Source organism: Anas acuta, chromosome 8 (assembly GCF_963932015.1).
Source record: "Anas acuta chromosome 8, bAnaAcu1.1, whole genome shotgun sequence".
NCBI classification, from domain to species: Eukaryota; Metazoa; Chordata; class Aves; order Anseriformes; family Anatidae; genus Anas; species Anas acuta.
This window is the reverse complement of record NC_088986.1, coordinates 1,512,507-2,645,559: the sequence shown is the minus strand read 5'-3', so window position 1 is coordinate 2,645,559 and position 1,133,053 is coordinate 1,512,507. Positions and strand designations below refer to the sequence as shown.

The 1,133,053-nt window shown below is 46.6% G+C and overlaps 26 protein-coding genes and 6 long non-coding RNA genes across 100 annotated transcripts in view; 18 read left to right on the top strand and 14 right to left on the bottom strand.

Annotated features, from left to right (window-relative positions):
* The window catches only part of ALG6 (ALG6 alpha-1,3-glucosyltransferase), a 20,882-nt gene extending 8,934 nt beyond the window's left edge, over window positions 1-11,948 (top strand). For all 3 annotated transcript variants that reach the window (XM_068690958.1, XM_068690959.1, XM_068690960.1), the window contains exons 5-15: window positions 278-366; window positions 2,646-2,728; window positions 3,382-3,446; window positions 5,599-5,784; window positions 6,267-6,402; window positions 8,309-8,394; window positions 8,958-9,042; window positions 10,184-10,254; window positions 10,779-10,847; window positions 10,992-11,190; window positions 11,461-11,948. In XM_068690958.1, coding sequence (XP_068547059.1) covers window positions 278-366; window positions 2,646-2,728; window positions 3,382-3,446; window positions 5,599-5,784; window positions 6,267-6,402; window positions 8,309-8,394; window positions 8,958-9,042; window positions 10,184-10,254; window positions 10,779-10,847; window positions 10,992-11,190; window positions 11,461-11,658 — 1,267 coding nt within the window. In that variant the 3' untranslated portion in view covers window positions 11,659-11,948. The remainder of the gene's footprint in view (window positions 1-277; window positions 367-2,645; window positions 2,729-3,381; window positions 3,447-5,598; window positions 5,785-6,266; window positions 6,403-8,308; window positions 8,395-8,957; window positions 9,043-10,183; window positions 10,255-10,778; window positions 10,848-10,991; window positions 11,191-11,460) is intronic.
* A 2,327-nt stretch (window positions 11,949-14,275) lies between these two features.
* ITGB3BP (integrin subunit beta 3 binding protein) lies at window positions 14,276-42,848 on the bottom strand. Of its 5 annotated transcripts, XM_068690962.1 has the most exons (9): window positions 42,733-42,848; window positions 39,174-39,216; window positions 35,884-36,019; window positions 30,504-30,585; window positions 28,412-28,490; window positions 27,198-27,291; window positions 25,280-25,339; window positions 17,439-17,537; window positions 14,276-15,280 (listed from the first exon to the last, which is right to left on the bottom strand). In XM_068690962.1, exons 1-8 carry the CDS (start codon window positions 42,735-42,737, stop codon window positions 17,479-17,481), a joined length of 558 nt encoding a protein of 185 aa, XP_068547063.1. In that variant the 5' UTR covers window positions 42,738-42,848; the 3' UTR covers window positions 14,276-15,280; window positions 17,439-17,478. The 5 variants fall into 5 exon arrangements, with proteins under 5 accessions (XP_068547063.1, XP_068547066.1, XP_068547064.1 ...); XM_068690965.1 differs by lacking the exon at window positions 17,439-17,537; XM_068690963.1 differs by lacking the exons at window positions 14,276-15,280; window positions 17,439-17,537 and adding an exon at window positions 17,555-17,997.
* A 17-nt stretch (window positions 42,849-42,865) lies between these two features.
* On the top strand, window positions 42,866-65,545 carry EFCAB7 (EF-hand calcium binding domain 7). 3 transcript variants are annotated; one of them, XM_068690953.1, is made up of 14 exons: window positions 42,866-43,100; window positions 45,325-45,512; window positions 48,083-48,294; window positions 49,827-49,913; window positions 50,460-50,655; window positions 51,313-51,437; window positions 54,874-55,015; window positions 55,464-55,573; window positions 56,509-56,666; window positions 56,852-56,985; window positions 59,198-59,346; window positions 61,313-61,522; window positions 63,812-63,919; window positions 64,760-65,545. In XM_068690953.1, exons 2-14 carry the CDS (start codon window positions 45,326-45,328, stop codon window positions 64,832-64,834), a joined length of 1,893 nt encoding a protein of 630 aa, XP_068547054.1. In that variant the 5' UTR covers window positions 42,866-43,100; window position 45,325; the 3' UTR covers window positions 64,835-65,545. The 3 variants fall into 3 exon arrangements, with proteins under 3 accessions (XP_068547054.1, XP_068547053.1, XP_068547055.1); XM_068690952.1 differs by having other exon boundaries at window positions 42,866-43,104; XM_068690954.1 differs by lacking the exons at window positions 42,866-43,100; window positions 45,325-45,512 and adding an exon at window positions 46,722-46,752.
* A 1,304-nt stretch (window positions 65,546-66,849) lies between these two features.
* Window positions 66,850-87,252, top strand: PGM1 (phosphoglucomutase 1). 2 transcript variants are annotated; one of them, XM_068690957.1, is made up of 11 exons: window positions 66,850-67,207; window positions 77,806-77,968; window positions 78,375-78,521; window positions 79,607-79,732; window positions 79,923-80,113; window positions 80,539-80,693; window positions 81,249-81,364; window positions 83,750-83,885; window positions 85,158-85,341; window positions 85,696-85,830; window positions 86,548-87,252. In XM_068690957.1, the coding sequence occupies exons 1-11, from the start codon at window positions 66,962-66,964 to the stop codon at window positions 86,635-86,637; spliced, it is 1,689 nt and encodes a 562-aa protein (XP_068547058.1). In that variant the 5' UTR covers window positions 66,850-66,961; the 3' UTR covers window positions 86,638-87,252. The 2 variants fall into 2 exon arrangements, with proteins under 2 accessions (XP_068547058.1, XP_068547057.1); XM_068690956.1 differs by lacking the exon at window positions 66,850-67,207 and adding an exon at window positions 74,346-74,997.
* A 15,811-nt stretch (window positions 87,253-103,063) lies between these two features.
* On the top strand, window positions 103,064-252,617 carry ROR1 (receptor tyrosine kinase like orphan receptor 1). 11 transcript variants are annotated; one of them, XM_068690218.1, is made up of 12 exons: window positions 145,387-145,498; window positions 146,316-146,475; window positions 146,749-146,856; window positions 147,151-147,340; window positions 201,467-201,538; window positions 213,552-213,839; window positions 215,298-215,328; window positions 239,836-239,963; window positions 240,755-241,072; window positions 241,659-241,904; window positions 245,504-245,715; window positions 249,643-252,617. In XM_068690218.1, the coding sequence occupies exons 5-12, from the start codon at window positions 201,496-201,498 to the stop codon at window positions 251,065-251,067; spliced, it is 2,691 nt and encodes an 896-aa protein (XP_068546319.1). In that variant the 5' UTR covers window positions 145,387-145,498; window positions 146,316-146,475; window positions 146,749-146,856; window positions 147,151-147,340; window positions 201,467-201,495; the 3' UTR covers window positions 251,068-252,617. The 11 variants fall into 11 exon arrangements, with proteins under 11 accessions (XP_068546322.1, XP_068546312.1, XP_068546323.1 ...); XM_068690214.1 differs by lacking the exon at window positions 145,387-145,498 and adding an exon at window positions 145,898-146,186; XM_068690213.1 differs by lacking the exon at window positions 145,387-145,498 and adding an exon at window positions 145,898-146,212.
* A 16,965-nt stretch (window positions 252,618-269,582) lies between these two features.
* Window positions 269,583-277,392, top strand: LOC137860611 (uncharacterized). Its single transcript, XR_011099088.1, has 3 exons — window positions 269,583-273,296; window positions 273,392-273,776; window positions 275,743-277,392. It is a non-coding gene; the product is annotated as an uncharacterized lncRNA (long non-coding RNA).
* A 35,822-nt stretch (window positions 277,393-313,214) lies between these two features.
* Window positions 313,215-409,371, top strand: CACHD1 (cache domain containing 1). Of its 3 annotated transcripts, XM_068690116.1 has the most exons (27): window positions 313,215-313,734; window positions 345,686-345,748; window positions 354,876-355,024; window positions 365,176-365,282; window positions 372,920-373,046; window positions 375,259-375,403; window positions 377,006-377,222; window positions 380,249-380,398; window positions 381,410-381,643; window positions 383,912-384,061; window positions 384,614-384,737; window positions 385,496-385,613; window positions 386,907-387,075; window positions 390,608-390,750; window positions 391,382-391,563; window positions 393,272-393,382; window positions 396,855-396,977; window positions 398,960-399,059; window positions 399,182-399,298; window positions 400,545-400,705; window positions 401,070-401,156; window positions 401,364-401,480; window positions 402,449-402,600; window positions 402,817-402,978; window positions 403,950-404,027; window positions 404,938-405,039; window positions 407,687-409,371. In XM_068690116.1, exons 1-27 carry the CDS (start codon window positions 313,486-313,488, stop codon window positions 407,923-407,925), a joined length of 3,876 nt encoding a protein of 1,291 aa, XP_068546217.1. In that variant the 5' UTR covers window positions 313,215-313,485; the 3' UTR covers window positions 407,926-409,371. The 3 variants fall into 3 exon arrangements, with proteins under 3 accessions (XP_068546217.1, XP_068546219.1, XP_068546218.1); XM_068690117.1 differs by lacking the exon at window positions 403,950-404,027 and having other exon boundaries at window positions 313,216-313,734; XM_068690118.1 differs by lacking the exons at window positions 404,938-405,039; window positions 407,687-409,371 and having other exon boundaries at window positions 403,920-404,027.
* Window positions 409,372-418,311: 8,940 nt separating this feature from the next.
* On the bottom strand, window positions 418,312-421,970 carry LOC137860188 (uncharacterized). Its single transcript, XR_011098767.1, has 2 exons — window positions 421,657-421,970; window positions 418,312-418,611 (listed from the first exon to the last, which is right to left on the bottom strand). It is a non-coding gene; the product is annotated as an uncharacterized lncRNA (long non-coding RNA).
* Window positions 420,843-460,514, top strand: RAVER2 (ribonucleoprotein, PTB binding 2). Of its 7 annotated transcripts, none has more exons than XM_068690141.1 (14): window positions 420,843-421,197; window positions 429,614-429,680; window positions 439,046-439,515; window positions 441,641-441,832; window positions 443,101-443,227; window positions 444,222-444,298; window positions 447,759-447,863; window positions 448,061-448,172; window positions 449,264-449,523; window positions 451,727-451,838; window positions 452,200-452,345; window positions 454,324-454,413; window positions 454,977-455,105; window positions 457,763-460,514. In XM_068690141.1, the coding sequence occupies exons 1-14, from the start codon at window positions 421,000-421,002 to the stop codon at window positions 457,907-457,909; spliced, it is 2,232 nt and encodes a 743-aa protein (XP_068546242.1). In that variant the 5' UTR covers window positions 420,843-420,999; the 3' UTR covers window positions 457,910-460,514. The 7 variants fall into 7 exon arrangements, with proteins under 7 accessions (XP_068546242.1, XP_068546237.1, XP_068546236.1 ...); XM_068690136.1 differs by having other exon boundaries at window positions 420,861-421,197; window positions 449,297-449,523; XM_068690135.1 differs by having other exon boundaries at window positions 420,861-421,197; window positions 449,294-449,523.
* Window positions 459,905-514,394, bottom strand: JAK1 (Janus kinase 1). 2 transcript variants are annotated; one of them, XM_068690130.1, is made up of 25 exons: window positions 514,222-514,394; window positions 489,718-489,793; window positions 488,507-488,705; window positions 486,102-486,225; window positions 481,000-481,153; window positions 479,559-479,722; window positions 478,667-479,009; window positions 476,979-477,152; window positions 476,047-476,204; window positions 475,239-475,362; window positions 474,379-474,565; window positions 472,294-472,400; window positions 470,887-471,033; window positions 470,055-470,142; window positions 469,379-469,506; window positions 468,739-468,874; window positions 468,155-468,306; window positions 467,226-467,376; window positions 466,029-466,123; window positions 465,354-465,546; window positions 464,615-464,739; window positions 463,656-463,828; window positions 463,075-463,192; window positions 462,609-462,719; window positions 459,905-461,654 (listed from the first exon to the last, which is right to left on the bottom strand). In XM_068690130.1, exons 2-25 carry the CDS (start codon window positions 489,721-489,723, stop codon window positions 461,553-461,555), a joined length of 3,459 nt encoding a protein of 1,152 aa, XP_068546231.1. In that variant the 5' UTR covers window positions 489,724-489,793; window positions 514,222-514,394; the 3' UTR covers window positions 459,905-461,552. The 2 variants fall into 2 exon arrangements, with proteins under 2 accessions (XP_068546231.1, XP_068546230.1); XM_068690129.1 differs by having other exon boundaries at window positions 489,718-489,797; window positions 514,222-514,393.
* Window positions 514,395-524,632: 10,238 nt separating this feature from the next.
* On the bottom strand, window positions 524,633-527,944 carry LOC137860186 (uncharacterized). Its single transcript, XR_011098761.1, has 2 exons — window positions 527,537-527,944; window positions 524,633-526,910 (listed from the first exon to the last, which is right to left on the bottom strand). It is a non-coding gene; the product is annotated as an uncharacterized lncRNA (long non-coding RNA).
* Window positions 527,945-528,043: 99 nt separating this feature from the next.
* Window positions 528,044-537,269, top strand: AK4 (adenylate kinase 4). The gene is made up of 5 exons (XM_068690142.1): window positions 528,044-528,454; window positions 532,618-532,737; window positions 533,865-534,037; window positions 534,380-534,498; window positions 535,069-537,269. Exons 1-5 carry the CDS (start codon window positions 528,310-528,312, stop codon window positions 535,181-535,183), a joined length of 672 nt encoding a protein of 223 aa, XP_068546243.1. The 5' UTR covers window positions 528,044-528,309; the 3' UTR covers window positions 535,184-537,269.
* A 1,226-nt stretch (window positions 537,270-538,495) lies between these two features.
* DNAJC6 (DnaJ heat shock protein family (Hsp40) member C6) lies at window positions 538,496-581,146 on the top strand. Of its 3 annotated transcripts, none has more exons than XM_068690131.1 (19): window positions 538,496-538,637; window positions 557,949-558,099; window positions 558,860-558,909; window positions 559,016-559,164; window positions 562,978-563,100; window positions 564,502-564,635; window positions 565,814-566,008; window positions 566,412-566,529; window positions 568,097-568,176; window positions 568,354-568,547; window positions 568,665-568,745; window positions 569,582-570,028; window positions 571,136-571,288; window positions 572,630-572,698; window positions 573,441-573,575; window positions 575,105-575,365; window positions 575,732-575,877; window positions 577,825-578,001; window positions 578,885-581,146. In XM_068690131.1, exons 1-19 carry the CDS (start codon window positions 538,616-538,618, stop codon window positions 578,984-578,986), a joined length of 2,787 nt encoding a protein of 928 aa, XP_068546232.1. In that variant the 5' UTR covers window positions 538,496-538,615; the 3' UTR covers window positions 578,987-581,146. The 3 variants fall into 3 exon arrangements, with proteins under 3 accessions (XP_068546232.1, XP_068546233.1, XP_068546234.1); XM_068690132.1 differs by lacking the exon at window positions 538,496-538,637 and adding an exon at window positions 547,340-547,600; XM_068690133.1 differs by lacking the exon at window positions 538,496-538,637 and adding an exon at window positions 556,113-556,132.
* Window positions 581,147-581,817: 671 nt separating this feature from the next.
* Window positions 581,818-587,354, top strand: LEPROT (leptin receptor overlapping transcript). The gene is made up of 4 exons (XM_068690143.1): window positions 581,818-581,973; window positions 582,094-582,169; window positions 582,631-582,817; window positions 584,088-587,354. Exons 1-4 carry the CDS (start codon window positions 581,958-581,960, stop codon window positions 584,202-584,204), a joined length of 396 nt encoding a protein of 131 aa, XP_068546244.1. The 5' UTR covers window positions 581,818-581,957; the 3' UTR covers window positions 584,205-587,354.
* Window positions 587,355-587,492: 138 nt separating this feature from the next.
* Window positions 587,493-649,920, bottom strand: LOC137860187 (uncharacterized). 5 transcript variants are annotated; one of them, XR_011098765.1, is made up of 7 exons: window positions 649,693-649,887; window positions 649,410-649,571; window positions 643,182-643,256; window positions 641,139-641,262; window positions 640,481-640,616; window positions 590,606-590,663; window positions 587,493-589,116 (listed from the first exon to the last, which is right to left on the bottom strand). It is a non-coding gene; the product is annotated as an uncharacterized lncRNA (long non-coding RNA). The 5 variants fall into 5 exon arrangements; XR_011098766.1 differs by lacking the exons at window positions 587,493-589,116; window positions 590,606-590,663 and adding an exon at window positions 638,227-638,754 and having other exon boundaries at window positions 649,415-649,571; window positions 649,693-649,885; XR_011098764.1 differs by lacking the exons at window positions 587,493-589,116; window positions 590,606-590,663 and adding an exon at window positions 638,228-638,754 and having other exon boundaries at window positions 649,810-649,920.
* A 39-nt stretch (window positions 649,921-649,959) lies between these two features.
* LEPR (leptin receptor) lies at window positions 649,960-685,428 on the top strand. Of its 10 annotated transcripts, none has more exons than XM_068690123.1 (20): window positions 649,984-650,102; window positions 651,130-651,221; window positions 654,763-654,821; window positions 657,444-657,752; window positions 658,771-658,888; window positions 663,387-663,592; window positions 664,961-665,106; window positions 665,195-665,339; window positions 667,459-667,755; window positions 667,930-668,047; window positions 670,400-670,599; window positions 672,611-672,759; window positions 673,002-673,161; window positions 673,247-673,329; window positions 673,994-674,210; window positions 675,384-675,566; window positions 676,146-676,241; window positions 676,812-676,920; window positions 677,608-677,683; window positions 682,383-685,428. In XM_068690123.1, the coding sequence occupies exons 3-20, from the start codon at window positions 654,782-654,784 to the stop codon at window positions 683,196-683,198; spliced, it is 3,468 nt and encodes a 1,155-aa protein (XP_068546224.1). In that variant the 5' UTR covers window positions 649,984-650,102; window positions 651,130-651,221; window positions 654,763-654,781; the 3' UTR covers window positions 683,199-685,428. The 10 variants fall into 10 exon arrangements, with proteins under 10 accessions (XP_068546226.1, XP_068546225.1, XP_068546224.1 ...); XM_068690120.1 differs by having other exon boundaries at window positions 649,986-650,176; XM_068690119.1 differs by having other exon boundaries at window positions 649,986-650,256.
* A 13,426-nt stretch (window positions 685,429-698,854) lies between these two features.
* PDE4B (phosphodiesterase 4B) lies at window positions 698,855-872,274 on the top strand. Of its 9 annotated transcripts, XM_068689816.1 has the most exons (17): window positions 698,855-699,042; window positions 719,968-720,076; window positions 722,204-722,439; window positions 815,107-815,301; window positions 816,686-816,722; window positions 816,807-816,877; window positions 820,086-820,135; window positions 845,707-845,819; window positions 860,067-860,160; window positions 863,434-863,612; window positions 864,194-864,292; window positions 864,426-864,590; window positions 865,020-865,119; window positions 865,822-865,976; window positions 866,068-866,190; window positions 867,260-867,442; window positions 870,229-872,274. In XM_068689816.1, the coding sequence occupies exons 2-17, from the start codon at window positions 720,035-720,037 to the stop codon at window positions 870,592-870,594; spliced, it is 2,208 nt and encodes a 735-aa protein (XP_068545917.1). In that variant the 5' UTR covers window positions 698,855-699,042; window positions 719,968-720,034; the 3' UTR covers window positions 870,595-872,274. The 9 variants fall into 9 exon arrangements, with proteins under 9 accessions (XP_068545917.1, XP_068545918.1, XP_068545919.1 ...); XM_068689817.1 differs by lacking the exons at window positions 698,855-699,042; window positions 719,968-720,076; window positions 722,204-722,439 and adding an exon at window positions 739,055-739,305; XM_068689818.1 differs by lacking the exons at window positions 698,855-699,042; window positions 719,968-720,076; window positions 722,204-722,439 and adding an exon at window positions 797,628-797,770.
* Window positions 733,655-746,519, bottom strand: LOC137860045 (uncharacterized). The gene is made up of 2 exons (XR_011098721.1): window positions 745,156-746,519; window positions 733,655-743,888 (listed from the first exon to the last, which is right to left on the bottom strand). It is a non-coding gene; the product is annotated as an uncharacterized lncRNA (long non-coding RNA).
* LOC137860044 (uncharacterized) lies at window positions 752,084-754,000 on the bottom strand. Its single transcript, XR_011098720.1, has 2 exons — window positions 753,486-754,000; window positions 752,084-753,138 (listed from the first exon to the last, which is right to left on the bottom strand). It is a non-coding gene; the product is annotated as an uncharacterized lncRNA (long non-coding RNA).
* A 5,011-nt stretch (window positions 872,275-877,285) lies between the features above and the next one.
* On the top strand, window positions 877,286-916,478 carry SGIP1 (SH3GL interacting endocytic adaptor 1). The gene is made up of 24 exons (XM_068690559.1): window positions 877,286-877,385; window positions 881,680-881,724; window positions 889,429-889,492; window positions 890,734-890,758; window positions 892,195-892,272; window positions 892,872-892,928; window positions 893,417-893,471; window positions 894,239-894,414; window positions 896,487-896,511; window positions 896,870-896,921; window positions 897,544-897,629; window positions 898,328-898,417; window positions 898,724-898,798; window positions 899,710-900,162; window positions 901,920-902,041; window positions 902,697-902,823; window positions 905,615-905,674; window positions 909,256-909,367; window positions 909,504-909,659; window positions 910,064-910,196; window positions 910,463-910,665; window positions 910,918-910,982; window positions 911,484-911,648; window positions 911,831-916,478. Exons 2-24 carry the CDS (start codon window positions 881,715-881,717, stop codon window positions 911,851-911,853), a joined length of 2,412 nt encoding a protein of 803 aa, XP_068546660.1. The 5' UTR covers window positions 877,286-877,385; window positions 881,680-881,714; the 3' UTR covers window positions 911,854-916,478.
* A 686-nt stretch (window positions 916,479-917,164) lies between these two features.
* On the top strand, window positions 917,165-920,018 carry DYNLT5 (dynein light chain Tctex-type family member 5). Its single transcript, XM_068691187.1, has 3 exons — window positions 917,165-917,327; window positions 917,477-917,601; window positions 918,613-920,018. Exons 1-3 carry the CDS (start codon window positions 917,192-917,194, stop codon window positions 918,814-918,816), a joined length of 465 nt encoding a protein of 154 aa, XP_068547288.1. The 5' UTR covers window positions 917,165-917,191; the 3' UTR covers window positions 918,817-920,018.
* A 6-nt stretch (window positions 920,019-920,024) lies between these two features.
* INSL5 (insulin like 5) lies at window positions 920,025-923,541 on the bottom strand. Its single transcript, XM_068691188.1, has 2 exons — window positions 921,605-923,541; window positions 920,025-920,328 (listed from the first exon to the last, which is right to left on the bottom strand). The coding sequence occupies exons 1-2, from the start codon at window positions 921,777-921,779 to the stop codon at window positions 920,090-920,092; spliced, it is 414 nt and encodes a 137-aa protein (XP_068547289.1). The 5' UTR covers window positions 921,780-923,541; the 3' UTR covers window positions 920,025-920,089.
* An 84-nt stretch (window positions 923,542-923,625) lies between these two features.
* On the bottom strand, window positions 923,626-941,496 carry DNAI4 (dynein axonemal intermediate chain 4). Of its 3 annotated transcripts, XM_068691181.1 has the most exons (17): window positions 941,448-941,496; window positions 940,811-940,970; window positions 939,816-939,889; window positions 937,909-938,021; window positions 937,526-937,682; window positions 935,905-936,044; window positions 934,557-934,706; window positions 933,870-934,061; window positions 932,398-932,648; window positions 930,947-931,033; window positions 929,059-929,210; window positions 927,873-928,030; window positions 927,551-927,672; window positions 926,766-926,864; window positions 925,870-926,096; window positions 924,860-925,013; window positions 923,626-923,785 (listed from the first exon to the last, which is right to left on the bottom strand). In XM_068691181.1, the coding sequence occupies exons 1-17, from the start codon at window positions 941,480-941,482 to the stop codon at window positions 923,741-923,743; spliced, it is 2,316 nt and encodes a 771-aa protein (XP_068547282.1). In that variant the 5' UTR covers window positions 941,483-941,496; the 3' UTR covers window positions 923,626-923,740. The 3 variants fall into 3 exon arrangements, with proteins under 3 accessions (XP_068547282.1, XP_068547283.1, XP_068547284.1); XM_068691182.1 differs by lacking the exon at window positions 941,448-941,496 and having other exon boundaries at window positions 939,703-939,889; window positions 940,601-941,385; XM_068691183.1 differs by lacking the exon at window positions 941,448-941,496 and having other exon boundaries at window positions 940,601-941,380.
* Window positions 941,497-941,627: 131 nt separating this feature from the next.
* Window positions 941,628-973,569, top strand: MIER1 (MIER1 transcriptional regulator). 2 transcript variants are annotated; one of them, XM_068691185.1, is made up of 13 exons: window positions 941,628-942,028; window positions 950,303-950,327; window positions 951,820-951,965; window positions 956,903-957,070; window positions 959,577-959,709; window positions 961,549-961,613; window positions 961,941-962,013; window positions 964,703-964,854; window positions 965,453-965,534; window positions 966,843-966,937; window positions 967,442-967,569; window positions 969,201-969,340; window positions 970,183-973,569. In XM_068691185.1, exons 3-13 carry the CDS (start codon window positions 951,867-951,869, stop codon window positions 970,506-970,508), a joined length of 1,461 nt encoding a protein of 486 aa, XP_068547286.1. In that variant the 5' UTR covers window positions 941,628-942,028; window positions 950,303-950,327; window positions 951,820-951,866; the 3' UTR covers window positions 970,509-973,569. The 2 variants fall into 2 exon arrangements, with proteins under 2 accessions (XP_068547286.1, XP_068547285.1); XM_068691184.1 differs by lacking the exon at window positions 941,628-942,028 and adding an exon at window positions 942,222-942,351.
* A 342-nt stretch (window positions 973,570-973,911) lies between these two features.
* On the bottom strand, window positions 973,912-981,918 carry SLC35D1 (solute carrier family 35 member D1). Its single transcript, XM_068691186.1, has 12 exons — window positions 981,633-981,918; window positions 981,470-981,503; window positions 980,232-980,318; window positions 979,980-980,047; window positions 979,738-979,809; window positions 979,386-979,454; window positions 979,067-979,169; window positions 978,824-978,916; window positions 977,154-977,221; window positions 976,763-976,841; window positions 976,153-976,235; window positions 973,912-975,402 (listed from the first exon to the last, which is right to left on the bottom strand). The coding sequence occupies exons 1-12, from the start codon at window positions 981,890-981,892 to the stop codon at window positions 975,294-975,296; spliced, it is 1,125 nt and encodes a 374-aa protein (XP_068547287.1). The 5' UTR covers window positions 981,893-981,918; the 3' UTR covers window positions 973,912-975,293.
* Window positions 981,919-985,087: 3,169 nt separating this feature from the next.
* Window positions 985,088-999,300, top strand: IL23R (interleukin 23 receptor). 5 transcript variants are annotated; one of them, XM_068691177.1, is made up of 16 exons: window positions 985,088-985,452; window positions 986,245-986,431; window positions 986,959-987,053; window positions 987,699-987,992; window positions 988,106-988,229; window positions 988,852-989,006; window positions 989,130-989,275; window positions 989,866-990,013; window positions 990,351-990,433; window positions 990,588-990,792; window positions 992,188-992,385; window positions 992,642-992,725; window positions 995,015-995,065; window positions 996,027-996,123; window positions 997,541-997,631; window positions 998,092-999,300. In XM_068691177.1, exons 3-16 carry the CDS (start codon window positions 986,996-986,998, stop codon window positions 998,695-998,697), a joined length of 2,340 nt encoding a protein of 779 aa, XP_068547278.1. In that variant the 5' UTR covers window positions 985,088-985,452; window positions 986,245-986,431; window positions 986,959-986,995; the 3' UTR covers window positions 998,698-999,300. The 5 variants fall into 5 exon arrangements, with proteins under 5 accessions (XP_068547278.1, XP_068547280.1, XP_068547279.1 ...); XM_068691179.1 differs by having other exon boundaries at window positions 986,211-986,431; XM_068691178.1 differs by lacking the exon at window positions 985,088-985,452 and adding an exon at window positions 985,492-985,818.
* An 8,904-nt stretch (window positions 999,301-1,008,204) lies between these two features.
* On the top strand, window positions 1,008,205-1,028,111 carry IL12RB2 (interleukin 12 receptor subunit beta 2). 2 transcript variants are annotated; one of them, XM_068689743.1, is made up of 17 exons: window positions 1,008,205-1,008,706; window positions 1,010,411-1,010,470; window positions 1,011,195-1,011,291; window positions 1,011,637-1,011,963; window positions 1,012,841-1,012,955; window positions 1,013,995-1,014,173; window positions 1,014,368-1,014,504; window positions 1,014,820-1,014,964; window positions 1,017,717-1,017,796; window positions 1,021,010-1,021,220; window positions 1,022,066-1,022,266; window positions 1,023,338-1,023,439; window positions 1,023,522-1,023,677; window positions 1,023,935-1,024,072; window positions 1,025,481-1,025,568; window positions 1,026,356-1,026,455; window positions 1,026,742-1,028,111. In XM_068689743.1, the coding sequence occupies exons 3-17, from the start codon at window positions 1,011,234-1,011,236 to the stop codon at window positions 1,027,255-1,027,257; spliced, it is 2,553 nt and encodes an 850-aa protein (XP_068545844.1). In that variant the 5' UTR covers window positions 1,008,205-1,008,706; window positions 1,010,411-1,010,470; window positions 1,011,195-1,011,233; the 3' UTR covers window positions 1,027,258-1,028,111. The 2 variants fall into 2 exon arrangements, with proteins under 2 accessions (XP_068545844.1, XP_068545843.1); XM_068689742.1 differs by having other exon boundaries at window positions 1,008,216-1,008,706; window positions 1,026,739-1,028,111.
* A 4,456-nt stretch (window positions 1,028,112-1,032,567) lies between these two features.
* On the bottom strand, window positions 1,032,568-1,047,789 carry SERBP1 (SERPINE1 mRNA binding protein 1). 7 transcript variants are annotated; one of them, XM_068689744.1, is made up of 10 exons: window positions 1,047,262-1,047,789; window positions 1,044,422-1,044,590; window positions 1,043,237-1,043,392; window positions 1,043,031-1,043,126; window positions 1,042,455-1,042,529; window positions 1,040,168-1,040,345; window positions 1,037,126-1,037,173; window positions 1,034,884-1,035,057; window positions 1,033,849-1,033,887; window positions 1,032,568-1,032,987 (listed from the first exon to the last, which is right to left on the bottom strand). In XM_068689744.1, exons 1-10 carry the CDS (start codon window positions 1,047,656-1,047,658, stop codon window positions 1,032,931-1,032,933), a joined length of 1,389 nt encoding a protein of 462 aa, XP_068545845.1. In that variant the 5' UTR covers window positions 1,047,659-1,047,789; the 3' UTR covers window positions 1,032,568-1,032,930. The 7 variants fall into 7 exon arrangements, with proteins under 7 accessions (XP_068545845.1, XP_068545847.1, XP_068545846.1 ...); XM_068689746.1 differs by having other exon boundaries at window positions 1,043,031-1,043,102; XM_068689745.1 differs by having other exon boundaries at window positions 1,043,237-1,043,374; window positions 1,047,262-1,047,788.
* A 10,088-nt stretch (window positions 1,047,790-1,057,877) lies between these two features.
* Window positions 1,057,878-1,059,638, top strand: GADD45A (growth arrest and DNA damage inducible alpha). The gene is made up of 4 exons (XM_068690593.1): window positions 1,057,878-1,058,087; window positions 1,058,178-1,058,279; window positions 1,058,556-1,058,769; window positions 1,058,868-1,059,638. The coding sequence occupies exons 1-4, from the start codon at window positions 1,058,044-1,058,046 to the stop codon at window positions 1,058,979-1,058,981; spliced, it is 474 nt and encodes a 157-aa protein (XP_068546694.1). The 5' UTR covers window positions 1,057,878-1,058,043; the 3' UTR covers window positions 1,058,982-1,059,638.
* A 2,273-nt stretch (window positions 1,059,639-1,061,911) lies between these two features.
* Window positions 1,061,912-1,074,146, bottom strand: GNG12 (G protein subunit gamma 12). 2 transcript variants are annotated; one of them, XM_068690472.1, is made up of 5 exons: window positions 1,073,990-1,074,146; window positions 1,070,083-1,070,140; window positions 1,069,586-1,069,709; window positions 1,064,303-1,064,419; window positions 1,061,912-1,063,278 (listed from the first exon to the last, which is right to left on the bottom strand). In XM_068690472.1, the coding sequence occupies exons 4-5, from the start codon at window positions 1,064,396-1,064,398 to the stop codon at window positions 1,063,153-1,063,155; spliced, it is 222 nt and encodes a 73-aa protein (XP_068546573.1). In that variant the 5' UTR covers window positions 1,064,399-1,064,419; window positions 1,069,586-1,069,709; window positions 1,070,083-1,070,140; window positions 1,073,990-1,074,146; the 3' UTR covers window positions 1,061,912-1,063,152. The 2 variants fall into 2 exon arrangements, with proteins under 2 accessions (XP_068546573.1, XP_068546572.1); XM_068690471.1 differs by having other exon boundaries at window positions 1,069,605-1,069,709; window positions 1,073,990-1,074,145.
* An 11,214-nt stretch (window positions 1,074,147-1,085,360) lies between these two features.
* Window positions 1,085,361-1,087,289, bottom strand: DIRAS3 (DIRAS family GTPase 3). 2 transcript variants are annotated; one of them, XM_068690646.1, is made up of 2 exons: window positions 1,087,137-1,087,289; window positions 1,085,361-1,086,616 (listed from the first exon to the last, which is right to left on the bottom strand). In XM_068690646.1, exon 2 carries the CDS (start codon window positions 1,086,531-1,086,533, stop codon window positions 1,085,937-1,085,939), a length of 597 nt encoding a protein of 198 aa, XP_068546747.1. In that variant the 5' UTR covers window positions 1,086,534-1,086,616; window positions 1,087,137-1,087,289; the 3' UTR covers window positions 1,085,361-1,085,936. The 2 variants fall into 2 exon arrangements, with proteins under 2 accessions (XP_068546747.1, XP_068546746.1); XM_068690645.1 differs by lacking the exon at window positions 1,087,137-1,087,289 and adding an exon at window positions 1,086,762-1,086,918.
* A 4,150-nt stretch (window positions 1,087,290-1,091,439) lies between these two features.
* WLS (Wnt ligand secretion mediator) lies at window positions 1,091,440-1,127,662 on the bottom strand. 2 transcript variants are annotated; one of them, XM_068689925.1, is made up of 12 exons: window positions 1,127,506-1,127,662; window positions 1,108,700-1,108,972; window positions 1,101,123-1,101,247; window positions 1,100,204-1,100,365; window positions 1,099,257-1,099,393; window positions 1,098,690-1,098,858; window positions 1,098,396-1,098,493; window positions 1,098,046-1,098,109; window positions 1,097,551-1,097,694; window positions 1,095,786-1,095,869; window positions 1,094,109-1,094,262; window positions 1,091,440-1,093,557 (listed from the first exon to the last, which is right to left on the bottom strand). In XM_068689925.1, the coding sequence occupies exons 1-12, from the start codon at window positions 1,127,645-1,127,647 to the stop codon at window positions 1,093,448-1,093,450; spliced, it is 1,662 nt and encodes a 553-aa protein (XP_068546026.1). In that variant the 5' UTR covers window positions 1,127,648-1,127,662; the 3' UTR covers window positions 1,091,440-1,093,447. The 2 variants fall into 2 exon arrangements, with proteins under 2 accessions (XP_068546026.1, XP_068546027.1); XM_068689926.1 differs by lacking the exon at window positions 1,127,506-1,127,662 and adding an exon at window positions 1,120,607-1,120,778.
* Window positions 1,127,663-1,133,053: the final 5,391 nt, after the last annotated feature.

The window sequence follows — 1,133,053 nt, the reverse complement described above, 5'->3', positions numbered from 1 at the left end:
CTGGACTGAAGGTAGTTATCTTGTCCCAATAAATGCTGTGTTCTGTTTTCTCAAACGTTTTTATTAATTGTGAATTAGCAGCTGAATTCTATAGTATAAGCAGATCTAGAAGTGAAGAAAGCCTTTCATTGATCATTATTGCTCTTTGAAATATTTCTCCTCATTCATCTTAATTCTTGGAATATGCTCCTGTGCATGTCATCTTTATTGCTGAAAGGAGTGTAAAGGGAAATGAGAACTGTCTCACATTTTGATGTGCCTGTACTTTGTTTTACAGTGCAAAGTTAATAAATCCTGATTGGATTGCTCTCCACACTTCTCGGGGGTATGAGAGTCAGCTGCATAAGTTATTTATGCGTACAACAGGTAGGAAAAATATATTTCTTAGGGAGATTACACAGATCTGTCTGGTTTACTAATCCAGTATGTTTCATTTCGTGCATCTTCTCTGTCTTCACCAATTTCTGATCGGTTGGGTGGCTTGGCCAGGTCCATGTGTTATGGACCAACCTTCTCTGTTCTCTTCTCTCTTGCAGTCACTTGTGAAGCTGATAGTGTTAAATGTGCAGAGAAGTTTTCAACCAAGCCAAATCAGTAAAAACTCTAAAACAAGGCTACTTTTTTGGTAGCCTACAACCATTTTTTAAAATTTTCTTTTCCCTTTCACTCCTATGGATATGTTTTTTACTTTCAATTTAGCTTTTTTTTTATTTATGGTAAAAATATTTCACACATAGACCAGCCTTCCCTGAAGGATCCTTACTGTGAGCTTTATACCTTACCTGAAAAAGGGACATATTCGATATTTTAAAGATATCATTTTTTTTTTTTAATGGTTGCTACTTTCTGGAAATAAACCTGAATTAACAAAAAGTAAAAACATATTTTATTGCTTCTATACTAAGTCTCATTTTCTTGTGGTCACTGTTCCAGCCATTTGATTATTTTGAACTGCCCCTACAAAAGAAAAGGGTAAAAAACAAGTGCTAAAAACATGTAAATAACTCAATTCATTAGCTGTTAAAGTAGGACAACAAACAATGTATCCAGTGAAATTCTGCTCTCTGTGCAATGGCAGATGCCAAGTTATCTTGTTACTGTTTTCTTTCATTTTAAATCTCTCTTTTGCTTCATGTAACAGGATAGAGTTCCACAAATGCTTTCTGATAACAGTGGCAGGATTTGTTGTTCATCGGTAGCTTTTTTTCTATACTTCCCAAACCTCTCTGGTCTCTTATAATTGATTGAAATGAAACAAAAAAATCTCTAGAACTTAATTATCCTTGAAATGGTCTTTATTAATTTTGAAATCAACTCACTTGACAAGCCACTGATGGATTTGGAGGAATGATAAACACTTTTTAAACAATAACCATTAAAATAACGCATTAAAATAATTCAGAATGTTCAGTGTCAGCTGTTGGTGTTACACCTTTATAAAGCGTCAGTGTATTTGTTTTGCTAATGCCTAGGCCATATTTGTTTAATTGTGGCTTAAGCTTACAAAATGATCATTATACTGAATAACTGATTTCTTTAAACATTTTCTTCCAAAGTCCATAACCAAAAAAGCAATGGGTATTTATCTTGTGATAACAGCACGCTTTCTGAAATCTGTTTATAGAAATAATCTGAGACTTTCCACAAGCTATTAAGGCAATGCTCAAGAAGAATTCACCCGGTGGTTTAGGCTCAAGCAGGATCTGACATAGCTGTAGGCAGGTGAACCTGCTGGCTCTTGTTTTCTCACTGACCCTCTTACATGTATGTGCTATGGACAGATGATCAAACCCAAATAATTTTAGTCTATTTAACCACATCACTGGTAATTCCCACAAAAATATGTTGGAAATTGATTATAACTTAGAACTTGCTAATTATTTGTGCCTTTGAACTATACATTCTGTTGAAAGGAAAAAAAAAAATCAAAACCTTGCATGGATCCTCTCATAGCTGATTTCTTTTGAGAATTAAGAATGCCTCTCTCGTTTTGGCATGTGAGGAACTAGTGTACGCTCTGTTATTGACTGAGGCTGTGCCAGAAGTCAAAACAGCTGAACACATGGAAGCAGCAGCTTTTGGACATCAGAAATGATAGCGTTAGAAACATTAATGAGATCAAATTCTGTAGACCTATTTCTTTTTGTCCTTTAAAGTGAGACTACCTAGTTTATTCTAACAAAGGACTTTCTGATATTTTTAATGTTTATTTGCCTTTATTTTTCCTTTGTCTTCCCCAGAATTAACTGGGGAAAAAATAGCTTTGTTGTAACTGCTAAACCTGAGCTATCTTTAAAATAACGGTACCTACAGTAACATAACATAAGACAATGGAAAAGTGTATTCAGCTGAAACTGTGACCACCTGCCTTTTGAACTTTGGTTGAGGTGATTGACTAAAATGAAGTTTTCCATGTTAAGATACAGCTGCAAAGCCCACGTTCAACAGAGAGGCAAAAAGTTACCCAACACTGCAGTTATCCGAGTTTTTACACAAAGCACAACCAAGATGTGGAGTGTTAGGAGGCTAAAACTGTAAGCAAAAACTTTCAATTCAAATAAAAAAAAAATTATAAATATGCAGCACAAATTGCACTAAGAGGTGTGTGGGAGATTTCTAATAAAAAGGTGGTCTTTGTTTTTCAGTGTTTGTTGCTGATTTGCTGATTTATATTCCGGCAGTTCTTTTATATTGTTGTTCCTTAAAGGAAACATCTACTAAAAAGCAGGTGAGTATCTGATGTGTGTGCAATTAAAAAGCAAAAACGATAAAACCCATACTGTTAAAACAGTAGAAATTTAACAGGATAAGAGTTAATTAATGTATACAACATTGTGATGGCTTCGGTTGACATAAAACTGATGATGATCACTATATGTTATATGAAAGACTTCTCAGGCAAAAAAAAAAGCCATTAACTTATTTTACAGCAATTATTTTAATGTCTTCAATAACAGGATGCACTGAAGTTTAGTAGCCATGAACTCCTGAATTGTATTTCTTTCTGAATTTATTACTTGGGTAGTAAAAGCAAGATTTGTGATGTGACATGGGGGAATCTAGGAGCTGCTCTGTCTCATGCACTCCTTATGGTAGAACAAATACTCCTCTGGGGTACTAGGTCTTCTGATTTTTTTTTTTGAGTGTTTTTGAAGTTTAAGATGGGTGTGGGTGATCTTTGAGCTGGTTGGTGAAGGGTAGGCTCGTCTTCAATATTTTCTTATCTATTTTTATTCCTTAAAATGTTACTGACATAAGATAAATTGGAGAGGATGCATGATGGAGGGGCATCTTTTTCTGTTGGAGAAATAGTATAAGTTCCCATTTCTGATGTTTAATTTACAAATAATTATTTTCCCCTCTCTGTTTTGATCCTTCCAGGTTTCCAGCGCTCTCTGTATACTGCTTTACCCAGGTCTCATTCTGATTGACCATGGACACTTCCAGTATCCTTGTTTTGCTGTGCAATGAAAGGAACTTCCATTTATGAAGTAACACTCTTCTTTGGTACTTGTCTTTAGCTGGGGGGAAGGTTACCTTTGTACATGAAGGCATCTGAGGGGCTTCTGCCTACCCCGAAGCAGAAGTGTTAGAGAAAACTGTAAAGTCTAGAATATATGGGAGATAAAGAGCTGCTATTGGGACAAATCAATCCAAACATGAATAGCATTCTTTCTGCACCTCCAGCTCATATTTCTGTCAGTCACTTTATTGCAGAAAACGTCAACGGTAGTACAACAGTGAAAAGAGTAATGGCTTGTGCTCTTGTGATTTGTATTTGGAGAAGGAGTCACCTGAGATCTTCTTGAGATGGCAGTGGAATGTGTCAAGCAGAGTAGTGTAAAGTGTTCATTTCTGTAGAATGTGCCGTTCTGTCTTGTCTGTGCAATTACTTGAGATTGGATTCACTTCACTTAATGCCTAGCCAGTTAAAAATTAGGCATCTAATACAAGGTGTGTCGTTGGAGCTAACTGTAGTCAGCGTTGGTGGTAGACACCTTCACAGGTGGGTCTTTTTTTTTAAATAAAATCTCTGTTCTTACATTTACTCTGCACATCAGCAAGTAAATGCTGTTAGTTGGCTATTCCAGGCAGTGCTGCTCAGTGCCACGTAGCAGAGGGACGTGATCTCGGAGCTGATAAACATGGACACTTAAATATTTCAAGGGGATATTAAATCTCAGCATCTACTAAATCAAGTTTTGATTACCCAATAACTTCCTAATTTGTGTTTTTCTTCCAAGACAGTGTATGGTGAACTTGGAAGACAATGCGTCTTAGAAAGCAGCTTTGGAAGGGAAAAAAAAATCATAATGCTATTGGATATTGGAGTTACAGTTCAGGAATTCTGAAATTCTATTTCTGGCCTCACCCTTTAAAGAGAGAGGTCGGCTGGAGCCATCATTTACAAGAAGAGGGCTGGGATTGAACGTAGTTCATCTTAGATGAGAGAAGCTGGTGAGACAGTAGAAGGCTGAGGGTCAGGTTTTTGATTTGAAAGAGAGATACAAAGAGGAGAGTGATAATCTGTTGGGTTTTTGTGTGTGTGTGTTATGGTGGATAGGGCAATAAATGTTCCTAAAGTAACCTAGGGAATAGGTTATTTTCAAATTTTCAAATACACGGAAAAATATTTTAAACCTTAATTGCAATGATGTGCTGGCATAGGTTGTCTGTGGAAGTCGTGGAATCTCCCGTGTCAAATTTGTTAAGGCAAGGTTCGGCAAACATTGTGTAGGTAACGGCCCCGGCGCAGCAGACCCTGTTGAAGGGTACAAACGTACCGTGCAGTCTCTGCCAGCCCGGTGACTCCAGTGTGAATAACTTTACTGTCTGTGACCGACTCCCAGAAGTCAAAAGATTTACTTTGCTGCTGCTGCACATCTCTAAAAGATCATAGCCTTGCGGTTTAACAACGCGTTGATGTGAAATTGATGCGATCTCAAGTGTATGTGGTGATCTTGCGTGGGAAATTTGAGTGGGTTGAAAACAACAATCTGAATGTGTTGTCACAGCTACTTATATTGACAAAAGGAAAACAAAATATTTTGAAATTTCTGAGGATACAAGCGTTCTGTTGTTTCTCTCCTTGTGTAACAACAATAGCAAATGACAAAGCGAATCTTTTGTTGCATTTTCATAGTATCTTTGTCTTTTCAAACTTCACTGAACTAGGGAAACCTGTTTTCAAAGTCTGAAGGAAATAATGTTGCTTTCAGTGGCTATTATTTGTTGTGTGTACAGTATTAGCAACTACAGGGTCTGCTCATGGATGTATTGCAAGTAGAATATAATCTCAAAAAAAAAAACAACCCACAATCTTTGAACTAAAAAATACACAGTTTAAATACTGTAGTTTGAAAAACAAACAAAAAGGGGTTACTCTGCACCTTACTAGGTACTCTCACTAGTTTAGATCAAAGCTTTAAATAGAAGTAAAATTATTCCTCCAAAGAAAATAGTCACAACTATCAACATATTTTTAAAACAAAGTTGGAAAAACTTATTTTGCATGCTCCTTTACACTTGTACCTCAGGGCATTTGTTACTAATTCCAGTACTAAGCTGTGTCTCTTGTCCTTAACATTAAAAAAACATATACAACTCAGTGAGCCTCGGCTTTGCCTTGTGGGGTGTACTTTGGTTGTCTTATGACTGGGACCTTTTGGGGTCAGTGGCGTTTTGCTTGGCCTTAAATTATAAGCAAATGGAACTCTACCATTCTCTGCCTTTCTTTTGCTATTTACTTGGAAAATGCTTCAAGAAGGGACTGAAAGGAAAGGGGTAAGTGGCTTTAAATCATTTTATCTTGTTCAAGAACACACCCACACAGCCTGGCATTGACAGTGTGATTCTCCTTATTTGCATGTTCTCGTTTCTGAATTAATTTCTAGTGCAAGATACTTGCTTTGTCACAGTGCACTCCTCTCTTGTAGAATGAGCATTTCTTGTTGAGATCTACATTAAGTGTTTCCACTGCAAAGATAGCAAAATCTATTACGTTGTCTTTTCTCAGCACTATTCATTCTGACCTCTAAATTAAATGTGGGCTGTGACGGGCAGTTAGGTTAGATGGGCAGCAGGAGCTCTGTGTTGTTCTCATTAATCAGGGAATGATGAACTTTTTCTGTGGTACTGGTAGCCCTTCTCATTCAGACTTCTTACCTTCAGTTCTCTCTTTAAAAAAAAAAGATTTAGGTTCGCTGTGATTTGTTAAGAGTAGCTGGATTTATCTTCTCTGATGGAAGCTTTTCTCTTTATTGCAGGTTGGTTTTGTTAACTAAAATAGCAGGGACAGTGGTGGTCTCCTTTGCTGTGTGCTGGCTCCCGTTCTGTACCGACGTGGAACAAATGATGCAAGTACTCAGAAGACTCTTTCCCATTGACCGAGGCTTGTTTGAGGCATGCATGTTTTCTTCTCCCCCGCCCTGCTGTAAATGTTCTGTATTCTTAGATCCCTTGAGAAACCTTCATCATGACCTTTAGGGATTTCATGTGGGAGACACACCACAGAACTAGTAATTTGAGATGGCTTCTTCAGCAGTCATTTCTTGCCAGTTATTTAATCCAGTATTTAACCCCAGCTCAGCTGGCATCTTCCAGAATATTATCTGAGTAGACAACACTTATCCCATCATCAAACCCATACCTCAATCCATACATTTTTCCATTGACATAGATTCCATAGTAATTGACAGTGTCAGAAGATAAAACCTTAAAAGTTAATAGATTCGGTCTCTATCTCTGCTTGTGCTCAGCTTTTTTTTGACATGTTTAATTATATAAAAAGCATTTTGGGTGCAGACTAGTTCTTCTTATCGACCTAGCTTGTATTTTCAGTGCAAGTTCCTTCAGTATGTTCCAAGTCTTAAGCAGTTCTGCTTTTACCTTTCCTCAGGCTGCTGACATTTGCATATTGCAAGGTGCTGAGTACTGCGGCCTGAGTACAGTAAAGCAATTACTTGCTTACCTCACTGATAAAACAAAGGGTGCTCATTTCCAAAATAGCAGTGATTTGTAGGTGTTTTGCTTAGTCAGGCATGAATCTCAGTATTGCACTTTTAAAGGCAAATTCTCGACTTCAAGTACAACCACTGAAATGTAACTTCAAATTTTCAATTATTGATGTCACAGGGATTTAAGCAAATACATGTTTTGATTAATCTTAAATTTTTTAAATCTTTTTTTTCTTTTCCCTTCCTTTTTTTTTTTTTTAAGAACCAAATGCACAAAAAGCCTCCCCACCTCCCTGAAAACCAAAGACCCTATTCCTTGGGAATTATCTGAAATTTATAACTAAATAGTTTTGGTCACCACACTTTTCATTCAGTGCGAAGCTTAAAATCTGTAAGAAACAATAACCATGGAGTCTGACAAAGCTTAAGGATTTTAGTCTAATATTAGCCCAAATATTTTCTAAGTTGATCAGGGGAGTGACTTGCTGGATGCTAATGTAGATAAAATGAGAAATTGTCCACGTAAGCAACGCGCAGTAAATTTATACTGGGGTGCGTGTAACAGGTTCTTTGAATTGGTTCCCATTTACAGAAGCAGTAACAAATGCTGATGGTTGTAAAATCATATTGGCTATTAAGTAGGCGTCTTGTGTGTTTGCTGGTGCTGCCAAACCCTCTGTTCACTTGTAATCCTCAGCAGATTTGAAGTGCATATTCTGTATTGCTAGTGAGCATGTGAGGAAGATGGCTCAGTTGCTGGTGCTAGTAGCTTTCTTGCTGTTATGTCTACACAGCTGTGATTCAAGCAGCTGTTTAGGGATGAGTTTCATGAGCATGATAGCTGTAGTTACAAATTTAATTTTGAAAGTGATCCTAGCACAACTGCTAATGTCTTTAGACTTCTTGATTTATTAGTGGTTAACTCTGTCATTGCTAGCAAGCAGTAAGCACAGCTAAATACTTTCAGGTACGTAATGAAATGTGACAGTATATAGAATGCCTTCACATTTGAACAAAGGCTCGTGTTTTGCCATTGTTTAATCAGAGATTTCCTAGGGACAGGTGGTTTCAGAGCCTTGCTCTCTCAAAATGCGTGGTCTCATGAGTTAAGGCATAGTCTCTTGCACTAAAGAGCTGCTTCTCATCAGGACTTGTAGCTGAGTCTTCTGGAACTTTCCATATTTGATTGAAGATGAGAATCATTTAAATTACATCTCAGAATATGACGCATACTGGTGATAGTCTTTTTGCAGTGCTGTAAGAACCCAACTATTCCCCCCAACTTGCTGTCACTAACATAAGCTTAAATGATGCAATTAATGACTAATTATCTGTTTGTTTTTCTTCCCCAGGATAAAGTAGCCAATATTTGGTGCAGTCTAAGTGTCCTTATAAAGATAAAGAATGTAGTATCACCTCAGACTCAGCTCAAACTCAGGTAAGACATAGCTGAAGTGCTTTAGGTAGCTTTTTGTCTGCAGGGGTTTTCACATCGGTCACTTTTGTGGAAGAATTATGGGAAGGGGCATTTAAAATCTTTAACAAATGCTTTCTTTATACTATATTTTTCTTCCAAGTGATAAGGGTTTCCCCAAATACTGTTAGGAATACTTATAACTACACAATTTTCTGCTTGTTTATGTAGTCACTTAAACTATGTAGTTGGTTGAGACTGAATTAAAATTCACATGCTCTCCTCTTGGAGGAATAATTACATTTTTTAATGCTCTTAAAAATGGGAGTTCATGTTTTTTTCAAATAAGCAAACCATTTGAGTTTAGGTTTACAGCATCCGAAATACTAATGGAAGTGCTTTATTCTTTTTTCAGAAGCACTTATGTCGGCAAAGACCATTCAGTGCTGTTCTTCTGTAATTGAGTCTCCTTGAGGGATTTTGTACTTCTGAAAATTACAATTAAATTTGTAACTTTCACAGAGATTTCAAAAGTGATTGTATGATCAACGAAGTATTCACACTGTTTTTCTTGCATGTTTTTTTAGTTTTGCTGTAACATTCCTGAGCCTGCTTCCGACTTGTATAAAACTAACTGTCCAGCCATCTCTACGAGGATTTAAATTAGCTTTGGTAAGTGTGTATTTTTAATTGTTCCCTATTTTACATCCACCCTGAGTGCTGGTGTGTGACTAACCATTCTACTTGGTTTCTACAATGTGCAGAGATGTGTGTAGCGTTAAATGCTGTGTTGCTTCTGCTGAAGAGATTGGTTTAAAACTGTTTTGCTGTCAGAGATATCCAGGAGGGTCTGATTGGCCTTTTAAATCCAGACTTCTTACCTTAGCTTTTTTTTTTTTTAATTGATGTTGTATTTTTATTATTTTCCTCCGGAGAGTTCTTAGATTTTATACACCACAGAACTTAATATGGAGTTGATTTTTTTTCCTGTTTTCCCCTCTTTTTGTTTAATTTCCAAAGTGCTATTTTTTTCTTAATGTGTTGGCTGCAAAATTCAATAAAAAGGCTCAGTGGTGGACTTCGTAAGCTCATTAGTGCCTCCAAAAGAAAATGATGCTATTTTCTCAAATGTTTACGTTTGCTTAGTCTCCTTATATCTTTGAATTAATTAACATTTACATCCACATTACTTAAAAGCAAAATCATTTTGCTTTGAAATCAAAATTGTATGGAGCCAGTGCTAAGGTCTCAAGAGTTATAACACAGTTTTCTGTTTTTAATTTTACATAAGTGGTGCTTAAGAATTGATCACAATATTACCTAAAACTAACACTTAGCCTTTCTAAGAATTGGTGCATGTCTTCCAGTGTGTTTCTGTTTGGCAGAAAAAAAAAAAGTTTGTTTCCTTTGGGGTATTGGCTGTCCATGATGACGAACAGAATTTATGTCAAAAAGAAATGTGTTCTCTCTGTGACCAAAGTTTGCCAATGCTACTGTATGTGAATATTGGGCATAGTTAGTGGGGATGCTCCTTACAGTAAAGCTAAGCAAGACTGGGGACTCTTTACACAAAGTGTTTTATGAGTAATTCTGGGTAAACTTTCAAACAATGTGGTTTTCTTTGTGTGTATAGGTGGTTACAGAAGCAGCTCAGTGTATTTGCAAATTGCACTGGAGTAAATGTAGCAGTTAATTAGAAAAATCACATCATTTAGCTCATACATTCATGCAAAGACTGTGCCAGCAGAGAAACTAGAACAGTGCTTTGCATTGCAGTCACATATGTTAATACATCTCTGATTTCTTTTCTAAGGTTAGTTGTGCGTTGTCATTTTTCCTGTTCTCCTTTCAAGTACATGAAAAATCTATTCTTCTAGTGTCAGTGTAAGTAAATTATTTTTCTATACATATAATCTGATCTTCTTTTCCTCATCTTACTGCATGCCGCTTTCTCGCTTATAAATATATCTGATGTTAAATACTCTACACACTTTCTTTTCTGAATAACTTGTAAATGAAAATATATAAATACAATCATGCTGGCCTTTCCTGCGCCATTCTAAAGACAAGGTGTGCTGCCATAATCAGCAGACACATAGCCTTGTGTGTGGTTGTCTCCCCTGCACCTGGAAGGAGTGTCTGATAACGGCAGATTTGGAGAGGCAGCCCTCTTAATACTTCCTGCTCACGCCTGAAAGGAAGCCTGAACCAGTAGTTAGAAAACTGCTGTTATCTCTGCAGGCAGTTGCGTAGATGTTGCAGTATAGGTGCTCCTCAAAGCCTGCACGAAGTCTTGTTGTTGAACAGCCCTTGTTAATGGTGCATGTAGCATCCATGTGAAAGGCTGAGATGACAAAGTGCTGTCACTTCTGTGTTTGTGTATCAGTTTTTCTTCTTCTACTTTTTAGACCGGTCTGCTTAATCCTAAATGAAATCCCTTTTATGGCCACGTGGTTCTTACTTGTATCAACCTTCAGGTGAGTCAGACACCATGAATGTTGTTTTATATGTTCTTCCCTGATCCCAGTAAGTATAAATTCATTCTTTTGCTACTCTTTTATACACTTTAGAATGTAACTCAACGTGCACTCACTCACTTCTGGGTAATTCTGCTTTCACAGTACGTTGCCTCTTCTTCTGAAAGACGGCCTGATGTTGGCCTACACTGTGACCATGCTGGCATTCCTGTTGGCCTGCGTGGCTTCCTTCTCAATATTTGAAAAGACCTCAGTAGAGGACCTGCAGCTGAAACCGTTCTCCCTTTTCCTGAAGAGATACATTTCGTGGTTCAAGTTATTTCCTAGGATTTTCAGGAGTCTGGTAAGTAACTTCAATTCCTCTAACTCTTATTTGCAGCTCTTTGTGGTACTGAAATGCTTGCATAAACCAGTTTGACATCCATAACTCTGAATAAATCCTCATACAGGCAAAGCCATGCTGTGTCAGTACAGAGGTACGCTATAATTTTTTCCTGTGATGTCATCTATATATAGTTTGAAGAATACAGCGCACACAAATAACAGAAGTAGCAGTTTACTCATTCGAGGTGTTAAATCAATACTAGCTAATACATCATTCTGTGTCTTTCAGTTCCTGCTTTCTGTAACCCTGATGGGTGTCCTGTCTCTGATGAGTGCTACAGTGCGTCCTCCACAGAGGCTGCCGGATTTATTCCCCGTATCGGTGTCCAGTATCTCTTGCTTACACTTTTTATTCTTTTTGGCATATTTTAATATTATTATAGTATGGGACTCAAAGAATAGTAGGAGTCAGAAGAAAGTCAGTTAATCTGTGAAGATCAAGGATTAGACTGTGACAGGACAGTATTTTCAGTGAACAGTGTCTGGCCTTGCAGGTGAACTTGTTTGTGATGTAATACAATTCCTGTGATCTAAAGAAAATCAGAAAACACACTCATCATTTTGTTTAAATATGTGTAAAGGCTGTTTTAAAGGCGAAGTACTTTGAAGAAGTATTTTTACTTGGAAACGTAAGTCAGTGTGTTTTCTTCAGAATTGTAATACTTGTTGCCATTTGTAAGCCTGAAATACCCAATAAAGGACCAAATTTTGAATTAACGCTAAAATCCCTGGCTTTTCTAGCAAAACAGCAAACTGTTGTGTTAGTGTTAACCTTCTACATTTCCCAGCATAAGAAACACAAACAGTTCAAAGAAATACAGGCTAAGCACTAAATATTAAGTGGCAACTTGGAGTTGTCTTGCTGAATTGTTTTATGGCACAAACTGTCTTGTGTAGTCTGTCTCTGTCCTGCAGCGTTCTGCCATCTACCACGCCGCAGATTATCCCAGCTGCTGCACGAGGCTGCGCAGCAATGTGGGAAACCCTCTGGCTGCTACAATCTCCACAAAACAGTTGGTTCTTCAGGTAACATTGCAGGGAAAAAAATTCACTGTTCACTGCTAGGTGACCTGGGCACTCAGCCACGTGCTGGAGCACATCAGGACAATGCTGTAGCAGCGGTAGTTCACCCACAGGTCGTTTTTTAGATACTATGACGTGTTATTTTCCACAATGCCAATGCTTTCAGAATGCTGAAGAGTAGCATAAGCTGCAGAGTTAATGTTGGGTGCAGAAGCAGAGGCTGCATCGTTTGGAAAGGGGAAGGCTCCTGCTCCTGGGGGGAGCTGGAGTGCTTTTGTTTTAAATCAGCAGCTATGATTTGGTTTTAACACTGTGGTGTTACGTGTCTCTCAACAAGTGTTTCTAACAAAACTGAAAAGCCCATTTCAACAGCTACTCACCAAAAACAAACAATGAAGCTTGTATTTTCAGCACAGTTAGGTTTCACTGTTAAATACGTCAAGAACTTTTTTTTTTTGAGGTTAGCTGGGAGACGACCAAAAAAGTAACATCCAAAAGAACTTGGTTCTGTTGAAGTAAAAGCTGAGCTACTATGATGTAGTTTAAAAACAGCCAAAAAAACAACAACAAAAAAAAAAAGCATACCACAAAGCACCCAACCAAAAACCCTGCTACCTCTTACAGCAATTTGCAGATGTAAATTGAGTTAAACTGCATTTTTCCCTCAGCATATTGCAGCCAAAGCTGCCAATAGTTCAGAGAACACAAATTGATTGAATAATTACATACATAAAAAAGCATAAAGTAAATCAAAAAGCAATTTGTGGTGGTTTATTTAGGAGTCTGACTATTCTTATAATAATGTTAAGAAGTTTTTCCTAACTAAAAGAACATTCAGCTAAAAGCTAACAGTCAGTGATTGTTTCTGCGCTCTGATAATACTGACTGCCATTCCTACAGGCTTCACCAGGAGCTGTATCTCTGTATTGTCACACCATTTACTGTTTGAGCCCTTCCTGGAATTGGAGCAATTAACAAAGCCAGTAGCTTGCTTGCTAACTTTTTTTTTTTTACTAGTATATAGGTTGGTTCTCTGTAGTCGCTTAAGATGGAAGGAAGCAGAAGAGCTTCAGGTCCTAATTAGCCTGTTTTCCTGTACTCATCACCAGATCAGGGCAGAGTCCTTCCCACCCATATAAAAACATTAGTTTTGCGTGTATCTCTTTTCTTTGTCCTTGAGATGGCCTCCAGGGGTGATAAAGTGAGAGTCATACGATCCACCTTGTGTGGAACTGGAAATGGTTCTTAACAGACCCAGCTGTTTCTGAAAGGCAGAAGCCCAGTACACCAAGAGGTCAAAGAAACAGTAACTGCTTAAATAGCTAAGGCATGTGTAAGGAGTATTTGTAGCAGAAGCTTAGGGTAAAAACATTTCCCTCTCCCAAAAAATGATTAAATACCAACGTTCCCTATTCTGATAGTGACAATCCTGTAATTTGCTGCTGTAGCTGATTGTCCACCCTCATCCTTACTCTATAAAGTATTTTCTTTTTGTTCTAGGCTCTGTGCAGGACAGCTTGATGTAGGATGGCATACAGTTCATTTACAGGCTCTTTTCAGATCAATAATTATTTAATTTTCAGCTACAAAGGTTATTGTCAGGTTATATAAACTATTACCGGTTCATCCTAACTATTTATTTTTCCATTATCATGGAAGCAATCAGCTAGTGAATCCCATGTATATAATGGAAAAACAGCACAGAAAACTTGGTAAGAATGGTATAGAAACTGAGCAGAGTAACAGACAACTTTCTTCAAACAAATTTTCTGGAAAGTTTTATTTTTCTCTATCAAACTGCACAGGTATACAAGTGTAAAAAAGCCGTTTATTAATAAAAATTCCCAAAGCTTGAGTACATACATGTTTAAGCATATATTGCAACACATTTAGCACTTTGATTCTCAGAATTTGAGTTGTAAAAATCTGTTTTGGTAACAGTACTTTGCAGGGGTAGCAAGAAATGACATTGAATTTTGTGCATTTATACTGAACGTTGCTCTTTTTTTCTTTTAAAATCACTTTAAAAATCACAGAGGCCGCCCCTAACTCACCAATTTGAGCAGTGTGGTATTCACTATGTTGTAGGGGCGCTTTTGGGCATGATGAAGGAGAAGAAACAGTTCTGTAACAACTTATATCATTAAGTAACTAAACTAAAACATTGACCTAAAATGAAAATGTTTAAACTAGAAATGTTTAGAGTCCCGTGTTTTAACTGTGGGTTTGAATTCAATATCTTTATATAGCGTGCCTCAGGTTAATGTTAGAGGAAACATCTTCACAGATGACGTGTCCAAAACAGGCAGCTATGGCCAGTTAATTGCCTGTGGGTAAACAACTGAAATGTGTTCAGTAATCAAAATAATTCTTTGTGTTCCATCCTCTATCTTTTGGTCACAATCAGCAGTAGAAAAAGTTATCTGTCAAATACTAACTTTTTAGGAATCTTGTTGCAAAGCCTGACACATTCATTTAGATAATATTTTGTAGGCTTATTGGCAGGGTGATGAATTGATTAAATGAGCACCCCCTGCCCCAGCAGGAAGCACCCCTTTCCTGGAGCACCTTAGTTCTGTGAAGTTCTACATCGCTCCCGGGAGGCGTGGGATCTAATATTCATCTTTTAACATAGCTTCTTCTCATCCAGTTCCTGGAGGGAGGGTTATAGTACTTTTTTTAAGCCAAGGCAGCGTAACTATTACATATTTGTGGTAAGAACATACAGAAAAAATAGCTTGTATTCCATGCATCAGTAAATCTAAATCAGCCTTCTGTACACAGTTGCATAAAACACCCATGAAGAAATGTATTATTTACATTGAGATTATCTTGTTGTGCACATTGTTAAGTTTAAATAGATGCCAGAAATTTTATCTAGATGTGCACCTGCCTAGTGCAATGAGCAATCCCGAACTGGTATTTGTAGGGGAGATTGGTTTACAGCCGTTTCTTCTCGCCTTTTAAGTACAATCAAGCAGATGTAGAAGTTTGGGTTGATGTGGAATGCATTTTTCACATAATATCTGTGGGGAGATAAGGAATGACTAAAATAAATAGCAATCAGAGAGCAGCAGCATCATTCATACGATCTGTTCACAATTATAGGTCTGTCCGATGTCCAGCAGTAGCCTCACTGCATAGAAAATAGACACACACATCCTGAGGCAATGCAGAACAACAGATGGTCTCCCCTGAGCTGTAGTAACACTTGAAGTTGTTTGAGAGTTTAGCTATAGAAAAACTTTAATAATTATTTTAAATTGTTTAGCTATCACAGCTGTAAACTTAACCAGTAAGAAAGCAAAGGGCTCTGCAGTGTTGGTCATGTGGCAGAGGACAGAGAACCTGAAAAAGTGAGCGTGAAAACACAATGGTCAGTGAGTAAACAATCCTATCCAGTTACAGAGACAGGAACTAATAGTAGAGACGTGAGGGCTCCCTGAGCTAACTTCATGTTGAAGATGAGTTTGACTCAAGCTACTAAGCCACTGTAATACTTAAATCCATTATTTTAGCATAAAAAGGCCACTCTGCATTTTGTAGGAGTCAGAAATTACCTCAGTGGAGAAAATGAGCTGCTGAACAGGGTGCTAACTCTGCTTTCCTGCACTGTTTTACATCCCTGATTGCTCTGTTCCCAGCCCATAAGGTGTAGGAGTGCTCGGCCCACTGCAGGGAGCGAGGGACCATGGGAATGGTGTGTAGCTGGTTTGTAGGATAAATCTCTGGCATAAGAACTTGTCATCAAGCAGGTTTAATTGTTTTTCTCTTCTAGGTTACTTTTGATTACACAATAGAATTTAACTTTCACCGAGAGGCAAAATGTACGTGTCTGAGCTTACCCTTACTGACACAGTTATACAGCTTGTAAAAGCCATACAGCTGATTTTTCATATTCCTTCATATTACTTGAAATACTTTAACTTTCCAAAAGGAGTGATGTTCTCGCACTATAAAGGAAAGCCACGTAACCTGCAGATACTCTTCTTTAGAGACTTCTTTGGCTCGCTGGAATTTATAAAACATAACAGCAGCCAGTTTTCCCACGCCCAGGTAATATATGATGATAGACAAGGTCAGTCTCTAACTGGGCTTTTGCTTACAACAGTGGAACAGACAGCTAGCCAAAGGAGGAAGAATTTCAAAACCCATAAAACATGTCTCGAGGTGTCTGTTAGTGCATTGTTTTATGCTTTCTGCTGGGGGAATGCTAAGAAAGGAGATGCAGTGGATTGCAGAATGAGAGGAGTTTACATCTAATTTTGCAAAAGATGTGCGTAAATTTGCAAAAAAAAATTGTGATAACTGACCCTTGAAGGTGCCAGGTTCTCTGTGCTGTCTTTCCCTGTACCCCTCATTACCTGCGTGTTCTGTTCCTGGACATACAGAAACAGGACTTGAAACCTGCTCACCTCACTACTACTGGGCAGCCCCTGCTCAAACCCCAGTGGGACTAATCAGCTAAATCACACTGAAGAGGGCAGCGTCCTTTCACTGATCAAAAGTCTTACTCTCTAACAGCGATTACCTTAATTTCCTCGTTAGACTACAGCTGTGTGTCAGTGGGTTTGCTCCATCCCAGCTCTGCTACAGCCCTGTAAAGATGCAGGATCAGAGCGTTCCCAACGCTGCCTCTTCTCGCAGATTCCGCATTCGCACCGTGGGCTGACTTAGCGCACATGCAGCCCGCCCAGCCTGGGGTGCGTGTGCAGGGATGGAACAGGAACATGAGCTGCTCCTGGGAAAGCTGCTGCTTGGAAGCGAGCTGCTGCAGCTGCTGCTTCAGCCAGGCCATCTGCCCTGCAGCCCACTGCGCTCTCTCGGAAAAAGAGAACTGCTTGGAGGCCCTCGGCGGCTGACTTGTTCTGGGTGGCTGCACCTGCCTGCCAGCAGGGAGCTGAGCCGTTTACTTGTGTGCTGCCAACACAGCGAGGGGTGCACGCAGCAGCTTTGCAGGAAAGCATTGGCCCCGAGCTTGGGCAGTGAGGTTCTCCTGCTGCTAACAGCACAGCAGGGCTGCCACAAGCATGCTCCTTGGTGCATTCTGAGGAACCTATCATGGCATCTAAGGAGGTATAATCAGTACTTGTGCAGTACACAAGTTTTCTTACTTTGATAACGTGTTACAATTGGATTGCTGTTCTTGAAACAAAACTACCTCAGCTGTTACGAGTACATTACCTGCACCTGCAGCGGGGTGGGTACGCAGCAGACCAAGAGGCTACTGGGAGTCGAGGAGCAACCTGAAGAACGCGGCGCTATCGGCAGCCCGAGCATACTCTGCAGGAAGAAAAGCAGTGTTTCATGAGCAGGACAATGGTGTTTGTACAGAACTTGGGAAAATCACCACACAAATACAAATTAAACTTCTGCAATGGTTAGCAGAACTCCTTTTGCTTCAGACAGTTACTGTGCCCCAGCTAAGCAACAGTAAGTTGAGAGTCTGAATTACTTGCAAGAGTATGCACAAATGCCACATCTTTAGCAACGTTGACAAAACAGAATAGGATGTATTACCAGTGTTAAAGCCTGGTCTTTTTTTTTTTTTTTTCTATTAATAACAAAAGAAGAAATAACAAGCTATAAAGACCACAGTAGCAGACCTGTATCAAGGACTGCAAGAGGGACAACCATCCCGAGTCCTCTGCAAGGATGGCAAAGAGAGGCGACCGTACCTGAGCCCTGCTGACTGTTCCCCTTGCTCAGAGGGCCGGGCCAGGGTGAAAGGCTAAGCAGATGGCTGGAAGAAGCAGAGGAAAAGTGTGCAAGGGTAGAAAGGAACTCAGGGAATGAGAACATAAGGGGGAAGGGCCTGGAAGCAGGTGCTTCGGAGTGCCAAGATTTCTGAATGGCCTCCTGCAGCAGATGATCAGCGCTGCTCTCAGGGCTCGTAGTGGCTGCTGATGCTTCACGCTACGATTCCCCCACCACAAAAGGGTGAAAGAATTCAGAATTACTTGCTATATATTAAACCTACAGAGGAAAACAAGAGTATTTGCAGCACCTATAGCTAAAAAGACTCCTCCTATGAAGAAAGGGACTGCACAGAAACCTACACAGAGATGCATCAAAGCCGCTAGAGACAGGGGTGATGGCGAGGAGACTCCCTCCAGTGTCCCCGTTGTGCCCTGGCGGGCTGAGGGGATGTGGAATCCCCGTCTGTGCCTCCCGGGAGGTGCCAGGGACATTACCTGGAGCAGTCCCGGAGTAAGCCGGAAATTCTGCCCTGAAGTAGGGCTTCTGAGGTTACTCCACAAGAAAGCGTCCAACCCGGCTTTGCCTCAGGTCCAACTTTTCGGCATTATGCCTAATAAACACCCTTTGTTCATACAAATTATCATAAAAAAACTACCACTAACTGTCGCTTAAAATAGAAAACCGTCCAGCCTTGTATGACAAGCAACAGAAAAAGACTCGGATTTAATGACAAGTTGCTATTCTTTGGCTTCTTTGTGCTGAATGCAACTAATTCAGAAGTCCTCATGAACCCTTTACTCGCTGATTGCGGCATTCAGACCACACGGTACTTAAAGAACCCGACACACTGAAGCAGCCACGCCAAGGTCTGCCTTTCACTCTGAGAAGGTCTTAAAAAATGCAAGCTGCCCAGGCTCATATAATGAAGTTCATAACTTCATTAACTCAAGCTTTTTCCCATATATAACATAGGCTTCCAAATATATACCATGATATGTCATATTTATAGTAATATTTATAGAGATGGCATTAAGTTTTAGATATTCAGAGCCAAATAATACTATTTACCACCCAGATGCTCCAAAACAACACATTTGTCATAGCAGCTTAAGCTTTTATTTTTTTTTTTTGGTGAGTTAATGAGGATAATGAGTTGCTCAAAAATGCCTCAACAAAACAAACGAAACAACCACCCCTCTCTCTTGGTATTTTACATGCAGAACTCATGTGTGAGCTCAAGTACATACAAGCAAAGACACCAAATACGAGGAAAATCTGCTGTGACCGCAGCAGCTAGAAAAGGAGGGGACCTGAAAGACTCCTGGGGGTGCGGCACAAGCCCTGGTTGGGTGCAGGGACCAGCCTGCCCTCACTCTCCTCTCATCAGCTCAATGTTTTAGGTTGCTCACCACAAGGCAGCAGCTGGACAGTCACCAGAAACCTCACCCCCCGTGCGAGTGGGTTGTTAAAAGCCTCGCTGCCCCTTGCCAAGTCTCCTGTCCCTGGCCCGCAACAGCACCAAAAGGGCAGAATCCTCCTGAGTTTCTTCTCCCCTCCTACTTCCACCACCATTCTTCCCTAAGTTTGACTGCTCTAAAACATTTACGGATCTAAAAAGCAGAGAGAAAAAAAATGTTCACCTGTCAGGTGATATAAAACCAATCTTCTACTAAATGTGCCAGAATAATTTTTCTCCACCTCAACCACAGTTAAAACCTTCAGTCTATTCATTACTGTCTTTTTATAGTATTTTTATTTAATAAAACCTATTAAGACTACCATACAAATCTCTTTACTTATGCTTTTATCTTTTAACTGATCAATTTTTATATTGCTGACATCCCTTCTTCACCATTTGCTCATTTAAAAATTCATAGTATATGAGCTATGTCTCTGGAGAAAACGTCTATAAAATTTGTTACAGCTGGCAAATGTGTATGAGTCAGTGATAGCACATGACTAAATGCTTCACAGAAAATAAAATTTGTTTCTGTAGTAAGCAGAACTGTTTAAATGTTATTTATTTTTATGTTTCAAAGAAAATATATTGTGAAGTGCTGCATTGATTTAATACGCAACAATGTCTGTGTACACGCTGTACAAGGAAAATTTATGAAACCTTTGCACAACTCCTTTAATTGAATTTTCCAAATCTCTCACCACACACAAATAATCAATATCTTCTGCAGAGAAAACCAGTCAGAATTATTACAGTCTTTCTTTTCAATTTTGTTGTCATCAGCACATACAGAGCACCTGGATATTTGTAATGTCTGGATAGCAAGTTATTTACACCTCTTAAACATATAATTGCTACTAAGTGAGTCCAAACTAATGTTTCTTTTCTTTTTTTGTTTAAAATAATTATATTCATGGGAGAAAGCAGCATTTATTCTCATGTAGGAGTTACTACATGTAGCTGTTGAAGGAACTACAATGCTTTAATTTTTCATTAAACTTAATACGCTGAAGTCTAGAGCCACTAGAATTAAAAATTAATAGTTATTGAGTCTGTAAAAAGGTACACAGGAAAATAGAGCATAAACACAAGTGTGAAACTCATGAATAAGTGTGGTTGACACCTAGATATAAAATGCAGGTTGACAGTTCTGTATGTATATACGTCCGAGGCCTATAGTCATACGTCTCATGTGCATTTCTGTATCTGCCACCGAAGTTAATAGCTTAATATTTCATCTACATAGCAGAAGATGTTAAATCGTCGGAGAGCTTTGTAAATTGCCCCCTTCTATCCAAAAAGCTTATCATGCTTGCAACCTCAGACCCGGATACTTCTCAAATCTCAGGCTGTATTTTAAAATACGTACTCGAAAGGTGCAGGCGCATCCAACAGAACTGTGACTTGCTGGGGAAGGTTGTGGTGGTGGGGGATCCAACAGAGACCTGTCCAGCAGCTCCCTTACCTTGCTGTAGGGCTCCTTCAGTAGACAGCATTACTCACTTGTACTGGGCAAATCACAAGCACTGCAGATTTTGGGCACCAGGCACAGTGGTTTCTGCTCTGTCTTCTAGACTGTAAAGGACTAGCACGGGTACAAACTAAAACAAGCCCTCTTGCACTGAATGAGGAGATGTGCTGTCGAATTAAGCCCAGGCAACAGGCTTTAATCCAACCAAATACAAATCAGTACACGACACTCACCTCCATACAGTACATTCTGGGGAGAATATTACAATTAGCTTTGATTGTAAATACAGGAGGGCAGAATGATTTCTCTGGGTCTCTGCTCGGGGAAATTCAAAACAATTTATGAGGAAACAAAATGGGTGAGTTGCAGTAAGTCTTTGTGTGCACGTGCACACTCACACGTTCAGCACTGAACTAGTCCTAATTCAGTTTTGCTTAATGCACGCCCACTTAGGAGCATTCCCACTGGGGTATAATTTAAAAAGGAAACTCGGATTAACTTTCCTGCATGTCTACTTGCAGAAAAATCCTTCCTAGCAGAACCACAGATAGCTGCCCCACAAAGAAAAGATGAACAAGGCCAGGTCCCATCACACAAACAAAGTTACGATTCTTTGAAGCTGTCTGACAAATCACACGCAATGTAACACTCATTTTCATCAGCTGCTTTCAGCTCCAAGGCATCACCCACCAGTTGTGGATGTGTGCTGTGGGTCTGCACATTCCTCTTCTTGACCTCTGCCATTTGCCTGCATTGTAAGGGTCTAACTTGCCTTTTTTTGTTGTTGTTGTTTTTATTTTTTGGTCGGTATTAGCAGCTTTTCCCAAACAGATTAAGAAGAACTGAAAATCCTCCCACAAATGCCTGTAAGTGGGACTGGCACAAGGAAAGCGCGTTGTTTGTTCTTACATTCAGCTCACTTACTGGTTCTCAATAAAGAAGACTGTAGGTTTGTTAAATAAAAAGATCTTTTCTAATACCTAGGTCCAACCACTGCATCCATTTCATTGCTTCCCTGAAAAGAGAGTATTGCAGACAATCATGGTATTTCATAGTCACAGAATGGCTTGGGTTGGAAGGGACCTTAAAGACCATCCAGTTCCAACCCCACTGCCAAAGAAAGGGCCCAACCCACTAGATCAGGTTGCTCAGGGCCCCATCGAGCCTGGCCTTGAACACCTCCAGGGATGGGGCATCCACAGCCTCTCTGGGCAACCTGTTCCTGTGCCTCACCACCCTCTGAGTGAAGAATTTCCTCCTAACATCTCATCTAGATCTCCCCTCTCTTAGCTCCATTTGCTTTCAAGGAATGGAAATTCTGGAAAGAAACTCAGTTTCTGACTAAGTTAATTTGTGAATTAATTCAGTTCACTTAATACTTTCTGATTAGCCAGTTCATTGGGCTTACTTTTCCCAATAAAGGTATAACTTCTTACCTGCAAGTGAATGCAAAGTTGGGCAGAGAGAAACACTGTTTTTTATGTTAGTTTTTACAGTCAGAAAAAAACTACAGATACGTTACTGAAAACATACAACTAAATTCTGATATCTTCCCTTTTCCCCAGAAGATTCCACAGGAAGGGGAGGAGAAAGGATAGGTGAGAGACAAACACCCAAGTATCTCTAAAGCTCAACAAATTTGTTCTACTTCGTTTAAGAATGAGTTACAAATATATTGTAAAATTGATTTACCTTCACTCACAGCAACCCAAAAGCAGTCCAGACCCAAGCTATTCAGTTGCTTATACACAAAGACACAATAAAAAGTCCAGACTCAAACTGACATAAATTGGGTTAAACTGTGGAATACTGTGTTCTTACCATTTTATCTGTTTTGAGAAGGTTTCTGTATTTTGCAGTGTCTCTGAAATGGGCTCTCATGCTTTGTGATATATACATAGTTGCTCTGGACACAGAAAATCACAGGTAAGAAGGCTAAACTAAACAAAAAGTAAAAAAGGAACCACTTACTTATTTATGAACAAAGAGGTCAACGATTTCACTGTCCGCTCTATAAAGTACAGCGAAACTGGATAGACGAATGGGAACTCAGTAGTACTTTGTCTCTAATTTCTCCACTTTGCTTTCATTCCTAATTTCACGTGGGGTTAGATGAAAACCCATCTAGTTAACCCTGACCTGGTCTCTTGGAAAGCAACCATTACTGTTACCAAGAGTACAAACTCAAATCACTTAATTGAAAATAATATGAAAGTTAGGAACATTTAGAACTAAACTTAATAGGGATGATCATATTTGGCCTTGGGCTTGTGAGATGAACAAAAAGACAAAATATCAAGTATTTTTAATTTCATTACAGGATACAGTCTGAAAATAGTTTCCCTAATGCTCTATTTGATCTTCTACAACACTCTCTTACTGTTTCTTAATTGGGCAGCACAGTCATGGACATGATTTATGTCAGCGTTTATCTTTTGGGGAAACAGACATTATTAATACAGTTCGTAACAACCAGCTTAAGTAGTTTTCTTTTTTTAGAATATTGTCTTCACTCCTTCAAACACAGAAACGATTAAACTTTCCCTTAAAATATGCATATCGCAACCTACACATTTATTTTCAACACACATAAAGCATGTTTTGGAGAGCAGCATACTGACTAGATTTCATCTCTTGGCAGCTGTTTTACAGTTTGCTTACATTCTATTCAAAAACATTTTGTTTACTGTAAATGCTAGTCATGGACAAACAATGATGCCATTTTTTATGCTGGTCACACAAGATGATATACAGAGTCCTGCATAATGCTGCCCATTGAGCAAGGAATGTTTTGTATTAAGTTGTTTTATGTAGAGATTGTTTATGTAAAGTAAATAAATTTCATGCCTCACCATGTGATGATAATGTGACATTCCATCTGTATCAAGCCACAGAATAGTCATAGGTTTTAAATTTTGAGCATAACTAATTAAAAATAATTACAGAAAACCACATCCAAAATTAAAAGGCAAAGTAAAACATTTCTAAATGCTTTCTTTTATCTTTCATCTCTCCTACTCCTACATTTTCAAGTTTGCAAAAATGGAATCTGTTCTTTATCAAAGGAAAATTGACATCGAAAGTTCATCAAAATTGGTCAGCTTAAGCTCATCGTTCTATTTCCCATCCTACCTTCACAAAATACACCATTTCTTATCAAACAAGACTGATCACTAGATATATGCTTAGTGTTATGGGCTAGTTTCTAGAGCAAAGATGGGACTATAAATGTGTATCCTGGTGATCATTAAAAAGCAGCGCACAAAGGAAGCAGCCTGTTTAAATCTGCAGTGGCCCACGGTGCTCACCATTATCGCTGCCTGATGGGGCTGTGATCATTTGAACAGAAGGACAGGGGGAATAGAAGCGGTAAATCAGAAAGAGCAGATTGCACAAATGAATCAGATTCCTCAAAAAATAACGACACTCCTTTTCATTTCATGGTAATAAGGAGAACTTAAGTTTGCTCAGTGTTCTTCACTATAATGAAAGAATTCCGCACAGCAGAAAGAATTTAGGCCCGTGGAACACTAGATAGAAACAAAACCAAGGGTTTCCTTGTGAAACACTAAGCAATAACACTTGTTGGGACTGCTGGCAGACACAGCAGTACGTTGCCATTGCTGATTTTGATTCTGGTTTTGCTCAGTTTCTTATGTTCCATATTGAAATAAACAGCAAGTGAATGTGAGTTGATTTTAGTGAGAGTGAAAAAGAAAAAAAAATCTTGTTTGTATCCCCTCCAGCCACCTTCCCAGCTAGACAAGGCACTAAAGTGGCTATGTGGGCCACGCTATATTAAAAGCCACCAACTTCAAATATTTTCACAGCACCAGTTATGAAGAAACCTAATAGTCAGGATTTCACAGTCCCCTGGAGTGTGCTAAATACCTCCCAATACATATAAGGTGATAAAGGTTCTGCTGCAGAGTGTATGTTACTTGGCTTATACACTGAAAATGCAGGGGAAGGGAAGAGAATGAGGAAGAACAAGGATAACTGGTATATATAAAGGGTATGTAATGTCTGTGGGATCAGACTATACTTATTTCTGGACCATGCCTCAAGTGCAGTACTGTTAATGATTCACAATTTTATGGAAAAATACCCAACACAATCAAATAGCTGAAAAGATTAAATTTACATTTGAACAGAGCAAGAGTTTAGGCTGGCTTGCATGCTCAGAAGAAATATATTTGATTATTACAATTTTCATATGCTAAAGGTTATCCAACTTAAAGTGGAAAAAAATAAGAAGAAATCAACTAAAAGGAATCATCACAGCATCTATTAATCTATTACATATGAGTTGTATGTAATACATTGTATGTATGTATATATATATATATATATATATACACACATATATATATGTATGTGTATGAATTTATATACCTTGGGCAGGAAGTTTTCCATGGTTTCTTTCCAACAGCTGTAGTTCTTCTGCTTGACCCACTAGTGAAGAAATAAAGAAGAAAAAAAAAATCAATAAATGTTTCCCCAGAGATTTCAAAGAAAAGAGTATGTCTTCTTTTTCACTTTCAAAGCATTTGTATTTTTCAAGTGATAACAGAAAAAAAACAACAAACTTATCTATACGTTGTGCTCAAAAAACTTTAACAACAAATATTTCAATATGAACAAAATTTTGAAAAGCTATGCTTACAAGCCTCAGACTACATTTTGTTCCCATTTTTGTCTTCCAGTGCTGACATGGTGCTTTGTTCCAATTCAGAGGATTATTTCCCATTTTAAAGGCAACAGGAAGCTAACAGAAACAGTGGGCATAACAGAAAGTGTCAACAATAGGTCTGGCATCTCATTTGCAACCTTCTCCTGGATATGGTGGTCTTACTGCCCTATCCAGGGTGTAGGGTAGTAATGTAAACACAGACTGTTTTCACAAAACTTCGTTTTGTTTAAGAAAGCATCCGGTTATATGCATTACAGTGGGAACTCGTACAGTGTATACAAATGCAAAATAAAAACTGAATGAGCACTGGAATAAGTCAGGAAAGAAATGTTAATTTAAACAACAGGAACTGCTGGAATTGTGTGGTGCACGCATTCCACTGCTGGGGTGCATTCACCTAATGCATTAAAGGAGTCACAGTGCTCTTCGGTCAGAAACATCCTCTAGTACCTGGGGCTTTACTGTCCACCTGTTTCCAGCTGCAAACATACGTAGCAGTCTCGGCCAGCGGATGTTCTGCTCTCCTACAGCTAATTTCAGTGTTACTGAGCTCTGCAGAAAGCAGAGCAATCAGAAGGGTTGCAGAATAACGCATACCAGTGAAATATCCCATTCGCTGCAGGATAAGAAACTTTGCATTCTTACCTTATTTGAATGCTTGTCCATGGAGTGGATACAGTGACTACATGTTACGTATATATTATTTATATTTCTTGGTCAGCTGGGAACTGGATTATAAGGGGGTGGTGAAAAAATATCTGAAGGAACAATGGCATATATGCAAACTTTTGAGGAGAAGTAGTTTGGTATGTACGACCTTAGACACACAGCTGTACTACAAGCATGCCATGTGGGTATGGATGCTGTTATGCTGCTGTTGTGAAAACAAATGAACAAACTGTTCTGAGGCATAAAGATCAGGGCCTGAACACCAACAGAACCTTTTGCTGCCTACAGCTGCTTTTGTCTCTACAGAATGACCTGGTAAGGGAGATCTTTATTTTTTTCCCAAGAACTTCTGACTTGGAGTAAGGATCTGTGTGTCCATTTTAGGAAGTTTTAAAAAGAAAATCTTTATCTTTCTGTTTTTCTTTGGAAAAGTATTACAGATGTGCCATTTGTAAAGTGCTCTTATCCCAACAAAATAAGCATCTGGTATGTCCATCATTTACAGACACATGAATAGCAATTTTTAAAGCCTGGAAACCTATATTCAGCCTAATCCTCCTAACAGGCAAACAAACAAAACAACTTCCTTGCAAAAAGAGAAGAAAGGCAATGCAATCAAAGTGCAAACGTTTAGCCTAATCACTAGCTAACTGCCCACTAAGTATCTAATCATTTACATAAGAAAAGGTGTTGCTCTTGCAAGTTTTTCCTCTCCATCTGTGACTGAGTTAGAAGAGTGAGCTGTTGGGGTTGCCTTTCTTTTATGTCCCTAGTTGGATGCACAAGGACATTTAAGGTGTATTTGTTGTGAGCAGAAGAATTCACATGCTAGAGGCCTGGAGTACAACACTCCACCATAACACAGACCGGGGTATAAATCCAGGAAAAAATTGGAGTTGTCATAGTTAAATTTTTATAAAGGGGATAAATATTATCGAAAATCCTCCTTACTTAGCACTTGGGTTTTCTGCACTTCAGCACTCAAGATGCAAGACAAGTCTGAGACGCCAATAATATTTTCAAGCTCTCTACTGCCCTCTAAAGCCTGGAAAAAAAATAAAAACCACAGTTAAAAGACTGTTAAGTTTCATTCTCAACCTACCTACTTAGATGGCAACAACTTACTAACTACACCTGAAAGACAGAATTTGGGGGATTTTTTCCATAAACTCTCAACGATGCATGAGACTTCACCTCACAGAATCAGAGGGATTAAAGAGTTTAAGGGTGTAAGAACGTATGTCATTTTTGAAGACGGCATTCAGGTACCTTTAAAAGTATTACCTAAAAATTTCCTGTTATTTGTGCTTCATTAGTAAGTCTTCAGCTGTTTAAACAGATTAGCACTTGATCCCCAGAAAAGCAATCTTGGAGCATGTACAAGCTTGCTGTAATATGTAAGTAAAATGGAAATCTACAAGCATCTTACACTACTGAATACACTCCCCAGCATTTCATGGTAGATCTGAAAACTTACGGTATCAATCTTAGGAAAAATACAAAGGATTTTTCAATAGGATTCTAAATAAACATTTAAATTAAAAGATTTTAAATTAGTAGCAGTTTTTTTTTTTTTTTTTGTAAATAATACATTGTCAGACTACACATGCAAGTAAAATAAATTAATACTTTGAGTACACTGAACTATTTCAAGATACTGACACACAGCAAGCAACCTTGTGCTAAATTTATTCAGGAAACAAAATTTGAATAAACCAGAAGAATGGTTTGCATTTTAGTATGTATTAAATAGACTCTATTAAATGCTGATACATTAGAGGTAAATTAAATAGTACAAAGGGATATTTAATTTTCAAGGACATAAAAATCTATGCAGTAATAATTCATACTTCAACTAATAAATAATAGCTGGAAACTACTTCATATGCTTTTATTCCTGTACAAAATGAGGAGAGAGATACAAATTTAAAATGGTGTTCTTGGAAAATCAACTTCTCTAAGAGAAAAAAAAAAAAAAAAGCTACTAAGTTCTGTTTTTTGGAGAGCATGTTTTCTGTATTTCCATGTCAAGTCTTCCTGGTTTCTAGAATTTTTTTTTGCTTCCTTATTCCTTTAAACTCAAATGTTATATACAAGATTTCATTTTTACTTTAATTCCTACATTAAATGTAGATTAAAAATAAATAAAGTGGTGTAAACCAGACCTGTAGGTTTGTCAGACTTGCTCTCGTTTTCAGAAATCTAACCAATGAACTTTTCACTTTGGACTGCAATTCTGCGAACCTGCATAAAAAAATAAAATAAAACAATTTCAATTAGTCACATCACAATTTACTGAAAAATCAGTGTTTACAATGTTTCCCAGAATTTCTTAACATCGTACCCAGGATGGATGGAGATAAACTGTGAACAGATGGACTATGCAACCTGGTTGTGTCATATAAACACCAAATACAGCTTGCCTTTTGTAAGGACTTACATAGCAAATACCAAAAGGATGTATCCTAAATTTAAGGACAGAAACTCAAGTTCAGCTATCAGGATTTTCTTATGATCACAAAGGACAGCAATGGTAAAACAGGATTTTAACTCATTTATTCCCAAGAACAGGAATTTTATCAACAGCTCAAGCTCCCCAGGTCCATGGAGCTCCAAGATCGTACACCACTGCTTGTAACCATAAGAAACACAAAAAATTAATAGTGAGCTCCATGGGGACAAAATAGCACAAGGTCATTTTTCCAGCTTTGTTGTGCTATCTCCTCTTTCATACCACAAATATATTTTACTAGCAGTGTAAAGATGGCCAGCTTTCAGAGATGAATGATTCTTATAATAAAAATTAAAATAAAATACCAGCAGATTAGATCTAAAAGGCAAACTTTAATGCATGGCTAAGGATTTGCACTGAATATGTATTGAAAAAAGTCCTATAATAAAGGTTTAGGCTCGTTTCCCTTGGAAGCATGCAAACTTGTAAATCAGAGACAACAGAAATCATCTCTCTGCTGATTCTTCCCACAGAAGGGAGAATCACGCTCATAAGAAATCCCAAAGACAGTACTTTGGTACTTAGAAAGACAACTACAGTATGAGCAAATAAAAGTATCATAGTTGCATTTCAACGTGACAACAAAAGGCTTTGCTATGCAGAGAAGAAAACACCAATGTCTGTGTATTGTACCGTGTATTCTCCACCTACAAAAATAAAGTGAAGGGAAGCTCACGTAAATATTACTGTGTAGGTGTTAGTTTATAAATGTGTTTTTTTTCCTGACATGTCACTAACTACTAATCATCCAAAAATCTTGTATTAAAAAACCAAAACATACTGAGTTATTGTATGCAAACATTTATATGTCAAGGGAGACTCTGATTACTCAAATTGTTTTGCAGGTTCAAGGTTCCTATCACTATGAAATGCGCCTGTAAGTACTGATCAAAGAATTTGCCATAACACCAAAAAAAAAAAAAGACAAAAAACAACCCACAACCAAACCAAATCAAAAAACCCTTTTCATCAGAGTTTACAGCTTCCCACTGATATTACTGTAAGATGTAATTTTTTACTACCTAGCATACCATCCAGACAATTCTACTGTCTGTCAAGCTCCATCCCTAAGAAGGTACCATTCAACAATGAGGGAATTTCTACCTAATGGTGGGGAAGTGTCCATTACACACACACACAAAAAAAAAAGAAGAGAGGGAGACACACACACATCAAAAGTTCATCTGGAATAATCAAAAGGAAGAGCTACAACTTCAAGTATAAGAAACATAGTAATTAGTTGACTGAATGTCACAAATATTATTTGTTAGTAAAAACATACACATGAATTAGAGTATCGAGCCACAACGGAATTTTCATCTGGGACACCATGTACAACTTCAGTGTCCTGTGGCTACCGGCCCTTTAGCTTTGGCAGTTAATACTTCCAAAAATAAGGTAAAGAATATATACTTCAAGAAAAGTCTGGAAAGGCAAAGCATATCTTCATTTAGGTACCTTAGTTATGATACCTCACCATGTAGTACTACGGGTGTATAACTGGTAGAGTGCCATATGCCCCACACTACCACTGAGAGCCAGAAGTGACTGGACAGAAGTATTGCAAACCCTGCATTAATTTGTACCTGTAACTAAGCCTGCCATTCAGTGCCTTCACATATCCAATCCTGAGGAATTACAAGTATTAAAAAAATAATCGGTATTAATTTAATTCTATATGAAATATCAGTCTCTCCTAAACAAAAATCACGGCACTGCATCCACAAAGCACTTAACACGCTTACGCATCCTTCTCTGCTTGACACTGCCCTCTTCTGGATAATCTGATTTCCAACTCGTTCTGTTTGTTTCCATCTCCTGGGAGGTCTACAAGGAAAGAAACAATGATAAAAACAAAACACTGAGTATTTGAAGCACGTGAAGAAGGTGTTAATATGAACCTTGACTGATAAATGATCTTTTAGATAGAGAAAAACACTCACTTATGAAGCAGGGCAGATTCCCTTGTAATGAAACACCCTAACTTGACTATTATTTATTCTTTCATGATTTGACCTCTCATCAGTTCCCATGACATTTATATTTGTGAAAAGCTCGGCATTATCATATTAATAACTGGAATTTTGTATAATTTTTGACAATGTCTGCATTCTACATTTTTTTTTAAATCCTATTAGCTGCCTAAATACAACATATTAACACAGAGCTTTACCATGAAAACACAGTAAATACTGAGCAATGAAACCTCCATTTCCCTTTAATAAGTGCTTGGCCCCTAGTTCTGTCTTGTAAACAACTACAAGGAGACAGTGCAAATTATTTCCAAAGGCTCTGACATACCATACTGACAATATAATACTCTAACTTGTCATACGATGGGGCATGATAAATCATATGCCAGCTGCCATTATTCTGCATGTCGAGCCATATTTCTATATTTCAGTGCACCAATACCTTGAGCAGTTGCATGTTTTGTGAGGGAACAGGAATAGGTTATTACCATAAAAGTCTATTCCTGTGGATTTGTTAGCAAAATCTTGACTCACTAGTGATGTAAGGGAAACAAACTGTCCTCCTGTCATTGTAGGCCGGGCATTCTCAAATGACCAGGTTCTAGTGTGTCTATCACAGGCTGCTCTCCCACAGCAGGTGGACAGGGAGGATGCTCTCAGTGAAGCAGATGAGATGAGGAAAAGTAGAGCAGGAACAAAATAACACCTTTAGCTCGTTGGCTGCTGGCTGAAGTGGCTCAATAACCTCATTATGTATAACACACAAGATACGCAATGTATCTCTGATCACAACAGGCTTTCTGAACTTCCATCTGGTTACACAACTTATCACTACTTATACAATTCAGACAAATCACATGAGAACAAAACAGACTAAATATTGTTCATATTGTCCATTACCATTGCTTTTAAAGTCAGTACATTAGCTTGTCAGTTCTGCTTGCCTTTCAGTTAGCACATCAGGAGGGTGATATTCTTGCAGAAAGAGTACTGCATCCCTTTCAACTAATTCTCAAAAAATACTGTATACTGTCACACTTCATCTCACAGCACAAAAGTCTTCGGTGAGTCTACTGAAACTAGCAAGGCCATAACTATTCACAGTCCCGTGCTTCACACGGCCTATATGGTCACCTTTCCACACCTCAGGTGTTGTATCTATCTACGCTCCACCTAAAAAGAGGTCACATCCAAAGAGACTATTTTTGATTGTGGCTGAAGTCAAAAACATCATATAACGTGAGTTTTTAGTAATTCCCACCTTAAGAATTTCCCCCAGAAACACTCATTTTTTCATGACAGTATCACTCTTGTTTTCTGTTGCAATGTACAATTTCACTTCTTTGGCAGTTTTATCCTGCTTTGCAACAGATTTCATTTGGATCTGACAGTCATTAAGGAGAGAATGGTGGAGGTGTATGCATGCCCGTGAGGGGGCAGAGGCATAATTGATGCATTCTTTTTTTTTTTTTTCTTCTGGTAACAGTATTCCTCTTAAAAAATTAAATCTTTAGCACATTTAATAATCAGCAACTTTGAACTGCATAACACTCAGCTTTAGTTCACTGTACTTGTAGCCAAACAGTGCCAAAGAAGTTCACAGCAAGGTATTTTCAGACAGTTTACATCCATCCCTACAACAGATATGTAAGGTCTTTACTGTGGCCTTATCAAATGCATTCATCCCAGAACAGACCCTCCAGAATGAGATACTTTCCCTATTTTACTTCAATCTCTCTCCTTTCTGACATTAGACAGAGAAAGAGGCCACAGTAAGAACTAAACATTTTGATTTCTTCTACCTAGATCTGAATTATTACACAGAAGTATCAGCACACGGGGGTAGATTAAGTTTTAATTTCAATATTTTGTAAAACATTTAGAAATACCTCAGAATGACAAGCTGCTATAGAAGTTCAAGCTGTTCCACCACAGTAGCTAAAGGTTAAGACCCCAAAAGATTTCATTTTAAATCTAGAGTACTTTCATTTCAATCAGTCATCAGTTATCAAAGAGATAGCACTTTTAGGCCAGTGCTATGGAATGACAGAATCTTGGATTGATTTAAATATAGAGTAAATTGATTGGGGTGGTTCCTGTTTTCTCATAAAATAAATGTTACTTTTGAACAGTCTGAGCATTCTGTAGGGATTTAGTCTTCTTTGAGGCACTCCAACACACTGTTATTCAAAAATTAGACAAGTAATTTCCTTCTGCCTCCAGCGAGATGGATTCAGAGAACTTTTTATACTTTATAAAACACAAATTAAGTTTTGTTTGTCTGTTTTATAGCTAATGGCATTATTTTGTAATAAAAATTCATTCCTACAGAAAAATAGAATACAGATTACACAGTAATACCTCACCTACAGGTAACATCCATAATCTGATAAAACACTGCAACACTTAAAATGAAAGCGTCTTTTCAGAAGAAGAGAAATGGTGGACTTAAAAGGACAACTTGAAGCTGGGATATAAGAAGTCTGTTCCACCAGCTTGTAGCTATATGAACATGGGGGCAAAGATGGCTCGTACTACATTACTGAATAATTACCCATCTAAATGTCAGCTCTGATCACGTGATCTGTCTTTTTATAGGCAAAATGAATGTTCCCTTATGTCCATATTTAATAATAGTATGGAAATGCAGTACATGTTCACCTTTCCCATTGACACCATAGTAGATAGGCATTTTAGTACAAGATGTTTTGCTCCCTTTTTTGATTTTACCTAAGAGATAAGGCATGTAATGCAAATGCTGAGCTGCTGAAGGAAAGTTTTAAAACACTACCATGTGTTGTGTCACAGAAGGACACCCGGCTAAAATAAAGGAAAGAGTCATTAAAGCAGATAAATACAAAATACAGAGAAATATTCAAGAGAAAATATTTAATGACCCACAGTATTTTCAATTTTGTATCTCACTGCTACCATCATAAAAAAATTAAAAACTTTTTGCAAAGCTAAGTGTTAAAAAGGATAACAGAAAGGGGACATAGATTATTCTAATCTGATTCTTCCCTCAGGATACAAGCAGTCCTAATTCAGTGATCAACAGCTACTAGGTTTAACGTGCAGTCACTTTGCTGGAATCCGATTACTTGCTGTTCCATTCTGGATGTAGGATGCCATGTCAAGACAAAACAATTAACTTAAGTGTGGAAAAATAACTGACCCTTCTGTGACATGGCAGATGCCAGTATAGGTATATCAACTGATTGCACTAAAAGATCTCTGATGGGATGGAGAACACCTCTTGGAAACTCTCCTCATTGACAGGTTTCTTTGTACAGGATACAGAAAGTTATATTTGTCACAAAGGAAAAAAGGACACACAGACTCTTCACATAATCCAGGAAATATCAGTTCACAGCTTATGAGGGCAAGGGTATTCTAAAATATAGGTACCATCTTAAGACACCCGGCTTACACGACTAATTGAGAGATGATATCATTCACCATAAGAGTGGAGAGAAATTAGTCTAATTATTCCTCCAAAGGCTTCTTGGAATGTTGATGGCTGAAACTCATTTTTGTACTAGTTCTGGGGGTAAATGCCCAATTTAAAAGCTGACATAGAAGAACCTCTACTCTGGGGAGAACAGAAATCAGCAGTCAACCTGGCAGGAAAGTTGTGAACCTTCCGATTGGCAGTGAATGCTCAAGAAAAACTCAACTGACATTAAAACTGTCTGACAAACAGGTAAGGAAGATGTAAAGACAGGTCATAAGGAATAATCACACCAAAATAAAGAATTAGTATATAGCTATTTGTGTTTAGTTTTCTAGTATGACTACTACTTAGGAGAAAAAAATAAATTAATGAAAAAACACCACACAAAAGCCTGTAACTGCATAGCTATACTACCACCAAAACACTTGCGTGCTTTGGTACTCTCCTATTTTTATTAAGGAAAAGGGATGTAATGATCAGACCATAGTACCTTCCACTTGGAGGATATTTTAGTAATTTTCGTTTTTAGTTTGGCCAGTTTTGACAGAATTCCAACATTCCTTTCCAAAAAAATAAAAATCTATTATTTGTGTGCGTGTGTGAAGAAATTCACTTTTGCTGATCCTCATGAGAGCATAATGGTGCAATAGCTAGTACAAAAATCCGCAGACATCTAGATAAATTTCAAACAGTGGTTATTCTATCCTGCTCAGAATGTTTCTACTCATCATAATTCATGAATGTTAGTGAGGCCTCAATTACTGCACATAAATTCCAAAATATATGGGGCATAGAAAGCTCTTTAACCCAACAAAAAGGCATAACAAGAACTGATGGCTGAAAATTAAATCCAGACAAATTCAAGATTTTTTATTTTTTTATTTTTATTTTTAAGATAGTGACGGAATTTAACAAGGAATATGCTAATAAGGGAATTGACAGATTATTATTATTATTTTTATTGTTATTATTGTTGTTTTTTAAATCATTTGAAGTTTTCATATGGAGACAACCATCTTTATAGGAGTTATATTATATTATAGGAGTTATATATAAAAAAAAAAGGCTCTTGGGCTTTATCTGGGAAAGATGGCAAATCTCTTTGTATTATTTTTTTAATACAGTAAGTCACACTAGTGGAGTTAGTGGTTCTTCTACAATTAAAATCCACAACATACATAAGCGTACAAGCAGGTTAGTCTACTGAAAATATACTTCTTGAGCAGTCATACTTTGTCTGCATGAAAAACTGACTGTGTGAGTGGACATATGTCCTAAACTGAATGGGAAATAACTTCACGATAAAGGTATATTTTCTGAGAGCTAGTGACATTCAGCATTATGTCAACTTAATTAAACACTGCCTTACTCCGAAAAACAATGGTACAAAAATTACATAAAAGAAGGCAAAGAAGAATAGTTAGACTAATTCAGCTTCTTTTTTAGCTTTGATCTGATAACATCTACGTAACTTTCAATATTCATAGAGGAAGACTCAGAACTGAGAAATGCAGTATGTGTGCATGGATGCATGCGTTTATTTTTCTGGCATGAACAGCTAAGCCTGCCCCTCCACACCAAACTGGGAAGTACATAAGCTTTAAGACAAAAAAGAACTCAAACATGAGACATAAATTACTAAATCAGGCCAATAACCAGAAAAACCTTGCAATAAGAAAGACAAAATGTTCAACTAACCATTTGATAGGCCATTTCTGAGATCTCGTGTGTTATGACTTGTGGGAGATGAAAATGGACTTATCTGGCGCGTTCCTGTTGTAGGTGAGTACAAGTTTAGATTCTTCTTTTTGGTCAAAGGTGTTGCTTCAGATGGCTGTGATGTAATAAGAGACAGAGAATCTGGATCAACATTGGCTGAAGATATAGGGGCATCTATGTACATCTGAACCCAAAACAAACTTTCCTTTTGCAAAGCAAACACATCCCAGCCTCTACCCTTCCTATCAGCAGAGTTGCATACTGCATCCCAAATCAGCCAAAGCCTTTCAGAAAATTTACTATCAGGTGAAAGATTTTTTTTCTAAGTAATTCCAAACTTTACTCCCATTTATGGGAAGCACATAATACATGTGCAAACATCGGTTTTACTCAAAACTCTACAATCCAGGAAGAATCCAAGCCCAGGGAAAAGGCTGTAGTTCATTGCTGAGTAATTTAATACAAGAAAATATTAATGTTTATAGATTTAAATTGTTACAGTGTTTTAACAAGTAAACTCCGTTTAAAAAGTCTATGCTTACAAGTGAAATAAATAGTAAACTAGGAACATGAGTTGTAGCTATAAGCATAACAGGCAACTATGTAACCCTCAGAAGTTTTCTTCTCAGTTCCAGTCAGCTGTTAATTTAGCTGTCCTAAAGCACAATACTCAATTTTTCACAGCTACGTAGACCTGCATTCTATGGTTATCTGTACGAATCAGTGTTTTTATCACAACTTCTACTATGTTCTAGGCTTCACCAAAATCCCAGCATGAGCTCCAGAAGTCTATGCACCGAACTCGTATTAAAGCTTCCTGATCTTTTCATCTCTCATTTGAAAGCATTTCCTGTGCCACTTGTACCGCCACCTATGTTCACACTCATTTTATTTCACAGAATGATATAGGTTCCAAGTATAATTTCTGCAATTATACTTTAAAACAGTGACAATACATTTAATTCTAACTCAAGTGAAGATGTAATACTGATTCATGGAACAGCATTATATCTCCAGTGCTGCTAGCTATGCTATTTCTATTTCTTTTACAAAAAGCTGCAGTTCTGATGCCTTTCTTCCCTTGCTCTCCCTTGAGCGGTTATCCTTAATTTAGAACCTAACAGTGTTAGTATTGGTCATCAGGATTATGACTTACACTGTATTTCAAAGGATATAATTTGCTGCCCACTTACCTAGCTTTCTTATACCACCTGGAAATCAATCTGTCTTGTTTTAGTCTTGAATACCCTAAATCATTTTGCATCAGCTGTTCATGCTTTCTTTGCAGACTACTGGTATTTTAAACAGTACCTGATAGAAACCATCAGTCTGTCAGCACTAATACTACGCCACGTTCACCCAGGTTGAAGAAATGTGTGCGTATTTTTTTTTTAATTAAATATTAATTACTGTAAAGTATTGATATCACTTTAGGCATTTAATTGACATAAATTTTCTTTTGAAACAGGGACAATCTGCAATCTGCTTACACTTTCAGAACATTTTTCCTGCACTGACCAGCAGTCACCTCAGCCACCGTATTTCTGGATATAAATCAAGACTCCTTTGAGCAGCTACCTGGAAAAAAAAGTTACTGTAGTACTTAGAAGGACAGTATTTGTTTGACAATAAGAACTTCTGTTCTAGATTGAAGGGTCCTAGTCCAGTTATACACATACACACACACATATAAATATAAATAAATGGTAGCATACCAAAATTAAAAAGTTTAAAAATACTCGATTCTGATCTGGTTAGTTTGAGCATACTTTGGGTAGTCTGACCAGCAGGTGGAATGAGGTCCTCCAGAATAACAGGAGAGGATCTGAAGAAATGGCAATGGAAGGGGCAGAGCTAAGAGATACTTCATACGAACCTTGTGTGTTTATTGCCTTACATTCCTTTCTACCTTCAATACTGTTATTTAATCACAGCATACTTCAAATCACCAGTACATACCTGTTAGAGGCATTGTATGAACTAAAAATCATAGTGTAAGCCCACATTATTACTGAGATTCCAATAAAAGTTTTCATCGTTCAGATGGGCTTTTGTTAAGCTTTATGCTGAACAAGGTTTCCTGAATGCAGGTAACCACCAAGCAACTCTTCCTTTTTATCTTGTGGGGAGGGAGGCAGGGAAGGAATAGCTTTAAGGCATAAAAAGAATTGTGTGTAATTTCAGCTGGACCACTCATCTACAAAAACGTTACTACAACCCAAGAAACAGATGCAAAATTACAGTCACAGCTGCATTCTGAGCAGAACAAGTTGGGTAATGGTACACTAAGCTGCTAATTAAATTGCTAATGATTTTTTTTAGTGCCATTGCAGTATTTTGCCATCTTTCTTTAAAGAAAGAAAAAATCTAGCAAATTTTTAGAATTGCACATTTCTATTTTGCAAACTACCAGCGAGACTTCCAAGTACATGCTGCATATAAACAAAGCTCTTCAAAAGGACACAGACGTGGAGATTTATTGGGAGCTCATTTACTGACCAGCTATTTCCTCTTTATACACTTTTCCAAATTTTTCCTTCCTTTAAATACTGCTGTCCTCACAAGCTTCTCTGCATTGGTGTCTGCAGCAACACCCACTGTTGGTAGAAGCAGATAATAAACTGACATATGTCATGACATGCTGGTACTGGGAGTATACTATAGCTGCATTTACAAAAAATAATAGCAACAGTACAATTTTATTTTTATTGTGATAACTGTGGTGAAATTTATTGCAGTGTTAGTACTTTATTGTTTCATTATGCCAGATTTGCTGAGGGAGGTAATTATATCCTTGTCATGAAAATGCCTTTAATGTTTTCATTTCAATTTTGCAGTTTATAATATGCAGATTACAGCATTATCATAATTCCATATTGTTACATGTACAATTACATGGCAGAACATTTGCTTCCAGGATAACGGAGCTAATTTCTAATAAATGATTTCACCAAGGATCTTAACTCATTCAGCTCTTGGGTAAATAGGGAAGGCAATAAAAATATGCATATTTCACCCATTATTTTCAAATGATTCATTCCATTCAGTTATACATTACTTAAAGCCAGGCAGTTCTGTGACAAATAGAACACAACAGATTTTATACTAATATTTCCATCAGTAATTTTGTGCCTTCCTGAGATTTTTTTCTAGACAGCAACCAATCCGTAACATAAGCATAACTAATGAAATGCCATGTTTATATACAGATATATGTGCATGTACACACACACGTATCCTAAATTATTCCATAAACCAAAAATACTTACATTACATTTTTTAACACCATCCAACTTCAGTGATCTCTTAGCTCTGCAAGATAAAAATACGGACAAATTTTATGGTCATCTAGACACAAAGATTTCTGGTAGTAAGGTTTATAATCTGTAATTGTAAAGACATTTTTCTTTTTCATATGTTTTGCTTTTTTTTTTTTTATACTGCACAAGAAAACTAATCTCACCTAAAACAAATACATTAACTGATTAAAATACTCTGCAACAAAAACATGGCTTGTTTAGAAGGATAAAGTGTTTGCGCAGGAAAATCCAATACTCCATTTTATACCAGAGATAAAAATTAAGACACTTAAGTGAAATTGCTCAGAACACAAAATGTTCATTTGTCTCTTTCTAGAAGACTATAAACAATGAAAAAATGCAAAAGCATTATTATTTACCTACCTTCTGAGCAAGGGTTGAAATTATTTTTCCATTAGTAGAAATAACGCATCAGGCACTTAAAGCACAGGTACAGCCAAGGTGAAAAAAGTAGTTCTTCCCATCATTTTAGCTCTTAACATGATTCAGTGCTACCAGACTATGACTTAACTGGGGAACAGATGCTCTATGTCTTTACAGGTCCCCAAACCATAAGAAACTATTTTCTAGTCTTCTTCACTATACTGATTCAGGAACATGCCAAGCTCTCTCTGCAAAATCTGCTCTGCTGAACTGGATGCCCAGCTGTTAATGGCAACGCTAGAAGAGGAAAGCTGAATATTTATAATACTTTATATCGTACAGCTGTCTTCTAAAGAGCAGTCATCAAAATTTTATTGAATGCAGACTAAAAGCTCAAAGGAAAGAAAGGTCAACATAAATTAAGACTATTTTTCCCAGAGACAACTGAAACTTTTAAAGTACATTCTTAAATCTTAACAACAGTTTAAAGCATTATATAAAACAATGAAGAAAAAAAACTAAAATCTTTATATGAACAGTCCCCAAGAAACATATATACTGTATCAAATTAAACAAGATTTGGAAAATACATCATATTTCAAGAATTTAACGCAATTTTCATCTCAGAAAAGAATGTTTTGTCTTGTAAGGAATTAAGATGACCTTATTCCAAACACATCCTCTTCTAATTTATGGTACTGCTCCAAACCTGCATTAAAGAGTTGTAAAAATTGGAACGTGGAAAACATGTCTTTGAAATGTAACTCAGGTAAAGGTTTTTAGTGAACACTGGTTTACAATCATCTCCATTACACAAAAAAAAAGGAAAGAAGTATTCTATCTTGAAAAAAAAAAAAAAAAACAACAAGTAAACATGTAACATTTAAATTAAATAAAAAAAGTGACTGAAAATCTTGCCAAAGGGCAGTCAAAGCTGGACTGGTTTGATGGAATTCTTTACAATGTATTTCTTTTTTAAATAGCAACCCATATTGCTTAAGGAATGCAGACTCCATTACATCTTCCACCCCAGTGGCAGCAGGGAAACATTATATTTATTAATATATCTACTCCGAAAGGGTGCTCTAGGGGCCAATGCATTTGCATGTTATACTAAGGCCTGTGATGATGGAAGTTTTTATGACGGACTTCAAAAGATGCTGGGAGCCAAAGTAAAGGAGAATCTGGACTGAACATAGCTGTAGGATAAAGATAAATGAGAAATTGCATGAAAAATGCACTCAATTATAAACATTTAGAAAATTTCGTACAGAAAAAGTTGTGGATTGGTCAAGACCATGTTATTTAAAGTCTGTCAAATATTGTGTACAGCAATAGAGCTGTAGACAGCCCGAATTGCCCTCTGCTGGCCTGCAAAACCTCAGCAAACACCCTGAGCCCTGGTGCTGAAGAAGCAGCCTCACTCCAGACAAGCACTTCTACGCTGGAAGGAGCTGTATGGGTACACGTTTGGCTTCAGGACGTCAGCTTAGCCTTGCTCGTCCCAGTCAGATTCTGTCCTACCCAGCAGCCTTTTTTGCTTGTCGTCTTCTTTTTAGCAATTGTCTTTCTGATTCTATAACAAGAGAATGCAAAAATCTCTGGGCATTTGCCGTTCAGCCAAAACAAGTTAGCATCTCTGCCCTTAGCCTAAACGCACTCCTTGGCTAGGACCACTGAAACACGTTAGATGTCTGGGTGAGTTTTGGATACCCAGTCAGCCAAAGCCTTTGTTCTCAGATTGTTCAAAAGATGAACATCTTTTGATGTTCACATCTAAGTGCAAACAAAATTCCCAAAGCATTTTAGGAAAACCATGGAGGAAGAGCACCAACTTTAGTTTGGTTTACCTTTTTTTAGCCAGTGTGAAGAAGAGGCAGAAAGGTCATGCAGATGTGATTACAGTTTACAACAACTTATTTATCTGAGTTTCCTACTCTTGAATTGGTTCAAAATTCCCTAACAAGGCTTATTGTATTTTCTGAACTATGCAGAGTATGACAACACATGATTATAGCTAGCTGTGAACCCTGCAAAGATTATTTACCCATAATATTTATCAGGTGTAAGAACTGCATATTACTGCTATAGCATATTTTAACCTACCATTCTAGGCCACGTTGTCAGTTCCTCACTAATATTCAGAGATTTTTGCTAACTCACACACTGTTTTGGTAAAACCACTAATCTGAGGTTAACTGTGAGTCTAGGTATGCAGTTTAACTTTATAGAAAGAAATGGATTTCTTATTTTCTTTTTAACTCCACATATCCTTCTCTTTCTTTCCATCATAATCTATTTATTAATGAATGTAATGGTAGCAGTCACAGACAGATTAGGATACAAAAAACTATATTATGACTATATTCTTTCATTAAAAATACTCTGGGGATTATTGTAGCCCACTTTGAGGCCATTTCATTCAGCTTCCTCGTAAGTTTCTGCTTTGACTGGGGGAAAAAATAAAGCACCTCTATGCTATTTCTGTATTGCTCCATCTTTAAAACCTGCCAACAGAACTGTACTGTTAATTGGAAAAGCAGAAGGAAAGCACAATCATTATCCACGTTGGTAGTTAAACTCAGAAACAGACTTAAACACCAGAAATCAAAGCTTGTGGACTGATCAATTACTCTGTGTGACCATTCTACGATTACTTTAACTTCCAGCAGCCCACAGAAAAGGTGACAGAAGCTGAAGCCTGTGCTAGAATTAACAAAAGTTAACTTTGAAGCGGGACAGCACCCCAAACCCACACGCAGGCGGCGTGCTGGTGCCTCACGGCCTCACCTTACCGGGGTGGAAACCAGCAACACCCTGCACTTTTTCTCCCCACTAGTTGTTCTTCAGAAGGCCAAAACTCCACAAAAGAGGGCCAGCATCACGAAACGGACAGGATTTATTCCAGACAGAGCCAACGTGAAGAGACACAGCCCCGCGGAAAGAGAGCCCAGTCAGCCCCGCGCCCTCCCCCAGCAGCACACAGCCCGGCTGCTGGATCCAGCACGACCCCATAACCCCACCACAGGGCTCCTGCCACCCCTCCAACCCCCCACAAGAAGAACCAAGATCCCCTGCCCGAGCTGCTCCGTCAGGAGGAGGAGAGAACCGAGCGCTCCCCCCCCCCAAGGCTCCCGCTACCTACGACATGAGGGCGCCTCCAGCCGCCGCCTCACGCAGCTCTCCCGCCCAAGCCCCGCCGTGCAGCGGCCAAACGCCGCCGGCTGGAAACGGAGCCGGGAGGGCGGTGGGCGGCCCTGGGGGGCGGGACGGGGGCGGTGGTCGGGGCGGGGAGCCCCCGGTCCCTCAAGCGGCCGGGAGGTGCTCGGGGCCCGGGGACGAGCGCGGAGCTTCTCCCCGCTGGGGGTCTCAGGGAGGTCGGGCGCTACCCGGTCCCTCAGCGGGTTGAGCGGCTCTGGGGCTGCGCGGAGCCCTCTGAGGCCACCGGGACGGAGCTCGTGTGGTGAGGGGAGTCCCGGGAGCTGCCCCCTCAGCCGGCAGCCAGCCCAGGAGGTCGGTAGGTGCCTCGTCGAGGAGGGGACTCCGAGGTCCTGCCACGGGTTTTTGTGTCTTGGGACCTGAGGGGTGCAATCCCGCAGCGCTGTTCTGCCGCCGAGCAGCGCCTCGCTCTGGTTTTTGTCCAAAACTTCTTTATTTTTTCCGCTCTGGGCCGTGTCCTGCCGGCCCCAAACCTCTCTCCTGAAGCTCCGAGCTGTTTGTGGCGCCTCTTCCCGTCAGAGCTGCAGCCACGGACCCTTGGCGTGTAACGGGGAGCCCAAGGGGTGCATGCGAGGGCGCACATTTTATAAACAAGTTGCTGGAAAATTAACATTTCTTCTTCTTTTCCTCCTTGACTTTAACCTACTTGCGTGGTGTGTGTGTGTGTACCGCTGGTGCTTAATTATAGTGACACCCGTTTGCAGGAGCCAGACTGTATCGCGGCGTCCCTGTGGGGTCCTTCTAATGCCGGTGTAATATTAAAGTGTCAGGCAGGCGGTCTGTGTATTATAAATAGGGTACTTCATCCATGATAAGTGATTATTATCTTTCTTTCCCAAGTGTAAAAGACCTATATAACTCAAGGAGGTGAGAGTGATTTAGGCCTCCCAAGTAAGGATCCAATGAGTCCTGAAGGGGACCCCGCGATGCTGTTGTCTTGTTGCTGAACTTGAGATATTCAATTTATTATACCGGAATATATTTTCTGAAGTCAACATCGGGTAAAATAATATGAGAGGCTGTTAGACCAACAGTACAGCACGATTTAGTGTCCCTCTGTGGTGGTCTAAAAACCCTGATCACCTTTGGTGGAAGCAGAAAGCTGCTCTTAAAGTTTACCGGCCATTAGTGAGCAAACGATGCTGGTTACTGCTTTGAATCACTTAAAATAATGATTTTTCAAAAATTATTGAACAATTATATTGGTAGCGTTCTTATACTTAAAAGTCCTAAGGCAGTTTTGTATGTGCTTAACTTCAGACTTACATAAGGAACAGAAATAAATAAGTCTTAAAAGTAGGATTAAGCATTTAACTTTATGCTTGATGGGTTAAAATTTTGACCAATTCTACCATTGGCCATTCTTTTTAAGGAGTTATAACTGTAAAAACAGAAAACAAAAGCCCCTTCTGATATGGGGTGGCACAAGAAAAAAAAGCATGTAATCAGTTTAATAATTGTGTCACTTTTTAAACACTGAATGTTTTATGGTGTTTATGACGTTACATAGTGTCTCTGCTGAAGCTGTATAAAACTAAAACAGTTTTTCAGCTAGTTCAGAAGAGGAAAGTCAACTTTTAGGTGATAGAGGGAATGCTGACAAATACAGTCCAACATAAACACACTCACCTGCTGTTTTCTCTGGAGGGCAAAGGGGAGTTTTATTCTGCTGCTAACACCAACAAGTGTAATTAGGAGTCCCCCATGACCAAGTCAGCAGTGATCATGCAGCCACAGAGCTCTTGAATACTATCAAGTATGGATATGGTACTCACTTTGTTATTGCTGTTTGGTAAAAAAAGCTTTTTAAATTAGTCTGTGCCTCCCGCAACCTGTGGCCATGCTTAAATTGGCATTTTTTTCCCCAAAACCACTCCATTTTTGCTGCTGCTGGTGATCAATAAGCAACAACAAGAGTGGCGCTGGGAGCAAAACAATCGTAGGTATGCTTTATAGCATTTTTGTTCATTTTCCCATTGTGACAAATCATGCAAAATAGCGGTGAGTTCATCAGAGCCAACAAGTGCACTTCTGTACGTTTTTTTCCATTGTTTCTGTCATCAGGAGAATGTAGCTAGAATGACAAGAGTGGAAGTTCTAGTGGAAATACGTTATAAGGACAAGTCCTATTGATTTGTTTCTAAACACGGATAGAAATGGTTTGCATCAGATACAATAACTTGAAAATTTGCTATTATGCTTTCAAATAACATGAACTTGCAATCACTGTGGTGTCAAATGTCTGAAATGAAAATAAAATGCCATAAAAGAAAACCTTTTACTGTCAATAACAAACAAATTGTGCACAATAAGTAGCTCAATAACTCAAGCTATTTTTGTTTGCAGATCTCATGGCATTTACCTACAAATGTAGATAAGTATCTCATTTAGAAAATGGGAAGCATTGAGTCTAGATGTTAGGATAATTTGTGCTAATCCATGCATTCGAGGACAAAGAAGACTCTTATCAAACAGGCAAATGAGTAACAAATTCTAAATGTGATTGTGTTCTTTGCAGAATGGCCAGCAGTCCTGAGAATAATGCGTCCCTCTGTGACCAGAAAGTCACACACTCAGAAAGTCCTCAAGCAAAGAAGTCCCAGCAAGCAGAGGAAGCAATCTTCTACAAGAACTGCCGAGCAGCTTATCTAACTGTTTTAAAAAGCAGTTTAGAAAATATTAAATCAAAAGAACAACTCCGTTTAGGTAATGATTTGATTTTTTTTTCCCACCCATAACTGTTGTGTGTGGTGATTGCCATGGGTAGTTTACTAACAGCAGCCAGTAATTCAGCACTGAGAGTGTCCCAGTGCATAAACTCGGTACATACTTTAAGGGATTTACAATAGTTTGAGCTAGGGTTCAGATTTCAAGCATTGGTTTCTGTATCTTTGAAGACATGTCCATCACTTACCTGTTGTAAAACGTGTCACGCAGTGATTTTTCAAAGTTTATAGAAACTACCATTCCTCAATGCTTTTCATTTTCCTCAAATCCTTAATCTTTGTTGCTAGGAGTTGGATGGCTCATGGAACTGGGAATAGTATACAGAGCTTCTCAGCTCTAAATCACCACTGTGAAGGGGCAAAAGTCAATACCAGCTGACAGCTTACAGGGGACCTAAGTGAGTTGTTTAACACCGCCAAATTTGATGGCAGCATTGTTGCTTACGTGAGGTGGGCATAGGTTCTGCTGTTGGACTGTGACATTTCTGCAATAGTTGCCTTTCCCTGACACATGATGAAGTGAGTTGACCTCAGTTCAGTTTCTAGTGGACAATTACCCCTATCATCACAGAAAATCACAATGGTAACTGGCATTGAGTGACACAAAGCTTTGCAGACTCATAGGAGAGGTTTTGTCAGAGGTGTGGATATGATAATTTACCATCCCTAGAGATAGTCTCACAGATCAGTTTTAAGCTACTTTGAGTAATATGTGAAAATGCTGCCTTTACTATGCCAAATTTTTGTGACCAAATGGATTATTTCAGACATTGGCATTTCCTAAGGATTCTTACTCTTATTAAAATTGCCCATGAGTTAAAATGTTTCCATAGATTAAATGATTTTTTTTTTCCCATCTGTATTATATCTTTGTCATTTCATGAAAAGGATTATTTGTGTTGTATGTAGTAGCATGGGATTGTGTTAGAGAACCCATGAAGTGTCTTTCAGTCCTGTTTTCTACCTGGAGTTTTGCGGTTATGTGAAAATCATAGCTTACTTTATTGAAAAGAAATGTTTCTAGCCCACAGAGTTGACAAAGAAAGTATGAGACATAAACCTTCAGTTAGATGAAAAGACCCCAAATGTGTCATTTAAAAAGTCATCGTTTTTATTTTGATCTTACGGGTTTTGAGGTACAGCTCATACTATGCTTGGGATTGTTGATACTGCAGGTTGCTTTCTAAAGTCCTCCTCGTTGATTATGATGCCAGTAAGAGGTATGTGTATTGTGGCATTGCAATCTTTTGTAAGGAAAACCAAGCAATGACTAAAGACAAAACCATGCTGTGTTATCAAATCATTTAGTTAGATCATAATTCTAGTGACCATGGTTTTTTTCTGCATATGTGAGGAAACATTTCTCACTAACTGCTGCATCGTCCATGCCCAAAGTACACGAGGCCTCCACATAAGCCACCTTATGACTTAGTGTTATCCAGGCTTTCTGGGCTGCAATAAAAGTGCTATTAGAACATCCTAATGATAGTTTTGGATAATCTGGATTTTAAAACAGGAGTGGTGTGAACAAGTGTCATCTCTTTCTTATATGGTTCACTTTCATCTCTATCCATATGGCACTTTGTACGTACCAGGTGTCTGGGCATTTTGGTTTCAAGGTCAACTCAGAAAGAGCAAGTAGTAGCTTAGGCTCCCAGTCTTTTCAGAGATATAAAAGAATCTGCTTCTTTTAAAACGTGTAACTACTGACAGTTGTTATAGACTTATGTTGTAACTAAAATTCTGGCAATTATCATGAGTGGTGCTACCTTTGAAGCAGCTGTTTGGCTAGTAATCTAAACTGTGCATCATTCACTTAGAGATCGGCCCTGCAGAATTTTACTTGTAGGAGTTTTGCTTTACAGGTAGTAGTTTCATTTCCTGTGTTGTAAAGTTACTTAGGGTATTTAGCAGAATCAGTCTGTGAAGAAGTATAAATAAAAAGCTCAGTCTAATTGAACTTTCAAAACTACAAACTCGGGAGACGTAGTGTGTAGCAAGTGTTGATCTCTCAGGTTATATAAAAATACAGCAAATTTGAAGGGTACTCTGTTAAATGTAAGTGAACAGTGTGCTACAATTGCTATGTGCCCAAGGTTAGCATGGGTAAAGATGTAAGCTTTAAGCAAAATAATGGTTCTTGTGATATTTTTCTGTTATTAGAAGACTGCTGTCCAGTTTCTTCCTTTTTCTGTAGAAGAAAGTGATTCTCAACAGCATGGATATGTCCTCTCTGTGAGGGATTATGTAGAATACAGGCCTAGAAACAGGCACTGCCTGCAGCCGATGTGCTCAGCTGCCCCTCAGGCTGCTCTGAGCTGCCTGGTACTAACCACAGAACTGAAGGCCAGGGAAGGTCACCGTTGATCTGTATCAGGAGAATGCAGGATTAAGATTATAAACAAAACTGTCTTTTAGAGCCAATTTTCCCTTGGATGGACGGTGCTTAAAAAAAAAAATCTGAACATGGGAAGGGATTAAAGGATGTTTTGAGGTAACTTCTCTACTGACAGCTGGAGTATATACTTAATATTGTGTTTTATTGTTCAGTACTTCAACAGGCTGGAAGAAATCCATCTCAGAAGACAGTTAATAAATACTGGACTTCACAAACAACTACACTGAATTTTGATGATTTTTGTAGTATTTTAAAAGAAGAAACACCAGCCACAAAAACTGAATTGCTTGAGGCATTTAGGAAAATAGACACAGATAACACCGGATATATTTTACACGATGAACTTTATAAAATTCTTACAACAGTAAGTATCAGTTGAAACTTAATTATCCATTTGTAGCCCTTAGTAGAGATTTTGGAAATTGGATAGTAAAACTATTCCTGATCAAAAGAATCAATAAATGAAGTGTTTAGTTTTGTTTTTTCTCCAATTTTGGGTCTTATTTTCTGTGGCCATCTATGATCTTTCTTCCATTCCATATAGTCTTTCAGTTGATAACCTGTCTGTCTATTTCAGCAGTTGCTCCTTGATGATGGAAACTGGCAGAAAGATGTTTTTAATACTTTCTCATACTTTGCTGAAGCCCTCTCTGTACAGCAAAGGAACAGCAGAAGGGGAAGCACACGTATGTGTCTCTCCCTTGATTCAGATAGTGCAAATCCCTCTATTCTCTACAGGGTCCCTCTGTACCCCTTTGGGGTTATCAGCTTTTCTCAAGAGAGTTAATGACATATGTTTGCTGTTTTTTCCCTTACAAGTTGTCTATGCGTATTCAGATACAAAGTTTAAAAACTAATGACATTTATCTACCTTATACGTAAAATATTAAGGTTAATGTTTTAGTCTTATCACAGCCATGATGTTCTGTCACTTCCGTGAATTCACTGGATCCTGTATTTAGTTCATCATGGTCTTAGTCTATGTGGGGTTAAGTCAATACTTTGGTTAGAAATGATGCATTGTCAACGTGATGCATGCAGATGTTGCAAGATTTACTTGTATGTGTCGATATGCCTCAAATTAATGACGTATTTTAAAATATCTGGAGCTTTCTATTTAGCTACTGAACTGCCACCATAGTATTGGATTTCATTGTATAATGTGAAAGGTTAGAAAAGCATTTTTTAAAATAGCAGCTGAGATTTTTGTGGTATTCTGAGATTATAGAAACGAAGACAAACACCAAGGAGCAGGAACAGTTAAAAAATGGCTAGTAGTAGAATTCTAGTAGAGTGCTCAAAAGTGAGTATAAAACAAGTTTAAGGAAATGCAGAGGAGAGCAAACTGGGACAGAAAGAAGAAACAATTTACATACCGTATTTGTTGTGGTTGACCCAACAAGGCAGACTTATTTATTCACTTTGAGCATAGTGACAGAACCTTCAGTCTTCATTCTGCGTGATCAGAAAGATAGAGTTGCAACGGTAAGGAAATATTCTTCATATAGGAGAAGACTTTATAAGTACAAATGACTGAGAACAGGTATTCCCCAGCTTATGGAAGATCTGAAATCGAGTTAAGTGTCATTCACGATGGCTTTCTAGAAGGCACCACAAAATGGCATAAACTGATGCAATTAATCTGTTCAGTATTTAGTAGCATTGTAGGGTCATATTTTTTTTACTCTGACCTCTATTTTGATGATTAGATCAAAATCCATTTAAATACATTGCAAGATAAGATTTCCTGAAAGGATATTAAAATAATCTTCCTTTGTGTTTTTATTAAACGTGTGCTGTAGGTGATCTATTGATAGATTGATCAATAGATCACCGACATCATTCACTAGATTCACTAGAATCCAAACCTGAGTTGTTTTTTGTTTTTAATTGCAGAAGGGTGAAAAAATGACTTTGGATGAAGTGAGTGCTATAACTAACCTAATTGATTTTAACTGCAGTGGCAAACTCGACTACAAGAAGGTATGGCAAACAGTGATATTGTGTGTTCTTGATGTTATGGGCAGTAATGGTATTATCAAATACAGTACATGTGTTGGTCCAGTGATGACCTTACCCCAGCCCACCATCTCCCTATGTTCTGGAACATGGTTATGTCTTCTGGTATGTATTTCTGTTTCCCTTGTTTTTTCTGGCAGGGTACTGCCCTGGCCATTTTCCTTGCTAATTGAACCTCATACATTAGGCAGAGGCTAAGAGTAAGTGCAAAGCCTAACAGCATGGCTGAAAATAAGGGTTAAAGGAATGGAAGAATAAAGATGAGAATTGAAAGCAAACTTAGCTAACTTATGAGGATTGTGTGTGTAATATTTCACAATTCTTTGTACAGGGGGACAATATATACAACATGTATATGTTGAGCATCTAATTTTCAAGATGCAGCATCTTATCGATTACTCTGACAGCATCTCTATGCAACGACTGACATTTGGTTACTAATGTTACATATTAATTCTTAAAACTGAGAAAGCATGTTTTGCTTACCAGATTACCTTTCTTTTTCCCAAGTTCTGTGACTTATATATGGCAACCAGTGAGCAGTGCTGCAAGACTGCACTAGAGAAACTGGAAGTTAATGGTCGATTGAAGCGTCAGCAGTTTGGAAGTGAAGGTGAAACTTCCACTGAAGGGAGCACACTGCCAGTATTGAAACCATCACCAAAAATCTCCAGGAAGACTGATCACAAACTAGCACCAACAAAAGGTATTTTTCGTAACAGGAGCTTTCATTGTTTTAGAGATCGTGTTCTGGGTCAATGAGCAGTTGAGTATTTGCTCTAATTTTTCTCAGATTAGTGAGGCTGTTGTCAACTAACATTCATTTCTACTGTGGCTAAATGTCCACAGTTACTTTTATATGGAGTCTATACTGTTTAAGTTATTTCAATTCTAAGAAATACTAAGGAAGTACACAGATGACAAAACAGCAGTGCAAACTGAATGTACGTAGCTAAATCAACAACTGTACTAGCAAAGTTGCACGAACATAAGGAACCAGAAAGTAAAGGCGTGGAAGTAATTGCTTTGGGCAACTGTGCATTTGAAGCAGGTTAAACTTATCCACTTAGGATAGATTTACCTTGATTCTAAGGTAAATGGAATCCCGTGGTAACAATTTCTTGTCCTTCAGGCAGATTTGGATTCCAAGGTTCTCCATTTGTATGCCCATTCACCTGGGATGCACAGTCAGGGAAGTAAACACGTTTGGTTAATGAATGTGTTAAATTATTGTAAGGGAAGTCAGTTTATCAGATTGAAGTTCTTGTTACCCAATTTTTTTTCTGTCTGTGTAAGGTTTTATGACAAATAGCAGTAGAGGTGGGATACAATCATACAATAATAACTAAATATCTGTTTATAGGTGACAGCAGAACTCCTTCAAGACCCTTATCAGCTCAAGGTTGCAAAGCATCCGTTTCTTCCACTATCAGCATGGATGCCAGTAGCAACAGAATCACAAAGCTAATTGAGCCACACACAATAAAGGTATCATGTAAGCCAGTCCTACTGAGATTATTCTGTTTTCCTCTAGGCACGTATGTTACTGCATTTTAAATAAGAAACTGTTTTTCTCTGATTTTTAGCTTATGTTTTATTAACAGTTTGTCAAGGGCAGCTATAAACTATCAAGAGGTTTCCTGATATGTGTTATTACTAACATTTTTATATACTGTTGGTTTTGCTGACACCTAATTATTGAAAATAATTTTTCAGGTGTGAAGGTTTAATAGAACAAAGTGTGTTTTTTATAAATGAAACCACTGTTGGATAAAACGTTTAATGACTTTTTGAGAAATTTAAAATTGAATAATTTATTAGGTTGGTGAGAACTTTAAATGCTTAAGTAGTCTGAAAGATTGTGTATCATAAACCTTTATATGAAAGGTAATTGGAAATAAATAACAGATCTCTGAGCATATTCAGTTTGCTGGGCATTAATTTGTAAATATATGCTGTAGCTTGAAAATATTGATTTTTAGTTAGACTAATATGTTCTATCAGTATTTTCTTTTAAATAAATCACTCATTCAATATAATTCCTGTGGGAGAAAGACAACAAAGTCACTTTGCTAAGTCAATATTTGTAGAGTGTTAATATTGATCTTTTTCCTTTGTTTTCCCTTTCTCGACTGAACCTTTACTAGTTTTCTTTCAACAGAAAATAATAGCTGTAGAAATATAAAACATTAACTGGAAACTGCTAGGATACATTAAAAATGTGCACCTTGAGACCTCTGTATAAAAGGAAAAAAATGGTTATGACCACATAGTATAACTGCTGCTAGAAAACTGAACTGATTGTTCTCATGAGTTACATTTTTGTTTCAAATAACAACTCTGTATTTGTTATTGAACTCTGAAGTCCTTTATATCTTCGGCATTGCCATACAGTGACATTTGTTCTATATTAAAATTTAAAAACATAATCTCAAAGGAATTTTTTGCAGTCTGTTTAGGTATCTGGACCTCCATGCAATTTAACCTGCAATTTCACCTTGTTCAAACATGATATGTAGTACATAAAACCATTGCACAGTTTCCCAATATTGGATCCCTCTTTCTTTGTACAAGCCAGTAAGAACTGCCTTGAAAAAAAGCAGCTGCGGATATTGAATACTATTGACAAGCATCATATAAAAATTAAATCAATCAATAAACATGAATAAGTTTAAATTGAACTGCTAAATATGTTCACCCTAACTATTAAGGATCCAACACAAGCTCTGTCAAAATCAATGAACTTATTATACACAATAAGTCATTTGAGCTATAGATTGGAACCTAGAGCCCCCAAATTCTTCTTTTTTATCTTATATGTAGAAAATATATTTATTCTGCAAGTTAAGTAAGAACAGCTGTAGAAATTTAAAGCATTAACAGGAAACTTCTAAGATGTGTTCAAAATGTGCACCTTGAGAACACAGTATAAAAGTATGTAGAAAAAGTATTTTTTTTCTGAAGTTCATGTGCCTTTTGGGGACAAGAAATAAACATTGTGTGGATGCCCCATCCCTGGAAGTGTTTAAGGCTAGGCTGGATGGCGCTTTTAGCAACCTGGCCTAATGAAAAGTGTCAATGCCCGTGACAGCAGGGTTGGAATTAGATGATCTTTAAGGTTTCTTCCAACCCAAACCATTCCATGATTGCCATTGTGAAGTTGGACTGATTCTAATTTCATTTCTCTGGCAGAAGATTACAGTGAAAGTCAAAACATGGTGAACATCTACACTTAAACACTTCAAAACCCATGAATATGTTCATAGCTCTCCTCTCCTCTCACACCATTTTATATATTATTTTTTTTCTCTGAAAGAAAATAGGTTAGAATAATTCAGGTTGAAGAGAACTTCAAAGATCATCCAGTCCAACACACAATCGTCACTTAGCTCCCTACATTTACATCCCTGTTACTAGTTTGACATGGATAATTTAGAGAATATAGCACCACCTTATGCTCTCTGCAAGGATAACAGTTTAATATTTGGTTTCTAACACATTGTCAAACTCTTACTTAACTGTTTCTATAGAATTTCTGTAGAAACTGTGGGACAGGCCTGAGGGTTCTTTAATTCATGAGTAATGAATTTAAGTAATGAGTAATTTATATTCTTAAGAAATGTGTGTGTGTGTATATATATATATATATAATATATAAGAATATATAAATATTCTTAAGAAATGTAGAGTTCTGAGTGGAGAAATTGAGGATCAGAGCTGCATCTGTTACTGTGTTATTTGGCATCCTGGGTATAATTGCATTAGCAAAGTCCAGTTCTTGCGTGATGCCTTTAGGTCATTGCCTACAAAGTACCACCAACTGTGAATGCATTGCAGTGAGGACTAACTTTTGGAGCTGTGAAATGAGACATGGCACTCTGATGAAGACTGTTTGGCCTTAAATTGAGTTAGGTAGAAGTCAGTCTCCTTACTGGGAGTTGCATGCAGACTTTCTGCAGACCCCCACTTTTTACAAGCTCACTTCTGATATCTGGGTTAATTTATCTCTTACACTGAACACTGCATAGATAAGTACAGCCACCTGGACAGAGCTCTCTGCTGAGATTACACCATGTTCTTCTGCTAGGCTGTGCTCAGAAACTTAATCTTCCATTGCTAGGAAAATAACTAAAAATAGTGGACTTAGTCAAGGCCAGGGAAGTAAAATCAAGGATGTCTTCCTTTCTTTGAGGCATACAACATGTCTATAAGGACTTTATTTTTCTTTTGCTAAATGATATTTGAATTTGAAAATAGTGACTTACTGTTTAAAAAAAAAAAAAAGTTTTGAAGCTTGTAGCTGTTTTAACATTTTAGCAAAATGATGGCTTCTCTAGGAACTGTACTATTCACAAATGCTGCTATCTTCTGTGTGTGGCTTCCCAATGGCTTTAACAGAAGTCAAGAAGAATCACTTGATTTTACGAGTACTTCTGTTTGGCACTCATCTGAGCAATAACTCCTCATTGTTCAGCTAATCAGTTGTTTGTTTTTTTTTTTTTTTTTTGCTTGTTTGTTTGTTTTTGTTTTGTTTTGTTTTTTTGCTTGATTGGTCTGATGGAAGTAAAGTAACAAAATTCCAGTGTTTCAGAGATAAACCACACAACTAGGTGATTTCATGAATACAGTTTGGTTCTTCATGGCAATTCAAATTTAATTTCAACCATTAGAGCTTTGGGGTAATCTGTACATTTTTTTTTAAGCATTTTCATAAGCAAAGCAATGTTACTAACCGATACACAAACTTGACTATGAAAAGGACTATGCGAGAAAATTCATTTTAAAAAAGAGCAGTAGATCAGTGCTACACCTTGTGGTGAATTTTATGCAGCATTCATTAAATTATCAAGTCAATATGTTTCAGAAAAGGAGTCTTTGTTTTGATAAAAGATCAAGGCAACCCTTGTGTTTGTTTGGTTTCCAGGAATGGCAATGTGCACAATCCAGAGGATGCTTCTACTTAGAAGAAGATGGTCAAATCATTAGTCACAAATACAGGTTGCACATACCTCAAAGGTCTACGGTGTGTATTACTATCAAGCCTTTAAACCTTCGTCAGGTAGAAGGTAAATGTATTTGTATCTCTTCGGAGAGTTTTCCAATCTAAAAAAATATTTTCTTTCCTCCTGCTGATACAACTTTCCTTTTATCTCTCACAGTATTTTGCGATATATTGCAATTATTGCAAATTTTTTATAAATTTTGCAATTTTTTAAAAAAATATTTTATAGAACTTCAGAAGAGAATATGATATAAGTTTCCTAAAGTCCTTAATTGCAAATATCTGGGATCAAGAAACCTTAGTATAAAGAGACCTAATAAGTAGTAATGCTCTACTAATTCTAGAAAACATTGAACTATATAACGGAATTTTTTATTATTACATTAAAAGGGATCAATGCTGTAAATACAATAGAAATATCAATTTTGGAATTCCAATTTAAAAAAAAAAAAAACTTTTTTTTTTTTTTTTTTAAACGTAAAGCATTTGTTTTGGGGATATTTTTCTTTTAGGAAAATCTTGTCATTGGTTGTCAGTGGATACAGCTTTGTATGTTCTGAAGGAAAATGAAACCCAAGAAAATCTACAGCTTGTGGGCTTTACTGAGCAACAAAATAAAGAGGTTAGGTGTTTCTGTTATATTCCTATTTTATTTTTTATATCTTCAATGTATCTGTTTTTGCTGCATGGGAGTCCTCATATGTTGGCAAGGAATTCAAAACTATACTTAATCAGGCTAAAAAAGAGAGAAGAAATGTTGTTCTGTGCTTGTTCATTTTCAAAATGGACAGAATTTACACAAGGTATTATGTAATACCGTCTAAGTTATTACCTTTGGATGGGGTGAATTGAAAGCCACGTGTTTGGAATTTTAATGAAGTTCATGTAGGGGAAGTAGTGTGTTGGCAAGTGTGGCCAAATTACTGGTTATCCCTATAACTGTGAAAGCTCAGTTGTGTTCATATAAATGCAAAACCAAAAGTAATATTTGTTATAATTCCCTTTTATTTTCTTTCTGCTTGAAATATATAAGATCTTAAACTTCACGGTGCATAGAACATTCTTACACTATAGCAGGAAGAAGGGAGAAGCCACTGGTACTCAGAAAGTGTTCACCTTGCTTCTTAAACCCCAAGTTGCTTGTGAATTTTTACATAGTGAGTTGCTAGTTTGAACAAACCTGATAAATCAGGGAGGAAATGAAAAACTCAGTGGGTTTTGTCAGCCTGTTTCTGACTGCTTTTGTTTGGAAGTTTAAGATTTGTAAAGAGTTACAGATCTGAAAAATGATAGGACTGTTATTAGACATTTATGGTAACAGTTGCTCTCCTCTCCTTTCTTGTCCCCAAAATCTCCTAACTTTTATTGCAACTAGGAGATTCACTAGTTTTAGGTCTTCAAAATGACGTCACATGGCATCTTGCTGTAGACATTTTTTTTAGGAAAGAATCTAGCATTACCAGTGCTTTCAAGTAATTAATCACTTTTGTTTGACTATTACTTGTAATAAAGTAAGGTATCATTTGAGAAGTAACTTAGATTTCTTTTTAAGAGCAGATGTCTGGATGGAAAGGGGAGCTTGCATCAGGATTTTACTGGCTACTCCCATTCACAACGGGCTGTAGGCTGAAGAAGGTGAAAACACAGATTACTGGAGAAGCAAAACTGGTGTATAGAGGTGAAGACGGTGAACTAGCTCTTACCAAAGAGTGCCGGTGAGTCATTTTCTCAAATAAGCATAGTAACTGCTCCAGAAGTATGCACTGTAAATAACATCTAGCTTTTTAGTAGCTGTACGTTACTAAAATACTGTTGTAAACTGAACAGCTATCAACAATATTATGAAACAGTAGAAAAAAATTAAGTATTTGGAAATAGTTCTGCCTTTTTCATCTTTCAGAGCAGCTTTATTGGATATATTTGAAACAATTGATTTGGATGGAAACGGTCTCCTGAGTTTGGAGGAATACAATTTCTTTGAGCTGAGAACTAGTGGTGAGAAATGTGATGAGGAAGCGTGGGCTGTATGTAAAGGTAAGTTTGTTGCTGCACTTGATACAACTAATTAGGGCTATAAATCTACTTGCAACCTGTCTGTAGCACCCTACTATGTGTGAAGTGGTAGATAGTGTGGAAGGGCTAAGTATTTTGTAGCCTATATTAAGAACAGGAGAGGGAGCCTTTGTCTGGGAGTGTAGTGATAGGACAAGGAGTAATGGTTTTACACTAAAAAAGGGTAGCTTTAGGTTAGATATTAGGAAGAAATTCTTTACCATTTTATGATATTGTTTTCTTCCTCCCCCCCCCCCCCCTTTTTTTTTGCTTCCTTTTCCAATCTCCTGTCCTTTGTTTTGCTTTGTTCTGGTTTGTGTGCCACTGACCTATTAAGAAAATTCTTCCCATTGCTAATTGCAAAGTTCTGTAAGTTAAAGATGTTGTGGCTGCCAAAAAGCACAGGTTTTCTAATCACAGATCATATAGTGAATTGGGCTGTAACAGGTATTTATTGATTCAATTTCCTTTCTGTAGTTTAAGCTGATATTGCTTTCATATCTCACAAGGTGTTGAGAGGGACATTTAATCATGTAAGATGCTTACAAAGGCATCTAGAGCTTATTATGGTTGCTTAGAAAATTAGACATTAGAAAACACCTATTTCAACTATACATTTTTTCAGATATAAGCAGTTTTTTCATTGGAAATCTGTCTTTCAAAGGTTCATATACAGTGTGTCAGTTTGTCCATGGTGTGCTATATGAGTGCTGGGAGATTTCTGAGGCTTCCGTGAGTGAGATGAGGAAGCTGACAGATAGCTGAGCTTCTTCCAGCTGTACTTTGTTTTCTGTCTGCAGATACATCTCGTCGATGTTACTGGACATCCTGCCAGCTTGCAGGAGCAGCACTGGGCCACAAATGTCAAATTTGAGAAAAAAGGAATTCAGTGGCATCACAAAGGCCTTTATAATTGACATATTCACCTCATAACAGGGCTAGGAAAATATAACCACCAGTGACCGTAGGCTGCCCTGATAACACAGTGTGTAGAAGCAGTGGTTTCAAAGCATTGACAGTTTAGCTGAAGTGACTGGACAAACTGGAAATTTCTAAGGCATTGTACAAAATCTAGAAGTTTCTGTATAAAATACACTTTTTCTGCAACCTATGTCTGAAATACCAGTGTGGCATATCATCACATACCTGCCCATAGCATCTGTTAGAGACAAATGCTTTGTAGCCTATGACACACGGATTAAATTGGGCCAAAATACCTGAGATCTGGCAAGTTCTGCCAACTGTTTCCCTCTATATCACTCAAAGATATTGGAGTTTTTTTCCCAAATTATGGAAAGATCATACAAAAATACTTTTCTATAAATCAGTTTCTCTTTCATCCCTTTACATGTTATTCCCCACTTGGTTGCTTTGTCAGTGTTACGCATTTGTGAACTAGTCTTAATGTGAGTAGGAGGGGGGTGTGGGTGTGTGAAGAGTGAAAGAGGGGAAAGAAGAGAATATGGTGAATGCATTACCAGGTCATTAATCAGTTGAAGGGTTCAGACGAATATCATAAATCTTGACACCAAAGTTCAAGCCATTTATTACAGCATCTGTACCTTTAGATAGATTTATTAAATTGGTAATCCCTTTTTAATAATATATAGTAAAGATTTAGCATTGTTATGAAGATGAGAAAACCATTTTTAAAAATCCCTGACACAAGGACATTTCAATTATGTGTTTGCTGACATTAGAGTGGTCAATCTACCATATTCTATCAAGAGAGGGCTGTTAGGATTACTGGCATTTTATTGCTTTTTAAGAACTAAGTAAATCATTTCTATATCAAGGACCTCAAGCGCTAAGGGTGCTGGCCCCACCAGACTTTCATTTTCCATTCCTAATATACCCTATTCTGCAAATCTCAGCCACAACATATACTGCTGGCAAATAAATAAATAAAACAATAAGAGTTATTTCTGTTTCAAAACCTCACCCTCTCTTAGGTAATACAAGGGGCCAGCTGTTTCTTGTCGTTATCTAAAACCCGCAGCGAATCTCTGCAAAAAGCATGCATCTTATCTAGGACATTCTTTCCCAAATCATGTTTGGACAGCCTGAGGCTGCAAGATGGCTCCCTCTTGGAGACCTCATTAACATTAAGTGGGAGTTTGGCTTTGGAAAGACAAAGGGTGTTTGCAGAGAGATCAGACATTGAAGTGTTACCTTCTGTTTCTTTTTTGAACAGAGAATTTTGATATGAAGAAGAATGAACTAACAAGACAAGGATTTTTGGATCTGAATCTCATGGAAGCCAATGACCGTGAAGGGGATCCGAGTGACCTTTGGGTCACTTTATTGTCACTGGGCTACAATAAAGCATTAGAAATGACAGAGGTATGATAGCTGTATATCAAAAGTAATTGCTTCACATACAACCTGCTGCACGTGTTAATTATAGTATTGTTTATTTCCATCATAAATTGATTTCAGTAGGTCAGTGATCCAGTCCAAGCACTGTTAATACAGGGTTTACGCTAAGACTTTCAGTAAATATTCATTCTGTTTCTTAGGATAACCCTAGTATTGTTGAAAGAGAGAATTCACCTTCTGTCTTAGAGAAAGTCAGTATTTTGTGGATTGTACAGGAAGGAATCTTCAACAGGTTATACCTGTTGAAAGAATCCACGTACCTTGTTGGTGAGCAGTAATAAGAAGACAGTGACCTGGCAGAACTGTGACCTGGCAGCAAACCTACAAAATGCAGGACTTGCTCTATGTAAAAGAGTTATTTTGCTGGCCCAAGCCATAACAGAAGCAAACAGTCATAGGATCATAGAATATCTGAGTTGAAAGGGACCCACAATGATCATCAAATCCAACTCCCACCGTCTCAGTGAAGAACCTTTTCCTGATACCCAGGGTGAATATCCTGTCACAATATAACAGAAATGTTACTGTAATGCAAACAACTTGTTACTGCTTATAGTAACTTGGAAATTAATACAGAAACATCAGATGGAGAACAAGGTGACTATAATGGATTTAGAAAGTATTGGAGAGTGTTGTGTTGAAGAGGATAAGTTTGTTTTTAACATGATTAAGTTAAAAATTTTCAGACATGGCTCACTGTTGCCTTTCGCAACAGTGTCTGAACATGTTTAGCATAAAATTTTAATGAAAGGGTTTTGGGTTGCAAACCATTTACTTAATGAACCAGGTATTATTTCTTTATTTTTTCTGTGTGCTCATCAGTGTTTTTTTTTTTTTTTTTTTTTTAAAACACTATCAGTGTTGGCATTGATAGTTCTTACTAAAGAAATAAGATGTTTTGAATGAAGAGGGAAAAAAATATGAAAAATTCATTAAAAACATTAAATATGTAGATAATTTCATAATTCATTTTTCCCTCCAAGAAAAGCTGGCTTCAGTGAAAATCCAGACATCATGGTGAATGATAATGTAACAGGTAGCACTTTCTCTTTTTCCTGCAAGTATGATCAACATTGCAAGTACAAAACTGTCTTTCTGCATTTAACCCATAAGAGGGAGCTATCCTCTAAGAAAGAAGATTTTTGAGGAGGTTTTTATCAAGTTAGATGTCTCTTGTAGATATATTGTCCTTATTATTAACTGTGGTTTATGGCTATAGTTATTGCTTTCTAAAGGAATACATAGCTTTCTGAATGCTTTAGTTTTTCATTTAAAAATGTGTATCTACTTAACTTGAGTCTGTAATTTAACCTCTTAATTCCTGGATTTTTGAAGACTTAGTATCTGATATTTCAGGAACATTGGGCCTAACAAGTTCAAGACAGTACTGAAAAATCCTAGTGGGTTCAACAGCTTTTTGAAAGAAACCAAGCTGTTATTACTTAGTCTAGGAAAATTCAAACTCCTGTTTGTTATGCATACTGTTCTTAGCCAAGATATGGTAAGAGCAGAGTGCTTAATGCAGCATTGCAGATATTTTAAATCTGTGTGAAATGGCACAAATAGCAACAGTGTGACAGGTAAAGCAGACGGTTGTATTTTGGACACTGACATTCATATGTCATCTTAATTCCTATATATTTTGCTAATTGAGGAAGGGTTGGTTATGTTGGAGTGGAAGGCATCAAACTGCGTATTTATTGACTGTACTGTAACTGGCATGAAGAACATTCATCTGTCCTTACCTTACGATCCATTTAAAAGATCACCACAGCTTCAGGTTTTGAAATTTTACTATTCAGTGACACACTTATGTTTGGATAATTTCTCTTCAGAGCATATACGCAAATACTTACGAGCTATGGATGAAAATCTGAAGGGAAAAAACGAGGGCAAATTAATGATAAAACTCTTTTTTACTCCATTGCAGGCATGCCCCTTTGTCATTGACATCTATGCAGAAAAATGCAAACCTAGAATTAAAGCCATATATCTAGAGGCAGGCAGCTGGCAACTCAACAGGGCTATTTGCAAATCTGTTGCTAATAAAGGAGATGCCAAAGTAATGGATGGCTGTGAAAACATAATTGTCTATACCTACAGAATGGGCACGCGAATCACTTCTGTCATTGAAAATAAGGTATGGCATGATACTTCCGTAAGGTACTTTGTGTTAATTTCCATGATTGTTGCTCTTCTTCCCTCTGTGCTTCATTTCTGAGAATTACATTTTCTGATAGCAAGTTACTATATCTAGTTCATTTAAAAAATAACTATGTGCTTGATACAAAGTTCTTTTTGAGATATGACTCAGTTCAAAAGTCTTAAAAGTTGCAGTGTTTTTGGAAAGGACAGTTTATGGTAATGAGGCTCTAGTAGCAGTGCAGAATATTTGTCTTCAAATTTCAGTTTTTCAATATTTTGATGATTATTGGAGACGGATTTATAATAGAACACAAATACTACTAAGAACAGGGAATAGAATTATAGAAAGAGCAAAGACTACAGCATTTATATTTTCAGTGTTTATGGGAAAGTGATTTGCACTGATTGTGTTTCAGAGGCATATTGTGAAAGAATTTTTAATTTTCTAGTCTTACAGGTCTACTTCACTATTAATCTGTGGTAACAAATATAAATCCAGGCAAAAGTGGCTGGTGAGATGCAGAGATTTTAAACCTTTTTTCATAGATCCTAGTGGATGTTCTGTTTGTTCTTAGTTTCATTAGAACAGGAACTTTGAGTAAATAAATGCCATTTTTATTTGAGTAAATAAATGCCAGTAAGATGCTAGAATTGCAATGCTTTAAACCTTAAAAGTTCACAGAAAGAAGTGTATTTTTAATTGGGCAGACACGCAAAAGGGTGTGGTTTGGTGGACTAATATTAGGACTGAATGCTGAGGCTCTCTGGAACCACAGGTTTAGATGTGCACTTCGCCCTTTAGGGTAGATATACTGGAGTTATTTATATGTTTGGGGATATGTCAGAGAAGGAGACAAGCTCTCTGCTGAGGAAACTGGATGCTGTCTGGTTAAAATCACTGACCGTTACCATTTACACCATTTCATAAATAGCTCTGCTCTGCATTGAAGCAAATCTCTTCAGAGAATTTGCTGGCTGGAGACTTTTTGTATTGTAAACATCTGGAAAGAAATAATAAAAATGCAGTTTTATGCATCTGCCTTCTTCTAAGCTTTCCACAGTGTAAGCAGTCTGATTATGCCCTCAGTTATTGTGCTGGTGATTTCCATGGAAATAATTGTGTCTTTGTTATTCTGTAATTAAATTAAGAAAATGTACTATACAGGGTGTAGTAGCATGTCCTTAGGCCGCGAGTCTGCATATTGCCTGGGGTAAACTGGTGGTTAAAGAATTTTCCATCACCTCAGCTTTCAGTTTTATATATTGGATCCTTCTGGGAAGCATTTGCACACCTTTAGTAAGAGTGTCTGTTCTTTGAGCAGCTGTACTTTATTAATTAAGTCAAGATATATTTTAAAATCTCTGTTAAGGTTAGCTGCTTTTCCCAAGGAAGAGTTAGGATCAAACCACGAGCAGCAGGTTGTGATGAGTCACATCCTGACAAGAATCTCTTACAAATACCTGTGTCTGGTGTGTCTTTGATTTGGGGCAGCCCAAGTGGTCATTTATTTATGAAAGAAAGCGAAATAGGAAGGGTGCTCCTACTCCTTATATTGGGCATTTAATGTCAGTTGTTAGGAGCCTCGTCTCCACTGAATGCCTACATGGTTGGTGAGAATTTAAGAACATATAAGCTCCTAAGGCGGGGGTGTTTTGCTGGAGGGATAGGATTTTTGAAAAGCAGAATGGCTATACCAGATCACATAAAGATTATTTTAAGTCAGTGCCCTGCCTCAAAAAATATCCTGCAGGGGATATTGCAAGTACAAAAACTGGGCAAATCTAGCGACACTTCTCCAGATCGCAGTCCTAGCCACTAGTGATCTCCAACTCAAGGACTACTTGAGACAGAAATGTGTTCTTTGTGCTTAAAAACCCTCCACATTTTTTTTATTATTATTATTTGTATTTATTTATTATTTTTGTTAAGAATTTGTCCAGTCATCTTTTGAAACTATGTAAAGTTTTAGCATCTGTAACACTGTATGGCAAATAGTTGTCTCACTTAGCTGTGTTCCCAAGTTGCACCTTAAAAAGTGCTGAAGTTAATTCAATAAGTCTTAAGTGGCTTTTGAGAATGGATCTGGGCTCTGATGATGCTAAGGTACATTTGAAATTTTTACTCTTCAGAGAGAATAGCCATCAGCATCCTGAAAGTCCTCCTATCCTGTAAAAATAGCATCGTTGAGGAAGTAAGAGCAATGTGTGATTGTTACATAAAGAGCAGCCACTTAACCTTTAAGGCTAATGGGCTTCTTCATGTTTTTTTTTTTTTCACTTGCAGTCTGAAAACAAAGTGATAATTCATGTGAACAATGAGCAGAGTAAGAACTGCCTAAGTAACAGGGGACTTACCGTTTTTGCTGTGGAAGTGGCACCAAAATCCATGACGGTAAGATTTTTCTAGTTTAGCCAATTCAAAATCTGAGCAAAAAGCAAAAATCATGTGACATCCTTACAGTTTCCTTTTGCAAGTGGAAAAGTCTGTCTTCATCACCAGTACAGATCAGATACAGCTCTTGATATTGCAGAGCTGCACGCGTGTTTGATGTATCCATGTTTCCCAGTGCAGATCGCTGTATGTAGCTGTTCAGTTTTTCATACATGCATTGAACCGAAACAGGTACATGTGCCACTTACTGATACTTCTTTAATATTATTTTTCTGAGGCTGTATTTTTTTTACTTAACCAATTTATATTTAGGTATATAGATGGCTTTGAGAAGCACACCAAGCATGTGCTAGATGGAGGCAAAAATATGGTGATATTTTTCTTTATTCATTTATGAAGAAAATATAGTTTTTATTATTCTAAAAGCGCGCCCTCTCCCTTTCAAAGAAGAGACATCCAAACAATTTTATATTTCACAACTTTCTAGTGTGAGTGCATTCAGATCCACTTAAATCAGTCCCAAGATACTGGCAGGTTATGGACCTATTTTAATACTGCTACTGACAATTTAGATATCTATAGCCTGCTCCTGTAAGTTGTTTTATTAATTTTAATTTCTGCTTCATTCAGTACAAACTGTAGGCTCAGCATCCCTTGTGGATTTTTTGTTGTCATTAAATTAAATACTAAGCTCTCGTTAGACATGCTGAATGTTTGTCTTTTAATGTTTGTGATATAAGTTCTGAAACACTTAATTTTGCTTCCATAGTATTTTAGGTATCATACACACAAATCTTCAATAAACATCTGTTTCACCTATGTTTTCTCTCTTGTATACAGGTTTCTCAGCATGTGATGCCGCTGAACGAGCAGGAAGAATGGCTTTACAATTGTGTACATTCCCTTTTACGTTAAACATTCTGGTTAGAGAGCTGTTTCTTGGCAGTGTTCAAACTAAGTCACGATTTTTTTTTTTTTTGGCTCCTTCTGCTGGACCATTTCTAGTCTTGTCCTTCTCCAAAGCTGGCTGCTTCTCAGAGCTTCATTTGTTAAAGCCAATGAATCACATAAGTATTTATTTCTGGTATCCCACTTTTGCTAATGGCTTTTAAGAAACATGAATAGCAATAGCATAGGGACAGAATAACTGTAAGTATGTAAAATCCTTTGACAGAGTAGGATATTGACATACTGCCTAATGAAATACATTGGCATGAAAATGTTGAGAGACAATAAAAGTGAGTACTGTTCAGTAATATAGCTGACAGTTGTAACATAACTGTGCTTTATAAGGGCTAGTTTCCCTGAGTATGCCCTTATTTTCTGTAATATGTAAGGTAGCTCCACATGCTGGAGCTGCTTCACTGAGAAAAAACTTTTGCTAAATCGGTCTGATGGATTCCTAATTCAACACTCCTGTGATTTTTATGTGAGAAATATAAAGGGGTGGGGTTCTTTAATCATCTGGTAAAGGATTTGATTTTTCCCTTTTTTATATTATTTTATTTTATTTTTGTAACCTAATAATACTTATCTTACTCTTGTTCTAAATGATTACCAACTGTTTTTATATTCTTTTATATAAAATAAAGTCTGGCTTTTCACATGTGATAAGGAAATAACATTCATTGAGGAGGGCAATTTTATTTTGTGCTCCTGACTGTTAACTGCAATTAATTATTTCAAAGGTAGCTGAAATAAGGAGGCTAAAGTCCACTAATATAGGCTGCAATAGAAATGAAAAACAACTTTGAGGTACTAAAAATATCTGGGCTGTTATGTTTTTCTAGTTCCTTTAAATGTCTGTTAATGTAAAAAATGATAACCCTGGTCACTGGATGCTTAAAAAGTGCTTGAGTTTAAAATAGCCATTAAATGTATGTGACCTCATCTGCAAGGGCAGCAAGAAGTCTAGAAAAGCTATATTTATCTGCCAGCGACTCTTGTACTCTGGTGTTCCTCTGCTGTAATCGTACACTGGGAAAGTAAATGTCAGTTACAAAAAGAGAGCGCTGCTCGAGGCTGGCTGTGATTTATGCACTCCAGCAAGTGGTGCTCAAGGAGGTCTACTGGTGATCGTTCTTTTTTTTTCTTCTTTTTTTTGTCCCCCCCTAGCAAGCACGGCAGATATCGTTTTCATTTCCAGAACTGTCTAGAAGTAGAAGTTGTATTAAGAGACTCCACACATTTTTGGTAACTTCCTGCCAGCAACACAGAGCTCTGTAAATGCTGCCTCAGGCAACGTGTGGATACATCACAAGTTCCTAGCTGCATCTCTGAGAAGGAACAGGGAAATTATGAGGTACAAAACGAGCTCTCCCTTATTTGCCCTTCGTCTGTTTATGACATTAGTCTCAGTAGGCGCAGCAGGAATCGATGTGCTGTTCTTCCTGCACTTCAGGACAGGAATGCTTAAAACTGAGAGAAGCTCTTGGCAGAGAACTCAGCGCGTGAGGCAGGACTTGGGTTTTGCTTCATTTAATGCGGAGTGAAACATGACACAGCAGCAGGGCATGGAGCCCCATTGCTGTCCTGATCTTGCTGTTAAGAAATCTCATTATCTGACTTTTTGGAGGGGAATATAGGCAAGTTCTCTGCCCCAAGGCACTTTCCACCCCTCTCAGGAGGAGCTCAGAAGCGAGACCTCAGCCCTATTTGCTGAGTGTTCTCCCCTTTGCTCCAGGCTCCATAAAACCATTCTGGAGTCACACAAGGAGTCAGCTACCGGCTGCCCTCCTCGGGGGGGTTGGAAATTGGGGCAAAAAGCGGCGATAACCGCGCCACCGCGGAGCCGTGACAGGAGGATGAGGCGGCGGCCTGGCCGCCCGGGCCTCCCTCACCACCACCCCCGGGGGGCGGCCTCACAGCGGCGGGCGGAACGGGGCCGGGCCGTGCTGAAGGGGGCCGAAAGGGGCCGAATGGGGCCAGCCCGGCCCGGCTGTGCCTTTAAGGGGCGTGGATCGGGGCTGTGCCGAGCCGAGCCGTGCCGAGCCCTGCCCGCTCCCCTTGAGGCCGGCCCGGAACTGCCAGCGGCTGCCGGCCATGGTGCGCATCGAGACGGTGAAGACCAAGGCGTACGGGGACCAAAAGCCCGGCACCAGCGGGCTCCGCAAGCGGGTTTCGGTCTTCCAGAGCAATGCCCACTACGCCGAGAATTTCATCCAGAGCGTGCTGGCCACCCTGCCGCCGGCAGAGCGCCAGGAGGCCACGCTGGTGGTGGGGGGGGACGGCCGCTACTACATGCGGGACGCCATCCGCCTCATCGTCCGCATCGCCGCCGCCAACGGGGTACGTGCGGCTCGGGGCCGGGCTCAGGGAGGACGAGGAAGGAGGAGGAGGATGAGGAAGGCTTCCTCTGACAGGAAAGCGGAGCTGAGGATGCCGGGGGGCAGCCTCAGGCGCTGGGGGGAAGCCCGCCGTGCTGCCCTGCTCAACTCGGATGTCTCGGTGTCTGTGATTAGGGGGGTAAAAGTGTGGCTAAGCCACCCGGGGGCACAAATGTGAGCTTGTTGCTTTGTTATGGAATAAGGAAGTGGGTGAGTGTCTCTGGAAGCTGTGCAAAATTGGGCCTCCTGTGCCCCGGGGTGGGTGCCTAGCGCTCAGCCCGCGCCCCCTGACAGTGCCCTCACACACAGGCGATGTGGCCTTCCCCGCCAGAAAAGCAGCTGGCACTGCTTTATTTATCGGGTCTGAGGTGAATTGGGGCTGAAATGTGTGCTGACAGCACCTCAGGTCCCAGTGACTGAGCAGGTTGGGGGACGTGGTGGCCCACCAGGGCCTGAGGGGCTTCCCTCCTGCACCTCGCCTCAGCCCCACAGCGGCAAGGGGCTGAAGGCTGTGGTTGAGCTGGGGACCCCTCAGGAGGGGCTCGAGTCCTGTCCTTGTGGCCGTGCAGAGTCCAGGGGTCCGCTCACCAGCGGGTATTTGCCCTGCGGTGGTTTGTCTGACTTGCTTCCAAGTGTTAGGGCAGAACCGTCTGTAAAGAAAGAAAAACGTTCTGGAAAGGCAAGAGGAAACAGGAGGAGAAAGCAGGTGGGTGAATGTGTGGGGTAAGAGCCAAGGCACAGCTATACGAAGTGGGAAGTTTTACTCTAAAAGCTTTTCATTCTGAATTCTTAATTTATAAGAAAACAGCCGTGGCGTGAGACAAAATGTTAGACTTCTTCAAGTAAAAATTAAGTGATATGACAGCACTGCCCGTCATCTGCCTCATCTGCTTGCAGGTTCTTTGTGCCCTTGTTGCGGCAGAACAGAGACAGTGGCGTGGGTTTTCTGGAGTGCTGGAGGGAGCCATGAAATAAACTTCCCCCTCCCCAACCACCCTCCAAAATTTGAGGAGGACTGGCAGGTCAGAAGTGCTGCAAAATCATAGATTTAAATATCCTATGTAAAAAAGAAGGGGGAAAAGACCTCAAAGGGTCATTAAAGAAATGAGAAAACTGTCCCCCAAATTCTTTAATAACTGAAGAGCAGATGTAAATCTGAATAAGGAGGCATGGTGAGGTGCTCTGCAGGCTGCTGGGCCATTGAAAGCTTGATACAATTCTGTGACAATCCTGTGATACTGTGACAATTGCTGGCTAAGTTTGAATTGCACAGGCTTAAAGTTTGGTGATGCTATACTTGAGTGTGGAAAACCTTCAGGTCCCAAGAAATGAGGTGACTAAAAGCAGAAAGTTTCTTTATTCAATGCAAAGTGCCTGTTTTTAATGAATTTCTAGCACTTGCTTTTGTGTTTTGGAGTGCTTAGGGGATGCTTGCTTCGTGTTTTTTCTCTGTAATCGCAAGTGCTAGTTCTCTGGTAGGCTCTTACTCAACTGCACTGTGGTAGCTATGAAAATCCTCTTTCTTCATAATGGATGTGAAGTAACTGGGGGTCACCCACCCTTCAAAGGGAAGGGCGAGATACTTTGGTTAATGTGTAAGAAAGCGTGCTGCAAGCACGTGGCAGCGGGTTCCTGGAAACTGGTTTGGGCTGAGTGCTGGGGCCTGTGGGGGTCTCCTGATTCTGGGAGCCAGGTCTCAGAGGAAGGCTCAGTAATCTCGTGGTGAGAAATAGTGAGTAATATAGAGGAAAACTGGACACCTGAAATAATCACTTCTGGAGGGAAGTGATTATTGCAGTGCATGCAAGGGGATCCACTGGATACTAAGAACGTGGTATAACTGAAAAACAAGTAGTAGAGTAAAGATATAATAAAGAAATAATAAAGTTTGGGCTACGGGCCTCTCTAACACAGCCTTTCTGCTTGTTTTGATCACCAAGGTATGTCATACCAGGATGCGTTCACCCGTCTAACAGCAGCCAGCCCGCCTCCTGTGCCAAAGCAGTGCTGGAGAGCCGTATTTCTGGTCTTAGGGAGTAAGAGGTGAAGGAGTCACTGCTTTAAAATCCTCGGCCTTTAAGATCTGGCTGAGTGGTCCTCTCAAAGCCACAGGAGAAACAGGAGTACGGTTCGTGATCGTTAGTTTTACAGAGTAAAAGGTGAGGATGCTAAAGTGAGTTTTAGTATTTTTCTTCACCTGGAATGGATAATATATACCTAAATGCTGGTATTTGAATAGCAACACCTCAATTTGTAGTTCTGTGATTAACAAGTGTTATTTACAAGTTTGCCTGTATAAAAGTAACCAAAAATAGTCGGTTTCACCATTCTCAGCTGGCAGCCAGCGGAGCCTACCTGCTTTGTTTTGGTCTGTTGTGCCAAGTATCCTTTATTTTTTTCCCACACATAGTTTGCAAGTCTGACTCCTTAATTAATGAATAAAGTTTAAAAGCTCCAGCCATCTGGGGTAGAACTGGGGCTGTGCAATAGCTTTAAGTCAAAAGCAGGCACAAATTGCAGAACCGAGGTTAAACACCTGGAATCAGGCTGACTCATTGTCATCTGCTATTCAACAAGTGTAACGTGCCTCTGGTTCCTTCTCAAGTAAAGAGATTTCAAAGTGCTGCAAGGTATCTGCATTAAAGCAAATTGCTTGAAGGTATTTTGAATGCCAGGCGCTGCTTTGCATGGTAAATGCTAGCCTGGTTTTGTTTTACTGCTGCAGGACAAAACGGTACTTCAGTTAGAAACACTGCTCTCTGCCCCAGAAAGTTTGGTTTCCTGGCTTGGCTGCTCTTAAGCTTTTCCCCCACCCAATTATCCCAGGGAAACCAAGTGTTTAAATTCTGTTGCATTGCTCAGCAGCTCGTTATTTGCCAGGGCTCTGTTGTAGCTTACTTGGGTAGCTCTGCTCCATTTTAATTTTGTGCTGATCCTGATTCTGCACAAGACTGTGAGGTCAGCCTCAGTCCTGTTGCTTTACAGCCCTTCATCCACTTAGCAGCCAACAACGTTGCCCTAAAGAACAGGCTGTCAGTCCTCAGGTTCAGATCTTCCCATTTACTAAAAGCTCCTGGTACTATAACATCAAATTAAAGTGAGTGAGAAGAATTTTATTCCATAAAAGCAAACCCTATGAACCAGTCCTACATGCAGTGATGCTAGATCCTACAGGCCGATAAGAAGTCTCAATTTCTGGTCTTTGTTGCGTTGCTGTTTTTCTCAGAAGCAGAAGAGGAAAGTGAGGTGTGATATCTGAAGTAAGGAGATAGATCCCGAGCGTGCAGTCAGCGTTACCTGCAGGTATGTCCTGGCTCCAGGTCATGGTGGGGTTTAGAAGACAACCATACGTGCAGCAGCTCCCTACAGCTCGGGGACTGCTTTTACACTACTTTAGCTTCTTTTTGCCTCTCAAATTCATCATTTTATATCAGTTCACAGTTGAAGGTTATTAAGGCAGTGGTGAGGTTGCCCAGGTTTGGTGGCTTTTGGGAATTTTATCCTCTACAGTAACGAAACCCCTTCTGGAGGGAAGAACTGGGGTGCTTTGTAGTTAATCTTTGCAAATCCAGCAGACAGAGTGTTGAAATCCACACTAATAGGGGTTTAACCGTAATCTCCTGGAGCAGTGACTCTAAGCAGACTCCTCAGCTCTGGCCGTGCTGGGAGGCAGCCGTGCAGGGCCTGGCGCCTTCTTTTTGTCACACCAAGCTCTGGGTTAGGTGAGCTGAGCCCAGCAGATTCTGCCTGTGTGCCTCACAGCCTGGCTGAGCTGGTGCAAGACCAGCTCCAGGAAAGGATTGTGATGGCTCCTTCTCCTTGCCCTCCCATCTCGAAGCTAATCTGTAGTCATTAATGCTTCAAATGATGAACTCAATAAATAAATAAAACTGGAAATATTCTTCCCAGGAGCATGGTGCCTGGTGTGGGTACACCCCCGGGGAGGATGCAGTGTTCCTGGGGGAGATTCCAGCAGGCAGCAAAAGAGAGATCCCAAGGTTGGGCACGTGTGGCCAGCCAGAAAGCACAGGGACACTCAGCTTAGCCCAGAGGTAGGAAAAACAGTTGCAGTCTGTAGTGATGCTGCAGAGAAGAAGGTAAATTGTTCTCTGGCTGGCTGGGGACCAGGCAAGAATTAAAATTGCAGCAGGAGAGGCTTAGGCTAGACGTTAGAAAGCATTTTTGGAAGCTTAATGCTAATGGAAAGAGCGCCTTGCCTAGGGATGCTCAGTAAATCTCTGCCTGGGAAAACCTCTTGCGAGAACAGTTTGGGCAGAGCTGGTTCTACCCGGTGCAGGGGCTGGGTGAGCTTTTTACAGCACTCCCAGCCTTTCCCTCCACACGTGCTTTACCTGCTTCTTGCCTGCAGGTGAAGCTTTGCCAGCACGTTGTAACTGTGTGAGAAAAGCTTGGTGTGCATCTCCCTTTCTGCCCTTCCATCTGCGCTGTTCCAGGTGAAGCCCCCGCATCAGGATCCAGGCGCAGGGGCGATCTCCTGGCGGGTTAGGGCCAGGATCCCCAGCTCAGTGCTGGTTCTGCTGGAGCTGAACCAGCCGAGATCCCTCTCCCGTGCCAGGGAGGGCAGCAAACGCCAGGGCAGCCCGCGGTCACGGGCGTGCGCTGCGGAGCTGACCTTTGGACAGAAACCTTCACAGCCGTGCCTGCTGCTGTCTGCTCCTCTCCTGGCAAAGGGGGGACAAGCCCCTGCCAGCCCCGGAGCCCTTTGTGGGGTCTGCAGCAGCCTTGCAGATGGTAGCGTTGCCCCTAGCCCTGCAGAGCTGTTTTCCCAGCCCGTCAGGGATCTGCTTTCTGCCCCCGGAGCCTCTCCGGGGTGCACGGTCAGCACAGAGCAGCACGTCTCAGTTCTGGAGTTACCAGCACGTACGTGGGTGCCTGTGTGTGCGCTCAGCCTGCCGAGATGGTGCCAGACACTCTGCCTCTCTCCCTTTCAGCCTCAAAAACTGCATTTTAATTAATTCTTAGGGAAACAAAGAATCTTACAAGCAGAGCTTCTGCAATTGCGTAACCGACGGGCTCGCAGTTGGTTTATTTTACTCTGCCTCCATTTATCTTGGCAGTGCCAAGCGTCACGCCGGCAGCAGGCTGTAATCAGGCAGAAGGTGTGTGGTTTTGGCAGCCGTGGGGTTATCGGGGCTGCCGGCCCCTCCAGCGAGATTGCACAAGCAGCAGGACACAGGTTTGCTGTGGGCAGGAGCAGGGAAATGTGATTTGTGCTTTAAAGGAAGGCTGGGAAACAACTGCAAAATACCTGACTTGGATTCTGTGTTGTGTTCTCCCCCAGTTATTTTGAATGTCCCAGTGCAGGATGGGGTGGGATGAGGAGAGGTGGCAGAGCCACAGCAGGGAGAGGGGATGGGGCAGGGGCCAGCAATATCAAGCCGAGGGAGGGGCTGCGTGCTCTGCAGGGTTTTACTGAAGTTTAAGGGCTCCCCAAATAGCCTTGTTTGACTTGGGTTAATGATAAAAGGACAGCAGTTCATGGCTTTGGCTCTGCTCTTGCATGTCTGAAGTGCAGGACTGTGAACGGGGAGCTGCGTGAGCAAACAGGGAGGGTAGGGAGGGGAAAGGTGAGGAGTGAGGCACATCAGCAGCGTGGCCATGAGGGAAAGTTGAGGAAATTGGGGTTGTTTCCTGTAGAAAACAGAGGATGCTCAGGCTCTGTATGCTGACTTTTTTTTTTTTTTGCAGTGCAAGAAGCTGTCAGGAAGAGGGTTGTGGTTCAATTTGTTCTCTGACAGCTCGGGAGGGCTTGAGTCATGGCAAGGAGGATGTAGGCCAGCTCGCAGGGACACGCTCCTGGCTGCAAGGTGATTTATGCGTGGGCACCGCTCACCTGGAGAAAAGGACTTAAAGAACAGGTTACAGGAGCTGTCTGAAGGGTGCACTGGGTGTATTTGATCCTGCACCAGATTTGGGGAGGAAGCTGTGAGCCTCCCACCCTAGCAGTGCCTCCCAGACCACGAATGGCCAGAATGTGCACACCTAATTACACGGCCCAGCTCCCAACCAGGTCAAGAGAAGAAGAAGAAGGGACAGAGCTTGCACAGGCCTCTCCCTGCCAGGGCAGCTGCTCAGTGGGAGGCTCGTTCTGGGAGCTGGATTTTGTTCTCTGTGCCACTAGAGGGAAACCTGTGCCTATGCGTGGAAATTTAGGGCGTCGCAGCTGCAGGAGATGGAATAGCAGATGCTGGATTAGCGTAGAGGTATGAAATAAGCACTGGTTGTTTCTGGCTGCCTACCCCAGGCCTTCTCGCTGGTGGTATAAAATAAAGATGGCCATAACAACATCTCTTTGCCCATTGGAGAAATCTGTTGATTTTTGGAGCAATGGCAGAGGCAGCACCTTAGGAAATGATCTTGTGGAAGCCTTCGTAAATTGTCACAATCCAGCTGTGTACACAACTCCTTTCTCCCTCCCCCTTTTTGATAATGGGATGAATGAGTCATTATGAAGTGCATGGTCTCTAATTTTCCACTAATACCTATAAAACGCTGCCAGCAGCTCGGACAGGGGACTCTGAGCGTTATTAAAGAGGTTTGGAGGAGACTGTGGTTCCATCCCAGTGTCTGAAATTACCTTCCCCAAGCTCAGGGAGACGATGCCTCATAAAAGCTTGTTGGCATTTGGATCTCTTCTGTGTGTGAGTCGTTCCGAACCCGATAACTTTATCATGCCGTGCTCTAAAGGATTCAATAGTTGTGTTTTTTTTTCTTTTTTTTTTTTTTTAATAAATTTTGGCACCTATGCTGTCAGCTTGTGGAGTATTCGGTTGAAACCATGCCTTCAGCAGCTTCGAGCCGTGCTGGGTTTTCCTGAGTTCAGCAAAGGCTGAGCCACTCTTCTCTGTGGACCACGTCCCCGTGCCCAGGAGGGAGCCCCGGGGCAGTCAGGTTGTCGCAGCGGGGCTCGTGTAAGCGACCTGTGGGTAACAGATCTGCTGCCTTCCATTTTAAGAGTGACCTTTAGCTCGCCGGACTCCGCAAAACACCTCCGGCCGCGTGCTGCCCTGCCTGCTGGAGGCTTTTCCTCCAGGGCCTGTCGTGCCTGCAGAGATTTGCTGGGCTGGCAAAAACGCTGGGGCAGCGCATCGGGGTGTCCGAGCGGGGCGCCGAGCTGCCCATGCGCTGACGGAGACCCGGGCAGACGGACGGGTGACAGCACAGAGCGGCGAGGAGCCGTGCCTGCAGGGAGCAGGAGGTGGTGAGGGAGGCAAAATTCGCCTTTTCCTGCCCGTGTTCGCCGTGACATTGATCCTCCTCAGCAAGTGCAAGGAAACAGCTTCAGTTACAGAACCCACGTTCAGCTCGATGTTCGAGGAGCTATTTTTGGGTGCTCAAGAACTTCACTCAGCTTCTGTCCAGTAGGTGTGCCATTGCTGGTGTCAAGATTGATCTATTTTTTAAATTACATATTTTTTTCCTTTGTGTTTCATCGTAACTTACTTCTTAAATGCATTTATATGAAAAAAGGCCATGGAAGACGCTCCTCTGCCTCTGCTGACCATGCCCACGGCTCCTTACAACGATCAGAAGCCAGGAACGAGTGGACTACGGAAGAAGACCTTTTATTTTGAATCCAAGACGAACTATATGCAGAACTTTATCCAGAGTATATTTTTTTCCATAGACTTAAGAGATCGACAAGGAGCTTCTATGGTGGTTGGAGGCGATGGGAGGTACCTGAATAAATCTGCGGTGGAACTGATAGTCCAAATGGCTGCAGCCAACGGGGTTGGTAATGGTTAAATGACTAAATTCCTAGGGTTGCGTAGCTGATAAATGCAGAAAACCATAAAAAATTAGTCACTGGGAGTCACTAATTGCTAACGGTTAGCTTTTTAACAGAAAATCCAACTGGAAATGCTGAAATTACTGTTTGTTCACTTTTAAGTGGTACAGTTGGGTAGAAGCATGGGGAAACACACGGAGCAAAGAACAGAAAAGGTTCCCATTTTCTGTGCCTTCCTAGTTCGTGGTTTGACGTGCCTCAAGCTGTTGGCACTTGTGGACTTGGTAGTGTCTCCATCAGGTCGTAAAACCCTGATAACGCTAGGAGGAGAAGTGGGTGGCAGAGCCACGGCTCTCCCTGCGGTGGCAGCTGGGCAAAAGCTCCTTCAGCCTTGCTCGGAGAAGGCAAAACGCAGACTCTGCTGCTTCCCCACAGCTACAAGCTGTGGCTGGGCAGTAAGCACTCGGGGAACCTCTGAAAACTGAAGTGAGATGAGAACAGAAACAAGGGGGAGCCTTTGAGATCTCTGGCTGTGCTGGAAGCAGGGCAGGAGATTGGGCTGTTTGTGGCACGGGGTGGTTCAGGTGCTGCAAGCCTCTGGGGTTGTGTCTTTGCTTCTCCTTGCTTTTTAAGAAGGAAAGACGCTGCCGTCTGTCCTGGATCTCCTAACGCAGAGCAAAACTTGATGCTAAGAGATGTGGCATAGGAATTTTTGGCAGAAAAGCTTGTTCGATCACAACAGGGTAATTTGTAATGAGCAGGCAGATAAGAGGAGAGAGTTTTCTTTTTGTTTTTTTTAATCAGCAAGTTTTCCAGGCTGGAAAAATGAATCCTTTGGCATTGCAAATTAATGTGTTCCACTTAAGTCAGCGTACGGGCTGAGCAGGAGAGCTGGGGAATGTGCACAAAGTAGGAGCCAGGCCTGCTGCTCGGGCTTTCTGACACCAGGACAGATTTCCTGATGGTAAAGATGAGATTAAGCTGATCCTCGCCAGATGAGGCTTCTCTCCTGCGTTTCTTTCCGGCGGCGTGGCCCGTGTCTGGCTAACATCTAGTTCCTCTGCTGGGTTTGATGTTTTTCACTGCTTGTTTTTATGTAGTCTGGCTGAATCCTGTGACTTTGTTAATCAACGTTGTGCTAACCTCGCTCTGCAGAGCAGAAGGGATGAGTCCAAGGATGTGTTAAAATGTAAGAAGGCACGAGGAGGGCATGCCTGGCGTGTTTCGGATGTGCAGAAGCGTCTCTGTCGGCATGTGCCAGGGACAGGTGCTGTCACCTCCGCAAACGCGGCATCAGCAGGATCTCCGAATGGCACCAGGCACGCTCGCTGTGCTGCTGCAGGGGGATTCACCTCGCCTGCTTCAAATTCTGGTGGTTTGGTCAAAGGAAGGGACCTGGGTTGTTTGCTCTGTGCTCGGGGGCTGTGACCGGTGCAGGGCATTGCTCTTGTGCTGCGTGCATCATCCAGGAGGGCAGTGGAGCTGTGCACACCAGCTTCCTCGGCTAGAAAACGTGGATTTGGTGGGAAAGCACTGAAAGCATCAGCCTGTGTTGCTGGAGGGGACCCGCAGGAGTCCTTCGCTGTCTGCGTGTGTCTTAGTGGGGCTTTTGGTGACTCCAGGTGGAAGCTCTGGGTTGCATCACGGGGCCGTAACCCAACATCGCTGCAGGAGGCAGGTCGGGTGAACGGGGCTGCCCGGAGCATCCTGGGGAAGGTGTTTCTGTTTTCTTTCTTAGCTTTGGCTCGTAAGAAACTCCCGAAAACTGAAAAAGATGCTGAGTGTTAGCAGCTCAGCACGCCGCTAGGCTGAGCAGCCTCTCCTGCAGTTACCCCAAAAGAGATAGCACCGGGCTGGTGGGAAATGAAGGCCGAAAACCTCTGACAGCTGAGGAGGGCCCCGAATCAGAGAGCAGCCTGGATGAATACGAGTCTCCTCGCTGCATTTGCTTTGGTTTTATGAGCTGCCTTTCCAGGTCTCTGCCCGTGGTGCTGCGGGGCAGGAACCACATCCCATTATCCCGCGCTGGTGCTGCTGGCTTAGCACCACGCAGGAACCTTCACTCCAGGCAGGCTGGCTTTTGTTTTCGGCTTTCTCTTGCCTTTGAATGAAATTCCTCCTCTTTCCTCAGTAGTATACAGGGTCTAATCTCCTTGGCTGCTGGGGAGTAGTCTGGTATGTGCTTAAACCTCTGTCACCTCATCTGGGGGCTATGGTAAGGGGCATGCTCTTCCAGGAGAATATTTATCTTCTGTTTTACTACACGAACTGGATCCTGATTACCTTGTAGTGCTTAGCACATCGGTCTGGATTTAATCTCGGTGATATTACTGAATTTATGGAGGGAGGTGTGTTACCCGCTGCGAGGAAGAGAATTTGCATCTGGTCCCACGGGAGCAGCGATGAAGATCTATTTTGCTTTTGCTTTGGCTTCTCTCAACCCCATTGTGTCTTTTGAAAGCAAAGTTCAAGACCATAGCCAAGGGGTGTTGTTTTTTTGTGTGTCGTTTTGTTTAGATGGCTCTGGAAAGCTCAGCTCTTCAGCACAGGCTGCCATTTCCCGTTGAGCTGTGATGTTCGTGAGGGGAAAAAAAGGCACAGCAGAACGGGGTGGGCTGCTGACCTTCAAACTATGCAGCAGAGAGCTTCACGGCCTCCCAGGAACACACTGCGTGCTTCAGCACCCCAGCCATCAAGGTGCCTCCTTAGGAGGCGTTGCTTTGCCTGTCACCAACGTTTGGGGGTCTGGTGCTCTTGCTGTGCTCAGAATTTGGGACTCACAGTTGTTCGTTTTGCCCTTTAATTTTCAGATCGGCCGCTTGGTCATAGGGCAGAACGGCATTCTGTCCACTCCGGCCGTGTCCTGCATCATCAGGAAAATCAAGGCCATTGGTGGCATCATTCTGACAGCCAGCCATAACCCTGGTGGGCCCAACGGAGATTTTGGTATTAAATTCAATACTGCCAATGGAGGTAAGGTTTCCTTCTCTTTTATTTGCTTGCTTTCTACTTCCCAGTTCTTTATTGGTACCAAGGAACCTGATTAAGCTGTCAGACATCACAGAGGTTCAGTGGCCTGAGCACTGGGTTCCCCCAAACACCAAATCACAGAATGGTTGAGGTCAGAAGGGACCTCTGGAGGTGATCTGGTCCAAAGCCCTGCTCAAGTAGGGCCACCAGGAGCAGGTTGCCTGGGACCATGCCCGGAGTGATTGATCTGCTCCCTTTGCTCCCCAGTATTCTTCTTCACTTCTCCTTATTCTTATTCACTTCTCCTAGTGAGGTATTCCCAGCCACAGGTCTTCTGCTGTACCTCTGAAGGGCAGTTCTCCTCCAATCTGCCTCTAACTTCTTCCCTCTTGCACCTTTTATCTTGTAGGTCCTGCTCCTGAAGGTGTCACAGACAAAATTTTCCAAATCAGCAAGAAAATCGAAGAGTATGCGATCTGCCCAGACCTCCAGGTGGACCTGGGCACCATTGGGAAACAGCAGTTTGATCTGGAGAACAAATTTAAGCCATTTACAGGTAAATGACTGTTCTTCCTCGTGGAAAGTTGCAGGTGAAGTTGGCGTGGACTTGCCATGAAAGGACACTTGGTTTTTTGGAAGGACAGATGTGGCCATTCCGACCTCTTCTTCTCAGCTGCTGGATAATCCAAGCAAAATTGTCTGTCCTGGTTGCTGTGGATTTTTATTTTTATTTTTTTGCTTGTATCTCACCTTGTCTAGATACTTTAATTCTACTAATTGTCTGTAAGGCTCCCATTAACACGTACGTGGGAAACAAAGACAAATCTGCATTTAAAGTTCATTTTCCAGATTAAATGTTATAGTGTTAGTGTTTAATCTTTCTGACTGGCTTTTTCCAGAGTTTCATGTATAAAAGAACCGTCTGAGAGCTGGAAAGCCGTGATATTTCACGCATGATTTTCGTCAGTTAGCAGTGAAAATAAAACTACATCTAAAAAAATAGATTTTTTTCAAAAAAGTTACTGCAAGTTATTTTCACCACCTCCTGATGATCACTCATTGTAAACAAAATTAAATCAAAAGTGATAAAAATCCAAATTTCTCTCGTTTTCCACTTCTGTGTACCAGGATTTTTGTGTAAATAGTTTTGTCTTCACTTTTTTTTTTTTTTTTTTTTTTTACATGGCCCATGAGTTGCAAAGGTTCAACCTTTTCAGACTCTGAGGTGCACAGTTCGTGCTCATGTTGGTGGAAGTCTGTCTGTGTATGTTTTTTCCCTCTTAATCCCTCTCTACACGTAGCCAGAGTGGAACAGAGGCCTCTCAAAGGATGTCCGGGGGGCTGGGGCTCTGAATGGAGGCTGTGACCGGCGCAGAGCTGAGAACAATGTTTGTCTTCAGGATTCTGTCGCTCTGTTTGGTCTGTAATCCGATTAGCAGTGGCAGCCTGTAATTAAATGGCCCTTAATATAGGACCATTATCATTGTCTTTATGAAATGATTCTAGGGGGTGTTTAAAGGCTTTATGCCCAGCCCTGGCCCTTTGCACGCAGGGACTGTCAGCACAGCGCCACGTGGAGCAAACTTGCTTTTCTACGTCGAGTTCAGACTGTCACAGTTAGTTTGTCTCTTCTTTTTCCAGTGGAAATTGTGGACTCGGTAGAGGCTTACGCGAACATGCTGAGGAACATCTTCGACTTCAACGCGCTGAAGGAGCTGCTTTCGGGGAAGAACCACCTCAAGATTCGCATAGACGCGATGCACGGAGGTAAGCTCCCAGGGAAAGCTCTCTCTCACTTTCTTGTTTCTGGTGTTTGAGAGCAGAAAATGCTGTTGTACAGCTGGAGACCTGTCAGTCAGGCATCCCTTCTGTTCTCTTACACGGGGCTGTCATGCCAATACCTCGGTGCCTTTATCCCGTGCCTGACTCACTCCCTTCCCACATTCTGCCCTGACAGTTGTGGGCCCTTACGTGAAGAAGATCCTGTGTGAGGAGCTCGGAGCCCCGGCCAATTCTGCTGTGAACTGCACCCCGCTGGAGGACTTCGGTGGCCACCACCCCGACCCCAACCTGACCTACGCTGCCGACCTGGTGCAGACCATGAAGACGGGAGAGTACGACTTTGGAGCTGCCTTTGATGGAGACGGGGTAAATGGGCTGCTCTCGGATCATCTTTTTGCCCTCTAGTTGGTCGTGGGGCATGACAGGACACCAGCAGAGGAGGATGGAGAGAGGCAAAGACCTTTTTTAGTCCTCTCCCTGCTGTAACTGCAGGCAGATGTGAACCACTCACTGCAGTTCACCACCACGGCAGTAGTTGGCTACTGTGTAAATAATGAAGTCCAAACTGTTTTTAAATAGCTTTAAAGCTTATGAAAAATCAGCAGGAAGGTTGAAATACTGGAGAGGTGTTGCTGTTTAACTGCTTCCAAACGTCATATTTAGTTCAGTGCAGTCAAAAATCTCCGTGTCACAGGGTTTACAGGCTGCGCCTGCGAAGTAGAACGATTTTGGATTGCAGCCTGCTTGCACAGAGCAGGGACGTGAGCTGTTTTCTCTCTTGTCCTCGCCAGGACCGCAACATGATTCTTGGGAAGCACGGCTTCTTCGTGAACCCCTCCGACTCCGTTGCCGTCATCGCTGCCAATATCTTCAGCATCCCTTACTTCCAGCAGACCGGAGTCCGCGGCTTCGCCCGGAGCATGCCCACCAGTGGGGCTCTCGATAGGTAGCACCTGCCTCTGCGCGGGGTGGCGGAGGGGAGGGACTGTCCCTTTCCTGTGGTCAGACACACTCCTGTAGTGGGGAGTGAGTGCGTGGCCCTCCTGAAGGGTGATGCACTGCTGGGGTGCTGCATTAAATCCTCTTTGGGAACATGGCAGGGTTGGGTTCTGCTCTTTCCTCTTTCTTCTCTACAAATAAGCCCAAATAAATGCCCTCCCCCCCTTTTTTATGAATTTAAATCTGTTAGTGATACTTTCTTTGTTAAATGCTTTGACATCTACGACTGCAAATTGGTGTAGAAGAGCTGTGTGTTTGTATTTATTCCTTAGCTGTGCTTCCCAACCATCTCCCACAAGGTAGCACCAGGATAAAATCGAGCACTGCTGCACAAAGAGCAGTTCTGCACTAAAAAAAAAACAAAAAAAAGACAGAGGCGTGAGCTGCCTGCAGCGTTACCCCAAAAGAGATGCTGGTAACAACTGAGGCTCCTATTGCAGCATTTCACATGGGTGCACTAAGAGCCCAGCTGTGGTGTGACGTAGCCTTCTTGCCTTCGAAGGGTGGCCCACGCTACAAAGATTGCTTTGTATGAAACTCCAACTGGCTGGAAGTTCTTTGGAAACTTGATGGATGCAAACAAACTGTCTCTGTGTGGAGAGGAAAGTTTTGGTACTGGTAAGTGGGTGTTCCTGAGCTCGGTAACGAAGGCGCTGTTCCTCCTCTTAATTCTTTTTGCTGGGTAACTTGGGATTTATCTTCTGTGGGTAGCTGTTAATGCTTCTGAAATAAAACAAAAAAGCTTTCAAGAATCCCTGGTGGAAGCGTCCACAATGCTAAGAGTTCTGTCAGGCAAAAGCTAGGTCTCTTTCAGTTAGTAAGGAAGGCGTACGTCGATACGCAGGAAGTTTAAGGGCCTCTTTACTAGCCCGGTCATTGAGTCTATGGGGATTAAGTGCAGTGTTAAATGTATTTTTCAACTCTTGGTGGCCAGGAAAACCTTCTAAATGTTTTCATTTCTGGGAAGAAATATGGTTTGGAGCATGCAGTTTTATTAGGGGAGGTTTCAGGTCACTATTAAATCTCTGAGCTTAATAGGGCCCTCATTTTCCTGTTCTAAAAACAAGGTATGATTTATAAAGTTTAAATTAACACTTGCCTTTGAACAGTTGCAGCAAGTTATTGGGTTACTGAGAAACAAAGCGAACATCTTAAGGAATTTCCTAGGGGTGCGCACGTGACGCACGGCAGTTCCTGGTGCAGGGAGGCTGAAGCGAGCGGGTTTTGCTCACAATCAAAATGTGCAGCGTTCCCGGGAGGCTGCGGGGAGCCTGAGTTATCCCACGGCATCCACCATGTGGTGGTGGCGTCCCGATGGGGGAAACGGGGCTGGCCCTGCACGAGGGATTTCAGCACCTGGCGCCTGCACAAAGGCCGTGCTTTATCTGGTTGGGGTTCTCCTCGAGATCCTGTTTGTCCTTTGTCTGAGGACCACGGGGCAGCCGGGAGGATACGCGAGGTGCAGGGACGTTTTGGTAAATACAGACACCAAGCAGCACATGATTCGGGGAGCTGCTGATAGGAGAGGGTCTCCAGCGAGCAGCTCTCTCAAATCATTTCCAGTTTCTGGTGCATGTGCAATGAGCTCATAGCTTCTCACCTCCCACAGCAGGTGACTCTGCCTTACAAATAAATGTGGCTGGGAGGCAGGTTTGGGATTTGGGCTGTGCAGCATCACATCTGGGGCCGGGGATCGGAGCAGTTTTGTGAGGGACAGAGTGGGAAAGGGCTTGTGCTGGGCTCCCTGCGCCACACAGGGCATTTGTCCATCTGGCAAAGGCCCTTTAAAGAAGGAAAAGGGACGAGGGAGGCTGATAGCAAGTTAATGAGGAGTTGTTTGGAGTCTGACGGAGCGTGAGTGCTGAAGGGGAGCGAGGTGAAGGAGCAGCCACGCAGACCCGGTAAAAATTGAAACAAACTGCGACCCGGTGGGACCGGAGTCCGGCAGCAATTAGAGTAATGCGACATGACAGAATTCCTGCCCGCCTTCTTGGGGATTTGATTCCAGCACGAAGCTGATCCATCACATGGGACTCGTTGTTTATGTAGCATTCCTCTCCGTCACCTCCGTGCGGGACCGGGAGGGTAATTTACCGCTGCGGCCACAATGGTGGGATTTGTGTCGAGCACCACGCGGCCCCAACCCTTCTCCCCGGGCGATCACCCACCCTGGCAATTCTGGGGAGGGTAAAAGGGCGGCTGGGGCATGCTCACCGTGCTCACAGCCATACCCTGGCTCCTTGGGGTTTGGTAATGCCCTCTTGGAGGTTTTCCAAAGCCCAAAGGGTGAAGCTCAGAAGTTGTGAATCAGCGGGACACGGCACCGAGCGTGCCAGCCAGGAGCAGGGGGGCCGGGTTGGACGTGCTCTGGGCTGCTCTGTGATCCCCTGCTTGATTTAGGGTTTTGGGGCTGGTCTGAGCTGATTTCCCCATATGAACAACGTCTCCCCTCGTGCTGCTGCCTGCTGGCCCCGGTGCTGGGTGCACCCCGACAGGCGGCTGCGCCCTCCACTGCCGCATAATTTCGGAGTTGTTAGGGTTTGGCTTCCTAAGCAAGGGCTGACATTTTTCTTGGTGCTCGGCCAGCATCTCTGCCGGTCAGGGTGTGCTGATTTGGCAGACGGTACGTGACAGCTGCTCGAGGAGGTTGCTGTTACTCCTTCTTGAGCTTTGCGTTTGCCTCTTTTTGTTGGTTTTTTTTGATGACCTTTTTAGCGTGCATTCTCCGTTGCTTCCTTGGGAACGGAATTAAGGATCTGTGAACAATGAGCGTGTGTGCGCGTGTTAAAAGGGGCCGAATGTTTTATTTGGGCCATGGCTGACAGCAGACGATATCTTGAACCGCTTTACCAATGCAGCAGGGATCCAGCTCGCCAAATGCCTTCCATTTGTGAGGCCGTGCGGCTGCCAGGTCGCTGGAGGAGAGGAGGCGAGGCAGGGCCATAGCGCGGGCTCTCTCCTGGCAGGAGGTGGGAAACGTGTTTCTGCTGTGGGTCTCTGCAGGCTCCGACCACATCCGTGAGAAGGACGGGCTCTGGGCAGTCCTGGCCTGGCTCTCCATCCTGGCCACCCGCAAGCAGAGCGTGGAGGACATCATGAAGGATCACTGGCAGAAGTACGGCAGGAACTTCTTCACCAGGTGGGGGAAGCACGGCTGACACCAGTATGCAACGTACCCGGGCTGATTAAAGCTGGATGTTCACCTTAACCTTTGGTGATGTCCAGTCTAGGGTTTGTTATTCTGAATGCAACCTGTTTGGTATCAAACTCTGTAAAGGTTGTAAATTTTTGGTGTCTGTAGGGTAGCTTTTTTCTCTTAGCAGAGGCTTTTTCTTGCAAGTGTTTCTTGCTGTTAGAGTAAAATGTTCCTTTAGGCTACAAGTTGCTTTGTAGGATCTTCAGTGGTGGCTCTATTATGGAATGGGCATCCAGCTCCTAGGCTGTTATTTACCTGGTTGAGTTTGTCCGGTTCCAAACTACTCCCGTTTAAGCTACAGCAGATATGGGAGAGGAAAAGGGAAGGGGAAGAGCTAAGCTGCACGTGAGCAGAAGAGGAGGCACTGCCTGGAGGGGGAGCGTTAGGCAGAAATCTTTCACTTTGGAAGACCTACGTGAAAATTTTGTCTCAAATTGCCAAGTGAAAGAACTTGCCTTTTCATTTTTTTCCTTTTTTTTTTTTTTTTTTCTTCACACCACAAAGCCAGCATACATCTAAGGTATTTAAACCTGTGGAAAAAATGCCAAAGTCTTGAATAAAAAAAGCAGCCTTTTAGCACCAGAGCTACGTCTGCGTAGCAAGCGAAGTGCAGCGGTTGGCAGGTTAGCAAGCCCGTGCATGCTCCATCTAGCTGGCTGGGCAAATAAAAACCACACAAATCGCACTGGCAATCAGAGTGCAAAGTCTCAGGTCCTGATTTGGGCTTCAGCACATGCTGGAGCTGCTGCTCTCTGCTGCCTCTCTTAGCAGCAGTCGTTAGATCAAAGCTGGCAGCGCTGTGTTATCATGTGCTGCCATCAGACCTTTGCTTTGCTGTGGGGACACAAGTTAGGATGCTCAGGGAAAGCTGATCGTGAGGAACCTGTCGAGATCCTATCGGTGGAATTAGAATAAATGCTTTGCAGTCAGCATTGTTGGGCTCTGGCTCTCTGTCTTTAATATTCCTAGCACAAGACAGCACAATTGGAGCTTTCATCTCTCCTAATGCTCAATGTGCTAGGTTGTAGGGTGTCCCACAGCTTTGTGTTGGACTCAAACTGCTGCACGGATCCTCCTCTCTTTTCTTCCCATCCTTTTCTCTATTAAGAGTAGAAAAACATACGTGGGGCTGACCACAGTGCTGTTAAACAAGGGCATCACAGAACATTGCTTATTACAGACCTTCCTAATCTGTTTTCTGGTGACTGGTTGTAGATACGACTACGAAGAGGTGGATGCAGATGCAGCTAATAAAATGATGAAGGATTTGGAGACCATGATGTTCGACCGCTCCTTTGTGGGGAAGCAGTTGTCGTCTGGTGACAAAGTCTACACGGTCGAGAAAGCCGACAACTTTGAGTACAATGATCCCGTGGATGGAAGCGTCTCCAGAAACCAGGTGGGCACGGCCTCGCCTGGGCTGAACACGACATCAGTGTTGTCTGTTGCATATGTGTTTCCCCTGAGGCCAAGCAGTGTGTTTGACCCCTGGAAAAGCTTCTCCCTTGTGTCTGGCAGTGGGATCCTGGCCTGCATGAGGGAACTTGCTGTGTGAGGCGCAGAGTTGGTCAGGATGGAGGCTTTTGCTCCTCCAGGAGTGTGCAGCAGAGGTGCCTTCTGCAGCTCCCCCAGGAGGATGGAGCTCAGGGGTGGTGTGGGTCAGGCACGGCCACGCTGGGTGCCATGGGAAGCACCACGGATACCCCAGAGGCGCGTGGCTGAGAGGCTTTTCTCTTCCCTTTTCTCCTACCAGGGCTTGCGGCTCATCTTCTCCGATGGCTCCCGCATTATCTTCAGGCTGAGCGGTACGGGCAGCGCTGGGGCGACCGTGCGGCTCTACATCGACAGCTACGAGAAAGACGCCCAGAAGATATACGAGGACCCCCAGGTGGGTGCTGCTCTGCGTCACGGCAGTGCTGCCTCCCAGCCTTCCTCGTGCACACAGATCTTGGCCCTAAGCACGGCAGCACTGAGCACTGTGGAGGCGCTGGGTGTTTTGGAAGCAAGGGCTTTGGTATCTTTAATCCCAGTGCAAATAGCTTTTAAAAAAGCTCTGTGTGGAACAAGCATTACTTATTCAGAACCCCTCACAGCTTCTTTTGCAGTTGCACATTAGTTTTTCTGTTTGTTTATGTTACATCTGTGGCTGGTTCCAGGTGTGGAAGGACACTTGCAGACCTGAACTGACCTTTTAGGTGAAATGTTGCATCTCTAGGGATAAGATGAGCTCATTCCTCTACAGAATTCAGGAAATACTTGTTTAAAATAAATAAATGTGGGTGAGAGGATGCTGCAGTCACATTTAAGGTGACACTGGCTCATTCTATACTAAGTTTGGTGCATGTTCTTTACAGCATCATTTAAAATGCTCTCTAGCAGATACTGGAAGAAAAGAATCCTCATTTTATATTCCACAGCAAAGAATCTTTGACCTCTTTCTGCATAACTTATGATGACATTTTTCACAAAGAAGATTTAGGGGAGGGGAAAGTTCTGGGAGGCAGCAACTAAACTGATCAGCTTGAGCCAGGGGCAGGGTGGGCACAACGTGTGTGGGGTGCGTGCGCTGCTCCACAGTTCTGAGCCATCTCTCTCCTCTCTGCAGGTCATGCTGGCGCCCCTCATTTCTATTGCACTGAAACTTTCACAGCTTCACGAGAGAACCGGCCGCACCGGCCCCACTGTCATAACATAAAGGCTCGGTCCTGGCACCGCGCTGGAGAGCTCGCCGCGTGAGGGAAGGCAGCCTGTCACCCCCGTCTTGTCCAATCTGTCACTATGAAAGGAAAATTAATTTTATCTCTGTATTTAAGTACAGTACTGAACCGCTACGGATAGACAATAAAAACCAGCCCCTGTGAACAATTTGTGCGCACGTTGCTGTGCTGCTTTCTTGCGTCACACCGCGCTGCTGGCAAGCTGTGTATGGTGCTCATTAGCACAGCCTTTTGGTTTAGCATATGCACTTTTTTTTTTTCTTTGCTTAAACAAAAGGCTCTAGAAATAACAAAGAGACTAAATTCTTCAATAATTCAGGGGTTTTGGTTCTATCTTGGAAACCGTCCTGGAAAAGAAGCACATTTTACCCTTGTTAATATATTGTATTTAAATTTGATGTCTCTAAATAAGCAACAGCTGTGTATTAAGGCTGAGTATTTTTTACTCGTGTGGATTTTTTCCCCCTTTCAAAAGCCAATTATGTAAATTGGTCTCTTTGCCATGCTATCTGTACAAAAAAATGTAACAAACCCTCCCCACAGAAATAAGCAATAACAAACATTGTAGGATATTAAAGTGATGTGGGCTACAATTACTGCTCAGTGCTCTTTTATTTCCTTGCATCGCGACAGGCTCCCTCTTGAAGAGCAAAAGACTGTTTTGATGAGCTCTTGTTTGGTTGAACGTGCGTGGTGAGATTCTCGGAATAATCAGGTTTGCAGGCATTAATGTGCAAAATCTTATCCCAGGGCACAGAGGGGTCACTTCGGAAGCAGTTGTTGCTATCGGATGTTATCACAGCTCCCTGCCCCTTAGCTGGAGGCCATCCCCTTCGAGTGAGCTGTGTTCCAGCGGGATGGGTGGAAGGGATGGGATGTGCTCCTGCTGCTGACTTGGAGCTCCTCAACCACGGAGATGTTCTCCAGCAAGGGGGGCTCTGGCAGATGCCCTCAGGTAAATCGCCAAGACCCTGTTGGTTTATCACTTCTTTCTCGAGGCTCTTATGGCTTAAACTGTGTCAATAAAAGGAGTTGCAGTGCTGGGAGTGACAGTAGGGGATTTCCCCCTTCATCACCCAAGCCCTGCAGTGCCCTCTGCCCTCACTGGGCTCAGTGGCATGAGGCTGGCCACGGCAGCGCTGCCCATACAGCCCAAATTCGGGCCAGGACCCTGGGCTGCCCTGAGGGAACAGCTCTGTTTCCCAGGAATGTGAAACATCCTTAACCACGCTGCCAGCAAAACTGCTGAGGTCGATGCAGATGTGCTGACAAGAAGCTCTTTATCTCATCTTCTGTACGGCAATGAGGTGTCTCTTCTGACACAGACCTTCTGCTGAATCCACGCTAACAGCTCTGCCAGCAGAGCCGTTTTGGTGCAGGGCATGTTAAAAACCCATGTTGAAGAATCCCGAGAGAACCTGAATAAACCTCGTGCAACCTGTCTGAGGAAGCAATGCTTGTGCTCGGGAGCTGGCCACAAATGGGCAGCAAAGATTGCTCTTACAATGAAAAATAGTGAAAAAAGGGAACCAAGCCACACACCTGGTACCTGGTGTGTGGTAGGGGATAGAGGAGAGGAGCTTTGGTCAGGGGGATCATTAAAAAACCTGGTGCCAAAGGTCAGCCTGAAACGTATCTGGTGTTGGGAGCACTGGGCAGCCCCCGGCTGCCCCCAGAAGTGCCCTGTGCAGGCACTGGGCTCTCTGGGGGGCTCTCTGATTCCTGCTGCTCACAGGCAGCACGGAAGCTCAAGCTGTGTTGTGTCACTTCATGAAATACAAGGAAGGAGACACAGAAATCCAGCAAATGCTGCAGCTTCTGTGTTAACAGAAGAAAATGAAAAAACACTAAATCAAACCTGAGTTGTGTCTGAATGGAAGTTAAACATGGCCCAGCCCGCGTTCATTGCTTACATCCTCAGATGGTGAAAGGTGTATCAAAGGGAACTGTGCAACGCTGGCACCTCCAAGGGGTGAGCGGGGTGCTCCGCTTGGGACTTTGATCTCTGTTGGACAGGATGCCTGGCTGGGGCTGGAGCGTGGCAGTGAAACCCGGAGCCTCCCTCTTGTAAATCCTCACTTCCAGCCTTTCTCTGGGTGGCACCAGCTGCACGTTATCTCCTTGCAGAGTCTCGTGGGTCGCTTCAGGCCAGTTCCGTCTGGGATAGCAGAGAAACATCAGTGGCACAGGACCAAAACCAGCTGCTTCTCACCTCTCCTGGCAGATCTCTGCCCCTTCCCCTGGTCCAGCTCAAAAGGGGTAGTGTGGGACCCCTCATTTTATTCAAGCAAGTCACTTCTGTGAGAGCTCCTTTCCTTTCTAACACATGGACGGGCAAGGAGCGATTTCAGTCCTGTAATTAATTCCCTGAGATGTTTCCTGAGAGCACTTAGTGCTGGGCTGTGAGGAAAATGCCCCATCTCTGCTGCCCTGCAGCACGGGGCCAGCCCCTGTCCCCTTCCTGATCCGCAGAGGAGGTTCCCCACTGTTTGAGCGAGGTGTTGGGGTGCTAATGAAGGGCTCCGTTTTGGCACCACACATCAGGCATCGTTAGCACGGGCGCTGCTGGGACTTGTTGCCAAACGAGTGGGTTTGCCAGCGCCAGCCGGGCGGCCGGGGAAGGGCAGCTGCAGTCAGCAAGGAAGCGTCCAAATTAACGCAGGGAGTCGCCTTGCTTCTGAGAGCATGAAGACCAAGCCTAAATCTGCTTGACAGCTTCTTCTGGAGGGACACACATGGCGTGGAAACATTTGATCTCTCGGCCAGCTAATAACAAGCTTGAAAACAATGTAAATCGGTGATTATAAAGTGCTCTGAGAGACAAAAGAAGGATTCACGTTTACATCATAGAGTTTTAGCCTCTGGTTGTGCTGCCCTCACCCCAGCCTGGTGGGGACAAGGGCCCTGAGACTCCTTACCAATACTGTGGGTGAGGGCCAAGGGCTCAGAGCAGCCACAGTGGAGCTGAGCTGTCTCGGGGCACTGCAGAGTCAGTGCCACCACCCCTGGTGACACCCATGTGGGTTTGTTCCCGCCGTGTCGCTGGGTGGGACGCAGCTCAAGTGCCAGCGAGTTTACTGGGAACACGCAGAAAGTGAGGCAAAAGCGGCCGATTGCCAAGGGTAACTCCTATTGCTCTGACTAAGGGAGACTTCCTCTCTGAGCTACTAGGTTGGGTAATTCATAATTTTCTCAGGAAATTCACTTTTACCCTTGGGCTGGATTACAGTGTACTCCTTCCAAGTCAACGACTATGTGCAGCACCAGAGAAACGTGGTCGGCCCGCCCGGCACCTAATGGGCCGCGTTGGACAAAGACGTGGCAATGGAGGTGTTTGCAGAGACTCAGCCCCTCTGAGCATACAGATATTTGCATGAAAAATTACTCCTGCTCTTTCTTTGCTTCTCTTCAGGCTGACGCTACAGACTCCTGTCCCCAAGGAGCCCAATTAGATCCAGATGTCTCACTATTCATACGTGTTTTAATCTCTACCCCAACTTTACGTAATGCAATATCTGATTTCTGCACGCAGCTCCCACCGCCCAAAAAATGAAAATATATCACAAGGTCTCCCTGACAAAAGCAAGCGGAGAGATTCGAGGAGTGGTAATCATTCAAGGAGTGGCAATCAGCACTACCTCCCCGATTTCTTGTCCCAGCCCCAGGCTGGGCGTTTCAGGGCTGGAGTTGCCCAAGGCCAGGGCAGGCGGCAGCGGTGAGGGCTCCAGGTTTGACTTGCTGGTGGCGTGAGCCCCTGCAGCAAAGGCCAAGCTCCTGTGCTGGAGGCAGAAAAGCTCTGAAGCCCCGTTGTTCTGGAGGATCTGACAGTGCTCCACCCGCACGGTCGGTTTCTCTCTAGATGGCAGTATTGGTAAGGAGTCTCAGGGCACTGTGATAGACCCAGGGTCTTGCTGCACCTCGGCTCTGTGTGATTGCAGCTGAAGTCCAGGAGTTCATTCACCAGCCAAAATCACACCTCCGAGGTCCTTAAGAGAGCACCCGGGCTGCAATGTGTTGTAAACCTGTATTTTAATTCTGTAAAATCAAATTTTCCTCTGTGGCTAAAAGATCAGATATGCTCACATGAAACTTGATTACAGGGAATGAATTAGGTTTTAATTGGGATGAGGCCTCCTAGCGAGGAGCAACAGCCCAGATCTGATACTCAGCAGCACGACCTGGGCTTGTGCAACAGCAGGTGAGCAGAGCCAGTCCGCTCAGATGGATTTGTACAGGGTCTGAAGTTGTTATTAAATATCCACCCTCTCATTTCCAATGGTAGAGGCCCCTCCTGGCCGCCATCCCTCACAACGAAGGCACTGACACACCCGGGGTTGCACACCCACATCTGCACCACATCCCTACAAGTAGACGGGATCAGAGCTTTGGGCTGTGTCTAATACCATGGTGCTGCTTCAAATGACTCTGCACCAACTTAAAATCAATTTATATCCCTTGTCTCCTCCATAAAACCCATTCTGGAAGGACTGTTACAAAGCTTTCATGCTCTGATCCCTTGAGGCGCCTGTTTTGGTGGCACAGGGCAGTATTTAGACGTTCTGCACCTCAGTGCACAGCGCCAATGTGGGGTCATTCCTCCGCTCTTCCAGGCCCTGCAAACCTCCCTGCACCCACGGCAGAAAGAAAGGTGAAGGGAACAGTCAGTTGGAGGGGAATGATTGGGCAAATTGGGCTCCCTGTGTCCAGAGAGTGAGCATGTGAAGCTCTGAACCATCGGACTCCGCATTTCTCCACGGTTCCTCAGAGACCGGGGGGAGCTGGAGGGAAGCGGAGGAGTTTAGGAAGCTCGCAAGCAGAGTGCTTGTGTTGTTTCTGGCACCAAATTACCCGTCATGTGCATCCCTTCACAATGACATTAACCTCCCATGGCAGGGCTCAGAGACCCTCAGAAACACTCCTCTCCACCGTTCCTGCTAAGGATGACCTGGTCAGCAGACCTGGCGGCAGCAAAGCTCGGGCTGCAGGCCGCAGCCACGAGCAAGGCGGAGCAGGATCCAGCCAGGCAGAATTAACCTGACAAATGGAGGCTAAATCTCTCCAGACAGCTGCTGCTGAAAGGACAAACAGCTTTACAGCTTTACCCCCACACGGCGCTCGGCCTAGCGAGGTGCATGGGGCCGGCCTGCAACATGGCTGCAGCTCTTCCCTGGGTGGGTGAGTGAAGCGGGGTTTGTGCCCCAGCTTTGCCTTCCCTTTGGGGCCATTGGTGAGCCTTACACAGAAAGAGGCTTTCCTGAGGTTTGGGATCACAGACAAGCACGTCTGTAAGCGTTTTCCTGCTCTGATTGCTGATGCTCTTTCCTCCCTGAACTGAGTGTATTGCCCAAGTCTCGTTTTGGCTGTTAATGCTACACATCACCCCTCAAAGAGGGGAAAGGGAAAGTTTCCTGTGCCTTCTTCTGACTATGCAAAACTGCATGAAACAGGAGACTGAGACTACGAATCTACCCTGTCCCAGTGCAGCCCAAAGATAAAAGCGTTAAAATGCTCTGTAATTACCGTCAACCTCAAAGAAGAAATTTTATGATGGCAGTAATCAGGTAATCAGATGCTCAGCTCTAACAACCCATGGCACAAAATGAAAGAACACAATTTTTAAACAATGCTTTTTTTTTTTTTTTTTTTTTTTTTTTAATTTGGCTCGGCAACAATTTGAAGGTATTTATCCATTTGTAAGAAATTTGAACTCTCACAATGTGAGAGTCTGACCTCTTGGATGACAGAGAAATGATAGATATTTAAATGATGGCCTTGTCTAGTGCCAGATGCCTCCATCTTTTAGCACGAAGCGCAGCCTTTTACAAGGAACCAAAGCAAAATGAAAGCATCACTTATATGCAGCTTAGGCTCAAGAAATGAATTGGGGTGTAAGTGTTATTCTAAACAACAATTTGACAATCTCTTTAACAAGCAGAGTTTATTAGAGTGCTAAAATGGCTACTGTCCCCTTAGGCCCTGATCTGCTTTTTCAAGAGTACCAATTTTTACACCTGGAAACCCATTGCCTTGCTTCAATTTGGGATAGACACAGAATTAGCAAAGACATTAAGTGCTGGCAGTGTTACTTTGCCGCAGCATGGCACAGCGAGAGGCCCCGGTGAGAGCTCTGAAGGCCGCTCGAGGAGCTCAGCTCAGCCCTTCCCAGGCACCAGGAACCCACATGGGACTGCTCACCCACAGCAGACCCCTCAGAAACCAAGTGCTGTGGGCTCTCAGGTCCATGGAGCTACTTGGATTGTAGTGGCCTGTTGAGAAGGAAGTTGTGAGGTTCTTGTGCTTCCCCCCATCTTCTGCTGTTCCCCTGGGGGTGGTGGGGCTGCTCAGGGCCCCCAGCCCAGCCCCGCTCTCTCCCTCTTCTCCTAGCAGTATGGCAGAGCTCACAGAAATCTGCTTCATCCTGTCCCTGGTCACAGTTATTCATCATCAAGCCTCCTTTCCATGATCCCTAACACAGTAGGAGCCCTCCAAACTCAGGAGTTTTGTGCTTACACCGACAAAAGGGTATGCCATAACTCCTTAGGCCCAGACCAACGAGCAGCCACGCTCAGTCAGCTGCAGAAGGAGCTGCTGGAAGGCTATTTTTTTTTTCCATTGCTGTTTACTCAATTTTCTGCTTATTTCCCTAAGGGAAAAGTTGTGGTGTGACCACAGCCTCTGCCTGTTCTGCCCCTTGGCCGGTTGTGGGTGAGCAGCACCAGCAGCTCAGCACCGGCTGCAGCAGGAGCACGGGGTGAGGATGGAGAGGGCAGAGACCAGGGCTGCCCGAGGAGGTTGAAACTTGGTGTTGGAGTCATGATGGGTGCTGGAAACACCATGGGAGGCCTCTGAGGTGCGAGTATAAAGGATGAGGGGCACAAAACTGCAGGGTGTCACTTGTGCTGTTTGCAGCTTGTTTAAAAATTTACAATTTATTCTTTCACTTTGTGATGCTGCAGGCACGTGCCTGCTTTGGTCTGAGAAAATCGGGGAGGCATTTTTAAGCTGAGCCTTCTGTATTTTCAGGAGAAACTTCCTGATTGTCATACTTCTTATTTTGATTGAGAGGAATGTTTAATGTCAATTGAAGCTGTTTATTTTCTGCTTTATTACAAAGCAAAACTGCGACATGTACAGCGCTGTTCATTAGTGTCCAGCTCACAGTAACAGGTGGGACAGTAGAGCTTCGGGCACCATTTCAAGCTTTGACTGTTGATAACAGTTATGTCAGTACTGGCGATGTAGAACGTTTTATTTTTCTGCTTTCACTAAAAAAAAAAAAGAAAAAGAGATGGATTAGATCCATGCAAATTAAAAAGTAGCAGAAACTAAAGTAGACATTAGTGGTTTCAAATGCTCAGGCTGTACTGGTAAGCTCTCTGTCACAGAGGGAATCAAAGTCATTTTTAAGCAGCTATTCTGTGTTCTACTTTGAACTGATTATTGTAAATGTCTTATAAAAAGCAGCTGAGCTGCATTTTTCAATTTTATATACAGGCCTTGAAAGCCCACTAAGTAGCTGAATGCCCCTGTGCGTGTATGTTAAACTTGTTGTGCGGCAGAAAGAAGGTACAGAATATACCTCAGCTCATGTATAAATAATATGCAACTAATTTTTTGTGCCATTACTGAGACCAAGTGGGTTGATGCTGAACAGCGTATAACTGCTGGGTATTTTATAGGGATTGCTTTTCAGATGCAGAGAAGTGCTGCAGATTCCTCCCATTATGCACTAATTCCTGCAAAATTAAGCGCGATGGTTTGGTAGCTCAGTGCTTGCATACTGGCTCTTTTTTCCACTTTAACTTCTGGACTTTCTTTTCCTATTTTTTTTTTTCCCTTCTTTGCATCCAGCTTTTCTCTTCTTCATTCTCCTTCACTGTTATACAACTTTCCATCTTGTAGTACAGGAACACAGAATTCAAGAGCAGTATTTACCTCCACCACCTGCCACCCTTCCACTTTCTGTGCTTTCAGCATTGACCAAAATTCCCTTCACACAACTCCAGCTCAGATGTTTATGTAGTTACTGTACTAGTAGGAGAGTGTGCAGAAGAGGCTGACCAGACATCCAGGTTTTATAATGTCCCCTGAAAGCGCTCCCCTGGCTGATGGGGCTGCCGCGGCTCCTTCTGGGCTGGCTGCAAGTGAAAGAGGTGCCTGAGAGTTTTGGCCATATAGCCTGAGCTGTGTAGGTCTGTCCTCCTAAGAGATGTTGTAATGTGTACGGGTATGTTAAAGCAAAGAACATGTTCCATAGCAACTGCAGTGTTTGTAGTAGCAATAGCATCTGGGAATGCCTCGGCCCCGCACCTCATGGCACTGCGGTGACTGTGCTGACCTGCCGCAAGGAAAATTGGAGTAATGAAGCACTGACTGGAAAAAAATACACGCCAAGCCAAATGTTCACAACTGGTATAAGCAACTTATAAACGAATCCCACTGAGGGTCAATGGGAAAGAGGTTTGTCAGGCAGCGCAAGCTTGAGTGGGATGGATTAAACCATGCCTTGTCCTGCTGCATGGAGGCTTCACGACCACGACCTGGTGTGCTCACTGCTGGGAGCAGCTCGGTACTTGCCCAGCTCTGAAAATGGGCAAAAGCTTATGACGGAGGCACTTGGGCACTGCCAGAAACCAGGAATATTTAACCCCGAAGTAGAAACAAGGATGTTTCTTTGTGCTACATATAAGGTTTTGCTCCCTGGCTTCAGCTCTCCTGCCAGCTGCATGGGTCAGTGATACTTGGTACCAATGCGAAGCTCAAAGATCTTAAAAGTTAATCTTGTCATGGGACTTAACTCCCTCAAAACAGCAGTTAAAAATACAAAATATCCTTCAAGAACAAGTTTTGTTTATTTTGACCCTCTTTCATCTTTTTCCCATTAATAAGGAGTAGCAGTAGTTTAAATCTGAGTCAAGTGAGACATCGAGTAGTGGCCAAACACAGAAGGCAGCAGTGGGATGCCAAGAGCAGAACGGAGGCGTCAGTGGTAGGAAAAGAGGGTGGGATGGGAAGGCATGGGCTGTCATCTCAGAATTTTGTTAACAATATGAGATTTTGCAAAGGGTTATTTGATGGAGTTTGTGGAAAATATCTTTATTTTATATATATATAAAACTCTGGATTTTAGATTTCATTTACTCCACAGAAACTAACAGAAATATAATGAATGTTTTATTCAACATCTTCTAACATAAATAATACACTAGAATCATAACAAAATATTAAGTATTCAGTTACTTCCCAGAGTCCCATCGCTTTTATTCCATGTACTGTGAAAAGTATGAGCCCCGAAGCAGTTTGGGAGGTAAAGGTTAAATTATGGCTCTGTATTCAGCATTTAAAAACTCAAACAAACTCTCAAGCTCTGCAGTCCCTTTTACACAAAGAGCTTGTCAGCACGTGTTGCTGAGATCGGTGGGAGATCTGCACTGGCAACCCAGAGGAGACAAGCAGAAATGGCATGGGCTGAAAAGGATAAAGAAGAAGAGAATTAATCGTGGTCTATAAAACCAATATAACTCGTATTTGTTCCTTTGCATCGCAGTACCACCCCAAAACAGAGGCCAACTGTTAACAGAGGCAAAGCCAACTTCATCTTTTGCAGGCTGACAAATGGTCATGTAAGTTACCAAATAACCCTAGACCTCAGGATTAAACTTCTCCAATTGTTTTCACATGATGCAACTTTAAATCTCTCTTTTGAACAGTATTAAATTTCCTTTCATTCCCATAAACTTCAGAAAAAGTTGACTGCTCTCACATTTCAGACTTGACCCAGCTAACTTGCACTTTTCCCCTCTGCTAGTCTGGAGAACAGAATAATGAAATTCAGACAACAGTGACCAAATGTTGCTCCATAGAACTTGCCTTTTACAAAACAGATGAATACTCCTGGGCTCCAAAACACTGCAGGGAACAAAACTTTCAAACCTTATGGAAATAAAATGGTAAGCCTATGCAGTGACTTCATCTCCTTTATCAGATCAGAGACATTTTCACTGGAATTGAAATGGATTTAAAAAACAAAAAAAAGCAAAAAACCTCTAAGTAGAGAAAAAGAATTAAAAAATCCCACTGAAGCCATTATTGAAATGGTGCTTTATTTCAAAAAACACACCCACATGAGTGAAAGCTAAATTTCAGAGAGGAGAAAAGCTGCATCATCCCCATAATTTACAGACTTTGTGTTACAGATAGAGTTGTGCTATTATAAGAGCCAGGAAAATAAATATTTTAGCTTTCATTTTTTTTGCGATTAAAAAAAGATAAGCAAATACACTGTGTATTCTGATCCTGACAAAGGGCTGTAGAAAATGACCACAGATATGTGGCTGCTGCAAGGGCTGGAATTTCTCCCTCGAGGTGCAGAGCACTCTCGGATCTCATGGAAATCCGAACAAGTCAGTCCACCCAGCATCTTGCCAGATGAGGCCCTGTATTTATATAACAAGAAATACCCACTGTGCTGCAGATTTGCTGCTGGTGTGAGTGGAATTGCATTCACTTAAGCCCGTTGCAAATTTAGCCACTAGAGTCAAAATAAAAGGAGCCAAAATATATAAATCCAGCAGACAAAGTTTATGGGGGAACTAAACCAAACATTCAACATCAAGATTTAGTGCAGCCAAATTGTTATAACTAAACGGGGTACCTTACATCATTTTGTGTCCTAGGGGCATAGTCTCCATTTTAGTGGCGTGCTAAACTCACGCTGATATCAATAAAAGTTTTACATGCAAAATGAGTGGAAAATACGAGATGTTAGATAGTACGATACAAGTCTATAAACCTGATACCTAAAACCTGTTATCATGGTTTTGGCAACCCCCCACTAACTTCCATGCAAATTCCACTGATGGATCTCTCGTTGAGTTTGTCTTAATTGAAAGTCTTAAAGGTGAATTGAAATGCTGTTGGAATAAAAACCTGTTTAAGATGCCAAATCCCTAACAAAATCCCTGTGTAGACTTACAAGTAAATAACTTGTAAAGGCAAATGTACAGGCCTTCTCATTAACCTGTCAAACCGTGAATTCTGGAATCTATTTTTCTCCTGCAAAATTTGTGACATTCTTCTTCCTCTAATGACTGAAGTGTTTTACTGCCTTGCAGGCCTGGCAACAAAGATGATACTGTTTAGGAAGGCGGTGAAATCTCCCTTGTTCATGCTGATGAACTGCGGGACCACGTAATGATGAATTTATGCTGAGAACTGGGAGGTAAAGACCAGATGCCACGGCCCTTTCCTGGCAGGACTGCTTACTGCACGTTGGGCTGGGGCTACCTGCAAAGTTGTCTAATACGGTGTGAAGTCCTGGATCGAGGCAGCAGAGTGTAACAGTAGTTCAGTTTTCCAAACTATTGCTTTAATGACCTCCTCCCTGAATTAGATTTTCAAGGGTTGGGTTAAGTGATCCCTGTTGCAAAAAGCAAACAAACTCTATAAGAGAAATTGTGGCCCCTTTGAAGTTAACAAGGAGTTTCACCTGAAATTACCTGAAATATTTTGCAGAGTACAACCCCGTCACGCCTGAACCAAGCTGTAAATTCATTACCTTCTTTTCAAGACTCATTTCTGGGGATAATGAGTAAGTCAGAGATAAAACAATTGTAACTCTTTCCTCCCGAAAGATCACTACAAAGCCCAGCATCTGAAATGTAAATCACCAGCCTGTGTGAGTATTTGGAAGCGTCGCTGTAGCACGCTTCTCCTGTTGCCTGTCCTGCTCTGTACCTTGTCTGGTTGTTAAATTAAAGCTTTGAAAGTGCCCAGCACAATGGATACAGCACCTAATGAAATGCTGATGTGCCAGCACACAGTTATGAAAATTAAATAAAAACAACAACAAAAATAATGCATAATAAGCGTGCCGATATTTGCGTATGTTATTAAGTAGTTGTTAGAGTTTGTGTCCCATTCTATCACCCTCATTTTTCCAGAAGGGTAACATTACATGTTATGGAGCTATGTAATTCAAGGATATAAAGAACAGAGTCCTTCTGCTATATATATAAAATTCCAGTGTAGTACACATATGAAAGGGAAAGAATTGTGGTCTATTTCAAGGCTTTTCCTTTTATCTTTTCCATAGCCTCCTGCCAATTTTCAAAGTACTCCCAGATCACAGAACTGAAGTAGATTATCTGAACAAGATCGTACTGAACCTCCTGATACTCCCTGCTATCATTCCCTAGGGCTACAACCTGTCCTCTGACCCCTGACAGTGCTCTCTCCCGCTGTTCCCTACAGCTACCCATGCCTTTGCTTTCCTCTCACGGCAAAGGTTTCAGGCTGAGAAGGGGACAGAGCTGTTGCACGGACTGGCACGAACACCCCCACTCACTGGCATAACCTGTCAGCCTCAAAATAACCCGAGGCCCCAGAGGGGCTGCGTATCCCACCTCCTACGGACACCCCGGAGCTACTCCATGGTCTCTGCAGCTGACCTGCCGGGCTCGGGCAGTGCAAGGCATGCCAGGAAACGTCCTGACAAGGACCAGTGCTGGGTTTATCTCTTAACTGAGACAACACATCAAGAGCAATCCATTACCTCCTTGCTCTTGGTGTCTTTTCTTACCCCTGCTGCAAACACAATTACTGAAAGCAGGCTTAATTGCTTAATAGCGTTCTGCCATGATCACCAGGTTTATCAACTATTTTCGCATGTAATTATGAACAAAAGGACAAGCTTTTGCTACGTGACCATATAAAGCAATACTTTTTATTTGCATGTTGGCCAATATATATATTTCTTAAACTGTCTGTATCAGGCTTTTTACAAGGCATCTGAAATGCTGGAAAAAGTGGCATAGCAAGAGATATGTCTTTCTTGTACATGCCCATTCTGTAGACAGTAATTAATTTTCTTTTGTTTCTCTTTCTGTTTTTCTTTCCTTTTTTTTTTTTTTTTTTTTTTTTTGAGAATTAATAAAATTTACATTCACTCTTCTATTCAGTTTAAAGAAATGTGTCATTATTTGTTCTGCATTTGCTCCTGAAAACACAGCTAGAAAATGAAGGATACATTGAGACAACGTCATCACGTGTAAGACAGAATTCCTACCCCAAAGAATTGTTAGTGTAAGCCAAGATATATGTAAATCTCTACTCTTCAAAAACTATCACCAGTTGTTGTTTCCTACATTGTGTCAACATTTAAAAATCAACAGTGAAATCAGATTTAAATGCAGACTTTCCATGGGTGCACAGATTCTAGGAATACATGTGAGGGCCTAGCCCTATCTTCAGCTTCCACTCCGGAAGCCTTACCATGGTCTAATTCTAGTTGAATTTCAAATGGGCAAAGGGTGGTTGTTATAGCCTTGGTAGCTGAAATGAAAAAGATCTGGAATAGATTAATAGGAGTGTTAGTGAGAGATGGAAAGGAAAACAAGAGCTCTCTTTTAATGTGACATGATACTTAAGAACACACATTGTCAGTAAGTACAAATGTGCAATGTTTCTCTTCTACTTTGCTGTACTTCTAACACTGTTCTCTTACAATATTTTGCTTATCATCCTCTTGTTAGGTTTATTGTACTTACAAATCATTCCCAGACAGTCTGCTTCTTAGATATCTTTTCATTAAAAAAAAAAAAAAAAAAAAGAATAAAAAAAAATTGCATGTAATACATTTTCCCTGCGGGAACTAATTCCAGAAAGATATTGACTACAAGCCTTTTGTTGTTTTAAAATATGTAGACATGCATCAAACAATTGTTTCTTCTCCCCAGAGCTACCTTCTGAAGTTTTATCTGAGCATCGTATCTCCCAAGCATTCTGCAAACCACGTAGGAGAAACTGTCTCTAGTTTGTCCGCCCAGCCCAGTGCTTATCGTTAACTTGGCTACTTTTTGCCATCAGATCCTTATGAATACTCTGTGTTATTCATTTTGTAGTGTTTAGGATCGTGTCCACCCTAGTTCCTTTGTTTAATATATTTTTAGTTCTTCCACTGTGGTATGACAGACTGCAGTTTGTTAAAGCAAAAGTTGGGGGAATATTTGTATTGATTTCAAAATGCTGCAGATTAAGAGCAGATGTACGATGTATTCCCAAAACGTATGTTTTAGCTTTCGTTTATGTGCTGCACTGAACAGTCTTCAAGCCAGGAAGTGATTTATATTTGCTAATTGCATGCACTTTGGTAGATTTGCAGCTAAAAATAAGTGGTTTGTTTTTTAATTATAAATGATTTATCCTTTCACACTGTGTGTATCTAACATTTAGAAGCTAACCAAAGACTCGGGGAATTTACATTTAGTTTCCTGATCTGCCACAGACATCTTTTGTATTCATAGGCACACTCAGTGGGTTATCCCTGGGCCCAACTCGTAGGTGTCTGGACCTCACAGCCATCTTGCTTCATTAAACAACAAACAAGGAGAGTAAGAAACAATCCTGTGTAACAGCTAAATGAATCTAACAGCAGGTTGCTGCCAAAAGCAGCGGTTCCACCCCTGAACGAGGGTCCCACTCGCCTTTGCTGGACCTAACACCCCTGCAGCTGTGGGGGCAGTGACCCAGCTGGCTGATCTGGAGGAACTTTGCTCTTTTTCGTCTCATCAGAGGGTGTTTTCCATGCGACCAGTGGCTGAATGGACTTGTCATGATGAACATATGAGAAGCAAAAGAGATTTTTATGGTGGGCAGCTTGCTGTTAGATCAGCTTAGAAGTAACTTGAAATGTCACCCTAGAGGGCCAGTGCAAGCGAGTCTGGGCTGGTGTTGCAGAAATCCTATCCCAGCTGTACGGGCTGACCTTCTCACTGGCATTAACTCTAATATTCCTGTAACTATAAGTGTCCCTGAGAGCACTCATAGGTCTTAAGGGTCCTGAGGCCTCTACCCACACCCCCATTGCCCACGGACTCTGTTTAAGCCCAGCTCTGAGCCCCCAGTCCCTATTTGAGCTATGCTGTAGGTGTACCTGTCTGTGATGTTACCTCAGCTGTGCCTGGTCATGTATCCTGTGGGTTTCTGGACTGACTTCCCTGCTTGATCTGGGACCTCTCTTATTGCTATGGGCCTGTCTGACCTGATGACTATCACCGGACCTGACCAGACAAAAAGGTGGCTCAAGGATTTAAAATGGGAGAAACATCTTTATTCTGAAGAGATAGCTGTCAGCTTAGCTCTTGAACCACCTCAGCTCCTGGCTCTTTGTTTCAGAAAGCACGTACAGGACTAGGAAGACCACATAGCTGCCTAGGGAAGCTGACAGTGTGGGTCTTGAAACTCTGTTAGCATCTGACAAGAAATGTAAGATTCATTTGGCAGAAAATGAACCTGGGAGGTTTGGGGGGAATGCAGGAAGCAAGGAGGAAACTCCTTTAATCTTGTCTTTCGGTCCATTCCGCAAATGAACTTCGTATTAAGCAGTTACTGACTTTTGAAATCCTAAACCTAATGTAAGCATCCTAGGAATGTGATTGTTCTCCTGAACGGAAAGTGGTTGTCATTCCCAGTAGCTTTGACCAACGTTGGCAGCGTCCCTCAACCCCAGCAAAAGAGCGCTACCCGCTACTGACTGCAGGTACGGCTGTGGTACAAAGTATGGTGAACTGCAGAGAATGGAGAAAAGGTGGAACAGAGCAGAATTAAAATGCTCCTTTCAGCAGACAGATGACTTTTTCAGGTACATTTTTAAATAAAAGCTCTCCAGGAGAGAATTAGTATGTTACACGTTGATTTCTCTATGGCAGATGAGGGCTGAAAGCGATTCCTAAGATGCCATGTGGATATCAGAGGTCCTGACTGACAGAAGGACAGGCACAGTAAATTTGAAACATTGTGAGGGAAAAATTGAAAGTTCTCAAGGTGTGTATGAAGAAAAGCTTCCCTGCACTCTAAGCGCTTGGTTTCTTTGCTTTGTTTGAGTGGAAAATGGTCTTAAATGTAGACTAGTGCATTCATAGAGTGGAGCAGGATAAATTTAACATAAAACTAACCAGCTGCACCCCGAGTGGTGCTGTTAGCAAGGCCAGAAGGCAGCTGGCATCAACTCCGTGCCTCCACCATGGCTCAGATGTGCACGGGTGGATCCCACCACCACCCAGCCCCGTGTGGCTGAGCCCTCTGTGAGGCTTTGGTGCCCGGGACTGGGTTAAGTGGCAGCTTCACACCTCGAGGAGGGGATTTCACCACCTCCACGCCTTGCCACAAAAAGAAAACAACAAAAAAACAAAACCCTCTGAGGGCAGCCCAAGGGCTGAGAGGGGGCAAAATGGCGGCGAGGCGAGCGCCCCCCTGGGGCTGCCGGGCGGGCCGGGATGGGTCGGGAGGGACCGGGAGGAACCGGGAGGGACCCGGAGGGCCGGCAGGGGGCGCTGCCCGGCCGGGCTGAGCCGGGACCGGGGAGGGGTGGCCGGGGGGGGCCCGGCCGGGGCTGGGCAGGGCTGGGCTCGGCGCGGAGCTGGCGGAAAGTGACAAGTGAGGGGCTGAGGCTTCCCCGCCCGCCGGCAGAGCGCAGCCCCGAGGGCGCGGCGCCGCGGGACGGCTCGGCGGCGGAGCGGAGCGAAGCGGCGGAGAAGAAGGAGAAGGAAAAAGGAGGAGGAGGAGGAGGAGGAGAGGCGGCCCCGGGACGCCGGCGCTGCGCGGTGGATGTGGGAGTAGCGCGGCGCCGGCTCAGGAATGCAGCAGCCGCCCCGGCCGGGCGGCGGGGACGGGAGCCTCTTGCTGCTCCCGCTGCTCCTGCTGCTGCGGGCGGGGAGCCGGGCCGAGCTGCCGGATGCCACGCAAGGTAAGGGGAGCCCCGAGAGGAGCCCGGGGGCTCCCGAGCCTTCTTCCCTTCCCTTCTTTTCCCTCAGAGGTTGGTGCCCGAGCCCTGCCCGGCGGCTTTGGGGCAGGCTCCCGAGGGCCGGGCCGAGGCAGCGGCTCGGGGAGAGCCGCGGTGGGGGCACCCCTCGGTGGGGGCACGGCTCGCGGCGGGGATTTGCCTCTTTTTTTCCAAGCGTTTCGTTTTAAACAGCGAGCTCAGAGCTCCAGGAGAGCCTCTTCGGCTTAGCTTTAACCAGGAATATTTATTTGCAGCCCCGTCTGTTTCGGCAGGGGCTCGCTTCCAGCCGTTCACACGTGAGCCGCGCTTAACCCGCAGCGCCTGCATAAAGGGAGCTGGGTTGCTTTAGGGAAAAAAAAAAAAAAAAAAAAAGGATTTATTTCTTAGGCCAAGTGAGTAAAAAGCGAGTGGTGATTTTGGACGGCTGCATGAGAATCTCAGTGAGAGGTGGAGGTTCGCAGGCTCCTCGGAGGTCTTTTATAAATCACTTCTGCAAAGTCCTGCTCGGTGCTGTGACCGCATCTTGTATCTACACAATAAAAAAGCGAACGCTAAGGAGGTATGAAACTGATGAGTTCAAATACTTAGGGGTTCAGAAGTGAAAAGCTCTGGTTTCAGACCCCTGAAGCCAAAGTACGGATGCTGTAGGAGAGCTGCCAGTAAAAAGCCAGCTGCAGCGCACAGATCCAGCACCCCTGCACGGCCCTGCGTGGCTTTCTTTGGAGCGTCCCCGCTGATGCCTTTACCTGGAGCTGTGTGGTAGGTGCTGGCTGCCTCTCAATGCCTTCCAGAGACCACAGTGAGGCTGGGCTGGAGGCAGGAGGCTCCCTGTGCAGCCTCAGTGGCTGGCTGATGCTCCAGCTCAGGCCGGGAACTCTCCGTGACATCTCAGTGGGAAAAAATCCGAGTGTTGCTTCCCAGTTTCTCCAGGGAACGCTGCGAGCGTTTAACAAATAGCTGCGTTTTAAGAAGGAGGGGGAGAAGCAGCCCAGCAGACAGCACAATATTGAACATGTAGAGGATGTGACTAAAATAAATACACTGCACATCCTTTTTTTTTTTTTTTAAATTCTTCTTCTCATATTTTTTCAGTGTAAGTTCAAAACTTCAGGGTTATAATATGAAATCTTATGGGCTCCTAGGAGCCCAGAGGAAAAGGAAACCCCACAAACATAAAGCAACGAAGCATGCTGGGTCCAAAACTGGACATTTTCATTTACTGTGAATTCTGCTTGGAAGTTTCTTTCATGATATGACTTCACTTTTATGTCAGCACGTATGGTAATTAATGACCACTGATATAGTTGTTAAAGTACAGCTACTTCCCACACTGAAATATTTCATATATAGTAACCAATGTCTTTGGCAAAAAAATGACAATATTGACTCATGAGCAGATCCAGTGATGTTTTTGATAGGCAGACATCCATCACTTACATTACAATCATTTTTTTTCCCCAAACATATTTGAAATGTAGGTTTTCTGGAAGAATTGGGGAACCTGAGCAGCTCAAATGGTAATAAAAAAAATAGTATAAAGTGTGGTGGAAATTACTATACGATATTTGGAGTGGCTGAGGGGATAGATTTTGCTCTACCAGGAAGCCAATCAGCCAAACAGAACCCTTCAATCCCTACCCTTCACCTTCATGTGTCTTTTTTTAAAAAAGACAGCTAAATAAGTAAAATAAATTATTTTTTTTTTTCCTGAGCGTGTCAAATAAGGACCTCAATGCAAGTCCATCTCTGGTAGTAGCCTGACGACTTCTCCCAGACAAGCCCCAGTGCTGATGGGCTGGGACTCCGAGATCTGTCTGACACAGCGGAAATAAATATTAAAGAGCAGATTTGGCTGTCAGCTCCCAGAGGTGCGGAGGGATGAGAGCCTCGTTGTGCTGAGCTTGGTCCAAACACCTGCGGAGACCCGGCTGGCACTCCAGAGAGCCCTGCCTTGATGCTGGGAGCCAGCAAACATATGCAGATGTGCTTGGACATCCTCCTGTGAGCAGGCTGATGCGGCCCGGTAGGACCAGTCAGATGTGTGTCTGCTCCTAGGGCAGGAAGCTGAGCAGCTATTGTCACGTTTTTTTTTGGGGGAGGATTCTTATGAAATCACCTATTTAGCTGAGATGTTGTCAAGTGACCAAAGCTGCTTTGCTGCGTTGCCTTCCAAAAGCTCTTTTTTTTTTCCCTTTTCACTTTTCCCCTATCATCCCCTGCTTCCTTTTTGTCGGTGACCTTTCCTTGCGGAGAGCACAGCAAAACAAAAAGCACATTTTCTTTGTGCGCTTGTGCCGTCTTTAATGCGTGCTCTTCCCAAGGGTGCTGGCAGGCTGGCCCAGCAGCACTCTGAATAAAACCACAAAGTTGATGTGGGTATAAGGAAGAGGAGCTCCAACTTGGTTGTATTTTTATTCTTTGCAGCATCTGAGATGACTTTTGGTATTACCTCGCAGCTTTGTTACTGCTCCGCATCATGTAACGGTGCCAGGGCTCGCAATGGGAGAAATTTGAAGAATATTAAAACATTTTTGAGCGTACAGTAAAGCATACAGATCTCTAGAGGATGTTTGAGGTTATAGGGAGGGCTGTTGATTTCCTTGAAAGTTGCCTCTGTTGGGATGAAGCTCCCCAGCTCTTGATAAGTGGCTGTAATATCTCGGTGGTTAATTGTTTCATCCTTAGGTCAGCAGGCTGCTGTTTCAGCTGGCATCCTCTTAGGAGTTTACAAACAAACAAAACGATTTCATTGCCATAAGCCTGTAAAAGGGCGAGAGAAGGCTTCGCTGTTTCACTCAGCCTGCCTGTGGGCTCACATTTCTCCACAAAAGTTGCTCGAAGCCTCAGCGAATTGTCTTCCAGGGCATCATTTGTTTGTTTCTGTAATTAAAGCCTACTGGAGCTGCCGTGTTGATTAGGCACACAGAGGAACTTACTTAAAGTGTTGCAAATGAGATCAGGGCAGGGAAGCATTTGAAAGCTTGTGTATGGATTTTAAATACAAATACCTAAAGCTAGGCAAAGGGGGAAAAAAAAGCTTCCCTGAGGTGTGACACTAGATACCACTCTTTGGAAACACATGCAGAAATGCAGTAGTCTTCTGAGACTTGAAAAAGCACCCCAGAGTTGAAAACCCTCTTAAAAAGCCTCTAACCAAATGCAGCTGCTTTCCACGTAGCGATTGTCTTGCAAGCCAGAAATATCTGGAAAGCTCGCTAATACCGAATGAAAAGTGTAAACCTTCTCTTCCCAAAACCCCAGAAAAAATGTCAAGTCATGCCCTCAGTGGCAAGGTTTGTGTTTAGACCAATACATGTGTTTTTGAGGCCGTGTCTTTAGAAAAATCATTGAATAATCCAGGAGGCTGTGGGCTGCAGCTAACTGGGACTGCAAATAAATATCCGTGAGCTGCTGGTCCTGTGGTATTCTCCTCTTGCTGCAGGTACCCAAGTAAAGAAACCCCAAAATATGGGATGGTGCTTCCCTGGACCACAGGAGGCGAGGCACTGTGCCAGGGCAAGGCTGGAAAGTCTCACACCCCAGTGACAGCGTGGCTTATGTTTTCGTGGGGTCTCCTAAGGATTGGGATGCTTAAACGGACAGCAAAATAAGTTATTTCGTCACTCAGATGCGTTGTTTCTGCTCTAAAAGATGAGGAAAGTGGGGCTGCTTTCCTGTGATACTCTCTGGCACTGACAGCAGGGGAAGGTTTGAGTGAAACGAGGGGGCTGTGGAGCAGAGCCTGAAGAAATGTTTGGCTTGCCTGGGGTTGGGACAGCAGTTGAATGGTTAAGTGGCTTTGTGGGGTTTCTTCCGTCAGGGTTTGTTTTTCATACTAATCACGGAGATAATGAAAGACAATGGATCTGCTCGTTTATAAGTGGAACAATAGTTAAATGAGTAAATGGCAGCATGAGTCCGTGATTCTTTGCAAGCAATAACAAAATACCAGTATTAAGCAAAGAATTCTTCTATAGGTTTGGTGACCACAGTTTTACATGCTTTAGGATTAATGAAGAGCACTCTAAAATTCCTGCAATTTTACATTTGGCGTAAAATTTCCTTCGGTCATGTGCTGTGGAAGAAGTTAGCTGCTGCTTTCTGCTTCCAGGCAGAGCCTGCAGCGGTGCAGCGTGTGAGAGGCTTGGCCTTGCTTCGTGGCTTTTAGTGGGGCTGGGATGACTGAAGGCATGGAAAGGCTCTGAAGTTGGCTGAGTGGAAAAAATGAAATAACTACAGCTTAAAAAGGGACTGGTGATGTATTATATAATAATACGGCTCTAAATATTAGCATTGTTTAATGAAGTCTTCGAGGTTCCCTAGTGGACGCGATATAAATAAAATAACTTGCATATTTGGAGGCCAAGGCAATGTGATAGTGAGAACGGTGCTCGGCCAAAGTTGGACAGCTTGGGGAAAAAAAAAAAAAGGTAGCTGTAGGAAGGAACCCGTTAGTGAGGGAAAGCAATACCGCAGCCTTCCCAGCACACTGCCATGCCAGCATCCTGCAGGGAGGAGCATTGCTTTCCCTCCCGAAGTGGAGACGTCGCTGTGCTGCTGCTTCCAGGCACAGCTGCGGAGCGGTTAATGAAAGGAAACGGCCGCTGGCCTGGGAGGAGAATCCCCCGGTGAGTGTTTGTGGGATGGACGCGGATTTGGAGGATGGCACGGGCTGGGCTGGGCAGGACGGGAGCAGCTCAGTCGGGCTTGCTTAAACATGGCTTAATCCACACGAGCCTCTCTGTCCTATTCTGGGATGCTCGGAGCACATTGGGAGCACCAAAGGGGAAGGAGATACCTGGCCTTGGTGTCAGGGAAGGTGAAAAAATAAAAAATAAATGCAGCAAGGTACTGTGCGTAGAGGCAGGGCACGCTCCTGGAGGGTTGAAGCCAAAGTGCTGGTAACCTTGTGCAGATGTTGTATGGTTTTTATAAGTGCTGCCGATGCCCTGTTCTGCTTTGTGCTGTGCAAAGCCGTGCTGGCACTCCGAAACAAGTCCTTGGGACCAGGTTTCCATTAGGACTCCACCATCCCAAAGCACAACGGGCCAGTTCCACAACTAGATGAGCTCTTGAGCAAACAGCCGGCGGAGGTCCTGGTGGAAGCCTGCGCTTTATTAAAAGTGTTTTTTTCGGACCGGTCAGGTCATGTGCTGAAACTGATCCTTCGCCGTGCCTTCCTGCGACCTCCTGCTCCTCTCCTCCGAGGGCTGTCGGCTCCGTGTGCTCCTGCCCCGTTCCCAGCCGCGCCGTGCGGAGCCCCGAGCGTCTGCTGGGAGGGCCATGGGAAATGGAGAGATCGGAGATAAGCGAGGAAAAATGCTCGGCAACTCCATAACCTCATCGCACGGCCCCTCCGGAGACTGGAAATATCCGAGGGTATGCTTTTCTTACCCTTGGAACCTGAGATTATCTCTGGGGGGATATCTCCATCCCGATTCACAGCGTGAGGGTTCCCTTAAGGCAGCTGCGTTGCCTTCCCATGAAGGAGGTGGCACAGTTCCTCCCTGAGATGCTAAAGCCATGCGTTAAACATCATGCTGCTAAAGTTTTTGTGTCGTGGCTGCTCCGTACAGAACACCAGGGCTGCTTGTGCTGAGGATGCGTGCTGGAGGAAGAGGGATTTCGTTACCTGCGTGGCCTTAATTTCAAAACGCAGGAGGACCTTTAGCTCCTCGGAGCCTTGGAGAGGTGCTCACTTCCCAAAATCTCATCACAATGGAGGCACGGGTCGGTCCAGGGGGTTCAGAAGCCCTGTGAGAGGTGGAGCTGCTTGAGGTGATGCAGGGAGGTGTTTCACAAGAGCCCTGCATCTCTTGTTGGGCTGATACCACCTCCAAAAGAACCTGGCTTTGAGTTGCTCTTCTGACCACAGCGAGGTACGAGAAAGGGGCTGACACTGGGAAATCTAAAACAGCTTGAAAGAGACTTATTTCCTCCCCCCCTCCAAATATTAACATGTTATGGAACTGCTAATTATTGAAGTCTGTGAGATATTCAGACATCTGGAAAAAAACAGAAAGGATTAGTGCAGCCTCAGTACACCCTGTGAGGTCAGGTGGGTGTGTGCCTGTCTTTCTCTCGTGACAAATTGAAAGGGGGTTGGATATTGCCATTACATTCTTGCATTTGATGAAGTTTTTTAAGTTTTCAGCCCACTTGCAGAAAAAAAGTCCTTGCTGCAAAACTTCTGGTGCCCCACCTTCCTCTTCAAGTACCATCTTCGTTATCCTGCGATTATCGCTCTCACCCGTGACACCTTTATAGGGTTCCTGGATGTCTCAGCGCTGAGGAGTCTAGGCCATGTTTACTACAGTTTTTATTGCCTCTCTCAATTTTTCCTGCAAGAGGTCACTTATCATGGTTGAACATCTCTTCTTCAAAATTAACTTGGCCCCGAATAAAAGGAAGTATCTTTGTAATTGTTTTGTTTACTTTGAATTCTTGATGTGCTGTATAAGTACCAAGCACTCTGTGTGTTTAAGTTTTTAATTTTGTTTTATATGTTAATTATTCGTTCCATATGGTTTGATTTTTTTTTTTAAATACATTCTCTGGTGAATTCAGTAAAAATTTGTAACCTGATGTAGACATCCCTTTGTCTCCGGAGCAAGTTGAGTGCGGAGAGCTGCGTGTTGAGCTCTGCTCTCGGTATGCTTCACCCAGGGTAGCACAAAGAGGTCATTTAATTCCCAGCTGATTGTCAGGAAAATTGATTTATGTCATTAAAAACTTTCAGAAGGCCATGCTGGAGCTAGATAGCATGAGGTCAATCTTTGCTTCTGCCCACTGACTTATTTTTCTAGCGTCCTGAATTGCTTCTCTTTCTACTTTTGAAGCTCTTCTCCAAATTCCCAAGTCCAGCTTTGGACTTGGCCGTGTTGCTGGTGCCTTGTAGAGCTCGGAATGGTCCCGAGTTGGGGTTTGAGAGCAAGGTCCCACTGCCCTGTGCTGCATCAAGCAGGTTGGATAAGCTTGGGAAGGCTGCCGGGCGTCGGGGCGCATCGTGCTCCTGGTGGGACACCTTTGAGCTCAGGACCCCTGACTTCTAAATTCACTTTTTTGGCAGTCTGTCAGAGCCCAAGTCTGGCAACCTTTAGCAAGTGAGATGCAGCAAGCCTCACTTCTTGGAGCTATTGGTCTATCGCCGTGTTTTTAATTTGCTGTAATTTAATAACTGACACAATGCTGGGATAAATAAACGGGCTGCGAACATTCTTGTAGACTTCAGAAGTCCAGCTCAGGGCAAGCTTTAGCTTTTAATTAACACTGTCCATGAGATTTATCGTTAAAATTGTATCCTTTTAAATAAGTAGATCTGAAGTTGAGTAAGAGATGAATAATTGAAACCTGGTGTGGGCTCACAGAAGGCGCTGAGGAGCGAGCGAGCGCCCGGCGCAGCGCCCGGCCCTGTTCCTCCCAAGTTACGGGTCGTTCCCCTGCTGCCCCACGCTGGGTGTTGTCATTCTTCATCCCCCCCCCTTTATTTTCCCTGTGTACAGCATGTTGCTGCGTGTTGAAAACCACATGTTCCCCAGGCCGTTAGGGAAGGTAGCGTTTGACATGTGCATAAACCAGATTTTTAGCGTGGTGTGGAGCTCTAGGAAGGCCTTCAGAGGCCCCGTGAAAAAGAACTGTTGAAGATTTTTTTTTTTTTTGCTTCTTTTAGCCCCCGCTGTTAGGTAAATTCTCAGAAGAGAGGCCCAGGCAAGGGAAGAAGCTGCAAAGGCATCCTCTCATTATAGAGGAATCTTAGTCATTAGCAAAAGTCTAATTCATCAGGGATCAAAAGAAGACATTCTCCTGATTCTCTCCAGTTATGGAGGGGGAGATGATATCTGATTTGCAGCTCTTCCTTGGAGAATCGCTTTGTGGGATGTGATTTATGGGCTCACATTCTGCTTTTGTGACTTTTTGTTGTTGTTTCGCATACAGTTGTCTTCAAACCCTGGTGAGTATTTCTGACTCTTACGACGGGCGGTATAATGAAGCCTGACCAGCACCAGCAGGCTCACAGCCCTGGAGAGCACTTTCCATGCAGAAATTTTAACATTTCATGTGGGTTCCTCCTAAGATCTTTGGTTTCCCACTTGTGGTAGCAGAGAAGCAAACAGCTCCAGGCACGAGGACTTCTGCCATCAACCTCATCCATGTCAGGCTGAAAATCTGCAGGGACTGGCAAAGTCAGACGGATTTGCTTTTGGTGTATTTTTTTGGTTGTGCTACAGAGGTGTATGAGGTTGGGCATTACGCTAACTGTGCTGTTCTTTTCTCCCTGAACTGGGTTTAATGGGAGCCAGATTGGGCAGCGGTGAGAATTGTCCTTCTGATTTCAAGCTTTATGGATTTGTGAGTGTTGTGATAGTGCTGGGAAGCTCTTTCATCTGTCTTGGAAGTATGAAATGGCAGAGGTTGGTACTGGGGGAATGGGGAAAAGGTCTTCTCAGTGTTGACAGTAGGTAAAGTTAGGTTCTAGTGAATTAGCTCAATTAAAAAAAAAAAAAAAAAAAAAAAAAAGAAGACTAAAAAGACTACCAGCAGACTTGCTGGTTTTCCTTGCCAAAAAAACTCGTGGTTGGGTAATATAATCTTTTGCGTGAGTGCTGCAGGTGGAAACAGACCCTATAAATACAGGGATTTGGGGGAACCTGAACGTGTATGGTCCCTTTTTCATCCTCCAAGGGGCTTGTTGGGTTCTGCTCCCATTGGAGGCCAATCTGAAGACTCCGGGCTTAGATCAATTAAGGACTGGGCACAAGCTGTTGTCCTGCATTATAATTATTGTGGGATACCTTTAGTATAATGGTCCCATATACTTTAAAATCCATGGGTTAAGAGCAGTCCCCTCCAAAAAAGATTTGGACTGAAGGTACAAACGCCTTACCTGGCATCGTTCTCCCTGCTGCATCAGTGAAGGACTGAAGCTGTTGCCCCAGGCTCGTAGACGTGCACCCAGCAAGGGTCAGAGCAGCAAGAGCAGTGCTCTCGTTGCCTTTGATTTGGGAAAATTGCAGTCTGTAAGAATTGGGCACGGTTTTGTGCTGTAGGTACTGTTTTTGTCAGCCGTACAGCGCTCTCCTGCCCAAAGCCTGTAATTGTCGGATGTTCTGTTGCGCTTTTCCCCCTGCCACTTATTATCTCCGCAGATTATCGAGGGTAACTTCGCGTGGACTAATTGTAATAACCGAAAAGGCCTGGGGGGAAGAATTCTGTCTCTACTTTGCAAGCAGGGGATTAAGTGTGTATATATTCAGTGTAATTTGCTGGGAGGTGTCTTTGTACAGAGCTGTCAGAAGACCTGTAAAATCATTTGAAATATTGCAAAGGGGACTTGCGTGGTGATACGCAGGCTCGGCTTGCTTTGGCTTTTGTTGGGTTATCTCACTGAAGCTGCTTTTATGCACTTTTCATGCACTTTTTTTTTTTTTTTCTCCTCTCTCTTTGCCTGTATAAGCTGGTGTCAGGCTCCTTGAGGAGACACTTATGTTCTTGAAGGATTATTGTGCTAATTTAGCTCGCGTTTCATCGGGTATTAAGGGCTGATATTATCCTGCTATTTGTTGCTGTACTTAGACTGTAAATTACCGACAGCAGAGGTGGTTGGTGATTACAACAAAGATGACTCTGGTGCAGGAAGGAAATATTAGCTTTCAATCTCTAATTGCTGTCTTAAAGATCCTACAAGTGGATATGATCCTCTGGGGCTCAGTGATTAAGTAAGGATGATTAAAATAGTCAATTTGAGCAACAGAGCCAGACTTTTTTTTTTTTTTTTACCCCCCAAAGTCCTTTAAAGAATTCATAGTGTATCTTCCAGGAAATGCAGTGGGCAGTTGCTTTCAGTCAGCTATAAAGTTTCCCATCTAAAACAATTCCTGCTGGGCTGGTGATAGGAAATAGGGCTGTGTTGGAAATAGCAGGCTCGACTAAATGCGTGTTCTCTTTGCGAGTATTTCTCTAATGGTCATCTTTTGGTTTCTGCAGAATAAAATCTGAATCTGAAGAGTGAAATCAGTGCATTTGCTGACTCAGAAATTCTCAATTATTTCACCCCCAGTGTGTCTACAGTCAGCAGCAGCAGGCGCTGGCTCCCCGGCCGGCCTTTACCTCCTTCTTATCTCACGTAAATGCATCCTTTCCAGCATCCTGTGAAGGTTGTATCCATCTTCTTTTTGTCTTCAATTGTACAGAACTGGGAGTTTAGGTATTACCCTGGAAAACTTTGGATTAACCTAGACCAAATAATAGTTATTAAGTCTAGTCTTTCAGCAGTCTTTCCCTAAGGTATTGTTGTCTTCAGAATCTTTTAAAATAGCCTGAACATTCCCGGGTACAAATAGGTTTTTCTATTAAACAATGCTTTTGTTAAAAGAAAAAAAAAAACAATGTTAAGGGTCCTAGAACTGTGTTTTTTCTGCAGTGTTCCTGGATTCCAAGCTCCGTCTTTTGAACTGGAAGATATTAGAAAGACAAGGGTCTGAAGCTACTCAGCGTGTCACTTTTATTTAAATAAGAGGTAAAAAGTGAATTATCTCTTAACTGTTTGAAAAGTTTTTATCTGTCCTAGTTTTGGCCTCTGGAATCACTCTGCGAGCTTTTCTTGGGACTTCTGAGTCAGGAAGAGAGCAGGTTCCAACGTGAAAGTGATGCTGAGCAGTGCAAGGCCGCCCCTTGAGCGCGGCGATGTTATCGCCCGAGAGATGCTTCTTTAAACAGTTAGCAGGAACTCGCTCTGCTTAATGACGGCACTTGTCTCCTCCTAGACACTGAAACTAAGCTGAAAAATTGCCTCCACCGGTTCTCCTCATTTTTAAGATCCAGCATGATACGTCCGAGCTATTTCATAGAAAACCTGCTGCTTGCTTCCAGGCACGCTTCTTGCAGCACAGAGCAGCGGGAGCCCTTCTAGGGAAGTGTTTTCGGTGCTGAGCATCCTAAAAAATCCCATCCTGAGGAGCAGGGCAGTGCGATTGTCCTCAGTGACTTCACCTAAAGCACCCGCGGGGCTTCAACTACAGGGAAGTACACATTTTTTGGGCCACGTTACCGAGCTGGGTAAAAATCCAGAGTATTTCCATCAGCATCAGTGCTGGGATGCTTGGTGGTGCCTCCAAGCTGGATGTCCCACAGCGAAGGGAAGGGAAGGGGCAGCTGGCAGAGCTCCGGGGTTCTGCCCCTGCCCCTTTCCCAGCGATGTGCGGAGCATGAAACCTGAACGCCTTGCATTTTGTCTTCAGGCAGAATATAGTGTTGCCGTCGCTTCCTGCCCCAAATGCCATGGGAGAAAGGCCAGTTTTGATCAGCGCCGTCGGCCCGGCGATGCGGGGCTGTCTCAGCTTTCGGGGGATGAAAGACGGCTGTCATCCGAAGCGCCCTGTGAGAAAGCAGTGTCTGCTCTCGCCCGGCCTTTGGGGGAAGGGAGGCGGCGAGCGCTTTGCATACAGGAAAATGTCTGCTCGGGGGGTATTTGATTTCACTAAACAAAATATTATCCGACCTCCTTTGCATGGCTTTCATACCATAATGGGGTTAAAACGAACGGCCAAATGCAAATGGTTACTTTTCTTGTTCCCTCTGTGTTCTCATGCCCTCTACCAACCTTAGCCATAATATCCTTTTTTTTCTTCAAGAAATATATGCCAGGAAATTAAAAAGACATCTCACTTTGGCTGGCAATAAATAGTGTGGAGCTCCGTCGAATCCTAACGATTAGATACCGCTTACTTCTCCTAGAAATACTTCTCAGGCTGAATGTGTGGCTTGAAACGTGCGGTTTTGTTTCCAAATTTTAAATTCATGCGTACGTCAGGAAAACATTTGCAGGGTTTGATGAAAGCTGTTGCTACTTGGAACAATATTTGTTCTTGCAGCCTGTGTGTCGTAATTGCGTGTGCAATTGGAGGAGAGTAGCAGGAGTTCTCTGAGCATGAACTTACTTTTCACCTTTCAGAGGAATATAAATAAATAAGAAAGGAAGCGTTTAATGTGGTATATTTAAATTAGCTCTCTTAATTGGAAAACAGCTCCTGTTTTTTTCATCTCCCATGTGGCTTCTTTGGTCTTTATTAGTCTTCTCATCACTTCAGAGCTCTGAAATGTGAGTGATTTTTGTATATGCAGAAGAAGGATTTTGTAATCTTCCATTTTTTTTCTGTTTTGCCTGAATCTATCAAACGTTCTTCAATGAAGTGAAAGGGAAAACAGCTTAAAGTAGCTTTTTCCTGTTGCACAAGATGTGCTCCTTGCTCAAGTTCTGCAAAACTTGCTAGTTCGAGCCAAACTAGGAAATATTTTGGATATTTTATGTTCATTAATCTTTGATGTTTGGGGATTTGGTGCTTCCATGGTGTGTGTTGGATACAAACCTGGGTAAAAATGCCCTGGAAATGGGTGCACCAGGCAGGTGAGGTTCTGGGAGCCCGTTTCTGGTCTGCACCAGCAGCTTCTGTCCTGGGCCAATTTTCACCCAGGGAGGTTCCAGGACCAGACGCGGGTTTGTCTGAAGATGCAGTCTGCAGGAAGGTCACCCTTACAGAACAGACACTTGAGGTTTGGAAATTCGCTGTTAATTCACTGCCTGCTCGCCAAGGCAGTGGATTTGTTATATTTTGTGCTGTGCTTTAATGATGATCTTGCCCTCTGTGGAACTCTGCTGTTTGTTGAGATTTGGAAGTGAAATGGCATGTGCTGGCCTTTGTGATTTACACTGTCTTTGGCAGAAGGCTTACTCAAAGCTGCTGAGAGCATTTGGAAGCATCGTCTGGTCCAGAGTGCGCCTGCATTTCTCACCCGTGTCCTTTTACCAGGAGCAGAGCGCTCTTTGGGGCACTGCTGGGGAGTGACTCTGCCCAATTGTTTCTGTTGGCAATTCAAAGGTCTGCGGTTTTGTTTGGGTTTTAGCGTGTTCTTCTGTCAGCCAACATCTGCTTGGGTGTTTTCTGTTAGCATCCCTTTAATTTGGGGATAGGCTTTGCTGAATTTGAAGTTATAGGAAGATATTTTGACCAAACCTGTTCTACCTTACGCTAATGCAAATGCAGAATAATGCATCAATGCTGTAACCGACGCTGCTAGCTTGTCTTTGGTGAAGAGGCCATGAGTAAAAAGTTTCCAGTTCCCTTCGTTCAGCAAGGCTCCAATCTCTTGACCATCAAAGCACGTCGCCAGGCTTGCCTGCTCACCTGGGCTGCCTCGTGAAGGAGAAGACGGGAGGAAGAACACACCTACAGGTCAGGAACGGGAAGTGGTAGTCACTGACAGCTGATTCATGAAATACTTCACGTTTGTGTAAACCAAAAAAAAAAATAATGAAATGCATGTTTTTGTACACGTGCCAGAAGCGTGGGACAGCCATAGCCTGAAACGAACGCCCTGATCTGGCGTTAGGAACGTGGTGCGGTTCAGTTCCCATGTGCACATGATGAACAGCAGAGCAGCAGACCGTACCACGAAGGAGCACAGCAGTGCCAGCTCTTCAGTTGTTTTGTGTTTATAAGCAGATGCTTGTTCTTTAATGTAGGGGACGCTCGGTGTATTACCCACAGGGTGACTGATTTACCAAGAGATGCAGGCAATTTGTTTCCGAGCAGAGACGTGTCTGGGCTAATACAGTGCAGGTACTCCAATGACAGTGCAGTTTTCCATTTTTTTAAATTTTTTTTTTAGAGACTGGGGTTATGAGAAATAAAATTAAGAAATCAATCTGTAGCAGTCTGCTTTTTCAGGGGAGAATGTACTGGGGATGCTCACATGCCCAAACCGTCTCAAGGTATTGCAACCAATAGGGCTGCTGCTTAATTCTGGCAAGTCAGCTAAAATGATTGACCTATTTTGCTTTCAGAAACGTTGTTTGTATGAGAAGCTTTATATCTCACATAAAAATTAGCTTTATGTGAATGGGAACTCCACTTGTAATGATTTAGTTCAGAAAAGTAATGTCAACACCCCAAAAGATTTCTGGCTTTTGATTTCCCCGTGCCCAATGGAAACCTTTCGCGGGGGCTGGATAATGTCTCGCCCTGACTTCTGCTGCAGCACACAAAGAGAAGTGTCTTGACAGCTTCCAAACCAATAATATCTTACTTATGTTTCAATATATGAGTAACAGCCCAGGCTTTCCAGAGATTATCTTTTTGTAATGTCTTCAGTTCCTTAACATGCTGTAGCCAGATGAATGCGAGTCCTTCAGCGTTGTGAAGCCCAGGAATGCATCCCTTTTAAAACGTGCGTTATAGCAGGGGTGTGCAGCAACATCAGGTCCCGGGGCCAGGGTTGTATTCTTTTAATTAAGAGGTGCAGTTAGCGGAGCACATGGAATTTCTTCCTCCGCATGCTGTTCCTTTCCTTTTTTTCTAATCTTTTCTCCGCTGTGTTTTTTTCACGGTCCTTGGGAGTCTTGTTTTTTCAAAGTGATCCCCTGCTGACTATTTTGAGGTCTGTCGAAGCAGTTTCTTCAGCTCCGGGTTAAAAGGAGCCATTCCCTTTGATTACTTAAGTAATTCCATTGCTGCCCTGCTGATTAGCTTCCTCGGGGTGGAAGGGCTGGGGGGGAGCCAGAGGTGCCAGTGCTGCGCCATCCGACCAGGGTACGTTTTTGTGCATCCTGGGCTTGTCACCTTGGGCTGGGGGTGCTGTAGATGACTCTTTGCACCCAGAGAGCAAGGAGAAGCTGGTGGAGGAGCCTCTCCGTGCAGGCTGGTGCTGGGAGAGCTCTGCTCCTGTTGGAAAAGCTGCTCCACATGGCGCTGTGCAGACGTCTCTGGTCCTTCTCAGCAGGCAAGTCCTACAGCAAGGCCTGGTGCTTTATCTGCTAAGGCACGGAGCGAGGACTCCTCCTGTTAATCTCCTTACAGAGGCAATTTCTGCGGTGATGAAAAATGCCTCAAGCTGTTCCCTCCTCCACGGGGCTGGTTTGTTTTCCCTCTGCCCCACAGCATACGCACCGCTGCCCGTGTTTGCCCTTGTTCTTCTATTGACAGCAAATATCTCTGCATCAGATCTTGTCTTAGAGCTTTGAAAATAGCAACGTGCTTTTTCGTTGAGTATCTGCCGATTCCTAGATGACTGCGATGGCAGGATCCGAAGCGCACAGACCGGGGACATCTGTGTTTGTTCAAGAAACAACAGGAGATGCAGTGGATGGAAAATTGATGAAGTTTGTCGAGGCACAAGGAACTGGCGAGATACATTGAAGAAAGTGTTAAATAACAATCTCTGCTTAAGGCCCCAATCCAGCAAAGCACTTAAACATATATTGTAACTGTAAACAGTCGAGACATCCAGTTGATTTAAATGGAACTACTTTTGTGTTTAAAGTGAGATATTCACTTGAGTGCCTTTCTGGATCAGGGCCTAAGTGAGTGAGAGCTTGAATTGTTGTTCATTTACAAGAGTGAGGCCTGGAAGTGAGACCTGACCAGTGGTTAGTGGTGTCCTGGGGCAGCTGAGCTCTCGGGGAGCCTTCTCAGGGCTCTGTCCCTGCTGCTACCTTCCCTGCAGATCTGCTGCTTTTTCCTCGCTTGCTCACAAGTCAAAGGGCTTGGGAGAGCGTGGCTCTAAAAGATGCAGGTAATTCACTGTGGGCCAGGTAGTGGTGTGAGTGATCACGTTATCAAAGGGCCCCAGCCTTGGGGAAGAAAGGAGGAACAATAAAAATGCCAACGTGTAGGTTTGTTTCTGTTTCACGGCTGTAAGTTCATACACATCAAACCATAGCTGAGGTTTAAAAATATATCCAATCCCATGTAGATAATCTGCATTTTTTTCGAAGTCTTCAATCTATCCTCGAAGTTTTTCTTAAGGAAATGGGATTTTTTCAAGGAATTGTCCCCATATGACTTCAATTAATGGGAGGAACTAGCTCTGGGTGCCTGATCCCACTGCCCCCCTACAGCTGCCCTCACCCCTGGGCACTCCCTGCCCCCTGAGCGCTCTTCTGCTTCGGGTTCCCCTTGAATTACTCAGCAACAATTGGTCTCCCTCCCCATCTGTGTGGAGTAGGATAATAATGTTTACCCACCTGTGTAATACAAGTCCAGATCCTTGCATGAAAGGCCCTACTGTGCAGAAACACGAGGCAGCGCTACCGGGGGGCGGGGGGAAATCTGTCCCTGCAGCCTCAGACTATTTACAGGGAGCAAGGCGAAGTTTTCCTTGACAAATAGGTAAGGTGCACCGGGTCTGCATTAGGGCATGATGCTGCTTTAAAAGGAAATAATATTAGGGAATGACACTGCAGTTGTCACTAAGTCTTAGAAAAACATGAAGGGCAATTTTCTCGTCCCGTCAGGTGTGGAGATGCAGCAGCTGCTGAACTGTTCTGTTTCTTCCTAGCACTGCCTGCCTCCTGTGTCTCTCCTGGTTGTGTGTCTGTCCCATTTCTGACTCCAAATGGCAGATATGTTGATGGGAAAATAATATAGTATGAGTTTGTTCCTCAGAGCTCCACTACTAACTTTTAAGTTTTTTATTTTTGCGTAGGCTTCTTGGCTGGCAGCTGCAGGTATCGAGCAGCACGGAGCTGGCAGAGGACAAAAGTCCCAGGAGCAGGGTGACAAAGAGGAAGGAAGATAAGATGCAGGTTTGCTGAAGGAATAATGCTCAACAGTAGCCTTGTTTTATTGTGGGTAGCACCTGCAGGGCTTAGACAAGGTTTACACCACAGCCCGTGCTGCAGACACACACCCGGTGAGGAGCAGGCTCCTTGCTCCGGCAGGTTTCTACTCCAAATCTCAGTGGCAGCGATGTCAGTGGCACAACTCATTGCCTTCAGCTGGGAGAGGAGATTGCCTTAAATATGTGGTGTGAGGACGAGAGACTTGGCCAAAAGTCCCATAACAGGTTAAAAACAAAGCGAAGTCTCCCACATTTCCAACGGGCACCCTGCAAGCTGCCCACAGCACTCCTCGAGGAGGATCTAAAAGAGTACAAATGGTGAAATAAGCAGTTTTGCTGTTCACCCTCATTCGTGGGCAGTGTGTGTGTGTACAGCCGTGCTCGTAAGGACCCATGTGAGTGTTCCTAGCGGAGCCCCAGGTCAGGAAGTACACCTGACAAAGCTGTAATTCGTGGAGCTGCGTAAAACACCTTCTCATAAGGCTTTGTTTCATATTTGTTGGGTGAAATCCGCCTACAAATTTTCCCCGCGCACAAACTGTATCATTGTTTTGGAAAATGCAAGGCTGACCACCGTAAATGGGTTTATATTTCCAACAGGGCAGTTATTTAATTTCCTGTTGGAAGTCTGCAAATGTTGGCACTGTTCGCGCCTTGGCAGGAGGCCAGAAGAGAGCACGGTATCGGTAACATGCACAGTCCGTTCGGGATTTCGCTTGGGTTCAACCAAACTTTAGGACTGCACTATAAAAAAAATATATATATTTTTTGATTAAACTTCATAAAAGTAGCTGGGGAGATACGGGTGGAAGGGGGAGGCAGGGTTTTCTCTAGCATGAGAGCAGCTTTTGTTCTTCTGTACCTGGTCTTGTGTTTGTGTAATCCCGATTTTGCTGCAGACTTAATCTCACTTTGTAGTTTTCTAGCAAGGCCCCACAAAGTGAGGGTGAGGGCTGATGCTGAGATCGACACTTTCGGTGTAAGCACACGTTCCTGATGCAGTTACCTTCCTTGGGATCTGCCTGCAGGGTCCCCACCGAAGTTTGGGTGCTGAGGTTTGCAGTCCTGCCTTCCCAGAGGATTCACCAGCGTGTTTGGGAAACGCTGTCCTTAGAGACAAGTGTGCTGAAATTACTGGGGAAGCAAACCCTTACGAACAAAAGAGAGGTTTGTTCAGAATTAGTTTGAAACACACAGACTCGGCTCTGCAAAAATAATGGGGGTGGTTCAGCATAACAACGTGTGAGCTACCGTGGGTGCCTGATGCTTTAGGCAAGCAGGTTTTCTGTGCAAAGTGCTGCTCCTAGCTCTCGTGGGCCTTCTGGAGCTCCTCTTCTGGGGCCAGCATCCTCAGGAACTTCTCCGTGTGGTCTGCAGCGTGGCTGTACTCTGCCCAGCATCTACAGCTTGAAATAAAGGCAGATGAGCCTAAAGGTAGGCAGCCAACTTCACTTTTCTTTTGCAGATTTTTAGCTTTTAAGGAGCTGTGTGTTGCAAGCGGGCGTTCAGTGATGTGGCAGACACCTCGTGCCTTGGCAGCCTTTCAATCAGAGCTGCAAACAGCATCCCCACGGCTGCCAGTGGCTGTGCACGAGGATTGCTGGGGGTAAGGAGCTGTGGCCCGTGCCATGCCGGGGATCAGACCTGCTATTACTGTGCTCTTCAGTAAATCTCGCATGAAGCAGTACCTTGGTGCAATCTGTGGGGATTTGCCCTGCTCTGAACTGGAGCAGCTGCTTTTTTTTGCACTGGTTTGGGTGTGGAAGAGGCGCTCCTGGAGAAAGCTGCGCGATGTGTGCGTTATCGGTAACATTTGCACTCGCTTTCTCCGGCTTGTCCAGCTCTGTAGTAGGTAAAGCCAGATGCTGGGGAGCAGGAGAGAGGCGAGAAGCATGTTTTGAACAGCTGTCATATTTTGGTATTACTCCTTGAAAGATATTCCAGGCTGATGATAAGGCGTCGCTTCAGCATCAATGCCTGTGGGATCAGAGCTGGGAGTAACGCAGGGACTGCTGTGTGCAGGGCTTGGGCTCTTTTTTTTTCATCGAGGCCTGAAAGAAAGAGGCAGTGCAGCCAGAGGAAACTGCCCATAAAAACTGGAGTATATAAAGTGTGTAAAAAATGATATGCCTGAACTTATGTACTGCAATAATGTACTTCTGCTGCTTGCCTTTGTGTGTGTGTGTGTGTGATAACTCATTTAATAAGGTCTGTAGGCCTTTTTTTTTTTCTTTTTCAGCTTACAGATGAATACGTTCATCTGTATTTACATCCAGAAAGGCAAAGCAGAGTGTGTTCTTGCCATATGCTCACGGAGCTTACAGCAGTAATAACTGGATAGGGACAGGAGACCCTCTGGTCCTTTACAGTTTCTTTTGGGTGTTAAATTTCATGCAGAAAATATGGTTCCTATTGCAGTTTGGCAGGCTTCAGAAAAAAAAGCAAATCTTTTCGATGTTCCATCTAAAAGAATTATAACGCGCACAATTTTTATTTCTTTGCTGTCTCTCAGTGATCGTATCCAGAAGTTTTCCATTTTTATATAGGTTTGATCCAGGGATCTCAAAAATGTTTATAAGCATTTTTTAAAAATACATTTTTCTCGCTGTTTACTGCTGTGAGTTAGATGTGTGTTCTCCATTTAGGTACACGCAGAGGCGCACAGGTTTAATTGCTTTCTGAGAGCCCATAGCAGGGAAGAAAAGCCAGGGATGTTTTCTTCCAGATGCCCCTGTTTTAACAAAAATTTAAGATCAAAGCACTGTATTTTTTTGCAGCAGTTTGAGGCCTTGCCTGTGCGTGGCTCTTTTCCACCTGGTACACAATCTTATATTCGTTGCTTCTTGTTCTTGGGTTTGCCCAAACTCCTCCACCACTGCCTTCTACCCACAGACCTACCGAGCCATCTCCTGCCATGCTCAAGTTGGAAAACTATGGAGGGCAGTGGGATGCTGGCAGAAAGAAATTGTCAGCAAATTGGTTTTGGAGCTGCTAATTATTTCAAAATTACCTTCATCCAATAAATAAATCTAGCATTTTGTGACATTGGGTTGAAATACCCTTTTCTACACAAGGCTGTGCACAGATCGGCTGGCTGCAGCTGGAGGTGAGAGCTGCCCGAGATCGTCCCCAAGCTGTGACTGCCACCTGCGTGCCAAGAGAAACGGAGATGTGACCTGGTGTGCAGCACCTTGGCAAGAGTGGGGTCCTTTTGTGGCGCTGCCTCTGTGCATTTTGAGTCAACGTGAAGCATGTCAACAGTTCTAACGCAAATTTGGATGAAAAATATCTCTATTAAGACATGTAAAAGCAGCCTCGTATAGCAAAAGGAGATAAATAGCTGCATAACAACGATGTCTTACCTATATAGTAACATGTCTTGCAAAAAAAACAGGACTCTGAATGTCCTGTAAGTAGCATGAAACACTTGAAGTGTCACGACTGAGATGCTATGTCAACATCAACAACCAAAAAAAAATCAAAAACTGGATTTGCACCAATGTGATAGCTAACTTTGTGCTGAAGATGTTTGCCAAGGAGCCCTTCCATGTATCATGTGATGCACAAATTTTAGCTGAACTTATAACTATCAAATATAAAATAACAAAGTGCTTTTGAATTTGCTTTTTTTTGATGTTAAAAAGTATTTTGATTAACAGTCCTGAATGATGGGGCTTAAAATCCTTAGGAAATAGGGAGGACATAAAAATGCGGTGATGTAGTAGGCTCACCGAGTTCGTATGGTCCTATGTGAAGCAAATCTAAAGAAACAAAGTGTGTAAGGGAGGCTCTCGTTCTTCACAGAGGTTACACGGGTGATGTGAGGATGTTCTTACTATGTGGGGATGATGAGAGGGGCAGATGAGAGAGGCAGTGGCCTCAAACACAAGAGGGAAGCATTTAAAGCCTAGAAATGAGATTACTAAAGATGAGTGCAAAAGCTTATGATAAACATAAAGTAGCAAAATCAGAAAAGCCAAAGCACAGGATAGGGCTTAAGCTCTAACTGCTGATGAGAATAGCAGAAAAAAGAGGAAGAGAGGAGAATTGCAGACCTGTATCTGGAGCAGAGAAACAACTCTGGTAGGCGAAATCAAAGGGCAAAATGGTTAATGCCCTTTTTGCTACTGCTCTATACTGTGCCCTGAAAAAAGTTAGGAGGCATGATGAACACAGGACTGTAATCTTGAGCTAGAATAAGAAGAAGAAAGCTCGAGATGGGCACCGTGGGTGTTTTTGGATTGCTCCTGTGGGTTCTTTCACAGCCCCGAGCCGGTCGGTCCCAGCCAGTCTCGGGAGCTGCTCGCTGTGCGCACTGCTGGAGGGCTGGAAAACATGAAAAGAGAAGTGCCAAGCAAGGATACAACATTAATTATTTGCAAGCAGCTGGAAGATAACAAAGAGATGAACAGACCACGTCCCTGGGATTCTGCGGGCTCCTGGTGTCTCGTGTGCCTTTCCTGCAGGCCATCTCCAGGCACCTGGCTGCAGTGAGACTGCGGTGGAAAGGCAAAACAGGGCTGAGGGAAGCTCTCGGGGAGAGAAACAGTCCGAAGAAATACACTGACACAGGGTAAGTGCAATATATTAGGCTTGTAAAGGAGCAATCACCTGTATGAGTTGCAGAACAGGGATGTGGTTGGGTTGCAGCTCTTCTGAACCGCTGGGGGAGTTTTGCGGACCAGAAGTGGAGCGGAGCTGACAGTGGCGTACTGTGAGGAGAAGGCAAACGTTGTGCTTGGCTGCGGCAGCGGCAACAGAAGCAGCAGGGCACAAGAAGCCGTCTGTCCCCCTGCTCAGCGTGGGCGAGACCTCGGCTGGAGCCGTTCCTTGCCTGGTTGTGGGAAGCACATCTTAGGAAATGCACGGAGCAGCCGGGGAAAGCCCAGTGAGAACAAGAATCATCATGGAGCTAGGAAAACATGACCCACAAAGGCTCAATGAGCTGGGGCTGCTTCACCAACCAACTGAAAGAGCAAAAAATCCCCAGATATTATGAGTCTAAGCTGTTAGAGGGATGAGGACAGCTTTTTTGCAGTGGCAGCGCTTGCTAGGACAAGGGATAGTAGGCTTCATTTACAGGAGAAGAGATTTAATTTAGATATGAGGAAAAGCTTCCCAGGGTAAAGAAAATAAAGCCCTTCGCAGCCTTGGGAAGCAACACAGAGTTCGCAGACAGTGAAGGTCTTTAACAGAGATTAGATTTACATCTATTAGGAATGGGTTCGGGGTGGGAGACGGCACAAGGACTCGGCCACATCTCTTTTACCCTAGGTGACTTGGAAGGGATCCTGGGGAAGCAAGCTTCCCTTGGCTCAGAGAATAATTTGTGATCTACTCCCAATCCTATTTTTTCTGATGTTTAATGTACGCACATGAATTAAAACCCTACTGGTGTTGTACCTAAACCATTTCTCACCTAAGACCTGGTAGAGCGTGAAGTGTTTTCTGCTGTGCACAGAGGACAAACTTTGTTCCGCCCCGAGCTGTAACACCCATCCTGCAGCCCTCCTCTTCCCACCCCCTGGGCCTGCTCACACGAGGAAGGATGCTGCGGCACTGCACATCTTTCTCTTGCACGCTGGGGGAGGACAGCAGGGCTGTGGGTGGTATTCACCTGCGGTGTTTCTCGGGAAGCCTATTAGTCTTTCCTCGTAACAAAGTACGTTTTCAGTCCCGTCCAAGGAGATGACAAATCCGTCTACTTTATTAATCACACGAGTCACTTGAGAACAGCAAAGCATCAAACATTTTGAAAGGATTGAGTATGTCAGAATCTCTAATGTTTTTTCTGTATCTCTGTAATAGTCTTTGATTCACTTCTGACTTCCCAAGTAGTTCGGGGCTGCCAAGAAGCCTAATCACTCAACACCAACCCGCAAAACTGAATGGACTTAGGTTCACTGTCGTTTTGAGTTAATGCATCAGTGATGAGTCTAGTCCAAGAGCAGAAGAAAAAAATCCATCTTCCAAAGTTGTGTGAGCCATTAAGAGGGGTAGCTCTGCTGGGACTAGTTTACATATAAGTTAAATACCAGATATGAGGGGTTGTCTGTGCTGAAAAATAAGTAGTCTGTCGTTATACAGAAAACAGAGGCCCGTTTCTCTACGTACATGTGTCTAACTCACAATTTAGGCCCCAAAGGATGTGTCTGTTGAAAAGAGGAGGCAGAGATTGCCAAGAAAAAAAGGCATGCCCTGCTCAAATAACAAGTATTACTTTCCCCTTTCTCCCTCCCCTCCCCATCATACATACACATGCTTCCCCCCCCTTCCCTTTTTTTTTTGGTGATACTCAATTTTTTATCCAAATGAGTGATTTCCCTAGCTGGGCTGAGCTGTAGTCTCATAAGTCAGAGAGCGATGTTTAACTTTTCTGCCTTCCATTGGAAACCCCAGCACATTTTTTGCCCAGGTAACTTCCCCCCGACGTGACCCTCTTTGTGAAGCCTGCTGCTGCTTGCTTGCTGTTCCCTAAGGATCAGATTCACCTTTTTAATATTTATTCATTAGATTCGAGGTAAGAAATTTCGTGTTGTGTAGGATGGCATCGGTCAGCCCTGCCAGAATCACACAGTTTTCCAGGCTGCAGATAGCTGGATTTTATGGAATCGTGTGATTCTCGTCGTGCTGGCCGAGGGGCCCTGCTGCATCGCGCACGTGTGCTTTACTCCTCTCCGTGGGTTTGGCTGTTTTCCTTGTGGTGGCTCCTCGAGGCCTTGTAAAGCTGCACATGGAGCAGAGATGTCCTGTGGAGGATGTGGTGCTGGTAAGCTCGTGGCCTGGCTTGGGAAGCCGAGAAGGAGATGTCCGGAGAAGTGTGCGCCCCTCCTGCTGCTCCGGGCCAGCCTCAGCTCCTGGCCGAGCTGCTCACGGGCACGGCGGCCGTTCATATGAGACTTGCGTGTTGCTTATTCAAATAAACAGTCAATAAACTGCTTAAATGCAGTTCATTCTCCCAGTGTGTCCCGTGCAGGCCGTGTAAACCACTTCTCATGCAGTGCTGGAGCTGGACCAGCTGCGGTTTGTTGAGCATTTGTTACCCGCAGCCATTGCCGGCGTTCCCTGTGTGGTACCGAGCAAAGGAGGAACCAGGGACATAGCAAACAAAAAATAGGTACTTGTTGGTGAGACCTTGCAGTGGTCAAAATGTGCCCAAATCTGGCTCTCTGCTGATAATGGGCTGAAAGAAACCTGAAAGCAAATCTAGACGGGATCAGCGAGGTGAGCGGGCCTTCGCTCCAGCTGTCATGGGAGCACGCTTACAATATTGCATGCAGCTGTGGGAAAGCTAACACGAGAAAACTTTTCAACAAATTGGGGGGAAATCTGAGAGCAAAAACATCAAAATCGTTTTTTTTTTCTTGGAATGCGCATGGAAGTTAAGAGGAAGGATCTTTTTGCCTGCGCATATTTCATTTGCATTACCGGCAGGCCAGGGGCTGTTACTGAGAGCAATGCAGAGGAAGACCTGGCTTTAAACAGGAGGAGGGAAATGCAGACAAGGAAGCCTAAATTTCAGAAGCAGTTTCCTAAGAGAGAAATCTGTTGGGCTGAGTAATATTGTGAGGGAGATTATTGAAGCTGTACGGCTTGAGATGTTTAGGTTGGGCAGCACTGCAGGGAATAGGCAGCAGCTCCTCCCTGGCAGGGGCTGGGATGTCAAAAAAAAAAAAAAAAAAAAAAAAGTTTTTTTGTCAAAAAAAACTTTTGTCTAGGTTTTTTCTTTTGTCTAGGTTTTCAGGTTTCCTAGAGCAGAGGATGGGAAGGGCGGTGGGACTCCACTTGCAATTGGTTTTATTTTTAATCGTCTCTGATGGATGCTGGCTAACGTTGCCTTAGTATCTTATTAACATGAGATTAAAAGGGATTCCCCTTGAGAGGGGAGTGCATTTTTTTCTCTTGATTTTTCATAGACATGTTTAAACTATTTCATTAACATTAAAGTTGCAAGATTTTTCTGTTCAAAAGAAAAAAAAAACAAAAAACACAACAACACAACCGACTTAATGCAAAGTCTCTGTAACCTGAGCCTCGGCGGTGGTCTTGGAAAAACCCCAAATAAAGATTTTGGTTGATAGCGTGTAACGTGAAGGCAATTGGCAGCGTGTGCTTGTTTGTTTGTTTGTTTTACTAAGGGACAAATAAAGCGTGGCAAATTCAAGCTGCTGGGAGAGAGCACAGTGCGCTGTGCCCTTCGGTTTGGTGCCCCGGATCGGGTAGCTGCTCTTAGTCTTTGAATCCCAGAGCAATAAAGAGCCGTATTTTTAGTCTCTCCGATTTAAATAACCCAGTATGATCCTCTGATATTGCCGAGGCTCTGTGGGAAAGAGCTGTGGCATATTGTGCTTTTCCTCCCTCATTTCCCTGCCATATGTAGTTAATAGAGCGAGGGCTGGTGGTGTGCCTGGGCTGGAGGGGCCGTGTAAGAAGTCAGCAAACTGTGGCTTCAACAGAGGGGCAAGCTCTTCACAGGGATGGGAATCCATCCTGCTGGCACCTGGCAGCCTGCTTGTGCCTCAGCTTGTCGGCTTGTTCCTTAGGTATTTAAATCCTACTTATTCAAAATCACCTTATGCTGAAGTTCGTATTTAGTGTTTGGTATTAATGCACTCTTTTTCCTTAAAGAAAAAAAATGCTGAAATCTACAAAACCATATTTTTATCCTTAGAATTGTTCGGAAAAATAGCGACTGATTTTTTTTTTTTTTCGGTTGTTTTATTTTCTCGGTGGTTTCTTTGTCATCCTCTGAGCTTTGGCACCGCCGACGCTCTGCTGCTTCTTTCTGCGGTAAGCGGGGAGATGCCTTTGCAGTCCCTGCACAGCATGCTGCAGCTGCACAGAAACGGAGGCGGCCTCAGCTCCTCTTCTGCCGTCCCCAAAATCCACAGGGCAGATTCGTGGCCACCGCGTTGGATCCTCTCCTCAACGTGCATTCTTTCCCACAGCCGCTTCAGCGTTTCTAAATGTCTTTTTCCATTGGAAAGAGGCACTCGGGCACTAAACATGCGCTTTGAGCCTCTTAAGTGAGTACGAAGGAGAGGAAAAAAGTATTTTAAATGGCCCCAGCAGACTTGTTTCTCCTGTCCCTGGGGGAAGCATCCTGTGTGTGCATCCCCATGCTGGCAGTGCTGGTGCTTGGGGTGTGCTGGCGCTCGGGCTCGTCGCTGCAGGGGAAGCAGGAGCTCAGCGTTGGGATGTTGGGATGCCAACATTTCGCTAGAGTGAGCAAAGCGAGGGGTTGTTTGAGGCTTCAGCCTCGAGGGACTCTGGTGCATTGTTCAGAGGCGGTTCTCTTTCTGCACCGCTTTGCTGATATCAGGTAGAGGGATCGGGAGGGTCAGTAATTACCCGTTTTATTAAACGCGACTGAGCTGAACCCATGCTGCCCTTTGGAGCACTGTGAAATGACTTGCAGGCTGATTTTGGCTTAGATGAGTTTTTTTTTCCCATTCTCTGCTAATTACATGGTTCTTATCAGCATAACCATCCCAAAGCCTGTCTTTGACATCGTTTTCCCTTACGTTCCACCTGAGGCGGGCAGAGGCTGCTATTCCCATTGCTCGGGTGGGAAATGGAGACACGAAGAGGCTGAGTAACTTGTCCAGGCTGACACCGGACCCAGAGGAAATTATTTGGGGTTCAGCCCAGAGCTCAGCGCGCTCAGACAGGCCCCAAAACCTCCAGGCAGTTTGCAGGGAGCCCGGCGGACAGCAGGGCTGGTTAAGAAACCCTCATTCATGTGTTTAGTGGTCACACTTTGGGGGTTTACTTCTTATTACACATTCTTTATAAACAAATCTAATTTTAGTTGGAAATGTTGAATTTTACAGCAAGATGTTTAAAAAAGAATATAAAAGAAGACAGAATCACCTTAGGTGAGGAAGGCAGTTTGCTCAGCAGCTCCAGCTGAGGCCACTCGGTGTTGGGACATTGCTCTGATACAGCCTTCAGCTGTGTCACCGGCGTGGCAGGTAACCCCATAGCAGCCGTCAGAGTGGCTTTGAAAAAATCCCAAGCACCCAGCAGGTCATTTCGGAGCCTGTACTTTCCCTGATGCTGTTGCTGAAGTGCCAGGTACTTCATTCAGCTTCTAAGCATGACATAAAAAATTATGAGAGACAGTAAAGTACAAGCATACAGACGAGGTGGTGTTTATGAAATCCTGCATTTTACATTTTTTATTCAGCTGTGTAGTACTTAACGTGAAGAGCAAACACCCCGCTCCTCTATAGGTTTTGCTCGAAGCAATTTTTCATGCAATTCGGGATAACTGTTACTGTTTTGGGCACTCAGTGTTTTACATGTCCTGTTCTGCAATGAAAAAGCAATGAATTAATTCCAACTGGCTATAAACTGCTCTTATTCTGTCAACACAGAGCAGAAGTCCCGGTCGTCTTTCTGGGCGACACCAATTTTCACACTTTCCGCCCCGCAGCCGCTGCCAGATAATGGCCTGCTTTCTGGGCACGGGACCGGGAACGCATATATTATCCCATATTTTCAAATAATTGGCCCGTGCACGTTACAGACTTTGGAACTGGATTCTGGAAAGCAGCAGAGCTTCTTGGCACCGCTTCCTGGCACCGTGAGCGCGTTTTTGCCGGAGGCGGCTCCGCGGGACGGCACAAAGGGGTTAACGCCGATAAGGCTGATAAGTCCCCTGGCTGCAGGGGAGCTGCCCGGCCCCGCTGCCCTGCTGGGGGTCTTGGGGTTCATTTCTGCTCTGACCAGGGGTCTGGGGGATGCTTTGTGCTCTGCTCAGAGCGGGCATGCAGCCCTTTAAGCCTCCCACCAAACTCTGTTGTCCTTTCAGTGCCAGCTTTCTGTACACCCAGCACAGGGACAAACGTTTGCAGCTCCATCCTTCCAATCTGATTACACAGCATTTAGTCTAAAAAAAAATAAATCTGCGACAATGATGGTCTTATTTAAACAGAGATGTAGGGGAAGGGGCTGTGCTATTTACAACCGAGAACATTCAATATGTTTCAGGACAGAGTAGGTAAATAAACAGAGCGCTCTTACTCTCCTATGCCAAGATAATGCTGCCGGGTTAATCTTATCTCAGCTTTTCTTTAGAAGTAAAGCCTCTAAGTTTTGATTAGGGTGAATGTCATTTTTATCTCTCCCCAAAGCAGCGATCGTATTGCGGCGCTCTCTGTAAACAGCGCAGGCACGGGGCCCGGCTTCTGCTGTCGCTGGAGTCCGAGCACTTCAAGTATTTTACATGGCCACCCAAATAAGAGAGCAAAATTTGACTTTCAGGTAAATAGAAGCCTCCAAATCATTCTCCTTTCTGATGTTTCCCTGTCTAATTTTTTCCTCGGTACACAGTTTGCTTTTGCACGCACATTATTTTTTAAACATAAGTACACGAAGAATATTGCTACGGATTTTATATCCATGTAGAGATGAGGACAGATGGTCTGTGTCCCAGAAATGCCCTGGGGGTGGATGGCTGAACTTGCTGCAGATGTTTCTGATGTCCCACACGGCGTGGAGCGGTGCACAACGTGGAGGCAGGAGCGTTTTGCCTCCCCAAGCAGGGCAGAAGGCAGCACTGCGGTGCAAATGGGGGGGATCTCAGCTCAAACACATGGCAGGAACAAAACTGCCTGGTCCTGACTTTCTGTGATCCCTTGGTTGGAGTCTTTTTGGAGATCATGGGGATGAAGACCCTGTCTTGAAAGACTGGCCTGAGATACTGTCAAAAAGAGGCAGGAGGAGAACATTTTTTGAAGAATTTAGAGCCCTGTTGATCTAACCCCGCTGGGAAGAGCAGCTGAAGCAGAAAGTCCCCAAAGGGTTATGTGGAGGCAGGTGTTCAGTGGACACGGTAAACTAGATCCCTTCCAGCTCCCAAGGAATATCTCATTTCTGCCAGGGGATGGAGGGAGCGATGGCTCTGTGCACCTCTATTCCTAAATGCTTTCTAAGGACCAATTGGGTTTCCCTGAGACCCAATCGGTCCTTAGAAAAAAAAAAAAAAAAAAAAAAAAAAGAGCTTTATTCATAGGGACAAGTGCTTACTGATCAGTTGTTTTTTAGGAGGACGAGTCAATTTGTTTATGGCAGCAGACACTTGTGTGCAGCCGGCCCCAAGCAGCCCTGCTGTGCCTCCTGCTGTAGCAAAAGCACTTGGGGTTTTGCGCTAAGGTCCTTTTTTCTACTTTTTTTCTTCTCCTAGGCAAGCTCTGTGCTAGCTTTGCCTCCTGAGCAACGTGCAGGAGCTGGGCTACCTCACCCATCTGGGCTGTGTTCGCCGTTCCTGTGCTTATTTCCCCCAAGAGCTGTTTCCCTTTGCCTCCCTGCTGTCCTTGCCCTGTTCCAGGCATAGCAGGCTGAAGGAATTGAATTCAGGCTCGTGAGGGCTTCTCCCTTGTTCTCCTTTGATGTTAACATGTGTCTGCTAGTCTTGCTGGACATCCCAAGAAGGATGCCAGATGGCATGTATGCGAGTAGTGACAAGGTTAATGGGACATCAGGAGAAATATTAAAAAATCCTAGTTTTTAATGAGACATCTGGCAGCTCTTATTTCCAGAGCTTCTTTTGCTCCGTAGGTGAATCCTGAAAGTACTTAAAACTGCACAGGATGAGCTCGTACACTGCAGCATTTACTCTATTCTCATTGCATTGTCCCTATCTCGTGGTACGTGTTTGGTGTTTTGTACCCAGAGCCACGGGTGATTTTGGACCCAGCTTGTCCGGACTTCATCGGGCTCAGCAATTAGCTTATTTCTGTTGTTTTCCCATCCTCCAGCACTTTTAGGGTAGGTGCATTTAGTTTTCCTTTCTTATAGGAGTCCCAGTAAAAAGTAAAAGAAGCTTTTAAACTTTTCAAAAATGGGGGTTTTGTGCAATTTTTGGAAGGACTGACTAATTTTTTACTTATTTTGTGTAATGTGTTTAAATGTGAAATATTACTGTGCATGTTAGCATGAACAAAAGATTCTAGGAATTTTTCATTTACCAAGATGAATTTTAATTTATCAAAAGCCCCTGACATCTTGAGGCAAGCACGATGCGTTCTTTGTGTTTCAGCCTAATGCTGGCTCCCGGCCACGAGGCTGTGAAGGATCGTTTTCACCCGAGGCCTCTTGTAGTCGGAGGAAATCAATCTTGTGCGATACAAAATGCCTGAGCGTTGGAGGCATGTCCATCTTCAGGAACTTCAAACTCATTCCCTTCCTTTCGGGGACTTGGCTTGAAGGCAAAGGCTGAACTCCCTTCTTGTCCAAGAAAAATGAACGAGCCTTGTAAAGATGCTTTCTCCTTTGACTGGATGTCTATTGAGCTGGAAGGTTTTGACTTCTGCCTGGAGTGGGGAAGATGTGGGTGGCCTTCAGCAGCGATGAGGCCGCTGAACAATGCGGCCATTGTCTGAGCTGCTCCAGGAGGGAGCGGAGCCTTGCTTTAGCGCGGCGGTTCTGTTCTGGTGGGCTGCTAGCACTGCGCCAGTGCTCTTTGTCTTGTAATTACAGCAGTGTTAACTACGGTTTTCTCCCTTGCTGGTATTAATTGGGCAGTAATGCTGATGGGAGAGTATCTGGGTTACTCTTTAAGGTGCTGTTTGTGCAGGTAGGAGTCTTTCAGCGTGGAATCAGGGAATGGACGTTTTCCTAAGGAGTGAATTTGAGGTAGCAGCTTCTGACTTTGCTCTGAGTTATGATTAAAAAGCAATAATAACAACAATCAAGCTGCCACCTGAACATAACAGCCCATATATACGTCATATACTGGCGTAGCTGAGGCCCTGCTTTCTGCAGCTGATGGTGCCGAGGCCCTGACGTGGCTGGCTGGCCCCATGGCGCTTGAGGTGTCCCCACAGTGGCCCCACAGCCCCTCTCTTTTCTCCATTTACTATTGCAACACCTTTGATTTGGGAAATGCTTTAATACAGACTTCTGTTTTCTTGCTGTAATTTCTCTCTGCGGTTATCTGGGGAAGAGCAGTTGTTTTCTGTGTTCATGAGGGAGGAAAACACCTGACTGAAGGACTCCCTGGTGGAAACCTTTACTTGGTGGAGGTAACCTGGACTTTATTCTTTTTCCCCATTGCTGCTTCTTGGAAAAAGTGCAACTCCTTCAAGTTGGTATTCGAACAAGCAGATAAGAAGTCTGCCTTCTCCTTGCTGGCTTACATGTCATTTTATTGTATAAATCTTATGTTTTAAACAGGTGGGATCCGGACCAACACCCATGGTGACATGTTAGGCACACACCGTCTGGCTCTAAGCCTGTGAGAGGTGAGATCTGGCTGTCACTGGAGGGCATGCAAAGCGCTGGTATGCGGCAGCTCTGAGTTTTTACGCTTCCCCTCCACAGTCCTGCCAGACAAATTGCTCCATGCTGGTTTTAGGGGGTTAGGATGCTTGTTTGGTTGGGCTTTGTCTTTCAAATAAGGTAAGATAAGACTAGGCAGCTGCTGCTGCCGGAGTCATTCAGAATGAGTCATACGAGAGTAGAGATGAAAAATATTTTGAAATGATTGCTATTTGATTAAGAAAAACAAACACATAATTCTGAGGTGATTCGGGGCATAATTAACGGGTGGCCCCGCTTCTCAGATGTACGGTGCCTGGAACTTTCCCTGCGGTGTGTATCGCCGTGCTCAGCTCTTCTGCACAACGTTCAAGCCATTACTGCTCCTTCGCTGAGAACCCTGTGTGTGTGGTGCTGTGTTCAGCAGGGAAGGAAGGCAGATTTGCTTGAGGATTATGTTGCAGAAGGGCTGAGATCAGAGCAAAAGGCTGAGGTGCCTGGCTCTCCAGGAGGGCCACGGGCCTTCTTCATCAAGCCTTGCCTCCCTGACTGGGGGCAAAGGTAGACGAGCTGGACGATGAAGCAGTTGTTACTGAATTTAATTACAGGCATTAATGACATGAATTTAATTACACACAGACATGAGAGGGCAAACTTGATGGTGTTCTTCCAGCAAGTTAAGGAGCCTCCACCACATGGAAGGCAGTAGTTGTTCTCCTTGTCCACTGCGACTGGGCCTTGAACAGCAAGGGACACACAGACTGAAACATTGGTTGTATGATGGGCTATCTTTCACGGAGCATTTAGAGAACTGCTGTTATTTAGGTTATTTTAGGGTTTCAGCCACTTGTGGTATGGCTGATACTGCTTTGAGCTGAAGGGAGGGAAGAGGTGATGTGTCCAGCACCCCCCCACTACGCTCTCCACACCACACCAACATCCATAGAATGGGGGTTACTGAACTTAAAAAGGTAGAAATAAGGCTGCAGAGAGCACAGGTTTGTTGGATTGCCTGTCGGCAAGACAGGTTTCATTATAAGAATTGAAAGAACTTGCAAAGTGTGTTGGAGACATCAGTGGAAGCCCACTGAGCCTCCGGCCGGTAGGTGAGCACCGGCCTCTTCTCACAGCACAAGGAGCGGAGCGACGGCTTGGCAAGGGCAACAAAAGGAGTTATTGTTAAAGGCAGCACGAGGAACTGAAGGCTGCTGGCTCAAACGCCAGGACCCAGGCTCCCAGGCACATGACAGAATTTACCAACACACAGCCGGGTTTTAGCAGTTTTAATGTCGAGCATATATCATCATTAGTCTCACCCCAGCAGCTTATGTATTTTCCTTTTCTTTATTTTCTTCCTGAAAGCTGTGAGCAGCTCCACTAATTCTTGAGAATAAATCTTGTTTTATCAAAGTGAGGGCCTCGTCAAAAGCACTGTTTATCTTTGCAGCTCTGTCTGGGCGTTAATGCTCGCGAGGAGGCCGAAGTGGCTGCGCCGTGCTTCCTGGCCAGATGTGCGAATGGCCATCGTGTGGGCACTCGGATGAGGCACATTCCTGTCGTTATTTCACAGCGATAAGATCTGTGGAGCTGCTGGGATGGTCGGGGTTTGTTACGTTGATCCATAACTGTTGTTTGTTCCTGGGAGCTCCTTGATTTGATAAGGTCTGTCAGGAGCACCGGGCTGCCGAAGGGACGTGGGAGCAGACGTAATTCAGATGACTCCAAATCAACCATGGGCTCATGTGGTGATGCTCTGTGTGCTTTTTCAAACTGATCCAGCTGTGAAGCTTGAAGGGATAGAAAGGCCTTAATTATCTGTTTATCGATATAAAGGTACAAATATGCAAATGATAGTAAATGATGTGCAGAGGGGCTTTCACTGATGTTGTCAATGGAAAAAAAAACACACTATTATTTCCTAAAGGCAATGTTTTAAAGAGGTGCTCCAGATGAAAGGAATAGCATTGTTTGGAACCTCTTTGCCTAATGCTGCTACAAATAGTGGTGAAGATGGTGACAGCCAAGTTAACTACCTGTACTCCTCCTCTTTTAATTTTTCTATTGCAAACCACTCTCAAACTGAAGGAAATTGAGTTTAACCTTTATCCCTTTTCACCTTTTTGTTTGTTCGGTTGACCTCTCCTTCCCTTTTGATAGGAAAGACAAGCTATGAAATTTGCAGAGTAAGTTGGACACACTTCTCTTTCTTGAACGAGAACAAAAGACTGGTTCAGATGGAGAATTTTTTGTTACATTATTCAAACTGGGATTTCAATGTAAAAGAATGTGATTTTTTTCACATCACTTGAATTTGTTATTACAGATGCTTACACTTTATTATTAACCATTGCCTATGGTTTGCTTGTAGGCTGTTCGTGTAAATAAGTGTCACAGAATTCAGACCTGTTATCAGCTACAGATACAAGCTATCTGAATGCATTTTATTTCAGTTGGCCCCTTTTGTGCTCAAGCTGAGTGACTTGCTGCAGATGGTTGAAAAGGAGTGGTAAATGCTGAGGTTTTTAATGCCAGGGAAGTGCCTCTTTATTTTAAAGGAAGGCCTGATGGGAAGGAATGCTCCTTCATTTTTTATAATTCGCACAGTGGTACAGAAATCTTTGTTTAGTTTTCTGTTGAGGTCAAACTGAAGTAGAGCAGTGAGATCTTATTACCTATTGCAAAGAAGTGTTTTTATAAAATGAAGATATACCTAGCTGAATTCACGCTTTTGTGTTCACTTTAAAATACTACTGTAATGGAAATAACAAGGTCATGGTTTAAGTTAATTACTGTAATTTACAGGCGCGTTGAGGACAAACTGCAATCCCATGTCACTGCTGTGGCTCCGTTTCACCAAGTAAGAGACATTTAATCAAGCACTAGTTATAAACCTACCTAATTTTAATACTTTGGGTTCTGTAAATGTGACTTTTGTTCCCCTGTAGTTTTGAAGTAGTCTGTGTTATGGTTAAGAAGTGAACTCTAAATAAATACCGGACAATGAATGTGTCTCAGGACATTCACAGAAGAGCAACGAGCGCAGGGAGCTCTCAGCGGTTGGTTGCATTGATTTAAACAGAGGAGAGCTTTTGGTCCTTCCCTGCTGAAAGCTCAGCCTGCAGGTTCCTGATGAGGAGCAGCCACCGCTGGCATCAAGTTTAGGTGCACAGATAAAGAGAGGACACGTGGAGTATATGAGAAAAGCCCCCAATCCTTTACAATTCAGAGACATAAACCCCAAATTACCCAACAGGAACTAATAGGTTGTCTACCCAATGATCCAGTCAAGAGAAATAAAACATTTTATAGAGAGTGGCAATCCCCTGAATGTGGTGGACTTGTCAGCCCAGGCTTTGGGGAGCTGTACAACAAAAAGGCAAAATTGGAGCGTCAGATTTCTGTCTATAAATTTGTTTTTCTTTCTAGCTGTGATGTTTTAAAAGGGCATTCAGGTGCGTCTATTGTCTTGAATTTGGAGTGCTCAAGGATTACCTTGATCCTCCAAGCCAGGGATGCCACAGCTGTGAATTTGGCTTGAAGTTTGGCCTCTTCAAGGTACAGGTGAAAAAAACATGGGGGGATTGGAGGATTTTTTTTTCCAAATCATTCTGTTTTTTGGGGATTTATCTTAAAATAAAAAGAGTCTCATGTGCTGCCATGATTCCCAGCACGCAGCAGAAAGCAGCAGAGCCCCAGCTGGTGAGGCCATACCTTGTAGCCCACATTTCCATCCCTAGGGACTGGTCCCACGTCCCCCATTTCCCCATTGGCAGCCACGTGGGGACTCGTCCTCAGCTTCCCTCCACCAGTGGGATGCCTCTGCTAGCTGTGCAGGCAGAGCTCTGTCCTGAACTGGCTCTGATGGAAGAGCTGAGCCTATAAATGACTTTTCCTGCGTTTGGGAGAGTCCCGAGGGCACAATTTAATAAACATTTGACCCACCCTGAGGGGTTTATTGGAGCTTAGACTGTCTTAACTCGGTGACTCAGGAGACACCAGCGCAACAAACTGTTGATACTTTTAATTTAGCTTTTTTCTAAATTTCTATCAGCGGCCTCAACCTAGCCAGACTGGCTGCCTACCCCCTCCCTTGACAGATTATTTAATTGTGGTCAGTTCTGGATAGTTACGATTTATGATCTGTTGGTTGTGTTCATGAATGCTTTGGGAATGGTGCTCTTTTCTTGGGCTGAGTTTGTCCAGATGTATCAATATTTTGGTTTGGATGATATAAAATAAATGGTCAAGATTAACTGTCTGCGACATTCTCTTTTAACAAGGAGGTAGGAGCATTTTTCACGTTGAGAGATGTCTTTAAAACAAATACCGAGGTTTGCGAAATGGCTCTAGCAGCACATGCACAAGTGGCTTTCCATCAGCCTTCGCTGCCTCTTCTTGGCGTCGCTGCTCCACGGAGAAGACCGTGGGGAGCCCGCTTACGATAAGGACTGGGGATTGTGTAACGGTGACCTAAGTGTGAGAGGATTCAGTAAAACCTGCCCGGTGCACGCTCCCGGGCTGCTAGCGCTGCTCTGCAGGGAGGGGAGCTGGGTTGGGGAAGGGAAAAGCGATTTCGGCATCCTTAGCTCGGGGCAGGGCAGGTGTGGAAGGGCTGAAGCTGGCTGCTTGGCTGCTGCGGGTGCTCTGGGGGCGCACAGGGGGCTTTACACCCTGGCTGGGGGCTTTATGTCCAGGCAGGGGGCTACCAAGGTGCTCGCATGACAAAGGCATGAAGCTGGCAGCACCCAGGGGGGTGAAGAGCCCATTTCCCTTCGGCACCCACCTCCGCTGGCTGTGAGCGGGTCGTTAGAGCCTCCAACTGTTATGGAAAAAAAAGCTGAAAACTCATCCGGTTGTCCCAGACAGAAACCCACCTGCCTGCCAAGGCTCAGCTCTGCGGTGTGTATTCGTTTTTAGGGGAAATTCTGGGTCCCCAGGGGGCCTTGGGTGCTGCCGAGCATCAACAGCCACCCGCAGCTGGTGGCAGAAGCTGTGCGGGACCAGGACCCTTCCCTGTAGGGTTTCACGGGAGCAGCTTGAGCTGGAAGCAGTTTTTTAGTATCACAATCAGACTCAGAAATTCAGGTGTGTCAGACACCAGTGTAGGATGTAGGAAGAAATAAAACCATTGTTACGAAGGGTTAGTGTAAAAGAGGGCTCGTGGTTGGAATCCTAAGAGCTGTTTGCTCTTAGATGTGTTAATTTGGGTATTTAAGGTGATTCCCACTAGGAAGGAAGGATTTTCTGTGCCAGCCCAAAGGCAACCTCTGGCTGCACATCCCTGTCTTAACCAAGGTGACCCGAGTCTGCGTTAGCTGGCACCTAGCCCTGCCCGGCCACGCTGCCCTTCACAACGTGCAGGTATTTACCTGCTATAGGGCTGGAAACAGTGGGAGTGTTTAAAGACAGAGCTTTATCTATAATATCCCCAGGATTAGGCTTTTGATATTTCTCAGTTTTGTTTTTCTGAGCCAGAGGAAGGTTGTGTGCGCAGTGCCTGCGGAGCTCTGTTCTTTTTGTAGAAAGCTGGCTGGGTATTCCTACAGCACCAAGTGCAACAACAGGAGCACTTCATTTTCTGTGTGAGTTTCTAATATCTCACATAGCAGCTTTCATGTGCCTTTTCAGGAGGATGGAGGTAATTAAGGACCAAACATTGTTCTGTCCTTACCTAGTAGTCAACACTGATAAACCAGCCTGAACTCACACTGCAGGAAAAGAAATAGTCTTCCACAAGAAAGGTGCATGTCTCACCTGAACTCTGAGACTGATCTACCAGTAAACCAGTAAAGTTGCTTCTAAAGTGGAATTTTACCTTTCTAAAGATTTTAACAGAGAAAATCTTTGTGGATACCTTCTGGTGTGTCACCCCTGCTGCTGCCCTGGTTAGTCTCCAGTGGCGATGCTTTATCTCAGTCGCTGTCATTGTGTTATTTCTTCTTTAAGAACAGGAATTACTAAAGGTACGGCTACAGTGAGAACTTGTATTTCATTTGAAACCCATTACTTTACCTGAAAATATTTGTCTAAACTTTCGTTTGGTTTGCTAGCTCGTTATATGGAAGTGGCAGTAGTTTAATTAGAAAACACGGCCTGTATTTATGGAAAGTGTTCAGATGCTGTCTTTTGTGAAAGCTGAAGCCTTCGAGAAGGAACACAATGTTTCCCACAAACCATCCATCTCCGCAGCTCTATGCTCTCTCAGCAGCTGGAATAAAAAGGGTTTTAATCCGAGATATGTGTTTAATTAGGGAAGGGAGCCTTGGCAGATCTTCTGACTTACAGTTCATTTTAAAGTCTTCCTATATATATACGTATATAAATAAATTAATAAAAAAGAAATCAATCCAATTTGCTGTAATTGTCGTGTATAAATGAAGCACTCAGTTTTTTTTCCACTTCACAAAGATATCTTCGCTGGCCCCTCCTGATGGATTGCGCGGGGCAATTGCTTCCAAATGAGGACCGTCGATGGGCGCTCAGCATCGTGGTCCCCAGACGGCCCCGCGCTGCCCGGCCCCGCCGTGGGTCCCCCTTGGCTGCCTTGTGGTTTCCCAAAAATTTACATCTGCCGGGCCTCCCCAGAGGGATGCCAGCCCGGAGAGAAGGCTTCTTCCCACAGCCAAACCCTCCGGAGGGCACGGTGAGGGGCATCTCGTGGGACTTCGTGCCCGTCCTGGTGGCACAAATCTCTTCTTGCTGCTGGGTCGTGTGGGGTGATGGCAGGAGGATCGCGTTCCCCTTGCACCGCTCTGGAACGGGAGGAGGACAGCGTGACGAGTTAGCGACGGAAACCACAATCACTTAATGCAAGAGTACAAATTGCCTGCTGCTTGCCTTCATTAGGTCGCAGCTCTTGGTTACAAATCTAAAACAAGTTCGAAAGAGAAGAGTTCCTCTGAGCTGGCTGCAATTTCTTTGGTGTCTTCACATGGAAATAGGAGATAGATTTGAGTTCAGGGAGTATTACACGGTACGCTTGACTTAAAAATATCGTATTTCTTTGTTTCTATTATATCATAAATATCATATTTCTGTATTTCTGTTATCTATCTCCTACCAGTCCTCATAGGGCTGGGTGCAGCTAAGGATGGATGGCTCTTTTTTTCTTTTTTTTTTTCTTTTTTCATCTAAAGGAGGAGCGTCTGGGGGGGTTGCAGGGGTTAGTAGCCTCATTAATTAACTTCCTTTAACGAGCCGCCGTGTGTCACTGGGCCGCTGCGAGGCACCGTCGCTGCCTCGCCGTCTCCTCCTTGCCCTCGAGAAGCCAAGATGTTAAAGTGGTGGCGTTTACTGGATCTGACAGAGAAATTCTTCACGTCTGGCCTGGATGTCTAACTAAATTTGGTATGTATCTTGTGGGCAGGGGCAAGTGCTGGAAGCTATTAGAAGGCTGAACAAAAAGCTCTATTCAAGGACTATCGCCTTCCTGCCGGGGTAATCCAAGTATCAGAAATGTAAAAATATGGGCTAGGAGACTGTGGCTGCCACAGAACAGGACTTGTAAAGGTGTCTAGAACATCTACTCACTTTAAAACGTTGCTTCTATGGTATATGATTAATTTGAAAAATGCAACAAAGAAACCCAATATAACATATACATATATATCCAATTAAATAGAATTGAACACTTTTATTAAAGTGGAGTTGCAAGCTGGTAAAAATTTTCTCTTGTCACTCAAAGTTAGGACAGGAAAACATTTTTCTTTCCCTCGAAATAGCTGTATTTATTATATCTGACCTGTTTAACATTGCTGGTTTTACTTAAGAACTAGAAAGAAACAAACGCTTTTCATCGTTTGATGCCTTTTTTGTAGCATGAAATTGTGTTACCAAGAAAAATAAGGTAGAAATGGTTTCCAAAACAGATCTTAGAATAATAAAATATCCTTTTTTTTTCTTTTTCTTTTTCTTTTTTTAAGAACTAAGCTGGTTAATCCTAATCGTTTGAATCTATTATAAATTATTTACTTTTCGAACAGCAGCCTGTTCTCATTTTTAAGCTTTAGAACAGCCACGCATATCAACTATATGTGTTTTTTTTGCTCTTTGTAGTTTCTTCAGGAAAGGTGGAAGTGCATTAGGGTAGTGGTGGTGCTTAGAGAAAACCAGGTCATAACGAAGGATTTGACTCCTCGTTGAGTTACTCTGTCTGTTAGTTGCTTTTAGTTGCTTCCCAATGAAAAAAGTCACAGCCAGTGAAGTCTGTTCTGTGTCCAGTTTACTTTTAGCTTGTACTTTGGCTATTATTTTTGAGGTATTTATACAGACTTTTTTTTTTTTTTTGGTCATGGATTGTGATGGATTTGCCCAAAGAGCAGACCTACTCCACACATGGCTAGGCTAAAATTTTTCATCACTGCACAGCCAGAAGCGAGGGTTATTTACATTATTTGTCTTTTATTTTCCTTTAACCATTTCACATAAGCCACGATCTGTGCAACTGCTACCAGGCAGGTAGGTGCTGAGGGCGCTGGAGCAAATTGCATCTATTCTGTGTTACATCACTTATTGCCCAGAATTAATTCCTGTGTGTACATTTTGTGTTGCGCTTACACACACGAAAAACGTTCCTCTTTTAAGGAAAGTTACATCTAATATATTTACTACCCGTGACCACTTCTTTGTCTTTCTTGCAACCTTTGGAGGTTGGAAGGCAGCAAAAAGAGAGCAACAAAAGCTCTGCTCTCAGGGCAGCTCCTGTGCACTTCCCCTATCTTCTCGAGCAGGAATGTGAGCCAAAGCCTACTCGAGGCAACAAGAGTCTCTACATTGGCTGTAGTAAGTGGTGGATTAGCTCTACGAGGTGAAGTTGAGCCTGGTTGAGACAGAAGGCAGTGGTACATCAATGCCTTTTAATTTTTCTTCCATAAATGGCAGCGAGCCATGTTGGGAATAAAATAATGATAGGATCTGCGTTGCAGAGCTCCTTGTTCCTGCTGCTGTCAAGGCACTTCAAAGTCTGCGCGAGGTTTCTTGTCGGAGAAACTGAGGCATGTGGAAGTCAAATTCAGAATTATAATTACACAGCACAATTGCAAACAGGAAAATAGCACAGCCTAATAGTCATCCCCTGTGTCTTTGCAGTGTCATGACATAGTCGTATTAAATAAACAATAGGAGAAGCTGTGACAAGTGGTGGTGTTAAGTTTTTCCGATTGTCCTTCTTTGTCGTCTGGTTTTCTCTTTGTCCTTAGGAGCTTCCCTGAAGCGTGTTTCTGTTTTCCAGGGTTTGCTGTAGCAGTTGCAGCTCTCCTATCGTAGTGTCCCAAATGCATTTTGGACCCGCTGTAGCTATAGAGATAACCCAGAGATACAGCTCATGCCCCGAACATGGGGTGCAGTGTGAGAAGCACCAACACGGTCCTAATTCTGGACTTTTGTCCATGTTTAGGAACTGGAGACTTTGCAGTCTTCTTAAATACAGAATTGTGCATAAAATTATTTCTATACCTTTAATTCCTATAGAGTGGGTATTCACACTGCTTCAGTTTTGGGTTTATACTTTACCGCGTCCATCTAAGAATGATCTTTCATCATCTTTTTTTCCCAAAAAAAGTTGAAGAATCATTTGGGCGAAGACTGGCACTTCTGGCTGCAGTGAGAGTCAGGGGCTGGTTTTACAGCCAGCTGGCTGGGTGGGTGTGTTGCTGGTTTCTGTTTAGGGATGATATCCTCACAAATTGAAAGAAACAGAAAAGAGCTGGAGACTTGCACAGAACCTGCACGGAGAGGAGACCAGAACAGCTTTTGTCTGTTTTCTGCACTTCAGATGAGACTTTTATTTTAGCCTGTTTGGAAATGATTATTTTAAGCTGTCCCTTGCAAGTTAAAGCAACTTGGAGTGATTGCAGTTGGCATAAAACTTGAGATAACATTAAAAAAATAAAGGATTCCAGCACTTACACCTTCCATCCCTCTGAATGGATGTGATTTGAAGGCAGATTTCTCTTTCCTGCCAAAATGTGGGTTTTTTTTTTTTGGTTTGTTTTTTCTTCTTCAGCTCCCATGCTGGCCTCTGTCAGAGGCAGGCTGCTGGCTCCCCTGCTCTCCCCCTGGGCTCAAGGCAATCGCATGAGCTGGTGTACTCCTGTAGTTAGTACAAGCCTTTAGTTAGTTAATACATCTGTAATACCGACATAATGACAAAGATCAACTTTCTAATTCGGTCCTCGTAATTTTTAAGTAGAAACGTGTAAGAATTCACTCGCAAAGTAGAAATGCCAAAAAAAAAGCTAACTGCTCAGGACTAATTTTATATTGAAAACTATAATAAGTGAAAAATGGGAAGAGTTGTAATAATTCACCGTCTGACTGCGAGGCTTGAGGCAGTCTGTCGTAGCTGGAGGGAATCATTTTTCTTGTGGGACAAGCAGTGCAGTTCCTAGGTAGGCAGCACATGAGCAGTGGTAATTGATTTTAGCTTTTATCACTTTTGTTCGTGTAATTCCCGTGTTTTGGCTCTGTGCTTGCTTTGATAGGGCCACGTTTTCCTCTAGCTGTAAATTGGTGAACATTTACGGCCTCCAGTAATGTGTACCTGGCTGCACACGGTTTTGGAGAGCAGTCCTAGAATAGTTCACCAGCTTTAATTATCTTCAGCCTGGTGCTAAGGCAGGTAGAGTGCTCTTTGTGTTATGTTTTGCCTCTGTCTTTGCTGGAAAAAATGACAAAAGTGGTAAAAAAAGCACCCTCCTGCTCAAGAGAAAGTCGGTTTTAATTTCTTAACAAGTTAATAATTCATTATTTTGTTTCTGTCTGTACAGCTCTTAATGAAATATGCTGTAAAGGTCTGCCCAATAGCCTGCAGAAAGCTGTTACGTGCAACCATGCATAAAGAAATGAGAAGAGTGCCCAGGGTCCCGCACAGTGCATGGCTTTAAACTCCAAACCAGCAGCTGGTGTTAAAACGAGGCGCTGGGACCAGCTGATAATCCAGCACTAAATCAAATTTCTAGATTTTACTTCTCTTGGCAATGGTATTCCCAGCTTCCTTGATTATTTTTCCATTTGGAACTAGACACGTGCTTTCCTTCCTGCTTTTCTTCTGGGTTTTTCATGTTCACAGGTTTTAAACCCGTAACGTGACCGAGCCAAACAGGGAGGCTCCATCAAACACCCAAGACTTGGCGTTTCCATACTGAAGACTTAGGCACTCTAAATGCCAGGGCTGAAATTAAGTAAGTGCTTAAAAGCTTGACCCAAAGCCTGGTGGGTCAGCAGAAAGACTCGCATTGAATTTTAGCGGGCTTTGATCAGGCTGTAAGTAACATCCAATTTATCAAGTTATTTCCATCCTATTCCTTTTCTTTTCTGCAAGGTTCGCAGAGGAAATAGGTTTTGTTAGTGACAAGAATAAATCTGAAAGATGAATGGAGGGGGAAAAAGTATGCATGTGCTGAGGGCTTGCTCCTGCTTTCAGCAATGCAGGTGTGGGGCTTGGTATCTTGTACGATCAGCTGCCCTGCCGATTTTACAAGAGATCTGATGATTTACACCGTGTGCTCCGGGAGGGGGTCAGCCTTCACGGTGCGCACCTGCGTACCTAATGCTACTGATTTGAGGGGCAGGTATTGCTCAGGTGAATGTCATTTGCTAGGAGGAGTTCAGCAAGAGCGCTAGGAAGGCAGCAAACACTTGAAGTACAGCCTTGTGCTGTCCTTCAGGGCTCAGCTCAGAGGCTGGAAGCCCTTTCCAAAGCCAAAAGGTTCAGGGATAAGTAGGAATATAGAGGGGGAATCGATGTGCAGGGCAAAAGCTAGGCTAAAACCTGCTGGCTTTTGACTTGTATTAGCATATAGACATCACTTTTGTGCTTCTTCAAGCCCTGTTTGCGTAAATGTCTTCTTTACAAGATCCTAAAGCGAGGTAACTGGCACAAAGTAAAAGCTCAGGTTGGTGGCTGGGAAAAGTGGGGAAAGTCTGACTATTTAGGATGGGGCAAGTTCTCACGTGTTGTGTGTTATGCTTTGGGGTAACCCCCTGTTCATCCTGCAGATATCGTGGTGGTGTCACCTCTCCTGGTGGTGTTTGGGGACAAACTGATGGCTAGGTCCTGCGATATACATTAGGGATGGGCAATATCCATGCATCCACGTCCAGGTGGTGCACACGAGGCTGCTCCTGGAGCCCACAGTGACCATGATAGCATGACAGGGTGAGAGATTTTTTCTTTTTTCCAAGCTGGCAGCTTCTAGTGACTCACTTCAAAGGTAAAAATGAGTCTCCACTCCCGTGTACCGTTGCCTTGCATACCTCTGCTAATCCACAGGTTTGGGATCTGTCCCCTGACTCAGACAGATAAACTACGTGGGATGGAAGGATGGGGAGGCAAAAAGAGCAGCAAAAAGGAATTTGAGAGACATGGTTCCGTAGGCGGATTTTATTGCTGCCCTGAGATAGCTTTCTCCTAATTTTGATGGAAAAATAGAAATGGAAAGCGCGGTGGGAACTTCCTTTGTTGTGAGGAGGGCTGCGGAGCAGCTAACAAGCCCTTTGATCCCAGCTCCTCGCGGTGTTTGGAGCTCAGCCCGCAGAGGTGAGGTGGATGGGAGCTCATTTTTTTTGGGGGGGAGCGCTGGTAGAAGCAGGGGAGGGCAATACCCTGGCGCTCACCAGCTTGTGTGTGCGTCCGTTTCCTGAAGTGGTTTTCCTCGTTCGGGCTGTTTTCTCAGAGCTGTTTTTCCCGAGGGTCTCTTGGGTTTTGTGTTTGTGTTTGTTCTGCTTGGCTGCTTGTTTTCTTGAGTCGGGGTTGTTTTTGAATGAATCGCTCCGTTTCACTGCAGTTAATAACCCTCTTCTCTTTTTTTTTTTTTTTCCCACTAACCACAAGTGGTTAAGACCTGTCTCCTGGTGAGCAGCACATGCAAAACCACAGTAACTCACACTGCTCCCGACTTGCTTTTTCCACCGCCTCCTGCCGTCAGGGACCTCTGCAGAGCTGAGAGCTGCGTGTCACCTCCGGGGATCGCTGTCAGCGTTTCCTGCAGCCTTTTGCTTTCTTTCGGAGGCCTCACATCAAGGTACTGACCTGATCTGACCTCTGTCACCTTCTCTGACCTAAAACCATCACAGCCTGAGGTGCTGTTATTACAGGAACACTTGTGACATGCATATTTTTTCCCCTACTGGGAAAAAAAAAATCGTTTTCTTTCATACCAACTCCATCTAAACATTGTATTTTTTCACCATTCCACTGGTAATGATTTGAAATTACTTAAATTTGTGTACAAGACCGGCAATCAGGATTTAATAAAGACTAACAACAGAATTTATTGTCTCACCATAAAGTATTTAGGGGATTATGGAGGAAAATAGGAGGTTAAGTCCCTGTGCACCCTGAGAAGCAGAAGGCTTCTGCCTGTGTAAGGTCACGGCATATTTTGTCCTTGTCCCGACTTGTTAGGCAGGGGTGATTCGAAATCCCACTTTGGCATTTTTCTCTTTGTTCTTGCCTCCTGCTGCCCACTGGGCAGTGGAGATCATCACAGTTTGTGTTTAATATATATGTACACGGGGCATGGTCACAAATCATCGTTAACACCAGCCACTTCTTTCTACTTCCATGGTTTTTGCTCAGCTGTTTCCTGTGCTAGCCACCAGCTCAACCAAAAAGCAAAGTTTGGGGATTTTGTTATTCAATGCCCATAACTTGCGTTGTATCTGATATATCCAGCATCTTAAAACGAGGTGTCTGGTGTGTAGACACATACTCAGAGCAGCGTGGGTTGCAGGTGGGTGATGTGGTCCCTGTTGAAGGCTGTGAAGTCGGGTCCTGCTTTGGCATTGGGGCAGGTTGCTCGTTGGGTGAATGGTTTGCACCATGTAGAACCTGGGGGGTTGTAATCAATTTGCTAGGCAATAGCACTTGAGGTTAATAATATCTCTTGAACACTTAGGACTTTGAAACAAGCCTTCTGGATGTGTCCTGTGTTTCTGTGTAAGCCCGTATTGTCACTAATAGGCTTTCAATAACACAGCATTTCCCCTAACAATGGGCTGGGGGGAAAGAAGGCTTCTTCTCGGTGACTAAATGACACTTACTTGAGTGCTCGGTATTGGGCCGTTCTCCAGCTGCCAACAAAAGGTGCTTTCTCTGCATGTGGAGCAGCAAGCCATCTCCTCCGTGCTGGGAAAATACTCTAAACTCCAGGTGCCTTGCAACTGAGCTGGGTTGAAAAGTCACATTTGGGGGGAAATAAACAAACAAAAAACCCACACCGCTCTTCTTTTTTAATGAAAAGCCAAGTTTTGTAGGAAACGATACCTTTCAGAGCTTTGTTTACCGTTTTTCCTCAGAAGTACATCGCTTTGATTTTAAATTCAAATGCAAGACCGAAAACTCTTCTGGGAAGATTTTCCACCGCTCGGGTTTTAACGTGGGAGAAAACCCTTTCCAAGCAGCCCTGCCTTCCACACCCGCTCCCCCCGTTCCCAGCGTTTCTCAGCAGTGCTCCTTCCCTGAGAATATTCGCAGCGAGCCGGGAGTTTTAATTAGGCCTTTGCAAGCACACGTACGCTTGCATCAGCAAGTGCATTTTATCCGCTCCATATGGGCGCCTTTGAACAGGGATTTCTGCGGGTGTATTTATTTAGCGCGCGTTTGAGAACCCCCCCCGTTCGCGGAGCTGCCTCGCGAGCGCTGGCGCCACGGTTTCCTAAGGGAGATGTGCCGCGGCGCTCGCTCCGATCTGATCGCCAGGACAGCGATTGCGGTGAGCGATAACGGGAGGATCTTTAATTAAAAGCCTTGCTGGAGAGCAAAGGGAGCCCTGCCAGCTACCAGAAGCCGTGCTGCTGTGAGATCTCCGCACGCTTTGGCACCAGCGGCGTGTGCCCGCCCACCCCTGGGCTTTCAGGTATGTTTTTTTTATCTCGTCATGACTTAGTTGTTTGTGTTCACAAAGGATGCGGCTGGTTTTGTTTTTTTTTTCCTTCTTTAACCATCATGTGGTTTTCATTCGGCTGTTCCCATTGTGTCTCGGGGTACTCAGCCCTTTGCAGCAGGCAGGGAGAAATGTTGCCTTCATTTATCCCGCCCTGCCAGGCTTGTGAGCATCAATAACCCACGGTTCTTTTGCAAACGGACAATTTTTAAAACATCTTCTTGCTGATATTTAGGCTGGTTCAATCCTTAGATTTCTGCATTTGTGCTTTAAAGGGACTGCAAATTAAAACCAGTTCAAGTCAGGAATGCGTATTCACTGCAGCTTTGGGAACACGTATGGAATCTGAAGTTTATGGCTTTGAAAGCACTTGCCCTCTTTCAAATGTTTCTAATAAGATAGAGCGTGGTGATTTACACCTCTGGAGATATTGAACTGGTGTTCAAGAATGTTGTTTGGCTCTCAAAGAAAGCAAGCACTGGTGGGCCTGATTTCGGAGAAAAAAACGCCGATGTGATTTCATTGAGACAAGCGCTCTGCGTGTAAAAGGATCCATTATTTAACGCTTTCCTGCACACCGCGGGTGCGTTTGGGATCCATCAGCTCTTAACTTCTTGGGAGAGCGGAGAGGTTGAGGGGAGCTGCTGCCCGAGCTGCTTTTCCTCCTGCTCCGGAAGGCGATGCTGGGCCAGGAGCACCAAATGGGACTCTGTTTGCCCCCAGGCTCCAAAAATTGGGCTCGTCATCTCCCCATGCCAGGGTCCTACAGCTGCTGGCACCACGGTGCTGGCAGCAGCCCTCCGTGCTTTTACACCTCGGAGAGAAGGCATTTGGAAAGTGAGCTGGCGTTTCTTTTTTATTATGTGTGTCTATTCTAATACGAAGCAGGGCGTGTTGCTCTGAAGTGCTCGGGGTGTGTCTCAGCCTGGATGCAAAACGTGAAGCAGGGGAGGGGAGAGAGGGAGCAGGGCGAAACCCCGCACCAGCGCCCAGCGGGAGGGAACGGGCGCGTGGGAAGAGCTTCGAGGAATCAGAAGTGGTGTCCTAACTCAGGAGCCTGAGATATAGTGCTCGTATGGTGATTTCTTAAAAATATCCCCATGTGATTCTTTTTTTTCCATAGGTGAAATAGAGAATAGGAAATGTGAACTGCTTTTGCTTGGGACTTTTATAGGTTCCTTGCACTCACCCCATCCCCGTGGGATGCTTCCACCTGTGCTCTCCCTGCCCTGCTTTAGAGGCTGTCAAGTCCCGTTTGGGACCCAGAGATGAATTACTGATTACATTTGCCCATTCCTTTGGCCAGAAGAGCATGGGGGGGTAAGGAGGGGATTTGGGTCCATCCTGGCAAGCATGGTTTGTGTTTTCACCAGCGTGGTATTTCCTTCTCCTGCTGTGGGCCAGGAACACCTGCGTTAAGCATTGCAAGGGACCCATCTCGTTTGGAGGGGAAACGTCTCAGAGCCCATCTGCATCCAGCGGCTTCCAGGGGTGTGTGCGGTGCTCTGGCTAACAACTGAAAAAACTGAAAATGTTGCTGGAGCTCCTGGGACCGCACTGAACCTCCTGAACAAGCATCCAGCCCAGAGAGGAGACCTCGAGGTTTAGAAACGTGGCCAGGGAGGCTCAGTGTGGTGACGTTTTAAAGCACTTCTTAACCTTCAGGGCTCGTTCCTGGTTCTGAGCTTATGCTTTACTCCAAAGGACAAATGTTCCTAATTCCTTTACTTTGTACAAATCTAGTTTTAGAAATCTGTAAAATTATGTTCACTCTTTTCTGTCCCGGACTTTTTCCACCCTGACCATGTCACTCCGGGGCCAGCAGCATGGTGCTGCCCAAACATCTCCAGCACCTTTGTTGGCACGTGTAGGGTTTGGCAGGTGAGCTCAGGAGCAGCGCAGCAGGTAGTGGCTTAATCACGTTTTGGAGGCAGCTCCGTGAAAGCTACAGGGCCACAAACGCCAGCGGAGAAACCCTCTGTAACCTACAAAACTGGGAAGGGTTTGTTCCCATTCCCCTCTGTTAACCTGTTTGTGTTTTTAAAGGATTAAAGTTGGAGGTGTGTGGGGAAAGACGATTACCACTCGTGGAGGACTGGAGCTGGGGGTTTGTTCGGGGCTGTGCTGGAAGGCAGAGCTGCGAAATCCTCGCTCTGGGCGCGCTGCCTGGGGTGCATGGAGCCGCCGACCCGCGAGCCGGGGCTCCGTACGAGACCCAGTCCTGGGAGTGATGTTTGCAAGCTCTGGGCTGCCCTTTAATCTGCCAGGTGGGCTGAAGGCAAGCCAGGAAACTGGAAGTCTTGGGAGCCATGGCTCCAACGTGTCTGGCTCAGCTACGGTTGCCGGCTCTGGCTCGGTGTCAGCTGCTGATGGGGAGCCAGAGCTTCCCAGCAGACCCGGGGCGAGTGGTGCTGGGGGGGCTGGCCGGCAGCTCGCCAAAGGGCGGGGAGCTGGGAGGGCAAAACCCCTCCTAGGTGGTGGGCTGGGGTCAGCAGCGAGGGTCCCATCAGAGCCCTGGCGGGGCTGTGCAGCGAATGCTTCAGAATTGAACCATCTCCAGGTAATGTTTTGATTGCGCAGATTTGGCATTCCCCAGTGGAAACTCGCTCTCTGAAGGAATTTCTGACCAGCTTTGTTAAAATACAAGGACTTTCTCCTTTTTGAACAGAAATGAATTTCGTTGCTTCAAGTCTTGCTTTTGTAGCAATCCGATCACCCGTTTTTCTTCTTTCGAGCCTTTGTTGCTGTTTCTTACTCAGGATCTCTGTTTAGCCTCTTGTATCAAATGCCCAAGTGGCCGATCAATCCATCCTCCATATGGCAGAGTGTAAATTCAGGCAAGTACAGCACGGGGAAGATTTGCTTCTCACAGAAGTCCGTACAAATTTGAGACCAATGAACTTTACTGCCGCGTGTTGGGACTGGAAATTGAGGCCCTGGCTGTGTCCACAGGTTGACATGTGGCATTGTCATCGTCATAAAACCTGTTGATTGGACCTCAGAGAATAGTTGGAAGGTGTATTGCAAGCACTGGTTGTCGTTCTGCTAAGAAATCGTGTATTGCACCTGAAGCGGGGAGAGGGGAAAAAAAAAAAAAAAAAGGCAAACAAAAACTCAACCCCCAAACCAAAAAGCCAAACCCCAAGGATCCCGGGCAAACCACCAGCTTTACAAACCGCTAGGAACTCGTAGTCAAAGACCTCCTTACATTATTTGCAGTTATTGCATAAACACGTTGCACAAGAGCTGTGCTGTTAGCAAAACACAAACACATGCTCACAGAGCTCGTCAGCGCCGCTCACGCCGCGGGGCTGCCGATGCTCTCCTGGACTTTGCTGGCTCCTCCACCAGCCCCTTCCCAGCTCTGTGGGGAGGAGGAAGGCGAGGAGCTAGGGCACCACTGGTGAGCTTGCCCTTTGAATGCGTGTGCCATGATTTCTTGGGCAGGCAGTCTTCCCAGGGCTGCAAATTTCCTTTCCCAGCATCAAAATGATGACTTTGGCTTTCTTCTTCGTCTGCTGCTGTTGTGCCCCAGCCCAGCCATCTCACACGTTCTCCTTTAGCAACACGCTTCCATTTGTGCTGTTCCTTCTCATACCTGTCCCGACTTCAATTTTCTTATAACCAAGCCCCAAATCACTTATGTGCCCACCAAATAAGTTGGTGTTCTTGACTGAAATTGTTGGTCCAGCCCAAGTTGTGTCCCTTTAGAAGACTTTGTGGTTGAGGTTCCTGAGAAGCCTTTTCCTCTGCTTTGCTTATTGACCAAGGTAAATAGGAGTTGTATGTGCAAGTTTCTGTCCTCAGTATTTTTCTGTTTTGGAATGTGGAGAACATGGAAAAATAAAGCAGAGGAGAGACTGGAGGGTACCAACCAACCCAATATTGATGGTGAACCATCAGTGTGGGGAGGTGGATGGAAAGGCCTAGGTGTATCAGGTAACAATAGCACTAGGAAGGCTTCAATGTAGATGCAAAAGGTCCTGGAAAGACCTCATTAGGAATTCTCTCTGCCACTTTGGTTTCTGCCTATGAAGACCATCGCTGAAATGGGTGGGCTTCTTGGTGAGGCTCAGATAGGGTTGTTCAGTCAAACCAAACGCTTGCCGCGGCGTTGTGTATGAATAAAGCATTTACCCCCATAGATGCCAGAAAGGGAGGCAGAGATAAATGCTGATGCAAAATTAAATTTGCCTAAACTGGCCGTCGGTAAATTTAAGTTAATGTTTTCAAAGTGGAAAAGCTGTGAGGCGCTGGAAGAGCTTCCCAGCAGGAGCGGTTGGGGCAAGAAACTTAATTAGCGGGCGGATGGCACTCGTTCAGTTCAAGCGAAGCGCAGCGTGCCTGCCACAAAAGGGGCCGGCAGCAGCTCACCGTGGTGCTGTGCTCCTGTCGGCAGCTCTTGGCATGCTCTTGGCATGCCCTGGATGCTGTGCCCCCAGCCGGCACCCCCTGGCACCCCGGCCTTCCCGGCGGCCGTCGCCTCCTGCCCACCGCCGGCTGCCAAGGGCCCACCCGGTGCCGACGCAGCGCAATGAAAGGGCATTTTGTGGAGCTGATTCACTGCCGTGTTTTTACTCTTTGCTCCTTTGTATAATCCGTGCTCTTTCAAGCTAGCAGCTTCCCGTCAGATGGCTTGCCAATAGCAATTGTGATCTTAATATTTCATGCCAGGTTCATCTCGCTGTCCTTGCAGGATAAATGAGGCTTGTGAATACTCCAGAGAGCGCCTCTTCCCTTTTTGTAAGGCCACAGTTAATTGCAATTAAACAGTCAGCCTTTGTAAAATTAATATTATTATTGCTGTGCTATGGATGTGCTATAACTTCTGGAATGGCTGACAAATGTAAAGCGAGTACAAATGGAGCCCTTTGCTTGCTGGCTTTTTTAATATATTTTAATCACCTGTTTGTCTTGGCAGAAGCGTGTATTTCAGATATTGAAATCAGTGGGAAAACAAACTGGTAACTTTGCTTGAAGTATAATCTGACATCTGGTCCTTTCTTCTTTTCTGTTCGGCTTCCTTCATTATGCGTTTTCACAGGTCTCTTTGTTCTCGGCTATGTTAATTCCGTGGCTTGTTTATACCACACACCTAAACTGGGGATTCCAAAGAGTTCTTGAACATTTAAAGTTGTTCTTATTATCCCCAAACCCACTCCTACCAGCCCTCGGACGTGTACAAACTGAGCTGTGGGATTAACCCACACAGCGGCCTTACCAACCTTGAGCTTTTCCAGACTGGTGGAAGTTTGTGGTGTACTTTTGGTGCCTTTCCTTGGGAACACGAAGCTCTCAGCTGATATCCCCAGGCTGTGCTAGGCCTCAGCTTCCCCTGCGTGTTCCTCTTCTTTCTCAGCTCCTGTCGTCGCTGCTGTGTGGGGCTGGGGTTTGATTGCTGTAAGGATCTTGCGTTCATTGGGTCACTTCCTCATTTTGGGGTTAAAATCCTGCAGTTGGTCTCTGGATCACACGGCACAAGCACAAGTCAGTCGTAGGAGGCAGATCTCTGTAGATTACCCTGAGGATTACTTGATCTGTTCTCTTGTACATGATAAAAATGATGAGAGTACATACCTACGAAGTTCAGATGCTGTGTAATCCTCCTCAGTGAACCTTGAGGACTGAAACACCTGCTTGGAAGGGAAGGAAGCCCTTTTAATTGTTACCACGTTAATTGGGGTGGCAGCCCCTCACCGTTGAGCAGGACTCCCAGGGCGCTTAGTTTTTGTGTAATTCAGCACCTTACGAGAGACAAATTGGGTGTTTTGATCCCAAATGGGCCACTGGATCTCCTGAGTGCTGTATGTAGTGCCTCAGGTAACTCCCCAGATGTGTGCCCTGCCTCAGCAGGCCGAGGCTGGAGACAGAAAAGGATTCCAGTTCTTCTGACTGGTTCCTAACATTTCACAAGTACGTGTTTTTTTTTTTTTCTTTCAAAATTTAAGAGAAGAAAAACTGTATTTTGACTAAGGAATGTAATTCCCTCTCCCCCCAAAGAGATATTTATTCAAAAGCTGGAGAGGGTCCAGTTCAAATGTTGAGCACTGAGCCAGCACAGAGACATACAGCACATGTTCAGCACCGTGCAGGTGCGAGGGGAAAGGGAGTTTAGGCTGGAGCCGTTTTGAAATATGACTTTTACCTACATGTTTGACATTTTCTAGCCCTTTTATAAGGAGTGATGGAAATCTACGTTTTTCCTCCTTTAATAAAATGAACTTCTTGCTCGTTAAAGGCGCTAGATTGACAGCCGCGGAGACTGAAGTCTTCTGTTTACCAGAGAATGAGTGCGAATAAGAGAAAGCTGCAGCACAGCCCTCCTTCAGGTGCTGCCTAAGCCAACGTCCCTCAGCCTTGACCTGGTGAGAAATTCACCCAGTCCCGTCCCCTGCAGCCTTTGTGATCAGACCCATGGTGAGGGAGGAGTGAGCTCGGGGTAGCTCCAGCGCCGGCGTTACTCTTGTGAGAGATTTGTTGGACCGAAGCAGACCACCCCGCAAGCCACCTCCACAGCCTGTGCCGTTAGCAGAATAACCTCATCATCTTCGTGCTCGCTTCGTACACACCAAACTGAGCACGGCTTTGATGAACCCCAGGTGAAAACTCAGAACCTGCCATGAAAAATAAGTAGCAGGAAAAGATGACTAACTGAGCACATACATTAAGAAAACCTCAAACGACTCCTCATTTTCCCTCCCCGTAGACTTAATCACTGGTGCATTTGTCCTTCACAATTAGGGAATGCCTGAGTGTGTGTGTGTTTCACAATAATAAATAGCGGCTCTGCATTAAGAGAGGTCTGGTCTGTGTATCCCAGGAAGAGTGAAGGAGAGGAATTGAGGGTTAAGTACAAAAAATCTTTGCACTTCTTTTATGACCAGTGAAATTCAGACAACTTCGCTTTGGAAAAATATATGACCTATAACCGAATAGGTCATCTTCGAAACTAGTTTCTAGTGATTGACTAACTTCAAGTGGAGAAGTACCCAAACAGTCCAATTCAACAGATCACTTAAGAATATAAATTTATGTGTGATGGAAGTACTACTGACTTCAAAGATTTAGTTTGCCAGCTAATGTTGATGTAGACAGCATTTTATTTACGGCTTAACCGTAACCCATCTTTCTTTTTTTTTTTTTCTTTTTTTCTAGTTTTCCAATATTACTCATTCTTTGGAGAACTGAACTTTGGTAAACTCACCTGTGATGAAAGTGATAACAGGGAGATTTTAGGATGTTAAATAGCAGGTTCTTCAAAGACGGGTATAAAGTCAATCTAACAGAATGCGAGAAATGAGGAGTTACAGGGTTTGCAGTAAGTCGTTGTGCTTAACGAAGTGGTGCTTGATAGCTGTGCCTAACTTAGAAAATGTGAATTCAGCTCAACTTGGGCTGGGAGCGATGGAGCACACGCAGCATTGTGCTGCTGGGGCAGTAATTCCCAGATAAGGTTTCCAGACATGATTTCTGTGTCAGGCTTTGCCAGTACTAACATTAGACGAGCTTATGTATACGTCTATTTTTTCCATCATCTAGATACGTGGTGTTCCTAACTTAAGTTTTAATTTACATGTCGGGGTAGATAAAACCCATTTGGATTAGCACCGTGGTGAAACTGCTGAGGGGGGGAATTTCGGGTGGGGGACTGTGTCATGCCAAGGGAAGGAAAGAGCAATGTAAGAGGCTTCAGCCTTGTTACAGATCCCATATGGTGAGAAATCACTTTTCTGGCAATTTAAAAAAGATAGCGCTGTGATTTCATCCCTTCATGTCTGTCACCACATCATCTAGTGTGGGGGGCAGCCAAGAGGAATGCGGGAAGGCCGAGCTTAGTGCTGCTGAGCGTGGTGTGCTGGTGCAGTGCCCAAATGCTGTGCTCCGAAACCTGGCTTGGACTGAAATGCCATTTCAAGTTCGGTTCGTTTCGAAAGCACACATTGCACACTGATTTATTTACACACAATTATTTACTACATACAGAGTTTATGTTATTTGGATGGCTGCATAAGGCAGGATCCTCACTTAAGTCCCAAATAGTCACGTTCATGAGTGGGGAGTAAAGGGGGTCCCCCTGGGCGAGACAACGCATTTCCCAGTGACCCAGTAGTTATTTGTGCTTACATGGAACTGGAACGGCACTGGTGGTGGTTGTGGGTACGTGCTGAGTTGCCAGTGATGTGGCAATCCGGTGACTTTTGCATCATGCTTCGTTTGATAGCATTGCAAACAAACTCCTAATCTCAGCGATAACGTTGTTCTGTCTCGCTTCCCTTACTGCCCACGTTACCTTACCATGCTGTAAAATCTAGCACTTGTAATTGGCATGCTATTAAAGGTAGTCACAAAAGGCAAGAATATGGATTAAACATTATACAAATATGATTGCCCTTTTCTCACTTTCTACAAAAACAGAACTTCTGTTATTTCTTACTTACATGTATGTCATCTTATATTACCTAAGGAGCAAACTCCTACAGCATTGTACTGGCCTTACCCTTCGCAAGTCCCATTTTGAGTCATCAGAGGTAAGCAGCTGAAACTACACTCTGCTGAGAAATTCATTACAAAAAAAGAAGTTTTTTAGGTAGTGTTTCCGCAGTGAGGTCCTAGTGGCTTGTTATGTATTTCAGAAGTTGTAGTTCAGAGTCAGATGTTCACCTTCAGCTAACTGGAGCTCTTTCCCTAATTCTCTGTAGGATGCATGGAGAAGTTATACTTTGGCACCTGAGATGCTATCTACAAAAAGCTAACTATTAATGAAAGTACTTCTAAGTTAGAAATACTAACTAGTTACAGATATTTTTAACTTTAACCTTTTGGTTCTGTTACCAGTTTGGTATTTTAAATTTATCTTTTTTCTTCTACAAAGATGTTTAGTACATATTATCTCCTCTTACTATTTATCTCTCAAAACCCTACTTTTGCCTTACAAATTAACACGTAGTGGTAACTGCAGATGTGAAGCCCCAACCAGGCTTATGTTAGCAAAATGTTAAATGTGGCCACAGTATTGCCAGGGAACGTTTTTCTGGGACTGGATAACAACTTGACCCTTAATTTTAACAGTGAATCTAAGCCATGGATGCTTTCCTCTTTAAGCACCACGGGAGGTGGATGAGCACGAGAGCACCGCCTGGCTCAGCAGCTCGTGGTCTGTACCCAGTTGTGAGTGTCGTGGAAAAGTTCCCTGCGCTGGCACCAACTTGCACAGGAAAGCAGAAGGTCTGCTTTCTGGATTGCCCAAGCAGACAAATGTTTGCTCAGCGGGTAGGTGAGTGTTCAGCAAAGCAGCTGGGCTGCTCCGAGTGCAGGTCTGCAGGCTTGCAAGACCTTGGGTTTGTACAGAAATGTGCTGGAGGGAATTGACAGTGCTGTTTGTGAAACACTCTGCAACTTCTACAAGTCAAGGGACATTTAAAATGCTCTCATACTGGTCTAGTACCTTTATACAGGCTTTTTCCCTAAAGGTTTCTAACTCCATCTTTATGGCTAGCTTCATTCTCAGAGCAGGTTTTGATGTTCCTGTTCCTTCCTGCTCTTCCTTACCCGTTTTTAAGAGATTTAATCAGAATGCTGCTGACAGAACGAACTCGCTTGGGTTTTTCTTGGAGGAAATGTGTGCTGTAGAATATTGAACAGTCCGACCGTGCTTCTCATATTGACTTATTACTGCTGCGATAAGGTTGTGTGCTTTTTGGATATCGCCCCTTGCTCCAGTATAGCAAAGAATTCAAGCATCTGCTCAAGTGCCGTACTGAATCCACAAGCTGCTGGTTGTTAAACTTGCAGAGGTCCCAATGCAGATTTTATAGACCGTGTGAAATACACGGAAAGGTGAAAAGCACAAAGTCAGGAATCTAGCTATGTATGGCACTGAAATGGCTGCTTTTAGGACACCAAAACCCCCAAATCTCTGTTACTATTTTGCTTAAGGAAACGCACTGAGTAAGCAAGAGCTGTTAGAAAGACACACCGGAGTGCACAGTGTGTGTTGGTTTGATGTCTGTAAATTGTGCAAGGGCCCAGAATGGTGAGAACAGGGCAGGAGGTGGCCAAAGGCAAGGACTTGAGCCTGGCGTCGCCCCTGCCTCCCACAGCGCAATTCCCTGGGGTTGCTCCTGCAGAGCGCGCCATGCTGCTGGGGCCGGGTCCTGCAGGAGTTTCTCGGTGCTTTTTGGTCAGCCCCTTTGGGTTTTCTTTGAGGGAGAGTGATCAGAAGTTTTCAGTTTGCAGCTCGTTAGTGTTTAATGAAAAGATGGCAGGATGCTGGAAGTCGCAAGCGTCCGTCCAGTATTGGGCAAGGCAAGGAACAGTAAAACAGGCTATTTGGCTAGTTTGTGTGCTTGTAAACTGGTTACTATTCCTTTGCTCATGGATGAACCTCTTGCTTAATTCATTAAACAGGCTTTCTTTCTTATTTTCATAGGGGTGTAGGGCACTCAGCCGTCCTCGCGGGCTGGGAGCAGTGAGGTCTCCCGAAACAAATGTGTGCAAGCGAAGTGTTTAGATAGGTTTTGCCTTAGAGTGACCTTTCAAAGAATTTCACACACACTCTGGGCACTCGGTTTCTTTCCACGGGTTTACCCTTAAGTGCAAAGCCATATGTTTTAGGTAAGGTTAAGCAATCAGCAGGCTGCACACTTAACCCTTAAGTACCATATCTGGGACCAGACGTTTTTATTACATTGCTTCAGTCTCTGTATTGCTCTGCTACCAAGCGAGAATTTAAGGTTGATACAAGCACTTCTTGAATAGTTTGCATTTTTTTAAACTCGGTGATTGATATTTATTCCAGATGTAGGTCGTGGTTATTTATTTATTTGGTAGGTCTCAGGGCTGCAAAGCAGCGTCCATCCCGTGGGGCTGGATGCTTTCAGGCTGTTGAAGTGAACGCGAGTGAAAGTGCCTGGGGTGTGCGATCAGGGCCTCGCCTCCTCGGACAGACACTGCCCAGCCTTTATTCACAGAGCCCCCTTAGTGGTTACTCTCCATTCTGCCAGCTGCTGGCATTTAAGGAGCTGTGTAGTGTCCTTAGGAAAATACGTCAATGTTCCTTGGTGCACCTCGGATAAGGAAATGCTGGGGTTTAGCAAACTAGTTGTAACGTTACTGAGAGCTTCCCAAAAGCTCCCAACTCCTCGGATGGGTGGATCTGATAGTTTTTTGTGGGGGCATTTCATGGACCTCAGAAAATGCTGGTCTCCCTGCCTGGTGGTTGGCCTGACCATTGAACTTGAGGTAACCCTACTGTGTTCTCCAGCAGTGCTGGGATGGAGAATATTCTCTGTTTGTCACAAAATGCAAAACCCTAGGTACAACTTTTGGTTGGGAATGTAAAACTCATCCTCATCCCCATCCCCTGCCCGCCCCTGCACCTCCCAGCACTGTCCTGGGGGTGCAGGTGCTGCAAAGAGGTGGCGCGAGCTGGTGGATGGCAGGGCTTAGAGCCGACACCGGGGGCTATGTTTTTGAAAGACATTTCTCAAATTGAGCCACTCATGTTATTTTACAGCCTTTTATATGCTCTGAAATTCCTCCAGCAATACAGAATGTTATTTTTCCTTTTTATCAAAGTCTAGGGCTATTTCAGCAATTAAACTTGATGTACTTCAGCCAAAAAACATAGTACAAATAGCTCCTTTGACCTGATAAATAACAATTCTTCCTGTATTAGCAACAGAGTAAATATTGCTGTGTTTGGCGTCTCGTGAAAAGAAAATTTCAAAAGAAGATGGGAAAAATATGTAAGATTGCTTGGGATAAACTTGAATGTGGAAGTGAACGATGAATGTAGCTTTTTATAGCCCAGTTAGATGTCATGGAGCTACCCCAGCACCCAGTTCGTGGGGATCTGGCTTGGACTTGCAAACACTTGCAGATTTAAGGGTTGTGATCCGAAAAAAGAAAGGTGGAAATGGGAAGGGGTAGCAGTGGTCCCCAGGATTGCACATTAGGTGCTCTGTCAGGTGCTGTGCTGAAAGAGGACACATTATCCATTATTCTTTAGGCATGGTAAGACAGTGTGATTATTTGGCTAGCTCTGCATGAAGTTTTCATTTACATTTTCAGATCTATCTAGATTTTTTATCCTTTCTGCGGTGAAAAGAGTGGGTAGGATGGTGTCTTTCTGCTTAATACTCGGGTTTCTTTTTGCACTTTGGTTTTCTGCTAATTTCCTTTCAGCTTTTCCATTTCAAATTCCATTTTCAGGGATTCTTGGGTTACATGTGAGGCAAAAGCAGAAACTCTTGTCTGTTTTTATGAGGGATTGTCTTAAAAAAATAAATAAATTCTAAATAATATAAAAATGGGTTTGTTTTTAATAAGTGTGAAGTTTTCCAGGCGGTTAGCTCACTTTATGGACTAGTGCCTTTTGGATAATTTGGACAGAGAAAACAATACGAGACTTAAGTTACCCTCGTCTTTTTTTGGGAGTCACAGAGCATTCCTGCTTTTCAGCAAACATTTAGTCAAAATTCAGGACTCCTGGGAACTGCGTGCATGCACAACAACTAAATAGTCTCTGGATTTAAGACTCCCTAAATACTCGTTGGCACAATAGTTTGTAACTGCTCCAGCGCTGTGAAACCTTGAGGTCAACAATTGCCTTTATGCAAGTCCCCAAATCCAGGTTTCCACTTCAGAGCTTTTCAAGTCTATTGTGTAAATACTGCCTGTTAGCAAAGATCTCCTGACGCAGCTGGGCCAGGGGGAGGTTTTTCTCTTGGCCCTGAGTTACGGCCTGGGACGTCGCTGTGTGCGAGCGCTGTTCCTGGAGAGCAGCCTGGGACGGAGCTGGCTCGGAGGAGCCACGGTTCACTGCATGGACGTAAGAGGGAGCAGCCCGGGAAAAGGTTGTCTGTCTCTCCTTCTGTCTCTTAAGAGCCTCCTCAGCTGCCTCTCACCTTTTTTGGTGTTGTTTTTTCCTCTTTATGCCAATTTCTGTGTGCAGAAGATGCAGCAAAGCTTCTTCGAACCCCAGATCTGCATCAGGTGAGAAATCCTTTTCCCCCAAACCCAAATAAGACAATGAACAAGTCTTCATCTACCTCTCAAACTGTTTGTAAAAAGTCTGTTCTTCTCTGGCAGCCTGCTGCATGAGCAGATTCAGAGTCATGTTTGCTTAATAATAATCTGCAAATAAAATATACATGAATGAGTAGACTTCTTTGAGCTCTACAAAACTACCAGAGCCCTGAAAAGGAAAATTAGATTTCTTCATAGTTCCTGTGCATCGTTGACAGAACTACAGAAATCAGTTCCAGCTCTAGCATCACCCCCTCAACTCTCTTACCATCAGGCTGTGTCCTCAGCTGTAGTTGTGCATCCTCGCGAGTAGCAATAGGTTTGTAAGTAGGCATGAAGCAAAGGTAAAGCATGTTTTGTGTGGAAATCTATTGATACAGTTTTAGTCCTGAGTAAAAATTCTCTTTCTGATTTTCTTGGGGTTGTGCAGCAATTCCCTAACACTGTATTTTAATGTGAGTTCACAAAATTTCAGCATCGCAGCATGTGCTTGCTATCAGAGTACTTAGCTATAAAGCCTTTTATGACCTCATTGAAGAGGCTCCATTTTATACGTGGTTCCTAAAAGCACCTAAATTGTCTTTAAAAAAAAGCTTTTTGTGATTATTGCTTTTAATAACAGTGTCATCCATGTGAGCTCTGTAGACAAAGCCATGATCTTAGCGAGGAACATCAGCAAGGCGAGAACTTCCCCCTGTGTTTACAAGTGGTTTTAAGGGTGTTGTTCAAGGCAGGTGGCCAAGCGAGCTGTCCCCGAGTGGTAACTGCTGTGTTACAGGTGGCACGATCGTGTTTGGGAAGGGATCTGTTGAGTCTAGCCCAGAGCTGCTCATCAGCCCGAGCTCCTTCGTGTGACTGATGGTACATCTGAAGCCAGCTTGGGCTTGACTTAATTCAGTGTCTTCGTTAACAGCTCCCAAGACCACGTGGCACTGAACAGACTACCTTTCCGAGAAGGTCTGGAAACTGAGCTACCTTTCATCTTCCCCGAGATGGTGCTGGGTAAATGATGAGGACGTTAATGGAGTAGTGCTTGAGAAAGCTAAATGGCTGCAACGTATGCTTTTAGTGAAGCATGGATAAACGTGCACCTTTCTGGCTCAAGACTAAACATTCTCCCAGAATCAAATTAAAGAAAGAAAAAAAGTTTATCTGTCTAGAGAACAATCTGTGTCCTTTGCTGTGTGCAAATATGCACAGGCTTACATATAAACATGCATACAACTTAATTGAGTAACTTCGCTGAATATATGAACATTTCTGTTTCTGCTTTAATGGAATTCAGTAGAAGTAATCATGAGTTCTACCTCTACTTAAAAATCTCACAAAGTATTTTTTATTGCCTGATATTTGTGGTGATACAACATCAAATGGAAAGATGCCACATTTCAGGTGAAAATTCCAACTAATTGGCACTGATCCACTAGAGAAAGCTGCACAGTGTTGGCCACAAATTAAGCACTTTGCTCTTGTGATCTAAGTTTTTTTTTTTATTATTATTATTTTTAATTCAGGCTGTAGTGTGAGATTCTCTGTGCTTCTGTCAACAGCACACTTTGCATAGGTAGACCTCTGCAGACCTCTCAATAAACAAGCTGTCAGGGCTGTTTGGATAAGAGCAAGGGAAAGGACAACAATAAACCGAATGTGCAAGAAGGTTTGAGAAGCCGAGTTATCCCAGACTGTTTATTTGTAATGGGCTTCCACAAATAAGAAGGCACTTCATTGTCTGTGGTGCAAATAAATATTAAGAAGTGTGCAAGTCGTTAGCCACTGCCGAGCCCTAGAAGTTGAGCAATTTGCAAAAACCTCTGATGTTCCTTCAAAAGATCCCGTCCAGTGCAGAAGATCAATTGTATGCTCTCACATTTAAAAGATAAATAAAGTCTGGAATTCCCTGTGCTCGCTTTAGGAAACACAGGTAAATAGGCTGGTGTGCAGACATAAAGGAATAGCCACATCCCAAGTGTACGGGACGGGCTCTTTGTGCAGTCTGCAGCTGCCCTTCTGTAAATTGAGGTGAAGTCCCGTCCGTACTAAAAGGTTGTCAGGTCTGGTTTATGTCAGCTCCCTGCACAGACTAAATAGAAAGAAAACCTGATCCTTTCACGAGCCCCGAAGTGCAGGTATGGGGTTGGAAATCCCCGCGACGCCGTTAGCAGATTTGGGCTCACCTTTCCAGGGCTTTCTTGCAGACCATTGCAGGAATGCCAGCTCTGAAACCCCCGTCTCTGCTCTTGGCCATGACCCTAGAGAGCACCACCGCTGTACCACCAGAATGTGTTTGACCATATTACTTTTCTGTGTTTCGGCTGGGTATGAATGAGGGCCTTCCAGCCGTGTTTGTGGCAGAGCCAATGCTCAGGTACTCACCTGTATCACTTTCATCGCTTTTCTTAAAAGAGAGCGGACAGAATTTATTGTTGTATCTTTGTTAGCCACGTGGGAGAGGTTTCATTTTGGTTTAAAATGTTGGATTCCTTATGGAGAAGGAGGAGTGTGGTGACCACCAGGGGAAACTACCAGGACCAGATCTGGTGACCATGGCCAAGACACTCAGCACACAAAACCACCCGATAAACTCGAGTATTCCTGTGGTGCTGACGTTTTTGTGATCGATCAGCCCGAGCACAGAAATGTTCTTCTCCAACCCCTTCTGCTTTCCAAGCAGTTTTTGTTTGGCTGCACGCAGCAGCCATGGAGAAGAGCTGCCTTTTCCAGCCTTCAGACTTGCTCTTTTCGTACCGCTGGACCTTCACCTGGCTCCTCTCCATCCTCCCTGCTCCTGCTGCCTTGCTTCTCTCCATTCACCTTCGTTCCTCTGCACTTTCCCAGCCAGAGCTAGGCAGGGTGCTGCAGCGTGGGGCAGCTCCGCTAACAAATCGCTTCTGGAGTGTGAGGTTTGGATCTCGGCTCAGAGCAGTCAGTTTTGTTCTCCGAGCAAAGCACAGGGCTGGGAATTTGGCAAACGGTAGATTTTTTGCAAAGCGAAGCATTTAGAGTGGAACAAATGGAAAATGAACATTTAAAAATCATTGTTAAAACATTGGAAAAGGATTCACTTAGAGTCAAAGAATTTTATTAGCAGAAATCAACCATCTTCCTTGGTTTTGACTGCTTTAAGTTTTCAATTACATTCACCAACAGTTTGAAATGAAAGGTCATTTCAATTGAAATAATTACTGTTTCCCTGAAGCCATCTAAAGAGGATTCGGGCTGGTATGAAGCTTTTGTTTTTACATAAACAATTCATTAAGGTCAACGTGAACCTGCAAAAAATCGTGTCATAAATCAACACATGTTTTTGCTTTAAAAAAAAAAAAAAAAAAGAAAGAAAAAAAGAAGTGTTTTCAAACCAAGAAATCTGGGTTGATTATTTTGGACCAGCCCAGATTTATGGGTGGCTGTAAATCAACTTTCCCCTCCTAAGCTGTAAAATGGCGATAATGCTGCTCTTGTTCAAATTGTAGATAGCAAACCTTGCTGAGGGGAGGCTGTGTTGCAAGCAACTGTTATATTTGTCATATATATGTATATATATGTTATATATGCCATGCTGAAACCCACTTGGGCATGTGTCTGACAAGGTTTGGAAGTTTTTAGCCCTTTGTGCAAGCCCATCTGGTCCCTTGAGGAGCCGGACTGGGAGCGTGCTACTCTTTGAAGTTTGTTTGGAGTCCTGGCTGGACTCCCCCCAAATTCCCTCCTCCCCAGCTTTGCTTTTTGTACATTTTGAAAACTTTAGTCTGTGAAAAAACTCTTTTCTCATGCCCATACCAGCTAAACTTGCACAGATGCCATGCGGTTGCATCCGAGAGGTGCAGAGCTCCTTTTGGGTGACAGAAGTGTTTGAGATTTGCATGGTGGCCCTACACTGCCTTTTATCTATAGAGTTTTGCTTACTCTTGCTTTAGATAATGCTTATATTTAATCTAATATACAGACACTGCTTTAGTGCTTTAAAAATGAGCACGGTGTCATTATCATAGAATCACAGCATGGGTTGGGTTGGGAGGGATCATACAGACTGTTTAGTTCACCCCCCCAGCCATCGGCAGGGACAAATCCCACTAGAAAATGGAAAATAAAATAATGATGTATTATTTCTCTGTCATTGCTCATTTTCTAACATTTGTTCATGCAGCCAGAGAGATTATTTTTGATTATTTTTATTCTTTAATAATGAACTGGAGAGTTGAGAGAGAAGTGTGGTGTTTTCTTTTCTGGTTGACTACTGTTGATTTTCCTTCTAATGTTTTTTAGCCCGTGTGTGCAGCCATCGTGTCCTTGAGGATAATGTTTCCAGTGTTTGCTCTGGATTTATGTTTAATCTGAGTTTCAAAGAATGCAAAAAATTATAATACGTTGCTTTCAACCAGGTTTTCATTCTGAGGAAAGGCTGTGCTGGTTGGAGTGATCTACAAAACAACTCATTGCTGCAGTGCCTGTCCTGTAGAAGAAGCCTTGTGAACAAGCTTTGAGGGTTTTGTGCACTTAAAGGCAGAAATTAGGGGAATTTTGCTGTAGCTTTTTATCAGACTGACGCAGATGTTCCCAGAAGCTCTTTGTCACTCCTGGGATGTGCAGAAATCTTTCTGGTGACAGGCATCTTACCAAAACGAGGGCTTGAGAGCTTTAGCTTCTGCGGAAATGAGGTTTGGCCTCCTGTTTTGGGGCTGGATGTAGTGCAACATCCCAGCGTGCAGACAGTGAAAGGAAAAAAACCTTCCTACACGGGCTGCTGATTCAGGGAATGGTGGCTGCTAACCTGCTCGCAGCATTTTGCTGATCTGGTGTTCCAGTAATTAAACACAAAGGGCTCTGGCTGGCAAACACATGGACCGAGGTCTTCCCTGGGTGTCAGATGCAATCTGCCTTACATCACTTGCTCTGGGGCTGTTTCAGTCATGCGAAGTCACGGCCCCGATGACATGATGTGGTGTGACAGCCAGCCGGACCGAGGCGCACATGCTGGAGAGTGAATTTTGGGGTGAGGCGGGCGGATTGCTGTGCTCACTAACGTGTATTTTTGGACATGTTTTCATCCAAAGAAAGCTGCATTTCTGGGAGGGACACGTGGGATGGGGGTAACACTTTTTCGCACGAACACGCAGCAAGAATCTGTTGCTGCGAGCAGCACCTTTCTGCAGGAACTTGCCATTTCGTGCAGGGTCCGTGACCCAGCGAGCTGCAATCTTACGTGTAAATGCTGGAGAATTAATGGGAAGCGACAGCAGAGGGGGCGGGTTGCTCTCAACCTGCCTTTCACACCTACTTTGTCGTTGATCCTGTGCGAGCATAACGATACGATGCCTGGAATTTAGAAATCAGAAAAGAAAAAATGTAGTTGGGAAGGAGTCGCTGGCGGTCTGCTCATCCCACCTCGTGTTGAGACGGGGCCAGCTTCAAAATAGCATCAAGCTGCCCAGCCCTGGCACCTTGGCGCCCTGCTGAGCCCTCTGCTTTGCTGCCTGCTCTCCTAGGGGAGGCGTAGGGCAGGCAGAGCTGCGCTCCAGATGTGGCCTCGCCGAGGGCTGTGCTCACTTCCCAGCCGAATGGGCTGCAGGTAACAGGGTCCTGCTGTCAGGTAGACCCCACCCCACTGCCCTGCTGCATGGCCAGGGGCTGTGTCCTGCTCCAGGTGAGAAAAAGCGATCTGTGTGTGGCTGCTGGGGGCATGGCATTTTGAGTCAAGCGCTAGACTGCAGCTACAAATGCGTCCCTCGTGTGAAGACGTGCGTTGTGTGGCCTGAGTGCTTCGTTTTCCTCCGTCTCTCACGTGTCTGCAAAACTGATGGCAGAATTTCGTCCCTGTTGCTGTCGTTGTTTTGTCTGCTGAACTGCAAACCTGTGAGGTTGGGAACTGTCTCTGAATGGGCTTAGACAGCAGCCAGGGCTCTGCCGAGGATCCTCAGGTATGGCTCTGACCCGAAACAGCAGCGAGAAAGAGACCACAGGACAAAAAGCTGTGCAAATATTTCTGAGATGGTCAGAAAATGCCGTGATTTTTAGCAAGGTAAAAGTCAACTGCCTTAGCTACATAGCTTCTAGCTGAACCAAATCCATCCACCTATGGACATCTAAATCCTTTTCTTTTTTCCTCTTTTTTTTTTTTTTTAAAATATGTATATATGGCAAATCTATGAAGTTTCATGTCTTTACTAATTATTAGGAGTGTTAATCCTTCTCACTTCCCTTTTCAGTCTTCTAAGGAAAAGGAGTCGCAAGTGAGTATTCAGGCAAGGACAGGAAGAAACGCAGTCAGCTTCAGGTTGCTACAAATACAATAGCATGGGACTGGTTTTGCTTTATATAGGGAACTGCTAATTGGATGTTAGAGGCTGCTAACTTTATAGTCTTGTAAAACTGCAATGGCTGAAGCTGACACTTGTATGAAGTCTTTGGGGAGAAAAAGTTTTCATGTCACTGGAAGGAAAGGTTAAAAAACAGCTGAAAGCGCAGTTGTTTTGGTGTTTGTGTTCTGCTTCAGCAAGTCTCAGATCTGTAATTTAAACAAGGTTTCAGGCATCCTCGTGGTGCTGCAGAAGAATTGCAATTGTAAGTGCTCATACTGAAAACAGTGGAAAAAAATAAAAGAATGACACAGATTTTTATTTGCTTATGGCCACAGCTCACTTCTAGCTTTTCCTGTTCCCTCTGTGACTTTCAAGGGTCCAGGCAAGCTGAAATGTGTTTGCTGCAAGTTTGCACCAGCAGAACACAGCCAGCTGCTCAATGCCGTGCATTTATCTTGGGCATGAAAACGGATTAATTGCTTGCATCTACAAAACACAGCGTGGATTTTAAGAGCAGGCTGGAAATATTTGTATTAGATGCTTTCCAGAAGAAGACAGCTCTGTGTGCATCTGCCTGCAGCACCCATTTTGCTCATGAGCTGAATCTTAGCAAGCTGTCCTTCCCAGGAGAGGGCCCAGTGGCTGTTCTGCTTGCAGGCACTGTTCCCATCCTGCCTGGGATCCAGCTAACACAGCCCCACACCGTGCCTGTATTTCCTACCAGCAGACCCAAAAAGAGCCTGTTGTTTCAAATACAGGCCACCTACATTTCGTACCCTGTTTCTTGCAGGAATGACAGTGAAACGGTCCTTGGGATTTTTATAAATCCAATCCCTCTGAGAGAAAAATGCATTGTTTCGGTAACTTTTAAGATGTGTTAAGAGTATATAAATCTGCGGGTTGGGCCTTGAGGGACTGCGCTCCTGGACTTCTGCAGGTGCACACAGTAGTAAAAGCAATAAAACACGCTAAGTGGTCGCTGTGCTTTTGTTTCGCTCGGATCAATTACCGTGTTTTCATGGGTGGAAGCCGCCATGCCAAAGAGGACCTCGCTCCTTTTAAACAATATAATGAAGTGCAGCGTTTCTGGAGGCTGCAGCAGGGTGAGGATAGAAACAAACCATTGCTGGGTGCCTGATTGAACCTTCAGGTTTTTCGAAGAGAGACCCCGAGGGGGTCGGGTTTATGAGTAAGGCATTGTTGGAGATGTCGAGTGCTTTGCTCCCACTCTGTACGGGGTGGTTGTGAGGGGGCACGGTCAGCCACGATGTTTGATGGAGCAGCCAGTCCTTCGCAGCAGCACGTGGAGATTTGTGGGCTTGAAGCAACGGGGTCGAGTGTCTTATGCTTGGAAAGGAGGAGAGTGCTGCAGGAAGAGGGTGGGAAGGAAAATGGGAGGAAGGCTGTGGAGCTGACGTGCCTGTTCCTAGCAAAATTCCCTCTGGTGGAGGAGGGATGGATGAGGTTTCCGAGCCAAGCTGGAGGTGAAAGTGTGCTGTATTTTTCCCCCTGCTGTCTGGATATCCAAGTTCTGCAGGAATTCGAGTGGGACTGTGAATTAGGAGCTGCATAGCATGGATTAACAGCCAGCAGAATGCGGAGACAGTGCCTTGGCTGGCTCAGGAGGGGTCACGCAGTCTTGGTCATGCCGAGGTCTCCGAGTCTCCCGAGCTCTCCAATACCTCTGCAGCTGATGGAGATTTTCCTCCCATCCGTTACGCAGCCTTCAGACCCCTTCCCATCCCTCAAAACCTCACCGCCAAAGCGTCCTCCTCCTGCTCCAGGGGTGCCACCCCTTGGGCACGGGCCAGATGCCTCGGAAAGGCCGGGGGGAAGCAGAGTGAATTATGCCGGTATTATTCTTAGTCGATGAAGGAAATGAGTGATTAAGTGTACATGGGACTCACGAGTGTCCAGCCTATTATCAGTGCTGGTATTTAAACTATGTGTAGTATATCAGAGAGAAGTGAAGGATTTCCTTATATCTGTGCCTGCCTTTCTTCTTGACTTTGATACAAAGATAAGGCTGCGCTGCAATGAATCACTATTATGGGAGATAGCAAGATTGATTAGGCCTATTACTGAGTGAATAGGTCAGATACTTGAAGTACAAAGGTAGACTTCAGCTTTGATAGCTCTCAGGCTGTGCTTTTTATGTTTTTCCCCTCCAAAATAGCTTTTATATCTACAAAGAGATATTTAACTCCTTAAGAAAAGCCTGTTTGCAAAATCTAGATAGGCAAAATAAAACAGAACCTGGGGATGGTTTACCTACAGATGCTCGTACCTTTTGCAATCGCATTTGGTCTACACTTGAATGCCAGCTAAATTTCCAGGGTGATGAGCATCTCACACAGACTAACACAGATTTTTTAATTGTTGAATAACATTTTCCTTCAATATTCCTGTTTAATTCAGATATTGAACGTGGACATTTACGTGTTTAAATAATCTAAAGATGTCTGCAGTTCTGTTTCAAAGGTGGTTTCTTCTTTCACTTTGGAAAGCATCAGGGCTAAACTGTGTCGAGCTGACCCGAAAGCACTCAGGGGCGGGCAGGAGGCCACGAGTGCCCTTCTGAACGGCAGGATGGCCGAGGCTGGAGGGACATTGGGGTCCCCCCCAGCAGGGCCCAGCCTCAAGGACAAGGCCTTGCAGAGATGACCCCGACACGCAAAGCGACACCCCTGGTAGGCCGCGCACCCTTGATCTTTGCAGGTGATTTTAGGACATTTCTGTGTAAACGGAGTTGAGTTTACCTGGCATAGGCAGTGATAATTACCTTACTTTGAAGCAGGTACATTTTTGTTAGCGCTGAAAGCTGCTGTGGTCGCGATGGAGTTCCCTTGTGGTACCTGTTGAGGCAGTTCTGGGAAGCCTTGCTTCACCGCTTGCTTTGGCATCCTTCGGTCGTTTGTGGTTTTGTTTGCTTTCCATCTCCCGTGCCTGTTTGTTTCTGAAAGATGCGTAGTTGTTTATCTTGATCATCGGGAAGTATCAAATCTGTTGACATATAAATAAAGGAAGCTGTTATTTGTAGAGCTTTTGTGGTCTGCGATCTACAAATTGTTATGAAGCTATTATCCTTGCTATTGTACTGCAGCGTTGCGTTCATCACTACTTTTGTGAACCAAATCTATGTGATTTTAATACATGCTATCAAATGAAAAGCACCAGTGAGTAGTAATCAAACTATGCAAAAAGTAAGTAAATTCACCACTGATCACATCCCCATCCTAATACCAATGGAGCTGTCCTTGTGAAATGAAAAAGTTCTCCGGGAATATGATAGCTGTGGAGATATATATATATATATATATATATATATATATATATAAATATGTATATACGTGTGTGTGTCTCCTTTTATTGTGCAGCAGTGGTTGGCTAGAAGTGGTTTGGGGTGGCTTCCTTCAGCTCCTGGACCCCGACCAGCCAGCACCCTCATGGCCGTGGTGGGCACAGTGGTGGTCTGCCTGGCGAGATGCACTAAGAAGGAAATCTCCCTGACACAACACAGTGGTAGCGGTGTTGGGGTGTCCTACAGCAGTCTTTGAAAGCTTGGAAGCAGATGGAAACGGATGAGAAACACTCGAGTCGCTGTTGAGATTAGGCCTGACTTTCAGCCCTTTTAAAGTAAGAACCTGCCTGCTGAATCGCACTGCAGAAGCCAAGTTTTGTAACCAGCTTCCCTGTTTTCCCCTTTCATCCATTATCTTTTCCTCGGGGAGATTACTCATGTAGGTAAATGTTACTGATGTGAATCAGGTTTGTAGGAGCAGGTCCATAGACCTCATGTTTGTGCTGCCGTAAGATTGCAGTTTCTTTTGATGGAGTAGCTTTAAGTATACCTTTGTTGCAACATGTTAAATTGCCTTAAATATAAGCAACCTTCATATCGTGCTTTGGGTTGATCATTGCCATGTTTGTAAAAGTAAGGCTGAAGACATTTTCTTGGCGTGTTCCTACATTACACAGCCCGTAACGCAATCGCGTACTGGAAGGACTTTCGTACTTTTAGGGAAATGATTACGGGAGCCTCGGTGTGGAGATGCTGACATGCCTAAGACTGAAATCGGCTGTGATGTAAGGAGTTTTAAAACAACCTCACGCAGTAATTTAACTTTGTTGAACGAGATTTAGACAATTTTACTTCTAAGATCTTTTAGGTTACATTCTAATTATTTCAAATGCCCTGCGTGACACAACTGAGATAACGCTAAGTGGTTGTAGTTTACTTTTGCAGTTAAACTCTGCATTTAAAGAGAGCCCGTAGGTATAGATTTGTTTTCCTTGACACTTGGCATAGCTGAAAATGCAGAGTCTTGATAAAGACAGGATGGCTGGGATGGCTGTTAACTCAAGAGGTTTCCAGAGTTGTTTTTCATACACCCCTAGCAGGTTCTGCAAAGGGAGAGCTCCATCTGGCTCCGAAGTTGAAGCCATAAAAGAAAAGCTCTGACGTGAGTATGCACGATTACCGTGCTTATCCTGTAAACCTCAAATCTCATTTGTCAGCTCCGATTTTTAAAGCAGTTTTAAAATTGGATTGTGAGCAAGAGATTTCCAGGTAAAATTTTAGCTACCTCCAGATTTCTTTATAAGACAAATATTTCAAAAATATCACCCCACTGAGCTGAACAGAAACTTTTTGAACCTCCAACTCATTGAGCTTCACTAATTTGTATTTATAAAATTTCACATAGATTTAAACAATGAATTCAGTCATTGTGTGAGTAGCTCCTGAGATGCCATTGTTGCTGACCATGACATTACTTTGTAGGCAGCTATCACGTTTCAAAGTTATTAAATGCTGTTCAGCCCTCCTCTTACCTCCCCCCTTGCAATTCCCTCAGCAAGCGTGCACTGCTCAGAGTCCCACTTGATTAGGCTCTGTTGAGAAACATGTAGGTGAATGATCTTTTTGTCTTCTTGTCCACTGTAATGCATTATTTGAGAAACCAGGAGCGGAGGCTCCTATTGCCCCAGCGGGTTGTGGTTAACTCTCTGAATCCCTAACCTATAACACGACGAGTCCAGCGTACCCCTGTGTTCACTCCTCCATGAGCACTGTGATGGAGTCTCTTCTCTGCTGATGTCAGGTATTCTGGTTGCTTGGGCTTTGGCCACTTGGGCATCAGTTTCAGGTTCCAAACAGTTCTTTTTTACTAATTTATTTTTTTTTATTTTTCTCCTGAAACACACAGCAAAGAATCACAAAGGACCAGAGGCATTAAAAAGCAGCCTCCTAGTAAGGTTTTAGGACTTGATTTGGGAGCTGAATTAGAGGTAGGTGAGGGACCCTTAGAAATGCCTGGAAGTGGTACACAAACTATGTATAAAATATCTAGAAATTGGCTGCAAGAAGCAACTCTCCCCCTCTTCCCTTAAAGTTACTTAGAGACCTCACAAAGTCGTCTGGAAGCCCTCAGAAATGTGTCTGAATGGAGAAAGTAGAAACCAAAATCAGCACCTACCCCTCAGTCTCAAGTACACGCAGCTTGCCTAAGCTGCAAGACTCCGCGAGAGGGAAGGAATGGATTATCTCAAAGCACAGCGGTAATTATTACAATTCAGCCCTTGCTAATAGCTACCACACAGTGTCGTCTCGGATGCCATCTTCTTGCCTCCGACTTTGGAGCGGCGAATAACTCTGTGGGAAGCGCCGACTCCCTTGAAGTGGGCGGTATTGGGTAGGAAAGGGAAAAACCATGCAAAGAGAGGAACTGTTTTAACGTAGTCCAAAGGAATGATGGTGAAACTGAGAAATGGAAAATCCAGAGCGAATGGCAGGGCTGGAGCCCTTAATGCAGAATTATTTAGTCTCGAGGATTAGTTATGAAAGCGAATGGTGGGAACTCCATTGCTTGGGTCTGCTGCTGTAATATGAAATCTGCTTTTGAGAGAATGTGATGGGAAATAGCGCTACCTAGGTGAGAGACAAGGAGAGAGAGAAATGCTAACGTGATTTCCCAACACAGAGGGGAAGGTTAGATGCTCAGAAGGGTCTGTTCAAGCCTCAACATCATTTAACTTTGTGCATGTTGCCAGGTTAACTTAGCAATTGTGGATTAAACAAAATAAAAAAAAGGCCTTTTTCTGGCCCAGCCTGACCGGGTTGCAATTTGGGGGCTTTTTATAAGCTGTTAAATGAGATGCTAACATCCTGTGTCTAGTATCTGCAGATAGGCTGGTCTGAAAGCCTCGGGGACCCTGAGGGTCTGACCTACATTACTGGTACTGTCAGTACAGCGTGCTCGTGTATCTTTCAAGCTTTTTGACAATTTAAAGGGCAGTCAGCCTAGCCCAAATAGTTAATCTCTCTCTCGCTTTCCATCTCTGTCTCTCTCTTTTTCCCCTCTAACATTCAAAGGGAAGGGAGAGTGCCAAGAAAAAATTTATTAGAGCACAGCATGCCCGTTTCTTTTTAAAAGTTAAATAAAAGAGTGTTGGATTTAGTTAAAATATGTTTTTGTTAAAATGGAAAGGGATTTAACCTCTTACTTTCCAGCAGTGAGGAGGGAAGGATTTACACAATGCCTGTGCCAGTGATAGCTGATCTGTTGGTTTTAGGTTAAAAACCACACGTTGTCATCTGAAGGTAGAGGGGCTTCAGCCTGAGAATCACCATTCACAAGCAGATGAGCTCTTCAGCCAGCAAAAAACAATCATCAAAGACGCTGGGAGGCAAACTGTGGAGCATGTAAACCCATGTGGCGTGGGGGGGCCAGAGAGCCTCCCAACCTGCAGATCAAAGGCTGCTTGAAGCCTTTCTCCGTGCCCCTTGGGAAATGAGAAGTCAGCACCTACACCATGACTCCTCCAAAAGCAACAGCAGGGAAGCGTGACACGTGCTAAATTTCCTCCACAGTTTTTGTAGAACAACATATCCAGCGTAGAGTCGTGAGACAAACTTCTCCTACTAAATCTGCCTCCAGTCATTCTGTTTTCTTCGATCAGTGCATTTGCTCATTGCATACACATCTCGGCCACTTCCATGGAAAGATGTCACTCAGAGGCATATTTTCCTTTATTCCCTTCTTTACTGTTGGGTAGGAAACAGGCATCTATTACGTGTAAAAGTCCAGTGCAGATGAACGTCTGAATTGTGGCATGAAGGTGTGTGGGGTTGCCCCTGACCTACCCCAGAACAGGCTGGCGGGCAGTCTCAGCATTAATGCGGTTCTGCGTGGTTGTAAGGGCTGAGCTCACACTTCTGCCTCCGTCAGGGCACATAGGATATCTCTCCTTTGTCCATCCATCTTTATTAACTCACAAGAATTTATTATAAAGCCCTTGTGCACATACAGGGACGTACACCCAGCAGAGAGGCAGCCCAGAAGGAGTTAAAGAGGACTCGTCTGCTGCGCTACAGGACAAATAAATTCTTCAGCCTGTTGCTTTGCCCAGCTCCATTTCCTCCGTGTGCTTTCAACTGCCTCTTCTTCTTCTGCTATATCAAATGCAAGCTGCTTCCCTTCATTTTCAAAGCCCATCCCACCCCGCTCTGGTCTCTATCATATTTCCTTGGGCTCAGAAGGGGAGCGCCTGCTTTTTGCCGGCTCAGCCTTCATCATCTACTCATTAAATTGCCAAACAAATGACTTTGTGTTTTCTCCTACCTCTCCCCTCGCGCATGGAAGGAGCTCCCTGTCGGTATCTGCGAGGTTATTTCATTATGCTGCTTCAGAAATCCTTCCTTAAAGCTCTCCTTTGCTGAGACCTCACAAAAAGGCCTTGTTATCAGTGGGGCCGAGCCCGCTGCCAGTCACACTGACCCTACTGTTTCCTTGAGCCTTCCTCTCTCCGGGTCACGTCGCCTTTCTAATTCTTGCTGGCAGAAAAGGCAACGAAAATTCGAGCTGCTTAACCCAGCCCCCATTTTGATAAGGTTTGAGAGGGAAGAGCGGTGGAGGTAAAGGTGGGTTGTGGTGCTTGGAGAAGTTTGAGGTGGGCAGGGAGGAGGGCAGGAAAGCTGCCGCCTCGTTGCAGCGATGTGGGACACCTCGGGGACGTGCTGGTCCGAATAAATGGTAGAGTTAAGTCCATGGTACAGGGGTGGTCGATGGCTCAAATGCTTCAAATAACACTATGTGGGTCCAATCCCTAAGTCTCAGTCTTAAGTTTTCTATTTTGTTAATTTGATGTATTCAAAAGCTATGCCTTTATTTTTAAAATTATATAAAATGGCTTTAAAAAAGATCCAGGCCAAATAACCTGGGTAGGTACCATGAGCAACCTGCAAGGTAAGAGATCTTTCCTAAGGTCTTCCTAAAAACCAGAACGATGTTCAAGGCAGAAGGGATGAGTTGCTCTCAGTTGCTCTCACGTGTCGGTCGCGTTGCCTCGACTCCCTGTGCAGCCCGGCCGTGCTCCCGAAACTCCCCGACGTTGGGCAGCCAGAGGAAGCAGCTGCAGGATAGCTTTCACAGCCCAGGAAGCGAGTTCAAATCATCTAGATATTTATCAGTCAACGTCAGGAGAAATTTATTTGCAAGTTTAAGTTAAAATATGATAGATCCATTCTAGTCCTGTTGTTTCTCTTCCTGCACCGTGTGCTTTTTCTTTCCTGAAAGTATTAAGTTGCTACATAAATCCTGGTAAGCCTTCATTCGTAGGATTTGAGGGAAAAAAAAATCCAGGAAGAAAGCTGTCAGGAGAACGGACGGATATGTGGCTATATCCAGAGCACGTGCTGCCAGACTGCTCATTGTTCGAGTGTCAGCGGAGCTTCGGCCCCACTATGAAATCAGCCAAGTGCGGTGCTTTCTTGTAACAGCTTTTGCTAAAACATTTTCCCACTTCATTCGGCTCTCCCAGCTGATGTTCTCGGATGGAAAAATCCCTCTTTAGTTAACAAGAGCTTTTTTCCTAAATGTGAATTATTGTAGACAGCCTGGAAGTCTCGTTTAGGGTGGGAATGAATGGCCTCACCGACGTTGGTGATTCTGGGCTGCTGAAAATTGGTGATCCCACCTTTTGGGGCCGTTTTGCACGTTACTTGGCTGATAGCTGGGACGCTTTGGGTTGTGCAATTACTGCGGACCTGGGAAGCGCTCAGAAAAATGTGATTTTTAGTTTAAACATAAATCTGAATTATTGTTATTTTTATGGTTCTCTCCCAGACTGAAATCCCAAAGATCAGTGTATTCACAGAGCCCTTGATCTCCAAAACAGATAGAAAGTCAGACTGGACTTTGGTACAAACTTTTACTCAAGGTAGCTGCAGATAGTACTTTCTAGCCCTAACCTTTCATCTACAGTTGCTGCTAACCTTTCATTTTCCTTCTGTGTTATAATGCAAGTGAAAACGGATGCTGTACATAAAGTCCTAGCTCCAGGCACTCACAAGTGTGCAAATTCTTCTCATCTCCGTCCTCTGCTACACGCGTTTCTCAAGGCTAAAATCTTTCCTTTTGTATGCAGATTTTTCCCCCCATAAATCTTCAATTTCCTAGGATGCTAGTACCATGTAATTCTTCAGAGATCGTGTGCGATATGAGAGGAGAACCATGAATGTAATCCCAGAAAGCAGCTGAGTAGCGGAGCTCCAAGTGGTGCGTGGGGGCAGGCTGTTGGGAGCAATCCTGATTCAAAGCCAGTCAAAGTCCATGGAAAAACTCTCCTCCTTCAATGCCTTTTGGATCTTGGCCCGCAGTCCTGGCTTCCCACCTTGTTTCCAGCTGCTAAAGTGTATGAAAAGAGGCTAAAAATACATCAAATAGTTCTCTAACATTATTTTTTCCATGTAAGCAACTGCCTTGGTTGCCATTTTGTCTCGTGGGTGGTCCCTGACCCTATCTGGTGGTACCGTGGCTGATGCTGTGTAGGACCTGGAAGGCGCTGGAGTGATGCTTTTCAGCTAGCAAATACAAGCCAGAAAAGGAGGAACCGTTCAAGAAAAAATGAATGGTGAGTCCTAGCAGCTGGTGCTGGTCTCCTTGTGCTAATGTAAGGGTAAGGGTGTGTAAAGGGATGGTGTAGCAAGGAAAGAAAAATCAAAAGGTTTATATTGTAATAGGTAATTTTCATTTTTGAGGACAGAATGAGCCTTCAGTATGTAATAATGTGTGCAACGCCTGGTTTATTGAACATGTTGTGTAAGACTATGTGGGTGGATGCGTCTCAGCTCTTCTCATGTATCCAGTGTCCTTTTCTTCAGGGTATTTCACTTGTTGAGTGACAGAATTGTGATAGAGACTCAAAGGCTTTATTTCTCCCTACGCAAACAAATGACGTCAATAGAGGCACCAGCATCCGAAGCATGAATTCCAATTTCCCTATTCCAAGGCATCCATTTAAACCCAGTCCAGAACTCTCAGAATTCAGTAGAATTTGGGTAAAGTTTCCAATTAACGTTGTTTTTGAGGAAGGTGAGTATTCAGCCTCTCCGTGGGCGACTGGGGAGCACACATAAGAAGGGCTAGTACAGGGTAGCGGGTAGCAAACATGGGCCAAAAATGACCTCCATCATTTTGCATGAGTGCGGCTCCATCCTTCCTGTTTTTTTCCTCCTCAGATGGTGAATTCTTTGAACATGAATTCTTTATGTATTCCAAGCACTCTCTTAACGTAATTCTTCATGTATTCCAAGGACAGTAACTGGTGGTAGCAGTAGGAGTGATATTTTCTCAAGCACTGTCCAGGAAACGCTTGGCTGAAGCCAGCTGCATTGGTTTCCAGCTCACAGCATTTCTGTTTCATTTTAGTGATGTATCAGAACAAAACCCAAGGATTTGGGGTAACTCTGAGCTTTGAAAAAAATTTGATTCTGCTCTAAGCTTGAGTCCTGATGCTTTACCTTCTAGAATAAAAGCCCTGCCTGCGAGCATCTGTGAACTCTGCAAGTTCAAAAACCAGAACCAGACCCACACTTTGTGGCTTCAGCCCATCTTTCATTCATTAATTTCTAAAGTATTTTATGGCCTTGGTTATCTGGCTGCTTCCTGATGCCTTTAACAGCTTCCTCGTAGCAAGTGAAGCTAATAAATTTACAATCACTGTTCCTATGGAAGTCTTAAGCAGACTCACTTTCTTTCTTAAGGTAGGGGAAGACTTTGGTGTTTGATCTCTCTAATGTCTGGGGGTTGGTAGGGAAACAATGCAAATAATTGTGACAGATGAAATGTATAGGAAGAAAATTTGATAATTGGGCGTGCAGGAAAATGTACGACCTGGAAGATGCCAGATCAGGCCCTGGAACTCACGGTTTGGCTTCGGAAACTATTCCCTGCAGCATTCCCAGCTCAGGGCCCTCGGCTGCAGCACAACTTGTTAATCATCACACCATCAGACCGGCCAGAATGCAGCTATATAACTTAGGCTTTTGTGTTGCCGTGGATGCTATCTAAGCATTCCTGGAACAGTAATTTCCTTTTTGACCTCCATGGAAACAGTCATAAAACAATTCTTAAAATGTCAGGAGCAACTGCATCTAATGGCGGTGCTGTAGCCAAAGAAAACATACTTCAGTTTTGAAGCATTCCCACCAAAACACAGAAATCTTAAAGCTACTAATAGGCTGTGCATCAGTGCCTGAGCGCTTTACCATGACATTTAATAAAATGTAATTCATATACCAGCTTTACTGAACTCACAGTATCCACCGAGGTGCACTAAAAACTTTCCAGAGGAGCTCAGACAAAGAGAGGAGGGCACTGGCGGCAGCGGAGCGGGCAGCAGAGCCTGCCCAAATTGTGGTACAGTGTGAGCATTGATAAATATTTGGAAACATTTCACACTCTTACATAAATATCTGTCCTTTACGAATGTGCTGTTGGTGCTGTTGATAAACGTATCCCCCAGCAGATGTCACAACAAGAAGTGGCATCTCGGCAAGTCGGTCCCTATGACCAGCACTGCACTTCCACGTGTTCATGTCCTGATAATTACCTGATTTTTTTTTTTTTTTTTTAACTGCTTTTTGGCAGCAGGGAAAATGAGAAGACCCCTCGTGCAATTTTTTGGCTAAGTTGCCAACCTGCCTCTTGTGTTTTGGTGAATTTGAGGGAGGCAGGGAGGGCCAGCAAGGCAGGAACACCCTGGGAACAGAGGTCTTTTTTTTTTTTTTGACATTTTTTGAGATTTGTTTCCATCCAGAAAGTCATTGTTTGTAATCAAGTGGTGCTGATAGATACAGAAAAAAAAAAAGAAAAGTGCACTGAACCAAATTTCTTCACTGTCGGGTACGGCTTGGGCTTGCTTCAAAGCTTTGATGAAAGCTGAAGTTGGCTCTTTATAAAAACTGGCTCATGCACCCTCAGTTTGTGAATCATGGATTCCTGCTTTTGCCCCATGTTTCTTCAGTTCACAGGTGTTTTCACATTGCCTTCCTCTTTTCACCCTGAAATACTTTCTTATAGCGCACTGTTACAGTGCAACCAAAGTGTGGAAAGGTCTTAAAAATACTCCATGAAACTATTTGTACAATATTTAAGCTGCACTTTAAAACCTTCCAGACTCCTTTCAGTATTTCTCCCTTGCATCTTCTCTCTTAAGGCCTTCTGCACTTTGGGACATGTTGCAGTTCTGAAAGGTGCTGCCTATTCAGTTTATCCTTCGTGTTTTATTTTGCTAATTTCTTCTTGGAATTGGGACTGATCTAAGCTCGTTCCCTGTAACTGATATGGATATCATTTAGCTGATGTGGGTGTAAGCTTTTACCCTTGAGACAAGTTTAAAATTATATTTCTAATCCTCTTATCTCTTCCGAAAATCATCAATCTTGCTCGTAGCTTTTCTGGAGAGTGTGATTTAATTATGAATGAATACTTTCCATTTGGATTTGTTTATTTTTAAGAAAGATAAGTTATCTTCCTTTCCATGGGAGAGATTAAAATATTTCTAATTATAAATGTGAGAATGGTGCAATTCCGAGTAGTTTGCTGGTGTAGCAGAAGTAGAACTGGTGAAAACGGAGCAGAAATTGGACAAGCTGTGAATTTGGAAGAATGTGGAAGTTGAGAGCTGGGTGTCACGGGGAAGCGGTGAGAACTGACCCGGCGGTGGTACCTGGGGGAGCTGGGGAGGGAGGCTGAAGCAAAGGGGTGTTAATGGCAAGGGGTTTTGTGATCCCGTGTCAGACAGGAGCCTGGAGGCACGAAGTTGGCCATGTGGATGCAGCTCCGGGGTCCACCAAGAGTGGGTGATGACCACCAGCCCCGGCCCGGTGCAGCACCTTGGGCAGCTTGCCCTGTGAAGCCATCGATAATAACACCTTAGGTCACTGTTTCCCGTTAATTTTTGCAAGTATCCGGGGCATTTTGGCCTTTCTGGTTCTGGTCCCTTTCCGACAGGGCCCACGAGCCCCTCATGCAGGAGGATATTTAAGCACGTGCTTAAGACTTGTTAAAGTTAAGTATGTGCTGAAGGACACTGCTGAACCGGGCCCTGAAATGCGCTCAGGAAAAATGGATTTGAGGCTTTTTTGTTAAATTTATACCAGGCACTGGGCATGCGAAGTGTGTGTCATGCATGACTCTGAGTAATTAACATTCCTGCTAAGGTTCCTTTAAAAGTTCAGCAATGTGGGACTCTTTCAAAGAACTCGCTTTAAACCTTTGACCTTTCAGACTATTTCTAAGGAATTACAAGGATGGATACGTTTAAACTGTTCTGAGTCCCTCCTTCTGTAGGATAATTTATTATATGGGTCTGAGTGGCCCGGAGAGCCTTCTTCTGGGGAAAAAGAGTATGAAAAGGGACTTTGGTGGCTGGGGCAGGTTCCTCAGGTAAGAGCAGGCAGAGGGATTTGTGCTCCTCACCTCTCCAGCAGACCTTCCTCTCCACCTGGCTCAGCTTTGTACGCCAGGGAATACAGAAAATTAGGCTAGGGATGCTGTTCTTAGGGAAGAAAACCTCACACCTCCAGAAGAACTCACTCTTAGCGGTGCTAGAAGCATTTCTGTGCGGTACGAAGCATTTTACATGGCCATCAAACCCTGGCCTGTTGCCATAAAGATGGGTTGTGAGCCACGGGCACCCAGGAGCAAGGATGCTCTGCGGCTGAGCTGAGCAGTGCTGGAACAGGAGAACCGTCTTTTGGCCAAAAAATAAGAACCAGCCCCTTCAGCACTGGAAGCCTTTCCCTGAGAGCAGTGCTGGAAGGGGCAGGTCCGTGGTGTCTGACAGATGCAAACACTGAAAGAGGAAGGAGGGAAATTTTACTGTATTTGGATAATCCTCTAGTACTAAGGCAACCCAATATTTAGTCTCAGGTAACTGATTTTTCCCCCTCTTCTATGCAAGCAAATTGGTGCTCTTAAATATTGACAATAATCTCCCCAGCTGGAAGCAAACCAAGCTTCTGTATTCCTTATCCTCCCGAATCGTCTGTACTTCAGATCTGTTTACCAAACGGACGATATTGCGTTCCCATAAATCCTGTAATTCGTGTTTGCCGTGATATTAATTTATTACTATGCATGCGTTTTCAATATCAATTACGCTCTCTCTCAACAGATATAACTCCTCGAAGGAGGTGGGAGGTTGTGCAGCTCTCAGGTCTCAAACCCCCCTCCCCTGCCGAGCCCTGCTCTCAGCCCCCAGCAGTCTTTACACCCTACAGAAGCAGAGAGATGAATGGGAAGTACCCCAGCTGCGGCGCTGTTTGGGGTTTGTCTGCTATTTAGCTTAAAGGAAGGCTGTGATTATTCGTTTCCTTGAATGCAAAAACCCCGTGTTGGTGTTTGTAGGAAGGAGCTCGGAACTATGATGGGAATGCAGACTTGTGACTCAGCGAGCAGGAGAGGGCATTAGCTTCCAAGCGCTGTAATTTAAAGTCACTTCAGATTTTAGGGGGGAGGAAGAGCAGCAATTTATTTCTTTTTTTAACTGAGCAACTGAACAGGTGAATAAATACCTAAAAATGGGCACATCTTCATTTATACCCAGGGCTTTCATTGCACCAAATACTGCCCATTAAATGCAAATAACACCAAATGTTGATTTACTAAAATGAAAAATGATCAGACAGCTTTTTGAAAAAAAAAATCTCACCAGAGCTTAATCTCCATGTTTTAATACGGCAACACCTGAAAGGAAGATGGCAATGGAAAGGAAGAAATGCTTTAGTAAAAAAGAGGACCATTTACTGCTTTCATTTGCTTCCTGCAGTCGGGCTGGAATGTAAATGGTGTCTTGCAAGTGAAAAATAACTTTTCTTTTAGATGACCTGTTTAAAACTGGAAATACTGTTACAGTTTAAGAAACGCTTGTCAACCCCTGCCACTGATGCATAGAAAAAAAATGGGAAGCACATGGGACTTTGATCCCAAATTGTACACAGTTTTACCTCGTGCTTGTAGGTATGCAGGCTTTTTGCTCAGACAGCAAGGCTTGCAGGATGTGTTTGATTTTGTTCAAACAGGTTTCCAAAAATACAAACTTTGCTTATACGAACTTTGCTTTTCCTTCAACACCCAGTAGATTTTTTTACTGAATTCGCATCCAAAATGGGGAGCTTTTCACAGGGACTTTTTGTGGGAAATAGTTAGAACAATTGCCTCTGTTTATTTCACACATTTCTGAAATTTAAGAAGTTTTCCATACTTAATAGTGAAATGAATCAAATTTTCACTTTTTTTCCTAACAAACTCGTGAATAATTGCCATCCAAATCACTTCCTCCAGTGATGAGAGTTGCAAGGGCTGGGAGGGAGGAGCAGACCTCTGGCAGATTGCTCCCTTTTTCCCCATTGCCCACTCAGCCCAGATAGGGCAGTTTTGCATCCCATAAATGACGGCTGTCTATCTTATTTTTTCCCCCATCTTCTCTCTATTTCTTTATTTTTTTATTTATATTTCCTTTTTTTTTTTTGGAAATAGTTATTATTTGATAGGTTATTAATTCAACTGGAAACCGAGTGATTTTTCTAAGTGCCTTTCCGCTGGGATACCTTTCCAGCTTGCCACACTAAACTGCAGCACAGATGTTATGCACATTTAACTGTGCAGTCAGCGTGTGCATATTTTTAACATAACTTGTCTTGAAAATATTTATTCAAGCCAAGACAACAGAAAATTAGAGTAATTTGATTGCTCAGGCTTAAGGAATAGATTACTACTGTTCCAGATGTAAGAAACAACAGACTACTTACTCTCTCTAGACTGAAAAAATGTCATTGGCTCCTGATACCAACCATATTTGCTATTATGTTCATAGTAAATCTTTTCAAAGTTGAATACCTTTAAAGAGTTTCAGTTTAAACTTTTGCCAACTGGCATTACGAGAATTCCACCCCCCCTCAAAAAAAATAAGCTTATTATGGAGGGTTTCAAAATACCCAGTGCTCCAAAGGTGCAATATTACAAAGCAAAGCTATAAATCATCTTTGCTGTGAAATAGGAGTGCCAGATATCTCCGCAGTGGACTCGGGCTCAGCAAGGCTTTCAGCAGTCAGCACTGATTAAGTTTAAAGATCAGGCAGCTGGCACAAAAGATGCAGGCTCTGGGTTGCAGTATTTTTTTTTTTTTCTGGGCCTGAACTAAATCTTCTTTGCAATTATCACTCAACCTTTTGGACTTGTTCTCGCTGTTTTTCTTTCTCTTTGCATGACTTATGTTCAGTTATCATTTTATGCTTATTCTTCACCTTTGTGTCCCTCACCACATTTCTGAATGTATAGAAATACGCAAAAGGGAAGCAAGACAGAAAAGCCATCTCATCCAGAGTTTAAAATACATATTGTTAGTGGCTAGTACTAGTAACTCTATGACCAGATTGTCAAGGCACTGTTGCACCCCAGAAGGATATTTTAAGGCATTTTTCTGCAGCTGCAGCTCCTGTATCAGTCCTTCAGAAGTGTGTTTTGAGATGTAGGCTTATATTGCAGCATAGCATGCAAGCCCATGAGATATTTTTATGTGAACTGACCATAACTGAAACTGCAAGGTATTTGGATCTTGGTGCCTTTTTGACTGGGTAACGTAAATGTGGTGCCCACAGGTATGGTGTTTCCTTTGTGTAAGAGCTGTCCATGCAGACGTGGAAACCAGACTCACTTCTCCTCCCAAGGGTGACTTTCCAGTGTCTGCAATCGCGTGGAGCTGGGCAGATACTCACAGGGAAACACCCTTTTTGCTATGGGTCCCATCTCCATTTTCTCCTAAGTTTGATTTTTATTTAATCTTTTCTTTTTGATGGTATTTGCAGCTTTATGGCGCTTTTGAAGCCAGAGAGTCAATGATTAGTGGAGAGAGAATCGAGGTGCCGGGGGCACAGCCTGTTGAAGAAATAAGTGATTCTCCTCAAGCCCCACCAAGCATTGTGCAGGTCTTTTCTCCATAGGCTGATTTGTTTATTTTGAAGATTATTTTTCAGTGATTATGTCTCTCTTTCTTCTGACCTTGCTTTACAAGAAAAACCCACTATGCCTAGGGTTTTTCAGAAACTGTACTGTGCAACATAATGCGTGCTTCGTTATGGATCTTCCCTCACTGTCCCACCAGCTGCCTCTGCTCCAGTCAGACATGGAGAAAAGACTATAAAACCCTTGGTCCAGTGTCTGGTTTTACTTAAGTACCTTATTATTTTAGGGTGAAGATGAGTGCGAGGAAATAGTCTTCATAGTTGCTCTTGTACAATGGCTCCCTATGTTTGAAATTACTTCCTTAAGCCCATCCTTCTTTTCTCTTCTCTGGACAGCAAAGAATGTCATATTTTCCCTCCTCTGTCTACAGTAATGCCATTTATTTCTCCTGTCTGAGCTGCATGGAAGGCATCATTCAGCAGGGAAGTAAAGCACTGTTTCTTCTCCCTTTTGGATCGAACCTGGTGCTTACCTTAACCTGGGTGTAAATATGGATATCCTTATCGTCCCACCACTGCACACCTCAAAGCCAGTCGTAGCCATCAGTGCTTGGGAAGAATAGCACTTTTTATCATGGTTCTCTAAAACTGAGGTGATGAAAGCAATATTTAAGTGGATAAATGTTTTGGGGCTGCTAATTGAGGAGAGTGGAGCTCTAGTAGTGCTGTGTATGCTCTCACTGCTGGAAATCTAGCTTAGTTGTCTGAAGGGAGGTTTCCTTCATTCCTGTCCTTCCACATTCACCTTTTAAAGAATACAAATGTTTGTGTATAAAAGGTCGTTAGGGGTTGACTTACTGCTTAAAAACCTGCACCTTGTGTCATTTTTCACATAATAGCCAGGACGGAGCACAGCACCCTTTAAAAAGGAACCTGAGCCATACTGCTAAATGTTAACTGACAGCCTAGTAAAAACAAAAGTCTTCATTTTTCTTATTTGTCTGCTTTCTAACCAGCCAGAAACTGCGCAGAGCGCCCTTATTAGATCTCCAAGTATGCAACGCGGAGAAATCCTTGGATTCTAAAATTGCTGAGTACACACAAATGGTGCCACAGTGTCCTCTGCCTCTGCCAAAGCAAATTTCAGAGTTATGTAATTCTTCTCTCCAGCGTGTGAGTGAGGTAAAGCCTTCAGCATGTCGGAGTGGCTCCTGAGAGCACATAATCTGTAGGGTCCTGCAGTTTTTGGGGTGGACTGCGAGGCGTTGGATGTGACAAAGCCCCGGCGGGCGCTGGCCTCAGGGCCGGCCTGGTTCAGCTGGGCCTGGGCTGCAGCCTGTGGAGGCGCCGGCTGCTCGGGTACCACAGGCTTCCCTAAGTTGACTGGTGGCTTCAAAGCACATTTTTTGGTTTAGTCTCCTGAATATGAGACCCATCATGTGCAAATAAACATAAAATTTAATTAAAACCTAGACCAAGGTGAAGTGGCCTTCAGTAGAGTGTGTGCAGATGAAAGGCTGGCTAGAAAGCTGGAGCTGCTTATCTAACGTGGGCAGTAAGCCCGTGATGGTTTAGAAGGGCTTTCAAACCTTTCTGCTTCTTTCTTTGCTTTCACTTTACTTTTGTTGTTTTCCTTGCTTGTAACTGATAGAGGACTTGTGAACTAATAGCTTTCGAAGGCACTTTTCATCCACTTGTGCAGCTTTCAAAAGTGCTCAGCGTTTCCTAATTCAATAGCAGCTTTACTGTTGGCTTCAATGGAAGCAGAAGTGAGACCAAGTGCTTCTTTAAAAGCTGCATTGGTTTCCTCTGTTTTGTCTTTTTGTCTCTGCCAGTTCCTAGAATAAAGTTAGCATCATCAAGTGAGAATTGTAAGTTAAAAATTTCAGCATGTTCTTTGGTTTCTTTGCTTGACTCAAGGGTCATCAGACAGGCCTCTCGATGAGGCTGCGGCAGGGATGGGGCACGTCCAGACACTAATTAGCTGTTAAAATTTAGTTGTGAAGGAAAAATTCCTGCTCAAATCAAATGTGTCCCTTTGCATACATGGGATTTTTTTTTTTCCTGGGGAAACTCCTGCTGCTTGCAGTGACCTCTTGCTGGCCTGGCTCTTTCCTTTCGTTGGTGACACTTGTTACTGCTGGGACTTTCTTCTCACCCCAGCACATAAGAAGCTGATCCACCACACTGCTCACTTCCAAGCATTATGAAGTATTTTTGTATTTATTTATTTAAAAAGTAAACCCACCTGCGCTGCTTTTCATAAATACTTGCTGAGATCTCCACGAATCTACCATTCAGTGTTTATCCACTTGGAGCAGAGATCAAATTCTCCTTGCCTGGCACAACATCAAGCATAATGGCACTAAGCAAGCCAAATCCTGAAAGCTTTGGGCAGCCCTTTATTTATCCTGGTTAGTCAGAACTCCCTCGACCACAGTGGGAACTGGGAAGCAACATGTGGATGGGAGCCTCCAGCGGAAGAGCTGAGGGTGATACATGCAGGGCTGGCTCGGTGCGAGGTGCAGGGTGTCCCTGCCCACAGAAAGTCAGCTGCACTCGTGTGTGAAGGTTTACCAGAAAAATAAATAGGCTTTTTGGATCTGGAAAACCGGCAGACTCTTTAGGGTGCCACGTTTTGTGCCACATGGTGTATGAATGCAGTGAGTATGCAGCTTTTCTTCTCTTCCCCTGCCACACATCAAGGTCTCTGGATGTAAAGGGAGACCTCTTGCAAGAGCCAGCTGGAAAATCCACATGTGCCTCGTCCTGCTCACCACCTCCATCTCCTCTCACCTCTGGCAAGTAAGAGTCTATCTTGGGGCTGATATAAGAGTGCAGGATACAAGGATGTCAGCCTCGTCTCTGATTCCATTTAAGCGAGTTCATTACCTGTTTAAACCCAGTAACATGCTGGAAGAAGTTTATTCTCATAAGGCAAAGCTGGGAAGTGTAATTTCCCAGTCTCAGAAAAATAGATTTGTTCTTCCTTGTTCTTCATTGGGTTTGCACAGAGAGGGGCTCTCTCAGCTCTCATCACTTATTTCTAGATTAGTCTCTTGAATTTGTTAGTGTGAAGCTGCACATGAATGCACAAGGATTTTTAGTCATTACTTCCAACGTGGAACATGCCTGGTATGTCCACAAGGGGTTCAGTTTGTTAAATCAGAAAGCCAAGAGCAAAGTTACAGCGATCTCCACAAGAGATGCTTCTCATTGAACATTGTGCTGTGGTTTCTGCTGTGAAATTCGGTGAGATATTCATGCCTGTGATGTGACGCTGTGCGTGTGGGATGGTGTGTCTGAATCCCAAACCTGTATCTGCTCAGTTGTGTGCACATGCATGTGTTTGTGTGCGTGTATGGATGTGTGCCTGTATGCATTAAATGGTTTCAGAGCTTTAAGCCAGTAATGCAAGGAAACCAAAATCACAGGGCATGATTTGCTCTGTGGTTTGGAGAGAACCACATCTTCAGAGAGGTCCCGCCTTCGGCATACCAAGCCCAGGCATTTCAAACGAGACACAATTTGCTGAGAAATGTGGTCAAAAAGACACTTTCACAGGATTGATATTTATGGTTTGTGTATGTTTGCACTGAAGGATCACAGCATTGTAGGATCATAGAATGGATTGGGTTGGAAGGGATTGTCTAGTTGCACCCCGTGCCGTGGGATGTTTCCCAGCACTGTCGCAGTGGTACCACCTCAGGGGCCCTCAACGCAGCAGCAGTAATTTCATCTCTTTGCCCAAAGTATGTCTCTGCGTTGAGTCCAGTTCTCCTGGTTTATTCAGGTGTTGTTCATCTTTTTGTGAATATGCCTGCTAGTGGAGCTCTCATTGATTTTTGTCCTGCCCCGTCTTAAATTAAGGACATTTTCAATATGGATTCATATGAGAATAGGGAGATTTGCTCCATGCACGTGCTTACAAGTCACCTGAAGTTCATGGTCCCTCCACTTTGAGTTGTAATATCGCAGAGGAGTCCTGGCACTGGGAGATCACACAATAGAGGAGAGAAGTTCAGCCCTTTCACCCTGTGCATTGCCCACAGGGTTGCTCCGTCTGCTGGTGGGGCTTCCTGCAACCAAATATAATGTCGTTATCAAATCAGTTAACCTAAGTGAAAACCCCTTCTCTTACTTCCTTCTGAGTTTTTAATGGCTAAATTTTTGAAACATTATTGTAATGCTATAATCTGTTATCCCTGGCACTCTGTAAACAGCATGACTAACAGCAGCTCACAAACCCGCTGTCAAAGTCAATTAATGTGGGAAGCTGGGTAAGAAAATACACAATTTAGCAGTGCCGTGTTTCAGGAGGACTAAAGGCATGCACAGACCTGAAACGGCTTCCAAAATCATCAGCTTCGGCTGGGTTTTGCAGGTAGCTCAGTGCAGTCTGGATTAGGTTCAAATATTCCTTGAACATCCATGTATTAACTAATGGAAAGTTTTTGGTCTTGTACAGCCGGAGGGTAAGCAGTTTGATTACTTCAGCATTTGAATTTAAACTAAACACATGGTTGATTGCGGTCCTTGACCAGGATCATGAAAATTAGGAGATGATCTGCCAGAATCAAACCCAGGCATTTCCAGCATCTTGCTGGTATCACTGGTGGAGCATTTGGACCTTGTGCAACCAGTGCTCTGCATCTGTCAGAGCTGAGAAGTGGGACAAAGCAGGAGGTGCAGCTCCTGGCACAGGGAGGACGGGACCTGTGCGTGGATTTAAAGAAACCAAAAAAATTAAACAGAAGAATAGTTTGGCTTGACCATAAGGAGTCGTTTGGGAACTAATTACAGATGAGTGGAGAGAAATTGGAAGAGCAGTTTGTAAATAGTAAGTACAAAACTAACAAGAAGGCTAGAGGACAGTCTTTTGTTTCGTTTTCCCAGTGTCGTGTTTGCTTTGAGGCCTTCATGGAGAATTGGGTTCTCCTTTATTTGCAAATAGGTCGCACAAAATAGTTCGAGTGACTGATGTTCATTAACCTGCTGGTCACATTTAGCCCTGTAATATGTATGAGCTCATCTGAACTCAGCAAATTCTGTGAGACTTGGGCTTACTTCAGCAGACACTCGCCCTCATCACCTGCTGAGCTTGATATCACCGCAGTCCTTTGGCCCAAAGAGCAAGAAATGAGGAAGAGCAGAGCAAAACCTGAGTGCTGGATCTGGATGCACCGTGCTCGGCCTGCTCGGCCTGCCCTGCCTGACAGAGAAATCCTGGATCCATTTCCAAGCTAACGAGGTTCCTAAAGGATGGCAGTTGCCACGACTTTGAAACCTAACCCCAGCAGATCTGCAGTAGCATTACATGGAAAGCCTGGCTTTTTGTTTGTCGAGCTAATAAAAAAATCATCAGTTGGTTTATCCTTCCACGAGGCTTCCGCGGCTGCAAAAGCAGTTAAGCTCGAACAAGCCAACTCTGCCCTGCTCCTGTTTATTTCCTATTGTGCAGGCTGTTAACTTTTAGAGACTGTTTTTTTTTGTGTGTGGCACAGACATTACGGGGTCGTGAACACTGCAGATAGTTGTACTTCTGGGTGCAATTAAGGCAAAGGCCTGCGAAGTCGTAGTCGTGCTGTTCAGAAGCGGTGCTTTTGCAGCAACGATTTCTTCCATCCTGACTGTGCTTGAGAAAGTGCTGCCCGATCTCAGGGTTCAGGAGGCTGACTTGGCCACGCTGTGGGGTTTGGGGCCGTTGTTGAGGTGCCAGCAAGAGGCTTGCAGGGCTGCAGGACCCCGAGGCTGTGACGGGAGCCCTCCGAAGCTGGCCTCCTTCTGCAGCTGTTGAAATCAGGGGGAATCCAGCACAAGGGCACACTTAAATCACTAATGAAAGCATTTGAAAATCAAATATCAATGGCGATAAATTTGGGCCTACTATTAAGTTTGGATTTCAGTTTTCTTGATACCAGAGAGATCTGAATTCAGGAGATGGTGCTGAACCTTTTCCGTAGCAAATCAGTTGTAGCTGCAGCTCCTTTGTACATTAACCCATTCCAGCAATGAAAAGTTAAAAAAAAAAAAAACAAACAACAATTCCATGATAATAATGGAAACCTTTTGTGCAGACTAATTACCTGTATAATTGCTTCTGTTAGCTAGCTGTGGACAGCCCCAGTCTGGGGTCCCACAAGGACTGGACCAGGAGAGTGGCCCCTCAGGCGTCCTCATGTTGTCTCAGCATTGTGCGCGGAGCCATCCGAAGGGATTTCAGTGCTCACCCCAGAGAGACCTTGCCTTGAGGCTGCAGGTAAAGGCAAGCTGGCCGGGGGACCTTGGTGGCTGTGCTCTCTGTGCTTGCTCTGCCTGCATGGGCAGGAGCTGGCAGGAGCAGCAGCAGCACCCTGCCTCCAGCGCGCCTCTCGCCAAGCCCAGTGCTGCTCACACGCGCTCACCAGCTCTTACTCACAAGTGTCGTCTGCTTGACTTCAAGGAAAAATTAAAAAAGTCAGCCTTTTAGCAGAAGAAATGAGGTTTTAAGTCTACCTGCTAAAACCTGTGAGGCTGCCTGAGATCAGGCTTGTGTGGGTTTTGCGCAGGGTGCAAGTTCCTCTCGAACAATCAATGTAGCTCAGTCCTGACTTGGCCAAAGCAACCAGCTCTGGCATCGGTTAAATATTTACATTCCCCCCTTTTTATATAAATTGTGCTCTATTAGCATATGTTTCACAGTGTATCCTTGTGTTTCAGCCTCTTTATAAATTTGGCAGTTTGTACATTAATCAACATCAACCGATGTAAAATCCTAGCCATGAGGCTGAAGCCGTCAAACGTGCAACATTTACTGTTTCATCATACGCAGCCAATAAGTCATGCTGCAATGTGTGCCTTGTACCAAGAGGATATGGTATAAAACGGAGCGTGTTTACACTAGGGAGACTTCTGTGTATTTAAGAAGTAATTGTTTCGGGACCGTTCATTAATTCATGAGCTGACATGGGTCCGTTTTTCCTCACTGCAACAAAAATAATTATCGAGCTCGAAAAATAATAATGAATTTGCACAGGGCAGACTTCTCCTGTAATTTTCTTCACGAGCTATAAGCGTTTAATTGTAGATTGGCGGTAGCCTTATCCACATTTCAATCACTCCTGGCCCTCAAGTGCCGAGGCGCAAGGAGTTACGGTGTGCTGCGATTTATGGTGGATGTAAATGATTTCTTGTTTGCCCTCCCTGTGCTTGGCTGGCTTTGCCTTCCTTAAAGCTTTCGGGGGTGGATTTAGTGCAGTGGCACTGATGGAAACCAGGGACAGGCGAGCAGGTGCAAGGCAAAGCCCTGGCCGGGCATTTCGTGCTTCGTCCCCAGGCACCTCTGTCCCAGCCGTGCGCTCGTGGGTGCTGCTCGGTCGTGCTGCTTTCGGAGATAAATCCACGGGAAGCCGTGTGGCTGTTGTGTCGGTGGAGGGGCAGCTCCCCAAAATGCTGGCACGGGGCGCTGATGCCTGCTGTGAGCCAAGCATCTGCAGCAGGCATGGGCTGGGTGATGGCAGCACTCGGAGCTGCTCTGCGAGAGCCCCTTTGTGCCTTCGGGCACCCTCCAGGCTCAGGACCTATGAGGGACTTGTTAGAAGAGCTCTCGGCACCTGTGCCCACGTGTTGCTGCCACGGTGTTACCCCAAAAAAAGTGCCTAACAGAGCATTGCCTCCTCCCCTTCTCCCCTGGGCTTCTCGCCACGCCGGGTGTTAAAATGTTCACCCTAAATGTGTCCCGGGATGTGTTCCTCCATCTCCCTGCCCTCTTGATATCTTGATGTTTCTTTGTGACTCCTCTGCTTCTTCTCATGGCCCCATTCCCCATCTCACTGCCCAGTGATGTCCTGCTGCTGCTGGGTTTCTGCCTTTTCTCCATTGCAGTCATCCCGTTCCCTTTGTGGGGTTCCCACCTCCTCTTCTCTCCTTCCAGCAGCCCGAGGTGCTCAGAAGACAGCTCAGGGCATGGACAGGAACCCTCTCAGGGGGTTCCCCGGGTTTGCCCCCAATTCCTTGGCAGGAGAGGTCCGGGAGTTGTCACAGATCAGGACCCTGCCTGGTCACCGGGAGCTGGAGCTGAGCATTTTCTGTGCCTGCTGAAACATCGGGGCCGGGCGATGTGCCTTGGGGTGCGAGCGTGGCCACGTTCCTGCCGGTCCTAAGCACAAAGACCCGACTGTGAGCTCTGCAGGGCTGGCGCTCAGCCAGCTGCCCATTTCTTTTCTCCGTTCTCCCCGTCTTTAAAAGCTGCGGCTTGCTCCAGGGTGCAGTGTTTTGCTCTTCTTAAGTGGAACTGTTAACGACCCAATTTAGGCGATGTAAAGTGCACCCAGATTCCACAGTGACTTCTAAATCCATCCAACGTTAATGATAATCTGTAATTAATAGCCGCAGTGAAAAGGAGTTGTAGTTCGGTAATTAGAAATTTAGGATTAAAGTATTAGCATATAAAAAGGGCTTCTTAAAAACCTCTTCTTCCAAGAGACAGCTCTGATCCCGGGGAAGAAAACAGTTTTAAACTGATACGACCTCAGCCAAAGAGCAGCTTACTAAAAATACGGCAGTCGGCCCGGACTTGTGTAGGTCATTAGGAAGCTGCCAGCACGTTTCAAGGTGCTTTAGGAGTTTTCAGGTATTGCCTACGTAGCAACTGTATAATTTTTTGATGGTATTGCCTATTGCTGTCCTTCCCAGTAGACCTCTTGGGTTGGGTGTTACTGGCAGCCTCTTAGGTACGGGAAACCCCCACGGCTGTCCACTGTGATATCTCCTGGGGTATCCTCATCAAAGAGAGCAGCTCCACAGGAGGACGTAGGGCAGAGCTTTCAGGTACATGCGGGGCTCTTGGCTTCCCACCTCTGATCCCAAATGGGTCAGTCCTTCCACTTACCTCGGGAGCAGAGAGCATTTAGGGAGACTCCCAGGTAGTGAACTTGTTTCCTATGTGCTAATGGAAGCCCCGGTAGCAGGGACGGGGTGGCAGGGGCTGTGGTATAAATGATGTCCCTAACAATTTCCAGTCCTGCACTAAATTAAACCATCCTGTTGCACTTCTCGCTCTGGAAGCTGAAAATTAACGCATTGGATGTGTGAAATGCACAAAGCTCGAGTTGCTCATCGGTGTTGAAGATTTCCCTATCTGATGCCAATCATTAATCTGCCCCGGGCTATCAATAATGATATACTGCAGATAAAGAACAGACAGCTCTGCTTGGAAGTTTTACCCTGCCAGAGTGAGAACACAATTAACATTTGAAAGCTGTTAGCATCCTGCAGTATCATCTCGGCCCCTATCTGCGTGGAGCAGCCTGCAGAGCGAGAGCAAGCCTTTGCCAGTGGGAAACGTGGTTTCTAGCAGAGCGATGACTGCTGTGAGCTCTGCCGAAATCGCCTTGCATCTGCCTGTGCAAGGTGCTGGCACAACGAGCCCTGCATTTGCTGTTTCAGCCACGGGGTAACCAGGCAGAGGAAAGCTGATGACTTAAAGGTAAGCATTGGAAGGAGAAATGCCGTTGTGCAACATTTCATCTCAGTGCATAGAGCTTGAGTTAAGGTCTGTTCTCCAGCAGCTTTTATTGCATCTAACGTACCTGCTGCTCTCCTTCAGAACATTTCAGGTGACAGTACAGAGGCTGACAGCTTCACCTGATCCTGCAGGGCTGAGGTTTTCAGCAGGAATGTGTTTTTACCGGGAAGTGTTTGCTGTATCCTATTTTTACACATCATCACGTGCAGAAATCACTGTATCCATCACTAATCAATGGAAGGTTTGCCACCAACTTACATCACTGCATGCCAATAAAGGCAGTATATTCTCCCTGAGACACCTGCCTTACCTGAGGAGCAGAAATGCTCTCAATAATGTCCCGTCTTCGCCCAGTTTGGCCTCATTCAGCTGAGTGCTGCCTTTGTGTGATCCCTGCCCCCTTTTGAAACACGAGGACTGGGTAACGCGGCCACGTCTCCTGACACGCAGAGGTACTGATGTCATGGAAATAAAATCCTTTCATGCACTGGAGATGTAAGCGACATTTGAGGGATGTATTATGGAAATCCAGGATGGTGCCAATTAAACAGACAAGAAAATTAGTGAATAATAGGCCGTATCCATTACAGCCTGCAGAAGGTATGTCTAGATTTCCTTCAGCACCTCCAGGGTGGGCTGTGGATGGGATGGTAACTGGCTGATTGCAAAACCTCCTATCTTGGGAGATCAGATGAGAACGTGTGGGGAGCTCACAAAGGATCAGTGAAACAGCGAACGCTGAAGGAAAAAGATGATGGAGATACGGCTAAGGAAAACAGCCACGGGGCATATTTGTGGGAAGATCTTGGAAGAGATCAGTCAGGTAGGAACCAGACAAAGAGAAAGATGAAGTGTAGATGTGGAATGTGCAGAAAAGCAAAAATCCTGAACACTTAGAGTAATTAGGGCTTACTCTAATTCTGTATAATTTTATCTATGATTTCTGTTTTTCCAATATCATATCCAAACAATACAGCTAAAGACGACTACATTCGGAAGATTTTCATTCAGGTTTTTAAGGGGTTTCTTCTAAAACAGCTGCTATAAACGGTGATTTTACCAGTGATTTGGCCAAAACAGTGGTGCCCAAACCTGCTGTTGGGTTGTCCTGTCCTGACCCTCCTGACGGCGTGGGACGGCCCCCCCATCCGTACGTGGAGGAATGTCTTGCCCAATCTTGTTTTTAGTGTCTCGTGTAATTTGGGTTTTATCACTTCCTTAGGCAAATTCCTGCATGGGAGAACAAATCTCACTCAGCGCAGGCTTTCCATGCAGCTTCAGAAAGAGATTTGCAAATGGAAAACTTTGGTTTTTATTCAGTTTAAACGTTAATTTTGCACGGTTTATTTCATTACTCAGACTTCGAACTGCTTGGTTACTTTGAAACCCTCCTTGCTCTTTTTGCTATTCTGGGTGTCCTGCGCTGAGGTCAGAATTGCAGATATCGCAGTCGTGTTCCTGCTTGTGTCAGACAAAATTGTGAACTCCATAATTTTGTAGGGCATATAATGAGGATATAGAAGGACCCACGGGTACGATACAAAGTGTGACAGAGGATGCCCTATTAGAAGATGCTTTGAATTATTTGTGTGCGTGCCAACTGGACTTATCTTCCACCTGGAAAAGTTGGGGTCCTGCAAGACCTGGGGTTTTCCTCTGTGCCACCAAGAAGAAATCCTGTCCCAGGCACCACACTGGCCGTGCAAAGTCATACGTTCAGCAGCCATCCAGCCTCGTACAGCCCTCTGGCAAGCAGAATATCCACGTTCGTAGACTTATTTTGCTCTCTGCTTTGTTTCTGTACGGCGGATTTATTTCCCATGAAAATCTTCAATCATCTCGGGGCTCGGTGTCGTCTTAGCAATCTGCCTTCTTCCTGGTTTGACTTATATTCTCTTTACTTTGTGCAGCAGACGCAGAGCTCAGAGATATTAATTAGCCCGGGCACGGGGCCTGGATCTTCTCCTTTGTGGTTCTGTGGGCAGCGGACGAGGCTGCCCCGTCCTTTGATGGGTCTGTAGTCGTGACAGCACAAACACGAGGCCCTGAGTGATGGCTGCTGCTGGTGAGAAAATGAGGCAGTGGTGTGCGCCTGTGATAAGAGCTGGCTCTGTAGTTTTTCTTCACGGGCAGCTTTCTGTAAACCTTATTGAAGTTTATTTAATCACAAAGGCTTTAAAAGGACTGACTTGTGTGAAATTCGCTCCACGCTTATGCAATATGGTAATAAAGTCAGATGTTAGCCAACTTCTCGGTGGGGAGGGTATCTGAATACACTCGGCTTGGCTTTTCACAGAGGTTTTAATTGACTGTTGTGATTTCTCATTAACTTGAGACCAGCATTTCTTAATCGTGATAGGGGTTTGAACAGATACTTATCTTTTGTGCGTTAAGGATAAGATTCTTCATTCATCTGGGATGATTTCATCTATAAATAAAATCTTACCGGGGTAATGGGCCTCTGATGCTGATCATATTTCTCAGATTGCCTTTTTTTCAAACCAAATCTGGCTGTTCAAATAGTTAAAGCAGCGTGCAAGGGGGCGTTTTTAACAAATCAGGATTAATTTGATTAATTCTTAAACTCCTCATTTGATATCCAATTGCAGTACTAAGCATATGGGCTTTTCTTTTTTGGTGTTTTTTTTTTTTTTGGATGGTGACACCAAATGGGCAAGGCTGTCAGTACATCCCCTGCGTGGGGTTCACAGGATGAGGGGAGCTGTTGCCTGCAGGATGTTTTCAAGGTTGGGGGCACGATGAGAGGGCTGGACGTGTGCTGGAGAGCTCGGTGTTGGGTGCTGGGTGCGCTCTGTGCTTCCCACGCAGCCGCTGGTGGCTCACAGGCTGAGCAGACCTGCTTTGAGGGTCATTTGTGTAAACCAGCACATTCATTGCAATGCATGTGAGGGGAAGCCAACTTCTGCTGGCCCTGAGGATGCAGTTTGGACTGAATTTGGCCCCAGTCACAGCCCATAGATCACTGCTCATCTGCTGTGCCAGGTGATGCACCCAGAGACCCAGATCTCGGCGCTGCTTTCCATCCAGGGCTTGGTAATCAGGGTGCGTGAGTCTCCGGGAAAATGTTTCAGGCTCAACAGTGATTTGGTGGGCCATTAAGGGTTGTAAAGTCTGAAAAAAATAAGGGGGTGTGCTCACGCCTGTCTTCCTTGCACTGCCTCCTGCTCCCCAGCTCACGGCGGCTCCTGCGGCTGCCGCACAGGTGCCTCAGCCTCTCCTCCTCTGCAATACCCCTGTTTCATGTACAACAGAGCTGGAATCAAAGGATCTTGTTGGTGACTCTGGGTTAACCTGAACTATGGTTCAGGTTAGGAGACACGACGTTACGAGATGCAATCCAGACCCTTTTTGAGTATTTAAGAGCTTTCCAAGCACAAGAGGCACTTTCGGAGTTGGTTGGCCGTTTTTCTGTACATTTGAGGGTGCAGAAACCTGGATTTCACAAACCCAAAGAAAAAAAAAAAACTCTTACTCATTCCCAGTCTGTACTTTTTAAATGCATTTTGCTCCTGGAGGCAGAGCGAGGTGGCTTTGGTCCCAGGGGAGGAACCAGCCCTGGTCTTTGATCCTCCTCCCGGCCGTGACTCACCTCCCCTGGGCGCGCTTCTCACCTGGCTGGGGGCTGGGACTGGGTTTCTCCAAGGAGAGGTATCGCTGCCCTCACTTGCACACACAGCAGTCCTAATACTGTGTTTCGTCATGGTATTAGTACTTATTCCTTCATTTTGGTTAATGTGTGTTAGCTGTCTGCAACGTAAAGAGGGCTCTTAACACTGGGGTGTTTCCAGGTGAACAAAAGTAACGTTACCCACAGAAAATGCATTGTCAGGTGCAAAACTTGAATGCATGAGAAGCGTGAGGGGCTTCATCTACTGATCGTGGGTTGGAGCTGTGCACTATGGACGTTTGAGATGGAGCTGGTCTCAACAAGAGGCGTATGGAAGGTGGTGGCACCTCTCTCGGAGGGGGTTGGTCCTAAGCCTGCAGGAGCTGCCCCATTTCTCAGGTAGGAGGCACGGAAGGGTGAGGCAGAGGAGACAAAGCGTCCCAGCCTCTGGCACCGACCACATCCTGGTCAGCATTTGGCCCTCGGGGCTGGCCCACTGGTTATTTGTCACCTCCCCGACATCTCAGCTCTAGTCTCCAGCAAATCCTGGCACTGTCGGCCACTGCGTCATCCTGTGCGGGTCACCATGAAGCTCCGGAGCCTCGCTGCTTGCCTCAAGCCTTGCAGGTTGCTCAGCCAGGCAGTCCCCAGCGTTTGGGTTAGTTAAGAAGCTGAACTTGCGTCTGGGGATAACTGTCCTAAAAGTAGTGAAGGGTGGGGGGTGAATTTGTGGTGGAGGTGTTGGGAAAAGCCCCACGGGGCGTGCACGGGTTCGTGGTGACATCTGAAGCCAGAGCAAGAAAGCAGGAGCCTTGCTCCTCGCACTGAAAAAGATGGCAAATGCTTGGAAAAAACTTAATTTCACAAAAGCTTAAGTATGTTAAAGAGTAAACAGTTCAAGGGGATGGACGCGGTGAGACAAAGCCTCACCTTGTATAAACGGGTGTTGCTGCTGACTTCAGAGCAGTGCCTTCGCACGGGGCTCAGGATCTGTCCCCATCAGTGGGTTTCGGCCCCGCGTATCTGCGCAGGCCAGGGGCTGTGTAGGGAGGTGAGTTATAATGCCTGCACATTCTGTGTTTACATTGGAAATACTTGACAGAGTCTTAAATAAGCAGTGCTACCAGGTGGGCTTTTAAGAAAGACGATATTTATAAAAAGTGCAGTGGCTAAATCTGAACTTAACTGCTTCGTGCGTTTGTGTGACATCGTGTTTACAATTTGCTCGTGATTTCTTAATGAAATAGAGAAGTTGCTCACCGATCACATAAAAGCAGAAGATCGTCGGGTATCCTCGTGCTGAGATTGCTTTGGAGTTAAAGGAACAAGCTGAAGGGACAGTGTCAAAAGAAGAACACTGCACTTTGTGATATTTAGTTCTTGTCTGGGTTCGTGGTGATGCTCAGCATCTCAGCTCTGTGTTTGTGGGCACTGGAGGTCCAGCCGGGGTGCAGGATCAGGCCACGAGGGGTTCCTTTGTAGCGAGTCTTTGTGTCTGACTCAGATCAGACACTGGCACATGGGGCACATTCTGATTTTCATTTCAGATGTGCTGTCCTCTCCGGTGCTTGTCGCCGCAGCACCACTCTCCTCCTCTTCTAGTCCAAGCCCTGTTCCCAGGGCTGGGGCACGCAGGAAATTTGGAAGCGCACGGTGTTGCCATGGCACAGAATCACAGCATTGTCTAGGTTGGAAAGGACCAAGACCATCAAGTCCCACCATCAACCTGACCTACTGAGTCCCATCATTAACCCCATCCCGTGGTGCCACATCCACACATCTCTAAAGTACCTCCAGGGCTAGGGACCCCACCACTGCCCTGCTCAGCCCCTTCCAGTGCTTGGCATCCCTCTCCATAATGAAATTCTTCCTCATGTCCAGCCTAAACCCCTACTGGTGCTACTGGAGACTTGTGTAATGTGTATGCCCCTCTCCTCTTCCCACCCTTCCCGTCCCTCACTCAATCTCCTATATACACATAGTGATTCCCAGGGAAAACAGTGCCATAGCCACGAGGAAATGCTCCCCGTGTTCAGATCAGTCTCTCGAGCCTGTGTTTATGTGAGCCATGCGAGGGGTTTTCGTACAAGTAGCCCCATTAACTGCAGTGCGTAAATGGTGGCTCTTCTCGTGCACATGGCTTGGCAGGATTAAAATCTCTCGTAAATGTTAATAGATAACATGTTCAGCAGCGTCGGCGCATTGGTGTTTTCCTTTGCTGCAGCACTGCAGAGTCACTCTACCTCTATAAAACCCGTGGAGAGATTTTAAGGTGGGCCAAACACATCTCGGAGATTGGTTGCTTGATTAACACAAGGCCTCCCAGTGACAGCCCTGCAAAACAAGCTCCAGCTTGGCCCCGTGCCTTTTTCCACTTTGCTGGTTCTGCTACCCATATGTGTCAGCCTGCCAATGCACAGCATCGAGCGCATTTTAATAACTGCTGTTCCTCAAATAATTTTACTACTGCGACAGCAATTTTGTAAATGCCTCTTACACTCCTCACGGTACAAGATCAATATACCAACAGCATTTTTCTTCTCTTTTTCTCTTCCAGGAGCAAATTCATCGGTGGTTGCTGATTTCATGCCTACGTCGTCATGGAACATCTCAAGTGAATTAGATAAAGGTAAGTGGACAGAAAAATACAGAAAGATGGGAAACCAGGTTTTAAAATCTCAATTATTCTTCTTGACTCGACCGCATCAGCAAGCAAAAGGATGAGGGGGCATTTAAGATCAATCTTGTTTGCCCTGTGATCATTTGACATTTAATTACGTGTGGTACTGTGATTTCTGGAGAATGCTGTGTTCGTTTCTTGTTCCATAAAATGTTCCACATGGTAAAAATATTTCAAGATGTGAGTTCTGTTAGTTTATGAACTGCTTGACATTTTGGCTGGTGGATCTTAGGATCTGATCTCAAAATTAACAAGCATCAGGCAGAGTCAGTTTGCCTCATTGTGTTTTATTGTGAAATTTAGAGGCTTTGAATTAATAGAAAGGAAAATGCATTTGCAAGTGGTAATTATGGGTGATTTGGAGCTTTCTGAAGGGTATATATTGTGAAAAAAGGGCTATATTTCTCATTCCCCTTCATTTTGTAAATTATGCACCACCAACTATTTAAACCAATTTGCTTAGCTTCCTGTAGCCCTTATTCCAAGGCAGTGGCCTGCAGCTTCTGAGTCAGTCTGGTCTTTGAAATGCTTCTGAGGTATCCTTTACAGTGGAGGATGCTGTTAGCCACACTAACTGTTCAATTTGTCAAACAATCTCTTTTCACTTGTGTATAATTTTGCCAACCATTAACTATTTAGACTGAAATTTCCCATAGTGGAGTTCTGCCACAGATGGTTTTTCCGAATGTTTTTGTCTGTATTTTGTTAATATTTTGTACGAGCATGTGTGCGTAAAGTTTAATGTTTAAGCTTAAATATGTTTTCTGTGTCTAAGTATGAAAAGAATCTGTAGCTCTGAGTTCTTTACGGAAGGGTTAACTCTTTCCCTGAGAGCAGTGGTGCATCAGTTCTCCGGGCAGCATTTATTGCTGGGAGTGGGTTTGCTGGTGGTTTTATTCCTGCTAAAATGTGGCTGAATTGTAACTCCTTAAAAAAACGCAGCTGATGCACACTCAGGTGGAGACCTTTGTGAATTTGCCTGCAGACTCCTGCAGCTCTGCTGCTTGCTCTCACTGCGTACCAGACAGGAGAGGAATAAACCAAAGGGCTTGTGCTTTCCAGTGGGAAAGGCAGAAAAATATGTAGTTAGTAAGGCCAGGATTTCCAACTCACTGCAGATTGCTCTAACAAGTCCTTGAGGGATGGATGTCCTATCTCATTGCAGTGCCCATGGCATCACGGTGCCCCCAGCAGGCGTGGGCTGAGCACTGGGAATGTCCCAAAGCTGCTGAGGAACCCGGGCAGCGGTCCCCAGGCAGGATGCCGCTGTGCTTCTTGCCTTGTTGGGCAGGTTTTTTGTTTTCAGGAGGTAAGAAGTGGCCTAGAAGGAGCAGGTAAAGGCCACAAAGTCAAACACTCAAACGTTAAGAAATGCCAAGGTAAGGCAATCGGACAGGGTTAATTCAGGCCCCCGATGTTATCCTTAGCAGGACCTTTATTAAGCTACAAGGGAGGTTTTCCTCTAGGAACCCAGCCCATCAGCACAGAAGTCAGTCACACTTTGTTGAGGTGATTGCAATATTTTTTTGCAGACCATCATCAGCGAGATATTCTTCATTCTCCCCTGTGAGCCCCAAGGGTTTGACAGGTGATGTGCCCATGGTCAGGTTGCTGTCTGGCACAGGGAAAGCTCTGTGCTCCCAACCAAAACCCAGGCAGAGGGGAAGGTACAAAAGTGATATTGAAGACAATGTGATTTTACAGCAAATTAAGTCTGAGCTGAGCTGAAAAATAGCCCTCGGTAGCCTCTTTGTTATTATTCCTTATGAGAGATTTTGTGTAGGCTGGTTTCTTCTGACCAAGGTGACTTTTTGCCCATATATTTGGCTAGGCTTGCCCTCAGCTGGCTGTTCAAATGCTGCTTTTTCAGTAGGACATGCCCCACATGGGCACTCTCCAAGCCCTTGCTTTGACTGACCAAGCCTGGAAGCGGAGCAGGCTGCCTGCTGGCAGCAGGGACGGCGTGGATTGCCAGCTTCCTTCCGAGTCTGCTGCCTTCAAAGTACGCTCAACACCAAATCCGCAGATCATCAAAATGCAAAGTGCCTGCTCGTATCAGCCAGGGTTCGGGTGTCCCTGCTGTGTCGGAAAGCAGCGACTCAGGCACTAGCAGAGGTGAGGCTTTGGGTGGCTGCCACCAGCTCGGGCACAGAAATCATCCTGCCAGCCTCGACGTTAGCAATTAAACCCTTTTCCATGTTGCCTTCATGGCACCTGTTCCTGAGTGCTATTGTCAGGAACAGGTAAAATGAAGTTTCACACTTCTAATCCACCTGGAATGTGGCAATTATCACTGGCTGGGCTGAATCCTGCATTCCTGGGGGATTACCGGCCCCTTTGCCCGCCCGCGATTAGCATTTAGACTGCTGTAAGCTTGCACACCTAAACGCGGATTTACATACGTGATTAAAATGCATTTGGTGCCCGAAAAGCTTAGTCAGAGGGGAGGGTTCTTCCAGCGTGCCCACAAGTGAAGCGAGGCACCCACACGTCTCGTCTTGCCCAGGAAAGCAGCGGGGGCTTTCATGTGGGCGCTGCCAGCTCTCACTGAAGGTCTTTGAAACCCTCCCTTAGGTGCAGCCCGTCGTGCCGAAACCTCGGGGGAGAACACGAGGCATGCGCTTAGTTTCCATTTCTTTTTGCAAGCAAGCAGCTCAAGGGACCGACATCCACTTGTCTTTGCTGCAGTCAGCCGTGAGGTCACGCAGGCGTCCCAGTAAAACTTATTTTAAAGCCTATTAAGTTCACCACATGAAAGCGGTTTCCAGCCAAATTTCCCAATTAAATGGCTGTCCGCATTAAGTGGCTCTAACTCCATGTGCTGCCTTTTGGAAACGAACGTCTCTTCCTCGAACACGTCTCCTGGGTTTGCAGGACAAGGAGCAGCCCATCGTCTCCTCCAACAACATTCTGCATTTTAAAATAATTACTTCATGTGGTGTTTTCCCTACCTCGGAGAGTTCTGCAGTGACTATCTTACAACTGAGCCCTATTCAGGTTTCAATTTCTATTAAATAAGCTAAATCGACAGCATTAAACAGTTGCCTGTTTATTCTTTTTAACAGGAAATGAATTTAAAAGAGACGCAGCCACCCGTGAAGAGCTGTTGAAAGCAACGATTGATGGGAGGGAGGAGGTGGTTTCTCACCAAAACCTTAAAAAAACAAACAAACTATGCATAAAAATAAAAAAATAATCACTTTTAAAATAGGAGAAATTTAGCTATGAATATATTCCTCTTTTCCGACTGGTAAATCACGGCGTGCAGAAGGGCTGCTGCGAGGGAAAAAGAGAAATGAAAATGCCATCAAATGGGTATTTAATTATATAAGGAGAAATAAGGGGAAATATTATAAGGGGAAAAATATATAAGGGGAAAAAAGGGGGTCTGGAGGAAGGAAAGAGCCTAATCGGGGATCCAATCCCTAGGGCTTGGCAAGGCTGGGAAATGTCCCATGGGGCACATCTTCGCCGTGCCTGACTTGGGGATTTCATTGTCCGCCCCTCTTTCTTCCCTAGGTGTTTGAGTGGTATTTCTCCCCTTTGTTGCTTTGTCCTTCACCACGTTCATTCGTTTCTTTCTCATCTTTCTTCAACTGCCTTGTTGTCCCCTACTTCTTGCTCTTTTTTCCTTCCTGTTGTTGAAGGCACTTTGGTTTCCCATTTCTCCGTGCCCGTGCATTGTCACCCCTCTCTCTCCTTCCGCTGCAGGACAGGCCCCTGCCCCAGCTCTTTGTCTGAGGAAGCTTCACATTTACCACGATCCTTATTTAAAATGGCAAAGAGCCCTTCATTCAGCTGCTTCTCTTTCACAAAAATGGTCGTGGAAGGGTAGGCTTTTCCTCACATCAGCCGTGTGTTTATTTACAAGGAAATAGATAGGCCTGAGTTTGAACGAGAGCCTACTTCCATCTGGTGCTGCAGAGGAATTGTTTGGGAACTCTTCATCCTTAGGCAATGATACTGTTGGAGTCTCTGCCAAGAAAGAGTCAGCACTGAAGTATTATTTTCTTTTAATTGTGAGTGGGGTTAAACTTCTGCCGACATTCACGGGAACGGGACTCTCCATGGGACTGGTAAGACAACGGTGCCTCTGCTGAGACTTCCCCTGGTCAGGTCCACCCCATGCCCACCTGCAGCCTCATCGGGAGCTCGTTTAATCATGCAGGTCCCAGGACGGGCACTAGGATGGGTCCCAGCCACTGCTGAGCAGAGTTAAGGACACAGATGCTGGGATGCAGCAGTGCTGTCCCAGTTCCAGTGCCTCCTCCTCCCACGAGCTTCTCACTTCCTTCATTTTCCAAAGAAAACCTCTTATTCTGAGTTTTACCTTTCCCTTTTCATGGCCTATCTGCTTTGGCAAACAAGTATAAAATGTTGGGATGATTCAGTTTCCATTTCCAGCCTGAACTCGGAGCTCCCCGCCGCTCGCAGCTCCCCTGCCTGGCACAGCCCTCAGCAGTACATCGCAGTCCTGCAGTGCTCCAGGTGTTGTGCAGAGGGCCAACATCCCCCAAGGAGAGGCCAGCGAGTGTCAGGGCTCTGAAAAATGCTCCCCAAATCCCTCAATACCCTGTGCACGGCACTTCACGTCATTAACTTCTTGGAGAAGCCAGCCTTGCCATCCGTGCTGAGATGTAGAGCTTAGGGATATGGTTTAGTGGGGACTGTTAGCGTTAGGTCAGAGGTTGGACTCGATGATCCTGAGGTCTCTTCCAACCTAGAAATTCTGTGATTCTGTGATTCTGTGAAATCCAGGCTAAGGCTGTCACTTCAGCACGTCTTTCCAGGCAGGGATATAACCTGGCCGTGAGTCTCTGTAGAGAAAAAATCTTTCTGATGGCCCAGGGAGAATTTGACTCTTAGGCAAACTACATCTTAAGAAACATCAACAAAAGCAACCGTGGACAAAGCCGGGTGGATCGAGGCCTCCTGACTTCGGCCCCGGTTCTTTAGAGATTTCCAGATTTTCTTTTGAAATCACTGGATGTGAATTTGATACGCGTGGTGAAAGGGGAAGAATTACAGCCTTCACATTCATGCACAATTTACCTTTTTATTTTCCTTTATTATCTGGGGGATATTCGGTAAATCAAGCTCCCCTGATGGGGCACAGGGTTCGGATTCTATTTGTGGGGTCCCGTTAGTAGCGCGGCAGTAAATTACTGCTACTTTGTTTGAAAATTTTTTTAGCCACAGTACATTAGCTCCTTTTGTTTGCTTTTCCACTGACGGAGTGCACGTTTTTATTTGAGAATTTGTGTTTCTTGAATGTCTCATTTATAAATAATACAGGGTGTGAAATTTGGAGGTCACAGAACAAAACATGAAAAAGAAACCACCCCGAGTAACATGCGGCATTCATGGTAAAAATCTTGCACGAAATGCTTCGCTTACGTCGGATTTTTTTATAACCTCCGAGCGTGCAGTGAATATCTGACCATTATACATAAGGTACCTATATATAATAACCCTTTCCTGGCTCATCCAGCTATCTTTGTTTATTTGAAAGATTGATAGATCAGAGGGTCAAGGGACGTGTTTTATTGTAAGTTTCTGTTCCAAATTTCCTGACATTTTTGGTATTTTTTTTTTTTAAATAGACCTTTAAAAGGCACAGAAAGGGCTAATAAGAACCAGATTCTAAAGTGATGCTATGTCAAAATGTCAAAAATAACAGCTTTTCTTTGACTCTACAGCATTAATCTTAGGGCACATACCTTTCTATACACCCTTTCTTTAATAGCTTGATTTTTTGTATGTGGCTCTTTACTGCTGAGCAGCTTCTAAAGTGACAACAAAATCCCTTGATGGTTTTCAGTAGTTTGGTTTATAGCTAGATGTGGACGTTTGTTTACCTATCCCAAATCACTTTTTTTGTGATAAAGTTTAGGGGCTTCCTACTTGTGCTATAAAACTGGTTCCTGAGTAAAGAAAAGCTTCATTTCCCCTTGCCAGATTACAGCGTCAAAGCTATCACCAAGGCAGCTGTCCTTAAACCTGGGAGTTAACTCAGAAAAGGAGAGACAGATGTGAGCTGTCAGATTCATATTAAGAATTCACAAAGGCACGAAGGGCAGTGAGTTGTCCAATTCCCATCCCAGAGCAATGGGATTCAGGTGCTCGGCCCCCAATAATTTTTTGGAAGTGCTCTGGTTTCCCTCCAGAAGCCCACCCTCCCCTGTGACCCAAGGCAGTCCCACAGCTGCTAATTGGAAAGCGGCAATTGATTGTGAAAATCCCAAATTCGGTGAATGTTGCGTGTCTACATCTGAAATGCTGTAAGGCCTTGGGCATCAGTTGGCGTGTTTCAGTTCAGGATGTTATCCTCCGATGGCATTCGTGCCTCTAGATAACATCTGGGAAGAGGAAGCCCAAGACACAGCTGCAGTATGTATCCTGAATTGAGCCTTACACATACACACCGCTGAGGAAACTCATTTGAAAATGAGCTGGGCAAGCAAATGCAGTTGTGTATTTCTTTTTGTCCCAAGACAGTTGACATTGAATATTTCCGCTTCTTTGTCTGGACTTCTTTAACTCTGATATTCTTCATATGGGTTGCCAAATTGTGGGTCGAGTGCTGTATCGCTTTCCTCCCACTGTCATTCCTTTACTTTTATTCATTTAAAATAAGTGAAATTCCAGCCGGGAGTCTTCCTTTTGCCCCTTTTAATAACAAGGGTCTGTTGATCGGGCCCACAGATCGGACCTGCCGGGAGTTGTCTCCCTTTGTGAGTTATGGGCAGATGAAGCAATCAATGGTTAATCCTTTTTCCAACTGAGAAATATGTGCTCTATCTATGGCTACACTACAGTAAGAAATCCTGCTGGTTCCTTCTTCAGCGTAACTGGAATAGCTTAAAACCCAACTCGATTGAACATATGGAACAAACAACAAACCCATCCAGCGCATTCAGGCTGGGTGGGCTCTGGGTTGTTGACTTTCCCCAAAGAGAACAATTCCACACGGAAAATTTCCAACTGTCTGAGCTCAATGGTGGCACTGATAAATGTGAGGACGGGATGCTTCTAAGTGGAGCATCAGGCTGGACTAACGTGGCTCATTCAAGGCTCGGAGTGAATGAAAATGCATCTTTCCACCTGGTAAAGTACATCAGAAAGGCTCTGTCAGACCCACTGATGAGCTTGAGTCTTTTTAGGTAAACATTATCTGCTCTTTAAGTTACCAATCAGTGAATGTATTGGAATGATTGAGACTTTTTGCATTTCTTTATTGTCACCATATGTTATGGCAAAGAGCTGAGCCACTAGGCCTAGGTGCAAAAGGAGAAGGCCAGCAAGGCTGGTGTCCAAACAGCCCAGCTCCGGCCCGCTCAAACAGCAAGGATGATTTGAACTTTCAGATCCAGAATTAAACTTTTTTCTCTAATTCAGCAGCTGGAATGGTGTTCCTGCATCTGTAGGTTTGCTTCAGAGAAGGTTTGGAGCTGTTCCTTTGCCGAGAAGTGCGCTGCGAGCGCGGTGGGAAGGCGCTGGATGCACAGGCCCCTGCTGCACCTGGATGAAAGCTGTTCCACAACTGCCATGGCTTGAATAAGACTTTGATTTTAGCTCTGCTCCGAATATTCTGAAAGATCAGAAGGGCACAAAGAAGAGGATAAATGAAACAACGATTCTTCTCATAAAATGATCATTTCAAGGTCTAATCCTGCATCCCCGTCGTGCTTGAAACACCTAGTGAATCCAGAAACACCTAGCGTGCACGGTGCTTGTGAAAAGACCCTCGCCCTGTGGCCAGCAAAGTCCCCCTCTGAGCAAAGAGGGTGTTACTGCTCTAAGAAGTGTCTTTGGTAATTTAAGATAGAGTAACCATGTGGTCACAGAGGAGATTAACATTCCTTGGCCGGGGAGGACGAGCTTTTATTTTGAAAGCCACCTGGGTTCCACTTAAAAGTAGTAGAATACTTAAGAATTTATTACGACTGGGCAGGCTCCTATTTAACAATGTCAAGACGTAGCTGTGGAAATACACACACTTTTCTTCTTTCAAGACACGCAACGCAGTACATTTCGTCCTCGCACAGCTGTTGCTATTCTGTAACATCAAACCAGCAAAGAGTTTGGCCATGAAGGATACCTAATATTTGGATTTTATATGCAGTGTCTCCAATTTATGCGCTTAGAATCATGAAGATGACTTATGATGTGTTGTGTTTGCATTGGCAACGGCTCAAAACCAGAAATATATTTCAGGCTTGGCTTTCCAGATATTATCTCAAGTCATTTAAAAGTTCATTATAGGGCACCCGCTAGTGCTGCTATAGTAAAGGGGCTGTCAGCATTTTTCAAGGGTTTATAACTCAGCCATTAAAAAAAAAAATCTCTGTGGGCTGAAACTTGGCATTCAGGGTCTAGGCCCAGCAGTAAATTGTTTTTACAAATTAAAAAAAAATCAGTTTGACTATTATTAAATTATAGGTGGGCTAAATTTTATTTAGAACTTTTTCCGGCTATTCTCCTGTATTTCTGTAAATTAAAATGTGTCTGAAATGTTTTTATAGAGTGCGACTCTAAAATACGGACTGGCTTTTGTTATGTTCTTGAAATCCTGAGATTTAACTCAAAATATAATAACAGTGCTTATCCCAGCGTAGCACTTTTCACCTTCAAAGTGCTTTACGAGCATTATCTCATTAATGTACATAACAGCCTCCCCATGATGTAAGAGGGATTATTATCCTCACTTTATAGCTGGAGAAATTGAGCCAAAAGGTTTAAGGCTGTTTTTAAAAGGACTTAGTTGCACAAATCCCAAGTGAGCTTTGATTGGCTTTGGGTGTCTACTTCCCTTCGGCTCTTCTAAAAATCACAGCTGAAGTGATTCACCCAAGACTGCTCAGAGCCAGCGTTAAAACTCAGACTTTCCAACGGCCCTTGCCACTAGACTATTTAGTTCGCAGAAGCACAGTCATTATTTTCTAGGTAAGAACCATCCTGTTTCTAAGAAATTATTCTTTTGGGCAGAGAGAGGCAACTGGGGAGCTCCTCGATGACAGGGAGGCTGTCGAGTGAAGCACGGTAAAAAACGTGCCGCGAGGTAAGGCCCCGGCCATGCGACACGGTGTCGTCATCACGTGTGCAAGCAGCAACTTCTTCCCATTTCATCAGTGCTCACCTCCTGCTGAGAGCACAAAAGGTGGATTTAGCCCTGTTTTTCTTGGCCTCTTCTGTCCCAGAAGGAGGTGTTGTTAATGCTGACGGCACCAGTGAGCGGCTGGTGGGGAGCGGCCTGGACAGAAACCTGGACGCAGGCAGGAATTATTTCCAATGTTCTTTGCATGGGTGTTACTAAAAGGAGAGGATGGTAGCAGTAGCTTTGGAGATTTGATGGGCTTTGGTAGGTGAGAGTTAGACAAAAGTGTTAAAAATAAAATTGGGCTTCTCTTTGACTCCTCCGTGCAAGGCAAGGGCAGCCATGGATGGCTTTCCTGCGTGCCAGGGGAGGAATGCTCCTAATCTGGTACGCCTCAGTAACACTCCAGGATTTTTTGGAAGCACCGTTAGACCTTCAGCTTATTTTCAATTACAGAAATGTTTTATCCGTGAGAATCTTCTCATGATGATTCCAGCCGCTTGGGACTTGCCCTGTTTAAATCTCATCTCAGGTGCCTTACAGTCTGCTGCGTGATCAGATTTAAGATTTGGATGCAAAGTGTAGGTATTTAAGAACCAAGCTAGGCTGAATTTAGCAGATGCCTTTCACTTTAGTGTTTCTGTGGTAGTTTGTAAAGAGGAGAGCGCTTGAAGAAGAGTCAGAAGCTCCAGACCCTGAGAAGTTGTTTCTGTTTGTACCTACAGAGAAGTTTCACCATGACTCGGGCTGTAATAGCCATTTTTCACGGTCTCACTGTCAGTACTGGTACTTTAGATTCCTTCTCCTGCATTTGGTAACCTACATTACATCTTTACTCCTTTATTTGCCTCCTCTGCATACCACAGGACCTTTAAAATACTATATTTACCGTGTGGGTTGTCAGCAAGACCATCACAGGACTGAGGCCATTCTGTTTTCTGTCTGTATTAGATTGTAGATGTCTGAGCCACTCTCTTTGAAATGTTATCAGGAATTATATAAATGACTGTGGTATAGAAATGTTACATTGGATAATTAAGTGTGGTTCTCCAGCTCCGTGCTATTAGTGTGATTTTATTAAACACAGATTGTGGAGGGAACCCAAAAATACGTGTGCTGATTTAGATTATGCTTCCCAGTGAGGTTGTTAAGATGCAAGTCTCAAGCGTTTCTAGTCCTGCAGTGAGGCATGCAGAAATCATCGTGGGGAAATAAAAAGCCAACCTGACGCCCAGGTGAAAGACGTGGAACCCAGTTGTCTTCACCGGACAGCTGGATCTTGGCTCTTTTTGCACCATGCACAGTTTGAACTACCAAATCCACAGGAGCAGAGGTAACAGTAGTACTTTGCACAGTTTCATACCTGCACATTAAAAGACTACTTGATCAGTGAAAGAAAAATGTGTGGGCAGTTTCTTTGTGCTTAATGTTTATCCTAATAGCTCCTCGGGACCAAATGAGATCAGGGACGCGTTGTATAAAGTGCTATGTAAATACAGGGTAGGAACTTACATGCTGAGTAGATTAAACACAAAGGGAAGAGATACTGATACTCGCAGAGCATAATGAAGGGAGTAGCCGGCGAAGACATGATTAAAATAACTAATTAGGGAAGTGGATTAGTTAGGCAAGTTAGTTAGCTGAGCTGTTTTTATTACATGCTGGAGGTCTTTTTCATAATTTCAGGCAGGCTTATTGCTGGAGCTTGCAGTAGATGTACCTTAACATGGTGCAGCGTAAGCGGCGCAGCACAGATTTCCTTACTGATGGGCTTTTCTTGACCTCCCAGGCTCGCTCAGAGAGCACGGGAGCAGGGTACAGTCTCTGGGTTTCTCATTGCTCGGCTGCCCTGCTGAGACAGCCACCAGATGATAATGGTTTTTGGCCACTAATGACCACCGTTAGATTTGAACCTGTGACACTGAGATGAAAGCCCGCGTATTCCATTCCTCGTACCCAATCCATCTTGCTCTCTGCCTTTAAAGGATTTAATTAAATGCTGAATACAGTTAACTAGAAATAGCCTTCTTCCTGACCGGTGCAGAATGAAATAGCACTTGACAGGAGAAGGCAATGTTCACGAATGGATTAGAAGAGATTAATTTTGTGAAAGTTTCATTTAACATTCCCCATCGTAACAAAATGAAAGAATTCTTGATCTTCTGCTTGCACCTATCATGAGACCTATTTCAGATTAAAGATAAACTTTAGTTCTCTTAGCAGGGAAAAGACTGAGTAAGAAAGAAAGCCTTCATCTCCTAGATATGATCCTGATTCCTTCATCTGTGCAGTTGGTGCTTACAAAATCATTCACAACATACTGCCTACACTGCTCTGCAAGTCAATTAAAAATGGCTCTGAGACCTTCGTTTTGGAGAGATTCATTCCATATATCGGTACACTCTGTGGATCCTAACACGAGTGGGGCAAATCTCCAAGGCAGAGACAATAAAAATGAGCAGCTGAATTTACAAAGGATGTTTTTCACATTTACTGGTTAGCAAAAAGGAAAAACAAGATAGAGAAGCAGCATTATCTCCTTTTTCTGCGCTGAATGCAGTGAAATAGGATGATGTTGAGAAAGTAGAGAAAATCCGTGGGCATAAGATGGAAAAGAAACTTTGAAGAGAAACAGTATTACTCTAGTGCAATGGAAATTGCAAAATTTGTTCCTTTTATTAGCATGCAGAACTATGTTGAACCTGTCACTGTCCCTGAGACATCAATTAATAAGTATTTGAGCTTTTTACTAAACATGATAGCCACTTCTTTTGTTTCCTTTTCAAAGACAGGAATGAGATGACTTGACATGACATTTTCTGAGTAGGAATTCCTTATTCACCCTTTTTTCTTTTCCCATAATAGATTACTTCTTGACGCTGGATGAGCCTATGAACAACATAACTACCACCCTTGGCCAGACGGCAGAGCTGCACTGTAAAGTCTCCGGCAATCCTCCTCCCACGGTTCGCTGGCTGAAGAACGACGCGCCGGTTGTCCAGGAGCCCCGCAGGATCTCCTTCCGTGCCACCAGCTATGGGTCTCGCCTGCGAATAAGGAACCTTGACACTACAGACACCGGCTACTTCCAATGCGTCGCAACTAATGGCAGAAAGACTGTTTCTACCACTGGCGTGCTCTTTGTCAAATTTGGTAGGTTTTCTCCTATTAAGCTGTTCAAACTGTTGTTTAGAAAAACAGTGCAGGAAACTCTTAAGAAAAGTGTGTTTACCCACTGAAAACGAGTGCGCTGATGTAGTGGTATCAGCCTGTTTCAGCCTATTTCTGGCAGTTTATCCCTTCTGCCTGTTTGCTCTGTGCTCAGCTGAGATGCCCGTGTTGCCAGCTGAAATGGTGGCTTTTAATACATAAAAGCCTGATGGAAGCAGGACTGAAACACAGGGACCACTAAAGAGCGCTGTTCATTAATATGCTACCTGGGTGGATTCAGAACAGACAAGAAAAACTTCTATTCTCAAGTGCCTGAGTGACCTCCTTTTTCTCTAGTAAGTGAGAAATTTCAGCTTGCAAAAGATGGAGTTGAAATGGAAACGTTAAATGCAGCATAGGTCAGAGGCACGTTAATGATACATATACCTTTCAGATAAAATAAGCACTTTTTCTTCAAAGTCAAAGTTTATAATGAGATGATTGCCTTCATGGATGATCCTAAAACCATGAAGTTTCCAAACCAGAAACGGGTTTTCTGCATCTTCTCTTCCACCTCCACATTCTGGATGAAATACTTGACTCAGATGAGGGTGTTTGCATGGAGTCCTGGTCAGTCCTCACAGCAACACAAAATGAATGATTTATTCAGCACATTTCAGAGTTTTTTGTCGTTAATGTCCCAGATTTTCTAAATTGTCGTAAGAAATTAATCATTAGATGTTCTCGTAAGGCAGATGTCCTTTAGCTTGTATCTGAAATTTAGGAGATTTTTATCTGAATAATGATGCTTTTATAGACATTCCTCTAGAAAACACTGGGTATTTTTCATATTTTACTGACTGGAGCAAAATTTAATCGTACAATTCAGTTTCTAGAGCAAAGGCTTGTTAGTATGAACTGCTGCAGCTGACTCTTCAGTTTGCTCTGTGCTGGTGAACACGAGCTCAGCCTGTCGAGTATTTGCCAAAATATAAACGCCGAGGGCAGCAACAGTGAAATGCTGTCAGCCAAAGCCCGCAGAGGTCAGAGGAAATTTGATCAATGCATCTGAATCAGGCCAAGGATGAATACCCTGAAAAATAATGAAGATTGATAGGGAGAAATGACGCTGTTTTCTCCCAGCTATAGTCACAACATGCTTTTGTATAAGCCTCCTGTGGTTTGCTATAACCTTTTCTGTTATGGCCCCAAACTGAGCTGAATTTCAGGATCTGTCCTTCACCTGTTTATTGCCCTTATCTATGGCATTTTGCAGACAATCACTGCTACAGGATACAGTCTTGTCTTTGGTACCGAGAAACTGAGACTTGCCTCTTAAACTACATAAACCACATCCAACATGACAGACTGTTACTTTTATCTTTTAAAGGTTTACAAAAGCTTACTGCTTGTTACCTCGCCATAACTCATCACACCGTTTTTCTTCTGTCACTTTTCCAGGTCCCCCACCAACAGCAAGTCCAGGATCATCGTAAGTTGTTTCATGTCTCTTATATTGATTCATTAATCTTGTGTTTCATCAGTCAGAAGTTCATTTTTCATTTTGTGTGACAGAAGCACTTTTACATTCCACTTTAAGTCAGATAGGATAGTAATTTATTGTAACTGAATTATCTGTCTCATAGATAAATTTTCATGTTATCATGTCAACTCCTATTTCTTAAGCTAGACTTCTTAATTTCCAATATTATTTCCTTTAGATCCCCTGATGCCTTCAGCCTTTGAACTGATCTCAGTGTACAGAGTATACCACATAAGTAAAAACTGATCTTCATGCTTGTCATGGCCCAGTCCAAAAAATCTTTGTCGCTATAAGTAAATTTCAGTACCTACGGGATTCTTACTAATTTAATGGAACTAGTGGTCATAAACTGGATTTGTGCCTCTCTGTATCCGTGGTAGTAAACAGTCATAAAACTGAGATTTTAAAGATCAGGTACCTGGGTTTGAGTAGTGGTTGTTTTTACAGCAGCTTCCCCCTGACCTGGAGCTCAGGATCTGCTCCTTCTGCAGGGTCCATGCTGCTGAGCAGTTGCCACCTCGTTATTTGGCAGTTGGGCTTCTGTCTGTGGTAGGCTATGAGAACATATCAGTCTCTAGTTTCAATACAGATGAACCAAGTCACCTTTTATAGTCCCCCATTGTTTTTGAGTCTGATCTTCAGCTGTTCTGAAGTTTGAAATTAATTTTGTGATTGTGTCCTGCTCAGTCATGCCTTACACATGTGGAACAACACAGAAACCCACCTGTCCTAGTGAGGAAGCTGCTCTGTTAAAAGAAAAATACAGTAGCAACAGAAAAATGAAATGAAATTATAATTGCAATTACAAGGGATGCGAAAGTTTGGGGACGTGAATGTTCCTGACTGTCTTTACAGAAGATTGTTCGCAAAGTATTGCAGAGGAAATGAATTAGCGAAAGCATCTGACCACAAAAGGACATGCTAGGATGCCCTCTAATGGAACATCATAAAACGTGCTTTTGTCTTTCCTTTTGAAGGTACCTGAAACAAAGTTACTGACTTGGTTTAGGAAGGGAAGCTCTTTGCTTGGTCTCAGACTCCTTTTTGCGACTTCAGTGTTCTGGGGAGAAAAGCTTCACGGTGAGGCAAAAAGTGGAGGCTGCTGTGCTCTGGTTTGGAGACTTTTTCTAATAGTCTAAGAAAGTGTGCATTTTGGGTCTACTTCTGCCTAGTTTGGGGTTTCTAAAATTTGCACCATTAGGCAATATGTCCCAAGCTGTCAGAAGCTCACAGGAGAGCAGTGTGAGCTGAGAAAGCAGGGAGCTGTGCTGGAATTTCCCTGTCTGGCCCACTGAGGATTGCCTTGCTTTTTTTTGAAACAAAATTGATTTGGGAACCTTTTTCCCATTTCTCTTTCTGGCAATTTATCCCTTCTCCCCCCTGCCCCCTCCCAAATGACTACATCTTAACTAGCTAACAGCTTCACCCAGTTATGGAGAAGTGACAGCAAATGGTCCCACTAATTCAGTGAGAGTCAGACCGAGCTCTGGGGCAATGTCTGCACAACATCATCCAGACCACAAGGAAAAAAACAAACTGTTTTTTTTTTTCCATATGCTCCATATCAAAGATGAAATTGGCTCTAAAGTGATTTAATGCAAGATCTTCATTTTGCTTTCAGCATGCCCTGCCCATTGTTATACATGCGTACAAACAAAGATGTGAAAAGGTGAAAATAAAGTGAGACTTCCTCTGCAGTAGTTGACTTCAAAATTGTGCCTTTTAAATTTGTAGCCAAGAAAGATATTTAATCGCACTTCATTACCCTGGGAGGCTGTGGGTCTGTCTAATGAGAGGCTGCATTGTATTAAACATTGGAAGGTAACGTATGCAAAGAAATGTGCACAGGCATCTCTGTTTTACTGAATGGGGAACATTTACATTCCTGGAGAAGCTAACCAGATTTAATCTGTGAAATAAGAGAATCAGGAAGAATCTTACGAGAGAGAAATGATAAACTTGGAAGTCGTGCTAAATTAGAGTAAAAAAACGTCAGTGTGCGTTGTCTTGAACCTGGTTCATATCTGCTGCCAGTGGCATGAGTGCAGCAGCCTTATGGATTGCAGCGGCTGGCGAGCTCCAGCTGCACTGGGCTGAATTGCCGAGAGAAATGACGTGTCGGGGAGTGCAGGGGAGAACTGCCTCAGACTCTGTGCCTCGCTGTTTGCTCATCTTTCAGGGCTAAAATCTTGAGAATTGTATGGCTCTTCACGCATAGTCTTCTCCTCATGCAACTAGCAAACAAATTATTAGCTATGAAATTAATGAAAATTTGGTGGAAGTGCCTACAGTTATTCCATATTACACAGGTAAATGTCACAAGTGTTTGAAGAACTGTTTAAAGGCAGCAGTACTCTTCATTGTAGGGGAGCAGAGCATTTACTACAGCTTTGGTAAATTTTCTTGTCCTAGAGGTTAATACTTTTGGCATTTTGATTGTGAATTTCTTCAGATATGAAGCGAACTTGGAGCCTGATCTGTGTACGATCGATCCTTTGAAGGCATCAGCCCTTGGACTGTGATGTTCTTTCATAGTCTTGATGCTATTTTAGGACTCCTCATTGCTCATAGATGAACAATTGATACAGTCATGAGAAACATCTACGTTTACCTGTGAAAACTGCCCCCATCCATGCCAACCTCAGCGTTCAAGTTCCAGAGTGGTAGATGCACGTACATGGCTGTCCTCCCTTCCCTTCGTGTTAGACTCACGGGAGACCAAAGGGAAAACACCAGAGGGAATAGTCCTGGAAGCTGGGTCATAAAATATCTTCCTGCCCTCTTTTTTCAAGAGTTACAGCACTAACTCTGGTGCTTTGGATAAACTGACTGGGGGTGCATGGGTTCAGTTGATTTCAGACCCCAGAATGTGTTGAGGGGAGCTTAGACCTCTCTCCCCCTCCTTTGAAGGCTGACCACTGGTGTTGGCTGAACCAATGGCACTTACTCTATGTCATCCTAGGGCCATATCATTTTATTTTACAGTGGTTAAATAGGAAAAGCTCTTTAAAACGTGTTGTGTAAATGAAAACTCATACTTTGGTGATATTTGTGCCTTATCAGCATGAGTTTCTTCTCCTGTGATAAATAACACAATCAACCGAATCGATGGCAAGTAGCTGCCTTTCTCAGTGGGCGTGCTTTTCCCATGCTGTCTTTATTAATCTACCATAAGTGGAAGGTTCTGTTCATTTAAGGATTTAATTTGAGGATCATGTTTTTAAAAAAATCCATATGCTCAGCACTTTTCTTCATATAATTTATAGGTGCCGAGTTCTGCGCTGATGTGATGGCAGAAAAATAGATGGTCCAACCGTAGCTTAAAAATAAAAAGGTTAAATGGATAACTTCTGTAAAAGAAGACAGGCAATGCTAGATAACATCATAATTCATGCATGCGTTACATCCTTCTTCTTTCTGCTTTCCTTTAGCACTGTTATGGTTAGCTACAGCCAAATGTCTGATTTGCAAATCAGTCTGAAGCGAACGGAGGAAACTCCAGCAGCAGTATAAGGGAATGACTAAAGCGAGGCACTGCCCTGGTGCAAAGCACTGGCTGACCTGAACGTCCTTCCTTTAACTCTCCCGTGTTTGGCAAAGGTCAGCTTTAAAGCCCTTATCTGCAAGGCCGGGAGCTGCATTCCATCGGCAGGCTCTGCTGCTCAACGTGTGGAGCACAGTTTAAAGATGATGATGCTTTTTTTTCCCCCCCCAAACCCCTCACTCCTGCTTTATAAATACATCATTATTTATCTTTGTTTTGCCGGAAGGTGCTACAGATACAGGACCAGCTACAAGCAGCCCGGGGAGCTGTGGGGAGAGTGCGAACGCCGCTGTCCGCAGTCCGGATGCGTGCCCGGGAGCTGGGCGGCTGCGCCGGCTCCAGCTCTTGGGCTGCTGAAATAGTTTCCATGAAGTGGATGGTGTCAAGGGCACCTCCGCAGCAGGCAGGAGTCAGGGGCGTCTCATCGGGCAGATAAGGCAGGTCCTGCAGGCTTTTGGTGCAAAAGGCCACCAGCAACCAATTTAGCCCTTTATTTTTCCTTTATTTTTGAAGTTCTGATGCTTCACAGCACTTCGAAACTCACTTTTTATTCAGTGTCCACAGCAAGGTTTGGTCCTTTAAGGACACAGAAGTCTGCACATCAATCTCAGGTCTCTCTGGCTACAGAGATAGGGGACAGCAAGGGCTGAGGTGAGAGCACAGCATGTTCCAGGAGACAAGATAATTTACTGTAATAATAGAGGTACCTCAGCCTGGAAAGTGGTTGTGTGCTCAGTCTTTTCCATGATTAATATCATCCTTTTTTCCTCCATCTGTATGGTTTCCACTGCCTGGAGAGATGCTCTGTGCCTGCCCAGAACTTCACTCACTCACTCCAGGAAAAACCCAGGGTGCAAGTCACTGAATTGGAGGAGAGGCAGCTCACCTGCACTCTGTTCAAGAACTGCCATAGTGGGAGAGAAAACAAATTGCCTTTTTACATGGTCCAATCTAAAAATGAGCTAGACAAACCCTGCTGGAGTGTAGTCCGGTGGGAAGAGGTCAGGAAAAAGTCAATTCCCTGTTGAAGGCGTACCAAACCCACACAGAATCTATTGCTTTGTGAACACGTTTTGAAAAGGCTTAACCTGCAGGAGAAATGTGTCACTCGGCAAGGCAGACTTCTGGCTTTTTTACAGTGGAAACCTCAGAAGAATGGCAAGGCACCTCTGAGAAGCCTTCTGTGAGTTCACAAGACGTGGTGGTAGATGTTAAACACGATGATATTAAAGGAAACATAGAAGTTAAAGGAAAAAAAAAAAGTCTAGTTCATCAATATTACTCCTCTGTTTGTGGCAGAGAGACTCTTGTTGATCCTCTTGCATGGCAGAGAGAGAATAGCACGAATGTAAATCGGTGTGGACGTGTGTGCCATGGGCTGGCACCTCCCGTGGGGAGCACACACGGTCCTGGTGTCAGTAATGCTCTTGAACAGCCCTCTGATTCCCAACCGAGCCTTCTCTCTATATAAATTAAATATATGGTATTGTTTTGCTCTTTATTTAACCACCGGGAATGAGGAAAGGAGGAAAAGAGGAGAGGAGAGGGCTGTAATTTTAAGGGGCATTTGATTCATAAAATCAAATGGGGTTTGTGATTCCCAGAAATTGCTTGCGAGGCTTGTGAAACCACAAACCCCGCAGGATTCTCCCATCCTCTTTTTCGATGATTAAGATTTTTTTTTTTCTTTAAGTGAAACACATCTGGGTTTTTTAGTAAAACAGATCTTTTATACAGTGGCTCCGTGTGCCTGGATGTCAGCATGGTTCTTTGCTACGAGAAAACGCATAACCACTGGCCGGCATCCAGGGGAGGCTTGGCCAACTGCGTGATTGAGGATTTCAGAGGGACTTCTCCCCTTGGACCAGAGAAGCTAAGTTTTATAGAAAGAAAAAATACCTATACAGAGGCAAGAGTGGATTCACCAGGAGCTGCTACTGACCCCCTGCTGCTGCCCGCAGCATCCAGCACCCCTGGGCTCTGCAGGCTGGGCACCCAGGCTTGCCACAGGCTGCAGGTGGAGGAGCTGCATGCATTTCCTTCACCACGGGGCATCTGAGATGCTAACTCAGGTGGGATATTGTACGGGGAGGCCAACGTAAATATATTTGTGCAAGAAAGTCATGCAGCATGAAGATGAAGTCGGAGTGGCTGACGCTGACAGAAACCACGTTATGTTCCGTTGCATTACTTCATTCGAGTGAAAATAATACTCTCATGGTCTTGCCAGGGTCTGAGAGTCAGATTAGCTGCTGCGAGCGTGCCAGTCGCGGAAATGAAACGTTTCCAGGGAGAGCTGGACTTGTGCTCTTCACTGTGTCTTTGATCTGGTGCACGCTTATCTGTTCTGCCACCGTCTCACCTTCCCCCTTGTCCTGGCTATTCCTCTGTGATTTTTTTGGCAATATTTCTGTGGCATCAGGTGAAAGCTGATGCCTCCAGGTGTGTGGTTCAGGAGGGAGCACACTCTTGTGCTTCCCTGAGCAAGCACGTGTCCATGGAAGCCTCTGGGTAAATGTAGCACTGGATTTAGGATGCCATATTTATGTCTGGTATTAAATGAATTGGTCATAGCCAGTGTTCTAGTGCATTTTATCTACTTCAAGGTACTTACACAGCTAAATATACACGTTATCTGAGAATCCCAGGCTCCTTTGCCTCTTTACCTTCTCTTATCTCCCAGACCACATATGGGAAACTGAGCCAGAGTGAGATTAAAGGTGTGCTTCAGTCGCCTTCGCTGCAGCTGTTTTATGCTAGCTCAGATGCAGCTGAAGTCATGCTGGTCACCTTGTCTGGCTCTGGCACCCTTGGGTTTTTGCTCAAGACATTGCACATACAACCTGTAACGAAACAGAGAATTCAGCTCTGTCTCTGGAGGCCCAGACTGATACCCATGCTAATGGATTATTGTTGTCTGCTGTGCCTGTGCATCATTCATGGGCTTTCATGCGAGCAATGCTGCAAAAATTTGAGGTCTCTGCTGCAGAGCTCTTACCCCAGCTCTTAGCAATGAAGTGGGTGAAATTGTGTTTTGTTATGCTACGGTAAATCTGCAGAAAAGAAACCGGCCTGGAGTTTGGCATGAGATTTACCTTAGAAAGTGCTTTTCATTTTGAAAGGGTACCTGATAAATATTTTTACATATTTTAACTAAAGTGTTCCACTGTTATCTGTCCTGTAGTGCAAACAGAAAGCCCTCCTGTCTTCATGTGGTCTGAAGGAAAGGTATGACACAATACGGAGACATAGTTGTATTATCTGAAAACAAATTAATGTCAATATTTTTTTAGGTAGGCAGAGAGAAGGGAGTAAAACACATTATGACTTGGACATCAGGAGCCAGAGTTGCCTAATCCATTTTTATAATACGTAGGAAAAGACAATGTGCTGTTAAGAAATGTATTTGTTTTCTTTCTGCACATTATCACCCGTAGCAACTACATATGCAAATAAATGTTTGATACAGAAATGGCCTTTGTGGAATGCTGCAGGTAATATTTGAAGAGTGCTTGTACTTTTATTTCTACAAAGCTTTAATACGACCTGGTTGCCCACAACCGATAACCCCGGGTGTTGCACACAGGGTTTGTAGCAGGAGCCCAGCAGACCTGGGGAGCTGAAATGCTGAGCCCAGCATCTTGTCTTGGAAATGCTTGGCTTCCAGCATTTTGGAAATACTGGCTCAGTCTTGTGCCTTTTATATTTAGCGTGTTCAATTAGCCATGCTGCGTTAGTCCTGTTGCACTGAGTTTGTTTGACTGTGTTCAATAAGTGCTGAAGGTAGCACCAAAAGGGGAATTTAGCCTGTCATTCTGAACTAGGCTCAGATACCTTCTGGTCTTTTAACACTGGATTTAGGAACATTTCAAATCCCATGCAGAAACCTTAAAGGGCTGATACGTGAAGAGCAGGAGAGGACAGATTCTCCTCTCTTTAAGGCGTTTCAGTGAATCATTAGAAAAATTGGCTTAGACAAACACTTAAGGAAATCCTGTAATTATATAATTTGACCCGGAGTTACAGTATAGCACAGCTTATTTTCCTGATTTGCTTTAAAGAAAGCAAAGTGAGCATCATATTGAAGGTTTTTTCTTCTATATGGCAACAGAATGGAAAAAAAAATCAGGAAAAGCTGAGAAGTTGCATTCCTCACCCTGATTATCTCCTGCAGCCTTCGGGATACCATATTTGTGGAGATAGTCTTTAATTGTTGCAAAAAAATGCGATCATTATGCAGTTAGCAATCGGTGTTGGACTAAGTCTGCTAATAAACCGAGTCTTGTGAGTTAAACCACACAGTCAGAGCGGCCAAGTATTGTTCCTGTTTATGCTATAGATCCTTAATGTCCCACGGGGGCCTTTTTCCCACCGTGCTCCCTGCCAGAACATGCCTGGTTCAATGCACCCCAGGACGGGTGACCCATGCTGCTGAGCTCCGTGTTAGGGCTGCAGCCAAGGCTGGCTGGTAAAAAGGAATTGCATTTGATTAAAAACCTTGAGTTTTCAGTATCTGTTTTCATTCCGTGTCGAAATGAAGCGGAGACCATTAGGCATTTTTCTCAGGGAATGAGCAGTGCACAGCCCCCAGCCCAGCACGTGCTCGCTGGAGAGGAGGAAGGCCCGGGCTGTGCCTTACAGCACAGACATAACCTGGTTTCCCCGTCTCCCTTGTGGTCTTCCCCAATAACAGCGATTTTGAGGCCAAGTTTCCTCTAGCCCAGAAACCCTTCTGGAGCTGCTAAAGGATTGCAGCAGCAATGGCATCCAAACCACTGTGTTTTATGAAACATTCCAGTTTTCAGAACATGATGTTTTTTTCTATCTAAGACAATTCTCCTCCTCCAAAAAAAGTATCTCTTAGCTATAATTATAGGGGTGATTTAAATGCCTTATAAAGATTTCTTTGAGCCTAAAGGCTGGGAGGTAAGATCTGACCGTAGTACAGTAACAATGCATTTCACCCTCCTGATCTGTGTCAGGTTACAGTACTAGCTGAACAGAGCCTATCTTTGTGCTGCTTTTTAAATTTTGTTATTTTTTGGGAAGGCCTTGTCCTGAGTGCATGTCTTGACCTCAAAAAGAGCAAATAAAATTTTATTTTGATGTCTTGGAGGGTCTCTGTGATTGGCATGTGAGTAGACCAGATTTGTGTTGTATTCAGACAATGTGATACCCACAAGTTTCTGGCAGAGATTATTTTTCTGTTGTTTTCTTTGTGTATATGTACAGCCCAGTCTGGTCTCCAATGGCTTTTCATCTAAGAGCTGCTAAAATAGAGCTGGGTACTGCTGTTTTGGGGAGAGAGGGTCGTATGTTAAGATGGAACTCTTTCTGGTGGCTAAATGTTCTTAGGGCACTTCCCTGGGCATCTGGCCATTTGTGTGGCTGTGGGATTTGGTCAGGTGTAAGGGGTAAAATAAAGAAGTAGTCAGACTTCTCAGAAACCAGTTAATGTCAGGGGTTGTCCCCAAGGTACGGTGAGATTCTCCTATGCTGTAAGGCCTTTAATTATAAGGGAAATCCTGTTTAAAGGCTTATAATACTTCTGTGGTTGTAATAAAATATCCTGCAAAAAACAGGTAGTGAAATCTCAGTGGGCAAATCTCAATCTCTTTCTCGTTTCATTCTTCTTTTCCTTTAGTGCCCAGCTGTCATTGATATTCCTTAAACAAATCCTCTTCTGCCATTTTCAGTCAGCACTGATGTGGAGCAATGAGAGATCTGCTGGAGGTTCATCAGATCTTGCTGGCATGCAGCGGCTCAACGCTGGGCAAACCTTTGTGCAGCTTTTTGTTTTATCTGCAGGCTGCCAACCTCAGTACCAGCAGGCTGAAAACTGAATTCAGGTGAAGCATTGAAACCATTAGGGTGATGAAAGCTCCAGTTGCTTGTGGTAGCAATTATTCAAGAGAACAAATAATGATATTAATAACTTAGAGTATTACAGACAAAACTTGGGTACTGGAAGGGAAAGGAGCAGCATAAAAACCATTTGTGGCCTCTGCCTGATGGATTTGTCTCCTGTCCCAGGCTCTCTTTCATCCACATGACAAGTCATCTCCATATGTGACCCGGTCTTCCTGCGCCTTTCATGTCGGCTCCCCCTTCAGAAGGACTCAGCACCTTTGCCTTTTCACTTAACAAAGTGGACATTTTCCCTGAGCCCTCCGTGACATGACGAACTGAGACTAGGGCTGTGCCTTTTGCAGGGGTTCGATGGGAGCCACAAAAACCCAGGACTGGGCCCTGGGGCTTCACGGTGGCACACTCACTGCCCACCCCTCCATGTCACTGCCCCAGCTGTGAGTGGGCCAGCTGCAAAATTCTCTTCCCCAGTGTGTCTAAATCTTCTAATTTCACAAATCTCTCAGTGATTATGGAGTGCTGCTCCTTCCACTGGGAATGGTGTCCTGCCTCCCTGGGGCTGGCCCAGCGGGCCTGCTCCTGGGAGTGAGCGTCAGGAGCAGCCATGCTAAAACAGGCTTCTCTGGTGAAGGCCACATGAAAATCAGGATGGATGAGTGGTTTAGAAGGTGCCATCAGCTGGCATGCTGTAATCAGTCAGTGTCATGAGAACTGTGACCATGAGCCCCATGACGAAGGGGTGGTGAAGCCTCGCATGAGGCCTGAGGGAGCCATGCCCACCCTTAGCTCGCAGTGCCGTGCATCGCTTCAGGGACCTGTTGATCTCCTGCAGTCAGCCTAAGAATTCACCCAGGGCTTCCACAGCCTTCAGGAGAACCAGTGGTTTCAGTCTTAGGGCATGTGTTTATTCAGTCTAGTAAAAACATTAAAAATGGGAATAAATCTGTATTGACCCAAGCTGCTCTCACTACTGCCACGCGGTATAAAACCTTCAGAAGTTTTCCTATAAAGATAACGTCGCTGCACAACCCGCTTGCATGTAGTTACCTACCTGGTCGCAATTTGTGTTCCTTCATCACAAAATCATTAAGTGCAAGGAAGAAGATTATAAGGTGTTACATTATTTATCCTGATAATTAAAAACACGCACGACACTTGAGCCTTGGCTGTTCAAAGCAGTAACCCTGGGCAAGTTCAAATACTGTAAAAGGAGTTAATCATCGATTTCAGAAAGTGTCAAGTTTATTGATCTTGTTAACAGGAAAATATGTGTGTGGCTACCTCCGTGGGGAAGGAAAGCAGCTATCTGACCTGTTCTTAATTGGATGCTGTTATTGATGCTTGAGCCCACAACGATCCATGTTAAGCAAAAATTAATGGCAAACGTTATCCTGCTGTGGCTTTCCAGGCAAATGTCTTATGTCAGTAAACGCACTTAAAATAAATACATTTTCTCTCAGTCATGATTTTGCTTGAGATGAATGGAGACATTCTTTTGCCACAGTGCTGCCCGGCAGTTAGCACCAAGAGCGCTTAGCAAGGCGATCCCCTTCCCGGGTTCACAGCTAGTTTAGAGATTCGGGGGTTTTAGAGGTGAGAAGAGACTGGTGCAGCCCTCCACCTACCCAGCCTGGGCGATGGCAGCTGTAGTTTGTTTTCCCCCCACTCCTCACTTATGTTTCAGATCTTTCTTTTGACTTAACTGGAACACATCCCTGCAAAAAAATAAGCATCACATTGATTTTATGTGTTTAACTTCTGCACAGGTTTGTGCTGTGTGAAGTCAAATGCCTTTATAAGATTCTAAATATACAAACGTTGTTATCTTTACAAGTCAACTCTTGACTTTGCCAAAGCCCGTCTGAGAGGTCTCCTTTCCACAAACCCCTGGGAGCTGCCACCAGCTCTGTTACCGCCTCAAATCCGCTCTTGTTTGGGCTTCGTTTCAGTCATTGCACTGTTTTGTCTTGGACGGCATAGGGCTAGCAGACGTGGAGTCACTGGGGTCTTTCCATGACGTGTGTGGGTATCAGCAGTGCCAGAGCTTTCAGGAGGTTTGTTAAGTCAACAGCCATGAAAAGATCATGGAAAAGTTGCCTTAGATTCAATCTCTCTTGACCTGCGAATGTTTAAAAGATCAGATTTTAGTAGCTGCTATCTAACATTTCCTGTACTTACTTTTGGAATAGGAGTTGTTTTGTTGTATTTACGTGATAAGGCTGTGGTATGTAGATCACTTTTGCATTTTCTCAGCACTGTTATTCCACCATTTCCACTGTGTGAAAGGGAGATAGGAATTATTGAAGAATCCTGTAATCTTGAAGCACTAAAAGCATGGCAAAGCCCTTTTATTTACTACCTGCATTTAAGCTAGTTGTAGAAATCTCGATGACTTCTGCTTCTCATGGCAATTTTTAGCATTTATTTAAGATTTGGTGGTGTCATTTTTTCCTCCACAACGGATACAAATTAACCTGGGCACAACCAGCAGGTGAGGATTTGGTCTTTAGTGAGTGTAGTCTTTTGCAGATTTGAAATGAGCAAAAGATAATGAGAGAAAATATAATTTTAGCAATGCTAAATGTGGAGGAATGATCTGGAGGATGTTTGCTTGCACTGGGAGCTGGGTTTGAAGCTGTAGCTGGCATCAGGAGCTGCCACTGTTTCGGATTTTGGTCTCAGCTTGTGGGGATAAGCCCAGAGCAACCCCATGGATGTATGTGGACCTGCTCCATATTTTTCCTCTGTGTGAGTAACACAGGAATGTTACACCATCCTTGGCATGTCAGGCGCTTTTATGGGACAAAATAGACAGTCATGGTCTTTGTGAAATTAAGCTCCTTGGCTGGATAAGAGGAGCAAGAGTGTACAAATACTGGTGTTTCCTTAGATTTCCATCTCACACGTGCTATCCGTAAATCACTTTGCTGCATGGATTGTGTGTGTGCATGACTTTTTAAATGATGTTTGGCTTAATCCTCACTTAATTTTTTACGCAGTTGTGAAATGCGTGTTTTGTATTACCACACCATGATAAGAGTTAGTATTGATACAAACCAGCATTTCACCTACTCAAAGATAAAAACCAGCTTTTAGATTTGATAAAGTGCAACTGTAAAAGTATGCCAGGACAGACTTTATTAAAGCAAGGCTCTAGAAACAATTCTCTGAGCTACTTTTATCTTAAATAATATTTTTCCAGTGAGGGAATGCATTGATATAATTCATAACATACATATAACCTTATCAATACCAATTAATTTCAGAGTTACAGCTGAAATGTTGTGTCACGCTGTTCAGCCAGGCCATGCTGAGGCTGGAAGCAGGTAGGAAAGCTGGCAGGCACCACTCTGCAAAGTGGATGCTGGAAGGCCCTTGAGCATGCTCCATGTCCAAGCACACAAATAATTGATGGAAATTGTCTTTGAGATTTGTGATCCACTCCCTCTGGCAGGTTAACCTAATTACTTTTAATGCAGAACTCAGTCAAATTAGTATTTTTAGTTGCTGACACACTGGGATAATAAAATAAAACCAAGTAAAGCCTTTGGGATAGTTTTATTTGCTGGTAACTGTCATCTCATTGCATATCTTGAAAACTTGGACAACCAGTCCAGAAAAATGTGTAACTTTTCCTTTTTCTCCACGTGAATCAGAAGAAACATGGCGCTGGTGTGGAGGGCAGGAAAGGGTATATATTTTTTTTCCACCTTGAATACCAGCCATTGGCTGCAAATGAACTGCAAAATGTGTTATCTTACATGTTTTGTACAAACATCTTACTGCAAACAAGCTGGGCTTTTCTTTGGGTTGCTCAGATAAACATTTGAAGCTTGTAGTGTTTCTGTTTGGCCTTGCAAAACCTGCCATGTTTCCTTCTTGATTTACTATGATGAGACAAAAAAAAAAAAAAAAAAAAAGAACAACTAAGGGAGGTGAGAATTTGCTTGTTTCAGTGTTGCTGCCAGAAAATAGAAAGGAAGGTGGGTTGCAACGTGTTCTCTCTTTTGGGGTATTAGGAGAAAATGACAGTGACTGCTTCTTGTCCTACAAACAGAAGTTTTAGGAGGGATCTGGTCCGTTTCTGAGTAGAAAGCTGCCATTTTTATGCAGCGCTTCCTTCAAATCAGGCTTTTCATAATTTAGGCTAGGCGCCTTTCTCAAGGCTAGCTGAAATATGAATCTGCTGGTCCCGAGCCCAGTATCTGAAGTGTGGTTGCTTCACGCTGCTCTGTGCAGCTTACGTAGCGAGGCATAATGCTTTTAAAGAAAACAAACAAGTTTCCTCTGCCTTATCCTGTTACCGTTGGGGAGTGGACGGGCAGATCTTAATTTTCACCGAAGCATATTTTCACTCGTGTTTGTTGTGTTAAGAATGAGCTTCTTATCTCAAAAGCAATCTTTTTCACAAGACATTCTCAGTTTAATATAACTCGTGGTGCCCTTTAAAGCAGACTGGCTATTCCCAGCTGAGCAGCCTCTATTTATGTGTGTCTGTCAGTAGCAGAATTTATGATAGACCTGCAAGTTATGTGAACTTTGAATGTTTTCACAGTTGTTAAACTTGACCAACTATTTCAATAAGACTAACTGCTTAAAATGGTTTTGGACTTACCAGCTACCCCCAGCCGAAGTATGAGCATTTTGCTCATAAACCCAGCAACCCCCAGACTGCTCGTCAGCAGAGAAAAACGCTGCATTTGTACCTCGACATAACTCCGAGGAAAGCCCTTCAGAAAAATGTGTTTTCCACTCGTTTTTTTAAAGGAGTCTGGGATTTCAGGTCACCCTTTTCCATGTAGTTGCTCTCCATCCACTGTCCTTCCTTTGCAGTGCCCAGCCCTCCGTCCCACCAAAGGGGATCACATTTGTGCATATCAGGGCTGGACTTCCCATTTTCAAAGGAACAAAGCTACATGCCTGTAAAATTGGTTATCTACAACTCATATCTGACTTAGGAGTGGAGCATCCAACAGTGCAAAGAGCTGAGCAGGTACTGGGCTCATGAATTTGGTACCAGTGTGCTGTACGTGCCCGTGCCAGGCCCACGTGGGCCAGCACACACTGCATGTGCCCCGACATCCCCCTGGGCAGAGCTCAGCAGCTTCAACAGGGTCTTTATAAACTTTTCTTAAATAAAAGGAGAAGTAAAATAGCTAATGTTTTCAGTGAGCTTGTGCTTACAGTGGTTACTCTTATTTTTTGCATTGATCGGGGACTGTAGTAGTTATTGATGGGTGCAAATTTTTGGTCAAATAATAGTTTAAACAAGCGAACATTATATGTATTATTTTTAATTAACTTCTGCTGAGGCATGTGTTTCACTTTTAATTCAAGTGTCAGATTTGTGAAGTCTGTTTTTCATCATGCTTAAGGTTAAAATATTAGGTCACCAGAAGAAAGGCTTACTTGAGTCACATAAGACAAATTAAATGTTAGAAGGAAGGAGAAGGGAGGGAGGAGTAGGAAAAAAAAAAAAAAAAGAAAAAAAAAAGCAAAAAAAAAAAAAGCTGCGACTTAAGAAAAAAAGGTAGAGCAGGAAAAAGTTAGTGAGAGATAAAATGGGCTGCAGAAGTCCTGCAGCTCCTTTTGTCGTGCTCAGTATTGACTTTTGGAGCCATGCAAGATTTGGTATCAGTTACAAATAACTCAGAGCTGTACTTGCAGTGACCTGAGGCCGAGGAAGGAGTGGGATGTTGCCTTCTTCTGTTGTCCCCATGGGCAACAAAAAATCTGCAGTGGTTTTATCAAGGAACAACGTCTTTTAGATGCTTGGCTAGAGAATAGGGTGTTTGGGTGCCGGTTTGTGGGAGAAAAAGCAAAAAAAATCATAGGATGGAAAAGTTGCTTGGAAATGAAGAGACTTTCCCACGTTATTGAAGTGCTCTGTGTGCTAATGCCATAAAAACGAATCTTTTGCTTTGGATTAACTGTTTGCATTTGTGATGTTCTCATTTATGAATGTGTGTTATTTCCTATGTGTTCTGGGAGACTCGACAGTCGTGGTGCAGAAGTTGGTGTGTGCTGTACAGCAGCAGCAAAATCTCTCGCAGAACACTTGGGCAGTTTCGGCTGTCAGCAATGAATAAGCAGTTGTGAGACAGACAGGAATCATTAGCAAGGCCAAATGGAAAATTTTAAATGTTAATTTTTCCCATGAAAAGGACATCTGACAAAGGAGATTTAATGGAAGGCGAACAAAAAGGTGTTACCTAAAACCTTGTTATTATTCTCACTCTCTTCTGTGATTAACAGGGGTTCAAAGCGCCCTTTTCCCTGCTGTTTGCTCGAGCCAGTGCTCCTCGGAGGACCCAGCTCCTTCTGCAGTAAAGCCAGGTTATGCCACGCATTTGGTGTAAAGAGACCTTCTCATGTGGTATCAGTTGCATGAACACTCGCTCGGAGGCCCCGTTATGCCTGTAAAGGGGCAGTTCAATATTTGGGAATAAAGCCCTTAATGTCCAGATGAAGCAGTTTGGAAGGTGTCTGAACCCCGACTGTGTTTCTGCTACATGTAAAGTTTCTTTTTTTTTTCTTTTTTTTTCTTTTTTTTTCAAAAGACATTGCAGAGGTGCACTTTTCTGTAAATTTTGAGGGGAAAAGAGTCCAATTTGTGGGGAAGAGGCACACAATGTAATCTGTTATAGCTGAATGAAATCTAAACAACCTCCTTAACTTTATCACTAAATAATGAATAAATTCCCTGATTCTGGGGACTTTTAACTGACAAGAGACTGAATACAGTCTAAGTGTGCACTTTGTGGCTGGCTCTTTGTGCTCCTGCATGTGTCCCTCTGGGAGAGCCCTGCGAGGCAGGGAGGTGTTGTTCTCCTGTTTTTGTGCAAAAAAGTGCCAGTTTTGTGCCATAGCAGTAATTCTCCCCTGTGGCAGGATGGAGAACGGTCTCAAGGGGTTATCAGCATCCCGGATGGGTCACTGGGGTAGCTGTGGTGCACGTGAAAGGAGGAGGTGGTTGTGAGGAGCTCCCTTGAATCCGGAGCCTTGGCACAGCAAGCTGCACTGAGACACGGTGGTGGGCTGGGGGGCTGCTGGGGAGGTGCTGAGCTCTTTGGTGGTTACTTTTTGGGACTGTCGGACAGTTTGGGGTTTACTTTCTGGCCACAAGGAGATGAGTATGGGTGTGACGTGGTCTGGTCCTGTCCAGCTGCTCCCCAGGGCCATCAGATGGAGGAATGAGCCCTGCCTGGCAGCCCGGTATCGCTCACGCAGCCGATTTATGGGGTGCTGCCGATGGTCGCTCCATCAAAAGCTCCTTATCAGGAGCTAATGCCTGATGAGAGGCGGATAAGGGACGTGTGTGTGAGATCATCGCAGCTCCGTGAGAGGATCCAGGAGGAGAGGGGGTGTTTTGCTGTGCAGCACAAAGGCCTGATAGAGGAGGCAGTGCTCAGCACTCCTAATCTTACCCTGCCTGCCTGCTCTTCAGAAACATTTTACATCCCTCCCCCTGCATCTCGAAACTTCGACGAAGCGCCCTTCCAAACGTAACCTTAAAATAGCTTTGTCGAACCAAACACGAGGGAGAGAGGTTTCCTGCCACTGCCATAACTGCGAGCATATGACTCGCAGTTCATCTCGCCTAATGATGTCAGGGATCTGCCAGCAGCCATCCGAGCGCTCGCACCAGGCTCGGTCCCTAACCAGCTGCAGCTGCCTCTCCCGCTCGCAGGAATGCCTCTCGGCTTCACGGGAGGAGTTTTGGTAGGGAAGGGATTGTTATAAAGTGTTTAAGAGGAGAAAAGGAGTGAATCTGGGAGGCTGACGTCCCAGCTAATTTATTTATTTTTGCTCGATATTTAAATCAAGTTCGTGGCCACCGGTGCTGAGCCCTTCCAGGCAGCTCTTGCTTTCCAAAAGCGAGTGATGTCGATAGAGACGCTGTAAAACTTTCTTACGATGACAAAGAAAAACAAGCAGTCATGAATCGGTGCATCCTTGCCAAGGGATTAATTGCCTGAGAGATGTGTTTTATTAAGCTTCCAAAGCTGGGTATTGTGCAGCGCTGCTCGGCTCTGGATAGTGGGAACCACATCAGCTCCCCCCCGCGCCGTTCCCTTCCCTGCACAAAGCTGCCTCCTCTGCAGCTCCGGGAGTGCTCGGGACAGTGTTTGGGAGCCTGGGGGATGGAGGGGAATCAGGGCATTTTGGATGTCCCACTTTTAGCAGGGAATGGCTCTAATGTGGCCTCGGAGCTGGGCCGCTTGGTGCCATCCCTTGTGCTAAACCACGCGCAACAGCAGCCCAAACGCGCATTAATTTGGGGGGCTTTATCCATCTGGAGGCATCACATCAAACCAGCTATCAGTGTGGAGTGGGAAAGAGCAACTAACCGAGTAAAATAGCTCCTCAGTCAGACCGTGTTTGCTCACTGAATTATTTTTTGATTATCTGGGGGAAGGAGGCGAATCAGTGGTGCTGTGGGACTCTGTAAGTTTGGTGATGACAAAGCCCAGCATTATTCATTTTTTTATTTTATACCCCTGCATTTCTAGTGATCCAGCTAAGCCCTAGCTGCCCCGTGACTTTAAAGGGGTGTCAAAACACCAATAGCTTATATTACACAGGACTTCTGCTTAAATTACACAGTGACGTGCAAGTCTGGGCAATTCTCTTCTTTTTGCAGAGCAAAATGCAGCCTTCGCATTTCTGAAATATTGTTATGAAACAGAGCCAACGTGTTCCCACTTTCAAAGTCAGGCACAAGCAACTGGTTTTTGCTTTTTGGAAAGTATGACAGAATATTATTCATCTGTTTGCTTTAAGGGCTATCTGCCAAGTAAAAACTCTTTACCTTTTCTTCTGGGTGAAGCTGGAACATGAGAATGGAGCAGAACACAATTTATTTAACAATGTAAAAATAATTTATATGGCATTAGCGAATGTATGGAGGGTGTGTGTGATATATGTAGCAATAAAAAATTATCGATACACCTTTTAATTAATTGCAAAAATTGCTGGAGCAACTCTCTTCCCTCCCTGCCGGCACTCATTGGCATTCATTATGAACTCAGCTCCTCCAGAGCAGCACCCACGGTAACCCTGGCTTTGGGTTGCAGGTTTGTAGGTGTAAAGTGGGAAGTGAGACCCTTGTGGGGCTGCTCTTGAGGACACGGTGCAGGGCTGATGGAGCCAAACCAAGCCGCCCACCCCCTCTTGTGTTGTCCGCTGCAGCAAGCAGCAGATTTTGCTTGGAAGAGAAGGGCATAAAGCACTCGGTTGTCTGAACTGGGCAACGTCGGCTGCCTTTTCCCATCAGTGCTCCGCTGCTGGATATAAATTATCTAGATAAACAGCTCTGACTAATTCCATGCTACGGTAAAAAAAATAAAATAAAAAATTAAGACAAAACGCCTTTCACTTTGTAAGTGAAAAAAATGTCTGGAGAGTCTTCACACAGAGCCGAAGCTATTCCATCTCCACTGGGCAGATCTCAGAGAGAATATGGCATTTATTTGCTTCTATCTTCAGACCAGTCACTGGTCCTACAGCAGCCAGGCTTTGCACCCACACCTTAATCCCGTGCTGGCTTTACATCGCCGTCTTCCGTGTCACTGAACATTACGGTGCCGCTTCCCCTGCTGCTTTTATAATAAAATCCTTGCTTCCTCTCTGGACGTTCACCTATTTACATTGCTGTCAGTTAAAGATTTGGTTACCAAAATAATGGTAATACAACAATCCCATCTAAGCATCTAACTAAGCTAAGTATAAATATATGTTGGAGTGTGCTGGCGTTGGGAAAAGCATCAGGAGGGAGAGCGGTGCTCTTACCTCTTGTCTGGGGACACTCAAAGCACTTGGGATTTTGTCTTGCCTTGTCCTACATCTCTCATCTGTCCATTTTCAAAATTTTGTCCATGGCAATTTTTTTGTGTGTGTCTTTCTCGTTACATACTCATGCAAATCCTTCTCAAAAAAAAAAAAAAGTCAGGAAAAAAAAGAAAAAAGAAAAAAAATCCGTGGGGTGTGGTAGAAATGACTGCATGATTACAGCATCTTTGGAATATGTATTTTTAATAAATTGGATATAGTAAAAATAAATACAACATGATCTCACGAGGTCCAGCCTTTCTATTAATTTATAAAATCTTTCTAAGTGAACTCATATTGAAGTCTGGTAACAAGACTTAAGCTAAACCAAGTTCCTGGCCCAGTTGTTGATGTTTGCTGGGAAGGTTGTTTAGATGTGAGCAATTTCTGGTGATTTAGAAAAAGACTGGGAAAGAAAAGGCGGCGTGTTGGGAAGTGGGCCTTGACGGAAGGTGAAATGGTTTGTGTTTACAAAGCAGCCTGTGCAGGGACACGTTTGGCAGAGGTGGGGACCATGCATCCCTCCAGCTGTAGCATGTGCGGATAAGAAACAAATTGTGGATTGATCGTGGTTATTGCGGATTGATCGTGGGTGACCAGGAATCCTGCCGGCAGAGCAGGACCTCGCGGTGCAGCCGGGTCACGCTGAGAAAGCCCATGGCAGGGGATGAACAGAAGCACGAATTTGCACCAGCCTTTTTTTGGTGTAGGATTATTTTCTTATTTTCTTACCATTTCAGGAGGTGGCGAGCTGCTGGTGACCCAGAGCAGACAGATATAACTATTGCTAGCACAAAACAAAGGAGAGCTAACAAAGGGAAAATGAACCCAAGTGGTGACAGTGAGTTTAGTCCATTTTTTGCAAATTTATTTTCTGCCCTGACTTGGTCTTTCTTGCTGGAGCTGTCCAGGTGCCCCTTGCCAGGTGACACCTTTGCCATCTTCCTAGGGCCCTCAGTAACCAGCAGAAGGACACAGCTCGACTTCGGGGGGAAGGAGGAAGCGGTGCCTCGTGTTCTGCTGCAGGTCAGGTCGTGTTGTTGAGTGGGCAAATGCCTGCCAAAGCTCTCGCTCTGCCTTCTGTAAACTTGGAGCCATTTAAAGACACCTGAGTGTGGTGTAACTTCAGTCCCTGGGGCTGTAATGCGTCAAGCCAGAGGCACTGTTGCACGGGGAGCTGCAGTGGGATCTGATGCAATGGGCAAGCTCCAAGATAAACACCAAGGCTGGTCTAGCAAACCGAGTGGAAACCGAATTTGAAAAGAAATGATCTTAAAACATGAAAGTGCTGTATCATCTGTCAGGGATTAAAATCCAGCGCTTTCCTTTTTTTGTGTCTTTGCGAGGGCTTTGGGGGGTGCGGGAAGCGGGAGAGGTGGGGGCAGCCCCCAGACCCCAAAGACTGGCTGGGGAGGAGCGCGGTGGCTGCTGCGAGCTCAGGTGGTGAAGTCCATCCCAGTCAGCAATGCCTGCAGGCTTGGACCAACTCCCATTTCATTAGGACTTGAGCTCATCTGTTAATTTTAACGCATTAATTGCTGCGTCGGGCCTACCTCACCTCCTGCTGGAGCCACAGGGCCCTGTCCTTTAGCCGTGGTGGGATGGTATCGGGACCTTGACGCAGATGTTTGAGCAGTGACGCTGCGATTCGCTTACAAAACACATCCGAGGTACACGATGTGTGAATTGTGCAGAAGGAGTCACGACCTGCCTCCATCCCAAGAACCAGAGCCGCGTTTTAGCGCCAGCCACCGGAGCGGCTGCCAGTTGGCAGCGGGAGGTGAGGAATGCGTTTAAGCCGGGCCTGAGCTCTGCGGCTTTGGGCTCTCTGTCAGGCTACGTCTCGGGTTTGGGGCAGGTTTACTGCCGTTTCTGCACCCCCACTGCTGGATGAGAGCTCTGGCAAGCGGAGGGTGCTCGGCCTCGGCTATAGTTCAGTGGGGAATAGCCTTAGATGGAGAGCTGGCAGCTGCCCCCAAATGCTGCCGTGTGGGGACTGCCTGGCCGCAGGGCCTGGGTAGTGCCAGGTACAGCTTTGGTCGCTTGTTGAGGAAGGTGGGGATGCCCAGGGAGCCTCTAGACACTACGTGTAAAATTTTCCATCCTGAGCTATCTTAGAGAAAAGAGCAAGAAGGCACACAGTGGGAATTGAGCTCGCAAGGGAGGGGACAGGTATCATTTAGAGGTGCAGAGGCAAGAGAGGATTTTGTGTGGTACGAAGGATGACAAAGAAACGGAGCCAGGCCTTGTGGCCGCTGGTGTTTGCTGCCAAGCACATGCCAGTAACTTCGTCACGAGGACGTTACCAACACATCCCAGCAGGACTCCATCAGACGGAGGTGTTGTTTGAACTCCTGCTAGCTGCCAGAGCAAGAGATGAAGCTCGCGGCCTGGTGCCCCCGGGACCACCTCCTAACCTCCGTGCCCTGACTGAGCAGACACCAGGGCACTTCACCACCTGATGTCCCGGGGTTATTCCTGTCCCACTCCACTGTTCCTGTTCCTTTTGTCTGATTTATCCTTCTGCTCCAGTTTGGAGCTGTCTTCCAAGACAACTCCAAGCCATGCCTGCTCCACGTGAGCCACTAATCTTACATCTTACCTCTGCAAACTCTGCTCTGGCATGCAGCCCTGGCAGGGAGAGGCTTCAGGATCCGAGCTCTCCTCTTTCCTCTAATCTTCACCTTCGGAGATAATCTCCCAAATCCCGCTCCTCGGGGCATTTCCATCAAGGTAAACTGGTGGCCCTGCTCACCAGCAATCCTTACTGCTGCAGCTATTTCAGTTAAATCTTCTTTAGTTCAAAGGTGAACCTCGGTGTGAGGTGAATTTGCTTTGCTGATGTTAATTGCATTCCTCCCGGTTTTGTCTTCGCTAATTGTGTGCTTAAATTGCGCTGCTTGATTGCCTTCCAGAGCAGTTGCCGTTAGGTGTAGTCCCCAGGTTAAATCCCCTAACAAATTATAATACAATTTAATAAATAAGGATAAAAACCAAGTTGTTAATAAATAAATAATGATGTGTATCCTCTCGGGGGATTAATTGATTAAAAGATGGAGAATTAGCCTCCCGTGCCTGCGGTTGCCACTGTGGTTTTTCAGTTCAGTTTTCAGCGGCTGCTCCTCTCCAAGAGCCATCGTGGTGCTTGTGCCAGAGCCAACGACGTGCAGAAACACACGGCCGTGCTCGGGTCTGTTCCCCTCTCGGTGTCTGTGCTGCCCAGCACCCGAGGCAGCTCAGCCTACCCTTGCTCTAGCTAATGACTTGAATTGGCAGATTAGAGGTTGCGCTTTTGCAATCCAGTTTTCAATGTACTTGGGAACATCTTGGGACCATCATCCAGCCTGGAGCCCTTCCCACTGATTTCTCAGCTGATGCGGGATGGCTGGGGAAGGTTTCCATCCCTCCCAGCCCGCTTCCCCACCCCCTGTCTTCACAGTCATAAATTACCACCGCTAATTCCCGGTTCCTAGCTCCTCCGTGTGAACTTAAAGCAACGCTGCGTGAGTCCTGGGACCGTGCTCTGGAGCCGGTAGCTGCATAGGGCCGGGAGATGCTTGGGGTGTCCTGGAAGGCGATCCCAGCACTTCTCCCCGCTAATCCCATTAGCTCGCCCTGGCCGCTGTGTCAGGGCACCGGGAGCCCGGCTGCTGGGCTGGCCGCTGGCTCTAAGCCCCGCACACAATGAGTGGGTGACTTCAAAGAGGCTAAACGCAATTTGCATTTCCAAGCTCTCACAGCCAAGGTCTTCAGGAGGGGATGAAAGTGTCTTTTGTTAAGCCTAATGGCAGAGATGATTAAAAAAGCTGTGATTTTTCCCTATTAGCGACATCGTCTGATTCCGCTGTTACGCTTTTGGCAGCTGGGGGAGGATGAATTTGGGGAGAAAAAAAGTACACGAAGGAACCTGTTGCCTACCCAGCTATGATCGTACCTAGGGGTATTCCAATATCACTTACTAATATTTCCAATATCAATTATTTCCTAATTTGAGAGCTAAAAAGGAGGGTCTGGGCAGGAATAAGAGAAATTATTCAATTTTCATCACATTTTCATTAAGTTTCTCCATTTGCTGCGGCCTCATCAGAGCTGAGGTGTCTGTTCGGAGAACAGGTCCCAAATATCTCCAACCAGATCCTCGCAGTGAGGAGGTAACGGGGCTGACTGACCCGCTGGAGGCATGTTGCAGTGACCATGTAAGCTCAAATCCTCCTCAAAGCATCCGTAGGGCTCAGCGGTGTGCAGCAGCGAGCTGCTGCTTATCTCTTCAGCATAAGCAGTGACTGCTCTGGTCTGCAGAGGCTCAGTGATTTCCTTTCTTTGCTCTGTTTGAAGAATATTGGCAAATAATTTCACATCTGGATTGATGTATTAAATGTCTCCTAGAGTGTATAAAACAAAGCACCTAATGAAAGAAATCTGTCTATTTAACTCCTGTTTTAGCTTCGGTTCTGTTTTAGCAATAACTGTTGCCGCGCTGGTGGGGGCTGAGGAAACATTTCCTATGGCAGGGTATCAGCGCGGGGAGGGGGTGATTCTTTGTGTGCGCCTTTAATTCTGGCTCTGCTCGCCTGACTCTTCCTGCTGTGCTTATCACCATTAAGTATAAGTTTGGTTCGCAAATGGAAAACAGCATCTTAGCTGCCTTAAATAAACGTAATTTTATTTTTCCTGGCAGTTTCTGTTTTCTCTTCTGTGCAAGGCTGGGTATATTCCTGAATGTAGCCTCCTCCTTCCTGCAAAAAATAATCGCAGACAACATGATAATAACAAAATAGTTCAGACAACATTTGTGCGTGTTCTTGCTAACCCAAAATGCCGGTACCTGATTTTGTGATGCAGCTGAAAACTCAGGCTGTTGTATATTCCTTATATTCACTCGGAAATCCTTGGCGAGCTACTGAAAACTACCTGCAGCACTGTGGGAATCCTTTAAGGTTAAAATCACCGTGGGCACAAAGCCCGGGCCGTGCCCTCTGCACTACCTAAAGACCATATAATCCCTTATCACAGGCTCTTAATGGAGGCGAGGGCGGCGTGCGGGCTCCCGCGCCGGGCGAGCAGCCCCAGAACGAATCGCCGGCTGCGAGACAAACGCGGCGAGCCCCTCGCCTCGGCCGCGGATAATGCGAGTGCCAGCTCCCCGGAGGGACATTCTGCTGCAAAATCGCATGTGAAACGTTTCGCTCTTTTGTGTTTATGATTGATTTCAGTGACGAGTATGAAGAGGACGGGTTTTGCCAGCCCTACCGGGGGATCGCCTGTGCGCGGTTTATTGGAAACCGGACCATTTATATGGAGTCTTTGCATATGCAAGGTGAAATAGAAAATCAGATTACAGGTGGGTTAAAAATGCACTTGCCTCTTTCCCAAGAAGCTTTACCCCCAAAGCTGCTAAAGTTTCATAAACCGCAGTGCTATTTTTATGTTCTCTTTATCCTCTCTTGCTGTGAGCTCCCCATCAAAGCTTGCCTGGGACCCCTGCGTTGCGCAGTGTCAGGGGAGGGAGCTGTCTGGAGAGGCAAGATTTGAGCAGCCTCATGTCTCTGCTGGCCCACTTAACCCAAAGAAGCCACAAAACTGCTTTTCCGAGGAGCAGGGGATGTGCATTTACAGCTCCTGGGAGTGGTTCAATGCCAGCTTGCCCTGGGCTGCTGTTACCCAAGCAGGTTTTAAATGTGCAATTTAAAAGCATGAAATTTTGACACGCCACTTTTTTTTTTCCTTTGGTAGGAAAGCTGTCATTTTTCACAAAGGTACAGGTTTTGTCATTGGGCAGCCTGCAAGCACTTTATTTTTCACTTCTTGGGCCAAAAGCATCCAAATATTGTATGACTTCGTAAGCCATTATAAATTACTTGGGGAAAAAATGTATAATTGGGTTTGGGGTTTTGGTAACATGCTTAACATTAGGCCAGTGTTGAAAACCAGATGTTTTTTCTCTGTCAGCGAAATCAGCATCGTTAATAACTTTTAATGTAATTAGTGCTGTGTATTTCTGCAAGGCCTGTTCGTCACCTGGCTGTCTGAAAAGAATAGTCGCAATGGGAAGGGAGGGATATTTCGGGAAGGCGAGAGCACGGGAGCAGAATTCCCACCGGGTTAGGTAAAATCCTTTTGTATATTTTACAGCTGCCTTCACCATGATTGGCACTTCCAGCCATTTGTCGGATAAATGCTCCCAGTTTGCTATTCCTTCGCTCTGCCATTACGCCTTCCCCTACTGCGACGAGACTTCGCCGGCTCCGAAGCCACGAGACCTGTGCCGCGACGAGTGTGAAATCCTGGAGAACGTCCTGTGTCAGACTGAGTATATTTTTGCAAGATCTAATCCCATGATTCTGATGAGATTAAAGCTGCCCAACTGCGAGGATCTGCCCCAGCCAGATAGTCCCGAAGCCGTCAATTGTATCCGGATTGGGATTCCCATGGCAGATCCCATAAATAAAAGTAAGTGAAAACGGGTGCAGAAAATACCATGGTGGAGACTGTGAAGCTGCTTGTGCCTCAGCACTGGGCTTTGAAAGCAAACAGGCACCGTGCTGTTGCCTTACTGTACTCCCACACTTCTTCCCTAGCCAGTCTTGAGTGGGCTGAAATTCAGCAATATTGTTTCAGTGATCCACTGACCTTGGTCTTTGGTCAGGCTGGGCTGCAGCCTGCTCCCAATCTTTATACATCTGAACAGGCAAATATAAAACGTGGCTCCCACAAACTCTCCACCTTCATATGAAAATAATGGCTGCGATTCAGATTCCCACTGTAGTTTTTACTTCTTTTGTGTATCTTATATTAAAAACGCTTGGCATAGGCTGTTTTCATTACAGAAGCATAAGCTTTAAATCCTCCCAGGAATGTGAATGCAAAGCAGGCCCCGCGTTGCAGCCGCAGCAAATTGGGAGCCCGTGCTCCTGAGCTGGCTTTGCCGGCCCCGGGCCAGCAGAAGCACACGGGGGGCTTGGTGCCCACCCCATCCAGCCGCCATCTGTCTAACCCCACCGACCCTTGCCTTGAACTTCTTTATTTTTCTTTTCAGATCACAAATGCTACAACAGCACGGGGGTGGACTACCGGGGCACGGTGAGCGTGACGCGGTCGGGGCGGCAGTGCCAGCCCTGGAACTCGCAGTACCCCCACACGCACACCTTCACCGCCATCAGGTACCCCGAGCTCAACGGGGGGCACTCCTACTGCCGCAACCCCGGGAACCAGAAGGACGCCCCGTGGTGCTTCACCTTGGACGAGAACTTCAAGTCCGAGCTTTGCGACGTGCCGGCCTGTGGTAATTGCTGCTTTTTTTTATGTCTCACTTTGAGAGAAAAAGGGAATTTGGCTCGCCCCCTCTGTACAGCCCTCCTGCAAACCCGGAGCCCGCAGGAGCTGTGTGCACGGTGTCTTTTTCGAATCCCTGAAAAGAGAGCTCTAGGAAAGGATAAATGCAGTGCTTGTAGCTGAAGCCACAGCATCCAGTGCAGGAAATCCCCCTGCTCCGGGGAGGCCTATGAGCACTTACTGCCCGCGCCGCTGGCGCAGGGCTGGCGTGAAAATATTTTACTAAGGAATACCTGAGCGCTCCCCAGGAGGTGGTGGGGCAGCCCGAGCATCCCAGGCTTTCCAGGTTGCCATTCCGATCAGTGTGACTCCTTAATCCAAACGAAACAGGATCAGAGAAGTTGTGCTGCTGATGCTGATCCGCAAAGCAGTTAACAAAACATTCTACTTTTTGCTTGGTTTAGTAAGAACCATCTTAATGAATGCAAACATCACTTAACAGAGCTCAGGCCTTGTTTAAAAAATAGAAATGAGCTTGCCAGATGCTTTTAGCTGCCTTTGAGGTTGGTGTTTACCAAACTGCCGTGGCTGTATTTCGGTTTTGCAGAATGATCAAAAAATGAGATTCAGCTCACATTTTAGTTTGCTTTTTTGAGAGCTAGGGTAAGTGGATGGAAGACCTGAACAAATGGTTCCTAATTGTTTAACCTGCATTAAAAAAACAGCAGTATCAATAGCGTGCCAAGAAAACATACAGCTATTTGCGTGGTCATGCCAGAAATGTGTGCAGAAATGTTCTGGAAATCCACAGAAGAAAGTTTCACACAAAAATTTTATGTTGCCTCCAAATTGTGACAGTAACAGTACCTTTCCCCTTGGAAAGGAGATAGCTTTTGATGTTACTGTTCGATAGCCAGAACCAAATTGAATTATTTCTGGTTATGGTTATGAACATTCCTGCAGTGAGACATGTGCTGAGCCTGCTCCAAAGTCTTTTTCAATTAATGGAAAGATGGGAATCGATGCCAAAGTGGGATCTAAATTATGTTCTTAGTGAAAGAATGGATCGGGGAAAGGCAGACAGTTTGGGATATATCACATGCATCACAAACCCTCTCTAAAATTCATACATACTTCTCAGAGTCTTGTATCTCTTTTCATGCTATTTCAGTGCATATAAGTTCTTTTATTTTTCTTCTTAATTAGGCACAGTGACTGTACAAGAGTACTTTAAGCTATATAAACTGTTCCACAGCCTTGCTTCAGCCCTTCACTACAGAAACCTGGGTCTAAGCAGCAGTCAGCAAGACTCCCTGTAGGGTCTGGTCAGTGCTGGGCTCTCTGCCCCAGGAGCTGGCCTGGGGAAGGAAACCTGGCTCGGCCCCAGGCACCTTGGGCAGCTCAGGCTGGGTAAGCTCAGGGGTCTCTGGTGCCACTGAGCTCACGGCATGCCATGGCACTGTCAGTCTGTGACCTTTCAGCCATGTGCAGTTTGTGTTTTCCCCGTTTTGTTTCCCACAGGGCATCGGGATAATTGGGTAGTTGAGAGCTGAGGAGGGGGAGCTGCTTCCAAGGGCTGCTCTGGATGGGCTCTGAGATCCCGCGACTGTTTTGGTCTTTTGATCTGGGATAGCTGGAAGCGGAACGCTTTTGGCCGTGTTGCAAAAGTCTCTGATTTGAACATTTTACTAGATAATAAATGAGATAGGCTGGCTGGCTTGAGGAATTCCTAACAAGGGTTTTAATTACTTCTCACCATTGCCTTACATGGTAGTCGCTGTACAGCCGAATTATATGGGATTGTTATTTTAAATACAGACAAATAGAACTATATCAGGTGAGTACTAATTTAATTGTTAAATGCCAATCTGCATATTAAAAGCCAAATACCACATGGGACTTGCATTCTGCTGGTTTTGCACTGGCTGAAAGAGCCATTTCAGGCACAGTTTAATAAGTATTGTGCATTCGGCCTCACCAGGACATGCCTAGATGGGAAATTAATTTAATTGGGGTGGCTCCCAAGAAACCTATTAACCTAATGAGGCTTCATGGCAAGGGCTGCTACTTAATAAGAACAATAATTTCCTTTGACTGGAATAGCTCAGGTGACGAACTAGTGCCCAGGTCTCCGTCTGCCTCATGCTGCTGCTTTCTTTTCCTTTCTTCAACTGTATCCTTCCGTTGTCTCACAATCTGTAAGAGATTGGTGTCATAAAAGTTTGTCAACTTGAATATAGGAAGATTTGAAACATGGAGCAAGTCGAGAGTGAGGCTTGGCAAAGACAAATATAAAAAGGTTTTGAAGGAGAGGGAAAGGCACTGCCTGTCTGTGCTAGAGGATGGCAACTCGTGGAAGACACCGCTGATGACAGTGGAGTGGGGAAGGTAGAAGGGATGGCTTGGTCTTTACTCCCCTGGGGACAAGAGAGCCTCTCACCTGCTTGTGGCACAGGGATCTGTGCAGGCTGCTGGGTAGAGCTGGCTGTTCACTACAGATGGGGTGAGAGCACACCTCCCCTCACAATTGAAAACCAGGTGGCACAACTTAGTTTAAAAAGAAGGGTCAAAAGGGGGGAGCAGGAGGATGGGGTGAGCCTGTCAGTAGAGAGGGGCTGCATAAAGTGATTTCCAGAAACATTTGAACTTTGCCTCTGTCACCATTTGAGCCAAAGCAAGCTTCAGACTGCGTGTATGTATAATGAAGTGCATGAAGGATATCTGTGTGGGCCATTAAGCATTTCTACAAATGCAGCTTGGAAAACACAGACAAACAAACTGGAATGACCCTGCATGAAGAACAAAGCAGTCCCCGTCCTGCCAGAATCTGCCCGGCCTGATTTTGCTGCAGATTTCCAGCACCCCTCTCAAAACAAGTGGGCAGCAGCAGCCCGTCCCGCAGCCCCAGGTGATCTTCAAAGTTTATGGGGTGCCCTACAGTGGGTGTGTTAACCCGAGTGTAATTACACCCTCAGTTTTTGGATGCTGCTGGGGAATACCAGAGCAAAGCAAGCTTCAGTGGCCTCGTGCTCGGAGCTGTGTGCTTGGACAGCATCTTTGTCAACACAGGCAGGTGCTGCATGAATGCAAGGGTGTTATCTCCTTCCCAAAGCCTCTCCCGTGACACACCTTTCCCCTAAGCAACAAGCTCTGTGAACCCACAGATCGCTGGAGAGAGCTGAGTGTCGGATGTCCTTGCTGGGCAGTGGTGGAAGAGGGTTTCATACTTCTAAAATTAATCACTCGCTCCCTAGCTGTGAAGAAAGCTGTGTGCAGAGGGAGCAAATACTGCAGCTAGTGTTGGCACTCTGTAAAATAAACTGACATCCCAACCTCTTCCAGATCCTTGTTTTTTACAGGTTTTATCTACAATGTAGCTTTTCTTTCAGCTGTCACTGCAATAGTTCCTGGCCTTGTTGGTGTATCTTCCATTCTGTGATCCTACAGAAACAGTACTCAACAAAATGAATTTCTCTGTTATTATTCAAGAAGGTGGCTTGCAGTAGTGTTACCTGGATGCTTTATTCCTCTTAATACTTCTAGTTGACCCAGGGGTGTATTCAACTGTGTGGATACTTCATTCATTGGTTGTTTTTTCCCTTGAACCAGATTCTAAGGATTCCAAGGAAAAGAATAAAATGGAAATCCTCTATATCCTGGTGCCGAGTGTCACTATTCCCCTGGCCATAGCCTTGCTCTTCTTCTTCATCTGTATCTGTCGCAACAACCAGAAGTCATCCTCCCCTCCAGTTCAAAGACAGCCTAAACACGTAAGAGGACAAAACGTGGAGATGTCAATGCTCAATGCCTATAAACCAAAGGTAAGCCTGCAGCTCATTTCTGCTTCTGTGTTTGCTGCCTCTAAGGGCGGGGAGTGAAATCCTTTATTGATTGAGCGCTGAAATGTTAAGCTGATTTCCAACTTCAGGTTTCTGCTGGTGCCTTTGTTTCTTGGAAGGACTTTTCTTGTCAGCAGCATAGCAAGTGTCATGCTGGGCCTAATTCCTATGTGTCCATGTGTCTGCATATATAGGAGCTGGAGCTTTTAGTGGTAAAAAAGCAGCCCATTCCTGAAGTACCTCTAGATTACTTATCTTATTTGGAGGCCTTTTTTAAGTCAGAAAGTAGTATAGATATGATTCAGCATTTTCTCAAGAGAGTTTTTTTCTGGATCTGCTATAATCATGCACCACCTTCACTCAGCTGAAATCACTTTGGAAAGATTTGTTCCTTGTTTTTTCAGCCCATTTCAGGCTTACCTGATTTCTCAGTTAAAAGAGAAATTAGCACAACACAGCCCAAGGATCTACCTCTAGCTGGCCAGCACAGCTAGTGCAGAGCTGCTCTTGTTGCTGCTGTTGCTTTGCTTCAGTCTACTCCCTGGTTCATGAAGCGTTTTAAAAATCATTTCAGATTGAAGCATGATTAACCATGAGCTTCTTGTTTATGAGCTGGGCAGCCAATTTGCAAACCTGTAGCTATCACCCACTTCGGGGCTGTAAATGCCTTCTGCCACCTACAGGCAGAATAATGCCCTGGACAGATTATTTAATTGTCTTGTTTTGCACACAATGCCAATTCTTCAACAACTTGGTGGAGATTGTTCTTTTTTTTTGAAGCATTTTAGAGTGAAAATCAACATGTACAAGTAACTAGAATAGAAACACAGCGAAGTGTGGCATCTGAAACAGTCAGACGTGCCTTTGGGCAAGATGTTATTTTTGTGGGAAAATGACATAGCCAAATTAACCAAATTTAGTTTTTATTGAAGCTTCAGCCATGTGAACTCTAAGCACCGATTCTTCAAATGTTGCTGTTTTTTTTTTTCAAGTATTGCTGTTGAAGGTGTTCTTTCTACAGCGCGGAGGTCGCTACTGGGCATTAGGAAAGGTTGCACTTGTAGTTCAGGAGCTGTGCTCTCCATGTCTGTATAAGTTCAGGAGTGGTTTGCTTCTTAAGTTCTATAAAGGAGCTATGGGCTGCCACCACTGCTTGCTCTTAAAAGTCAGATTTATAGAATTAGATTGTAAAGAGTTAATTGTGGCAGGCCAGGGAAAATTACTTCAGTCACTGCATCCCATAAGGTGCAGGGAATGTGGTACAAGGGGCAGGGGATGGATGGAGCTGTGCCACCCAGCATGAGGTGCTTTTTTGGGGGTGCTGCCCGGTGTCTGTAGAGTGGCAGGCTCAGAGCAGTCAGGATAAACACAGAAGGTTGTTGCAGAGGAAAATTCCAGCTCACCACCCACTCACTGAAAGTGTAGAAGACTCTTTTAAGTCAATGATAAAAGTAAACCCACAGCGTGGCTCTGCTGGAGAACGCGGTGCTGATTTTGCCCTTTAGTAATACAAAGTGCACGCAGAGATGTTTTTATATAGCATATTGCTAAACTCTTTGTTTTAAACAGTTGCGGACATTGGGACTGCAGGACTGCTCTGTGGGGTTGGGGTGGACAGAGAGCTTGGTCCATTGGTGTATTCTACCTCCTCAGCCCCAGGACACACGCAAACCCAGTGACTTTATCTTGGTTTTCCCTTTGATGTCCTTAATTTCAGCTTCCATGTACAGCTTAGAGCAGCTGAAAATGCTTAATACATGCTTAAAAACAAAACATGTGCTTAATAACAGAATGTAGGTAATAGTACCAGAACCATTTAATTTGGTAAGCGTCAAAATACATCTTGCGTCCAACCACCATAGAATATTTTGATAAATTTGGACTTGCTTCTTGGTTCCCCTTCTAAGGTAGTCTGATAAATGCACAGCTGAACAGGAGATAAAGGGAATGTCAGCATCATTTTATCCAGGTCACGATTTCCACCTAGGCTGCCGACACACTGATGCCTTATGCACGCCACATAGGGAAGCAACTTACTCAGAAGTGTTTTGCAAATATAGACCAGACTGTTTTCTTTTGATGTTTAAAGTCATATGCTGCAAAAAGCTTTCTGTTTTATTTATGCTAATTCTCTATTTTCCTACTGCGAAACCCAACCCGCCCTGTTTCAAATGTTTTGATTGCTTTTCAAACAAAATTTGAAAAGAAAGGAAGTAGAATCCTATTTTTAAATACGGTATCCAGTATTAATGTCAACTTTGGGTAAAAACACTCTTAAGCTTTAAGCTCCAAGTGAGGTAGATATGTGTTTGCTCGTACAAATAAAAATGTTAGCATTTCATCCAAGAGCCTGTTTCAGTTTTAAGGGATTTTAATTGCCCTCAAAAAATATAATAAACTGAGCTTGTCCTGTCATTCACCTAATGGAAGGAGCCGATAAAGAGATAGAGGCGGTGGGCTTCGCTCTTTCTGCTCTTCCTTTGTACTCGGTTTACTTTGGCGTGCTGCCTCATATGTATTTTACACTTCTTTACATTTTGTACACCGATGTATGACAAATACTTGTCAAACAAAAACTAAGCAGATTTATAACCGCTTAACTTGAAATGAGCCCTTCCTGCCAAAACTTTATGACTTCATTTTCTTTCATAGTTTTCCACTATGTTGGTTCAAACAGACAAACCCTGCCTGAGGTCAGACAGAGGTCATTTCACTTTCATTACTAAAATATAATTTACAATATGCCAGACCTAAACAAGTTTTAGCCTAAAGGATTTGTATAATATAAACCATCTGTTCCTCAACAATATAGCTAATTTCCTGCCATCACCGTACAGTCTACTGGCTGCCTGCTTAAATGGCTTTATGATGATGATGATTATTATTATTTATGCAGTATTTGTCTAAAAATTGAAAGTGGTCAATATAATTAGAATTCATTTCTCCTAAAATGCCACTTTTTAATGATTTTTCTAATACGTCAGCTTTCCTCTATTGTCGCTGTAAAGCTGCAGCTATATTTCAGGAAGGCAAATGCTAATGTTTACACTGCTTTATGAAATGTAGATCCCAAACTCATTAGTCTTAAATTACTACCTATGGCTATATGGAAGATCCTAAATGACTGGCTTTGTGTGTAGGTGTTAACAGCAAGTGTGGAATTGGTGTCTGAATGTAAATGCAAGTTCTTTATGGTCTAAGAGTGAAGAACAACAGAGTTTTAAAAATTTAGCCTTTCTTCTTCAACCAATATCTCATTTTTCCAGCTGACTCTGTCCAGCATGTTTGAGATTGAACATTCAGTCAAGTGTGAACAGAAAGAGTCTTTATTGTACATTGAAGGGTTAATAGCAAAGTCAAGGAAGAATTGGCTACAAGAACATAGCTTTAAAAGAAAAAAAGGGTTTCTGCTAAAACTTTAGGCGCGGGCCCAGAAAGCACTTCAACATGCACTTAACTTAAAGTATGTGAATTGACTCAATTCCTGAAATCAGTCAGATTCAGTTTCAAGTATATAAATGCCCAAGCCCAAGTATATAAATGCTTTTGCTGAAATGCTGATGGTTCCTGCGTATATTTATATCTAACACATACTACTTTTATCTGATCTTGTGCAGAGGGTAAAAAGTAATTCTAAATTTAGTTTTGGAGCAGAGTACAGAGTAAGATTAAGCATTTTTCAGCCCTGAACTGTGCAGATGTTGGGATACTGGTGTTAGGATACTGAACTGGGGCTGCTGCGCTAGTGCCTATCTCTCACAGGTTCCCTGCCACATGGGTGTGCAGCCCCAGGAGCTCTCATATAGGTTTGCAGGGCTTTCAGACTTCCTGTGTGAAAAGATCTTTTATTTAAAAACACGTGTTCAGCTTTGTTTTTCTAACACCTTTTTACTGTCATTTCTTTCCCAGAGTAAGGCTAAGGAGTTGCCTCTTTCCGCTGTGCGCTTCATGGAAGAACTTGGTGAATGTGCTTTTGGCAAAATCTACAAGGGACATCTCTACCTTCCAGGCATGGATCATGCTCAACTTGTTGCTATCAAGACCCTAAAAGACTTTAACAACCCCCAGCAGTGGGCAGAGTTCCAGCAAGAAGCATCTCTCATGGCCGAGCTCCATCACCCTAACATCGTTTGCCTCTTAGGTGTTGTGACCCAGGAACAACCTGTCTGCATGCTCTTCGAGTACATGAACCAAGGAGACCTACACGAGTTCCTCATCATGCGATCGCCGCATTCAGATGTTGGGTGTAGCAGTGACGAGGACGGGACAGTAAAATCCAGCCTGGACCACGGGGATTTCCTACATATTGCAGTCCAGATTGCAGCGGGGATGGAGTACTTATCAAGTCATTTTTTTGTCCATAAAGATCTTGCTACTCGGAACATTTTAATTGGAGAACAACTTCATGTGAAAATTTCTGACCTTGGACTCTCAAGAGAAATCTACTCGGCAGATTATTACAGAGTTCAAAACAAATCTCTCTTGCCAATTCGCTGGATGCCACCAGAGGCCATTATGTACGGCAAATTCTCTTCCGATTCAGATATTTGGTCATTTGGAGTTGTTTTATGGGAGATATTCAGCTTTGGACTTCAACCGTATTATGGATTTAGTAATCAAGAAGTCATCGAGATGATCAGGAAAAGACAACTGCTGCCGTGCTCTGAAGACTGTCCTCCTAGAATGTATAGCCTGATGACAGAGTGCTGGCATGATCTGCCATCTCGGAGGCCACGATTTAAAGAAATCCATGCCAGGCTGCGCTCCTGGGAGGGCCTTTCAAGTCACACTAGTTCTACCACCCCCTCAGGTGGGAATGCCACCACGCAAACAACTTCCCTCAGTGCAAGTCCAGTGAGTAACCTAAGTAATCCTAGGTACCCTAACTACATGTTTCCAGCCCAAGGTATACCACAAGGCCAAATTGCCGGGTTCATAGGACCACCGATACCTCAAAACCAACGATATATTCCGATCAATGGGTACCCGATTCCACCAGGATATGCTGCTTTCCCAGCTGCCCACTATCAGCCGCAAGGTCCACCCCGGGTGATCCAGCACTGCCCTCCTCCAAAGAGTCGCTCTCCCAGCAGTGCCAGTGGGTCGACCAGCACAGGTCACGTCACTAGTTTGCCGTCTTCAGGATCCAACCAGGAAGCAAATATCCCTTTGCTATCTCATATGTCAATTCCTAGTCATCCGGGAGGGATCGGTATAACAGTTTTTGGAAACAAAACTCAAAAACCGTACAAAATAGACTCTAAGCAGTCTTCCCTTTTAGGAGACTCCAGCATCCATGGACCTAACGAATCTATGATTTCAGCTGAATTGTAAATAAGCGAGGCCTTTGTAAATATAACTATTTACAATACAAACTAGAATGTCGTAGAAAAGATTTATATTCAAATATTTTATTAAAGATTCTCCTGGTTGTTTAACAGACATTGCAGCAAGTATCTTCTGTGAAGTTTAACTGCTTAACAGGATGGGCAGACTCAACCAGACAAAGATCATTGTGGTATGAATACCCAGCTTTGTGAATGGACTCATTGTTTCGTTAAGTGCCACCGACAACTCAAAAAGGGGAGGGGGAGATTTTTTAGAATAAAAACATTTTATCATATGCTTTTTCACAGCTTTTTAAGCATCTGATGTGGTTTAAATCACAGAAACTTTTTTATACTGAAAACATATTTTAATATTTGTCTCTTTTTAGGAGATGCAAATATTCGGCGATTTACTGGGTGTGCAATTTCAGTTCCAATAGCTAGTTAAAATATTTGTAAATTTTGCAGTCAAGGATTATGTTTCAAGTATGTGATCTGAGAGCTGAATAATTTACTTCAGGTAGGATTTTGGTCTTTTGTTAAGTTGGGAGTCTGAGTTCAGATTCAGACCAAAAAAGTCTTTTTATATGACAGCACAATAGTTTGAGTTATCGACTTGCAGTCTACAAAAATCATTCAATATTGGCTGCTAAAGATGGCTGGAGTTGTAAGAAATTGCCTTAAAGGAAATGAAATTAAAGTATTTTAATTTCAGAACCTGGATCAACTTATTCAAAGATAACATTTCATAATTTTTATACGTAGTTAAAGTGGAAATTTTATATCCTTTTGTTGCTATGCAACTGTTTAATGGAAAGGCTCCAAACCACAATTTTATATATGACAATCAGTTTTCCCAGGAATATTTATTGTTTCAGATCGATACGTAATTTCAGTGATTATGACTCCAGTAACCCCAAAGAAGGGAAACTCACATTCCATCAGGCAGCAAATCCATTGATAGCAATTTAGTCTATCAATTCTAATAATGTGAATTAGTGTTAATTTTCATCCTAGAAATATCACTTGTGTAATTACTAAAGTTCATTCAGGTATAAGCAATCTAGATTATTCATTTGAAACCACTTTAATGAGTTACAAAAGTGCTGTGTACATTATGGTTTTTCACACTCTCTTTTGTACTGAATAGTATTTTTTATTGTACACAATGAAAACAATCTTTTGCTCAGTTGACAATGTTGTATAATATGACTTTATTTTTATCTTTTGCACAAAAGTGTGATGGTGTTTTGTACAGCAGAAGTGAAAATACATCTCTGCATTTTATATCTTGGTCTGTTTCTTTTTATTTTTAACCTGATGTAGATGTTCTTGAAATATATTATGGTGATATTCAGCCACTACCTTATACAAATATTTTTCTTTATTTTCACTGCATGCATTTAATCACTGTATTACTTGATGATTGTTTTATTAATTATGGGCATTTCAATTAGGCAAGCATGAAAATGTAATTACAAAGGCTATTTTATAATTAAGATATGTGCATTTTTGTATTTCACATGCCAGAGATGATATTAAACACTGATTATTTTATGCTGCTGTTTATTAAAACATTGTTTTAACGTAAACACATCAGTATTTCCTCCATCTTGGCAAAAGATATTTGAAAAGTTTAGTATTTGACAGAGAGCTAATATCTGCTCACCTAGCTCTGGTAGGGAGTCTGCTGAGAGGCTCCCTTGAAGAAGACACGAGAGTTTTGAGAATAACAGTTGCAGACAGGTTACTCAGGCTTAGCTGAACACTTGATTGTGCACGTATTTGCAGAGCACCCAGAAGAAGTTTTTGCTCTCTTTGCTGTGCTCTCGTAGGTGCAGTTTAGCTCAGTACCGAGCACTGCCCTTTCAGCTCCTTGCTTAGGTTTTACGTCCTGGTGCCTGTGAGCTGTTGTGTTGTGTTGTGTTGTATTGCAGCGGCAGCCAGAGTCCAAATGTCTCCATTGCATAAGCTTGAAACTAGTTACAGGTTAAGAACAATCAGTAATTAAACAGCAAGGGCTTTTGTGACTTCTGAGATACTTTAAGCATCAAAGATGTCACCTTCCATGTGGATCAAAGTTAGATCTGTTGTGAAAATATGTTACATGTTGGGTAGAACTCAATTCTGAAGATTCAGACAATAATTACATCTTACTAACTTTTATATCTGCATCAGGTTACCAGACTTTCAGATGCTAAAAACTTAGTTTTGAGCAGAGATGTTTTACAGGTCTGGATGAGATGTTTTCTCTCTGAGCTGTAGCTGTTAAGTAACCAGTGGCTAGGGAATTGCTTTTGCACTCATTTACACACACAGTTTTGTAGCACTTACTTGGTGTCTTGCTCAGTAGACAGTCACTGTATTGTCATTCTTGAACCATTTTTTCCTCTATGGACTCCTGCATACTTGCTTGAGTGGTTGCATCAGTGCAGACAATTCTTGTGCATCCTAGGCATCAAACACACTGAGAAGGAAGAAGCCTTTTTTTTTTACCAGTGTCATATTATGACATTTCTTACCCAATACCATTAAGAGCTTGAAATTTCACCAATGAGAGTTAGTCTGCCACTTCTTAACTATCTAATTTCAGAAAAAAAAAAAAAAAAGAAGCTATATGCAGCCAAGCAGATTTGTGGTCTTTAGGGTAGGCAGCTGTTGCAAAATCTTCATTAAAGAACATTTTGTAAATGAAGGAAATAGAGAAAAAAGAATCTTTGCACCATGGATGATGCACAGTATATGGAAAAACACAGTTAAAAAAGATACAGAGATACCATGGTCAATGATCTCAAAATATCTGCTCAGCATGGTCAAGCAGCAGCCTTCACTTAATGAAGAAAATGAAAATATCTTCAAGAGGCCCTCGTTGCTTCGTCAGGCTGGAAGAGACAGCAGTGGAACCAGCTCACAAGCCAGTTGGAATAGCAAGTGATGTATGTCCTATCAGAACAAATTTGAACATATGAGACATAATGGCATATTTAAATTAAATTCTGTGACGACAAGCATGAAACTTAAGTCAAACCATGCTCACATCAATACTGTATGTATTGCCATGGGATTGCTGTCTTATGTACGTTAACTGTAGCTGCAAATCTGCACACTTAACTTTAGTCATCTGGATAGGACAGCAGTAACCCAAGACTAATACTTAATGTGGTCCCTCACACACCTTGTGGTTCTATGTTGAAAAAGGAGCTTTGGTGCAAGCTCACTCACAGATCAGTTTAGTTTGTTTATTTATTTTTTTTCCCTTTGTTTCAAAGCAAGCTGGATCCTTAAGGTTAAATAGACTCACGGTTAGGGGATGGAAACCAGCACTGAACAATACACCTGAAAACTCTTTGGAAGACCTCTTCCTGCCCTTCTCTCTCTCCCTCTCTCAGTAGGTGAAGTTTGCGAACCGTGAGGCTGAAATCACAGTCTTGGCTCAGAAACGATGCTTAGGGAACAAATGCTGAAGCAGAGAGGCAGGAATTCATCAGGGGGAGATTAGAGGGGAAAAATAAGTCTTCTAAAAACCAATTAGATAACGTGGAAAAGAGATGTTGCCAGAAATGAAAGAATTACTCCTCAGGTGGGAATGCAGACATACAGATAAAAGGTATTTTCATGGCAAATGAAATAAGAGGGAATTTTCCAGATTCCTCATGCTAAATGCAAGAATCATCTTACCTTGTTCCTTCAAAGAGACGGACAGCCAAGGCTGTTGGAAATGTAATAACAGACTGAGAAGCTCTAGAGATTTGGAAGTAAAACTCTGAATAAACACTGATTAGTAAGCCTCCAATCTGGACAATCTCATCCTCTCCAGGTAAGCTTATATTTCATTAAAAGAGAATAAATATTTGCTGGTTTAAAGACCAAAATACAGAGACTGAAGTGAAGATTTGTATCCTTTGGTCCCACAAAGGAGTGATTATAGTGGGTTTCTGCATTCTCTGGATTGAAAGCAGAAGGTAAAGCAGAGAAGCACTTGTGTGGAAATTGGAGCTGGAAAACTCAGCAATAGCAGCACGTGTTTATCCAGAGCATGAGAAATTGTCAAAAAGGAATCTATTATTTGCTTTGCATGAATGAGGGTAGCCAAGAAAGTTGCAGGCCTGGAAATACCCTGTTACATTTGCTTGTTGTTCCCGTATTGTTCTGTAACCTACATTCACCAGGAGAACTTTTAAATGTCCCCCTAACTCAAAACACTCCTGACAGTACGGCAGGCAGTACAAAAAGTATCTCAAGTACAAACACATGCTGGTCCCTACGGACCTGACTATGAAATGAGTGCCTTCAGTATCTGTTGGCTCTAGTCAGGGTATTTATCAGACAGCATTTGACTCGTGGGCAAGATTCACTTTTTCAGTACACCTGACCACTGTCATTGCCTCCTCACAAAATGGAGGCATTTGACCATACCTAACTTCTGTTGTTTCATACCATTCGGCCGAGCTGCTCAAGGTGGCTCTCAGGCAACACCAGGTAGTGCTGGTGGGAAGAGGACGGAGGTCTAGCCACCCTCTGCCCTTGCACTCTGTCACACTGGATATTACGAACACTAAGGTAGCTATGACTGTATCATCTGCATGCAAACATATGATAAAATAACTGTTTGTAAATTATACAGATTAATTAGACATTCATGAAGGTGAGAGAGCTGCAGGTAATGAGACAGAGCCTCCTATCTGTGACAAAGACGGTAATGTCATAGGAATGCCACTTGTGGGATAAAAAGCTTCTTGTTCCATATGGCTTGACATAAAACACCATCCCTGGGAGTCTTTGCATTGAGCTTAGTGGTGTCTGAATCACTCTTTTTACCATCTAGAGAGTCCTTAGGAATTTTAATGAACTTGATGAAGCCCTGGAGCTTCAGGCTGTACCTGTGAGAAATTCAATCTTGCAGCACAAGTTTGTAAACAGTTTTGATGCATTCACAGTTTGCCATTAAGCAGGTTCCCAAGCCAGCCAAAAGAGACATTAACACATTTGTTCAAAAGAGTTTAAATTGGCTTTAGTTCCAAGATGCTACAATAAACCAAAAATAGTCCTTTTTTTTTTTTTTTCAAGAAAAAAAAAAACATCTTTACTGTATTTCAAAATTTTTCAACCAGTGTATTTTTTAGAATATGAATTAATCATCATTGTGTGGTTAGGGAACGGAGTGACAAGGCATCCAAAGCTGAATTTCACCATCTCTGGTTCTGCTGGAGAACCTCAGCAGAAAACCAAGGAAGCAGGGCTTCTGTCTGGGTTAAGCTAATGGAGAACAAACGTCTTTCGGTGAGGAAGCACTAGCTGTGTTTTGAAACAGCACCTCGGAGCACCTCCTTTATGTCCCATCATCTCTGTGTACTGATGCTGTCTTACATTCCCCTCCCCAGACATCACAATGTCTTTGCGGTATGTAAACTCATACCTTTGTCCCAGATATTTCTTTTGCTTGAGACACAGCATTTATTCCAGTGGAAAGATAGCAGCCAAACGATTCTCAGCTGTTCGCCTTGCAGAGCAACGCTAAACCGAGGAGGTCTGAGGATGCTGGGACCAATCTTAAAGCATGTAGTCACACAAACCACATCCTCGAGTTCTGGGAGAGCATGCTTTCTTTTGGCTGCATCTTCAATGGCTATGTTTTTTTTGTGGCCCCAAGTCTGCTCTCTCTGTGGGCCTGAAAGCCTCTCTTAAAGATGTGATGTTTGTGGAATCTGAGAAGCAATTTTTATCTTGCTGTGGGCTTTCTTTTATAGGAGGAGAGAATATTGCCCCCAAGTCAGTCACTCTCTATCCCATCATATTTCTTCCTGTTTGATCTCTCAAAGATTAAAGTTCAGTATATTTCAGGACAGTTATATTGCTGAGGTAATATAAAATTATTAAAAACAGAGAGAGAGAGACAATATTGTGACTACACATCAAAAGCTCTTCAAGACAAAGGAGGGAAAACTGACTTGAAACTGGAATTATTAGAAGCATCTGTGGTGTCCTTTATTTTCCATTTAACAGTGCAACACATTTTGGAATGTCTTAACTATTCAGACTGGCAACCTGGTACTGCCCTAATTTTCTGATTTGTACCCTAAAACGCGTGGTTTATCTGATCCTGAAGAGGGAAATCACAGCTGCCGGTTAATGAGCTTTGACCTTGAGGTACAGAGGAATGTTCTCCAATGCTGCAACCTGCAGCCAGTATGAAGAAATTGGGTTATTTTTTTCCAGTCGGTGAAGGAATTTAAAACAAAACAGAAATATCTATTAGATTCATAAGAAGCACATACATTTTTAAGCCACAGCTGGTGCTTGGAGTACAATGTGCACGTGTTTGTTTGTATACGTGGGTACACGTATCCATACACACTCAAATGTTTTTGGTACTTATTTCCATAGTTTAAAAATAAAAAAATAAAAAAATCCAACAACATTTTGAAACAGTAACTAACAGGAACCAGGATAACATTTATTTCCAGCCACCCTCAGTGTAAACACAGGCGTGTGTACTTGGGTAGATCCAGAGCTGAAGAAGGCTGAAAATGCTGCCTTTATGGTGCAATCTCTAATTTATGTGTCCCTACAGCAGGAGCGGTGCCAGGTTCCTCGGGTCTGGATGCTGGCTCTTGGTGCAGCTGTGGGATGAATCAGCCAAACGAGGAGCCAGGCTGCCAGAGTGCTGGGGACCATGAGCAGAATAGCCCATGTTCGGAAAAAAAGATCCTCTGACGTGAGATCACCTGCTTTCACACATGTAGAAATCTTCCTATTTTAAGGGTAAAATAGACAGAAAAGGACAAGTGCTCATTCTATGGCTTCCTAACAGCAGCCGTAATGTGCCCTTCATGCAGCAAGCCCTAAGCTCTGTTTGAGTATCTGCTTTTGGGCATGCCTGGGCCTGGAGAGCCCGTGCAGTCTGCAGCGTGCTTAATTTGCCTTATTGATGAAGATGTAAATTCATATATACCTTCATCAGGCTCTGATAATGGTGTGTGTGAGCATAAGGAACTGCAGAAGAGCGAGAGTCCCTCTGCTATGGCATCACATGGGGAAAACTGGGCAAAGTCTGGGCAAAGAAATGGGCACCTGAGGGCAGGTGGGATGGAGAGGACAGGGATGACAGATCAAGGTGGTAAGAGCTGAGGTAGGAGCTGGGTGCGAGGAGGCAGCGAGGGAGACGGGCATGTGGAGAAGATGAGCTAGAGATGGCTGTGGAGAGCTGCAGGGCCACAACTGCCCCAGCGTGGCAGACAAGGGGGGACAGGAGATGAAGATTGAGATGCCTCCACAACAGGGGATGGGAGCAGGAATGACCCGTCTGGGAGACAGGGACCCTGCTGGGTGTGGTGACAAGGAAACAGGGCGGCCATTACCAACCGGTCCCCCTGGCAGCACAACATGGCGCCCTGAAGCAAGTTACCTCAGCGAGGCCACCTCAGGAGGCCCTGCTGTGGAGACACCGGTTGATTCACCTCTTGATGGGTCACGGACATTACATGGGACTTCTCCACACCCAGTCCCACCAGGGCTGGGCTTGGGCTTGGCCAAAACCTGGAGAGAAGAGCAGGGAGATGGTATGGAGAGACAGCTGCGTCCCACACCCCACTCCCGAGCCCCTTCCCGAGCTCTCCAGAACTGACTGAGTGAAATATTTTCCAGCCGAGCTCTGGGTTTCCCCTGTTTTGGTTGCATTCAGCTTCTCACACCCAGGTTTCCAGCAAATGAAGCAAAATCTCTGTCTGTGGAAGTCACAGCGTGTTTTCTTTAAAGACTGCTGTCTTTGTTTTTCATTGGTATTACTCAAAATCATTATGCTGAACCAATGTTGTTTAAACAGATTTTGCTGTACACGACTCCGCTCCAGTAGGTCTTGCTTATTCTCAAATTTCACTGTAAACTACAGGAAATGTGATAAGAATCTGAGCAGAGTCCAAATCACAGTTCATTCCCTTGTGCAAAAATCGCAGTGGTTCTGGGTAGTTTCACATCACGAAGCAGGGGTTTAGCTTGGCTCAGGGGTCACCATAGAAAATGTATTTGCTGTTCTGTTGTAGTTACATTTAATACCATATTTTCTTGTCCCTAATATTTTTAGGCACCAAAGAACTTCAGTGCATTAGAGATGCTTCTTTAAAAAAAAAAAAAAAAAGAGAGAGAGAGAGAGAGAGAGAGGAGAGGGGGGGGGGAAAGAAAGAAAAAGGAAAAAAAAAAAAAAAGGAAGAAAAAAAAAAAAGAGAAAAAAAAAATAGAAAAAGAAAGGCAATATGTACTTAAAGGCAGTACAGGTGAGATTTACCCTCTTTTTCCTTGTTTCAGGCATTGTTGCCAGACCTTCAGACCTTTAAGTGAACACTTCCTGGAAAAGTTAGCAGAAATCCAAGGATTCAAGGAGTTTCTCTGGGAAGGTCTGTCATGTTCTTAAAGACAAAGCGTTTGCGACATCATATGCAACTTGCCAGTTTATTTCTATTGTTTAATCATTTTTGATCCTTTCACAAGATTTCTCTGGAAAAAAAAAAAAAAAGAAATCTCTACATGCAGATCGAAGAGCGCAATAATATTCGGTTGTGTTATTATTAGTTATCACTAAAACACTAGTTTTTAGTGAAACTTACTTAACACAGAGCATATTTCTTAGCATGTTCAGGCCGCCCTATGGGATGGATCCACTTCATCTGTCTAACAAAGTCCAACTCCAGAGCTTGCTGATTCCATGTGTTTTGGCTTAACAGTCACTTTCCGCAGTTCACAGTGAGACCATGTGGGACTGGAGCTCTACGGATAATGGAGAGGGAAAGGGAGGAGCAGACAGACACGTCCCTCTCCTGACACTGGTATCAATAAAATAGCAGATTTCTCCTCCCTTTTGCTGGTAGCAGCTATTCTTGCAGCTCAGCTGCTTGTCTACCGTGCCAGAGACCTGAGGAGGTTTTTATTTTCACTTATGACAATATCTTTTTCAAAAGTTCCTAGGGAATTTGTGCACAAAAGCCTTCTCTAATTGTAGATTATTTCACATTATTTAGGTTGCAAGCGTTCTTATTTGGAATTGGGGTTTGTCCACACTGGAGTCATTGCTTTAGCTGTGCTGCAGCATAGGCATAACCCAGGTACCAGCTGCATCTGCCAGTACGAGCCTCACCACGGGTGGGCTACGGAGCCTGTCTGTAGGATCTGGTAAAAGCTCTGCTGAGAAGCCCAAGCTGAGCTCCAGGTTTTTGTGTCGGAGGTGCTGCTGGTAGGTGAGGTAGTCCTGATTGTCCGAAAAGCTTGCAGTCCTTGGGCGGACAACTGCTGAGCAGCGCCAGCCTGACTGTTGTTTACTGTGAAAATGTTTTGCCATACATCAGGGCAGGTATTTGTAGAATGGCCATGGCTGTCTTCAAGAATATCTGTGCTAGTTAGGAAAGGATATTGCTGGACAAAAAGAAGGAGGAAACTGAACAATTAGGATTTAAACATGACTTCACACAGTGACGCTGACTTTGGAAGAAGACGACAATTCAGAACAGTAAGGACCCCAGGCAGATACAGCTGCAGCTGTGGAGGATCATGTTTTTAAGGGTTTGTACAGAGTTCCTTGGTGAGCAGGAGCAATGTGAGCACTTCTAGCTGAGAAATGGGTGCTCTTCTTCTGGCAGGTCATTGCCTCTTCTCCCTTGGCACTGTGCTTGCAGAGCCTGATAGCTCCAGCAGCTCGTGTTAGGAGTTCAGGCTGCTCGGAGGGCAGCAGGTCCCAGTGGGAACAGCAAAACCCCCATGACCACGCTGATGTGCTGAGGGTGGGTGGGATTCTGAGCCTGTAAAACCACGATGAGTCCCAGCCATAACGCAGCATGAGTGTCTTGTGTGCTAGCATTTCGAAGAGGTCAGATCCAGGCAAAATAGCTTAGGCACATTAGAAAAGACACAAATAAGCAGATGGTCTGGACACAACATTATGGTATAGCAGGAAACGGGGCCAGAAGTGGAATAGTTATTCCAAACTAGGTTCACATAAGCCTTATCTTCAAAAAAAAGACTGTTTTTTTTCCAAAGACAGTTGGCTTCAAATGGATTGGATAGAAAGGTTAAAATTGCTTTTGTATATAGGTACAAGTTAGTTTATGCTAAAAAAAAATCTCAAATTCTAAGGAAGCCGGCCTTTCTAAGTAGCCTAACCATGAAGATTGCACAAGAAGCCATAAATCTGGCATTTCCTAATTTCTGAGTGCTCAGCCTTGCAATATAAATAATGTTCCTTTCAAACATCGCTTTGTAGGCAATTCCTTTGCAATATAATTTATGTATTTATTTTCTTATCTAGTAGCTAGACTCAGTCCTGAAAATATGCAGACCACTTGCAGAGTTGGATCAAGACTTAACGCTATTATTCGTTTGTATCATACAAAAGCTGCTGCTGTGCATGGTGCAGCACTCAAACACACCGTACATGCTGTATTCCTCCTTACTGGTGCATAAAGAAGGGTCACACACTGTTTCTCCTGTATTCTGCTATTGCAGCAGCTTGCAGAAATATGGTAGGAGTCTGGTTTGCATGTCAGTGTTCATCTTGCTGACTGCAAACGTGTGTTTATTCACTGCTGGCTGCTTCATGCCTGTTCGTTCAGCACCTCAAAATAATGCTGGTTGAAGTGACTTGCAGAGGGTGGCAGGAGCCCAGCTGAGGTCAGCATTCAGTTCTTGGTTCAATCCTGTAGCAATTCAAAGCATTTAGGCTGTTGCTGTATGAGGTGGATGGTGTCAACCTAACAGCTCTTCGCCATGGAGGAAAGGTCAGACCGACCGCTTCACTTTTGCCAGCTCTTGTGCTTGTCCAACCTCCTGATGAGCCAGTTTAGCTCACCAAGCTGTCAGAAAACTGTGTAAGCAGGAGGAAAAGTGTGTGATCATGCAGGGAAGAAAGAATTCCCAGTATGAGGTGGATGATGGCACTATATGGCCAGAAAGGGGCAGGAGGGAGCAGATTCAGCCCTTCTTGTAGAGGTGAAGTTAACAATCGGATTGCTATGGCAATGCCCATTTGGGCATGCTGTTAACTAGAAGCTCAGAGGAATGTGTGAATTCCTGAAAAATCAGAAATAAAGGAATGAGGAAGATAACTTATATGTCACCTGGGCAGTGTTGCTGTGCCTATCCCCAAGACAAGAAGAAGGGACATCTACAGCAGGTAGGTCTTGCTGCATTCTGCTCTTTCAGTGCTTTTGCCATCAAAATAGGGCTGAAATACAACAGGCTGGTTGGAACTGCTGAGCTATTGTTCTAACCTGGGCATTAAATTTCCAAAAGCCTTGGTTAAAGATAGAAATATTAAGAGTTTTTGCCAAAACAGATTTCTCTGGGTAGAAAAAAATGGGCGTATTGGGAAACCATATAAATAGTCCCAATAGACGTTTAAAAATATAATATTTATAGGGCAAACAGCAATGATCTCTAGTTTCTTTAGTGTCTAGCAACAAAGTCGATGTACCTTAAAGCTACACAGCATCTGAATGTTTCCCCTTCGTGCAGTGGATCACTACCATGGGAGGCCACGCATAGACCTCCCTGACAACCCTGAGAAACTGAAAGCAAAGTTAGCAATAAGTAACGTTTTACTTGCTATCCAGGTGAGGAAAAAGATGGAGTTTTACATTCCTCTGTAAGAAAATGTTAAAATGTGCTTTGCGTAGTAGCTGTGAATTTTAAACTACAAAATCTGGGTTGACTTCAGAGCTTGGGCTAACGGGATCTGCTGGCCAAATTTCTTTTCACTTCTGCATTTGTTGACCACTGGCTCATTTGGCAGTGTCTTGACTCTGATGAAACCAGATGATGAAGTGAAGGACTGTTATTGGAGCTGTTATTAATGCTAATTTTAAGATAGACCAGCCTACCTCGTTCCTTTGATCTTTCGAATTTAAGCTATTTTAACTCATGTAAGTCAGCTGCTCAAAAGGTTTGTACCCACCCAGATCTCTGTGCTTCAGAAAAATGCTTTAAAGAAGCTGATAACTTTACTTTAAAGTAAGGTTATCATGTTGCCAATCTTGGTCAAGAGGGTTGGGATGAGTCTTAAGATCAGAGCTAATTTAAAGTGTTGTTTCATTCTGCCACGTGGGCCTCTCTGTTTCAGATTTACTGTCCCCCTCCCCCCTTTTTTTTAAGACAAAAAATAATCCAGATTTTTTGTGGAGCAGTCTTTGCCCTTCTTTATGTCCTCATTTCTAGCCCCGCTGCCTGCCATCACTTTGAATAATATTATATTCTGCTCTCATAACTGAATATGTCCCCCAGGTGTATGCATGATTTTTCCAGACAACTTCATATTGATTATGAGTAAAACAAATGGTGCAAAGTCATGTATCATTTATGGCTGCCTGCAGGGATTTATAAAAGAATGAAGGAAAATTTGAAAGAAGCAAGAAGATTATCTCCTTTCTTTTCTTTTCTTTTCTTTTCTTTTCTTTTCTTTTCTTTTCTTTTCTTTTCTTTTCTTTTCTTTTCTTTTCTTTTCTTTTCTTTTCTTTTCTTTTCTTTTCTTTTCTTTTCTTTTCTTTTCTTTTCTTTTCTTTTCTTTTCTTTTCTTTTCTTTTCTTTTCTTTTCTTCTCTTTTCTTCTCTTTTCTTCTCTTTTCTTTTCTCTTTCCTTTCCTTTCCTTTCCTTTCCTTTCCTTTCCTTTCCTTTCCTTTCCTTTCCTTTCCTTTCCTTTCCTTTCCTTTCCTTTCCTTTCCTTTCCTTTCCTTTCCTTTCCTTTCCTTTCCTTTCCTTTCCTTTCCTTTCCTTTCCTTTCCTTTCCTTTCAAAATAGAAAAATTAAAAGGCTACTATGATTGTTCTGGCCACAAAGCAACCATTTAACAAAACAAGGTCATGTAATTTTACAAATTATGTATGAAATCAGGGCTTTGATAGTTCATGCATTAGAAAGTCGTGTGTGTTCATGTTTCTTAAGGTGACGTTTATCCTTTCAAATCCACTACCAGAAAACGCAGCACCTGTGGATGCAGCAGAAATGCCAAAAAAAAAAAAAAAAAAAAAAAAAAAAAAAGAAAAAAGAAAAAAAAAAAAACAATATATCTTTGTATAGGCAAATATTTTGCCATGTGTCAGAAAAAGCCTGCACCCAGAAGGTAGCATTGTCTCTCTCTTTTTTTGTTTGTTTTTGTTTTTGTTTTGTTTTGTTATTATTCATAAATAAATGCTCAGAATTTTTAAAACTCTTAAAGAAGTTCTAGAACCTGTTAAACAAGTGAATTTGAATGGTGATGCAATTTTAATGAAGAAGTAGTGTTTTAAAAGAAACTATATATGGCCTGAGTTCAGCTACCTGAGCTTACAAACGACGTGGTGGTGAATGAGACCAGCAAAATCCATGGGCTCTGGTGAGCACAGCTGAGAGGGAACAGAGGGACGGGAAGCGCTGATATGTTTGCTGTGACACACCAGCCGGTTTCTTGACCCTCCAAACTAAGCACAGTGCAGCCACTCGACAAATACTGGCTTTATTTCAAGGAAACAAACAAAAAACCAAAACTGTCTATTCAAACCATTCAGTGAAAGCAGCCAGAAACCTTAATTCAAGTCTCTTTCTCCTTCCCTGCTCAGATATTTCTGGAATGAAGGAAAAAACCTTCTTTCCCAAAGGAAAGTCCCTAAAAGTTCTCCGCCTCCAGAAACACCTCTTTCTGCCATTCCTTCCTGCTCTGCCCTCAGAGGAGCCCTTTAGCCAGGAATCCCGATCCTTGTTGGTTCCCATAGCAGGGGCACGGTTCTTAACACAGTAGGGCAAGCTCCTCTCCAGGGGTTGTAAAGGATGCTGGTGCCACACTTTTAGCAGAGGGGCTGACCAAACCCAGTGCTTCTGTTTTACAGTGCTGAGCCACCAGAATGGATGGCCTGTAGGGCAGAAAAGTGTCAAGAGGCTGATCTTAAAGAAGTTCCCATCGTTCTGAAAGCAGGAAAGCTGTGCTCTCAGGCCACCATAACCACGGGTCAGTGGCCTCTCCAAGTTCCTTTCCCATGTTCTTGTTATATTCTGCTGGGGGGAAATATATTGAATGTAAATGGGAATCAACCCCTACCTCTCTCCAAATACATGAGCAGTTTTTGCCAAGATGACTACTAGAGAGGGGGAAGGAGAGCAAATTCCTGCTCTGTTACAAAGTCAGCACCGTTTTCCACTGAACAGATTCACGTTATACCATGTAGGATCTGGATGAAAAATGATTTAAAAGAACCCCTGTTCCTTTGCAGAACTCCCTCCTGTTGAGCAGGACTGGATTTCTTCCCTGAAGTTTCACCAGCCAGCTCAAGGGTCTTCTCCTGGTATTGCCAGGTAGCAAATTACAATGAACGTTGTGATTTCACTGCCACTATTTCAGAAAGAGCAACATAAGTCCAGGATGTTTTGGGTCTGTACCCTAAAGTGAGCAATTATTTTCTTTTTCCTGTTAGTGAATATTTTCAATTATTTAATTTCCTATGGAGACATTTGGCAAGCAGTTTCCTTCCCAGCTTCTGCCAGTAACTCTTGTTCCTAAATGAAACAAGTTCTTGGCCTACAGGAGAACAGCCAGGAAATTTGTCATTGTTGGGCCAAGTGATATTTTTATTTGACCTAATCAATGACATTTATTTCAGGCAATACATATTTTAAGGTCATTTATTATATTAATAAATAGCATAAGGAAACCAGTGAATTCAATATATAAATATATATATAGAAAAAAACTAGGTCATTTTCATGATGTATTTCGTTTTGTACTTCTAGGGTTGTACATGGCATCACTGTTGAAATATTTTGAAGCTAACTTCCAAACTAGCAGAGGGAGCCAGATTCTGTTTCTCAGTTCAGTTGCCTTTGCCTCCCTCCAGAATTTGGCAGCACTTGGCCTGCTGACAGTTGTCTGCAGGACACGAAGTTCTCAGCCCCTGTAATACTAGTGCAGTGGATTCTTAACTCATTCTATTTCCAGACCCAAGCGGTGTGGAGGTGTCTGGGACGTTAAGGATAAAATCTTGGCCCTGCTAAAGTTAAATTCTAATTCAATTTGGTGAAAACAGAATGTCATTGTATAATTTTTGCTCTGTGTCAGAAGGTGCAGGATCAGACTGCTTACAAACCCCAAATAAATAGCTTGTTTGTCTTCACAATACTTTTTATCTAGCTGTGCCTTCAATGCTCAGGTACAACTTCCCCTGGTTTCATCACGAATTCCAAGTGTGGAATGGAAGGAAATTGAAATCTGTAATGGAATTGTTTCCTTTTATGGGCACAGCTTTAAATATTGCTAAAAGCAAAAAGCCTCTGGCAAGCAGTTTTTGACATTTTACAGGAGTACCATGGCAAGGGAGGTTGGAAGGATATCAAAGAGACAAAAATACTGTTGATCACTGAGCGCAAGGCTCCATGTTTTTTTCATAACTGGTGTCTTCCTCTCACTTTCATTGGTACTTCCTGAAAAATAATAGACAGTAGTGGGATCACGGGGGATTTCACAGTTCAGACAGTGGGTGACTCAATGTTTTGTTATGTATAAAATTACATTGGTCCAGTATGTTTTGTTTACAATTTAGTCTGCCCCCCCAGTCAACTATTTTTATAGAAGCAGGAGCAATAAGAATGAGATAATGCAGAGCTTTAGGAGGGCGCCAAGTCAGACAAAGCTGGCTAGCTGGGAGTAGACGAGTCTGGGGCAAGTTTGCCAGGTTTTTGGTGGAGGCCAGCGAAGGGGATGCAATTTTTAATTTTTCTCCTTCCCACGAAAATACCTTGCTAAATAACCTTCAGCATTCCAAATTGTTTCAAAAGAAGTGCCCTAAGATGGGGTTTTGTGAAGTGGTCGGTGCTGGCTTTCGATGTTCTTGGCAGCTGTTAATTTTATGGTGATGGGGCCTTCGACCAGCCCCACCACCCCAGGCTGCTTGCTGCCCTGGCCTGTCCCACAGCCCGGCGAAGGAAGAGGCTCATCCTGGACAGTTAGATCACGTCAGCTTCTAGGGGACCCCGAGACTTTCTGTTTAAAGGATGTGACACTCCGTGGGACTCTCGCCCTCTCTGTAATGGCTGTGGTCCTGCCCCCTCCCTGACCCGCAGCCCTGGGGCCTGCCTGACCCCGCAGGGTCCCAGCTCAGGAAGCCGAACTGGGAGAAAAAGGATCCTTTTTTGTGTTTTATTTTCCCTTAGTTTTTGATGGTTTCCCTCTCAGTTCACAGCAGGATCAGATGAGCCCTGGGGAGGGACAGAAATGCGCAGACAAAAGCACAGCAGAAGGTGGGGTTACGGCAGCGCTGGCTCGGACTCTCTAAAGCTGCCAGGAAACCAAAGGTTCCTGTTTGGCCTTACCTTACATAGGTTGCAACTTCTCTCACTTGGTTTAGAAGAAGATGAAGCAGGGATAGTCTAACCAAGGCAGGAACAAGGCTTGCAGTGTGAATAGCCCTCCCAGCAACGTGAAGAGCCATGAAGGAATCACAGTTAAATAGGCACTTTGCTTCACTTCTTTTCAGTGTTTGTGTAGCAACCTCGAAACTAAGAGAGAAAACCCAGGCAAAAATGCCAAGTAGATTTTACAATACTCTACCTAATGGCAAAAATATTTCTTCCCTTCATAAGATTTGCTTTTTAAACAATTTTAAGCAACATTTTATTTTCATTGGCATAGAAGGAGAGGACAGAATGGTAAAATAATCCTTGCTTTTAGCAGCAGCAATGAGCAGACATACCAGTTTCTTGTGAAAGTTTCTTGCGCTCGTTGGAGCTTTGTTCACCTACTTCTTTCTGTCATTTGTCACCCATAAGTACTGTAAGAGTTTTAAATGAGCATATTTGAGCAAGTTCTTTTGTGAAAGTTATACCTGAGACTCTGTGTTACAATTCTGTAATTCACAGTAACTCCTCCCTTGTTCTGTATGTAAGTTTTCAGAGGGATTAGAAGCATTTCATGTGAAGATTACCACAGGACATGGTCTAGAATAGCTACATCAAAAGCAAGAGAGTGTTTGAACATTCATGTAAGTTGATATGCTTGTTTTAAGAAACTGAACATAATGGACTTGATGCCGTCCTCATGTCAGATTTACCTTTGTGTACCAATTCTGACTGTACCTGGGTTGTTTTTGCAAACCCGTATCCAAAATTTCCAATCAAGATTATGTGTTGAGGTGCACCCACGTATGTCAGGACCCCATGTCAGTTTGCACCTGCTAGGGCTCAGGCCTTTGTTATCTGATTTGGAGTCAGGCAATGTGCTGGCTGTGTGCAAGGCCAGGACAGCCTTGGGAGTCTGAGTTTGAACTGGACACCATGATGCTGAGGAGACATTCATCACAAATATTAAAGCATCGAGAGCTGAGGAGCAATGTGTGTATGTATGTCAGCTGTGGTCTTTGCAAAGACCAACATTCTTCTGTAGGATTTTGCTGTACCTAAGTTACTAACCAAACCAGGTAATTAGTGATGATTTACGAAGGTTTTTTATCAGCTTATTATTAATCTGGGTCTGCGGCATGAGGGTTTTGTTATTATTTGTAGCACTGTAGGGAAAACAAATAGCAGGCAATCCCCATTTGGGGTTTTCCTTCTGCCAAGCAACTCAGTGCTAACTCTGTACTGCTCTGGGAGGCCAAATCTGACCAGTTCTCTGTTACCCGGGAGACTGGGGTGGTGGAGGGTGAGGAAGCCACACAACTAATGGCAAAACCTCAAGCAGCACCCACCTGTTAGACCCAGGTAGCTGCTAATAAAGCTGCTTCTGGTGCTGAAGTCTCCAGTGTGCTTGGGTCGGGGCAATCCCACCAGCAGAAGCAGATGGGGTTCAGAAGCAGCATATCCAAGAGGAATTACAGTGGGGGTTAAAGGGACTCGATTATTCATCCCCTTCCTTCCCTCACACACATTTACGTGGTGTCCACATTGTCTTTGAAGAGGTCTGTTCGTGTGAGGCCTCTGGAGAGTGTCTGAGCTCCCTGGCCTCCTGCAGAGCTTGAGGTGGGGACACAGCTTTGAACAAAGGCAGCTGCCTGCCCTTCCTCTCATCTTCTGGTGGCTTTAGATGTAGCAGAGCTGCATCACCTGTGGAATAATTTTGACAGCCCAAATAATCCACTCGCAGGCAGAGGCGACTGACTGGTTTTGATGTGTGTGCTGGGTTGCCACCTCCTTAAGTGTAAGTGAACAAATTTAATCCTAAATTACACTAGGAAGTGTTAGGGTGATTTCTAGAAGGCACCAGGGTGATTTCAACAGAGTTCCTTTGAATTTGCCACCAATGGATGCGAGATCAGATGTACAGCATGGGGAATATATTTAATTACAGTGCTCAGCAGTAAATTGGTTAAGTCCTTGTTGAAATTCATAGGAAAATTCATAGTGACTTATAATAAAATTAAATATGTGTAGCAAAGTATAATAAAAATGGTATTTTATTATCAGCACTGTAAATATCAGCAGAACTTCTGCAGTGAATGGTTTTGGAGAATTTAATGGTTGGTCTGTAATTCTATCTAAATGTAATTTTCTGTATCTATGCCATTTTAGTGTCTGAAGACACAAAATTTGTGGGGAACTCCTATGGCTGGAAGGCAAAAAATGTGAAAAGAACAGAGGACTGGGATGAGTAGACTGGGATGAGTATATGAGTTGCTGAACATTTATACCTGGGGGTCTGTAAGTGCAGTGACAATGTTTGAGTGTCACGGTATTTACAGATTCTGGATGTTTGTCCCTGTGAATCCTGAAGTTGTAGCAGCCCTCATCTTTTCTTAAATGCCCCCACTTAAGTCCAGTGTTCCTCTGTGAGGTGCATTTGCTGGGGGGACCTGTGGTAGCCTGGAGGACATTTGTCCATCTGGCAGCTTCACTGGGGCTCTCCGTACCAAACACAGCTCTGACTGTGGAAATAATTCCTTGTTGTTACTGTCAAATTACACGCTTCAGTTTCGCTGAACATGTGATCAAGTTTCTTAAATTCTGTTCTTGGATTCTTCTATGAGACAGTTTGTGGAAAAAATATAGGGAAATCTCAAAGCCAGGATGCTGCCTTGTCTCACGCTGGTAAATAGAGTTTTCTTTCTTATTTCTTATGTGGTAACTCTATAATGGTTCAAAAAAAAAAAACAAAATCCCATTTCCCTCTGAATTCCATTTGTTTTCAACATCAATTAGAAAGATAAGGGCTGCTTCATTCAATTTGAAGGACAGCAAGTCATGGATTGAAGTGGAGAGGATTTTTTCTTTCACAAGAAGCACCTAGAGTGTAGGGTTAATTTTCCTTTGACATAGTTTCCTTGTTTTTATTTCCTTTAACAGAACTCCTTTGTTTTATATGTTTGATAATTGTTTCATTATGTAGTGGCACACCATCCTACGGGACTCTGCAAAATGCTCCAAACGTCCCTTTTTGCGCGTACAGCTCCGACAACCTGGACTTGTTTTAGGAGGGTGTCTTCAACTGGAGTGATTTTTCCCCCCATTAAATCCGAGGATGGAGAGGAAATTGCGAGGGTGAACCTTTCAGCTTCGGGGAGATGGGGACAGGACGCTTGGTCATGTGGAAGAGGCACAGCTCGGTGCCACCTGGTGGCAACAGATAATATGTTTTTAACAGATTTCTGCCTGCCTTTGAACTGCTGGGTCTGATTGATCAAAGGCAGGTCCAAGCGTTCAGCTGCAGGTTCAAACACAGGGTTGCCTCTCACTTTGTGTTTGTTTCTTTTTTTTTTCTTTTTTTTTTCTTTTTTTTTTTTTTTCCCTCAATTGCAAACAGCTCACAAAACATGCTTGCTTTTTTAAAAGCTTGCAGTCTGTTCTTAACTCCTGGCATGGGATTAGAGAGGAAAGAGGCCAAAAATTTGCTGACATAAGTGCAGCAGAAGAAATCTTAATTTCAGTTATATAATAAGGCAAATGTTCGACTTAAATATATTTTCTTCATAAAACTGGATCTCTAAATTCAATTACTTCTACAAAAGAGATTTGAAATATAGCTTGTTTTTGTGTAATATGCTGTTCACATTACTGTGAGCAGTTTGCCCCTGTTGAGTTTTTACATGTTCACTAATTACAGTGGCACTGAGTCAATTCCGACTTCATTAAATCAGTGTAAGCCTTCAGGGACTACTGATTTGTCCTGCTGTAATGAGCAGCTTGTTGCACATCATCCTTAGGAAGAACTGAATAGTGTTTAAAAAAAATGATGGTGAAACACTGGGAAATGTGGAGTTGCAAGGTATAAAAATGTGATCACATTTTGGTGAGCTTTGAGGCTCGTGGTGCAAGAAGCAGAGTGGATCATGATGTAGCACTTCAGCAATTGCAGAGGAGATTGGGGGCTGTTTTCTGATGGTGAGAGGAAGAAGTGGGGCTTATTGTGCAGGGATAAAAAGAATAAAACTGAAAATATGTTTTCAGAGACTAGAACAAGCAGAGGGGACTGCTTCCGCTGCACTGACTATCATCTGTGCCAGCTTAGAGTAAGATAAAATACCTTTATAGGTATGGCTATCATATCGAGAGCTTCGGTACATGGTAAAAAAGCCCTCTGAGAAGCTAGGTGAATACTCATGTGGCCAGACATGCTAATCTGCAGGGGTCTGAGGCAGTGCTACAAGACAGGTAAAAGCCAGCTGAAATATTTCTGCAGCAGCTTGGCCTTCAGCATCAGCATTTGAGTGCCCTTTCTCGTGAGTGCCTGCAAAACAAAAATGTCCACAGCAAAGATGTACGTAGATCTCTTTCCTTTTCTCCCTGTCTGCTCTAGCAGGCATTCACAGCTCTCGGATCGACTGCCCTGAGCTCTCTAAAAACCACTGCTGCTAAAATAGATAGTAAAGAGCATACAGGCAGCCTTTGTGCATGCGTTTTGCCAAACTACCTAATCCCAGAGGTGCTGGGGTTTAACTGCATGCTAAAAGCTAGTTTGCCATCTCGTGGCTGGAAAGAGAACGCCACGAGATGCAACCAGATGCTCTGTTTGGATGGCTGCTGGGGTTTGTTTCATGAGAGAGAAATAAAACATCTGATTAACAGCAGTGTGTTTAGGAACCGTCTCCCCTCACTACAAATAATTCATGAATGTTCCAGGAAGTGTGAACATAATAAATAACCTCTAATAGCCAAGGCAGAGTGACAGGTATTAGACAAGATACTGGTCTGGCCTGTGTTTTAAAGGATATTATTCTCTGATTTTTTTCTTTACAAGAGTTCTCTCTACCAGTCCCAGTTATATTTTGACCCAGCATGGGAGAAGTGTTGAGACGTCAAACTAAAGAGTAATGTTTTTCTCAAAGGAGTGAAAGTGGAGGCATGAGCAATTTTTAAGAATTGCATTCAATCCCTCTTTTGTTCTGTTTCATCCCTAGTACACCACTGCCTCTCAGACTTGTGGTTTTTGTTTGTCAGATTTAAAATAGAAAAAGAGATTGTTTTGTTTGCTAAAACTGGGGTGGACGTGGCAAGTCCAAGAACCATTTCAAATGACAAAAACAAAGCTGCCTGTACAAATGTTTGTATCACCTTTTTTTTTTTTTTTTTTTTTTTTTTTTTATAATAGGTTACATTTCTCAGTGTTTTTTCTTGGTACCCTTTTACATTTCTCTTCTTTCACAGAACGTAAGTCATTTCAGTCTATTTCATTTTTTTTTCAGACTCGGTCCTGAAAGGCGTTCAACAATTCATGATCCAGCAAAGTTCTTACCAAATAATTATCTTCAAAATGGACAACTAGGTAATTGTCTCTAACCTCTTAACGTCACAGTGCCTTCACAGTACTTGCAGAGTTTGCTGTGCAATTAGTGCTGCTCTGGGGCTGGGTCAAAGTTCTCAGCACTTCACAGGATAAAGCCTCTAAGGCCTGTGTCATTTTCAGCCCTTTATTTGCTACAGCTGCTCGGTCAGGTGGCTTTTGCATCTTCCAGAGGTTTCTCATTTAAAAAATGTTCTTAGGAGGAGATCAGAGTAAGAGACCTGTGTTTGTGCTGCTTTGCTGGCCCAGGATATGGGATGTGATAGCCTAATTCTCTGCTTTGACTCGAGCATGAACTTTGATCTCCAAGACCAAAGAGAGGGGATAAAGCCGAGCACAGAAGAGGAAGGAAGTTTTTCTGAGTTTAGCCTCATCAAGATACAGAGATGTCAACAGGAGTGACATCCTGGTCAAAACAAGTGCACGTGCATGTCCCCTCAAGTTTGGTTCACGAACAAAGAGTGATCTGAAAATCTGACACATTCCTTCAGACAACTCCCACTCAGCTCTGCCTCCAAGTGCATTTTGTAAGCACCGCTTTGAAGCGTCTTTTATATAAAATTGTCTTAAGCAAGTGTATACTAAATTGATTTTACCCATCAAGATGTATTTTTGCTCACAGATGTAGTGCTATCATCTCTCAACTCATCAGAAATTGAAGGAAACAAACAGCTAGAGGAGTGCTGGGAATGAGCAAAATAGAGCCAGCAAACCACCCATCATCAGGTAGAGTCTGTACCACATAAATTAATCTTTCCTACAGATATGCATGACATTTTCCACTCTTTCTTTCCCCATTGTGAATCTGCCACAACTTCATTGTAATTTAATGATACCGGGAGTCTTGAATGAAGTATTTTAATGTTGTCATTTGTGGATTTAACTGTGCTTCCATCAAGGGAAAAAAATCATGTTGGAAATTATGGACAGAACAAAACTTTATGGAAGAAAATTAATGTCACTATAAATACACATGAAGATCCCCAGCATATTAGTAATGGTCACAGGTAAATTATTTATTTATTTTTTTACCTATTGAGGAGTGTAAAAGTGAACACTAGATGAACTTTTCTTCAGTAAGGGTTGACTAGAACTAAGCCAAACAATAGATCATATTTTTACCACAGTTTTTCCCTACTATCCAAAGGAAATCAGGATCAACTTAACTGAAATCTGTAGAAGATTTACCAAAATAGAAGTAATACAAATGAAAGAAGAATTGTGTTCTACATATCTAAAGTCAGGAGGTGGGTTAGATGCTTTTATTAGCATAAGGTTTTATTTATGATGGTTTTTTCATTTTCCAAGAGAGAAAAAAGAACAGATGTAAAGTAGTTAGGAAGAGGTGCTGTTGAAGTACAGCTGTTGCACATTGGTTTTAAATATTTATTACTTTATGGGAGCAATGTTAATGGCTCTCCAAAATGTATCATTGTCTGCTGACAGTCTGCATAGGATTTTTGATATAATTTGTGTTGACCCCATATATTTTTTAACAATTATGCTTACTCAGATGGCTAAGATACCAGATCATCAGGGGCCTGAATAGTACTGCACTAAATTTGTTTGTTTCGGATGCCTCAATCTCTAAATTGGAAAAAAAAAAAAAAAAAAAAAAAGAGAGAGAGAGAGAGAAAATATTGGGAGCAGATTTTCTTATCAATAGTTAGACCTGGAAGAGTCTTGAGCTTGTACACAGTAAGAGGCAAAAAAGAGGCTTTTCTGCCCAAGCCAAGCAGTCGGCAGGCACATGGGATGTCTGTGGTGCTAAGCAGAGGAGCCTGGCCCCATCTCTGCTCCTCACACCCCACAGCAGAGCTGGGGCACAGCTGCTGGACTTGTGACTCTGGAGTTCAGCACTGCTGACCCCAACCAGCACCCTCCTGACTTTAGCTAAAATCCAGCACCGCAGTCAGTGCAGCTTGAACCCTCCATGCTCAGTAAGAGAGGGGCAGGACTTGAGGCTGACAGTACAGCAGGCAGGGGAAGCTGTTTATTGAGAACACATGACTGAGCAGTGAACTCTGCAGCTTGATTACACTGTCCTATAATTGCTTTTTCCCTTATAAGCCTAACTGTTTTCATTACCAGGCCTGGGCTTGGAAAGAAAATAGGTGACACATTGAAACCGATGTTTTTGTCAGTACCTCAGAAGGAAAATCCTTACATGTACTTTACGGGAATGTAGGCCATTCTTCGCAACCTGAAGCATTTTACCACATGTTTTGCGTGTGAAAAATACGTTTGCTGAGCTCCTTTTTTATTTTTCAGAATAGTATACAAAGCAAGAGTTTAGTGGTTTGGAGCATTGTGATTTTTTAGCATTCAAAGTAGATGACATCACTAACTGGCTGCAAATTAGTCAGAAAAATGTTTAAAAATAGCACCATTTTCTCAATAAATCTGTTCCTTGTTTGTATTAGAGGCATATGGGCTTACTTAACTGACAAAAACAAATTATAATACTGTTAACACAGCAGAGTCCTAGAGCCATAAAAGAGCAAATAGGAATCCTGCTGACAGAATCGTTAATATTGATAATGCTGGGAGCAGTAGAAAGGATATTTCACTCATTCAGAACAGAACATTGTCATAGTCAGAGCCTCAGATAGAAAGAAACTTTATTTTTGACAGGTTGAAAAGCAGTTGTCCAAAATAGTTCGGAAGAACAAATGAAGTTTGAGTTTAAATGGATTAGTGGTCAGATTTCAGAACTGTCAGACAGATGAAAAAATGTAGTTTATTACATTATTCTGCAACTTGTTATACAAATACTTCTCTATTTATAGTGCATGTGAATCTGCTTGTTCCCTGTGTATTTCCAGCAGATGCATTTCATGTATTATGACAAATCCGGGTCTGCATTTAAAATAAAAAATATGTTTTGGCTTGCTTTAGAAGCATCCTTTCTACTCATCCTGCTGCCCTTCATTTCCTTCAGTCATTATTAATCTTTCTTGTTTCAAACCATAGATGCGCCTCACCTCCTGTCAGAAAGACAAACAGCTGATGAAGATGGTCATGACAAGCAAGAAGAACGATGGGAGAAGGAACAGGATAATCTAGTAGCTTGGACTAACTCTCTGTCTAACCAAAGATTAAGTGATTAAATCAGAGAGGCTGCATGTACAGATAAGTCCTTTATTATTTAAATATCTCAGGATTAATTTTTTTTACAATTCCTACCAGACAAATCTTCAGTTCACTGCTTGTTTATTTGTTTTCCAGCATGGTGCTTTGGTTAGAGATTGAGCAGGAATGGAACAAGGATCTGTTCTGTGCATGCAGGCCTGGCATTTTATCAGGATTTATGCCCTCCCCTAGTCCTTGGTGGTTTGTCGTTGTGATTTTTTGAATCTTATTACCTAAATAGCTTGGTGTCTTTAGGTATTGTAACCTCTGCTGGTACTACAGCAGTGACACAATGTAGGCAATCATGTGAAGAAACATCTAGTTCTGAATGCACAGAACAAAATATCTGCCGTTGCCTGATTCAGAATCAGACTATGTTTGTATTCAGAACTGAAAAAACAGTAACTTATTTTTGCACTCCAGTGTTAAATTAGATCTCGTGTTCTTTTGGTCTTTGTACTGTATATGACATGTGTGACTGTGGCCTATTGTTGTTTTTCTGAAAGAACTGTACTCATCTCTTATCTCTGCTGGGCTTATCAGCTGTAGCCATCACTAAGTAATCAACGCAGCTGTGTTTAGACCTATAGAAAGGGCAAATGACATGTAGGTAGACAGGACAGTAGAGATTCCTACAGCTTGGATCCAGGCTCAGGTTTCAAGAGGCAGCCTGGTACACTCATTAAGTAAGCCAGAGCCATGCGTTTACAAAGCCATGCGGTTACAAAGTCCACAGGATCACATTCACAGAAGATCTCTGAGATTACAAAAGAAATGTTTTTACAGTCTTCAAGGCACTGGCTTCTTCACATGTCTGTACACTGCCTATTGAGAGGTGTGTGTTTTAATACTTGTACACTTTGTCCCAGGGAAAAAATAAACCTTAGGACTGGAGCATAATGATGACAGACCAGAGTACTATGGTGTAGGAATCCATTAGAAATTTCAGTTGTGTAATTAAACTTCAAAAATACTTCTTCGCAGAATACCTAGAGATAAAAAGATATGAATGTCAGACCTCTGAAACCTGTTCCCAAGCTGACACAGCAGGCAAGCAGGGCAGCTATCACAAAGCAACCCCATTCCACGGCCAGGGCTGTGTGTGTGTAACACACATGACATTTCTTCTCAGTAACAGGAAGCTTGGGATTTTTATGACCACGAGGATGGTGTTGAAAGAATAAAAACATTGAAAACTGTATTATACCTATATACAGCCATGCCTGTAGGCACTGCAGTCTTTAAGAAGAGAGCACAGGACTGAAGAAGAGATAACCTGTCCTCTCTCCACAGCTGTGCTGCTACGATGTGACCATGATCAAGTCATTTCACCTTCCTAAGACTTCTTTCTCGTTTGACCTCTCCTGTCTGAGAGGGCAGTAAAGGTACAGAGTTTGTTTCTTTGATGTGCTCGAATGTTCACAGCATGCTTTTCATGCTCTGAAAAGATTGTGGCATTTCTCTAGCTAAGCAGGACCCTTGGAGCTTATCAATAAACTCACTTTTCTAAGAAAATTCTCCTACTGGCCTTGCAATATGAGGCATTATGATACCTTGTGTGCATCACAGCCTCTGATTTGTGATATCAGCTTAGTTTGAGCAAGGAAAATAACTAAACAAGGTAACAAGGTTTGGTAATACAAGGGACAAAGCTGCATCCTGTAGAGACCTATACCTGTACATCTGGAAAAATAATCATTCTTGACCTAAAAATGGGATTCACGATAGCAGGCACTGAACATGCAATGGGTCTGGATAGGCATTAGCTCTGTCATACAGGCGTCTGAAGGCATGGAAGGGGACAGTGCTGTATATTTGGTGCCTTTCTAGAAACTGTTCACAGCTGGGAATTGAAGCTGTATCTGACTGAAGCTGTAGCTTGTACTGCAGCCTGTGGATGCGGGTGATATCACTTAATCCCATTGACCATGTGTGGAGAATTATCTGCAGCTACAAATGCCTCACAGCTTTTCTGATGAAAATCCAGCTCCAGACTTTCCTGCCTGCAGGGTAATGGGACGCTGAACTGCAGCCCTTTAAATTTCACACTTCTTTATGGGCTCTTATCTGTGACCTTTGCCTCTGCAACCTGCGCGCGTCTGCTGCGAGCTGAGGCGGCGGTTCCCCTGAGGGAGCAGAGGCTGTTCGCTCGCCGTTTATCACACGCACGAAGTAAAACTAATCGATCCACAGATCCCCGGGGATCTGTTTCGGGGTACCGGTGGATCCCGGGCGGCCCCGGCCCCGCCGCTGCGGCCCCGCTCCGCTGGGTGGCACCGCAGCGCCGCGCCGGGCCTAGGCCGGCCTCAGGGCCTCGGCGCTCCCCGGCCTTTCGTGGGGAGACAAAGCGGCTTAACACAGAGGGTTAAATCCCTTCAAAACACAGTGCCAAAGGAGTCGGCTCCATGTGCATCAGTGTCGTTTTGCTGTGCACACTCTGCTTTCTCCGGGAGCTCCTAGCTTCCGTGCTCCCCTGCAGGGTGCTGGTAGAAGTTAGGGTGCCTTGGTGCCATCCCCTAAATGCCATAAATGTCCCCGTGTCACACAGCCCTCAGAAAGCACCGTGCCTGAACGACTGGGAGCCGGGCACAGTGCTGGTGAGCACTGTGAAGCACCTCTGAGGGACACACACACTTCTTGTTTAACTGCATGAAGTTCAACAAGGCCAAGTGCCGGGTCCTGCACCTGGGGTGCAATAATCCCAAGCAGAACTACAGGCTGGGAGAGGAATGGTTGGAGAGCTGCCAGGCAGAGAAGGACCTGGGAGTGATGGTGGACAGTCGGCTGAATATGAGCCAGCAGTGTGCTCAGGTGGCCAAGAAGGCCAACGGCATCCTGGCTTGTATCAGAAACACTGTGACCAGCAGGGCTAGGGAGGTGATCGTCCCCCTGTACTCGGCTCTGGTGAGGCCGCACCTCGAGTACTGTGTTCAGTTTTGGGCCCCTCACTACAAGAAGGACATCGAGGTGCTTGAGAGAGTCCAGAGAAGGGCGACGAAGCTGGTGAGGGGTCTGGAGAACAAGTCCTACAAGGAGCGGCTGAGGGAGCTGGGCTTGTTCAGCTTGGAGAAAAGGAGGCTCAGGGGCGACCCTATCGCTCTCTACAGATACCTTAAAGGAGGCTGTAGTGAGGTGGGGGTTGGTCTGTTCTCCCACGTGCCTGGTGACAGGACGAGGGGGAATGGGCTAAAGTTGCGCCAGGGGAGTTTTAGGTTGGATGTTAGGAAGAACTTCTTTACCGAAAGGGTTGTGAGGCATTGGAACAGGCTGCCCAGGGAAGTGGTGGAGTCACCATCCCTGGAGGTCTTTAAAAGACGTTTACATGTAGAGCTTAGGGATATGGTTTAGTGGAGGACTTGTTAGTGTTAGGTGAGAGGTTGGACTCGATGATCTTGAGGTCTTTTCCAACCTAGAAATTCTGTGATTCTGTGATTCTCCTGGCCACCACAACGAAGGGCACGCCGGTGCTACAGCAGGAATCCATCTTATTTCTGCAGGGGTTTCTGGCCCTGTTGTTGAGCATCAAGTGCATGTCTGCAAATTAACACAGAAATATAGCAAAGATGGTGTGCTGTCGTCAGGCTGTGATAGAGATCACAGTGCTGGGAAGAGACGCACACAGAGCTGAAGGTGCTTTGTCTCCTGGCTGCTGTGCTTTCCAGCGCTGTGCTATCCTCGCTCTGAATAGCATTCCCTAAATAATCCTGTGAATAGCTGCAGGCTTACATACAGAAGATATTACTTGCTCTGTGCAGCTGTATCACAATGACATTTCATGTTAAGGACAGGCTGAAAAATAGGTCAGAAAGGGTTAGTGAAGTACAGAGGGCCTTGTTCATAGTGACACCAGCCTGGGGGTCAAGTCAATAAACGATTTATTACCCCTGCTAGCAACTTCCACTGATAGGCAAAGTGACACACATGGCTACATGTACTCTAGTTTTGTAAGATGTTTATAACAATCACGTGCTTCTTTTATAATTATGCTTTTCTTTACATTAAGGGTGACCTCTCTCAGAGCCTAGCCATAAGCTGGGGTGACTTCAAAGTGCTGCCCTAGATCAGCAGAAAATTCTGACGGCAAGGGATTGCTGAAAGGCTTCCTCCGGTTTCTTTTCTCACCAGGGGTGTCCTGCGGTTTAACATCCAACAAGCAGGTTGATCAAAGGTATCCATTGAGAAACAACGTGACTGGCTCAACCAAGGGGTGAGAGAATGAAAGTTGAAAGATCTCTTTTATCTTGAGCACACTGTAAAATATGTTAATAATTTAGAGCATCCAAGGACAAAAAGATAGCACTTGAAAAGGAAGGGAAAGAATGGCAGAAGTTTATGAGTTGTTTGCGAAGCAGCTAAATCAAATACATCTTTCATTTGACTCTAAGCATAAGAAAGAGGTGTGAACAAATTCTTAATGAGATTGATGCCCAAAGGCAAAGTGCTTTATGCTAAAACTAGGCTGCCTTTTTTTATTATTATTATTTATTTTTTAATAGAAAATAAGAAACTAAAGTCTTGTGGCCAGGTTCCCCATCGTGTTGATTGTTGGTGTGAATAGCCCTAAATGTTGCAAGATTTGCTGTAAAGTGAAGCCCAGCCTGTGGGGAGTTACTGCCAGCATCATCAGCCCTATCTTGCCCCTCTCTCCCCCCTGCTCTGAGTAGCAACAATAAGGGCACAAGTCAGCCCTTGCATGCTGCTTTTCTGCAGCATTCAGTCAGGGATTTTGGAGACTTTTAGTGTGGCCCTGAAATAGCCAGAGGATACTTCTGGGATGCTCTGCAGAAGCCCCATGTTTTAGGGTCTGAGTGGGGAGGCAGACACTGTTTAATTTAGTTTTCCTGAGAATAGCATCCCCCATTCTCATGATAACAGCATCCTAGTAATGACCCATTCGGCCATCCTGAATTTGTTTTTTTAGCCCCAATACCTTCCGCAGGTGTTTCACTTCTTCAAGAGATGGCTCTGGATCTTTTAATCTGGCCAGTTTAGCAGTTCTAAACACAGAGAGGGCTAAAAAGCTTTTCTCTGTGGAGCTTGGTGTAAATGAAAAAAAATGGAGTCTTTCAGTGGGTGAATTAAGAACAAATTCAAAATTGCTCTATCTAGCTTTTGTCTGTATTTAATAATCCCTTGGATGTAACTAATACCGTTCCCTCAGTGTATTTGAGTGGTTTAAATAACCTGCACACATACACTTCTTGTAGTTAATGAAAAAATAGTATCAGCAAATACATGATCGGACTTCCTTGGGTGCAAGCAATGTTGTTCCGCCCTGGAGGCAGAAATAATCCTAAATAGTTTTGGGGGAGGGTGGGGGACAAAACCAAAATGCTCGTAGCTGGGCAGATGAACCTCCCAGAACCCAACTCTTTGAAAGCTTTCCAACTATTATCCCGTCTCTGTTGGATATTGTGGCTCTGATGATTTCCGTGTGTCTGCAGAGCAAGGACAGCTGCAATTTAAAATGATGGCACATTAATTGTTAAATTACATCGGAGAGCCCAGGAAATGCTTGTTAGTGCCACATTAAAGCCACGTTAATTTATCATGATTAATTGCACAAGGAATATCAAATGAATTATTGATTGCTCTCTTATTACCGCAACAGCTGCCTGTCATTACTGCGTGTGGTGGTTTGTGATAAGTATTACCCTTGTCATTTTCTGGGCTAAAACTCTGTGATGAACCATAATCTACATTCCCACAGCTAACAGATGCCAATTTTCCCACTTTCAGTGGTCAGATGAGTAGGTATTAAAGTTTAGTGCAGACACAGATTAAATAATCTAGTAGCATTCAGTGTGTTGCTAAAATCTGAAGAATTAAACAGTCCTGGAAATACAAGAGGCAGCAAGTGCCCCTGAGCATACCTATTGCTGCAGCCTTTGGAGAAGGAAACTGCTAGGTTCTGCGTGCTGAGGTCAGCCTTGACTTTGACTGCTCTTGCCTTCAATTTAGGGTTATGCAATGTGGATCGAGTCTGCATGGTAAGGCATAGCTGGATATACAGCGATGTGAAATTAATTTGTGCCTGCTCTGACTGGGACGAGGTGCAGGAGCCTCTCTCACAGCTGGGCACTCTTTCTACCTGTTGACTGCTCAGACCTTGTGCCCAGCTCAGAGCAGGCAGAGGAAGGTTTTCACCTTGCCTCACGAGGCACAGTCCTGCATTCACAAAAGGCACCAGCACATTCTTAATTTCTAACCCTAGGTTGGTGTTAGATCAAATTGCTATTTGTGGAGATTCTCGCCAACCACAGCACCCGGCAGCAACTTCCTCTGGATGCTTCTCTTTTCGTGATTTTTTTTGTGAGTGAGCTTTGTTCCTAACACTATAGGAACGACTTGGTGAGATGTGATATGCGAGGATTATAATGCACCGAGAGGGTATGACTAATTGCAATGACAGGGCAGAGCTGGTGGATTCATTGCAGAGAAATTAAATAGCACATTCCACACCACTGTCTGATCAGCTGTCGGCAAGGGAGGAAGGCGCATACAATGGGAAAGAAAGGCCAGGCTCCAGAGACAACACCCAGATCCCCTCCTCAGCCAATCACCCATTCATGCCGATAATTATACCGGGGTATGTATGCCAGAAGAGGCCGAGCTGACATAATGGCCATTGGTGATTGATTAGTGAAATAAAAGAGAAAATGCAGGAGCAAAGACAAGCAAAAGCATCTCCTTGGGGCAGGTATTCTTCGTGCTGCGCTGAATCCAGCATGTTTTTGTCCTCGCCCACCATCCTAAATTGATTTGAAGTAAAACTTCGTTAATTCTCACAAGTCCCAAACGGAAGTGAAAGCTGCAATTTCCAGTGACAATGCATAGAAAAAACATCACATGCTTTACTAGGAAAAGCATTGTCTCTGCAGCTAAGTCATAAGAGGTGAATTAACTTACTCACAGTCCCTGGAAGAGGTGGATACCATTTCCTAAATCATGCCTCCGGGAACGGACTGCAGCCTCCATCAGCCCTGCTGCTTCTGACACCCCAAGTTGTATCTCAGCAAAACCCAAAAGATCATTTGAATTATTGCGTAACAGAACTAGGAGGTTAATAGCTTCCAGGCTGCGGCTCTAAATATAAAACAAGAATGATGCTGGGTAAATTAAGAGTGGAGACCAATTTGGCAGCTGTTTCCCCTTTCTCTACAGAGTACACCACTGGCAGTCAAAAAAGAGCTGTGAGTAGAGCTGTTGCTGGGTGCTAACAGCAAGGGGATCATTGTGCATGACAAAGCCTCACACGCAGTTGGAAAACATTTAAAATGTGAATGATCTTGCAATGTTTTTGCCTGCAGTGGAAAGAAAAGTGAAGGAAAGTTCAAATATAAGTAATTTACTTGCTGAGAAAACCCATTCAAGCTTAACCCCACTTGTTAGCAAATCTGCATTAAATTTGGCAAATACAGACCACTGCCAGAGGTGAGGGGCTGCCAGGCTCCAGTTAGCAGAAAAATACAGATAGGTGGAGTAGCAGCATCCTGCACAAAACCATTCGGGTCCAAGGGGGCTGAAAGCTGCAAATCAGCACCGTCCCTGCGGGCTGTGCATCTTTTTTTCACCCTACGCTGCTTCTGCTCTGCCCACGGGCCAGTTCTGGAGGCAAAAGCTCCACTAAGCAATCACAGATCACACGCTCCCAGAGCTCCTGACGTAAAGCCTGCTGACAACATTCAGCACGGCCTCCATCTCAGGGAGTAACGTGGCTGGAGAAAATGGAAAAATTATTCTCTTCTATGTAAAGAAAAGGCTCGGAGGGGAAAGCGTGGGGCTGGGAAGAGGAAAGCTCCTTTCCTGGTTCTGCTGGGGGCCAGGAGCGCCGTGCAAGGTGCCTTGCTTCTCTGTGCTGTGTTTTCCCCCAGCACAGGACATGAGCATCACTTTGACATCTCAGGGCTCCTCAGCAGCTGTGGATGAAAAGCGCAGCACTGTTATCTGTACATAAACATCGTTGTTTTGCCTTGGTGACAGTTATGAAATATTCTCCAAACTCTTTCTCCTTTTCCATTATTTTATCTGCAGAAATGAGGCTTTAAAAATGAGTTGATGTACATGTTTTTGATGTACCATGAGAGCTGCAGTTCTTAAAGAAGACAACCTCAGTCTCACGGTAACTTTTCCCTTCCTGTATAAGGCTAAAATAAAAAGGGAGGGGGGGGGGGGGGGGCAATTAAATATTTAAACCTCTCGGGCTCCTTTTCTGTGCAATGATACCGACGCATGCAAACCTAGACTCTACCTAATGGCATGCTATTTTTGAAACTCACTGGCGGATGGCATTGCAGTAACTGGATCCTAATTGGTGCAAATGGATGTGTGCGCATTAGCCGGGTGGAGCGGTGCCAGAGCAGGCTCTCTGTTGAAGGACGCACCTCTGTCTCTCAAGAGGAACAGAACATCTTCCTGTGCCCAGAAGTAGATGACAAAGCACAGACTTGTTTTTGAAATCGGCAGCTGAAGTCCGGTGGAGTTAAAGGAGAGCCAGATTGCACCCAGATGTGCACTGCAAGCTGGAAATGGAGAGGGGCTTCAGTCACCCTCACATCCTTGCCGTGTGGCAGCAAGCAGAGGGCTGTAGACCCAAAAGCAGAGCTGTGAGGCCCTGAACTGCACCGTGCTGTCCTGGCCCAGCTACAGCAGAAGTCAGCTTGCACCCTGGGTTCCTCTGCAGCTCCGAGCAGGAAGGACGGGCTTGCACTCTGCTGCTTCCAGTCCAAGTCCGTGGTGTTGCTGAAACTTCTAATCTGGGTGATCGGTAGACCCCTGGGTGGGAGGCAGGGATTTTTGGAATTGCCATAGTCAGAGGCAGCGTTAAAATGAGAGGCACAGGAAAAAACAGAGCTCGGAGATGAGGGAACACAAGGAATGGAGATGTTTCTGTGCCACCTTCTCAAAACAAGACCTAAAAATGAAGCCCAGCTGCCTTTTCTAGAGCACCACAGCAAGAAGCAGGCTGGGGTGAAGGCGGAGGATTATCTCATCAATCTAATTGCTTATGGCCCCCACTACCTGGTCAGTGTTTTTTTAAGAAGCATCCTACAGACTTGAGTGTATTTGGGAATTATCCCAGATCTTCACCAACGACCTCTCCCTTCCTGAACAGAAAGCAATTTGGCCATGAAGAGGAGACTTTGGCTTTCCGGAGTCATCTTTTGTCTGCCTGGCTTACAACACAGGGAAGGGAAGAGAGAGGATGTTTTGTTGTGTTCTGTTTTTCCCTCTCCTCCAATGTGACTCCTTCATCATGAGCTTGAAACTAAAAGGCTGAACTCATCTACATTTTACTGACATCTTAGTATTTGGTTTGGTTTGGTGGTTTTTTTGGTCCTTCCCTTGTTCTCCATACATGTAAATGTAAAAAGGCCAGCCCTGGGGATACAGTAAGGTGACTTTCCATCTTATCACCTATACGTCACATTAATTTAAATCACGCAAGAGAAAATCTTATCTAGAAAAGGGAAACCTGTGGTCTACATTTTACTCTACCTCCAGTGTAGAAATCTGCACGGATCAGAGCCATTTTAGGTGACCAAGTTAGTGTGCAAAGGCTAGAGGATGCTGCCCCATCAGGCTGCTGATCCAGCTCTTGCAAGCAAAAACATCTCACAATCAACTGTTAATAACATGCAGCAATTTGTTAACATTTTAAAGAACATAATGGCACATTTTATTTTGTTCCACTGCTTTAATCCCTTCAGTAATGAAGATAGGATTGTTAGGATGAATTTTTAATATACTGATTTTGGTTGCTTTGCTTTACTTCACATGCTTCCTGCACCTCTGGTGCGTTGAAAGGACAGCAGGGCACGCTGCTTTTGCTCCTTTGCCTTGAAATGGTTGCAGTGACTTGAAAATACGCTCACTTTTCTGATGCATTGTGAAATCTCACCGACACGATAGTCTGACATTAAGGCTAATGAACATGATATTTTTTAAATCTGTTAAACTGATATATTTAGGGTTCAATTAGAGGTGATAAGGAGAAAGAAGTTTTGGAACCACTACGTGAAAAACTGATTGCCAGAGGAGCTGAGCGGACGAGCTGCCTTCCAGGTCAGTTTTCCCAGTTTACATTTCCTCCTGTCCCTGCAGCGCAGAGCACAGAATAAAGCAGGCAGCGCCGCTACCAGAAATATTCCCCTTTTTGTTGCCTGCTGCTTTGGTAAGAGCTTGTGAGGAGTGCAGCAGGGAAGACAAACAAGTTATTATCCGGCCTGCTCGGTGCAGAGCGGCTGCGGGACACACCTCTGAAGCCCGTCTATTCATAGCCAAACGCCGCCGAGTGCATCTGCCCCTGCTAAAACAATTCACCACCGCGGTGATTCACGAGCCGAGTCGTGCCACATGTTTTGCTGCTCGCATATTTCTGGGAGAACGGAAGGGAAATTCCTGTTTTTAGCAGAGAAGAGAGCTCTCCCCGTACCAGGCTGGAAATGCCTCTTGGCCCCACTTCCCGTGCCTGCTGGGTCTGAGCTTTCCTGGCAAATGTGCTCAAGGTTCAGGCAAGCCCGATTTTCCCTGGTTAGGACACACCAGAACCGGTCGGCACGTTCATAAACCTCAAGCCCCAAAGTACCGATTGCCAGACCCACGAGAGCAATTCTTAAAATTGTCAAAGCACAAAAAGCTTTAAAAACAGCAGCTTCTAAGCACCCAAGCCACCTTTGCAGAACACGGTATCATTTTGGAAACCAGAAACTTGCATCAGCAGAAATTGGGATCGGATCTGCAGAGCTGGTGATGTAAACCCGAAGCATCCTCTGTGCCTTGCTGAGGTCTGTGTTTAACATCTAAATATTTAGATCAGGTTTGCCATGGCCTCCTGAGCCTTTTGATGAGAACCGCATGTTGCCAGCATTATTTCTCCTCCTCTCTCCTGAAACAGAAACTTGCAGAGCAATCACCAGAAGAATTTCCACTGGTTTCCATCTGTTTGGGACCCGAAGCCTTGAAAAGGAAATCCTTTGTCATGGTCTATCGCCTGTCATTTCAAAGATCCTGCAGATTTATCTAAACACACCTTTCATTTGTAGATCTGAAAGCATTTCTGGTTTGGTTAAGCTATTTATAATCTACTGTGAAAACAGAGATGTGATCTTTGTACTGTCACTCAGCGAAATACACGGAAACGCAGGGGGCTGAGAAACCACCCTTCATGCTGCCCTGTCTGAAGCTACTTAGAAATAAGTTCAAACTAGTTATTTCAATTATTTATGAAGCTACTTACAGCAAAGTCCATATACCATTTTCTATAAGAGATATCTGTGTAGACATCTCCTGGTCATTTGTGGTTTTTTATTTGTTTGGTTTTTAAATTTTAGGTCTTTAAAATCAGATAATTACCACTCTGATAGGTAAGGGGGCTCCTTGGTTAATGCGCTTGTTACTAGGCTGTATTATTAGTTGCATCTATTTGTAGAGCAAACCAGCCCCAGTAGATTTTCTATCATTTGTGAATCAAAGCTGCTTTTAATGAATATTCAAGTAGGGAAAAAACAATTTGCCAGCAGCTACAGTAAAGGCACATTAGGTCGTGCCATAATAGTCACTCAGGTCAATCAGTTTTACCGTTCGTATCATTTAACCAAAAGCTGCTGCCTTATCTTTATTATTACTATTATGAGTTTCTCTCTCTCATTCATTCTATTTCCTGAATGTCTAAGTATGACAGAAAAATGAAAGGCAATCCGAAAGAAATACAGAGAGAAAACACTTCGTAAAGAAAGTCCTTCAGGGCTACTCTGCACATCCCTCTTAAAATACACAAATGGCACAGCTCTAACAGCAGAAATAATTATATTAAAGCTGAGCATTCATTGCAAAACTTGATCTCAATTTTTATTTTTTAATGCTCTCTCTTTCCAAAATCAGACAATTAAGGGTGACTAATGAATACAGGTTTGCTTCTGTATTTCTTAACCATCCTAACCAGACGCCAGCGGTATCCCAGCCGATACCAGCTGTAATTACATGCCTACTGCATATGTGGTCTGGGTACTCTTCACGAATAATTTTCATTTTGTCAGCAGATTGGCGTGGCTCCATCAGAAAGTTTGGCCTGAACACAAACCAGATTGCAACGCCCGAGGAAGCCGAGTGCCCCAGAGGAACGAGTGACCCCAACGTGGCTCTGCCTCTTGTCCCGGTGTCCTGCAGCAGCTGGAGGGGTGAATTAGGGCTTGCCCAAACCAGGAGTGCTGCTCCAGCTCTAACAGCTGTGTGCTCCAACCTGTGGAGAGGGTAAGTGGCAAATCTCTTCTACTGCTTGGACGTGACACCATTTTCTTTGTTCCTTAGTATAGAAATACACCACTCTGAGGAATATCCCTCTTATCAGAAATCACTGCTTTCCTTTTTCTGAACACCCCTGTATTTTCCTGCACAGCACAGCTTCACCGTGTACCTTTACCCTGAAGTCTGCTTTTATAGGCTGAAAGAGAATAAATATTGCTGTTGATTATAGCAACAGTTTGCTGGAGTGTAACAAACTGGCCGTGTTTTTGTAGCTGCTCACCTGGGTAGTGGTGTATCTCACATCCCATTTACTGCTTCGGATCATGCTCCATATGTGCAGGGATAACAAAGTGTAATCCCATATATCTGAGGAACATTTCTGATATCACAGAAGCTCAAGCACTACACGTGGATTACTGATGGCATTGTCTGTTACTGACAGCCTTGTCTATGTAAATGATATTAGGTACTAACAGGGGAAAATGCGTGTGAAATGAAAAACTATGATTATGTTCTTTCTTCATCTGTAAAGTAGTTTAAATAGCATCATTCCAGTCTGAATATGTAATTTGGCATTAAAATCTCATAACAGGATTACCCCATCACTCACAGACCCTGCAAGAGTAATTTTAAAGGAAGTTATTTATATGGAGAAGCCAAGACACTTGCGCTTTTTATGGGCAGATAATGGAGACCGAAGAATGATTTATGCCAAATGGAAACAATTCCTCATAATTGCATGAAGTACTTAATATTCCATCTCCACCTCCGTGAACAGGAAACTGTCTGGGTTTCAATTTATGGTTAATTTGTAATAATCATATATTAAATCTATCAGTTGCACTCTGAAATACAATAAGCATTGTCCCCTGGGAGTTGTCTTCCCAACCTTCACCAGCCCTTCGCTGTCAGCAGCGTTGCTTCCCTTCCTTACATCATGTTTCTCTATTCGATCAGCCTGTAACCAGCAGTTACATGTTTAATTCTGCTGAGATTTGGAAACGAAATCCCTGCGTCCTCTTCTTGGGAACATCTCTAGCAGAATACACTGCGTACGCATCCCAGGCAGGGAAAATGGACTTTTCTTTGGGCTATGGGCTGGGAGGTAGCAACAGGTATGGAGCAGGGCAGCAAGAGCTGTTTGTTGCTCACAATATCCTCTGCCAGCAGGATCTGGTTGTATTGTGGGCAGCAGTGTGGGTGTACAGGCAGTGGCCGCATAGGGGGATCCCCGCAGCCAAGTATAGCTGGCACCTCTGGCTTGCTAAAGGCAGAAATTGCATGAAGGCAAATTGGGATCTGTTCCCTATCCGGCATAGATGTCAGGGGAATCATCTCAAAATTGGATTATGTTAAGGTGGTGTGTTCATTTTTTGAAGCTCAGGCAGGATCTTGGCTTGAGCTCTGAATAAAACCCCGTAGCCTTTAATGTAGGAGGATAGCTTCAATTCTTCACTCTCCCCTCCAGCAGACCTTGACATTAACCAGCTTCCCCACCACCTCTTCCTACCGCTATAATTACAGCCTGCAAGAGCTGGTGGAGTGCACGTGCCCAAGAGGGCAAGAAGCTGATTTTTGAGGTTGCAAGAATGCAAACAGCCAGGAATATCAAAGCTGGAAATGCACTGACTACGTTGGTCATTAGGGAGAAAAAAATGCACAGGCCGACAGTGAGGCTTATGGGCTTTTCATAATTTTCACAAGAAGAGGAAAAAAAAAAAGAAAAGAAGGAAAAAAATGAAAGATTTTTTCAGTTAGAGGGAAAATTAAAAGCCATGGGAACTACGCAGAAGGAAACAGCTCTGCCTTGACCTCAGGCTGACATAAGAGGCTTCCTTTGCAGTGAGACCCGCTGGATATTCATGCAGGCTCCGCATAAGACTCTGTTCATTGCAAGCAAAGAGAATACGAGCATGGAGCCTGCACGTGGCAAGTCTGGAAAGATCCCGTGTGGATGCTTTGCGAGAAGCCAAGCGGCTGCCAGCCTGCTGCCGGGGCGTGCGGCTGCTTGCAGCCAGGGTGCACCAGCCAAAGAGCCAGCAAGGGAGATGTGCAGGGATTTGGGGGGCAGAAGAGTTCATCTGGAGGTTTGACCAAAGGCAAGCAGCAGTCCTTCAGCCCCAGACACAAAACCCCAAAGGCCCAGCCATGCTGTGGTCCTGCCCAGCCCATCGCTGAGTGTCTGGGGCAGAAGGGGCGCGGGGGGCGTAGGGCAGCAGCTACGTGTTCCCTCTAGCAGCTGCTGCCAGCTTCCTGATCCCATTGACGTGATGAGTCAGATTTAATCAGCCTGCATAAACCACCCACAGCCCCTGAGGGGTTGTTAAGTCTGGGAAGAAAAAGGGGCAGTCCAGCATCGGTGTGTGTTTACAAATAAACCTTGTGCAGCCCGGGGCAAAATGGCCAGAGGGTCTGCGCCCTTCCCAAAAACAAGATCACCAAGTCCCTCATACACCGTGATTTTTCCGGGTCAGATAAACACAGCCTGAAATCTTAAAGGTTATTTCTGAACAGTCATAGGAAAATCCTGAGAGATAGAGTGTACTCAGCCACAGCCAGATAAGCCATTGGTTTTATCAATGACTTCTTTGTGAGCCCAAAGATAGCAAAACATCTGTATTATTTATAATCCCCAGTGGAATGCAACCAGGCTTAGAAATATTTTTCTCTCATCTTTTGATTCTTCCCCAGGAAGACGCTTCCCAGACACTGAAGCTGGTTTGGAGAAGCCCAGCGAGCTGCAGGCCAGGGCTCTCTGCTCATTTCAAGACCAAACACCTGAGGGAAGCGACCATTTAAAAACCAGGCGGTCGGCTCGGTTTGTCTCACATTAACCACAGACTGGGAACGGAGCTTTGTGAACCCCGCTGTGCTCGCAGGCGCCCTGTGAAGGCACAGCAGACCCCGAGCCCCCTCCCAAAGCACCCCCAGGCTTTTTTATCACATGAAGCCTCCTGCTTCGTGGGATGGGGCTGGGAGCAGCGTGAGCATTTTGTGGTGACGTTGTGCAGTAATTCCCAAAAGCGAGTGTGCCAGTAAGTGTCTTATTAAACGCACACGAGAGATGCAGCTGAATTAACTCAATGGCAACGTGTACGGACTGGGTAATAATATTCACTGGGAGTCTGGGGGAACTCTTCCCTCCAAGCACAAAGGTATTGGGAAAGGATGACTTGCAGAACATGTCTGAGCATAGGGAGCAGTGTTCCCTGCAGACCTGAGTCCTGCATCTTGCTTCTGCTCCTTCAGGCAGCTCCTCTGCCCACCACACCACAGACAGGCAGGGGATTCATTCACAATATTGATTACACGGGACATGGGGCATCATTTTGAGTGTCTGAATCCAGTAGGAATCCCTCGCTGTGAATAGTAACGCGGTTCAGCATCCCACCCGCAGCCCTGCCCGGTCCATTCCTCACCCCTCCCTTTGCTGCTGCTCTGGCAGCTTTTGCAGCTGGGGCTGGTGCAGGCTGCGTCCATCTGTTAACGCTATTTCCAAAGGCAGCCGCTCGGCTATGGCTGTTCCTGCGAAGGCAAAAGCCGAACACGAGTCAGAAATACAGCTGTTGTCAGCAGGCTGCCGTGGTGATGAATGAAAGCTTAACTTTTCCCGTATGCCGGCCCGCTCTTTCCAGTTGCCCCATCTCCTGTCCTTTGCCTTCAGCAGCCCTTTCATCCTGCTGCTGTGCTGAGGACGCTGCCTATGGCCAGAAGAGCGCCGGCCCCTCGGAGCTCACATAATATATGTCGACAGGGAATTGAACACCAAAGGGAGGGGTTCAGCCCGCAGCCGTGGCCCGAGCTGGAGGTTTAATGGTTCAAAGACAGGCTCTGCACAAGGGGAGCATCTGGAAGAAATAAGGAGCGGAGGTTTGCACAGCTGGCTAGCACAGCGGCACTGGTTGGCATGTTCTGAGCAGGTTGGGCAGTGCACGTGCAGTAGGGTAGTGTTAAAATTGCCCTCGAATTTTGGCCTGCCCTTCTGAAGTAGAAGTCTGCTGGACAACGTGCCTCCTGCTCTGCTCTGCAACCTGCCGTCGGGCTTTAGCTCCTGGCGAGGATTTGTTTGTAATGGTTGGAGCCAGAGCCAACCCTGTTATTTCTTCTAGTTATGTATTTACCAAAAATATGCAGAAGCAGTTGCTGGAGCAAAAGGTAGGGTTTCTAAATGATGAAAACTGAGTTATATAGGCATGCATCTGGTAATGTAAGGCACTGGGTTTGTATTAATGCAAAATGTGATATTATAGCCTAGTACGTCTATGCTTGTACATAGTGTGCGTGTGCACACATACATACACTTACATATGGTTTATATACACCAACCATAACTTTGTGACATATCTAACCCTAGATCTGGCAAGGCTGGCCCAGGAATAGAGCAGACAGCAAAGGCACATAGGAAAAGGCAGGCTCTGTGCAGCAGCAGCTTCTCCAGCTCCGCAGCACAAAGCTCCCAAGGTTTCCAGCTCCCACTTGGCGCCTCGCCTTGCTCGCCACCTCCACTGCCCTCTTGGTGGGGAAGCTGGCTACACTTCAGCACAGATTTCGGCATCTCTCCATGATGAATTTCTATTTTTCTCCCTTTCTCCAGTCTCTAAATTCTGAGTGATGCTTGCCGGGAGCCCCAGGGCAGCCCTGCGCCCGGCTGAGCTGCAGCCTGGTGGGGTCCTGGCTCTCAGCTTGCTTTGTGGGTGCTGTCTCATGGGCCTTTTGTTGGCCCACATGGCATCCCTCTCCTGTGGAAACATGTCACCAGCTGTGGGCTGTATCCTTAGCTAGGTACGTTAGCTGAGCGCCGTTAGCGTTTACAAAGCGCTGCTATTTTACACCAACAGAGTATCTGCATCGTTAAATCTAAATACGGGGGAAGTTGTTTGGTTTGATCCTACAGGCATTGTCTCACTGTTGATAGCTGTGATCACGGGTTGCAGATTGCTATTATTCCCTTCTTGTGGGGAAACTGTGTTTCCAATAAGGAAGTCCCATTGATCCTTACGCCGACCCCGCACATCAGCTGGGTTGTATCCTGCCTGGCGGGCTGTCTCAGCCCCGGTGCCTCTGCGTAGGAAAACATCTGAGGGCACTTCACTGTATTTATTTTCCCCATCTTTTTTGCAGATGCACCCAACCCAAAATGTGATCTCAATTATTTTTGTCATCATCAATGACAGTTGCAATTCATCATCTAGTTTTATTTTCTTGCACATAATAACTTCTATGAAGCAGAAATACACTTCAGCTGCACATCTGTCAGCAAACCACGGTTTCTTATCCAAGTAAACAAAATAACTTTATTTATTCTTACTAACAAAGACGTTCTCTAAAATGTGCTGTAAATATTTAGAACGCGTTGCGATGCTGTGTGATCTTTATGTGCCTCCCAGATATTTCCATCATTATGTTCTACACCAGAGAACCGGATTAAAATACAAGATCTGCGTCCCACTAAGGGAGCAAATAATAGCATCAAAGTGCTTTGTAGATGCACAGAGTAATTGCTCTTAGCACACTTTAGAAGGAAAACCATTTTAGCTTGACTATAATTGCTGTATATGTACTCAAATAGATAATAACCGTGTTAACACGGGAAAGAAAGGCTCTAACAAAGCCCAGCGTGGTGCCCGGGCTGCTTCACGTGAGCTGGAGGCCAGGAGGCTGATGGCTGGGAGGTTGATGGCCACGAGGCTGATGGCCATGCTGGCCATGCTCAGGCCATGCTCAGGTGAATCTCCTTCCCCATGAGTATTGGAGCTCAGACCAAGCGTGCCCCCAGCCCCACAGCCTCGCTGGCTTCTGCACGTCCCCGCAGTGCGTATCCAGCTCCGTGCCCGGCCCTTGCAGCCTCTCTTGTGGGCCCACATGGGAAGGCTGAGTGTGTGGGGACTGGAAGAGGACACCCAAATGGTTATCACATCAAAACATGAGACTGTGGTGGAAAAAAAGCCTAGGATAAAGCATAAATACTCTAAATACACTTGAAGCACTGTGCTTAGGCACAAACACAAGCACCATTTATTCTTGCCCTCCACTGAAAGGGAAGCGTTGCCGCTGCCGTTACCGACCATGCAGCTTTCTTACTTAGGGATATTTGTGTATTCTGGGATCATGGGCACCACATCACACCACCAAGTAATGCAACACAGTTATTTTTCATTTCTCCTTTCTTCAAATTTGGCAGCCAAAACCACCATCGCACTCAGCAGACATAGATTATTTAATTCACCAGTTGTCCATTGGCCGCATTTCAAATATGTGTGAAACAAAGCCAGTGATCAGGAGCTATATTTTATAGCAAAGAGAAAAAATATAAAATAATAACCTTCCTCCTCACAGTGTTTAAAACCCAGCTATTTCAGCCCAGTGAGTCTGGGACTGAGGCTGACTTCAAAGGTTCCCATTGTCTGAACCGAAATGTAAAATACAGCCAAAGAGCAAAAATAATGACAAAGAAGCTGGAGCTTACAAATTTATTCACCATTACGTTGACAGTTTCTCTTTAAATGAAGTGCTGTGGCTTGCATAATCTGGAGCAAAGTCAGTAATGAGGCACTAGCAAGTCACTGTGGGGTTTGTGCTGGGGTGGCAGCGGTAGCGAGCCCTGTCCGGCCCCGGTGGCACCCGGTGACCCGAGCGGTTCACATCCTGCACGTGGATGGGGTCGAGCCAGATGAGGGAAATCCCTGCTGTGCTCCTGTGTCTTCCTCTCAGGACAGGACTTCCCTGCGGCATACCATGGGGTTTGTCCAATATAAGGGTTTTTCACATGCTCGAGGGACTGCTGGTGTTGTCGCAGTTCAAATTTTGTTATTTTTCTTAGATGGGAGCAGAGAGTGACTGCCTGGATGGGGTTTGTGCGGGGCACGCAGAGATGAGCCTCTGCAGACATGGGAGGGATCCGGGCACAGGTTGGAACCAGATGGGTTTTGGGGGGAGATGGAAGTGTCAAATGGTACGGGTCTGAAGGGGACTGGCAGAAGGGCCTGTGTGGGTTTGGAAGCACGCAGTAAGCTAACAGCAAGCACAACGAGGGGGTCCACAAGGAAAATCTCTCTTCTCACACCAAAGAAGTGTTGAGTTCAGCGCTGTTTGCGTGGATTGACAATGGGAATAGAATAAATTATTAAATGGCTGCTCATTAAATGAGCACTAAACTAGGTACTGAATGTGTCAATGGTATTTGGAGGAGAAAACATAAATTAAAGTGTCACATGAATTAGCTGCCTCCAGCAGGGCTGAGCTGAGCTAGCACAGAGCCTCACTCCTGGCATTTCCTTCAGTCTGAATGTTTATTTTTACAATCTGAGTACCTAGGATGTGTGTACGTGCATATGTGCACAGGCAGAAATCTATATGGATTCATTAGTGTATAGATCAATTAGCATTTCTGTGGTGTTATTGCCTGAGCATTGACCTGGTTAATCACCACAACAACCCTAGGAGGGGGGCGTGTATGTCTGTCCATTCTATCCCCCACATTTTAAATTTTCAACAGCAGCCACGATGCTGAGAAAAACCTGGTGGGGAGACCCCTGCGAGACCTCATGAGAGGTTTAGGGGCTGCCTGGCCACGGGAGCATGCCCAGCGCTCAGCCCCCAGCCCCTGGGTCTGGCTTGGGTTGGAAATGCTCGCGAGGTCCCACACAACCTCTTCCTTTGCCTCCCTGAGCCTGGCAGGACTCGCGAATTACTGTGTGTTATTGTTAAATCTGGGAGCTGTAAAAAGGGGCCTAGGAAGGACCTTGAGGTGTCCTCTGATCCCTTCTCCTGGTCCTGGCCAGGTACAAATGTCTATCGGTCATCCTCAGCAGGCGTCTGGCTCGCTCATTTTTACAGACCCATGATGGGATCCTCAAGCTCTGTGTTCTCTACTTCCATCCTTCAGTTGCATAATATTCACGTGTTTTTTTGTAAGTAGTTAATATAAACCTTCTTGCTGTGAATTTAGCTAATTTCTTCTAGTTTTGTGCTGAGAGGACATGGAAACCAATTGGTAATTGCCTTCGGTAAAGTAACCTACAAGGATTGTTACAGTCTTTGATCTGTCTTCACTTTTTTGTACAAAGCAAAGTCAACATTTCCCAACTGTCCTCGTACGTCTTACTTTAGAAATCCATCAGCATTTCCACTGCTCTTCCCTGAACCCCTTTCCTGCTGTCAGCTGTGCAGGTACAGAAGACCCACATCCATACAGGTACAGCATTCCTGCTAGTGCTTGGCAGACCAAGCTCCTCCAAAAATTTTATAGCAATACTCTGCCCATGCCTGGCTCAAAAGGACTAATGAGCAGTTTATCTCTATTGCAAAGCTCCCTCCTCCTCTGCCTAGACACTCACAGTCAGCTCTGGTCTCTTCATCTGGCATTTGCTTTTAGGTAAATCTTTGCATATCAGAAGCAGCCCAGCAGAGGGGGTGCAGATCTCCTTTTTAAAGAGGGTGAAGGGATGATTTGCATTGAAATGCATTAATTGCTTTTTATTCTTGCACCACCAAAATTTCACTTTATAAAAAAAATGCTGGAGCTGTAAACATTGCCAGATGGTCGCTATCACCCTACACCATGCATGTAAGAGTTGATTGAAATATTTGCTTTGCTGATGCTTGGAAACAGTCAGAGGAGCTGGGGTCCCTCGGCAGTGTTTAATCAGTGCTTAATGGGGCAATATTCTCTTTGACCTCTGATAGTGCTGCTTGAGCAAGAATTGCAAAATTCAGCCTTTGGAGAACAGCCGAGCGATAGCACAGGTTCTTATTACCTGTCAAAGCAGTGCAATTTATAAAGCAGGCTGAGAGCCGAGGTGAGCCAGAGGGACAAGAAGAGATTTTGAGCTTTTCCCAGAGGCCGGGATGTAATTTCAGGTTTTGGATATATTTGTCCCAGAAAAATACTTGCAGCAATAGAGCTCAGGCTCTCAGCTGAAAACAAGTAACTAGCAGGCAGAGTTCTCACGGTCAGCTCTTCCACACGTGAGGGGGGTGAGCCTGGCAGAAGCTGTAAATGTGCTGGTTAATTATCAAGGAAAATAGCCCCTTCATGGGAAAATAAAATGTTTGGTGGAGTCAAATAAGTTACTACCAGAATATCACAAAACCTACACAGTTTTGTTCTCTTGGTAAACCGGCACAGCAATGAAATTATCCACTGGTGCAACTGAAGAAAGACTTTGGAGCATCAGATAAAATACGTCTGGGCTCTGCACACATCAACGGAGCTCCTGAAGTCCTTGAGATGCTTCCTGGCTAAGTGCTCAGGCTGCGAGCTAAAATAACAGTGGGATAAACGTGAACTTTGTTCGTTCCTCTTAATGGAGAGTTAAGATAACAAGTGGCCCGACTGGACAGGTTCTCAAGTTGATGCTTTTGAAAGGGCAAACACGTGCTGTAACACTGGGCTATGAACTGCAGCAAAACCCCTCCGTGCGCTGCAGCTGGAGAGGCTCCTCGGTGCAGCAGGGACATTTTGAACTTTTGTTCTTCTCCCTTTTCCGAAGCTTGTTGTGGTTAAACCACTTGCAATGAACGCGTAGCTCTGGCTGTGTCCCATTGCTGCCCCTTAAGTGTGAAAGGTTCAATAAGGACAGAAAGAGGGCAGGGTGACAAAGGGGAGGCACAGTCACGAAACCCAAGTGTTGCAGCTAATCCGAAGGAGCCTCTGAGCCAGGGGACACCCGGTGTCGGGCCTAGGGGAGGCTGGTCCAGCAGCTGGGCCTCTGGAGGCTGGGAGGAGAGGCTTGGGTCTTCCCTTCCACACGCAGGGCAGCACCAAAGCCTCGGGAGGCTCAGGACTCCTTCTGCAGGGCTCAGGGCCCGAATTAAACCAGGCCGACCCCGTGCCGGCAGCGGAAGCGTGGATTTGAGGCTCCGCTGGTTTTGAGGCTGCATTCCTTTGAACGGAGGTGATTTTAAACAAACAGCAGCTCTCCCACCGCTGGCATCGAACAAAGGGGACTTGGCACAAAGCGAGAGGAGGTGGGAGGAGAAGCGAGGGCTCGGGACAAGCCAGAACGCGGGGCCACCGCCCCCGTCCTGCCGCCCCTTGGCAGGCCCGAGAGCAAAGGCAGCCTGCAGCACGTCGGCTTTGCCTCGTCTCACACAAATTCCCAAACGCTGTGTCGTAGCAGGACAGCTGCCCTTGTGTCCCCACACGTCTTCTTCTCCTTAAACTCACACCGTTGCTGTCCTCAGTCTCACACTGAGAAATCCAACCGGCTGGATCTGCCGCGTGTGCTCTGCCCCGGCACAAAGAGCTGCAGCCCTGGGTTGGATCCTCGGTGCACTCAGCTGGAAAGTGGAGGTGTGTTTGCACAACAAAGAAGTGAACCATAATTGTAGAGCGGGTAAGCGTGTCGGCTTTAATCTAGGTAGGAGCTCTGGCAACAGCCCTGGAGGTGTGACAGTGCGGCTCGAGCAGTGGGCAGCCAGCAGGGCAGTGAGCTGCTGTCCCCAGTGGAAAAAATAAAGAAAGAAAGAATATTTAAAAAATCTGATAACCTATTTCCATTTTTAACACCCTATTTTCACAGAAATTTCTGAATGCTCTTTGTCAGCCAGAGTCCAAGAGCTCCCTTCACAAGGACTTCAAGGAGCCCAGCGGCTCATGCAGGGCAGGGGTCCGGACCCCACCACACAGAGCAGCCACTGTTCCTCATCGCCACGCTGCTGTTTCAGGGCCCTGGATGGAAAAGAGCCATGAAAATGTCCATCACAACCACCTATTCTTTCCTAGTGCCAAATCATCATTCTCTAATGCAAATATAATCTTTTCACGTCACCAGACGCGAGCCCCTCATTAGCCAGGACTAAGGGCTCACACACCACCCACGTACCGCGCACGGCAGAGGGCTTGAAATGCTCCAGGATTCAAGCAGGTAATAACGAACAGGAGCTGACAAGACTAATGAGTCCACCAACATTTTAAAGCAATTTAGGGTTTGTTTTGTAAGTGCATTTGATACAGGTGGACTTTTTGCTCATTATTTATAATGGTTCCTCCACGAGACAGGAATCACAATCTTTCTGCCAGCTTGTAATAACAGTTTGCACTTTTATGACATCTTCTGTCTGAAGATCTTACAGTACTTTAAGAGCATTAGCTAACTGTGACACCACACCTGTCAGACAGGTAGGTGAAGGGATAAAGCAGCAGCAAAATTCCCCTGGCACTGGGCTGCAGCTGCCTTTGGCTGGCGTGGGAGCAGCAGCTTGGGGAAGGAGTGGAAGGAGGGCATCGGATGCAGCGGGGAACATAAATCCCTGCAGAAGGAGCTGACGAGGGCAGCATGAGATAACCCCTGCTGAGATTTGTTCTCGCTGTATTTGGAGAATGACCACAAATGCCACGGAGCCACACTGGCCCCGTGGTGCTTGGTTTGGATTTGGGCTTCTTTCGACACGAATAAGGCTCAGGCTCGCTTTGAAAGGACACTTCCTGAAAAAGGCGTTGCCCCGGCTTACAAAACCTCAAATGAGCACTTTGTAGCTCTCTGTAATATGACGGTCTGAAATACAGAATGCCAAACATAGAGAAAACAAAACAGAAATAAAATTCATAGTCATCACTCAGCATCATGAACTGTACCCACCACTGCCCCAGCAGTTGCTCTACCCTAGCATTTGGTTTCCCTGCACACACATGCTTTGTTTCAGCTTGCCCAACGGATCCCGTGCTCTCAAGCAGCTCACACTGGCGTGGTGTGGTGGTTACTTTGCGGTGGGGCAGTGTTTGGTGGTTTTGATTTGCTCCACCATTTGCTGCCAGGACCATAGCAATGTGGGCAGGGGGCTTGGGAGGGACTTCAGCCAGGCACCAGACTTTCCAGCTTCTTTTCTGAACTGGGTGTCAGGTTTTCTTCCCACTGTGCTTCCTTTTGGGCAGCTGGGCCAGAATAGCGTGTCCTGGTGGCTACAGACCATCCAACCTCCTAGCCAAAATGTGCTCGGTCAGTTCTAACCTGCACGTCCTCTGTGCCGGCATTGATCCCAAACACAGCCAGCTTCTCTCCTCTCATGCTCCCACACTCTGCCTCCGCTGTCACCTTCCTGAAGTTCTCTCTATTTTTATCCGTTGACCTTGTGCAAGTTACAGCTGAATATTTTCAATGCACTTACAATATCATGAAAGTTTGTGCTATTAGAAATTCCTTTTTTGCTTTTGAAAATGTAAACGATTTGTCTGAACATCTGACATTGATTCAGCAGTGCCACGGCTGTGTTCACATTTTGGGTGCCCCGGGACTATTTCCTGGTGTGCTCCCCACTCACACCATAGCTCTGCCACCACAGGATCTCCCCTCGCTCCCCACGGTAGCCACAGCCAGCAGATGTGCCATGGGTGAGCCAAGCACCTCTCTTGGTCCTGCCCATTTGGATGGGTCTGGATTGTTCCCATCCAGGGAACTAAAAGCATCCCCAGTTTGTTAGGTCTGGATGAGTTTATTTCAAGTTCCAAGCCAATGTGTTCCCCTCCATCTAGCCTGAGCCATCCGGGCGAGCTGATCAGGGTGGAAATCACATTTTCCCCTCAGTGATCTGAGTTTAACCTGGCTCCTTGACCTTGGCTGGCTCCTTGCCTGCCCATGTGAACTTTTGCACTGCAAAATAAGAGCAGTGGTGGGACAAGAAACCAGGGATAGGGAGAAGGTGGGGATGGGTTGCACCGGTTTCGCCATCGCATCTCATGTAGGAGGAGTTTGCTGTGGCCAATGTGAGACTTTTCCATGGGCTCTTCATCTGCACCAATATTCAAGGCTGCTTCTTTATTTGCTCCAGATGGGCTGTAATAGTTTCCTATCTTCCTTCTTTGGTCTTTTTATCTTTTATTTCAATCCAAGCAATTTCTGCACTTCTTGCCAAACTATATATTGTATCACATTCTTGCTTTCTTCAGACACAATATCCTCCTTGACCCATGCTGGCAGGTTTCCACCCACCCTGTTGTGTCTATTCCTTCTACAAACTTTTACTTCAACATGAAAAGCAGGAGCAGACGGGATGCTACTTCCCCTTGTCTGCCTGCCCGGTTGCACACCGGATCTCCTGGGCACAAGGGGACAGAGTCCCACCTGCAGCTTTCCGCAAGGGCAGGATTGAGACCACCACATTCTCTTTAGCACCCGTCTTGCTGCAAACTTCTCTTAAGCATCTCTCCAAAGTGACTCATCTGTTTGCATGTACACCCAGCCTATCTTTCAGGTTGACTCCTGCAGTTGCCTACTGCTGCACGTGCCAAAAATTTTGAATTTCTAAATTGCTCCTGCTCAGCAAGTCAAGACATTGTTTAAGTGTTCTGTATAAGTACACAGATACACTTCAACACCATCTACTTTAGACCAGGAATTAATTTCATTAGTTCCAATTTCTTGTTTCTCATCTTCAATGGCTAGGGAAAAAAAATAATAATCGGAGTATTTCTATGTATTTTTTCAATATTTCCAATGTAATCTCTGTATATGTTAGTTCTTTGAGGAAAAGCTAAGGATAGCCTGCGTACAGAAATAAATGAAATTCCTGCTGATGAAGAGGATCTGAAGTACTGATGGTGCTGTCTTGCCTTTTCTCAGCACCTCTGAATGCCAGGCAATGCCGTGCAACCACAGTCAGTTTAACAGATGATGCTGAATTTTCCTTTCAACACATCTGTTTTCTCTTATATTTTAAATTTATTTTACATGGACAATCCAAAAGAGAAATGAAAAGTGAGCAAATTATTAAAATAGTTGCAGGAGAAAAAGAGAGAAACAGTTCCACAGCTAAGTTGAAACTAATTAGACTAATGAATCAAAATTAATTCAAGGAAATCATAATTCTGGGGTAATTTACTATAATTTCAAAGTGAGTGAAAAGTTGCATTTGAGTAGTTAACTGGCCCACAGGTTTGTGAGTGTGTTTTGTTGTTGTTTTTTGAGATTAATAATGAGCAAGGAGGAAAAACCTGGCTATGTATGAATATTTATGAGTTTGTTCCAGCATAACTTGGCTAATTTAGAATAAATTTGATATCACTCTGGCAAATACTTAATACAGAGCTAGTTATACTGGGTGAAGACATATTTAAATTGTTTAAAATATATTTACTTTGCACGAAATGAAATGCTCTACCATAGAAGTGTCTTTTTAACCTGGAATAATTTGAGTCTGTTTGTAGGCAAGGGAAATATTTTTATGTTGCTGTCTGCGCAGCTTTGACTCCGTGTTCTATTTTAACACATACTCTTCCTATAATAGAAGTGCAATTTAGATTTGCGTAATTGTTAAATAATACATAAGAGAAGTGAAAGAATTAATGTCTCTGTGGAGTCAGAGCTAAACAGACGCCAGCTAAAAGATGGACTGTTATCTGTAGATTTGCTCTGATGTATCTGAGGCTGTTGTATCCATGGCCCCATCTTAATTTGTCATTCACACTGGAAAGCGACTAAAGGGTCTGCTGGGAGATCTTTTCATTGCTGTTGTTAAAAAAGGCCATTTTATTTGCAAGCCATTTGTCTCTGCCTTGTTTATAACAGCAGGAGGTATGGCTGCACGTCTATCATATTTTAAAGGGCCATTGGTGATAAGATGATCAAAAGAATGCAGGCTCCTTGCAACCACTTGAGTCCAGCAGGCTATATATATCCAGTATGACGAATGGATTTGTCTACTTTTCTCTCATTTTAAGTATACAGTCATTTCCAATAGGACTGTTGGGTCCAAACATGTTCTGCAGAATATATACACGGGCTATGGAGTGCTGTTAAGTGAATAATTAACTGACAAGGGTATCAGGAGCATTTTATAAATGATTTATATTCCTCTATCTTTGATGAATCATTAGCAATAAGTTTTCGAGAGGCTTTGTGGCAATTCTCCACCAATTTTCACAATGTAGTAATATTGACTTCCTATTAGTTTGCTATTAGGTAGTGTTAGGCATATTGGAAATGTAATGTAACCACTCATACTAAAGCAGTTGGACATTAGACATTGCCTTTTGGTAAGGGTGAAGATCATCTTCATCGATGTATGGAGAACATCGCCCTACGCAGCATTCATCAAACGCTCCCATTATGAAATATGCCAGTGTTTCAAGGGGGGGCTGAGACAAACCCACAGCCATTCTAGGTGCTGTGGTTCCCATAAGGCATCCATGGCTGCAGTGCTCCAGAACAGGGACCCTCTGGACTGCAAACGACCAAGTCTTGCCACTTGCATTAAAGATGATTGATATTCTGCTGATTGCAGGTCACTCTGAGCCTATATACATATGTGGATTCCCTCCCAGGAAGGCTAACAGTGCCTAGAATAGCCAAGAATCACTGCAGTATTTCCTGCAGAGCTGTGACCTCATTACTACATAGTTATCTATCCTTATATCACATTTTTTGGAATGTCCTTCTGCTGCAACAAAAACATGGAAAATCTTTATATGAGTTCAGTGACATGTTAACAAAGCATTTGTTACAGATGTTTTTTCTCCTTTAAAAAATCTGTGGTTTTTTTTTGCTTGTTTGTTTTGTTTTGTTTTGTTTTGTTTTGTTCCAGATTTTTGTCCTTCTTTAATGATGATCTCCCCTTTTCCCTTTGAATAGGATATCCTCCAGGGCCTCCAAAAACCCCCAGAATGACCGTGCTGTCTTTACTGTGTACTTTCCAAATCTGCCAACACAGGGAGAAATTATGAGCAAAGTCAAGCTATGATTACATTATTTATTACATTCATTGCTACTGGCCAATATACTAAATGAACCTTTTAAAATGTTATCATTCTCATCTACCCTCTGACCCTACTTTCATCTTCACTTGTAAGAAGGACTGAAAATAACGCTCTCTGATGTTTCACTCGGTCGCCCATCTAGAGGCATTTCAGATGTGCTAGATTCAGCCTTCATATTAAGGGCATGAATAACTGGAAAATAAAGGTCTATTGCTTTACCACATTTCAGCTGTTCATTAGGTGGGGGAGCTGAAATCTGCGATAAGAATCAGCAGGCAGAGCCCAACTGATAAGTATTCTAATCCTGTTGATGGAAGAAGAAAAAGAAAACCAGCTGGGATTTTTCACTCTTTGTTTTTTAATTAAGTCTAGACTGTATGCGTTGTGCAGTGCGGAAATATCTGGAAATATTTATCAAATTGCATTCTGATTATTATGTCAATAATCAAATTAAAAGAATGAGCAGAGAATGGATTTAGGAAAGAAAAGAAATGTTAGTTATACAGATCCTGGTTGCTTAACAGAACGTTGCTGAACTTCAAAGGCAGAAATATGCTTTCTTCGCAGTTTGAAATTTATTTTAGCTACATAAAATAAACGTTATAGTTTTATTTTTATTTAACTCCTTGTTCCCATGAAACTAGAATTTTACATCACCGATGCCAGGGAAGTGACATGAACAAGCTGATGTTGAATCTTGCCCTCTTGGCTTTCCACTTAAAAAATGGCATACCTGTTTCAGTTATACCTGTTTCAGAAAAAGATTTCTTCAGCAAATCTTGTGTATTATAGGAAGAAAGTAAGTACAGTTTTTATGATCTCTAGTGAGGCAATGTAGTCTGAGGTTTTAGTTTTCACAGAATGTACACAATTTCATTGGATTCGCATATATTTCATTTTAAAAGACTATCTTTAAGATAATAACTCAGGCTTCAAACATATAATGGCTGATGGATGTGTTTAACGTAGGTTAGAGGAGAAATTCAGATCAGTATCAGTGTACTTTAAATACAATAAAATAGTGGCAGGATCGGAGCTTTGTGTTGGTACTTGCTGTAACAAAGAAGAAATAGCAATGGACAAAGAGCAAGCCAAAAAAAACTGTGGAGGCACAGAGTAGCTCGATGCTAATCAGGTATGCAGAAATCACTCGTCCCCCTGCTCCTTCATTAGCTACAGTACGGAAAACAGCATCTAATCTAATCACGTTGAATTTTAGAAGAGAGTTTCTGTATGTGCAATCTGTCATCAACCTGGACAGTGACATTTAACGGCTTTTTCCACAAAAATCCTTTAACTGCAGATAAGTGACTGGGTCTTCTGGATTCATACCAGAGGTGCATGTTTTGACTGTTATTAAACCAGGCTGTAAACAAGCTGCTTAGTGAACAGGTAGGCTAAATAGTTTAGAAGACATGGTTATATTCTGAATGCAGACTTAAAAACCATTCTCTCCGATGGGTTCTTTATTTTCGTCAGTGCAGGCAGGCTTCTATAACTGATTGATCAAATAATGTAAAGTTCAAAGTGAGTGTGTCATTATTTGCTATTTTCCATTAAAATGGAAAATCCTTTAAAGAAAAAAAAAAATTCTTTGTCTTGTAACATTACAAACTGTCAATTCAGGTGCACTCAGTCTGTATTGTCAGTTCTATATTTCTCTCATTGTTACTGGTAGCAAAATTAATAACTAAGTTAAAATGTGATCCTGACTATATCCTGGCTCTAGAGTTTACAATCCTGCCCATGCGATACTGGCTATTTGCAGTGATGATGAAGGTCTAAGATTTTACAACAATTAATTATATTAAGAAAAAAAAGTCATATATATCATGGTAACGAGGTGAGATTATGGGGGTACTTTTTGGAGGGATTCAAAGAAAGGGGATAGATCATTAAAAAGTAGTTAAAAATCTGACAAAATAACAGATAGCACTGAAGAAAATAACGATAAAGAAGACAATTACACTGAGTTTCTTAATTTTAGTATTTGTGCACGGTCTGACAGTGATTCTTTCTGATAACACTCCCCAGAAGAATGCAAATTCTACCTTTTCATTCAGATCTTGTGAGATGCTGGTACTCAAAGCAGAATAGACATTTCTGTTACTTCTGTAGGCCCTAGGAGTGGCCAGATTCCAAACCACGGGATACAGTGAGAATGTAACTACTTACAGATGGTGTAATTTAGGCATTTACTTAGGTGCACATTAGGTATTCCTAAAAATGTAATAAAAGAAAACTCCACTTATTGACTGCCTAATTTCAGAGCCCGTAACCAGCTCAAGGTGTTCCCGGAGCACAGGCGGTGCGGGTGAGGATGCCCTCACGGCCCTGCTGCTAAGCACTAAGGAGGCCCAGATGTTTTGGGGCAGAGCAGGAGCTAAAGGGGATGACTCCAGGCCACAGACGAGGGTGTTCATGAGGCAGGAAAGAGCCCCAGATTTTGGCATCCTGATGTAATCCAGAAAGGACTTCCCAGAATACAGCTGGGAGGTGAAGAAAGACCTGGGTCCTGCTGAATGCACGATCCCAAATGATGAAAATGCCCCTCCGGTGCCTGATCCATGACTGCCTCCACCCATCATCCAGAAATGCTGGTGAAACCTTTCAGAGATCGGGCTGTTACTGCACAGCAATCCCTGCTCTTGCTTGCAACCATCCCCAGGTTTTGTTTAGGTGCTGGTGCTGAGAGATCTCAACTCCGCTGTGCCCCCAGGAGCACGCTTGGTCCTTTGCCTAATTAAAGAGCGTGTTCCTGGGAGCAAGGATCTTGTCAGCCCGTGTTTACAAAGTGCCCCATCAGGCCCTGTCAGCAGGCCGAGCAGATGTTGGTACTTCACCCTACAAGCCCGCCTTGCATGCGGCTGGGCCCTAGGTGCCGACGATATTAATAGCAGTGCAGAACCGCCTGTAAAGTGCCAGCTCAGCACTTCGGGGGGGACTCGGCTCGGGGATCTCAAGGAATCCCCACTACAGGGACAGCTGAGGTGTATTCAGTTTCCCAAGGGACAGGAGCGAGATGGATGGCTCTCATGTTCTCCCCGTCACCACCACAAATACTTCCATCCAACTCATCTCCCTGTGATGAAGTGACGCTCTTTTGGTCCTGTGGGAGGTCATCCTCTTCTGCCCTAAAAAAAAAATCACCTTTTACACCACCCCCCGGTACGTGCTGGGTTCATTGCCAGTCAGGAGTAACTGTGAGGTGGGCACTGCTGTGCTCCTGCTCGATCCCATGGCAAGACACGGCCCCCAGGCAAGAGAGGGGGAATCTGCACCTTGTCACAAGACGGGGGGCTGGGGGTGCACGGAAGACACCCCGGTATTTTTTGCTATATTTCAAATAACCAAAACTGAGGTGATTTTAATTTTGAGAGCGAAGCCAAAGGAAAAAGAAAAGAAGAAATGTTTTGGTGCCACAAATTCCATGACATCAACATGAAGATAAAATAAGAGATGCAGAGGGAAGATAAAGAGATTAGCCTATCAGAATTATTACAAATATTGCCAGTAGCAGTGCCTGTTCCCAAGGCTGCCTGCCATTTCTCAGGGATAAGATCCAGGTTTTCAAATATATATATATATATATATATATATATATATTTTTTTTTTTTCTATTTGCGCTGGAAAGCTCCTAGCTATTTTTTTGCTGTAGACTCCAAGCTATTCATGCTGAAGGGTTCAGCCATTTCCAAGACTGGGGTTACAGAAAACTATAAACAAAGTTGTTTCCTTGAAAAGAAAAAAGCTGAGGTTGTTTAAGTGTTGCCACACTGGCCAACAGCATGCCATCTGATACACCTTTGAAAACCTAGCCTGATTTAGCCAAATTACAAGTCTCCGAAAATCTATGTCTTGTGTATAATCAGCAAGTCTTTGCTGGAGTCTGGCAGCTCCAAGGGTGGAAGCAGCTGCCCTCGATGCGTGGACTGTAGGAAACCCAAGCAGTGGCCATGGAGGTCGCAGAGCAGCCGGACACGTCCTTGTCCCCAGCACCCTGCAGTCTGTGTGACTGTGCACCTTCCAAACAGCAATAGTTCTGGAGTTTTAAATTTCTTTAAACTCCATTTTATTTTATTTCATTTCCTTTTTCTCTCCATTTTTCTCATGATCAGCGAGAAGTCTGAGGCTGAATGTAATGAGAGGTCCAATCCTGTACTCTTGGACACCCAGGACTGGTTATTTCGATAGCTGTATTAGCCTTGTGAAGGCTCGTGTGTGGTTCCCGTGGGTCTGACCTGACATGTGCTGCTGAGGCAAATGTGCACTCGCTCCAAGCCAGGGTACTGCTGGCACAAGTTGATACTGAAATTGGGAACAAGTTTATAAAACCAGAGAAGGCATCTGCTGCTATTTTTAGAAATATTTTTCAGATTGTTATAAAAATATAAAAAAGTGCGAGTAGCACAATATTCTGATGTTAGCAGTAATCTCATAAATAGTGTCTTCCTAATCATGTTTGATCTCTCCATTAGATGTGTGTAAATAAAAAATAATACAGAATGAGAACAACCATGGAAGAATGAAGATATCAAGCAATGGGAATTAGAAAATCAGCATCCTTTATTTCACAGCATGGGCACATCCTTTTTTTATTCATAAGCCTGAGAAATGATAATAATTCACATGGTCTTGATTCAGGACAGAACCACTGATATTCCAAGAATTCTTTGAACACGTTTCAAATGCAGTCTGACTCTCATTCACAATTTGCCAGGGTTACCATCTGGTGAACCACATCATTCCTTAGCGGAGCTGCCTCCTGAACTGGCTGCCATGTCACTGAAAGAGGTTATCCCAGGTATTGTATACATGCAGTACATGTACTATACACACACGTATATAGTGTATATCTGTATATAAGTACGTATATCACAGCTATTCTCTGATGGGATGTTTTATACCCTTATTACAGAAGGTGTTTCCCCAGCTATATTTTTGAAACATAAAGTGAAGCATATATATTTATGTACATATATACATTTACATGTACAGCTGATGTAGAACACTTACTGACCTCTTCCTCAACAGTTTGGGATTGCTGCTCAGGTCATGGCTGGCTCCAGGCATGGGGTACAGGAGACAAATTCCGAGGATATCGGGCTGCCAGAGTTAGGAGAGACTCTCAGCCAGAGGTCAGGGTATTCCAGGGCCAGCAGGGACAGGTATCCAGCACCTCAAGTCCCTTCCATCATTTTCTAGCTCCCATCCCACCCTGTCCTTCTGCCATCCTCCTCCCACAGCAGGGATTTTCTTCCTTACATCACCTTTTAGTCAGAATTTAGTAGAAGGCTAGTTGACCTGAAAGGAGACCACACCAGTAATGCTGTGATCTAGCTGTGCTGCTAGCATCAGGCTTTTTCCGTCCCGAGCTGTACAGCTGGGCACAATGCTCACTTTGAAATCCCACACCACACACTTAGAAACTACATAACGTGATGGCTTTCATTAAAAATATTATCTGGTGATGATGGTGTTATGGAAAGAACGCTCTCACAGGCACACTTACAGACCCAGGCTGGGGCGGGAGGAGCGCAAGGCATTTTTTCCATTTTCTTTACTGGTTGTAATCCATAGGGGAATGACAGATTAGGTGGGCAGAGGCTGCACCAGCTATGAGATAAATCTTGGAGTTTACAGCCTTATTGGCCCTGCCACACGATACATGTGAAAATAGAAAAGTATAAGGAGTGTGGATACAAGGCCAAGTATACAAATGCTCACCTCCTCAGAAATTAATGAAGGATGTTCCAGGGAAGTTCTTTCTGACCTATAACACAGTTTGGAATCTGCATAAACAGAAGCAAGGTTTAGAGAAGCAGATTTCAGATGCAATAAATAATCAATTACTACTTGCAATCTTCCTTGCTAAATCAAAGAGTAAGAGATGCCACTCTTGGCTTGATCCTAGCATGTTGGTATGTTCAGAAGAAACTCTCACCAGGGAGCAAAGATCAAACTTATGGAGAGAGTAAGAACTGTATCAAAAAGTCACACAGAGATACAACTTCCAGAACAGAAAATGTTTAAAAACATGGTGGGAGGGGACTGAAACTGAACATGAAAATCAAAATGAGGAAAGTAAGCTCTTCTGACTTAGCTGTATCCAATTTACTCAGGTTAGAAGGCAAGCAGAAAAGGAGTCAGATGAGCAAGTAAAAATAAAGCACATCAACTGGGAGATAGAAGAGGCAGAGAGCAGCAAATCAAGATACAGTAATCTCATAAAAACTTACATTTTCTCTATTTTAAGCCGGATTTATACAAAAAGATGAAATTTAGTATTTGCTTTGAGGTCAGAAAGAAGAGGCACAAATACTTTCCCAGCTCCTTGACCAGCATCCTGCTACCTTTGTGGGATGCAGCTGGCAGGCTGAACCATTCCAAAAGGGCTACGGACCAGGAGAGAGAATCGGGCAGGAAGCACAGGGCTGCCAGACGAATGTTCTGCCTGCCTTTCAATTTTTGGAGTGCGTGTTGTATTGCTTGCAGGTGTGAAGATAGGTATCACCAAGAAGTGCCACTTTCAAGGAGATTTTCCAGAGATTAGATGATGCCTTTCCAATGTATGATGCTCCTGACTTGCTAGGAGAGTGCAGGGACTTGCTACAAAGCGAAGCAAGTGCAGAAAGCTAAGGACTTTGCTTTTTTCCACAGAGAACACTGTATTCTTACAGATCTGAACTTGTATATACAGCCAGATTACAGTTTTGAAAATATAAATTAAATATTTATCAGTAAAGGAACTTCAGAAGATACATCAACAAAGTCATGATCACTACAGAGAGACATATTCAGTTAATAAACCTTGGCTCAGTACATTTTTAATAATGTGCTACAGAAATAGGGCTTTTCATTGGTGTTACCACCTGTACCAGCACTCGTTCTGTTACCCCTCCTGGCACACACTAACCTATCCACTTACACTGCTCTCAGGAGAACGTTACTCCCACCATGGCTCCGGGATTTACATCTGACATATGTTCCTCTTCTTCCCATACCCCAGCAATTAAACTCTGTATTCATTTTTTCCTTGCTGTTTAGAAAAAGGACATTTTTTATATTTTTTTTTTTCTAGTGTGGCCTCATTTTTGCAAATCTGAATGGCTAAATTATTTATGCCTGAATGCTGGTAGCACAGCATAGACCTGATTGCATCTTACTGTTTCTTTTCCCTCCAGTCTCCTGCTCTCTGGGACTCCTCTTCTGGTCATGCCACAGCACTACTGCACCGACAAGGCCATGTCCCTCTTCTCCATGGCTTATTCTAAGGCAAAAGGAGGCGGATTTAATCCACAGCTGTGTAACCACATAAATGCATAGACACCAGCCTGGCTTGAGAGAGTGCTAGAGCATCAGGTTGTCTGCGTTGGCAGTTTTGGCTGATGTCCTGTGATTCCAATGATGCAGAAATTTGAATAGCAGAGGATTTTTAGATACCATATTCTTATCCCATCCCTAACCCCCTCCTCCTTCCCCCGGTATTTTGGAGGGATTTATGTCTTATTTTTCTTTAAAACTTTGGATGTGTGAAAGCTAGTCTAGAACATGGGTATGGGATGCACACAGCTGTGCTGTGAGCTGGGCAGCCAGGCTGGGAGAAAGCGACGCTGCCACGGAGCAGACGGGAACTCGGGAGCAGCCCAGATTCGCCTCGAGGGCTGCAGGGTGAATTAGTTTAGGTTGTGTATGAAAATGCAAAACCTGTTCAGTTGGTTACCTTGCCGTAAGCAGGATCCTGGGGCTCTGGAAGCAGAGGACAATTGCCTCATTCATTTCCTGAGGTTAGTTTGTTATTATTTTTTATTATTTTTTTATTAAAAAAAAAAAAAAAAAAAAAGACTATTTGTAGCATTAATGTTGGATTTCAGGATCAGGAGCATGAATTCGGTGCCTTGGATAGCTGGAGATTCGGTGGTGCTGCTAACACAGCTAGCTACTGACTTAGCTCCAGCTGTAGCCTTGATGGGATAATTTTTTATATAACAAAGTTTACAGAGATGGATTTTTCTTTTCAAACAAGCAGCTAGGGTCAGAAATGGAATAAAAAATAAAAGTGGGTAGTGAAGCCAAGATATTTGAAAACCACTTGGCTTTTCACTATAATTTAAAACCTTTGCGTCCCCCACTAGTGAATCTAATAAGAAAAAACATAAAATGTAATATGAAAATGACTGGTGCTAAGAGCGAATTTGGCTTACTCTCTCTCTCTCTTGGGCCCAGGGAAAATATTCCAACAGAAGTCCAAGAGCTTCAGCATGATGCAAAGAAAATTCCTTGTCTTTCAGGTAGCTAATGCTACTTTAGGAATGGAAATACAAGACAGTGATTACAGTAGCTTTGAGAGGCGTCATTTTGGTTTAGTCCTAAACCATAATTCCTGCTCAGGATAAGTGAAAAAAGAAAAAAAAAAAATAGGCCCATAAATCACCTAGAAGGACGAAAGCCAAGGATAAACTGATACGGAATTTGTACAGTGAGAATTATATTCCTTTTATTAAATCCAAACAAAGGGGGTTGCTGAATCCCACAGAAGATGGCAGGGGAACCTGGTGCGGGGAGGCACCCATGGGAGCAGGGCTTTGGGTCTGACCCGGCTCCGGCCCTACACCAAGAGGGCCTGGGAACTGCTGTGATAAAGCTGCCTGAGAGAAGCCAACAAAACAGCTGCTAAAGATGGTAGAAAATCAATTTCGAGAAAATAGGATCTTTTGTGCCCAGAGAAGCTGGGGGTGCCCCATCCCTTGAGTTGCTCAACGAGGCCACTGGGCTCTGGGCTGGGGGCACTGGGTGGGCTTTGAGGTCCCCCCCAACCCAACCCAATCCGGGATTCTGTGTTTATAGGAAATAATATCGAGGCTGTATTAATTGTATTTTATCCACCAGGACCAGCAGCGTGCGCTGAGGGGCAGTCACACTGCTTACACGAGGCATGGCACAGGCAAGAGCATGAGGGCAGATGGTGAGGAATCGTTAACTTGTGGAATTTCTGCTTCAGGACACGCCGGGCTTGGAGGAAAAGTTATCTGAGCGTGTAGCGGGGCCACTGCGGGGCGGGTGGGTTTAAGAACAGCGCAGACCCTCGAGGTTTTCTGTCAGGGCTGTTCACGGCGCTAAGCCCGGAGGGTGCCGCACGCCTGGCGCTTCAGCCTCAAGGGCTGGGGTGTGCCCAGGGGGACCAGCGCTGGTTTAAAACACCCGAAAATGACGAAAAATCCACCAAGGGAGCTCGCCAGCTCCCCAGGTCGCGGCCCCTCAGCGCGCTCCCCGCGGCCTCCTCAGGCGGCGCGGGCGGGCGGGAGGGAGGCGGCGGCCGCTGAGGGGAGGAGCGGGGAGGGGAGAAGGGGCCCGGCCCGGCCCGGCCCGGCCCCGCGCTGCCCCCGGCCGCCTCCTTCTCCCCGCCGCCACTCGGCTGCCGGCCCCGCCGCTGCCGCTCCTCCCCTGCTCGGCGGTTTGCGGCTCTCCGCCGCCGCTCTCCCCTCAGCGGCGGGGCCGTGGCGAGCAGGGCTCCCCGCGGCCGGCTGGGCGGCGCCGCCGCCGTTCCCTTCTTCCTTCCCCTTCCCCTTTTTCCCTTTTTTCCCCCGTCCCTTTCCCCCTGCATGGCGGCCGCCCCGCGGCCCTAGGCAGCCCCCCGGCGCGGCAGCATGGCGCGGGGCGGAGGGCGGCGGGAGGAGGCCGCCTCCTTCACCACCTCCTCCACCTCCTCCTTCACCACCGCCACCGCCTCAGCCTCAGCCGCCCGGGGCCGGGGGCCGCTGGGCCTCGTGTGCCTGGCGCTGCTGTGCGGGCTGGGAGCCGCCGAGGCGGAGTTCGCCATCCTGGAGGAAGCGCAAGTGGTGGCGGCGCAGATGAGGAAACTGGCCGCCGAGGAGCTGGGGGTCGTCACCATGCAGGTACGGACCCCCCCTTTCCCTCTTCCCCGCTTCCTTCTCTTCCCTTTTTTCCCCCCTTTCTCCTGCTTCTTTTTCCCCTCTCTTTGCAAACTTTCCTTCCCGAGGGGCTGCTTCGCTTCGCCGCCCGTCTCCTTGCCCCAAAAAGAAAGAGGGAAAAGGGCCGAGCCCCCCCTACCCCCCCCTCCCCTCCACCACCACCCCCGGGACCCCCACGGCTCCCGGGCAGCCCCGGCCACTTGAGGGGGGAGCAAACGCTGTTGGAAAACCCTCCCGAGCTGAAAGGGAGACGCTTTGATGCGGCCAGCGGGGGTCTGTACCCAAATGGCCTTTTATCTGCTCCCAGCCGGCCCCATCCCGGCACCTCCCGAGCATCTCGCTGTGGGGCCGCGTTGTGGCCAGGGAAGCGCTGAGGAAACGCGGCTCTGGGCTGGGAAGGGGTTGGGTTGAGGTGGTTTTGTGTAATGAGGGGGGTTATGGACGTACCCAGCGCTTTGGTGGCCCCCCAAGGCTGTGTTTCTCCTCCAGAGACAGGAGCGTCCTCCCACAGTGGTGGAGCGCTGCTTGGGGCGCCACATCTGGCTTGGCATCTTTAAAAAATAAATCAACGATTTAAAACAACTCAATGTGATCATCTTCAACGCATGTTGGCTTAAAAAAGCAACTTGCACACAGTATATGTGAGCATGTTGCACACTGTGCCTTGCAGGGGTGAGGGAGAGCCCCCTCTCCCCAGGAGTCGCTTGTCCTGGCTTGGGAAGCAGCCGGCTGCCGGTGCACAGGGGTGCAAATAACACCAAAATGCCTTATTTACTATTAGTTGGCTATTTAAGGCCCCGAAGTAACGTAATGCGGTGAAACCGGTAGTTAAACTCTGAAAACCCTTTTCATACCGAGCTCTATTTTTATATGCTTAATATTTTGGCTGCCTCGACTCCCATCAAGCTAATGTGCAGCCTGTCCTTTGCTCCCGCCCGTAACATTATTACAGCTGTTTGAGATTAAAAACCGGTGGAAACGAACCTCCCCCGATTTTTAGAAGCTTCTCTGCTGACCTCCTGCAGTAGAACAAAAAATGTTATGACATGTGTCAGTGCAGCCCGTGGTTCGTGCTTGATTTGAGGGTAGAATTTGCCTAAGCCTGCCCAGACGGGGCCGGGTGTAGCTGGTGTGGAGTTCCCCTCTTCTCTGCTCGTGTGGGGCTGTGGAAACCATCGGAGCACAAGCGGGTGCTCGCCATGGTGTGGCTGTGCCCAGGGGTAAGAGAGGCTGGTGGGATTTTGGGAGAAGGGAGAGGGCTTTTGTGCTTTAATTGGATCTAAACCTCCGGGTGTTGCCCTGGTTTTGGAGGCAGGTCCAAATGGGGACAGCGGGTGGTTGGTGCTGGTGGCTGCGCAGGACAAAGGGAGCGAGCGGGCAGAGGTGGGAGACATCGATAATTATGGGATGAAACTGGGGGAGATGTTTTGGGGAGGTAGGAGGCAGGTGAGAAGGAGGGTTAATATCCAAACACCTGGCAGCTGTGGTTTTATTCAATTCCTTACACTGCAGAGGGGGAAGCGGCAGGACTGAACGCTGCTCTTGCACCCTGCTGTCACGCTTTGGTCCTTCTCGGTTGCAGCTCCTGCTCTGCGCGTCCCGGTGCTAGGCAGGAGGATGTTACCAGCCGCAGGAACGGGACCTGTGTGTAGGAGAGGGCTGTGGAGGAAGGGTAGGACTGAGCCGGGGAGGAAACGTCCAGTGGGTGGCGGAGCAGGTGGAAGTGCTTACTTCAAGAGAGGGAAGGTGAGAGGGTGGTTGGGGTGTGTCTGAGCTCAGGGAAGAGTCTGGGAAAAGAGAAAACTGTAAAAGGAGCCTCCGTAAGCGAGGACGAGGTGGAGCCTACAGAGCAGGCGTTAGAGGAGCAAGTGGAAGAGGTAAGAGGAGATCCCCCAAATTTCTGAGCCTTACTCACCTGTGAAGAAGGGCAGGGTGTAATGAGTATGGAAGCTGGGAGATGGAGAATATGTTGGATTTCTGCTGGAGCAGTCAGGCAGCGCTATAAACAAGATCCGTCCCGTCTGCGCAGTGCCTACTTCCTGTCCTGCCTTCTCCTCTACCAGAATTTCACGTAATTAGTGCAGCAGTAAGACGAGCTCGGTGTTTTTAACCTAATCGCATTACTTTGCCCTGTTGGGAGGAACCAGATGCGCGTACATCGGCGTCGTGATACCGGCTGAAGCCGCGGGAAGAGCGAGGATGAGGGATTTCTGGTGCCAGCATCGCCCTGACAATTGTTTTTGGCACTCGCAGCCCAGCTATTTATAGACGCGTGCTGAGTGTCTGCCTGGTGCTTCTAAGCAATGCTTTTTCTCGTACCTGCGAGTGCTCTGGTTGCACGTATGAATTTGTTCCTCGCTGGGGCTGCATGGAGCAGCCGAGGGTGCAGAACCGCGGTGTGGCACCGCGGTGTTCGCCGGCTGGGAGCCCTCGCGTGCTGCTGAGCAGGAGATACGTGGGCTGCTGCCTCTGCTGGGCGTTACAGCTCTTGGTGTTGCTCCTGGGAGAGAGATGTGGGACGGGATGTCCATCAGTAGCCTGGCTTCTCGCTGGCACCGTTTGATTGCTGTTCCTGCTCTGTAGGACAGCTCTGCGAGAGCCGCGCTCAGTGCCGGTGCCGTGCTTAAACGCTGTGTGGATCGTAGCATGGGTTGGTGTATGTGCAAATGTGTGCCTGTCTTTCTGCACGGGGAGATCTCGTTAAGTTTCCCCCCAAAGTTCATCAATGCTGCTTCGAATTTAACCAGGAGAAGCCCCACCACAGCCTTCATTCCTTGCTGTGCAGTGACAAAGGCAGGAGGAGCAGGCTCCACTTGGCGTGCGGGTGGAAGGATGCGACGTAGCCGTGCAGAAGACGTTTGCTGTTTTCAGATTCAGCGTTATTGGTCCTAACTGCCCGTACTGAAGTAATCCAGCGCCTGGGAAATGAAATCCAAAGGAAGATGTCTTTGTGCCGAGATGCCTTTCTGGTGCGTGCCCCCCAGCTGCAGCGGGGCTGGAGCAGGGAAAGGCTCCGCTGTGCGGGGTGTGGGCTCTGCTGGCTCACCTGCGGGGGGGTTCCTGTTGGGGTGAAAGAAATGTGAAGAAACGGGGCTGTGCACCAGCGGCGGGATGCAGGTACGGTACCTAAATTACATGTAACCATCATCATCTTTTTTGTTAGCGAGAGTGTGTGGGGACGGTGGCCCTGTAGTTATCACGAACAGATCTCAGTTTGGCACCAGACTTCAGTGGTAATTACAATTTTTAGCACCTCTTTATGCTAAAATTACAGCAAAAATGGGGGCTGTGTCGTGACCTCGTGTACCAGTGGTGTTTCCCTTGGCTCCGTCACCTGGCCAAGCTTAGCCCAGGCTCTGTTGAAATTACAGAATAGGTCGCTGGTTGAGACAACTGAAAATCTTCAGCCGGGAGATGAAGGCAGGAAAAGAGTAAGTGGGAACTTGTGCGAGCGTTTTGTTTGGTTTTGGCAGGATTTAACCCTCTGAGCGGTGCGGGGCGCACGAGGTGAGAACTATTGAACCGCGCTTTCTTGGTAGCGTTGGGCAAGGGAGCATCTCCGCCTACAAAATGGGGATATAATGCTTTCGGTGAGAGTTGAAAGGATTAAGCAATGCTTTGAAGATGAAAAGCACTGTTAAGTGCTTTTATAACTTTCAAGATACACGCTGATGTTTCTAGCCAGATAGTAACAAAAGTTATAGGCCCAGAGGGCCTTGAATATTTCTGAAGACAGCTCTGCCATCTGAATCCTTTACGCTCACTCCGTGAAGAAAGCAGGACCCTTTCTCGTCGTCTGTTGGTTGGAAGACATAAATGGGTTTTGACTGTGAAGACAGCAGTTTGCTGCCCGTTTTTTTCCATGCTCCCTAACTGTGGTGGGTTTTGTTGTTTCGTTTTTGTTTTTATATTAATACTTGCTCAGATGACGCAGCGACGTGTAAAAATACCGAACAGCGTAGTGTGTGCTTCTGCAGGCTGACTGGCAAATGTATTCTGTTCATTTTGCTAATGCCTCGTCCAGCCGTATGTCCTTCCAGACACCCAGACTGAACGCAGACCAGAACGGTGCAGCAACGCGGAGATGGCCCGGGGTTCCTGTGGGGACACCTTCCTTCTGAAAAATCCACCTTCTTTGAAGATTTCTGGGTGATGGCAGAGTCACAGTCACAAGAACCGTCTGCTTATTGAATCTCTTGGAAAAAGAACACTGACAGTACAAATATGTATTTTTTTCTAGTGGGATGCTCTTCTGGTTACTAACAGTGGATTTACAGCTTGGCAGAGAGAAATCCCATTTCAAGCTGCTCTGCAGACCAATTGAAATACCAGACCTGTGGTTCTCCACCCCTGAAATAAGGGTTTCATACACCTCCCCCCTAATTTCTATAACCATTTGCAAATAAACCAGTGGGTGACTGGGAGGTTCTTGTGCAGCAAGTGGCGTAAAACACTGCAAGTCCTCAAGCCTTGGACCCAAAACCTGGGCATCTGCGGACAATTTAGAGCCCTCGACCAAACGACAGCACAGAAAACTGCTTCCATTTTTTTTCCTTTTATTTTCAGGTTGATTCCAGCTTGTGAAATTGAAATACAAAAGGAAAAAAAAAAATAAGGAAGGCTGATAAATGTTTGAGTAGATCCTTTCTGCAATTTGGCAGTAGTGCGCTGCAATAATTACAGAGTAGGAATCAGTGGAGTAAAATCTCATCTGGTTTACATGATTATGTCTTGGTTTGAATCCAGCTACGCCAGCCTTTTGCAAGGCTCTGCGAAAGCCCAAGACTGCGGCAGTTTTTCATCCTGTTCCACTCGGATTCTTTTTTTTTTTTTCTTTTTTCCAGCATGAAACATTTCAAAAAGCTACAGCGAGGTCCTGGTGGAAGCGCAGGGAGGACGGTGGCGCGTAGGAGACCGCATCTGAATTTTTAATTAGGCTTTGAGTTGTTTCTTCAAAGCGGCGAGGCATCGTTAGCGCTGTACGCCCGGGTGCATTAGCGAAGACTGACATTTCGCTTCAAACAGGGAGAAGGCAGCTGTCCTGTGCAGATAAAAGTTGCCGGATGCGGCACGGCAAGGTGGGGCGGCAGATAATGAGCTGTCCCCCTTCACCGAGGACCCCGCCGGCCGTGGGGGGACGGAGGAGTCGCTAGCAGGGAGGCATCCGAGGGAGCCACAAAGCAAGGGGGAATCTCTCGGCTGTGGCAGGGCTGATAACTCGTAGGTTAAGAAGGCAGAAAGGTAAAGACAGTGTGTGGTAGCCAAATTTTCTTCCTAGGATCATTCAGCAGAGGAGGAGTGGTTGGTGCCTGGTGGTCCTGATGTAGCAGAAGCTGTGATAGCGCCGGTGGCTTGCCCAGGTGCTCGTGAGAAGAGTTTTAATGCTTACTGTCAAGTAAAGTTGAATGTTTTCCACCTTATTTCAGATGGAAAGGCAGGATACGCTTGAGAATAGGAGGAGATACAAAGTACTGAAGGATTTTATTTTATCAGTTGTTTTTTTATGTTCATGGATGAAAGGATTTATAAATTATTCGCAGAGTCTTTTATTTAACAGTTCCTGATTTCTGTTTATCAGTTATTGATGAAGAAATTAGAGGGGAAAAAAGCCTGGAACCTTATCAGTTGTGCATGCTGATGTGGAGGAGTGCCTGGTTGTAAGGAAGCATCCCACATTTCCCTTGCCAGGGAAAGTGAGTTTTGTGGCCAGAACTCAGGGCTGTGATGCCGGGCTGCTCGTGTGTGATGCTCACGGCAACCTGACGTGTGTCAGGGTGCCTGGGAAGCTCTGCTGGGGACTTCTGTAAGGGCTCGATAACGTCCCAGGAATAATTTATTTCCATGTGGTTGAATAGCAAAATAGTCACTCTGGGTTTTTTCTTTTTTTTTTCTGAACACGGGTAATAGAAATGTCCTGGTTTCAGTTAGGACAGAGTTAATTTTAAAATTTAATTATAAAAATCTAAGTAATGCATTTCGTATATCAGTTTTGGTTGTGTATGTCCGAAATTCTGGCAGTTTTACCTACCAGCTGTGCTACCTCTTCTCGTATCGTGGGCTTCACACTGAATAAAGCAGAGACCTGAAGCACAGAGCGTCACAGAGAGCTCTGCAGTCACTGCTGTCCTGGAGCTTCTTGCAGTTGCATAATGTGCGGTGTTAATGAAGTCTGAAGGGACATCCTCGTGCTTACTTCCCCGTGGAAAACAGAATTTAATGCTGATATTTATCCAGCATCTGTCGTTAAGCCGTGTGCCTTTTGCAGTATGGGATTGAGCACATGCTAAGTCATTGCTGGGACCCTGCACCGTGCATGTCCTCCTCTGGTCTGGATCTTTGTGAGGTACCGTGCTGATTTTGCAGAGAATCGGGGCTGAATTGTGAAATAATGGAATGCCGGTGACAAATCAATACCGGTGGTTTCCGGTGCCACGGGAGGGTTTTCCCGGAGTCACTTTTATCAGCTGCGGGCGAGGTCTCTCGAGAGTCTCCCGAGTGATTTTGCAAAAGTCTATTTGCACAATTCCAATCGTTAGTAAAAACAAACCATTACGTCTCCTTTTACCAGCTTCTCAGCCAGAAGCAGCTGATAAAACCAACTTCTCACTGGTGTCGTTTCCCTTTAAACACAGCCTTGCTCGGTTTTGACTCTGTGCTTGGAGGCTGCAGCCGTTCTTCTAGCAGAGAAGGAAAACCATAGCACACTTCGAAAAGCTGCGATTTCACTTCCAGCAGTATTGTAGGGCTGTCTAGCGAGTGCTCTTTGTCCATTTTTGGCCCTCTTTTTGCACGTACTCCTGCGATGCGAGAGGAATTTTTGGCTGTGCTTGCGATTGTCACAGGTGGGAATAAGGCCAGGGAAAAAGCCTTTAAAACAGACACATCTGGAAGTTCCTGTGAAAGCTTCTAGAAGCTGGAACTCCTTAAGCAGACTTTCTGGTGCACGTGCTCTGGTGGGGTTGCAGGAGGATTCCTGCGCTGCTTTTGTGGATGCCAGACCAAGAAAATCCCCTGGAAGCTGTGTTCCCAGAGGCCTCCCTTGGCAGCTCAGTGGGTTTCCTACAAAGCGTGCTTCACGGCCACAAGGAGGATGAATGGAAGAGGCAACGTTACGCTCCTTACTCTGATGATTGGTGGTTTTTTTACACACCGATCAAGGCTGCAATTTGGTTATGTATTGTTGCTTGGGGGGGTGTGTGGAGAAGCACGTAATCTATTTCCTATTTTGTTGTTAATGAGCGTTTATTTGGATTAAAAACGGAGCTGGGGAAACTACGTGCCACCTGCTTCAGTCTGAAGTTTTCCAGTTTTGATTGGTACGGCCTTAGTAGCATGTATAGTGCGAGCTAAATAATTATTATTTTTATTTTAGAAGTTGTTTTTAAGTCTGTTGCATCTGCAGGTGAGCGGGGTGGTAGCACCACGACCCTTTGGGGTGATACCTTCGTGACCTCCCTGTCTCCAGTTCAGCTCCTGGTTCTCTGACTTTCTGCCAAGGAACTGTGAGAAATATTTCCTCCTGGGCCATGCTCCCACCTCAGAAGCAATATCGAACGCAGCAGGGGGAGGTGTTTGTGGTGTTGGGGCAGAGGGGAGAAGGTGCAGATTGCCCAAAATATTATTGTGGTGGGAGCCTGCTTGCCTGGAGCGAGCTAGGGCTGGAGGCAGCTCGGTCTCTGCCGTGATGCTGCAAACCTTCCTGGGGCTTTGGGGGACTTGTGTACATGGGGGTGGCTGCTCTGTACGCACAGGACTTGCCCAGTTTTTGCTCAGGCCCTGCTGTGCCAGCCCTGCTCTGTCCCTCCCCTGCTGCTCGGACTTTATCCCATCTGTCCTTCATGGTGGCTCTTCAGGTGCTGTGATTACGGGAAGCTGCTGAGGAAAAGACAGGTAAAGTTCTGCATTGTGCTGAAAAGCTTTGTTAGCAACGTGCCTCTTAACGATGTTCTTCTGCATTTAGAGGCTCCTGAGCTCTGCGTTGCCTTTTAGTTGTCGGAAAACAAAGGAACCCGAATTATGTTGGGCCAGGTCTTACAGCAGGCTGCCCTACTGTGTGCGAGCAGCAGTCAGTACCAAAATGGCTTGGAAGGTCATATGGGATGTGTGACTTCGGTTTTGGAGACCTAAATACCATTTGGGCAAAAAGGCAGGCTCTCTCCTCATTATGAAACGTGTGAGACAGGAGAAAATCCCCTCCAGTGGAGCAGAAATTACAGCTGAGGTCATTATACGTGGTGGGGGCTCACCCAGTGTGAGCTCTGCTGGCACAGGCAGCCCATTGGCCAAACCAGGGCTTTACAAGCAGGATTTTTGTGTTGCGTGACAAGCAGGTGAAGGATAAAATAAAAAATACTCAATTTAAGAATAATACATTAACATTTTTATCAATGAAAGGACATTTAATTTAAATATGCTGCAACCGTGGTCCAGGCATTTCGGCTTCCTTGGATGTATTTTTGCCCAAAGAATTTGATGCAACGCGGATTTTTGTAGTTGCCCTTCACTTCTCTCCCTGGTGGCTTGCCTGGCGTGACGTGGGATTTATTCCCTCACTCTGGTTTGTTGGAGTTTGGCTACAGAAAGCGATGTACGGGAAGAGCTGCTCTGCCTGGGGCTGGCAGGAGGACGGGGATGAGCGCTGGGGCTGGCAGGCTTGGCATGGCCCCCAGCTGTGGGCAGGCACCTGGCTTTAAACCACAAATCTCAAAGTCTTTGCTCTGTTCGATTAAAATTAGGAAGTGTTATTCCTGGATGCGCGCTCTGGTGGTTTGCTTGTAGGAGGCCGTGATTTAAAAAAAAAAAAGTCATATTTGGGAAAAAGTTACTAAATACATCGCAGAGGAGGGAAATGGTGATCCTCAAGCTTTTTGAGCTCTAGATGAGCTTCGCCAATGTCAGGTTTGCAAGTGCCTGGTGCCATTTGGAAGCCCACCTTCCCTCACGCCTTAATGCTTAGGTGTGGGATTTGGGACAAGGTGAAGGCTGTTTTTCGTGTTAATTTCTTAGTTTTGGTTGAAATGGAGCTATCACTGCAACTTTTAATCTCTGGCTCTATCCAGCAACGTCCTTCCCCTTTGATTTTATCCCAAAACTCCATTCAGTTTTTAACAATTTAGATACAGACCTGCTGATAACGCTGCATTGCCATTAAAACTTGTGGGTGCCGGGCCAAAACGAAGGAAAAAACCTCAATATAACCCTAATAGCAGATAGCTACCCTAATAGAAATGACTGGTCATTTGTTTCTGTTCAGTAAGGAATTGGACCTAATGAGTTTTAAAACTGTCCTTCATCATGTCACCTAAGTATAATTTTGCATCCCCCTTCATATTTATGCATTTATTCAGTAAGTTGTTAGCTGTGAGTCTGGAAATACATCAAAAAACGACATTCAGGACACGAGAAAAAGCAGCATTTGAAAGTCTGAGGTTGCAGTGACCGAGAATAGAATATCAGCCTCCCAAAATAAATGAAAGCCAACATCCGTAGCCACAGATCTCGGGGCTTGAAGAGGAGGATTTCTCCTGAAGGAGCAGAGGTGCCCTGAGAAGGGAAGGGAAGGCTCCGAGTCGGAGGCTCCTTGACCTGTCTGGAGGTGCAGGGGGCGATTTGGGCTCCCAAGAAGTGATGCTCTTGTTCTAGGGCCCTAAGTCTGATTGCCTGTGTGCCCAAAAACATATTTAAAATATTGAAATCTTACCCTAGTAAGTCTGTGGGCTGTGTGGCTGCGGATGCTGCAGAGGCTGTTGTGTGAAGCTGGAGTAAAGCCATACCCACGCTGGTGAGGGTTGTCAGCTTGTGGCCTCGCTTTGATGCAGAAAGGAAAGAAGGTGGGTTCTGTTTTCCCCGTTTGGTTGAAATAAATAACTTGGTTTTTCCCGGGTCTGGCAGGAATTTTTATCTACCTGACTGAGTCATTCAAACTCTTGGGAGATCCCAGTGGGTAAAGGAAAGGGAGAAAAACGTAGGAAGGGATGCAATGGAGAAGGCAGATAAGATGCCTGTTGCCTGCTTTGGTTTGGGTGAGAGCAGGAACAAAGGGCAGCTCACCAGCTGATCCTCAAGCCACCAAGGACAAGCAGGATCCACATCAGTCTTTTTTTTGAAGCTCCCCATTGTCAGCCTACCGAAGCAGAGATGATTGTGCCTTCCCCACAGCCTGTCTTGGGACGATGAGAAGTGACCAGAGCAGGGCAGGACTCCCCACTGTCCTCTTTTCCCCTGTGCCCAATGGAACAGGTCAGTGAAAAGTTGGCAAAAGCACTTCAAGAAGGGAGGGCAGGAACTGTGCAGTGACTCGTAGTGGACCTGCAGCACCCCGGCTTTTGGGGTGCCTTCAGTCTGAGTGGCGGTGACGTGCAGTGGGGTTTTGTGTGACACCCCAAAGGCCCCCGAGGCAGAGGGTCCCGATATCCTCCACGTTTGGTGCAGGTACACTGCTAGGGCTTGACTCCTCCGCTCCATTTCCTAGCTGAACAGTGCCAAATTTAGTGGGATCATGGCTGGAGGTGCCCGCGTGTCACCAAGTAATGAAATAAAAGCATGAAAACGTGCAGAGTGCGGCTTGGGTGCGAGACCTGTTTGAGTATTACTGCAGAGGAGTTACGAGGCATTCCCAGCGACTCGTTTTAAACCCCAGTTTTCTGGTAATAGACTTAAAAATCTTATTGTGCAGTTGAGTTAGTGACTGAGTCTTCACTTTATAATCTCTTTCTAAAAATGTATGCACATTAACAGGACGTATTTAATAGACACACTGCCTAGATGAAAGGGCGCTTTGTGGAAGGAGGCTTTTGTGCATTTCTGGATCTCTCAGCAATTCCTGCGGAGCTTCCCAAGTCTGGCTGACACAGAATGGCAGAGGAAAAGACCTTCTCACTTTCAGCTTGAATGGAGAATAATGGGGAGCCAGAGGGGAGGGGGAGGAACCCCGGCTCCGCAATGCAGAGGTGATTGCTATTGGCACTCATGAGCCGAGCATTTAACACTTTTAGTTCTTCCTACCCCCAGCTGGGGCTTTGCATTTGCAATGAGCTCGCTGCTCTCCTGGCAGTAAAAGTGGGTCTGAGTCAACAATAGCAGCTTCCCAGCCCGGGGAAATTGAGACAACTTTTCTCAGCCCAGGTATTCCCCCCCCCTCTTTTTTTTTCCTGATTAGGTTCAAGGATTAGGTTTGTCTGTAGTGGCCGTTTTACCAGCATAGCATTTTATTTATTTCTTTTTAATTGGGATCTGATGTTATCTTTCATCTTCTATTTAATCCATCAGCTGGATTTCGGTATTTTTTTCTATCTGTGGTGTACCACAGATTCCTGGCAAGGGAAAGGTTTTCCTTCGCAAAAAATAAGGTTGCAAGCACACAGATGCCTTCAGTTTGACCTGGCAAACGTCTTCATGAGAGCGAGAATCTAGCAGGCATAAAATCAAGTTCCCACTGGAAGCTAGCAAAAAGACCTAAACTTCAATAAAATAAATAAAATGATGAACTGAAGCTCTCCGATAAACACATTTCCTTTTGCAGTTGCTGGTAATTTCTGTGCTCTGTGGGTTACAGAGAGAGCTTCACCTTAATCCCATTGCAAGAAGGACGCGTTCCCAGGAAATGCGTTCCAGTTGGAGAACATCTCATAGAAGCTGCAGAGATTTTTTTTTAGATTTTTTTTCCTTTTTGAACAAAGGCCATGCCCTTTTAATTAAGGTGGTGATGCCCCACAGATGTGATTGAAGTTCTTCGGAGTAGGGTTTCTGCTATGGTCAGGTGGCTGTCATCTCTTCATTCTTTCATCCACGAACTCAAGCAGCTTTCAACACATCAGCGTTGGTCTAACTTCATTTATTTTTTCCCTTTCCTTTTTTTTTTTTTTTTTTTTTTTAAGTCAGCCCTGCCTAAAGCAGTCCCGCAGTTGTGCTAAAGCCTCGCTGGACTAACCCAGTCTTTGTGTCCTCTCATCTGTCAGTGCATCTGTGTTCGCTTCTAGAGGCTGTCATAAGGTTTTAATGAGTTTTCATCTATGACTGCAGGTATTGCTTCAAGGAATCCCAAATAATGGCTGAGGATGAGCAGAATTAGGTCAGTGGCTGGCTTGAGTTGAGTGTCTGGAGGTTACCCCGAAGCATAAAGGAGTTGTGACACGGCTGAGAAAAAAAGCTGAGGACTGGGCTGCACCCAGGTAGATTAAACGAGTAAAGAGGAACATACAGTCACATGGTCTGAACTTTTGGGTAGACCTGTGTGGTGTCAAGAGTTGGACTTGATGATCCTTAAGGGTCCCTTCCAACTCAGGATATTCTATGATTCTATGATTCTATACACGGCCAAAGTGAGCATGAAGCCAGAGGTGGAAGTGGCAGTGCACAAGACAAATTTTTCTTCAATATCTTCTTGCCAAAGAAGAGCTCTTGCTGCAGCAATAGTGAGCTCCCAAATCCTTGATTTTAATCCATCTTCCCAGAGGAAGGTCCCTCTCTGTCTCTGTTAGATTCCATTTAACTGTGCATTTGAAAACGACGTGACATGGATAAATGTGCAACCTTCAGCATTTGTTTCTCTCTCCCTCTTTCATCAGAACAAAATAAAATCAGGCACAGGACTGAGTCCCTAAGCCATTGAGGTGTTTTTTTTTCTTTTATTACCTTTATTTACCACCCAAGTTAGAAGCTCCATGGTTCACGAACTCTCCCATGTGTTTCAGTTTTGAGTGCTGGCCTTTGTAAGACAGAATGAATGTGGACTTTTTGAGAGCACATGGTTGTAGTGGGTTAATTGAAAAATGAAATGAGGAGTTGATTTCTTCAGGGCTCCAAAACTGGAGATGGCCAGCATTGATCGCTGTTCCCCAGCACTGTGGATGTTGTTAGCTTGGCAGTTTTCTACCACACAGAGGTCTGGCTCCAAATTTCTCCTGATTTGTAGTTCCTTAAAGCCATACCATTATTAAAAGGAGATTAATTGAACCGAGATTAATCTCACAGATGAGAGCTGTGTGGTGTTAGATGACAGGCAAGTTTTGCATTCAGAGAGTGTGGAAATTAAGTCACTTCTGGTTAATATTGCAGGAAGGTTGGCTGCAGCACCGAGCAGGGATGCCCCAGCGATCTCCAGTAGTCAGCTTGCTTCTAGCACCGTGCATGCAGGCTCCTGAGAGAGGTTGGTGTTGCTGGCACTCTGTGGGTGCAGACAAACAAACAAAAAGACGTGCTGCAGCGCTGCAGGTCGTGCTTTCCCTTGTGCTCCCCGTCTGCATGGGTTCTCACCGCACACGTGGTGGTAGCTGGTACCTGCAGCTCTGGTGTCATTGTGAAATTCAGCAAGCTTCGAGCTGCGTTTGCAAAAGCAAGAGCAAATTTCTAATCACAATTATCTGAGCCTTTCTGTCCTCCTTGCGTAGCAGAATGCTTAGGGAAGCACAGGGCATGCTGCTGGTGTGCTGCGAGCTATAAAAGGCACACAGGCTCTGAAAGCTGAAGAGTTTTTCTGTAAAAATTTCATTAATTCATTGCATATTCAGCACAGCAAAAAGCAGCTCACGCAGCTATGACTTCAGTGCAGGCGTTGTGTCCTGATTTTCATTTACTTCAGTTTCTTTAAGGGATGGTTACTTGAAGGCTGCATTGAAAAGCAGGTCCCTGGTTTGTCAGGTGAGTATAGCTCATGGAGAACCATTTTTTTTTATATCTCCTTCGTGCTTTGCAAAATGATGTGAGCGGTGTTCAGTATTTGGCACGACAGAAAACCCCACTATTACCGTTGTTGTTATTTTATTTTTGGGACTAAATGCTGGAACAGGAAATGACCCCAGCCCCAGTTTCCATGGCTCCCTGTCACTTGAATCCAGTCTTCAAGAAGATGAAAGGCCAAGGCAGCCTTTTGATAGTGGGCAGCTAATTGGGTGGCTGATAGAGACGGGGTTTTATGTGGGGGGAAAAAAGGAGAAAAGAAGTAGAGCAGCTGTGTTTCAGGACATGTGGATAATCCCTGATAAAACTCCCCAAGGACAAGGAAGTATAGTAGTGCCGTAACGAAAGGAAAATTAAAAATTATTGGAAGTATAAACGTGGCTTTGGGAGTCGGGGGAAGCTTAAATTTGAAATAAAATCCTACTGAGCCAAAGGTGCTGCTAAAGGATGGGTTTGTGATGGGAGAATCAGAGAATCTCTTGCTCCTTGCAAAACGTGCTGGTGGTTTTTGGTTTTGTCTGGGCAAATCCCAAGAAAATGGGGTTCGGGTGCTCTCTCCCTGCTAGGGTTACTCTCCCTGTTTCCTTTGCTGGTCGGGGTTAATGCAGCTGCAGTCGCCGTGGCGGGCAGCAACCTTCCGACACGTGGCAAAGGTTGTTGGTTGGTTTAAATAGGGTGAAATACGTGGCAGAAGGGCTTTGTAGAGAAATTGTTTGAATTCGGGTAGTAAAGCGATTAATTGTTATATATTTAGACAGTTCTTAATTAAATTTGTTTTACTTAAGGCCCTTGACAATATGATGAGAGTGCAGGTTCTTGGTATAAGTGGATGGAAAATGAGAGTGCAGGTCCTGCAGTCCCGTCTCTTGTTCATTTTTCCCTCTTTCCTCCCACTCAGTTTGAGAACGCTGTTGGGTAACTTAGGTCTCATCCAAAAGTGGGTGGTTTAAGTCAATAAACCTACAAGCCTCTCACTAAGCGGTGTCCAGCATCTGCTCTTGATTTGAGGGACAAGTCCTGAAGGAATCCTAAGAGGCAGGGCATGCTGGCTTTCGTCTTCTTCGGGAGGTGTTTCTCTGCCCAGATGGAGAAGCTGATTGCCTGATCCAGTCCTTTTCTGGCTGCTCTGCCTGGGTTACCCTTATTTTCCCATAAAGTTCTGAATACAGGGAAGGTAAAATTGTTGTAGGAACGTTTATGTGCAATCTTGGTTGGCATACTTCAGACTAGAGGCAAACAGTCTGCTTTTTTATCTCATGTGTATCCAAGCAAGCCTTTTTTGAATACAGGAGATTAGGATCTCACCAGCCAAAGCTATCCAATCCAACCAGTTGCTGGTCTTTCACAAAGACTTCAATGGTTTGTGAGCCCAAACATCTGCTGCACCACAGGTAAATAAATGGCAGCAGTGATGGGTCTGGAGGAATTTGGCAGGGCTCTGCCTGGTTGAGGTAAGACCTTTTTGCTTCACCATTACGTGCTTGTAGCTTCTGAAACGGTAAGGAAGGAGGTTGCCATCCGAAACAGCTGGTTTAGCATTAAATAAAGAAAAGCCTTAAAACCAGCCTGACTGCTGCTGCTGGGCAGCTCCTCTGCCTTCCCCGGTGAGGATTTTATTAGGCAACAGCTGTGGGCGCGCTGCCGAAGCATGTGCCGGTTTTTCTCTTCAGACTAAGCCTTGGGGACTGCTCGTTAGCTCCCTTGCCTGTCTGCGAGATGGGAGGATGTCGAATGACTGCGGGAGGAGCGTGCTGCCATCCCACACGGCGGGACTGCAGGTGGGCTTAGGCGGTGCACAGCAATGAAACCGCCACACTGGGCAGCGTCAGGGTTTTCTGGGGTAATATCCTGGTGGATTTCCAAACTCCCTCTGCTTGCAGAGCCTCTAAGGTTGTGTCTTGTGTGCTTTTTGGTGAGTAGTTTGAGAGGATGTTGAGAAGGGAGACGGCTGTGCCCCAATTCCTGCAATTGGGAAGTCCTTCATAATCCACAGGTTGTGCTGCTACTCCCATGGTGTCATTTGCAGTGTTTGTAGCTGAAACTGCTGTGCACTCAGAAATTACAAAACGCAATCTTCTGCCTGAGTCATGGCATGCACGCTGTGAGAGGCTGAAATAAAATTAAATCGATCCAATGTAGGTGGGCAGAGGGCGGCGTGTTTGCGTGCGGCTCTTACAGTCCCACGGCTCCTGCCTTGCAGTGGCTCATCCCTCTCCCCCAGCCCATTCTTGTAACAAGCCTGTTCCACCTGCAATTAAAGGAAAACCAACCTGCAAACTAAAAATACCAGCAATGTGTTCCAGGAGCAGCGATTTTATTATAATTTTGAAATTTAGTGTTAAGAAAAACGAGTATTTCTTAACTGGAGCCTAGTTAAAATGCATTTATTCTCGTGTGCTTTTTCTTGAAAGCATTTGTCAGGCAGGGAATAAGGAACCTTTTCTTTGCACCTTTTTCACACATTTATCTGTGGGACAGGAAGAACAGCATTTATTGACCTGTTTGTCTTGCTATTCAGGAGGCTGTAAAGCAAATTGGAGGCTGAGCAAAGTGCGGTTTAGCTACGGGGAAGGTAAAAGAAGAGATGGGAACCCAGGTCTCCTTTTCACTGGTACTGCTTTACAACGTTGCAGAGGTGCAGGTGCCTCCAGGGGCTTGCAAATGGGCTTTGTTTGCATTGTAAATATCTTGTAGGCTTCCAGGAAAGTGCAAAGCAATGAGGAAACGAGCTTTGGACTTCAGAGCTGCCTGATTGACTTTGTTTCATCAGCTGCACCGCTTTCACACACCGATAACTGCTGTTTCTAGCAGACTTCTTTCTTGCAGCAGGCTGTGTGCCAGCTTTTGAACCTCTGACAGGCTGGGGGACTGGTGCCCTGTTGCAGCAGCTCGAAGGGAGGACGTTTCATCCAGCACCTTGCTGCTCACGCCTGCGTTCAGGTCAGCAATAGCCGTGCGATTGGTAAATGCCAGTCTGAAAGAATCCGTCCTTCGGAGGCTTGTTCCCATGCACGGCGACCAAACAGACCGCACGTTGCTTTGGGCTGTCTGTGCTCACACTGCTTCAATCCGAGGGCTGCTTGTTAGCGTGTAGCACGGCAGGAGATATCTACAAGGACCCCTGAGGCTTTCAGCAGCACGTTTAGTTAGGCTGGTGGTGGACGTGCCGTAGGTACGTATGTTGGAAAACACCCTCGGCGTTGAACAGCTTCTGTGCATCTCAGGGCACCCTGCTTAAAACACCGTGGACGTACAGAGATCTTAACGAGCAATTTTGGCACGGTTTGGGTCGGGTAGAGGCGTTCAGAACTTGCAAAATGCTTCCGTCTGAGCTGTGATCAGGGAAAATAGATGGCGAGTGGGTTTGTGACAAAGATCTGCAGAGCACCGGGGAAATAATTTAAAGGATCCTGTGAAAGGTTTTAAAGGCAGAACTTTGTTCTGGTACATCAGAAGGAAATGGCACTTGATGAAGGCTTATCATCACAGGCTTCAAGACTGAGTTCAGACTTCACAGCGAGAAAAAAGACTTCTTAATCCTGCTTGAAGTGCGAGCCCTGTCCATCACAGCACATCAGCGGTGCTTCCTCCAGGCCTCTTGCTGGGTGGATCTGTCTGGGTTCGTGGTACGGGCAGATGAGGAGGGCAGGGCAGCTGATGCTGAGGACCCGATTCCCATGTGTGTGAGCCGTGACCTAGCTCTAGCCCGATCCCATGGACTGAGCATGCAGGAGGTTAATGTTGGGAGTGCATCTTGCAGCTTGCTTTCATCCAGGAAGAGCACAGGGAGTGGAAAGGTGGACCTCGGAGATATTTTTATGCCCAAAACTTGTGTGAAGGTTTTCAGAATTGTTTTAGAAACGCAGTCCTTAGCCTTGGTGGCATTTTGATGGGCTGTAGTGCTCTAGGATCAGCAAGGAAACCTCCCCGACCACTGTGGAGCTGGCCAACGAAACCAAACCCGACACCATCTGGAGACTGCTCCCTGCTTCATCCTCAGCACTGCCGGCTTAATGAAATAAATACATCGGAAGTCCTCGTGAGTGTTACGTTTTGTCATGCAGACGCGTTCTAGACTTTGAAAAGGATTGCAAGGGGTTTGCTCTGATTTTCCTGCTTCGAAGAAAGCCCCTGTGTCCTCGCTGCTGTGGCTGAAAAGAGGAGCAGCTCGCAGCAAGGAGGCAGCTTCTCACCTCGCTGCTCTGTGAGTAATAGCTCGGGGTTCTCAATAGGAGGAAATTGGATGCAAGTAAACGAAAAAACACTGAATTAACACAAGTAGCTAGTGTTTACCCTGTTTATTGAGTAGGAAACCTTTATAAATTGTTTTTAACTGCGGTGATTTTTGTTCCTCGGCTGATGCACTCGGATCTTGCTGGGCATACGCTGCCTGCTTGGTTAGCGTCCCGCTTCCTAACGGTTCGATGTGAAGGTCACCACCTCCTAATTCTGAACACGTGGAATTAAATGCATGCTGCGATGCATTTTCTGTCCGGATAATTGATGTTTTTATTAGATAATGCTCCTGGTGGAAATTTGACTTTGTGAGGGGAGAACCGGAGCATGGCAGCAGCTGGCGGTGCTGCCGGCGGAGGCGTGCGGCTCTGACAGATGCTGGCAGATGTTGGGGAGCCCCAGATGTCACTGAGGAGTGCTGAAGGCATGAGTGTGAATTGATGGAGTTGGCTTCATACTCAGTGATACTGTTACAATTGCCACATCATAATTTTAATCCGAAAAACCAAGTGTGAAAGGCTGTGAATCTGCCGCGGGAAGATGCAGGCGCTCTGTTACTGCCACTTCTTATTCATCTGCTTCGAAGTCCCAGGGTGAATTAGGAAAAATGTGTTGTTGAAACACTGCTTTAATGTTTTGTCAGGCACTGCAGAGAAAGGACCTTACCTTGCACGGAAAGGTGATTTTTCAGAGCTTTCAGAAGATTGTTTTTCTTATAAAAAATCTCAAATGATTTATTTTTTGGAATCCTTAGTTCTGTCCCTGGAATACCTGCCATTTCTTCATTGTGCTGTGTTGTGTCACCTCTAAATTAGGAGATCAATCACATCTTTTTGAATATTTTGAGTTTTTATATTCCCTGATACCTTTGCTCTTGCAACCTCAGCCTTGTGTTTGTATCCTTGCTTTATTTAAGCCTGAAAAGGCGTAGAAGAATTACAGTCAGACAGGGAGGTGAGACAGAAGCCTGGGTTGCAGTGGTGTTGGAGCAAGTTAGGGACATGTGGAGCTGACAGGTGTAACAAAAACGTGGTGAAAACACTTGTTTGAGCTGCGGCATGGCAGGCTTTTGGAAATTAAAATAGAGATTGTGTGTTGAAACAGGGAGGTGAAGTTAAATTGTGAGTATGAGCCATTTATTAATTCCTTAAAGTTAAAATCTATTCATTAATTTATTAAGATAAAATATCAGTATCAACGCAATGAAAAATGTCCTGTCTGATAAGTTATGTTTTCTCTCACTTTCTGGCTGTCAGATACAGATCCCAGGGCAGTAGTAACCGTGTTTGACATCGGGAATATTCCTTCTCGGAGAAGCATTAATCTGCTTCAGTTGTGTTTGCATTCAAAACGCCCTTAATGCCTTTATTTCTCCTTGGTGTCTGAACTCGCTAATCCCGGTACAAAAGTGGATTACAGAGTCATTGCTGTGCGTTCAGACATATGCGCAATACGTAGATAATTGCACAGAAAAGGAAAAGAAAAGGAATTTATTGAGGTTGCTGAGCTGGAGGCTGTCTCTGTGCTACCTTAAACGTGTAATTCAATTGCAGGTTTGCCAGAGCACCTTGCTCGAGGAGATGCAAGGGAAGCTCTGGCCTTTCCTCGTGCTCTCAGAGCCTCCTGCAGACCCCAGTTATCTCTGTAATGGAAAACGTCCGGCGGTGACAAATAACCAGGTGGGCAGCCACTGCTTCAGCGTGGCTCTGAACACCACAACCAGCCGGGCTCCCACCAGAGCAGGATGTCGATGCCTGTTAACACAGCTCATCCAGGATCCCTAAAAACTGGTATTACCACCTTGTGCTGTCAAAGTTTGGGAATCACAGGGCTTACTAAAACACTGTTCTGTCTAACGCAATCTTTTCATTGATTACTCGTATTTCTGAATTTGGGGAAAATTCTCTCTTACCAAATGAAAGCTTGGAGGATTTACTGAAACGAGAAAGCTATTTTGAGCAAGAAGCTGATACCAAACACTTCAATTTAAAATATTTTCCAGTCCGAGGGGTTTTCATGTGCATCCTCGAGAAATTAAATATGAATGAATGTTAGGAAACCTTGAACACTCTGAACCACTGAGATTTTATAATTCCAAGAGCAAATGTCTGCCTAGGGATTCTTGATTATTCTTAATGAAGATGACACTGTATGTGTGATCAGCATGAGGGCTGCTTAAGTAAGAGTGTTCATGTAAGTGGTTTCTTCTGAAGGAAATCACAGCAGAGATTTATTCGGAGCAAATGAGCAGCCTTCTCTCCAGAGGTTCAAAAATACTTTATTTAGACAAAGTTAAACATGAATTGAGACTTACAAAAAGGTCGCATAATTCTCTTCTCTTTTGAAACAGAAATTGTTTTAATTGTGTTCATTTGACAGGAGCAGTGGAGCTCACTTTATGGGTTGTGTTTTGCAGAAAAGCAGCTTGTAATAATGTTTACAGAAGGAATGAAAATAGTAATTGCCTTTGTCGTTGTTTTAATTTTAACAGTGTGTGCATGCATGAGTCCTTTTTGATCTTTCTAATAGGTACAACCCAGCTGGCAATGACATCAGGGTATAAAAGGAATTAATAGTACCGTAATGCATTTCCAAGGTTGTGTTGGTTTGTTTTCTTTCGAAATTTGGTTCCTTCCAGTTTAACTTCCTTTTTACTGTGGAAATTTGCTCCCAAGTTGCTTGCTCCATTCCTCCTGCCCTCACGGTGTTGTGTGAGGTTGGCCATAAACTGTGAGGCTGTGTGGATGTGCAGGATCCCAGGACTGTGCTCGTAGGTTTGTAGCGATTACCTTGCATGGTTGCTATGTGGTTTTTTTGGGTTGCAAGATTTAAACTTGGTGTCAGTCAAATCTAGTGATGGAAGGGGATGCAGGAGCTGCCAGCACAGTGCCTTCTGCAGCCTCTTGTAACTGATGTGCTGGTGCTTGTGCTGGTCCACCTTGGGCTGACTGCATCTTGTGTTATCGCTCCTTTTCTTAGCATTTTCACAAAGAAGTCGAGGTTTCAAAGTAAATCGGAGTGCTCTTTTCAAAGGGCTGAAGGAGAACAGTCACTGGAGATTGTCCTCCCTTTAGGTTAGAGGAGGAATTCAGGAATGTGCACCTGTAAACTAGAAGAATTAGTTTTTATCTTTCAGTAAGTAGAAAGGAATCATGCTGAAGTATATTTGATTTATCGTTAATACCTAAATAATTTCTGCTCAGCGTAGTCAATTTGCACTGCAGGAACGTGCCCGCATGGCACTGAGGATCTGAAATGTTGAAATAGTCGCAAGAAGCCACTCCACTGACCGCCTGAAAAGAGGCATGGCTAGAAATGGGCAAATCCTGTGCTGCTATTGGAGGTCTTCAGAGAGGTGAAACACTTTATGGAGATTTGGGGCAGGAGGGAAATCCTACAGATTTCAACTACTGATTTGGAACATCCATTTTCAAACACGGGAATAATTCAGGAGCTTTCCATCTCAGTATTGCTAATCAGCAGCTCATCAGAAGAGTGCATACGCTGATTTTTAAATTGACATTCAGCATAATTTCTTGCTACTGAGTGTTTGAAAGATGAGTGTATTTGTAATAATCTCAGCAAAAATACCTTGATTTTAGAATAACGGAGTGATTATTTTCAGTTACGAAGTACTGCAGATAGTGTCACTCAAAGTGCCACAGTTGTTTTCACGGTGTGTATTTAGTATTTTTATTTAAAGTTATAAGTACTGGTTTGACAATATCCATAATTAGAACAGTGGATTAGAGAATCTGGCTTGTTTTCAGACTTTTTTTCCATAAGCTTTGGTGCTACATGGTGTTCTTTTCTTGAAGCATGGTTTTTCTGTTAAAGTTGCTGTTGTGGTAAGACACAGAACCCAACCAGGGCTTCAAAATGTAAAAAAAAAAAAAAAAAGTTATCTGGGGACTCCCTGACTGTAACAGAATCTGTCAGGTGGTTGTGGAGACTAATACAATACCTACAGAAATTTGTGCTTAAGTGCTTAAATGTCCAGCTGTGGAGTCTGTTTAACTAAAATAATTGTGCCTCCATGGTGTGGACCTGAACGTTAAGCGAGCTTGAACTTCCCAGGGCTCATCACACGAGGACACAGCCACGAGGAATTGTGCCTCTGCAGTGAGGAGACCCAGTGCAGAGGTGCAAAAGGGGATGCCAAAGAGCCACCTCTCCTGGATTAAGCAGACTTTCTTTGTAAGAACCAAATAATGGCACAAGAAAGCAAAATGTGAGCCAGCTCCTTCCGTCGGTGCCAAGCTCTCCTAGGGCTGGCCGGGGCGCGGGTCAGGCAGCGCCGTCGGCGAGAGGCTTCCCCCCGAGTGCCGCCTCCCCTCCCGGCCTCTGCTGTCCCACCCCTGGCCTGCAGCCCGCTGGGTTTATAAAACAATGAGGGTCCAAGATAAAGGGCTGCGCTGTGCAAAGCAGCAGCTAGTTTTTGCTCCCAGAGGCTGGGCTGTGGCAATTCTCCTGGGCTGCCTCGCCGTGGGTTTTGGCCGCAGCGAGGCCGTGCTACAAAAGACTCTGAGGCAAGTCCTGCTCTTCTGTGGCGCTTTCCCTCATTAAATCTTGAGCTTTCTCTCCTGTTTCTGGGTTGGAAGCTGCTCTGCTCTTGATTAACACTGGAGTTTTTGTTGTGTTTCTTTTTTTTTCAACTCCCCCCCCTTTCATGTAAATGATGTCTTGCTTTTTTACTTGCTTTTTTCTTTTTTAATTAGAAGAATAAATGCTTGCATTCATGCACAAATTGCTTTGAAGTGCCGTAGGAATTCAATTCATGAGCCTCTCCTTGGTCTCAATTTTTAATTTCTCTGGGAGCAGATAACATCTAATGGCTCGGCTCTCTCCCGAAGACTGCATTTTGTTTGCTGCGGCTTCGCTGCCTCCTCCTGTGCCCTGAGATGAGCTAAACACAAGCAGGACCACTGAACCAGCCGGCCTCCGCTGAGCTCCTGCCAGGTTTTGTTAACATCGGGGTGGCTCCTGCAGGGCTGCAGCTCCCACAGAGCGAGGGAAAAGCAGTCTTGGGACCGCAGGGTCTCTAGGTCTGTACAATGGTGTTGATAACGTCTGATGGTCTTCTGGCTCGTGGAACATGATGGAGAGAGATTGTCAGATCAGTGAGCGGTTAGTGAGCTTGTTCCCTGAGCTCGTTCCACTCCTGGTTGGGAAATGAGAAGAGAAACGGGATCTTCGCAGTGCTGCCTGATGAGTAATTCTATTTTCCGTAGCACTTAAGGAAACAACATTTCACTTTACTTAACGCTCAGAGAGGACCAGGGGATTTCAAGTGCCAAAGCTGGAGAGAAAATTAAACCAACTTGTTTCTGCTTTTGTAAAAATCTGGTGATTGATCAGCATTTTGCTGTGGGACTGGCGCCGTGTCCTTGGAGAATCGTTTTAATTTGTGCCCCTTGTCTCTTGTCCTGTCTCTGGGTGCCAAAGAGGAGAGCCCGGTTCCCTCCTTTGGGGATTTGCCCACACGGGTAAGGTCCCCTGGAGTCCCAGCCCTCCCAGCCTCCCCTCACGTGAAAGATGCTCCTGCCCCATAATCATCTTGCTCTGGTCTTAGCAGGGTTATCGCAGAAGGTAACAGTAGAATGAAAGGTCTCCAAATCCTCCTACGAGAGCAGGCAGCCACATGGAAGCCAGGAGAGGAGTTGAGCTGCAGCAGCTGGAGGTGACAGACCTCGCGGGCATCAGCTTTGTGTTTCCAGGGTGCTTCTTGAGGCTTGTCCTGCTCACCGGGGTCTGATGGCCGGGGCTGCTGTGCCCCAGCTGCTGCGCCCAAGGACACAGCTGGGAGTCAGGGAGCACCAGGATGGGGCTGGCCTTGGAGCTGGCGTCAGCTGGAAGCATCTCAGTTACCTGAAAACAGCTCTACTAACAGGTTAGAGAAAGCAATTGAGATAATGAAGATAATGCAAAGTGCTTAGCTCCTGGAGTTAATGTTTTATCTGCTTTTAAAAGCATTTGGGAAATGAAAGAGTGTAAGGCTACAGGAGCACGAGGAATTCCTCCTGCTCCCTGCCTCTCAAAGAAGGAAATGGGTGGATTATAGCAAAGCAGAACAGCACAAATGAGATCCGGAAATAGGTGATTTTATAACTTCTGCTCATGAATTAACATTGTAATCGGAGGGTGCTCTTGTGCTCCAATTATGGACACCGACTCGGACAGGAAAGCGCTTGTGTACGGACAGTCTGCTTCAGGTTGTTACTGATAAATGGTTCTTCTCTTGGAAAAAGCATAGTGTCTTGCTTGGAGACAGCTGATTTGGCTACAGAGCGTGTTTAAAGTTTTAAACCCCATCTCGTTGTGAATGCAGGCAGTGTTGGAGGGTTCCTGTTCGGAAGTGCTGCAGCAGCGGTTGCAGGGGCAGGCAGCTATCGGGGCGGCTGCGCTGAACGCTGATGGCTCTTGCTGAGAGATCCTGAAAAATGATGCTCTCGGACGCTGAAAGAAAACAGCCTGTAATTGCGTTAGCATCAGCCCATCCATTTTACGCACAGAAGTTCTTTGGAATGATTTATACATTCCTGGGCTTAAGCTGGTCGGTTTGGGACTTTTTTTCCTGGTTCGAGTAGATCTCTTTAATGCGTTGCTCTAGCCTCAGTGTTTCTGTGCTGCAGCGTTTGTCCAAGCAAAGCCAGCTTCTGCCTCAGTTGTGTTAAACACATCAGGAAAAAAAAAATCACGTGCTCTCGGTTTCCCATCCCACCCTCCCTCTTTTTTTTTTTTTTCTTTTTCTTTTGTCTTTGCTATAAAATTACACACTGGAGCATTACATAAATCGATCCATGTTCTGCATGCTTGCTGTACCCTGAATTCACCACGCATCGGACAGGCTAAGGATAAGGATACTAAAATGGTGTTAAACTCCTCTGGCTATAGGATTGCATCTAGTTACCTGTATCGGTCTGCTGCTTAAATGTTGCATCACTTTCAGTCAGTCGTTCCTGACATGAACTTCAAACCAAACCAGGAAATGAACCCAGGGTTCTCCCCACTGAATGAAGTTTGGGTTTAATTTTGTTCCCAGCAAGTGCTCACCTTTGTTCCCCGAAGGGCAGGTGGCACGGGGTGAGGGAGAGCTCTGCAATGGGGCTGCTGCCGGCTGGGTCAGGAGGAAAGAATGACAAACGGGGGCTGGATTTTAAAATCCTGATATAGCAGCCTAGAGGTAACCCAGCATTATTTGGGCAATGAGCACAACATCCAGCCAACTACTACCTAAAGAAGAATAAAGAGCACCAAGGTGACTTTTCTGTCCACTTAGGACTGAAAAAAGGCGGTGAGTTGGAAAACGCCATTAATCAGAAGGTCTCGAGTTCTGTAGGAGTATCATCGTTTGATGTTTTTACCTTAAAAATAGTTATTGGAAACGTGTTGCAGAGCTGTGCTGTGTCGTGGTGCCCAGAAGCAGGCTGGTGTTGTGCTGGTGTCGGATTGTCTCACCCTGCACAGGAGGGCACCCGGGGAGGGATGGAGAGCTCTGCCCGAGCACTCTGCCTCTGCCAGCCTCGTCCTTGTGAACAGATCAATAAAAACGTCTTCTGGCTGTCCTAGGAAAATAAAACGTAGCAGCCCTCCTCATTGTCAGTGCTTAAATCCCTTCCTGAGAAGGCTGCGAGGCAGTGTCCTGTTCAGGGATGGAGAATTGCAGAGGTGCAGTTTTTACGGGTCTGTTCCAGCTCTCAGGCTGCAAAACTTGAAACTCAGATTCAGCATTTTGCTGCATTTGTGTTGCTGTGATAATTTCGACTCCATTTGGTTATAGACAGTTAATCTGTTTTAAATACACTGGAAACATGAAGAAATCCATACAAATATTGTAAGTTTCACATCCTGAAGTCTAGAAGGAGGGAGAAGTGTAGGGAGAAAAAAAAAAAAGCCCAATTTCATTGGGAAGCCCATCTGCTTTATATTTTAAGGTTGGGTAGCATAACTTTCCTTTTTCTGAAATACTGCCATTGACATTGTCATGAGTATAACTTTAGTCAAGTTACATTGGCTAAATGAATAATCTTTTTAACATGTGGAACTAATTTTCCTAGGGTATTTTCCCCTCTCACTCTCTTTTTTCCCCCCCTCTTCTCCATTCCCTTGAAAAAGAAGAGGGAAAAATCTGCTGGTGCCTGATTGCATTTTTGGCAGATGCTCAGTTTTCCATAGTTTTCCCCCATTGTAAATGCCAGAAGTTTTCCAGGGAACCACGTTTACAAGAGCTGTGCTAACCTCTGCCTCTTTCCAAGCAGTGCCCGACCTACTCAGCACCCCCCGTTCTGAATGCAGCTCTCGAAATGCTCCGAAAGGCTTTTATCTGCCATGGGCTAACGGTGCTAGGTGAATTGTAAGCGCTGGCTCTGTGACACTTGCTCCCCTCAGGATTAAGATCCATCTGCAAATGCACACACGCTTGCGTTTGGAGTACCAGCAGGGTCTGTGCTCCGTTTGCTTAACGGGAAAGCTGTGCTAGGTAGGCTGAGCATTTTCTCATGACTGAATTTCTTCCACAAATTCCTCCCCGTTCCAAGTAACCTTGTGTAAAGTTTAGATGCAAAATAGCAAAACCATTTAATGAAGCTGCCAAAGGGATCTTTATAAATGGTGGTGTGGCTCAGCGATGCTCTAGCAAGAAAGACCAGTGAGCGTGGACTGATTTTTGCCTGCTGGCAACATGCGGAGCCTCTCCAAGCAACATGCAGGTGCTGGCATAGGAGCAAACAATATTCTTGCACTGAGAGAGATGGGAACAGGAATGGGATTTCCACGTGGTGTCCCAGTGCTGTTGTCACACACTGAGCCCCAGATATCTCCTTAGGTGCAGCCAGCTGTGTCTTGCTGTAATTTTGCAATCATTTACCCTACAGATTGCCCAGAGATGTCTGAAAGCTCACGCAAACGTTTGGGAGAACAAGATGAGGCTGTGAATAGCTGTGGGTTAAGAAGGACACGGGGTGATTTCAGCTGTGCCCGGAGCACCTGTTGCACTGTGGGCTCTATCCACAGAGCTGTTGCATTCTGCTCCTCTTCTGTGCCATTTATTTCCTCAAAGCAAGAAAACTGGTGGGCGCCAGGCAGTGCCTCCAAGGCTTCAAACCCCACGCTGTGTTTGAAGCCAAACACCAGGACATGCAAGATGGGCAAGAGGAACAGCAGGTGGAGGTTGCCCTGTATGCTTCGCATAGGAAGGGATAAAAACTTGCAGAACTCCCACTGATTTATAGAAGAAGCACTTCACCAGTTACTGGTGATTTTTAAAAGTGCTTGTTCAGGTTGTGCTCTCTGCTAGTCAAAATCAAGACCCACACCTTACTGCAGGTTGGTTTTGGTGGTTTTCTGTATGAATTCAAGGCTGGTTTGGGATCAGGGTACTTCCCAGCACTGAAGACCTTGCAGTGATTCTCTTGTTAATGCTGTTATTAACTGAAGATGCTGCTCTTCTCGTGGTGCCTCGCTCTCGAGGAGAGGCTCCCTCCTGTGAGAGCACCGACCCAGCTTGGCTCTGCTCTCATCTCTTTGTCTTGCCGTCTGATGAGGATGCCTGGCGCTGCTTGACAAATAGCGTGACAAAAAAGCATCGATTAGTTAAATCCTTCCTGAATACTTGTTCTTTTCTGAAACTCCCTGAAAGAGCAGGGCATTGGCAGTGCAATGTGAGGACAACCCTTTGGGGTGCTGAGCTGCACTGATCGGGGGTGTAGCGGAGCTGCCGGGGGCACTGCTCTCATCAGAGTTTGCCTTTCGCTATGACTTCCTACAATTTAGTTCCATATATAAATATATATATAAATTTCTTGGAGAAAAACATGAAGCGTATCCTCGATCTCATGGGAACCCACTATTTAATGTTTCTCAGTTTTAGAAAATGGTAACAAAACATAACGTGATACGGCTTCAGACGCTGCAAAAACAAACTCCAGAAGAAGCCACAGGTCTCCCTCATAACAGTGTAGCTCGGCGAGTTCCATCATAAAAAGGATTTGTTATATATTTGTTTGCTCACTTTAAAACGTTAACCTTTAAAATAAGAAACAGACCCTGGTTAGTTGCTACTTGAGGTTAAGAAGCACGGCAGCCCCGCTGAGTTAATACTGCTTATATTTGACACGTGTACATTTTGCTACTGCTGTTCTGTATCCTCTCTTAATACAGTCATTTTTTCATCCTGCCATGATCCAAATACAAGGTAACAGCAGTCCACGTCCAAAATCTGCTCAAACCTTTTTTTTCTTTAGCTTAGGGATATGGTTTAGTGGGGACTGTTAGTGTTAGGTCAGAGGTTGGACTTGATGATCTTGAGGTCTCTTCCAACCTAGAAATTCTGTGATTCTGTGATTCTTTAAAATGCCATGCAGTATAGATGTTAGAGCAGCCTCAATGTATTTACAGCTCAATTAACGTTTTGCTGATCTTGTATTTGTTTTTCCCGATGCTCTCGGTCTGTAAAAATTCTGGTTTTGGTGGTGGAGAGGTGGGTTCACATCTTGCCCGGCCAACTGCGACGTGCAGCTGGTTGGCGGCTCTCATGAGCAGCTGCTGCTTGTGTTTGGTTGGGGATCTCAGAGGCTTGGTTTTGGGGGTTGTAGCTTCTGTGTAGTTAGTCTTGATGCAGTGTTTGTGCTTTTTTTGTCGAGTGCTTTTGAAGTGCTTTCTTGCTGCAGCGCATTGCTGCTGCGTTTGTTCTCACCTCAAGGCACTGAGGGAACTCGCCGGTTACTATTCTGCTTTCTACACTAATCTCAGTTTAGTCACCTCCCGAGTTTAAAACTACAGATTGTGAATGCCCAAACCCTCGTTTTGGTACGCCGCCAAGCTGAACCCGAGCCCCTTATCTCGGAGGCTCGGTAGGAAGCCTGACCCCTGTCTAGAAGCAGAGGCTGGCTATGGGGCTGCACAATTCATCACTGTCAGACCGCACCTGTGGAAGGCATCACAACGGCGGCATCCCAAATCTTCCCCATCCCAAGGGGTCCCCCATGGACCCGTACCCTTGGAGCCTCTGGTCACACCGTGATTTATCTCCCTCATCCAGCACGTGTCCTCAAAGCTGAAAGCAAGGCAGCTGGTGGCACCGAGGAGCACTCGGTTACGTGAAAGTCATTAAAACTGGTTGCCGCAGAGGAGTATTTTCTAGGAAGTTGCAAGTAATTTGAACCAGACAGGTAATTAACGATCTTAGGAAAGCAGGGGTCTCTAATGTGTTGAAATGTGTGTTTGTAAGACAAAACGCAGTCTTCTCAGGACTCCATCCCGGCTGTGTTCACCCTCAGCAGGCTCTTGTGGACAGCTCTGCACATCTCGGTGCTTCTTGCCTGGAGATGTCGCAGGTCACCAGAAATCCTGCAGCTGTCCCTGCAAATACCACAATTCATTTATTATTTTATTTTTTTATGTATTTATTTTCTCTCAGCTTCTGCTTGTATCGCTGTGCATGAGTGCCCTGGTGGGTGCAGCCAGCCCGGTGAGGCTTCCCCTCGTTCCCAGTACTGTAGCCTGGCCAAATCTAGATTTACGTGTCACTGCTGAAGCTTTCCTGCAGAACAAAGTATGGAAAATGCAGATGATTTCAGACTTATGTCGATTCTGAAGGCGTTTTCAGTTTTGTTTGCTTCTTAAGGTTGCGTCTGAAAACCGATGCTTTGTGGTGGAAATGAGGTGAAGGTTGCTTGCCCTTCTGGGTAATCTCTGGCAGCATAAAGGAAGAGTGGTAACAACGCTGGATTTTAAACCATCCTGAAATTTAATTCAGAGTTTGGATCAGAAAACAAAAGCTGCTTTGTCTGTCTGTATTTATTTGTTTATTTATTTTAAGTGAAAAGAGTTTATGGAAATCTGCTTGATGAAACCAAGCCACTTGAGGGGCTGACATACAGCATTTGCCCGTGCCAGGTGTGTTATGGCACATGGGGACACGGCATGACCATGAAACAACTGTTCCCAAATCTTTAAAATTGCTGTGGCAGAATCAGAGTGGGCTGACAAGTTTAATTAGTGCCACGGCCAGAATTTAATTCCTTCCTCGGAGAGGGAGGAATTAAAAATGTGAAGGCATTTTTCCTGAGGGAAGGAGATGGCGGCGGAGGAGAGGTGTGGGGAGGGAGCCCTGTCCTCAGGATCTGCCCTCTGCCACCAGGAGCCGGTGTCTTTTACAGATGTGGGGTTTGAGGGAACTTGAGAAGTGCAGGAAAAGGGAATATTTTTCACACAGGTGAGCAGTGCTCAGCAAGAACCTGAGTACTCTGGACGGTGATACACTTTAGATAAGTGGTGCTGACAAAAAGGGGGGCAACTTGGGAGGGATCCTTCAGGCAATTTGGGATCGTGCAGCAGGCTGGGATGGTACCGGGTGCAGGTGGGGTGTGACAGGGCTGGGTGATGGCCGCCAGGGCCTGCGCCCTGTGGAGCGGGGCCTGGTGGAGCAGCTCAGGCGGCCGCCATCTGCTCAGCAGGCCCCGCTGCACGGCCAGGCTGGGAGGGATGAAGTACAGACACTAAAGAGTGACTTCTCTTCACGTTCAGCCTATTTTGGCCTATTTTAGCACCTGTGTGGCTCGTGCTCCTTGTCCACGTTGAGGTGTTGGTGTGTGGGGTTGGTCTGTGAGGGCTCCTGCCCACCCCCCTGCATGCGCTGAGCTCTTCAGTGAGTAGAAGACACAAAGCTTTGAGGAATTACAACATAATAGAATATCCCGAGTTGGAAGGGACCCATAAGGATCAAGTCCAACTCCAGGCACCATGCAGGTCTACCCAAAATTTTAGACCATGTGTCTAAGCGCCCAGTCCAAACACTTCTTCAAGAACTTGTTTAGCTACAACTGCAGCTAAAATAGATCGAAAGCTTAGCACAAATAAAATTCCTGCTCATGTTGTGACTCTGTATAACTACGTATGATGGTCTCTGTCGTCGTGTTGGACTTTTAGAAGCACAGCTGTGCTCAAAAGGCGCGGAGGAAGGGGTCAGCTCCGTGCTGAGGCCAGGAGGGCCCGCTCTGGTAGCTGACAGACTGCTTCCTTCTCGCTCCTTTTGATGTCTGCAGACTAAATGCTGCGTGGAGAGAAAAATTCAATTCATTTGAAACATTTTGCATCAAAATGACATGCTTTAATGTATTTTCTTCTGATGTTTAAATTATCTTTTCATCTCATGAAGGGGGAAGGAAAAAAAAAAACATGTTTGTAGTTAAAGTACCCAAGCAGAACTTTAAACAAAGGTCTGGAAGAAGAGGAAGTTTCAATGTACAGGCAGCTTTTAAGAGCAGATTTCCCCCCCCCCCCCTCCTCCTTGGCTCTCTGAGACTTGTAAACCGAGGAGATTTATTGCTGCCCTTCCAAATGCTGCTTTAGAATTAAGAGTTCAAATTTCTGAAATTCCTGGAGCCCTCAGGAGGGAGAGGGATAAGGGAAAGTGATGATGGGAAGCGCAGCAGAGCAAACTGAAGGGTTTTCCAGGCTGCCTCTGCCAGCTGTGGCCGCGGGGGTCCTTCCTAGGAGGAAATCAGCCAAACCTGCATCAGGAAAACTCTTGGAGTTGCTAACTGATGGTTATGCTGTGTTTGGAAAAAATTTAGACTTCTTTAGTATCTGCAGTTAGTGCCAATAATCTTGTGATCTGATTCTGTCTTACTATCTGGCTGAAAACACAAGCCTTAGCAATGTCACCAGTGTCACACCAAGGGAAGGACACAAAGCAATGGATGTTTTTTCTGTTTTCTAGTGTATAATCATAAATATCCTCACTTTATTAGTAAACTAACATGTTTTGGAACCACAACCTGTTATATTTTTTGCCTTCAAACTTGAGAACAGATGCTTCGTGCAGACCCAGAAGCAGGTACAGGTGAATTTGATTCCCCACAGGTAGACCTGGCATTAGAGACTTCCAGGTGAAGTGGTCCATCTCTGACACAGATTTCCTCACGTGCACCTTTTGAAACTGCGTTACTGTGACTTTTGGGACAAAATGTCTCTAATGCATCCTTTCTGTTTTTTTTTGCAGAGGATATTCAACTCCTTTGTGTACACGGAGAAAATATCGAATGGAGAAAGTGAAGTTCAACAGGTACGGCAGCCCCCCCTGCCCACCTACAGCTGTCCTGTGGCACAGACAAAAGCTGTGGTTAGCTTCACAGCCACAGTCAGCTCAGCAGTTAGTTCTGTCTGAATTTATTGTGGCCACTATTCTAACATGCAACACTAAGGAAAGTAAGTGGAATAGAATATAAATGGAAATGTATTGTATGAGCTGACTGTGTATTTGACAGTTTTCTGTTGTCTTGGAAAGCCTTTCGATCTGCTTTCTGTGGGTCCTTCCCTTTGGAAACAAAAAAACAAATGCAGAGGTGGGGCCCTTGTGTAGTATCTCACATTGACTGGTTTTCACATTGGAAGTGTCTCTTTTAAAACTGTTTTCATTTGAGGTGAGAACACTAATATTGTTTGTAAATGTGGAAATGGTATCAATTGTCGTGTGTAAATATGGGACAGCTGCGGCCTCCTGTAACAGTTGTTTTAGGATTTTTTGTTGTTTTATGTGTTTTCTTTCCCCATATGAGATCACATTTGGAAATGTGAGGAAAATAAACTTCCAATTTAACACTGAGGTGATGTATCTTTTAATGTGTAGGCTCTTTGCATTTTAATGCATGTATACATTTGGAAAATATGGGGTGGATAAATTTCAGGACAGATCAAAGAGGTCCAATTTTCATCTTTAAGAAATGAAGGTACCAGTCCTGTACTCTTCCACTTGCATCTTTATTCGGAACATGATGAATTTTGGTAGCAGTGGCAGGCTCTGCTTGGGGGCTGGAACAAAGAACCGTCTTTTCCTTCCAGTTGAAGCACAGACTCATTTGTACAACCTTCAGCGAGTAACCTGACCTTCTTAGACCCCTATCAAACCAGTTTTAATGTTCAGCAAAAACAAAAGTGCCTCAGAGTGGAGCTTTCCCCGGGGAAAGGGGAACTGCTCTGTAGCTGTGCAGGTAGTCAGATGTGCATGTGAGTGCTGTTGGATGTTTCCTAGAGCATATCGTATGTGCACATGTGCATTAAAAAGAGTCATGTAATAGCAGCAAATTTATGTTTACTGTAAAATAGTGAACTTGACAGATACTTCTTTTTTTTTTTTCTCCAAGGAGAAAGTCAAAGCAGAGTTGGATCAAATGAGATTTAGAATCTATGTGCGATGTGTTTAAGCTCTGGGTGAGTTTGAAATGGAGAGCGGGGCTCAGCTTCTCTGCTCTTTCAGACCAAACACGGGGGCTTTTGATAGGATTATGATCAATGCGGGAACTTGGTTTATCTGCAGAAAATGGGGGAGTGCAGGAAAAGTTCCAGCAACGCTGGGTTTCTGTTAAACAAAAACTGAGTCTTAGGGGTAGGAATCTTACCCCATACCAGCACTAAACTGCAGCGTGTAGTAACGCTGACAGACAACTGCAATAATGTACAGCTGTGTGAGTAATGATAAGGGGTTTAAATTAGGCTGTTAGAATGACATCGTGTGGATTTTAGGATGAATCTCTTGGCTGTTAGCATAAAAATGGTAAGGTTTGCTTAAAAAAAAAAGTTTGTGCTTAACCTTTGGTACTGCTTGTATCTGCCTGTGTCAGATTTTTGGTTGGTGAGGTACAGATGTATGTGAGAAATGATAGAAGAAACTAGAGCAAAGAATTAACCCTAGTAAATTACCCCAGTGCTGGTGTTAACAATTGCTTGACCCTGCGGATAACGGAGTCTCAACCCCTCTGATGGAAGTTGAGCATTAGGGGGTTTCTCCGAGCTGCAGTCAGCTGAGGAACATTGATCCAAGTTTTTCTGGAGCTGTGGTCTTGTTGTGGGACCCTGCCCTACACGTGCAGTTTGGCTGCGGGAGTGGAACTAAACAAAGAAATGCCAAAAGCCGTTTTCACCTAAAGCAGAGGGGAGGGTGCGCAGAGGTTTTGGATGCTCAAACTGGGATCCTGTGCAAGAAACCCACTGCTGGCAGGGCACTGCACCCTCACTTCTGCTGGCAGCTGCTTCCCCTAGTGCCTGAGGTCAGACACGGACAGGAGAGAGGTGCTGGGGTGTGTGCAGGTGCTCTCGCTGCAGAAGAGGAGCTGTGGCCTCACAAGTGTCAGCCTGAAACCAGCCCGACATCCCCACCGAAGGCTTCGCTGGCTCTGACTCAGCGATCGGGTTTTCACAAGTGTTCCTGGGTGGTCTGCACACCACAAAAGGGCCATGTGGGCTAGATTATACGTATCAGATGGCTCTTGAAAGCCAAAAGTGTTTTCGGGAAACCAAGAAACCGAATTAAAACTTCTTTGAAGTTTTGACTATAGATTCTGCCCTTAGAAAAAGGCGCTGCTTGTCTCTCGGTCACAGATGGACGTATTCACTCCAAGTAGATACAAATAACTGTCTAAACACTGTAGGTAGTGTGATGAATTCTGAGCTGTCAGAGGAGAAAAACGAGGCCCCGGCAAAGCGTAATTACTGCGGTTAAAAGCTCACCAGCGAAGTGGATAGCAGAATAATTGAGCACTTCTGTTTCATTAATAACTGGGTCTTCGAGCCCTAATGAATCACAAGCGATGTAATCAGGTTTTATGAGTAAGAGCAGAGCATCGAATGGGATCATCTTGAGCAAATGCAAACAAACGTAAGCAAATTTCACTCCCCTGTCATTTTTTCCTGCTTTTGTCATTCATTAACATTTTCTTAGCAACTGATACCCGAAGGCAATTAATTACGGTTTTGTCAGCTGGGATTTTTGTCTGGCAGGCCACCGGATTGTTGTGGGGCTTGTTTTTTTATATACCAAACTGTGTAAATAATGACTTTCAGTTTGCTGGGAGAGTGGAAAAGCTACAGCTGTTGGCCTTCAGGCCGAACGATTTAATACGCTTGGCTTTCTTCGTGCCACACAGGGAGAGGTTTACCTTTTGACGTTAATCTGCTTACACTTTTAAGGTCGAGAGCTGTAGGATTGCTATCCAAAGTATCCTTTCTCACTTTGAACAGGTTATTAAACATTGGATGACAGTTGCCAAAAATAACGTGAGTACCTTTCCTGCCAGTGATTTCAATATCGGAGAACTCGTACGCTATGAAAATTGTAGTGGTGTGAACTTGTGATGGAAAAAAGTGGAAAATGGTGAGTTTTACTCTAGGTTAGCCCTTTTTAGGGAAGGCAGCGTGCGTTCAGCATCGTGCCAGATGTCTGGGTTCTGCAGTACGGAGAGCATAACACTGGAAACCAGAGAGTAAGGAGGATGGTGGAGCAGCCCCGAGCAGGTGTGTGTTGAGTGGCCTCACACAGAAAGTCTCTGTGTAACTTCTGTGTTTAGAGCTAGAAAAGTCATTGCCTTCCCTGCTAGCTCATCCAGAGCATAATTATCAGCTCCAAAATCATCCATAATAACCTAGAGAATCAATTTTGTGTAAAGCTGCTAGGAGCTGCTCAGGAATTGAAGGAAGTTGGTGAGGAGGCTCAGGAACAGAATTTTAAGGCAAAACATTTTCATTTGTTTGTCTACACTTTTTTTTTCTAATAGAACCAGGTTTCCAAAAGGATTTTTTGATGAATAGCATATCTTAAATAAATAAACCTCTAAAAGCTGAAGTCATCAGTGCCTTGTGGTTGAATTGACTGGATTATGTCTGCCACAAAAACGCCTTTTGGAGAGAAACAAAGCGTTCTTGTTAGAACAGCAGGATGTATTTGTAATTCAGATATGATACTTGTTTTTCAGAGTTATAAAAGCTGAAAGAAATGGTTAAAATATTCAGACATCAAGTGAAACATGTTACCTGATGTAAAGCAGAACTTCTATTTCGTTATTTACTTTGTTACAAGGAACACCTAACAGTATTTCTTGCTGGAGAACTTTTTACCCAGGTTTGTAGATCCACTGCTCACCGAGCTCTGTCTGCGTTGGTCCTATACTCCCCATGGACAGTGTTATTTCAGATACTGATCTTGCTGTCACACCTGGGCGAGTTTTGGGAGGCGCGTGTTGCTCATGCTTGAGCTACGATAATTAGAAATTGGGCACGAGTGGGATACAGCTGCCTGGGTGTGCTCTCGATGGTAGGACACGTTTTGGAGTCGCTCTTAGACAAATCCCAGATGATGATATTCTGGGTGTCTTTCTCTGGATTGCTATACTGTTTGTAAATAATGCTTGGTGTGTTTTATTTTTCTACCACCAATTGAAATGCTGCGCTTCTGGGCTTGGCTTCTGGGAGTTTCTTCATCCCTGCTGCTCTCCCATCTGCTCCGGTGCTCCTGGGCTGCTCTCATCTTCTGGATTGATGGAGGACTTCCACACGACCTGTGCAAAACTTGGGTTTGGAACTGTTTTAAGAAAAGAAGGAACAGGTTTTGTTCCACCAACAGTTGGTGAGGCTGCTGGGGGCTCCTCCTGTGGTTCTTCCTCTGTAGGGTGGGGGAAACATGGCAGCACTGCCTGTTAATGACCCGAGTGACAATTAAAGGACAGCCTCTGCAGCCTCCTGATGTTTTAGCACGTGACTTGTCTCGTGTCGCTCAGGACACGGCCCTTGTTGGCAGACACGGCTCAAATTTCCAAAGGAAACGAGCGCGGTGAAAAATCAAGATTTTACTGTTAAGCATGACATCTCCCTGGCTGGGAGCCACGATATGGTCACAAGATGTTGAATTTTACATTGGTTAATCAGGCTTGTGATTAAAGGCGCTATGTACGGCGTTTAACATTTTTCCAGAATAACTTATGGGAGTTGTGGCCCTTCCCCTAGGTTTTGCTGTGGACCACATTTGAAATCTCTTTCCTTCGGTGTATCTTGGGAAACCTTGCTAAAATTCCTGGAGGATGGAGTGCCACAAACAAGTGCTGTTCCCTTTGAAGAAATGTGTGTTGGAAAGTAGTTTCCTGCCTCCTGATGAATATATCTTCTCCTCTAGAATATATCTTCATTATCATCAGAGCAGGAGGAGTGATTTGAAGTTAATACAAAGGTGTCCGAATAACCTGGCGGTGGTTGTGAGGTCCCTTTCTGGAGACAACAAGACCCTGTTCGGAGTCCGTACAGCAGCAGCAGCTTCTTCAGGAGCCCAGCAGCTTGGGAATAAGTATGGGAAAAACCTCTTAGAACAGGGCTCTGTGGATCCATAGTACCGTGATGTTGTGGTGCGTGGTGGATGTCTTTTGTTCCAGATTCTGCTGGTTCATAAACGGGGCTTAAAAACAACCCCACTGCCTCAACTCGTTAGCGTGTGAGCAGCGCTTCCCGAGGAGCCCGGCGGCACTAAATCCCCCCTAAGTCCGTTAGGGCATCCGTGCCTGTCAGCCTGCTTGCTACATATTTTATACACAGCCTCGATAACATGAAAAATCCCTTGGCTTTTGAGACGCAGCCAGAACTAAAACCTAACCTCGGAGCTCTGCTTTCCCTCCGTGCCCCCTGAAAAAGGGAGACTTCAGAGCAGCCGAGCTTTGAGGGGAGCGAGGCTTTAACAAAGCTCCAGGGAGCGATGCAAATGAGCAAAATGTCTCTGGGAAAATTAGGGAAGCTCACTGATGTTGTGATGAAAGGTTGTCAGTGGAGATGGTGACAATTGAAGTGCATTACCCATGGGTGCTGCTGTAATAGGAACAGGTGTTACCGTCCAACCTGTCTGCAAACTGAAAGGCGCTGGCTGCACGCCAGCTGCCAAAAAGGGGGAAGAAATGGAGCTAATGGCCGCATTGTTTGCAGCCAGCACTTCGTTTCTTGGTAGCCACTTTCTTAAAATCAGGGAGAAAAGGTAAAAACCCAGCTTGGAAATTTAAAAATAAAAATAAAAAAGCAATGAATGCTGAGCAAGGGTGGTTTTTTTGCTGTTTTTACAACGAAGAGCGCTTTGAGAATTGACCCGAGGCTAATAGTATTTTATGTCAATCTCAAGGTATCGGAGTTTATTTTAGCCTGCATTAAAATGGGAGGGTTTGAGCCCTTCTGCAGGAGCAGGAAATGTCTGTCCCAGCCGGTCCGCGCCCGTGGGTAGCTCTGGCATGTGAGCTTCCATCCCTTTTATGTGCTTGATTGAGGGTGCAGTTTTCCATTTTTGCCTTCTAAAATATTTGAAATAACCCTGTTAGGATGTTTTCATGTTTCAGAGCTCTGTCCCTCTGTCATTTGTCCTTTCTTTCCTTTTGTACCTTTGAGTTTTGGCCACAAACGTGGCACGGCTCTCACATCCTTCAGCGTGCAGCTCTGGGCAGCTTGAAAGAGGCAGGGCGTGGGCTGGGAAAGCAGCGAGCGATCTCTGGATGAAAGATTATTTTTTTTCCTTCTTTATTTTCTTATATTTTTTTTAATTTAGAAAAGTAAGAAGCTGATTTAAGGCTGCAGCTTTCCTCCTGACAGGCGCTAACAGCCGAGTGCACCCCTTTGCAAGCTGAATAATGTTCCCGAGCTAATGATGTGTGTGTGCATGCATGGGCACGCAGCGCCGAGGTGAGGAGCTGGGAAATGTGTGTTAGTGTTTGCTGCTGGTTTAATCACCCAGAACTGGAATGACTCTGCACTGTCCTGGGTTTTAGGATGTTTTGTGCTCCAGTGAAGCCCAACTATGGAAGAAAAATCAAGTTAGCTTTGTTAGGCTTCATGCGGATTACACATCTCGATTTGATGACTTTGGACCATTTTTAAAGACATTTTTCAGCTGATGGGTGTGTTGTCCTTAGAGTCTTAACGTGATTTGTGCACAGTGATGAATTTTCAATGAAAAAACTGCTTTTGGGTCATCTCGCCGTTGGTGGCGTGCTTTGAGCCAGCTGCTTTTCATCTGTTTGGGTTGTTGGGGGCAAATCCTCTTATTATCAGGGGCTGGTGTTTTCTGGGGTGTGTAGATGGGCCAAACTCAGCCCTTCCTGCGTGCCCGTGCCAGGGGCAGGGTGGTTGCTTGGGTAGCACGGGAGGGATTTGGTTTCCTTGCTGATGAAACACATTGGACCGAAGCATTGGAGCCCATTTAATGCAGGTAATGCAATGACTTCGAGCCGTTCAGCAGCCCTTAAGTGGGAGATGCAGCTTCGGCACTGAGCAGTTGCTTTTTATCAGCTCCTGAGGTGCGGGCTCTGCCGCCACCAGATTGCTCAGATCCTCAGACTCTGCCCGGCAGGGTGAATTCAAAGGGCGTGGGGAGCTTTCATCGCGCAACCTGCAAGGTGAAAACTCGTCAATGGCTAAACCTGGCCCCGTGCAGCAGGCGTTTATCAGCGAGAGGCAGCGATTCCAGGCGGGCCTCCTTGTGCTCTGATGTTCCCCGTTAGTTTTGCTACTGCTAACGAAGGCCACGCGGCTCCTGTTTCAGCAAACTTAAGCTCTAAATGGGGAAAGAGCTTTCAAACAGGGAAATCAGGAAAGAAGTGTATAGATCCAAGTATCTGGACTACGATGTGCTTAAGCCCAAGTATTTTGTTTGCCCAAACTGAGAGGGGAACTTGGTGACCAAGAAATGTAAATGCTTCAGTGTAGGAAATGTGCCTTGTGGATTTTGGGGCACTGCTGAAGACAGTTAGTGCTCAAGACAGTCGGACAAAGAGAGAGTTTACCTGAAAATAGAGAAGAGAAGGAACCACCCAGCAGCTTATCTGACAACTGGGAGCAATTTAACAGCGTTGGATGCCTCGCGTGGAGGAGACTGTTGGTAGGTCCTCTGGTGCCTTGGCATCACTGCAGGAAGGTAATTGAGGTGTGATGCTGCAGCTCATCCGGGCAAGGTTCTGCCAAACCCGTGCTCCCCAGAGACCTGCCACCGAGTTACAGCGTGTGATGGGAGCAAAGGAAATCGTGGTGAAGTGTCCTGCTACTAACAGGCAGGGGAGACGCTGGTCAGCCAGGGGGTCTGGGCACACAAATGTTGTGGCACTGCTCGGTCAGCCCCGCATGGTTGGGGTGTGCAGGACACGTGGGAGTCATGCACTCATGAATGAACCCCAGCCCTGAAAGTTTGCAGAAATGCAGAATGAAACACTCCCGAGTATTCAGCACCGCAGCATGCTGCCCACAGAGTGTTCTCTTTCATTTTGGGGGATCCCTGTGTAGGTGTGAGAAGCACGTTGAGTGTGCCAGCCCAAGTTTTCTGTATGCCCAAGCTATTTTATTTATTCCTAACTTTGAATGAAAGACGGAGCAAAACCCCTAATAAACATTCCTCGTCCAGCCCGATGCTCCCTGGGAGCTGCGTTTGCTGTCACGTCCGCTCAAGCTACAGCCACAAATTTTCCCTTCCAATTTTCCTCTGCAAGTCATTAGGTAAGCCCGCCGTGAAGTGCCTCGCATGATGCTTGAGCAAGCACCTACCCCAGCAGGGCAGCTGCAGGAGTCCTGCCCCGTGCCCCTGCAGCATCCCTCGCCTCTCAGCCTTGGTTCGGAGTCACAGGGCACGGGGAGAGCCGGGAGAGGCTCGGCTCCGTCCCTGGGGCACCCCCAGGAAAGCAGCAGGAGAGGCAAAGACAGGAGCAAGAACTGGGAGGGTTTATTTTGCCCAAACCACAGTGAAGAGAAGTACGTGAAAGGAATTGTGAGATACTTCTGCACCGATCGACCTGCCCAAGGAGACTGTTGATCAAGAGAAAATGTCCATGACAGTATTTGGAGTTGTCCGGGTCCTGAGCTTGCTCTCCTAAATATATCCAGTGCTCTGATGGATGTATTGTTGTCTGTTTGCTCCTGAAGCTGTACAATATTTATCTACATACTCAAAGGGGGTAGCATTAGGGGTATTATTTGGGCTTTGCTTAGGAGTCTGAGACCACAAGTCAATCTATTTTAGTCCCCATTGTATCCTCATCAGACCTTGCAAGAGCATCGTGTTGGAGCTTCAGTGCTGAGCGCAGTAGCATGGGTAGAGCCCTATCAGGGCGCCAGTTCGGTGAAAGGAAAGTTTGATAAAATGGAAATTTCACTCCTCATGCATGCAGAACAGTGTTCAAGTACTTAATGGTAAAATTATTTTATTATATATACTGCTTTCTATGGCCAATATTATTAATTACTTGACTTACCGCACCTTGAGCCGCCAAAACAGGGAGTACAGTGAGCAAGGCAGGCAACTGTTAGCTTTAACTTACATGGTTTTTGCTTTCTGTTCAATTTTCTTAACAAGGATCATAGTATTGCAAAGAAACTGACAGAATTTTCATCTTGCTTGTTATTATTTTTTTCAGTTGGCAAAAAAAATCCGTGAGAAGTTTAACCGTTACTTGGATGTCGTGAACCGAAACAAGCAAGTAGTGGAAGCGTCGTACACTGCTCACCTCACGTCGCCCTTGACTGCAATCCAGGACTGCTGCACTATTCCACCATCTATGATGGAGTAAGTACTGATTTCTGGAACTACTTTGGTTGCCATATATTATATGAAGAAAGATGAAACTCGTTCTTTTGCAAAATAGCATGTATTTTCTGTTACCCTTGTTAACGGTGAGAAAATGGGGAAAGTGATACTCCAGCGGTGCTCCTCATCCTGTCCTCCTGTGCTCTTGTCTAGTATACACATGTTTAACGCGGAGCTCTAAACAAGGACTGGGCTCTGCTATGATAGATGGTAAAATAAAACACAAACAGACACAAAAACGTTTATTTCATGCAATTAAGGGTTGAACAAACTTTTCTATGAAATGAGCCTGTCTGCATCCAAGATACCTGTTTTGCTCTGAGACACTACTTAGGCTGAATAACTCTTCTGCAGCTGGTCATGGGACTTTCTTTTTTTCCCCCTTTGAAGTGCAGTAACCAAAATCACGAGCTGGTCAGTGCATCACATGCTGGAAGTATTGCGGTGCAGCTTAATCAAGTTGACTTGCTGCTGCTTGATACACAGATTTACAGAAACCGAGAACACAGCTTGAAAACCGAGTTTGTGCATTTTCAGTTTGTTTTTTAAAGACCTTTGAATAGCTCAAATCCAGGCAGTTGGTTGTCTTTAATCAACGTGTATTATGTTGCGTGTTTACAGAAACATCTTTGCATTTCATGGTTGCAGGAAGGTGTGATGGAGTGTCTGATTTTTCCAGTAACAGTGTAATTGTTTCTTTTAAACAATCATTTAAACACTTCACTTCCATATGTGCTAGAAAAGAACAAGAGTAACTTTCTCATCATTTATTATACACTGTAAACTTCGAATGCAGAGTATATTTTCATTGTTTAGACCTCATTTCTGATTTAAAAACGTTTAAGAGAGGAAGGTAATTTGGGTAATAAATACTAAAAGTATTTTCTGTAACTTTGTAAGACAGCTCTTAATGACATCATTCTTTAATCTTTTCTGAATTACATTATCCTTTATTTATGTAAGGTTTTAAAGTACTTACTGCATTCAAATGTGTGTTACAAATCTCTGTATGAAGAGAGAGGCTGCTTTTTGGGGGGTTTTAATTGTTTTGTGTGGCATGAAAAGAAGAAACCTGGATAGGGTTATAAGCCTCAGGTGGCTCTGAAGAAAGCAGTACCTTGCTGTTTGGTTGTGGCTATGGGGTAAATCTCACGGTCTCAGCGCAGTTCCTGCTGGACAGAGAGGCTGCATAAAATGCTAGCCTATCTGGTGCTAAATGGCCAGGCTTTTGGCCGTGTTAGTGGGAAGGTCAAGAATTAGTTGAGGATGAAAACTTTTCAGATGCCTTTTCAGATGCAGGAGGCAACCATCAGCAGTAACACCTTCAAACGAGGGGTGAAGAGGAGGAATGAGGAAACTTATAACCTCCCCTGTCAAGATGGCATAATTTTTAATAATAATAAAAAAAAATGAGAGAGCTCTGCTCTTAGTCTGGGAACTTCCATGATTTTCTGATTTTCTTTTCACTTTGTCCTCCAAAACGACTCAGGTTGGAAGGCCTTCAGGGATGTCCTTCCCGATGGTGGACCTGTGTAAGGAGCCTTCAAGCAGCTTAAAAAATGAACTGGAGGTCACAGCTGGCAAAGCAGAGACATGAATTTTCTATTTGCAGAGCTCCTCATCTGGGCTTTATAATGTGATTTCCATTATTTAGTTATTTGGCTTGATCAGAGTAAATCTGTTTAAGTGGCCACCAGGTCAGTCTGTCAGCCTGCAGGATCTTCGGGACTGCTTCAGCAAGAGCCATGCAGGTAGTTCTGGTGGAAGAGCTGCAGCGTAGCAGACCACTGGAAGTATATCCACTGCCATCTTTAGGAAGTTGTCTGCAAGTCATACAGGAAAAGAATGTAAAAACACATTTTTTTTCTGGTGAAACTGAGCTTCCAAGTTATTAGCATCACGCTTTGTGAGCTGGCTGATTGCCATCTCCTCAGTTGTTGTTTCTCTCCCTCCTGCCTCCCCTGGCTGTTGCTCTTCCTTTCGTTTTTCTTTGTTTTGTTGTTAGGCTGTTCTGGTTAGAGTTGTCTGGAACAAAAGGTGCTGTTGATATTCAGGTGGCATTATTGGGTCTGGTGTTTGACACAAGGATGCTAAGGGGTGGGTGGATACGTTCCCGGGGGCAGGAGATGGTTCCTGGTAAGCCCGGAGGTGGCCTGACCCTGTTCCCCTGCCCTGACTCTCCAGACCAAAGATTAATTTCTAATAGCAATGAGAGAAGCTTCTTTTTAAGCAGAAGCTTTCCATCAAAATAAATAGATCATTTCCTGGCCAGAGTCACCATTGTCCTCTTGGACATCTCTAAACTTCATTAAAAAGGGGAAATCAGTGAGCAGGGTGAGTGTCTTTGCAGGGAGACTTCTGAAATCAGCAATAGCTTTTTTTTATTTTTTTTATTTCTTGTCAAAATAGCTTTATACTGACATTTTTAACAGAAAATACTAAAAGTTAAGAAACCTAAATTAATGGTTAGATTTTTTGAGAGCAGGGACACATACAAGTAGTTGAACGAGGACTTAGGAGTAGTTTTTAAACCAGAGACCCAAGGACCTCCCACCAGGACGCTGTGCTGGGATTTTGAGAGGTACTGATTGACCTCAATTCTTCTGCCTTTGACGTTTGGGCTAACTTGGTCCAGCTACGAGGAGGTCAGTGCTTTGAGAAGTGAATCTGGGTACGGTTTTGCCAGTGACAGCTTATCCTTGAAGCTTAGAAGCTTTTTGTTACCTCTGCTGAACCCCATGTATTCCTTTTCTTGGTCAGAGCGCTGTTTGCAAGCAGCCTTCCTCACTTGAGTAAAAATTTGGTGCAAGCACAGTGTCAGCAGCATGTTACCTGCAGCCTGGGTTTCTGAGGTAAATCTAAGGGCTTGTGCCAGGATCTTTGAGGCTTTCTGTCCTGTGTTCAGCCTCTAAATACACTCTGACACCCCTTGGTTTGAGGGCATTTCATGCTGGCAGCTGATTCCTGCGTTATTCCTTTACACTGCTATGGACCTCACTGGAAGTGCTTTGGGAACGCAACAAGTTTGGGCATCCAAGATGCAACTTCCATGAAGGGAGGTGAGCTCCCTAAAAACTCCCATATCATGTTTCTTTCTCCTTGGTCAGAAAAAGAAAAACCTGAGATTTTCACTGAAGTGCAAAAGCTCCTCAAATATCCTTCACATTGTTTGGTTGCATGTTCCTGCCCATTAAAAGCAGGCGTAACTGGTAATGGTTCTGCTGGAAAGCAGTACCCGAAGCTATCAGAGCAGTATAATTTAAAGTGGTTTTCTCCACATTTTTCCTCCAAATATTTTCATTTGTTTTAAAGTTTTATTGCTGTGCGATGTTGTTGGCCTGTTAAAGCCTGTATCAGTTGGTGATGGTGAAATATGTAGAGAGAGGTTTATTGTTTTACTCTTGATTTTTTTGTAATGGCTTGGCATCTTTATTTAGCTTAGACTTGTTATTATCGACCGCATTATCCATGTGTGGCCTTGTGTTTGCTTGTATTCATCCTGAAAATCTGCGCGGTGGCTTTAGGAGACAGTTTGTGGGACAGGAGATAAGCTGGGGGAGCGCCGCACCCAGCGCCCAGACATAAACGACACCAAATGGGACCAGCAAAGCACCAACTGGAACAGAAAATGCACTTGGCCTGGAGACTGCTTGTTTAGCGGCGTAGGAAGATATGACAAGGAAAACAATATTTGTTTTATTGCCATTGTGTGGTGGTGGCTCCCGCAGCGAGGAGCCCCAGTGAATGCGCTTCGTGGTTGCAGTTAGGGAGCAGAGCGGGGGCTGTGTGGGTTTTTCTGCAGTTTTTTGCTGTTCGTTGCTTCCCGTCCAGCTGGTGCTGGTTCCAGTTCTGCTCAAGGATTGGGAATGGAAAGAAGAGGACGGCAACAGCAGGAGGGACAACAGAAGAAGCAGCAACCAGACAGAGGCACTTGGAGTGCGGCAGCAGACGGGGCAAATGTCCCCTCCTGCGGGGAGGACAGAGCCTGGAGCTCGGATCCCTTCCCCAGGGCCTCGTGCCCCATGGAGGGGGCACCTGCAGCAGTTTTGACGAGGCAGCACCCCAGCCAGGCGGGGTTGGGATGGGTAAAGTGCTCCAGGCTCCTAGCATAGTGAGTAGGTAAACCCGTGGGAGATAAGGAAAAAGGATGCCAGGCGACGGGCGTCTTCTAACCCTTAAAGAAATCCCTGCTGGAAACACAGGGCTTCGTGTTTGCTCGCCCATAAAGGCTGCTGAAGGAGCCCTGAAAACAGATTGCAGCAGTCTGCAGACATTCCCTTTCAGGATTGAATTGGGTGGTCATTTACACGGCAGTGTTGTAGTTAAAGCATCTTCCTGCTGAAGAGGATAATGCCTCCGTGTCTCCTGTTCATCAGGGATCTCCATGTCCTGAGAAAGCCATCGATGGGTTGTTGGGAAGTCTGGGAACTGGTGTGGATGGGGGGAGGTGGGACTGCAGCAGGTAGCAGTGGGTTCTCCTGAGCACCTGCTGCTGCCCTGTTTTTGTCCTGGTGTGTGCAGGTGGGGTGTCCCCCTCGCCCTTCTCTGCACCTCAACACAGGTTTCAAGGCTGGCGCTCGTGGAAAAGCGTCACGGGGACCTGAAGATGTGCGTGGCTGCACATCTGGTGCTTTTCCTGCTAATGTACGTGGTTTGGGGCAGCTGGAAATCTATTTTGGTTCTTTGTTTAACAACGTCACGAGTGCTTCAGGAATGCCTTTATCTAAAGTCGTGAAAGGAGCAGAACGGAGAAATATTTGGTGGTGAAACACCGCCGGGCAGCGCTGCCTTCCCCGCGCTCATCGAGCTGTTTGAAGAAGTGAGTTTACAAACCTATTTTGGAAAATCATTTACTCCCGGGCCGCGATAGCGCCCTCAGAAGTGGTCTGCCTTTTTCCTTTTTAAACAGATGGTTAAATATTTGCTAACGCGCTCGGGTTTTATCGCAGCTCTTTCGGTGTTTATCTTTGCTCTCGGAGCAGTCAAGTGGGAGATAACGGGCATCCATTCAGTCGCTGCAGTATCTTAAGAGCTGCACTTCCAAAGGAGAAGTGGGTGGGCCGCTCTCGATGAAATTGAAGCCGTGTTTGCTGTTCCTGCAGAGTATCAGGCTGCAGCAATGCATGTGGCTTTCCAGAAGATGCAGGGAGCCTGCACAGTGCCACTCCTGGCACTGCCTGGTTTTGTTCAGGAGCTGCAGCAGGTAGGTAGGAAATCCCTCTCGAGGACAAATTTCTCTCTCTGTACAAATAAATACACTTGGACTTTCTCAAGCAGGAGTTGAAATAATTACAACAACTTATATACCATAAGGAAGTGGTGAACTGAATCCTCAGTAGCTTTTTCTTGAGTTTATTCATTAAAATTTTGTTTTTCCAGCATTCCATTTAAATAAATGGTTTTCCTGCTCTACCTAAGTACGTAAGCAAGTAAAATATGGTTGAAGATCTTGTCTTACTCTCAGGAAAACACATCTAGCAGAGAATTTCCGAGGAAATGCTGAATTTTCAGTGAACTCACCTAATTTCATTTGCATACTGAAATCATTCATATAAATGGACCGGGACAGAACAAAATGAGGCTCAAAACAACGTGGACCCCATGGTGGCTGCTCAAATGCCATTTTTGTGCACAGCTCCTCCATTTTTTCCCCTAAACTGCAACTGTACAAAAGAGGCTGATTTACGCTGCAAATTCAGGCTGAGCAAAATCCAATTGGAGCTCACTTGAGCGCTGTTTTGATGTAAGATTCAAAGCTTCTGCAAATTTATTTTATCTTCTGCATTTGCTGATCTCCTGCTTGTAAATCCTGTTGAAGGAGAATAAAAATGAGTGCAGCCTGATGGGAATTAAATGTCTGAAGTTCAAAGCAGTTTGCACATCAGAGCAAACGTCAATCAAGTGAACATCTTGCAAGCCAGGCAGGGAGCGCGTTTCTCCATGGGGAAGAGATCAAAGTGGGAGTCGCGGCTCTGTTTGCTCCCTCGGGATGCAGTTTCGATCAGTTGTTCATTAAAGTGAATCCAGAAGGAAGGGATTTTTAGAGAGAGGCAGGGAAAGGGGGATGGGGGGAGCTGGGCTTTTCTTGAATCTGAATTTCAGCCAGTGGGGAGGGCTTCTTTTTTTTTTTGGCTCTTGTTTAAGTTTATACAAAAACTAATTACATCTGACTGGAGAGTTGTGGTAGTGTTTTTGCTTTTTCCTTCTGGTAAGAATTTTGGAAGACATCCCGAAGTTTTGGCCGTGGTGTTGGAAATTTTGGGGCCAAATTCCAACCGAGATCTCGGTCAGACAGCTGGTACTCACTCTGTCATCTTTTCTGCTGGCAGAAGTGAGAAAAACTGTTAAAATTAAAGGAGAAATTCCTTAAAACTCAGTCTCTTCTGTACAGAGAAAGGGTGGAGATCGATACATGTCTGCAAATCCTCCGGTACTGATTTTTAATAACTTCTTCCAAACTAAATGATGTGAAGATTTGCACGGCTCCTGCTGACAACGTGCATCGCATGCATACATCGCAGGGGAGGTAAGGGCAGCAGCTACAGCCGAGGAAACTCCTTGAGTTCACTGCAACCACCACGTTGCGGCGTTGAGGCTTTGGTTTAATTGCTGTTTTAATGGCGGGGATCAGCAGCTTGTTTAATAGCGTGTCCTTAATTGAAACAACATAACGGTGTCCAGAAGAAGCACACCCAAAATTCTCCAGCGTGATCAATGGTCACAAAAGCCCGACGGTCGGCTTGCCGCACGCTGCCTCGGTCCTTCTCTTCTGTGTGTGCTATGGCAAGAGAAAAGAGGGCTGGCCCAGGCTGCAGTAACTTTTCCCTTTCCTTCCCCAGCTCTGCTGCTGATTATTTAGTATATCTTCCTTCATTTTCCTGATGGGCAGCACAGGACTCCCCGAGAAGAGCTGAGGGCCTTGCCTGTGTTGATCTTTCACACATTATAAATCCAGATAAATGCAGCTTCTCGCTCTGGTAACTTCAAGCTGGTAGTTTGAGCGGTGTAAGAACTGTATGGCAGGGTGCACACGTTGTTTCCAGTGAGTGTGAGAGGGGATTTTTGCCATGAAATAAAATTAGGAGCAGAGGAAGACTGCAGATGATTCTGAGTTAACCCCCAGCGTTTATTGCTGGTGTTCTGAGACACGGATGATGTTAGTTGCTAATGAGGTAGCCTGTTGCCATTGCTAATAGGTTTTGATGGGAGCACTGGGGCAATTAGCTAACATCCTGAAAAGTCATTAGCCTTCCCTCAGAGTTCGTTCCCCAGTATTCCTTGGAAATATTTCTTTAGCACTGAGATGTGTCGTTTGCAGTCTCTAGCTCTTCCCCAGCTGGTTTTGCCCACAGATAAAATTGTTCTTTGGGCAGTCCATCCTTCATCAACTCGTCTGAATCCTGAGATTCCCCCTCCAACAAAAAATCAACACAACTTTTGCTTGCTTGGTAGGAGCTGAAAAAAACATTGCTGCCTCAGTAACTCTAACTCTGTCCATCACCAGTCTCGTTCATCTTTTTAAGACTAATACCATATACTTTAAAATGTATATAGTGTTTATGAGTATTGATTAAATCCCTTTTAAAGCATGCTAATTTAAGGAAATACTTATTTTTTTCAATGACAATTCTACATAGCAGTGAAGATCCTAAAAATTAAAGAGTTGTCATCAGTAATGCTGATTTCTGCATATTCTGAAGGTCAGTTAGAGGGCTTTGCAAACTGAGCCGTGGCTCTCGTGAGCTGTAACCATGTGAAACAAAACATTTTGTGACTCTGCAGAAGTCATAATATTTAATCTGTTGTTAAGACCAAAGAAGTCAGTGTCTGACGTTCAGCTACGCATTTGCATAAGAGGGATTATTTGTGGTTCAGGAGGTTATTTGGGAGCCGAGTACCAAGTTCTCAGGAAATGACTTTTCTACTTGAGGGGCAAATTTCTTGGTACGGGGAAGGCTGTGCTGCACTCTCCGCTCACAAGTGAAGCCTCTGCTTTAAGCAAACAACTCGTCCCAACCTGAAGTCGGGCCGTGCTGGCGTGGGCGATGCCCAAAATGCCAACTCATGACCTCTGCGTGCTGCTTGCACTGAGCTCTCGCCCCCATTTCAGGAACATTTGTTTGGTTCTGTGATCGTAACGTTTCTGACAGTGGATCCATTCATGTACAGAAGTGGTGGTCTTAAGCCTGCTAACAAATTTTTCTTTTCCTGAGTCTCTGCAGATCTCTTGTAAGTCATAAAAGCTTCCGCCGCATCCTGCACGCGCGGGTCCCACAGCCAGGAGATGGGGCAGATCCTGCGTCTGGCTGGCTTCAGGCAGCCTCAGCTTTGTTCCTTGAGGAAGAAATTACTTTGAATCGGGCCGAACAAGGAGATAGTGGATTAGGAGAGATTTAGTTTGCTTTAAAAGGCTCCCTTCCTGTGGTCATAACTTGATATTTCCTTGTGGTAACCAGTTCCATCTGTCTGCGGGCTCAGTTTTTGTTTCTGTTGATTGTTGTTTTAGTGGGATGGCTTAGGAGCTCGTTGTCTAATTATCTGGTGTGCCTGGGAAGCCCAGCCGTTACGGCACGCGCCCTGCAAGGATAGAACAAGAAGATCCCTTCCCGTTCTTACAGGGCACCTCGCTGCTTGAACTAGTTGCAAATTCTCAGATTCCAATTTCTTAATGACCATTTTCAACCAGAAGAGCGGCGCTTGTTGTCCTCAGCAGTGTTACAGTACTTTGGGCTTCCGCTGTGTTATGGCACGTGTGTGTTTGTGTGTGTACATCTGTTTATATCTGTGTGCATGCACGTGCATGAAAAAAGTAACCTCAGGTTAACCATCTACGTGCAGCTGACGATAAACAACTAAAGAAAGGGTGTGTATGTGATATGCACGGGCTTTGATCTAAAGAGAAAGCATTGGGATGGCACTGGGTGAGGGTTGTGTAAGTGTTTCTAAGCTATCGATGTGCCACTGGTATTAATCAAGTTAGTATCTTCTGACACAGCTGTATGTCCTCTAATTTGCTCTTTCAGTCTTGACAGTATTCAACAAGCCCCTGTTCTGCCCAGATTCTCTCCAAGACTTCTTATCAGGCAGCACTCCAGCAAGGCAAGCCAGGCTCCCCTTCCAAAACGTGATTTTCCGCAGGCCTCGCTTGTAGTTTGTTGTGGTTTCTCAGAAATAAATTGATGGTAGGAAAAATCTCTGATAGGAGGTAAATAGTTTTGGAAGTCCATGAACAATGAGACTGTAAGTCAAACGCCATCAAGAGTTCAAGGTCACAAAGTTATTAATGAGCAAAACTGGCCTTATGTAAATGATACAAAACTGCTTTTAAGTCCTTGAAAGCTTCAGAAATGTTTATAGTTACTTAACCTTTAAAACCCTTCTTATTTTGATTTTGTTAAGGCCTTGGTTTAATTAGGTTTTATTGTCGTTAAAATTACTGAATTACTTTGTGCATTGACTTGGTGATCTTGAAGGTCTTTTCCAACCGCGATGATTCTGGGATTAGAATTAGGGATGTATTGGAATTATTTTACCTAATGAAATGTAACAAAGCTTCATACTCAAATTCGTTATGCTCTTCAGAATGTAAATCCTCAAACATTGCTACAGAAAATGGGTTTGTGTTGATCTACTTCTAGATTTTTTTCCTAAGGACATAAAGAGGGAATCTTCATATGAGGTATTAGGTTTATATATGCTTTTTAAAAGCAGCAGAGAAAATATTAGTGCTGGTGAAAGGATCTTAACAGCAAGAGAAAACCTGGTGTGACATCAGGAGGAGACACCTGCCGATAGCATGCCTGGATGCTTTGCCTCGTCCCAAGCTGGAACCTCTTTAAATCTAGATAAAAGGGCTCAGTCTCCCCTGATCCTATCTTTCAGGGAATACTGAGAGGAAAAATGTAATGTATCATGTTAGGGAGCAGATGCAATCCAGCTGTGATGAGTTTATCCCCCCTCCTCTTGGGTTTCACAATTTGTCATGGGCCCTAGAAACACGTGTAATGGTGGAGTATCCAAACAAATAATTCTTCTTCATTGAACCTTCAGAAAGATTTATTTCCGTTGTAAATGCTGCGTGTGCTTAATAGGTAATGTCTGCTCTGCTAATCCTGCTGTTGTCATTTCAGATTCGATGGCAACTTTAACACCAACGTGTCCAGAACGATCAGCTGCGATAGACTGTCCACCACTGTCAACAGCAGAGCCTTCAATCCCGGGCGTGATTTAAATTCTGGTAAGTAGTATACTTTGGGCATTTGCCTCCTCTTGTAGGTTTTTTCCACTAGACTGTAACGTTTCCTTGGCATAGAGAATTAGCACGGATTGCCATAGCAACAAGCTAGTTCTCCTTGAAACTGTCACAATGCTCTTAATTTGAGATTTCATGATGGAAAGACAATACCTAAAGTATGCCCTTAGTCTTAAGGACTTTAGAAAAATGTCATGAAGATTTGATTCTAGCCTACCATGGATAATTTTGTTGTGGTTTATGCACTTTTCTTCTTTCTTCCAAGGCACTTTCCTTCCCAGGCCTGTCTGCTTTGGCATCAGTAGTGTCGGCTCTCGTTGGGGCCAAGCAAAGAAGTTTCTCTGATCTTCTTAGCAGAGCTCAGCTAATGTGAGGCTGTGTTTGCAGTGACGTGCAAAAACTACAAAATATAAGGACGTTCTAAAATATTCCTTTCTTTGTCTTCTCAAGGTGTTTCTATCTTGACTGTCAACCTGTTGTCCTAACACACTTGAAGAGCTGGAAATATGCTTCAAACCATTAAATGCACATGGCTTATCCCTGAGCAATCAAGCTTTTGGTTCTGCAGCGTGGCACAGTTTGCTTTTTTCTTTTGATTTTCATTTTTTTTACACGGTCAGCTGAAACTAATACGTGGTTTTCAGGTTCTTCTTTCATGGTTCAGGTTTTGCCCAGCTGTTTTGTCGTGCTGTTCAACTTTTTATGCTGACTTAGTGCTGTAAATTAGATAGCACAGTAAGTTTTGGTTGAGGATTACATTTAGCATAAAGTTCTTGGTGGCTTTTTGTTTGCTTTTGACAAGTGATGCAGGCTGCAGATATAATGTTTTTATTTTCATTCTCATGCATCTTTCAGAACAAAATGCTGATTTTTTTTAACCCTACTGTTTAAGTGCCAGAACCAGCATTCTATCCTTACCATACATGGAGCATTTGCAAAAAAAAAAAAGAGGATAAAATGGGATTTATGTATCTGTATCTATCTATATATAAATAGATATATATGCCTAGCCTCTCTTACTGTATCTCTTCTTATAGCTTCGCATTGATTCTGGTTAGTTACTGTCTTAACAAAACTAAGCCCCCATAGGTTTCTTTTTATCCTATCAGCTGTATGCTGCATCTTGAATACAGGTGCTGGCCAGACAAGCTAATTTCCTGATGTCTCATCACCATAATTTGTGCAGTGTGTCCCATCCTGAAGATACGCAGTCTTTGTTCACTTACTGTGTTTTACTGGACTTTGTTTTATTTCCAGGCTCTTTTTATAAAAAAAGGAATTAAAAAATAATAAAAAGTAGTAATTATTAGTATAGTAATGTTTAGAATCGCATTCAATTGTCATTAAGCAGAATAATTTTTGAAAGCAGATTTTCAGTCCCTGCAGTAAAAGCAAAGCACTGAGTGAATCACTTACTGGGCCCTTGAAACAGAAAAGCCATTCTTTACTTTTATACTGCAGAACATCCATGTAGAAAAAAAAAAGCATTAAAAAATATCCCTTCTCCTTGAGTGATGGAAAACAAATAACCTGAGCTAGAGTTTTATTTTACTTTTGTTTTGAATTTTTACAAAGACAAAGCAAGCGCGAGTTCTCGCTGTCCTGACTCGCCACTCAGACTCGAGTGCCTCCTCTGCCCTTGCCTCTGTCTCGAAAGCTCCCCGAAATGGCCTTGGCAGCACGGGCAGCACACAACAAGGGAATTGGAGAGATGGTGAGAGCAGGGAAACACTGCAGGACTTGGTGACAGTGAGCAACTCTCCTCTGGTTTTCCTCTTAGCAGCTCTCAAACAGCCTTTGGTAGGATCTTTTCTGTGAATGAGAAGATGCCCTTGAGAGAGAAATGGAACAGAAAGACTGGGCTGGTGCTGGAAAATGAGGCCGAAACAGGTTTCTTTGAGAAGCACCAGCTGATGCTGAGTGAAACCCAGTGAAACACCGAGTTATGCTCTCTGCAGGAGAGCTGCAAGCAGTAAGCACCCCGAGTCCTCACCTCCTTTTCTGGAGGTGTTTGGAGGTCCGGTAGGTGAGCTTTCCAACCTTCCCTTCCCCGTTCCTCGAGTGAGAACACCAAATGTGCCTCAGCCCTACTGCCCCAGCTGGGAAACGATCTTGGAGAAAAGAGGAAGAAGAAAAAACATAGAAAAATTTTTCTTCTCCCAGCCCTTAAATTCCACTTTTTGCTATTTTATTTTGTGAGATCAGGTTGATTTGGTGGTGGTGGTGTTTTTTGTTTTTTTTTTCTCCTTGAAAAGGTTCTGTTTTTATCTTGGCTGGAGTTTTCCATTTGGATTACCTTTAGCCACAACTACAAAATAGATGAGGAGAGAGTCTTTATTCTTCACGTGGAATCGCAGGCTTCAGTCAGTCAGATTAAGAGATCTGCCCTCACTCTGTGAGTAGTCCTTTATTTATTAGATGACAAAACTCTGCCCAGAGCCTGTGCATTATGTTATCAGATTGCTTGCTCTTTATCTTCTTGAATAAACAAGGACCCAGTAAATCTTTCCTTTTCTCAGCCTCCAAAACGCCCAAATGTCTGGTTCAAATCAGGCAGCTTTGGCAGAGCGCTTTTCCCCAGGAACATGCAGGGATGGGACCACGTTTCCCAACAGATTTTGTCTGTGCCTTACTCAGGGTCTTGATCATTTAAAATGTGGAGTGCCTTGGTCGTGCTCCTTGCCTTGCTATATTTTGAGCTGAAAGCTCGGGTGAGGTAAAGGAGTTGGGAGGTGTTTGGAGGGGGTGGTAACTCATGGCTCAAATCCTTTTAAAGCTTGGAAGCTGGGATCCCTCCTTTCCATGATGTTTGTTACTTCTTTGCCCTTCAGAGTCCAAACAGCTCCCAGGGAGCGAGCTGGCCTCAGCCCTGCCTCGTGCCATCAGCAGAATTTTAATTGGGTTCAAGCTGCAGGCTTTTTTCTGGAGAAAATGCAGGAGGCAGAATGCAGCTTTACTCAGAAAGTCCTGAATAAGTCTTGTGGGTCAGAGGACGTTTTAACTTGTAAACTAAACACATTCATTGTCTGCTGTTGTTCCAGAGCATCACTGAAGTATCTCCATAATGAGGACTTTTAACAGAGGTTCCTCTTGGAGCAGAGCTGCAGCCTGTGTCTGTGTTTCACTGAAAACTCAACTTTTTTTTTTTTTGCTTGATGAGAACTGTGAGGTCTGCAGCTCAATAAATGTAATGCTGAAGAAGACTGTAAGAAACTCTTATAATGAGCAATTATGTTCAGCAGTTCCCTTTTTTTTTTTTTTTACTGACTGTGCTTTTCTTTGAAGATTAATTAGTTAATGATTTGACTATGCTTTGAAGATGTAAAGTGGTATCTAGAAGTGCTAAGTGTTATCATATCGCATTCCCTTTGAAGTTTTATAAACTCTATCACACAGGGCTTTCTCTCTAAAAGTCCTTTTTGCTTTGTTAGATATTTATAATTAGAGAGAATGATCGTTTCAAATGCTCTCATGCTAATTCTTCCCAACTTCTGTCTGCAGCAGCGTTTGGGGTCAGGTGGTGCCGCGTTGTGCGTGGTGAGGACGGAGGCAGCTCCCAGCTGGACGTTCATGTCCCCATCCATGCCTCCAACCTGGGACACCTCTGGGATTTCTGCGTGAGGCTTAGACCTCCAGGTTCCTGCCAGCAGTGGGATATCGAGGCTGGGTCTTTGCAGAGCGGAGATGCTCATTTTAGAGCTGTAAAATCATTGCATGTAACACAAAATATTATTTGTGTTGCAGTAGGGAGGTAGGTGGCTTACTGAAAGTGCAAAAATAATTTTATCCGAAACAGAAAATGAAAAATTAGATTGGTGTTTGAGTTCAAATGGGAACCACAGCTCTTAGCAAGCCTATGGAAGCCTGGAAGATGAGTAGCAGTGAAATGCCCTGCACACGTTTCTGCTGCTGCTGCCAACTCGGACAAATGTCGGTGTCTAGGCTGGGCAGGCAGCTCACAGGGTGTTTTTTGGGGGTCTTCTGTTTGTATAACCTGTCCAAAGCCTGGCTTTGCTGCAGGGATGAGGCGATAATTAAGTACAGGCAAGCAGCTGAGGGAGTGAAATGTTGAGGGGAGGGGAGGTTTGGTCAAAAACAACAAAAGAGAGAACATTTGCTGTGTGTCCTGGCAGAGACCAAGCAACGAGGCAATATCTGCAGGGCGTTGTTGTGACTTGAGATGGAAAACAAGAGGGCACCTAAAGAGGAAAACAAAACCTATTTTTCAGCTTTTGCTTATCTGATGGGAGTTTGTCTCCTGTGGTCATGGGATAAAGAAATAAGCAACGAGACGTGGTGAAATCGGTGGTGTCCAGGGAAGGCAACGTCGAGCTGCTGGAGTTGTCAAAGGAAGCATGAGCAGAGGAGGAAAAGCAGAGGGGGAGCACTGAGGCTGCGAGGAATTTGTTAGGGTACAAACCCAATTGTTTTATTGGGAAAATGAGCATCGAAGCCCTGATGCTGTCATGGGAAAGTAAATACAAATGATGGCCTTGTGGGAATGAGGAGTTCACCTTCAATACAGCAACGATTTAAAAAAATGCCTGTAATTATAAACTGCTTTATTTTAATGCTCTTGGCGAAATTAAAATGGGCACGTTGTTCTCGCCCGGCTTTGAGTGCTCAAGTACCTGGTTTGAAAATAGTCTTCAGACTCTGGGAGACATGCGAAGAACTGAAATTCAGCCTCTTTCTGATGGCAATTATATTATAAATATATAATGCTGCTAATGAGCTAAGTTCAGCATTGCTGACCTCTGAGGGCAGGTTCAGCTCCCCTAAGCCTGGGGTTTTGGCAGCTCAGCGTGCAGCCGGCGAGGACGAGCCGATGAAGAGCCCTCGGAAGGTGCCAGCTTGGTCTCGATTAGTAAAAGCAGTCTGAGCAATTAGCTTAATGAGACACCTAGATTTCCCAGCGGTTACAGGAGGGAGAAGGAAGCCTGGGTCAAAGTCTTTCAGGAAATAAAACCTTGTCACGTTGAGGCTGAAAGGCGATGTTGTTTAAAATCAGTTACATTTTGATGTTAATTGTGAACTGCATATATATATTTCCAAGGTTTGGGTGGTTTTGGGGACCTGGTGCGGTGTTGTTGGTTTTTCCCCTCAAGTGTTTCTTTACAGCTTAATAAAAGGCTCTCAGATACTTCCCTGGATCCCCACAGCTGTGGCCAAGCATCGCGCTCCCATGCATGGAGGACGAGGCTGCAACCCCCTAGATGAGCTCAGAAACACATCTCAGCTTTCCAGACAGGATTTTGGAGAGGAAAAGAGGATGGATGCACTCAGGAGAGGGCTGGGGAGAGGAATTGCTGGTAGGCCTAGCTATAACAGCTAGAAATTCCGTGTGGCTTTAGGTTTATTTCACTTGTAATGAAAAGTGAATTTTTTTCTCAACATTTCTGATTTGGCAGTATTAAAATTTCACACAGCTTTGTGTCCCTGCCACACAGAAACTACTTGTCGGTGACCAAAAACCTGCTTTTTTTTTTTTTTACAAAACAGAAATGGCACCGAGAAACTGGCATCGTCTCCAGTGTGACACCAACACAAGGACTTAGGAGAAATTTAGGGAGACTTGAGTGAAACAAAAAAACCTTTGCAAATGGGTTTGACTTTTGGTTGCAAGATCATGGGTGCTTTCTTTGAAAGCATGAAAATGAAGTAGAAAAATGATTTGTGCTCCCAAGAGCATCACCAGGTTGATGTCACCTGCACGCAGGGGCAGAGAAACGAGCTTTGACATCATTGTAGGAATTTAGTGCCTCGTTCTTCTGTTTCTTCCTTGGTCCTCTTCCTCATCTCATCTCCTAAGGCAGCAGCTTCTTGGGAGTGAAGATCGTGTGAAGCTGCTGCTTTGGGCAGAGGCCAACGTGATGCAGCCACGGCTTTCCTTGGGGCTCGTAGGCACAGTGGAAATGCAAAAGGTGGCGTGTGGGGGGAGAGATAGTGGTTTTTATGGGGTAATTACCCTGAGCTGAATGCTGGGAGACCGTCGTGGCCACAGCCAGTCTGGGAAACTCGAGAAGGTGCTAAACTGCTGAGGATGGGAACTTACACTGGGGCTGCCTGCGTAGTTTGTTGTAGAACATCTGCTTAGGGTTTGAAATGTGCCCTGCGGTGGTTTCCAACCCAAATAGTGGGGTATTTGATAATGAATGAGATCCAGGAGATGAAGCTGTCTGGTCTATTTTCAGTCTCAGCCCAAAGGGGAGTGCCAGAAGTGAAGTGTTCAAGAAAAGGTGAGGAGCTGTACAGCAGAGCACTGTCCCCGTCCCCTCAGCAGGCCTGCGGGGAGCAGTGGAGGTGGCAGCGGGGACATCCCCGTGTCACCACGAGGCAGAAAGCCCAGTGCCACCTCTGCAGCAGGTGACTCAAAGCTTTGTTAATGCTTCTGAGCTAGAGCTTTCAAAGGACTTTGTGGGTGTTAAGTAGCGCTTTCTTGAAGATTACTTAAAAGGGAAGGTAAGCATGTTTTAAGAAAAATGAATGTGGTCTATAAACCACAAGAGGGTTTGAAATCTGCGCTCCCCAGTTACATCCTGAACTTGTTTCGTGCTTGGCTACGCCACCTGGAAACATGTCACCTACCTGCTTTATTCTTAGCTTTTACACATACACGGAGTAATTAATAATCAGCTGGCATGGAGGAATTTGAGAGATTTGTAGGAAAGTCACTGTGTAGCTGTTAATAGCTGTTACCTTCGTTCTTTTTCTACTTTGATTTTGAAAATGGGAAGCTGGTGGTGATGCTCGTGGTGAGCTTGGTGGAACCAGCATGGAGCCACCAACGGCCAGGCAGCACTTGGACAGGATGGCTGCTGCGTAACCCCAAGAGGAGATGCTGTGTTTTTCCTGAAAAAGGGGTTATTGCTCCTAACAAGCAACATGAGAGCCTGCAGCCCTGTCAATTATGGCACAGGGATAATGAGAAACTTGAAGAAATTCTTCAGTCCTGAGAGTGGGAGTTGTACCTGTCTACCCTTCACGAACAAAAGCATGAGGAACAAAGAAAGATTCTCCCTGTTCTTTAACCCTTTCAGCTGTTTGTTTGGTGAGATTTTCCTTGATCCACATTTGTGTGTAAAGCTATTTTTGCCAAATGTTCGTGTAGAGATTTTTAAACAGATAGGTAATGTTAGTAGCTTGGCTTACGGGGCTGTAAGCTGCAAGCCTGTTTCGTATTTTGGGGTTACTTCCGTGTAAAAAACATACTTCATTTTTTTTTTTAGCATTTTTTTCTTTGTGAAAATTCCATATAGACACTGTTTATGTGTAAATGTGTGTTTGCATACATGTTATGTATAATTGCCTTAATCTCTTCCTTCTTTGCTCCTGCCGTGGCATCTTTCGTCGCAGTTATGCTTCAGAGGTTCAGGAGCAGTCATCCCATTAAATAAAATCTACCAAGTCTAATGTTAGGTTTCTAAAAGACTTCGACTGTTTGCAAATCAGATGTGAAGCTCTAGCAATCCTCAAATAGAGCTGCTTGGGCCCCTTGTTTATATCCCCTGGTTATTCTTCTCCAAGTACATATGAGAGAGGCCTTTCATTAAACGTAGCTCTCAGTTTGCCCTCCCTTCATAACTCTCCTTCATTTGTCATTTTTCCTGTCCAACTTCCAGTTCTTGCTGATAATCTGAAGTCAAACCCGGGGATTAAGTGGCAGTATTTCAGCTCAGAAGAAGGCATTTTCACCGTTTTCCCAGCCCACAAGTTCCGGTGCAAAGGCAGCTATGAACACCGCAGCAGGTACGAATCGACTCCTTACCATTTAGGGGGCAAAGCACAAAAATTGCATTCCTCGAGTACTGATTTTTTTCCAGTGTTTTGCTTTTCCAAGTCAACAACATTCATGAGTAACTTCTGCTGGGGTCCCTTGGTTTTCTTAGGTTTGTTTTTAAAGTACTAGATTTCATTTAAGAAGAAGCAGCTTTAAAGTACGACACAGTTGCCAACAGGTTCCTCACATCTCTCAAATCAAATTAGCTGTACAGAGCAGTAACCTGTAAATTGAAGGTCAGCCCACAGGCAAAATTTGGTTTGTATTTGACTCATACTTGACCCCTATTAGCAAAGCAGTGAGCACGTACTCTGCCGCTGAGGCAGGTGCATGGCTTTGGGGAAGGGGGCTGGAGGGATAACAGATGGGAACGGCCCTCAGCAAGAGCGCTTCTGGTACCTCCCCCCGAGGTTCAAGTGGCACGTCGTGGGTAGCAGGGAAGCAATAGTGGACACTTTCTGTTTCTACTGAGAAAATTGTAGGAAAAAAGAACCAAATGGTGACATGGTTTTGCTATTCAGGGTAATAACTTGCCTGTTGCATCTGGAGGCACGCAGCAAAGCAGTTGCAGTGTGCTATTTTACCCCCGGCGTTTGCTGTCAACGCTACGGGGATTGATCAAGACTCAAGGGTGGATTCTTCTGAGAAAGTGCAGTGGCTTTAGTCACCATTAGGTCACAAGTTAGCTAATTGTACCAGTTAATCAATCTATGCGGGGGAAGCATTAGCCCATCCAAGTACATTTCCACAGAGCTGAATGCACAGAAGCTGAACAGCGCTTTGGTTTCTTGACAGAGTTGAGCAATCAGCTGTTTACTGGTGCTATCTTCTATGTATCATCAAAGCTTGAAGCGTCTGGGCTTGATTAAGTTTCCTATAGCCTTGGAAAGGTGCGGTCTGAAGACGTGAGAGCTGGGAATACCTGAGTCTCCATCAGACTTTTGACACTAAAACCATTGGTGATTTCATGCATATCACCTAATCTTGGTCTTAGCTTCTCCATGGATAAACTAGGGATATTATTTTCCTGCTAAGATTTACCTTGCAGGGTAGTTTGGACAGATTAATTAGTTAATAGTAAGTGCTTTGAAGATCAAACGTGCTCTCTAAGTTCTAGGTATTCATACCAGGGTAGAGCTGCAGGCAGTTCCACAATTAGGAACAGATTTGTGCCAGTTGTTTGCTGCAGTGCCTTGTCCAAAACCTCCTGCGTCTCTTTATCTGTTGATACGATTGCTGTGGCTGTCTTTAATATAACAAAATTTAGTATAACAAAATTTAATATACCAAAATTTAGGTTCCAGAACTCACACTTGACTCTTAAGTAGTTTTTGGGTCTGGGATAAAGAAGAAAAAGGGGCCCTGTCAAATTTTCCCCTTCCTTCTTGCTGAAGATCCTCCTAATTTCTTCCAGGTTGAAAGAGCTGGAAGAGCTCGTGAAATCTTTCTCACATACCTCGCAATATTGAGCTGTATCTGAGCAGCCCTTCACTGACAATATGTTTTTTAATGTTAGCACAAACAGACGCGTGGCAGCACCGAGCCCTCACCCAGGTTTGAGGCAGCTGGGCCACGCGGCTCAGAGCTGCGCATACCTGAGGGGATGTGGAGCACAACCCGTGTGAAATCCTCCAGGGCTCCAAGAGAAAAACTTTTCTTGGCCAGAAGCCTTCTCTTATTAAAATAAACCAAGCTCCCTATGCTAATGGAACTCTGCACAGCTGCACAGGTTTTTACTTGTCATGTAACCAGCAAATACCCACCATTGCGCTTACCTTGCCATGTGAGTAATGTTCCCGGCACCCAACAGTTATCATTAAACAATTGGTGCTTATCACGCTCAGTCCAAAGCCTGCTGCAAACAGTAGTCCCAAACACTGCCACTGCTTCAGCAAAATTTTTTATTTCTAGCTGGAAGCAGCTGCTGTGCTAGAGGGAGAAGGATCTGACACCTGACTTGGGTTCAAGTCAGGAACAGTAAAAGCAAGGGCCGTTTCTTTAGGTCTGGATTCCCAGCTGGTCTTTCCTGGTGGAAGTTCTTATAAAATCAAAAATTCCTTTTGTAAGTTATTGTTTCTTTGTGGGGCTGTTCTTGTTTTTAGTTCTCGGCTATTTTCACTTGTAAACATCTTCGTGGAAATGATGACTCACGGCAGTGGTTTGCCTTCCATTCTCCTGCAGGCCCGTCTACGTTTCTACTGTCCGACCTCAGTCCAAGCATATCGTCGTCATCGTGGACCACGGGGCTTCGGTCACTGAGACACAGCTTCAGATCGCCAAAGATGCTGCTCAGGTTATTCTGAGCTCTATAGATGAACACGATAAGGTGAGCTTTCTGGCAGCGATGAGCATGGTTCTGTTGGTTTCAACTCTGCCTGATGTTTTCAGCCAAAGCGGTGTTTTTAACGTGTGGTCCGTGGATTCATGGGGATCAGTGATCTGCTTCTCATGGGTGATGAGGAATCAAACTCACTTTTGGAAGCCTGTGTTACTGTGGGGGAAGCATTTGGTGATCCAGAGGCTGAAAAAATTGAAACCCACTGATTTAAGGCAAAATCTTGTTTCTGAGTAATCTTTAAAGGCTCTCAGTCTTGGCAGAGACTTCAGGTGATGGTCAGCAGTGAGATACAGCAGGCGACTGGAACCGTGCTCTGAACTTGATGACTGATTTCTGAAGTGTTGCTTTGAGTGACTCATTTTGCCTCTGAGGCTGTCCTCTTGCCTGGGAAAATGGAAATGATTTATTCTGCTGTTATTTTGGAGTGATCTGAAATGTAATTAGTGTTTGGAAGATTCCCAGACGGCCGTGATACCAGCAAGAAAAGGATAAAGCAAAAGGCCAAGAAATCTGTATTGTATTTCTTGTTCTGCCATATACATTCAACTTGACATTGAGAAAGTCACTTAACCCATCTTTTTGTTTGAAGCAGGGATTACAACATGGGCACAAAAGGTGCTTGTACAAGTCCATAAGCAGTCCCCAGTTCTGTCTGTACTTCCAGTAATTCTCTGATAGTGGGACCTTGCTTACTCTTGCTGCTTGTTTTCCTGGTTGGAAGGGAGTTTCAGTCAAATTACACTGAAGAATTACTGGTTACAATCTTTGCCTTAAGATAATAGTATGGAAAAAACACCTCTAACTTCTTTCCTTTTAGAGAGTTTGCATGCAGTATAATAATGCTTACAGTTAACCAGAATTAATAGTACTTGCATTTAAGTGCCAAACGTATTTGTCTGAATAGAGACCTATAATGAAGAAAATACATTTGAGAGCGAGATTACTTGGTCAGTAGCTCAGTGGTTACGAAACCTGTTAAACGAGTAAATAATTACTGCTTTATTCTGTGACTTTCTTGCATCAGTCATAATTTAGAATAAAGCATGCCACTCGTTTAATTAGATTGGTATGTTATATGTATATTAGCACAAGTGTTACCACTACGTGCCTTAACTCATTTACAGGATAAAAATTGATGGTAGATCTGGTCACCTTGATTAAAACATTTTTTAAAAAAATCGTAACAATTCTCTTGTGAAAACCCTGTAGAGGGTTTTCTTTTTCCCGTTTTCTGTGCAGCCTCCACTTTTCTACAGACACTCAAGGATTTCCTGGAAATGCTCTCTGCTGATTTTGTTTTCAGATATCTCCAGTCTGCTTAGGTTTCTGCCCTGAACAGTGCAGTAACTATTATGTATGAGCAGAGCTGACTTCATCTGAGAAACAAAGACCGAAGTCTCTTTTTCTTGAAATCACCATAAGTCTAATCCTTTTCAAATTTGATGGATTTATGCCTCAAGCATTTATTTCTTAACAATTGAATTTAAATCCACCAAATCTCTTCAGTTGGCTTATCATTGTGTTTTCTATATTGGTATGTAAGGAATTATAAATGGTAAGGTAATCCAATATAGTTTCTTCTCTTTTAAGATCTCTGTGTTAACCGTGGCAGACACAGTAAGAACCTGCTCGCTGGATCAGTGCTATAAGACGTTTCTGTCTCCTGCCACTAGTGAGACAAAAAGGAAGATGTCCACCTTCGTTAGCAGTATAAAGTCATCTGACAGCCCTACACAGCATGCAGTAGGATTTCAAAAGGCTTTCCAGTTGATACGAAATACAAACAATGGCACGAAACTCCAAGGAAGTAAGTCTCTTGTTGTGTAATCCTGATTATTTCTGAGGCTTGCAATTATACTTTTTTGAGATTCTCACTTTGACAGAGGCCAAAGAAATGTAGTGTCTGGAATATCCAAAAAAAAAAAAAAAAGCTTATGTTTTTTTATTAAATAGCATTTACTTGATCTGAAATCTTCACGAATGGCTGTTGAATGTCGCCATTCCTTTTAAATTTATTCTACTTGCTGACTTTCTTTTAAACTATAAGATGAAATTGCAGGAGTGCGTGGCTGATAACAGAATTATGTCCTAGAGGTGCGCAGGGGTCCTTTCAATGGAAATTGCTGTTGCTGCAGGTTCATTGGCATATTGCTAAAATGAATGGATGTGGGTAATTCCCTTACTGGAATCCTAGGATGTGGTCCTTACTTCTCAGGGAAAAGGGTGTTTTGAGAATACCAGTTACGGGTGATATTTTATGGAACCTGAGGCTGACCTCAATAAATTTTCCTTCATCTAATGCCCTCCTGGTTTGGTGTATGCGTAATGGGCTTTCTCTTTCCCATTCCCAAAGCTCTTTTATTTTGTGTTTGTTTTTTGTAATGGGGACGTGGTGCAAGATGTGGAAAAGATGGCTGTGAAATCAAGCGGCACATTTGCTTACCAGGAAGCTGAGGAAAGGCAGCTCTTAAGGCTCTGAGTGCTTGTGGGAGTCAAGCAGCACTGCCAGGGCCGTGGCAGGGTGGAGGGAGCAGCCTGATCTCTGTCATTTCAGCCAATTCGTTTATGTAACACAGATCCCACAGCCTGGTCCTGGGCCCGCTCAGATGACTGCAAATTTGTCATTGTCCTGGAGGGCAGCAGCTCAGCTTGCTGTGCAGAACGGAGGAAGGTTGAAAAGAAAAGCCCAGGGATGAAAGTGCTTTTGAAAGACTAAGGAAATGTGCTCCTATTTCAGGTCACTTTCCCTCAGTTTATAAAATGGTGCTTTTGCTATTAAAGGTTCGTTCAACTTCTGAGCTTTAGGCCATAGATAAAGTGAAGCATTTATCTGTCTGTACATGGCTTAGCTGAAAGACAGGGTTGTCAAGGGCAGGTTTTTACCATCCTCTGGCAAAATGATGAAAGGGGTGCAACTTTCTAGAGAGAAAGAAAAAAAAAATCTATGGCTGCTGAAGCTGGCTGGGATAAGACATATTAGTCATGGGTAGTTATTCCAAGAACATTGTCTGTGAATCTTACAACATCCTCCTACGTACCTTTTCTGTTTGGCATTGTTTGTGTGTTAGGATGAGAAGGTTTTGGCGTCCTCTTCACTAATGTGGAAGAACACGTTTTTACTAGGTTTCATTTGGAACAATTATTGGGAGCAGAAGTATGTAAAATTAAAATAAAAGGTAAATACTGTGGATTTAGGTTTTCTCTGAAAGATTTTTGAAGATGTAATATGAACATAGCAAGCTTCAGAATTCGCAGGGTGAGACACAGCAGATACGAGAAGAGGATGTTTATAAGCCATGATTCATTTTCTTATAAATAATCTTTTTATCTTTAAAAAAGGAAAAAAGAAAAAGTATTATTCATTTTAACGTTAATTTTCTAACATCCTGTTCCTGGAGAACAATGTGCGGGTGTGTCAGGGAAGCTATTGAGATACAACCTTGCTCCTGAATTCACGTTGGAGAAGTTAGAAGGGAACTCCTGGTATGTGATGGAGGAATTGTGCTGCTGAACACGTCAGGATTTCCTGCCTCGTGCCAGTTCCTACTGCCGTCCTGCTCAGCAGACCCCCATCCCAAAGTGTAAGAGAAGGCTGTCCCTGAGAGCCAACACTCCTTGAAAACCCAAGGCAAATAGGTAGCCTGCCTATATGTGTGTGTGTATACACACAGATAGATAAGTTAAATCACACATATATATTAAAAACGTGTTAAAAGCATCATCCCCTGGCTGCGATATAAAATATCTGTGCTGTAGCCTGGGAAACAGATGAATGGCTTTCCTTAAATACAGCTAAAGCTGTATTAACACCTGGCTTTGCTTTTATTTCTATCTTTAGCTTCTTAAAAAAAAAATACAGCAGAAATTCCCTATGAAAAAACAGCTTGTCATACTCGTTTGTGTCAAAACCCACTTCTGGCTGAAGGGCTTTTCAAGTCAGGAGGACAAAATATCCAAGTCAATATTCATAACTATTTAGAAAATAAAAGATAACAGATGGGACAACAAAGTTGGCATACAACCAGCAGACCTCATGTGCTTCAGATTATGTGGTGTTGCACGATCACTACAAGTGTCTTAATTATATGCATAAAACACTTCTAACACTGAGATGATGAAATCAGATTGCGTGTAAGCAAAGATTGGGATTTGCATGTTCAAAGGCTTCGAGGCAGGCCGTTCGCACAGAACATACTCGGCTTGAAAAACGTGTTCAGCTTCATGCAAAGGGAGCCGGAGATGAAGGGCTGCGCGTTGCGTTGCGTTTCTCAGGCATTATGCTCAGACCTACACCGCAGGAAAGGTAAGGTGCCCTTCATCCCGTGGCATCCCGAGCTCCCGTGCTGCCTGTCAGAAAGCACCGTGCACTTCTCTTGTAGGAAATGCAGGCAGGTGCTGCCCCGTGAGGCACACAGCTCTGCTCTGCAGGGGAGATCAGGGCTCAGCAGGTGAAACTTTCAGGCTTATTGCTCTTCTTAAGTCTTGTTAAGAGGCCTCTGCAGCACGCTGCATGCTCATTGTGAGCGTACTCCTGCCCAGTTGCAGCCAGGCCAGGCTGTGTTGGTGGGGTCTGCTCTGCAAACGCCATCAGTGTGCCTTCTGGGAAGCTGGTAGGCACCAAGCCAACCAGGGGGTTGCTAAATAGTGTGAATGGATGTTTAATAACAAAAGATATAATTCGTAAGGCTCCAGTGTGTTTATCCACTGTAGATTCCTCTGAATCTTACAGATGAAGCTGTTGGCAATATATGTTTGCAAGCAGCCATAAGGACTCTTACCACGATGCTTTCCTGAGTTTAAACTCCAATGCACTGTCTGCAATATTCGTTTTAGATACTGATATGGTCATAATTTATCTCTCGGCTGGGATCACATCGAAAGATTCCTCAGAAGATGATAAAAAGGCGACTCTACGTGTCATCAACGAAGAAAATAGTTTCCTCAACAACTCCGTAATGATTCTCACGTACGCGCTTATGAATGGTGAGAGATGTTCTCCTTCCAGTGGATGGAAATTCCCTTTCGTAGCACAGCCAGTTTATTAAGCTCATCCAAGTGTAATTCCACGCCCTGTTGGGAGCAGTTTGTTAATGGATTTTGGTCCGTGTAATCCCCAGGCCATATCCAGATGTTGCCTCTTTAATGTACGAAACCCTGTGCCACAATGTGCTTATATATCAAAGTGCAGCTGCTCAGGATATAAAAGATTTTTGCCTAGAAAGTCTAGTGGTAATCAGACTGAATTAAATTTGATAACTGTTGCAACTGTAAACCTTCCTGGCATTGCCAGTGCTCCTCGCTCCCACAAAATGAGCATGCATGTGACTTCTTACATTGGAGTTGTTAGCCAGTAAGCATGAATATAACATCAAACAACCTGAGTGCTTTGATAACTGAGGACCTAACTTGAGGGTGAAGTTAAATATGAAGATCACCCGCTCAGTTTGGCTTCCTCTGTTTTCTAGCAAAGCTCTTCACTAAGAGTGCTGTACGTTGCATTACTGAAAATTGCACACAGGCTCTAGCCAAGGAAACTAATGCTTAAGCTAATATATCATTTTAATGTACGTTTAAATACTCATTTGAGTCCTAATATGTACAAAAGTCTTTGATTTGCCTGCAGGAATTGAGCCTGGGACTTATGTAAAACGTGAGGCTTTAATGTTTAAGCTAAAGAACAAAGCCTGTTATCTCCAAGGGTGTATAATATGTGCCGGGTTCTTTACGTGGACTAGCCACCAGTGGAGAACAAAGAGCTGTCCTGTGGATTTATAGGTCACATAAGTCTTTGTTAAAAGGAATCTTTGTTTAAAGTGGTGGTATGAACAGCGTGTTGAATTTTTGTGTGCTGTATCTCAGAGTATGTGAAGAGGTAACCTTATTACATTTCGTACTAGCTAATTACTTGTATTTACGGCACTTGGGAGTAAGATATGGAAGTCTTGATAGACAGTAAGCTTCTTTTATCTCCTTCCTTATATTTCTTGGTTTCAGAGGGAGTGACAGGTTTGAAAGAACTGGCCTTCCTGCGAGACTTGGCAGAGCAGAACTCGGTGAAGTACGGGGTGCCGGATCGAACAGCCCTGCCAGTGATCAAGGGCAGCATGATGGTCCTAAACCAGCTGAGCAACCTGGAAACTACAGTTGGCCGATTCTATACCAACCTCCCCAACCGAATGATTGATGAGGCAGTCTTCAGCCTGCCTTTCTCAGATGAAATGGGAGATGGTAAGTGCTTACATTCAAATTGGGTATAAAAATCTATGCAATTAGGTTCCCTTTTGCTTACATATTCCCAAATATGCTGTAGTCTTGCAAGGTGATTCTTCTGGGCATGTTTCCAAGGCAGATGTAAAATTTGCCTTTCATGCCCATGGGCTTTTTATCTGCAGAAAGTCTAGTTATGAAAAGAAGAGTAATAGGACGTGGAGGTAGATACATTTAGGTTGGATTCTCAGGGATGAATTTGTTCTCATGTATGTGAATATATATATATATATATATATATATATAGCATCCCAGAATGTAATCTGTGGAGAGAAATTCTTTCTACTTGAGCAAAGCAATGTTGTCACATTGAAGTGACACCCACGACCATGCTGCACCATTGCAGGGTTCATTATTTCGGTACTTGCATATGGCTTGAGGTCTTAGAACAGACTGAGAGGATTGCATAGTTTCCCACACTGGAAGAGAGAAAACTTATCATCACCCGAGCCTCCCTTTCCTCGTCTGCTCTGGAGCCATGCACATGACTTTTGAGTCATCATTGCTGCTGCAATTTCCTTTTTTTCTGTCCTGTCTGTGAAGATGGGGATGCCAGGCATTGGCAGTCAGACCCCTGTTAGAGAGAGAAGGCGACCAGCTTAATGGTGGCATAAAGAGATGATTAAATGCTGTCCAAAATGTGCTGTCCTTAGCTCTTCTAGCTTCAGCAGAGCTGGGCTGCCCTGACAGCCGGCTGTCCATGGCCCTGAGCAGTCTGGCAGCAAGGCATACATCGAATTTAGTGGAAGCCTGCTGTCAGTTTTTCCCTGGACTGTGATTGCATCCTGAAGAATACCTTAATGCAGCGGATGTCTGCAGCCTGGCTCTCCCATCAGTGGCTGATTTGTGTTGACATGGTGGAAGGTGCATGGATCTGCCCTTTTACCTTAAAACTCAATGCTACAGTAACAAACACCGTGTGTTCAACTTCATCTGATTTTGCTCCTACAGCCAGATAACAGAGAGAATCAAGGCGTAGCACTGATGGATGTCAGTGATGGATATCAGTGTGTGCACCTGAAAGGTCAGAGCTGGAGGGTTTGGAGGTAAACCCCTGCTTGGTCTTGGGTAGCTCACCAGACACACCTCTAGGACTTTCTGTAAAGAGAGGTGAAAAACGTGACGATGATGTTAGGAAATCACACTGGTGATTTCATATTGCTGGGACAATGTACAAATTTTGTATTTGTTCATTCAAGACTTCGCATATTCTTAGTGTTGGCTATAACCCAGGAGTAGTTAGGGGTTATGCTGAATGGTTTTCAAAGGTGCCTGAGTTTAGGTTTTGTTTTGAGTCCCAAAACAAATTTAAGACCATTCCCGAGTAAATCTGCTCTGAGTCAGAGTGCTTGTTTCTTGCTGTGTTTCTTAACCTCTGTAATTAAGCTTTATTATTACTCTCTCACAAAGCCATATCCAAGTATAATGGAAAATGTGAGCATCAGAAGGATTAGAAATGGTGCAACAGAGAAAGTTTTGCTTACATAAGCTTTTAAGTACACTGCAGTGTTTATGCATGCAAATAAATTGTAGATTGGTTTGAAGGAAGAGTTTCTAAATAGCAGTGGCATAGAAGGTAGGAGAAGTAAGGTATTACCTAAAGTTCCTACCTCAGGCACAAGAGATGCTTCTCAAACGATCGTGTAATTACAGGTATAATTCCCAGTACAGTGTCTATATTGGGATTTAGTTAAGCAGAGGAGGCTTAATATTCTGAATATGCAATTAGATGAGCAATAATTCATCCCTGATGTCGCTTTACAGGTATGAATTCTCTCCATCTCCCTTCCTCCCCTCTCCTTTTTTGCAGTTGCCTTAAATGACAGCATTGAAGGAACAAAATAGTATCTTGGCTTTTCATGTGAATGATTCTTATTTATAAGGCATTCACTTGTAGGCTGACAAAAAAAAAAAAAAACAAAAAACAAAAAACAACAACAAACACAAAACATTACATGTTCTGTGTATTTTAATAAATTGATTAAATGTACCTTAGGTCACTATCAGAAACAAAAAATAACTGGTGAGAGTGGCTAAAAACAGCTGGACACAGCAGATGACCTGCTCAGCTTCCCATAGGCACACCATTTTTTCCCCCATATTTCAGCACATAATACTGTATGAAATTTAACTGCATAACACTTTGAAATGATAAAGCACAAGCTGTTACCTCTGCCAGAAATTAACTGGAGATTGCTGATGTTTTTCTGTTATTTCTCTCATTCTAAGGCCTGATAATGACTGTGAGTAAACCATGTTACTTTGGAAACCTGCTGCTGGGGATTGTTGGAGTAGATGTTAATCTTGCATATATCTTGGAAGATGTCACCTATTACCAGGACTCATTGGGTTCCTACACGTTTCTCATCGATAACAAAGGTAACTTCTAGGTTAAAATATTCTTACACCCACTGAGGTCATTAGCTATCAAAAGTAAATGCTTAATTCTCATGTATCTAAATTGTCTATAAATAATGAATGGTAATGTTTATTAGAGGATTAATTGTGTGGTGTTCGGTTAGTTTTGCTTGAGAGTTGCCAGCCAGCTAGAGACTGTAGGTGGATTCATGACACGAAATTTCAGTATTGGAGTTTTGATGTGGAAATGTTTACTGCTGCTGAAATTGTTGTTACGTGTTTCTGTGTATAGGGCAAAAGGCAAAACTGGTGCATACCTGTGTCAACTGTTTTCTTCTGATCCCAAGTTGTTTTTATTGCTTGGTTCTTTGAGCGATTCTTTGCAACTGCAGTAGTTTTTACTTTGCAACTTCTTTGATGATAATATTGCTTGTTCACTTTTATTAATGTGTACAATTTGAGCAGCACCTGCATGTAGTTACTGTATTGTTTTTCTTTTTTTCCCTATAAACATTCACTCTGGGCTTAGTTATCTTAATGCATTTAGCGCATGTCTTTGTCTTTATTTTTTAGGATACACCCTTATGCACCCATCCCTCACCAGGCCCTATCTGCTGTCTGAGCCACCGCTCCACACAGATATTATACATTATGAGAACATTCCTAAATTTGAGCTGGTGCGGCAGAACATCCTCAGGTGAGTGATCCAGGATGCAAGTCCAATTGAGTAAATGAATTCTCATTAACGTGATTGTTAATACAGGACTTTCATTGTGTCCGTTACCTTGCATTACTGTGCTTACAGCTGTAATTGGGTATCTCCTAGTCTTAATCATGTAAGAATTTATTTTTTTTGAGGGGGTGAACTTCCTTCACCTTCTTTCCCTCTATGTCTGATAGACTTTGGAGAAACTACACTTTCGTGACCAACATTGCAAATCTTATGCTTGACTTCCTTCTTAAGAACTGGCACGTTGCTAAAGTAGTAGACTAGTTCTTGTCTTCAAGCATGAATTTCAACATTTCTGGCCAGGAAGCAACAGTAGAGTAGACACAGATACAAGGTGATATATGTAAATGTAAACCTTGCTGACTCTGTAAATTACATCTAATTTCAAGTCTGCCTTGCCTTTCAAAGTTTAAATTTAAGGTGGTAGTAAGTGAGGACCATTCCGGTATTAATAGTGTGCCAGGAAAAGATGAGTTGTGGTCATGTGCTGAATGAATGTACAGAACAGAAATTGAAAGGCTTCTTTTTTCTTTTGTTGCAAAAGACAGATCGGACTCAAAATGTGGTGGTACACAAATACATTTTCAGCAGACAACAATCTTTCTGTTCACTGAAGACCGATAACAGTTGACCTCTTCATATCTTGTGATATGTTTTATAAGTGTACTGCTTAGGAGCTTTCTCTGTGTTTAATAAAACGTTGGATGTTGTTTTTGCCAATGTAGCATTCCCCTGGGCAGTCAGATCATTACGGTTCCTGTGAACTCCTCACTGTCTTGGCATGTAAACAAACTGAGAGAAATTGGGAAAGAAGCCTACAATGTCAGCTATGCCTGGAAAATGGTAAGTGCTTAAAGTGGCACTGTTGCACATTGGCATCAAGTAAGTTAAAGCATTGAAGAGTATATCAACATATTGAATATAGTGAAGCACAAAATGTTGCTATTGAGTCAGGAAAGGTTTGAATTACTCAAGCTGCATGAATCTGTGGTGTGTTTTTTTTTTTAGTAAAGAATGAGTGAAATTACAGTTTCACATAAGTTACCATGTAAACTTTGGACACGTGTCTATATGGACATGTGTGCTCTCTCTTCATGATGGCACCTGTTTCATGAGACAAGGGTGATGTACAGTTACGTGGTGACTGTACCCTGCTTTCCCAATGGAAGTAAACCTGTGCTGGGCTGAAGAGCGTGCTGCGTGCTGAGCGATGTGTAAGGAGGCCAAGTACAAACACGGGGCTGAGGCATCTTATGGCATTAAGTCATTCCTTTGTTTATTACTGTTGTTATGTTTGGGGCAGAGTAGTGTGATTCATTAATTAACTTAATAGGGAAAATGTCAGCTTCTCATTCTGATCCTATCTCATTTCAGAATTATATCAGAAGCCGTTAATGATGTTTGCTGTAATTTAACACTTTTCTTATTAACATTAGTTATATAACAGCTTTCCTTGAAGCTGAGTACAATGCATATGCAACAGGCTATGTTACCAGTTGCAAGAGAGCTTCTAACAGCTGTCTTCAGTTCTTCAGTTTAATTTTTGAACATATCTGAACACTAATCTTGACCTTGGGGTTAAAATGGAACCTAAAATTAAACACAATCCAGGTGAATTTTACTGATGCCAGAAATAATTGGCTACCTCTATGTGCCAACAGGCTTAGGAGGGCGCTTGTGGATCATTTCACAGTATTAAATTAAATACAAGCTTAAAGATTAAGCTGAGCAACTTTAAGAGATTAAACCAGTCATTGGGTAACAGAAATTCACAGAAGAGGTTGTCTAATGTTGTAATGCCACATTAAATATCAAACCCCCTTACAGGGCAGCTGGGCAGCTCCAAGTTTTGCTAGTCTGAAGTACTAGAGGGTGCTTAAAAATATATATATATTTTCCAATGAAAGCATGTGGCACATGCAGCACTCACGTTAGTGTAGTAATGATAAAATGTTACTCTCTGGAGTTAAATTGCTAGTACTCTTCCTAATAGGAACACCAACATGTTTTTATCAACCATGAGCTTGGAGCCTCTCTGTTAATGACCCTTCAATAAGTATCCATGACCCAGTGTTAGAAGTCGCTGCTGTCTGAGCAATGGAGGGAAGGAATTAACAACTTGTCTGTGTTTTGTAGGTCCAGGACACCTCCTTTATTCTGTGTGTCGTGGTGATACAACCAGAAATACCCGTAAAGCAGCTTAAGAATCTCAACACTGTCCCCAGCAGCAAGCTCCTGTATCATCGACTGGATCTGCTGGGCCAGCCCAACGCCTGCCTGCACTTCAAGCAGCTGGCAACCTTAGGTAAAGCCCTGGTAGTCCTTCTTGACATCGTGATGCTGCTGGGGAGTGGGGCAGCAGAAAGTAAAACTCTTCTCACAAAATGTTGGAAGTACTGTCCTTTGGAGAGAGTTTTTTTCCTCCAAGGCTGGTTAGAAACTCAGCCTTACCCGGCTTTTTTGCTCTTCAGTGATCAGAGCTAACTTGCTCATTGGAGAGCACGTGTGTGGGTGAATGCAGAGGGACTGCTCATCCGAGCAGGAGATAGCTACACTGTCAGTCCTGCTTGATCAAGTTCCCAGAAAGTGTAGTGGGGAGAGTAAAAGATGTCTCACCAAGCTTAAAACTAAGTTCTGTTCACTTGGCTGTAAAGCAGTTTATTGGCACATAACACATCCTAAGAACATACAATTTCTATACATATACATAAGTTACTAACATTTACATTTAAATTTTAATCTTCTTGGTTTTGCTAAAATCTGTGCCATTTTATAAGAAGTTCTGTATTAACTGCTTTTGTTTGTAGCAAGGTTTTAAGGTCTTATGACGGATTAGAGAGACAGTTGGGATGTTTTCTTAGCAATAATTCAGCGCCGCAAATAGTGAAGTGAGATTAGACTGGAGGAGTAAGGGAGGCATTTGACAAACCTATAGAAATTGCTGTCAATTGTTTAAGATAGTTTTGTTTTCTTTTCTTTCTTTCTTTAATGTGGTGCCTAGTCTTGATTGTTTTCTATCCAGAAAGACAAGATATAAACGGAAAATACCCCAAAACCACAGTACTAAACTGACAAGTAGAAAAACCTCATGCAAAGCAAAATGTAGCCATATCAGAATATTTGGTCTGGGAAGCAGATGAAGGACTATAATAGAAGTTCATAAGTTATGACTGCACTACATATGGTTGCTGGATGTACCGTGATGTGTTTTAGAGGAATGTGAATAAAAGCAGATCGCTTCACTTACTCCAGTTAATTTTTTCTTCTGGAGACGGTTGCACACTGAGAATTGGGTTACATGGGTCAAATATTCAGAAAAGATGTTGTTCTCAACCTTCAGCCCTGCACCACCATTATGATTTTTCTTTTAAAAAGAAAAAGCTGTCTGGTCAATTGCAGTTATGCACAATGAAAAATTACTTGCTGGTCTGTTCTGACAATCAACCCTGCCAGCTCTACATTTATTAGTAAGCTCCCTCCTTTGTATTTGTAATTCTCTGATTGTTCATTGTCTAGAACTGAAGGCTTCTCTTGTGTCTTCCTCTGCCATAGTGTCGTGGTTCCGCTCGAGTGGGCAGCCGAGCTCCACCACAGCCGCTCTCTCACTCCCCCTCCTCAAAGAGGAATGGGGAGAAAATATGTGAAAGGGGCTCAAGGATTGAGATAAGGACAAGAAAATCACGCAATAATTAGTGTAACGGGCAAACCAGACTCAGCATAAGAAGACAGATAGTAAGATTTATTGCTCATTACTAACAAGCTAGAGAAGTGAGAAACAAAGGAAAGAAACCAAAAGCACCTCTCCCCCCATCCACCCTTTTCCACCTCCTCCCCCCGAGCGGCGCAGGGGAACGGGGGAATGGGGGTTATGGTCAGTCTACAGCACTTCTTCTCTGCCGCTCCTTCTCGGTCACTCTCGTCCCCTGTGCTGTGGGGTCCCACCCACGGGATGCAGTCCTTGACGAACTGATCCGGCGTGGGCTTCCCACAGGCAGCAGCTCTTCCAGAACTGCTCCAGATATGGGTCCGTACCACGGGGTCCATCCCTCAGGAGAAAACTGCTCCAACCTGGCTCCCCTACGGGCAGCAGCTCCTGCCAGATCACCTGCTCCTGCGTGGGCTCCTCTCCACGGGCTACAGGTCCGGCCCGGAATCTGCTCCGGCAGGGGTCTTCCACAGGCGGCAGCCTCCGTCGGTGCAGGGCCACCTGCTCCACCGTGGTCTCCTCCACGGGCTGCAGCGTGGAACCCTGCTCCACCGTGGTACTCCATGGGCTGCAGGGGGACATCCTGCTTCACCATGGTCCTCACCACAGGCCGCAGGGGACTTCTGCTCCGGCGCCTGGAGCACCTCTCCCCCTCCTTCTACACTGACCTTGGCACCTGCAAGGCTGTTTCTCACTCCCTTAACTCTCCCGGCTGCTGTGTGGCGCAGCGTTTTTTTCCCTGTCTTAAATATGCTCTCACAGAGGCGCAAAACAACATCGCTTATTGGCTCAGATTTGGAAAACAATGGGGCCCTTCTGAAACATGGGGCAGCTTCTAGATCTTTCTCACAGAAACCACCCCTATGGCCCCCTGCTACCAAAGCCTTGCCACGTAAACCCACTACACATAGCCAACCTTAACATGGAGAAATAATTTTTTCTTTATCACAAAATTATTTTATTCTTAAGGGAAACCAGCTTTTGTATTTTTTTCAAAAACCAGCAATTCAGAAATTGTTGATTTTGACAAGGGCACTAAAGTTGACCAAATAACACCCAGAGTAAGTGGATTAACTTTGTCGCTTCTGTGTTTGAACCAAGGAAGGTAGTTCGTGAGCGTTTACTGTGGTCTGTTGGGTCGAAGCCGGCTTCAGAACTGGGAGCTTGTGTTGTGATTTATGTTCTCCACTGCCTTGTGTGAGAGTTGAAGTCCCTTAGCGTTTTATAAGCCTTGCCATATGACGCTGCATCATTCCCTCCATTCTTAGCCTGTTTTATGTGGCATTTTCGGTTTACAAATGCAGATAGTTGACATTGGGCCATGCTTTCATAGTGCTGAGTGGATGCAGGACAACTGTTGGGTTCTTCCAGCTCTTGCACTGCCTCCTCTGTTTCCTTTTGAGCGTTTCCATCACTGACTCTTCAGTGGCTTCCCTTTTTTCAATATCTGCTTTTTTTTTAACCTCACAACTGTATTCATGGTACATTAAGACATGAAATTACTCCACTACTGCCAGCCTGTTTTCCTAGTGTTGGCTTCCCTTGCTGTACACCTTTACACTGTCCTGAATGGCAAAAATCCCATTAAGCCATTTCTTTGCTTTCATTAAGATCTCCTTTCAGGTGTATGGGTAGCAGCATAGCAGACCTGAAGCAGTGAGCTGCTCTTACTTTTTTTTTCCTCTTCAATTAAGACTATCGCCAGAAGCAAAGAATATGTTGTCTACCTACTCGAAGCAGCAGAGCCACAGCTATGCCTAGATGGCTGTGAGATCAGTATTTTAACAAAAACTGTACCCATCCCTGTAGAAATGTTTGTGCAAAGTGAGTTTTGACAGGGCCTCAGGAGACAAGCTGTGCTTGTAAGCATCCCGGTTTGGGTGGAAAGCTTCACATTTCCTCACCTCACTCACAGTCTATTCACGACCCCAAAAAGCTGTGTGCTTTTCCTTCCGATGTGTGGGAGAGTGGAGGAGCAAACAGAGGAGTAGAGAGCACACCAGCGTAATTCCTTCCACATATCCTCAGATAGGACACCAACGTCAAAAACCCTTTCATGATATGAATGTATTTACAATGCAGTATGTCCAATTCACTGTCCTTAGCTTCTTTACTATTTTCCTTTTTTTAGAAAGCCCTACAGTAATGCTCTCTGCAGGCAGCTTCTCTTCTCCTTACGAACATCTCAGCCAGCCCGAGACAAAGCGGATGGTGGAACATTACACGGCGTACCTCAGCGACAACACACGCCTGATCGCTAACCCTGGCCTTAAGGTATGTCCTTGGTGTTGGCCACTCTTCTGTCCCTGCTTTCCTCCCATCCGCGGCTTTTCACTCGACCTCCTGGACTGTACAACATTCATCCTGGAGGGCACTACCTGAAACATTTATTTCCTGGTGCTCACAGGGCTGTGAAGCAGTAGGGGTGATTTGGAGTGGTATCTCCATGTCTGGAGAGATAGCCATGGGCCTCAAGGCCCACAGGAGCAAAGAGAGGAAGGGGAGGGCATCTTTCCCCAAGAGGTGGAAAAAAAGTTGATAAGCAGCTATTGAAATGAATGTGAGGAAAAATAAAGCTGCAGAAAATTGTTAGTGGAAACTACTTTTGTGATTCGAGACGTATCAATGAGAAAACTATTTCTTTCTGTGAGCAAAGCAGCGTTTTTATTTACCTGAATTAAAAAAGCAAGTGCTAAAAGCCACAGAGATAACAACAACAATATTTCATTATAATAAGCTTTTCCTTTGCTTGGAATGTGCCAGATCAGTCTGGTGTGAGAAGACTTTAAACAAGTAATTGAGTTTAGATGATCTCTGATCGCGCTTTAGGAAACCCCGCGAGCAGCTTATTATCTTTTCATGCAAGTCTTAGAGGAACCCTGCTAGGTCTGCCTTTGTTTTGCAGTTCTCTGTCAGAAATGAAGTAATGGCTACCAGTCACGTCACAGATGAATGGATGACACAAATGGAAATGAGTAGCCTGAACAGTTATATTGTGCGCCGTTACATAGCAACCCCCAATGGGGTGCTCCGAATTTACCCCGGTTCCCTCATGGACAAAGCATTTGATCCCACCAGGAGACAATGGTGAGTTTTAGGGTCCTGTTATCAAAGCTTTGGATAATCTGGGAGGGCAATAAAGGAAAATATTTGGTATCGATTTCATAGCCTGGGTTTGTTACGGTCAGCTGTAAACTATTTAACTAGAAATGTTTTCATTGTGGGTAAAAGGTGCTTAAATGCAGCTAGTTAAAACCTTTATTGGTTCTAATTTCAAACCATTTTGTTTTAAAAGATCATTTGTTTCGTATCCCTGCTATAGCAGATGGGAATATAAATATTCAGAAAATGAGCATCCCCTTTAGGGATTAGCTAATTCAGCCCTCAGAAGCCTTTTCAGCTCCTTGTGCCATTTTTGGTTGTGAATATTTGAGTCATCTTGTTTGTTTGTTTACAGTGGGTTCTTCACTGCTTTAAAAGAGGAATTTGCTGGCTTGGCTGCCAGCTATTAATTATGCACTAGCATTTGATTTGGGAAAATATTTGTATACATTACAAATGAGAGCCTGAGACATGAGAGCCGTCTGGAGTGTGTTTTGACGTGCGCTTTGTTGAAAGCAGCCAGCCAGGTGCTGCCGCACTGTGACTCGGAGCAAGCCCATGAAAGGCTGCGAGGCGCGAGCTGAGCCTGGCTCCCAGCCCTCCAGCTGGACGGGGAGGGCTCTGAATGCTCCTGGTATCGCCCCTGCTGCAGCTCTCCTGACCCACGTTTCCCGTGAAAGATCATTACCATAGTTCTTGATTACCTTTTCTTTCGTTTTTCTTCCTTTTTGTTGTTGCTTATGGTTTTACTGACAAATAAGATGATGGAATATTGCTCTTCTTTTGTAGGGAGATAAATGGGGCGCATTCATGCTGTAAATGAGCCGACCGTACCTTTACAATCTCTCGTTTCCATTTTAAAGGCCTTTCTTACTGTTTTTATTATTGGTTGGGATTTTTTGTTTTTGTGTTTTTGCTTTCATACTTCACTGATTTCCTCAAACCATGTTTTTAAGTCTCCACATGCGGCATCAGATAGTGTCTTGTTTTTAAATAAGGCCAAATGTTAGTGTTTTGGGTAGAAGATGCAAGCACAACAGTAATAAAGTACAAGTCGGTTAAGCTGCTTCAACAGAGCAGCAGAAACTTGCAAGTTAGTATAGCAGGGCAGAAAAAAGCCAAGTGATAGCTTCTTCATGCATAAAAGCATTTCCAATAGTGAGAAGGGTTTATAAATTTTCTTATGGCAGTCGGAAGATATTTGACAAGATTTGGGATTATTTTACATTGAGAGTAAGTTTTAAAAGATTGTTACTGCTTTCTGAAACCTTCCAGATTTCCATGTGTGAATTCTGCTGGTAGGATGCACTTCCTCCTGTGTTTGCAGTGTCATGATTTTGATTGTGTTTCCTTTGAGAGTCTGAGACTCCGCTGACACCGCATCATGCGTTATTGTGGGACAAAAATGTCTAGAGTGACATTACACATATTCTGTGCACAAGTAAATTGATTTATTTTTTTTTTAATGCAGTTGTGTCTACTGAGGAACCATTTATTCAGTCTCCTTTACATCTGGGTCCTCGTCATGCCTAGGTGCTTGGTTAACATTAAGCAGCATTAATTTGGTAGCATTTTATTCACAGGGTGCAGAATTCAATGCTTGTCTGTATTTCTGCAAAATCAAGGATACTGTTTTAAAGTTTAAAGTAACTGTGTTTCACTAATCACAAATGTTTCTCTTGGCTCCCCTTAGGTACTTGCATGCAGTGGCTAATCCAGGACTAATTACCTTTACTGGTCCCTACTTGGATGTTGGAGGGGCAGGCTATGTCGTTACCATCAGTCACACTGTCCATTCTTCCAGGTAAATTGTGTTTGTAGGTTTGTGTCAAGTGAGAATACTCTAAAATCTTCTGAAAAGATTTGTTATGGGTAGGACTGAAACAGGCCAGGTGATTCCTGCATGTTCAAGAACTGAGAAAAAAAAAATGTTTTTAAAGTGCATTTGACAAAATGTAATCTAACCTCGGGTAGATTCACTAGAAATAGGATATGCAAACTGTGAAGAATCCCTGGGATTTGAATAAGTTTGTTCTATTTTTTTAATATATAAATAATAACAGCATAAATAAATGATTGGGTTGGTGAGAACGTGCTTCTGGATGACCATGAGGAGAAATTTCATGTGTACAAGGTGAAGATCAAGGAGAGGGAGAAGAACCGCTTCCTTGGGCAGTTTGGGATCTGTTCTCTCTCTCTGTCACTAGTCAAATGTCAAATAGTATATGATCTACTTTCTCGTCAAGACAGCTAATCTCTAAATTTCTGGAAGTTTCCTGGTTACGCACACACAAATGTCACATGTACCAGGGTGATGTTCAGACAGGGATAGGTGAAAGCAGATCTGCTGAGCTGCCAGTGGAGGTGAGTCTACAAGGCTGCTCCTTAAAGAGCTGTTTGTGCTCCAGAAATTCAGAGAGCTCCTTGCCTGGGCTGTTTAAATTTAGCACTTCTGTGGCAAGTTGTTCAGAAGTAAGAACAACTTGTGGAGCAGCCCGTAAACCTTGAGCTGTACTTACGGGACTGTAGAAAACAAATTAGAATGAAAGCAGCAGCCTGTGCCTTTGGGGTTAAAGCACCACATATAGCTGAAGGAACATCACAGCCAGATGGGAAGGAACATTTTCATAATTAACATCTTCTGTGATTGAAAAAGGAAGCATTCTAATGTCTCTTTGTTCAAAGTTGATCAAGAGAATCTCCATGTTTCTGTTAAGTCTCAGTGCAGTTAGTAGTGCTGCCATGAAGCGGAGTCTGTCTGTCTGGGAAGACCTTCTCAGTGCTGAGGTGACCCATTCCTCAAGGACCAGGCCTTCAGTGTTTCACCTCTCTCCTGGCCAGGGCCCCAGCCTAAGGTTGCGATTCATTTTGAGGTGTAGGATGCTTACAGGAGATCGGTTGGTGGACTAGGTACTGAAACTTTTTGTTGTAAGCACTCACAGGATTCAGAAATATTGGTAGTCGGGTTGGTTTGTATGTGGAGGCTCTCCCAAGGTTTTCACTGAGCACATGGCTTACTTGCACGCTCTATCTAACAGATACAGATCACAAAGCCTGCAAAGCTCAGTTTTTTAGTTCTTGGACACATCTTGGCTTTGTTTGGGGCTTCCCACCACACAACATCTGCCTCTTTTTTGTCAGGAGTGGTATCAAGCCAGATGCCTGCGTGGTGCCTCTTGCAGAGATTTATTCAAGGGAAATAAGCACTTTTGTAAGAAGAGGAGTGCTCTTAATCAAAGTCCTGATTTTTATCTAGTAAGAGATGTTTCAGTTGGCATTAAAAACTTGAAGGTTGCGTGGGTTACTAGAACGTGATTAAGGAAGAGTTAAATGAAGTTTGGCAGATGTGAGTGTGATTCCTGGGTAAATATGACCTCTAAAGCTTAGAGTCACATGCAGTTATAATCTCCCCCCAAAAAGGGGGCGTGGAAGGGGATCAGCGGAGTTAATACACATACTTGTTAGAAACAGCTGTGTAACAACATCAGTTTGTCTGGAACTGCAGTTTATCTCTCATTGCCATCTTCTGTATATCTTCCTTATTTTTTAGAGTCTGGGGATAGAAGGTTCATGGAAGAAGTTGCTTAACGCAGCTTGCATCAATAAACCAGAAGGAATTAATACTTAATAATGAAGCTACAATATTTACAGCATTCCTCATGGCTTTTTGACTCAGGACAGAGGACTAACTTCATAGCTTGATGCCTTGTCACAGACAGTTAAACGTGTCTGTGCTGCTTCACTGTCGTTCTTTTTCCCATTCCTTCTTCCTGAGAAGGATAATACTAAAAATAAATTCAATGCCATTTTTTAAAAGCTACATCTATAAATCTACAAATTAGAGTTGACTGCATTAAATTTCACTACATCTTCCCCGTGCCTCTTTAAAAGCAAACAAACTTCAGCCCAGTAAATGGAGTTGGTTTTATGTGCAGAGGGGGTTGCCAGCAGCCTCCACTTCATCCAGTCCAGCTGTGCTGCTCACTTCTCTTCTAAACATTTTTATTCCTATCTTCAGAGATAAAACTGTTTTAGAGTAGATGAAGTAGCAAGTCAAATGCATCTCCTTTGTCATCAGTGTAAGGCCTACATATGTCCAAAAAATCATCACCCTACCCTTTGAGGGTGACCTGATGGTTTATGTCCTTCAGGGAGGAGAGGTAAATCACTCTCATCATGCCATTCCAATGAGAATGTGGCTGGTAGAAATGTGACAGGATTGCCTGGTCATTCAGTCCAGCCTCAGGCTACTACAGGCCACTGCGTAATAGGCAGTTTACAAGAATTATTATAATTCATATTAGTTTTTTCCCTTCTGTTATTGTATTATAAGGGTTTTGTTCCAGGGCCTTGCTGCTCTGATGCCCAGCTTCCCAGCAGGGATTTGCACCTTAATTAAAGTGCATCCGGACACGTCTCCTGAGGGGAAGATGGGAACTTTCTGGGACAGAAAGTTATGGAAAAATAACAACATAATTGGAATATAACTTCTGTTTGGAGCTGTCAGCAGCCAGATGGTTCCAGCCAAATGTCAAGGCTGTGCTTCTTCCAGGAGAGCTCTTGCAATTACTGTACTGATGGTGGGGAAAGTTAAAAAGACATGACTGAGCAGAAGTTGTACTTTTTTACCTTTATAGAGCTGCAAGAAAATATGCTTCTGTACATCAGCCTGAGACTGTCTTGTGGTCTTTCATTTATCAGTTGCCAAGGCAACTCTGTATATTCCTGGACTGAGGCATAGAAATAGGAACACAAGCACGTTTTCAGTGTGGGCAAGATATTGCAACGCACAGCAGCTCTTGCTGCCTCTGCTTGTAAGCATCCACAGAGACTTCAGGTTCTGCACTTTTCCTGTGGTTTATTGTTGCCCTACACCAGGGGGAAAATACGGGATCAGACCATTTGTTACGTTATGGGGATTGAAATGTCACTTGGCACTCAGTAGGCAAGTGGGAGACAATGTGAGGTTAATCACTGAATTACTCGTGTTTGATTCCTGCTAGTATGGGTAGCTGGCCTGGTAATAGGATGCAACTTCCCTCCGTGAGGCATTTAACACAGTGCTCGTTAAACAGCGCCTGGTAGAGGTGCTGGAGCTTTGCTCCTCCACAGGCAGCTGGTGTACGGACGGGTCTGAGCCATGTAGGTATGGATCTGAGCTGGTTGTTCACGTGCCCGGGAATCCAGTTCCCTGTTCAAGTAGGGAGCTGAGCAATTACAATATTAATTAATCCAACCATTAAAGCCTTTTTGCTTTTTTTCTCCTTGCTTCGCAGCGCACAGATGTCTTCGGGGCATTCAGTGGCTGTGATGGGCATTGACTTCACCCTGCGGTACTTCTACAAGGTTCTCATGGACCTGCTCCCCGTTTGTAACCAAGACGGAGGAAACAAAATCAGGTAAGCCTTTCCGTTCAGGTACCACTTGTCCCCAGTGGTTTTTCATTTTGTTCTTTATTTGGCCAGGTGACCCAGAGGTACTTGTCAGCCTGTCTTACTCTGGGATTCTGTTACTGTTAATACGCATTCTGTGATTTGCACTAGAACTTGTGCTGGTTCTCATACAGATTATTATATTATACAGTTTGATTTTGAGCAATAAATACATAATAATTTAAGATAATGAGCTAAGAAAACAGTCTGCAGTAATACAAAATAAAAGGAAGATATTTGATTTCCATTTGTTATATTTAGGCTTCACTGTATTCTTGGGGGGGTAGACTGATAGTTTTCATTAAATGACCACACTGCCTTCCTCTTCTGTTTGTTTTGATTAGGGTTTGTTCTAGATACCTCCCTTCTGGAGCACTGACCAAGCAAGTTGTTGTGAGCAGTGATTATTCACGTGTAATAACATAATATTAGATCTAGTTATTTTAACTATGATTATTAAAATAGGCTACTATTATATTAAATAAAAATACCTAGCACAGCACTAGTTGTAAAAGGTCCAATTTTAGTTTGACCTAAGTGCATCTAATTGTTCCTCCTCCCTTGGTCATCTTTGAAGAATCACATGGGGGAGAGGTTGTAGTTTGGATCTGGAGTAATTTGATAATGTAGTTTGTTGTTTTTTAAACATTGTTGTTTTTTAAAGCATTGTTGTTAAAGCATTGTTGTTTTTTAAATCTGGCATTTGGGAAGGGAAGTGGTTTTCTGTCATCCTTCCAGTTATTTTCTGGTTTGGTTTGAATGTTTTTTGTGTATCTTATTACATTTAAAAAGCATATCAGGATTTCTGGTTTGGCATTCTTTTTTTTTTTTTCTCCAGTTTATTCTTTACTTTATTCTGTTCCTGTATTCCCTAAATCAGGATTTTCAAGCATATCATCAAATGCTTTGTTTAGGCCATTCTAATGTAGAAGCTGGATGTAATGCTTACAGCCTTTGCATAAATGCTTGCAGGTATCAGGGGATATCAATTGTAACTATTTGGCAGGCATTTGTTTGTTTTTAAATGCATCTCTACAAAGGTTTTCTCTGCAGTCAGTCTGGGGTAATCACTAGTTCTCCTGTTTCCTTTAACATCTTTTAGGAAAAAAATAGAAGACACCATCCACAGCATGAATTCCTAATGCAAAACCCCAAAAGATCGAGGGAGTAAAGATAAACATATAAATGAAAACCAAGAAAAAAACTATGAAATGTTTTCACGACTCCTTTGGGCAGTGTCGGGCAGCCGCGTTGCCCTCCTCCCATCTCCCTTGTGCCAGCAGCGACCCTGCACAGCTCCCCAGCCTTCCCAGCGCCGTGTCTGTGGCTATGGAAACACAGAGCCCAGGGCTGCTGCGGGCAGGGCAGGCTCCAGCCTCGCAGCATGCTGCTGTCTGGGTGGGGGCACGCATGGGGCATCGCTTCCCTGAGACCACACAGGAAACTAACGGGAATTGCCGCAAAGGGAGAGGAAAGGCTGGGGAGGCTGCGAGTGAAACACGATTGCTCTCTGTTAAGATGTAATTCTAAAGCAGACGTCATCAAATGAGTGTGAAACCTCTGTTTAATCAGTAACACAGTAGATTAATAAACTCTTAAACCTTTGCGAGTTCAGTACGCTTCCTTTAGTTCAGGACCTTTCCAGATCAGACATGACCATGCACCGATCGGTTTCCCTTTTTGTTTCTAACCAGTTCAGTTTTCAAGTTCTCCATAGCCCACGCTTGCAGCAGCAGTAACAGGTTTAAAAGCTTCAGGGAGATAACTGATGCAGCCTTCAAAACTGTTTTCCAGTGAATTTGTTTAATGGCCCTGTTATTTCAGTAATGGGAAGCCCTTAAGAGCTCTTCCTCCAGCTGGAAATTGAAGATGGTGTTTTATTGCACCGTGTTCCTGTAATGCCCAAGGAAGCCTAACGGGAGACTGACGGCTCTGTTTGTTGCGGGCAGGTGCTTTATCATGGAGGACAGGGGGTACCTCGTGGCACACCCAACCCTCATCGACCCCAAAGGACACGCGCCGGTAGAGCAGCAGCATATTACGCATAAGGTTTGGCTCCTTTTTTCTTGATCTCTTCCTCCCTTTTCTAACTTCTGGGGTGATGAAGACTGTAGAGAAGTCACTGCTCATACCTGATTTAAAAGGCATAAAATGCTGCATTTCTCACTCAGGAGCCGTTGGTAGCGAATGACATTCTTAACCACCCAAACTTCGTGAAGAAAAACCTCTGCAACAGCTTCAGTGACAGAACAGTTCAGCGGTTTTATAAATTCAATACCAGCTTAGTGGTAAGTGTGTTGTATTTTTGTTTATGTATTTATTTTGCTTTTGAACGTGCATTGGTTGGGTTGGGTTTCTTTTGGTGGAAACACAAATCCTTGCCAGGATCAGCAGACATGAGTCTAAGCCAGCCTTCTGTGTGGATTGGCCTCTGTTCACCCTCTCCAAACACGAAATCAGTGATCTGAACCGCACAAACAGTTCTCACATGAGAAGTCAGTTGACACACAAGGGATTGTGGATGGCCAACTGTGGTTGATGTCAGCAAAGTTTAGGCCAGCATTAGGAAAACAAGAGGGGTTTGCTAGGCAAGCAAGCAAATGCATTTGGTGATGCAAAGTGCACAAGCATTTCCAGGTTATCACTTGTCAAACTGCAGGCTGGAGACCTGAATTCCTCTTGTGTTCAGCCGTGCTTCGAGGTCCAAGCCAGGGGCTGTCATCTCTCACTGCGTGGTGAACGCTGACTGCAGTGTAACAGATCCACCCTTGCAAGATTACTGCAGAATTATTCAAAAGATGTTAAGCTCTGTGGGAGAAGTTGCCTTTTCAAATAACACTTTTCAATTATTAATGAGAAGGTGGGAAATGAGTGTCAAAAATATTTGAAAGTTATGTCAGAATACATTGATTTGTGTCAGGTAGGCTTAAACATTTCCCCCACATTTGAAATGCAAAGCAAAAAGCAGGTTACTCCAAAGGAAATTGTATAGGACAGAGCAAAACCTTAAGATTGTGCTGTGCAAATCGGAATCAGAAATTAGCCTGCCTACCAAATAGATCGCAGCTGTACAGTGCTGTGGTGTATGGGTTCTTTATGTACGTGTGCCAGCAAGTTTTCAACAAGTCGTGATGGTGCCTCCCCGTCACAGCTGAGCCTCGTAGCGGAGGTCACGGAGAGCTGGCGCAGTGGGACGGGTGGGGTGAGCGGTGCCACGGAGTGAAACGTAACCTGCTGTCAGCGGGATGTCAGGCTCAGCCCCGCCGCTGCATCTCATGATGTTTACAAGCGAAGCATCTTTTTTCTATCTTCATCAAAGTCTTTCCACCCAGTAGCAGCTTGGAAGATGTGCAGAACTCAACAGGTTGAAGAACAACTTCATAAGTCTCTTGTTTGGAAAGGCAGCTCTCCCATGCATTTTTGTTCCCTCAGCTTTGTGTGTTTCCATGCAAGGGGGGAAACATTCAGCTCCGTAACGAACAGGTTTCTTGGAATACCATTAACACAGCTTTTTTTTTTTTTTTTTTCCCCTAGGGAGATCTGACAAACCTTGTCCATGGCAGTCACTGCTCCAAGTACAGGCTGACGAGGATACCGGGCACCAATGCCTTCGTGGGAATCGTCAACGAGACCTGCGACTCGCTTGCTTTCTGTGCCTGCAGCATGGTGGACAGGCTCTGTCTGAACTGCCACAGGTCAGCTGGAGGTCTGATAGGAGTGGGCTAGTCCAGGCATTTTGTAAAGTTTATTATAAGTTTTTTTAAGACGTGTTTATTTTATAACCTAAGTGAAAATATGCAGTGCAAAACTCAAGAGAAAACTAGTTAATTTACTCGTGCTGCTTGTAGGGGTCATGGTGGTTTAGCATTCCTTTAGTCCTTTAATCCATACTGTCATTGTATTAAGAGTAGTTTGTTTTTGCCATGTTTGTAAGAGGGGGTCAGAGAAGAAGGGGCACTGAACAGTATTCTCAGTGGCGAGCAGTCCTTCTGCAGCTGCACTGTGGGGTTAAAATTCGCGAGCCGCCTGATGCATTGTTTCTGTTTTCTGTCTCTGAAGAATGGAGCAGAACGAATGCGAATGCCCGTGCGAGTGCCCTCTGGAGGTAAACGAGTGTACTGGCAACCTCACCAACGCCGAAAGCAGGTGAGGACAAATGTTCTGTCTCATGGGACGAAAGTTAACAAAAATGAGTGTTTGTACATGCAACTAGCAGGTGGTACAGGTGAGAATACACAGTATGTTTTAGTAGATTTAAGCAAATGACAATGTAGTAGGTAAAATGATGTTTTTCATGGATTGTTACTTGACCACTTCTTATGTTACAATGCTTTACTTTTTGCCCCAATATAGGAATCCTAGTTGTGAAGTGCATCAGGAGCCAATGACTTTCACAGCAATTGATCCCAGCCTCCAGGATGCTCTCCCGCAGTGCATTAACACGCAGTGCAATCAGAGGACAGAGAGCGGGTAAAGTGCAGTTCTCTCTTTCTGAAGATACACAGTGTTCTTGACATAATTACTATTATTCCTTTAAGTGAAAATAGCTCCTCCTTACATGGTTTGAAGGAAGAAAAAAGGAAATATGATACCAGAATGAGATATTATAGCAAACACCAAGGATGACATTATGTTGTAGTGCAGGAACACAAGACCTCACTCTTTCTGTCTGAGTCACATAACACCATTAATAACAAACAAATGGCTTTCCAGTCACACTTCAGGACTCTGAAGAACTGAGGGTTGTGCAAGTACAACATTTGCTGTTGAAAGGACAAATTCTTCTTTTTAGCAAAACAGATAGTACTGCTATGTTTGTCTGCCTTCTGGAGGGCTATGTGGACTGAAGTGTTCACAGAAAGGAGACAATACATTAACAGTGGTGACTTTGGAGCATGCTAGCAATGTTAGCTGCCTGTCAGCTTCCTGTGTCTCTGTTCTACTCTTGGCATTTTGTGGAGATGCTTGAGGGCTTATTTAGTTTTTGCCAGTTTTGAGTGGTCTCTAGGGAACTGAGATTGCTAGAACACATCACGCTCTGACCAGACTTTTCCAAATCCTTTCTTCTGTCTTCTAAAGGATTGCAGAAAAGGGGTGGATCTGTAGTCAGACTTCACTATGCTGAGAAGCGTCTTATTGGAGGAGTTACAAATAGGAAGTTCTCCCTTTGCTCAACGCGAGGGAGGGAGGAGAAAAAAAAAACACGAATCAAACAGGCTTGGAAGCTCAAGATACAACTTCCCTGTATAAATAACCTTGTCCTACCTGACCATTTTAGTGAGAAATTCTTGTGGGCAAATGTTACACAATGTGAGAGGAGAGTTTACAGATGCCTTTGGCCTCCCTTTGTCTCATGATTCTAAAATAGGCTGAGCTGTGTCAAATAAAAGTTCTGGACTTGGCAGTAAATATCGTTTTCTTTCATTCTTATTTTTCAGGGATTGCTTTGGTGTCTTGGACTGTGAGTGGTGTATGGTAGACAGCGATGGGAAGACCCATCTGGATAAGTCCTATTGTGCCCCGCAGAAGGAATGCTTTGGTGGCATTGTGGGAGCCAAGAGCCCCTATGTGGATGACCTGGGAGCAATAGGTAACTGTTCTTCTGGACTACATTAACTCTTTTCGTTCAGTAGCATACCCTTTCAATGTCAGAGCATGCTTCAAGTTAACAGAATCACAGAATGGTTTGGGTTGGAAGGGACCTTAAAGATCATCCAATTCCATCTCTAGTCACAAGACATTGATTTAAACCTTTCTGCAGAGCATTTATGTTTTTTTCCCCTATGTTTTGTGCCTTTTGATTTAGGAGATGAGGTCATCACTCTGAACATGATCAAAAGTGCGCCAGTCGGGCCAGTGGCTGGAGGCATTATGGGCTGCATTATGGTGCTTGTCCTAGCAGTATACGCCTATCGCCACCAGATCCATCGGAGGAGTCACCAGCACATGTCACCTTTGGCTGCACAGGGTGAGCTGATAACTGTTGAGAGAAGTAGTAGATACGGGAATTGAAAGCTGAAAACAACAACAAAAATGCACACAGAAAAAAAATCTTTTTTCTTGGTTTTGTTTCTCCCCTCAATGCTTCACACCATTGTATTTCTCGTGCCAGCCTCTGTAAAAGGTCACATCCAGGGTGCTTGTGTATTGCTGCCCTCTTCTGGGTGTAGTCCAACCTGCTGCCTCCAGAGGAAATGCTGCCCGAAAAACTCAAAAGCATTTCCTATCAGGAAGTTGAAGTTATGATTTTTCCAGAGTTAAAATGATAAGCCCAAGTTCACAGCTTTGAGGGCCTCGTCATAGCATGCTGGTCAAATATGTTTATTTCTGCACTGGAGCGATGATTTGGGGAGTATTACAGTTCTCACACCCATTCTGTTTGGGCTGTCTGGGATGTGTTTGTTTTTTACTTGTATCCCTGCTTCTGTTCCACGTGATGTTCTTGAAATCACAGACATCAAAGAGGCCAAACAGAGCAAAATCCTTTCTTCTGTGGCTGCCTGGGCAGGGCATAGAAGCTTTTCTGGAATCACAGAGCCCTTTTAAACTTGTGATGAGAGGATATTTTTGTGATGAAGGCACTGAAGTCTGAGAGACAAAACTGAATTTGGGAGAAATGTTGTTGAGAAGTGATGGTGGTTAGAAAGTTACAGAGAGAAGAGTGTGATTGGTGCTAGTTACCTGTATATTTGATTACCCTGTCTACATTTTGAATCAGTTTGCTTTCTATAAAGCCTGTTCCATTCAGGGCTGTGGGGTGTATCATTTTTGTGATATCCCTGTGCCCCATCTATCTTGGAAACAGAGCACACCAAGCTGCATCTCTTCAAACAGTAATACAAAGTGATTCCGCTATAATACCAGGGTAACAGCCATTAGTAAGTTGATCCAAAATTTTTCTCTTAACAGTTGCATTTTTCTGTTTGTAATGGTGTGTAGAAATGTCAGTGCGTATGTCGAACCTGGAAAATGATAGGGACGAGAGAGACGATGACAGCCATGAAGACAGAGGAATCAGTAAGTACCAAATCACTTCTCTGTCAAAAATATTAAAGTAAATGAGCTATTTGTTTTCCTAACAAGTTAGAAATTTTTAAAAAAGGAAACTCCATGCTGATTAGCAGTAGAAAATGGCTGGACAATGTTTTAACTAAGTTGTAACTTCCAGTGTTCCTCCAGTCTCATGATGAAAAATTGCATTTATTCTTTTAAAAAGACTGTAATCTCAGCTGTGTGGAGGAGGTTTTTCTCTTTTGCCCCCCATCATGACCATTTCCAGCAGCAGCTGAGCTGCAGCTTAGAAATTACAATTGTGACAATATGCAGAAGGTATGCAAAGCTGCTACCTTTGTTCAGCCTTGGCAAGGAGCGGCCAAGTCTAGCACGCACCTTCGACAAATGTGTCAGCAAATCTTACTTGCATTGAATTTGGGGTACTCGTTCTTCTTTGTCAGTAAAAGTGGCACTTCGAATGTAATGCTGCTGTATTGTAAAACGTCACAGGTGTACCTATACATTTTGGGAGAGCTCCAGATTCAGACCAGATCCCTGCCTCTGATCCCTCACCAAAACAACACCTAAGATTTGAAACTCTGTCAACACTTATGGATTGAAAAAATAAAAATACCTGAGCTTCATGGCTTGCATCTGCTGTTTTTCCAAGTCCTTTCTTTAGCATGGATAAGTTAATACTGTAATTTATTTCAAGTTGATGAGGTTGATGAGTTTGGATCTTGATCTATCCCACATTTAGATACCATCTCTTTACTTCCAGTCTTCTGTCACTTAACAGTCTTGAGTCTTAATAGTAGTATTTGAGTAGAATTAGTTTGCAGAAAGCCTGTTTCACTGTGCCTGATTTGTCCTACTGATAAAATTCGGTAAAATACTTTCATAAAAGTCAGTTCCATTTCTTTTTCTCCTCCAGTCAGTAACACTCGATTCATCGCAGCGGTAATAGAGCGGCACGCCCACAGCCCGGAACGCAGACGACGATACTGGGGTCGATCAGGAACAGAGAGTGACCACGGTAATGCCTTAAAATCACCATCCTAATTACAGGTTAATGGTTGTGGTTATTCAGATGTCTAGCATGTTGCAGATAAGGCTGCCAAAAAAAAAAAAAAAAAACAACAAAAAAAAAACACCTTTGCACATTATTGCTACACAGTTAAACAGTTTTGACACCCTTCAGCAAATGATGCTGTCCAGCGAAGGAGCTGTTTTTGTCAGAGCAGTCGTGTATGAGCAGCTAAACGCTGTGCTCTTCCTATCTGATCCTTGGGTTCTGCTAGCTTCACTGGGTGACCAGAATTCAGACTAACAGAAATGTTGCTACACTTACCACACTGGTTTTCCACTGCCGACCCTAACAATCCAGATGTTCAGGTAAGATAATAAACCTCTCCTACTCAATGAGAGAAACAAATCCCTTGCAGTCAAGTCAGCATCTCTGCTGCTTTTTATCTTTGGGACATGCATGCATTTCATAAAATTCTAGCAACGTTCTGGATGCCTGCATTTGCCAGGGTAAAGTAAGCGTGGATTAGAGGTCAGTGACTCAGATGCCTCCTCAGCCTTTCTGTTGCACATTCAGTCAATATCATCACCACAGGGAGTATCTTACGTCACCGTTAAGCAAATATCAACATTAACTGTGTACATGGGTAGCAGTGAAGGGTGTTCAGCCTTGTGTGGCTGTTCCACACATACGCACTGTTTAGGTTCAGAGAATTTTGATACATCTCTCGTGCCCTGAGGCTAATTAAGTCATAAAAGCAGTTAGAAGGGTGTTGTGCTGTTGACTCATGAGGAGGGCTTAATAGACGTTAAGAGAAGGTTGGACAAGGCAGTCTGCTACAGACAACAGCCTGCCATAGTGGGTGTCAGTTCTCTGGAAGACCCATTCAATTTTAAGGCAGTGGTTGCACTAATGGAATTACTGATGGACAGGAAACCTCAGTGCCAAAACCGTGCAATGTGAATGAACAGATGTCTGAGAGACAATCTTGCTTTAGGAGGCATTATCCAGGATTTGGGGTCTGATTACCTGTGCTGAGACAGATTTGCTAGACTAATGCTCCTTTTGCTCCATTTCTTGTAGTCTCAGCAAATCCTTGCCATCTTTCCTCGTTAACATGTGAGGGTTAGCAGGGTTGCTGTCTACCTGTCTCTGGAATGTGCACTTCTGTTTTTAGTCTGTAATCTTCTTCAGAGACTGAAGTCTTCTGCCCAGTCTTCTCCCCCAGTTCTTCTCTGCCAACTAGAAGCCATGACTCAGACCATGGAATCGTAGAATTGTTCAGGTTGGAAAAGACCTCTAAGATCATCCAACCTTTAACCTAGTACTAAAGTCTACCACCAAACCATGCTACTAAGTTCTAAATCTACACGTTTCTTGAAGACCACCTCCAGGGATGGTGACTCATCAAAGTGAGAACCAACTTCAGCTACTTAGCCTGGTATTTCGTAACACGCTGTTTCTAGGTGGCTCAAGCCGAAAACTTGACATGCTCAGAAGCACTAGGAGTTCTTCAGCTCTTAGCCAAAGTTTTCTCGGAAGGATTATTCTAATTAAAGCAAGATCTTCAGAGAAGAAAACTTCTGTTTGCAGTTCTGCATGTAGAAATACTGAGGTGTTTTTGTTGAGGACACTGCAAACTGGTTTTGAGTGGTAACAGCTGGTGTCAGTGGTAAATGCAAACCTCATAGTAACTACTAGCACCTGCTCCAAAAGAAAGGGGCAGGTCCAAAGGACCTGTTACAAGACAGCTTCCCCACTGCAAAAGCACAGTCTTGCAACAGCTAGCTGTTAGCTAACTCTCTAGTGATGTAATTTCCCTAGGATAACCCTGTTGAATGCAGTGCCTCCTCACTCACAAAGATGGCTAATCTGGTTTGTTTTTGTTTTAACTTCTCAGGCTTCGGTAGCAGGTTATTTTAGCCAAGGAAAAGCCTCAAGTTAATTGTGCTGTGTGTGCATGCTTATCTGGAAGAGTCAGAACTATTTGGCTTAATGGGACTGTGTGAAACACTCCCATGTGGATTCAGTAGATTTCTTCAACGGTGTAGAAAGATCACCAGCATTGAAAACATGCTTGGTTTTTGCAAAGAGACCACTAATAGGTGACAAGTGTTCTTTCACTTTTAAAAAATATAGTGTTGTGATTCAATATAATACAGCAAGATGATCTGAGTAAGTTTTGCTACTTCCAGACACACAAGTTGGGGGTCCTTACTAGGAAAGGTGCAGCTCGATAGTAACAGAGGTAGTGGTAGTAGAGCCCCCTTATTTCTTGTCACTTTGTAAAATCCAAGTAATACCTTAAAAGATACCAACCCTGCCCCCCACCCAAAAAAAACTTCTGCTATGTTTTGGTTTTAAATTCGGTGCTAGCCATTCTACCATAACAAACTGTCAAATGCACAGTTGGTTTTGCTGCTAGGTGTTGTACAAGTGATAGGTTCCAAACATGGTGACAGGAGAAGGGGTGCATTTTGTAATTACAGGAGAAGGTGGGTTTTTGTCTTGTTTTCTTTTAATGGAGGCAGCTACTTTTTTATTCTCTATAAAGCACCAGCTGTGCCTGGTTCCATGCAGGACGTGGCAGTCAGCGCTGTGGATGTTGACCTTTTAGTCTGCTCTGAATTCTCAGCCCTGCTGTTTTATGTTCCAGGCTACAGCACTATGAGTCCTCAGGAAGACAGTGAAAATCCTCCATGCAACAACGATCCGTTGTCAGCTGGTGTTGATGTTGGAAACCATGATGAAGACTTAGACCTGGATACCCCACCTCAAACAGCTGCCCTGTTGAGTCACAAGTTTCACCACTACCGTTTGCACCACCCAACTCTTCACCACAGCCACCATTTACAGGCCGCAGTCACGGTACACACTGTGGATGCAGAATGCTAATGAACAACAAAAGAAAGAAAAACTTGTGAACAACGATCCATGCAGCACTGGGCAGCCTTGTTCTGTGCTTTTTACCAGGAACAATTTAGCTAACTTCCTGAGTAAATTGTTAGGCATACAGCTTTACATTTTTATAAATGTAAGGTTGGCTCAGAACTGGAAGGGAAATGTGCTTGATGAATGGACCTGCCATAACATTTAATAAAATGGAGCAGGAGGCACATTAGACCTCCAAAAACAGGGATGCAAGTTTATACAGCAGCTGAAGCTTTGGAAGCCCTGTTATGCTGAGCCAAGAGAAGAGAGAGCTTAAAAGAGCCAGAGATGATTTGGTTTCCTTAACTGGAAGAGCAGAAAACTCTGCAGCTGACTAAAAAGGTGCCAGACAGAGAGGGCGGGGGAAAAGCCTGTCGGGTTCTCTGCAGTTTTTTTGCTTGTCGAAAGTTCGTTGCTCAGACAATTGCTGTATGGAACCTGGGACAATGCATCTCAAGATTTTTAAGTAAAGGATTATTTTTCTACTATTTATTGAACTTGAAACTCTGGGGGGAGGGAGAGGAGAAAACATGTTAGCAATTTTCAACAACTACCACATATATTCTCTGATGGTGAAGTGGTTCTTCTGAGGAAGACGTCTGTTTCTTATTAGCTGATATTCATCCACTGCCCCACTCTGCAAAAGGGAAAATGAAGAAGTAGTCTCTGACGTGTTTACATTATGAATGCTTTCTTCTCCACAATTGTTTTCTGTAAATTTTACAACCGGATTTACATTACAGTATTTTCTTCCTATTTGCAGAGGAGAAATCCTGTACTTTGTTACTAAAATTCTGAGAATTCTGCCCATAAATCTCTCCATCTTAACCTCTTTGGTCATCCTTAAAGGATTCCTTTTTGAAAGTAACAAAGGGTTTATTTAGCTTTGGTTACCGGAGAATTCCAAATGAAATCTGTGCCATTTTTGTGTTTCTTTAGGAAACTGTCAGGATCAGAAGTAGGGATAAACCAGTGTTTTGTACAACTTGGGTTACTGTGGAAGGTATCTTTTTGAAATCATAATTATAAGCTGCTGCTGTTTGTCTGGAATTTAACATTGCTTGGTAATTCAAACGAAGATTAATCAATCTGTCTACAACACAGGGCATCATAATTATAAATTAGTTTTAAATCACAGTGTTGTACTTTAGATTCACATTTTGTGATTACAGTGATATAAAAACATTCTTGCACTGTGCATATGATAAACATCCATTTATATGTAGTTTTTTTAAATCACTTGTTTTAATTAATATGGTACTTAATACTGTATTATGTAAAAAAAAATTGGTTCTTAAACATTACGGTAAAATAACTATATGTGTGATATCAGGATACCCCTTTATACTATGTATAAATTTAAAATCTCTAGTGAAATAAACTGTATATAACGTATAGTTCCGTGGATAACTGGCTAGATTGATATTATTCAGTCTCAATTTCCTTTAATTTTCTGGCTGAATGAATGCTGCAGCAGGAATGAAACATTTGATCAGGATCCTCTTGGTTTTATCTTGAAAGATCTAAGCTTTACATATAAATGACAGTATTGACGTGTGATTTCATTTTTTTTTTCTTTTTTTTTAGCCTGTTATTGTTTGGGAAGTGAATAATTTTGAAGTGGTCAGTGACTCTGTAGGCTCACCAAAGCTAATTGTTTATTTTTTCTTATGTGTTACTGAAAAGTCAGACGCATTGGATTTGTCATTCTGCTGTGTTTTGTGTAAGAGGGGGTTGTGTGTTGTTTTTTTTTTCATTTGGTTGGTTTTTTTGCTGATGAGACAGCTGTACAAATCTATTAAGCACCGTTTTAATGTTTTCAAAGGGCTGAATCTGATGTCCTGTAACAGTTTATGGTTCAATCTGTAGACCCAACTTGCTAGAATCTCCAATTTTGAATCCAAAATGACACTGGCTGTTGGGCAGTGCACAAAGTGGTTGTTTTTTCAGGTTTGACTTTAAAATAAAATGGATTATCCTAATGTCACTGCTTGGCCAAACAAAAACATGCACAGCCAAGAGGCAAAATTTGTAAGCATGAAGGGAAAATAACTTCCAATGTGGAAACTGTTGAACTATGTGTAAGTTTAATAGAAGTTTGTGTAAAACACCAGGCAAAATGCTTTGTTGATGCGTCCTAGTCCTGCAGCACTCATAAAGGTGATTTCATTAAGGTTCAGAGGTAAATGAGATTTGAAGTTCTAGCCAGGACTTTATCTGCTTGAATCCGTGAATGTAACAAAAGAAGGCTTTCAGCCAAAAGTTGTTGCTATGTGACAGAAGTGTCCCCGGAATTTACCGACTTGTAAAACAGAATTTAAATTTTATCTTATCCATCTACATGTGAAGGAATCTCACTGTGCTGTGCAAGTTCTTGAAATCAAGTATTTGCTCCCCAGTAATAGTTTTTTTTTTAGGGCAAGCAACATTAGAATTGTTCTCTTGAATATAATATAACAAAAAAAATAAAGAAAAGTGCACCTTTGGCTAGATCTGCACTTGCCTGCCTGCTCTGATGCCGGTCTTAATTTATACCAGGTAAGTTATGGAGCACGTCTGTAGTGCAAAACAAATCATTGAGTCCCTATCTAATTAAATAAGTGTTCTCAGATTGTATTGAATACATTATTAACCTTGCAATGTCCATACCCAGCCACACGGGCATATTCTGTACTTTTTTTAAGTGTAAGAAACCACAGTAGTTCAAAATGTTAGAAAGTAGTATGGAAACAAGCACATAAAGTGTAGAACATACTAGGTCAAAATACCTTTCTTAAAATACAAGCAAAACCAAATTAATTACTTCCTTGACTAAAATGCTGTTTCAATGGAGAGATTCTGGTGGTGGTGGTGGTGTTAGAATTATGTGCTGGGCAGAAAGTGTGAGCAGTGCTCTCTGCAGCCCTGCCAGAAATATATCTGTTGTAACGTTGCTCTTTGAACAGTTATCAAAAAGTCCAAGCCATCAAAAGCCCTTTGCCTTTATCTTGCTTTTTATTTTACCTTTATTTTTTTATGAGCCGCATCTCATCGCTGTTTCATTGCTTTTGTTCTAGGACACACAGACTGTTCCTGATTCGTGGGGTCTGGACAGCCTTGCTTATGCCTGAAGTAATGAGAAGAGACGAAGCTGTTGCTATTAAGGAGTAATTAAGGAAAAAATACATATCTAGAGGTGTGTCAGGTCACAAATTCAAGTGCTGACAGCAAACCTTGTTACAGCAGGAATACATTTAACGCTGATAAAGACACTGCTGTTCATTGACATAGTCAAGGTTTCTAAGAAGCTGCATGATAGCACCACCAGTTTTATTGCAGGCACTGCCGCCATGGCCTTCCCTCCCCGTAATTATTTTATTGTGTTGACTGAGGAACAAAACGAGCAGTTATTTGCCTGACATGGATTTGTATCGTGTATCTTCCTTACCTATAACTGGTAGATATCATGGCCGTTGTTTTTTTTACTTGTTTCATATCTGAAACGTAATTATCTTATTTTCCTGTATGTTTTCTTTCATTCTTCCAGGAAAAAAAAAAGTTGGAAGTTTTTTTTTTTTTTATTACAATGAGTTTTGCCTTTGGTTTGCATTCACTAGAGATAAATAGCCTTAATGCTGTCAGTCTGGGAGCACTGCAGTGTATTGACTTTTCCTATACGTAACAAGCAGGTTATCCATCTGCAAAACCAGTTAGCCTGCATTAGAGATGGAAGCTGTTCACGTGTTCAGAATACGCTGCTTCTAAATGAATTGAGACTCTTTTTTTAATTTGTTTACATTATTGCTTTGATAAAAATGTGATTTGGAAAGAAGAGTATGTTACATTTGGCTCATGAACACTTTATAAGGCCACTTACACCATGAAATATTATCTTTACCCTTGCCCTTTGCAATGAGAGGGGACAGGCAAGAATTCATCAGATGTTCACATGGGCAGTAGTTATGCCTATAACTGGACAAAATGAGATCTCTAGCTTTCAAAGACTTTATTCTGTAAAGGAACCCAGAAATGGTGATGAGGAGAGAAAATATATTTGTCAGAGCAGAATTTATAACATAGCTGGTACCAAATAGAGAAGAGGGGAGAAAAATAGGGTGCAAAAGTCCTGGGTCGAGTTAAGAGAGTGCAGGTAATCCAAAAGGCTGTATGTGAGTATAAAGATTAGTTTGCAGCATTTGGAGCTCTTACATACCAATTTCATTTGTTTTCCAAAAAAGAATCCCAGCTCTGGCTGGGATTTTCAAAGGAGCCTGCACTAAGCTTTCAACTCTTGTCATTCGGTGATGTTTGGAATATTAATCCCTCCAGCAGTTAATTCGGTAACTGTTGGGTTGTTTTTCTGTACAATGTCCCCTTTGCCATTGATCCTAACTATGAAGAAATAATAGAAATGTCAGAGTGTTTCACGCTACTTATTTGCAGCGTGTCTCTGTGATGAGACGTAATTATTTTGTTTCCTTGATGTGCTCTGAACTGAGTCACGGAAGGACCTTGGCCCAGGAGGGCTTGTGTTCCTGAAGCCAAGGCTACAGTGGAATTCAGACACTCAAGTCCAAGAGTGAAGTCCTCCAAACCCTGCCTCGTTAGCAAAGTGCCAAACATAACTGGTATGTTGGCCAGTGCTTGCACAGAATTGCTGCCAGAAGAGCCTGATGCTTCCCTGCCCCTGCACGATTTACACTGCCTGCTTCGGATGGTGCTTTTCGAGGCTGGGGTACACAAAATCTCTGCTTGGGAACTCGAAGGAGCCTGAATTGGCAGGAATTTAGAGCATATCCAGCACGATGTGAACAGCAGTTTCCCAAAGTGACTTACTGACTTTGCATAGCAGCCTGCACCAGGCACAGGGTAAACCTCTTCTATGTCTTCTGCAAACTTCCACAAGACTTTTCAGTGAATAGTTGATCTAGTAATATATTCAGGGGGAAAAAAGCATCCAAAGTACAAAAGGAAGAGTTTCCTTCAAATAATCAGATCTGCTCTGAACCAAGGCACTTTTATGCCCATCAGAAAGTGACGGCTGATAGCAGTTAGCCATACTGACAGCCTGAGTGGAGAAGTACAAACTTGGTGTCAGGCTGAATATTCATTAGGTCTGGAATTTTTACCTTCAGCTCAAAGACAAATCATAATGGCCTCATCTACATTCTGTGGAAAAAAAAAAAGTAACTTTTTATTCCTGGGCTGGCTTCATCAGTGGTAGCAGTAAATAGTGCTGCTCTAAGAAGGTGGGAGCCAGCAGTAACCATTATGTTTTGCTCTGTTTTTATTTTACGTTTTTATAGTTGACACTGGCAAAACCACCAGCTTCTTGGAGCACTGCCTGAAGAACTGCTCTCCACTGTTATTACCACTAATGGAACAAAAATAATGATAGCAAGGAAGGGAGACTGTTGGCCAAAAAGCATAGTCCAGGAGCCTTTCTACCCCACCCTGCACCTGGCAGTGAAGTGTGAGGGCATGAGTACAACATCTGCTCTGCTGCTAAAGTGAGTAACCTCAGTCTCCTAATCCATCGAGCCAGCTCTTTTTACAAGCAGTGTGTCTGCATTAAAAAATGTGAAGAAAGAGGTATTGCCATGCCATACAAAAGCTCTTATAAAACTGGCAGGCTCTGCTCTGTAAGTGCAGGCAGCATAACAATGGGCTGGCCTTAGATTAGACTGCTAAATATTTCCAGTTTGGTCAACATCGGTGGTTTTACTAATTTTAAAACTCTTCTGCCACACCTAGAGGTAATAAAAAGTCAGGCACTGAGATAGGTTGGCACTGAGAACAGCAGGAAACTGGGACCTTGGTCAGATGGTTTTTGTATACTTATTTTCAGTTTTCCAACTTTCTGACAGTTTTCAACATTTAATTAGCTTCTGGTATCAGTTCTCTTAGTGTACCGTATGTAGATCACACGCAACTGGGAGAGATTAAATGCTGAGTAATTAAACTAGATAATCCCTGCAAAATAATATTAACCTCTCTAAGTGTGTTTATTTCATTTGCAGCTTAACTGAGGAAATCTCTCCAAGCAAGCCAAAACATGTTACTGTTCCAGCCCCTGCCAGGGAACCCAGATAACAGGAAGCGGATGGGTTTTTTTGCTCCCCATGAAAGCAGAATAAACACGAAGAAGTTAGTTTGACACTTTGGTGTGTTTATAGCAGAAAGTCATGTTGCATGACAGTTCCTATGGAAACCTTTTTATAACTGAATGGCAGAACACTTTAAACGCTCATAAATTTTTTAAGAACATGTTAGGAAAGTTTAGCTTGCGTTATAGCCTCCATGCCAGTTTTCCATATTTAACAGGTTGCAGCATTCTTTAGGACAAAATGTCGTGGTGGTGGTTCAAGTCTCCAACCTCTACGAGCAGGGATAAATCACTGGCTGCTTTACCACATCAAAACAAGTGGCTCATATGATGCCTGTTTCACTCTCAATACATACCAGCAATTCAGTCATTCATCTCGAAGATTTTCTTCAAGTTTATAATTAGCCAGGTCTGTAGGGGTTGTAAGAGAGACGGTGTGGAGATGTACTCATTTACATGTACACTAGTGAATGCTTTAATTGGGTATTAGGATTGCACTACTTTTTAATATGAAATGATTTCACATTTTCCTGTGAATTATCAGCATTTGTTTCGAGTTCCTAGAAAACAGGTGCTTACGGAGAAGCTGAAGCAGAATGAGTCCAAACTATGGTTTGTAGCATATCAACAGGTCAGCCCATAAAAACACTCCAGGAATGAATGCTGGGTGGGCTGTACCTGCTTTTACTAGGAACCCAAAGAACGTCACCTATTTTTAAACTAAAATTGCCAAAATATACTTTCTGTCAATAAGCTGAATTTGAAATTGAGTCTGAATGAGGAAAAGCAAAGCCTATGAAGGCAAGAGTGGTGATTTAAAGCAGGAGGAGAGTTGTTTTAGGAGGAGGTATTGCAGAGGTTCCAGCCTTCAGGGCCATTTATGGAAGAGGACTGGACTAACAGTTCCTTGATCCTACTGTCTTTCATTCTCCGTTATTATACAAGAAGCTGGATTTGTTTTGTGGCTTATTTTGAGTTTTACTATGCTTTTACTATCTTTAAATATAACCTTCACGGTGATTTGCTAATGATACGCATGAAGCAACAAAGGTTATAAATTCTACTGCAAAGACCATGATTCCGAAAATAGCCCATTACACTCCCCGGCAGTGTAATGGTTTCCTCGGAACAGTTACTCGCTTTATAAGTTATAGTTCTTCCTTCTTTTATCTTTACTGTTTATTTGCAGGCCACTGTTACAGAATGGAAACTGAGATGTTGCTAACCAGTTCTGTTACTGACTTAATCCATCATTCCTAACGCACTTAGGAGCAGTGTTATTACCAAGTTTAATAGCTATCAAGTCCCACTTAAAAAGAAAATGTTCAGCTGCAGGCAGAGTTACTCGGCGTGTTTTTGTGTCTGTGTGGAGGAATGTTTCAGGAGTGCAGAAACATCCCATTTTTGGTCATACACTGCACTACCTGACAAATTCCTCTGAACGTGTGAGCTCCATATGGTACAGACAAGGCACCCCAAGTGAAGCAGAGCAAAATACTGAAAATACTTGTTTGCTGTCTGCATCTCTGAATGAAGCATGTGGCTGCTGTGATCGCTGAGGCAATCTGTTGCCCATCTGGCATCTCTTAGACAAGAGATTGTCACAACTGGTGAGTTGTGATTTGATGGACCTGAAGTCTGATCCTGTATTACTGCAATTCCTAAGTGCTCGGAGAACTATACTTTAATCAAAATACCTCTGGTACTATAATGAGCTTAGCAGCTAATTGGGAAGACTGACCATGTCATAATGCTTGTCTCAATAAAATTGCAGTCTAGACATGCTGAGTTACCCTAATGGTGAACTGGTGAATGAATTGTACAGGTGATATAAGTGAAGCTCGAAATGATGCTGCAAGGGAGTGTGATGAAGTTTTTGCCTCATCACAATACTGACGGTATCGGTTGCTTGTTCTGCTAAATTGGTAGTTTGATAAGAAATTTCATTTGTTGCTTAATGAACCACACAGCTACTGTGGGACAATGATACACTGAGAATGCTGAATATATTCAAATTTGTTAGGAAAAGGGTGAAAGGAACTCCTTGGGGCACCTCTGGTGTGTGTTGGAGGTAACTTGGCTGTGAGATGAACACATTAAGTGAGTGCCTACGTGATCGTGGCTGAACTACTTAATATTGTTGACATTCAAATCTACATCTTTGGGTTTCAAAATTGTAGTTTCCTAAAGAAACAAAAGGACTATCTAGAGGTTGAAACCATGGGGGTAATATAGACTAGAGAGAACAGCATTGTTTACACTTTGCTTACGTGAAATGGTTCTAGCAATCATGGATTTTAATGGACGCTGGAATTTGCAGCAACTGATGGATTCCAGACCCTTGTTGAAAGAAAATGATTCAAATCGTTTCAGGTTTTGGAAGACTGTTTGTATTTCTCTTTCGTATAAGAAACCAACTTTCCAAACAGCTTACAGAAACATTCCCAGTATAACCTATTCTTGAGAACCTAGCAGATATTAAAACTTCAGCTTTTATTTTATCTGCAGACATCTGAACCTGTTTGTACGTTTGAACGTGGACGCTTACATCTGAATGCAGCCGTAATTCAGGAAGGATGTGCGTGCCACAATTCTCTTTTAATGCTTTCATCCCTTGATAAGTAAATAAAAGGCTTGTGTTTTTTAAAAGCTATAAAAGCATGGGTAAGTTAATTTTCAGCTTAGAAGAGCTACAAAAGCAACTCCTGTGGAAAGGTACGCTATTCTTAATTAACAAGGAATTTAGTGAGCTACAAATAAATTACTGCAAAGTGGTTTATCTCTAATAGCATCAAGCTGGCAACCAGTGTTATGCTTGCAGATCACTCTACTTTTCCAGTATTTAGGGGTTTTTTGCTTATGCAGCGAACCTGAAACCAAATGGAAGTTCCCTAGCAAACTGAGGACTTTTTAGAGTGCAAAACAACACGTAGGGCTTTGATTTGAAAGCAACAGAAAGTAACTGTACTCATACAAACATTTGCATACATGTAGAAGGATGATCTGTAATCAACAGCAGGAAATTCTTTAGGGAAAATACATACATGCATCCTCTGCTGAGTACAGCTGTATTGGTGGAGGCTCTTACCACTTGCATTTCATCGTGGGTTGCTCAGCACCACCCTCCTGAAGAGGTTTCTCAGTCCTGTGGATGCAGCAGCACAGAGGCTTGTGTGAGGGTTCCTGTGGTGGTTTTACCGTGCTGGGCAGCTAAACACCACAACTGTGCTCTCACTCCCTCTCCTTAGATGAGGAGGGGAAGAAGTACAGTAAAGAATAACTCACGGGGTTGAGATAAGGATAATTTCATTAAAGGGAAAAAAATAATTATTAAGGAGAGATTATTATTAACTAAACAATTTAACTAAAAGGGGAAAAAAGGGAGAGGGGGAAAGGGGAAAAAAATAAAGGCTTTGTGGAAGCGCAGAGGAAAGAAATTACTCTCTACTTCCCACAAATGAGCAATGCTTGACCACGTCTTTGAAGCAGGGCCTCAACGCATGTAGCCAGTGTTTGGGAGAAGGACCAACGTTTTCCCAACAAGAGCCCACCCCTCCCCTCTTCTTCCTGTTTCCACCTTTTATTGCTGAGTGTGACACCACATGGTATGGAATAGCCTTTGGTTGGTTTAGGTCAGCTGCCCTGGGGATGTTTCTTTCTCACTGTTTTTGCCCACTCCCTAAGAGGGTCAGAGAGAGTCCTGATGCGGTGCCAGCACTGCTCAGCAGCAGGCACAACACCGGTGTGATCCCACTGCTGTTCTAGCTCCAGGTGCAGAGCACAGCACTGGATGGGCTGCTGCAGGGAAACACATCCCAGCCAGACCCAGTACAGTTCCCTAAACCGTGTCAGTTCTCATGGCAAGGGTTAGCAAGGACTGGTAAAGCTTGCAGTGTGTTTTCTGTGCTAGCAGTTACAGAGAGCAAAGCTGAGAGCTACAATGGCTGATCTGAAGAGGCCGTGGCCAAAATCCATTCAGGGGACAGTAACCTGTGACGCCCACCTGGTCTTTTGGCACTTAGGGCAGAAACCATATGGTGAAATGGGAGGATTCCCGAGGGCAGAAGATTAACTTGTGAAATAAGATAATTGCGTATCTAATATATTGATATTTCTGTGGAGATTCAGAGGAGGCTGAGCTGTTGGTTTGCACCATCTCTATTGTGTTAACGTACCCACAGGTGCTCTGTTGGGGCACCAAAGGACCTGGGTGTTTTACTTACTTGGATAGTTTTACATCAAATACCATCTTAATTCTCCAGGCACCTGTTGGATGCTGTATTGTAGTTCAAAACAGGCATGACATTTGTGTTCAAAAAGGAATATTTTCTTGAGTCAAACTGGTTGTTGCTGCTGATCCGTGTTTAGCTGATTTTGGCTGTCACATAAGGTGCTGCACGGCTTCCTTTCCTGTCCCTTTTCATGGACCATCTCCATGGGCGATGGCAACGTCTTCAAACTTCTCTGCTCTCGTCCTGCAGCACTTCATAGCAGCCTTGTAGTGCACGCAGCTCTGTAACCTACCTGTGCAATGCGAACTGCCTGCATACAGAATTAACTGAGCACTGCAAGGAAATGAAAAAAAAAAGTGAACATTTTTAGCTGTCGGATGTGGTTTTTTAAATATGTATTTCTAGGTAAGAAAAATGCTTGCTTTCCCTTGGAGCTATTCAGAACTAATAGTGCAGTAGGTTTATTTTTGCCATTAGAACTACTAACTTCTGAAATACTTTTAGCAATGCACTTTTGACTTGCATTCAAGTACACCTGCAGCCTATCAAAAAAAAAAAAAAAAAAAAAAGGCCAGACAACTTTTGAGAAGGTAATCACTGTAGGTAGGATTAATTATCAGTAACGCACAGGTGATTCAGTGTGCCCACATTCAAGAATTAATGGGATAATTAATTACTCTATTCAGCTTCACTAAGCTGTGTAATGTTTGAGCAGAACCATAATTTATACTCTGGTTGCTTAATCTGGCAGGTGTTTCTGAGGAGGTAGTTACGTGTTGCAGTATTCTTAGCAAAGTGATTCAACAATTTATATCGCATAATTTACGATATGACTTGGAAATGTTTTCAGACGATGGTATCACGTCTTTAATTTCAGAGCTTGACCTGAAAATCAATTTGTAAACACTTACTAACAGCCTTTTCAGTCGTTACTTTATTTTATTTTTTTTTAAATCTTTTGCAAGGGTAATTTTATAGTACTATTAATAATTAATACATCCATAGGCATAAGAAACGTATACTTCAGCTTATACTCATCAGCCTCACCTGATTCTCCAGATCAGTTCTCACACTAATAATGTGTTAAAATATTTTTTCCTGTTTTGTGGTTTAAGTATGAATGCTAAGCTAATGTTGTTCAGACTGAATCTGGCAGCTCTAAAACGCTTCCACGGTAAATACATGAACTGTTTATAACTGTTCTTCGTGGTTTGGATTTCCAACAATTGGTTAAACAGAATGCAGATGTGGAAGGAAAAGGAACACTACCTGTTTAAAGAAAACAGGGAAAAAGGAAACTCTTGACAGAAGCTTTTTAGCTCTGACCATTTCTTTTGTCAGCAACAACAGCAAAAGAAAAAGAAAAAAAAAAAGTAGTCTCGAGTGTTGATTGCTCAGTAGTTTGAAAATTAATTTTTAAAAGTAATGAAAGTCCTATATTCTTTGTAGTCTTAACTTGCAAGCTTTGGTTTGGACCAAAGCAAATTTCAGGTTTTTGTTTCCTGTAGCTGGTAATCCAGTCTGTAAAATGGCACTTCAAATTTAGGAAAATCTAATTCTGGATGAAATTCTTCTCTGATAAGGATGTGTTCGTGCATACCCATTTCAACTCAAAGCATGTTTCCAATTTCCTTTTAAAGACTACTGTTTTTCAGTTTGGATTTTCAGGTTTGGAGATTTTCTTTTGCTCTTTGTGGTCAGGCTCGTATCTAAAAATGGGTACAACTATTTAAATTATTCTTCATTCATTTATAGCTGCGATGACAACGTTAAACAGCTAAATTTATTGCATTGTAAATGGCATTGCAAGTAACTGTTATGGAGAAATTAGGTTTCCAAGAAAACACATTTTTTTTTTGATGCACCAACTCAGACCATGAACTTGTTTTTAAAGATGGAGGCTTCATAGAAGGCAAACCTTCTTTTAGAGGGACCTCCACAACTGCTTTCCTCCAGGAGGGATGTTGCCCTTCGCTTCTTTGTGTGACCGCTGCCCTCTCTGTCCCTGAATGGCCCTCATCACAGTGTGCCTTGCCACCAGAGGGTGACTTCTGTGCCACAAGCGCGGCGCCCAGGGTTTGGTTTACCCATTTGGATGTTCTGTAATTTGTTTGGTATGCTTCTGATGAAGAACAAAATTAGAACGAGATCATCTTGGGCTAGCGCGCCCGCTACCCCTCTACCCGCTGATGGAGAACTTGGGCCCATCCAACATCTGCTTTATTTTGTTGTTGCCCTGCAGTTCGGTGCCAAAGGCAGAGTTGGATTGAAGGAAGGCAGCAGCAGAGGGACTTTGGGGTGATGAACCCATGGAGGCAAGGACGAGCCCCTTTATGCCAGGGCTATTGTTCAGACCTCGGGGGCTCTTGGGGGCTTCCCCAGCACCCCAGGAGTGTTCACATCCTTCCCCAAACCTTTTAATGGGGGAGTTAATGAGGGAAACAAACGCTGCTCGGGGGGGGCTCGCGCTCTGAGGCGAGCTGCTTCAGCTCCCCCCCCTCACGGGGCTGCCCCTCCCGGGGGCTCCGCCGCTCTCGGCCTCCCCCACCAGGGGCAGGGCGAAAGCAGCGGGGCGGATCCCGGCCGGGCCGGGGGCGGGCAGCACGGCGGGGGCTGGCGGGGACCGCCGGGGCCCCACCGGCGGCCGTGCCCCGCGGCTCCCCCGCCGCCCTCCCAGCGCCGCGGCGGCTCCCCCTCAGCTCGGCCGGGCGGCGCTGCAAGATGGCGGCGGCAGCCGAGCGAGGAGCGGAGCTGCCCGCGGAGGAGCCGCCGCCGCCGCTGCCCCCATTGCCGCGGGGGGCTCGGCCGCCGCCCCCCAGCCCCGAGGAGGTGGCGAGGCGCTTGGCGAGCACCCGGAGGGAGCTGAGCAACAGGCGCAAGATCCTGCTGAGGAACCTGCCGGCCGAGAGCAGCAGCCAGGTGCGGCTGGGAGAAGGGGGGGGCTGTGGTGGGAGCTGCTCCCCCCGGGGGGGGGGGGGGGTGGCCGTGAGGCTCGGGGCTGCCTCATCGCGGCTCTGTCGCGACCGAGGGGAGCCCCGGCTGCTCCTCCCGGGCTTTGTTACCGCTGGAGGCGGCCCCGCGCTGCATCCCCTCTGAGGGGGCTCTGGGGCAGCTTGGTTTAATCGCTTTGTCGGGTTTTGGGGCACCTGCAGGGCGGGGGGGTCTCTGGGTTCGTGCACAAGGTGAAACCTGGAGTTAGGGCTTTTGTTCCGAGCCGCTCCCCGCGTCCCTTCCCTTTCCTTTCCCGAGCGCAAGGAATTTGGTTGCCCGCGGGGAGGTGCAGCGAGGACTCGCGGGTTCTCGGCAGCTCCCAAAGGGCCGCTCATTTTGGGGAGAAAATGCCAAAGATCCGCGTAACTCGCCCCACAGCGTGCTCACCGCCATGCCTGCATGCCGGGTGCCTTCGGGCTGTGTGGCCGTAGGTGCTCACCCACTCAGAAAGGATGATTTCGCCGTGATCCGAGGTGGTGCTTCACTCGCAGAGCCTCGCTGCCATGTGTGGCGTCCTCACGAGCTCATCGATAACAAGTTCTTGATAACTCACGACTTGGAAAACCTCGCTTATCCTCGTCTTCTCTTCAAGAAGCTGCCAAGCACGGCTGCTGGCACAGGGGCTTGCTGCTGTATCCCCAGCTGCTCGCTGCCCCTGCCTGGCACGGCATCGCTGTCAGGCACCCAAGCGGGTGCACGACTCCCTCTTGTTCCACACGGCAGGTGCTTCGTGAATTCACCTCAGTTCGCCGGTGGTCTGGTTAAAAACACGGCTCATGAGCACCGAAACCATCAAATTTGATGCTGCTTGGTCAGACAAAGACTGCTGCAAGGAAGTGTTAGCATGAAGGTCCAATTTGGCAACCATGCAGCGCTGTGGGAGTTTGCCATTTTGTTTTGGCAACTTAAAAGTAGCACTTTGGTGGCTTTCTCTCCATACATGAAGCTCTAACATTCCCCTGCTGCTAGGCTGGAAGCAGCACCATCACATCCAGATTCTGAATTGCACTTGGAAAAGGTGCCAGTGTGATTTTTAACATCATCGAGCTGTTGGTGTTGATGTGTATAGGCAGAATATTCCTGCTGTAGAGAGGAAGTTTATGTCCTGGAGCAGTTTTGGAAAGGAGAAGTATGTTTGTGGTCAGGCACGTTAAGTACACCTTTGTACTTGGCTGTCATCTATTTCCAAACATTACCATGAAGCTTACCGGTTCGTGAATCAAACTAATACCCTCGGTAAACTGTGCAGAGGTGTTCTCTCTGCTGTTTTCTTCTTGAAATGATTGCTTAGACAAGTAAAATCAGGTAACATATTGCTCCCCTGGCCAGTTTATTCTCCAAGAAGAAAGAGATGAACATCACGAAAATGCAAAGTCTTCCAGAATAGGATTTCATAAACATCTTCCTTTGCCAATTATAGCTACATATTAACTTATTTATTTGTTATCGGAGTTATAATCTTCTGTTACCTTTAGAGTTTTCTGACAGAAAAGCAGAGTACCGCAGATTTGTTGTCTCAGAAACCAAACAAACAGATCTGGAAGTGTCAGAAGCCTTCAGCACTTCAGGTGCTGGGTGGCTGTAACGAGGGGGCAAAGGTAACCCACGCTGGAATCTTGATAAGTGGGGTTTCCCTCAAAATGCATTTGGCAACACCTGTACTGCTAAGGGAATCCAGAGCCTGTTTTCAGGAGGAGGGGCAGTCTGGAGAACGCGTTTTGCAGTCTGTTGAGCCAAGGAAATCAGCATTCCCTTTGAGACATTTTTCATCAAGTAGATGATGTTTTTCATCAAGTAGTTTTTCATCATAATAGATCTGACAGGAGAACAAATTAAGTCAGAATTAACCCAAGAATGTTTTTTTCTGCTTTGGCTTTTATAGCTCCATTTGCAAATACGTACTTGCAGGATTAATACTGCTACAAGCAATTCTCTTGCTGCAGCCATAGAGAAAGGTATTTTTGCAACAGACCTGTGGTAAGCGTTTTTATTACCACCTTCACCGTTCTTGCAAGCAAAGTCTCCGCTTAGTGTTCAGCTGGCAAGTTACTCAACTTGGTAGCTCCCTGTCGCAGTGAAGCCTTCCAGACATCCCGGTGAGCACCCACGTGCATCCCCGTCCAATTCCTCCAGCACGGCGCCTGAACCACACCACGGGGCTCAGCAGCCTGACACATTAGTGCTGTCACCTCTCTGGGGCTGAGATGAAGCACATGGAGAGCCGTGCAGCTATATCCATGCTACTTTTTAGGTTGCTGGAACTATAAAATTAGATAGAAATGCGCTTTTATCGGGCTGACTGATTTCTGTCCATTGGGTTGGTGCTGTCAGTAAAACAACTTGCCAAAACATCTCTTAACTAATGTTTTCCTCCCTCCCTCAATCAAGTGTTTATCATTGCAGCTATATGAAAGCTAAGTCGAAAACCTGTTCAGTTGGCCATCGTGTTCCTTGTGGAGCTTACCTGCTCACGTCAAGGATGTTGCGCTGTGTACCAGCCTTTGGGTACAGGATTTGCTTTCCAAACCACAGTCCTCTCTCCTCCTGCAGCCCTTGCAGAGCATACTCTGCTGCCTTCTATTTCTTCTTGCAGTAGTGGGGTAGTGCTGTCATCGGAGTCATCAGTTTGTATCTCCGTTAGTATGAAGGGCGTTAGGCAGGATCCAAGGAACCCTAGCGGGGCAGTGCTATGTGATGTTCCACGGTAAGACAGGCAAGATCGTCCCACTGCTGTCCGTCGTCTTGAAATGTCAGCCGGTGGGTCTGTCCTTCTTAGCGTCAATATCATCTGATGCAATGTTGTGGTAAGACTGATATTTGTATCAAGGATCTTTGTAAAGAGACAAAGCTTGGTTGTGGTTGTTTGTTTCACTCTGCTCAATGTTTGGTAATCAATCGGCAATCCCGCACTTGGATGTCTCTTGCAATTGCCCTGTGCCAGTGCCTCCCTGGTGAGTTGGTTAATACGTTTCAGTAGCAAAGAACACAGTTGCATATGATGTTGAAAATGCAGTGTCGAAAATTAGGGATCGCAGATTGAAGGCTCCTGGAACTGTCATAAAGCTGCTCTGAGTGCCCTGGGAGGCAGGAGGACTTCTGGGGGGAGGTTGGGAGGGAAGGAAGTGATAACAACTCTGTCACTGAAAGAGATACCAATAACTTCCGATGTGTAAGTGAGGTTGGTACCATACTAAACCGGGGAAGTTTTATTTTGTTGAAGTATCATATGGCAAATGAATTCTGTGTGTTTGGGTGGTTTTTTTTTTGCGATTATCCCAACAGATGAGAAGAATTGTTTTTGATTTCCCCAAGTCATTCATTTTTCAGAGTTAGTGGTTTGTCATCTCTGTCTGATGAATTTCCATAGGAGCTGTAGCTCACAAATGCGATGAAAGACAGCAGCCTGGTTCTCTGGCATACCAGTTAGGATCTCATGGAGTTGTTTTTAGAAGCAGTAGGACTTGGATTCTCTTTCCTGCTAATCGTTGCTTGGATTTTTCACAAAATCTCCAGTCTTCACTGCTAAGATCCAATGACTAACAAGGGCTGTTCACTTTTTGATAAGGAACCTGTGGTGTAGAAGGTGTGCTTGTTTTCAATAAGCTTTTTTTCTGCCCCTTATCATCTTTGAATGCAACTGTATTATAGTCACAGTTCTGCTTTTCTCCTTCAATATCTGAGACTAGAAAATGAAGGGAATGTTCTACTTAAATGTAGGTCATAAAGTAAATTAGGGCTGATTATTTTAATGCCCTGTAGTTCTTCTTTGGTGTGACCAATTCTAAAGAAAGATGAAACATTTAGGTATTCGTAGGAAACTGGTGCAATTCACCCAGAACAGGGATTTATTTTGTGTTTGGGGGCCTCATGTGCATGTCCAAGTTTTTCACCAATGTTTGTTCCTGATTAAAAAAAAAAAAAAAAAAACAACTTAAAATTATGCTATTTCAGTGGTTTTCTTCTTTCTGTCTTGATTAGCCACAGCTTTTCCATGTTCCTTTTTAATCAAAAACCTTTAATGAACTGTGGTGATTTAAGGAAATGCTCTTTCCCAATCTGTTGTATGCCGGACTTTTAAGTGGAAGGGGCCTTTGTGTTTCAGATTGTCCTCTGTCACACTGACTGCACATGAAAGGCTTATTGGCCGGATAGCGAGCAGCCCTCATGCCTTAGGATGTACATGCTTTTTGATTTTCTTTATTGCTTTTCTGTTGTTTTGTGCTCTTCCTCTCTGACATTACCTCCACAATGTCTTTGTCATCTTTCATTTAGCTTCCATACAACCTGGCATACCCGGGATGATGAAATTAGTTTCCAATCCCACAGTCTTCCTCTTTTCAACACACTAATGCATCTTTGGAAGACCAGAGAATTATCTTTTTTCATTCCTATTACAATTCTGCTAAGAAATTGCTCTTCTTCTGTCTTAGTGACAATATTTTCTTAAATTATTGTATGAGTGATCTTCGGAGGGTATGGTTTTACAATTGTGGAAGTCAGTTCTCAAACAAAAAGATACCATTGTTTCAGCATGCCCTAAAGACAGTTTATGGCCTAGAATCCCAGGCTAGGTTTTATTTCCAGTTCCATAGTTTGTGACCCTGGGGCAGTGCCGAAGGAACGCGCTGAGCAGAAGACTCAGGGCCAACCTCTGTCCTCCCTGGATGCCAGGTAAAGATCTGCTGCACGTCCTGGGCTTGATCCTACAGCCATCGCTCACAAAAGAAGAATTTTATTTAAAACGATTTAAAAACTGGAGCATTTTTCACAGAAGAGAACATAGGTCACCATGAATTTATACGTGCAGCCTGCATGGTGAGCCCAATCTTTGTCTGCACCTGTGCTTGTTCGGAGCAAGGGAGGCTTCATCTGGCAGTCGATGCCCAGGTGGTGAAAATTTGGGGATTTCCTACCTCAGGAGTCACTAGCAGACAGGGGATGTTTAAAATTGCACCTTGCACCAGTCCTTGTGTGTTGTTCTCCAACCCTTGGTGCTGTGCACTGCACTTCTTACTCTCCGGCAGGTTTTCTGTGATTTTTCCTCAATAACAGATAATTATTTTAAAGCATGTTGCGGCTCTCTTGCTTAAAACTTTTTCTTTATTATTTTTTTTATTTTCCACAACAGACTTGATATATCTGTCGTGAAGTCTGTGTGGCATGTCATGGACTCGGTCTACTGGTCTAAAACTGAATTAAATGAACTGTATCATTCATAAACTTAATGCTCTGCCTCTTTCCTGCACTCATGGTGCAAATCTTGCCAGGGATGGTTAGAGCTGTTAAATGCTTCTGTTGCCAGAACAACGTAATTCAGTATTACATCTAGAGAGAAAAAAATACTTGTTTTTGGGGTGCTGTACTCTTGTATGTAGTATGTTGATCCAGGTGATGACTAAATATTTTTTGCTTTTTTTCTTCTGCTGTTAGGTCACCTGGTGTGACCAGGTGATTTTAATATAATTAATAGCTGAGCTTTATTGATTTGGTATGTAGGGCAAATGTGCCTGCTAATGACTCACGTTGCTGTTTAAAAAAAAAATAAAAAATCCAGGTCATAAAGCATAAAGACAGATTGTCTCTGAGGAAGGCATTCTTTCCCTTTGAGAGATGCAAATTTCAAATTGATAATATGTGGTAAAAACTCACGCTGACACTTCTCTACCCAAGACAAGACAGGACAGGCCAAGAATTAAAGTATTTCAAGACAATGTTTCTTGTGGCAGTAAATAATACGTTTTGGAAGGGTGTCCAGCCCATATTTACTTGTGCTTTCTCTTAATTCCCCTTGAATATATTTGGTTTTTCTTTTCCTGCCCAGTATGTCCTTAAGTATGTCCCAGTACTTTCCTTAAGTATGAATGGATTACTGTCTGGTTAAGATTTTAATTTTTACCAGTTCTTCGATTAACTAGCTTTTGAAGTCCACTTCTGAGGACTCGTAATAGTTACTGGGGTATCGGGATGCTGGCACTGGAGCTGCCATGGGGTTCGTGACGGCCGTAGCTCTCCTTGTAAGAGCCTCCAGCTCGTGCTGCCCAAATTTTGTAACCTGGCCTGGCGCTGGGGTGGCATCAAGGCCTTCCCATGATAGCGCGCCTTGCTCTTGACCAGATGTTGGATTTCTTTTCCAACCTTAATGATCTCTGACTGGGGAGGGAGGAATCCTTCAGGAGAAGCAGTTTGGTTGGAGGCATTCAGGAGTCCTGAGCCCGGTGGCTGCCAGGAGCAGGGCCCAAGCCATGGACATTTCCTTCTGCCACGCTCAGGGGACAGCCACGGCCGTTGGCTGCATCCTGTGGGGTCAGAGCCTGCCAGGCACACACCCCATTAAATAAATTAAAATGGAAATAGTCTTCATTCTTTTCTAGCAGGCACCAGCGTTGGAAGGTGAGGGGGAGATTTACAGAAGCGCCCGAGTCGCTCTTTTAAATAAGACGCGAGCTCAAAAGTTGGCTTGGTACTTCTGAAAATATTATGAAGAATCTTAGGCTAATGTACACAGATATGTAGATTTCTGTTTAATTTGAAGGAGTATATATTTGCTTAAGAGTCAGCGTGCTGTGTTTTATTTTCGTAAATTGTCTCAAGCTGTCTTTATGTGAAAAATGCCCTCGCCAAAATAATACCCAGACGCAGTCAGGCACTTGCAGGTCTCAGCCCCACCACGGGAGCACCAGACGCTAGCAGTGTGTGCTATGACCTGGGCAAACCACTGTTAAAATCCTCACAGTGGCCTTTTGGAGTGACTTAGCTTAAACTAGGTTATCGTTTTAAATCTTCTTTTTGTCCTCGTAATTTTTAACATGAAGACCTCATGATTATCCCATGAAGATAAGTTTGCTACAGGCTATTTTCCCTCTCAATTAAAATTTCAAACAGTTGCTGGGAAATCATCTGGCTCACACAAAAGACCTTCAAGAGAGTGTTATGAACCATTTGAAATAGTATTTCCTGCTACTTAACCGCCAGATCAAACTTTCAATGTTACTCTTGTAGTATATGAAATAAAAATGGGTGACTATGTCCCCCTTTTTCTGAGCAGGACAGGAACAACTTTGTACTTTTGAGCTGTACGACTTGACAGAAAGTGTCATTTCTCCTCAGTATCAAGGACCTCGAGGACCTCTCGTTGCTGCCCACAGCCAAGTCACCTTCCCTGCTCGGGTCTTCGCAGTGTGCCTGGCTTATTTTGCTTTTCAGAAACCATATCCTTATCACGTCTGATGAGGGTGGCTGGTAGATCGAGAAACAGCCATATTTTATTAATGTAGTATTTGACAGCTGTTAGCTAGTGAAACTAGAGATTGGTGTCCCTTCAACTAAAAGGGGTGCACCTGATACCAGGCGCAGAGAGCCCAATTAACCCAGGCTATATATGGCTGAATTAGCCCGCTGGCAGGTTGGCTGGGCTGCTGGAAATTGGCTGCACTGAAACTTTCAGACAAAGTTTGCTGATTATTTTGATACTCAAATGGTCTTTTGCTAGCATGTATGGGACTTCCCCAACTGAAGTATAAACACCTCCAAAGCATCGCTCTCTTCCTAGGATGATTAATGTCCATCTCTGCATTCTTGCCACTGAGCTGATAGTTCATGGGTTTTGTGGGGCACTGGCACGTGTTTTGCTTGTGTTGGGGAGCAGCTTTAGCAAACTAGCACGCCTCTTACACTTGTTCCTACCCCACCTCTCCCGCTCTCCTGCTCTTTCTCCATTAATTAGTGGGAGCAAATAATGCCATTGGGGTTGATTCTTCATTGGACACCTGTGCAGTAATTGATAAATGATACTTTCTGTGGGGTATTCTGGGCAGGATTCACTGCTGCTTGAAAGAATATTCATTATTAAAAGATCAAAAATCTGCTAAAGTGAACTTGAGCGGTTAGAGGAAACTAAAGCAGCTGTTTTATTTTATTACAGTGTTGCCTGTCCTCAGTAAATTGCATGATGTGATGTTGCTGATATCTCATCTGTGTGGCATTTTAACTCTACTAGCTGTACTTTTGAGAAATAGTGGGGGGATTTTTTGCTATTTAATGAACTGTGATGTTATTTGTCTTTATCAAAAGACAGCCAGCAAGACGGTCTGTTGTGCTTATGAGACGTTGTATAATGAAAAGTAAATTAATCACATTCAGTAAGCCAATTCTTTACATGAGATAAAAACATTGCTGTAGCAGTATAACCAGCTCTTCTAAAAACAAATATTTGATAGTGTTTCTATGGTAAAGTTTTCTGTTTATTGGGAAAGTTTTTGTTTAAAAAGTGAAGCTAAATTTATACAGTTATTTATTTGGTCTGGTGAATTATTTCTCTGATGTTACTTGTACTTTTCTCTTTCAGGAAATCCATGACTTATTTAAAGATTATGAAATAAAGTATTGTTATGTGGACAGAAATAAAAGAACAGGTAAGAAATTAAAATCTTCCGGTGTCACACATTCCAATTCTGTGATGAAATGAGTGAGGAATATCATCTGCTATGCATGCCCCTTGGCTGTACGCTTTGCCAGCCTCTTCTGAAGCCACTGGAGAATTGGAAACTCTATTGATAGTAGTGAGAAATAGGTTGGCCCTGCATGGTATCTATCAGGCATATTCCCCTCAGTCAGTTTCTCTTTGAGACTAATCTAACCTCAACTGTCCAAATTCCTTTGAACAACTGATCCTGAGGCTTCTTTTAGCACAAACCTTCACATGTGCATATGACGTGATCAGAGGAAAACGTACCTAGCTCCAGATGCATTTGTTTCAGGTAACATGAGCCTGAAGCAATTTGAAGGAATACTTAAGTCTTTGAAGGAAGCATTGCCCTGAATTAAATCTTTTATTATCTAAGTCAGATCTTCCATTTACAAATCAATTCTCTGTGTAGGGGAATCACAGATTTTTAGCACTTCTGAGGTACAGAGATGGACAAATGTTCCTGTACATCCAGATTGCCATAGATACTACAGTCTGGATTACCTCAAGAGGTAATCTTGGATTGAAGGACAAATGTGGTGACTGTGGCAGATTGCTATCAGGATTTTGCTTAGATACCTGACACCTGCCCTCATAGGACTGTGTTTGCTGTAATGGGATTTTTTTTAAAATACAGCTATTAAAATCTCCTGGGTTACACCATCTTAACTTGGTGATACACAAAGAAGTTCTGGAGGTTCTTACAGGCCCACCTCTCGAGCCTACCCAGGTCCTTCTGGGTGGCATCCCTTCCTTCCAGCGTGTTGACGACACCACACAGCTTGGTGTCATCAGCAGACACACTGAGGAGGGTGCGCTCAGTCTCACTGTCCATGTTGCCAGCAGAGATGTAAAACAGTACTTATCCACCAACGCTGTAAACCCATCATAGAAGGCCACCAAATTTGAGAGGCATGATTTGCCCTTAGTGAAGCCATGTTGGCTGTCACCAGTCACCTCTCTGTGGTGATGGACGTAGATACTATAGTGTGAACTACTTGTGTAAGGAACTCCATTTGTATTGATTTTTTTTAGATAGATTTAATGTCTTTTTAGTTTGATGGTCAGAACTTGTGGAGCTCTGAAGACCTTCCCAATGAGATCTTGTAAAATTTTCCAGAGTAAAAACAATGTTTTCACTTGATTACACAAACTAATTTAGAATAGCAATAAACACAAGGAAGAAGCCTTACATGACCTCAGAACATTTTGAAAATGCATTTTTATCTTAAAAAAAGATTGAGTCTCTTTAAAATTCATTGCATTTATCCATATATTCTATGTAAGTATTCCTAAATCACCAAGTGTTATACTGTTACAGAAATATGTCAAAATGCTGGATTGCAAAGTAAGTAATGTAGGTAGCCCAGGAGTATTTTAATCTGTCTGAGAACCAGATTGTTGATTTCCATGCCTTATTATCTATATCTGATTATCGATACATCTCTTGCGTTACTACAAATTGTAAAATCCACTGGGAATGTATTGTTTGTGTGTTTGTTCAAGTTAATTGCTTCAGGATGTGTAACAACATCCCCTTTAACTAGACGGGCAGAACTGAGATCTCAAATACTACATGTTTGCCACCAAGGTTTTACTTGCTTCTTTTACTTTGCTACAGGATAGTTACAGTTACAGCACGAACCAGAACTTGCTTTAAGAACCCTGTGAATGTTTATATTTTATTTAGAAATCCTCGTTTAGACTGTTTTAACTTCTGGTTATTTAGACATGAAAGAAAATGTTAGCATTTCTGCCTCTGAATGGTGTCATCTTACAATTCATTGCTTTTTTCACATGTGCAGTGATGTTAGTGGAAACGGATGATTAATAGGTGATCTGGAATAAAAGATGTTTTCTGTTTAAAGAATAATCTTGCAACCAGAGCTTCCTGGAGTTGAATTTCAGGAAGCGATTGTATTGCAGTATGGTAGCTTTTGCTGTGACTAGCACAAATCTACCCGTAGTCATGGTGTGGTAATTGATAGCAAGGAAGGCAGAAAGCTAAAAAAAAAAAAATAAAATAAAATAAAATAAATGCTGTGTTTAAAAGGAAAAAATTAAAAAGCATTGTATAAGTAATTGTACTAGGACATCTGATTTATGACAAAGAATTCTATGCTGCTGTTAGGTTGAGGATAGCTAGGAATATTGTGTGCTTTTTGGCTCTTACAAAAGTGATAATTGTGTAGTGAGGAGGAAAGCATTGTTTATACTTGTTTCTGGACAACTGAGACTCCAAATTTGGGTGTAGGATAAGAAAATATGGTTAGCACAGTTTTCAGGCTGTGGTTTCAGACAAGTTGCTTGCGCTGAGCAGTATTGTTGCTGCCAACTTGCTTCTTTTGCCTTTGGACCTTTCTAACTGGGCTCCTTATTTTTCTATCCTGTTTGTGAGTATCCACTGTGAGAGAAGTCAGGAGAGGCAAAGTGGAAACGGAGAAAACTTCCTGCTCTGTCTTCAAGAGATATAGGGAGGATTTTGCCCCGTTTGGATGCGTTACGTTGGCCAACCTCCTTATGGCAAAGCTTGAGTGCTCAGGGAGGTTGTGCTGTGGGCACTGGGCTGTGCTTGGCATGGCTATGTGGTGCAAGCAGAGCTTTCCTGGGGTGTTTCTGCCTTGCATTAAGTTACCTGCAGGCAGGACTGTGATATTTATTCGGTGTGGCAGACACTTAGGGTGGCATTTAAAGAGTTGAGGGTAAAGCCTGAGACAAAGTGTGAAGGGATAACAATACCTTTTGTGGGTTAGCTTTCCAGTTTCATTTTCAAGTTAGAATGTTTTAGCTTTTTGAGTTCTTCCCAAAGAAATTAATTCTAGACGTGTAGGAGCAGTTTAATGTTTTATGCATACAAAGGATTGAAGTGTAAATATGGCCTCAGGGCTGAACAATGGGTATTATTAACTTTCCATTGGTCTCTGTGGGAGAACAGCATACAGGAAATCAGCAGGAAACGACTAAAAGATACTTCATCACAATTCATAGTGGTTCTCAAAATTACATTTTATTAAGAAAAGTTCTTTTATTAAGAAAAGGTTGCATATAGACAAGTTCATATAGCAAGTGTTAGGTGTTGCAGAATTCTCGTCCGCAGCTGATGGCACCATCTGCTCCTCTGTAGGACTGTCCCGTATGATGTTGCTGCGACTCCAGCGGTGCATCAAGGAGAGGCGGCCAGGAGCGTGGTATCATGGGCTCGTGTCCGTGTCCAGCGCTGAGGCTAGCAGAGAAGCAAAAGCACTAACAAGCGAACCCCTGTGTGTTGTGCCACCCCCCTCCTGGGCCCACCCTGTCACCAGCCCCACTCTGATGTGGCCGTGACATCAGTGGGGCTGGTGCCAGCGGCACAGCGTGGGAAGGGACTGGGCTGTTGACCTGTTGACCTTCCTCAGCATGTGGCCATGGAGTCCAGGGATCTCTCCTGTCGAATGTTGTGTCATGGGCTCGTGTCCAGCGGTGAGGCTAGGAGAGAAGCAAGTACGGGCAACAAGACATCAGTGGGGTTGGTGCCAGCGGCACAATATGGGAAGGGGCTGGGTGTTGACCTTCCTTATCATGTGGCCGTGGAGTCCAGGGATCTCTCCTGTAGAATGTTGTCGTGTCAGGGGCTTGTGTCCAGCGGTGAGGCTAGGAGAGAAGCAAGTAGAGAAGCAACAAGAGAACGGCCATGTCTACTACCAGGCCTCTCCTGGGCCCACCATGTCACCAGCCCCACTCTGATGTGGCTGCGACATCAGTGGGGCTGGTGCCAGCGGCACAATATGGGAAGATTGGGAGTTGACCTTCCTCAGCATGTGGCCATGGAGTCCAGGGATCTCTCCTGTAGAATGTTGTCCTGTCATGGGCTCGTGTCCAGCGGTGAGGCTAGGAGAGAAACAAATACGGGCAACAGGACATCAGTGGGGCTGGTGCCAGCGGCACAATATAGGAAGGGGCTGGGAGTTGACCTTCCTTAGCCATGGAGTCCAGGGATCTCTCCTGTCGAATGTTGTCCTGTCATGGGCTCGCGTCTTTGTCCAGCGCTGAGGCTAGGAGAGAAGCAAATACGGGCAACAAGACATCAGTGGGGTTGGTGCCAGCGGCACAATATGGGAAGGGACTGGGAGTTGACCTTCCTTATCATGTGGCCGTGGAGTCCAGGGATCTCTCCTGTAGAAGCAGACACGTCTCCAGCGGAGTGCTGGAAGAAGGCTGTAGCCATGGTCTTACTCTGTCCTTTTCCAGGATTCTATCTGTAATAATAAATAATAAAAAAAAAAAAAAACAGCTGGAGGGGAGCGGCCGCCCTTCATTGCCATGGGGGGCCTCTCCTCTCCCTCCTCAGCCCACACTCATCTGGCTGCTCCTCGGCCGGACTGGCCGGACTGGCCTGCTGCGGCCCTTTTATAGCAGCTCCCCCTGTGACACGGCCACCGCCAACATTCTGTCCCCTGTGACACGGCCATGGCATCACCAGGACCTGTGCCCACTGAGCAGAAGAAGCAGTTAAATAAAATAAAGTAAAATAAAAATATAACAACAACCAACAGCCACTTGTAATAATGGGGAGGGAAATTCAGCAGCTGTAAGATCGGTTTGAAGATCAGCAGCTCAGCAAAGGTTAAAAAAGCATCAAATCCTGCAGGCACTGCCTCCCCACTGCCACATTTTAAAGATTCGTGTGGTACTTGCTGCTGAGATTTGTGGGCTTGAAGGCTCAATTGCAGCAGAAAAATGTTTGCTGTCTGGAGGTGATACTTCACACTTTGGGTATGAAAGATGTCCAGTGCCCACCCCTGTGTCCACAAGTGCCTGACAGTGCTGAGGATGTCTCAGCCAGAGCTGTCGACTTGCATTGTTCTTTCTCTTACGTGAACCAAAGATTTTGCCAGTGGCTGTCCTGTGCTGCACCCTCGAGTGGGACTCAAGAACAAAACCCGTAAATGATCTTCCATCTGCTTGATTCACTGCAGACTGTTACATCCTCTATAGAGGGTGGCAAGAAGATGGCAAGAGGCAGCAGGCACAAAGCAAAACCCGGAGGGGGTTTCCTCTGAACATCAGGAAACGTTTTGGTGCTGTGCATGGGCTGCCCAGAGAGGTGGCTCAGTCTCTGTCCTTGGACGTCTTCAAAAGATGGCTGGGCATGGTCATGGGCACCCAGCTCTGGTGGTCCTGCTTGAGCAGGGGTTGGCCTCCAGCCTCAGCCGGTCTGTGATTCTGCAATTTTGGGAAATATCCTAGAGACTCAAAATGCAGAAAAGATGCGGTAAATCCCTAGTGAGAATGTATGGATGCTGCCTTCAGAGAAATGTAGTTGAATCACCAATATGTTGACCTAAGTAGAAAACGTAGTTACTTTTTGTTTCCCCGATGTAAAATTCTGTCGTGTTACAAGTAGTGAGGTTTTGTGTATCTACGTTTCTCAGATTTTTAAGTGTATATTGCAGCATTTCTTTGTATGTACTGTGTCTTCAGAGTAAATCCCAAACTCTTATTTTTCCTCTAACTTCTACTGCTGGGTTTTGTGTTGTTTTTTCTTAGAGGCGAGGGGGGCTATAGTGCTTATTTGTAGAGTAATAAGCAATGTAACTTGTTCTGGTCTCTTACAGCATTTGTTACTCTGTTAAATGGAGAGCAGGCTCAAAATGCCATTTGGAAATTTCACCAGTATTCTCTTCGGGGAAAAGAAATATCCGTGCAACTCCAACCAACGGATGCTTTGCTGTGCATCACTAATTTGCCCATTTCGTTTATGTTAGAAGAGTTTGAAGAACTTGTGCGTGCTTATGGCAATGTCGAGAGGTGTTTTTTGGTGTATAATGAAGTTACTGGACATTACAAGAGCTTCTAAAGGGGGAAAAAATAAAAAGCATTGTATAAGTAATTGTACTAGGACATCTGATTTACGACAAAGAATTCTGTGCTGCTGTTAGGTTCAGGATAGCTAGGAATATTGTGTGCTTTTTGACTCTTACAAAAGTGATAATTGTGTTTTAGGTTGGATGTTAGGAAGAACTTCTTTACCGAAAGGGTTGTGAGGCATTGGAACAGGCTGCCCAGGGAAGTGGTGGAGTCACCATCCCTGCAGGTCTTTAAAAGACGTTTAGATGTAGAGCTTAGGGATATGGTTTAGTGGGGACTGTTAGTGTTAGGTCAGAGGTTGGACTCAGTGGTCTTGAGGTCTCTTCCAACCTAGAAATTCTGTGATTCTGTGAAAGTGTGAAGGGATAACAATACCTTTTGTGGGTTGGTTTTCCAGTTTCATTTTATTTTCAAGATAGAATGTTCTAGCTTTTTGAGTTCTTCCCAAAGAAATTAATTCTAGACATGTGTAGGAACAGTTTAATATTTTATGCATACAAGGGATTGAAGTGTAAATATGGCCTCATGGCTGAACAATGGTATTATTAACTTTCCATTGGTCTTTGCGGGAGAACAGCATACAGGAAATCAGCAGGAAACGACTAAAAGATATTTCATCACAATTCATGGTGGTTCTCAAAATTACATTTTATTAAGAAAAGTTCTTTTATTAAGAAAAGGTTGCATATAGACAAGTTCATATAGCAAGTGTAGGGTGTTGCAGAATTCTCGTCCGCAGCTGATGGCACCATCTGCTCCTCTGTAGGACTCTCCCGTATGATGTTGCTGCGACTCCAGCGGTGCGTCAAGGAGAGGCGGCCAGGAGCGTGGCATCATGGGCTCGTGTCCGTGTCCAGCGCTGAGGCTAGCAGAGAAGCAAAAGCACTAACAAGCGAACCCCTGTGTGTTGTGCCACCCCCCTCCTGGGCCCACCCTGTCACCAGCCCCACTCTGATGTGGCCGTGACATCAGTGGGGCTGGTGCCAGCGGCACAGCGTGGGAAAGGACTGGGTGTTGACCTTCCTCAGCATGTGGCCATGGAGTCCAGGGATCTCTCCTGTCGAATGTTGTCGTGTCATGGGCTCGTGTCCAGCGGTGAGGCTAGGAGAGAAGTACAGGCAACAAGAGAAGCGCCATGTCTACTACCAGGCCTCTCCTGGGCCCACCCTGTCACCAGCCCCACTCTGATGTGGCCTGACATCAGTGGGGTTGGTGCCAGTGGCACAATATGGGAAGATTGGGAGTTGACCTTCCTCAGCATGTGGCCATGGAGTCCAAGGATCTCTCCTGTCGAATGTTGACATGTCATGGGCTCGTGTCCAGCGCTGAGGCTAGGAGAGAAGCAAATAGAGAAGCAACAAGAGAAGCGCCATGTCTACTACCAGGCCTCTCCTGGGCCCACCCTGTCACCAGCCCCACTCTGATGTGGCCTGACATCAGTGGGGTTGGTGCCAGTGGCACAATATGGGAAGATTGGGAGTTGACCTTCCTCAGCATGTGGCCATGGAGTCCAGGGATCTCTCCTGTAGAATGTTGTCGTGTCCTAGGCTCGTGTCCAGCGCTGAGGCTAGGAGAGAAGCAAATACGGGCAACAAGACATCAGTGGGGTTGGTGCCAGCAGCACAATATAGGAAGGGGCTGGGTGTTGACCTTCCTTATCATGTTGCCTTGGAGTCCAGGGATCTCTCCTGTAGAATGTTGTCGTGTCAGGGGCTTGTGTCCAGCGGTGAGGCTAGGAGAGAAGCAAATATGGGAAACAAGATATTAGTGGGGTTGGTGCCAGCGGCACAATATGGGAAGGGGCTGGGAGTTGACGTTCCTTAGCCGTGGAGTCCAGGGATCTCTCCTGTAGAATGTTGTGTCCTGGGCTCGTGTCCAGCGGTGAGGCTAGGAGAGAAGCAAATATGGGCAACAAAACGTCAATGGGGTTGGTGCCAGCGGCACAATATGGGAAGGGACTGGGAGTTGACCTTCCTTATCATGTGGCCGTGGAGTCCAGAGATCTCTCCTGTAGAAGCAGACACGTCTCCAGCGGAGTGCTGGAAGAAGGCTGTAGCCATGGTCTTACTCTGTCCTTTTCCAGGATTCTATCTGTAATAATAAATAATAAAAAAAAAAAAAAACAGCTGGAGGGGAGCGGCCGCCCTTCATTGCCATGGGGGGCCTCTCCTCTCCCTCCTCAGCCCACACTCATCTGGCTGCTCCTCGGCCGGACTGGCCGGACTGGCCTGCTGCGGCCCTTTTATAGCAGCTCCCCCTGTGACACGGCCACCGCCAACATTCTGTCCCCTGTGACACGGCCATGGCATCACCAGGACCTGTGCCCACTGAGCAGAAGAAGCGGTTAAATAAAATAAAGTAAAATAAAGTAAAATAAATGTATAACAACAACTAACAGCCACTTGTAATTCTGGGGAGGGAAATTCAGCAGCTGTAAGATCGGTTTGAAGATCAGCAGCTCAGCAAAGGTTAAAAAAGCATCAAATCCTGCAGGCACTGCCTACCCACTGCCACATTTTAAAGATTCGTGTGGTACTTGCTGCTGAGATTTGTGGGCTTGAAGGCTCAATTGCAGCAGAAAAATGTTTGCTGTCTGGAGGTGATACTTCACACTTTGGGTATGAAAGATGCCCAGTGCCCAACCCTGTGTCCACAAGTGCCTGAGAGTGCTGAGGGTGTCTCAGCCAGAGCTGTAGACTTGCATTGTTCTTTCTCTTACGTGAACCAAAGATTTTGCCAGTGGCTGTCCTGTGCTGCACACTCGAGTGGGACTCAAGAACAAAACCCGTAAATTATCTTCTGTCTGCTTGATTCACTGCAGACTGTTACATCCTCTATAGAGGGTGGCAAGAAGATGGCAAGAGGCAGCAGGCACAAAGCAAAACCCGGAGGGGGTTTCCTCTGAACATCAGGAAACGTTTTGGTGCTGTGCACGGGCTGCCCGGAGAGGTGGCTCAGTCTCTGTCCTTGGACGTCTTCAAAAGACGGCTGGGTATGGTCATGGGCACCCAGCTCTGGTGGTCCTGCTTGAGCAGGGGTTGGCCTCCAGCCTCAGCCGGTCTGTGATTCTGCAATTTTGGGAAATATCCTAGGGACTCAAAATGCAGAAAAGATGCAGTAAATCCCTAGTGAGAATGTATGGATGCTGCCTTCAGAGAAATGTAGTTGAATCACCAATATGTTGACCTAAGTAGAAAATGTAGTTACTTTTTGTTTCCCCGATGTAAAATACTGTCGTGTTACAAGGAGTGAGGTTTTGTATATTTTGTATCTACATTTCTCAGATTTTTACGTATATATTGAAGCATTTCTTTTTATGTACTGTGTCTTCAGAGTGAATCCCAAACTCAGTTTTCCTCTGACTTCTACTGCTGGGTTTTGTGTTGTTTTTTCTTAGAGGCAAGAGGGGCTATAGTGCTTATTTGTAGAGTAATAAGCGATGTAACTTGTTCTGGTCTCTTACAGCATTTGTTACTCTGTTAAATGGAGAGCAGGCTCAAAATGCAATTCGGAAATTTCACCAGTATTCTCTTCGGGGAAAAGAAATATCCGTGCAACTCCAACCAACGGATGCTTTGCTGTGCATCACTAATTTGCCCATTTCGTTTACGTTAGAAGAGTTTGAAGAACTTGTACGTGCTTATGGCAATGTCGAGAGGTGTTTTTTGGTGTATAATGAAGTTACTGGCCATTCCAAGGGCTATGGTTTTGTGGAATATATGAAGAAGGACTCTGCTGCGAAGGCGAGACTGGAACTTCTGGGGAAACAGTTAGACGAGAGCACTCTCTTCGCGCAGTGGATGGATGTGAACCAGCTGACCACAAGTCTTATTCACTCCAAGTGCCTTTGTGTGGATAAATTGCAAAAAGACTACACTGATTCAAAAGAACTGATGCAGGCTTTCTCACTGAAATATAAACCTGTATTCTGCCAGGTATGTTGAATATGTATCTTTTGGAATATCAAGGTCATGATTTAAACAGTTCTGTATTGGTGTACTTCACTGCTTGCTGTCTTATCCTTTTATTTTCCACTCAAGTGGTGAATGAGTATGCATCTGCATTGCAAAATATGTTGTGGTACAAACGTTTTATTGGTCCGGGTTCACAGTGATTGTTACATGTCATCTGGGAATTCTGCAGGAGACCGCTCCCCTTAAGCACCAGTAAAATGTTTATAGCACATCCCCTTCTCATGTATTTTATGGAAAATGATTTCAGAAATATTTTAGAGAGCTTCTAAAGTAAATGTTGCAGATGGTTTTATTGCTCAGTAAAGCAAGCCAGAGCGTGTGAATACTGTAAGTGCAACAGTTCAGGGAGATCAGGAAGAATAAATGTATAAAATTAACACATTTAAGAAACCTCTGCAAATATTTAATGAGTTTTTCCTTAACTGAGGAAAATGAGTCACTGGGCTTGATGGGGATAGAAGTGCTGCATCTTTTGGAAAGCTTGCAGGTGCAGAAGAGGTGGATCCTTGCTAGCCTTTGCATGCATAAATGTTTCCTTTCTGTCTCTATGGCTTGTGAGATGCTAGACCACACAAAATGTCGTTTGTAGAAGCGCTGCAGACAAACATACCTAGACAGACAGTAAAAAGAAAGCTTTGTGTGTAGTCACAGTTGGGTATGATTTCACTTGTTTTTTGTTTTCTTAAGTATCTGGGAAGGCTGCTTAGGGATTAGCTTCAAGTAAGGCCTGATCCACCTGTAGGCCAGCACATTTTCTTTAGTGCTATTTTGGATCCCCAGTAATTTGTTGTCAGCACCATATCCTTATACTAGCTTGATCCAAGTACATGGGGAGAGGAATAAATTGCAAGTAATTCCTTCCAGAAACTGCCCATCCCTTGTTATTTTGTACTCGTGTCTGTTTCCCGGATTGAATGTCTCTGACTTCTGTTTCGCTTCACTGCTTACTAGGGTGAGCAGCCTGTGCTCCCCAGTATTTTCTTCTGAAATAAGGTATTGTGTGCTATAATGAAGTCACTTGCCTAATCTTTTTTTTTAATTAGCTAAATACATCAATGTTTTAAAGTCTTATAGTTTGGGGCATTCTTCCAGCTGTCAGATAATCCAGAGGCTGTTATCAGCTTCCCCAGCAATATTTATGAAGGTATGTGTGTTCTTTAGAGCTCTTTCTGGAGGTGAGTCTTTAGCAATGGCATTGAAGATTTTATAACCTCTCTTTTCTTGTAAATCTCTGAGATTTTTATTTCAGTTGTTACTGTAAGTTTATGCAGCCAAACTGTTGGGAATAGGCTGTGGATTTTTTTCCAGTAAAATCTAGAGAGGTTTTTACTTTTCTGCTTCACAACCAGTGTCAGTGGGTCATTTCTGATCGTTTTGGGAGTGGATATTTTTGCCTAAGCTTTACTCCCTCCCTTTTCACTCCCATTTTTTTGTTTGATTTAAATCTGCTCATTCTGTTATAAAACTCTGCAAACAAAGGACAGAGCATTGTTTGACAAGTAAGCCTGTTTCCAGTCTGCTTGATTGATCAGTCTGGCATCTTCTGTTGGCACTAAATGCAGCCACAGACTTCAGATTCTCCTAAAAGGCAGTATATAGCAGTAGAATTTGCATTGTTGTATGTTTCAACAGCTATCATGCAGTCTGATGAATGACATTTGTGTTATTGTAGGCTTGAAAGCTGAACAGTAAAGAGTTTATAATTCTTATCCTGAAAAAAAAAATAAATAAAATAAAAATTAAAAATAAAATAAAAATGTAGAACACAGCTGTATTTAAATTCTTCTTCTCACCCTTTTTATTTTGCTAAATAACTGTTAAATATATTTCACAACTCAGGTTCTCCATGAGATTACATGGAAGTTAAGGTGGTAATTCAAGTAGACACAGCACGCATGCCAAAGCTAATATGAAGCTATGATACTTATATTTAGCACATTTGAAAAATAAACATACTAATTTGGGTAGGCATTAACATAGTAGGTCAACTTTTAGCAAAGTATTTTGCAGGGGATAGGTGAACGTATTTCAAGACGGTTCCTGAAATTGTCCATTTCGCTCAGTGTGTTGTGAAATGTTGTTTCAGTTTGCTCAGGATGAAGACAGCTGTATTGGCGACTTTGCAGTGGTTGAGTATGAAACTGCAGAGCAGGCTGAGAAGGTGCAAGAAGTCACCGACGGCATGATTATCAAAGGGAAGAGAATCCAGGTGTCCTACTGTGCTCCAGGAGCGCCAGGCAGAAGCACATTAGCAGCACTTATAGCAGCACAAAGGATGGTAAGATTTTGCAAATCTGTTTTCAGAATGAGTTTGTTATACCTCGAGCAACATGTGTTGTGTGAAAGGGATTCTCTGCTTTGCATTACAAAAAGTAGCCAAGCTTCTGGAAGCCTTAGCTGTTTGGGTTTTTTGTTTGGTTGTTTGTTATTGTTTTTTATCTGGTCAGCCTAACTCAGTCTCTTTCCTAGGCTAAAGAAGGCAATATACTGCAAGGAGGAAGGGTGAAATATGGCTGGAAGATATTACAAAGTTACACTTGCATAGCTTTGGGATTTTATTAAAATCAACTTCTCTTGCAGAAAATTGTTCTAGTTCAAAACAAAAGGAAATTGAGGTGGAGACATTTGATGAGCTAAAACAGAGTTTTAGTTTTGGTTTAAAACAGACGAGAATTTGTCAATTTTAAGATAAATTTCAAGGTAGGAGAAATAGTTTAATTTCATGCTCAATATAGAAGAAAGCTTTTTATACCCACTTGTCATATCAAATTATTTCCTAGAAAATGGGATTTGATAAGTGTTACAAGAAGCTGTCTTAAAAGTAGAAGCAGAACAGTTTCATTACTTCTGAGAGCTTTAGCCCACATCTTCATAAAAGAGATGTGTGGTGCTATTACAAGATAGCATGAGTTGTTGTTAACACTGCCTCTCGTATCCTCCTTTATTGATAACACTTTCTTGGTTAAAAGGGAAAAAAAGAAATGCCTCTCAGGAAAACAATACATTTGAAGTTCTGGAGGAGTAGTTTGTTAGTCGTTTCATTTGAGGGAAAAGGAGCAGGGGAGAGGGAAGCAGATGACTGGATTATTTTTTTTGTGTAAAATAAAATATGTACATTAATGTTACACAACTTTCAGCTCTTTGTGATCCAAAAAATAATAATTTGTAATGAGTAAGTTGCCATGTTGACCTGTGATTTATGCCTTTAGCTACTCCAAAAAATCTTGGAGAGAGGGTGGAAACATCGAGATGCTGTTAAATATGTTAGGGAGCAACAGAAAAAGTGTGAAAGTAGAAATGTAGTAAAGGTGAAGAAAGGTGAGAAAGACAACACTCATATTACCTGAGGAGAGGTAGCCCTGGAAGGTATTGCCAGTTAGCTCTAGAGAACAAAAGTGGAAGGAGTTGATTGTTTAGGTTTGGGATCTGGATGTTTGAACTTCGATCTTTATGATTCCTTACTCAAGGAAATAGATTTTTTCCAGGGATGTAAATGCATTCTTTGTTATCTCCTGTTTGTAACATTTTTGTATCTCTCAATTTGAGATGAGAAACAATAGAAAAGGATTGCTTCCAGAGCCGAATGCAGTGCAGATTATGAAAAGTTTTAACAATCCAGCAATGTTGCAAATACTACTGCAGCCCCAGTTGCGTGGACATGCTGTTAAACCAGGTAAGTTGTTTTACAAAGGGGTTAATAAAGAAACCCTGTTCTTAGTGAGACAAAGCTTTCTGATAAGGAGAGAAGCACCCATACTCTTTCAAAATCCGTGTAGACACTGTGTCTGTGTAGATACTTTATTACATTTTATACAATGTAAAAAGATGATTTGATAGGTTATTGTGTCTGGGTAGAATATAGTGTTACCTATAGAAATGTCCTTATATTAATTCCGTGGTCTCTCAGTGTCATTCAGAATTAGGCTTAAAATGAAATGTCTTTTGCAGATTTAATTAAAATTGCAACTTTAAATCTGATTTGGGAATCTGAATTTGTAGTCCAAGAGTCTCTCCTCTTGATTCCAGTTTAAAGTCATTATTCGCTTGTATGCTACCATTGTTGTACACAACAGTAAGAACAGCATGAGCCCAAAGCATTCTCTGCCTTCCCATTAGGATGGATGTGAATAAATGTTTTAAGCAATCATCATATTCTGGATAGTGAAGGTATTAGGAACAGGAGTGGAGACGGATAATTTGAAGACTCAAGTGGAGGACAGCTAAGTTTGTGATGTAAATACGACAGTATTTACATATACAATACATTTATTTACAAGTACAATACATTGCTTCTCACTTCTCCATATTTACAATAACATCAGAAGATACAAAGACATGGTGTGGGAAGTGACTATGTATTTCAAAGCACCTTGGCTAATGCCCTGGTCTGGCAATCAGCTGCAGGCATTTCTGCCTCGGAGCTAAACTGCCAGCTTTAGAGGAGCTCCATGAAAGTACTTTTGATCTCTAATGTGTTGTTAATTGCAGATCAAAGCTGGCTGCATTGAAAGGTTTCGTTATAATGCCCCATAGTATACTGGAAAATTTTGTGGATACCAAATCTAAAAAATATAGAATAACTATTATAAAGATCATTACTTATATGATAAGTAATTACTTATACTAACTTATAAAGTCACTGCAACTTTTTCTTGTTTCTAAAACAGTTCTTGGAACAGGTTTTCCTCACCTTATAAATACAGCAGTTGGCCCTCCTTTTCTACAGCTGAATAAAGTTCATCAGGTAGGTGTCAAAACAGTTATTTCTGGAGATCTCAGCATGAAAAAAAAAAATTCTAATTTTCAAAAAATTGTAACTAAGATCAAGTGAGCTTACTAAAGCAGTCTTTTAAAAAACACACTCTACGATGAGGTTCCTACGGTGATGTAAGAGCAGGAGATTGCTTGCTATTCACAAGTGACATATTTTACCTTAGCCTAGCTTTTTATTTGCTAACACCTGCTGATGTAGCAATAACTGAAAAAAAAAAAAAGTCAAGCTACTTACATGTCATACAGAGACTTAATTCTTTTATTTTATTTAAGCCAAGAAGTTTAGCATCAATGTTTTCATTTTAAAGCTCAAAAGAACCAAAATGTGCTATATATGCCATAAAAATAGTAACTTGCAAATGTTAGCTCTTAGTAAAAATAATAATAATAATAATAAACAACAACAACAAAAGCAAAACAAAACAAAAGTCTATAGGCTGCTTCAATTGTTCTCAGAGTATCTGTAATTCATTGTAAAGTTGATGGGACTTCCATATGGACTCCAGAATTTCTGAAAGACCCTATAAGGGATATTGGACATGAACTTGTCCTAGAAAGTAGTGAGAACAGGCTAACATAGCGCCCATAACCGTAGCAGTTCATTTGACCAGTGTAGCTTTCACCTTATATTGAGGTTCTGTCAGAGATTTCTCCAGCTCTGCCAGGAGCCAAAATGTGTAATTAATGTTAACAGAGGGGGATATTCCTAAGTATCCTTGAGGGACTAGTCAATTGTTTTGACTTACTATTTCTGATGTTTCAGAAATTCCCATTTAAAAATCCACTTCATTATTAGTTCTTGTTTGTGCTGTTCTTTTGGCAAACATAGACTTAATAGATCTTTAAAAAGACTAAATTAAAATACAGAGTTACTCATTATATTAAGTATATTTAGCTTTTCTCTTTCTTCTGTGCTAAAAAACCGCAGGGTGAATATATCCATTATGAATGTGAAATATGTTATTTAATTTTCCCCCATCAAATGAATTGCTTTTGTCCTGTGCAATGAAAAAAATATATCATCATTTGCTTATACTTCTTGTATTTAAATGACATTTTCAATTGGTATATTTAGTTGCTGGGGCTCTCTCTTGGAGAATCTATGCTTCCTTGGAAGGCAATGTGAATGTTTTCTAATCACAGCTGGAGAGAGGCATGTTCTACACAGCTAACTGTGATTGATGATGATCCAATGTTTTTGGCTTAGAGTACTGTAGCCAAACAACTTAGTTCTTTCTTTTTGGATGGACTTACTTGTCTAATTCACTTCCAGGGAGCCTCCTGTCACTTAATTAGCTCCAAACCTGATCTAATAACCTGAATTTTACTGACAGTGATTAGATTATCCCAGATCCTTCTATTAGGCACATTTTTCTGTTATTCAGTGACTTATTTCAGAGTATTCTCTAAAGCCAGAGAACCAGGTCACTGCTGTTACTGTCCCGAAATTCAGTATAGAGCATTCAAGAACAAACAGTGTCTTGGCTTAACTCTCCCCACTACCTCCTCAGTCACACGCTGATTCGGCTTCCTGTGTGTCTTGTTTTTGCTGCTTTATGTTCAAAGATTTGTAAAGTAATTTAATAAGTATAAACAATATTTTTAGAATAACTGTGCCACAACATTATGAAATAACTGATTAAAAAAAAAAAAAATCAACAGAGAGAAATTTGAACAAGTGGTTATTCATCCAGTACTCTTTCAGCTCTGGAAGTAGCATGACTTAACTTTTTTCTTTTAATTTCTCTTAGTTACAGTTATCATGTGCCAATACAATGCATTTTGAGCTGTTGCAGTGGTGTTTTCCTGAGTCATCCAGCTAAGTCTTTATTAGCCCAGAGACTTTCTTCTGAGGAATCTAACCAGTCTGATTTTCCAGTCTTTTATTTCTGAAAGTTTTGCAGTTAAACTTTTGCATGTTCTCTTTATTGATATAATGAAGTTTAGAAAGAACGTGCATTAGTGACAATAAACAGCCATGACTAATTTCTACTGGAAATTGTTAATACAATTAAAACAGCAGAGGCACAACTGATGTATATATGGCTCTTTGTGTTAGGCTGCTTGTTTCTGAGTCCAGAATCCAGCACTGCAGCTCATCAGATTTTGTGCGACACTCTAATTTGGTGTATTGTGTTAGGTTTTAAAGAGTTAGAAAAACTCTGAAGGAATTTGTTTAAGAAAATACCACGTTAAAGGCCTAGAGAGGGTTTACCCTTATGAATTTGACCCTACTACACAGAGATACTTAGGCATGAAAATATGTGTGAGGCGTGTTGCAGGGGACCATAAGATCTGCAAAGCCATACATCCTGAGAGCTGCCATCTTTTTGGCTTCTTTACCTGGCTTTGGTGACCTTTCCTGTATAGGAAGTTTTAAACCACAAGGAAGGCTCTACTGGTTGTGATTTGACATGGTCAGTGCACTGCCGTACAAGAAGGTTTGTAGAGCAGCTCATTTTTTGTCTGGCAAATCACTCTCAGGAGCTGCTGCCAGAAAAACGGTTTCAAGCCTGTGTTCAGCTGCATGAATTACAACGTGCTTTTGTGATACAGGGTGGACGTAAGTCTTCTTTTAAGCCCGAGCACAGATTGCTGAATATACCAGTGGCAGAGTCTGACCATGGTGCCCCCAAGGTTGTTGATGAAGTGTCTCAGTTGTGATGGCAACCAATGGTCCAGGAACTTTGAATGAAAACTATTAGTATTTGGTAGACTTTATAAATCACGGTGCCAACAATTTGTCAGCTTTTTAATGTTTCTGGAAGAGAGGTTCATGTAGATAATTCCAAATAGAAGGGGGGATAAAAACATATGTGGATATTCCTCTTTGAAAGTAATGATACTGTTTGGCAACTGCAAAGCAAGGGTTGAGAGTCCCTGCCAATTATAACAGTCCTGGAAACTGTGTAGATGTTTGACAGAGATTATGTATTATAAATCCAATGCAAGACACAATGCAAACATTAACAAACAATGAAGTCCTTATTCATACAGCTCATAATCCACTGAAGTCCTTGTGTCTCATCTTTCTTACTGGCACGCTGTAGGTAACTCCCATATCTCTGCCTGGCCTAGTCTGTCTGCAGGGGCTTCAAACACATCTAACTTTCCCTGTTGGCTTAGACACAGGGGCTTCAGTGAAGTCTGGATTATATTTGGACTATACTCTTGATCCTTTAAAAGCCATCAGAAAACATATTTGTGGTTGTGAGGTGAAAAAAATCGCTAGGAGAAAGAGGTTGAAAGAACTTAAAGTCACTTGCTGTGAACGAATCAGGAATTTAATTATATGGAAGAAATAGGTATGTTCCTTTGCTGTATTAATTCAGAAACTAGTTTAAATTTCTGTAAGCGGTATCATCTGAAAATGTTTCAAGAATATATTGTTTTCCATGACTGTCAGCTGACACTTCTTTTATTAATTTCAGAGTTCAGTTCTGGGCAGTGCATCTAACTTACTGCTGCAGAGTCCTGCTCACCTGCCATTGCCACAGCAGCAACTGATGAAGATTGAAAATGTCCAGGCCAATAGTGTAAGGTCATCACTTTAATTTTGGCTGTCTTTGGATGTTCTTAGAACTGATAAATAATTGTGTGGTGGTGTGGGTTTTATTTTCATCTGGTATAATTTAACTATTTAGCATATGTAAAAAGTAACTGAATGTGAAAGTTGTAAGAAATAGCTACAGACATGTTAATAATTTACATGGTTTTCTATTTTTCCTTATAGAAACCGGGTTTGCTGGGAGAACCTCCAACAATGCTACTTCAGACAGTGCTGGGAATAGGAGTAATGCCATCAGTGACTTCAGGCATGGGAACCCGTGGAGAAGCTCTTAAGTGTAAATGACATTTTATTTCATACCAAATCAGTAAAAATACCTTGAAATTAAACGCCTTACTTTCTCCCACTTTACCAAAAGCAATAATGTGTTTGAACCTTGTTACTGCACAGGAAGGTAGGCATAGAGCTAGACAATAAAGCAAGTCATGTAGCTATATAGTTAGGCAAGTTAACGAGGCATATAGCTATATAACTGGCTATAGCCTGCTGATCTAGCAGGCTGCTACTGCCATTCGAACTTGACATGCCTTGCTTTGTTGTGCCTGACTTCTCTCACCTCATACTCAAGGAAGAAAAGCAGTCTGTGCCGTTTGTTGAATATTTGCAGGTGTTTTTAAAACTCTGCTTGCTCAGTTACTCCCATGCTAGTACATGTGGAATATGTTATATTTAAGATCAAAATTTTGGGGTTTGTTACTTCAACGAAGATAAATCTGAGTAGCTGGAGAAGTACTGGAAAAACAGTTTCTTAGCATTCAGTTTATTAAGCTTTAATATCTGGTCTGTGACAGATACCAATTTTGAATGCAAATTCTTGTGTAAGCGATGCCCTCAATTTCTATGAAGCAAGATGAGCCATGATACTGCTTAAAGCATGTTTCTTCTTTCCTCCACAGAAATGTGTATTCGGCAGTTCCACATGCAGTTAAGTTAATGGTAGTAGCCAATAGTAAGCAAAACCTTTCTTGTGGGAAAAAAAAAAAAAAGAAACCTGTTCTGAATGTCTAGATTTTGATTGTAGAGGATACTTTCTAGCTGTTTAGATTGTAAAGAATTTTACTAACGCAAATTGAAGTCAGGGGTTTTCCCAGCTTTCCAGCACTGGACCCTCTAAAGATGTTGTTCAGAGGTTTTTTGAAAGTAACTTTATTTTATAGTTTTCTTTAGTTTTCTTTTATAGAATTACCTTTAAGCAAAGTTTACTCCTAGGATGGTAAAAGAACAAAAACTATCATCAGAAGTCAGTGTTCTTGTATAGCTGTAAAATAGATCTCTAAGTGTTTTTTTGCATCACTTAAAAACCACAAACAAAATGTACTGATAAATCTTGTCTAACAGAAAAGTTTCTCCATTTATGGTTGACTGCAGCATCTAATCTGCCTACAATTCAAACAGCAGCAGCAGCAGCAGCAGGGATGGGCATGTTGCCATTCTTTCCGAATCAGCACATTGTTGGACAAGCTCTACCAGGGCAAAATAATGCTCCAGAGAAACAATCAACTACCGAAGCGGTTGTCTCAGGATCACAGCCTTATCATCAGACCTTAACAAATCTTCCTGCGGGAGCCTTGCGGGCTGGTCATGCCAAACAGCAAAATCAACTCAAAAGCACTGATACAAGTTTGGGGGTAAGGAATACTGAATGTAATCAGTTCCTTTTCTTGTGGTACTTTTCATGGTTTTTTCTTGCGTGGGGGTTTGTTTGTTTGTTTGGTTTTGAATAACCTTTAGAGTTAACTGCGACTGCTTATTGTGTTTCTTCACTAAAATTTGTTAGATCACAGGATCATTCATGAGACATTTTAAGGTCATTTCAGTTATGAATTATAGAGAGAGAACAATAATGCTCTTTGGTGGTCCAAATGAATTAACAAAGGAATCTTTTGCAGTGCTAGAGGGTTTTTTTTTCCCCTGTGTATGCCTCATAGTATTTGATGATGAAATTATCTCAAGGGCAGTGTCCCTTTTAAAGACTGAAAATTGAACTTGTGGTTGAATGACATGACTAATCAGGAGCAATTTTGCTGGCACATAGGGCCTTTGGGCTTCCAGATGGTGCATGTTGTGTGTGTGTAAATTCTCCACTTTTAATCTGTACATACTTAGGCATAGCTGACATTTTCTTAGTCTAAAATCAGTTTTAATATTTATTCCCATGAAGGCAGGAGGGGAATGGGATGGGATTAAAGTTGGACTAAAATGATCTATTGAAATTTTTTCAGCATGTCCTGTCACTAACAGAATTTGATCTATGCATTTACTTTTTTTTTTTTTTTAATAATATGCAGAAGTTCTTTGACAAGTTTTTAATTAATTGGTATCAGATCTGAGTTTTCCCTGCATGTTTTTGGAGCACCTGAAGTGATCAGATTATACACAGCAGTGGTGTCTGTGTTTGTTAGACACCTTTGATTCTACTTTAGAAAGTATGCTTCTTAAATCAATTCTCACTGTAATGAAGTGGGATTTTACCTATGGGTAGATACACTTGAATAAAATACACACTGTGTTTGTGTATAAATATATCAAATCAGTGTTTTATTTCTGCATTTCATTTAGTTAAAAGGAAATGTAATTAAACCATTAGAAGTCTAGATACTCAGTTTATTTCTATGAATACCTATGTTATTTATCAGGAAAAGTTCTTCTCGGAAATCCTGGCAGATGTTTTAATTGTCTCCTTTTCTGCAGCAGTAGACAGATGTCCCAATTAGCAAAAATCACTTCCTTTGCAAGACGTCCACAAGCCCTGTCCTGATACTGAACAGTCGTACTGTCTTACTATCTCAAATGCCTGTTCTTGCATCGAGAGAAAGGATTTCAGCACTCTGAAGTTTTTTGTCTTCAAAAACCACACTCACAGTTTTTGAAAAGTTGATGATTTAATGCTATTTTACTGCAAATAGCATTAATCCATTAAAGTAATGGAGTTTTTCTTTAATGGACTTAGAAAAAACGAGCAGACTAAACGTAGAGTAGAATGCTTTGTAAACATCTTTGAGCTCTGTTATTTCAGACAAGCTATGTAACTTGCCATAGCTACTTATTTCCTCTGTATTTCTGGTGTTTTTTCTAATGCTGTGCATAAATCTCTTGCTCATACGCGTAATGTAATGTTTTGTCTTACCCAGCCACTCGGTTATTGAAACCAGCAGCTGTTGGCAATGATTTTTCCCTTGGAATGAGCTTTGCTTTTCTCTCCCATTACACTCTGTCTATAGCTACAGATTTTCTTCTCTTCCACAGAGAGCTCTTCCCTGTCAAGGGGACATGAGCGGGTAGTGTACCCTTCCTAGTCCCTCATAGGAAAACACTCTGGTGGTTTGGAGAAGTGAGTCAGTTCTGATGCTTCATTTCCACTCATAAACATTTTCCTCTTTTAAGTAAGGGTTTATAAATAGAGTGATTGGTAAGATGTGTTATAATGGCAGATCACAGACGGTGTCATCTCTCCAGGCCAGGGTTCATTTGTCCCTTCATTTGCTTGTGTCAGGGGGACTAGAGTTGTTTTTGTCCTGGCCACGTACAAAATGCTGACTACCTGCATCTGGAGGCATTATGGTGGTTATTGAATGTAAAAAGGTTTTCTTGTTGTTGTTTAATATCCTTCAGTAACTTACAGTTTAAAGAGAAACATTCCTACAAAATCATTTGTCAAAGAAAGTGTAGGCAGTGTGTCTAGATAGTTGTCCCCAGTATTTATTTTAAAAGTTTGTCCTGTTACATTTCAGAGGGCTAGACTTTTTTCAAAATCATGCAGAGATACTTATCTTATTTCTGACAAATGTTGTATGAACATAATGCATACTGATCTGTCCAATTATTTCACAGACTCCTTTGAAAAAACAGACTTCACTACTAGGAGAACCGCCAAAAGAAATACGTCTTAGTACCAACCCCTACTTGAATTTGGCAAGTGTGTTGCCTGGTATATGTCTTCCAGGTAAGCAAACATTCATCACTTGTAGCTGAAAATTTCCTCAATCCAAATGTACAAATCATTCTTCTGTTCAGCAGGTAATTCCAGTGACCACAGCATTTATCTCAAAGCAAATATTGAATTCTGTCTTAAAATTACAATGTAGTATCCTCATGGCTAGAAGGGTAGATTTTCAGAGCTGATGGGCTAGCTTGATGTAGATAGACTTACAGAAATCCTTTCAGTTATTTGTAGCACTGTTTTAAGCACAGTCTAATCTGAATTAGCAAACTTGTGTTGTCATCCCAGGATATTGCTATTACATTAGTGCAACCTAATTTATGGAATTTAAGTGAACCGTGTGTATTCATTACGTTACAAACAGCAATTGCCAGCAAAGCCTCCAGTCCACCACAGCAGACAGGACTTCCAAACAACATCGTGGATGCTGCTGTTTCTCAGGGAGCTACATCACAACACGGGATGGAAGGTTATTTTAATTACTCCCAGCAGCATGGAGAGTACACACAGGTACGTCGTTTTGCAGCACTTTGAAGACTGGTTTGTCACTCAGAGCTCTGGTAGCAGGGTTGTTGGCAGGCTGCTCGGAGATCCCTGCCTGAGTTACTCCTTGTTTTCCCTCTGTACCTTTGATGCACCTGTCGGTACGCGTGGGCTGACAGCCCTGCATGCAGTTGAACAGCATTGCCCAACATCACAAACTGCTCTTAAGGAGTCCTGGGCTCTGCTACAACCAAAGCCCACCCTTTTCTTCAGATTGAACCTTGAAAGTCCTCTTCACTGGTAGCTCATCTCTTTCAGTGGTACAGAACATGTAGCACAAAGTTTACCTGATGTCACTGACAAAAAACCCTGGTGCATTCCCTGCTGTGGGGTCATAACTATTGGAAGATTGCTTCCTCTGAACCTGAATTCAGTTCAGTCAGCTGAAATAATGATTCTCTTGTACATTCCAGCTTGGCTTTTGTCTCTCTTCAAAACCACGAAGTTTTTCTCTTTCCCTTCCCAAGACAGTTTTAAAGTTTTCTTGAGCTTTGGCTAGATCCCAGAGAAGAGCGTGTTCTGTGTACCAGAAGTTCCTGTGTAGCTTTGGGAATTTGTACAGCCTCTGCCAGCTGGATTCACTGCTTGGGATTTCTTCACCGTGTGTACCGTTTGGTGGTCAGAGCACAGCCATGAAGGTGATGGGCTGCCCCTGGTCCGGAGAATTGTGGTAATACAGCAAGCAATACAGAATCACAGCAGGGACCCCCTGAGCAGGGTGAGGGCCCAGGTGCAGGCAGCCCAGAGCTCCCCCCGAGGACCCCCAGCACCTCCCAGGCCATGCCCAGGGCCTCCTGTCCTGGTACCACGGAGCAAAGCCCGGCCCCATCCTCCCTGCACCTCCGTCAGGTGCTGGTGGGCAAAGGGAGATCCCCCTGAGCCTCCTCAAGATCCTCCAGAAGGTTTTCACAGACATCGGGACGCGTTGTGAAATATTTCTATACTTTTGTTAGCCATCAACAGTCAGTGTAGAAATGCAGTTGTACACAAAACAAATATGAGAACTGGACTGTAGTAAAAATTCGTGGGTGTGCTCTGAGACACTCATCCTGACCATGCTTAGCTCTCTTCCTGCCCTGTCCCAGTGTTCCCTCTTCCCCAGAGTCTCCTGATCTCTCATCCTACAGCAGGCAGACAGAAACACACACTGTGCTCCCCTCTGCCCTCCTGGGCTGGTGGTGAGGAACCCTGCCTTGCCCCAGGACTTCTGGGGGTAGAGCAGAGCTGCTGTGAGGCTCGGTGGGGTCTGGAGGACAGAGAGCAGGCGTGCAGGTGGGCACGGGGTTGCTCTGTGTTAGGAGGGTGTCCCCTCAGCCAGGAGGGCTGGCAGGGACGGGGTCACTGCGTGGCGTTGGCTGCAGTGGGGACCTTTGGTGTGGGCCAGGCTCCCACTGAGATCGGGTCTGGTGACAAGTGTGGGTCGGAGGAGCAGCAGAGGTGACCCGCGGGTGGTTGTCGTGTGTATCATGCAAGCACTAACGTCATCTCGAATATTTTTGCTGTCTGATTGTTGGCTTTAAGTTCGTTTTGGTGCTTCCTGGAGGTAGTTTGCATCCCCAAATCCTTGAAGTGTGCTGTCAAAAAAAAGTTAGTAGTATTGCAACATTAGAGTACTTAGCATCACCTTTAGTATTGGAGGCATGAAGAGCTCCAGTGGTGTCACTGCGGTGCAGAGATGCCTCTTGCCATCACTCACCTCCATCTGTGCTGCCCGTTCCTCCAGTGTCACAGCAATGACCAAGGACTTGGGTATCTTTTACGCACTTAATGCAGTTTTAAATATTTGGTTTGAGTTTTATTGTTGATATTAACCCTGTTTTTAAGCTTCTTTGAGAGCTTTGCTTTTAATTTATTCTTATGTCCCGTGAGGTCATATAAGAATTGTTTTAATTTAAGGGGATCTTAGTAGACAGCTAATGGGAAGAGGTTTTTTCCTCCTTTATAGGAGGCTGCTCAGCAGTGGTATCAGCATTATGCTCAGGCATATAACTCTACCCAGGCAAGAGTCGATGAATTTGAAAATGAAGCCTCTGAGGTGAGAACAAATTTTATTTTCTTCGTGTCTCTGTTGGCTGTTTCTCCATCAGCCCTACGGGTGCTTTAGGACTGCAGACACCGCTGCACGTGTTGGTGCCAGGAGGGCAGCCCTGCCCTGCTCCCTCCGCAGGGTGTCCCAGCACAGCCACCCTCCAGGATCCGTGCTCCAGGATCCTTAAATCCCTCCATCTGAAGTTACCTACTCCCTTCAGGGGGATATTAAAATACTCTCCCAAGAAACAGGACACCGTAACGTTATTTCTCAGGGTGGCTGTTGAAGGCCTGCCCCAGGCCATTTTATAGCCTTAGGTTTGTGTGAGCAATGAGGACACTTTTTTTTGAAAAAAGGGAATTATGTAAAGTAAAAAAAAAAAAAAGAAATCCTCCGTTTTGCTGCATGCCTGAGCTGCTGTGAATTGTGCACTCGTGTTTTCAGCAACAGAGTGGGACTCAGATGTTTTTCTGTCTGCTGAGTGCTCATCGCTGTATCGAGTAAACATGAATGCCTGACCCTATTTTCCTTCACGTGCTGGTTTATCACGGATCCCATTCTGCATTTAGGAACCTTCAGGTGGATCTTACCCAGCCTACAGTACCTGCTTGCAGGTCATGCCTACATTTTACAGTGGAGCCCAGGGATCATACCAGCCAGGCAGCTCGCAGCTTCCTCCACAAAACCCATTAAATAAGGTGAGAGGAGATCCCAAGCAGAGCGGTTGCAGATGCAGTGGAGGCGTTCCTCTCTGTCTTATGCTGCCACCAAGTGGATAAGCAGTAAACGAGAGGGTTTCGGAGGCCCAGCTGTGCCCAGTCCTTTCCCCAGCCTCGACAGGAAAAATAAAATGCTTTTTGTAGACTTTGGACCCGTGACAAACTAAGGCAGGATCCAGAGTAGCTCGGGAGCACACGCGGCTCCTGGTGGATGTGATGGGTGAAATCTGAGGGGGGCAGATCCCTTCGGAGCCTCTGGCACCTGAAGGATCAGTGCCCACCAGGCACCAAAACCCACGGGCAGGGACAGCTCGGACATTTGTCAACAAACTCCTGGGATAGATCGTGTCCGTGAGGGCCAACCTGCAGAGGTGCCTTGAAGTAGGCAGGCGAAAGAAGAGGCGACAGAGGGTGAGGAGGGTTCCTGCTGTTTTCAGATGGTTTTTGTCTGTTTTTTTTTGTCTGGGCTTTTGTTTTGTGCAGACAGGGCCGTGTTTTGCAGAGTGCCCCTGGGGTGAAAGCTGTGGAGTGGAGTGATGAGGTTATGGCAGCGCTCCGTAATAATGTGAACCTCATCCTGGGAGGGAAAACATGGTAAAATAGCCTGCACTTGAAGTATGTAACGTGTCAGATGCAGCCTACCTCTGTCAGACTCCACGAGCAGAGCAGTGTTGGACCCAGCAGACACCTGGTTCCTGTTGATAAAACTGCTGAGGGGTGAGGAAAGGCTATGGGGGGTGAGGACCAGCTTCGAGGAGGCTGTAGGGTTGAGACCGACTGGAGGCTGGTTCAGCAGGATGGGAGCAGATGAGGCCTGGCTGGACCTGGCTTTGAGGTGTTTGGGGATAAAGGTGAGCAAGGCCTGAGTGTGTGCAGCCTCTGCGTGCTGTGAAGGCCGGGCTCTGAGCTCCCCGGCAGCTCTGACACAACTGGGAACTGGAGCATGGTAACGGCATCAGGGAGAAGTCTGGGGTGTGAGTTAGCTGCTGCCTTCCAGTTCGTTTCCAGTCTGAAGAGGAAAGCTTGTGTGTGAGGGTGATGTTGAGCAGCTTGCCCTGCCGTCTGCCTGAGTGCCAGATTCCACAGGAGGCAGAAGGAGAGCAATCCCTTGGCACGGGCTGCCCAGCAGCAGCATTTGCCTTAATGCCAGGCACTGCGCTCATTCCTAGAGCTAAAAGAGAAATCTCAGCGAGGAGGGCAGGCCGAGGGGCCTGCTGTGCTTTTTGCGTTTTCTCTCCTCAGCCCTGCAATGCGTTTTCCTCCCTCTGCTCTGAGCTGCGGGGCCGGGCTTTGTAGGAACCACAGCACCGTGAGCAGGGGCAGAGCTCGTGGCCGGCGGCCCCGCAGCTGCTGAAAACACAGGAGAGGGGAAGGGGGAAAACCGGAGCCTTTCCTCGAGCAAATTCCTGTTTGTGATAATGACAAGCGCTCTCCAAAATGGAGCTGGACATTTGCAAAGGGTAACTCGAGCTGCCGCTGTGACCTAGTAAGGGGAGCCTCAGAGGTTTGTTGGGGAATGTTTGGCTCGGAGGCACTCGGTCAGCCTGGCTGTTCCTTTGATAAAGGAATGAGTTTCCCGGTTTGTGTGGCGTGTTACGGTTCCTAAAATATTCATCCCAACGTGAGCCAAACCCCTATCATCTGATCCAGGAGCCAGACCGAATGCAGACTGCTCGCTGTGGTGGAGCGGGATGCGAGCGGGTCAGGGCCCGGTGCTGCTAGGGCAGATAGGGCAGGCTTGGAGAGCAAGGTGAGCATCTGAACCGACTGGTAATGAAATTAGGGACACACTGGGGGAAGAGAGAAGTGGTTACCGCTCACTGATGAGGGTGGTGAGCTCTCTCTGTAGCTTCTGTTGCTGTAGGTGCTGGGGATTTTGTAATTCCCTGCTCTGATGCCTCCCAAAGGGGAACTGAACGTGAGCCCCGCGTGCCCCTGGGGTGCCCCTGTTGCAGGGCACTGTGGCAGGATTGGGGGAGCTGTGCCCTCACCAGAAACCCTGTTCAGGGTCGCCAGGACTTCCTGTGTGTGGGTGTGAGGCATTTTGCTGAAGTTTTGATGAAACAACTTTACTGCTCTCGCCTTCACGTCAGTACCATGTGTAAATCCATGCCTGCGAGCGGCAGCTGGCCGCCCGTGCTCCCCAGCACAAAGACGCTTTGGCACAGCCAGGAAACGAGTCCTTAAAAGTCCTGCGTGCAACGACAGCCGTGCCAGGACAGGGTGACCCGTTCAGCTCTTCAGGAAAAGCAAGAGGAGCAGCGGGTGGCCCACTGGGGACCTGCTTGAGAGGGTGATGGTGCCTGGAGCTGCCGTGACGCCGCAGGCTGACAGCATGGCCACCGAGCTGCTGCTTTGTACATGCACACAGTGGAGCACGGCCACCTGGCCCAGCCAGCCCCTTGCCCTCACAAAAATGCATGCACGGCAGGGCACCGGTGCATTTATGGTTGTTTTTTTAGGGAAAGGGCACAACCACTGACTCATGCGCTGTGTATAGCTGGGCTGTAAAGCAGGAGCCGGGCATTCGGAGTCCGTTGTTGGCTCCTGGTCCGTGGTAATTCACAGGCTGGAGCTTTATTTATTGACGCTGTTGCTCTGGATCATGTGTCAACTTATTTTCTTCTTGCCCTTAGGTGGCTCCCTCGAGAAGTGAGAAGCGAGGCTCTTCGTACCTCATTTCCTCCCCAGAACCTGGCCCGGTGGAGTACATTGGGCAGCAAGCTCAGGGCTCAGCCATGCGTTACACAGAATCCTCTCTGAAAAAGAAACGCGTTTATTGAGACCCAACTAATCCGCCCTGCCTCGGCGTGCGAAGGCAGGCTTCTCATACCTCTCCTATTTATTGCTGCCTTAACTTCAGACAAATTTCTTTCTGCGTGGGTTATAAATAATCCCAAGAGGAACAACGCTGTGTAATGGGCAAATTCGCCAAGTAACCTGTACGTATCGGTCTGACGTTAGCCATTTCTCCGTAATCTGCCTTGCCTTGTGAAAGGATGGAATGGTGTTTCCATTTGTGTCTACCACTGAAATTAACAGTGGGCTGAAACTGACCAAGAGAAGTAACTTGGTAATTGTTGGTAGCTTATCAGCTGAAAGCAATAAAAATACTGAGGAGGGAGTGATGGTCCTTTCTCTAGTCCTCACGCTGAGGAATTTAAAAGACAAAGTCTTAATAGTAATTTTTTTCTTATTTTTTTAACTCAGAATGTGGGTTTTTTTTTTCAAGCTTACTTATCCCAGGATTAAGACTTCTGCATTTACAACCTTTATATTTTTAATATTTCCTCTTAATCCTGGAGTGGAGGTATACCAAATGTATCGCTAGAGTCGCTGTGATGTTTTCAATAAATGTTTGTTTTAAGTAAGATGCGATGCTGTGTGCTGCCTAAATGCTAAATTGTGTTCGGATAGGTGACACCTCAACGATGGAGTAACCTTTATCTGCTTCTAGGCAAAGAATCCACAGCTTTTCCTTGGAGTAAGTAATGTAGTTTGTGAACGGAGCTGAGAGTAAAACACTGTCTGTGGAGTCTCCAAAAATCTCCTCGCAACAGGACCGTAGGGCTGCTGGAAACACGCGGACGTGGTAGGTGATTGTTAGGGGTAACCACAAGGGGAAGAAGGCGTACACTGTCTAGTTCACTCTTTCTGGATGTTTCTGAATCTGGATGAGCCAGACGTAGAGCAGAAGCACTCTTCATGGGCTCAGATGACTTCTTCAATCCTGCCTTTCTGCTCTCCATCCTTTTTTGTGTGTGTGGTTTGTTTTTTTCAAGTGTCTTTAGAAATTTGCTGCAACCCAAAGCCTGCTAGAGCACAGCATCCTGGCTCCAGTTTTTGTTCCTTCTTACAGCTTGCCCTTTGCACAAAGGAATTCTTATTCAAAGGGAAAGCTATTTACTCGTTCACCTCATGCACAGAGTACTGGCTCAGCCCCGTGTAGGCAGGCTCGTTGAGCAAGGCAGCTTGATTGGATTTCTTTTTGATTTTCAGTTTTTAAAAAGACTTGGAGTTTTTGGCTTATTCGTTAAGCACCTTTGGTACAGGCTTTGTTTCCAGCTGTTAATCCTGGTAGCAGAAGTGTTAGAAAGCTTTTTTGTTGTTGTTGTTTGTATATCAGTGTCTGTGACAAATTATGAGCCGCCCAACTGTGATGGACAGCGTGGGCTTGCTGCCCTAGAATCCTGTTGCAAATGATTTTGGAGTTAATTGAATAATGCCATTGAGACGGCACCAGCACAGGCCTTCTTACTCTTGCTCTAGCTCAGTAGACAGTACTGAAGCCATTTTTCAATACAGATTTTTTTTTCTTTTTAAATAAAGTCTTAAAATGGCAGCTCAAGCTTTGTGATGTGACCAGGATATGTATTTTCAAGGCTTAAAAAAAAATAATCCTCTCCTTCTTCACTGTGTTCTCTAGATAAGATAGCCTGCACTGGGCACACAGGAAGGAAAGTCTAAGACAGCCACCTAGCCATGCAGTTTATGGACATAGTTATTCTGGGATTCTGTATGTATTGATAAGTTCACCTGTAATATTTTGTTCAAACTCTTTATATATGGAACTTGCTCGAGTTGTTAACCTTCTCAATTAAAATAAATTGTTGGTACACCTTTAAAGTGGTGTCCTGTGGAACAGAACCATCGCTGGACTGCTGTTAAAGTAAGCATGTAAGGTAGGGGAAGGCTGTTTTAAGGACATGTTCTGAGCACTACTATGGAATATACACTAAAAATCTTTAATAGATTATGTAAAAAGAAACACGTGGAGGAAAAAAAAAAAAAACCTTTATTAACTTCTTCGTATAAAGAGTAACAAAGTGCTTACAGATTTAAGTCGGGCTCATACGTGACATACAGAAAAAACAGGTAATACTGTAAAAATAAATCTGACCTGGTTGCCGCTCATAATTACAATTTTATATATATATATATAGATAGATACTTAAAGACATCTTTCTCTGTTATTGCCAGAACTATTTCCTCAAAGCACTTTCAAAATCCAGGTTTGGTGGAAAAACAGTATTGCCCAAGTTCTAGGACGCGGGTCAGCAATAGGTTTCCAGTTAAACTACTGCTCATCAAAGACTGACAGATGTACGAAACGAGACTACACTCCTTCACTTGACTCAATTACAGTTTAAATGCTGGATCTGGTCCTGACAATAAAACTTCCCTGGTCCCAGTCTGCCCCAGCTGGGCTCTGGCACTCCTGGTCAACCAAATACTTCACAAGCATATGGCTGGAGACTAAGTCAAATTAAACAAAGGCCAGTGCTATTATTTAAAGCATAATCACCTTACATCAAGGGAGCAGCTTTATTGAAAAACTGCTAAAATGAATTAACGTGCTGGCCAAAACTGACAAAAAAACAAAACAAAGAGTACAGTGTGCACTCCCGTGATGGCACTGCTGATAACAAGACACCTATTTTTTGTGCCTGAGGTGTTCTTTCCCTCTCCTAGGGACAGTTCCCTCTTGTTCAATCCTCTCCTTTACAAAATTATTCTTTGCTGGGGGAATTATCTCCCCCCCATCTGTACATGGCTTAATTTTCTTTTCTATCCCCAAAGTAGTTATAGGTTTTCCTGCATACATTTCCCCACACCGTGCACTGTGGCTCACTTGCAACACAAGCTGAAGATCAACATGTTGGCAAGGTTAACAGCTACATAACTGGTGGAAGCTTCAGGGGGTAGAAATGGGTAATGAGGGGCAGACGGGTTAGGAAAAGCAAATGCATTTAACCAGAGATGGGGGGGGGTTCTCAAAGAAACACATAACTATACCTGCTGATTCATGCTTTTTTTTTTCTCCTTTTTGAAACATGATGGTGAAGCTTTTTTAAAAAATATGATTGAGAGCGCAGAACTGCAAATGGCTTAAGAAGAGTTATGTTACTGCTTTCTCTGAATTTTTGCGCCCAAGTTGTTTTTTTGTTACTGAAATGTAAGTGCACCTCAGCCAAAATTTCCTAAAAGCTTCCTCAAAAACGCCATTAAAATTGTAAGTTCTATTATGGCCACTAGGTTCACAGAATAAATGTGAACCACAGACTTGTTTTAAATGCTACATGTTGCACTGAGATCCATGCACTGAGAACTGTAGCATTTTTTGACACTGCTCTTTCAGCTCACGTTTATCTGGACAGTTCAAATTGCAGTGAGACCAAAATTAAATAGAGGTGAAACTGTGTTGCAGTAACCGGCGTAAAAGGAGTTGAAGCTATTGTTTCTGCCATACCTTTTAAATCAATTTGATCCAACTGTTGACTAAATAAAAAAGGAAACCTGTTGGAAAAATAATCCTTTGAACACATTAGCACAGTCAGAATACAAATTACAGTAGTTAAAAAATGAAAGGTCTGGGCATTTATATTTTGACACACATTTAAAGCACTGACATTATAAAAAAAATAATTATATTTTGCTCATAATTGTTTCAAATCCTTGAATCAGGTTGTGAAAGGTTGTCCGTTTATCATGCTTGAATATCCAGCATTTCCTCATCAGCTGGTCAACCTAGCAGAAAAAAAGAGAAGTTTTTAAAGGATGAGTGAAACAATTTATAGCTCCAACGAACATCATAGACCTGATTCCCACTGCTGTGAAGTCAGGAACACAGAATAGAAACATGCCAAGGATTCTGCTCAGAATTGGCAAGTTTTTGAGAGCAGGGCTTTTTTGTATGTTTGTTTTTTCTATGCAAAGGTGTATGTATGAAGATGCCACAGTAACATAAACAGTTGAAAACAATGTAACAGCTTCATTACAGTTTCAGGAGTGTTTGTTTAGTCAAAATAGCTACTAATTGCCTATCAGGGGCTAGGGCACTGCTTAACCAACAGCACCTGGAGCCAGGGGATGGTGACTGACAGCCTGATGTAGCACTGGTCTGGGCACCAGGAGCCTGCTGGCGATCAGGGCCTGCTGGTGCTGAGCCCCTCCAGCCCAGGGCCCAGGCGCAGTTCACCTTCCCCTCCTCCCAAGTCACTGCAGCAGCTGCCTGCCCTGCCCTGCCCTGAGCCACACTGAACAGCAGCAGTCTGCCTCTGACAGCCCACAGCCCATCCCCAGCGCAGTGCAGCCAGCCCCTGGCTCCTCCATGGGCAGGAGGCTGCAGATTGCAGGCCAGGGGCAGCAGTCTGGGCTGCCACACATCCAGGAACCAGATCTACAGTGCAAAACTCAAGGACAACAAATGAATTTTATATGGAACTACATCCTTTAGCCAAGTTTTTAACCCCCTTTGCAGGGATGTTGCAACATGGTAAAATCAGTGCTGAAAAACATTTAAAGATAACACTTAAAAAAACTGTAAATGCCTTTCTAATAGAGCTGAAGCACTGAGAGTGTATCCAAACCAAATGTATGGTGCTTTTGCTGCTATTTTGCTGTAAAAGGAAGAAGATTATAGATGTGCAAAATTGTTCACAAGTGTTAGTTTATAAAATTATAAAAGCGTAGCTGTGTTACCTCTTCTGGGCAGTTGGGAGGACGTGGCAAGCGCTTTTCTTCTTGTAAAACACGCACAAGCCGTGCTACTGTCATCTGACCCTGCGTGGGGCCGATCATTTTCAAGAATTCCTGTGGAAAGAGCAAGAGTCAGCTGTGCATCCTCCTACCCAGCACAAATCCAGACTGCTGCAATTTGACAGCAAGATGGCATTTCAAACTCAAAAAATGAAAAGAAACTGTAGATGATGACCATGCAGGTAACGTGCACCATACACACACATTAGAAAACGGGGAGCAACATCTGTAAATTGAGTTTCCTCGCCAGGACATGCAGTCTGTCACCACAACTTAACTCTGTCTTAGTGAAAGACAACCTTGAGGGTTGTTTTCATGAGATAAATTCTTTATATTTCTTGTTTCAAAACAACAAAGAACACAACTGATGTAAGCAGCCTTAACAGCAGTTTCTTTCACAACCACTTACTGCCATGGGGCTGGACTCCGAGTCACAGTAGGTTAGCAGCTCATACAGCGTCACCCCAAACGACCAGACGTCTGAAGCGGTGTAAAATTTACTCTGAAGCAAGCATTCTGGAGCATACCTGTGGACACAACGTGACAGTGTTAAATTTTATTCACAGCTGCACAGATTTACTCACAAGTGCACACATCTAAAGTAAGCAAATGGAAGAGGCGCACTCTGCATTTGTAGAGTCCTTATACATGACAGTGTCCATAGGGCTTGGAACGCCACAGAAGTAGTAAACATTACACAGCAAATCCCTGTGAGACTAAGGAGACCAAAAACAAATGCAAAATAATGCAAAAATACATCATTCAATGCAGGAAGAAATAAATAACACAAGATGTCTGTAATTAAATAGATTACATATCTCAGGTATATTCTACCACATGCCTCTTTCTTGTTCTGATAACGTCTCCTCATTGAGGCCTCTTACCAAAATAGGAAGAATTATCCAGACATCCAAAAGCCTAAGTCTCTGGGAGCAGACAGGTTATTCTGCTGCACAGTCTGATTAATGAAAATTAGTTCTAATTTATTACCAAAAAACAGGGCTGTCGAGGTCGTCTTTGACGGTGTAATACTCCTTATCAGTCTCAATTGCTTTGGTGAGACCAAAATCACCAATCTTCACTCTGTTCTCACTTTCAACAAGGACATTTCTTGCTGCTAGGTCACGATGTACATACTGACGGGATCCCAAATAGTGCATTCCCTACAAGAGAAGGAAGACATTTACACGAGTTTCTCCAATGCTTATGTCACTGTTTTTCTTCCAATTTCCCCCTCAAATGCTCCCTTGTTCATCTGGTGATGCTCCAGGCAGGTATTCAAATGGCAGGTTCTCCTGTTGGCACTTCCCAGGGTCCTTTTCTGACCCACATCTTCCCTCTAAACTCTGCCTTTGGTTTCCCCCTGTTGAGGCAGTTTGTTGTGCTTCTGCTTTTACTCTGTTTAAGTTTCAGCCAAGCAACCACCAGGTCCACAACCACCTCTCCATGACACATTTCTTTGTGCGCTGCTAGAACTGATGTCTGTGTTTATGCTTCTTCTAATTGCCTGGTCCACTCTAATTACAAAGCCACAGCCTCTTAAAGCGCGTTGCTTCACACAGTCTCACTGTACTGTGCACTTGTATCCCTTCCTCACTTACAAGACGTGCAGATTGCTCCTTCCCTCTTACCTGCACACCATTTCTAAACGCTGTTCTCCCTCCTCTCTATTACTTCCAATTCTGTAGTAGGAACAACTTTTTCTTATTGTAATCTTTTATGCAAGCAAACCAAATAATTACTCCCTTGCTGATCTTTGTGCCAATAGCATCTGCAACACTGGAGAGACTGCTTTAGGATTCAGGTTCTTGGGGACAAAGCAATGAGAATGGTTTTGTTTATAAAGCAAGCCTCCCTTTCCCTTCTCCCTTACTCTACTAAACGAAATAAACTAATAATTAACGTAATCAAACAGAGGAGTTGCAGGAAGTCTCTGGTGCCATGCTCACCTTGCAGATCTGAACTGCGTATTTGAGAAGTTGTTTGAGACTGATTTTGTTCTTGTTCCGTGGCAGATACTCCTTTAAGCTCCCAGAAGGAAGAAATTCCATGATGAGTTTAATCCCATTTCCTCCTAAAAACAGAGCGTATGTTTAATTTGCAAGCATGCATCCCTTTATCTCATTAACACCTTTTGTACGAGGCTCACAGCCCTGATAATATTTATTCTGGAATAATACTGACGACCATGACCAGCCTATGGGCTATTTCCCACATCAGTCATTGTACCAATACAGAGGAGAATCTATTCCAGGCAGCACAATTACTGAATATAAAGTTCTTAAAGCTTTTAAATATTAACTTAAAATAATCACTTTTGCAAATGCAAAGTATAAGGCAATGGCGCTCTCTTTGATGATACCGCAGTTTATGGGGTTATGACCTGGCTGATTCTGTCAGCTCACTCCTGGAACACAGAAACCACCACCCTGCCCAGGTGGCTCATTCCTTTTAATGGATTTGGTGAGATCATCCACCACTTCGGTCACATCAAAGTTAGCTAAGCACAAAAAAGGACACAGAAGGACAACTTCTGCCTCTCGGAGAAATTGCTGCTTCTTCCATGAAGAAAGAGACCTGAACCCGTAAGATAGAACTAAGACTGTTCTACTTTTTGAAATGCTTAACTTTTAAAGGAAAACTTTTATACTTTAGTGTATAGTTTTAGCATTCTTTATGAAGATTTACCGTCTTCTGTGCAAATTCCCTTATATTTGACAATGTTCTCGTGATAAAGATTCCTCAAGATTTCTATTTCCTTCTTGAGGTCAGCGATGTGATTCCCTCCGCTCTCCGGCTTTAGAGATTTAACTGCCACTTGTTCTCCTGTATTGTCACCTTCTGGATCGTATCTGCACAGTTCAACCTTGCCAAAGTGGCCCTAATTGTCAAAGAAAAGACAGCATTCGTTAACACAATGCTCACTAACCACAGTGTCACTGATGCACTGCGATTCACATCTTCCTGCTGTGACACAGAAAGCAGGCGGAGCTACGTACACACACACACTCTAATTTCTATTAAAACACAGAGACCAAGAGACCAGAAATTCCCCTTAGTAACAAACATGCAAACAGGAACGCTGGTAACTGGATATCCCCAGAAGATTGCCTGAATTTCCACACAGAGCACACCTACTTTCTTGAAGCTGGATTCACCAATTCCCTGCCACCCTTGCCCCTGAGCAGGCCTAGTGCATACAAAAAGCCTCCTCACGTTGCCTCCACCACCCCCGTACTTTGTGCAAAAATGTTTGCAGCTGCCCTTCATGCTCAGCCCTAATGGACTTAAGGGCAACCTGGTCCAGAAAAAGTTGTGTTTCTGCTTTCCAATGTAGGGATCTCAACCTGACATTCCTCTTACCTCTCCCAAATCACGGATTCTCTTCAAGAATCGTTTTTCAAAGAGCGTGGGGTCGACCTCTGTAACGGGCTTCTTCTCTGAGACAATATCAGGATCTGGGAGTGGAAAAAAAGTTAGGTAGACTCTTCTGCAGGGACTTCTTGGTCTTGACACTTCAAGGTATCGTTGGGTACTTCCAATCTGCTGCTCTAAGTGCCTCTCTCCCTGCTGTCCCAACCTATTTTAACCTTTGCCTCTTTGTTGACAGGGAATCCCTCCCATTTGCATGTGCCAGTCCATCATCTGCTGCTGGGTCTTTCTGCAGACTCTGACTCAGTTTTCTCTCACAGTACTTCCCGCAGTACTTCCCGCCCTGCAGGAGTTATTCCCCTTCTATGGCTCTGTACTGCTAGATATAACCACCAGCACAGCATAACTTAAGCCACATATTCAGTACCAATTAAATGCTTGCATCCTATTTGCACTTATCTATAGAAAGGGGCACTTCCACTATCATACGGACACAACACACTCCTATGAATACAACCGTACGTAGCGTTGTTACTGAGATTCCTCATTCCTCAGATGCTGCTGTTTAACTACTTATAATGCCCACTAAGCTCTAAAACACTGTGTTTCTTAGAAGAGAGTCAGCACATGTTCCTTCTAGTTTCTTTGTTTACAAACTATGAGGGCAGGGATTTTATTCCACAGAGGAGCAGCAAGTGACAAAGTATCCACCTGCAAGATCACTGTGGAAAGGAGCCTGTTTTGTACACGTGCTATGCATTACAATAAACAGTTTCTAAAGCTCAAAGATTTTAAAAAAAAAAAAAAACACACCTTGCATGTTAACGGACTTATTAAAAATAAATCTGTTTTTACATAGACAAATATGGAACATATAACAAAATCATGTCAACTGATTTTATAGCTGCTGCTGTGAAGATAAGAAAGAATTTATGATCTGTGGTATATAGAGAAACAGGATTCAGAGTAACAGGATCTCTTCTCTGGTGACTAGCAATAGGGCCTGAGGGAATGGCATGAAGCTGCCTCATTGAGTTGGACTTGATGATCCTTGTGGGTCCCTTCCAACTCAGGATATTCTACAATACTGTCACTATACAACAGTGCTGCTGTAAGGTGTCCAACTTAGCCCAAAAAACTGTCCGTTTTTATCCAACCCTTCAGCCAATAAGCAAATCCAAGCCTTACTTTGCTCCTCCAGCTTGTTGATGTCTCTCATGATTGCTCTGAAGAAGGGTCTCTGATGGGGATCATAATTCATGCACTGTTTCATCAGGTCAGCCAGCTCCTTGCATGATGGTGTTGCCAACACGAAATGCCCCTCGTAGAACCTCTCCTTCTGTAAGGTGCAAATCACAGAGTCACAGAATCATTAAATCTGGAAAAGACCTCCGAGATGGGACAGATGGGACAAGGGTGGCCTTGTGCAAAAGCTAAAAGCAAAACTACCCAGCAGTCTACCACATGCAGGAGGTAACCTGCAGCCAGGGCAGCAAGTGCCTTTCAGTTACCTCCTGTTAAAACAGCTCAGGCAGTGACACGAGTACTTGTCATTTCCTTCAGACAAGCAGCAGCTGCCTTGCTCCATCACCTTCCCAACACAGAGAGAAAAGGCCGATATGGAACAATGCTGGGGGCCTCTGGCAGTGAGGAACAGAAACTGCCAGCAATGAACAGAAGCTGCCAGCAGTAAAGCAGAACGATTTTTTTTAAAAGCTTTCAGAGCAAGCAATAAGGAGTCCCAAGGAGACTAGTTATGAACCAATGTCCAAAAGGAACAAACAAGAACAGAAAACTAGGTGCTTTTAAGCAGAACCTGAGTAAGTTTTTAAGTGGACATATTGATTAGAAAAGGACAGGTGTGACTGCATCAGAAGCTCTGTTCAGTTGTTACCATGCTGCATTTTGAGAATCACCAACAAGGTCAGATTGAAGCATCTTTGTAGCAAGGACAGCAATTTCTGCTGTGATCTGTGGCAATTTAAACAAGATTTGCCCCTGGTCAAGTACAGCTGAGCTGGTTTTGGAACAAGCTGAAAGCAACTTAAATTGGGTGTTGAAACTGAAGTGCTGAAGAGGATACATGTCCAGGTAAAGTTAATATAACGCAGTTTTACCTCTGCTAACGTCTTGTCTTTCAGTGGTATTTCTCCATTATAGCAGATTTCCCACAGAGTTGTACCAAAGCTCCACTTATCTGCTGCAACGCTTAAATTTTTGGAGTCTTCAACACACTCAGGTGCAATCCAGGGGATTCGCTCGACACATTCTTAGATAAAAAACAGAACCAAAGCATTTTGGAATTAATACTGAAGGGCTTAAGACTTCCAGCTTACTTATTTTTGCCTAACAGCTGCTTAACTAAAATAAACTAAAGCTGCAGTATTTGTCCGGTTTCAGGGAAATCTTGATTCTCAAATCCCTGTTCTCATACAGACATTTCTGTGGCTTTTATAAGCTCTAGCTTTGAGCCATCCAGAAACTGTGACTCCTTCTGTATTATCTCACTGGACTTTCACATGACTTTAGGAGAAATGAATACAAGTACTGACCATCAGCAAACACTCCTTTAGTTCACTGTAGTTTTCAACTTCATAAAAGCTGATTACTGTTATTTGAGAACCAATTCTAGCTGGTATAAAACTGCATTATTTCCCTTCCCCACCACACCGAAGAGACAAATCCGATTCCTGTATCATACCTTGTCTGGACAGCACGGTTATTGGTATTCCTGGGTCGCTCAGCTTTATGAAAGGACCATATTCAGTATCAATTCCCTCTCTTGCCAGTAGGATGTTTTTAGTACACACATTTCCATGTACCAAATCCTTATCCTCCTACAGTGAGGTAGGAAAAGAAAATGGTGAGTGCAATGAGCTAGCAATGCTCAGCAAGTGCTCTAACACACCCATAGCATGGGGGGAATCACTGTAGAATACTCCAAGCTGAAATCCAAAAATACAGCTTGGAAGAAATCATCCTAGAGAAAAACAGGGAAAAGAGAAGTAGGAACATGCTGTTCACACTTAAGCATTTGTATTTGTTGATGTAATACATTTTGGAAAAAAGACCAACATTATATTCCTGTTTCATGACAAGCAAAACTGCAGAAATGGAACACTGACTTCCAAGCACAAACAAAGAACTGGTGGCAAACACATGCACAAAGAGTGTTTGGCTTATTTAAAGCAATATAATGATTTTTTTTTTTTAAATCCCATACATTGCACAGTCCCACTGCCTGTGAGAGGAAATTCATTAGTTACTAACACACATGAAATCTACGTAGCCCTAGATTGCAGCAAGCTATAGACAATGCTTGTCTCAAGGTGCCTTCTTACCAGGTAGCTTAGTGCACTTGCAAGCTGCTTGGCTACTTTGAATTTCCAAGGAGTTGTCAGGAGTTCACTTTTCCGATGCATAAACAAGTCCAGAGGCCCAAACTCAACAAACTCTTCAACCATGACATCTACAAAGTCGGGTACATAAAGTCAGTATTGCAATGACCAGTGTCTGGAGAAATCCAATAGGCCTGTTCCCAACTTCTCTTTCCACCCCCAACTTTGATGCAGACTGGTTGTAAGATGTCATTATTCTACCTCCTTAAAGTTTATTTCAGTGCTCAAAGAGTCCAAACTAAAAGGCTGCCAAGAGAGGCTCTGCGCAGTAAAAGAACAGTAAACTTTGAACAAAGCATTTCCAAGGCCACAGGGCAGAGCCTTGCCAGGGAAATGACTGCTGCGAGAAGGCTGGTTTGTATTGACACCACTGTCAGCACTCGGCTTTCTGACCTCAAGGAATCACCCTGTAACACATTTATTCAGAGACAGCACTGGAAGGGAAAACTTGTTAGTGAAAAGGACTTGGCAGCTGCTTGGCTGTTCCCATTCCACTTCTGTCTGCCCTGAAAAATCGACCACATCTCCCTCAAGGCTGGCTCTGAACGGAATGGCTGCCCTGTCCTTACCAAAACCTGCTGCTTCAAAATCTGTCCGAAGAGATGTTAACTGAACTCACCTTCTACATCCCGGACACAGACTCCGTGGAGGAGGACAATGTGCTTGTGGGAAACCTGCCTCATCATGCTCGCTGTTTCAAAGAATGCCTGTTAGAAAGTGAAGCAGATTCGATATTAAACTGCTGATCATTGGGGCAGTCGTTAACAAAAAGAGCAGAATAACAAAAGAACACTGCGTTTTCCAGGAGCATAAAGGGTAGACAACAGTAGGGAAATGCTGTCCTGCTGCAGTAATGGGGCAGGGGAGAGCTGTTTTGGATGTTTGTTGTTCACTGGGTCATGTAAGCAACCAGTGCTCTCCCCAGCACTCTCACAGACACGCCGATACCAGGTCTGATCTGTGATGCATTAGCTTCTCTGAGTAGATGACTAAGCAAAATGCAAATCAAATAACTTGCCTGTGGCCTTGTTGATGACAGAGCTGGCGACAGATTGCCAAGCCCATTGCACAGTGCAGAGGTAGTTTCTGGAAGGTAGTGGTGCCCTCACTGAACTCCCTTGCTCTCAGATGACACCGTTCAGACCGTGGCTGTGGGGATGCCTGCGTGTTCCACACCACTGCAAGGTGTGGGTCCACGTGCAGGGTACAAGTGAATAGTGGATTACTCCTGCCAGAACCCAGTGCTGCTTCCTGTCTAAGGAAATCAACTTTTTTAGCTTCTCAAAGGGCTGATCAATGATGGATTTGACTGCCTGGAATGGTGCGAGCTATCTTCAGCATTCTTCCATTCCCCTACCACACACACAAACCCCAAGTTTCTCAGGCATTGCATCGTTACAGTGTGGTGAGGCCCAGTATTGCAGGACAAAAGAAAAAGAGAAAAGACTTGCCAAAGAAATGTCTCTGTGGCTGGGGTCCAAGACTTTGAGGAGGACTTTAATCTCTTTCTCATTTTGATATCCTTCATTCTCATCATCTTTGTAGTTGAGAATCCCTGAGTAAATCTGTGTTCTTGTCCCTCTTCCAAGATGTTCACCCTAAGACAGAACACACCATATACTTTCAAACCAGAAGATGAAGCAAACAAATATACATTTACACAAATAGTCGAATCTGCACTCAATTCTGCCTCTCAGAATTAGCCCTCCACTTGATCTAGCCACATGTACTTAAAATTATTACAGAGTGGAAAAAACAATGACAGCATGTTATTCTTCATTTCAGTAGTCTCTCTGAGAACACTTACCCCGTAAACTCATTGGATATTAAAGGGCTATTACATCTCCACTAACATCAAACAGGCTCAGTGAGATTTAATGCGATTAGACTAAACATCAAATGAATAAATGGTAACTCTTATTTACAATAAGCTGCTGCTGAGGCGATCTTTAATGTGTTTCCAGAAGTTAAGGAAGTAATATTTCAATGGAACACTTTGTTTGGGAATGTAATTTCCTCCTAAATAACAGAGGATTCCGTCTTGGGATATTTTTGCAGGAAGTCTGCATACTGACTGCAAATTACCAATCAAAAAACAATTAATACAAACTCTATCTGCCTTCCCCAGTCAGTAATGATTTTTTTTGCTTTGTTTCTGTTTTTAAAAAAGACAAAAAAAAATACATCTTTATTTAACTGAAGAAACTAACTGCATGATTTAAGAGACAAAGTCTTTTAGAAATGGTCAGTGTCATCTGTGCATTCAAACAAATGTTTTTTAAAGTTTATTCAGGTCACCTGCACCACTAACTGCAAGTGACTGTCACAAGATTTAGGAACATACATGCTAGATCAGTTTGGAAAACAAGATTCTGAATGCCAAGACTCTGCAGACCTTTTGAATATTTTACCTTTTTTTTTTTGCTGTAGGATATTGTCTTAAACCTCAAGTTGCCCATTTCCCTAACATGCCAGGTTTTAAAAGATACAAGTACATTTAGTAACAAACCAGGTAGCAAGAGCAGGTCCTAAGACTTTCATGATTTTAATAATGACCTTACAAGCATCTTTTTTCACATGCATTAGAAAATTGCTTAAATATTCATTTGATTTCTAGTGAAAGGCATTACTCCCAAGCTTTGCTTCTTTTTCCATGCAAGGCCACATAAACATCTGGATTCTGCAGTAAGAGGCGTTAATACAAATAAAGATTCAGAAAGTTTTATTGAGGAGAAATGGGAACGGAAGAACAGTCCAACCAGCCATAATGCAGTGATTCTCTGTTACCTGACTGGGTATGGAGGGCTGCCCTACTTGTTGGGATTTTAGGAGACAAACAGTGTTCAGCAGCTACCCACCTGCGTAATTTCTTCTTTGAGGATTCGATGGAAACTCAGCTGCCCCAGATGATGAACAGGCTGCCATTCCTGAGCCTTCTTGGTTGCAACTAGCAAGTTGGAGATCTCTGGAAGGCAGGGAGAGAAAATATTCGTTAAGACTTCTCAAAAATAACTGCACACATTCACCTTTCTCAAACAATAACATTTTTGTAAGCTCACTGCAAAGTAAATTTCCAAATGAATGAGAAGGGAGAAAAGAAGAAACTTTAACCACATTCCTGGCAAAGCAACTTCTGCTCATCACTCAAGAGAGAATTCACCAAAACAAAGCTGTATTTTTTATTTTATGTGCAAGATCTAACACCAGCTGTATCACAGCTGATAAGAAACCATTGGTACTTATTGCACAGAGAAGTATCCAGGGCCCAGAAAGACACTGCTTCTGATGCAGATTAAATGAAATAACACACATCCCCTCCTGCCTACAGGTATGGCCCTTTTCCACTGTCCAGATGAGTATGAGACAGCTGGAGTCTCATTTCTTCTCTTTACCTCCTTGAAAGCTTCTTGTGCTCTGGGAAACACTAACAGTCTGTTTTCAAAGCATAAAACTTAAAGTAGGGAATGGGAAATAAGCAGAAGGAAAAGTCTGCTGCTGCTTTCCCCTGTTTCTGTTCAGGGAGAGGCATCGTTGGAGCCAAAAGCCTTACACGTTAATGTTGTCTTCCTGCATCTGACAGCTGGCGTTATTTATTACGATACAATGGTTTTAGATGTCTGTGTGCACCTGGCAGCATAACATGTACGTGCATCAGGATTAAACCACAGTCTAGCACCTGAAAACAATCTGTTAACAGACCCTGTGCTGGAAATACTCTCCTCTTTCTTCAGGCCCTAAGCATCTTTGTGAATAACCAATTAAACAGACAGATTCAAAAGAAAATGAAAAAAAAAAAAAAAAAAACAGGGAAGAAACAGAATAGGGAACAGCAAAGACAACGCAGTGGGTCCAGCTGAAGTTCAGAGATGCACTGTCATGCCAAAAGCTGAGGAGGGCAGAAAACTCCTTGATCTGCTTTACTTATTTTATTCTAAATACAGCTGCCAAAATTTAATTGAAATGTCAAAATGTTTAACCTCTCCATGCTCCAGACAATTAACTACATTCTTGAGAAGTGCTGCAAAACTCAAACGAGCTACAGAATGCTCTACGACCTTCTAAACAAGCAGGTAGTGAATGCAGCTCAGTTATTCCCCTTATTCTAACAGGAAACCATTATCTGATCAACACAACCACGCCACTGTGTGTTTCCTTTCATAAAAAATTCAGCTGCGAGACACTTACAGCTTACAGCTGTTTTAATAAGTGTTGGCATTAACAGTTTAACAAATGTGCAGTTGTCCCAGTCATCTAAAATCTGATCTCACAGACAAATCTACTGATTTCAAGGGTGCTCGGCTTGATAACAGCTCCAGACAAAGCCTTCCCCACTGCTCTGTGAAGATTAATAAAATAAACAACACATCATAATGACAGCAAATAAGCTTGAAACCAAACGTTGCCACGCAACAAGCTGCAGGTTGCAAACCTCCTCTGCTGGAACAACATAACGTGATGCACGGCGGCACTGCCTGGTGTACGTGACTCAGTGGAGAAAAGGAAGAACCTTATATGGTCCCTGCTCTGACACAACATCGCAGCCCATGACTCCGAGTCAGCTGTGACATTTTCTTTTTAAACAAATCTAGCGCTCTGCCTCTGCCATCGATACTGCAGAGGCCAGTTGTTTAGGTGCAAAAAGGCAAACCACTGTCATTAGAAAAGTTCATACAAACAAAGCTCTTGAGAAGCAGCAGCCCCTGAGCATCCTGTACTGAGCATGTAACACTAAAAGGAAACCCCTAAAATCTTTTTTTCACAGCATTTGCTTTTGTTTTTTGACAAGATCCCCAAACACAGAGAAGCAAGAAAGTTCTTAAATAAAAGAAGAGCTTGACGCACAAATACAGAACAAACAGAGGACACTAAAAATGCCTCCAGTACTGAAGCTTGTATTCTTTCAACAACAAAGTTTGTAGTTTCTCTTAAGGAGCAGAGACTACCTCTCGGTTTTGGTTGGCAGCACCTCTTCAGTGTAAAGCTTATGTTGTCTGTCCGAAGTATTTGTCCTTTAAGGTGATCCATCAGCTCTTTTAGGGATGCGAAAGATTTGTTTGAACCATGTAGGAAGTACCCGCCTTTTTTCACCTCAATCTGGAAGTTCTTGTACTGGATTGAACTATTTATCATCTGGAGAGAGTGGGGAAAAAAAAAAAAAAAGGAAAATACTGATCACTAAAGTGAAAGAACATTTGTAGGAGTGAATAAAGCCATAAAGCCTTTGAAATTACTTCTCGGAAGAATTAAATACTTGCTCCTACGCTAGCTAGGTTCCTCTAATCAAACTTCAACAAAGCAGGAGAAGGCCCTGGAATTTCCATAACCTTCAGCTCCAAGAAGGCTCATAAAAACAGAGTGCTACATAAAGGTGCAAACTTTTAACAGGTCCAAATTACAGCTTCTGTGTTCTGCACAGCCTGAGGGCATTCAGAAGTCCTGACTCTTCAGAAGAAATTTTCTTCCATGCTCAAGAAGCATTCAGTAAGTTGCAGTGAAAAATTCTGTATGTCGCTCTCCAAGAGTACGAGTTAAATAAGCTTAATTTGAACCATGTTCATGCACAGTTCTATTGCTATCAACAGAAGCGTTCTGGATGTAACAAAACATATTTGTCAGAGACAGCACAAGAGTCTGGGGAAAATAAAGCTATGAATACTAGTGTCCACCCCCTGCTGCATCAGCTGTCAAAGAAAACTAAGATGAACCACCCTAAAGAAGATAAATATAACATCGTGGATTACAGGGAGCCACTGGTCTTTAGCTCATTACCAGATTACTGCTGGGAATGCCACACCTGACGTACCTCTGAGCCTTCGAAACAAGTCACTGTCATGAGGATGTGGTTAAAGTTCGTGCAGCTCCATCTCAACACGTACATTCCTGCTTCATTTCCTTCCTGTCGAAGTTTGTTGATGGCATACTCGGTGCTGAAAAAGTCAACGTGCAAATGAATAAAACCATCAAAAGAGCAGTTGCATCCAAAAGCTATTATTAGTAAATACACGGGAAAGTAATCCTAAATTTGGAACAAAAACATATCATCGTAACTTACAAATATTTATACTATTATTAAAACATAATTTGTGTGCATTGCACATGCTCACATTTTTCTGTATAACAGCAAGGGAGGATTTATTATGTTCTTGCATGCTTAGTGGGGAAACTGCTTCCAACACAGTGCACATGTAAGTTCTCTTAAACACAGAAAGAAAAGCCAGAAACATGGACAGATAGGAAAATAATTCATTCAGCAGATTAAAAACAAAAAGCAAAGCTTTGAACATCCACCCAGGGACTCCCAGGGTCAGCACAGATAAGAGCAGAGTTTACCTCTGTGTACCTAAAATATTCCCATCTGCTCAACTGATGATTACCTTTGTAGTTATTAGTGAAATAAGTCTCAAAACACTCCTACAATAATGAGGAGAGAAATTAGGATATAATTTTTTCTTCTGATTACATAAAAAAGTTATCCTACAACCTCCTGGTAACTAATTCTGGCCATTACAGAAACCTTTCCAGAAAGCCAGATTTCCTCCGTGGATTTAATATGCAGCGGAATTAGTGGACTAATTCAAGTGGATCAATTAAAATCGAACCATTTTACTAACCAAATGGGTCCGTGGCATCCATTTTTTATGTTGTGCTCGATCAGTGGGGGAGCCACATCTGTGCAGAGATAATGGTGGGCATCTGCTGTAAGTCTGAAGTATCCATCTATCAGCGATGCAAATGACAAGGCCTCATCATGTGAGGACAGTTTTAACTCCTAAAACAAACAGATATTTTAGTCAAGAATTCTTACAGTTTTGTTCAAGTATTTCAGAAATATCTAGCAATTCATTCACAGTGAGTAAAAAATTGTGCAGAAACACATGATAGAAAACCATACACATTTAGGAGGCCAACAGTGACCATTCTGCACCCTCCCTACTTATTACTTGCTTGAAACTCATTCCCTGGCATGACTAGTTCTGCTGTAATCCTGGGTGAGATCTGTAACGCAAGCTCTTGCAGTAGTCATTGTGAAACCTCTCAAGTTCAGTACCAGGGCAGGCATGTTGGATTTGAAGCCAAGAGCACTTTGGTAGCTCCTTTCTAAATTTTAACAGCTGACAGCCCACAGAAAGAAAAACCAGGACACTGAAATGAGTGACTCTCCTCCTGACTCTCCTCTCTCCCAGTGTCCCTCTGCCCTCCCTCTCTGAGCTCCTTTTTCTTGACGCTGCTTTTGGCTGTCCCAGGCTGTACACAGGAAGGCCACAGGCTGAGAAGCACAGATGGGAGATCAAGAAGAGCTTGGGGAGCTGATAACTCTTACTCGTATGCAGTAACAAGTGTAGAGAAATAACTGTCTTCATCAACTTGCTGCTCTTCTAATTAGCACTTATGCATTTAAAGACTGCTGAAGACAGCATATTTAACTACTATTTAAAAGTCCCATTAGGAAATGTTCCCCAAGCAGGTTGTCACCTGTTGCCCAACAATACTGTGCCACTACAACAACCCACAGGAGGGAAAACTATCCAGGTTTGGTTCTTACCATCCTTTTGTTATCCTGCTTGTTAATGCTCACAGTAGACTCCTTGATGACAATGTGGGTGATTTCAGGGAAATAGGAAAAATTGTTCCATAAATCTCGAATTTTGTGTTTTTCTTCTTCCTTTTCGGTTTTGCCATCAGACTTTTTCTTCTTCTCTTTCTCCGTCTGTACAGACTGCAAATATATTTGGGATAAAGATATATTAATAAAAACATTTTTTTAGCACAGTGTTTTCATCATGAAACAAAAATTCACAACAAATTGATCTTCTACATCTAGTTAATTCTTGAATGCCTTTTGCACTGAATTATCAATTCCGTGATCACTGCCTGTATTGCCAGGACTTATTTCTATCAAGAGCTGTCCATAAGAAAACTTTCACGAGGATGAAAGAAACCAGTTGTTAGCGAGGCAAGTTACCTCTCTCACTATGCTAGCAATAATAATAGTAGTACAGGGCTGAAACAGTGATACTGAAATTTCTGAAGTATGCACATGAAGTACTTTCTGAGCTCAGCCCAAAGCCAGAGCAACATTCTTCTCACAGCTCCTGACTGAACTTCTGCCGACAGCAGCTGGAAATCTGCATGCAGACCACAATGACACTGGTCACCTCACAGATCAAAGATTACTGAAAACTAGTACTAACTACATACTTAAAAAATATAAACGCTCAGACTAAGCAAAGCTTCCTGCCAGTCACTGAATGCTTTTCACTGAGATGAAGTGTTTGGTTCAGCCATTTAAATAAAAATAATCTACAAATCAGTAGAATCAGGAGCCTTACAAGAAACAGGCTGTACTTCTTGCAAGCTTTTCTTCTCAATATCCGTTCTTCTTTCCCTCCCCCTCATTAATATTATCATTTCAAACAGAAATTCTCCACCAGAGATAATTAGCTTACATCTAAATGTAGCGAAGCACAACGTTTTCTGTGCTACAAAAGATAGCTATCAGTAGGTTTCTCATCACAGTAGGGAACTGAGACAAGCAAAAAGAGGTCTATTTGTTCATGTATTGTATGTGGAGAAAAACTATAGAATATGCCATAAACCCTTCAAGCACAAAGTACATTTAATATTCATATACACAAAGTACAAAAGGTTAAACAAAGTGAGCTCAGCAGCACTGAAACAAAGGACATCATATAAAGTAACACTTGCATGAGAAAGCTGAGCTTTAATGTCACTGTATTCTAACTTACTCATGAAAAGTCTATCAGTATGAGTAATTCTGGCATCTGGGGTTGCCAAACATACAGAAAAAAGCGTAAGCAGACCTTGGTATCGAGACAGAGCACCAAACCATAAGGGCCTCCACATACATTAACCTTTTGTGACTTGAATCTGGTCTGGCAGATACAGTGAGGTCTTCAGTTTTTCTGGTGAAACTTCCAGGTGAAGAGGCTGCCCAGAGAGTATGTGGAGTCTGCATCTTTGGAATTTTCCCAGACCGAAATAGCTAAAGCCCTAACAAACTGGTCTCGCCTCAGAGCTAACCCTGAGCAGGGGGTTGGACATGACAACTCCTGAGGTCTCTCCCAACTTGAATTATCCTACGATCTATGAAAAGAGACCTTTTAAAAACGAAAAAGCTGATCTGCAGTGTCTGAGGATCATGTACATTTTTTAGCAGTTGTTATGCCCCCAAAAGTAATCTCAAATTCACATTTATCAAGGGATGCTTACATTTGGCTTGAGCCTCCACTGAATTCCATTGTTTCCTGTCACGATGACTTCATATAGTGGAAGGATTTCGTTGTCACCACAATTAAATCTATTTATTTCATTCTCAGATGAAATCAGCAGAGATGAAGTCTCAAAAATTTCTGCTCCATAATGTTTAGTCAAAGTCTCCATTGTTGATAAGTACTTAACTTTCAGATCGCGTGGAGACACACTACTGTCACAAATGGTTTTGTTGTTAAACTCCTTAAGGAAATGCTTGAAAACATTATTTATCCGAATCCTGGTTAAGAAATTCCTTTGTCTGATTGTCTTGTTCAAAGTTTCGGGAATATAATGCTTGTAACTAGGAAGAAAAACAACAGTATGAGTTAAGACAGTTGATTCCTAAGTTTTTAACTCTAAAATGTGGTGCTGCCTTACACTTTGAAAGCAATTTATAGAGAACAAGACGCAGTAAACCACTGTGCAGTTGGTACTGCAGAAGCAATTTATGGAATTAGTAGCCAACAAGAATTCAAATAATAACCTTACCTGTAAGGTTTAGAAGCAAAATGGATACAGCCCACCCAAATCAGTAACATGAAGTTGCCACTTAACAACAGTACAATTTCTGAACTTATTAACCTGGAATCCTGAATTTACAGCAAGTATTCAACACATCAGTATGCTGGCTGCACTAGCTGCATCAATTTCATATCATCTTCAGGTAAGAAGTAACTCAAATTTTCTATTACATATCCCAATTGACCAGATTAGGAAGACACAGAGCAGTATTAGTGTTGGAGCTTGTAACTCCCATGTACTCAGACCATGCAAAGTAAAATGCTTAAGATCCCTTTTGGAAGAGAAGTGAAGCATATCCAGCAGCAAGGAAGAATTTATCCCAACTTACCTGATGTCTTTGGGAAGCTCTGGAAGTTTCAACTTTTTGTTGATGGCATAGTGAGAGATTGCAAGGACAGCCATTCCCAGGCATTCATTTTCAATTTCATGAACTTCTTGGTCATTTTTAGGGTCACGGATTGGTGCTAGGCCTTTCACTAAGTCATATTGACCCTTAACAAGGAGAGAAGAAAAAAAAAAAAAGATATCAGGTCTGTCATTTTTCACGCTAGCAACCGAAGTCACAAGATCAGAGGCTCTCCTTGAGCAAGAAAAGAGTCACCCAAAACTGAAAGCCATGACAAGAAGGGGTAGAGGAAGAAGATAAGAGCTATGCAGTAAGATGCCATCTTCTCTTAGACCAATGAAACAGGAATGTAGGCAAGCACTAGTTATCCCACAAAGCCTGCCTACTCGAGAAGAAACATCAACACTTGTGCCTGAGAAAAGTTTCTTAAAATGATGATTTGTGGAACAGGTGGAATCATTGCAAACATCATCACAGCACATCCATCCCGTACACAGTCTCTATCATCTGGCAATATTCACTAAGGTCCCTACTCATTGTTTTTACCTTTTTTGCTGGCAATCAGAAAAGAAAAAAAAAAAAGACAAAAAACACTTTGCAGCATGTTATATGCTGATATAAAACAAGGCACAAATTAGGTAGATTTCACAAAAGAAACCCCTTGCTTCTTACTACTTTAGAATGCAAGTGATACCATTAAGATGTATTTCTAGCTGTAGCTACCTGGGCATTTTCTCACAGTGTAGTTTCACAGCAGAGCAATTTTTGATTAGCAACACAAGCTTGCTGAAATAGAAACTGCACCTACTTGCCACAACCAGCACGCAGCATGCCACCAGCAACTGGGAGGCACAACAGAAGGAAAGAAAAACTGCATGCAAGCAGGCTGTGTGACAATGAGCGTGGTGAGGCACTGGAACAGGTTGCTCAGAGAAGCTGTGGATGCCCCATCCCTGGAGGTGTTCGAGGCCAGCTTAGATGAGGACCTGAGCAACCCAATCTAGTGGGTGGCGTCCCTGCATATGGCAGCGGGGTTGGAGCTAGCTGATCCTTGAGGTTCTTTCAAACCCAAGCCATTCTATGACTCTATGGATGGCATCATGTGCACAATTTTCACAAAAGAAAAGGTATAGCATTTATATAAGAAACAGTTAATAAAGCAATTGTGTTGTAAAAACATAGCCTGTGGCTACATTTTTGGACTGTGAGACAGTTTTCGTTACATGTTCTGCACATGGCCCGGTTGTTCTCCATGAGCAAATTCTCTTTTCTCCACGTAGTGTGAAGTATGACCAATGCCAACAGGTAAGGTCAAACACACATTAAAGCTTGAAAAAAAGTTCTTTAAAGCAGACAATTTCTACTGGATCAAATAGCTGTTGTGTTAGTGGAATGGCACAGACACTTGCATGCAACCTCTTACCTGTGCAAAGATGTATTCTAATGAGTTTGCGTCAAGGATCGGGGTTCCTTCTGGAACATGCTTCTTCTCATAAGAGTTTTTTGACTTCTTTGGTGAATGCCTCCACACGGAGGGTTCATTTTCACTAGTCCCATGCCAGTTTGTAAAGTAGTATCTTGCAAGAAAAAGAGAAATAAACTTTAAAAATCCGAGAGAAAATCCTCAATTTATATTAGATACACATTCTAAACTTGCAAAACAAAACGAGGTACATGCCAAAAACCTTCAGTCTTCTGCCTCAGTGTAAGAGACTATGCCTCTGCCGTGCATTAACCAATAGTTGATATTTGCATTCCAAATTAAAATGACTCATCTGAAGGGTTAACATGGCTTCAGACCTCCTCCTCTGTAACCGCTGAGTGCCTCCCTCCAGGCCACAGCTGGAAGCACTGGAAGCTATGCACTGGAATTTCTGCTTCCCTTTGGTTTTGGATGGAGATGGTGAAAACGACACTAATTCAAATCATCCAGCTTTAAAGGGACACAGTCAATCTTCTGTGTGTTTAACAAATAAGCTTTTTACTCTATCTGCACAGAAGGCTTTTTGAAAACCTGCTAAAAGAGTTGGCATCTGCTGCAAGCGAATGAAATTGTTGAGATCAAGAGTCTGTCAGAAGCTTTTGAAAAATCTTTGTCTGAATTGCTGCAGAGATTTCTTTCTGAGTTCTATTAAGATTGTAAATCACATAAAGCTTAGTTAAATCTGGTTTGAATCAATGTGCCTTTTGCAAGAGTTCACGCCTTGCACGTGATCATGACGTACTTACAATTAAAAGGTTACAGGAGAGCAGATTTATCCAGCCGCTAAGTAGGAGGGATTTCTGCTAGAATACACCACTAACTCCAGAGAAGCATTTGGCTCTACCCAGAGCAAACAATGCAGAAGTACTTACTAATACAAAGGGAGGTGCAAAAGGAGGCTTCCCTGATGGACAGTGACCACAGTGAGCTCCACAGAATGTTACCACAAATTCTTGACAGCTAAGGTTTTAACGTCTGCCTAAATGTGCCATCAGCAAAGCCATAAGGAGCTTGCGTGACCAAAATAACACTAAATTGAGATCAACTTACAAAGGAAAAAGACAAATGAATGTGAAAGGTAATAAGCACTGCACACAAAAGGAGAAGTAAAGAAAATTGAGTGGAAAAAAAATAAGTTATATCGAACTCCTGACCTGGAAATACACATTTTCTGTATTGAAAGAAAAAGCGGAATAGATGAAGTACCTTATAAACTACAGGCACATTTGAAAATCACAAATAACAAATCTGTTTAAGTAACAAATCATAATGTTGCCCAGTTTCAATTCGAATGTAACGCAATACAAATTGCAAGAGGCGTATCCTGGAAGACAGGAAGAGAGCAAGCAGACAGCAAATCAGTCAGCAAATGCTTACAAACGCTACAGGACAGGACAACCCTCATGCAAGTGTGCACGTTCTGAAATATGTGACTAGAATTTCATGGTTTGTCTCTGACCAGAATGGGAGCTCGTGGATTGAGTCCCAGTTCTGCAGTGGTCAAGGTTGGTGTGTACCACCCTCAGTGCAGACTCAGGATCTTAAAGAGCAAAAGAAAATTTGTGTTCTTAGTTTGGGACCACGTGTTTTCATCACGTATCTGCACAGTAAGTTGACTGCCCATATGAAAAATTATCAATTAGTCTTAAAGATACTCTCTGTATCATGTTTCCGTCCTCTCTTTCTTTTTTTAAGTCCTTTTAAGACCCAAAAAGCTTCCATACATAGCATGGGTAGGAACACCAACACACAACTACGGTAAAACTCCCAACACATCCTGTAAGATACTGTAAGATACCAAATCCTTTGATTTAAGCACAAAAAGCAAAAGGAAAGCAAATCCTTCTGCCTCCAGGAAATTACTTTTTTTCCACATGCTACTTTATAAAATGACTGATAATTAATAACACCAATTGTTTTGTTATTTCCTGAAAACAATTATGGGCAAGGTATCGTGTATTGTTTGTAACTGAGTGAAGAATTTGTTCCTTTACCTATTAGACTGCCATGATTAAAACAAGACTTATAAATTACAATAAAAATTAAAGCCCCATTGTTTGTGGAGCCATATAAACAAAGCAGGAGAGCCTCTGCCTTGAAGGGACTGATTGATTTGTGGCAAGAAGAGAAAGATGATTATTATTCCACTTTCAAAGGCAGAAATGGGAGCACAAGTTTTTGGATTCAGAAGTCCTGCAGAAGACCTGGAAAGGAGATTCATTCAGTCTGGCCAAGGAGTGGTGAAATGCTGGAGGGGCACCTGATCTTTCTTCTCTTTCACCTGTGGGTGACTCTGACAACCCTTCTTTCCCAGATTGCCAAAACCCATGCCTTAGGTCCCTTTGCCATGCCAACAAACACTTTAAACCTCTGGCTTAAACACCATCCAGCTATGAAATAGTTAAGCTTGTGAGCTAATTAGTCAGGATATTACAAAATACTGTGGTTTCTTATGCTGTAGGCTCCTTTTTCACTTGATGCAAATATGGGTCCTGTTACAAAGTTTCTAGTAAAAAGCAAGTCCTTTCAAAATAGCACCAAGAGTATACTAAGTAGCATGGATTTTCCAGGGAGAAGAGGAAGATGGGAAGTCCTTGCTATCAGAAATGCAACACAAAGCTTTCAGCAGTGGAAGAAAAATCTAACATCTAAAAGCATCTCAAACTACTAAGTCACATACCTTCATTTTCTATAAATATAATTTCAATAGGAAAAATCAAACCTATCAATTCACTGAAATTTCAGAAGTAACGTCAACATAAAACTGATTTAGTCTCGGAATGATTATGTACAATCTAACACAGTGCACTGTTGAAAAAGCCCAGCCCACTTTCCTTTTTCAAAAGGAATTATGCCTCTTGCAGAGCTCTGAACAAACATTTATTTAGAGAAGAGTTTCACAATCCTGTGCTGTTCATAATTCCTCAGTGCTCAGCCCTCTCTCAGTTCAGGTTTCCAAGCCAGGACACCAAATAGACAGTAAATGAAAGAAAGGAAAACCCCACTTCACCAAGGCACTGCAGTATTGCTGGGGAGACAGGAATCTCTAGATTTTAGCACCTAAATTTAGGGAAGCTCCCGGAGTGAGTCCTCATCACCCATCCAAAGTGGAAACATACAAACACTAAACACAGTGGAAAATATTTTTTAAGAATCAGATTAAAATTAAATTAACAACAAAGCATCAAACTTCTAATCAGAGGATTAAATTCCCACAATTGTATGTTTAAAATACCCTCTTTTTTTCTGCAGAGAAGAGCAGACCTCATCAAAGAATTCCAGTATCAGGGGAAAATGTCCCAAATTCAGATTATATGAATAATTTATTATTTTTTATTATCAGTATACTGTTAATCTGACTCATCTCTTAAAGCAAGAAAAGGCACTTAATGCCCTGTAACAAGCTTTTAGAGTCCTCAGAGCTTTCTTTAAAGAGTCACTCAATTCCACTCTTGTAGGGTGTTTATCTGCCAAACTTAATCACGGCTGTTTAAATCCAAGATTAGCTTAAGTTAAGCCATTAATGCTGCTAATAACAGCATTTATGCAGTGTTGCAGAAAAAAGAAAATACTACAGTACCCTCTTCCTCTTTTAAATACAGGTATCAATACCATGATTCTTTGAAAAGCCAAGATCTTGTTGTAAACTGGCAGTACTTTTTTTTTCTCATAACAATTCATCCAATAATAGTAACAATTCCAATATAGCACAAGTTGTAACCAGAATTGGAAGATTTTACCGTTCAAAGATCCCATTTACAAAGCTCTCTTTTTGCATCTGCATAAGCAAAGTGGCTGCTCTTCTCCAACAAGCTTAGAAAACAGTTGGGATGCACAGCCTGAGGCTTACATGTGCCAGTTCCCTCATTAGCATGTGCAAGTGATAGTGATTATCAGGAAAAAAAGATATCACAACGCATACAGCTATATGAGCACCCAATTTTGGAAATGTTTTTCTCTGCAGCCTAAACTGACCATATATGTGAGTATTACATCTTATGCCAAGGAGGGGTGTTACACAGAAGCTCATTTTCTTATAGTTGTTCCTTGAAGAATCAACAAAAACGTGATGATTAGTGCGCTTGCTTCAGGAAGATGGGCAAAGTTTCAGAAAGTTCAGAAACTTCAGAGTTTCTAGACTAATTATTCCTAAAAGCAAAGCTTTTTCTATGTATTTCTCTCCTACACTGCAAACTTAAAGCTCATACTGATGCAAGAATAGTCAAAATAAAAAAAAAAAAGGAAAAAAAGCAGCATAACGTGCAGAACTGGATTTCTATCAAAATAGAATAACAAAAAATATATCAAAAAGGAGGGACATCTTTCCTTTAGCTAGTGAATGTGGCAGTGCTCAAGAGCTGTCAATTCTGCTGCTTTCACTTTGCAGTGGATGAGAGCCAGTACACCCATTCTGCCCCATGGATCTCAACAGGGAACGTGCTCTATTCTTACATCACCCCCTGAATTTCAGCCCCTTGGTATGCGTGGAGGATAAAGATCCTGCCAACACCGGCTTTGATTTTCTGATGCTTTCTCCCGTCTAGTAACTACCACCTGCAGTCAGGCCACATGGATTCCCCTGCAGTCCTAGAGGAGAATTTCAAAAGCAACAGCGTGTGGCTTTCTCCTTTCAAGCTAAAAGCAAAATTCCCATTGACTTCAGCAGGAGTACAGTTCACTGCGAACACTTCAAATGGAAATTGAAACATGCAAACTACTGATATGATAAAACATTTCTGAGCCATTTTTTTCAATTTAGCTGTTATACAGTTCAGTCACCTACTGTTTCGTGGATATGGGTTCTTGTGGTTTTCAGCTTCTGGGGTGTTTTTCAGGGTTATATAGCAAAGATGAAAAAAAATCAGGAGACGTTTAAAGCTTTTCCTGTTAATCTCTTATCTATGGTGTGAAGAGCAAGCTGCTGCTTTTGGTTTTACTTTTTAGTTTCTTTAGTGAGTTCAGTATGAATTAGAGGGTCTATCTATTGTTAAGACAAATGCTCCAGTCCCCAAGTAATCGTTTTTCAGATGTTTTACACTTACCTCATCCGATAATGCAGCCGGTGAGAAGTTTTTTCATCTATCTTAAAGACCTGGTTTGGTGCATACCAGAGCTTTTTGTTCTCATCAAACAGTGCAAAGAGATTATGGCACAGAGGAGATATAGCTGTCACAGGAAAGAAAGCAAGCACGTGAATTCACAAGGCCACAAGACATATGAGCAACTTAAAATATAAATACAACAATTAATTATCTGATCTTGCAAAATATACCATTAAAAAAAAAATGACAAAAGGATTAGTTTAAAGCAATTATTAGAAAGATATGACCAAAGGGGAACTGCAAACTGTGTACTGGTTGACTCCACTTACTGCATTATGTATTAAACAGCCTGACATTTCTATTAGCTATTTCTACCATGGAATTTATTTTGGAAGTTAATTTTGCCAAAGGTCTGAACTTAAGAGGAAAAGCCTTTAAAAAAATTCACCTTTTCCAAATCACAGAAATGGGTGTTTTAACAGAACCAATAGCAATACCACAACTTTGTTCTCAGTTTTACTTTATTAATAAATTTTGCTCCCATAGCTGAAGGAGAAGGTTTTAGGAAAATGATCAAAATCCCCTTCTCGTTAGCAGACAGGCAGAAAGCATAACGCATCATTTTTCCATTCTTTGCTAATTCAACAGAGGGTTTTCTAACAAAGAACAGACTTTAACTTGTAGGTCTGGGCTGACCTGCTTTAACCTTCGCCTTTACACCATCCCAGAGAAAAACAAGTGGTATGTTTACGGGACTGCCTTTGTTTGAATTCCTTGCTTCAGCTTCCTGTTCAATAGGAGGCAGTACCTTTTTGCAAAAGCCCCGTCCAGGCAAGCAGCTCTGTCCCAGAGAGCACTAAAGCATGTGCTTAAGTGCTGTTCTGAATCAGGGTCAACTGCCGAGCCCATCATTCTGGTCCTACAGAACTCAGTGAAACCAATTCTGCTTCGAATTTGTAAGAGAGAGTGCAAAAAAAGAAGAGAAACCAAGGAAATAAAACCTGAACAACCTAACTGCGAAGTTCACAGAAGATGGGGCTGGACACCCACTGCTTCCAGACGGCCAACCAGCAGCACGTAGATGCCGTCGGTGGTTTAACTACGCAAGCAGTGATTTACAGCAGAGACCAGCATCACAGGCTTGCTGAAATGGGTAAGGCTTTTGTCCTTCACATGCACTTGTTGTAGACTTAGCAAAGACCAAGAGAAGGCAGAAAGAAGTTCCCTTAAGGAAAACTCACCTAAAGTCATTTCTTTAAAAGGTTTTAACTTTCTAACAGAAATTACTGGCTGCAGTTGCACAGTATATGGGCTCGCACCTCTACAAAGAGCAGCAGCTCACAGATTACATGCTGACACAAACAGGTTTTAAGTACTCCTCATTCTCATTAAAAGTACTCAAAAACAATATGAGTACTTATTTGATCAGATCTGTCCTTCAGATTCCTATCATTCCTGTCTTTAGAATGAAAGAGATGTAAGTAGGTAAATGAACTGGAGGGTGCTCAATCTCACAAGAACCAAGATGGCGTGGGAAAAGAAAATATTGCAAAACTACAGAAAGCTTATGCCCAAACAGGCAGTTAGATGTTTATACAGCTGGATTTACTACTCCCGTATCAGCTGAGCAGTGTTTAGTATTCCAGGAACCTTGGGAAACAGAAAATTCAGGGGGATAAAAGAACCTCAGAAGTTCAGAAGTGTAAATGCAGAAGTACACTACACCTAGGATTCATGAGGCTTAAACATGGATTAAATAGACTGATCCCAGTAGAATTATACAGATATTCAAGTATTTTGCTGAGTCAAGGAACACAACGGCAAAGCAAGAAGTTTTCATTTTACATTTCTGTATTACCATGATTGTGCACGGTTATGGTAATCTTAACTAGACACACACTAATCTTAACTGGTGAATTATTAATACTACAGATGTTGTAATTCTGCAAAGGAGTGTCAGGCAACAAAAGAGAAAATTAAAACTGGGAAAGCAGCAAATGGGTATATTTTCTCCAATTAGCCCTCTCCAAAATAACATGGAACAGATCTTGACGGGCTTACCATCTAGTATAAGGTAAAAACAGCTTTGTGCAACATATTTTCACACCATGTCTCCTCTTCTCCTATAAGAAACCTAATCAATCCCACTAAAAGAAATCAGTACTTGTATCTGCCAGGGTGAGAGATCATCATTTTACATGAATCTCAAGAAAGTCCCTTCCATTTCTTTTACTCTAAACAGTTTGAGAACTGCCCGAGCAGACCCTTGGAAAAGGTTTCCACCCTAGACTTTGTATCATGATTACTTTTTCTACACTTACTGACCGTTGTGCAGAGAAGGAATTATCACTTTTAATGCTGTCATGCCTTGTTGCTGAAAACTCCTACAAAATCCATATACTCACAACACTTCCGGGCGGCTTCAATGCACAACTCTTCCGAGGTAAACTCGCCACTGGTATACCGAATGGGATCTTCATCTTGCAGGTAGAAGAGTATTTCTAAACCCTGATGCTGAGCTTCCAGGTTTACTTCGCTCTTCTTTGTGCTCCTCATTTTTGCACAGAAAGCCATGGCTTTGCAATCTTCTTTTACATTTAGATACTGAAAGTGGAGGAAACATTTAAAGAAAACATGATGAAGAAGAGTTTGGTTGATTTAGTTCCATATTTTTAATTGCCAGTTCAGTAGCAAACATTCCAAAACACAAATTTCCATATTAAAAAAAAAAAAGACAAAAATAGAAATGTGACTGGAAGTAGACTATTTAGGTCATAGAATAAATAAAATGCAATTCATAGATAAAATTAGAGATTGCTTGAAGGTACAAAACTGAAGGCTCCGTTTGGCTCATCCTTATTTCTTGTGAAAATATTTGTCAGTACACAAATGTGTTGTTTAGGAAGGTTACTGAATACTGTGATGAGCTAGGTACAGCATTTCTCAACCTTTTCATATTGGTAACCTGATTATTCAAAGCCAACATTTTTCATAAATGAGGGGAAAAGTGAAAAAATAAATGTCAATGGTTATTCTGTTTCTGGTAACTGCTTCAAATAATTCCCCTCAGCTGAAGTTCTGGTCGTTCCACAACTATTCTGAAAGGTTTCTCTTACTGTAAAGCAGGAATAATTTTCACATCCTTAAGTATCTAACTGATTGAAAAACAATACTTGAAGCTGGCTAACATAAACAGTACAATTTACGTTTCCTTAAAAAAAAAAAGTCATCTTCTATTTTTACAATCTATCTTAACAGCTAAATACTTCAGATAACTTTCTCCCATCCTACCCTTTGTTTTTTTGAACTCCTTATACTTTGTGTGTCAGGGTGAAAATGTGGCTTAATGAAAGATCTTTCAGACTGCCAAGAAGGCATACAAGGGAGCTCTGACTCGAAAGGAAAGGTGCATAGCTTTTTATACTTGGTACTTAAACAGAAAGGGCAGAAAGGAGTTAAGTGACCACAGACTTCATTTACTCTGGGGTCTGTGTTCCACATTTTACTAAACTTCAGTTCAGTTAATAACAAAAGCCCAAACCACCAATTCTGTAGTTTACAAACATAATCCTCCCACCGAAAAACAAACAAAACCAAACCTCAGAACCCAACACACCTGCATTTATGTGACTGTCTGATCCTCTACGCGACTGAAACAGATTATCTTCACGCTCTCCAAGAGCAACTTGTACCTGGCTGGAAAAAAAAGAAAAAGTCAGGAATTCCTTTGTACAGTATCAGAGGCACCAAATACATGGTCAGGCTGATAAAAAGCCACATGTGATCAGACAGAATCTTTCCAGTAATGTATCACAGATCCAGATCTAGTCAACCAAATACAGTCAGAGCAAGCGCCCAGGAGTGCAGTAAACACACTCTTCATAAATCTACTAATTCTTTTTGCCTCTTTGGTTGCACTGGTTGAGAGGCAAATAAAAAGCGGGTGGAAAGCCGTGATTGTTTTGTCGTTTTTTCATATTTTCAGAGCATCACCAATCTGTCTAGTCATGCCCACAGCAACCCTCAGCTGCAACACCAAAGGAGTATTCCCTTTGCTTCACCTCCATCGTGGCTTTTGAAGTCACTGCATTCTTTGTAACTTTTAACTGAATGTTAGCAATTGTAATTATTCACTAGACCCCCCTTCCAGATTATCAGGTTCTGTTCTTTGCCCTTTTACTCTTTGCTCTGCTGGAGATGCAGAGCCTTGGCTGGGTGGCAGAGGATAAGGGGACTGCCCACAGGAGTGAGCATCACTGCCAGGCTCACATTTCTCTTGGAGGAGCCTTGTTCACAAGGAACATAGCAGTAACTTCCATGCCTTCAGGCAGCAGGGACACCCTCCAAGAGCCTATGTTTTTTTAAGCCTTTCCCATGACCACAAATAACCTCAGTATTCTGGGGCTGCTTTGCAAAACTACCCCCACCCAAAGGTACAGCTTATCTGTATCACCTGAAGCAAACTGGGAAAACATCAATACCTTTTTTTTTTTTTTAATGGTAGGTGTGACACTGCCTCTATTTAATATAGTGTCTGATGCCGGGGCTGTAAAACCAAAGAGGTGCTAGAGGGATGCTTAAGAAGCACAGGGAAAAGAGTGGGCATCAGTAAGGAGTCTCCCTAGTCCCAGTCCTGATGACAGAGCGTGGGGCATCGACGAAGGAGCTGGCACGTGTGGATGTTCCTCTTCAACGTGCTGGTGTGGTAAATGTTGCCCATCACCCATCCAAGGCTGAAGGACTCCTCCATCTGTACCCTCCATCCCTCCTTTCTCTCTTCTCCCCTCTCTCTGCCAACACATACTTGAGCTAAATGCATATTGGTTTTGCTGCAACAGCATCGGGCCTTAATCCCACATAGCAGACTTTAAAGATATCGCTTGATAAGCCTTAGGCTTAGTTTGGGGAAAGCCTGGCACGGAACCACACGCCTCCCTTGTGCTTGGAAAGTGCCCAGCAAGCATCACACCATCACAACAAAAATAATATTTAACAGCACAGCACATGTTTACAATTAAATTGCATGTTCCTTTCGTCTGTGTCACGTTAATGTTAAATCTGAGTTTCTAGACACATTCCCTCAGCAATAATGTGGGGAAGAAGTAATTGAGAGCGCAATTACTGGAACAGGCAGACAAGCCAGTAATTATGTCTGCACAGCACCAGAAAATGTAAATGTAAAAGGTTAGGGACGGAGCTGTAATCTAACTGAAAACACTCCCTTTTCAACGACGTATCTTGCAACTGAAACTCAATATATTTTAATGTCTGCGTGGGCACAACATTAAAAAGATTGTCTAGAGGTTTTAAAATGTGAAGGGAAATGTAAAACCATTGCCCTTGCAGATTCATAAATCAAAACTGTTTTTTCTCAACGTAGCGTTCCTTGGTTTTGCTTAATAGCTGCTGCTTGTTGCTAATCGGGGCAGCAATTCCCAGAACAGAGACGAACCACACCGCTGCTTCTTCTGCAGCACGTTTCTGGGGATGAGAGGAGAGCCCAGCGTCCAGCTCCTTGCTGCTCACTACCGAGCCTTCCTGAGGAAAACACCTTGTCAGAAGGGCATGGTGATGGCCTGAGAGCCCCACTGAGGCCGGTTCCTTCCCTGCCCCACCCCTCCCTCACAAAATGGCCAGGCTCCTGGCCCCGGCCTGCCTGAGGCCACCACATTCACCTCAGCACGTCCAGCCCAAAGCCCGCCTCACACAGCCCTGTCACAGCTTCATGGCAGAAGGACTCTGAGGGGAATTTTAATCCTCTGCCACTTGACAGTTTCAGAGCCTCGGTGGAGCACTGATTTTGGTTTATCTTCTGCAGATTATCTCCCTCCCTCCTGAGCGTTTCGCTGACGAGCCTGTGGGCACCCCTGCAGCCCTCCCTCCTCGAGTTCATTCGGCTTGGCTCGCGCCGCGCTCAGCAGGCCTCATCCTGCCCGGCGCCCACACCATCCTCCACAGGCATCACCCGGGGTGGCGGGGACACCATGACAGACGTGCCTGACTCTGCTGGAAGCTGTGTGACTGCACAGCCTTCTCTTTTCCCAGAGCACGTTTCCCTTTGCCGCTCTCTGCTCCTAACGTGACAACGGTCTTCTGCGACGCGTGTTGAGAAGATCCTGAGGGCAAGATAGGAAGGCTCTCTCCAGACACCCTCTGCTAACACCACACCTTGAAAGCTGATGCGTTAGAGTCTTTTGAGCTCTCCCCTGAGCAAAAGTTTTTTTTTCATCACTTCAATCCTGCCCTACCTACACACAGATACTTGCCGCCTCCTTGGAAGGCCATATTGGAGCCGCTGAGTAGCTCAGCTGGCTGGCTGGGAGAGCCAATTCCCAGCCCGGGGCACCCACCAGCAGAGGGGGACAATGACTCATCCTTCTCACAAAGGGTTTCAACCACAAAATTCGTGATTTTTGGTGCATGAGCATGTAAACAATACCATGGCGTCACAAGTGCCAAAAGTGACATCTAATTTCTTTGGACTAGGTCAACCAAGAGACCTAAGACCTGCAAAAAGCCTTCTGTCCTCATACACAGATGAAGACCCCATAACATTTGGTAGAGGGAATTCTAGAAGGCAAGTTGCTCAAAATCAGTTTGCTTCTGGTCTGGCTACAGAACTATTAAGCCTTAATGAAAATTTGGAAGAAAAGTATGTGGTGAAAACTCCAATCCCTGCCTAAGATGCCGCAGCCAAGATCTTATCAGTAAAAGCAGAACAGTTCAAGCCCAATGTTCCCAGCATTTCTAAGGAAAAAAAGACAAATATACAACATAGTTGAATAACCCCTCCCAACCCTTGTATGCCTCAAAAGTCAAAGAAAGAGAAGGAAGGGGAATAAACGCAATACTTCAAATCTATTTGCCAATCTGTCCCTGATCAGAAGGCAGCTGTCAATACGCCGGCGGGGATGGAGGAACAGGAAAAGCCGACGGGGCTGCGACACCTCCTGCCAAGCTGGCACATTCTGCTGAGAGCCCACGCTCTACAAAAAAAAACAGAAACGCAAGAAGCATTTCCCGAGAATAAGGAAACAGGATTAAATTGTCAGCTGGGGGATATTTCAAGGTATCAGACACCACAGAAACTGGCTCCGAGCTCCACCAGGCATTTGTAAATATCTCACGTGAGCTCACACGAGGCTCTGGATGTCCCCTAGCTCTGGTTTCCTACCTGAGCAATGGAGTTGGACACATAAAACGTTTTCCCAGGCAAAGGCAACAAATGAAACCTCCACAGGCTCCGAGAAGAAGCCCACACAGCTCACGTCCACGCTCAAGCGGAGGCAAACCTGTGCGCTGAGACTTGCTTGGACCTGAAAATTAAGTGTTGCTTCCTGCATGTTTTGGGGAGCTAACACAAAAGCGAGACGTGGACGGACGGACGGTGCTGCTGCCCAGATGCAAGGAGGTGCCGGCCCCGCTGCACCTCCCCAGCCATCGCTGCCAGGCACTGGAACCACCACAGCCAAAGAACTGGAAGCAAAACGCAAAGCTGGAAGGCCTGCTTCGGGGACAAAAGTCCCTAAAACACAAGGAGAGGAAAATCCCGGATAATATCTGACCAAACCAGAACTTGGTTTTATGCACTGTTTTCAAGCTCTTCCTCTTTTTCTTCTCTCGCAGCCCGCTTTGTTTCTTGTTTCATGAAAAGGACGCAGCCAGGGGATGTTTACGATTGCTTATGCTCACAAAGTAACATGTAGGCTTCCCTAAGATGTTCTTTTTGAAAATCCAAACCCCGTTTATTACTATGAGGTTGCCTTCTGCACTGTATCTGCGTCCTTTCGGTGTATACGCACTATTACTTCACCCTCGCGATGGATGCGTTCGCCGCCTCCTTTTTTCCCACGGGACCCTTTCGCTGAACGCACCGTTCGGGGTTGGCTTTGTTCTCAAAGGGTTGGTTTTGTCCCCAAAAGTGATGCCGCCCCACACTGTTTACCTCTGCCCTACAAGCAGCGTTATTAATTCCCCTTGGGTTTTTCGATAGTATTCATTCCGCGATGTGACTGATCTGTGTTGTAAAACTTTGATTTAAACATTGGGCTGAGAACGCGGGGCGGAAATTTTCAGCAAAATTAGTTAACGTTGAAGATTAGTGAAGTTCTTAAGAAGCGAAAAACGGAGTGCACATGATGGGTAGGTCACCAGCCTTCACTGCACGCACGCTTACACTAACAGATGTGATATATTTCCATTTTTAGCAATCTAACTCTGAAAAGCAGAGGATGCAGGCTCCTATAGCGTTCACGTACTGACTACTTCAGACCAGACCGAGTGCTTTATGAACCCACTCAGTTGGCTCTCACACTATGAGAACTCAGCGCGCTCATTTCCTGTGCTTTTCCAACTCGATTTCAAAAACTTCTGCGAATTTCATGACATGTCACCTATGTGGGAAGAACATTTTCAGCTCGCTCGAGAAGCTGCGTGTTGATTTACCACGCTTCTTGTCTGGTCTGTCACTGCAGCTGTAGACGTGTGAGCACGCACACAGTCCCGTTTTCCTCTCTTTCCAGCCCAATGCTCCTTCGGACACTAACTGGGCTTCCCCTGGCTGGGCTGGTGTGGAAGGAACAGCAATTCTTAGAGCTTGCTTCTAGACTATAAACTTGTACCAAATCCCTTCTCATCCACAGTTTCTGGTATAATAACACCTTCAAATGATACAGCCGGTTATTATATCCCTTAGCAGTCAATATTAGGCAGCTTTCAGCTAAAGCAGTACCTCGGAGGTAAATATATCTACGTATCAAGCTTCAGCCCACTTCGGAAACCTACTGCACGTACAATGACACAATTTCTGTGTTATCACCATGTAGCCAATGCTCCCGAACTCAGGTCACACACAACCCAGATAAAAGTTCTTTTGTTGCTTTTGTTTTGTTATTTTGTTTTCCCATAAACCGACCAGCTAAAAAAAGCTTGATTACTAAAGCGATGCTAACGGGATTGCAGGGGGATTCCAGGCCTGAAGAGGATGGACAATCGGAGGTTTTTATTCCTGCCTGGGACACGACACTAATGATCCCTTTCCTTCCTCCGAGTCCCCCCCCAGGCCGCTCACCTATGCCCCCGGTGCTGTGCCAGCACGCGGCGGCTCGCCCCTGGCCGAGAGCCACCCCATCTTCCCAGCAGGGAAGCAGGTCTTCAGGAAACTCGGCCTCTTCCTGGTGGCATGGTGCTGATTTCAGGGCTTTCCTCAGGGTCACTTCAGCCGCAGGGAAAAGTTTGCAGGACAATCAGCCAGCGTAGCGAAGAGCTGCACAAATCCACGTTTCCTTGGAAGAGGCAGCGGTACGGGCGTGCGAAGCTCGTTGCTTCAGGGCTCAGCTGGCAAATGATGCTCAGCAGGTCATCGAAACGGGCACAGCAACACCACGCACGTGTTTTCAGTGCCTGTCAACAGCTAAAACTCTGTGCAAGACACTGCCACGCAGAAGGAGCGGAAGAAAAAACATATGTTGGTGAGACGTGCAGCGAAGAGCCCTGACGCCTCGGGACTTGCTGTACATCTGCACGCTCTCTGCAGGAGCTCCACGTGCCACCATCCATCCAGATCCCAGCTGCTTGGCAGGGTGCAGGTGCAGGGGAGATGAGCCCCAGCTCCGTGACAGCTGCCCCGTTTCTCCTGGGCATCTATTTAGGCTTAGTACGTACCCAGGGGCATCTCTGCAGCCCACTTTCACAAAACCACATCACCTTTAGCATAAAAAACACCACCACCTTTAGCATAATACAGCAACAAAATGTCCCTTCAGATATAACAGCCACCTCCATGATCCACTAGTGCTCCCCATCGGGGGAATCCTACGCTGTATTTATTTCTAAAGAACAGGAGAGCTCAGATTTACCATGATGGCACTCGGACTTCCAAGCCTGCCTCCGATCTTTCGTAAGAAACAAACCCAAACAAGCCAACAGCTGACGCCCAGCAGAGGCGAGACTGCTTAACCAGCACAAGAACACTTCCAGCACGCCTCTTCTGCAGCAGAACAGAGGAGGAGGAGTTCGGCGACGTGCCCACTTACCAGGAAATCAGCGCCGGCGCTGCTAACCAGCCCGGCTCTCCCCCATCCCACTCGGTGGCCTCGCGCACCGGAGGCAGAACGAGCAGCAGTGGTTCCCCCAAATACCAACGGGACGAGTAGGCAGACTTCACACGCTCTACAGCTTTCTAGTTGGGAGCGTATGCAAAACACACGAAGGGGCCGGGACTTCTCGGTGACCACAGAGCTCCTGCAGAGCTGCCCCTCGCCGGCTGCTCGCAGACCACTCTCGCAAAGCTCCCGGCGCGGTAACCGCACACGGTCACTTCTCTCGTGCTCAGCCCCGTAGCCACTTCCTTGAGAGCAACTACAGATGTTCTTAACCTTTCTCGTTTTCAAATCACAAAATGGAGACTTTTGTCCCAGTTCTCCCCACCCCCTGCTTCCTGCTCCCCGGCTGCACGTGGTGGCAACCGGGGGGCACCACCAAGCCCCGTCCCCGTACTGGGGGCACCAGGCCTCGGAGAAGGACTGGGTGAAGGAGGAGGTGTCCCCAAAGCCCAAGTTCCTCAGCCTGGAGGAGGAACTCACCCAACGTCATCCAGAAACACTTCTGGCAGCCGGCACCTCCTGAGCAGCAGGAACCCCCCGAGGCGACCAGCAACCTCGGGCTGATGGCAGCAGCCCTGCGAGGGGGGAGCCAAAATGCTAGCACCTCTTTGCACTTTCACCGCCTCACAAATACGTGTCACTAGCTCGTGCTCAAATCGCTTGTAAAGGCTTGAACAGTTTCAGCTCTTTGGTCAACATCTACCGTGCAGATGGCAAGCCGCTCGAACCCCCCCGGCTGCTTTATTCACGAAGATTTCTGGTAGTCACAGGCTTCCTGTGGTGGCTTTGCACTTTGGTAAGTGTTTTTTGATGGTTTGCTTTTTTTTCTTTTTTTTCTTTTTTTTAATGTGGTGAGAAGATAATTTTAAAGCTCACTCTTCAGGGCTCACCATTTAAAACAAGTCATAAACAAAAGCAAACAAAACTCCGCCAGTTATCTCTGCCTCCTTGTGCAGAGCAAAACCACCAACAAAGACGGCTACTAACCAGTAAACACGCTTTCTATAATAAACCTACAAAACCATACCATTTCAGAGCCAACTTTGGATTTGCTAGCAAGAGTAAGAGCATTTTGGTCTCAGAAGTCTCTTACCCCTCTCTGTTTTCTCTTCTCCTCTGTTTTTACTTTAACACCAGTAGCCCCACAACTACAGCTCTGCGTGCAGTTCTGGCTGTCCCACGTAGCCCCACGGTACCAGAACAATTTTGGGGTTAAAGACAGTCTCTCAAGCAAAGCCCTTCCCGTCAGGTGCCATATAAAGAGCTCCAACACGACACAGAAAGGAGCTGGGAGCTGAAGCAGAGACATCTCCGTGAAGTGGCAGGTGCTCTGGTAGCGGGGTGCCAAGCGCAGCTGCACGTGGCGGTGCGAAGACATCTGTGCGATTGTCCACACGCAGTCAAGCAGAATGGGAATGGAAGAATGAGAAAAAAATCAGTAGGATTCAAAATCCTACTTCACCAGGAAGGACCAGCCAGTCTTTCTCCAACACACGAAGTCCTGCATCCATCAGGAAAAAAGCTGCTTCTGCATCTCGACAGCTGGAGGCACTGGTCCAAAAGTGGCACTACCTCTCCCCCGCCTGATATAAACTGCTTTTTAATTTCTGCTACGCCACGCAAAGCACCACCTGTGTTTGAAAACGGATTTGCCCCATGCATGGCTCTCTCCATGACCATAAACAGAGCCCCTCCTGCCCACCCCACACAGATCCCCAGGCACCCTTTGGAAATCAGATGCAGATTACCACTCTCACTAGTACTAAAGCACTCAAAAAATGGAGGGTAAATGTTTTCATGGTAGTAGATGTTGCAAAGGGGAACCATTATTTAAGAGCCAAAAGCATTCAGGTTAATTAACACTGCAATAAACAGTAAGGAAAAAAAAACTTATTTATTCATGTACGCGCACGAGAGGCGTGTTGAAAAGCACGCAAACAGCAAGGAGCTTCCAACCCCAAACGTTCCCATGGAAAGCCACTGGACGACGCTGATTCAAACTATTTTAATGATCAAAACTATTTGGACTGCGTATAGAAAATTTGTTCCAAGTTCAGAAAAGCTGGAGATGGGTTAGCTCAGCACTTCGCATGAAAACACAGCCGGCCCATGGACGAGGCCTCCGGCATCCGAGGGCAGGGAGCTGCACGGTGGCAGAGGATCTGCTCAAGCCACAGGAGCACAGCGGGGCTCAAATTCTGTGCCTACTGTTTGAGATCTGCTGAAAGGGGAAGGCTGGACGTAGAGCTGGGTGGGCAGGTGAGAGAGGCTTCAGAAAAGGAGCAGCTAACACGGCCTCGTGTCATTTTTCTGCATTTTGTGATTTGTGCATGCTGAAACCAAGTAACTGGGTGGATTTGGCTCAGTTCGGGTGGTTTTCTGTATGAAGTTGCCCACGCATATTTCTCCAAAGACACATATGGCTGAGGAGGAGAAGCACTGACTGCTGTTGGGACATTAATGAGTGGGAAATGCAGGTCTTTATGGCCCAGCTGTTGCGATAGCCACGCAGAGCAATTACTTTTTATGACTGACTGCTCACCAGAGCACACCTGCAGAACAGCCAGCTGTAAACATGTTTATTCCCATTAGTCAGAAGGAACCCCAAGCAGTTAATTGGCTTGTCAGACACAAAGTATGAGACGACAAGACTGGAGTTCCTCTTCAAGTCCATTCACGGCTTGTTTCCTGCTCTCCTCACCACTTCACCAAGGCTGGAGCTGCTGGGGGAGGACAGGGGAGCAGCTCATCCCCTCCAGGACTGCTGCATCCTTCCCACCGAGGGCCTCTCCTCCTGTGGTTCAGGCATCCCAAAGGCCAGCCAGGGTGGTTGCAAGCGTGTGAGAAAACAGAAAAGGCCAGAAAACGGTGCATAAACTGACTTTTAGAAAAAAAAGAATAACAGTGACAGATCTTGAAACCGGTTTATTTTCAGACTCCCTGGGGCAGGAACTCCTCTTTTTCTCTTTAAAGAGTTGAGCACTGCTCTAGCTCTTCTCCCACCGATGAGCAGCACACGTAATAGCTGAAAAATGAGTCTGCACTGACCTTTGCTGGCTTCGGTCTCAGGTAAATGGTTTGGTAAGAAAAAAGTGCCGTGTTCAACACACGTTCCCCAGCTAGAGCTGAGAGGGTGCCTGGCAAGACTTGCACATTGTCCTTTTCCCAAGCACCCAGCTCAATGCAGGTGTCTGCCTTCGAGCTGGATGCCACGTGCTCCTCGTGCCAGTCTGGGAGAGTGAGCCCAAGATGCTTCTTACCTAATCTCACCCTAAGTCATTTTTCTCTGATCCAAGCCATGACAAAGAGCTGAATGTGGAAAAAAAATCCCTTTTCACAGCTGCAGGCTTGTTTCCTCCTAAAAGTCAAATACAAGTAAATCAGCAGAAGCCAATTAAAATAAAGGAAACCAAGCAGTTAAGCTATTTAGGAACGAGGTTTGCATAGACAAATCGAGCTCTGCAAAGCAAGGAGGTTACCAAAAAGCAGAGCCCAAACCATTGTGGCTCTCCAGTAATAGGATTTGATGCTCCTTCTCAGCTCTTTTAGCCTTCTGTGCCCAACCCTGCAACCAACACTTGCTGCTTTATGCACACACAACTGGAGAGGCATCACCTGCTCCTTCCAGGGTGCAAACGGTGTCAGCCACATCCCAAGTGCCCTCTGGACACTAGGAGAGCCCAGGCCCTCTCGTTTTTGTAGTGATTCCCCTACAGGACTTGTGAAATTGGAGTAGCAGCGATGCCGGCTGCCAACTGCTGCAATTAGTCTTATCTGAGAGTTGTTTTTTTCTGCCTGAAGCGGAGCCATGGGCTGCTACTCATCTCGGATTGTTTTGATCTCCCGAGACAACAAAGGTAACCGACAATTCAGCCTTTGAGCACCGCAGACTTAGCCACAAGCAGCTTGTTCTGCAGGAACAGGGGCTGAGAAGGAGCCTGTAAATCAGGTCCGCCCCTGTGCCATCCCCAGCGTGGCACAGACACCAGCATCCAGCCGCCTGCACACACCTGGACCAGCTGAGTAAAGCAGGACAGGGTCTCAAGACACCGTGCCCACTTGTGGTGGATTTTTTCAACCAAAATTTTATCTGATTTCATCGAGTTCTCTGCTTTCTACTGAACAGCCACAGCCCAGGTGAACTGTGAATGCTACAGCTTGGCGTGGTGTGCTTGTCCCAAGCAAGAGAACTGCTGCTGCAAGTGTTCTGTCAGCGCTGACTTATATCCTAGCATCGCCCTATCAAACAATCCAAATATTTGCATTCAATTCATTCAATCTCTTGGACAAATCCCCAGGCTATTTTTAACTAACCAGATAAATGGAGTAAGTTTTACATATTGACCTCAGAGTTGTGTCAACAGCGGTTCAAAGGTGGTAAGGCAGCAGTGGCTCCCGCGTGCATCGCTGAGCAGCAGAACTTTGTTTTTCTTCCCTCTGTGAGCCCTGTTTGCGTTACAGGTCGTGGAGCTTACGCTGCAGATTTCAGAAGCGTCCTCTCGCTGATGGGTTGGTCACAGAATGACTGAAGCTTGCCTTTATGTTCATCTGTACCCTGGCAGCCTCTAGCCCTTGACACAGAGCTGGGGCGATGGATGGGACCTCACCACACACAACAATTTCAGTCTGACAGTCTGAACGCTTTTCTGCCTAGAAAGCCTCGTACCTCTTCCGGCTCAGCCATCCGACTGAACTTTTCTCCAAAATTCTGATGGGGCTGAATCATCTCGCGTTTGTTTACAGCTCGACGATTTCTCTTTTTAGAAAGCATTTTCTTGTCCCGTTCACACAGCTACAGCACGGTAACTTGGTGGTCTTCTCTTTAACAAGGAAATCATCCTCCTCTGCGCGTCGCACGATGTACAGAAATTGTGGTAAGAGTCCCAGCCATACATACTCTGTATTTCAGAACCTCGAGTAAAACTCTTTGAAGCCTATTATAAAGAAGTCTGTCCAAAGTAAAAATAAATAAAAAAAGTTACATGGCGGTTAATATAACTGTTACATCTTCAGGAGTCTGCTGGCCCTCCCAGGAGTGCCGTGATGTTATCCAAGTTTACAGGAGCTCGCTGTTTCTCCATTCCCAGTTTTGGCTAAGAGCAATTTAATAAAAGTTTATGGCCAATCCTCACCGTGCACTTCCCCGTCTGGGTACAGTTTTATGGCAGCTCTTCAGCAGCACACTGGAGCAGACGTTGCTTGGCTGCAGCCCTCCTGCCCTCATTTCCGAGGCCTCTCTCCCAACAGCTCCAGGCTCAGGACCATTTCCCTGCTGCCACGACTCTGCACCAACAAACCATCGGCTCTTGCTTTGCCTCCTTGTGCTGTTGAGTCCCTCGATAGGAGCTGCACATCCAACAGGTCGGCCTTTCTTTCCAAGGGGCTGATGACCACGAGTTATCTCACCTGTAACAGCCGAAGCACTCCCAGTTTATCCCAACTCAGCCACAGAGCCTCTGGTCTGCAGAATCGTGACGACCCCGAGCAGCTTCAGCACCAACACAGAGCTCGAGGAACCCGGCTGCGCACCGGAGGCTTGTTTGCACAGCATGAGAAGTGAGTGCCAGGCCCTGCGTGTGCCCCACGGCTGCGGTCCCTCCTGCAGCACCTTGCCAGGAGGTGGGGATGGCCGGGGAGAGGCGGCTGCGGGCCGGCGTAACAGCGAATCCACAAGCCACACTCTTGCACCTTCTTTGGCCCGAGCCCAAATCCTCGCTCAGCAGCAGTAAACAGGAAGCCACCGCTGAACTCCACGACACATGCACGCAACCCCGAGCGAGCTCCTCTACTTCTTCCTCCTGCAAATAGAGCTGTCAACACCTGTAGAGAGAATACCTGTGTCTGCCAAGGAGCGGGCACCTTATTGCTCACCTTACTGGTCACCAGCACTGCAGAGTCAAACATGCTGCTGTCCTGAGAAAGGCAGCACTGAGCATTATGGAAATTTAAAGCATGGTTGTACAACAGAAAAAAACATGAATTGAATATCCATTGTGGATAAAATACCAAAATACTTCTTAAATATATTAGATCACATCCCTTATGAAACAGCTGGTGGGGCACAGAAGCATCCCTAGGTGCTCCCGTGCTACTTTTTGCCACCCTGCCTCGCTGCTCCTGCTGTAAGGTCCAGCCCTGACACCAGTTTATCCACGGGGGGGCCAGACGTGGTGCTGCTAACACTGGACAGCAGTTACTTCTGAAAGCACGAAGCTGAACAAGAACAAAAATTACGCCAAGACCTAAAACTCTCCGAAGAGGCAAGACTGGAGACATCGCTCCAAATCAATAAAATAAAGTCCCCGCCATAAAAAGCAGCATGAAGACCTCACAGATTCTAACTACCTTTCCTGTAAAGAGCTCCGTACAGTAAATGTGAGTAAGCAAATATTAAAAATAGCCAGGCAGGGACTGTCTCGTTCAATCACTTGTAGCACTGACTCAGCCGGGGCTGACTCACCCCCAGCAGCTCCCGCCGTCCCTCCTTTCCCAGGGCTGCCTGAAACTTCTCTTATTTTATCCCCCAGACAGGGTCACCACCAACCTCGGGACCTCTGACATGGCCGGGCCACGCGTGGCCCCATGAGCAACCCCCGTTGTTAGCGTTTCATCAGAATTTTGTAAATATTCTCCCAGCCTTCAACGATCGCTTCTGAGTAAATGACTCACGGGATTACACTACAATGGACCGAAAGCCAACGTGAAGAAGGACCTGAAGTTGTGAAGTTTTCGTGATTAGATCACTCCTGAAAAATTCTGCTACGATTACTGAGCACCTGGCTTTACAAAGCCTCTTCTGAGCCCCTTCCCTTCAGAAGGGGCAGGCCCTGGGGCTAGGAGTCGGCAGGTTGTGAGCGCAGCCTGCCAGCCTTTGTTCAAACCACACCAAAAAAAAAAAAACAACAGAAAAAAAACCCTCCTAAAGCAAGCCTTAGTCTTATTTACTGTAGTTTACAGGAACTAGCAGTGACATACAGGGAATTTCCATATTGCTAAGTTCATAACTTCTATGCTTCAGCTGCACATTTACGATCAAAACAGCAGCAGAGAACGGGGCAGCCACCCCAGAGCCTTGGTAGCAGCTGTATGATTTAATCAAGGTTAATCGAGCTATTCTCACTAATTACAATCTGCTTAATACTACACAGACACTACAGGTGGCAACGTGTGATCTGGACACCTTATACACATAGGCACTCCTCCAGAATGGTTTATGTGGTGTGTATGATTTTTAATCAAAGCCTTTGCCAGCCTTGCTGTCACATCTGCTGATGCAAAGAACTCAATTTTTATATTCATGCCTTAAAAGAGATCATAAAGCACATGAGCAAGGGAAGGAGCATGAGAGGTCGCTGGCAGCAGAGCAAGACACAGTTGGCTAATGAGAACGCAGCCTCCCAAAGTATGGCAGGCTTTTATTCCACCTTCACTGACAAAACTCTGAGTTTCTGTTGAGGTTGAGCAATCTGGGGGGCAACATCATCAAGGGAAAAGAAAATGCACTTGGAAAATCACCACCCAGAGCAAATACTCTTTGTTTCCGTGCAGTTCCAGGCTGGGGGGTGCTGGATTTGCACGCCTGCCTTGGCTGCCATTGGCGTGAATCATCTGTAGTAGCTTTTCTACTACGTTATATTGCGTCAATCTTAAAAGTTATCACTTTCTGTTCTTCTCTGCCAGGACAAGCCTAACGTGGCCTAACACCTCCCCCCCCCCCAAATTTAGGGGTGCCTCAGCATCACTGGGAAGAAAGTGAAGGTGCATAAAGGTTAGGCCCAGACTGACCCAGTTGTTCACCACCAGACAGTGTTTGTTTGCTTCCAAACCTACCAAAAAACGAGCAGCGATAAAGTCTGAGCTCAAACAGTCAAGTCAGAAAAACAGGAACTGTGCTCTAGGACTGGGGTTTCGTGTTTCCCCTTTTCGACTTGATAACAGAACTGACAACACGCTTTGCATGGAGACCATGAGACGCGACGGCTTCTGAATTTAGGGTGGAGGGAGCGAGCCTGAAATCAATTCTCTGCTGTAAAGACACAGGAATAATTTTAAAAACAGAGAGAAAGCACAGCTCCATGCTATGTTTACTGCTTTTTGTAGTTGTTTGAATGACAAAACAAGGGTGAAGGCAGCTCAGGGGGAAGGGGAACCAGAGAGGTCTCCCCATGACCACCCCCAGCAGTAAGTTAGGAAAGGCAGGGTGGGGGAAAGAGGAGCAGAGAAAGTTTGAGGAAATTTAAAACGCCGCTCCCCTGGTTTTATACGCCGTGGTACAGCTGTACGTCTTACAATTACAGAGCCTGAATTTCAAAACTAAGGGCTAGTAAGAAAAGGAACTGCTAAAAACCAGCTGGGCATTCCCTGCTCTGCTCCAGCTCCGCCGGCGGACAGCTTGCAACCACCACGGTGCCGCTGAGTGGGGGAAAGCATTTAACCATAGCGAGAAGAACCTCCTGCAAAATAACACCTAGAAAAAAGCTGCGGGGAGCAAATCTGCCCATTAAAGTGTGTGCACTTGTGTGGAGGCTAACGAAGAAAGGAGCCGGGAGGCGCACGGGGTGCGTGGCCCCCCCCCAGCACAGCCTGAGCACGCTAAGATGGCTCCCCGAGCCTTGGCTCTGAGCTTCTCACCATAAAAGTACTTCCTTCTTCTGTCCTTAGAAGTAACTCACAACCTCAATCGTAAGTGAGCACGCAGGAATTTTACCAGCAAAGCTCCTGCCGCGTTTTGTTCTTCTGTCGTATGCGTCTCGCTGTGGTTACACGCGTGCCATATATACGGGATGCGGACTCAAACTGTCCAGACCCTACAAAGCCCTGCCACGCCACCTAAGAGAGGCATTCTTCATCATTTACAGAAGTCTTGAGGAATTTTAGGCAGATGGGAAGCTTCACGCCAAACCCCTGCCCTAAATCACTGCCGGAGGGCTGCTGGCCCCTGCAAACCAACCCACAGACACGCAGAGAAGCACCACGCGCGGCTAATTGCAGGATTTTCTTAGGAGGCAGCCAGGCAGGGCAGGGCGCCTATTGATTTGTAACCTCATCAGCTGTTTTAAACCCTGGCAGGTTTGCTTTGGAAGGGCACAAATATTTCATTAAGCAAATATTAGCTGCGTTAAGCAGCCGTCTGCACCGAGGAGACTTCAGACAGAGCAAACTCAGAGCAGGCAAAGCTCATCTCACATTTTTTCTTTGTTAAAGGAAAGCCAAACCCAGCTGCAATTCCTGCAGTAACTTGGTTGTGTCGCTCCTCCAGCCCTGCAGACCCAACCTCTCCTTGGGAATAGAAAATTATATTCCCCTCATTTCTAAGGGCAACTGATCACGACTGTCACAGCACCGCGTAAGAGCCACCGCAGCGAATGTCACCTCCTGCTGAATGATGTCCTGGAGGCTCCTGGCACTGAGTGCACCCCATAAATCACATCCAAACCCAGCCCACAGAGTATCCACATCCTTGCAGGACCCCAAAGCAGCAAGTGCTGGGGAAGAGGGGATTCCAGCGCCTCCCACAATTTCTCCTTTCCTCTCCAAAATGCATCTTACGGCAACACGTTGGAGGGAGTTCTGGGAGACTGTTTTTAGAGATGTACCCGCCAGTTTCTGCTCTGGCAGAATCATCAACCACGCGAAAGGAGGATGCTCACGCAGAGCCCGTTCCACCCTTGGTGCTGCTCCACTCCTTTCCAACCAGAGGCTTGAGCAGAAAATGGTTCTCAACAATGCCACCAGAAGAGAGCACAGACCTGATTTTAGGTTTTTAAAGGCATGATACCCCGTTATGAGATCCTCACGCTGATTTTTTTGTTCCATTTTGCAACCAAACCACCGGAGAGCTGTCAGCATCCATTAGTTTCCAACCAGCCTTTTTGTCTTTCCCCAAGTGCTCAGCGTACAATTGATCTCTTAGCATTAATCTCTCCTAAAAACCTGAAAGCCTAGCAAAAAAAGACAGGCAGAAAATATTCTCATGAACAAGTTCACCTGAATGTAAGGAAAAGCCCCAAAGCCCTTTCCAGACAATCACCGTGAGCAGATGCAGCCCCTAACACCCGCGAGGGGCCAGAAATCTGCCTGCTCCTGCTTTGGTGCCAGCCACAGCAAGGCAGGCCAAAGTACGCTCAGACTCAAGGAGTCAGGAGAAGTGCTCCAGACTTTTTATTTCTCTGATGATAAGAGAAGACCTGATCTAAGTGTTAAACCCATCATAAATACCAGACCGCTTTTTTTTTTTTTCCCCCCTGCAAGAAACTTTGACAGCTGTGGATTGTGACCAGCAGTTGCTGGAATCAGGGCAAAGGACTGGGTTTAGGCTGCTCCGAGCCTCTTTTTCTGCTGGCTGTTAGCACACCCTTACCCTGCTCTCCAGGGCAGCAAAGCCTCCTCTTTTAGCTAAGAATGATGGAAGCCTAAATGACAGCCACAGAAGCCAAATAATTGACCCTGTTATTAGCACAATCTATATGGGATGTTCCTGGAGTGGAGCTCTTGGTGCTTTACACAGCACCTTCTACCTCGAGCTGTGCCCTGGCCCTCTGAGCTCTGTTTTCCTACCTTTGACCATCGTGGGAGCCTCAGCTGCTGTGGCAGCGTAAAGAACTGGGCTGAGCTCCGTGCACAGACACCACAGGGGCTGCTCGGGCAAGCAGAAAGGGAGCAGCGAGCACCAGGGGATGGTAACGTCCGAAGCCACTGCAAGCACACGTACAAGCTGCCCTGGCTCTGAATGAGGAACTAGCACCAGTTAATCTGCTTTAAAAATGGGAGCTGAAATAATCGGTGCGACTTACTTCTAGACGGAGCCGTGCAGAAAAGGCGTCGCAGTCTAAAAGCCTTTGCCAGCTTCAGCAAAATTATCAGGAAGAGACAGTGGTTTGCAGCTCCGCTGTATTTTGAAGGCTGAACTCGCCACAAAGTTTGGTACAAGTGAAGGTTTTGAAGCCTGTAATTACTCAGCCGTACCGACACGCACTGATTTGTCTGCACCGCATTCAACTCCCAACACAAGCGGGACTCGGCAGTGTACACGTATGAAGGAATAGAAATTTATATTAATTGGAAATTAAACTTTATCAAGGAGTTAAGTATCAGAGACCTAATGGGTTGAAGAAGTTCTAAGGGACTTGCTCCTCAGAGAAAGCACGAAGATTTCAAGGCCAGCACTGCAGGGATGGAGCAAACGCGTGACCCCAATCTCTCCCTTTCGAGGCAGAGCCCCAGCACAGATTTATAGGTTGGCAGGTCCTGCCCTTGTCACGTCTCATTAATTCTCTGAGTGTAGAGAGCAAGAGGGTGGCTCATCATCAAATCGTGGCTCATTTTTCTCTTAATTCAATGGCAAACTTGGAAGAATACAGCGCAATAAAACCTGGAGGCACCTTCTTCCCTGCAAGGCAAACTTTCGGTCAGTACCAACAAACAGCGAAGCAAACACGACTGGCATCTCGGTTTTCAGGCTGTGCTCGCATGCACCAAACATTCCGGATATGAAAGTTGCCTTTTTTTAACGCAAAGCGAGCCCTCTGTTTGCCAACCTGCCTTCTTATGCAGATGTCACTTGCCTGTGTTGCAGTCACATGTGCAGGAAGTTGAAAGATCTGTACCAACAGCAGGATTTTTTCTTTTAACTTGCCAAAAGAAAGCTGTTTGTATTTTGAAAAATGAAGCTTTTTTTTTTTTTTTTTTTTTTTTTTTTTAAGTCAGCATTCCTTAAACATCCTTTGACTTACTAACTCTATCTTCAACAGGGAATTTAAAGCTCTTATTGCAAACACTCATAATGCACGGTCGTGAACTGCTTCCAAAGCCAGTGCTGGCACAGAACACCACAAGCTGATTTTTTCCAGATAACGCCAGTGGTGAGACAAAGGCTGCCAGGCAGGAATGCTGGTGGGCAGTGCTCACACCAGCGATGTGCATCAACGTACAACGCGCTCATCGAGCTGTGGGAACTCGTTCTGCATCACCAAAAGGCACGGCCTCTGCCTCTCCCTGGAGCACAGGATGCTGCAGACCCCAAGGAAAAAAATTATATATAAATTATATATTAATATATCACCAACGTATTATTATTAACGGGGGAACAATTATTTGAAGATTCCACTAGGAAACTGCAAAGGGGAGAGGTGCTGAGGGGTGCTCGCCCTCTGGGTGCTACTGACCATCCACCAGCCAGCTGGAGGCACTGAAGCGCTGGCTGGGGACACCTGGAGACCACACAGCCACTGCAGAGCTCTGAATCTTGGAAAAAAAGAAAACCACAGGAGGATTAAAGCAGAAAATCAACAGTTTGAGTTCGCAGCGAGATAGGAGAGGAGACATCCCTGCCTGCATGCTGGTGGGGAGTGACAGGTTATGCTCTGCTGGTGCAGATAGTTTAAAAGGCATCCAAAAACTGGAGAGGTCACAGAAACGAGCAGAAAACAAGATTTCTGCAGTAAGACTCGGTCATCAGAAAATCTGCGAGGTAACTTACTGCTGGAAGCACTGCTGCAGGGGAGAAAGCTGCGGATATTAATTGGCTTGTTAGCGGAAAACTGAGAATCAAAGTAAGGGCAGAAGATGCAAATAAGGGGAAAAAAATAGTTCAACACAAATGCAACAAATTGGTAAGAGTATAAAGCCAAAAAGGAAAGCAGAAAATGTGCCTTTTTATTTCCAGAGGAGCAGGTAACTCCTGCAGAGCAGCGTGCTCCAGCTCAGGGCTGCAAGGGGGGCCAGGGGAAGCTGGTGCACACAGGTCAGGCTGGGTGGTTTGCCTGGCTGGTTCCTTCTGAACTCTTAAACTCTCTAAACACACGGGCTCAGACAATTTCAAAACTATTGGTATGTTTTGCCATGCTTTGAGGAAAAGCGAAATGCAGAAGCATTCGGAAAGTGAAAGGTTATTTCTTGTGCATCCTCAGTAAATACGAAAGAGCCTACGGGAGAACGGTGTAACGCCAACTGCAAACACCAGCCCGTAGCTGTTCTTCATCAAAAACCTCAGACGTGAGGGTGGCCACCTCTCCTCTGCACGCAGGAGACCACCAGGCTGAGGTGTGAGAGCCTTGGGTCAAAAACTAAACGAAAAACAAAAAAAAGGAAGAAAAGGAAACCATCATGCAAAGCAGCAGGGTTAAATAGCAAAGCATGAGCATAATGCCCAGAGCAAGGTTTGAGCTAGATGGTACCTCCTGTACCTTTTTCTTGAACAACTAATGCCCTGCAGCCTAATAGAGCTTTAAAAAAAAAAAACACACAAAAACCTGCTTTGGATGTATTGTACCCCAGTGAAACCCCGAGCAGTGCAGAGACAGGTATTTATGGATGGCAACCAACAGGAAGTTATTTAGCCTGCTCAAGTGCCAAGGCTTTTAGGGCTTGTTTTGTTAAATGTACTGCTTTGTGCTGCTGGCATCACGAAATGGGTGTACGAGTTCGGTGTGCCAAGCTCATTTCCTGACGAACCGAGTCGCCACACGCACAAACCTCACCGAGAGATCCTTTGCTGCCCTGCCCAGGTCAGGATCTGGTACCTTGGTCTGCTTTTTCTCCTTACCTACAGACACAAAGGCTTACCTGGGGGATTTGGGGAATATTTCGCGTGTTTTAAAGCTGCTTGTGGACACGCAACGTCCTGTTACGTGCCTTAAAGCGAGCTGCTGCCCAGCAGTGTTGTGTAGTCCAGACCGGAGGGCCGAGCAGCTGTCCCCACTGATCTTCCCCAGCGCTCCTGCCTCTCCAAAACCAAACCACGAAGAACCGAGGTGGAGGGATGGCAAACTCTTACAAACCTGAAGTAAACACTGCACCAACAGACGTTCGCTTTGCTTTACAAGTTATCTCCAATCTCAGAACAAACTGCAGAATTGGACCTGCAGCCTCTGGACTAAAGGCTTATAAGAAACCAGCAGGTCGTTTCGCAGGAGGAAATGACAAATGTCTCTGCCCCTCATTCTTTATTTACAACCAAAAAACATTCAATACTTTGATCTGCAAGAAGCTGCGCTTGCCGCACCACTGGGAATTAATTCAAAGAAGGCAATTACTGGTCGACAGGAATTTTCTCTTGTTTAAAATAGAGAGAGTCAATATTACCTCAATACATGCAGAGGGAATTCAGCTTGGGGAGGAGAGTCTGGGGCAGAAAGGCACTGCAGGAATAAACAGGCTGTTTGGCCAAGGTCAGGCACGGGCAAGCGACAGCTGAGATTAAAATAAAGGGCTTCAAACCCAACCCAAGGCTTCAAAACCCATCCAACGACGCGTTTCATGCTTATCCATCCTGCTCCTATCTTTGTGAGCCTTCCTGTCCCCTCCTCCAGCACACAAACAACCCAAGCTTTGACTCACGCTAAATCTCACCTGATGCAAAACTCAGGAGTTAGCACTAACCACCAAATTCCTCCAATTTGACAGCAAACTCTCCTTTACGGAGCTGGCAGCAGTGACCTGTGCTTCTGGAAGGTGGCTGTGCTGCCATCAGAGCTGATTGAGCAGAACCAAGAGCAGTGCTCACCCACTTCCACTAACACGAGCAATTTTCCTTTTCTTTGTCAGCTCAACTGCATTTGGTCAGGTCTGAAGCCTCCTGGGAGGTTCTGCATCAAGCACCAGCTCCACTTTGACTGTTCAGGCCTTCAGCAGTGCCTCTGTCCTCAGTTCAGGATGATGCACGCACCCTGAGCTTTTCCATTAACTTCCAATTCTCGGTTCTTTTCCTTTATTTCCTATTTTTACCTTTCACTTCCTGGAGGGGGAAAAAAAAGCTACCAATTTTGTGTGACAGGTATATCAAAACATTGAACAGTAACAGTAATAACCATATAAACAACAAAATTGTGTCACTATTGGTACCAAAAGGATGGTAAAAGGCCGATGCATGCAGTGAGACATAAAGATAACACTTTTCCATGTACAAAGCTGCTCTTCCAATTTCACCTAGCTCAAGTTTTCTATCATTTATGCAGGTATTTATATCACCAGCCCAGGAATAACAAAAAAAATATATATTTTAGCCAGAAAAACTGTTTGAAGCTTTAAGCCCTTCAGCCACCCTTATGATGAACAAGAAAATTCTCAGGATCTATTCCTTAAAAATCCACCCAGACAGGATATTAGAGCCACTAAATCACGCTTCTTCACTTCCCCCTCCACTTTGAATCATGAGAAATTGCAGCTGGTTTGCCCATAGGAGCCAACGTTACCCCACCACCACCCCCAAGCAACCCAGCAGCTTTTCAAACCTTTTTGGTTCCTCCAAAGGACCGGGTGAAGGGGAAAAACAGAATACTGGATGGGGAACCCAACAAATAAAGGAGCAGATTAATCTTCCCATGACCTGTCACTTCACCCATTGAATCGACGCTATAGAAACAGATGGAATTAACAATTTAGCCACCAGACACCCCAAAATCCTGCTAAGAATCCACTTCCCTCCACGTTTCATCCAAGCAGCAGAAGGGAGCAGTCAGTCCTTGGCAGAGCTTCCCCCGCGAGGAGCAGGCCGTCAGGACTCGCTGAAACGCGCGCTGAACACTAAAAGCCATTTTCTGGCAATTTGGCAAGTGCCTGCCATTATCGATACCTGAAATCTAATTGCACCTTAAGTGCTTCAGAGACCCAGAGCAATCGGAGTGTGTTTACAGGAATAATGCCTGATCAGTCAGAAATGACAAACTGCTGTTCCTTTGTCACCTGTCCAACTTGAGTATCGACAGTTCATGACAAAATGTTTTATTCTGAATGATTTTTAGCTGCTGATGGACATGAGGTAAGTCAGGAACCAAGACCAAACTCTGTCATCTCTCTGTATCTCATTTTCTGATCACACCTTCTGCTTTATGGCTTCTGTTAATGACCCTTTTCAGATGCAAACACAAGCCAGGCTGAAGGGTTTGTTTTCATATCTAGACAGCTTAAATCCTCAAAACAATTCAAACACCTTCCTCTTTATGTAAACACACAGGGCAGCTCTTTCCCGTGCAATTCATGCCCAACACAGCATGCAGAGTCAAGGGTGCTCCATTCGGGTTTGTGCTGCGTTTTGAACTTCTTCCTCGTACCAAAGCAGCAGCAGCCAGGTGCCAGGAAACCCGAGGCCAGCTCTGCAGGGGAAAAAACACCCTGCACCTCCACGTCGAGGGAGGGACATGGTAGGAAAGAGGTGAAACCTTCCTGTCCGCAACAGCACTTCTGACAGTCAGGACGCTGCCTGAGAAAACTCAAAGACTTTTCCCCTCTGCACAAAAAAGGGAAGCTGCTCTCTGTCAATGTAGGCTTTTATCTGAAAGACCAAACTACTACAGAAAAGTTAGCCCAAATTTACCAAATTACTCTTCCAACCAAGAACCCTAGATGACCTCCAGCCCCTCTAGACATGAGGTAGAAGAATTAAAGTAACTTTAAACTGCGGGCTCTGCCTACAAAAGATGAGTTTAAAAGGTTTGTTGACTTCACCCACTGAGTCTCCCCTGTGACTGCTCACAGATACTTCACTTTCTGCTCTGCAGCTGTTGCAGGTCTGCTTTCCAAAGCTTTTCTACCAGATATTCTCTCCAGGTTTTGCTTCTCATTTGTTTCCTAAATTCATTTAGCAGACAAGTCCATTTGGATATGCAGAAACAGCACACTCCCTATCAGTTCTGAATTTCCAGCCTCCGCTTCTTATTTTTTGAAATTAATTCTGAAAGATTTTTGCAGCACAGAGACTTCCAGGAGTTGACAAGCTTCGATTCATTACAGTTCCACGTTTATATTCTTGAGCAAATTGAAACCCACTCACTTTGCCTTTTTACACTTTTTTTTTTTTTAACCTAACCTTTCCTAAAGGTCAAAAGCTCGCAGTTTTGCTCTGCGTGAGCACAGAGCATTCTCTGTTCCACGGGGCTTGGGGGCAAGCGGCACGCAGCTGCTCAGACAAGAATGATATTCAAGGAGAACCAAATCACTGTGAATATATTTACATTAAAATAAATAAATAAACAGAAATCTGCCTGCGATTGCTCGCTTGGGACACCGTGGGTGACAGCAAGGGCCTGATGTGAGCTGCCAGGGCTCCGGCAGCGTGTCCCCAACCCACTCCCGATTCCCAAGCACCTGTCCCACGGCCGTTCCCCGGCGCAAGCCCTGAGCAAGGTGCAATTTCCTGCGTGTTTTTACAAACAAGTGCCAGGAGGAAATGCCTACCGCTCCCCTTATAAGGGCAAAACAGAACTCGCAGCTTTCTCCTGCGCCGGCGAACAGAAAACCACCTCGGAGCATCTTCTCCCAGTGGGAGCCGAACTGGGACGACTGGAGTTAAATTTCAGTGCTGGTGTGACTTGGACTGCCTACATCCTCCCTCCCCAAAAATTTTGGAGCACCCCACGGGGCTGTTCCGCAGTCCCAACACCCCCACACAGCCCTGAGGTGTTCCCCTGCCTCCACACCAGCTCCTGTCGAGGCCGAGCCGTGCCCCCAGCCAGAGGGCTCCGCAGCAGGGCCGGCGTTCAGCCTGATTTCCTGGTTCTCCCCTATAAGCTTTCAGACACCTTTTTTCAACCCTAACCCAACAGGAGGACCTCAAACAACAACACACTCGGGTTTTTTTCCCCGCTGGGCCCGCATCCACCCGCCCAGGCCCTCGATCCGCACCGAGGAGCGAGGCAGCGCTGCCGGCGAGCCGAACCGAGGGCCCACGGGGGATCCGCGATCGGCCGGGAACACCCCCGCGATCTCTTATTTTTCGATATTTTTTTAAAATTTTTAGATTTTTTGATTTTTTTTTTTTAAAAAAACTTCGACCCGCGCCCAGCACCACGCGGCCCCAGCCCGGCGCTGCTCCAGCACCCGGCTCCCACCACCCCCATTTCCACCGCGGGGACGAAACCCTCCGAGCCCTGCGGGTCCTACCGGGGGCTCCCCCCCGGTTCCCCCTCGGTTCCCCCCCCCCCCAGTTCCCTCCCGGTTCCCTCCCGGCTCCCCGAGCTCCTTCCCCCGGGGTGGGGTTGGGGAAACCACCGGGCCCCGAGCCCCCCTCCGGCTCCACTCACCGCCTCCTCCAGCGCCTCAGGCGGCCGCTCCCCTCTCCCGCTGCCCCCGCGGGGCTGGGGGCGGCCGGGGCTGTTCGAGAGCCGAGCTGGGGGCAGCCACAACCGGGCAGGGGCAGGAGCAGGGCGGCGGTCCCGGCACGGCAGCGGGCCCGGGCCGCGGAGCATGCGCTGGGCCCGGCCCGCCCCGGGGTGGTGCCCGGCCGCGGCCGCCTCCTGCTCCCCGGAGGGGGGGGGAACCGGGGGCAGCCGCCATTTGGGGCGCTGTGAGGAGCCCTGTGAGGGGCCCCGGGGGTGTGATGCCCGGGGAAGGTAGCCCAGTGCCCGGTTTTGTGTCCTAAAGGGCAGAAGTCGGTGCCTAAAGAAGCCTGCTGTGTAATCTGCTCACTGCTGTCACTGCTGTCCCTCAGCTTTCGAGCAGTCGTTCAAAGCCGTGTTGTAAAATGTGGTTAGAAATGGGGTGGAAGGGATCCCGTGCCCAAAAATCACTCCTAAAGTCTCCCACAGCACCTAGGTGCAGGCAGGCGCTGCTGCCTGGCAGGCCGACGTTAAGGCTTTTAACCAGGACTTGCCTGTTTCTTCCGTAATCCTGACCAAAAAAATCCACAGCAGAGCTCTCTTGAACGTCTTCTGCTTTTCTCTGAGCTCTACATCTTCTAGTGAAAACAATACTGGTGTGTTTTGGTCCGCTTAAACAAAAAAAAAAAAAAAAAAAAAAGGCCTATCTGTCTCCACGCAGACGTGCGCAACGCGGCGGTGTGAATACCTCGGTGTTTACACCGAAATGATGAGATAAACAATTCTCCCCTCTGCACAGAAAAGAAATCGGTTTCTTCATTGTGGTTTCAAACTCTGAAACTCACAGGAAGCAGCCTGAGTGGAAGTAATATCAGTAAGAAAACAATTCACTTCAATAAAATCATTGCCCCCTTCCTGCGCATGCACACGCACTTGGCGTTTTCTTCTGAGGGAAGCACCAGCCCCAGCTGCATTTCACAGGAACTGTCCTAATAGCCAAATCGAGCATAAAAACACACAAACAACAAACAAACAGAAAGCGGGAAAGGTGATTGCTTTCAACACAATGGTAGTTTCACGTCATTTGCTTTGGTTTAATCAGAGCAGGCTGACAGCATCGTTTTGTCAAGGCCTTCTCATGCGGGTGTGCAGGTGCCTTTGCTGTTACAAAGTGTTTACACGCTGACATCTGCCTCATGCTTTGGCTGTCCCGATTTGCAAAGCTTTTCTCCTTGGAAATCACCCCAAACCTTTCCATCTCCCACACCAGAGCCGTGCGGCGGGGGCTGATTGCACAACTGCACGTATAGGCATGGCCATGTGGTTGTAGTTTACAAACTAAAGATAGATGGACATTGATTTTTTTCCCCCCTCCCAAGGCCTTTTCTTGCTTTCTTATTCTGCATTCCCCCTTGATTTGCCCAACAATGCTGCACTTCCACTGGTTTCCTTTAACTCTTGCTAGCCCTTTCTGTGGCTCTGCCTGCGTGGTGATAAAATCAGCTTTCCTTGGTGAGTTTTCATGCTTCATAACGTACCAGATCTCTATTACCTATGCATTACAGTCAGCGTTCCTTTCCCGGCACAGCTATTGATGCTGCAAATGTCCTTAAATCCAGATCAGAGCTGCAAATCAAACCAAAGCCAAGAAGGAGGCTGTGACGGAAGGATTGCATAAGGGGCTTAGCCTGGGGCTGCTCACAGAGGCCGCGGCTCAGAAGACAGCAGCTTTACCTCTGCCCCCGTCTAAACCAGGGCTCAGAGCCCAAAACCATGCCCAAGGATGACCCAGGCTCCCAAGGGCCACGTCCTTCAAGGAAAGCTTTTTGCTTTTTTTCCTTAATTTCAGGACTGTGATGTCTTCTGATTTCTGCTGGTTGTTCTGTGATGCGTAGTTTCAGTGAAATCGATGTGCTTCTAGAAATTAATCTAAAAACTCTATTAATAACAGGGTTTCCTGCCCATCCCCAAACGTAGTAATGGATCTGTCTACTTTCCTCATTGGGGCAGCACCGACGTACATCTCTCTGCTCTTTCCAGCTCTCAGTTTCACAAAAATTTGTAGGAATTTAGTATTTTTAACACCTCTGTCTCCCTGCTAAATTGTCTGGGAGCAACCAACAAGCTCAAAAGCTGTCAGTGGGGACGTGAGGCTGTCAGACAGACGGATGGACGGACAAACAGACTGCAGTTTCAGAAAACCTACTCCTTGGGAAAGCAGGCTAAGTGCTCAGACCCTCCAGCCTGCTTTCCCCACAACACACCATCCTATGGCAAGGATGTAATTTTAAATTAAAACACTAAAAGCAGTTTTTTCTGTGGGATTAATCGCAGGTACTTGTAGCTGAATGTGTTCCCGTGCTCACAAGGAGAGTGGGCCTGCAAAGAGCTGCAGAAAAGGTCTTTGAAGCAAAACATTTTTTCCTACCCCTGTAAGTACTGTACTGGGGTGGAGCGACGAGTCGGGCGAATTGCTCTGTATCTCACTTATTTCTTTATTTTGCAACTTCCAGGAAACACTGATGTCCTCCAAGAAAAGAAAAAATCAAAATATATCTAGACTCGACTTTCTTGGTATTTGTGAATTAAAACTCAAATGAAATTCAAACGATTTCTCTCCTACAGCCTTCTTTAAAGAAGAGGGTGGGCAGTTATGTACAAATTTTCCCCTACTTCAGTTTTCAAGTTTCCAGAAGCCAAACTTAACCTCTGCCTCGGTTATCTTTGAAAAGGTGAGGTTTTCACACTATTTAAAGGAGTATAAATGTTAAGACAACTTTTTTTCCATAGCCTTTCAAACCACAGCAAGTGGCTCTGCGTACGGTAAAGTGCTATAAATCGCTGATGCCATCAGCTTGGAATTGACTGCAGCCTTACATAAATGTGATTTAACACCATCTGAGCGATTTCACTTGTCTTTGGTTTGTTCCTGGCAGTGTGTCTGGAGTCTGGTTCTTCTCAAACATGATAGAGAAGATCAGGAGGAGGCAGGGAAGTCAGAGGAGCTATGTAAGGTGTAAAACTGGTCTCTGCTTTCAATGTCAGCAATTCCTTACGCTGTAATGGCACTAGAAAGTATGCTGGCAATAATTTTCTGTGCTCTTGTACGCTTCTGCAGAGCATCAGGCTATGCTCACTGCTGTTCAAACGAGAGTTTATTTTTTAAACGTTTTTAATTTTTTTTCCCAAAGAAAAACATCCTTCCAGTTTTCCCTCCAGGGATGGGAGTTACAAAGTAGAGCGTGTCGGGGATTTTTTCCTTAAGATCATCGAAACTGATCTTCTCACTCAGAGCCATTTTTCCTGAGGCAGATGGCAGGAGCTGTTCCCAAGCAGACCCACGCCAGGCTGGGCTCACCCCATGGCTGTAGTGCGAGGAGCAGCCGGGACACGGGGCCAGAGGAGCAGGACCAGCACCGTGGGGCAGCGCAGAGCTGGGCCAGGCGAAAGGGGTGCCCTAAACCTAAATTTGGGTGCCTGTTAGTGGTGCAGCAGGGGAAATTTGGGCAAGATCCTCCCTGCAAGCCCATCAGCGAAGAGGATAGCACCATCCTCCATCACCAGGCAATATCTTAGGGAGCGCGAGGCCCCGGATACTGCAGTGATGGGGTGGGACTTGCCCCGGGGGCTGTATAAATAGATATGCAAGTGCACAAGGCCTTTCATCTGATCTGTTGCTGAATTTATCTTAAACTTCCTGTGCTCACATAACATGTGTGAAAACGTGTTTGTGACACTGCTGTCAGAGAGCTCGTCTCTGCTTGGAAAAGCAAGTGAGAGAATTTATGTTGAGACAGCTGGAATGTGTGAATTATTTCTTCTTAAATAACTACTTCGAAATATTGTCCTCGACCACCACCAACGACACTTTTTTTAGAAAAAAAAAAAGCCAACTGGGGTTTTAATAATCTCAATTTGGGAAGACAAAGTACCCCTTGTCAATGATCTAAATATACTTTGAAAAAAAGCTCAAATCGTGCCTGCCCAAAGCAGTCCCTGTTCCCAGGGTGCTGTGGCAGCCGCTGCTGAAAGCCAGGCTGCGGGGGGATTTCCTGCTCGGGGCCAGCGAGCTGGCAGAGCCGCGTGGGAAGCCGAGCACACAGCCGAGTCCGCTTCCCGACTTCCCTGTCTGGGGACTGGAGCTCGCACGCTCGGCTCCGAGCTCGGGAGCACGGGGCTGGGATGCTGCCGCCGTGCCTCGGTCCTGCGGTGGGAGCGTTCGTGTTGCTACCTGCATTTTTCAGCTGTTTTCTCCCTGTTGCCAGCTTTCTGGTTCTTCCCCGTCACTGAAGAAAAAGTATTACCTGAATTTTCTTCAGCTTTCTCTGATGATAATAGACCAGTGCAACCCAAGCTTGTCCCAGATGAAATTGGGCAGAGTGGTGGTGGCCGGCTCCAAACCCCACTCCTGATCTCCTTGGTCTCTGCTGGAGAGCAGCAGTTTTATGTGGAGTTTGCTGTATTCCCCCTTCCTTCTGTCATCTGGAGAATTCCCGTCACGTTTCCAGGAAGGGTGGTGTTCACGGTCAGAGCACCACACAATCAGAGGATCGAAGAATCATAAAACAGTGGCACGGAGGGCTCAGAAATAAGAGCTGGATGGCAAACTCCAGATCTGGAGATCTGTGGACTTTCCAAGCCCGGTAAGACGAGCAATGCCAGCGCCAGGAGGTCACCACCCTCATCTTTGCCTTCACCCTGCTGCTCTGCTTCGCCATGGACACAGCACATGCAGCAGGGCTGCGTGTCCATCTGTGGGGTGTTAGGGGGGAAATGAACAGTGCCAGCGATCGTGGAGGTGGGAAAGGTGAGGTTCAGGCCCCTTCGAAGGCTGAGCTGCAGTAAGAGCATGTTGCTGTAGTGCTCCTTATTTTACTTAATGGTTTTAAAAGGCTGTGGCTTGTTGCCTTGCATTTATCTGAGTTAAAAGGGCAAAAAATGAAAAATCCTTTAGACTAAGAAGGAACTAAATAGATACTGGGCTCCTCTAATCACTGCCAGATAAAACACCCACTGTGGGGTTTGATTAAAATGACTTTCCCTTTAATGGGGATTCAAACGCAGCTGCAGCAGCACGGCCAATTTACATCCAAAATTAATTAGGCTTCATTAGCAACAGGCCTCTGGAAGCTTTAATTTCCAGAGTCCCCTGGAGCACTGTGTTTCACCCCAGCATGCAGGAAGGATTTGGGTGCTGGAGGGGCCGTGTCACGAGCTGTCCTGAGAAGCTGTTGTTCTGCACAGGATGGAAGTTTCTCTCAAAAACAACACATGGCGTTTTTTTATCATTCTGGGAACATGAAGCCAACAAGTTTAAGGAAATCACTTGTAACTGCTTGCACCAAATCAGCAGGCCAGCCCAGGCAGTGGTCAGGAACATCAGCATGGAGCCTCGCTGCCTCCTCCTCGCCGCTTCTGCTCGGCTGCTCCAAAGCGCTGACCCAAAGGGCACCAGCACTGGCACGTTTCTGTTTGTGTGCTTCTTTAAAGTCCCGCTATATTCCATACCCCCAGGACGTGAGACTCACAGTTAGAGAAAGCAGAGAAACCCCTGGAACTGCAGACCTACGACTAAAACCTCCAGCCTCACCTCCTCTGCTGGCCCGTTCCCCAGGGCTCTTTGCCATGAGCTCTTTGCTAGCACCAGAACGAAGCCTCCTGTGCTGGTGCTGCCCTTGTGCCCGGACTCTTTCCCTTGAACTTTCCACCCCTATTACCCCCGGGTTGGTCTCAGCAGCAGGGATGAGACCCATGGCTGGGCTCCGCTCGAGCGGAGCAACGCGACGGTGCCAGGATGGGGTCCGTGGCTCTGCTCTCCATCTGGCAGCACCTCTAACAGCAGTAATTTGCTCTCTCACAGGCTTATTTTTAGCCAGGAAGAATCTGAGGCTTTTGCGAATGTTTAAACACATGTCTCTCTTGAATTATTCAGTGTGCTCTGCCTGCTTCTGGAGTTAATTAAAATGGAGGGCAATCGATAGCGAGCTCTCTGGCTCGCCGTGGGGAGGCGGCAGCAAGGAGCAGCTGTGGGACCGCTGAAAGCCTCTGGTCCTTTCCATCCCTCCCAGGCCATGGGGCTGCCACTGCTCTGCTCCCTCGGCTGTGCTGGCCAGAATCTGTGCTGACCGAATTGTACTGAGTTTGCCTTAATTTAAGGAGAATGATTTGTGCACCGCACCGGGGACGGACATGTCCTGAGCCACACAAACCAAGGGCTTGGTGGCTGCTCCAGAACCAAAGCCCAAATCCCGTGGCATGGTCTGTGTGAGATGAGCACGTGTCTGCCAACCAATGTACAGCGAGCACTGGAGCACAGCCCAGAGGATCTGCCAGGTGGCTGAGATGTCTTCCTTCTTCTCGGTGGCTCCTCGTGGCTTTTGGCTTTACAGCCAAGTGCTCTTGCCTGGAACGAGAAGGAATTATCTGCCTACCTCCCTCTGCAAGAGGTGAGGGGCCACAGAGGGGCTATTTTAGCTCAAAAGCTGGAACTTAGGGTGCCAACACATCTCTGCTCAAGGGGTTTAGGCAGAAAGAGCTCCCCGTGCCCACCTCCTGCTCGCAGCCAGCAGCTGCACCTCTTTGTTCCCTGTTTTTTGCTACAGCTGAATATGTTTTTTCTCAGTGTCAGATGAACATTCCTGTGTGTCTTTAAGATGAAGACTAAGTGCAGCCCTCATCCTCTTGAAGTCAACGAGGAATCTGGGATTGGGACCAGAGTTTCACCTGTCACATGAAGAAAAGTGAAAGGTTTGGTCCCAGAAAAGGTAATATTAGCACAATATAAAAGCGTGACCTTCTGTAAGAGGATACTCATCCACACATACCTCCGTGCCTCTCCTGCTGCTGTGAAATGTTACGGAGAGCAAACTACATACCAAGTCAAACCATGCTGAATTTATCACCTGCCTGAACATGGCCACGAGAGCAGTGGTTTTGGTATTGTGCCACAACACCCAGTTCCAGGTAAGCAGTTCTGTCCCCAGCCCGACATCGATTAACGTCAGTGTCCCTTTGTGAATCAAGCTACTGACAAAAGTCTAGGGTTTGCGCGCTATCCGAGGCAGGAGGAACCATCAGCGGTGGACAGAGATACCTTTATCTGTTCCTATCAGAGGTGGAGGTAGATAAGGGGATGATGGGGCACTGCACAGCCAGCTCTCAGCCCCCAAATGCTCAGCGGTGCCCAAAGCCCCCCTCCAGCCCCGCGTGCTTTGTGCACAACCAATGTGAGATGCAGGCAGAAATATTTCATGCAGAAGGGAAAAACAATCACGTCCTTCGTTCATGCAGCACACTCGGAGACCACTTTTCCCCGTAGGAGGAACATGTTGTTGCCATCCCTGTTACTGCGGCGTGGAGAGGGACCCCCCTCACCTGGCAGCAGGAGCGGGGAGACAACCACAGCACTCTGCTGGGAGCAGCTGGAGAAGGAGGCAGCTCGAGCACATCCATCTGCTTTTATGCTGGAAGGTGAAAATATCGCCGCAGTGGAGCTGAGCATGCTTGCCACGAGTCCGTGCTGAATTCCCTTTATGCTCGTGAAATTTTGCAGGCAGCGTGAGATGGTTTTGGAGCTGGTATGCTAAGATAGGCTTCTGAGCTACTAACATTTCTGATCGCTCCACTAGACTTCACCAGAGTCTCCATCAGCTTGGTATTTCTGTTTGTTTGATTTTTTCACTCTAATTTGCCCAACATTTCTCGGCTCACATTCAGGCATTGCTTAACCTGACCTAAAAACAAGTTTGTCATCGTTGCATTCCAGGGCAACTAGTACTTGCACTTATCAAGACGTTGCAGTTAGGGTTCTTGATTTATAGAAATGTTTAATCAAGAAGGCCTGGACTAAAGTTCAAGTGGAGTGCTTTGTGCTAGCCAGAGACAATTTGAATGAACAGTAATTAAAACAGTGCCTGATTCATATGGGGCACTGCTGGACTTTGGAACGACAACTGCATGCTTGGAGCTCTGTTGGGATGGATTCCTTTTCCTTTTAGCACAACCACAGCCAGGGCTGCTGGTGCCGATGCTTTCTGCTGTATGGTAAGAGAAGTCACATTAAAAAATAAAATAAAAAAGGGGGAAAGGCACAGCCTTCACCTGGTTCCAAGGTTCAGTGCTAGCAGACAAAGGATGTCTTTGATCCCACTGTTGTCAGAGGCAGATAGCTGCTGGCTGGCTCTCTTGGAGCAATAATTTCTACCCTAAAAGGATGCTTTGTGGACGGGAGCCAGGAGCTGAGCCGAGCTCTGGTCTGCAGCCTCGCGGCCCCGAGGAGATGCAGGAGCGGAGCTGCTGTGCTTCGGCGAAACGTGGGTGGGAGAGAGACAGCCTCCAGATGGGAAAAGGGACTTTCCTGCTGCAAAAGCCTGAGAACCGCTGGGGCAGAACACATCCATCCAGAAGGACGGCTGAGAAATGTCACGAGAAAATCGCCTTGCCTTGGCATCAAAGCTACGCGTTGCAGAAAGTTTTATCAGGGAGCGGCCGGCCCTCCGAGAGCTTGTTTTTGAGAAGCAAAGCGCTGTGATACATCGCTGTACGCACGCTGTTTACATCTTGCTTTAACACAGCTCGTGGGAGGAAGTGTTCCACTGCCAAAAAAGACTTGATAGCTGCATTGTTCGCGTGTAGCAATATTTAGACATAGCAAACCCACAAGTATTTATAATAAGTCTGTCCGATTGTGATATCAGTCGGAAGCTACAGGAAAAGAGATGGACGCGGTGTCCACTGAGTGAGAGAGGAGATAAGGGCTCCCGTTAAATCTGATCGGAGAGGTGTTGTTCGGAGGCACAGACAGCGTTTTCAGTTCCTGTCCCATGCCAGAGCTCGACGCTGTGCTTGTTTTAACAGGAAATGAGAATCGCAATCAGGAGCCCGGAGGCACATGGCATTTCAGCTGGCAGCTTCACTCTGGCTTTCACCAGTACCCGGTGTGGGAGTTATGGGGTCTCCCTGAGCGGCCTGGCTCGGTTATCCACCCTTAAATCTGTCTCAAGGCTAGGCAGGTAAGGAACCTTACTCCTTGTACCAGCTCCACAGCAAAACTTGCATCTGCCTCCGAGTATCCTGCTCCCCGTGGGGAAAAGAGACCTGCCTGTGCCCACCTGCAAGCCCACGAATGTTCCCCCAGCCCCTCTTGTCTCTCCTCGTGGGACTTTGTGTGCAGGCTGCCAGCAAACCCCGAGCAGGGCACAGCCAGGAAGGGGCAGCGCAGGCGTCTCGCTGCCGTACCCCCACGGACAGCCCGCTGCCAGGTGACCCCCTCTGCCTTCGGGTGCTCCTGCCCCAGCCAAGGGGTCCCCTCGGGCTTCGGAAAGAGGCAGAAAGGAAGTGGAGGGTTGACTGCTTAGATTTTAATCTATCTAGAACTTTAACTCTTCTTAGCAGGATGTCTTTTTTATCATCTGCACGGTTTCTAGTACAACAGAGCCCTCCTCCAGACGCAGACTCGAGCCGCTGTCACGACACCAGTAATAATTTCCCCCCTCGTAAATGACGCACGCTGGCAAAACGTTCCATCGCAGCGCAGCCCCGAGCCTGGCAGGGCTCGCAGGCACAGCCAGCAGCACGCTCGGGCAAACACCTTCCAGCAAAGATCAGAATAAAAAACAGCACAAAGCGTGTAATCGCCACGCTGGCTGAGCTAATCCTCTTCCACAAGCAGCGCAGGGCAGGGCCCCAATGGTTATGAACCACCCCGTGCAGAATTAAGAGCCTTCTAAGTGCTGCGGGGTTATCACCACAGGTAACGTCGGTATCAAGAATAAATCATGACCTCTGCAGGCTGAGGTCCCTGCTGGGCTCACACCAAACCCCACGGGGCTGCTCGCTGCCCACCACTCACGACCCCGCTGTGCACAAAAACCTCGGCCACCGAGCCCCGCTGCTGTGCCACCCACACAGAGATGTGAGCTTCACCACGTGGGAGCCCCGAAAACCTTTTCTAGGTGTTTTGATGGAATTGTGACAGAAGTTACCCATCTTCTTGGCCAAGGCAGAAAAGCCCCAGCCCCAAGCGAGCACCAGATGCCCCACCATGGCTGCACCACCTCCCTGCTGCAAGCAGCTGCATCGCCCTGATGTGAGATGGGCAGTGTCCCTCTGCCCACTCCCACGTAACAGAGCAAGTGGGGACTGGCTAAAATCATTAATAATCATTAAAATCTTTAACAAATATAGCAAATATGTATCTACAATGGGGGGCTGTATAGCTGCAGTCTCCCCTTTCTTCTGGTACCCAGTCCTACCCACTGGCCCACATCTCCTCACCTCTTCCCCCAAATGCTCCCTCAGCTGCACAGGACCCCACTTTTGGGACCCTTATTGAAGCTTCTGAAGCACGGCATTTCTGGAAGGTCTTCTACATCAAACAGACAACTAAGAGGCAAACTCCCAGTAAAGCACAATTTTTATTCAAGTCCATCTCAAGTTTCCTTAAACCATGACTTTTACACGAAGAGGTTTGTTTAGACCGGGGACACTTGAGTAGGATGTTGCGTGTACATCTGTCCGTCCGTCAGCTCCTGGAATCAAAGGGATGGGGCGCGGCGGGCACGGGCCCCGTGAAGCTCAGATGGCTGCCATCCTTCAGTTATCACAGTACTGTACCTTTACAAGAGACAGCATCAGCACTGTGATAACTGAGCCAGGGCAGCCTGTCAGTCATCGCGGCCCCTCCGCGGCACTGCCAGGTGCTTCCTCCGTCTTCTCATCCCTTGCACGCCTCCGAGCCCCAAACTGCCCTCTGCGGGTGCCCAGCTGCCAGGTGAGAGGCTCAGAGTATTTAACACAAGTGGCTTTGCATGTGGGGATCCAGCTCAGAAAATTATCCAGATAATTAGTGCTATCTTAATGACCACAGTGACCAAAACAGCCTTCAAAATCCAATTCACTAATGCTGGATTTAATGGAGAAGGGTTAACTTACCGCTCAATGCTGGAGAAAATGAGGGTACCCTTTCTCCCCCTTAAACTCGCTGGAGCTGCAGAGCAGCGCTTGGTTTATGCTACTCAAGAACCGAGTGTCATGAACCAGACAGCCAGCAGGCAGCCGTGGCTGCGAGCCAGGTAAGTCGGCGGAGCTGCACCGCGTGCGACAGCCGAAGGCTGGGATCACGACCGGCACGAGTAGAGGGCAGCACCACACCGCGACCGCGCTGCATACTGCACCCAGCGCGCCGGGCGCTCGCCCAGGCAGCCGTGGAATTTTACAGCGCCGTGAACACGTTCAGCTGGGCTTCATCAGGCCTTGTCACATGCGCTGCGAGAGCTGCGATCGCTCCTGTGCCTACCAAGGGCTCCGACGGGAGCAGCGCCGGGCGCCGAGCAGCCAGCTGTGCTCTCGAGGGACAGCAGCTGGAAGAGGCCAAAGGGGTGCCTTGAGGCTCTGCAGGCTCAAGTATGCCACTGGAACTTTTAGGTCACAGGATCCAAACACAGAATTGTGAAATAAAAACTTCTACCGCAAGTCAAACTTGTATCAACCAGTAGTTTGCACCCCACTTTTTTTAAAAAGGTACTGCTGAAAATATCATGGAACTACTTCTACACGCGTACACCTCTGGTTAAGGGAATCACGCTGACTTCTGAAATAATTGAGTTTAAAAAATAACACTTTTCTTTTTAACCCAAAGTTACCATGTTTTTATAAAAAGTTAATTTACGATGCTGATGGACTCCCTCAGTACAAGCTGCTCTCATATCTCTAACAGGAGGGAGCAGAAACTCCAGATGTGGTTTACTGCTCTAAAGAACTTACCTGGAGAAGAGCATGTCTGGAGATGTTCAGAGGTTGTTTTTAAAAGAGAAAGGCGTAACGCTGAGAGGGATCCAGCTACCAAAATGGTGCCTTACAAGTTTTTAACAGAAGAGGGCAATGGAGAGACAAGTATGAAATATCTGAGGAGAAGCACGCAGTGGAAAAAAATATTTGTACATTTTCAAACAAACTGCAAACATACATTACATAAAAAGGGGACAGTCAACAGATTATGCAATACTGACGTCAGATGATGACACAGATGACCTAAACGTATACCCTAAAACTTGCAGGTTTGCCACCGATTGTAATTAGTTACATCATCTGCTGCTGCAAGAAAAAAAAACAAAACACCAAAAAACTTTGTAAAAAATGCTTAAGAAAATCTGTACGTACAGCTGTGACTTTTGGAAAGGAAGGGAAGTGCCCCAAAAATGAATTATTTACTGCCACTCTGAAGCCTTTTCACGCCACATTATTCCAGTAGAAAAAAAAAATCTACTGATTTCAACAGAATGGAAGAGGAGTGGCATGGGGAATCCCACATTTTGGAGGCTGAGGTGGGAAGAGAAGAGGTGCCGCTTGGTAGTTCAGGTGTGTCTTCATCTGAAGATTTTATCCGTGCTCCAGCAGCTACTCGTGGGCTGTTTAAAGCAGATCCAGCAGCTACTCGTGGGCTGTTTCAAGCAGCTCCGTGACCGCAGAGGTGCGCGGTCCCACCCAACTCCCTCTTCTGCTGGGCACCCGCTCGCGGCCGGTGCAGTTTCCCCCAGGGGATCCCCCAAACCTGCTGCCTCTCCTCTCCTCACACGCCGATTTTCGCCTCGCTCCAGCCGCGCCACGATGCGGAAAGCAAACAGGTGTGCGAAAACGCAGAACTTGGCTCCTCGTCACCGTCTGGAGAGCCCTCCCTGCTTTTTAAACAAAACATTTAGCCGGCTGGGGACCCAGCACACCGCCCCGTGCCCTGGGTATCTCTGTAGGATTATTTAACAATATCTGGTTGTTGGTGGAGGCTGCCACCCCTTGCTTGTTTTTGAAGCCCCCCAGCGTGGCCTGTCTGCTCCCAAAGCTCCGCTCCCCCCCTCCAGCCCCTGGGGGCCGGCTGCTGGCCGTGTTTTGGGGCTGTTTTATAGGATTCCCGTCCTCTCCGCGTGCCCCTCACCGCCCCCAACCCACCCTGGCCGGGCACCAGCACCCAGCACCGAGCACTCCTCCCTCAGCAGCACCCCGGGGGGGGGGGCTCACGGTAACCCCACAGCCCCCAGCGCCTCTCCCCTTCCCTCCTCCGCCACAGCCTCACACCAAGCCCCCCATGGAGCCCCCTCAGCGCCCCACAGCCCCCCGCCCGCTCCCCCAATCCCCCAAAACAGCAGTGCGCAACGGGGAAGAAGGGGGGGGGGGGAGGAAGCACCGCGCCCGGCCAGCTCTACCGAAACCGGGTGTGGGGGGGGTCTCGGAGGAAGGGGATCCCCGCTGGAAGCCCCCCCAAACCCAGCGCGGTGCCCCCCTGAGGGCCGGGCCGGGCCGGACCCACCTGAGGGCTGGCGGCGGGGCCGGGGGGCGCCGTGACGCAGCACGGGCGGGCGGGCGGCGTGAGGGCCGCCATCTTGGCGTGTTTATGGCAGCGCCGCGCGGCCATGTGATGCGCCCGCCGCTTCCTGAGGCGGGGGGTGGGGGGCACACGCCTATCGTGCACGCGCATATCGTGCACACGCATGTCGTGCACAAGCATATCGTGCACGCGCATATGTTTCACGCACATATATTTCACGCACATATGGTTCACGCGCATATAATTCACGCGCGGGTGCCCCCTCACAGCCCCCCCCCATCACCACCTCACACCACACACACCGAGGGGGCGCCCCGCGGTGCTCTCCCCGTTGCCCCCGGTGCTCCCCCCGTTGTCACCACAGCCCCATGAGGCGGCACCGAGCCCAGCCCTGCCTCATTTATAAGGGGGGGGGTTGCAGGACTACAAGTCCCAGGGTGCCCAGCCCGAGGGGGCGGCCCGAGGGGGCGGCCGTGCCCCCCCCCCCCTCCTTGCTCCGTGCTGATGTGTACGGGCGGCTGGTGAGCGGCTCGGCACGGCTCGGCTCGGCTCGGCTCCCCCCCCCCCCTCATTAACACGCCATTTTGCGGGGCCCCCCGGCATGCGGGGTCCCGTGGTGGGGGGCAGCGAGGCGGCGGGGCCCCCCCTGCGTGCCCCCTTCCCAGCTCCGCATCCCCCCTCGGGGGAGGCTGCGTGAGGCGAGAGATTTTTTTGGGGGAGGGGGTGCTGGGGGGGGGGGGCTGCCCCGCAGGGAGATGGCCTCCAAGGTGCTGCGGGCTGTGGTGCTGGGCCCCCCCGGCTCGGGCAAGGGGACGGTGTGCGAGAGGATCGCCCGCAGCTTCGGGCTGCAGCACCTCTCCAGCGGGCAGTTCCTGAGGGAGAGCCTCGGCCGGGGCGGCGGTGAGTGCCCGGGGTGCCCCCCGGGGCTGGGGGCGGTGTGGGGATGGGGTCGGGGTCGCCCACGGCTGGGGGCGAAACCCTAAGGGGAAATCTCCCCCCCCCCACTGTGGGGATGAGGTGGTCTTCCCTCCATCTTGGGTGTGCTGGGGAGAAGCGGGCTGAGGGTTGCCCCCAGCCCCAGGTGGGCACAGCCAAAAAAGCTGCACGAGCACCCACGGGCAGCCTCGGCACCTGGGGTCGCGGGCTTTCCGTGTCAACACAAGGGTTTTGGAGGAATGGGGTTCAATCACAAAGCTTGGGTACCCCTGTGCCTGCTGTGACACCTGTGGGGTGAGGGATGCTCTGGGCACGTACAAGTTTCCACAGGGAAACCCCTCTGGGAAGCTTGCTGTGGGTTATGGGGTGTCCCAACACCATGCCATGCTGTGGTGAGGCCAGTGGGGTGGCACGGGGCACCCCATGAGCCCCGCTCCTTAATAAGCTGCCCTCCAGAATCAGGGGGCACAGCGCTGCCAACCCACCCCGTGTTTCGCATCCGAAGCCCTTTTTTATGAGCTGACGGGTTGCGATGTGCTTCACAACCATCCCAGCCCGTGATGGATCCGGCAAAGTTTTGGGAGCCAGCAGCCGGGCGGCACGGGGCTGTCCCCAGCCGTGGCTGGGCAATGCCAGCCCTGCTGCTGCTGTTCCCCGGGGAGGAAACTGACTCAGAGGAGCCATAAAACGACACAAAACAGCCCAGAAGAACGAGCCGCACTTTGCCTTTTTCGAGGTGTGACGAGAAAGGGGAAAAAAAAAAAGGGAGGATAAACTTTCAGAGCTGCGTGCTCCGTGGGGCGTTGCAGGCTCGTTTAAAAATACCCAGATTTCCTTCCATAAATAAATATAAAAAAAAGCACAGCAATATTTCCTCTGGGGAGAGGCTCGAAATTTGGAAAATCCCAATACCTCTGTTGGCGGAGCCGCAGAGCACCTGGGCGAAGAGCAAGCGGTGCAGCAGCGGGTGGGGAACGGGGGTGGAAACTCAGGTGAGGCTGCTCAGGAGCAAAGCCGCTGTAATTTTCAGGTGCCACCTTTGCCTTCGCCTCTGGTCATAGCTCTCAGTAATGTGCAGCTGTTTGCTTTTTTTTTTTTTTTTCTTCCTTTTATTTTTTTTGCTGTTTGCTTTGGACAAGCTGTTACATGACCACGCAGCGGTGTGCCAGCTCTGGAGGAAGCTGGATGGAAGTAAATTCCCTTCCTGAGTTTGTCATCTGCGCCGCTGGTTTTGCATTGTAGGGGAGCTGAGGCCAGTCTGACAGACACCCCGCTGCCCTCCAGAGGGACCCGCCAAGGGGTTTTAGAGCAGCCTCTGGGCAAGGAAATTACAGGAGTGGATTTGGAGGTGATTTTCCCATCTCAGGAAGCCGGAGGACACCTGAGCATCCCGCACAGAGCGAGCCCCAGGGTGAGGGGTGGCTGGGTGTGCCGCTGCCACTGGAACCCTTGGGGTTTTGTAACAGTGACTCGGCGAGTGCGTCCGCTGCCACGGATGTGTTGGTTAATCAGTGCCTCGTTTCGTGGCTGCCCTGTTGTGCAAAAGTGCTTTGTTTGGATCTCGGGAGAGCAGGAGGTAAAGAAACTGCTTTTGGTGCTGTGCCGGGGGTACTGGACGGCAGTGACCGTTTTCCTCGGCCGGTTCTTGTCCCAGTGCCCAGCTCTTTGCCTCTGGTGCCTGCAGCGTCCCGGGGTCTCAGCAGGGCTCAGCTGATTCCAGTAAAACTGCACGCCCTGGGTCTCTGCTCGCTGCAACACTTTGGGGGCAGAAGGGTGCTGTGATGATGGGAACCGTTGAGCTAAAAGGGGTGAGAGGGGGGGCAGTGACATCCCCAGGTTTGTGGCTGTGCCATGCTCCAGCTCCCTGGAGGGAGGCCAGGCTGGCAGAGACAGGGTGAAAGTGAGAGCCCTGGATTGGGGAAGTGGTTTGGGGGCTCCGAGAACCCCGTCCAGCTGGGGTTGTTCCAGCTTGGTGCACAGATAACCACGGGCAGTGCAGCATTAACCACCCGGAGCTCCTCCTCTCCATTAAGGCTGCGCTGCTGGAACCTAAATAAGAAATCATGCAAAAGGTTGCCCCAGGGGGGCCCAAAGTCCGTGTTATCTCGCAGGGTCTGCCCAGGGGGCTGCTGGCAAACGAAGCCCTGGTGCTCTGCGGTGCCTCTAGCCGCAGCCTCCTGCTCCCTGTGTTTGGGAACAGCCTCTCCTCGAGCCCCCCCAGCCACAGCGGGAGGCGTCGCTGGAGGCTGGGACCCGCTTTGCTGATAAGAGCTCAGAGGCACGGGTGCAGGGTTGAGCCGGGAAGGGACGGGGACAGCAGGGTCTGAAGTCCCACGGTCGTTAGCTTAGCGGGACGGGGCGATAGCAGCGTGGATTTTGGCCCCTGGGTGGGATCTGCGCCAGGCCAGGCGGGTGAAAACCCCTGCCCATCACACCAGGACCTGCAGGGGGATGCCGTGCCCGGGCTGAGGAAGATTTGTCAGTGAAGAAGAGTAAAGTTTTCACATTAATATTCCTGCCCTAGGAGGTCTCGGTGCTGGTTGCACAAGACATTATGTTCTCTCCCCATCGCCGTATGGGCAGCGGCATCAAGCTCATTTTTGGGAAAGGCACTGGGTGCGGAGCTGCTCGGCGGCGTTGGTTGCTGTAATTTTGGGGTGGAGGTGAGGGGCTCTCCCCGAGAGCTGTAGGTCCTGCACAAAGCCTGCTGCCTGTCAGGAACGGCGCCGTTTGATGTGTTTCAGGCTGGAAAAGCAGAGCCTGGAGAGCCCCTTCTCCTTCAGGCAGCTTGCCGTGCTCCAAAGTCCCCAGTAATGAATACTGGGACCAGTATGGGGCCAAGCTCGGGCAGAGGCGGTGCTGCAGAGGTTCGTGGAGAGAGAGGAGGGAGAGATCGGTGATGGGCAACCCCACTCAGGTTGGGATTTGGGGGGCTTCGCCCTGCCTGCACCTCCCTCTGTGCGCAGCCATCGGTGCAAAACCCCAGCAGCCAGCCTCAGGTGGAGGACTGGTGCTTTGGGACATGCTGGCCTCACTCAATAATGTGCCAAAATGTTAATTTCTGCTTCCAAACGCTGTGTTAGCTGCTTGGGGAAGGGGAGCTGGTCTGGTCCTGGTGCAGACAGAAGGGCCACAGCCTCTCCAGGGGCAGGATTTGCCCCAGCTGGTGCCAAGGAGTAGTTCTATTTCCACATATTTTCTCCTTGTCTCCGAGTGCCTAAAATTGTGGGCAATCTGTAATGTAAGACCCAGTCGAATTTGTCTCAGGCCCCTTTTCTCACCATCTGGGGGCAGGCAGAAACCACAGCGTTCCTCCTCACTGCTCAAAGTACCCAAGCTGCAATAAAAATGGGGAAAAAGAAGTGGAAGCAGGGCTGCTGCTGGCTGCCCAGGTGGCCGAGGCTGCAGGGCAGGTGGGTCCTGGCCAGGTTTATCCCTCAGGGAACCCTCGCTGCCCCGCGGGGCTCCTCCTGAAGCACTTTCTCAGCTCCAGCATATGCGGGGGAGAATCAAGCAGGAGCCTGCTCAGGTGTATTCGCCCTGCAGGTACGCTGCAATTATATTCTCAGGTGTTTGATCTGGGAAATAGTTCTCTTATCTGCGTGTATTTTGAGCTGAGCCTCTGAAGTCGTAAAGCCCGGTGGATGGAAAGCCGTGTTCTGCCTTCAGCAGAGCTCTGAGGTTGTGTTTTCAGACGAGCTCTCTGATGTTGCCTGTTTACTGCCGCAGTCTGCGTGTGAAATCTTGAATTTGCACCTCTTGGGGTAATTTCTAGAAGGTAGTGCCAGCTTCTCACGGCGACGGCTGAACGCGGAAGGAGGAGGAGACAAACTTGGTTTCTGCGAGCCAGGTGCTGCCAGTTGTCCAGATGTTACCCAAACGCATCATTTCTTGTCTTAACTTCACTGGAAACTTCTCCAAAGCGCAGTGACGGCCGCTGTGATTCTGGGCAGTGGGATTATTTCTACAGCAGATGTACAAATTTGTCCCCTCTGAGGACGGGGATGCTGCCGAGAGGCTCCTGGATGAGCGCTCTCAGAGGGCAGACAGAATTTGAGGGGGAGCGGTGTTTTTTAAGCAGCAATGTCATGCACTTTTTTAATTTTTCTTTTCTTTAACTTGAACAGAAGTTGGCGTCTTGGCAAAGCAGTACCTTGAGCGAGGCCTCCTGGTGCCCGACCACGTCATCACGCGCGTGATGATGACGGAGCTGGAGAAGCGGCGAGCGGAGCACTGGCTGCTCGACGGTGAGTGCCTCCGGACTGGAGGCTCCTGAGGGCCTTTAGAACAACGTTGTGCTGCCGAGGGCTTTGCAGCAGCAGGAGAGAGACCAAAGGTGCCTTTTGGGGTCCTGCTGGCAGCAGGAGTTGGGGCAGGTGGCACCGAACCTCTCACAAGGGCAGTGCTTTTGGGGGCCAGCACTCGGGGTGGGTGGCTGGGACCCTGAGCCCTGTGGGGTCAGGCTGGGTTGAAGCAGCCCCTGAATTAATGGAGTGTGAGAAGAGGAGGAATAGCCAGTTATTAATAACCGGGAGCCTCATTTCCTTATATTGAAGGGTTTCTTTGATTGTTTCCTATTTTTTAAGGCACAAAAAGAGGAAAGTGGGTGGAGGAACCACCCCAAACTCAGTCCTTGCTATTAAAATTTCATCACTCTTAGGATAACACTGTTTAATTCATCTGCTGGTTGGCAAATTGCACAGTGAGCAGCGCTGTATAAACAACTCCGTATTTTTGCTGTGTTAAAACTCCCGTGTTTCAACATCCACGAGTGTGCATCCCAGCGCTCAGATCCCGGTTCGTGCAGCGCGGGGCTCTTCTGGGCTGGTTGGTGGTGGTACATGGGAGCTACCCCCAGGCAGCACAGCTCGGGGACGAGCTGCTGTCCTGCCACCACTTTGTGCCCAATGCCCTGCCCCAAGGAGCGAGGAGCGTGCTGATTTCAAGCAGTCCATACCCAAATAACAGCCCGACTAGACGTAGCAAAGCAGACCTCATGTATTCTTTCTCCTAACGACTCATTCATTAGCTGCGGTGGTGTCCTGACCAGCTCTCGGCTAATAATTCTTTGCTTGGGTAAAACCTGGTTTTTTTCAGACGTTTGCTGAGCTCTGCGCTGGCCAGGAGAGGCAGGGAGATGGGACAGGTCCTCCTGCTGGACGTGGTTTCTCTGGAGAACACGAGCCCGCAGCGACCTGCGTGCTGTATTTTGGGAGCCGGTGCTGGAGGAGCTATTTTTTGTCGCAGCCATCTGGCAGATGCCTCTCTTTCACACCGTTTGGGCTGCAGCGAGGAGCTGTGCTATCTTTACAGCGCCGCGGGGCGGGCAGAGAAATGCTTTCCTGCTGCTCACCCAGCCCCTCTCTGCCCGCAGGTTTCCCGCGGACGCTGGGGCAAGCCGAGGCGCTGGACAGGATCTGCGAGCTGGACCTGGTGATCAGCCTGAACATCCCCTTCGAGACGCTGAAGGACCGCCTGAGCGCCCGCTGGATCCACCCGGCGAGCGGCAGGGTCTACAACATGGAGTTCAACCCGCCCCACGTGCACGTAAGAGCCCCTAGGGCTGGGTTTCTGCCTGTCCAGAGCGACTGGAGGGAGGCAAAGGTCAGAGGCGCCTCGTGCTGCATGGGCAGGCTGGCATGATCCTAAATTACCACTGGGGAAGAAATCCCATGTAGTAAGCCCCGGGGGCTGCGGGGCACCGGAGGGCTTTGTGCTTGGCAGCTGTCCCGCAGGAGTTGTGCAAAATGCACTCAGCCAAGCGAGGTTTGTGTTAAGCGCCGTAGGAAGGTGCTTAGATGTTAATTGCCTCGAGCAGCCAGGGCACGGGGCAGCTGGGGCAGCTCTCTGGGGAGCTGCAGTCCCCAAATGGTGTTGGCTTTTCCCCAGGGCATCGACGACCTGACGGGCGAGCCGCTGGTCCAGCGCGAGGACGACAAACCCGAGGCCGTCGCTGCCCGCCTGAGGAAGTACAAGGACGCTGCCAAGCCAGTGATAGAGCTGTACAAGTGAGTATAGCATGCAAAAAAAAATAAAACAGTGATAAAATAAAACCCACAGCCCCTGCTGGGTGTTGGGGGGCAGATCACTGCGCTCAGCACCACATTGGGGTCCACGGAGGGGGTGGCCTTGGAGAGAGCGCTTCACTGTGCTCACAGAACCTGCAGCATCTTTCTGTGCTGCTTAAAATAACATAAATTGAGGAGTTCGTTAAATAACCCCCTGTGCTCTGCAGCCCGGGGTGGTGTATTTGCCCTGCAAAAACCAAGCTGAGGCCCCTGCCCTTTTAGGTGAAGTACGGGGCAGCTGGCAGCAGGGCAGGAGAAGCCAGGGCAAGGGGTGGCGGAAAATGTGTGGACTGGGAGCATCCACACTGCAGGGGAGGTGAGAAGGGGTTCTCCAGCTGCTGCTCCCGTGGGAACTGGGAGGTGTGTGGTGGGATTAGGGGTGGCTGCTGGGGTTCAGCCCACCCATGTGTGAACACGTCTAACCCCTCGCTGCCCCTCCAGAGGCATTTCTGCCTGCAGGGGAATTTTTCTGTCCCTAGGTGCTGACTTCTCCTCTCAACTCTCTTCCAGGAGCAGGGGCATCCTGCACTCGTTTTCGGGGACAGAGACCAACAAGATCTGGCCGTACGTGTACGCTCTGCTTTCCACCAAGATCCCCCCTCTGCACTCAGAGGAGGAAAACTAACCAGGTTGGGTGGAGGACCAGGGACTGAGGGGATAACGTGTTTGGTTTCTCTGCACCGTGCTGGAGCTGTGCTCAAATTAGGTGATCATGCACTACCTACGGCTGCTTCCCCAGGCGTGCTGGATAACAGCTGTGGAAACACAGTCACGGCCAGCATCAGGGTGAAGAAGTCTTCGCTTATAAGGTCAAGTCTGCTAGAATAAGTGTTTTTTTTCCTTCTGAGGCTAGAAAGTATTCCTGCCGGTGATCCAACTGCACAGATCAGTGATGCAAACCTAGGTAATGATTCTGTCAGGTTTACACAACTTGCCATGATTTCCCCACCACCCCCATATGAAACCCCAGCCTCTCTCTAGGCCTATAATGTGTCATTCCATTGCTCCACAGTACTGTTTACTGCAGATCACTCTGTTGTAGGTTGTTTTTTTTTTAAATTATTTTCTATTAAATTTATTTCTTAGAGAAATAAAGCTCTAGAATGCGAGACTTAGCCCCGTGGGAATTGGTGAGGAACACAGAAAACGTTCACATTGCAGAGCTCAGAAATGTGAAGATCACATTTCCAGTGATAGAAACAGAAGAGGGAAAACATGGGAGGTAAATTACATAGTTGTGATTTTTTTATAAAGAGGGATGATTAAAAAAAATGCGTTTTGAAAAGCTGCTATACAGTCGGCTTGTCCTGAGCTGGTGTGACGTGGAGCAGGCAGGTGAGCAGGTGAGAGCCAGGGCAGAGCTGCACTCCTCGTGCTTACCTTGTCCGTAGCTTTTCGTACCAGGAGACATGTTGGTGTTGTAGCTTCTCCCAGAGATTGATTTTAACGCATTTTGTTCTGGGGGAGAATTTGAGTCATTCCTTGTTCCTTGCTGCCTTTGTACCCGAGGTCCTTGTGGAAACTCAGGCTGTTCCCCAAGGAAATGCCCGTTGTGGAGGGGTTCGCCCCCCGTGGCCGCAGGCTCGTGCGCTGCCCATGAGGGCTGCCAAAAGTGTTTGTGCCCTGATGCTCAGCCCGCTTCAGCAGCGATGTGCATGAGCGTGCACCTCGTCTGAAATAGCATCAGCGTGCCCCTTCTGCCCAGATGTCTTTGTGTAACTGGGATTAAAAGGCCCTGCGGGTGCTGCTGCTGCCCCGTGTGCAGGAGCTCTGGGCACAGACCCCAGCTTTTCTCAACTGGACGTGCTGTGAGCCCACGGGGGCACAGCACCGAATCCCCGGGGATGCTCTGCTGGCCTCCTCGAGTTGCCTTATTTTATAGACTATATATTTAAGAAAAAAAAAGCGAGATGTGTATTTTTAAAGGTTTAAAAAAAAAAAAAAACAAAAACAGAGTTTTAGCATCCACTTTGGAGAACGCTTTGCTGAGCTGCCTGCCCGGGTGGAGCTGGGCAGCGCAGCAGGGATGCAGAAAAGTTGTCGCTACCCCACCCCCGTGCCATCAATTAGAGCAGCCTGGGCAAGTTTGTGGTGCTGAAGTGTCGCTGTTTTGCTGCTGGGAGAGCAGGTCTCTGGCAGGGCAGGGGGAACCGACTTTGGGGTTTGTTTTTGGCTGCTTGTGCAAAACTTCAGTACATCAGAGGAGCCCCTGACGGTTGCTGGCTCAGTCAGAGGCAGCTGTGCTCTGGCTCTCTCCTGATAACGCAGCCAGAAGCCGTTGGGCATCTGCAGAGCAGCATCCATCCCCCATGTGTTGCCCAGCCTGGGGCTTGCGGTCGTGTTTGCCCCTGGAAAGACCCTGAGCACTTGTTCTCAAGGCTCTGAACCCTTCTGTAGATGCAGAAGCCCTGTGACCACGCATGCCTCCAGCCCTCGGGACGGATTTTTCTACAAGAATTGTTTTACTGTGCACTTTCATAGACCAAACCCCACAGCGGCACGCACCCAGCCCCTCGCCTTCCCTCCTTGCTGTGTTTTCCTTCAGCTCCGTGCTGAATTCCCTTCCCTCCAGCATCCTGCAAGGACCAAGGTGCCGCACGGGGGGCTGTGGGGGCCCGCACCCCCTCGTTTGCTCCTGCAGCTTCTTCCTGCGGAGTGGCCACCGCTGTGCTGCTGCTCAAAAGATGTAAATAAAATTTTTCTCCTGCTTATCCCTGTGCTGGCGGTGTCTGTCTGTGAGTTTTGCTCGACGGCCACTGCGCTGGGCTCTACATGAGCCCTTTCCCCATGCCAAGGCAGTAACGGGTTGGTGTTTGACCCAGGGTTTGTCTGTGGGAGCCTCTGGAATTACTGGGCATGAGGGGGAGGAGGGTGGGAAGGAAGGAGAGGAGCTGGAGCATCCCCACTCCAATGGGAGGAAATCCCCCCCTATGTTTTTTTTTGGCTTGAACCCAATGCCGCTCTTTGGGTCCTGCCTTACAGCCAGCTCCTTTATTTGGTAAAATCTACAATAAAAAGTTAAAAAGGCAGCTCAGACACTGTGGACGAAGCCGGCTGTTGCACAGAAAGTCGTTCTCATTTCCCCATGTAGCATCCCCCCAGTAAAAGCACTGGAGCATTAGGGGCAGCAACGCTCCAGCTTGCTCTGTGCCCCGAGTAATCCGTCACGTGGATCGGGGCAGAGGGAATTAAAAGCTGGAAGTGCCCCAGCTCATCACTACCTTGCGGATCCCATAATTTTTTCTTTTTAATTACAGCCAGCAGCTTGGGGCCCCGGTGCCACGTGTGGAATAAGCGGAGACTCTGCAGTGACTGGAGGGGAAAAAAGGAAAATGGGGTGGGAAATGTTGCCGGGATTGAGGAGTGGGGGCTGAGGAGCTGAACCCGGGGGGGAACGTGGGTGATGGGTGGGTTCAGGAGAAACCCAGAGGGCTCTGGAAGTTTGTGCCAGCTGTGGATGCCCTTTGGTTTGCTGCCATCGCCCTGCCCCGCTACCTGGGGGTACAGCACAGGCCCCTTGGGTGACACTGCCCCACGAGCTGTCACTCCCCGTTTTCTCCCCCAGGATTTCACGGGGGGCAAAGCGGCTGCGGGTCCGCATCCGAGGGCTGCTGATATTTCCCCAAACTTCACCGCGACCCTAAAATCACCCAGGCTTCCCCCTTCCTGCCCGCTCACCTGCACCGCACGAAGCCCCCCGGGTTCGCGTAGACCCCCATGGCGATGCTCTTTCTTTGCTCTCCGCATTCCTGCCGGCTGTTTGCACCCAAATCGCTCCAAATCGGGACCTTGGGGGGGATGGAGCAGCCCCGGGACCACCCCCCCGGCATCTCCCGGTCCCCCCGGGGGTCACCGCGCATCGCCGGGACCGGGGCGGGGAAAGGGGACACGAGCTAGGGACGGGGTTTGGATGGCTCTGGGGGGGCTCTGTCCGTCCTTCTGTCCCTCTGTCCCTCTGTCTGTCCGTCCGCGTGCCCGTGTGCGCGTGCCCGCGCCGCCGCCGCCCCCGCGAGCGGGCGCTGCCGGCTGCGGCGCGGCCCCGGCGGGCGGCGGGAGCATGGAGGCGGCGGCGGGGCCAGGTGAGGAGGCACCGGGCAGGGGTCGGGACCGGGGTCGGGGGGAGCAGCAGGGTTAAAGGGTCGCTGGAGGGGTTCCCGGGGGCCGCTGCCTGCTGCTCGTTGTCTGGGGGGGGGTTCTACCAAGCCCGCTGCCCGCTCGGGCTGCCCCAAGGCGAGAGCGGGCGTCCCGAAATCCCCCTGCATCACGGCACGCTGAGATCCCGGGTGCCTGCATCCTGAAATCGTGGGTCTCTGCCTCCCTGCCTCTCTGCATCTCTGCCTCCCTGCATCCCGGGTCCCTGCATCCCAAAATCCTGGATCCCTGCATCCCGAAATCCCAGGTCCCGGCATCACAGCATCCCGAAATTCTGGGTCGCTGCACCCTGAAATCCCGGGTCCCTTCCTCACTGCCTCCCTGCATCCCGAGTCCCTGCATCCCGAAATCCTGGGTCCCTGCATCCCAAAAGCCCAGGTCCCTGCATCCTGGCATCCCGGGTCCCTGCATCACAGCATCCCGAAATCCTGGGTCCTTGCATCCCAAAATCCCAGGTCCCTGCCTCCTGGCATCCTGGCTCACTGCATCACAGCATCCCAAAATGCCGGCGTCCCTGCATCCCAGGTCCCTGCATCCCTTCACCCCAGCATCGCAGCATCCCCGGTCCCTGCCTCCCTGCATCCCAAAATCCCGGGTCCCTGCATCCCAGCACCCTGATCCCTGCCTCCCTCCATCCCTCCCGGCACCCCAAAATCAGCAGTCGTACGCAGCAGCGCTGTGAATACCCCCCTGGGCATACCACCTGCCCCGAAGGGAAAGGAAACGATTTGGGGGGCTTGAAAAAATCATAATTCCAGCTTGTATCCGGGCCTTCCTGCGGCAAGGTTACCCGGTGTGCGTGCAGCACGGAAGCGCTGATACGGAGCGCGGATACGCAGCCGCCTGCAGCACATCTGCTGCGGGGCTGACCTTCAGCACTGCGTGCTCCGTGAGACAAACACGGCGCTGCCTTCCCCACGACAGCCCTGCTTCAGGCCCGAGAGAAGGGAAAAAAAAAGAAAAAAAAGGCAAAATTTGCGGCTGCTGCGGGAGGGGTGGGCTTGGTGGCCTCCCGACCTCCACTCGCCGCTGTGGTGCAGGTACGCGGCTGTCCTGCCCATCAGTGCTGCTGGATTGCCTGAAATCAGGAGATTTTTAATGTTTTTCTGATGTATTTGGGGCTGGCATTACTGCAGCCTTGTTTTGCGTGCTGGCAGAGGGAGAGGTAGAGAAGGAGGAGGAGAAAGAGGAGGAGGAGGAGGGTGAGGAGGAGGAGGGTGAGGAATATTTTGGCCAGGGCTCCAGGACTGCAAACGACGGACTTCTTCAGTGCCTGCATTTAGCCGAGGGCCTCCATCTTCTGCTGTCCCTTCCCCGGCAGATTTCTCTTAGTCATAGCCTGCCCGGAGAGAAAAAAATAAACACGCATCTGTGCATCAAGCCATTCCGATGGCACAGGCAGCACGGAGGCAACCCGGGCCGCACTATATTTAGACAGCTGTGACACAGCCTGCTTGTTTATGGCCCCAGAAACCCTCGCAGCCCACAGATGCAGCATTTCGGGGCGGCCGTGGCCTTTAAGGAGGAACCACGCTTTGTCCTTGAGCTCTGGGTTTCTCCAGCAGCCCTGGCAGCTCCGGCCTTTAACCGCTGACCCGAGTAATCCGCCACACGCTGCGCCCGCCGCCCTGCCCCGAGCAGCCCTGGCGGGTGCTCGGCCAGCCAACAACGGGACGGATTTTGGGTGGGGATTTGCTGAAATCCGGCCCTGTGCGTGCCGGCCCCCGGCGTGCAGATTTGGAGGATAAAACCCCGGGGCTGCAGGGACGCGGCCTGGAAATCCCAGCTGCCAGGGCACCGCTGCCGCCGCCGCTCAGATGGGATTAGGGGCGCGGGCGAAGCTGCCGTGAGGAGCTCTCAAAGCCGAAACGCTATAAATAGCTCTTTTTATTATTTATAGCCCAATATGAATAATAATTTATGAACCTTTAAGGTAGCTCACGTTACGATAGCGTATGAAGCCCTGTTTTGGTAGGCGCTGTAGACAACATAGAGATTTTCTTCCCCTAAATATATTTTTGTCTTCAGGAACCCAAAATACGCAGGATGGGAAGCGGTATCCACACAGATCTGAATCCTGGCAGGGAAACAGATTCGTGCTGAGCAAACTCATAGAGGCAGAGTGAGGTGGGGGCCAGGATTGTGCCCGAACCCTCTGCAGTGGGGCTGTTGTGCAGGAGCTATGGGACGGTCTAGCTGGAGCTGCCAGAGCCGAGATTTTGGGGTGAAGGCAGCATTGGATGGCACAGCAGGCACGGGATGTGCTGTGGAAGCCAAGGAGCTGGCTCCTGGCTCCTGCAGCTCTCCGCACTCGGCCTGCGGCCACAGCCACGGCGATGCGCTGCCACGGCCCCCACACCGCTGCAATTCAACCTCCTGCCCCTTGAGACGCATCCAAGCCACTCTTCCGAAACTGCAGAGTGCAGGCAGCGCTGTGGGGACAGTGTTGCCTGTTTGGGGGCGGCTGCACGAGCACGGCCAAGGAAATGAGGAACGGACGCAGACCTGGGCCCACACCGCACCGCCACCATGATCGAGGGCTCTAAGTCAGCTGGCGCTGCGAGAAGAGACAGGCCCCGTGCTGCAATGCTTCATACCAGCCAGAATGAGTAACAAGGCTCTAATAATGCTGTTCTTCCAATTAGTATTAGAGCAGCAGCCCGCTACCAAAATCTGTAAGAGCGTGGGAACACTTCAACGGGGGAAAAAAAGAAGTGCTGGCTTGCTGGCGAACCTCCCGGTGCTGTCAGGCCCATCTGCATCTCCCGGCCCTTTGCAGGCAGGACCTCACGTAGATGTGCATCAGAGAGAAACCCTAAAAGCTGCAGTGAGGATGCTCATCCCCTGCCCCATCCTCCATCCCATGCAGCTCTGCCGACAGGAGCAGCATGCGAGGGGTGGCGATGCCGCCTGCAGCTCCTCTTCTGCTCTCGGGGCCGTGCTCACGGCGTGCAGGGCTCCTCTCCTGTGCCCTGGTCGTGGCACCCGAGAGCCTCGGCTGATTATTTTCAGGCACAGCGAGTGCTGAGGGAATCGCATCATGTCTCCGGAAAATGAGCCAAGGCGCTTTGGGATTCATGGCATTGGTCGTGGCAGGTGAAAGCTGAGCTGCGTGTCACAGCTCACACATTTGATCGGTGATGTTAGCATTTGACACAGGAAACCTATTTGCTTCCTTTAGTTTTCAATCTTTTCTTTAAATCAAACTCCTTAATCTTTTTTTTTTTTTTTCCCAATGTTGTGCAGTGAAGGGGAAGCAATGAATGGGTGGTAGGCAGGCACCGAAATACCTGATTTTTACCCAAATACCTGATTCAGGTTTGATGCGCTGTGTGGACAGCTGCACAGCCTCCAAGCTGCAGGATGGGGACTTCCTGAGCTGATGGTGACACTCCCTGATTTAATGTCCCCTTGGGGATCGGTGTCCCTCGTGTTTCCCCAACTCTGAACCGCTGCTGGGGAGCCCCCTGAGTCCTTGAACACTCGGAAACGAAGTCCTAGGCTGGTGTGAGTAAGCCGTGCATCGTCCCCAGCAGCAATTTAACAAGGCTGAGAGGTGAGCTCCAAAAACATGCAGAGGCAGCAATACGCTTAATGGCGTGTGATATCACGGAGGGCAGCAACGGACGGGGAGATAATAACAGAGCCACGCTGAAGTCACTGGAAAACAAAATAATGACAAGCTGTATTGATAAAAAAAAAAAAAAAAAGGAAGGAGGCAGGGAGGGTAGTGCAAAAGGGGATGGTTTGTATGTGTGAGATATATTTCACGGCCAAGTTGTCCGCCCCTAAGTCCTGACCCACAGTGGGAACGCTGTGCACTGCGAGAGAGAAGACACAAACCAAGGAGCCCGAGGGGGCCTCTTTTCTTTTCAAATTTTACATTTTTGGCTCCCTGGTAAGGTTTAGTTTTTTTTTCAGAACAACTTTTCTAAGCCACTTCAGAAAGGATTGGATCACCTGACTCCCCTCCCTCCCCCTGCATCCCTAAAAATCCCAGCCCAATCTGCCTGGGGCCCAGCACATCCCATGGGGGTAAGATGCGGCGCTGCCCTGCATGGCTGCTGCCTGAGCAGCTCCTCATTTCTCCAGCAAATCCAGGCCTGGACAAACGATTCCCATAGGCACGAGCAGAAAAGGAACCGCATGGCTGTCCTTGACTCCAGTCCAAATATCCCGTATTTATCCTCAGCACAAGTCCTGATACTGCTCTGAAACCCTATTTCTGGCTCCGTACCAAGGGCCTGTACCCGTGGTGCTATCACGTGCCTGTTCCCGGAGTAGTGCACGGGTGTCAGTGCTCCTGGGCAGCCCCTGGAGCTGTACGAATGATGAATGAAGCCCCCAGGTGGGAGGGCAGGGGCTGTCATCCTCTCTGCACCCATCATTTATGCCCCAAAGTCATTTGAGCTGGAACCGTGCCTTGTATCTGAATGTGACAACAAAAGTTTTGAGTGTTTATGTTTTGTATTTTTCAATATTTGAATGCACCAGGCCAAAAGTAAAATGGGAACATTAAGATATTCTCCACCTGTGGCAGCAGCAACCCAAAGCGCAGTGGTGTTATTTCTTCCAGTTCGTCTGGGTTGCCTGATGATGGGAACCCAGCCTGGCCCAGACGAGATCTTGCTGGCTTTAATCAATTCAATCAGATTTGCTTAACCAGGGTTAAACGAGCAGCACTTATTTAAAATGCTGGCAGCTAGAAAGAGCTTGGCTGTGCTGGGCTCTCCCTGGGGAGGAGGGTGGTGGGACAGACCTTTCTCCTGAGAGCAAAGCTTGTGAGCACTTGCCAGAGTCAAATACCCATGGGGCAGGTCCAGGAGGAAGGGTCTGGCGGAAAAACGTGGTGATGTTCTTGCTTTTCTGATGTAAGAGTCAAAATTAGGGTCAAAGCTAACCCAGGTGGAGCGTCCTCCCCCCTGCCCTGTGGGGCTGAGCTGCTGTGAGCAGGGCTGTAACCCCACGCCCATGCATGTGGCTGGGGAAGGGTTATTTTGGGGTTAGTTTCTGTATTTTTATTGTGATGTGGGGCTTCTGAGGGTAAATGTGATGCTGTGACAGCTGCAGTCATCAGGTCTGTACCAAATCAGTTTTTAGGGCAGGGAAGAGGCTTTTACTGCACCAAATTCCTGAAGACTAATTAGATTAAGCATCAAAATCTCAAATTGAAGATACAAGCAGCGTCCTGCTACCTAATGCATTCAGCAGTGGCTGTGCTGTAGGTTTGGGTACTAAACAAGCACAAGAAGGTGATGGTGGGAGCAGATGTCTTTTTTGTTTGTTTTTAATGTCAAAAAGTCACCAAACTGCTTTGATTTACACAGGTGTTAAGCCTCCTGGCCCTGGCAGGCTGACTTCTGTGGCACATAGCTCAAATTCTTGATGAAGTGGCAGGGTGGGTTCCTGGGTGGTTGAAGGGTTCTCCAAAAACATTGCCATGGCTGAGTGCCATCAGCCTTCCTGGAGAAGTTGTAGGGAAGATAAACAGAATTAAGCAAGCTTATAATGGCTTTTTGTTGTTCTTTTTTCCCTCCCAGAAAGTCCATTTTATAGATTATTTGTTACAAGGCCATTGAAGGAAGTTTAAATCTGGGAGTCTATGAATTAGGGTGGTTTGATTGGGGTTTGAGCCCTTTGAAGAGAGAGGAGGTAAAAATGTTAATTCTCAGCATGCAGTGATGGCCCAGGGTCCCAACGCAGAGGACACAGTCCATGTAAGCACAAAGAGAAAGGAAAGAAGAAATGACAGTGCCTTGAGGTGCAGAGACAACGATCTGCCCTACAAAGCAGTACCAGGTGCTTTGGGAAATGGGAGTACAAAATCTAACAATGGGGACAAGCTCTGCATGCTGTTTATGGTCAGTGATAGTGTGGAAACAATAGGTGGTTTCTTTTTTTTGAGGTAAGATAAAGGGAAAGCTTCAAACATTAATTTTCAAGAAACAAGTGCTTTAATGAACAGAGCGAGTTCGTGTTTGCAATGGAATAACTCTGAAAAAAATGTGTAGTTCATTGAATTTTAAAGGTATTGCCCAAGATAATAAACTACTTTTCAGGCAATAGCTGTACTTCTTATGGTGCTGCACAGCTTGAATGTGTTCATGAAGAATTAAGAGTTTAAGGTTTCACTTTAATTGTATATCTAGTTGAGAGAGAGGTGAACAAAGAAATAATGCCTCCATACATTTGGTGCTTGATTACAGCTACCATAAAAGACTTCTGCCCAGGAGAGGCTGCAGCCCAGACGGAGGAGCAGACAGTGTTAGAGCCTGGGCAAATCAATTGACATTTGCAAGGTCAGCAGTGGGGAGGGAGTTTGTGTCTCCCAAGTCTTGAGCAAGATGCAGTCCTCTTTATCGCGTCGTTAACATCTCCCGCAGTCCTAATGGCACCTACCAGCCTTACCATTCATACATTATAAAAACGTCTATATTATTTTGTAGCATCATTAGCCTCGACTCAATAAGCCTTCGAGGATGCTAATGAATTTTTCTAAGTAGCTGTTTCCCTGGATCTTTTTATTTTTCCTCATTTTTGAAAGCTATCTGCAATTTTCTTTTTTTTTTTTATATAGCGTTCTTTATGCAGCAGACCTCCAAACAGGAGAAATTGTATGACCATTGACTGGCCCAATTTAAGGGGTGAATTGGGTGAGGAAGGCATGTTCCTTTATATGTGGTTAAGCCTCCTGTAGAGCTGGAAAATGAGTGAATAGGTGAATAACCCAATCCCACGTAACATGGTCCCCTAATCCCGCCAAGTGCTCTCTTTTAGTAGAACTGGCAATTTCAGGCAAGGAAGGGGCTTTGAAGGCAGTTGACCCATCTCTCTTCTGCCCCAGGGAGGCTGTACTGTCCCCACTCCATGTCTGTGCAGAGCCCAGGCCTGGAGTGTCAGGGTGCCGTGGGATTTCCTCTGGGAATCCTTGGGAGAAAGACAGCTATGATCCCCCAAACACCGGGACAAATCTGGAAAGAGAGGAATTAATGGATTCAACAAAGAAAATCAAGCTTTGTTTCCTGAATAGGACTGCAGTCTGCCTGCTGCAGATGCAATAGCAACATCAGTGTTGGGTAGGAAATGCTGAACCCTTTTCCCATAAGAACACTTTTTGGAAGGACTTTCCTTTCACTGCTTACTGCAGATCGTCCTTTGCAACAGCCCCTTGCTGCTCACCTGTGAGAGATGACTCATGGATTCAAGGCACGGTCTCATCGAAGCTGAGCTCAAAGTGCTGGATGGAGGCCACAGAACCGGCTAGCGAGCACTGGTGGCAGTTCAGGGTGGGGTTAGGCTCCCCAGCTTGTTCCCTCCAGTAAGAGGATGTCCAAATGTTTGTGGTGACATTACCTCGGTGTGTGCTCTTCACCCAAGAGCCTGGTTTTACCTCCTCACCGGTGGTCTGTTATCTCAGTGAGCAAGATAAAGGAGAATCCATCTTGAACCCCTCTCCTCCCCTGAATTTCCCATTTTGTTACTAGAACACAGAAGGAATTACCGTATCCCTGGTGGGCTAGGACAGACTCAGGTATCCCTTAAAAAATACCTGTGTTTTTTTCTTTACTGGGTTGCAAATGGGCAATGTGAGGGAGAGGGACACGTTCCTCCTGATGAGGATCACGATCTACGTATTGCTCTGTACAGAGCGACGTATTAACAGCCCGCTAACGAATGGGTAGCAGATACACATTTCTAACCTTGAGTTCAAGCTGTTACCGTGAACCACTTATGTCAGGTTAATTCGTTTTAGTTTGTTGCTTGCAAATCTGCTTGGATTGTTCTGGGAAAATTCTGGGTCACAGATGCACCCGGTCTGCAGCGTAATAGGAAATTGCGGGCGTTACGTAAACGAGCACGCCTGACGAGGTAGGGCTGGACCAGCTGCCCCCTGCCCTGCAGTGTCCAAGAGGAAAGTTTAAGCGAAATGTTGGAAATATTTCAGGTTACGGCTATCCCTACAGAAGGGCTTGTTGATGGTACTGCTTCAGAAGCACCCCCTGCTTTATTTTTCTAAGCAGAGTACTTGGTCTCTTACAGGAAGGACACCAAAGCCATGTCTGGATGATACGCATTTTTGGGAGGGGTCTTTATTTTTACCGAAATTAAAGAGAAATGGATGTATTAGCATGAGTCTAGAGGAGGTTGACAAGGATGATAGTGGGGTTGGGTCACCTCTGCTGTGAAGAGAGGTGGAGGGAGCCTGGAGGAGGCTTTGGGGGGACCTGATGGGGGGGACCTAGGTGCCTAGAGGGGGCTGCAGGAGAGCTGGGGAGGGCTTCTATTGGGGTGTGTAGGGTTAGGACTGGAGGTAATGGCTTTAAGCTGAAGGAGGGTGGATTTAGATGAGACACACGGCGGAAAAATCCTTCACCGTGAGGTGAGGGTGGGCTGGAAGGGGGGGGGTGGGTTCCGTGAGCCCTCAGCAGAGCTGGCAGCGCCCACGTCCCTTGGGGGCTCCCCTCACAGAAGGGACCCGGAGGACCCCCAGGAGCACCCCCAGCCCTGCCTCAGCCCCGTGTGGCGCCGCTCGACTCCTTCCGGGCCCGCGGAGGGCGGGCAGGGGGCAGCGGCCGCCCCTATCCCCGTCCCCCGTCCCGCCCCGTTCTTCCCTCCCTCCATTCCCTTCCCTCTCAGCCTCCTCCCCGGGGCCGTTTCTCTTCCGCCCAGCCCACAGCGGCTCCCGGCCCCGGCTCGTCCATGAGCCTGCTCGGGGGGTACCGCAGGAAGCCGGGCGGGGAGGGCTATGAGGCGCTGCAGCTGGTGGAGGGCGGCGGCGGCGGCTGTGAGGCGGGAGAGCCGGGGGCGGGCGGCCGGAGCCCCTCACGGCAGCCGCCTCAGCAGCAGCAACAGCAGCAGAAAGGAGCCGATGGCACCATGGACAGCTCCGGTAGGGCCGGGGGACATCGGGGCCGTGTGTGTGGGGGGGAACAATGGCACCGGGAGGGGGGAAACAATGGCCCCGCGGGGACAATGGCAGCGCGGACAATGGCAGCGCTTTGTCCCGGCCAGCCGCAGCCTCCCCACACACCACCACCATCACCCTCCCTGCGGCTGTGGGGTGGGTGAGGGAGCCCTAAAAGCACCCCTGGTGCTTGGCTTTGCCCTGTTGGTTTGGGGTTTGGGGGGTGTATGAGGAGTGCCCTGTCCCCTAAGGGAGTGGGAGGCTTGCTGTGAGCCTCTGAAAAAGCAGCCCTAAAGGTTGCGGGGTGGTGGTGTTGGGCACGGTGCGTGTGCCGTTGGTTTTATTAAGCAGGGGAGGTGTCCAGATGGTCTTTATGGGATGGAGCCGGGTTTGGGTTTGTCTGGGTGGCCGGTGATGGAGAACCCAAGCGCCTGGGGCTCTGCTGAGAGGAGCGGGCTGGGGCTGTGCCCGGCTCACCCAACGCCCATCACCACCACGAACTTCCAGAGATCAAACTCCGGCAGGGAAATGCCCCATATACTCGTGGAGGGACCAAATTTTGTGTCCATCCATTGCAGTGCACGATATTGCAGGGATACCTGCCCTGTGCTGTGGAAGGAAGGCGTGGGCCCGAGGCACTCAGCAATAGCTCAATTCCTCAAAAAACATCCCCAGTGTTTTAATGTGGTGTCCTCTTCTGGGGGGCTGATGACCCGTATCTGAACCTAGGTGGGGAGAGTCTCACCCTGCATCCTTCTCCCATTTTCTCTGCTGTAATGGGAGTAACCTTTCCCTCTTTCCCCTTGCCATTTCAATGTGCTTTCTGGAGTTCTTCTTAGGGCTAGCTTTGTTTGTAGTTTTTTTGTTTGTTTGTTTGTTTTTTTAAACTTTTTTACTCCTGGACTTCAGAAATGCATTTTAATTTGCTGCTATGATATCCTTGCTACAGTTGCTTGTAATAATAGTATGCGTCAGTGGTTTCTTACTCACAGTAGGCTGCTGTGTTACAGTTATTTGGATTCTTACATTAGCATCCACCGAGTTGGGTAGGTATTATGGTCAGTTTAATGTCTGTCATTAAAGCAATTATTTGAATGGGTTTCCTAGAACTTGGAGAACCGAAGGCAGCATTCACATCTAGCCAGGTGTGGGAGCACGCTGGAGCTCATGTCAAGCCGTGGCTTTTGTCTCGCGTCAGCTTGCTGTATTATTTGAGCGCTGCTGTTGCAGCCGTTCTGTTCCGTTTCTTCAAGCCGTTCCGCTCCCTGCCGAGCCAAAAAGAGGTGTTCGGGGATAGCCAGACAATGCCTGTGTTTACAGGGTCTGTGCAACGCTCAGCCATGCCAGCAATTCAGCTGCAAACTGCAAAGACATCCCAGAGGGGTAATTGTACGAACAACCTCTGTATTTTTCTAGGATGCTCTTCCCTTAAATTTGTGGACTTGAGCAAGGGCCGTCGCTGGGGCTTGGAAGGTGACGGTGCAGGGGTCTGTGTAAGCTTGAGCTCCCCTCCTCCTGGGCACTTGGTACTCACTGGAAGCTCTTTATGGTCCTCTGCCGAAAGCTTACAGGCACTGGAACCAGCCACACGCTTGGCAGCAACAAACCTCAGGCCTTGTTGTGGTCCTTGAATTGGGATTATAGAGTTTTCCTTAATACTTTATCTGTTTCATGAGCATTTTTTGGGGGAAAGGGGAGGAGGGGGTCCCTAAATCTTCACATGAAGCTCAGAAGAGCTGTGTCTGGTGTGATGCTCTGCTTTAAACGTGGGGTCAGACTTGTATCTGCCTTGTTCATTTGTTGTCTGCTGATAAATGAGCAATTTTTATCAGTTCATAGCAAAGACATTTTTCTTTGCCAAGTATGAAATTATAAAAGCTTAAAGAGCTGTATCCACCCCTCAGGTGTGCTTTTGACTTCTGGTGATTCGGTAATTGAAGCTGCTTGTGAATTGTGGGGCAATTTATCTTTAATGCTGTGTGGAGATGGATAGTTCTGGTGGGGGAAATTAGGTAGCAGTGTGAGAGAGGGACAGGAAAGGAAGGTGGCTGGGTTTTGGCTTACGAGTAGGAAGGAAAAAATACCAACATTTTTATTTATTTTTAATAAGTAGATAATGTATTCATATTAAATACTTGGGCCTCTTTCTTCAGCGGTGGTGTCAAAGTCTAAATTCACATGATGGGGAGCAGCAGAGGCTGTGCTGGCTGGGAGAAGAGACACAAGTCCTGGGGATGGAGGGGGACAAGGTGGCTCGGTGACCTGTGACGGTGCAAGGGAGCTGCTGCTGCCTCATGGTGGGGTGCAGGAGCCTCTGCCCCACACAGGGATGTGGCCGATCCCAAAACTGGAATCCCTGAGGGGTCCTGGCCAAAGCAGAACCCGTTGTGTACATCCCCTGCACCTGAACTCCCTTATGCTTCAGGATTTTTTTTTTTTCCTTCTGGTTTTAAATGATGGCTTCACGTGTGGCAGAGCAGCTGCTGCCTGCGTTATCAAAATGGCTGTTTGCAGCTGAGGAGGGAAATAAATGCTCCCGAGGTCCCAGCCTGTACACCCAGCCCCACGGGATGGTTAATGCAGGGGGCTGCGAGGGCAGAGCTGGGCGCTCCGGTGGAGTCACTGCTGTGCTTGGGGCTGGCCTCGCCGGGGGCAGTCGCAGAGCACCCCGGTGAAGCTGCAGAGCTGGAGAATCAAAGCTCCCTCCCTCCCTTTTCCTCTTACTGCTCATCTGCACTAGGGCAGCGCGCTCCGGACACAGAAAAATGGCCTGTACTGTCTGGAAGATGTGTGTCTAGTTTAGTATTAGGTGATTATAGAAGGTAGACTGGTGAGGGTTTGTGCTGAAGGCAGAGTGCTGACAATTTTGGGGCAAAATGTTGGTGGATGTAACTAGCTACACCTGCTCCTGCTGCAGATACCTGAGCTCACGTGAGCTGAGTGGGGTCCTGCTGGTTTTCATGATTAACTTTTTTCTTTTTATTTATTTATTTATTTTTAACCAGTTCATAGAAATCAGTCTTAAAGTATCACCTCTTACCTAGGGCACCCTGCTCACAGGCCGTGCAGGTGGAAGCTCCTTACGCTGCAGCCCCTCACTACCAGGGCTGGGTTTAGCTCAGAGGAATCAAGAGCTGAAACTTTCCTTGAGGTAGGGCAGCCGTGTCCGGGCTGGTATCTGAAGCTCTGTGTGTTATCACCGTGTCTTTGCTTGCTTTAAGTCCCAAAACAGAATTCCAAGAAAATCATTAATGTAGTTCTCCTTTTGTCTTCTTAACCTGTGAAGTTTGTGGACGTGCTCAGAAGATGAGAAGCAGGCGGGGAAGAAATAATTTATTTTGGCTTTTGCTGTGGCATTCAGTAATGCTTTCTTAGCAGCTTGCTGTGTACTGAAAGAGGAGGAGGAGGTTCTAGGAAATGCAGAGAGGGAAAAGTAACAGCAAGGATACGTGTTACAAGAGGAGCAAGCTCTCTTTCTGTGCTCTTCTGGGATGTTTATAAACTGCCTCATCTACAAAATGGCTTTTAAACACTCGGGGGCTAGACTGGCTTGTGCCACGTACTTCCTCCGGCAGCGTAACTGCAAAATAAAACGTTTTAAATAAATTGCGAGTGTTCAAGTCGAGATTTCTTTAGCTGTTTTACGCTTGCAAACCCAGTCTCTTGTATGCTGGTGATTACTTTTCACTGAGTCAGGAGAGAGACGTCTCCATGTCACTGGCACAGAGACAAAGACTGGCGCTGACAATGTTGTCTTGTCTTCTTTCCTAGCTGCATTTTCAAGCAGGGAGGCTCAGTTTAATAACTCCTTTGTTTGTGTGGTGTGTTTTGGACACTTGAATGGTTTGGTGTTGGCAATAGCTTTTTTTTTTCCCTTTTTTTTTAATTGGTAGGGAGGCGAGGCAGAGAGAATGTCAATCACCTTTAAAGACCAATGTCACGGTTTGTGCCAAAATTTCAGTGTTCCAGCCTCAAATGCATTTTGTTCCCTGTAATATCACTTTCATAACTAAGGGAAAAAACGTAACAAATTAAACAAACTTGGCACAGTACTGAGGGGGGGATATTTCTCCTCTCTCAACACTTCTAAATGATGAAACAAAAAAAAAACCTCTCACTGTTGAAATCTTAACATGTTGCTTAGTTAATGGTGCAAGCAGCATCCTTAATAATTTTTCAAGCAACAGCAGAGATAGCTTAATTCTTAAAATTTCCATGAAGTTTACATTTATGCAGTCTCAAATGAACCTTCAAATAATAAGCCTTGGGCTCCTACAACATTAGCTTTAGAAGTTTATCTCAGGAGGACGCAAACAGAAGCTCCTGAGCCTCCCTGCCCTGTGCTGCCCAGGGCTCTGAGCGCTTCCCGGCAGTGGCCCTGTCCCAGCCCACCCACAGAAAACCCAGCACAGAAAGGGACGTGAGCTCTCGTGGGAGGAGGAACGCAGCTTTTCATCCCAGCCCCAGGAGGGAGGCACCACTGGATGTGTCACCCAACATCTGCAGAAATGCACAGGTATTTATGCACGTATTTGTGCATTTCACACACTTACGGTGTGAGCGCAGACCTGGTCCTGTTGGAAACATCTCCTTTAGGAGCTTCGCAGTCTTTAGGACCTTAAAGCCCACCCAGCCCCAACCTCTGCCATGGGCAGGGACCCCTCTTAGCAGCCCAGGCTGCCCAAACCCCATCCAGCCTGGCCTCGGGCACTGCCAGGGATGGGCCATGTGCTGAACCTGCTGTGGCCAGGCTGGATGGGGTCTTGGGCAGCCCGGTCTCGTGGGAGGTGTCCCTGTCTGTGGCAGGGGGCTGGAATTAGCTGATCTTTAAGGTCCCTTCCAACCCAAGCCGTTCTGTGGTTCTGTATCTGTTTGTGCCCCGTGTTTCTGAGCTGGCTGTGTTCACAGGGAGCTCACATGGGCCTGCTTGCCATAATGGCTTTTTTCGGGGGGCTACACTTGCTAAAGCAACCTGCTGCCGTATGCCCCCGGTCTGTATTGTAAACCCCGGGGAAGAACGAAGGCCCTGTGTGGGTTTTGGCTGGACGAGCGACGATGGGACCGAACGGCACGGCTGTGTGGTGCTGCCATACTGCAGCTCTGCTCCACACGGGTGTTGCCGTGTGCTTTTTGCAGAATAACCTTTTGGTTGCAGCTCTCTCTGCTCTCGGCCTGGTGGGAAAGCTAGCGCGAGCAGGAATCTGGGGCAGCGCAGGAGGAGGGGACAGACGAGCCTGGTAGCAAAAAAAAAAAAATGAGCAAAAGCATCGGTCTTCAGGGCCTCTGTGAGTCTGAGGAGCTCGCCCATTAATTTGGGAAGCAGCAGTGCTCTCCTTTCCACTGCTGCTTTGGGTGCCTCTGTCGCTGCTGCTTTCTCCCCAGCCTTTTCTAGTCCCTTTGCAACCCACGCAGTTCCTTTGAAAAAGGCGATGTAATCCTGCCACGTGGGCTCTCCCTGGCCTGGCAGAGGGTGTGAGTGAATGGAATAGCAGGGATGTTTCGGAGTCTTTGCTTAAATTTCCCAAAGCTCAGCCCCCCTGAGGAGGGCTGTGTGTTGGGAGGGATGGTGAAGGAGGCTCGGGCTCAGGGCTCGCAGGCTGAGCTCTTTAAAAACGTATCTGACAAGCAAGGCACTCTGTTTTAAACACTATTGATTATCACTGGATGCAGAGGAGCTGCCTGCCCAGATAACTTCATTTAGAAATATTTGCCACCCGCCCCCTTGAAACGGGAGCTTAAACTCTTCCAGTAATGCCTGCATTGATTTGCAGGCCCTGAGAGGCGACGTGCTGAGCCTGGAGGATGCCTCAGCGTGGGGATGGGAGGATCTGGGGGTGCCGTGGGTACCCAGGGATGTGCTTGGGGTGGTTTCTCTGCCCCTGCTCTTCTGCAGGCACACACCCCATCATTTCATGATTTTTTTTTGTAGGGGATGCTTTAATTACGTGATGGCAGGGGTGCATGTACCAGGGCTGCTCCCCTCCCCTGTGGGGGCTCCTGTGTGATCCAGAGGGGAAGCTCATAAACGCGATGGGGCTGCTGTAGCCTGGGCCCGTGTCTGTTAATGCTGGTTTGAAATCCTGGCCTGCCTTACGCAGGCTTTGCTGGGAGAGGAACGTGAGCTGAGGCTGCTCCTCGGCACGGCTGCCTGGGGGCACGGCAGGGCAGAAGCACAAATAGCATCATTTTTTGATGGGTGCTCCTTAAAAAAAAAAAAAAAAAAAGAAAGAAACGAAACAATTCGGGTATTGTTGCTGAAGCCACAACAACAGCAGCTCGACTTCTTTCAGATGGGAACCTTTAAAAGGGCCCTTTCTGTAAGGCCAGGGGTGGGTGCCCGCCACCGCATCTCTTGCTCCCTGTTCACGCTGTGCCCTGGTCATCGTGTGGGGCAGAGACAGGGAGAAAGGCTGAAAACTTCTAAAAATCTGGAATTGGGACGTGAATGCAGCAGGTATGAGCGTTTTCTCAGCATGGTGTCAGGCTCGGGTACCATAGGTGCAGAATGCAGAGGAGCACGTTATGCTCCCTGACTACCCCCGTGCAGGGCTTGGGCTTGAGGGAGAGCTGAAATCCTCCATAGCTGGGTTCTCTTTGACTGATCCGTCTCTCCCATGCTTGACTTCAATTGTGGAAAAGTGACACCTGCGGTGACATTGATGAACCTGCTTCCTTTCCGATGGTCTCAAGTCTGCTTTTGCCCTCTCAGGCAAAAAGGGTTTTCCGACCCTCAGTAAGTAACACACGGAACGTAGCACTCAGCTGCCTGCTCTCCCATTTCCAGATGTCTTGTTTTCACCTCCCCACTCTCAAGCAAATATTGCTTCATCAGCGTAAACGTTCAAACTGAGAGTCTGAAATGCCACTTACACGTCAGCTCGCTTTCCCCTTGATTCCCAGTGGAGCTGGAAGCTGTGACCTGTGGTTCGTGGGGCTGTGGGGTCTGGTGCTCAGGGACCCCTAGAGAGACAAGGGCCCTAAGGTGCAAATCTTGCAGGAAAAGCTTCCAAAATGGGCATTACTTGCTTGCCCCAAGCAAGGAGAAAGCTGAAATGTTTTAATTAAAACACCAGTGCTCTCCAGCTCCCATCCTACACCGCACAAGGCTCCTTTGGTTGCAATCTGCCCAGGTGTGCAGGAATCCCACCCTTGGGCTGCTGATGGACACACGTTATGGCAGGAACACCACTGAATGACAGGCTTGAGTTCTGTAAGAGGGCACAGGAGGCTGTTGCTCCATTTGGTGGCTGCTGGAGGCTGATCCTGACCGCCGAATTGTCCCTTCTTTGGGGAGGTGTTAGCTCAGAGCAAGGAGCTTCAGCTGTAACAAAACCAAACTTGGCTTGTCATCAGGATGATTGAAGCTTCTTGCTTCCACACTGCTCCATCGGCTCGGAGTGCTTCAGTGTGATCATCGTTGCCATCCCATAACGGAGGTAGTCCAGAAGACCCATCCTACGTGATGTCCCAGGCACGCTTTGCAGCACTAAAATCCCGACATTATAAGTGCCTTGGCCAGGAAATGAAAAGGCTGTAGTTAGCAAGCGATCCCCCTGAAACCTGTGCTACAAATACAGGTCAGAAGCGTGTTTCTGAGGCGCACTGAGTCGCGGGGAATATCCAGTAACTGGGTTAATACCGGGTTCTTGCTGTGTGAGGAGCAAGCTGCATCTCGAACAGAGAAACTAATTCTCCCTAACAAGGCTTCTGGACAGCAGCTCTAACGCGTGGCCTGAGCTAGCTGAACTGCTGCGTGACGGCACGCTGAGAGCTGGGACGTGCCATTCTGCCACTGCCCAAACCAGCAGTGAGCACCCCAAAACCTGAGCCCCTTCCTTCCAGGCTGCGAGGGAGCCCCGGCGAGCTCGTCCCTTCAGACCTAGTGAGCATCCTTGGTAGCCCAGCCTTGGGTCTGGAGGCAAGCAAGGGCAACCACGTCCCATCTCATTTGCAGCCCTGAAGCCCTCTCTTAGAGGGGCCATCCCTGGGCGCGCTGCAGGGACGTGCAGTGGCAGCGGTAGGTGACACCCGGAGCTGCGGGTGTCCTTCGGAGAGATCTGCAGCAGCTCTAAAGGTCTGCATTTACAAGAGGGACTTAGCACAGAAATGTTTTATTCAGCAAAAACTGCAGGAGCAGGCTGGTTTTCTTTTTCTTTTTTTTTTTTTTTTCCTTTTTAATCAGATTTTTCAGCTGTTCTCATGGGTTTCTGTGTACGTCGTCAGCTCCGTGTGCTAATGCATTAACGCTTTCTGCTCTGCTGCTGGGACTCACCATCCCTTTATTCACCTTTATGCTTTGTAGGAGATGCTGCCTGTTAGAGGAGCCTTCAAATGTATTTGTTTTGCTCCTCTGCCAACAGCTAGCTGTGTCGTGCTGTAACAGAGCCATGGCCTTTGTCAGCACGGGGCGTGCTGCTCCGATCCAGTGGCTAAAAGATGCCTGAGCAAATTAGTGCACCTGGGAGAGAAGTGAGTGATTTATGTTGTAAGCTTCCTCAACGGCTTCCCGATAGCTAGGTAATGCTTGCATTTCTTGTTCTGCAGTCCTTTTGGTCTCTCTGTTCTAGTGCATATAGTAAACTTGGAATTAATTGCTAGGGTTTTCTTTTAGAAGTGGAGTGAAATTCTCTCCCTGTCTCATTTCCCAACGATTCTTGTTTTTCCGTGTTCTTGAAGCCTTTCTGTTACTCACAGAGCACTTCCAAGAATAAAATGTGTTCAATGTGTTTTGCTCAGGGAGGTGGTGGAGTCACCATCCCTGGAAGTCTTCAAAAGACGTTTAGATGTAGAGCTTAGGGATATGGTTTAGTGGGGACTGTTAGTGTTAGGTCAGAGGTTGGACTCGATGATCTTGAGGTCTCTTCCAACCTAGAAATTCTGTGATTCTGTGTAATACCCACTGGCTCTGATCCCTTTGCTCCCCCTTTCCTCACTTCAAGTTCCCATCTTTCTCCCTTCCTTTCTTTAAAAAGCTGACCTGCAGATCTACACATGCCTTTTGAACTTCACTTCTCCATCCCTGACCCTCCTAACAGAGTAATGTGGAAGCGAAGTATTTGAAGAAAGATCAAACGCCGATTCCCTATTTGGAAGCCAATGAGCTACTTCCTTTTTTATTTTATTTTTTTTTTATTTTTTATTCATATTTGAAGTACACACTTCAAAGTGGTTTGGAAAGGAAATGTTCCTGTGCCCTGAAAGGCACCTCCTGTTGTGAATCAGCAGAGTATTGTCCATCTCTTTACAAGCACGATGCAGAGGAGCTGTGGCCTCAGATGTTACCAGTTTTGCACGTAGGTCACGTGCATGTGGGCTGTGGCTGCATCACAGTGCATTAAGCACTCTTTGGGCACAGGGGAATAAATAGCATCACTTTACCAATGGAGTCTCCAGCTTAACAATATACATTACATTTATTGATAGCTGACGCCGGGTTTCAAAGAGTGAATAACATTTAAGTGGGTTTGCATCTAGGTCTTCTGGCTAATCTGACATAATAATGAGGTAGCAAATGTTTAATTAGAGTACTGTAGCTGAAGTTTGTTAAGTCAAGATAGTCGAGTCCCAGTGAACAAAAAGCAATTTATGTAGTCCAGAGTCTGCCTTATAGCAAACAAAATATAATTTTACTGGTTTGTGTCTAACAAAATTCTGCAATAAAACAAAACCATGTTTACCCAGGTCTGCATTCAATTTATTATATTTTTCTGAGAATGACTTATGCTATTAACACAGCAGTGGTATAATAAGAAAAACTGCAATGAATTGGGTTTCGGTTAGGAGAGTGGAATAGTTATTCTAGTATAATTGCAAAATACAAATGCTTGAGGTGGAACGCCACGTCACAGTCCATCAAAATAACATTTAAATGGCTTTTGCTCTACGTTAGTCTCCTCTCGACTTTGCAGCTTCATGAGGTTTCAAGCTGTGAGGAAAAAGCATACCAAGGAGGTGAGCCCTGCTCTGCTTTCTCCTTGTCTGGACTCTTAAATGACTCTTAAATCAGCAGATCAGCTCCACACTGAAGAGCTGGCCTTGCTTTGGGTTGGGTTGAGGGGCAAGGGAGCTTGGCTGGTGTTTGTCCATGCTGTACTGACACCATGCAGTCAACCTACGTACAATGCTGAGGGTCGCTGACGCTTTCTGTGCCTAGAACATGATTTTGCAGAGATGAGAAATTGCATTTCTTTCATAAGCAAAACTACTTTGGGCCTACACTCGACTTGCGGCGGTGCACGGGAATATGTTTGGTCTGAGTAGAGCAATGGGTTTGTTGGCTCTGTGGATTTGTTCCAAATAAGTGATGTTGGGTTTGCTTTCGTTGTATTTGAAGGTGCCTCATCACCAGACATGGAGTCCAGCTATGGGGGAGGCTTGCTGGACATGGTGAAAGGAGGAGCGGGGAGGCTGTTCAGCAACTTGAAGGATAACCTGAAGGATACCCTGAAAGATACATCTTCAAAGGTCATGCAATCTGTTGCCAGGTACGGTAGAGCTGGAGCTGGCTAATGCAGGTAGTGTCACTAGCTTCTGGTCTGACTTGCAATCTTAACTAGCATAATAAATGAACGCCAACCTTCAGGAATCTGGAAAACGCCTCCCTGGTGAAACTGGGGCACGTAGTTTCTGATTCCTTTGACCCTTGTGGGGTCCTGCCACTCGGCTGCTGCATGACTGTTTTGTCACTGGAAGTTGGCTCATGTTACTTAATGCTCAGTGAGACTCTTCTTGCTGATAAAACTGTTCCCTTTGCTACAACCACTTCCTGAGTTGAAGAAAGAACTGAAGTGACTTTGCTTTGGTCACCTCTGCTCGTGATGGCCCTTGTGCTTGGCACTGCACCTGCCTCTGAGGGATGTGGGGCTAGAGTAAATTAAAGAAATCTAATGGAGGCAACTCCTCTGAGGCTTTGATCTGTGAAGTGTCTAACAGCTAGAGATTCTCCTGAAAACTGGTACTGAAAATTAATGACAAAAGGGAAAAGGGGAAAAGGGACTTTTTTTTTTTTTGGAAGCTTCTGCATCCATTTAATAGTGTATGTGAAAGGAAAGCTGGGTCACTGTTTACAGTAAACTGTTTGTAGCCTTTGCTTAAGACAGAAAGACAAAGAATTGTTTTTAAGATCATTTCCTTCCTTGTGTGAAAAGCAGACCTATGTGGGAAAACAATGTCCTCCTGATTCCTGTAATGGGCAGTCTTCTGTAAAAATGCATAATTCCTGTCTCCTACTTTGTCTTCTTTTAGTTACACCAAGGGAGAGCTAGATATTTCATACATTACCTCGAGAATCATTGGTAAGTACTGCTGCTGGGATAAATAGAACTTGTAGTACCTTGGGGTTCAGAAGTTTATGACCATGTTATGGTGCATGCTCACCTTGCCTTCTTCTTACCTTTCTAGTGATGTCTTTTCCTGCTGAAGGCGTTGAACTGGGGTTCAGGAACCACATTGAAGACGTACGGACATTTTTGGATTCCAGACATCCTGACCACTACACAGTCTTCAACTTGTCACCTAAGTATTATCGCAGTGCCAAGTTTCACAACAGGGTGAGTGTCTTCCAAGAGTTTTTGTGAAACGGGGCAGAAGATCCTGCTTCTGTCTCTCCTTTGTGTGGCAGAACGTACTGAGATGGAAAAGGAATTACAGAATCATTGAATGGCTTGGGTTGGAAGGGTCCTTTGTTATAGATGTTACTAAGTGGCCATGGTCTCTTCTGGGTTTTAGCTGATGTCTGGGGTATTAAAGAGATGGAAAGTTCAGGGCATAATGCTTCTGTCAGGAGTCTGTGAGAGTGACGCTGCCCTGAGTTGAGCCTGTGCTGCTCTTGACTCCTACATAGTTGCCAGAAGCTGCTGCAAAGAAATAAGGAGTAAACCCTTTAGTTTCTCATGCTACAGAGGTGAGCTTCAGAAAGAATTAATGCACAGACTCAAGCGTATGATGTGGGTGTGCAAGACTTCAATGTGGTCTGAGCCCCAGTGATCACTACCAAGAATCCTAATAAATAGCAAATTGCTGGCAGTGCCTTGAGCGTGGAATACAGAAAGCTGTGGGTTATCATATAGGATTATCTGAGGGGTGATGAGGAATTAATAGGAATTATAAAGAAGGTCTAACAAAGATCCTAACAGAAGTGCTTTAAAAGAAATTATCAGTAAAAGGACTTAGATAATTTTCACGTTGAAGAATCCTTCAGTGGTGTTGTAATCAAGCAGAAGCACTGAGGAGGCAAAGCACAGGACTAGAAACTGTATCTAAAGTACATTTTGGCTCTTCCACTAGCGTATAATTTAAAAAAAAACACCTCCAGTCTCTGTCCCAGTTTCCTTCTCTCAAACCAGAATGGCACACAGGAGCAGTTCAAGGCTTTGTTTCACTAATGGCTTTTGGAGGATAGCTCTTCAAGACACTGCTGTTGAAATGCAAGGTTAGATCTAATCTCCTAAAAAAAATCCTGTTCTTTTCCTCTCCCCCAAGGGAGTGATGATTTTCTTATTTCTTATTTTTTGTGAACTTCGACTGGAAAGGCAACAGTAGTTGCCAGACATAACCCTCTGCCAGGGTAAGAGAATCTCATGCTGTGTATACGCCGGATTCCTTTTTCCCTTGAGCTGTAGCTGAATCTATCCTCAGCAATTGCTCTGACCACCAGTAACCACTCACTTATACTTGAAGCAAATTTCTCTGTAGCAATCGGTAAGCAGCCATGACTTCAGCTATGAGTAAATGAACAGGAAAGACTAATTAAAAAACATCAAAGGCTCTGAATCTTCAGTCTTACTTGGGTTTGGTGCATCACTGTTGCTGTTGGTAGGAGGAGAAAGACAGATCTACTTTTGATAGCCCAGCATTAACCACCTGTTGGTATATTGCTTGACCTGACCATAAGCCCTTCATCCCCTGTAATTTGTCTCCTACCATACCTCGACAGATGACTTTGTAGGTCACTCTCGAAGCATGACTAGGTGCTTTGTAAGCTATTGCCTTGACACACACACAAAGAAAATGATACATCTCTTTATTGAAAGATTGTACTTTCAGGTTATGGGCTAGGAAATACTGACTCCAAGTATTCTTCAGGAAAATTAAATGTGCAGAACAGAATACATGAGATGAGACAATTGTAAATATGAGGTTGAACTTAACCTGTAGTGGGGAAAAAAATACTAATGGGCTATCAAGGAAATGAAATCACATGAAAAGTATTCTCTGCTTTGGGTAAGGATACCAGATGAGCTGAAGTTTTGAGAGGCACTTGTTCTTTGAAGTGAATGGCTTCTTAATTCCTATCTTCTTTAGAGCTGCTCTTTTCAAGATCACAGTAGGTCACTTTGCATAGTGACAGAGGAGGGAGATGACATTAGTGTCCTGCCAGCCCATTTTCCTGCCCCTGTGTGGCTGTGTGGGGCTCAAAGCCCCAAGTGCCCAGTCTAGTGAGGAGAGGAGGCAATGTGAGCAGTAAAAGCTGCTGCTCAAGTCCAGTCGTGCTCTGCTTTTCTCCCTGCCTCGTCACCCCAGCAGGAGGGGAGAGTTCACATCTGCTCGAGAAAATGTGAGCAGTTTGAAAACATATAACTCAAATATAGCATTAAACAAAACCAAACTTCAAAGTCCCTGTAGGGTCACGTTCTTGGCCGTTACTACCCTACTGCTAGAGGAAAAACAAGCACTGGCTGCATATTTCCAAAGCTCTAGAAGAATTCCCATTCCTTTTCTGTAAGGCTGCCTTTTGTGAGGGGTGTTGAGGTTATATCTGAAATAAATGAAATGCTACTTCCCATGTATTTAATTTCCTAATTGCGAACCAGCAGAAAGATGTGTAATTATAGACAAAGTAAATATATAATTATGGACTGTGGGAAATGTGTATTATTTACTTTGTAAGTGATAATGGCTTTTCCAGATGCTTGACAGTGTGTTGTCCTAAGACCTATTCAGAGAATCATCAGTGCAAAGGTCGCTGGTCATATTAATTCTAGCAGCCTCTTGTAATCTGCATTGTGGTTTGGTGCTCTAATTGCAAGTGGATCTTGCACCTCTAGAAGCCTGGTGCAAAAGTACTTGGGGTTGGAAGGAGAAGGCTTGCCTGATAATAGAAAAATAATTGACAGGCACCTCTATCTCACTTATGGCATCAGCATTCTGGGTCTATTAAAGAATTGAATGAATGTTTGTGAACTCTAGTTCAGAACTTACAATGGTCCTGTGCTTTCAGCAAAGCAAACGCTGTCAGGTCTGTGGAACAGAAAGCTGATGGGGGCCATTCCTGCATGGGAGCTACCACACAGTGAGCCTTTGGTTGTTTTGTCTCCCTTCTTGAAAAGCTGCAGAAGAGGTATAGGCAAGAGAATCAATGATGTGCTGGGCAGGATTCGTGCTTCTGCTATCAGCTGTTGTGCAGGTGTACATGTGTAAGAGAGAATCTTAAATGCATCTTTTATGAATCCTGGAGCCTTGCCTTTCTCGGAGAGATGACACGGTCAGGTATGAAAATGGTACGGCCATTTAAGAACACCTGGTCAAACAATCTCCTTCCTGCCCCTGGTTTTCATTAAACAGAACCCAAATCTCAGCTGAGAGAAAAGCAATCATTTGTCTAATGACAAATGCTTTTCCTTTAAATTTCTTTTAGCCAGAAATGACGTTCAAAAAAAGACATTTCAATTAAAAACAAATAAAACTGAGATGTCTGTAGAAGGCTATTTGATGTGCTGTTTGAGACTGTGAAGACTCTTTTTGAGATGTCGTGACTCAGAACTAGTACGCTGATGAATAGTAACCAGGCATACTTTAGGATTTGTGGGTTTTCAGCTCTAAGAAGTCATTCATTTTTTCTGGCTCATATCTTAACTATGCTTACTCAGATAGGATTTTTTTTTTTGAACAGAAGTTTCCCTTTCATCAATCTAATATCTGTCAAATGGGGCTTGAAAATCCTATTACACAAAACGACTGAGAATAACAGATGTTCAGTATCCTTTGAAAATCAGAGCCGTGGTTTTTGGGGACAACTTGTACAAAGATTTTTGACAGAAATCAATGTGCAGCTGCGACACTGGAGTGCTATGGAAGGCCACTCAAGATAATCTGGCTTGGAATGCAATTAAAAAATAAAAACGTATCATCAATGAAAATACATCAAAATCTTGTTATTCAATTGAGGGTTCCTTTTTGTTTGTACATTCATAATTCATGAACATCGGGGATCAGAATTACACATCAGAGAGGGAGTAGGTTTCAAGCACGTACCTCTAGGTTGCAAAGGAGAAGTATGTTTCTTGGCAGAAAGCGTTTGTAAAAGCACGCCCTGCCTAATGCTCTTATGAAGCTGGCTTTTGTTCACTGTGCAATTCCTGCAGGTATCCGAATGTAGCTGGCCAGTACGACAAGCGCCCAGCCTGCACAACCTCTATGCTGTCTGTAAGAACATGCACAACTGGCTACAGCAGAACCCCAAGAACGTGTGTGTCATCCACTGCATGGTGAGTAGGGCAGAATGTGAGCAGATTTTCAGACCCGTGAGTCTTATGTCATACTGCCTGTTGCACATCTAGAGTCTGTCTACAAGGATGGTGACAATTTCTTAAAAAAAAAATAAAAAAAAATAAAAACCAGCCCCCTAGAAAGGGGCTTTATTTGCAGCTCCATAGCTAACCTGGGAGACTTAGCACTGAACGTGGAGCAATGCAAGGTCAGAGAAGTTGCAATTGTTCCAGCAGTGATCTATGAGCTGGTGATGGCTTGAACTTCTCTCAAGAACTGACTGTAAGGATCGTCAGCCCTCTGTTGCTTTGTGTTTAATTGTGTGTAGTCATAGGTCTAAACCCAGCTCTAGACTGAGGATTGCTGATGGAAGTGCAGGAGCAAACATGTCTTTGGGAATTCTGTTTAACTGTAAAACTGAGGTTGTCAGTCTCTTGCGATGGTTGCTGTCAGACCTGGCTGAAGACATCCAGTTGCCTTCTGCCCCTCGTGGTGCACCACAGCCACCTGGGTTGCTGACTCCCCGTAAGGGTTGTTCAGGACCGGGTAACACGTAGATCTGATGCATGAGGGTGCTGTCATTCTGTATGACTAGCTTGTAATTTACCCCGGCCAACCTTTTATGTTGACAGTAATGCCCAAGAGGAGAGTTCTGTTTTGCTCCTGGAGCCTAAATTAAATCCAGGAGGCTGTCAGTTTTCATCAGTGTAAACCTGGGAGGAACTGGGGAAATGACTGATCCCAAACTGCGTAAACCTTACGTACGAGTCTGGCAGTTCCTGCCTCATGTAGTGCAGCCAGCAGCTCCAGGATACAGGTTTGTCTCAAACAGAGACTAAGATGCACTTGTTGCCTCCGGTCCTGGAAATTTAGCCCAAGAATCAAATTCCTTTACTGTCCTTTGGGCAATGAATGTCAGGGTAATGCTGTAAAAGATGGTGAGTCCTTCTGAATACTTTCTGATGAGTCTGGAGAAGCCTACTTAGCCCACGTGAAACTGGGAGATCTTTTCAGAGGCAATAGGCAAAGGCTGAACTTCAAAAGGCAAATAGGCTGTTAACCTTGAGTAGATCCTGGGCCTGGGTCAGGAATGGGATGGCAAATCCTACAGCTGGAGACAAAACATGCTTCTGGGCATTGAAGCCAAATATGAGCTGTCCTCGGCTTTGGCTGCTTTTTGGATGTCAGCTTTGATCCAGGCCACTGCAGCTCACCAAAGTCCTAGGCATTAAACAAAAGGCACAGGACTGGAAATTCCTTGTCATCATGCAATTCATTACTAGGCTTTCTGGAGAAATTATTTTAGGTGACTTAGGGAACAGTGGAGAGTGTTCTGCTGAAAATAAAGGACGTCTCTGATACTTATTCATTTCTTCCTCCCACCCTGCTCTAATTAACAGGATGGCCGTGCAGCCTCAGCAGTTCTGGTCAGCGCGATGTTCTGTTTCTGTCACCTCTTCTCTAATCCAGGCCCTGCTGTGCAGCTGCTGAACACAAAGAGACCTGGAATCGTACTGTGGCCGTCTCACAGGAGGTAGAGTATAGTGGCTAAATGCCATGCAGGAGCTATTTTCCTCGCACTAAACACTGCATGAGTATCCTTGTGCATTTTGTCAAGGTGTCCCCGGCCCCTAGGCTGAGATATGCATTGTTATCACTTTGTTCCCTGGGAAAAATAAATAAATTAATTAAATAAGTGGTAAAGTAGTGATGAGGCACTGGAGCAGATTTTCCAGGGCGTCTGTGGGATCTCTGTCCTCAGAGATCCTTGGCTGGGTATCACCCTGAGCAGCATAATCCAGCTCTGGATTATGCTACATTATAGATGCTACATTAAAGTTAGTTCTGCTTTGAACAAATACCTTCAGAGGTCTCTTCCAACCTGAGTTATTGTCTGATTTTATGAAATAATGCATGTGAGCTGAAGGGTATGCATGCCACATGCCCCATTTTCTCCACCCAAACCAGCCCGAAGGTGCTGGCAGGAGGCAACAGACTGAAAATCCAGGATTCCTGTTGCAGCATGAGCAGTACTCATGCATTAGTTGTGTAACTTAGTTTTGACAGGTCTTAACTGATGTTTATGGCCACTTCCATTTCACTCACATTGATGTAATAGTAATGGAGGAATAAATGTTCCAAACCCTTTGTGCTCTAGCTTGGGAAAGCTGACAAGTCTGTAGTTAACAGGACCTTGGTGAATTCCCCTCCCTGTGTCAGCCTAATCCTTGCAGGAGGTTACACTGTAAAAATATCTTGTTTATGATTTCCATTAAGCAGAGGCAGAAGTGCCTGTCAGAGCAAAGGGAAGATGCAGTGTTATGTATGTGGTAATAACAATCCTTTGGTACATGACTAACAAAGTACTTCATCTGGTATGTGCATGTAAAATAGAAGGCGAACTTCTACTGGGAAAGCAGGAAAACCATTGCTCTGCACCTTCTCTCCTAAAAGGTGCAGAGAAGTGACCTTCAGCTTGGAGCTAGAGGGTAATTTCCTTCCCCTTGGGCTGTAGTTCTTGTAATCAAACACAAATGGGAGTGTAAATTCTGTGCCAGCTGCAAACCTGCTGGAGTATACGGAAACTCCCACGCTGCAACTGTGGAAGAGCTGCACTTTTAGTGGATATCAGGGTAGACTTCAAACAAAACAGAAAAACAAAAATTGTTTGCCTGGGATGGAGATTTCAGTAACGGCTTTCTCTGCCTGCAGATACATCGGATACATTTGCGATCTAATAGCAGACAAGCCCATCATTCCTCACTGCAAACCACTTACTATCAAGTCAGTCACCCTCAGTCCAGTCCCCTGTTTCAACAAGCAAAGGAACGGGTGCCGGCCCTTCTGCGACATCCTCAGCGGAGAAACCAGAATCCTCACCACGTCCCAGGAGTATGAAAGAATGAAGTGAGTTGCTCTGATCTCCTACCACCCTTAGGAGCTTAGCGCAAGGAGGCTTTGGTTTTGCTGTAAGGTACCTGAAGTCTGTGCTGCAGTCACTGTCAGACTGCCTGATAATCGTGGAGTGCAGGTAATTAATTGAAGGTTGGTGCCTCGTGTTGAAATAAACTGCCAGTCAGTTGGAAGTTAACATGCAGTGGGATATCTGCACTGAGATGGTTCAGGGCTATGCTGGCTTCCCCAGTGAAGTGTTTGTTTCACCTAAACCTAATGTTAAGGAGAGTGCTGAATGTAGCTTCTGTTTGTTCGGCCTGAATGAGATGATAGCTTTATGTTGATGTTCTTTTTGGGTGGTAATGATGTTATGGAAGGGAGCTTAACTGTGGATTTCCTTCTCATCCCCTCAAAGAGAATACCGTGTGCAAGAAGGGAAAGTCCTAATTCCACTGGGAGCCACTGTCCATGGAGATGTTGTTGTTTCTGTCTACCACATGAGGTCAACCATTGGGGGACGCCTTCAAGCAAAAGTAGGAGTTTAACTTCTCTTGCATGGTAGAAGCAAAGTAGCTAAGAGGGGGCTAAGGATGGGGCCTAAGAATGCATGTGGCACTCATGATGTAGAAAGTTTTCCGAGCATAGAAAAGAAAACACAAATTTGATTGTTTCCAAGTGAAAATGAAGAACAGCATTTGGAGAAGTCTGTGATGCCTCCAGTGTCTCTTTGTGGAGTCAGTGTGTACTGATGGTGTGTAGGATCCTTCCAGCTGATGCAGAAGACAGAAACAGCTCTATCAATAACCAGCTAAGGGCAAAAAAACACCAAAAATTCTAACTACTCAGCTTAAATGAGTATAACTTAGCGAGCTGTCACTCCTGTATGGTAAAGGCTGTTCTAGAACAAGCAACGCAGACACCTTATTGATCATTAGGGCAAAAAGGCAATTTGTGCTGGTTGGGTAGCTGCCGGGAGGGGAAAGACTGCATAAGCCAGAGGCTGGCCAGGCAGCCACCCTCCCCATAGACAAAAGACCTCTTCACACTGGCAGATCAAAGAAATGGGAGGCAATGGAAACTAGGGGGAGAGAACAGAGGGGAACCAGAGTGAGCGCACCCACAGCTCCTCCCCACAGCATAGTAGCAGTGCTGAAAGTGAAAATATTTATTGGTCTGTGCAGTTCTAGGATTTCAGATTGACTTTAAAATGCTGTTCTCTGGCTCTTGTAATTGCAGAAGAGGAATTTGGAAATGCAGTCTGTTCGGACTAGCAAACTTTTATTGGGTTTGCAATAACCGAATCAGTGGTTGTGATAGACAACTCACTCCATTAACCTTTGTGGCAATGAGGGTTAATTGGTTTAATCAGTGAAATAATCTGAATTGTTGTGACTTAAAGCGTGAAAAGTGATGGGAGGAAGTGGGGGGGAAACAAATGTTTTCCCACCTGCTTGGAGTACCACCTCATTTGCTCCCTGCAGGCGGGTGCTGCAGATGCATCAGGCAGAACAGCTTCAGCCTGCAGCTACCAGCTGGGTGTGGTGGCTGTGTTCTCCAGTGGTCACTGTATCTCCTGATACTTTTATCTGAGATCTTAACAATTTTCCTGAAGATATGTTTGAAACCTTACTATTCAAGTTGCAGAGTGACTCATGAATGTTTCTCTTCTTAATTCATTACTGGTGCTGCTTGCAGTATAGATGACACTTTACTGAAGCTGCTACTGCAGGTGAAATGGTCCTGTATGTTCCTGGGGTACAAACCTGTTTCTCCAATGTATTTAATGGAAATATGTCAGCTTCATTTAAGTGCTAAAATGTCAAGTAGATCCCAGAAATGAAGACAGTCCTGAATGCTGTGAAGGCGCTCCACTGTCTGGAAGCAGAAGGAAAATTTGAAGCAGATGGAAATATTGGGGTTTGAGAAGGGAAAGCTCTGCTTTCTGTAAAACAGGCAGAATGAGTTAGCTTTTGTAGCAGTTATAATTAGTCTATGTAGTAACAGGTAGTAAGGTAGACTTAATAGTCTGTATGTGCAGTGAACAAATATTTTAGTTCTGTCAGTTTAAGCTCTTGTTCAGTCTGGTGCTCTGTTTTCCAGATGACCAACACACAAATATTCCAAATTCAATTTCACACTGGATTCATAGCGCTGGGAACAACCACATTAAAATTCACCAAGTGAGTATTTTAAGCTGAGCATTAATCAAACCTGAAGCATAAAAGCCTTATGAAGGCTGAAGGAGAATGTTCACAGCTGAAACATGAAAGTCTGTGTGTGTGCATCTATTGAAAGACTATATAGATTTGCAGAAACATCCTTTTCTTTTTAATTGACCAGTTCTTGTCCCCATTTAGACCTGAACTGGATGCCTGTGATTCTCCAGACAAATATCCCCAGCTCTTTCATGTCATACTGGAGATAGAAATACAATCTACTGATAGACAAACAGAATTAACTCCTCCTTGGGAGAACTTCACAACAAAAGACATCAATCCAACCATTCTTTTCTCCTCCCATCAGGAGCATCAGGACACTCTTGCTTTGGCAGGTATGAGCTGCACAGCTTTACTCACTTGATTCATATGCTTACCAAGAAGCTGAAATTTGTTTTGATTTATTTTAATTTTATTTTTTTATTTATTTATGGTGGTGTTCTGTGCTACAGGTAAATGTCCTACAGATTCACCCCCAGACAACATCAGAAACGTTGGACAGAGTGCGTTCTTCTCATCTCTCAGCTGGCAAGGTAGGCAGACTTAGTCTTTAAAGTAAAATCTGCTTAGAATGAGATAAACAACTTTTTTTTTTCCCCTCCCTGAAGCACAGAGGGAGGCTGAAGGATCTGACTGTAACATGCCTTTCACATTAGATCAGAGTATTGCTGGTCACACCCGTATGTTGCAATTGAGTGCAAATTAATTTCCTACAATGTCCCCTTCAAACATTGTCTGCTTGTGCTGTGTGTGACAGGCTATTGACACAGTTCTAACATCAACCTTTGCCCTAGGCATCCTTGATGCTAAAACAAAACTCAGCTGCTTTTTGCTCATGTTGTACTTAATATATGCGGTGCTACGAGAACGCAGCACTGAGAGGGTGCCTGTCAGAGAGGCCATTCAATAGCGCTGAATGCCTCAAAACCCTCACGGTGGTGCCAAACTTAGTGTTCCTCCCATGGCCCCAGGGATATGTTCGGTAGGAACCTGGCCTAGGAGACAAAGCTAGGAAGGTGGTTTTTGTCACTGCTCCTTTTTAATGAGCCTTGTTTTGCCTGGATTTTGAAGCATGGCTGGAGATCACCATGGACGCTTGGTCCTGACCCAGAAACTTGCTCAGTTCTCCTCTGTGCCTGCTCTTCAGACTTCAGGAGAGCCAATTAACCTCCCTCTGTGTTTCCTGATCAATAAAACTGACTGCTTACAATGCAGGCCAGCAAAGACTTTAATTTAATCTTTACCATGGCAGCGTTTTGTTAGGCTTCGTTCTCAGTAGCTTTTTGTTCTACGTGTAAGCTGATTTTTATGGGAGCTTTGTGATGACAAAACTAACAGCTACCTAATTTTATTTTTAATCGTCATTTAGATCAGAAATCTGACAAAAGTAGCTCTCACCCCACCTCAGAGGATCGAGCAGCGTTGGTGCATGAGGAAAGCGAACAGTCAGATGACGAACTCTTGTCCCTTTCCAGTCAGCACAGTAATGCCAGTGGTGACAAGCCTCACGGGACACCAAAACACAGCAAAAAGCAGCAAGAGCCTCCGGCACCACCCCCGCCTGAAGACGTTGACTTGCTGGGGCTGGACGGTAGCCCCATGAGCAAGAGTTTTCCCTCGCAGCCCGCCGCTGCCCCCTCTAACTCAGACTTGCTGAATGATTTGTTTGGGGTTGGCGGGTCAGGTTCCCAGAGTCAAAGTGGACAGCCCGCTGCTGAGGAGGTCTTTCACGTGGGGGGACCTGGATCAGTGCAGTCAACTCCTCGGCGTTCTGCAGCTTCGGCATCTCCGTCCCCGTCCCCGAGGGCAGGAGAAGGTAATGCTGGCTGTGCCCTGCGTGTGACATGGGGCACGTGCTTGAGAATGCCACCAGGGTGACCTGCTCCAGGCTGTTTGTTCCTCCATGGGTACGCTCATTTCATGAAACTTAAGAGCCAGGAGGGATCCCAAGAGGCCTCCCAGCTCCTCTACTCTGATTCAGTGCATCGTCACAGCCATGAACACTAAGCAGATCGCCTGGCTGGTTTCTTACCTTCTTGAAGTCCCTGGTGGAGCTCACCCATATGTCTGGCTGGCTTCTTACATTACAGCCACTGGAGGTCATCAGTTTTGCTCTTACTGTGTCCAGTAACACATGAGGAGAATATACATTCACTAAAAAAAAACAAACAAAAAAAACCAGCCTCTTGGGCTTTGGATAGACCTGCAGTGCTTTGGATTTATTTATTTATTTTAACTTCAGTGGGTCTGGAGCGATGAGGCTTGTCTTGGTCTATGAAATGTGGCTACACGATTCTGCTGTTTCTGGTCATTCTGCAGACAAGATAGGCAATATGAGAATATTTAAAAAAATATTTTATTATCTTTGTTGCTCAAAGATTGAAATCAGACTGGTGGAGGGAATGGTTGAATAGATGCTAGGAAGAGGGACTTATGGAGGGTTAAGTGAGCAGAGGAGGGTAAGTGAAAACCATGTGTAACCGAATAGGGTAAGGAGTCCAGTCCAAGTTGCTCAGATTCACTGAGGGTCTCTGAAATAGGTGGTCACTTTTGCCAAAGACAAAATGAGAGCAACTGGCCCGCTCCAACAGCAGGTCTCTGCACCGTGCTTAACTGCACAGCCCCCCTGGGTTTGGTTTGCCTAATCCTTTATGTTACAGCTTGAGAGCTGACACGTTGTCAACGCATGCATAATTCAAAGAGCACAGTATGCTTACTTTACTTTTTCTCAGTAACTAATAACTTAAAAGTATTTGCAATGCCTGCCAACTTTCTTGTACGGAAACAGTCATTTTTTTTTCATTTTGTTAAGGAGGCACTGGCGTGAGCGATGCTGTGGCTGACGTCAGCGGCACCTTCCAGAGGCAGTGCAGCAGTCCTTGTACATGGTTAGTGATTTTGTTTTCTCACATTTGTTTTACAGCAACTGCCTTTGATCCATTTGGAAGTAGCCCTAAGCAAGCTGGTCCAGACCTCCTGGGTTCCTTTCTTGGTTCAGCAAATGTCCCCGGTGATCCTTTCCTTCAGGCAACGAGAAGTCCTTCACCGACTGTGCACAGCGATCCCTTTCACATGGGTAAGAGCGTGAGGATCTTCTGGTGTGTTTAAGTAAACGTGAAATGCTGCTTTTAAATTGTGATGGAGCCATTAAGTACAAACCAATGCTTACCATGAAATGACTGTAAACCACACAAACCCCACTAAACAGGAAAGGACCTTTTGTCTCCAGACTTACAGCATATTCATATTTGAAGTGTGGTAGGATGAGACTTGTTTTGTTCAAGTCCTATACTTAATTAATAAGCTATTTGTATACATGAGAAAAGAGACCATGAAGAATGTCTGCCTGCGTATTCCTGTGGTTATGAGGTCTTGTTTGAACAAACTGCCATTAATTAAACTAAATAGAGCATGGCATATTAAGCCTGCTAGAGAAAACACGTGTCCTTTGGTGACTTTAGTTAAAGGTATCTGCTTTCTGTAGATCTGATACTAATCCTGGCCAAATTCCCAGTTAAATTTGACTTTCTAATTTCTAGTTTGAAGAAAATACTATTTTTCCTTTGGACTCTTTTAAATCTCTTTCTTCATTTGAAATAATGTCCCTTAGCTGTCCCTTTCTCCCCCCCATGCCAAAACTTAATATTACAACCTTCTCTGACTGAAACACATTCAGATACTAATTTGTTTGTGTCTGGCCATCTAACACATGTCCCGTGGGTAAGAAAGCCTCCCTGGAAAGTCAGAATGACAAAAGGGGCAACTAGTGTGTTGCTGGCACTGCTTACATCCTTGCTTTGCCAAATTTGGGTACTGGATATTAACTCTGTGAATAAGACATTCGGGTCACACTTGGAGCTGGCTGCACTAATGAAAGGAATTTAAATGGTATCCCAGCATGATGAGGTGTTAAATTACAACGCTAGCATCTATGTATAATGAAAAGCTGGCAGTGTGAACTGTATAGATGGACAGACTGATACAGCGTTAAAGAAAAGACTGCTTTCTTTATGGCTTACATCTGTGTGGGTGCTGCTCTGCTGTATTTGTGATCTCCATCCTTGCCCTTTGCATATAGGATATTTGCTTGGGTTGTGATGTGTTTAGAAAGGCAAAAACCTATGTTATTCTGGTGATAAGGTTATACAAACTTACATACAAAGCCTCTGGCTAAAGTTGCCATAAAATGAAGACTGTAAATCTATGTCCTTCCCCGCTCACCTCTGTATAGTATGAGATCAGAAACAAATTGTAAATATGCAATGTTCTTTGTGGGGCAGAAGTTCACTCCAATTAGCAAATGGACACAGCCCTGTACTGTCTCTCTTGTTTCTTGCTCCCTACCCTTCCTAGGTGCTGGATTATGTTGTTTTTGCTGTATTGCTCTGAGATGTTTATACGTACTCATTCTGCTTAGCTTCTAGCACACCAACGGTTTCCATACAACCAGATGTTTCAGGTGGTTGGGACTGGCCCAGCAAACCAGGTATGTGTCGTAAGAACATAAGGACACTTAAGAAACCCTTAGCAAACCCTGAGAGAGGAGAGGCTACCAGTGACTGCAGACAATGAGTTACCACTTTCTGCTGCTTAGCACATTGATTAATACATTGATTAATACAGCAAAGCTTGGATCAGGATTTTAGTCTTGTCTGAACTGCAGCAGGTACTATTGCCCTGGTGGTCTCCCAGTCATCCATGTGAGTGTCTGGCTAGAAATTGCTAAACTTCTTCAAAAATCTGTGTTTCCTTCCTCAGAAGACCAGGGCTTGAGGTGGGACAGGTGGGGGTGTATGCAATTTTGTTCTGTTAAGATGTGGAGTCAGGAGGACCTGGGAAATGCTGTACGTTCCTTGGATGCTGCTAAATAACAGCATGATTCTTTTTTACTCCTGGGAGAGTATGTGTGTCCTACCAAAACTTGCTTCCTGAAGGCTTTTAGTTCTTAAAATATACCCATTTATCATAATTACTCTTTCACTGCAGACAGTCTGGGGAATGTTCTCGTTGCTGAGCCTAATTGTGAGTGGGAGTGCAAGCAGTCTGGGCCAACGCTGAATTGAGAGTGCTCAGGAACCTGACAACAATACACTTAATTTTAACAGCAGTCTTGTAACATTATGTGACTGAGCACTGGTTAAGAGCTGCACTCAGCTAAAATAAGGATAAAAACTGATGTGTTTGATGTGTTTTTTTTTTTTTTTCTTCTCCCCTTTCCTTTCTTTAAGGTGGCCTAGGTATGGGAAGCAGGTCAGCTGCCACCAGTCCTACAGGATCCCTCCATAGCACTCCTACTCATCAGCCTAAACCCCAAACACTGGATCCATTTGCTGACCTGGGGACTCTTGGAGCAAGTTTAGCAGGTTTGCATCCCTTATACAAAACGTTACCAGCTTCCTCTGTTTTAGAGAAATAAAATGAACAACCTGATGTATGACAAAGAACTTTGTGGGTTTTCTCAGCCTATCTGCATGCCAGCCAGTGCCACTTTCAGGCATTCCCTCCTGCATAATTCTCTGTAAGTTTTTAGCAAGCCTGTGCTTTTACTGATGTTTCATCAAAACAAACAAAAAAAAAAAGTGCTAACAACCTGTTGGGAGCCTGTAGGCTACATGGTTTGCAAAACGAAGCCTCAGTCTCAGCAGCATCCTTAGACAAAAACTCTTGACCCTGATGAGTTTAACTCCAACTGCAGAACTGTTGCTGCAGACCTTGGAGCAGTGCCTGGGAACAGGTGCTGGCTCTTCAAAGCTCCTGGGGTCCTTGAGGAAATATTTTGTCCTTCTAGCCTTGACTCACTTTCCTCCTTTTCTGAAGAAACCTGTGGAACCTCACTAGTCTGCCTCCAATTTGCAGCTTTATCAGAAAGTGGAGTCCAAATCCATTTTCATTTGCACCTGGCCACAAAGAACTGTTTACTTGACTCTGAGACAAGCACTTCGTCCTTGTTTTATCTCACAAAACTATCAGCAAACCATCAGCCCCAACATTTAAAAAGTCAATTTTGACAAATGATTTAAGTTTTCCTTAAAATCCAGCATGTCAGTCTCCCTGACTCTGGTAAATAGATTTTTCTCCCCTTTGTCACTGCCCTCAGCTCTTTGCAAGCCATTGTGGTTTTATCTGATGTTTGTTTTCTCCTTTGCGTCAGTACCAGCATGGTTCTGGAATTAGGTTTCCCAGTTCCCTCTGCTGGATCACTAGCTGCTCTGCAGGAGCAAAATAAAAAGAATGCCAAGACTCATGTCAGAGCGGTTGAGGTGCTTTTAAAGCATGTATTCTGTAGCGAAGCTATGGGGTTCAAAAACAAATGACTTGGCTTGCACAGGATATTTAACCACATTTTTGTTGTTTATAACTAAGTCAAAAGCACTTGACCCACTTTCCATGGCATGTTCCAGAGCTCAAAGTTAAGTGTGGAGATTAGTCTCAAATAATAAAACCTCAACACTAAATATCACCCAGCACAAACTAAATCAGAGAACCAGCCCCTAAAGTAACAAGGTGCTGAAAGAAACACCTCTGTGGGATAATACCACAGCAGCACAGCGTGAGGGGATACTATTTCAGCGTGTCAACTAGGCAGTGCCTCTATAACACAGCAGCTGTGGTTCCCAGCTAGCTGGGTGTCACTGTCCCTGCTTTTCCCCGGTAAGCTGCTGCTCTGATTTCACTGCGAGCTCCAAAGGCGGGTGCTGTCTTTTAAGCAGTTTGCAGAGCGGTGGCAGGAAAGTTGCAGGGCTCTGCATGATGTTGCGAAAGTACGGTTGTGGCAGAGCTGAAAGTGGAAGCCAGCCGCCTGGGGGATTTTGTTTAGGTTCCCTTTTCGGAAAGTGAGTCATTGCCCTGTTTTCTAATGCACGCCGTCACTCCTTTTCCCCGTACCGTGCAGGTGGGCCTTCGTTTGCCAGTAAACCAACCACGCCGACAGGCATGGGAGGAGGATTCCCCCCCTCGCCGCAGAAGCCCTCTCCCCAGCCCATGGGCGGCAGCAGTTGGCAGCAAGGAGCTGGCTACGGCTGGCAGCAGGCACAGCCCAAAGCCCAGCCAAGCATGCCTCATGCCTCTCCCCAGAACAAGCCCAATTACAACGTGAGTTTCTCAGCAATGCCGGGAGCACAAAGCGAGCGTGGAAAAGGACCAGCTAACGCTGGTAAGCATTTCAGAGTTCAGTGTCCATAAGGTTGGCTCTTTGCAATGCTGCTCAAACATTTGCATTAATGCGCAAACACCAAAGCAGGCTAGAGTCTGGCAAGCAAGTCATGCTGATCATTTGATTTATGAAGTTCAACACTACTTGTCCTGTCCTAGACTCTAAAGCATGCTAATACTTAGAAAATCCTGGATTAAAATGGGTGATGATGATAATTCTAAAGTAGCATTAGCTTATACCTCTTTTGTGAGAACATACATATATTCATCAGCACTCTGAGACTGGTAGAGTGTGGGGAGGGTGACTGGGGTGGAAAATCTGTGTTAAATAAACCTGCATTGTGAGAACAACTTCTTGCTTTTCAAGATTCAAAACCAAAAGTGTCTGCAGATTTCGAAGATCTATTATCTGGCCAAGGTTTTAATGCTCACAAGGACAAGAAGGGGCCCAAAACAATAGCTGAGATGAGAAAGGAAGAAATGGCTAAGGAAATGGACCCTGAAAAACTGAAAGTAAGCTTTGTTCCTATTTATGTGATTAGTCATTCAATCTGTCTTTCACTCTCCTCATGCTGGAGGCTGCTTAAACACCGCTCCTGAAAGGTGGAGGGGGGCAGTCAGTCACTGGCTTTACTGCATGTGAGGGGCAGCTGAGCAAATTGAAAGATCATCTAGGGCCAGAATCTGTGCTGCTGTTTTAACACTTAATCTAGTGCGCATCCTCCATGGCATTGCTGGATTGCAGACACACATGGTACCTCTCATCCTTGTTTTCCATAAGGTAGGTGTCTGAACTTGGCAGTGTCATGAACTGCTGTGCTCCCCATCCGCACCCCAGACAGCAATGTGATCAGAAAACGGTCAGATACTGCAGGTAGTGGAGAATATCTTAAAGAATGTCCACTATTGCATCAGAAGGAGAGATACCACTTAGAGAAAGGAGTGAGTTTTTCTAAAAATAATACCCTCTCTCCTGAAATCGCTGCTCTTTCATCTGGCTCATTTGTAAGAAGCTGAGGTCTCTGCCTGTCCTTCTGCCAAACCCAGCTTTTGGCCAAATGAGGGACCTCGCCTCATAATGAAACTGCCTTGGGGCAGAAAGTGAGAGCTTCCTGCTGTTTGTTCATATAACACATTTTCACACCTTTCCTGGAGAGGTGAATATCCTTTGGAATGCAATTAAAACTCCAAGGATTCATTTCTGTCCTAAACAAGACTGTGGCAAGCAACAGTGGCTGGCTCAGTTCATGGCTGCTGGTCTGCCACATTACTCCAGCTCTGATTAGCAGGCACAGCTGATGGAACTAAACCTCAGTCTCATTAATCTTGTCTACTTTGGAATTCTCTCATTTCTCCAGAATAAATCGCCAAACTACAGGTCTATTATGAAGGGAAGGAAATCAATTCTGTCCCGTTCTGCATTGGGAATGTAAAGCCACAAATTATAATTACAGAAAGATACAGAACTGAGAGTGAAAGCCCAAAGCAAAAGCCAAGCAAACTTCTAAAAACCAGAAGAGCAGAATGAGTGGTTATTAATACTTTTTCTTTAACTTTTTGGAAAATTTAACATTTGGAAAGTGCGTGCCAGCAACCATGCCGCTTGTAATGGAGCTGGGCAGCGGTCATGCCATCAGCTGGGCGGGCACGCTTCTCTAATTCCTGAGCTGTACAACTTCAGCTATTCGTGTGGCACCACTTAATGTGTGCAACATTTTCCCCTCAGCAAGCTGCAGAATTGCTGAAGCATGATTCACCATTCCCAATACCATTCACTTTGCTCTGATGCATTTTATTTTGTTGAATCACTTCTTAAACTTCGGAGTCTATTTACACTTTGGTTTTGGTGTTTGCATCCCTGTCCTCCTCCCTTTCTGCAAGCGTGGGCTAAAATGGCAACCACTAAGAGGGACTGCATCATCTAGGGAAGTGTTTTATTTAACTGCTGGATTACAGATTTTAAAAAAATCAGGCACATGGAGACAATTTGAGGCTTCTGACACAGAGTTTAAAAGGATTTGCAATGAAGCCAATTTTCAGCGTGATTCTTTTATGCATGTCTAAATAGTAAAGTCTTCTAAAGGTGTGTATCCACAGCAGAGTTCCAATCAAGCTTATTTTTAAGTATGCAATTTAGCTTGCCGAAGAGCCACGCGGTTAAACATTTCATTTATCTTTTGACTGTTCCATCTAATGATTGTTTGGAAGTGTTCTTAGCAATGGACCAGCTCAGTAATTTTGACAGGGGTGTTGCTCTGGGTGTTTCTTAACTTTCAAGTGGTGACATAAAAATTACAAAACTGACAGATATCTTCAACAAATATCTCCCAAAGGCTTTCTAAAACTTGGGGAAAAAATACGAGATGCTCCTTGGAGTCATTGCTTTTCAAATGGAGAAACCTTTTCCTACCGGAATATCTGATGTAAGGCATAAATTAAGATTCACGTTCATCTCTTCAGGTCCTGGAATGGATTGAAGGGAAGGAGAGAAATATACGAGCGCTGCTGTCCACTATGCACACTGTCTTGTGGGCAGGGGAAACCAAGTGGAAGCCTGTCAGTATGGCAGATCTTGTAACGCCAGAGCAGGTGAAGAAGGTCTACCGGCGGGCAGTGCTTGTGGTTCATCCCGACAAGGTAAGATTTTCCTAGTTCACGCTGTTCAGAAATTGCCACTGTCCTCAAAACGTAAGATTCATTATAAAGTGTTAAATGCGGTTGAATAATTAATTGGTACAAGTTTGTAGTAACTTTCTAGTTCAAGATTTTTTCAAGATTTAAAGGTGAGAACTGCAACTGTGTCTGGTCCCAGGTCTGTGCTTGCTACAAGCCACTCTGAGCAAGAGATTCTCACCCTCACTTTGACTCTAAGCTGTGTTTCTGGTGAATGACAGCCCAGAATATTGTGCCTGCTCGAGGAGATGGGGTGTGGTGAAGGCGTATGAAAGGGAGGGGTGGGTCCTACAGTTGAACTTCTAAAACAGAAGAATCAGGTTCTGATTATCAGACTTCTGGCTTCTGGTCTTGCTGCTTACGCTTAGCAGCCTTAATGCAATGACACAATCTGGGAAACCGTCTGGTGATGAGGCTTCCATCTTGAAGGAAATGGAGGCTCTGAGGTTTTCAGGGCAGTGGGTGGCAAGGCTTGAGAAGATGCAGGCTGCAGAGAGGATTACAGGGATGCTGCTTTTATCAAGGAACTGTGTCAAGTGGTAGCGCTCCTTCAGTGCTCCCCCTTCAGTGCAGGTAAAGTGCCTCTTGCAAAGCTTAGATTAAAGCTTTTTACCCCTCTTGGGACTTCATTGCTTCTGAGGGGCTATCAGCTCTGAGGAGCAAAAGAGCTGAAGAGCTAAGAAACTTTTAACCTACAAACAAGGTAAGCAGCCCTCAACTGTAGTCAAAGAAAAAAATGAAAACGATTTATGGAAACTGAACGATAACGGCTTGAGAATCTAACGGCACAGAGGTCTGCTTCTGGTAGTTTCACTTGGTGAATGTGATATCTCTGTTTCTGTTCCAGGCCACCGGGCAGCCATATGAACAATATGCAAAGATGATATTTATGGAGCTAAATGATGCCTGGTCAGAATTCGAAAACCAAGGACAAAAACCCTTGTATTAGATACTTTCTCAGTCTCCACTACAAACCTGTGCTAGTGCTTGTATAGTCTCTTGTCACAAATGTCACAGATCAACCAAACTCTGGCTGGAAATTCAGAAGTTTCAGAAAACTAAGAGCCTAATACTTATCATGAAGAACAAGAGAAAGGTTTCCTTATACTTGTTTCAAGAATCCTGAGCTCAGAGGAACTCTAGCCACCTGGCTTGCCATATGGGAGCCAAGAGGCTACAGTTACTCATAACATTTTTTCCCCTTTGGATTCTAGTGGGGTGAGAGAGAACATATTCTGGGAAAAGGTGGAATTGTTCTGTCTCTGACACAGTGTATCTGGTGAATTTCCTACTTTTTTTTTTTTTGTGTGTGTGTGCAAAATGTGATATGGCAACACTTCACTTGAGTTCTCTAACTGGTGGTGAAGCCCAGACTTTGATGTACTTTCTTCCTAGGTTTGGATCAACCTTTATCAAATTTAAGTGCTCGGATGTGATTTAGGCACATTTCTAACAGTCACCATTTGCTGCTTAATTGCTCATGTAGTATCGTATGTCTGAGTAGAGACAAAGCCAAAGCCTGGGTTGATCAGTGTGGCAGCTTACTGCTGCTTTACGCATTAATACTGTACTTCACCTCACAGTCCAGCAGTGAAATGTATGGAACAAATTCCTCAGCATCACGGAGCAAGTGTATTTAAAGCAAACAACAAGTAATTGATGTTAAACTGCACCTTGTTGGCTTGTTAAACAGCAGTTCTGGGGGAATCATGAACTGGGGGGAAGGGTGGTTCCACAGCTGTAAAAAGGGAAGAATGAGCACTGTACTTCCTGTGCAGTTCTCATCAGTAGGTTGAAAGCATCAAACAAAATAAATATCGACAAGCTAAAACTCTACTGAGAAGTTTTAGCAACTTCCTAGACTATAGGTAACACTTCCCCTCCTGAGCATTCAGAAGACTTTTTCCAGCCCACCTGCATCACCTCTATGCCTTTATCAGCTCCAGAACATGTGGCAAAGGCTCTTGGCAGAATGCAACCCATTGCAATTTCACTTTCAGACCGCGGTGTACAAGCTGTCATGTAGACATCTGTGGGCCAGGTCTGATTTTTGAGGTAAATACACCACAAATTGATTATCTTAGATGTTCGTTTTGGACCAAAGCAATAATATCACAATGAAGTATCTTTGCTGAAGCATCTTTCCTAGTTAAAAACCAAATTATGCTCCTCACCCCAAATCTGACTTTCTCCTTTTCTAGAATCACTAAAGCTAGCAGTTCAGTTACCAACAAATTGTATCTGTATTTGCGCTTTGAGAAGGCAGGTACATGGAGAAGATAGGCAGGAAATCATTTGTATTTGCTGCTTGAGGATCAGGTTGCCATCTGATCAGGTTGCCAGTCTTTAAAGCTGGTGGTTTTTAAAGACAATCCACTTGTTGTTGCACTTAAATTTTCAAGTGGCAAACCTTTTACTGCAAAGACAGTGTGTCAAAGTACATTGCTTTCTGTATAAAAGTCATCCTTTTGTTGTATCGGTCCATTATTTACTACCATTAACTGAAAATGTGAAACCAACACATAGGTCTCCTTTTATATAAAGGACCTTAAGATAATAGTAACAAACTGGATGTTATTTATTAATGTTTTGATCCAGTATGTGCTTGTCTTATTTAAAGAGATATCTGGAATGTGAATTATGTTCCTGTGATTCGTTGGTTTGTTTCTCATTCACATTTGTAGATATTGTGACCTATGCCTATATAATAAAAAGGATCTCATTACTATAATGTACTTTTTTTAATAATGAGAACTACATTAGCTTTGTATCAAGTTTGTCATGGCAAACAACTCTGGATACTCATCTTCACAAAATCCAAACCCATCATTAAACTTTATCTACCAAAAGAAACCTTACCCCACTTAAACTTTGATTACTTCATCCCTAATGTTTTTATGGATGCATGAAAGTATTAGGACGTATGTATATCAAGATAATTAACTAAAAAAAAAAAAAATTCTTGTCATATCTGGTAGTGACAGAGGTTATCAATGTTCAGGTTTACTGTTTGACTAAATTATTGTAATTTTTGTAAATACAGTATATACTCAATGAAATTGTGACTGGTCTAAAACATTTGTATATACATTAAAAGCTCAAATTAACATTCCGGTATGGTTTGTGCTTGGGGGTGGAGGTGGGGGAATTCTGCCTGCTTGCTTTCAACAGGTACCCTCTCTGTAAGTGCTGGATAAGCAAAAAAAGCTGAGTATATTGTAGGTCCCAGATCTTTACGTTAGCAGTAGCTGTACCAAGATGTAAATTTGTATTAAATTCCCTGGGTTTTATTTTTTTGGGAATCACTTGTCTGTATCAGACCCGATATGGAATGAGAAGAGGTGGCAGCCTGAGATGGGGGCTATTTAAAGAAAATCTCCCTTGGGAGGTGGGTTCTAAGGGCTTTGTGAAAATTGTTACTTCAAAAAGGTGCCTTTTGTGCCAAAGCTCCCCCTTTGTATGAGGGGGTGCCAAAACCCTTAATGCTTGAAGACCTGCCCTAAAAGCGACGGGGCGGAACTGGGGGTGAGCCGGGGGCTCCTGACACGGGTGGGTGCTGCCGGGGAGGGGCTTTTTGGGGCGAGAAAAGGGTTTTTTTGGAGGGTGCTGCGCGAAACCGTGCTTGTGCACTGCACACGGGGCCCTGTCCCCTCAGCCGCCTCAGCGCCTGCCAGGGGCCGGCCCCCCCCGCCCCGTTACCATGGCGACGGGCAGCCCCTTCCCGCCTCCCGCCCCTTAAAGGGCCCGCAGCCCCTTTCCCCAACCGGCGCTGTGCCGCACCGCGCTCCCCTCCCAGCCGCCGCCGGGCCCTTTAAGGGCGGCCGCTGACGCGGTGGGCGCGGGCGGGGCCCCGTTACCGGCAGGCGGAAGCGGCGGCCGCCACCTCAGCGGGGCCGCGGAGCTGGGCGCCGGCCGGGAACATGGCGGGCATCAAAGGTACCGGGCCCCCCCCGCACCCCCCCCCCCCCCCCCATCCCCTGCTCCCGGTAACGGCCGTTAACGGTCGGTGCCCAACGGTTCCCAACGGTAACCCCCCGCCGCCTTGTGCCCTTGCAGCTCTCGTGGGGCTGTCGTTCAGCGGAGCCATCGGGCTGACCTTCCTCATGCTGGGCTGCGCCCTGGAGTACTACGGGTGAGCCCCTGCCCCGTTATTATTATTATTATCCTTATTATCCTTATTATTATTATTATTTATTATTTATTATCGTGATTTAAACGCCCCCCTCCGGGCTTCTCGCGGCCCCGCGGCGCGTGTAGGGCGCGGTTTCGTGGCTGCCTCGGTTTTGGGTTGAAATCGCTCGGATTCGGGCAAGCTGCGGTTGTGTCCCGGCGGGGCTGCAGCCCCCAAGAACCCAATTTTGGGGCGTGCCGGGGCGGCTCCTGCCCTGCGTGAGGCTGTGGGAGGCTGAGCCTGCCAGGCAGGGGGGTGGGGGCCCTGCTGACAAAACCTGCTTAAATCTCTGATTTTAAGCCCATTTTTCCAACCACAAAGTAAGGCAGCAGCTACTGCAATCGCTTTTCCTAAACACAACACGCTTCCCATTAAAGCACACGCTAAATTAACGATGTGTCTTTTTTTCTTCCTCTCCCCAGCGTGTACTGGCCGATGTTTGTCTTAATATTCTACTTCATCTGCCCCATTCCCCACTTCATCGCCAAAAGGGTGAGTGACGACAGCGACGCGGCCAGCAGCGCCTGCAGGGAGCTGGCGTATTTCTTCACCACTGGCATCGTGGTCTCCGCCTTCGGGTTCCCCATAATCCTGGCACGGGTCGAAGCGGTGAGTTCGGCTGGTTATAAGAAACCAGTCACTGAGTGTAACCTTTAAGCATGCCCTTGTTTCTTTCTGAGCCCGGTGAGCCACTTTTGTTGGTGAATCTTTTCAGTAATTTCTGGACTGTGATGTTTCTAGATTTTGATGAAAACTATCGCTGCTGAAGCTCTGTGCCTGTGCAGCTTTGTGACCTGAACAAAATGACTTACACGACTAAAAAGTTTTTAGATGTCTTCTTCTAGCTTTGCTGTGGTCCGCTACAAGATATTGCCTCCTCCTTCATCTCATGCCTCTCTCTGTCATCAGCTTTTCCAGTGCTTCTTACGCCACCTTTCTTATTTTTATCTCAGAATGTCTGCTTTGTCCATCTAGGATGCTGAAAACTTGGTGACTGGAGCGCATTATCAGTTAAAAGATAAGAGGCCAGACTGCCAGAACTGCCCTCCTGGTTTTCAGAGCATTTCTCAAGCTCATGCTTTGTCCTCTCAAAGTCTGAGGAAATTCTGCTAACTTCTTTTCTTTGCTTTGTGAACTGCTCTTCAGTGGTGAGATTTTTGTCACAGTTATTTCCAAGGCAAAGAACTCCCTTGTCCTGTCTCCCAAACTGCCTAATGAGATTCCTGTGTTTGTGTTTTGTTTTGTTTTGTTTTCCCCTCGGTCTTTCAGTTTTGCCTAAAGCTCTGTCTGCTTAGTTATAATTTATTTTAACGCACAATGTCCCAACATTATGTTTTTGTTCCGTTGTGGACCTGGCAACAGGCAGAACCAGAAGTGACCACGAGGGGGAACTCAAATTCATAGCTGTATCTTTTAAGAGTAAACGTCCTTTTTTAGGGTAAACTTAGCTGGACAGATAGTTACAGAAAGCTGTAAGGCCCTGTTACCTTTAAGGCCCTGTGCTGTTTTCTGTGCTTGTTCCTGGCATTTATTTGAAAGTCTATCTTTTATTTTCATACCTAATATTTAAAAGAGAACACTAATCTAACTGGGTTTTTCTGCGACGTAGGTATGTTTTAGTGACTTGTATGGCAAGGTAATGATTTTGGTCGAGAATGTAGCACCATTAGTCTGTCTATTGAAGTCTTGCATTAATAACAAGTAGTTGCTAATTAAGTAATTAGTAGTATAAATTGAAGTATTTATAGTTTGTTTGTTCTCTTCATGCTTTTAGCACCTTTCTGTAGTATTTCGTTTAGCTTATCTAATGCGTATAATTAACTGCCCTGTACCTGTCTTATAAGAACTGCTTTGATTGTTTCATTTCCTTGCATTTCAGATCAAATGGGGAGCCTGTGGCCTGGTGCTGGCTGGCAATGCAGTCATTTTCCTTACTATCTTAGGCTTTTTTCTTGTGTTTGGTAGAGGAGATGACTTTAGCTGGGAACAGTGGTAGGACCTCACCCTGACGCTGGTAACGTTTTGCAGCATACATCGCCGTGTGTGTATCTGTGTATGTATTGCAACATATGTATGTGTGCACGCCGAGGCGTGTGTGTGCATATGCATGTAACGTAGCTTTCCACTACCAGATCATAACGTGCTTTTTAAAATGTCAGCCAAGGGGGAAGGGCCTTTGTGACAGCTCTTAACATGTCCAGTAAAAATTGGGATCACCCTTGCAAATTTATCTACAAAGGAGTTTGCAAAATGTAAACTGTTTTACTCTTTTTTTTCAGTATATATGCATTAATTTCTGCTCTAATCAGAGTAGTATCGGTGTATGAGACGTTGGTCAGCATGTCTGTGTTTTGTTTTTTTAACCATGTAATCCAAATAGGTCAATAGAAAGATTATCCTACTTACTGTTGTTCAACTTGATTGCCTCTCTACATTGATTATGGTTAAATGAGTACTTGCTTTCCGTTTGAGCAATTGTAATTCTAGTTGATTTTCCTGATAACGAAAAAATAACAAACATAAGTTATGCAAGCTCTTTTATTGCCTAACCAAAAAACCAAAACAACTGGTTAAAAATCCTCCCTTCCTTTTATGTTGTTCATTTAGAAACTACTTTTTTTTCCCCTCCAAAGATACTCTTGATTTGTCCCTCTTCAACTTAATGACTGTAGATGTATTTTGGGAGTAATCTAATGTATTTTAATGCTCAGAGCTGACATTACTTCTCTTGAAGGTTCACGGAGGAAGAAACTACTCTCAGGACACTTACAATCACAATATAGCATACAACTCTATTCCTATGTGTAAAATGCCTAAATCGCAAAGAATGAGTGTTCTGCTGGGTAGGACTTCCCTCCTCAGTTCTCATTGCTTTTAAAACATACTTACTCAAACAGTTTTTCTTGTCTGTAAGAAAAGCTCATTATATTAAAACTATATTTTTCTGATGGCATTATCTTACTAAACGTTTACATTTATAAGTGAGTTTGTTACTATTTTGTCTTGCTGAATCCTTTGAATACAGATGCATTCTGATACAACCCTAACTCTAGAAGACTTTTCAGTAGCCTACAAAGGGATAAAAGAAGAGACACGTAGACACGTTAGCTTATTATTCCGTAGGAAAATGGAGATAAGGAGATTCCTGTTCTGTGAAGTAAGAAACTGAATTCCCACGTGGGGTATGTTTTACTGTTGAGTTCTTTAGATGAGCAGATTGCAAGTGAGTATTTTATAATTCCTGTTAGCTCACAGCTGACTGCTGTCACCCAGCATTAACTGTAAGGGACCTTGTGCAAAGAGGTAACAGAATCAACTCTACGAGATGTGGCGGCTTCACTGATGCAATGGTTTCTGCCTACTAAATTGTATGGAACTACTTATGATGCTCTCCAAACTCCCTCATTACTGGTGTACTGCAAAACGGAGTCCTGTGGATTGCTGCACAGAGCAAAGCTTAACAAATTAACGAATGTTACAGGAGCACTCTGATACTTGGTCTTTTGTTCATGCTCAGGGCCCTAGGAAAAAAAAAATGGTATAAAAGTCATTCTGGGGACCAAGTAACATAGTGTCACTTCAGTAGGAATGTGGAGTGCCTTCCTTCAGGAAGGTGAATAATTCTTGTATTTGATTAGATAGAAAGCTGTTAATTACATGCTTTAAACACAAACTTCAGGTGTGTATAAAGTGAACACTTCAGTGGTGAGGAATGCCAAGTAGCTCTAGTTTATACTGAAATGTGCCTTAAGCTGTCTTTCTTGTAAAAGAAGAGTTAACAGAAGAGGACAAGTTTTTTTCTGAATGTTAATGCTTCCTCACAGCTGAAGCAGGAACATGCCTGTAAAGATGCTGGGTGTAAACAAGTTGTCCACCAGTTTCTTCCTCCTGACTTCAAGTGAAATCTGCTGTGTCCAACTGATCTGTAAAGTACTTTTGGGGAAACTGTTCTAGTTATGAGCTGAGTTGTTTAGAGCAAGCACAGTTTCTACACAGAGGTCCTGCTTTCATTTTTGAAGAAGTCACTTTTTTCCCCTGTATCACGGCATTTTTCATTGAAGTCAGTGAAGTGAAACAACAACAGTAATATACAAATGAAGTGCCTGATTCTACACAAACCTGAAGTCATTGCAATCATTCCATTGACCTCCTGTTAAAATACCTGGGCTTGCAGCAGCTTCTTGAGTATTTTCATTATGGACCGACGGCTGCGATAGAAGTCTAGAGAACTATTCAGTTAGCACTGACATTTTGCTTTTGAGACAGTGGAGTAAAAACAAGCTGACATGAATTTTTCTTTAAATTAGAGAACAGTTACTGGAGGATCTGTTAGTAAATAGCGCGTGTGCGTGGCAGATCCAGGCAGTGAGCATGTGACAATCTGAAGTGAAAAGGAGGGCTAGGAGTAGTAGTACATCGTTAAGGAGAGGTTGCTTCTTTGACAAATTATGCTATTGTACTGTATTTACTTTGGATATTACTGTGGTTGGTGGGTACCTCATGAAATGGCAGGTAGATATTGAATGAAAAAAGCGAACGCTTCTCTTGTGATGCAGCTACGTGCACTAATACTTAATGTGAACTTCATGCAGATTTCACCGTGGACTTCTGTTTTAAATTGTCTAACTTTTAAAATTAATTTTAACAGTGTTTAAACCATGGAATTTTTGAACTCTTTAGAAGTAAATTTCCTTGAACGAGTTTTCAATGTTTAAGTGTCAGGGTAGAAAAATTCTCAATGCTAGCTTCACTCATTGACACAAACCTGGTGCTCTGATGGCCAGTACTGGGCACACTGTCACTATCTACCAGTAGCAATTTCCTGTGGTTTCTCTGAAGTTGTTTTCATACGTGGAAGTGAATGTTATGTATCCAAAGTGCCTTAATTACAATACTGTGCTGATTTTGTGAATGCTTATACATGGAAAGATCGTTATTTCATAAACAGCTGAAAGTCTGTTATTGCATTTTTATAAAGCTTCCTTGTCAATTAATCACATCTCCTGTAATTCAGATTGCAGTGCAGCTTTTGTAACTTTTGTAAACACTATTCTTATTTTTCTGTGATCGCCAGGTTCTCGAGTTGAAGTATTAAGACACATCCTACTTTTCTTTTTGTTTTGTCTAATAAAACTGAGTAAACATACGTGGTGTTTATGTCTTTATTATATTTCAAGAGCTGACAGAAGACTGCTCCGTAAGAGGAAAGATGAGAGGAACAACATATCCAGTGCTTTCCTAAGGCTACTGTAGCTGTCAGATATGGCCAGGGTGGGGAAGTTAATGAGCTGTTCAAATGCCTGTTGTACCGGTGATGATGTTTCTTAATGGGTAAAATAGGGTCTTGGAGGGAGTTCTCAGGCACTGTGATCCCTGGGGACTATCTTGCTGGGGTTCTCCCACATCTTCACACCCTTTCTGGATATGCACAGGATGCATCTCATAGCTACCTGCAGGTGTTTTGGTACCTGTCCCCGTGATCATTAGCAGGGCATCGAAGCTCTTTTCCCTTCCCAAATTTCCTTCCTATTACTCCTGTAGCTCAGTTAGTGGCAGTACCGAGTAGGTGATCTTGATCCCACCGCTGCTTGCGAAAATGAAGCCTGCTCACTTGGTTTAACCCTGGCTGTGAAACACCCGCCATGAGGAAAAGGTGGCTGCAGTGTCTGGGTTCTAAATTCTGATATTTTATTGCTTTGATTTGAGCATCTAAGCTTTGGAAGAGGTGAGTATGCTTGAACTTCAAATCAGCCGATTCAAAATCATTGCCCTGTTTTGCAGAACAAATATTTGGGATTGCCATTCTGTGCTGCCTCACCCAACTCATACTCTGCTTACAGAGTGACTTCAGGCTCTAGATTTTGAATGGGAGACTTGGTTCCTGAACTCCTTTATTCCACCTAATTTTGGATTTGGCAATACTATGATAATATAGGATATGACTTATTTTTCCTACTCCTCCCACCCTTGTTTTTGTAGCTGCTCAGACAGAGCCGTTTCCTGTCAACTTGTTTAGCTGGGGAGAAAAAAACAAATACGCTTGAGTCTTGAACTGGTTTTACAGTCAATTCAGTCCTTGTCACTTTCCTAATTGGTTATGACCTTGGATAACTTTCTAAAAAATTAAACAGTCATAAAATGAATCTAAGCGCATCAATACCCAGACATTAACCAAACAAACTTGTCCTGGGAAGCTGTGCAGAGGCTGTTACTGTTAAACTGAAAATTATGTAAAGCTCTACAATGATCTCTGTAACTCTGATCTTAATTGTTAACACAGTGTGACTTTTCAGATACTGCATCATTTACTCTGCGGGGATCGCGTCTGAGCTATGATAATGGATGAAAAGACTATTTCATTAAGCTGGATGCACACCAGGTACTAATGACTAATTGATTTGTTTAAGTGGCCTCTGCAAATACATGACCAGTACGTACTGGAGGGCTGCACAGGGAAGTGTCTCTTGATAAAATATGGAGGGGAGCATTGACTGCTGAGTTGGGATTGGATTTTAAAGATCAGCTGGACGCTCAGAGAGAAACATTTTTCTTCTGTCGCCTGGTGCTGTATTTCTCTCTTTTTTTTTTTCTTTTTTTAATGTTGAGGGTTTTTTTAACCATGCCTCTCTTTTTGAGAATTATATTCACAAATTGCTTACAGCAGTTCATGCCCTATAGGTAGGACTTTGGCTGGAGGTACTTTGCTTTCTATTCTGGAATTAATGTTCCCTGTACACCAGTTCAAGATTTTAACAAACATTCTGGATACTGCTGCTTTCTGCTGGCTCGTTGTAAATGGACTGTTTGATTGCTCCCTGCCTCCTCTCCCGTGAGGTTGCTCAGTCCTTGTCTGCGTGTGCAGACGGCTTCCTGCTGGCCCGCAGCACCTGGGGGCCTTTTGGCCCTGTCTGAAGCAGGGAGAGAAGATGGGGTTTATAAATACATATCCCCCTTCCTCCACCCCTAAACAAAAAAAAGTCTTAGATGATAGGAGAAGGTTTAGTTTCCCGGTGAGACTAAAGCTACAGCTTTGTTTATTGTAGTAATTTATGTTTAATTAACGTAATTGTACATAATTGTGCATTATACAATCTCACAAGCTCACTTTAGAACTTTGCATATAGGAAAGACTTCTTCCTATGAAACATGCTTACAGCATTGCTGTCCATTATTAAAATTAGGAATTTCAATGAAATCACAGAATGATGGGCGCAGCTGTCCTGGCAGAGGTCTGAAACCCTGACAGTGTCTTTGTTGGCTGTTGTTACAACAGCTGACCTGGAAGGTGCCTGTGTTACACTGTATTTTTAATTGCATGTTTTCCTGGGTTACAAAATTAATAAATAAATTAAAAAAAAATCATGCTTTCAAACTTAACTTCTCACTTCTATGGAGTTCTTAAAAAGCTGGGTTCTTAACAAGCTGGATATGGCTGCGGCCATCCACAGCTGTGAATTTTGCTTTTTATCACTTGCTTGGAGCTGCTCTTTCGACTGTACTGGCAAACTTACTTTCTCAGCCAACATGAATAAATGACACCATGCTTGGATGTTTTTGTTTGCTTGAGGATTTGGAAAGAAGTTAAACGGTATTTATCATGCTCTGCAAAGCATGTGCTTGAAATAAGAGGGTTGGTCGTGACATTTATATGATTTGCTTATTTCTTGTTTTGACTATTAAAGCTGGGCTTGTGATGTTGTTACTCATTTAATTCCTGCCTGAGACTGGTATTTCACCATGTAATAGGCTCTTTGTTACCAGTCTTCCATCAAAAAAAAAAAAAAAAAAAAAAGGCCTTTACACGACATAAAAACAAAAGCTGCAATAACTGTGACTTACTGGCTCCTGGTCAAGTTCTCCTTTTTGAAGCTGGTGGGAATTTGGTGCTGGGGTCAGTGGGGCAGGGAAGGAAAGATACAAGCGGCCAAATCCTGTTGGATGCTGCAGCCCCTAAGGGCTGAGGGCCGGCTGTGAGCGTGCTCGTGAGTCACTTTGTGCAATGGATTGTCCCTCTCCTTCGGTGTCTGTTCCTTCTGCCACAAGGAATGTGGGTGACGGTGGTCACACAAATCCACGTCCCTGCATTTCACAGAGGACCCTTCACTGCAGGAGAGCACTTCACAGCTTGTCCTTGTTTTAACAGCTTTGCTCTAGTGTCTCCCTGCCTGGCCAGTCTGTCTTTGTGCTGTTTTTTCTAACAGTGTAACTGCTGACGGTTGCAACGAGGGGTTAGGATGTTTTTAGGACAAGGACATGATAATAAAACAATCTCCCATGTAATAAATTTTGGAAGAGAACTCTGCTCTTAGCTCCATTTACAAATACTAAAAATGCATAATACTGCTCATGCATAAAGTGAATTTTACCTTTTGAATCAAATTATGCAAAATAACATACCTCAGGCAGGCCAGAGTCTGCTCTCTCTTCTATCCACTCCTTCAAGAAAGCCTGCATTCTTAAAAAAAAAAAAAAAAAAAAAAGAAGAAAAAATAAATATTTTGCTGTTTAATTGAAATCTACAGCAGAACACATTAGTTTACAAGGTTCTTTAATAGCTAGACAGATATTCATTAGAAACAATCATTTCAAAATGCGCAGCCTTTCTGGTAGAGTCTTGTAAGTGAACGATGTGTAAAGTTAATTGGGATTCAGCAAATAGCCTCAGCTAGAGGTCAGATAACTCAGCCCCCTCTAGATGCCTGAGCCACGGTGCAGGTGTCTGCTCCTCTCCTTGCTCAGGACAGGGTCGTTGTCTGCTCTCGTGTCTCTTTTCCCACAGGACCCAGCCCTACAAAGAAGGCTCAGAAGGTCCCAGGCTCTGTCTCAGCCCCTGCTTGCAGCAGCCCTGACTCCAGCCCTCGTCCTGCCTCCTGGGGCTGCTCGCTGGGCTCCCGGACCCCTCCTCTGAGCCTGCTCCACATGCGCCCGTAGCTAGGGCTCCCTAACAAACAAACATAAAACCAACCCAAAGCGACTCTGCCTTTAATTGCTGCTGGCATTTCCCGTTTCTCTGCAGTAAGGGAGTGAACGTTCCCCCCAGAGCCAGTGATTGCAGCCAGCTCCTGCTTCTCCGCCCCGATGGGACCGAGCTCTTGTCAGCTCTGGGAATCACGAGAAGGCAGCTGAGCCAAGGGCGAGCCACACATCAAAAACACTTAAACACGGATTTATGGCTTGTATTAACAAGATGGAAAACAAGGCAAACAAGTGGCGATTTAGAAAGAATTATGTCGTAAAGTGCTAATAGGTCCTGGATGTGGATTCCATCTCTGACTTCCACTTACTTAAACGTTACGTTTAACAGGGAAGGGCTAAAAATACCCAGTGCTCTTTCTGTGAGGACTTTCTCAGATGCACCATCTAAGAAACCATTCTGAGATAGCAATTTCTTTAACCAGAAACAGGTTGGGCGATTGATTTCTCTGAGTGCTCTCATTTTGTTGTCCTTGCAGGGGGATTACCGAGAGCCAAGCTTTAGATGTGGTAAGACCGAGCAGGACAAATGTATGGGTAGCCTTGAGAGAGAGCTCTTGTTTCTAGAGAAATTAGCACGTTCTCTTAAACTGTGCTTTTTGACCATCACATATTAATGTGACATAAATCCAGCACTGCTAAACGAGGCCAGTGATCTCCCTCAGAACACATTTCATTAATCCTGTTCCTGCACAGCTGAATCGTATAGATCATATCCTTGACTTCAGCAAGGCTTTTGACACCGTTTCCCACAGCATTCTCCTCAAGAAACTGGCTGCTCTTGGCTTGGACTGGCGCACGCTGCGTTGGGTTAGAAACTGGCTGGATAGCCGGGCCCAAAGAGTCATGGTAAATGGAGTCAAGTCCAGTTGGAGGCCAGTCACTAGTGGCATCCCCCAGGGCTCGGTGCTGGGGCCGGTCCTCTTTAATATCTTCATCGATGATCTGGACGAGGGCATTGAGTGCACCCTCAGTAAGTTCACAGATGACACCAAGCTATGCGCATGTGTCGATCTGCTCGAGGGTAGGAAGGCTCTGCAGGAGGATCTGGATAGGCTGCACCGATGGGCTGAGGTCAACTGCATGAAGTTCAACAAGGCCAAGTGCCGGGTCCTGCACCTGGGGCGCAATAACCCCAAGCAGAGCTACAGGCTGGGAGAGGAATGGTTGGAGAGCTGCCAGGCAGAGAAGGACCTGGGAGTGATGGTGGACAGTCGGCTGAATATGAGCCAGCAGTGTGCTCAGGTGGCCAAGAAGGCCAACGGCATCCTGGCTTGTATCAGAAACACTGTGACCAGCAGGGCTAGGGAGGTGATCGTCCCCCTGTACTCGGCTCTGGTGAGGCTGCACCTCAAGTACTGTGTTCAGTTTTGGGCCCCTCGCTACAAGAAGGACATCGAGGTGCTTGAGCAGGTCCAAAGAAGGGCGACGAAGCTGGTGAGGGGCCTGGAGAACAAGTCCTACGAGGAGCGGCTGAAGGAGCTGGGCTTGTTCAGCCTAGAGAAGAGGAGGCTCAGGGGCGACCTTATTGCTCTCTGCAGGTACCTTAAAGGAGGCTGTAGCGAGGTGGGGGTTGGCCTGTTCTCCCACGTGCCTGGTGACAGGACGAGGGGGAATGGGTTAAGTTACGCCGGGGGAGTTTTAGATTGGATGTGAGGAAGAACTTCTTTACCGAAAGGGTTGTGAGGCACTGGAACGGGCTGCCCAGGGAAGTGGTGGAGTCACCATCCCTGGAAGTCTTTAAAAGACGTTTAGATGTAGAGCTTAGGGATATGGTTTAGTGGGGACTGTTAGTGTTAGGTTAGAGGTTGGACTCGATGATCTTCAGGTCTCTTCCAACCTAGAGATTCTGTGATTCTGTGATTTTACTTTATTTTACTTTATTTTATTTAACCGTTTCTTCTGCTCAGTGGGCACGGGTCCTGGTGATGCCATGGCCATGTAACAGGGGACAGAATGTTGGCGGTGGCCGTGTCACAGGGGGAGCTGCTATAAAAGGGCCGCAGCAGGCCAGTCCGGCCAGTCCGGCCGAGGAGCAGCCAGATGAGTGTGGGCTGAGGAGGGAGAGGAGAGGCCCCCCATGGCAATGAAGGGCGGCCGCTCTCCTCCAGCTGTTTTTTTTTTTTATTATTTATTATTACAGATAGAATCCTGGAAAAGGACAGAGCAAGACCATGGCTACAGCCTTCTTCCAGCACTCCGCTGGAGACGTGTCTGCTTCTACAGGAGAGATCCCTGGACTCCACGGCCACATGATAAGGAAGGTCAACTCCCAGCCCCTTCCCATATTGTGCCGCTGGCACCAACCCCACTGATGTCTTGTTGCCCGTATTTGCTTCTCTCCTAGCCTCAGCGCTGGACACAAGCCCAGGACACAACATTTGACAGGAGAGATCCCTGAACTCCATGGCTAAGGAAGGTCAACTCCCAGCCCCTTCCTATATTGTGCCGCTGGCACCAACCCCACGGATGTCTTGTTGCCCCTATTTGCTTCTCTCCTAGCCTCAGCGCTGGACACAGACCCCTGACACATCAACATTCGACAGGAGAGATCCCTGGACTCCATGGCCACATGCTGAGGAAGGTCAACTCCCAGCCCCTTCCCACGCTGTGCCGCTGGCACCAGCCCCACTGATGTCACGGCCACATCAGAGTGGGGCTGGTGACAGGGTGGGCCCAGGAGGGGGGTGGCACAACACACAGGGGTTCGCTTGTTAGTGCTTTTGCTTCTCTGCTAGCCTCAGCGCTGGACATGGACACGAGCCCATGATACCACGCTCCTGGCCGCCTCTCCTTGATGCACCGCTGGAGACGCAGCAACATCATACGGGACAGTCCTACAGAGGAGCAGATGGTGCCATCAGCTGCGGACGAGAATTCTGCAACACCTAACACTTGCTATAGGAACTTGTCTATATGCAACCTTTTCTTCATAAAAGAACTTTTCTTAATAAAATGTAATTTTGAGAACCACTATGAATTGTGATGAAGTATCTTTTAGTCGTTTCCTGCTGATTTCCTGTATGCTGTTCTCCCGCAAAGACCAATGGAAAGTTGATAATACCATTGTTCAGCCATGAGGCCATATTTACACTTCAATCCCTTGTATGCATAAAATATTAAACTGTTCCTACACATGTCTAGAATTAATTTCTTTGGGAAGAACTCAAAAAGCTAGAACATTCTATCTTGAAAATAAAATGAAACTGGAAAACCAACCCACAAAAGGTATTGTTATCCCTTCACACTTTCACAGAATCACAGAATTTCTAGGTTGGAAGAGACCTCAAGACCACTGAGTCCAACCTCTGACCTAACACTAACAGTCCCCACTAAACCATATCCCTGAGCTCTACATCTAAACGTCTTTTAAAGACCTGCGGGGATGGTGACTCCACCACTTCCCTGGGCAGCCCGTTCCAATGCCTCACAACCCTTTCGGTAAAGAAGTTCTTTCTAACATCCAACCTAAAACACAGTTATCACTTTTGTAAGAGTTAAAAAGCACACAATATTCCTAGCTATCCTGAACCTAACAGCAGCACAAAATTCTTTGTCGTAAATCAGATGTCCTAGTACAATTACTTATACAATGCCTTTTATTTTTTTCCCCCTTTAGAAGCCCTTGTAATGTCCAGTAACTTCATTATACACCAAAAAACACCTATCGACATTGCCATAAGCACGTACAAGTTCTTCAAACTCTTCTAACGTAAACAAAACGGGCAAATTAGTGATGCACAGCAAAGCATCCGTTGGTTGGAGTTGCACGGATATTTCTTTTCCCCGAAGAGAATACTGGTGAAATTTCCAAATCACATTTTGAGCCTGCTCTCCATTTAACAGAGTAACAAATGCTGTAAGAGACCAAAACAAGTTACATCACTTACTACTTTACAAATAAGTGCTATAGCCCCCCTCACCTCTAAGAAAAAACAACACAAAACCCAGCAGTAGAAGTTAGAGGAAAAATAAGAGTTTGGGATTCACTCTGAAGACACAGTACATAAAAAGAAATGCTGCAATATACACTTAAAAATCGGAGAAACGTAGATATACAAAACCTCACTACTTGTAACACGACAGAATTTTACATCGGGGAAACAAAAAGGAACTACGTTTTCTACTTAGGTCAACATCTTGGTGATTCAACTACATTTCTTTGAAGGCAGCATCCATACATTCTCACTAGGGATTTACCGCATCTTTTCTGCATTTTGAGTCTCTAGGATATTTCCCAAAATTGCAGAATCACAGACCGGCAGAGGCTGGAGGCCAACCCCTGCTCAAGCAGGACCACCAGAGCTGGGTGCCCATGACCATACCCAGCCGTCTTTTGAAGACGTCCAAGGACAGAGACTGAGCCACCTCTCCGGGCAGCCCGTGCACAGCGCCAAAACGTTTCCTGATGTTCAGAGGAAACCCCCTCCGGGTTTTGCTTTGTGCCTGCTGCCTCTTGCCATCTTCCTGCCACCCTCTATAGAGGATGTAACAGTCTGCAGTGAATCAAGCAGGTGGAAGATAATTTACGGGTTTTGTTCTTGAGTCCCACTCGAGGGTGCAGCACAGGACAGCCACTGGCAAAATCTTTGGTTCACGTAAGAGAAAGAACAATGCAAGTCGACAGCTCTGGCTGAGACACCCTCAGCACTGTCAGGCACTTGTGGACACAGGGTTGGGCACTGGGCATCTTTCATACCCAAAGTGTGAAGTATCACCTCCAGACAGCAAACATTTTTCTGCTGCAATTGAGCCTTCAAGCCCACAAATCTCAGCAGCAAGTACCACACGAATCTTTAAAATGTGGCAGTGGGGAGGCAGTGCCTGCAGGATTTGATGCTCTTTTAACCTTTGCTGAGCTGCTGATCTTCAAACCGATCTTACAGCTGCTGAATTTCCCTCCCCATTATTACAAGTGGCTGTTGGTTGTTGTTATATTTTTATTTTACTTTATTTTATTTAACTGCTTCTTCTGCTCAGTGGGCACGGGTCCTGGTGATGCCATGGCCGTGTCACAGGGGACAGAATGTTGGCGGTGGCCGTGTCACAGGGGGAGCTGCTATAAAAGGGCCGCAGCAGGCCAGTCCGGCCAGTCCGGCCGAGGAGCAGCCAGATGAGTGTGGGCTGAGGAGGGAGAGGAGAGGCCCCCCATGGCAATGAAGGGCGGCCGCTCTCCTCCAGCTGTTTTTTTTTTTATTATTTATTATTACAGATAGAATCCTGGAAAAGGACAGAGCAAGACCATGGCTACAGCCTTCTTCCAGCGCTCCGCTGGAGACGTGTCAGCTTCTACAGGAGAGATCCCTGGACTCCACGGCCACATGATAAGGAAGGTCAACTCCCAGCCCCTTCCTATATTGTGCCGCTGGCACCAACCCCACTGATGTCTTGTTGCCCGTATTTGCTTCTCTCCTAGCCTCAGCGCTGGACACAGACGCGAGCCCATGACAGGACAACATTCGACAGGAGAGATCCCTGGACTCCATGGCTAAGGAAGGTCAACTCCCAGCCCCTTCCTATATTGTGCCGCTGGCACCAACCCCACGGATGTCTTGTTGCCCCTATTTGCTTCTCTCCTAGCCTCAGCGCTGGACACAGACCCCTGACACATCAACATTCGACAGGAGAGATCCCTGGACTCCATGGCCACATGCTGAGGAAGGTCAACTCCCAGTCCCTTCCCACACTGTGCCGCTGGCACCAGCCCCACTGATGTCACGGCCACATCAGAGTGGGGCTGGTGACAGGGTGGGCCCAGGAGGGGGGTGGCACAACACACAGGGGTTCGCTTGTTAGTGCTTTTGCTTCTCTGCTAGCCTCAGCGCTGGACATGGACACGAGCCCATGATGCCACGCTCCTGGCCGCCTCTCCTTGATGCACCGCTGGAGTCGCAGCAACATCATACGGGACAGTCCTACAGAGGAGCAGATGGTGCCATCAGCTGCGGACGAGAATTCTGCAACACCTAACACTTGCTATATGAACTTGTCTATATGCAACCTTTTCTTAATAAAAGAACTTTTCTTAATAAAATGTAATTTTGAGAACCACTATGAATTGTGATGAAGTATCTTTTAGTCGTTTCCTGCTGATTTCCTGTATGCTGTTCTCCCGCAAAGACCAATGGAAAGTTAATAATACCATTGTTCAGCCATGAGGCCATATTTACACTTCAATCCCTTGTATGCATAAAATATTAAACTGTTCCTACACATGTCTAGAATTAATTTCTTTGGGAAGAACTCAAAAAGCTAGAACATTCTATCTTGAAAATAAAATGAAACTGGAAAACCAACCCACAAAAGGTATTGTTATCCCTTCACACTTTCACAGAATCACAGAATTTCTAGGTTGGAAGAGACCTCAAGACCACTGAGTCCAACCTCTGACCTAACACTAACAGTCCCCACTAAACCATATCCCTAAGCTCTACATCTAAACGTCTTTTAAAGACCTGCGGGGATGGTGACTCCACCACTTCCCTGGGCAGCCCGTTCCAATGCCTCACAACCCTTTCGGTAAAGAAGTTCTTTCTAACATCCAACCTAAAACACAGTTATCACTTTTGTAAGAGTTAAAAAGCACACAATATTCCTAGCTATCCTGAACCTAACAGCAGCACAGAATTCTTTGTCGTAAATCAGATGTCCTAGTACAATTACTTATACAATGCCTTTTATTTTTTTCCCCCTTTAGAAGCCCTTGTAATGTCCAGTAACTTCATTATACACCAAAAAACACCTCTCGACATTGCCATAAGCACGTACAAGTTCTTCAAACTCTTCTAACGTAAACGAAACGGGCAAATTAGTGATGCACAGCAAAGCATCCGTTGGTTGGAGTTGCACGGATATTTCTTTTCCCCGAAGAGAATACTGGTGAAATTTCCAAATCACATTTTGAGCCTGCTCTCCATTTAACAGAGTAACAAATGCTGTAAGAGACCAAAACAAGTTACATCACTTACTACTTTACAAATAAGTGCTATAGCCCCCCTCACCTCTAAGAAAAAACAACACAAAACCCAGCAGTAGAAGTTAGAGGAAAAATAAGAGTTTGGGATTCACTCTGAAGACACAGTACATAAAAAGAAATGCTGCAATATACACTTAAAAATCGGAGAAACGTAGATATACAAAACCTCACTACTTGTAACACGACAGAATTTTACATCGGGGAAACAAAAAGGAACTACGTTTTCTACTTAGGTCAACATCTTGGTGATTCAACTACATTTCTTTGAAGGCAGCATCCATACATTCTCACTAGGGATTTACCGCATCTTTTCTGCATTTTGAGTCTCTAGGATATTTCCCAAAATTGCAGAATCACAGACCGGCAGAGGCTGCAGGCCAACCCCTGCTCAAGCAGGACCACCAGAGCTGGGTGCCCATGACCATACCCAGCCGTCTTTTGAAGACGTCCAAGGACAGAGACTGAGCCACCTCTCCGGGCAGCCCGTGCACAGCGCCAAAACGTTTCCTGATGTTCAGAGGAAACCCCCTCCGGGTTTTGCTTTGTGCCTGCTGCCTCTTGCCATCTTCCTGCCACCCTCTATAGAGGATGTAACAGTCTGCAGTAAATCAAGCAGGTGGAAGATCATTTACGGGTTTTGTTCTTGAGTCCCACTCGAGGGTGCAGCACAGGACAGCCACTGGCAAAATCTTTGGTTCACGTAAGAGAAAGAACAATGCAAGTCGACAGCTCTGGCTGAGACACCCTCAGCACTCTCAGGCACTTGTGGACACAGGGTTGGGCACTGGGCATCTTTCATACCCAAAGTGTGAAGTATCACCTCTAGACAGCAAACATTTTTCTGCTGCAATTGAGCCTTCAAGCCCACAAATCTCAGCAGCAAGTACCACACGAATCTTTAAAATGTGGCAGTGGGGAGGCAGTGCCTGCAGGATTTGATGCTCTTTTAACCTTTGCTGAGCTGCTGATCTTCAAACCGATCTTACAGCTGCTGAATTTCCCTCCCCATTATTACAAGTGGCTGTTGGTTGTTGTTATATTTTTATTTTACTTTATTTTATTTAACTGCTTCTTCTGCTCAGTGGGCACGGGTCCTGGTGATGCCATGGCCATGTAACAGGGGACAGAATGTTGGCGGTGGCCGTGTCACAGGGGGAGCTGCTATAAAAGGGCCGCAGCAGGCCAGTCCGGCCAGTCCGGCCGAGGAGCAGCCAGATGAGTGTGGGCTGAGGAGGGAGAGGAGAGGCCCCCCATGGCAATGAAGGGCGGCCGCTCCCCTCCAGCTGTTTTTTTTTTTATTATTTATTATTACAGATAGAATCCTGGAAAAGGACAGAGCAAGACCATGGCTACAGCCTTCTTCCAGCGCTCCGCTGGAGACGTGTCAGCTTCTACAGGAGAGATCCCTGGACTCCACGGCCACATGATAAGGAAGGTCAACTCCCAGTCCCTTCCCATATTGTGCCGCTGGCACCAACCCCACTGATGTCTTGTTGCCCGTATTTGCTTCTCTCCTAGCCTCAGCGCTGGACACAGACGCGAGCCCATGACAGGACAACATTCGACAGGAGAGATCCCTGGACTCCATGGCTAAGGAAGGTCAACTCCCAGCCCCTTCCTATATTGTGCCGCTGGCACCAACCCCACGGATGTCTTGTTGCCCCTATTTGCTTCTCTCCTAGCCTCAGCGCTGGACACAGACCCCTGACACATCAACATTCGACAGGAGAGATCCCTGGACTCCATGGCCACATGCTGAGGAAGGTCAACTCCCAGTCCCTTCCCACACTGTGCCGCTGGCACCAGCCCCACTGATGTCACGGCCACATCAGAGTGGGGCTGGTGACAGGGTGGGCCCAGGAGGGGGGTGGCACAACACACAGGGGTTCGCTTGTTAGTGCTTTTGCTTCTCTGCTAGCCTCAGCGCTGGACATGGACACGAGCCCATGATACCACGCTCCTGGCCGCCTCTCCTTGATGCACCGCTGGAGTCGCAGCAACATCATACGGGACAGTCCTACAGAGGAGCAGATGGTGCCATCAGCTGCGGACGAGAATTCTGCAACACCTAACACTTGCTATAGGAACTTGTCTATATGCAACCTTTTCTTCATAAAAGAACTTTTCTTAATAAAATGTAATTTTGAGAACCACTATGAATTGTGATGAAGTATCTTTTAGTCGTTTCCTGCTGATTTCCTGTATGCTGTTCTCCCGCAAAGACCAATGGAAAGTTAATAATACCATTGTTCAGCCATGAGGCCATATTTACACTTCAATCCCTTGTATGCATAAAATATTAAACTGTTCCTACACATGTCTAGAATTAATTTCTTTGGGAAGAACTCAAAAAGCTAGAACATTCTATCTTGAAAATAAAATGAAACTGGAAAACCAACCCACAAAAGGTATTGTTATCCCTTCACACTTTCACAGAATCACAGAATTTCTAGGTTGGAAGAGACCTCAAGACCACTGAGTCCAACCTCTGACCTAACACTAACAGTCCCCACTAAACCATATCCCTAAGCTCTACATCTAAACGTCTTTTAAAGACCTGCGGGGATGGTGACTCCACCACTTCCCTGGGCAGCCCGTTCCAATGCCTCACAACCCTTTCGGTAAAGAAGTTCTTTCTAACATCCAACCTAAAACACAGTTATCACTTTTGTAAGAGTTAAAAAGCACACAATATTCCTAGCTATCCTGAACCTAACAGCAGCACAAAATTCTTTGTCGTAAATCAGATGTCCTAGTACAATTACTTATACAATGCCTTTTATTTTTTTCCCCCTTTAGAAGCCCTTGGAATGTCCAGTAACTTCATTATACACCAAAAAACACCTCTCGACATTGCCATAAGCACGTACAAGTTCTTCAAACTCTTCTAACGTAAACGAAACGGGCAAATTAGTGATGCACAGCAAAGCATCCGTTGGTTGGAGTTGCACGGATATTTCTTTTCCCCGAAGAGAATACTGGTGAAATTTCCAAATCACATTTTGAGCCTGCTCTCCATTTAACAGAGTAACAAATGCTGTAAGAGACCAAAACAAGTTACATCACTTACTACTTTACAAATAAGTGCTATAGCCCCCCTCACCTCTAAGAAAAAACAACACAAAACCCAGCAGTAGAAGTTAGAGGAAAAATAAGAGTTTGGGATTCACTCTGAAGACACAGTACATAAAAAGAAATGCTGCAATATACACTTAAAAATCGGAGAAACGTAGATATACAAAACCTCACTACTTGTAACACGACAGAATTTTACATCGGGGAAACAAAAAGGAACTACGTTTTCTACTTAGGTCAACATATTGGTGATTCAACTCAATTTCTTTGAAGGCAGCATCCATACATTCTCACTAGGGATTTACCGCATCTTTTCTGCATTTTGAGTCTCTAGGATATTTCCCAAAATTGCAGAATCACAGACCGGCAGAGGCTGCAGGCCAACCCCTGCTCAAGCAGGACCACCAGAGCTGGGTGCCCATGACCATACCCAGCCGTCTTTTGAAGACGTCCAAGGACAGAGACTGAGCCACCTCTCCGGGCAGCCCGTGCACAGCGCCAAAACGTTTCCTGATGTTCAGAGGAAACCCCCTCCGGGTTTTGCTTTGTGCCTGCTGCCTCTTGCCATCTTCTTGCCACCCTCTATAGAGGATGTAACAGTCTGCAGTGAATCAAGCAGGTGGAAGATCATTTACGGGTTTTGTTCTTGAGTCCCACTCGAGGGTGCAGCACAGGACAGCCACTGGCAAAATCTTTGGTTCACGTAAGAGAAAGAACAATGCAAGTCTACAGCTCTGGCTGAGACACCCTCAGCACTGTCAGGCACTTGTGGACACAGGGTTGGGCACTGGGCATCTTTCATACCCAAAGTGTGAAGTATCACCTCCAGACAGCAAACATTTTTCTGCTGCAATTGAGCCTTCAAGCCCACAAATCTCAGCAGCAAGTACCACACGAATCTTTAAAATGTGGCAGTGGGGAGGCAGTGCCTGCAGGATTTGATGCTCTTTTAACCTTTGCTGAGCTGCTGATCTTCAAACCGATCTTACAGCTGCTGAATTTCCCTCCCCATTATTACAAGTGGCTGTTGGTTGTTGTTATATTTTTATTTTACTTTATTTTATTTAACTGCTTCTTCTGCTCAGTGGGCACGGGTCCTGGTGATGCCATGGCCATGTAACAGGGGACAGAATGTTGGCGGTGGCCGTGTCACAGGGGGAGCAGCTATAAAAGGGCCGCAGCAGGCCAGTCTGGCCAGTCCGGCCGAGGAGCAGCCAGATGAGTGTGGGCTGAGGAGGGAGAGGAGAGGCCCCCCATGGCAATGAAGGGAGGCCGCTCTCCTCCAGCTGTTTTTTTTTTTTATTATTTATTACTACAGATAGAATCCTGGAAAAGGACAGAGCAAGACCATGGCTACAGCCTTCTTCCAGCACTCCGCTGGAGACGTGTCAGCTTCTACAGGAGAGATCCCTGGACTCCACGGCCACATGATAAGGAAGGTCAACTCCCAGCCCCTTCCTATATTGTGCCGCTGGCACCAACCCCACTGATGTCTTGTTGCCCGTATTTGCTTCTCTCCTAGCCTCAGCGCTGGACACAGACGCGAGCCCATGACAGGACAACATTCTACAGGAGAGATCCCTGGACTCCATGGCTAAGGAAGGTCAACTCCCAGCCCCTTCCTATATTGTGCCGCTGGCACCAACCCCACTGATGTCTTATTGCCCGTATTTGCTTCTCTCCTAGCCTCAGCGCTGGACACAAGCCCAGGACACAACATTTGACAGGAGAGATCCCTGAACTCCATGGCTAAGGAAGGTCAACTCCCAGCCCCTTCCTATATTGTGCCGCTGGCACCAACCCCACGGATGTCTTGTTGCCCCTATTTGCTTCTCTCCTAGCCTCAGCGCTGGACACAGACCCCTGACACATCAACATTCGACAGGAGAGATCCCTGGACTCCATGGCCACATGCTGAGGAAGGTCAACTCCCAGCCCCTTCCCACGCTGTGCCACTGGCACCAGCCCCACTGATGTCGCGGCCACATCAGAGTGGGGCTGGTGACAGGGTGGGCCCAGGAGAGGCCTGGTAGTACACATGGCGCTTCTCTTGTTGCCTGTGCTTCTCTCCTAGCCTCACCGCTGGACACGGACGTGAGCCCATGACATGTCAATATTCTACAGGAGAGATCCCTGGACTCCATGGCCACATGCTGAGGAAGGTCAACTCCCAGTCCCTTCCCACACTGTGCCGCTGGCACCAGCCCCACTGATGTCACGGCCACATCAGAGTGGGGCTGGTGACAGGGTGGGCCCAGGAGGGGGGTGGCACAACACACAGGGGTTCGCTTGTTAGTGCTTTTGCTTCTCTGCTAGCCTCAGCGCTGGACATGGACACGAGCCCATGATACCACGCTCCTGGCCGCCTCTCCTTGATGCACCGCTGGAGACGCAGCAACATCATACGGGACAGTCCTACAGAGGAGCAGATGGTGCCATCAGCTGCGGACGAGAATTCTGCAACACCTAACACTTGCTATATGAACTTGTCTATATGCAACCTTTTCTTCATAAAAGAACTTTTCTTAATAAAATGTAATTTTGAGAACCACTATGAATTGTGATGAAGTATCTTTTAGTCGTTTCCTGCTGATTTCCTGTATGCTGTTCTCCCGCAAAGACCAATGGAAAGTTAATAATACCATTGTTCAGCCATGAGGCCATATTTACACTTCAATCCCTTGTATGCATAAAATATTAAACTGTTCCTACACATGTCTAGAATTAATTTCTTTGGGAAGAACTCAAAAAGCTAGAACATTCTATCTTGAAAATAAAATGAAACTGGAAAACCAACCCACAAAAGGTATTGTTATCCCTTCACACTTTCACAGAATCACAGAATTTCTAGGTTGGAAGAGACCTCAAGACCACTGAGTCCAACCTCTGACCTAACACTAACAGTCCCCACTAAACCATATCCCTAAGCTCTACATCTAAACGTCTTTTAAAGACCTGCGGGGATGGTGACTCCACCACTTCCCTGGGCAGCCCGTTCCAATGCCTCACAACCCTTTCGGTAAAGAAGTTCTTTCTAACATCCAACCTAAAACACAGTTATCACTTTTGTAAGAGTCAAAAAGCACACAATATTCCTAGCTATCCTGAACCTAACAGCAGCACAGAATTCTTTGTCGTAAATCAGATGTCCTAGTACAATTACTTATACAATGCCTTTTATTTTTTTCCCCCTTTAGAAGCCCTTGTAATGTCCAGTAACTTCATTATACACCAAAAAACACCTCTCGACATTGCCATAAGCACGTACAAGTTCTTCAAACTCTTCTAACGTAAACGAAACGGGCAAATTAGTGATGCACAGCAAAGCATCCGTTGGTTGGAGTTGCACGGATATTTCTTTTCCCCGAAGAGAATACTGGTGAAATTTCCAAATCACATTTTGAGCCTGCTCTCCATTTAACAGAGTAACAAATGCTGTAATAGACCAAAACAAGTTACATCACTTACTACTTTACAAATAAGTGCTATAGCCCCCCTCACCTCTAAGAAAAAACAACACAAAACCCAGCAGTAGAAGTTAGAGGAAAAATAAGAGTTTGGGATTCACTCTGAAGACACAGTACATAAAAAGAAATGCTGCAATATACACTTAAAAATCGGAGAAACGTAGATATACAAAACCTCACTACTTGTAACACGACAGAATTTTACATCGGGGAAACAAAAAGGAACTACGTTTTCTACTTAGGTCAACATATTGGTGATTCAACTACATTTCTCTGAAGGCAGCATCCATACATTCTCACTAGGGATTTACCGCATCTTTTCTGCATTTTGAGTCTCTAGGATATTTCCCAAAATTGCAGAATCACAGACCGGCAGAGGCTGGAGGCCAACCCCTGCTCAAGCAGGACCACCAGAGCTGGGTGCCCATGACCATACCCAGCCGTCTTTTGAAGACGTCCAAGGACAGAGACTGAGCCACCTCTCCGGGCAGCCCGTGCACAGCACCAAAACGTTTCCTGATGTTCAGAGGAAACCCCCTCCGGGTTTTGCTTTGTGCCTGCTGCCTCTTGCCATCTTCTTGCCACCCTCTATAGAGGATGTAACAGTCTGCAGTGAATCAAGCAGGTGGAAGATCATTTACGGGTTTTGTTCTTGAGTCCCACTCGAGGGTGCAGCACAGGACAGCCACTGGCAAAATCTTTGGTTCACGTAAGAGAAAGAACAATGCAAGTCGACAGCTCTGGCTGAGACACCCTCAGCACTCTCAGGCACTTGTGGACACAGGGTTGGGCACTGGGCATCTTTCATACCCAAAGTGTGAAGTATCACCTCCAGACAGCAAACATTTTTCTGCTGCAATTGAGCCTTCAAGCCCACAAATCTCAGCAGCAAGTACCACACGAATCTTTAAAATGTGGCAGTGGGGAGGCAGTGCCTGCAGGATTTGATGCTCTTTTAACCTTTGCTGAGCTGCTGATCTTCAAACCGATCTTACAGCTGCTGAATTTCCCTCCCCATTATTACAAGTGGCTGTTGGTTGTTGTTATATTTTTATTTTACTTTATTTTATTTAACTGCTTCTTCTGCTCAGTGGGCACGGGTCCTGGTGATGCCATGGCCATGTAACAGGGGACAGAATGTTGGCGGTGGCCGTGTCACAGGGGGAGCAGCTATAAAAGGGCCGCAGCAGGCCAGTCTGGCCAGTCCGGCCGAGGAGCAGCCAGATGAGTGTGGGCTGAGGAGGGAGAGGAGAGGCCCCCCATGGCAATGAAGGGAGGCCGCTCTCCTCCAGCTGTTTTTTTTTTTTATTATTTATTACTACAGATAGAATCCTGGAAAAGGACAGAGCAAGACCATGGCTACAGCCTTCTTCCAGCACTCCGCTGGAGACGTGTCAGCTTCTACAGGAGAGATCCCTGGACTCCACGGCCACATGATAAGGAAGGTCAACTCCCAGCCCCTTCCTATATTGTGCCGCTGGCACCAACCCCACTGATGTCTTGTTGCCCGTATTTGCTTCTCTCCTAGCCTCAGCGCTGGACACAGACGCGAGCCCATGACAGGACAACATTCTACAGGAGAGATCCCTGGACTCCATGGCTAAGGAAGGTCAACTCCCAGCCCCTTCCTATATTGTGCCGCTGGCACCAACCCCACTGATGTCTTGTTGCCCGTATTTGCTTCTCTCCTAGCCTCAGCGCTGGACACAAGCCCAGGACACAACATTTGACAGGAGAGATCCCTGAACTCCACGGCTAAGGAAGGTCAACTCCCAGCCCCTTCCTATATTGTGCCGCTGGCACCAACCCCACGGATGTCTTGTTGCCCCTATTTGCTTCTCTCCTAGCCTCAGCGCTGGACACAGACCCCTGACACATCAACATTCGACAGGAGAGATCCCTGGACTCCATGGCCACATGCTGAGGAAGGTCAACTCCCAGCCCCTTCCCACGCTGTGCCGCTGGCACCAGCCCCACTGATGTCGCGGCCACATCAGAGTGGGGCTGGTGACAGGGTGGGCCCAGGAGAGGCCTGGTAGTAGACATGGCGCTTCTCTTGTTGCCTGTGCTTCTCTCCTAGCCTCACCGCTGGACACGGACGTGAGCCCATGACATGTCAATATTCTACAGGAGAGATCCCTGGACTCCATGGCCACATGCAGAGGAAGGTCAACTCCCAGTCCCTTCCCACACTGTGCCGCTGGCACCAGCCCCACTGATGTCACGGCCACATCAGAGTGGGGCTGGTGACAGGGTGGGCCCAGGAGGGGGGTGGCACAACACACAGGGGTTCGCTTGTTAGTGCTTTTGCTTCTCTGCTAGCCTCAGCGCTGGACATGGACACGAGCCCATGATACCACGCTCCTGGCCGCCTCTCCTTGATGCACCGCTGGAGACGCAGCAACATCATACGGGACAGTCCTACAGAGGAGCAGATGGTGCCATCAGCTGCGGACGAGAATTCTGCAACACCTAACACTTGCTATAGGAACTTGTCTATATGCAACCTTTTCTTCATAAAAGAACTTTTCTTAATAAAATGTGATTTTGAGAACCACTATGAATTGTGATGAAGTATCTTTTAGATGTTTCCTGCTGATTTCCTGTATGCTGTTCTCCCGCAAAGACCAATGGAAAGTTAATAATACCATTGTTCAGCCATGAGGCCATATTTACACTTCAATCCCTTGTATGCATAAAATATTAAACTGTTCCTACACATGTCTAGAATTAATTTCTTTGGGAAGAACTCAAAAAGCTAGAACATTCTATCTTGAAAATAAAATGAAACTGGAAAACCAACCCACAAAAGGTATTGTTATCCCTTCACACTTTCACAGAATCACAGAATTTCTAGGTTGGAAGAGACCTCAAGACCACTGAGTCCAACCTCTGACCTAACACTAACAGTCCCCACTAAACCATATCCCTAAGCTCTACATCTAAATGTCTTTTGAAGACCTCCAGGGATGGTGACTCCACCACTTCCCTGGGCAGCCCGTTCCAATGCCTCACAACCCTTTCGGTAAAGAAGTTCTTTCTAACATCCAACCTAAAACACAGTTATCACTTTTGTAAGAGTTAAAAAGCACACAATATTCCTAGCTATCCTGAACCTAACAGCAGCACAGAATTCTTTGTCGTAAATCAGATGTCCTAGTACAATTACTTATACAATGCCTTTTATTTTTTTCCCCCTTTAGAAGCCCTTGTAATGTCCAGTAACTTCATTATACACCAAAAAACACCTCTCGACATTGCCATAAGCACGTACAAGTTCTTCAAACTCTTCTAACGTAAACGAAACGGGCAAATTAGTGATGCACAGCAAAGCATCCGTTGGTTGGAGTTGCACGGATATTTCTTTTCCCCGAAGAGAATACTGGTGAAATTTCCAAATCACATTTTGAGCCTGCTCTCCATTTAACAGAGTAACAAATGCTGTAAGAGACCAAAACAAGTTACATCACTTACTACTTTACAAATAAGTGCTATAGCCCCCCTCACCTCTAAGAAAAAACAACACAAAACCCAGCAGTAGAAGTTAGAGGAAAAATAAGAGTTTGGGATTCACTCTGAAGACACAGTACATAAAAAGAAATGCTGCAATATACACTTAAAAATCGGAGAAACGTAGATATACAAAACGTCACTACTTGTAACACGACAGAATTTTACATCGGGGAAACAAAAAGGAACTACGTTTTCTACTTAGGTCAACATCTTGGTGATTCAACTACATTTCTTTGAAGGCAGCATCCATACATTCTCACTAGGGATTTACCGCATCTTTTCTGCATTTTGAGTCTCTAGGATATTTCCCAAAATTGCAGAATCACAGACCGGCAGAGGCTGGAGGCCAACCCCTGCTCAAGCAGGACCACCAGAGCTGGGTGCCCATGACCATACCCAGCCGTCTTTTGAAGACGTCCAAGGACAGAGACTGAGCCACCTCTCCGGGCAGCCCGTGCACAGCACCAAAACGTTTCCTGATGTTCAGAGGAAACCCCCTCCGGGTTTTGCTTTGTGCCTGCTGCCTCTTGCCATCTTCTTGCCACCCTCTATAGAGGATGTAACAGTCTGCAGTGAATCAAGCAGGTGGAAGATCATTTACGGGTTTTGTTCTTGAGTCCCACTCGAGGGTGCAGCACAGGACAGCCACTGGCAAAATCTTTGGTTCACGTAAGAGAAAGAACAATGCAAGTCGACAGCTCTGGCTGAGACACCCTCAGCACTGTCAGGCACTTGTGGACACAGGGTTGGGCACTGGGCATCTTTCATACCCAAAGTGTGAAGTATCACCTCTAGACAGCAAACATTTTTCTGCTGCAATTGAGCCTTCAAGCCCACAAATCTCAGCAGCAAGTACCACACGAATCTTTAAAATGTGGCAGTGGGGAGGCAGTGCCTGCAGGATTTGATGCTCTTTTAACCTTTGCTGAGCTGCTGATCTTCAAACCGATCTTACAGCTGCTGAATTTCCCTCCCCATTATTACAAGTGGCTGTTGGTTGTTGTTATATTTTTATTTTACTTTATTTTATTTAACTGCTTCTTCTGCTCAGTGGGCACGGGTCCTGGTGATGCCATGGCCATGTAACAGGGGACAGAATGTTGGCGGTGGCCGTGTCACAGGGGGAGCTGCTATAAAAGGGCCGCAGCAGGCCAGTCCGGCCAGTCCGGCCGAGGAGCAGCCAGATGAGTGTGGGCTGAGGAGGGAGAGGAGAGGCCCCCCATGGCAATGAAGGGCGGCCGCTCTCCTCCAGCTGTTTTTTTTTTTTATTATTTATTACTACAGATAGAATCCTGGAAAAGGACAGAGCAAGACCATGGCTACAGCCTTCTTCCAGCGCTCCGCTGGAGACGTGTCAGCTTCTACAGGAGAGATCCCTGGACTCCACGGCCACATGATAAGGAAGGTCAACTCCCAGTCCCTTCCCATATTGTGCCGCTGGCACCAACCCCACTGATGTCTTGTTGCCCGTATTTGCTTCTCTCCTAGCCTCAGCGCTGGACACAGACGCGAGCCCATGACAGGACAACATTCGACAGGAGAGATCCCTGGACTCCATGGCTAAGGAAGGTCAACTCCCAGCCCCTTCCTATATTGTGCCGCTGGCACCAACCCCACTGATGTCTTGTTGCCCGTATTTTCTTCTCTCCTAGCCTCAGCGCTGGACACAGACGCGAGCTCATGACAGGACAACATTCGACAGGAGAGATCCCTGGACTCCATGGCTAAGGAAGGTCAACTCCCAGCCCCTTCCTATATTGTGCCGCTGGCACCAACCCCACGGATGTCTTGTTGCCCCTATTTGCTTCTCTCCTAGCCTCAGCGCTGGACACAGACCCCTGACACATCAACATTCGACAGGAGAGATCCCTGGACTCCATGGCCACATGCTGAGGAAGGTCAACTCCCAGCCCCTTCCCACGCTGTGCCACTGGCACCAGCCCCACTGATGTCGCGGCCACATCAGAGTGGGGCTGGTGACAGGGTGGGCCCAGGAGAGGCCTGGTAGTAGACATGGCGCTTCTCTTGTTGCCTGTGCTTCTCTCCTAGCCTCACCGCTGGACACGGACGTGAGCCCATGACATGTCAATATTCTACAGGAGAGATCCCTGGACTCCATGGCCACATGCTGAGGAAGGTCAACTCCCAGTCCCTTCCCACACTGTGCCGCTGGCACCAGCCCCACTGATGTCACGGCCACATCAGAGTGGGGCTGGTGACAGGGTGGGCCCAGGAGGGGGGTGGCACAACACACAGGGGTTCGCTTGTTAGTGCTTTTGCTTCTCTGCTAGCCTCAGCGCTGGACATGGACACGAGCCCATGATACCACGCTCCTGGCCGCCTCTCCTTGATGCACCGCTGGAGACGCAGCAACATCATACGGGACAGTCCTACAGAGGAGCAGATGGTGCCATCAGCTGCGGACGAGAATTCTGCAACACCTAACACTTGCTATAGGAACTTGTCTATATGCAACCTTTTCTTAATAAAAGAACTTTTCTTAATAAAATGTAATTTTGAGAACCACTATGAATTGTGATGAAGTATCTTTTAGTCGTTTCCTGCTGATTTCCTGTATGCTGTTCTCCCGCAAAGACCAATGGAAAGTTAATAATACCATTGTTCAGCCATGAGGCCATATTTACACTTCAATCCCTTGTATGCATAAAATATTAAACTGTTCCTACACATGTCTAGAATTAATTTCTTTGGGAAGAACTCAAAAAGCTAGAACATTCTATCTTGAAAATAAAATGAAACTGGAAAACCAACCCACAAAAGGTATTGTTATCCCTTCACACTTTCACAGAATCACACAATTTCTAGGTTGGAAGAGACCTCAAGACCACTGAGTCCAACCTCTGACCTAACACTAACAGTCCCCACTAAACCATATCCCTAAGCTCTACATCTAAACGTCTTTTAAAGACCTGCGGGGATGGTGACTCCACCACTTCCCTGGGCAGCCCGTTCCAATGCCTCACAACCCTTTCGGTAAAGAAGTTCTTTCTAACATCCAACCTAAAACACAGTTATCACTTTTGTAAGAGTTAAAAAGCACACAATATTCCTAGCTATCCTGAACCTAACAGCAGCACAGAATTCTTTGTCGTAAATCAGATGTCCTAGTACAATTACTTATACAATGCCTTTTATTTTTTTCCCCCTTTAGAAGCCCTTGTAATGTCCAGTAACTTCATTATACACCAAAAAACACCTCTCGACATTGCCATAAGCACGTACAAGTTCTTCAAACTCTTCTAACGTAAACGAAACGGGCAAATTAGTGATGCACAGCAAAGCATCCGTTGGTTGGAGTTGCACGGATATTTCTTTTCCCCGAAGAGAATACTGGTGAAATTTCCAAATCACATTTTGAGCCTGCTCTCCATTTAACAGAGTAACAAATGCTGTAATAGACCAAAACAAGTTACATCACTTACTACTTTACAAATAAGTGCTATAGCCCCCCTCACCTCTAAGAAAAAACAACACAAAACCCAGCAGTAGAAGTTAGAGGAAAAATAAGAGTTTGGGATTCACTCTGAAGACACAGTACATAAAAAGAAATGCTGCAATATACACTTAAAAATTGGAGAAACGTAGATATACAAAACCTCACTACTTGTAACACGACAGAATTTTACATCGGGGAAACAAAAAGTAACTACGTTTTCTACTTAGGTCAACATATTGGTGATTCAACTACATTTCTTTGAAGGCAGCATCCATACATTCTCACTAGGGATTTACCGCATCTTTTCTGCATTTTGAGTCTCTAGGATATTTCCCAAAATTGCAGAATCACAGACCGGCAGAGGCTGGAGGCCAACCCCTGCTCAAGCAGGACCACCAGAGCTGGGTGCCCATGACCATGCCCAGCCGTCTTTTGAAGACGTCCAAGGACAGAGACTGAGCCACCTCTCCGGGCAGCCCGTGCACAGCACCAAAACGTTTCCTGATGTTCAGAGGAAACCCCCTCCGGGTTTTGCTTTGTGCCTGCTGCCTCTTGCCATCTTCTTGCCACCCTCTATAGAGGATGTAACAGTCTGCAGTGAATCAAGCAGGTGGAAGATCATTTACGGGTTTTGTTCTTGAGTCCCACTCGAGGGTGCAGCACAGGACAGCCACTGGCAAAATCTTTGGTTCACGTAAGAGAAAGAACAATGCAAGTCGACAGCTCTGGCTGAGACACCCTCAGCACTGTCAGGCACTTGTGGACACAGGGTTGGGCACTGGGCATCTTTCATACCCAAAGTGTGAAGTATCACCTCCAGACAGCAAACATTTTTCTGCTGCAATTGAGCCTTCAAGCCCACAAATCTCAGCAGCAAGTACCACACGAATCTTTAAAATGTGGCAGTGGGGAGGCAGTGCCTGCAGGATTTGATGCTCTTTTAACCTTTGCTGAGCTGCTGATCTTCAAACCGATCTTACAGCTGCTGAATTTCCCTCCCCATTATTACAAGTGGCTGTTGGTTGTTGTTATATTTTTATTTTACTTTATTTTATTTAACTGCTTCTTCTGCTCAGTGGGCACGGGTCCTGGTGATGCCATGGCTATGTCACAGGGGACAGAATGTTGGCGGTGGCCGTGTCACAGGGGGAGCAGCTATAAAAGGGCCGCAGCAGGCCAGTCCGGCCAGTCCGGCCGAGGAGCAGCCAGATGAGTGTGGGCTGAGGAGGGAGAGGAGAGGCCCCCCATGGCAATGAAGGGAGGCCGCTCTCCTCCAGCTGTTTTTTTTTTTTATTATTTATTACTACAGATAGAATCCTGGAAAAGGACAGAGCAAGACCATGGCTACAGCCTTCTTCCAGCGCTCCGCTGGAGACGTGTCAGCTTCTACAGGAGAGATCCCTGGACTCCACGGCCACATGATAAGGAAGGTCAACTCCCAGTCCCTTCCCATATTGTGCCGCTGGCACCAACCCCACTGATGTCTTGTTGCCCGTATTTGCTTCTCTCCTAGCCTCAGCGCTGGACACAAGCCCAGGACACAACATTTGACAGGAGAGATCCCTGAACTCCATGGCTAAGGAAGGTCAACTCCCAGCCCCTTCCCATATTGTGCCGCTGGCACCAACCCCACGGATGTCTTGTTGCCCCTATTTGCTTCTCTCCCAGCCTCAGCGCTGGACACAGACCCCTGACACATCAACATTCGACAGGAGAGATCCCTGGACTCCATGGCCACATGCTGAGGAAGGTCAACTCCCAGCCCCTTCCCACGCTGTGCCACTGGCACCAGCCCCACTGATGTCGCAGCCACATCAGAGTGGGGCTGGTGACAGGGTGGGCCCAGGAGAGGCCTGGTAGTAGACATGGCGCTTCTCTTCTTGCCTGTGCTTCTCTCCTAGCCTCACCGCTGGACACGGACGTGAGCCCATGACATGTCAATATTCTACAGGAGAGATCCCTGGACTCCATGGCCACATGCTGAGGAAGGTCAACTCCCAGTCCCTTCCCACACTGTGCCGCTGGCACCAGCCCCACTGATGTCACGGCCACATCAGAGTGGGGCTGGTGACAGGGTGGGCCCAGGAGGGGGGTGGCACAACACACAGGGGTTCGCTTGTTAGTGCTTTTGCTTCTCTGCTAGCCTCAGCGCTGGACATGGACACGAGCCCATGATACCACGCTCCTGGCCGCCTCTCCTTGATGCACCGCTGGAGACGCAGCAACATCATACGGGACAGTCCTACAGAGGAGCAGATGGTGCCATCAGCTGCGGACGAGAATTCTGCAACACCTAACACTTGCTATAGGAACTTGTCTATATGCAACCTTTTCTTAATAAAAGAACTTTTCTTAATAAAATGTAATTTTGAGAACCACTATGAATTGTGATGAAGTATCTTTTAGTCGTTTCCTGCTGATTTCCTGTATGCTGTTCTCCCGCAAAGACCAATGGAAAGTTAATAATACCATTGTTCAGCCATGAGGCCATATTTACACTTCAATCCCTTGTATGCATAAAATATTAAACTGTTCCTACACATGTCTAGAATTAATTTCTTTGGGAAGAACTCAAAAAGCTAGAACATTCTATCTTGAAAATAAAATGAAACTGGAAAACCAACCCACAAAAGGTATTGTTATCCCTTCACACTTTCACAGAATCACAGAATTTCTAGGTTGGAAGAGACCTCAAGACCACTGAGTCCAACCTCTGACCTAACACTAACAGTCCCCACTAAACCATATCCCTAAGCTCTACATCTAAACGTCTTTTAAAGACCTGCGGGGATGGTGACTCCACCACTTCCCTGGGCAGCCCGTTCCAATGCCTCACAACCCTTTCGGTAAAGAAGTTCTTTCTAACATCCAACCTAAAACACAGTTATCACTTTTGTAAGAGTCAAAAAGCACACAATATTCCTAGCTATCCTGAACCTAACAGCAGCACAGAATTCTTTGTCGTAAATCAGATGTCCTAGTACAATTACTTATACAATGCCTTTTATTTTTTTCCCCCTTTAGAAGCCCTTGTAATGTCCAGTAACTTCATTATACACCAAAAAACACCTATCGACATTGCCATAAGCACGTACAAGTTCTTCAAACTCTTCTAACGTAAACGAAACGGGCAAATTAGTGATGCACAGCAAAGCATCCGTTGGTTGGAGTTGCACGGATATTTCTTTTCCCCGAAGAGAATACTGGTGAAATTTCCAAATCACATTTTGAGCCTGCTCTCCATTTAACAGAGTAACAAATGCTGTAATAGACCAAAACAAGTTACATCACTTACTACTTTACAAATAAGTGCTATAGCCCCCCTCACCTCTAAGAAAAAACAACACAAAACCCAGCAGTAGAAGTTAGAGGAAAAATAAGAGTTTGGGATTCACTCTGAAGACACAGTACATAAAAAGAAATGCTGCAATATACACTTAAAAATCGGAGAAACGTAGATATACAAAACCTCACTACTTGTAACACGACAGAATTTTACATCGGGGAAACAAAAAGGAACTACGTTTTCTACTTAGGTCAACATATTGGTGATTCAACTACATTTCTTTGAAGGCAGCATCCATACATTCTCACTAGGGATTTACCGCATCTTTTCTGCATTTTGAGTCTCTAGGATATTTCCCAAAATTGCAGAATCACAGACCGGCAGAGGCTGGAGGCCAACCCCTGCTCAAGCAGGACCACCAGAGCTGGGTGCCCATGACCATACCCAGCCGTCTTTTGAAGACGTCCAAGGACAGAGACTGAGCCACCTCTCCGGGCAGCCCGTGCACAGCACCAAAACGTTTCCTGATGTTCAGAGGAAACCCCCTCCGGGTTTTGCTTTGTGCCTGCTGCCTCTTGCCATCTTCTTGCCACCCTCTATAGAGGATGTAACAGTCTGCAGTGAATCAAGCAGGTGGAAGATCATTTACGGGTTTTGTTCTTGAGTCCCACTCGAGGGTGCAGCACAGGACAGCCACTGGCAAAATCTTTGGTTCACGTAAGAGAAAGAACAATGCAAGTCGACAGCTCTGGCTGAGACACCCTCAGCACTCTCAGGCACTTGTGGACACAGGGTTGGGCACTGGGCATCTTTCATACCCAAAGTGTGAAGTATCACCTCCAGACAGCAAACATTTTTCTGCTGCAATTGAGCCTTCAAGCCCACAAATCTCAGCAGCAAGTACCACACGAATCTTTAAAATGTGGCAGTGGGGAGGCAGTGCCTGCAGGATTTGATGCTCTTTTAACCTTTGCTGAGCTGCTGATCTTCAAACCGATCTTACAGCTGCTGAATTTCCCTCCCCATTATTACAAGTGGCTGTTGGTTGTTGTTATATTTTTATTTTACTTTATTTTATTTAACTGCTTCTTCTGCTCAGTGGGCACGGGTCCTGGTGATGCCATGGCCATGTAACAGGGGACAGAATGTTGGCGGTGGCCGTGTCACAGGGGGAGCTGCTATAAAAGGGCCGCAGCAGGCCAGTCCGGCCAGTCCGGCCGAGGAGCAGCCAGATGAGTGTGGGCTGAGGAGGGAGAGGAGAGGCCCCCCATGGCAATGAAGGGAGGCCGCTCTCCTCCAGCTGTTTTTTTTTTTTATTATTTATTACTACAGATAGAATCCTGGAAAAGGACAGAGCAAGACCATGGCTACAGCCTTCTTCCAGCACTCCGCTGGAGACGTGTCAGCTTCTACAGGAGAGATCCCTGGACTCCACGGCCACATGATAAGGAAGGTCAACTCCCAGCCCCTTCCCATATTGTGCCGCTGGCACCAACCCCACTGATGTCTTGTTGCCCGTATTTGCTTCTCTCCTAGCCTCAGCGCTGGACACAGACGCGAGCTCATGACAGGACAACATTCGACAGGAGAGATCCCTGGACTCCATGGCTAAGGAAGGTCAACTCCCAGCCCCTTCCTATATTGTGCCGCTGGCACCAACCCCACGGATGTCTTGTTGCCCCTATTTGCTTCTCTCCTAGCCTCAGCGCTGGACACAGACCCCTGACACATCAACATTCGACAGGAGAGATCCCTGGACTCCATGGCCACATGCTGAGGAAGGTCAACTCCCAGCCCCTTCCCACGCTGTGCCGCTGGCACCAGCCCCACTGATGTCGCGGCCACATCAGAGTGGGGCTGGTGACAGGGTGGGCCCAGGAGAGGCCTGGTAGTAGACATGGCGCTTCTCTTGTTGCCTGTGCTTCTCTCCTAGCCTCACCGCTGGACACGGACGTGAGCCCATGACATGTCAATATTCTACAGGAGAGATCCCTGGACTCCATGGCCACATGCTGAGGAAGGTCAACTCCCAGTCCCTTCCCACACTGTGCCGCTGGCACCAGCCCCACTGATGTCACGGCCACATCAGAGTGGGGCTGGTGACAGGGTGGGCCCAGGAGGGGGGTGGCACAACACACAGGGGTTCGCTTGTTAGTGCTTTTGCTTCTCTGCTAGCCTCAGCGCTGGACATGGACACGAGCCCATGATACCACGCTCCTGGCCGCCTCTCCTTGATGCACCGCTGGAGACGCAGCAACATCATACGGGACAGTCCTACAGAGGAGCAGATGGTGCCATCAGCTGCGGACGAGAATTCTGCAACACCTAACACTTGCTATAGGAACTTGTCTATATGCAACCTTTTCTTAATAAAAGAACTTTTCTTAATAAAATGTAATTTTGAGAACCACTATGAATTGTGATGAAGTATCTTTTAGTCGTTTCCTGCTGATTTCCTGTATGCTGTTCTCCCGCAAAGACCAATGGAAAGTTAATAATACCATTGTTCAGCCATGAGGCCATATTTACACTTCAATCCCTTGTATGCATAAAATATTAAACTGTTCCTACACATGTCTAGAATTAATTTCTTTGGGAAGAACTCAAAAAGCTAGAACATTCTATCTTGAAAATAAAATGAAACTGGAAAACCAACCCACAAAAGGTATTGTTATCCCTTCACACTTTCACAGAATCACAGAATTTCTAGGTTGGAAGAGACCTCAAGACCACTGAGTCCAACCTCTGACCTAACACTAACAGTCCCCACTAAACCATATCCCTAAGCTCTACATCTAAACGTCTTTTAAAGACCTGCGGGGATGGTGACTCCACCACTTCCCTGGGCAGCCCGTTCCAATGCCTCACAACCCTTTCGGTAAAGAAGTTCTTTCTAACATCCAACCTAAAACACAGTTATCACTTTTGTAAGAGTCAAAAAGCACACAATATTCCTAGCTATCCTGAACCTAACAGCAGCACAGAATTCTTTGTCGTAAATCAGATGTCCTAGTACAATTACTTATACAATGCCTTTTATTTTTTTCCCCCTTTAGAAGCCCTTGGAATGTCCAGTAACTTCATTATACACCAAAAAACACCTATCGACATTGCCATAAGCACGTACAAGTTCTTCAAACTCTTCTAACGTAAACGAAACGGGCAAATTAGTGATGCACAGCAAAGCATCCGTTGGTTGGAGTTGCACGGATATTTCTTTTCCCCGAAGAGAATACTGGTGAAATTTCCAAATCACATTTTGAGCCTGCTCTCCATTTAACAGAGTAACAAATGCTGTAAGAGACCAAAACAAGTTACATCACTTACTACTTTACAAATAAGTGCTATAGCCCCCCTCACCTCTAAGAAAAAACAACACAAAACCCAGCAGTAGAAGTTAGAGGAAAAATAAGAGTTTGGGATTCACTCTGAAGACACAGTACATAAAAAGAAATGCTGCAATATACACTTAAAAATCGGAGAAACGTAGATATACAAAACCTCACTACTTGTAACACGACAGAATTTTACATCGGGGAAACAAAAAGGAACTACGTTTTCTACTTAGGTCAACATATTGGTGATTCAACTACATTTCTTTGAAGGCAGCATCCATACATTCTCACTAGGGATTTACCGCATCTTTTCTGCATTTTGAGTCTCTAGGATATTTCCCAAAATTGCAGAATCACAGACCGGCAGAGGCTGGAGGCCAACCCCTGCTCAAGCAGGACCACCAGAGCTGGGTGCCCATGACCATACCCAGCCGTCTTTTGAAGACGTCCAAGGACAGAGACTGAGCCACCTCTCCGGGCAGCCCGTGCACAGCACCAAAACGTTTCCTGATGTTCAGAGGAAACCCCCTCCGGGTTTTGCTTTGTGCCTGCTGCCTCTTGCCATCTTCTTGCCACCCTCTATAGAGGATGTAACAGTCTGCAGTGAATCAAGCAGCTGGAAGATCATTTACGGGTTTTGTTCTTGAGTCCCACTCGAGGGTGCAGCACAGGACAGCCACTGGCAAAATCTTTGGTTCACGTAAGAGAAAGAACAATGCAAGTCGACAGCTCTGGCTGAGACACCCTCAGCACTGTCAGGCACTTGTGGACACAGGGTTGGGCACTGGGCATCTTTCATACCCAAAGTGTGAAGTATCACCTCTAGACAGCAAACATTTTTCTGCTGCAATTGAGCCTTCAAGCCCACAAATCTCAGCAGCAAGTACCACACGAATCTTTAAAATGTGGCAGTGGGGAGGCAGTGCCTGCAGGATTTTATGCTTTTTTAACCTTTGCTGAGCTGCTGATCTTCAAACCGATCTTACAGCTGCTGAATTTCCCTCCCCATTATTACAAGTGGCTGTTGGTTGTTGTTATATTTTTATTTTACTTTATTTTATTTAACTGCTTCTTCTGCTCAGTGGGCACGGGTCCTGGTGATGCCATGGCCATGTAACAGGGGACAGAATGTTGGCGGTGGCCGTGTCACAGGGGGAGCTGCTATAAAAGGGCCGCAGCAGGCCAGTCCGGCCAGTCCGGCCGAGGAGCAGCCAGATGAGTGTGGGCTGAGGAGGGAGAGGAGAGGCCCCCCATGGCAATGAAGGGCGGCCGCTCTCCTCCAGCTGTTTTTTTTTTTTTATTATTTATTACTACAGATAGAATCCTGGAAAAGGACAGAGCAAGACCATGGCTACAGCCTTCTTCCAGCGCTCCGCTGGAGACGTGTCAGCTTCTACAGGAGAGATCCCTGGACTCCACGGCCACATGATAAGGAAGGTCAACTCCCAGTCCCTTCCCATATTGTGCCGCTGGCACCAACCCCACTGATGTCTTGTTGCCCGTATTTGCTTCTCTCCTAGCCTCAGCGCTGGACACAAGCCCAGGACACAACATTTGACAGGAGAGATCCCTGAACTCCATGGCTAAGGAAGGTCAACTCCCAGCCCCTTCCTATATTGTGCCGCTGGCACCAACCCCACGGATGTCTTGTTGCCCCTATTTGCTTCTCTCCTAGCCTCAGCGCTGGACACAGACCCCTGACACATCAACATTCGACAGGAGAGATCCCTGGACTCCATGGCCACATGCTGAGGAAGGTCAACTCCCAGCCCCTTCCCACGCTGTGCCACTGGCACCAGCCCCACTGATGTTGCAGCCACATCAGAGTGGGGCTGGTGACAGGGTGGGCCCAGGAGAGGCCTGGTAGTAGACATGGCGCTTCTCTTGTTGCCTGTGCTTCTCTCCTAGCCTCACCGCTGGACACGGACGTGAGCCCATGACATGTCAATATTCTACAGGAGAGATCCCTGGACTCCATGGCCACATGCTGAGGAAGGTCAACTCCCAGTCCCTTCCCACACTGTGCCGCTGGCACCAGCCCCACTGATGTCACGGCCACATCAGAGTGGGGCTGGTGACAGGGTGGGCCCAGGAGGGGGGTGGCACAACACACAGGGGTTCGCTTGTTAGTGCTTTTGCTTCTCTGCTAGCCTCAGCGCTGGACATGGACACGAGCCCATGATACCACGCTCCTGGCCGCCTCTCCTTGATGCACCGCTGGAGACGCAGCAACATCATACGGGACAGTCCTACAGAGGAGCAGATGCTGCCATCAGCTGCGGACGAGAATTCTGCAACACCTAACACTTGCTATAGGAACTTGTCTATATGCAACCTTTTCTTAATAAAAGAACTTTTCTTAATAAAATGTAATTTTGAGAACCACTATGAATTGTGATGAAGTATCTTTTAGTCGTTTCCTGCTGATTTCCTGTATGCTGTTCTCCCGCAAAGACCAATGGAAAGTTAATAATACCATTGTTCAGCCATGAGGCCATATTTACACGTCAATCCCTTGTATGCATAAAATATTAAACTGTTCCTACACATGTCTAGAATTAATTTCTTTGGGAAGAACTCAAAAAGCTAGAACATTCTATCTTGAAAATAAAATGAAACTGGAAAACCAACCCACAAAAGGTATTGTTATCCCTTCACACTTTCACAGAATCACACAATTTCTAGGTTGGAAGAGACCTCAAGACCACTGAGTCCAACCTCTCACCTAACACTAACAGTCCCCACTAAACCATATCCCTAAGCTCTACATCTAAACGTCTTTTAAAGACCTGCGGGGATGGTGACTCCACCACTTCCCTGGGCAGCCCGTTCCAATGCCTCACAACCCTTTCGGTAAAGAAGTTCTTTCTAACATCCAACCTAAAACACAGTTATCACTTTTGTAAGAGTTAAAAAGCACACAATATTCCTAGCTATCCTGAACCTAACACCAGCACAGAATTCTTTGTCGTAATTCAGATGTCCTAGTACAATTACTTATACAATGCCTTTTATTTTTTTCCCCCTTTAGAAGCCCTTGTAATGTCCAGTAACTTCATTATACACCAAAAAACACCTCTCGACATTGCCATAAGAACGTACAAGTTCTTCAAACTCTTCTAACGTAAACGAAACGGGCAAATTAGTGATGCACAGCAAAGCATCCGTTGGTTGGAGTTGCACGGATATTTCTTTTCCCCGAAGAGAATACTGGTGAAATTTCCAAATCACATTTTGAGCCTGCTCTCCATTTAACAGAGTAACAAATGCTGTAAGAGACCAAAACAAGTTACATCACTTACTACTTTACAAATAAGTGCTATAGCCCCCCTCACCTCTAAGAAAAAACAACACAAAACCCAGCAGTAGAAGTTAGAGGAAAAATAAGAGTTTGGGATTCACTCTGAAGACACAGTACATAAAAAGAAATGCTGCAATATACACTTAAAAATCGGAGAAACGTAGATATACAAAACCTCACTACTTGTAACACGACAGAATTTTACATCGGGGAAACAAAAAGTAACTACGTTTTCTACTTAGGTCAACATATTGGTGATTCAACTACATTTCTTTGAAGGCAGCATCCATACATTCTCACTAGGGATTTACCGCATCTTTTCTGCATTTTGAGTCTCTAGGATATTTCCCAAAATTGCAGAATCACAGACCGGCAGAGGCTGGAGGCCAACCCCTGCTCAAGCAGGACCACCAGAGCTGGGTGCCCATGACCATACCCAGCCGTCTTTTGAAGACGTCCAAGGACAGAGACTGAGCCACCTCTCCGGGCAGCCCGTGCACAGCACCAAAACGTTTCCTGATGTTCAGAGGAAACCCCCTCCGGGTTTTGCTTTGTGCCTGCTGCCTCTTGCCATCTTCTTGCCACCCTCTATAGAGGATGTAACAGTCTGCAGTGAATCAAGCAGGTGGAAGATCATTTACGGGTTTTGTTCTTGAGTCCCACTCGAGGGTGCAGCACAGGACAGCCACTGGCAAAATCTTTGGTTCACGTAAGAGAAAGAACAATGCAAGTCGACAGCTCTGGCTGAGACACCCTCAGCACTGTCAGGCACTTGTGGACACAGGGTTGGGCACTGGGCATCTTTCATACCCAAAGTGTGAAGTATCACCTCCAGACAGCAAACATTTTTCTGCTGCAATTGAGCCTTCAAGCCCACAAATCTCAGCAGCAAGTACCACACGAATCTTTAAAATGTGGCAGTGGGGAGGCAGTGCCTGCAGGATTTGATGCTCTTTTAACCTTTGCTGAGCTGCTGATCTTCAAACCGATCTTACAGCTGCTGAATTTCCCTCCCCATTATTACAAGTGGCTGTTGGTTGTTGTTATATTTTTATTTTACTTTATTTTATTTAACTGCTTCTTCTGCTCAGTGGGCACGGGTCCTGGTGATGCCATGGCCATGTAACAGGGGACAGAATGTTGGCGGTGGCCGTGTCACAGGGGGAGCTGCTATAAAAGGGCCGCAGCAGGCCAGTCCGGCCAGTCCGGCCGAGGAGCAGCCAGATGAGTGTGGGCTGAGGAGGGAGAGGAGAGGCCCCCCATGGCAATGAAGGGCGGCCGCTCTCCTCCAGCTGTTTTTTTTTTATTATTTATTATTACAGATAGAATCCTGGAAAAGGACAGAGCAAGACCATGGCTACAGCCTTCTTCCAGCGCTCCGCTGGAGACGTGTCAGCTTCTACAGGAGAGATCCCTGGACTCCACGGCCACATGATAAGGAAGGTCAACTCCCAGTCCCTTCCCATATTGTGCCGCTGGCACCAACCCCACTGATGTCTTGTTGCCCGTATTTGCTTCTCTCCTAGCCTCAGCGCTGGACACAGACGCGAGCCCATGACAGGACAACATTCGACAGGAGAGATCCCTGGACTCCATGGCTAAGGAAGGTCAACTCCCAGCCCCTTCCTATATTGTGCCGCTGGCACCAACCCCACGGATGTCTTGTTGCCCCTATTTGCTTCTCTCCTAGCCTCAGCGCTGGACACAGACCCCTGACACATCAACATTCGACAGGAGAGATCCCTGGACTCCATGGCCACATGCTGAGGAAGGTCAACTCCCAGCCCCTTCCCACGCTGTGCCACTGGCACCAGCCCCACTGATGTTGCGGCCACATCAGAGTGGGGCTGGTGACAGGGTGGGCCCAGGAGAGGCCTGGTAGTAGACATGGCGCTTCTCTTGTTGCCTGTGCTTCTCTCCTAGCCTCACCGCTGGACACGGACGTGAGCCCATGACATGTCAATATTCTACAGGAGAGATCCCTGGACTCCATGGCCACATGCTGAGGAAGGTCAACTCCCAGTCCCTTCCCACACTGTGCCGCTGGCACCAGCCCCACTGATGTCACGGCCACATCAGAGTGGGGCTGGTGACAGGGTGGGCCCAGGAGGGGGGTGGCACAACACACAGGGGTTCGCTTGTTAGTGCTTTTGCTTCTCTGCTAGCCTCAGCGCTGGACATGGACACGAGCCCATGATACCACGCTCCTGGCCGCCTCTCCTTGATGCACCGCTGGAGACGCAGCAACATCATACGGGACAGTCCTACAGAGGAGCAGATGGTGCCATCAGCTGCGGACGAGAATTGTGCAACACCTAACACTTGCTATAGGAACTTGTCTATATGCAACCTTTTCTTAATAAAAGAACTTTTCTTAATAAAATGTAATTTTGAGAACCACTATGAATTGTGATGAAGTATCTTTTAGTCGTTTCCTGCTGATTTCCTGTATGCTGTTCTCCCGCAAAGACCAATGGAAAGTTAATAATACCATTGTTCAGCCATGAGGCCATATTTACACTTCAATCCCTTGTATGCATAAAATATTAAACTGTTCCTACACATGTCTAGAATTAATTTCTTTGGGAAGAACTCAAAAAGCTAGAACATTCTATCTTGAAAATAAAATGAAACTGGAAAACCAACCCACAAAAGGTATTGTTATCCCTTCACACTTTCACAGAATCACACAATTTCTAGGTTGGAAGAGACCTCAAGACCACTGAGTCCAACCTCTCACCTAACACTAACAGTCCCCACTAAACCATATCCCTAAGCTCTACATCTAAACGTCTTTTAAAGACCTGCGGGGATGGTGACTCCACCACTTCCCTGGGCAGCCCGTTCCAATGCCTCACAACCCTTTCGGTAAAGAAGTTCTTTCTAACATCCAACCTAAAACACAGTTATCACTTTTGTAAGAGTTAAAAAGCACACAATATTCCTAGCTATCCTGAACCTAACAGCAGCACAGAATTCTTTGTCGTAAATCAGATGTCCTAGTACAATTACTTATACAATGCCTTTTATTTTTTTCCCCCTTTAGAAGCCCTTGTAATGTCCAGTAACTTCATTATACACCAAAAAACACCTCTCGACATTGCCATAAGCACGTACAAGTTCTTCAAACTCTTCTAACGTAAACGAAACGGGCAAATTAGTGATGCACAGCAAAGCATCCGTTGGTTGGAGTTGCACGGATATTTCTTTTCCCCGAAGAGAATACTGGTGAAATTTCCAAATCACATTTTGAGCCTGCTCTCCATTTAACAGAGTAACAAATGCTGTAAGAGACCAAAACAAGTTACATCACTTACTACTTTACAAATAAGTGCTATAGCCCCCCTCACCTCTAAGAAAAAACAACACAAAACCCAGCAGTAGAAGTTAGAGGAAAAATAAGAGTTTGGGATTCACTCCGAAGACACAGTACATAAAAAGAAATGCTGCAATATACACTTAAAAATCGGAGAAACGTAGATATACAAAACCTCACTACTTGTAACACGACAGAATTTTACATCGGGGAAACAAAAAGTAACTACGTTTTCTACTTAGGTCAACATATTGGTGATTCAACTACATTTCTCTGAAGGCAGCATCCATACATTCTCACTAGGGATTTACCGCATCTTTTCTGCATTTTGAGTCTCTAGGATATTTCCCAAAATTGCAGAATCACAGACCGGCAGAGGCTGGAGGCCAACCCCTGCTCAAGCAGGACCACCAGAGCTGGGTGCCCATGACCATACCCAGCCGTCTTTTGAAGACGTCCAAGGACAGAGACTGAGCCACCTCTCCGGGCAGCCCGTGCACAGCACCAAAACGTTTCCTGATGTTCAGAGGAAACCCCCTCCGGGTTTTGCTTTGTGCCTGCTGCCTCTTGCCATCTTCTTGCCACCCTCTATAGAGGATGTAACAGTCTGCAGTGAATCAAGCAGCTGGAAGATCATTTACGGGTTTTGTTCTTGAGTCCCACTCGAGGGTGCAGCACAGGACAGCCACTGGCAAAATCTTTGGTTCACGTAAGAGAAAGAACAATGCAAGTCGACAGCTCTGGCTGAGACACCCTCAGCACTGTCAGGCACTTGTGGACACAGGGTTGGGCACTGGGCATCTTTCATACCCAAAGTGTGAAGTATCACCTCCAGACAGCAAACATTTTTCTGCTGCAATTGAGCCTTCAAGCCCACAAATCTCAGCAGCAAGTACCACACGAATCTTTAAAATGTGGCAGTGGGGAGGCAGTGCCTGCAGGATTTGATGCTCTTTTAACCTTTGCTGAGCTGCTGATCTTCAAACCGATCTTACAGCTGCTGAATTTCCCTCCCCATTATTACAAGTGGCTGTTGGTTGTTGTTATATTTTTATTTTACTTTATTTTATTTAACTGCTTCTTCTGCTCAGTGGGCACGGGTCCTGGTGATGCCATGGCCATGTAACAGGGGACAGAATGTTGGCGGTGGCCGTGTCACAGGGGGAGCTGCTATAAAAGGGCCGCAGCAGGCCAGTCCGGCCAGTCCGGCCGAGGAGCAGCCAGATGAGTGTGGGCTGAGGAGGGAGAGGAGAGGCCCCCCATGGCAATGAAGGGAGGCCGCTCTCCTCCAGCTGTTTTTTTTTTTTATTATTTATTACTACAGATAGAATCCTGGAAAAGGACAGAGCAAGACCATGGCTACAGCCTTCTTCCAGCGCTCCGCTGGAGACGTGTCAGCTTCTACAGGAGAGATCCCTGGACTCCACGGCCACATGATAAGGAAGGTCAACTCCCAGCCCCTTCCCATATTGTGCCGCTGGCACCAACCCCACTGATGTCTTGTTGCCCGTATTTGCTTCTCTCCTAGCCTCAGCGCTGGACACAGACGCGAGCCCATGACAGGACAACATTCGACAGGAGAGATCCCTGGACTCCATGGCTAAGGAAGGTCAACTCCCAGCCCCTTCCTATATTGTGCCGCTGGCACCAACCCCACTGATGTCTTGTTGCCCCTATTTGCTTCTCTCCTAGCCTCAGCGCTGGACACAAGCCCAGGACACAACATTTGACAGGAGAGATCCCTGAACTCCATGGCTAAGGAAGGTCAACTCCCAGCCCCTTCCTATATTGTGCCGCTGGCACCAACCCCACGGATGTCTTGTTGCCCCTATTTGCTTCTCTCCTAGCCTCAGCGCTGGACACAGACCCCTGACACATCAACATTCGACAGGAGAGATCCCTGGACTCCATGGCCACATGCTGAGGAAGGTCAACTCCCAGCCCCTTCCCACGCTGTGCCACTGGCACCAGCCCCACTGATGTTGCGGCCACATCAGAGTGGGGCTGGTGACAGGGTGGGCCCAGGAGAGGCCTGGTAGTAGACATGGCGCTTCTCTTGTTGCCTGTGCTTCTCTCCTAGCCTCACCGCTGGACACGGACGTGAGCCCATGACATGTCAATATTCTACAGGAGAGATCCCTGGACTCCATGGCCACATGCTGAGGAAGGTCAACTCCCAGTCCCTTCCCACACTGTGCCGCTGGCACCAGCCCCACTGATGTCACGGCCACATCAGAGTGGGGCTGGTGACAGGGTGGGCCCAGGAGGGGGGTGGCACAACACACAGGGGTTCGCTTGTTAGTGCTTTTGCTTCTCTGCTAGCCTCAGCGCTGGACATGGACACGAGCCCATGATACCACGCTCCTGGCCGCCTCTCCTTGATGCACCGCTGGAGACGCAGCAACATCATACGGGACAGTCCTACAGAGGAGCAGATGGTGCCATCAGCTGCGGACGAGAATTGTGCAACACCTAACACTTGCTATAGGAACTTGTCTATATGCAACCTTTTCTTAATAAAAGAACTTTTCTTAATAAAATGTAATTTTGAGAACCACTATGAATTGTGATGAAGTATCTTTTAGTCGTTTCCTGCTGATTTCCTGTATGCTGTTCTCCCGCAAAGACCAATGGAAAGTTAATAATACCATTGTTCAGCCATGAGGCCATATTTACACTTCAATCCCTTGTATGCATAAAATATTAAACTGTTCCTACACATGTCTAGAATTAATTTCTTTGGGAAGAACTCAAAAAGCTAGAACATTCTATCTTGAAAATAAAATGAAACTGGAAAACCAACCCACAAAAGGTATTGTTATCCCTTCACACTTTCACAGAATCACACAATTTCTAGGTTGGAAGAGACCTCAAGACCACTGAGTCCAACCTCTCACCTAACACTAACAGTCCCCACTAAACCATATCCCTAAGCTCTACATCTAAACGTCTTTTAAAGACCTGCGGGGATGGTGACTCCACCACTTCCCTGGGCAGCCCGTTCCAATGCCTCACAACCCTTTCGGTAAAGAAGTTCTTTCTAACATCCAACCTAAAACACAGTTATCACTTTTGTAAGAGTTAAAAAGCACACAATATTCCTAGCTATCCTGAACCTAACAGCAGCACAGAATTCTTTGTCGTAAATCAGATGTCCTAGTACAATTACTTATACAATGCCTTTTATTTTTTTCCCCCTTTAGAAGCCCTTGTAATGGCCAGTAACTTCATTATACACCAAAAAACACCTCTCGACATTGCCATAAGCACGTACAAGTTCTTCAAACTCTTCTAACGTAAACGAAACGGGCAAATTAGTGATGCACAGCAAAGCATCCGTTGGTTGGAGTTGCACGGATATTTCTTTTCCCCGAAGAGAATACTGGTGAAATTTCCAAATCACATTTTGAGCCTGCTCTCCATTTAACAGAGTAACAAATGCTGTAATAGACCAAAACAAGTCACATCACTTACTACTTTACAAATAAGTGCTATAGCCCCCCTCACCTCTAAGAAAAAACAACACAAAACCCAGCAGTAGAAGTTAGAGGAAAAATAAGAGTTTGGGATTCACTCTGAAGACACAGTACATAAAAAGAAATGCTGCAATATACACTTAAAAATCGGAGAAACGTAGATATACAAAACCTCACTACTTGTAACACGACAGAATTTTACATCGGGGAAACAAAAAGTAACTACGTTTTCTACTTAGGTCAACATATTGGTGATTCAACTACATTTCTTTGAAGGCAGCATCCATACATTCTCACTAGGGATTTACCGCATCTTTTCTGCATTTTGAGTCTCTAGGATATTTCCCAAAATTGCAGAATCACAGACCGGCAGAGGCTGGAGGCCAACCCCTGCTCAAGCAGGACCACCAGAGCTGGGTGCCCATGACCATACCCAGCCGTCTTTTGAAGACGTCCAAGGACAGAGACTGAGCCACCTCTCCGGGCAGCCCGTGCACAGCACCAAAACGTTTCCTGATGTTCAGAGGAAACCCCCTCCGGGTTTTGCTTTGTGCCTGCTGCCTCTTGCCATCTTCTTGCCACCCTCTATAGAGGATGTAACAGTCTGCAGTGAATCAAGCAGGTGGAAGATCATTTACGGGTTTTGTTCTTGAGTCCCACTCGAGGGTGCAGCACAGGACAGCCACTGGCAAAATCTTTGGTTCACGTAAGAGAAAGAACAATGCAAGTCGACAGCTCTGGCTGAGACACCCTCAGCACTGTCAGGCACTTGTGGACACAGGGTTGGGCACTGGGCATCTTTCATACCCAAAGTGTGAAGTATCACCTCCAGACAGCAAACATTTTTCTGCTGCAATTGAGCCTTCAAGCCCACAAATCTCAGCAGCAAGTACCACACGAATCTTTAAAATGTGGCAGTGGGGAGGCAGTGCCTGCAGGATTTGATGCTCTTTTAACCTTTGCTGAGCTGCTGATCTTCAAACCGATCTTACAGCTGCTGAATTTCCCTCCCCATTATTACAAGTGGCTGTTGGTTGTTGTTATATTTTTATTTTACTTTATTTTATTTAACTGCTTCTTCTGCTCAGTGGGCACGGGTCCTGGTGATGCCATGGCCATGTAACAGGGGACAGAATGTTGGCGGTGGCCGTGTCACAGGGGGAGCTGCTATAAAAGGGCCGCAGCAGGCCAGTCCGGCCAGTCCGGCCGAGGAGCAGCCAGATGAGTGTGGGCTGAGGAGGGAGAGGAGAGGCCCCCCATGGCAATGAAGGGAGGCCGCTCTCCTCCAGCTGTTTTTTTTTTTTTATTATTTATTACTACAGATAGAATCCTGGAAAAGGACAGAGCAAGACCATGGCTACAGCCTTCTTCCAGCACTCCGCTGGAGACGTGTCAGCTTCTACAGGAGAGATCCCTGGACTCCACGGCCACATGATAAGGAAGGTCAACTCCCAGTCCCTTCCCATATTGTGCCGCTGGCACCAACCCCACTGATGTCTTGTTGCCCGTATTTTCTTCTCTCCTAGCCTCAGCGCTGGACACAGACGCGAGCCCATGACAGGACAACATTCGACAGGAGAGATCCCTGGACTCCATGGCTAAGGAAGGTCAACTCCCAGCCCCTTCCTATATTGTGCCGCTGGCACCAACCCCACTGATGTCTTGTTGCCCCTATTTGCTTCTCTCCTAGCCTCAGCGCTGGACACAAGCCCAGGACACAACATTTGACAGGAGAGATCCCTGAACTCCATGGCTAAGGAAGGTCAACTCCCAGCCCCTTCCTATATTTTGCCGCTGGCACCAACCCCACGGATGTCTTGTTGCCCCTATTTGCTTCTCTCCTAGCCTCAGCGCTGGACACAGACCCCTGACACATCAACATTCGACAGGAGAGATCCCTGGACTCCATGGCCACATGCTGAGGAAGGTCAACTCCCAGCCCCTTCCCACGCTGTGCCACTGGCACCAGCCCCACTGATGTCAGGCCACATCAGAGTGGGGCTGGTGACAGGGTGGGCCCAGGAGAGGCCTGGTAGTAGACATGGCGCTTCTCTTGTTGCCTGTGCTTCTCTCCTAGCCTCACCGCTGGACACGGACGTGAGCCCATGACATGTCAATATTCTACAGGAGAGATCCCTGGACTCCATGGCCACATGCTGAGGAAGGTCAACTCCCAGTCCCTTCCCACACTGTGCCGCTGGCACCAGCCCCACTGATGTCACGGCCACATCAGAGTGGGGCTGGTGACAGGGTGGGCCCAGGAGGGGGGTGGCACAACACACAGGGGTTCGCTTGTTAGTGCTTTTGCTTCTCTGCTAGCCTCAGCGCTGGACATGGACACGAGCCCATGATACCACGCTCCTGGCCGCCTCTCCTTGACGCACCGCTGGAGATGCATCAGCATCCTACAGGAGAGTCCTACAGAGGAGCAGATGGTGCCATCAGCTGCGGACGAGAATTCTGCAACACCTAACACTTGCTATATGAACTTGTCTATATGCAACCTTTTCTTAATAAAAGAACTTTTCTTAATAAAATGTAATTTTGAGAACCACTATGAATTGTGATGAAGTATCTTTTAGTCGTTTCCTGCTGATTTCCTGTATGCTGTTCTCCCGCAAAGACCAATGGAAAGTTAATAATACCATTGTTCAGCCATGAGGCCATATTTACACTTCAATCCCTTGTATGCATAAAATATTAAACTGTTCCTACACATGTCTAGAATTAATTTCTTTGGGAAGAACTCAAAAAGCTAGAACATTCTATCTTGAAAATAAAATGAAACTGGAAAACCAACCCACAAAAGGTATTGTTATCCCTTCACACTTTCACAGAATCACACAATTTCTAGGTTGGAAGAGACCTCAAGACCACTGAGTCCAACCTCTGACCTAACACTAACAGTCCCCACTAAACCATATCCCTAAGCTCTACATCTAAACGTCTTTTAAAGACCTGCGGGGATGGTGACTCCACCACTTCCCTGGGCAGCCCGTTCCAAGGCCTCACAACCCTTTCGGTAAAGAAGTTCTTTCTAACATCCAACCTAAAACACAGTTATCACTTTTGTAAGAGTTAAAAAGCACACAATATTCCTAGCTATCCTGAACCTAACAGCAGCACAGAATTCTTTGTCGTAAATCAGATGTCCTAGTACAATTACTTATACAATGCCTTTTATTTTTTTCCCCCTTTAGAAGCCCTTGTAATGGCCAGTAACTTCATTATACACCAAAAAACACCTATCGACATTGCCATAAGCACGTACAAGTTCTTCAAACTCTTCTAACGTAAACGAAACGGGCAAATTAGTGATGCACAGCAAAGCATCCGTTGGTTGGAGTTGCACGGATATTTCTTTTCCCCGAAGAGAATACTGGTGAAATTTCCAAATCACATTTTGAGCCTGCTCTCCATTTAACAGAGTAACAAATGCTGTAATAGACCAAAACAAGTTACATCACTTACTACTTTACAAATAAGTGCTATAGCCCCCCTCACCTCTAAGAAAAAACAACACAAAACCCAGCAGTAGAAGTTAGAGGAAAAATAAGAGTTTGGGATTCACTCTGAAGACACAGTACATAAAAAGAAATGCTGCAATATACACTTAAAAATCGGAGAAACGTAGATATACAAAACCTCACTACTTGTAACACGACAGAATTTTACATCGGGGAAACAAAAAGTAACTACGTTTTCTACTTAGGTCAACATATTGGTGATTCAACTACATTTCTCTGAAGGCAGCATCCATACATTCTCACTAGGGATTTACCGCATCTTTTCTGCATTTTGAGTCTCTAGGATATTTCCCAAAATTGCAGAATCACAGACCGGCAGAGGCTGGAGGCCAACCCCTGCTCAAGCAGGACCACCAGAGCTGGGTGCCCATGACCATACCCAGCCGTCTTTTGAAGACGTCCAAGGACAGAGACTGAGCCACCTCTCCGGGCAGCCCGTGCACAGCGCCAAAACGTTTCCTGATGTTCAGAGGAAACCCCCTCCGGGTTTTGCTTTGTGCCTGCTGCCTCTTGCCATCTTCTTGCCACCCTCTATAGAGGATGTAACAGTCTGCAGTGAATCAAGCAGGTGGAAGATCATTTACGGGTTTTGTTCTTGAGTCCCACTCGAGGGTGCAGCACAGGACAGCCACTGGCAAAATCTTTGGTTCACGTAAGAGAAAGAACAATGCAAGTCGACAGCTCTGGCTGAGACACCCTCAGCACTGTCAGGCACTTGTGGACACAGGGTTGGGCACTGGGCATCTTTCATACCCAAAGTGTGAAGTATCACCTCCAGACAGCAAACATTTTTCTGCTGCAATTGAGCCTTCAAGCCCACAAATCTCAGCAGCAAGTACCACACGAATCTTTAAAATGTGGCAGTGGGGAGGCAGTGCCTGCAGGATTTGATGCTCTTTTAACCTTTGCTGAGCTGCTGATCTTCAAACCGATCTTACAGCTGCTGAATTTCCCTCCCCATTATTACAAGTGGCTGTTGGTTGTTGTTATATTTTTATTTTACTTTATTTTATTTAACTGCTTCTTCTGCTCAGTGGGCACGGGTCCTGGTGATGCCATGGCCATGTAACAGGGGACAGAATGTTGGCGGTGGCCGTGTCACAGGGGGAGCTGCTATAAAAGGGCCGCAGCAGGCCAGTCCGGCCAGTCCGGCCGAGGAGCAGCCAGATGAGTGTGGGCTGAGGAGGGAGAGGAGAGGCCCCCCATGGCAATGAAGGGAGGCCGCTCTCCTCCAGCTGTTTTTTTTTTTTATTATTTATTACTACAGATAGAATCCTGGAAAAGGACAGAGCAAGACCATGGCTACAGCCTTCTTCCAGCACTCCGCTGGAGACGTGTCAGCTTCTACAGGGGAGATCCCTGGACTCCACGGCCACATGATAAGGAAGGTCAACTCCCAGCCCCTTCCCATATTGTGCCGCTGGCACCAACCCCACTGATGTCTTGTTGCCCGTATTTGCTTCTCTCCTAGCCTCAGCGTTGGACACGGACGCGAGCCCATGACAGGACAACATTCTACAGGAGAGATCCCTGGACTCCATGGCTAAGGAAGGTCAACTCCCAGCCCCTTCCTATGTTGTGCCGCTGGCACCAACCCCACTGATGTCTTGTTGCCCGTATTTGCTTCTCTCCTAGCCTCAGCGCTGGACACAAGCCCAGGACACAACATTTGACAGGAGAGATCCCTGGACTCCATGGCTAAGGAAGGTCAACTCCCAGCCCCTTCCTATATTGTGCCGCTGGCACCAACCCCACGGATGTCTTGTTGCCCCTATTTGCTTCTCTCCTAGCCTCAGCGCTGGACACAGACCCCTGACACATCAACATTCGACAGGAGAGATCCCTGGACTCCATGGCCACATGCTGAGGAAGGTCAACTCCCAGCCCCTTCCCACGCTGTGCCACTGGCACCAGCCCCACTGATGTCGCGGCCACATCAGAGTGGGGCTGGTGACAGGGTGGGCCCAGGAGAGGCCTGGTAGTAGACATGGCGCTTCTCTTGTTGCCTGTGCTTCTCTCCTAGCCTCACCGCTGGACACGGACGTGAGCCCATGACATGTCAATATTCTACAGGAGAGATCCCTGGACTCCATGGCCACATGCTGAGGAAGGTCAACTCCCAGTCCCTTCCCACACTGTGCCGCTGGCACCAGCCCCACTGATGTCACGGCCACATCAGAGTGGGGCTGGTGACAGGGTGGGCCCAGGAGGGGGGTGGCACAACACACAGGGGTTCGCTTGTTAGTGCTTTTGCTTCTCTGCTAGCCTCAGCGCTGGACATGGACACGAGCCCATGATACCACGCTCCTGGCCGCCTCTCCTTGATGCACCGCTGGAGACGCAGCAACATCATACGGGACAGTCCTACAGAGGAGCAGATGCTGCCATCAGCTGCGGACGAGAATTCTGCAACACCTAACACTTGCTATATGAACTTGTCTATATGCAACCTTTTCTTAATAAAAGAACTTTTCTTAATAAAATGTAATTTTGAGAACCACTATGAATTGTGATGAAGTATCTTTTAGTCGTTTCCTGCTGATTTCCTGTATGCTGTTCTCCCGCAAAGACCAATGGAAAGTTAATAATACCATTGTTCAGCCATGAGGCCATATTTACACTTCAATCCCTTGTATGCATAAAATATTAAACTGTTCCTACACATGTCTAGAATTAATTTCTTTGGGAAGAACTCAAAAAGCTAGAACATTCTATCTTGAAAATAAAATGAAACTGGAAAACCAACCCACAAAAGGTATTGTTATCCCTTCACACTTTCACAGAATCACACAATTTCTAGGTTGGAAGAGACCTCAAGACCACTGAGTCCAACCTCTCACCTAACACTAACAGTCCCCACTAAACCATATCCCTAAGCTCTACATCTAAACGTCTTTTAAAGACCTGCGGGGATGGTGACTCCACCACTTCCCTGGGCAGCCCGTTCCAATGCCTCACAACCCTTTCGGTAAAGAAGTTCTTTCTAACATCCAACCTAAAACACAGTTATCACTTTTGTACGAGTTAAAAAGCACACAATATTCCTAGCTATCCTGAACCTAACAGCAGCACAGAATTCTTTGTCGTAAATCAGATGTCCTAGTACAATTACTTATACAATGCCTTTTATTTTTTTCCCCCTTTAGAAGCCCTTGTAATGGCCAGTAACTTCATTATACACCAAAAAACACCTCTCGACATTGCCATAAGCACGTACAAGTTCTTCAAACTCTTCTAACGTAAACGAAACGGGCAAATTAGTGATGCACAGCAAAGCATCCGTTGGTTGGAGTTGCACGGATATTTCTTTTCCCCGAAGAGAATACTGGTGAAATTTCCAAATCACATTTTGAGCCTGCTCTCCATTTAACAGAGTAACAAATGCTGTAAGAGACCAAAACAAGTTACATCACTTACTACTTTACAAATAAGTGCTATAGCCCCCCTCACCTCTAAGAAAAAACAACACAAAACCCAGCAGTAGAAGTTAGAGGAAAAATAAGAGTTTGGGATTCACTCTGAAGACACAGTACATAAAAAGAAATGCTGCAATATACACTTAAAAATCGGAGAAACGTAGATACACAAAACCTCACTACTTGTAACACGACAGAATTTTACATCGGGGAAACAAAAAGGAACTACGTTTTCTACTTAGGTCAACATATTGGTGATTCAACTACATTTCTTTGAAGGCAGCATCCATACATTCTCACTAGGGATTTACCGCATCTTTTCTGCATTTTGAGTCTCTAGGATATTTCCCAAAATTGCAGAATCACAGACCGGCAGAGGCTGGAGGCCAACCCCTGCTCAAGCAGGACCACCAGAGCTGGGTGCCCATGACCATACCCAGCCGTCTTTTGAAGACGTCCAAGGACAGAGACTGAGCCACCTCTCCGGGCAGCCCGTGCACAGCACCAAAACGTTTCCTGATGTTCAGAGGAAACCCCCTCCGGGTTTTGCTTTGTGCCTGCTGCCTCTTGCCATCTTCTTGCCACCCTCTATAGAGGATGTAACAGTCTGCAGTGAATCAAGCAGGTGGAAGATCATTTACGGGTTTTGTTCTTGAGTCCCACTCGAGGGTGCAGCACAGGACAGCCACTGGCAAAATCTTTGGTTCACGTAAGAGAAAGAACAATGCAAGTCGACAGCTCTGGCTGAGACACCCTCAGCACTGTCAGGCACTTGTGGACACAGGGTTGGGCACTGGGCATCTTTCATACCCAAAGTGTGAAGTATCACCTCCAGACAGCAAACATTTTTCTGCTGCAATTGAGCCTTCAAGCCCACAAATCTCAGCAGCAAGTACCACACGAATCTTTAAAATGTGGCAGTGGGGAGGCAGTGCCTGCAGGATTTGATGCTCTTTTAACCTTTGCTGAGCTGCTGATCTTCAAACCGATCTTACAGCTGCTGAATTTCCCTCCCCATTATTACAAGTGGCTGTTGGTTGTTGTTATATTTTTATTTTACTTTATTTTATTTAACTGCTTCTTCTGCTCAGTGGGCACGGGTCCTGGTGATGCCATGGCCATGTAACAGGGGACAGAATGTTGGCGGTGGCCGTGTCACAGGGGGAGCTGCTATAAAAGGGCCGCAGCAGGCCAGTCCGGCCAGTCCGGCCGAGGAGCAGCCAGATGAGTGTGGGCTGAGGAGGGAGAGGAGAGGCCCCCCATGGCAATGAAGGGAGGCCGCTCTCCTCCAGCTGTTTTTTTTTTATTATTTATTATTGCAGACAGAATCCTGGAAAAGGACAGAGCAAGACCATGGCTACAGCCTTCTTCCAGCACTCCGCTGGAAGTGTCAGCTTCTACAGGAGAGATCCCTGGACTCCACGGCCACATGATAAGGAAGGTCAACTCCCAGCCCCTTCCCATATTGTGCCGCTGGCACCAACCCCACTGATGTCTTGTTGCCCGTATTTGCTTCTCTCCTAGCCTCAGCGCTGGACACAGACGCGAGCCCATGACAGGACAACATTCGACAGGAGAGATCCCTGGACTCCATGGCTAAGGAAGGTCAACTCCCAGCCCCTTCCTATATTGTGCCGCTGGCACCAACCCCACTGATGTCTTGTTGCCCCTATTTGCTTCTCTCCTAGCCTCAGCGCTGGACACAAGCCCAGGACACAACATTTGACAGGAGAGATCCCTGAACTCCATGGCTAAGGAAGGTCAACTCCCAGCCCCTTCCTATATTGTGCCGCTGGCACCAACCCCACGGATGTCTTGTTGCCCCTATTTGCTTCTCTCCTAGCCTCAGCGCTGGACACAGACCCCTGACACATCAACATTCGACAGGAGAGATCCCTGGACTCCATGGCCACATGCTGAGGAAGGTCAACTCCCAGTCCCTTCCCACGCTGTGCCACTGGCACCAGCCCCACTGATGTCGCGGCCACATCAGAGTGGGGCTGGTGACAGGGTGGGCCCAGGAGAGGCCTGGTAGTAGACATGGCGCTTCTCTTGTTGCCTGTGCTTCTCTCCTAGCCTCACCGCTGGACACGGACGTGAGCCCATGACATGTCAATATTCTACAGGAGAGATCCCTGGACTCCATGGCCACATGCTGAGGAAGGTCAACTCCCAGTCCCTTCCCACACTGTGCCGCTGGCACCAGCCCCACTGATGTCACGGCCACATCAGAGTGGGGCTGGTGACAGGGTGGGCCCAGGAGGGGGGTGGCACAACACACAGGGGTTCGCTTGTTAGTGCTTTTGCTTCTCTGCTAGCCTCAGCGCTGGACATGGACACGAGCCCATGATACCACGCTCCTGGCCGCCTCTCCTTGATGCACCGCTGGAGACGCAGCAACATCATACGGGACAGTCCTACAGAGGAGCAGATGGTGCCATCAGCTGCGGACGAGAATTCTGCAACACCTAACACTTGCTATAGGAACTTGTCTATATGCAACCTTTTCTTAATAAAAGAACTTTTCTTAATAAAATGTAATTTTGAGAACCACTATGAATTGTGATGAAGTATCTTTTAGTCGTTTCCTGCTGATTTCCTGTATGCTGTTCTCCCGCAAAGACCAATGGAAAGTTAATAATACCATTGTTCAGCCATGAGGCCATATTTACACTTCAATCCCTTGTATGCATAAAATATTAAACTGTTCCTACACATGTCTAGAATTAATTTCTTTGGGAAGAACTCAAAAAGCTAGAACATTCTATCTTGAAAATAAAATGAAACTGGAAAACCAACCCACAAAAGGGATTGTTATCCCTTCACACTTTCACAGAATCACAGAATTTCTAGGTTGGAAGAGACCTCAAGACCACTGAGTCCAACCTCTGACCTAACACTAACAGTCCCCACTAAACCATATCCCTAAGCTCTACATCTAAACGTCTTTTAAAGACCTGCGGGGATGGTGACTCCACCAAGTAAGGCAATCCTCCTCGTCCTCTTTGATTTGGTGTGAAAAATGGTCCAGGTAGCTGAATTTTTAACTTCACCTTCTGCTTATGCAGGGAATGCTTCCCCCCTGGTGGAAGTGATAGTTAGTGGTGGAAGGCATATTGACAGCGCTGATGTCAATGCACACTTCTTCAATGACAGCGATCATTACACCAACAGACAGAAATAAAAAAGCCAATGTCTGTGGATCGTTCACCAGTAGGTCCTGAACTTTCTGATTCTCGGTGAAAGGCTCTGTGTACGTACCTCAAAGAGCAAGCCTAGCTTTCTTCCATCTGTGTGTCTGATGTCCGAGTGGCCACGTTTGTTGCACACATCTCTGCTGAGTTACGGTGCAAGGCATTATAGGGTACTGGAGCTAATTGTATTCTCAGCACTAAATCTCTTCTTTAATGCGCAGGTAATGAGGAAGTCTGCAGGTAAACTCATTATGAGGATCAGTCAATGTGTGTTTTCCTGTAGCGCTTTTAGTAATCATGTTAACTTGATAGCATTTCCCTGGCCTTCTGAAAACTTTTAAATTGCAGAAATGGGCCATTTGTTATTACTGTGTTTTTACTTGGAGTGTGGGAACAGGATGTAGGCTATTTTGTTCCCTTTTAAGCATCAAAAAATCCTACCCAAAACCAAACCTTTTGAAGTTAGATTTTATTAATCACAGAATCATGTTCAATAGGCTTTTTTTTTTCTTTTTTCTTTTTTTTTTCTCTCCTTAACACACATACAAAGAAAGTAGAGTGGCAGAAATGCAAAGTGGCAAGGTGGAGGAAAAGGCCACTGGTGCTTGTCTGGGGTTATCCCCTGGTGCCGCAGTGTTGGCCACTCGTATGTCCTGCAGCCAGACCTGGGATAGAGTGGGGCTGCATTAAATGTGACCTTTCTGAAGGGAAACCTGCCTGAGCTAAGTAATCAAACTCAACCTGTGTTTGATATATGTCAAGTGGAGACATTTGGGCTAAAACACCTAATCAATAAAGGAGAATCTTGATCTATATGCATTATTTCTGCCCCAGTGGGATCCATCTGCTTGTTCATTCTTCTTCCCATACCTGGCCCTTCCTAGCCCCTTTTTCCCTCCTTCCCACCACACAGTTTCTATACCCTTGCTGTTCTTTTCTCATGCTGCTTTTTTATGCTGCTCCTTTTTTCTCACCCTTTATTATTTCTGTAGAAAACAAGTCATGCAGAATGTCAACATCTCAGCATAGAAAGGGGTCCACCCATTTCCCATTTTTTTCACTCCGTTCTTCTGATTTCCTTCCAAAACTATTGGCTACTAATGCTGGCATAGTCCCTGATGTTTTGAAATTGTCACATCTGGCTCTGAAAAGTTACTGAGACAGAAATGTCTTCACTGCTGAACACAGTGTCTCAGCAACCCAGTACATCTGGTTTTGAGATGCATGCGAGATGTGCTTTCTAATAGGTCTTGACCGCAGTGCATCTTAATATGCATAAAATACTGCCAGATTTTGGAGTCAGGCCTGGGTCCCAAAGGGTAGATGCCAAGTTCCCACTAAAATTAGTGCCTAAAGATGTGGTTTAGAGCAATGTTGGAAAACTAGTAGCTTAAAACTGGACACAGTATAGTAGGACTTTGCTCAATATTTGAGTAAAATAATCATATTTTTAGAGTTTTCTTTGGTGCAGCTACTTTGGGACAAATTGCACAATTTTCTAGAAGTTAGGAGAAAAAAGCTTATCCTCTGTAGCCACTTAGTTATGAAGCAGATCTAGCCATGAATATACAGACCAAGATTTGAGGGCTGCGATAGCTTGACAACGGGCAGCTGCCAAAAAGCTGCACAAAATCAATTAACAGTGGCTTGGCAAACCATGCAAAATACCCACTACTGCTGAGCTGGGGCAGCAAACACGGGGGGTGCTGCTAAGAGAGCTGGGGATTGCACTCCTGTGGGACCCAGGAGGTGGGCAGCAACCAGAGCTCTGCGTGTCGGGCTGCCACAGCACACATTGTGCTGCCGTGCATGTTGAGGCTGAGTTCTCCCTGCCCTGATAAAAGAACACCTTCGTCTTGGTATCATAAAATGATTTGTGGCTAGTCCCAGAATTTAAACTGAATTCTAGAGGCAATCACGACCAGTAGTAGGTGTTAGGACATGAGTGCAATGCACTTACTGCTGTGATCTGTTCCAGCGCTCGCTGTTTTTCTGGCTCTGTCTTCTTGATAGCCTCCACATTGGTGTTTGTGCACTGCTCACCAATTCGTGAACTGGTGTGGCGCTGATGTGTCCAGAAGATGACGTTTTTCCTGCTAAAATGGCAGCAGTCTGTAAGTATCTTTAGTATTGTTTATATATTTGCTTCAGACAGACCTCCTTCATAAACTGGGAGATGGTTAAGAGAAGTAACACAGGAGTTTAAAAGCACGAGAAAAGAAAAATCCAGAAACCAGATGTATCTATTGACTTGAATTATTAATGTGTGAAAAAAGCATGATGCAAAAGTGGGCAATTTGTCGTGTATGAATCAAACGTTTTAACACTCCTCTCATGAATAATTTTCAAAGTCTTTATTATCCTCAGACACTTATCAGTTTTGTGTAATTTCTGTCTATATGACTCACAGAATTACTTCATCCTCTGTAACTATTTTCTTGCCTGAAAAGCTTCCATATAAGATGGCAATAGCTGTTTATACCACAATCTACATCTATTTAGGTCTCTCTCCAATTTTTTCTCTTGCTGTAAGGAATGAAGTGTTCAAATGCACACAATTCTGTAAGCGCCCAGAGTATGCCATTGAGGATTAATATTCTGAGCCCAACAATTCTTACCTTAGCCTGGCGGTGATTTCCTCCCTTTGCTTCTGTGTGTTTCCATCAGGCGTTTAGTAACGTCCCGCCAGATTCAGTAAGGACTGCGGTGTCGGTTGTGGGATGCTGACATCCTTCAGGTGTGCTAGGGGAGTGACAGTGAGAAAATTCATTAATTAGTTGTTAATAATTGTACCTGGATTTGTTTCTCACAGAAGCATTTACACCCTTTTAGGTTCTTGCACAGTGTCAGAGAAGGAGGTGAATTCTCTTCTTTCCTGTAAAGACACGTATTTGGGATCCCACTTCTCATTTTCCCCATGGACATCTACATTTAACAGCAAGTTACCAGGGCACTCTGAGATAACTTCTCTGCTGACCAGGCAGTTCCACTATTCACAAACTGGTCTTATCCTGCCATCATGTGAGACAAAGATATCAGCTTTAATGATTTGATTTTTTTTTTTTTTAAAAAAGAGATCAATTTGTACCACACAGAGTTGCTCACAAGTTTCTCTTGGTGCTAGGGTAAAGTGTCTGAGGGTGAGTCAGGGTTTTAAGATCGGAGCTCTGCTGCCACCATCTCCGCAGTTACCAGCTGTGATTCATTCCTGTATGCCCCCGAGGTGAATCACTGTCAATAAGGCTCCACAGCTCACCCTGAACGATTCCCTCCTGGAAGGTGAGCCGGTGTGCTCAGATGGCTGCCTTTGTTTCTCAAGTTCAAAGCAACAATTTAACTTTTTGTCCTAGAACAAAATAAATAACAGGAAGGAGCCATTCTGCTCTAAATTAAAGAGGTGTGTCTCTTGGATTATCTTTACTAAATTAGTATAGATACGCTTGCATCAGCCTGGGGAGGAAATTTGAGCACACAGCTCCTAGGGGTTTCCAACAAAGGAGGAACATGCATTTAATTATACATTTAATTATACATTTAATTAGCTGGTTGTGTTTTATTGTGGTATGCTCAGTAAGTTTTAATGTCTATTCAATTATCCTTTCTTATGGTTATAATAGCACTTTTTGTTTTATTTTTATTCTAAAATCTTATTTTTTTTAGTGTATTTGAGGCCAATTTATTGTATCAGTCAAAGTATATGACCGTAGTATCTGTACAGCTGTGGAAAACACGAATCTTTCAGGAGGGAGCATTTTTTGTATAGAATATGCTTAACCTCTACTTAATGTAATTTTAATTTTGCAGTGTGGATTGCAGACAGCATTTCTGTAGGTGTCCAAAAGTGAAGGCTAATTCTGTTCGTGGTCTTAATGCAGTAGCAAGATTTTGGTTGGTTGATTTGACTTGGATGCCGGTTAGGAGGTGCACGGAGAGTAAATGCAAAACTTCCTTGCAGCAGCAAGAATATCCCTGGAGGGAAACACTGTGAAGGCAGTGTCTATCTTTGACTTAACAACAAAGCTAGACTTTTCACTTCTGGTGGCCATTAAATGGCTTAGAAAACTTCAGACACACACATACATGATTTGTTTTTACATAGAATAAGAGCGTTTGATTTTTCTACAGCAATCCTATAGTCAGTCTCTTTCACCTGGCTAAACACAAGTTGGTTAATCCAGCAGGAATAAATTAGATGAATTAGAAAGGTGGTGGGGATGACAAAACCCATGCTACACACCCAGAAGAAGCTCAGCTGTGCTTAGGACTAACAAATTTAACCTGGTGCTGAATTTCTAATGCTTTTTCTAGCTCTTTCACATGCATATGTGCTAAGTTTGAATGAAGTTTCTAAGGTTCAATATGCTTCAGATTTCTGCCTCTTTATTCAGAACTGTAAGCCTCAGAAAAGGATTTATGTTTAGGCTTGTTATGTTGGCACCCTCCTCTTACTGTTGGGGGAGATGGTTGGACCATTTTTCCTCAGCAGTAGAGGAAAATAGCCTTTATATATATATTTATTTTTCTTCTTTTGTTCTTGAGCAGGAAGCCTGTAGGCTTTGCTACAAGCCTAGAAGAGACGTGGTTGCTGTACTACCTGGCAGCAAGATTAGCATTACAATAGATATCTGTATGGATGTAAGATGGTACAGGAGATTACTCACTTTTTGTTCTGAGAAGTCAGGGTACTGTCATTGTCCTCCAACACAAAGGCTACATGAATCTATCCAGCATGACTCCTGGAAGGGAAAGAATTGGTTTAATGCTTCTTTATTTAAATAAATAAGCCTTCAAGGCTAAATAACATCGTGATTTTTTTTTTCTGTCTGAAACTTTACATACAGTTACATGTTTCTTGCTCTGTCAGTTGCATGTGGATTTCTGGAGTCTTCTCAGGTGCTTTACAAAAACACTCAGGACTTGGTATTTCATGGTAGTTTGTTGTTGTTCTATGTGTAAGTCTTTGAAAGGCTGCTGGACCTTTGCTATTTTTATAGTGCTTCAAGGGAGAAAGTTTGAGGTGAAATGTGGAGGCTGAGAGAAAATAAATTTCACTGCTGTTTGCATTTAAAAGATAATTCTGCAAAAACTTCCACTTCCACAAAGGGTGAAGCCCTAGGAAGAGGGGATGCTGTGGTGACACTGGAAAACATTGTCTTTAGTCACAGGCCTGCCAAACCAAGGGGTTTTCCTTCAAATTCAGACTCGGAGTGGATGATGGCACAGGCCCAGTGGTTAAGTATAAACTCAGAGCATGGAAAAAGTGCAGGAGCTAGGGAGCCTCATCAAGATACAGTTACAGGAGCAAAAGAGGAAAATCACGGGGCAGTTGGCTTAACGCCCTGCATGTCTGTATGCAAATGCATAAAGTTTGGAGAAAAAGGAGAAACTGAGAATTTTTGTATTCGGTCAAAGTGATAACTGCACTGGTAAAGTAGATTATTTGGGGGGTAATTCAGGATGGAAGGAAAGACTTGTTCGGAGAGGTCAGAAGGCACAGGAGGAATGGAGGTCTTTACCAAAAGGCTATGATTTTTGTTGAGATCCAATGTATGTGGGAGGTGAAGTAACTGGAAGTATTTGGGCAAAGATGTAAAGAAAAGATCAAGGCAAGGGTTTATTGTGTGTCGCAAAGGAAGTGAGGTGGGCAAGGACTTTTTAACTAGAGCTGGTTAACATCTTCAGAGAATACTCCTCCAGGTTTTTTTTTTTTTTTTTCTGGACTGAGAGAGGGAAATTAACCAGTTGAGAATGTGAAAATGTAAGGACACAGCAGAACACAGACAAAATTATTTGGGAAAGAAGACTCCAGCAAAATCAGTTATGGTGAATATCAAATGGCAATTAAGTCTAACAAGTGGAGTTGTCCAGGGGAGTTGGCATTTTCTTGAAAAAGTATATGTGAAAGTAAACATCATCAGCTTCAAAGTGAATTAAAGGTGGTAAAGTTAGCAGGGGAGAAAATATTTTGAATTTAATGTGAAACTTTTTTCAGAATTGAAAGCTGTGTTACGTTACTATAGAGGACTTGTGAAAGAATAACACAAGCATGTAGGGGTGAATCAGAAAGACAAATACAGAACAGATTGGACCACATGGCTCCATTAGGGTCAGCAAGAAAATGTTTTTGGTAATGAGAAAAATTCCTGCAGATAAGGAAAACTTATAATATGATAGTATATTATTTTCAGTGATGTTTTTGATGCTCACATGACTTTCTCCTAGGCAAGCCAGGGAAGTCTAGCCTACATTAAACCACAGAATCACAGAACAACTTGGGTTAAAGATCATCTGTGTCTACTCCAACCCCCCTGCTATGGGCAGGGACATCTTTCTACAAAGTATTCAGATGAAAAGAAAGGGACTTTCAAAACCAAATAAGAACAGAACAAACCTTCAACCGGCAATTCAGGCTGATGGACTTCAGGTAGGGTGGTTGTTCAGGGGTGCACCTGAAGCCTAAACTGTCTGATGTCTTCAGTGAGTACCTGAATAGTTGAGAAGTGTATATATGTTAAATCTTTGGATAACAAAGTGCTAGGAACAGTTGCAAATGCTTTAGAGAACAGGATTAGAATTAAACATGATCTTGACAAATTGCTGACACGATCTGAAATAAATAGGCTGTAATTTAATAAAGATGAGAAAAGATTAGAAATAATCAACTGCACAAACAAAAGTTCTGCAGGAAAGATCTGAGGCTTAGGGAGATATGCAAACTAAGCCTGAGTCAACATAGGTACACAGCTGGGACGGAAAAAAAAGCAAACACCCACATGGAATGAGTAAACAGGGTTGTCTTGTGTAAAACGTGAGCTGGCCCTTTCCCTTTACATAGCAATTGCTAAGACTTTAGTTGGAGTTCTGGCTCTAACTTTGGACATTGCCCTTGAAAAAAGAGAGCAGCAGGAATGAGACCAAAGGAGATCTGTAAGCCTCAGCAGGTCTCCAGAAAAAGTGATCTGCAAAGAAAGGCTGAAGGAACTGGAGCTGTTTGGTTTACATGGCAGATCAGTATGGGACAATAACATAACTAACATATATAAAGGGACTTCTTAAAGGAGGATTACATCTGCTGTCTTTCCCAAATATATGAAAAAAGTAAGAGGATTACGCTGCAGGAAGATTTAGCTTAGATATTAAGAAAGAAAGAAAGAAAAAAGAAAGAAAGAATCTTTAATTATGCACTAGCATAGGCTACGTAGGGATGTTTTTTCCCTTCACTGAACACCAGTTGTATATGGCAGAGAGAAATAAAATTTACTCAGTCAAACATTTGTCTTGAGAAGTTTCAACCTAAATAGAATATTACTTCCACGTGGGCCTGTCGTGTATCTCACCTAGCACGGATGTGGCAGATTAGCCAGCTTGTGACAGTTTTTGCTTGCGCTACGGAAGTCCAGGATACAAAAGCTTCATCAGATTTCCAGCCTCTGAACAGAAATTGCATGTAGTCAGATTTCCGAAACTGTCACATCAGAATGCAGAAATATTTTAAAAATAGAATTTATATTCAGTTAGAGATGGTGATTCTTTTAATGAGGAGAGAGATTGGTTTCTGCTGCTTTGAGGAAATGGATCACGAATTACCGAAAGGCAATAAATAAATTAAAGCCAGTCAGTAGGTTTGCGTTTACGGCCACAGTGGAGCTGTTTACACAAGCCAATAGATGGTATGATGAGACATTCGAGTCTATTTACCGAGAAGAGCTTGCAGTAGCTAAATCAAAATATTTTTCTTCATAGCTTATGAAACAGATTTTTTTTCATTTATTTTAAAACAATACTGCTAAAAATAAAAAATGTCATAAAAACCTCTGCTGCACGTATCTGGGACTTATCAGTCTCTGGTACCTTGGCTCTAAACTCTTGCTGTCTTTTCCAAGAAAAAGGGTAAGCACATATTTTCTAGCTGTGTTCAGTCATCACTTTAAGTACCTTGATATAATGAGGAGGGGTACCAAGGGCTATGAAGTGGGGGTGAAATAGGTAATTTAACTCTCAAGGAACTCTCACTGGTAGCAACGAAACCTGAGGCTAAGACAGTCTGTCTAGATTATTTTATCCAATTTTCTTGGAGGTACAAAGCTGTATAATTATTCTTTTCATTAACTTATTAAACCCTCACTTAAACTGTTTCTTTTCTGTCCTGTTTTTCTGATTAGAGGTTGTTCCAGAAATGAGTATTTTTCTACTGGCCAAGACTCGTATTTTAATAACAGGACTAAATGTTTTTGAGGCAGGTTTATACCCATCTAGTTCATGCCAGTATTGTCCTTTGCTTTAAGTGGTTTATAATTCTTTCTGCTTGGGAGTTACTCCCCAGCTCTCACCCCTCTCCCCTAGTTTGTTATAAAGTCTGTATGCTTTAGAAATCAGATCTTATCATGCTCCCCTTTTATACAAAAAGCACTATTTATTTGTTCTCGACTCTTACAGTACTACTTCCTAGCAAATTTAGTTAAAATACCAGTGCTTGGGACTTGCAATTTCACGTGCTATTTTTTCATAATTCTGTTTGCATGTATTAACCCTTTCAGCATTCTCCCTGCTGTGGCTATAGTAATTTTAGTGTCCTTACCCTCTTATCCTTCCTGCTACTGTGGTCAATACAGTTATCTTCACAGCAAATTAAGGAGATTCTGTGTTCACTGTGGGGTTATAGCAAATTTGTAATCTCTACTTCTGCTGTTTGTTTTAAGGGGGTTATCTTTAATCTGTAACCTAATCTCTACTTTCGCTGTTTTAGTATTTTTTTTTCCAAGTCTCATTTGTGATATCTTTAGTGACTTCTGGCATGGACTGTTAGAGACAAAGTACTCTTGGTGTATATTCGACTGTGTGCCTGATCTGAACTGGAAATTCACGTGCATAACTGGGCCCATAGCTATGCATTAGAAGAAAGAACATATGTACAAAATGGTGACATAAAAAGATCTTTCATCTCACTTAGTTACTGGACTTCTGACTTCTGTGTAAAGGTAGCTAAGCTACAAACGGTGTAGCTTTTCGGAGAAGTACCGATTGCTACAGTGTGCTCGTCGTTCATTTTAGAACCATTTTGTATAACCTGGGATGTTTTTCATTTTTCCAACTTCAGACCTGGTCTTTATCAATTTAATAGCTGAAAAGCTCATTCTAGCAATTCAAGGTCAGGATTTAAATTTAATTTTAGTTATTAATTTTCACTGTCAATTTCTTCACTATGACTCAGGATTTGTAAGTTGCAGAAGAGCAGTATAGTAAAGAAGAAATTAAAGTAGTCTCTCTGTGTCTAGGTGGTTCACAGAAATGCAATTAAAAAAAATAATGAGAAATAATTATCTGTCTTCCAACTGGTTCATAACTGTGTTAAAACCTACTGCTTTTTTTTTTTTTTTTTAACCACATTTTCTTTGACAATTTTGTGATGCAGAGATCAGTTCCAGTTGGAAATTTAGGTGTTTAAGGAAACCAAACTCCATTGATTAATAGCCAAATTCTAAACAGAAAATAAATTCTGCAGGAGTTTTTATTCTAATGAGTAAATTCAGATTACATTTCAGAACAAATTGCTTTGGACCAGCAAGTCCTCTGTAGACAATTAATGTTAGTCATGCTAAACTGTGGTGTATGCCCACAAGGAGTTTCAGTGAACAGGGCTGCATGTAGGGTAAGGTAGAACCTGGAAGAATAAAGGTATTGAGGATCATCTCTTTCTGCAGGTTTCATTGCAGTGCATGCAAAAGTAATGATCCAAGTTTTCTATCTGCAAATATGAGGGATTGGATTGGTAAATTGGTCAGAAATGATTGCTTGTTACATGAAAAGAGGAACAGGCTTCTCTACATATCATCCTGTATGTAAATACGCCATGTTTTCTGACTTTCTGTACAGATTACTGCTTTTTTTTTTTTTTTTTTTTTAATGGTGCATATGACTGGGTTGCCAGTCTGTATGTCTATGTCTATCTGGATCTATATGTACCAAAGACATTACTTTATAACTATGCATGTATATTTTATGTACATGTATCTCATGTGCATTCATGAACTGTATGTACAATTTTGTGTATATAACCAATACAGCTTAAAGATGACAGACTAAGCTATTTTCCTTTTTAATATACTTAGAAAAACTGAAGACACAGGGACAATAAGGATACTTTGAAAATAAAGCTCTGATTTTTGTTCTTAAACAATCTTAGAACAAATTACCATTTAAAAATCAATCCAAATACTAATTCAAACGATCCATAATACTGCAGGTAAAGTCATCGCTGCACTGAAGTTGATGGCAAAGCTTTTATTATTTTGCCCAACATTACATGCTGTCTCAGGTAAATAAGGGTTTTTTGATTGTTTTTAATAAAAGGCACTATATAAATAGCTGTTCTTTTAAAACAATCATCTGTGTGGCTTACAAAATGGGCTATTTTGTAAGTTTCCTGTATGTTTGCTTTATCTGTACTATTTTAAGTTTTAAAATCACATTTCTTGATCAAAATTATATTACTACATGAATGCATGTGGCGAACACTGTGGTATTCACACTTTTGGGTTCAAATAGTTAAATATAACAAATTGTGTCGAATATTCACATACACCTTGGAAATCTCTGACAAGCTAATAACATTAACATTTTCACAACTTTAAAGAACAGGGTTTTCAGGTCTAACTTCTGGTACCTTCACTCACTTTCAGGTGTGTAATTGAACAAATAGATAAAACTGAAGTGGACAGCACTGCTTGTAGTTATATGCCAGTTAGAAGCAGCGTGTCCGGGTCAGATTGTTTAGGGCACTAAATCTTTGTCCTTCTGACAAGGATGTTTGTGTTAGGATCAGTACTTCACAACCTTTATGCCTATCATTTTATGACAATTCTGAGAACCTCGGGAAGCACATTAAATACCTTACTGGTCAGAAAAGCACTGCCTGTGCCTGTGGTAGCTGCCACCTCCTGCATTAGCAGCCGGCCCCCGAGCACAGCCTCTGCTGCGGCTGAGCGCTCATTAAAGCTCCCAGCAAACGTCTCCGTGGCTCCAGGCAGCACTGGTCGTCCCCCGAAGGTTCCCTGTTCACGTAAAAAGAAGGAAAAAAGTAAGAACTGCCCTTAACTTTCCTCAGTACCCACGCCGCGGGGAGCCGTTGTGACAGGAGTTTGTCAGCCTCCCCCCTGCCCGCGCTGCCCTCACCCGGGAGCGGGGGGCGCTGCCTCCGTGGGGTGAAGCCCCCCGCCCTCCCGGGGGCTGTGTGGGGCTCAAACTTCCCCCGGGGCCCCCTGCCATAGGAGGAAAATTCAGCTGAAGTACCCGGGGGATCCCCCGTCCCGCTCCGCCCCGCGCTGACGGGGCCCCTCCGACATCTTGTCCCTGAGGCGAGGCGGCGGGGCCGGGGCGGGCTGTGAGGGGGGAGCTGGAGGCAGGTGGGGCCGGCGAGGCGGGGCGGCTCCTGCGCCCCGAGCGGGGTTGTGAGGGGCAGTGTGGGGCTGTGAGGGACCGTATGGGACTGTATGGGGTTGTGAGGGGACCGGGACCGGGACCGGCGCCGCGGGAGCGAAGCGGAGCAGGTCCGGGAGCGGGGCGCTTGGGGCAGCCGCGGGGCGGTTCGTGACGGGAGCGGGCGGCGCGGTGCCCACGGCCGGACCTTTCTGCTCCTTTTCTTCTTTCCCTCCTGAGGGTGAGCGCCTGAAGAGAGAGAAACCGCTCTGAAATGGTGACGGGCTGCGTGTGGGGACCCCGCTGTTAATTACCTCACGGGTAATTAGCGCACGAGGGCAGCCGCTGGCTCTGACCGCAACCGCCCGCGGTGGGCGCCGAGCCGCAGCCCCCTGCTCTGTCAGGGTGTTTTGGGGGGTCTCTGCTGAGGTGTTTTGGGGTCTCTGCCTCTGGATCCTGCCTGCGGTGGGTGCTGGAGGGGCTCTGGTGTCGCGAACTGGGGGCAGCCGCAGCCCGTCGAGAGGAGAACCCGCTCCGGGGGGTGTTTGGGGTGGGTTTGGGGCGTTTTTGGGACGTGGTGCTGTTGGGTTTCGCAGAGCCGGAGCCTTTTACCTCAGCAGGGATTTCTGCTGCTGCCTCTGGAGACGAGGGTGGTGCTGCTCGGGTCTGCTGGGGGGAGGTGGGCATCTCCTGCTGCCCTGGTTAAAGCTCTGGTGGGATCCGAAAGCTAAAACTTCAGATAATTTTCATTGCTATTGTACTTTTCATTTGCTCTGAACTCCTTATTTATGCTGCTTGCATATGCTAAACGACAACAGAAATTAGTGCCCGTGAGGGCTGACCCCAAATCACGGTGTGTTGTCAGAACCCCACAGGAGTGGAAAACCCCATAAAGAGCAGGCCAGGAGGTGCTGTATGGAGGCATTAATGCTCAAATATTTGTATGCATAATCGAGAGCTTCTGAATAGTTAAAAACAGCTGTAGCAGAGAGCCTGCAAAAGTCGGGGACAGTTTGTATGCTCGCGGTATTATGTTCCTGTTTCCCATTAACTAGCAGCTGTTGTTGTTTTTTTTGGGAGGATGGGAGTAAGAAAAAGGAAAAAAAAACCTTCAGACTCTATATATGTGTGTGGGTACATTGCTGGAGGGAAAATATGCGATCCTGGCAGCTGAGTTTCTGCAACTCTCTGTAGGTTTGAGACTGCTCGCTGACAAATCCGCTGCTACGTGAGGCTCTGATCCCGCTGCGTTTGCTCGTCTCGTCCCACTGCTCCTGTGAGGCTGGGTGAGAGCTTCAGGGTGAGATCAGAGCTGTCAGGGCACACTGCTCGCTCACGGCCAGGCTGGGCTGATGCTCACACCTGCCTCGTACGGCAGTCCTCTTCCCACATTAACTTTGTGGTTTGGTTTCGTGTGTGTGTGTGGTGCAGGAGGGAGACACGCAGAAGTGCAAGCTGTCAAGACAAGAAACTGTTGGGTGGAAAAATGAGGAAAAGGGCAGTTTCAGAGGGCAAGGGCAAACGCTCAGTATGTTTTTCTGAGCCCATTGAGCAGGTGTTTGTGGATCACCAGCCGTGTTTCAGGCTGTGCTGAAGATGTTTCCCATGCTAGCGTGCCAGTGAAGTGTGTGACTTCTCAGCCGACCTGTAGCAGATGTCCTAATTTTCATTATCATACTCCTTGCTTATTGTATTTGCTGTTTTGCTTTCCTGCCTTGATAAAAATCCCGTTGAACTCTCCTTAACTAAAGTTTTCTCTACATCAGTGAGCATGGAGAGGGAGGGTAAGAAAGTGGAAAATGTCACCTTCTGCGCAGCACCAAAGCTGGTTCCAGGATGCAGCATCTTCAGGCCAATGTGTTAAAGCAGGCTCCAATTCTTCCCATTTGTGTGGAGACTTCCCCCACCATGCACAAAACCGTTTGTCCTTGCTGTGTTAACTCTTTGCAGGACAGAACTGTAGTTACAAGGTTTCATAATGTTCCTTTATTAAACTTCCAGTTCCTTTAGCAATTCTTGTAAAACTTTGATCTTTCTTACGGTGCAGTTAGGATTTATGGTAAATTCAATGTTCTCACTGCAAAAGGGTGTTTGGTACTCCTGCCCAGTCCAGCAGGACATTGGTCGTGTCCTGGGCATTACCTGCAGGTAGCTCTTTTTTACCCAGCCTCTGTGCAAAGCATCCAGGAGGGATGCTCGTGCTGATGACTTGTAGTTTGTGTTGCTTTCTTGATGCTGCTCAGCACTGTTTTTTTTTGTTTGTGAGTATTGTTGGGACCAGAGGTTAAAAGCAACAGCTTTGTGGTATCTGCTTACATCGATGCAATACAAGGAGAAAAATAAATCATCTTGAAGTGGTCTGAACTACGTTTTTGCCTTCTGGCCCAAATATTGTTAATTATGGTTAAATTGGTGCTGATAATCAGAATCTCTTTGATTGCTCTATCTGGATGTTTATATGGCAGCAGGAAGTGAAGATGCTGTTATCTTCAGGAGGCTGCATAACTACAGCTTTCTTCTTTGAAGTGTCCGTGGTCCTGGGCATCTGTGGTTGCTTTCCCTTCAGTCTGTGGGAGGTATTGCCTTCCTGCATCTGGGGACAAGCAAGAGACAGTGTTTCACTGATGCTGCACGTCCTGCTTTGAAATAGTACAGTGGAGTACGAATGGCTGCTGGAATTGAGGTTCTTTTCTTTAAATATCTAGGAAAAGAAGGGCTAAGGTACCTGGGTGGCAGCTTTAGCTTCATTTAGTATGGGAACTCACAATGGGAGATCCAATGATGGGCCATAACTTTATGGACCATTTAGAGCTTTGGTTGGTGGAAATATTTTACTTGTGATCAGTAAGAGCTCTAAAGACATTTTCAATAATGTCCATGACATACCAATAACTTTATAAGCCTTTGGTGTGTATGTCTGATTTCCTTGCACAACATATGGAAGTGGTCTCTGCCAGTTCCTACTGAGAAGTGGTTGAGCTATGAACTGCAAATTCTTCTTGCGCCTATAAAAGGGGAAAATGGACTGGCTTTCATTAAACCATAGATTTAATAATGGGAATGGCATATGTTTATGCCAAGTAAATTGTTTTAAAAGCTTTTTTTTTTTTTTTCCCTCCGGTCAGAAACTTTCAAAAAACTAGGTAACTTTCATCATAGGCTTTTGGAAATAATCCCAGCCTGTATCTTCGTGAAATGGCAGGCTTAATAGGAGGCTGTAGCTAGTCTAATTCCGCTGGCCTTCATGGCTCACTTATTAGGAAATTGGCTAATGGCAGATGTACAGGGAAGGCTGGCCTGGTAACAGCTCTGCTGAGAGGCAAATTTTCCTCCGAAGTAGGGGTTGTGGAGCACTGCCTTTGAAATCTTGAGCTTTCCTCTTTAATTGATCAAAATGTAGCTTAAAATGTAGTCTGATTATAACCTGGGCGAATGGGGAGAAAAGTGGATGGGACTGACTCATTTTTCAGACCAGAAAGAGGACAGTCTGTGCTGAAGGAACGGCTTGGCTCCAGCCCTGCTGAATTTCCAAGGGCTTTTCGTGTAAGAGAGCTCGCAGGGAGACAACACTACAGAAATACTGTGGCTGCCCTGCTCAGAGCTCTGCTGCCGCAGGTAGGCAGCTATGCCCATCAAATTGCATTTTCTTTAAGCCATGGGCAAGGCTTAAAGCAGCATCAGGGTCCTTGTGTGATCCTGGTAGTCTCTGGCAAGGATTTAAGGGAGAGGTGAGATAGTTCTGGGTGGAGTCTGGGCACAGAGCAGCTTTCCTTTCCTCAGCCAAACCCGTTGGCTTTATTAGCAGCCACCAGTTCCCGTGTGCAGGTGCCCCTCTGCCCTGTGGTGGCTTTCTGGCACTTTGTCCGGGGTGAAACAGCGAGGATTTCTCACCTTCTGTGCAGGATGAGCAGAGAGTGCCCTGCTTCTTCTCCTTCTCCACCACCACCAAGGCAATTTGCTTCCACACGGCTCCCGAGACCAGGTATCCTCGTGCAGCGCCGCGTGATGCAGTGCATGCTGCCCCAAACCAAAAAGCCAGGAGATTACATACGTTGGCACCAGCTCTCTTGGCAGCATCGATGGTCTCGAGGAAATTGTTCTCAAAATTATGTAAGGAATGAGCACGCCTTTGGAGAGACTCCCTGAATCTTAGTTCTTGCCACAATATTCTCCGTCGGACTCATTTTACTGATCATCCAGTTCTAGTTAACTACAAAGGCAACCAAAGTCTGTGTGTTTTGCTCTGATATACCCTGTCAAACTGTTTTTTTGTTTGTTTGTTTTGCTTTTATTTATTTATTTATTTATTTTAAGTATAAAATGCTTATATTTGGGCTTCAACAGAATTTGTGTGGCTAAAAAATGAAAATCAAAAAGAACAAAGTACTTCAAATGAAAGGAGAGTATTTAAATATTAGTGTAAAGTTTGGTGAAGTCTTCACCAAACTGATGTTTGGATGCTTTTGTGTATGCTGCACTTTTTTTTTCTTTTCTTGGAGGAAGAGATACTTGTGTATCTTTTGGACATTTTGATAGTTTAGATTCCTAGTGCCTTTCAGATTACCAAACCCAGAAAGTGTTCAACAGTCAGCCTGGAGGAATAAGGCACTATGTAGTTCAAATGATGTAAAAAAAAACAACAAAAAACCTGCATTGATATTTAATTGATATGCTAAGCAGTGTTAACGGGTTTTATTCTCAAATGACATTCTGATTTTGTTGTTGCTTTCTGTTATAAAGGTGTGGAGACCAAAGTAAAAGAAGTGCACCGTAACGAAACCCTGATGATAATTATCATTCTCAGTTAATTTTCTATATGTTTTTCAGATCAGCTCTTCAAAACAAGATGTACTGGCAAATCATTCTGACCACGGCTGTGCTGTTGGGTAAGTTACCAGTGTTAAAAATAAGTTTGTTGGAAATGGTTTAGAATGAAAGGTACTCACCATTTCTGTTCGCAGTGGTGTTTCAAGTCATATTACTGCATTAGGATCTTATCACAACATGCAGCTAGTATATGCAAAGGTCCTGATTTATCGTTGTGCAGAGCTGAAATGTTGATGCTCTCGGGGCTGTGCCTTTGTACATTATCCCCAAAAGCAGCGCAGTTGATCTGTAAGATCAGGATACATCAATAGAATATATCTGGTGGGTCAAAATGTGTTCAGATAAATGCCTCAGTCAAAATTTGGGAAGATGAGAAACTCACAGGCATTTGTTCTGTTACCCTAGCAAGTCCAAAAGCAGTTGGAAAAACCCAGGTTTCACTGGAACCACAAAGTTTCTGTTCAGTTCGGTGTAGCCAAGGTGTCGCTTTGAGTTTGAGCTTCGGGTTTTTTTTGGTAGCTGACATTTTCTTTCATGTGCACAATGCTGTTAAAGAGAGCTTAATTCACTGTAAATGTTGATGAATGTAATAAGCTCTTGCTCTAATTGGGAAATGTCCACAACAATATCGGTGTATGCTCTTCAGGGACAGATGGTATTTTGCCTTTCATTGTTTTGATTGAAAAAAGAGCTACTTAAAGACTTGATGATAATGTTCATGGAGAAAGCAGATACCACGATCCAATGAAGTTAGTTTCAAAATCTGCATCTTTTATCTTCATGAAGGATGAAGAAATCGTTAGGCAGTGCACATGCCGTGTCAAATATTGTGTTGATGACAAATTCTTCTTTCAAATACCTTATGTAATCTAAAGATGTTGTGCACCTTTTCATTAGAAAACCTGGATGCTTCAGGGAGTTTTCATTAGGCTTCAGAGCTGTTGTGTGGCCTGCAATGACAGAAAATCAGTGCATCTATTGACTGGCCATCTCTGTGTCCAAATAAGCAAATACCCATGGTTAGCATCTTTGTAGCTCTCTTAACCCAGGCACTTAAACACAGAGCCACTTGAGAGGCAGATCTGTGTGTGACGGCCTCCCATGTGTCCATGGCACAGAGAAACAGTTCCGTCTGGAGCAGGGAAGTGTTCTTAACGCATGCTGTGATAGCAGGCATTTAAAAGCTAGAGCAAGCCTATGCCACACATTCTGTGTTGTAATTCATTATGGCTCTTTTATTTTTAAACACATCTGCGGAAATGGCAAGTAGCTGCATACATTTTGATTTACGGGATCTAATTAATCCTGTGGTGTTGATAGTGTGATAAGAGAGGGGAGAGTATGTTTTTTAGGAGAAAGGTGACTTGGCAGGAATCTCTTTGCACCCCTCAATTGACTCCGTGAATTGGGCAGTATATTGGTTAACTGTCCTGCTTCGTAGGCAGTCACGTCACTTACTCATTTGTTCTTTTTTTAATCATGTATTTTGGACTAATAGTCTGTTCAGTCAACTGAATCTTCCATATGGTGCCAGGGAGCCTAATGAAGCTGATATTTACAGAGGCACAAACTCTTTTAAACAAGACAGGAGAAAAGAGCAGAACCCCTCAGGAGCCTGGCATTACAAAATCTGTGTAAAGACAAAACGAAGCACTTCAACGCGCTGCGTAGTGATGTGGTGTCTGCTTTTAATGCAGTGCGCATTTACTTTTAAAAAGCTTTCATTTTGTATTTTTACATTATTAACCTATGCACTATTAATCAAACAGTGCTAGAGATTTTTTTTTGCTATTATTTTAGATGTTGCAAGGCACAGAATATGAATTAATTTCTATCTAATGAGTGGTTTAAAATATTTATGCCCTAACTGAGCAAAAAGCTAAAAGCAAAGAAGTGCACAAATCACACTCATGCCTTTCTGTAACTGGAGCTTTAATCTTTGGCATTCATTCAGTGTTTTACAGTAAGCTATTCCCAAAAGCGATCCGTTCATCACTCTCAGAATCATTGTTAGCGCAATTCAAGCCATGGCTTACCAACAAGAGCTATGACTGTGGTCAGAGCACTTTTATTTTGAAGAATCTAAGTCTGATGGAAAGATCTTTGATTCTGTGACCATTTTTTTCCTACATCTCATTTCCCAGATAATGCTCTGGCGTTGCATAGTTGCGTCCAGTCGTATATTCTGGTAATGCCGTTCCGTGGAATTTAACAGTTACAATGTGACTGTGTTATATTTACAATGGGATTATTTTTTGCTGCAGTAATGGCACCATGTTATTAAGAGCTGGATTGCAAACGTCCCAGCGGAGTGTGTTAATTTAGAATTAGGATTTGGTGTATTCTAAATGAACAGAAGCCAGTTTACCCCAAAGTGATGCTTCCCCTACAGTCTTGATCTTGACCTATTTGAAGAGGTTGAGAAAACAAAATGTTTGTTGTAGTGACTTTGATAGAGGAAGCTGGCATTTGGCGGTTGTGACACCAGTTCAGAGGGTGTGATTTTCAATATTTTTGTTTCCAGCTCAGAGGAGATAAGCCCCTGGAAATGATTTGATTTTTTTTTTTTCTTCTGTAATGAAAGTGTTTCTGTGTAACATCAGCCACTCCTTTCATTGTCAAGTGATAAAAACTTTTACCTTTATTTTTGGTATCTTTTTCCTTTGTCTTTTTATTTGCAGACTTCATTCACGCGGCAGTTGCCCATTGTATGGTCCATCAGATTCTTCCCAGGAACTTTACGTTACCCTGTATGTTGCTGAATGAGACAGTTTTGAGTCCTTTCTCTGCTGGAGTTGCAGAGAGCTGGTCTGGTTTGATGAGAGAGCATGGAGCTGCTGAAACCAACCCTCCCTTGCTAATGAATGAAGAAAGTTTTCTGTGTTGCCTTTGGAGTGATAACAACATTGATTGTTCTTTGTACAGAGCAAGCATGCAGCCACGGATGTTTATTCCTTCAGAAATCAGCATCTCTGCTTCTCAGGAAAGAGGTAGGTTTTTCAGTCAAAGGCATGGTAAGTTACTTGTTCTCCAAAAAAAAGGCTGTTTTTTTTTTTTTTTTAGTAGCTTTTTGTTTTTTGTTTTAATGGGTATTATTTTTTATCCAGAGCAGACAACATAGTATAATATATCAGAAGTTTGCAGTGGAAGGCAAAATAAAGTGATAATAGCACATGTCATTCAGAATTTCTGTAGAAAGACAGAAAACTATTTTTTTCCCTTTGAATATGTAGCACTGCTTAGAGGATGCCCATGGAACATCCTCAATGGGACATTTTGCAAGCCCGAATCTTCACAGGTGTTTAGATGTTTTGGAAAAGAGTTCAATTTTTTTTTTTTTTTTGTGGATGTGGGCTTTAAACTCCTTTAGGAGGGAGGAGATGGGAGGAGGACACCAAGTGCCTTCTTCCCTGACTGGATTGCTATGCCTTAGTAAATATCTGTGCATGGATTTGATGGAATTATTTTTCCTAGACTGTCTTTCTCCCTCTGCAAACCACACTATGCAAGCAACATAGGGACCTGTTTGTCTGCTGACTTAGGCAGAGTAGAATTGTGTTTTACAAGTGTTGTCCCATGGGAGAAAAATCTCTTTTAAAGACTGTCACATGAAATGTGCTGCAGTTGTGTATGCCATACAACTGCATGTTGTATGGCATACACAGAGGCTGTACGTGTTAGCAGCAAAATCTTCAAGCAGCAGCAGCTTCATTTCTTACTTTGCCTTGTTGCCTTGTCCCTATAGCTCTGTAAAATATATTCCTTCTCTAATTAGAATGCAGCAGGCTGTTACCATACAAGAGGTCAACCTTTTCTGTGTTTAAGGCTGTATACTGGTCCCCAGTTCCAAAAGGATTGTTTATACACATTTGCGTATGTGGGGTCCAGCCTTGCCCTCATGAGTATCTGTTACTTGTCTCTTTTTTAGGGAATTATACTCTGACTCTTCTGTTGTTTTTTTTGCTTTTCATATAGTTGAGAAATGTTTTCTCTCTTCCTTTTGTTTAGATTCAAATTGGAACATTGAATGTTGGATTAAAGGCAAGCTGGATCTGTTAGTTTGTAGCCTCCGGTTTTTGAAGCTACACTTGAGACCTGATTTGAAGGTTAATCTTTTATACGCTGTGTAAGTACAGACTTAAATTTCTCACTGTTGGCATTAGAAATCCGAAAGCATTTTCAAAAACATCAGAATTAGTCTCCCAGGCTTGCAGCACATTAGTAGCATTAGCTTTACAAGCTGATGATGTGGTTTATACCTTGCCTTATCTCAAAGTAATCAAAGGCAGTACAGAGGAAAGCATGTGGTTCTATTTTTGAATGAGAAACGATAAGCTTGGAGGGCCCCTCTGCTCTGTTCTTACCATGCTTCTTGAAATGCTTTCATGAAATCCCTACTGACTTGCTAAAATACCTTTGCTGTTACACTTAATTCTAAAGCTGTGATCTTGGTTCTGCATTTTTGATGTTTTTGACCATAATGTTCTCTCAAAGTAACTATGTGACTTGGCATTGTATTAAATGTTGCTGTGATCACACTGGTGCTGCTGAGCGGCATCCACCTGCGTAGTTGTCACTGGCGTAAATACTCCCTGTAACGGTAGTACATGGTAATCATCCCGACTGGGGGGTGGGCACATCTTTGGTACAGAACCCATCTGTTTTGATTTTAAACCAATCAATTTGATAACACTTCCAAAACCACGCTGTTTCTCCTGTATTATTGGTAGGTTGGAAGGAATAGTGTGAACATGCAGACTGAATTTCTTCAGGAAACAAGCTAAGTATAAAGAGTTGGCCATGCTGAATTTACAGGTGACAACTTCTGTTTAAAATACAGAACTGGATGACAGGTATCACTTAGCACAAATTATATCTGTAGTCAGTGTAGGAAGCAACACTACTAATTGATAATAAGTGTGGTTGTTTAGTTGGCATCGTGCGTTAAAGCTGAAACCAGATTTTGAGTGGGTTCCCACTTTGAGTGTTCCTCACTTTGCTTTGTGGCATACCGCTACGTGTGTGTTTGTGGGAGAAGCAGATCTGCCTTTGCCTCTGTTCCATTCAGTCTCAGCTGCAGTAGGAAAATCTCAGCCAGTAATCCTAGCGTAGTAATCTGTATATTGATTTTTTTGGGGTATTCCTGACATCCGTGGAACAGCAGATTCAGGTCCCAGCTGGTATGAAAAGGTTCTTTGTATTTTGAAGGGAATTCAGTAAGTATCGTGCGATTTATGAGAGGAGGCCCTAAAGGCTCCCTAGAGTTCTTGTGGCATTTCTGTATTTGATTACTTTTAGCTGAAAAGGCAAGATGCTGTGCAGTCCCTGACACTGTTTCACTACCCAAACTTAACATTAATGTTTTTCTTTTAGGGTTCCTGTGTTCTTGGGGAACAGCTAGCAAAGCATTTCAGATTGTACAAAGGTGACAGTTTCCCCTCTTGGCTTGCTGATACCTTAACGTTGTATTCGCATGAGCCAAAATACCTTGAAAACATTCCCAGATTTAAAAATATGCATTCCTGGCATGTGTTACTCCCTGGGAGTCTGGAACTTAGGCCAGAATTCTCACATATAAGACAAGCAATGTATGAAAATAATGACCTAGAAGAACCAACATCACAAAGTTTGAGTCCTCAGCAATTTTGAGTTTTTCAGGATTAAAGATGTATCTTTTTTATTTTACACATCCACAGTTTGCCTGCTTGTAATAATACCAAGTTACTTTGAATAGAAAATGTTTTGTTCTGTCTGAAACAGTGCTACAATAGGCTATTCCCTCCCCCAGCACTGTGTCTTTGGGAGGAGAAAGATTATTCTGAAACATAATTAGACAAATTAGGTTAATTGTCTCCCAAAAGTAAATGATCTTTCCAGTTGTATGTATTCTAGGAATGCTGCAAACCTTGATGGTAATTACATTAACTGAAATCACTTAGCCTTAGGGATCCTTTTGCAGTGACACAGATGAATGCTCCCGGTTGAATTTTGAGTGCTGCCTACAATTTGCCCTTTCGGTGGATGGTGAGGCATCGAGTGTGCTCGTGTTTCTGCCCTGTTTGCAGTACCTGTGGGGCACTGCTTGACTTCTGGGCCTAGGCTTCTGGGTTCTGAGGGATAAATCACACAATTTACCTCAAGACTGGTGCCTTGGTTGAGCACACATTTATACGTGGAGTGTTCTTTAGCTGGAGAATACGAACCTTTCCTTAGAGACTTGGCATCTCGTGAGCTAGGCAGCGACCAGATGTTCTGTGATGGTAAGGGGCACCTTGTTCAAAGAAGTGTTGACCTAGAGCTGCTATATTTCACATGAATTTATATATACTTACTGAAAATCCTTAGAACACCAGACAGCCTTGCTCTATCAGTTCATCCATAAAGATTGCACTTGCACAAGCACGGTATAGAGAAATACCAAAAGTGGTGTTACAGTGGTGATCTCACTTCTGATAGGCCTCAACATAGCTACCTAAATGTGCTGTTGTACCTTTCTTGAATATAGAAGAATTGCATTTCTTGTATCTCTTCTAAAAAAATTCTGACCCTTTGTTTTCAGTCAGATGTTCCAGTTGCAAGAAATAATTTAAACTTCTGGAGAGATATTTTGCAGCTTGTCATTTTCATTTCATTCAAGTCTAAAAATTCAGTACAGGGCCACAGAATAATTTAGTAAAAATATCAACACTTTCTGAAGTATGTGTGAAAACATCTGGGAGGCCTTCACTTAATGTGTTGACTAAAAGAACTGTCCCTGCACAACTGAAAATGATGCTTAGAGTAAAAAAGAAAAGCAGGTGTTGGACATACGCCCGTGTTGATTACATCTGTGGCTCAGGCCAAGCATTATTATATTTTTTTCTCCTGTTGTGTCTTGTGCTTTAGCCACTTGTTTCCGTCTTAGTCACATCTCACATCACCTTTGCACATTTTCCTTCCCTCCTCTGTAAACTATTGAAAGCTTAACTTCAGTTCATTAGTTTTCTCTTGAATGTCAGAGGTGGGCTCTTAGAATCCATTCACAAAAGTCTGTGTGTTTAGTACCTGTCTGTTTTTTTGCTCATCCCTCAGCGCCAAGACAAATCTCTGATTCCCCCAGCCAGCACTGTAAAACTGAATGAAGACAGCAATATGCACTCGTGTATTTGCTAAGCCCTCTATCTTTCCTTCCCCCCCCACAACAAGTTGGATGTGGCTACTGTTGTGAGATGTGAAGTGCTTCCTGAACCAGGATTTATAGCTCAGCGTGCTGCAAGTTACATAGGAAACTCCATTTTTAACAGCCTGTTGCTTTGTTTTAAGTTTATCCAGAGTTCTTCCTCTCACCCCACTGAATGAAGACACTGACCTCTCCTGAACTTCTGAGGGCTGTATAAGCATGAACTCCGCTACAGTCAGTATTTGTAGTTTGGGAACAATGGTTATTCTGTGACTGGATCCATCTGCAGCCAAACTGGGGATGACAGGCAGCTCGTGCAATCCCTGGCTGTGGCTGTTCTCCAAAATACTTTGGCTTTCTGTTGTTGTGCTTGTAATCGAGACTCATGTGTTTAGCCCTGGCTTAGCAATTTGGAATGAGGTGATGTGGGGGCCCCTCAGAAAGCTGTCATCCACTGATCTTATCCCAAACTCGGTGTTGTGAGATGGTCCCTGTGTCTTGCCAGTTCTCCCAAATGCAGAGATCATTATCTTCTTTCTCAGTGTCTGGCTATCTTCCCTTGGGAGTGCGTCTGGTAATGTGGCTTAGGCTTTTCCTTTGCTTTTTGTAGCTGCCTGGGGAGGCAGCGAGGTGTCAGAGAAGCCTACAGTGCAGAAGTGAGATCTTGGTAGTTTCTTGACACGAAGGGGTGGAAGACCTGCCTGGTATGGAGCCGTTGGCTTTTCTTCTGGTTGTGCCTGCTTTATACACTAAATAGATTAAAAAAAATGTTTCTAGAAAACTTGAGCACAAAATTAGTAATTCTGGAGAACGCAGATGTCTTTTTTTTCCTTGAATAATGTAAGTTGTTGAAATTTAGTACTAAAGTATGTTCTGAATGATGGAGTTCTTTAGCCTGTTGTTACTTCAAATACTGTTTTCACTGGGATAAGAGTTTTTGGCTATTGTATTACTTATAATGTTTAATGGTAGCAGAAGCTAGAAGGAACATTACATTTGTTTAGATTTCATTTTGGTGCCCCACAAGTAGGATTTCAAATGAAATCTCTCGGAGTGGCATAGAACTGCATTTAGTCGAGGGTAGGGTAACTAACTTTGTGTGCTCAAGGAGCATTTAGTAATGATTGCCATCAGGATTTGGGAAGTAGTCTGACAGAACTACAGGTCTCATCTAGTATGGTAATGCATTTGTTTTAAGGTCAGTCCTTAGGAATACTTTTCATTAAATCATCTTAACTACTTTAAACCATTTAAAAGGGAGAAGCAGCAAATACAATTAGTTACAATTACTGTTTTTTTAATTTTTCTCATTACAGTTTTTTTGTAAATAAACCTTGCCCAGAGGACAAATCTCCTCTATTGAAATAGCATTGAGAAAACAAACAAACAAAACATTTTATGTTGTTGTCCTTCTTGTTTTTTTTTTTGTTTGTTTGTTTTTGTTTTTTTTTGTTTTACCTTCTAGATCGGATCTGCCACTGGGAGATGTATCTACGAGCTCTCTGAAGGGGGCTGCCGTGGCTGCTCAGTGTGGCTGCAGTGAGTACGGCAAGTGTGAATGCTGTGTGCCATCTCCGAGACTCAACTATACTTATATCATGTGGCTGAAGATTGTGACTGGGGTAACACCTCTTTGGTCGCCTTTGATGGCAGTCAAGCCCATAGATATCAGTAAGTATTACATACATTTTAAATGTTTATTTGGTAGGGAGCAGGATGTCTTTGTGGAGAAGGAGTGCACAGGCAGAACAGGAAAAGACTTGCTGGTGCTGTCTCAGTTGTTCAGGCTGGTGCCGTACACATTTCTTAGCTGTCTAACTCACGTTGAAACTATAGTACAAAATCATACTCAGTAAAGGCAACCTTCAACATACTTGAGATTTTATTTCTAATTGGGGCCTCTTTGTGCCTGAGTTTGGGGCAGTGGTGGAGGTTAACTTTCTGTGTTGCTGAGGACTTAAATTAAAAAGCGAGGAAGAAAAAGACCTGTACCTGATGTTACTTTGCAGTTAAGAATCTCTCTTCTCTCTAGCAGCTCTGTTGTTCTTATGCTTTCTTCCTTACACATACAATTCCAGCATTTTCAAAGTTGAAAAAAGTCCTCTAATATTTAACCAAATGAAAACCCTACTGGCATAATGAATTTGATATGTGTTCCTCTCCAGTATGCACGGTTATTACAGACCTTGGCAAATTTTAAAAAGGTAGGGACTGTCAGCTGAGGGGGGAAAATAGAATTTTTGTAAACTTATTTCTAACTAATGTGTTTGTAGACAGAACAAGCTAAAAGTCCCTGGGTGAGATAGTTTTGAAGATGAGAGGCTGCATATATATCATGTTGCTTTTAAGTAATGCCACAGGAAAAAAATAAAAATTCAGAGTCGAGCCTGCCAGTGTTTAAAAATTATATTATTAAATTGTTCTGCTTAGCGGAATATATTTGAAAAATGCATAATATTAGTATGTGCTCTGCCAAGATTTAGCTGAGTTAAGAATTAGTTGGAAAGTAAAAATTAGTTGGAAAGTAAGATGCACAAAAGTGTGATGTAAAAGTTATAATTTTTTTTGTTTTAAAAGCTGTGAGCCTCCACCCACATCAGTAATTTCTGCTGGTCTTGAGTAAGTTAATTGCATTGAGATGATATAGAGGATTTGGATTAGTAATAAAAAATAAGTTCTGATTTCATATACTGTGTTTGTGCTGAAAATAATAGCAGTTGTTCGGTAAGCTGAGTGAGTTTCCAGTAATACCACCTGTATGAGGTGACTTGAGCAAAGAAATCAAAGAATGGCCACTTCATATCTAGCCCAGCATTGCTACATGCAGGCTCCTACTCCAGTGAGCCCCAGGAAGTGTAGGAGTACACTTCCCAGTAATATTACATGACATTGCTCTGTCACACGTTATCTGCAGAGCAACTCTTGAAAACTGAACTTAAAGAAAAGGCATGAAAGACAATCCAGAATTGGTAGGTCATTACTGCCAGCAGTCACAGGCAGTGAGGTTAGCTGTAAACTTGTCAATTTATTTGTCTGCAGTAAAGCCTGAACCTCCTCTGAACCTGCACCTCGAAATGACAGAGAAAGGTGAAGTGAGGATCTGCTGGTCTGACCCCGTGCTGATGCCGTATCCCCTCCAGTACGAAGTGAACATCTCTGGAAACGCAGGTCCAAATGGCTGGCAGGTGAGTCAGCTCAGCTCTGTCCCTCTGCCTTTCCCTTTCGTTTCCCTAAATCGTTACGTAATAGTAACGGCTCCTGATAATCCACTAGGTGGTTCGAGTTGCTTTAAACACCTCACTGGCCATTGACAATTCGCTGCTTGATTCCTCCAATTTCGCTCAAGTGCGGTGCAAGAATCATTATGGTCCAGGGTTCTGGAGTGACTGGAGCACGCCATATAATCTGAAACTGGGAGGTAGGTCATGTGCAGTCATCCTGAGTAGTAAGCAGGCTTTCAGAATACAATACATTTTTCCAGTTTGTTTTGTTTTGTGGGATCGCTGTGTGTGAGCATGTGTCCAGGGAGATGCACTACACTATGTGCATGATTTGGGCTGAAAATTCCTCTGGAAACTGTTTAACCTGCTGCTTTGCTTCTGATATAACTTTACCTGAACTCCTACTCTGCTTTGCATAACATTTGCATGAAATGATTAATGCATGGAGACTGCACAGTCAGCTTCATGACACCTCCATATGTGCCCTGTTACTTGCTCACCAGGCACCTGTTCAGACCCAGCAGCTCTTTTTCTAAGGGCTTTTCCATTTCAAAAGACTGCAGTGTTTAAATTCTTCTCGATTTAAAAACAAACAAACAAAAAACAACCAACAATTTTTCTCTTAATGCTTTCTCTAACTTTTAGTTTAGCACGAGGCTCTGTAGCTGAAGTAAAAGTGCAGAATACAGATTAGGGTTTGTAGATTTAATGTAATCCATTTTGGTACCTAGATGTACACCTGGTAGCTGTAGGCAAAATAGTGTTCTCTCTCATGTGCACATACACTCTTATTTTCAGAAGAGGTTTCTGAGTGTGTTGAGAAACAAATGTGTATGTAAAAGAGGTAGATACCATTAGATTTATTTATTTTTTGTAATCCTGTTTGGGATATGCAATTGTATTAAACATACATCTCATCAGCAAAATAACCCCATTGTGATAAGCCTGATGCAGCCTAGAGAGAGTAATTTCTTCACTGCAGGAGGCTCAAATTGACATATTTTCCCAATGGCCGATGTTGGGATGAGCCAGAGGAAGACCAGTGGAGTGTGCAGCACAGCTGGTAGTTGTTACCAGGAATGCTGCCTTGAATTCAGGTGTGCACATGACTGCCAGAAGAGTATATGCTGAAATCAAACGGTTACATGTTTGTACAGCTGACTAGTTTCATGTTCTGATTTATATTTAATAAGAAAGTCTCTGACAATGACAGTATTTTAGGTCTTCTCTGCTGTCTAAGAGGGTCTGTGTTTTGGAAAAGTTCTGAAAATATCTGAGGTGGTTCCTGAACTACAAAAAGCAAACTTGGCCAGTTAAGGAGTTTGATGCTGGCTTTGGGTTTCTGACAAGCTGTTCATTTTCAGCCAGTGTATAACACATGCAGCTTCCCAAAGTACTTGACTGATGGAGGCTGAGCTTATGCATGTGTATATGCTTTGCAAAATCAGTGTCTTTATGCGTAGGTGAATTGCTTATTGAATCACTGCTACTATTTGGTATCAACTACGTTGTTCAGATTGTAAAGCAATTTTTTAGACTTTAATCTCCTGCTGACTTTAATAGGAGCAGGATTACTAACTATTGGAAAGCTTGATTTTTCTGTGCTTCTGAATAGCAAATCTCTCAAAGCCTATGTTCCAGTATTACAGAAATGGTTCAGCTAGCATATACCTTCAATGTCCTTTCAGGGCTCTGATAGGTGGATTTTTTTTTTTTTTTTTTTTTCAAACCTAAACACTTCTCTTCACTCAATTGGATCTTCTCTCACTTCTACCTGAGGACAATTTTACAATTTTAAAATCTGTGGTGTATGCACTGTTGAGTTGTGCTACAGAAGCTAACTTTTTCTACGTACCAAGTACTTTTTGCAGCATTCAAATAAGATGATTTTCCAAAAGTGGATAAACACACTCATTTGGTTGGACCTGATGCCTTAAAAAAAAGTGGGCTGAGTATGAAGTAGCAGTGTTGATCTAGTTTCCCAAGATTTAATTTACAGGAGCCCGTATGACTCTCTGTTTCACTTATGCTGCTGTGCATTGTTTTTCACTCTACTCCCCAGTGATTTTCTACTCACTTAATTCCTGTTTGCCTAGCGATGTTAAAGATTATTTTTATCAGAATTTACAGACATCAGTTATAGAAGGAGACAGTCAACGGCCTATTTCTGCTCCTCTGCCCTATAATGATTAATAATTATTAAGGTGGAAGAAGTAGGTGATTTAGAAATACAACTGGATAATAAAATTTTCTATTGACATATATGTTGTTGTTGTTCTGATTCTAATCTCAATGGACTTTTTTCCTTCCTTGTAGCTGAAGTCTTGTACTTCCCTTCTAAGATACTGACCAGTGTTGGTTCTAATGTTTCATTTCATTGCATCTATAAAAACAAAACCAAGAACGTATTGTCAAGGAAGATTGTTTGGTGGCTGAACTTAGCAGAAGAAATCCCAGAAAGTCAGTATACGCTTGTGAATGATCGCGTAAGCAAAGTTACTCTTTTCAACTTGAAAGCAACAAAACCTAGAGGAAATTTCTTCTATAACGCATTGTACTGTTGTCATCAAAATAGGGAATGTCATCATAGATACGCTGAATTATATGTAGTAGGTAAGATTCCAGATGATTTTAAATTACAATTTTGGTGCATTTTAATAGTAAGGTTAGAATATTTCAGTCTTAAACTCTACCGAGCTTTTATCAAGTAGTTATGACTTGTAATGCATGTTTTCTGTATAAAGAAGTATATCTTTATTAATAAACATTTAATGTGTTTTTAATTAGATGTGAATATCAATATCAAATGTGAAACTGATGGGTACTTAACTAAAATGACTTGCAGATGGTCCACAAACCCAAACACTTTGCTCGTGGGGAGTTCCTTGCAGTTAAGATACTACAGGTGTGTATAGCTTTAAATGCACTCTTTGTTTGGAAAGTGCTACCCTGGAAATACTTTAACAGCAAAGAATTCTGAGTAGTTATAATTATGAAATGTGCACAGTTTCTGTAAGCTGGATTTTTCCTCAGCTGGGACTCCAGAGGCATTATTTTTCCAGAGCTTTTTTTTTTTTTTTTTGTCTTTTGGACACACAAGAAAACTGGAGTGGGTTGCAGAAAAAAAAAAAGCTTAAAAAAGACAAAATTGATTATTAAATCAGTGATATAATCATCTTCATTCATACAATTAGTGCCTGTGAAAGTATTGCTTTACCATGAAATAAAAAGAATCCCTTTGAGTTACTAATACATTGGGTTTGAGAGTTTTCCTAAAATCATGTTAGTATTTATACAAACAAGACAGACAGACAGCCCGTCCTGAGGAATAATCTTTTGTTTTACTGGACTCTTTGCTGGACTAGTTATGCAAAAGTTTTGCCAAAATAAGCTTAAACCAGCCCTCAGAGCCTAATCCTTTGGAAAGCTGGGCTGTCTTTGCTAATGAAGGTGGGTTTAATTTTTGAAATATTATCGTACCAAGATGAATATTTCTCAGGATTTTGTGGACTAAAGCAATAACTGAAATGGTTGAGATTTCATGTGGAGACTTTTAGGGCATGATTAGTGACTAACTGACTAGTAAGGTAGGTTTTGTTTTGTCTGTCTTCACAAATATGAATGTAATGAGTGCACTGCTGGGCAGGAGCCTGAAATAAACACTGTGCTGCTCTTGCCATGGTTTTTATTCTCACTTCTTCATTGTTCAGGTTCAGCTAAAAAAGGTGGTTTGGTGTTTTTTGAATGCTACATGCTAACCTGTCCATTTGCTGCAGTGTTCATGCCTGATGAAACACTGAACTGAAAATGCCTGCCAAATGATAGTATTTAATATGATTTTTCCTTCCGTCTGTTGGGTTGCTTTGTTTTGGTTGTTTGGGGTTTTTCTGAGTTTTGTTTGTGTCTGGTTCTGCTTTGTTAATACTAAGGTCTGAAAGATCAAATAAATAAATAACTAAAGTTCATGGGGAACCCACATGAATGTAGTGACTACCAAAAAGTTTCAGGATAGGACTTATAAAGGTTTATAGCTATGAAAACAGCATCATCATTTGCATAGCATTCTATTGCATATTGTGAACAAACATACAAAATGAATATTTACTAGCCTGAAACCTGCTAAAACAGTCATTTAAAAAAAATAAAACTGTCAAAGCTCGATCATAGGAGACAAGGACAAATATACTGGAGTTGCGAGTGGTTGGTTAGATATAGGCAAGTCCTTGGGATAAAGGTTAGAAATTAAATGCTTTGCGTTGACATCAGACACATCAGATTTTCCAAGAGCATGCAGTTGTTCTTCTTACTGATGTGATTACATTTTACAGATGAAATCCCATGCTCTGTAATAATGTGGTGTGCTAGCTTTGCATGTTGGTGTTTTGTTTTCATTGGCTTGTTACTACGTCTTCCTCTACAGTCGGTGCTGCCAACACTAACAGCACAGAAATGATCATCCTAGAAAAACAGAATGCTAAACGAAACCTTCAAAGCACCAGACAACTGTTTAATCAGTATTAGCTATGTTGACAGGAAGAGGAAGGATTCAGCTAAGTCTTAACTTTTGTGGTCCGGCTGAATAGCTAATACCCGATCTGGCCGCTCTCACCATGAGTCTGAGCTGTGCCCAAGCTTAGGAGAAATTTGGAAACTTGCCTTCCCAGCTCAGATAAAGTGTCACTGCCATTTTGTTCAGAGCCCGGGTCTCCTCTTCTGTGGCCAGATGTGATACTGACCACATGTGGGATTTTAAAACCACCCTCTGGCATTGATACTCCTTTGGGATTTCAGTCTCCTGGAGACTTCCCTGTGCGGATCTGTTTGGGTGACTTTGCCCTGGTCATCAGGTGGTGTTTGGAAAGGCACTGTTCCCAGCTGGAGGTCTGCCTTGTTAAGAAAAAACACTCCAGTAACACAATTCACGAGTATTAGAGATGCCTGTGCCTTTCTTTTTGTACCTCTTCACATTGTTAGTCTGTTATCAAACGATTTTGCACTGGGGAAAGGCTTCCACATCCTGCAGTTTTTTTCAAGCTAAGAGGCAGAGCTTTGAAGAGTAATACCACAGTGTTTTTTATCCATTCAGTGCAGACTTAGTTTAGACAGATCTTGAACTTAACATCAAAAAAAAAACGCAACACACGTTTCCAGTGACACCATCTGTATTAATTGCCTTCTGAGTTCTATTGTACTGATGTCATGAGCAGCCTGTTGTTGCAGTGTATTAACTTAATGTTTTTTTTTCCCTCTTTTTAAGGAGCAAAATTTATTGTCCTAACTTTCCAAGTATCCCTCCAGAATCAGAGGTGAAAGAATGCCATTTACAGAGGAATCATTCTTATGAGTGCATATTTCAGCCTATTTTTCTTTTATCTGGATATACCCTGTGGATAGAGTTTAAGCACTCGCTAGGAACACTTGAGTCCTCACCAACTTGTGTCGTTCCAGCAGATGTGGGTAGGTCAAGATTTCTGCACGTCTTTCTTTGCTTGTGACCTTGGATTTCAAACCTTATATGGTATAGATAAAGTACTTCTTAGCATTTTAAATGTATTACATTGTGGAAAGAACATAAAAACATAGGAGTTTCAGTGTCATCTTCTAAAAAAACATTGGATTAAATGTTATTTCCATAGATTTTGCTTGGCACAGGAGCAGACTGTAGCTGCAGCTCGTACCTATGAAACATTCAGTTTTGCATGTTTGTCCTCAAGTGTTCTGCAAAGACATCTACAGAAAAAAAGAGTATTTTAAAGATTATTTTAAAGATCAGTCTCATTTTTAAGATTCTTGATTAGCTAACTTTTCTGGTCTTCATCTGGTTAAGGTTTTCTCCTATGAGGAGAGCCCAAGAGAGCTGGGACTGCTCAGCCTGGAAAAGAGAAGGCTCGGGGGATCGCAGTCTCTGTAAATAACTGAAGGGAGGTGCAAAGCCTCAGCCCTACTGTGATTCTCTGGAGGCCATGCTTTGATGCAGTGTAGTGCTACATGTGAATTACTTACATGCCTGCTCATTCCTGTTTAAAATCACAGGAACTGTTTATGTTCATGCTTGCTTTTGCAAAGTTTATTTTGCAACACACAGAGCACTTAAATGTGTGTGAAAGCTAGAGGCAGAAACAGTGCTTGAGTGTTTTCAAACACTGCAAAATGTGCAAAGCAAGTCTTGTTGTCTGGTCCGTGAGTCAGAGCATTCGTTGGACTGTGTATTGCTTTGGACACAAATGTGAACATATGCAGAGAGAACACATTGCAGCTTTGGCTTTGTGTGACTTCTGCAAAAAAAATTGTTCTACATCCATCCCCAAAGAGGAAATCGCAGTTTCCCACCCAGAATTAGTGTCTGCAATAGATAAGTTCTTTCTGTCTTCTAGGTAGACCACAAAACTGCTACATGTAACAAAGCAAAATAATGTATATCTATTTGGGGGGCAGGGAGGGAGAAGTGTGCACATAGCATAAATTAAACCAAAGTATGCTTTTCATCTCAAATTTTAAATAGAGGGAGCAAAAAATGAATTTATGGGAAGGAAATGAGAAGTTTAATGCATTTATAGCTGAGTGGGATATGGGATTTAGCATTTGATTATTACTATTCTAGTGGCCTTGTGGTTTTCAGGGTTGCTTCTGTCTAGTTCAAAGAGGATTGTTTGGAGCCTTGAGCTTCAGAAATAAAAGTGGTGTAAGGGTTGGTGGGGGAGATCCTGCACTTTAGCTGCTCGGAAGATTTGCCAAAAAACCTGGAGCTTGCCTGCATGGCTGTACTGTTAGACTGTGTCAGGGACTTACGTGCTTTGCAGGGTGTTAGAGGTTGGTAGGCTGTTTCCTTCTGGGGAGAGGTAGCGGCTTTATGTGATGCTGCCCAGTGAGGAGTGCTAGCAAGTGCAGGCCTTCAGCTGCAACAGCCCACAGACCTTCAGGAGGCTGGTTTACTCAAGTCATCCCTTCAAGGAAAAAGCAATGAATGGAATTGACCTACACTGGATGAAGGATGCTCTGTATTGTAGTAAACCAAAACCTATTCATTTTGGCCTTGTCCAGGATTTAAAGCTTATTTCAAGTTTTTGTTGTTTTTTTCCTCCATCACCAGCTCAGTGGTCAAAAAAATTTTATTCTAACTTGGCTTTGTTAACGAACTGTACAATTCTGGAAAATAAAACCTTCACGTAAAATCTTCATTAATGTTTCTGTAAACCTGCATTGTCCATGTCCTTTGTAAGATCTGCCTTTTGGGGCCACACAGGCTTCTACTTTGTACACTGGGGCACCCTATTAGTGGCAGGTTACATCTTTTGTATTAGTACCAGGTGAAGTGTTGTGTTTGCTTCATGATCCAACTTTACGTGGAGTAGTAGAGGCCGTGGTGTTACTTTCCACCCTTGGGAAGGAAGAAGGTAGACCACAATGACTTGATTTAGTGAGAAATGTCAGTGCAGTTATTAGTATTTTTTTTCTTTCAATTTTCTAGTGAAGCCACTTCCTCCCTCTGACATTAAAGCAGAAATCACCAGAAATGATGGGCTGCTGAATGTGAGCTGGACAAACCCTGTGTTTACCAATGATGATCTAAAATTTCAGATTCAATATGCTGAGAAGAGGGAAGAACTAACATGGGAGGTACTGTTTTCTTAAAATCTGTGTTGAAGTGTGAATTGTTGCAGTGTCACTTAGGGTGTCAGCTAGGGTTTATGGAGTTTGTTTTATGCAGTAAATCACAGTTCTAAGCATGTGCTTTATCTAGGACAGAAACATGACTGAGCAGGCCACTTCTCACTGGATTTATTTTCAGGAGTTTTGATTGTAACAAATACCTAAACAACCTTTTGTTCTTACTCTGAGTATTTTGCCTTCTGTTACAGCTGTATGAAGTTTCAAATTTGCCAACGAGATCTGCTATGATAAAGGTTCAGAAACTCTGTGTTGAGTATGTTGTTCAGGTCCGCTGCAGAGCACTGGATGGTTTAGGTTACTGGAGCAACTGGAGCAGATCAGCTTATGCAGTTGTGAGAGATATCAAAGGTATGTGTCCTTTCAGAGCAGGCTCTGATGCTCTGAGTTTCAGACTCAGATGTGACACTGTTCTTTCAAAACTGTCATCTTGCAGCTCCCTTACAAGGCCCTGAGTTCTGGAGAGTTATTGTTGAAGATCCAGCAAGGAGGCAGAAAAATGTTACCCTTCTGTGGAAGGTGAGAATACTTCAGTTTTGGTCTTTCGCTTTGAAAGATGCATGACCCAAAAGCATTGGTAGAATTACAAAACTGATAAGCACGTGCTTCCCAGCCCTGAGAGGCAAACTGAGGTGGTCACTGCAGATGAGACTTGGTATGCAGCGTGCTTGCACGCTTTGGCTGCCAAGTTCTGCTAACCAAGTTCTCTGAGCAGGATGTGCCACTGAGTCCTAGACAGCTGCCTGTTCAAACACCTCAGCAATGGCATGTAAACTGGGCAAAGCTGTGTTAAAAGGTTAACGCAGGATAGAGGGGAAAAAGTACATCAGTGACTGGCCACTCCTGTTTGTCTGTGCAGCGATGTTAGGTGTGCAAACAGTCATCTGTTTTTTTCCGTCCTGGAAAATGCTAACATTAAATTGTGACCTGTTATAGGAGTCTGAAAGTTTTTTATTTCCTTGTATTCCCCTCCTTCAGTGGAAAGATAGCAAGTAAGGGTGCCAGCTTTTAGATAAAGTCTTTAAATGGACTACAGAGTCTTTGCTAAAATAGATGGTCTTTAAAATACCTTTCTTGGGTCATGTTTTCTTAAAAATCTTCAAAACCAACACCTTTTGCCCAAATAATGTTTCCTTTTGAAATCAAAGACTGGGAAATTAATTAATGCCGATGTTTGTTGCAGCCACTGATGAAGAATCACTCACTATGCAGTGTGAGCCGATACATTATAAAGCATCAGACGTCAGAAAACACCACGTGGTCAGAGTATGTCGATAAAGGCACTACCTGGTTATTTCCATGGACTGAACGCACACACACCATTACTGTTTTAGCCATGAATTCAATTGGAGTTTCTTCAAGGAATTTTAATTTAACTCTATCACAGCAATTGAGCACAGGTAAGAACACCAGTTAGTTACCATTTTGCGATGTGGAATATGTTAGGAATCCTTGTGATGCTTTTGGGCAAAGCTTTTTTTGTAATAAAAATCCCTTTGTTAAAAGAAAAAACATGATATGTTCATCTGTATTATGGGGATCAGATTCTGTATCTCACCAGCAGAGCTATTTGAAAAATGAAATTTCTATCACATGAAAATTGTAATGAACTTTAGATTGGGGAAAAAAGTTGTCCTTGACAGTTGTCCTTCACTGACAGAATCTAAAGTAATTGATCAAATAAAAATGAAATCATACTGTAAAACTGATCTTCCATCTTCTTTGTCCTGGGAACACCCAGCATTCCTGCTAGGGAATGTTTTGTTGTTTCCAAAATGAAATGTGGTCTAATTTCTCCGGCTGCTCACCTGACAGGGTGCCAGAGTGCATAGTTCTCAGAGGTTTGGCTTTGCTCCCTGGGCAGCCTTTTCATCGGTTCAGCTGCATTCTGCTTTATTAATAAAATAAAGGCTATCGGTTCTGACAATTTCAACTGTGTAACATTCATATGCAAATGTATAATGTGGGAAACGTTACTGCAGTCTATTCATAGAACTTTACTGCTGCAATGCAATTTTAGAAGCATTTTTATAGGTAAAATTCTTTCTGATACTCTGCATAAGGATGTTCTGGAAAGCCTGTACTTGGTAGCAGATGTAAGGGGAAGCATTTGTCTGCCTGGATTGTGATCTGGGTATGTTACTTAGAGAGATTTATTGGGATTTAGCTTACAGGCTCCCAGTGTGTGTTTTACCAGCTAAATGTTGACAGTCCATTTGTTGATAATTTCTTAGCTAAGGACTGATAATTAAGGAGGTGCATGTAAGAACCAGGCTATTTGTTTAATGTTTGTTAAGAAACTTGTTCTATTTAGTGTTCGGGATTAGTTGGTTTAAGCCAGTGAAGCGTGGTTTACAGAGAATTAAGTTTGTTTATGTGAACTAAGGATCAAGCTTTATTGTATAAAGATAAAAACAAACAGAAACACTAAACAAACAAAAAACTAAAGTAGTAAATAATAAAGCTCCAAAACTGTCATACATTTTACAGTATGCACCTCTCCTGCTAAGCCAGGTCTCATCTCACCTGTCAGAGTTCACGTAATTCACTCTTTTTTGTCCTTGTTTTGTCAGTGAATGCAGTGCAGTCACTCATCGCTTACCCAGTGAACAGCACCTGTGTGATTTTGACTTGGACGCTTTCACCTCACACATATGTGATAACATCTTTTGTTATTGAATGGAAAAACCTTAACAAAGAAGAGGAGATGAAATGGGTGCGAGTTCCTCCGAATACTAGCAAATATTATATTTATGGTGAGTGTGTACTTGAAAATGTAATGCGTTATGTTGTTACTGAATAGAAGAGTGTAGCATTTTTCTGAGCTCTCAAATTCCTTCCCCCACCTCCGTTTCTGATTTGTATTTTTTATGGTAAGGAACAGTAGAACAATTTTTAATTATCATTAGTGGACTGACTGTAAAGGACTGACTGTTGCATTCATAATCCAGGTTGACAAAGAATGAAGCTCAGGTGTGTGTTCATTTTTTGGCAATACGATAAAATTAGTTCTGGAATACTGACCATACCAGCTAATATTAACCAGTAAGTTAATATGTGTTAATTCCATCTGCATTTTTGGCTTTAATCTTAGAAAATTGTATAATAGTTGCATAAAGGTGTTAATTCCATGGGAAAAAATAATGCTAGATTATGCAGTAAAGATTATTAGTTTTAATCTTTTGATATTAAAGTGCGTATCTATAAAAGATGGCTTTTGTTATGTCCCCTCTGGGCTGGTCTGAACTCTGATATGTGACCAGAGCCTCTCTGGAGGTCATTGTTTAATAGCAGGATAATAGTTTTGCTTCAAAAGGCTGACTTCTTCTTTCCAGATCACTTTATTCTTATTGAGAAGTACCACTTCAGCCTGTACCCCGTGTTTGCTGGAGGAGTTGGCAAATCCAGAGCGACAGATCGATTTACCAAAGGTGACTTACAGCATCTTTCTCCATGTTGTTTATGAAATAGGAGCTTGATTGTAAAAGTTAAATTTAAATGGAAGAAGTCTGTAGCTTATCAGAAGAAACTCAGTAGTAGGGTAATTTTAATACATCTATAAAGTGCTCGAGATTTCAGTTGCTTTAATTTGAAAACCGTGTGAAGCTAATTGAGTGAGGGAGGCAACTGAATTCCCACCAACCTGGCTTAATAGCTGAGATCCTAGGTCTCTGTGATTCTTCAGTCTCCAATTATGGGCTATTCTCTTATGTGCTCTGATTTCATTTCCCAATAACAAGGGAGCACTGGGGACCTTCCCCAGAGATGGAGAAGTCACCTCAGTATTTAAAATAATTCCTTCCCTTTTGTCTGTTTGTTCTCAAGGTAAAAGTTCATTGATCTGCAATAAAACTTGATAAAGCCTTTTTTTTTGGGGAGGAGGGAGAGGGGGATGGGGGACGTAAGCTGTTGCTTCTACAGTTTATGTAAGTTTTTGTTATTTCCCATTTACAAACTTTTCAGACAAATTATTTTTCCTGCATTATCTGCATCCTTTTTAGTTCCAGATGGATATGAAAATCAGAATAATGCTAGCCTCTATATGGTTCTGCCAATAGTTGTTTCAACCTTGGTTTTGTTGCTTGGAGCATTGCTGATTTCACACCAAAGGTAAGTTCATTTTTATATAAAAGTCACGGAAGGCCTTTAGAAGGTGATGCAGCTTAGCTGTATGTCTGCAGAACTGGTGGCCAGTGTCTTTTTTTGGGGAAAGCCAGGAATTATTTTTATCATTTGTACTTTTGAGGTGTACTGAAAGGCAGTGGACTCCAGAATATAGCACCAAGAATTTAAATGTCTCGAGTGCACAGGCTTGTTACCTTGTAAAAGTCAGACCTTTCAGGGCTGGTGTCCTCATAGTAAGGTGATGATCAGTGCTGTTCTTTTTCACTGGGAAATAGCACTTCAACCTGTACCACACACTGCTTGCTTTTGCAGTGTTTTGTGGACAAGCTAATGAGTGTCAAGTGCTTTGAAGCACTGTGTGTCCCAGATTTAATTGTCATTGTAAATAAAGCCAATTTAAAAAAATATATATCCATCTGAGTTTTGTGGAATGTGGGTTGGGGTCTTACTCAGCAAAGACTGCCTGTACATTTTATGACTTACAAAACTGCCATATGGTATCTCACTTTGATATTTTGCTATTGAATTTTGACCATCTAGAATATGTGAAATGATTGTTTCATTGTCATAGCATTCTAGATAAATAAAATTGCACATATTCCTTTTCTGATATAGCAAAAATGCATTATGTATGAGAACAGTACCAACTCCAGAATTTACCTAATATTTCAGAATGAAGAAACTGTTTTGGGAAGATGTTCCAAACCCCAAGAATTGCTCCTGGGCACAAGGAGTTAATTTTCAGAAGGTATGCATTTCCCTGGTGATTCTTCTTCCCCCATGCTGTGGGTCAGGCTGCTCTTTGCTCACTACTGAACTCTGAGTATTGGGTAGACCAAAACCTACCTGAATTACTTGAATGAAGCTACCTGGAGCCTCTGAAGTTAGTAATGCAGCAGACCTTTCAGTTGTAGAAATGGGCTAGGACCAGAGACCAGCATCTCTCTTGAATGCGGGGTGTTTAAATTTCAGGGCTATTAGCAAATCAGTCATGGAATCAGAGTGTGCCCCATAGGCGTAATGCTCATTTATCTCAGTGAGTGCCACATTTGCATCAATGGCCATACTTTTTTGCTGGGGTAAACTTCCTCTCCATTCAGCACATGAATCGAGCTGTGATGTGATGAGCTGTGGCAGGTAAGAGCCGTTACATGGACTTAGCCAGCTTGCTAAGTTTCTCACAGTCTTACAGGTTGACAATGGGTAGTTGCTGAAACAATCTAAATCCAGGCCTGTTACTACTAAAAGAAAGAGCACCTCATGGCAGAAGATTTTTTTTTCAGGTATTTAATTTGCATTCCCAGTGAAGGTTTCTTTTCTCATCTTTTATTTTATTTCATTTAATTTAAACAGAATGGACATTCTTTGAAGTCTAATCATGGTCACTGCCTGCTGAACCATTGGGCCAGCTCCCAGGCTTCCTATACAGAATTGTTAGAAGGTTTTTCTATTTATATTCAGAAGACAGGAAACAGATACAATACAATGCTGATTTGCTTAAATATAATCAATCCTGGAAGTAGCTCTGTCAAAAATACCCTTGCAAAAATTAGGAGTAAGTGCCATGTTACAGATCAAAAGATGGTTTGTTACTTGCATAGGCAGAAACACTTTAGATTTGGTGTTTTTAGTGCCCTGCTGACTAAGGCTGTGACTAGCAACAGGCTCGATGCTTTCAAGCCCTGGCCTTCAAAAGGAGTTGAAAGAGCCCAGCCTTTCCCAGGATGCAGCCATGGAAGCAGAGATATCAGACAGGTTTGGGATTTATCCAGTTGAAAGCAGGATCTGTCTAGCAACTGGCTTCACGTTAAGGTGTTTTTGTTGTTGTTGATTTTATTTTTCTAATCAAATATTTGTTTATTCTAGTTGAGAGCTAGCTTGGGAGTTTACACTGACTGCAGGCACTTCGAGGTGATCGGATCTTGTATTTGCACAAGTACAGGGCTCTCCTGTTAAGGTCTTTGGAAATTATATAAGTATCTGGGTGCAGCAGCAACTCAGAGAATGCAGAACTGTGTGTTGTGCTTTGCTTGATTTTTCCTGGGAATTCCAGTATGCATGCTGTTTATATGGCTTCTTCATTCATTATCATTTAAACATTTAAATGTCAGTGCAGCTGCCTGAGTAATCTCTGACGTTACATCTGTGTTGGGGAAGATGCAGTCATGGTCTGAGGATGACCGGGTGTTCTTCAGCCTTGCAGCAGCAGTCACAGTGGCTGGTGGTAGCAGAGCCTGTGCCTCTTGGTTTGGTCTAGAAAGCAAAGTGTGCTGTCCTCGTGCAGTTTGTTAAATCCCAGGCCTGGCTGACGTGTCTGCTTCCATGGCTGCATCCTGGGAGGGGATGGGCTCTTTGAACAAAGCGCTGTGAGCTGCAGGAGTCTCAGTTGCACCAGCGCACCTGTATTTGTCTGTCTCATCTTTTCCTCTGTAGCGACAGAAGCTCGAGACAATCCCTATTATTCCAGATTGCAAAGGTGTATGGAATTTGCACGGTGGATTTGACACATTGGAAATGATTCTCCACACCAACTGCTAGAGCTGAAATAAGTGTATCGAAGTTGATGATGTTTTTAACTAGGAGGGGAATGTCATGCCCACGCTGACACCCTGGTGATACTGCTCCGTATTCATATGCCTTGTTCCATAATTAATTGGAAAGAAACGATGCATGCAAGTATGAAAGAAATTGAAGTTTGACATGATTTTTGACAGCTTGTTAGCAAAAAAAAAAAAAAAAGCATGCCTCTTTGGTATGTTGAACTAATCTTACTGGAAAGTATTGCTTAATGTTAATTGCTTAATGTTAATTGCACTGAAGGGATAGTGCCTGTCCCCAGATGAGCATGATCACCTCTCACTGGTTTCCTGATGTCCGAGGCTGAAACATATTCCTCAAAGCACTGTGTTTAGGGTCAAATTCTGTGTTTGTATGTATGCATGCAATTTCTACTAGCAAAAGCAGTGCCCAGGACTGGTGTGGTATTTTTCCCTCCCTGTAATAACCATTGATTACACGAACAGCCTGCATACCGCTACTGGAAAGTTCTGATGTCTTTCTGAAGGCATCTGCTGTGGAACACATTTTGTCTTGGTCTGTAGCCATACTAAATCCTGCAGGCAACATCTGAGCATTACTTTGTATGCTCGATGCAGCATGCTGATATATGGTGCTCCTGAACTGCATTTATAGAGCATTCCTTTATTGGGATTGTGTTGCTTACGGTAGTAAGAGATTAAAATTACAATTTAAAACATGCAAATCTTGCATCTAGACTCAGTCTTGTGAGCCTTTACAGAATGTCAGAACCATGAAAAGTTCTGTTACTTGCTTAGTAAGATAAACAAAGTTTTAGTGCCTACTGTTGTAGTTCACTAAAGCACAAGTACGCGTGCTTTCCAAGAAAATTCATGTAAAGCCTTCAAAGAACGATGCATATCTAAATTACCCTGCTAAGTCCACAGGGTTACTTGCAGCATGTGAAGCTAAAAGCCTGTACAGTCACAATCTGGTCTTGATGGAATTAGGCCAACAGCATATTTTGCTGTATCTGTGTTTAGCAACTAGAGTGCAAAATATTTTCGACTTGAACCTGTCTCAGGCGTGATAACTGGCGTACAGAGATAGTCTGCTGTGTGTGAGAGCTCCTGACAAGGCTGTGACAAACGCAAAGTAAAACCTAGACTGACCAGGAGGGCAAAACACAACATTGCTTGAAATTCCTTCTTTGTTCGGATCCTGTTCCATCTGGTCAGCAGAGTTTGGGAACTGGTGACCTGGGACTGTGATTTTCATCCTGATTTTTACAGAACTGCTCTGCCTGTTGTTGAACACGGTTTGTGCCCAGGTTATACCATATCTGTGTATACTGTGGAAATCCATCCCTGCTCACCCAGCTTACTCTGTAATTCTTGATGTGCTCTGGTTTTGTTTTCTCAGGATGTTGGATTGTACATTGTATTTGATCTGACATCTGAGCTGGCAGATGGAGGCTTTTGCCAAACAGCCTACCTGTCTTGCAACACGACGTATTTAATCTCTGCAGGCAATGCTATTGACGTGCTTTCTGTGGTGCCTGTATGCATTTATGAGAACAGCTACTGGAGGTGGGGGTGAAGAGGGAAGCAGGTTTTAGAAGGAAATAAACTGTCCCTGCTCAGGACAGACCAGCTGCTGGTGGCAGGAGAGCTGTGTGGTGGTCAGGTTGTTCCAAAATTGCTGGCTGGCCTCTGTCTCCTGTTGGAAAATGCCACTGGGGCAGTGTCCTCTGCCCAGACCACTTGTCTGCTGGACACAGCAGCGCCTGTGTGAGTCCCCGGCAAGCTGGTGAGGAAGCAGGGAGCTGCCAGTGGGCAACGTAAGGTAGGGTTAGTACAGCTTGATTCACACAGCATTGTAGCACCCCACAGCTCCTTTCAATAGCTGGCCAGTTTTCTATGTGCTTCCTGACACGATCCGAAGCCTGGGAGATGCCAATTTGGGAAGGTGATGGGCTCGTGTGGGCAAGGACCAGAGCTGGTGGAAACCTGCTCACAGGCTTTGCCACACGAGGGCATTGTCACTGCTGGGAGCTAGGCTGGAGTAGCAGCCCGAGCCGTGGAAGTTAGTACTCTCTTCTATAATTGTATAGCAGCCTAAGTATTTTGACACGTTCCTGGTTGTTTTGGCAGCTTTCCTGCTGTAAAATATGGTTTGCTAATATACACAAAATCTGTTTTTATCTATTTGTTTTGTCTTGAATTCCTTAGGAAATACATGGTTTTTCAAGTGACTTTTCCTTTGTAGCTAGGAGTTCTGTTCTGTTCAGTTCACGCTGTTGTATATTTTACATGTATATACATTAGGTAGTAGCAAAGCACACATTTCTCCAAAATAAATGTGTTTCTCTTCGTGCAGTTCAGATGCAGAGCTGTTACTTAGATGGGAATGCTCTAAAAACGCTACAGAAAGACTGAATTTGACCCCAAATAATATAATCCTAGCAGAAAAAGTTACTTTAGTTGGCATGTGTATGACTTAAGATCATTTGTTTATACAGCCTCAATAAAAAGCCAAAAAAATCTAAGGGTATAAGATCTTTGTCTTGCAAAGCACTCACGTGTGTTTTTAACAGTATGTGCATGTTTATTAATGTCAAAACATTTGGGACCACTCGGCTGCTTGTATTTCAGCTTAAACCTCATGCTGTCTTGGCTGGAGGACTGGGTGCTTCACAGCACGCTTGCTTTGCAGCACTTGCCACACGAAGAGGTTCTGGCTTTGTCTTTCCCCTCAGTCTTCACCGAGACACAAACATAAAGAAAAGAGGAAATGTGTTTTAGGGGATTTTCAATATGTTCTTACTAAAACTATGGAGGTTTTGTCTGTGGTTCTTAAGATCAGTAACTTCGTACTGAACTAAAGCTATTAAATAACAGATGAACATTAAAATATATCTTTTCTTCTAGCCTGAAACTTTTGAGCACCTTTTTATCAAGCACCCTGAAGCAATGTCATTTGAGCCTCTTCTTCTGGAACCAGAAATAGTGCTGGAAGACATCAGTGTTACCAAAGTGTTGAAACAAGAGGATACACAAGATTTTTTAGTCATTAATTCCATGTTTACAAAAATTCAAGACTCTGAGCACGACTCTGCTTGTTCTAGCAGCCATTTCACTAGCAGCAGCTTCTCTGAGAGCTTTCACAATGACCAAATCGCTGGAGAAATTATGAGGCAGTCTGACATAAGATACGCTACTATTATCAGCAACTCCAGATCCGGTGGCCTTTATGAAGAGAAGAAGAATCTCAGAAGTTGCTTTGAGAGGTGCTTCTTAGCCGAAGATTCCTCAGTTGCAGGTGCTTTCTCAAGTAGATCTTGGGAGGTGGGAAACCAGGCTTTCCTCCTGCTGCCTGATCAGCCTGGCAGTCGGCCCAGCAAGACTCTTTCCCTTTCCCTGATTTCTTCAGAGGGGTTTTCAGAGCCTTCAGATCAGGATGACACCTTCCCAGATGGAGGCAGTCCTGAGCGAAGCCTCTATTACCTGGGGATAGCATCACTTGAAAAAAGAGAGAGTGACATTTTTTTAACGGAGAGTTCCGGAGTGATGTGTCAGATCCACACAGCTGATCTGCTCAGAGACGTGGGGTTCCTTCGGAACACGCCTCCTAGCTTAAACACATTTATCCAAAGTAGCTTTAACTACAAAGCCATTGTGCCCTACATGCCTCAGTTCCAGATGCCTGCCGCCAAGGTGCAAGACACCACAGAGAACAGCTCTTAAGTCCTCACACCATAACTCGGTACTCGTCGTGGCTTTTTAGGTGTTGATATGTTCTCCCGTTTTTCCCTCTCCTGACTTATTTCAGGAGCTCTCCTGGTTGGAAGTTGTGTGACTAATCCTGCATTTGAGTCCCAGGATTTCAGCAGGAAGAAAATTCTGTTTCTTGACCTAAGTTTCACACGAGGGGCCTTCCTTTATATATTTGATATATAAATATAAGTAATTAGCCACTGGTGCCAAATAGTTTCCTCCTGTTAGGTGCACATCCGAGCACCCCGGTGCAGAGCTGCCCTTGCAGTTGGGCTTTGTGCCACGGGATTTCAGGTAGGGACTGGCTGCGACCCAAACACAGTTCTCAGCCCCCAGGCTCTGTGCTGTGGGCAGCTTTGGCAGCCCTCGGGAGCTGTACCTGGTGCTGCTTCCATGGCTCCTGTGCGGGCAGAGCACAGCAGCCCCGGCCGGGTGGCCTCAGCGTGTGGCAGGAGCCTTCCTCCAGCTGGGAGAGGCAGAGGAGGTGCGTGTGGAGATTCCCAAACACTGTTCAGTGGCTGGGAATTGCCATTGTTCGTGCCCCGAATAAACACAGCTCTGATTCATCAAAAAAAATAATAAATTTAACATGTTGGCCAACAGCACTGAAAGAGCTTGCTCTTGCTCTAGGTTTTTTTGGGGAGTCCAAGGACGAGACAAAGGAGTGGCCTAAAGCATAGCATTAAAGGGCATATTGAAACGGAAGGTGCCCACATTTTGTCTGGGGGGAGAAACTCGGATGTGTACAAACTCGGGTACTGTACAGATACCAGTGGCTTTGTTTGTTTTTCTCCAAAATCCCGATGTTTTGATTGCTTTGCTGGCACCTGCATTTAATTGAGCCTGTGAGTATGCAGATGGTCCACAAGAAAAAGCAGTGGGAATCCTGCCCTTCAGTGGCTGAAAGGGAGGCCGTGACCAGCGGAGGCAAACTTGGGGCTGGTTTTACCTTGTCTCTTTTTCAGTAAGATGAAAATGTTCAGCAGCAGCATCAAAGAGCTGTAAGAAGAGCTGTGAGGGCAGAGGCTGAGGGCTGAGCGGTGCCTCAGCACATCAAAGATACCCTGAAGGAGCGACTGTTCAGTAAGGAAGGGCTTTTGGTGCTGCAAGAAGAGGAGCAGAGTCAAAATTCTTGGGGCTGCACAACCACAGGGTGTTACCTGGCTAACCCGTGTGCTTGGAAGTAAGGCACCCATGTTTTTGCTGACCATGAGGTTCTAGTACAAATGATATTGTGGTAAAACTAGCATCTCTTCCAAACTTATTTTGTAAGAACCACAGTAAAAAAAGATAGTAATTTGATCCAAGAATCCTGTATTGTTGATCTGCAGGGAGCTAGCCTGGCTCCATGGACATGAAGTCAGTTCAGGAGCCGTGCTCCACTCAGCTTTGGCTAGGAGGAAAATCAGATCTTGCATCCCAGCTGTGTTTGTAGGTAAACAAAACCACACACTTGGAAGCCAAATATATTTTTTCTATCTCATAGCTAATAAATATTTTTGTATACGTACTTTTTCAAAGAGCTATTTTGAAAAGCTAAGAAAGATGAAAACACTGTGTATTCCAGAGCTAAATTGCTGTAAAACTTAATTGGGGAATTAAAAACAAAAGGGCAAAATTCAGCAACAGTAGTAAATAGTAGAAGTGTGGAGATCTTTTAATGTATTAGTGATAAGAAATCCAATGGGGCAGAAGGGACCAAAGCAAGTTATATAGTTGCACTTTAAATTTAAGATAAGGTTTAAAAACAACAACAAAAAACCCACAACTTGTTCTCAAACAAGCTGCTAGCCTGGTTCTCGCTGGGTGTCTGTTTCTGAATGCTGATATGACACAGGCCTGATGTGATTGTTCAGAAAAAGGGGGTGTGTGGGGAGATAGCTGACCAAAACTTGTCACTCGGAAGAGCACCTGGAGCTGCAGGGATGAGCCCAGAGTCTTGAAAGGGCTCCTGTGGGGCTGGGCAGCCTTGTCGCAGGTCCCGTACCTGCTGCTGCTCTGCTGGAGTGAGCCGTGCTTCTGCAGCCAGCAGCAGGAGAACGCTAAACCAGAGCTCCTCTGAAGAAAAACCGACTTCGACTGCTGTGTGGATGTGATACAGCACAGCCTGCGGGGCCCAGGAGCTGCCCACCAAACCCGACATCCCCCGGGCACACGAAGCAGCAGCCAGGCACCTCCACAGGGACCCCTCATGCGCTCCTTCAGAATCGGGGGTGGGAAACCTCCACTCTCGTCCATCAACCTCCTGCAGCTCCATAAACTGGGATAATAAACGCATGGTTCATCACAGAGCGTGGGTTCCTTCAGGTATTGTGTCCTGCAAAGTTGTCTGGTTGCATCTGAAGATCTTTCTTGAGAAATGAAAAACCGACACTGATTTTATCACTGAGTGCTCATGGTGAGTCCTCATCCAGTAACTGCTGGGACGGGAGCACCCGTAGGCATGGGAGTGATCCAAAGAGCGAGTCCAGGAGGGTTTTCCTGGGCTGCAGTACATGGGAAAAGGCAGGATTTAAATCCTGTCCCCTCCATGCAGGGCTCTGATGTGGCTCAGAGCTATCAAACAGGATTTTGATCCCGCTCTTCACCTTTCTTCACTTCTGTATGAGGCCCAAGCCTGCGTGCCCTGCATCCCCCAGCTCTGCCCGTGGGCAGCTACAGCTACAGCTGCCTTTTCTCAGCGTGATTTTTTCCCCTCAGTTTTAGGTCAATTTACTCATTACCAAAGCTGAGTGCCTTCTGTGCCACATCAGGTAACGTTTTATTCCGTGTTTACAGCAGTCTGCTTTTTCCACAGGGCAGCCATGCCCTTGCTTTATGCGGGAGCAAATCTCGTTTGCTTATTCCTGGGGGTGACAGAGATGGGCAGGTGTCAGAGCACGGCTATTTCCTAATTTCAGAGGGCTGTTCCCATGGCAGACAGCCCTCCGGCTTTCCCTCAGTGGCTTTGTGCCAGGCCCCTGGTCTGTGAACCGGGGCTGGATCTTGGCTGTTGCCTCCCTGCAGCACAGTGAGGGAAGGGAGATGCCACAGAAATGCATTTTGGACATCCCAGGGGCACGGCACCACCACGCACCCAGGCCTTGGCTGCACATTTCTGCTCTAGTAGTGAACTCGTTAATGCTTTCCTACAAACACACCTATGCCTCGGCTACAAATAACTCCGTGTTATCCCCCTCTTCTACCAGTGCAAGTAAATCGGTCATTTTGCAGACATTTTTCTTTTACATTTTTTGCCATGGTTCTGTGGCAAGGAAAGGCCTTTTCGGTTTAAACAGGAAAAGCAATTAGGAGGATCCATGTGCAGCTTCAGAAGTACACATTAAGCCCTAATATTAACCTCCTGCAAATTAATTTTGAAGAGCATTCAAGAGTCTAGCTCATTTATCTAAGAAAATTAATGTTTTGCTATTTCTTTCACAGGTCATTTGCAGCCAAAGTTAACTGCCCGTTTTTTTTTTTTTTAGCGCGATTGATGTGTGAAGCAGCAAGAAATTGTTTTCCCCATTTTGTACATTTGTTAGTCTGTCTTTGAGTCATTGACCTGTCTAATCAGCCTTGGATTTGAAAGTCTGCAGTGAAATGGGTTCTGCGTTTTGCTTTTCCTCTTGCATAAACTGGGAACTGATTTCTTTTCCAAATGTGGCGTTCACTTCTGGAACATTTGCAGTAATCATTTCCCACTGGTGAGAATATAACTTGAAACACCACCTTCCAACAGCGTCAGAAGAATTTTGTAATTATTTTTGTGAATAAAATGTTTGTTGTAGATGTTAACGTTGAGTTTGTCTGTCTGAGTTTCCAGAGCTTTTGTGTGTGAGGGGCGGTAATGCCCCTGCCGGTGGTTTCCCATGGGTGAGCCTGGTCTCCGAGCTGTTATTTAAAAGGGGAAAATCTTCAGAGTTTCTTTTTTTGCAGTTTGCCATGACCAGACCTTGGAGATGACAGAGCTGCTGTATGGTACGGGATGATTTTGTCAGGAGGCTCCCAGATGGAGGTGCCACCAGCCTGCAGCTGGTCCCGGGCAGGGACAAGGCTCACGCCTGGCTGGGGGTGGCTTCATCCTGAACACGAATCTTTGGTGAGGGAGCTGGAATATCCCTGTGCTCTCTGCTGCTCCCATCCTCAGTCATTTGTCACCTGGAGTTGGGTGAAAGGACCAAATCCCTCCCTCTGCATCAGCTGCTGCGGGCCTCTGCCAGCGCGGGGCTCTGCCCAGGGGCCCTGCTCTGACCTGGGCGGATGGATGGGGCTGGGGAAATGGGGCAGGAGGAGACAGTACAGAGCCTTTTATGCGTTTATCTGTACATAGAAAGCAGGGAGGTGCTGGGGGAGGACCGGAGCACCCGGCCAGGCCCCAGCTGCCCGCAGCACCCCAGCAGCGCTCCGCTAGGCCTCAGTGCGGGGAGGCCATGGTGGAGGGCCCGAGAGGCTGAGAGCGAACAAAACACCCCTGCCCTGGAGGAACCTGTCATCTAAGAGCATTATCTGGTGGTGAATCACGGCTGCTGGTTATAAAAGCGTTCCCTTAATGATTCTGAGCAGTTCTCTCAGGAGGAAAGGGGAGCCTGGGCCTGGGAGCAGCGCAGGCCGGCACAGAGCAGGGGTGCTGCGAGAGCCCTCCCGGCCCCTCGCAGTCACAGGAGGCATTCCCTGGGCTCCCCAAAGCTTCAGAGAAACCTTCCTGCGGGTCTGAGTTTTAAAAATACAGAGCTGAACAGTATGTGCTGCAAATAGTTACCCAGACTGGGCTTTTGCTGAGGATATTCCACTTCCTGATTCCTGCTGCAGAACACCTAATGGAAATGCAGATTTCTACTGCGTGTCCCATTCCTCCGTCCTTCCTTCTGCTGGGAAAGCGACAGGAGGTAATTTTGTCTAGGCTGGAATGAGATCTGAAGGCCCTGATGTGATAAAGCACCGAGTTCCCTGCTTGACCTGGTGCCCACTTGGTTTTGGCAGGTGTCATTCTGTTCAGTAATTATCCTAAATTAAAAAAAAAAAAGGGAATTGTCTGTGTGAGACTCTAATTAATTACGACCCATCAGGAGCTTCTTATGCAAGAGCTGTCATCAGCAAAGCAGGGAGAGGCACTGAGAAACTCTCACTAGGAAATCTGAAAATCAGCCTCGATGGCTTATGGAAGAATGCGGTGCCCCGCTGCTGGGGAATGAATGGAAAAGCAAACAGTGGAGGGAGGCAGAGGAAGGGAGATCCTGGGGGGCTTTTAATGCTGATGAGAAGCCCGGCCAGCGAGGTCTCTGGGCTGTGCTGAGGCTGCCGGTGGTCAAGGTCCCAGCAGCGCACACCCCTGCTTGTACTGCAGCCATAAACAGAGTGCCCCGTCTGGTCTTTCACCACCTGCAATGCACGCTGCTTCTTTGCACAGTCACGGACGGGTCATTTCCGAATGCAAACTGAGCTCATTTCACTTGAAAAACGTTTTTTAAAACATCCATTGATGTCTTCAGACCCGAGCAGAGCACTAAGGGCAGGTACCAAACACCAAACTTTCTGGTGCTGCTTTTACACAGCTGCCTCTCAGCAGGGAAACTCATTTCAATATTGAAACCAGCGGCTTGTCAGCGACGTCGCTTCGTGAAGAAGAATGGATGTGATGGGGGAGCCAAGGAACAGGCTCGCTGTTAGTTCTCCCAAATCAGAGCTGGCAAGGCAGTGCTGGGAGCCGCACGCATAGGTGGGCAGGAGACACGGCACGGGCTGGGGCTTGTGGTGGAAAGACACACGCCGTGACTTACTTCAAGCTTCAAATGATGATTGAAGATCTGGGCCAGAAGAGCCTGGCAATGAAATAATTATTTAGTTTTCAGCCCAGCTAATGTCAGGAGCGAGGTGCAGAGACCTGAGGCTGTTTTGCCAGAACAGCTTGCCACCCCTCTGCCCCCAGCCACGCGGTGATGAAAACCCCTTTCCTAAAGCAAAAGGTCCCAGGTACAGATTTATGGCTGCAGAGAGATCGTTTCCTACGGCTGTATCTGAGGGATGTGTGCTGAGTTTGGTTTTGTTTTCACTTCACAGGATTTTGGAATGCACCCTGAACATGTATGCCACATTTTATTTGCTGCTCGTCTCATAAACATGGGTCCCTTTTGCACTTTTTTTCTGATCAGTTAGATCTGAAAAGAGATGGTGAATTAGGAGCCCTGTCCTTATCGCTCCGCGATGACTAACATCCAATTTCCTGTCTGGGGTTTCAATAGATTGCTCTCTAAACCGCATGGAGCTCTCTAGCTGCAGCAGCCACTCCTACGTTGTTGCATTAGCAAGGGTAAAACTGCACGAGCGTTTGCAGAGATCTAAATTCAGCACATCTGAAGCTCTATTTCAAGGTGAGCGCTGCTCTGTGGCCCCCTCGCAGTGCTGTCCAGAGCCATTAAGCGGTGACGGGGCCCAGAAACACAGCCAGGCTGGGGTCAGGGGCTGAGGCAAATGCGAAGAGCCCACTGCTAGTGAGAAACGAGCTCTTTAAAGCTTGCCTAGCTGTAACAAGCAAAGGGAGGAGAAATTCTGCTTCGGCGATGATGCTGACAGCATTGGGAAGAGCAGATTCCTGCCCCACACTTTCCCAGCTGCCCACGCACCCCACGCATCCATCGCTGAAGCCTCCACCCTGCTGGTGCCATCCCCGTCAGACACCAGCCAGCTGCCCGCGTGCTCGGCGCTCCTCTCGGCGACTGCTGAATCCAAGGGAAAGCGCAGGGGGCTTCAGAGAGCAAACACTGCTGCTGCCGTCACGTGCGGGAGCAAAACAAACCCTCAGCGCTGAGCGTAACACGCGCCACCCAGCTCACGGCCTCGGCTGGCACGGCAGCCCCTACCCGCTGCTGAGCTGCCAGGGGTAGGGTTTGTGCTCCTTGCTCTGAGAGCTGATGTTTATTTGGTCTTGTTTTCATCCACCTCGTTTGTGTTGGATCAGTTATCATCAGGCTAAATCAGAGAAGGTTTTGGTTTTCTTTTTTAATTTGCTCTGTTTTTTTGTAGTGCAGTGCAGGAAGGATGGAGGGACTTTTCTTGCTTCAGTGGGGGATCTTTTGTCACAAAAAAAAAAAAAAAATCACAGGATTGGGGTCTAAAGTCTAAATGGGTAGTGCATGGGTTTATTTTTAGAGAGCTGACATTAGTTAGCTGTCTAGTAAATTATTTTGCAAAACTGTTGCTGTGAGTGCAGCTGTACCCTGGCTGAATTAGGCAGACTTTTTGGAGGTGCTTTTCTAAATCTTAGCAGTAAAAAAATTGAGATGCAGACAAGAAAGCCAGATAAGACCTTATCTTCGTAACCCTCCTGACAGGCAGGAAAATCACTTTGCTGGGCGTTTATCAGATTGAAGCTGCAGGTCGTGTGTCTGCCTGCCCCAGCACGGGGTCCCAGGCAGAGCAGGTGCAGGGCAGGTAACAGCAAACAGCTGCGACTGGCTCGGGCCCTGTTTATGGCATTTAAAGACCCAGAAGAGGAAAAAAACAATTCTGGCTCCAGTCACTGAAAGGCACAATTCCTAGGGAGAGCAGCAATATGTCAGCAGCCAAGAGAGTGACTGGAGAAAGGGCTCAGCAGCACGGGAGCGGTGGCAGCCAGCACAAAGGGCCGCGTGCATCCTGCTGCTGGATTTATCTCTTTCAGCAAAAACACTGCAAAATTTGCTGCAAATCGAATTGTGGCCCTTAACGGGCAACTTGGAGCCACCCGTTCTTCAGGGCTGATGAAAACACAATGAGAGCTGGAGGTGTGACATGGTGGGGACCTCTCCTCTGGACACCTCATGGACTTGTGTGATGAAAGGCATCTCCGGCCCGGTCACAGACATCACTCTAGGCTCACGCTTGCAGAGCAAGACCTGGAAAAGGAAGCCAAAGCCTTCAGAAGAGGTGTTGGTTTCAGTACCCGTGGCAATGTGAGAGATGGGCTGATATTGCTGCACGTGCCTCGTGCAGCTGATAGAGCGATGGTGATGTGGCTGCTGTCATCGGGAGCAAAGAAAGAGCTCTGCAAGGTGAAGGAAGGTGTAAATCCCTTCCTGGCAATAAGTCCACGCAATAAATGATCCAAGACCACAAATTCCATTGCAGGGCGGTGAGACAACCTGGCAGGGTGCTGAGGGCACTCTCAGGTCTTTACGGCCCCTGCCTGAGCCTTCCCTGCAGCCCCATCGCCTTGCTGGTCCCAGCATGAGGACGGCTGACCTCAGGATGGAGGCTTGGGAATGTGCCTGGAGGAATGGCAAGGGCGATAGGGGCCTCAGTAGAACAGATCAGGCCTAAATCTGATAAAATGTGATAGCCAATTTATTTATTTATTTACTTGAGATCCCTCCAAGTGCTTTCTCCTAGGCAGCCGTAAGGAAACGGCACGCAGAACAGATGATCTGGATGAATACATACCCAGTTTGGGTGGGTGATTTTGCAAATACCGTGCCAGAAAAAATACTGCGTGAACAGAATCGTAAAATAACCGAGGCTGGAGGGGCCCCTGGGAGCTCCCTGCTCGCAGCAGGGCAGTGAGAGCAGGCTCCTCAAAACCAGGGTTTTGAGAGCTGGGCCAGGGTACGGTGCAGCTGGCAAAACCGTGCTGTGCTGTGGAAAATGGGTTGTGCAAGGAGTGTCCTTTGGGACTGCATCAGTTGGAGTGGGGAAAGCACGGCACACTGAACGACTGGGGTGGACTTTTATCAAAATTTGTGGTTGTAACAGGTATCCGCTAAGGATAAATGATCTTAGCCTGTGTTTTATAGTAGGGTTGGCCCTCTGATATCAGTTTCAAAGTAAATCCGTTCTCCTCTTCCATGTAAAATATGGTTTACTCACATTAAGTGGCTGGAAGACAGACACTTTGCAAAACCAACCATTTTCCAATGGAAGAAGGATGCGAGCTTTAACATCAGGGCTTCGTTTCTTGTACTGCTTGTGATCAGATCAGTTTATTAGAGGGATCTTTAGCTGGTTCCTCTGTAAAATACAGGGGCCTTCCAGCCTTGTCTCTTATGCAAGACGAGCTGAAAAACACTGTCGGTGGCTATTTTTTTTTCACAGAATTCCTCCACATCTACCCAACAGAGCAGCCCTCCCTCCGCCAGTTTTACAAACTGGGCTGGGTTTGGGCTGTCAGCCAGGGAGCCCTCGCCAGGAGGATTAATGTCCAGCAGCAGGTTCCCGCTGCCGGCTGTCACCCCGACCATCGCCCAGCACTTTTCACTTTGACCCTCTCGGGGATTTAGGTTTTCTGTAGGGCTGGGCTGAATGAATCAGCTCTCGGTGCCTGCCAGCCCTGCCAGCAAACACTGGGAGGATGAGGGGGAGGAAGAGGAGCGAAGTGCTCGAAGTGCTCGTACGCAGCAGTGTAAACAAGGAAGGCTGCGGAAAAGCTGCAGAACGCTGGATAAATGGCATCCTTGCTATTTCCTTGCTAAATACTCTGCCTGAAGGGAACAGTCTCGTCCTGTCCTCCCTGGTGAAATCAATGCCGATCCTTCGGGGGCAGTGGTGCCTTTTGGTCCTATCACGAAAGCAGCTGCTGAACCTTGATGTGAATGAATGGGAACATCCAGCATTTCTGGGGCATAAAGGCAACAAGGCATAAAATCATCCACCTTCCTGCTGGTGTCTTTTTCTGCTTCGTTATGTGTGATTTACACAGCATCCAGCTCTCCCCAGCTAATGTCTACGATGCCCCAAGGCTACGAATTCCCCCGGTGCCCAACCTCCCTTGTAGAGCCTGGTCTATAGAGGCTGTAATATTACATTGGCAGTGAGAACCAAATTTTACAGTCAGATTTCCTTCAGAAGGAGAGGTCACCAGTGGAATTACCCTCGCTGGCCTTAGATAAGGACAAAACCTTTCGTGCCACACCTGGCCCATGTCCCTACCTGGCATCCTGAGTGCTGGGAGCTACACATGCAGCAATGCTGCCTGATAAACGAGGGCTTCTCGTGGCTGCACCCTGACCTCAGCTTTGCTTTAGGGCTGCAGAGAAACCAGGCTCTGTTTAGAAGCTGCACTGCATGTTAGAAGACTTCTAAATTAATAAAATGAGCTTCAGAGGTTTAGTAAGCTGCTGCTGTTTTTCATAAGAAAACCTAGGTGATCTGTTCCTACAGCAGGTGGTGTGCCGGGTGGTGGGGCTGCCTGAATTTAGACCTGCCTGCCCTGGGAATCGGGAATCAGGCTCAGCCTGTCTTCTCTCAGCTCTTGGAAGCAAAAGCAGCAACTCTGCTGGTATTAAATGTGGAGGGTAGGTTTCACTGCCTCATCTCAGGATCACAGCAGCCATCGCAGCCCGTCCTATTCCCCTGTGTTTGGTATGTGAGAGCTTCCTCAGCTATGTCAGCTGCAGTGGAAGGGCAGAGGTGGGAGCACAAACACTCATTAATTGTGCCCAACGAATTAATTCACTGGTCTCTTATTGAGTTCAGTGCATTTGTTTCCTCCCCCTATTTCCATGCTGCCCTGTAAATCTCCCACCTGTCTGCAGCCTCCCATCACTTCTCACCTTATTTCCCCTGCTGGTACCAAGGCCTTTAGGGGAGAGAGGAGATGACAAGGCCATGGTGGTTGCAGCAAAGGGTGAGGCACTGGGCGCCTTCTCCACGTGGTGCTGGCAGTAGCAAGACATCTCCTGGTCATCTTTTTGGCGAGAAAAGGAACTCTGGAGGGATCACAGAAAGTCTTGCAAAGGAAAAGGATGGGAAGCACCTCCCCAGTGGCAGTTCTGGGATGGTGGAGGGCACAGGAGCCACGGGAACTGAGAAACCTTTCTGCCAGCGGTGTCCTTTGTGGTGCGACGCCAGCTAACCAAGCAGCACGGCACGGCTGGGGGAGGGAAGTAATTTCACCTTAGAGACAGGAAAATTTTCCTTTTTCTTTTTGGCAGTGAAGTAAGGGCTGTGTTCCCCTTATTTTTAGCATTGCTAATACCAGCCGTCCTCATTCAAAAACACATTTGCTTTTACTCCCTCTCTATTTTAATAGGAAACATATCTTCTTTTTACTGTTTTGACAATACCTCGCTGAAGCCATTTATTCTATTCTATACAAGCTCTCCCACCACATTTATCGCCAAGGTATCTGAGTGCATTAAGCAAAATGACTAGCATCTGCCAGCTTATTTTTTATCTCTCTTAGTCTCTTCAGAGGAAAAAAAAAAAATATGGATGCAACAGCGTGGCCTATTTTGGTAGGTGGGATTTTTCCCATCCTCTTTTGCATATACATTGCCCTATTTTTTTGTTGTTGTAGAGAAAGCAAAGCTCAATAGATGTGGCCTTATGGAGCAGTAATGGTGACATTTAATGGCACTTACACCTTGTTTCATTGCATATCCTGGGATTTGGTCCTGTGACAGCTCTACCTGCTGACCACAGAGCCGTAGCATCCCTCCTCCGGCTGCCAGCCACCAGTGGTGCCCTTCATCCTGCTGGGTCACCTTCTGGCTGTGGTGGGCTCGGAGCACGGAGTGATAGCAAGGTGAGAGCACTGCACTTGGTTTTATGGGCAATTAGAGCTTAGGGTGGTTATTGGTGGTGCTGAGGTGGCGTTTGGCAGTGTCCTGTATGCTCGCTGGTGTGTCTGAAGTGCTGCGAGCTCCCTGTCCACTCACTTCAAGGCTGCACCGTGAGAGGTGATGAAGACATGCCTAATATTGGTCAGGTCATGAAACACCAGAATGGAGCAGAAATCAAGTCATCACCTGCAGACGATGAAAAACATTACTCAGACCCTGGTAAGTGAGAGCTCAGTGTCAACAGCACATCCAAAAATGCTCACGTTGCTGCCTGAGCCGACCGTTTGCGCGTGGCCTCCACATGGCACCTGGGGTTTGTCAGCAGACAGCAGGCCACTGACCGGCAGGGTGAGAGGAACACGGTGGAGGAACAAGGCCCATTACTGGGACATAGATGTCCCCCTCCAGACAGCATTCGAAGCCTCTGAGTAATTTCCCTGCCAATTCCTGTGTGGAAGGCAGTGGGATCCCAGGGCCTAAAGCTTTACCGTGAAGCGACTTGAGGGAGAATGAGAACAGATGCCTCCCTCCTACCTCCTGAGGAAGAAATCAGTTCATCGCTGCCATTAAAACTGTTTCGTCTGTATGCCTTGGCCTAAATTTGTGCTGGGCTCTGAGCGTTACCTCAGGGAGAGGTGCTCGTAGGAGGCCCCTGGGCAGCTTCCCCGTGGGCTCGTACAGGAACGGGGGGGCCTGGCTGTGAACACCACCTGGATAACCTGGTGTGCCCCCAGGAGGGATGAAGATTCAGGATTTGCCTGCCACTGTGTGTGTCTGAAGGTTTGAGACACATCTGCAGAGCATGGCCAGAGCACTGATCATGTAGTATTAGTCTGCGTAAGTCACACACAATCCTTTCTCTTGGCTGGCAGGGTATCAGTCTTGTGACTTGAGTCACAATATGTGAGCCTTGAGCCTTTTAGGATGTTTGGAGCTTCTCGATAATGAAATATTTGTGTTCAGGAGTGGTATTTGGTAAGTAATGCAGCAGTATAGGACCAGTAAAGCTCGCAGCTTTCAGCATTCAGCTGCAGTGCAGATTATGAGCTCTCAGGGTCGGTGGAATATCTTAATGCCACGGACGACTCCTTGAAGTAGGCTTGGCAGACTCGGGAGAGGAAGATAAGAATAACACAGCCTGCGATATGATCACAGCATGAGCTCTAAGAAATTTCTTAATTTCATCCTCCCAGTATCAGCCTTTGCTATCAGGGTTTGTTTCCGATAGGATGTCAGAAGGCTGGAGATCTGTGAAGAGAGGAGGACCATGGCAGTCATGGCCAGGTTCTCCTCCACCGGGGGAAGCTCTGCCATCCACTGGGAGACCACAGAGCTCATTTGGTGTTCCCAAAAAAGCAACTGGTGGATGGTCTTGTTGCCAGGGAGCTAAAAGGTACTGCACGCTGCCTGGAGGCTGCGGGGGGCTAAGAGCAAGGTTCTCATTTTCTTGGACTTGTAGTCAAGAAGACAAGGTTTTCTTTTAGGATTAGAGCCATTATATTTGTCCTGTCGTGATAGGTACAGTCAGTGCTCGTTTAGTTAAGCAGAACTTGGAGGTGATGTTCCTAAATGTTCCAAACCCAACAATCAAGGACTTAACTCCTTACCAGAAGTGATGGGCACTGAATTCACTAGCCAAAGCTACCGTTATTTCAAGAATTATTAGTTTTCTTCGAGTGCAAACTATATGAAACTCTCAAGGTTGAGATGTATTTTGCAAGGAAGGAAATGTGGGAATCACCTGAACCTAGAACATGGAGATTAAATGCAGAATATATGGAAGGGTTGCTGACCTCAACCTCACTGTAGATTTTCACATTTATACCCTCACACTCCATAACTTTCATCAGAATTTTTATGTGTGCTTCTCTGAACAAGGCAGCATACAGAGGAAAAAAAAAAATCACCTTGCTTCTACTCAGTGCTCCTGTGTGAAGCTAAAAATGTTATTTCAAATGCCAAAAGAAGGGCTAATGTGATCCTTAGCTGTGCAAATAGGAAGCAGGGAGTGAGAGTGGCAATGTAATTTATGGGACTGATAAGACTGTTATCAGAATACTAGAAATAGTTTTGCAGCCCAAATATTGTAAAATGTATTTACAGGTTTTGACAGGCCTAGGGGAAAAAAAAAAAAAAAAAAAAAAAGCAAAATATATGTTTGAAGACTGGAGAACATGCCATGTATAAGGAATTTGAAGAGCTTGATCTGTTTATTTTACCAGAAAGAGGATTAAGCTGTGGTTTGATTACCATGTTAAATACTCTTAGAGTTTTTGTTCAGCAGGGAAGGGCACAATAAGAAACACTGCTTGAAAGCTGAAGTTGGACAAGTTCACATCGGAGCCTTACGTACGTATTTGCTTGCTGTCAGCGAGCAACCAGAGGAACAGGCTACCAGGTGGTGACTTCTCTGGTGTCCTGTCTCCTGACTCAGACTGGGTGGCTGTGGGAAATACACTTTTCTCAGACACACAGTGCTGAGCGGGAGGAAATGGTGATGGCCTATGAAGGTTAGACCAGAGCTGCAGAGGCTCACAGCTCCTGCACACAGTGCCACACAGGCTACTTTGGCCACTGTGGCTTTGCACTGGGGTGAATTATCCCCCCGAGAGCTGCTTATTAAAGCAGTACGGCACAAAGTGGTGTTGCTCTGCAGGAACTGGAGGTGGTCACAGAGATAGGTGGCCACTGCAAGGTGACAGCTCCTGTTTCTGCAGAAACCCAGCTGAGTCCCTGTTGCCCCTACCTCTGATATCCTGCTTTTACATGAGAACAAAATGCAGCTCATACAAATGAACGCAAGCATCCTGGGTTCCACTTCCAACCAAGAAAGTACATTAGGAAGAGCTCTCCAAGATGAAGTGGTGCAAATCTTTCTTTTTTTGAGACTGCAGGCTTGATAGGCTAGGAAATGTCAGGAGCGGTATTTTATTGGCAAAGAAAAGGATGAGATGATAAGTGTTAAAGGTGCAAAACGATTTCACAGGAACGTTTTTCAGTTGCTGTAAAATATCTGGCATTGCAGCATCGTGTATTCTTGGAGGTTACCTTTCTTCTTCACCCTTGTTTGTGATGTGAGGCAATGGAAGGAATACAGTACATACAAGCCATCGTTTGAGTTATAACTATTAGCAGCCTTACACTCTTTTACATTAAACCTACAGAAATAAATTCCACCTTATTCAAGAATGGAAAAAAGTTAAAAATGGAACTTTTACTGGTCATTAGTGATATGTACTGTGCATGCTAAAAAGCTACCTAAATGTGTTTTGTGGAAATCCAGCAGCCAGTTACTAACTTTTCATTTTACCACAACATAACTAAATTGCTATAGGGGCATTTTTATTTTATTTTTTCCCTTTATGAGTGTGGTACAAAACTTTCATTCAACATTGTTCTCTTCCCCTGCATCGCATAAAGCCTGGTTTATCAAGATCTGGTCTGGTCTGCACTGACTCTCCGGGATGCTCGGCTAGGGGGATAGCACTTCAGCAAGAACCACAACACAGCGGCTTTCTGTTCAGCCTGCAGACACTGTAGTCATTAATCACTGAAATCAAGGCTCCGTGTCATCTACAAGTAGTGAATTTAACTTGCAATCCACAGGGGTTTACAATGGCTACATTTTAATTTTGGATTCTGGCGTTTTGGGGCTCCTTGAAAGGAGCTGCTCCTTTCAAGCCTTTTCAGTGTTGCTCCCCAACTGCGGGGGGAAGCAAATCACTCTTTTAAACCCTAAATCAGCCACATCAGGAGCTTGCCCGGCCTTTGATAAGCACCTCGCAGAGCCAAAGAGCTCCCAGCGCCTCCTAACACCCCCCCTCGGAGCTCTCCGGGCTGCGGGGCAGCCCCCCCATGAGGGCGACAGCTCCCGCATCGCCTCGGGCCGGCCACCGAGCTCCGGGGGCAGCACCAGGCCTTGCAGCACCCCCCCGGTACCACCGAGGAGGAGGAGGGGAGGAGAGCCCCGGCCTCGGCGTGAGGGCTCCGGAGCTGCCCGGGGGCCGGCAGCGCCTCCCCGGCCCCGCTCCTCACGGGCGGCGCTCGCCCCTCCCGCCGCCTGCCGGGGCTGAGGCGAGCCCGCCCCGCGGCCGCGGGGGAAGGAGCCGCTGCCTGCCGGCGGCGAGAGGAGAGGGGGAACGGAGGGGAAAACGGAGCGGAGCTGGCTCCGGTAAGCAGCCTCCGCTGCCATTACCGGCGCTGAGGAGCCGCGGAGCCCCCGGAGGAGCCGCGGTGGGCTGAGGGCGAGCTCAGCCCCGCAGCGAAACGGGCTCAGCCCCGCTGCCACGACGCCGGTGGAGGTGAGCGGCCCCCGGGGATGGGGGCTCGGGGATGGGGACCCCCGGGCTGGAGGGGACCGGAGGGGACCGGGGAGGACCGGGGGTGGTGGGGCCGGGGGCTGGCGGCCCCCTGCGGGCTGCCCTCAGCCGGCCGTAGTCGCTGGTGGGTCGGTGGGGGTGGTTTGGGTAAGTTTGGTGGCGTGGAGTCGCCCGGCATTGGGAATCGGTAGTCTATATGTATGTATATATTATTTATTTATTTATTTAAGGAGGGGAAAAATGTGTTTTTTTTCATGTTTTCGTGGCCAGCCTGCTGCCGGAATCGCTTCGTTGAGGGAGCTGCGGAGGGAAAAAGAGGGGTGCCGGGGCTGGGCGCCTCACGCCGCCCTTGTGCCCCCGAGGCTGCGTGTGGAGGGACCCCACAGCCCCTTTTTACAGCTCAGGGCTCCCCACGTTGACTTCTCCACAGCGTTTTCTCTTCCAGGCTTCGCTGCCACGCACCGCGTTGGCTGGCGGCTGGTTGGAGTGGATTTGGGTGCCTGGTTCTCTCCTTCCCGCAGTTCGGTGCCCAGAGGTTTGGGAAGTTTGGTGCTTGCCCAGGGCAGGGCCCCGCAGCCCCAGCGGTGCCCTTTCTGCTCCTGCCCGAGGGCGAGGGTTGGAAATGTGCCCCAAGAGGCTCCAGCTCCTTACCAGGGTATCCCCAGCGGCCACCGGTGCTGAGGAGAGAAGTCCTGGTAGATTTCTGTCCTCTCTGAGCAGCACAATGCGTACCGTGGCTTGTCTTTTTTCCTCTCTGAAACTCAGATGTCCAGAGGAAGCGACAGTGAATAAGCCGAATAATTGCATTTGCAGGTTTTAAATCCAGCGACCCAGAGAAGTTCTCCCGCGGCTTTGAGCGAGGGCCTTGTTTGCTGCGTCCCTCGCCATCAGCTGCAGAGGTGGTGGCCGGATTGTAAACAAATCTCTGATTTATAACTCATCCAGACCTAAGCTCTTTAGTGCAAAGAGGGCTTTCCTCGTACGCTATTAAGTATACTGGCTGCATATAGCAGATTATTCATAGTAATTGCCTGTCTGTTTCTCATGTCATCTGATCTGCCTCAATGTGTTGCCACCTGCCTGGTCAGGTACGCCAGGCTACATCTGTACCTTGTTCCTGTCCTTGGACATCTTGGAAATCCGGTAAACCATTTTAATGTAATGTTTAAATTTGAGCCTGAACTGAAATACAAGATTCAGCCTCGCTTGGCTGCTGCTTCCAAAAACATGCTGAGGTTGAACTTGCACCCAGGTGCAAAGTTCAGGCTAGGACTTCAGTGTCACGGACGTAGGAAGTGGACCAAATCCTGGTCCCGTGCTGTTCTGGACCCTTTTCTCACTGTCTGGTAGTAAATAGGGTGCTGCAAATACATCCCGTTCGCTTTTAGGTGCTAATGTTGTCTTTGTGCCAGCTCCTCCTCTTGCCCAGCACTGGCTGCTTTGTGTCCCGGACCTTCCTGTTCCTCCCCAGCCACCTCGGTGCTTCCCAAAAACTTGGAACTTGCACGTGGGCCTCTCCTTCTTCAATATTCAAATCCTTACTGAAGAGCCTTACGTATCTACCAGGAAGCTTATAACAGATAAGCTGACTAATCGTCTCTGTGAACAGTAGTCTTATTTAAAAGTCATTACAATCAACTACCTTCCGTATTTAAGGTGGGTAACCCGGGTGGAATCATCAAATCCTTCCTAAACTGGCAATTTTTGGTAACTTGGCCAGTTGGGATGACTCGCTTTACCCACACAAAGCTGCCTCGGAGTTACCCACACAGCACAAGCTATCGCTACAGCTCCTCTGGGTTCTTTGTAATAGGACAGTGTATATTTATTATTCCTGTACAGTTATTAGCAGGAAGAAATCAAGTCTAGCTGACGTGCTCTGCAGTGCATCTGGTTCTGGGTGTTGTGGAGAAAATGTGCTTGGCAGCTGTGCTGCTTGGAAGTGCCCTCTGCATTGCCGTGGCCCCTTTCAATGCCACTTCCCTAATTTTGTGCTCCTTTACAGAGCAGGCAGTTAGCAGCCAGCATCCAGAAAGGAGCGCTCTCAGAACTTTCTTCAACTTCTGTTGGGTAATGTGAAACTTGCCGTGCTTGCACAGCACGAGCGGGGTTTATTGCACTGCTGGCACCGCTTGTGCGGTGTGTAATGGGCTCGTGGTGTCAGGCTTAAGGGAAATTTACAGCACAGGCGTGGTAGTTCTTGTGCACCGAGGGAAAGAGTGACAAAATGGTGTGGAGAGACACCTTTATTTGTCTAAGTGAAGTGTCTGTAGTGCAGGAAATAAAGCATGCAGGTCTTCACACTGGCTACATCAGTAAATGAAACTGTATAATTATGACAGCGGGATAAATATAGCCTCAGCAGATGGGGAAAAAAACTATTGGAAAGGCATGGAACTGACGGCATGAAAGAACTCCCCTGAACTGGGAGGCTATTGCAAACAAATGTACGTCTGCATGTATTAAATATTGCTTCTAAGGCAAAAGGATATTAATCTGATGTTATTACTCATGCTCGTTTTTTTTTTTCTTTCTGCATTTCTCCCAGTTTAGAGAATTAAAATAATTTGTCAGCTTCACTTTCAGATTCTTGCTGCTGTAATGTTTTGGTTTCAGGCAGTGCAGAGGAATGGTTGTGTAGCTGGTTTAGGTAACATATTTTAACTGAGCTCCTTAATTATGAAAATATTTTCCAGCTCTAAAAGCTTGTTTAAAAAAAAAAAAAGAAAAAAGGGATTAAATTGATAGTATCACTCTGCTGGCTAAAAATATGCATGAAAGGCCTGCTTCTCGGTTCTCTTGGAGCCGTTCTGTGGCTGTGCAGTCCCACCGGTTCTGTTCGTTTGCAAGCCCTAGGAGCCATCACATCTCAAGATATTTAGGAGTAAATCCGTTGTTGGGGTTAACGGAGTAGGATGATGGTATAGAGAATGGTTCAGAACCTTTCTCCTGGTAATATACAAGAAAAAGTGGGCATGCGGTGGGATTGGAAAGATTCAAGCTTGTTAATTTTTTTTATGAGATGTGGAATTAGATTGAAGGACTACTTGCATGAGCATTCTGGAAGCACGGGACTTGGCCAGATCCAAAATCATTTCTGTAAATCACAGAAGACTCCAGAAATACGCAAAACTTTGCAAATACTAGAGACGATTTTGGAGCGTTACAAAAGATGTAAACGTCTGGCCTGTGTAGCTGAAGCCAGTCTCTGAGAATTAAGGCCGGGAGGAAACTTTGAGGAGAGTAGCTTATTCAGTGCCTGCCTGCGGTGGAATTTCTTGTGCTTCCTGTTGCAGCATCTGGCGCTGCTGTCAGAGATGGGAAATAGATTAGTGGATCACGATGGATTAGAGCTGTGGCTCTTCAGATGCTTAAAAAGTGTAATTCTGTCAGCGCACGTGTGCGCTCCGAGCTGGGCGTTCTCTCACGCTTGCGCACCAACGATGCACTTTGTCTTAATATTAACTCAGGGGAGGAAGATCCAACAAAGTCGCACGCAGCTGTCTTTTTCCCCCTCTCCTTCCTATGCCTGGTGGTTGCTGTTGTTTTGTCTGCTTGTTTTTCCCTCCTAGATCCAACAGAGCCCCTGTAGCTAACTCAAACGTTGGTGCCATTGACTCCCCGGTTGGTTTTTGGTGCACGGGTGAGTCACGGGGTTGTGGTGCTGGTGCTTTGTGGGCTGATGCATCCTGTGCTGCTTCTGTGAGCTCCAACGTGCTCGCAGGAAGGCATGGCTCAAAGCTGGGGTCAGAAAGTCAGACTGTAGGGCTGGGACTGAGGAAACAGGACCGCAGGCGGTGAATTTATTGCCAGGCTCCGCAGAGAGAACAGAGAGGACGTGGCCTCACCATCAGAAAGTGAGCTTGGGATGGGCTGTGAGGTAAATGGACGCTAGTGAAGGTTTGGAACTGGGACTTGGTTTCTGTGCAGCTACAGAAGATTTTGGTGGGAAGAAGTACCCAAGAGTTCAGCACAGCACCGCGTGTAAAGCCACTGGAAAACAGGTGAGATCTGGCACGAGTCTAGGTGGTTTTTTTTCCTTCTGTGTAGAACTTGTAAAAGTGCTACAGCAACTTGTAGTATGGCTAAAATTGGGGTCCGGGGTTGGCAGGTGGATCATTTCTTTCTGTAGGGACTGGTATCAACAGGGGAAAATGCCTCGGAAGAGGAGTCTTGATGAGATCATGGTCAAGCCTGCTGATAAGCCCAGCTGTTTGGTCGAATCTTTTAAAGTTTCTTTTTGTCACGAAACACAAGTTATCTCAGAGGACCTTCTGATTTCAGATTGTTGAAAGCCTCCGTGATTTTTGCAAGAAACCTCACAGCAGTTCTGTTTTCCTCTGGGCCGTACGTAACTTGATAAAATCCCGGTGTTTCAGTGTATGGCACATTAATTCATGTGTTAAGTGAGTTTCTGGTAACAGCAGAGCAACAGGGGCCACCAGGATCCTTTGCAACGCAGCCAGAAGTTGAGGTGGCCGAGCTTTTTGTTTCTTGGGGCAGCCTTAATTCCTTAATGATGTATGGAAGAGGATAGAAACCCTCCTCTGTGGCTTTGCGTTATGTTGAAGGCCTGGGCTGCATTTCAATGGGAGCACCAGGATACGAACTATTAGATGCCATTTTGGAGAAATACTTTGAATATCATCTGCTGGAATACACTCCAGTTGCAAATTGCTGCCTGTTGAGAGCATTAAACTGACCTGACTTAGCTGCTCAACAGTTGACGTGTACTCGTTTGCTCTCTAATTATTTGCAGCACAGCTGATAATACCCTTCTTTTGACCTGATTATAAGCAGCAGATTTTGCAGGGAACAGTGGCTATTTGTGGCAAAAAGCATGCCTTGCGCCTACCAAGCATTAGCGAGCGGCGGCAGGAGTGGAATGACTGTGGTTAACGCGGGAGAGGTAATAAAAGGCTGGCTAAAAAGGTCACCAGGCAGCAGGGACTAACGCCCTTTTGTAAGAAATGTTTTTAAACGTGCACCAAGTAGGACGGGGCTGGTTGGTGTGGTGCCTGCAAGGAAAGAATGATTTTGCACGAGACATTCAAAGCGTATGTTGTGAAACAAGCACTGAGTGGAGGCTCTGTTCTGCCAGTAAAGAAGTGGTAAGAGCAGAGGGGAAGGAGAGAGGTCACCTAAAGCAACTCCAGGCAAACAATGTGGTCTTGAAGACTGCTGATGCCATAGGGTAACTGTGTAAGTCACCTCTCAGAGATGACATTTAGGAGGTCAGGGGATGCTGAACGTTTCTCTAAAGCCACAGCGCAACACGCCCTGTTGGCAATAATCTGCTGGAGTGGTTATGTGGTTTGTGCAGACAGAGATAGCGTGAAGGAGCTGCAAAGGAGTGAGAGCTCAGCGCCAGGATTTCCTCCTCGGTATTCTTTTAAGTGTTTTTCCTTTGTAGCAGTGTTTGTAAACTTGTAAACAAGAAATTGACCCTTTTCTTTGCTAGAATAAATAACCGTGCTGCTTTCATTTTTGTTTTTGCCTGGGGTTCCAAGTGAACTCAGGTGCCAGCCAGACAGAAGAAGCAATGTTTCTTCTGGAAACTAACCCAGATAACGAAGCTGGCTGCAGCGTGCTGGGGTCTGGGAGCTGCTGGAGCTGCAGAGCTTCCTCACTGGCATACAGGATCTGTTTGGGGATGTAAACTCTGAAAAGCTCGGAAAAAGGAGAGAAATCTCACTTGATGCGGAGAACCTGCTCTAGTTATCTTGGTGCTTAACAAAGTTCAATATCTGAGTCATGCAGATTGATGTGGGCTCAATGCTCTCTGCCTGCTTGGTGGCCACCCAGTGAAAAATGGTCTCAGAGCATCGGCTGATGTAACGGCACTGTAGTCAGATTGAAAAGTAAGTTCTTGCAATTGATTTTTGTTTCATTCATGCTTTTGTAACTCGGTAATTGCTCGAGGAAGCAATAGGCTGTGTACCACTTCAATAGAGAGTACCAGAAGAACCTTCTGAAGTTGCCGGAGCACTTGTTAAATGTGAAAGGTAAATTGGGAACGGAGCTCCTTGCAGCAGGGACGCGTTCGAGAGTGCTTATAAATAGTGAAAACAGGAACTTCGGGAAGAGGGGAATCTGAAATGATTAATCCCTGGTAGTAACCATTTCTCAAACTACAAGCCCAAATAAGAAACAGAAAATGATCCAACCTCACAAGAGCTCTTGAGAAGAAAATAAGTATAAAACATATGAAAACCTTCAGGGTGAAGCTGCTCTGTTTGATGGGATTCTGTTCAAAGAAAATCATATCCTCCTGATGCACGCTGTGCTCAGGAATACTAATCATAAATCTCACGCTGCCTGTGTGTGGTGCAAGATCTAAACCCACTGTTCCCTATTTTGGTCTTTCCACTTGAGGAAAAGGCATCCGCACGTAGCGTTTGCAGTCACTGGAGACATCAGCTGGGAAAATTGTCACAGAACGAGCACAAGATTCCCCATTTCTCATCTGAGCATGGCTAGTGGCGTTGTGGTTCACAGCAACGCTAGCTATTCTGGGATGGGAGGCAAAGAACATCGAGAACCAGGATGGGAAGTGTTATTTTGTCAGGTTTGATTCCAGAAGCGCTTCTCTTCTCGCTGAAGAAGCCTCTCTGGGTATTTAGGGTGTATCTTTTAGGATCCTCAGGGAAGAGCAGGAAACTTGTTCCAGCATTGCCATCCTTGAAAACCCTAGATGCTCTCCAGAGAGTCTTGGTTGGGAGGAACAGTGCAAAGAGAGGATCAGGTGTAGCAGCATCCTGCCTGCTAACCCTGAGGTTTGGAAGAAGGATTCTTGCTTGAAACAGCTCCAGAAGAGGTTCATTGTCAAAAAGCCTGGGCAAGTGGTCTACTGCTATAATAATAATTAATATTCTGCCATGATAGTTCTTAGGATTCCCTTCCCCACTTCCTTTCCCCAGGCATACAGGGTTGGAAGTGAATGTGCCCGTTTCATTTTCTCTGTCTCAATTTCGTACTAAAACCCCTTCAGAAATGCCTGTTATAAATCTTTGTCACCGCTGCACTTTGCTAATGAATTAGGTACATACGCAGCCTGCGGACCTCTGGATGAAGGCCATTAACTTGAAATATGCAGAATAATTAGCCTGGCACTCCTACAAAACGCTGATCTTCTTTTTCCATCCCGGGCTTTACATCTGCTTTCAGCCTCTGCATAATGTTTTGGTGTCCCGAAATCCCCTGCCTGTACCGGTACAGATCTGACGTGATGCTTGCTGTCTGAGTAATGCTTCCCCTGCCCGTAGGTGAGTGGGCCCTGGTGCATTTTCACGTTTTTCATTAGTTTTCATTCATTTCTGTAATTTTTGGAGGAGCCGCAAGACTATTAATTTTTTTCAGGCAGCTTGTGGGTCACTGGTGGATCAATTCAGATATAAATGGAACACTTTAAATGCCTTTTCTTAGAAAGGCAAGAAGGAAGCAGTGTTCAAATCAAATCGAGCAGAACTGTAAAAAGAAATACTTGTTTACCTATTGCTTGGTGTACTTCTGGATCCTATTGGCAAATTCACAGGAGAACAGACATTTATTAAGAAGGCAAAATAATCAGGTCACAGATAAATACACAGGCAGATAGCTAACTGGAAGGAGGTGGAAAGATGCATTGCTTTAGCATCTTTCCTTGTTTCTTAATCGTTCAGTATAAGTGTAGGAAATATTTGGTACGAGTACTGGTCTACGTGTGTGCAAGTACAAGTCTGGTACTGTTCTGATGCAGGACTCGTGCCACGTTGCCTGGCTGGAATGGAAATTAATTCCCCACTTCAGTTACACGTAATAGAAGTTGGGAAGCACCAGCTAAGCAAAAGATACATTTTTTCTTTAGACTAATGTAAAAATAATAAGCTTTGTGATAAAAAATGGTAGCTTAGTCCTAAGCAAGCTCCTGTTGACTTTGTGCTCATCAGTAAAAATCTTTGGCAGATTTTTTTAAGTTCAATATTGCTTCTCCTTTGGTGGGAGCTGTTAGTGCTGTGGGGTTTGCTGGTTGTCCTCGTTACCCGGAGGAATTGCTGGAATTCACTGCGCCGTTTTGTGAGCTACGTTGCTTTATTTATGAAGCAAGCAACAAGCAGAAGACGTCTTCCAGGCAACTCTCAGTGGAATGGATCAGCTCCACGGCCCTCCTCACCCGCACAAACACATTCTCCTTTCCTCCTGCACAGCAGGCAGCAGTTTTGATGGGTCTCCTGCTGCACTCTTCTTTTAGGGCTCTCCTTTCCTGTGCTGGATGCCTCAGAGACAGCCCCTGCAGCCATACCCCAAGGAAATCTCCCTTCTGCCTTCCCACAATTCGCTGTCTGATGGGGCTGCATCACGGTGCAATCCCTGGAGTGGTTCTTGCTGTAACTTTTTCCATTTTACTCCGCGGAGATGCCTAATTGCTTCTTTATTTGGGAGGGCTTGTGGCTGCCTAATGGCTCAAAGACCTGTGTGTCCGTAGGCACCAGCGCTCACTTTCCCAGCTTACGGTGCAGAAACAGAATAGAAATGGTGAACCGAGATGGAAACCTCTAAAGCCACAGTGCTGCTGGCTCCAGGCACGTCTTTGTAAAGTCTGCTTGCAGAGTGGGCTGGGCTTCACCTCTGGTTGTTCGAGGCTCTTTGAAAGAGGTGGGTTCGAGGTAAAAAGCCACTCTGCAGCGTCTGGGCATCTCCTGGTTGGGGAAAGAGTGGTGTGCCATGAGCTGTTACACCTCGAGCTTCTTCTGTTCAGTACCTTACGGTGCTCTGAGCAGTGCAGGGATCTTCCAGTCTGAAAATTAGCCGTGGATTTGGGAAATCTGGCAAAGGGCAGCTTTAGGACCATCCTAAAGCTCACCTGCTGCTTCTCGGAGACTTGGCTGTCCCCTCCCCAGGACTTCAGGCTAAACACAGCTAGTAATTATTCCCACCACTGCTCAGGAGCACAATCCTTTTATTTCTACACTTGTACCAGTTCTCTGTGGTTCTGTGTAACAGATTTTCTTCATGAAACCGAATGCTTTTCAGGCAACCAAACTCATTTGATTTTTTGTTACTGATATCGTGTCTCGGAGCAAGCAAGTTGCAGAAGGATTGATGCTGTGAAACGCAGTCATGTGCATGCACAGCTGCTTCACACTGCTTTCTACTTCAGACATATTCCTTGAGTATTTTTTTTTTAATATGGTCACAATGATAGGTTTTAAAAGGGTACCTGTAGGTGTCTAAGAAGTGTACATTGTAATCAGGGTAATTAAATTCGTAGAAATTAGCAGTTTGAAATCAAAAAAAATAATTGCAAGCAGCATAAAATTACTTGCCGTGTGTTCTCGTATTTGTCATTGGGTGCTTGATTAAGATGTTGTGCATGTCTTTACACTGTAAATATAATCAACCCTTATTATTGTTTCCATGATTTTTTTTTTTTTAAATTTTAGAATTCTAGAGAAGATTTTTTTCCCTGTGGAAAGTCTGTAGGATCCGATCCTCTTCGCTTTTTCTGCAGAGGAGGGTGAAAGGAGTGTTCTCCATATGTCTGTGGGGTTAAAATTATCCTGAATGATGTGTGGCAATGGCTCTGCAGATAGCTGCAGCTCCGCTCTCCAGCTACAAAGGATAAATCTAACCGGGGAGAGGAGCACGGGTGCTTTATTCCCGAGCCGTGCAGGGTTCCCTGCAGGACTCTGTTGTCCCCATGCTTACGGTCTGGCCCTTTGAAGTAGGACTTTTTTAAAGCAAGCAGTAGATGTTTTTCCAACAATGTGGATAAGGTGATTTGTAATCTCCACTCGTTGACTCTCTGGCTCTCTTCCACAACCTCAATCCCTGCGTTTGCTGCGATGCTCCTGATCCTGGGGTTTGCTTCGTGGTTCAGGCGTTCCCTGCCCCTTCCAGCAGCAGAGGCCTGCCCGTCCGTACCCTGAGGCTGCAAAGGTAGCCCTAATGAAACCTTCTGACCACTGCTTTGCTGGTGCTGGGTAGTTTTGCTTGCCAAGTGCTCAGTTTTTTCTTCTGGGATGTGTTATAAATGCCACTTTGCATGTTCCACCTGTGCTGTATGTACCGCAGAAATACAGCTGAGGGTACAGCCTTACAGCATTCATCACAGGCAGCTAACTTGGTCACAGGAAAAAAAGAACGTTTCTTCCCATCCTGAGTTGTGTGCAGAGGGAATAGGAGCACCTCCTTACCTCGGTGGAGGGAGATTTATGGGGTGCACCTGAGCGTTGGAGTGAGGAAGGTGAAGGCCCCTGAAAGCAGAAGCTATCACGCCGTGCCTCCTCCGACAGCCCGTGCGAGCAGCTGACACTGAAGGCAATTAATAACATCAAAAAGAAATCCATTAAGTTGTTATAGTAACTGGGAGGCTGAGGTTTCAGATGTACGATCCGAGTGACTCAGCCGTGGGGGAAGGCGTGCGGGAGCCCGCGTGTGGCAGCGGCCTGGCCGTGCGCTGCCCGCGTGGCAAGGCCGGGCTCTCAGCAGGGGGACGAGTTTGTGCCACCCGCTACAAAAAAACAAGAGGTTTTCCTGTAGGATGTCTGCCTAGCAGTCAGCTCTCGTCTTTGCAGCATCTACGCCTGATTTTGTATAGTGATACTTGAAGAAAATGGGCAGAACTCACCCCAAATCACTGGCAGGGGCAGCAGTGCTAGGTGGCTCTGAGAGAGTTTCATAGTAGGCATGGGGGATGCTGTGGGCTCCTGCCCCGCAGCACCTCGTGTCTGGAGGTGCCCAGGGAGGAGGGATGGCTGCTGGGATCCCAGTTTCCTTCCTGCGAGTTGTTTGGGTCTGTGTACAGATCTGGAACAGCACATTACTCTCTTTGACCTCATTAAAAGTACTCGTGTTGAGTGAACGCGGGGAAGGATCTCTGCATTTCCCCATCTGGGCATTTAAATTGCTTCCCTGGGTGTTTTCTCAAGCTGTGGATGCAGCACTGCCAGGTGAGTGCACGGGATTTCAGCTGGCCCCTCCTCAGGCATGGTGTCAGTGCGTGGCGTGGGGTGTCTGAGCACCCGAGGGCAGAAGCCTGCGAGGCTTCTTGCAGCTTCTGTAAAGACATTTTTTTGCCACTGCAGTCTGGGTTCATTCTTCATACATAGCTCTGCATAAGGAATTAATAATAATTCTCTCATTGCCCTGTACAGGGGTGATAAGAGCGAGGTGACAAGCTGAGACCATTTTTTTTAACCAACGCGTTTTCTGAACTGTGAGAAAGTTGTTGATCTGTTGCTTTAAATTTTGCATGGAGACTAATCCGTGCTTTAAAATCCAGCTAGTAATTTAATGCTGCTGTTTTACTACAGGAGTGCAGGTGCCCTTTGGCTTTTCAGTAAGGTAATCCTCAAAGACGGGCGTTTGAAAACTCCTCCGTGCTGTTTATGCATTGAGGATTCATGTTGCTGGGTGGTAATTTAATGATTTCGAGGAGCCACGGTAAGCCATCTATCCTCTTAATCTGCTATTCATCTTGGAAAATCCTTACCTTTATTTTCTTACAGCAGTTTAAAGAAATGAAAGGAAGCAGGCACGTCATTGTTACTCAGGTTTCGTTTCCCTTAATTGTCGCATAAAAACCCTCTTGCCTGGGAGTTGTGTTGAAAGCCTCCGGTCGCCTCACAGGGCTATAAAAAGTTTGTGGGTTTGAAGATTTTTCCACGCTGGAGAGGTGAGTCTAGAGGGTACAGCGAGGGGCATGTTTCCATGGCAATCTCTTCCGTGCGGGGCTGAAATCTGGCTGCAGTATTTCCATACAGAGGCATCGTTTCTGAGCACAGACGCCGAACCGTCCAAGCCACCTTCTCAAGCCTCTTCTCCAGTGCCCGGCGTAGTGGTGCTGCCTCACCAGAGGGAGTTTTGCTGCTCAGAGCAGCAGCAGCAGCAAGGTCAGGTCTCCAGAGTGGGATGTTGCTGTAGGAGAAGGTTACAGGACAGGCAGGACTTCTTTTGTCTTGAAAGCTGGCATTTCTCCTGCCCGGAAGGAAAGTCTACGTTGCCATCCAGAGAAACCAACACTTTATTTTTTTATTTATTTGTTTTTGTCTGAGTAAAGCACGTCCTACAAACAAACCAGGAAACCTTTGCAAATGCTAGGGCACTCTTGTGACTTCCTAGCATTTTGTAGGCTGGTGCGATGTGGTACAGTAGGTCATTTTGAGTCTGCAGCATGCTGTTATTTTGACTTTTTGGCATCGGAACAAGTAGCAACATATTGTGCTCTAGGGGAAGGTTAGTTCGATAGAATACTGTACTGGTAATACCCAAATATGGCATTTCTGGAAGAAAAGTGTAGGAGCTAGTACTTGACGATCTGTGGCCAGTAGTGTTACCTGTTTAAAAAGAACCCAAATATTTCAAAGACGGCGTTGTCCTTTGTTGCTGGAAAGGTGAGGAACTGCCTGTTACCCCTCAATTTCCCAATCTTATTAAAAGAGCAGTGTTAATTGCAGCTACCAGCCACCTCCTCAAGCAGTGCCTGAATGTCCTTGCCTTATGGGTCAGAGACAACCAGGAGGACATGAATTGCTGCATCTAAAGATAAAGCATTGACCCATTTCATCGAGGCTCCTGTTTTCAGCTGCTGTCGTTTCTCCACGTGTCCAGCTCCGTGCAGAGCAGAGGTGACTTTTTTTGGTGGTTGGGATGCCTCCGCCTGTGCTTTGGACACCCTGGGGCTCTCACACATCCCAGCCTTTTGGAACTTCCAGCTCTGCAGTTCACTGTGCAACTTCAGCGTTGAACAATTTGGACAGAGCCAGAATTTTCCTGGTGACCCACACAGAAGAGCACCGAGCTTGTCCCAGTGAAGTCTGAAGCCTGTGCTCTGAGCACGGGTATGCTGCAAGTAGATTACTGAACAGTGAGCTCCTCATTAATTGCACTCTTTGAAGTGACTGAATTCGATCAAAACTTTCTAAACTATGCAGCACGAGGCAGACACTGAGTGTTGGAAGTATCACCCCACATAATTAAGGGCTTGAAGAGCTTTAAATAACTAGGGGGGAAAATTACAATGGGAAATTTGAGGAAAATGCTGGTGTTACCACTTTCACCTAACATAATAGCACTTGATTTCTGAGAAAATTGCAGTGTTCTAAACTATTCTTTCCTTTTAAAAAAACGCTGATAACTTCAGCCTGAAATCTAGAAAAATGCAAATATTTTCCCAACAAACAAAATATCAGATACTGAATGAAACAAAATAGCAGGAGGATAAAGAAACAGTGACATCTGCTAAAAGAAAATCCTGGAATAAAAAAGCTTAAATGTTCTTGTAAATGAGGCTTTTTTCGATCTCTTGTTGCGAAGTAGTTGTTCAGAATACAAAAATGGTGCCGTAGATGCCTCTTGAAGTGTACGAATTAAAAGATTTTAATGGAAGTGGTCTTAGCCAGCGGTTGGCAGGAAACATCTGTGCATTTGAAGAATGCCGAAGGCTTTTCATTTGGTCTGTTTTCCCCAAGGAAAATATGAAATCTCTTTCATACAGCTCCTTTGCTGGAACTCTGAGGGATATGTTGTGTGAGTTTGGGGCTTTTTTTCCCCCCTCTGCCAGACTTTGGCTGTTGACACTTGTGCCCTTTCCCCGTGTGCTGTCATCGTGCTGCTTTTCACTGCAGCACTGCCGTGTCCTGAGGGTGTTTGCCATTGATCCAGGGCTCTGCTAGCTGCGAGTACGAGGTCCCGATGGTTTTCTGGTAGTTTCTTCCCTTCCATTGCCTTATAGGTAAGGACTGAATGAAATAGTGTTTCATCTTGCAGTGCCCTCCTTTCTTTGCTTTCCCTTTTTTTCCTCCATCGTGCCCTCAGCTACCTGCGTTCACTTTCTGTTCTCCTTCCACCCTCCAGCTCTGTCCCTCACGGTGGGCTGTTAGGGACAGTCAGCACGAGCATAATTTGCTGCTTTCTGCTTTCATCGGGGGACTTTTATGGGATGCACTGCCAGGATATTTCGATCTGGAACAGCCAGCGTGGAAGAACTGGGGTAAATCAGGTTTGCAGTTGGCCATGCTACGCTAATGCAATCATGTCTGTTTTAGTACTCCGAGTGCCAGGCTTTGCCTCTGCAGATGAGGCTGTGCAATTTAATTTTTACTCTCTGTTTCTGTGTGGAAAGGAGACTTTCTGAAAACTGGAGCTGTTCGATGAACCACTTACCCTTCAGAGTGAGAGCAGTGTGTCAGGTGCCCTTAGAGCTGAATTTTGGGAAGAGCTTAGCTCTCCGCCAAGCCTTACATCCTGCAGCTACACAAGTGCCTTGGCTCTAAATGAACAACTGCATTATTTTCAACATCTCAGAATTTAGCTGGTTTTAGATGAATAATAAACAGGGGAGCTAGGGGAGGGATGTGAGTTAAAAACAGGATCTCTTCTGCTCCGTGTGCTTTTTCCTGAGCGCCCCTGTGCAGCGGTGAGCGTAGCTGGGTCTGTTTTCTTTCCAGCTCTGCTTTGACTGCTACGTGATTTTGAGTCAGTCGCTCACCAACTCCCTGCTTGTGTGTCCGCTGCTGTCAGACTGAGCCCACTCGTCAAAGCCTTGGAGATCTGTGGGTGAGAAGTGTTGCAGGGATGTTGTGGTTCGGCGTGTACCAAACCTGGGTAGGAGGTAGCAGAGGCAAGCGAGCTTTGCTGTGGGTGCCTGGCCATTTCTCCTCGAGATGACGTGCGTGTTCCTGTTCGTTTTATACATTTTTTTGAGACTGCAGCAGAGAGTGGTTATTCCTGTGGTTAATAATAGAGTAATAGCAGCTACTCCTGCACAAAATCTGTGATCTAAAAAAAAAAAATAAATAAATCCGTTGTTTGTCACTAACAAAAATGATGCTGCAGACAGGCAGAGCTGTTAGAAACGAGGCATCGAGTGCGAAGAGATGCTGTTAGCCCAGAAGTAGCCTCATTTTGTACTCATTTAACAGCACAGAGAGATCTCTCAGACTCATCTTTCTCCTTCCTTGGGTTCCTTATGGCATTGTCTTTTACGTGCAGGCTGTGATAGGCAAGTTATGAAAATGCAATTTATCGGCTGCAGAACCCTTCCTGGTGCAGAGATGATGCAGGCGGGCCAGAGACACACGGCGGCAGCTGGCTGCCCTGGAACTGGGCATTGGTTTTGCTTCCAATAATTTATTTTTTTTTAATGTCTGCTCAGGAAAAGCTGGTTACTCTTTTCCCTGTTCTCGCCGCAGAAACCTTTGCTGCTGTTTGCCAAGGAGGAGGTTTTGCAGCAGGCAGTGTCGCCGCCCTGTGAGGCCTCCCAGCCCCTTGCCCGCTGTGTAAGCTACCTGGGAGCGAGGCACGGCAGCAGGAAGGGTGAGGGAAGACTTGAAAAAATTCAGGATCAAGGATGCTGCTCTGTTAGGGATGTTGGAGGATGTGTTCATGCTGGGATGCTGTTTGCTTGCAGCCTTGATTGTCTCCTTCTGTGCTTAGGGTCGGCGTGTTGCTCACAGCGTGGCTCCAGGGTTTTAGAAATAAAACTCCTGCTTGTGTGCTTTCTGAAGTGGCTTCTCCCCATGGAAACTGCAGGGGGAAGAGAGCTGCTCGGTGGATTTTAGAGCTGTTGCCCTTGGGACTCAATACTGGAGTGAGTTCAGGAAGGTAAGAAGTCAGAGGCAGGAGGCAAGAGCTGCATTAGCTAGTGGAGGTTCCCCATGCTGTTCAGCCAGCCCAAGCTAATCCTGCCTGGTCTGTGCTGCTGGCATCAGGGGAGAGCAGCAAGGCTCAGTGAACCGGGCTCCTTCCCTCATAAAAACACCTGGGGAACATGAAGTCTGTTGGCTTTGTGTTTTTTTTTAAAGCCACCTTCCAATCTAAAAGGGGGATTTGCATTAGGTGCGTTTTGTTGCACCGTTTTTTGTTGTATTTTTAAACCGTCACAGTCTCTTTAAAAAGCATAATTAATAATTGTTCTCTGCTCTGAGTGCTGTTCAGCTGCACTCCGAGGAGTGGGAGGCTCTGCTAGTCATTTGCACATGGAACGAGGAAGGTATAAATTGTGTCTTTTAATGGTATGCTTCACTTTCCGAAGTAATTACCTCGGGAGTCATGTGTGTGCTGGTGGCTACCGCTATTTAACTGCGGCCTTTGTTGCCGTCAAAATTGATTTTTAAACTAACTGCCTTTGACCACAATATCAGACAAACTTTTAGAAATGTGATTTTAAAATCATTAACACAGTGAAGAAAGTAGCGTAGCGGTTTTAGCTCTGCTTAGACTATTAACATTTGTCTGAAAAAAAATCCTGAAAAAAACACGGTTTTACTTCCGTAGCAGTAATAATGAAAAAACACTGATTGTATTCCAGTGGCGTTCTGCAGAGGCCTTATGGCACTGAGCAATGTAATAATGCCTTCAAATTAGCACTGCTTTTGCTATCGGGCCTGCAACAAACGAGGAGCAATGGCAATCTGACTGTCCCCGCTGCTGGAAACCAAAGAGTTACTGGGATTTCTGGCGTAGCCTGCCTCGGTTATTCTCAGCTGTAATGATTCGGTTGCCAGAGAGAAGATGAGCCTTTGCAGTCCTCTTAACCTCGGTGCTGTCTCGGTAAGCAACCTGCTAATGAAAGTTAAGACACTGTGTTAATAAGGATAATTTACCCAGCGGTAACATGGGCAGGGAGGCTTATGAGAAGATTTTGATTTGCCCCTGCAGTATCCTGCCTTTACAGAACTTTCTCAGATGTGTACGTGGAGTACCCTGGGTATGGCTTTGCCTTTCTAAAATCGAAGACCTGACTTCATTTACCAATTGTAGACAAATTTGCAGTTGTATTACATCACACAGGTGCCTTCTTGCTTAAATCACCTAATTCAGACTCGGTTTGTGTACCCAGCCCCACTTCACAGGGTGCCAGTTCCAGGAGAGCTTTGAGCAGTGGTGGAGGACGAAGGGGAGCAGGCTCTTCTCTAGCTGGGTGATATCGGTAGGTTGTTGGCACTCCTACAGCAAACAATTTGTGCAAGAATGCTGGTGATTAAAAAAAAACAAACTGCAAACAGAAACCTCATTTTCTCTCTTAGGGCTGTTCTGTCTTTTCTGTTTTCCTAAGTCCCAAGCATCTGTGGGGGTAGGTGTGCTTGTTTGTGTTCTGTAGTGCTGCAAGTCTGCAGTAGCCTTCCCAGTGATTCATGGAAATGGGAATGGGTTTTCAGAACTGCAGACCAGTTCTGTAGTTTCTGATCACAAGAATTAGGTGAAGACCAGTGGACAAAACAAATAACTTTTCTCTCTCTAAATAGCGAGAAGGGCTGGTTGGGCAAATCTTGTGTAGGTGTTTCTGGGAGACTGTACAAAGGTAGCTGGACAGAACTGTGGTGGTCACCCAGCAAAAAGTTCAGGGCTTGATGCTGGAAAACAAGAGCCAAAAGCCTAAACTGGTGGAAGGGAAAAATGTTTGGGTGACTATTGAGTGGCTCAAGACTTGCTGTGTGTGTGCGTGGTACAAAAATAACTAAATTTCTGAGACTAATTTTTCAGGGAATGTGATTTCAGCAGAACTGTTTGGCTGGTATTTCCCTGAAGGTGCTTTTGTGGTGGGTACAGCCTGCTCCTGCTCTAGGTGTGCAGCTCCAGCATCGCTGTGCTGCAGGCCCTGACCTCGTTTCCTTGCCAGCAAGCAAGCTGACCTTCCGAGCAAGCTGAGGGCAAATTTTGCTGTTGTATTCTAGAGTTGCTGGTTTTATTAAAAGTAAAATAAGAAGCCATCACTGGTATCAATTGCTAGGTATATCTCAGCTTACCTTTGGCTAATGCTAAGTCCACGTAAGGTTTATTTTTCTTCCAGCATCCCTGTGCAACTTCCAAGAGTCCACGTGCTTCTTCTGGGAGAGCAAAATGTGAGATTGCCACATTTTTTTGGTGACTGTCACCCTGTCTGAGGATGCACTTCGTCCTGTGAAGCTCTGCTGATCTCCAAAGAGAATCAGGTTATCTGAGTGTGAGCCCAGCTCACAGGTGATGTAACCGTGTGGTCAGACCAGCTCCTTCATCGCAGCCCTTCCTTAGGAAGTCTTTTCAATTAATTCAGCATTCAGGTCAGATGTGATCTTCCCATGTGTCTGGGCGTCATCAGGAGGGGTGGCAGGGCGAGCCTGCTTCCATATCACCCTCTGGCTCTAAACCTGCCCGTGCAGAGGCCAGAACGTGTGGGGAAGCAGTGTCACGGCGAAACACGTGCCTGGTATTGCAAATCACAGCAGAGTTTGCACATCGAGATGCACTTTAGGAATTTCTTTAAATAGTGGATTTCACACTGGATGAGTTCAATAGCTATTTTTAAAGAAGCGTGTAGGAAAAGCAGGCTTTATCACATGCATCCATGTAGTTTTATCCGCACCGCTGTCAGCTGCCAGTTTTGAACCCTGCTGTTCGTTCACACCCCCAGGATCTGGCTTCATCACCCCGAAATCACAGCAGCAGTCACTGTCATGTCTGAACAACGTGGTCAAGGAGCACGAAAATGGCCAAGTGCAGGACCTGGGTCAGCTTGGTGTAACCAGAAATTTCATGCCTTCCTGAGATAGAGGCCAGCAAAATGGATTAGACCCAGCTGTGGCACTGAAAGAGTTCTTTTTGTCATCTAATACCAAATCAAAGTCATTCCCTGTTACCCACACTTAGCTAGCCCACTGGGATGATGTCTTTTTGGAGATTTTGGGTAGAAGAGAGAAATTCTGTGCCTGTAATTCATTTTACGTGAATTAGAACATGTGCCTGGAAATAAACACTTCTGGTAAAGCCTCTTTGGGGTGGGGAATTTCTGTGGTTTTGTATTTTTATTTTTTTAGATGCTTGTCCCAGGGATCAGATCTTTTGTGTAAAGGCACAAGGAAAGAACGACTCAGGTTTTTATTATATGTTTTTTTTAATAATTGTTCATGTTCTGCTTAAACTTACTTTGACAAACTGATAAATATTTAGGAAGGAGAGGCAGTGGTGGTGCGCAAGGGCTCTGGCTTCCACTGAACCAACTGCTGGGAAACCTGGTCCCTCACTCCCCACCTCGTATCCGGGGTCTGTTCTGATCCCGGAGTTCAGCACAATTCCAGAGACACCCTGAAACTCGCATTTGTTCATTTTTTTTTCCAAAAATGTTTTCCTCAGTACTTGTTTCCTGCAGTTATTTCTTTTACTTACACCCAGTTACTTCTCCCTATCATGCTCCCTGCGGTAGGTGATCCTGGGGGCATTTCTCACCGTGTCTTCTCACCGGTGCTCCCCGTGCCCACGTTCAGGATATGTAAGGTTGTTCATCTCTCTCACAGACCCTATATGAACTATTTCGGTCGTCACTCCTGTAGGAGCTACGCAGAGTTGGTCATATTAGTCCTTCTGAATTACTTAATCCATCAGATCTTAATTTCTTGCTGACCGCCAGCCCGAGGAACGGAGCCTTGCGAGCATCTCTCTCCCTGTGCCCCAGCAGCACAGCTTCAAGCCTTTTTGCTGACAGCAGCCACATTTTGAGGAGCTCTGAACACCCGAAGCATGCCGAATTCCAGCAGGTGTGTGAAAACAGGCAGTCCTGCCCAGGAGGGAGCTGCACCCGTGCGTCCTGCATTGAGGCCCTGGGGACCCTGCTGTGCCAGCGAGCTGTGAGCTGCTCGCTGTGCCATTCAGGAGAACGCTTCCTCCTTTTGTTCTTGCTCGTGAATTTTGTCTCTGTGTTGTATATTATTGCGTATTATTTTTGGCAGCAAGTAGTCACGCCGGAGTTATTCTTCCTGCTCTGTGAATTCATCTTTACTGGTGTCTCATCTCGTTTGCCGTCCGCTGTCGTTTTTGGGTTCTTTTTTTTTTATAACACAGCTGGATAACCTCTCCCACTTGATGAAGATGGATTCGGATTGTTAATTTTTTTACTGATAACGTAGTGTGACTTCTGTGCTGCTAATACAGCGTGAACTTCTCTCACTGCTGGGCTGCTCATCTAATTAATTATATCAGGTCTTACAAGCCAGATACGGTTTGCAGGCAGGAGCTGCAGTGCCGGGAAGTAGCCTGGCCAGATTTTGTGCCCTAGTTCCCTGTGTGGAGGCTGCTCTCTGCCCTCTGCTCTGAGGGCGTCTGGCAGGGAGCTGAGTGCTCCCGATGCTTTGGTGAGCAGGGACGTGTGCTGCATGCGTGAGCCCCGAGGTGAGGAGGGCCAGAGCCGCAGTCAGACACAGCCACCACGCTGGCTCTGTGGCAGGGTTTGCTCTGAGTTTATTTTGATATTTTTTTCTCTCTGTTGTCCCCGGGGTGGTGCTCAGTGCCTGCCCCGCCGTGGGGCTGTGCACTAAGGGCAGGGGAGCAGGCTGCTGCTTTCTGCCACCCTGGGTGCCCGGGGAGAGCACCAGGAGCTGAGCTGCGGTGCCACATCTGCTCCTCTCCGCCTAGGTGCATGGCTGGATTTGTCTATGTGCCACCCTCGACAGAAGGCCGTGATTCTGTCACTGAAGCATTCGTTGTGTGTGTGCCAGTCTGATAGTAAATAATGCCATGAGTTACAATTAAATCTTAGAACCAAATGCTAGTGCAGTTCTTTTTCTTAATTATAGTTTTTTGGACGGGCTTCTCTCAGAGCCAGCTGAAGCCTTTCCCTAGGACTTTCTGTACTCCTGCAAAGAGCTCAATTAAGGAAAAATCCTCTGCAAGTGGGACCTGTTGGCTTTGATCCTGTATTACTGGATATGTTTCGGGGCTTGCCTAGATTATAGAGCCTTGTGAATACTGATTACTTTTAACATGATTTGAGTAGATGTTAAATTGCCCTTTCACTAATGGAGAGCTACGCTCGCATAACATCCGCTGCCAAGTGTTACATGAAAATGGGCAGTAAGTTATGAATCAGCCGTGATACCAGCAGTTAGCTGCACAGTTTGTCATCAAAAATGGTTTGTTATTCAAAATTACAGCTGCAGCTGTTTTTTCTTTCAGGTTGCTCATCTGAAGAAATTGGCTTGAACAAGAAGTTCGTATAGCAGGGCGCACTGTAATCTCAATAATGAAGAAAAGCAGAAGTGTCATGACAGTAACTGCAGATGAGGTATGTTTCTTCAAAAGGCGTGTTTTATTTATCCCAATACTTTATAGAAGTAAGGTCAAAAGTTTTTTCTTTTCTTACTTGGTAAGTATCAGCTGGTTTCGCTTCGGTCACTCATTGATTTTCTTAGAGTTGTTTGCAGCTCATATATTAAGCATAAAATAAGGGCCACACACGTTTAAAAAAAAGGGAAAAAAGAAAAAAGAAAAAAACACAAACAAACACCCACACTATGAGTTCTGAAGAGTTTTATGCAGAGCACGTTCTTTATTATTCTTTGGTCAGTGTAATAATGACATTTGGGAGGACTGAACATTCACTTCCATATCTTGCGGAAGCTCTGCTCTGGATCCCATCTTTGTGCATGTGCAGTAGTTTTATACTTGCAAGTGTTTTCACATCTCTTGCTACTGTATTTGCTGAACACCTAATGCTATGCATGTGTTATTCCATTACTACACTTGCTAATCATCATCATAATCCGCTATTAATTAAATGCCAGTTCCCATTCTCTGGAGAAATGCATCAGCTTGTAATGATGGCGTGATAACTGCAGCATTAATTGTCTTGCTTGTCACAGCTGGGACTCTCCAAAAATGGAAAACCACAGGAATGTATAGGAAAATACAGTGGAGGAGTGGAACTTCAGAGCCAGTGTATCCTATAGCACTCCTCCAGTAGATAAGTGATTCTTTTACGCTCTCAGACCATACATTGCACTGTTTCATGGTCAGTTTGCCCCCATGTGATGGTGGGGTTGCTGTAGCCAACTCAGTCCTTGCTGATAATGAAAACAGGCATCTGACATCTAATGGGAAGTTAGAACACTCTGCTGTATGTTTCTTAAATAATAACAAAAAGAATAATCTTACAAAAAAAAAAACACTCATAAAGGCATGTCAAGTCAGATCCAGCTGTAGAAGCCAGGCTTTTCTTTCTGGGCTTCCTAGGAATATTTTTGACCAGATTTTAGGCTGTGGAAGGGTAGGGTTTGGATCACTGAAGCTCTCTAGCATGCTTTTTGAAAGTGTAGCATGCCAAATATTTGAACTTCCATCTAAGTCATTATGATTTTGGTGTTTTAGTAACTTCAGGAACCTGCACCAGCATGCCCTGTAGCACTTCAGACTACAATGAAGGAGTGCAGTAACTGTGGGCCATGTTGTTTCCTCTCTGGATGGTTTGCATGGTTGTGGGATGGGCAAAAAAGTAGGGAAAGCTGAGGAAACTGGTAATGTGCCATTCTCGTGTCATTCTTGTCCTTCACTCCTGTGCTGAGAGTCCTTGCTGCAGTAGGAGAGCAGGCAGTACCACAGTCTCATGTCTATGGAGAACATACTTCCCATTAGCAACTAGGAGATCAAAATTCAGAAACAGGTGGAAGAGTAAAAATGTAGAGAGGTGGTCATATATATACACACCTATTACAGTAACCCTTCAGTTTAAACTGCTCACAATACAGAACTATTCCCATTTACACCAGCTAAATTCTGTAAGACCAAAGCTGACAGCCTTCTTGCAGTGCTGTTCTGCTCTGGGAAGACCTTGGCTTGGATTTGGGAAGACTGATGGCCAGCTCTGTGATCATGTTGGTGCTTTGAGATAGAAATAAATAGAAGCTCCAAGAGGAAAAAAAAATATTTCTATTAGAAATGACAAGCATAGGGTAGGGTAGCCCAGCAGGAAGTTCTTCTCACCGAGTCACCAGTGATTCAAGATGTACCCAAGCCCTGTATTGGCAGTTTTCTGTGCCTGGTGAATCAGAAAAAAAAAAGTGGCAAACCAGTATGTTTGTGCTGTAGAGTGGAATGATACAAGAGGTGGATGTTGTGTGGACTATTCTTTGAAAAAGTTCAAAATATCAAAAGTTTAATATATCACCGAAGTGACTTGGATTATTGAAGTGTTCGTTTAGATTAGAATTTAGCCTAGATGAGTTATGAATGAGTTTTCAAGTTAATTCATAACTTGATAAAATAACAATGCAATGCACTCAGATTCTGCCAGGATTTCATAAAACAATTATCTTCTGTGAGTAGCTGTGACTGTAGAACAATGTAATTGAGTGTGGCTTATTCGTGTGGAAGAAACTGATTGTTTCAAGAATTTCGTTGGCTTTTCTCTTTGCAGAATGCTCTGGATTACCTGGAGTGTGGGCTGAGTAAGTCCTACAGTACTTCTAGCCATGCTCTGGGCATAGACCTCTGGAGAGGAAGAAGGTGTTGTTCTGGCAATTTGCAGTTACCCCCACTATCCCAAAGACAAACAGAAAAAGCAAGGACACCCGACAGAGACATCGTCTGTAGACCAACAACTCTGCCTTTGTTGACACCTCCAAGTATTGCGATCACCACTTACCAAGACTGGTAGGTTATTTTCCTTATGAACCTCGAGTGGTTATTTATTGAGGGTTTGCTGTTGTTTTCTATTATTTTTATTATTTATTTTTTCTTAAAGGCATTAAATAATGTGTGAATTAATCAGTATTGTTGACGTGTAGCAGTTGGTGTATCACGGACTTACGTTTGCAGAGCAGCTGCCAGCCCTTTTTGAAACTCTTCTTCTGTTATGAACCTCTTTTGTTCACATTTTTATGACTCTTCATGAAACTTTTGTGTTGTAAATTATGATCTTGGTGAAAGGATTTGTGTTATTAGCTTTCCACCCACAGGAGATGTGGATTGCTTATGATGGCGATACACTCTTTTAAAACAGATTGAGGAATGAGGCTTTAGCTCTCTGGCTGTTTTCTGTCAAAGTATTAGAAGGAAGGCTTGGAAAAGCGTTTGAATCTGGTGTTAAGCTCAAGAAAAGTCCTGAAGAAACTATAGGAGAGCTGATTAAAGGGGGTTGCAAAGAGATGAGTTCCAAAACAAACTGAATGCTAAGTGCCAAAGCAAGGAAATTGATCTGGAGGGAGGAGAGGTAGACAAGTTAAGTGTTCATGATTTGGCATTGCAGTGAATTTCATGACTACATAAAGTCAGATGTCCAGCTTACCATATGATTTTTGAAATGGCCTTGCAATGCAATGATAAACACTGTCCTTTTAACTTAAATTTCAAGTGTGCTTTGGGTTCTAGTTTTTAAATCCTCCACTCTCCATTTCATTTGCTGGCTGGAAGGTGTATTCACTTCATTATTTCAAACTCTGAATCTGGTTTTAGCTTCTGTTAAGCTCAGCGCTCTTTTTGGAAGACCTCCAAAATTCCTTTGTTACGGTACTTTAGGAAAAGCAGTTTTCCTATTGAAAATAGGATTTTAAACAACGCACTTGATCACAGAATCACAGAATTTTCTAGGTTGGAAGAGACCTCAAGATCATCGAGTCCAACCTCTGACCTAACACTAACAGTCCCCACTAAACCATATCCCTAAGCTCTACATCTAAACGTCTTTTGAAGACTTCCAGGGATGGTGACTCCACCACCTCCCTGGGCAAAATGTAAGGAAATCAAAGAGAATTAACAGGTGTTTTTGCTCAATATTTGCATTTAACTGCTGTGAATAAAGTTAACAAAATGAGTTATCTAATTTCAAATGGATTGTGTGTTTTGACAGTGAAAGGTTTGGTTCACCTTTTGTGAGCATTTTAAGTGTTTCCCTCTCATGCACGTTAAGCAATTTGTAATCTTGTCTACAGCACGACGTAGAGCCTATTCATAAGGTGTGGTTTTGAGAATGAATTAATTTTGGTCTTTGAATAAACCCTCATGCATGACTTAGGAAAATGCAAGGACTTGCAGTGAATTTATGATTAGCTTCATCGGGACACAAGGGGGCATTGCCGCGCCTCTCTTCCTTACAGGAGAATCAGATCAGCGTGGATTGTACCAGGTGTGTTTTTTCTGGATCAGTATGCCAGGCAGAGAGAAGGCACTTAGAGCTGATACTCAGGTCACTGTTATTTCTTTATCATTCATAAGAAAGCAATTAGCTTCTGACTTGTTAATTTTGTTTGAGTCTTGCATATCTGTTTGTAGCCATGTAGAAAATGGGTGTTGCTGGTTAGTGTGACTCTGCAAGCAGAGTGCTGTTCCAACACACCTTAACACACGGGTGTCTTTGCCTCTCCCTCACCTTGCTGACCTGGGCACCACCTACACTGACTGCTCATACAGCTGGGCAGAAAGTGGGTCTAAACCACCCCATTTTCTGTTTAAGTCCTGGTCATCAAGGGCCTTGAATAGGTTGGCCCAGTTCTGTTCCCCATGCCGGGCAGCTGCTTACCTACAGGATTTCAGGTTATTTGGGGCCCGAGCGTGCCCTGAGGGAGCGCAGTCGTGCTGGAGATGTGTCAGTGTAGCAGTGGTACAAGATGGATCCGGTCCCTAAGCTATTTTGGCTTCTATACCGTGGTATCGTCCTGCACCAAATACACTCCAGAGGCAGCTTATATTTATATAAGCCCAGTTTGTGCCATTGTGTTGGAACAGCTTTGGAGTGATATGAGCATTAAGAGACTCAGTGAGTGGGCAATAAAATGATAGGAAAATTTCAGTGTAGATAAATACAAAGTGATGTATCTGAGCACGAAAGGATTGTAGCTGCAAAGCAGTATTACTGCTCAGCAGCAAAATCCTCGGTACAGGAGAGAAGTCTGCTGGATTTACAAGTTCAACGTTCATTAATGGTCAAAAAAGCAGATCAAAAGGTAAGGATCTGAAGGGAAAGAACGGAGGTTAAAACAGGCAGCATCAGGACACCGTGGCAAGAGCCCATTATTCACTACACTTAATTAACCACCATTATTACTACTGTGTTAGGAATGCGCGGGAGGCTGGAGCTGTCCTGCAGGGAAAAGACACAGCTGAGGAGAGGGGTGAGAGGCATCTTACGAGCGGCGTGAACAGAAGAGGAGGTTGATCTGCCCCCACTGCTCCAGCGCTGAGTGTTCAGCTCCCACTGCTTTAGGCCTGTAACCCCTGTGTCTGCGCCGTGGAAAGGGTTCCCTGAATTTATCCCTTGGATTTAGCTTTGGGACCCATTTCCTGGCTGCTGCCTACGTTCCCTGAGGTGCAGCCTTGCCATGGCTGGTGCAAAGGAAGTTTGTTGATAGCTTTATAGAAACGGATTTAGTGGGGCATGCAATAGGAAAATCTCCACTGAAATTTAAATTTAAATGCAAATGGCATTGATTGAGGACATTCGGGGTTCACACAAGTAAAATGCATAAACAACGTAAGGCCCAAACTCGGGTTTTCTATAAGGACTATTGGATGCATAAGATCTATCGTGATTTAAGTTGACATTCACTCAGTATGATTTTTTTTTTCCTGAGGACTCACTGAGTTGAAGCGTGGAGACACTCTCTAGAAGGCTCGTGGAGAAGTGTGTAGGTTTACCTGAGCTTTCTGCGAGCTATTTCTGTGCATACAAAATCCCGTAGACGGTTGCAAAGCACCTCATTATTATGACATGAAACATGAGGCTTTGAAATAATGTCATTATTTCATTTGTCGACTGTGCGCAAAATTCTCTTTTCATTTTTTTTAATGACTGTAAGTTTATAGAAGAGCTTCCTCGTGGTATCGGCTGACTTTGCTTTCTGAAACATGAATTCCTCGTTACACCGTTATGTTTGGTATTTTCCATCAGGTGAGGCTTTACATGGGCATTGTGTGCTGAACAAAGAAATCCCTTTGGTTTGGGGTTTTGTTTCCTGCTGGTGCAAGCCGTTGTTGTCTTTGTGGAAATTTATCACCTTAGCCAGAAAAGCAATAAGGTGGTTTCTGGAGACACAGGGATAAATCAAAACCTCATCACCAAAGAATTGCTCTAGTGAACACTCTGAAGGGGTGCAATGCCTCTGCCTTTGTTGGGGTCACTTCTCTCCTATTAAATCCATCAAATCCTTGGGGAAATGCTTGCTGTGTGTATTTGGGGTGTGCGCTCTGCTGAGCCAGTTTCTACCAGTTCTCCCATTTCTTGTTGGTACAAAAGCCTCTGCTGCACAGGGTATGGTAACTTCATGGAGGGGAATGGATGGGCTGGGGTGACTCTGGAGGTAATCATTAAAGGAGTTCTGTTGATATCCAAAGATATAAAAATAGATCTATGGCTAGGAAGGGAAAAAAAAAAAAAAAAACACAACACAAACCCCCCAAATAACAACAACAAACCCCAAACCAACCTCTCCCAGCCCCAATCCCTATGTACCTAAGAGATCTCGTCTGATTTCCAGCAGCACGTACTAGAGCAAGAGCTAGATCACAATCTAGATGATTGTGCTGCCTCTTGGCCACTGCAGGATGCCAACAAATCGAGTGGAATTAATTCCGATACAGGAGCTCAGGTGGGGACTTCGGAATAACCACGCATGGATGTTACCGAGCTCTGCGAAATCTTGCATCTCGTTGGAGAATATGGCCAGATTATATCGCAGTGGCTCCAAGACTTTGCTTCCTTTTAAAAATACTGGGCTTTGTTGGTCAGGTGAAATTTGGTTCTGCCATCACTGTGACAGTACAAAATTCATCTGCGCCATCAGTGCTGTGTTAGGGGACGTGCTGAGAATGCGATTGTGGGAGTCCAGCTGTTCCTGGGGTGACGGGGACTGTGATTTGAAGAAAGGAATAACAGGGTTCAAATACAGAACGTGTTATTTGGAGGGGCAGAGGGAAGTAAGGCATAGCTCATTCCTTTCATAAGTGTTTTGCTGCCACATTTTTCAGGAATCACCCAAAATTCACCTTCTGGTGGTAATACAGAGGTAAGAACTGTGGGAGGCTGAGCCATGACTTGCATAACATTTTCACTGAAGATACATGGGGACCTAAAAATAAAGCAGCTCCCGAGGGTTCTCTCTCTCTTTCTCTCTCTCTTTAATGTTAGAATTGTATTTTCTGGAGACCAGTGCTGCTGTAACCAATAAAGAGAAAAATGGGCAGGCTGACTCCAAAGCAGCAGCGTTAAGCTGGCTGTGCTGTAATAACATTTTGTGTGAAAATGGCAAGGCAGTGCCCATACCAAAGAGCTTCTGTCATTCGTACCGGGGAAAAGGGATGTAGGATATAGGATATAGGATATAGACCTTCAAGTGGCAGTCTGAAAGTAGAAGCCTTGTAAGTGGCTTTTGTACAAATACTGTCCCGATTTTCATAACAGTTGTTAAAATATTTGCAGCAATCCGTTTCCATGTTTCCTAACTAAAGCGTTGTGATGATAAATCCAAGCAAGAAAGAAGAACAAAGGTGTGAACGATGCATTTGTAGCTACACCTGGAGCATTCAAAATAATTCTCTTCCCCCGTTCTTTGATCCTTAGCAGCTCCTGGGTTGGGTTTGGCAGCGAGCACTTCTCCTTTACACCATTTCCATGGGTTTGTAGCGTGCCGTGGAGATGCACTGGCCATCGTGCATCAAGTTTCTGTGCTGAAACAAAACAGTTCCATGGTCATAAGGAAATAAGCTGTTTATAAGAATATGATATAATAATAAGCAGGGGATGTGGCTGTTCCAAGCCATAAGGAAATAAGGCAGTTTTGAGAATTCTGTAAAGAGTTGGTACACTTAATATTAAATAAACGAATGAGTGCAATTTTTCAGGGCATAAAAATTCTATTAAACATTTAGATGATGGTGTTAGAGGCTGTATTGGAACATCTGTGCTAATTGTCCACCACAAACCATGCCTCGCTCTTCCGTGAGAAGGAAATGAGGACTGAGGTTTGTAGGGAGTTGCAGGCTAATGGAATGGGTTGCTCTTCAGGTTGTGTGCTTTTCACTTAAAAAAAAAAAAAAAAAAAAAAAAAAGAAGAAAAGAAATCCTTAATCTTTGCTTTTAAGGAATTTTTTACACCACTTATGATTAACCACAGTAAACTATAGTGTTTTCTGTGTGTGTAAGCTTGTTGCATTAGCACTGGTCATTTGCGAGTGCAAACTGGTGGTGGTCAAAAGCTGAAAGCAAAATATTTAGGGCTTGATTCTGTTTTGCATGTCGATCTGAAACTGTTGCCGAAGCCGTTAGGTCGTGGGGACATGGGAAGAGCAGGGGGTGGGTGCATGGCTGCAGCAGGGTGCACAGCTCCATCCATCCTGTGCAGCACCCAGACTGCTGCCTGCAGTGCTGCAGGTTGTTCTCCAGGTGGTGATCGTGGGCAGCACATCGGATGCAGCATTAAACCCAAAACAACAAAATTCGGTGTGATTTTGGGCAGCTGAGTCCGAGCCCACACCTTCAGCAGACACTGACCTCAGCTGGGGCTGGGCTCGGCCGCTGCCGTGCTGGTGGTGCTGAGCCAAGGGGCAGGCACGGAAAGTTTGGGGGGGAAAGGGAATGGAGATGTGCTCACCCCATGAAATAGGCTGCAGTTTCATTTCACAGGTCATTGCAAATACAGCTGGATGAGAACTGAAGGCATGTGCTGCAACCCTAGGACAGGAGAAAAAAATAGATGAGCTGGCTTTGTGAAAAATTAAAACCTAGAGGGGAAAAACCAAAATCGTATTTGTTTTTCTTTGCACCTATACTTAAAAAATATTTAAGTGACAGACTGGTTGAGCTTGGAGGGACCTCTGAACGTCATCTGCTCCAAAGCATTTATTACCTATATAAATCCCATCCTATTTTCTTGTAGTGAAACAGAATCGGTTCTTCTGATTGAACATGCTGCCTGTATTTCAGAAGTCTGTGCTACGTTTCCAGAGCATGCGTGAATCCTGAAAAAGGAAGAAAGGAGGTCAACTGTGTTCCTCATAACATATTACAGGAAAGGTAGTTTTTAATGACACTGTGGTGTTTCTGGACAATGTGTATGGCGATGTAGGTTTGAGTAATGGAATTACCGTGATTTGTTCTAGGTCTCTTAACAAGAAAGACCTAAGAGACTGGGAGATAAGAGATGATACGCTGGGAACTATCCTAAAAGATTTCACCTGCTTAGTGATTTTGTTTGTTCTTCAGTGGAGCTTCCTTTGAAATGTTATCTGCTAAATTTAAGAGCTGCTCGTTCCTGGTGCTGAACACCAGGTTTCCTAGGAGCTTGGGGTGCTGGGAGCCCCTCAAGATCGTCTCTGAAAAGCTGAAAGTGTTCTGTCGTGATACACTTCCTATGGTGTCTAGAGGTAGTTCATAAATATCACATCAAGAAGCTCGCTGAGCTTTAAATCTGTTTGGGTTCAGCAAGGTGGGAGGCAGGGGGTATCTGTCGAGCATGGGAAGAAGAAAATTCCTTGAATTTGTTGTCATGGTTGCTTCCCCTGCCCCAGCTTCCCTTTAACACCTCACGGAGATGATGAGGAGGAAATCAGGAAATCATTTCCCCCGGGGAATATCCCACCCTCATCGATCCAGCTGGGGCAGGGAGCTGCCTCCCGACCAGCAGCTGGCTCCTACTGACGGAAAAGCGAGCACCTCGTGGTTTGTAACTGGACTTCAAGCAGGGTGTGCTGCAAGCAAGTCCTCCCGTGAGACCGAGTCCCAGGGATCCTCCACGATGGGAAAATGTTTGGGAACCCAAATACACGGGGCTCGCTGCGAGCTCGTTTTTGGACATTGGTTGGGTACGGCCGCACGCCCAGTGCTGCGGAGATCAGGCGTCATCTCCGAGTTATCGCTGCAGCTATTGCTCAGCTAAAAATACACAGATAAGTGTTTTGACTGCCTATTTTTAGCCATCGTCTGGAGCTGTTGTTGTTTTGAAGTTCTTGGATCTTTGTCCCAGTTGGAATATTTTTTTGATATTTGTGTTTGCCAGAAGTCCTAGATTGGCTAACTGTGATTTATATGTGGTATGGTTGGTGCAGGGGAATTTTCAGAAGAAACACAATGTTGGATTAGTCGTAGGTTTTAATTTCCATTATTTCTCATTTTTTAATTTTGTACAAAATGTCTTTTTTGCAAATTATTACAATATAATATTTTTTCATAGTTTGCACTTATTTGTTGGATTGTAGTCTGCTTACATGCTCAAAATGATAGCAACCCTTTTTTTGGATGAATTGCAACTCGAAGACATGAATTTTATTGAAGATGATCCAGAAGTTTGGTACTGCAAGGCTTGCCTGGAGGTACTCGTCGTTCAAAACAGAGGTAGCTGTCGGCACACAGAAAAGGCTTTTAATGATTCAATTATAATTATACACCTCTCTCCAGAATGAAGTAAGACAGCTTGAAATGTATCTAGAATGGAAAGAAATGAGTCACTGTTAATTAGAAAAAGACAATGAAGCTTCTGAAATATTATGTTCAAACTTCATCCTCCCAAGAATATAAAATAAATGGAGATTATGGAAATACAGTTGATATAAAAGCTGAATCAGACAAGAATTTGACACAACTTTCTTTTATCTCTAAACTTCTCTGCTTTCAGATGAAGTTATCATTAGTCAGATCAGAACCGGCTTCTGGAGAGCTGCCTTCTCCTTCTCAGCGGATCCATGGTGTGAGCAGTAGGATCCCATGCACCACGCACTCTTCCCCAGCCCAAACTCAGCAAAGTCCACTTGTAAAGCACATTTCTAACTACTTGTAACCAAGCTACTCAGTTTTTTAACAGCACTCAATTATCTCTGATCTGTGAACAGTTTCTCTGATTACCAAAATTCCCCTGAGACATGAGAGCTCTGGTTATCAGGACACGATGAACCTGTTCGTTCTGTCAGTGCTCAGCCCTGCATCCCTGGCTCGTGTTGTCCCACGTGGCCGTGGTTATTGCAGGATGGTGATGCTGGGCACGCCAGCGAAGCCAGCCCTTCGTCCTGTGGCTGTGGCTCTGTCTGGCATCACCTGGGCATGCAGCTGGTGGCTTGGGGTGGGAGTGGGAAACATTTCCAGGGATTGTGCCTGCTCGTTTTGTGTTTGTTGGAACATCTGTGGGCTAACTGGAGACCAGCTCCTTCAGCCGCCTGGCACTGGTGGGTGCCAGGTGCCTTTAGACCTTCTCTGCGTGTTTTGAGTAGGTAGGTCTTGAGCTCCCAGTATCTTTCTGCACATATTTTTTGCATCAGCTCTTTACTGGGTCCTCTGAACAGGACCTTATAACATTGAGAGCTTCTTCTGAATGAATTGGTCACCTCCTGCTGGTTCTCACCCTCAACTGCTGCTCTGAGGCTCCTTGCTGGGCGCTGGACACTACACGTTGTGACTTTGGGGGAAAAAAAGAGTGTGTGTTCCAGGAGAAGTGTGTTACTGCAATCCTTTAACAATGGAAAGTGCTTTATGTTGGATTTGGCTACCACTGTCTTTCCAATAATGAAAACCCAAGACTTTACGCTCAGAGGGGCCGAGGCTGAATTTATTCTTCTCGTTGAGCTGTGATGGATAAAGCAGGATGTGAGTTGTGACTGCGGTGTGCAGTGCCTTTGGTATGGTTTCTGAGCACCAAAACTCCAGACACTTGGCAAAGCTGGAGCTTCCAGCCTCGCAGTTGAACAGTAAACGTAGTGATTTTTAGGGGAACAATAGCTATGAATAAATGCATTTGTAAACCTTCCACTGTTTAATTGGAGAGAGGTGACAAGCTGATGATCTGAACCACAGCGTAATAACCAAAATAACTCATGTGCGAGCAGGAATGATGCTTTCTCAGCTAACTACAGCAGAACTAAGAACCTGGGAGAGTGAGAGTAAAGTACAGGAACTAATCAGATCCAGATTAACGGTGGAGTTATCGGGTCCTGTTCATCAGGTGAGACCAATAACAGGAAAATATGATTGCTTGTGGAAGTGCCTTAAATCCTTTCTCTGAAAGGAGGAGAAGGGGTTGTCCAGGGCTGGGCATTTGTTGTTGGACCACTCCCATTGCAGTGCCCAAATGAGCTGGCAAAGGGGACACGGTTGGATGGGGTTATCTGTTATCAGGAAGCACGTTGCTCTGACAGAACAACATCGATTTTTCACGCCTGTCACTGTCTTGGATCGTTTTCATTCTCATTGCATGATAACCAGATAATTGTTTGCACTCCGTATTGAGCAGGGAGGCTCCTTGACCGACTCAAGCACATCCTGGCCAGGAACAGTGTCAGGAGCCCCTGGACACGGTGCAGAAGTGAGCAAAGAGCCCAGGCTGGCTGCTGAGCAGGAGCTGTCTGTGGAGAAGCAGAAAGCCTTTTCTGATCGCTTCGTCCGTAAAGGATGTGTGAAATTGTACGACTTCCTTGCATTAGCTTCTTTTTTCTCCGGAGTCACCACCGAGGTTTATGCCTTTGAGGAATAAGTTTGCTTATTGTAAAATATTAATCTGTGGCTCTGAAATCAGAAAATAATCGTAAGTAATACAGATCGGGCTGACATAAGGGATTACTCACTAGGGATAATGTAGACGGCAGTTAAAATTTCCTGAGAAATATTCTAAATCAAGCACAAAGTTGCTAAGGAAATTACTGCTGTGAGTACTGTGTCTTACATCATGCCCCAGGGGTTTTTAATACGTAAATTTATCTCCTCATTTGCAGCTCCTAGGAGGTAACAACATAAAGACCTACATGAAAAAATGGCACTGTAGCACCATAAGAAACTGTGATTTTTTGTTTAAATGTTAAAAAGTGCAAGAAATTCAGATGGTGCAGGGGTCTGCTTGACCTAGAAGGCCAGGTCGATGTGAGCAGCCGGGCGTCCAAGCCACCACGGACTCTCAGGGTGTCTTTCTTAGGGATGGGGTTTTGTGATTAGTCATGAATAAACGAAGGATTCTGGATCTCCTTCAGCTTGGTGGAGGTACTGGATGTTTTAAAGACTTAAAAACTTAGGAAATGGTATGCAGAGACCGCAGCTGTTGGGTGCCAAACCAAAAATTAACAAATGAGCTGCCTAATAAATACGGAATAATCTGTTTTAAAGCAACTGGATGCTAATTAAACGGGAAGAACTCCAAAGGACGCCTTCTAGATAGAGCGGGTCCTGGTAAGCTCTTAAAAGCGCGTAATTTCTTTGTGCTGCTGTCCGTCCAGGCTCTCTGAACTAAATACAGACAGACTTTTCCAGTTGCTTCTTGCTTTTGCAGTTGGCTCAGCTCTTACGCTGCACACGTAAGTGTTGCTAGGTGCTGTGGTTCTGTCTGCTGTGGCCATTTATAGCGCTCCAAAACGGCACGTCAAAGCCCAATGCAAGAACTGCTGGTGTCTGCCCCTCAGGAAAATTCAGAGGCCCCTAAATCTGCGGGAACGGAGATTCAGGCTGTATAATTTGAAACTATTGAATAGAGAAAAAAAAAGTTATCTCCCAATGGTAGTATAAATTGCAGTGAATTGTAATTATTATTTTTTTTCCCTTAAATGTGGGAAACTCGTCTTGCAAACCAGTAATTAGTGATGTATTTCTGCCTCTCATTCAGCTTTTCAATTTTGGAAACATTCAGGAAAATACAAGAAAAATCCTCAAACATGTCATTTAAAGTTTTCTGTCGTGGAGCTATTCAGGGGCCATCTTTTAGAAGTTCTGGCTCGTGAGACAGCAGGCACTGCAACTGAGCAAAAAAGGTAGGGAGAGAGCATGAGGGTGTTTTTTTTTTTTAAGTAAAAAGATTAAAACAAAACTAGATGAAAAAACAAATCATAAAGCTTCCCTTTTCTGAGCCCAAATGACAGTTCCCTGCATTGGGCCTCTATTAAGGAAGATATTAAGGGGGGGTTGAAGGAGTTCACTGCATCAGCATCTCTTCCCTGCTTCCAGATAATGCTTCTGTTGTGACATTAATGCTATTATTAGTCCTTACACTAGGTTTGTACTGCAAGCTTTGGAAGTCTGACTGCTGGGCTGTGCTGAGGCTTTCCTTTTCCATGTTGTGGGATGTTGGAGCTGATTGAACGCATCTTAAATTAGAATGACAAATTCTTAATATTCAGGCTAAACTCCTATTCCAAAGCATCAGATTTTGGTGTGGTGGTTTAAAGCTGTCAGTCACGGCTGTGTTTAAGTAGAGGCTATCAGTGGGTTTGCTGCTGCTTTGAGGGGAGCTAACGGTGACATGAGGATTAGGATGGGAAGAATTAATGACTGCTGCTTCTGATTCTGATGTGCCCAGTGCACTCGCCAGTGCAGCAGACACAGCACGGTGCTCGGTCGTGATGGAATTGGGATAAAAAAGGCACAAAGCACACGCTCTACCTCTTCCACTTGTGTCGCTGTCTTCAGCTTGTGCTCCTCACCTTCCTTCTCCCTTCTTCTCCACTTCTGTTGTAGAGTCCAGGGAACTACCTCCAGCACTGGGAGGGTGTGAGTTCTCTCTTTCTTGTGAACCCCTGTGCTGGTGTTCCCTGTCCTTAGGTTTTCATCTGCGGTGACTTCTAACTCCACGTAGAAACACCATTCCTTGGCACCCCTTTTCCTGGCCTACACCTTCTGGTTCACTGAGCCATTTGATCTTGTTCTGTTTCCTCCTGGCCATTCCCAGTTTGCTTCCAGTTTACCTCCCCCCTTGCATCTTTGCCTGCCTCCCATTGCCTGTATAGCTTTTACCTATTGCCAGTGCTGGTTCATACAGCAATCGCATCCTCTGCCTCAGGTCTTGAACGGCAGATCTCATCCATGGCTGCCCTGTGACATTTCCACTGCAGATTTATTCCCTGCTCTCCTGCACTCTTTTTAACTGAGTTACTCTCCAGTCCCAGTAGCTATTCCCATATTGTTTACTCTCATCTACCTTCTCATCATCTCTGCTTCTCTCTAATCACGTGTCTTTATTGGTTTAGTCCAACAGAAAATTGCTATCTTACCTTTTTTTTTTCTCCCTTACCTTGTTTTCCTTTTCCTCTTCTTGTCTGAATCTTGTTCTTTCCTCACAAGCTCAGATGTTCCTCTGCTGCCCCATTCCCCTAAACTCTTCCCTTATTTCCGTGACCCAATTGTAATTCCACTTTCTAATTTCCTGCATGATGACTCCTACTTTGTCATCAACCCTTTTCTTTTATAATGGAAACATGATTTGGCTGACCTGTTGGAGAGGGAAGGTGATTTAAGTGCTCCCTACTTAGGATCTTAGGATTCCTACTTAGGATCAGGTCGCCCCTTTGTCTCTCTCTGAGCTAATTGAGCTAATGGGCCCCGCGAGCTTCTCTCCTGGAGGTCCATCTTAGATCCTCTCCCAGCCCATCTTCTACCTTCAACCATCTTCAGGAACAGCAAGTACATGGGGCAGAAATCCAACTGTTAAGTAGCAGCAGCACTGTGAGATTCCGTAATGTTGTGGGCTAAATAGTTTTTAACATCATGTTCAAATTATGGTCTAAAAGACCAATACTGGCTCCGAGTCCTTCCCTTCCTGTGCATCGTCAGCTGCTAATGAAGGCTCTGGAGATGGCCATCTCTCCTGGGTGACCTTTACTCCCCGTGTTTGCACAGATGCCTGACTTTTGTATACGTATATCTGTTTGCTTGGTGTACGAGGGACTGGAATTTGGTGCTCTCCCCATTTGCCATCAAAGTCCTTCCAGGAATAGCAAGTACAAAAGAACTGACTCTCTTTATTGTTTCAGGAGCACTTCAGATTCCTTCAAATCCCTTGAACAAAAATAAAAAAAATATGCAGGGAGAATCTGTTTTCCGTTTGTTAGTGATTGGCACACGTAACGTTCTTCAAAATATTTATTTTTGCTCCTGAAGATACAGTACTGAAAGTCAGGATTTCTGAGAAAGAGACTGTACTTGATTAAAATGTGTTTTTATCTAGGTTTCTTCCTCTATTTTTTTATTAAAAAAAAAAAAAAAGAAGTAAAAATAGTGTCAGCAAACTGCAATACCTTGGAAGATTTTTCTAATTATTTTGTTGGTGGGTTAACATTATCCTTTTGGGATGCCTCGCTAATGTGTATGGATGGAACAATGACCTGAGGAACGGGGAAAGAGCTTCCCAACTGGTTATATCTAAATGTGCTTCTATGGAGTGTGCTTTATGGAAGAATTACCCAATTTGCCACTGACTGGAAACGCTGTGCAAAGCCAACTAACCTCACTTCGTTTCCTACTGAAGCATGCAGGACTTCTCACCGTTGTGTCCTCCCTGGCATTTTGTTTTATCCTGGCAACTACGACTTAGAAACAGGTAAATAGTAGCGGTAGTGTAAGGAAGAAGTATGTATTCTTGTTGCTTAGCAATTCTGTGTGCTCCCAACATAACGAAGACCAGTCTTTGATGAGGAGTTACATGCTTGGAAATGTTGCTTTCCACCTATATCAGTAATTCCAAAAAGAAACACAAAGCCCTTCTGCAATCCTAGGCGCTTTGGTACATTAGGAAGGTGGTATGACAAATCACCCAAGTACACTTAAACTTTTGAAAATTCCTTAATTTCCTTTTTTCTTGCAAGCTGTTTCTTTTTCCTGCCATCACTACCAGGCCCTTCTTTAATCACCCATTCTGCCTCTACAGCTCATTCTTTGTGTTGCTGGTCGCTTTTCTGATGATCTGGAATTGCTTCTTACTCCCGGACTGCTGCCCCTACTGCTCGGTGATCTGTGAGGACAGGCAAGGTGTTGCCTTGCTGTGTTTCAGGACTGCTGCAGGAGGTCGGACACGCGTGAGATGCCCGTTGCCCGTTTTTGTCTGTATGCAAGGGGAACTTCAGAAAACGGAGAGCTGCTCTGCAGCCTGGATCAGGCAGCCACTCCATCCCTCTGCTGCTGAGGTCTGGAGGATGTTTAATAGAAGAAATCTGCCATGCCCATGGTCAGCCTGCGGAATACTCTCCGGTTTTGTATCAAGCACCCTGCACCCTAGACCTCAGTTTGGTGTTCTGGCTGCCCCAAGCAGGGTGGCACTTTGGCTTTTCATTCCTTGTGCTTCCACAAGGGAGATGTGGGCTTGCTTCTCCCCATGCTCTCCTTTCCCATCTTCCTAGCTTAATGCTTCTTGTTTTTCTTCCCTCCATCAACAGCCTCGGTGCATCATTTTACCACAGCGTCCTTGATGGGCTGTGGGGTTGACACCTCATTACTAATTTATGGTGTCCAAATAACGAGAAGCGCTCCCTTAATGGACACTGCTCGTGAAACAGCTCTGAATTCTGGTAGGGAAAGTACACGTGCAGTACGAGGAGCATGCCATTGTACAGCATGCTTCATTGCAGAGTGCTTTTAAAGGCTGGGCTCCCCATTTCTCTCCTTGCCATTTGAATAGCTGGATGAAAAGGCACAGAAACACCGTTTCTCTAATATAAGATGTATTGGCACAAAACCCCTCCAATATCTCATTTTACTCCCTGGTGAGTTAGAAAATTATTTTTTTCCTGTCTGGAATTCCAGATTCTGAGCATTCGCATGGATTTTATTTATCATTCAGCATAGCTTTCAAGCTTCCCTTTGTCTTTCCCTGGCTGTCAGTACAGTCGAGATGAAGAATAACAGATCACAGTCTGACACGTCATAATTCCTAAAGCATTAAACGTTCCTCTCTGCTACCGTGTGAGCCTCTAAGCATCAGATAGCACCGTCATTTCCAGTATCCTTAGGTTAGGCTCCGGCAGATCCTGGTACTTATCTTTTTTTTTCTTTTAATAACTGCGTATAGCTTAGTGGCAAGGGTGGGCAAAATGTCTGGTAACCCTATAGTCTGAGCCGTACAGGGAAGCTCTACAGAAAGCCTTGTGCTTGGTGCCGGGGAAGGCATGCTAATGCTTTTGCAAAGGCATGTGGATGATTTTGCAAGATGTTTGTGGATAGGACTGCAAAGCCGACTGGAACTGATGGTGATTTGCTGTGTAATCGATACCTGCAGCATGCAGTCAGCCTCCTGCACGCAGATCAGAGCCCTTTCACCTTAGCCTGCCTGGATATTCTCTTTCCTTTCTCCTCCTCCTTTAAAGAGAATTACTGTATTTACGTGTAAAGGGTCACATCCTTCTGACCAGCTAAAAAGATGCTCTGCCACTCTCTGTGGTGTTTTCATACTGTTATCATCTTGTCTTTAACTTCCTTGCATGTTTGTTTTTTTTTCCTTACAAGTGCAGAAGTTGTTTTTGTGGTGTTTTTGTACGGAACAGATTTTTTGTGTGTTTCTAACCAGCGATATGGCTTAAGTTATTATTAATTAATGTGCATTGTCCTTGCAGGGAAGTGCCAGGTCCCCCACCCTGCAGCGTTTCCCTCTGCTCGCCATGTGCTGCTGGTGTTTGGTGGTGGGCTTGGGCTGAGCGGTGCCTGGCACTGATTTTGCCCCTTGACCACAGGTAGGATCCCCCAGTACCAAGTGCTGCTTTGCTGGCACTCAGCTTCATCTGCAGAGCGTGCATCCTCACAGTCTTTGTTCTTGCAGAATATCATTTGTTGCTCTCTCCCCCCTCACCCCCTCATCAAACCTTTTCTGCTGGCCCACCCCGGGCGCCGTGCGCATCTCTCGGTGTCTGTGCTGCCTCCTGTAGGAGCTGTGATCCTGGGGTGTGCTCGCCGTGCCTGGGAACAATGTCACAGGCTTTAACATTTCATGAGAATCCGACACGCTCACAGCACAAGACGGAGCCAAGCAGAGTCCAGTTGTCAAAATAATATCGAGCCAATAAGCACGTCATGGGTGGAGCTACTGCGGTATGGCTCAAACTAATTCTGAATGAAGACCTTTTTGTTAAACACCCTGGGCCTGAATGAATCGGGTCCCTTGGCTGGTGATCGATTTGGGAATCCCTTGATTTTATCGGCATCCACCCCAAAACCCAGCGTTTTTGTGTTGTTGAAGAAGCCCAAGCGTTCTGTGAGAGGGATTGATCAGGAGAGGGTCCTTATGAATTTTTCATGAGCTGGTGCGCTCAGCTGAATGAATGCAGCGAGTGTCGGTGTGTAGCTTGCAGACAGCCCCATCCACAAGGAGGCTGCTGACACAGAAACACTTTGGCGCATTTTCAGAGGGAGAGCTGGGCTGATAAAGGCTTTTCTGACAGCGCTGGCTTATCGTCCTCCGATTTATGCTGCTGTTGCTCTAGGCAGCCTTTGCATTTGGAACCCAGCCTCGTGAATGAGTGGGATAAGCTTTGCCGATTTATCAGCGTTTTTAATCTGCGGCGATGCCTGCGTGATGTGTTTTTGTTATGGTTGCTGAATGGTGAGAGCTCACACAACGTCTAAGCTATGACAGCAAAAGATTCTTCCAGGGAACTCGCTACTCCGGAGACGGAGATTTACATACGGACTTTCAAAGAGCAAATGCATTTAGAACTTGAGCTTCCCAAGCTGCCTGGGAACAGACCTACGTCTCCGAAAATTTCTCCTCGCAGCTCGCCGAGGAACTCTCCATGCTTTTTCAGAAAGTTGCTTGTGAATAAAAGCATCCGGCAGCGTCGGCGCTTTACGGTGGCACATACGTGGTAAGATCTGCTGGGTATCGGGACGGGTTTGCAAAACAATGTATGTAGCTGTGCTTCCAAGTGGAAAACACACTGAGATTCATTCACAGCACTTGCTGCAAGCGTTAAATGAATAGAGCAGAAGGCAGCCAAAGTATGTATAATGCAGTGCCTCTACGATTGTCATTCAGCTTCTGTTCTCCAGAATAAATCCAGCCCATTATTCATGTGCGCGGTGGCTAATCTCCGCTGAACAAAGACGGCAGCCAGTAACTTTCCCGGGCGTTATGTTGCTGTTGGTGGTAGGCTGTACGAATTGATTTCAGATCCTTCAAGCTACGTTTTTGCTTTGCGCCCGTCAGCTCTGGCTGCAGATGACAGCACAGCATAGACCAGGCTGTGTGGGCAGGGGACTCCCGGGGTTAGATCATGGCGAGGGCTTTAACTTGGTGATGCGTGGCTTTGGACAGTTGTTGCTGGCTTCAAACATCCCTTCTTTCAGCCATTTTCACAGAAGCTCCAGCTAAGAGCTCTCCCCTCCCTTCTAATTGCTAGCCCCGAGTCCATTTGCATGCCGTTACAGGTGCCTGTGAGCTGCCTCTGACTGTCCCTTGCACTGGTTGAGCCATGTCACAAGCAGTAACCAAAATACACGACTCGGGGAAAACCAATGAGAACCGCATTGCTTCATTTCCTAAATTTGCTCTATATGCCTTGTGAAGCCCACTTTTTAAATTCCAACGCTCTCTAAAATACGCACCAGTTGACTGGGAGAATTAAACCAGAAAACTTTCGGTAACCTGAGGATTTTTAAACCAGCCGTGTTAATTACCTTCCTATTCCACAGACCGGATCAGAGGAGGGAGGACGAGGCTATCCCACTTAGGTCTGTGTGGCCCAGATGTTTTGGGGTATCTGAAATACCCATTGCTGTCAGCTACTTTTGTAACTAGGGTGTTATTTTAAAATGGTTTGAGTCATGCTATAACCTTTCAAAGCCGTAATTCACTCTGTAATTTAGGAAAAAGTGAATTACTAAAACTCTGATACTTGCATAGAATGTATTAATAGCTCTTCCAGTTGTTTTGTGCTGTTAAACGGTATGAAAAACAAGAGGAAAAAACATGAACTTTGATAACAGGGAATTGTACCGAGTAGGGATGGGATAACTGATTGCTTTCTTGTTTATTTGTTTGTTTGAGATGCTTTTGAGATGTGGCAGCCTGCGATTCAAGTCGTACTTCTGGAATCACACAGACTTTCTGCTTGTTTGTCCAGGCAGTGATAACAGCTGCCCAGCCTGCTGCATGCTGCAAGCTCTCGGCGTAGCACTGTAGTTGTTTGTAGGCAGCAGCGTTTATGTCTGGGCACATAAATTCCTCGAACATCTGTCATATCTCAGCACTGTAGCAGTGGGGTGCTGTTCCTCGTACCCCCACCTGCACGCCTGGAGAAAGACGTGCCGTGGAAAAGCAGCACTGCTGGGAATGAGTCGAGCAGGATGTGGCCAGCCGGGGTGTCTGCACTGCCCGATGCAATCAGCGTGTGTGTGCATACACACACAGACACTACAGATGTAGCTGATGGCCTCTGCTCGGAGCACCGGAGCTGGGAGTGTGCTGGGTTTGTTTTTCATGGAAGAGTGGAAGGTTCTCGTCCTCTGCCTTTTTTTAAGATTTTAAAATCAGGTTGTTGTTAATTGCACGTAGGTGTCTTAACCTTAGATAAGAAGTAATCTACTGTCAAAATAATAAAAGTCGTCCTTGCAAGGAAAGGTTTCCACAAGGTATGAGTGCGTCTACTTGTGTAACACAGTCACGACAGACAGCTGATCCAGACATAGCGTCAGTTTGGGTTAAAACAGGAGGGAACTTAAACTATTTAATTGTGATATAACGTCTCATGAGGATGTCTGTGTAGCTGTGTTGCGTGTGTGCTGGGAGCAGGACTTTGAGCGAGGTAATGGTATGTGCTCATTAGTTGTAAATCTGCTGAGCAGTGCATGCAAACATTCATCACCTGAGCCGAACAGGGACGCCGTTTCTGTAAGGTGTTCCTTTGTGCTGAGCCGGGATGGAGTGTCTGGGCTGGAGAGGAATTGCCTCAGGAGGAAACGTAGAAGGAACACAAACGGCACGATAACAAAAAGGCAGTTAAGCCATGTAAAATCATGTAATCTATAACCTCCACAGCCTTGTAAACAGGAAACTTCTGCAGTTTGGGGATTAGTGACGCCGTAAATTACAATCTTCCACCTTCATCCTGACTGCTAATGTCAGTACTTGATGAATCCTCTGCTCATTCCTCTATGCCCTTCATTTTCAGTTTCCTGTCTTCCCTTGCTCTGTTCCTTTGCTTATTAATTAATTGTCTTTTCTGGCCATCTTCTTTCCTATTTAACTAAACGCATTTCAGCTTTTTTCTCCTGATTATGTTGACGAGATCTCTGTCATCACCAGGCTTCTCCAAAGTCCGATCATCAGATCTTACCCAAAAAGAAAGAAAAAAAATGTATATATTTAAACAAGACCATTATTCAAATGCTTCTATATTCTAAATCTTCCTTCTCCCTCAGGATCCAGTTCTCATGACAGTGCATCTGAGAGTACATTACCAACATGTCAACACAGTGGCCTTCAAACATCTGTCAGGCTGATCCCTGCCTGCCTGGAACCCCTTCCATAGTTTGCCATGGCTGGTGTTGCAGTGCCCAGTCTTTGAGCACCTCGTTCATATAAGCTAAGAGCACAAAAACTGTTAAGCCTTCACTCTTTTTCCTCCACCAGAATCCACAGGTCTCATTCTTCCTTTCTTAACATCCATCATTTTTGCCTTGGAGATCTGGAAAGCCTGCATCCTCTTCCTTCCTTCGAGTTGCCTCCACTGGTGCCACTTGCGTTAGCTGGGATCTGGGGAGGAAAAGAGCAGGCAGTAGCTGGTGTGAACTGATACGCGGCACGAGCCATCTGCATGTGGAGCACGCAGTGCTGCCTGCTTGCAGAGTTTGCTCTGCAGTTTCTGGAGAGAGGAAAGCATCTCCAGAAGCCAAAGAGAAGTGCTCGGTCCCAGCACTTTCATGTGTGACCAGCGCTAACGCAGAAACATCACCTTCCCTACCCACTGCTCACGGAGCATCCTGCCCTTAGCCCAAGCACTTTTGAAGCAGTACTTCTAAAACCAGCTTTTATTTTCTTCAGATCTGCCATCTTACTTTCATCAGTACTGCTGCTATCCCCGTGATTACACCCAAAGCATAATCCTCAGCAATGTCTTGCAAAATCCTGCAAGATCCAGCAATGTCTCCTAAAAGACAGTAGCTATTTTCTAGCGTGCTCTGCTGCTTGTCATAGAGCTTTGTTTAAATATTTATTTCAAGTTTATTTATACTTCTTCAATAATGTTTATACAATCTAGATCACTTGGTTTCATAACATATAGTCAGTCATCAGCTATGTTGTGTGACGAGCACTCGCTTTTTAATGAACTGATTTCTTGGAATACAATGTTTATTGTCTTTTATCTAAGACTTGTGGTTTTGTGTTGTTGTTGTTTTTTTCCAAATTAATTCATATTTATCTTCCATCCTTTTGGTATGTTTAAGCCTGCTTTTCCTTTATAGCTGTTATCTATTATGTAAAGAAAATACAGGGTAGAAGAAATGGCACACTAGGACATTTTGCTCTGTTTTTTCTTTTGGTTATCCTTCAATGCAATTGAAATACCAACACATATTTGCTTTCTAAAGTATGCTGTAAAATTTAAATCATATGCTAGCCTTAATTTTTGGAAAACATGATCTGTTTTCGTTACAAAATAATCTTCTGCGATGGAATTTACCAAGTTAGATAGTACGGCACAATCCAGTCAGAGGGGTAGCATTTGATTTTTTTCCAAGCCTGGTGAATAACAACTGATCGGTTTAATTACTTGGAGCTGCACGACATGCTGTCAGCACATCAGAGCTATCAAATGATGTCACGTTTTGTTTTGCTTTCTGATCCTTGTGCTTCTAGAACCAAATACTGAGGACTTACCAAGTGGCAACCAACACTGCAGCAGTGCTTCAGAAAATTCTGGGTTTGGAGACTGTATATTTGAAATCGCTGAGGATAACAGGCATGTATATCAGATCCATCACTTTCTCCAGTCCTCACACACCTGTGCCTCTGACCCGAGGTCCCCACCGGCTCCATCAGGTGCTCGGGCATGGGATGGAGCCACAGCATGGCCCTTTGGGGCAGGGAGCTGCAGGCCAGCTTCCTGGGCATCACCTGCCTGGATCCCACTCAGACCGTGAGATTGGCAGGGCTGCCTTCGCTTCTGGTTTTGAGGCAAAGCCAGTCTCTCGTAGCCCGTCTCCCTCTGATAAGATTTTGGATGCGTTTCAGCTTTGCTGTATACATAGCAGGATGCATTTCCTTAATTCCGGCGTTGAATAACATGCTTGCCTTAACTTCTGTGAACAAATCTGGTTTTGTTTTTCACTGGGTATTGATGTGATTTCAAGTTTGGTTTTCTTTTTTTGGAGAAATAGGATGGTTGCCTTGCTTTCTCTTGCTCACTGGTATTGGACAAACTATGTTGCTCAGTTGTCTGTTGAAACTCTTTGGAGAAACAAACTGAAGTGAGTAGGAAAAAGGAAGGGGAAAAACAGAAGGTTTCCTTTTTTTTTTCTCTGCTGAATACATTCCTCCATGGGGGTTGAGCAACCTCAACAAGGTAGCAGGAAAGGTTCCAAGGGGCATGAAAATGAGAGAAGAGCTCACTAAACAAGAGAAATAAGCCCACACGACAACAAAACCAGCAGCGTAATCTTTAAATCTGTCCCATCTGCACGTATTGCTCCTAAACCCTGCCTACAACCACGGAGGACGGGAAGGAGAAGCTTCCTTCATTCCCCCACCTTTTATGTGGGAAAACAAACTTTTATCTTGGTGTCAAAAACATAATTACCAGCTGTTAAAGATTCACGCAAAGTACAAGAGATTATGATATTAATGATAATTTGATTTTGATGAGCTCAGCTGTTCCTCTGGGAGGGAGATAGAAAGAGTGGATCTGTTCGCAGAGAAATCACCAGGCTTAGGAGTATCTGTCTGTCCTGCATCCGTACCTCCACCTCCTCTCCTGCTCAAAGGGAAGAGTGGGATTCAGTGGAAGATGCTTGGTTCTGAAGGTTTAGGTGTCTGTGGATTCACAGGTAATGATAATTTATATCATATTTGCCCCTTCCTGAATGTTTTTGGTACTTATTAAGCTTTGTTAACAAAATCTGAAATTTTACGTGTAAAGCAGATAAAATGGGTACCTTTATAAAAGCCTCTTCAGACCCTGTGGATATGAGTCCCGGAGGTATTCCCTACATTAATGTAAAAATAAATAAATATCTATTTCTGGCATTTTTAATACCTGGCTTACATGAGACTTCCTGGCTTGGAGTGGTGGTGGCTGAGACCTGCAGACCCACGCAGAGAATCCAAGAGCAGCAACTCGCACGCCCAGCCTCAGCTACCCAGTCAGTGTTTTCTGTGCTAAAATGGTTTCTTAACAAAGTTCTACAGTTGAATTTAGCTTTGTTGAAAGCTATGTTGATATGTGAAACTTATTATTGTGATAGCATCTACAGATTTATATTTGCACTATACGTTTCCAGGAAGCGGGGTTTGCTTCTTACGTGCTTGAGTTGGTTGCCAGTACAGACTGATAAAGCACGAATGTGTCTGCCACATAATTTATGCAGTGTAGATTAGCTTCACTGCAGAGCTATATGTTCTCTGGTTCTTCACTGTTTTTTATCCTTTTCAGCTTTTTTTGTTTCTGAATAACCACAGCTAGCTCTCCAAAATGATGTCTGTGTTTTACTTGCATTACCTTGCACCATCTTATGAGAACATCCCATCGGTTCCAGCACGATGGCAGGTTTCTGTGTCACCCTGGGCAGGTTTGTAGGTCCTTCTGTACCGGTCTCAGCACAAGGCTTTTGCCGTAGTCAGAAGATGATCTTGGCAGAGGTGAATTAAAGCAGTGTCACAGAAAATGCTCTGCCGAGTCTCTGACAGGCGTCTTTGCAAACATAGATCTGGAGAAGTAGAAATTGGAGAACAGATTCAGGAAGTTAACAATGTGAAAATCACAGTTGTTCTTGGTTTCCTAGTGAGGACATGAATGAGTCTGAGATACAGAAGTGAAGCAGAAAGCTGAGCTTTTACCAAGCACCACGAGATGCTGCGTATGACAGAATTGTTTGCATCCATGTTGCTCACTCCGCCTTACAATTCGCTTCTTGCCTTTTCTACTGTGCTGTCTGGCCTGACAGAAAATATGGTGCTTCAGCAACCAGGAGGCAGCTTTGCTTGACACGTGTTAGTTTGCTGTAGCATAATACACGGCTATAACTGATAGTAAATAACAGGCATTTGTGCAACGCTCTGACACAGTGACACAAGCAGAATGCGAAGGGAAAACAAGGCGACTGGTTACAGGAGCTGCCGATGGTGTTTGGGGGTGAAGCACTGTCACAGCTGCCCATATAAAAATATTCGTATGAAATACGGTTTTATTTTTCCACGAAATAAACGCAAAGCTTGAGTCTGATAAACCTCTACCCCTGGGAAGCACTGAAAGAAAAATCAATTTTAAATTTCTCAGAGTTTTTTTTCTTCTCTCAACTCCACAGACAGGTATGGCTGAGGGGCAGGTCAGGCATTGAAGAACACCAGAATAAGACCGTGCAAAACCAGCAATGAATTAAAGGATTTATTTTCTGTTTATGGTAAAAAATAACTGGTTTTTTTGTCAGACAAAACACTTGATTGGCCTGCCAGGTGCAGGATGGCTGGCGGGGCCTGCCAGGCCCTGGGCCCAGAGCTTCCCTGCTGCGGCCTTGCTGTCCCGGGCACAGGGCGGCTGGGGACAGGGGCTGTCTTGGTGCCGTGATCCTCTGCTGTTAGGAAGCTGCTTGCTTTGCTGTCTAGAGCTTGTTTTGCTAGGAAAAGAGAGCTTTTATGGGTAAGGTTAGGATGCCTGCGCTCCCTGGAACTGACCTCACCTTTCTGTGTTCAGCAGAGCACCGGGTAAAGGCCGCACGCTTTCTGTTGTTGAAGTTGCATTTTATCACAACAGAGCATTTTATTGCAGCTTTCTCTACAACGGATTTTAAGGCTACAAAGGCAAAACATCTGCACGGCAGTTAATGGACCTAGATGTGAACCGTTTTTATCAGTTGGTGTGGAATCAGCCTGTAGCCATGTGGTGCAGGGGCTCTTGTTGCCCTTCCAGCAGCTCCGTGTGTCCAGCATTGGGTAGCTCGGTTACTGCTACGATGATGATTTCTCATTGCCAGTTGTGGACAGTAAATGATGCATCTTGGTGCAGATCTCAGAAATGGAAAGTCTTTTTTTTTTCCGAATGAAAATGTACAGCAGGTAGATTTTTCCTTATATATTGAATAATTTCCATTGCACTGCATCGCCTGTTTGTCTTGATAATGAAGGCTGTGTGTAACTTCTTGGATTTCATCTTATTGATTTCTGACGTAGCAAGCTGTCTAGACATTGGGATGGAAAAGCAAGCTTGCCGTGCCATCTGAAAACATAACACTCTGAAAAGAAACATGAGAAATTAATCCCATTTTATCACTAAAACAAAACAAAACAGAAATCAATTGATGTTTCTCTTAGCTTAGGCACAGCTTTTGCACTGATACAGGTTGTCAAAGTGCATGCAAACATAAAAAAATATTTAACAAATGACCTCCTTTTATAATATTGGCATGCAGCTTTTACCATAGTCTCACAGTATTTACTGTATGTTCTTGAAACATGCAGAACACGGTCTGTAAATGAACGTTTGTTCCCTGCCTTTTCTCTTCAGTATATAAAGAACCATGTAAAGAGCTCTCTGTGTGAATTAGAAACGTTTTCTGCTGCTACTTCATTTTGAAAAGCTTTAATGAACCCTGCTGACATTGTACATATGCAGGTAATAATTGCATAAATGATGGACAACTTCATTAGGTTAGAGGGAAAGTTTTCTTTCATAACAATAATGTAAAATTAGCTCTTCCATTTTATTGGATTCATTATTACCAGGATAATTGGAGGATCTGAATCTGTACTGAGCCCAGTGCGTTCTGGAGCTTATGCCACAGAAATGAGGTTTAAGGGAACTCAGCATGATTCACAATTCATCCCTTGTATTTTCAAGTGTATTTTCAGATCTCTGCTTCTCAGAGTGATAATTCTTAGTCAAATTATGTGCTATGGTTTAAAATTAATTTTTATCATAGACCCAAGTAAGCATCCAGTTCGGACTGCCATTCTCTCCATAAACTGCAGCGTTTCTCTTCTTTGAGCATAGAAGATGGGATGGAGGAAAAAGAGCTACCAAAATGAACAAATTAAAAGCAATTCTCTCATTTATGCATTACTTTTTTGTATTTTTCTGAGGAGGATGGGGACAGAACAATCAGATGTAAGATGAGGAAACTCAAGAAGAGGCTGACAGGGAGCACAGAGCCAAGGCAGAAAGCATACAAGAGGCCGAGGAGCTGGGCAGGAGGAGCCGGGCAGCACACTAATCCTGCAGGCAGCAGTTTCCAGATTACTTCGCATCGATTCTAACTGACGCAGTGGCTGCCCGTCACTGGCAAGTCACACAGTCCGTAGGTAGTTACCAGCAGACCCAGCTGCTGGAATTGCAGGCCAGTACAGCTGGGAGAGGTGAGGCTTTGAAGCACTGACCCTCACTTTTTCCTCAGCCTCCCAAATTTGACCATCACCTCTGAAATGCTGCGTTTGTGTTCTGGCTTCGGAGGAGATTTTTGTCTGTTTATCTCAGGTGAGGAGCTGGTGTTAGTAAGCTGCACATTTATTGCCTCCAGGATCCTTTCATCTGTGAGCAATTGTGGCTAGTGAATACACTGCCAGCCTCCAAGGGGTGTATGATACAGCCATCTACTTCTTAAAAATGCAGGTTTCTGTGAGTGTGCAGGAGCCAGGTGAGGCACAGTTTAGATAGGCTTCAGTGCCAGCTTTCACAACCTTTATTAAATCATCTGTAAGAGATTTGAATGCATTTTTGCCAAAGACTTGCAAGCATATATGCAGACTGTTACTGTTTAAATGTTGAAGAAAGTATCATGGGAGGACTAATTTACCTAGCTAGTAAATTCCAGTAGATCCAGATCTTGATGCTATTCAAACAACATTGTAAAACCTAGGTGAAAATAAACCATGTTCACGGCATGGTACACTTCTGTTCCTAGCCCTACCTCATCTTCAAGAGCTAGAATTTTATCCTGAAAAGTCAAGTTCCTGTGAATGTTTGTAGCAGTACCATTTGATTTTAAGATGCTTAGACAGTGTGCTGTCCAAGTGTCCTTCTCTGCCCAATGCTGTGGATGTATTTCACAATATTGGTGTTTTCTATGAATATGCTAAAAGCACAAAGTTGGTAATGTAATTTTTTTGACTTAAATGTCTTTGTGTACTTTGTCATCTCTTGTTGCAGCTTCATAACCTCGGTTGAGTAGATTTTGCTCATCTGGACACATACATTTCTGTGGGATTCCCTTACCTCCAACCTGGAACGTGGCCCTGTTCTTACCAAAGGCTGCTCATACTGCAGCTCACACAGAAGCAGAAGCAGCAGCATAATGACCATCAATATGAGTACACTGAGTTAGAGCAATGTTTCCTCTCTGTCATAAAACCAAGCTGTTGTTATGCACCACAGATGGAGGCACCTCTCCACTGATGGATAAATGGCATGGCACTCAGTGTGAGATCCGCATGGTGTCTGCTAATGGCTGAGTGGCTGGGAGTCCCGCTGTAGGAATTGAGACACACGTGGGGGATCGGCTGAGATCTGATTCCTGGACATTAACGAGTGAGTGCTCGTTTAAGAGGCTCTCAGCCCATTTGCCTCATTCTGTCCCCTCTCAAGCAAGTTAGATGGGGAATTGGAATATTTGCGTGAAGAGCAGATGAGGCAGCTAATCCTGGGGAGGCTCACTTCTGTCAGCATCCAGTTATTATAACGATGAGTAAATACAAGGGCTTGATTTCCCAATGGCCATCACAACTGCAGAGCTCTCAGCACCTTTGTGGTGTGCCCTCTGTGGTGTGCTGAGTACTGGGGCTGGAAGCCCTGTGCTTCCCACCAGCGTGGAGCAGAGGGCTGCAAGCTGTCCCCTTGCACCAGTTGCAGTGCTCTGGAGATGAACAGAGGCTGCTGGTGGTGACCAGAGTAAGTGGATGGCATCCCCTATTTCAGTATTTCTTTAGTGGTTGACTTAAGCAGGAAAGATTTCAAAGCAACTGGTAATTTTACATGGCTTAACTACGATCACTGTAAATTAATGGCAGCAAGCAAGCCCTGGTCACCTTTAATTTTTTGAGGTCTGGGCATTGGTCTGTTTTTAAAATCTCTCTTCCCCTGTAGGGAATGTGTCCTTCCGAATCTAGTCAAGGTCTGCATTGTCAGACTGGATCCCTTAACAAACAATTCTGCTCAGCTGTTGGAGGTCAGAGGTGGATCATGGAAGCAAGTGGCTCTTGCGTTGTCCCTCCAGTGTTTGCAGAATGGGTTGCCTCAAGCCGTTGTGGGCTTGCTGCTTACTTTTTCAGCAGCTTGCTGTTAGACTAAACCAACACACACGTTCATTTAACAAACCCATCCTGAGGCCACACGCTGTATTGATAAATTCTTACAGCCCTTTTTGTATGATACTGAGCTCCTTATGTTCCAGATGAAGCTGACAGAAGCTCAAAATGCTGTGTAATTCTCAGTCTTAGACATTGTTTATTTTTGCTTTCAAAGACAGCTGGTAACAAATGACGAATTATGTTCTTACAAAAAAAAAAAAATATATCCCCCCCAACCAAAAGCAAACAAACAAACAAAACAACAAAGACACCCCCTAAAAAAAAAAAAAAAAAAAAACAAAAAAAACAACAAAAGAAATCCATTGCTGTTTAATTGGTATTTACAAGACAAATACGTATACCTTAAATGGTGTAAAGACTGTATGAGGAATACTTTTTTTATAATAATAACCTTTTCAAGAGATCCCTTTGCCATCGTGTTGGTAACGATGCAAGTGATGACACTGACATAATAACAAGGAAGGAACAAAGGAGAAAAGGGGGTACAGGGTGGAGAAGGTAACGTTGGGTGATGCAGACTGAGGGTTGCTGTAATGAGCAGCCCACACTTCCTCCAGAAATTATTTTGAAATAAGCTTCCCTTGAATACAATGGCTTGGCAATATCTGTATGGCTAGGGCTTGTAGTCAGCTGCTGTCTTTTTCTTCTGACTTAGGGAAGCGTTAAGCAGTCACCTCTCCAGGCACAAGGATGTTTTCTTACAGTCCCTCCCTATAGCAGAAGCACCTTCCGAAACCACCAAGTCCTGGGGCTTGGCCCTGTTTTCAAGAAGAGTGCAGACAATCTGCACTACCCTACTTGAAAACTGCCTCCATAAGGGAAAAAAAAAAAAAATCGCTAAATGTCAGGCTTTGCTATTTTTACTGCATATCCCAGAAAAAAAAAGCTGTTGTGTTGCTGTATGCATTCGCAATTGCAGCACGCTGCATGCCTGCCACGGCTGATTATTCCCGTTTGTCTTGTACTTGTCAGTTGTTATTTTACAATGAGAGAAATTTCTGTAACAAGTTGTAAGTGCTTTCTGCCGGTCACCTTTTGAGAACGGGATGTGAATCTTCTTCAGCTGTGCTTGGAAAGCACTGAAGATTTTTTGACAACAGGCTCTGTACTTTGGGTTAAATCTTCATTTTCTGCAATTCTGTAAACCAGGACTCCACATGAGGCTAAGTGAAAAACGTCAGGAGTTTGCTCTGTAGGACAGAAATATTTTCCGATGGGTTGTTTTGTTGTGTTCTGAGCATATTTGTATTGTTTGGATTCACGTACTATTAACCACTAACCGAATTTGACAGCACGCTCCCTTTGTAGTGTACTCCCTCAAAATAGCCTCAAGCTGTACTTGAGAAAGGAATTCGGTTTTAATGGGCGGTTAAAATAATTCAGAATGAACTAGAAGGACTTAAAGTGATGTTAATTCACAAAGTGAAGTTTGAAAAATGTTATGAATAAGGATCCTGGCCCTGTTCTGAAACACCAGCTGTGGAAGAGTTGACAGGTTCTCCCGGTGGCCCGAGCTGACGGCTGTGCTCCCGTGTCGGAGGATTTCCATCAGCCTCGACCTAGATCGCTCCACTGCTCACTGCCTCCTCTGTCGCTTGACCTCTCATCGTTCACATTCCAGTGTCAGACCTGGATTTCTGCTCAGGCTTTCTGTTGGCTGACTTATTCTCATTTGTAATGTAAGTCCCAAAAGAGCAATCAGATTGAGAAACTGTGCTCTGGCCTCTGTGCAGAAGGGATGGGGGACGGAGTGAGACAACAAGGCCGGAGGTTTTCAAGCACAATATTGAAGGTTGAGCTAGTAACTGTGAAGGCAGTGAGGAAGAAAATGAGAAAAAAAATAAATAGGACTGAAAACTCATTTAAAGTTGTGTGCATCATGATTTAAGGCAGGTATTCAGAAGTCTTGGAGTGATGTCACATATCGATCATGTAAATCAAACTGTAGAAGACCAGGAGCGTAGTGTTCAGCCCTGAGGCTGTCGCTGGGAGGTGACCAGGCATTCACAACCACTCTCAAGCTGAGAGCAGCTCCCCCAGGTTGATGACGTGTGGAGCCCTCAGCCCACGGTTTAAGGCCCAGGCATTTGGTTGCTGGGTTTTCTTTCCCTTCGTGTTTATCATGCAAACAAATGAGCGCTGTATTTCATTGTTAAAAATCTAATTTCTAAGTTGTTAAAGATGGAATTGCTCTCTTAAGAAAGGTCTTGGTTAATATCCGATTTCTCTTGCTAGCGTGGCAAAGAAAAACAAATTCTAATTATTTCAAGACTTTAGGGAAAATATTTCCTATGTAATAAACACCACAGGTTTGCTCATTCAAATGTATTGGGGTGGAAACTGATTTCTTGGTGAAAGAGCAATTGCTCATTGTAGACAAGTGGCAGCAGTCATTGTCAAATCCAAATTTTTTTCTTTGTAAACTGAATGGTCCTGGCTAGGAGTGATACAAACTTGAAATGGCATTGCCTGAGGCAAATAATACCCTGTCTAATGTATTTGATTTTGCAAAGATAACAAGCTGAGTTACATTTCTGCTTTCAGTTATATTAATGGTTCAAGAAAAGGGAAGATAAGAAACTGAAACAGATTATTAAATCTGCCTTTTATTCTAGTATCACTTAAGGTAAAAGCTAGTGATGCCTTAAGGAAATCTTTGGAAAAAAAAAAAGAAGTAGTATTTAGTGTTTTATCAAGAAAAAATAGAATATATAATGTATTTTTGTTAGATTTGCAGCCACTGGGCATTTTGGTAGAGCATTTGGTTAAATACCTAATGAATAATTCATAGTCACTAATTTATGAGCCCTGTCATACAGACTAAAAGCCAACTTTCAAGGCCTCAGACAAAGAGAATAAATACATAGCATTTAGCGAAACTCCGACCAAACTGGGAAGTCAGCGGGGTGGGAAGGAGTGCTGCGATACGGCTGTGAGCGCGTGAAGGGCATCGGCTCTGGGCTGAGAGGGGGAATGATTTAATTCCAGTGGGTTTTTAATTGTCAATATTAAAATCTCCCACCGAGAGCAGGAAACCAGCTGTATTGGCAGAACCACAGCTCCGTGGGCAGAAGCCTTCTGCTGGAGGTGGACGGGTGGATGGAGGACCTCGGCTCTGCAATGCCGTGCGGTGCTTCTGATGGGCTTCTCATCTGACGCCTTTGGATGCTGCACTTCTGCCAGGCTGCTACAGGAATGGGAAACAAAAGGAGAGGCAGGTTTCCCTGATGAGCTCACAGTCTTAATTAACAAGACTTAACAAAAACAATTACCGCAGACAAAGGTTAAAAAGAGATAAGAGAGATAAAAGCAAATCTCAAACAGGGACAAGAATGCAAGCTGCGACTTTAATGTTCAAGAGTCCTTTGCCTCCACGTAGAACAGAAGGCTTTAATACAAATGCTTTTCCAGTGCTGCAAATGGCCTATTTTCATACCACATCTCTTGATCTACGTTTCAGAAATTTAAATTTCAAAGCCGAATACAGCATTTCAGAGACTTAAAGAGCAGTTCATGGCAACATATGCTCTTCACCTTTCCAAGTAGACGTGCTTTGAAGGAACTTTGAGTTTAAAGCAATACAGCAATCTCTAAAAACAGCAGTATGTTGCAATTGGAAATAACTTTATTTTTCCCTTTCAGTGTGACCCAAGTGCAAGCAATTATCTGATATTCCCCATTTGACATAAAGGCCCTGGGCTGGGAATCCTGCAGCTGGTAACAATTGAGTGGATATGGCTACTTTGAGGGAGAACTGTTCACAAAAATTACCCGTCATTTCATCTTGGTGAAAAGAAATAGCACTGATCACTTAAAGTTTCAGAGCTGTTTAGTACTCTTCAGTCAGCTTTTTCTTTGGCAGACATCTCCTTCAAGTAACTTCTGTTGATTGTGCTGGCACAATTGTGCTTCTGTGGTCCAATTTTCTTATTCCTCTGTCAGAGGCAGCACAGAGGTGTCTTTGTGGTCACCTGGCCTCGCGTAGCACTTGCAGAATCTGCTGGGATTTGGGACCCGGGCAACTGCAGCAGCGAGGGTTTTGTCATGTTGAAAAATTGATCTTTGCAGCTTCTCGCAGCTGAATTGGATTTGGCTTCATGCACAGAAGTTAAATTGATGTGATAACTATGGCTGGTTTTGTCACCCATAACTCTTGCCTAGAGCAGGATATTAAAAAGGACAGAGGAATTAAAAACAAACCTGCTACTGACTGTGCATTTTTATTTGACTTTCTTAATGTTAGGTGATTGTTGACAGAGATTATTCAGGCAGATTGGGTTTGTGCTATAGTTTAAATTAAGCCATTGTGTTCTTACTTAGCATGCAGAAAAGATCCTTCCAAATTTTGAAAAGGTCACTGCTGTTAATCATTTCAGAAAGGCAATAAAGTATTCCAGTAATGACTCAACTGAAAAGAATAACCAAGATTAAAAACTTATTAGTGCTTAATAAATACAAGCGTGGTATAACGGGGCATGCTGACGAGAAGCTGCTGTGTTTGGATGAAAGTCTCTTGGTGAGAGCGTTTGCAGCTGGCAGCAAGTTCTGGTAACTGCATCGTCAACCCTTGTGGCAAAGGTATTCAGGACAGCTGAAGAACATAGTCTTGGGGGGTGCTTGGTTTGAGTTCTTTGGCTTCTTGCCACATTTTAAATCTGGGAGATTCCTCGTGGGTTAGATTTTAGACTCGGTGGTGTCTGCTGGCAGGTCGTCGTGGCTGGGTTTGGTTCTGATGAGCTGCAGAGCTTCCATTGACTTGGGTTTGAGTTAGGTCTGCAAATTGGGACTCTTCTAATTCTCCAGCTGGGCACCCCAGTCAAGCTTAACATATTTTTAGTTTTCCTCTGTTGTATAGTTATATTAGTATGTCTTTTGTGCTGCTGGAAATAGCAGTCACTTTGGCAAAGCCTTGGTAAGGTGGAGTCGGTACAGAGCAAAAGGTGTGGGTTAATCACATGTTGATTAACAGGAACATAGTGATTGCAGATCAAGGGTTATTATAAATATATTTTGCAGAAAATAATTTCTTTATAGCAAACTTCTAATATTCCTTATTGAAAAACTGTCATAGGTCTCACAGGAAAGAGATTGTATTTTCGTTCTAAGGTTGTTGTATTTTTTATTAGTTTTAGTCTTGAGATACTTTTCAGGATCACAAAGTTATTTTTTGAAATAATCCGTTAACCTTCTCTACATTGATTTAACATACTTATCTTAAATAGGATGTATGCATACAGTACAAATAAAAGAATTATCAGGCTGTAAAAGTAACTCAGATTTTTTTGTTAGCCAAACCCTTAATGAGGTCCTTCTTCCCCCTTACCTCTCCCTGGAAGTCTGTAGATCCTTACTAAAGAGAAGTACCTTTGATTTATGGATGCGCAAACAGAATAGATAATTAAATATTTAAGGTAATAGTGCTTATTTATTGTGGTTTTGGATGTTTACCCCATTTTGTATGCATCTGGTCATTATGGAGCATTATATTCCCCACACATTGCTGCACTCAGCTTGCTCTGTGCTCTCTGGGTCCCTGCATGGGCCCGGCCCAAAGTGTGCCATTACTGGTCCCAGTAACCATCAGAGAAGGTTACTGGGAAGTCCACGGACGAGTGTTCCTGCAGGTCTGGGATAGATGTCCTTGGTATCAGAGCCTCTGCAGCTTGATGCACTGTTCCTGTTCAGTGAATATCAGGGTCTGGAAGCTTCTTTGTGTAGTGTAGACCTTTATTCTTCGTTTCATCCCAATATTCCTAGCAGTGCTTTTATCTGTTACCACTCTGATATGATTTTACTGCTTGTATTAATACCTGGAAACAAACGTTGGCAATCAGAGTGACTGTGTTAGCTGTGACATGCCTAACAGATGAGTGTCCTCTGATTTTAGTCTTTCTTGATATTAATCCCACCAGACCTGTTATGCTTGCCTTATTTCCTTTCAAAGCCACGTGATTCCTCTGTGTCATACACTGTCACTTCGGGTGGCAGCCTTCAGTTTGTTTTTCTAGGCCTATCCCTCTCATACTAACATTTACTGGTAAGCGAGGGAATTTCTAATGTTTTAGACATATGAACTAAAGAATCCAATTTCATTTCTGTCCTGCTGTTCCTGCCTCTCTCACACTAGTGTGTTTTCCTGTGGACAGTTTGTTTGGCTGAGGTTTTAGGCAGCCGTAGCATCTATTTGTTTTGTTCCTGCTTCATCAGTCTGTACTCGCAGACCGCGTATGAGCCTAGAATTGGAGCCCAGGTGGAATATGTTGACTTCACGTTTCTAATCTTTCATTCTCTGATCAGAAACAGAGTGGACATCTTCATATCTTTAAGTATTTTTAAGACGCTGGCTGGCTTATTTAGCTGTTAAAACATTTTTTTTTTTCATTCCACTGCAGTAATCCTTCCCTGAACTGGTGGGGCTGAGCTGTTTTGATTGCCGTGACATGTGTGGGCCTCCTGCTGCGCCGCTTGGATTTACGGTGCAGGCAGAAGATTAATCTCTAGGTCATCACATTTAAGTCTTTTGAGGACAGACCGAGAGGAATTTTCTGTGCTGAATGTTTCCGAGGTGCTGTTGGTGCAGAAGGCCCCTTCCAAGCACCCAGGTAATGGCTCCTGCCGTGCTGTGCGTGTAGGCCTCACGGGGCCGAGCCACAGGACCAAGGGCTGCGGGACAGCCCCTGCTGTCTGCCAGGCCACTTCCACCCTCCTGCTGGGAAAGGAGAGGTCCTGGCACACGCCGAGCCCGAAGGTGGAGGTTGGGGACACCCCTCTGTGGGTACTGCAGCCCCAAGGGCCCGCGGGGCTGCTGCTCCCCATCGGAGCCCTGATGCTGCTGCCAAGAGGCCAGGCTCATCCCTGGGGCTGAGACCCAGCTCTGCCAGGCACCTCAAGGGACCCCAGTGTCCTCCCAGAAGATGATTTTTAAGGTTTCGGTAATTAATGCACAAATTCTGCTGTAGCTGGGGTAAGTCCCCGTGTTTGAGAGGCAGCAGAGCTCTGGGACACGTGCCTCTGCAGGAGCATGTGTTGTGACAACTCCCATATGGTGCCACCTACACGAGGAAATGTAATTTCTGCCTCATCAGCCTTAATCCTTCCTCAGCGAGAACGTTTAACGTTTTGAAAGGCACTTGGCTATTGACCAGTCCTCCACCACACGCGTGTATGATAACGTTGCTCCAGGTCTGTCGCATCACTTCCCGAGTCTGTTGATACCTTTACAGCACTGAGGTCTCTGCTGCTCCCCAAACACCATCACCACAGACGTGTTCCAGAAATGTTTAATCCGCAGTGCGTTGGGCAGGGAAAGCTCTGCTCAGGGAGAGCAGGAATCCATCCTCCTGTGAGCACCTGGGCAGGGCTCGTTCTCTCCTCAGCTGGCCCCTTTTCCTACATGGAAGGTTTCGGAGAGCTGTCACGAAGAGATTATCCCAAAGTACAAATCAGATCTGTAAGAAGAGATTAATTTTTTTTAAAAAACCAAATACATCCCAGGCTTGTGGAGTTTTTTTGTTGTTTTTTGGAGGGGAACCGGGGGGAGAGAGACACCAGCACTGCAGGGCACCGTGCCATGACTGAAGCACTAGCAGACTAAATCCAGTGCTTATACCAATTGCTGCTTAGGTTCATTTAATATTTTTAATTGGACTTTTGTCCCTTAATAAGCTATCCGTTGTCCTGCGGATTATGCTGTTAAGTAGCGCAGTGTGTATAGTTTTTCTCCGCTCACAAAATATCTGGGTATAAAACAGCCAGGGTTAAAACTGCAGTCCCTGACAGAGCACCGCTGGAAATTGTGGAGCCAGATTTCATGAGAGTTCTGAAAAACAATTTGCTTTTCAGTATAAGTAGTGCTTCAGTTAATGCATTAACATTTAAGGGCTGAAAATACCAGCGGAATGTCCACATGGAGTAACAATGAAAATTGTTTCAGTTTTCTGTTTGAAATAACAGGAAATTTAGCCAGTCCAAAATTGGAGTTGCCGTCTGATTGCGGGGGGTTGATGGTCTCTGATAAAAATGAGGGTGAAAGCAGAAAGTTGCACCACAACCCCCAGGTCTGTGTTCTGCTTCCAGCACAAATTAACCAAGCTGCGGCATCGTTCTGCTGGGATTGTTTTCAGTGCCTGTTGGTGTGCTTTTAACAAAACACAGCAGGAGAGGCAACACGCAGTTTTCACAATGTATTTCTGTTGTACTTTTTTATTTCTGACGTTCATAGCCATCCCATAAATTATTTTATGAATTTTAAGTAGTATTTCACTGATGTAAATAATGCAAATTGCAGGTATAAATGATTCATTTCTGGTTTAGTGAATGGTCAGGATTTATGGCCATCAAGTACACCTAGTTTGTTGGCCTGCGGTCTAAACCAAGGAAGAAGATTTGGTTGAAGCTCTCTTTGGCATAATCACAATTAGCAATTCCCACCAGGAATAATGTAAATTATTTCACTCTACGTGATGAGAAAAGAGGAGAGGATGTGAGCACAGATGGAGTGCAGCACCGCAGGTCACCCATGATCACCTTCTCAGGCCAGGGGAGAAAACTGATGAATTGTAACGAGCCTCCTTTGCCCACCCCAACATGGTGTCAGATTCTGGAAGGAAAGAGTCACAAGAGATATATTTATTTCATACAAACTTACACATGAATGACTTTTTTCCCCTTGAGAAGCATGAACGTTCAGGTGGTTTCTTCATCGCTTTCTTGTGGGAATTTCATCGCCTCTGAATAAGCAACCACACAAACACGTGTGCATGTTGCATCTTGTTTACTTGAGGAAATATTCCTAACACAAGCTGTGGTTCATTAATCTGTATTCATCATTTCCCCAACTATAATTGTTAAATTAATTTTAGAATATTTTTAACCAATTTCATGGTTTTGATCTGCGTGTCAGGGCTGTGTATAGACATAAACATTTGAAGAATACTTCCTTTGGAAAGCCTCTACTTTTGTTGAGAAGCGTTAATATTGAATTATTGATATTAGGCCAACAGAGTGGATAGATGCTCTTGCCTACAGCACTGGAAGCATATTGTTCAGTGCATTGTAATCTGTTACAATAATATTCTTTCTCTTGCCATACATATCTCGATCTGGCTGGCTGAGCAATGTTGTTGCTTGTAATCTCTGTGTCCAGAAAGGCAAATATAACATTAGAGGAGTCTGGGGAAACATCCTGGGAGGTCAACAAATCACTTGCATTTTCACATGTTGTTTTTATGAGATTTTACGGAATTTTACTGTGAAAAAGTGCGGTAGACAGAGGCAAGGTAAGCTATTAATTAAAAAGGTGTTGGGTTCTGTGGTTATTTTTAATCAATATACGTAGAACAGCAGCAGAGCAAAGAGGTGCATTTCTGGCAGTCATCCTGGTAGGCTGGAGGAGGCTAAATGCAGCATAGCCGGGCTGGGAGTCGAGGAACAGCCAACGCCTTTCTGCAGGCTCTGGGCACGAAGCTCACTGTTCCAGTTCTGAGTCCACTCACAGACGAGAGGGATTCTGCCCTTCTTCACGTAGCGAAGTCACAGCTGCGGGACTGCGTCCAGCTCGGGGACCTCACTTCAAGAGGGAGCATGAGAGAGCCTGGAAGAAAGTGGCAGAAGCGACCGTGGTCCAGCAGCCATCACCTGTCAGGACAGAAGGACAGATCGGTGGTGTTTACTCAAAGGGCAATTACCTCCTTTTAGTTCTGTGAGAAGTTTCAGGAGGAGGAAACTTTGCTTCGTGTCTGCTGGAGGTAGGGCAAGAAGGAATCAGCAAGTTCTGCAGCAGGGAGGTTATCTGGGTACGGGCGTTCAGAAAGGCTCCCTTAGGGGGATGGCGAGGGGCTGACCTCCATCTGCACTAAAATAAGCTGCTGAGGGCATAAAAGGCAGTGAGAAGGAAGATCTTAACCCACGGTACTGCTTTTACCTGTGTTCCTTCCCTGCTTCCCTGCTGGTCGTGCAGCTGCCACGTGCTGGTGGCTTCGTACTCCTTGTCATTAAAGCACCTCCCTCCACGCTTCCTGCGAGGTCATTAAGTCACCTCACATATGTGTCTGGTGTGTGGGACCAGAGGTCAGAGTGGAAAATAACTGCTGGACGGATTGATGGCTGCGGTTACGTAAGGCAGCAGGGTCACACATCCCAGCCGAGGTGCGCCCTGGGCACCCTGCTGTCTGCTGGGCTCCAGGGCACACCGTGCGAGGCTGCAGGGGGCTCGTCCCATTTATTGGGTGGTGTCTTCCCTCTTCTGGTGACCTCTCCGGCCTCCTTTCCCCATCTGCACTGCTGGAGGAGACAGGTTCAGAGCCCTCCACTGGGCGAGTTTCTTCTCCCTGGTGAGACCAAAGCCCCCTCTCCAAAGGAGGGCGATCTGTGCTGGTTTTGAAGTGCAGATTCTGAAATACTTGAATGAGAGTGCAGCATCTGCTGGGGACTGACATTTGCGAAGCTGTCTTCAGCTCTGCAGGTTCTCTGGGAGAGAAATGCTGTTCCGCAGCAGGCAGGTGTGCAGGCTGCTTGACTTTGCCCTTTAAGGTCTGCTGTAGGCAAAGCTGCCATCGGCACGGTGAGGTTTGGTCCACATTAGCAAGTATTCCTTCTTCCTTTCTTACAAACAGATTCAGGTGTTTTGCATGATACAGAGCATGGAAAGAAAAGGCCCCGGTGCTCTCACCTCAAGTATAACAACCGACATGAAAATAGGAGGGAGCCTGCTCCAGATCCACTACCACCTAGTTACTATGGCAGTTAATCAAGGGACCATGGAAACAATGCAGCCTGCCTTTGGTTTCCCCCCCAAAGGAAAAAAAAAAAAAGCTCCCCGAAATAGGAAATCTTCCTAATGGTCTTGTTCCCCCCCAAATTGCATTCAGGTTGTTTATGTAACAGGAATGAATTGAAAAAAAAAATAAAATTGTAACTCTGTCTCGTCTAGCACTTTGGTGAGAATGAAATTGCTTTGTTCAAAGTATTCAAATGATGTCTGTGAATCCTGATAATTGTTATTTAAATAGACATTTTTAATTGGGTTGAGAAACTGGCGAATACACAACTCTCCCTCAGGAATTTTCACCTTTTCTCATTCTTGGTGAATTTTTTCAGTTAGTGTCTGTATCCCCCAAACTCATTCACATCTGGCTATAGAGACAAAAATACTGCTAGGGGACAGTGGCTGTTCCTAAATATTCTCACTGAGAAGTTAAATAACGTGCATTTATGTGCTGTTTGCCATCCTTGCCAGAAGGTAATTTTTTTCTCTTTCTTTTTTCACCATCGTTTGTTGTTTCAGATGATGTTAGAATGGGTTAGGGGCTTGCTTAGGGCTGAACATCACGCCCTCTGATGTCAAAAAAAACCACCAAGATTTGCATGGGCAGGATTTCATTTCATAGCTGTCTTTCTTCCTAAGGTATAAATCTTTGTATCATTAATCTAATTCTTGGGTCTCTTCCTGTCTTACAGAACGGAATAAAAGACAGCTCTTTGTGTTAGCCAGGAACACTTTATACAAGGGTAATTATAATTTTGCGGATAATCCCTTCCTCTGTTTGATTCCAGCTGTTCTGGACAGAATTGGATGTGCCTGTCCTAGGTTTGAAATACAGTAACATAGCATCTTTCACAAGTTTTTATTTTGTTTATAATGCATCTTGCCATTATAAAGATGGCAATCGGCAGTTGGCAGAATGGATGTAACCACGTAGGTACCAGCCTCAGTGGTATAACTCTGTTTGTTTTATTTTTAACTTCAGTAGGACTTGTGCTGGGAACCACAGTCAAGCCATCCTTCTTTTGTATTAGTGTCACTTGTGTTCTGCATATTTTATTGAGAACATTATTTTGTGTCACTGCAGAGTAAGTTAATAGCTGCTTTGCTCGGCGTGACATGTGGTGTGTTCACTCGCCAAGGATTTTGTTCTGTAAGATAAAGTCACGCAATTTTCACTAGAAAAAAAATTAAGTATAATTTCTATTAATTAAGTGTGTTATGAATGTTACCTAACATTTTCGTGGATTAAAACAAAGATTCTTTCTCTTCGCTGTCAGCATCTCTTTGTACAAGCCTCTAAATGCCATTTGTGCTCTGAGAACTGGGAGGACGTGAGGGTCTTGCAGCATTGGCCCCTGGCTGCAAGGTCACCCGAAGGCAGGGATGCAGTGCGCTGGGCTGACCTAATGAATTTGTACCTGAAAGAGCTCTGTCCTGGGCCTGGGGAGGTTCTGCTCTGCTTCTAAGAGTCATTGAGTGCTATCAAATTGCTGCTTCCCAGCAATGGGAGCCCTTTCTGCTGTGATCTCTTTTGTTTTCGGTGGCTGTGAATGGAGATTCTTGTTTTTAAACAAATTATGGGATTTTCAGATTGGCCCGATTCTGGTGTCAGTGTGTGCAGTAGAGCTTAATGCAAACAAACCAACAATGGCAAATGATTGCGTATTTGTGGGGGTGAGCCAGAATGAGAACAAATTCAGGGTGTTTATGAATTCCAGGTAGTGAATTGATTTGTTCCTTCCCACTGAGGTAGAGCCTCTGTTGGGAGGGATTTGTGAATGTCCCCTTCTTCACTAAGCAGTAATTCTTACCGTAGGCACAGGGAGAATGCTTAAGACATCTAACAGCACATCGAGACAAGGAAGGATTTTTGCTGTTATTTGTAGTGCTTTAGAAGAGATGTGTTGGGAGTGTTGACCTTTAAATAAGTACCTTTGGTGCTTTGTGATATTTAAATTGAAACAGTGCTCTTCCTTTACGTCTCATCTCCTTCAGGCTTGAGAATAGCTCTGTAAGATATTTGAAGGAAAACTTGCATGGCTTTACATTTCCCTGATCCCGAAGAAGAAGTGGAGGCTGCCATTGTTACTGTGAGGAGAGGACGTGGAAACCGTGCTGACGGCAGAAGCAGGCAGAGGGGTGCTGCTGCAAGCAAAGCAGAGGAGCTGGGGGGATATTGGGTGGTGGGAGGGAGCTGAAACGAGGAGGGGACAGAGTGGGGTGGGGTGGGAAGGCAGGGGCATGCTGGAGCTTTGGGTTCCCCTGCTGCCTCTGAGCTATGGGGCTACGCACACGCCAAACGAGGTGTCGGTACCAGGTCCTGCAAAGATGCTAGAGCTTTAAGAAGTAAGTGCTGTGTTTTCTGCTGAATAATGCCAAGGTGGGCAGCACACGCACAAAGCATCCTTGCAGCTGTGAGACCTGAAGCAGCAGACACTAATAAAGGAAAAGAAATGCCAGCCTATAAAAAAAAAAAAAGTGCCTGTTTCTTCCAGTGGAATTTTCCATTCTGTCTCGCAGTTTGATGCGTTTGTGTGCTCAGACATCCAAGTCACTTGAGTGAAATACCAGAAGTTATTCTAACACTGAAAGCAGCAGCAGATACTCCTTTTTTAATCAACACAAGTTATCAGATTGTACCTTACAGCAGGACTTAAAGCCAACCAGCACTGATTTCGGGCAGGTATTCTTGCATGGTGCCTGATTCTGCTGGAATCTTAGACCAAGTTTGTGTAGGAACTGGCAAGGAGCAGTGAGGGATGTGGATGCTTTAGCAGTGCTGGGATGTTTGGGCTTCAGCGAATCTGACCTCTCTTGGTTTTATTTCAGTAGGAAGCCTTGCTTTCCTTAATGCAAGCACTAATTCACTGGTAAAGAAAGCACGAGAGGAAATCAAGAAAAATGAAGCTATAACAAATCTCAGAGAAGTAATTCGCTCACTGTATTGTCAGTAGGAGCTAAACCCAGAGGCACGGCTGTGGGGATGGTGCAAACCCTCCTGCGAGCCCCTCGTGCTGGTGGTGGAAGCTGCCCTTGCCTGCCTGGCACCTGCAACTCGCTGGGACAAAAAGTAAGGCATGGCATGCCTGAAGTGTGGCTGGTGCTGCTGGTGGTCGGAAAGTTTGAAATGCAAGCAGATTTTCACAAAAATTGAGGTTTATTTATTTATTTTTATTTATATATTTTTTTCCTTGGGGCTATCATGGCAAAGAGCGGGCATGAGGCTCTGAACACTAACGTGTGCCAGGCTGCCGGCTGATCAGTTAAAAAAATATATATATATATATACAAAGGGGGGGATAGGCAAAAAAAAAAAAAAAAGAGGAAAAAAAATGGATTTTGCCCTTTTCAAACTTACTTGATAAAGCCCGGGTTTTATCTCTGTTGATACTGTGTCAGACACAGTGGCCAGACTTGCTGGAGAACACGCAGGCACAAGTCATTCTCCATCGATCTGCCACTTCTCCGTGCTGACATTTAATGGCTGTCACTTGCTCATTATTTTAAGCATAGTGGTGGAGGGAAAAATGGTAGTCTGATAATGGGTAAGCAACCATTATGTCAAGAAAATGTTTGAAATTCTGCAGATTTAATTAATGCCTTCTACCATGAAAGACACAGGTGGGAGTCATTAACTTGGAAAAAAATAAAAAAACACAACCCAAAACCAGCCCACCCCAAGCCAACCTCTTCTTCAGTTCTGATTTGAAAATAGATAATAGTGAAATTACACTAGTATTCAGTAATGTGAAAAATGAGAAAATTGCGTGATAAGACAAAGATTGACCAGAGTAATCTTCTTTTCAGGACGGACCAATAGGTAGCAGAAAAGGGGATAGAGTTTGAAATTCAAAACAAGGTTTGGAATTGAATACAACAGTGTCAAGATATAAGTAAATAATTCTTTAAAAAAAATAAAAAAATACTGCAAAGCCCAGCTGATGAGATTTCTGTCTGAATAAGGTTTGCTTAACTGTGCTCAGAATCCATTATCTGGTTATTGAGCTTGGTAAGGTTCCGGTGAGATGAAAAATTAGTTTTTTTGTGTTTGTAAATGGGGAAAAACAGTATGTAGAATAGGCTTAAATTACACATCTCAGGAAGAAAGGTTCAAAGACCTCTGCTAGAGCCTGCGGAGCTTACTAAATGCCTGTTTGTGTGGCATTGCCCGCTTGCTCTTTGTGGCGTGACGTAGGGGCTTGGAAAAATTTGCACAGCAACAAGGCGCAGCTCGTGGTCAGCTACGGAGCCTCCCTAAGTGCTGAGTAACTTTTTTAATAAAACAAAGACCATTAAAATGTAATGAGGGAGTGAGGGCTGTTAAGTACTGCTGGGCCGAGCCGATGGCCCGTGCCCACACCGTTATGTGGCGAGCGGCCGCGGGCCTGCGGGTCCCTCGCCAAGTCCCCGGGTGGCAACAGGGTTGTCCCCAGGTGGCAGCGAGGGGGAGGAAGGGGCCTGGCAGCGGCTGTGCTGAGCTGAGGGGTCCGTGGTAGCAGCGGGAGAGGCGGGAGCGAGGCTTTGTGCGGCGTTGCTGTAACCATGGCACTGCGGGCGTCATCCAGCGAAAATAGCACTTGGAGCGTCGGGGAAACAGAGCCGGAGCGGCTCTGCCTTGCTGAGCGAGGGTCCTTAGCGGGCTGATACCTTGTGCCCGCCGTTCATTTGCATACAGATTAATGACCTGCTCTGAACCGCTCCCTGGCTTCTCAAAACCCTCCCAGGCTCGGGGTGGTGGCGGTGAGGCAGCCATCGTGCTACATGGAGGAGGCCCTGACCCGCGCCACTGCGGCCCAGCACCTCATGGGTCCTGTCGCAGCCGAACAAAGGGGATGAAGGCCATTGTAGAAGCACTGATATGCCCTTAAAGTGGCTGTCATTGCCATGCGAGCGCAGAGCCGACCCCTAAATAACATCTCCAAAGTCTTTGCCTGCTCGTGTTTGTGTGCCAAGGCCTGTCGGCTCCATTTCAATTTCCCCTAGAGTGGTGTGAAAAAAGGAATGGGATTACAAGGGAATCATCACGTTCGTAATGCGAGAGAAGGAAATCCGCCTCCGTTTGTGGAGGAGCTGTTGGACAGGGGGTCATAACACAACAAGGTCTGAGAAGGAGCAGCCCCTAACACGGGGAGGCCTGTGCCCGCTTCCCGGCTGAGGTGCCCCCTATGGCCCCCTCGCAGGGACTGTCGTCTCCCCATGAAAATTCACAGTTTGCTGGTAATTAACAAAAACAGGGAGATGAATTGCTATTTTGGACATCTGAACGCCTTTTCAAAAGGAATGAGTTATTTATATTCGTAGATAAATATTATTAGTATAGCTCTCTCCTGACAAAATATTGTCAAGGAGTAAGGTTGATGTTAAACATTTTTGTCTCTCGTATTAAAAATGAGCCACAGGTTTTGAGTACTCTTCAGACCTTTTTTTTTTATACAACTGGGAGAATTTGAGGACAATTTTACTTGACTTCAGGGAATACATTCAACAGAAATGCTAGCGAATTTGATTTTCTCTAATTCCTATGGGCTTTTCAAATCTAGAAGCTGGACATAATTTTTATATTAAATGTTCAGGGTTGCGTAACGATTTGCATGCTCTGTTTTAAGCTTAAGGTGCATTTTCTTCCATTGATTGTATGTTAAGAAAATGCAGTAAGTGAAGGAGTTCTGCACCGTGTTCCACGAGGCTGCTTGAAATGTGATTCTCCCAGCTGAGCGAAACATTGGGATCCGTTTTTCCTGGTACACCTGAGGGCTTCCGTGTCATCTCCAGTAGTTCAAAGCTGCCTGTGCATTGAGTGATAGGTCTGACTCATCGCCATCCTTGGCTTACTCATACTTAATATTGAAACATTCTTCAAAGGAAGGAGATGTAGAAGAACTTGCCACTCTTGGCAACACCCACAACAAAGACTTGAGTCAATATATTCAACGCAAAATAATTGACATAAAAGGGATCAAAACATTATATTTTATTTGGCAAAAGACGTTTCAACCGAAGAAGAAAGGTAAATCCCTCAACTAACGGCACGACCAAGACGGTATTGCTGAAAACAGTCCATCGTCTGCATCAAAGGCACTGCCACTGCTCTTGTTCTGCTTCCTCAGATCAAAGTTTCTTTTATCCATAAATCATCTTTACTGGAAATTGTTGATTAATTTTCATTCAGCTCCCTCTCACTGCAAAATCCTGAAGGTGTTGTTTAGCAGAAATCACGTAAGAGAGGACAGGAGGAATAAGCTCACCAAGCAGCTTTCTCAAGAGCAAAATAAGTTGCTGCTCTATTGATTTTGTTTTGTGGGTTGGTCTAATGTGTCCTGGCATTTGTATTCTGTATTATTGTCTGAGGTTATTATTCCAGATGCATGTTCCAGTCTTAGCAGAAGACTGTTAGAGTAAGGAACATCCTCTGTACAACTCAAACGTGTTTGAGTCCTTGTGTTGAGCACCAGGGCAGAAAATGGGGGAAGTGACTTGATGACTTCTTGGTCCCTATCCACAGCAAGGGAAGCAAGTCCAAACCTCACGAGTTTTCTGAGCTCCTAATGTTGTCTAGTTGTAGGTAATTAATTACTATATTTAATAAAGGTAGCAGTTCTTATACTTAGCTTTTAGGTACACTTCTCCAGTTGGAAATATTTCTTATTTTCTATCCATGTTTTCTATTTCTAGTCTAGATTTTCAGCTAGGACAAACCCTTTACTAACATACAATGCATATTTACAAATGGTCAGCTTTTCCCATGACCAGGCATGATAGCAGTCAGTCATCTTCACATCCTTCATGGGGAGATGCCATCAGTCTTGTTATTCTCTTGCAGGTGAAACGGCATTGTTTCAATTTTTAAAAATATTGAATGATTATAAGATTTTTTTCCATTGATCTAAGAAGGAGAATGAATATCAGTAACTTTTGGGATCTCCTGAGGAACTACAGGCCTTATAAGCAGGCTGTCTCTTGTTTGGTTTCCAAGCAGGAATTGGTGAGCATGGCTGAAGCCTTTTGAAATTAGTCACTGTTAGCACCAAGTTCAAAATACACGCACAGATGTGCCAGCTGCTAGATCTGAGCTGGCCTCAAGTTGTGCCAGGAGAGGTATAGGTTGGATATTAGGGAAAAATTCTTCACTGAAAGGGTTGTGAGGCGTTGGAACCAGCCACCCAGGGGAGTAGTTGAGTCACCATCCCTGGAGGTCTTCAAAGGACGTGTAGATGTGGTGCTTGGGGATGTGGTTTAGTGGTAGGCTTGCAGTGCTTCGTTAATGGTTAGATTTGATGATCTTGGAGATCTTTTCCAACCTAAACGATTCTGTGACTCGATGGTTCTCTCTCTTCGTGCAGGATCCTCAGGTCTGATGCTGGCTTGGAGCCTGCAGGTAGGCTCCAAGCTATCTGCACCTCGGGCTTTCTGGGGAAGGAGTGGATCTCAGAGACCTAAACAGCTAGTAGTTATGGGAAGCTCTTGCCTTAGATGATGTGCTTTTAAGATCCTTTCATCTACAGATCGCGTGCTGTACCGGGGCTGGTGCTAGAGACCATCAGTCTCCACAGGAACTTCTGGAAAGGCTCTCAGAAAATTGGCTCTGTTATGTTATTAAAAAAATAATTTATCATCTGGCAGCGCAGAAGATAAAAGCTGGCTTTCTGGATGTTGCAAAGCTGCTCTTACACTACGTGATCCACTGTCGTGTTGTCCATTTCCACACAAAGACTGATTTTCCAGTGAGATAAGAAAATAAAGTACCACTATTCACATATTCAGCTGTATGCACTTTTTCCTCAATTCTTAAATTGCATTTGCACTTCGTCTGGTGCATGGCAGTCAGTATGGTACACGTATTCAGCCTTATTTCTCCTCATATTTGTGCTATCTAGAGTTTTTAAAACTGGCTATATTTATTCAGACTATTTCCCAAGGATATGCTGGCGTGTAATTTGTACTACTCCATCTGCTACCTGAGGAGGAGGAAGAGAAATGAGCGTCAGTAATGAGAACTTTAAGAAGACAAGCATATGTATTTCAGATTTTGTATTTTTTTTTTAATTGTTTTGTGCTATTAGAGTGGGACCGACAGTCTGGGGTTCTCACTAAAATGTACGGGGAACATTTCTGTAACTGAACTCAACACCTCGGTGTTAATATAAGACAGGGCCACTGAAGTGGCCGCATCAGGTATTGCTTGCTGTCACGGGTTTTTGGTCATTCAGCAGAATCTTACAGGAGTCCTTCCCTCCTGAACATAAATCACAACTTTTTGTAAATTTAACCTTTCCTAACTGTTATTTATAAGGATTCGGACACTGTTCTGACCCACTAAAAGATCCAAAATTCAGTGTTTGGTCCGACCTCCTGGAGCATTTAGGGGACTTATGATGAGACCTTTGCCATAAGCAATTCAGGTACTAGAAAATACTTGGTTAAATAAATATTATGTGCTTTCATTTATTTTTTATGTTTATAATCTTTACAGACTCCCTACATTTATGGGAAAGTTTCCATTGTCAGCCACGGGGCGTAGTGGTTTCCTTCTTTATGTGTTTCTTCCCATGGAAATCAGTCAGGTTCCAGGCTGGTAAGACGGCAGGTATTTTTTTGAAGTGTGTGTATATTTATATATATCTATATACATAAATAAAATATAAAATACAGAATTGGCAAGCAATTCAAGCATTTCCACTCTGCCCTCCTACCAAGCTGCAGCCACTTCTGCAAAACAGTTCTGGATCACAGAAGCAATTGAGGAAAAAAAGAGCGTACAAATTTTTTGGTATGGCGTCTCGAGAGAATGGCTCATAAAATATGCATGAAGCTAGTCACGAAAATGGCTCATAATCTTCCCGCTGCCCACGTTTTCCTTGTTGCAGTGCTGAGCGCCGCACGTTGCAGGAGCAGTTCGAGGGGTCAGCCCTTGCGGCGGCGCTGCTGACGTGTTGGGGCTGGCAGCTCCTCGTCCGCGGGGCTGTGCTGGTAACTCCGCTCTGGAAGCAGGTCAGCAGTTGGTACAGCAGAATTAGCCTTTTCCTTGCCTGCAGGATTCTCCCCCTGAAGTTTTTTTTTTGCATTCTTGCAGATCAGCTGTGGATTTCAAACATGCGTCGACCTTTTAAAATGATGTAGAAGGCAAAGCAGCCGGCTCGGCGCATCTGGTCCCACGTAGCCCTGGGCCCCTCCGCCAGTGCTTGAGGTGATGCTGTCAGCTGGTGTGGCTCACGCAGAGCCACTGCTGGCTTCCTTCTCTTGTGCTGTGGCCAGAGGCTGCCAGGCTGGGATTTGTGCAGAGCTTGTGGCTCTGGGATGGGGACACGACCCCACAGCTCCCGCTGATCACCCCTGCCAGCAGCAGTGCCCCTGCAAGGGACCCTGCCAGCATGGATTTTAACCCGCTGTGCCACTCTGGGGAACTGTGTCAGGGATGTCACAAACAAATCGATCATTTCTGCCCATCTCCCTGCCCAGTGAGCTTTGTCTTTGTATTTTTTTTCCATTCATTTTTGTTTTAAGCCGTGGGCTTTGCAGGTGCGTGTCAGCCACCACGAGCGAGCAAACGTAAACTGGGGCTGGTGAGTGCTTCACGCTCCGGTTTCACTTGGATAAATACAGCAGACTCGATGCACAGCCCCAGCACCCAGCTCATCCTCGCCTGGCCGAGACGGAAAATAAATCTGACCGGGTTCGTGTTTGCAGAGGGAGATGCAGCCGGGCTGGAGTTACAGAGCTGTTATGGCACAGGTCTGTGAAGTGTTGACACAGTTCACACTGCCATGGGAACAGCACTTGTATAATGCTTTTTAATCCGCTGTAATCAAGTACATAATCAACATAATTAATTTCTATACTGTTGCTCTCCTTGCTTCAATTGGAAAGCGATCAGGAATGGCTAAATTGATCCTAATTTGGGGGGAGTATTTTCCCTAAGTATTCTAGGTAATTTCCTCTTTAGCTAGCTGCTAATTGCTAATCATTATATTGATGAAATTCATTTTACCTTATGTTACCTTCACCCGCCTGTTTTGGGATTTAACCGTGTGGAAATACCAGTTTGGGGTGACGCCTCGTTCTTTGCTAAAAGGCAGTAATGTTCATAGATCCTTTTTCTAAGCCTGGAAAGGCAGAGCTATGAGTTGAGGCCAGTTTAAAAAATTTACAGCCAGGAAGTAATGTTACCAAAGATACAACTTTCGTGCGGCAAATTACTGGAATTGAATCACTGACCCAAGAGGAGCACGAAGTTTGCATCGCCGCCCTGTTTATTGCTGGTTTTAGCTGAACGGTAACGCACATTTCCGTGATCATTTCTGGAAGTTACTGGCTAAGGTAAAGGGCTCGGGGCTGCTCTCCGAGACACACGTGGTGATACCCAGTGCTGAGTGCTTGGTGGTTTATTTTCCTCGGCGTGCTGCATTGTGCTGCACAGGATTGAGCCCCACGCTGGGCAGGAGCATCTCTGCATCCTCATCCTGCAACTGGTGATGGAGCTTCAGCACCTGAGCCGTGAGCTCCAGCTGGGTCAGTCGAGCACTAAATTTTAACTTCTCATCAAGATAACTGCGTGCGTTGTGCTGCCGCTTCCACAGACGCAGTCTGTGTTGCCCAAGTTGTTTTGTTTTTGCTTTTATATATTCCTTTTCTACGGAGAAGGGGGATTATTATAGTTGCAATTACCATGGAAACAATTACCATAAAGTATTGATCGACCAAGATAGATTAGTAAGCACAAAAGGATAGAGGTTGTCTCTATGGAAACATGGACATTCAGAGAATTGTTTTTTCTTAAGAAAACAACTATTGTTTCTTTCCCTTCAACAAGCATCTGGTCCGGCTTAAAATCCCTTTATAATTTTAATTGTAATTGCTTGTCATTAGGACTGTGTTTTAGTATCATTCACCTCTTTATTGAAGGAAATCTCTGAAATAGACTTTTTTTTTAATTAAAAAAAGGATTTACCAAGGAGCCACGTCATTTGCACGGAATCCTTTAATGTCAAAGACTAGCTGAATCGTATCCTTAGGTGATAATGAGAAACGGGTCAGCAGAATCAGCCATTAACTTCTGAAATTTAACATCCAGAACCCACGTTGCTGGCTCACCCAAGGGCAGCCCGTTGCCCCGTGTTGAGCAGAGCAGTGAGGGCGGCACGTGGCGGTGCTGCTGCTTGTCCCCACTCCTGCTTGGACCAAAGCAAGTGTCCGTGGCCGCCCAAATGTGTGGCAGAGTGGTTTCATTAAGCTGTACTCCGTGCATCTTCAGCTGCTTGCTGAAGTTCCTGTTGGCTGTTGCAGTCTGGGGACGTGTGTTTGCTGTGCAGGTGAGTTCCCAAGCATCTCGGTGGAGCAGGAAAACGAGGCAGGTGAGATACGATTTAGGGAAGGGTTGAGGCATCTGCATAAGTGTGTGTGTGTAGTCCTGGGAGCTTAAACGAAGTCCTCTGCCTGGTGGTCAGCCTGCCGTGAGCACGGCGCTGAGCCAGGGCTGCCGAGCAGATGAGCAGGGGCAGAGCAGCACAGACAGCTCCTTGCCCCGCTTTAAACAGTAGGAGGGAGTTTAAAGCAGGTGGCAAAGGAAGGCAAAACAGAGAATAACTTGAAGGACAGTCTGGTAAACAAGCAAATTATGCAATTTTTTTCTTGTCTGTTTGTTTCCCCAAATGTTGAGAAAATACAATTCCTTTCCCCGACAGGCGAAAGCAGCCCTGAGTGAAGAGATCAGCGTTGCTTTTACTGAACTTGTCGGTACGATAATCATATTCTCTGCTTTTATTAGATGGAAAATAGAGCATATTGTGTGCTCAGGTTCTTCAATTCGCTGTAGTACACGCTGCTTAATGAAATGGGAGAGGTGCCCACTGGTGTCCATAGTCACCCAGTCACTCCATCTCTTTGCTCACCAAATTCGAGAGGACTGTTCTCTTTTAATGGGTTTATTTTGACTTGACCATACATAAAGCATTCGATGAGCTAATCTGTTCTTATGGGATGTCAAGTGCCTGGTCCACTGAGATGGATGGAGAAGTGTCATTGTCACCGTGCAAAGGGAACCTGGTGCCAAGGGAACGATTTTCCATCGAGGCTGCTATCAGTTCCTCTGTGATCAGGAGAAAAAGCGTCAGGTGTTCTTGTCTCAGACCCAACGAACATAATGTGAGGCTAGAACCTCACGGGGCTGTTAATTGAGAGAGATTTGGGGATGACTATGAAGTAGAGTATGCTATGGGGTAGACTTTCTAAGTGCTCACTCAAGTTTCAGAGGACAGGTAACAAGATTTAATGCTAATAGTTTACCAAAGTGCAAAAATACAGAAGTGCTTAGTGCTATGCTGCCTTTCAGTTTTCAGGTTCCCAAATGCAAATCTGTTTTGGCCATGTTTCCACAAGGAAAAGAAGGAGGCCGGAGGGGCCAGGGGCGAGGCGCATGAAGGCAGCCTCTCTTCAGGACTTGGAGGGGGGATTTTTGCCTGGGTTGCACCTTCTGTTATTGCTCATTAGCGCAAGTGTCTTGGAGCAGGGATTTGCTTTTCCATCAAGTTTGCACAGCACCAGAAAACAATGACAGCTTGTGCGACAAATTGAACGAAACAATGGCACTGCTTGGGCTCCCCGTGCATTAACATAATCCTGCAAAGGGTGCAGGGCTTCGCGTTTATCCACTCCGCTCTGCTTCCTTCTCCCAAGCACTGGGCTCATTCATAAAATGTGAGAGGGTTATACGTGAAGGTAGTGATCCAGCATAGACTTTTTTTGTGCGCTAAGCTATAATTTAAAAAATAATGTCATCCTATGCTTATACATAATCGGGTCTTCATTACAAATGATGTAATTAAAGGCATAAGAGAGTTCGATGTCAGGCTGTGCTCTTTACAAATAATTGGTTTCAGTAGCACAAGCAGTTTGTGATGTTTCTTGCCATAAAGCATTACTTGCATTTATTTTTTCCGTCGCTTTTGTAGGTGCACAAATGTTACAGCCATATGTAATATTTATGTCATTTCAGGGAAAGTGGAGATTTTAGGCCTTATAATAAAAATGCAAATGCATATATAGCACCTTTCTTCATGAGAAATTCCGTGTGTCATCTAGGTGTGAATCACCATAATTTCACAGCAATCCTAAAATATTTAGCATAAAACACAGAGAGGGGGCAAATGCAAACAAGAAAAATAGCCAGGCTGCTGCTGGATAACGAGATTCAGCGCGGGAGCAAATGTTGCGTACAAGAAATGTAAAAAGGTAAGATCTCCTTGCAGCTGAAAAATGCAGGGCTTCATTTACCTCCAAGACATTCCCCTTACTTCTCCGTTAACTGGTCTCAAAGTGAGTGAGATGAAAACGATCTCTTATCCAGGAAGAGACCCGTGTATTTACTCAGTCCTTAGCAGGAGAGGAGAGCAGAAGGGCTGTGCTGCTTTGCTGGTGTGTGTACGCCCCGGCACATCTCAGCTGCCCCACATCTGCCCCACAGCCACCAGAAACTTTCAGCATTTTTAGATTTAAAAACACCTGCAAAAGGAAAAATACCAGATACCTTTAAGGTTCTTCTTTGTATTGTTTAATACATAATGGCTCTCAAAATCACTTGGATAAATTACTGGGACGTGGACATTATGCTGTTGACACAAACACAGTTAAGGCTCTAAAGAATTGCTATTGAATGCTAATTAGGTTTTGATTAAATGAATCCTGTGGACAACGGTTTCTGTTTCCTGGGAGAAAACATGCACTGGTGACACCAGCACCACTGGGTGTTGGAAAGTTTATTTCCGTTTTAAAATGTACTTGATATGCAAATGCTATTATAAATAACCAGAGCGTGTATTTGGACTGGTGGTTGCTTGGAAATTTTTGAAATGATTAGGTGATTAGGCAGCACTGCTTATTGGAAGCGTAGGCATGAACGTTGGAGCCAGGGAAAAATATGAGTAAATCAGTTGTTGCCTTTTGATAGGCACGCTACATTAATGCACATATCTTGGTGTTTTGTTGTTTTTTTTTTATGTTTCAAAGCAAAACCGTTCATTTTTCTCTTACTTTTCTAAGCCAAATGTTTTCTATCTGTTGACATTATTTGTCTGCAGACACACAAAATGGTCAATTTATAGGGTTTTCTCTGCCAAAAGCCGGTAAGGTCTCCAAACACCGAGGTACATAGTCCAGGCAAACTAAATTCAAGAAGTTTATCTTCCATCTTTCTTGGTAGCTACATACTCCTTTTGACCACTCCTTTTGACTTTTGACCACTTAAAGCCTCTTGTTGACCACTTCAGTCTGCACTGCAGCTTTCACACTGCCCGGCTGGAGGCAGAGGTGGCCTTACACACATCAGGGTGCTCCCCTCTGGGGAACCCAGGGGCCCTTGGGGTAAACGGAGCAGCAGAAATTCACCTTAAAAATGCTGCATGGAAACTGGTCTTTGTATTTAGCTAAATGCTCTTAAAAAGTCGCTTTTTTTTTAATGCATTTTTATCCATCTTGCCATTTTCAGAAAGTCGTGGTCCTTATCTATCTTCCTTTTTAAAATCAAATGTAGTCTGGTCTGGAGCTGACCCCACTGACAGATGCTGCTTCCCATGCTGCTCGTTATGTTTATATCCCAATTATTTCTAGCAGTGTACACGCAAACACAACATTATTCCTATATGCACTGTCACCAAAACATTTGCTTTCTGTACTGTGTCTTCAAGGGGTCTGGTTCCCTTTGTTAGCAGGAGATGTTAAATATTTAGCGTTACGTTAAACATCGCATCAAGTAAATTTCGTGCTCCTTGAACGGAGCTTGCAAAGAATGTCTGTCTGCAAGAAGTAAGTCCAGGGAAGTAGGAGAAGTGGCATTTAAGCAAGAATCCTTGTCAGGTACAAAGTAATACAAAATAATTGCAGATTTCCAGGCTGTACGTGGAGGTTTCCTGCTCTTCCCAAGCTGCTCTCCATGCAGAGGCCGGGTGACGACGTGCTGGGGGTTCCCACCAGCATGTGTAAGCAGGAATGCGCCAACCTCCTGAAACAAAGATGTCCCTTCATCCCTGGGGGACTTTTTGGGCTGTCAGGCCCCGTGTTCCCTGCGCTGACCAAATGTCAGTACACTGTGCCTCGGGGCTTTGGCACGAGGTCGCAGGGAGAGGTGGCGCTTCGTGTTAGGCTTCCTCCTGCAGGCGTCTTCCCAGGGGGTGGGTGTCAGGAACAAGAAGTTGTTCTCCTTCCTGGCACGTGGGTAAGAAAATCCCTCCCGTGACGTCTGCATGGCACGACAGCTTCCAGAATGAGATGTCACAAGACAGTCAGGGTTTCCTTTCCGTATTTCTGCAACACGTGGGCTGTTTTACAGCACGTGGCAGAGGGTTAGGAGGAGAAAGCACCAGGAATGGCTGCGCTGTCCCTGTAAATCAGGTTTTCGCAGGGTTAATCCCATTCATTTTGCCTGTTATGAAAAAAGTCTGGATTAAATATTGCAATATAGAGAGAAGCAACTCATTTTCCATTTAAGAATGAAATTCATCCATTCTCAGGCTTAGCAGAACCGTGCAGTTAGAGATGCTGGGAAGAAAGGACACGCTTTCTTGCTGAGGCCTTCAGTGAAGTTTTTGATCTCTTGCTCCAGCGCTGTCATCTGTCACGAGGAGGATGCCATTAGCCATCCCTGCCAGCGCCGCCGTCCCTTCTGGTGTGCCACTGAGGGCCGTCGGGTCAATAAATGCAGTTTCAGCCCCCCACCACAAGCCCCCAGCTGCTAAGGAGCCCATCCGGAGGGTTTTTAACCCAAAACAAAACCTCTCCTGTACACGAGTATCAATTACTCCTTCCATTTTGGTGGGAGTTGAGTTGTTTCTGTGTTACTTCGGAAAGAATATTTAAAAATTTACAGGCTGCTCCCCGTCTGTGACAGCAAATTGACAAAGCCCAGGGAATAAAGGGTAACGCTGCACAGCGTTTGGGGCTTGTTTATAAAACCTCCTGTGCTTAGCCATTTTATATCCGCCCCTGAGATCCACGATGCAAACACACCATAGCCGACAGCCTGTACATCTCGGTAAGATTTGCAATTGACGCTCTGAAGTTTTATTAGCAACGAATAGTTTAGAGAAGCTTTTGAATGGGTTTTATAAATCTGATAGGATAAATGACCCAGAGGAAGCCGCTGGTGTACACAAGTCCCTGCAGGGCAGCGTCAGCGCTAGCGAGGAGTCCTTGCTGCAACTGGAGTATGACGTGGGTTACGTGACAAAAAATGAATAATGCTCCTCGGGGAACAGTTCTGTCTTAATTTCCCTAAGTGTCCGGGGAGATATTTTCTAACCCAAAATGCTCAGCAGATTCAGGAAAAATCTGTCGATGAAGAAATTCCTGTTCTTCTGTCTGCTGTAATCTGGTGGCCGTGTCAGAAAGCGAGGGGCAGCTGAGCAGATCTGCAGATAGGAAATACCAGGAGCAATGAAGAAGAGTTATCAAGCTATGATGTGAAAGGGAGAAATCATATTGACAAGTGCTTGTGCCTGCTGTTTGTTTTCCGGGAAGTCATCATGTAAATCAAGGCTGGGTTTCAGTGACACCTTCTCGGAGGGCTTTGTTTTCTCTTAGCCTGTTCAGTTCGGTTCTTATATATAACAAATGCGTTAGCTTTGAATTATAAAAGCATTATTCTGTGTTAGTTCTAAACAAAATGCCTCTTTCCTAAAGAAATGGATCACATCTTTTTAGAACTAATAGCAGGGATTTGAATTTCAGGTTTTAATTTATTGTATTGCAGTTATAGGGAATAGTTTTCATTAAATGCAGGTTTGTTGCTGTGAAGTATTTACTTCTTTTCAATCTATCTTTTCCATCTGTAGTTCAAAAAGATCATTTTTTTCTAAAACATAGAAAGTAAGTCCTCCCCATGCCCCTGAACAATAATTCTTTTGTGTATCATCACTTAATTGGCATAATCTGTTTTGTTAATCACTTGGTGCACCCAGCCCATTCCCGTTTCCTGGGTGGTTTTGCATGTTTGCCATCATCCTTTAAGACGTCGTGATAAAATTTCCTAATCCTCTCTCATTAGCAGCACTCATTGCTCATGCCTCCGGATGGGTTAATAAATATGCATGTCCCTGACATCAGGCGTGACTCACGCCTGCATGCAGCGGGAAGGGCAGATCACCGGGGCTCGGGACTCGCCGCTTGCCTCACTGCCCCTGTGAGCTCTTCGTGAAACTCGGGGGAAGGAAAATCACCTCCCACAACAGCACCTTTGTCTTGTTTTTGTTATTTTTAACGAAGAATAGACTGAATGCAAGAGCGTTTTTATTCTGTGGAGTCAAATGAGAGATATTTCTAGACAACTGTTGGCTGATTTTTTTTTTTTTTTTTTTAAATATAACTTCAGGGAGGATGTTGACAGGCCTCACCCAGGTGTCTGGCAGCCTGAGGCTGTAGCTGAGCATGGTGCAAGCGGCCAGCCCTGCAGGAGCCCTCCCTGAAATTGCAACCCAGAGTGAAGCACCAGGGCTGCCAGGGACTGAGGTGTCCCCGGGGGCCCCCAGCTGCTGCCAGGGCCTTGCAGCAGCCTCTGGTTCCCCGTCTTGTCCCTGGGACAGGGGGGTTTGTGGTGGCTCTTCCATTTCCAGAGAGGTGAAGGGGAAGGGAGCAGTTCCACACAGTATATCCTAAGTAGAAACCTGAAAGTCCAGGCACAGCAGGGCAGTGGTATGAGCTAGTATAAGTTCCCTGCATTTAGGGTGGTTGATAATTCATGCCCAAAGCTTTGGAGATGTAACCCGAACACCTTGATAGTACATGTAGGAGGAATGCAATCCTCCTGCTTTCTTTTTGGTATATGCAGATGGGATTGATGTATATCTCCATGTGCTTTGTGAGAATAAACAAATGACTTTTGCCAAAATAAGTTAAATCTGGTGTTGTTTTTGGTCATGGGACTAATCGTGTCCGTTCACACCCATCTGTTCCCAAATTGGCCAGCCCAGGATCTAGGCACGGCCAAGGTGCCACGCATTTTGTGCTGAGCTTTGTCATTCAGTGCTTCTGGTCAGCCTGAGTATTTGCCAGACGAAAGGGGTGGATAACATCTTCCCCTCATTCTTGTCACATTATTCCTGTGTCCTTCACGGAAATACCTAGTGGCACTAGTGGGAGAGTCAATTATATTTTTAAAAACAAAGCGTTTATATCATGGTTTTGAAGGGTACGTGTTTTTTATTGCTGTAATGTGGGTGTTCACTAAGCCATTAGTATTTTTTAAGGTCCGTGTTTTTAAGATGTGTACTTCCCTCATGAAAAATGAATGTGTTTTGATAACATAAATGATCCCTATGCTTCAGTTCAAATTAAAATCAATTCCGATGATACAGTGAATATTTAAAAAGTCTATTGTTTGTTCATAAAGAGCTGATGGGAATGATGAGTACACTTTTAAAAATAGCAGCGATTTCTGGAATGAAAACCAAATTCCAAGCGAAGGCAAAACAGCATAGATTGAATCAACAACGAGAAGAAAATAATTAAAAACATGTAGGCTGACAGGAAGGCACAAATTCCGACGGTTTCATCGGGTTACTGCGTGTGACGGTCCCGGCTGGGTGCCACTGAGGTGGAAACCACAAAGGCCTCGGGGGGACCTGGCCAAGAAGCTGAGCCCGAGGCATGGCAGGCCCCGGAGTGATGAGGCCACCAGCTCCCAGGCCGTGTGGTCGGCCCCGCCGCCAGCAGGTCCACGGGGAACATTGGCACTGGTGGAGAAAAATGAGTTTGAAGGAGAGAAGGAGGTGGGGAGGTCGTGGTGCTGGTCCTGAGCAAGCTGGCCTAGCGGGGCCTGGGCTCGGATGAGAGCCTTCCAGAGCCCCCCTGGAGCCCCAAGTGTGGAGTCTGTGGCTTCTGGGGTCCCAGCAGCGTCCTTGGAGCCTGGCCTTTTGTACTGGCCAGCTCGGATATCTCAGGGAAAAGGGCAGATACCGTGCAGCTACAGACTAATCTGATTTCGTACTCGAGCCCAGCTGGAATGTTTGCAAGCTCCTGCCTATTACCATTAGGAAAAATGGTCTCACAGGAGCGCTGTGAAAAGAGAAGAAGAAAACAGAGGAGAAAATGGGAAAGTTGGCTGGAGATGTACATGTAAGTAGTTCACGTTACACGCCATCGTGGCTGTAACCAGCATTACTCTTTTTTGCAAATATTTCAAATAGGTGTTCATCAGTTTCTGGCAGGCAGTGAAGGAGTGGATCTTGGTACCAACTAGCCAAAGAGATGACTAACTTGCATACCTAATACATTCAGGTGGGCTTCCTGGGGTTTCCTCCATGCCTGGGCTGCAGGGTAGTGCTCACAGCCAGCTGAGGTCTGCAAGGTAAAGGCAGGCTACATCCCGATCGTTTCCCTTAAGCATAAAAAGTGAGGTGAAAAATAGATCCCCACTATTACATCTTAAACTAGATTTTTATATAGAATTACCATCGAATGTAGGAATATGTAATTATTGAGAGGATCTGTCCAAATTAAAAATGCTGTCATAGCAATCTTTGTTCAGGTGGTAACTGATACCTGCGTGGAAAAATACAGAAAACTGAGGAAAATCTTATCCAATTTAATCATTTACGTTATTTTAATTTCTTTGTGTTCTTTGTGCGAAGACTGTTTTCAAAGAAGCTTTGCAATCTAATTTGCTGACTCCCACACGCAGCACAATCCTATTGCCTCCCAAATGCAGCAGGTTAATGCGTAACCTGGAGCAAGGCAGGCTGCAAGGAAAAAAATGAGACATTTTGTTTTGCTTGAAACCTAATGCTGTTATCTGAGTTGGCAGTAAAGGTATCAGAATGTGTTCCACTGTTTTTCTACTTTTGTATTAGATTTGCCTCTAGTAAGAGGATATAAATATATTTTATATGTTGGTTCCTAGAAATTAATATCTTTTTTAGAGCCTTCTTTCTGACACCTGGGCTTCAGTCTATGTGAAAGTAACTTTTGTAGCTCGTGGCAACAGCATTTTTATGCTTCCTAGCCTGTAGTTTGCCCACCAACTTTTAATTCAGAGGGGACTTTGTGTTTAGCTGATGGCAACTCTTCCTCTCGATTAGCATCTGTGGCAGTCGGGCCCCTGGGAGCGACTCAGTATTCTCAGTGCATCCTTCAGCGACCTAAGCCTGGAGCTGCATCACGTCCTGTTCTTTCCAGGCAGGTGATTTCTTGACTGCAGGCAGTTTTCTTTCTTGTTTAAACCACAGCAACAAAGAGCATAGCAGGGATCCCATCCGAGCAAAGAAGCCTTTCTAGTGCAGTCTTGATCAGCAGGAAGCCAGAGAGCACCTGAGTCATCTCCTTTAGCCCTTTGCAGCCGCATGCCAGAGACAGTCCGAGGGTGCCCACGCACCACCACAGCAGTTTCCAGTGCCCCAGAACAAACCTCAAACCTGCTGGTAAAGGTCACGCCTGTATTTTGCCCCCAGAAGAAAGCAGAAGAGGTTAAAGACATCAGCAGTGCCCCCTGTGCAGCTGCAGAGCTTCTGTCCACCCTGATCTGGGCCGCTGTCAGGGGATTTAGCCCCCTTTTCCTTGCTGCTTGTTGCTGGCGGGGAGATTTCTCCTTGGCTCCTGTGCACAGCGAGCTTTGGACTAGGAGAAAGGTCCATGAATGTACTGAGATTGTATTGAGAAGTCTGTTTTTGTCCAATGCAAAGCCACAGACAACACAGTACTTTAATGGAACAGTAATTATAGCATATACCTACAGAAACGAAGGCGTATTGTGCCATCTCTTCTGGAAGCCCACTGATATGCACTGAGCCTGGGACGCTCATTTTGGCAGTTGCGTTTCTTGCATTTTTTTCACTGTAATATTAATTCCAATACATGTCAGTTGCTTATTTTGGTTCATACTTCTTTTGATTTGGTTAAGGGGAAAGCAGACATCAGCTCTGAAGGCTTTCTAAAATAAAACAATTCAGATTTTCACCAGAGACTCCTGGGTAAGTCTGGCGGCCACTGCAGAACGGTGTATTTTTATCCACGAGCTCAGTCTCTGCAGGATGCTGCGGGGGGTAGACACTGTAATACAGATTTTATTGTTTCCTGGTGGAATCCCACCGAAGCTCGCAAGCCCCTTTCCGTCAGCAATTCACTGTTCAGCGGTCTCCATTGTACACATTTGGAGAGATCTTTTGAAGACATTTTATTTACCAACTGTATTAAAACACCCACACAGATGTCACTATGGGTTCCTCGGCGAATGCTGTATTTAAAATGTTTAGACTGCTGTTACTTGACTGACAGGGGGCAAGTGGCTCATTTTCAGCCATTGTTTCTGCTGGCTGGATCATCGCCTCGGCTTCTTAGCAGCTTCAGAGGCAGTAAATAAGGGTGGCTTTTACTGAACAGCCTTCAAAGGAGTGGATTTAACCTGGCGGCCGGACCCCAGCCGGCCCTGCTGCCGCTGCCTCATGCTTCAGGTGAGGGCCTCTGGGTGTGACGGGCCTAGCACTGGTCCCTAACGATGGACAGTCAGGAATCTATTTTAAATGGCTTTCACTGAAAGATTAAAGTATCCTTTGAAGGGGGGTTGGCCTGTGGTGGGTCTCACTGGCCTTGAGGCCCACATCTGTAGTGCTGGAGCAGGCCCTGTGGCAGCGCTGGGCTGGAGACCGGAGCCCGTGGAGCCCTGTGGGGCCGTGGCGCCATGAGGTGGCCTCGGCAGCAAGTCAGGAGCCTGAGTCCATATATTCGTCCCACATAGCCTCTTTTGTCACACGCAGGTCGAGCACCTTGGATCAGAGACAAGCTGGTAAATGCAAATAGCTTTTGCCAAGGAAATGAAGTGCTCGGAGACAGGTATCAAACAGCAGGAAAATGCTGTAGATATTCACCTGGAGCTCGCCTGCAGCTTTCTGTCTCTCTCTCAAAGATTTAACTGTTTCTGGCACATCTGCAGAAACGCATTTTTGTTCCACACTGTGTTTATCCCAGTGTCACTGCTCGCTGCGTCTCTGCTCTTAGGCTGAGGGTTTAATCATCTGCAGCTCCTTGGACCTGAACCCTTCTTGGAGAACGGGCTGGTCCTTCTCCTGGCAGCTGGGGCAGAGACTTTGCAGGCCCCCATGTTCCTCCCAAGCCCTACTGGAATTGCCTGTAGAGGTACTTGTCTGTGCCAACTGCTTCTTTCCTGCGGGTTCTTCTCAACAGCATCCTTTGATTTAACTCTGCACCATCCATTGGAATAAAACAAAGAGAGATCTCTGTAATATACCTACAGAATAATGCGTCTTCCCAATTTTCCCTAATAAGTTGATGACCAGCACTCTTTCTGTTTTGCCCAGCCACTATTGGGCACTGCTTAACTGTATAGCAGTACTTCTACGCTTAACATTAAAACTTCCAAGGACGTTTGTCCTTGGTTCTTTTTGAAGACCAGTGGACTATATAAATTAAAGTTTGCTTTCTTATTTATCTGGGGATGTCTAGGCACCAGTCTGGCTTTACAAGCCCAAATTGAGGCAGACAGAGGAGTCATATTAGTGTTGTTTTCTGCTGCTATATTTTTGTTGCAGTAACAGAGATGAAAAGTTTATGGTACTGCAGAGAAAATCCTTCATTTGTGAAATCCCATAGTGTTCTCACCTCCAGATTTACAGATGAGGCATCAAATACAACAACCAAAGCCAGAAGAAATTGATTCACAGGTTTGTGAGCTTTAATTTGATTCCCTTTTGAATTGGCTCAATGCACTGTATCCTTGCTCAAGTGAAGTTCACTCTTTCTACTTATGCGATCCGTGTATGCTCATGAAAAATAAATATAAACAGTAAAAGAGCTCTGAATTGCTCAGAATAATAATGCAATGCCATGAATACAAAAGCAGCAGGGACATTCAGGAAAGTTTAAAGATGGTGATGTACATTACCGCGATATGCAAGAGGATGCTCTGAATTACTGTTGATTTTCAATGAAGAAGGATGCATTCATGGGTTTCCATGGATTGCCTGCCTTCACTATACACTGATAAAGTCTTCAGTTGTTCATTTGATAACTCTCACTAGGTGCTGATTTGGAATGTGTTTTGTTACTCTGAGGTAAACTATTCAACAGATTTTTTCTGTCCTACGTAGGTATTTGTATATTTGTGCTGTGAAGATTTAAAATAAATACACGGGAGGGGAGAGGAGAGGAGGAGCCAACCCAAGCCTCTTTGTCTCAGCTGGCATCTGCTCAGCCTCCGTGGTCGCATTTATGACCCAGGAGTGGGCTGGTCGCAGGCAGGACAACTTTTTCCATCTTTTGTTTCTCAGCTCTCTTAACTAGTGTCAGCGTCTTCCCTGATGAGCTTTTATGTCGTTCTTACCTGTAGTTATTGCTGTAAGTTCTGGTTGTGTCTCTCCATAGACATTCAGTGGATGTTATATGCACCCCACATCAGGGCAGTGAATTTTTATTCAGGTAAACCCATTCCTCACCTTACATCGACTCACATCCTTGTGCAGTTCCAGATGTACTGTCTATTAAATTTATGCTTGCATTTGTCATGTAAAGCTTATTCTGAGTATGAAAGTGTTGTTTAATTCTTACTTTATGCCACACCTTGTGGTGCACATTAAATTATTAGTTTACATACTGCTTTGCTGCAATGAAAAAGACCTCTGCTACATTATAAAGAGTAAATTCTCATTTTGGAGTTATGTATTTGCTGCCGCTGTCATTTTGATGCTTTCCTAGTATGTGATTTTCATTTTTTTTTTATTACTCATGTTTGAAATAATGAATATCAGTTCCAGTAAATTTTCACAAATGAAAAAAGCTTACAATTTGTTATCGCAGTTGGTTGACTAAAGACTTTTTCTGCAAAAACTCCAACTAGCTGTAAATATTTTTGGAGCGTGGCTGTATCAGCGGAGGTAGGGGGTGGCTGGTGCTGCACGGCAGTGGCTGCTCCTGGTCCTTCATGGTCAAGGCCTCCACGCTGGCGTGGTGGGACCAAGCTTGATGGGTTTCATACCTTGAGCTTTCCTGCAAGGGGACACCGGATCGGAGAAGCCTAATTTGTGGGCTCAAGCTGAGTTGGGGTGGGAGCTAGCTATGGTGGTAAATAAGGCTGTGGCAGTCCTGGATGGATGCAAAAACAGAAGGTTGGGCAAGTGAATGCCCTTAGTGCTGAAAGAGAAATTGCACATTGGCAGGTGTGAATGGATTTCCTTGGAGTTGATTCTTCTGAATTTGCATGCTTTTTTTTTGATCTGTCCATAGTTATTTTTTCAGTATTCGTATAACATTTCAGTATTAAAGCACTACACTTTGGCAGCATTTTACGTGTGCCTAATTTTTAGCTTTGTGAACTTCATAACGAAACCATAATGAACTTCATAATGAGCTACCGGGACAATGAGGGAAATGGGGTTTTAAAGTGATTAGTGTGTGTACTGCATGAAAGGATCAATTTCGTGTGCGTGGGGGCGAAGTTGGGCTTGTTGAAGGCGAGTTTTGGAAGGTGACTGGTAGAATTGTGTGGTTGTTGTTCTTGGATGCTTGTGGATTTCTCGTGCTGCATCAAGGATCTGCAGTGGCAGATCTAATCCCTCGCTCAGAAACCACGACTGGTCCCTGGTGTTCTGGTACCTACAAGGGAGTGCTTCAGCAGATGCGGTCTTGTTCTGTTGGTAAATGAACTTTTAAGCCAATTCTGTGCTTTGTTAAAAACGAAACTATTTGGCCGTGTGTTCAAAGCCTTTTTGGGCTGGAGCAGGCAGTGCCCAGCTCGGTGTTGGCAGGAGGCAGAGCTCGTCCCCTGGGGGCCAGCAGGTCCCGCAGGGGTGCCGAGACCGATTCTGGCTCTCCTCGGGGCTGGAGGTAACACACTCACTTTTCAGAAAGCTTTTCTGAAAACCCAGAGCAGTGGGTTTGACAACTTCTCCCAACAAACACCAATGCGTTTTACAGGACTTAATTTAACACTGCTTTCTTAATTATCCACCTATACTCTAAATGAACTTTGGATTATTATTAACAAGTATTATCGCAGCTCCTACGTGCCCTACTCTTCCTGAGTGCTATGTTGGAGAAATGCAGCCAGTTATGGCAAATATTTGTTAGCAAAATATGAGTTTATCTCTGTGGCTGCCTTCAGGCAGATCTCCCAGCTCTTGCTGAGACATCAGCCTCTCATTTCCTAGTCTTTCCAGGACAGATTTCCAGGTGCTCTGAAGAGGTCCCCTTGAAGACAAAGGCATTGAGATGCACCAGCTTCCCTCTGGTAAAGGAAGAGTTAAAACCTGGTGCAACAGGAGAGGAATCGGACTGAAAGCACAGTAAATTACTCTTCTCATTTTGAAAGCAGTGAGCCGCCATGGGGAGGAGAAACTTCATAATGAAAAAGTTGGAATAAAATACATAATAAGCTGGTTTTTTTTTTTTACACAAGCTGAATTATTCATGTGGAGCTGAAATTCCACGGAGGGGCTGCTGTGAGATTAACAGCCCCTCCGCCTCCTTAGTGCCACTTGAAGCCCCCTCCCTGGAATTACTGTCATGTACAATTAGACAAACATTAATCTATATGCAACTGTTTTCTTTAGCAGAAACGGCATTTCACTGGTTTCGGATTCTGTTCTCAAGGTGCAACTCCCAGCTAATATCAGACAGAACAGCTTTTGGTCTCTCTTAATATAAAAATAATCCATAGTCACTGGTCTAGAAGCCATTTGGTCCAGTGTTCACGTCTAAACAGACCCGTGCAGAAGACTAATATATCCCAGATGTGCTTCACCCGCAGTGGACTTGGAGAAAAGTCAGGCCGTGGCCAAGTTTCCATTCTCCAGCCGTCAGGAAGAAATTCACCTTACAAATGACACCACTCTGCTGTGAACACTGGTTCAGAGCCCTGAAGCCTCGCAGGGTCTCTGACGTTCACGTCTGAGGCTGTGGCGGAGCTCTTGATGGACCACAGGCCAGGATCCGCGGTGACTTTGCAACCTGACGTGAGAACACAAGCAAGTGCAGTTGCTTCATCTTCTTGACACGGGCTGGTCTTGTTTTAGTGCTCCAAATGAGCGACGACGGGCCTGTGGCCCACCTTGCCCTCCACCACATTTATTTACGCATGCTGCTGCTGAAACGCGTTCCCTTCTGCGTAACGCTGTCCTCTGCTGCAGACCAGAGTCTGCTACGCCCTGGAGATTGGAGGAGTAATAAAAACACGAAGAAAGCCATCTTCCCATCATTCAAAACCAAAATAGTTTCCACGCTGCCTGCCTCCCGGTGTATGTATTTTCTGTGACAGCGGAGGCAATTTTCTGTCTCAGCAGGCAGGGTGGCTGTGCAGCACGGAGAGCTGTACACAGCCATTGTCGAGGAGGTGTTAGGATCCAGCGCGGCTCTGAGTAAGTGGATCTGTTCTCTCTGAACAGTAGGGGTTGAGCTGAACTTCTAATGAAGCATTTCTTAGGCAGGCAGAGAAGTGTCATTTATCAGCTGTGAATTGCCTCATTTAGGGGACTAGATCCATCTCCGAGTTTTCTGCCGCTGTGTCAGTCTCGCTTTCAGAAGAGAGAGAGAATTTAATATCGAACCTGCTCTTTGGGGAAAAGTAGCAACACATTGCATTCTGCAGCAATATTTGGTATTTTGACTGGCTGGCCCTTCTGCTGACTCCTTTCCTGATGGAAGTGCCGGGGCTGGGGCAGGGGTGCGTGCTCACAGCGCCCAACCAGCCGCGCTTTGACATTTGAAAAGGTCATCACTCTGCCTTAACTAGCTCCTCTTCCTTCCTAACGAGGCAGCGTGCGATCCCCTGCTTTCAGGAGGGTTGGGACGTGAGCAGAGGATGTTTCACAAATACCTGTTGGTGATGACTGCAGGCGTGCTACATCGGGGTGGCTTTGCAGCAGGGTTAGGCAGTTGCTGTTGATCGTGCAAACATTGATAACACATCTCTAACAGTACACTGGTCTTCAGTTGGTATGTGAATAATAAAGAGAAGCACCAAAAATACAGATGTTAGGTTGCCCTTTCTAGCTTTGCTATGAAGGAAGGCACAAAGCCCATCTGAATGAAGGAGGCAGAAGATGTTTCTTCTTAAATCAACCTAAACACGAAGCAGTGCTTACTGTGCAGGGAGCTACTTTCACCCACAAGGTAGGAAACCTTGCTCAGCCTGGCTCTATTAATACACCTCTAATGTCAGTGTCTCTCTAAATACTGGTCTTTAATAGGAAGAGCTTTTGTAGAGGTAAGAGCAGATGGCCTCCCAGCTCTCCAGCAGAACTCTTCCATGATCCCCCAAAGCCAGGAGCCCCTCATGGGGGGCATCGCTGCGTTTTTGGCAGCAAGCAGCCTCTGGAAGGTCCTGCCATAGTGCCAGCCAGACACCGTTTAAAGAAGTTCACAACCTGCACACTTCATGGGGAGCTCGGTTTGCCAGACTTCCAATGGGCAAGCAGGAAGAAAATTCCCTTCCCTGTGATTTACCTCTGTTTGCTCAACTGATTGAGCGCAGAAGTGTCATGACACTGCCTTTTATTGAAAATTGCTCTATTTATTGTGGAAAAAACCCCGCGGTGTAATGTTTAATCAAAAAGACATGATGGTCGGAGCATAAATCCTTCTCATTCTAAAACATTTATACAAGGAAAGGGAAAATCTATCAGCAGCAAGTGAGAGAATCTCCAGAGAATGGCAAAGAAAAGCCAAGCGCTGTGAGCTGTTCTCGCTGCTGGGCTCGGTTGTGCTGTATGGAACACGAGGTTAAACTTTCCTGAATCTCTTTTATTATTATCATCCATTTCCCCCAAGTAGCATAGTGGTAGAATTCAACAGGAATCATGTTTTGATGCATTATAATCTGCTCAGTGCTTAGCAAATGTACTTTATAATTCCTAAAATTCTTCAATAGAGTGATAGAATGCTATAAAATTACAGACTTATAGAATAATCTTTTAAAACGTTTTAGGAAAAACTACTAACTTCAGAGTAGAATTTAGTATATGATTGTTTTCATAGCATCTTTTCGGAGGTTTTTTTGTAGAATTCATTTGCATCTTTTAAATTGAAGTTGTATAGAACTTCTCCATAGGAAAAACATCAAGGAATCATAAGCAGAAGAGAATTATCCAATATATTTAAGCTGAACTATCTAGTTCCTTTTAATTAAGTTCCTCATACATGTTTAATAATAGTAGTGGACAAACCTGCCCACTTCCTCTGAGTACGGTGTTTTAGTTCTTGAACTCCTGGTGCATTGTTGGTTTTGGTGAGGGTGCCAAGATCAATGCTACCAGTGCTGGTTCTGATTTTGTGGCAGCGTTTCGTGCGAGATCCTGGGTAAAGTACTGAGAGCAAAAGTGCAGGTCGGTGCTGCTGGATAAAGCTTCAATCTGTGTGGCCAAATGCTGTTTTCACAAGCACTAACAGCAGCACACAGGTGGTTATTCAAGGTTTTGAAGTCTCCTAAATGAATAAATGTTACTTATTTGTTGCTTCATTTTTGTTTGTCACTTGGAGGTTTGCTTTTAATCCCGGCGCACAGCATAGCCAAATCGAAGTCTCCCAAATTCTGTTAAATGGGCAAGTAATTATATTGCTCGGTGTAGTTCAATGGATTTATTGTTTTGGTTGATGTGAAGACTTACTACTCCCATAATTGAGGTAAGTGTGTTTTCATTGTGTTCTATTGCTAATAAAATAGTTGTGATTTAACATCTTGCTGGCTTAAAATAGCTAGACCTTGGGCCTAATTACAGAGTTTTCTTTTGCTTAAGATTCTGTGCGATGAAGGTTGAAAGGGTTTGTTTCCAAGGAAACAAATGCTCTGCACTTTGGTTGCATAAAATGTTTCCTGTAAGAAAATTCCATAACCAGGCTCCTGGGAGATAAAAGTGTCGTAAGGTAACTGCGGCGTCTTCGGAGCTTTTCTCCAAAAACATCTGGGTTTGTGTTTTCCTGAGCCTGCATTAAGAAGTGGTCCAGAGGCAGCACAATAATCCCAGCATCACAGAACTCATCAGCCTGCTTCAGCATCTCCTCTGTTCACGTGTTTCAAAGTGCTCTTAAAAAATGTGCAGTGTCATGGGAGCACACTTTATTCTAAAATAACACACCTACCCTTTTATATTGCAGCTCTATTTTTACGTGTTGCTTTTAGTTTCCGTATTAGATCAGGGAATTTTGGGTGTATTTTGGGTAGGCACATTTTTGCTTTGTCATGTGTCTCAGTCTACAAAAGTCTGCTCTGGGCACGTGTTCTGCGCTGAGGAGTGCAGAGGAGAGTGGCTTCCAGGCGCCTGGTCATTTCCTCTGGAATTTTCTTTTTTTTCAGGGAAACAGGAGCAGTAGTTGAAAATCGTCACAACGGGCAGACAAATTTTAAAAATTCCAGATGCCAATGTTCAAAAGTTGCGTTTGTTTTTTCCCTAAAGTGGGAAGCAGATAGGAGGAGTGTGCCTTCTGCCCGTGCCGGCGACACGTGGAGGGTGGCGAATGCAAGAGGCAGTGAACAGCAGATAAATAATCAGGGCTGCGGCGTGCACTATTCTGAGCTGCATGAGTAAGTCTCTCGAAGGACTGAACCCCCTTCATGAAATCTGTTCTGGGAATAATATTTTTTAGCATATCCTGTAGGTCATCCGGAGAGCCAGGCAGGAGCAGCCCACAGGAAAGTCCCGGAGGCCGAGGGGCTCCTCTGCCAGCAGGGGCAGGGTTTGTGCAGTCCTGGGATCGAAGCACCTCATTTCAGCCCTGTTGTCTGCAGAAACGATGCAGCCGGTTCTACATACAGCATTGAATTGTGCAGACAAGCTGGATTAATCAGCTTTGTCTATTTGAGACTGATAAATATGCATTAAATTATGCGCAATACCTTTTCTTTATCAAAGTGCTGCTCTAACACCGAACTTCAGTGAAACAGATGTGTGCTTTCTGCAGGGCATCGGCTGGCAGAGCTTGCTCTCTTGAAAAGCGACATCCCCGGCTTGCTGCAGAGTCTTTGCTGGCAGGGCTCAGCAAGCTGAGAGCGGCGCTTTGGGATTTTTAAAGCTGGAGCCTCGTCTGCCGGGAGACGCGGCGCCTTCAGCGACGGCAGGAGAGGCGTGTAGGTTCTGTGTAGGTTCTGTAGTGCCAGCATCGCCCAGGGCAGCACAAGCGCTGGGAGTTAGATGCCTTCCCACTGCTGCTAATGATGACAGGAGAAGTTTTGTTATCTGGGCGAAGGCTCCTTGTGCTGCTGTGTTACATAAACGTGCTGGGCGCACGTCGAAATGGCAGATTGGGAAGCGTGCTCGCCTGTAGCCTGCTCTGGGGGCTCTGTTTTGAAAGTTCCCAGCTTGGAAGGAAAAGGAGATACCCTCAAATTCTGCCTGTGTATCCCTCTTCTCTAGTTAGGGTCAACTCAGACAACAAACTCAGAAAATAAAAGTCGCAGGGGTCGTACAGCACCTGTTTTGTGTCCCATGCTCACAACTGCAAGGGCTGCCTGCGAAGTACTTTCCCTGGGGTGCACTGTCCTGCATGTGCTTATCAGGTGCAATTCTTCTCTGGTGATTAATTATTTTTTTTTCTTGATAACTGTGTGCCACCCCAGAGCTGCCCCTCCGTGGACCTGGCTCAGAGCAAACCATTGCTCTGTGTTGTGTGTGCATTCACAGCGTGCTTCTCTGGTGTACCCGTGGTTCATGGAGTTTGCCAATTGTTTCTGAAGTTTTATTGTTCGGATTTTGCACAAAGTCTGCTGGCTTGAATGAATTAGGTGGAGACGTGCGTATTATTCTAACATTGGAAGTTAAAATGAGAGTCATTTCAATATGAAAAAACAGCTGTTGTCAATATCAGTTACTTCTTTGTTAAGGAGACTTCTCATTGAAAGGGAACTTTCAATACACCAAGGAAATGATGCGTTAAACAAAATCATAACATTGATAACTGGCGGGGTTGATTTAGCTTCTGAAAACTGATTCAGAAGGGGTCAGAGAAACTGCAGATTCCTTGCTGACTGGAGTTCCAAATATCATACTGTCTTCTTCAGTGTGACAATCCAAAAATTGGGGATTGTAACATATGTTAAGGGTGTACGAAGACCTTGTTCTGGACCTGTAGGTGTGAGCCTTCCCTATGTCCCATCCCTGTGCTCCGTGGCATGGCTGTGACTTTGCTGCTGGTTTTGCTGGGCTGGCACCAGCCTGCCCTGAGCATGTGGAGGCTGGATCATGTCTGCTCAAGCAGAGGCTGAGGGGTAAATGTGCAGGGATGTGAAATACCTGGTAGCAAGTGGGGAAGCACGGAGAACACACTTAAATTTCCCTGTCTGTATCGGGGCTTTTTTCTTGTCACGAACTCGGATGGAATAGAAAATATTTTAAAATATTTTCATGCAGATGGATTTGTACTGAAAGGAAATTGAGAGCATGGTGGGAGCTCGCGTGATGGAAGCGAGCAGAAAGGAGCAATCTGAGTACCTGAGGAAACTGCTGCTTTCCCTCGTCTCCTGTCAGGAAATAGCTCCTTAAGTACTGCACTCCCAAATTGTCGGCTGCTTGTTTTAACACAAACTGCCGTAATGTAAAAATATCCCTTCTTCACTCAAGTAGCTATGAAAGCTAATGCTCTCGAACGCTGCCGCTTAAAGGGTTGAAGACAAAAAATGACGAAAATAAAGTGTTGAGGGTAATAAGTCATAATATTGTGACCTGTGCTGAGAGGTGATGATTCCTTCCACGCACACAGCCGTGCTGGGGGGGAGGCGTGCCAAGCCGACACCACCCGAGCGAGGTGAGTGCTGTGCATGGCCACGGCCGGGCTGGGGGCCGTAGGCACATCCAGAGGGCTGGCCCTCTTCACAGGTACCTAAACATCACTTTGGTTTTATATATTTAATTTCACAAGTGCTCAGGCCCACCGCTCAGTTCGTCTCCCTGGCCTGCAGAAGTGGTCGGGAGGGCAGAGAAGGCTCCGGGGTTGGGATCTGGTTCTCCAGGTGGTTCCACTGATGGAGAAGCTTGGGAAGCCTCCTAATGTTCAATACCTTGCTGCTTAATCCTGCGATTCCTCACCTCTAATTGCCAATGGTGATATCCCAACATACAAACACCTACAGCACCTCTGTTACTTCACCAAATTCCATCCAGAAAGCAACCATCAGCGAGTGTTTCTTTACCAACCAGGGTAATACAGCAGCTGCATCTCAAAAGAACCGGAGCATCGAGAGCTGATAAGTTTCGAGTTAGGCAAAAAGCTCATTTTGAAAAATTTGTGGTAGTTTCAATCAGATAAATGATTATTGGTTTTGGTTCAGGCACTTCGCATGCTGCTGTGGGAGCTCATGCCCCCTGCAGCATCTCTGCCACAAATTGGTTTGAGAAAGCTTTGGAGTTTGGAAGTAGCCAAAAAGGAATAGAAAATCAAAGCCCCCTGAAGGGGCAATAAAATTGGAGATCAGGATGTGAGCTGGTGGGAAACCTGCTCAGCACAGCACAGTGCAGGTGTGGCTTTAAGGTTTTGGCATGCTGTAACCAAAATCGTGCCCTCTGAAATGCCGTCCTGTGCTCTGCTGGCGAGGGGTGGATGGGACTGGTCCCGGAGGGGCTGTGGGATGGGTCAGCACCGGGACCTGGGGGAGGTTGTGAAGAACACGGCACTGTGTAAACGCGCTGCTGGCACCAGCTCGCTGCGTTATTTCTGTTGGAAACTTCTCAGAAAGGCTCGCTGTGAAGTTGCAGAACGGATCGAGAATCACTGAGCTCATTTTCCAGCTTTTCTTTCTTTTTTTTTTTCCCCTTTGGCTCCTGGATGAACTGGGGAGCGCTGGTTTCCACCTGAAACCATCCCAAATGTGCGCAGCAGCGCGACAGAAGCCGAGCCCGCCCGAGTCTCAGTTTCCCTTTGAAGGGAGCTGCACTTTGTTCCCTCCCGTACCTGCTCCCAGCCAGAGCATGAAGCACGCTGCCTGCTTCAATGCCGGAGCAGTCACCTGCTCAGCTCAAAGGCTTCGCACGCATTTTTTTACGTAAATGCTGCTTTTTTGGGCTGCGCTAGAATCTAAGAGCCAGGTCGTGCGTTTGGCACACCTGGGCAGCTCTGTGCGGCACAGCTGCGTGGCTTCCTTTCAAACACCTCCTCTCCCACATCAAGCTGCTTCGCTTGAATTTTCCCCATTTGAAAACAGGGTTTTAGTGACGGGAAGGTGCTCGCGAGACAGCTGGAGGAGAAGTGTCTGCTTTGAAAAGACGAGCTGCTCCCGGGGGGCTTTGTGTCTGTGTCTGTCTGGGGTCTGTGCGTAGCACAGGTCAGCTTACGGCAGGAATAGCTCGTTATTTGGTGATCAGAATTAAAGAAAAACAGACTATCGTAAACTTATGTTTGATGAGTTAATCATTTTAAGTGGCTCTATGCTTTGTGATTGCATTTCTTGAATATTTTCCAGTATTACACTGAAGACGCTGGTATTTAAGGTAAGGGCTGGTAAGGCAAAGCACTCCTTGGGCAGCCTACTTTAGAGAAAAAAGGGGATTTGAATTGCAAATCAGGATGTCATCATTATGAATCAGTGTGGCCAGAAAGAAAGAATGAATGAAAACCTTCTGCATGGCCGAGTGGCTTGTTTGGTGCCCAGGCAATCACATCCCTTCCAAATCAATGGGCAGCTTTGTGCTCTGCAAATCAGCCTCTGGTGGTTGCGTGTGCTGGAAGAAACAACGACGCAAACGTTTGCAGCAGGGTCAGTGCTGCTCTGCAAAACAGCTAATAAAACACCAGGAGCAGCAAGAGATGGGAAGTTTGCTTCTGACAGGTGCATGATTTACGTGCTTTCAGATTATAAGATAGGATTTTTGTGTTTTATCCTGATCTGCCGCTATTAACACCTAGGAGGAAGACAAAATATTCATCTCGGTGCTTTAATATCTTATTTATTTGGAGTGAAAACCCCAACAGACTTCTGAATGTGTATAAGGTTTTTAATCTGGAGATACCATGAAATGCGAACATTTTGATAAAGGTACCGTGCTCCTGTTTCGTCTCAAAACATCAAAAATATCAGGCAGCTTTTTTCAGGCTACTGTAGCTGTACCTTCGGGGGACGGAGAGCATTCCTGAGCCTTTGCAGCAATCTGCTGTTGATCGAGGGGAAAAAAAGGTAACAAAGTGCTGGAGGACCTGGAGTGTTTTAAGCCAGCGTGATAGCGTTCCGGCTGCACAATAGCTGCATTATGTAACCTGTCTGAAAGACGGGAGAAATGTTCTGTGCTGCTTTCCTATCAAGTGCTTGTGAGAATCCCCACAACTGTTCCCAAAATGCACTCAAGGTGTTTCCCTCGAGCACGGGTGGCCAGGGTGAACCCATGGGGCCAGGGTTCCTCTCTAGTAGAGCCTGCAGAGCCCTAATTCATAGACATTAAACACGCAGCTGTGGCACCCACTGGGTAAGGATCAAAATGAGCAGTTTGATGATTTTTAAAGGGTGTGGGACAGGGGTGGTGTGGGAGTAGGAGGCAGGGCACTCGTGACGAGACCCAGAGGTAAGGGAAAAGTGGGTCCTGAGCGTAGCCTTGGAATTACATTTGTGTGTGCTGTGTTGGTTTTTCATTTGGGTCTCTAATGGGGGATAATTATTCAACTGTCTGAGTAGCTGTAGGAGAAAAAAAAAAAACAGGAGAAAGACATGGTCCTTCCCACCCAGCCAGCGTTTCATTACTGCCGTGTTCCCTGCAATTATCCACATCAAGTTCAGGATGCTCGAGGGAAAGAGAGGGTTGGAAACGTGAAATGAGATCCTGTAGAAAGGGGAGCAGGGGCAGAAAATGCAGAATCTCAGTAGATTCTGAGTAGATAGAAGAGAAGCAGCAGCACACGGAAACTTCTGCTACCAAGTGAACAGCGAATGCCTTTGGTCTTTTTCAACAAACCCAACGAGAATCACACTGAAGGCTATTTTTATTTTTTTTTTTGATATTTCAATGTGCCAGGCTGAGAGCTAAGGAAAAGCAGAAAAGGGCAGGATCACCTAGGGCACCGGGAGCATATTGCCTAGGAATTCCCGGGTGCTTCATGAAATTGTGAACATTTTCAGCTTGTTTGGTGCAAAGGGACGGGAAGCCTGTGGGGATGACTGTGGGGGTGGCAGTTTGTTAGCCCCCAAAGCGTTGACATCTGCATTCCACTTATTAGCATGACTTTTGGAGATGGAAATTCCCTTTTTGAAGCTATAACTGCGGGACCAGTGGCCGCTTGTCCAAGGTCTGCTGCTGGGGCTGCAGGTTTGGGTATGACCATGTATCTATATCTGTGTATTTCTCTCCATCCATATATGTTTGTGGGCTTTTTCCATATATAAAATGCATAAATCCAGTCTGCACAGAGTCGAAGGCAAAAAAAATCACCATTTCATGTCAAATTGGCCCATTCCAAGCCAGACAAACGTAGAGATGCAGCAAACCGACTGGGAAGGTCCAAACTATTGATGTGCTGGTTAACCCTACTCCATCGTTATAGGCACGGTTCCTTTTTTGGTGTATTTTAATCACACCTACATTTTTTGCGGAGTGTTTTCAGCCTTGGTCGGTACAGCAGGGCATGGATGGATGTTTCCACTTGGGTGCAGTTGGTGCCTGGTGGTGTGGGCAGGGGGCATCGCCCTGGGCATCGCGTGTGGTGGTAAAGCGCGTTCACACCTCCTCGGGGCTCCGGGCAGGGTGGCCGCTTGCCTTTGTTGCATCTGATTTCAGCTGATCCTAAAAGCCCTTCCCTTTGGATATTGAAGGGAAATGTCTTGAGACTTCCCTGGGGGAAAATACCTGGTAAATGGAAAATGTGCTCAACCGTGCTGAGTGTTTCTGAACTGCTGAACCCCACGCAGCACGCAAGGCAGCACATCTCAGCCCACCTCGGGAGCTGTCACCTCCATCCTGGCAGCGGCACGGGGTGTGCGGGTTCACTCCAACATTCCCGAGCCACCCAAGGGCATCTGCTGCTGCCGGCGGTTTCAGTTCCCTGTCCTTCATCAGCCCTCCCCTGTCACCCTGTCACCACGCGGGTCCCTCGGCGGCGCGGGGCTGTCCCCGGCAGCGTCCCCAGGGCGGTGGCAGGGGCTCCGCGAGCCGTGCGGGGCCGGATGGGGAGCGGCAGGGCTTCGATGTAAATCCTGTAAAATTCCACTTTATGCAGAGCCGTAGAAAGCTGCTCTTGCTCAGAGCCTCTGGCTGAGATTGCGGCTGTGGACGTACCTGCTCGGAGGATTTTCCTAGCGCCAGAGCACCTCTCTGACCAGCAGGAGGGGGCTGGAAAAGCAGCTAGCGGCCCCGCTCGTGAGCTCCGACACGTCCCCGGGTGACAGGAACGAAGCCGAGCGCGCCGGTGTTTATGCAGGATGGCCAGCACAGCCCCTTGCGGAGCGCCTGAAGCCTTCAGAAAGCTTCCTCGGTTCTTGCAGTCCGATGTCACTGCTAAGCCAGGCCTTTTGTCATAGAGCCCGGCTCCCTCCCGGCTCGTCATCGGGGCTGCTCCCGGTGTCCCCGGCACGTGCTGCGCTCACAGGGGTGCCGTGTCCCCCTGCCCCACGCTGCCACCAGCACCCCACAACACGGGAGCCTCGGGAAATTCGGGTTCATCGGCTGAATGAACGATGAGCGTGACCTGGGAAGGATAAACAGGAACACGGGGATGCTTCTTGAGTTTGGAAAACGCACGCTTTTCTTTTTCTTTTTTTTTTTTTTTCTCCTGTGTCAGTGTCATTGGAAGGGATTATACAAATGAGAGCAGGAAACTACAGTCAGGGTTTTGCCAGAAATAGATTTTTTTCTTTTTTTTTTCTGCTGTAGCTGAAGAAATATGGGAGGCTGTCGAGGCTGCTCCGCGGCACCCTCACGTTTTGATTGCCAAGTCATTTGCATTCGTGTATAAAGTGACATCCACCCTGAAATGGGAGTTGACATGTAATCAGAAAGAACAAAAACTCCTGCAAGTAGCTGTATGCCGCTGATAAAACTTAGGCAAGACAGAAGTTGGGAGTAAGCGTGAAACGTACTGAGCGTTTTCAGGCGGCTAGAAGAGAAATTCTGTCCTGGAAGATGTTAAATATTAATATCACGCGCAGTCGCCGTCACTCGTGGATTTGGTAAGTGGTCATTTGGTGCTGGGTTTTGTCCGGATCGGTGCAATTCTGGTGGGCACAGGAGCTTGGAAGTGTGCAGCTTCACGTCTGCAGAAAGCGGAGAGGTGTTGGTGAGGACGTTCGTGTTCCCCAGCCCTGGCATTTCCCTGGTGCTCGCTGAGCGTTTCCTTTTGCTCTCAGATCTGAGCAGATCTCGATCTGGGACCGCTGGCACCCTCATGCCTGGGGACTGGGGGGCATGAAAAGAATGAGAGGTGTTGTATTGTGCTTAATTATTTCTGTTGCAATCTGTCCTTGTCGTGCTTACCTCGGAGTCGCTTTCCAAGATCTTCATATGTGAGGGCCATTTTTCAGCTATTTGCTTTGCAAGGCTTACCTCAAAACCGAAAGAGGGAGGTTTCTGTCTGTAAAAGCTGCGTGAGAAAATATATTTTCTTCTAAAAAAGTAAAGGAGCCCCTGAAACGCGTTTTCCCTTGCACGCTTTGGTGGCGTTACCTCTGTAACTCGTCCGATCCGCAGGCAGTGGATGTGGCACCGCAGTGCCCGGAGCTGGCTGCGGCTCTGCCTCTGCCCTGGGCTGGTGGCCGTGGGCTGGGGGCGATGCTGGGGGGATTGGGGCCGGGTCCTGGTGCCCTGTTCTGCCCCTGGACGGGGCTGGTTTCACTGCTGGAGCTCTGCTCTTGGGGTTACGGTAGGAAGTTATGGGATGGCGTGGTGGATGACTCTATACAGAACGGTATTTACCCTGTGAATTCAGGGTAATTTACTCCTAGAGAATTCAGTATTCTGTAGGTTCAAGGATTATATTTGGTAATCTCACGCATACAAATGTGTATCCTGTTCTTACCTAGAATGAATTCTCTGTTATTACTGCTCGTACAACACATCCTGCTGCGGCCCCTGTGCGATAGGCTCTGTGATGAAGCTGTAGCTCAGCGTGTGTACGGGGTGATGCAAACCCCAAGGTCCCGGGCAGCACCTTACAGACGTGCAGGTGCTCTCCTGGTCCAGCACCAGGCTGGTAGGCATGGGTGGCTCTTCAGGGACAGGAGACTGAAGAGGTAAATATTTAGAGAAGAGGACAAATGCGTTATTGATGTGTTATTAAATGCGTTATCTCTGTACGCCTGCACGCCACGCGGGAAGGAGCTCTGATGCAGCGTCTCGGCCAGGATCCTGGCAGACAGAGCCAACGCCGCCCTGAACCTGGTGTCCTCGGTGCCGAGGCAGCACTACCAACCCCGATACGAGACGCAGGTAAAGCAGCAGGGGCTGCTGAGGGGGCAGGACGCGGAGCAGAACCCATCTGGAGATGGCTCCGAGGAGCTGCTTGGGGCCGACGGGGTGGGAAACGCTTTGCAGCTGCAGCCCGCAGGTGTCGGGGATGGTGCACAGCACACAGCGAGAGTGGCAGGAGTAATTTTAGCTCTGGGAATTGCAGAGCTGAAATAAAGCCCCACGGCACCGCCATCGCAGGCGTGAGGGCTGTAAATGAGGCGCCCGGACAAGGGGGACACCGAGCTGATGTGATCGAGCAGTACAGTTCGGGGTGGTTTAGACCAGGCATTTTGTTATTGTTTAATACATTTTTGGTCCTCTTTTGAGCTTCCCTTTCCTCTGTCCCATCATGCGTACACAAACTCTGTAACAAAACTTGAATAAAAAAAAAAAAAACAGCGGTGCTGTAGGCTTTGGTGACAGCATAACAGGTCATCATCCTGAGCTACCCAAAATGTATTCATTAAAATAAATCAACCCAGCCACCATGCACCAATGGGTGGGTGTGCAAGTGAGCAAGCACCTGCTCTACGTTGCAAAGGAATAATTAAAACCAGACACTAAGGATGGCTGGGATGGTGCTGTTCCATCTCTGGCCAGGTCAGTGCTGGAAGTCGTTTGAATAACACTCTGGTTTGGAAACAAATAATGTTCCCCTTTGGAAACTATAAATAATGTTCCCTTTTGGGACCCCCGTGGTCAGTGCCTGCTGGTGGGGATGGGTCCGGGTGCGGGGCAGGGGTGCAGGACGTGAGGCTGGAAGTGTTTTGCAGACCACAGTAGCACATAGACTGAGCCTGCTTTGTAAATTTATTCCTGAACTATTTAAATCGAAAATGTTTAACGTATCCTTTCAATTCCTCTGCCTGAGTTTCTTCTGGAAGGACCCCACAAGTGTTGCTGGCATGAAACTCGGGCAGTCGGCCCGAGGCTAACAGCGTTTTGGCCTCGGTTCATGCAGTATTTGCGATGCCCTTGGCAGGTGTTGCTCACTGAAGGGCCCGGTCTGATCCCCTCAATCTCCGCAGCCACCGGTGTCTGTCCCCATTTGGTGTCCCCAGGGCCCCTGCTCTGCCTAAAACCCCTTTGCCTCCAAGTTACCTGTGGGGCCCCAATGATTTGCTTCTCCTCGGGTGTTATTTCCATAGCCTTCTGTAAATGGGTAGGCTCTTCAGCAAAGAAACGCTTTATATGCACGGGGTGTGTTTGAGGGACGCGGCTCAGAAATCTGTAGGCACAATTTGGGAAGAGAAAGCCAAATATTTTTCTTAGGCTCACAAATGGCTGTAAAAAGCAAAAAGAAAGCGCTGTTGAAATGTGTCTTCAGTGAAGACAATGCCTGGCTGAAGCGTGATCTTCAACAATAGGATAATTGTGCTTTAATTGGCTCTGAGCAATCCAAAGAAAGACGGGCGTTTGCTTTTGCTGTTCGAAAAGCTCATTTCGGAGGGGTTCTTGTGGAGTCTCTGGGGGTCTAGCAGCCTTCCCCGTCCCGGTGTCCCTGCCTGGTTTACCCAAGCTGCTCCTTCAAGGCAGAAGGCAGCACCTAGAGCAATGGGGCTTCCCTTGCCACAGCTGCATTATCATCTTTACATTATTTACCTCCAATGCAAATGAAATAATCTTTGTAAATTTCATAACGACAGGAACCCTTTGGATCACACGGCATCCCACTTCAATTGCTTCTTGGGCTTGTTTTCATCTTTCATTAGACTGATGGAACATGTGGTGCGATTTCCCTAAAAAGAAAAAGGAGCTAAAAAGGGTGAACTGCTATTAGAGGCTTGCAGATATTTTTATTTTCTAGAGTTTATATTGATACCTACCTAAAAAAGCAACAAAACATAGACATAATTGGGGAAGGAGAGGGATCCTGTAAAAATGATAATTAAATCCTTTCATAGGTAAAGCAACGATTTTGCCACCTTGGATTTTTTTTTTCCCCCCAAAAATTCAACTTCCATCTGAGTGCTTTAACTGGCTCACCACCTGCAGTTTTTAATCCCGTTTTCATTGCTAATTGCACCGAACAAAAGAAGACTCTGGGTGAGCTGAACAGTTCTAATGGGGCCGTTGGCCACGGAGCCCTGGTGCGGCGCCGATGGAGCCGTCGTGGGCTGGGATCGCATGAACGATGTGCAGCAGCCAAACCATGCTCTGCGGGCCCATAGGTGCCCCAGGAGCCTTCCAGCCAGCCCCGTCTGCCTTTTGGGCTCTCACAGAAAGGCAACAAACACGGGAAGGGTGATTCTGGGCAGATCAGGCTTCTGGTTATCCGGTGGGCATCAGGAATCTTTTTAAGATCTTTTTAATCCTTCTCTTTTTAAGAACTGATTTTTTCCTTTTTGCATCTAAATGCAAGCAAGAGCTTTTAAGAAAGCAGCAGCATTTCTGCAGAGTGGGCCTAAAGATGTGAGTGAAAGCTTTGTGGGATTGCAAGCCTGTTTTTTTTTCATCCCATTATTCACTGTAAGAGATAACTGAACGCTTGTAGCTACAAGAAATCTTTATCCCCGTTATTAACCTCTGTAAAAGAGGTTTATGAAGGAAATCCCAATAAAGCTTTAGAAACAAGCATCTGCATTTCAGAGCATGCAAAATGCAAGTGCAGGAAAGACAAGAACTTCTTGGAGAGGGCAGAAAGTGCTCCTGCCTTCCCGGGGCTGGCAGGTGCCGGCACCGTGTCCATGCCTGGACTCAGTATCAGCTCCAAACTTGGGTTTGTAACACAAGCATCCGAGGGCTTTGGGGTTAGAAAGCTTTAACTGTGCTTTCCAGAGAGCTGCTGGGACTCTTGTAGCACCTAAACAGAGTGTTTTAAATACCCGAGATTTGCCATTAAATGAGAAAAAGTTGTTTTTTTTTTCTCTAGGTTTTCTCTCAGGTTTTCTTTCCTGGAAGCTGGAGGCCACGTGAACCCATGGCACACTCATGGTATTGTAGAGGAAGGTGGTAGGTGCAGGCCTGTTAGGGACATGGCAGGGAGCTGAGTCAGTCCAAAAGGCCTGATTGCACTATGCAATATGCTTGGAAGCTGTGGGTAAAACATGACAGGCTGACAATTTAATGTAGTGAAGGCATTATGTGGTGATTTCAGTAACGTGCTTTTGGGGTAGGGGCACAGAAAAAGCAGAAGACTGGAAAAAGCAAATGTAGCACGTGTGTGTAGAACTGAATAGGTGGTGGTCTGGGCAATTACTTGCACAGGATTAAAATCTGTCATCATTAAGAGCCTACTAAGAGACGATTTGCCACATTTACGTGCGTATACTGTGCTGCCTACACTGGCGCAGAAGGAAGCTTTGTGATTTCGGTGCTTGGCCCGCTGTCAAAAGCCCAAACATGAGCAAAGCGCAGCATATGCGGCTGGTGGGCTTGTTTACAGAAGCTGGGGAACTGGGAGAGGAGCGGGACTTGACAGACGGTGCTTGGCTTTGGGTAGAGCATGAAGTGAAACTTGGGGGATCCACGTCGGCTGTCGTGAGGGAGAGGGCCGGGCCTGCAGGGAGAGGCCGCTCCTCAAGGCCTGAGGTGACCCCTCACAGCATGAAATGGTGTCTGCAGAGATTGGCAGAACTTTTATGGCCTAAGCTCTGAAATTCTGACAGGTGCAGGTCTGCTTTCCTGTGTGTGAGGATGAAGGCAGCGCTGGAGGAGGCAGGATCTGGCTGGACGAGGCGCTTCAAAACGATGGAGCCGACCGGGGGGCCCCACAGAGCCCTGAGCCCACCTCACACCGACAGGGCCTCGGCTCGGGAGTGGGTCTGCGGCCCCACACGATGGGGACGGACCTCCTCGACTCGATGATCCTCACAGGTCCCTTCCAAGTCGGGATATTTCATGATTCCTGGCAGGAAACATAGGGCCGCATGGCCTGGTGCGTGAGGACATTTAGCAGAGTCTGCTGAAAAGCAAACGTCACGTATCTGGACGCTGCTTTAGTTAGCTCGCTGCTTTGCTATGAAGAGAAATAAGCATTTTTGGTAAGTTTGTGTGCTGATTTGGAGGACAGAATAGGAGTTCTCTTAAGAAATCGACATAATGGCTTTATGTAAAAATAGCCAACATCCCAAAACGAAGGCCTGGAGATAGCGTGTCTGGCAATATCTCAAGGTGTAGCTCGTATAAAAATGGTAGAATTAATTTCCTTAAGGTGGTAGCATGGGGATCCCACCATGGGTTTGTTTTTTTCCTTTCTCCAAAACACCAAGCCCCTCTCCCCATTGATTGCTGCGGCTCCAGCTGCACTGCCCACCTGTAGCAACAGGCCATGAGCTTTACTGTTCGCCTCCAAAGTGCAAACGGGTTCTCAGCACACACTTGGCTTAAATCCTGCCAGAAGGCGGTGAGGAGGAGTGAAATGTCAAAGCTTGAAGGGCAAAAGAGCCACAGACAGTTACTGTGAGCAGGGAGGGATCGTGAGTGGTCATCAGTACCCTGTGCTTGGTGGGCAATGCTGGGCCTTGCCCTGTGTTTGAACAGTCCAGCAAGTGGATTTTATTTGCTTATTTATTTATTTATTTCATTTAGTTTCCATGAAATATCCCTTGGTTTGAGTAAATGCAGAAATAAACCAGTATAAACATAAAGGCTCGCTGCAGTTACCTCGCCACAATCCAGCTGAAGTTCCACGTGGCGTCCTGCGGGCAGGTTCTCGGTTGGTATCTCAGTGACTGTGCTGCATATGGTTTTATTTAACCTTTTTGTTAATGATCTGGAAAACAAAATAAACAGCAAGCTAATTAAATGAAGAGATGCCACTAAACTGAGAAGTGTTGCCAAGCCGATAAGGAGAAATAGAGGCAGGGAATAAATGACATTCGTACTGAGTGGTGGAGAGAAACTCCAACCAGATGCGGCAGGTCTTAGTACAAGGGCACTCTCTGAAAATCGATAAGGCTGAGAAAGAGCCAGGAAGAGAACATTTACAGCTATTTACAGAGGAACAGCATGACCCAAGGAGGGGGCTGGAGTGAAAACACTGCTGATCTGAAGAGCGACAGCGCGCGGAGAGGCCAGGAGATGATGATGAACACAGGAGGATGTGGTGGGACTGCGCTCGCGGTCGGCGTGCTGTGTCATAGCTGGCATTTTACCCAGAGGATAAACACAAAACGGGTGGAAATCTGAGAACAGGGCACGTTTACAGGAAGAGAAATGATGAGCAGTGTTACAATGTCAGTTGTGTGCCCATATCAGTGGTGCACGTGCTCTGTGTCATTTGCTGTGAGAGCCGAGAGGAAACTGAGAGTTATTAGGGAGGAGTTTACAGTAAATTCAAAAGTGGATAAAACTTGTAAAAATGATCAAAAAATATTTCACTTGTTCATTTTATAATGCACAAGGAGAGGGCACTTTTTCAGCTGAAAAGTAAGCTTCAGTTGCCCTAATGCTCTTCCCAGCGAACCCCTTGTGAGGAGGGCTCTGTGCGTGTCAGTAGAGGTGTGGGTAGTGCTGAGGATGGAAGCACAGGACGCGTTCAGGGGCGAGGCTGAGAAGCTGGGGGGCTGCTTTCCCAGATTTTTCCCAAATCTGTTTTTTACCCTGACATCTGCTGTGCAGCTTGACGACTTGTGTTATGCACTGACAAGTGCAAACAAACCACCCTTAAGTGGGGCATGTGAGCATAAACACCACGTACATGATGTGCAAGCATGGATGGATCCTTTAGAGCAAACTATTGCTGTTTCTTGGAGGTTTGTTGGAGGCCGAGGGGCTGGTTTAGTAGCAGGACATTTCAACTTCTCATTCAGCATTGGTGTGCATCTAAGGTAGGCTCCATCAAAGCAATCCGCCGTCGGCTTTGGTTCGGGAAGGCACACCGATTTTAGCTGGATGATCCCTTTCCTTTTCATAAGCTGTATCAGACACCTGCACTTGTTCCGTTCCGTTTCTGCCAAAGTACTTGCATTTTTCTCTCGAGATGGCAGGTTTTAGCTGCTGGCTGGGACAGGGCTGCCCTGCACGAGCCCAACCAGAAGGGTGTGACACCGGACCGTCACCCCAAAACCCTGTGGGGCTGCGTCTGTCCGGCCCCAAGGAGGTACCGCCGCCCTGATGCAGTCCGGTAAAATGTTTAACAGCTTTTGTTTTTATGCTATGACCACATGAATCCTAAAACCCCAAATCTGTTTCATTTAATAGTAAGTCCCTCATGGCTAATTTTGTATGCAGTACACAGAGTAGCATGACTATTCTGGGATATGATCCCAGTAACAGTGGTGAGTCATCAGCCGCAGCAACAGTAATGATATGAGGATCTATTTATTACTGCTCCTCTAAGCTGTGAGCTCTTCTAAGCTGTGAGTTCATCTAGAAATTATGTAATTATTCCTCCTGGATGATTTTTCTTATTGGTTTGTAATTACAAAACATTCTCAGAACACTTCTGTATTTTAAAATTAAGTCCTCAGAATGACTTAATGCAAGAAGAGCGAAGAGATTAAATCTTACCTTGTTTACATTTTTTTTTTTTTTTACAAAGCTATTTAGAACATCATTCATTAGCTCAGCGAGTTTATAAATCAGTGTTTGGGGCAGAATCACCCAGTCTTGGGAATGAGTCGGAGGGGAGACTCCACATAGCAGCCCCTGGCTCCTCGTGTCCTGGGAGGAGCAGGGCTGGATCTGTAACTGGTTAAGGAGTTGTCCTCATTGCCTCCCGCTTCCCAGCTCTCCCCGGAGAGGGAGGAGGAAATCACGAGCTTTTAGGGAACGCACGCTGCCGCCCACGTCCTCCCCCACTTTCTGCTTGTTTGCGTAAACAGTGCCTCTGCCAAGCGCCGCTTCGTCCGTGTTTCCCCAAGAAAAAGCAGCACTGCTGCTCTGCAAAAGTGAGGGGCAGCTTGCTGGCAGGAACCCTTTCCCAAAAAAAAGGAAGGTGGTTACCAATCACCCCCTGGGATGGCTCCTCAGCCTCATACTGCACGTACGAGGCTCACACTGTACAGGGTCACCCTGAATTTCTGGGGACTGCAGACACGACCCCCCTTATCCTTGCAAAGACGTAACTCAGCAGTGCCTCAGATGTTGGGACTTACACCAGGAAATCAGTAAGAAAAACAGATTCGGAACTGAAATTCCAGGTCGTTTTTTCATTCACCATTAGCTGTGGGTCTGCTGTACCCATCTCTGCCGGGGCCACCTTGCCCTGGTGGCTCATAGGGGCTCCTCCGGTGCCGCTGCGGGAGGCTCGGGGTGAAGCCCCGTGCCCGGTACCATTTGTCCACTCCAGCAAAAGCGCTGGGTGACCTCAGGAGGAGAAGGCATGAGTCTACGCTGACGGTAACTCCAGTGAGCTAAATTCCTGGTTTTACTGGCAAAGCACCCAGAGGCCAGGCAGCGTCGTGCCGCTCTGCTTGCTTGCAGCTGTGTCCGGGGGCCGGGAGCCTGACAGGAGCCTGCAAACTTCTGTGGTGCCGAGGAGCAGAGAGGAAGGGACTTGATCTACGTGCTCCGTTACACATCAGCACACTTCCCAGTATGTCCCACCAAGGGTACTGGTGCTGAGCCAGCTTGCCTGGACCCTCAGCACCACCACCGGGCTCCCCGGTGCGGGGCTCCAAGCCCACCTGCTCCTGGCTCAATTTGGGACTTCGTGGTGAGGCACCTGGGGAAGCAGAGGTTTGCTGGGGGACAGAGTACCTGTATCTGGCCGTGTGGAGTGCATGACAAGGCATTCTTGAAAATGTAGAGAATAAATATCAGCTGGATGAATAGCCGTCTGTGAGAGGAGTTCTGAAGTGGGTGCGTATTGAATGGCCTAGTTTCGCTGGAGTCATAAAGGGCTGCCTGCATTTGTTTCATCTGTAAAGACGATAAATTGTTTGGAGTGGAGTCTAGGAGAACAAGCTGACCCCCTTTTGCTTTACTGCAACGAAATTATACGGTGCTTTAAAAACTGCTTTATTAAGCTCTGCGCTTACTGCAGGTTTCCAAGACGAGCTTTAGCACCGGTAGAGCAAGCCCAGCTAATGAGACCAGCTGATGGCTGGTGCCATATTATATATTTATTTCGGAGTAAATGTGTTAAGAACTGGATTCTGAAAAAAAATAAAATAATAATTCTCAGGGGGGAACACAGAAAATTGCCGCAGCTGTAGCAGAAGCATTACCTTCAGTCAGGTTTGACGTCGGTATAACAGCATGTGCAGCGCACTGCGTGCTGAACAAAACCCGGCTGCTAAAGCAGTCCTGAAAGCTGTGCTTGCACAGGCTTCAGAGCCCACACCGAGCTTCAAGGGACTCACGGGGTCGGCTCTGGGCTGGACCCATGGGTTGCAGGTCCCCGAGGGCTGTGTGGGGCCGGGCTGAGCTCCCTGCGTGGCCGCAAGATTCTCGGCTCTGCCGGTGGGCGCACGGTGGAGGAGCACGCGTAGAGAAAGGGACATTTGCCAGGTATTGACCAGCCCCTCACAGGACGTTTTGCTTTCCCTGTGGGCACTCCTGTGCATCCATGGGTTAGTTCTGTAAACAGACAAAATCTTCGGAAGAGGAGTAATTCTGCAGCTCCTGGCACCCGCAAGCACGGCCTCTGTGAGTGCTCGGCCACGGACACCGATGGCTCCAGCCCCAGCGCCCGGTCCTTTCGCTGCTCTGGGCTGTGAACTTACCAGTCACGCACCTTTGTGCCATTTAACATCCTTTACATGGCTGCGTTTTCTCTTCTGTTATTAAGAAAGAAAAGGAAAAGCTCTCATGGGCATGAATGAGGATTTCTATAATAGGTTGCAACGGCTCCATCAAAGCCATTGTGCTCTATCTTGTGAGTATCTATTTAATCAGCGGTTAAAAAAAAAAAAAAAAGGTCTTATTTGTGCTAAGTGATTTTTCTTTCTTAGGTTGCAGCAAGAATTTCATCCTCTTGTGAAGACTGAGTGCAGCCAGTCCAGCTACTCTAGGCTTGAATGCTGCTATTGAACCGTCTGCATGCTGGCAAGAGGTTCAAGTACCCCAAAAGGCCACTCAGACGGCCACGGAGCTGCTCCGAGAGTCTAGGAAGGAGCACTGCTCCTGGGTTAACTCTGTGGCGAACCAGTGGGGTTTATTAACTAATCGGTTAAATTCTGATAGTCATAAAGCAGCTGAGTTGTGTTCATCCACATTTCTGCATCATGGGTTTGTTTGAAAGCTGTACCCTTCCTTGGGCAGGGAGGCTGGCCACGTGCCCGATGAAAACTGTATCTATGCATGAACATAGAAAATACAGATTTATATGTACAAATATACAATAGGAAATAGTATACGAGGACTTACATGTGAAAATACCTTTATTACTTTCCCCTTTTCACCATTTACTAAAGCGTGCAGTTCCCCTATTCCCTATTGTTAAAGCAGGGTGAGCAGATCCTGGGTGTCGTGTTCCCGTACAGCTCTTTAAATGTGCCACAGCATCGGCCAGCACAGTGTTAAACCTGACATTCCAGAGGTTAAAATCTTCCTAGGACACGTTCTTAAGCTTAAAGCATTAATTTCAAGGCAGTTTAAACAAAACTTGCGTGTTTACTTGAATTGTGGCTCATATTACAAATGAGCCTGCTGCAGCTGAAACTTTCCGTGAGAGCAAGCTTGGAAATCCATATTTCAGCTGGAGGTGAGTGTGTTTTGTGTACTCCCGGGTGACTTTTCTGGTGGAAGGAGAGCCATCGGGGGTCTGTGGTCGTGGTCTCAGGCTTGTCCTCAGTGGTGGGTGCCTCTTTACTTCCACCTTGCAATTAAAAGGGATGGGAATTAATTCTGCCTCTGCTTCTGGAGACCAGCGTGAGTATCCGTTTAGATAGAATTTGAGTGATTTCAGTGTGTGGCTACTTAACAGCACGCAAAGTGTATTGTTAGATGAAACTGTTGAGAACATTTCTGACAATAGCAGGCTAAGAACCTGAAGCAAGCCCTGCAAGGACACTGAAGCTGCCCAAAGCCAAACGCCGGGAGCGAATCCCTGCTCCTAGGCAGGGTGACCTAGGCCTGGCACATGCCCTTTCCCCTCTCCGTCCCTCCTGCTGTGTGTGCCGAGCAGCCTCCCCTGACCATGTAAAGTAGCAGAAGATGGAAACCACGACCTGCTCGGGGCTGGCTCTGCCGGGAACAAAAGGCCTGACACGGTTGTCCTGCGGCTGCATCTCGCAGCACCCCGCTATCTCGTTTGCTCTTCACATGACTTGCCACCAGGCCCTTGCTATCTGCCTGGTATTTCATGTTCCCCTGGGTCAGATGTTTGGCTGGGTGACGCCGGGTTATTAATATAGCGTGTCACATTTGATCCCGACGGAGCGGTACAAAGGGAATACCCGTTACCTCCCTCCCACCCCCTGCCTGTAATATCTTGATCTTTTCCAGACGCTCCGCGGGGCTGGCAGGCAGGCAGCGCACGCTCCGGCTCGCCCCGTGACTGATTGCTTTCTTGGACACCAGCCAGTCCCGAGTCCGCAAACACATTTACAGGAAGGTTTTCTAACCTGGGAGCTGGCCGCTTTCGTGCTGCGGGGAGGAACGAGCCCGATGGCTGCCCGAGGTCAGCAGCAGCCCAAAAAACAAGGGGCAAAGCTTCAGAAGCTGCCCTTGAGCCTGGCTGGGGGCGGGCAGGTGCCCCTGCCGACATCTCACCCCAGGAAGGGTTAAAAGCCTACAGTTAGGTGCAATTTTCATGTAATTCCTCTTTTTTCTTATTTTTTTTAATGGGCCCACTCTGCCCTTTGATTATTCTCCCAACTCTCCCTCCATTAGCTTACTACAAACCTCCCTAAACACACCGATGTCTCAGGGTGTCTCGGTTCTATTAGAAGAACGGAGCTTTAATTGTGATGGCTTCGAGTCTCAAGCCACGATCAGATACAGTGATTTTGTGTCATGCCTACACGTTTATGCTTATTCACACTGCAAACCTCACCCACTGCATTATTCGTAACGGCAATCAGTTGTAGCAAGCTCTCCACTACTTTTTTTTCCTAATCTCCGAGTATTTATGGCTTTGCATTTCAGTGTTTTGCAGCATGAAACGGATCTTCGAAGAGCCTGTTAATTAAGTAAGATCAAAATGAGCCCTGCAGCGGGTCTCGGGAAGATTTGCAGGTCTACAAAAACCGGGAATGTTACTATGGGATGTTTCGGGTGCCAGCAGCGCGCTCTCTGCTGCCACACCAGAGCTTTGGAGAAGCGGGGCATGGACGAGCAGTGCCAGGCACAGGGCTGGAGCCCTCCAAAGGGTTTGCAGAAGGCCTGAGCTTCCATGAGGAGCTCAAACACGTGGCAGCTCGGTGCTGTTGAGGCGCAGAGTGCTGCAGAGGAGGTGTGAGGTGGCTGGGAAGCTGGATGGAAAGGCACGCAGCAGGTCAGGCTTGGTTTGGGATGGGGAGCAAGCTGCAAGGATGCGAGAAAGGTTAAAGCCATTAAGAAAAAAGAAATAATGGGTTTATTATGTAAAGGATAAAGATGTTTACTGCCTCCATGTGTTTTGCCATCACCAGCTGGCAAGTCCGTCAGGACCAACCCTGGGACCCTGCCATGCTCAGGAAGCCCTCGCTTTTTCCACACATGTTCACCGTGTCAGCGGGCTGCAGGAATCGGTCACTGCCAGGGGAAGGTTTTCCCCTTGCTGCCCACCACCTGTGGCTTCTCCTCATGTTGGAGGAGGATTTTCTTCTGGTGGAGCCAGTTTGCCAACACAGAGTCATCAAGGTTGATTTTAAGGCATGTACCTGAATAGCAGAAAGTGAAAATCTGAGAGAAGAGAAGAGAAGAGAAGAGAAGAGAAGAGAAGAGAAGAGAAGAGAAGAGAAGAGAAGAGAAGAGAAGAGAAGAGAAGAGAAGAGAAGAGAAGAGAAGAGAAGAGAAGAGAAGAGAAGAGAAGAGAAGAGAAGAGAAGAGAAGAGAAGAGAAGAGAAGAGAAGAGAAGAGAAGAGAAGAGAAGAGAGAGAAGAGAAGAGAAGAGAAGAGAAGAGAAGAGAAGAGAAGAGAAGAGAAGAGAAGAGGTTTGTTACGTGCAGTGTCTGGTGCTGTTGATTTAAGAGATGAGGAGCACAGACATCGGAGAGATCTGAAGCAAGTGAAATCTTGCTGAAATGTACCCAACCAGATTAATTATTTCTGTGGGGGGCTGAGCATCCAAAGGATTTAAGAATCTGCGTGCCATTCGAGGACATTTTCTTGTCCTTTTGCTGGCGGGAACACAGACAGCAGTTACAGGAAGAAATGCACGGATCGGGTCAGATAGTTATTTTATGAATCAAGCAGAAAGGCTGGGCGCGATTCTCGGTGCAGCAGCTTTCCACGCAGTCACCAGCTGAATTTTGGGCATTGTGGATGGGCTGAGGGAGGTTTAACAGGTTGGTGCAAAAAAAGGGTAAATCTTAGGACTGACCGCTGGTTTCTGAAAATTCAGGAGTTCTTCTGCAGGGGGCTTAACCAGCCACATGATGTCAACTTGTTACAGGATAATGTCAAGCTACTTATCTGCAGTAAACACCAGAAGGATTAGGTTTCTTGGAAGCCTCCACGCTAAAAGAAAATCCAAACTCATTCCTGCCTCCCTCGTGCGCTTCCCCGGCCGCACCCAGGGCTGCTGCAGCCCCACGTGGGGCACACCATGGGGCAGGCTGGCTTCCACTGGTGCTGCTGGAGAAAAAAAGAGTGAGGAGAAGCCACAGCCCTGGTAGCTGTGAGTTTGGGGCAGTGCTTGCATCAGACCCAGGGCAAGGAGGTGGCACAAAGAGCCACCGGGGTTGTGCCCACCCTTCTGTTCGCCTCCTGCGCACGGGTATGGGCTGCTGAAGGGCAGGAGAGCTGCTGGGAGGTGAGCTTCTGCACCCAGACAGCACCAAGTCAAGGAACACATATTTTTTTTGCTGTGTAATACCCACAGAGGCTCAGTAACGCGTTGCAGCAGACGGCAGCTTGTGTTACTGTGCTCCAGCAAGCCCCGGGGGACATTCTGTGCCAGGCGGTGGTGATGGGGGCATGGGGAGCTCGGGAGCTGTGTTTCAGGGGAATGAGCATTTGGGCTCCAGGGATAAAAACCACTTGGGAACCTCTCCAAGGACACACCTGGCGAGGGATCTGAATGCTCAGGAGGCCCCTGAGCAGCAAGGTGTTCCCGTGGTGGCACAGCTTGGCTCTGAACCCTCCGATTTTTTGGGGGACGAAGCAGCTGGTGGAAAGGTAGGGACCCAGAACCACCCAGGCTCTGTCCTTCCTCCCTCCTGCCCAGTTTACCCAGTTCTCCTGAGCCTGGGCTGAGCTGGGAGCAGCTGCCTGCTCCCTTGGTGGCGCAGGATGGGGCCCCGGTCATCAGAGCGCCGTGCCCGTGCACCCACATCGGCTGTCAGCGTGCTCGGTGCTGGTGTGCCCAGCCCGTGCGCCCTTTATTAAGAGCTGGCGGTTTCCAGCACAGCCCCTTTCTGCGCAGAAGATCGTTCAGAAAAAGCAGCAAGCTGTTCCGATAATGGGAAACAGGTGCACGAAATTAGATAGCGGGGAGAAGCGGCTGTGCCTGTGCGGATCTGAGGATGGAAGAAGCGGCGTCGCTTCATTGTTCGTGGTTCTTAGAGTTCCAGCTGAGTATCTGCGTGAGGAACGGGGTGGTGACGGCTGCCAGGGGGTCTTTGCGATTAGCAGAGTCTGCCCAAACGGCCCGAAATGCCGTGTTTTGGAAATCCACTTGATGCCGTGGTGATGGTGGGGCCGTAGCCAGAGGCTCGGGGCTCGTGCCTCGGGGTGAGCCCAGGAGAGCGGAGCAGATGGAAGGCTCATGCCAGTGCTGTCATCCCGGGGAAACGTGTAAATTCCTCGTACGAGCAGAGCCCACACAGCCTGCCTGGCTCCGCAGGCTGAAATAAATGCGTCTGCCCTCGTGTTTTATGCTACAGATCTGGAAGCAAAGCGCGAGGCTGCGTGGCTCACAGTAGCCATTTGGCTCGCGGTCTTGACTCAAATGCCTCCAGCCCCCACCTCAGCCACGGAGCCATCTCTGTGGCTCAGCCTTAACCCAGAGCTTCCCACATCTTGATGCTCCCAGAGGGAGCACGCTGGGGATCCCCTGCTGGGGGAGGCAGCAAAAAGGGCTGGGAGCCACTGGGAGTGCTGGAGAGGGCGCTGGGGACCCGTCCTCGGCTGCGCACGCTGGCAAAGATGCCCGGAGGGTGAAGGGTCGAGGCCCTGCTTGGGCTTTTCCCCTATGGCAAAGGTCTGCAGCAATTTTTCATGTAGAGAAATCGTAGTCATCGCCGCCAGACTGCAGGATTTGGGCAGTGGAGGCTTGCCTTTGCTTATTTTCTTTATTTTTCCAGACCGGTGCACAGGGGCTCAGCGTGGTTCCTGCCGGCGGCTTGTTGCGTATTTCCTCCGCTCGCTCTCCCTGTGCCATCAAATCCTTCCCCGGGTCTCCAGCCAGTGCTGCTCGGGGAGCGAGCTGCAGCTAACTCCTGCCACCTGCTGCCTCCCTCCTCGCTCTTCACTTTCTTCTCATCCTGCTTTCTTTCCCCAAAAAGCGCAGAGGGATGGAGGAGAGAGGCCGTGCCACGTCTGCGGTGCTCGTTCACGGGCAAAACAGGACAAAAAGGGGCAATGCCCACCCTCTGGGGGGATAACTACAAAATCCTGACTAGCTGTCGCTGCTGCTGGGGGGATCCTGTGTTAATTCGATGGCACGTGGTTGGCCAAGAGCTGGATCAGGCCCAAGGAAGGGGAAGGGGTGGCGATGTTTGGTCCTGGGAGACCACAAATGCTGCCGAAATCTGGAAGGCTTCATGGGGCAGGAAGGCTGCTTCCTGGGGAGCTCTGTCTTGGCCAAGGTCCGACGTCCCTGCTTCAAACCCAGGGCACTGGGCACTGGGGCTCCTTCACCTCGGGCCATGAAACATCCTCTGAAGGCACTGCAAATCCTACAGGACTTGGGTGGGAGTTCCTGTGCCCGATTGGCTTAGGCTGGCAGAGAGCTTCATGCTGAAAGAGAAATAGGAGAGGGGAGAGGAAGGGGTCTGAACGTTTCCCACCACCCCGAGGCAGAGAAGCCATACAAAAACAGATTTTAGGTGCATCCCCTCCAGCCACTGCTGCTGTGCAGTCCTCTTTGCAATTTCCCTTTTTGCCAGCCTTCCCCTCTGCCTTTCTCCCTTCACTTTTACACTTTTTACAGCTTGCCTTTTCCCTTTTCCTCCCAAAGTGTTTGCTGATGCCTGTCAGCAAACCACCAGAAGCGGCTGTGCCCGGCGAAATGCTCGGGGTTACCTGGATGCTGCGTTTCCATTTGTGTCCGTAAGCTTAATGTTCAGGATAGAGGAAATGTGTGATAAAATGGTTGGAGTAATCAGAACTAATTTTCTGAGTGGGTACGGATTAATTATCAGCTAGTTTGTGGACAGCACAGTTAGAGCGCTGAGTTCCCTCTGATAATTATTTTGTGGGCAGAAATAAAACGCACTCAAGCAGTCGTTGGTAAAAGAGCAGATAAAAAAAAATAAGAAGAAGAAAAGAAAAAGAAAAGAAATTAATTGAGGCAGGAGCTTTTGGCTCAATGGGATGAGCGGGGTCGCCAGCAGCAAAAATTGGGAGAGGAGGAACGGGAGCAGGGCAAGGGGAGCGCGAGGGCTCGGCTCCTGCTGCAGGACGGAGCCTCGGGCTTCCCAGCTGGAAAAAGGTCCCAGGGTCCCAACCCGGCTCCCACGGCGTGGCCGGGACCTGGTCACACATCTGGGGAGTTCATCAGGCGGGGGGGAACGGGGGCGAGCCGCTCGGTGGGGTGACTTCAGCCCCGGGCCGCAACGGCCAAGTGATGAAAGCATCAGGAAGTGGGTGTAGAATGGAAACGGTGACGGAGGGCTCGGGTTTTCTCTTTCAAGCCTCCCTTTTGCAGCCCAGCTGTTTGAAATCCGCTGAGGCGATTTCCCAGGATGGCTAAGACGTGAAGCGGGGCTGAAAAGGGAGGCCAGCGGCTTCAAACGCGGGTGCCCAGTCCTCACAGCTCTCGCAGGATTTCAAAACCTTGCTCCGAAGGTGGAGGAGGACAGCGTGGTGCTGCCAGTGTGGCTTTTGGTAGGCACGTGTGACACTCTCTGTGCTTTCTTTGCAGCTTCGACGTGGAAAATGGCCCGTCCCCAGGTCGCAGCCCGCTGGACCCGCAGGCCAGCTCCTCGTCGGGGCTGGTGCTGCACACCGCCTTCCCGGGGCACAGCCAGCGCAGGGAGTCCTTCCTCTACCGCTCGGACAGCGACTACGACTTGTCACCAAAGACGATGTCCAGGAACTCCTCTCTCCCGAGCGAGCAGTAAGCACAAACCCAGCTCACCTTGTGTTTCACAGCGGATGGGAGCTCTGCCTTGTGGATGGCTCCCACATTTCACAGCCCTAGCGCCCGAGGCAGGTGCTCTCACAGCCTGCCAAGGCACGACAGCCTTTTTCCCATCACATCCTCCAAATGCTCCCCTTTTCTCCATAATCCAGTAGAAGAGCTTTCAAGGCCGTGCTGTGAGCTGCAAGGGGATGTGTTCCTGCGCCCTCCTGCACTTGTTTTTCTCCATTAGGCTCTCACCGTGCGTTCTCGGTGCCTGGTTAACATCACCGCACGCCGTGAGCCTGAAAAACAGAAATACGACCGTACGCATATTTACAGCGTTCCTCTTCTCCGTCCCCTTTTCTGTCATGAGTTGTTTGCTAGAACTGAGTGAAAAATAAAGCAGAAAGCCCAGCCAGATGGTTGGCTTGAGAGGATCAATATAACTCAGCGCACAAAGCTTAAATGAATGGCCTGGATTTGCAGCCCTTTGTTTTAAAAGGCAGTTTAAAGTTTTAAAGTGACCATTAAGCCATAAAAAAGTGCTCATAAAAACACTTGGCTGTTAAGAAGGCCCTACAGGTTTTGCTGTGAAGTTGAAATCTAGGTAGCAGCAGGCTCCATTATGAGTTCCCCTGGAAGGGAGCATCCCTCGGTGCAGCCAGCGCATCGCCTCTCCCTGCTTTCCTGCCACGGTCAGGTCAGCCCCGCACAGCAGGAGCTCGGCCCACTCTGCGCTCAGTTTGGGCAAAATAGATCCCTTTGTACGGGATTTATCGCGCAGACACAAGTGCTTTGTGCGCCATTGCCAAGAAAAATCCTTCCTCTCGGTGATGACGGCGGCCGTGGATTTTTCTCAGAACTTGCGCTCACATCTTCCATGATGAGCACGGCCGGGCGAAAGCCGGTGTTTGAATAACATTAAAGGCTGTGACACAAACCAACAAAAGCCAGGAAATTCAAAGCCGACCTTTACCCAGGCCGTGGCGGGTTTTTCCACCGCGGTGTGAGTGTGCTGCCTTCGCTTTGAATTTCCTGGCTTTTATTGCCCCGCGTTACCCATCCAGCCGGGCTGCTTGTCGTCCCCTCGGCGAGCCGAGGCCTTCCCAGCGCTGTCATTTTGGTGTGGTGTCACACAGGGAAAGGCTGCAGGGGCTGAAGGATGTGTTCTGGGTGCAGGGTCCCCTCTGAAACACTCCTTGGGGTGACTGAAGCATTGCTTGGGGTACAAATTTGCCAAGAGTGCTCGGGGCTGGGGTTGGGCACGAGCCCGTGGTCCGGCGGCGCGCATCAGTGCCCTGCTCCGGTAAACGGGTCTGGCACAGGGTCCCCGTCCACGCAGCAGTGACTGACCCAGCCGTGTTCTTGTTTCCCCCAGGCACGGCGATGACCTGATCGTCACCCCTTTCGCCCAGGTGAGTCGGGAGCCCGCTGCCTCGCGCCGGCCGGGGACGCGTTGGGTCGGAGAAGCGCTGACGCCTTGCTTCTGCTCGCCCTAGGTGCTGGCGAGCTTGAGGAGCGTCAGGAACAACTTCACGCTGCTGACCAACCTGCACGGGACGGCCAACAAGTAAGCACAAACTTCTCCGAGCTGTGCAGGACCAGGGTAGGGGCTGGGGCCGTCGCTGGTCCCTCTCTGCCCACCTGAGGGCGCCCAGAGGCAGGGGCTGGGCTGGGAGCCTGGGGGCCACACAACGAGGGTGTGAGGGGGTGTGAGGGGCTGTGCTGTGCCCCCGAGCACAAAACCGCTCCCTTTTGGGCTTCTTTGGCCATCCAGCTCAATCCGGGGTGCTGCCTTGTGCTGCCTCAGGTGTTCACCAGGAGCATGGGCACCAGGAGGAGAGGCTGGAGGTGGATGGTGACGCCTGGTGTGGCTGTGGTGGCACCACACGGGCTCAGCCACCCTGCCCATGCCACCGTCAGGTCCACGCGGTGTCCCGTAGCAGCAGAGACACCGAACGGGTCCGAACTTGATGGCTTCTTCCACGCTGAACAGGAGAAACCCTGAAACAGGAGAAACAAACTCCATCATCACAACCCCCGCTTCCCCTTGGCCATTCACAGCGCACCAATCGTCATCATTTTCTGCCCTGCTTTGCCCCCGGAGAGCCGTTCTGCCCCAAAGCAGCATCGCTCAGCCCTGCAGATGTCCTGCCCTGAGATCGGTGGCATCTCCTGCTCCTGCACCACGCACACCACTTTGTGTCTGCCGGCACCGTCCTGCGCTCCACGCACGGCGCGGCGTTTGGTTTGGGCGTGAGGTTTTTCCTCCCGTTGATTGCTTTTGGCGAGTTTTGATCGGAAACGAAGCGCCGCATTCCAAGATGGAGGTTAATAGAAAAACAGATGGCTGAAAAAATAGATCCGTTTTTTTTTGTTGTTGTTTTTCCGCTTTGCTTTTCCGAATAGTTGAAGCATTTCGTTCCTAATGAGGAATCTGAAATTGGACGGGGCCGGAAGGAAGCGAGGGCGTAACCTGTAGGACACAGAGGCATCTCGCAGTGTCCTTGTGAAAACATTCCCAGATTTGATTGAGGTATAAAGTCATTTGCCCAGCCAAAGTAAAAGTCATTAAATGTTTAAGCCATTAGGTGCCAAACAGCCAAGTCCGTGGCGGAATGTGCTTCCAGGCGCTGCGGAGCTTCCCGCACAGTTTCCAAACAGCTCTGCTGGGTTACGGCCGTGCTGCCAACTCATGATTTTATCATATGTCTCATGATATGTGGTATTTTTCTTAAACTTCTGCTCTGGGGATCATGAGAATCGCAGCTTTTCTTTAACCCTTCCTCACCCCTTTTTTTTTCCTCCTCCTCCACCCCCTCTGTCCCGAGAAGAAGGAGGATGCTGTCCCACTTATTTACATGCTGGAAAATCTGAATCTTAAGGACTGGGAAAAAAAAAAAAAAGAAAAACAACAATGAAAAACAAGAACTCTTTATTTTTTTGGACTTCAACATCGGGGTTTTTAAGACAATTTCCTGCCTGGAAAAGAGGAGAGTGTGATGAATGGGTTTCGGAGTGCCTGAGTTTGGCACATGCGGCCGAGGACACGGTCAGAAAGCATCCGGTGCCAGCTCCCCGAGATGCCCGTCGGCAAGGAAGAAGGAGTGGGAGGCAGGAGCCACGTGCACGTGGTGACCCAGAAGGGGCAGTGGCATTGAGACGCAGATCTCCGGGGCTCCTCTGCCTGCTCCTGCCAGCTCTGCAAACCAGGATGGGCCCGGCCGGCTGTAACTCGAGGGTGCTGGGTGCGGTGCCGTGCCCTGCTCAGGCTCCGACACGGGGAATACCCTTACGAGTATGATTTCACCCCTCCCTGCCCCCCGAAGGCACGTCTGAGCACCTCGGCGCGGTGGTGGAGGTACCTGGAGCACGGCTCTCCAGACGCTGCAAGCGCCGCGGCCGCAGCGCGGTGTCCCCGCCGAGGAGTTTCTGTTTTCCAAAGATTTCCAGATTCGGATTTTCAAAGGCTCAGCACGGGCAGGTCGGGGCAGGCTTTTAGAAAAGTCAGCATCCAACGTGCTGGGCTGAGCCCTTCGAAGAATCCGTGGCCCGTGGTTCCCTCCAGAAAAGCCGAGCCCTTGAGATCCCACCCCAAAGGCGAGTGCCGCGGCCGTGGAGCCGCCGCTCGCTGCAGCCCCGCTCGCCCTCGCCCTGCCGGCAGGTCGGGAAGCCAGGAGCGAGGTTTTGGAGCAGGACCCTCGCTGCCTTACTCAAACACAGAGCTTACCTGGCTAGCGAGGCCTTCCTGGAGCACTTCTGAAGAACCCCCTGGAGCTACGAGTGCAGCAGCATGGAGCTGCTCGCTTGCTTTGATTTTAGCTTCAAAGGAGAGCTGGCAAATAATGGATGTTTCGGTTCAGTGGCTGACTCAAAAAATTGGGGTTAGGAGGTTGCCTAAGAGAGAGCAGGGGGAAATCCGGCTTCAGTTAAAACATATCAGAAACTTCTTGGGGAGGAAAAGCGCCAAGTTTCACTTCTGGTCAGCCTGAAATACCACGTTCAATCCCAAATGAAGCATTTTTGGTTTTGCGTTAACTCCTTTTAACTTCTTTTTAAAAAAAAAGTCTGTTTTCTATAAGTAAATTATGGTTTCGATGTGAAAAATTAACCCTTTTGTTTGGCGAATGTCACAATGAAATCATCTGACGTTTGGAGAAATGCCGCACCATTTTTCCAGTCAAACCTGCTCGCTAAACTTGAGCTGATTTTTCAGATAGCTCTTGGTCCTTCTGAAATCCGGAGTTTCCCAATGAAATTGCTGCTCCTAGTCAAGAAATGTCATTCAGCTTGGTTTCAGAGCTTGTGCTAGTGACTGCAGTGTCTCCTTATTTACTTCCAGGTGCAATTCAAGCTGTTAAATCCTAATTTAAAGCCTTATACCTATATCGGTATAACAATTGACATTACTTCAGGGTCCAGTCCAGACTTTGTTGTCTTTCAGCCTGGATTCTGGGACCCAGCGAGCCCTTCAATCACACAAACTGGCCCTTGCTGACCTCTGGGCATGTTTTGACCACGAAGCTGCCAAGGCGGTGTGGGATGCTGGTGCATCTTTCCTGATATACGCTCTTTCTAGCATGTGTGTGTGTGCTTAGGACACGTTTGGGTTTTTCTAACAGATATATTGATATTGCTCAGTAGCTGCCAAGCCATTTGGAAGTGGCCTGGCTTCTTTGTGGGCATGGAAAAGGGCTTCTAGCTGCAGGAATTGACAGCAGCAGTGCTTGAAGAGTTAAAATAAAACCTATTTATAGACTATTCTTCATCCCTTTTAGGAGATCTCCTGCAACGACTCAGCCACCTGTCTCCAGAGTTAACCTACAAGGTACGTGTGTGACTTTGATAACCGGGGCCAAATGAAGAGGAGGGCTAATTGCACATCACTTCACTCAGGGCTGCTGCCCTGCTCCCCCAGCCCAGCTCAGCCCTGGGCTCCCAGTGCTGCTTCTGGTTTACTCGTGCGAAACCAACACGGGAGAACCATCAGGGCCAGGTTGTTGTTATTGTAATCGCTTGGGGTTTGTGTTTATCCTTGCGTGTTAGCATAAAAGGCGAACATGATTTTGGTTTGATAGTCACGGCCACAGTGACTGCTGCTCTCCTGAGTCCCTGTGCTGCACAGGCCTGGACAAGCAGCAGCCTACAAGCCTCGAACAGGCTCAGACACAGCTGTATCCCTTATCCTGTTTATTTCAGTTGTTTGCATGTGCTCTATGTAAAAATTGCAATCTCAAAAACCTCTCTCAGGTGAAACTTCCTCCGCTTTTATTTATTAGGCTGCCCTAGAATGGCTTTTTTTTTTTTTTTTGTTACGATGTTTGTTTGTGCTCTTTTGAAACCTGCATTTAGCAAGAGAGCAGCAGGCAGTGAGACTTATTTCATCGTCTTCCCTGCCTGTTCCCCTTCTGTGGGCTGTGTCCCCCCATCACCTTGTCCTCGTCCCTGTCTTGGGTCAGGGACTGCAGCAAACGCCCAGGTTCGGCTTTAGCCAGGGAGGTGAATAACCCCGAGCAAAGGGTCTGGACACACTGTGTGCAGCTCGTGGTCCCGAGTGCTTGTGGGACCCCTCCCAAGATCCGAGCTGGTCCTGCTGATGCGAATTTAAATGTTACTCCCACAGAGAAGGAGCTGAGATTTGGAGGAGTGCTCGTGTGTAAGGTTTAATCTCAGCCTTTCTTATAATTCAGTGCTAGGAGGGACTAGTCAAATTTAATTATTACAGCGTGTGAAGCCTGGATAACTATCATTTCCTCTCATGCTGGGGATTATTTACTGTCTGGGGACACGAACAGCACAGGAGGCTTCCGGGTTAGATTCCTCAAAAATTGGGGAAATCTCAGAGGCAGAAAGAGACCAGGACGACACGAGCTTCAGCTCCTCCTTCACGCGCTGTCTTGGGAGCAGCATCGAGTCGGGGCTAGCAGGAACGCAACTCGTCACTTGATTTCCAGATCTGTTTTAGCAAGACTTTGCTTCTGTGGCCTAGGTAAAAGAATTCACGGAAAATTTCATAACCTTTGCATGGATCTGTTTATATAGGCTGCAGGATCTGATAACAGGGAGATAATTCCCTTCCAGGAATTTTTTGATTAATTTTCTTAGCGCTTTCTGTGGAAACGGTAGCTTTTTAACGCTTTGTGGACATTTTTCTACATTTCTGAGGACGCAGCAGTGTATTGCAGTATTTGCAACACGAGCGGTAGGGTATTTGGTACTTTTTAGCTGACCCAAGCTCCTAACACTGGGAATAGGTCTGGCACTTGTAGGGGAAGTTTTGGGTTACTCTGGAAAGCTCAGAAAGAGAAAGCAACTGAGCAGAATCCAACTTTTAGCATTTTTAACCAAGCCCTTGTGCTCCTGACTCTTGATTTTCAGTGTTCCAGCGCTCTGTGGCCAGGTCTGTCTAAATAAACTGCATTAACATCGGACCTGAGGTGTGAAAAAAGCAAAATGCCCAGCGGTTACGAGGCTTGTAGCTGACAGAGGGGACGCTCCTCGTCCTGCTCCCAGGTGAGGCCAGCTGAGGAAGCAGTGAAGGCCACAAGCTTTCTAAGGAAGCTTCCACTGAAATGCAGAAAGAGCAAAGATTAGGGATTTTTTATTTTTTTTTCGGTGTGTGCAGTTTTTTTCTTTTCCCCTAGATGGCTTCTGATTTGGAAATTAGGAAAGGAAGGAGAGATTTTCCTATCGGAACACTGCCACTGCTGCGCCAGCGGCTCCTGTGTCTGAAAGGGTGCCGAGTGTTTGTCCCGAAAGTTTTGGAGAAGGAAACAGCAATGTTTGGATTGGGACGAGGCTGTGTTACATCCTTCTAGATGAAAGAATGTGTTTCGAGATGAAATGTGTTTATGTTCCCTAGACGGGTGAGCCGGCAGAGCTCGGTCTTTTATTTCAGCTCTCCCGTGTCACGCATTGATTCATAGATCTACCACCATCAGTTGACATCAGTAGGAGCACCTCGTATATGTCTCCTTTTATTTGTCATTAGAGGAGTGATTTATATCCTGTTAGGAGAAGTACAGAACTCGGGGTTTGCAGCGGACTGGCATACATTAATAAAATCACCCTGGAGGGAGACAAATTGCATTCAGCGTTTGCACTGGAAGTAATTCACGCCAGCTGTTTACTCCGGCGGAATATTACGGGATTTGTCAGTTGTTTGAAACAGAGAGGAGCCAAACCCACGGCTCGTGTGCTCCCGAGGAGTTGCATCACTCAGGACCCAGGCCCGTGGTGAAATGAATGAGCTGTGTCGAAATGGTGAAATTCCTCTTCTTTTTGCTTTCGTTTTCTCGGCAACCATGAAAAATTCTGGTCAGGTTTTTCATGGGACAGAGTGCTTTCAAAGCCGGTCCTGATGTCAGTGTCGATTTCAGAGCTTTCTTAACCTTATAACCACGGCCATAAAAGGAAGAGGAATATGCATAGGACATCCTGTGTTTTGTCCTTGGTATCAGCTTAAGTAAATCTGGCAGATTTTTCCTGTTATTTTGTTATGAGCGCAGATCACAGGAACAAACAGAATTGCTTTTATGAATTAACCAAGAAGCCATAACGGGGAAATATGAAGCTGTAGCTAAAAGTACATAAATCCTTAATTAGCTCGTGTACTTCACAGCTGGGGAGGAGAATGGGGATCGGCGGGGCCGGGAGGTTCCTGAGCAGTCCGTGGCACCGCGCGGTGCCGTCGTGCAGTGCCAGGGTTGTGCCAGCTCCCTTTTCTGGTGTTACAGAAACAAAAGGTATAAAACCATCATCGTGCACATGTCTGTGATGCTTCCTTCTCATATATTCCTTTTTTTTTTTTAATGTGGGCTCTGCCACAGCTCCTTGCTTTGACCTCTGCGCTCCCTCGGTCTCAGTGCCCGCTCCCCGCGGTTCAGCTCCCTCCGCCCCTGGTAGCGGTGAAAGCTTCAGCTCCTGCCCAGTTAACTCAGCCAAGAAAGTCTGTAACCAGCAACAAGTCTGCCAGTCCCTGCTTATTTCTGTTCCTTCCTCCATATTTATTTTCGTTGCTGATCCTGATTTCCTCCAAACTAAATCCTCTTCCACTGGAAGCCACGTTCAGCACAAGCCTCTCGTTCTTCCACCCGCTTTAGTGCAATCTTTTCTCCATCTGTTTTGTTTCCTTTGTGTTTTTTTTTTTTTTCCCAGTACTTTTTCATTCCATTTCATTTCCTTTTTGCTTTTCCCAGTACTTTTTCCTACCATCCTGTTTACCAGCATGGGATCCCACTGTTTGCTTAATCCCAGTACCAAAGCCTCAGCATCACCGCGTGGTGGTGGCTGTGGGCCCGGTTTTGTGCCTGGCTTGCCCGAAGCAGCCCAGGCTCTTCAGGGCATCCCCTCCACCTTCACCTTCACCCTAAAAGGCCCCTCATTTCCCACATGTGTGTAAAAGGCCCCTGATTCCTGGCGGGCACTGCTGCCCTAATGAATCCCGGGCTGCAGAGGAAACGCCGCACCGGTGGGGATGCCACGAGGAGCGAGAAGCCACTGCTGGATTCCCAAGGGGTTTGGGGAGAGGTGGCCCAGTTCTGCTGGCAGATGGGTGCCCAGCAGACAGCACCGGTCATTTTCCTCCAGCACAGGTCATTTTTTCCCCAGCACGGGTCATTTTGCCCCAGCATTTCTCTTGGGAGGCCGGGGCAGTGCCCGCGGAGCAGGTCCCCTACACGGTGTGCTCCCTGCAGCCATGGGGGGTTGCAGAAACTTCTCCCAGGAGCAGGCAGCCAAGTGCCCCTCGGATACTTTCAACACTGAATAATTACGGTATGTCCTCACAATTAATTATATACCTAGCAATATAATATAGCTGATTGGCTTTGCAAGCCGAGGCTTCGGGGGGTGCAGCGCTTTGGGATATGTCACACAGCGGCTTTTCAGGGCTCAGGGGATTAAAGCTTTGTTAAAATTCCTCTCTGGGGGTGGGAGTGAAAGATTGGTATTTTTCTTGCTTGTGCCTCAGTCTCTGCTTCCCTGCTCATCCGCACGTTTGTCTGCACTTCTCACATGCCTTTACACGAACTCAAAACTCGTACTCTTTCATTTTTTATGTGGGTGTAAGACGTACACAGACTCGTGCACGAACATTTGTATAAAGCATAAACAAAAGACTGGATAAAGCTGGTGCTCGTGCTAATGAGAGCCCCGACTTTCTGGAGGAGTTAAGAAGCCCTGTGCATCAAAGTCACAAATATCTATAAATCCCGTGTAATTAGCATGGAGCTGGTGCTCTTGCACCAGACTTCCTCTGCTCGGCGTGCGGACAATGGCTCTGGGCATCTCCAAAATAGATGATTCATCCTGAAATTCTGTTCTCGTGGTTTGCTCGGCCGGGAGTTTTGGCTGAGGACTGCAAGATGGGGACTGTAGATTTGGGGGCAGCTTGTGCAAGTCGCCGCCGTGCTTTAGGCTTTCGGCGAGGGTGCGAGAGGAGCCGCACACCGCCGGGGAGCCGTGCCAGGAGTAACCGATTGCGCACCGCGCGGCAGCGGGACCCTGCGCTTATCTGGAAACCCTGCTGCTAAGGGCTGCGGTGCCCTGGTGATGCAGATGGTTTGGAAAGGAGCAAAACGGCCGAAGACATCAGATAGATAGCAGCTGAGTGACGCCACCGAGTAAAATTAGGGCTGTTGAACGAAGGGGTGATGCGGGCTGCTGGGGGAAATGAAAAGCACGTTTCGTGTTTTGGAGCGAGCCCTAAGAGCTACCTGCAGGAAAAAGCCCGCTGTCGGGGGGCTGATCCCCGCTCGGCGGGGGCAGTTCATTCCCACGGCGAGTCCGTTTCGTGTGTTGCTCCTGCCTGCGAACACACACCCCCTGAAAGTTGGACTCATGCATCTTAGTAAGTATTTCAGTTATGCTATTGACGTCAATGCAGTCATTAAATAGATTGCCGGCCCTCCCATCAGCAAACCTGTGCCAAAGACCTAGAGGCAGACACATTTTAAAAGAAGAACATCAGGTTTTCTTTTAGCAATTGGAGGGAATAAGGGAAAAGTTTATTCTGAAATCACCGTGCTTTGCAATACTACCAGGTTTTTTTTTGTTTTTTGTTTTTTGTTTTTTTTCTTCTTAATTTCCTGAGGCTCGTTCTCTGCAAAGATGATGGCAGCGTTTTATTTAGCACGCTGTCGCCGCGTTACTGTGCACATAAACTCCAAATGAGGCTAAAGAGGAGCTTTTTGTGATCAGCTCCAGCTGAAAAACGACACCCGTTTTAGGGCTCCCGGCTAGATTGCTTCGTGTATCGAGTAACAGAGGGTATTCAGGCAAACCTGCTTAGCCTTTGACTCCCGAAATTCTGCGAGGGCTGATTTCATGACATCTAGATAAGAAAATAGCCGTCGTTTCTCCTCGGCAGGCTCTGAAGACACACAAGCTAATCACGGCTCCATAGCAACAGATGAAAACTGTTTTTTTCCCCTCCGCCCCACCTGTGGATGTCACATGAAGATGCTACACGTGCTGCTGCCATCAGGAGCCTGTCACTCCCCGGGGCCCAGCTGCCACCGGCGGGTGCCAGCGGGACTCCCCGCGTCCTCCTGCGCTGCTCCGGGCTCTGCGGGTTGGGCTCCGAGCTCCTGGCCCTGCCGGGGCACCCACGGCCCCGTGCCACCTCTGCTGCTCCCGGCCCCGTGCTGGGAATGGCCCCGGCCGTCGGCGGGGAGCTGGGAAGCTGAGGACATGCAGAGGGGGCACCCTCACGCATTGGAGGGAGCAGCAGGTATGTCGGGATCGACTGCAGAGTTTAGGAGCCGAAACTGGTTTTGGGTCGAGGTGGTCATCCCGCTGGTGATCCCACACTTTGGGATAAACCCATAAACCCATAAAAGCAGCCACAGGTTATTGATAGGGCTGCTGGCTGGTTTCTTTGTGAATGACCCAGCCAAGTGCGAAGCCAAGGAGGCAACGAAGAGGTCTTCGTGGCGGCGTGCTGGCGTTGTGTCCCCACGTTCACTCTGCTCTTCAAACACGGGTCAAGCCCTGCAAGCCCTGCGTTGCTTCCCTCAGCTCCCATTCGGGCGGGATTGCTTAAGGCCTCCGTGAAGACAATAAGGCTTTGCCATGGCTAATATCGGGGCTGATAAAATCTGTGTTTCTTTTGTTTTCTGCACAGAATGATGATAGTGGTTGTGGGTGCGATTTTGACATCGCAGCCCTCAATGCGCTGAATCAGTTCCATATGAGTTTGAGAAATATGTACTTGGACCGTGAAAAAAAAAGAAAAAAAAAGAAAAAAAAAAAGAAACACAAACCAAAACAAACAAAAGCACCCAAAGCAAACTGCTGGCAGGCGGAGTTATTTTTTTAGGTTGCGGGGCACAGTTTGTTCATGCCTTAGTGATGAACAGGGTTCTTCATTGTCCCACTGCTCCCAGCCCCTTCAGCTTCCATGTCAGCGGCATTTTCCAGCTAGTGAGAGCTGAAACGGGCTCCCGACAGCACCCATGGCTCATCCCCGCAGCAGCTATATATAAGTTTCTCCTTCCTCCCCCGAGGTTGAGCTCAGTGCTGCAGCATCGTGTCCCGGACACAGCTGGCAATGGGAGTGTGAGAGGCTGCATCTGAGGATCTGTGCCGAGATTTTCCCAGGGTAATGCACCGCACACGTCCCCGAGGCAGCAGCCTGGCCTTGGGCAGTCCCCATGCTCAGAGCTGCGTCCTCCTGCGGGGTCTGATTCCGAGCGTAAGTCGCTTTTTTGTTGGGTTTTACAAAGTGAGTGTTTCTGACTCTGTCTTGTGATTGTCAGCAGCCAAAGCTTTGGGTCCGTGGCCGGGCAAACGCTCCCGCTGAGCGTTTGATATTTATTCGTCCTGGTGGCAGCAGTTCCCAGCTCGTGGGGACGCGAGAGGGCAAAGCGCCGGGCTCGGCGGACAGGGTTTGGATTTGCCCGGTGTCCTCAGCGGGGTGAACACTTTGCCACCAAAACTAACTGCACGGGATAGCATAGCAATTGTAAAGATTGAAAAGAGCTTTTTAAAGCTTTTTTAAAGTTTTTTAAAGCCTCCGAGCTGTGGTTCAGACTCGGGGGTCCCCCCATGGCAGCACCAAGCAGTGACCCCCCCCCGGTTGCCTGCAGCCTTCAGGTCACCCAGAAACGTGGGTGTTCATTGCCAGCATCTTTTCATTTCCTGATGGACTGGAGCAGATTTGTAAAGCTGAGCGTGTTGTGCCCATTAATACGGGCATAATGGCGTTGTGCAACGGGTGAGGAATGTTACGGCAATGGTTAATGAAACGTCTCGGTGTAATATTGTTTTCTCTCCGAGAAGTGTCTGTGAATGACAGCCTTAAGTATTGTATAATTGGGATGCTTTTTTGACAGAAAGGAAACAACTGTTAATTATTTATGGTTATTAATAAAACATGCTCGGTTCTTGAGTTAATTCAGTTCACGGGAAAAATATGTACGCTTGCAAAGATTTACATTTTTAAGCAGTGAACTTTAAAAAGCATCTAAACACGTCCCTGTGGGGTATATTTTCATGTCTAAAGGTATCGTTGATTGACTTGGTCGTGCGTTCAGGCATTTAATCAGTTTAGGAATCCAAAATGAAAAAAAAAAAAACAAACCTGCAAAACCTGGCAATGCATTGATTTGCTCCAAACTCTTCAAAAACTTCCCCAAACAGACGCTTTCGCATCATGCCCGACTCTGAATCCCAAGGCTGCTTTGGCTCCAGCTTCCCAGGCCTTAGAGTGTGTTGCAGACACCCCAATGGTTTCGGTTAAAATGAACTGAATCCCAAGCTCGGCCCTTCGTGCTGCAGGCGTGTGTTCAGGGAGGCTTTACAAGCGCAGCACTTAATCCCAAAATGACTCGGAAAGGTCACATTTTACAACCAACGTATTTTTCTTCAAATGCCGCGCATTAGGGCTGATGAAAGCAGGACACAGGCACAGCAATTGTTGGCTTCTCTGAAAAAGCAGCGTGCTCTTCCGAGAAGCAGAGGAGCCAGCCTGGCCTCCTGCTCCCTGCTGCGATGGGCACCAGCAGCGTGCACTGGGACAGCCCCCAGGGACTGGTGTGACTGTGACATGGCACGGGGCTGGTCCCGTTAGCAGAAGCCCAAATAATCACTCACAAGCTGAGGATGCACTGGCGAGTAAAGATGTGTGGGCTGTCGCTCACGGATTTTGCTAACATTTGGCGTTTGGGCAGGGCTCCTCCTTCCCTTCTTCCCAAAACTTCTGAAAGAAGAGAAATCCAGACCTAAATTTCCAGCCTAACCGGAGCGTCTGCTGTTTTAGCAGTAATTCTTTACGGGACGTGGTCCACGTCCAGATCCTAGTCAGATGCGTTAGCTGGGCCTTCTCCTCCTTGATTCACATTCATGTTTTTTGGGCAGGGTATTTCCCGAAATTCCTGATGCCTGAATGGCACCACCTGTCAGCAGCTTCCTGGGCTTCAACGCTATCGTGTGAAACTCCTAAATATTTCCATCTCTGTGCAGCGGGAACCCAGGTATAAGCCAGGAGCTCGTTAATCACACTTTATAGATCAGGAGCCGCAGGCCTGGCACGGGGAGGATTTGCTCCTCGCACCACATTTTTCAGCAGCAGCTGCTCGCCCTGAGCCGGCGTTTGTAACACGTCCAAATGTGGTCAATTTAGTGTGCCGCTAGAATGCCTTTTATTGCAAATTGCCTTAAATGGAAAGCCCCGGGCAGCTGAAAATCAGATGTTTCGCAGAAATTGTATGAATTTCACTGAACTTATGACACAGAATTAATTGCTTCAGAGAAGTAGCGTGAGTTACAGCGCCGAGACCTCGGCCAAGGCTAACGTGGGGTGCCTCTGCTATGCTGCTGGGTGAAAGAAATCCCGAAAGGTGCCACATTGCACAGAACTTCAGCAGCAAGCACTGGAATAATTTGCAGTAGGTCAACCCCCATCTGACCTTCAGTGGGGGCATTTCAATTTTCATGCCCATTTAACCTGGTATTTTAACTGAGATTGTTCATAAGGTGCCATTAGCGTAGCTGACATTTTGATTTCCTCGTATTTGGCTCGAGGAGATTACACAGCTCTGTTTTGAGGGCCTTAAATAAATATATTTTGAGGGTCTTAAGTAATATAATTTGAGAGGGGAAGGCCATCCTTACCTGCTGTAGCAATTTGGCAAGCACTTGTGCTTTGAGGGCTGTGTGTCGGTGCTGGCTTGGAGTTTATCCTCCCTCTGCCCTTCGGGGCAGCTTTCTGATGGCTCAGCCCAAGCACCAGGGCCTGATTCAGGTCAGCACCAGGACCTCAGACTCGAGGAAAGTAGTCCTGCGGGGCTCAGACCTCCACCTTTAGCCACTTTTGGGCTAAAATGAGCCAGATATGAGAAGAAACGCAAATTGTCGTCTGGTGTTTGTGTATAGAAGCCATTTCTGGTTGTGGATGGCCACGTAGTGATGCCAGCACCGTGTCCCTGGGTCTGTCAGGCTAAAAATGTGGTCCAGTCCTGCCCCGTGTCCCAAACAGATCTTTACAAGAGCTGGTGGCCAGGGTGTGATGGCCCCGGCCTGAGGGTGATTCAGAGGCACGGTGGAGATCAGCACGTGAAACTATTAATACGGAATATTAAAAGCTGTCAAAACAAATGATGCTGGTTTGTAGGATACTGACATCTCCCTCTTCCTCCCCACCCTTTTACCCGTGGGACTTTAATCTGTGATTTTAAACAGATTATTTTAAAAGGCTGTACGTGCGGTTTGGTAAACATAAAGCACACTGAGTCACGGCTCCGAACAGCTGAAATGGTTTGCTGGGGAAGATTAATACAGATGATTGGCACAATGAAGAGTTTAGCTCTGTTTTCAGCTACTGCAGGTCTGAAGATTTGTAGTTTTGTGCCTGAGAGCATACTCTGAACGTCTGCAGGGTTGCAGCGTGTGGATGTGTTAGAAGTGAATCCGTACGGCTCGGGGTGCAGCCGGAGAGCTGAGTGACGCCAGGCTGACAAGTAAAATATCCTCATTTCCAAAAGCTGGATGATCGCGGATTAAGTAACAGCTTTTCAAATTGCATGCGCTTCCAGATTATTCAAGCAATTTCTGCTGGTTCTGCTCTGCGACCAGCCCACGATCTACCGTGAGCAATCCTCCGACTTCCCACAGTGCAGCCTCATGCAGTCCCAGATCGGGTGATAGGGCTTACTCAGAGTATCACCCGAAAACCAAATATGTCCAAACAGGGCATTTTTTGCAACGTGCCGCATACCTGAGCAGCTCCGCTCGGTGCAGGGTAGCAATATCTTTGCCTTTCAGCAGGAGGATGACAGTCCCACGCGTTTATTTCGAGAGGCTGAATAAGGACATGAAGTTCAGCCCAGGTAAATCAGCGAGGTGGGCATTACTGCTCTGCGAGCGCAGAAAATGTCTATGGCAGGAGAAAAGATGAAAATTACAGACAAAATCAATTTTTAAGCTTCCGTCCCTGAGGATAATGCTTTCAAGAAATTACATTTAGTAATGAAAAAATCCATTTAATTGTATTTTATAATTAATATAATGTGTCTGGCATGCTGGCTGAAAACATAATGGATGACTGCATGGCCAGGCTTTCAAGGCAGGGAGTGGGGCGTACGGGCAGGGCGGTTTGTGTGTCCTAAAGAGTTCCTGGGAGTCACAGCCAGGGTGCTTTCAGGATCCACGTTGTTAACTTTCCTATGGAAGACCTTAAGGAAACTAAGTTGAGATGAAATTTTATGTTAAATTGTGACCTTTTCAGAGTTAAACAGGTCCAACATTTTTCCAGTAGCATGTTCTACATTGCTGCGGTGACCCGGGTGGCCTCATTCTGACCCTCATTTAAGAATTTCTGAATAATTTGCCTCATAAAGAGCTAAGGATTATTAATTAACTTTGTCTTTATGCCTAATGCCAGTGGCTGAGAGGAGCTTTTCAGGTAGGTCAGGCACCGCGCTTTGTAGTTCCAGGATTCGTTCCTGAGGTTCCTCTCCCATTCCCTACCCCGGTGTTTGTTTCACCACAAAGGACTTTCACTCTCACAGAGCGTGCACACCATCAGATTTATTATCTCCAGGTTAACCTGGTTCAAAACTGGGTTTAATTGCTATGGATGGCTTTGTGGATGAAAGCATCCGAATTCTGTGGCCGATCCAGATGGAGACGCTTTTACCTGTGATTTACAAAAACCTTACGAAACAGTGAAATACGGTGCAGTTTGGCCTTTACATCATTCAAGGCTTCTCCCCATGCTGAATTACAATCGTTGCTGTGGTCTCCTGTCTAGATAGCTCCTCCTGTGTCTGAGGCCTGTGAGAGCCAGCTCTTGGCTTCCCAAGGAGGAGTTTCCAGAGCATCGGCAGGGGCGCAGGCACCGCGTTTCGCACGGATGCGTGCACAGAAAGCTCGTGAGAGCCCCGGCTCCTTGATTTCTGCCGTGGGGACACATGGACAAGAGCCCCCGCTCCGACACGTGTCATCGGTGCACAGCACAAGGCAGCGAGGTGCCGAAGCCTTCGGACGCGCCGTGGGTGAGCCAGCTCCGGAGCCGGAAGCCGTCTAGCCACAACAGCACAGGATGGTGCCCCACCTAATTAAGCCTGTTGAAAGGCAGGGCTAATTAGTTTAGGTGGAGTGCCTTGTTAGCACAACGATGTTGCTTCCAGGATCCAAGTTGGTTTCCCTGCACGTGTAAGCCTCCCAGCCCTCTCCGAGCCAGCCCACATGCGCCCGGTGAGATAATTCTCTGCACGGTGCTGCTAAATCCTAAGTGGGCAGCTAGGTCATTTCATAATCATATCCTGATTTTTCAGGGCCTTTCTCACACTTGTGCCTTCACATGCACGCCATGTGCTCAGGAAGCAAACATTCCTAGTCACGCAGTAAAATGTTCGTCTTGCCGTGATCCGGCCTTCCCTTGTTTAGCCAGGGAAACCAAAACACAATCTGGGTTCAGAAACTCTTTGGAGGCATGTATTAATTTCCTGGCGAAATGTCATCTGAAAAAAACATTTCCAGCATTCCTCCTCGAGATCTCTCCCGCGTGTGTGCCGTCAGTCTCTGCGCTTCTGCGAGGCTCTACGGGGCAGAGGTACCCTCTTACCTAGTTTTTCCCCTTCTGCCTCGTGATTAAGGCAGGACAACAAGGAATCGAGCCTGGTCAGTAAAACGAGAGCGTGCCAAACCGTGTGTTTGCTCCCCGAGCTCAAGTTGGAGCGGAGCAATCTTTCCTGTTCATTCACCAGGCCAAGATTAGATTCTGCCCCCCTTGCCATTTCTGCTTCTCCCTGTCCCTGGAGCGAGGAATTCCTACTATGCAGGCAAATCCCGTTCCCAGATTCCCCCGTGATATCACTGCTAAGTGACATCTGACAGAATGCTTCCTGCATTTTGTTACTTCCATTTGGCACCATAAAAGCACTGTCACTTACGCTCCTGATTTGTGGCGGCCGCGATGTATTGTTCCCCCCCAGGAGGGGGGAGAGGAGGCTGCAGACACTGCCCGGTGCTGAAACCCTGCAGGTGAGACCCTCCCTCCGGTCTAAATCCTGCTTCTGAGCTTCTTCAGCTTTCCTCACTCGTTACCATTTCAGATTAAATGTTTAGGTTTACCTTCAGGTGAGAAATGGCTTCTCTGGGAAGTCTGGTAGGCTTCTATTCACCCCCCTTACGGTTTTTGTAGTGTTTATGCCTCATTTTTGCACCTCACTGGCATGCAGAAGGTGCAGTGGGGAATCTTGATCTTTTGTCTTTATGCTGTAACATTTAAAGCTGAGGTTCAGACGGCTGCTTTAGAGTGCACGTGCATCTGATGCCTGTAAGCACACCAAGTAAATGTGAGAGTATTTCTGAGCTTAACTCAGGACCTTCACTTTTTGTTAGCTCGTCCTTTCCAAGTGGTGTCCAGGGCTCTGGACAGATGTTGGCGTTACTTTTCCTAGGGGAATGAAGACCCGTGACAAAACATGCTCTACTCCCTGCGGCAGTGCCCGGTGAAGTTTTGGTCCTTCTTTCTGAGCAGCATTTGGTAATTGCAGATCTTTGCAAGGCAGCCCCCCGAGACCAGCGCTCCGACTCCTCCGTTGGCTCCTTGCGCTCAGCCTGGCGCTGAAGTGCTGGGGTGGTCCCAGGCGTGTCGTGGTGGCCTCTTGCAGTTCCTCCTCCCCTGCTGGAAGGAGCAAAGCTCCTGGGGCTCTCGGGACCCTGCTGCCCAAGCCAGATGACCACTAAAGGACTGCCTGTAATGGTGCGTGCTGCCTGGGGGCACCCAGAGCTACAGCCACAAAGCCCTGCAAAGCTATCGGGAGAGCTCAGTGACCTCTCCAGCTCCCAAGGCACCAAAGAGCAATCGCCCTGCTCTAGATTAATTAGTAAGCAGTTACTGCTAGCAGTCAGGGGGCTGCTCAGCGTGTTGCCAGCCCCTGTGGATCCTCGCTGACCCGATTCTCACGCCCCGGCCGCGGAGCCGCCCCGCTGCCCACGGTGCCGGTGGGTGCAACGTGGGTGCTGCAGGTTGGGCCAGTTCTGCCCGGGCTGGCTTCAGCTCTCCCAGCCCCGGGCTGACCTCTTGCCATGGGTTTCCTTCAAGTGTGTCATTTGTGCCTCGAACCAGGGGCAGGGCCCCTCGTGGCCGCTCGCCCTGCCCTCACCTTGGGGTGCTCACAGGGTGGCCGCGCTGCCCAGCACCAAGGCTCTGCGCGGTGCCAGCTGCTCGTAAATGGCTTTTTTCGCTGTTGAGGGCTTCCATTTGCTGCTTGGCCTCCAGGTGCTGTCGTTGCCACGAGATGAATGCAGCCTGACCTAAAAATTACCGGCCGATTTTGAAGAAAACGCAGGGCGAGCTGCGGAGCCGGCCGTCCTGCTGTGCAGGAAGATCAGGAATTTCAGCAGGAGCCAGCTCGATGAAGCAAGGAGCTTCTTAGTGGACCAAAGTGGAAAAGGAGAGCAGGGAAGAGTGAGAAGAAGGACTTGGAACACGGGGGGGATGTAAAAAGGAGAGGGACGGGGAGCAGCAGGTCAGGGGCAATTTGGAGGGGGGGGTGGCTGTGCTCAGCTGCATGGTGCTGGGCAGGAGGCAAGCTGGAAAAGCTGGCGGATGTGACAAACAGGATGGCAATGCCTTGTCCTGATGGCTGCGGGTCCCTGCTGCTACTGGGAGACGTGTCAAGGCAGCAGCAGGACCAAGGTGATGCTGGTGGTGAGCCACAAAGCCAGTGCTGGGGCTAGTCCTGCTCTGGGGGGGCTGGAGCAGCGCCCCGTGATGCTGCAGCAGCTCGGAGCCTCGTGCAGCTGGCCGGGGGGGGGGAGGACAGGCACCCCCAGAGGGTGATTCAGCCCCTGGCAGGCGGCGTGCTGAGAATAGAGCAGAAGCACCCTTTGGAGGTCCCCGTCACTTTCCACTGAGTGCGCAGGGAGCTTAGGCGATTAACTTTTAGCCGGCTAAAGATAGAGCGGATGACCCCCACGCACACCCCGCTGACATTTCTCCGGGCTCACATTACTGCTTAGCGGCGCTGCTCCGGTTTCAGCGCAGCTGGCCCGCTGCTCGGGCAGCAATCCCGTCGCCTGTTGACTCAGAAACATCGCGGCTACTATGGCACTGAGGGACCGGGCCACAGCCCCTGTGTCCTAACCTGGCCGAGCCTCTGCCACCGCTGCGGGTGCTGCTGCAGCCCCGGCACCCTCGGCCTCTCCGGAGCCACTTCTCCGGGGCTGTTTTCCCAGCAGCTTTTCTGGGCAGCCGCCCTCGTGTGTCCCAGGAAGGACCTGGCTTTAATTAGAGTGCCTTCTAATGACTTTTGAGGGCGAATGCCAGACTCCTCAGCAGAATAAGACGTGCATTTGTTTCTATTGCTGCTCGGTGCCTTGAGAAGGCAAAACCCAGAAGTGCCCCCCAAAATCTTGGCCTTGTTTTCGCCGAGGTTGGGGCACGTGTCAAACCCTTCCATCGCCAATCTCAGCCTTACACGCGGTATTCCTGGCAGCAGCAGCTCGCTCATTTCCTGTCATTTTTCGCAATTAGCCGTAGAAAGCTTTCGCTTCGTTTTTTTTTTTTTTTTTCCTCTATCTTCCTCTATCATCGCTGAATACAGGCTCCATTGTTCGGGCTGCTCTGGAGCCCACGTGGAGCTCTTCTCTGCGTCCCCCCGCAGCCGGGTTTCCTCCGGTGCCACCTCTTCAGCATCTCCCCAGGCGGGTCTGAGCCAGCTGATCTGTGCCTTGCCTCTTCCCAGGGCTTTCCCCACCCTCACCTCCGTTCCCGACAGAGGACCCCGTGCTTTGGAAGCAGATTTTGCTAAAATTGCTGTCGGTGACGTGCCACATGCCCTCCGTTTGCCTGCAGTGCCGTGGTATCGGCTCCTACCCAGCCGTGCCGTGCCGGGGGGATGCGCGGAGCCCTCGCTGCGGGACGGCTGCAGGTGTGAGAAACGTGAGAGGGGGCAGCTGGAGCGACGGGTAGGACCGGAGTCCCAAAAATACGATCCGGAGGGGGCAGAAGGGCAGGCTCGTCCATTTGTTCGGGGCTTGCTCAAGAGGACTGGCTCCACCTGTTCCGCAGGTGCTGGGGCTTTGTGCCTCTCTTAGCACATCTGCACCTATCTTTGCAAAAGATATAATTAGTTTCATTGCACGCAGCGAAATGCTGGGGGGGGGGGACAGTGAATCTGAACGCTGCGTCGTTCCCATGATTGGAGATAAGGCCCTAAATCCAGCCCCGTGGCTCGCCGTGCTGGGAGCACACAAGTGTTTGGGGCGAGGGGATGCGTTCGTGTGCTGTGTGGCATTGGGTGGGGGGTCTGCTGGGGGCTTCTGAGTGACAGCAGGTCTTCTGTGGGGGGGTCAAGTTGAAAACGTGGCCCCTGGATGCCCCAAACACCAAAAAACACGCAGCAGCTCTCCAAAAAGCCCCGCACTCACAGGGCACGGGCTGCTTCAAGGCACAGGACGGCGCCACGAGGCTCAGGCACTTTCATTCTAGGTTTGAAATGAATCTCTGCAGTTGTGCTCTGCTGCTTTTATTTTGTTTCCTGTGACTTTTCAAACCCATCCAGAGAACAATTTTCTCAAGCCTGTTTGTTGGCTCTGCTGGAACAATGGCTTAATTCAAGGAAATGGCTCTCAGCTCACGGGCAGGCATGAAGGCACTGACAGGATGCATTAAACAAATCAATTATTTAGTGTCAGCCCTTCACTCAGGGATAAATATGTGAAGGCGTCCGCAGCATCTGCAAACAACCACGGCTACCTTGGGAGGCAGGGGGTGCAGCTCCCTGCTCTGTCAGGTTTGGGCAGGGCGCTGGGTGATGAACCCGTCCTGCTGAGCGCCGGGTGCTGGGGTGATGCCGGGCGCTGCCGAGGGATTGTCTCGGGGCACGGCACGGATCTGGAGCTCCTGAGTTAAAACAGGCTCCTTCTGGTGAGGGGGAATGAGGTCTGTTGGACTTGTCTGAGCCATGACCGCACACGTGCCCTGGTAAATCACACAGGCCACCATACTCTTGCTTTCTTTTTTCCCTCTTTCCCTTTTCCTTTTTTCTTTTTTTTTTCTTTTTCTTTTTCTTTTTCTTTTTCTTTTTCTTTTTCTTTTTCTTTTTCTTTTTCTTTTTCTTTTTCTTTTTCTTTTTCTTTTTCTTTTTCTTTTTCTTTTTCTTTTTCTTTTTCTTTTTCTTTTTTTCTTTTTCTTTTTTTTTCGTTTTCTTGTTCTTGTTCTTTTTTTCTTTTTTTTCTTTTTCTTTTTCTTTTTCTTTTTCTTTTTCTTTTTCTTTTTCTTTTTCTTTTTCTTTTTCTTTTTCTTTTTCTTTTTCTTTTTCTTTTTCTTTTTCTTTTTCTTTTTCTTTTTCTTTTTCTTTTTTTCTTTCCCTTTCCCTTTCCCTTTCCCTTTCCCTTTCCCTTTCCCTTTCCCTTTCCCTTTCCCTTTCCCTTTCCCCTTTCTTTTCCTTTCCCTTTCCCTTTCTTTTCCCCTTTCTTTTCCCCTTTCCTTCTCCTTCTCCTTCTCCTTCTCCTTCTCCTTCTCCTTCTCCTTCTCCTTCTCCTTCTCCTTCTCCTTCTCCTTCTCCTTCTCCTTCTCCTTCTCCTTCTCCTTCCCCTTCCCCTTCTCCTTCCCCTTCCCCTTCCCCTTCCCCTTCCCCTTCCCCTTCCCCTTCCCCTTCCCCTTCCCCTTCCCCTTCCCCTTCCCCTTCCCCTTCCCCTTCCCCTTCTCCTCTTCTCTCCAACCTGCACCAGGGTTTGCAATCCCGTGGGTCTCAGCTCCCGTGGGTCAGGCTTTTGTGGCGCAGATTTCTGTGAGCGTCCCACAGAGCGGCCTCCCACCAGGGCAGCATTTTCAACAAACCATTTTGGGTGCGTTCTGATATCCCGGTCTGTTGCTTGCTTAGGCAGAAGCTCTTAGTCACCGGTAGTCGAGGACTGAGAAATGTGAATGAAGCCTTCAGTAAACATTAGTGCTATCTATGCTGCTCGCAAAATTATAATCTGTCATTCAAATGATTATCCAGAGGATCTGCCTTCTCTTCTTAATCATTTCTTATCATCCCTGACAATGACAGCAATGACAGTAATGTGTAATGAATATGTTATAGAATTAAAAATGGGTTGTGTTAAGATCCTCTGGCACATGCTAAAGACTCCTAGTGTATATTGTTGTGTTTTTAAAGAAGCACCTGTATCTGAATATGCTTACTTTTTTATTCTGTGAGTTATTTTAGGTATTTGTAAATAAGCAAAATATTCCCATATGCCTAAATCCTCTAGAACCAGAGCTCTGTCCTGATGGACACTGAGGAGCAGGTACCTTTTAAAATCGCTAGTCTCATTAATAATACTCTTTAATGCTATTGCTTAATATTATTTCCAAACACGTCTACAAGTTAGGAGGCTGGGAGCATGCTTCGGGACATCTCCTAAGGCGGAGTTTTCAGTCCCTGTGAGCAGTTTCCAGCACATTTCCATGTTTCCATGCGGGGACACCGGCCTCCAGAGCCCCCAGCTCAGCGGGTGGCTGCAGCCCAGCTCGCCCACCAAGAGCAGTGCCGTGCTGGCAGTTTGCTTCCCTGACACTAGTGGGAGGTAGTAAGCATTTTCCTCTGTAATACTGGCACTTCAGTTCATTTCTGATGAGTGTTCTGCTTCAGGTTTTGGGAAATGATGTTGGTTAGTGACACTTGTGCATTCAGGGGACGCTTTGGTGCCACTGGCAGGTGGTCCGTGCTGCTTTGGGGTCAGGTCCAGTATTAAATCTTCCCGAGGCACAGGTTTTCTTCTTAATTTTAAATGAACAGATTTGATCCTGAGCCTGAATTGTTCTTGAGGTAAGGTTAAAACAGAGCGATCCTGGTTTTTTATTGAATGAGCTGGAATAATTGAGCAAATGGGAGTGTTGGGGAGCTCAGGGCGCTCCCTCACGCCCCAGCTGATGCTGCTGTGCCGACTCGAGCTGTGTGCTGGGGGTTGGCCGCTCTTAAATGTTCAAGAAGTTTATCATTATAAATAGCTGTCATTTATTGCAGCCAGGATGCAATTAAAAGTAAATAACCCAGAAGGTGCCGTACTGGCACAGCACACAAACAGCCTTGCACGTGGAATAACAAACCCTGTAAGAGGTTGGGACTGCTGTGAGCTGCGAGGACTTGCTTTTGAACCTTCGTTGCACAAGGCTGATCTTTGAATTTTTCAGCGTGAAATGTATTTTTTCATAGGGACTATCAGCTTTTTGTAGGTCTTAAGGGTTTACGAGAGAAGTTACAATGCGTTTGTAGTAACTATTTCTTTTTTTGCAGAATGAGGAAGTCTTTTATCCGTACAGTCAGTGCAAAATTTGATGTTTAATTGCTGAGGAGAGCTGAGTTTGTACAGATGTCTGCAAATACTCGTGGTCAACCTTTCTCACCTTCCAGACTGGACAATCTGTTCACGAGATGGTAACCTTTAGCAATATGAACCAGTTTAGGTGTGTTTTGCTACTTTGTGGAAGTCTTAACTTGTTTGGCACCAGCAATATCCTCCTGAGCAAAGAGAACTGCCGCTGATCTCCAGTGTTTTAGCTCACCTGTTTGGGGTCTGGTGTTTTGGCCACTCAAAACATTTTAGCCTTTCCACTTTCAGCCAGAAGCAGGGAACACCACGTCTTTGCTTATCTATTTCAAAGTGATGAGGGTGACGAGAGGATCAGGAATGAATCAGGAGAGGGAAGGACTCACTTTGAATTTTAGCATTTGGGTCTGGTGCTTCCCAACTCAGTTCATCTCTCGTGCGAGCTGAGGTCAAAGCTGCCCCTTGCTCCTGAAGCTTCGGGAGCTGCCCCGTGCTCCATGCCTCGGGCTGGGGGACGGCTGCTTTGTGGGCTGAGAAAGGAACCACGCCGGGCAGCTGCAGCTGCAGATAACGTCGGCCCCGTGCTCAAGGATATCCTGGCCCACGCTGAGGGCTGCCCGCGAGCTCGTGCCGCCGGCCAGAGGACGGAGCAGGCTGCGGGGAGAGCCAGGAGAGAGCTCGTTGTCCAAGCCCCCTTGACGAGCCTTCCGATGAGGTGCGTATTTGATTTTAGCTGAATCCATCCCCAAAAAGAGGGTGATCTCCTAAACTGTTCACTTCCCAAGTATGCAAGGAGAAGACAAGCCTCAAGGCCACGTTCATTAGCAGCTCTCTCAGGGAGGAAAAGATAACAGAGGCGAGTCAGTAAATGGGACAAAACGTCTAAAAATGAGCGGCCGGGTCACTTTTCTAGCGAGAAGTGTTGGATGTTTCATCATCTGGCAGGGATGAAAAGAAAATAGTGGGCAAATAATGCCAAAAGTGTAGGTGTGGTGAAACGCCGGCACATAAATAACTTGCAATTAGAACATAAACATTTTCAGAGTGCCCATTGACAAACATTTCACCTTGGGCTTCTTCTGAGGGCTTGGCAAGCGTGGCCTCTGAATGGAGTGGCAGCAACCAGGGCTGGAGGTGAAATGTCACCCCAATTCCTGCTAAATTCTGGGTCAAGCACCGTGTAATGCTTGTGGTAAAACTGAAGCGGGCTCCTTTTTGTTAATTAGTTCTTTATTCAGCCTCAAAAATGGTTTCACATATGGCACTGGAAAAGATGACGGAAATGCCAGTTAGAATATGGAGGTAATTTTACGGGTAGGAGCTCGGTTATGCAACACCCAAATATAAACTGAAACACGATCCAGTTGAAGAGACGTCATGTAGTATTCCAGGAGACTACATCCAGAAATTGTACAACTGCTTCCGTCAGTGACTGTGCGCGTTCGGCGCTACCGGCAGGGTTATCGAAACCTTCGGGAGAGGTTTAGCAGTGTGTCTGGCGGGGGGTGGTGTCCTCCCCATGCCCGTGGGAGTTTCACGTGGGTTTTGGGGAAAGAAGACGTCAAGTAGCATCCAAACTTGTGTTTGTTGTTGGTGTGCAGCCTGACTGTGACTCTAGGTGCCATTCAGCGAGATAATCCCCATGTGCTTCATTTTCCTCCTGTCGATTCTTTTTCTTTTCTCCCCACTTCTGTATATCCCCTCAGTTCTGCCACTTGTGTTTTTAACTCCCCTGCTGCTTCCCGTGCCCCCTGTGCCCTGCACTGCCTCCACTGCTGGGGTCAGCCCTGGCCCCCAGAGCATCGCCAGCACTGCCACGGGGTTAACCAGGGAGAGGAAGGGGCTGCGGGCACCGTGCAGCCTCCTCCGGTGGATATAGGGCCCGAGGCCACGTTTCAGTGTTTGCAAGATTGCCTTTGTCCAGCTGAGATGCAGCAATTTGATTTCTTGAGCCCCCCTCCCTGCACTTAGGCAGCGTGGTGGCCTCAACGCCCCGTGTGGGCACATGCAGAGGACGGGCCTGGTGCAGACCAAAATTTCTTCCCTCTAAAAAAACCTGGTCGAAACCCCGTGTAATTTTTTTTTTCCTTGCAGTTAATGCTAAACACGTATTGACGTAGGGACCCTGCTGGCACGTCCCGGTGTGCGCATTGATTCCCGTGACTCAAACAAGATAAGCCAGTAGGTCAGACCTGCCTTGTTAGGACTGGCGAGCCTGCTCTCGCTGGGTCCTGGGGAAGGCTCTGGCTTTTTAGGGCGTGTGGTACTACAGATGCAGGGTGCATCGTGCTACATCACTGCTCCAGCTGTGTCTGCAGGGGCTGTTGCTCCAGGGATGGGCTGCTTCTTCTCAGGTTTTCTGTCCGGGGTTCTTCTGTAGCATGCGTTGTCCTTCATCATTAGCAAAATGTACTGTCAATTTTTAAATATTAAAATGTAATTCACATATATGTGCATAAATATTAACTGCTAAGAAAGCTGGAAGATTTATGTTGTTCCCTTTTTAAGATCATTCCCATAGAAAGTTAGCTTCTAATCAGCTTTAAATCTGCCTGCTCTGTTGGCTGTAACTTTAAGCATTTCATAGGGGCTCGGAGAACGTGTTTGAATTTGACATGCTGTATTTCAAAAACACCTGGTGCGAATTTAGCTTTATCTACGGAATCACAGCCAGGGCTTTCACAATGTATTTGTAAATAGTCCCAACGAATTAACACACAGTGAGTGAGCAGAGCAGCTCGTGCCCGAGGAGGGCTGCTTGGATCTGTGTTGGTGGCCCGGGGCTGGTTGGGCCCTGCTGAGGAGAGGCCACCGAGCTCTTCAGGTGGGTTGAGCTCTCTCTGTCTCCTTTCTGTCGAGCAGGACGGCATCTTGCCTTCTGCATGGCTGAATTTCTTGCTCGGTGTCTTGGCCGAGCACTTGGAGCTAGCACTCACCATGGCTTCAGGAACCACTGGCTCAGGACACGGCGGGGTGGGCAGGGTGGAGAAGCGGACGGAGCCTCCGATCAGTAGCATCATTTACTTAAGAAATAATGGGGAAAAAAATGATATCAGTCAAAACCAGGAGACTGCTAAGAACTGAGGAGCCCAGGGACATGTGGTCTGCTGTGTTGGGGCTGTCAGGAGCCCTGCCTATGCTGCGTGCGACCTGGGGGAGTTGTGGGCAGCGAGGTGACTGTGCCAGCTGGGGAAGGGGCAGAAACCCCAAATTCTCTTAAGCTGGCTTCTGAAAACCTGTTTTTCACATGGAAATGCACACACTGCTGGCCTGGGCACTAAATCGAATGGAACAGAAGCAGAACTCACTGTTTTTCTGTAAAGGGACACTTTGCAAAGCTGCCTGCTAACAGCTGACCACACTCTTCCCATTGAAATGACTAGAGATACCTGAGGGGGCAGTTTTCTAAACATCTGCATTTAAATCGTTAATCCCCTGTCCTTTTGTTGTGCCTGAAAAGGCCCAAGAGGCCCAAGGCTGCATTTTGCCACATTTTGTGGCCAGTGACCTCACTCCAGCCCCAAGGGATCCCCACGGGTGTGCAGATTGCACCAGCGAGAGGCAGCCCTGGGGAGCAAGGGGCATTTTGCACATCCATGCAAATACGCCGTGCTAAAAATGCTAAGTCCTGCCTTTATAAATCCCATATAAAGTTGCATTTTCCTGTCATTTTATAAAAACTAAAGCTAAAAGAAATGGAAGGCTGGCAGCAGCCTAGCACCAAACTTACTTTCTCTGTACCTAACAATCTGAATTTTCCCTTTGTGTTAATTCTCATCATTTTCCTTAACACATGACATTTTTTCCATGGTTTTTCTTCCTAAACTCAGACTACAGAGCAGGGGAATAGCGTGGACCCTTCCATGCAAAACACGTACATTATCAAGGGCAGATTCCTCTTCTTGTCCTTTGGAGGTGAAGACTTCAGGCGAAGCAGAGTGGTAGGGGCAGGCAGTGAGGGACCAGGTCCTGCACCCCCGACCCCTGGCAAGGCTGGAAACCCCCAAATGGGCTAACCTGGTGCCTAGTGCCAGAGCCCCTCTCCTCCATGAAGCTATTCCGTCCCTGCCATGGGAATGCACTCATAGCTCGCGCCGTGGTTCTGCTTACTTAGAAATCCTAGAGCAGAGTACTCTGCAATAACACATTGCAGCTCATTATTTAAACATATGGCCAGCTCCTGTTGGTTTGCCTGGTGAGATGATTTTTCTCCTATTCCTAAAATAACGATTTAGTCCCTGTTAGTTTTATCAATGCAAACATTCTCTAGTGCAAGAAATTTGAGCCCTTCCAGTTCAACTAATTTACGTGATAAAGTAGTTGGTGGAGAATATGCCTGTTAGAAAGGGAATGTGCTCAAGTTCTGTATGTTTTGGCTGTTTCTACCTGCTTTTTGATATATGTATCGCAGAAGTATGCATTCTGAGAGAGAGCGCTTGCCATGTTTGGAGCTCCGTGAGCACAGAAAAAAAAAAAAAAAAGCACCAAACTTTGATGACAGAGATTCAGACTTAGTGGTTTTTTTTTGTTTTTTTTTGTTTTTTTCTTTATCCATGCTAAGTGCTTCCTGGTAGTTCGTTGCTCAATTACTCCCTGGCAGCATTTATTTTCTGCTGTGGAACTTCAAACGCTGAGCGCGGGGGCTCTGCACGACGCTTGCTAACGTAGCTCAGTGCCCTGTGGCTAGGGACGAGGAGGATTTCCCCTGCCGATGGGGCAGCCGGCAGGCTCTGGAGGGGCTCTGCAGGGAGCCCCACGAGGATTGCACCCCTTGTAGGGAGGGCTGGGGTTTACACGCCTATGGGGCACGCGTACGTCCAGCGCGTGTGCTGTAGAGCATTCACTTTGCTGTATATCATAGCAATCCTGACCACTGATGTCACTGTTACCTGCTCAGCCCGGGCCATTAGAAATGCTGAACTCATTAACTCTGACAGATTTATGGGGTAAAGCGTATGTCGCTGGTGTTATGAGAAGCAGTTACATTCATAGGGAGGTTTTATGATTCACCGTATCCGCTTATGTAAACCTTAACTTTTACGGCAAGAGCCGCTCGGGAGCACGTTGTCCTGCTGGCAGGGTCAGGGAGAGGAGCTGGGGGAGGCCGAGGAGCAGGGCTGGTGGGGACCAGGTACCCGTGAGGCTGGGGAACGGGGCCAGCATGGAGCTGGGGGGCTCGGGAGCAGAGCTGGGCAAGGCTGGGGCATGGGGCCTGCGGGGCAGCACTGGGGTGCGGGGCCACCGGGGTGCTGGAGCTGGTGGTCAGGGCTGGTGGGGAGTGGGGCTGGAGTGCTTGGGGTTGATGAAGATGGAGTTGGGGAGCAGGAGTAGATGAAGTGGGGCAGGATCACTACACGAAGCAGGGCAGCAGCACCACACGAAGTGGGGCAGTCAGCACCAACATGAAGGGGGTCAGGACCACCGCATGAAGCAGGATGGCACTACCACATGAAGCAGGGCAGTCAGGAGCACATGAAGGGGGTCAGGACCACCACATGAAGCAAGTCAGGACCATCACATGAAGTGGGGCAGGACCACCACACAAAGTGAGTCAGGACCACCACACGAAGTGGGTCAGGACCACCACACGAAGTGGGTCACGACCACCACACGAAGCGGGGCAGCAGCACCACATGAAGTGTTTCAGGACCATCACATGAAGTGAGGCAGGATCACCACATGAAGTGGTTCAGGACCAGCACATGAAGTGGGGCAGCACCACCACATGAAGCAGGGCAGGACCACCACACAAGGCGAGTCAGGACCACCACATGAGGTGGTTCAGGACCACCACACAAAGTGGTTCAGGACCAGCACATGAAGTGGGGCAGCACCACCACATGAAGCAGGGCAGGACCACCACACAAGGCGAGTCAGGACCACCACATGAAGCGGGGCAGGACCACCACACAAAGTGGGGCAGCACCACCACACGAGGTGGTTCAGGACCACCACACGAAGTGGTTCAGGACCACCACATGAAATGGGGCAGGACTAGCACATGAAGCGGGGCAGCACCACCACATGAAGCAGGGCAGGACCACCACACAGTGTTTCAGGACCACCACACAAAGTGTTTCAGGACCACCACACGAAGTGATTCAGGACCACCACATGAAATGGGGCAGAACTAGCACATGAAGCGGGGCAGCACCACCACACGAAGTGTTTCAGGACCACCCCACAAAGCGGGGCAGCGGGGGCAGCACCACCCGCTCTGTCCCTCCGCGGGGCTGTCATGGGAGCAGCCCTCGGGCAGCGGGGAGCAGCGGGAGCAGAGCCGGGAGCGGGGTGATGAGGAGGGACCCGGAGGCGGGCGGGCAGGGGGAGGCGGGGGAGCCATGCCGCGGCCCTCGGGCGCCTCAGCAGGGCGGGCTGCGGGCTGCGGGCTGCGGCTCTGCCCCGCCCGGGGCGCGGGGCCGGGGCGGGCCGGGGCGGGCCGGGGCGGGCGGCCGAGGACCGGGCGGGGATTTGCTCGGCGGCGGCCGGGGGAGAGCTGCGGAGGGCGCATGATGAAGGAGCGGTGCGGAACCTCCGGCAGCGCTGGCGGCGGCTCCGGCGGCCCCGGCATGGAGAGGCTGCCGCCGCCTCAGCCCGACTACATGTCCGTGTGCCTGTTCGCAGAGGAGCCCTACCAGAAGCTGGCCATGGAGACGCTGGAGGAGCTCGACTGGTGCCTGGACCAGCTGGAGACCATCCAGACCTACCGCTCCGTCAGCGAGATGGCCTCCAACAAGGTGAGAGAGGGGCGAGGGGTGGTGGGGACGGGGTCAGCATCTGGCTGGGGGCTGAGCCCGCAGCCCCCGGGGTGTCACCCACCGCCACCCACCCGTGGTGCCACACAGCCACACGGTGTGGGGCACGGTGTGGGGCACGGTGTGGGGCACGGTGTGCCCGCTGTGCTTTGCCTCTCAGCAAGTGTTCAGTGGTGGTGACACATGGCGAGGGTGCGAAGGCAGAGTTTGTGTGTGGGTAACGGGCTCTGAGCGAGCCAGCGGGAGCCAGAGGCTGCCCGCAAGGGCTGAGGGGCTGCAGCCAAGTGTCCCGCACCGTGGGGCTGATAGGAGCACCCTGGGGACATAAATGGTCCCCCGGGTATGCCAAGAGGCAGCGCAGAGGAAAAAAAATGAAGCGTGTTGTCCAAACGCCCTTCCTGACGCTACTTTTGGAAGTTGGTTTTCCTCGCCTCCCCCTCCCAGCACCTGGAGCCACGCTCCCCTTCTGAGCCAAGCGGTTGCAGCTGCATTTTGCTGAGGGATCTCCCGAGGCGAGCCCTCGATCCGTCAGCAGCACCGCTGGTGGGTGCGAGGCACCCCCTGCCCCAGCAGCACCAGACCGGAGCTCAGGGGGCATCCGACAGCTCCCCATCCCCTTGCCAGCACAATTTCTGCAGCTGTGCCTTTTCCTCCGCTCCTTTACACCCACGGGCTGCCCGGTGGAGCAGATGACAGGGTCCCAAGAATGAGTGTGCTCCGTATTCAGTGCGAGAGCTGCGCCCGCTACGTCCACACCTGCAGCCCGCTGCTGTGGGTAAGCCCAGTGCTGGGCTGTACTGCTCAAACCCCGCGCTATTATTATTTTTTTTTTTTCCTAATTGGAAATTAATGAAATCAGAAATGCTGAATCATAAGCTGATTTTATGGAAAACTTGAGCAAACAAATCCCGTGTTATTTCAGCTTCCTCCCTCTGGTAGCGATTACTACGACGTGCAGGGGCAAAGGAAGCAATAAAAGTTTATAGATCGAGCTTTCAAGTGAAGAATACTTTTTTTTTTCTTTTCTTTGTTTGTGTGAGAGATACCAGGCTGAAAGTTGGGAAGGGTGTAAGCTGTAGAGAAAGATGCGCCTCGAACGTGGGCGTTGATGCCCTTCATTTAGAGAGATTTCTTCTTTGCCAAGGGCTACATCTGGATTCGGGAAGGTGAAAGACTAAATTGCTTATTGTAGTAATTAAAAGCTGTGGTCCTCTGTGTGGAAATGTCTTACAGCTGGGTGAGCAAAAATGTTCCCAAAACTTTGTTCTTTCAAAACCAGTTTTTGCAATGTCCACACTTTTTGGTCAGCTTCCAGTATCGTTTCTGGCTATGAAAGAAAAGCATAAAATAGTCTCACATCCCGCTTCCCTCATCAGCAGTAAATGTGGTCACAAAGTAGTTTGGGGCTTTTGGGTTTTGGTGGCACACACACAGCGCCTGCGGTGACCTTGTCAGTGCCACAAGCGGCCGGGTTGGCAGCGTGCATCTCAGAAGGGGGCTGCAGCGTGACTTTGTCTCACGGAGTAGCCGAATCAACTGCCTGCCTCGGTCAAAGGCATTTAAACTCGTCGCTGGTAAATACCAAAACAGCCCGGTGTTTTGAAAACAGGATGCTTAGGCTCCACATTATTAAAGAAAAACGGAAAGAGAAACAGTATAGATAGGAAGAAAGCAAATAGACGCAGCATGCTCCCAAGTGCACGAGCAGTATAAACACTGACCTATCTTCCTGACCTCTGCTATTGCCGAGTTCCTGGCCCCGCGCCACTCAAGCCAAACTACGTCATTTGAGACTGATAGTAGGCATGGCACAGCTGTTGCAAGTGTGACTCGAATTTCCTGTCTCCTTCCTGACAGACGTAGTTTAGAAAACCCAGAGTTGCAACAACAGCAGCCGGAGAGGGAGGATCTCCGCATACGTGTTTGCAGGGCGATTCTCAGAAGTGCTGCACCAAAAAGGAATTTTCTGGGGGGAAACACCATGCAGGACAGCATCCTGGCTAAAACCTGATGGGTTTCGGAAAACATCAGTTAAGGCATGTGCGTATACTTTTTTAAGACGTGGGTTAATTACAGGAGAAGCGAGGAAATGAGCAGCTAATCTTACTCTGAGCTAACGAGCCTGATTGCACTGACATCAGAGTGAGCCGAGGGAGCACTGCTGCTGGCACGACGGGACCCACGGTGTGAGGGGGATCGGACATAAATCGGCCAGAATGGGAGCTCTGTGCCCCGTGTGCTGTCAGAGTCCCTGATTCCTGACACGTTCACTACCTGCTGGAGAACAAGTGGCTGCACCAGTGCCTGCTGTAGCAATTTGGTGCTGTGGCCAGACAGGAGACCTGCATCCTATCCGTCCTCTGTGGCAGCCGTTAGAGCACTTAACTTCCTAAATCAGAGAAAAAAAAACTACCTGGAAAAGTACCTGCTTATAGGGAATGCAAGCAGCACGAAGGGAATTCCCTTCCCTAACACTGTGCTTACCTTTGGCTGCGGGCAGGGTACGGGTGAAACCAAATGACCTTTAGAGCTCCCTGGTGCTGCCTGTGGGAGCAGGCCACACGTATTTACGTTACTGTAACACATCTATTCTTTTTTTTTTTTTCCTGTATTTATTACCCTGTCCAGCCCAGGCAACTGCAGAGCCTCAGAGGGATCTGTGACTCATCGGGCTCCCGATAACGAGGGGTATTTTCTCTCTCGGTGGCCACGCTGCGATGCTGCATTTGGCATCAGGCAGCTGTCCGCAGCCTCGTTCGTCCTGGAGGCGGAAGCACAGGACCCTCGCGTCTCCGTTGCCTAATATAGCGTTGGGATGTGGGCAGGACGTGCTCAGCGCATCCAGCCCTCCCGCAGCAAAAAGGGACAGCTTATTTCCCAGCTGAAACACTGGTCAGGGCAGCTCCCGAGCTTTTACAGGGCATCAAAGTCAGAAAATGAGGGGCAGGGGAGGTGTGGTGCTTCTCGGAGAGCTGCCTGCCTGCCTGAGCACAGCATAGCCCGGGTCACAGGTGACGTGGATGTGTCGGGACCTACGCAGCACCTCGCCACGTCCTGAAGGTAGACCAGTCCTGTTTGGGGCTGCTTGCAGCCCGTCCAGTAAGGAAATGGGCAGATAACCTCATCTGTGGTCTGTGGGAACATGCTAATTCTGAGTAAACTCAGCTGCTGTCACCAGGGTGTCCTCCCCGTGCGCTCACAACTTTGGGAACCTGTTTCGCTCCTCGCTCTGCTCCCTGGAGGACCCTTCCCTGCCGGCGCAGTTGCAACATGCGGAGCAAATCCTTCAAGTCTTTTATTTCAGTTCGGAGTTGCTGGCTCCTAAAGAAGCCCCCGTTACTCCTGAGCTGCAGCCCTGCCGGCAGGCGAGGTTTCCAGCCGGCAGCAGCAGCAGGCTCTCTGTCCGTGCTCCCCTCCGTGTCGCACGGGAGCCGCTAAGATAAACAGAAGTGATTTCATCTTGCGTGCCTTTCAGCGGGCGTTTCGGGCAGAGAAGAGGAGCAGGGCCGCACCTCGCTTTGAGGAGACGGTGGCTGAATAAACATCTGGGCACTAATGTAAACTCGCGCGGGTCGCGGTGGAGGTTTGGGGCGGCGCGGGGCCGGGTGCCAGCAGGGTATGTGCCGGGCTGCACAGCGTCCACGTTCGCCCCAGTGTCGGCCCCGAATCTTGTCCGCTTCGTACGTGATGTTTCCCTTGAGCGGTGCCAAGCTGTTTAGTCTTTCGGTCGCTTCGCTGTAACTTCCTTTGTTTAATATCCTTTAAAACAGCCGAGCGCCTCACAAAGAGAAGCCTGTTGGGCTGTGCAGCAGCCAGCGAGACAAAGAGACTTCCACGTCTCCTGTTTTTACAAGCCGGGATGAATCACCCAGCCCCGCACGCCGGTATTCCCCTCGCCGCCCGGGGACTGGCGCTGAGGAAGCAGAGATGCGCGGACGAGGGGTTGGGAGGGCTCAGAGGAGGGCCGGGAGGGCTCACACGGGGACCAGGAGGGCTCACACGGGGGCCAGCAGGGCTCACACGCGGGCTGGACGCCGTCAGCATCCCCTGGCACCGCCGAGGCTCTGCCCGTGTGGGGTTTGACGTCGGCGCGCTCCAGCTCCGTTAACTGTTTCCTAGTCCTCGGGCTGCAGGGCACGAGAGCATCGCTGCCAAGCACGGTAGGAGCCGTTTGTGGCCGAGGCTTTGCTTTCCCGGGTGGCGTCTGTGTGTGTGTGGCAGCGTTGGAGCGGGCACCGCGTTCCTTCAGGCAGCCCCTTTGCTTTGAACGAGAGCGTTTGGGGAACGTGAGGTTGGGGTGAAGGTTATGGGGTGAGGAGGGGGCACCCCCAGAAGCTGCGGGGTGCTGGAGGGGGGGGAGCTGGCTCTGCCCCCGCCGTGTGCGTCAGCTCATTGCGCTCACACACAGACTTTGGGGTCAGCTGTCTCCTGATCCTCCCTATTCCTCCTCCTCTCTCTCTGGCCTCTACAGTAAATCTTTCTGCTTATATGAAACACAGCGCAACAACGGGGAGGAACAGCGGGCCCTGCTCATCTGACAGTCTGATATTTTTGCCTTGCTAGCCCCGTGGGCTGTCAGTTTCCAGCTATCCAATACCAAATATCACATCAGGAAGGTGCTCCACTATCTTTGGGAAGTGCCAGCACGGTGAGGGGAGCCGGGGCTGCTGTCCGAGATCCCCTCCTGGAGCAAAGGGTTTCATTTCCAGCGGTGGCTGCTGCCCCATCCCATCATGCTGGTGCCATAAACGGGTTAGAAAAGCCCATAAAGGGCAACCCCACGGCCACACAACATGCTGGCAGTGCACATCTGGACAGCCACCGCAGAGCTGTGGGTTTGGGGCTCTGAGTTTTGCTCCAAATCCATCTTCCCAGGAGCCCTTCGGGGGAGCTGCGGTGCCCGGGACTTCCTAGCTTGTCCCTGACCATTTTCTGCTTGTGCTTGGATGTGCCGGCTCTTAAAGTTCTGCATTCTCAGACTTTTACGTTATAACACATCAGGGTGGGGCTTAAATAAATAATAGCTCAAAGGCAGGTTCGAAATGAATCACGATTGGAGGGCAGGACGCGGGGGTGACTAACTGTGCGGAGCAGTGACCTCTCTGGAAGTAAGGCGAGGATCCCGGAGACGCATGAAATCTCGGAGGAGCAGCGCCGCTGAGGATGGAGGCAGGCAGAGAAGGGTCTCAGAGCAGGGTTTCATCCTCGGAGCAGTCCTAATCCTGACCCTGGTGCTGCGGACCGGGCCGATGGGCACAGCCCGGCTCCAAACGCCTGGATTTTCACCCAGGTGCAGAGCAACTGCTCTCGGGGAGGCTACTGGCGATCAAAATATTTTCACTAAGTGAAACTTAATTGAAAGATGTTGTGTTATCAAAGCCAAAACATGTTGTGGAGATGTATTGGTTTGAAAGCTCATCTGTCAGAGCTCTTAGAGGGAGAGATTCCTCTGATTAAAGCCTTTGCTCTGTGTTTAAAGCAAACAAACGAGAAGCGCCTCACCTTGCTGCTATTTCAGCACAGCTGGGCCAACGCTACATAAAAATTACTCTGCGAATCATTTGCCTATCTCTGTGTGAGAAGGATTTTTCATTTGAATATATTTACATTAATTAGTGCCTTTCGGATGGTCTCGGTGCCTGCACCGGGCTCGTTTTCGTTTTGGCACCAACTGCTGCTTTTTTTTTGGGGGGGATCCTGCCTTGTGGGGTGGCGTGTGCCTCATGCCAGGTCCGCAGAGCTCTGTGCCTCCCGAAGCAGGCTGCTGCTGCTTAAAAGCTGCCGGAGTTTCGCATCCCTGCAAGCACCTTCGAGAAGTCGTTTCAGGGCACCGGGCGATTTGAATTTCCCAAAGCCTGTTCTCCTACTCAGGTAAAACCCCTGCCGGATTTGCCTAAGCGAGGACTGCGGAGCCTGACTCAAATTTAAATGAAATTTAAATTGCTGCTTCATACGATTAACAAAAACCCGCTTTTAATTGCATTGCTCTCTTGGTAAACGATAAGCACACTTCCCCCTCTGTGCTGTCGAAGGCCAGGGAGGCAATCCGGGCGCCCAGCACCCTCCTGCCCCGTGTCCCCGGGCGGTGGGCAGGATTTTGGGTGCCCCCCCTGGGTGCCGGGGCCCCCTCGGGTTCCAGGGAGGCGCTGCCGGCTCTGCTGCTGCCTGGCACGGGCGGAGGAGCCGGGGAGGTGCTCTGGTTTGTGGGCTCGTTTTACGAAGTTGTTTGGCTTCCTTTGGCACTTGAGGCTTCGTCAGTGTGGTTTGCATGGGTGGGACTGACAAAAGATTTTGGTCTGAGATCTGCAGCCTGCTGGAGCGTTATCTGCTCTCACGGCCGCAGATGTTGTCAGCTGCATCAGGGCTTTCTTTAATCAAGTTTTTATGTCAACAAACAAACTGCTGCAGTTTTTAATTTTGCTGGTGCTTCCTAGCCCCTAGCCTTCAGCTCAGGCCGCTGCTCCTCGGCTCTTGCTTCCTCAATTTTCTCCCGCACTTAACGCGCGGCAAACATTTTTGCAGCTGGTTAAAACTCCGTAAAAACAATTTTGCAGAACCAGTGTTTTCGCTTCTTCCTGCTTTTATTGACGGGCCTCTTGTTGGGCTGAAGAACAAAACCAGAGGTAGGGCTCACCAGGCTGGTGCTGGATTTACCTTGCCTGTGCCCTGGTGCCGGAGCAGCCCTGTCCCCGTCCCGCGGATCGTGTGCAGTTTTCCAGGTAAAGGGCTTCAGTGCCAGGCATTTTTGGGGTGCCGGTGAGGACATTGATACAAAATACAATCAGCTGGCATTCGGGCTTAAGGTACAGTTGCACTGTAGCTTGGTTGGCTTAACGAGCCTGATGGCTGAGAGCGAGAGCACTTCTGGTGAAGCAGAAACCATCCTGAGCTTCCCCAGAAAACCGCAGCCTCGGCTGGAGCTGCGGCTGGGGTCAGAGCTCCCCACCGCCGCCTGTCTGCCCCACGCAGCCATACTTCGGTCAGTGCACCAAATGCTAACCCAAAACGAGGGCTTTTGGGTGCAAACAGGGTGCGGAGAGCCCTGAGTACCCCGGGACCTGAATTCATGGGCAGGAGATCCCGCGGGCCGCCCGCCTGGAGGAGGCTGGCAGCAGATGTGGCCCCGCAGGGCACGGCGCGCATTTCTCGGCGTGCCAACAAGAAGCGGGGCGGGCACACCTTGTAAACACATGACGAATGCGTTTTCAGGAAAATAAGCGGGGTGGTTTCTCTCTGACCTTGCCGATCCCCCAGTATCAGGCGGAGGGGTTTTTTCCTTCTTCTGGCTCACCGTTTCCCAGCAAGTGAGTAACGTGCCCCGAGCCTGCTTTTAAATGAGGAAATTCGGAATCGCTGCCACGCAGGGCTCAGCCTTTGCCTGGTGCAGGACCGTGCGGGGAGTTTCTCCTTTCCGGCATTTTAATTCAATTTGCATATTTCAAGTCTCATTTATCTGGAAATGAGCTGGAAGCGTACCGGCGATAACACTGGTGGTTCAGGTTCCATTTCATCACTTTTTAAGTGCTGCGTTGCATAAATGCATACCACCCAGGGGAGGTTTCGGATGAAATGCTAAACTTTACGGGTAAAATCTGAATATTATGCCGTCTACATCAGATATATGTTATTGCTTTCATGAGCAGCCACATGCTGATTTATGGCAACGTGCTATTTATTTATCAACATTTACATTGTGGATTTCTAAATTATTCTAATAACACAAAGCCAACAAGTTGGTCATGATGTTTTTCCTTTAAAGTCTGCCTTTGAACGCATATATAAATCAACTCCCCTTTGATGTGAAATTGGAGATTTCATAACCGTGTGTTTACTTTTTGGTTTAAAAAATAAGCTGAAGGGAAAACAAAAAACAAAAACCAAATAGTACTTTGTATCTCATTAAAAATAGTTTCTAGCACATTAAAAACTATATTGTTTTAGGAAACAAGAACTAGAAAGAGTTGCAAAAGCATTTGATTTTTTTAATGACTGGCTGTTGACTGCAACCATTCCACTTTTCTTCAGGCACTGAAGTAGGTCTGAAAACCTCCTCCCATAGTATTGATTTAATGTGAAATTAGGCTGCTTTTTTTCTTTCAACATTGTATTTAAATGCGCCTTCCCGACGTCTGCTGTGCGAGTGCTTGAAGAGGAAAACTGATAGAAATTATGGAGCAGCAAGGGCGGCTGCGGGCCGGTTTGGCGATCCTTCTTGTAAGGGAGGTGACATCAGGAAAGCACAGCCAAAAGGTTGGGTTGCTCCTCCGATAAATTAAAGAACTTTCACTCTTTTGGCTTGCAAACTTATAAAGAAAACAACAAAAGCCCTACAAAATCAACAGGCTTCCCAACCGTGCTTTGGTGAAAAGCAGAACGGTGGCAGCGAGGTGCTGGGCTGCAGAGCCCTTATTTCGGCAGCCAGATTGAATGAGGACCGGTCCGGGACAAGGCGCATCAACACCAGGAAGAGAGGTATTTAAAAACATTTCTCCCAGCTCCTCCAGCGCAGGTGACACGATTACGCTGACTGCTTTAAATCAGTAGCAGCACATCTGTGCCGCAGCCATTCGCTCAGCCCGACCAGAGGTCCGGACAAAAGCATTACGCACTCGCCGCTGGACCTGGATCGTTTGCATGCATGAGTAATTTCCCTCCTGCGTGTAAATGATTTCCGCCTCGATTCCCATCGCCGTCCCATCCCGGGGCAGGTAGGTGTCAGCTGTTCCTCCCCAGCTCCCGGGGCCGCCGGCCCGCCACCATTCCCAGAAGAGGTGCTGCTAACACGAGTGGAGCTACCCCGAGATTTAATTGTGCCTCCAGAACTGAAGTGATTTACCAGGGCAATTAAACCGAGGAGGATTAAGCCCGGCTGCATTTGCGTAGAAATCAAAGGCGAAAGTTGCCCTCGTACCACAAATCCCTTTGTTCTAAGGATTTCCAAGCGCAGTGGAAGAGCGAGGGATGTAATATTTGCGTCAGAAGGGTGGGTCACCGGGAACAGAGTTTATAAACATTTTTACACGCTGGAGATCTGCAACGAGATTCCCCCATCAAAGTGCGGGGTGGGACCCCACTCTCCGTAGGTATTCCAGGCTGGAGCCCCACAGCATCTTAGCAGCTCTTTTATCTTGCAATTGCCCTCAGCTCCTGCAAATGACTCAAACTTTTTTAGGCAGCCTGTTTGAATAAGGACTCTTGGCCTCAGGGAACCTCAGCTGGTACACATTGACTTCAAAGGATCTGCATCAGCAGCAGATACATCCTCCTGTCTTTATGCTGTCTGTAAGGCACCAGGAACACCTCTGATGCTGTGCTCCAAGGGGGAATAGGAACAGGAATGACAACGGGACTATTGCCGGAGCCGGCTTTGGGCTGGAAAGGCCAAGAGCTGTATGTGTAGCTCTCTGATGAGCCTTCCTGGAAGAGGAAGAGAATTATTTCTTCCCTAAAGAGCCAGAAAGGTAGGATTTACCACACTGATGCACGAGGACGATCTCCCGTGTCAGAGCTTTTGGTAGGATGGCTGAGAGGGGCTGTACCGGCTCACCATGAGGTTGTGGGAGCTGTCACACGCCTGGTGGCAATGCCACCGCCTTGTCACCGCGCTCCTGCTCGGTGGGCACGTCCTCGCCGCAGAGCCAGGTGCTGGGGCAAGCGCTCAGCCCGTCCCTGCAGCCAGAGGGGCGAACCCCATCCCGAAAATGCCCCTGCCGAGGACGTGGACTGAGAGGGCGCGGTGTCAGGAGCGAGGAGGGGAACTGTGAGCCGAGTTCCTGAGCAGTAATCAAGGAAATTCCCACACGCACGCAGAGTTGGAAAGCTGGAAAGAAACTGTGACTCCCTCTACCAGAGAATACATGAAAAATTAATCAAAGAATGATTCAATTTCTGGGAGGCTTAATTTGGTTCAGATGACTTCTGCAGTTACTTCAGAGCATGCGAAACAGGAAGGCTCCCCCCACCGTGATGTCTTTTTCTCACACAATTGTCCAGATGGTTTTAGACTTCTGTTACTTGATTAGAAGATCAGGTGTGCCGCTGTGCGTGCTTGGTTACTGCAAATTTCAGCTTGGGCTTCATTTCACGCACAGGATTTGCACTCTTTTCATCAGCTCCACGTGTTGATCGCAGTGGTCGCAGTTGGGGTAGAGGGAAGGGAGCCCCAGGACAGTTCCCACTTCTGCCCCTTGCTTCTTTTCCACAGCCAGGTGGGCATCCACCCCTCCACGCAGCCTCTTTGGCACGCCCCAGCTCTCGTCTGTAGGGCGAGGTTATCAGGGCCTCTTTCCTTTGTAAAAGACACGGAGATAATTATTAATTATGAAAATCACAGCGCACGTGTTGCTGATCTGCGCTGCTGGAATTGCCGAGCCGAGTTCTGCCGCCGCGCACGAGCTCTCTGAAGCACACAGCCTGCCCTCCCCAAAGAAGCAACACTTCTGTTTGCTTAATGGCAAAGCAGTTGGTATTTTCTCAGTGCTAGCATGCAATCTGTTTGTTTTACCCTTCGCTGTCAAATCGATTTAACGAAGGAATCGTTACCGGGGTTTGCACATGACATCACGCATTGATCTGTGCGGAGAGGGAGCAGCACGCCTCCTCCCCGCGGGTGCTGCAGGCAAATGGCAAAGCAGCTCGGGGGAAGCAGCACCGCTCCGGAGCATCCTGACGTGCAAGGAAGCTGAGGAAAAAACCCCCAGACCTGCACCAGCAGGGAGCACGTTGGCATTGCCATGAAAACCGTCAGCGTGCCTCCTTCCATGCCGAGATGGGGTTGTTTTTTTTTAAGTGTTATTAAGGAAATCCCGCTTAGGTGCCCGCATCATTCAGGTGGTGAATGCTGGTAGAAGGTACGAAGCACGGGGGTGTTCTCCCAGGGCACAGACCTGGCCCTGTGGGTGTCTCGGCTGGGTTTGGCAATGACAGACTTTCCAGCCGTGCTGTAATACCGCCCGTCTGTGTTTATAAAAGGTTGCTGATTAAAAGTCTGGAGAAGTGAGCAAGATGAAGGCTGCTGGAAGAGATGAAGGGGACAGATTTCTGGTTAAAGATCAGATATGAGGGTACAAAGGTCTTTTATCTGGCCTCATCTCTGCTGCGGATGGCTTGTGTGACCTTGCGGAGGCCGTTTAATTGCTTTGTGCCTCCGTGAAAGGCAAGAGCTACCCTTTGTACTTTATTAAGCCAGTTTGTGAGGTAAGGGCGTTTTTTTCAAATGTTTGCCCACCACTTGGCATTATTTGTCTGAAAGGGGCGATTGTTTGTGCAGAAACCCAACTGATGTAACTTGCCTTAAAAGTTGTTTGTGTGATCATCTGATGATGGTGTTTTTCTTGTAAAGATAAAGGCCTCGATCCAGAGAAGTATTTCGGCACGTGCTTCACCGTAGGTCTGTGGGGGTGTTCACATGCTGCTGGCGGCTGCTTGTGACCCACGAAAATACGTCACTTCGAGGAACGATCGGGGCAGAGCTCGCCTCATCCCAGAGGCTTCCTCCCGCTCCGTTCGCACTCCTTTTGCCACTCGTTTTCTGAGTTTCTCATCACTAAGGTTTCTCAGCTGTCTGCCTCTGAGCCTCGTCAGCTCGAGGGGGAGAAGAAGGTGGCTTCACAGCTCCTTTTGCTCTGGTCTTGTCACGGGGAAGGTGCTTGGCGCTGTACTCAGGGCATGGAGGCCGGGATCGGGTTGGTCACGGCAGCTGCAAGGCCCGAGCCCGGCTTGTGTGTGAGGGGGAGATCTGGGGAGGCAGTGGGCATTAAAAGGAGCTTTTCTGTTTAAAAGGAGATTAAAGAAGTGTGTGATGAGCACGGACAGCACCACGGCTCCGTGTTGTCCCCCAGCTCGACTTCCTGCTGCCCGCAGCAGCCCGGCCTGCTGCGGCTGTGGAGCCCCGGTGCGGGGCCTGGGGCAGGACTCTCTGGCGCCTTCCCCCAGTGCTTCCAGCACGGTTCAAACCCCTTTATCATTATTACTGAGGTGAACATGTGGCCGAAACCCAAGCACCCCATCTGGTTGGTGCTGAGCAGTGGCTGTAGCACCCCTGGGCAGGGGGCTGTGGGCCCAGCATGGCGCTGTGGTGGCCAGTTTAGCGTGGGGGAGCATGGCTTGAGAGCCAAGGAGCCCCTTCAGAGAGCAGTGGGCGAGGGGAGGAGGAATCCTGTAGGTGCTGGCATTCCTCAGCATCGCCCCGAGGCGCTGTGGCTCTGCTTTTATAGGGCGATGCTCCTCGGGGTGCCGGGGAGCCGTGGGCGCTGCACCCAGAGCCCTGCGGCCAGGGCTGCCCCACACCACACCAGGGAGCCTCGTGACGTCGCTCCAAGCACCACTGATAATATTTAATCAAAGCAGCCCGAGCAGGGAAATAATTGGAGACGAAGGATTGCCCTTCTGTTTTGGGAGCCCTGGCCGTGTGGCAGGCGCCGAGGTCGCCCGAAGGCAGCGCGGGCGCTTCCCCAAGGGGTGATTCCTCCCCGCGATCGCTGCCACGCACACCAAAACGCACTGTGCTGCTGGTCTGAGGCTAAAAGGGCAGCTGCAGCTTGCTATAAAGTGCTTGTATTTTGGCTTCACATAATGAAAGTAACGAGCAAATCTCGGAATTCGGGTTTTGCCTATACCCTAACGAGAGAGAAAGAATTTATTAAAATCCTGCCTTGAGACTGCGGGCTGACATCACAGATGTAAGGTTATTGCTACTTTAGACTCCTTCGCTGAAAGATTCCCTGCTGTAAAGGTGCGTTTTCCTACATTGCTGCGTTTTGCCCTCTACTGTGTGGGGAAAAAAAAAACAGCGATCGCAGTGAAAATGTGAAAAATTGTGGTCTCGACAATCCATCCGAATACTCGCCTCGAAAATCCTCAGCCTCTGTCATGAAGAGGATTTTTTAAAAAAGCATAACCGGAGAAGAGAGGGCTGCCTACTTCGACTTATTTAAATATGCACAGAGCTTCCTCCATTTTAATCTTCCTTATAAAAAGATGGCTGTGTTACTAAAGCTGGCAGCCCCTCAGAAACCAGCATCATTTTTTTGTCAGCCGGTTCAGCTGAGCAAGGCTAATGTGGAGTGGGGACCCCCTTCAGCCAACTAAGCAACCAGGACGATTCATAATTCATAAGTGCTCGAAGCCATCGCGCTGAATACATTTGGATTAGTTCTTGTTTCTTCGTGCAATCCCTGATTTCATTATTCTCTCCTGCTAGCAAATACACCCACGTTCAGCCCTCTGCAAAGATGCTGTGCCAAGGCTGGCTTTGTCTGGGATTAGCGACTGCCGGGCTTTTGGGGATCTCTGGGCTTGGTGAATGCTGATTTTTTTTTTTACTGCCTGGGAAACCGGGGTGTCCTTGCGCTTGTGGAGCTCTCCTCTCTTGCCGGCGATTTCTGCATAAGGATCTGTGGACTGTGGTGTGGAGTTTTCCAAAATGCCTGAAGCAAACTATTTGTTATCTGTATCTTGGGGTTATATTAAGGTGGGTTCAATCCGGAAGGATCACAAATGCCTGTTTTTTGTGCTGTATTTCTAGGCTAGAACCCCTGACAGGAGAACATGCACGTTAGCTGGTTATTTTTGTGTACTGTATGGCATGAGATAAACGTGTGCACGGTGCATGCAGCATACATGTATGTGAATTATTTCTTCCCTTTGGGAATTCACTTTCGTGGGATAAAATGATACTGCAATGAAAATGTGTGATTAGAAAATTAAGAGGATCGTGTCTTGTATATCTGGGTGAACAAATGCTTAAATCCTGTGCTTTACTGCAATGATCCAAGCAGATCTTCAGATTTATGGCATATTTGCTCCTCTGTTGTGTTTTGAGCATATGCAGCTGTATTTTGCTTGCATATTGCAAAATGGAGCAAACTTATATAATGAAACTGAGAACAAAAGGAGGTTGCAGGATGTGGAGATAAAAACCGATACAGGACTTCGATCTTTCAGGGAGATTACCTGAAACATCTTCTCATTTACGGCAGTGAAAATTAATATCTGCCTTTGCAGGAAAAGCATTTTGCAGTGTAGTATGCTGAAAAGAAATATCTAGTCATGGTTGTTCTGAGAAGGACCTAAACTGAACCATATGTCACTGATTCTGTTCCAAATATCTCCACAATTTTGTTTTTAACGTCTTGTTTGTGCGTTGCTTGTAATAGAGTTAAAGCTGTATTAATTCAGACCAGTGCTCTGAAAAATGCCATCTTTGTGTGTGTGCTTCTCCCCTGCCAGTTCAAGAGAATGCTGAACCGCGAGCTGACACACCTCTCCGAGATGAGCCGCTCCGGCAACCAGGTGTCTGAGTACATTTCCAACACTTTCCTGGGTAAGGCGTTGCATCCCGAGCTTTCAGATGACTCAAAGATAACAATTAATGGCAGCCTAATACCCACCAGTCTCTACTTGTGCCCAATTTCTGAGTGGTGCTTTGAGGCAGAGCGTTATTAAAACGTTTTGATTTTTCACTTTCAAGATGGATATGGGGAGGAAAGCAGTATAATGTTTGAATAATGTTATCCACAGAGGAATTCCCTTTCCAAATCGAAAGATTTTTCTGTTCGGGCTGAATTAAGCTATTGTCAGCTGCATTGTGCAATATTTGATTTTTGTGTTGACCTTATGTAAAGGACAAAGTCACACAAGCCCAACTGCATACTCTCCTCTTTGCTCCTTCTGCCTCATAAAACTGCATTTTCCCCCTGCAGAGTCAGGGGTTCAGACAAGCAAGTCCAGCCCAGATATTTTTATTATTACTCTGTGTTTATTTGCTCATTTTGCACGGGAAGTCAAAAATATTTGTAAAAAAAAAATTGGTTTGCATGTCATTAGTTCTGTTGGAGCTCATGACTACCGACAGGAATTTAAGTGGTTTGGGGATTGGATCCTCTGTGCTTACAAAATACATCTTTTACAAAAAAAATACAGTTTGCTGTGATTTCAAACAGCTCTAGAATTTGTGATTGTTTGCTTATAAAAAGAGCCCTCATCCATATCTGTCTGAGCCCAATAGCTTGAGACGCTGAGTGTGTGTGGTGTGCTGGAGCTCACGGGGGACTCATGCCCTGCGGCTGAGATGGCCCAGAATGCATTCACTGTATGACACACAATTATTTCCATTAAGGGATTTTAAAGTGATTTCAATAGCCAGTTGCAACTGGAACTACCGCGTGCATTTAGGACACATCACATCATTAATAATCCATGTAAAAGTCTGGAGTTGCTTTGTGGGAATCCACTGGTCTTCTCTTATCACTCAGCTTAATCATGACATCCAGAACATGAATTAATACCGGGAACAAAAGCAAGGCTGCCTCGGTGTATTCTTGGTGCTGGGTGTGCAAGTAACACACAGCACTCGTGACAGCGTGCACTGAATGCAGTGCCAGGAAACCCCACGTACACCCAAGTTAGGGTGTCTGCATCTCCGCAGGGGCTAAGGAGCTCGAGCTGCTGCTGCTGTGGCTGTATTATTCCCTGTGCTCAGGCTAGGTCGGGGAACCGCATTTCCCTTCATGTCTTGTTTATTCCTGTCCTGCTTATTCTCACATACTCCATGGTGGTGACGTATTCGCAGTGTAAGGGCCACTCGGGGCTGTGTTAATGCCGAGTGGTGCAGGCTCTCCACATTGGGCCAGCTCCCACCTCGATTGCTTGTGTTAGAAAGGAACGAATAAAGCTTTTAAAAGGACCTTAAAGCTCCTTTGGGAAGTCATGCTGTAGCTTTTTTTATGAATTTGCTTTTTTCATGAAACTTGGCTTAAAATTTTAATGAATGCACAAAATAACAAGAGTCTAAAACCGAGGAAATTGAACCAAAAAGAAGGAATATGTGGGTAGAACAGAGCAGACACATCATTTATCTCCAAACAGTGTTTGTAAGATGGGGATAGCTTATAAATAACAAAAACCAGATTGAGTAACTTCATTTGGTCTATTGCCTTTATTAAACGAGCTGAGGAAGACCCCAGTAAAGCAATGTCCTCTGCCCGTGGGGCCAGTCCTGCTGTCGCCATTTGGTCAGAAAGAGTAAGGACAGCAACCTTAGGTCTGAATCCAGGCCAAAGATTAAAAATGGTGGGTTTATCCTTGGCCCCATAATGTAAATGGGAACGAGCACAGTAGCCTTTTATCAACTGCCCTTTTCTACAACAGCAAGGGGTATTGAGGTGCCGTGGTTCCCAGCACTGCTGCAGGGACATCCCCTTGGCCACGCGGCTCGAAGCAGTCCCCAGCCCCCTGCAAGCCTGCAGGCAGCAGCGTTAACCCAGCAGTGCCCTGCCAGCAGCAGCAGTCCTGGTGCTCTCAGCCCCCACGTTCAGCATTTTGACTTCCAACAACTGCGGGTGTTGTAGAAAGGTCTCGTGTGCCTGCTGTCCCCGAGTCATGGATGGGGACGCTGCCCCGAGCAGTGCGATGGGGATCACAAATGAGATCTGCAGAGGCAGTAACGTCTCAGTGAAAGGACGAGTCAGAGTGGGCAGGAGCCTCTGGAGAATAATGCTTAAGGCACAGGAATCCACATGTGCCCTCTGATAGGCACTGAAAGCAATGAACGTGATCTGTTAGCCAACTCGGAGGCATTATGAAAACACCAATTAAAGGTTTAAGATTAATTACCATATTTTCGTAAGTGCTACTTCGTGCTGTACGTTGAATAGCAATATGCACCGTGTAGCTATATTGCCTTTCTCTGAGGATTTTGCCTATTTTGTGTTCCTCAGATCCTCCACTGCACTACTCCTCAGGCTGTTAGATACCCTGAAAGGATCTTTTCCCAGAATTCACCAAGTTTGTGAAGCTCACGGTTTCATGAATTAGAGATTTCTGTTCAAGAATCTCCATTTTACACTGCCTTAGCATTAGTCATTGCTAAGGAGATTATATATAGGAAAGTCCTTCTGTTGTTCAGCAAAGGCACACAAGGGAAACACCCATTGATGTCAGCTTGACTGTTGCAGTGAATAATGGCTTCCTTCTTAATTGCAGCGTTGCAGACACACTGGTAGTTCTTATTTCGGAGATTTTTAATTAAGCTAAGGCAAAAGTAACTAATGCTTGGATGCCTAGTCCCTGCGGAGGTCCTCAGTTCTGCAAAGGTGCAAAGAGATTACAGCAGGCTATTTTAAAAGTTCATGAAAAAATGGCTGGTATCAAAGTCCCGAGCCACTGTATCTCCATTTCAGTGCAGCAGATGAAGCAGTTGTGAAGGCAGCAACTCGCATATGTGGATAGATTTATCTATCAAAGACATCTCCACAGCCAAGTTTGTGCCCCATTACGAACCTTAGAGATAATATTGCTATTATCTCTAAGCATACTTGACAGTAGGGATGTACCCTACACTTTGTATGTTATTCTACACATTTTAGTAAAAAAAAAATAAATTTTAGAGGGCAAACCTTTAATAAATAAGTGCCACTGATTTATTTTTGGGCTGTTGTTTTAGGAGCAGGGGGTATGGACCCTAATATGCATCACTTGGGTAATACTTAGTCATATCTAATGATCGAGGGTAAGGGTTGACTTTAAGGGGTGTGATGGGTGCTCACACTCTGTTTCTGCAAATGATGTTGATTCATTTCACCTTTATTTGTTACAGACAAGCAGAATGATGTGGAGATTCCTTCTCCCACACAGAAAGACAGGGAGAAGAAGAAAAAACAGCAGCTCATGACACAGATCAGTGGTGTGAAAAAATTAATGCATAGTTCAAGCTTAAATAATACCAGCATTTCACGATTTGGTGTGAAAACAGAAAAGGAAGACCATCTGGCCAAGGTATGACAGATCCTTACGGTTCTGGGAGAGTCAGTGTGATCTCAAAGCAGGGGATGGATGGGCTGGATTGACTGCCCCTAGGTAAAATTGGAATCAGTATCCCCTAAGTGATATGACCGCTGCAGATGTTGTAATTTATGGGACCAGACCCTAATGGCATATTCCCAGGTTGACAAATTCTTTGAAAATGTCACTAAAATAATCAGAAACTGTGATGAAGTCTGAGTAATTATCAAACACAGGAACATAAAACAACGCTATGTGCAACAAACTGGCTACGAGGCCTTTGTCTCCATCAGGTGCCTTGCTTCTTGCTACCTGGGAACAAACATCACAAATAATTCCCCTGGTGCAGAGAAATGTGGTCTCCTTGTACAAGTGCTTTGACATCAGCACTTCACAGTTACTCTCTGTTCGTGTACTTTAATAATTACGTGTGCTCATGCACTTATTTGATTACCACAATTAGGGTTGAATTCTCTGCTTAAACTTTTGGAACATGCAAAAGCCTCAGTGAAAGTGATAAATGCAGAAATGTCTTGAGAAATATTTTAATTGTTCTCTTTTTGTCTTTTCAAAAGGAACTGGAAGATCTGAATAAATGGGGTCTCAACATATTTAATGTTGCCAGGTACTCCCACAACAGGCCGCTCACCTGCATTATGTATGCTATATTCCAGGTTCGTGGTTTTCTGATCACATTTGCTATTCTTTCACAACTCTATTTTAGTTTCTAATTGCTTTCTGTTATGTTGCCTTCCACGATATGGCATCCTTATTTGATACATACATCTGTACTTATTTATTATACAGGAGCGAGACCTACTAAAAACATTTAAGATCTCATCGGACACTTTTGTAACATACATGATGACTCTAGAAGACCACTACCATTCGGATGTAGCTTACCACAACAGCCTACATGCTGCTGATGTTGCCCAGTCCACCCATGTTCTTCTCTCCACCCCTGCTCTGGATGTGAGTGACCTAGTTTGAACTAAGTGGTCTGTGTCGGGCGATGGTCATGCTTTAATGTGGGATGTTTTGAATGGTGGATTAAAAGCAGCACACTGCTTATATGAACACAGAAGAACCTTAAACTGAGTCAATCACTGATAGCACTCAGACTTGAAAAAAAAAATTGCAGTGGGCTGCCTGTTCTTCTGAGTGCTCAGTTTCCTACCAGGGAAGAAAACATAAAGAAATTTCAGCAGCAGCTTTATTTGTAATCTCTGTTTCATCTTAAAGGGCACATGCTGCATGTATACCTTTCTTCTGAGTAAATGCCTTATCCTATGAGAAGTAATTCAGAAAGCACTAACAATTTGTTTCTCCACATCAGCAACCCAAACTGTTGAGCAAGAAAACATAGGGACTTTTCTGACAAATTTCTTTTTTCCTTCCTAGGCTGTCTTCACTGATTTGGAAATCCTTGCTGCAATTTTTGCAGCTGCAATTCATGATGTGGATCACCCTGGTGTCTCCAATCAGTTTCTTATTAATACAAGTGAGTTTTATTTCAAGTACAATTATAACTTCATCTGCAAACTTGGAGTGCATTTTCCGTTACAGCGATGTCACAAATTATGACTTTCAGACCGTGTTGCTTTCTCAACGTGTTGTGCAGTAAACTAGTCCTACATTTTGAAATGAGCAGTAATTAAAATTAAATTCCTATCAAAACAAGGGAAGCTATTGTAATGCAATTTGCAAAGTGGCCTTGAATATTGTGATTATTGCTTGATAAGGCATAATAAATCTTCCCATCCTGAGTGCAAATTTAATCGTTAATATAAGGTTAATAATGCTGTTGCTATTGACAACAATAAAGCCTAAATATTGTGGTTCATATTGTATTCTGCAACAGGCTAAGCATGTATTTTGATTCCAAAATATGTGTATTGTTCTTTTTTGGAAAGTGTGTTTGCAGGATTCATGCTTTCTGTTGTCAGTGGTTCTGAAGCCTGTAACTAAGTCAACCAAATACTATTTTGTTCATTAGACCCGAGCAAAGGGCTGTTTATGGTATTTACATATGTGCTTAGATTAGAAAACTGCGTGCTCTTGGCACATGTGAAACAAAAAAAAAAAAGAAAACTTTCCCGATTTATTACATTTGGATAAACATTTCAGTGCCCAGCATAAGAGTTTGCTGTTTGAAGTCACGCACTTCTCATCCTGGAGTCACATATTTATGTTGCTCTGCTAGATTCTGAACTAGCCCTGATGTACAACGACGAATCCGTCTTGGAGAACCACCATCTTGCTGTGGGTTTCAAACTGCTTCAAGAAGAGCACTGTGACATCTTCCAGAACCTGACCAAGAAACAGCGTCAGACTCTGAGGAAGATGGTGATTGACATGGTATGACCTGTGCTCACACTGCTACTCTTAAATAAAATATTGACTTCTTTGTATGGCTGCCCTTGCTGAGATCGTTTTCTCTTCCATAAAGGTATTGGCAACAGATATGTCCAAGCATATGAGTCTGCTGGCCGATCTAAAGACCATGGTGGAAACCAAGAAAGTGACCAGTTCAGGAGTCCTCCTTCTGGATAACTACACAGATAGAATACAGGTAGGTCAGAGGAGGTTCCCTAGGGATTTCGTGTATTTTGTTCAGTACTGAGGAAACCATGTTCCTGGTTTTGCTGTGGCTTCTCACTAGGCTATATATAGTAAAGTTGCTGACCTAGATTTTCAGCAATCACGCAAGAACTGTAGATATATTTTCTTCTGTTCTGCACCACAGAGACCAACAAGGTGGTACAAGGTGGTCTCCTGTCTTTTAGGTAGAAGGGTTTATGTTTTTAATGCTTAGAGCATGCAACTGCGAGCATGCGTGTTCCTCTGAGGTCAATCTCAGAGGCTCAGTTTTTGAGGGTTCTTGGAATTTCTTTCCCACTTTCCTCCATTTCTTTATCGTAACAAAGAAGTATAGCCGGATGGTTATAGCATTGCAAGATTGCAAGAATTTAATTTGTAACTCCATACCTAAAGCAACTCTTAAACTGGGTTAAAATCGATGATGTACACTCTGTATAGTCTAATCCTTGATTTACAGAAATGACAAAGCAGTACTGGTGGGGGGTTACGTGGTTAACATGTAGGACGAGGTACGTCCTGATCCTCTCTCTGCTTTGAAGGCCAGCTTCTTAAGAACAGTCTCATAGGAAAACTGCCCTTATATTTTGTTTAAGACTGCTGCTGTTAAAACAGGTCACTCCATTGCTTTCTAAATCCTTGTAGCCACAGTTAGTCAGGCACATTTTTGTGTGTGTGGAGGGGATATTACTCATTTAATAAAGAAGGAGCGTTTAACCATCTGAGAGCATGAAAATAAAGTTTGAATGGTGGGAAGCACCTGCATTCAAAAACAAACCTATATGATGTAATTAACGTCGCCGGCAATGCACCCTCTGTAAGTACTGGGTTGTCTAAAAAACATATAGCAGAGTTTGCTTTTGGAGCAGACCACAGCAGCTGGTCGCATATACGGAGATATTACGATGTTAATATTTTTATGGAATGTTGCATAATCAAAGAGTCTTGTGGTTAAATGTTCTGAATTAAGCAAGCAGATACAGCTTGAAGCCGTCCTCTTTTTCCATTTGATTTTACGAGTTTTCTGATTAATATAATTGCAGGTTCTCCGAAATATGGTACATTGTGCAGACTTGAGTAATCCCACAAAGTCTCTGGAGTTGTACCGGCAGTGGACAGACAGAATCATGGAGGAGTTCTTCCAGCAGGGAGACAAAGAACGAGAAAGAGGAATGGAAATCAGTCCAATGTGTGACAAACATACCGCGTCAGTGGAAAAATCACAGGTAATTGGCCTTGAGCTGCATTTTTGTATTGCCTAAGCTTGTATTTTTAAAGCAGAGACAAAAATTCATCTGCTTTCTCTAATACAATTAGGCAAACAGCCAGCTGTTCAGAGGGTTGCTTCTGATTGACCCTGACACGCAGCTGTGCCTGAAGCTCATATAGACTCACCAGGCTGTTCAGCCTCCTTTATGTACTCCTTGGCGTCTCCTCATTTCTAAGTGCATGCTTATCTTGCCTTGTTTGTGTCCCAGTTTCCAGAGTGAGCTGGTTTCCTTTTGTTCCCCGGGCTGGAAGAGTGTGATTCTGATCTCCCCAGGTCTCTTCTGTCTTCACACCCTACAGCCTCCTTCTTAGCTCTTAATTAGCACCTCCTCCTAAACCTACCGATATTGTACCCCACATTAGAAATTTATAGCAATGCCAGTCCCACTGAATGGCAGCGAGAGGAGCGTCCCCAAGCTGAGCTCCATTTCAGGACACGGAAAAAGTCTGAATGTTGGTTGGTTTTCAGCCTTGTATAGAACAGTTTTGCACTTCTTGATGAGGCCAGTGACTTCAGAGGCCTGATGGAGTCTCTGTGTTGTGAAGTCAAAGAATAGGTGTTTAAATCACTACAAATCTTAAAAAGAATTTGGATGTTTCTTTCTTTCTTTCTTTTTTTTTTTGAGATTACCTGGCACATTCCTAGTTCTGATTCATAGATTAAATGATATAAAGGTCAAATTTCTTCTGACCTGTAGCCCAGGCCATAAAATTTCACCTGGCTGGTCTCTAATGAAGCTGGTAATTTATGTTTGCCTAAACTTATTCCTGTCTTCATATAATGGTGTCTTGGTTGTTGTTTTTAAATGACTTGAGCAAGCCATCATCGAGGTTTTTCAGCTTGAATAAGTAACAAAATTGACGATAATTATTTCCAAATGTCCTCTTGGGCTAAGCCAAGTGGTTTCAAAATTATTCACTCAACCGCATGGTGATTTTGTTGGAAAAATCTGTCTTATTTGTTAACCTAACAAGAAGTGAATCCTTTGGCCAGGCTTGGCCAGAAAATGCCCATGTGCTCCACATGTAAGCTCCAATTATTTTATTCGTTTCACATATGCACTTCATAGAGGTTTCAAAATGGCATTTTTGCTATGCAAAAAGAGCAGGGATTGCACGAAATGGCTGCCATCAAAATACCAACTGATGGCGGGGGGGGGAGGGAAGTGGCATTTCCATCCTGGAGCGAAACAAAGAACCGACGGGCAGACAGCATGCAAGTATTGCAGAGCTCTGGATGTTCCCTCTTTACATCAAAATATTTTAAGATCAGCCTTCGGCCATCTGGCCAGCTATTCTGTGATATGGGATGTTTGTTTAAAGGAACAATGGCTTTGCTGCAAAGCGCCCGGTTTGTAGCCGTGGGTCCTGCAGCCCTTGAGCGTTTTGGGTGGCGGCGAAGCCATCGGCTAACCGTACAGAATTTTTTTTTTTTTTTTCACTTTAAAAGTGCTCCGGAACATGTGCTGCAGGAAATTTTCATCACCTTTTTGTTTAAGCTGCCTCAACAGTACGTTACAATTGAATGTTAATGGTTCTATTGACATCCTGTTGTGTCTGAAGGAGGCATGTGTGATTTCCAAAGCAAACATCTGCACGTTGAGTCTGGCCCCTTTGAGAGCCATTTTCCTGCTGCACAGAAATGTTGTCCAGCAGAGCGAGGAGAGGAGTGACACACGCTGCCAAGACGGAAGAATTTCAATCCTCTTTATGGCCATTCAGTTTTCTCCATCCTGGACGTACGTCCTCTTAGTCAGACAATTGAAAAATGATTTAGCTCAGAACTTACGCGCCAGCGGGCGGATGGACTGACGGACCCGGCCGCAAGCCTCACTCTTTCCAGCGCTGGCACGTCACCCCAAGCAGCGGTGGTTTGTCCACGGCAGTGCAGGAGGACTTCTTGTCAGGGTTAGTTACCCTGCTTTCCGCACTCTTTCCAAAACGAAGGGGCAGGAAGGGAAATCTCTACAAGGCCCGCAGAGGTGGCTGCGTTGGCAGCGCAGAGGAAACACGCTGAAGTGTTTAAAGATGCAGCACCACAAAAATGTTCAGGACAGATACAAACTGCACGCTGTAGTAAAATACATCTAAAGGTCGAACTGGAGTCCGTAAAAGCAGTGACATTCAGCAGCGGGGCCGGTGCTCACCCTGAGAACTCTGCCATTTTCACAACTGCCAGCCAAACGCGGCCCCTGGGGTGTGCCTGCACGTTGCCATAAATACACCAACCCTGTCCGCAGTCAGCACGGGCCCTGTGGGAGATAACAGCACTTTTTCCCAATTTGCAGGGCAGGGACAACAACTGTCTAAAATGTCTCCGTGCACTGGCAGTTGGTAGGTGGCGTTTCTGCAGGATCTCAGTGACGTTCTGCCTTCAGAGCAGTAACTCGCCCTGCCTCCTGCACGGCAGCGGTTGATTCAGTGGTCAGGAAAAGACACCTACAAGGACATTCGAAATCATTCATGCAGCCAGGGATAAGAGAGGCAGCTTATCACTGAGTGTCCCGGTGGCTCCTGCTTTTCCTCAACCTTCCATGCAAGGCTTGGTTTTGGACAAGAGGTCAACCTGGCCTCAAACTTGGCGGTGCGGCTTTGGTAGGAGGTGATCAGGCTGTTCTGGGACGGGGAGCTTGCTCCCAGGCAGCTATTTTGCGTGTAAAAATCGTGTATTACGGTCATCTTAACTCTTTAGACACTCATTTACCTCCCTGCCCTTAACTGTGCGTGTTCTTGTGTTCCTCAGGTTGGGTTCATCGACTACATCGTCCATCCGCTTTGGGAGACGTGGGCTGACCTGGTGCAGCCCGACGCCCAGGACATCCTGGACACACTGGAGGACAACAGGAACTGGTACCAGAGCATGATACCTCAGAGCCCCTCTCCTCCGCTGGAGGAGCGGAGCAGGGACTGCCAGGGCCTGATGGAGAAGTTCCAGTTTGAACTGACCCTCGAGGAGGAGGATTCGGACGGACCGGAGAAGGAAGGAGAGGGCATCGGCTACTTCAGCAATACAAAGACACTCTGCGTGGACGAGCCGGGGGAAAAAGAGTCACAGAGGGAGGCGAACATAGAAATTGTGACAGAAGACACGTCTCCTGTTGACACATAATGTCCTGTAGCTGTGTAAGTGGATTTTAAACACTTAATGAGCATGCGAGCAGTCTCAAGGGACTCGCCTGCAGCCTGGGTCTTAGGCCTGTGTCTAACATTGGCTCAAAGTTCTCCCCAGCTACTTGAGATTGGAGTCAGGGTTGGAGATCGTGTAGTGAATGATTGCTCAGGAAATTGCCAGATGATTTACATTGTGGTTTAAGCCTTGTCAGCTAAAAGCATCGTGTTGTCCTGGAGCTGGCTTGAATCGTAACTGAACAGTAAATGACACACAACTGAGAGATTTTATACTGTTAGTTTTGGAATTTATACCAGTTAGACTGATAGAAACTACTGATTAATAACTCTACGTATCAAACCTGTCCACCTGACCACCTGTCTGCAGACCTGTGTGCCTTCTTTGTAAACACTTTCATGTCTTTTCAAGAGTCTATTAAATACACGGAGTTTAGTATAAAGAGCAACACAAAGTGTTTCAAAATTGATGGATACTTTTTTGATTCTTCCTGTTACAAGAAGCAGTCTTCCTTTTTTCATGGGCAATACCTGTCACTTTATTGCAGTTAATCACTTTTACAGACTAAATAGAAAGGACACCCTCTGGTTTGCATTGCTGCACTTTTAGTAGCCTCCTTACTACTCCAGACGACCCATTTAGAGCCACTTCATGCCATCGTGCACCCTCTCCGTTGGCTTGCTAGGAATAACAGTGTTTTTTCCTCGACTGGGTTTTACTTTCCTTGTGCACAGGACAAAGGGTAGTTTGTTTTCATGGCACCGTGCAGTACCTATATCAGTAAGCGTACTAAGGCAGTGTGTGACGCGCTCCCCTCGGCAGCTCCTTGGCTCAGTGGAAGTTGCACGCTCAGATGTTTGTGTTTCTCTCGCCTGTTGTTCACGTTTCCTAGGTTTAGGTCCACCGTCCTCCTCCCGCACTGCCTTGAGCTCTAACACCTCCATTACTGTTTATAACAGTGTATTTATTACGTAATGTATATACTGTAATGTTTTGTAAGTTATTAATTTATATGAATTAACATTGCCTGTCGGCGGCGATGTTAATTGTGTAGAAAACTCGGAATAAGAGTTGCCTTTTTTTCTTGTAACCTTTTGTATTGCATAAAATACGAGAACCTGAACATAGCTGAAGAGACATACGCAACCCAGGAAGGGCATTCGGGTGGCAGCCGCCCGCGGGCTTCGTCCTCGTGGCGAGCGGGGCCCCAGGGGAGGGGATTTGGGGGGCTGTGGGTGCCGAGAGGCTGGAAGGGGAAGAGGAAAAGGAACCCCCCGCCTGTGGGCCGGCTTTTCAATGTCACGTTCCAATTTCCGAACAACCCAATGTGAATTTCTATGACAAAAATGTGAACTGATGTAATAATTGTGCTGTGAAACTTCTTCTGACAAAGCTTGTTAGGCATCGTGAGCGGTGTCAATCTCAGTTTGTAAAATATGTTTCAAGCTTTTGGTCCAACTTGTGACTAACTAGTTAATGAAAATAGCACAGTTGTGCATGATCAATGGGTTTGTATGTCTGTTGAACACTGCATTGTTCCAGGTGGTTATTTTATTGTTTTCAAAAGTTTCACACAATGTATGTTATAGTATTATATATTGTGTTCAGATGCATTCTTAAGAGATTTTTATATGAAGTGAATAAATGAAAGCATGACCCTGCCTTCGGCTCTCCTCGGCGTTGTGTTTTGCTGTGTGAGCAGGTCACTTTGGGGAGCACCCACCGGCAGCCACGGTACCTACGGTGGCTTTGGGCACGCCAGGAACCCGGCTGGCACGTGGTTAGCGAGCAGCTCAGGGAGTAAGGGAAAAACGACCCCTCCTGTGGCCGAAATCCAGCAGCCACGCACAGGAGCTTCCTGCGCTTGGCTTATGAATGGGGACACAGCCCCGGGGGCACGGCGCGGCTCTGCAGCACCCGGCGGCACCGCAGCCCCGCAGGCGGCTCTCCGGGCGCTGCTCCTGAGCCTCAGCAGGGCTGCGGCGCTGGCGACAGGAAGGCGCTGCAGACAGGAAGGCGATGGCCGAGGCCGGCGGCGCACCAGAGCCCGTGGGCTGCTTTCATGTCCTGGCCTAACCCAAAACAAGCGACTTTCCAGTAAAAACACATCCTGCCAGCGTGCGGGAGGGACAGCCCGGGCAGCGCCGCGCTCCGTCCGTGACGCACGGCCGGGCAGGGCCCCGGGGCCGCCCTCGCTGCGGGCGCTGCACGAGGTGCCCGCGGCGCTCGGGGCCGTTCCTGCGTCGCTGTGGCGAGGTGCTCCGGCTGCCGGCGCGGCGTGGGCTCCCCCGGGCTCTCCCCAGACTTCCTGGCTCCGAAACGAAGCCACTTGAAAGCGCAGATCCCCGATGCCGCGTCTTCCTTCCCACACAGCACTTAATGGCAGCAGCAATTAACAACCAGCCTCCATCAAAGCCTCCCGGGCCCAGCTGCAAGTGGGCTTCAATGGCAGCTGACCTCCAGCTTGGCGAGAGGCGCGAAAGCCGAGCGCGCACGTACGCCGCCGAGCTCGGGGCCGCATCCTTGCCCCGCAGCGTCCGGGGTGCTTTGTGCTGTGGCTCGCCAGGATCCCAACCACTAATGAACGCCTTCTTGGCAGGGCTGGCACAAATTTCCCTGTTCCGCTGGATGTGCCCATGCGCACGGTTTGCACCTACCCCGCTGCGGGCGTGCTCGGCCAGCCACGCGCACGGCTCTGCCCTGCAGCACCGGGAGCTGCGTGCCTGCTGCCGGGACGTGCGGAGGTGGGGAGCGGGTTGTGGGGCCGGGAAACCATCCCAGGGCAGAAAGCAAGGAGCTGCGAGTGCAGGTGATCCCCCAAAACCGCAGGCACGGTGGGCGGATGAAGGGAAAAACAATCTGCCGAGGGGGCCGGGAAGAACGGGGTGCGGCCGCTCTGCGTGGCACCCTCCCACCCGGCTCTGCGCCCCTCCAGCTTTCATTTTTTTTTCCTTTCCAGTGACCCATTTCTGCCAGGCAGCAGCTTTCCCGTGAACGCATGCGGCGTGACGGTGCTGTGCGCTGAGATAGCAGCCTCCTTTCTCTCCTCCTCAGCAGCAGCAAGCGCCCTGCCGGCAGCTCTGCTGCTGAATAACCCAAATCCTCCCATTTTGGGAGTGGGAAATCCCAGTTTCGGTGCGGGCTTGCTTGGTAGCTCACTCAGCCTCCTTTCCTCGGGGGATGAGGCTGCGTGTTGGCTGTGCTTTACGTCCCCCTGCCCCAAATCCTGCTGCACCAGTGCAGTTCCTGCAGTTTCCTTCAGCACCCGGCGCCCATCACCCCGAGCCACACACGGTGTGCACCCCCTGGAAAGTGTCAAAGAAACCTTGGGTTTCTTCTGAAGGAGATGCTCAGAGGCCGTGGTTCTCTTGTCTGGGTAAGGGCAGCTGCAGGATTGTGCCACACCATCAGGGCTGCCCCCTGCCCCTCACCAAGGGACAGGAACAGGGTCCCTGCACCAAGGCCCCCAGTTGCAGGGCGTTGGGCAGTTGCCCCCACCATGAACAAGCAGCAGGACCACCTCCAGGAATGTGCTTCCCTTGCAATGGCTGCTCGGCCTCCATCCTCTTCTGGTTGTGTTTAGGCCATGCCTTGGGGCTGGCAGGTTGCCTTGGGGCCCCGAGCTCCGTGGCGCCGTGTCCTCCCCGGCGGGACGGGAGCAGCTGGCAGGGCAGGACTCAGCCCCGGGGACCTGCAAACGACGCCGAGAGCTGGAGGCGCTTTGCTGGCCACAAAGATTTAGGTGATTGAGGTGCCACTGGTTTAGTGTTCAGCTAAAAATCCTACAGATTAAAAAAAAAGAAAAAAAAAGAAATGAAAATCCCAAGCGCTGACGGTCTCGCACTCACAAACAGGAAGATGCTCGGGGCTGGTGCACAAAGCCCAGATTTTATCGTGCCCGCGGCGCTGGAACCAAGCCCAGCGGCAACGAGCCTCGGTGCCAGGGAGGTGGTGCTGGCACGGGGCTGAGCACAGGGCTGCGACCACACAGTGACCGAGGAGCCTGTCCCCAAGGGCTCCCCATCCCGAGGGTGTCCTGGCCCTGCTGTCACCCACACAAGTCCCTGTTCTGGGTCCCTCTGATGCCGTTTTGGCACCTGCTGAGATGCCAGCACCCCCCGGCCCACACGGGATGTCCCCATCTGCCTGCCCAGAGCAGATTTGGCCAGGAAGCCGCCCGTGTTGGTGTTTCCCATCCCAAAACTTATCAGTGGCAGCACCAGGACTCGTGCTGTGCCCAGCTGGCTGTGGTGCACGAGGGACCAAATGCAGCCCTTGTTCAGGCAGGGTGTGCCGGGCCGTGCTGCTCCCCCCAGCCACAGTTTGGCCCCATTTTAGGGCTCTGCAGCGGTGCTGGTGGGGGGCTGAGCCCCGGGACCAGCCTGAGGACATTCCCTGCACCCAGGAACAGGACCCGTGGGCACAGCACGAGGCTCCCCATGGGCACCGGGGCTGCCGTCCCCTTGCTCCCTTCACACCAGGACTGTCGCCATCAGCCCAGGCATCCACAGCCGCAGGGATGTGCCAACAGGGGGGGCGCAGCACGGGCAGCAGGACACAAACCCATGGTGTCCCCAGCTCCCCCCACCCCACTGCTGGAGCCTGAACGCCCTCGCCGCCCCTCGGGGCGCAACGTGCCACGGCTTGGGTGCCCCCCACGCAGCTCCGCCTGCGTCCCACCGCAGCCCCGCGGGACAGAGGCGGGGGCCCCGCCGCGCTGCAGCCCCGCTTTTATGCCAAGCGTGGGCAGAGCCGCCCCCGGCGCTCCCGCACCCTGCTCCTGCACCCACGCAGCAGCCGTGGCAGCCAGGGCTCAGCCCGCTGCAGCCCCGCAGCCAGCCCCGGCCTGCCCGCGTGGCCGTGCGCAGCTGCACAGCTCCATCTGCCGAGCCCCAGCCACCACACATGCAGCGGGGACACCCGCGGTGGGGACGGATGGCTGGGATGTGTACAGTGGGGTCGGTACAGATGGTGCCGGAGGGGGCCCCCAGCAGCTGGAGCCGTGCCCTGATGAGGTCCCGCAAGGCCGGGGCCATGCGCAGGTGGAGGAGCGCGCAGCTGGGGCCTGTGCTGCAGGAGGGGTGCACAGCTGGGGCCATGCACAGCTGGATCCCGTGTGGCTGGAGCTCGAGCACAGCTGGATCCCAAACACAGCTGGATCCCAAACACAGCTGGATCCAAAGCCCACAGCTGGATCCTGCACCCAGCTGGCGGCTGCTTCCATCCCCAGGGAGTTCATTTTGGGACCCGTCACTTTTTTTGCCCCTTTGCACAGCCGTTTCCCTGCACAGCCCCTCCTGTTCCCTGCTCTCTCCTGCTCCCAGCACCGCTCCCGCTTGCTTTGGGCTTCATTCAGCCATGTGCAAATGCAGCCAGTCGCACCCAACAGAACCCTTTCACCCCATTGCACAAGCGCAGCCCTGCTTATTTTTCTCCAGCCTCCTCTTCCTCCCCGCCAACAGGCACCACCTTCAGCTCTGACACTTTTTTATAAGGTCTTAATAGGCAGATCTTGCAGAAAAATCTTGTTTTTATGAGGGAGGGATAAAGGTTTCTTCCCTGGAAATTCAGGCCGTGTTACTGGTGGCTGGGGGTGCAACCACCTGGAGCACATCCGCGGGCACCTGCGCTCCTCCCAGCTGATGCCGGGTGCAGGAGACACGGGGCCAGGGCTGTCACCTCCCTCGCTGTCACCCACGGGGACCCGTCCGCAGCGAAACACGGGGCAGCCCCGACATCCCCCCAGCACCCCCAGGAGCAGAGGCAGGAGGCTTTTGCAGCACGAATATTTTCAACGCTGTTCAGAAATGTATTTTTTCCATAACCTCATTCTTTAGGCTCAGCTGAGCTATTTCAGTGGAAACCTTCCTGAAAAAAAAAAAAAAAGAATAAGAAAAAGAAAAAAGAAAACAGCCCGAGGCAGGCAACTGTCAGAAGCTTTTAGCACAGGCTGTTGGTGCTGGCAGCGGTGCCTGCCCGTGGGCATGGGCGCAGCTGTGGCCAGGGCACGGGGCAGCACTTCCAGCCTCTCATGGGGCCGGGGAGCAGTGCCCAAATACATGAAGTTTCTTCAAATTCCCTTCAAAATGCTGTTCCTGTAGATTTTACATTGGATTTAAAACCCAACCCCTTGCGTGCTGCTGAGCTTCTGCTTCTCACCTTGGCGTGCAGCATTTCAAATGTGGTGTTTCTTGGGGCAGAAATACACGAAATGGGACTGTTGGGTTCCCGGGGACCAGGCACTGCCTGGGCTCATCCCCGCTCCCCCTGCTGCCAGGGCTGCTCAGCACAACATGGGGCACACGGGGAGGGCGCTTTCCATCCCAAATCACACCCGGGTTGATGCTGGCAGCGATACCGCCCCGAAACAGGCTGGGCAACGCTCAGGAGCACACACACGTGTGCTGTGGGGCGGCGCTGCCGTCTGCGAAAACACACACCCATCGTTCGCATGGGGATTTTTTTTTCCATGTTCCTGAATGCCTTCTTTCTAACCAAAAAAAAAAAGGCACAACAGCCTCTCTGCCAGGCCAGTTAGCGTCCCCTGTGCCACCCCATCGGAGCAGCCGGGGGCTGTGGGGCTGTGGCTCTGGCTCCAGCCCCGCTCAGTGCTATGGGCAGGGCTGGGGCAGGGCAGGAGCAGCCCCCACGGCTGTGGGGCCGCAGCTGCGCCTCATCCCATCGGGCCCGGGCAGGATTTAAGCTGGGGAGCCCACCTGCAGGGTTTGGCCTCCTCACGAGTGGGGACAAAACTGAGTGGGGGCACAAGGCAGGTGAGTGCTGGCCGGGAGCTTGGCGCTGCTGGTAAATGTGTGCTCGATCTGTGGCCGTGGGAGCTGCTGGCAGGGTGTGCACGGGGCTCCCGTGGTGCTCCAGCGCCCCAGGGCACAGCCTAATTACCTCCGTGTGCATGAGAGCCATTAAATAAGGCAGAGGCAGCTCTGACAGCATTCAATTGCTCCTGGAGCTCTGCACCCCGGTACTGCTGCTGCCCGGCACGGAGCTGCTGGCCAAATGGGCACTGTGGGTGCTGCCGGTGCCTGGGGATGGACGTGGCTGTCTGCTCGGTGGGTGCCCTGGCATTTCGTGTTGGTTGTAAGCTGATCTTGGTTGTGCCATGCTTGTGGTGGGTGGCGCTGGAGCGGGGAGCCCATCGGAGATCCATGGGGTGCTGCTGCCACCATCCCCAGCCTGTGCTGGGGGTGAGGGGGATGCTTTGTGGTGCTCAGGGTGTTTTGGGGGCTCCTCAACAGCACAGGGAACGCTTACAGGGCCCCGGCGTGGGCAGGGTGCGGCTGTGCAACCCGTGGGGCTGGTTCCCCACGTGTGCAGTGGGGCTGGGTGCCAGCCGGGGCAGGAGGCAGCGAGCAGAGGGTGCGGGGGCTGGCGGGGCCGGGGGGCTGGGGCCCTGCATGTTGGGTTGTGGTTTCAGAGCCTCAAGCAGTGAAGCTCTGTTGAAGTGTACGGCAAGCAGAGCTTCTCTGCTGCTGTGGGGGAGCAGCACCACACTGGCCTGTATTCCCCCAAAGGGCTGTAGTTGGTGCTAGGGCACAGTGAGGGCTTGCTCCTGAGCTCCTCTCCTTGCTCACTGGGCTGGGAAGGGCCCAGCGGCTCTTTTTGTGAGGGCAGAATGGGATAAATGGGGCAAAAACCAGCAGAGCAGATGGTAACAGTCCTCCTTGTTGAGCATGGAGCTGCTCAGCACGAGGAACACCACCATAATCCTGCTGAGGATGTGGAGTGCTGGCTGCAGAGAATGCAATGTGTGAGGTCGAGCCCAGTAACAGCTCGGTGTTGTGGCCTTTTGCAGCCCCACATGATGTGCCCGGGTGCCCCATCTTTTCGGAAGCACCCAGCCACCGCCAAACCTGCCCCTGTGCCCCTTGAGGCTCTCCCAGTGAGGCAGTGTTTCAGCCTCCCCCCTTGTCACGCTGGGAGGAGGCATTTGGAACAAGCAGCCTGAAAATGTCACTGTATCAAAGCCCAAATGGCAGCCTATAAAAGGCTCTGGTATTTTTCAGCTGTCTCGCAGCGAGGCACAAATGTTCACAGTCTCTAAATCCTGATGAGGCGGCCTGCGTGTGATGGCTCCCGACCACGGCCCTGCGTGCGGCCTACCCTGTGCAACGGGCACAGGAGGCACAGGGCCTGGTGTCAGAGCCCAAAACCCTCATTAATGAGAGATCCCAAAGCCTAATTAGTGCTTCCCAGGATGTTTGGCCTCTTCAGCTGTGTCCCCACCTGGCACAGAGAAGCCCATGGGCTTGTTTTCAGTGAAATGCCCCATTAGGCTTCATGGCGGGTCGTTGAGGCAGGTGCGCGGACCTGTCACCGACTCACGGCTGCCCGTTAGAGCTGTTAATGCTGCGGGATTTACGGGGCTGTGCCCTGAGAGGGATGAGGCTGGTGGATTTGAGCTTTATTTAGCAAATCCCTTCACCCAGGGGCGCGGGGGCACCTTGCCCTGTGGCGGGGACGCGCCGGGATCGCCCGTCACATGCGGCGCGAGCATGACTGCTCCGGTATGAGTAATGCGCTGCTGTGACTCATTTTCTGCCTCCTTATTCTCTCCTTTGAGGCTGACTTCCCCTGTTTATGTTTACACATGGCAGCCCATCGCGCGCCCAGCGGGGTCTGGCTCCCTCCTCCTGCCCTGATGGGAAGGGGGCTGTGGGAGGGCAGGGTTGTGGTGTCCTCTGTGGGGCCCTGCCCTGCGGCTGCCTTTGCCCGCAGGAGGACACAGGGATGGGAGACACGAGGATGCTTTATCAGCTCCGTGCCTCTGGGCCAGGTGTCCCGTGGGACCCCACAGGTGCCACGTTACGCTGCACAATAAGCCATGGGTTTCTTTCTGGCACTCCTGTACGCCAGCGCTGTGTGGAGGCTGCCATAGCTCAGTGCCTGAGTGAGGAATGAGCAAAGATAACTTGGTTAGGGGTTACTTGGCTCTGAGGGGTCTGCTGCAAGTTTGCAACAGGGATATCCACAGGAACTATCCTGCAGGGACAACCCTGGGGCGCTGGGTGGCTGTGGTTCCTCTGCTTTGGAGGAGCTGTATGAATTTTGGGAGAAATGTTATCTTGGAGAGTCTGCCAGCCTTCCTCCAGTGATCCCTTGCTTATTTAAAACGCTTCTGCCCTTTTCTGCAGATAAACTGGGGCTGTTTGGCCTTGTGGGGAGCCCCAGGGCTGTGGGTGAGCCCGTGGTGTGAGCTGATAAAATAGGAGGAGCAGTGAGGTGTGGGGTAAATCCTGCCCCAGCTGCACTGGGGTGGTGCTGGAGGAGTGCTGGGGCTGGGGACCGGCAGCGAGGAGCCTCGTGGTGGCAGAGGAACCGTGTGAGGTGGCCTGGGGAGCAGTGGAGTGGTGCTACGTGGGCTGTACCCCTTATGGGGTTACAGCCAGACCTCCCAAAGCTGCTGGGCACCCGTCCTTCCACCCCCAGTGCTGCTGGGGTGGATGGGGGGTGATAAATGCCCCCTATGGCAGGTGGTACCTGTGGGGACCTGCCTGGGGTGGGTGAGGGTGTCCCCAAGTGTGCGTCCCCATGGATGTATCCAGCTGAGCCTCTCCATTATTTTTTCTAACAGCAAAAATGCTGCACCCATCGGTGTCCCAGCTTCTCAAAGGGGCAATCCCGGAGAATCCTCGGGCTAGGACGGAGCCTGAGGGTGGTGCTGTGGGGTGAGGGGCTGGGGTCACCTCCCGCTGCAGGCAGAGGGTGACTTCACCAACCCCATGGATACTGCAAATCTTTTATTCTCATCGCATCCCCTCACATCTGCCATTCACATACAGCAAATTTGTGGATTTCCTTAAAGCAATTTGTCCCCCCTTTATTATTTTTTTTAATTTTTAAATAACATCTCCAGAGCTGCCCATGGACCCTTCCATAGGGTTGCACCCAAGCCCCAAATCCCAATGGCTTTGCATCTGCAGCCCTTGCTGGCATCTATAAGCATGTTTCCCAATGGGGATGTCCCTGGGGGGGTGGCACGGGGCAGTGTCCCCCTCCCCAGGTGTGGCAGGGTGCTGGTACCAGCCTGGGCATGGGGCTGCATCCCCCAGCCCCTCATAGGAGCAGGGAGCATGTGGGGCTGGGTCTGCTTCAGGGCAAGGTGCAAGGATTTTTAAGGCATAATTTTTACCAGGAGAAAAAAAAAAAAAAAACTTTTGGAGGTGGTGTTTGCGTGCAAATCCCAAATTTATATTTTTGTGGGGTAAACCCAGCAGTGCCCGGTGCCCCGTGGTAGCTCTGGGTGGTACTTTGTGGCCCAGGGGGGTTTGGGGTCAGGGTGCAGCGTGGTCTCCTGCCCTCCACGGCACCTCTTATCCCCACTTTGGCTGCTCCCCACGGGAGACGAGGTCCCCGATGCTCCGGCAGGCGGCGGGGAGCGATCCCTGCCCGTCACCCTGCTGGGGCGAGCGGTGCCGTGACGTCAACCCCATCGATTTCTGCCTCGGGTGGCTGCGGGAGAGGCGAGGGCCGAGCAGCCGTGGGTGTGCGGCCCTGGTGCGTGTGCCCTCGGCCTTGGGGGGGGATTTTGTTTTTTTTCCCCCCCTGCCCAGCCCCACCGCCCGCTGCTGGAGCGCTCTCCTAATCTGACAGCGCCGGGTAATTAATCTCGCTCCCCCAGCTGCTGCAATAGGATTACGGGGAGGGGAAGTGCGTCACGAGGTACGAAAAGGGGTTCTGCTTTTTGGGTGAAAGTGGGGGGAAAAAATGGGAAATAGGTTGGTGCGCTCCCGGGGGGCATTGTGGCAGGGCTCGGGAGCCAGCGCGCATGTGACGAGATGTGGGGCGGGAGGGACGGGGGCAGCGCCGGAGCTCAGCCTGGCTCATCCTGCCTTTCTCTCAGCATCCTCCGGTGATCCTGGAGGTGATACAGCCACAGCAGCATCCATGGCCTGCCCTCGGCATTAGCACCGGCTTTTCCTTTTTTTTTTTTCTTTTTTTTCCCCTTGTTCTGGCAGCTAAACGAGCCGCGGATCGGAGGCGTTTGATTTAAGGGCTTATGTGAAGCAGCTGGTAACCGGGATTGTATTCTCCTGTATTTTTTTTTTTCAGGCTCCTTGGAAATTGAGGAATGCAATTCTGCCACCATGATGGAAGGTAGGTGATGATCTGAGCATGTCTTTCGGGATCGCCGGAGTTTTGGAGGCAATGGTGGGGGAAGGAGAAGGCGTTGAACCCGGGAGCGTGCATCCTTCGCCTTTTCCTTTCAGAAAATCGAAATAAGGATGATTTAAAAAAAAAAAAAAAAAAAAAAAAAAAACACAAAACTCCCCTCCCCCTAAGCTGAAGCTCCCTGCCTGCTGTCAGCAAGCTGGTGGGTGCTGTAATGCCGAGCCCGGGGGATTATTCGCAGCGCCGTGCCCGTGCTGGGGGGCAGCAGCCGGGCAGGGAGCTTGGGGCTGGCGCTGGCCGCTCCGGCGAGCAGGAATTCATCCCCTGCTTGGAAACCTGCTTGTTCCCCCCGGTGTGATGCAGAGGAGGATTTTAAATGCTGTCTGCCCGCACAGCCCAGGGGCCTGTTGGCGATAGATGGGACTCGGTGTCCCCGTGGCACAGCGGTGTGGATGTGAATCGCCCCGATGGGGAGCGAGGATGCTGGGCTGAAGGCGATTCCTGCCATGCAGTGCTGCGGGCTTGGAGCTGCGGGCTCTGGGAAAGGAGGGGGGAGGTGGGGGGGGGGACACTGCTTTGAGGCTTATTGGAATGGAAAAGGAAACGAGGAGGAAATATGGGCTCCGGGCATCAGATGCTCCGGGGAGCGCTGGGAGAATGCGCGTCTGGTCGTGCGTGGGAAAAGCCCCCCGGGCATTTCTTACACAGATTTTAACCTGTGTCATCCGTCTCGGCCGTATGCAAACCTCTCCTTTATGCCTTCTCGAGCAAGATGCCACGGAAGGGAGATTTTTTTTTTTTAATTTGCTTCAAGCAGGGGAGCTCTTGGCCTTCAGGGCCAAAAAAAAGCTCAAAATGCAGGTGATTTATTTGATGTACGGCCCCTTGGCCGAGCCGGAGGCCTGCCTGGTGCGATGTGCCCAGACAGCAGCATCCAGCCCCTGCAGGCATGGGCAACCATGGGGGCTGGGGATGTGTTTTTGGGTGCTGATGGGGACCTGGGGACATGTGGCCATGCCCAGGCCAGCCGAAAAGGGAGCTCGGTGCCGGTGGGTGATGCTCGGCTCACCTTGGGAACCCAGCACCGTGTGTGAGCACAGGATGGCTGCTTGTGCTTCTTGACTCCTTGGTGCGAGGGCAACGGGCACTGCTGTCCTTCGGTGCCTTATTCATGCTTTAACGATCATCAATATTTGGAGATTTTAATCTTGAGCCGTGGCACGTGAGGTGTTTGTGGCTGTGGGGAAGGTGCCGTTAACGGGGCCCCTCTGGAAGGCGCCGACGTGTCAGGAGGGATGAATGCAGGGAAATGAAAGCTGGCCTGCTGCAGTGCGTGCTGTGTGCTCGCTGCAAGGCTTGGGTCTGGTTTTCTGCTTTTTTTGGTGTTTTTTTTTTTTTTGGTGGCTCTCCTGGCGGCGGAATCACGCCTCGTGGAAAGGTGTCCCCTTTGGGAAAAGGGGGCTGGCCAGGAGGAGTGCCCCGTTACCTGCTTGGTGTGTCTGATGTGCATGGGAACCTGGGATGGGAGTGAGAAAATGGAGTGAGAAGAAATAATTAATGCTTCTGGTTAATTTTTAAAGAGTTGGAAGCTAGCTCTATTTGTGGAATAGCGAAACTTGGGTGACCGATGCCCTGTTGAAGCGCTGACACCTTGCAGAGATGCTGTGTTTTACGGGAATGGTTTCTAACCCCCAGCTTCGAACTGGTCTGAAACTTGGAAACCCGCGAGAGGTCCCTGTGCCAAACGGGCTGGAGGGATTTTTGGTGGTGATATTTAATGGTGGAGCTTGGGGACACGGTTTGGAGGGTGATGCTGGTGGAAGGGGATGGTTGGGACAGATCTTGGAGGTCTTTTTTCAACCTCAATGGTTCTGTGAATGACCTGTGGAGTGCTTCACGCTGGGGCTGTGCGTGCTGGTGGCACAGGGTGGCTCTGGGGCTGGTTTGGGATCCTGCTTGGGAACGGGGGCGCTTGGCCTCTTGGGGGGATGCAGGGCTTGCGGTTTGTTTGCTCTGAACCCAATACAGAGCATTTTCTAGCCAATGGCAGGGAGAAAAAGCCATGGTTATGTTTCTAAACACTGTGTTTCTCAACACACATTCAAAAAATCAAGGTTCATAACCAAAATCCATGTCAATGACGCTGTCCCAGGAGGTCAGTGCGTGCTGGGCACCACTTGGCCAGGTGGGATGGGGCCACCAGCAGCAGGGGCTGAAATCCCCGCCTTTGAAACACCAAAATGGAAATAACCCATGGCAAAATGATGTGGGGTGCCGGCACCTGGCCTCGGGCAGGAGCTGGTGCTGGAGAGGTGCCGGGGAGCCCTCCGTGGGCTGTGGACCTCCTCTCTGGTGTCAGGAATGCAGCCGGCGGTGATGTTGAGGCAAACATCCGTGCGTGAGAACAAAGGGGTGTATTGATCTCCCTTTTTTTAATTAATCTGCTGCATCTCAAACGCACTGAAGGTATTTTATACGGCTTAATTAAGTTTTGAAACCACTGCTGCAACACGTCGCTCACACAGACACCGCGCGGTGCTCGGAGAGCTCCAACGGGGGGAGATGGAAGGGCCACGGCTGTACCGGGGGGACAATGCCCCATGGGGCCAAGCTGTGCTGATGTGCTGGGGTCTCCCCCCTACAAGCCTCTGCTGGGCCCCAGGGTCCTCAGAAAGGCCTCGTGGTGCTCCCAGGGGTTGTTGCTGCGCTTGTGGGGTGCACATGGAGCACTTGGAGGTGTATGGGGTGGTCGGGGTGCTGCTGGCCTGGCCGTACAAGCCAGCCAAGCTCTGGCCATAAAAGCCTTGCTGGCCAGCCTGGTTTGGGTTTCCCACCTCTGGCAGCGTGTTTCTCAAGAGGTTTTAATAAAGGAAGGAGGGGATGAAGGGATCTGGCTCTGAAATGCAACAAAACCCTACCCAAACCCTGGGAGTTGGGGAAAGTTTGGGTTAAGCCTGGAAATACTTCCCAGTATTGGCCATGAGGGATACCGGGATTTCCACAGATGGGGCTTTTTGGGTGGAAAAAGTAGAAAGTAAAGCCAAATTCAATAAGTACATGTGATGAAGGTTTGCAGAGTCCATTTGGTGGGTCCTGCTTTAAAATGTCCTCACCCCAGGGTCTTAAGCAGCTCAGGGTGAGCAAGAGGCAGCTCCTCGGGTGCCTGTGCCCAAGCTGTGGGTGGTGTGGGAGCTCAGTTAAGGGCTGAGGCTCCTGGGGGCTTTTGGTTTTATTTTTTTGGTTTATTGGTGCCCTGGCAGAGGAGGAAGGCCTGCAGAATACCCGCAGATGCTGCTCCCCCATGGTCAGCCCCACAGAATGGCCCATTTTAACTTTGAGGTTGGTTTTAGGGGTTTTGGGTTTCACAGCTGCTAATCATGCACGAAGGAAGGAAATCCCTCTGGGTGTTATTATTATTATATGTTATCCCGGATCCATTCCTTATCCATGCCAGCCTCAGAGAAGCCCCCTGATTTTGGCACATCTTTCTTAGCGCAATAATTACGATTTTTCAAACTCCCCAGTGGCAAGTTGCTGGCTGGGCTCTCACATTTCCGAGCGCTTTTGTGCCCCCTGGCACTTCTTGGTCATTTTGGGGGGATTTTGTCTGTTTTTTTGTGCATGTTTTGCTATGTTTTTTTTGGAGAGTTTTTGAAGGAATGGAGGGTGGGGTATTTCCTAAAGCCTCCCACCTCCAGGCCACAGGGAATTGAGCAGACCTGCTCGGGGTGGGCATCAGGAGCATGGGATGGGGTGGGAGGGCAGGGGGCACGGTGCCAGGGGGCTGTGCAGCAGTGGGGCGCATCCCGCCGTGTGCCGTGCTCCTCTCTAGAGCCAGATCTGCAGGACCTGAAGGAGAAACCATCAAGGATGCCCCCTGTTATTAGAGCTAATTAATAATAGATGGGTGCCAGGCTTTCAAGCCTGTGCGTGTCAGTGGGCATTTGTTCTGTGCGTGCCTTAAAGCACCTCCAGCATCGCACCGAGCATCGCACGGCCACTTCGGATGGGTGGGCTTCATCCTAAATCCCTACCTCAGATGCTGTAAGCCTCATAAACAAGCTTATCTGGGAGTTGTTTTTTTTTTTATGGTGGCTTTTTTTTCATGGCTTTGTCACTGAGGTTTTCTGGGAGCCGGTGATGTTGGTAAATACGCCTGAAACGGGCTCACCTGGGGCACTTCGAGCTCCCCGAGGGCGCCTTCCCAAATCCGTAAGGGGGTGATTTCAGGGATGTATTATGGCTTCCTGAGTTTAGCGGGGTGTTGGCCTGGCTTTAGCTCTAGCACAGAGGATGAAGAAGCCGGTGTGACTAATAATAAGGTCACTGGTGCTCTGTTTGCACAGCTCCTTCCCCCCGGGACCTCGAGCTCCCTCCCGTAGCACCGCTCCTCCGCGGGGCAGCAGCTGCTGGGAAGAGGCTTGGTGGTTGTGTGAGGTGCCTGGCAATGCAGCCTCTCTTTCGGGTCAGGTCTCTGCTTATTTTTAGTTAATCGCTCCTTAAAAGCTGAGTGTTTGATGGCAGAGCACGGGAGGGATGAGGCGGTTAATGGGAGTGCCGCGCTGTGCTAGGTTTTGGGTGTAAATCCTCATCTTTTACATATGCACCTTAATGGTTATATATCATTTATGTGCTATATAACATTAATATGATATATTCACATAATCGTAGATAACGTGTGTGTGTATATAGCTGTAGGGTGAGGAGGGGATCGCTCCCCTCTGCTCTGCCCTTGTGGGACCCCACCTGGAGCCTGTGCTCGGCCCTGGGTCCCCAGCACAAGGACGTGGAGCTGTTGGAGCAGCTCCAAAGGAGGCCAGGGACTTAGAAGTCCTTTCCAGCCCAAAGCAGTCTAATTCTGCAGTCTCTTAAACTTTAGCTGCCTTAATTCTCAAGGCTTTTGGTCATCTTTTTGGACCCCAACTGTCTGGGTCCTGAGCTGCTGGGCGCCCTGCTGTGGCTGCTGGATGCGTGATCCCCACCAACCCCCAAAAAACAAACCCTAAAAACAGGAATCTGAGCATCCCTGGGAGGGAGAGCCTGTCCTGGAGAACCTCTCGCAGAGCACAGCAACCTTTGCAAGTGCATCTGGCGTTCCTGTGCTTGTGCCAGCCCCGAATGAAAGCCACAACTGTGCGCCCGAGGTGCCGGCAGCGCTGGCGGGGACGCCTGTGTCCTGCGGTTCCCTGCGAGCCGATATCACAGAGCTGATTTCTGGGGCAAGCGGGCGGCGAGCAATTCCTGTGGCTGCCTTGCTGAGGTTAGAGCATAACGTCTGAGCGATTATTTACATCCTCCTGACCTTAAATATTCCCCAAACAGAGTGCCCGTGGGCAGCTGGCCGCACCGAGCCAGGTATGGGTGCGGAGCCCTGGCCGTGCAGCCCTTGGGACCCCTCTGTGGGGAGCCAAAAGCTGTTTTTAGCCTCTTGTGGGTTTTGTGTGCCCATCTAGAGGTCCTTGCACTGTGCCCTATAGGTGATGCTGGCTGAATCCCGTTGCAGAGGTTTCCTGAGGGCCTGCAGATGTGCGGGGTGTGCTGCCACGTGCTGCGGGCACAGATGGGGCTTCAATCGGGGCTGTAGGGCAAAGGGCCAGCGTAAGGCACAGTTGTGGGTTTTATCTCCAGATGGGCTTAAAGAAGCCTGTGTGTGTGTGTAGGGCTGCTGGCCGTGCTGGGGATGCTGCTGCAGGGCTAGTGCAAGCCCCGGGGTGACCACCTGGCTGCAGGAGCTGCATTATTCCCCCTGTGCATCCAGCAGCCGAAATAGTGACATAAATCACTTAAACCTAACTTTGCCACATTTTGGTGTCAAAGTAAGCTTGCACAGGTGCCTCCTGCAGCTTCATTAAGGGTTTTCCAATAATTTTTCAGGATATTAAACTTTTCTGGGGGGTCCAAACGCAGACTTGGCCCATACTGGGAGGGTGCTGGGTTTTGTCCTTGTCCTGGGACGCTGCTGGGCCCCCAGCAGTGAGATCTCCAAGGTTATCCCCACCAAATACCTTCAGGTCTTGGCAATCCTTCTCGCTGGAAGCCCAGGAAAGGTGCGTGTCTGTCCGGAGAGCCTTGCTCCTGCTGTGAAACCAGCCTCAAGCTGGGTTCTGGGCTGTGGTGCTGCTATTAGGATCACCTATTTGGGGTTAGGGGTTAGAAGTGGTTACGCACTCCCTGCCTGGAGTTTAATTTGCCTTTTGACTTTGTCCTCTGGGTGTGACGTGAGGGATTTTGGCTTTTTTTAGACTCCCTCTCTTTTCGTTTTGCTGAGCAAACTGAGGGTTAGTTCTTCAGCAAAGCAAGCCCAAGTCTGCTGGCTTCGAAGCAGCGACAATTTCCCCGTTTTTGGACCCAGCAAGGTAATTCATCGGGGGCAGGTGTGTGTGCAGCAGGGAACGGCTCAAATCCAGCTCCAAGCAAACACCAACGAACCAGCCTCAAGACGAACCATTTCCCTCTTTTTCCATTTTCCATCTTTCCATTTTCCCTCTTTTACCATTTTCTTCTGCACCTCTGCCTTCAGCAGTGCCCGGGCTGCCCGCAGCAGGGGGTGCTGCCTCCTGCTTTCCACCTTCCCCCATCCAAGGGCCCAAATCTGCCTTTTTCTTGCCCATTTGTCCCTGCAGGGCTGGCCTTGGTGCTTTGCCTTGTCCCCATCCCCGCCTGCAGAGCAGGAGCGTGCACACAAACAGCACCCTAAAGGGAATTTCCCCTCTTCTTCCCCACCCCCCTGCTGCTTTTTCTCTTCCTCCAGCGGTATTTTTGGGTCTCGAGGCTCCGCAGGTTTATTTTTAGTGCTGCTCAGCCCGTGCACGGTGAATCGATACATTTCATTGGCTTTGTTTTAATGCTTTTTGTCATCAAAAAGGAGTGTGTAAGGCGGTGACGGTGCCATTGATGTCTTCTCCGAGGTGTGCCTTGCTTCCACGAGGCTCTTCCAGCCAGGAAGATGCTGGGGACCAGAAGCTGCCCCCACCCTGAGGGTGCAGTGGGGAGGGTGCTGGATTTGGGTGATTTATTTTTTTTAAATAAATCCATCTCCTCCCGCGTCTCTCCCAAACCTGCAGTGTTCCCGTGGCGCATCCCCCCCCAGGTATCTCTGCAAGGGGACTTCAGCACCCACAGAAAGCTGGGAATGAGACTGGAGGGCCTGGGGACCCTCATCTTTGTCCTGCCTTTTCCTAAATATCCCTTTCCTCTCCCTAATCACAGCTACATCTCCAGCAGATGGTGGGCCCGTTACGTAACTGAGCAGAAGGCTTGGTTACAGAACTTAGCCAAATCGGGCTCTTCTCCGGATAAGGCCAAACAACTTATTTTTGTGGTTTTTTTCGTCCCTCCCTGTGCTCTACTTTGGGGCTGGAGTTATTCTAGGGGGTGAGATCAGAGGAAATCTCCCCCGGTTATTAATAACTCGCTGGAGAAGTCGTGGGGAGGAGGCTGGGAGGTGAGAGATGGCAGGAGCAAGGCGCGGGGCTCCGGCTGCTGCATCGCCTCCGGGTCCCTTAGCACAGCCCCATCCATCGGAGAACCCTCCCCGGGTCCTGCCCTGGACCAAAAAAAAAAACAGAAATCCACCGAAAAGCACCGAAGGAGTCGGAGCTCCTGGGGGCAATCGGATAAGGAGCCTCTTGGGGGATTTATTTGAAGCATAACATTGATTTGTGTTATTTGTACTCCTCCTATCCGCAGGATTGAAAAAACGCACAAGGAAGGCCTTTGGTATACGCAAGAAAGAAAAGGACACCGATTCCACGTAAGTCCCGGGGATAGGAAGCACATCGCACGGTGCTGCTGGGGAGAAGTGTGCCAGGGCAGGGCAAGCATCATGAGCATCCCTCATCCTTCAGTCGGGTCTCAGAACAACAAGAGCACCAAAGCCATTTCCTTTGCACATCCAGGGGCCGGCACGCAAGGATGCTGTGGGGGCAGAAAGCTGGCTCCCCGTGTGCTGGCAGTCAAAGATCACAGGCAAATTGCTCCTCTGAGAGGTGCAGCAGGTTATCTCTGCACAAACTCCTGATTTTCCTGCCTGCTGCCTTTTTTTTTAAATGCAGATCCCATCAGAGCAGGAGCCCTGATGGCCAGCGGTGGCACGGTGCTCGCTGGGGGCACGTGGCCTCTCCCTCCCTGTGCTGCCGGAGGGGTTTTTGCTCCCCGGGGGATGTCAGGGATGGGGTCACTGTGCCCCATCAGGGCAGGAGGTGCTGCAGCACTGCTGCTGGGGTGCTGAGCCCTGTCCAGGTATTCAGCTGTCCCTGGTGCATTTTTTGGGAGATGTCCCAAGGCAGCGCCTTCCCCAGAGCGCTTCCTGCCTGATGCTGCACAAACCCGATGGTGTTCTCGTTCTGGATTGATTTTCCCGAGCAATTCTGCACATCCTCAGGCAGCTGCTGAGGTTTGCTGAGGTTTTCCTGTGTGAAAGCTGCAGCACGGCGAGCCCGGCTGTGCCAGCACCGTGCGCACTGCCTGCCGCAAAGGGGGACCCAGAAACACGGGGAGGCAAGGGGCTCATCCCCAAAAAGGGTGGCAGAGGGAAAGCTGCTGTGATTGTGATAAGGTGCAGGTGGGAAGGCAGAGATTAAAGGCAGGGTGAGAGAGCCGGAGAAGTGTGCTGGGAGGTGTTAATCTCCCTTAAACCAGGCCCAGCCCGGCAGCAGCTCCCTTCAGCTTTTTCCGTGCTGCCGTGAGTCAGACGTTAATTTGCGGAAAATCTCTGGCAGCGCGTAAACACGGGGCTGTGTGGGAGGTGAGGAGCCAGTCTGGCTCTGATAAATACATCTGGCTCTTTGCTAAATAACTCGGCATCCTCGGCCAGGCGGGTGGCTGCCGGACCCGCGGTGCTCACCCCGAGGTCCGAAGCCCGTGAGTATTTGGGGATCGTCACCCTCACAGCTCCATCGGCTTTCACAAATGGTTTTAAGCAAAGCTGTGATGCTTCTGGCATCACATTTTGGGGCCGTGTTGAGCTAACCCCGCTGCCTCTCTCTGTTGCAGGGGATCGCCGGACAGGGACGGCATCGTAAGTACTGCACGGCGCTGCTCTGCGGGATGGCTTCCTCCTCTGCCAGCCCCAAGGGCGTTTTGGGAACCTTCTCCTCCTCTTTCATATAGAAAATTTCAAAGCCCATTGCAGTAACAAGCTATTTTTTTTAAAAAAGTTAGGATTTCGTGCAGGAAATCCTAGCTCCTGCTCCCCCTGAGCGCAGTTGGCTCTGCTGTGCGAGGAGTTAAAGGATAAACAGCCTCCTCACCTATTTCTGATATCTGTTTTCTATATTAAACTGAAAAGAAGAGGATAAGGGTTCAATTGTTACTTCTGCTTTTACTGGTTTTGGATGGAAATGCCCCTGCTCGAGCTGGGCAGGGGAAGGGCCGTGTTCAGCCATTTGACTTCAATCTTGCAGTTAAGTATGTTGGGCTCAGGCTGGGACTGGGCAAATTCGGACAGCACAGGCTTAAAATAACCCCTGGGAGATGCTCAGCAGGGAGAGCGGTGCTGCCTGCCTGGCTGGCCCGGCACCAGAAACCACTCAGGGCGCTGCGGGTACCTGGGGTGTCTGGTCTGACAGCACATGGAAATTGGGGTCCCAAATTGCTCCTTTAGAGGGAGAGCTGCTCTTTCCACCTCTGACCCAAGATCCTTGGCTTTGGGCTCACTCTAAGCCCTCTGTTGCTGGCTGATAAGGACTGGTGATGAAAGAAGTCTGCAGCTCAGGTAGTGCTTTGATCGAGGCTCTATTCAGCAGTGAAAAATTAAAAAAAAAAAAACAAAAACACCTTTCCAAGTGTCACAAAACTGTGCACTGAATAAAAACGCTCTGTTTAGCAAACCCAAGTTTAATTTTGGAGAGTGAAGACCCAGCTGGCAGCTCGCTAGGGCATGGCTGGAAGCGGGGCTGCGTATAGATGGGGCTGGGGGACCTCGGGTGGCCCCGATTCCCAAGTTGGATATGGAGCCCCCAGGAGAACAGGACCAGAGCTCTGAAATGACATTTCCAGCCCTTGTCAGCAGCTGATGCCTTCTCCATAATGCTCGTATTTGGGGTTTTCCAGGTGGGTTGCTTTTTATCTCTGTAGGGCAGGTGGGTCTCCAGTGCTCCAGCAAGCTGGAGGAAGCAGAAATGCAATTTATTTATTTTTTTAATATAATGAAGCCACTGAGTGTGTTGGAGACAGGGGCATTGATGGTGGAAATGTTTGAATTTTCCTCCTCTAGCACGTTCTTGCCACGACACTCATGGCAGGGCTGGCAGCCCTGACTCCTGCAAACCCTGACTGCTGAATATGGCCCTCGCCCACCCCGAGCACCCCACGCTTTTGGGGGGGCCAAGCCAGACCCTCCCCTCCTACAGACCCTACAGCCTTTGCTACCTCCTTGCCGTTTGCTTTGCGGTTGGAAAGCAGCCACCCGACGCGTTAACCACCCTCTTTCTGCCCAACCCAAATCCCTTCCAGCCTCTCAGCCCTCATCCCACTGAGCCACCTTGCCATAGCAAACCCGACAGCGTGCGGGAAGGAGGAAAAAAAAACTCGGTAAGGAGAACACTGCTGGGTCTACAGCTAGGCAGGGGTTGTTGAGAGCAGTGAGTAATTTGGGGATGGTGTCTTACTTGTCTGTATTTTTGGCCTTTTTGGCCTTTTTGGCCTCTGGAGCGGGCAGCGCTGTCCTTGGGCACATCCCCCTGGGTGCTGAGCGCAGGGTGGCATCGCCCTGAGCCTCGCCAGCCACAGGCAAGCCCCTTGGATAGAAAAACATGAATTTTGGTCACCATCTCGGTGCTGGCCTCCAGCGCACGTGGCTTCTGCAGGAGCTTGGGGCCAGCAGAGAGCATCCACAGCTCTTGCACCCTGCGTTGGGAGCAGCGACAGCTCGCTGGGCACTGCCAGCTGCAGCTGCTCGCTGTGGTTTCGTGGTGAGCCCCAAACCCAGCTTGGGCAGGGGCACAGAGCTGCCCTCCCTGAGCTTCTTGCCCCTCCAGAAACGCCACGTGCTCAGCCAGGGGTGACCCCGAGCAAGCTGGTGCTGGGCAGGTCGTGGTCGCAGCATCGGATGCACAAACACGGGTACGCCGCGGTCATCTTATTGGCCTTAATTTTAAAATGTGCAAATCTCGTTTTCCCATCTGTTGCAGAAGAAAAGTAACGGAGCCCCCAATGGATTTTATGCAGAGATCGACTGGGACAGATACGTAAGTGCCCGGGGGCTCCTTGTCCCATGGGGTTTGTGTGTGCGCGCCATGGGTTTGGCTCCTGGGGGGCTGTGGGTATGCGGGGCCGTGTCCTCTGTCCTCATGCCCTGGGGTTTCAGCCCCACTGTTGGAAATACTGCATAAAAACAGTGATTCTGGAGATGTTTTTAGAGTCGTGCAAGGAAACCTGCCCATGCACCGAGGCATCGTTTGCGTTTGCACGTTAATTATGCTGTGTGAGCCTGTCCAGGAACCAGGTGGCTCCGGCGCCAGCCACGCAGAGGAGAGCACTGCTGCCTGGAGGACGTTAAGGCTTGCCAGAGAAAAACCTGGCTTACAAAAAAATGAGCACTGGGGGGGGAAAAAAAAGCTCTGGGCTTGGCTGCAGAGCAGTTGCTCTGTGCCCCAGTGGGTGCTGTGCTACAGGAGCAAGGAGCTGGGCTCCCTGCAGCCGTGTCCCTGACCCTGTGCGCGTTGTGCCCATGCAGAACTCCCCGGAGCTGGACGAGGAGGGGTACAGCATCCGGCCCGAGGAGCCAGGCTATATCCTTTGTGGGCTCGTAAACCCTAAGATGAGCTGGGGTTCGCAGGCAGGCAGACTTTTTTATTTCTCCCCTCTTCTTCTCCTTGGGGCTGTTTTTCTGCAGCCAGATCTGGCTCCCCCAGAGCGCTGCCCAAGGCAGCAGAGCAGAAAGTTTTTGGCTGTCTTTGGTCCCCCGCTGTGGCACGAGGAGCACTGTGGGCACTGGCTGATCCCATGTGCTCTGCTTTTTTGGATGCTGCGGATCCATAACACATCCCCATTAAGGGACAAGGGGTTCCAGGTGCAGCCCATGCTCACAGTCCCTGTGCTGGGCTTGGAGATGTAGGAAATCGATGTCCTGCTCATAGCTGCAGGAGGTGGGTGGGAAACCAGAGCTCTCCCTCTCCTGCTGCTGAAGGATGGTGGCCCCATCAGCCCGGGGGGAGGACATCCAGGCATCATCACCATTTCATCCTTTCCAGCCCCAATTTTTGTGCTTTCTGCCCACGCGTGGTGCAGCAGGAAATCAGCACGGCGAAATAGGGATAAATTGTCCCTGCCACTGCTCCTGCCGTCGGAGGCAGGGATGAGCACTTCAGGAACACCTAATCCCCATTTTTCCAGTGAGATGTGAGCTTTTGAATCACTGCCGAGATGCAGGGGTGCTCCTGAACCCGTGCTTGCCCCCGAGCCAAGGTTTGCCTTTGGGATGGCTGCGGCACCCCAAAGGTGCTGCCGCGTGCAGCCGCGTCCCCTGCAGCCCGGAGCTTCCTTAGCGGCCCTGCACCCACCAGAGGAAAGCACTTCTACTCCTCCAGCGAGTCCGAGGAGGAGGAGGAGGCCCACAAGAAGTTCAACATCAAGATCAAGCCTCTGCAGGCTAAAGACATCCTAAAGAGCGCGGCGACGGTGGACGAGCTGAAGGCGTCCGTAGGCAACATCGCACTTTCTCCATCCCCCGTGGTGAGTGCCCTGTGCCTGGTTTTGTTTTTTGTTTTTTGTTTTTTGTTTTTTTCCTGGGCTGTGGAAGCAGAGCTGCTTGGTGTGCTTCAGCCCAAGGAGCCTCTTCCTCGGGTGTGAGTGGGGAACGTTGGCTTCGTGCCCTGCTCAGTGGGGGCTGCTCGGTGCAGAGCAGCGCCATGGGTTTATCGGGGTGGTGCCAGGAGCGCCGCTGGCTGGCACAGCCCTCCAGGCACCCCAGGTCCTGCACCATGTGCCCTGCTTTTCCTCTTTTCCCCAGTTTGGTTGTCATTCAGGACATAAATCGTTTGATGCTCGCCCTGATCCCTAGCTCAGGGAGCACATCTGTGGGGTTTTCGTAGTGCTGCTGTAAGACACTAAAGGACGCTCCCTGCCCGGTACCCGTCCCCTGTCTCCTCCCTGCTGCAAGCACCGATACCCGCTGATTATCCTAAGGCTCCTTGGGATTTGTCATCTCATCCCAATCTGTTCAGCTGGGGAAAGATTTGTGGGTTTTGTTTTCCGTGGGCTATGGTGTCTCTCCATCTTCCCAGCTGGAGCCGTTGAGGGTTTTTAACCAGCCCGTGTGTGAAGCGTGAACGAATTGCAAATATAAGCACAGGTGAGACAAAATCAGTCTCACCTCCCAAACCAGGGCAGCGTTGCCAAGCCCACGGAAAGCTCCTGGGAGAGTTGGTTATTCCCCAGGAAGGCAGTGGGGCTGGGCAGGATCCGCTGGCTGCCACTGGGGCACCGCTTGGGGCTCCCCACGTGTGATGTTTTTGGGAGCTTTCAAAGCTGTCGTTGTCAGCCCCTTATAGAAATACTTTTTCTCATTTTATTTTTTTTTCTGTTCTTTTAGAGGAAAAGCCCGGTAAGATGTGCATTTATTTTTCTTGCATTTTGAGCACAGCCTTGACTCGTGCTCTGCCTGCATGCCGCCTGCTCTGCATGTCTCTGGGAGTGGGGCGGGAGGTGCGAGGAACAAGCCCTGTTGTTTGGGGACGCATGGCCTTCATTTTTGGGTTTAGCTCGGCATGCTTAAACAAGAGGTCAGCTGTGTTTGCTGTGAAGGCATGGGGCTGGTTTGGGAAGAGATGTGCAGGGCGCAGTGGGGTCTGCGAGGGTTTGGCTCAAAACTGCCCTGAAATGGGGCAATCCCAACTGTTTGGGGTCAGGGGTCCCTCCCTGCTGCAGGAGCTGCTCCTGGTGCACCCAACCCTGGTTTCCAAAGGGTTTTGTTGCCAAAAATTCCATGTCTGAGAGCGTTGAAGGGCAGGTATGGGGTCTGATGGGTTTGATGCTTTCTGGGGTGCATGTACGCCAGCAGTGCTGCATGGGGGCAGCCCCAAAATGTTTTGGGGTCAGCTCTGCCTGCGTGGACACCGCGGTTCTTGTAGGCAGGGCGAGATGCCTGTGCCGTGGCGTGGGGCTGCTTGAAAACCCAGGGGAAAACGAAACGCATCCCCTCCTTCTGCTGCCACCCAGGGGTGCTCAGGGCCCCGGGGTGCTCGGTGTGGCCCCGGGTGTCCCTCCCTGACCCGGTGTCTCACCAGGTGTCTGTTCTCTCTCCCTTCTCGCTGACCGCAGCGGCGCAGCCCGGTAAGCTCCCCCCCTGCCTCCCTCCGCTCCTGGCAGCGCCTCGGTGCGGGCGTTGTGCCCGCTGGGTCTCCCAGAAGGGTTTGGGGGGTTCCTACTGCATGCAGGCAGCCGTGCTGTGCGCTGAGAGAGAGGATTTGGGTTGCTGAACGTGCGTGATTTGCCTCGGATCCGTCCGTGGCCCATCGGAGGTGAGGGTTTGGGTTTAGGTGACGAGCGTAAAGCTGTTTGCAGCCAGGGTGGCTGCGGGCGCAGCGCTGCCAGGATGGGTTTAGGGGCTCCAAATCCTCCTGCATCATCTGCCCCGGTGTGCTGGGAGCGAGTCTGGCTTCCCAGGGCATCCCTACAGGTGGGTGCCTCAGCCACATGAAATAAATGTTGTGTTTTATGGTGCTGCCACGGGACTCGCTCGGTGCCGGCGGCAACGTGCCCGTGTCCCCGCGCACCCCACTGACCTCCTGTGTTTCTAATTCCAGGGGACGATTAAGAGGAATTTATCCAGTAAGTACGGCCTTCAGCCTTCCAGAGCTGTAATCAGTGCCGGCAGCCTGGTGCTGGGGGTTAAAATGAATTAATTTTATAAAGGGGGGAGAGGTGGCTTTGCTTTAACGTGGTCGCGGCAGAAGTGGTGGCACCCAAATATCCCCTTAAAGAGGGGGACATGGACACCCTTGGGGGGCCCCATAGAAGAAGCAACGCCTTCTAGCCCTGTCCTCTGTAGAAATAAGACCTAATTAAAGCCAGAGCGTAGCAGGCCTGGTGCAGGGTACCAGCAGCACGCTTGGGGTGTGTGTGGGGCATGGGGGTGGTGCAGGACGGGGGCACCGTTTCTAACCCTGCTCTGTCCCACCCCGTGCAGGTGAGGAGATCGCACGGCCCCGGCGCTCCACACCCACGCCGGACCCCAGCAGGTCAGTCCAGGGGGGCTGTGTGTGTGTGTGTGTATTTGCACACCCCCCATACACATGCAAAACCTTGCCTTGGCACCCCCCAGCACACCAAAGACCCCATATCTCAGTGTCCACCAGTGCTGCTCTGCCCTACAGCTGCCATCAGATGCACCACCCAGACATAAATTAAAACATTTTGGTGCACAGATGCGTTTGCAGCACTGCTCCAAGGGGCAATATCAGCCTTTTTCCTCCTGGTCCTCATCCTTCCTGCGTGTGTGCCAGAGGTGTGGGATGAGCAGGCTCCTGCCCGGGGCAGCAGGGCTGGTAGTTCCCACGTGCATTTTAACAAAAACGCACAGAATTTAGGTACAAAATGGTTTCGACGCCCTGATTTTAGATGCTACCCCTTTTCTTTCCATTCTCCATGCCCTCACCTGTATGCTCTGCAAGCTGCCCGCGGGTCCAGGACACAAACTCCCCGCAAATCCACGCACCTGTACTCACCATCACTTCTTACTAAGCTTTTTGCTTAATTTAAATCCCCTACAAGCCAGAAAAACACGGAGCTGCTGTGCTGGGGGGGCCGCCACAGTGCTGTACCCCCAGCCTAAAGGTTGTCCCCTCCTCTGTCCCCCTGCAGCAGGAAGCCCCCCGAGGACCCCGCTGCCCTGGCACCGCTCTTCGGGCCCCCGCTGGAGTCGGCGTTCGAGGAGCAGAAGCTGGATGGTGTGTGGGGCATGGGGGTGGTGTGTGGGGCATGGGGGTGGTGTGTGGGGCACGGGGGGGTTGGGGACAGTGTGTGGGGCACGGGGATAGTGTGTAGGGCACGGGGATGGGTGTGCGGAGCAGGGGATTGGGGCCAGGCCTCGGAACAGCTCCAGGTAAACCTCACGTTCAAAGCAACCTCTTGGTGCAGTTCCTTGCACGTAGCCCAAGACAAACAGCACGTGATGAGCAAACGAGAGTCGTGGTGCGTTCCACACCATCTATGCAAACAGTTGGATCTCTTCATTTTAATACCTGCGTGTTGTTTTTTTCTGCGCATCCCAAAATTCCGGAGGATTTCTGCAATTAATTCACTGCTTCGCTCAACGCGACGAGCCTCCAAACACACAAACGGCATTGTTTCGTTTGTCAAGCATCGTGATTGTCAAACTAATTGCGTGGCCTGCTTCAAAATCAGGCAGGCTTGTAATTACCTACCATTACGGAAATAACCCTGTCTTTAATTAGAGGGGGGGTGCTGTCAATATTTAGCTTCCTGTCGTTGCACGCACCTTATCTGCGTGATTCTGGTATCGGGAAGAAAACAGTCACGTTGCTCGCCACCTCTGCACGGGCATTTATTTGGATCGCCACCTCTGCACGTGCATTTATTTGGATCACCACCTCTGCACGTGCATTTATTCCCTTTCTTTTCCCAGCTCCTCTGGACCAGCCCGAGATCTGGGGCTCCATCCAGCCCCCCAACAGCGCCGACTCCCCGAAGCTGCCGAGACCTTTTCCAACTGGAAGTAAGTCTTCCAAAAACGAAGGAGTGCAAACACACAGCCCCAGCCTGCCACTTCGGGCACTTCTGGCACGGGCAGAGCAGCTCAGAGCTGTTCAAGGGGGGGGACAGAAAAGCCATGAAAAACCTTTATTTGTGATTTTCTGCCACGTCCCATGGCTGCTCTGCCTTTGGCTTGGCACGGAGCAGGTCCCCCCGCAGCCGTTTGGCTTTATTCCAGCCGTGCCCCCGGTGGGATGGGGACACGGTGACCGCAGCGGGTGCCCCCCCGGCAGCTCAGCCCCTGACCTCCCCCTCCTCTGCCTTGCAGCACCGCCGCCGCTGCCGCCCAAGAACGTCCCGGCCACGCCGCCCCGCACCGGCTCGCCCCTGACGGTGGCCCCAGGTAAAGGGCAGGCACCCCGCTCCTAGCACCCACCATCCGGACCCCCATCCGGGGGCTGCTCTGCCGGGGTCGGTCCCCCCCCTATATCCCCAGGGTGTCCCGTGTGTGACGGCTGCATTTCGGACGTGGATTTGCCCCTGCGCATCCTCCTCGTGGCGTTGGTGTTGTTGTGTTCGGGGGTGATGCTGCAAAGAGCTGAGCCTGGGTGGCACCCCCCCGGCTGGGTTCCTGCTCTCTGCTCCCCACGCTGCTGCTGGTGGTGTTTGGCTCCTCGCAGTGACCCCAAAGCTCACCCGAAACCCTGCAGGGGGGGAATCGCAGCCCCTGCTCCTCCAAGCCTTGCTGCACGAGGCTGGCTGTCCCCTTGTCCCCGAGGCCATGAGCTGTGCTGTGCAGCCCCTCCATGTCCCCGTGCTGCAAGCAGGGACCAAAACAACCAAACCGAGCAGTGGTGGGACCGGGGAGCATCGTGCTGTGCCGCAGGCGTGTGCCCGAGCTGCTGTGTCCTGCTGGTAACGTGCTCGTTAACGTGTCCTCGTTCCCAGCCGCCCGGTGGCTCCGTGAGCGAGCAGAGCCTCGTGCCTTTCCCTGCTGCTGGTCGCAGCCCAAAAAAATCCATCCCGTGGTCTGCTTCCCTGCGCTGCATGGCCCCGGCAGTGTGGCTGTCACACCAGCATGTCTTAGTGTAAATATATTTATATGGACTTGGATATAAATATATGGGCAGAGCGTGCAAGAGAGCTGTGGTTTGAGTTTGAACCGGTCCCGTGTGGCTTGTTACACGTTGCACATGTGCTGCTGTGGATCCTCGTGCCTGCATCGCGGTCCTGGCTGCCCGTAGGAAAACCCTCTCCTAGCAAGCAGCGGGCGCAGCCCCTAACCCTAAATAAACCCCACTGCTTTGACCGCAGGGAGCGAGCAGCCAGCCGCCGAGGCCAAAAGTGACAAAGTGCCATCGCTCAATGACTTGGACAGCATTTTTGGCCCCGTGCTGTCCCCCAAGTCCGTGGCCGTGCACACGGGAGACAAGTGGGTCAATTTTTCCGATCCCTCCCCGGAAAACGTGACGGTGGCACCGAGGCCCCGCGAGAAGGCGGCGGTGGCATCGTCCCCCCCGGCGGGGGCAGCGGGCAGCCCGGTGGCCGAGCCCCCCCGTGCCCTCCCGTCCCCGCTGCGCCTGGAGGAGCTCCAGAAGAAGGCTTTGGAGCAGCCAAAAGAGGAGAACGCGGAGCCGGCCGCTGCCTCCCCCAAGGATTTTGGGCCGGGACAGAGAGCGACCCCGCCGCCCCCCCCGCCGCCCACCTACCGCACGGTGGTCTCGTCCCCCGGACCGGGCGCCAGCAGCGGCGCGGGAAGCCCCAGCGGTACGTCCCCCACCACCCGCTGTGTGCCTGGCTGCCCTCGAGCCCCCCCTCCCCGTCTCGTGTTCCCCCCCAGTGCCTTCCCCAAAGCTGGGGGGCTGTCGGTGTCCGTCCCCACCCCTGCTATGTGCGTAAAAACCCCCCGGAAACATTTGGCGTGAGCGTGCTCGTGGCTGCGTCCTCAGTAGGCTTCAGAGTGAACGAAGGAAGAAGTGTTCCCAGCTGGTGATCAACTTCTAAATGAGCCTTGGAAACGTGGTGCTTGAACAAAATGTGTTGCAGGCACCCCCTCAACACCCCCGGGCTGGCAGCAGTGACCCCCCCGGCACAGGGGTGAATGCAGTCCCCATCCACCTGGCCGTGGGTTGAGGGGTGCAAAGCCCCAGCCCCGTTTGGAGAAATGGCTTTTGGAGGATGTGGTTTGGAAAAACAGCCCCCCCAGCTCTGTCTGAGATGTGCTTCCTGCCTGGTTTCACCTGTTAATTATTAATTATTAATTATAAATGTCTGGGTGGTGGGGGTCAGCTTACAGCTGCTGCCACCCCACAGAGCAGAAACTACCCGGGGTCGCGCAGCCCCAGCCTGGCACCCATGGGTGCTGGGACTTCTGCAGGTGACACCAGTGGCTCCGAATGAGCTGAGGAGGGGCAGGACGGGGACGTGGAGGTGGCTGCGTGTGGCAGCGGGTCAGGGTGCGTGGGGCCGGGCAGGTTCCTACTCCTATTTCCTACTCCTGCTCCATCTTCTGGAGGCCCCTGCTGAACCTGGCATCTTGCAGGGCTTTGGACTCTTTGCACCTCGCTGATTCTGGGGGTGATGAGGGTTCAAAAGCCACCTTGTGGCACCCCTTCAGTGCTGTGAGGTTACTCGCCCTCAATAATTCCTATTTTCCTAGGCTTTCAAGTGGACAAGGAGGAAAAAAACATCAATCTTTGGCACCCAAATTAGGCTTCTAAATAAAAACTTAATTTTCGGAGGTGCTCACATCAATGGCCAGGACTTGTCCCTCTTATCTCAGCAGCCCGCCGTGAGGTCTGATTGCTGCAGGTCTTGCTCTGATGGTTTCATCAGAGCTACATCCACAAAGCTCTGAGCTGTTTCTCTTGGAAGCAGCAGCAATAAAGCTAACCACAAAACCAAAATTTGTTTGATGGCACATCAGCCTTGGTGGCACGGTCACAGCCCGTGACGACCACGCCAACCATGAAGGCATCACCGTTGTGTTCGTGGAAACTCTTCCAGCGAGCTGGGGAGCGCTTTCTGCTCCCAGCAGAGCCGATAACGTTGCTCTCCGGCACCTCCTGCCCTTCCTCTTCATCCCTGGGGTAAAGCCCCATCCCTCTCGGGTCTCCTTTCTTCGTGTGGTGGGACCAACCCTATGGTGGTCCCATAAGCTGTGGGAGCCGTGCTGGGGTGGATGGAGGCACGCGGTGGTTTCGCAGCTCACGAAGCCTCAGGGCGCGCAGGAAGAGCCCAAATTTCTGCTGCAAGCTGCTAGGATGGAGGAAAAGCAGCATCAGCTGCTACTGGGGTCAAAATGGTCCTTGGCACATCGTCTCCTCCTGCTTGGGCAGCGTTGTAGGGTTCCTGAAAGCATTGAGGCTGGATACGGGGTGAGGGGCTCTCCTGCACCAAGCTGCCACCCTGCAGCAGCCGTGTGGGGACGCCGGGGTCCCCGTCCCCTCCCCGCCACCCCATCAGCTCCTGGGGAGCAGAATTTGGGCACCGACGTGATGCTGATTCCCCTGTTTCTGTTGCAGGTTCCTCGTCCCCGGCTCGCCCCGGCACGCCGCTGGCCGCCTGCGGCACCCCGCCGCCCCCACCGCCGCGGCCCCCCTCCCGGCCCAAGCTGCCCCCCGGCAAGCCCGCCGTCGCCGACCTGGTAGGTTTGGGGTTGTCTGGGGCTTTATGGGGTTAAGGAAATGAGACTGGAATGGGAAAAGGGAGCAGCATCCCCGTGGGATGAAGGCGTCAGGGCCGTACAGGGTTGGGGGGTTTGGGATGGGTACGGGGTTGCTGCTCGGGGTGGGTTTGGACACGAAGCAGCACGGAGAGCGGGGATGGGGCCAGCAGGGTGGGCTCCCCGTGGCTGTGCTGCAATCAGGGTGCTGGGCTCCTCCCTGCAGCTCGGGGCCAGTGCAAGCAGAGAATTTTGGATGGGTGTTACGGTCCAAAACTATCCCAAAAGGAGCCACGAAGACCTAATGAAGGTGCATGGGCACAGCTGGCACTGCTCTCTTCCCAAATGCGGTTGCATTAAATGCACCCAGTGGCTACCAGAGCTGTGGTGCCCCACTGCTCTCCTGTGAGTGGATTTAATCTGCTGTTTTCCTGGATCCAGAAGAAAATATCTTCACGTTAAATAATTGAAGTCGCTCAGGTTTGCACCGACCTTGCAGGGAGGCTGGGGCCAGCCGGGAGCAGCCTGCCTCGGGGTGCGCAGGGGTCCCGTCTTCAGCAAAAGCTTCTGGTTGTTTGATGTGGATGTTCTGTGCTTTATTTCCTTTAACCTTGTGTTATTTTATGTTTTTCTACAGTCCAGGCCTTTTAGCCCTCCTATTCACTCATCCAGTCCTCCTCCGATAGCACCTTTAGCCCGTGCTGAAAGTACTTCTTCCATATCCTCCACCAATTCCCTGAGTGCAGCCACCACTCCCACAGTTGGTAAAAACAACCTCCAGCACTGCTTTTCTTTCACCTTTCCTACCTCTCAACAGCCCTGAAAGAGTCCCGAGCCCTTTCGACTTGCTCCATTGGTCTTTGGTTTCACGTCGGCTCACTTTAATCAGGTTTTGAAAGGCAAAAAGGGGCTGGGGGTGGGCGCAGCTGCCCACCAGGGCGATGCTGTCAGGGAAGCTTTCTCCTCCTGCCAGCCCCAGACGTTGTGCAAAATACATGTGGTGAGGGTAGGGGTTATCACTGAGCGGAATGCAGCAGAAAACATGCTTGTGGTCTGTAAATTTGGTCAAAACACGCTTTTTTGGGGGGGCTGCTCACACCCTGGTGGGGAGGGGGCTGGAAGCCAGATGTGGGACCCGGGGAGCGATCACTGCTCAACCCCTCCGGGTGCCTGAAATTCACATTTCCCGTTAAAGGAGGGGTGGGAAACGGGGTCTTGGCAAAGGCCCTTCAAAACCCTGAGCTTCGCACATCTTAGATCATAACGAGGTGCTGCTTCTGGAGGAAACACCCTCAAAAAAAAAAAAATACAAACAGATTTTTTGCCAAATCCCTCGGGTGCCTGGTGCGGTGCGAGGCAGTCGATGCAGCCCCGAGGTCCCACTCTCTGGGTGCTGCCGGCTCCCCCCGTGCCTCTGCCTCCATCCCCGCTGCCCTCCCGCCTGCACCCCGCTTCCTGCAGCTCCATTTTCTGTTATTTTATTTTATTTCCCTGTTTATTGCCCTGAAATGTTGGTGCGCTCGGCGGGGCCATCCCCACGTGCCGCCTGCTGCAGGCTGGCAGCAGCCGGGGGCGCTGGCGGAAGAAGCAGCCTGGCTGCTAGGGAGGGAAGCTGGAGCCCCAAAACTCTTGAAAAACAAAACCAAAGCAACAAAAAAAAAGCAGATTTGCTCGGGTCTGTACGTGCTGAGCCACGGCGTGAGGCGTTCCCATGGGACATCCCCGTACGAGGCTGTTGGGGACGGCAGCGCCGCAGCCCCGAGGGAGGCCGGAGCCTCCCGCCTGCGTCTCCATCCCGCTGCTGCTTCACCCTGGAGGTGCTGTGGGTGTTTCTCTGTCCTCTGTCCGTCGGTCCCCGTGCCAGCATGCTGCTCAAAGAGCACCCTGCCAGCAGCCCGTGTGCCTGGGGTGCCAACTGGGGGTCCTGGGGGACCCAGCAGTGGGCGCGGGGCTGGCGGTGCTGGTGGCACGGGCACGGTGGGGAGATGGAGGCTGTGGTGGAGGGCACAGCCTGTTTGGGGACAGGGTAAGGGGCTTAAGGAGTCCCGGAGCCAGGGCTGTGAAATTCAGGGTGTGCGTGAGGCCGGCAGCCCCCGCCCTGCCGAGGCCTGGGTGGGTTTTCCCATAGGATGCGCATGAAATAAGCCCTTGGGGCGCTCGCTTTGAAATGTACATGTTTTCACTTTAACGTATGTTTTTGTGAGCAGAGCTGCCTCTCCGTGTTTCGTAACGGCTTATTCTGCACCCGCAGCACGGCCAGGGAAAAGTGGTGGCAGTGCAGAGCGGGTGCCCCAGCCCCAAGCCCCACGAGCCACCACCCTGGGGTGCCCCAGCACCCCCCCGTGTCCCCAGGGTGACCGGTGCCAGGCGAGCACCAATGCAACGCTCCCCATGCTCCAGGCAGCGTTTTCCATTTATGATTTTTTCATGCAAAAAGATAAAAAGGGGAAACCAGGAGGCCACGTGGGCAGGAGGGCAGGTGGCGTGTGGCAGCAGGTCGGGGACCTGGTGGCCCTGCGGCTCCCCAGGGATGCCCACGGCCAGCACCACGCTCCTGGCCTCGTTTTTTGTAGGGGCAAATCCCTCAGAGTTCGTCCCAGAGCGCTCGGAGCTGTCGCCTCGTTTCCGTGTCCCTCGTGCTGTGCTGGTGTGCTTCCGTGGGGGCTGCATGTGCGGTCACTGACTGCAGAGAAAGGCGCTGTTATGTCTGTGCCAGCGAGCCTGCAATTATTTCTCTCGTTAAAATTCTTCTCTGTGTGTCCCTGTGGATAGACGCGCTGCTTGATTTCACCGGGGACTCGTTTTCGCATTCTTTTTTTTGCTCTTCGTTGCGTGTCTTCTGCCCGTGTCATCAGAACAGGGTGCTCTCTGGCACGCTGCCCACCTCGGCAAGGCACCTGCGGGTGCACTTTTGGGGAAATTCAGCCTAAACGTGGGCATGCCGGTGGCTTCTCGGTGACAGCACCAAGAGGTGCCATGCCACCGCCTCCCAAACTCAGAGGTGAAGGGTTATTGCAGCAGCACCCGGTGCCAAGCGCTGATCCTTCCCCGGTGCTTTTTGGGTGGTGTGAGCGCAGGTAACTGGTGAGAACGGGAAAACCCCAGTTAGGCATCTCCTGCCCTGCGTACACGTGGTTCTCTGTGAGCTGTCTGTCCCAAAATTCACGCGCACACACCTGCATTTTGCTGCACGTGCTGCTTGCAGCGCTGAGGCTGGAAGCGAGCCCCCCGGGACGTCCCCGGGACCGTGGGCCAGGGCGCCTCGTCCGCTCCACCCATAGACAGAAAAGAGAAAACAAAAAAAAATATTAAAAAATCGTTTTTAAGCGGGCAAAAATTCCCTTCCGTCTGGGCTTCCATTGCTTTGCTTCCTGCTTTCTGTTCTCCGAGCAAACCCCCGAGTGCCAGCGCCCGCTCCCTGCCCTGCACGCTCGGCTTGCGGCGCCGCTCCCCGCCCCGTAGCGAGACGAATGTCCTGCTCCGTGACTCACTCTGTGTCCTTCTCTCTCCCTCTCCTGAACCTTCCCCATCCCGCTTCAACTCCCGGCCACACAGAGAATGAACAGCCTTCCCTCGTTTGGTTTGACAGAGGAAAGTTTTATTTGACTTTCGAAGGTAAGTAGCGCACAGCACGCCGCCTGCCGCTCGCCCCCGCTCCCGCTCGCTCCCCCGGGCTCCTCCGAAGGCTCCAGCCCGGGTGGCTGCGAGGTGCTGCGGCCAGCTGCCACCGTTTGGGCTTGATTTGTGCCGTTCATCTTATTTATTTGGGGAAAAAAATAAAATAAAAATTCTGGGCTGAACACCAGGTGCTCACCATGAAGCCCCCAGCGCCCTCGCCAGCCGCCTGGGACCCCGGCATGGAGCCCCCCGGGGAGCTCGGCGTCGCTGCCGGCTGCAGGGTGTGGGGGCTGCGGGGCTGGGCTCCCCATCGGGCTGTGACGAGGGGAATCCCACCACCACCCGGCCCCGCAGCCCCCAGGCCCTGCAGCGGGGTCCCTGCCTGCCCCTCGGGATGGCCTTGCGCCCGCGGAGACCCTGCGGGGCGAAGCCATCCCGAATCGCTTGCTGCCTGCCTTGCCAGCAGGGCTTCACCAGACAGTAAATTCGGACAAGTCCAGGACAAAGCCAGGTGGTTAGAAATGCTCAGAAAACCGACAGCAATTCTTTTTTATTTTTATTTTTTTGGCTCATCACATCGATTCGGTTGCCTTAGAGCCCTGTGGTTCGTTGACCATTCACCAGCACACAGCGCGGAGAAACGAGCGCACGGGAGCAGGGCGCAGGAGCTGCTGTAGCCACCCGGAGGGGACGTGGTGGCACGGGAGCAGCGTGCCAAAAAGGGCTGAGCGCGGGCACGTGCAGGCAGCGTTGGCGAGGGCTCAGCTCCTTCCCCTCTGCCTCGCCTTTCCCTTCCACCGCTGGGCCCTTTCCATCTGGTGCTCGGTTGAGTTTTGCCTTTTCCAGCCCAAGCCCTCCCTGGGCTCCCATCCGCAGGGTCCGTCTGTCCGTCCGCGTGCTGGGAGCTGTGCTGGGGCTCAGGGAGGATGGAACGGGGCAGGACAGGGCACGCAGTGGCCGCCTTCGAGCCTGCACATCCCCCTGGCGCTCCTCCTCCTCCTCCTCGCTCGCTCGGGCACGCAGCCCCGCGAGCACGTGGCAGGTTTGCGTGTGGGTTTAGGTATGAATGCTTCCAAACATCTTTTTTTGGCTGGTATTTCTGGATTTCTGCAGTTCCTTGTGGCAGTGTTTCTGTAGGATTTTTATTTTATTTTATTTTGCTATGATCAGAGTACTCGCGGGCCATGGGGTAACCACCTCTGTTCCCCATCTTTGTGCAGGGAAAAGCGAGGCAAATGTCACGTTGCTGCAAAAGCCACCCAGCGCTCAGGGGTCTGGCTGTTTGCAGACCCAAAATCATGGGTCTGCCACCTTTCCAATAGATAACTTTGTGTTTAAAAAATAAAAAAAAAATAAGCTGGTTAGGCTCTGAGCTCGTTAGAATAATACAGGGGTTTTCCTGGGGAAGGGCGGAGGGGACTGAGAGCCCTGCATGCCAGCAGCCACAGGATTTCTCAGGAGGTTTTCCCGTTCCTCCTGCCTGGATGGACTTGGGGTCGCCCCCTCCTTTCGCCCTGCTCACCCCACCGAGCCCCTACATATGTGTGCCTGACCCACAGCAGCCGGACCTTTCACTCCTCAAATCCTCTTTTTGCTGCCTCCATCGCTTCACAGGTGCCATGTGTGTATTTGGGAGGATTTCTTTTTTTCTCTCCCCCAAACTCACAATTACACAGCAAAGCTGCCTGCCCGAAACCTTCCTCCTGCCTTCCCTGCTGAAATGTGCTGCTGGGCAGCACCTCCAGCACCTCCCAAAGCCTTCACCCTGGTTCCTGCAGCGGTCGGGGTGGTTTTGACCCCAAAGTGTTTCTGTATGGGTTTGGAGAGCTCCATGCTGGGGCTAGGACGCGTGCGGTTGGTCTCTGGATGTGGTGATTTGCTTCCTCGCGGGTCAGTGAGGTTTCCCCTGGTGTAAACTGTCCTCGCTCAGCTCATCACCTTTTTTCCAAGAGGAAAAAAAGCTGAACTGAAGGCAAACGGTGTGCTCGAGACGTGAACACCTCCAGCGGTGCTTGTCAGGGGGTTTCTGTGCGTGGTGGACGCGGTTTCTGAGCGCTGGCACTTGCTGAGCATCATTTCTTCCAGGCCAGGGCTGAAATAATGCATTCTCCTGGGTCTTTTAAGATGTATGACCAGGGAGGTGTGTGGCTACATTAATTTTTAACACCGGTCCAGGCTGCGTTAGCCCTCTGGAAGGACGGTGCCAGCACTGGGGAGGGCTGACCCGTGCCGCGGGGAGGGAGCAGCGCTGGCGTCGTGCCTTTGGGGTGGTTGTAGGGCGTGTGGGATCGTCAGCTGCGGTGCTGCATTCCTTCAAAACTCATCTATCAAAGCCCAGAGTGGAATTTAGCTGGCAGGGGTGCTTCTCCCAGGGGACTGCATGAACCCTGGCTTCCCTGCCCAAACCCCGTGCCCCATTTGCCTGATGCCACAGGGCCAAAGCACGAGGCAGGGCCTTGCTGCGGCCAGGAGCCAGCAAACGCACCCACACCGACAGCAGGGGAGCAGCAGGTGGAGAAGAGGGGATTCGTGCTGAGGACAGCCCCCCCAGGAAAGCATGAGCTCACGGCAGCCGCTCGCTCGCTTGGCGTCTTGGCGAGGGTCGCTGCCCGCCGGCCCTGCCCGCAGCCTGCGCTGGGAGCTTGCATGGGAGCATGCTGCGAGAGAAACCACCCCGAAACAGCCCATTTCGCCCCCTGCCATGACTTATGATGTGTTCTGGGGGCAAAACAACCCCCTGTGTTTAGCTAATGAACAGGCAGGGATGTATTTTGTTAAAAGGTTGCAGGAGGGTGCGTTGCAGAAATGCGCTGGGGGCACGGTGGAGCCGGCAGGGCTGCGCTTGGCTCCCTGCCACCTCCTGGGGACATGCTCTGGTCCCAAAAGCTCAGCCCGGGGTGTGGTGGTGCATGTCGGACCATGAGGAGGGGATCAGAAGCGCCCCTGGGGCTGATGCTTTGGGGCAGAAACCAGCACCCTGCGTGCTGGCAGCTCGTGTTTTGCGCTGCCCTCGGTGACGGTGGGTGGCCAGCACGCCCCAGGGTTTCGGGGAGCCCCTCGCACCGATGCCATTCCTGCAGCCCACCACGGCACGGTGCAGCCTCGATGGTTTTGCAGCCTGCAGAGCCATGCGTGGGGTTTCCAGGTGTGCAGGGTGGAAAGCAGCATCCCACGTGGATGCACACAAGGAGAGGGGCACGCACGAGGGTGCTGCGGGCAGGATTTGGGCACTGCCCTTCGGAAAGCAGCACCTGCTGCAGGGAGGGAGAAGCCAGCGAGCATCCTGCTCCCTCGGGCATGGGAACCAAACTTCCCAACCCCTCCAGGACCCTCAAAATGCCCAAACCACCCTGCACTGCCCACCGTGCTGGTGCCCTGTGCTCCTGCTCATCTGTTTTCTTCGCTCATTTCACGGGGGGTGGAGATAATCCCGTAATGGTGTTAGCGCTTCATCCAAAGCCTGGGGGACTTTTTTTTTTTTTTTTTTTAAATATCTGCCCCCAAAGCCCCGTGTGGGGCTCGGTTCTGAGCAGGGTGCCCCCCCTGCCCCAGCGAGCGGAGGCTTTGCTCTGTTGCAGGCTCCTCGCGGGGCCCCAGCCCGCTCACCATGGGGGCTCAGGACACCCTGCCCGTCGCCGCCGCCTTCACCGAAACCGTCAACGCGTACTTCAAAGGGGCCGACCCCAGCAAGTAGGTGCCGACCAGGGGGTCCGGGTGCACGTCTGGGGGGGGGTCCCAGCTCAGAAAAGGGGAGGCTGTCACCTCCCCGTGCTGCATTTCGAGCCCCCCCGTTTCCTCCCCTGGGTCTCTGTGCCCGGCGCTGCAGGTGCATCGTGAAGATCACGGGGGAGATGGTGCTGTCGTTTCCAGCGGGCATCACCCGACACTTTGCCAACAACCCCGCTCCGGCGGTGCTCACCTTCCGCGTGCTGAACTACAACCGGCTGGAGCACGTCCTGCCAAACCCCCAGCTCCTCTGCTGGTAAGCCCCACGCCGCCAGCCCTCACATCCAGCCAGGGCGAGGAGGCTTTCCGCAGGAGCAGAGCGCTCGCAAAAACACGTGCTGGAAGTCTCTGTCCTCCCCAGGACCTGGGCAGGTTTTGGGGAGGAAACTCTCAGCCCCTAAATATTGGCGGGGGTATTCCCTCTGAGCAAGCTGCTTGCCAGGCAGCAGAGGAACAAGTCCTTTTCCTGGGGTTTGCTCATTTTCTGCTCACAAAATGCTCCTGCGGTGCCTCTCCCAAGGCACCTGAGCACAAGCAGAGGCACTCGGGGGGGACGCGGTGTTTCTGTAAGGACGGGATTAATCCTGGTCACAGCTGAGGGGTGTCTGTGCTCATGGAAAGGGTTAACCCTCCCTAATTAACCCCGTTAATTGCTCGCAGTGACAGCACGCAGAGCGACGCCAGCACGAAGGAGTTCTGGGTCAACATGCCAAACCTGATGACGCACCTGAAGAAGGTCTCGGAGCAGAAACCACAAGCCACCTACTACAACGTGGACATGCTCAAGTACCAGGTACGGCTTCTGCTCACGCCCAGCTCTGCCCAAAACCTGTGCGTGCCCTGTGGGTGCCGCGTGGAGGTAGCAGGAGGTGGGGAAGTGCTGGCCTGGGGTCCCCCCCCCCGTGTGCCGCTAGGTTTCGAGCCCCGAGCACGCCTGCGGTGTGAACGCACGGCGCTGCCTCCTCTGAAACACCTCACCTTGCATTTGCTGCGTCTGTAAAATGGGATTTCTCCCTTCACCCCTACGGAAACTAAATGTTTTTTCTGTCATTTTGGAAGGTATCTGCCCAGGGTATTCAGTCTACTCCATTAAACCTTGCAGTGAGCTGGCGGTGTGACCCTGCAAGCACTGACCTCCGCATCGACTACAAATACAATACAGAGGCAATGACCACACCGGTAGCTCTAAACAACGTCCAGTTCCTCGTCCCCGTCGACGGAGGAGTAACCAAGCTGCAAGCCGTGCTTCCACCCGCTGTCTGGTAGGAGCCCTCTGCGACGGGTGCCGTGGGTGCTGGGGGGGTGCCGGGACCAAATCCCATCCCCATCCTGTAGGATGGAGGCCATAGCTCTGCTCTAAAAGGGGCACGGTGTTTTCTGCTCGGGTCAGGCTCGAAGCTCCAGCTCTGCCGAGCAGCTCTGGGGCCCGGTGCATGCAGCTTTTGGCAGCCTTTGGATGCAGCCTGGGCAGCGACTCGGTTCCTACAGAAACGCTCTTCTTCCTCTGCTTGCAGGAACGCTGAGCAGCAGAGGATATTGTGGAAGATCCCCGATATCTCTCAGAAGTCGGAAAATGGAGGTAATGCCCCGAACGTGCGTGTTGTTCGCGATGAATGCTGCGCCCAGACCTTGGCCTCTTTCTCTTGTCTGCACCCAGAGTGACCCCTGCCAGTGCTGGCTGGGGACAATGCTGTTGAGAACCCCACAAAAAGCCTTAAAAATCCAGGCCCTGTCCCCGGCGTGGCTCTGCCAGCCAGAGCTTGTCCTCACGGAGGGTGTTAGCACACAGGGCATGGGTTCGGCTGCTCTCCAAGCCCCTCGCTCCCTCAGCCCTCCCTCTGTTTGTGTTGCACCCCACTGGGGGCCGCAGCAACCCGTGGGTCACTTCTCCTGTGTGCTTCATGCCAGGGTGTCCAAAAAGCACAAATCTGATGGCAGAATGAGGAGCTTCGCCTCCTGCCCCCTCCTGGGGGTCCCCGTGCACCCATGGCAGCGGGCAGCGCGTGCCAACCCGCCGGCGGGGCTGGCGGTGTGCCCCTGCGGGCTCGTAAGGGACCCGTGGGGGGCTTTCCACCCGCAGGCGTGGGCTCTCTGCTGGCCCGCTTCCAGCTGTCGGAGGGGCCGAGCGTCCCGGCCCCGCTGGCCGTGCAGTTCACCAGCGAGGGCAGCACGCTCTCCAGCTGCGACATCGAGCTCGTCGGCGCCGGCTACCGCTTCTCCCTCATCAAGAAGAGGTTCGCGGCAGGTAGGTGCCAGCCGGCAGCTCTCCCACGCGGTGGCAGGAGGTCCCCGGGGTGAAATCCCCGGTAAAATCCCCCCAAAAATCCCCCGTGGGGTGCAGTGTCTCTGGCTGCGCATGGGCAGCACCCGCTGCTCGCCCCCCGCTGCGCCCCAGGGCGGGCGGCTGACTTCTGGTCCCATTTCCAGGTAAATACTTGGCCGATAACTGAAGGAAGCTTATGCAAGTCTGTGGCAAATAACACGGAAAATAACCAAGGACTGCTCTGCGTGGAACGGGTTTTAATTGCAGTTTAAGGAAAATGAACTAAATCCTGCACTCGGGACGTTTCTGTTGGAAGTGTCAACAACTTTCAGCGTTTTTTTTTTCCCCTCGGAAAACACCGTCTTGACCAGTCCTGCAGTATTTACTTCTAGATGTAACATTGTTAATGGTTTTAAAATGTAATTATTGTATTTGTAAATTGTACTCATTCCAGTAAGGCTGTATTTTGGCAGTTAGACACTTGAGTTTTAGCATTTTACCATTCATGAAATGGATGTAATTTAAACTGTGGTATATAAATTTAATAGTAGTACTGTCGAATGGCACAATGCTTACAGAGGTAGATTACATTTTGTCAATATATACGATTTAAATTCCATACTGATAGCTGTTATCAAGGGGGTGCCTCACAGAGAGAGAGCTAAGCAGAGCCCACGTGCTGGTTTACTTTTTCTTCAGTCCCTCGTATGGCCGACGGAGATGAATTAAAAGCTCGACCTTTGGGTTTAGCTGGTCCAACTCCAGAACCACATTTCCGTGAAGGTGGAGGCTCCTCGTGCAGCCTCCCAGAAAAAAAAAGAAGGGAAAATGCCACTTCTGTACAGAGCATTTCCTTCAAACCTCCCTTGCCAGACAGCTCCGGGAGCGAGCCCGTGTCCCCCGGGCCCCGCAGGCCCCATGTCAGGGATCTGGGGACGTGCAGCCCCTGTGCCCTTCCATTTCACCGATTAGGCAGGCAAAATATCCATATTAGTGTACAAATATTGAAAAAACTAACGCAGCTCGAGCCAAAAGCACCTGGCGCTGGGATCAGCATTCGCATGGCCTGGAGATGTTTGCATCCCGGGGCAGCTCTAGGTCGGGGTGTGTGTGGTGGGACGGGTGCCCAGGAGAAGTGCAAACCCAGAAGGTAAAGCACAAGTTTTTGAGAGCAAACTCGCCGGTATCCCCAGATGGAGCACTCAGGCCGTTTAGTTATTTCCCCCCCCCCCCGAAATGGAAATATGTATAAACTGTGCAGCCCACCCCCTTCAGACACAGGGCGAAATCTAAGAATCAGTTTCCGCATAATTGGTTCATGCTGTGTACAAATGGTATAAGCTCATGCTTCCAGAAGAGATCTATGTCGTAGTCCTGAAAAGAAGGATTTTATAATGTAAATATTGCCAGAACATAGATATTTTCCTTTATATTTTGTTTGCAAGACAAGGTGTTTACATTAGCATTGGGTTTTCGGATGCTTTTTAAACGAAACAAAACAAAAAAAAAGAAAACCAAACCAAATAACCCCAAACCCCGAGCTTGTCCCACTCGTGTCCCCCAGACCAGGTCCCTTTTTCCAGGCGTGGGTGCTGGGGTCAGCACCCTCCTGGCCGCGTGCCCCATTCCCTGTGCACGCCTGGGCCCCTCTTTTGGGAGATGCTGGGACCGAACCCAGCGGTTTGGGGCAGTTTTCCTTCATGCTGTTTTTGCCAACATTTCGCATAGCTTTTTATGTTCACTTGGTGTTTTTTGGGAGCGTTGAACAGTGTCCCAGTAAATTCAGAGCAGCAGCGAGGGCGTACGTAGGGGCATTTATCACCCATTCCAGTCTCTGTAGCGGTGGCAGGAGCCCCCAGCTCCATCGCATCCAGGGCACTTGAGCTCCTCAGGCTTCACCTCTGAATTTAGGCAGGAAAATCCGGGTGTGTGCAGGCAGAGGGCAGGCAGGAGATGGAAGGTGGTGAGGGTCCGAGGTGTGTAAATCACCTGGGTGCCTGCAGCCCCACACCTCTCGGGCTGGGAGCACGCACAAAAAAGCTCTTTGGGCAACAAAAGCAGTGCCTGGCCCTCCTCCCTCAGCAGCAGGGATTCCTTTTTTGATTAAAAAAGGAAGCATTCAGACAGTCACTAGGCTGGGTGCATGCACAGAAAGGTCTCAGTGTGGTCCCCTTGGGCCCTGCTCCCTCGTGCTGGGTCCTGGCACCCGCGGGTTCGCCCTGTTGCAGATGGGGCCGGGCTGTTTTTCTCCACGGACACCTGCAGACGTGGCTCTTTAGATGTAAGGAACAGAAAGTCCTTTTTTTTGCAACTTTTCTTCTCTTGTTTGCTGCAAGTATTGAGGTTTCACAGCCAGCCGAGGGTGCTCCTTGCAGGAGGAGTTCCTGAGCAACTTCCTACACGAACAATACCTAATAACTAGCGGATCAATCAATACTAGAAAACATCCCCAAATCAAAAGCATTTCATTTGGTGTTTACTTTTGTTCTTAAATATCTCTCCCCTGCTGTAAAGCTGCTGGTTATTTTTGCTGTAAGGCCGCTGGATGTCAAACACCAGGCTCTGTGCTGGGCTCTCGCCGTGTGCGTGTGGCTTCCCTTGCAAAACCTTGTCCCGAGCGCAATCGTGCAGCGAGGAAGTTGCACAACTGCACGCTCCTCCCGGGGCAGGCTGCTCTTAGGATGTCGGCGCAGTTATGTGATATTTAAAATACATTTATTTTTTTGTCTTCAGCGTGCCCCTTCAGGATTTATTCATTACAGCGGGTTTTTTAACATAGGTGAGAAAGAAAGCCAATGGCCCTAGTGACGTTAAGGTGAGCTCTGGCTCCCAGGGCAGCATTTTCCCAGGCTGTAGGCACCGGGACACGTTGCAATGGGGTGCTCTCAGGGTCCCTTTTGCCTGGTTTTTGGGCTGCACCAGAGGAAAATGCTGCTTCCACCCTTCGTTTTGAAGCCGTGCACACCTGCAGGTGAGAGCCAGCCGCCTTTCCTTTTGACGTGACCAGAGAGACCTAGGGAAGTCGTTCAGTGCCCAGGTGATAAATTGCCCTGCTCTTGCAGGGGCAGTTATTTTCTCAGCGAGACCCCACACGCTGTGTTTGTGCTCCTTTCCTGGGGTCAGACTGCCACGAGAAGGTGTCGTATTTTTAAATGACCTAAGAGGGTCAAACATCTTTTACCGAAAACACCCTCAGATGCATGTTGTAATTCTGTGTCGCAGACAAACCCGTCTCCGTTTGGCTTTTTTTCTTAGTAGAGCTGACGGTGCTCCCCCTGAACACGTAGCACCTATTTCAGCTCGTGCTTGAGGAAGCCAGTTCTATCCCCTGAATATGCAGTGACTTTCCCCTATTCTTTTGTTGTCAAAGGCGTCATCTTTATGTGAAAATGTCTTTGTTAAAAATCTTAATTTTGAAGCTTACCGTGACTGAAATACGTAATTTCATCACGTTGTGCTTTCCCTGTAAGGAATTACTGTCTCAAAGACTTCATTTCATAGCCAGAATACTTACTCTTTTTTCTCACAAATTTACAAGGAAAGCAATTCTCGTAGAGCTAGGAAGTTTTATGATTTTTTTTTATGATGTATTTTAATTCTCACTTCATGGCAGAGCAGGAAAAAGGCCTGTAGAAATAGCCCACACCTCCTGTACGATCTCCCCTTGCATTTTGGGAGGGACTGCTGGTAGTGCTGCTGGCAATTTTCTTGAAAATCGCAGGTGTTGGTGAGGCAACGTTCCTCAAGGGTTTGCACAGAAGCAGGACTTCACTACAGGCCAAGCAGTATGCGAGAAGATACGGCAGGGTTTAACAGGTGCTTAGGATATTTATTTCTCTGTTAGATCTCCCTCTCCTTCTTGACAAGCAGCAATTTTGGGGGGAAATGCCACGCTGCGGTTCGGCCCTGTAATCCATGCATGGTTGTCTTTGAAACCCACTCCTTTCTCCCAGCTCCATCCAGGATGCTCTAAGGCTGATGAAATCGGCCAGGTGCTTTGGTGGCACAAATCTTACCCAAAATTGAGTCGCAGTTTGAGAGAGGAATCGCGTCAGGTCTCGGTTCACAGCTCCGGTCCTGCCCAGGACACGGGGGGCTGGGCTGCGCCCCCGCTGCTGCAGCCCCTCGGGGCTCAAAGGGAGCCCCAGCAGCAAATTGGGTTCCCCGGGGTATCACCCTATATAAGCTATATCATTTTATGAAACCCCTCGTGTATAAAATGTTTATAAATATTTGTGGATTAAGATACACAGGTCTATTTTTAAGATTTAAGTTAAATAAGTTAATGAATGGCTGGCCTTTCTTGCCTAAACGTGCAATGAGATATATTATACCTTTAGTCTACGATGGCCTAGGTACTGCTTAGTCTGTGATGAAAAACTTTGCTGCTTACCTAATGTTCTCAGAGAAAAACTGTAAAGACGTACAGGTTTGTTGCACATGGACTCCTGCAGCAAAGCTTTGTATTTGACCACTGGTACTATGAATGTGTTGTATTGACTTGTTGAAGATAATCATGAGACAACATATTTTAAATGTTACTTGCCTTATAGATTAGGATACGAATATGTGGATATCATTTTTGTAAATAATGTTTTTTATAAATGTCTTTCCTCCATTCTCCCTCTCACCCATTTCACAAAATCTTGAATATGCAATTATTTACCATGCATAATACTGCAACAAAGAATCCCCCACATCAGAACAAAGTTTATTAATTCTATACATGAGAACCACATCAAACGCCCACTTAAGTTGCAATTTAAATGTGATTTTTTTTTTTTTCCTGTAAAATAAAAACCAGAAAACACTGCTTTGAGTGTGTTTTGCTTCCATGTGCAGCTGGGGCATGGGGCTGTGGTTGGGGTTGGCATGTGGGGACCCATGGGGACATTTAGGGCCTGTGGGGACACTTAGGGCTTGTGGGGACATTTAGGGCTTGTGGGGACACATGGGGACCATGCCTGTGGGGGCACTTGAGGGATGGGAAGAGCCGTGGAGGCCATGGGGACGCATCAGGGCCTTTAGGGACCTGTGGGGACTACGGAGACCTGAAGGGACTGAAGTGACAGGCAGGGACCTGTGGATGTCATGGGGACACAAGGGGGCTACAGGCACACGTGTGGCTCTGTAAAGACCACAGGGACCCCTGGGGACCCATAGGGGCATGGGGGAGGCTGTAGGAACCCGTTATATAGGACCACAAGACCCACGGAGGCTGCTGAACCCTGCTGGAGGGCTTTGGGGACACATGGCGGGGCGCATGGGGACACGGGGAGGGGGTGCTTGGAAGGACCTGAGGGGCTCAGAGGGCCGTGTGACGGCTGTAGGGACGCTGTGGCAGCACAGCAGAGACCCGGGGGGGGTGTCCCATGAGGGGCTAGAGTGACACGAAGAGCAACAAGGCGGCTGTGGCGACATCATGAGGAGACCGCGGGCACAGGGGGACGCTGAGGGGCCGCCGGCCGCGGGGCGGCGCTGGCCGAGGCCCTCCCGGCCCCTCAGCGGCCTCGGGGGGGGGAGGAATGCGGCGAGGCCCGGGAGGTTCGGGCACGGAGCCCCGGTGCCCCCCGGGCTCCCCCCGGCGGCCCAGCACCGCCTCAGGGCCGGGCGAGGGGGAGCGGGGCGGCGGGGAGCGGGGTGGCGGCTGCCCCCTCACGGGTAGGGGCCGGGGCTGTGGGTACGGGGTGTCAGCGGGGAGCCCGCCCTGGCTTCAGGGCGGTGGGATTTCCTGGGGAAACCCCCAATTTCTTTGGGGAATTTGGGGGTTTTTGGGGGGGTTCAGTGCGTGTGTCCCCGCTCTGCCACAGGTCCTGCCGAGCGCTTCCCGGTGGGCGCAGTGGAGGCCATCCTGCGGGACGTGCTGCGGGGGTACCTGCGGGAGCAGCCCTACGAGCCCGGCACATGCAGGGAGATGGCGAAGACCATCGCCGAGGTACCCCCATGGTTCATTCGCTCTGGGGGCCGTGGTGACCTCCTGCTGCTTCAGGGAGGCTTGGGAGGGGGTCCCACAGCGCGGTCTTGATCGTATTCTTCTTCTTTGGTAGGTCATGAGGCATCCATCCCCCTCCCCATGCCATTTCTGATAGCAGTTAACGCAAAACTTGAGGTTTTAGGGTTTTTTTTTCCAGCAGCACGCCTCTCACTTGTAACCACAGGCAGAGCAAGGGTGGTGGGCACCATCCGGGGTCAATAGCGGCGTAAAGCAAACGCTGGAGGGGGCTTCAAAATGCACCGAGGGTTGGTCTGGAGCAGGAGCAGAGATATACAGTTTGATGGTGGGGGTTGTTTGAGCAGCAGTGGCTCTGGCCAAACACACGGTTTGGGCAAAAATTCTTGTCCTGTCCAGAAATGCTACTAATTGAAGTGTGTTTCAGACCTTTCCAAACTAAGCCCTTGGTGGTGCCTGTGTTATTACAGTGGCTTAATTCTGCTCAGTGACACGTGCAAACTCCTTGTTGGCTAAATCCAAGAAAAGACTGTCCTGAGCTTTTAGTTTTTCAGCTGATTTGGTCCAGGAGGGCTTGTCGGCATAGAAAAAGCAGTGCTGCCTCGGGTACCTTTCCCCCCTGTGCTCAGCAGGTGAGTGTGAGTGTGTGTGGGAGGGTGATCTGTGCAGTGGGAGGATGGCACTCACGTACCCGAACTCCTTACTTCACATCCGTGCTCACATTCCTGTAGTCAGGCAGAAAGATGTGACTGCTTTAGCAGATGGAAGTGTTTTTTTTGTCAAATGACATCAGCGGCACGCATCCACCTGCTCGTGGGGCTGGGGTGGCGTGCTGTAGATGTTTCAAATTGCAGCATTTCAAAGATTACCATCAGGAATATTGCAAGGGCTCAGTAGTGCAGTGCTCACACTGCTGCGTCCCAGAAAACCCAGTCGCTGAGCATCCCCTGCGAGGAGAGCTCGCCGTTGAAGCCTAACCACGCTTCTCTCTTGCAGGTTATCAAAGCTCGGGTAAAAGCCCTCCTGGTGCCGAGGTACAAGATCGTTGTGGTGACGCACATCGGGCAGCTGAATGAGCAGAGCATGCAGATCGGAAGCAGGTGCCTGTGGGATCCAGCGACTGATACGTTTTCCTCGTATGTGTTCAAAAACACTTCGCTGTTTGCTCTTGCAAATGTCTACGCAATCTATTTTGAATAATGAGGTAGCTGAGTTTTAGCAGTGGGAAAAATTATCATTCTCTCTAACTCTTCCTGTTTCTGTTTCTGAGAACAGTTGTGAAGGACCAAGGCAACTCTGAAATGTTTTGTAATGTGGTTACCGTAAGGTTTTTGGTGGTGGATGTAATAATTGTATTTCCCAAGGCTTTCTCTGGGAAGTGATTCTCTGTAAAATGCCGTTTTGCACCTGATCCTAACCGCTTTCAGAACAGTGTATCCCTGTAATACTCTTTCTCCTTGAATTTACTGTGGCTACATGATCCCCAAGTAGAAATCACAGGGGGATTTTTTGAAAGTAAAACAAAAGCATTTTGAAATAGTCCGCATTAAATGGCATTTTCAGGCGGTTAAGCAGGTGCTTAAGACTAACTGTCCCGCAGCATTTGAAATCAAATGATAAATGCCTTTAAATTATATCATGTTTAGAGTACATACATCCAACATGTCTGGCCCCTTTTATTTAAGGTGCCTGAATCTAGCAAAAAAAAATTGATTTGGGTTTCTCAGCTGATTCTTGCCTATAGGTAGCAGGGGACAAACACCTCTCTGCACTCAGAAGTGTGCTCAGAAACAGATTTCCAGGCTGGCTGGGTGCAAATTAACTGCCCGCCAGGCAGGACCTTGGGCAGACTTTCTTGGAAACAGCTGCAATAGGAAACAAATCATGGCACCTGCCCCTTTTAAGGCCAATCAGTGCTGAATTGATCACAGTCTCTTCTGCTTATTGCAATCCCCACGCTGTGGCAGGGCTCTGACTTGGAGGCCTCGTGGTGTGATGCTCTGCACAGAGTTATTTACACAGCCCTGTTTTTAGTCTGTTACTACTGAAGATGGGCTTTTTGCTACCCGTGTTTCATAGTTGATACCAGGTCCAAAATCGGCTGTTGGATTTTTGTAAGTAAGAGGAAACACCTATGGTAAATGGCTAATGTTACGACATTTTATGTGCAAAGCTGAAACTAGACTAGTCGCTGGATAGAAAGAAATTGTCCTCGTGTCTAAAAATGTAATGATTTTAACATGTAAAAATTAAAACACTGAACTTTGTAGGATGTAGACAAACCAACCTGAGCTGCCCTTGCAGCCATTAGCTGGTTTGCACTAGAGCATTCACCATTCAGCCTTTACTCCTTAGTGTGCTCCAAAGAATGAAGCCACAATTAAAGAATACAACTGAAATAACCGTGTTTATGTCATGATGATTTTAATCCATGAAAGCTATGGCAGCGAGCCTCATCAGCATCTGCTGCCTTTTAGCACAGCGAGCTTATATCCCTCTCGCTGCAGCCGACGCTGCAGCAGGATGTGGTGAGCAACTTGGCCACTTCGCGCTTTCTCAGCATCGACATCTTCCTGGGGCGCTGCACGTCTCGCTTCGTCTCGGGCTTGGCGTTAAGGATTTCCTCGCTGTCAGTCCCCAGCCTCCGGTCCGTGTATGTCAAGGGATCTGCATAACCCTTCTCCTCGGAGGAGGGCAGGGGGTTTTCACTCTCTGTCGCATAAAAATTAGAAGCTAAGCATTACAAGTCATGGAAGCGTGAGTCAATTATAGGTGTTTATCAGAAGGAAAGTCAGACCGAGCTACAGCTAGAGAGCTGAGAGTATTAGCCACGTTTCTGATATAACAGCTGGGATGTACGGGATCACTGTCTTGTCACTGGGATGGTGTTAAAAGAGATACATGAAGTGCATGTTCTGTGATTAACATGTTAATCACATGAATGGTAAATGTGATTAACATGTTAAAATAACAGGAATTCATGGATTTGTACTGAGGAGTGTTCTTTGCATTGCGGTTGCCTAATCAGCCTTACACTGACACGTTTGCTTCAGAGGATAAAAGTGATTTGATGTGAGTGGCACTTGCTGAGCATGTTAACCGAGGACTTCTTGTGGGTTTCCTGAGATGCAGCTTCTGTGTTAACACATCAGACACGCAGAGTTCCTGGATGTTCCCACTTAAATCGTGCTTGTAATTCATGTGCATTTCAAACACCGCCGTACAACCGGGCACTGCACGTGGAGTTTATAAAGCTATAGCAGATACCTCGCTTAATTCAGCAACTCTGTTTTCTATTCCCTTACCATACTTTCTGATAGGGTGCTGCAGACGGGATCAATTTTAAAGCTGCTGCTACCGTAAAATTTTCAAAAAAAGGCAGTTGTTATTGCATGGAAAATGTAGGAAGCCTCTGTTCCTGTCATCTGCCTCATTTTCTTTTTTTTCTAGTTATTTTAACCTGAGTACAAATTCTAGCAGTGCATGTAGTGGCTGAATTTTCTGACTCTAAGAATGCACTAATAAATATATAATAAATACACAGCAGCACATGAAGATACTTCAATCACAGAACATGTATTTGGCATTCTGTATTCCTACTTTTAATATCCTCAAGCTGTTTATAAAGTTTCTGGGTTTTGATGGGGAAAGAGGTAATGTGCTACCCAAGATAATGGTGAAACTTGTATTGACTGCAGCAAGGCTTCTCTCTGACATGTGAAGTGTTACAGCATAACATTGAAAATAAAATTTAGTATAAAATGTTACAGCATAGAAACGTTCAGTGGTAACCTTGCACTTAACTCACGGTTCCTCAGGTTCAAAATCTTGATCCAAATCTTTTTAATTTAGCAGAATGGCAAATAAAACAGCTAAGCAAAACGAGCTGCGGGGAAACAAGAAATGTGAAGCTGCACCATGTCACTGGGGGATCTCACAGCCAGGTCCACGCTGTTGATGCTGTGATGATGCACTAATTAGTACTCACCGAACAGGTACTGATAATCGGCCAAGTCCCTTCTCCACCGCGAGCCGCCGCAGGTGAAGACGATGGCTCTGACGAAGTCTCTGCCGCAGAGCTTCACGGCGCTGCCCTCGCCCTGAGCTTGGCGTGCCGCAGCCAGCAGGGCGAGCGCGGCGAGGGCCAGCAGCGTGCTCCTCATTTTGCAAGGTGATCAGGACCAGGAGGAGATGTGCCAGGCTGATTTGGGGAGAGCTGCTGAAATCCCTGCATTTATACGGCTGCTCCGTGCGCCCCGCTGGGTAATGGCTCATTCCCAGGGTGCTGATGTTTGCCCAAAAGGAGCTAATCGCTTGTTTCTGGTGGAGCTTTATGGGCTTTGGGCTACGCCGCTGGGGTTTGGTGTTAAAGACATCTTCAGACGACCTAAGTGCTTTAAAATAGGAACACGGAGTGTGGCACCTTTATAGGGAACAGGCTTAGATCAATACCGTTAATGTGTGTGTTCTGCCAAAACGTTTATTGCCTGGTTTGTAGGTAATGGGTTTCCTCTCTGCCCGTCTCCCGCACAGCTCTGCCACCACAGCCTGTTGCCCAGGTGTTAGCACAGCTTGAGTGACCCCGGGCCTTTTTCTGTGATCCCAAATGACAAGGGAGGTGACTTCTCCCAGGGACATCCTCAGTTGTGCACCGATCCATCTCCCCTGCCTGGTTCTCTGGCCAAGTTCTCTGAAAGGCAGAAATGGGTGCCCTAAAGCAGCAGGGAGCAGCAGGGACCAGGGGCTGGCACATCAGCTGGTGTCCAGAGCTTGGTGGTGTTCTGCATGTTGGTGGCTGCGGTTGCTGTGAGCTTCGATTAAAAATTCTTTCAATAAAATGCCTTAAAGAAAAAAAACGGTCAGAAATTCCCTATTTGAGAACAAAATGCATGAGGAACTTTGGGGATTTGTAGCACTTCCTAGCACCACGAGTGTTTTCCAGCACCGTAACGTTACAGTTCTGTGACACACAGCGCGCAGGGTGAATTACAAAATGTTACAGCCTCGACAGAAAGCATCGGTAAGCAAACAGTCACGAGCCCTGATGAAAAATATATGGTGCATTTTGATCTAATTTGTAATAATGATTAACTACTGATTAACACATGATTCACCTTAATGGCTGGATGTCTTTGCAATGCACGAAGATTCATCTCACGTCAAGGATCAGCCTGCGTGCGGGTTGTGTAATGTGCAGGCTGCAGAAGGAAGTGGATGTTAATGCATCACAAATGATCTTTAGCTTCAGTGATGTGTTTAAATGTTGGGCATTTACTGTGAGCCTAATGAGAGCCCGACTGTCCTGTATCTATAAAATATACCTCTCCCCACATAATGCTCTCAGAAACAGGCAGCTATTGCCTTTGCCAGTTGACAGGCAGAGCACTTCACTGCACCGAGCTCTTGTGACAGGGGATCTCTGCTGTGCTGATCTCTTCTGTGGCTGTAACCTCGCTCATATTCCTAGTGACTCATCTTTAAAAATGTGCCAGATTTTGTGCAAAAATCCTCTAAGGCACCACGGTGCAGCTGGTGGCCCACTGGGCATTTTGTATGTGTGTGTGTGTGTGTGCACCAATGTGTGCTGTGTTTCAGATTCTGCTGTTCTGCCCCCAAGAAGACAGCCTGGACTGCTCCACGCCTGGTGTGGGGCGATCTGCGGGTGGCAGGAGCACTTGATGCCTTTCAAAGCGTGGCTTTCAGCCTCAGCTGTGGGTTATGGGGTGGCAGACAAGGCGGATCTGAGACCACGACGGAAGATGAGGACTGCAAATGGCCGTGTTCTAGGACTTCAGCCTGGATTTAGGGGTATTCTGTTTCCTGATGAGTGGCCAGCACAGGGAGGGGATTTGGGGCATTTGTGCTTTTTGAGTAACCCAAGGAGAAAATACTTTAATGGAAGCCTTATCTGTATTACAGGGGAAGCCCTCTGTGTATTAATGCAACAGCCTGATCACATGAAGGGGGGATTCCTGGGGAAAATTTACACCATTCAAGATTTCCAACCCATATGGTTCCAAATATAGATTTTAATGAATTTAAAAGCAATAAACACTTTATGATAATACTACCAGAAGTCTCTCCTACTGTTTGCTGACCGGGAAGTGGTGTCATTTAGCTACTGTTAAGTAGTTAGAGCGGGACTGATTACATCATATAAGGCATCAACCTGTAAAATAAAAAGTGAGAGGGGAAACAAAAGAAGTGATTGCCCCTGCCATAATAATCTTCCTTTAGTACTAGTTGTACTAATGAGAGGGTCCATGCTCGTTAGAACCCTGTCTAATGAGGCTCTGTGACTCAGTCCCCAGTTGTGCCACATCTCCCAAGTCTGAAATGAAGCACTGAAATACCCAGAAAATGATTCCTATACTCTTATTGGCCGAAAAACTTATGTTCAGAGGACTTGGACTGCTTCATGGTAACTTGTAGGGGAGAAAACAAACAAACAAACATTTATCTTACGTTAACAATGGCCTCACTTCCAGTTTTCAAGGGAAGTACTTTCTTGCTCTGTGGTTTACAGTACTTAGCAAATGAGGCTGCTAGTAATTACCAGAACTTCTAAATGCACTGCTAGTAATAATGAATTACTAATTCTTAATTTCCTAAGAATGAAAGTTAGATTAACACCAGCATTTTCATCCTCACAAAAAATTGTTTAGTGTTTTGCATTGTATACCTCTGAAGTGCTTTTAAAAAGTGCCAGTGCTATTTTACAAAGTCCAGCAAGGCAGCGCTCCTTGCTCAAAGCTGAAAGGATGAAGGGAGAGCTGTACATCAAGCAGTACAGTTCTAGGCTCCAGGCCCTGTGCAGGGAGATGAGGTGAGATTGTCTTACAGGCAGCCAGGAGAGGGCACGTCGCTCCTGCCTCAGAGGCAGGGGTGGCACCCTGCCACTTACCTGCCTTTCAGGGGGAGCTCGGGCCTCCGGCTCTGTCCCACGTGTCCTCCCGAACCCAAATGTGGGGAACCTCTGAATTTGCAATCAAGTGCAACCTGAAGTCTGAAGTTGACTTACCTGTTCCTTCTGGTTTGAGGAGTTTCTGTCTGTGTGGCATGCAGAAGAGCAGGAACCACCTCAATTTTTAATCTGGTCATCTGATCGTATCCGATTCCACCTATTTCAGTATCTACTAGCTAGATCGTCAACTAGATTCTTTAGCAGAAATCCCTTTCTGAAGAACAAAGTACCAGACATGCAGACCACTGAGGACCAGCACCTCTTCGTAGGGAGTCCTACCTTAGCACTGCTGGAAGCAGCCAGGTTCTGCAGCTCAAACACGCTGACTTCTCCGCAACTGTCTCCTACTAGCAGGCAGTCAGTGTTCTTAGCAAAGAGGACAGATGTGAATTTCGCTTCTGGGTTGCCAGAGTGAGTGATCACAGGGTCCAGGCTGCAACACAGGAAAGGCAGATATTGATAATGATACAGGTAAAATCACATTTGCCTGGAGTGTACTATCACACAAAGTCTAGTGGTAGTGCAGGCCTGATAAATGCCACGTGTTTTGCTTTTTATTTTCTAGCTTAGCTCCAAAAGTAAGAAGTGAGGGTGGGATTTTTGTTCTGGTAAAGAAGTGAGGCAATGTTTTGTTTGTTCTCTACCAAGAACAAAAATTCCAGCTGTTATTAACTAAGATATCCTGGTTGCCTAAAATCTGTCCTGTTGCCTAATACTTGGGCGGACTATGTGTGTGTTAATATTCTTACAATATGAATAATTTGCTTTCTGCTAACACAAGATTCAGTGGGCTCCCCCTCCACTGCTTTCTTAATGCTGTCATTATTACTAAATAATTCATACTAGCAGTAATACAATGCCACAGACTGACTAAGATTAACTAAACTTACATAAAATATGAGTGATTCTCAACTACTTTGCAATAATGGGAAAACATGAGACGTATCCAAACCTCTGACAATCTCTCATCATTACAAAAGGTCTGAAGTAGTTTGGTTTTGTTATTTTTCTTTTGGCTGTAGATGTGCTAGAATCTATAATTTCTGAAGCAGAAAAGCAACTTTACCCTCTATCATTTTGGAGGCACCCAGCTTCTTCTCTTATAATTACAATTCTCTGATAACTAGCATTTGTTTTTACAAAATGCAATACTTCTATCAGTAGCTAAGCAAGCAAAACAAATGTCATGGACTTGTAATGATCTGGTAACAACGCTGATTAAGCAATAATGTTCGGCCTCTGTGCTTTAAATTGTTTCAGAATCTTCTTTGAGAAAACTAGTTACTTACACGCTGACACTGAGATCCCAAATTTCCACTCTGCTTTCATTCACTGCTGCAAATATAAAGACTGATTTTGGTGACCACATAATGTCATGCACAACAGTGGTGGTGGAACTGAAAGTTAAAATGGGCGTCTGTGAGTTCTGGTGCCATAACTTAATGCTCCAGTCCGCAGAGCAGCTCAGGAACATGTCAGTGCTGAACGGATTCCAGGCGACTTTGTACACAGGACCCTTGGTGTTTGGGAAGAAACAAAAAACAACTTTGTGTTACTCCAGAGCTACAGCCTCACAGGATGGCTTTTAATAGTGCTCTCTTCCCACAGACCTTTCACGGAACTCCCAAACTGTCCTCTGACCTTGGTAGCAAAACCAGCATTGTTTTATGTATACCCGTAGGAAATTAGGATTCAGCCAATGTGATAAGAGAAGAGAGGTCTTGGGAACAAAAGCATTCAGCTGATTCTGTCCCTTCACTTGTTGTTAGGAGAAGCTGATGCTGAAAGGGCAGCTTCTTGGATGAAGCAAAGACTTGTAAAAAATAGGAGGTGCTGTTAAAGTTCTGGCATTTTTCTTTCAGATGTAAGCTATTTAACTGTGGTTTCCAGGACAATCGAATCACTGACTGTTCTATTTAAACAATGCCAGAACTAAAGCTTTAAAACAGTTTATAGTACAAGCTTTAATAAATTACTTTAAAAAACGCTTCTAGTGTAGAAAGTAATCCTGTAAGACTGTGATACTTCGTGCTACAGGAACTCATTCCTTGTGTAAGAAAAGAAGTTTAGTTTTCTTTCATTGCAGGTGTTTTGTTTAGGAACTAAAAGCAACGAAACCATTAAATTGGTAAACTTTATTGAGTGCCATTTCTGCTCTCATTACTTTTTTCTATCCATCACTCACCTTATGTCCTTTGTATGTCTCCAGGAACTGCTGATCGTATGAACAGGAACACTTGTGAATAAGACCCTCTTCTGTTCCAGCAAGATAAAAATTAGTGTCCTGAAATGAAAGTAAAAATAACCTAAGTTGGATTAACCTACTTATGACTTATCCAAAAATATGTACAGAACTGGGTGAGTCTGGGCAGTGACAGTCCTCTGAAGAACTAAGGTGGAGCTGCCAGGATGTTGTGGTTTGGGCTGCCTGCATGTGTGCTATGCAGCATATATGCCTGATCTCTGACTCCTGAAAATCTTGGATTTTCTGTGATTCATGTGGATGAATGCATGGATTCTTCAAATGCTCTGTGCACATACACATGCACACACACACACACACAAAAAAAAAAAAAACGTCAGTTGGATTGCACTGGTAAGCATTTTTGGAGAGGCAGAAACGTCAGAGTCCAAGACTCGGGATATGCTGAACAGCCAAATTCTCACAGCTTTGACCAACACACGGAGGAAAGCTACCACAGGATCTAGCCCAAAGCAAATGTGAGTAACATTGCTGAAACGACTCAGCTGCTCACATTCAGAGATCACTCATGTGGTTTACCCCTATCATCCAGTTGGGGTAAAACTGTTACGAGCTAAGAAGTATTTGTTTCACAACTAAATATGCTTTAAATGCCAGTGCTGAATCCCAGGCTAGTGGATATTACAGTAGCTTGAGCTGAGGATTGGACCTCTGCTGCACAGTTTTCCTGTACAGTACCTTAGCCCCAGTGGACTTGCTGAGCCTACCTTTGGATGGAAGTCGAAGCACATTCCAGCTGCCTGCCGAGATATTAGAACTACACTTTTCCTTTCCTTCTCATGTGGTAAGTTTTTCTTCTCACTTCCTGCTCGCTTTATTTTCATCAGGTCTGTGCAAATAGCAAGAGTTTTTGTCAAGCAGATAGGAGTTATTCATAGCACTGTCATATGCTTCTCTGGAATTCTCAACAGCTCTTAAATGTTCTGCTTATAATAACTGTGTATAAAGAGTGTCACCTGAAATAAAATCAGGCAATTGCTATTCCAGGTATTAGCCCTGTGCAGAAAAGCTGCAGGGGAAAATGCTTACCAGTGCAATCTAGTTCCTTCTGTACAAGCCACTTGGTTAGTCGGCCATCTGCTGAGACAGAGATTAACCTCTCTCTCTTGTCATCCTCTGCTGTGTTGCTGTCCTGCTCCAACCACTTCAGTTGCCACACAGGACCTGTATGACTTTCTGAAGAATCTCTGGGACAAAAAACAGAGAAGATAAACCACGTATCAACAAAGACAACGTTTCTGAAAAATAATTGGGAAATAAAGTGGAAATAACTTTCCACTTTCTAATGAATGTCAAGTATGATGACAGAAATGCAATTTAGATTTTCTTACAAATATGTATCTCCCAGTACCAGCTGTTTACACCAGTTTTTTTTTGTTTGTTTTTTTTTTTTGTTTGTTTGTTTGTTTGTTTATCAGACATGTTTTATATTCAGTTTCAGCACCCTTTTTAATGTGTAGACACACCTTTCATTGATGCCTGAATCATTAAATCAATCCGTGTCCTGTAGGAGAATTCCCTAGACCTGGTGGGCTGCCCTCAGGGCAAATGTCTCTTATTTTTGATGTCTGTCTCGCTCCCTTTTTTGGCAAGTGGAATCAGTGAGAAAACACAAAAGCCACTGCTAGTCTCCAGTAAGTCTTTATTTATTGGAGCAGGACTGTCCCACTTAGTACATGGTGACTACATCAAATCATAAGAGGTGGTAACTTGCTGCACTTTCTTAAAAAGCTAGAACACAGTACTGATTTTTCCCTTCCAATGCAGGGAACTCATTTTGTATTGGTGTTAATATAAGCATTTAGTGGCAGAAAAAAAGATGAGAGAGTGATGGCAGTGCAGATGGAGAAGGGCAGTGTCTGAGGATTTGGCTGTATCAGTGTAAATAGGTAGATGGAAAAAAGTCTGGTTTCCCCACTCTGTCCCTTTCTGGGCAATGATGTACTATTACAGATATTTTGTGCCCTCAGTTTTGCTCCCAAAACCTCTACTATTTGAGAATACCACGTGTTAAAAAAGGCATTTCCAGTCAGAGCTGGAAGGTACTGATGAGAAGTTGGAAATGAAAAAATACACAAAATCCCTGAGTATTCACAAGCAAGCTTTACTTAGCAAGCGTTGCTATTCATGCAGCAAATAACAAATATAGGAATATCCATAGCTGAGAAGCTAAGACCTGACCACGGTGGGATAAGACAGCAAATCGTAGCCTTACCTGCTATTCAGAATTGCAGTGGTGGTACAACTCTGCACATTATGGATGCTGATGGTACCACTGTACGTCCCAACTGCTAAAAGGTTTGGGCTTGCCATAGAAAAATCCAATGCAGTAACACCATGCTCACACTGGAAAATACGCTCTGGCCACTGACCAGTAGAAAAATACAGGAATGTTTTGAGTTAGTTTCTTAATTTACCTTGGTCTTCTCAACACTGCATAATAAATTGCCAGGCCATGCTAGGAAATTAAAGTACTGATGACCATAACGATTGCTTACAGACAAAAAATAGGGATTATATTCTGAATGGTTCCATTTATTATTTCTTGGTGTGCTGATAAAAATAGGGAAAAATAAAGACTGTGCAGAAATATGACACTGTGAAATAGATTCCAACCAATTACCTAAAAATCAAGTTCCCTAAGATTCAGCTTAGTGCAGCATGGGGTTTTTGTTGTTGTTTGTTTTCTATTTAAAACAAATAACATTTTGGAAAGTTCTTCCCGTTGTTTTCTATTTTGCAGTTAGAAAGCAAGTGACTTTCTAATTGCAGAACCTTAGCTGAAGATGCAATATAATCTAACGTACCTTGGGTAATCTGTAAAACCAGTATTTTTGTGTTATTTTTCCTCATAACCAAAGAACTGATTCAGCTCTGTTATAAGGTTAAACCCTTAGAGTCACTGCACTGATCTCTTGAAATGTGAAACAGCAAATTGTCAGTTTGCAAAGGACTATATTTCTGCATGCATGCAAGGTCTAATTTCTTAATGTTAGGCACTTGAGGACTATCATGATGCTAGGGAAACACATTTAATTGTTGTCAGTGTGATAATGATGCATCAAAAGTTAGAGGAGGTTTGAGTCTGCATGATTTAAATTAGTCTAATGCACATTTTTAGCCAAGGGAAGTTTGTAGACTAAATCCAGCTGGTGATCAGATAATTTTTACTGTGTCATTTTGTACTGGAAATTTCCAAGATTCTTTTTAAAAAAGTCTAGATTTAAAAGAAAATCTGCAAGGATTGCTTTTCAGATGTATATATCAAACTGTAAATATTACTTCAATGAAATCTACTGTCTTTTTGCCACTGTTATGAAAAGTTACATTATATATTTAATTTTGTGTATTTTTCCTTCAGGCTAACGTAGAATTTCATTGTATAACAGAAAATGGATTGGAAAGGATAATCTTTAAATTTAAAATATGGATGTATTATAATCAGAGTTTGCAAGTATTGAACAAGGGTTTGAAAAACAAAAGGTAAATGGATTGATTTTCACATTTTCTGTGCTCAAGACTCTTACAGTCTAAAAAATTTTTTTTTTTCCAGAAAGATCTGCACACCTGGGTTTACCCATAATAACAACAAAACTGATTTATAGTCTTGGGTAGGCTGCTCTAGGAATTGGAAATGGGATATAGAGGTCTGCGTTGTCAAGTTGCCTAAAATAGACTGGTATTACCTGAGAGCTGTAACCATCTGTTAGTTGTTTGGTGGCCTACGTACAATGAGTGCAGTTCCTGCAAACAGATATCCACGTTACAAAACCACCAGAACAGTTGGCACCTCTGTTGGCACTGTGAATTGAGAGGATGGACAGGTGCAGAAACTACGCTGCGTCCTATCAACACTTTCTTTGTGTCAAGACTTAAGCACATCGCTAGGTAGTGCAGTCAAAATCAGTTTTCCAGAAATGTGTGGTTTGGGCTAGCAAATCAAACCTTACTGGCTAGATCCTATGTTTTGGTTGGATGGTTGGTCGGTTGGTTGGGTTGGTTTGGTTGTTTGTTTGTTTTTGGAAGAAGGAATTAAATGTAGCAGAAATAGTACAGCAGGAAAATGCACTGAAGAAAGAAAACAAACTTGATACTGCTGTTACCATGGGGTTCTTCAATGACCAACAGCACGCCAAGCCTTTCTTCTGTTCTTTAAAATCAAACGCTCCATAACCAACAGCCAAAAGATCCTAAAAGCACAGATTAACAGATGTACCTCAGTTTAACTTGGCGTTCAGTTGTACATTTTTAAAAGGCAACTTTCTACTAACAGTGACTCTGAGTGCAAAGCTCGGAAACATGTTTATATTGTATGCCAGCAGCATAACACTCACAAACAGAATTTCTAGAATAGTAGAAACTGGTTCAACTGAAAGGGCAATTATAGTCACTGCAAGTTGTGTTTGCAACCCTTTCTCCCCAAGGCCATTAAAAAAATAAGTGGATATCCAAATGGATATCCAAAGATGGATATACAGTATTCTACAAGTGCATTTTAATATGCAGTGTTTAATAGAATATTTAATACTAATTTTACTCTTCCCTATCGATGTTAGCTACAGAAGGAGTTTCAATGATCATCTCAAACTTAGCTCTCAGCTGTTGATGGTGGGGTCTGATGAATTCCATTCACTCTTTTCCATAAGGAAAAATAAGAAACAGCATCAAGACTTTAGTCTTCAACTCCATTAGTTATATTTTTGCTACACAAAACAACCCGTTTGTGAAGCTAATATTCTGAAAGTAGGTGGGTATTTGTTTGCCTTAGAATGCTAAGCCTGAAGTCTGTTAAGTGTCATACTTCATTACATTTGGGGATCTGGTGTGTTTACATTATGCAATGTTCTCCATTTTCTCTTTTTTTCCCCATGGGAAAATCTGAATGGTTTTATGTTTCTCATCTTCACCTGCTTTTTACCTTCCTTCTACGCATTATTTTTGTTGTAGCTCTAAGAGAGCTCTGTTGAAAAACTAAGCCTTACGTTACTCTGAAAGTGATGTCCGAGTCATTCTCACCTCCACTGAAATCGAACTAAATAAACTCAGGCCAGCTGCTCAAAAATCTGCACCTGTTATTACACATCTTCTGCTTAAATCTTGATGAACGCAGCTTTCTTGGGAGATTGCTATTAGAAACAAAGATGTGGTCTCTAAACCTCATGGATAAACTCCATCAAGGGCAATAGTTCAGTGTCAGGGGATTATACTTTGACTTTCAATTCTGTAATAGACCCAGTTTATTATCTTAACGTTGTTGGTTGGGTGACTATCCATGGTAAACTGATGTATTCTTGACCAATTAAAGCTGTTGTGATACAGGTGTAAGGAAAGCCTAAGGCAGCTGTCCAACCTGTAGAATAATGTAGTGATACTGCTATAAGAAAGGACAGAATACAGATGTTGGGATGCAAACACAACCCACCTGACTGTAGGGGTGCATCCAGCAATTTGAGATCCCTCCCAGTGAGGTATATAAAAATCAGGAGTTGATACACCCTGACAATCACGTACACCTCTATGTAAACAGCTTAGAAGAAGCAATTTGTTAACTCACTGGGTTTACTTTGTTCCAAGCCATGCTGCTCACATTGAGACCCTTAGTTAAATCACACGTGTATGACCATAGTTGTTCCAAACTGGGAGGTACAGTTTCTTCCACGGGTTTATTTAGATCTGACGGAATTGATGGGTCAGTAAGTGCTTCTTTCTGCTCTTCCTTATCCGTCTTTCCCTTGTCATGCTCTTCCTGTTTAGCTTCTTTCACAGCAACTACTGTACCGGCACTGTCTGATGTAACAGGAGGATCTAAAATGCACAAATACAGTAGAATCTGAATAATTACACTTCACCTATTTAACTCCAGTCATTCACCTCCCAGAAAAAAAATTGTCCTTTCAGCAAATATTTTACAGCAAAAATGAAAAAGGGAAGATTTGAGGTATTAAGACACCCTAACTACTAAAACCATGGTTAAGATGGTGACAGGACCATAAAAGATGTCTGGATCAGGCTGTAGTGTGCCAGTTATGTTCAAGGAGCTTAAAGAGTGGATTTAGCTACCTAGCAACTAGCAGTTATGAATTTATGTCTGCCCCACCAGGAATGTTTCTAATATCTTGTATTAAAAAAACTAGTTTAAACAGGGTCTTTATCAAGTCAGATACCAATTTTTAAAGGGACATACTTAAACATTGATGTTGTAACACCTTAGCTAAGTTACATGTACTGTAATGAAAGTTACTCATTATTTGACAAAACTAAGTGTAGAGAATATTTTTAGACTGTTAAGTGCTTTTTTTGTTTACTTTATGTAATATGCAAATCATAAAATGACCCCAGATCACTGTTAACAAAATTACAACACAATAACTGTCCTAGTGACAGAACAAAAGTCCTAGTCATTATCATGCTCCAACTAGCCAGTAGCCAGTCAGTGACAGAATATAACAGCTTTGTTGCCTGTGAATCTGAAACTCTCTGTAATGTGAAAAGGTACAATACTGTAAGTCAGTTTGAATCTGCTTTTTCAGAATTTATTTTTTTAATAACACAGGAATAAAAAATTATTCCCATGTTAACTTGGAACTCCTGTATAAGGTACAATATTACTTAGTGCTTGGGTCCAGGTAACACCTCTGCAATGAATGCACTTTGTTAGAAACTGAACACCTATCAAGCTAACACTTCTGTTTACCATCAGTCTAGACCAATTTATAAAAAAATAATTAAAAAAAACCTTGGAGAAATAGCAGAATTATTGTATCTTAGCTGTCAGGAAACAAGTCTGACCAATATCTCGAGTAATTCAAGCTCTAAACACATTTATCCCGTTCTTCCACCAAGTATTGTAGGAATGTCTGTTGAAGTGAGTGTAAAGCTGCAAAATTGGTGTTGACATTTCATAAACTCTTTTGTCTGTTTCTTAAATGACCTGTCATCTGTGAAGACCATCAATGAGGGACACCTTGACATTCAATAGTATGCAAGGCCTTGTGCTGAAAATGGGGTAGCCAGTAAGAAACTAACCTATAAGGACAGGAAATTGTCGATAAGCTGCGAGTTTGGGTTGAAAAATATTTTCCATTAGAACCCTCTCCATGAAAAATAAATCCTGCTGAAATTTTTCTGATGTCAATATAGCTTCTAAACGTTTTTTCTCCTCTTTATGGGTTCTGGCAAGAGCAGCACTTTCCAAAGTAGTCACAGAAGTTATGTTGCCTGAAAACAGATAATATTGGAAAATGCAGTTTTAATGTGATAACATTTTGCACATAAAAGCCAGAGATAAGCAGTCTCCTCTTCCTCCCCTGCGAAAAGCGTAGAAGAACCTTTCATCAAAACATCCTTCCACTATTATTTTTTTCTTGCTTTAGTTTTGTTTTCTCTTACTGCTCAAATGTTCAATATGATGAGATACTTCTAGAATTTTTCACCGTTTGTGTTTTGCTTCTACTTTCTACTTTACAAGTAACTTTGTACCATCAAACTTTGTCACCGATTATTTATCTTTATTTAAGATGGTTTATAAAGGGATTGTATAGAAAAGGTCTTGGTGTAGATCTGTCTGAGAATCTTTAGCCATCTCTCCTTCAAGTGCCAGACAGGCAGACCGAGCATTTTCTTCATGTAGTTTGTACCATGAAACAGAGAGATATGCACGGTTTAGAAGGATGAAAACACTGCAGAAATGTAAACCTCCTAGAAAAATGTTACCTCTGGCAGAAGTCACAGATGCAGTCTGGTCATGCTTTTTTGTTGTATGAGATGTGCTACTCTTCCCATTTGTGGCTTCTCCTTTTGATGCAGGTTCTATTTCTGACACATTAAAGGAATCATACAAGTCCCAGGAAGTGACCACCACCCCTAGAAATTAATTATACGGTATTATAAAAGCCCTTCATTTCTGTACATCGTTATAAAGAATTACAGCTGAGCAAGATTTACTTTTTATACAATACACCTAACTGTTTGGCAGAGGGACTTCGAAACTGAGGGTCAGACAGCAGCAAGAGCTGCTGTGTGATCGCACTGGCTGCATCACCGTCTTCTGGGTGTGTGGGTTCCCTTCAGTGGGGCCATCTCCCCACAAAAAAGTGCTCTGTAACCTTGCCTCTGTGTGCTCAGCTCTTCAAACATGGGTTGGAATGAGCCCTGCTGATGCTGAAGGCACACAAAAAGGAAAAGATTTGTTTTCAAACCAGATTAATATGTATTTTACTTCTCCTTTTGATATTTTTTTTCACTAGTTTTACATACAGTAAAGAACACAAAACAAAAATGTTTGGAATAGCATTCCCCATAGTTTTCTTTGGCCTCCCACACAAACAAAAGATCCATAGTGAGCAAATCTCAGTGCACACACACACAAAAACTTGATATTTCTTCTAAATTTTTTACAGCACTGAAGTTGAACATTTTGCAAAATTGCATTTTCTTGTGAGACTGCCAAGCTTTTCTGTTTTCCCCACAATTTTAAATCTTATAACAGAGGTTTTCTTCTTCGCATTGTGACAAATAGAAATGCAAACTAGTGTCACTAAAAAGTTAAGAGGAGAAATGGGAACTGTTTATTTTCATATTTCAAGGGCATAGATGAATATTAGGTGAAATTCTGCCTCCTAAGAAGCGCTCTGTTTGTAAAGTGCAGAGGCAGGCAGGACACAGCAGCTCTTAGGTAGCATAATGACTATTTTATTGCAACAGATACAGTGTACCAGTACTGATTTTCAAGTATTAGGAGAGGCAGAGAAGGGCACCACCATCACACTAACCTGTCTGAACTTAAAGCTCTGGAAGTGAAAGTTGGTGAAACATCTTTTCCTGCTTAGAGATGACAGAAAGAAAAAGAAAGGTTTCCTCACTGTCCTACCTGTGTGGGGGGAGTCTTCTGAGGTCCCACGCCTAGCTATATGCTAGTGTTTTCCCACATTAATATTTAATGAGGAAACAAAATGTAATAATAAACCCAACTGCCAAGGATACAAATGGCAAGGGAACTTGTAGTAAATGGGAGCCTGGTCTTATTAAACAGCCTTTCCTATATGGTGCTCAGAGTGTTTACCTTTATCTTCCATGACGATTTTGTCACATTGTACTTCCTTGTTCTTTGCAGCTCCGTTAATGGTTTGCATCATTTTTTCTGCAAAGCGATCATTACCAGGTCTATTTTTGCAAATGTCAACATAAATCTTATTACGCTCCCTTGGAAAAAAAAAAAAAAAAAAAGTGTATATTTGCTTTCTGAAAAACATTTGCATTCAGCTTCTCAATGTCATTTAGCACAAGTTGAACAGAAGAGTATAGTCCATGTCATTAAGTTTATTGCTCTTTTTTTTTGGGGGGGATGGTGGGTAGGGGGTATTATGGATTTTGTTTCACTCCACATACCACCTTTCAGCAGCTATTTCTGACTTTGAGATGCTGTTCTGAAACAGAAATAGCCTGTAGAGATGGGCCTTAGCAAAAATCTCCACTCCAACTACTTTTGAGCTTGGGGAGAATCCAGATGAGTTCAGAAATACACAGCTCTTGTCACCTGGGAGTGAAAGGCAGTGCTTCCAAGAGACAAAAATGAATTAGTACGTTTCTATTTCTTACAGCCCTCCGGTCTGCAGAAATGGTCAGTGGGAACTGTGAAGCATTTTCTACTGTCTTGGTTTCAGTACTCTAACAGCAGACGTGGATTATACCTGGCCTTAATCCACCAACAGGTTGCTGCATTCAGGAACAGTCACTGCCTGTTCCTATAGAGTTGGCACTATGTGCTGTGTACGCCAGCTACGTCTGATTCATAGAATGAATGTTCTTCCTCTTCCTTCTTCCCCAAAAAATTACTCCAGTGTGATTCACAGACAGTGGGGGTTGGAGTCCTACCACAAACAGTATTTTAGCAGAAAAAAACTCATTTATTTAAGCTGTTTAACTTGCCAGCTGCAGTAAGCTGCATCCCAGCTTTTGGGGTTTACGTCTACAAAAGCTGTGTGACAAGTCTAGCAGTCTGACATCCATCACAGACAACTTTGCTGCACTCTGTCACAGTCAGCTCCTGGGTAAAAGCCAAAAAACCTCTGCCTTCTGGGTTACCTCCCTACCAAAGTTCATGCCAGTTCAGGGAGGAGACTCCAAAGTGGAAACAAACTAGGTATTACCGAGGGGAGGCATAACATTTCAAAAGGCAGGATCAGCTGTGGTGGGTGAGGTTTCTTCTAGCTAGAAGCACTGAAAAGAGCTTTAGAAGAAGCCAAGAGCTGCCTAGTTTGTTTCTATATTTGTTATTAAGAAATTATTGGCTGTAAAGCTAAACATAATAATCAGTCCAGAGGTTTACAATTTCTTATTGTTAAATTATTAAATTCATGTATACCCCACTTCTCCATCTTCTCTTTCCCCCATTCCCTGTGTGTTGTCTTGTCAGCATCCCCTGCTTTCGCTAATCTGCATTCATTTACCAGTGAAAGAGGACGTGAACTTGATCAGCAAAATGGAGGTGTTAAAAAATGTAGACAGTTTTGTCAAAAGAGAGAATTCAGCCCAATATGGCTTCAGACATAGATGAAATGGCAAGCTGTAGTAGTCAAAACACCGAACCTACGTGTGAGCAGCCTGTTCAGGACTTTGTGATCAGGAGAAATGGGGTGTGCTGAGCATGCTACACGCACGTAAACAACTACAAATATACGTACAGAATTCTTCCCGCATCTTCTGATTCTACAGACGCCACAACAGATGGCATATCCAACATCCAGATAGTTTCCGTCTCCGTGAGATAAATATCCACTCTCCTATCTAAGTCTTCTTCTGTCAGCTGTTCTTTTATCTCCTCTGGCCTCACCTGCACATCTGACAAATTATGTGAGGTTAGCAAGCGAGACTTTTTCTGCTCTACCTTTAAAAGAAGGCAAATTAATTCTAAAAGCGTGGCAGCGATCAGAAGCCAAAACTTGTGAGGCACTGGGTTCCTTTGTAGTGCTGGGCATTTTGCATGCACTGTGACTGCACTCTCTCACAAATCTCGGTGCTGCAAAGAACAGTTTAAATCTGTAATTATGCAGTGTATGTTCTTTACCAGATAAGCTAACAGCTGGGTCTCCTTGAGAGCCAGGTTCTACAGTTTCATCTAGCATGGACTCCATTGGTGATGCGTTTGGTTTAGAAATACTGCTGCTTCCACACGTCCTTCTGTAACAAAGAAATAGGCAGAAATGGTACGTGAGAGTCCAGATGTCAGTTAGCAAAGCGCTACAAAAATAGCAGCGTTGTTATCAGGATAAACCACAGAAGACTGTAATAGCACACACAGGAATGCCTGCCCTGTGAAAGGAGTCATAGAAGGCTTTACAAAGAAAACAATGAAATGGATTGAAAAAGACTTAAAAAGGAAGAATTCCTCTGACAGCATATCCCAAGGCATTAAATAGCTGATGGAAAAGAGGCTGGTGAGCTTCAGATTCATTCTTAGCATGCAGTAACGCCAAGTGTTGGTTACCTGCTGTGTGATAACACCTATCTACAGATAGCACAGTTCTCAACTGGAATTAAGATCCTCTGGGGCTTTGCATGTGCCAAAAGGTCTTTGAAATACACAAGAAACTCATTTGAAGGGATTTAGCTTGTTAAAAAAGTAGATAATGTTCATAGAGGGGATAGCTGTGATAATAACTAGAAGTAAAACTCAAAACTGATGTACAGTTGAGAGTTTTTTTAGCAGATTTCTCTTCCTCAAAAGCTAAGTGTGAGCAACTGTAAGCATACAAGAGGCATTTGAAAAGACATTTTTAAGATTTGTATTTAAAACTAAAGTAAAATCATTTCATCTTTTAAATTAGGAGCTCTAGTCTCCAAAAGGGATGTATTTATTTTTCAGGAGATACCGTGTATTTTTAAGCCGTTTTTTGTGTATATTTGCTCCTGCTCAATATCCCTACCTCTAGGATTACCCCTTATGATCAGCCACCCTAGGAAATGACAAAAAAGATTGTTCTCAAAGAGCAATCTCTCTTTCTCAGAAATCACAATTTCATTAACTTTGCCAAAGAAAACAGTAAATAACACTTCTTTTTTATTTAACTTGTAGTGTTGTTTTTTTCTTCCATTGCTGACTTTACTTGTCTTTTAGTCCCCAGGACTAAATAAATAGAATCTCCTCTCCATGCATTCTGACTGTGTACACACCATCTGACAAAGTGCTGTGGCTCATTATTTCTCATTTTAAACACAAAAGAGGTTTTTAATTAAGTCTTGACGTATTCCAGTTTGCGAAGACAGAAGTGTGAGGAAGGTAGAGCTGGGGCAGCATATGGAAAAGCTGCAAGGGCCCCTTTTTAGCTGTGCAGTCTTGCTCCGACAGCTGGAACACAGCTTCCCTTACCGTTGGGATAATGCTCCATCACGTGCTTGTGCAGAGGTTCTAACATAGCTTTGCATGCAGACCTAACCGGTACAAAACCTGTTGGCTGGAGGTCTGCATTTTTGAACTGTGATGCACGTTCCATCTCTAAAAATGGTCCATATTAGAATGTTACATAGAAGAACGTGCTTTAGGAAGGAGTATTTGAATAAAATTTGAAGTAACACAGCAGTGTATGCTGCAGTCTGCTTTTCAACTATAGTTATCAGTGTTCAGCAAGTTCTTACACAGAACCAGCCTTAGTTACCAGCACTGATCGATTGCACTTATTTTATTTCTTACTTTTCCTCAAATTTTAAATCATGACTATGACATGTAAATGTATGTATTTTGGTAATACAGTATAACTGATAGCCCTGCACAATTATTCCAGCTCTCCTCCCCTCTGAAGAGATGTGTGACCATTGCAGGATCGGTACTCTGTGAGACAGGAGCTAGGAGGCAACAGCTTACCTTGAGAAGGGGTCTACAAAACTACCATCCCCTCCTGTCTGATGCATGGGAAAAGAGAAAAACCTGACCCTGTGGCCCCAGAACAATCACTTGATGCTAGGAGCTTGGCTTGCCTGGGTACAGCAGCATCGGGATCTGAATGGAAGAGCGGGTGGGGTGTCACGTCCTTTCCTTCATCATCAAAAACCTGAAGAGATGTTTAAATAATGAGAGTAGTTTCATTGCCATCCCAAAAGTGACAGTGATGACACACACAACGTTTTGTCTTATCTGAAACAATGCAGGACAGGGAGGCGTTCACCCTGTGACAGAGCAGACGGGTAACCCTGGCATGCAAATGATGCCTGACATGCTAATATCAAATTAACAGTACAGCAAAAGCAACTAGAGAAATTATGCAGCTTTTTATTATTATTATTTATTATACTGCTCAAAAGATCACTCTGCTGTAAAGTATTCAGCAAGGTCTTTGAACAGGACTCTCAAATTATGCTACAAGTATCTCCCATTTTTTAGGCAAATGCATACAGATGCCACAGTTACTGTATCTGTTGGAGGTTTGAAAGCAGCAGTTCTTAAAGCAGAAGTGTTACTTTAAGTCGCTTAACTTCAACTCAGTGCAGGCAAATATGTGAAAAAGAACATCATATTGTGCATAAATGCTTTTTTTAATGTAACTATTTACTTTAAAATGCTGTTTTTGTTAATTTATGTAGAATGTATGTTTGGCTTACACAGCGGACTGCTGGGAGTCTCTGAAGTCAGATGCAGCCCCTTGCCCCAAAGCACCAGAAAAAAACACAACACAACTAATAGAAAATTTAAAAAAATAGCAAAAACAAAGCAAACCATGGTACTCTTTGGGGTTTTATACCTTGGAGAAACAAGGATGCTTAACTGCTTTGCTTTTATTCTTACAGATTGCTTTTGGGCACCGATGGTCACCGTTTCAGAATGTATGAAAAGCTCTCGGACCATTTTCTCCACAGCTTTGCAACTTCAGCCAAGCCTTTTCTTTCCTCTTCCCACTCCCACTTCATTTCTGGCAACTTTTAAATTCCCCAGTGACCGACACCTAAACCTTTCCAGTGCTTCAGTGGTTTCTCACCCGCACAGCGTACTCCTCCACGGGAGACCCTTTGCCCGCAGCTTTGCCATAGGAAATGGAGAATTGGCTCCCGCGTCTCGCTGCCCTGGCCGGGTACACGCCGCTTGCGATGCTGCCTCTTCTTTGGATGCCCAGGCTTGTTCCCAATCCTTGTCGGACACTGCAATTGGGATTAGAGGCAGTGACAACACACAACAAAACAAAACACAACCCACCCGATGTGATCTACGAGCCCACCCATCCTTAACTTGCATTGGAAGCGTTTGGGAGGAGGAATAAGAAATAGAAGAAGTAGCGTGGCTCTGCTTTTTTTAAATCAGTTGGGATGATGAATGACAAATAAAAGGAATACGGTGGCTTTTTAAAACCACTTGGGATGATGGATAATGAACGAATAAGGTGGCTTTTGGGGGAAAAATCCCTGAAATCCCTGATTTGGGTCTGGAGGGGCTTTCCTCACAGGTAAGGAGGAGATGGGGGGGGGGGGAAGGCCGCAGCCTGAAGCGTTTTAACGGGGTCTGAGTGTGCGGGGCCGCGCTGGGCGGGCCCGGGAGGACACAGGGGCCCCACGGCGTTCCCCGGATCCGCCGGGGGGGTGCAGGGGAGCGGTGCGGCCCCGTTCCCGGTGCCCACACACCCGGAGAGCCGCCGGGCCGCGGCGGGGCCCTGCATGGCGGCTGGGGGGGGGGGGGCAGCGCGTCCCCGCGGTTACCACGGCAACGCGGCGGCAAGACGCGGCGCGCCGATTGGCCGCCAAGAAGGGCGCCGCCGATTGGCTCGGGCGCGGCGCGCGCGGGCCGCGCTCTGCTGGCGCCCGGCGGCGGCTGCGGCGGGAGCGGCGGCGGCGGCTGCGGCCTGGCCCTGCCCCGGCCCCGGCCCCGGTCCCTGCCGGGCCTCTGCGCCCCGCCGGGCTGCGCTGCCCGCCCGCCTTTCTCTGTCAGCGGAGCGCGGAGCTCCTCGTCAGGCCGGGCGGCAGCGCGCCGCCTCCTCCCGCCTCCCACCACAGCCCCGGGAGCAGCGGGGAGGCGGCCGCCGCCGCTCCGTGAGGTGCGGGCGGCCCCGCGGTACCGGAGCGGGGCACCGGGGGTACCGGGAGGGCTCAAGGCACGGAGCACGGCGGGGTGGCTGCGTTGTGCCGCGGGCCCGGCCGAGCGCTGAGGCCGCGGAGGAGCCGCGGAGGAGCCGCGGGGCTCCTCAGGACGGCGGCGGCGGCGCCAGGTGGGTACCGGCACCGGCACCGGGCCGGGCGGGGCGGGGCGGGCGCGGCTGACAGGGAGGGGGCGGGGCTTAGCGCTGAGGGGGGGGCGTGGCCTCGCGCGGTGATTGACGTGCGGGGCCTGAGGCGCGCGGCCCGCCCTTACGTGATGACGTCGGCGCCGTGCGTGCCGCCGGCCCCGCCCCCTCCCCCGGCCCCGCCGCGCTGCCCGCGCCCCGCGGCGCCGCTCCCGCGATGTGAGGCAGGGCCCGCCCCGCCCCCCCCCCCCCTTCCCTTCCTCAGCGCCTCCCCTCACGGCACCGGCTCCGGGCCCGCCATGGCGGAGGTGAGAGCGGAGCTCCCGAGGGAAGGAAGGGAAGGGAAGGGAGGGAGGCAGGAAGTTCCCGGGGGCTGAGGGAAGCAACAAGTTCCCGGCCGGGCCGCGCCCCGGCGCCACAGCCCCGCGGGCTCCGGCCTCAACGGGGAGGGGGGGGGGTCTGAGGGGGGGGGGGGCGCGTTTGGGGTTGTGGGGGTGAAAGGGGAAAGGGTGGGGGGGAGGGGGGCTCCTGAGGGGGTTATGGGGGGTCTGGGGGGGGTGGGGGGGGGTTATGGGGTGTATGGGGGGGTTATGGGGGTCTGGGGGGGGGTTATGGGGTGTGGGGGGGGCTCTATGGGCTCAGTGCTTCAGGGGGGGCAGGGGGAGGTCCTGGGGTGGGGGTGGGGGTTGGGGTTTGCCCGCCCTGCTGGGAGCTGTGAGGGCAGCCCCTCAGCTTCCTCATTGGCAGGGTGGGGGGGCTGCACGGGTATCCCGTCAAGTTCCCTTCAAATCATCCAAAAATTAAAATCATAAGGTGGTTTGGGGCTTGGGCGGCATCACAAGGACTGGAAATGGTCGCGTGAGGGGTATCCCATAAAAAAACCTCACTTCTAGGTGGACCTTCCTTTCAGCCAGGCTTGGGGAAGGTAGGAGGGTTTGGTGTGGCAGCATCTTCCAGAGGAGGTTTCTTGCCTCTCTTCCCTCGAAATTCCCGACTCTATGCGAATTTCTCCCTGGATTTATTTTATTTTTATCTCCCGAGTGCAAAGCGTGATGTGGTGTTCTTCCCGTAATTGGTACTAAATGTACTGATCTGCTCTTAAAAGTTGAGGATCCATCTGTGGTTCTTCCCCCCCCTCTCGAAGGGCAGAGGATCGCAGGTCCTGGCCCTGAATAATTTGTTGGCTGAAAAACTGTGGCTTTTAAACTGCTGTCAGCTGGGAAGTTGGCGAGGGCTGGGGCTTGTGCCGACCGAGCCATCGCCGCGTTGGGGGGTTTGCCTCGAGTTTCTCCAACTGCTTGGAAGTTTTGTTAATTAAACGCAGCGTTGTTGTGAAATAACTCGCACTGGCTCTGCTCTGGGCCGAGCCGAGGCTCGCCGTCTTGCTGGAGAGCCACAGGCAGGGCGCCGAATCGCTTCCTATTCTGTGCTGTCATGTCGTGCAGCACTGAGCCCTGTAGGGGTTCCGAGCCGCACAGAGCAGGCAGGGCAGTGGGGTGTGGAACTCAGGCTGGCTTTTTACCTCATGGATGTTCCAGTGCGTGAGGCTTTTAGCACTTGTTGCTCTTGATATTTTACTAAGAAAGGAAGAGGGTGTTTTTTTTTCACCATCACTTTTTTTTTTTTTTAAATAAACTAAGATAAGCTAATTTTTTAGCCTGTTTTGGCTTTTTTTCTCTTGGGTTCAGGGGCAGGAGAAATGTAAAGAGGTTGTGGAAGCCCTGAGCCACCTGTGGGTAAGTTTAGTGGCTCGGCTGATGTTCATTCACATCCACTGAGCTGCAGATAGTAGTTGTATGGCTGCACTGCGTTCTGCAGCTGGAAACCAACCCAAATTTTTAAAAATAGTGATTTGAGCTAGTAATAATGTGCTGAGTATGGCTCTGGTTTGGTGTCTGAAGCCTGTAGGGGCTGGGGTGGGAAGGGAAGGCTCCTCCAGCAGCAGTCCTGGGCCTGGAGGTGCCGCTGCTGGGTGTACTGGGAGCAGTACAGGCTGAACTGGGAGCGAGGGGAGGCGGCTGGCTGGCAGCCTCGGCCACACCAGGGGCCTGGGACACAGCTGGGACTGAAAATGTAGGTGGGAAGGAGGCTGCTCTCCTGCCTTCTGCCCCAGTAGAAAACCCCCTGTTGGCTCTTACAAAGAAATGTGCCAGGATTCGTCGTGAAGTCAGGCAAAGCCCTCAGATGTGTTCTAGAGATCCAACCAGGTTGGATGCTCGAGCTGTAGATCTTACAAGATGAGTGATGGAAGCGTGGAACTCGGTGATGTGACAGGGAAGTTCTCCAGACAGGAGCTCAGAGCCTGGTTAGCAAGCTGCTGAGTCCAGAAAGTGAAACTGAACTACCCAAAAATGCTCTTTCACTTTTGTAGAAACTCACTGAAAAGGAGGAAAAAAAAAAAAAGGTTGTGAATGAACAGACGTTAAACTGGGTTTGGATTTGGGATGAATAACCTGCGGTAGGGTTTCATGCCAGTCCAAAACATGCTGATGGGATGGGTCTGAGCGCTAATACTCTGCAATACTGAAGATTGTTCAAGTCATGGTCAGAAAGAAACCATCTCTCGTGTAAGATCAGCTCAGGCACTGTGAATATTACAGAACCGTGCGTTGAGCAGCTTATTGAGCCCTTGTGCAGGGAGCGCTGGCTGATACGTGCATTTTTTCCAAATACAAGTACTTTAATGTCAGTTTGGAAGAGAAAAATTTGAAAAGCTTGATTAGTAGTTGAAAGAACGTGGTTTTTTTTTTGTCTTTTTGGCCTTTGTGATGTTTGGATGAACGTGAAAGTGAGATTTCTGATTCAGGACGCTTGGAGGGGCGGGGGCAGGCTGGGACCTGCTGCCCCTCCCAGCAGAGCTGCTGCCCCATTGCTTTGCTCCATATGCACCAGTCAGGCACTTGCCAGGATGCCAAACTGGCAAAACTGGGGGTGGATGCTGAGGGGTTTTTGTTTGGTTTTGTTGTTTTTCAGTAACTCCCTGCAGAGTAATGGCAGAGAGGGTGCCTAGCTTTGGTTGGGGTGGGTGAGCAAGGGCTGTGGCACCCCCACAATGGGTCGGCACGGCTTGCTGGGATTCCCAGGCATCAGAGGGTTCAAGGTGGGCTCCTTGCTGCTGGAGGGGAGGAAAAACACCAAGCCGTGGGGTTGACACAGCTTCTCCTCGGTCAGCACCCTCATCTCGGGCACTTCTGACCGCTCGCGGGTGCTGAAAAGCACAGCCCTGGTTGTTACTGCTCCTGGGCATGCAACTGCTGTTCCTCACACCAGCGTTTGGTGGTTCCTCCAACAAACTCCGAGCATTTCTTGCCCCTCAGGGAGGTGGTTCAGCATGCAGACCCACAACAAACAGCTTCAACTTCCCTCTGCAGCCTGAATTCCTGGAGCTAACAACTGGAGTCGGCTTCCCCAGGGGTCAGCCCAGGCTGGGGAGAAGCAGGAGCGTGCTGTGCCGGGGGGGAGCGTAATGTCTGGTAACATTTCTGCTACCCAAACGCTCCACGCCGTGGCGTTGAGGTGTGTTGGGCTTCGTGGACCTCCCTGAGAGCTTTTTGTTTGCATCCCGAGACCAGTTCGGGACGTCACGTTTCGGAAATGCCATCTAAGAACATTTTTCGCATTCTTGATCTTTCTATTTTTATTCCACTATACTCTTGCTTTAAAATAACCCACACAACCGGGTGGTGGCCCCCCGGGTAGGAAGCAGGCAGAAGTCAGCCTGCTCCCTGCTGTGCTTCCAGCCCAAAATGCTCCGGCAGCTCGGCAGCGATGCCTGCACACCAAGCCAGGCCCGCGTAGGTTAAACTGAGGTTTCCCGCTGCCTGATGAAAACTGGTGATTCACAGCCCTCCCTGCTGCTGAGCAGCACTTTTTTTTTTTCCCCTCTCGTTACCTCTGCTTGACTTTTTGTTTCACTTTGGGGCCGTTTTTGCAGTACGCCTCTCGGGAGTGGCCGCGGAGCCGTCCTCATGAAGTGTTTCAGCTCCCCAGCACTCGGTGTGCTCCCTGCTGCCTTCCCTCTGCTTCTCCTACAAGCCATCAAAGAGAAAACAATATTAACTCCATATTAACGTTTCTCTACTAAGCCAGTCAGGTCCCAAACGGTGCACAGGAATGGTTGCTTGTGGTGCCGTCACTCCGTAGGCTCCCTGTTGGTCCAAGTAAGAAATTTCGGGGTAGTGCAACAAGTTGAGGCTGCACCTTGTAATGGGTGTGAATAAGAAGTGAAGACACCTTGCTGGACGCGTGTGCTTCGGGTAAGGCAGCTGGGTTCTGAGCAGCTGTTGGGGCCGTGCTCCGTGCTACGCCTCGAGAAGGAAATCCTCCTGGTGCAACCCCTGCTTCTGTTAGAGGTGCCGTTGAAATATTTTCGTTGAAGAGTTTTTGCTGCTATCTACAGGATTGAAGATGTCTCCAGGCAAAGGCTACTTCAGCAAGGCTGCAGTTGGCTTCCCCTCAAGCGTGCCGCTGCAGATCTGGGGAGCCAAACCAGGTGCCTGAAAGGCCCAGGTTGATGATCCCAGTGAAACCCTGGGCACCACCTGCTGCCCCTTCCCAGCCTTCTGGTGAAGAGATTTAGGTTATACGGGGTGAAAGTAAGATGCGTTAAAGGCACCCCGTGGCTCTTGCCAGTTGGGTGCCGTGAAACTGCAGGGCAAAATTTAGACTCAGTTTGTTGTTTGTTTGGTTGTTTGTTTTTTTTTAATCAAATACTAATGAACAGAAAAACTATATCCATTGCCCAGCTGGTCGGGTGTGAGAAGTCGTCACTAGAAACCGAAACGGAATCAGGACGGGGAAGGGAAGGGCCAAGCGGTGCTGGTGTGGAGGCCCAGATGGACACACCTGAAACATTCATCGTCTGTTCTGCAAACAGGAATTCTGGCATGAAGCAACCAAATTAAAAAATAAATTAATTGTGTCTATAAAGGCTTCTGTTTCATGTGCAGAAGGGCTTGAATGTCATAGTTTCGGCTGTAGACGTGTTCACATACATGTGAACACATTAAATGAGGGACAACAGGTCTTGGGTTTTCCATTTCTCTTCAATATATTGTTTCTTTCTGAGATGAAACCAAGGCACGCTGTTTTTTCCTGCAGAAGAGTTGAGAGCACTCGAGCATCTACTTGGTGATTTGTCAGGCTTGTTCCCATCAATATAAACTTAATTTTAGTGTGTTAATGTTTGTTTTAAAGAGCTGCTAAACGTAACTGAGTAAATTTGAGCAGAATATATGTTTGCCATTGTCTGGTAGAGACTGTAGCTGGCGTGTTGTAAGATGTTCTCTACAAACCGATGGCGAAGCGGCACGAAAGGTGGTAATCACAGCAGTGGTTTTGGAGGTAGAAGTGAAACTGCAGCGTCAGTGCTGTTCAGGTGCTTGTTTGTAGGTTGTGGGAGGGATGCAGAAAGCTCGGCGAGGTGCTGCCACTTTGGGAGTGCCCCATCCAGACGGAGCAGCGATGCAATAAAACAAAGATCCCCTGCCAGCACACGGAGTGAGCCTCGCTGGGCGCCGAGCTGTGCTGCAGCTTCTGGAGCAGTGGGCTCAGAAACGAGCCCTACAAAACGAGTAATGCCAGCAGCCTGCTGGACACCTGCAATAAACCTCTCGTGTCATCAGTTCGGTTTCACTTCTACCACTTCATCACAAATTGCAGTGATCCAGACCTCCCAAAGCCCAGGGTGTTCCCGTCACCAGAGTAACACCGTGCATCTCGCAGGGATTTTTCTGTACCTGTTATACATCTGGTAGGCTCCTCACTCGCCAGTCCAAAGACATCTGCAAGCCTGGCCAACTTCACTTCCACTTGTTATAGCCCTACACTGCAGAATGTTCTTGACCTAAGATTGTTTTGGCTCAATTGGTGCTGCGAGTGCCACTCACCTCCCAAACACCCAGTCTGCACGTCTCTCCTTGGATTCCTGAAAATACACACGGAATAAAAACGATGGCCAGTTCTTAGCTGCCACCCAGGCCTGATGCTTTGTTCAGTCTCTTTTTCCCTTGCGGTACTCTTCATATCTCAGAATTAGGATTTCCTTCACGTTGCTCAGCTGCAGCGTGACCAAACGTGCTGTGTCCGTTCAGCAGTGACCCTTGGTCATTTTTCCTGCTTCTCCGTGAGTTAGTTCACAAATACTTCTTCATTCCTTCGAACCCACAACATTTGGATGCCGTTATCTTTTCAAGGTACCAACTCTTTGTTCCCTTGAATGCCCTTGAGGCAAACAGTGCTTTGCACTTCTCCATCAATTGCCGCAGCAGAGAAGGAAGAGCCTCGGAAGTCCCGGGGTCTCCTTTTTCACAGGAATTGCAGTTCCGTTGACATACCATGGCTTAGGACTTGGGATACCATGATCCTGGCGTAGCCATATGATCTTTAACTACTGCCAGGAAATTTTCATAAGCAAATGCCCTCAAAGCCATCTGTTCTGCCCTGGCCACGGTCACGATTGCTCGGAGATGAGGAAATAAGGACTGAGTAGGCAAGAATTACAGTAACTGCAGCAGCTCCTCAGTCACAGGATGCTCTTTCACCTTCTGTTTGCTCCTCATCTCCTGCCTCTCCTCCAGGAGTCTGGGCCCCAAACGAGAGTTTGGCTCGCTGGTAGGACGGAGAACCAAGGTCAGTGCTCTTTGAGCTTGTTTCTGAAGCAGCCCATGCTAGGGCTTCCCCGCTGCTGGGCCTGCCACAAGTGGCAGAGGCACGCGGGGCGGTGGAAGGGGTCAGGCTGCTACTTTGGGCAGCAGCTGGCTGCTAAACAGCCGAGCTGTAAAGTGAAACCCCACCTAGCTGCAAATAGAAGGCAGGAGGCGATCGGCGGGGCATTGCTCACCAGAACCAGGTCTTGCTGTGCTGTTGTGTCCCCTCTGATCAGAAAGTGGGGGCAGGTTCTGTTGCTCCGTGTGGAGGAGCTCAGATCCAGAGGGATGTGCCCAGAGCGCTGCCAGCGGGCTGAGGGGGCGATCCTGCCCCTCTGCTCAGCCCTGCAGCAACCTCAGCTGCTTTGTGAGCATCCTGCTCCAGGTGGGGGCTTATAGGGCCAAGAAGAGGGGCAGGATCAGCCCCCCCAGCTTGCTGGGACCTCTTTGAACACAGCACAGGGTGCCGGTGGCCTCCTGCATCCCAGGAGCAGCTCTCTGATGGAGAAGGCACCTTCTGACTTTGAAAAAAACACTCCGTTCCCAAAAGCAGGGGAACCATTTGCTTGAATTTTCCAAACAAATGAGGTTTGCACCTCTGCCATGCAAATTTGGGCCTGGGCTGGTGTGGATTGGCCACGCTGTAAGCAAGGGAGAGCAGAATTGGGTGGGTTTGTGCTGCAGAAACGTGGGGTTACCCAACGGGGGTGTCTCTGCTACATGAAGCTTGTTGTCAAAGCCTGATGTTTTTTCCATGTTTCAGAAAATATTCTTGTTTTGCAGTCTGTGATTCTTGTCAGTTTGTGTTATACTTGGGAAGAAAGTGGCTCGCAGAACAATTTCTGTTCTGTTTCCTCACAGCTGTGTCAGAGATTAAATTGCTTTTCCCTTTGTTCTGGGAAGAGTCGCTACTGCGCCCTGCGCCTGATTGTCTGCTAAAAGTGGGCCTGCCTTTAAATCCGAACAGGATTTCTGTGTTGTGTAATGTGCAGCTTCAAATATGGAGAATAATTTATTTTACCTTTTCAAATCTTAAAAATACTTGGTTTTAAATTAAGCTGTGCTTCCAGTGTTGGTGTAACCTGGCATAACCTGGGCTGTGGGCAGGGGGATTGGTGTGCAGGGCCAGAACAGGGATGGATCTGTTAAAAACTCGCCTGTCACTACTGTCAGCTCCCTGTTTTGTGTTGGCACACAGAAGGGGGTGGAAAGGAGCAGCTGGGGCCGTGCTGCTTCCTCTCCATCCCTCCTCCTGGCAGGAGCACCAGCTGAAGCCCTGCTAAGTTGGTTGTGGAGCTGTAATGGTATTTTCAAACTGAATTGTGCTGCTTTATTTGATACTTTCATGAACGTGGTTATTGTGTCACAAAACGGGTGGATCTTCAATTATTCTCACTAAAATAGAGCAGCATAGGTATATAAAGCAGGAAATGAGTGCTGCTTCCCTGGAATTGCTTCGGCGTGTTTGTGGTGCCCTACTCATCAATATCTTTGCAATGACTTGCTCGTTTGTAACTTCTTATGTCAGATGAATTATTGAATTAAGTCTGTGCACATTCAATATAGAAAAAAATAATTTCTTGTCTTTTCTTTTTTTTTTTTTTTTTTTTAGCCTTCTGTTGAGTCTTCAAGTCCAGGTAAGTATTTTTAGCATTTCTTAAATCTGTGAGGGAAAATTTTCTTTTTGCAGGTCTCTTCCAGCTGGTAATCTACAGATAGAGCTTGGTGGATAGCTTGGTGGCAGTATTCATTTACGTAGTGGCTGCTTTCTTCCAGTCTGTACCAGCACAAGTTTCTATATGCTAAAATACCCCGGGGAATGGGTTCTGTTGTTTGCAAAGCTGCACCAACACGTGTTGGGAGCACTGGTGTGTTCGGAGGAGCACAGTGCGAGCTGGTGCTGGCAGCATGGAAGAGACCAGACCGCTGGTTCAGTCGCTGGGACAAGCTCCCCGTTGGTGTTAGAAGTAAAGAGAGTCAAAAGTTAAGGGCACCGTGTGCTCCCAGTTATCAGACATGCCATTGCTGTGTGGTTTTACACGTAGATATATCAAGAACAAAAGCAGCAAGAAAAGCAGTATTTTTTTCCTCGTTGAATTGCTAAAAATGAGGATTTTCAAGACTTTGGCTTTTAAAAATGGTTATTTTCTGATATCCCAGGATCCCAGAGTTACTGCATAAACTCAGGCTAAGCATAAATTACAAACGTCTGATTTTTTTATAGTTCGGTACCACTTCAGTTAGTTTTATGTATGTGCAGGGTTTTTGGCATCCTACTTGTGGAAAAGCTTTCCACTCGGTCCTTTGGCTGGACTGCCATTGTCTCTTGAGCTCTTCTTTCTTTCAGAAAAACAATCAATTACTTTAATGCTTCAAATTACAGAGTATAGTTAACCACAGCCCTTACAGTTAACCCTTCCCTCTTGCACCCGTAGTGTTGATACAGTCTTCAGGCTTTGGGAAATGAAACTTAAATTGTTCATGGAGACAAGTGGAAAAACGCTAGCAGAGCTAGAATTAGAAGTCAGGTATTGCTGAATTACATCAGAATGCCACATCTGCCCAACCCTTCATCCATTCATTTATTTTTCATTGTCACAAAATATGATTGATCATCCGAAATAAAATCTGCATAATTGTGAAGCTTACTCTAGGTTTAAATTTTGGAAAAGTCGTCAGATTATCTTTGTAGTTGTAAATAATAAAGCTTGCAAAGTATCGAGGAAACAGCTGCCCTGAATTTGTATTTTGAATATGTCTACTCCAGTAGAACTCTTGATTTCAAGAGATTTATGATCATTTAGGAATGAAGTCTTCAAAAACTGAACATCTTACAAACATTTAACTAGGGACCTGATGTCCAGATACGTAGTACTTCAAAAACTGGCTGGTTAAACATCATCTCCTGGTTCTTTTTCCCTTGATCTCTTACTACCTGGAGGACAGCTTTCACTGTTCTCTGAATAATGTGATTGGCTTTTCCTGAGATAAATGATTGAGCGATTTTGAAGATAATTTAATTTCTCAATATAATTTGAGTATTAAAATGTCACCATAATAATAATAGTAATTAAACAAACAAACAACTAAACTCTAACTAAAAAAATTCTTTAAAATGTTTTCTATCAGGAGGTTCAGCAACATCAGATGACCATGAATTTGATCCATCAGCTGATATGCTGGTGCATGACTTTGATGATGAACGGACATTAGAAGAGGAGGAAATGATGGAAGGAGAAACAAACATCAGTTCTGAAATAGAGGATCTTAACAGGGTAGGTAGTAATAAGTAGCTATAAAACATAACCACAGCCCACAGTCTCGCACAAAACACATGCAGGTTTTTGCCCTTATATTTGGGGTTAAAAAATCAAACCACTCATAAAACATAGGCAAATAATGTAGATAGGGGAAAGGGGCTGAGCTAAATTTGCAGTTCTCGAAGTTTGGGAAAAAGAAATTGGTACATAAATATTTAATAACGCATGATGCTGTACTTGTTTAGTTTCTTGTTGCATATATACGGGCATGTGATTTACATTTTAGAGCTACTGTAAGTTAAAGCGTGCTCTGGCTAAACTCGTATGTTCCACTGTTACTGTTTTCCAAAACTATTGCACTTGTTCAGTGCATATAGATTTTGATTTAAAAAAAAATCCAATAATGTTGCATTCCATTCGCATTTGTATAGAACCATCCATGTAATGCTTCAGTGGGGAAGATAGGAGTCTCTTCGTTTTTTAAGGCAGAGGAAGCAGAGATGTAGATTAACGGATTTGCTCAAAGCAAAAAGTTGTCAGCAGAGCCTGGATGAGAACTCCCATGTATTGATAATAGTGATAAATACATCTTAAAATGTGGATCTCCTGAAGTAATTGCATATTAGATTTATTTTGCATGTTGAGGTTATGCTGTCACTCACGTACTGCTTTAATTTACTACCCAGCCAGGAATAATATCCTTAAACTACAAACGAGGCTCATTGTAAATGCAAAGTAATGTAGATACCGTCTGGGACCTCATTGGCTGAAAAGGCTGCCGGAGCAGATCATTAATGATTTTTAAATCCATATTTAATGTACAAATCCTGTTTAGCACCAGGGGTTGTGCCAGTACGGCATTAAATTGATTGAGTACATTTAATCTGCAGTTTGGATGTGTTAATTTCTTCCTGGTAATTTCAAGTTTGATATTAAATGGTAAACATAAAGATAAATAAATTGTATGTGAATCTAAATATGCCTCATTTAGTTGAGTGAGAAATGAAGCTCCACATGTCATTTTTTTAAGTTGAAAATGCATTTTTTTCTTCATAATTGGTGAGGAGTCAACATCTGGCTGTATGATCTATCACCACATTGCAGTGCTTTGTTTATGAGTGTAGTTCAGCAATCGGTGGGTTCCCTCATGGTTAGCAGGGCTGCACGTTCAGATTTCTGCCTGTGTCAGCTCTCCCTGGTCAGGACAGCGAGGGATGTCCTCGCTGGGGCTCACATTGCTCCATGCGGGACCCAGGAGGATGCTCTTAGAGGCTGGCCCAGAAACTTGGTGGGTTTCTGTTGGTGCTGGAGGTAGAGCTTGCACTGCCTTGCAGATGCTTCCCCAAAGCAGGGTCTTGCTGGGGACCCATGGTTATTTCTGGTTGGGGGATAGCAGCCACACATCCAGGCTTGCTTCCCTCTCCTTTTTGTGCTGCCTTCTCTCTCCCTTTTTCTTCTAATCACGCTTTTTCTTAGGCATGGATGACAGACAATCTAAATCTCAAAACTATTGTCAAGACAAGTACTAGCCTGTCTTTTTCTTTCCCCAGACATTTACGCCTATTACTTCAGCTTCCCCCAGGCTGTGAGTGTGCCTGATTTACTAGTACAGCTCCTTCAGAGACGAGATGGCAGTCAGGTTTTGCAGAAGAATTTTTGAACCTTAGTGATTTAACTCCTGAGTGTCATAAAAATTATGCGTTCCTCCTCCCAGGAGGAGGATCTTTTCTGCTCATTGTTTGAAACTGGGGAATCTGTGGTGCTTGAGGTTGCACAGCTCTGGTGTTCTGGGCACGCTGGTGCTGCAGCTCTTCAAGGTGCAGGAAACTTGGCTGCATCATTTTTGTAGGAGGAAGCTGTCTTTACACTCTGCCTTGGAAGCAGTAAGTGACCAGGCCCAGCAAGCTGCAGAAACTCAATTTCCTCCCACTCTTAGTTAAGAGTTAATTTCCTCCCCCTCTCCTTTTTCCATTTATCATACATAATCACTTGGGTTCTCCCCCTGAAGTCCCTCTTTTCAGAGAGGGCTCTTGGGCTTTCTTAGGGTTGTACAACAGCTTCCTTTTCTCTGTAAACGAGAGATCCATGCATAGGAGTACACAGTGGCTCTCCCAAATACTCCTCCAGCCTCTGGCAGGGTGCAGTTCAGGCACATACGAACCAGATGTTGTCTCTTGTAATGCCTCCTGGTGTTATTTTTCCCCTCCTGTGGATTTGTCCATTTGATTTTTAACCTCTGTAAACTCTGTGTCCACAAGGCATGTGGCAGCATTGCGCAGTTCATTTAGTGTGAGGAGTGTTTGTGTTTTTCAGATGTGTTTTGTGTTCATTGCAGAGGCTGCCCCGAGCTCTTCAATTAGAGAGCAGTCATTTATATCGACCTTCTCTGTGCTCCTTATGAAACAGTTCTCTGCTACATCACTCCCCCTCGCTTACCCCTACTCCAGATGCATGGTTTATAATCCAGTTCTTTTTATTAAATATCTTCCACCAGAGAAATTTCTGTGCCATTGATTACCCATGTTATTTTTTTTTAACCTCTGTTTCTACAATATCCCGAACCAATACAGAGATGATGATCCTGGTACCGAGAGCATTTTATCTTTGAGAGTCGCAGGCACTCGGAGCTTTTTTAGTTGCTATTGCAAGGCTCTGTCTAGGAAAAACATCCTAAATACAACAGCACTTTCCCAAGCAATATCGAGTAATCCACCTGTTGCATAATTCACACATACCTACAAATGATAGCAGAAGTTCCTTCTGATTCTCCGTCTGTATCTACAAATAGGATAGCAGTGAGGAGTGCTCTGTAAAAGTACATTATTTTTGAAAACGTACTGGGGAGCATTTATTTGGATAATTATATGATTTTTTTGATAGCTGTACTGTAAGGTTTTAATTAAGATTACAGCACTGTCATGTTGTCCATGCCAATAAAACGTGATTTCCCTGCTTCTGAGAGTTCATTCTGTAAAATGGTAAAGTAGGAACCAAGAAGTCAAAGAGGGAAGGGGAGATTTGGGTCCACGTGGCCTGCATCTGCTGTGGATGTAGCTTAACCAAAGCCTAGCCCAGTAAGTGGGTGAAAGGCTTAGTCCTTGGAAGCAAAATAAAATAAAATGCACAGACGATGAGGACGGGTGACTCCTGTGTTACTTTTTGTTTTACACAGCAGAGCTAAATGCACTTACACTTTGTGAAAGGTAGTGTTAGTGTGCTTCCAGAAAACAGAGGTGTGCTGAGCAATGAAGGCCCTTAGGGAAGGAGTTCAGTGGCAAAAGTACAGGGCCAGCAGGTAACTAACCCTGATTATCAGCCAGGATTCACACTGCGTACCAAGAAGCAGTATTCAGAGCTGCATACACTGCTGAATAATAAACAAAGCATTCAGAGAGAGGTAATTGGAAAATGCTCTCTGAGAGTTTCATCTCTGAGAAATCCTTTTAAGTGTTCCGTATACTGCCCCTGAATACAAGATACTGAGGTATTATAAGCACTAAAGTGACTAATTTGCAGGCCTGACAATTAATCGTTTGTGTTAATAAATTGAATGCAATTAATTGGCAACAGCTCAGGAGTCACCAAACTTCAGAGCTGACTGGATCACGTGAAGTATCTCTGCAGAGTAGCCCAGAATTTGCTATAGAAAGATTTCCAAATCTGCACACATTTTAGTAGATTTGCTTCCTACCTACATCTGCTTTTGTAGGCAGCTAGATTAAAGCTGTGTTTGTGAATGAGGAGATGTGTGTGTAAACACTGCTGTCTTTGCCTGGACATCAGTGATGCTGAATTAAGGCGATCCCTCACCTGCATCCAACTCCTCGTGGCTTGTTATGCACAGGAAGGGGAGATGAGCATAGGTGAGGTGCATTTTTTGTGTTATTTTGTATTGGAAGCTCAGGTTGTAGAACCACGTGGAGCTGTCCCTGTAGTGCAGCTTTCCAAACAAAGATTTAACTCCGTGTTCAAGCCAGGCACTGCGAGTTCAGGTCCTTATTCTGCTGAATTCTTGGAAACACTGCAAAAATCACTGCTTTTGAGTAGAAAAAGCCCCTGCCATGCAGCTAGCTTCATATTTCCTGCAAAACTGCCAGGATCTTAGCTGTCTGCGGGAAGCAGTTGCTGCTGACTCACATTTTGTTTGTTTTTGTAGATATGCACAAAAGACTACACATTTTTTGGGGTAGTTTTGGGGTGATAAAGGGAATATCATTGATTTTATATTCCAATAAGGAGTGTGTTTGCTGTATATGTTCTAAAAGGGTGAGATGTGTGGAGCACACCTCATACTTGGCCACCAGGGTCTTCAAATAATCTCTGCTCCTCTCCTTTCTGAGATCATCTTGGAGCTGGGCATGACACAGATTGCAGCCGATGGTTTAGCTCGGTAGCCTTCAGTCAGCTACACTGACAGCACCTCCAGGCACATAACTAACCCCAAACATCCCCACTGCATGACTGGTTGGATGTCCAGCCAACTTTTAGGGTCCAGTGCAATGCGTGCCTTGTTCCATAGGTGTGAACACAGCTCGGGATCATTTCAGAAGCATCTGCCATACGTAACCAGGCGTTGCCTGCCACGCTGCAGTGCTTTGGTTTGGTTAAGAAGTAGGAGGCAAATACCAGGGAGGGGATGGGGCATGCAGCCCTCTGGTGCCCTTTCAATGAACTTTGTGGCCCCTTTGAGAGTGTGTGGTATGTGAAGTCTACTATAAATCTATAAAGGATTAGGAAATTAAAAGTCCTGCTGCATAAAAACCCACACCCTTTTCGTAGGAGCCAAATCTTCTCACTGTCCGTTCAGTTTAGAGTGGGCATTCCTAGTATGCCTGCCCATCAGCTGTCTGGTTTTGCTCTTATGTTTAAAATGCACACCTGTAGGCTGTAGAGCAGATGTGGGGTGTGAAATACCGCTGATAAACCTCCAACTTTGTTTGAATGTTTATCAGGAAAGTGATATGCCAATCCAGGAGCTACTCAGCCTTTATGGCTATGAAGGTACCATTCCACTCCAAGAAGATGATGATGATGAAGATGATGAAGAGGAGGAGGAGGAGGGAGAAGATGACGATGATGTTGATAATGATGACAACAGTGGCTGTAGTGGTGAAAACAAAGTAAGTGTTTACACTGATCTGATTTTCATACATCCATTCTGTACTAGACAGCCATTCAAAGTGCCAGATCCCAGCAGAAATCGTTCAGAAGACAGTTGATTTCAGATGCTTTGTGTACTGAACTCTAATGTTTCTTCTTAATTACCCATCAGTATTTCTCTTAATTGTTCTTAATTTCATCTGTATCATTCCAAACCATTGCTGAGGCAAATTAGAGTATGTTTATACACTTAGCATCATGTAAGAAGGAATTGTAATTGTCCTTCAGAAATACTGCCTGGCTTAACTGAAGTGTTCAGTGCCTGGAGGTACCCTTCTAGGTATGGCTGAGTACTTGTTCCAAGATGAAAAGCTGATCTGCGGAAACTGAGCAGTGAAGTATGGCGTTGAATTAAAAGATGCGTCTGTGAGCATTGGAGGATACTGCAAGTTTTCTAACTTCAGCATCTAAATTGTATTTTGTCAGCCTGGCAGTAATTGCCCTGCTTGTTTTAAGTTGTTAATTAAATCTAATGCTTCAAATATCTTTGCAGAGTGTATGGTTTTGAATTTAGCATCTTCAAAGCCCTGTCCTGTGTGCTCTTAAAATAAGTTATCTGATTTTAGAAGCGTCTTTTCTACTTGTGTATGTCCTGTGTATTTGTAATAATCCTGTCCTGTCATGGGCACAGCTGTAACTTCTCCATTACTGGTGGCATTCAGAGTTGCTTCCTGAATTCCATTAAAATATGAAACTCTTTGTGCTGTCAGTGACAAAAAATCACAGGCATTAATGGAAGTTGAATTACCTAATCTGGATTTAAACAAGATACATTTTCTTCTTTGATATCTTACCCATTTAGAGCGTCTGGAATGAGACAGAAAGATGAGAAATGACATACTTGATTCCAAAAATGAAGTTCTTAGGATTTGCACGCTCCCTTGTTATATGCTGTGAAAGATCATCTTTTTTGTGGGTTGAATGGTTCCGAAAGAACGATGCAGAGTTACACTGCATTAGGAAAGCTTCAAGAAGCTGGAGAGGCAGAGAAATTTACATACCGTGAAATATACAAAATTAAAGGCACAAAAGTGTTTAATTTTGTTGTGCCCAGAAGCATTCCTGCACCCCACTTCGTTCTTAACATCTTTGTATCTCAACTACTTCCCGACACAACTTCCATCCCGTGCTCTCAGGGCCTCTGCTGGTTCTCCAGTTGAGGTACTAGCTGATGTAAGGTAGTGCCCCTCTTTTCTCTTAAATGGATCCAATCCCAGCGTCTGCCATGGCTGAGATGCCAGCAGCAAGAGGAGCAGCCCCTGTCCCCCTGCAGGGCACCAACCCCTTGCAGCGTGCTGCAGAACCAGGGGTGTTCCTGCCCCGCCACAGTCTGGTGCAGTGACCACAGGCAGCGTTTCACCTAACTGCACACGTGGAGCTGTGGCTGGATCAAAAGTGTGTGCTCATGTGTCCTACCCCAGCCTTCAGGGGGCAGGACCAAGGGTGGCGGGGAGCACTGGGGCTGGAGAGCACGAGCTGACACCTTACGTTCTGGTGGGTGCCTTGGGCTCCAGGGAGAGCTCCAGCAACACTCGGTGCTTTCAGCAGTAAAATGCAGCCATGGGGGTGGAATAATTTTATAAATCATTCAGGCTTTCTCTGCAAGTGCACATCTTTCGACAGCTTTTTTAGCTCTGCTGCACTTAGCTGCTTTCTATTTTTAAGCTGCTTTAAGCTGCACGTGTGATAACGCCGGGCTGGCTGTTAAAGGTGCACACAGCCATGTGCCTGGGTGTCACAGCCAGCAAGCGTGAGCGCTCACCCGTAGTCAGAAAGCCCATGAATGGTGGAGACAACAGGCCTACAGAGAAAATAATGGCTTTTTTAGCCTTTTCATCTTAACTAATTGTAACAATTCCCATTGTTGTTGTGAGTTCTCTTCTAATAAAGTAGCTTATTCTTATCTGTGTTCTTTCGGTGACTCAACGATGTACTTACACGTAGCATGCAAGTTTACCAAGGTACTATTCCCATAGGGTTGGACTGCTCTATTGACATTTATTGTTATGGAACATAAAGTTTCCATTTGATTGAGAAAAGTAGAGCCATTAAAGATCTGCACTTCCTACTGAAAAATCCTAAGGAGGGGCTTTGAAGACTGAAGTAAAATTTAAAGTTAAATGAAATTAAATGAGTACTGCAAGGATTTTCTTGACTTATTTTAAAACTAGACATGATGTTTAACCATGTTTCATGTTTCTGATTTGTGTGTTAGCATCGGAGTGTTCAGTCTGATTTGCTTAAAATCACGGTCAGCAAATAACACGGATGTGCTTACACGTTTGTTATGGCTCAGTCTGAACAGCCCACAATCTGTACAGTCACTTGAAGGCAGATATATAAGGGTATTTGTTTGGTTTTCATGTGTTGGCAATTTTGGAAAAAATACAGCCAAAGTGTATTCTGTATACCTTCTTTGCCACACAGAAGGTATACCTGTCTCCTCTTCGCTTTCTTATTTTTAAGGAGGAAACCATAAAGGATTCATCAGGTCAGGAAGATGAGACACAGTCATCTAATGACGACCCAGCTCCATCTGTTGCTTCTCAAGATCCACAGGAGATAATTCGCCCCCGTCGGTGTAAATATTTTGATACAAGTATGTACAGTTTAGTACTACGAACAGTTATCTCACCGTGATTGACCTTTGCTTTTGAACAGCTTCATTAACACAGTATTCTGCTTCTGAAATATGCATCTAGATACCTACAAACATGTGTTCTCTCTTGATTTCACTGTTCTCGATTCTCATTACACTCAATGGGCAACAAAAAAACCCTATTTTTAGCTGAATGCTGCCTCTTCTCCCCAGATGAGGCTCTCTGTTTAAGGCTAAATATCCTGTCTTCATAAAGGGTTGTATTTGTGGAAATAAATCTGAATTTCTGCAATTTGGAAAAGCATGCTCTCAGCCAGTGTAACTCCTTTCGCTACGTTACTCCTGGCCTAGTGGCAGTGCAGTTTATGATCCCACAAACAGCCTTGTGTGGATGTGCCCTTCAGGAAAATTTCCTTGCAGGTGGAGTCCAGGTGCAGTAAATGGCTTTGGAGACCAACTTGCACAATGAGGGATGTGCCCTTCCTAACAAATACCCTTCTGTGGGGTCTGCAGCCTGTGCCTTGCTACACTGTGCAGTCACAGCATTGCTGTGGAGCGTTCGGTAGGGGTTCAGCAACACCTGGCTGTTCAGCATGGTATTACCTTACTGTCAGAGCTGCAGCTGCCACTTCACACTAAGGACAGAGGTTAAAAATCCTGCAAGTAGAAAATGCACTGTTTCAACTAGATACCTGCTGCACAGCGTGTGATTACCTTGAGAAGGCCAGGTGGCATTCGTTTACGTACTCCTTCAAAGGTGAGAGTATGAATGAATAAAAATAAAAGCTGAAATTTACTAGAAATGAAACCTTTAAGATCACTAATAGATAAAACAAAAGGAATGAAATCAGAAACAGGCTGATGGATTTTTAAACCTGAAGTAATGAAGGAGGAGATAACTATGAAGAAAATTTATTTCAAGAATTCCGCATTTGGTACCATGGCCAGCATTGTGGACTTAGTATTTTCTCGTTTTGTTTAAAAAAAAAAAAGAAAAAAAAAAGGGTTTGCATCTGTTTGAGACTGTTGAGCTACTGTTATGTAGCTGTCCCCTTAGGCAGTTCCCATTTCTGTGGCAATTTTAATTAGTGGGATTTGAACCTTTCAGTATTGAGCTACCAGGAGGGCCATTTGGACAACAGGTATTTTACCTTTGACTTTTATATACCTACCAGTCATCGCTGCTGATGTTTAAATTCCTACTGTACTATGTTTTAACTAACACAAATTAAAGCAAAAGGCTCCTTCTGATATCTTAATAGTCATGGCATAGTAGAAATGCAGTTCTTTAATCCGTAATTAATGCAATTTTTAAATCTGTAGCTTATTTTAATCCAGAAATGTCGAGAAACCTCAGCATGTAGCTATGCAGAAGATTGCAAGTATCTTAAATGAACTCTTCTTAGGATAATGCAACACTTTCAGAAAGCAGCTGTTTGTAGTCAGTTTGGAGGTGGTTCATCTCAGCCGCTTCCCAGCTGGCTGAGGGAGAGCCAAGTTTTATTAGGAAGCCTTAAAATTGGTGGATGTATTAATTTCTGCCTTAACTTTCTGCAGTCAGCCCTGTATCTTGAGCCGTTCTAAATGTGCATGTTGGGTGGGTTGTTTTGAAAGCAGTCAGTGCCAGAGCATCTGGTTCGTCACTCGTGCTGCCATTTGCACTTCTGTGGTGTAAGATAAGGCGGCCGGGAGGCAGAGCAGGGCTGCGGTGGGTGGCCAGGCTCGTGTCCTCCCCTCACCCTTGCACAGGAGCTCGCTGAGATGTCCTGGGCTGCCTCGCTCAGCATGGCTCAAGCATGGCTCCTTCTCTATAAGTAAATGTTGGAAAATTTCTTGTAGATAGCGAAATAGAAGAGGAATCCGAAGAAGATGAAGATTATATTCCCTCAGAAGACTGGAAAAAGGTAAATATGGGCTGTTAAAAAAGTATGTGTTCCGTGAATAATGAGCTGATCTGTTACCTAGTAACTTTGAGCTCTGTAGATCACACATTTTTTCTCCATTTTGTCCTGACAGATATTGATGTTTTTATGGTAATGACTGTTAAAGACCTCCCTAGGTAGTGAGAAATATGTTTCTCTATAGTGCTGTTTGCCAATTCGTTTTTGATTTTGAAGAATTAAAGTTTTAAGAGAGAAAGAATGATATGCTCATATTTCCTTTCAGTAAAAGAACCTGCAAGGCTGTGGTTGCTGGTTGCTTAACTTTTTGTTTCTGTTATTTCTAAACAGGAAATCATGGTGGGCTCTATGTTTCAAGCTGAAATTCCAGCTGGCATTTGCAAATACAAAGAGAATGAAAAAGGTGAGACACAGCAGCACTATTGTCATTGCTTGACTTAAGTTTCTAGTGGGGAAAAATAAAAGCTATATTAGACTTAGGTCATGTGTGTGGCAAAACATAACAGCTCCTTCAAATGAAAAATAGAACCACAGCCTCAAACTGTAGTTCGTGTGCTTCACCATCAGAGCTTGAGACTTGGAAACGAAAGATTATATTGCTGGCCTACTGAGCCCTTGTTTTGTGATTTGGTAATTTACAGAAGTTTTCATATCGAATATGTTAATCTCTTCACCTAATAGACTATGTTTATGTGAAACATAGTCAAGAAATGGTGTTCTTGGAATTGGATTAACGTGTTAAAAGAGACAAAATGGCACCAGCAGCTTTCATTTTCACATTTTAAAACTCTTCAGTCGTTATTTGAGTACCTCTTATTCTACTTTTTTTTTTTTCCACTCCCAACCAGAGCGTTTGTCAGTGCTTTGTCGGTGTAATTGACTAAGGAAAAGCAGACACAGTTTAAACCCAGCTGTGAGAGATTTTCTTGCTCATTCAGCCCATTACTAAGGGCTTACATTTACGCTGCAGGTCAGTTGGAGACTGCAGCTTTCATATAAGTTAGTTTTTAAACTAACCAGCAGAAAACTCCATGCCTTCTTAGAATCTGTGAATACACTCAGGTGCTGGCAATTGTCTGGCTGCAGGCTGCAGGTTGCTGTAGCCGTTCTGTAGCCTGATCTGGCTGGAAACTGAGAAGGGCAGCGGTCGTGCTGCTGACAGAGCAGGCTGGCAGTGAGGCCGACACATTTTGTGAGCTCTGGGCTTGGTACTCACAGAAGCTGAAGAGCATGTAACGTAAAACCATGTGAGAAGTCAGGAGCAGTAAAAAAAAAAAAAAAAAGAAAAGCAGTAAATGAGAAAATACCTGCTTTTTCCTGTGAGGTTGCTCCTTGCATGCTTTCCTGCTACTGTCTAAAAATAGAGCTTGAATTATGTATTTACCTGAGGTGTGGTAAATTACGCTTTATGGAGCACTCACCTGCTCTTACTGGTATTTACTCAGCTCTAAATGGCTTCTGGCCTCCAATAATAAAAAAGATACTGCTGGTTTATGCGCTGCTGTAACCTATATAAAACAGTTTTTCATAGTCCTGCACACAGCTCTTTGCAGAATGCAGAGCCTACGTCATGGGCAAAACCGTGGGGGGAAAGTTAAATTTTCACTAATGTTCTACAGGGTTGTTCTAGTCTTATATACCAGTGGGGTTTGGTGTCTTCTGCCCCTCCTTTTCCTTTCTGCTGTGTTTTAGATTAAATCTTTGGCAGGACTCGAGATGGAATATGGATGAAATCTAGAGCTGAAAAGCAAGTGTCTGAAATTATGTCTTCAGTCCTTTTATGTCCATATCCCATCTTTATTGTTCTCTAAGACCAGTCCTCTTGGATCCATTCCCATAAACAAAAGCACAAAAATGCTAGAACTGTTAAGAATAACCACCTTGCTTTTCAGAGTATGTTCTGACATGCTGGTGCGAGGACAAACAACTGTGGATGCTGTGCTAAGCTAATTACTGTGGACTGGCTCTCTTGAGGACTATGCCTGGAGTACAAGTAGCTACTATTAGAGAATTTCAGGTTATGAACAATCTACAGAATTAAACAATGTGTTTTCAGAAGGCTCAGAACTGAAAATCACAGGGTAGCTCTGAAAACCAAAAGGTGCTGAAGCTGCTTTCAGGCCTCCTGACACAGACCTCAGTGAGCACTGCAGTGTGCTGAGCTTGCATCAGTAAGGGTGGCTTGGAACCAGTTCTCAGGTGTCTCCTGAAAAGAGTTGTTGCAAAACTCCCAGGAAACTGTTGAGGGCTATTCCCAAAGTGTGTGGTATTTGTCAAATGAAAGTGTCTTCCTTCACAAGACACTTAGTTATTTTTCCTACCGTTTTGCCTATTTGTATTTCTATTCTGCATTTATTTTCTATTTGTATTCTATTTATTTTAATGTAAAAATTGATTTTTTTTAAGTTGTGATGCACCCAGCCTCCACTCTGACCTTTCCACCTGCACACAAGCTACTGTATCGGCCCTTTCTGTGCTCACCGTACCTTCACAGGGGCTTGCTCCTTCTCTCTCTTGTTGAGCAAGAGTTAAAGGTGCTCACCAAGCTAATGGAATCAGTGTTTAAATTACTTTCTTGCTGGTTTTTGTACAGTTATCTTTCAGGGAAGACCGGGCCACAGGCAGGTCAGGATGCTTTCCTGATTCTGTTTTATCTAATAACTTGAATTTTACTTCATTTTGCTATACTGATATTTTAATCTTGCAAAGCTTGTAGGCTATTCAATATAAAAATAGGAGATAATTTAGAGGATATGGCCTTTGTTCATGCTGCTTTCATTAATGTAAGTTTGTGAAAGCTCTCCTGGTCTGAAAGCCCATGCAAAAGCTCTGAAAAGACAGTAGAGATCTGGTAGTATTAAAAATACATGTTCTTCACCGGAATGTTTTTGTTTTAGAAAGTATTTCTAGGAATTAACAGGAAAGTCCAAGTGAAATTTCCTTGCAAAGTGTCACTTTGATTGCAGAATGTTTGGCATCTGGGCATTAACTGTGATGGAGGAGCAGTGGACCTCGGTGCTGGCTTTATAAGAGAGAATAAACATCTGCATGGTTGTTTTAGCTCGCTTTTCTTTTTCTTCTGGGTATTTCAGTGTATGAAAACGATGACCAGCTGTTGTGGAATCCTGACTTCTTACCAGAAGATAAAGTGATTGAGTTCCTAAACGAAGCATCAAGGCGTACGGGTGATGAGAAAGGCCTAGATGCAATTCCTGAGGGATCACATATTAAAGACAATGAGCAGGTATATAACAATAATGGGATTTGTAGTTTGATATTACTGAATGAATTATCCCTTTATTTTATTTTAATCCCAATAATTAAAGTTGGGCTTGAAAAAGCTTTATATTCCTTTTGGAAATAGACATGCAATGTGGTGTGGTTTTTTTCCTGTCAACAAATATTGAACTGTTAACTTTGGCTTAACCTTGCTTTTTGTATCAATGCATTATTTTATTTATAAATAATCGTGCATAAATGTGTTCTGTTCTTTCAGTTACAGATTTTTTCTAAGCTTCATGAATGCGTGAAGCTAAATGTATAAGAGTCTTTAAAATATAAGTCTTTAAAAAATAAAACATGAATTTTATAAATGTATGCAATGATGAAAATGTTAAAATACTTCACCTGGGTGTATATCTGGTTGTGTAATTAAGAGAAATGGAAATTGAATGGAGGAAATATGTCTGCGTGCTTTTGTAAATTGCAACACATTCATTCAGAAAGTTTATTTTTAATCCTCTTTTAATTAGGTCTTAATGATTTACTAAGTATGCTCCTATGGCACAACGTAAATTCAGTGCTATTAAGGATCTTAAATGCACGTCTTTCCATCCTCACAGGCATTGTATGAACTGGTTAAGTGCAATTTTGATACTGAAGAATCATTACGAAGGTTGAGATTTAATGTGAAAGCAGCCAGAGGTGAGCATACACCAAAGCTAGCTTCCTATTGTCGAACTTCCCTTTAATTTGTTACACAGATAGCAGGTTTTGCTGTCAGCAGACTGAGACATTTTATTAGAGCTTGACTGCACGTCAGCATTACGTATCAGTGCTTGCTTAAATGCAGCCTTCAGTGAATGTCTTTTTGTTCTCTGAGAGAATGAAATTAGCAGATGTAGTGTAAACAATTACAGCCCCAAAGACAGCAAGTAAATCAGCCTTCTGTTAACAAAGCTTGATATTTATATTTGTGACTTTAATAACAAGTTAACATGTAAAATGACTTCTCAGCAGCTGAACTGTGCATTTCCTTGGTATTTCATTCTTTGTTCTACACCTCTTCAGTCATTAAAGTTAATGGAACAAACTTAAAAAATGAGATAACTCAGTTCTAAGTAAGGGAGAGCGAGCATCAAAACCTTTTATTTGAAAAGGTATAGCGCTAAAAAGATACTGGTCTTGAGGATCCTTTTGGAGCCTGAAGCATTTGCTGTTTTGGTATTGATCTTTGTGCTCACAGTAACAAGCAACTAACAAAAGGTTCTTCTTTTAAACAGTTGGCTCCTCCAGAGTTTACTGTGCAAATCACAAGACGAGGGTGACCAAATCAAGATCAGTTTGTTCTCACTCTGTTTTAGTCCTTACTTGTGACCTGAGCAATCAATAAGACCAAATTATATTAAGTTCTTAGAACTGTGACTGCATGTTTTTAGGGTTTATTCTGGCTTCAGTGGAGCTAAGATTTCCCACCCGTTTCCCATTTTTTGTGTGAGCTGCACAGTTTTTTACTTTACCTAACTGGAATTAACATCCTATCACTGCTGGCTCCTGCCAGGGGTAGGGGAGGATCTCATTCCCCACTCCTTTTCCCCTGCTCCTTCCAAAAAAATACCCAGAACTAGTTTGAGTCCATAGGATGAACTCTTTGTGCTGTGTGCTGAGTTGCAGGATGCCTGCCTGCTTCCTGCCGTTCTAGGGGCAGGATGTTGAGACCAGGTTACTGAGCCCTTCTTGTTTCTGTTGCCTGGTTATTTCCCCCATGTGGCCAGGCAGGAAAAGGGGACTGTTACAAACCAACGAGCTACTCAAGCCAACCAAAGTTTCCCATCTACTGAGTAGAAGGGAGAATTTTCATTTTTGTACCAGTACGTGAAATTTCTGGAGGTGGTTCTCATTAGTCAGAAAGTGCTGTAAGAAACTTGAATGCCATATGTTTTCTGTCACTAAATTCTCTTTTACTGGCCATATGCTTTTATGTTAAGTGTTTTCTTTATCTCATTCCTTTAGAAGAATTATCTGTTTGGACAGAAGAAGAATGCAGGAACTTTGAACAAGGGCTGAAAGCGTATGGCAAGGATTTTCATGTGATTCAGGCAAATAAGGTAAACACTGCTTTTAAATGTAGTTCTTACTTCTTATTTTTTAAGAAATGTGGATAAGTTCTTGTGCTCAATTTCCTTCACAAATCAGTATATTTACTACTTCTAGTTCTGACTACACTGGTAGTCAAGCTGCTTTGTCAAAGTCCAGAATCCTCTGTGACTGTGAACCCTAGGTTTAGGATAGAGCAGAAGTCTTGCTGTGCGTACATGCAGGAAGGGTCTACAGCCCTACAGTCTTACTCTGGTCTTTAATAGAGTGTTGAAACAGGCATGGATATTTCTCCTGAAGGTTTGCTTGCAGCGCCTTGAGATGACATCAGTATTACTACAAAGCGTTTTAATTTCTGGGCCTCTGAAATTTTGAGTCAATAGTTTCCACTCTTTGATATGTCTTATAAAGAAGCGTTGACTTTGAATTTCACACATTTTGATTTAAATGGTAGCTTTTTGACAAAAAAAAAACTATTTGAAGTCATCAAAATTTTCATGGCACATATTTCCTAGGTACGAACAAGATCAGTTGGTGAGTGTGTAGCATTTTATTACATGTGGAAGAAATCAGAGCGTTATGATTTCTTTGCGCAGCAGACCCGATTTGGAAAGAAGAAATACAATCTGCATCCTGGTGTAACGTAAGATGTGCATTATTCTTATGTGCTTTTACATGCTGGATCTAAATCTTTCTTTTGTACCTCTCTAGTCTGAAATGGAATGACAATCTAGAGATTCCATAGCCCCAGGTTTCGGCAGGAAAAAAACGGGGTATAAGAAAAGCAAATTGGTGTGTATAATGCAATTGCTAAAGTATGTTAGTTTGGAAGTAGGCCAACAATTTGTGTTGAACAACCATTTAATTTGGTGCGTTTTCTGTCTAAATGCTTCACAAATGCAACGTTTCTGCAAATATGTGATTTTTTTTAAGTACTTGTTTTGCTTTAAATGCATGTTTTGTACAGAGGCATGAGTCACACGTTGTGGTCCATGCTGTGGTGGATGCTTGAAGTACATCAGCTGTAAAGCATTCTGGCCAACACACTGCCCTGCACCAGGGCTTTTTTCGTGGTGCATAGCTTCTTCCCATGTTCACTCTGCTAGGCAAGGAGGGAAATGTCTGTGCATGGCTCTTTATTCTCATCCCCCAAATCTGAGCAAGTGAGCCAACCTTATCTTCTGCCCTTCATTCCAACGCCATGATTTTTGTGTCTTGCTCTTCTCGCTGCCTTTCTCCAAGTTTTTTTTACAATTATTTTTTTCTCCTAATTTGTTTCTGGCTTGTCTATCCTTCCTTCTTTTAAATATTATTGTTTCTCTAAACATTTTAGAACTGTGTGTTGGACCACCAAAGTGAAATAGCAGTATGACATTGAGGGTTGCCATCTGTGGCTCCTTTGCTACGTAGACTGTTACAGAGCTGCTGGATTTTCTTCTCAGTTGTCAGGGACAGTCTGTCTGCCCTTCTCCCTCCACCACACTTTTTTTCCCCATTTTTACCCAAATTGATAGACATCTTTTCTTGTTAATCACTTAAAATATCCTCATTCTTTTGCTGTTAATTGCATATGGTGTTCAATAGTGTTATCAGAAGAAGAGTCATTACGGATTGTACTTGTCTGTTCTTGAAAGCTTTTGCAGATAGCTGTTGGAATTCAGAGTGCAGTATCAGTTCCAGATTAGCTGTGTGTGAGGGGATGCTGCTTCTGGAGTTAATCCAGACTAAAGCCCTAAATAGAAGGGCTTTACCAACTGGCTGTGTTTGTTTGTATCTGTCAGAAGAGATTTACTATTAGTGACCTAAATTGTGGGACCGTAATAGATTTCGGATATGGGAACGTGTCTTCTGTCTAACTGAAGTTTTTCATTTGCTTTTAACTCTTACCCCTTTCGAGACTGTATACACACAAAACTTATTTCGTAGTGTGCACCTGCCTTGGAGCAGCACCTTGAAAACACAGCCCACAGCATCGCAGCATTGTTGATGTTCCTGCTCGTGCGTGATCTTACGGGATGTAGCACAAGCGTGGGCTGAGTTTCTGTAAGCTGGCTGCAATGGTGGGTCAACAAATGTTGTGGTCAGTCCGCACGCGGGCCAGTTAACACAGCTGATCTTAAAGCCCTGAAGTTTGCAGAAGTTGGTGCATTTCAAAGAGATGCAAAGATGTGAATAGGTCACGCGTGCAGTGTGTGCAGTGAATCCTTTTGTACAAACAAAGTCAGTCCTGTCAGTAGCGAGGGCAGTGCTGAGTGTGCTGTTTGTGTTGTGCAGAGATTACATGGATCGCCTCCTGGATGAAAGCGAAAGTGCTGCTTCCAGCAGAGCTCCGTCCCCGCCTCCTACCGCTTCCAACAGCAGCACCAGCCAGTCGGAAAGAGAAGACGGTGCAACCAGCAGCAGTAATCAGAACGGTGAGTGCCCCGTCCCTCTGAAATCGGGTTGCCAAGTCACAGCAGCGTTGCAGACGACAAGCCAAAAGAGAAGTTCAGCTTCCCTCACTAAAAACAGCTCTAGTTTAGTTTTCAATATTTTCCAAGATGTTAGCAGCTTCAACTTCAAAATGTTTGCACGTAGCCATTAGCCATGTACTGGAGATAAATCTCAGAAAAACCTTCCTTTTAAACGCACTTTACCTGGTCTTGTCTTCCCCATGCTGCTGTAGTTAGTAGTGTAACTCTAACTTTGTGAGCAGTTCCATGCAGGGTTTTTAAATCAACTGTCTGAGATGGAAACTGCTGGCCACCAGCGCTTGCCTAGTGCTTATCCCAGGAGCACAGTTAACTATTCTTACCAGGTGTGGGGCATCAAAGGCCAGTTAGGAAGGGGAGAAGAGCCAGGACATGCTTGTTCCTGAAAAGAAAACCTCGAAAGCAAGGGGCAGCCATCCTGGAGGAGCTGAAGTAAAAGTTGCAGCAAGTGGAGGGAGGGCCTGGGAGCTGAATCAGATTGTGAAAAGAGTAGAAACTACAGAGACTGTCCAGGTGAGGGCAATCCACCTGCAGCTTGTGCTGTTGTGGGTTTCAGGGACATTTTCTTAGCTGCTGATGCTTCTGAGGGCTTCCATAAACTGTCATGATATATCTGTTGTTTGTATGCTAATAAACCACTTGTTCATCGCACAGTGAGGACACAAAGAGCAGTATTGGCTTTTTAGTTCAGTGGGAGTAGTTAGGCTGCTGTTTTATCGACCTGTCACAATTTTTCCTGTTCTACTTAACGCTTCTACTCTCTTTATGATATGTCTCTACCGCAGGGGTGTCTGCTAACGGGCCAGGCGAGATACCAAATAAAGATGAAGCAAAAATTGAAGGATTGCATGTAAATGGACCTACCAGTGGCAAGAAAACACCTCACACAGATCTGGATACAAATGGGTATGAAACTGAAAACCTTTCCATTGACCCAAAACTTGCTCATTCAACTTCAAGAAATGAAAATGATTTTGAAGAAAAAAGTGAAAGACCTCTAAAAAGAAGAAGAATTAACAGCAATGGAAAAGAGAGTCCTGGTTCATCAGAGTTCTTCCAAGAAGCAAACTCACATGGGAAGCTTGAAGAACTAGAATCTTTGGATGACTGAATATTAAGAGCTGATTTTATTCCTTGGAGTAAATTTTGGGTGTCTAAAATTTTCAGGGTTGATGGGTTACCTTACAAAATCCAGTTCTGTAAAACAATCTGCTGAGATTTTCCTTATACCTTCTAGTTGGCTCTTAAGATCTGATTATTTGTTTCTGTCAGTGCTGAAAAGCAGTAGGAGAATATTCTGTTTCTCAGAGCTGCCAGCTGTAGTTCTGGGAACACTTAAGGCGCTTCAAAATGTTTGAGAGACAAATCAGTGATTCTCTGAAAAAATGCTTCCAGCCTAGTACGTTAAAGAAAATTAATTCTGTGTATATACACTATTTAAGCATTGTACAAGTGAACAAAGCATCCTATTTGTTGAAGCAGGGGGCTGGTTTAAATTTCTGATTGTTGTGGGGAGTTACAATGAAATAGCGAATTCCGAGGCACGCATCAGAGTAGGCACAGAGACTCGTTCTAGAGAGGAAAAACGTGTCACCCCATTGCTAAGGAACCCTTATGAATCCTGAAAGTTATGAGCACAACTATTTTTATATATAGAAGTTTTAAAAGGTAATAACTAAACCAGGTCAGGTTTGTATATGTAAAATTGTTGACATCAATGATGTCTTTCCATATTCTTATCTGGGCTAAAGAAATACATTCTGTATTTTTCCAGATTTCTTTGTAGCCTTTGAAAGATTTTTACAGTACTTATGTCTTGATTGAACTGTCCTTTCTTAAAACAAAAGCTTGTATAATTTTCTTAACTTGTACAGTTGGTAAACTTTTATGAGAGAATTGATATCCTGAGTCTAATGTCAGCTTCATTTTATTTTGCTGAACTCTTTTCTTAGAAAAAAAAAAAAAGAAAAAAAGAAAAAAAAGACAAACCAAACCAATTGACCTAGAAAAAAAACGAATGCTTATCAGTTACCAACATGTTATTTTCTTCTCAAAAAAAACAAACAAACAGTAAATCATTAACATCAAGAATGGTTAGAAGTCATTTGATTTTTGAAAAGATTATTTTTCTTGTTTTATGACAAATAGTGATGCTAAGAATTTGTTAAGCATGATGCTTGCGTTGCACAAATTTTCTTGCTTTCATTTACATTTTCTCATTTTATTTTGAGCTCAGATAAATTTCATGTCAGCCAAATGCTTAAGTTTACTAAACCTTGTTCACCAGGGTCGGGTTTTAGATTATTCATTGATCTATTTTCAGTATATCTCTCATCATCTACATTTCACCGAGCACAGGAAGGACACGAAATGGGTCAAGTGATTCTGGCTGTACCGGTTAGAAATGGCTGTGCAGCTGGTAACCTGCTGCCTGATCTTGAATTTCTGGATACTGATGGACCTTACGTGGATGGATAGGTCAGTGGGAGCAGAGACATCACCCAGAAATCCTTGGTACAGTATATACACATAAATACGTTTGCTATATAGAGAGTCACGTATGTAAGAAGTGAGAGTAGGAATGGGTAACTCTTTAAAGATTAACGTGCTAGAAACTAAAATTGTTTGTATGTGTGTGTGGAGCGGGGCGATGCTCCCCTTCCCACTAGCACAATTTGAAAGTCGTTGAAGTAGGGCTTACATCCATGAAATAGAAAGGTGCTTAATACCAGTGGGTTTTTAAAACCTTTTTTTTTTTTTTTTTGAGCCACAGCTACACTTTCTACTGAAGTAAAAATAGGAAAAATTGTTCATTTGTATAATTTATAATCATGTCTCCTCCTCCTCCTCCTGTGGCTTGCAAGTGTGCTGTTAATTTTTAATTGGTTTTTACCTAAATGATCTTAAAATGTATGTCTTCACGATTCCAGTTTTAAATGTGGGGTCCTATGGCTTGAAACTGATGTATCGACCTGAAAAAAAATCTGCTAAGGGTTTTGTTTCGTTTTGTTCTTCAACTACATGTACTTGGACTTCATGGTCATTAACGAGCCAAATTCCCTGGATCCAGATTAGCTTCATCAGCGTGGTTAGATCCTGGACTGCATTCACCTGCTGTTCCCAGAAGTGTTTGGACTGATGTTCCGACTGGTTCAGCTGACGTGCGAAGTTGACACCTCCCTACCTTAGGCAGTAATTGATGTTGAGAGGCACATGGGTAAGGATTGGTAATGCATGGCCTTGCCTTAATCACTTGATTAAGCAAGCTGTTGCTGTGTGATCCGTTTCACTGACGGAGCCCCAAACCATAACAGCCTTGTCTCAGAGATGGGCTTGAGACGGTTTCTGACCAGAGGGCAGTGCGGCGCTTCCAAGTCTTTGCAGCTAGAGTCCTTTTTTCAATTTTATTGTTATGCGTTTTTGTTTGCAAGTTGGAGATACTTCCAAAAATTTACAGGAAAGTTTATAAGTGAATTGTCTCAGGCTTGTGTGTGAAATACAGCACTGTGTATATTTTCAGGAATGTTGCTTTGTTTTTTTTTTATCTTACCTTTTTCTGGTGATACCTAGAAGAGACCTGACATTCCGTAATCAACACCTATGTAACGCTCAGCTAGACTTTAAGACTATTTAATTATAATTTACAGTTTGTTCATGCTGGTGTTTTATACAATACTTTGTTCATGTTCTTCAAAACGCAGCCACTATAACTTGATAAGTCATTGCACTACTAAAGCTATTTAAAAATCTAGGAGTTTAGTAACTTTGATTTTGTGTAGAAAGCATTCAGTACACCTTGGAGCCCAGAAACGTTTGGACTTGTTTCCAGCCAGCGTTGACGAGGTGGAGCTTGCAGTGACACCTGGGTATGTTTTTTAAGCACTACCACGCTGTGTTCAGCTGGATGGGGGTGGTCTGGCTTTCACTGAGTGCTTTGTGACTGCAGCCTGAGCTGAAAGCTCCCGTTCAACTGAGTAAATCCTTGTTGGGCTTTCCAGAGGCTATTTAAAGCGATGTTAAAGCCACCAACCACAGACACACGGAATTTACAAATTAGTTTTTATACAGTTTGTCACACATAGTAATTTTGCACTGTTAGTAACTCCCTTGTCTTACCCCTGTTCCCTGTCTGCAATTCTGAGAAAGCTTATTAAACTATTTTTTTAAACACACTGTCTGCATACAGAATTCCTGAGTGGTTTGATCAGAGGGGGGCAGAGTTTCTGCTCCTGGCTGCCCTGCAGCCCCGTGCCTGCTGTCGGAGCGTGCCAGTAACTGACTACGTCAGCACAACTTGCCGAAACCCATCCTTGTAGGTGAAAACAGCAGCCTTTGCCTCCCATACACGCTCTGGGCCCCTTCCCCTGATGAATTTCATCTTGGGGCCACAGCCTGGTGCTGGGTGTTGCTGTGTGCAGCCCCAGGCACCCACCTGGCTCAGCTCCAGCCTCCCGTGCTTGCCACTGGAGGGAGTGAGGGGCCAGCCCCCAGAGCCACATACAGCAGGGACAAGGTCCAAGGAAGGTCATTGGTTTATTGGAAGCTGGTACAAAAATACAGAGGCACATAAAATCCTTTTTTACTATCATTACGGACTTACATATAAAGCCTGCCATACATTCAAATAAAAAGGTCATCTTTTTAATCACTAAAATGGTGAATTTTGTAAATAGATTCTGTATAGAAAACAAATTTAGTAGATTAATAGCATAGAAAATACTGTTGTAGGAACTCTTGGCTTTCCCAGTGCATACAATACCATCCAGACCTGGCACTGAAGTGTGCACGTTCACAAACAAAATAAGCTTTAAAAATACTTTAACCGTTTGGACAATAAATCTAACCAGTAGATTCAGAAATAAACCAAAAAAAGCTCTCAACAGAACCAACATCCTGACTGCAAAAGCCTCAGCACAGCAAAGATACAAAGCAAACCTGGGGGGGAAATAAAGATGTGACTTAGGAGCGTGTGCTCAAGGAAGTGCCACGAGTATCTGCGCTGCCCTACGCCCCTGCGGGCCCACCAAAAGAGCAGCTCAGCAGCAAGTTGCAAAGCTGAGGGTTTAACAAAACCCAGGAAGCTGTAAAAAAAGGATTGGGGGATGTCTTGCAGCAGCTGCTGGGTGGCACCAAGCCCACAGCCCCCAGCACTGGGAGGGGGGCACAGGGCAGCAGCCCCCCTCTGTCCCCACGGGTCTCACTCGCATGGACGAGCCCACTCGAGGCAGCTTCTCTAAGCACCAGTTACGTTTTTAGCAGTTACCTTCCAGAAACAAAACGCATTGCCTACGGCGCTTGGTCTCCTAGTGACCAAAGGAAAGCGTACAAAAACTCACTAATACACAGTTTTACTAAAAAAAAATTTCCAAAATTATAAAGAATCGTTTTTTAAAACCAAAAGACAATCTGAGGACAGACCTAGAAAGAAGTGCTGTATAAGACAACCTTTAAAAACCTGTCGATGCTGCTGGGCGTATTAAAAACCCCTTCCTCTCGGCACGGAGCCAAGGGCCACCAGCCCTCGAAGCCAACTGGTGAGGGTGGCACTGGCTGGCGAGGACCATCCGACACCACGTTTGCAGCTCGTGTACCTTCCCCAGGTGCTGACGAGTCCTCTGCAGTCCGAACCCTTGCACCGCCTGCGCGAGCCTCTCCTGCCAAGTCTCCGCGTGATTCAAACCCCGGGATTTCCTCACAATCAATCAGCCTTAATCAGATGAATTCTTACACGTGCAGTCATTTCTCTTCCCCATGATTTTTGAAGGCAGCAATCTGGATTGTGCAAATTAAAGAGCATCAACATTCCTCTGCAGCAGACACCGCTGATTCCTTGCCGTCCTCTGCCAGTGATCAGCTCCGCAGGAACACTTGGCTTTCAGATGAAGCATTCCCCTGGTCACACAGAGCTTTTTCCTTTAATATCCATCTTGCTGCCAGCTTCGGACTGCTTGCTCAGTTGCTCCTCTGTGAAGGTGATGTAGGAATACACCAGGCTTCCAGCAATACTGCAAAAAAAAGGTTGGGATAAGGGCGTGAAGCGAGGCACATGGTTGAGGTCCACCAGACCCCGTAACCCCGCCACCAAAGCAGAAATTTTGCAGTAGATGAACACACCCCGGTGCTGAAAATGCTTTTCCAAAAGCTGCGCTGAAATAGCAGGTGAAATAAAGCAAATATTTCTCTTGCTACCTTAATTACACACAGCAGCTGCTCTGCGCCATGCCACGAATGGCACCGAGCTCCTGTGCTGCCGGGCAGTGAGAGGCAGGGGAAGGACACCCAAGAGCTCTGCCAGTGGGGTAGGTCCCAAAGCAAAGCACGACCCATGCGGGCCAACAGCGCTGTTCCAGCAAAGCCAGGCCCAGAGGAGCCTTTCCACCCCCTGCCAGCTCCAGGCAGGGAGCTATTTTCCTCCACATGGTGTCAACATTAAGTGTACCTGGTCTTCCTCACTTTTTTTTTATTATTATTTTTTCTGCTTCCCTAAAAAAGCAGCAGCTAACCCCACGTCAAAGCTACGCTGGTGAACGCGTCCCCCGTTCCCAGCCCGGGTAACCGCGGGGCCGAGACTTGTCCCGGCTCACAGACAGACGTGGCTCCTCTCCTTCCTGCCTACATCAGCTGAAAACCACAACTATGCAAAGAGTCCAATCCCACAGCCTTTTTGAGAGCAGTGCCTCACTGCTCAAACCGTCTCAGCTTCGCAGCGACTTTCATTTGCAAGGCGTAAAAATTCGCAGCCCCCCCGTTCTTACCTGATATTTAGACCAATGAAGTTTGTCCATGTAAAAATATAGTCTCCTCCAAAAAACATCCCAATATAGGTTATTAAAATATTCTGCAAAGGGAACAAGACGTCAAGAACAAGAGTGAGTGTCTGCATAACCTGAGCCAAGTGCTCGCTCTGGTTTTTAAAGCGATGTGGAAACAGGAAAGCCTGGCTGTGGGCAGTGGGAAATATGTATAATCCGGGATTAAAAGCAGTCAGGTTTAGGGCTGCTGGATGAATGAAGGCTTTGATTCCTCCAGCAGCAGTGCAGAGCAGCACGGCACACGGGTGCAGCAACGTGGCACGGCACACGGCTGCGGGGCAATGCCAGTCCTGGCCCCCGGTGCCCGCAGATCTGCCCCCGCTCCAACCCCAGCCCTGCTGGACGGGCAGCTCGTACGTGGCAGAAAAACCAGGAAAAACCCCCGGTAGCACCCATCTGTTTTTATAGCCAGCTTGTTCCGCCCCAGGACGAGGTGACCCAGAAGATTTGGCTCTTTCTGGGCGTTTTGCACTTCGTTAGCCCAGGACAAGCTGTGCCAGAGCTGTCCATGCACGTCACCGCGCAGCCAGCAGGAATTAACTGCAGCACTCACCTTAATGCAGCCAACTATTGTAGTTGTAAGAGCAGAATTATACTGAGTGCAAAGAACCGTGGAGTACATCAGAATAAACCTGCGGGAGGAACAACAGACCGCGGTCAGGCTCTGGGATGCGCTCAGAGCACGGCAATTCAGCTTCGTGTCCTGCACCCCCTGCTCTAGAATGTATTTGTGCTGCTGGATTTTTGGTGAAAAAACAAAAAAAAACAAACTTCTCTCCACCTTAGCTTTCCATAGTACCATCTCTACCAGGACTAAAGATATTTTTTAACCCAGAATTACTCAGTCGACCGAAATTCACCATTGCTGTGCCCCCCAGCCCGGGAGCCCCGGTGCGGTCCCGGTGCCCCCCCCAGCCCCCCACACACCCCGGGAGCATCCTTACCCCATCACGCACGACAGCATGAACTGCACGAGGAAAAACACATCTGTCCAGCCCTTGTACTCCATCGCCTGCAAAGAAACGAGAGGAGGAGGGATGGTAATTCACTGCAAGACATCCCCAACCCCAGCTTTCACATCCCAGCAGCAGAGAGCAGCCCCAGGGGAATATCCTGTATCAGCATCGCCCCGATGCACGGGGTCAGCGCACGCCCAAGCACAGCCCTCCTGGAAAAAGGGGTCCGTGGTGTTACAGGAGCTGAGAGGAGCAGGAGGCACTCCCCAGGCGGGTGCCATCCAAAGCCCCCAGCCCCGTGCAGCAGCTTCCCAGGAGGCCAGGATTGCTCAGCACCCAGCCCTTGCCCCAGAAATCCCGACCGAGCTGCGCCGCTGCCGTTTACAGCTGCACCCCCGGACCTTTGGCCACGAGATCACGCAGAGACCTTGGGTAGGTGCTGGGAGAGGCAGCAGCTCAGGAAGGCTGTGAAACACCTCGCTCCTCGCCCAAAGCAGGAGCTGGGGGACACGAAGCTGACCCAAAAACACATCCCCGGGGCAGAGGAGGCTGATGGTGACCCTGGCTGCCAGCAGGACACGGGCTCTGCCCTGCCTGCAGCCCTGCACAGTCCTGATTTTAATCTCCTTGTTTGCTGGCAGATTTCTTAATTACACCCAGCCCTGCCAGGCCCAGCGGCCGTGCAGGAGGCAGGGGAGCAGCTCCTGAGCCCCCCACGGGCAGCTGCCGGCGCTCACAGCGGCGCTGTTCATCGCAGGAGCCCCGACAGAGCACGGCTTTGTGCGCCCCGACCGCCGGGAGTTTATTCAGGGGGAAGGGAAAATTAAAAAAAAAACAAAAAAAAACAGTGAGAGGAGATTTCAACCAGGGCCGAACAGAGGCTGCACAGTGCGCACACGGCAGCGTTTTCTCCTCGCTGCCAGCTCCTGGTTATCAAGGAGCACTTTATCCCCAAAGCTCCCCAGCCCTGCCTGCCTGCACGAAGCCCCTCGCTCACTGCTGCTCCTCGTCCCTGCAGCTCTCACCAGGCTCATTACTGGGCTCCCAGCAAGAAAAGAGCCACCAGCCTTCCCCCGGGGTGACTGGCTGTGAATTGGTGTGACGATAACACAACACACAGCTCAGGGACACAGACCCACAGGAAAACCAAAACCCCCAGGGACGAGGCAGCACAGGAGGCAGGATCGCCTCGGAGCAGCCCGATATAGCTGCTACAGGAAGGGGGGAGGACAGCAAAGCCTGAAAAATCCCATTTACACTAAAAATACTCAACTCCTTTGTTTTAGATAATATTTGGTTTCACTTATTGCTCCTCTACTTCCCCATTCCTGCAACGTTACAAGAAGGCTCAGATGAGGCAACTCTGTGGATTTTAAGTCAAATGTAAGACTTACAGTTTCTTCTTAGGCAGTTTCCCCTGTCTACCCCAAAAGCTGGCCTCAAACCACTCTCTGCCCTAAACTCACCCACCAGAGGCCACGTAGCACCTAGCTACAATCCCAGGTAACGAGCTACCTCCCAGCTCCACATTTGGGGTATTTGCTGTTATGCAAAGAGAAGTGCACTACAATGAACACCGAGATGCTCTTCTGAGCAAATTCTGCCCACACGGCATGGTGCCACCACAGATTTTGCTTTTTTGGGGCCAGGAACCCTACCTTCTGCGCGTCTCCGGTGAAGTAGGCAATGGTGAGGGTGGGGAGGATCATGAACAGCGCGTTGTAGTAGAGCAGGCCGTATTTCCCCAGCTCCTAGAAATTGGAAAAGTCCAAGTCCTTTAAGCTGGCTCCATGCAGGACCACAAAACCTCGTCCCCCACGGGTGACACACGCCTGGTGCCAGCCTCCCTGGTGCCACCCCCTCAGGTCAGCCCCACGCAGCACGGCCAGGGGCCAGCCTACCTTGGAATCCAGCTTCTGCTTGACGTAGGCACCGTTCGCAGCTGTTAAGGCATCGTTAACGAGGATAAAAATATACCCTTCCAGGTCAAACGCCAGGTCAGCGCTGCGAAAAGGAGCAGAGAAAAAGTTGGGGGTTTGGAGCCGCGCAGAGCGCGCCGCTTGTGGGATTTCTGACAGCTTCTGCTCTGCTGGCAGCCGTCAGGAAGAGTTATATCAGTTTTGCTGGGTGCTCGGGATGGATGGCACGGTTATGGGGCTGCCGGACACCGAGCAGAGCCCCACAAGGGGAAGCTGTGAGAGCAGCAAGCGGGGGGCTCACCTCGCAGCCACAAACGCGCCGATGATCATGGCAAACACCGTCATCTGGATGCCCCAGGAGAACTTCTTCCTGGAAAGAAAGGGGTGAGGACACCCTGATCGGTAACAGGCAGGGAAAATCCTCGTTAAAGCACCCCAGAGGAGCGGCACCGGGCGGGGGAACCCAACCCAAGGAGCTCCAAGCTAACCAGGAGGTGCACGAGCAGCAAGACACCAAAAACCTTATAATTTTGAAGGGTTTTACTATTATTGTGTGAAAAAAGCTGGCATGGGCAAGGTGCACACGCACTTGGGGCCTTCCAGCACCTCCACCCACCCCAAAAACCCACCCGAAATCGGCCGAAAAGACTCACTTGAGCAGGAAGCCCTCGGCGAACATGGTGAAGAGGATGGAGAAGCGCCGCAGCACCGTGAACATGGGCAGGCTGCAGGGGAAGGTCGGGCAGTGAGAGGGGTACAAAACGCCCGCCCTGCTCCCACCCGAGCTGCCCACCCCCCCCAAAGCCCCCCAACCCCGGGGGGGGGATGCGGGAGATGCCCCCCAGCAGCCCCACACCAGCGAGGATACGGCCCGGGAGGAGGGGAGCGTCCGTACTTCAGCTTCTTGGTGCTGAACAGCCCCGTGATCTGGTTCCCGAAGTACAGGAGAGGTAGAGGAAATGTCTGAAAAATTAAAAATAAAACATGGGGGGGGGGGGGAAACAGGGTGAGTAAGGGGCTGGGGGGCTGCACCCAGCACGTGGATGCACCCAGGGATGTTCCCCATACGTGGGATCCCCCAAACCTGAATGGATTGTGGGGTGAGGAGCACCCCAAAAAAGGGTTTTTGGGGTGCCCCACAGCTTACCCGGCGGGGTATGTGCCTGTCCAGGTCGGGGAAGCTGAGCACCCGCAGCGCCTTGCCGGCCCACAGCACCGCCACCGTCGCCACCATCTGCGGGATAGGGGACGGGGGGGGGGGCGCCGGGACCCCATGTGGGGGTTAACAGGGGTTTGGGGAGGGATACGGGGGGGTAAGGAGGGGTTTTGGGGGGGTTATGGGGGTATTGGGGCAGTCAAGGAGGGATTGGGGGGTGGTACGGGAGGTATTAGGGAGGTTAAAGGGGGTTAAGGGGGGGGGTTATGGGGGTTATAGGGGTATGGGGGGGGCAATGGGGTATTGGGGGGTGTTATGGGGGGTACTGGGGGGGTTAAAGGGAGATTATGGGGGATTTTGAGGGTATTGGGGGGGTCAAAGGGGTATTGGGGGGTATTATGGGGGTACTGGGGGGGGTCAAGGAAGTATTGGGGGTATTATGGGGGGGCACTGGGGGGGTTAAAGGGAGATTATGGGGGTTATGAGGGGATTCGGGGGGGTCAAAGGGGTACTGGGGGGTATTATGGGGGTACTGGGGGGGGTCAAGGAGGTATTGGGGGTATTATGGAGGGTACGGGGGGGTTAAAAGGAGATTATGGGGGTTATGGGGCTATCGGGGGGGGTCAAGGGGTATTGGGAGGTATTATGGGGGGCACTGGGGGGGGTTAAAAGGGGGATTATGGGGCTATTGGGAGGGGTGAAGGGGGTACTGGGGGGTATTATGGAGGGTACAGGGGGGTCAAGGGGGAATTGGGGGGTGTTATAGGGAGGACTGGGGGGGTCGAGGAGGGATTGGGGGAGTTATGGGGGGATTGGGGGGAGTCAAGGGGGGACTGGGGGGTGTTGTGGGGGGTACTGGGGGGGTCAAGGGGGTACTGGGGGTATTATGGGGGGTTCCGGGGGGGCTAAAGGGGGTAAAGGGGGAAGGGTAAGGAGGGACTGGGGGGATTATGGGGGTACTGGGGGGATTGGGGGTATTATGGGGGTTTCTGGGGGGGGTTAAGGGGGGACTAAGGAGGGATTGGGGGGTTATGGGGGTTTCTGGGGGGGGTTAAGGGGTTAATAAGGAGGGATTGGGGGGTTATGGGGAGACTGGCAGGATTGGGGGTCTCAGGGCTGGACTGGGGGGGTCGAGGGGGAATTGGGGGGGTTCAATGGGGGATTAGGGGTTTCGGGGGGGGTCGGGGGGTTACCGGGGGGGGCTGTTTAACGGGGCTGCCCCCACTCACCTGCCCCAGCCCCACACACAGCGAGGACGGGAACCTGCGGGCAGAGCGCGGCCGTCAGCGGGACCCCGACCCCAAATAACGGGGCTGGGGGGGGGGGGCACCGGGATATCGGTGTATTTTGGGGGGGGGGGGGGGGGATTTGGGGGGGGGGGTGCAGCCCTACCCGTATGCGGTGAGCACGCTCTTGTTGACCACGACGATGAGGAAGGAGCTGAGGCCGTAGAAGGCCGCGGCCAGGAGGCGCAGGCACAGGGGGGGGCCCGGCGGCAGCGCCATGGCCACGGCCCCGCCACGGCCCCGGCCCCGGCCCCGGCCCCGCTCCGCATCGCCGCGCGCGGGGGCTCCCCCGGGGGCTGCTCCCCCCGCCCCCCCCCCGGCACCAACACCCGGCCCCCGGCGGCTGCGCGAGGAACGCGGAGACATGGCGGGGGGGAGGGACAGGGGAGGGGCACAAAGGGGGGGGGGAGGGGAGGGGGAGGGGAAAGGCGGGAAAGGGGGGAGGGGGGGAAAGAGGACATCATTGCATGGGGACGTTGCATGGAGACATTATTGCACGGGGATATCTTTGCACGGGGGCGTTGCACGGGGATATTGTGCAGGGACACCATTGCACGGGGATGTTGCGCTATTGCATGGGGACATTGCACGGGGATCTCATTGCACGGGGGTGTTGCATGGGGACATTGCACGGGGATATTGTGCAGGGATATCATTGCACAGGAACATCATTGCACGGGGACATTGCACTATTGCATGGGGACATTGCACAGAGATATCATTGCACGGGGGCGTTGCACAGGGACATTGCATGGGGGTCATTGCACAGGGATATTGCACAGAGGTGTTGCACTATTGCATGGGGACATTGCACAGGGATCTCATTGCACACGGGCGTTGCACGGGGACATTGTGCAGGGACATAAATGCACGGGGACATTACATGGAGATATTGTGCAGGGACATCACTGCACAGGGACATTGCATGGGGACATTGCACGGGGACATTGCACGGGGACATTGCACAGGGATATTGTGCAGGGACATCATTGCACAGGGATGTTGCACTATTGCATGGGGATATTGCACAGGGATATAACTGCATGGCAGCGTTGCACAGGGACATTGTGCAGGGACATCATTGCAAAGGGATATTGCACAGGGACATTGCATGGGGACATTGCACTATTGCATGGGGACATTGCACAGGGATATCATTGCACAGAGGCATTGCACGGGGAAATTGCATGGGGGTCATTGCACAGGGACATTGTGCAGGGACATAATTGCATGGGGACACTGCATGGGGACATTGTGCAGGGGCAATGCACGGGGATATTGTGCAGGGACATCATTGCATGGGGATATTGCATGGGAACATCATTGCACGGGGACATTGCACAGGGACACCACACGGGGACATCACGTGGGGATATTGCACGAGGGCATTGCATGGGGTGTTGCACAGGGACATCATTGCATGGGGACACCATTGCATGGGGACATTGCACAGGGATATTGCACAGGGGCATTGTGCAGGGATATTGCATGGGGACATAATTGCATGGGGGCATTGCATAGGGGCATTGCATGGAGACATCATTGCACGAGGACATTGCACGGGGGTGTTGCATAGGAACATCACTGCACAGGGACATTGCACGGGGGTGTTGCACAGGGACATCACTGCACAGGGATATTGTGCAGGGACATTGTACAGGGGTGTTGCATGGGGACACTGCATGGGGACACCATTGCACCAGGACACTGCACGGTGGGCACTTTATAGGGCTGTGACATTGGGGTGTTACACCAAGGGGGGGGGCAACCGCACCGAGGTCAGGCGTGGGGGCAGAGCACTGCACAGGGAGCCAGGGGGGGGGAATTAGGAGGTGTGGGGGGCACCACACGTGGGGAGGGCACCGGGAATCCCTGGGGTCCCTGCATGGCAGCGGGGCACGTGCTTATGGCACGGGTTTGTGTGTCCCTGGGGGGTTTCCCCACGAGCGCAGAATGGGGCCGTGGCACCCGGGGCGGGGACGAAGCACAGTGAGGCAGCCTAGAAAGGGGAAAAAAAAATAAAAAATAAAAAAATAAAAAAAAAGTAGGTTATTTTAGCAAAAAATGCCTTGCTTGGTGCGAAGACGAGACCAAACCCAGCCCCTGGCGCAGGCACTGCTGCAGCTCAGCCCCGCTCTGCGCCCACCTCCCCTCGCCCCGATGCCTCCCGGTGCTGCCAGCAGCCCCCCGTACCCGGCCGGCACCAAAACCCACAGCCACGGAGCTTTTCCTGCCCACAGCACCCTCCTCCTGCCCGTGCCACGCCACGTGCCGGCGCAGCACCACGTGCCACCAGGGCCACGTGCCACCACGTCCCCACGTCCCCGTGTCCCCATCACTCCTGGCCACCCATCCCGCCCCAGCCCTACCTTTCCTTCCTGCCCAACCCGGCCACTGACTCACCGGCACAATTTTAGCACGCCCGGCCAGCGCCGAGCCCCCCCGAGGATAACGAGCAGGGAATTAATTAATTAATCCCTGCTAACTTTAATCGTGTCCCCGGGAGCCAGGCAGCAGGGATATGGGGTGCCGGGGGACACACACGTGCCCTGGGTCCCGGCGGATGTCACTTGTGGGGCGCACGGAGGGCGAGGAAGTCTCTGCGAGATGCAATCGCCTGCGCGTGGGCGGCCGGGAAGGTGACGGCAGCGCGGAGGCGTCTGGGGGGCCCCCCCACGTTTCCCTTCCCACTTAATGTGGGGCTGGCGGGTGGCCCCAAAAAGCTAACGGGGTTGGGGGGGAGAAAATCTGGGACACTGTGTGCCGTGCCGTGCCGTGCCGTGCCGTGCCGTGCCGTGCTGTGCCGTGCCATCAGGGGGTCTCAGGGGGTCTCGGGGGGCTCCCCGCCGTGCCATCCTGATGCCAATCCCTGGCCCTTCCCAGCCCCGGTGCCCCCAAGCCTCAGCAAAACCCACCCACAAGACGAGAGCCCCCCCATGTCGTTAGATTAATTAATGCTCTGCTACGTGACGCCCTGGGCACACCAGGAGCACGCTGGAACAGGACTTCCCACTGCAACCTCGCGGGCCTGCCCGTACCCAGCTCCGGAGCCGGGGTTTTTTTTGGCACCCCAGGCTGTGCCCTGGCGCTGCCAGCTGGCTGCTGCCGCCCGGCCCCGGCTCCCCGGCCTCCACTTTCCCAAGAAAAACAGGCGGATCAGTCAAATCCCAGCCGCGGGCAGGGGCTGCTGGAGCCCAACAAAGGGCTGCCTTGCCCGGCGGGGGGGGGGAAATCAGTTTCCATAACCTTTAGTGGTGCTGCAGAGCTGCGGTATTTCCTGTGGTTGCAGCCTCCAGTGAGGTTAACACCGGCACCCAGATTAACCCTTCGCCTGGGGGGCACAGCGGTACCGGGGGGGCACCCACACCAGTGCCAAGGGGTACCCACACTGGTGGCACTGGGGTGCACCCGCACCGGCACCACCACCACCACCCTGATCCCGATCCCCCAGGAGGAAGGGTGCAAGGGGTGCTGGTGGGACCTTGAAGTTTTTTGGGTTTAGAAGCAGGAAAAAAAAGGTAAAAAATAAGTAATTTGGTCAAGTTGGAGCCCTGGCAGGCGGGAGGGCAGCAGGAGCTGCGCACCACGTAGCACCAAGCCCCGGGAACAAAAAAGGCGCCGGGATGGAGTCGGCGCTGCGGGGTGACTAATGGTGCTGTGACAGCTTGAAGGCAGAGAGAGGAAAAAAAAAACAACCCCGAGTGAGTCTGTTCCTTCAGGGGATGCTGGGTTTTCCCATGGACTGACTCAAACTGGAAACTTCTTGGGTAGCAGCGGCAGCAGCAGCAGCAGCAGCAGCTATCTAGGTCAGGGCTGCTCGCAGCCGCTGCTGCTCCTCGCCGCACCCGGCAGCCCCGGCCACAGCGGGCGGCAGCGGGGCCACGCCAGCCCCGCCGGCCCCAGATCGGGTCCTGAGGATTGGGGAGGTAACAGGGAACGGGGAACTGGGATCGGGGAACAAGGAATGGGAACGGGGAATGGGAGAGACGCCCGGGGCCGGCCCTGGCCTCGGCTGCTGCGTTCGCGTGCCCGTGGCTCCCGGTGCGCTCTGTCGGTAAGGGTCTCGTGGGGCTCGAGAAGTGGGACAGCTCTTCTCCTCCTCCTTCTTCTCCTCCTCCTCCTCCTCCTCCTCTTTTTCTCCTCCTTCTCCTCTCCTTTCCGTGCTTTTACATGTATTTACGGGAACCTGCTGGGAGACTTTTTAAGAGATGAGATCGCAGCCCCATGGCTGCAGGCAACGGGAGCGCACTCGTTCCTCCTGCTTTGGAGCCTGCAAACGGCCATAAATCGGGGTAAAAACGCGAGCTGCAGGAACCCCCGAGGAGGCAGAGCCCGCGGTCGCGCGCTACAGCTGGCAGCTGGGGAGATTTATTGTTTTTTTTCGATATTTTTTCAGCCCAGGGGGTGTGTTTGTGAGTGGCGTTAGGCGGCAGGAGGCTGGAGGCAGCTGGGGGCTGTTGAGGGCTCTTTGTGGGTCAGGGTAGCAAAAGGGCACTGAAAATGGGACCCGCTCTTATGGACACCTGAACAGTGCCCCAGCAAGCAGGGCAGCTCCTACCCACAGCCGAGCTAGCGTGGGGAGGACTACGAGAGGGTTAGCTGCACTCAGCAGCCTGCTTTGGGTCGATTTCTGCTATTTTGACACTTTCACCGCGGACTCGGCCGTGTCCCACTTCTGGCACAGCCTGTGCGCGGCTCTTTGTCTTCTGCTGCCCCAGGAGGAACACCACGGAGCTGAGGGGGTCCGGCAGCAGCAGAGCCCGGCCGTGCTCCTGGTGGGTGCAGCTCTCGGAGACCCCCAATCCGCCTCCCCTCGAGCCCCAGCCGTGGCTCCCCCGGGGCAGGCGGCTGCGCCGGGACGGGCGGCACGTGCCCGGCCAGGAGGAAGGCGAAGAACTCGCTGAAGTAAGCAGCTAAAGTCGGGGGAGCTCGTGGGATGCAAACACGAGCCCTGCTTTGGGGTTTGGTGATGCACGACCCCGGGGGTGAGCACGGGGAAGGAGCAGCGGGAGCAAGGCGGGTGGGAACGTGTTGGGAAATTTGGGGATTTCTGCCCAGGGCACCGCGGGCGGTTGGGTTTGGCCATCTCCAGGGATGGAGGCTCCACGGCAGCCTGCTCCTGAGCTCCGTCACCCGCACAGCAGGATGCTTTTCCTTACATTTAAATGGGATTTCCTGATTTTTAATGTAAACCTGTGAAGAAGCCTGGCTGCATCCCCTCCGCTCCCCCCAAGGGCAGCTCCCCCAGCTCTCCCAGCCCCTCGGTGCCGGGTGCCAGCCCCACGGGGTGTCACCAGGCCGAGGGACAGGATCATCCCCATCCTGGCAGGGCCGGACCCTTCCCTCCCACAGCTCCCGGCCACCTCAGGGCTGGTCCCCGAGCACCCTACAGCCAGGGCAGGTGTGGGGCTGACCCCTCTCCTGCCCCCCAGACTATGCCACGCACGGACGGCGGCTGCAGCCCAGGCCATGGCAGGGGCCGGCAAGGCTTTGGTGCTCCACGTCCTGCTCGGCTTCCTCTGCAGAGGTAAGTGGCTGCGTGGCACGGCACGGCACGGCATGGCACGGTCTGATCCCTGCTCAGGATCAGCCCCGGGGCAGGAACGTTGCCCCCCTGGCTTTGGGGAGCTCAGCACCACTTTCTCCCATGCCCCTGCTCCACCTGCATCCCCCTGCTCCCTGCTGCCATCCCCACCTTGGCCTCGTTGAGCTGCCCGGGGGGTTTCAGCAGCCCCCAGCACCCCGCGAGCTGCTGCTGTTGCCATGTGCTCCTGCCTCCGTGCTGCACGAGCTCCGGGCGCAGCTGCGCCCTTTCCAGGAAAGCCAGATCGAGCCGATACCAGGCGAGCAACGGCTTTATCAGGGCTGCTGCAGGGCCCCGATCTGATAGCAAAGGGCAGCGCACGCCTCCCATCTAGGGGCCGCCGTAATCTCAGGGGATCAAGAGATAGCACGCCGGCGCGTTATTTCCCTGCAGTCATTTGAGCGTTCGAGCAGAACGTAAAATGGGTGAAAGTCGCTCGTTTCCGAGCTGAGTGGGTGAGTCACCGGCTGCCTGCTGGAGGCAGGGGGATTTACCCCGTGCCAAGGGGGCGCGGGGAGCCGGGGGGGGACCCCTCCGGAGGCACTCGCCGCCGGTGCCGTGTTTGAAGCCGCGGGCGCTGCTGCGCAGGTGTTGCCCAAATCAAGTGCCTGGGCAGCGTGTGGATCGAGCCCGGCCTGGAGGTGCTGATGGGCTCCAACATCTCCATCAACTGCCTGTCCACCGTCGGCTGCCCGAGGAGCAACCTCTCCATCCAGCTCAACAGCACGGCCCGTAACGAGACCCTGCGCCCCCTCAACGGCAGCGCGGCCCAGCTGCGGCTGCACGACTTCAGGCTGCCCTACAGCAGCGTGCTCTGCTTCGACCACTGCGGCAGCAAAGAGAACAAGGTTCTGGTCTGCGGGACGGAGGTCTGGGCCGGCTGTGAGTATGGCCACGGGGCCGGGGAGCTCGTCGTGAAGTGGGGAGCAACGGGAATGGTGGTGGTAGGGGTGTGGGGATGTGTCTGTGCGCTGCTCCTGACACTGCCTCTCCAGACCCCCCGGAGATCCCCGGCAACCTGACCTGCACCATCGGGGAGGACTCAGGGAGCCTGGCGTGCACGTGGGACGCGGGGCGGCCGACCCACCTGCGCACCGAGTACCACCTCCACCTGAACAGGTAGGGCCCTGCGGGGGCGTGCAGAGCTGGTGGTGGCATTGGGGTGCCAGAAGGGTGCGAGCAGAAAGGGTGCAGCCAGCAGCACGCACCGAACGGTGCCCAAAACCCCACACCGAGCTGGTGTAAGGGCTTGGCTCTCCAGCAGGCTCGGTGTGCACGCTGACCCTGCACTCTTTATGCCACGTCCGATGCCAAAGCCCGCTTGACACAAGGCTGCTGGGTTTTTGGAGTCAGTCTGGCTCAGTTTCACACCTCAATGTGTTCAGGGCAGGCACGTGCAGGCTGTGTGGCGGTGGAGTCGCTCGGGTTCGAGCCCTGAGCCCCGCAGCCAGCGAGCTGCAGGAGTCACCTTTTTTGCAGCAAAACTGCCGACGCCATCCAGCGGTGCCAGGAACCAAAGGGAGTCACTTTCTAGTTCACTTTACGAGTGAAAAACTCCCGCTCTGGGGATGACTGTGCCCCAGTTGTAACCCGGCGCTGACGCGTGGGTGCCTTCCCCGCGGGCGTGCACGTGCTCGGGTGGGCGCGTGGCACCGCCACCAGACCGCAGCCCGGCCCCTGATGGAGAGCCGAGCTCCTCGGTGCGGGGACAGGCTCTGACGGGGCTCTTTCTGCTTCCCAGCACGCAGACGGCAGAGGAGGACGTGTTCCCCGCGGGCTCACCGGTGCCCCTGAGCGCTCTGCGTGGCGGCAGCCGCTACTTGGCGTGGGTGCAGGCCCGGAACGCGCTGGGCACTGCTCGCTCAGCCCCGCGGCACCTCGACCTGCAGGAGCTGGGTACGTGGGGACAAGCACGAGTGGCACGGCTCCCACAGCCCTCCCATCGCTCGCAGGCTCTTCCTGTGCCAGTTTTGGGGAGATGGGTGCCAGCCGGGCTCAGGGCTCTCGCTCCCCCCGCAGTGGTGCCCGCGCTGCCCTTGGCCGAGGGCGCGGAGACGACGCTGGGCTCGCCTCCCATCACCACGGTCCGCTGGAGGCAGCAGACGCAGCTGGAGGACGTGCACTGCGAGGAGCGGCACAAGGCGGAGGACGCCCCAATGTGGCATGTGAGACGGCGCCAGCCCCCCAAATCTCCCCCAATTGCAGACCCATGGGATGGGGCCCGGTGAGGACCCCCCAGTGCCACCCTCCCGGGGCTCCCCAGCGCCTCCAGCAGTCGGCCTTTCCGGCAGCGTTATCTCTGCGTTTTAAGCAAGAGGGCAAAACCCAAAACATTTCCAAATGTTATCTAGCTCTGCAAGGACAAGGCGAAAAAAAGCCACAGAGGGTGCTCAGCGTGCGCCCACTTCATCAGCCTCCGTCCCTCTCGCAGACACAACCATACCCGGGCAGGCTGCTCTGGGGTCCTGTTTGGGAACCTCCTCTGGCTAAGACCAGATCCCAGCGCTTTTTTTTATTTTTTTTCTCCCAATTTTTGTGCTCCAAAGTGATGCAGGGCAGCCAGGACAAGCCCATCCGTCACACCACACGTGGGCACCCCGCTACCTGCTCACCCCATGGCCATGGGTTCAGCAGCCCCGTGTGCTGGGGGGGCCGTGGGGTCCCTGTGTGCTCGGGGGGGCTGTGGGGTCCCCACCCATGCAGACGGGGAAGGCGTTGGGCCCTGCTCTGCCCTAGCACCCGGCTTCCCTTGCAGGTGGAGGCGTGGGACAGCGCGGTGCGGGCCGGGCACCCCCTGCAGAGTGACACCCACTACGTGTTCCAGGCCCGGTGCCGGCGCAGCCCCCCCAACAGCCCCTGGAGCACCTGGAGCCCCCCCTTCATGTACACCACCCCCGAGGCCGGTAAGTGTCCCGTGTGCTGTGACCCTGTGCGACGTGATGCGGGCTGCACGGGGCTTGTGGGGCAGCCCTACATTCACCCACACCCCGCTCACGGCAGGGCGAGGGATTTGGGGCTGTGCCTGCCCTAAAAAGCCGTGTCAGCCGCTGCTCTCAATCTGGGCCATTTCCTTCCCCGCGGCGCCCAAGCCACACGTCGGCAGCTCCGGCACCGCGGTGGTGACACCCTCTGGGGACGGCACAGCCGGTGCGAGGCAGCTGGCGGGGGGCCATGAGGGCGATACGGGTGGGCACGGGCCCCGTGTCGTGGTGGGCAATGTCCCCATGGCTCTCCCCACAGCCCCCGCGGCAGCACCCGACGTCTGGCGGCGCCTGGGCTCGGTGTTCCCGAACGGCAGCCACGAGGTGACAGTCTTGATCAAGGTAAGGCCTTGGGGTTAAGGGTTTGGGGTTTGTAGGGCTGGCAGCGAGGTTTTAAGGTCACAGCGTGGAGGGTGGTGGGGCCCCTCTGAGCACATGAGGGTGAGGAGGGGACCTGGGGCACCCCGTGCCCATCTCCACCTCTCGCCCTCCGCAGCCGCTGCCGCCCCGTGCTGCCCGTGGCAGGATCCTGGGCTACGCCGTGTCTGTGGGATCAGGACAGCTCCTCTGCAACACCTCCAGCACCTCCTGCAGCGTCCTGGTGCCCCCGGGGGTGCGCGTCCTCCACGTCACCGCTCACAACTCCCGGGGGGCGTCCAGCCCGGCCAACGTGACGCTGGGCCGGGAGGCCAGGCAGCAAGGTAGGACATCTCCCACAGCAGCGCTGGTGATATCAGAGATCTGCTTTTATCAGAACCCGGGGGGAAAAACGTCACGCAGACACGTGGGTTCAAAGCAAGAGGCGCTCCGCCTGGGGAGTGCAGCGTCCTCCAGACAAGGCCAGCGTCCCCTGCAGATGGCCCAGCCCCACAGCCCTTTGCCTCCGAAGGCTGCAGCGACGAGGATAGCTTATAAAAATAAAAATCAGCTTGTCCTGCCTGTGCCTGGCACGGCTCCGGGCACCCCTCTGTGCCCACAGCTCCCGAAATAGCTCCCGCTGCCGTCCCAGCCGTGAGCTGGAGCCTTTGGGGCAGGAAGGGAGGAGAAGGAGCTCCCGGGCTGCCTCGGCTTCCCTGCGCCACGGGCTGTGGCTTTCCCCACAACCACGCTTTCCTATTTTTGAAAACGTCACTTTTAATGAGCAACGGGAGGGGAAAGTCCCGTTCGAGTTCAGGACAAATAGCGAGCATGAGTAAAACGAAACCGTGCGGTGTAAATAAGGTGGAAAAAATGCTCTAATCTCATACTTATCAGAATGATGCGTGTTTCTGGTAAAAAATGTCAGGTAACGCGTCTCAGACAGAAGAGGCATGACAAAGCTGAACATGTGCTTTTGTGAGGTAGACACGTGTATATACATATACACATGCAGGTGTGCACATATTTATATTTATATTTATATTTATATTTATATTTATATTTATATTTATATTTATATTTATATTTATATTTATATTTATTTCTATTTCTATTTCTATTTCTATTTCTATTTCTATTTCTATTTCTATTTCTATTTTTTTTAATTTATTTTATTTTGTTATAATGGATATGATATGATATAACAATATAATATAATATAACATAACAATATAATATGATATGATATGTGATATGATATAATATAGCACATAATAGACTATATAATATTGTATTATAAAACTAAATATGTAATTATACAATTATATAATCATACATAATGTTATATGTATGATTATATGTACAATGTAATTATGATTATATGTACATATGTAATATGTACAATTATATAACATACATAATGTTATATGTGGAAAAAATATTTTATATTATAAATATAAATATAAATATAAATATAAATATAAATATAAATATAAATATAAATATAAATATAAATATAAATATAAATATAAATATAAATACAAATACAAATACAAATATAAACATACATTTACATATATACCCCACTACCTATACCTATATATACACCCATACCTGTACCCACACCCATACTCACTGCATCCTAGAAGACTTTTTCCCTCCCAGCCCTGTTCCCCCAAATGAAGCCCTGCTCCTGCCTGGGCAGAAGCCTCCCAGCTCCGACCCCTCTCTCCTTGCAGCCTTCCCAGCACCGGCGGCGGTGGAGGTGCAGCGCCAGAACCAGAGCAATGTCTCGGTGTCCTGGCAGCCCCCCAGCAGCAGCAGGAGCCCCCCGCTCTGGTTCATCGTGGAGTGGGTTTGCACAGCTCCGTACAGCAAGGAGGAGCGCTTCTTCTGGAAGAAAGTCCCGTACCAGGACACGCTCACCTACATCCAAGGTAAGCAGTTCCACTGGCTGCAGCTCGGCGAGGTATCGCAAAGCCCAAATCTCACTGGGATTGAGCCCCTGCCCACCGCTTCAGGGGCTGGGGGCTGTGAGGAGCCCGGGGAGCAGGAGGGAGCGGAGCAGTGAGGGATGTAAGGGCAGCCGGGGTGTTTGGTCCCCCAGGGCTCAGCCAGAAGCCCTCGAGCAAGTCTACAGCTTTAACAGCAGCTTATAAATACGTTTTAAAGGCAAATAATGCTTTATTTCAGAAGACACAGCCGTGGCAAGCAACATCAACGTGTCGGTTTATGCAGTCTACCCAGACGGAGTGAGCAAACCCAGCTCTGGCCAAGGTAAGCCCCACTGTGTGGAGAAGCTGCCGCTTGCTGTGGTGGAGCTGCAGGGTTCAGGCTGCTGCTTCGTGCCTGCTGTCCTCACGGTCGGCCAGTTTTATGGAGTTAGTCTGAGAGACAAGGGGCAAAAACCCGGCATGGGCCAGAGAGAAACACGAGGCTGACAAAGGAAACTGTGGTGAAATGTCAGAGATCTTAACACACCTGTATGAAAGGCTTTTGATCGCTCTCACGAGCTGGGCATGCCGAGTCCCCTGCTGGCCCTCGCCTAGGCCAGGACAAGCCATGCACAGCTCCCAATATGAGTGCTGAGGACACGTCCCAGCACCACCAGACCTGTCCCAAGGGCACCACCGTGCAGGGAAAATTCCCCACCTGTGCTTTCACCGAGCCCCATGGGCACAGTGAGCATCCTGGGGAATCCCGGCCTGAGGGCAGGACAGGCTGAGCATAAACCAGGTGTGATAACGCTCAGGGTAGGCATTCATCATTCCAGACTTGTAATCCGACTTCTTATCTTACACCTGCAATATCTGGAAAGAACCTGTTATTTGTGCTAGCTAAATGCTTTAAATGCTTAAAATAGAGAGCTCATCATTCTTAGTTACACGGGCTCCTGTGGTAAAACCTGGGGGTTTATGTGGGAAAGCACCAACGTAAGGCACCCAGCGGGCACAACCAGCACTGTACGCCCTGCCTGACCCCACAGGCTGGCCCTTGTTCCTTATGTTCCTTACACAAGCCGAGCCCATCAGCAAGGCATTTCTGTAGTCATATTAACAGATAATGCAAGATAAATGTGCCAGTGGTCTCAAATCTCCAGAATTGTGCTTTGGTGAAACAGCGGCAGCGCTACCCAGGTTAGGTCACGTAGGAGCCTGGTGGCAGCCTGGTGACACGAGATGTATCTGACACGGCGACAGATATTGCCACGTCCTTCTCAGGACAGTGGGAGCCTGGAAGGCCACAGCCTGGGACACCTCCTCGTCAGGAGGCCTCCTCCTTGCAGGGCCACCCTGTGGCACCACCAGGTGCCAGCCGCATGGTGGCAGCACCGTGGGGCTCATGGGCCCAGAATCACCTTAGGGTTGGAAAAGGCCTCCAAGATCTGCTCCAACACCCCCCTACCACCAATGTCCCCACTGAACCCTGTCCCCAAGCACCACGTCCAACCTCTCCTTGAGCACCCCCAGGGACGGGGACTCCACCACCTCCCTGGGCAACCCATCCCAACGCCTGACCGCTCTTTGTGCCAGTACAAGACGTGGCCTGAGCCATTTTCCTCACAGGAAAGCCATAGGGAACAGGGCTCGAAAGCTGTGTTACCCGATCCCAGGGGAAGATCAGCTGTATTGCTTTCGTGTCCTGAAACTGTTCCTGGGCTTCAGGCAGAGAGGCCTCTGGGCTCCTGAGACAAGCTACCCCCATGCTCCTCGTCCTCGCTGCCCAACAGTTTTCCGCTTTTGTGACCTGTGCTTTAATTGCTTTACTTCAGGATGATGGCTCTGGGCCTGCCCACGACCAAAAGGGAACCCATGAGGAGCTTCCCTGCCCTCAGCAGCGTGTGCCTGAAGCCCCAGCACGCCTCCTGCCTGGGCTGCTCCCTCGGGACGCTTCCCCGAGCGCTGAGCGAGCACCTCACAGCGTCCCAGCAGAGCCCGTTTTTCTTGCAGGCTGGCCCCAGCCTCAGCAGATTGCCCCAGATAGGGGCTTGCTGTAGGGCACAGCGATTTCTTCACTCCCCCGTGGCTCAGGTCCCACCGAGGCAGGTTTTACCTGCGGGCTGGGGCCGGGGTTATCAGCATGGCGAGGTGATCCCTTTGGTAACAGTGAGGACAGCAGGCATTTGCTGAGGAAAGGATGGCAAGGGAATTGCTTCATATGGCCAGGAAAGAAAGCTTGCTGCCTCTTCTAACAGAAAAATAAGCTTCTTGCCACGGCAGACTCAGCTGCAGCTATCCGCTTAGACAAAATGGTGCTGCTGGAGAACTCAGTGCTCCGGGGGTTGGACACTGGGAAATTATCTGTAGGTGCGCATGGAAAACGGCCCAGGGTTCTTCAGGAAGGGTAAATTCTTGTCTCGGGTACTGAGATGTGTGTGGGGGAGATTTCTTGTAATGTATTTTACGGTTTTGTTAACGTTTTGTTTAATTAGAACTCAGAGAAATACAAGATGATGTAGAGTGCAGATAAGCAGAAGACACTAATTACTTTTCAGGGCTTTATTTTTATTATTATACCAGTATTTATTTTCCTAAATAATATTTTTTTTTCTTCTCTCTGCTTAAGTCTCCTCAGAGGATCAGATCCCAAGCTTCAGCTACAACGAGACTTCCCACGGTAAGAAGTATTTCAGGCTTGGTGAGCGAGAGCTTCTGCTTGACCAGGAGTGGACGTTTTGGCCAGAGCCGCGAGCGCAGCATCTGGCGATGTAGTAGTGAAAGGGAAGTGAAAGCTCCGTCGTAATTTGGGGAGGTCAGAGCCAGCAAAGCAACTTTTCACTTGACAGGAAGATGAGCCACATGGCAAGAAAGGCTGCAGTCCTGCCCTGGGGTGAATCCACCTTGCATAATTCCTGCCTTTGAGTTTTGTTTTCTTATGAGACGTAATAAAATGTACGTTACGGCAAACAGGAGTTAAGAAACCAAGGAAAATATCATAATGTTAACATATAAAATAGTGTAACAATGATGGACTGCTCTGGCCGTACAATCTGAGCCAAGGCTGGTTTAAACATTTCCCATGCATGTTTCTAACTGCAGTTACGCTTTTGGTTTGCACGGCTTCTGGTAAAGGTTATACTATGGTCTGCTTCAGTATTTAAAGCAAAACCAAAACCAACATAAGCAGAAGAGCTTGCTCAAGTATTTCTGGAAAGTAATTCTGTGTAGGAAATGGTTAAACACAGTGACCACACTTACTAGAATTACTTGGCTGGAGGATCCCGGCCGGGTGGCGACTGGCAACCACCTCGGGGCAGCGGAGGGGCGGCCACTTCCGAGGTTCATTGCCAGCTGCCCATGTCTGGCAGTGGCACGGATGAGCAGCAGAAGGGCCCTCAAGAGCCTGGCCCTGATGCCTTCGTGGCCTCCAGGTCTAGATAAATATTGCCCCTCCACCAGACCATTAGAATTGGAAGTGCAAATGTATAGGAATGACAACAGACATGCAAGGAGTCACGTTCAACATGACTGCTGGTGATGCAGAATTATTCACAAGTGCGACTGAGGATGTGGCCTGTAACATCTGTTTTAAAATGGGAGCTACCTGACTAACCTCTTTCCTCTTTGTCTTCTTTCAGATGATGACACTGGAGTTTACCTGGGAATGGGTGTCAGTGTGATGGTATCGTCAGTTGTTCTTGCTATTCTGATGTTTAAAAAATCAGCTAGAAAAAGGTATTACTTTCATCACATTTTTTTTCTTAATTTGTAACTCATACTTTTCTTCCAGAATATTCTAAAGGTAACTAGAGAAACCAGTCCTTCTCCCTATGCTCTGCTCCTACTGAGGGCAGCTTTGCTTGTTCATAATATTGTTGTGTAAGAGGCTATCTGTGCACTCCACAGTAAGGTAGAGACCAATAAAAAAGTAAAAATCACTCCTCTGTAGAAGCCAGACATGATAAATTATTATTATACAGATCTAGGGGGAGTAAAAGAAAAAAGAGGGAAAATATAACCTTCTTTAAGTAAGTTTTATCCTAGGATCTGTTACTCTTTTGAATGAGGAAGGGATGCTGCCTCTGGCACAGGCTGCTGGCTGCCCCCGTGTCTGCACCCTGGGAGACTGGCAGAGACCGGGGAGTTGGAAAAGAGGTGGAAAACCAAACAGGGAGAGTCTTCCTTCCATTTTTTTAACATGACTGCTGCATACGTAGCTTGCCAAGCACCCTCTCCGCAGTGAGAGAAGTCCCACCAGTGCTGTTCCTGATACAAATACGTAGAAACGGTCGCCTCTGTGCCACGGAGCTGGCTGTTGGACATTCCTGATAGAGCAAGAAAGAGGGTGGAGAAGACCCGGGGTTAGAGGATGTTGAAGGGCTGCCCCTTTCGGTTCCTGAACCCTGTCTGAATTTTTCTGCTGTTGATGTAATTGGGCAAGACAGCAAGAACAGAGAGCGTGTACTTTCTCAGGAACACAGCAGTGCACACAACATCAGCAAAGCTCAACTAAATCAAAATCTCTTGCAAATGATTTTCATTTCTGCAGCAGCTTTGTTTGTCGGAAAATCAATTTTCGTTCCTGCAGCAGCTTTGTTTGTAGGAAAATCAACTTTCATTACTGCTGTGTATTTTATTTCATCAGCTCAGGACACATGCATCCTCTTATTTAAATACTTAGCTTGGGTTCCACCACCCACCTCAGTTTAGTAACATTTTCCCATACATGTATGTTTTACACAAGGGATTTAAGCAGAGTAATTTAGTTTCCAGACTTGCTCAATAAATGTAATTTTGAATGTAGTGCAGTGACAAAACCCAATCCTGTTCTGAGGGAAACAGCACCCGCTGCGTTGCAGCCATACAGTGTAACGTTAGGGTGAACAGTGCCCCTCTGCCAGCTGGAGCCAGGCACCACCACCACCACAACCAGACCCAGGGGAACAGTGCTGAGAGATGAAGAGATGGGGTTCAGATGGGAAAACCTACCCACATGGGGAAACTGAGGCTTCCCAGCCCTCCACAACGGCTATGAATGATGGATACACTCAGTGTTCCCTCCCTGTCTTGGGAAAATTTCATCTAGAACAAACAAATAAATGAATAATAAAATGGACTAACATTTTGCTTTTTTATTTTTATTTTGGTAAAGAATTAAAGCAACAGTTGCCTCACTCTTACCAAAATGGCTACGTGAAGATTTTCCCCACATGGAAAACAGCAACGTGATAAAGTCACTCCAGGTAATTGCACCATTATTTTTTTTTTTCTGCATTTACATATACTTAAAAATCATTCTGCAGCTGTGGAAACATGGACAGAGCAGGATTCAGCTCTAGGGGATCTAGAACTGATCAGAGAATTATTTACCAGCACCAGCAAGGTGCATGGAAGCCCAGCTTAGCTGGAGTCTTTAAACCTTGCTTCAATATAAATGTTATCCAGTAGTGCCAATTGAATCAAGCTGACCTTGTGGTGCATGCAGAAGAATGGAGACGTGCACAGCTGCTCCTGTCTTCTCTCTGCCACCTCGCAGTAGTCTGTCCTATGGAGAGGATTAGATGAGAAAAGAGGGAAGGATGTTGAGATGAAGACAAGAAGTCGTTGCCCTATTTCCTCCGTGTGATGCTCTAATGATATCTCTTCCCTTGGCAAAATTTGCCAGTTTGTTACTGCAGTCATTGTATTGTATTTTTTTTCTAGGAGAAGAGTGAATTCACAAGCAACACTTCCTGTGAGCCGTTCCTGGATCCCACGATCATGGAAGTAGAGGAAATGTCGGTGCACGAGAAATACAAGAATGTGGACATCAAAAAGAAACCCAGCACAGCGGTCCCTGAGAACACTGAGCACCCACAGAGCTCAGCACCGGCCGTCAGCACTGCCCCTGAGCACATCAGTGACTACAAGCCTCAGATTTCCGACGGGAGCCCTCTGGGATATGTAGCTGCCAATATTTACCAAGCACAGTCCCACACACCGGCTCCAGAACCGGAGACAACCGAGACAACCTTTTTCTTCAGAGACTACACCAGTCCCGTTAGCTACCTGTGGAACGCCGAAGGAGCGGAGCACAACGTCTGTCTGCTGGAAAAGATCAACCTCATTTTAAACAACAACAGAAGTGGGCAAAACTACGCGTTCAGCTCAGCGCAGGAGGAAAATCAGTGGGAAAAAACGCTGTCGAGTGAAAATGTTCAAGAGCAGACACTGGTCCCAGATGAGCTGGTCTCTTGCTTGAGAGCAAAGAACGAAGAACCTGTGGATATACAGAGCTGTCTGCAGCAACGCATCGGAAGGTTATTTTGAGCAAAGTTATAACTGGGATTAAAAAAACACAACACAAAATTACGAGTGGATCATCATGGTGCATATCTGCCTTTGGGATTACAAACAGCAGAACTGGAACAAAGCTCCAAATCCAAAACTCACTCCCTTAATGGACTGGGAACAGTTTTGGATGCATGGATCGCCTTGGCCAGTAAATCATCGTTTTACACTTACCTCATATTTTTACAAGCATAACAATGCATAAATGCAGGGGTTCCTGTAAGAACTGAGCTACCAAGCGGGTGATTTCTACAGGATACAATATGCTTCAATTATTATTCTAAGTCACTCTTTGGTTAAGTACTTGGAACATTCAATACCTGGAGCTGATATCTTTTAAGATGGATAAAACGATCCCTTGGACATTCTGATTAAATTGTGTAAAATACCCTGGGATCACTGATAATGAGGAGACACTACACTGAGCATGATTTATCTATCATGCAGCACCCACGGCTACCACATGATTTTTTTTCTGTTTGACAGGATAACTCGGTTTCATTTTCCCTTCCATTCAATAATAAAAAATGCATCAGATAAGAACAGGCCTTCATCAGCTTGGCCTACCAGCCTGATTTAAAATCTCTCTCTAAATTTGTCTCTAGATGGGTGTTGTTTTGGTTTGGGTGAAGGATTTATTGTCTCACATCAGTTTGTCAGTGGTTCAGCTGTGCTGTTCTGCATAAAGCAGAACACGGCACAGAGAAATGGCATTTATTAGGCGTATAACAGGAAATTCAGATCTTCTGAAATACAGAAAAGGAAATATGGGAGCCCCCTTCCTGCTGAGGGGTCTTGGAACCATTGTAAGTTTGCCCAGGGCTTCAGAGGTGGTCCTGCAAGATGTTCCTAAAGCAACCAGAAACTGCCTGGAAATGGGAGAGGTTGGATTTTGTATCTAGCCCTTAGTCGACTGACCACCCCGGCCTTTTCCAGGAAACACTTTAAATGCTTTTAAGGAACAGAAGCACAAAGGAAGTAAAACACTTCGCTGCTCTCCCAGGGCGGTGCTGGCCCACGAGCAGGACCCCCAGGTGCCACAGCAATGCTAAAAAAGTGTAATTTTAGTGTCCAGAGAGTTGTAACGCCCCGCTGCAGCACCCAGAGCATAGACACAGTGCTGTTTGTCCTCTGGACATGGCCAGCCAGCAGCACAGCGCCCAGGAAGGAATGATCCTCGCTGCCTTGGCCGGCTCAGGGCAGCTCCCTCAGGAGCCCCTTGACCTCCGCAGGCCACCAAAGCTGTGCTCTGCAGCTCAGCTGTGCACATTTTAGGGTTTTCTAAAGCACCGCATGGAAACTGTAAAAACTACTGTCTGAGAAAGGTGGCTGTGGGCATCCCAGAGCCCTCACTGCGGGCTGGGTGCTTAAAAACACCCGTGGGTGCCCTGCAGAGCAGCGTACGGACAGCTCTGCGTGATCATGGGCTACCCATCACTCCTGCACGTAGGTCTGAGTCCCCGTTCACAACCAGTAGCACTGAGGAGACTCTGAACCGTGTAGCAGGACGTGTGACTTCTGTTCACAGAGGAGCCTGCGCGATTAGCGGTCTGCGTAGCTCAGCTGGCTGTGCACGTCGCAGCAAATATATGCAGGGGATATATCCTGGAAGGCTGATGTCAACATCATCACAATAAAAGGAAAAAAAGATCATCTGCATTACCAAATCGAAGTCTGTACAGGCGTAAGAGTAAGACTCAACACATTTTAATTAGACTTAGAAAACTAACATAAATGCTAACCTGTATGTTAGCAGGTATCTAGAATTATACACTTTATCATTTTTTGCAGTAAAGCTGCTAAGCCTGGAGATTATAACTTTTCTCTTCAATTTTCTGAGGCGCCGTATGTGCTTCTCTAACGGCTGTTGCACAAATTGATCGATTTCAGCATTTAGTCCTGGATTCCTTCAAACCAGAACAGTTGGGTGCTATTCCTGTCTCCTCTTAAACCAAGAGGTCTGCCATTTGTCACTTTAATTTACCGAGTAGTATTTTACCTGAAAAGATGTGGTAGGCTTGCTCTTGAGAAGCAGCAAACTGTTTCCAAGCCTGAAATGTTACTCTTACATGTAAGCTAGTCTAAAATTAGTGATTGCTGCCTGTGCAGGAAGGAAATTGTAAAAGAACAGCCACATACTATCAGCAGCCAAAATGTGAGGTGTGGAAGATATTTTTTTCAATGTCCACATCCTGAGACTTGAGCTGCCTATGTTGCCTGAACAAGCAACATGTGCGGGGTGTTTACTGCTACATGGAAGTGCTTGTTTTTGTGTGTTTTTTTTTCAGAAAAAAATGAACCGAAAGTGTGATCTTACATTTCAGGCACCTGCTGTATGAAGTCTGAACGTGTAGCGTTGCTAAATTACCCTAGGAGAGATACCTGCAGATGGATTTGTGGATGAAGGAGGCTAGTTCCTTTCCCGTTGAGGAAATCACCACATGCAGACGTGCAGGGCTGAATCCTCTGCCCCCCTCTCGCCATGCACACATTCTTCATCAGTGGCACGACTGCCATGGGTTTTGCTGGGGCTGAAGGAAGCCTTTCTTCTCTACGTGTGCAAATGGATGCATCTGGTGAATAAGGACTGGTTACCATGGGAAACAGAAGGAGAAGGGCACAAATATACAACGCAGTCTCCCTCTCCCCTCCTGCTAACCCATTTAGATGGTGGTGATGGGTTAGGTATGGAATAGACCCCTGCAATGCTTACATGTGGCAATGAATGTGCATAAACTGCCCAGAGCATGATGAAAGCTGGGATTCTGCTAGCAGCCTGGCACCACGTTGTGTCCTCAGTTTCAGATTGTACCCGTTAGACGTGCTCCTGACTCTGCTTTTTGTCTTTGCCTGCTTTGACCTTGCAAGGCCCTCGCATCAGGCCCGAGCCCGCTTTCCACCAAGTGCAGTGCTTAGTGGTAAAAACCAGCATCCTGAGTGACGGGAATTGAGCTAGCTGTTATGCAAGCACGACACCAAAATCCTTGCAGCAGGCAACTCTTGAATATATGGACTCAGCACTCAGAATCAAATCACGCTGTCGTTTTTAATAGAGCTACTTTAACATCTACAGATTCCCTCCCTTCCCCAAATATTACGAGCTCTCTAATTCTCGGTTCCAGCACTTCCCAACCTTTTTCCAAGTCTGGTTGTATTGTTGGCAGCTGAATCTCATGGCGGTGAGTTCCACAGGTTTTTTTACCAGTTTGGCAATGAGTTTCATGGGCTCTTCAGCTTTCTTGTAGCATGGGTTCGATGTGCAGCTGAGGCACATAAAGGAAGCGTGTGCTGACTAAAGTCTGTCTCCACAGACAATATAGACCAAAAAGCATTGATCTCTCACTTATGTACCACTCAACCTGTGAGACTGCAGACTCATCTATACATTATCCCATGCAAGTGAAATCTGTATGTAATTATTTTATGACAAGACTTTTCTTTTTTTTATGGCTAATGAGTAACACAGAGAAATCAGCTGCTGTCGAAGTACAGTGTGGGAGAACTTCGCACGGTGCTGTCGTTCCTGATGTACAGAAGCAGTGACCCTGCCTCCTTATCTTGGTGTCTGTCCTGAAGATGCAGATAAAGCCCTCAGCGAATCCATGCTCACCAGCCTGAGGACGAGCTCTGTAACAGGAATGCTCTTAGTGCAAGCCACGTCAGTACCCACTCATTTAAATGTAAAGTAATTAAATTTCAAACCACTCTAGTTCCTGACCCAGAGAGATGCACCATGGCTGCTCCTCATTGCTATTCACACATCTAACACAACCTCAGGAAAAAAAATGGCAAGAGAGAACAAAGTAGGAAGGAGTAAGAAAATGGAAAGCAACCTTTTCAAAGCTCAGACAGGCTCTGACAACAGCAAAGTCATTCATTGCCAGCTCTTATCTGCAGCCACTGTGTCAGTACAGGGTGTATCAGGTGTGATCGTGTACCAGTGGGAATTCTAAGCTCGGATGGAAAATTGTTATTGACAGCGTGATACAGGTTAGTCAGAGACACCGTCCTCTGGGACGTGTTGCTTGCTGCTCCCCTTCAAAAAGTATGTTTAAAAATTAATTAAACTAAATGCTTAACAAATAAAAGAAATGCGTAGTAAGATGTGCATTAAATATGCATCAGTAGTTACAATTATAATCATTTATGCTGCTGCAGCCACCATCCCATGCATCCTGTTTGAGCGTTTGAAGCACAGGAGAGCTGGCTTTCAGTCTCGGCTCAGTCACCAGCTGTCTGCAACCAAGTCACTTTGCCTCAGTTTCTTATCCACAGAGCCAGGGCAGTAATAATTGCTGTTTCCTGTAAAGCTTCAGGATCTAGAGTCTAGCACCGTAAAACATCCAGTAATAGGAACAGTACAAGAAAATGAAGATAACGGAAACGTTCAATGAGTAATCTTGTGCTGCTCGTTTTTATTCTGCATGTGCTTGTCAGAATACTCCATGCTGAAAGATTTATAAGCATTTGCTTATCCATAAATTGTGGAAAAGATTTAGCTACAGATAAATGTGCTACAGAGGGTAAAATTTGATTAAAAACTTTAGTTAGAGTTTCACAAAGCAAAATGACAACAGTAAACATCTGGGGATTTCTGAATGCAAAGACAAAAGATCAAAGCCCAGGTTGTGACCAAGACTTGCAAGCAAAGCTGCAAATAAATGCTTGGATCAGCAAAATCATTCTGAACACAAAGCAACTGAAAAATGACAGCAGGTGAAATGGTTACACAATGGAAGTACAAATATTCACTAAAAATACGCTATTTGGCATGCCTCATATTTCTTAGCCTTCAGCAGGATTCATTCTTTAAGAGGGAAGAGAAGCTTTTCAAAGGGCAGAAGGTCTGAGCACAGCAGCAGAGACTGAAACTAAACTTGAATTTCGTAGAAGAGGATGTGAGAAGTCGGGCTGTGGTTTTGTGTCTTTACTAGCTTCACTGAATGTTAGCTTCATAAAGCCAAATCCTATGAAAATGTCACTTGTAAAACAATGGAAGCAGCACTAGGATAAAATATCAAAGCAAGCATTAAACACAATAAATACAACACAAATTGTAAAAGTGATCGATTAAAGAAGACTTCAGGATTGCTATTTACCAAAGCAGCCAAGTCTTTCCTTAATAGAGAGAAATCAGTCTTGGCACAAGAATATTAAAAAACAACAAAACAACAACAATAAAACCTCCATAGTTCTTAACTTCATAAAGATGCCAGATGACAGCGTCTATCCTACATCTTCCATATGATTTCCTAGACTTGTACAGTGGGACTCATGCTCCCAGATTGGGTTCAGCCTTACCTTGCTCAGTTGCAAGGAGTCGGGTCAATTGTGTTTGCAGAACTAGGTAACTGATTTCACTCTGCTAGGTAAAGGCAAATCTAGAATCATGGGCATCAACGGTGGATGTACAGCCAACAGAGCCAGCACCCAGACTACCTGGAATATCAAAGAAACAAACACGCAATTAATTGCTTCCCAACCTAAAGCTGTAGCAGTTACTTCAATTGCAAGGAACCTGACATCTGAGTAGCTGAAGCCACCAACAAAGCTAAAGACACAGCAGCAAGAGGGGCAGATGGAATGAACAGCCCAAGTCTGGTTCCTGGAAACGGGGCAGCGTGTGCTGAGGTTTGATGTTCAGCAGCGGTGCAGTTTGGCCAGCCGGAGCGGCCAAATTTAGGGTTTCCACCTCTTCCACTGGGGCCTGAGTCATATTCTCCCACAGCAAATTGGATCAAAGGACTGGTGGGGCTAAAACGTCAGCTGGCAAAACATGAAAAAACGGTATTAATGATGATTTTTCAGGCAGGCATTTCCCTGCTTTGAGATACAATCTGGATCACAGCAGCACAGTGGCTGGGACCCCGGTGACAGAGGCAAGGAGCTTCCATGGCAAGGGTGGGAACTGCACAAACTGCAGCCGGTGCCAGAAAATAGCTCACCAAAAGGAACTTTTGGGAAAGGTGGCCTGAACAAGAGCATTTAAATGCAAGGGCAGACTGCTAATGTAAGAACTGGGGGGGCACTGAGCAAGGTTGGTTAAGATGCTTAAAGAGGAAAAGGAAAGGAAAGGAAAGGAAAGGAAAGGAAAGGAAAGGAAAGGAAAGGAAAGGAAAGGAAAGGAAAGGAAAGGAAAGGAAAGGAAAGGAAAGGAAAGGAAAGGAAAGGAAAGGAAAGGAAAGGAAAGGAAAGGAAAGGAAAGGAAAGGAAAGGAAAGGAAAGGAAAGGAAAGGAAAGGAAAGGAAAGGAAAGGAAAGGAAAGGAAAGGAAAGGAACATGGAATTTTGTTGGGAAAAAAAATAAAATAAAGGGAAGAATTAAAAACCTGTGGCACACTTTTCAAAAGAACGGGGATGCAAACACTGCAATAGCTTTCCCTAAGCTAGAGTAGACAACGTGGTAAAACCAAGAGCTCCAGAGAAAGTCACCAAGGGAATGCATTAAAGAAACAACCATTACTCTTCCATGGCTGATCACTGATGACAATCACTGCAGATTTTTTGGATATACTCACATTCTCTTTCCTGGCTTTTAAGCACTCAATAATTAACTCCCAGCGATCTGTCACTCTTCACGTATCATTTTGTTGGTGATGACTCACAACCATTCCTTCACAATTACTCTTTCTCAAGGTTATTTCCAGATCTACCACTTGACATAACCAGAGAGTGTAAGGTCTACACCTGCTGATTTCACTTTTGAATTTGAATTCTGTTTTCTTCAGCAATAATTTTAACATTAGCACTTGTCTATTTTCTGACCGAGTTCCAGTCTTCTTTCATCAATCATCATCTTTAACTTTCTCTGATTTCCATTAAAATATTTGGAAAAAAGGCAGCTTTTCACCATTTACAACTTCTTGTACTTAAAAATTTTTTACATGTACTTATTATTCTTATTATTTAAATCTTGTATTTAAAATACACAATGATAGCATTTTTTTCCTTGCAAAGGCTGAGTAAGCCATTCCCAATCTGTTTTGTTGTAGAAATCTCCTTTTATGTGTACTTTTCTTGCCCAGATGAAGTATTTAATCTTTTACTTCTAGAAGCTGAGCAGGAATTGCCAGTGATAGTATACACATGGATTTCATTACATCATGAACATCAGCTTTATTTTCACTGTATACACGGAACATCCATGTTCTGTACTCACAGTTTTCCTTTGTCCCAGTATTCATCGGATTATGAGGGTGGGCTAAAACAGAAAGCATTCTGCCAGGCTGGTTTATCTACCACTGGTGATTCCCTTCCGATCTGTAGCACTGGAGGCTGTGGTAGACATGACAAAGAGGCACGGTAACACCAAACCCGTATCTCATACCTCCCTGCCTCTGTTTCTGTAAGCACCATAATGTTGTAGGCAGTAAATGACAGGAGACAGTTTGCAATTCTCCCCCGGCAGCAGGCTCCACCCAAGGTAACAGGATTCTCTGAAGTGCATACTCAACCAGCGACCGTATGCCTTGCGTTTACAGTCATGTACTGGCAAATTCTCAGTTTGATCACGGAGGCTTCACCCCTCGAAAACCAGCTTACAGGAACAGCAGGCCTGCTCTCAGCACCATGCAGCTGTGGATCTCATAAGGCACAACGTTGCCTGAGCTGTAAGACCCCGCTGCAACCATTAACGAAGATTCATGACGGCCTTTCTTTGGCCTCCCTGCTACAGCCCCCTGCTTTGCTACCAATGCTCCTCAGAGCACCGACACCACGATCAGCAGCCACCACGTTATGTCAGCTCTTGGTGGTGCTTTCCCAGGCTTCATTTTCAGAACTGCAGACGCCACCTCCTCGCAGAGAGCAGATGACTCCGTACTTTCCTTGACATCATCCTCTGGCCCAGGCAGCTCTCGGGGCGCAGGCCGGCTGGCACAGCACTCGGCAGCTCCGTTTGCAGCAGGGGCCTTCACAGAATCACAGAATCACAGGTTGGAAGAGACCTCAAGATCATCGAGTCCAACCTCTAACCTAACACTAACAGCCCCCACTAAACCATATCCCTAAGCTAGATAAAGATAAGGTCGCCCCTGAGCCTCCTGAGCCTCCTCTTCTCCAGGCCTTGCCCTCCTGCTCCTTCCGTGCAGCCGAGCCCTGGGTGAAGGCCTCGGTGGGACATCTGGCTGCAGGGAGCACGCTGTTTTCTTTACGATCATGAAGTTCTCGATGTTTGCTTGTGCAGCACCATGCCTTTACTGAGATTTGTGGGAGAAACACAGAATTACCTTGGGCTCGGCCTGTAAGACAGAGCCGTGCTCCGTCACCTCGAAGGAACACCCAGCACACAACGTACTGGCCTAGTCCACAGGGCTGGCAGCAAAAACCATTTTCAATCCATTTCTGGAATGCAGTAGCATTTGAAATAAGAATAATACTTAGCAAATATTTTGCTTCAAAGCCTGGTAGAATAGCAGAGGGTTTATAAAACATCTGGAGTATCAAAGCTGTTCCGTGACAGTTCTTGGGAACACACGCGCTATTTCGACACAGCTCAATGAGAAGGAATCACATGAAAAAGCAGACTTTGGTGTTAAGCCTTAGGCAAAAAGAAAGAAAAAAAGAAAGTAGCTGCACCTTATGATAGGCACTGGATCGGTGTTTTCAGTTTAGTTTCCCGTCATCACGACGCAAAATTCTGATCACTCGGGCCACCTGACGGGCACCTTCCCTTAAATGCCTCATTGATGAGTAAAATGCTACTCAAGTTTTGCTAGTGTCAGTTGAGCACCTCATGTAACGGCTGCATAATTTTTTTTTCAAAAAATGAAAAGCAAATACACCCAGAGAGGGGGAGCAATGGACAGGGTACCAGAGATGAGACTTCATATGAAATCCTCTTGGAGTCCTGTTTTAAAATGACACAAATCCTGGCTTTACAGGCTGTAGATGAAGCGCGTGCTGGGAAGAAGTGTTGTAAAAAGTGTAAACTAAAAAAAGACAGAGGGGAAATAAGTTATATACTTAAAAGGAAACTGGTGATATTTGGAGTTTCACAGGGTACAGACTTGCACAGTGCGTGCATAGTATTTCTGTGAACTTCGTCAGCACTTTCTTCTGTCTAGAAAAAAAGTGCTAATGTTATACAGGGATTTGGAAGAGACACAAAGTGTACTAGGGGTTCAAACTCAAAGACTCTGGACTCTACAACTTAATGCTTCCTATAATCGGTTGCTTGGATGTCAGTCCCCAAAACACCTTTGCTTCAATACTCAAGCTAGTAAAAATGACTACGAAGCAAACGCTGCCGGGAAAGCTGAGTTTGTTATCGACGCCTAACAAAGAGGAGGGACAATAGTTAACGGGGACCTTGTTAATGATGAGCTCTTTCAGATACGGTGGCAGTCCACCAGTGGGCTGATTGAAAAATTGGGAAAGGCAGCACGGACCCGTGCTGAAATAACCACGGGCATGCAGAGGAGCAGAGGCTGCACCTGAGGACAGGCTCCTCTCTCCCACCTCTGTCTTGCGCTGCGGTTGCCTGAGCACTTCTCGTTGCAGTCTACCAGCAGGTAGTGAGAGTTATACTTTGGGTTTCACAGGCTTTTTTCTTTCTTTCTTTCTTTTTCTTTTTTTTTTTTTTTTTTATTCTGGTAATCTTCACCCTTTTCTCATACCTAGGCTTTCTGTAATTGAAATTTCCTGTGCCTTGCCTTCCCTGAGAGAAAAACGGGGGCTGGGAAGGAGGGGAGGGGGAGGGAATCTGTGAGTAGAGCTAACTTTTCAGCCAGCCTCTTTCAGCAAACCTCCTTCTTACCTCTTCATCTCCCCCCTCGGCCGCCCCCGACCCCGTCCAGCCCCGAGCTCTCGGCCCCGGCCGGCACCCCGGGACCCCACCGGGACCCCCGGGAGGGTGAGCCCGGGGCCGGGCGGAGCCGATCGGCGCTGAGGGGAGGCGGAACGGGCCGGGCCGGGGCGGGCCGGAGCCACCGTGCACATGCGGGAGGCTCCCGGAGGCTGCGGGCTGAGACGAGCGGCGCGGCCGCCCGGTGAGTACCCCCGACGGGGCGGGCGGGCGGGCGGCTCCGGGTGGCTCCGGAGCTTTTTTGGGGGGGCATCCCCGGTTCCTACAAGCCGGCTGAAGGCAGGCGGGGAGCCGCCGTGCTCCGGCAGCCGCCGTGCTGAAGCGTGAGGGCTTTGTTGTGAGGGGCAGAGGCGGTGCTCAGCCCCCCAGCCTGCGGCTCAAGGCACGCAGCGACACCCGGGCAGCCCCCGGGGCTCCCGCACACACGGGCTGTGCCCCTCGTGTGCCGCTCAGCAAGACATTTGCTCTCTTTTTTCCCACACCGGCGTGGAATCTGGGGATTTTCTTTTTTTTTTTTCTTCCTTTTTCTTTTTTTTTTTCTTTCTTTTTTTTTTTTTCTTTTTTTTTTTCTTTCTTTTCTTTTCTTTTCTTTCATTTTTTTTTTTTTAATTATTATTTTTTTTTATTTTACAAAAGCTTGCCGTGTATCTTTAGTCCAAGCAAAAGCCTATTTCTCCTTCTTTCCCCCCTCTTTTGCCCCAATCGTGCTTCAGACGGCTGGCTGCTCTCTTTTGATGCTGCCTTGAGTTATCCAGCGCCCGCCCGGCGAGCCAGCGCCTGAAATTACTTGAAGAAACCCCGCTTTTGTGTGGTGACTCAGGTGTTTGGGGTACAGTTGTGCTGTCTGAGGATGTTTACAGCCCCGGGGCAATTTCAGTTTTTTGGAAAGCAGGGCATTTACTTGAAGACCTCGGGCGCTGCGATTGCTCATCCCGAGCACCTACAGACCTGGGCGTTACGTGCACCGCTAGGGCTGGGGCGCTGCAGCATTTGGGTCTGAAGAACCCCTGGATTTAAACAAAAAGCACGGAGTTTATACATTTTGGGCAATTCTTTTGTATTTCCCATCATATGAGAGTTCATTATCTTAAAAAAAAGTGGGATGGCTCCTGTCTCGTTACACAAAACCAACCCGAAATAACTTTTTTATGTATTAATACACGTACCAAACGTTATATTGTCGATGTGTCCCCCTGGAAGTGCCCCTCCGCAGTAGCAAGAGGGGTGATCAGGCTGTGAAGTTTCGCTTTGCAGTGGTTTGCTTGAAATAATGACATCAGGCTGTTAAAATAGCTGCGTCTCTGCAGCGGGTCAGAGGCTATGGAAAATGGTCACTGGTGTGTGCTGTGCCGAAGGACCCGAGGCGCTCTCGCTGCTGTGAGAAAAAAAAGGAAACAGTTGTGAATGCTGATAAAAACATCTCAAAAGCTCTGTGTTGTTTGGTTTATTCTTAACAACGTGCTCACTACCTATCTCTGCATTTTTTTTAGTTTTATTTTTTGTTAGGGTAGAGTTAAATGTTCATAAATAAGCTCTGTGTGATGTTTTTCACTTTGGAAACTCATCTAAAGGAATTACAAGGTTGCTAGTTCCCAAAGTCACATCCGACATTTAACCCACGATGCTTCAGCTCTGGGAATCTTCAGTCTGTGTTAATCACCCGGCATGAAATCAACTCCTTTGGGTTTGGGGGCATCCCTGGGAAGTCTGGGCACGGGTCTGCTGAAATGTTTTTGGTAATGGGGCTGCTGCATCCCTCACCTGCAGCAGTGGACGCCGTATCTGACTCCAGACTGACAGTCGAGTTTTCCTGCCTAGCAGACGCCCTTAGTCGCTCCTCACTGTTCATTAGCTTGTCCTTAACTCCCTCTCCCTGGTGTTCCCACAGCGCTAGGCTGCTGCCTCCAAATGCGTGCCACGGCCGCCTGCCCCTGCGGAGATGTGAGAGGTGAGCCAAGTGTCCGGGCTGGGCGCTGGGAAGCACCAGGCGTTTCTACCACATCTCTTCTGCTCTGGATTTGGCATGTAAAAACGTTGTCTTGGGGAGAAACAGCACATGTTCTTACTCCCCGAGAAGCTGCAGGGGGTGGAAGGTGAGGGGGCATCATGGAAATGTCTGTGAGGATCCCCAGGAGAGAATTAAGAAGCTTGAGAGTTGCTGCTTCTATGTACTGGGTGTTCAAACCCAAAGGCCCTGCCAAATTTTGGCTGTTAGGCAGCTGCGAGGAGCTGGAGAAGTTTACTTTAAAATTTTGGGATCTATTCACTTCTGCACAAAAGTGGAAGGCAGGAGGTGTGAGAGCAGAAATGCAAAAGGGAAATCTTCATCCTTTGCACTAGGGGTACTTAGGGTCTGCTCTGGGTGCATATCACAATAAGATTTTTGGTTCTGGGCTTGCAGGGCATCTTTGAGAAGGAAAAGAGCAAGAATGTCTGTTTTGAAAGCGCAGAGTTGTAAAGTACCTGCAGTTCTGACGTTCCTCTAGCTATGGTGCCTGTCTCTAGGGAGAACCAGGCTGAAAATCAGCAGCTGCATGGGACAGCATCTTGAGAGTCACTGCGCGATGTCAGCAGGGACAGTTAATTAGAAAGGACCCATAAAATAAGCATTTTGAATTTTGTCAAGTTAAAAAATACTACCAATATTTTAAAACGATTTTTTCACTTTTTAGGAACAGGTAAAAGGTACTCATTTCTCTGTAGGAAGCAAAATGTTATTTGCATGGATTGTGCCCGCAGCAATTTGTTTGTTGATGCACTTCACAGCAGGTAAGGCTTTATATATATATATATATATATATAAATTATCACTTAAAAGAAGCACTCTTGCTACTTAGTTTTTTTCTCTCAGCAGTGAAAAAACAGATTGGATTGGTAGATTTTGTCTCGGGTTGTGCTTTTTCGTACAGTAACTGGTAGCGAGGCTTTGGTTTCTGATCTCCAGGTAATCGGATCAGTGAAGACTGTGCACAACAATATATTATGAGTTACATATGCAAAGACAGGAATTCTTACATTAAAAATTTGGGAAGACCCTCTTCCTAGAGGGCAGCATGCTTTACAGACTGAATGATGTATTCATTTTAAAGTTTTTTTTTCCCTATTTTGTTGCAGAAGCGTGCAGTAAAGGAAACGTGGCTGCTAACAAACTTCCCCACGGGGTCGCAGAAATATGTGACAAAGGAAATATGACTGCTAACTCTGCTTCACATGTCCAGCCTGGAACTAACATTACCCTCTCGTGCCAGCTGAAACAACTGAAATACAACGAGCAGTGCAAGATAGCTATTTTCTTTAACAGTTCCGAACTAATTATTAATTATGGCACTTCCGTGAGCACCAAATTTCAAGTCCTGACATATGGCAAGCACATGTTTACGTGCAAAATAGTTTGTGAATACAAGAAAAAACTCATTTGTGGAGTCGATATAATGTCTGGAAGTAAGGAGAATTTCATTATTTCTTGTTCTTAAACGTTTTCTGGGATTCCTCTGAGACTTATGTTAAGAACTAGTATGTGGGTGGCCTTTTCCAGGAAGGGTGCTGTGTTTTATTGGCTTTGTATCTAAAATATTGCTGGCTGGAACTATGCAACAAAAGGGGGCTTCCACACCCGGATTCCCAGCCACCCCCATGGATGTTGGGATCTGGAGGGCTCTGCGTTCATGTCTGGCCCTCTGCACCCACTGTGTATCACTGTGCAACCTCTGAAAAAGCGAATGTGCTGCTTCACGTGTAGTGGCACTTAAATGCTACCCAACTTCCTCATTTACTATTGTGGAACGAAGGAGTTCCAGTAATTGAAAAACGGAGAGGTGCTGAATGAAACTGCTTGTTCAGAGCAAGCAGAATAATGCTCACTCTCTCCTGTGCTATGCTTGAAACACACCAGGCTCTTCAGGACACAGGAGGCTTGCGAGAATAATTCTAAGGAAATTTTAGATTTTCTTCTTGTTGTAGAAGAGCAGCTACTGCAGCAGTAGTCATCTTCTGCATGAGTGCTTTGGTGCCCTATTTTATTTTATTTTTTTTAAAAAAATGGGATAATGGTTGACTGCTTCAAGCAAAGCTTGGAGTGCCCAGTCTGATAGTTGTTCAGCACTTGTATTCATTTGGTATCCTTGCAAGTTCACTGCGGGTTTGCTCTCAAGAGACTGCATGATAGATTTGGCTATTTTCACATTTAGCGACCTCTGAATACTTTGCACTTCATCGCTTGTCTTTAAAAAACAAGCAAACAAAACCAAACCCCAGCATTTCTTCATATTTCTCCTCTCAACAATTTTAAGGAAGAAACTGATGAGAATATCTGTTTAAGATCCTCCAGATCAGCCAAGAAATGTGTCATGTATCCAGTATGGGACAGATGGCAGTCCTACCTGCACCTGGGATAAAGGAAGGCTTACATACATAAACACTACATACGTAATACAGTAAGTAACACAGGGGAGTAGGCACTTTAATACCTGTAATAATAACTTAGAGGGTTTTTTTAATTTTATTTTTGCACTGTTTGTTCCAGATCCAACCTTTTTAGCAAATCACACAAGAGTTGCTTTATGAATCGATCGGTCCAAGGCTGCCATTAACTCTCTCAGCTGAAAAAAACCTTTCCTGTTTACATTTGTGTGTGCTGCACAGCAGTGGTTTACTCACTTCTGGGTTAAGTGGGTAAAGAGAATCAGCCAAGTCATGGCTCCTGTTTTGGAAAGAGATTGTTAATAGTGGGAGTAGTCTGAAAACGGCAGCTTACACCCGCTGTTCTGCAGTGGATTTTCTCAATTTAGTGATTATGTGATTAGCAATGCCTGCAACAGAAAAGCTCTATTCAAGCAAGTGTGTGGGTAGAAAGAATTAATTGACGGTTGCAATCAGCTGGACAGACTGAACTACTGCCTCTTTATTTTTGGAGGTACTGTATGTGACCATCTCCTTGTCCTGCTAAGCTCACTATTGCCTGCTTCTCTTGGCCAAAGTAGGAGCAGCATTTATAGAAACTCATCATTGCTCCTTAAGCAGAAGGACGCTAGATGGTTAATTCACAGAAGAGGAGGGAAGGATGAGTCCTGTAAGTGTTGCAATGGCACATAGAAATACAGCAGTGCTTGCTAGAAATTTATTAAGTGTATTATAAAATGTGACAGATCAGCCCGAAGCAATGTGATAGAATCATCTCTGATTCAGGTGGAGGAAAGTACATGGAGAAGCTAAATGAGTTACCTTTAGAATGGGTTGAATGACAGATTGAGAATGAAAACTCGTGTTTGAAGCCATACCATCTGACCATTAGACTACAGATAAATTAAATATTTAATCACCGATTAAACTTAATCATTTAAATTGTTCAAAAAGTCACAGTCTCAGCAGATCCGAACCAGCACAATTGGGTGGAGATGTGTGCTATACCTCTACGAACTCAGGGATTTAACTTTCACAGGGAAGTGTTAACCGAGAGGATTTGTTCTTTTCTAGGCTGTCAGATGGCACTGACATCTTCTGTTTTCTAGAAGAAAATCTGAGTAATAAATTTGGCTCGCTGGTTCTGAGCAAGAAGTTGAATTTTGACTCCACTTACACAGTTGTGGTTGCCGCCTCCAACGAACTAGGAAGTGCTTTTTCACAGCCACTCATGTTCATGTTGGTAGACATAGGTAAATGTATTACTTACCTTCGTTCAGTTAGAGCAAAGTGAAAACAGTTTGAGCACTGTACCTTTGTCGCTTAAACCTGTCAGAAGAAGTATCCATCCAGTCTCAACTCGTTATTCTGTTTTCCATTAACCCTCCAGTTGTGAGGCATGCCTGAGTGCCATTTTCTTGTTTTTGTTTTTTTTTTTTGCCTCTAGTGAAACCACATCCTCCGAGATTGTTGGTGGAATTTGAAAATTCTGTGACAAATTTCTCATTTGTTTGGCACGATGAAGTTCGAGCACAGCACTGTAGAATAAGATACCGTCCGCTTACTGGTTACGCCTGGAACACGGTAACCCTTTGTTGGAGAAGGAAGGAAGTTGTGATCCTTGGAGGTTGCTTTAATATCCTTGTTTCTTTTTGGAGTCAGTTTTTCCAAATTGGCCTCTCTCTGCTCTCTAGCATCATATTTAAGAAAAACTATTGACTACTAATCAAAACCTCCGTCATTGGTCTAAAACTGAAAGAAAGTAAAACTTGGAAGTCTTTGTATTTATTTTAAATGCTGAATGCATTGCTTGAAGTTGAGTAAAATACACAAACAGAATATTTATCAACTTTATTTCTTTGCGAGTTTAACGTTATATGTCCTTTATCTCCATTAAAGGTTGAAAACGTCAATAGTGAAAATTTCAGTCTTTATGGTCTGGAGCCTCATACAGAATACGAATTTCAGGTTAGCTGTAAAATTCATCCTGAGAGAGGACTGTGGAGTAACTGGAGCACGTTCCAAACCCAGACTCCAGAAGCAGGTAACACAATATGTGGCTTGGTACACTACGCCTGTCTGTAAAGTGTGCATAGAAGTGTAAATTTTAGGTAACGAATTCAAAATGCTGCTTGGTTTTCAGTCCTGGTTAGATGCTCTGTAAATCCAGAAACAAAGCCAACAGAGAAGTGAGCTTGTGTAACAGAACAACCTTCCTCATGAACAACAAAGTAAACTGTTTAAGTTTCTTATGAAAAATGAATTTCAAGAGCTCATTGAGAAATTCTGAAGGATTTATTATTTGGACATTTCTGGAAGTTGGAGAAATTCTCTCTGTGTTGCCTGAAGCCCTAGCAGCAGCCTCCTGCATTCCTGCACATCTGGAAAAGTCAGAGAAAGTTTGTGCAGCTTAACTGGGAAAAGGAAAATGTCTTGTATTGGTTCATATCTAAGCATTTTACTGAATTTCTACAATAATAGCATACAAAAGTCAGAATGGCTGCCAAGCAGCCCTCAGTCTCTAAGGAACCTCAGGTTTGGGAAGCGCTCTCTGGGTTCTTGAGCTCACTTGACAATTTGCTGAGGAGCTGAACGAATCGGCCAGGACACTGCCTGTTCTGTCAGCTTCAACAGACCTGAGGGAGTTTTTAACAAAACGGTTTGATTTTGCCAATTCATCTTTTTCGAAGCAAAGAAAATATTTCCTTTGGAGAACTCCCAGGTCGCTTCCTCCACTAAGGAGTGGAGTCATTGGAGATCCGAATGGTTTTAACCTGGCCACATTCCGGAGAGCAGTCCCCTAACGAATTGCAACGTGAGCAGATAATGTTTCTTGCTTCACAGGACTGCACAGCAGATTCCAGGGAACACACAGCACAAATTTGAAGCCAATTGTGTTAGTTTGTACCAGTTCTAACACTAGAGGTCTTGGCGGTGCTGCAGGCTCCTGTATGTGCTTGCTTGACTTCCCACTGAGCTGTACGAAGTCACAGGCTGCAGAACTGTCAGTTCTGATGAAAGAAGAAAGCTTCTCAGAAGTCTGTGCTTTAACAAAGATGTGTTGGCTGCTTTGGCATTCTCTCCTTTCATACTGTACTTGGCTTTCGTTGCTCCTTTTTTTGTGAATTACTATAAGACCTTCAGGCTCCTGCAGTTATTACTCATGCTGTTTACCACTACTGACAGCATCAGTTTCTGTAAGAAGCATTGATTGATGCAGAAGGTGTGAACTTTTCCTTCCCTCCCCCACCTTCCTCTCAACAGTTTTCTTACTTTCCTGATGCAGTCCGGGTTGCTATGGTACTTGTGGTCAGCATTCCTCCTCCCCAGCCCGTGCTGTAAAACAAGAATATTTCCAACTAATCAATGTCTTCTGACATCAGACTAAGTGTTAGCAAGGTGAGGCTGCAGGTGACGAGCTCTGTCTGCACAATGGTTGCTCTTCTCCAAAGGAGTTGAAGTTCTACTCCAGAATTTTACAAATTTAACAAATTCAGGAGTGTACCTTTTTAAGGTGCTTTTTTTTTTTTTTTTTTTTCCACATTTCACCAGGCCTGAGCTGCCACAAAAACTTGCTTTATGCGAGCACTGTTCTAAAGCGAGCATTTTTTTCTAGCTAACTTATATAGTTCACATGTGAAATGAACCTTAAAATCTGGGCTGGAGTCCAACAGAGGCAATCTGATTTATTTTCTTTCCTGCTTTGAGCTCGCCGCTTCCTCCCTCGCTCACAGGGAGTGCATTCGGATTTTATTTCTTCTGTGGGTCCTGTTTCTTTTCTCTATTCCTGTCACTATTTGCAGTGGATACAGGATTGATGGGTCTTAACGTTGCTGGTATTGAGGATTTTTTTCTGTCCTTTAATTTAGTAAGTAACAGACAGCCCTAGTCCCATTCTAGGTGGGGCTGGGCATCAACTGCCTGCTGCTTATGTTATCCGTGACACTTCTTATTGTAATTTTATTAGTTTATTGTGTGCCGGGACCTTGAGGAACCCAGCTTTATTATCTTTTATCACACCGGCTTTCTTTGTATATCTTTATCTGATTCTGAACTGCTTGAGCACACTGTTCACTAGCTTTTGCAGCGAGAAGTTTGCTTCAGTGTTATTTTGGAAGATTTACTCAAAACGGTAAAGTTGAATGAGTATCAAGCAGTCTAAACACCAAGGGTTTTCCGGAAGCACCTTCCCAGGACTGGCTGTGATTCTGCTCGGTGTTTTGACTACTAAATGTTAATTCTGTAAACATAATGAAAATCTTGGAAAGAACCGGGCTTTAAAACTACGTTTGACAAGGTCCTACCCAACTAGCTGTTAAAGACATTTATTGCCCAGATCTAGATAGCAAGGAGCGGGTACACAAAATTCCCATCACCTTAAGCTGTCCGTTGTTTTAGAATTGATATAGCCAGCCCTAAGGACCTTCATTAGCCCAACTTCTATGCAAAGGTCAGAACTCATACTGTCACTGTGATTTATAGGTTTCCGTGAAAGTCAGTGATTACAGAGTGCAAAATAGTGCCTGGAAGAGCATAACCCTCTCTTATTCTTGTGGTTTGGTCTCTGTGTGACTGCAGTCATCATGGCAGCTGAGCTCCAGCTGGAAGAGCAAATATAGACTTAAAATACAAGATCATACCTTAAAGGCCACAGCACGTTACATCATTTCAGAGAGATTTGAAATCCTAAATTTTAGTCATTTCAGGATTTTTACCTATGCAGCCTATTCAATGTCTTGTTTGTTTGCTTCAAAATACAGTCATTAATTCTGCTCCCTTTTTTCTTTGACATCCAGTGCCCACTGGTCTCTTAGATGTCTGGTACAAAATGCAGGATGTGGACTCTCAAACACAGAACATTTCTCTTTTTTGGAAGGTAAGACATTTAGGTAAAACTAGAGCATATACAGTAATAATCAGCAACTTTGGAGGGTGAACTCTACTTTCCATGTTTGCTGGAAGGGTGTTTAACCAGACAGAGCACAGGGCTCTCACCACTGCTTTGTCCAGAGATATAGAATAACTCTGCTACCCGAGGCTTTCCTCACCAAGGTTTAATCAAATCTTTCTCTGTCTAGAATGTCCCTTTAAACTCTTTTTCTGTACAGGTGTGAAACAAGCAACAGGCAAGCCACATGCAAAATAGTTGGCTAATAATAAAGCTGCAAATCTGAAACTGGACAAACTCAGTGCAAGTATTTTCGTATACAAGGGGCAGAAAATATTTGGTTGTTTGGGTCTGCTCAGTAAGCTGGAGGGCTGGTGGCTGAGGCCCTATAAAGGAAATTATGATGTCTCAAATGGAAAATAGCTTCAAAAGAATTCAGATTAAAACTCAATTGAATAACCTGCGGATTAAAAATTCCACGTTACTATACAATTTGGGCTCTTTTCTAACAACAGGCTCAGTGAAAGTTTGTCTTCAAGCAGCAAGGAGCTGTCAGTGACATCTCTCCCACATCGTGCTTCAGATCCTGACCTCAGGGACCGCATTAACAGAGGGAAGCATGGCAAACAGCCATAAATAAAAACGTGTGGCTTGGCTTTACAGGCTCCTTATTGCATCCTTTCTGTGGAACTTGATGCAGAAAGGTGCCATCCAAGGTGCTCAGTAACTCAGTTTCTTCGGTCTTACCAATACAGCACTAAGAAGTCAGGTCTTAGGAGGGGTGTTCAAATTGTGGGGTGTTTGTTGCAGCGTTTTTTTCAAACCCATTAAGATATATATATTTTTTAAGCTTACATTTTCTTTGACTTGCAGTTTTCAGTCTGTAGTTAATCTTCCAAATGCTATATCTCCTCTCCACAACAAGTAGTACTGCACTGTAAGTGAAAGCAGCAATTCTCGGGTAATTATTTGACTTTGTGGCTTTAAGATGTTTACCTTGCAGTGGAGTGCTGGCAACACTTTCTTTATCTACACGGACTTCCTGTAGTATCATTCATAAAATGGGTGTGATACGTTGTTTTTATAGTTTTCAGAACAGATCCAAGGCAGAAGACGCAGACAGTACAATGTATTACCAGTGTATGTTTTCGTGTTTTCCCATTAATTAATACCAAGGAAACTAGTGCCAGTTTAGTTTCATCAGGGTTTCAGAATAGGTTCAGACACTGCATTTGTCCTGAGACACTGCCAAAGTGTTTGTAAAACTGCAAACATTTTCCTATTTTTAAGGGTTTTTTCCCCACTTCCTTTTGTTTGGTTTTGTTTTGTTATGACCAAAAAAAAAAAAAAAAAATCAACAAAAACCCAAACAGCCAAACAAATTAACTAACTACGTAGGAACTGTAGGAAACTGTGAAACTGATAGTATGAAGAGTGCGCTCAGTCACCCAGAGTGGAAAAAACAGCACCAGAAGTGTTACAAGTGACAGTATAGACTGACTCTTCAAAGCGATGTGTATTTAAGTGGTTGCGTTTAAATAGTTCTTTATCTCATTGTGGCTTTTATCAAAATTCTAGATTTCACCGAAATCAAAACTTGCTCATTTTTACGTATCTAGCTATGCAGTCAGTGCTCTTTTTCCCCTTGTGAGAAGTGTGACTTCAATCTGAAGAAACAGAGATCGGTATCTTGCACTGCCCCTGGGGATGTTTCTGTTCGGAAGGGCAGCAGGTCACCAGCTAAAGAGCTTCACCAAACTGGACTTACACAGGAATATATAAAGAAATAGGAAATAAAAAGAAAGATATGTAACCGTAAGAGAGAATTTCAGGTAAAATGTGTGCTCTTGTCCCTATAATTAGGGAATTAACTCAGTTACACTTTTGCTTCAAAAAACAACAAACCCAGCAATCTGGTATGAAGAATACCCAACGTGACAAAGATGCAGAGTCTAATAAATTTAGGGAGGGAGAGATTCCAGGGGCCGTTCTTTCGGAGGGTCATAACTGCTACCAGGGAACTCTGTTCAGCAACTGAACGCTGGGCACACAAAAAGGGAAACATCTTTGTGGAGGCACTAAGTCGTCAGGTAGCACGTTATCAGGTTATGATCTGGAGAAGGAGAAGAACGTGGCACTTACCAGAAGGTGAGACGGGAAAAATGTGGGCAGATGCTGTGGATTCCTAAGAGAAGAGCAATGAAGGAGCTGGAACAAGGTTTGGGAATTGGAAGGACAGGTCACAGGGCTGGGCTACAGCAAAACCAAAGGGAGAACTCAACACAGGTGTTACATCTTACAGCTGTTACACAGATGTGCAAAATAATGGGAAAAGGGAAACTGCAGCCAGTATACTAGTCGATAAAGCCAGGAAAAGTTTGGAAAGTACATTTATTTTTTTTTTAGTAATAAAAATACCAGTTCATTTGTGAATAGTATTCTCAGGCTGGTACTGAGGAGGAACTATATTGTCTTTAAAATGCCATAACCGTACTAAAGGCCAACAGATCTCTTAAAAAAAAAAAAAAAAAAAAAAAAAAAGCAGTCTCAACAAGATGACCAAGCAATCCCTCTAGCAGTGCCATGCCGTGTTTCCTCTTGCTTTTAGAAAAGAAAATAGTAAAAACTGCTCGTCTGTTACTAAGAACATTAGCTGGAATTTGCTGTTGTCCAGCCAGTCACATTGTCACTGAACTAGCCTCTTCTTTGTTAGAACAAAAAGGGAGGAATAAAAAATTCCCTTCAGGTGAAAGCTCCTGACTTGTACCAGGTACCTTGAGCATCTGAACTGGGGAGATGCCCTGAAGCCACCATGTGCCACAGGGCAGGAGATCTGGAGTTCCAGAAAAAGGCTTTTTTTGGAGGGCTGATAGCAGGCTGATAGCCTGCACAAGGCAAGAGATCTGTCTGATCTTCTAATTATGGTCACCGGCTCCCAGGAGGTGGTGAAATGTTACTTTGGATGTAGTGTGTCTTGGAAAGGAAGAACAGGGAGCCAAACCAGTGCCTCCCTCCTGGGGCAGTTCTGAAACCCTCCCAGGCAGCTCCTCGGTTTGGTACAATCAAAGGGTGTTTGCAATGCACCGAATGATGGTTATTGTTGGGTTTTTATTATTATTTTAATATTTTATTATTATTTATTATTCCCTCGTCTCCCAGTCCTTGGTCCTGTCAATGCTAAGAACTGTGTTTTCTTTTCAGGCTCTGAGCAAGTCAGAAGCAAAAGGCAGAATCCTGCGGTACACGGTGACCTTTGAAGCACTAAATCGTGGCGGTCCCGAAGCAGAGGTTACCACACAGACCAGTTACACCAGAACCACTGCAAAGCTGGACTACAGGATAACAGTCACTGCTGACAACTCGAGGGGAAGCTCGCCTCCTGCAGTCATCATCACTGACCTAGGCATCGGGGGTAAGGGGCTGAGCCACGGGAAATAATATTCGTGCCACAGAAGCATCCAAATCCTACCACTTTGTGCTCCCTAGGGTTGATCTCAGTGAATCTGCAGTGGCTGGAGTTAGATCCAGTTACAAATATTGTCAAGGGCAAGGGTGCAGGTTCGTGACAAGTCAAGTTGCCCTGAATTAGGCCAGCTGTACGGGTGGAAGCCTCCCTGTAAGCTAGGCAGGCTGACACAGCAGCAAAGAAACTATGCAAAATTAAGTAAAATAAAAATAAAAATCAGGGGAGAGGGCAGAAATGCAGGGAGAGTGATGGTGAGGGGAAATCACAGCAGAAATAGAACTGTGTATAATTTCATGGAGGTAGTAAGGCAAGGACTGTTTTGCAGGCTCAGTCCAATTGTGTTTGTTACCAAAAAAAAGACATTCAGGAAAGATGTTGGTGTTTTGAAAAACTGGGGACTTTCCCCACATTTTCTCCTGGGCCTGTCTGTGGAAGGAAGAACTTTGGTCTTGTGGGAATCTTGTGTGTTTGTGGTTGTAAGGCAGGAGCAGGGGCGTTACTGGGTGCTGTGATGGGATCTTTCTAGGGCTTGGGGGTGGCAGAAACAAAGCTGTGTATGTTCAGACCACCACACCATGAGACAAGGTAAGGCTATGGCTGTATTCCTGCCAGCACAGGCAGATTTCACCCAAGTAATCACGACATTTTCTTCCAATTTTAGTTTATTTTCGTACACTGCATAGCATCAAACTGGATGAAACACAGTAAAAAACATGTAGCAAACTTACCAAGTCCACCTGGTTTGTGCTGATGGTGTGGTTTTTGTCTGGTTGTTCTTTCTTCCATGTAAGATTTACCTCCTCCTCAGAAAGTCTCCGCTCTCCCGATGGGAAATGGCAGCATCTTTGTCAGCTGGAAACCTCCCAATAAATTCACTGCGTTCATCAATGGCTACGTAGTGGAATGGATGGACACACACAGGAAGAAGAGCCTCGCACCTCCTCCGACCTGGGTAAAGCTCATAGCAGCCAACCTGTCTACAGTGATATCAGGTAACTGCCACACAGAGATAGGACAGTGCTGAAGTGCCATTTTATTTTGGAAACTGTTTAGGAAACAAGTCAGGTTCTAATTTTTACTAATTCAGCATAAGAAATTGCGGTATTTAAAGCTTTCTATATAGGAAGAAAAAAAGTCAATGGTTGCTTCGAGTTCAACCCAGCAAGTCCCTCAACTGAGATTTATACCTTGTAAGTAGAATGCCTCAAAAAAAAAAAAAATCAGTCCTTCTGAAATGAAATAAGACATTTAAAACTCAGCTGGAACACAAGATGAAAGACTTAACAGTATTTCCATTGTAGCAGTTATTTGCTACTCATCCAAACCAGCGGCTGTATTCTTTATATCAACTATAGCTGTGAAGTTACAGGGTGACAGTCAGTGTTATTCTAGTTAGGATTTCCCATTTTCCATCCTGGTGTTGTGCCTCCCTGGATTTTAAATCCCTGCTCTTGAGCAACTGGAAAAAAATTAACCAGCAAGTTCATGTTGTTACTTCGTAGTCTGTTTTGAAAAATAGAAAAATTAATTACTGTCACTCATTCATAACCCCCATTGAACATTCTGGGGGGACGATGTTCGTATGAAGTCATGAGGAAGAAAGGTTGTTAGGTTTGTGTGCCTGCTTGGTGACCTTACACACAGCAAAACCCTCTGTGGCATATTGTAGAGTAATAAGCTGTGTAAGAGCCACTTTCCTCCTCTGCTTACCTTGAGCACAAAACGTGGTCCAAGGGTTTTTTTTGGAGGATCCAGGTCTTCTGTCAGCCACTGCTTCATGAAACAGCCAAGGGTTTCACCCTTGAGGAGTGTCAGTATGGCTTTTTAATACACGTTGAGGTTGTGCCAAGCTAAATAGGAGACCATGATGCATTTTTTTTTCTTACTTTATGAAAGATGTGTAATAAATGAGACAGTTCATCTCAGATCTCTCAGGTAATAGTCTCATCTCATAGTCATATATAATAGTCATCTCATACTCGCAGGTAATGAAAATATTTAGCCATAACTGTAAATACTTTCTTTGGGTAATTATCCACTTTTATTTATTTTTTTTTATTTAGAACACATAAAAGATAACGTGTGCTACGACATCAGTGTATTTGCACTTTATCAGGACAGAGCTGGACGAGTGGCATCAGTCAGGGGATACTCAAGAGAAAAAGGTAAATCGTGGTAATACCCTTCCAGAGATTTTTAAGCCAGCTTAAATCGTTCAGCTTTCAAAGTCAGTCTTGTGTTTTGTAGCACCATCAGCCGGGCCCCAGATGTACACAACGCCACAGACAAATGGTGTCTTGGTTTCGTGGGAGGACATCCCTTCCCACCAGCAAATGGGCTGCATCACGGCGTACAACATATACCTGCGAAAAAAGGACAGCGAGGGAGCTCCGGCTGTCTACGGTAGGTGTCTGGTGAAAAACGACGAGGTGTGCACGTGCTGTGCATTGAGGGGAGAGGGGTGGGGGGAGAGATGCCTTCAGACAGCTCTGTATGGCTGAGGAGTCACAGACAGACACTCTGCCGTGAGGTTTAGCAGCAAGGTTCAGATGCAGAGCTCTGCTACATGCTCCAAGGTTGGGAAATCCCATTCTTTAGCCTTAAACACAGTAAAAACGTGTGCTAGATGCTTCATTTTCTTCTCCCTCTCTTCCTTTCAGCCATTTCTAATGCAACTTCCCAACGCGAATTTTACATCACAAACCTACAGCGCGGTGAGAACTACATCCTCTGGATGACAGCGTCAACGGCTGCTGGGGAGAGCCCCTGGGGCAACAGGGAGCTGGTTTGCTTGGAAAGTAATGAAGCTCTTGGTCTCTTGCCCCCAGCAGAGAGGTTCTGTCCCTGGTCCAGTGCTTTCCACACACTAGAAATGCTTTATGCATTTTTTAAGTGCTGAAGATCTCTAGTTTCAGAAGGGTTTAAGATGCACCGTACTTTTCTTTGTCTCCCACCTCTGTTTTTGTGCTAAGCTTTTATCTGTATCATTGATAGTTCATGGCTTGCAGCCTTGCTTATTGCAAAGAGGGAAAGAAGAGTTTGACCCTTTCAAGTTGCTTGCCCAGGTGTTTGTGCACATCAGGTTCTGGCACAGATATCTATGTACACAGATATCTGTGTACAGGTCTCCCATGGGAACCCTCACTGTGGTACAGGAGCAGCTGTCACCTCAAAGACATAGGGAGCACAGAATTACGAGTGAGCTTGTGTAGTGTGCAAGGCTATCTCATGTGGTCCTTGCTTCTGTATTGCCCAGGGGATGCAAAAACGAGCCCCTTTGCAAAAGATTTTTGAGCACAGACAACAGAAGTAATCAGGTTTTGTCCTGCAAGGTGAATTGCTTTGATCGTGTTTGTTTTGAGCCTAGATCAAAAAAAAAATTGAAAAGGTATTAGATAAAATTTGTGCTCAAGTACTGTCAAAAAGTTTCTTCTGCTCAGTTTCCTCACAGTGTGCCACAACAGGAATCAGAGTGGAGAACGGGAACCTGAGCTGTAAATATACCACGTCGCTGCAGCAGGCACAGGCTCACGCACTTGGAGCACGAACTATTGACAACAGCTCTGGTTTACCAGCTCCATGCTGTGCAGACCCACCTGCAAACTGAGAGAAGGCTCTAACTTCTAAGCAGCCGAGCTGTACGAGTTCAGAAATACATCGCCACAGCCTGGCGATGCTGCACAGCCCTCTGGAGGCACGCTCGTTTCATGCTCTCAGAAGAAGCCTAGAGAGTTAAAACAATCTGGACAAGTTAAAAGTAGCAAAGTGTGGATTTCTGAAAATTACATTTAAAATAGATGGTGCAAGCACATCGACACCAAGCTATTCACTGAGCCCAGTTAAGCCACTGATGGTTTATTAAACACGTACTAAAGATTTCCCTAAAATCTTCTCTACTTAACACCGCTCCCTTGACTTCCTCTGCCAGGGGCAGGTTCAGTACTAGAGGAGAGACCAGCAATTGCATATTTTGGATTGAGGGCTATCGAGAGGCAGTGGTAGACCTTCTAATTTGACAATGAACCATTTTCTCCAAAAGCCATCAGTCCATTCAGATTCCTGATTTTAAGCCTAAAAATTGTTGGTATCTTTTATGAGTACAAGCACTAGTCAAGCCATGGTTGTTGTCCAATTTGAATGCAGATATTTAATTTATTTTTTTTTTCTTATTTAAAAATATCCAAATGTGCGTGTTCTGTATTTCAGGTGCTGTGGACTGGCTCATTGTTGTACTTACGTGCAGCTTCTTCGTGTTTTCAGTCTGCGTGTGCTCCATGCGTCCTGCAAGAAAAGTGTGAGTGCATCGACCTGTTTGGGTTCAGTAACAGATAGCAGTTCTGGTAGGAGGCGCAGGAATGTGCTTTCAGGACATCTTGGGGCAGAGAGAGGATTGTTTTGAAGGAAGGTTTCAGATTACGAGTGTAAGAACACAAACTGTGCTTAAAATATAGCAGTGGTTCATAGCTCAGATTGTTTAATCTAGAGCTTAAGGCTTCCACTGAAATGAATTTGTCGTACAATCCTTGGAATGAAGTCAGGCTGTGACTAAAAGCCATTTTTCTTTACAGCAACCTGAACACCTCCCCAAGCAGCCCTTCCAGGACTGCAGGTCGGGGCCGTGCCCAGCACCCTGTGCTGGGTGCTGCTCTTACTCATAAACAGCTAACGAGGGCTGGCAGGAAGACGATGCTGCGCAGCATTTATTTTTGCTAAATCAGGAGTTGCTCAGCATTACCTCACCCCTGGCCTCGTACCTGGGAAACGTGAGCACCCAGAGCAGGCACCCCCGGATTTGAACTAAGACTGGGGGAATTATTGTCTGCTCTTGAAGTGTTGCGATGGCCCCAAACATTTGAATAAGAGTAAGTCAAAAGCTGTTCTGTCCAGCCAGCCAAAACCGATGCATTCCCCAAAACTTCATCAAGATCCATCCGTCCCACACAGGCTGGGTTTCTGCTGATCTGTGATTACACAGAACTCGTCAGTAATTACACACACAAGCAGCACAGCCCAGTGCAGCAGCACTCGCAGGTATCGGCATTTTAATGCCGATAATTTAATTTCTCTTGTTCCATTTGCAGGTTGTACTCTCTGCTTTCTGCCACCGTGCCCCAGTGGCACGACAAAGCCATCCCCGATCCAGCTAACGCGACGTGGGCTAGGAGTTACGCTGCTGTGAAGGTAAATCACGCTTTTCTTCTTCTTCTAATCCCCAACATCTTCAGCGGAAAAAGCAATCAGAGCTTTGTGCGTCGGTAAGCTCTTAATGCAGCAAATCCAGCAATTTCTGGCGCTGGATAAGCCCTGCTCCACGTTGCAGTGTGCATCACATAAAGGCAAGCACAACGCAGAGGTTTTTATTTCTAGCAGTAGCTGCTGTGCAGAGGTGTTTGCATTTCAGGGGTGGGAGGCTGCAAGGTGCTGCCTGCAGGATTAACGTGGCTGCTGTCCATGTGCCTCTCAGCAGGGCGAGCTGAGCGTGCCCTCCAGCCTGTTCCTGCGGGACACAAGCAGCTTCGAGGAGCCTGAAACCATAGAAGTCGAGGAGGGCTTCACGAAGACAGACTCCCAGATTTTCCACGAGAAGCTCATCTTCGGCAAGGTTCACGGCAGAGAAAATCACGACTGGCAGTCGGAAAGCAGCTTCGGGAAGCAGGAATCGGAGTACAAGGCTCTGCCCAGCACAACGGACGGGGACAGCTACGAGCATCAGCTCCCGTACTTGTACAGAAGGATGGCAGAGGTGACAGAACAGATGCAGCCTGCTCCCGAGTACCTCGCTAACCCCATCTCCGACAGAGCTGCGGGCTACCTGCCCGCAGGCATCCTGGCCCCTGCGACGGACACCGCTGCCGAGCAGCAGGAGCTCGAGTGCAGCCCCATCTCTGTCTTCCCAACCACTTTTCTGCCGCCCGTGTTTTCCTACGGAGGGAAACTGAATTTGGACACGGTGAGGCTGAACGGCAGCTCTTTCACGAGGTAGGGGGGCGGAACGGTCTGGCCTTGATTTCTGCACTTGGTGGAGTATTTCAGTGCATTTCACTGCAGCCGGTACAACAACTCGTATGTGACACCTCCAGGGGACAAAAGCCAACTCCCAAACCTCTCCAGCAGTGCCAGTCATGCCTTACAGAGCATGCTAAGGTAGAATTAAAGACAGAAGAGCCAGGATTGCTGGGGCTCAGCAGCCTGCCTTTTTGAGAGTTTAATTGCTCAGGCTGCCTTTACACAGCCTGGGTACCCCCAGGTCCCTGTCCCACTGACCACAAGCAACCAAGTCTGGCTTGAACTACATCAGACAAGCTAAAAATCATTTAAAACAATGCTTGCCCAGAAGAAAAAGCGCTGATTTCAGTAAGGGTCAGCCCTCAGCATCTGACAGGATCACGGTTGCAGCCCGTGCTCCAGCTGCACCCAAGTGAGAAATGCGACATTTGGAAATCTGCAGGAGCTGGTGCTAAACCTACACGCCCAATATCCCACAAACAGCGTTCCTCAAAGAGAGGGAACATTGGCACGAAGTCATTGCATCCCCATGACCCTGGTGCTACAGCCCCACACGGGCCCCAAAAGATGGGAGATTTGTTATTTCTGCAGCAGGGCTGAGCAGCTCCATCAGGAGCCTGCCCCCGTGGCTCAGTTTGGAGAAATCCTCAGCAGAAATTAAGGAAGAGGCAGCACATGGGTACAGTAAGTCAAATGGACCGTGGAGAATTTAAATGATTTATTGAAGTGTTCTAATTACAGGCTTGAAGCACGTGTTACACACGTAATGACTCTGTTTACTCGGTGTAGATATGTGATGCGTATTTATAAATAGGATGTTGGGAACCTGCAGTTTTCGTGTTTTCTCTGTTCAAGCTCAAGTGCAGCTGGGCACAGGACAAAACACCCTTAAAAGCAAAGCTGGAGGTTTGCTCCTAGGGGTGAGGTTGTCCAGATTTGACCTTACCTGGAGCACCAGCTCTTTATCTCCTTTCCCTGACTCAGGTGACTTCCCCACCCCCAGCCGGCCATACAAGCAGTGCCATAAATTCATGTAACAGCCTCCTGTGACACTAAAATCTGCTACCTAGCTCAAGGAGGAGACAATCCTTGGCAGCTCTGCAAACATCTCCTTTTAAAGCAGAAACAAACATACCTGCAGCACAAGACTGCTGCTTCAAGGCCACAGCTCTCCCCACCACTTTTCCCTTAAATTAAAAATTATAACTTTACTGCTGCATTAGGGGGATCTCTTTGCCCATTCCCCTAGTTTTTATTCCAGATCCAGCCACGTTATCTTCTACAGGAGCTCTATAAACTGATGTGATCCCAAGTCCAAAGACCACTGCATGACAGGACTGATTTTGATGGTAACGCTGCCTTCTGATTTGGTGCCAAAATCAGGGGTATTATCAGCATCACTGATTGTATGGGGTGCTGTACCTCTGCTTGCACTGATACCTCTACAGTGGGCAGTGTCTGCTGTTTCTGCATACTGAGAACAAAGTAAAGCCAACACTGAGCCAACTGCTGGTAGATTTGCTCTATAGCTGTGCACCCCGCAGCAGCAGCCCCCAGGAATGCAGAGCAGCTCGGCTGCCCGGCCAGCCTCAGGTCCATGGCATGCCCCAAGCACAGGGCAGGGCGCTGGGTGTTGGGAAACGCTGCAAAAAAAGAGCCAAGGAGGAACACCCCGGTAACAGCCCCCAGGACAGCAGCACACCATCACCCAGCGGCCTCGTGCTGTGCTCCTCGGGGCTCCTCCAACAGCAAAAACAGCTGCTGAGAAGCGGGATCCTGGGGAGCATCCCCCTGCTCTGGCGGGTGGGTGCAGCGCCCAGGCCCTCCTGCAGGCATCCCAAGGGATCCTCCTCTTACCGGGGCTGTGGCAAGGTTTGTTCTTCCCGTCCATCACCTCTGCAGTCCCTTTTGGGTGAGGATTCTCACCCCTACTCTCCAGCAACTTGACACGAGCTCACCGCGTTCACAGCAAGCACTGTGATGAAGAAGAAGTGACCCCCAGATGTCACCAAGCCTCTTGCTCAGGACACACACACACACGAGCTCATGAAGGCTCAGTGCAATCTGCCTCACCACGAGCAATGCAAACTCCCCCCTTCCATCCCCAATTCCAACAGGGCTTTAAAAACCCGCAGGATCTGCTACCTGCAGACCCCAATGAAGCCACGTGCCAGGAGGCTCCACAGCAGCTCCTGCAGCACAGCCCTGCTCACGGCGCTGCCGGGGGCTCAGCCTGGAGCTGTGTTTCCAAACAATATTTCAGAACAGTATTTGGAACAGTATGTTCCAAAATAGGTGCTCAGACTGCTCCCAGGGCTGCAGGCATTGCCCAGCAGCAGTTTCACACCCGAGGTGTCAGAGCTCCCCCCTGCTCCACCCATCGCGGACACTCTCCATCTGTCAGCTGCACACAACCCAACCAGCCACCCCTTCCCAAAGCAGTTTTTCTTCAAAAAGGTTAGAAAAGAGCACTGCTGTCAGCAAATTGTCAGCAACCTACCTGTGCGCACCGACCTTTGACTTCAGGCACGTTGCCAGCTGCTTCCAAAATCACTCAGCACAGCACGCCAGGACGCATCCCTTCCTCCGGGCTCTTAAAGCACGAGGCTCCCGCATGGGGCTCCCCAAAAGTCCTGCTCCAACTTGAGGAGACAAACGGCACCACGGGTAGGGGTAAGAGCCAGCTACTGAGCTCCTGAGGGTCTCCTAGCGAGGCCACACAAACCCTTTTCCCCATCAGGCTCAAGCTCCCCAGCACGAGCACCGCACTCGGCTTTTCCAGCCAACCTCTGTGCCGGGGCACTCGGTCCTGGCTCAATTTCACCCCAAATCAGGCAAGGGCAGAGCAAACGCGGGTGTGCAATGAAGGCAGCGTGGTCGTTGTAACGACTGCAGGACAAGCAGCGGGTTATAGCAGGTGCTGGTGTCAGCTCCAGGCGTACGTCCTGCATTTATTAAAGCAAGGTGTGGCTACGCAAACCCATCCCAATGGGCAAAATTGTTACAGGTAGGAGGGGCGTCAACTCCCACATATTCACACCACTTTCTGATGTTCCATTTTCCTCAGAAAAACGTCTTTCCCACACAGCCAACACTTACATTTATTGGTCTCTCCCATTTCCTCCCAGCATCAGCAGCATCCAACCTGTAAGATGAACTTTCCTGCTCCAACCCTGCCATCGTTAAATTCGCACGCCGATTTGCACCGCGTGCTCCTCCCTCTCTGACCTTTTTTCTGCTGGCCACCTTTTCCAGATTGTTCAGATCTTTAAAGGTTTAGTCCCCTGGATTTGGTGTGACAGCATAAGGAGAAGCAGGACAGAAGTGTTACTGAAGAGCAAGCTCATTGACAGAGACCTGTTCCCTGAGTCCCTCCCCAGCACCACGGCCACGGGAAGATCCGGACTACTCGGGGCAGGACCTAGAGGACCCGCTGCTAACCTAGGCGTTTTCACCTCCGTGTGTTTCATGACATTTCTAAAAGAGCATGAAAATAAACCTTTATTTCAGTTAACACCCACCAATATTAAAGATAGACGTTCACAGTTTTAGTTCTCGACAGGAATGGACTGAAAGAGGCAAATTTACATCTAGCAGAGCAGACAGACCAGGGGTAAGCTCAAGCTGTCCTTAAAGTCATCCGTGACATGCCACCGGGAAACCGCTCTCTATCCTACAGCAGGGAGAGGGAAAGCTTCTGGCCAAGTCCGGCCAGCAGGGCCCCGAGGGACTGGAGGGCCCAGAAGTGTTTCTGCACATCAAGGTGTTCATTTATGTATTATTTGAGGCGTCCCTAATGCTGGAAGCGCAGCACGTCCTACAAAGGAGGCAGAAGAGAAACAACTCGGTGCCAGGACTAGCACAGCCTGTGTCAGATCTGCTTGGTCAGAAGTGAACCGAGAGAGATCCCCATCCCCTTCTCATAGCCTAATACCTCCACTGACAGGTGAGCGCACTAAGGAGTCTAATTGATGGTATTAACAGTGGTTTACAACAAAAACTGCTGTAGAAAATAGCTCGGGTACATCAAGCCAGCTAAACCCCGCCGATAAGGAGTTGGGTATTACATATTCAAAGGTCTCCAATACTTTTCGCCTGTCCTGTACAGCTTTTAAAAAAATAGGGCATTACCATTTGTTTCCAATCTACCTAGTTAAGAAACTACAAATGTTGTAAGCTGTCCAAAGTGTAAAACATTAAATAAAAATGAAAACCCCGCTTCTAGTCTCCTAATGAATGCTGCAAATAAAACCCCAAGAAACCCTCGTTATTTGTCATTCTCTCACCTCCTTTTGGGTACCGAGTGGTGATGTTCCTGTTCACAGGGATTAAATTAAACCTACGAGTTCCTACGGCGGTCTAAAGAACTTTACAATCGCTCTCTGGAAAACATTCCTTTGTCAGCTAGCAATCAGCACTGCACAAAATCCAGAACTAAATTCAGATGAAAAGGGGAAGTGTCAGGGGTCGTTTTGCCTTTTTTTTTTTTTTTTTTGTATCACACACAGATTGCAACATCCCTGCTTGAAACAGAAGCCAGGACTCCCTCCTGCCACACCAGCCTCAGCCCGTGGCTGCTGCTGCTTCAGAGCTGCCGCTGCGGGAGCAGTGCTGCAAGCACATCAGATGCTGATGCACTTCTCACTGCTGCTTAATCCCACGGCCCAGCCGTAGTCCGGACAGACTACCCGAGCAGCAGCTACCACCTTCCCTCCCTCCCAGCTCCAAATGACAGGAAAGGTCACTCTGCAGGGTGTTCTCCCAAAGAAAAAGCAGAGGTAATTTAAAAACTTCTTTTCTTTTTGCCAACAAAGCATCTTGTTCTGTTGAAGGGACAAGGAGGAGGGAATAAAGGTAAAAAGGGTGAGTGAAAGGTGTCATACATTAGCTTTAAAAAACTGTTTAGACCAATTATCCACACATCATCGCTGGATCAATACACAGGTATGCAACTATAAACCAATGTGCTTTGAGTATTTTTCAAGTATCTGGTATCAATTTTGTATAAAGATTTTGCGTAAACAAACTACTGAACAGATGAAAATGACTGCTTCTCCAAGTCTGAGATTAAGCTTAAAACTAAAGTACTCCAGGAGTCAGCACTCCGTACAGCACTAACAGTCTGCCAAATTAAAGGTTTGTGTATTCCAGAAGACCATGGGCTGGTAAAAACCTGCTGAGCAGGAATTAAGGAAACAGAAATAGTGTGCAATAATTAAAAACCAGTTTGCAGTTTGGGGGAAAACGTCTAAAATCCTGAATTAAAAAACACAAATGAAGTGAAAGCTTTTAACTGGTACACACTGTTCACACCTATATTTCAAGTTTGGAAACGCATATTTTCAAGCAGCAATACAAAAAAGTATCCATGAAGAATGCATAATCTCTGAAAAAATTATGAAAACATCCCTGCTACCATTACATTTCTAAATACAAAACTGACTACCATATTGTTGCTTCTGTGTAGCGAGAGAAGTTCATTTTCAAAACAGATAAAATTCAGTCTTTAGGTGTGAATGGTATGAATGACAGTCTCTTTTTTTCTTTTTTTTTTTTTTGTTTTAAATTTCTTAGTTGTTTAGGATCCTTAAGCATGCAAGCCTCGGAGAGGAAGGCCCGACGAGGGCAGGGTTGGCTTATGACATCCAGTTTAGGACAGAGCTGGGAAAGCCTCTGGGTCATCTACATCAGGAGCAGAAGCACTCGACTGGAAGAGAAACATCGGAGAGTTATTTTATTACCCTCAGCAGCACCAAGCCCTGACACATCCTTAGTCCCTCGCCCATCACCATGTCCTGCTGTCAGTGCTGCCCAGCTACCCCGCAGGCACAGCACCTTCTTTTCTTTTTCCTGAGAAGTTTGCCATGGGTATGTTTTTTAATTAAAACTGTCTTTAAGAGACATTGGAGAAATCAAGTGGGTCACATTTGCACATGATTATAGCACTAGATTACATGGTGCTTTTTTTTTTCCCCCCTTCTTCACAAGCCCCCTACAGGAAGCAGCAGCACACAACCACCAGCTCTTACTGATGGACACGACTGAAGTGTTACAGACAAGGCCTGTTCACAGCACAGATCAAGTTTCCCACATTTAACTTTCCTCATTCAGAAGCTGGTGGTTAATAGAAAATTTGTATCAATCTATCAGACAGTACCCAGAAATCTCCTCAGTACTTCCCTAGCAGTTTTTTTTTTTTTTAATTATTATTGTTCTGTTTTTAAAAGGCTCTGTGCCATGCCTGAAAAAACAGCACTGCAATGAAATTTAGAAAGGAAGCACTGGAAAATCATCTGCACTTTCCGCATGAGAAACGTGGAAAGGAAGGAGAGTGGAAAGAAAATAGTGGAAATTTCTGTAAACTTCTACATTTAACAGGACAGAAGTTAAACCATCCCGATAAAACCTGTGTCAGCAGCCACAGGTAGGACTAAGTCCCTGCAGAAGCAGCCAGGCCGCAGAGCAGAGGGCAGGCCGAGGCAGGCTGCCTGCTGAGGGAGGGGAGCTGCTCCCTGCAGCGGGACAGCCGTGCTCAGGGGTAGGGGAAGCGCCAGCAGAGATCACCAACCTGGTTGGGCGTGTGGATCACGTCAAACTCCTTCACCAACTGGAAGGAAAGGAACACCGTCAGCAGAAAAGTTAGCTGCAGGTCTCAAAGTGCTTAACTACTTCATGACAGCACCCTTCAAGAGGATGCCATGTTAGGGAGACGACTCAGACCAAAACCCACCCCCGTTTAGCATCAATTCCTTATCATTTTCCTGAACTGATCTTCCTGTGCTGTTATCAGGGGAGATTTTCTAACTAGTAAATCTAAAAGCTTAAGAGATGCAGCAAAGAGAAAGCCAGCATCCTGCAAGAGGCAAAAATGAACGAGCCTGGTTTGTGTGAAAGAAGTCAGGCCACCCAGCCTGAACTCATTTCCTAGCAGGCAGCAATTTGAGTAACTGCATTTATGGCAAGTAAGTGACCTGTATTTGGGAAGATCTTTCCCACAGCTGTCCTACAGCCCTTCAGCCTTACATGCTCTCCCCAGGCCCCCTGCAATACTTTTTCTGATCATTTCTTTAGGGCTTTAAGACTACAACTGGAAAAACTCCTGCACATTAGGAAAAATACAGCAAGTCCTACTTCTGCATGAATGCCCCTCATTTCCTCAAATTCGAGGTAGAGCACGCTGCCATAAAACTAGTCGCCTTCACCCTCAAAGGGTCACTGAGTACACGTGGCCCTGAGTGCATCCAAAACCTCCAGCACACCGTGGTTCTGCTCGGGCACCAACGGGAGTGTCTGACAGTGCTCAGAGCTGTCCACAGCAGTTATTTTTCAGGTTCAGATCCAGCTTTCCAAGGGGGGCCTTTTTTAGCCAACCTACTCCCCACTCTCCCCCTTTTTGTGTGTAGGAACGCTGCTAAAACCCTCCTCCTTTTGCCCCAACAGCAAACTAGTTCAAAGTCAGCTTGCAAAAAACACACGTTCTACTTGGTTTTAATGTGCAGCTCAATTCCTGAGTGATTCCCCCAGAACTAAAGACACCCAGGACAGCATGAAATAGCCCCAGTGTCATGTATGCTCCCCTGCAGAGGAAGCTGCAGCTACCCACCTTGTCAGTCCTGCCTCCGCGGCTGGCCCTGCCACCACGCCCTCGGCCACCCCGTCCCCCTCGGCCACCGCGTCCGGGGCGGCCAAGGTCTCCAAAGTTGATCTCCAGCTGGGACGTGATGTCGTTGGCGGGCTTACGGAAGTGGTGATCCATTACAGAGTCCTCAGCATGAGCCTGCAACGAGGGGTGTGAGTGAGTGAGAGCAACCACCAAGGAAATGTTTTCAGCTGCAGCTGCACTCTCACCAGAGCAGGGCTGCTACAAACCGAGCGGTACCACGAAGCGCACACAGGTCACATTCTCTGAGTTTAAGCACTCCAACAAAGTCATTTCACATTTTCAGGATATTGAGGGAAAGTCTAGAGCTCCTTCACAGGAACAAGACCAGGCTCACCTGAGACCAAACTGACTATGGAGCCAAAAAGAGCCCTACTTTCTAGCTTTTCACTTCCTCGCACCTCCTATCCTGAGGAATCTTTGGGTTCTGCCAATTCATTTATTTTTAAGTACTCAGCAATCCATCTTAATTTTGCTCAGCGAGTGGTTTACACTCCATTTGCCTCACTTTGTGTAAATATTTAAAGCAAGAGAGACCGCAAGGACCCCTTACTGTTTGTAGTAGCCACAACAGGCAGTGAGAAGAGGCACCACCACCCTCCAGATACTGTAACTGGGGTAACCAGCACATTTCTGCTAAAACAGAGAACCAGTCGCACAAATCACGCTGAGAAATGACTCCTGTGAGTCGTACCACCTCTGCCACGATCAAACAGCCTCTCACAGCTCGCTGGTTCCCAATGCATGAAGGATGAGAAACCCGAGCCCAAGAGCAAGGTGTGCACTGACCGGTTCCACCTAACGCCCTGGGTGCAGCTCGGCAGCACAGCCCTGAGCGCTTCCCGGCGGTGTGCGCTGAGCACAACAAGCACCAGCTATGTTTATTTCTCCTACTTTGCACAGGACGATTTCTCCGTCTGATAAGTCAGGTTTTGGCACTACAAAGATAAACAGAAGGCAGAACTGCCCGCACAGGATCAGGCTGGGTTTATCCTGCTGCCTCCTGCAAAGCCCACTCGTGGTTTTGGCAGCATCCCTTCCTCCCCTGCAGCCTCCCAGCTCCTGCAGCAGCAAGGGTAAGCGCCCTGCAATCAGGGGGGACACCTTTAATTACCACTTGTTGATCCTGCTTAAGGCAGCAGTGGATACAGAGGGGGCTGCAGCCCAAAGGCTGAAAGCTGCTCTCGGAGATGCCTCGGGTCAGCCCCAAGCACCCCGAAGTCTCTGCCCCCACGGGTTTATTATTTATTAACCCCTTTCCAGGCCCAGCTGTGCCCGTGGCCTCCCCAGCACCCCACAGAGGAGGGCCCAGGGACAGCTCCCACTCCACGCTGCTTCATTTCAAACATATCCCATTGGGGTATTCCAGGTAACTGCTGCTCCCTGGCCAATTCCTGGCCAAAGTCCCTGCAAGGCATTAAGATGGTACTTCCAGCTGTCTGGTAGTTCAATGACTTCCTTCTGAGAGGTGGTATCGTATCAGTGCCTTGGTGCAGCAGTCCTGTGCGTTTCCTTCCCTACACTGCTACTGCATAAAAAATTGACTGCCGTCTATCAAAACATTGTATTTTTACAATTTCACTTGGATTTAACCACTAAACCCAGCAAGCAGCAGATTTTACGTGTAACCTACGGAATTTTTTACCCCGAATAACTCAAGATGATGTAAAACACTAGAAGATGACTTGGCACCTCTTCCTCGTTCTCTTCCCTGTGTTGGGTGGTAACACACAGTCCCAGACACGCCACAGGACTGCTTATTGTGAATCAGCTCGGGAAGTATTTAATTGGCACACACTGAGGCTCTCAGTCGTGCTCTGATCTAGTAACTGATAGCTTCCTGAAGGCATCGGGTACTGCACGTGTGGGTCCCAGGGAAGGCTGTCGAAAATGTTAAGAACAAGCTGCTAACGGGAAGGGAGCCAAAGCAGAGAGATGGAAAACAGCAACAACAAAACGCAAGAGATTCATGACAGAAGCATTTGTGGTAAGGCTGGAATTCAGCTTAGTTAGGAGCAGAGGTACTAATTACGAGGAGTCCTGTGTGGTGCGTGGTGAGACAACAGGCATGGACAGAAGAGCTTCGTATTTGCTAGTTTTGTGACTTCTTCGCGTCAAAGACCTTCGTTTGAGAAGGGGCTCGGATCAAAACCCATACTGCCAGTTAGATATAAAGGATCAGTACCTCATTCGACTCCAGCTGACTCCCCTGCATTTCTGTCATCGCCTTTGTCTGATGAAAGTTGCGTGTCCACGCCCAAGTGACAAAAGAACAAGGGGAGAAAACAAAAGGGAGAGATGAGACTCAGCTACGCACAGAAACAACAGGTAACAAGGTCGCACGAGCTTGGGTACGGGTGGCACCGAGCACACGGGGCAGCAGAAGGATGAGAGCAAGTTGTGCATCCAGAAGGAGCAGAGGATGGACTTGTAGGGGGAGACAGAGACATCTCGGATCAGGAATAAGAAGTTGAATGCAAGCTGCTGGGAGCTCCCCGAGGCACAGAATTGCAAGAGCTGGTGGAGCTGGGGGCTGGCTGTGCTCAGAATAATTCCTGTTAATGGAACAAGGCTTTCTGCACGGCCTGGATTCAAGAGCGACTCCTCTCCGTGTTGAGAGGATGAACTATTTTCCAAATCACATTTCCCAGCCCTCCATTGTGAGCTCCTCTCTAAGGAAATGATCAGAGCAGCAAGAAAGCCTCAAGTCCCGGAGAAGAGGCCCAGTGCAGCAGATGAGCAGAGCAGCAACCGATGTACCACGAGGTGAATTGTTCCAAGGAACTTGCAGCGAACTCTCAACAAGTTTTAAGATCTCATTGGAGTTTGACTCCTTCCCATTTTTTTGTTCAGCTGCATCAGCAGAACAAAATATCGAAGACATTACGCCAGCTGCAGAGAAGGAGAAGGATCTCTTACGACGTGACCCAGTCTTCTGGAAGGAGGCTCAGCACACGAGGGCTGCCAGCACATATGGATTTGAAGTAGACAGCAAGAATCTGAGAGGGTATTAGGAGTTCACTGCACGTAACGTGTCCCTTTCTAGTAATTGCATGGCAAGGGGGAAAGAGAGGGAAGACCCAAGATACAGCTGAGCTTTTCAGCCCTCGGTGAGGAGCAGGAGGAGGAGGAGGGCAGCTCTTTCACAAGCCTGAGGCAGATGAGCAGCACTAGATCCCCACGTGCTTCCTAGGGCGTTCTCCCAGGAGATCTCAAGCTACAAGAAGAAGGGAGGTTCTTGCAACACTGAACTCCCAATTTCTCAGAAAAATCTGCTGGTACACATTGCGATTACTCAAGTACAGAAGTTTTGGGGCTGAAACCCAGAATTTACCTAAAAACCAAGTCACTTGCATGTGTCAATACCCTTCTTATCACTATCACAGAAGCCTTACACCAACCTCACCTCATGACTCAAAGGGATGTCCAAGAAGACGGAGAGCAAGAGCAGCGGATGATTAGGAGGCTTTGTTCCTAACTCCTCATCATTCCACCCTCTCAAACTCTTCACAAGAGAACTGCAGCGGAAGCTTTCCTAACACCTGTGTTTCAAGAACTGTCCTACTCTAAAATTCGCAGAAGAACACATGCTGTCTCCCAGGGGATCAGTGAACAATGAATTATTGAAGCGAGCAGAGACGTTTGCTGGATAGAGTCTGGAAGCTTCTAGATTTGAAGGCACTTTTGCTGGTACCTCACTTCTGTGCTTATACAGCAAGGAACAGTTAACTTAGGCAAGTTTTAAACATACTCAATTCATTCATACCAGAGTAAATTAACTGAATAAACCTCAAAAAGAACAACCTACTAATTACTGAAGTAATTTGATTACTCCTTCTCCTTATCTATTAACTGATTTATTTTTTGGATGGAGCTTTCCAGCTTTTAACTACCCAAGAACACAACCATCTTCTTACATTTGTACGTTTAAGAAAACACTGCGTGCCACTAACTGAACATCACACACATCTGCTCCAGAGACTGGAGCTGGGGGGAATTTCTGACACTCGCAGGATTCCAGTTTAATACATCTTGGTAAAGTCAGTGAAAACTTCTGTTCAACTTCATTGTCCTAGTACACAGCAGCACTGAGCCTAGCCCTATTTCAGAGAAAGCAGCGTTTTATGAAGATTTCAAGCACTAAGCAGCTTCAGGAAAATAACAGAACTACTGCACACAGTAGGAAAAGAAAATGGCATGGTTGTGGCAAACTCATTCTGAGTTCAATGGGATCAGAAATGGAGTTCTCATGGCAAAGTGATGAACAGCGCTTCCCATTGCACACCAGGCCCCAGCTTACAAGAAGAAAGTGACAAGGTGTAAACAGCAGAAATACACATCGGAAGACCAAACAGCACATTACTCAGTGTTTAGTTACTTCAAAGGGAGTCAAAACCATCTGCTGAACAGAGCCAAAGGCCATCTCAGATATTACAGAGTGTTAAAAGCAGGAGATTAAAAGGTCCTGACAGTTCTGGAACTGAATCCAGCTGCCATCGCCCTGCATTAGGGAACAGAGCTCTCAGCACCTCCCTCCCTCTGAAGTGGGACAGATGTGTCTCTCCTGGGCACGCTCACTATTTAAAAAGGGAATTATACACTTTGTAATGACCAAAATGAGTACGTTTGAGAAACTACAGTGTTAAAGTGATTCTACAGCAACTACGTGCAGTATCGCTGCAGCACACAAACATAATTCACCTGGTGGCTACAGGAACTTCAGAGGCAAATGCCACGGAGCGTTACAGAACCAGAAGCCACAAACTTCAGGCACCGAGGTGGCTGAGGCACCACCAGTATTTATTTCTTCAGTCTTACACAGAGGTTAGCAGGCAGTCTGCACGCTGAGTAAGGCTAACAGAACTGGGAACCCTTTTCAAAAAGCGAGAAAATTTACTTGTGGTGAACGAACTTCTGAAGAAATGCTCACCACGGGACAGTCCTTACGACATGACCCAGCAGCACTGCAGTCTCCACTCGGAGAGGTTAGGTTGTAGCACAGCATTTGCACATCAGCCTCAGGACACACACCAAACACAAGAACTAACCATTTTAGGAGCAGCTACTGCTGCACAGCCTCAACTTTACGATGAGAAATGTTATTCTCACTTGATAAACTTTCAGCACCAGGTCAGCCTGTTGGAGCAGAGCTTTCCCCTCCAGAAATATGCATTAATAGACAAGCCTAAACAATCTGGACACTAGCAAATATCGAAAATCACTTTACCTCCTCGCTCTTTGACTTGTGAAGAACAAATCCTTTTTTCCATTGCCCATCAGCACCCTCATTTGGTTTACGGATGTTGAACTCAACTTTTGCACGATCCTTACTTTGAATAGCTTTCCATTCGTCCAGGGTCATTTCCTTAGGACCTTCCTCCTTAACTTCTTCAACCTCATTCTCCCTGTGGTAAATTCACGGATACCATGATCATGACTTGGAATTCACACTCCATACACAGAGAATTCAAAAGCAGTTCCTAATCAGCACCAGATTATAATAACCACTTCCATTGTTATAAAAAAGCATTGAAATGTGTGTATTTATCTAAAACCCAATTCCCCCACTCTCACTGATGCTGTCTGTTCTCCATATTAATTGCAATTTTCTTTCCAAGTGTGGGAGCCCACCTTCTCCAACAGACTGTAATGAGTTTCTCAACCTTTTCCAAGACCTTCCTCACATTTCAAGTTGGACAGTGAGATGGAGCTTGTTCTTACCGTAATGTTCAGAATTTTATTTTTAATAATCAGCTTCCTTTATTCAAAGACAGTTATTAACATCCCAGGTAACCAATTTTTACTCTCAGCTAACTTGACAAAGCAAGCGCACACAACTCAGTGACTTGAGATGTATCACCTCATTGTAAATCCTCTCCAGCTCCTGCCAAAGAGCTATTTTTAAGTAAAACACAGCCACCATGTTCAGTAACAGATCGTGTTCCAACTATACAGGCAGTCAATCCTCTCGTCATTCTTCTGTGTGCTTATGCAACTCCATTTGATTTATAAGGTATTTTGACATTACAGAAGGGTAGTGTCACATGTGCAGCACAAACATCACAAAAGCATCAACTTAGAAGAAAAGGTTTTTCTGCAGCCATTAATTTTGATGTAATAACAAAGGGGTTTTACATCAAAATTACTCTATTTCAGATTTTTCACATTCCACAGAACAGAATCATTTTTTACATGTTACATATTCAAAAGCATGCTTATTGCTCGGTGCAAAGACACTACTCCTTGGTATTCCCCCTATTTTAATCCAGTCAAACATCCCACAGCTCTACTGAAATATTTAAATTAGCGATCCAAAATAGACAAACTGGAAATTAACCCGTGTGAAGATGCTTGTAAATGTAACTGTTGGATTGCTGCAGAAGTGGTATACTTGAAACCACAAAAAACACTCATTTTCTGCAGATCTGAGGAAGAAAAAAAAACACCAGAACTTTGCAGATGGCTGATCTGCACAAGGACGGGCTGGGATCTGTTGAAGCACCAGGACACTACTACTAAAGACCCAGAAAATACTGCATACACAGCCAATTTCGTATATCCAGATTTGTAACACAATTTTTTCCAGGACTAGCAAGTTTGTATTTTCTGACCAATGCTGAAGCTGTAGTTGCTTAAAAATTCTTGGGCTCCTTCTATTTACAGGACAACTTTACCCTTGGACACCCAGAACCTCAGAGAAATGACAGCATTTAGTGATGTAATTAAAAGAAATCACTTAGTCTCTACTGAGCAGTTGTCTCCCCTTTACCACTAACTGAGGAAATCAAGCTACAGATGACTGCACACCAAAAATTGTGGGCAAACAAGTATTTAATATACCCATTTGCCATCTTCTTTTGAATGCACCATAGAACACACATTAAAATACTGCGCTTCCCTAAAAAGCTGTATTCCTCCAAATGAAGTTCAGGTCCCACAATTGACCACTCTGCTTCTCTGAAGTTATTTGATTCACCCAGTCACTGGCTTCTTCTTTAACAGCGCCCAAGTGAAATGAGAAACAACTTCACTTCCCAGCTGCCCAGAAGCCAGAGAATGGAAGAGTGAGATACATCCCTGCTTCTGCAACACCTGCCACACTGTCTCAGCAGTTGTTTTGAAAAGCTATGTTTAAAGAGTTGCCTTCCACCATCAGAAGAACATCCTATCCCCTCTGCTTGGTTGTTCTAAGTAGTTATGAGTGTGGTTGCTTTTGGATTTGGTACTTGCAATTGCAATCCTGAGATCCTAAGCACATTACAACTGATTAATAACTAAATCTGAAAGTGACCTAAGAGCTTGTATGACATGAACAGAAACTTCAAGATAACTTCTACAGATGCAGATTATTTTTTTAAGAGACAGGTTTTCAGCTAGATTGTGATTCTGGATCTACTGAAGGACATAATCTGGATGTTGTAAAAGCAGAAGTAGGAAAATGATCAGAAGTTAAAGGCAAATCATCGATACCTTTGAAGCAATCAAAGAACATCTGAAAAAATGGGGCTACTCACTTATTTTCAGAGTCAGCAGGCGGATGTTCCTCTCCCTCTGGCGTTTCCTCAGTTACAGCCGACTGATCCAACTCGCTGTAATTACATTTTTTAAATTTAAAGTTCATCCCTACTTTAAACTATGCAAGATGAATGACTAGGTTCTATAGCACATAGACACAGCCTACTCTTCTTTAAAAATTGCTGCCCTCCCCACCGTTACAATTCTGTTTTCCATCTTCCCTTGTTTTACCCCACTGAGAAGCCCCCACTAACAACGTTGTTTTCACTGTAATACTTGGAGAAAAGTATGCTTAACGTGATAAAAAAGCTTTGAAAACTAGACTGTTCTTAGTAAAAGAAGTACAAGACAGCCCCCATTCCAAACTTAAAAAAAAAATCCCATTTTAGAAGTCGAAGCCATCTCATCCATTGCTAAGTTTGTAATTTTCTGAATTCTGCAAAGGCTTCTTTACTGGTTTACCAACATTTAGCAAAACCAAAGGCTAAAAAGCAGCCTTGGTTTATGTTTTGCAAGGTGTAGCAATTTGGATTTATTAACACAGTGCTAATTCTGATAAATTAGTGATTACTAACGTTAGCTCATCTTTGACGGTTCCCCAGTTGTGTGATCCACTGCCACCACGCTTGTCCTCATGCTTCAGGCCGCTGAAATGTGAATGTGAAACAGAACTAACAAAACTGAGTTAACATTATAGTGTCCAGATACAGGAATTCAAAGGCAAACTTAAAAACGTAATTATTGTAAAGAACAGCCAAAGAAGCAGTAGAAAAAGACTTACGATCTATCGCTGCCACTATGTCTGTCAAATTCACGCTTGCCACGAGAGTCAAACCCATCTCCTCTGCCCATGCCACGGCCACGGCCACGTCCTCTTCCAAGTCCACCACGTCCACGCATAGGTCGGTCAAGAATGGGTCTAGATGGAACAGGCAAACTGCAGTACTTCACCACCAGGAGTTTATGACACGGTTTTTAAGGTTTTCTTTTTTTCATCTAGTGAGGATTTTATTAACTTCTCCTTTGATAATTACTTTTTGTGCTTATGTCAGGACTCTCAACTTCTAAGGAAAAATTGCCTCCCTGCATGGCGTGGGCTCCCTGGGGGCGGTTGGTGCCCCACGCCTGGCGGGGTGCAGGAGGTGTTTGGGTGATGCCCTTGGGAATGTGATGGCCTGGGGGTGGGCATGCAGCTGGGCTGTAGGGTCTTTGGGGGCCCCTTCCAAAGGAACCCATCCTACGTACAGTCTACTTTCAACACCAAACTATCACACTGACCAAACCCACCTGCAGTCTGCATTGTACAATCTGGAAGAGACACTCCTCTGGGTTACTATTTGCATCTTCTGCCCACTATTCCAACCCAGTGTTTGTGTTGTGTCACACCACTAGCTGATGCCACGATTTCCACTCATCTCAGGCTCACCCAAATTTAAAAGTATTTTAGCAGTGACTATTACACGACACTTTGAACACCTGAGCCATACGATGGCTTCATCACTTCCAGATCCGAAGCCACTGCAGCCAAGGTGTGAACACCTACACAGCCAAACTTGCGCTGGCTTGAAGGCAGCTGTATGGATTTAAGCAACAGCCGTAAGAGCAAACATCTCAGGCTGCAGGCAAGAGCTACACTTGAGTTCCTCTTCTCCTCTCTGAAATGGATTGTGAGGAGTATGGTGGGTACCCAACTGATTTAAGTCATGCCTCCTGTTAAACCAACAGAACTGTTCACATTACGTGATTCCTGGTCTAGAACTCGAGCCACATTTGCCAATAAGGTCATGCAGAAGGAAAGAGAAGTGTTTTGACACAGGCTCTTCTTGTGACTGACAAATCCAATTCAAAATATTAAATTTTGAGTGAAACAGTGGGGTTTGTTTTTTTTTAAGCTTAGTAGCAGAAGATAGGACAGCCCCGCTCCAGAATATCACAAAGTTCCTCCTCACACAAGAGAAGTTCTTACTTATCAACGGAAAATTCTCCTCCTTCGCCCTTCTCATCAGCAGGTTTATCAAATCGGCGCTCGCGAGGAGGTCGCCGCTCCGGTCTCCTTTCGATGGGCTTGCCTTCCCCCTGCTGCTGCTGCTGCTGTTGCTGCTGCTGGTCAGGCCTCCTGCCAATGCGCCTTATCCCTGAAACATCAGGCAAAACACATCAGCAGAATGCGGAGCTGCTCGGGGAGAGATACTGGTTGTAGCACTGGGACTGTAAGCAGGAATTCAAGTTTTTCTTCTAGCCCTGTGACCACACAACCATCGGAACAATACCTTTATAAAAAGGTCACTGCAGACCATTTGACTCTTCTACTCCACGTTTTTAGGCAATCAAGCTGCATTTTGTACGAGTGTACGCTCTTACAGTGCTGCAGAAACCAAGACCTGTCAGAGCACACACACGTTAGTGACCTGTGTTAAGCGGCCAGCTTGCAGAGGGTCGAGACAAGTTTTGGTTTTCCCTGAAGGGTATTTGGGTACTTCTCAGGCAAACCCTGGGCTTCTCCTCTGGTAGGCACCAAAGGGTCAGCAACTTCACTGCAAGCACATCCCCGTGACAGCCACCTTGCTTCATCCTAACGCTGCCCGGAGATATTTGTGGCCAGCAGGAGGACCCAGGCAAGGCACCCTAAGGAGCGGCGAGCCCCCTACAAAAGGGGCTGGTCACTAAGCGGGGCGCTGCCCCACACTGCCCCACGTGCTCCAACACACTCCCCTGGCTGCACGCTTCTTTTGAGGTGTGAGAGGGCTCTCGCACAGCTTTCTTCTCCACTCGCCTCCCGACAGGCCTGTTCCACAGCTCTTCCTGCAGAGCACTGCCACTCACTCCTCTCGTTACACTGCCATATTTCCAAAACGTTTAGGGAAGAAAAACCTCCCCAAACCGCCTCCCACTCCGGCTGCCTCGAGAAGCGCGAGCTATCTTTTAAATTTTAAAAAAAGCCACTTTTTAATATTCTCCAAGAGAGAAGTTCCTGCCTAACAAGCAATGCCGTGTTGGGTGGGGCCCCAAAAGTTGCAGCTGTAATGATATCCAAGCCAACACACCCAGATGAACAATGTCTTCCTCACCTTACAAGCTGTACTTAGCATGAAGTTTGCATGACATGCGCTGCTTTTAGGGAGCCCTCGCTCCCCGAGAAACACGGGGGGGGGGGCTAAATTTACCCTGAGAAGAGCTCTGGAGCTGAGAGGGACCATTTTATTCGGAGGCACAGGCTAGCAAGGGAAGCCAGCAGGCCGGTGGCAGACGGGAGGCACGCTGCAGAACTGGAACGAACAATCCACAGCTTTCAAATTTCAAGCTCTGCACTCACAAAAACCTGCTTCCAGGGGAGCCTCACCAAAGCGAGGGATCTTTTTGTGAGTAGCACCAAACTTTGAACTGGTATCCCACTAGCCAAATCATCTGCACCTCTCCAGAGCAGGGCAGTGGTTTGGACAGAAATATATTCACTCAGAAACAAACCCCGGCACTGCCATGGCACCCAGCACCTTGCCAGATGTGACCACTGTCTCCTACAACAAGCAGAAATTTTCAATCCGGAAAGTGAGTCTTCACTCCAGCACTCCATACACACTGCTGCAGAAGCAGGTCTGATTTTCTCTGTTTCATTGCTATAATAAGCCCCAAAATGCTATTTTTTTCCACCGTAATGTAGTGTTTGCTCTTGAAAGTAAACACAAGAACTGGGAGGTAAATATGAACAACTCGTCCTACCAAAAAAAACCAAGCCCTCGCGTTCTGTTGTGGCGGCCAAAAACACTGCCCATGTTTCAGGCTTGCCTCACGAGGGCTAACGCCATTAATCTGCATCTGACTAACATTTACAGAGAACGCAGGCTTAGTAAATTGCCACTTGGGACAAATTACTGCATTCCTCACGGGAAAAAAGCTCTCGAGTGTCACGCTTTAAAGTACAAAACATCCACAGGCAGCGAGTGCTGCAACACAGCTCCCAACTTCTGCTTGTTGCAGAGCGGTTTGGGGTTTTTTACAGGTATTGCTTTGCACAGGAGCACGTTTTTACGCTGTATTAGAAAAGTTAAGGCGTGGCGGGAGCCGTTTGGCACCATGGGAAGGGCAAAAGCAGCACCACGCTTCCACGCAGCCCCATGTTCCGGGCTGGGGGCATTTCTGTGAAGATCAGGGGACTGAACTGCAGTTAGAAAACCAGCTCCTTGCCTGCACGCTGAGTTTTCCCAAGGCTTTGGCACAGCCCGAGGGCCCCAGCAGCTCGCTGGGCGCCGCGGCCGCGCTGCCCGCCACGGGAGCACGTGGAGGGCCGACACCTCCTGCTTGTCACACAGCGCCCTGTCACAGCCCTCGCTGCGCCCTGGCCGTATTTATTTACTCTATTTACACTCTGATTGCTTTTTTTTTTACACGGAGAGAAGGCAGAACTCTCTGTCTCACCTGTCCATTGAGGCCTGCTGGCTTCGCAGCGCCGTGTGGGCGCACGGAGCCCACCCCCACCCCCGTGGCCGCACAGCATTTTGTAGGGGAGCTTCTTTAGGGCGTGCTGAGCCCCGTCCCGAGCCGTGCCCCCAGCCCCGAGCCCAGCCCCAGCCCCGGCTCCATTTTGGGCGCCTCGCGGGCGGCCACGTGCGGCGGCCCCGCGGGGCTCCAGGGGCCGGGCCCTGCCCCAGCAGGTGCCGAGAGAGCCCCGCTCCCAGCCCCATTCCCTCAGGAGGGGCCTCCAGCAGGACCCCAACCCCATCCCCCAACCCCAAAACCAGCAAAAAATAACAAAAAATACCCCAAAAGCCGCGTCCCCTTTGTGCTGGGCCCTCCCCCGTCCCCGCTCACCCTCCTTGCGCAGCGGGGCTCCGGGCTGCCCGCTCCCCTCCTCACGGCGGTCGGCGGCGCCCCCGGCTGAGGCGGCGAAGGGGGGCAGCGGGTTCTTGCGCTCCTTCTGCGACTCCCGGCGGAGCTGCTTGGCCGCGCTGCCGGCTCCCCCGCCGGCTCCCGCCTGGCCCGGGCCTCCGCCGCCGCCTCCCGCCCCGCCGCCCGCGGAGCTGTTCTGGGCCCCGGCCGGGCCCCCGCGGGCCCCGCCGCCCCCTTGGTGGCCTCCGCCTCCGCCGCTCTCTTTCCGCCGCGTCTCGGCCGCCCGCAGCACCTCGAAGGGATCGGACTCGTCATCGAAGAGCTGGTCGAAGCGGTTGGTGACGACGCAGCCGAAGCCCTCCTGCAGGTGTCCGGGCATGATGGGCCCCCGTCGGCGGGATCCTGCTGCGATGCTGCCGGGCCCCCCCCTCCGCGCCCTGCCGCCTGCCGCACAAGATGGCCGGCCCCGAGCAGACGCGCTTCTCTTCCGGCGCCCGGCCGCATCCGGGCACCTCACCCCGCGCGGGGCCGCTCGGGACTTGGAGGCGGCCCGAGCCCGCCGCCGCCCGCGCCCGCCCGAAGGACTACAACTCCCAGCATGCCCCGCGCCGCCTCTAGATTTTGGGGGGGGTGTCATGGCGGTGCCCCCCCACCCCCCCCCTTGGGTCGCCTCAGGGAGGGCGGTGGGGAGCGGGCGCTGCTGAGGGGGCTCCGCGCGCAGCCCCAGCCCCGTCCCAGCAGCGATTAATTTAGTCAAATTCGAGGCCCTGTCAATAAACAAACCCAAAATCTGGAGTAAAACGCCACATTTTTGAACATTTTTGAACGCGCTGTGCCCCACAAGTGCCACAAAGCACCTGGACATGCAGACACTGAGTTGGGAGCCAGGCAGGCTGCAGCAGAGCGCCATTCCCCATACACCACCCCACTGTCCCGTAGGATTTGTCACTGGAATGGCGGTCACAGCAGCTCTGTTCTGGTGGTTTTGCAAGGACCGTGCATATTTCACCTCCGCTTGTTGTACTGGTTCCATGCAAAGAGCTCTGCACCCTAGTGTCTTCTACCCACCTAATAAAATCCCACCGTACACAAAGCCAGCCAAGATATATTCAGTATTCCTATTGCTCTGAGGGGAACGTGCCCCAGTCACGGACCCACACATCGCCCTCAGACATGTCCAGAGGGAAAATTGTGCCCAGGGAGCAGCTCCGTGTCCCTACAGCCACCCTGCAGCCCCCTAAAAACCTTTGGGGACAGTGGCATGGGTGCCCTGGGTACCCAAGGCCTCCGTGTGCTGTGATAAACGTGTCATTGAATGCAACTTCAGTGACACTGGTTTAAGAGGTTTGCTGCTATAACCAATAAAACTTGTTGTTTCACAACCTCGAAAGATTTACCTCGAGCTTAGAGGTACAATATTTCCGTCTTCCGTTTACAATTACGTTCTTCTAATTAGCAGATACAATTAGAAGACAATATCAAGTTGTCAGAAAAACAAGATGGTAAATATTAGCAGTACTAATTAGTCGTTAGTTCTTTTTATACTCAGTGGAAATTATAAACATCCTGAAAATTAAAACATGGCACATACTTGACATCTCCTTCTAAAGTACTTTATTTCTCTACATATATTTTTTTCTAAAATACATGTTTTCTATATGTCAGAACCTTGTGGTACCTGATAGTATAATTGTGTTTATCCCCATCAAGGATAATATTTCGAATATCTCTGAGGAAGCCCCCCTTGAAGCTCCGGATCTCTCGCATTAGAAGCTCACGCTGTTCTTGGGGTATTTTAAGTGATTACCGCAAATTAAATCCTCAGAACTCACTATATTTTCCTCAAGCAAGCCTGTTTGCGTTTGGAATGAATCAAATACCACCAAATGATACGTGCACATAATTAACAGTCAGGGCAGAAGTTTTCTGGAAAAAGCTGGAACCCGTTTCAGCATCCTGCTCCGTCACAGGCACCGAGCCTGCGTTGCACCACGTACATTTTATTAATAAAATCCAAACATTCGCACTCAGAGCCTTGAAGCACTGCTTGCCAGATGGCATGGATGGCTTTGTGGTTGTACGATGGCATTCGATTACACAAATGGATTTCTCAGTCACCTGCCCGTAGGATTTTTCACTCGAATGGCAGCCACAGCAGCTCTGTTTTTTGGTTTTGCAAGGACCGTGCATATTTCACCTCTGCTTGTTGTACTGGTTCCATACGAAGAGCTCTGCACTCTATCTTCTAACCACCTAATGAAATCCCACCGTAGACAAAGCCAGCCGAGATATATTCAGTATTCCCGAATTTCCCAAGTGAAGTTATGGCCTGATGGCTTTTGAGTCACACCTTGAATCAAGCACACACAAAACCGATTCAAAATGCTTTAATATAAACTGAAAAATAAACCGGCTATCGTGTGTACAAGCTCACCGACAGCCAGATGTGTTTATTCCACACAGCAAGAAGCCAAAGTTGGAGGGTGCATGGTGGGAAGCCGCGTGCTTCGTCACACACTGTGCTTGCACGTGGGCATTTGCAATAAAGAGCCCTAATTACCAGCCATGCGGGGGCCAGTTTTCAGGCGCTTTGTGTTTGAAAAGCAAATTCATTGATCGGTGTTCACAGTGATAACTTCTGCCTCTCTGGACAGGCACACCCAGCGCAGCGCTGCAGAAATCCCAACCCAGATGTTTACGTGGCAGCTCCCTTCTCCGGCCTTTCCTGCTCAGGGCTGCACCTTGAGGTTGTGCATCACCCCCCGGAGAAACACAGAAGTTGTGAAGGCCTCAGGTCCACGTTTACTTGAGGACTGTTTGAGGACTGTGTCCCTCAAACACAAAATGAAGGAAGTCTTGGGTCTAACGAGTGGCTGTGAGCTGCAGAACCGACAGGCCGGGCTGCCTACACCTGGGGAGCTCTGGGTGGGCTCCGAGGGCTCGCTGGTATCTCGCAGAGGCCAGAGCGTTGCCCTCCTGCGAGGGCATCAGCTGCACCCAGCTGCCTGCTGCACAAGGCTGCCGGGATGATAAGGCTCCCCGAAGCGCCGCTGCTCCGTCAAATCTGCTGGGCAGCGGGCTCAAAAGAGACCAGGAGGGGGGCTGAGGCTGGGGTTTGGGATTTCTTGCTTCCCTAGGAAGCTTGGCCCACACATATTTTCTCCTGGGCACAGACAGGGAAAAAGAAATTGGGGGAAAAGGTGGTTTTCTGCTTGCCTTTTTTTGGGTGGTGCTGCCGCAGATAAGCAGGGCCGGCCTCCAGCGCAGGGCGAAGGGGCAGAACCAGGCAGCTCGGCACAGCCAGCAGCAACCACGGCCAAACCCTCCACATAGCACTTTTTGGAGAAACAGCCCCAGCTCCCCTGCAGGCCACGGGCACAGTTTGCTCACACGTACGGGGACAGGCACATCCCTCCGTGCTCCTGCACACAGCTGGCTGCTGGAGGCTCCTGCCTGGGGGATCGCAGCTCCCCACGTCCTGGTGCTCAGGACGGGGCTGATGGACACTCAGGACATAGCTGGTGACAAGATTTGGGGCTTTATGATTCTGTCGACGTCAGCTGAATGACAAAATTTGCAGCTGGAGGACCATTTCTGCATGCTCGGTGATGCCCAACTGCAATCGATCCTGAAAATCTGAACCACGGACAGCCATAGCCTGGGAATTAAATAGCCAAGGACTATTAGCACGGCACTTCTGCTTCTAATCAGGGCTGTAACTTTTATGTTACGGCTTCCAAATCGCCGAAACCCCACTTGGCAGTCTCAGGACGGTCATTTCGTTAGCGCTGTTTGCTGATGCGGTCGTTAGAGGCTGATTGAAGCACTCACAGGCGGCTTCCAAGAGCTGGCATCAATGTCAGGATGGCAGTGCTGGGTTTTGGGGGAGCACAGCCTGATTTTATCCACTATTGCTCAGCCCCAGCGCAGAACCAGCGCTCCCAGGGGCTGCGGGTGCTATTTGTGGCCGGGGCAGGCAGCCCGAAGCTGGCCTATAGATAACCCAGCGAGGGAGCTCCTGCCCAAAAGAGGTTCGGCGTGCGGTGTGACACGCTGCACCCAGGCTATTTTCAAGCCTTGCCAGCAGCTGTCGGCCGTCTGCTTATGAAGCAAGAGGGGGAAACGCGGCAAGTTCAGGGCAGGGGGAGACGAACCCGTCTGGGTCTTTGTCCCATCTCCGAGGTGCATTTTTCCTGTTTTTTTTTTTTTGTTTTTTTTTTTGGCTGAAGGACATTTACAAAGCCGTGCTGCTGGTTTTCTCCAGATGCATGCACCACTCCCCACCAGAGCACACAGCACGCCGAGCAGGAGGAGGTTGTTCAGGATCTCTTTGAGGTGGATCTCTTCCCAGGCCGTACAAAACGCTCCAGTTTCTCATACAAAAAACCATGACATTTGCTTCTGAACGAAGTCAGGTACAGCCAGGACTAAAAACAGGACAGAAAACTTCACATACCACGTAACCATGGCACCACAAAGTACCTTCAGCAACTTTCTGCTCATTTTTTCTGCTTTGTTTTCACCGGGTTTTCGACCTGCTGCATGAAGACGCCGACTGTCCAAAACGCATTGCACAACTCCAGCAGGGACAGCTCGGGGGGTGAGGTGTGACGGATGGCCTGCTGGTGGCAGGTCTTGTGGGTGAAGAGATGGGTGCTGGCGAGTGTGAAATAGCAGAGGGTGGAAGAAAACCAAGCAGCCTACCTGCGTCTAATTTTTTGCAATTAAAAGAACGCTGCATTAACTAAGAGGCACCTGCTGCTGGCTCACCGCGGGGAATACAGCAGGCAGCACGCACACAGAGCACTTTTTATGGAGATGTTTGCACCAGTGGATTTGTGGCACAGGGCTTCTGATTGGGATAAAGTCCCAGAATGACACAGCGCTGAGCAGGGCAGCGGGGATGGCCAGGAGGGGTCCGGCAGGGCTCAGGAAAGCTGCATCGCACGAGCAGCACCGCGGCTTTGTCCTCCCGGATATTCTGCTCACTTCAGCACGGCTCTGGGCTTTTTTTTCAGAGCAGAAAAACCAGCAGAGTCATTATGAGGAGGGCTGTAAACACGCGAATAACAACACCAAGTACGTGCACGGAGGAGTAAAAAAGGCCCATCGAAATGTGCACCGGGCAAGGGAACAAACCCTGCGGCCGCAGAGCTTTGCCTGCACATTCAGCCAAGCTCTTCCTTCCCTCGAATCCCAAACAACCTGCAAAGAGGGAGTTCCTCCTTAACAGCAGCCAAGGTAAAAGGTATTTTTAGCTCCGAAAACGAGCGCTGGAACAGTCAGAAGCAGAAGGTCAGGGAGCCCGAGCGCTGCTTTTATCAGCCCCCTACGTGGGGTTCGCTCCTGCCCGCCCTGCTCTGCGCTGCTCAGAAGATGGAAGAGGGGAGAGAAAAACATTTCCTCCGAGATCTGCAGAGCATTGGTGGGGGGGAATTAAAACCCACAGCGGTGGGGCGAGCGGTGCCGTGGGAGCCCAGCCCGAGCACGCAGCAGGCGCAGCACCCACGGTGCCTCTGTCACTGGGGAAAAGAGCAGGGAACGCAGAGGTGCCGCGGCGAAAGGGCCGGCAGCAGTGCTGCGAAGCCCAGGACAAGCCAAAGCAAATCCTGCAGGCTGGCGGGTGGCTGCCCGGGCAGAGAGCTGCTCTTCCCTGCCGGCTGAACCGGCCTCCGCGGCCACGGGCACTTTCCCATCGCCACGGCTGCTGTTCTGCAGGAAAAAAAAGCAAGCACATTTTTTTATTTTGTATTTTTTTTTGCAGGGCGCCGCGTTGAGCAGCACCACTTCCAGCCCAGCCCGTCCCGGCTGCGTGCTGGTTGTGGAGCCCATGGCTTCGTGAGGCGTCCCCCTCCCCATCCCCAGCCTGCCTGCAGCCACCGAGCCTCGCAGCCTCCAGGCTCCAACCTCGCTGCCTCTCCGTGGAGCCCTCTCCGTGGTGCAAAGAGAAGGGACCTGCTGGTTTCGCCGTGCCAACATCTCACCCGGCTCATTCCTGGTTGTGCTGGGAGCGTGGCACACCGCAGCCTCCAAAAAATCCCCTCCTTAATGTGATGGAAAAAGTCCTCCCAGCCCAGCCCCGCAGCTCGCCCTCCCACCACTGAGATTTTTCCTAAAAAGCAGCTCAGACTGACCGCAGGACCTTTGCCCCAGCCCAAAACCCCGCCAGCACAACCCTGGCACTGCCTCCACGCGCTGCTCCCTGTGGGGATGAGGACGGCGCACGGGCACGACCCACAGCCCCCCGTGTCCCCCCACACCACCCCCAGGCCCCTTTTTGATTAAACCAAACGGTGCAGGCGGCGTCGGGAGGCCAAGGGAAGCCCTCTGCCATCCCACGTGGTGATCCTGGGAAGAAAGCGTTGCACTTGGTGCGTTTCTGGGCGTTTTCCTGCATTTTGCCACTGGCAGACCCGAGTTTCGAGGCCGCCCTCCCAGCCGGAGGAGGAGCGAGGGGAGGACATGCAGCACGTTCGGGCTGGGGAACGGGGAGCAGAGATGAGCCCTGGGTGCCCGTGCTGGTTCTGGGCACCACGGTGTGTACGTGAAGGCACCGAGAGCCAACAAGGGGAACCCCAAAACCTGCTGCAGATTCCCTTGGCACCAGCACGCACCAGGCAGGTGGGGGTGCCCAGGAGCGCCCTGCTCAGCGCCGTATCAGGCTGGGGCAATTAGCCCGAGCCATTAGTGCTGGTGCTGTCGCTCACTAATGAGGCTCACGCTCCCACAGAGCATTTCGGGGTGATGCCAGAGAGCTGCAGCCGGGACACCGTCCCCGATGAACGTGCCGCTGCTGGGCGCGCTCGTCCCGCACGTGCTCCGGCACGCATGCTGCGGCAGCAGGCTCGCCCCGGCGGGGAAATTCGGGGAGAACAAGATCAAACAGCCTGAAAACAGGTCACGGCATCGCCTCTGCTGCAGATGGGCAAGACAAGTACTCATTAGGGTGATTACAGGCGGGGGAACTACCCCGGCTCTCTGCTAATGAGCAGCGTGGGGCTGCCTGACCGGTGCAGCCCAAACAAAGCCCCGGGGCTGTTGTCGCACGCTGGGCTCCGCTGGCAGCTCCCAAAGCTTCCTCCCTGCTCCTGCTCCTCCCTGTCCCCATCACAGGCACCACAGGCCCCGGTCCCCTGGCCGCAGCGGCCGGGCAGGGAGCTTTTGGGGGCTGAAGCATGCGGGAGGTGCCCCGTGGGGTCGGTCACTGCTCTGGGACCTGCTGCTTGGGGACATGCGCTGGTGCCACATGCTGGCACCCGTGTCCCATGGGGGCAGCGCTGCTGGGCTGGATAAAGCAGCACGGCGGCTGACGGCTGCGATAAGCACGGTGCCGAGCCCGAGGTCCTGGTTCCCGGCATGGGGTGCCCGCTGCGATAACGGGGCACGTGTCCCAGGGCTGCAGGGGGCACTGGGGGAACACGCCTTGGCACAGCGCAACCACAAACGTCTCCAGAGACAGATTTCGAGGCCTGGAAGAAGATTTGGAGGATGCAGGTGGATGGGGTTGGTGCGTCCCTGTCCCCGACGCACGGCAAAGGACACCGGAGTGCCCGCTCTGCAACCCAGGCAGCGCGCACGCGTGCGAGAACAGAGAGGAAAAAAAAAGAAAAAAGAAGAAAAAAAAAGCATTTGCATTCACCGTGGGCGTGCTGCACACCCAAATCACCGCCCGCGAATTGCTCCGAGTGCCGCTGATGAAAGAGGCGCAGCGCAGGGTGCTGGGAGCAGCCTGGCTGCAGCAGGCGGCTACGTGGGGAACGGCACCCGCGCCCTGCGGGGGGGATGGCCACGTCCTGCCCACCCCTCGGCACCCGGTTCCTAAAAGGATCTGCTCCTCCTGGGCTTCAGCCGGCCCTCGTTCGGTGCTTAAACCCAGGGCCATTCGCTGCCAGCATCATCCCCATCTCCCGAGCATCCCCCCCATCATTAAATATTTAGGGATATCGTTCCGTACCCATGCTGTCCATGTTGCATATTTCCTATATAATTATCCTATAGATGCTATGTGTGTATGTATCATTTGCACACAGCTGTCAATATAGGGACTACACCTCTATAAATCAGTTCCCCAGCTCCCCAGGTGCCCAGCCGGGAGATGGGAAAAGCCAGACCCCAAAATGGGATTCCCATGGAAAAGAGGAGCCCCCAGCCCAGCCCTGAGCTTCCAGCACTGCGGGGCCATGCGGGGGCTCGTCGCAGCCGCTCTTCCCCTGCAAAAATCCTGCAGTTAATTAGCTGCTGGGAGGTGCTGGCAGCTCCCACCAGATGGGAAAATAAAAGCAGCGGGGCCGGCTGCTGCCAGCATCCCCAGCGGGACGGCCGGGGAGGGCTGGGGTTTGGGGAGGCTGCCTGGGGACAAGGGGGGGGGAGCCTGCGGCACCCCGCACCCGGAGCAGCAGCGCTGCCTTTCCTCGCACCAGCATTTTCTTAACCAAATAAAATGCTAATTTTATTAAATAAATAAATAAATAAATAAAATGCTGCCTTGCTGCTGATGATACGGGCAGGGGGCAGGGGGCCGGGGTGCAAAGCCCAGGACCCTCACGGAGCAGGGCTGGGGGAAAACGGGGGCTCAGCGGGGTGGGTGAGAGGCTCGGCCAGCCCCAAGGGGACACGGATGGGGACATTGCTGCAAAACGGGGCCAGCAAGGAGCCAGGAGGAGGGGGAGCTGCAGGGGCAGGGGGCAGCCCGGGGGCAGGGGATGTGGGGTCCGGACGTGGTCAGCTCGGGGCCAAGGCAAACCCTTCGGATGGCATCCCCGCCCGGGGCTGGGGCAGAGGGCAGGCAGGGCAGAGGGATGCTCCCGTGGGTATTTTGCAGATGGGGGTGAGTAACGAGGACTCACTTCCCTCGCTGGGAGCGAACCAGCCTGATTTTCTCGTCCCTGCCTGGTTATTCGGGGTTCTTCACCTGCCGGCCTCATCCTTCCCTGCAGGCCTGGTGCCGAGCGGCTGCGTGCGGGTGCGCATCCCACCACGGCTGCTGGTTAAGTTTTTGGGAATTTTTTTAAAAAAAGACCCCGAACCCGCCCCGGCTGCTTGTCAGCTCCCTCCCAGACAGATCGGGAGGCGCTGGAGCCAGCTCGGGGGCTCGGGTTGCCATTAGAGATGGGGCAAATGAAGCGGAGTTAATTGGGAGGCCACCGAACAAAGCCCCCACCTGTTGCGCCGGGGCTTTGCCATCTGCCGCCCCCACCTGAGCGTTTCCCAGGGTCGGGCAGCGCCGTGGGACGTGGGGCACTGGGATCAGCCGGGGACGACCTTCGGGCACCCTCCTGGCGGTCCCCAAAGGGGTTTGTTTGGCAGTGCCTGCCCCCAGGGATTTGGGTTTGGCTGCACAGAGCCCTTGCACAAGGAGAGGTGCCCTGAGAGGGTGGTGAGGTGATGGCAGGCAGCGTGCCTGGTGCTCAGCATCACCTGGTGCCGAGCGTATCCCAGAGAGGAGCAAATCCTAAAGCTGAGCATCCCTCAGTGCTGAGCATATCCCAAAACTGAGCATATCCCAGAGCTGAGCATATCCCACAGAGGAGCATATCCTAAAGCTGAGCATATCCCAAAGCTGAGCATCCCTCAGTGCTGAGCATATCCCAGAGCTGAGCATATCCTAAACCTGAGCACATCCCAAAACTGAGCATTGCTCAGAGCTGAGCATTACCCAGAGCTGAATATATCCCAAAACTGAGCATATCCCAAAACTGAGCATATCCCAAAGCTGAGCATATCCCAAAGCTGAGCATCCCCCAGAGCTGAGCATCCCCCAGAGAGGACCATATCCTAAAGCTGAGCATATCCCAAAACTGAGCATTGCCCAGAGCTGAATATATCCCAAAAACTGAGCATATCCCACTGCTGAGTATGCCCTAAAGCTGAGCATATCCCAAAACTGAGCATCCCTCAGTGCTGAGCATATCCCAAAACTGAGCATTACCCAGAGCTGAGTATGTCCCAAAACTGAGCATATCCCAAAACTGAGCATATTCTAAAGCTGAGGATATCCCAGAGCTGAGCATATCCCAAAACTGAGCATTGCCCAGTGCTGAGCATTACCCAGAGCTGAGTATATCCCGAAACTGAGCATCCCTGAGTGCTGAGCACATCCCAGAGCTGAGCACATCCCAAAACTTGAGCATCCCCCAGCCATGTGCTGGGGTCACGGGCCCAGCTCCTGAGCCTTATCCAGGCACTGCTTTGAGAAATGGGCACCTAGGAGTAAGCAGCAGCAGCAGGAGGAGCAGCAGCAGCAGGAGCAGGAGGAGGAGGATGAGGATGAGGAAGGCTCCGGGGAGCCCAGGCCCCGCCGGGTCCCAGCAGCCGGGGGGAGCCCGCGGCGCCCTGCCCGGTTTGGCGCGCCGCAAGCCCCGCCCCTTTCACACAAACCCCGCCCCTTTCCCCAAACCACGCCCCCTTTCTCCCTCCATCCAATCAGCGGCGGCGCCCCCGCCGGTTCCCGTGGCAGCCTCGCGGGGTGCGCTCGGGGGATAAAAGGCGAGAGGCCGGGAAGGGGGGGGAAGGGGGCGTGGCCTCATTTGCATGGCCCAATGGCGACGCCGCATGCAAATGAGGGCGGCGCGGGGCAGGACAACGCCCGCGGGGAGCCTTTGTCCGCACAGGCGGCGGCGGCGCGGGGCTGAGCGGGGCCGGGATCCGGAGCGGGATCCGGAGCGGGATCCGGATTAACACCGGGATCCGAATCCGGAGCCGATATCGGGCCCGGCAGCGGCCCCCGGGGCTGGCGGCGGCGCTGCCCTGCCCTGCTGCCGCACTATGACTCTGGAGGGGCTGCCTGGCGAGCACCGCACGGCCGGCAGGTAGGGACGGGGAGCGGGGTTTTGGGGGGTCGGGGGGGGTCTCCCGGTGCTCCCCCCCCCCCCCCCAAAACGCCGTGTGCCCGCCCGCAGGATGGAGCAGGCGGGGGACGCGCTGGAGGAGGTGCTGAGCAAGGCGCTGAGCCAGCGGAGCCTCACCCTGGGCGTCTACGAGGCGGCCAAACTGCTCAACGTGTGAGTGCTGCCCCCCGGGGACCCCCCCATTCCCCGGTAACCCCCCCCCCGTGCTCCTGGTGACCCCCCCGGTAACCCCCCCTGGTGCTCCGGTGACCCCCTTCCCCCTGGTAAACCCACCCCGGTGACCCCCCAATGTTCCCGGTGACCCCTCCCGGTGACCCCATTCCCCTCGGTAAACCCCCCCAGTGACCCCCCCAGGTGACTTCCCCCTGGTAACCCCCCCGGTGACCCCTCCCGGTGACCCCCCCGGTGACCCCCCCGGTGCCCCCGCAGGGACCCGGATAACGTGGTGCTGTGCCTGCTGGCGGCGGACGAGGAGGAAGCGGAGGACGCGGCGCTGCAGATCCACTTCACCCTCATCCAGGCTTTCTGCTGCGAGAACGACATCAACATCCTGCGGGTCAGCAACCCGGCCCGCCTGGCGCAGCTCCTGCTGCCCCACACCGCCACCGAGCCCCCCGCCGACCTCCACTGCGTCCTGGTCACGGTGAGGACGAAGCAAAGCCTGGATCCCCGGGACCTCCCCGCTGTTCCCACCCGGATTTAGGGTTTAATTCCCCGTGCCGACCCCTCTTCTCGTTGCAGAACCCCCACGCGTCCCAGTGGAAGGACCCGGCGCTGAGTCAGCTCATGTGCTTCTGCCGGGAGCGGCGCTACGCCGACCAGTGGGTGCCGGTCATCAACCTCCCCGAGCGGTGACGGCGCCGTGCCGGGGTCGCTGGGATGCTTTCCGTGCGTTGGCGCTTAGCTCAGGAAGGAAAAAATCCCCCCTGCCCTCGTGCGAGGACGCGGCAGGGGAAGGGGAGGGGGGGGGATAAAGGTTTTAACAAAAAAAAAAAAAAATCATCAAAAAAAAAAAAAAAGGATTTAAAAACGTCAAGGGGTTGAGCTGCGTGGGATGGAGGACGAGCGACGCGGCCGGGAAGCGAAGGGAAGGAGCCTGGGAGGAGCCGGAGCCTGCCCCAGGAGGGAGGACGCCGCCGAACGCCCCTCGAGGTTCCCAAAAGTGCGACCCGCAGGTTGTGGCTCGGCTCCGCGAGGAGCTCAGCGGTGAATCGGGACGCTTTGCAGCCGATTTTTAGCGTATTTTTGGGATGTTCAGTCTCAAGTTTTTAATGCTAAGATATAGAGTAAGTTATTTTATGATATTGACTTTAAAAAAAAAAAAGTTATTTATACCCTGCGGTCTCGGAAGCAGGCACCCCTGCAGGTCCTGGCCAACGCCACCTCTTAGCAGGAGGCTGCTGAGAGCTGCCCCACTGGCGGTGTTGGAAAGTGGATAATGCTTTGTTCTGGGGTGGTTTTTTTGTTGTTTTTTGTTTTTTTTTTTGGAATAAAGTTGACTCTCGGATCCTCTGTGCTGTTCTCTTGCCTTCCTTGGCTCGCTCGGCGGGTCCTGCTCCTGGTGCACGGGGTCCCGGGACGGCACCTGGGCTCCTGCCGCACCCCGCCCCAAACCAGCCACCGAAAAAGCAGCCGGCGCTCTGCAGGAAATGGTAGCTATTTGTCTTCCACCCCGCCACTTAAAAGCATAGTTCGAACACCAGGAAGCGTTTGGGACGCCCTGAAAGCCCCGGGGCGGGGGTTGAGTCTTCTGGAAAATTGGGGGAACTCGGCTCCTTTCTGCAGGAACCCTTCACTGCAGCACGCCCTGCCAGCTGCGCCCCTTTCTTCCCTGCTGGCTTCGTTCCCCGAAGCCTCTCCACAACCAGGCAGGGCCCCGCCAGCAGCTGCTTTCCTTCTCCTTGTCGCACACCACACAAAGCCGAGCTCCGCGGGGCAGAAATCCCCAATCCTGGCCCCAAAGGAGCCGGGCAGCTGGCGGCACCGTGCCGGCACAGCAGCGCCCACGCTCTGCCCCAGGCCAAGGTGGGAGGCTCCGGGGACACCGCTGACCTACATCCTGCCTGCCCAGATGCCCTGCTTTCTGCAGCCCTGGCTCGACCCTACAGTATTTTTTCAGTATTTTTTCATTATTTTTTTCCCCAGTCCAGGCACTGGGGACAGCTCGGGTCGTGCTGGGGCACCGCCGCCGCACCGAACGGGAGCTTTCTGAGCTCGTTGTTGTTTTTTTTTTAGCTTTGTTTTTACAGCACGTGGCCGGCGTCAGCGCTTCTAAAGCCAACGTGAGCCCGGGCTGCCCCCTGCGTGTGCACAGCCCCCTCCCGGTGTGTGGTGCTTGGGAAGCACAAATTTGGGAAGGGGGGAAAGGCTGAAGGTGGGGCCGCAGCTGGTGGTACAGCACCAGGCCTTCCTTTCAGGACAAGCCGGGGCTGCTGCTTGGGGCCAGCCCCGTAGCAGGGGGTGGTTCAGGCCCTGCTTCCATAAACCCAGGAACAGACAGCTCCTGAAAGCTTCCCCCCCATATATGTACATATTTATATGTATTTATGGACACACACACACGCGTAAAACTCAAGGCTTTTTGCTCCCAAAGAGCCTCCTTTTCTGGGCCTGTAACAAACATCGGGCCTTTGCCTCCAAACCAAAGTGCCTCAACAAGAAATACAGAGGAAAACAAAGCCACCTGAGAGGCTGTTTAGTCTGTGGGGCAGGACACCAGCACACACCGGGGTGGCAGTGAGGCCTCCTGGCATCAGGGCCTAGAGGTGGGAGCACCCAGAGGCAGGGCCCAGCCCCATCCTGCCCCGCCAGAACCTCCTCCAGCTGCTGCCCATGGCGCTGGTTTCGTTTCTCCTTTTTAGTTTTACTGATTACGAGTCTGTGATTCTTCAGAGCTGTACAACTCCTGTTGTTTCATGGAGTATTTATAGCAAAGGAGCAAAGTTACAAGCGGAGACGGGTGTGCGGCCACACCCCCCCCCGTATAGTGCAGGTACAGGCACAGAAAGTACCTGAGCAGCCATAAAGAACAATGCCAGAAGCTGCTGGGCGAGCTGAAACCCTCAGGTGGGCTGCCTGAACTCAGAAGCACCTGGAGGAAAACCTGCAGGGTTCCTAATCCCACGTCTGTGACCAACGACGTGTCTCGCACACACACCATCTTGCAACGTGGAAGCAAGAAGGAAGGAGATACTGGGCTAAATCTTCGCCCCAGAGCTGCAAAGAGTTCAAAACTGTACAAAAAAGGAGAAAAATGCACCTTGTAGGGAACAGGTCTGTAGGACAGGATGGATTTCCCATAGGCAGAGGCACCCCCGGCCAGCAGCCCCCGGGAAATGCTGGGGATCCGTGTGCGAGCAGTAACGGAGCCGAGGGCAGCGCTGTGCCAAACGGCTTTTTTAGAAAGTACAGCGGGGGGACGTGGCTCAGGGGAACAGTACAGGGAAAAAGCACGGTGTTGAAGTCATCCTTGTGTCCACACAGCTCCAACAGGCTGGCAAAACACCCCACGGGCAGCCTCCCCTCGCCCCCGAGCTGCCCTGGCCCTTTCCACCCACCCGCAGCCAAGGGCTGTTCTTACCCAGGTGCCTTATAAAATGAGAGTAAAAAAAACTCAGCGTGGATCTACATCATTGTTGTGAAATTGTCGCTAGAAAAATAGTTGTAAAAATAATTTGAAGGTGAGCAGAGAATGAGCAGTACGGCTCCCTCACTGCCAGCCCCGCGTTCGGATTGAGAGCTGTGGGTTAAAGAGGCTCGTTAAACAAAGACATCGTTTCTCAATATATTATCAACAGTGCGTATATAATTTAATATAGAAATGACAAATAGGCAATGTAAGACAGTAAATTACAAGTGGTTAATACGTTCTGTAGACGTGGTTACAGAAATGCACGGTTATGGCAGATCAGGACTTCAGCCTCCCAACCACCGGCTACAGGGAAAGGCAAAGAACATCGGGAGCCTGCTGAAGTCGGGATTGTTTCAAATCCCCTCGAAGTTTTCTGTTAATATGCAATGTTTGTATAAATATTCTATTAAAGTTTATACACACACACACACAAGGAGGTTTTTATTATGTATATATATAAAATCACGTACTTGATGGAAAGGCTCCCCAATTAGATTTGCATAACCACAATCTGGAGACAATTTGGCATTTTTTTCCCCTCTAAAAAGGAATTTAAAAGAGAGCCAAATTCTGAATCCCTGTACAAAACACAGACGAGGCTTGGAGTGACAGAACCATACCTGTACCTCAGCCACAAAGCCAGGGAAACGTCAGCTTGCAGCCTTTGATTCTTTCGACAACTTTTTTTAATACCAACACGGAGGTTTAATTAGAGAAAGCAGAAAAGCAGAATCGAGCAGAACTGAAGCTGAGAACTCTGCTTTTTCAACTCCTCTTGAGGAGCTACGAAAAACCCCTCAGATACCTGACTCCTGGCACTCCAGGTTTCACACTCACAGACCCAACGAGAGAAAGAGGCATAACAGAGATGTAGGCATGAGTCGCTGGAGCTCGCCAGCAGTTGCTACAATGGTTTTCAAGGCAGCTGTTGCTAAATAATGCACTTGGACGTGTGCATGTGCACGAGGGCACGGCTGTGCGCTCCCCAGGCAGGCATCGCCGCCCGCCCTGCGTGCACGCGCGGTCTAAAAAACTGAAACAAACGATGGTTAATTGGGATTCCCAATCTGTCCCTGTTCTGTCGGCAAAGCCAGGCAACTTTGGTGGTGTTTGTGGATCTCGGGAGCGGGGCCGGGGCAGAGCAGCTCCCCGGGCACACGGGCGGCTCTCAGGGCGCAGCCAGCCCCGCGCCCACCGGCCCAGAGGGCGATTAATTCTGTTTGAGACCTGCTTCCTAATGAAGACCGGGAAGAGAGGAAATGCTTTAGAAAGCTTAAGAAATCATTTATACATGTGGAAAAGGAAGAGTTACTAGCAGGTACCTTACGGGTTATTTGTCTATACATCTGCCTGCGCCTCGCCCCGCGTCGCAGAGCGGCGGTAGCGCAGGCGCTCCTATAACAACACGCACGTCTTCTTGTCCTTGAAGGGGTTCTCAGAGGCAGGTATGCCCATTAGCAACGGATCTTTCTTGGCATGTTCTTCGCAATAGAGCATTAGGTCTGCGGACGCCTTTGACACCTGCGGAAGACAGAAAAAAAAAACATGAAATGGCCACGGATTTCCCCGCAATTAGCAAGACGAGCTGCCCGCTAGGGAAAAGCCCTGTGCACGAACAGATTGATGCTGGGCATTCAGCACGTTGTTTGGGCCCAGACCCTGTTTCCTGCGAAAGGCAGACTGTCCTGGGTGTCACGCTGGGGCCAGCTTAATCTGCAGGGAGAAGAAGAAGATGGATCCCGGTGCCATGCTCCTCCTGGGGCTGGTTTGCGGCAGCAGGTGAAAGTGCTGCTCAGCTTTTACACAGCTCCTGCTGAAAACCATAAACAAACAGGAGGGGTTCGAAATATCCAGCAGCTTTGTAATAAGGAACTTATCACCTGTAAAGCTGGGGAGAACAAACAGAGGTGTCCTGAGATGACTAACACTTTCTACAATGCTGCACGTGGTCCCTCCTTGCGTAACGCCGCCCCGCAGCCCGCATGGACACGGCACCTTTGCTGCGTGCACCCGGGGCTTTGTGCTGCTGGCCTCCACGAGGGGCTGGGCAATAATTGGAGAAGCCAAACAGACAACATCTGTCCAGGCAATGTTAGCAACGTGCCCAGTATCCCATCCCTTCCAGCTGGGAAAAGAGTCGGGCTTCTTTTGTGCCTTGAGTTCCAGAAAAGCCGTTTCAGTGACCTTCCTTTCAGTCACACAAAGGTGCAGATGCAACCTGCAGCCATTGGAAGGATGTAGCAAAATCCCCAAAGGAATACAACACATCAAACTTTACACCTGTGTTTTTTTTCACTTTTGACCTGCATTCACGTTTTGCTTCGGTCCATTTTGCAAGCCCAGGAAACACCAAAGTACTCGAGGCCACCTCTCAGAGCGGCCCCAAGACTGGGCTGTGCTCAGGTTTCCTGGGCTGCAGCACAAAGGTCAAGCTCCAAATGGGGAAAAAAAACAACAAACAGCGTGCCCCCACACACAGCGTGCCCCTTACCACACCGAGGGCAAAACAGGAGGAAAGGAGGGGTGAAGCAGGACGTGCTCCCACCTTTATCCGCTCTATCGAGGCTTCTATTCTCAGCTGCTGGACGGTCCTGCGGGCCTGAGCGATGTTGTTGGTGGTGCTCGCCGTTTTGCCAGACATCTTCAGGGATCCGGAGGCGCTCTGTTGGAAAGACAGCGGGTTATTTTCCCAGGAGCTGGCCCAGTGCTTTGCACCCCGGCAAAGAGGCAACAGCAACACACTGAAAAAAGTGTTTGTTTTTTTTTTTCCTTATTTTACACGACAGGAGCTGCCAGCTGAGTGTCAGCTAGCTAAATCCCCAGGAAAACTGCATGGAGCCCTCCTGTAGGGTGCTGCCACCGCCACCCCAGCGGGTCCCCGTGCAGCATCTCCCCCAGCCTTAGCAGGAGGATGTCACAGCAGGAGGAAGGGCAGAGGCTCCCCTGCCCTGCCCCATCTGCCTGTTCCAGGCCTGCAGCAGCTTTGTGACACAGCCGAGGGGAAAAAAAAACCACCACGCACACACAGAACAACAGGCAAAGTTCACAGACACACTGCCAGCTGCCGTCTGCTCCCATATGGCCATGCAGGCAAAAAAAAATAAAAGAGCAGCCCTGGGACTTTCCTGCTCTGGGTAAGAAGGCAAAGCACCGGCCCGGTGGTCTCCGTGGCTCTGAGATAACAGCAGAGCAGCCCCAGCTGCTGCCCCAAAACCCCGAGAGCCCCTTGCAGCCCAACCCTGGGGGTTCCCAAAGCAGGAACCAAAACCCCCCGGCAGGCAGCTTGCACCCGGGGCTCAGCCAAGCAGGCAAGAACCAGGTTATCCACCAAAAAGAGAGTGTGGGGAGGCCGTGACAGCGCCGGCTGACTTGGAGAAAACAACTCCAACTTCGTATCCATTAAAGACATCTTTAAATGATTAACTAGGCTGGGATGATTAACTTTGGGCTAAGCAGCTCGTGGTGCGGCACCGAGGGCCGTACCAACAGGTATTTCACGCTTCGCAGCTCCCAGCTGCCTCGTGCAGCCCCGTGCAGCCCCTGGGGAGCCTCCAGCAGGGCACGGGGCAGCTTCTGAGCCCCCCCGAGCCCGGGCTGGGAGCAGCTGTGCTGGGAGGATGCGGGAGGGCTGCCTGCACGGCGCTGCCCTGGCTCACGGTGATCGCAAGGTGGGAGGGATGCCTCCTGCTCGCATGCAGGCTGGGGGGCCAGCAATCACTGGTGCTGGGGTTACAACCCTATATGACAATCCTGTGTTCCTAAACAAGCAGAAAAACACTTTAATGCATCTCCCTGATCCTCGTGGCCTCCTGTGCTGCTGGCTGCTTTCCTGCTGCGCGCAGCCGGGAGGAGGCAGGCGCGGAGCAGAACCGGTTCAAACGCCGCACGCACGCCGAGTGCCAACCCCGGGGTAAGCGGGGGAAGTGCTTTTTTTTTTTTTTTTTTAAGTTCAGAGTCTTTAAACGTGTGCCAGTTCAAAGATCACGGCGCCAAGCAAGTGCTCGGCAGCAGACGAGGCGCTGGGTGGCTGCAGGAAGGCGCTGCGCTTGCAGCACGAACCCTGACCCTGTGGGTCAACACCCACATTTTGGCTGCCCCTCTCCCCATGAACCCTTCGCTCCCCAAAGCAAAAGCAGGGGAACAGGAGCAGGGGGATCCTTGCAGCGCTCAGCCTGCGGGGCAGCAGCACCAGGAGGTGCAGCAGGAGCCCTGCTCAGCACCCTGCAGGCTGAGAGCTGCTGCTGGGGCCGGGATGTGGCTGTGCCGGCAGCGCGCTGCGCACCACGAGCAGCCCTGGGCGCAGGCAGCGAGCATCAAGGGGCATCGACGCCGCCCGCCGAGCAGGAGGCAGGCAGGCAGGGCTGTTTGCACGGCAGCAGCTCGCCCTGCAGCGCTGCAAGCCTGCTCCAGCCCGCATGGGAGGCAGGAGGCGAGGCAGCCACGCCGTGAGTCAGCCAGCGCCGGGGCGGGGATGGCGCCGCGAGCAGCTCCGGCCGGGGGGCAAAGTCCGGCTGTGCCTCCGGGATGAAGGGGGGACGTGTGGTGTCCCAAAGCTGTGCACACACCACCAGCAGGTCACGGTTACAGCCAGCTACGCCCTACACAGCGCCGTGCTGCTGCCAGGACCGTGCCCAGCACCGGGATGTGGTCCCCAGCGAGCACCGTGCGTGCTGGATCACCAGCGCTGCGTCACCCCAGCAAGGCACGGCGCTGGGTGATCCAGGCTGCAGGAGGAGAGAAGCTGAGTGACACACACCTCGCTGTGGGACAGTCACAGCCTGCTCACCCAGGTTCATCTCCAGGTGCTTCGCCTTCCTGCTGGGAAAGGGGACGGCGCTGGGTCTGTCTGCCCCTGGGAAGGGGAGGGAGGGGCACGCTGGGCGCGTTCCACCTTACCTGTCAAATGCAATCCAAGTGAAAACGCTCCCAGGAATTCGAGGCAAAAGCCACGGCACATTAACCTGGAGACCTGTGAGTCACACGCAGGAGCCTTTTCCAATTGCAGTGGGTGATGGCCAGCCCAGCCAGGCGGGCTGATGCAGCGGCGCGCAATGCAGGAGCACACCGGGGGTCAGCGCACACACAAAGCACAGCAGAGCTTTGTGAATTTGGGGGAGAGACCCTGGCCCTGAGGAGTGCTGGCAGGGAGAGGGGTGCTGAGCTCCTTCGCCCCGAGAGCAAGGGGAAGAGGCACGACCAGCACAAGGCACGGGGCTGTTCCTCTGGGCAGGTCCCGCTGCTGCCTCGTGGCCCCCGCTGGTTTCTTTCCCGAGCAGTGCCCACCTGGCACTTCAGTTGTAAAAACACGGGGTTAAAACCTGCTACCACAGACCTAAAAGCCAGGACTAAAAGCTCCCGTTTTGCTGGCAGCTGTAGGCTTTGTGCTGCCCCTGCTCCCCGCGCCCCCAGCACAGAGCCTCTGCCACCGAGTGCCCCCTCCCTGAAGGAACGGCCTCGTTACCAAAGCTGCCGTGCTTATTTTCCCGGCTGCATTAACAAATGAGATGTTTCAAAACCATGTAACATTAGAAAATCAGCGCGCTGCATCTCCTCCTCGCACAAACAGAAGCAGCGTTGCCCTGATGGCCCTCCTAGGGTTACCAAACCCCTCCTGCGGAGATCTTCCAACAACTGGGTCAGCTCCGTGCTGCTTCCCCGAGCCCTCAGCACACCGGGCAGCTTTGATTTGATTTGATTTGATCCCCTTACTGCTCCTGGGGAAGGAAAACAGCTTTTAAGCCGGGTAACTCAAAACTGCAGGTCAGCGAGGCAGATTAAACCTCCCCCAGAGGGGCTGTGATAAGAAAGGCGGCGTGCAGGGGCGCACGGGGTGCTCACAGCCCTCCTGCGGCCAGCCACGGGCATCAGCCCTGCACGGTGGGGTTCTGCCCGTGGGTGCTTTGGAGGCTTTTCTGCAAGCTGGAGCCGGGTGCCTCTCACACATCCCCACCAAGACAAGGACTCCAGCAGCCCCAGCTGCTTACAGAGCCACCCCACAGCCCTCTGTGGGGACCTTACCCCTACACCGCCCTCCTGGGTGCCCTCTCAGTAAGAACACGCCAGGAAAACCCACATCTAGCCACCCCTCTCCTCTTACCTCCCCAGTGCCAACGGGAATAAAAGGCCAGAGCTCGCTCCCACCTCCATGCTCAGCGATTTTTCTCGCCCCTCTCCAGCCCCAGGAGGCTCGCAGACAGCACACCCTGCGGCACAGCCCGTGGTGCTGAGGGCTCACGGCTGCTCCAGCACGTGCTGTGTGCTTGTGCATTTCATGGCCTTGTTTTTTTTTAATTTTCAAGTCCTCGAGGGAAGAAGCTCTTGAGGGAAGAACCCCTGGTGTGACTGCCAGCCAAATCACTTGCTGCTGTGCGTTCAAGCACGCCTGGAGGAGTACAGCACGGCTTGCATCAAGAGCTGGAAGCCAGGACGGGCACCAAGCGTGGTGCACAACGTGGTGAGGAGGGAGAGGAAGGAGAACAGCTTCCTCCACCTCTCAGCCTGCTGAAACCTTCAGCATTTCCCTGCCTGCCTCCTGGGCAGCGCTGCTCGTCCCATCCACAGCTCCAGAGGCCACGCTACGAAAGCCACCCATGGTGGGGACCCCGCTGTCCTGGGTGCAGCCCTAAATAGAGAGCACCCAAAGGAGGGGAGGTGTCCAGCCCTCCTCCAGCTCAGCAGGGGGACAGCACCTTCAGCACCCTGCCCCTGGGGCTGCCCGAGGGACAGACAGAGGGACAGACGGACAGAGAGGCGCCCAGCCCTGCGCGGGGCCGCACTGACACCCAGTGGAAAGCAGGGCGAGACGCCTGGCGGAGGGGAGGGCAGCTGCTGAGCCGCCTCCTTCTGCCAGACACAGCAGGGAAACAGCGCCAGGTGAGTGGGAACACAGCTGAAACCTGCCCTCTGCAAACAGCAGCGAAAGGAGCAAAACCCAGCGTGGACTGGAGATGGTTTCTAAACCCTCTGCCTGCATGGAGAGGGCGCAGGGACATTTGTGCACGGTGCTGCCCTAAGCACGGCTCCCTTGGTGCAAGCCCTGGGGTCTTGCACCAAGCCCTGCTCCTCTTCCCCTGCTTTTGCTTTGGGGAGCGAGGGGCTCGTGGGGAGAGGGGCAGCCAAAATACGGAGACAAGGCAGAGATGCAGGAGAGCAGAGCGGTGTCAGGGGGACTGGCACGCCTCCATCCTGCTCTGTTTGGATTATGGCACACGTTAGCATATTTCTAAATCGCTTTTTTAACAAGAAATGCACAGCAGCGACAAACTCTCACCTGCAGCTCTTTCTAAAATGCTATAAAAATCCCCAATAATCCGAAATGAAAAATAAACAGCTGCCAAGATCTTCACACAGATTTGGCCAACTGGGCTCTCCGTTAAGGACTTGTTCCCTCTCCAGCTGCGTTCCACCAGTTAGCCCAGTACAGCCCTGCTAACTGAGGCTGGGCTCCGGCTACGCTGGATTTCAAAGCCAGCCTCCCAGCACGTGATTCTGACAAGCCCAATTTACTTCTTGGGAAAGGAGCAGTGGAAAAACCTGCTTTCATTTCCCTCTGTGTTTTTACTGCCTGGCCTTTTTATGTCTTCAGTGTAAATTAAAGCCATGAAAACTCACTTTCAGATCCAGGTTACCTTGGAAAACATCTGAGGATGAATGTTTTCAAGTCACCAGCCCGATGCCCTGAGGAAAGGCACCCTGCTCCTTGCCAAACGGGGGCGCAGCTTCCCCCGGGATGGGAGCTGCTCCTCCCCGCGCAGCGCTGCAACGCTTGTGCACAACAGAAAAAGACAAAAACCAACTACAGAAACATGCAGAGAGACGCGGGCTGTACCAAAAGCAGCTGGTCTTACGGCATGTAAAGCAGGAACGGCCCGCGGTCAGAGCTCCAGACGGGGAGGGAGTCACGAGATGCAGCCCGGCCGCAGGTTTACGTGACCTTGAGCGAATTCTTCAGGCTGAAAGAGAGATAAAGGAGAGCTGGGTGGGAGATGCTCTGCGGAGAGCTCCAAGGCTCCCGGGTCAAAGCCGCTAAAGGGGTGCACGGCAGCACGCGAGGTGCTTGGCTGCAGGATATCCGAGTGTTTCCTTTGAGAAAAGGGAGAATTAGGAGGAAATTAGCAGGAAAGCGATAATTAGGAACGCACTGCAACAAGCACCGAGGTTTCGGAGGGCTCCGTGCCACCCCTGGCTAACTGATGCAGCCCTCTGCAAAGAGCCTGAGCGTTTTGTGATGGTTCTGCTCCAGAATTAAATGAAATCACAGGGGTTTGGGCCTTGCTGTGCTGCTTGGTGTTCTGCAATGAAGAAAGGAGCGAGCTGGACACTCACCTACATAGGCAGCCCCGGTGCTTGTCCGCCTGGCTTGGATTTTATTTGTGCAGCGAGCCTGAAACAGAGAAAAACAACTGTAAGGAGTGCAGGAAAGCCAAAGCAAAGAGGAGCGAGCACCTGGGGTTTATTTCTAGTCGCAAGGATGGCAGCATTTTGCCTCGGCTCTGCTCTCGACTCCGCGACCCCGGGGGCGTGCAGCACACCTTCAGGCTGTGCAGCCAGCAGGAGGCCTCTGGCCCTGGCTGTAATGGGCACGTTCCCCTTCCCTGGCATTTACAAGGCAAATTTATACAGCCCTGCATCCCTGCAGAGCCCGCACCGTGCCAGCCGCTGACCACCCGCCCCGGCTGCCTTCAGGCTGAGGAAGAAGCCGGGACAGCAATAACTCATTAACCAGGGCCTGGCAGGAGCCAGGATCACCACTGACAGCATCCCCAGGGAGGCTGCCCAGCTGCAGGGCAGGCTTCCAGAGCTGCCTTCTGCCCATCCCAGCTGGAGCAGAGACCCCAACACCCGAGTCCTTTGTGTTGAACCTACCACCTTTCCATCGCGCTCGCTCAACTTCCCTCTGCAGCGCTGAGGCCAACACCTCAACACCTTTCCCGGTGGCTTAAACCAGGGATTCTCTTCTCATTATTTGATTCAGAAATCAATGCCCTCTGGGCTTCTGCATCACCGGTACCTGGCTCTAAATCCACGCTTAGTGTTGGTTCACGTGCCCCTCAGGCACGGCCGGCAGCAGCACTGTGCCCGCGGAGGTTCGGGCCAGCCGAAGGGAGAGATTTTCTTCTGGAAGTACACCGGCTGCTCACTGAGGTGATTGATGGCCTTGCAAAGAGCCTTTTCCTCTTTTATTAGCTTAAAAGGCATACGCAGACACACCAAACTCCTCAGACGTGCAGACTGCACCACGACTGGGGAAGCTGAAGCACAGAGAGCTGAGAGGGCAGGACAGAAATCCAAACACGTCCCAGGAGGGACAGGCAGCTCAGGAGCAGGCCTGCTGCAGCCAGACTTCCCACCTTATAACCAATTTGAAACAAGCTTTAAACAACTAAAATCCCTTTGTTTCTGTCCAATACCCCCATGTAATAACGCCCACGGTCGGTGCTGTGAAAGCTTTGCAGCTTTACGGGGACGCACAGCACAGAAAAGCAGCAGAAGTGCTGCAGTGACCATGGGCTGAGGGGTTTCTTCCTTACCTCGAGGCTCTGTGCTTCAGAAATGCTGCAGGCACTGGGGCCACCAACCCTGCTGCTCCGGGGGCTGTTCGGGAGATGCCTGGAGGCAGGAGATCCCAGCGGAGGTTTGGGGCTGTGCGGGGCGGTGGTGCTGCAGCAGACACACCGGGACAGCCCAAATCCCTCCCAGCTCTTACACCCTTCCTTGGGGCTGGAGCCGCTGCCCAGGAGGCTTTTCCAAGCCACCCAGGGCCGCCGCAGCAGGTCCTGCTCTGCAAGCCAGACTCCAACAACAGGTTTCCCCATCCCCTGCCCACACCTTCCCTTCCGAACGACACCCACTGCTTCCGAGGAGAACGCCCTGCTCACACCCTGCCCGCCCTGCTCCCAAATCCCCAGCGTGGAGCCAGCCCTGGGCCATGTGCACGAGGCTGGGGACGGTGCCATGGGCTGGGGACGGTGCCACGGGTTGGGGACGGTGCCACGGGCTGGGGCTGGGGTCCAGCCCCTGACCAATGCTTGGAATTGGTCAATGACCTGGAAGCTCTGCTTGCACAGGGGTATGCTGGAGGAGACAGGACAGGCAAGGCAGTAAATGGGGTTTAGTGGCATTACCCACACCCTACTGATTTATTCGGCAGGCAACCATCTGAATCTGTCCTCTCGCAGCCTGCCACACTACTCATTTGTCCATATTTAACACCAAACTCTGCTAACCCCTACTTTTACCTGCCTCCAGAGAACCCCGCAGAGAATTCTAGCGTAGCTTCGAGGACTTCTGTCACTCCTTCTGCTCCTTCTGCTCCTTCTGATTAATCCTTAGAGAACACAGAGTAAAAATCTTTTGCTCATGCCTTCAGGATTTGCTCTTCTCCCTCCTATAATCCTCAACAGATTTCAGAGGAGAGCACCGCGGCAAACACAGCGCCGGTGCTCGGGAACCAAAAACTCTCAGCGTGTGCGAGCACAAAACGCGGAGCCCAGCTGCACGATTCCAGCAGTGATTAACTCCGGGCAAATCCCGAGAGCCACCCAACATCTGCAGCTGCAGTTTCCCAAGAACCGGCAAGCCCACAGCGACTTCCCAGATCAGGGGAGCTCGCCTGCTGCTTTCGTTCCAGCCAGTGAAAGTTTTACTACCGATTCCTATCTCGGACGAGATAAGGGATTTTCTGTGCTGGAACACGAGCCCCGAGAGCCCCGCTCCTTGCTGGGAGACAACCTATTTGCAGCAATACAAGCCTTCAAAGCACGCTGCTAAATAATCTGGCCAATATTATCGGGGCAAGCTTCAGAAACCCCTCGTTCTGCCCCTGGGAGCATGGCTCGCGCTGAGATCTTTGCCCTGGTGGGGGGACGAAGCGATGCAGCCCACGGTGGGGATTTACAGGGCTGCCCTGCGGGCTCCTGGAGAGGTCTGAACTTGCTTTTGCAGTGAGCTTCGTCACCAGACGATGCGTTTTGGAAGAAAACTCACTCCCACCCGGAAGGGCCGTGGCGCTCGCTGTGTCCCCGGCGGGCTGAGGGCCTCGGGAACACCCGGAGGTATTGTGGAGCCCGCGTCGCCCACGTCGCTGTGTAGGAACTCCTCGTGAGCTGGGCTCAAGTATTCCGAGTATTTGGAGGCAGGCAGTCTAGGGAATGAACTTCGAGCGTTCATAAAGGAGTTGTTACGTAGCCACGGGGAGAGATCGGAAGCAGCAGCGGTGTCTGAAACGCGGTGGCTGTGCTAAAACAGTGCTGGTGAGGGGTCAGGATGCTGGCGGTGATGCTGATCAGCAGCGACTGCTGCCTGGGGGCCCTCGATGTCTTCGTTACAGCGTTAACGAGTGCTTCGTTAGCACACAAAGGTGGTCCCTTCAGCTGTGAGACCACAGCAGCCAGCCTTACAGCACGGCTCAGCCCTCACAGGACGCTTCCTTTTTGAATTTATTTCCCACTTCAGCGCTCGATCAAAGACACCCCGAGCCACCGCAACGCACCCGGCGCACGGATGAAGCACGGGACTGAGAAGTCCTTAACCGCGTGCTAATCCCTTAATCCCATTCAGTGGCACAACAGAGGCACAAAACACTACTACAGCCGCCCGGTACTCGGTATTTACTCACACAATTTTCTCTCGAAGTGCCGGCGAGCAGCCTGACGGGGGGCACCCGACCCAACGCGACACATGGCTCTACCCAAACCGTGCCATTCACTAGGACCTCCCGATCCCCCCCCATCCCACTGCAGCCCCTGGGCTATGGGGACGGCCCCGTCCTGGCCCCGTTTCCCAGTGCTGGTCCCAGTCCCGGTGCTGGTCCCAGTCCCGGTCTCGCCATCACCCTCCTGCCAAGCACATGCAGCCGGCGGGGCGAGGCCGTGCAGGCGATGCCATGGGTTGCACAGCCACGCTGGGTGGGCAGGGCGCATTTCCCCTTTTTTTGCCCCAAACTGAGCGAATCTTTCCTTGGGGGGCAGAATTTCCAATTTCCATCCCGCAGCCCCAGTGGGGCCGGCGCGCGGCGGGCAAAGCACAATGGGGACGGGGAAAAAAAAAAAAAAAAAAAAAAAAGAAAAAAAAACAAACACAAAAAGCAGCAAAAAGCGGCAAAATAAATAAATAAATAAATTAAAAAAAATAAAAAAAAGCGACAAACTGCGCTCCGGGCCCACCCGAGGCAGGGCCCACCCGCTGCCCTGCGCCTCCACCGCCCCGGGCACGGCTCCAGCCCCCGACCCACCGTCGGTCTGTCCGTTTGTCGGTCTGTCCCTCGGTCTGTCCCTCGGTCTGTCTGTCCGTCTGTCCGTCCCTCGCTCCGTCCGTCCTTCCGGCCCCTCCGCCCGTCTCCAGGGGCGACCGGAGCGGGCGGGCGGCCGGGCCCCGCGCTCCTCCTCCTCCGGCCCCGCTCCGCCCGCGCTCGCCCCGCCCGGCCCGGCCCCGGGAGGCTCCGGGGAGGCTCCGGGGAGGATCCTGGAGGATCCCGGAGGAGGCCCCCGGAGGCTCTGAGAGGCCCCGGTCCGGTCCCTCAGCGCCCCCGAGACGCCGGGGTTGGGGCCGGGGGCTGCGCGCTGGGGGGTGCCCGGTGCTGCGGGTGCTGCCACGCGGTTTGGGGCTGTCGGAAATAAACGTTTTTTGTGTTAAAAATGAGGCTTTTCTCTTGTTTTTGGGGCGGTGAGGGGCTGCTGGAGTGCTGTGATGTATGGGGGGGTTCATACAGCCCGGGTGCCCCCACAGCAGGACGGTGACAGCGGGGTTCGGGGCGGCACAGCAGCCTCAAGCACTTCACAGACAGATTTTGGCAATTCTTTGGCGTTTTACCAAGCTCAGTGCCCTCACTCTGACAGACCAGAACGGGGGCTGAGCGAACCCTTAGAACCCCCAAAACACTCCATGTCTATGGCACCAGGCCCTGGTTAGCAGCCTCCATGGGGACCTGGTGCCAGGAGGCACCAAGCACAGCACCACGGCCCGGCTCCATGCCAGGACACCCCCGATAACACCCCGATACAGAGCCAGGGCCTCCTTCAGGCCCACAAGCGGTTGCGCCACTAAACCCGGTCCCTCCAGTTCCCCCAGTGCCGCTGTGGAGGCAGGAGCTGGGCTGTGCTGGGCTGTCAGGGCTTGCCCGGTGCCCCCGTGGCCTGCAAATCGTGTTTGTTGGCAGGGGAAGGTGCTGGTGGAAATCCGAACGCAGGCCTGGAAGCCCGTGGCAATGCTTGTTAGATCACGTTCAGTTTGGGGTTTGTTCCCGGATGGTTTCTGTGAGGATCGAGGGGGACGCAAGCGGCTGCCTTCACCCTGCAAAGGGCCTGAAGGAGGCACTGGGGAAGGAGCAAATGGCGGCCCCATCGTGGCCGTGGCTTTCTGAGATCAATACTGGGGCAGCTGCTGAGCTATCAGCAGGGATTTGGTGCAGAGAGCATCCCCCGAGCTGCAGCCCCGCAGTCTGGCAGAGGTGACGGTCCCAGGGAAGGCCGTCCTGTCCTTTAATTCCCACAGCCGAGCTGGCTTTGATGCCTTCCCAGCGCAGCCAAGCCCTGATTCTCCTGGCAGAGCCGGGTCTGGGCACGGTGTCAGCCCCTCCGCAGGCAGTGCCTGCAGGCAGGGAGGTGTCACCCGCACCGGGGCCAGAAAGAACACAGCCCAAAAAAAGGGCTCTGCACCCAAAAACCATCACCCCACACACACCTGAGGGCATCCCGCAGCAGGACGGTGTCCCCCTGCCACCTCGTTTGGTGTCCCCATCGGCGGGGAGGGATGGGGACAGAGCAGGCACAGGGCTGTGTGGCTCTGGTTTTCTGCCTGGCTTGGGGGAAAATGTTTTTTTTCACCCCAGGTGCGCTCCCACTGCATTTCTGGCAGCAGTTTTCATCACAGACGTAAGTTTTCAGGCTTCTGACAATGGCAAGAATCCTGATCTGGTTTTTCAAGTTTTTGTTAGGGCTTATTTTTCCCAAATTAGTGTAAAGGTGTCTGTTTTTCTCTTAAGTGAGCTGGCTTTTAAAGACCACTCTTTGCATTTTGATGTAAAAGCAACAGAGATATAAAAAAAAAAAAAGTCAAAAGAGAGTGAACTCATGCAATTTCTAATTAAAAAGACAATTTTCCTCCAGCTTCGCAGGCAGCCAGCTGGCTCCCAGGAAGCAATGCCCTCTCGTGGGCTAAAGCAGCAGCTATCCAGTAATTCATTTATAGTCATCAGCTTAATTAACCACCATTTACCTACCTGCTGACACATTTCCTCCGACGGTCTTCTGATGGGAGCAGAGGCTTTTGCTGGTGGCTCTCACATTCAACATACAGGAGAAGAGGAGAAAACTGAGCTCAATTCCCATCTTTAGGCGAAATGGAGCAAGTATTATCTAGGTTTTGAAAAGCACTAAGTACACTCGCGTCGGGACTATGCAAAAAATTCAGGTGTTTAGCAGCAAAATTGTGCTTCTTCCTCTGATGAACATCAAGATTTGCTGTTCCAGCCGTCCTTGCGGTGATTAATGAGCTTCGTTTATTTTTATACACTTATCCTTTAAAAAAGGCATTTTATATGCCATCCACGACTACCAAACAAACAGCGGCCATATGTCTGGAGAATGACTACACTTGCATGAAGCCAGCAATAATTAATAGCAGGGCCGCAGAGATGTTGGCGTTTAAACCTCTCGATCCAAAACAGACTGCCCTTTTTGGTGGCTCCTCCTTTCCAGGCTAAGCAATGCTACAGCATCTTACACCTTCACATCTTACACCTTTCCATCCTACACCTTCACATCTCACACCTTTACATCTTACAAAACAAATGAACAAACAAACAAAAAAAACCCAAGTTGTACAAAATTGCCACGCATGGGACTAAACTTCCAGCTCTGGCTCAGAGCAACAAAACCGTAAAAATTAGAGCAGTCTGAGCTGTGTATTTTCTCTCTTAAACTTGTGTTTTCCTTTTTGGACAGGACTGGATAAGGACTCAGCCAGAGGAGACACTCCTGGCCCTGCATCCCTTCGGGATCTGATGTTTTCCTGCCCCAGAGCCCCTAAAGCCAGGGCTTCCTCACATTTGTCTGAGGACACAGGACTGAGTTCTGATCTGCAGAATGACACGAGCACTGTATTTCCTTTCTCTTCCACTACAAATATATGAAGCTGGTTACTGTTAATGTATACTACAAGAGGACTAAGCCTAGATCAGAGTCCCACAACATTTAATATCCTCAGAGTCTTTGCCTCAAGAACTTTCCTGCTTTCTACACTTTGTCCATCCAGAAGGACTTGGAGGAGACAGGGGGAAGACAAAGTGACTTTCTCGAGGACACAAAGCAGAGCAGTGACAGCAACCAGCTCAGAGAAAACTGCAGAAATGTGCCCTGCAGCGAGGTCAGTGGTGCCACAGCCCCGACCTCCTCGTCCTTCTGTCTCGGCATTGCTTTTACGTGTACTTGTAACCACTTCCTTCTGGCACAAACACACACAAGGACAGCCACACAACGCAGGGGTTTGTTTTTGCAGCTTGCTTTTTACATATATTGCATCTGCATTTCCACTTGGGCTACTGCAAAGACTTTTCTGTTATTTTATTCTTTTACTTTGCTCCCCTTAACCCGTAGCAGGGCGCATGAACGCTGTTTTGAATGTGAGGTATCAGCACCAGCCTGTGGGATTTGGTGCAGTACCCAGGGCGTAATCGTGTCCACCACAATCATTTATCTTTGCTGAACTCTTATTCTTCCATGTGTGACAACATTTAGAGTTCAGCCAGGGGACACACTGCAACAACAAACCTGGAAAACAGAAGATCTGCTCTCGGCACGTCCTTCGGCCCTGCTAACGCAAGGCAAGATTTCCTCTGAGCGCTCTGCTCCTCCTGTCCGGGTGCCTTTTAGCCAGGTCCAGTGGTGAAGAAGAGGAAATCTCTGTTGGCCTCAGGACGGTCAGTGCATGTGGCTCAGAGGTCGGCTGGAGCTGTGGGATGGGTGAGGTGTCACCCCACCTGCGATGGCAGAGCCCTGAGCGAACCCCGTGTCCAGGGGCTGGGGCAGTGCCGGAGGATTTTCCCCAGGATTTCTTTCCTGAAAAACGTGATTTTTGTCTTGACGGCTTTGCTGAGGTTGTGCTTAACTATAAATACACAGAAAAGCTACTCAGAAAACAGCTGAGACCAGGCAAAGGCTTCCTCCTGGTTTGCACGCAGGGCCGAGGTGTGTGGCTGTGATTTCCTTTGGGAAGGGGCAGCCCCAGACCTGCGGTGCGTTTGGTTCACTGCGCAGAGCCTGGAGCAATATCTACGGGCAGGTACTTCGCACAGGAAACAGAAGGATGCCCGCAGCCAGCAGGGCTTTCTCTAATCCGATTCTGTTGGGCATCCAGGGCAGGAGGACCGGAGGTGCAGGAGACACGACGCAATTTGCAGGTCACTGCCACCCATCACGGCGATGCGCTGGAGGCCAGCCCGAGCCTGTGGCCACGGTGTCCCCTTGTGTGTGTTTGTGTGTGCATTTGTACACATGCTGGCATCGTGCCCGTCGGGCAGAGCTGCTCCTCTGGTGGCTGTGACGTGGAGAGGCCCCGTTTGGGGCTGCTCTGCAGCACCGAGGGGATCCCCCGCAGCTCTGGGGCAGAGCGGCCGGGGGCACTGCTCCTCCCCAGCAGGCTGCTGCTCAAAATAGGGCTGCTGCTCCCTCTCCACCCCCGGCTCTGAGTCACGCCGGCTGTGGCATCACTGCTGACGGAGCCGCTGACGCCGCCGAGGGGTCCCACGGGTCCCAGCCCACCCTTGTCCCCCCCCGATAACCCCGTCCCACCACGGGGCAGCGTTCCCAGCCACGATCACCCCGTGCCCCAAAGCACCCCGCTGCTGCCCGTGGGCTCCATCCCAGCCACCCCAGCGCAGGACTTTCTCATTTTCGCAGAGCCTGAATTAATGAGCCAAAAAAAAATCAATATCTTGGCTGCTCTGCTGAATGCTGAACAGACCGTGCTAAAGGAGAAAGAGCAGGAGGAAAGGAGAGGGATTGGGGAGCGGAGCTGTTCCCCTCCCCAGGCTGTTCCCCTCCCCAGGGCAGCCCCAGCACACCAAACAACAGGGCTTTAACCCACGGGGAAGTCCCTGGGTACGGCCAGCCGGGCGAGCACCCCTCGCATCCCCCATCCCTCCCTTTTTGCTTTCTGACCACGGCTTCCTCCGGTGCTGATACAACAGAAATGAATGCCATGAAAATGTGAAATGCCAGGCATCCCACTGTTACGCGTTACTCACGCTGTGGAGAAGCACCGAGCCCAATTTAGCATCCTCTCTGTTGTGCACAGACCATTTTTCACCCCCCCAAAAAAAAAGAACCCAACAAACCAATGCCTGGAGTTACGTCTGTGGAAAAGAGGAGTTTTGTATGGTCAATAGAAAGATTTGGGGATCTGTTTAACACGCAGCTCTGGTGAGGGGGATTTGGATGCTGTCCATGCTCACGAAGGGATGTTTCTGGTCGCTGTCCTGGGCTCGCTCCCCATTCCGATCCCAAATGCTGGTGAGGGCCTTGCTGCCATGGGTTGTGCAGTGAGGGCCGTGCTGTGTCCCCATCAGGTCTTTCTCCTTGGGCCCGTCTGGCTCTCGCTTCGGGAGCTGGATGCTCTCCAAGGCCACGTCCAAGAACAAGATTTAAGTGTTTCCAAAGAACATGAAATACGGGTGCTGGTTTATGGAGCGTGAGCCAATTTTATATATTTTTTCACCCCCCAGCCAGGCGGTTCCGCTGAGCCCCTCGGTTTCGGAGCGCACCCCAACCAATTTTCTCCTGGGGCACATTTTGGCAGGCCAGGGACTGCGGTACGGGGTGGGGACTGAGCCAGGGGGTGGCAGAGCACATCCCCCTCGGCGTGGTCACTGCTTCCCGACCCCAAGCAGGCTGGTGCTGGGAGCAAGGACGGGTTCAGTGAATAGCAGAGCTTTCCTCAGAGGTTTCCTCTGAAAACTGCAATCATCATACAAACGAATGCATTTAGGACAGATTTTATAATGCCAATTTGGGTGTTATTCCTAATTTTCCAACCTGCTGCCCCTTTTCTCCTCTCAGTCTATGCCCACGGCGTGCTTTGGTAAGGCTTCTGCCAAGGACATGTTTTTTTTTCCTCCTCTGTCCCCGGCTGGAAGCAGGATGCCGCAGGAGGAGCACGGCTGGGCTGCAAGCTCGCTGCAACACGGGCAGCATCGTAATGTGCCGCCGAGGCTCCCGAGCATTTCCTTCACTCGCTGCAGTGGTCGCACACATTTCCTTTATATTTTTCCTCCTGCTTCTATCAGAGGGAGGCCCCTGCGGGCACATCCATGCAGGTGCTCCCAGGAGACCCCCATCTCGCAGGCAGAGGACTCAGCCACGTGCCCTGGCATTCAGACACCAGTCCTTGAAGACCCCTGAGCACCAGCTGGGAAGTGTTTGCTGAGCAGTTGATGCTTCCCTATCAGATATTTCTGGTTGTCAGACTGCAAACAACATCCCCACCTCCGCTGGGTGTCCTGGAGCATCTCTGCAAACTCGGGTTGCTCAGCCTTGGGACGCTGACTTGTTTTTTGTCCGTCTCACCTCGAGGAGCAGCCAGCTGGCACCCCAGGAGTGCCCCTGCAGGAAAGCGGAGGTGAAGGGAGCAGCCCCTTGCTGCTGCCCAAGATGTGAGGCTTTGGCTCCTGCCCTGCCCGGGTGTTTCAGCACCCTGGCGGCACTCCCAGGCGCACAGAAACGATCTCCCCCAGCTGGAGGACACACCGTGGTCTCATCAGGGGTGTGTTAATAACGTCACTGTCGGTAAAATGTTTTTAATTGCACTCACTGAGAACCAATCCAATACCTTGCAGCAGGAGCCTGCTTCCAACCGGGAAAGGGCACGCGCTGTGCTTTTGGGTTCGCATCACCCCACTTCCAGCTCCTCCCTGAGGATCCGGCTTCCCTTATGGATTTTTCCAGATTTAAACTGCTGTTTTAGGAGCAAAGCAGCTCATAGAGAAAAGCTGCCTGGCTGCCCAGAACGAGAGGCTGGATTACTTCTGTGTGCTAAAGATGGCACGAGCTCTGCGCCAGCCAACTGCAGGCTGCTCGGTCCTATTCCCTAGGACCTCCTGCAGCCAAAGGGACTTAGCTACTGAGTCATTTATGCATTTCTGGGAAAAACTGCGCACGAGAAGCGAATTTGGGTTGGGTTCAGCTTCAGACTTTTTGCCAGCGCTTGCTTAAGTGCTTAATTTTCACTCCAGCTAAATAAAACAAATCAGAACCTGACAGGTACAGATCATCGCATTTCCCAGAGCTGAAATGCATAAACAGAGCTGACCCTGAAAAGCTTGAGAAAATCCATCTCACTCACATGGCCGAGTCCAGTCTTTAGCATTTTTGCCAGCTCTTGGGTGCATTTGGCATAGTTAACTTACACCATAACCTGTAGAGGATGGCAGGTGATTAAGATGTGCTCGTCTTCCTCCAGCTCTGAGTATCTTGTAGCTGCAGACCGTGCACATAAAACAATATTGCGCATTATTCAGGGCTGTTTGTCACATTAATCATGTGCTTGCTGAGCTCCGGGAAGAGGAATTAGAATATAGCAATATTCTGGCTGCTTGTTTTTAAGATACTTGTGTGGGTGGGCGCTCCAGCTGCTGCTCACGTTTGTCTCTTGCAAGCTGCAGAGGAGCTGTTTGCAAGTTCTCCTCCCTGGTGTTTTCTCTTGACACCAATTTTGCTGGCCAGATTCAGGAAGGGGCTGCCGCAAGCCAGTTGACAAGTGCTGCGTGGAAGTAATAAGCGCTGCTAATTGAGAAGTGTCTGAATTCCTGGGTTGCAGAGAGGAAACCACGGAGCGGCTTGAAAATGAAAGCTGTCGATCATTTTTTTCCTGGAGCAAAGAAGCAGAAGGGCTGCAGAGCTATTATCTGTGCCCATTAGGACAGAGATGATTTGACACCTCATCTGCATCCTGCCCACCAAGTCCGCAGGGGTGAACGAGGCCAGTGCAAGAGTTTCTGAAAGTTATTTAAAAGAGCTCTGCAGCCGTGGGAAGGAAGGAGCTGACTGAGCAAAACTGGAGCCAAGCTTTAGGCAAGCCAGAGGTCCTGAGACGCAGCCGTACGGAAAGCCTGGGCTGATGCTCCATCCTTCCACCTCGCTGCCATCCTCTCCTGGGGCTCTGCTGGGTGGGCAGATTTTGTCATCTCGCTGGTTCTGGCTGCATCAGGCATCCTCGCCCACTGCTGGCCAGCCTGGAAGTTATCACTTCTGGCGTAGGAAGGAAAAAATTTCCTTTCTGAGCTTCCCCGCTGCAGGGAGCCCAGCGCCAGCCAGGTTTTGAAGGAGCAAACGCTGCTGCTGCCCGTGGTGCTCCTCCGGGGGGAGGGAGGCACTGGGCAGGCACAAGCAGCTCTCAGTGCAAGTGCAGCCAGTTTGAGGGACCTGGAATGGGATATGGAAATAGCTCCATGACAAACACGCTGATGGCAATCAGCAGCGAAGGACAGGGCTGGTAACTTCCTACAGGAGCTGCATCAGAGCTGCCTGTTTGCTCCAGACAAGTGACTCTTCCTGAACGCCTTTAATCAGTCTTTTTTTAGAAGAGATCTGTTTAGGAACCCCACCTATGCAAATACAAGGTTAAAGCATTTACTACCAACTTACGGTCCTTAAGCTATAAAGCATTTTAATACTTAAATAAAAAAAACCTATGCCTTTAATTCAGCTAAATGCTCCTACATCAGAAAAACCTGCATCTGTGCAATAAGGCCCCCATGTGCTGTAAGAGGTGAGCAATGCTTTAGGGTTGGCGTAGCAAAACCTCACCTGTCAGCGCCCCAAAATGACAGATTTCCAGCTATTTGGTCATAATTCCGTGGTTATACTGCGAGTCCAGAACAACACCAGCCGGTATTTTTGGTTGTTTTGGTTGTAACAGCACAGGATGAGCAGTGCTGGAGCATCCCACTCCACAGCAGCCCGTCAGACCCTGGCTGTGAGTAAGCAGCCTCGAACACAGGGCTCAGGAAACTGCTCCCATTTAGGAGCTGGAGGCAGCCACAGGTTTGTAACACCTGGTGCCAGTTCCTAACTATAGCCACTGCCTGCACAGTCCCCTGGCTCACCGTGGGGATCCTACCCTGGAATCTGGATTTGTGTGGAGCTTAATGGCTAACATCTTGACAGCCACCAGCACAATTTCTCTTCGTATAGGAATATTACAGAAGAAATCAAGCTAATTCAGTTTATATAGAAATAAATACGATATTGCCATGCAGTATTCATACATTTTTATTAATAGTTTTGGTTTACAGCTGTACAACTGCTGCAGTTGACCTAGCACGCCCGAAACACCCCTTTGCACGTGGTGAGAGGCAGCCACCTGTGTGGATGCCCCTGCATCACCCAGGGCACCTCCATCGTGCTCCACCACGCAGGACTCCCCATCTCACGGCCACCCCAGCAGCTCAGGGGACTTGCTGGTGGTTCTGCCTGGTGCTGAGGGGTCTGTCTGTCCTGCTGGTATCAGGAATTCCCTGAGCTCCACCAGACCCCAGTCCAGAGCTGTGTCCATGGGGAACACAGGAGAAATGCCAAAGCAACAAGGACACATCTCAGAGCAGCCGCGTGTGAGTAACTGTGGGTATGTGCTGCTCTGCCTTCCTGCAGGCATCTCCACCAAGGCAGTGGGAGTTGTAAAGGCATTACCAGGTCTTATGACTTTTTAAATAGGCTTAAATATGTAATGTCTCACAGGGCTTTCAAAGGCTGGAAAGGAACTGGAATAGTCTTTGCCATTAAAATTGCCAGACGCTAACAAAGGCCAACAGTTTGGAAATGAAAGAGCACAGACCAAAACCCAGGCACAGAGAGGAAAAAGCAAATTGTTTTCAAGCAAAGCCATTACGGCTGCTTCTGCAGCCCCCCTTCAGTGTGAGCCCCCTGAGTGCAGGGCCCAGCCTCGCACCCAGCGCTGTGGGACGGCATCTCCAGGAAAAAAGGTGTGGGGCCTCCGTATCAATGGACCAACTTGGCAAACCCGCTCTTTATTTTGGCAAAGAGATTGAGCACATATGGGTGAGGAGAGAAAACTGCAAGACATTTCATCCTGCACCGAGCACTCCTGTTGTTCCTGCAGTCAGCTCCTGAGGGCTTTCTGCTGGCTCCATGGTGTGAGAGCCCCAGCTGTGAGGGGGGCGAATCCCCCAGCACACCACAACAAAGCTAACTGACCCCTGAGGTCCATGCAGGACCAGTCTAAGATGACAAAAAGCAGCTCGTGATTTACTCATTTTTAACAATTAACTCCTTTCACTAGAAGTGCTATAAAAAAAAAGCAATTCATCTCCTGTCAAGACTACGTTACCGTTTAAAAAATCCAGTCTGCTGTGTGATCCTGAAGTCCTTACAGCCTCCTGCTTCACTCAGGGCAAACTTTGTAGGATTGCTCTTAGCTCAGGAGGTCCCACAGTTCTGAGCAAGCCACCATCCCCGCAGCTCTCCTGAGAGACCCACAGCAGCCACACCAGCACCCCACACTCGGCCCAGCTGGCTTCAGGGGCCCCTCGTCCTCTGTCCCAGTCCAACAGCCCATCAGCAGCCCACCCAAACCAAACACCCATGGGGACAGAGGGAAAGGTAAAATTCAATTATAAATCTGCTGTAAGTTGTAAATTCAACTGTGAATCCCCCCTTCCTGAAGGCTGCAGCCCTGGACTGATCCATACCCAAAGCAGCAGATCTGTGGCATACAATGAATACTTATTTCCCAGGTATCGTTTTCAATCATGCCCTGCAGATGAGGCTTATCCTGCCTGTCTCTTGCTAAGAACAGCCCACACAAAAGAGGGAACATGCGAGAGCTAAACGAAATCCACATCTCCTGTCCTCTTGTTTGTGGAAAGTGTTTGCCAGAAGTTTCAGCAGGAGAGGAGCTTCCAAGTTCAGATGTTTCTTCCTGAAGCAGTGTTATCTGAAACAGCTTCTCATGAATTTCAACCAATACCTCAGTAACTTGGATGAAATAAAGAGGTGCAGGAAAAAAATACTACAAGAGTAACAGTCACATGGAAAGCCAGGAGGATGAAAGGTGAATTGCCAAAGTAGCCAGCAATTAAATCACCTGGTACTCAGAGCAGCCAGATTAACTTCACGAAGGGTGTTGCTCTTACATAAAGATGCCAGGAATCACCTGACGTGGAGCCAAAAAGCATAAAACCTCCTGCCTCAGTGAAGTGGCAGAACCTGGGCTGCACAGAGGCTGAAGTTCCCTCCAGTCTGCACCCACTGCTCCCCAGCAGCACGAGGACAGAACTTGCTCACCTTTTAAAGCTCTTACACAAGTAGAGCGTAAAAGCACCATACAAGTTTACAGCATTATTCCAGTCATTCAGGCTCACATTGGAAAGGAAGAATTAGCTGCCTCTTCCCACCTGCTGGCCAGGCTCCGAGATCTGAACTCCAGCTTCAAGCCGGCTCTTCTCCCACTATGTCCTGGCGATGCTGTACCCCCTACAGGGCTCACACTGGTTTGAGGGACAGAGGTCAACAAGGCAGAAGTAACCATTAGCACAGTGCATTGGAAAATAGACATGGTAGCAAGGGGGGGAAAAAAATAAGCAAAAACCATCCTGATTATACACAGGTATAGCTTTAATCATTCACAGAACTGCAGAAGTCTCAGGAACTGCAGAGCACACAGGAAAACAATTTTGACAATGAAAAAGTTATGTCTTTGGTAGGCAAGCCAGCCTTCGTGCCCAGAAGTGTAAGCATCTGGAGTCACAGACATGATCACTTGCAGTGCAGACCCCTAGCTTTTTTAGGGGTTTGCTCTGTTAAGATTCCTGAAAATGGTTTTTGAAATATACACTTTATAGATAACAATTTCTTTCAAGCCAACAGCCTGGAAATACTTAAAAACGAGCATGTACTCACAGGAATAGAGATGTTGGTTTCTAAGTGACATTTTTCTCTTCCGTAAACTTCTCGCATTAAAAACTTCATCACGTCATTACTAACATTGAACGTTTATTGTTTAAAAAAATAAACATGCACAAAGCCATCCCCTTTAAGACCAACACGAAATAATCCAGAGATTTTACAGAAAAGCAGTAGCCCTGTAAGGCAAGGATCCCTCTGAAGCGTATTTTCTCAGAGTCCACGCTCTGTTTACACCATGCAGCGTGCAAGTCCAGCCAACATCAATCACATAACGGAGCACTTGCCTTTCAGTTTGTCTTTCTTCTTCTGCTGCTTGGATTTCTTTCCATCCACTTGGAGGCTGACAGTTCTCCTCTTCTCCAGATTCAAGAGCTCCTGGAAGAGCTCCTGCACGTTGTAGTTCATTTTGGCTGAGGTCTCCATGAAGGAGCACTTCCACTTGCTGGCCAGCGCCTCCCCCTCGCTAGCATCCAGCTCCCTCTGGGTCTCGTCGCTTTTGTTACCCACCAACATGATGGGGATTTTTTGGATGTCCCCTTTGATCTGGCAGATCTGCTCGAAGATGGGCTGCAGATCCTCCATGGACTGCCTGCTGGTGACGGAGTACACCAGGATGAACGCGTGCCCCTTGGATATGGACAGCCTCTGCATGGCGGGGAACTGGTGGCTGCCCGTGGTGTCCGTGATCTGCAGGGTGCAGATGCTCTTGTCGCAGCTGATCACCTGCCGGTACGTGTCCTCGATGGTGGGGATGTAGGTTTCCCGGAAGGTTCCCCTGACGAAACGCAGGACCAGGGAGCTTTTGCCCACGCCGGCGGCCCCGAACACGACCACCCTGTAGTCGTTGCTTTGCTCGGGCATGGTTGCCAGTGCGTGAGGCGAGGATTTTAACCCCTAAAAAAACCCGAGCTCTTCAGGCTTACACAGCCCTGCACAGCGACGGCCTGCGGAGGAGGAAGGGGAAGGGAGCCATGGGGAAAAGCAGGGAGAAGCAGAGCCGTCAGCATCGAGCATCCCCTCCCCGGGAAGGGCTCACCCTGGCCGGGCTCTCCTCCCCATCCCCATCCCCATCCCCATCCCGGGACTCACCCGCTACCTGCAGCTCCCTCCCACAGCCCGGCGGGGCCGGGCCCCATGGCAGCGGCACCCAGCAGCCGGCTGCGAGCTGGGGCCGCCTCCCCTTCCTCCTCCTCCTCCTTCTCCTTCTCCTCCTTCTCCTCCTGCCTCCTCTCCCCGTCCCTTCCCTCAGGCTCCATGCACCCGCCCCCTCCGCGGCCCCTCACGCCGCCCCCTCAGCCCCGAGCCCGGCGCCCTCGTGTGGAGCCGCCACGGAGCAGCCCCGGCCCCAACCCCGGCCCTCGGCCTCTGGAGCCGGCCCGTGCCCCACCAACGCCTCACAGACCCCCAGAGACCCCCATGGAGCCCCCCCATGTCCCCTCGCCCCCCGCCACCCCCAGCCACCACCTGCACTCGGGGCAGGCAGCGCCGACCCCACACACAGCGCCCAGCCCAGCCCGTTAGCCGCTTAATAGGCATGCCGTAATCGTCCAGCCCTGATTTCCTGAGGAAATTAATAAAATATGTGTCTGTGCTGTCCCCCCTAGTGGGTGGGGTGTGTTTAGTGCTCGGTGTTTTCCGTCAGCTGTGGAATTGACTCGTGGATGGGTGCTTGTGGTGTGTGAGGTGTGGGGCTGTGGGGTCAGCACACCATTAGTGCCTCCTGCGCGGCCCCCGAGCAGGGGAAGCCGCCCTCAGAGGGAGGCTGAAACGAGGCTTTTCCCCCCCAAAAAACGGCTGCTGGGAGGCACGGCCCTTCCCGGGGCTGCCTGAAGAAGTGCAGCTGCTCTCAGCTCGTGTGGCATTTCCTACTGCGGCCATCACAACTATCCATGGGTCTGGCTGTGACCTAGGGGGGAGTGTTGTGTTGCCTTGATAAAAGTTCTTTTTTTCCCCTTTTTTCTCCTCCAGAATGAGTCTTTCCAAACACATCTCCCAGCCAGGACAAGGGCTTCCCGTCTAGCAGCCTGCAAAGGGCCGCGGGTCTCGGGGAGGCCATGAGGGAGTCATCGGCCCCGCACGGCCAAACCTCAGGGAGAGGGGACAAGGACAGGCAGTCCCCAGGCAGAGCCTCAAACAAGGCCCTGGGAAAGCTGCAGGAGGGTGGGAAACGAGGAGGATGCCAGCTTTAAAATGTGCCAAAGGGCATTTCTGGTGCTGTACTGCCAGAGCACGCAGCAGGGAGCACGCAGAGGGGACAAACGTCAGCCTGGTAACGGGGATACTGAGGGTAAGGGGGGTCTTCAGCACCCAGCGAGGCAGCTTTGAGCTCTTTGGGTTGCAGTCAGTGCTAAACCTGCCCCCCTCTTCTGTGGGGAAGCGGTGCTGGGTGATATTTTATGGGGTGGATCTGGCTGGGAGGCCGCTAGCTGGGCTGCAGGGGACTGCAGCGGCTTCCAAATAGCTGGCACGGACATTGAACTGTCAAAGAGCAGATTTTCTTAACAGATGTAACTGCGATTTGTAAAATAAGAATGTGCTCTAAAGCATTAGGTCACTGGATCAGCTCACCCAAGCTATCCTACAAACTGCTTGTTTCTCACAGAAGCTGTAAATGAAAACGTGGTTGAAGATGGTGCCCCTGGTGTTTCCCCTGATTCTGTGGATCACAGGTGATGGGGGGGAAACAGCTCTAAAAGGGGCAAATAAAGTACTTCTGAGGGACTCCAGGGATGTGATTATCCTCAGCTTCTACCTGCAGACCACCCACACATATGACTGCATGGCCCTTTGGTGGCAAGTCCTGGACATCAAGCGCTCCCCCTCTGCCCCAGCTCCCCCCTGCTCCCTGCACAGACTGGCAGTGACCGTCACTTTCGCAGGCGGAACTCACTGGTGGTACCTAAGAAATAATTGCTTATCCCAACATACAGAGCTGAGGATGTTTAATAAGCCGTGGTCTCAAAGCCATAATTACAGCCTGGTCACAGGAGGGTGATGCTGCTGCTTCTTATGGGTCTGTAAGCAGAGGAGTGAAATCTCTTCTGGGGCATTGATCACTGCTGATCCTGGAGAGCTTGGAGCCAGGAAAGGGAAGGATTGCTCCTGGTGGGATGTTGCTGTGCCACATTTATGCTAACAGAGCCACCCTGTGCCTGACCCTGCCCTAGAGCAAAACAAAAACAAACAAACAAGGGTGGGAGGGGGCTTTGGAGCTATTTCGTTCTACCCTGGTGTTTGTGCCTTATCCAAAAAGCCCAGAGGATTTTTCTCAAGGAGCTTCCACGTTAACACGCTCCCTCCTTCAGCAGCCCTTTTCTCTTGGTGTTGATAAGGCTCCTGCCACCCCCAAACATCTCAGTTTTCGAACACCAATGTAATCCCAAACATCCCTGCTGCAGGGCAGCTGGCAGCCAGCTCCTCCATGCCCATTTCTGCCCTCCCATCAAACGTTCCCCTTGCCAGATCTGCCCTCCCCGGGCTGCTGCACGAAGGCTGAGCCCTTAGCATGTGGTACCCATGCCTGGCATGCTCCCCATGGGCTGCTGACACAGCTGCTGCTCCATCCCGATCCTCCCCGATGTTCTCCGGCAGGCAGAGGCCGTGCCCAGCTCTTGGCCCTTGGCTCCCAGCTGGGCAGGGAGATGTGCTCACAGCCCGCCCAGCATCCGCTTCACCCGAATCCTGTCATTAACGGGGATTTCCAGAGACGATCTCTAAAACATCCTTTCTGGTGTTTATGAGGTATTTATTAGCCGCAAGGAAACGCTAACTAGCAATTATTAGCTTACCCGCTCTCTTGGCTAGTCCCTGTTGCTCAGAGGCAGATATCCCAATTCCAAACAACCTTTCCCAAGTGTGGCACGATGTCGGGCGGATCACCGCTCCCTGCCTGACCCTGGCCTCTCCCCTGAGTGCCATGGGAAGGGAGCTGCGAGCCACCCAGCGGGGACACAGCCTGGGCATGGACATCGCCAGCCTCACCAGGGGAAGGGGTGGGAAGGGCAGAGAGGGTGCGGCGTGGAGCCCCTGCCTTGGGAAGGGCAGAGCAGGCGGCCGGAGGAAGGATGTGGCCGCCAGCTGCTGGCTCCGTGCCCCGCTGCTGGTCAGGGTTTGCTCGGGCCGGAGCTGACAGCCACCAGATTTTCCATTTGAAATGGGAAGCAGCCGCTTGCCAGAGCCCCTCGGGCGAGCAGAGCAGGGGGGAGGCACCGTGCGCTGCTTTGCCTCCCCTGGTATCATCCGGGAGGATTCGTGGAGCTGGGAGATGGGCAGCCCTCGCTTTCTGTGCTGCTGTACAGGAGGTTCTGCTGCCTCCAGGCCTCTCCTCCCGCAGTTACAGCGCCCAATTTTTGGGCAGCACTGCCTGGGGTGCTGCTGGGACAGGTAGGGAAGGCACAGCAGCGAGCACGGTGCCAGGTGCTGGGGCTGCCCCATCCTCACTGCGCTCCATTTCCACCGCTTTTCCTCGTGGGACACAGACCTTTGGGTGTTGCTGATTCCTACAGAGAGGTACGAGACAGCGGAGAAGGCAGAGAGGGGATTTTTCTCTGGAATTACAGAAATGATTCTCAAAGCCAGAAGGTGTAACCATCCCTGACTCCAGGTGAAGACACAGCCAAAAAGCAGGGCAGCATTTTGACCATCTCAGCCAGGGGATGCTGCCCCATGCCCCAGGCACAGAGGGCTGGGGCTCAGAGGAGCTGTAGGATGCTGTCACCCAGCAGTGTGTCACCCTCAGAGGACACCACGAGGGCATCCAGCACCTGGAGCCACTGTGCTGCTGCACGGGGACATCCCGAGAGGCACCCAGCTCCCCCCGTGCTGCTTCACCTGGTGGGTGAGGATGCAGCGAGGTGGGAAGCGTTTCTTTCTGGTGCTATGGGACAAGATGTGGTGCTGTGGGATGCCGGGATGCTCCAGCAACGTCAGTGGGAGCCTGTTCCCTCTCCACGAGACCAGGCTGGCCCAAAACAGCGGGGGAATGGCCAAGAGCATCAGGAGATGCTCAGCCCCTGCTCACCACTCGGGGGAGGCTCAGCCTGCGGAGCTCTGGCACCTCTCACATGTCAGAGGTGGGAGGCAGAAGGAGCCAGCAACTGCAGCCAGGCTAAAACCTCCCATCCCATTTAAAACTCGAAAAAAAACCCTGAAGCCCGGTGCCGGCAGAGGGCGGCCGAGGAGCTCCGCAGCCCCCGGAGCCTGCAGATACCGGCTCCCAAAATGTGCCCTGGGGAAACCAGCAGAGCCCTGCACAGCTCCACAGACAGGCTGGTGGCTGCCACACTGCAGCCTCCCCAAGCACAAGGGCTGGGAACCTTTCCTTCCCAGGTTATGGATGGAAATGGTGTGATCGCTGCTGCAGCAGCTGCTTGCAGCTGCCTGAGCTGCTGGAATGGTGCTGGAACGGGCTGGATTTTGTCCCGTGCTGCTAAACCCCAGGACCCTTCCCAAAACATGGGCAGCAAGTGGCTGCGCCTCCGAATTCAGCAGCAGATGGAGGCAGACGCCCAATTTCTGAGGTGGTGGAAGAGCTGAAGGAAAACCAAGTGGCTGTGCAGTGCCAAACCAACACCTCGTGTCCTCTCCAGGCTGTCAGCTCCGTGGCAGGACCCCAGCAGAGCCTCCCAAAACGAGGGAGAAGTGGTGCTGCTAACAGTCCCGGAGCAAAGGGCTGAAGGACAAGCAGCCCTTGGTGCCAAAGCACCTCACTTCTGCACCACAAAGTGTTCGAAGAGAGATGAGAGAGAAAAGCCAGGCCAATGACAAATCCACAATATGGTATATTTTATTTAAATTAACAAATCTACACGTTTTCCAGGTTGCTTAAAAGCATTCTGTAAAAAGTGAACTCAACCTAAACAAAAAAAAAGAATATATTTTAATAAGACCCAGGGACTATTTCCGAGACAGATGAGTAGGGCTTAGGAATTAAGAAATAAAAAAAGTACACACGCACGCGCGCACGCTCACACAGACACACACCCCGTAAACAAATTGTTAGTGTTTGACACAAAATTTGGTTTTAAAGCTGCAATGCCCCGTCTGTAAAGAGCCTTTACAAAATGCAATGCTATCCTAAGCTGTAAAAGAAACCATGGACACATCTATGGGAACAACATAAATATCACGTAAGAACCCAACGTAAAAAGGACGTTAACGTTGCAAAGTCGAGCGCTCAGCCAGGGCGATGAGGGAGTTGTGGCTGTGGGCATTTGTCTAACCCACTTTGCACCAGAACTGCTGCTGTGCATCGTGCCTGCTCTCCCCAGCACTCGTTTCTGTAGGTAAATGGCATATGGGTTGCACGTCGCCATCCGTGCTGAAGGTGTGGTCCCAGGAGTTGCTCTGTGCTCTACAATAAGCATGCCCCCTTCCTTTTTCATTTCCTTTAACCATTCCCTATAACCATTCCCCCAGGGGCATCAGCGTCCTGCTTTACAGAGATACAAACTTCCCCCAAACGGTGCACAGCCTGGGGCTCTCAGCAGCTGAGGGGATGGAAGATGACCTGTGCAAGCCTCTCCTTCAGAGCTGTAGCTCCAATTCAGGGCATCTTACTGCCCCTTGAGTGCTGTTCTTCCTGGGGCTGCAGCAGAGCAATGCATTTGGGGCCGTGGTCCCGCTGGGAAATGCAACAGAGAGCAGCAGCAGGTTACCTTGTGGGGACAAAAGTGGGGTGGGGAGGTTGAGCTGCGTGTTACTGGGGGATTTCAGACGTGCTAGTGCCAGGTACCAAGGCCAGCCGTGTCCTCAAGTTCTCTCCCAGGCCCTACAAGAAGGTGGGTCCGGAGCAGCACCGACCCTTCTGGCTGTGTCCGAGCCACCAGCACGCCTCGTGACTGGTCCCCAGCACAGCCCAGTTTCAGCCTCCACCCCACGCGATTCCCAGTGCCCTCTGAGTCAGAGCAGCAGCCACAGCACGGGCTGTGGGACCACGTCTGAAAAGCAGACGTCTGCGTGAGCGTGTGCCACGTGGATTTCCCCTGCAAAGGGCCTGACTCCCGCCCTGGGGCCCTGCTCTTCTGCCCCTGGTACGTAAGCAGCAGAAAAATGAAGGAGATGTATCAAAAAGGTGAGACAGAGGAAGACTAGAGCGAGGGGAGCCAACGGGGCTGAGAACAGGCAGGAGCTGGCTGTGAGATCAGTACCTCCGGGCACTGGGACAGGAGCACACGTTTCTCCTGCAATCCAGTTTGTACATTCCCCTGTATTTAACAGACAGCTGTGAAGCCTACTGAAAAAGCAGGTAGCTGCTTCTTTTACATCTTAACTATGACCAACAGTCCACCCCCTTCTCCAGCTCTGTTTCATTCAAGTGACAGGCTTGCTGTGGGGCTACAGAGCTGTACCAAAGACCTCGAACACCGTTCGATACAATTTTAGATGAGTGAATTAAATGTTTTCAAAACGAAGCCTTAGTTCTGCTCCATCCTCCCCATCCTCATGCACACGCACACACACACAGAGCCCAGCAGAAATCGCCCAGCTCTGCCACTTGTACCGCCCGAACGTGTGACTTTGCAACATTAATGCTCTTCTAGCAGGTTTTTACGTGCTCGAGTGTAACACAATATACATATCCCTCCCCCCAGAAATAACTACAACATATTAAAGAGTTTACAAATGTTATGCTCGGCGTCACTGCTCTGTGAAAATACACTAGATGCTGGGTGCTCAGAAAGCAAGTTACGTCGGACACATCTCCTGCAGGAGGGCGTTGTGTCGTCCTGTGTACTCCACTTTTGTCTCGCGTCTCAGCCGCCGGGATCTCGGCCTTACTCCTGAGCCTCCTTGCGAGCCAGCTTGTAAACCTCCGTGGGGCCGTCCACGTGGGTGATGGTGGTGGTGAGCTGGAGCTCCTCGCCGCTGCCCACTCCCAGGTCACCTGAAAAACAGTGATGCCGTCAGACTGCCCTCACCGTACAGTGTTGTGCAATTAGAAGGCAAAAAGATCTGTTTTGTTCAGCCCAGGCTCTCAGGAGCTACCTGAACTCTGTTCTATGCACAGTGTCTATCAACGCTTTTATTTGAGGTCATTTAGATGTGGGCATGTTGGCAGATGAAGATTTCGGTGCTACTGGAGGCCACCAGAAGGAAACCAACAGCACTGCCATTCTCCCCTTGCCCCAGTTCCAATCCTTTTCCCACTCCGATGTTTGAGCTATGCAGTCACAACTGGGCAATACCAAAACACCACAAAAACCAAGCTAAAAGGTTTTAGACAGCCGTGCCTGAATACTCAAACCTGTCTAGCCTAGTCAATAATTAAAATGTCTGCTGGAACAGCAGTGCTTTGAAGAACAAACCCTCGTTTGCATAACATTTCAGTGTGCTGCATGGGCACTTTGGGAAGAAAGATACACAGAAATACCCCCCACTTTTTGTTGCTCTCTTCTCATGGTAACCTTCACATGCAGATGATTTGGAGCCATTTACCGTTTGACTGATCCTCCCCATAGTTCTTGTGTGAGGGCGCGTACAGGAACATGAGCGCGAAGACGTAGAGGTTCCACATCCCGTAGATGCCGGTGAAGAAGGCGCTGTTCACCTGGATCGTGATGTCCCCCCACTTCCAGTGGCCTTCTGTCACCTGCCCGTGAGAAAGCAGACGGTCAGCGAGGCTGGAATCACACACAGATGTGACCCCTGAGGCTCTGGCTTGGAGCAAACCCACAAGAAAAGCCTCGGTTCCCCAGGATGAAGACAACACGTGCACAACAGAGTCAGTCACCCAGGCAGGGGAGCATTTTCTTCTTCTGCCCCAGCATGCAGGAAAAATGGTGCTTAGAGTGGTTGCACCAGGATCCCTATAACTTTGATTCCTAACCGTGGCACAATCCTTCACAGGCTGCAATAGCAGCTGTCAAAGCTGGCGTGTTCAGCAAAGGCTGGCACACGAAGGGCAGTACCTCAGAGACAGCTCCTTACATCTGAGAACATCAGACTTCTATAAATAGGCCTCCTGCACAAGGGGAAGCAGCATGAATAATGTGAGAAGCGAACGTGCTGAATGCCTTCTTGCTGCCTCTGCCTCACGAGAGAGGCCCAGGCTGACTGCATCAGCCTCAGACATGGAGATCTGTCAAGACTTACCAAAATATCATCAATATTAATATCACTTGAAGACGCACGCACTGTTCACAGTGCAGTGCTGGCTTGCCATTAAAGGGAGAGACACAAGGCAGCAGCGTGCCTTTTCCTGACAGGAAGAGCTTTCCTGAGAAAACCCCAGGACGTTCTGCTCCAACGAGGAGCCGCAGCAGCACAACCTTGCCTTCAGGGCAAGACAAAAGCTTAGCTTGAAAAAGAGGAGCTGGACAAGATCGCTTGTGTTACGCCCATACGCGGTGACAGCTACAGTCATTAATACTCGGTGATTAATTGAATTGCCAAGTGGCATTTCTCATACCAGTGCTTCAGCCTAACAGATTTTTACGAGCAAAATCATCTGCTGCTGGGTTTTCCATTGGGACCCACCGCATACCCCAAAGCGTAAGGGATGCAGCGAGTGAGACCCTGCTCCTGCAGATGCAGTTCTGTAACGTTGGATTTGCAAGGCTGTCCAACTGTTCTGAAACTACAAGCTGCTTCTGCTTAGGAACAACCATAAGATAGCATCTGTTTCAAAGATGTCACTTACCAGCAGACTGTTACTTGAAGTAAACCATCAAAGTGCATTTAAACAGCTAGATCAGCTCATGCGTACAGAGAGGCTGCACCACAGCTCGGAATAACTGGGTATCTATCTTGCTAGAAACAACAGGGTTGCAAAGTCAAAACCAGGACAGGCTGAATTCTGGTATTTCTTTGTGGGTATAAAAGCCACCAGATTCTTTTAATGTGAACAGAACATTTTTGCTCTTGCTGAGTTCTCAGAAATGACTAAACTGTTTTGGCTGATATTTCAAAAAACACAGACCCTGTGTGCCAAAGGCCTTTGTGGAAGTTTCTGTGTTTCAAACACATGAAAACAACTTCTTAAAAAGCAACTTATCATAGCGAACTGTAAGACAGAGGCCTGGTCTCTCTGAGCTGCAGGTAGCCCAACCTTCCTAGCACGTGGGGGATTTAAGGCTGATGCTCTCAAACGCAGCTGAATTTCGTCACGCTCACCTGGCTCACGATGAAGAAGATGACTGTCATTGCTGCGCACGCCAGGGTGATGAGCATCAGGAACTTGAACCTAAAAATCAGCCCCTGTTGAGAGAGAAATGTCACTGGTCACGTTAACAGAATCCACAAAAACCCATTTTTGTTTTTAGCATGTACAAGACACGAGTATAAAAAAAAAAAAAAAGGAAAAGGAAAAAAAGGGTCCAACCCACGAAACCCCAAACCAAAACAACCTCCACCCACTCCTTCGTGCTGCGTTCATGACAGCCAATATTCTCCGTTCCCCACACACGTCTGCATTCCTCCCCGATGCTCCGAGCAGGGTGTGCATGTCTGGACAGCTCTGGCTTTCCATTACAGCTGCCTTTGTGACTGATTTACAAAGAGTTAATGTGAGAGAGGAGGCAGGTCAGCCTGAGCTATGGGTTTCGTCCAAGGGACAGCCTACCTGATAGCTCACAGCTTTCATTAAACAAACATCTGTGGAGAGATTTCGGGTTTTAGCAAGACAACGGGACGCTTGTACGGTGATAGCAGGGGTCTGTATGGGCTAATCCCCACCTCCAGAGTCCCTCTGGCAGGAAACTGCAGCAATTCTGAACGCTTGTCAAAATTACTTTGTGCACTACAAAAGAATGTAAATTATAAGAAACTTTATGGCTCAAAATCTCTTGGCTGGGAATCGCACCACGTACTGGATTTGCTCTTGATAGTTTTAAGTTTTCACTTAAAAATTGTTTTGGTTTTGTTTTTCTTCTTCTTTTTTTTTTTAAACCATTTGGGGAATTTTGATGGAAATGTCTGTGTGTGCGTCATTACTGAGCTCCACGGTGACAACAAATGACCATTAGTTTAACTCTTCCAGGCCAGATTCGTGCTTTGCCAGATGGTTGTAGTTACAGCACGGCCGCAACAGCTCTACAACACAAGCTAACGTCCTGTGCCTCTTGCTAAAGGGAAAGATGGAAAAAAAAAAAAAAGCTGAATATCTTGTGCAAATTCTCTCAAGTCTGATTTTCTATGTTTCATGTGCATCCCCGATGGGTGATAACCAGCCTGTTGAAACCAGAAGTGACCATCGTTATACACAACAATGCTGGTTATAAATATTTACACAGCCATGAAAACAAGAGGCTCTCCCAGCTCAAGCAGCTAGAGAGAGCTCCTCATGTTCTGCAGCAGCTTGAGGACAGCCAGGGCAGAAACAACATACAAAATTACAGGCTGAAAAAGGGGAAAATGAGCTGAGCAAGTCGGGTTTTGACCTTTGTGTGACAGTTTCTCTCCTGTGATTTGGGTAGGACTACCCCATAAATCTGAATTTGTGCCGTGGAAAAAACTAGGTGGTTTTGGTAATACTTGCCATTAAACAGAATCATTATTATTAGAGAAGGAGAAACTGAGGGACAGGGAGCACTTTCTCCCTGTAGTAATTTAAAGGGCAGTTTGAGCAATTTTGTACTATCCCCCAACACACATTGATAAACTGGGAGATGACAACCACTCAAAAAAAAAAAAAAAAGGCAAAAAGAGAGCTGGCTTACACACCCTCCTGAGGGATTAAAATGTTGTATCAGGACCAAAGAGCCAAACACAGGAAAAAATGTAACAGCAGTTGAAAGGAACAAAAGGCAGCTGGGGGACTTGAGCAGCTGAGGATCAGGCTTTCCAGTTCAGGCCTGTACTGACAGCAAAGGGTTTAGTGTAGTCCTTGAGGGTGAAAATGCTTTGTGAAAACACAAATGGTACAAGAAGGAGTGCCTACCTCATAATGAAGACAGCGAACCTTGCTCATTGCCGGCAGGCTTGACTGCTTTCCATTGATGTTTCTGAAAACTTGGAAGACCATAAAACACAGGAAGAGAAAATAAAGGCACAAGCAGATTCCTGCAACTATAATAAAGGCCATCTGAGCAGCGCAGGTTAAAGGAAAGTGACATGAAGTGACAGAAAACATTATTCAGGTGATTTACTTCTGATATGATCAGGAAAGTCATCAATAACCCTGTGGGGTGGCCACGATGGCACCCTTGACCTGGATCTCCCCCTGCTGCCTCCCAGACCTCGATGTCCCCAAGCACAGCACTGGTGCCGGAGGTACCTGGCACCAAACCTACCACGACCGCCTCTTGCAGCCACCACCAGGGTTCCCCAAAACGCCCGAGCCCCACCACACAGCTCAGCCAGGAGGAGGAAGGTCTCGTCTCCCACCTCTACCCACCCCGAGCACGTGGGCCTGCCAGAGCCCCGTCAAGGATACAGCCAGCTCCGTGCCCACCTCGGTGGTCCAGATGCTGTAGAAGGGGTTTTTCAGCTGCACTCCCCTGCGAAGAGAGAAAACACAGAGCTGCCACGGAGGCCAAGAGGCTGGCAGAGCCCCGTGCTGCTTTCCCTTGTGGGCGAGGAGGACGCAAGGTGGGACAAGATGTGCTGCTGTGAAGTGCCCAAAGGCCTCAGCGTCTTCACTGGGAGCCCTCTCCCTCCTCATGAGGCAGGGAATCCAGCCCCAAGGATCGAAGCCCTTGTTCCCCAAGGCACCTCGAGCCCCGTGCTCAGAGGTGGCCGCCGGCCTCGGCCTGCCCTCCATCCCCAGGGCAGCGCTGAACCCACCTCTCGCACATGTCGAAGATGAAGAGGCAGAAGGAGCCGACAGCTATGGGGCCAACCTGCTTCCAGTACCCCGAGAGGCGGTTCCGCTCGTTCTGGTCCTAATCGAAGGGTCAGGAGGTGGGCAGGAGGAGGAGAAATGAGGAAGAGCGAGTTAGCCAGCAGTCCTCTCACCAGGAACGAAACCCCAAATCCCAAACCGCTTCCAAATCCCCACAAGTGAGGAAAAGGGAGCTGCCAGGCATTGCTGCAAGGGGCAGGGGGCACGGCAACCACCTGCCTTTCTGTCACACCCACCATCATGTGCTCTCCGCAGAAGATGATCCAAAACGACAGGAGCATGGCATAGAAAATGCCTTGCCGAATGTCTCCGAAGAGCAGCATCCACGTCCAGTCAAAGCCAATGGAAAACCACTCCACCGGGATGTTAATGAACGTCATGGAAATTCCCAGAGCAAAGATCACCCTGGAGAGGGAGAAACACTACCTCCATCTATTTCCAGTTTGCAGGGAGAAAACACAGAGCCATAGCAGCCAGAGGTGTGTCCAGTGGGGGACAAGAAAACCCTGCACTGTTCAGGCAGGGGCAGCAGATTGTCACCAGGGCCAGGAGGTGGCACCTCGTGCCAGCAAAGCCCCTGGCACTGAGCTCCTCCAAGCAGCCACGGGTAAACGCAACATTTTCTCTGGGGGGTTAGTGGGGAAGCAGTGACAATATTGAGGTTTCTGAGTGCTCCTGGGTGGAGGGAGTGGACAGAGAGGGAGAAGAGAGGAATCCTGTCCCCCAAAGATGTGCCCTGCCTGGGAGCAGTCACAGCCTCGGCCAGGGTCACCCCAGCCAGGCACACGCGCCCCCCCACTCACTTCTCCAGCAGGACAGGAGCGCGTGTCATCAGCGTGATCCGCCGCCAGTACCAGATCATGATGATCAGAATGCTGGGGGTGAGGAAGGTTTTCATGGCAAACCAGACTTTCGTGAAGCCTCCGTTTTGATGGATACCCTAAGGAGAAACGAGGTGCAACGTGACAAGCTTACAGGGCTGGCAGGAGAGGCACACACATCGCAGCATTTGACATGCGAGCACATGCAGACACAGCCACTCTTTGAAAGCCGCGGTCTGACCACCACAGGGAAGGGAGCAGCTGCCCACACAGCATCCAGCCCATCTGAGCAGGCTTCAAAAGCCCCGTTGGAAGCAAACGCCAAAACCCACAGCGTCCACGGCGAGGTGGGAAGCGGTCTGCGAGAGCGGCGCTTCTGACACAGCGTGGAAAAAACTGCCAGCACTGCTCAGACGAGTAACGAGATAGTCACGGAGCTCAGTCACCGCTGGTGGGCAACGCAGTGGCCAAATTAATGCATTTCTCCAGACACACGCCCTCCCACCGCCGTCTGCAGCCACCACAGCCTGCTGGCTGACCGCTGTGAAAGGGACAGCGGGAGGAGGCTTTCCAGCACGGGAGGGCAGCAGCAAGGACAGCTGAGTGCCACCTCCAGCATCTGTTTGGGGATAGCCAGCTCTGAGAGAGAGCTGCTCCCCTCTGAGCCCTGCTGGTCTGTGTCTCATTTCCCCGTGCTCTCATCCCTGACAGGCAGACAGGTCCCTGCACCGTCCCTCAGAGGGATGGACCCCTTGGGAAGGAGGAAAGTTGGGGCGCTGGGCACATTTTCAGGCAGAAGCTACCCATGGAGAAGAGCAGGACTCCTGCTGTGGATCGGGGAGGAGGACCAAGGTCTGCGGGTACCCCAGCTGGTGGCAGCACCGCGGGGCGCAGTCCCTCTGAGGAGGGGCAGCGAGGCAGACACTTACCACCAGGCGGATGTCCTTGATCTCCCCGATGCCCACATTGATGCCTTTCCTCTCGTTCACGGGCAGACGGATGTTGATGAGGTAGTACTTGTGAGCCACGCTGCCGATCTCCATGAAGGGGAGGAAGTCGCAGTCGTAGTGACGGCCTTCGGACTCCAGGGTCTAGCAAAAAGGGCACAAAGTGGCAAGACCGTGGTCAGCCACGTCCTGCGTGGGGGGCGGCCACACAGGCCCTAACACTCAGCTTGCCCAAGGGCATTATTGGCACCGAGAGACCATCTGCTCACCCCCACCTTCTCTGAAGGCCTGGGGAGAATCTGTGCAAGTCTGGAGACTCATCAGTGGGTTGGGGACCTTTTTCCTTAAGTTTCTGATTGTTTTGGGTCATTTCTAGTTGTGCTCATCGCTTATAAGATTGCAGCTTGAGGCATTAAGAAGTTGTTTTAAGAAACTCCCACCCCACCTCTCCAGGTTCTGTGAGTGCCGCAGTGTCCCTGATGGGCTATTTCCTTGCTCCTCCTGAAGAACAAGGTTTTGTCCACCACAGAAGCACCAGATGGACAGGTCCAGGTTCTCTGGAATGGTTTTGGGTAAACAGATCCCAAAGCTTTTAACTTTCAGCCAGACCACAACGTTAGAGGACAATTCTGCCTGCACCTGGGTCTGTGCATTGACCTCCCACCTTTTCTTCCTCACCACCTGGCTTCACCCTTTCTCTTGTGCCACAAAGGGAGCCAAGCTGCATGTGGAGCTCATCAGATTTTCAATTACATTTTCAAAGATTTTAAGCCAAGAGAAAGGTGACAAGCCTGAAAGATACAACTGAACAATCCTACAAAGCACCACAAAGGAAAGGAAGAGAAGGACTCCCATCACACTCCCACCCCAGCCCACCCCCAGCATCATCAGAACACCTTACCTTTGGAGAGCCAAAGGTGCATTTCAGCTTCCTGATCTCTATCGCGTGTGCTATTTCTTCCCATTCATCAAACATGTTATCGCGATACGCTAACGACACATCCAGGGTGATTTCTGCGTTTTCTTCTGCAAGAGGAAGGAAACACGGAGCTCGTTAGACACCGATGGTTGTGGGCAAAGAGCATTACTTATTTATATAGCATTAGGAACAATAATTCGCATAAAACTGGAGCAGAGACAGTTGCAGAGGCAGGCAGTCGACCAAAAGAGTCCATCAGACTTCACTGTGGGTTGGCAGAGGAGCAAGCAGCCAGGCTGTTACCACACTTTCTGCAGGTAACGCGAGGGTACGCAGCTGTAGGTCCTGCTGCTTCGGGAAGCAGCGACATTGCAGCGCAGGATTTACCTTATATTGACACTGAAATAGCTTTGATTTACAGCAAACCACCCCAAAAAAGAACTATACAACAGTATATACTGCATATGGTTAGATGTATAAAGATCTATGCACCTAATGGTACATTTTGGTTGTTCAGACGTGGTGACTTTAGTCGCCTATCAGTGTAACCTCAGGGTTCCTCTGGCTCATCGTCCATAAACATTAAGGCCCAACACCCCGAATAAAGAGGTCTAGAATAAGCCCCTTAACACAGGGGGTTTCTAGCAGAGAGATTTTAAATGGAAGAAACAAAAAGGATCACAGAGATCCCGGAGTGAGGTGGGGAAGGGGGCACAGTGACACTACTGGAGCATCAAAATGCATCACCAAAAGCACAAATTGCTGCAGAACTGCCCAGAAGTGCTCCTAAAAGATAAAGCAGTGTTCCCAGAGTGATAGGAAAACACTACTTTTTTTTAAAAAAAAAAGAAAAAGAAAAATTGAAGTTGACCCTGCTGGAAAAAAAGGAAGTCCTGATAAGCAACTCCACATGAAGGAACCGATGTCTCCTACACGTGTTGTTTAACCCAGGCGATTCTACAGCAGGGCTTTGGGGTCCTCCCCCTGCACCTCCCGGCACTGGCTGCTTTCCACCCGCACGGCTGCACCAACTTGCAGGCCAGCAAGCACACACAGAACGGAGGCACCCAGGTAGGGCAGCCACACCGAGCTTGGCTCAGCAGTTTCGTACTCTCCCATAGCTGGAGGAAAAACCAGAGGGGCAAAGCACGGATTAGGAGAGGTGAGGTGGATGATTCTTGGGCTGCAGGTGCTGCAGGAGGCCAGCAATTCCACCCTGAACCGTGGGGGCAGCAGGGATGGAAATGTCACATGGAAAACCTGCAGCTCCAGCATGTATTTCAGTGTTTTCAGCTCCTCAGAGCAGTGCTGTTCGTGTTCATGTGGGAACAGCCGACCCATCCTCTCCTGGGCCCGTCCACAGCAGGAGCACGGGGTGTACCTGCCTTTAAACACGCTCTCGCTAGGGTGCAGCCAGGAGGTCGCTGCTGCAAGGAGGCAACAGGGCTGGAGCAGTCTTACTGAGCTCCCCTAAGCCAGCTCGTGAGACTGAAAGAGTTACAGCCCGAGCCTGCCAAGCAGCAACACACAAACACAGCTTAAAAACCCACGGCAAGCCCGCACCAGCTCCGCCAGATGTGAAATCCTCCCCAATTACCAGGCACAGCTCCAAGGCGAGGCTCCGCCAGAGGCACGCGCTCTGCAGCATGCTCACGCTGCGGCCTCGCCTGCTTCCCTCGGCCACCAGCCCCTCGGAGAGCTGCCGAGGGCCGTGCCAGCTCCGTGCCAGCTCCGTGCCTCGCTCCCTGTGCCGGTGCCGAGGTGCCGGCGGGTCCCCGCGCAGGGTGCGGTGGCACAGCACGCCTGCTGGCACGGGGTCAGCGACGCCTCCGCGGGCAAGCTGACACACACACACCTCCCAGCAGGGCATCACCACCTGCATCCTGGGCAGGGGAGACGTGGAGGCGTGCAAAATGTCACTGCCCACGGCTCTGCACCGGGGGCTGCATGGAAAAGGGGCTGCCGGCTCTCGGGGCGGCACCCCACGCACGGGAAAGGGCTGCGAGGAAAAACGTCGGCGCTCGGTGAGCTTTGAAGTTCGGCACGGAGAGCTGCGCCACGCCAAAAACAATCTGGTCCTCGTAGCTCTGAAGGGGGCTGCTTGGTGTCTGCGAGCGAGCGGGAACCTTTGGGGCGCCGCGTGTCCCACGTCTCGGCCATCTCCTTCGGCCTTATTTGCGTGGGGGATATGCGGTGGCACACTCATCCGAACGGATGGGAAGGGGCGTGGATGGCATCTGTGGTTCAGACCTGCTATTTATACAGCGTTTGGAGGTGGCTCTGTTCTGCCTTCATGTGGACTGAACGGGATTTGTCCGAGCGTTTTTGTGCGCACCCGTGATCCGTGCCGGCAGGTCGATAGCGGGTTCCTCCCCGCAGGTCGCTGGGTTTCCACCAAACAGGCTCAGATCCGCTCTTTAGGAGACCAGCAAAACCAGCTAAATGGGAACATAAGGTTAAACTTGGCCCAATTAAAAAGGACGACAAACTTCATTTCAGAAGCCATAAAACCAACTGGAATGCTTGGGAGTAAATCCAAGGAAAACAGCTTTCATTATTTCATCTCGGTAATCCAAACGCTGCCGCTGCCATTGAGGATGAAAACCAGACGGCAGAAAATACACACCAGCCTGCCTCTTCAAAGCAACGCGTTACAACCCCCCTCCGAATTTCCATCCCGCTCCGCATCGGGGGAACCTCTCCCATTAGGGCAGAGCCATCAGGCCCTGCAGGGCCATCGACTCCGGATACGTAAATCTTCGGAGAGGGGACAATCAAGGACAGCGACACGCTGTTTGGCAAGAGATGAATCTAAAGAAGGTTTGGTGCTAATTAATACTAAAACCGAGGGCTGTACGGACCAGGTGGGGGTGCCTGCCCTCTCCCAGCACTGCGCCCCGTGCCTCCTCCTGCCCGCAGACAGGCAGCAGCTGACACCTTTGAGATAAAGGAGAGGTGTTTCGGAGCCGTGCTGTTTACTGTCAAAACAGTGCATGGGAGGAAGGCGCAGGAGGCAGGAGACTGACAATCAAGTTGGTTTTTACTTCTGCTTTCTTCTTTTTTTTTATTTTTTTTTTATTTTTCCCCAGACACTCAGCCGTGCCCTGGGAACGGCGCGCTGCCAGAGATAAAAATCAGCAGCGGGGGGAAGTCACGCAGCACCCGCACGAGCTGCACAAAGATGGTTTTCTCCTTGCTGAGGGGGTGCCCTCCCTGTGGGACACCTCGGTGCCCTCCGAGCACTCTTCTGGCAGCTCAGGCTCCTTGTCCCCAGTGCTGGGACCCCGATGAAGCAGCCTGTGGCCAGCTGGTGGCAGGGGGGACACAGCCCTGCGGGGGAACGCGGGTGTCTGGGGACCAGGAAGCGTTAGAGCAGCCAAATCCTAATGGGTCTCAGGTCGATGGCACCAGCTGAAGCCAAGAGATAAGCAAACGGCTTCCTAATTTCCTTTCTATAAAGAAGCAGCAAATGCAGGCTGAGTTCAGAAGAGCAGGGACAGAGAGCAGAGTGCTGCAATTATTCAAGGCTGAGCCACAGATGAAGACGGAAAATACAAGGGAGGAAGGAAGAGGAGAAGCTGGCATCTACCTGCACCCAGCTGTTCAGATGCTACTGGAGGGAAAGTCATTACTCAGTTCCTCCGTGCACGCTGAACAAGATTCTCCAGAATTTCCTGACGACAAAAGGTACAAACCCAGAGATAGCAATCTGTCTGACCCAGCACCGAGAGATGGAGCTGTCCTGCAGCAGAGCAATGCCTCAGCAAACCTGGCAGACCTCGGAGATAAGGGCTGTGCAACTACCCCTGATACCAGCAGCTCCGGTACACAGTGACAATCTCGCTGGTGTCACAGGTTTATCTTAATAAAAAAAAATAATTAAAAAAGACAAGTTTGTTTAGCTAGCTGCATGTCCCACGGATGACCAAGCACAGTAAGAGATGATCTCGGTGGCGCTCCCAGCCCAGATTTCTCAGTGATGCCCCAGGCACAGGGCTACAGAAGCTGCAGGAAGGGCTCCAGGGCTGCTCGGTGCCCCTCGTGCTCTCAACCCCTCCACCCTCCCCACCCCTTTTTTCCCCTAGTATTTTGCTGCTGACTATTCAGTGCCCAAGATCTTTTCCATGATTCACTTTACAGCGTGTTATTCGCACAGGGGATCTTCACTCACACAACAATAGTCTAAAAATAGAGAAGTTGTTTTGGGGATGGCTCCGTGCCAGCTGCATGCTAATACGGCTATCTGGGAAGAAGCGTGTGCTAGCAAACAGAGGTGTTAGAATTACTTACAATATGCCTCTGTGCTTCGTTGGCTCTCTGAACTTACAAAAACCTCCAAAGAGACACAAATTTCATGACTCCGACCAGGAGCACGCAGCTGTACGCCATTTCTTCCCAACAGCAAAGCAGCAAGAAGTCCCTCATGTATTAATATTTTAAGTTCACTAGCTAGAAAAAGGGAGGAAAGCATGTTTTTTTAACGAGAAAACTCACAGAGGCCCCTCCGTGCTGCTACACCCTCCGATAAATAAAGGCAGCATTATCTGATACCCCGTACCCGGTACTCCTGAGGGACGGCTCGGCTCAGCGATGCCAAACCGCTATTAAACCATTTCATGTTTATTTTTCCCCGAGGTGACAGCGGGGCAGGGCAGCAGCTCTGCGGTGCCTGCGTGCCTGCGGCAGGGCCCTGCTCAGCGAGGGATGGAGGTGCAGGAGCTGCAGCTCGGCACGGCCAGGAGGAGTGCTGGCAGGGAACTGTGGTGCTGGGAAGGCACAGGGGACCCGGGGGACCCTCCAGTCCCCCCATCCCTCCCCTGGAAACGCCTGCTGGTTCCAGTGATGGGAATGAGATCTAATTGCAGGGTAAGAGAGAAACACTCCGACTTCCACAAGCAGCCTGTATGTGAGCTGGTGGCTGAGCCCCAGCTGCTGGCACCCCACACCCTGTCCCTCCCGCAGCTCCGTGCTCACCCTAACCCTAACCCTAACCCCTCTGCCTGTGGGGGCAGCACGGAACCCCCCCGCCACAGCTTTCGTGATGGAGGTGCGGGCAGCATGTCCAGTTTCTCTTTGTGCCTCCTCCCCCTCTTCTGGAGAGGGTCTGCTTTTCAATGACTGAATGCACAGCGCGTTGGGAAAGGACAAAGACAACTTGGAGGCGAGATCAAGTCCGAGTTGCTGGCAGCTCTGCATGAGGGATAAACATGAGGGAAACAAAATTCAGCTGTTTAACAGCTGAGCTAGGTCCCAAGCAGTTGAATGCAGCAGGGCAGCTCCTCTGAAGGGCAGGATCCCAGCAGGGTGTTTTGGGTGCCCCCCAGTGCACCCCACTGCAGGGAAATCCCTTCCCAGTGGGTGATGGAGCCTGGGTTCCCCCAGCTGCTCCCGGGGTGCACAGAGCACACAGATGTCCCCTATGGGCAGGCACCTTCCCAACACTGCTTTGAGAGAAGAAATAAGGTGACCTCACCTGCTTTGGGAGATTATTCCAATTATCTGATAAACGAAGCTCGTAAAACTAACGCAGAGGTAGCAGCAAGATACAGACACGCATACGTAATTATTTTAGGTTAACAACTTTCTTGCTACCTTTTTTTTTTAATTTATTACGACACAATTTAGCAAGCAAGAAGTGCGTTACTCACTGGTTGCTTAGATTTCACACTTAATTTACATCTGACTTCAGCTTGGCATAAAGTGTAGGAAAACAGCGTTTTTAAGCTTTCCTCAGTCAATGAAAGAAAACCCTGACGATGTGCCAAACGCTCACTGAAAACAAAGCATTGCATGCCACGGCTCCCAGCACTTCTTACAAACCAGGAACACCAGCAGCCACCCCGGACTGCAGAGCTGGTCCAGCTCATCACCAGAGGGTGGCAAAAGATGAGTTTTCTGTGTTTTTTTTTTCATCTCCAAGAAAATTTGAGTTGCAGTTTGGCACCCCAAGAGCCTCTCCAGGCGCAGCGGCCTGGTGGAGCCAAGGAGCCGAGGCCTTGGTGAAGTTACAGAGCCGCTCTCCATATGTTAGATAATTACAGGGTTAAGAACATGCACGCAAGCTTCAGAAGACCTCGTTTTTAGCTTCCCTCGATGACGACACAGCACACAGCCGGGGAGGAGCAGGCCCCTTTGACCAGGCAGGGCGGTGAAGGAGCCGCAGACGCTTTGCTCCCCGCGGGCACTCGAGCCAGGCCCGTGAAGAGGCAGACGGCAGCAGGCAGAGAGCTGCCAAAGCCCCGGGTTGGACCAGTTTGAGAAGTAAATTGTTTATTTGTTGTTAGGTTATGGCTGTTAGAGAGAGGGATTTTCCAAAACACTTCACAATGTGCAAACACGCCTACAGTTGTTCTTTCAGCGAGGGGCAGAGCAGCCTGCCCGTGCTGCTCCTGACTTCATCTCGCAGGCTTTTGTAGGGGTTTTTGCGTATTTCATCTTCTTCAGGTACCGAGGTTGAATCCCAGTAAGACAGCTTCTTCCACGGTTCCTGTAGCTGTGCAGTTCTGGCATTTAATTTGAACTCTGTCCTTTCAAGGCCAAGAAGTGTTTTCCATCTGCCCGTACCTCAGCATGTGATGGAAGGCAGGGCAGCTACTGCAGTTTGCCAGTGAGCAAACTCAAATTGCAGAAGAAATTAAAATTATAATTATGGCAAAGCCTCATGTAAGCGTGTGGATGGATGACTTCATTTACTGACTACTTCACCTCACAGTTTAGAAACTAACCGTACAAAAAGTGCTTGGTGAACATGGAGCAAGACACCACGGCTTAAAATCTACAGCACTGGGAAACAACAAACCAGTTGAAGTATCTGTACAAAGGAGTTTTGGGGCAGAGATACAAAAAAACATTTAAAATTATGTCCTGAGACTGCTTTTCACCACCTGCACGCAGACTGAGGCAGGGGAACTAGAGTCCAGCGAGGTGGCACAGCAGCAGGCGAGCAGCCTCTGCAGGGGTGTCCCCACTGCCACCGCCTCCAGCAGGTCACCGCAGTGCCTCCAGCACCTCCTCGGAGGCCAAACTCCTCCAGCCAGAGGCAAACTTACCCCACGGAGGATGCAGGATTCAACTCACCAAGCAGCTGCACGTGTGCAGAGCCTGTGCAAGGAGCGGGATGTTGGTTATCAGAAGTGGGATGAGTCCCTTTCAGCTTTTAAGAGTTCAATGGTATTACCTACTGCAAACCATTGCTGCGTGCTCAGCACCTTGAGAAACTTTGGAAAACTTTCCGAAACCCAGGAGCGCATGCTGTGAAAGCAACCTGCTGGATTTAGGCCAGTGCAGGTCCTGATATTCCGCGTACTTTAGCACGGAACCTGTTCACCATTTGCTTAGCCACCCGCTAACGCAGCGCAAGCAGCTTTCCCTGGAGACGCCCACGTTGCAATGCCTCGTTCCTCACCCCCAGCCTTGGGGCAGGTTGCTGCATCGCCTCGCTGCGTGCGGGCACGTCACCAGGTAGCATGTGGTGCTGGATAAAAGCAGGTGGATGAAAACAGACACTGGGAAAAAGAACAGCCCACAGCCAGCACGTAATAAAGGGCAGAGCCACTTACTCAGGTCGTTGTCCATCTTGAAGGCGATGTCCAGCTGCATGATGAAAAGCATGAACTGGAACCAGGGGCTCATCTCCTTGCTGGGGAGAGGGATGTGCACGGCAAACACGATGTCGTTGGCCTCGATCTGCCTGCTCACTGCTTCGTCGAAGTCTTTGAGCTTCTCACAGTGGTTGGGTCCCCAGGGCATCAGCCACTTGGTTTTGTGGTGGTTTTTCCTTACATCAATGCACTTCACTGACATGTAAGGGACAGCTGTCGTGGGGCTGGGAGCTGTAAAGGAAAGAGAACCACGTTTTTAGAGTCTTTAGATGTTGCACGTAGTGGGTTCCCCACCAAAGTACTCAGCTCCCCATTCAGCTATTTGAAGGCAATTCAAAACAAATGCATCAAATGATGCTCCTTCACAGCTCCGTGATCCCATAGTTAAGTAATTAAGTTTATTACGTCTACAGCTGTATTACTGACTTTGTAGTGGGATCAAATGAGAATTAGCTGAAGCAGCAGGAACCCGCCGGCTCAGGCTCTGACTCCTCAGTTACACCAGCAGCAGACTGGAAGTTACTGGCACCTCTCTCTGGGCACGCACCCTTCCAGCTGGCTCACTCAAAGCCCATCGCCATATCACAAACCCAGACACGAACCCATCCGAAACCTCACCCCAGACTGCAGTGATCTGAACCACACGTAGCCAAACAACTCCCCAGCAGGAAGGCTTTGCTCCCCGCTGAATCAAAGCTCTTCCTGGAGGGGTGGCAGTCTGAGGATAATGTGTCTTCTGGAGAACGCCAAGGAAGCAAACAGCTCCCAGCACCACCAAACTGAACAATGCTGCGTTTTTCTTTACCGAGTCAAGGCGTGATCAGAGAACCGAGCTGAATGCACGGGCACGAGACACCCGTTGGCATTCTAGCAGGGATGTAAAACATCACAGGTCAGCTCATTAAAACTATTGGGGATTGTCCTGCTCTGGCTTTACATCCATGAGGGAACAGTCAGAAACACTGAAGCACAACTGGGGATGCAACATGCAAATCTCTCTAAGAGAAAGAAGAAGCTTTTAAACTCAGAAGTATTTATCTCACAGTTCTGCCCTGCAAAGCCCTCTGGTGAAAGCAGCTCTGCCTCATTTCTGCCATCATTAGGGACATGAATATTTTAATGCTACCTGCACACATCGAGGACTGGGAGCTCCAACAGAGCCGGTGTGACCTGGGGGTGCCCACGGGTCGGGGAGCCGAGGGGCAGAAAGAAGCCGGGTGACAATTCTCCTGTCCCTTTTGGACCTGCTCCCTTTCTGTCACAAAAAGGGCACTGTTCTGCACAACAGCCAGCTCAGGACTTTTGAAACACCAGGTATAGTTTGCCGTGATTAAACCAGAACTGTCTGATTTCTGAAGTGCAATCTGCAAGTACCGCTGGATGTGCTTTAATTAATTTCTTCCAGCTTCACAGGTTTGGGAAAGCAGAAGGAAAAGGTTAACTCTTTCTTTATGAGCTATTAAAGTTTTATTTACTTCTGTTTTCACAGGAATTTGGAAAAATTAAAGTTATGTAACGCCACTTTCTTGTGGAATGACAGTTATTAAGGAAAACAACCCCCCACCTTTTTTTTTTTTAAATGAAAACAGTGCGCAATTAAAAAGTTTAGGACAAATTTAATAATGTTAAAATGCTCTAATGCAGATGAGAAGCACTGAGACGTTCCTATCCTGTGAACTGAAAGAGGGAGCATGTAGGATAACAGAATAACCCCCAGCCCAGGCGCATCACGGATCCGCAGCACTGCTGCCTTTCGGAGCATTTTGAAGGCCCTGTGGTCCCTTGGGAGCCACCGAGAGCTGGTAGGTTACGGCAGCTCCAAAAAAAAGAGCTAACCCTTGATTTGCCAGAAAGAAGCAGAAAAAAATATCGAGCATTCAAAAAAAAAAAAAAAACCAGTTTCAGGATGCTCCCGCGATGTACCACGGGCACATTAAACATGCCACTCACGCTGCCACGTTCTTACGTCGCTTCTCGATGCAGAGCCTGGTGCCAGCGGCTAAAACTGCAGCCCCACGTGCCCGTTAGGAATATTGGTGAGAAATAAGGCAGGCGTGCAGGCTGGGCGCTCTCAGAGCTTTTGAACCTCCGAAAGATCTTTGTGTGATGTAGGAGTAGGCATCCCTGAATTAGGGGCCGTTGTTCCTCCTGCAGGGAAGGCTCACGGTTCCTGCTTTGATGCAGCTCGTTACAGCCATAAATACACGTTTTCATCGCTGACTGATTATGATTTTAAAGCCTTGGCGTGCTGACACCCACAGCCCCTCTGCCAAAGCTACAGCTCGGAGGAGCAGGAGACAATCGCTATATATATTCCTTGTCAGGAACTGCACACCAAACAAACGTCGGCACTTGGCTTGCATTACTTGTTTGGCCCCGTTCCCATTAAATTCGAGCGAGTGTTGAACCAAGTGGAAAAAAAATGCTTTGTGAAGCTGCAGCCAAGTCAACTAACAGCATTACAAAGTGCTATGCAAAACAAAGCTAGCATCAAGGGATTTCAGCTACACGCTGGTGCCAAGCAGGCTGCTTTCAACCATTCTGGCTGTGGGCTGCTAGAGGGTTCAGTTTTACGCGTTCGGTGATATGTATCTGCCTGTAAATAATTAAATAGCAGCTTTTGCATAATGGAGTGGAGGAGCCTCAGCCCCTGTCCCCAACCTGCTCGCTCGGAGGAGCAGTAACACAGCAGGGAGCGCTGGGGTGTGCTGCAGGAGCAGGCGAGGACGGGGCTTTTTGGCACAGCTCGGAGGAGCCGTGCTGCCCGTGGATGCCTTCCCAATGCTCAAGAGAAAAAGCTTCGGGGGACGAGCTCACAGACACAATTACTGGCTGCAGAGGCTTTCAGGGCAGAGGCACGGATCTCCATGGAGCCAGCACGCACATGCCCGCGGGGCGCAGCCGGGACTGTCCCCACCAAACCCTCCTCAGCCCGGCAGAGGCATCCTCACCCAAACCTCCCCAAACACCCGGGCGAGCACGTACATGAAAACGCAGCCAGCAGCTCGGAGCAGCCTGCCTTTTGTAGCTCTCTGCTTTTCATGCTGGTTTGGGCAGCGAATAGCATTTCCCGGCTTTGAAGCTTGTTTGCACGCATGTTACCAACACCTTTGTCCTAAAGGCTGCCGCAGCCAGCTGGGACAGCCTGCCCGTGCTGCTGGCAGGGCAGCAGGCAGCCCCTTCCCCTCCTCCTGCTGCAGCCCACCCAGACCCCTCGCTCACCACGGGCACCCCAAGGGCACCACCGAGCACCCAAAGCCGGGGCCAGCCCCTGCTACGTCCCGGGAGGGCGTCTGATGAGCCATCCACACCGCTGCTTCGTGACTGAAGAAGTGTTCATAATTTCCAGCGAGGCTTTTCTCTCTTTTCTATTACGTACCATGCATACGTGGGCTCGAGCATATGAAATTTCTCAAGCTGTGCCCAAAGGAAAGGGCAGCAGTTAAAGGAACGAGCTAAGGAACAGAGATAAGTAATGCTGGACTGGAGGGGGCAGGTGGAAATCCGAAGTGGGATTGCTTTCAGCTCTGAATGATCCAGAACTACTCAGCCTCACGTGAATCAGGAGCTGCGATTTGACCGAAAGGTAAAAGGCATCGAGGTTACAGAACAAATCCAAAGAAGTGGAGCTGCAGGAAACCTCTCAGCATGCTTTGTATCCACGGACAGCAGCGGTCAAAGAAGTCCAAGATCCTAGGAGCTGATTCAGAAAAGGACTTGAGGATTTGTTTTCTCAGCACTGCTCACCATGCTGATTGCCAGACACCGAGGGTTTTCCTCCTCCATCTCAACTGGAATCAAAATTCTTTCACTTCCCATAGACTAAACAGCGTGAGAGCTGAGGCAAACAGCGAGAAGGACTCATTGCACAGCTGGGGCACCTCCGGGCTCGCCAGCACTGCTTCCACCCCCGTGTTCCTGGGAGAAGTACCGCAGTGCTGGCTGAAGGAACGGGGCACCCCGTCCCAAACACCCCGGGAATGGGGCAGCAGCAATGTCCCTGAAGGGACAGGGACCCGTGGGCCCCCGGCGTGTCCTGCACAGGTGCCCTGTGCTCCTGAGCCCCAGGGGTGGATCTCGGTCACCACCACCCTCCCAGATCCGGCTGTCGGAAATCTTAGAACGGAAAGTTTTAATTCAGTTTGAGATGAGCGGAGCGCTGCGGCCAATTAAATGAGACAAACAGAGCGAGTTTGGGATTTTTTTTGGCAAAAGTCTGAACTTCAGACTTAACCCTCCCGGCTCGGCTGCTTAAAAAGGCAAGCAAACGTCCGCTCCCCGGCCAACACAAGCACGATTAGTTAACAACAAAATCTTCAATTCTGTTAGCGTACATTTTTAAACAATACCCAACGCTGTGTGTTACAGAACCGTGCTTCCTTGGCCGGCACCTTAAAGATGAATCCCTTCAATGAGAGGCATCCTGCTTGATGCTGAGGAACAAAAACCATTTAGTCCCAAGGAAAATTTACATCCCTTCCAACCCGAGCCATTCTGTGTTGTCCCAGGTGGGAGAGAGCCCAGGAGGTCTCCAGCCCAGCCTCCAGTCACACCAGTGACACCAGTCACGAGTGCACCTTCCACTTCAGATTTCCAGTTGCTACGTTCCTTGCTTTCTCCTCTTCACGTCCCCAGTCCTCACCCTCTATCAAATAGCCACATTTACTCCTCAAAGCAGCTTTTATGGTGTTTCTGTAAGCAAAGTGCTCAGACCAGCAAGGCACTGCCACTGTGCCCAAGCCTGGCACGGCACTGGGACCGGCGGTGAGCAGCCAGGCGTACAACGCAGGTATTTGGGGATGGTGGGGAGCAGCTGCAGGGGTGGCAGCTCGGTGCTCGGCCCTGGCTCTCACCCTACAGACATCCCAGCAGGGAACATCAGCAGCTGGCGCCCAGCTGTGCTCAGAGAGCTGCAGGGCCCCGGGTTTGTGGGCGGTGGGGTGAGGATGCTGAGAGCACACGGCAGCAGAGGGGGGCTTTTGGTGGCAAGGAGCCCTTACGGAGCTGTCGAGCGTGGGAACGTGACATTTCTCCTTCAGATTTCCGAGAGGAAACGTTAAAGCCACGAGGTCTTTACGAGAGACAGAAGAAAATGAAGCCCTTTCTCCAAATGGATGCCACTTTTTCCATCAACACCCTTTCACACCTTTGTTCCACAAGCCAAATTTGACCCTGTCTCTCTCAGGCTGGCTGGTGCTGGCATGCGGGATGGGCAAATGAAACAGAAAACTCTCCCAACTCCAGCTCCATTCGTGGCCCAAGCGAAGGCTGGAAAAAGCCTGAAGCAGCACCACACCTCCGGCAGTCCTGCAGCCCGCAGGCTCCTTGTCAGAGCTCAGAGCAGAGGAATGACACCCAGCCAGGGCACGCCTCGGGCACGATGGGGGAACACAAACGACCCATTTGTCTGCTCTTGGGATCAGGGACATCACAGCTGATGTCAACAAACAGCACTGATGTGCTGCAGAACTCGTTTTTTGTTTAGTTCTCAAAGCCCCAGCTCAAACTTTGAGAGGGGTTAGGACAGTCACACCACGTAACCTCTCCAGCACAGCGATGGGATTCTTCTGCTGGGCTCCGGCCAGCCCCGTCCCCGCAGCAATCCTCCACCACCCTGTGTGCGAGCAGCCACCTGCCCTGCACGCTTCTGGGATGAAAAGCAGAAAATAAGATACTGACTGTAAGTGGGCTTACCTCAGGAACCAGTCCTCAGAGAGGAAAAAAACCTGTATTTGGACTTAGCTCTATAAGTAGAAAAAATTTAAACAGATTTACTATGAGATAAACGAGCTCGAGGCTTTGTGAACTTTACAATATTACATATGCCTATTTTTTTGAGTCACCATCACTCAAATTACTAGTTTCAGTAAATTAAGTAGATCTTTTAAAAGTTCCTGCAATAAACTCTCAAATTCCTCCTCCTCATTCATGCAAACACGGCGTTCAGCCCACTCGCAAGAGCAACATCCACTCCTCTCCCCCACGTGCACTCACCTCTATGATATATATTTTGTACCTTCTCCTCTCGAGCACCTACAGCATTTCAAATTAACTACTGACCCTTGCTCTCGCACTATAAACAAGCCCTTTACAAAATCTCAATTGCATTGTGTCCACATTGATTAAAGCTTGAATCCTACTGACCTCATGTGGTGTTAACTTCTCCCATGCACCAGGAGCATTCTGCTTTTCTACTCAATTACCCCCTTCTGCGCAGAGCCATCACTACCCAATGAGCACACACAATGGACTTCTGCTTCATTACACTAACCAACAGCAGGGTAGGAATAAACAAGCTAATTTATCATCCCCCGGACTGAGGTTTTCCAGCTGGAGCGGTGAGAACCTGAATCATGTTATATACACTTATGTATGTTTACTGCAGCATAAAAGTCTTCTTTCCTTCTTTTTCTCTTTGCCAACCTTGCTGCTACCAGTTTAACGTTAGTGACAGTGATCGCTAATGCAAACTTTAAATTCCTATTTTTTAATTGCCAGTTACTGTTTTACAAGCCTACATGTCTTTCTTCTGAAGACCAACAGCAGCTTTTACATACAGAATTGCCGTCCTCTTAAAATAATCTAATTTATTTTCAAAACAAACAAACCCTACCTAGTAGAAGCCCATTCCCCTCGTGAAATGTCTTTCTTTTTTGTATTATTGGACTCCAGACTTTAAGATCAAAGTCCTTTCAAGCCCCAGGATTTATCAAAACCCTGCGAGTGATTTTCTACAAAGATAGCGGGGCTCCAGCCCCGCTGGGGCCTCATCAGACACAGCACAGGGCGCGGCAGAGCTTTACCACGAGGCCCACAGCCACATGGCAAGTCAGAAACAGAGCCATGGGCACCCAGAGGTGCCAGCTCCTGGTGCCTCACCCCCTGAGCTTTGGGGCTAGCAGCAGAGAAGGCATCCCGTGGTGTTCATCACCTTTTATTCTGCTGTTGCTGAAGCTGTAACTACACTTCTTTCAAACAAAGCACAAACAGGGCTTACAACTGGAGAAGTAGTCTCATTCCCAGTAAAGAGGGAATGGGTTTTTGCAAGAGGGGCACTGCTTCTATCCACGGTCACAGCACCACAGCCCAGCGTGGCTAGCTGTCTTCACCAGTAGGTTTGCCAGCACTACGAGCTTCTCGCTCTGCTTTGTTTCAGGCCACAGAAACAAACCTGCCCAAGCAGACGAAGGAAGCCTGGCTGTGAGATTTCTGCCCCAAGCTGCTGGATCCCAGAGGTCCCTGGACGAGCACTAGAGCCAGCAGAACGGCCCTACTGCGGCCGCTGGGACTGCCTGTGCTCGTTAACGCCATGCGGCACGACCGCAACAGCTCTCTGCCTGAGGTTTCTTCTTGGATGCCACTGCTGCATCCTCCTGCAGCAAGAGGCCGTGGAAAGGAGCAGAGCCTCTCAGCGCAAGGCAAGCTGGAGACTTCTTCAGCGGGTCAGTTCTCAGAGAGCAGCAGCAACCGAGAAAAGTACGGTAGAACTGACGTACTAATTGCCACGAAGGCCCTTGGGTCTCCCCCCAAGCCATCCTCTGTCAGTTTTCAGCCAGGACCAAACACATTTCTTGCTATGCCTGGGCAAGATGTAAACCCTGTGGAAACGGCCCCAAAACAGCCACAGAGACCCAGTGTCACCCAGCAGTGCCTCAGGGTGCTGGGACACAGCGAGGTCCCTGCGGCCCCCTCAGCTCCTCACAGAAAGGGGCTGGCGCTGGGGTGCAGACACACACCCTCCTTCAAAGGGCCTCCGAGCAGGCGTGGAAGACAGCCGCCTAGACTTCAAAGGCCGGCAGCTTTATGTGCTGCAGAAAAGACTTCCTGCTAAATCCCTACCCGGGCCTATTCAGCCGGCGTGGTGACACCGAGAGGAGGAGCGGAGCAAGAGCCCTTCGCGCTTCGCATCAGCTGGAGGCCTGCAGCTCCCTGAGGCAACTCACTGAATTAGCTGCAGCTCGGGGGTGAGGCAACTGCGAGAAGCATGAAGTAAAAAAAAAAAAACCTCACAGGATTTACAGCCCCTACTGCCTGCTCCTCAAAGCCCCGAGCGCATGTCTCTGCCTCAGAACCGCCAATTTGAGGTACATTTGCCCATTTAGCTGCAGTTCCAGCTCTTAACGAGAAGGACCAGGCGGACACAAGCTGCACAGCCGTGACCTTTCACGTCTGCTTTTTCCTCAGCTCCCAGAGCCGCTGCCAAGGCCGCAGCACCGGAGGAATGTGCCCGCGCAGGGGCCGCTCTTGGCACCGGTGCCCGCGGCGCAGCCGGAGGGGCCGGCACCGGGCCCTGCTCCGCCACAGCCGCCCGGCCCGGGGAGGTAATGAAATCCCGGGAAAGGAAATGAAATCCTGGAAACTCACTGCTCAGGAGCCAAGTCAGACATTTAGATAATGACCGGGGATTGTTGATAGCTGCTCAGCCATTTATACTCATGACTCATTATCTCTCTGGGCGAGACACACAAGCAGGAGTTTTATTTGCTCCAGTCAAAACAATTCCAGTTTTTTCAACCTTAAACCAAGGCAAGGAGGCAGCGAACCTGCTTGATCACAAATGCAGCCCCCTCGTCCCAGAGGACCCATGTGCTAGAACAGACACCTCCACTTTTCCAAGCAGTTAATTTGTAAAACGCACAGCTGGTACGGGACTGCCGGCACTTTGCCGTGTGTGTGTGTGCCTGCTCTTTGGCTTGGCTACAGAAAAGTCCTCTTACATCCAAAGCCAGCTCATTTGAACGGAAAACAAGGTAATCTGAATCCTCACGAGGCATCCCTGTGGTCCTAGAAGTAGTGAGAAGTTGTCCAAGGGGGGGTTACTGGTTCCTAGGTGTGCATGCAGCTGGGCTCACCCTGAGCCCTCCATCCCTCTGGGGCCTCTCCTGGACACCAAGGACAGCCCGAATCCCCGGGGAGAAGAAGTGGGTCCCTGTCCCAGACTGTCAGATCGGGTCTAAGGGTGTGCAGTGCCTGATGCAGCTCTCACGGGGTCAGGCAGCAGCTCGCAGCCCGACGGGACACGTAAATCACTGCCCGCAGGCACCTGGATGGCAGCCTGCAGCAGGCTTAGGACAACACAGAGTTCCCTGCTACGGCCATGAACTCCAGATTTGAGCAGTGGTATTCTTATCTTTAAGTAAAAAAAAAATAAATAATAAATGGCACACATAAAGGAACTCCAGAATGCAAGGACTCTGCGAGCAGCTCCCACGTGGTACACAGAGGACAAAGATTTGTAATCCAGAGCTTTGGTTTAAACACAGCCAAAAGGCATCGAGGTCAGCCTGCCACTGACTGGTTCCAGCACCCAGCCGGCATTGGGGCAGGACACGGCTGTCCTGGCTTGTCTTTGTCCCACTCAAAACTTCCAGAAGCTGCAGGACCTGAGCAATGCTGCTGCTGGTTCAGCAGGAGAAGCCCTGTCCTCACATCAAACCCCAACCCTCCACGAGCTGCTTGGCACAAGCAGAGCCTGGGGGCACCCCTGGGACAGGCAGGGCGCAGGCAGGTGGCTGACCCCAGGCCAGACTCTGCAAAGGCAGAGCGTGCAGATATACATATGCATGGGGTGTGAGGGCTGTGGGAATGCCGAATGCAAAGCAGACCCAGCCAGGTTTCTCCCCCATTAACACTCGACTGATAGCAGGAAGCATCCCTGTTTGATCCTTTCCTCCTCTAATACAAACACCCTGTCCTTTATAGCAGGAATGCAAGGAGTGCTGATAAAAGTCTTATATCTGAACAAGAGAGTCTGCAAGCCTGATTAAAGCTCAGACATTAACACAGGTTGCTGTTCAGGAACCAGATTGAGAGCTACCCCTGGCAGAAAACACGATTTCAGGCGAACGAAGCCTTGCTGCCCGATCAGGTACCAACGTGCTGCATTTGTGTATTTCCAACTGGCAAAATAATCTGTTAAAATAGAGCACTTAGTCATTGTTTTGAAACATGACCTAACCGACTGCTCAAGGAGCGGCTGGCTTCGCTTTGTAGCTGCGGCCCGGTTGTGTACATATTTTGGTTCGTCTAGACCTGGATAAACGAAAATAACCAGATTCTCGGTGTCCCTGAGCTGCGCTGGATCAAACCAGCCCAGGACTATTTCAGTGACCCCTCGGCTCGCATCCCACCGCGTGCTCCACCAGGAGCAGCAGCAGTGCCCGCGGGGACGCTGCAGGAGGACATTTACCACTGACACATCTCCTGCTGGGCTCCTCTTGGGAAGGGGCACGAGGCAGGGGCTGGGGCTGGGCACCCTGCGGTGGCACAGGGGACACGGTGCCAGCCACCAGCCTGCAGCACCCGGGGCTGGGGACCCGGGGAGCGAGGCACAGGCCACGATTGCTCCCCAAAAAGCGTTTCAGGCAGCGATACCCACTTGCATGCCGTGCACCAGGGAGCCCAGCAGCTCGCAGGAAGGCTCCCAGCGGTTCAGGGGCAAGAGTCACCGTGGTAGGAGCCACGCGAGCCCCTAGGGCAGGAGGGGAAGAGCATTTGGAAAGCCTCGCAGTGGGGTTTTGCAGCAATTAAAGGAAGCCTGCCCCTAACAGCCCCCTGGGGGAAGATGCCCTTACCCAACCCACGTGGAGCCGCCCTGGGTTTGGGTTGTGCGGCCCCGAGAAGGCACCCGGTGGGAGAACAACCTAACAGGAGGGTTTGTAGGGACAGAGAGACGAACGAGAGGGCTGCTCAGACCCCACAAACACCAAGCTTATCATGCCTGTCCCCAAACAAAAACAGAAACGGGGCTTTCTAATCAGCGTGCTCCTTTTGTACGTGCAGCTAGCGTTTTATGAACTTTAAGGGTTTTTTTTCTAGCCGTGCCCTAAGATGAAGGAGCACCGAGCATGGCTTCTCTGCACAGGCCAAGGAATTTATCTCGTGAATCAGCACGGAGCTCGGTAACGTGTCCCCAAAACCAGCTCCTTCAGAAAGAAAGGGAACGAAAAAAAAAAACCAGTCCCGCTGGGATTCAGCACGGGGTCAGGCCCACAAGACCAGAAAACGCTGGGTTTTAGCCCAAAGCTCGCCGCAGCCGCTTTGGGGATGGAGGCGGGGAGCAGAGGCAGAAGGAGGGCAACTCAAGTTTCGGGGATTTTGGGTCCTGGGTAAGGGGGGGGGGACATGGGGCCAGCACCCGGGACCCCCGGGCTCAGCACCCCCGGGGCAGTGCAGGGGAGCCCGGCGGGGGGCGCAGGACCCCCAGGGCAGCTCCCGGCTGCACGACCCCGATTTCTGCCCCCCCCCGGCCCCAGCCCCAGCCCCCGGGGCCCCGAGCAGCGCCCCCGGGGCGAAGCCGGACAAAAGCGGAGGGGAAGGGGGTGGAGGGGAAGGGAAGGGGGTGGAAACGGGGGAAGGGGGTGGAAATGGGGGAAGGGGGGGGGCGGCCCCGGCGCAGCCCAGACAATGGGAGCGCCCCGAGCGGCGTGGCCCCCCCCCCCCTTCCCCGGCTTTTATTAATTTATTGCAATGATTAATCTTAATTTTTTTAATCTGAGAGCAGGGAGGGGGCTTCGCCCTCTGTGCAAACGGAGGTGGTGGTGGTGGGGGGGGGGGGGGTTTCGTTCCTCCTCCTCCTGCGGCTGCAAAGCGAGGAGGGGGAGCAGGGGGAAGGCTCCGGGGGGGGGGGGGGCTCCCGAAAAGCAGCCGAGCTCCCCGCGGCCCGGTCGCCATGCTGAGCGCCTCCCCGCCTCCCGTGCCAAAAAAAAAAAATAAAAAAAAAACTTTTCTCTCTTTTCTCTGCCCCTCCTGGCCGGGCTGGGAGGCGGAGGGGGGGGGGGGGGGAGAGAGCAGCGAGCACAAAGGGACCGAGAGCACCGAGAGGGTGGGATTTTGGGGGGGGGGGGGGGGGGGGTCCGGACTCACCGATGAGCCCCCCCACGAGGAAGGCGATGACCTGGAAGACCAGCAGCACGCCGCCGACGATGCAGAGCTTCTTGGTGCTCATGTTCTCGATGATGGCCCCGGCCATCTTCGCGGGGGCGTGGGGTGCCGGGCACCCCCCCCCTCCCCTCCCACCCCCAGCCCCTAACCCTAACCCTAACCCTAACCCTAACCCAGCCCCTAACCCTAACCCCGGCTGCAGGCACCCGGCAGCCGCCGCCGCCGCACGGCCCCGGCCCCGCGCCGCGCCCGCGCCCGCACCGGGATGGGGTGGGAGGGGCGGGGCCGCCGCGGGGGGTGGGTGAGGGGGGGGGGGGGGAGGAGGCAACGCGCAGAGGGGCGGGGCGGGGAGGGGGGGGTGTGGGGTGGGATTGGGATATGGGGTGGGATATGGGGTGGGGATGTGGGGTGAGGATGGGGATATGGGATGGGGATATGGGGTGGGATATGGGATGGGGATAGGGATGGGGATTTGGGATGGGGAGGGGATGGGGATGGGATATGGGGTATGGGGTATGGGGTATGGGGAGAGGGTGGGGATATGGGGATTGGGATATGGGATGAGGATACAGGATGGGGATATGGGGTGGGATATGGGATGGGATATTGGATGGGATGGGGATGTGGGGATTGGGATATGGGATGGGATATGGGATGAGGATATGGGATGGGATATGGAATGGGGGTGGGATATGGGATGGGGATGGGGATATGGGGTGGGGATATGGGATGGGATGGGGATGGGATAGGGATATGGGATGGGGATATGGGATATGGAATGGGGTGGGATATGGGGTGGGATGGGGATGGGGATATGGGATGGGATGGGGATATGGGAGGGGATATGGGATGGGATGGGGATATGGGGTGGGGATATGGGATGGGATACGGGACGGGATACGGGACGGGGATGGGATAGGATGGGGATGGGGTGAGGATATGAGATGGGGTGGGGATATGGGGTGGGATGGGGATATGGGGTGAGGTTATAGGATATGGGATGGGGATATGGGGATATGGGGTGGGGATATGGGATGGGATATGGAATGGAGATGTGGGGATTGGGATACGGGGTGGGATGGGGATATGGGATGGGGATATGGGATGGGGATATGGGATGGGATATGGGATGGGGATACGGGATATGGAGTGGGGTGGGATATGGGATAGGGATAGGATGGGGATATGGGGTAGGGATATGGGATATAGGATGGGATGGGGATGGGATATGGTATGGGGAAGGGATGGGGATATGGGATGGGGATACGGGATGGGATGGGGAGATGGGATGGGAATGGGATACGGGACGTGGATGGGATGGGGATATGGGATGGGATGGGGATGGGGATATGGAATGGGATGGGGATGGGGATGCGGTTGGGGATGAGACTAGGGAAGGGGATGAGGATGGGGCCAGCAGCCAGGCTCTCCCCTCACCAGCTCCTCACCCCCCTGGCCCCAAGCACTGCCCATGGGCTTGTGCCCTGCAGCTCAGCATGGGCTCAGCATGGGCTCTGCTGCGTGCCCTCGGGGCTTGCAGCGAATCCCAGCAGCCAGGGCTGGTGTTGGGTGGGGGCAGCTGGAAACGCTCCTGGGGAGTGTGCCCCGGAGGGAGGCAGCCCGTGACAAACCTGTGCAAAGGAAGCAGCAAAACAGGACAGCTTTGTGCACTATGAAATGCAGGCAGCAGTGACAGCAAACGCTTTTGGTCATTTATTTTTTTATTATTATTTTTTTACATTACAGTTATGACTTCATTTTTAAAAATAGCTCCTGACGGCCAAGTCCTTTGCACCCGTTGTGAACCCAACAGGATCATTCCCACGATGTGCTTGCAAAAAATCAAAGCCCGTCAGTGGATTTTTGCCAAGACAAATACCGAATACTTTGTACAAAAATGTAAGAGGTAGAGCGAAGACCCTGCCATGATAAAAGCATCTTTAGTGAAAAAAAAAAAAAAAAAGTAAAATAACAATACACGGGAAAAAACACTTGGCATTATAAGGCACTTTCTACGTGTACCACATTCCTACATCTCTGAAGCCACAAAATTTGGGCACTTTAATCCCGTGTGACTTTAGACACAAGCCCAAAGGGGGCAGAGCAAATACCACAGCGAACTGGGGCTTCTCTTTTGCCAAAAATGACCCCACAAAACTCTCAGAGAAGAAACTGGCCCGAGGTGGAGCAGAAAGCACACCCCTAGCCAGCGCTTTTCCTTTCCAGCTGTTTACAAATAACAATTCCACCTCCGTAAGGCCTCCAGAATCAATCACCTCCTACCTGCCGGTTATTAAATTACTTCTTCCTTACTGCCCCAGGCTGTTTTGAAAGCCTGAGCTGCAAAAGACCTGTCTGGCAGTCAGCTCGGGGCAGGGAAGGAGCACAGAGAGCTCCTTGCAGCACCGGGCCTTGAGCCCAGGCTTTCCGAGGATTTAGGGGTTTAAAGCTGCAGGTAAGTGCTTAGTGGGATTGTCACAGGCTCCTAATTTTGGTGCTACGTATCCGTGCTAAAAGTGACTGCAAGAGTTTTAAGAAAACCATCTTTGGATGCTCGGTTTTCAAAGAGATCAAACTCGCTGAAAGTTTCAGCATTTTCTTTTTTTCACCCATTGTCTCATTTCAGTTGGATAGATAATGGAAAATGTCAGGAAAAAGTGCTAGAAATTAGAAGTATTTTTCAAACACAATGGTAGGAGGACACACACTGCAAATACAACGTGCAGGCTGGACAGAGGAGCATCAGTGACCAGGATGTGGAGGCCAAATGGCAGGACTGTAGTGATAATTTCTGTTTTTAGAAAGCTAAAAAGCCAACCCACCCCGAAATTATTCGGACCTATCTTGCTGCATGGAAGCTTTGTATTGAGCTGCTTCATTTTCGCTTTACCAAAGCAAGTTTTTTGAACATCAGCAGCAGCCTGCCAGCCCAGCGCTGGGCTGACTCCATAGGTATTTTACAGAGTAGCAGCAGACCAAAATCTGGGAAATTTATGGCCATCCACAGCCAGAAACACTCTGCTGCCCCACATGAGGCTGCCCTGCCTGCCGGCTGCCCCTGGGCTCCCCAGCACCTCCCTGGGGGCATGGGCGCTGCTGGACACAGCACTGCAGCTGCCTGGGTTTTTGGGAACACTTCACACACAGCACCGAGTTCCTGCTAAAAATAAATAGTGGGGAGTTTGCTGCTGCAGGGGAAAAATGATGAAAAGCCTCGCAAGCACTCGCTTCTCACTGCTCGCATCGGTGACTTCACCTTCCTCGTCTCTTGCAAGTGCTGGTAGCAGGGAAAGTTTTCTCAGAGAACAGGAAAAGGGCGTTTTGTGTCATTTCCAGTGCACAGATGGAGAGGAAAAATTTATCTCTGTGAGAAAATCCTTGTCTATGGGGTGTAATGATAGTCAAATGTCAAACTTGGTGTGGCGTCCACCAAAAAAGGAGGGGGGGGAGAGGGTTCAGATGGGTGAGTAGATGGAGTCCCATGGCTTGTAACTGCCCGTTGCAGTTAGGATTAGGAAGAAAATTGACAAATATGCAGTGTTTCATCTTAAAAACCAGGCAGATGTGAGTGTGCTCAGCTCCTGAATCAATTTCTCTTCAGCCAGCTTGGCTTAAGTAGGACCTTGCCACTGTTTGTAGCCCTTGATCCACAAAGCGAGGTGCTTTTTTATTATTATTATTATTATTATTATTATTATTATTATTATTATTATTATTATTATTATTATTATTATTATGTATTTATTTGTTTATTATTATGGCAGATTTACTGGATTGCCCCCAGCCTGCTGATCCTGCGGGTGCTGAGCCCCACGGCAGCGCTGGGGGTCCCCAGCATCTCCCCAGCCCCTCTCCATCCCGTGCTCCCCACCACGTCCCGTGTGCCCGGCAGGTGGCTGAGCAAAGCATCTGTTATCCACTGAGTGTGGGGCAGGTGAGAGAACCGCCCAGGTAGCTCCTGGTGGCTTTTCTCTGCTGTGCTCTGGGCTTTGTGCCCAAAATGCCCCAGAACGGGGCTTCAGCGGGGGCACTGGGGCCTCCAGGCTGTGCGTGAGCCAAAGCAGAGCTCGTAATTTGACAGAGCACATTTGGGCTTGTCAGCCTGAAAGTGCAGACTTGTGATATCCTGAAGGAGGGGCCAATAATAGTGTATTAAAATAATTTATATTTTATTAAAGATTGCTTAAACCGGATTATTCAATCTTGTTTATAGTCTCTACAATTGCCATGTGGTTAAAAGGCTCAAGCCATCAAAAGCGAATCTGTGGAAAGCCTGAATTTTCAGCATTTTTTGGAGTCTGCCAAGCTCTCTCTTTTGACCATTAATCCAATCAGCAGGGAGCGAAGCTTCTGCAGCAGGATATCTGAACAAGTCTCGGGCAGATCCATCATCAGTCTGTCACCAAACTTCCAAGTTCTTCCTTCCAAGCCCCTTCCATGACATAACGATCATCTGGCAGTACGCACAGCTCCACTTGAAGCCTTCAGCTTGATTCATTAAGCAAGCAGCCAGCGGCCCCGGAGCTTCCCCTCATGCAAAGCACCCTCGCCCAGCCCCGCGTCGCCGCCTCCCACCTCTCCAAAAACATTTCGAGATAGCCACGGTTCCCAAGCCACAGGAGCCAGGTGGAAGGTGCTGCTAACCCACAGCTGGGGGCTGAAAGTGGTCCGAATGTCGTAGCGGTCAAAATGGCATCACTGACATTTTGGACAGGAGCGATTTCGTGTGAGCGGACTTTGCAGAGGGCCGTGCGTCACCACAGCCGACTTTCCCATACAAAGACCACTCCAGTCCCTACCCAGTCCCATTTTCCCTACCTGCACGTCAGGGAGTTTCTCGGCAGTGATGGGCACTGCTGGTACCTGATGGGTTTGTGTCCTCCTCAGCAGCAAGCAAAGTTATTTTTCTACGAGATACAGACACTTTAATATCACGAAATGAAGTCCAGCTTGCTATCACAGCTTACCATTAGCAAATCCCTTCTACAAGCTGAGCTGCACAGTTGTTTATACGGAAACCTTCATGCTTCCATCCCTCCTGTGTTCGGAATAAAAAGAATACATTTCAGAGTTTTTTTGACAGCCTCTTACCATTTTTCTGTTAAGCCTTTGTATTCCCACAAATCCAATCCTTTCCAAGTTCAGCTCTGAGGACCAAATTAGCAGATACAACTAAATGTAGACCACAGCCATTGTTCACAGTCCCACGAGAAGTGAACAAACGTGCATGTGCTGAACATGTGCAGCTGTGGTACCTGCTTCAGAGCTACAGCACCAAGGAACAGGCCTTAACTGAGTTTTAGGAAAAGCTGATATTAGTTAATTCACAAGGCAAAAGCAAGGGAGATTTAATCATATTCCAGTGGCAACATTACTGTAGATGAAAAAGCTGACAAATATGAACTAGTTGTGTCATTGTATTTCTCAGTTAAATAAGATACAGTTAGGTAGTTTGGCTATATTGGTTGTTGAAAAAAAAAAAGAAAGAAAAAAAAATCCCAATTCTCAACGTTTGCATTCTCTGTACACAGAATTACCAGTTAATGCAAGCTGAAGACTTGGAAGTCTTGAGAAACGAGAAATTTAAAGTTAGACCAAACCAACATATGCACCCAGCTAGTGTCCTTGTGAGACATTCTCGAAATACCAGCTAAAAGCAAACATGAAGTATGTATTAGTTTTAAAGATCTCCTAGAAAGAGACATCTGTTTTGGAACAACCACAAAGGGCTAACGCCAAAACTATCCCGTAATAGTTATGAGCTGTAATTTGACATTTCAGATACATATTCCTCTTGCCAAATAATCTCATATTTTTGCTCTTGGCAGAGAAAATAAAGAGAATCATATATCCAAGATGAGTAATTTAGTACAATGTAATCAAGGCAAGCTGCTCCAGACTAGGGACTGAATTAGAGTGAGTAAGACGGGGTTTTTTTATCCTTTAAAATACAAGTGTGTGCAGTATATGGGGAAATATTTAGAAAGAAAATGGTTTTCTTTTTAATCTTATTTTCCGTCTGAGCCAAGTGTAGGCTCCGATTCCAAGAGCAGACGATGAGAGGTGGGGTGCCCAGAGCAATGCTGCTGCTAGCTGTGCTCCTCCGAGGTTTCGTCCCTGTGGGCACATCCCAGTCAGGCAACCTGCTGCTCCCCAGCTCTCCCAGTCCACGACCCAGCACGTTCCTGTGAACTGCCACGGATGTCACCTTCCATCACCACACAGGGCTGCGAATGGAGCTGCCCAAAAACCCCTGGCAGATCCCTCTCCTGCTCGGAGGTGATGCACGGCAGCAGAGCGCAGCGTGCAGCTCAGTAATACCTGCCCCAGCTGCCACCAATTAATCCACCTGTAATTAGGAGCTGGAGCTCTGTGTCCCAGGGCAGGGAAGTGCCTTGTAACGGGAGAAGCACGTTGCTGTCTCTGTGACTTTTCCAGCGTCATTCAACTCCGCTAACCAACAAGAATAGTTAATGTGTGTATAAGCAAAAGAGCCAAAGGAATTTGTGTTGCTGAATCTTGTAATGATCGTTTTACTCAGACTCTAAAATAAATAAATTAACGAGAAGAGAAGAGAAGAGAAGAGAAGAGAAGAGAAGAGAAGAGAAGAGAAGAGAAGAGAAGAGAAGAGAAGAGAAGAGAAGAGAAGAGAAGAGAAGAGAAGAGAAGAGAAGAGAAGAGAAGAGAAGAGAAGAGAAGAGAAGAGAAGAGAAAAGAAAGAAGAAAAAGGCATTCTCTAGTCTTTATGCAGTAATTCACTTCCACACACAGCAGTTTGAGTTCCCAGCCATCTCCTCTGCCCTTCTGCTCCCAAATGCGAGTTGAACTGTCTGCATCCCCGCTGCCCCAGTTAACAGCTCGGTGTTCCTGTGCAAACCCACCTCGCTCAGCTGGAAGGCAGGATCCTGTTACTTTACAAGGGGTGGACTTGCTGGAGCTCGTCTGTCGGCATTCCTCGAGTTCTCTGCCCCAGCTGCAAGAAGGAATGACCCAGATACCTCTGCATATTGCCTGCTCTCCCATGCCGCAGTTGTTTTTTTTTGTTGTTGCTGCTGTTGTTTTAATTAGAATGATTTCCACAGTTTGCTGTCAGGCACGTCTTTAAAGTAAAAGCAATTAGTGGAAGCACAAATCTTAAACTCTGACATGGATTTCCTGCTTTAGTTAACTGCTCATTCCCTTTTCTGAGAACACATCCCTGGCAGGGAGCAAATAGATCTGTTAAACGGTATTATTTTTAAGAGGTCTTAAGTTACATTCAGATGAATCACTCCAAGCAAAGGGAGCACATCACTAACAAAATGACAAATCCCAACATTTCCATGGAGATCTGATTTGTACTGTGATGAAGCTGATGGTTACCAAATGCTGATGCAAATCACTGTAGTTATTTTGTAACAGAATCCCAGGCATTTCAGCTGGAAAAGACTCATTTGGTTATCCTGTGTATTTCATCGCAAAATTTTATCAAAGTGTATTTACCCATTCAGGCACTCGTAGATAACGAGACAAAAGGGTGAGAAAAGTAAATGCAGCTCCTTAACTCTGCTCATGGCTTTGGAGAATGAATGAATTTCTAGAGACAGCCCCATCCGATGCCCGTCTCATGTCAGGGACTGACAAGAATGGAAAATCACAGGAAAAGTTGTAAGAACATACACTCAGTCAGCCTACATAAGGAGGCAGTGTATTTTCAGGCCAGCTGATTTTGTAACTGTAATAAGCCCTGTCTGGAGGAATAATGCAAACCATGCAGAATGTGTCACAGAAGACCACGTTTCCTCCTCAGGCAAAAGAAAAACCCGAAATCATTGTCCTGGAATGCGCTGAAACCTCTTAGCGCAAGTTCCTGAAATATTCATGAAATTTAAGAAAAGAGCAAACTTTTTGGAGAGCGCACTACTTAGACATAACCTGCCATGTACATGCCATCCACTAAGCTCTGAAAATGTGAGTTGAAGGCTTTTTGCAGGCAGTAAAGGCAGCAACACGGGCGTGGGGATTTTATCTTCTGGCTGCCATAACGTTGATTAATTCAGCTCCTCAATAACTCAGGCTAACTGGGGAAATTCTTATGGGACGGGTAGTTTGCTAGCGTATAGAAGTGAGTAATTCAGCATTTCAGGATGAACAAAAGAGGCTAAATGTGTATATTATTAATGAATAATAGAGGAAGCACTGAGCTCTGACACACCAGCTGGACTGAGCTTTTAATATTAACCATGTCTAAGGGTGAGGCACAGGACAGTGTGTGATGAGCTAGAGGAGGGTCCGACGCTGCCCTCCCAGCTCCGGGGCTCAAACTGCTCTCCGACTTCTGGTACTTCTGAAGAGGACAGAGACAGGCACCTTTTCGATCTCAAATTCCCACGTTAAGCACTGTGGGAGTAGATAAAACAGGAAAAATAAAGGGAAAAGAGAAATAAGGCGATGAGGATGCTTCTTGGAGCTCATTTCTCCTGCCGTGGGGCTACGCTGGGGCTACGTGCCTCTGGCTGGGCAGGTCAGGAGTTCGCCCAGCAGGAATTAGTCATTTTTAGGGAGGTTTGGGACCACGGAACACAGCAACTTCACATTAAGTGCTGGCAGTAAGCGCTAAAGAGACCGCTGTTGAAATGTTTATGTCTTTTGCAGAGACATAAATATTTGGAGTATAGCAAAAGGCACTGCTTGGCATCAGCAGGCAGTAAGCATTTTACCTGATTACTTGGCTCCGTTTCCAAAGGCATTTCTTTTGGCAGCAGGATCAGCTCAGACAGCCTCTCCTCTCCCCAGCCACGGCCGTATGAATTATCCTGGTAAAGCAGGTTGTGGTGCCATGCAGAGAAACCCGACAGAAAGAAAGCTGCAGGGAGAAAGAAAGAAGGAAAGACGGAAAGAAGGAAAGAAGGAACCCAACCAAATTCTCAGCACAGCTACACAAACAGCTTCACCACGATGGCAGCATGACGCGAGTCGGAGCAGCAGGGTGCTTCATCGGGCGCTGTCCTCAAAGGCAACGTCCCCACAGGCTGCAGAACCACCCCGCAGAGCTCGGCCAAGCCGGCACACCCTGCAGAGCCTGGCTCCCTCCTGTCCCGAGCACTTTGTGTTTTCCTAAATGGAGGCTACCGTGAAGTCCTGCAGTTCTGCTTCCTAAAAAGTGCCCCGTAGTGCTGGAGTTTGGCACGCACCCGCCCCAGAGCACCGCAGCTCCCTACCAGGGTTTGCACCGACTTCAGCCAGCAGCAAACGGCCCCGCTCTGCCTCCGGGGTTGCTCTTTGATGTCTGATGCTGGGAAGATGAAGATATAAGAAATAAGAATTCGCCAGAGTGGCCTTGGCACAAAAATTCGTGTTCCCCCTACCAAAGCCATTGCCAAGTTCTCTCCTAACCCAAGTTCCTCCTCCCTGGCTGCTGCAGACATGGCAGATGGAAGCAGTTTTCCACGGATCCCTAAAGCAGCTGACCCCTAGGTGCAGCTGGGCTCACGAGCTTGTTTTATCCCTGTTCCTCTTACCCGAGGCCCTTGCATGGTGCAGGACGGGCACAGCTCTGCGCCCAGGGATGGCCCTCACCCAGCCCCGAGCATCACCTGGACACCAGGCGGCAGCATCAGGTCCGGGCACAAACCCTGCAGGTGGTTCAAAGAGATCCGCATCTGGGCTATCAATTTGTAGCCTTACAATAATATAAATAAATAAATAAATAAATAACAATAATAAAAAACCCACATAAGTTCTGCGGAGCAGCTGCACAGGCAAAAGCTTCCCCCTGTTTTTAATCTGCTGATTTATAGTTGCCTAAACACAAGTATTCTTGGAATGAAAATTGCTTCATAAGGCGAAGGCAGAGTTAAAGGTCATTTCCTTCTAGTGAGCAAACGATACTGCTATGCAATCTATGAACTTGGAGCTTTTTTTTTTTTTTTTTCTTCTTTTTGTTCTTTGAGTTGCGTTGAGTGACTTTGCTTCTTTCGTATGTATTAGGAAAAAAAAAAATCCAATAGAAACGTTGCAGAGTGACTGGGGCACGAACTATTCTGAGCCAGCAGGAAGCAGGCGCCGCGTACACTCACCAGGGCAGGACTATTTGTAGCAACATTCTCTCGCAGATATTGATCACACGTCTAATGCCGCACATAACAGGCTGGTCTAAAAGTCTGTCTGTAATTGCTGCCTTTTATAGGTGCGGCTCAACTTCTTTTGGATTCACTTACTAAAAAAAAAAGAAAAAAAAGAAAAAAAAAGAAAAAAAAGAAAAAAAAAAAGGCAGGCAGGCCTCCTCAGCTGTGGTTAATAAAGTTGTGTGAATATCACACAACGATCACACGTGATGCTCAGTGAGATCCCTGGGTTGTTTCTGAGTGCTTGTTACAGCCCCATCCTGCTGGGACGATGAGAACCACCCACGCCCCTGCACCAAGGAATGCAGCTCGCAGGAAACCAGGAGCTGTTCGTGGAACAGCACCCATCTGATACCAGACAGAGAGGTCACAGAAAAGAAATAGTCCTTTTGCAAAGATGTTTCTAAAGAAATTCGTGTTTCTGTCCAGGTGTGATCACTTTTGTTGACGCTGCATGGTTCAGCATGTCCATTGCACTCAGTTCATTAGCTCTCCTCAAATCAAACTTAGCACTGGCTTTTAACCCAAACCTTTAATTTTATACCATCATTTTACATGTGTGCATGAAATAGGAATAAGGGAAAATTATTTCTTTACACACATTTGTAATGTTTACGACCATTTAGTGACCAAAGGCGTTATCTTCTGAGGCTGTCATCAGGACCGATCTCAGTCAACAGGAAGAAGGAAAGGGAATTTTTACCGTGGGCATTCATCATCTTTACAACTGACCTATCACGATGAAAAACCCCTGTCAAAACATGTGAAATTTAATGTACATAAGACACATTATTCATGGAACTTTAACAGGGAAATGGACACAATCAGCCAAGAGAGGGCTGTTGGGGAGGAACGGGAACTCTCCTGACCCGCTGGCATCAGCAGCTGAGATCTGTTTGTTTTTATCCTGCTGGTGCCCTCGTCCTGCACCAGCCTTTTACTTTGAGAACCCGTTCACTTCTTCTTAACCAGTTGTTTCAATTTGGCACCTGGTGGGAAGCACAGGGGGAGGTTACAGGAGATGGGGCGAGCTGCCCTGGTAGCCTTCTGGCACTGCAGGGGGAGGCACCGTTCCCCTTCCCTCAGCCACGCATTCCTCAGGCTTATCACACACACTTGTTGGGCCCCTCCAATCACCAACCAAGCAGAAAGTACATTTTTATCTTACAGAGCCAACAGTTTCTTGCCAGACTGGAAGTTAAATCAGCTCACCAAAAGGTAAAATGAGTATTGTACTTTGAGCTATAGAGACGAAGCAGAACGCTTGGACTAAAGGAAAGGGAGAAAAAAAAGGAATACGACCTCCTCCCCTTAGATTGCTCATCAAATCGCACAACAGTCCCTGCACGCCTGTCATCTGTAAAACAAAAAATCTGTAAAAGTTAACAACAAACTGGCCCCAGTCCACCTAACACAGTTATTCCAGCAGCTAGGAGTGGTCAGCGCTGCAAAGAGATCGCAGTGCCATCAACCCACTGTTAAAAACAGTTTCAAATCTTCATTTTGGTGCCTAGTAAGACACATGCAGCCACAGCCCCATGGCGAAACACGGTACAAGCAGTCCTGACAAGGTTATGATGAATTAGAGCTGCCCCAGGCCCGTAAGAAGATTTTGCCAAAGCCCAGACTTGCAGCCACTCCGTTTTTGTGCGTTGGCAAAGAACAGGGATGGCGACAAGCAGGTGGTTTTAACATCTTTTAATCATTAGTAGCCCTAAGATTCCTTGTCTGCTGGGCTGTACAAGGCACTGCCTCAGCAGTAAGAGCTGTCAGAGGAAACCCAGGGGAAAGGGAAGCACCATAAGGCCTCCTGCCCCACCGCTGCACCAGCTCGGGGCCTCCGACCGATCCCTTTCCCTTATCAGAAAAACACTGACTAGCTACAGGGAAGACCTCACAGAGCATAGCAAAGCCTGCTGCTGCCAAGGAGTGATTGCTGCTAGCTAACATTTATTTTTCCACAGTTATATTCAGGGCTGCTCAGGGCTCGGTTGTCCTTTCGAGGCAGACCAGAGGAAGGAGTGGTGCGCGCAGTACCTCATCCCCGGGTAAGGCCGGGGAGGCTCTATGACTCATTTCTGACTCACTGCTCCTCCTCTGTTCCTTCCAGACTCTTGGGGGCGTACTAATTTATTGTTGGTCTGTATCTGCACTAAATTATTCCCCCCAGCTCAGCCATCCTGCGCGGAAAGAAGTCAGACAAGCGCCGCTCATCCCTCGCCTCTCGGCCGGGGTAAGCGGGTGAGCAGCACACAGCGAGACCTCCGGCCTTCCTACCCCCTGGAGAGGTTTTAGAGGAAAGGAGAGAAATGGCAGAGTTATT

What these genes read in the sequence shown, in the direction of transcription:
- LEPR (XM_068690125.1), top strand. Translation starts at nt 654,782, where the DNA reads ATGTACTGGCAAATCATTCTGACCACGGCTGTGCTGTTGG. An exon ending in AGTTGTGAGAGATATCAAAG is followed by an intron (nt 673,162 to 673,246) that starts GTATGTGTCCTT and finishes GTCATCTTGCAG; the next exon opens with CTCCCTTACAAGGCCCTGAG. An exon ending in TAGCAAATATTATATTTATG is followed by an intron (nt 675,567 to 676,145) that starts GTGAGTGTGTAC and finishes TCTTCTTTCCAG; the next exon opens with ATCACTTTATTCTTATTGAG.
- ROR1 (XM_068690211.1), top strand. Translation starts at nt 103,295, where the DNA reads ATGCAGCAGCCGCCCCGGCCGGGCGGCGGGGACGGGAGCCTCTTGCTG. An exon ending in CGTGCTCTTTGTCAAATTTG is followed by an intron (nt 213,840 to 215,297) that starts GTAGGTTTTCTC and finishes TCACTTTTCCAG; the next exon opens with GTCCCCCACCAACAGCAAGT. An exon ending in TTGCGACGTGCCGGCCTGTG is followed by an intron (nt 241,905 to 245,503) that starts GTAATTGCTGCT and finishes CCCTTGAACCAG; the next exon opens with ATTCTAAGGATTCCAAGGAA.
- RAVER2 (XM_068690141.1), top strand. Translation starts at nt 421,000, where the DNA reads ATGGCGGCGGCAGCCGAGCGAGGAGCGGAGCTGCCCGCGGAGGAGCCG. An exon ending in TTATAGCAGCACAAAGGATG is followed by an intron (nt 441,833 to 443,100) that starts GTAAGATTTTGC and finishes TCTCAATTTGAG; the next exon opens with ATGAGAAACAATAGAAAAGG. An exon ending in AGCTGAATAAAGTTCATCAG is followed by an intron (nt 444,299 to 447,758) that starts GTAGGTGTCAAA and finishes TATTAATTTCAG; the next exon opens with AGTTCAGTTCTGGGCAGTGC.
- DIRAS3 (XM_068690646.1), bottom strand. Translation starts at nt 1,086,533, where the DNA reads ATGCCCGAGCAAAGCAACGACTACAGGGTGGTCGTGTTCGGGGCCGCC.
- GADD45A (XM_068690593.1), top strand. Translation starts at nt 1,058,044, where the DNA reads ATGACTCTGGAGGGGCTGCCTGGCGAGCACCGCACGGCCGGCAG. An exon ending in GAGCACCGCACGGCCGGCAG is followed by an intron (nt 1,058,088 to 1,058,177) that starts GTAGGGACGGGG and finishes GCCCGCCCGCAG; the next exon opens with GATGGAGCAGGCGGGGGACG. An exon ending in GCGGCCAAACTGCTCAACGT is followed by an intron (nt 1,058,280 to 1,058,555) that starts GTGAGTGCTGCC and finishes GTGCCCCCGCAG; the next exon opens with GGACCCGGATAACGTGGTGC.
- PDE4B (XM_068689816.1), top strand. Translation starts at nt 720,035, where the DNA reads ATGAAGAAAAGCAGAAGTGTCATGACAGTAACTGCAGATGAG. An exon ending in ATCACCACTTACCAAGACTG is followed by an intron (nt 722,440 to 815,106) that starts GTAGGTTATTTT and finishes CTTTCTTTGCAG; the next exon opens with CTTCGACGTGGAAAATGGCC. An exon ending in TCGTCACCCCTTTCGCCCAG is followed by an intron (nt 816,723 to 816,806) that starts GTGAGTCGGGAG and finishes TGCTCGCCCTAG; the next exon opens with GTGCTGGCGAGCTTGAGGAG.
- INSL5 (XM_068691188.1), bottom strand. Translation starts at nt 921,779, where the DNA reads ATGAGGAGCACGCTGCTGGCCCTCGCCGCGCTCGCCCTGCTGGCTGCG. An exon ending in CGATTATCAGTACCTGTTCG is followed by an intron (nt 920,329 to 921,604) that starts GTGAGTACTAAT and finishes TTTATGCGACAG; the next exon opens with AGAGTGAAAACCCCCTGCCC.
- WLS (XM_068689925.1), bottom strand. Translation starts at nt 1,127,647, where the DNA reads ATGGGAGAGCAGGCAATATGCAGAGGTATCTGGGTCATTCCTTCTTGC. An exon ending in ATCTTCGACATGTGCGAGAG is followed by an intron (nt 1,098,110 to 1,098,395) that starts GTGGGTTCAGCG and finishes CTCTCTTCGCAG; the next exon opens with GGGAGTGCAGCTGAAAAACC. An exon ending in TGGGGAGGATCAGTCAAACG is followed by an intron (nt 1,093,558 to 1,094,108) that starts GTAAATGGCTCC and finishes ACTGTTTTTCAG; the next exon opens with GTGACCTGGGAGTGGGCAGC.
- DYNLT5 (XM_068691187.1), top strand. Translation starts at nt 917,192, where the DNA reads ATGCGGCGAGGCCCGGGAGGTTCGGGCACGGAGCCCCGGTGCCCCCCG. An exon ending in TGGCGGCTGCCCCCTCACGG is followed by an intron (nt 917,328 to 917,476) that starts GTAGGGGCCGGG and finishes GCTCTGCCACAG; the next exon opens with GTCCTGCCGAGCGCTTCCCG. An exon ending in TGGCGAAGACCATCGCCGAG is followed by an intron (nt 917,602 to 918,612) that starts GTACCCCCATGG and finishes TCTCTCTTGCAG; the next exon opens with GTTATCAAAGCTCGGGTAAA.
- DNAJC6 (XM_068690132.1), top strand. Translation starts at nt 547,411, where the DNA reads ATGAGCCTGCTCGGGGGGTACCGCAGGAAGCCGGGCGGGGAGGGCTAT. An exon ending in CATTACCTCGAGAATCATTG is followed by an intron (nt 558,910 to 559,015) that starts GTAAGTACTGCT and finishes TTACCTTTCTAG; the next exon opens with TGATGTCTTTTCCTGCTGAA. An exon ending in TTGTGGTTCATCCCGACAAG is followed by an intron (nt 578,002 to 578,884) that starts GTAAGATTTTCC and finishes TTTCTGTTCCAG; the next exon opens with GCCACCGGGCAGCCATATGA.
- MIER1 (XM_068691184.1), top strand. An exon ending in AAATAGAGGATCTTAACAGG is followed by an intron (nt 951,966 to 956,902) that starts GTAGGTAGTAAT and finishes AATGTTTATCAG; the next exon opens with GAAAGTGATATGCCAATCCA. An exon ending in ATACAAAGAGAATGAAAAAG is followed by an intron (nt 962,014 to 964,702) that starts GTGAGACACAGC and finishes TGGGTATTTCAG; the next exon opens with TGTATGAAAACGATGACCAG.
- EFCAB7 (XM_068690953.1), top strand. Translation starts at nt 45,326, where the DNA reads ATGGCCAGCAGTCCTGAGAATAATGCGTCCCTCTGTGACCAGAAAGTC. An exon ending in GCAAACTCGACTACAAGAAG is followed by an intron (nt 49,914 to 50,459) that starts GTATGGCAAACA and finishes CTTTTTCCCAAG; the next exon opens with TTCTGTGACTTATATATGGC. An exon ending in AGCGTGGGCTGTATGTAAAG is followed by an intron (nt 56,986 to 59,197) that starts GTAAGTTTGTTG and finishes TTTTTTGAACAG; the next exon opens with AGAATTTTGATATGAAGAAG.
- SGIP1 (XM_068690559.1), top strand. An exon ending in CGGCGCGGGAAGCCCCAGCG is followed by an intron (nt 900,163 to 901,919) that starts GTACGTCCCCCA and finishes TTTCTGTTGCAG; the next exon opens with GTTCCTCGTCCCCGGCTCGC. An exon ending in TGGACATGCTCAAGTACCAG is followed by an intron (nt 910,197 to 910,462) that starts GTACGGCTTCTG and finishes TCATTTTGGAAG; the next exon opens with GTATCTGCCCAGGGTATTCA.
- DNAI4 (XM_068691181.1), bottom strand. Translation starts at nt 941,482, where the DNA reads ATGCAGGGCCCCGCCGCGGCCCGGCGGCTCTCCGG. An exon ending in GCGGCCCGGCGGCTCTCCGG is followed by an intron (nt 940,971 to 941,447) that starts GTGTGTGGGCAC and finishes TCCCAATTGCAG; the next exon opens with TGTCCGACAAGGATTGGGAA. An exon ending in GCTTCGACTTCCATCCAAAG is followed by an intron (nt 926,865 to 927,550) that starts GTAGGCTCAGCA and finishes CTTTCATTTCAG; the next exon opens with GACACTAATTTTTATCTTGC.
- CACHD1 (XM_068690116.1), top strand. Translation starts at nt 313,486, where the DNA reads ATGGCGCGGGGCGGAGGGCGGCGGGAGGAGGCCGCCTCCTTCACCACC. An exon ending in CACACTGTCCATTCTTCCAG is followed by an intron (nt 393,383 to 396,854) that starts GTAAATTGTGTT and finishes CTTGCTTCGCAG; the next exon opens with CGCACAGATGTCTTCGGGGC. An exon ending in AGCAGCATATTACGCATAAG is followed by an intron (nt 399,060 to 399,181) that starts GTTTGGCTCCTT and finishes TTTCTCACTCAG; the next exon opens with GAGCCGTTGGTAGCGAATGA.
- IL23R (XM_068691177.1), top strand. Translation starts at nt 986,996, where the DNA reads ATGGCAGGGGCCGGCAAGGCTTTGGTGCTCCACGTCCTGCTCGGCTTC. An exon ending in AAAAAATCAGCTAGAAAAAG is followed by an intron (nt 996,124 to 997,540) that starts GTATTACTTTCA and finishes ATTTTGGTAAAG; the next exon opens with AATTAAAGCAACAGTTGCCT. An exon ending in ACGTGATAAAGTCACTCCAG is followed by an intron (nt 997,632 to 998,091) that starts GTAATTGCACCA and finishes TTTTTTTTCTAG; the next exon opens with GAGAAGAGTGAATTCACAAG.
- AK4 (XM_068690142.1), top strand. Translation starts at nt 528,310, where the DNA reads ATGGCCTCCAAGGTGCTGCGGGCTGTGGTGCTGGGCCCCCCCGGCTCG. An exon ending in TCAACCCGCCCCACGTGCAC is followed by an intron (nt 534,038 to 534,379) that starts GTAAGAGCCCCT and finishes GCTTTTCCCCAG; the next exon opens with GGCATCGACGACCTGACGGG. An exon ending in CCAGTGATAGAGCTGTACAA is followed by an intron (nt 534,499 to 535,068) that starts GTGAGTATAGCA and finishes ACTCTCTTCCAG; the next exon opens with GAGCAGGGGCATCCTGCACT.
- SERBP1 (XM_068689744.1), bottom strand. Translation starts at nt 1,047,658, where the DNA reads ATGCCCGGACACCTGCAGGAGGGCTTCGGCTGCGTCGTCACCAACCGC. An exon ending in CATAGTGGCAGCGATAGATC is followed by an intron (nt 1,043,127 to 1,043,236) that starts GTAAGTCTTTTT and finishes CAGTTTTGTTAG; the next exon opens with TTCTGTTTCACATTCACATT. An exon ending in CCTGCTGACTCTGAAAATAA is followed by an intron (nt 1,040,346 to 1,042,454) that starts GTGAGTAGCCCC and finishes AATTTACCACAG; the next exon opens with GGAGAATGAGGTTGAAGAAG.
- IL12RB2 (XM_068689742.1), top strand. Translation starts at nt 1,011,234, where the DNA reads ATGTTATTTGCATGGATTGTGCCCGCAGCAATTTGTTTGTTGATGCAC. An exon ending in AACCCAGACTCCAGAAGCAG is followed by an intron (nt 1,014,965 to 1,017,716) that starts GTAACACAATAT and finishes TTTGACATCCAG; the next exon opens with TGCCCACTGGTCTCTTAGAT. An exon ending in GGGATACTCAAGAGAAAAAG is followed by an intron (nt 1,023,440 to 1,023,521) that starts GTAAATCGTGGT and finishes TGTGTTTTGTAG; the next exon opens with CACCATCAGCCGGGCCCCAG.
- JAK1 (XM_068690130.1), bottom strand. An exon ending in TGAAGCCGCCCGGAAGTGTT is followed by an intron (nt 486,226 to 488,506) that starts GTGAGTATATGG and finishes TTCCTGTGACAG; the next exon opens with CTATATCTCCTCTGTGCCAT. An exon ending in GAATCCGTGATTTGGGAGAG is followed by an intron (nt 465,547 to 466,028) that starts GTAAGAGGAATG and finishes TTTGACAATTAG; the next exon opens with GGCCACTTTGGCAAGGTTGA.
- GNG12 (XM_068690472.1), bottom strand. Translation starts at nt 1,064,398, where the DNA reads ATGTCTGGCAAAACGGCGAGCACCACCAACAACATCGCTCAGGCCCGC. An exon ending in CCTCGATAGAGCGGATAAAG is followed by an intron (nt 1,063,279 to 1,064,302) that starts GTGGGAGCACGT and finishes TGTCTTCCGCAG; the next exon opens with GTGTCAAAGGCGTCCGCAGA.
- PGM1 (XM_068690956.1), top strand. Translation starts at nt 74,740, where the DNA reads ATGGAAGACGCTCCTCTGCCTCTGCTGACCATGCCCACGGCTCCTTAC. An exon ending in CAAATTTAAGCCATTTACAG is followed by an intron (nt 78,522 to 79,606) that starts GTAAATGACTGT and finishes TTCTTTTTCCAG; the next exon opens with TGGAAATTGTGGACTCGGTA. An exon ending in CTGCCTTTGATGGAGACGGG is followed by an intron (nt 80,114 to 80,538) that starts GTAAATGGGCTG and finishes TGTCCTCGCCAG; the next exon opens with GACCGCAACATGATTCTTGG.
- LEPROT (XM_068690143.1), top strand. An exon ending in TGCGCCCTGGAGTACTACGG is followed by an intron (nt 582,170 to 582,630) that starts GTGAGCCCCTGC and finishes TCCTCTCCCCAG; the next exon opens with CGTGTACTGGCCGATGTTTG. An exon ending in TCCTGGCACGGGTCGAAGCG is followed by an intron (nt 582,818 to 584,087) that starts GTGAGTTCGGCT and finishes CTTGCATTTCAG; the next exon opens with ATCAAATGGGGAGCCTGTGG.
- ITGB3BP (XM_068690962.1), bottom strand. An exon ending in GCAGAAAACCCAAGTGCTAA is followed by an intron (nt 25,340 to 27,197) that starts GTAAGGAGGATT and finishes TTTCTTCACTAG; the next exon opens with TGGGTCAAGCAGAAGAACTA. An exon ending in TGGAAAACTTCCTGCCCAAG is followed by an intron (nt 17,538 to 25,279) that starts GTATATAAATTC and finishes TTCTTCCTGCAG; the next exon opens with AGTATGCTCGGGCTGCCGAT.
- SLC35D1 (XM_068691186.1), bottom strand. Translation starts at nt 981,892, where the DNA reads ATGTCTCCGCGTTCCTCGCGCAGCCGCCGGGGGCCGGGTGTTGGTGCC. An exon ending in ACAGGCACATACCCCGCCGG is followed by an intron (nt 980,048 to 980,231) that starts GTAAGCTGTGGG and finishes TTAATTTTTCAG; the next exon opens with ACATTTCCTCTACCTCTCCT. An exon ending in ATGCTGTCGTGCGTGATGGG is followed by an intron (nt 976,842 to 977,153) that starts GTAAGGATGCTC and finishes TTCCTCCCGCAG; the next exon opens with GTTTATTCTGATGTACTCCA.